Source organism: Equus caballus, chromosome 24 (assembly GCF_041296265.1).
Source record: "Equus caballus isolate H_3958 breed thoroughbred chromosome 24, TB-T2T, whole genome shotgun sequence".
Classification (NCBI taxonomy): domain Eukaryota; kingdom Metazoa; phylum Chordata; class Mammalia; order Perissodactyla; family Equidae; genus Equus; species Equus caballus.
This window is the reverse complement of record NC_091707.1, coordinates 25,627,681-26,722,630: the sequence shown is the minus strand read 5'-3', so window position 1 is coordinate 26,722,630 and position 1,094,950 is coordinate 25,627,681. Positions and strand designations below refer to the sequence as shown.

Genomic DNA, 1,094,950 nt, shown 5'->3' with positions numbered 1-1,094,950 from the left:
TTCATGTATTCATAAGTACGTATGTATATATATGTATCCATATCCTCCTTTCAACACTAAGGAAGCACACTTTGCTGTTTTCTCTTGACACTGCCATTTGTTGACTCTCTGTGACGTACCAGCACACTTAGAGATGTCTTAATTTCTTTAGTGGTTCCCTAGTATTCCTGATGATGGATATTCAGGATGTTTCCAATCTTTGACTGTTATATACCTTGCTACAATGAATATCTTTGAACATACTTCTTGGTCCACATATATGACTGTCTTTATGGTTTAATACTTAGAAGTGGCATTGCTGGCTCTAAACACAATGTGAATTTTAAATTTCCACAGATGCTGCCCAATTGCCCTCAAAGGAGACTACACCAACCTGCACTTCTGTCAGTGTGTTTGAGTGCCCCTTCATTCCCACCCACCTGCGCCAGTGAAGTGATTTATCACAGAGTACAAAGCTTTTAGAAAGGGAGGATTAAATGAGTTAACATGCATGGAGGATTTTAAACACGGCCAGCCCACAGAAAGGCTCAAGAAAGTGTCAGCCGTGGTCTCCCAACCACAGCCGTCTGTGGGCTCCACCTTGCTTTGGGCTCTGTTTCAGTCCCAGCTCTGTAGACTGGGGCAAGTTCCTCCACCCCTCTGGGACTCAGTTTCCATATCTTTGGTATAAGGATCATAATGTCTCTCTCTGGAATTGGTCTGAGGATTAAGTCAGATAATAGAGTTACATAAATTTGCCGATCCAATCATTGTTCAATATTCTTCTTCTTCCCTCAAACTTCCCCCCCAACTTTGTATTTTGAAAATTTCAAACCTAGAGAAGTGGCAAAAAATAGTACATTAAACACCCATTTACTCTTTATCTAGATTTACCAATTGTTAATACAACGCCACATTTACTTTCTCTCTTTCTCTCTCTCTATAAAATAGTTCTTTTTCTCAACCATTTGAGAGTTAGTTGTACACATCATGACCTTTTACCCCCAAATACTTCAGCACATACCTTCCTAAGAACAAGGGTGTTCTCTTAATATTATCACACTTAGGAAATTTAGCATCGGTACAATACTATCATCTACTATATAGGCCATATTTAAATTTCCCCAATTGTCCTTTAAAGCTGAGTTTTATAGCTCTTCTATTTATTGTTACTGGTCCCTACCTAGTACTTGCCAGAGTGAATGGATGCCCAGAAGAGAATGGGCTCGTCCTCTCCTCTGCTCCAGGGAAAGAGTGGCTCCCACAGCCTAGACTCTGGCATTCTTTAGGGCTGCAGGTAATCAATAACAGGCCGGCAGGGATGCTCACAGGCTGAGCAGAGTTTCCCATCGAATGCGAGCGATTGTCGTACCAGCCTTCTTTGCTGATGTTGCCTCCTCTGCCTGACCCCAGCCACCCCATGCTGATGGCCCAGGAGGGTCCTGACCACCTTCTCCCAACTCTGGCTGGGTTTCTGGTGTCTCCGCCACCTTCCCCATTGGTCCCTACTCGGCAGAGGCAGCTGTTCTGGCTCCAGTGAGGCCTGGTTCCTACGTCACTCTCAATCACAGCCCCTCGCACCACCCCACCACAGAGATGAATCTCTGTGGACCTTCAGGCTGGCCTCTCCCTAACTTAACCCTGGGATTAAGGGTGTCTCAGATGTCTGAGACACTGTCTTTTTCCCACAATCTTTCTGTCTTAAGGCACTTTCTATGTAGCCCTCCATGGAACTGAGACAGATTCAAACTGTGGCCATTGACCAAATCTAAACAATAACATCAGTGTACACTGACATCCCTCTCTTTTTCCCTCCCCTCTTCCTTCCTTTCATTCATTAATTTCTGTAGCTGACTTTTAACTTGTTCCATATCCTCTGTTAGATGCCCAGCTACAAGCTTAGATAAACCCTCTCCTTGCTTCCTGCCTCAGTTTGTCCTTTTGTAAAGTGGAGAAATTATTTCCTTGGTACAGCTACCTTTCAGGTGGGAATATTTGAGAATTAGAGGGAAAGACAGGATTATGAGGGAGTCACCACAGAGAGGGAAACTGTGCAAAACTGAAGTAAAGAAAAGCCATCTGGGGCATCATCCTTGGCCAGTACTGTAGTGGGAGAGGGAGGAGAGTGGGAAGGGCTGGGGTGAGAGCTGGGGGCCTCGGAAGCCTGCTGGAAAGGCTCTGAGCCCCCATACCTCTCTGAGGACCACACCTAAAGCTCGTTTCTGTTTGATGTTAGCTTATTATTACAAGTGGCCTGACAGCAGAGAGAGAGGAAGAAGACCATCATGTGCCCGGAGTCAAGGGTCAGTTGGCCACTGAAGCTGAGGGCCTCCTTTTACTCTTCTGGGATGAGGAGGAGGCCTGGATGGGCATGCACCGTGAATGGGTCTGAACCAATTTGGCCCTCTGGCAATTGTCAGGTTCTTATATTTGCAGCCACTGGAGATGAGAGGTGAGTGGGGGCCATTCGTCCCCTCTTCCATAACCTCCGACAGGTGGGCTGTTAAAAATGGCCAAGGCCAAAATCTGCCAAATATACAAACATTTATTAGCGCGCAGGCACAAGAAGTCCCACACCTGCTTCAAGGGAGTCCGGGAGTTGGCCTGATCTGGTTTTCCCACGTCATTTATGCACGGGCCCAGGTCATCTTTTTGGCTAACTCCATGTTTTGAAAACCATTTATTTCACCAGTGAAAGATCATTTCTAGCATCCCTCCAGCACATTCAGCTCACTGGTGCAGGTTTTGATGGTGTTTGAAGTGCTTCTGTAACCACCTTCTAGGTGTGGATTCCTGATTAGAGTACTTCTGATGCTAACTAACCATTCTAGAGGGGAGAGGAGAGTCAGTTTATATACAGACACCTCACAGTTTAGACTGAGACAGTTAAAAAGTAAGTTCCAACAGGGTCACTATAACAGCATCTTAGTCTGCGCCTGGTCCCCTGGGCAGCACCATGGGAAAGAATGTGGACCACAGAACAGGCCAGACCTCAGTTCAAGTTGCTGCTTTACCACCTTTGTGCGGATGTAGACTTGGGGGAGTTGCTTAAGCTTTCTGAGCTAATTCCTCATTTTTAAAATGATGATAATAATAATTCTCACCTCTCAGGGTTGTTGAAAGGTTAAATGAGAGAGTATGGAGTCGGGCACGTAGCAAGTGCTGTATAAATGGTAGCTTTTGCTATTCATTCTTTGAACAAATATTTGCTGGAGGCCTAATTTACCAGATATGCTCCTAGGTCCCTACGTATCTCCTCTAGTAGGTCAAGAGGTGGTTTCTGCACTCAAGGAGGTTTTTCTGCTGCAAGATTGCAACAGATAAGCAAGATGCCTTGAGAGACGGGAATAACTTTAAGAAGAACTGGTGAAATATTTGACAATTCATCTTCTCCACGTCCTGGGCTTTCTAGAGACCCCACTTGTTTTCTCTTAGCAGGGCTCTGGGCTCCAAAGAGACCCCTCCTGCTTCACTGAAGCCCTCCCAAATCAAGCCCTTCTGCTCTGCCTTCAGGGCCTGGTTTTCAGTTGCTGTTGAAAGGAGGGTAAAGGGGAAGAGGGAGAGGGAAGAGAAGGGGGAGGGGGCCTCAGACTCCCTGGAGTCCTGGGGCCAGTCCTGGTCCAGCCTTCTGCCTCAGGAGCCAGGGGCAGAGCTTGGTAGCTCTTGGGTTACAGAAAATTCAGGAGGCACTCTCTACTGCTGAATCTCGGGGAGCAGCTGGGGCAACCACGGGCTGGGTTAGAGAGGCTCAGAGTCCCCATCCAAGTGGGGCTGAGAGGGGAGTGATTGGACATGCAGGGAGATGGAGAGTAGGAAGGAAATGAGATGGCCCAGAGGCAGCACAATTGAGTGTGTGTGTGTGTGTGTGTGTGTGTGTGTGTGTGTGTTGGGGGGTGTCCTAACTTGGAGTGTGGACTCTTCTTTCATTTATTCATTCAGTTACTCATGAACAAATATTTGTTGAGTACTTACCGTTTTCCAGGCACTGTGCAAGATAACAAAGTATGGCAAGTGTGACCAATGAACTCAGGGCACAGGCTTGAGAACCAGATATGACTGCCGTTGAATCCTGGCTCTTCTCAGTGGGGAACATGGGGAAGAACGGATGTCATCACCACATATATCACTGCAAATGATCTGTCCAGTGCAGCTGCGGGCTCCAGAGGCAGAGAGAGCCAGGATAGGGAGGGGAGGGGTTCTTCATTTATAATACGGGAATTAGAATGCTTTCCTTAGAGTGTGGTTGTAAAGGTGGCGATAAAGGGTCTGCCCCGGGTGTCTGGCATATTAGAGATACCTCATAAGTGTTGTCATATGAAGGTATAAAGGTGTAAAGGAGAGGCCACCCAGTAGTGCAGCGGTTAAGAATGCACGTTCTGCTTCAGCAGCCTGGGCTTTGCCGGTTTGGATCCCGGGTGTGGACATGGCAGTCCTTGGCAAACCATGCTGTGGTAGGCGTCCGACACATAAAGTGGAGGAAGATGGGTACAGATGTTAGGTCAGGGCCAGTCTTCTTCAGCAAACAGAGGAGGATTGGCGGTAGATGTTAGTTCAGGGCTAATCTTCCTCAAAAAAAAAAAAGCATAAAAGACCAGCAAGATGCCTAAAGACTAGGGACTTGGAAGCTAACAAAGAGGAGCGGGTAGAAGGAGGGACCTGGTCAAGAAGGACTCCAGTGAGAAGGCAGCCAGTGACTCCTCATCTAACCTCCTGTCATAAAATCCTGGGGGCGCTGATTAAAAATATGGATTCAGGCCCTGGGCATTGGGATCAACAGCTCCAGGGGACTGTATTTTCATGCTCTTTAGGACTGTAGGGTGCCCGGTATTGACTGGTTTGTCATACATCATATTCCAACGCTCCAATGATCTTCTCAGAGAACAAGAACAGCCCCAGAGGCGAACACAGGGTAGAACTGATGTAATTACAACATACATCAATGCAAAATGATCTGGGCAGTGCAGCTGTGGGCTCCCCAAGCAAGATAAAGCCAGGTGGACGGGAGCTCAGTAGGATGGAGGCAGAGAGGGGGGAGAGGAGATGGCAGGGAAGGAGAAAGGGAAGCTGAGTTGGGAGCTAATAGAGCTCAGGAAATGAGGACCAGGTAAACCCAGCCATCTAACAGGGATTCTAGATCATTTTAGAACTTGCAACATCATGGTGTTAAACCAGCTGACTTGTTTCTCCATCAGCTTTCATCACAGATGAAAACAGTGGCTGCTCACATCAGGGGGCAGAAGGGCCGGGCAGGGGCCAGCTCCAAGTAGGCGGCAGGGTCTACAGCAGCCTGGGGGCCTGTATGGGAAGAGGTTCTGGGGTTCTAAGAAGCCAAGGAAACTTAGGCCAGTCAGGGTGCTGGTTGTGGTACCTTGGCTCCTTTTCTGCGGCACGTGTGTGGCTGCTCCAGACCCTTGAGTTCTCAAGGTGACAGTGTGTGGCCTGTGGGGTCCTCCTCCCAGAGTTCAAATTCCAGCTCTGGCACTTAGGTCAGTACTAGCATTTAGCAAATGCTCATAGATGCTGGCCATTATTCTTATCTCTTCGGCGGAGGACAGACCCAAGCTGATGGAAAGAAAAGTCTTCCTCCCACCCCTACCTCATCCCCAAACTCAATTCTGCGTGAGTGCCCTACTAGTTCTCCTCAGAGTTGAACTAACAGTGTGCGAGGCCGTGAGCCAGGGTCCTGCCTTCATACATCTGAGTAATGTTTGGTTGAGCGTCCGCTGTGGTCCAGGGACTAGGGTAGGGAGAGTGTGGAGGAATAGGTGGCTCAGTTCAGGGACAACTGGACCTCGGAGGGCCTCTTCATCCCCCTGGCCTCCCCTCCTCTAAGCAGTTGCTTCACCTGACTGGAAGAGGCCTGAGGTCTGGGGCGGGGACCTCCTGGTGGGGCTGAGAGTGCGAGTTCCCTCTCCTTCAGGGATACACACACTCCCCCGCAGGGCGCTTTCCAGGCTGAGTGGTTGCTGTAAGAGTGCCCAGAATTCAGAGGAGGAAACACCCGAAGTACCTGAGCAGAGTGAGAAGACAGCCATGCAGCTCTCGCTCCCTCCTTGCCCAAGTGGTTTGGTGTGAAACCAATAGGTCTGTTATCTCCTTTGATCAATCCGGCCCTCACCTCATTGGGCCTCTGATTGTCGTGCTCAGGCTCCAGTTTTTACAAGTGTCAAGGCTCATATCCTGTTGGAAGCTCTCTGCCAGCTCCTTTCTGTGAAGAGGGGTTAGTCCAGGTGATAAAACCTGTCTTTCCTCCCCAAGTCCCGGGCACGACCAGCCACCGACCCTCCGGGACGTCGGAGGCTGTCTCTCAGCGCCATCTAGTGGTCAGGATGGCTTGTTTTCTTAATAAGACCCTGAGCGCCTGCATTGGAACTCCCAGCCACACCTAGGCCAGATCTGTTCCCTTCCGATCTGACCACTGCATGCTTTGGTTACCTTGAAAAGTGATGATTAATGGATCTTTCAGATCTGCCTACAGTGGAGACTTTAAACTCTGCGTAATTTGTTCCTGTTCAATTTTGCATAGTTTCAGGGAAGGGAATTAGAAAACTTAGTGGTATTAAAAGACTAGGGTAAAGTAGGGAAGGAGGGAAAGAACATTCTCCCCCTTCCAAGCTCTGGACGTCCAGCTCCAGCAGTGCGCAGACCATTAGCTTAGCACTTATTCCAGGCGTCTCTCACCCAGCTGTGCCACAAGGACAGGGGACAGGAAGAACTCCTGCTGCACAAAGTGCAGGCTGTGGGTTAAGGATCACCTTTACTCTGCCACGGACAAAGTCATGGGACACGGAGCTGGAACCAGACTGCTTGGCTCAGAGTACCGAGGGAATCCACGTACTGGGAGCCTTGCTCATGGAGAGGTGAGCTTTGGAGTTTTCAGAGAGGTGGTGCAAACAGTGCACCTTTCCAAACGTGAATTTCCACATTTCCAGACCCTGAATTTCCTAGCCCAGGTCCAGAAGAGGGAACGCTAGTCCTTTTACCTTTACAGAGTGGGGGCCACCCAAAGGAATAAGGGAGAGCCGACAGACAGGTCTCGTACTTAAGAAAGGAGGTCAGCAATGGGGCAGAATACCCAGATTCCTAGGACAGGAAACCAACAGGCATCACTCTAGGGGTGACACTTGACTGCTGTTCCTTCTAACACTACTCATAGCCCCACTGGCCACTGGGGAAACTCTCAGATGGCTTCTGGAATGGTCTGATCCTGAAAGCAGGAATTTCCCTGCAGCGCACAGGGGATGGTTCTTACGTGGACCCAAGATCTCTGGAACAAAAGGTACTCTTGAGAACAGCATGGTTCTTTGGGAAGCAAAATTTTAGTGTTCAAATAAATCCATTGGAATATTCGGAATAAGAAATCTCCCTAAATATACTTGCCCCTCAAGCCAGTGGAATAGTAATGTACGTATGTAGCAATGTACATAAGGTTGGAAGCCATTTATAGAGGTGAAGACCACTAAAATTTTTCTAGGAACTTGTCCTGCACCCCAGATCCCTGCTTTCAGTGACAGGGTTTTATGATTCTTGTGTCCTTTCTTGAGCTACGTCATTCAATATTTCTTGCAATTTGTATTAGAAGAAAGGTGCTTGAAAAGACTGTATTGCCCCCCATATTTATAGCAGCAATAATAACAAAATAAAGAAAAAAGACACAATCTAAACGTCTATCAATTAAGACTTAGTAAGTAAATTATTATGATTCATCTAGAAAATAAAATGCTATGTATTGGGGCTGGCCCAGTGGCACACTGGTTAAGTGTGCATGTTCTGCTTTGGTGGCCTGGGGTTCACTGGTTCAGATCCCAGATGCGGAAATGGCATCACTTGACAAGCCATGCTGTGGTAGGCATCCCACATATAAAGTAGAGGAAGATGGGCATGGATGTTAGCTCAGGGCCAGTCTTCCTCAGCAAAAAGAGGAGGATTGGCAGCAGATGTTAGTTCAGGGCTAATGTTCCTCAAAAAAAAAAAAAAAAAGCTATGACTATGCAGTCATTAAAATTTCTGTTGAAGAATTATATTTACCAATGTGGAAAGATACTCATTACTTAATGTCAAGTGAAACAATTTCTAGAAAAGTACGTATGATTTATTTTATATAAAACTGTATACATATAACTATTTGTATATCTATGATATAAATCTGAGTAAAAGACTTTTTCCTAAACCTTAACAGTGATTATCTTTGGGTATAGAAATTTGGTGTAATGTTTTTATTTTCTGCTTTGTTCTTTTCTATATTATGTGAATATTTTACAAGGAGTATGAATCATTTTTCTGATAAAGCTATTAAAACGTTTTAAAGTATTGATCTCATCAGTAAAGTAGAAAGCTGAGATTCAGGGAAGTTGATGACTAACCAAAAAAGCCATAATGTGCTGGTCAAAGAGCCAGAATTTGCCCCCATAACTTCCCATCCCTCAAGTTTAATGCGAACTCCTTTGACTCACTGCCTCCAACAAGTTAAGACCCTGGGGACGGATATGGCAAGTGGGGACCTGGGGAAGTTGGGATCAATGTTGAGATCAAAGGGGACTCACACACTTTTGATATTGCCTGGATCTCTGTTACCTCTTCAGAGCAATTAAGCTATGACCACAACAGCATTACTGGATTCCTATTATACACTATGTTCTTGTGGCCTGGCAATTGTCCACGTCTTGAAAGAGTAGACATAAGTCTGGGGAAAGAGTTAAGTTGGGCCCAGTTCTAATCCAAGCCCATTTTACATCCTGCAAGGGAAATGGCATATTCAGCCATGTTCTCTGCTTGGGGAGAGAAGGACCGTGAAGGTAGTTGGGTGCAGTCCAGAGGCCTGGCTTCGTGAGGTTCTGGGTTGGAGCAGCACAGTGAATGATTTCAAGGAGAAAGTCCAAGGAAGGCCCCTCTTCCTTCCCTCCACCCCTTCTCAATCCTCTACACCCACCCACATTTGTCCACACTCCTTCACTGCAGCACCAGAGACCCTCATGCCCCTTCCGTTGACATTCTTAGAGTTCCAGGACATCATCCAGCTCCATTCAGCCTGGTGGACATTTAGGACAGGGAGTGGGACCCACTGGGCCCAGTGTCTTCCTAGAACACAAATTTGGATTTAAATAGTAAAAGCTCAAGCATGTGCTGTAGTATTAATCTCCCATCATACAAATGCCCAGAGGGCACTTACCGGGTCAAGACAAGGCCCCTGAGCAACCAGTTCCTTTCTTAGCCTATGCACCCAAACACAGACATGCAGTTCCAGAACAAAGCACTCACCCCCCCGTGTCCTTCCTGTGTGTCATTGGAAACCCCGCTATTCTTCCCTCCTGTCCCTAGACCCTTCTGCTGTATTCTCTGGGTGGGGTCACAGCTCTATATCTGACATTACTGCCCACAGATATGGAAAAATACACCAAAGATGGCACTGCCCCTTCCCAAGTATGTATCTTGCTGATAGACGTAAGAGAAAGCAAACCTTGACCTAAGCTATGGGCAAGAAAGAGAGGCAGAGAGTTTTTGGACAGAAAGAAGTGTGTAAATTTGTAAATACTGGTCAGTTTTGAGCGAAAGCCCAAGAGTTGACTTTACAAATAAAGTGCAGTAGAGATAAAGTTGGATCACGGAAATACCACAGAACACAAATAATCACAGATCTTCCACGGCATGGGAGGTACAGAATTTAAAGCAGTCCCTAGGAGCACGAGGTAATGCTTTGTTATAGACCATCGTGTACTGTCTCATCTCTAAGGCGTAGGTCTCAATCTGTTTACCTGTATGACCCTAATCCTTAGCACCATGCATGGTACGTTAATGCTTGTTGAATTGAATAACAACTCCCTTGAAGTCAGGAGTCCAATCCTCCCCACAGCACAGAGCTAGGGAAGAGAAGACACTAAATATATACTTATTAATTAATTAGCATCCGAGACTAATAGGACACCCCAATTGAACCAATTCTCCAGACAAGATAGAGTCCCTGGGATCAGCAACTCCTCAGGCATATGCAGCCTTCCCTGAAGGTGGCAGAGTTCTCCTACAAGGGCCAGGACAAAAAGAGTGAAAAGACTTGAAACAGGTTTTATCCTATCCTCCATGATGCAATCTGCACCCCCCACCTCCCACCCCCTACTGTGAAGCTGGGCTGCCTCTCAGACAGCTCCTATGGGAGAAACCTTTTGACTCAGATCTACAAATAGAAAGATTTCCCCCATTCTAACCCATCCCAGGACCTAGTGGGGCCGAGAATTGGGACTTGGATGAGATGTTGTGATAGAAATTCTTAACCTATTAATGTTGCCAAATCCCAAGATATCCTCCTGCAATCACTGCGTCTGGCTGAAATTTTTCTTTGAACTGATACAGTGAAGTTGGGACAGGCACACAGTGTCCCCTGGGGGAGAACAGCTTAGATAGCAGCATAAAAGCTTTTCGTTGCAAAGCCTCCTCATAATCAGGCTCGCCTTAACAATACCCCTTTGTCCCTCCTCAGACGACTAAACTCCTTGCATCCTGGCAAAGGGAGGCACGGAGGGGAGAGGTGACCAGTTTGAAGTTTGGTTTCTAATCTCCAGGGCAGAAATTCTTTCAAATTTGCCCAGCACCTGGGCTGACTGCTGGGTGGGAAATGAAAGCAGCTGGGGAGTGGGGGTGGCTCTCTCCATGGTTCCGAAGTTGACTCTATTCCGCACCCCCCCCCCCCGCCCCCAATCTATAACTTTCACGGTTGAACCCACACCTTCAAGTATGAAGTAGTGTAGTTTCAATGCGCGTGCATATTTTCACATTGATTTCTTTTAGCATTCGCTCCCCACCCCCTTAATTTACTGTTAGTCTCATGAACCTGCACTAATTTTCAGGGCTGTCTTAGAGCACACACATTAATATCTTAATGCTCTACGGATGAATTCACATTTTCACAGAATGGTGAGTTCTTCATTTTCAGGCTCAAGATGTTCACGAATACTGCATAGTCCTTATCCACTGCATTTTCTTTTTGATGACTGAAAAAGAGAGAGGACATGACTTTTGAATATCCCCAAAGTAGGAACACGCACATTATCTTGTGAGCTCTGTGGAAGTCCATACCCTCTTCCCACATAGACATATAAAGAGCAAACCTTCTGACAAACCTGCAGTCAACTTGACCATATCCCCAGGCCCTAAGTCCCCTCCCCTTCCACTGGTACCCCTTTCCACCCCTCAGAGGCATTTTGTAAACATTCAAGGGCATCCTTAACAACCTTTTGCACTTGCCTCCCTTATTACAGTTCACCCATTCCTGAGCACAGCTCAGAGCTGCACAGGTTCCTTAAAACGTCTGCCTGTCTCCAGCTCTAATCCAACTCCAGCATGAGCTTGATTTTATTCAGCATTCTATGCTTTCCTGTCCTGGTACTTTTCAGAGCTTCCTGCTACTTTCTCGAAGCTTATGTGTTTCTCCCTTTACCTTCTCTCATAGCCAAGAAGCTTACAGGGCAGTGGGTCAGATATAAATTCCCTGTGCTGCCTGCGCTCTCCCCACGTCATGGACGTTTGCTTTTGGGCTGCATAGCAACCTTTCTCTTCCTTTGGGCAACAACTCTCAGATTCCTCTTGCATTGCTTACCTCACAATTGTTGATGTGGGGTGCCGGTAGAGCTTACATCAGGGTATCCTTCTGGCTCTTCCCTGGCCAAGAGGTGAATGCCTTACTCAACTTAGGTAAATTTGACTCTTTTGCACTTGAACAGAAGTGATAAAAAGCTTGAAGTCCAGTTGTTCTGGCAGCAGAGCCCTGAGGAGACTCTCAATTACTTCCCATTACCTGCGCCCCCAAAGCTGTCCTGGTCCTAGGCTTTTCAAGGCTGTTTTGCCAGCATTCCCTCTAAATCTGTGAGCCACCTGATCATATCCTTCCAATAAATTCCTTTTAGACTTAAGATAGCTAAAGTCTGTTTCTGTCGCTTGCAACCAAAGAATCCTAATGATACAGGTTCTTAGCCATATTTTCTGAAAGACAAGAACTTTTCTCTCCTTCTAAGCAAACCATCCATAAAGTGTTGCTCTTGTCTACTGTAAGTAATTTTCTTGATGACTTTTAAGGAAAACAGAAAGATTTCTGTGTGCTTGTTAGAGAGGATAGGTTCCCTGGGGCTTACCCCAGTTATCTCCCTCCCACCTTGTTTTTCTGTAAAGCTGGTCCAAAATAATCTCAAACTCAAGATTGCCTTTGACTTCAATACTTTCTCTGTTCCTACCTCACTTCTTTCTTCCTTATCACAGCATCTGGGACAGACTATACATAACTCTCTCTTGGCCTCCAATTTCTATCTTCCATCTCCCTACCCAGGTCCTTCCTGATCTGGCTGTGGGCCCAGTCCCTCCACTGAAATCACCCTCTTGAGCCACATCTCTCCTGACTTGTGGTCAGAGGGCAACCCCCAGGGAACCAATCCTCTCTAACAAGTATACGGAAGTGTTTCTGGTTCCCCTTGAAAGTCATCAAGAAAATTAGTTACAGTAGACAAGAGCAACCTCTTTATGAATGGTTTACTTTGGAGAAGGGCAGAAAAGTTCTTGTCTTTCAGAAAATATGGCTAAGAACCTAACATATTCAAGCCACTTCGGAGACTACAAAGACACTTGAAAGACTCTCTTTTTCCCCGCCTGGTGGTAGAAGAGAGATGTGAAGAGAACCACCATTAACTGCCTACCACAGCGGGGTCATGTACCTGGCACTATGCCAAGTACCTGGCCTGCATCATCTTATTTATGCAGCTGTGGGGTTGGGTATTGTTGTCATTTCTATTTTGCAGATGAGGAAATAGACACAGAAAGGTTAAATAAACTGCCTTAAAACATCTGGCTAGGATGTTGAGTCTGAACTCAAATCCAGGTTGCTTTGACAAGACAAGAAGGCAAAGGAGGTGCTGGCATCCTCTGGTGTGTGCTAGCTCAACAGGGCTTAGTTTGTTCCATGGGCCTCCACTTTGAATCTGTACTTGAATCCCCAGAACCACCATTACTGAGTCTACTTCCGCAAGTCTACCCTCCCCACCCATTCCCACAACCCTGTATGCAGGTCTCAGTATTCTTTGGGTGAAAAGTCAGGGGACCCACTCATCACGACACATGCTACTTTTAGGTCTGCTTCTGCAGCAGACCACTCTGCCCTGTACACGCCTAATCTTATTTGAAATCTTCTAGCTGCAGGTGGAAAGGACCTTGGATGAGGTGGCAGAAGACCTGAGTTTGAACTGCATTCTGCCTTAACTAGCAGTATAACCCTGACCAAACCATACAATCTCACTGAGTCTTGATTTCCTCATTAATAAAATGGGGATAAAAATAGCTGCCTTACCCAAAGATAGAAGATATGTCAACTGTAAGGTATGATATAAATTTTTGTTAGGAAGAAATGATTCCTAATTTAGGAATGAGGAAGACCCAGATCATAGAATTAAGTCCTTGGGAGAGCTGGATAAAGCAGAGAATGGCTGATGCTAAGGCTTGTGCCTAGTTCCTAATTCTTCCTTCTTTCTGATTCTGTAACTTGTCCCTTGGCTTCTATATACTATGGCTTTTATACTAAGGATGAAAATATTAATATTATATATGAAAACATTCCCCTTGACCTCAAAGTTTATTTTTGTCTCTGATTTTAAAAGAAATTCAAACATTTTTGTGGGACCTGAAAATATTGAGGGCACTAGGCACTGTACCTACTGTGCCACATGGTTATGTTGCCCGGAATTCAGATCTTTAGCCTCAGCCCATTACGTGTTCCTCTGCACAGTGCTGCCTCCCAGAGCCAGAGGGAGCCGAGTCAGCTGCCAGCCACAGATTGAGAACTGGGCCTCCAAGGAAAGGAGGCACAGGACAGGTCCCTCTTCAGCAAGGGAGCTATGCTGCCAGACTAACTGAAGCCACTTCCTGCCAGGGTGTTCCTGAGAGGAGGCTGTCTCCTGCCTATCTGACAGTGTTCGAGGGACAGACGGCATGCCTCACTGGAGCCCTGACCCCTTCTCACCCCTCCCTGCCTTACCCCTAGTAGAAAACCCTTTCCTGTTGTTGAAGGCCTACTGTGCACTGAGGACTTTACATGCATTATGCCGTTGGGTCATCACAATATTCTTATGAAGTAGGTGATACTATCTCCATCTTTTTTTTTTTTAAAGATTTTATTTTTTTCCTTTTTCTCCCCAAAGCCCCCCATTACATAGTTGTATATCCTTCGTTGTGGGTCCTTCTAGTTGTGGCATGTGGGACGCTGCCTCAGTGTGGTTTGATGAGCGGTGCCATGTCTGCGCCCAGGATTCGAACCAACGAAACACTGGGCCACCTGCAGCGGAGCGCACGAACTTAACCACTCGGCCACGGGGCCAGCCCCTACTATCTCCATCTTACAGAGGAGGAAACTAACTCAGGGAAGCCAAGAGCTCTTGCCATTGATGGCATCACATGGCTGTGTACTTCTTAGCCTAGTTTGAGAAACTCAGCAAAACTCCTTCTGCCCCTGTTGAACTTTCCTTTTGGAAAGAATGACTCAGCCAGCCCAAGAACAGGGAGTGTATGGTGTAAGCTTAGAACTCCTCGTCCACATTGCCCATCCCTAGTTCGTGACGTATCTTTGCTAATCTCTGAATATTCTGGCCAGGAACAGGAGGTTGACAGTAGACCTGTGGCCCCATCAGTCAATTAGGGGAAGATATAGGATGGGATCAGGGTCAGACAGTAGGAAAGCAGCCTAGCTTGTCACCCAGAGTGGGGCAAGACCAGCTGGATAAACCTCAGTTCCCTTTTCTTTGAAGACTCTGTGCTGCCTTGGATCTCTGTACCTCTTTGTCACTGTGGCATGCGAGGAAAAGGGAGAGAAGGCTAGGAGAGACACAGCCATCAGACCTCTCAGATCAGGCCTAGGCACACATAGGGTCTGTGTGAGAATAAGAAAAAGGCGCCCCCTCTGGACAGATTATATACAAAAGGACACCCCTGAGGGACATTATGAATTTTTTTAAACATCCTTTCCTCTTGGCTGTGGCCCCCAGTGCCAGGACCCAGGCTTGGCCTGGAGGTAGGGGCTGGATTACATTCCCACTCCCTGCTCGGCCTTTCTGCAGAACCCAGGACCTGTCTGAGGGGCCTAACTCAAGTCAGGGGCCCTCTGTCACCAATTTCCCATATTCCATGTTCTAGAATCTCCAGGCTTTTCCATCTTCCAATAGAAGAATCTAGATTGACTTCAGAAAGGAAATTTCTGTTTAATCTTTGCAGTAGAAACCAAATTGTGGGCCTTGGAGGTTCAGACCTTGCCTTAGGCAAATTCCTTAACTTCCGTAGGCCTCAGTTTCTCCATTTTGAAAATGGGGATAATAAAAATGACCTTGCAGGACTGTTTCAATGAATGGACTGCACGGAACATAATGCTGGCACACAGTGGGTCTGCAACACCATGTGGAGCGTGGCCCTCAGGTAGCCAGGACCTGCAGGATACCCACAGCAGATGTTGTAAGCGCAGTCCCCACAACTCCTGCAAGCTGCGAGGTGAGTGGCCCCGGCTAGTCCTCTCCTCCGTGCTCTTGTAGACACCTCAAATGCAGGCGGGGTGGCGGGGGCCGGGAGGGCCCAGGAGCTCTGCACTGCAGCCACCTGCGCCGCGGCCCGGGCCGAGGGCGCGCTCCCAGGCGCCCAGGACTCGGCCGACTGCCGGCTGCGGGAGGCGGCAGGAGGCGGCGGGGTCGGCGGGGCAGCGGACCCGGCGGGTGAGCCCGCGAGAGGTGAGCAAGGAGTTAAGCCGGGCCGGAGGCAGAGCGCCTGTCAGACGCGAGCATGTGCAGTTTGCACCGCATCCGTACTATGGGTGAGTGCCGCCGCCGCCGCCGCCACCGGGGGCTCGGATCGGCCGGGCAGCGGCGGCTGCAGCCCCTGGCCCCCTCGCCGCCGTAGCGGGCGAATGCGGGCCCAGGCGCGGCGCCGGAGGGCGGGCGGCGTGGGGGAGGCACGGCCGGCAACTCGGCGCGGGGGGAGCCCGGACGCCGGGCGTGGGGGCGGGGAGCAGGCGGCGCAGGAGAGCACCCTGAGTCCCCGCGCCGGAGGAGAAGCGGGAGCAAGCCGGGGAGACGGCGCTCCTGGCCGCACCTGCACCCGGCGGGCGGCCGGCCCTGCCCCGCCCCGCTCCTGCTCGCGGCTCCGGCCCGCACCGGTAGGTGCCCCCGATGCCCGCAGAGAGGCCTTTCCGCCACCCGGAGAGGTGGCCGCGCGGGGCGGGCAGCGCCGAGCGCGGGGTCGCGGGCGATGGTGCGGTGATGGGGAAGACCGGGCGACCGGGCCGGGGGTGCTGCCGGATCCCGCTTCCTCTTTGCTTTCGGTTTCAAAGCGGCTGCCCCGGCTCGAGAGCGAGCCGAAGATTAGATGGTGCGCCCCGGCTTGGATTCCCTGCGGGGGATGGGCACACAGGGGGGCGTGTTGGGGAAGGGGTGCACGTTGGCAACTTTCCCCGCCTGAAACAAAGGGGCTTCGGAGAGATGCGAGGGGAAGGGGCCAGCCGGGGATCTCCGGCAGCGGAAGGTTGACACCCCCTCGGGAGGGCAGAGCGGGGCGCCAGTCTGAGTGGAAGCTAGGGAGCCCGGGCTTGGGAGTGAGAACCGCGGACCCTCCTGAGTTTGAGGCTGAGGACTTTCCTAAGGAGAGGAAACCGTGAAGATGACCCTCCGCCTTCTCCCCAGGGTGCATGGAAAACCTGGGGGATGGTGGACTGCACACCTAAAGGTCCTCCCCTCCCCGGGTCCGGGATCTGGGCCCGAGCCCAGCCCCCTGGCTGCCAGCTCGCCATCTGCCCTCCCTGATGTCCAGTCCTTGGTGGGAGAGGCAGGGCTGGGATGGGGACCGTTACAGCTCTGTTCACGGCAAGGGCAGAGAGACATTGGCCTCTCTCCCAGGTATCTTCCTTTCTCTCTTTCTATGCCTGGTCAGAAACTGATCCCTTCCCTTCCTTCCAGGGACTGTCTTTCTCCAGGATCCTTGGGGGTATGTTTGGTTGCCTCAGGTACAGAGCTTAGGGTGGCAGGAGGTTGTTCTGATGCCACTTCAAGCCCTCCCAGGAGGAGAAGAGGAGGACCCCGGGGAGCTGTCTGCCAGTGTAACCTTGGGGGCTCTGCTCAGCAATTCTCTCGTGTTCTCAGCACCTAGTAACAAATGAGCTGTTACTCTGGCCTTCAGACTTGGGTCATCAGGAGGTCTGGGTTTCTCTCTTTGCTGTAACCAGGAAGAAGAGTCAAGGGGAGGGCTGAATGGCCTGCTCTGAGGGTGGTACGGTGTCTTTCTCTCTAGAAAACAAATGGGCCAGGTTCCAGGTCCCAGGTCCCCGACTTTGTGTCTCCAGGAATGAGGTGCCTCCAGCTCCAAGCCAGCTTGCATGTGACTACTGGCTTCTGTCCTGTAGGAGGACTGCCCCTTGCCTCTCTTCCTCTTAGAAAGGACAGCCATTTGAGAGTTGGGTTTTTCCCCTGGTTGCAAGGCAGAGCTACGTCTGCTTGCCTGTGGAGACAGAAGGCACTTGTGGGGGGGTAAGCGCTGGTCTGCTAGGTGACTCTCCTGCCTGCTCCTGTGCATGAGCTAATGATACAAGTGGTTGGGCCAGAGGTGGGCCTGCCAGGTTACCTCCTCGCTCTAGAGCCATGGAGGGTGAAATGAGCTAAGAGTTGGCCCCCTCCCCAGGGCTTTGTATTTGGGCACAGCAATGGGTAACTGGGGAGACAACAGGGGCTGGACCAACTTATTTATCTGGTACTTAGAGGGAAATGACAACCTGATTTAATGTTGACTTTGGTCACTTAAAGTTACAGGAGTGAGGGAGGTTTGAGGACCGGGGAGGGGCAGCAGGAGAAATTGAAGTCCCCTGAGCTGTAGGTCTGTGGCCCTGGAACTTGTGGCTGAAGTCAGATGCAGGTGCCAGATGAGAGAGCACCAACAGCCCCACTTCCAGGAACCTTTCCCCTCTGAATGGCAGGGTTGATTATCCCTGAGTCCCCCACTGGCTTTATCCCAAGCCATTTATTCAGAGTGGAGAATAATGATATGGAGACCTGATCTCCCCACCCCCAATGGTGAGAGAAGGGGCTTTTCCGTGGATTGTTCCTCAAATGTACTGACTCTAAGCAGGGAGAATGATACTCTCTCAACTCCCTCTTTTAAAGTGCTGAGGCATGAATTTTACATTTGTAAAGTGATTTAAGCACGTTGGTCCGTGAGTGAAAGATATTAAATGAGTTAGGGAGCTTTATACTGTGTTTATTTCACCTGTATCAGATTTACATATTGTTTTTAAAGGGAATGGTGTCATTTGGCAGGAAAGGACTAAATTACAGCTTTTGTGATAGGGAATGCTCGGTGTCGGTTTTAACAGTGCAGTTTTTAACCAGAAAGGCACTTGCTGCAGCACATAGGCCGCAAGTGTTCCTCTGTCTGCCTCTGCTCTCGGGATGTCTTAGAGTTCCTTCCTACAAGGATTCTACCTGGTAGACGGTGTCCAGCCTGGGCCTCAGTGACGGTCACCCTCCGAGCTCTGAAGAGGGTCTCTGATGATGCTAGGGACTCTGATGTTAGAAGTTGAGACTGGGCTGAAGGCAGTAAAGTGAAGCCGCTTGGTCTTAGCAGCGGCCGTATCAGATCTGGCTCTCCTTGAGGGAAGGGAAATCTAACCCTCGCACAGCCTGGCTGTTTTCAAATTTGTGTCCCTTTCCTTTCCTCCTCCTGCGCCTCCCCCCGCCCGCCTCCAATTTACAGACAAAGTGGTTTGGGTTTTATTTTATTTCTTTTATTTCAGGAACATTCCTTTTAAGGTGTGGATAATTTCTGACTTGGCAAACTCTCAGCTCCCTTTGTGGCAACACCTGGCTAAGGAGGGAACGTCGGAAGGATTTCTGATGTTCTGAACAGGAAGAAATTCAGCCTTTCTGGTCAGGTCGTCTGCTTACTCCACCACCACGTCCCAGAAATCAGAGGCTTTGATTTGGAAAGTACGGTGTAAGCTGATTTCTGGAGAAGGGCAAAGAGGCAGCACTTTGGATTATGGTTTCCCTTGAGGGAGACTCTCCTTTTGAGAGTTAGCACACTGGCTGTGGGGAATGTGGATGTCTGAGTTGGGGAAGTTTTCCTTTCCTAGGATTTAAGAATGTTTAGACTTAGTGTGGGAGGAGACCCATAGGTTATACTATTTTGTTACAAGACAAAGATGCGCTAATAGAATTTAGGTACCCATGTGTTGGGTTACAGAGGTACATTTGCCTCAGACTTTGAGCTGTGAGATGCTCTCTCCTGCTGTGATCCAAGGAAAAGGAAATGGGTTTTCCCCTGCAACCCACATCCGTAGATAGAACTGAGGCTGAATATGTAATCTGTCACATCCCCCGGTAAAAACGAATTTTTTTCTCCCTTACCTTTGCTCACATCCATCCTGCAGGTGTGGACTCCCGTTCTCCTCTGCCCTTAGGCCGTCCTCCACATTCATTTTAACATTAGTTCCCCTATGTGTAAATTTAGTGGAGTTGAGGTCACAGAGTGATATTGGCCCCCTACTCCTTCAAAGGATGGTTCTGAAAGGTAACTTTCCACCCTCCCCTGATGTTGGTGCTTCTACCTTTGGGGTTGGTCACAATCCAGTCTGGCAGTTTGAGGAGTAACCAAAGTCATTGCCAATTCCTGTTGCTGAACATCAGGCTCCCCATCATCTTTTACTCTGCTGGCTCCCCAACAGGGAGTTTGCTGTGGTCTTGGCTCCCGTTGTGGCTGGTGTCATAGGAGGGACAGCATTCTTGAAATTAGAGCAGTCTACATCGGCAGGAGTTGGGTCCTCACATTGTTCCTTCCTGCTGCTCTATCCTCTAGAAGCATGGCAGTTAAAAAAATAAGACTTGCATTATCAAATCCTAACTTAATGTGGGGAGATTGAATCGATAAGGGGGCCTAATCAGAGAGTGCACTTTCCACCAATCCTTTCTACTTCAGAAGCTCTGCGTTCAGAATGCACTGGGTTAGCCATTTATGACTGCTTCTGCAGCTGGATTTGAATGACGAATGCCTTCGAGCTGGTTCATTCATTCATTGTTTCCTTTCAGTTTTTAAGAGGCACCCCATCACATGAGTTTCTGGAATGGTCCATTTCCATCAGAAAGATCACTTACCCTGAGTTTCTGTAAGGCCTTGATACCAGCCCAGAGGAGCTAGGGATGCCCGCCAAGAAGGAGAGTGAAGGGCTACAAAGAGCGGATTCTTTTCTGGACTTCTGAGGGGTGATTCATGCTTCCAGATAAAGTGTGCTTCCTGGCGCTCCATGGTTTCGTTGCTTGCACAGTCAGTGAAGGGACAGCCCTTGGAGCAAGAAGCCCACCTTGTAGACAATAACTGTGTTCTTTGGAGGAATGGTGGGGACCTGTTTTTAGCCCCCTGCCAACCCCAATCTTCTTTTTCATAGCTGTCCTTGGCCAGACCCTATTTTAGTCCCTAGTCCCTAGGATCCCCCTCCCTCTCATTCCCAATCAAAAAAGCTTTTCCAAAGCCAAGAATAAGACAGCCAGGGCATTGGTCTTACTTTCATCTACCTTCTTAAAATAAATATGGGCAAGAAATATTGTCACCACTGGGCAAAACAAGCCGCGGCTCCAGATTTTTGTTTGGTAATTGTGTTTTTGCCTGCTGTAAATAAGGAGATGACCTTCCTACACTGATCTGTAGATTCCTTAAAGCTTTCATATAGCCTGCACAGTTTCTAGCACATGGTGAGTGCTTATTAAATCATCAGCTGTGATACTTGGATGTGATCAGATACCCAGATTTCTAGGTCATTGGGCAATGCTGTCGTTTGTGTAGGAGCTGATGGTTGGCAAAGACCTCTAGAATCAGGAAATCTGGGATCCCTCCCTGACTCACTTGTGTGACTTTGGACAGCCCATTTCAGCCCTCTGAGACTTACTTCCACAAATGGAGCTTCAGCTGGGTTCAGTGATCATAGCAATAATAACAATGACAACTACTATTTATTGAATACTTACTATATCCCAGCCGTTGGGCTAAGCACTTGCTATATGTTATCCTTCTCTCACAGCAATGAGATAACTACTATTTTTTTTAAAGATATGCTCTTTTTTTGGTGAGGAAGATTGGCCTTGAGCTAATATCTGTTGCCAATCTTCCTCTTTTTTTTTTTTCTCCCCAAAGCCCCAGTACATAATTGTATATCCTAGTTGTAAGTCATTCTACTTCTGCTATGTGGGATGCTGCCACAGCATGCCTTGATTAGCGATATGAACGTCCATACCCAGGATCCAAACCAGTGGACACCAGGCTGCCAAAGTAGGAAATGCCAACTTAACCACTCGGCCATAGGGCTGGCCCAGAGATAGCTACTATTAATTATCCCCATTTTACAGCTGGAAACACTGAGGCTCTGAAAGATAAAGTGATCGTACATGTCACACAGCTAGCAAGTATTCGAATTAGGATTTGAACTGAGATCTGTATGTTTCCTTTGTGTCCTATAGCCTTGGATCACATGATGGAATAAATGTTGGGGAGAAGGTAAAGTGGAGGTAGTGTGAGTTAAGCTATAAGAAGGAGAGCTGATGTTAATTAAACACAGCTAGTTAAAAGGAGAAGGAAGCCCAGATGCTTATTTGAAAAACAACATCCTGACGAATGTTCAGGAAGAAGAGAGAGGTCGGTATCCTGCATTGGGGAAGTAGGCCAGATGGCCTGAGAGTTACTATAAGGGAAACAGACTTATGCTTGGCGTAGGAATGTATCTTATAAACCCCATTTCATTTTGATGCCAAAATTTTTCTCTCACTTAACAGGCTATCTGGGCAGCCTATTTCTTTTTGTCACCCTGCTGCCGTTAGTCATAGTAGCTTATCTTTGCAGATTCTTGACTCCAGTCCTCATCCTCCAACCTAGTTTCTGGGCCTTCCCCTACCCATCATTATCGTCCAGCTGTGGAGACCTGATTATGACTCTGGGGCCCAGGTACACTCTGCAAAGTACAGCAAGCATTGGACTATCCTGTTCTTCTGAGAAAGTATTTGTGGCCACTGATTACTGCATTCAAATGTGACCAGCTATTTCATTGAGATGATTCTCCTCTCTTTCATCCTTGTTTGTTCCAGGCAAGTTAACTCTGAGGTTTTCTACCATTTTGAGGTGTTTGTGGAAGAAGAATGAATGTTGAAGTGGTGGCCTGGGGGAGGTGAGTGGACCCCCTTGGAAAGTTAGCGTGATGGTGTAAAATGGAGCATTGTGCTAGAGGTGAGGGTACTTGGGTTCTCATGTCAGCTCAGTGACTCTGGGAACGTGACATGAGTCCTTTGTCCTTTAGTTTCCTTATCTCTAAAATAAGAATGTTGGAAGAGAGCTTCTCTAACATCTCTTCCAGTAATAATGTGGGATGATCCAGTAGGATCTGGATAACTTGGTCCTTTCCCAGGGAATAACTCAGCTGGTCTGGAATTGTAAGAAGTCACAGCTGGGAGAGCAGAGGTGGGGTTGAAGGAGAAAAAAGCTAAGGGACAAAGTCGGAGCTGGAGTAAGTTCCTCCTTGTGAAGGGGGACTGGGTCAGGTCGTTCCTCCTTTGACTGTTTAAACGGAGCTACAGAGAGGTGGTGTCTGTTCAGCCTTGTACTCACCATCTCCTAAATCATTGGGAACATCCTTGTATCTTGACTTAGAACTTCAACCTCACACTCACCTCATCCTCTGACTGTCCCCAAGTGAAGGCAGCAGCGAAACTGTGCATTGGTGTATGTTTTACATTCTGCACTTAGATTTGGCAGTCTCCAGGACCTGGTTCAGCCCAGAATCCCCCCAGGGCTCCAGGACCTGGGAACTTGGCTGATGCTTTCCAAGTGACTCCGTGTTACAGAGAGGAGAACATGCCTCCTCTCTGCTGCCTAGTTGCACCTGAAAGAGCAGGATCATATCTAAGCTCAGCCTGGGAACTCAGGGAGCCCAGCTTTTCTGCTTGTGGAATTGGGCCATCTGGATTTCCCTTTGTTGTTTTTTTTTTTGTTTTTTGGGGGGTTATTTTTGCTGAGGAAGATTTGCCTAAGCTAACATCCTTTGCCAATCTTCCTCTTTTTGTATGTGAGCAGCTGCCACAGCATGGCCACTGACAGATGAGAGGTGTAGGTCCACGCCCAGGAATTGAACCCAGGCTGCCAAAGTGGAGCACGCTGAATTTAACCACTAGGCCACCGGGCTAGTCCTGGATTTCCCTTTGAGTAGAACCATTTGTCCAAGGACCTTTGGATTCTGCCATCCATTGGTAAATCTTCTCTTTTCATTTCATCATCTTCAAGGATGAGGAGCAAATGAGTTCCCACTAAACCCACCAAACCAGTCTTTCTGTGCTTGCTTTTTCCTTGGTTCCTTATTGTCCTATATCAGTTATTTCTAATGGTGGTTACCATACCATGGGGAATAGAGAGATGGTTTTAGTTGGTACAGGGACAAACATTTCATTTTAATAGCTATGTTTCTAATGAGTGTAAAGAAACATGACTCATTGGAATGTTCTCCTAAAGAGAGTTAATTTTGTCTCCCACTGTCCCTTCAGTTTCTTCAGTGGGATTGGTTCTTCCCCTGCCCTGTGACAAAGGGAAGTCAGGCCCCATAACTTTTCTGGTTATTCTTAGGCAGTAGAAGGTCCAGTGGTCACTTTAAGTCACAAGCGTAGTCTGTTCAGTACTTAATTCCTTCAGTCTTTTGCCACTGGGCTGGGAGGGACAGGAAGGGCTCACTTGTCCACTGCTGTTGTCTGCCGGCTTCCAGCTTCCTGGGCCTGGCAGGTATTTAATACCATTCTCTCTCTTGTGGCCATGTTCATGGTTTCTCAGATATTCCTCTCCCACCTATTGCTGGGATCATTCACTTCCAATTGTCTTGAAAAGAGCAAATTATCCTCTAAAATCCAGCTATTCACTTCCAGCCTCTTTCAGCCAAGCTCCTTCAGTCTGTCCAAGTGGCTTTCTTGGACAAGATCTGCTCTGATCTCATGCCAGCCTTTCTCACATGTGGCCCACGTTAGCACAAGGAGACAATCACACATCCTTTGGAGGATGAATTTAGGAATGCAAGCTGAGCCCCCAGCTCTGCCATCTCTCTTGGCTCCCCTGATAGCAGATGGCCAGACTGTGTCTCATGCTTTGGGCATCTCAGGTGGTCAGATGCTGGTCCACCCAGTCCTCCCAGGGTCAGACATCAAGTTTCCTGAGTGGTCCTGTGGAAGGCCCTCTCACCAGCTTGGGAGCGTCAGACCTGCTGTACTCAGTGCCTTAGTTAAGACTTTTGATTTAACCTCTTATTATATGTGTGTCACCAAAACCATAACTGTCACAAGAGACTTAACAATTTCATGAATATTATTGCTTAGGAGAAGGCTATACTATGTATTTGACTAAAAGTTTAACTTAAATAAAAAGGTTAGCAACAACTAACATTTATCGAGTACTTATAATGCCAGGTACTCTCTTTTGTTTAATCCTCATGAGAGAGGTCCTTGCATTATCTCTATTTTACAAATGAATAAACTGAAGCCAAGAGAGCTTGAGCAGCTTGTCCAAGGTCACACAGTTGGCATCAGAGCATGGATTCAAAAGGAAAGAATCTGACCCCAGAGTGTGCTCTTTTCAACCACTACGCTCTGTCTCTTCCTACAAGGGTGGTGGGCAGCCGTGACAAGTCATGTGGGCAGAATGCAAATGCTTGGGGAATGTTGCCTTAGGCCCTAACGGTAAAGTCTTCACTCTGGCATTCAAGCCCTCCATGCAATGCCTTTACCTGCTTTTCCAACAACTCCTGTGCCCTTTACTGGAGCCTAATCCACCTGCCCCGCTAATCTGCCGAGCCCAACCCCTCCGGTGCCTCATTATTTCCCTGGCCAGAGGGCCCTCATCTGCTGTGCTGCCTCCGCAAATTGCAGTCCTTTTAAACGTCAGAGCCCTTCTTTGCCACAAAGGTGTATTTGACCAAAACCACTTCATGCTGGTTCAGGATCTTTCGCTCCTCTTGTAATTTCATCACCGAATGGGCAGTTATTATGTGCTTCTATGCAAAGAGCAGTGAAGGGCGGCTAGCAGACCTGCGTCCTGATCTCTCCATGCCACTAACCAACTTTTGCTAAGTTATACAAGGCCTTCAACCTCTCTGAACTTTGGTTTCATAATTTTAAAAGTGTGGGTGTGGGTTAGCGTCCTTCATTTTTCAGTGTTCTATGGTTGATGTTTACCTTCTTGTCCCCGCTAACTTTTAAGCTCTTGAGGACTGGAACTCTGTCTTGTATGTCTTAGTCCATCCCAGGACACTGCACAAGATTTTACACACAGAAGGTGTTTAAAAATATTAGTCTGTTGGCTGGTGGGAAATGCTGCTGTAAATCTGCTCTGGGCTTCACTGACTTGTGGAAATCGCCTTCTTCTGGGTGATCACCATCAAGTGAGGACTTTATGATTCTCTTTTCAGCATAAATTTATAACAAAAGCTTTGGGTCTAATCTGCTGCCTTTTTTCTGTAGGAAACCTAATGTAATGCTATTAAGACCCATACTCCTTTATCTAGTTTCAAAATCCACAACATTCTAAAATGGAAAGCTTTTGGTAAAACCTGACCTGGACTAATATGAGGCCATTGGTCAGCTATCTACTCTGAGTGTGATTATTCATAAATCTGGCCACAAAAGTGTTAATGTGTCTGAATGGGGGTATGCTCCAGACCCTGCTGTGGGGATTATGTAATCTACAGGATGTGCTCTACATTACCTTTTTAAAGATCTGAAAAATTCTGATTTCCCGGGGTTTTGGGTAAGAAACCATGGTGCCGTGTGGTATTTCTCCACAGAGATGCTATTGGCGTTGGGGTGGGATAGATCTTTGTTATGTGGGACTCTCCCAGCATCACAGAACCTCCCATGACCCTGCCTTGTTGGCACCATAGTGTACCAATTTGATTTTTTTAAATATTGCATTATGATACCATTTATCTTGATTACTAAATTTTTTTGGCACCTCCGTAAACTTTTTGCCTGAGGCACATGCCTCTCTTGCCTCACCCAGTCCCGGCCCATGACTCCGAAACCAAGAAGGCTTCTCCTCTTCCCACTGGTATGTCCCTCAGTGGGAGGTACCTGCTGGGTGAGTTTCGGGTTAACACGAGTGGGGCCCTCTTGGCCGCTAGACTGAGTCAGCTCCCCAAAGAGATTTGTCAACCGGTTCTTGCATGCACTTCCTACATCTGATGTTTCCTCAGGGCCCATGTAAATCTGGTTCCCTACTTCCATCTAGGACGTGACACAGCTACTCATTTGAGAGTCAGTGTGCTTATTAATCCCTACAGCTACTCTGACTGGATGTTTAAAAAGTTTTTAAAATATACAAATGCTCTTGGAAAAACATGAAAACAATAGAAAAATGTACAGTGATGGAACCTAAAGTGTTCTATTGTGTTTTATTCATGTTTTGTTGAGGAAACTGAGAGGAGAGGTGATAAGAGTTGCAAATGTTAGTGGAGGAGTCAGGCTCAGAACCTGTTTCTGATCCTCCCTTTAGCATTCCAAGCTGGCAGGCTGCTCCCTTCCTTTCTCCCCAGGTCCCAGTGTCCTCAAGCTGGAAAGGACACAGGAGTCAGTTAGCTATCCCCCTTCTTGATTGAAGGACACATCTTTTTTTGCTTTTTTGCCCTTTGTCATTGTTTGGCAGTGATGGGCGTGCCTAGGGGAATTTAGGCCGCCTCCCTCACCCACCATCACCATTAAATAACCATCTCAGAATCTGAGCCCTAAGTATCCTGGCCTGCCTTTTAAACCTATTGGAGGTCCTCTGAGATCATTTCTCTATCCCTAGTCCTGTCCATGATCCTCACGATATAGCATTTTCCATAAATATCCTTAAGCATCCTCTTACATACTGTTTTCTCATCTTCTCATCCATTAAGGAAGATATTCCCCAGACAAGCCTGGCACCTATTTCTTTGACTTCATCTAAACACATCTTTGCCTCCAGACATTGAACCATTTATTATTTCCCTGGTCCCTAAAGATGACTTGTGGTCTTCTACCTATTGTCATTATGCTGGAAAGTGCTGAGATATAGTATAAGTTAAACTAATCATGGAAATGAAATTTCCCAAAGGTACCAAATTGAATAGTTTTCTTAAGCTCCATAGATTGACCACATTGTCCGTGCACTCATCATTCGGGAGCTTCATGTCCGTATTTGTAATGACCATTGAATTTACTCTGTGGGGTTGATGGTTTGAAGTCACCTGATTCTGCTCACTCCTTCATTCCTGTCCACACTGCAGTTTCCCTTGCTTCTAGGGACACATGATCTGGAATGGTGCCCTCTTTTTATTTAGCATATATTTGTAATGCCTCCTAATTACCCTGAATAAAATTCATGGATAATATGACTTACCTCTCTCCGAAAGTTTTTTAAAAATCAATATAATGCCTAAACTGTAATATAAAAGAGAAATAAATGAACAGTTAGTTATAATACAATATCATGCATTCGAATATGTAATTGCTTGGGCACACCTACATGGAAGACAGAAGGAGGAGTCAGATGCTTGAACCTGTACATAGAATCACCGAGAATGTAACAGCTACAAATACCCACAAGATACAGGTGTGTGTATGGGTGACTCGAATACCACGAGACGTGTTGCTGAGGTCGATGTGATTTTCCCAGTTGGTGAGTCACTCTTGGTAAAGTTAAAGAATATCAAGTATAGTATCCCCGTGATGTGCACTCTAATGGTGTTCCTGGACAATTTAGTATATGTTAAAACCATACGAAATTCTTCTGTGTTTGTTTCAGAAAAGGAGGTTGGTTCTAGACGCAGATAAATATAAACAGGCTTTTCACCTCTGTGAATGTCCAGTGGGACATTGCAAAGTCACGTGGGAGAGTTCTTTCGCGGGCCATGGTGGAAATTGCAGGGCACCCAGGATTCCTAGGTCTCCACCTCCATGTACCTGTAGCACTCCCCACCCACCGTGGTGCTGACAGAAGGTTCCCTCCTCCCAGAGGTGGCCCCGTTGAGACCGCTGGTCTAGAAAGACCAATGCCAGGAACTGGGAGACCTGTGTTCTAGGTCTGGGCTATCGTACCTCCATATTTGTGTGACCTTAACTCCAGATGCCTGCGTCTCCTGTCTGTAAGGGGGTTGTAATGACACACTCGTCCTGCTGGTCTATGGGATTGTGGCTCACTGTGCTCTCCTCCATGACTTCAGGACAGACCAGAGCATCCGAGCGTGCCCCACATCATATATCCCATCCATCAGCTCTCCCTCACTGTGGTTTTTTCTTAGCCTTTAAACATCCTTAGGTCTCTCTTATGTGGGAAAGAAAGAAGAGAGATAGGGAGGGAGGAAGGACACCCCCCTCATCTCTACTTCTCCAGCAGCTTTTCTCTCTCTTCCTTCACAAACAAATTTCTCACAAGAGTCATCCGTACACACTGTCTCAGTCACCTCCCTTTGCAGTCACTCCTCCTTCACAAATGGCCCCCAGTGACCTCTGTGCTGCTAAGTCTCTTCAGTCCCTGTCTGACTTGTCTCTGCAGTTGACCACAGCCCCCAAAGCCTTCTGCCCCCAATTCCCTGAACCCTGGTCCTTCCTCAGGCCCCGTTCACAGCGCCTCGCCCCTCCCACCTTCTCCCCAGCATGCTCCTCCTCTGCGCTGCTCCCTCCAGCTGGGGTCTCAGACCTGCCTCCAGCCTAGAGTCCCACGGGCATCTCATACTTAGAGCATCTGACATGTAGCTCGTCATGGGTCACTGAGCATGCCTGTTCCTGTATCTTCTCTCAGGGAATGACACGGCCATTACCCAAGTCAGAAGACTGAGTGTCGTCCTCGACTCCTCCCTCTCTCCCCCTCATTCCCAATAAATCCCTCACCCAGTGCTGTCAGTCCTGCTTTCTTAATAGGTTTCGAGTCTTCGCTAATTTGAGTTGCCTACTTGACCCTTATCGGCATCTAGGATTGCAACCCAACTTACTGTTTGGGCTGGATTAAACCTTTAGAGACCCTCAGCAGGGACCTGTTTAAGGTCCCATAAGTAAGTAAAAATAAATTAATGTAATGCTAAGTTATAAGAGAAAACCGTGGTTTCAGAAAGAACAAAATTTGTGTGCTGAAGCCACAATATCTTCTTTTTGATTCTTTCTCATTTTCTCTTCCTTAAAATAATTTCTTTTGGCGCTCCATTGTGGGCAGTACCGTAAGCAAGTGTCTCGCAGACCAACTGGGCAGTCCAGGACCACTGAGAATGTCAGCCTCCTGTGAGCCGGGCTTGGGTCTTTGCCTCTGTGGTCTTTGTGTGTCCTCGCGTCACAACATAGACCCTGAGGAATTGTTTAATGAACATGTGAGTGAATGCATGTATAATGAGATGAACTTGAAAGGGCTCACTGAAGTAAAAAGCGTTGTCAGAATGTAAATTATTATTAGTAGTAACTGTCTGGTATTTGATGTTACAGTAGAATCTCCAAGATTTTCTATTTCCAATGTTTTAAAAACAACCGGCCCCACTGTTTTGCTCCAGCATTCATACTCCAGCCTACCTAGCGATGCATAGTCTGCACGTAAAAGATGCATATAAGGATTTCTGAATTAATAAATAAATTGGTTTGTATAATATGATGGTTTGCTCAATTCTCTTTACCCCACAGTGAGGCTGCTTAAAGAGACTATCACCTGTCCGGCTGTGAGGTATTTAAAGTGACCACATCCAGCCGTGACAGACAGTGAACCCGGGGAGGGAGGCTGTGCCTGGGGGTGTGTGTGCATGTAGCAGAGGGATTACTTTGGAATTAGGTGGTGGCGACGGTGGTGGGGTGTGGGAAAGGGGGCACCTACCCTAGAAAGCCTGCCTGAGATCTCAGAAGGCCTAAAGTCAGGCAGTATGAGTAAGACTAGCTACAAATCTTTCTGGGGAAATGAAATACCATGTTACACCCAGAAGGCAGTGGCTTAACAAATACAATCTGACGCATTATTATGGGCTTGAGGACAAAACAGGTGTCAAAACATCTCCAGAAAATATTAATTACCTTTAAGAATAGACCCAAAAGGTTAATAATCCTGTCTCTCTGGTATTAATATGGAGGCCTCCTAGAAGATTGCTGATCTGGGGGAGGGGAAGGAGTAAATCGATGGAGGAGTAAGAAAAGAGAAGGGCCAAATTGGGAGAGGAACTGTGTCCATGAGGGACATTTGTCAGAGCTGGAATTTTTGTGCCCAGTGCAGACATGTCACGACCGATGTCCCACCCGGATTGACCTCCATATCTGCTCCACCCCTACCTCACTCCCCGACTAATGAAAGGGGCCCCTTTGTTGTTTTCTTTCCTCCCAACTTTTTATTTGGAAGTAATTTCAAACTTACAGAAAAGTTACTAGAATCACAAAACACCCCTATACTCTTTATCCAGATTCTCTATTTTTAACATTTTGCTTCATTTGCTTTATCATTTATGTTCTCTCTCTCTCAGTTTTTTCCTGAACTGTTTATGAGTAAGTTCCCTACATCATGGCCTTTATCTCTAAATATTTCGGTGGGGATTTCCTAAGAACAAGGATATTGTTTTATATAACCTTCAGTAAATTGAACATTGATACGATACTTTATCTAATCTGCTGGTTGTATTCCAGTTTTGTCAATTGACCCAGTAATGTCCTTTATAGCATTTTTTCCTGTCCAGGACAGGATTCAGTCTAGTTGTCATGTCTCTTTAGCCTCCTTTCGTCAGAATAGTTCCTCAGCCTTTCTGTTGTTTATGACATTGACATTTTTCAAGATTATAGCCTCCTTTTCCCCCTTTTAGAAAAATAGAATGTTCTTCCCATTGGACTTATCTGATGTTCCCTCATGTTTTGACTCTGGTTACACATTCCTAGCTGGAATATACATGAGTGATGTTGCAACCTTTTCGATGTATTACATCCAGAGGCACTGATACCCATCTGCCCCCTATGTGTGATGTTAAGTTTGAGGCATTCAAGCCCTCAAACTTAACTCAGGTCAGGTGTTGTCCAACTTCCTCACTGTGAGTTTACTAGTTTCCCCTCGCTACTAATAAGCAATCTGTGGGGAGACACTTTAAAACCGTATAAACATCCTGTTCTTCATCAACATTTTGCCTGTAGCTTCACCACCCCTCCCTTCTGGGTGTGCAGGTATTTCTGGACTCCAGACAAGGGATAGGAGTTCAAAGCTGTCTGGAACAAGGTGGCCCAATTCTGAGGGCCTCACCCAGGTAGAAGGGGCCCTGCGGTGCTGGGCCCAGCCCTGTTGAATACCGGCATTTCCACAATAACTTTCCTCTTCTGCCAGCAACAGAAGCTCATTCGTCAGTCTCTCAACTGACGTATAAGAATGTTCTTGCAAAATCTTCTCAGCTTTATTTGGGCACAGTGGGGTATAAAAAGAAGGCTAGTGCCCTCTTGGTGTCTTTAAGGATCCTGCCACAGAGCTGGGGAGACAAGACTCGGACTCACTGGAAGGTAAAGGACAGATAAGTTGTCAGTACTCTGACCCCACAGGACAGCTTAACCAAAGCTATCCCATGACTCTGGAAAATCAGGTGACCTTAGGAGTTTAGGGGAGAAGAGATGGAGTAGCTTAGGTAGGAGGCAGGGACCTTTCGTTATCCAGGGTAATCTTTGGAAGTTGAAGCACAGGCAAATATGGGTAAACAGAGATGAGAGGTAAAGGCGTTCCAGGAGGGGAAGCGTGTGCACAGAGACCGGGCGATGGGAGCATGGATGGTGCCACTGGGGACCAGCCTGGATGGGGTCAAGCAGTTCAGGCCGCAGGATCTACCCTCTTTTGTTTTACAAAGTAACTACTTTGCAACCAAATCTTACTGAGCACCTACCTAAGTGCCAGGCATTTGAAAAAATAGCTTTTCCAATCTAAAAGTAATACGTGTTCAGTATAGGAGGCTTGGAAAAAGAGAAATATGTAAAGAAAGATTTTAATGAAGTCACTCTGTTCTTTCATCCAGAGATAACTGGTTAACCGTGGTGTGTTTCCTTCGTTTCTGAGATCTTTAACATTCTTCTGGGAACAGCTTTGTTTTGGTTCATGGATTCTGTAGCCCCTCTTATCCCTCAGAGGATATTCATCATGCTTTTTAAAACATTTCATTTTGTTGACTTTGTTAATTCTGTTTTCTAGCTGGAACTTCTGTTCTCAAATTTGGTGGTTTTGGTTTTGGTGAAATGTTTGGTGAGTCTTTGTTACGTGTCACCTCCCTATGAACCTGAACTCCGTGCTCCGACTGCCAGTGGCTGTGGACGGGAGGGTAAGAGGTGCCTGCTGGGGACTGCAGGAGCTGTCCAGGTGTCCCCTTGCCCTTCTATCTCAATGTCCAGGGCACAAGCATGGGTGGAGAGGTGGGGCAGGGGCCCACTTGCCTGGCTGCTCCAAATCCAATCACCAACCACTCAGGGACTCTCCTGGGCCCCCAACTGCTGGCTCCAAACTTGGAGACCCCAGAGCTGTTGCTGTGACTGAGCATAGAATCCTCAGCCACACTGTCTGGGTTCAAATCCTAGCCCCGGCATTTACTAGCACTCTGACCTTGAAAAAGCTCTGTAACTCTGGGTCTTATTTATAAAATGAGGATGAGGGTAGTCTCTATCTCAAAGGATTTTTATGAGAGTTAAATGAGATGATATATGGCAAAGTTCTTAGAGCAGTGTCTGGCATATATACGTGCTGTATGAGTGTCAGCTGTTATTTTTTTTTTTAATTATTTTGTGATTTTATTTTTTGGGGTTCTGGTTTCTCCATCAGTTTATTCCCATTTGCCTTCCATCTTCAGGCAGCCCAGATAATTCCTTCTTGTTTTCTGGTGCTGTAATGGATTTATTCTTCCTAGAAAATGTCTTTTCTGTCATTTTTTAGAGCCTTGGTGGAGGCAGGTGTATCGCCTTGGCCCGCCATCTTGATACGTCGTGCACATTCTTCAGGTTCTTTTTCCCTGAGTATGTACAGGTGTTATTATGATCTGTATCTGTAATACAAACATCAGGGCATCCATTGTCATGTATGTCATCTCACCTGAGAGCCTGGCCCAGGGCAGGACTAGCCACCTGGTCTGGGTTCCCAGATGCTGATCCTGTCCTGGGTAGGACCGGGGGTGGGGGGGGTGAGCAGTTCTCCTCCCGGCCTTCCTCAGCCTGGGCTGAGGCTGTCGTAATAAGCGTAATGGATCCTCTATTCCCTTTGTCAAAAGGAATGTTAATTATTTTCAGCAGTCTAATTACGTAGCTAATGAGAGAGTGACTGAGATAACATCCCCTTTAATTACTCTTGCCTAAGTGCCGTTTGGAGCCATATTTTGAGCATGTTGCAAGGCTCAGTGCTTTCGCAGTAGATGGAGCTGTCCAGTGAGAGGCTGAGTGAGGGGCCGGGGCTGCCAGGCTTAAGGCTCTTGGTGGAAGTGCCTGGCTGCAACCAGTGCCCGGCCTGGTGAATGCCAGCCTTTCTTCTGAGCCGTTATTTAAAGGAAAGAGACAGTTTGGATTGGGTCGGGTGTCAAGCAAACAGCAACCGTCAGAGCTGCCCCAGAACAACTCTCTTTCCTCATTCTTCTCCCGTGCACCTGCCCTTCAGGCTCCTCTTGGCCAATCAGAAATTACAGTAGGCATTAGCTTGCTTACTAATTTTCTGTCTCCCTCCCAGCCTGTGAGCTCCAAGGGGCCAGGAACATTGCCTTGTTCACACCTATTACAATGCCTGGCCTTCAGTGGGTTCTCAAGAAATATTTGTTGACTGCTGGAATACGATACCCCGAGTAAACAAACTGGCCTCCACAGGACTTCTTGGAGTAGGGCTTCTGGTTGTTTAGAATTCTCTAGGGTGGCTTGGCTGTAGAAAGCTGTGAAGAGTTGGGCCCTGGGTGTCCAGGCTTGTCCTCGGGAAGACTGACTGGTGGGGCAACCAAGGGGCAGGGTCCCCATTGCTCTGAAGGCGTGGCGTGTGTGGGGATAACCTGTGGGACACCCTGAGTACCTGGCAGTAATAGGGAGAAGCTAGATAAAGAAATGCCTGGTCAGTTTGTCGGTGAGGCTGTGAGGTCACTGTCTGTCCCTTTCCGGCTGACAGGAGTCGTCTTGCTGGTCTCACGTGACAAGGATTCAAGGGCCCCTCAGCTGCTGCCTGATGGGATCTGCATAGGGGATTATTGATGGAGGGGAGGGGAGGCAGCCCTTTACTGTAACGCATGCCTGGCTCTGGGACAGCCGCCAGGCAGCTAATTAGAGAGCCCAGCAGCTGTCCAGCCTTTCAGGCAGCGAGCAGCAGCTACCGAGTGCCAGGAGGTGGGATGGGAGGGTAAGGAGAGGGGCATGGGGCCAGAGACCACCATCCAAGGTAGGGGATGGGCGGTCAGGGTTTGTTTCAGAGGGGGGCACTGGGAGGGACAGGTAAGGTAGAGTGGGCTGGATGGGGAGGAGGCAGGGAAGAGAAGAGGGTGACAGGACAGGGAAGCCTCCAGGTGAGACAGAAGACAGGGTGGCAAGATGTCCGGCAGGCAGGGAAACTCAGATTCCAAGCCCTGAGTGACGGGGTGCAGAATGGAAGGACAAGGCCAAGTGGAGTAGGGGGTCTGTCCCCTATCTCCGCCTACTTCCCCTATGCCCCAGGGCTGGGTCTCCTTGCTCCCCAGGGAGAGCTGACCAGACACAGCCTTTCCCCTAGGGGGATTTGGAATTCCAATTTCATTTGTAGCTGAGTTGGTCACTCTTTGGTTTGGGAAGTTGCCAAATCCACTTGTGTTCAGGGCTGGTCTTACTATAGGACAAGTAAAAGCAGTTGTTCTGGGTCACATGGGAAGAACAGGGGGGGAGGGGGCGCTTTGAGTAGCCAGAGGGTTCCCCAGTGGGTCTTTGGGGCATCTTCTCTTTCCTTTGTGGGCATCTGGGGTGGGGGAGATTTGAGGAGTGCTAAGGAGGAGGACAGAGGGAGAGAAAAAGGGATAGTGTTTCGCCTGCCGCTTCCTGGCTCCAGTCTTAGGTTCCGGGCCATGGAGACTGCTGGGGGTGGGGGGCGGGAGTTGAGGGGAGATTTGGTTTTTATGTTCCAGTCAGAGAGGCAGAGATTCAATCGTGCAAGCCCAGCTTACCCTAAATAGTTGTAGGGGAGGAGAGAGAATGATGCAGAGGGAATTTCCTGCCAGCAGCTGCTGGTTAAACCTCTTTGAGAAATGAATTCTATGTGCATGAAAACTGGATGTGCCTTTTGAGTGCCAGCACATTGTAGAAATAACAGAATAGGCATTGTTATTCTCTGACCTGAACCCGAGCCTGGCCCCTTGCCCACGTAGGAGCCTGTAGTGTCTCCTGGGATGCCTGGGACACTCTGTTCCTGCCCCAGCCCTCCTCATGTGATATGTCTTCTGTATTATCAGACCCAAGGCACCCACCCCATCCACCAGTCTAGATGATGGCTCTTAGAGGTGGGAGAAAGGAGAGCGAGCACCCTCCTTTCTTTCCTGGTCTGCAGAGAAAGCCCTGGTCATTGTAAACCAATGTTTGTGATGCTTTGTGGGAGAGAGCCCTTCCATGAGGGTGCCCTAAAAATTAGGGAAGACCCCCAGACATCTTTACGTTTCGTTAATAACACTGGCTGGTACAATCACCCAAGAATTTAGCTGGACCCTTCTCCACCTTGTTTGTCCATCTTCCAAGAGAAACTCTATGGTCTCAAGGAATTCATCTTGTGGAGGGGGAAGCAGAAACATGGTAATTTTAAGATGAGACAACATGTTTCAATAGAAGGATCCTCAAAGTCCTGTGGGATCATCAATGATGGAATAACTGGGAGGCTGTGGGACAATGGCGTCACAAAGGAATAAGGAGGGAGCAGGGTCTCGAAAGAGGAGGGGGTGTGCTGGGCTGCAGAGGAGGGCAGGCAGGGAGGACAGGCTTGAAACTGTGTGGTGGTCTCTGCTCCTTTAAACTCCCAGGAGCACCCGGCATGTTGATAAGGAGGCTGGATGGACAGACTCGGCTCTATGTTTACAAATAAGCTGCTTACAGGACGGACTAAGTAGATTAGGCTGAATGAAGGTTGCGTGCCTACAGACATGTGCCTTGAGAATGAGGTTTGGATGGGAAGCAGTTTGAAGGCATGCTATATGGTGCGGCTGGTGACTCTGGAGCCCAAGGGCCAGGGTTCAAATCAAATGTATGGATTTGACCAAATCTTTTAATGTCCTGAAACTTGGTGATTCATCTCTAAAAGGTTGGGTGGGGAGGGGGCGGCTGATAATTCCTGCCCTCCCCTGCAGGAGTCTTGGGAGAATCTTGAGAGATGATATACCAGAAAAAGTATATTTCACCCCATAGTAGTTGTTATAAGGGCTCGTCACACCTTCATATGCTCCTAAAAGTTCTCGTTCAGGTCACATAGTCCACAAAGAAGCCTCACGCCCTCTGCTCCCTGAGACCTGCTCTAGGGGGCCAGGGAGTGTCAGAGGAGGCTGAGAAGAGCTCGTGCACTTGAAGGCAGAGGCAGGACCCCTGCTATACCATCCCCTCCTCATCCAGCCTCCACCAGCTCCCTGGGGGAAGAGCCTACAGACCAGGAAGCAGGAGGTGTCCAGTGCAAGGCTGGCCCCAGGAGGGAGCCTGTTCTGACTGTTTCAGCTTCACCTACTAGGGCAGCACCTCAGCCAGCAACGGGCTCCCAGGGCTGACTACAGTGACCGACGGGCTGTGCTGCCAGGATGTGGGCTCTGGTTTCTGTTTCTTTTTGGTTTTTACTTGTGCTGTCAATGCTGCCTGCTTAGGGCTCAGGGAAGGGGAAGTGCCCTTATGTCCACGGAAGTGCTGCGGGGGGACTGAAGCCCCAGGCGCAGGGTCAGAGTGGTGCTGGGAATGAAGTGGGTGTCGGATATGTCTCGTTGAAGCCCTTTCCTCGAGATGATAGGTACGTGCCAGGGTGACCCCTGCTCACCATCAGGAAGGCTGGGAGAAGGGAGGCAGATGGCCAGGTGGGGCAGGGTTGGAGGCTCCTGTCTCTGGAGGAGCTGGGGAGGGATAGAGGCAAGGCAGAGCACAGCAGCCCACTCACTTCATACCCTCTGCCTTTCACTTTTCTTGGTGCAGAGGCCCCAGGGAGACACCCAGGGGGCGTACACCCTCCCCACCCACAGCACATGTGCACACAGTGAGTTTCAGGTCTCCGCCCCAGCCCTTTCACTTCTCGGCTCCTCTGCTCTCTCAAAAGTTGTCTGCTTGGGGAGCAAAGGCCTGAGTCACCCCTGCTCAGAAAGCCTGGGCATGGGAGGAGGGAGGAAGGTGGCAGTGGGCGTCAGCATGGGGTGGCTGGCACCCCTGTGATCCACCCTGCTTGGCCATCCGTGGGGGCATCCCGCCCCCAGTCACATACTGTTCTCTGTTTCCAAGCGGCCAGTCTGTCCTTCCGTAGGGCCCTGCTGGACCTGCACTCTGTCCTCGGGCTTAGGCAGATGGTGCTGCATCCAAGGGGTTTTCAGGGAAGCTCCAGCACCTTCATATTAAAACAAAAAATGTCGGACTCTAGATCAAATGGTCAAGTCTTGGGGATATGATTAAAAATATGTTCATGGCAAAGGGCATTATAAAGTCAGATTTATATCAGCTTGTAGTCAATTATTGATGTTAATAGGAAGGGTCTCAACAATAACAGTGATAAAATAATAAAATGAAATAAATATTAGGGTGGCGGGATTGTGGGTGGAGGGGGTTTAGCGTACATTTTGTTGGATTCCTTGTTTGCCTGTGTGTGGTTGTGCTTGACTCCCAAAATGCTAAAACGAATGTCCTTCACTATCTGCTTTCCACGAGGCCCTTGACCGCCCTTGAGAACAGATGTACCCACCACAGGGTGAAGGTGGGAGTGTAATTTGAAGCTAGATGAGAATGGAGCTGGATTCTAAAATTATATTCCCTCTCAGATTTACAAGTGCGCACCCTTTCACTCGTGGTGCAGGAAGCCCTAACCCCACGTGTGAATTGCCTGGGATCCGTCCCAGGCTCTCATCGCTGGATTAACCAGACCGAAGCAAACAGGATGGCAGAGAGGAGGTGGCAGGTTCCAGGAGAGGGGCCTCGGGTGGGATGAGTGTCTGGTGCTGGGCCTGGAGCCTGGGCCCTTGTGGTATTTGCCTTAAGTCTGCCTCTCTGGTTGACCTGGTGGCTCAGAGCTGGGGGCACTTTAAGCTAATGAACGCCTCCTCTTTTATTCCCAGGGACACATGGAAGCCACACGCCCACTAGCCTTGGATCAGCTGAGCCCTGGGGCTGATGCTTGCCCACACTGCTGAGAATGGCGCTGAGAGCCAGCCAGGCACCAGGACTAAGGTTAACCCGGGACGCTCCTGGACCGTGATCCTGATGTCTGTTCTGAACCACACGCTCAAGGGTGTGTTAAGTGAGTATATTACAGGCTTCCGGGGATCACAGGCCCCTCCTGCCTCAGCAGCAAGGGCACAGGTCTGGAGGTTCCAGTTCTGAGCCTGCTTCCGCTCCGAGGGCCTGTCACAGGCTACAGTTGTAGAACAGGAGGGCAGTCTCCAGCAGTTCCAGGCCATATCATGTGCTGGAGCCATCTTGTATCTACACGGCCTCCAAAAACTGGGCCAGACCCAGATGGTCCGACATGAGTGATGTGAGACACTCAGCACATAGGAGACAGCATCTTCCCAGATTCTCTTTCTCATCTGGAGGCTCATGGATACTTTGGGCCTCGGGCTTTACTTCTGTGCAATGGGAACTATACCTCCCCTGGGATTCCAGACTCTGCCCAGAAGCCACGAGCAGTTCACATGGCCTTGGGTAGAGCTTCCAGGGCACTGGGAGGTGAGGAATGTTTGGCACCTTAGGTGACATAAAAGTGACACCAGGGGTCAAGAGGAACAAGTCCTCTGATGATTTTGCCATGTTTCAGTGGCACCTCCTCCTCAGTCCAGAGGGGCTGCATGTGGGGCCCCTCTGTGGAGTGTCGCCTGTCCTCACATGGCCTGTCTTTCCAGCCTCAGTCTCTGGCTTTTCCTTGATGACGCTTTAAAAAATGACAATTGGTTGCTTTCCTAAGCCCCGGAGGCCTGTCCGGCCTAAATGCTGTTCTGTTTGTGCAGGGCAGACAGTCCCACTGTGGAATCGGGGACCAGCAGGCAGAGAGCTCCCTGGAAGGCCAGACAGGAAGAGCTGGTGCTTTTGACTAGACAAACTTTTAGGAGCTGCTGGGCTGGTCCACAGGAGCCCAGAGCCTTACATTCCAGGTGGGAGTTGGCAGGGAGAAAAAAGGGTAACCAGGTATTTCTCAGCTTTAGGGACATCTTGACTCTACTGCCAGATGAGAGTGTAAAACTCAGGGCTAGAATCTACTTTTCACTCAGTTTGGACTTGCAAAATCAGTCTGCAACTGGATGGTCTTTCAGGAAGTGTGTCCTTGGGTTGATATGTAGCTGGGGCAGTGTGATCGAGCCTGGACCGTGGGAGGGGGGTGGGGGTGGAGAGATGGCCATGGAAGCCACTGTGGGAACGCAGTGACTCAGACGGGAGAGCTGTTCCCCACATAACACAGAATTCTCCAGAGCAATCTACGTCATTAGCCTTAAAACTGTTGTACCCTTGCTTCCAGTCATCCGACTTCTGGAATTATTCATTAAGAAACGGTTCATTAGAAAATAGTCCCAGAAAACAAAAGGGCCAAATTCTTTTGTTACAGGCATAAAAATATGTTTCTTGTGGTGTCATTGTAGTAGTGGAAACGGGAAACAATTTTTCTCCCTTTGGTGAGCATCTAGGTTAAGTAAATTATAGTTTTCCACTTTGAGGAATATTACACAGCCATTATAATAATGAGAAATAGGCAATACAACAACTTGGAAAAAGGATTATGACACAATAAGTGAAAGTGTCAGGTTATAGAATAAGTACATTATGGTAACTTGTAAAATAAACACATAAGAAAAGATTGCAAGGGGGAAATGGTAAGGGCTGCTCGTTTGGTGGAATCATGAACGCCTTTCTTTCTATAATGCATGAATTTGCTTCTTTTAAAACTAAATTCAATCTGGATGAATACACAGCACACCATTAGTAGTGACTTTCTCTGAGGTGTGGGATAATGGTGACTTTTGCTTTCTAAGGCATTCCTTTCTGTAATGTTTAAATTTCAGCTGCGTACACATGTTACTTTTGTAATCAGAAAAGATAATAAAGATATTTTTAAATGCTAGAATTAAAATTTTTAAAAGGCTATGTTTTCCAAGAAAGAGGAAAAATGAAAGGCTGAGGCAGCTAGCCGTTTATACCTGCCCTCATCAGTGTTGAAGGGCCTGCACCTGTTTGGGCCCATTCATTCATTCGTTCCACAGGTAATAGTGGGTCTTAGTGCCAGACATGGTTCTGGGCACTGGTTGTCCAGCAGTGAACAAGACAGAGCCCCTGCTCGCATGGAGCTTTCATTCTAATTGAGGGAGATCGACAACAAACAAGTAGCAAAACGTCAGAAAGTAAAAGTGCTATGAAGAAAATAGGATGATGTGAGCAGCAGGCAGGCTAATTTGGACTGGAGATCAGAGAAGGTCTCTGAGGGCTAACAGTTGAGCCAAGACCTGAATGACCACAAGGAGGCAGCCACGTGAGGTCTGGAAACAGCCTTGCAGGCAAAGCACAGGATGCCAGCCTGTGGGCCCCACCCACAGGTGCCCTTTGCTGCCTGAGCCCTGGTGAACCTCTGTGCCAGGCTGACTCCATTCCCTAAGCCCACTTGCCCTCCTGCACCTGTCCACTGGGATTTGCTTAGCATCTGAGGCCCTCTAAAATCCGCCCCCACCTGCCTCCCCGTGTGGACCGGCTGCTCCTGACACTCTGGCTGCTGCTGCTCCAGGCACAGGGCTTCTCTGGGCAGTCTGCTCGCTGGTCACTGCCCTTGGCTGGCATTTCTGTGGTGGGGCTGGGCCATCTGAGATTCCGAGCAGCACTGAGGCAAGCCGGCAGTCAGGGAGGCTCTGGGTAATGTGTGTCCTGGTGAGAGGTCTTTGAATGGCACATGCCTGGAAGCCCTGAGGTGTGGCTGCCGCCATAGTCCTGTGAAGGTCAGCTGTGACCCCGGAGGACGTTTGTATGGATCCTGCCAGAACTTGGCCTCTCAGAATAGGCTGAGCCTTCAGTAGCTCTGACACCCAGTTCTGAGCTTCACAGATGATCCACATAGAAGCTCACGTCCTTCTTGCTTCCTTTTGTCTCTCCATATACCATCCCAGCCTTCCAAAAGCAGACACTCAGAAAATGATAGTGACCTCAGAGGAGCCTGTAGTCAGCCTCAAGGGCAGTGCAGTGTGCAAGGCTCAGGAACCAGACTTGCTGGGTTTGAATCCCAGCTCTGCCTTTTGTAGCTGTAAGAACGTAGGCTAATTATTTAGCCTTTCTCTGCCTCAATTTCCCCATCAGTAAATGCGCTTGAGGATTATCTGAGTTAATACATGGAAAGTGCTCAGAAGAGTGCCTGATTATTGCTATTGTGATGTGGGAAGTGGAGGGAGGACCATCCCGGGGCCTTTCCTGGGCTTCCCACAGGAAGAAACAGTGGAACTCTATGGCACCTGGGCCAGCCAATGACCACAGGTCTTTCCCCCCACACCTGCTTCCCTTTTGGCCCTGAAACAAGCCCATGTTTTCCTCCCTCACTAATTTGATGACCAAGTTTGACGGTTTCAGTCCTTGCGTCTTGTACCCAGTTGTAAGGGCGCCTGTCCACCCCTCATCCATTCCACTCACCTCCAGCACAGAGCCCACAGGGGACTGGACTTAGGGTCACTGAAGCTGCCCCCCCGCTGCCTTGCCCTCAGCGGCCCCCTGGAAGGGCTGTGCATCTCAGAACTATGGTGATTTGGGTGCCTGGAGAGGGGAAGTCAATGGGGCAAAGAGGAAGGGCTGCGAGGCCTGGCTGCATGGAAGGAGAATCCCAATTTTCTAACAATGTGCTCCTCTGGACAAAAATTCCTAGAATCATTGTGTTGTGGCACCTTAGCTTCCTGGAACAACATGGGAGTTTTTGACAAAACCAAGGGCAATCATCCCCTGATTTTGTCTCCAGCCTTTTGGACTTTCATGGGTTCTCTTTGCCCCTTTCCACTGCTCACTCTGCTCTCTGCCACCCCAAGGAACAGCTCAGCAGGCTCTGAGAGCAGCAGGTGAGGTGCAACCTTGGAGGGGCACTGCCCGCCCTGACAAGTCACCTTGAGTTCTGCCCTTTGCCGGAACTCTGTGTTCCAGGCTCTTTCATCAACACTTCCGAGGGCTCTTGTACTTGAGTGTTGTTCCCCAAAATCCCCTTGTGAAACTGTCCACAGCTCTCCAAACTGTTTTCTCTTGTTTTCAGTAGTGCCCACCTTCTCTTCCTCTTTACTCCACTCTGCATTTTCCTTCCTGGGCTGTCCCCTCTTTGTGTCACGGTCCTCAGGATGGTTGTGTTTGTCACCAGGAGAAAGAGGCCAACGTCCAGTGAGCTGCTGGTTCTTCCTGATGCAGGCTTTCCCAGGGCTCTGATCGCAGGGCCAAGCAAGGAGGTACTGGAAGGGTCCGGGGCAAAGGGCTCAGGTTGGGGGAGGCCAGGGCAGGGATAGGGGTCTGTTGGGCCCAGCAGAGGGTGGGTGAGTCTGCCCTTGCTCAAAGTTTAAGCATGGCTCCTGTGATTATTAGAAATGGATTTGGGGAGTGGAGTTCTGGATATCCACCCAAGCCAATGCCTGCCTTTAATCTTAGCATCTGTCCCACCACAGTGTGAGCTGACTTCCCAGCTGACAACACTGTCTTGTATCCCTGTTCCCTGTCTTCATTCCCATCTCCTGGCCCCAGCCAGCACTTCCAGTTTCTCCCATTCATCTTGTGTGGACCAGGCGTGTTCTCCAGGCACAACCCCTTGGACACGGCCTGACCTTGCCTAGGTATGCTTCCCCTCCACCCACCCCTGCTCTTCCAGGTAGGGGAGATTCCAGAAAGGGAATCCAGGCCTTGGGCTCACCCTATTCTCTCCCCATCCTCTCTTCTGTTCAGCAGCTAGCCCACTCTCTCACTCTGACAGCTACTCCTTTAATCTTGGTTCTGCTGATAGGGTTTGGGAGGGGTCTGGCCAGCTCTTCCAAGTCATCTGCTCGGGCTGGGGGGAGGGGGGGCAGGGGGCAAGTGGTAACTGGGGTCTCTGATTTGTTATGGACTGTGAAACCATTCTTGACTGTCCCAAGATGAGACCAAGAGGCAAGGAGAGCAGGATTTTAAAATCAGCATCAAGGTTGGGGTCTGAACTGAGAGATGAATCCACTAGTTATGTCAGGCTGCTGCAGAAGAACACGTCTGAATGGGAAGCCCACTCCCCCAGATCCTGTGGGATGGAGGTGCCAGGGGCATGAGTGCAGGTCAGGTGGACAGACCTAAGTTCAGAGGGGCCTGAGTCGGGCAGAGGCAGTAGTGGTCTCCAGGCCACCGTCTCACCCTCCTTGACCCCTCCTTGCTCCACAGTGAGTTTCCCTGGAGTCTGGGTCTGTTCTCTCCCCAGCCCCTGAACCCCAGCCTGTTGAGGGTTCAGGATAAAATGAGGGTAGGAGAAGCTGTGCCAGGAAAGCTGGCCGTTCGTTACATTGCACCCTTCTTTTCAAGCCTGGCCTCAGAGGGCTGCTTCTGAGACAACTCCCCTTTCCTTAAACCCTCCTGGGCCACACGCAGCTGGAAGCTCGCGTTGACTCTCCTCCGCTGAGGTTTGTTCTCCCGCCATCTGTATGTGCGCTTGTTGTTTTCACGGGGTTGCTTGGCTGCCGGCTTAGGGCTCTGGGTGGAGGTGAAGTCCTGACCTGCTTGGCAAGGAAGGCTGCCTGGCCACTAGTGAGGGCAGGGGCAGCACGACCCTGCCTCAGCTAGGAGGCGGTGCTCAAAGCAGGAGCCACTGACCAGGAAGCCCAGCTCCATGCCAGAAATGACTGCCACCCTTTCTTGAGCATTTGCTGTGGTCTTAGTGTGTGTCTATCAGCTCATTCATCCTCACAGTAACCCTGGGAGCTGGTCTCTCTTATTATCCTCACTCCACCTATAAGGAAACTGAAGCACAGAGAGCTCAGGTTAAGGTGCCCTGGGTCCCGCAGGTGAGGGGTATCAGCCGGGACGCAAACCCAGGCAGTCAGGATCTACACCCCCTTCACACTTGTGATCATGGTCTGTTGTCGGGGGTGGCTCAGGAGGGGAGAACCTGGGTTAATTTTATGCAATTTCAGGTTTCCTTAGGTTCATGTGTCTGACAAATTTATCGAGCATCTTCTATAGACAAGGCACAAAGATGACTAACATTCACTCAACAAATGTTTTTAAGATGAAATTTTATTTTTATAAAAGTTATGCCTACTTATTAGAAAGAGATTTTAGACTATACAGAAAAATATAAAGAAGGAAATAAAAATCACTTATGAGGTCACCATGCAAGGATGATGGTGGCTAAATGTTTTGTATATTTACATGTATACATGCCTTTACAAAATCAAAATCATGTTAAATATTGAGTTTTGAATCCTGCTTTTTTGTCTTAACATTGTATTCAACAAACAGTCATCAAGGCTGTTAGTGCCGGCCTTCAGATGAATCATGGCAAAGCTGAGTGCTGTCGTCCGAGGTGAACTGGGTGCAGAGGTGAGCACGGCAGTGGACGGCTCTGGAGTTGGAGATGTTTAGGAAAGTCTTCACAGAGGAGATGGAACTTGAAGGAGGATGATGGCCTCACGGGCCATAGGCTGGGGGTGGAAGGGCACCCCAGGTAGCAAAAACAGCGATGTAAAGATCCAGAGGACAGGATCCGAGGCAGAGGTGGGTCATGGAGGGCTTTGCCAGCCATCCCTTGGGGGCTGAGCCTTCCTCTCAATGTTAGATGTTAAAGATCCACTCGTGGGCTGTAAGTGGGGAGAAACGTCGGATTTTCATTTTAGGAAGACTGCTGTTTCCACACACTCCTTCAGAGTGTGATGAGTGAATTGGACAGGAGCACGGCAGGGCAGGGAAGCCAGCTGGGAGACTGCTGGAGTCATCCAGGTGAGAGATGATGAGGGCTTGAGCCAGAGCATCAGGAATGAGAGAGAGGAAGGAAGAGATGGATTTGAAAGATATTTAAGGGGTAGAAAGGGCAGGAGTTAACGGCTGACTTGGTGGTTTGCTTTGGCCAATAAGATATTAGCAGGCATGACTTAACCAGAGCCTTAAAAAGTGCTGGCACAGTTGGACTCGCTCCTTCTTGTGCCTCTGCCCCTGCCCTGAGAAGAACATGTTGGGCTAGTCCACTGGGCCCAGGTGGAGGAAGAGAGGCAAGTGGAGCAGAGCCACCCCAGCCAAGCACAGGACAGAGACCCCAGATGACTCACAGTCTCATCACTGATTCCAGCCAAGATCTGCCAACCCCCACACACATAAGCTGCAATAATAAATGAGAGTTGATTTAAGCCACTGAGTTTTGGGATGGTTTGTTATGTAGCAATTGCTAACTGATAAAGAATGCCTTTGTTCTTGAATTGAATGCCTACTGTGTGCCAGGTACTACTCTAGGCACTGGGAATGCAGTGCTGAACCTGACAGACAAGGTCCTTTACTCTCAGGGAGCTCATGTTAGAGTGATAATGTGGCAGAGGAAGCTAGAATGATGCCAGGGACTCTGGCTGCTAACTGGGTGTGTGGTGGTACCATTGATCAGGACGGGGGTCATAGAATGGAAACAGGTTTTGGAGTAAAGATAATGAGTTTGATTTAGGAAAGGAGTATGCGGTGCGTGTGGGACATTTAGATGGAGGTGTTCAGGAAGGAGTGAGATACACAGGTGTAGAACACAGGAAAAAGGTCTGGCTGTGGAGAAAGTTGTCAACATATAAAACACAAGATCACGTACCAAAGAGAGACAGTAAGTGCTGTGGATATTCAGAGGAGGAAGAAGGATTTGTGGCTGGGAGGATGAAAAAGGTTTTGTTCTGAAGGTAACCTGTAAGCTGGGTTTGTACTTGTGGAGGTGAGAGGAGAAAAGCACACGAAATACAATGGATAGGATCTGCAAAGGCCTGGAGGTAAGACAGGGAGAGCTGGACTGTACGAATAAGGCTGCCAAAGTAGACCGGAGTGAGATCATGGAGAATCTTGAATGCCAGGCTGAGGATGCTGTAGTGTTTCATGAGGAAATGGGCAGCCATTGAATGTTTTTGAGCAGGGGAGTGACATTAGGTACGCATGTCTAGGAGATGGGCAGTAGTATGCAGTGGGATGAGTTTTGAAGCAGAAATCAAGAGATATGGATTCTAGTCTCAGCTCTTCCATTCACTGGCCCTGGGGTATGGGGCAAATGTCTTCTCTCTGAGTCTCAACTGCCTTTCTTAAAAAAACAGGGGTAAAACTATCTGCCCTTCACATGAATCTTAATTCTGTAAGAACCAATGACAAAACGTGAATGAAAGCACTTGGAAGACCACAAAGCAATGCACAAGGGTGTGTATTATTGTGACTAGGCCTCCTTTAGCTGAAAGATGAGACTGGGATTCCCAGACAGATGGGCAGACTGCATATGTCACCTTGTTAACCTCTGTCCCCTCTCCCACCTCAGAGAGGGGATTGACAGAGATGTCAAACCTGGTGTCCACTGGCAGCTGGCAGAGCTGGGATTCATATTCTCATGCCCTGCCTTGCCGTTCTTGATGCAACCCTGAACTCTCCCACCCCACCCTTTGCGTAAAAGACATGTGTCATTTAGAGAATGCCTGCTCAGGAGAGGCCTGTGCCAAAGCTGCAGAACAGAGGACTGGAAAAGAGTCTCTGCCCTCAAGGAGCAGACAGGCTAGTTGGATCAAGAGGGCATGTGCATCAAAGTAGTAAATAGAGTGGCACTGGATAAAGGGCCAAATGAGTGGTCCACATAGTCGCTAGTGGAGGGCGAGGAGAAAACAGAGAGGCTGTGGGCCAGGCCAGTCTTGAGGGAAGCAGACTGGGGCCTTGAAGAAGGGTGGGGTTTAAAAGAGAGGAGGGGAAGGGAATAAGAAGTAGAAAGGAGGACTCTCTCCTGTCAGCCCACTGGTTTCCTCTCACCTCGAAACTAAACACCAAAACCCCGCTTAATGGAGCAGTTGAAGACAAATGTGACCACAACGAGCTAGCACTTCACACCCATTAGGATGCCCATCATCAAAAAACCAGAAAATAACAAGTACTGACAAGGATGTGGAGAAACTGGAACCCTTGTGCATTGCTGTTGGGAATGTAAAATGGTACATCCGTTGTGCGAAACAGCAAGGCCCTTCCTCAGAAAATAAAAATAGAATTACCATATGATCCAGCAGTTCCATTTCTGGGTGTACACACAAAAGAATTAAAAGCAGGGACTTGAACAGATATTTGTACACCCATGTGCACAGCAGCGTTATTCACAATAGCCAAAAGGTGGAAGCAACCCATTAATGGATGAATGGATAAACAAAATGTGATAATATCTAGATAGATAGATCACAATGGAATGTTATTCAGCTTTTAAAAAGTGAAGGAGATTCTGGCACATGCTACAACACGGATGAACCTTGAAGACGTTATGCTCAGTGAAATGAGCCAGTCACAAAAGGACAAATACTGTATGATTCTACTTAATGAGGTGCCCAGAGTAGTAAAATTCACAGAGACAGAAAGTAGAATGGTGGTTGGGCTGGGGACGGGGTATGGAGTTTCCGTTTGGGATACTGAAAAAGTTCTGGAGATGGATAGTGGTAATGGTTGCACAAAAACGTGAATTACTTAATCGTATACAGTCATGCCTCACTTAATGACGGGGATATGTTCTGAGAAATGCATTGTTAGGTGATTTTGTTGTGTGAACATCATAGAGTGTACTTACACAAACCTAGGTGGCTTAGCCTGCTACACACCTAGGCTGTATGGTACTCATTTTATGGGACCATCATTGTATATGCAGTCCATCGTTGACCGAAATGTCCTTATGCAGTGCAAGACTGTACTTACGAATGGTTAAAGTAGTAACTTTTACATTATGTGTATGTTAGCACCACACACATAAAAGACAAATGTGATAAGTTACTTAGGAAGATCTCCTAAGAGAGAGAAAGATGAGTGAGGAGGAACTGTTTAAGAAGAAGTTGGGGAAGAGATGCGGCTCCCAGAGGATGGGCCTGGGGAGACATGAGCCCGTAGCCTAGAAATTGGGGTGATTGGTGGGCCAGGACAGCCAACTCTTCCACTGACCACAGATGGTCCCAGTGAGTTATTACAGGGAATGTAGTAGACGCCTCCTTCCGAGTAGCATTTGAGTGGAGTTGCTCAGAGGAAGCCAGTGGAGCTGTTTGTTTTCTTCCTTTCATTTCTCCTGCCCACCTGGCTAAGGTAAGGAATATGGAATAAAGTAATGAACATGGAATAGGGTCAAGAATATGACTGGTAACCAAAGGGAAGGGTAGAGGCAGGTTAGAAATCCCCTCAGCCGGGTCACATTAGAGACGGGCTGGGCGGTGGGAAGCCACAGGAGGCGAATCCCTCCCTCCCTCACCTATCTCCTTTGTGTCCCACTCCCCACTCCCCGCAGCCGGCCCCAGTCGGTGCCATGGCTTCAGCCGAGCCCCTGACGGCGCTGTCCCGCTGGTATCTGTACGCCATCCATGGCTACTTCTGCGAGGTGATGTTCACGGCAGCCTGGGAGTTCGTGGTGAACTTGAACTGGAAGTTCCCGGGGGTCACGAGCGTGTGGGCGCTCTTCATCTACGGCACCTCCATCCTCATCGTGGAGCGCATGTACCTGCGCCTGCGGGGCCGCTGCCCGCTGCTGGTGCGCTGCCTCATCTACACGCTCTGGACCTACCTGTGGGAGTTCACCACCGGCTACATCCTGCGTCAGTTCAACGCCTGCCCCTGGGACTACTCCCAGTTCGACTTTGACTTCATGGGCCTCATCACCCTGGAGTACGCCGTGCCCTGGTTCTGCGGGGCCCTCATCGTGGAGCAGTTCGTCATCCGCAACACCCTGCGCCTCCGCTTTGACAAGGATGCAGAGCCCGGGGAGCCAGGCGGCCCCTTGGCCCTGGCCAACGGCCACGTTAAGACTGACTGAGTGGGGGGCTAGTGGGTGGGGCCCGGGGGTCTCTCATGGACCGTGTGGACAAAGATACCAAGCTGGTGGGGTTGCCCTTTCTGTACAGCACAAGCCCAGCCCCAGCCCGGCCTCGGCCCGGTAGGGCGCTCTCATCCCCGCGCACCCTCCACTGTGGGCGGGCATTGGGGCGTGGCCAGGTGTGGGGGCGTGGTCGGGTGTTGGCTGTGAGGTGTCGAGGCAGCCGAGGGACTTTGGGAAAGGTCTGAGGATCTCAGCACAGCTCAGACGCTGGCGGCGGGAGGCCTGTGGCTAAGCAGCGACTGGACTACATGGGTGACTTTGGAAGCAGCAGGCCCTGTCCTGGCTAAGGGACTCAGAGAATGGGCAGAAGACGGGAGGCAAGGCTTGAGGGGGCTTTGGGCTGCTGCAGCGGCCACCTCGCTCCCTCCCACCTTGTTTAGTTGGGCTTTGGCTGGTTCCATTAGGCAATATTCAGGTGCTTGCTTGCAACCAATACCTCCCCAGGGGCCTGCTGAGCTGCAGCTGAGACTGGGCAGCCAGGAGGCTGCTTGGCAGTAGTGTTGGTCTACAAGGGCTGGGAGGCCTTCCCTTGGCTCCACTCCCTTCCCCCAGGGCCCCATGCTGCTCCCTTGGCCTTTTGGGGGCCCCCCTGGTGCTGGATTCCCACCAACCTTGGGCTTTTGGAGGTTTTAATCCCTGTGTGTTGGGTGGCGTTTCCCCCTTTTCTCTTTTATTTTCAAGGCTTTACCACTAGCGGCCCCTTTGTCCATGTCAATCACCCCACCCACCCCCAACCCCAGCTCCCTAGCCAACACAGCAGCTGCCGGATATAGAACCCTGAGACAGACCCCACCTTCCTGCAGCCCTCCCTCCCTATTTCTGCTGGCCTGGTGACTGGGAACACCTCCTCACCCCTGGTCTGCTGGGTGGTGGCAGTGCCCTGGTGCTCTTCTCCATGCTCCCTCCCGGCAGTGGCTCAGCTGATAATGAATGACACCCCCAACACGCAGTCAGGCGAGATGGACCACACGGATCCGCAATGGGGACTTAGAGACAAATCAATTCCGGGTGGTAGTGGTGGTGGGAGGGGTCAAGACACCCGGCTGGTTTACTTTCAAGCCAGTCAGGGACAATCTAGCTTTCTAGGGGATGGAGGAGCAGGTATCCAGTGTTGGAGACCCATGGAGAATGAGGGAGGAGGAAAAAGAGGAGGCCTTTCAGCTTTGGGAGAGCCTTTGGAGCATCCTTAGTGCGAAGAACTCAGTTCTGGTTCTGCCATAGCCCCAGCCCTGCAGCCAAACCTCCTCAGGGCTTCCCCTTCCCCCACCCCTCCCAGCAAGGCTGACCCTTTGAGCTTGCTCCTTAAACAGTATTAACCCTGCCATGCTCATGGTCATTGTCATCTCGGTTGCTCTGCCTTCCCCCATGACAGGTCCATTGCTGGCAGTGGACAGGTGAAATTCTCACTCCAGCCCACTTCCAGCTCCAGCCCCCACTCCCGGAGAGGAGAGGTCCATCAGGATGGCAGCCTATCCCATGGTAGATGGGCTTTTCTTGACCACACTAGGACTCTTAGGTAGAAATTAGCCTCTCTTTCTATAGGTCATTAAAAAGTGATAATCCCACACCTGTAGAGAGAATCTCCTCTTCTTGCTGTGCTGCAGCTCCACCTGGGTGGTGCAGACAGCGCCAGCCAAGGGTGTGTGTTTGGGGGGGGGGGGGGGATTGGGGGTGGGCAGAAGTGATGTCCTGGATTGGGAGAAATGCTGGGAGACTGCCTTTGTGCAGTTGACCCTATCCAGGACAGGAAGAAGGGTGTTTTCCAGCCTCTGCATCCTGGCCAAGGTCCTCAAATCCAAGGATGAACTACCTTCTGCAGGGGCCCGCCCTACCTTTGATTTTACTGTGGCCCCAATTCCAAGGCTTTGGGGCTTCCAGGGCTTCAGGCTTCCAGTGGAGGGGTAGACTGCTTTCCAACTACAGGTGGAGGGGATTCCAGAGGGAGAATATTGTCTGGCTTCTCTGTTCCATCCAGGTCATTGTTTCCTTGGTCCTCTCCCCTAATTTCATTTTATCTCAGTCTCCCAGACCCTAACACTCCTTCAGGGTCCCCATGTGGGCCCCTAGACCACACTGCCCATCTTTGCTCTCCCCTTCCACGATAGAATCTGGTGGTCCCCTTGTTGATGTCTCGTAGCATAAGGCCTGCATAATTCTCATCCAGAGCAAGCCCTTGGATGGCCCACCAGGTCTGGCCACTCCAGTTGTTGCCCCAAGGGCTTTTCCTGGCATCATCTTCTCTCTGGGTCCTATAAACTCCCAAGTGCAGGAGGTCTCAGAGTAAATCTACCTGCCTGACAATGGGCGGACATTGTGTTTCTGCTTCATCCAAGTGCCCTGTGGCTCCTATTATCCCTAGTAGGGCACAGTGCCCCCAAGAAAGGGAGGTGATGACCTGGGGCTTGACCACAGGATCTGCAGGCTCAGAGCTCACGAGGGGTAGCCCAGACTTCAACTCTTGCTGTTTTGGGTATCTTCAGGGCCCCAATCCCTTAGTGCCCAGGGACCCAAAGTTTGGAGTAATCCCAGCCCTGCCAAGCAGTGGGGGTGCTGGCGGGGAGGGTCTGCTTGCTGTTTCTAAACCGCTGGTGTCCTGGGCCTCTCTCCACTGGACATGGCAGCATCTCTGAATTACAGATCGCCATGTGCTGCCCTGCGTGGTCGAACCGCTTCTGACGTCTGCTAGGTGTCCTGTCACGTGTGCCCTGTCCCCTCTGATGCCAGTGAGTCAGGATGGCCTACGCTTATTCACAGCAATAATACCTGGGGAGTGCCCATGGAGTCCTTTTGTCTGGTCCCTCCCTCTCTGCATGGGTCTCCTGGGGAGGCAGTGCTGAGTGGGTCAGTTCCTGAGAACCTGTGTTTCTGGAGCTCTGGGCTGTGCAGACGTCATGGCAGGGGATGCAGAAAGGAGAGGCCGGCCGCCTAAGGCAGGCAGAGTATCTTCCATCCTGAGGCCACCCCAGATCTGGAGGAGCTGCAGGTCCTGGCTTTGTAAAAGGGCCTTTGAAGTGGGTGGGCCTGTCTCCCACCTCTGGCAGCTCTTCAGAAGAACACACAGCTGGTTTGTGCACCCACTGCCTGCTTTGTCTCCATCGGTCTCTTTGTCTCTTCCTTTTCACATTCGTGCACATGAAATATACTGGTGTTTGTGTGTCAGGACTGGCTCTGACCCATCTCTGTTTCTTCTATTTTGGAGCCCCTGTCCTAGGGGCTGCTGGAGGCCAGGCCCTTCACAGCCTGGCATAGCGCTGTCCTGAACCAAGAGGGCTGCTGGGTGGGGCCACCCCGTTGGGAGGGCAGGTGGCACTCCCAGCCACTCCTTTTCTGTTTTGTCTGACCTGGTAACCTGAATTCTCCACCCAGCCATCCACGCTCCACTGGTAGCAGAATGGATCCAGCCCTTACTTTGGTCCCATGCTGCCAGGCAGATGGGGAGGCCTGGGCAGTATCCAGGTTGGCTACAGGTTAGCCGCATTTGCTCATGAGATGAGCTCCTCTTGAACACGCCATGACCTGGGATGTCTCATGGGACATGAGGGGCCAAGTGAGGAGGCTGAGGGTACCCCAAAGGGCTGTACAGCCAGAGCCCCTTATGCTTCATTACATTACAAGTCACGCTATGAAGAAGAGAGCTCTGCCCTCATCCCTGGCAGTTCTGCTTTCCCTGAGAAGTGCTTTTGGAGGCAGTAATCCCTCCCTACTTTGTGCTCCTCTGCTCTGTCTAGTGTCCCTTGTCCTTCTCTCCCCCCACCATGCCATGCCACTTTCCTACTTCTAGGGAGAGGATGGAGGGTTCAGAAGTTGCTCAGTCAGTTGAACTAAACACAAATGGCCTGGCCCCCCTGCCACAGCCACTGGTTTTCTGGAAGGAGTGGACAGTGTGCTTTATGAATCATCGGGAAGGCCCATTCCCTCTCTCACTCACTTGAAGGTGTTCATTTATTTGACTGAAGCTTTTCCCCTTATAAAAATGAGCAAACGTAAAGCCCCAGCAGTTGTTTACATGTTAGTATAAACAAATCTAAAAGGCTGTTCCCTTAGAGCAGGTTTTTGTAGAAAGAAAGAGGCAAGCATAATGAAACAGGGTCTACATTATGGAGCTTCAGAGAAAAGGCAAGAGGTAGGGCTCAGAACAAGGAATCTGAGGGGACCTAAGACTCTTCTTAACTGGCTGGCTCCTTCTATACTCTACTCAATGGCTGCTTTCCTTTCTTGATACTTTCCTTCCTCACCTCCTCTGTTCCACACTCGCCCAATCCAAAGGGACCTTCGAATGATGCTACATTGAGAGAAATGCCCCAAGAGAATTAATGCCAAGGACCTTGGCTGCATTGTCTGAAATCTGCCCAGTCTTTCCAAAAGCCTAACCCTTAATTAGTAACAGTGAACTAATGACCATCCCCTTGTCTTGCCTTCCCAGGGTGCCTATCTCAGAAGGGTGTGTTGTCCACACTGCCCCCTGGCATAACCAAGGGACAGCTGGTCTGCCTGTGTTTGGTGGGCAGGGAACCAGGTACAGGAAAAGGGGGCAACTCACTCATCACACCGCAGGTTACAGCAACCGGGCTGAATAATTTTAACCACAGCCGTGGCTCCTACCACACTGCCAGTGCCACAACTGCTCGTAAAAGAGAAATTAATGTTTAGGAGGAGGAGAGCTGGGAGAGAGATGGGGTTCTAAGGAAGGAGCTGTGGGATGCTGTCTTAGCCAAGACTTAGAACAGTTGGCACAAGGATCCTTCCTCGTGGAGAGAGGGTTGTCAAATTTTGCTTCTGACAACAAGGGTTTAAGGTTGGCACCTTCTCTGCGTCCCACATGTGACTTTATCTTTGAGCTGGGCCTCTTCCCTTTGATTCTATTTCCTTCTTTGAGATTAAGCCTGAGTGTCTAGCTGTAGGTGCTCTCAGAGGATTTGAAGCTACCAGATGAGACTTTTCTCCTTCTGAACATTCAGATGGGCCTGAGAATTGACCTACTTAGTCCTTTGGTTTGTTATTGGACACCAACAGTAAGCCAGGGACCAGGCTAGTTCCTGGGTTGCTTACAGAGTGTTGGGGAGAAAGACGTTGCATGGACATTCACGCAGATGGTTATTCACTCCAAAGTTGATCAGCACTTCAGTAGAGGTAGCTGCCTCGTCTACAGGGGTAGGCGAGGGTTCCCCAGGGAAGAGACACAGTGCAGACCTGGAGGTCGAATACCAATGCGTTCTGAGGTGGGCTGGCTTCTCACTGTCTGGAAATGCAGACATTGATTGTGCCCTGGGAGGTACCTAGATGTATACAGTGCAGAACAAAGCTAGCACACAGTGGGTGCTTTAAGGAACTCTTGATGAAAGAAGTCTTATAGCACATCAGCCCCGGGAAGCCCACCCTAAAGACCAGGCTGAATTTCCAGAGCACCACAGGCTTCTTCGGGAACCTGAAGCTAGGAATCCTGTCTGAACAACAATCATCCCTGACATTTCTGTGCCCACCACTATAGAGCAACTCTCTGTCCTTCCCCCTCTTTCCAAACCATTAGTCCCCACAGAGCCCTGCCAGCATCCCAGCTTCACTCTCAGAGTCTTTGGAGCTTGGCCAAGACCCCACTGTGTTGGTTTGTCCATTGCTTCATTCTGGTGGTACACTTTCTTGGTGTGGGCAAAGTTGTCCTTTCAGTGCCGAACAGTACAGAGAAGAAGGATCCACTGATAGTCCGGTCTGGCTCCTTGCCTCTGTTGCAATCACACCTTCCACAGAAGGGAAGTTTTCTGGTTTATAAGGGTCCACTGATGGTGAAGGGTCTGGAGGCTGAATCTTCTTAGTTCGAGTATAGAATTGTGTTTGTTTCCTGGGGCTGCTGTAAAAAATTACTGCAAACTGAGTCGCTTAAAACAACAGGAATTTATTCTCACACAGTTCTGGAAGCTGCAAGACCAAGATCAAGGTGTCTGCAGGGCTTTTCCTCTGGAAGCCCCAGGGGAGAATTGTTCTATTGGCATGTCTTGGTTTCCCAGGCCTGTGGCAGCATCCCTCCGGAGGCTCCCTCGAGGCTCACGTGGCCTCCTCCTCTTCCGTCTGCGTCTTCTCCTCTTCTGATGACACTTATCATTGGATTTAGGGCCCGTCTAGGTAATCCAGGATGAGCTCATCTCAAGATCCTTAACTTCTTACATCTGCAAAGACCCTTTTTTCAAATAAGCTCACATTACATGTTCCAGGCATTTGGAGGTGTCGATATCTTTTGGGGGGCCACCATTCAACCCACTACGGGGGTTAAGGAGGGAGATTTCTGCTGAATCCCTTGCACTTCGTATCCATTTAGGACTTCTATTAAGAGCGAGAGCTGGAAGTACAGCATCGGGTGACTCGGGAGAGAACTCAAGGATTCAAGTCGAGGATGGAGCTCCCCATCCCAAGATGCATCCTGTGGCTGCTGTGCTTTTCCCGTTTAGATGCAGATTTGACCCTGTTACACCCAAGTCCAGACTCTTCAGCCATTTCCCATCCCCTTTAGGACTAAGTTCACCACCTCAGCAAGGTTTATACAAAGGATGTTACACAAACCTTTGTGGTTTGGCCTCACTTCTTGCCTCCCCCCAAGTCCTGCACAATTCAGGAAGAATGACTTGTAGTTCCCCCTGCAGATCCCCACTCACTGCCTCTGGGCCTTCAGCCCGTGTGTTCCCTCTCCCTGTAACACTCTTACTCCTTCTTCTAGCCCAACTAGAGACTGAGGAGCTCACTTACAGACAGCAACATTCATGCTCTCCCTGGCCCCAGCTCTCAGTTTAGTTCAGACAAACTCAGGATGGGAACTGTCTCCCAGGAAACTCCCCGTGTGACAGCCTGCCAGCAGCAGTAGCTAAGTTCTCCTAGTGCTGTCAGTGCAGCAGACTTTGATTTGCCCAGTCACCCTAGTATGCGCCAGGTCCTGTGCTAGGCCTGCAGCACAACAGTGAGCAAGGCAGACTCATGTCCACCCTCCCCGGCCTGAGGCCTTCACCTGAATTACAAGGTGCCGAGAACTCTGGTGGGCTGACTCAGGGGAAGATGAATGAACAAGATTGAGGAGGTCAGGAAATATTTCTGCGTCTGATATAGCCAGGAGAGGGGGTAAAGAGGGAGGTGAGGGGAAGAACAGGCCTCTGGGTAGAAAGGGCAACACATGCAGAGGCTGGGAACTCAGAGAGAGCAGGGGCACCTGCGGTAGCTCCCAGGGTGAACGATGGAGTCCCCAGGAAGCCAGGCCTGCACCACGAAATGTCTGTAAACCAAGGCAGGGAGAGACGGACAAGAAACACACAAGAAAATAACAGGGTGTGTTATTTTCCAGGGTAATATGTTAAAACAGGGTGGTGTGCAAATGAGTAAGGAGCTCCTTGAGACTGGGTGGCCCCCAAAGGTCTTTGGGAAGAGATGCTATTTAGGCTGAAACCTGGATCGTGAGGAGGACAGCCACGTGGAGGCGGGAAAAGAGTATTTCATGCAGAGGAAACAGCCGGGACAAAGGCCCAAAGGTGGAAATGAGTTTGGATAGCTCGAGGAATCAACAAAAGGCCCATGTGGCTGGAGCCTGGTGAGGAGGAACAGAGGATGGGATGAGAGAGGTGGGCAGGGTTCAGAGGTGTAGGCCCTGGAGGCCTGGGTCAGGGGCAAAGGGGAGGAGAGATGGATGTGAGAGCTCTTTTTTTTTTTTTTAAAGATTTTATTTTTTCCTTTTTCTCCCCAAAGCCCCCTGGTACATAGTTGTATATTCTTCGTTGTGGGTCCTTCTAGTTGTGGCATGTGGGACGCTGCCTCAGCGTGGTTTGACGAGTAGTGCCATGTCTGCGCCCAGGATTCTAACCAACGAAACACTGGGCCGCCTGCAGCGGAGCGCACGAACTTAACCACTCGGACCCGGGGCCAGCCCCGAGAGCTCTTAAGGAAGCAGAATTGTGGGGCCTAGCCGGGCCCATCTCAGGGAACCCGTGTTGAGGGGCAGGACCAGGCAAGGAAAGATGCAGGCAGAGCCTGGGGTCCCTTCTACCCTTAGCATCTGTCCTGTCCTCCCAGAGGCCGGGTCATGGATTGAGGTCAGTATAACTGACGGGGGCGTCTATTTGGTTTCTGCGCACCCTCCTCTCTACCTGCTATGTAAACACTCTGTGCCAGGGTAGATTGCACAGGCTGGGTCCTGAAGGGCTTTACAAACCACGCTTCCCTCTCTCTCTCTCTCTCACATACACACACACCTTGTCCCACCTCACCCCACCTCGCCTCACCCGGTACATGCTACCCTTTGTGAGCTGGGCCTGCAGAGGCCCTTCTGAAGCTACCTGGGAGCTCACGCCCCCATCCCACCCGCAGACCCTTGGAGTCTCCAAGGGGACAAGGGTAGGGGACCAGCACAAGTACTGAATCAGACAGATTTTAATTCTAACCCTGCCTCTGCCACTTACTAGCTGTATGACTTTTGACAAGACACTGAGCCCCTAAGATTTAGTTCAAATTTAGTCCGTTTAGTTTGATTCACTGGGAGCACACTCCCTCCCCCAAGGCTGAATGTAAAGGTAACTACGTTGAAGGTTTAGAGCAACAGAGTGGACTTTAGATTCCAGTTCAACATAGCAAACAGCTTTAAATGGACTATTAGACATCTCTATTATAATCTTTACTAATATTGCCTTTAGGGGTTTTTTTCACTGGCCAGCTCTGAGCCACCACCCTACTGGTTGTAGGGTGACCAGTTGTCCCAGGACTAAGGGGTTTCCCAGGATGTGGGACTTTCTGTGCCAAAACAAGGAAAGTCTAGGGCAAATGAGGACAAATTGGTGACCTTAATCAGTGGGAATTTAAAACATCCTTACTAAGTACGATACAGTGTATCTCCTCCTCTGCAGAATGACCTCTCTCCCTTTGGACACGGTCTTGGCAAGTCCTTCTCTCCAGGCCAAAGAAGGACAAGGATGTCCAAACAGGTCAATCAGCCTTTTTCTCTTCAATTTGAATCTCAACACAAAGCCTACAGGGACTGTCCAATAAACCATCCCTGCCACCTGGATCCCAGGAGGCCTTTGGGTTCCTGTTTTCTCAGCATGTTCTTTGCCTTTTCCTTCAACTCCTTGAGGTGCCCCTCACAGTTTGCAACACATTCCTTTTTGGTTTGATAGTCAGTTGATTCATTGCTTGTGGCCAGTCCTCTCCCACTCTCTACACAGCGCTGAGAACCTTCTGCATGTTGACATCCTGATCCCTGCTGCACATCACAGGACTGTCACCTGCGATGGTGTCTGTAGCCCTCACACTCCCCTTTGCTAACCTTCATGAGATGCTGCTTAGGCCTTGAACTAATACCTCCTATCTAATCCCCACCCCACCTCCAGGAGACCTTGCCTGTTACATCCTATTGTTGGCTCCCCTGCACCTGTTCCTGAGTCCTAGACTGCTAAAAACTGGAGGAAGCTCCAACATGGGAGTGCCCCAAAGTAAACCCTTCTTTTATAAACTATAAAGCACCCAGAAGTGCAAATAATGACCTTTCCAATTTTGTGTATCCCCCAGGATTCAGACCTGCTCCAATTGGGATTAATCTGATTTTAGAGCTGTCCGTTTCTAGAGTAGGGTTCCTAGGAGTCCTTTAGAGGCAGGCAGTCTGCCAACCACCTCTGGGTGGACAGTCAAGGACAGCTGGCACCTACTACCTCCCTGGCTTGCCCATGGGCAGCTCCCCAGGACAAAGCCAAGGGTCAAGGCAGGTGGTAGAACCTTGTCTGGACCTCTTCAACACTAAAGAGCAAGCCTCTTCCTTGGATCACTTTAGAAATGACAACAAAATGACGTTAGGTGTTATTTTGCTGACTTTCACTCCATCTGTCCTGCCAGGGTCTCAGGCCTTCTAACCAGCAGGACCAGATGGCACCTTTTGCAGGAATATCTCATCATTTCTGCCTTTCTGAACATCCTAAGAAACAACTTGTCTTCTACTTATTGACTTATCTGTACATTCTTTCCAATTATTCATGTATTTTTCCGTCCTATGACTCTGTTGAAGGCACTTCTGAAGGCACCCAATCCTGGCTTATATTTCATGTCCTTGAGATGACAACGGACCCTGTTGTCCAGAAGGAGGGAGAGCGAGGGTAAGGGAGGGGGAAGTGAAGGGGAAGGAGAAGGAAATGGAAGGAGCCAGATTGTTGCATGTTCATAACTATTTGCAGCCATCCCCTTTCTCAGTCTTTCTGGAATGTTCCCCTGGGAACTTCCTGAGTACCCAACAAAAGATGCAACAAACAAGGCTTTGGAGTTATGGACTTGAGTGTGAATCCCGGGCCCCTGACTCACGTGGCCATGTTATGTAACCTGTCTAACCCTCAGTTACTCATCTGAAAATGGGGCCAATAATAGTCCTTACCTCCCAGAATTGTAGAGATCAGATGGGACAATGCTCTTCGAGTGCTTGGCATGAAATCAATGTCTGATATTAGGAGAAATATTCTCCTTTGTTAGTCTCACAAGTCAAATGCAACCAGATATCACCCCTGCAAGCATTTCTGGACTCCTGCTGGTGGGGTCATGGGAGCTAAATCACAGATTTTGAAAGATCCTGATCTGACCTGGGCCACTTATTATTAATAGGAAGGCAAACTACTTAACCTCTATACACACAAGTTTTCTCATCTGTAAAATAGAATGAGAAAACTTACTCTATAGGATTATTGTAAATGTTAAGTTAAATAAAATAATATGTCTAATATGCTTAGTACAGGTCCATGATTCCTTACCCAAGCCCATGGGATTTTGCAAGACTTTTTGGATTTCAGAAAGATAACGCTTATTTGCTGTATGTTTTGTAACTCTTTAGCCAGGTGTGAGTCAGTCCCCCATAGTCAAACCCATTATTATTTCTACATGGAAACCTATAAATATCCTACTAAGTGGGATAAATAAAAATTCTAAATGGCCTTACATCCTTACCTTGTGAGAAAGGCAATATTAAAGTACTAAAATTCCTGCTTGACAGAAAACAAACTAAAGATCAGTATAGTGGGCTGTTCAAGATCACACGGTCCATAACCGGCAGCACCAAGATCCCTGGGTCATCTGGTCACCTGGTCATCAGCCCAGGGACTCTTCCCATCATGCCACACAGCGTGATGGACACGACCCTGTTACAACCATTTCCTGTGCTTAATGAACTTTACCAAAAAAACCCCAACAAAAGAAGCTACTGAATAGTCGTTTTACCCTCGTTTTTCTAAGCATGTTTGTATATTTCTATATTCTTTTCATATTCTGCTTTTCCCACTTTAGTACGTGGTACACATTTCTCTGTATTGTATTGTGTTGTCATTTTTAATAACTATACATCTTCCAGAATCTTAATATAACACAGTTAGCAAAGCTATTCCCCTATTGCTGGGTATTTGCTTGCTACCAATTTTGCGCTGTTTTAAAACAGTGCTCAGTCCTTCACTTTTAACTTTGCCTTGGGGATGAGCGAGCATATTGATCTGGAAACACCTGTCCTTTGAGCCCCCAACTGGCTGGCAGCCTTTGGGAGATTGCCTTTCCAGACACTTCGACTGTATACTTGGTGTTCCCAATCAACTAATCAATTAGAGTTTACTGTGTGCCTACATGGGGAACACGGTGCTCTTTGGTGCTTAGAGGAGGCACAGAAGTGTAAGCTGTGTCTCTGATCCTCAAGAAGCTTATGTGTAACCCAGGAGGCCTTTCAACTTCAAACCAAACTGGGTTTGTGTCCAACCAGTAAAGCCTTCTAAGCAGGGCTGGTCAAGATGGGCACCAGGGTGTGACGTGAGTGGTGAAACCAAGAACTTTAAATAGGTCTCTGGTCTATCCCCTTGCTGTCAAGGGCATTGGTTCTGTTCAGGAGGAAGGTGCTAAAAGTGAAATAGTGAATAGGGAAAATAAAGTCAGGGGTTCCACGAAGCCTTCCCTAATTCATTGTTTTACTTTCAGACTGTAGCAGTCAGGGTAAACCATTAAAAATCCATATAAAATACTACTTCCCTGACTCTCCTGGTTAGGGGGTCAGTGAAAGGACTGAACAAGACCTGGCTGCTAGTTCTATCTCGCTTCTCTTTAAGCAAATTACTGAAGCTATCTCTGCCTCTGCTTGCCCATCCAGCAAATGGGAATGGCGTTAATGCTCTCATGGGACTCACAGGATTGTAACAAGGTTCAACCGAGATCCTGACAAGTGCTTTAGAAAGAACAAAATGTTGCCCAAATGATCTGAGCGAAGCTGGGGACCACGTGTCATTATCCACTGTGGCATCCCTAGCTCCCAGCATGATGTGGGTCTGGCACATAGGAGGAGCTCAATAAACATTTGTAGAATGAATGTGGGAATTGGCAGGTGTTATAAATTATGGGTCCGTAAAGGGCAGAGAACGGCACGTCATTCCTTCCATCGACTCTGAGCCTAAGGAGGAGGCACTCTCCGCTCCAGCTCCACCCCCCCGCCACACACCCACCCTCCCTAGAGCAGCCCCCATCCTGATTCTGTCACCCCTATATCCACTGTGAGGAGACCCCCGTTCAGAGCGGCCAAGAATCGAAGCCTAAAATTCACCCCTGGTAGGGAGCAGAGGCAAGCGCTGACCTCAGCCCATCTCCTCAGGTTTCAAGGGCTGCAGGACTCACTGTCACAACGGACTGGCCAATTCTGCCCTCATTTCCCGCTCCTGGCTGCTAAGGCAGAAGAATGTTAAGCCATAGGGGTCAGCAGCCAACAGCAGCTCTCTGGCCAGCTGAGAAGGACACCTGGCACCAGAGAGAAGCCATGCCCTTATCCACCGCCAGCCTGGGCCTGGGTGTTCCATCGTCTCGTAGCCCAGCCAGGCTGCTGCTCTTGGGGCGTTTGGTACCAACAATAGAGACTTCCAAGCCTGCCCTAGGGAGCCAGTTCAAAGTGGCCCAAGGCCTGCCCACTGGCTAGGCTCTCCCAAGGAGATTTCCTGTATTTCTTGAGTCAATGTCATCCTTCTCGTTGTGATATCCTAGAGGGCAGGACAAGCTCTGAATGAAGGTCCCTCCTGTAGCTGTGGGGCCGTGACAGCCAGTCACTTTGCAAAGTCTGCAATTTCTTTTCTTATGCATCTATTTGTCTCTTTATTCTGTCTTCACCCAAATGTAAGGTCCAGAGGCCAGGGTGCACATTTAACTCTTTCACTGCTTTCATGTCCCAGAGCTGAGACTGCCTGACCCAAAGCAGTTTCTTCATTAACGTTTGTGAATGAACAAATGAATGAATAAATGAACACTTTTGCAATGTTTACTATATATGATAAATGATAGTGATATAAATAAATGATTACTATGAAAGACTTTAAAAGGAAGCAGTAATTTCCATAGTCTCTCAGGATTAACATACACATTGTCCTGCCTTATTCATCGATTATTTATTTATTTATTCATTCAGTTGTTCATTTAACTTTGTTTCTGACCTGTAAGAAAGGTGAGAATTCAATGGTAGCATCACGTGTTTGTCAGGGCCACACAATAGGGATACAAAGTTCTAGAGCATCCCTGATGGGGATTTGACCTAGTCAGGGGGTCAGCGGAAGCTACTTGGAGGAAATCCTATTTTAGCCAAGATCTAAAAGAAGAAAGTCATTAACCAGGAGCCAAGGTGGGGAGGGAAGAATATTGCAGAAAGAGGGGACAGTGCGTGAAAGGCACGGGAGAATGAGGAAGTATGTGAGGAAGAGAAACTGAGGCACAGCAGGGAGTGAAGAGGGCAGGATGAAACCGGGTCAGCCCCCTTGGCGAAGCCAGAGCCCAGCAGACAGGCCAGCAGCATCCCAATGTGTTCAGTAGAGGTGCCCTGGGCAGGGCAGGGTGCCTTTAGGAGACGTCTCCTCCCCTGGGAGACTCTTCCCAACCCCCCAACCTAGATTAGGGCCCCTCCTCTGTGTTCCCAGGGAACTCAGGGCTTCCCCTGATCATTTAACTTATAAAAGTCTACTTTAATGATGTGTGTTCTTACTTTTTGGTCTCCCCATCTCTCAGTTTGTGAGCTCCTTGAGGGCAGAGGCTTTGGCTGTTCATCCTATCCCACCAGTGCCTAACAGTGCCTGGACGTGATAGGTGCCCCATTACTGTTTGATGAATGAAGGAAGGAAGGAATGGAGTGCCCACAGGTCACAGAGCACCTTGCACAGGTGTTTGGATTTCTACACAGTCAGGAAGCCCCGGCTTAGCCCTGGGCTGCAAACAGGAAAGCGTGGACAGGGGTCTCTGCTGACTTTTGGAGGAGAAGGGAGCCAGAAGCCTGGAAAAAAGAGGTCAAAGGATGCTCTGTAGTGGGTGTCCCATGAAGAACAAGACGATTTACAGTGTCATCCTTAAAAGGAAGGAGGGATGACAGCTTCAAGGAGGATTTGTTTACCAGGTGCTAAAAAGGAATTTCTGCAGGTAAAGCTGCCTAGGTTTATAAGGATAAACCAGAACGTCAGCTGGGTATTTAGCAGACTCTCATGCTTTATGTGCCAAGCACTCTTCTAAGTGCTCTGCAAGTATTAAGCCATCCGAATCCTTGTAATAATTGCCTGAAGCATTTAATGGTGATGCTGTCTATTTTACAGGTGAGGAAACTGAGGAGCGGAGACGTTAACTACACCCCCCCAGGGCCGAGCAGCCAGGAAGTGACAGAGCCAGGCTCTTCCCCCCACCCCATACCACCCTCAAGCCAGCCCTTGCTCTGCTGCTGGTTCGACTGAGCAACTGGTATCTTTTAAAGATCCTCCTGTGAGGATGATCCTTCCCCATTTTGCAGATGAGAAAACTGAGGCTCAAAGAGGTTAACTTGCTGAAGATCAGTCAGCTGGTAAGTGGCAGAGCCAGGAGGTACAATTACTGCCACCCTCCCTGCCTCCTGTGTCTCCCTGATGCTCCAGGCTGAGCTCCGAACCCAGGTGTCTTCCATGCCACTCCCTCCACAGCTGGGCCCAGCAGATGGCTGCGCCGCGTGCACATTTCTGACTCAGCAGCCCCTTCTCTGCTCCCAGCTTCCCGTCCCACCTCTGAGCCTCTAACCATCATGACTGAGACAGGAACACCATCCCTGGCACAGGATTAGGGATAGCGCAGTCCATCAGCAACTTTTTGGGGAAAAAGTAAGTGCAGCTAAAATCTATTTATACATCCTTGATGGGCAGGAAGGCAACAGCCTGATCTAGGGGAAGGTGGCTAAGGCTGCAGCACGTCAGCATCCTTGGAACCTGTGTGGTGGATGTGAGGCATCCCAGGCGGGGCTTGGAGCCTCAAACAGAGCGTTTGTCTCATCACCTGGATGCCAGGATGCTTTTCCTGGTTCTGTCTCATCCCTGCTCTCTTGCTCCATCCCTCAGAGCATCCCTTTGCACAAGGGCTGACAGCTCATGATGTACCTGAAACCAGGGAAAGGGGCAATTGGACCCAACCCAGCCTCTTTGACACAGAGCCCTAGGGCCAAACAGCTAGTCTGGGCCTGTCAGGGTCATCTGAGCAGCTTGTGAGCAAACTGGTTACTTTCACCTCCAGAACTTGACTCAAAAAAAATCTGATGCAGGTGTCACTACTCAGCTCCCCTTCCTGGAAGTGACATGTCACTGTGATGGCCCGTGCCTCAGTTTCCCTATGTGTGAGAACAGAACCTTCTCAAGCTCCCAGCACACACAAACTTGACCAAGGGAGCCCTCCCTGAGACAATAACAGAAAAGATTTCCATCTGTGGGCTGAGAAAAGCAGCATGGTGAGGGTAGAGGGCAGGAGAAGCTTGGGTTTCAGGATCAGACAGATCTGGGTTCAAATCCTGGATCTGCCTCTTCCCATCTATGTGATCTCTGAGACTTGGAAATAATAACCAATTCAATCCTCGAAACAGCTCTCGTAGGTAGGTGCTATCTCTAGTCGCATCTTATAATCCAGAAACTGGGGCACAGCGAGGTAAATAAACTTGCCCAAGGTCACACAGCTGGTAAGTAGCAGAGTCAGATGGCTTAGCTCTGGTCTGGGCTCCTAACCACCAGTCTACACTGCTCTGCTTCCTATAAGACCTTAAAGAGCAGAATTCCAGTCCCGGCTTTGCCAGTAACTTAAGTCACACTGTCACCTGGGCCTTACTTGTAAAACGAGGGGAGAAGATCTCTGATTCTACACCACATAGCACTATCAGCCTCTAAGTTGTTTCTGAGCGTGTGTCGTCTCTGCCCGTCAGCCCACAAGGTGCTGGGACAGTTGTTGGGAGGTCTCTCCTCCTTGCCCCCACATCACCATGCCTGGCCTCCTAGCCCGGCCGTCAAGGGTCAGCAACAGGATTGCAGTGAAAGAAGGTCTTTCCCAGCATCTCCTGAGCGCCCACAGTAGAGCTTTTCCAGAGCTCCAGAGCACTGCAAGGGCAGAGGCTGGCTTCTGGACAATGTAGACCATGCTGATAGTTCATATCCACCCCCATGTCAGTTTCCTTGGCCTATCGGTCACACTGGGTGACCAACTGAAGGTAATTCTGAGAATCTTAGTATTGGAGAGGAATGCGCAGGTGGGACAAGCAGCCCAGGAACTCAAGAATCCTGTCTTCAGTGTTTTGAACCCAGCTGGCTGGTGCGCCCTCGTGACAGCAGCTCAACCCCTCCTGAGAGGGTCTGAGCCCTTGCTGGTTCGCCAAACCAGAAGTTCTTCCTGAACTTGGGCTGCTGTCTGACTTTTCTGTCATGTCCCCCTTGTGGGCCTGATGCAGTCCTTTGGAGAATTGTAGGTCCTTCTAGTGGGACAGTCCTTTACCAGCTTAAAGAACGTCCTGTGTGTCCCTGCCATGGCTCCGAACTTTCTAGGTCAAACACCCCTGCTTCCTTCAGTTCTTCCTCTTAGGCCAGGGTTCTTTGAGGCTTCTTCCTCAGTGCCCTACTCCCTCTCTTCCCAGTACTATCTAATGGATTTGTCAGGAATCCTGACTCAGGATCCCTTTCAAAATGCTGTGATCAGAGACTCCGGCGCTCAGTAGGCCAGCACTATTGTCCATTGTCTCCCTTTGCCATCCCTCCCCTCCCTTCCGCCCTCCTTCCCAATTCTCCAGGCCTTCTGGAAACTGCATCCCCCAAAACTCCACCCTTGTGGTCCTTGTAGGGGCTGCCGTGTTTACCTAGGATTCTGTCCCCAAGGCCAGTGGATTGGCTAAGAGGTTGGCACTACATTGAAGCTGCTCCAATCAATTCATTTCCTGGGATTTTTGGATTTGAGTGCCTCTCTGGTGACTGAAACTGTGAGATTTAAAACTCAGCAGCTATCAGAGCTGTATTGATCAGGATAGAGTAGGCTGTGCTGCGGAAACAAATCCATTCTGATATATTAGTGGCTTAATCCAATAAAGATTGATTTCCTTCTTGTGCAAAGTTTGATGGGATTGGGTACTTCTCCTGGAAAGCTCTCCGCCAAGTGGTGATTCAGGGATCCAAGAGCCTTTCATCCTGAGGCTCCATCATCTTGAGAGTCTTTCACTTCTAGCTGCGAAGAAAGAGGTGAGGGGAACAGAGATGCGGGAGAGGACATAGAGAAGGCCAGCCTGCTCTGAAAAGCTTCTGCCTGAAAGTGACCCATGTCACATCCACCCACACTCACCAGTCACATTTCAGCCTATCACCTCACTTAACTAAGTGCAGGGGAGGCTGGGACGTGTCGTCTTTCTACGTGCTGAGGAAGAAGAGGAAAAACAAAGACTGGTGAAAATGAGCAAAGCAGTGATAGGAAACTTACTGTAGCTGTGTTTTTGCCATGCACAGACAGGTGATCTGCACTGAGGGAAGAAGGCAGAAGAGGTGAGAGACAGGGAGAAAGTTCCTGATCAGACTGTTCCTGAAGCCTTCTCTGGGCCTTGGTTGTCTGTGACATACCACAATGTCCCTCCACTGCATACCTCCTGTGCTGAGCTAATTTCGTATTACTTTTGGTCACTTACATCTAAAGGAGACCTCTCTATCTAATACATTCTTTGTCTTAACGTTATAACGCTATTAATGCAGACTAAATAATCACACTCTTTCTCTTTTTCTTTTGCTTTTTTTTCCTTTTCACTTGAGCTGCTATGAAATCACATCTCCCCATCTGGACTTCCTTGTCTAGTTCAGGGGTCAGATAGCAAATATTTTAGACTTTGTGGAGAACACGATCTCTGTGCATCTGCTCGACTCTGCTGCTGCAGCGTGAAAGCAGCCGCAGAGAGTACTTAAACAAATGAACGTGGCTGTGTCCCAGCAAAACCTAATTTGACAGAAACAGGCGGTAAGCTGGATTTGGCACACAGGCCATAGTTTTCCAACCCTGATCCAGTTGGTCTTTTTGGATCTGAGCTTGGGATTCTCATTTCTCCTTATCAGACATAATCTTTTTAGCTTCAGCCCATCTTTCAAGTCAGAGGGCATATTTTTGAATCCAGCATGGCAGCTCTCCCTCCCTGCTCTGTGTCATGTGTGTATCAAATGTCCTTTCAGTGTCCTAATGGTTCATCGGATGAGCAGGCCCTTGAAAACGTGGTAGGTGGTGACCTCGTGATGCCCTTCCTGGGAAAGGATGCTCTAGGGAGAAGCCTGGACTTCAAAGGGTGGGACACCCTTCCAAAGGCTTGGAGCACGGCCTCTGCTGACCTAGGAGCCAGCACCCTGTCTCTCTCTACGGTTCTCTGGTTTCAGTTTCATGGAGAACATCTGGCTCAGGGGCAGGGCAGGAGTAATTTGGAAGCTGTTTGCTTCCCCAAAGAATTCCTTTACTCAACTCTCAGTTATTCTATGTGATAAGCTCCCATGTCCACTCTTTTTCTTTTCTTTTGAGGAAGATTAGCCCTGAGCTAACATCTGCTGCCAATCCTCTTCTATTTTGCTGAGAAAGATTGGCCCTGAGCTAACATCCATGCCCATCTTCCTCTACTTTATACATGGGACTCCTGCCACAGCATGGCTTGACAAGCGGCGTATAGGTCCACACCCAGGATCCGAACCAGCAAACCCCAGGCCACTGCAGTGGAATGTGGAAACTTAACCGCTATGCTGCTGGGCTGGCCCCCATGTCCACTCTTTTACTGTGTCCTCTAGCTATCTCTTGGGCAGTGCCCCCCTCCAAGTCAGAGCCATGGATTCTCACTCTTAGGGCTGGTGGACCATAGCAATCACAAAGTTCAGTACTCCTCATTTTACAGATGAGAAAATTGAAGCCCTAGATGAGAGCAACTTACCTAAAGGCATAAAGGGCATCTGTGGAAGAGCCAGGCTAGAGCCCATGGTCCTGCTGCTTCTTTCCACATCCTTCCAGAAGGACCTGCCTCCAGTGGGCTCCCAGGCCATGAAACCCCAGGAGTGCTCATCCTATCCCAGTCCAGTAGCAGAGAGGACAGGTACTGGGGGAACTTGTGTGTCCCAATGCCTCTATCTGGGCCTTTTAGCTTGCCTTTAAAATGAACAGAAGATCTAGGTTTTCCTGGGAAACCTGTTTTTGTGGACTGTCTCTCATAGGCTTGGCTCCAAAGCCAAAAATACTTTACATTAGCCATAAGTAAACTGTGAAGTGCATGAGCTGCCTTGCAAATTTCCTTCCTTAAACCAGGTTGATGATGTTTCCTTGTGAATTACCATTTCTATATATGTGTTTTTTTCCAACACCAAATACATGTTGTTTTTCTACACCAATTCTCCAACTCTCTGTCACCAACTGTGTGTCCAACAATTCAACTCAATTCAATTCTGACACTGTCTTCATGGAGTTAGCATCAGATCCCACAAGTTAAAGGACTCAGTCCCACAAACCTGCCCCCACTTTAGATGTCAGCTGCAAATGGAGTCTCCAAGTGACCATTACTTCTGCCTGACCAATTACAAATTCAGGGTTTCCGCGACTCCCCCTTCAAGTTCGATAATTCACTGGAATGACACAGAATTCAGGAAAGTGCTCTTCTTGTGATTACCACTTTATTATAAAGATACAACTCAGGAATAGCAAAATGCCTCCCAGGGCACATCGCACACCACCTTGATGTGCTCACCAGCCCAGAAGCTCTCTGAGTCTCGCTGTTCAAGGGTTTTCGTAACTCAATCTCCAGTCCCCCTCCCTCCCCAGAGGCTGGAGATGAGGCTAAAAAGTCCCACCCTCCAAGCCTGTGTTTGGTCTTCCTGGTGATCAGCCCGCATTCTAAGGGGCCCACCCCGAGTCACTTCATCAGCACAAACTCAGTTGTGTTCAAAAGGGCTTGTTATGAATAACCAAAGACACTCTTATCATTCAGGAAATTCCACGGGTTTTAGGAGCTCTGAGCCAGGAACCAGGGACAGAGACCAAATATTTATTTTTTGTTATACCCCACTACACTATAAAGTTCCTAAATCAGCTAGGATGTTTATAGATTAGAGCCCTAAAAACACACTCTGGACACCTTCTTTAACACACTCATCATTAAGAGGCCTCCCTCCTCCCACAAAAGGCAAGGATACTCATTTGGGGTAGGGGCTCGTCTGGAGCCCGCCACCCCTGCACTCCCCTTTCGCCCCAGACAGGACTGCCTGCTGCGCCCAGAACCTGGCCCTCCTCCTCTCCGCCTGTGTCGCACCATCCGCTTGGAGTGCCATTCTTTCCCTTCGCTCCCTGTCACATTGCAGGTGAGTAAAAAGGTTTCAGGGTTCAGAATACTTTGTGGTGGTAGTAGGTCTTCTAAGACAGGACTTCGAAGACAGGTCTTCTTAATTTACATTTGTTTCCAATTTCTTTTTGACTGGAAGAAACCATTTTACACACTCACAAGACAGTTGTAATTTTTGGCTCACAACGTACAGAATTCACTTAATATAACTTATATTGGTTCTATTGCATTTCTGACCATTGCCAACCGTTTCTCACCTATGGGAGGTTGGAAGGACACGAGCCTGCCCTCTCCTTTTCCCTGAGGCTACATTTGTGGTCAAAATCATATCCATCCTTCCAAACCCTGTTCAATATTCCCTCCTCCATGAAGCCTTCGTGGTTCATCCAGGTAGACTTAAAATGAGTCTTCCCATGGCACGTCCTACTCTCTGCTCTAACAGCTTGTTTACAAGGCTGTTTGCTCTATAGAAGAGAGGAGTCCACCTAACTAGACGAGAGCCAGGACAGGACACAGAGGAAAACTGGTAATAAAAGCAGGGAGGGCTGCTCATTGATAGCCATCCTCTTTCAAAGGAGAAGCTATTACTGTCACATGCCTGGTTCTGGTCTACTCTCCCTTCTGTACTGCTAGACCCATCCCAACTAGACACACACATAGTTCTGTTAAGAGATACAACTCAAGACGACAGCTCCAAATATAACCTCTTCTTCAAGGTCAGTGCAAGGCCATAGAAACACCATCCTGGTCAACCCACTGAACCAATGGGTGGATATTGGCGCCCAGGTAAAAAGACTTCCCACCCTGAAAGATGGCGCACTGTGGAGTGTTAGCAGGGTCATATTATGACTTTCATGGGTCTTAGGCACTTGTGCCTTGGTGGGCCCATTCCTCCATAAAAATATATTAAATTATATTTTAGGACTATGTTGGTATAAAGACAAATATAATCCAGCCTTGATTTACTTTTATGTATTCTTTATTATTATATTCACCATCTTCTTCTGATTTTAAAAGAAATTAGAACATTTTCATGGGCCCCTAAAAGTATTCTGGGCCTGTATTAGTCTGGGATCTCCAGAGAAACAGAACCAATAGGAGATTAGATATAGATATATAAATATATAATGAGATTTATTATAAGGAATTGGCTCACGCAGTATTGGAGAATAAGTCCCACAGTCTGCAGTTGGCAAGGTGAAGACCAGGAGAGCTGATGGTATAGAAGTTCCAGTCTGAATCCGAGATTGACGGCAAGAGATCAATGTCCCAGCTTGAAGACAGTCCGGCAAAGAGAGCTTGAATTCTCCCTTACTCCACCTTTTTTGTTCTATTTAGGCCTCCAAAAGATTGGACGAGGCCCACCCATATAAGGAGGGCAATCTGCTCTATCAATTCATATGTCCATCTCATCTAGAAACGCCGTCACAGACACACCCAGAATAATGTTTAACCAAATATCTGGTTACTTCATGGCCCAGACAAGCTGACACATAAAGTTAACCGTGGCAGGACTTAGGCACTTTGTCTGCTGAGCCTACTGGAGAAGTTGGCCCTGAGTGTTAGGGAATAGATTACATATGGTCCTTTCCTTAGTTACCACTTTGTAAATGGGACCCACAGGAGAGACGGCTCTGCACGCAGTGGTTACCTGGACTCATTGCCTGGGGTCTCAAGTTTGGGGGCTGGTGCCCATGCTTTTTAATTCCTAGTTGGAGGAACGGGAAAAGAAGAGAGCCAGGACCTTGGAGGACTGACTTTTTACCTATTCTCTGTCTCAACCCGTCTCTATCCCTTGCCAAATATCTCTGACCTATGCTGAGCCCCCGGGAGATGAAGTTTGTTGAGCTGGATTCGGAGGAGCAGAGGTTCCTCTAGACAAGATGACCATGAATTTGGCCCCCAGGTTTGTCTGCTGGACCTGCGGCAGCCACCACAACTAGGATATTGCTTTTCAGTTTTATTTAAAAAATGTCATCTAGGGGCTGGCCCAGTGGTGTCGTGGTTAAATTTGTGCACTCCACTTTGGCAGCCCAGGGTGCACCAGTTCAGATCCTGGGCGCGAACCTACATATCGCTCATCAAGCCATGCTCTGGCAGCATCCCACATACAAAATAGAGAAAGATTGGCACAGGTGTTAGTTCAGCGACAATCTTCCTCAAGCAAAAAGAGGAAGGATGTTAGCTCAGGGCCAATCTTCCTAAAAAAAAAAAAATGTCATCTAAATTTTGCATTCTGCTCCATGTTATATTCATATTTGTTTTCCCAAAAAATACTTGAATAAGAGTTGATGCTCCATTTTTATCCCGTGGCTTTATTATTCCTATAATACTGGCTCTCTTCTTGGAGACATGTGGGTTAGAGAGAAGGCCCAGTTCTGGGGCTCTTTGTCAGGGACTAGTGACACTACAACAGTTAAGATCAATATTCTGCCATCTTGCTCTGCCTCCTCTTCCATCTGCCCATTTGCCAGATGGAGACAGCAAGGCCTAGAGAAGGTGCACATGCGCTCAGTGAGTCAAGGCAGGGAGTGAAATAGAATCAGACAGCAACAGGGCAGGCTGGAGATCTGCCAGGTGTGTCTTCCATGCCCTAGGCATGATCTGGGAGGGGGCGAAGTGAGAGATTTTATAGCTCAGATTTTCAGCGCAAATCCTACCTACCTGTGTATTCTCACCACAGACCGCAGTCCAGGCACCTCAGGCCATTTCATGTCATTTTACGTTCATATCAAGGAGGTTCGATCTTTGAGAAAATACACATTGACCCAGCTTCAAACAAGTCACACCTCCTGCTGTTTATTTATGGTTCTTGGGATGTGTGCGGATCACCACCAATGCAATAAAGAAAATGCAGACGCTTTCCATAATTACCTGACTAATAACTCATGGCTGAAAGGCTGCTGGGGACAGTGTGTCCTGATGACCTTTGCTGAGTAAGTAGCTCTGTCCCTGAGGAACAAGTGACATGGGTTGGATGTGGGATGGATTAGGCACTCCTGGCTGGTGCATCCTGAGAGAAGGCTTGAGTCAGAGTGGAATGAGTCAAAGAATGGCTCCTCAGGGGCCTACTCAGAATAAGTGTGTGTGTGTGTGCTCGTGTGTGTGTGTGTGGGGGGGTGTCTGTGTGTGAGTGTGTGTGGTATGTATGTGTGTTATGTATGTCTGTGTGGTATGTGTGTCTACATGGTGTGGTATGTTTGTGGTTATGTGTGTGGTATGTTTTGTGTGTGTGGTATGGTATGTGTGTGGTGTGTGTCTGGGGGAGGGTTGTTTTGGGGGGGTTGGGGAATGAGGAAGACTGGGGAAGCCTATTCATGGGTTTTGAAGCAGAGAGGGGAGATTCTGGTCATGATGAGGTCTATTTCCAGTGGGCTTTTTTTCCTGCCAAGAATCTATTTCTCCTTTTTCTGGTTGAAGTTCTCCTTGAATTTCCCTTTTGCTTAAGCCAGTCTGAGTTTGGTTTCAATCACCGGCAAGAGAAAGAGCCCTAAACAAGCAATGGGAGAGTCCAGTGAAAAGAGAATTAGACTGAAGTCAGGAGACCGAGGTTCCACACTGGCTCTGTCACGGCCCAGGATTGTGACCTTGGACAAGTCACTCCTCCCCTCTGTACCTGGTTTCCCCATTTGCAAAAAGATAAGTAGGCTTCAGAATTTGGATTTCATGGACCAGTTTAAATGATCATAAATAACAACATCACTAACAACTATCACCAACATTTATACAAGAAAGAATATTTTAACATCAAGAGTGTCAAGGACAAAATTGAAAAATGGAGTAAATTTAGATTTAAGAAAAATCCACTAGATTGTTTGTATTTTTCCCCCATATTGCCCTGGACTGGTACTGCTCTGAGGCCTGGAGTTTGATGGCTATGGAATTCCACATACTCCAGGACTGTCTTCAAGCTCTGTCGTAGGATTAACCTTTCAGCTCTACACCTTTCTCCAAAATTGTCAGTCTGTGGATTGTCAGCTGCCAGGCCCTTAGCCATCCTTTCCTCCTGCAGCTGAGAGAATGGAAGTGTCTCCTATGGTAAAGAAACATTCCCCCTCAAAGACACACACCCACGAAGACCTCCTGCTGTTACTGCTGCTACTGCCACTGCTACTAAAAGATGAACAAGAGCCCGTTCCTGACACTTTTCTAAACACTTTACATGTTTAGTGTTTAGAAGCTAGCTCACAGGTCAGTGACCACAGCAGGATAGAGTGACTAAAGTCCCCGGGTGTTTGTTATGTTGTATTTTGTTCCATAGATTGTTAAAAAATTCATCATGGTCATACACTGAGGCACAGAGACAAAAGAATGAAGTCACAAAACAATTTTCAGTTGACCTTGGACTTTCCTAACTCTGCAGAGGTCAGACTAAAATGAATGTGTTTGTCTAAGGCTTGTAGCATGTAGACCAAGGTTCGTGTCCCTGATCCTATAGTTTCCCACCTGCTTTAGGACCTGGTGCCTGTCCCTTGTCCTCTTATGGATAATCTCCTTAAGTATCGAATGACACAATGGCACTAGTTACCATTTATCTTGACATTCTGGGTGTGAGGCCTCCATAATCTCACTTTATCCTCACAAGAGTCCCATAGGAAAGGTGTTTATTATTTCTCTTTCATAGGTGACATAACTGCAGCTTAGAGAGGTGACTTGTCCAAGGTCACACAGCTGGCTGGGATTTGAGCTAAGGTCTTTCCGACTCTAAAGCCCCTACTTTTAACCTCGTAAAGAAAGGGGGGATTGTGTTCCATTTTGTGGTCAGAAATATAAGCTTCTCAGAGAAGGGAAGTAATGAGCCCAGACCAGGAAGCAGCTGAAACCAGCACCAGGCCCAAATCTCCGTGCTTCCCAATTTCCTGTCCCAGCCCATGAGCACCTACCTTCTAGATGCTGACCCAGGAGAGGGCACTGGACAAGGCATTTTGTGAAAAGGAGAAAGGCTCAAGGGGAGATGAGGGCTGGGACAAGATATCTTGGGGCCGGCCAGCTTATCCTCTCCTGGGAGCTGTTGCCAAGATGGCTCAAAGCGGTCTTGGAGAGATGTTGGCCTTGGAGAGAGAGTATTAAACCGGGAGGCCTCGGTCCCTGGGAGCAGAAGGCCCCACATGGCAAACTGGCTCCTTGGTATTATCTCTCAGCCCTGACCCATGACTCACTGGGCTCAATCCAGTTTTATCAGCCTATAAAATGGAGTTAACAGGCCTCATTCGAGAGGCTGGGGAGGAACATGGGACAATGACTTCCTTGACTCCGGAGTCAGGACAAGCCTGAAGACCTTGTCCCGTTCCTGTCCCCACTCCTTGTTGCCTTCACTCCCACAAGCCTTCCCCATCTTGGTAAATGGCACCACCCATCATCATGCTGCTCAAGCTGGAAGTCTGAGATTCAGCCTCAATTCCTCCCCCCCTCCCTCATTCCAGCCCTCCAGCAAATCTTCTAGGTCCAACCCCCCAAACATGTCTCAAATGCCCCACCTCTCTCTGCACTCCACCAGTGAGTCCAACCAGCATCCTCTCTCACCTTTAGGGGCTCACATTTAGGGGCTCCTCAATGCTCTCCTTCCTCCCAGTCCTGCTCCTAAAGCATGTTCCCACACCGACAGCCACAGTGATGCTCGAACATTGAAATCAGAACGTGTCCCTTGCTTAAAACCCTTCAGTGAGTTTTCATTATATTCACAGGAAAATCAAAATGCCTAAACTTAGTCTGACTAGCCTGGCCCTTGCCCAGCCCTCCAACCGTCTCAGGCCACCCCAACCAGCTCAGGCCATAGGTCTTACCCTCACTTGCTGAACCCCAACCCTAATGAACTTGCAGTTCCTAGAACACACCAAGCTCTTTTCCTCCACAGGGTCTTTGCACATTCTGGCCCTCAGCCTAATACTGTTCCCTGTCAACAGCTTCCTGCCACCCAGGCTCAACCCTGAGAGGCCTTCCCTGACCATCTGATCTGAAGCAGAATTCCACTTATTTTCGATCACAGCATTTCTTAATTTCCTTCTGAGCACTCATTACAATATAAATATGTCATTTCGTGACTTTGCTTACTTGCTTATTTTTAGCCTCCTCCACTGGACTGTAACTTCCATGAGGACACGGTCATGTCTGTCTGTTCAGGTTGTGGCTTCCAAGCACAGCATTTGACACATAGTAGGAACTCAAGAAATACTTTTGGATGCAAGATGAAAGGTCCATTCCTCAAGTCATAATAGGATCCCAGGCGTCTGCCCAGTGTCTCTCCTTGCCCCTCCTGCTTCTGCTCCTCTGCTCTCTTCCTCCCGGGGCTGGGGGGTGGTCACTGCACAGGAGGCTGGAAAAGGGCTGAATCTGTTCTCTGGGATGGTTACTGACCCTGTGGGAAGGACTTGCAAAAGGGCTAAAGGTGGCAGTGAGATTATGGGGTGCCGGATGTAGGTCAGGAGCAGAGTGACAATTCCTAAATGGCCACTCTGGTGTCCCGAGGGAACTCTTTCCCCAGCCTGGTCTCCCTTATGGAAAAGGGGCCCCCTCCACTGGACCATGCAAGGCTGCCAAAGACTGGGTACCACCTAAAGAGACAAGCTGTGAGATAGCCAGGAAGGGGTACAGTCTCGTATTTCAGGGCCACGGAATGGATGTGCTAGTTTGAAAGGAGGAGTTTATACCCTCCCTCAGGGCTGCAGAGCAACATGGATGAAATGTTGGGGATGTTTGTGGGCAAGGCCTGGCTCCCCAACTATCCCCCAGCTACTCCATGGTCGAGAGTGGACTCTCCCCTTCCACGCAGGCACCTATTGGTCTGGAATTCTGGGCATTTGCCCAGCCTTCTTGGGGGACATTGGCCAACCTTGACTGGACAGTAGTATCTTGTGACATCCACAGATCCTGGCAAGGAGCCCCAAGGCTCCGGGCAAGACTGGATCTGTAGGTTCCGGGAAAGAGGCTTCTGGGGGAAGCAGAGCCACAGCGGCACTTCTGCACCTCAGGGATCAGCCTGCGGGGAAGTGAGCCCTCTGGGAGCCAGAGAAGCTCAGAATTACATTAGCAACACACCCCATCAGACCCATCTCCCCCGCTTCATCCTGAAAAGGAAACAGTCAACCGTCTCCAGCATGCTGCCTGCTAAGCTTTCCCCTGATCCTCAATTTCATGCAAAAATGTGTGTTCAGTAAAATGTCCAGATGAGAGCACAACATCTCACACAGCAGCATGCTGGACATGGCCAAGGATGCAGTGGGGTGACGCTCAGTGGGACGCCAAGCCTTGGATCGAATCCAAGGCAGAAAGGACCTGTTATCACTGGGGACAAGGGTCCGAGGGAGAAAAAGGGCAGGGAGTGACATCCAGGCAGCTATGATCTGGGACAGGAATCCTGGAGTTTCTTTGTAGGTGTTCTGTTAACTCTCAAGTGACCTTCCTGGGAGTTCAACCAAAAAAATGAAAACTCATGTGACCATGATGAATTGTTTAAACAATCTGTAGAACCAAATACAATGTAATGAACACCCAAGGACTTTAGTTACCATATCCTGTTGTGGCCACTGGCCTGTGGGCGTCCCACATGGGGGCATTTGCTGCCCGTGGAGTTCGGTGTTCTCTGCACTCATCATGATTCCCTCTTCGTTTCTGTGTATGTAGAAGCTCTCACCTGAGATGCAGTTTAGCTCTCCAAATGCTCCCATGGTCTGCAGTTTGCTTAGAGGTTAGTGGCTTTCAAATTTCAGTGCAATTATTAGTCATCTGGCCTGCTTGATAAAATGAGCATTCCCAGGTCACCTTCAGAGATTCTGATATGCTAGGTCTGAAATGTGGCCCAAGAATCTGCATTTCTACAAGCATTACAAGTGATTCTGCTGTAGAGGGTCCAAAGACCCCACTTTGAGCAATAGTCTCTTAGAAATTCTTGTACAAGTGGTTGGTTTCTAATTTTTTTCTGTTTAATATTGCAATGAAGACTTTATAGAAATTATGTTTTTTTTCTTCTACATTATTTTCTTTAGACTCTTCCTTAAAAGTAGGATTATGGAATCAAAGGATAGGAATTGTTTTGTAGTTTTTGCCAAATTAGTCTCTAGCGAATTTGAATAATTGAACATTGTTTTAGCATTTAAATGGATTTTTATAACTATAAAGTTTGCTCCAATTGCAAGTTCAAGATTTGTAGTGGGGTTGCTTGTTTTTCTATGTAAAGCTTTGTGTGTGTACCACCCGCTCATTTCCTTTGACAACCTATCGCGAAACGAGCAGGATATTGGCCTTTTAGAGTTATATCAATTCCTTAGCTATTTTGGATAGAAAGCTTCATTTGCCACATATATTTCTCCCCCTTCTGTGGCTTTCATTTTTGTGTTTGCTTTATTATATTCTGTGGCACAAAAGGCTTTTAAAAACACATTTAGATCCATCCATCCTGTCCCTGATATCTATTTTGTCAATAATCAAAATGTGTTTCTCCTCATCACAATCGAAACACTTTTGCTTTTCCATTTCCTTCTCTGGCTTTTTATGACTCATTTGAAATGTACTGTAGTTCATGGTGTAAAAAATATGGATATAAGCTAATTCTAATCCCCGCTGATGCCCCATCCTTTAGACGATATCGATTAAATAGTGACTCTTTCTCATAGCATGGTGTTGCGGCTTATCCATCTTACATCAAGTCCTTAAATAACTTCGATTTGTTTCTGAAGAGTCTATTCTATTCTGCTGGCCAGTTTTTTTGGTCTTAACTCTGATAAAATATAGTGATGGCTGTCTGGTATTTTAAGTTCCCCCAAAACACTTGTTGGCCTTCTGTCCATTCACGCTCCCGATGAGTTTTACTATTCATTCGTCAAACCCTGTGGCCCATCTTATTGTGTCTTTAATTTACATTCCGTTGTAATCTTAACTCTCTTTAGACTTCACAACCGGAATCAGGGTGTAGCTCTTCGTTCATTCATGTTTTCCTTTACTCTTTTTTCTTTGAAAAATATCATTTATGCCAAGTTAAATTAATTCCCAACTATTTACTTTTTTGGGGGGAATCATTCTTGTGAATAAACCTGTTCTCCCCCTCCCTTCCTTCTCTCCTCTGTCTCACTCTTACTCTCATGCTCATGCTCACTAAAATACCAGCATTTTGACTGCAAAGACATGCAGATAAAATGATATGCACACCCACCCCCCCACCCAGGCCCTGCAAATGTTGTTTCTTGGCTCCGGCCAGCAGAGACTGCGAGCTGCTCAGAGGACGCCACCATTTGTCTTGCGCCCTTTCCGTCTCCCTCCCTGCAAGAGGGCAGAGTTGTCTGGGCACCACCTTCCCCGGCTAAGGAAGACTCAAAGTATTCTAGAAGTACCATCCTTATTTATGGAACAAAACAGAAAGACATAATCTACTAAGTGGAATAGGACCTCTCAAAACTCATGTCCACACGGAACCTCAGAATGTGAGCTTTTTTGGAAACAGGGTCTTTGCAGATGTAATTAGTTAAAATGAGGTCATGCCTGGATTAGAGTGGGCCCTAAGTCCAATGACTGGTGTCTATATAAAAGAGGAAACAGACACATACACACACACACACACACATACACTCAGAAGAAGAACAGAACACCATGTGACGACAGAGGCAGAGACTAGAGTGAAGCATCTACAGACCAAGGACCACAGAGGATTGCCGGCAGCCACCAGGAGCTGGGAGAGAAGCCTGGAATGGATTCTCCCTCAAAGACTCCAGAAGGGACCAGCCCGCCGACACCTTGATGTCAGACTGCTGGCCTCTAGGCTGGGAGAGAACAGATTTCTGTGGATTTGAGTGCCCTAGTTTGCAGTACTGTGTTATGGCAGCTCCGGGGAAGTAGTCCACACAGAATCCTCGGTCTCATGTGAAAGAGTCTCCAGTGCCCACTTTCAATGGTAGGATTATCTAAAACATAGAGGAGAAGTGTCCTTGTAAGCCCGTCCCAAAGCAGAGAATGAACAGTCCACTCTGGAATGTAAATACTCAAGAAATGAGGAAATTTTTCCTATTTCCTGACCAACCACGAGTCTCTCTTTGTAGAAGGCAAACTCTTCATGGCCTATTCCGAGTTCTAAGAACCCAGGACTTTTTCTCCCAGGGAGGCAGCACAGCACCCTTCAAAGGGCTCAGAAGTCAGGCTCAGACCACCAGGGTCTAATCTTGGCTCTGCCATTTACCAGACGCGTAACTCTGAGCAGGTCACTTAATCTCTTTGAGCTGGACTCCCAATCTGTAAAAGGTGACAATAAAAATTTACGCCCAACATATTTTAGGGAGCTGCTGCTGGGACAACTCCCTATGAGACAATTCCTGGGAAATCACCGTTTAAACTGTAAAGCACTGGGCTGATGTTACCAGCCAACAGCGGTGGCCTGTGGGGCAACACAACCCAGCTCACACCCCCTGAACCACTTTTTCCTTGAACCCGGAGCCTGGAACTAGAATTCGGTGTCCAGCCCTGCCGTGGATTTCACATTGTCTGATTTATCTTTCTGAAATCTAAAGAGAATAGGGACCTTCTTGCTAAGTGGTTGAGGCAACTTATAGGATTGTGTACAAAGACAAAGGCATATTTTCACAGAGCATTTTGGGATCTTATGCTCAGCCCAAAGGCACAGCAAGAAGGGACTGCTTTGATCGGAGTCCCCAAGGGATCAGAATGGGAAGCTGAGCCTTGCAGTCCACTTCATGAAGCTCTCTGCCCCACCCTCTGCCAAGTGAAGAGCAGACCCTCCAAGGTCCTGAGGTCTCACCTGGGTCCTTCGAGTTGATTCTATGTCCTGGGGCCACGACTGACATTTGTACCAGCCAGTGACTGCCAGGACTCCACTCCTCCAATTGTCACCATTGGCCTCCTCCAGAGCTCTATCCCCTTGACACCATCAACACCAGCTTGTCAACTCAGGTTGCCTCTCCACCAAGAGAGAAAGGCCCCCCTTCTTCCTTCTTTGGAGTGGAGGGCTTATAGCAAAGTCACTTGAGCCCTCAATAGGAAGGCTCTCTCAGCTTTGCCACACAACTCTCTGCTTCAGAGCACTCAGATGTTCCGGGCACCAGGCATGGGGCCAGCACAGGCTTTCACCAGAACCGGAGCCATTTTGTTCTTGAGTCGGAGCCACCAGGCCAGGATCCTCCCTCACTTAAAGCAGTTTTTCTCCCTCCCTGTCCCCTGATGTCATTCCCCATAACCTCCCTTCTCAGCGCCGACTGCATAGAGATGAACCCAAATTGTACACAGGACTCAGGTTCTGTCCCAGGCGGCCCGGGTCCATGTCATCCAAGGGGTGTGGTTTTGTCGAGCATAGGAGGGGAGTGGAATGTATGGTTGTGGCCTGTCCCCACGTGCCGTGGTATCTGAGCCTCAGCTCCAACCGAGACATAACAGGCTCTCTCTCATCTTGTAAGAGTTTAATAAGGATGCTTGTGACTCCCTTACACACTGTAATAGTTCGGAGCAGCAACTTTGGGGTCAAAGACAAACCTCAGTTCAATCGCAGCTCTGTCAGTTTACAAGCCACATGACCTTGAACAGGTTACCTAATCTCTTGGAATCCCAGTTTCTTCTTTTGTAAAGTGACGATGGGACAGAGTCAGGTTAGGGGGATGTTGAAAGAATTAAATGAGATAACGCGTATAAAGGGCTTAGTGTTGGTACCTGGTGTGTAGCTAGCACTTAATAAACGTAAGATGTTGTTGTTGTTATTAACAGAATGATCTAGTTTCTAAGTCATGGCTTCAGCCCAACTGAGCTTTGTGAACTTGAGCAAGTTATTTCACCTCTTATTTTATATAAAATGAGGATGCGCCTTGAGCCTTAATATTCCTTCTGGCTCTATGACCCTACGATCCCTTTGACCCTAAAGGGGTGATTCCACTTGCCACGGGGACCCACATTAGGACGAGCAGATGAGGTGGCTGCCGACACGGCGAGATAAGAGAGCTGCCAAAGGTCCACCCGGCTTCTCCAAACCAAAGCCTGTCTCTGTCCCCAGCCAAGTCCGAGGCTGAGATCCTAGGGCAGCAGTGGGCAGGAGCTGCCTGGTAGGTAACTAACACTGAAGAAGGGAATGCCAGGCCCCCTCGGGAATCCCCGAGGGCTGAAGGAGGGGGTGGCACTGCGCAGGGCAAGAGTTTGTCCCAGACTGAGTCCTAGTAAGAAAGGAGGTTGTGAGGAGAGGCTGAAAATGCAGTTTCCTGAGCTCTCTGAAGAGGTGTTGTGTGTCCTGGTTAAAAACCTGGCTGCAGGGGCTGGCCCTGTGGCCACGTGGTTAAGTTAGTGCGCTCTGCTTCGGTGGCCCAGGGTTTTACTGGTTCAAATCCTGGACGTGGACATGGCACCACTCATCAAGCCATGCTGGGGAGGCGTCCCACATGCCACAACTAGAAGGATCCACAACTAAAAATATACCACTATGTACCAGGGGGCTTTGGGGAGAAAAAGGAAAAATAAAATCTTAAAAAAAACCAACAAAAAACCTGGCTGCAGAACCATACTGCCTGGGTTTGAATCTTGGCTCTTCCACTTACCAGCTGTGTGACCTTGTACTTAACTTGACCAAAGTACTTAACGTCTTTGGGCCTCAAATTCCTCATTTGTATAACAGGAGTAATAAGAATAGTTCCCCCTACTGGGTTGTTACGGACATTGAATATATATGGAGTAGTGAGGAAACTGCCAGGCATATGACAGGTGTTACATAAGCGCTGGCTCTGAATATTTTCGTGGTATTGGGGAGCAAGATATCACTTTAGGCTTGGTACACTGAAGGTACCCTTGTCGGGGGGTGGGAGGTGGTCCTCCAATTTTGCGGTAGAAATAGTCAGGAACATCCCCATGCTGACTGTGGAGGGCTGGGGCATGGGAGGAGCTCCTGTAAGATATGCTAGGGGGAGTCTCACACATAAGCATAAGAGACTTTTTGGGTGGTCCCATAACAGTGGCAGAATATGCCAGAAAAATATAGTGTCTTCAGTTACTACAACCCCTCCATGTGGGGGCCTGAGGAAACTAAGTTTATCCCATCATTATTAGGGATCATACCCCCTCACGTAGGAGCATTCCTGGAAGGGCTACAGTAAATTGTCATCTGCCATTCAGTGTGAACGAGTTTCTCAGATTAGCCAGCATCTTAGTAGAACTTGAGGGAATAAGAATTAAAATTGGATGGGGCAGGTGGTCCAGCAGGAGCTCCGTGTGGGAGAGCAGGTGGGGGGCCTGGGGCCGGCAGGACGCTCTGTCTGAATGTGTTTGGGGTGTAGGGCAGGAATTGCAGAGAGCAAGGAGGGCAGCAGGAGACACAGGTGGCCTGCTTCAGCTTCCCCTCGGAGCCCCTGGGTCCGCGGTGGGCCGCAGTGCCCCGGGTGGGGCCCCTTTTGCCCTCCTCCAAGGTGGACCTTACCGGCAGGACCATTTCAACCGCTTGGGATTGGCTGCCCCCTAGTGGCCACAGGGCAGAAGTTCTCTTAAACTCGGAGGCGACAACATGCTTTTATAGCAGCCTTTGAACAGTGCTTTGCAGTTAGAAGGCACTGTCACAAACATCAGAGTGGCTTTCTGCTTCAGTGTGCCCCCACCTCCCACAGTCGTCAGCCACCTTGAGCATATCTCCCCCGACCCTTCCCCAGCCACCTCCAACACGCCACGCTTCTGATTCCCTTGACTCCTCCAGTTTCTCCTGCTGGGTGGAGGAAAGGGCCCTGGAGCTTGGAGGAGGTTGAGGAGGACGTGGTGAGTTATGACTCCCCCGGGGCCTTGGGGCCTTGCTTTGGCCAGAAGACTAGAGTGCAGCTGGAAAACGCCAGCCCCCTGCCCTCAGTTTCCCACACTCTCCACTCTTTGGTCCTGATGGCCTGGACGTGCCACAGGCCTAGAATCGCTCTGAGCTGCTTTTCCTTCCGAGCTACAAGCCTCAGGAATCTTCAGATTTTCAGTTCCTCTTAAAACCGGACACACTATTGCCCCAAATCAGCACACAGTCTGCCCTGTCTCTGCAGCTGCTGAAGGTAATCACGCTCGGCTGTTTGAGAGGCTGACCGACTCTCCCTGCAGCAAAGAGGGCAGCAGATAAGGAGAGCTCCAAGAGGGCGAGTTACAGGGCTTCCCATACTTTCAAAGGTCTCACAGCCATGGGCTCCAGTCTTTGGTTTCTAACTCTGCTGAGATCATTGAAAACCCTGGGGGTGAGGCTCAGATCCTCTTCCTTCCTCGTCACTCCGAAGAGATGCGATCAGACCCAACAGTGTTCTCCCTGGTGTGGACAACGTCCTAGACACTGTTGCTCTGATTACCTTTCTGCAGGAAAAGGTAATCTGAGAGTCATACTGAATATTTTAAATGTTTGATGTTGAGTGTGTTTTGGTTTTTGGTGTGATATTTTGAGAAACCACTTAGAGATGTTTTGTTTGGGGCAAGCCAGACATTAAAATGGTTTCATTCCAAGTATTTGTTCAACTTTGTTTCCTTGGCAAGACAAAGCAGCTGAGCCAGTTGAGATGATGACCTTCCTTTCAAAGTGGGCTTGGGAAGAATTAAGGCAATGAGAGGCGGGGATGCGACAGAGGGGAGCTGGGCCTGCTCTGATGGACAAGAGCTGAGCCAGGACCACAGGGAACCCGACTTCCAAGCACAAGGTGGGATCACAGCAGTGGGCACATCCTTCCTGATCCGATGGCGCCCTGAGAGCCAGCCTGACCTTGTCAGCTTCACTCCCCATGGAAGGCTCAGCCGGGACCCTGCTCAGGCAGGTGGTGACCCAAGACTAGGGAGAGTGCCAGATGCTAAGAATGGACATGGGAGGGCAGACAGGGGTGGGGCAGGGGAGTGGTTTCACGTCCTTCTCCCTTAACTACCCTCAGTATTTTAGCTTCACTTCTCTGCCTGGTGTTGAGCATTCAATTCCATTGGACCATAATAGGTGAGAAGACAGAAGTGGATTTAAAATCCTTTAATTCTTCCAACTATTGCAGGAGCCACCAGAAATCCCACCAAGGGCTCACTTGCACTTGGACGCTTCTGGGGAGGGTGACAGCCACACACTTGCCCTCTCTGGGAGGAATCAACACCTGCTGAGATGGAAGAAACACTTGGGACCTAAGGGAAGCTGTGTTGGTACAAACCTTGGGGTCTACACCCTTCCCTTTTTTGCAGCTCTTTTCCCGACTGACTGTGCCAATATTTGCCACAACTCTCTCTCATCTTTCCTTAGACTTACCACTTCCTCTTTCCTGTGCTACAAGCACCCTGATACCCACTTTCCCTCTGAGTTTCCCAGTTCCGGCAACGGACACACCCTCCCCCTCTCTGTGGCTCTCCCCACCTCCCACCCTTTGCCCCTCCCCCTGCGGCATCGGGGCCTGGACTGTGTTAGGGGCTGGTGAAAGGGATTCCTAAAATACAGTCTCTGTTAGGGGGAAGCTGGTGGGGGAGGGGTCTGGGGAGGGAGGTCATAGGTAAAGGAATAACTACGAAACCAGCTTGTAAGTACTATTCCAGAGTTGGTACAGAGGGCTGCTTTATTTTTTTAATTCACTTTTGCAAACAGATACCCTCCCCAGTCCCTTTTTGTCCCTTTCCTTCCTGCTTGGGACACTGTTTTGAGAGAATGTGATGTTTGTTGCTGTGGCAGCAAACACACTGATGATGACAGGGCAGAAAAATGGGAAAGCCTGGTTTTTGATGGCAGCATCGAGCCACTGAATCAACTCTGGAATCACCTAGCTCCAGACTTCTTGGTAAGTAAATAAAAACATCACCCTAGGGTTCAAGCCACGGTTGGGTGACTTTTGGATTACTTGCAGCCCAAAGCATTGTAACTGATTTATAACAGCACATTTTCTTCCATGTATGAAGAAAGGAAGTTTGGGGGCACTTGGGGATGGATAAATCACAGTTCTGGTGACCAGACTGGGCAAACCAACTTCCTTGTGGAAAGGGGCAGAAAGTCCTGTGGTGGAGGGACCCACTTCACCTTTATTTATTTAACTCCTTCGGCCAATATTTATGGAGCGGGCATCACAGTGAGTTGCCGTGGCTAAAATCAAGAGCAAAACCACACATGGCCCCAGTTCACATGAAGCTTAGCACTCAATGAGGGAGTAAGACATTAATCAAAAAGTAATTCACAAAAGTAAGTAAGTCAAAGCTGAGCTGAGCACATGGAGAAAAGGAGCAGATGCTGTGAGAACATACAGCATAACACATACAATACACAGCCTGGGAGCCAGAAAGACCTCCCTGAGAAAGTGATCTTTAAGCCGAAAGCGAAGGAGGAAGAGGAGGGGTGAACCAGGCAGAAGCTAGTGAGGGCTAGGGCTATGGGGGAGCAGTGCATGCAAAGGCCCTGGGGCAGGAGGGAATCAGGCTGGTTTGAGAGCCCTGAGAGGAGCAGACTGGAATTTAAACGGTTGAAAAGTTTGCCTTCAGCACCTGCCCCAAATCTAGCCTGCCAGGGTTCCCCACCCTCTCCCTTGCTTCTTCACTCATCCTGCACTGCCCCCACAAACCCTGGGTCCTCAAGGTTCTTTGACTAACATTCACCCATTCTGGGGTTCTACCCAGACTTGCCCTTCCCTACCCTCCAAATGCCTCTCCTCCCATCAAAACCCCCTTTTCCTCCTCAAAAACCAAGCTATTAAAGAATTTCTCCTATATTTTCTTCTTAAAAGACAGAGAGAGACTGAGAGAGAAAATCAGCCTGTTGGTGGAATTCAGAGAAAGCAAAGAATTTTAGGCAGGAGGAAGCCCTGGACATCGCACCTCCCAGATGGCAGCCTCTGGCCTCCTCCATAAGACACCTGTGGGCTCTGCAGGGAGGCCTCTGGGGAGCAGGGCGGGCTCTGTTGGGGGGGGGGGGCTGGCCACTCCCTTCCTTTCCTGGAAACACCAATAACCTCTCCTCAGCTGCTGAACTCAGAGGACCCTACTCTAGTTCCTCACAGCAGCAGCGCCCCAGGCTTTGTGGGAGGGCTGGGCCACCCTCTGGTGAACTGACTTCAAAAGGCTGAAGGAGAGGCGGTGTGGCCCAGTGAGAGATCCCGTCTTTGGAACCAGGCAGCTCTGGGGGCGAGACCAAACCATAGCTGCATGACCTGGGCTGTCACTTAGCTTTCTGAGCCTCAATTGCCTCTTCTGCAAAAAGGGAGTAAGATTATCTTCTTTACAGAGTTGCTGTGAGGATTAGAAATAAAAATGTATGGGGACTGGCCCAGTGGCTGAGTGGTTAAGTTCATGTGCTCTGCTTCGGCAGCCTGGGGTTCACAGGTTTGGATCCCAGGCACAGACCAAGCGACGCTTGTCAAGCCACGCTGTGGTGGCATCCCACATAAAATAGAGGAAGATGGGCACAGATGTTAGCTCAGCAACAATCTTCCTCAAGCAAAAAGAAGATTGGCAACAAATGTTAGCTGAGGGCCAATCATCCTCACAAATAAAGAACGAAAGAAAAATGTATGAAAGAGGGACAAAGGTGAAGTTTTCAAACCTAAGCTAGGGCTCAAGCACAGATCTAGCATCCAGGAATTAGCAGTCTGGCCCCAGTTTAAAACAGTTTGCCCTACATGTCCATTCCTGTGTAGCAGGCCCTGGGTCCTGAGTTTTTATTCAGAAAGTGTGATGATTCTTATAGGTCTAAATCTGCACTGTCCAATTCGCTAGCCACTGGTCACATGTGGCTATATAAATTCTAATTAAAACGAAATAAAATTTAAACTTCAGTTCCTTACACTAGCCACACTTTAAGTGCTCAAGAGCCATTAGTGGTATTGGACGGAGCAGATATAGAACATTTCCATCAGCAAAGGAAGTTCTATCGGACAACAGTGGCTTAGAGAAAAGGCCATGTGTAAACAGGAGGTCTGTTTCTTTTACTTGTCGTCTCACTCCTGGACCAAGACACAGACTGGGATGAACTGGCAGTTAGAGAAGCACTGGGAGGTTGGCATGTGTGCGTGTGCGCACGCGCGCGTGCACATGCATATGTGTACAGGTGGCAGACAGGCCCAGGGTCCAGCCTTCAGGCCTTCTAGATGGGCTCAGTGACACTTGCCACTTGCAGGGCTGCACTTGTGGGTAAAGTCGCAGAAAGAGAGCCCACCACAGTGGTCCCAAACCTGCCCTATCTGTGGGGCAGCAAGGCTGGGGCAAGGAGGAGGCCCACAACCCTGGAACCCAGTCCTGACTCAGGACTCCAGGAGGAAAGGACCCCTGGTGTTGCTTCCGACGCAGAAGGGAAGGAGCTGTGAAGCTACAAGAGGCAGGTGTGCAGCCCCTGGGGCTGAGGGACATGCAACGCCAACTGCTACCTCGATTCAGGGGCTGAGACAAGGGACCAGTGGGTAAAACAAACGGGGTTCCCTGGGAGTCTGCTCTACAAAGACACATAAGGAGGGGACTGGGGTGTTCTGGGCCTGGGCCTGAGCCTGAGCTGACCCACACCAGGTCTGCGCTCCCTGAGTGCCTCTGGGTTTCTCACCCATGAGTAGTATATTCTCTCAAGTTGTTTCAGGTCTTGAGGGAAATACAGACTATTCTTCTCGACCAGGCCTCCTTCCCGGAGACCTCGGCATCATAGGTGACAGGCTTCCCATCCAAGTCCACTTCCAGGAGCCAGCAATGTCCTGAGCGGGCCACAAACACAAGGAGAAGCACCCAGGGTACCGCAGAGCATTTCAGCCCTGCAGGCCCAGGCAGCACCCTGGAACTGTGCTGCAGAGCGGTCTGCCCTCCAAAACACCTCCATCCCCTGCATTCATTCATTCATTCATTCCATTCAGAAGTCATGGATCACCAGGCCTCTGTGCCGCTTTGCTCCTTGGGAGACGATCTCCACAGAACACGATACGTTACATCAGTGCACCTCTCAGGTGAAGAGCCCAGAATTGACTCAGACCTGTACAACCTTGGCAAGTTACTTCTGTTTCTTCACCTGCAAATGCATAGAATAACAGCACCTACCTTGTAGGGCTGTTGGGATTAATGGACGGTTTAGCACAGTGCCCCAAATGTGGCAGCTAAGACTATTATTATTACTATTAAGCTGTGGGGACTCACAACACTGAGTCACAACTCTGTCTGGGTGGGGGTGGCTGGAGGGGGCTTCAGAAGAGGGGCTGGCGAGGTGGGTCTGAGGGACAAGCAGGATCATGCTGGAGAGGAAGTGGGAGGACCATTCTGGGAGGAGGACAGTCACCTTGTTCAATGTTTGGGGCTATCTGACTGGGCTGACATCTGAGCCTCACCAATTTCTCCTTCCCTAAGCCAACCACAAGACACTGTGAGGGGTCAGAGGGAGGGAGGGAAGAGGGGGCCATGATGTGTGCTCTAGTCTGGGGTGGACACAACTCTGAGTGCTGGATAGCTCACCACCCCATCTATGGCCACATCTCTGGCCATAGTGTGCCCCCCGTCCCTGGGAAAATGCAATTATGGGTCAAGGGCCAAGTGCTGTCCTCAATATAAGCTGCCTGATGGTGGCCTCTAGAAAGAGAAGGGACAATTGCCACTATAACCTGGATTACCCTGACTTATAAGAGGAAGTGAAGAGCTGGTCCAGTTCTCAGAATGACCTCAGAAACTCACTGTCAATCTTCTTATCCTAATAATGACAACTAAAATAATGGCAATAATGTTTAAAGCCTGCAATTTTTCTGTTATCAATTTCTTTATTGCTACAGTGGTAACTCATTCATCCAGAATTCAATATCTGGTGACCTCACTCATGTGCAAAGCACAGCACAGAATAAGAATCAGGTGGGAAAAAAAAAGCCTGGAGAGGCTGAAATAGATGTCACATGATGAAAGCACTAATGATTTCAGACGTTATTTATCCTTATTTTAAGTACCATTCTAATAACTGGGTTATTTGTCTGAGTCTAATCAGATTGTAAGCCATTTATAGAGTAGCTGCTAGAGATGGGCACCCTGACAGCAATGAGAAGTGGCAACTGGCAATACCGGAGGAGATGGAGAAGCTATGATGAGCAGACCAGGAACCCAGAAAGCACAGCAGCCTGGATCTGTTTCAGAGACAAAGGGTTTGAGGGCATCTCTGCAGTTCATGCATAATTCCACGCTTCTACCGATGGGCTAGAACACACATCTCTGGAAGTCCAACAGGTGAGGGACCCAACGGTTAGGACTGTGTTGGTACAGGACCATCGCTCACCCTTCCATCCAGTCTCAAGCTCTCCGCAGCATTTCTGAGAGATGCGGTGTTTCCTCCCTGTTGGCATCACCGTGTTCTGCCAGTTGAAGAGACAGCGCAGCAGGAGCAGCCCTGGCCTGGATGTCTGGAGGCCTGAGTGTGACCTCAACAAGTCGCCCCATCCACTCAACATTTATCCTTCCAGCTCCCGCTGTGGGGCTCGATTTTGGACTCTGTGAAACGAAGGTTGGTCTACCTAAGCTACAGTCTGACAGGCCGTGTTCAGGGAGTGGCTGTCCGGGCCTGGGCAATAGTGACCACAAACAGTATCAAGGATCTACGGGCACGATGCTTTCTTGTGCTTTACCTGGCTGGCCTTCTTTAATCCTCTCAGCAACCCTATGAGGCTCAGGCAGTGGCGAAGGGCCCAGCAATTGTTTGAATACTTTGCTGTCAATGTTTTAAAACTCTTAATTTTTGAACCAGGAGCCCACCTTTTCATTTTGTACTGGGCCCTGCAAATTATGTAGCCAGTCCTGGGTTCAAGGACTCCCCCTTTAGAGGAGCTGAGTAACTGACTCTTGATGTCCCTGACCAACGGCATTAGTCAGCACCATCTGAGAGCTAGTTAAAAATGCAGACTCCCAGGCCCGGCACAGCGGCCCCAGCGTCAGATCTGCACTTGAACAGGATCAGACGCAGAGCCTGCAATCCCGTCACTGTGTGCTATTTTCTTCCACGTCTGCATTTACTGGGAACGTATCCTTAATTGCACAGGAAAGACCTCATTCTGATCTTCCAGGAGAGGAGGTTTACCTCGCTTGCAAGAAGTGGGCTTCTAAGGGCCCCCAAACCTACGATGACGTGGGCGGGCGTCCCACAGGTTGTCAGAAGGGCCAGCTAAATCAGAAGTTACACATGCCCGGAGCCAGGATGGGGTCGAGACTGGGATCCTGATTCTGGCGGGACTAGGGCGCGGCGAGCGGGAGCCTAGGGCGCAAAATTTAAGGAGACACGCACTCTCAGGTGCCGACTCTGCACCTGCACGATTCTGAGGATGCGTGCCTCCTTAAATTTTGCGCCCAGGACTCCTGCTCGCCCCGCCCTGGACCGGCTGTTGGGTGTGGGACGTGCAATTAATCGGCGCTTGGACATTTTGTGCTGCGCCCGCTCACACTGTTCTGCTTTGGGGCGCTTAGAAGCGCCGGGCTCCAGTCTTGGGAATTTCTGGTTAGAGCAGCTCCTGTACATTCCAAAAAGGGGCATGATTGCTCAGAATCTGAATTCAATCCTTTCACCATCTCTTAGGATTTTTAGCCCCAGGAAGCCCGCGGGAACCCCCTATCCCTCACTGCCTGTAAATTCACAGCTCTGCGTTGGAGATTGTCGGGGCTGGCTTCACCCTCTTTTTCTCTGCCAGCAAATGGCTCCACTTAGCAACAGACAGCCCATCCCATGGGCGGAGCTGGGGGCCTGGGGCCTGGGGCCACTTTCAGGCCAGCCTCTGAGAGCAGGTGGGAGGCCAGGCTGCTCACCTGAACTCAGCTTGAGCCATTCACATCACCAGGGAGAGGCAGAGACTCCCGCCCGGGGAAGCACCTCGTCAGCGCCCTGCATCAGCACAGGGCATCTTCAGCTGGCACCCTATGGTTGTTGGAGTTGAGAGGGCCCTTGCCTTAGGAGGGCTGAGAAGCTGGGGGATTTTCCAGGGCCAAGGTTCCCAGAGCCGCCTCACTTTCAGAGATTCTTTCTTTACCTGGAGAGATTTCTTAAAATAAGGATTCCCTGACCCATGAATCAGAATCTCCTGGGGATGGACGTGGTCCCTGCTACTTTTGTATGAAATAGAAAAAGGCACCGACTCTGGGCAGATGCAGTGCTGCTAGGATGTAGCTTGGCAAGTGGACAGAGCCTTGAGGTGAAGAAAAATGCCCTCCCTTTGGGGAATGTCGCTAGGGGCTGCACTTCGGCCCCACTGGCCCTCTCCATGCGGTACACCACCTGCATTGTTGTGACGGTGGCCCTGGGTGGGACTGGCAAAAGCCCTGCAGGCCATTCTTATGGTGGGGTGTGTGGGGAGCCTCTGGGGCCTAGAGAGCAGATGTGATATATGGAGGCCAGCACATGGCACCGTGACCGCCCCCTTCCTGCTGGGTTCCTCAGACATTCCTAGGCCAAGGTTCTGCCCCTTTCTTTTCACCCACACAAAATAAGCAAAAAAAAAAAAAGTCTAACCTCCAGGAATAAAATGTAGGGAAGGGAGTGGGGCAGGAAGGGGAGGAAGGAGGAAGAGAAGGAGGAGAGGGCCCTTATCTGTGTTAAATAGGTCTTGCTCACAGGCTGAGTCATTCTACGCATCCTGCTCCACCCCACTCCCCTCCCCTCCCCATGAGACAGCTGCCAATGGGCATCTCTCCTTCTGGGCTGGGTTCTGGGGTTAGGCAGGGTTGATGGCACTGGTGGGGAAGCAGGGAGTTGGGGCTCTCCTCCACAACAGGCTGGCTGAGCACCCTGGAGAGAGTGACAACCCTCTGAAGGTGTTCCAGCTTTTCCACTGTGACAGGGAGCTGGGCTTCAGGGTGTTAATGAGAGGGCATTCCACTCCTCGGTGTCGGAGAGATGTTCCAAGCCACATAGTTCTGGGATTGCCCTGTAGCCTCCATCATGGTGTGAGGGGGCAGCTGGGATGGGCAGGGGAGTGTATCAGTCAGCTTTCACTAAGTTACACTGAGGAAACAAACATCCCCCCCCGGCCCCCCCAAATCTCAGTGTTTACAACAGCAAAGGCTTACTTCTCACTCGCGTTGGCTGTAGCTCTCTTCCCGAGTCATCTTCATTTCTGGACCTCAGCTGTAGGAGCAGCCCCTATCTGAGCCTTGCTGGGCTTGTGGCACAGGGAAAGAGCAATGGTGGAACCAAGTGATGGTGCTTAAAGCTTCCGCTGAGATACACAGCTGACATTCCATTGGTCAAAGCAAGTCACATGACCTATCCTGCATCAAAGGGGCAGGAAGTATAATTCTATTACAGGGATAGGGCACTGAAAAATCGAGGACAATAATGTGATCTACTGCAGTGGGCCCCTGACTTAGGCCGAGGGGATTCCTTCTCAGGAAGAGAGAGCATCCTTTGGCCAAAGGAGACAGTGCGAGGTAGTGGAAAGAATAAGACTTAGAATCAGAAGATCTGGATTTTACCTCGACTGAGCCATATATATGTTGGCCAAGTTATTTAACTTCCCTGAATCTTCATTTCCATCTACAGAATGGGTATAATACATAATTCACAGGGAAATTTTGAGGATTAGATGAGATAGCGTATGTTAAGTCTTTGGCACATAGTAGGAATACAGTAAATATAAACTCCCTACTCTACCCCCGCTCAGCTTTAGTATTTTTATCCATAACTCTGGAGGTATTGATTACTTCTACTAACCTCTCAAGGTTGGGATCAAATGGAATTGAGAGAATTTGTTGTGACTCCTTACTGTGTGCCGGGCACTGCACTACACAGTGTACTTTCATGATCTCATTTATTTTGCCCAATAACCCCATTTTACAGATGAGAAAAATAAGGATCGAGATAAGAACAGAGATTGAGAGGGAGTGTCTGGAAGCTTTGACGGCAGCTGGGCATCGCCATGACGTTCAAGTGCACTATTGAGGGCCTTGTTTCATTGACCAGAATGTAGACCAATTTGGTGATGTAGAAGTCATTGGTAAGCTGCATGTGGTTGAAGCTGTGTTCTAGTCATGCACAGTAGGACCACGCAATGGTCCACGACTCGAGGGAAATGAACAGTGCTGGTCTTCACAGATGGTGTGGAAGCACTGCCCTGGAGCACAGCACGGTGTGTTGGTGGGCCTGCCCTGTCCGCTGGGGCAGACCGGGGAGATAGCCATGTTAACCCACATGATACCTTGTTCACACTGATGTGTGAGGCCTGGGGGCCAGGTCTGTGTACTGTCCTTGGCACCTAGTTTGTGCTTTGTACACAGAACATACTCAGTACGAGTCTCCCGTTCAGTGAATGAAGGAATGAATGAATTGATGGATGAATGAATGAATACATTTCCAGCTATGACAAGGCAACTTGATGGATGGCCTTGGACAAAGCCACGAATTGGGCAAAATTTCTCTTCCAGCTTCTCCTGCTACCTGTACTTCTAGCTCCCCTCCCCTCCCCCTTTTTTCTCTGCCCAAGCTTTTAAGTGACCTTCAGGGTGATCTCCTAGTGCCCAGGACCCCACGTGCCCTCCTTTTCCTGGGAGTGGTGCCCTATTCTGGGCCTCTCACTGCCCCCTTCCCCAGCGACTTGCCAGTTCTGAATCTCTTCCAGGGGGACCTCCTCCAGTTGGCTGTGCCCTGGGGAGTAGGGGTTCACCCTAACAGAGACGCAACTGGGGATGACCTCTGCTGGTTCTGATAAAATCAGCAAAGGTTTCTAAAAATACTACCCTTAAAGCTGGTGCAGACACCTGAGACTGGCATCCTCATACATGCTGGTGAGGGCATCGCCCGGCACATTTCTAGAAAGCAGTTCCGTGATATGTATCAAGAATTTTAAAAATGTAAACCCTTTAACCTAAAAGCCTGCTCTAGATATTTATCTGAAACAATGAGGAATGTGGCAGAATCTTTATGCACAGAGATGTTTATCATAGCATCATTTACACAGTGAAACAGGAAATTCATTCTAAATGGAAACAAATACCTTATAATAAAGGCAGAATGAAATATTATGCAGCCATTAAAATTATGTTATTGAATTATTTTTAATGATCTGATAAGATGCTTATTAGCTATTATAAAAGGGCTCACAATTTTTAAGATTAAAAATATGTGTGCATGTAAAAGTAATTACCATCTGTTTAGATGATGGGATTTGGGTGATTTTATCCTTTTTGATACTTTCTAAATTTTGTATAATGAGTACAAATTATTTTTATGGTCATAAAAAACACAGATAACATTGTTTTAAATCTGGTCTGGTTTTGCAGACAGAGCCCTTCCCTGCTTGTACAGTCACTCCTTTACTTTGGTTCTGCTCTGGTGCTGGAGGAAGGGTCCCGGCGTTTGCTAGGAGCAAGCCTTAAAGTACGTACACCGTTACCCTGTATTCTGGTCCTGGCTTTGCCACTGCCTGCAGGAACTTAGACAAGTCATTTTATTTCTCTGGGCTTTGGAAGGTCCTCATTTATAACATAAGGTGTCTGGATTGGATGATTTAAGAGTTAGACTCTGATAAACTCACTGAGTCAAAGTGTTCATTGTGAATAAGGCTCCATGATTTACCCTTCTCCACTGTAAGTACCTTAAACAAGAGATTCTTATCTGTAGCTAAAGGAATGACTTTCTTTTTATTATTATTATTTTTTTTATTGAGTTAATGATAGGTTACGATCTTGTGAAATTTCAGTTGTACATTATTGTCTGTCAGTCGTGTTGTAGGTGCACCCCTTCACCCTTTGTGCCCACTCCCCACCCCCCCTTTCCCCTGGTAGCCACTAATCTGTTCTCTTTGTCCACATGTTCAAATTCCTCATATGAGTGCAGTCATACAGAGATTGTCCTTCTCTATCTGGCTTATTTCACTTAATCTAATACCCTCAAGGTCCATCCATGTTGTTGCAAATGGGACAATTTTGTTCTTTTTTATGGCTGAGTAGTATTCCATTGTGTATATATACCACATCTTCTTTACCCAGTCATCTGTTGATGGGCACTTAGGTTGCTTCCAAGTCTTGGCTATTGTAAATAACACTGCAATGAACAGAGAGGTGCATGGGACTTTTGGAATTGCAGATTTCAGGTTCTTTGGATAGATACCCAGTAGTGGGATAGCTGGATCGTATGGTAGTTCTATTTTTAATTTTTTGAGGAATCTCCATACTGTTTTCCATAGTGGCTGCACCAGTTTGCATTCCCACCAGCAGTGTATGAGGGTTCCTTTTTCTCCACAACCTCTCCAATATTTGTTACTATTTGTTTTTGTTATTGTTGTCACTCTAATGGGTGTAAGGTGACATCTTAGTGTAGTTTTGATTTGTATTTCCCTGATGCACAGCGATGATGAACATCCTTTCATGTGCCTATTGGCCATCTGTATATCTTCTTTGGAGAAATGTCTGTTCATGTCTCCTGCCCATTTTTTGATCGGGTTGTTTGATTTTTTGTTGTTGTTGTGTGAGTTCTTTATATATTATGGATATTAAGCCTTTGTCGGATGTATTACTTGCAAATATTTTTTCCCAGTTAGTGGGTTGCTTTTTGTTTCCATCCTGTTTTCCTTTGCCTTGAAGAAGCTCTTTAGTCTGATGAAGTCCCATTTGTTTATTCTTTCTATTGTTTCCCTTCTCTGAGAAAACATGGTGTCCGAAAAGATCCTTTAAGTACTGATGTCAAAGAGTGTACTGCCTACATTTTCTTCTAGAAGCCTTATGGTTTCAGGTCTCAGCTTTAGATCTTTGATCCATTTTGAGTTTATTTTGGTGTGTGGTGAAAAAGAATGGTCAATTTTCATTCTTTTACATGTGGCTTTCCAGTTTTCCCAGCACCATTTGTTGAAAAGACTTTCTTTTCTCCATCGTATGCCCTCAGCTCCTTTGTCAAACATTAGCTGTCCATAGATGTGTCATTTTATTTCTGGGCTTTCAATTCTGTTCCATTGATCTGTGCACCTGTTTTTGTACCAGTACATGGTGCTTTGATTACTGTAGCTTTGTAGTATGTTTCGAAGTCAGGGATTGTGATGCCTCCAGCTGTGTTCTTTTTTCTCGGGATTGCTTTAGCAATTCGGGGTCTTTTGTTGCCCCATATGAATTTTAGGATTCTTTGTTCTATTTCTGTAAAGAATGTCATTGGGATTCTGATTGGGATGATGTTGAATCGTAGATTGCTTTAGGTAGAATGGACATTTTAACTATGTTTATTCTTCCAATCCATGTGCATGGAATGTCTTTCCATCTCATTATGTCGCCACCCATTTCTTTCAGAAAAGCCTTGTAATTTTCATTGTATAAGTCTTTCACTTCCTTAGTTAAATTCACCCCGAGGTATTTTATTCTTTTTGTTGCAATTGTGAATGGTATTGTGTTCTTGAGTTCTTTTTCTGTTAGTTCGTTATTAGAGTATAGAAATGCTACTGATTTATGTAAGTTGATTTTATACCCTGCAACTTTGCTGTAGTTGTTGATTACTCCTAAAAGTTTTCCAACGGATTCTTTGGGATTTTCTATATATAAGATCATGTCGTCTGCAAACAGCGAGAGTTTCACTTCTTCCCTCCCTATTTGGATTCCTTTTATTCCTTTTTCTTGCCTAATTGCTCTGGCCAAACCCCCCAGTACTATGTTAAATAAGAGTGGTGATAGAGGGCATCCTTGTCTCGTTCCTGTTTTCAGGGGGATGGCGCTCAGCTTTTGACCTTTGAGAATGATGTTGGCTGTGGGTTTGTCATATATGGCCTTTATTATGTTGAGGTAGTCCCCTTCTATCATAAATGGCTGTTGGGTCTTGTCAAATGCTTTCTCTGCATCTATTAAGAAGGGAATGCTTTCTAATGGTGGAATTTCACATCAGGCTGTGAATCACCTACACCCAAACACCAGTTTTATAGCTGTCTACAGCTCACACATTCTAGACATTATCTGGCCCTTCTGAGAGAGTCAGGGACCCTTCCATGTCAGCCTTGGCCCTGAGAGGGAGAGGAGAGGAGTCAGCCTGGAAGAGCTAGAGAAATTCCTTGGTCCTGAGCTTTCTTCCCTTTTCTGCTCCCTTCCCCCAGTTTCAGCTATTTACCATGTCTGTATGCTTCCTCTGTCTCCATCCACTTCCCTGTGGTGGAGTTGGACTTATGTCAGCGTGGTTCCCTAGTGGGCTGGTGGCTCAGCCACCACAGCTGCAAGAGTGACTCATGCCCCAGGGCCAGTGCGTCAGGCTTGCGGTGGACTGGACCAGGGGCTTCCCCAGGGTCGGACGGAGGTTCTGAGTATGCCGGGAGAGAGGACCAATCTTTCCCTTTTCCAATTCCACAACCTCATTCAGGAACCCTGCTTTCTAAAGTCAATGCCACCTCTTTTAGGCTTCAGAAGGTTGTGTCTGAGTGAGACCAAAACAGCCCTGTGTCAACTGCCTGCTCCCCTGGCATCTGGATGGAAGAAGGAGATGACAGACCATAACTGAGCCAAAGAGGCTAAGAATGTCCCATTCTATCCTCTCCTGTCCTGGTTTCAGAGCACAGATGATTCACTCCTCCCCTTCCCAGCTCAGAAACAGAAGTGCAATCGCACTGCCCTGGAGGTAAAGCCGGGCTTGTGTGACCTTGGGCAGGTTATTTAGCTGCTTTGTTTCGGTTTCCCTGGCTGGAAAAAAATGGGATAATAAACTTACCTCATGGGGTTGCTGTGCATTAAATAAAACTCGGCACCCACTACAGGCCTGGCCTCAGGAGGTGCTGAGTCTGTGTTCACTCCGAGACAGAGCTGAAGCCCCATCGCCGTTGGCTTGACTGGGAGATCCAAATGGCAGGGAAGGCAGAAGGCTGAAGTGGGCCACTTCCCGGGCAGGGGCTCCGTGGGTTTGGGAGTTGGTTCTGAAAGGCAGCCTGGGGCACCTTCTTCTGATCTTGAGCCTTCTCTTTCCCGTTAGGCATCTGGGTGGGGCTTTCCCCTTCCTGGGGAACAGTCCTGATGGGGCCCTTCACACTGCAATGCAAACAATGAATAACTCACTGTGTCCTGAGCATTACTGTGTTGCCTTTTGTTTCCGGCTCCATCAGGCCTGGTAGGACATTATTCATCCTGTTATCATTTAAAATTTTGATATTTTGTTCATCATGGATTTTTTTGGCATTAATTTTGATTTTAAACAAAGACTGCATTATAATGTTATTTATCTAGATTACTGAGTTCCTTGGCATCCCCTTAAATTGTGCCCCTGATGATGGAATCTTCAGCTCTAGCTCTTTGGGGATGGAACGGTGTATACTTGAGAGAGAGGGCTTCCTGCTTCCTTAAACTTGAGACCTTCTTGCTAAAGGGAATTTTCTCTGCCCCTACCAGAGGCCAGGACAAAGTTCCTAGCCTGGTTCCACCTATCCACTCTCCCACCCTTATTTCAATGGAGTCCAGGGATCACTCCAAATCCTTGAAATCCTTTCAGCTCAGTTCAATTCCACAATTACTCAAGGGCAATATACCAAGCGCCGGGCAGGCACCTGGCTAAGCCTGCGGGTGGAGGCTGGAGACCGAGACCGCAATAATGAGCGGCGCAGAGCGCGCTGGAGGCACTTGGCGGGGGACCCTGCGGCGTGGGAGAGAGCGGGGGGGGGCGGGGGTACTCTAAGAGTCGGCCGACTCTGTACCCTGAGGACTAATCACGCACCCTAAGGCACCTTCGGGGGAAGCAGGTTAGAAACCCCGCCCCGACCCGACCTCCCGCCGGCGCCGGCGGCCGCGGCTCTGGGCGCGGGCCAGGGGGCGGCGCCGGCGGGTGGAGGCTCTTCCTGGGCGCAGCGGGCGAGGAGCGCGCGGGACGGCGGCGCGGGGACGGCGCACCTGGCGGGCCCGCAGGCTGGGCGTGGGCGGCGACATGGAGGACGGCGTGCTCAAGGAGGGCTTCCTGGTGAAGAGGGTGAGCGGCCGGATCTTCTCCGGACCCTGGCCCGGCGGCCCGGCGGGGCGGGGCGCGCGGGCGCGGCCGAACCGGGGGGCGGTGGTTGGAGGTCAGCCTCGGAAGGGAAAGAGGGGCCGGGGCACAGGCAAGGAGGAGAATCCCGCTTGGCTAGGGCGTGTGGCTGCGGGTGGCGGCCCCGCGGTGGAGATCTTAATTAAAACAGCATTTTACAATATGAAGAGTATAGCATTTAAATATGATGTATTCAAACGACGTAAGTGTGCTCTGTAGTTCGCAGCGCCGGTCGGTGTAACGCATCATCTCCTCAATAACCCCTGAGCGGAGAGGGAGCCTGTGCTTCTTAAGCGCTTGCTGTGCCGGGGTCTCCTTTAACTCTCCTACAGCCCCGCGGGTCGGTGGGACCACGTCACCCCCTTTCTCCAAGGGGAAAACAAAGCTCAAAGAGATTCGATAGCTTGCTCAGGATCTGGGGACTAGTGGGTGATGCAGCAGGATCAAACCCGCTCAGGTTGACTCCAGACCTTTCCCTGCCCACCTGGGTGGGAACTGTTACCACGCTATTACGGATGAGGAAACTGAGGGTCAGAAAGATGAAGTAGCTTGCCCAGAGCCCCAGGGCTAGTCACGGCGGGGACTGGAACCTCCATCCTTCCTCCTTCCTATCACCCCACGTGGCCTTTCCCACTGCAAGCAAGAGTCCGGAGGAAAACGGGACACAGGGGATCAAAGGAGAAAATGAACCAAAGAGCGGTTGCAGGAGGAAGTTCGATATCTTCAAGTTCTTTGAAATTTCAACAGTGATGTTCACAGTAAAGGTTTATGCTAACTTAACAGCAGAGGGTTCAGATGCGTAAACCTGGGCATGAGCCTTTGGCTCTTCTGCTGAGCTTACAGCTTGGGAGGGGGATAGATGAAGAGGGATGAAGGGGCTCTCCCTCCCGTTGCCTCCCCTGGCCGCCAGGTCAGCCCTGAGGTCTCAGATAGCTTTCAGGTCCGCAGGTAATGTAGACATGTTGTTACACATGATTTGATATAGGAGGGCCAATGTGTTGTTTGCTCAAAACTGTAAACAGGAGGCTGATGCCGGATCAAGGGTCAGACTGGAAACAAGCAGGTACGGAGTTCCACGCCCGCTTCATGCCACTGTGCTTAAAGTGATAGGCTGGTCCCTCACAGTTTGTGGCGGTGGCTGCACCTAAGAGAGACAAGCTGTGGGGGATTCCTGTGTTCTCCCTTCCTGCAGCTTGGGAGGTGAGAGCGGGAATGTGAGTTGGGAAGGGGGTTTTGGTGGGCCTTGTTGATTGTCGGGATAGCTGGGCACTGGTAGGGGCCTGTGGAGGACAGACCCCCTCAGATGGGCTCTGGTGGGCCTCCCCGTGTTCCCAGGGGTTACCTTACATGATTTCCTCCACCACATGGTGTCAGAGGAGGGCTAGAGGGAAGGAAGGACGTGAGTTCTCTTCTGGAGAACTGGGTGCCCAGGGTGCAGAGAAGTGAGGAGAGTCAACGGTCTGGCCCCAAAAGCCCACAGAAGGGGCTTGGCTGAAATACCTAAAGCTCATGCCAGCCAAACCCAAAGACCGGAGTTTGGAGCCTGACCCTGGGGAAAGCGGAAGCCACACCCTTTCCTGCAAGGAGAGGGATGTGGCCCATGCCCCTGCTAACAGTTCGCCCCTACTCATCAATCTTAACATTTTCTCTCCCCAGTGTCCCCTTTCCTCCTGGGTGGCAACAGCAGCCTCTGTGTCCACTGGAGAAATCACAGGGCTGCGGCCATGGGATTCCATAGATTAGGAGAGTTTACAGCCCAGAGGTGGAGCAGGGCCTGAGCTGAAAGCCAGAGTACAGAACAGTCATTGCTGGTGTGAGTGAAGCCGAGGCAGGCAGGGGCATGATGGATTTGGCTCTTAATCCCGCCCAGACTCGAAGGAAGCAAAGCTCCAGGCACCACACAGGGCGCTCACTTGGCCTGGCTTTAAAGGGGGAAGGGCAGGGAGGGGCCAGGATCAGCATGAGGAGGACTGCTTTTCCTTTGTTTTTTTTAAATTATTTTATTGAGGTCATATTGGTTTATAACATTATGCAATTTCAGGTGTACGTTATTATTTACCAGTTTCTGTATAGACTGCATCGTGCTCACCATCAATAGTCTGGTTTTTATCTGTCACCATGTATATGTGCCCCTTTACCCCTTATGCCCACCCCCCACCCCCTTCTCCTCTGGTAACCACTGAATTATTTTCTTTGTCCATGTGTTTGTTTATCTTCCACATATGAGTGAAATCATATGGTGTTTGTCTTTTTCTGTCTGGCTTATTTCTCTTAACATAGTACCCTCAAGGTCTGTCCATGGTGTTGCAACTGGCACAATTTTGTCCTTTTTTATGGCTGAGTAGTATTCCATTGTATATATACATCACATCTTCTTTATCTATTCATCCCTTGATGGGCACTTGGGTTGCTTCCACGTCTTGGCTATTGTGAATAATACTGCAGTGAACATAAGGGTGCATAAGTCTCTCTGGATTGTTAATTTCAAGTTCTTTGGATAGATACCCAGTAATGGGATGGCTGGGTCATATGGTATTTCTATTTTTAATTTTTTGAGAAATCTCCATGCTGTTTTCCATAGTGGCTGTACCAATTTGCATTCCCACCTGCAGTGTATGAGGGTTCCTTTTCTCCACAACCTCTCCAACATTTGATATTTTTTGTCCTGATGATTATAGCCATTCTAACAGGGGTAAGGTGATAGTTCACTGTAGCTTTGATTTGCATTTCCCTAACAATCAGTCATGTTGAACATCTTTTCATTTGTCTATTGGCCATCTGTATATCTTCTTTGGAAAAATGCCTGTTCGTATCCTCTGCCCATCTTTTGATTGGGTTGTTCGTTTTTTTGTTGTTGAGTTGTATGAGTTCTTTATAGATTTTGGAAATTAACCCCTTGTTGAATATATGATTTGCAAATATTTTCTCCCAGTTGGTGGGTTGTCTTTTCATTTTGATCCTGGTTTCCTTGGCCTTGCAGAAGCTCTTTAGTCTGATGTCCCACTTATTTATTTTTTCTTTTGTTTCCCTTGCCTAGACAAGGTATTCGAAAAAATCCTTCTAAGACCGATGTCAGAGAGTGTACTGCCTATATTACCTTCTAGAAGTTTTATGGTTTCAGGTCTTACCTTCAGGTCTTGATCTATTTTGAGTGAATTTTTGTGTGTGGTGTGTTGTTGCTTTTCCTTCAAGGAGAGGCTGAGGCACTTCAGGTGTTGCTTGTACCGCTCGTACCTCAAACAACACTCTTAGAAAATGACATTGCAATGTGGACACACTTTGGCCTAGAAATTTCATTTTAGGACTCTTTCCCAAGGAAATACCCTAAAAGCTTAATGAACAGAATGTCCAGTGAAAAACACTGGACACTACCTATATGTGCCTCCAAATAAACAAATGATTATGTAAATTATGGTTATGCAGATGTTACAATGTTTGTAATATTATAACCCAAGGAGTGAAAATAGAAAAGCTATGAGTAAACAAAAAAATACACAGACTGGAAGGAGTCCTGGGGACCGGAAGCCTGAAATCAAGGTGTGGGCAGGGCCAGGCTCCCTCAGCCTGTAGGGGGAGTCTGTTCTTGCCTCTTCTAGCCTCTGGTACTTGTAGGCAGTCGGCGGAGTTCCTGGTTTTGTAGATGCAGCACTCCAGTCTCTGCCTCCATTGTCACCTGACCGTCTTCTCCCTGTGTGTCTCTGAGGGTCCAGGTTTTCCTCTTTGTATAAGGACACCAGTCATAATGGATTAGGGTGGCCCTGACCCAGTATTACTTCATCTTAACTGGTTACGTCTGCAAAGACTTATTTCCAGATAAGATCACATTCATGGATACCAGGGGTTAGGACTTCAACATACCTTTTATGGGGAGGGGGCACAATTCAACCCATAACAGATACCATCTCTGCTTCTTCAGGGTTGTAGGGTCTTGGGCAAGACCTTTCTGGGCCTCAGTGTTCTCATTTTAAAGTTAGGAAATAGACCCTTTTCAAAGGATCCCTCCAGCTGTCACTTCCTGTGCCTCTGAAGCCCAGCCCTGGGGTTGCCATCCCAGCTTATGGACCCTCCCCCTCCTCCCTAAAGGGGCTCTACGAACTCTAAGCTTCTCATGGTCCAGTGGGCCTCTGGCCCCAGCCAGCCGCTTACAGGCAAGGAGCCTGGAGAGGGAGGAAAGTGCCTGCTGGAGGAGGCCTGGGTTCCTTTTCAGCTTGTGTCGCTGTGTTTGTGGCCTCTGACCCCCTTTGCCTGGTGCCTTTGGGCCAGTCCCTGTGCTGTCTGAGCGTGGTGTGGCTTGTCTGTAGAGTGGGGATCCTGGTGCTTTCTCCCCATGTTGTGGGTTACTGCAGCAGCCTCCCGCTGCAATCACCCCTCCATTCTGACCTGCTCCATTCAGCTGTTCTGTTCGGTGTGGTCAAGGCTGTCTTTTTAACATGAGAACCTAAGCTTGTCATTCTTCTGCTTAAAAGTCTTCAAGGATTCCCCTCTGGCCACAATAAAAAGATCAAACTCTACAACACGAATTCTGAAGCCGATTGGGCCCACGTCGCTTCCTCCTGTCCTGGAACTTATCACACTGGGTGGGCTCGTTCTCTGTCTCCTCCACTGTCTTGGGTCAGAATCTGGTTCTTCTTTGTATCCCTGCTGCCGGCACAGGGCTTGGTGCGGTAGTATTTAGTCATTGATTGTTGAATGAATAGAAAAATGAGTGAATTATTTCCGTAATCATCTCATCAGGATTTTTGTTTGTTTAAATTTAAATTTATTTTCCATTATAAAAATAATACCTGCAGGTCAGCCCTGGTGGCCTAGTGGTTAAGGTCGGCATGCTCCACTTCAGCTGCCTGGGTGTGGATCCCAGGCGTGGACCTACGCCACTCGTCTGTTAGTGGCCATTCTGTGGCGTCAGCCCACATAAAAAATTTAAAAAAAAGAGGAAGATTGGCAACAGATGTTAACTCAGGGCAAATCTTCCTCGGGGAAAAAAAATACATCATATTATTAAAAAAAAAACTAGAAAAATAGTCAAGGGTGTAAAATGAAAAATAAGCTTCTATTTGTATCACCTTGTATCCAGTCTTAGTCCCTAGAGGTGATGACTATTAACATTTCTGGGGTGTCCTTCCAGAAATTTTCTAAAATAACTACTAGAATTATTTTTAGGTATTGTGTGAAGTAATGTAAGTAAAAGTGCTTTGCCCATGTCAAAGACCATTGCTGCTCTGAGGCCTGGTGGTTCAGACTGCTGGGTCTGACCTGAGGACTCCAGCGGTAGCCTCTTCTGCCATCAGTTAGGACTGGAATTCCTCCACTGCAGCCACACTGGGCGCCATATTGCTACATAGTTAGAATAGTTTGCATTTTTTTACTATCATAAGCAACAATCCTCTAAGTGTCTCAATATGTAAAAACTTTTCCACATTCTAGATTATTTACTTAGCACAGATCCCCAGAAGTAGAATTATTGGGTCAAAGAATTTGAACATTTTTATGAGGGTCATCAGCTGCTTCGAGTTTTCCACCTGCGTAGTGAATCCTTTCTCCTCACACCTCTCCCCTCTGCTATCAGTCAGGATTCTTAGTTGTTCGTGACACATTCCACTTACGTGAGTTTGGACAAAAGGGATTTCATGGAGGATAATAAATATTAAGTAACTCAGGAATATTTGGCAGGGCCGAAGAACCTGGCTGGGATGCTATACGGTCAGGGATGATGCAGCCGGACAAAAATAACCAACAGCACCACCAGATGTTTCCAGTGCAAACATCACTGTTGACACTGTTTGCCCCTTGTCCCTGATAACCCTGGGGATTGGGTGTCAGAAGAACCTGTTCTTCCATCACTGTCCTTGCCAAAAATTCCTGTTTCCCCCTGTTTGGTTGCTGCCACACCAGCATCAATGCCCCGTGCATGGGACTGGCAGCACTTGGTCACCTACTTGTTCCCTTCAGGCCAGGGATTCTGAAGAACGCAGCGTTTGGTCCAGGGAAGTGCCATTTCTCCATATGGGGTTTGTTCTGTTCAACATCGGTTGGGTACACTTTCTCCCTAACGTCTCCAGCCCTCCCTCTCCTTTCCTTGTTGTTTTGGCCTGCAAGGGCTGCCGTAACAAAATACCACAGACAGGATGGCTTAAACAACCTCTGTTATCTTCTCTCAGCTCTGGAGGCTGGGAGTCCAAGATGGAGACGTCGGCAAGTTTGGTTTCTTCTTCTGAAGCCTCTCTCCTTGGCTTGCACTGGCTGCTTTCTTCGTGTGCTCACACGGTCTTTCCTCTGTGCACAGGCCTCCCTGATGTCTCTCTCTGTGTCCAAATTCCCTCTTCTTGTAAGGACCCCGGTCACAGTGGATTAGGGCCCACCTACTGACCTCATTTTAGCCTGGTCACCTCGTTCAAGGCCCTGTCTCCAAATACAGTCACATTCTGAGGTAGTAGGGGGGTAGGGCTCAGAGAAAATTCATATGGGTTAGAAATTCAATAGGATTAGAAAAAATTCATGTGAATTTTTTTGGGAGGAGGACATAATTCAGCCCATAACTCCTGTGTTTGAAAGTTTAAGATTATGTTGTCCTCTCTCCTTCTCCACCTCACACCAGCGCCCAAACTGTCAGCTTAGATTGCACTCTCCCTGGACCAGCCACCTCGTGTGACAGCGATTTACTGTTCCTGCTGCTCCAGGAGCCCTCAGTAGGGGGTCATCAGGAAAGGGGACCTGAGTCTGGGCCGCGTGGAGAGCAGTAGAGAACCCCAGTTGCTGAGGAGGCAGAGCTAAATCTTTCACGTTTCTTTAAACGTGTCTGCCCACGTCAAGGAAAGCTGTCAGCCGTCAGGGTACATGTGGATTCTAAGAACGGCACAGAATGAAGAGAGCAAAAATGTAAAATTCAACCTGTCTACGTGTGTCCTCTCATGTGAACAGCTTGATCACCCTGAGGTGTAACGGCACGGAGACATATTAATAAACTCTTGTCGGGTTAACTTTGTTGCCAGTTTTCTTTGTTGCCCCAGTAAATGCCGTTTGGGCACAGGCGACTCTTTCTACAGCTTCTGGTTCCCGGACAGCACTCAGTCCATGCTGGGCGTGGACTAGAATCACAGCCCCACTGGTGTGAGAACTGAAGTGTCTTTGAAATGAGTAAGTGCAAGGTGAGGAATGAGGGACTCCAGGAAATGGTCTCTGATTCAGATAAAGCGCGTCCCTCTTGGTTAGAGTCTAACCCTAATTGGGCTCTGCTCTGGAAATATTCCAAGAAAGTTGCTTTCATGAATGTGTACTCAACCCATTCCTTTCTGATTCCTCAGCAGACGTTCCCCGATCTGTTGGTCCGTTCTAGAAGCAGACTCTCTGCCTTTATCTGACTATCCTGTCCATTGGCTGTATGACCCACCAGAGAGCCCCCCAAACTGCCCTGTCTTTTAAGCCTGCCACACCTAGCCTGGGCTTTGGTGTCCTTACCCTGGTAGACGGTTTGAAGCTTCAACTTTACAAATAGCCCACATCCTTCGACTAGAATTATTCTTTCTAGCAATATATCCCAAGGAAAAAAAAATCAGAGATGCAAATTAAAGTTTATGTGCACAGATATTCATTGCAGAATTGTTTATCATAGTGAAAAAGATCAAACCTCAGTTACAAACACGGGAGAGTGACAGGCAAATGATGCATCCACTTAGGGGTCTTAAAAAATATGTTTTAGGGGCCAGCCGGGTGGTGCAGTGGTTAGATTTGTACTCTCCGCTTTGGGGGCCTGGGGTTTACCAGTTTGGATCCTAGGCGTGGACCTAGCCCAGGTCCACTGCTGGCTAGCACCGCTCATCAAGCCATGCTCTGGCGGCATCCCACATACAAAGTAGAGGAAGATTGGCATGGATGTTAGCTCAGGGTCAGTCTTCCTCACACACACACAAAATTTACTCGTAAACGGTTCTGTAAAAAAAGTTCTTTATTCTTCAACTTTTCTCTGAAATTATTTCAAAATTTAAAAACAAGTGTTAGGCTAAAAGAAAAAGAAAAAACTCTCCGCCTTGTTGGAGAGTCGATTCCACAGCACAGTCTGGCTCCCTGTGCCAGGGGACACCTTTCCCTGAACATAATGTTGTCCTCTCGGCCAGCTCATAGCAAGGCTCTCCTGTCTGTCCTCAGGGTCACATTGTCCACAACTGGAAGGTGCGATGGTTCATCCTCCGGCAGAACACGCTGCTGTACTACAAGCTGGAGGGGGGTCGGAAAGTGACCCCTCCCAAGGGCCGGATCGTTCTGGATGGCTGTACCATCACCTGCCCCTGCCTGGAGTATGAAAACCGTCCGGTAGGTGAAGGCCCTGCCTCTCAGACCCTCCCACCTCCGGCCTCTGGTGAAGATGGTGTGGGTAATGGGCAGAGCTGAGTTATCAGTGAGAAACCTACATTCAAATCCTGGCTGCACCACGTACCAGGCACGGGACCTCGGGCAAGGAATTGAGGCTCTCTGCACCTGAGTTCCTTGTCTGTAAAATGAGACAAAATAATGACCTCTGATTATCTCTCGTGGTTGTGATGAGGATCATGAAGGTAATGGTCTGTCAAAACCTTTTGTAGGCGAGGAGGCACTTCACAAATGTGAATAATTGCTGCTATTTTGGGGTTCAGTATGATGGTTTTCATCCCTTAAGGGGTGCACGTTCCAAACAGGCTCAACCAAACCATCAAAAAAGTATCTGAATCAATCATTTATTGAGGGCCCATTATGTGCCAAGAAATTTCCTAGACTTGGAGGAGTCAAGGAAGAAAATGGTAAGATCACTGCTTTTTTTTTTTTTGAGGAAAATTGGCCCTGTGTCAATCTTCCTTTATTTTGTACGTGGACGCCACCACAGCATGGCTTGATGAGCAGTGCCTCGGTTTGCACCCAGGATTTGAACCTGCAAAGCCTGGACTGCCAAAGTGGAGCGCACGAACTTAACCACTTGGCCACCAGGCCAGCCCCAGGATCGCTTCTTTTTAAGTTAATAATTTTATCATGAAAGCAAGTGGTTAATTGAAAAACATTCAGAGTCCCAAATGATGGTAGAAACGTCATTGGCTGTAGAGAACATTGCACGCCTGAGGAGGAGGACGTCTGTATAGATTGTCTGAGTCAGGTACAGGCGTTGAGAGGAATAGTGATTTGGGCAAAGATCTGAAAGAGGAGAGAGGCAGATGTTCTGGACAGGGGGAAGGGCTTGGGTAAAAGTCAGGCTGGAGATAGGGATAGATCTGGAGATGAGGACGGCCAGTGCGGCCCAAGGGGAGCGTTCGCTGAGAGAGCAGTGGGAGAGTGCCCAGGGCCAGATGGAGGGAATGGGGAGCCATTGAAGGTTTTGAGTGAATGGACTGATAGAAACTCTCTTAGGAAGACTAAAATGAGGAACTAAGCTCAGTTCCTGATACGATTGCTAGGTCCATTATGAGGGGATCTTACCATTTTCTTCTTTCTTATCATGTTTTTCTTTTTTGATTCTTCCAGACCAGTTGACGAAACTTCTAAGAAAATGTTCATGATGGTCAATTCTGGGTGGTGGGTTTACTGGTGTTTGTTATGCTAACCTCTGTACCCTTCTGTACTTTAAAATTTTTCTTAAATAAAAAACCAAAATGAGCTATTAAAATAATCAGGCATGAAATAAGGCAAAAAGAAGGGATAAATAGGAGAAAACATTATTGAAGGAAATATCAATAGGACGTGGTTGACTGGATGTTGAGGGCAAGGGAGAGGGAAGCATCGAATGTCATTCCAGGCCAGGAGGCTGAGAAAATGAAACATCTGAATTTCATTCAGACATTTGAAATGAAATTTGAAACGAAAATGAAATGAAATTCTAGAATTTGCACTGCAAACCTGGAGCTGCCGCTGGTTAAAAGAGAGGAGTCAGGTGGGGGTGGCTCTCTGTCGGAGTGGGGTGGGGCCGCTGAACCCGGGAGAAGCCTGGGTCTGCGTCTTCTTCCTTCTGGCATCGTAAGACCCAACACAACGTCTAGGCCCATCGTAGATGCTTAGTGAAAGTTTGTTGAATAAATGCTGAACAAAGAGGAAATATTTGCAGATGAGTGAGAGCATTTTAAGAGGAAAACCTAGTCTTTAAGTTAATTTAAGACTTTAGGTCTCAATGAATTAAATCCTGGGATTTGTAAGTTAACTTGTTCACCAGATGCCCCTTAGTTATGTTTAAGGCTCAGTGGAGCGCAGAAGGGCTGGTTGAATGGTCTGGTGATAGGAAAACTTTGTTCAAAGTTTCAAAAAAAGGAAAAAAGTTAAATTTGCTGACTGGAGTTGTGAACTTCGTGTTAATTCTACATAAAATTCTCAAACACGTTGTTGTCTGCCTGGTTCACGAGTGCTTGAGCTGGAAGAGGCCGAGAGGAGCCAGCACTTCACTAAGAACAAGTTATAAAGTATATTATATATGTGTCTGTACATATATACTTTTTATTAGGGAGGCTATAAAAGAGTGTGTCTGGATTTCACGTGGAATTTTATAGCCTCTCCTGAAGTTCTTCCGTTCAAATGGTGCACTGCAGACGGCCGGTGCAGCCACGGGGAACTGGTCGCACTCGCTCTCCCACGGCACTGCTGAGTGAGTCAGTGTTAACCTGGAGGGACAGCTTCACGGTGTTCTTTGGGACTGTGAGCCAGCCTTGTCTTAGCCACCATTTTCGCTGTTAGTTTAGGTGAGGGATGTTGATTAAGTTTGCAAGCAAAGCATGTTGGGAGCTAATACATCAGAAAACAGAATCAGAATGAAATAGAAGGCTTCTGTTTTCCAGCAGAAGTGCTAGACCCAGTCTACTCAGATGACATTCAATAGGGTCAGCATGCAAAATCCCACAATGGTCCAGAAAAACCCTAAATGCACATTTAAAGGATGGAGGAGATGGGACTGGCCTGGTGGCGTAGTGGTTAAGTTTGCATACTCTGCTTCAGTTCTCGGGTTTGGATTCTGGGCGTGGACCTACATGCCACTCATCAAGCCATGCTGTGGCAGTGTCCTGCGTATAAAATAGAGGAAGATTGGCACAGATGTTAGCTCAGCAACAATCTTCCTCAAGCAAAAAGAGGAAGATTGGCAACAGATATTAGCTTAGGGCCAATCTTCCTCACCAAAAAAAAAAAAAGTTGATGGAGGAGATGTGGCCTACAAGAAAGACTCCTAGTTGACTGGGTGGAGTATGAGTCCACAGTGCCCTGTCACTGCCCACAGCTAATATGTCCTCAGGGCTGTGTTGGCCCATGCTGCCCTGCACCCCTCAAACCTTTCCTGGAGCAGTGTGTTCCATTCCATTCTCATATTTTATGAGAATGTTGACCAACTGCAGAACATTTAGCAGAGCGTGAACTGGTTGAGGAATGTGTGAAAGACTCGGGGATGCTTAGACCTGAGAAAAGAGGGTCAAAGGGGGAATGCACAACAGTTCCTTCTCATACCTCAGATGGAGAAAGTGGGCTTCCTTAATGTCCCCAAGCATCTGTAGCTAAGTGGCAGAGTTGGGATTTGCATCCAGATCGGTCTGACTTGAAAGCCTGTGCATTTCCCACTTCAGTGCAGGGGCTGTCATGGGAGGTGAGATTAACCTATGTGCTTCTAGAAGGCGGAATCAGAAGCAGGGAGGCAGAGTACCCAGGAAGCAGTCCCTATGCTATGCACTCTGTCCAAAAGAGGAAGGCTGCCTTCTGAGGCTGTGAGCTCCCTGTCACTAGAGGGGTACAAGCGAATCTTTAAAGACCTCCTGCTGGGGTGCAGGGGAGGGGTCTGGCATTTGCCAGTCACTGGACCGTACGGTTTCCTAGATTCACTCGGCCTCATTGTTTTTGCTGCCCGACCTGCTCGGCCTCTAAGTGCTGGTCTGACTGGCCGTCTCTTCCCACAGCTCCTCATTAAGCTGAAGACTCGAACATCCACGGAGTACTTCCTGGAGGCCTGTTCTCGAGAGGAGAGGGACGCCTGGGCCTTTGAGATAACAGGGGCTATTCACGCTGGGCAGCCAGGGAAGGTCCAGCAACTGCACATATTGAAAAACTCCTTCAAGCTGCCCCCTCACATCAGCCTGCAGTAAGTGCCTGGCCCCGCCCCTCACCCTGCTCGGCTTTGCTGCCGCCTCTTCTGTCTGTGCGCAGTGAGAGGGGGCTCTGTTGTTGCTACACAGGCCTGGTTTGTACCACCGTTGTGCTTCAGGGCCTTTCCCTGTCCTCTGTCATCTTTATATCATTTTCTCTGCCTGGGAATGGCCCTACCTACCCACCCTGCTCCTCTGTAAGCTCTTGGGGCCTCAACTACTCCTGCCCCCCTCAATGTCTTGATACCCTCCCTCCAGTTTCAGCCAGGATGTTCAGGGCTCTGTTGCAGCTTCCCAGGAATCTCCAAATCATTGGTCTTGCTCGCAGCCTGATGGCCAGAATGATGTGTTCTGGTAGCAGTTGTGTTCTTGTTCTGTGGGGTTCCTCATTCATTCATTCATTCAAAAAACAGTTATGAGCCAGGCTTCCTCAGCAAAAAGAGGAGGATTGGCAGCAGATGTTAGCTCAGGGCTAATCTTCCTCAAAAAAAAAAAATAAATAAATAAGTAAATAAAAATTAAAAAAAAAAAAGAAACAGTTATGAGTGCTTACTGCATGCCTTACACTGCACTAGATGCTCAGGAGATGCAAATGGGAATAAACAAAGTCTCATCTCAGGCTGTCCAGCCCAAGTGTATAAATAGAAAATGAGAAAAGATCTTCCATTGGTGGCAGGAATCGTCCCACAAAACAGGAGGAAAACAGGTCAGTGGTGGAGGCGGTACTGTGAAGCAGGGATGTGTGATCGGAGTTCCCGTGGAAACTTACAACAGCCCACGCAGGAAACACCCCTGACCTCTCAGGCAGCAGAACTGGGATACCTGTCAAAGATGCTGTATGAGTCCCTCCCTGGGCTCACAAAAACCTGCACACCAGGCCCTAAGATCTTGATTGTGTGTCTATGTGTGTATGGAGCTGCTAAACCATGGCTAGGACTGAGGAGCAGCGGCCGATGAGAATGGATTCAAGTGATGGGTGACTTTGAGAAGTGGCTGGAGGAGTTGGGACTCAATGCTGTAGCTCACAGAGAATCGTTACTGTACATTCTTTTGTTTGTAAATTAAAAGTCACAGCTCTTTAGTTTTTCTACAAAAGTAATACCTGTCTAGTATAGAAATATTAGAACATTTATGAGCAACAAGAAAAGACACATCCTAAAACCCTACCTCTCAAATACTGGTGCATAATGGAATACCCCTGTTTCTTTGTGACCTGTAGCCTACGGTTTGCCACTTGCTTTGTACCCTTAGCAGCGATTCTTGGACCCTCCTTCATATCTGTCAGTGTGATGAGGGTCCCCCTCCTTTGCCTTCCTCCCGTGTAGTTGCATTGTGGACAAGATGCACAACAGTAGCAGCGGAATCCGGTCAAGCCCAAACATGGAGCAGGGAAGCACCTACAAAAAGACCTTCATAGGTGAGCTTCCTCTGGGGCCGGGCCGTGGAAGCCTGGGGCATGGTGATCCAGGACTCAGCTGTGCTAGACCAGCCTGTGTTGAGGCCAGAGCTGCCTGCCGGCCAGCAGGCTGGCCTGAGATGGCCAAACTCTGTGCAGCAGGTGTGCCCTTCGGTCTACTCTTGGGTAGAGCCTCAAGGCTGCCCAGGAGGTCAAAGTGAATGAGGTCACAGCTGAGCACCCCCAAGGAGGCTGACCTGTAGTTTATTGTCTGACTGGTGCTGCCCTTGCCCGGATGCAGGCTCCTCCATGGTGGACTGGCTCATCTCCAACAGTTTTGCAGCTAACCGTCTGGAGGCTGTGACCCTGGCCTCTGTGCTCATGGAAGAGAACTTCCTAAGGCCGGTAGGCGCCCGAAGCATGGGAGCCATCCGCTCAGGGGATCTGGCCGAGCAGTTCCTGGATGACTCCACAGCCCTGTATACTTTTGTAAGTTGGGGAGTGTGTTCCTCTTGTACCAGGGCAGAGGGAAGAAAGAGGCAACAGATTGGGAGCCAGGTGGCCACAGTCGTGGGTGAGATGCCTAGGGTTTGGGGGAGTGGGGTTTCTCTATTGAGGAATTCTCTGTGCCCTATGGTAGCCCCCACAGCCTGGAACGGGGACTTTTCTGTAACAGAGTCCTTCCCACTAGGCTGAGAGCTACAAGAAGAAGATAAGCCCCAAGGAAGAAATCAGTCTCAGCACCATGGAGCTAAGTGGCACAGTGGTCAAACAAGGCTATCTGGCCAAGCAGGTATGGCTGCCTTGGAGCAGGGAGGAGATGGATGGTTCCCAGACTGCGGGGAGGCAGGAACGCCCCTAAAGTGGGGGAGAGCTGGGACTGCTAGAGGGCACTGCTTATTAGCAGAATCTGCTGAAGCAGGAGCCCAGCAACAGCTGCAGGGTGCAAGTCAGGGGGCGTGCACATGTCCACTGTGCACGCACAAGTCCCAGACATGTGTTCAGGGAAAAGGTACACACAAGTAATTATCACAACATTAAAAACAACATCACTGCCTAGTTCACATATTTGTCTGGAGGGGTATTGCCAGCTGGGTGGGTGTTCTGCCTTTGCTGGCCTTCTGCTCCCTGAGGCTTCCTGAGGTCTCTGCCTTCTTTTGTGTGACTCTGTACACCCTCTTGATACACTTTCCGAACAAAAAATAGGTATTTTCTCCACCTACTTCAGTAGGTTGAAGATGAAATTCTGCAGTGTAGTTTCAGTACTTAAAAACTGTGGCCATGGAACCGGCCCAGTGGTTAAGCGTGCATGTTCTGCTTCGGTGGCCTGGGGTTCACTGGTTCGGATGCCAGGTGCAGACATGGCACCCCTCATCAAGCCATGCTGTGGTAGGCGTCCCACATATAAAGTAGAGGAAGATGGGCACGGGTGTTAGCTCAGGGCCAGTCTTCCTCAGCAAAAAGAGGAGGATTGGCTGCAGATGTTAGCTCAGGCCTAATCTTCCTCCAAAAAAAAAAAAATAACTGTGGCCACTGCTCCTACCCGCGTTTGGGAGAGCAGCCAGGTCACAGTCACACCTGCGGCATTTCCACCTGTGCCTAACAGAAAGGCTGTTCTGTGAACAAGATCACCGAGTCCCAGCACATGGAGAGTAAGCAGACCTTCTGCACACTCCTCGTGTTTGTGTGCATCTCACACATTGTGTGAATGCGTCTGTGCAACAGACACTGCTTGGCGCCATTCCCCACTGCTTGTTGCCATTCCCATTGTCACTGGGAGCACATGCTGTCCTTGTCATCTGCTTCTTGCATATCAGGATCTCCATCTGCTCTTAGATTATACACCATCCACGCAACTGCCTGCCTATCCCAAGGGCCTGGCTTCTGCTGGGCCCCCTGGGAGTCTAGTGAGGGGAGGTGGTGAGGCCCCCGGAAGGGCGCAAGGGCGTGTGGGGGGGACTCTGGGCTTCCAGACTAGAGAGCTGAGGAAGCTTTGTGATCTAGGGGGTGGAGCCAAAGAGAGTCACACACACATTGATATCTTACACATTTAGGTTTTAATTGATCATGTAATTGATCATTTCTTACTCTTTTTCTGATGCAGAACTTTTTAAAGTGGTTTTTACTGTATATGTGTGCACATATATACATGCAGCTGTAGGTTTGGTTTGGGATTAAGTTGACACTTAAAAGTTGGTGCCCTTGGGTTCAAGTTTGCCTGTGAGCCCTCAGTCTAGTTGACACCTGCTGCCTCCCTGTCCTCCTTGTGCCCTGAGTGGTATCTGGGTAATGCTCCCCCTTTCCTTCAGCACTGACCCTCTGAGGCTCTGTCAACTCAACTAAATGTGACGCTGTTTTTGCTAAAGTGTCACTGAGCACTGGGAAGTCCATGCAATCCTTGGTCTTCCGCAAACTCTTTTTAGCAGTAGTCCCATTGGCGCAGCCTGGCTTGGAGGTTTGGCACTAGATTCGTGGAAGTGGGAGGAATTACTCAGAGCCTCACCAGTGAACCTTGAACCCTTCCTTTGCCTCAGGGGCACAAGAGGAAAAACTGGAAGGTGCGGCGCTTTGTTCTGAGAAAGGAGCCGGCTTTCCTGCATTACTACGACCCTTCCAAGGTGAGTGAGGGCTCACTCGGGACCCCGTGTGATGCTTGCAGACATTGCTCTCCGAGCATAGCAGGCAGCTGGCTCCTCTTCCTTCCTTCCTCTAAGCATCCCTACCATGACTTCCGCTGCACTGGGCCTTCCTTTCCACAGTCCAAGCTACTCCTAACAGTCTGATCACTCTTCTCTTCTCAGTAGTTTCTTTGATGCCTCGCCCGCCACTTCCCATGGGAGGGGATCTTCATTATTTTGAGAGGGAAGGCATCTTTTAGGTTCTCCAAAGCTTACTGGGTGGCTAGGGAGGATGAGGTGGGCTGATAAAGGGACTCCTAACTGGTGATTCCCAGCCATTTCATCTTTTTCTGTCCAAAGAGCCCATGAATTCTGCCCCCTCAACCTCGTCACCACTGATGTTTTCAAAGTTTCTTTTACCATATAATATTTAAGCCATAATTTCTCACTTTTTTCCCCTAATTGATCAAAGAATTGCTGTTCTGAGTTTCAGATAAGTATTACTGCATGCTGAGTTGATCTAATTCCAGTCAAAAGAAAAGAAAAATGGCCTTTTAGTTAGCCTCTTCAGCCTTGTCTTGGCAGATATATGATTTTCATTCATTGTTTTGAAATAGTGGAGAGTGGGCAGTTCCTCCCTCACTGAGCTTCAGTCGAGAACTCCCTCCAGGGGCTGCCCCATGGCCAGGCGGTGCCCCATGGCCAGGCGGCTACCTTTGCGCGCTGCGCTTTGGTAGCCGGGGTTTGCTAGATTGGATCCTGGGTGCGGACCTAGCACGACTCATCAAGCCATGCTGAGGTGGTATCCCACATAGCAGAGCTAGAAGGGCCTACAACTAGAATATATGTACTGGGGGACTTTGGGGAGAAGAAGAGAGGAAAAAGATTGGCAACCGATGTTAGCTCAGGGCCAAGCTTTAAAAAAAAACTCCCTTCCTAAACCAGGAGCCGGTGAAGGAGTGTGAGGAGCACCCTGGGATCAAGACAGAGCACAGGGAGGGCCAAAGCCAGGGAGGGGTGTGGCGCTGCTGCTGCTGGCTGTGAAATGAAGAAGCCCAACCCACCTTACTGGTACATATAACTTGGCCATGTGATGTCCAAGTTCAACCTCATCTTCTATTACAAAAGACTCTCTCGCTGACTTCTTTAGCTGGCCTGAGGCTGGTTATAGGCGAGAGTGCAACTCCTCCCTTTGTGCATCTGTGCAGTTCCTAATCAGGTCCCCTCTCCTCTGCAGGAAGAGAACCGGCCAGTGGGTGGGTTTTCTCTCCGTGGTTCACTGGTGTCTGCTCTGGAGGATAATGGCGTTCCCACTGGTAAGGTGCAACTTTGGCCCTGGCCCGAAGATCTCAGAGGCCTCCCTCCCACCCTCTCAGTAATGGTCTGCCGATGAAGGACTGAGCTGTGGGAGCTGTGTAGGTCTTTCTCAGTGAGACCATGAATGGTGTGAGTTTTGAAGCCAGTTTCAGAATTAGAGAAAAGGGCATATGGGGTGTTCTTAGTGTTTTAACAATACAACTAAATAATCCTTGTCTTTAACATTTTCCCCTCAGTTTCTGTGCTCACTGGCCCATAAGCTTCCATTTGAGAATAATAGCTTACACAGTGCTTAAGGGTTAACAACACATTTGATATCCATTATCACACTAATTTCACATTAGCTAATATAGGAAGATAGTATTATTCCCATTTTTATGGATGTGGAAATTGAGGTTCAGAGAAGTTAAACAATTTAGTCAAATCCCAAATCTGTGCCTGCTTGTTAACATAAACATATTGGATTCTTTCATGTGAAATTGTAATCTATGGTTAGCATAGGGGGCTGGCCAAGAGGGCTTCCAAGTGTGTCCACATGTACCACTGGCATGCCTTAAGGCACAGGCAAGGGGGAGGGAATGGAAGAGAGGAAGAGGAAAGCATGCATCTGGTGGGATTCCCTAACCATATACATTTGTATTTAAGAAATGCTTCATTATGTGTGTCTTTTCTGTGTCTTGGTCGACTTTCAGCTGCTTGCAGCTGAAAGCAGACATGGATACTCACTATTTTTTTCTGCCTAGGAGTCAAAGGGAATGTCCAGGGAAATCTCTTCAAAGTGATTACTAAGGATGACATACACTATTACATCCAGGCCAGCAGCAAGGCTGAGCGAGCTGAGTGGATTGAAGCTATCAAAAAGCTAACGTGATAAGGACCTGAGGAAACGGGACCAGGATTCCTCCCTCCTACAGGATACAGGCAGGATGTCCTGGAGAATGGGAATGTGTTAAGACCTTTAACTTCTTTGTGTGTTTTGTACTGCTATGGAGTGAGATGGGCGAAGAGGTCCTTAGATGGCAGTGGTGCTATTTCCTTCCCCACCTTCATGTTAACAACCTGGAAATGCTAGAACAGGCATTAGGCATCAGCATCTTGACTTTGGCCCATCAGCACAGCCAGCCATTCCTAGGGCACCAAAGTTTCCCTTGTTGTAACACTAACTGGACATGTTGTAAACTAAATAAAACGCTAGTCTCACGGCAGCTCTGAAATGCTGTTAACAATTCTTACCTCCTCCTTTGGAATTAATAAAAATTGACATTTGTTTCTATTAGAATTCCTGTGCAAAGTTGTATAGTTTTCAAAGGTTTCCCATGCTTGAGGCTATATGAATTATTATGCAAGCTGAGTATGAAAACATCTCAAGTGATCTGTGTCACTAAGACATGCTTCATCTTAAAGTGAGGATGGTGGCAAAACTTTGGCTCAACATTCAGAGAATACTGTTTTGCTTTGAAAAGTAAGTCTGCATAAGTATTATATTGCAGAAAAGAAATCATGGACTCAGTTGGAAAGATCAGTCACACATGGAAAAAGAAGGTAAAATGACAGCTTTTCTATGAAAAATGGCATTTGGAAAGAGATGCAGAGCAGGAGCTGCTAGAGGACAGGAGCAGGAACTCTCTAGACAGAGAAAGATGTAAATGGGAAAAGAATTAAATCAAGGCATGAAATTTTGGTTTTAAAGTGAACAGTAACTGAGACAAATAAGTACCAAGAGGCTTCACCAGTTAGGAGGTTAATCTGAAGTAGTGAAAAGTCTGTATCATACAAATCTTTAAAAATATTTTTATTACTTTCAAGTTTATACAGTAATCTGGCACAAGCTACTCCCAGCATTCTTGCCAAGTACTTAGACTGCCTTTAATGAATAGATATGTAACTTACACTTAAGGGGAGTAGATACTTCCAAAGTACGTAAGTAAAAATTTGTCCTCTTAAATAGTTTGAACTGTCTCCTCTTAATCTTGTTTAGAATACCTGCCCTGAATGATCAGGAATTCCAAGTTAATGAGGTTTTACTTTATTCCTTACACTGTAAGAGACTGCCTTTTAAAGCACCATTTTCCATTTGGCATTTCACCAAGGTCTAATGTCCCTGGAATTAGTTTCTTTATTGCTTTTTAAATTATCAACAGGTGTTTTTTGGAATTAAACTGTATTTGGTTTGATGGCTTCTTGACTCCAAATTGGCACAACTGCATCTACTCTGTATAGGAGACATCAGAATCTTCACGCATTGAAAAGTAAATGACCATCAGCTTGAGGCAAATCAGGGAACAACTCTCACCAAGATACTAGCACCTGAATTTTTAAAAATCCTGAACCATTTTCATTTAATTGTCCTTGATGTAAAGGTAGGGAGCTAGGTCAAGAATGTCTGGAAGCACGGCAACTGTCACAACTGTACTGCTCAGCATGATGTAGTGCTGAGCCCATCTCTGTAGGTTCCCACTCAATGGCTGAACATTATCCACCTAAGTACTGGTTTGTCCTGTTTTCCTATAAAACATGAAAAAGTTTGAATGTTTGTATTTTTTCTTGGCAATTTTTTATTTCAATTAATTTATGCATAAATGAGAACCAAACTATTGCTAATCTTCAGTTATATGAGTTGATAACCACTTGACCTCAAAAGCAGAATGGGGAATAGACGAAATTAATTTTTAATGAAGAAGCTTTTTAGGGAGAGAGTCAAGATTTGGATAAGCTGGTCAGTTGTCTTAGTCAATCTGTCCTTCGAGTTATTTGGAACTGGGTGTGTATCCTGTCCCCATAGTGGAAAGGGATACTTTTAGGTCAGCAGGATATATTTATACTTTGAGTTAGTTTTCTCTTTTATGGTGTCAGTGAGGTATTGATCTCTTCTCTGGCAAGGGTCATAAATTTGTAAAATTGTTATGGAATTGAGCAAAAGGCCTGCATGGGATAAAACCACTCACCACAGAGGCCACCTTATTTCTCAACAGTTATGGCTTCTGAAGTATTAAAAAATTCAGTAAAAATTCAATTCCCCTGCCTACAGCAAACATTTAAGGAACACCTTTCTATTTCAATGACATTCTTGATGCTGCAAGCTTTACAGACTTCTTTTTTGACTCCTCAAAAAGACAGTGGTGGAAATTATGTGCCAGTTTTGAGCACATCTGGATTATCCTCTAAATATTCCCAGTGCAGCATGCTAGCTAGCAATCACAACTCCCTTGTGGAAATGGCCATATGAAATTAGACTTCTGGATTTAAAAAGCTTGTAGTCTGCTAAATTAGACAAAGGGACAAACTTTCACAAATGGCCAAACTGTCTCACCAACACACTCTGCTGTTTTTCAGTCCCTTTAATATTGAGTCTAGTCCTGGATTGACCAGCATGGGTTAGGTTTATCTTCTAAGTATTTAAATAGCTATTCTTAGGAATAATTAATAAAATTAATATATTTAAAACCTCAAGTATCTTGAGATTAAATCTATGAGGCAGACCAAAGTAACTCAAGACTTTCTACACCCTGGCTACTGTAGCTATAACTTCAAACCATATGTTATCTATGAAATTTATTCACCTTTATATTTATGATTTATCTTTAAATTTATATACCTTTAAAATAATTAGTTCTTAAAGATAAAAATGATGGAAACATGTAGAAATATTGTTGTAATTGTGTTCAAACATCCCTATTCTGTTATAAAGAGAACTGAAGTTCTCGGTGGCACCTAGTGAATATTTTAATGGGAAAAAAATCAAAAGCTGTGCGATGATACTCAAAATAACTAAATTAGAGAAGCAGCATTTAAGGAAAAAACCATACTTTACCACCCTGAATTACAAACTCAAGGCAAGCAGCTTAGTGCACCAACAATGCAGTGTGATAAACTCTCCCTCATACCACATGTTGTCATCAGTCTCAAATAGGTAAAAGGCATACAACCAATGTAATCTTTAATTGCATTTTAAGGCTTTTTTTCCCTAAGAGTCAGCTTTCATTGTGATTAAAGGTAAAATTTTTTCTAAATCCTCCTTTTGAAAGGATCTGCTCTGTAGATCCTTTGGTCACCTGCCCTTTTATTTCTACATCTAGGCTAAAATGAAGATAATAGAATTAGGGTCTTAAGTATTCATAATGCTTTTAACTGGTGATAAGAAGGAAGAAACCTATGGTTAAATATCCCAGAAATTTATTTAATGTTTGCTTGATACATTTTATATAGAAAGGTTGGGACTATTTGCTTTGGGTGCCCCTGGCAAATCTCACGGGAGCACTGAACTACGAGGGGGTGCCAATCTGGAGACATCAGAAATGGAAACCACAAGCCCAATTTTATGACTGTTCTTAGCTTAAAGATTTGTGTCTAGTGAAATCAGGCCACTCCCTTAAAAATGTATTAGAGCTACTATGTGAAAACAGCTGACATTCAGGAGGGCATTTCACGTTTTGGTCTGCTGGAACATTTAAATACTTGGAAATAAAAAATATTCAGCTTTGAAGTTTTCAATACTGGAAAACTTTCAAGTCTAGGGTTTACAGCCAGGAAGGGCTGCTCTGTGTTCCTTAAACTGGACTCTGTTTCCCACAAAGTTAATCTTCAGTTTTGGCTTCCATTTCTTCTGCATCATCATCTCCATCCACTTCTGCATTTTCTCTCTCAAGCCTCTCCAGTTGCCTTGCAAGCTCGGTCTCATCTGTATCTGTAACCACTTTGGGCTGTGGAAGCAGAGGCATAGTTTCAAAGTGAAGTGGTTAAATAGTACACAAATTCAATTTCAATACTATTACTGCATGGTATTTTAACTCTTTAAGAAACACTTCTTTCTAACAACTCTGCCATATCTATTGAGTGCTGACATATCACTAATAAATTCCATTAGATAAATAATAGAACAAATTTATGAGAACAAGACAATATAGGAAAAAGAAATATGTGTATTAAAATAGAATACTATTTGTCATTTTTTTTTTTTTTTTAAGATTTTATTTTTTCCTTTTTCTCCCCAAAGCCCCCCAGTACATAGTTGTATATTTCTCGTTGTGCGTTCTTCTAGTTGTGGTATGTGGGACGCTGCCTCAGCGTGGTCTGACGAGCAGTGCCATGTCCGCGCCCAGGATTCGAACCAGCGAAACACTGGGCCGCCTGCAGCGGAGCGCGTGAACTTAACCACTCGGCCACGGGGCCAGCCCCTACTATTTGTCATTTTTATAAACAAAAACTGAAAATATAATAAAAATAATCTCAGTGGCTGTATCTTTCAAACCCACAAAAAGATGTCCTATAAAAATGCATCTTCTGGGTTCAAAATAAGTTACTTACTATTCCTTTCCACAGAAGGAATCATACACACACATACACATATGAAATTTAGGTTTCATTCTTGTTGAGATGATGAAAACTACAGGAGACTACTCTTGTTTCTAATCCTGAGATCAAATTTTAAGCATTCCACATTAAATTCTGACAATAACTAATCACTCATTTTCATTGTATTTTTTTTTTTCCCCTGGAGAGGTAAAAAACCTAACACCATCAGTGACCACAGTCTGAAATAACCATCCCAAGACAGTTCTTATTGACTTATAAAAAGCCCTTTTTGGAACCGTCTAAGTCAATGATTCTTTTATGCTTAGCAGAGTTGTAATCCTAAATGTATCTCATGTTTTAAAAGGCAGTGATTAGGTATTTTAGAATACGAATCATTTAGATGATTTAAATTTCTTAAAAACAAGGCAAAAACAGTATTGATCTCACCTCCATTTGCACATTGAAGACACCCCTCTTTTCCTCAATCTTTTCTTTGATAACAGCCATAGCTTGATTGAGGACAGAGAGACCTTCTGTTCTCTCCAGGGTTGTTGTAGTCATCACATACCGAGGAGGAGCTATTAGATTAATCTAAGATGACAAAAATTCAACATGAATGTACCTACAGAACACACATTAGGATGTTTGAGAACTGTTCTGTTAATCTGCTGCCTTAACAAATCACCCCCAAAACTTAATTTCCAATTCCGTAGGTCAGCAAATTTGGGGTGGTTTGTTAATGTAGCAAAAGCTAACTGATACAGTGATCCAATCCAGTAGAATATACAGTCCACTGCAGTCCTGAACATGAAGAATTATGACTTCTGGGTGTCTTTGGTGGCAAAACTAACTACAGTAATTATCAGCATAATGGATTATTTGTCTTTAAAACAAACAAAAATTCCTATGTGGTTCTAAACTAAGCTGATAGAAGAAATTCTTAAGAGATTGTGAATAACAATCATCCAGTTAATTTTACCACTAATGAAAGATTCAGACCAAACCTTCTAAAAGTTGTGTGTGAATATGAGAGAATATGCTGCCCTTTTCAAGATTCTATGAGCATTATGGGCACAGTAACTCTTTACTGTAAAGGAGGTTTAGCATAGCTAGTCCTCTGGCACTAAATACCAATAGGAATCCCCATCTACTGTGACAGTAGCAGTGACTGCAACTAAAAGCCTAACCATAATCGTAAATATCCCCTAGAAATAACAATGAAAACCACTTTTCATAACACTTGTTATGAAACATGATCATAAAAAAATCTGATTTGGTTTAGGTAGATAATTCAGCAAGGAGGGAAAAAATGACTACTCACCTTGATGGGCATAGTTTCTGTAGAACAATTCAAACCTGCTCTCAGGGCTTCTTTTACGGCATCAATGCCTTCATAACCATAACAAGCCACTTCAATATCTAAAATTATAAAAATTCAAATGCTTATACCAAAAAATGCAAAAAAATGTTTAAAAGCTTAAAAGAAATCAGAGATATGGCAGGTACGCTGGTATTCAAATACTTATGAAAGCTTTCATCATCCTTTCAATTAGAAACTAATCCCAGCTATTAACTTTCATAATTAAAAATATCTGAATATGCAATGAAATCATATCTTCTCATCCACATCAAGCCCCTGAATGATGAAACTATAAAAGACAGAAACAATTAACAAACACCGTGAATTCTGGCTATGCCTGGGTTAGAATTCTGATTCCAACCTCTCTCTGTGCCTCAATTCTTTATTTGTGAAATGGAGATAAGGTGTGTTATGAAGACTGAATGAAACAATAACTGCAAATTATTTACAGTTTAGAAATTGCATGCCCTTCGACTCAGTAGTTCTACTTTTAGGAATGTGACTTACAAAACACTTGTATAAATGAGTAACTATGTATATATAAGGGTGTTAATTTGCAGTTTTTCATAAAAATGAAAAATTTGGCACAACCTAAATGTTCTTCACGAGGGCACTGGTTTATGTTAAGGTTTATCGTTCTATGGAATATTACCTAGAATTAAAAAGAACGAAAGATTCCTATGTTCTACATGGAAGGGCAGCCTTGATACACCATGTAGAAAAATCCAGTTAGAGAAAATTTTGCATAGTATTATCGCATCTAAGAACAGAAAAATTTATATCAGAATATAAACAGCATACTTTCCTATACATATATGTGTATAGGAAAAATGTCTGAAATATTCCAAACTATTAACACCATTAATCCAGACACAGGGGAGGATATTACTGTATTGTAAGAATATTTTAAAGCATCTACTAAAACAAAATAAACACCCTCCTTTATAAAAAAAAAAAAAGGCTAACAAGTTAGCTGAACTCACGACAGTTTTCACTCATGTCAATATACACATTTTATGATGATTCAGTAGAAGTAAAAATAATGAAAAACAAACATTTAGAAAAATTTATAGATGTTGATGTAGCAACATATTCTTTGGTAAGGCTCATTATTTAACAGCTTTTTTGGGACATGCAAAATATTTTCAACATCATTTAAAAAATCATTTACCTGCTCGAATTTTGACTGCCTGTGGGGTCAAACGCCTATTAATATTGTTAATGAGTACTTCCCGTTCATCTTCATTCAAATCTAAACTGTCCAAAATAGAGGGGTCCCTGATAAAAAAATCAACACCAAAAGGTCAGCGTTACTTTACTGATAACTGTAATACCAAACACAATACGCAATAATGTTTAAGAGCACAGGCTTCAGCATCAGAATTAGAGTTCAAATCTTAGCTTTACACTTAAGTAACTATGTGTCTTTGAGTCTTTCCAAACACCTGTTTCTAAATGTGTAAAATGAGGATGAAAACAGTGTATCTCACAGGATTTGTGGTATTAAACGAGATAATGCAAGTAAAGCACTTAGCAGGCTATGACAAATAGAAAACTTCCAAGTGATTATTATTAAAAGAAAAATTTTAGAGATCTGGCCAAAGCAAGCAATTTAAAATGTCTCCTAACACATAGGACATCCCACTATAATCAAGCATTTCCATGTAATTAGCAGTCCCTGCTTTAAGGAGCTTATAATCTAGCATGGAAAGAAAAATATGGAAAAAAATTTAAAAATAAAAGTGCACCCCCAGGCGTCAGGAGGGGAAGGTATTACTTTCAGTTACTGGGCTCAGGAAGGGCTTTATGGATAAAGTGGCATTTCAACTGACTCTCCTAAGTGCCACAAGACAGGGACCAGGGTCTTAGTCACTGGCCTGTTTGCTGAATGAATAAATTAAAAAATGAAATCATCACTAAGAGAATAGTAGGAGTTTAACAAACAAAGGTAGAACTGTTGTAAGAAAGTAGGATGTATTAAAAAAGGAATGGCATAAGCAAGCATAAGGCTTAAAAATCACAGGTTGAGGAATGAGAGGCAAAAGAATTCGGGTGAGGGATCTTCATTCAACTAATACTGCCTACAAAGCAACAAGAAGACAAACCAACAAAAAAATGGGCAAATGAGATGAACTGATGTTTCATAGAAGAAATACAATCAATAAACATAAGAAAAGCACAACTTCACCAACAACCAACAGAACGCAAATCAAAATAAGATACTATTGTACATCCATCAGTTTGGCAAGAGGCAACAACATCTGAGATGTACACCAAATATAGTGCATATCACCTTACCAAATTTAGTGAGGATGAAGAGAAATAGGAACACTCATACAATTGCTGGAGGGAATATAAATTGTAGAACCAATTTGGAGAGTATTCTGGCAAAAGTGAGTAAATTTAAAGATACATACAATCAATCCTATGATTCAACAAGCCTATTCTTAGGTATATACCTTAGAAACTCCCAAATGCGTACACAGAGACTGTACATCGATATTCATCATAACATTGTTTGAAAAAGGGGGACAACAAAGCAAGGCAGGAATTACCTAAATTTCTCTTAATAGAGGAACAAATACAGCATATTCTCACAATGAAATACTACATAGACATTAATATGAAGTAGGCACACATCTATCAATTTGGAGAAATCCTGTTCACTAACAGCCTTATGAGTAAAAATGCAAGGTACAGAAAGATAAAGAATACATTTTAAATACATGAAATGCTTTTATATCTATTTTATGGATACATACATGTATTAAAACCATAAAAACATAAATGATAATGATACATACTAATTTCAGAATAGTGGTTACTACTGATGAGTGAGGGGAATGGGTTGGGAGGGGTAAAATATTGCTTCCAACTATCTCAGAAATTTTATTTCTTAATTAAAAGAAAAAATATGAAGCACATGTGGCAAAGAATTAGCATTATTTAAATCTGGACAGTTGCTGCATGGCTGATGAAGCAAGTTAAAGGGAAAGGAATAACATATGCCAAGGCCGAGTGGTAATGGAGGGGGTGCTGGAGATTGAAGCTAGAGAGGTAAGCCAGGGCCAGATGACAGCAAGCTAAGAAATGTACTGAGGAGTGCAGGATTGAAGTCAGGGAAGACAGCTGTATAAACCAGTGCTTAATGGTTGACAGCATAAACTCTGGATGGAGCCAGCATGCCTACGTTTGAATTCTGGCAAATTCTACCATTTGCTATGTGAACTCGGACAAATTATTTAATCTCTGCCTCAGTTTCTTCATCTATAAGGTAGGGGATTAACAGCACTTATACTATAGGTTGCTGAGAGAATTACATAAATGTCAGCTATTATAATCATCATTATTCTTCTCACCTTTCCCACAACATGATATAAAAAAAAGTCACATGGCGGGTAAACTGGAAGGTATCTGGAGAACCAAATGAGTCGGCTTGCTAGAGGCTCTAAGTCCCAGGTGCCACTCAGCCGTTCTGAGGGCTGAGGGGACCAATATCCCATGGCAGCACAAGGGTTGGGAAAGACACCTCAGTGCAGGAGTGAGGCTGCTTACGGAGCATTAACACTCAGGAAGGAGTGGAAGTTGCAAAAGTAGGGACCGTTAATACAGAGAACTGAAGAAGTCTGGCTGTTAAAAGGAGAGGACATAGTGTTTGCTATAGGAGAAAGTAGAGGAAGGCTGAGAAGTTTGTTTTTTAGTATAAATGGGAGAAATGAGAGTATTATTTTTATGCTGATAGAGCAAAATCAATAAAGGGAAAGGCTGAAGACTCAAGAGAAGGAATAATGGATGGAAAGATCCCTGAACAACAGCTGGGCCCAAGTGTAAGATTAGTTTGAGAGCAGAAAGTATATGAATCCCAGTGTGACAGGAGCATGGGGGTAATGACAGGTGGGATGGAGATAAATTTGCTGAGATAGTGGAAGGAAGTAGAGGAGACACTGTGCACTGGCTTCTATTTTCTTTATAAAGAGCACACCAGCTGGAAGAGAGCAAAGAGAGGTGGAGTGGGCATCTGAGGAAGAGTGTGGGGAAGCTCTAAAATAGCCACTCTAAGAGTGGGAGGAAGAACTGACCAGAAGCAGAGAGAATGTGGGGCAGCAGTGAAGGCCCAGCTGAGGTTGGAAACCATGGATATGCAGTGGCACCAACCTGCAAGCCTGTGGTTTGTCCTAGCAGCACCCAGCAGTCTACAAGTGCAGAGAAGGCAGGAACATCGATCCAAGGCTGGATGCAACAGAAGGAAAAACAGGGCAAAAGCTTATGATACTGGCAAGAAAGTTGTTGAAATGATGGACCATGGTGTATCTATGCTGAATAAGAAAGAGAAGGCAAGAAACGGTGAAAAGACAGGGAGAAAAAAAGGTTTGGAATTGGAGCCTGACTTTCACGTAAGAATTAAGAAGACATAGAGTAGGACTAACTATGGGGGAGCTGGAAGGACAGGAGGCTGTGGTAAAAGAAAAGAATGTTGTGAATCAAAGGTTCTGGAGGCAGAGTGCATCCTGGTGATAGTAAGACCCAGCTTGAGGCCACGTGGAAGACTGGCTAAAGTGCATGGGCTGAAGCTCTAAGGGACTGAAGTAAAGAAAACAAGAAGTTTCAGTTTTAAATGAGACATCTGAGTGGTCCTGAAGTCACCTAGGACAATAACAAAACCAGGAGAGGAAAATATGTAAGGGAGTAGTGTGAGATGAATCCATATGGTTTATATAACTGTGTAACTAGGTTATATAAAATTACACAGGCCTGGCTATATAGAATTGGCCCACATCATGGGCCTTTTATACTGAAATATTTTAATCTAAATTTGGCAAGGACTTAATACACAGATGTTGTACTGTTAAATGTCAGGCTCTCAACCTGTGTGCTAGACCCAGCAGCTGTGATATCAAGGTAGAAGCAGAGCCAAGAAGGTGTCCTTACGAGACTGCATGCTTAAACGCATCATAGGCACCGTATCCGGGTCTCTTGTACTTGTCATCAAAGACCCAGGCAGTCCTCTGGAACAGGCTTTCCAGCTGCTCATCCTTGGTGTACTCTAACACCTCAGCAACATGACGAAGAATGCTGTAAACCTAGAAACAAAAGGAAGAGCTCAACAACTCAAAAGGAAGAGATCTATTAAAAAACCAGATATTTTTACATTTTAGTAGATAGCATATAAAAACAAATCTTTGGTTAATTTGACTATAATAACTCCTTAACAATAAAAGATTGCCATAAAACAAACTCTTTCTCCATAGAGAAATATTTGCTGTCCCATAACAGTTAACTCAAATGGGTATAACAAGTAGAAACAGTACAGAACTTAGTGTTCTAAGACCCAGATCAAGGCAACTCTGGGGCAAATTAATCTCTGAATTTATTTCCTCATCTGGAAAAGGGAGATGCAGGTATCTCTCCATTTTACTGAAGAGAGCTCTTACATAGATCAAATATATACAAATGCACACTATAAATGGGAAATATGATACAAATGTATTATACAAATCCTGTTATACAAATGTAAGCTATTATTACTACGACTCCACATGAGAGCATGGAACCAGCAATGAGATTTCAGTATTTCTTTTGCTCTGTTATCATTTAACAGTTATCCTTCAATCCTACTCACCTCCTACCCACTGCTGCCAAACTTTTTCTAAACTCCTAAAAATAAAAGGGCTTAAAGAAGAGAAAGAGCATAAGAAAGGAGGTTTTCATGTTAATTACACATGAAAATTAAATGATGAAAGGTACTAAGACCGGCCATTTCATTGCACTATCTTATCAGGATGATAAGATCTACTAACATACCCATTTTACAATATCCTAGGGGGAGACAAGACAAAACTGAAGTTTCCTAGAGCAGTGCTCCTCAAATTTGGATTTGCAAACTTCGTGGGGCTTGAGATCCTGCATTTCTAATAAGCAGTCACGTGACATCAACGCTGGTGATCCAGAGACTACACTATGAGTGGCAAGGTCCTCGAGTTTATTAAAACGGGATTTTACCAACAGTGTTTTCAAACGTGCAAACCATACTGCAGTAACAGCAAACACATCAGTAAAACAAGGGGAAAGATTTGGGTAATGGTCTGATGGCTTTTAGATTTTTATTCTCTTTTACTGAGATTAAGCAAAATTTTTAAAATCTACTCTTCATTTAAACATTGTTTTCTCGGCATTCTATCTTGAAGACAGAAACACATGGCAGAAGAAAACAAAAGAGAAGAAGGGCAAAGAAAACAGAAACAATGCAAACAGTGCCATTAAGAACCAAAGACCTAGGGAATGAAGGATAACTTGAAAAGGACCAGAGAACAGAAAAATATGGACAGACGATGAAGACATGAGTGTTATGGTTTTACTAGTGCTTACTGTGGATAAGTAGGAAATTACAGCAAAAACAGTAAGAAAAGGAAGAAGAAATAACCCTAACAAAGGAGGGGGAAAAACCCCAAACCAGTAAAAGGCCCCTGCCTTGCTTTCCTGGATTCACAGACATTTTACAAACCCTTGCTCATTGGTGGTTTTTTTTTTGTTTTGTTTTTGGTGAGGAAGATTGTCACTGAGCTAACATCTGTGCCAATCCTCCTCTATTTTATGTGGGGTGCCACCAGAGCATGGCTTGATAAGTAGTGCTAGGTCCACGCCTGGAATCCAAACCTGCGAACCCCGCACCTCCAAGGCAGAGTGCATAAACTTAACCACTACACCACCAGGCCAGCCCCACTTGTTCATTCTTAACATACAACAGCTGGTTGTCTCTGTGACCCTTACCCCAGAACAGAATTGAAAGTCAAGACCTACATCTTTTTTTTTTTAAAGATTGGCACCTGAGCTAACAACTGTTGCCAATCTTCTTACTTTGTTTTTTTCCAGTTGTGGGTCCTTCTAGTTATGGTATGTGGGACGCCACCTCAACATGGCCTAATGAGCAGTGCCATGTCGGTGCCCAGGATCCGAACCGGTGAAACCCTGGGCCACCGAAGTGGAGCATGTGAACTTAACCACTTGGCCACACAGCCGGCCCCAAGACCTACATCTTAACTACATGTTATGACAAGCCAAATCAGCTGAAATCACCCATAGTTAATTTAACCAAAAATAGCTTAAAAACACTAATTACCAATACTGATTTGAGAATATTAGATCATAAGCAACGCTTTAAGGTAGTAACACCATGAGATAAAAACACTGTGGTCATACTCTTTTGAAATTAAGCCTTCAAATTAATTTTCTAGGTAACACATAATTGGAAATGGAAATAGAGTTACAGTTAGTTAAACCTAAGTTTAGTTTTTAATTTTTCTGCCAGGAACATCACATGCTGATTATTCATTAAGCTCCTAAATAGTGGACTAATTTGACTGAAAAATCAACTTACAGTTTTGGATTTGGTGAATTTATCTTCACATTTGATTGCTTCCTCTGGAGAAACTCTTCTTTTTGACAAATCAATGTATCCTGTAAGAAAAAATTTTGAAAAAAATTATCACTGTCCAGGTGCCACTGTACCACTGTAACAAATTTTCACAGCCAGATTGTTTAACTGGCATACCTACACTTATTTCCCACTAAAACTGTATCAACAAAATACTGCATACGAAGTAGATGACATTTTGTTTTCAGAAATGGATATTTATTATCATGTAAGTGTACATTCTCTCTTACCTTGGTGGAGGGAACCAATAATTTTCAATTATCCAAATGAAAGTTTATCAAAAGATTCTGTGTCTATCTGGCATCCATGCATCACAGGGTCAATTGTATTAACTATATTTTCTGTATTCTTGATGCTCTGACATTTGTGGCCTGGCTGACTGGGGAGAGACTCCCCTTCCCCGGGCTAGCCAATTTTAGAGAAAGCAAAGGGCTCACGTGGAGCAGCCTTTCATACACAAACTAAGCAATCCAGAGCCCACGCCCCCAACCATCTCCTCATCAACATCTCACACACCAAGCCAATATTGCGTCTGCCCTTGATCAACCCAGCATCAGGTACCAGACAACTTGGGACAGCTCTAATGCCCCAAGGCTTGCCAAAACTATTCAAACTAGCCAACCCTAACCTGTTTACCCCGACCTGCCTTGCCTTTCCCACGTAAAACTTAATAAAGGCTCTGGCCTAGGCTCCTCGCCCCCGACTCCTTCTGCCTCCTGACCAAAACTGGTGATTCCTCATGTGATTCAGCAAGGCATGGCATGGATGTCCCCATCTCCTAGAAGACTTCAATAAAAATCTTTCAATGGCACTGGCCCCTTCATGTTGTCAGTCACCTCTATAAATTAAAATCCCATGGGTACAAAACGAGACAAGCAAATAAGAATTTTAGAGGAAAAAAAACGGTCTTTTATATTTACCTATATATTTTCCATTTCAGGCATCACATCTCTTTGGCCTGAACAACTTTACCATTTCTTATAAAGCAGATCTATTTGGTAATAAATCCTCTTAGTTTCTATTTACCTCAAAATGTCATTTTGGTCTTCATTGTTGAATATTTTCTTTAGATACAGAATTCTGGTTTGACAGTTTTTTCTTTCAGTGCTATAAGATGTCATTCAATGCTCTGCCCTCCAGTATTTCCAGTAAGAACGCCATAGTAATTTCTATTACTGTTCCCCTGTAAATAATGTGTCATTTTCCTCTGGCTATTTTCAAGATTTTCTCTTTATCTCTGTTTTTCAATAGTCTGCTGTGCCTAGATGCTGCCTTATCAATATTTATCCTGCTTGAGGTTGGCTGAGCTTCTCCAATTTGTACATTTACGTTTTTTCAGCAAATATGGGAAAGTTTTGGCCATTATTTCTTCAAATATATTTTCTGCCCTTTTCTTTGTCCTCTTCTTTTGGAATAGAGTTTTTGATAACTTGCTAAGTTGCTTTTTTTCCCTCTGTTCCTCAAATAGGTTCCTTTTTTTGTGAGGAAGATTGGCCCTGAGCTAACATCTGTGCCAAACTTCCTCTGTTTTATGTGGGATGCTGCCACAGTGTGGCTTCACAAGCGGTGCTAGGTCCTCGCCTGGGATCCAAACCTTTGAACCTGGGCTGCCGAAGTGGAGCACACAAACTTAACCACTATACCACCAGGATGGCCCCCAAATTAGTTCTTTTTAAATGAACTATCTTCAAATTTCACTCAGGCTTCCGTTGTCTTTAATTTGCTATTAGGCCATCCACTGAATTTTTTTTTTTCCTGAGGAACACCAGCCCTGAGCTAACATCTGCCACCAATCCTCCTCTTTTTTTGCTGAGGAAGACTGGCCCTGAGCTAAGCTCTGTGCCCATCTTCCTCCAGTTTGTATGTGGGACACCTGCCACGGCATGGTTTGACATGCAGTGTGTAGATCCACAACTGGGATCCGAACTGGCAAGCCCCTTGCCACCGAAACAGAACATGCTAACTTAAGGGCTGTGCCACCAGGCCGGCCCCCCAGTGAATTTTTTAGATATTACACTTTTCATTTCTAGAATTTATATTTAGTTCTTTGTCAGAGTCTGTAATTTCTTTACTGAGATTTCATTTTGTTCATTCATTACAAGCATATTTTTCCAATATCTTGAACATTTATAATATCTGCTTTAAAATCCTTATCTGCTAATTCCAACATCAGGGTTGTCTCTAGTTAGTCTCCATTGCTTGCCTTTTCTCTTCTACATGGTTCATATTTTCCTGTTTCTTCAAATGGTTAGCAATTTTGGACTGGATCCTGCACATTGTGAATGATATGTGGCAGAGACTCTGAATTTCATTATGTTCCTCTTAAGGATACTGATTTTTTGTTTTAGCAGGCAGTTAACTTCTCTGGATTTAAGCTCTGTCTCCCCAAGTGGAAGGCAACCAAAATCTGTTTAGATTTTTACCCTGTTGGGCTGCTTGCAGTTCACTCTGTATATTAGTAGTTCACAGGTCAGTTAGAGATTTTGGCAGAATTTATACATAAAATTTGGGGCTCTCCCTCTGTGTGTCTCCTTTCTCTTATCCCTATCAATACTTTCCAAGTGCTGTGGTTGTCCAGAACCCTCATCTCTGGTTCTCAAGCCATTAAGACTACAGGTTTCCCACTAGAATTTTAGCTGCCCTGCTTGAAGCTGTCTGTAGTATGTGCTCAGACAAAAAGCTGTAAACTTATTTAGTGCAGTTCCTTTCTTCCAAGTGTCAACTTGCCTTCAGTTTCAGCTGCATTTGGTTGCTCCTACTGTCTTTAGGTGGGTTTTTTTTTAACGTTTGTTCAGGGCGTATAGCTATTGTGTTGAAAAGTCTGTCCAATAAGACCTAATCTTCTAGTATCAGAAACGGAGAAAAGGATCCCCTCTATAGGATCTTCTGTACCTTGCTTTTTTTCTTACCTACTCTGGAGATTTTTCCCTATCAGAATATTCAGACATCGTTCCATATAAAATTGCATGGATCTGTCACGATTTATTTAACTATGATTTTGACTTTTGTTTCCTGTTTTTAATTAATACTGTACAAACAATGCTGTTATGGAAATATTTTTACATGTATCTATTATACTTATGCATGTATACCCTTTCATTTTTTTCTAATTGCAGTTGAAAATATATTTGATTTCTTCTTGTGTATATATTTTATATAATAGAAAATACAAGATAAGACACCATTCTAGGTCCTACTGAGGCAGTAATGTGAAGCCTTACACAAGTTTAAGGAATAGTTTCAATCTTCAAGTAGTTTAATAATGGAGGGGACTACAAGTAAGTCATATCAAAACATTTAGAATAATCAATGTGGTAAATGGTAGTCACTACTAAGGGCTAACAAGTCTCCAAAGTTTATCATCTAAGCTTCTAATCAGAACAAAATAAAATGTCAGTTATGCATAAAATTAATCACTTACAGAAGTACAATTAACTAGATGGCTGACAAGATTCAGAAAGACAAGTTCAATCAAGATGACTGATTGGTCTTTTACGCATGATCATATCTACTTACTTAACACCTAATAACTTATAATGAGATGACCAAAATCAATTATCTTAACTCTATTAAGCCAGCTGAATCCAAAACCTACTTAATGGTACTGTATACTGTGTTTGGAAAAAAGTTTGTTCATGAACATGAAGATTTACATGGAATCCAGAAGTAAGGCACACAACAAGTAAAAAATACTCATCCAGCACTGTTTGAAAGATCCCACAGGATCTGGTGGTCACAGATATTCTCATTTGAGGGACATATAATACTGGGTTTTGTTTGAACAATTAAATTGGGTGGATTTTATGTTATATAAATTATACTTTAACAAGCTATTTAAAAAAATATTGGGTTTTGGGTGTATGTTTACAGTATATTGCTTTTCAAAGCTCATATAAAATATTCCTAAAATTTATCTCTGCCCCATTTCCATACTCATCCAATAATCTAATTACTAATTTAACTTTAAATCAAGAAAAAGGCATCTGACAGATATGAATAAACTAGTACTCTGGTTTACTTATCTGTCTCTTCCAAGTTTGGAAACAAGAAGTTAATTATCAAGATCCTGATAATCTCTGGGAATAAAATTTAATTTATTTGACTCATAAAAACTAGCCCTGGGATGTACTAATTAAACCACTACTAACCTTAAGAGGTCTTGCTTAGATGGGTAATGGCATCCTTTTCTAACAACTTTGTATATGAAAGAGTTTAAGTGTAAAAGGAGATGTCTTGTTGTTTTTACTGCAGTAGGCAATTTACGAAAAATATATTTTAAAATAAACCATTTTAAATCTGAAATTTATATTTTAGATATTTATCTCACCTTTTTCTTTGTCCACTCTAATGACAACCACACATTCATTTCTGCCAATTCGGATGAGTTTGTTTATAGAACGGATACGCCTTCTGGACAACTCACTAAGAAGAATCATGCCTTCAATATTGTTGTACTCTAGCAAGCTGACGTAAGCCCCCATTTCAGCAATGGACCTTACATTCACCATCACTACGTCTTCCACCTCAGGAAATTTGTGTTGATAAAATCTACAACTTAGACCCGGCATTCTGCAATTTAAACAAAACAAACAAGTAAGTGTTCAGTTAAGGTCAAAATAAAGAAACAGCAGTCAATTTTCCACACCTTGTCACTAGAAGAAGTTATTAGTCTTCTTACCTTTTTAAACTTTTTAAATGATACCAGATAAAAGACAGATGTTCAGGAACCAAGCTTTAATTTTTATTTTGCTCCAAATTTTTGTAAGGCTTGGGTGATTCTCTGCCATCACTTTCAGAGGAACCATAAAAAATAATGACCATCTATAAAGTATTCTGAGACCTAAGGATTAAAGGTATACCTCAAGAGTAAAATACTATTTTAATACTACCACTTTAAGAAATAACAAGTGATGGGGAGCATCACTACTATTATAAACCTATCAGCAAAACTAAAGCTACTCTTTCTCCAAGTCAGCTACAACTGTACATGCTTACCATCCACTGTATAAAGGGGAAAAAACCTTCCGACTACTAAATCCCTAACCCTAACCATATATGAAATGATACACCCTATCACTTATCATAGCCAGAATTACAGTATCACATGTCAAGACAAAAACTAAAAATTTATTAATCATGAAAGATATTAAAAATGTATCCTCCTCTCCAAATTTTTTCCTTTTAAAACTAACTCGAACTTAATTCATAATTACCATAATTTCTAGCTTCTACTTTTTCCATCACTCCCAAATATTCTTCTCTTTTGTTGAATAGGTATACTCAATCTTGAGAACAGCTTTGTAGATATCCATTACTATAAACTTCAAGTTTCTCTTAACTTCCAAGCTTTAAATATATTTAGAACTATGCCTTTTGATCCACCCAACCTATTTTCAGCACTACGCCTTTTATGACCCACAAGCCTGAAATCATACCGTGAGTAGAAGGATATCTTTAATAGGAAGCTCTCAAATTAATCATAGTTGATGATTTGCATGTTTTTCTGCTAACCTTAACCAATTTACTGTTGTCAAAGCTCAGAAGATATGCACTAGCAGGGCCTAAAGACCTATGAAAAATTTGTGAAAACTCATTTACTAACTTATTTTTTTCTTACTAATTGGGAAATAAGGCTGCCATAACTTGATCTTGAAGACAGAACATCCACATCCAGCTCAGAGAACACCCGAGTTCTGCTGCAGTGCAGTTTGAGAACTGCTAACTGCACCCACATGTATCTTCCCACTGATTTATACATCTTTCTACCACCCACAGGGTCCTATGTGATCTGGCCACTGCCCATGTCCCTGAGGCACCACTTTCCACCCTAGTTCTCCCCATTTTATAGATGAAGCAATTGAAGCACAGGTTAAGCAACCTGTTCTGTCATATACTGCTAATAAGTCATGGAGTCAGAATTTGTGAACCTATGAAGTTTGGATCCATAGTCTGTGCTCTTATTCATCAGGCTATATTTTCTCTTAATATTATTGATAAATATATTACAATTAGAAACATATTAAATAAAAAGCAACATTAATATACATATTCAGTGCTGGAGCATACACCACAGATTATTGCAAACTTTTAATATTAATCTATCTTGTTTAACAAAAAAAATAAAGCAGCATATTAATAATAGTGGCAGAGATGCAATTCTGTTGTTGCTTGACAAAACAGGGATTCAGCAAATAAAGGGAAGTAGATATTCAATGGCCAGAATTACCCACCAAGAAACAGCTGAGCTAGTTGTTTCATTCAAAACAAAACAAAAGAAAGCTTTTCCTTTTTGGACAACTGTTGTCAAATACCTGTATGTAAAGCAAGAAAATTTGAGAGCTAAAAAGTTTAAAACTCGCTAGCAAAATAAATGATGTCACAGAAATGTGTGAAACAGTTTTAAGAGATTTAACAGGTGCTAACCACATTTACTTACCAAGTTTCTTCAAACAGAAAAGCTGATAATTTGGGGGAAGAAATGATTAATTTGACAGTCAAAGACCATAAGCAACAGTGTAAAAGATTCCTGAAGGGAGATATGAATGCTACTGCTTTAGGAGGAACAAATCTCTTTGCAATCCACAGGGTAAATAAAGGAATACTGCTGATGGTGTGTTATTCTTCGTAAAGAGAGAAAATAACTGACAAGACAAAAAGAATCCATTTCACAAACAACCTGCATATTGGCTGACAGATTTTGAACATCTCTTTATTTATGCTAATAATAACACTAATTTTTAAAAAAAATTAGTCAAGAAAATAGAAGCCACACACTAGGTGTCTATTGGCCCTTTACATAATTTTCAAAACACACTGACTTATTGTATTGGCTCTCAATAAGCCCTTAAGTCAGGTAAGTAGTATAGTCAACTTTGGGAATAGCTCTGGACGTGGCTTCCAGACCTTGCTTTCCTGCTGACTAGCTGTGGCTGCTTGGGAAATGTATTCCTACGAAACGTAGTTTCTTGTTTGTGCCATGTACTTCACAGGTTTGTGGAGGGTATCAAATGAGATAAAAGATATATGTAAAGGCATTTTGAAAAGTGTAATGTCCTATACAATTATAAGATATTAAAAGGCAAAGGAGATATTATTTCCATTTTGTAACTTAATTCGTTAATTATTTTTGCAGCATCTACTATATACTAAGCACTACTGATACAACAATTAAGACTCTTACCTAGAGAACTTAAGTACAGAATGGGAAGCAACCTAGTCAGCAAATAATTGCAAAATAAGGTACTATGAAAGGAGCAGAGCAAAGCAATCAATTAACAAGGAACCAAGAAACAGACACATTACATGACTTCCTCAAGGTCAAACGCTTAATAAGTACTAGAACAGGAGCTAAAAACAAGTCTTCTGACACTAGATCCAGCTTCAATACATCAGAGTACTACAATATGGTTTGTGTTCCTCGGTAAACAATATCCACCTTTCAAAATATATTAACTAAACTCCAAGCTAATTTCAAATACCCTGCACTGTCAGTAATTTTGCCTGGTCAAATGGTGAGCAGGACTCCTTTCTTAAACCAGTGCACGGTTAAGTCACCATAATGGACAGAAGTCCACATTCCTTTCCAAAGCGAAGTGCATTATATGATAAAGACAACTCTTGTGATAATTCGAATTCAGTGCTAACACTTACCAGTTATGCTCTCCGAATGCTACTTTTTAGTATAGGAGTGCTACACAAATAAAATTCTAAAACTATTTCACTGTAGTTGAAACAGAAAGCACCAATCTCTACAAACATTTTTGTGCTTCTTTTTGAGATCTTTTGAGAATCAGTAACTGACATTTGGCATCAGATGAACTGAGAACAGGCAGTGAAGCTCTATATAAACAATTCCCAAACTGCTGAAAGACAGAGTTACAAGTTTTTCCCCCTGAATAACAACTTCAATCAGGAGAAAAACCAAGACTTCTCTGGTACACCTTTTTTCCAAGAAACTGTTTCTTATTTTATGAAAATTAAAGCAGCCTAAGTTTGGAGGATAATAAAAGGGACCTCAGGCTGAATACATACTTAACTCTAAAATTCCCTTATGTTTTTAGTTATGCTTAATTATAAGACCACAGCGTGTAACTCTACAATTCTACTCTCATCGGTGTTAAACCACGGTAAACCGTGTTTAAAGAGCAATAAACCCTTTAGTAGTATGTTTCAGTTTCAATTTAAGGAGTGACTCATTCTACAGAAACGCACAACTCGAGCGATAAAGTAATACAAGCTTCAATTATTAAAAATCAATTGTCAGATAAACTATTCTTGGACCCTTTTTAACCCAGCGCTTGTCATCCCCGTGACCCATCCCAACCCTGTAGTCCCTTGACGTGTCCGGTCTGGTTTCCACTGAGAGGCAGTATTTGCTGGGGCGGAAAAAAACCCAACAGCATGGGATTCCCAGGCCCGGGAAGAGCGAAGTGCTCGGAGTCCCGGGGCGAGGTGTCACAGCGTCCTCCTGAGGCCGCCCCACCTCAAGGCATCCCCGCCTCAAGCATACTGAAGAGGCTGTCCAGTCTCGTCCCACTTTCCTTCACGAGATCCCTCTGCTCGTACAACGACACCTCTCTAACACGTGAAGACCGACACAGGGCTGGCGAGGAGGGCCACGCACAGCCGGCGGGTGGCGGCCGAGGTGTCCAGACACTTCCCGCGCAGGAACGGGAAAGGGAGGGAGTGTTAGCCCGGGGCCTACCCTCTCTCGACCACCCCTGTCAGCGGACACAACCAAAGTGAGTTCCTGGAAACGCCGATCCCGGGCACTACTCACCTGAGGTATGTGTGTGAATCCCGCACTGGGGACCCGCGCCACGCTCTTTAACCGAAAACTCAGACCGGATCCACTCTCACCGACCGCCGAAGCTCCTCAGCGTGCGCTTCGCTTAACCCCACTGCGCATGCGGAACCACCTCGCATCACGCATGCGCCGACAGAAGACGCCCCTCTTCGTCACTGACCATAGAGTCCAGGTCCTCCGAGAACAGGGAAGAATGTAGCTCATAAGAGGACCTGAAAAGTACGTTTTCTCGCTATTTTTAGTTTTCGCTAACTAACCTTAAAGGCGCAGGGAAGATGTAGGATTCTGATTTCTTGTCCCGGAAGAATTAATCTTCTGTCAAAGCTTCAGTCAACCATGAGGTGGCGCTGTAACCAGAGACGAAAAGTGGAGGAAGAGAGGAGTGTAGCCTGTTCTTTCGCCCCTCGCGTGCAGCGCCTTGCGCAGCCGCCTGGGAGCTGAAGGGGGAGGGGCTAGGAAGCGAACCGGAATTGAGGGGCACTCCCGCGGTGCGCGCACCTCGACATCCGGGCATTGCCTTCTTCCTGCCCTGCCCTTCCTCTCCGCTCCCCTCCGGGGCAACAGGAAGCGGAAGTGAAGAATGAGTATTCCGGCTGCCTCTTAGCAACGCCGAGTCAAGTGACACAACCAGCTGATTCCAGCCCAGGAAGACGCTGTGGCTGGGGCTATCGCAGCCACGCTTGCCGGGCCGGGGACCCGAGTCGCATAGTCATCGTCAGAATGTCGGGCAAAGACCGAATCGAAATCTTTCCCTCACGAATGTAAGTAAGAGGATAGGACAAGCAGCTCTCATAGGTTCGCGGACTCCCGCCTGGAGCCGCGGTCCCTCCATATCCTGGACCAGCAGCAAGGTTTCTTGTTTCCTCGGCCGAGCCTGAGCTCTCCCCAGTCTCTTTCCGTGAGTTCCGGGTCGGGCTCCCTGACGGCCCCCTCACACATTCCTCTGAGTGAACCAGACTGTAAAGAGCGACTCCAGCCCATGGGAGAGGCTGCCGGTCCGCTGACTTTACTCATTAATCGTGCCGTTCCTTCCACACCCCCTTGTTGAGCCGGGCACTGGATTTATGTAATTGTGAATCGCCAGTCCTGCCCACAGAGCTCACAGGTTAGCGGAGACGTGGACAAGCCAACGAGATTTGATAAGTGCTTTGAGAAGGGAAGTTCACTGCGGTGGGAAGCGTATGGGAGAAGCTTCTAAGGCAAATTGGGAATTGAATCGAATCACCCCAGCGTGGACGTCAGATTCGATCTTGGATCTCCTTACACATTTTCCAAGATCCTGTGAAACTCACCTGCGGTGGAAAAATGTCCCTGAGTTTCTGAGGCACTCCCTTTGCTCTCTCACCATTGCACCTGGTTCCGACCTCTGTTGATATCACCCATCACATATCTTTCCCACTGGACTGTGAGCTCTCTCCAGGATGAGTGTCTTGATTATTAGTCCAAGAACGTCCACAAAAAAAGTTCTTTGGATGAACCCAGGCCTTGGAATCTGCTCAGTTGTGGGCTGCCTTTCTCTTTTGGCCTGAATTCTTTGGCAGGAGAAATAGCATAGCTATTTCTAGGTGTTTGGCCAGTTTGTAAAAAAAATTTTCAAGTTTTCTCAAATGTGCCTAACAACTTGTGGAAAGTAAAGTAAAAAAATTGTTCTTATTTGCCCTCTCCTCCTCGTCCTCTTCTTTTTTTCAGCGAGGAGCAGAAAATCAGCTTTGGCTCTGACATTTAGATCTTCTAATTGTGGTCCTGTCTCTTTCGGAGTGTTCTGTTTGTTTTCATCCTGACCTTAGAGAATCTGAGGACACTTAAAAGAGTTATATTCAAACCCCAAACCCAGACTTTTGCGTAGGTGGCTGCAGCTCTTGATGAAATGAAGGGGTTTTTGTTGATTTTATTTTTATTTTATTATTTCTATTATTTATTATAGTTCTTTTGTTTTTCACTTATTTTATTGAGGTCGTAATGGTTTATAACATTGTGTAATTTCACATGTACATTATTGTTTATCAGTTTCTGTATAGACTGCATTGTGCTCACCACCAATAGTCTAATTTTTATTTGTCACCACATATATGCACCGCTTTACCCCTTATGCCCACTCCCCAGGCCCCTTCCCCTCTGGTGACCATTAATTGATTCTCTTTGTCCATGTGTTTATCTTCCACATATGAGTGAAATCAGACAGTGTTTGTCTTTCTCCGTCTGGCTTATTTCGCTTAACCTAATACCCTCAAGGTCCATCCATGTGGTTGGGAATGGGACAATTTCATCTTTTTTTATGGCTGAGTGATATTCCATTGTGTATATATACCACATCTTCTTTATTCATTCATCTGTTGATGGGCACTTGTGTTGCTTCCACGTCTTGGCTATTGTGAATAACGCTGCAGTGAACCTATGTTTATTTTTTAACTTTACCTACTGATTTTCTAATAGTTGCTTGTACTTGGCAGGAAGCAGGTCAGTGGTGGAGAAAGGCAGTGCCTGTGAGATAGATAAGGATCAGGACCACCCTGGGGTAGTAAGAACTGCAGACTCCCAGCACTGAATGACTGACTCTGTCCAAACCTCTGCGCTGAGAGTCCACCAAACTCTAGCATGGCTTCTAACACCCTAAGGCTGTGCTCCTAGGACGATCCCAGGCCCCATTAAAATGCCTGCCAGAGAAAGCTCATGGCTGCCAGGAGAATTTTCTGTTTGTTTATCCAACACCTGACAATAGGTCCCTGACCGCCCTTTCTTAGGGCATTTACTAAAAAGGGCTTACCATTATGAGTCCTTCCTTTTCCCTTTGAGGTGTATATGTCTCTCCAACTTAGACATGTCTTTCTCAGGGATCTGAACCATTTCTTTGAAATGTAATCATCGGGAGGGATAGGGCCTCTGTCTCTCAGTCTCTGTGGGAAGATAGAATCCTAACTTCCCTAATTGCCGTTAGCAGACACAGCTGGCCTAATCACATCTCCACTGACCAACCGTTTGTGATTTTCACTTCCCTGACTCTACTTGAGTCCCCTTTCACCCCCCTCCCTCATTCTTCCTTTAAAACACCCAGTCACCTCTGCGCAAAGCAGAATGGAGCTCAGCTCTTTCCCCTGTGGTCAGTGGTTACTGAATAAAATCTGTTTTCATTGCTTCAGCTAATATCTGGCTGTGTTTATCTTTGATAGTAGTCAAAGTATTAACATTTTTTTGTTGTTACTTTGAGACTAAAAGTTGAAAATAGACTCCTTTGCACTTAGACAAGAAAATGATAGGTTTGTGAAGGTGAAAATTGCTGTTTGAGAGCGCTCAGCTTGCTGATTGAGAGGAAAATCAGGTGCAGGAAGTAGCCGCTTCTCTAAATATTTTCCTAAGGCTTAGCAGCGGGTACTTTGTCATGTAGTCAGATGTCTTTGATTCAGCTGGAATCAAAGTCATTATCCTAGCCGAAGGTCAGACATTTTTCATAGGGCTGAGCAGCTGTGAAACTTGTAAAAGAACAGGTTTTTTAGGAGCTAGGCTAGAAAATGCACCGTGACTTCTGTTTCAGACAGTTCCACCTTGCAGTGTTATCCTGTGAAATGAGCTTTCACCCGCTTAGGCACCAGAGAGAGCGAAACAAGCTTAGGGTGGAAGCAAAAGAGGCGTCAAGGGTTTGGAGTCAACAGAAGTCAGTCAAACCCAGATTCTACTACATACTGGCTGTTAGCTCTTGAGCAAGCCACTCCTGGAGCCTCAAGAATTAAAATTTGTCTATTTCACAGAGGTTCCATTACCTGAGAGGAAATTAAAATTGGCATGGTAAATTCAGTTTTATCAACCAGTTTGTCTTTTTACTATAAACTTGCTGGAATCTGCAGTCCTAGCATTTGACTGAAATTTTGATCTGACTCTCTGAGTTCAAATGCTGGTGGTTAGTGTCAACAATACTGTATGTTAAATGTACACATTAGGGTGGATATTTCCTGCTCAGGCTGGAAGCTGAACCAGCCTCTCTTGGTTAGACCTCCAGTGAGGCCAGTCAATGCAAAGTGGCCAGTCAGCCACTGATAGCTAAATTGTTCATCTGATGCTACAGGCAGTGTGGCATGTGGTTGGGGTCCAGTGGTCCTAAGTTTGAGCCTTGGGCAAGTCACTGGGGTCAGAAATCTGGTTCAAGTTCCTGCTCTGCCTTCTCTTCACTGAGTGACTGTAGGAAAGTTGTTTCACTTTTCTGAGCCTCGTTTCCCTAACTTTCAAGATAATGTCTAAAATCCCAGCTATCGAATTGTGTCAGTAATCTTTGTGCTATGGTAAAAGACTTCAGTATAACCTAAGAATTTAGTCAAAAGCTTCATTAATATATGCTATTTTGCCGTTGGTTATAACACTAGTCATATGAAATTATATCCTCTTAAACAAATCACTTTAAGTATCTACGTTACACAGACTATTGTTGGATCTTATTACCCACTTGTTTTCCATTGTTAAATTTTATCTGGCATATGGTAGCAAGAACAGAAATGTCAATTTCTGCTATTGCTTTCCTGACTTTGGTATTTGGGTTTCTGATGGGACAACATTAGGATGAGGAGGTAAAGAGACTTCGGTAGCTGTCACTTCTCAAGAGTCTTTACTTATATGTGTCACTTGTTACCTATTTTTGTTTACAACTTAATAAAATGATTGGTATTAGGGTGTGGATTGGTGATATCCAAACACTTTAATGCCACACGTTTAATAGAAAAAGGTAATGTGATTGTGGCGTAAAATGCAAAAGGTACAAAAGAATATAGTAGTAAAAAGTAAATCCATTCTTTTCACTCAGCCCCATTTCCCAAAGGAAGCTGTTACCATTTTTTGTGAATCCTTCCTAGAACTGTTCTCTACATCTGTGAAAGCACATTTATCCCTTACTGTGCGTAACTAAGACAATATCATATAGGGAGCACATGTAGATCTCCCTTCCTCTCTTTTTTTTATGGCTGCATATCATTCCATTGTATGATGAACCATGACTTATGGAACATTTAACTTGTTTCCACCCTTTTGCTATTACAAATAAGGGTGGAGTATTCATCCTTAATCTTGTGCATGTTTTTGTATACAATCGGAAGTAAACTTGTAGGATTTATTCCCCAAAGTGGAATTGTTTATCCTGAAGGTAAGTGCATTTCAAACTTTGATATGTATTAGTGGACAGATTTTTTTTTATCCTTAATACACCTCTGATGGAAACTGAAACACATATTTTGTTTTAACTTACAAATCAAATAAGTATTTAAACTATGCTGGCATAATATAAAAAGGCTCTTGATAAATTTTATTATGATTTAATAAATACTTATTCCAGAAATTGATTAAAGAGTGTTTTGTTTTAAATAAATAAACTTCTCGTTTATGGAACATTGAGTGTGGAAATCTACAGTATTGAGATACCAATTAAACCTGTCAGCTACAAATGCTATGTATTCTCACTCTGGTGACATCAAAGAAAAAAGTATAATTTTAACACACTTGGGGAGATATTTTTATTTTTTCAAGCAATGGGATTAAATGTCTTTAATTCTCTTTATATAGGGCACAGACCATCATGAAGGCTCGGTTAAAAGGAGCACAGACAGGTCGAAACCTCCTGAAGAAAAAATCTGATGCCTTAACTCTTCGATTTCGACAGATCCTAAAGAAGATAATAGAGGTAGAAGGAACTTTGCTTAGAACAGTATTTAGTTTAGAAATATCTAAGGAAAGTCCAGCATGGCCCTTGGCATTTTAATTTTTCTTTAAGTTATTTCAATTAAACTTTTTTTCTTTCAAAAGTAAAAGTACTGTTATAAGTGTCGCAAGTTTCAGCTAGTTCATTTAATAAAAGCCAAACTCCTTGCTCTTGCCTGCAAAGCCCCACTTGATCTGATCTGGCCCCTGCCTGCCTCGCTGACCTCATTTGGAACATTCTTCCTAACAACTTCTTCCAGGGCCTTTGCATTAGCTGTTTCTTCTGCCTGGAATGCTCTTTCCTCAGAACTTCTCATGACTGGCTTCTCAGGCCATTCTGGTCTATTCAGCGAGGCCGTTACTGATCACCAAATCTGAAGTGACCACCATGTTCTTTCACATCTTCTTAGTTTATTTTTATCACAGTATGTACTACTCGATGATATTTTCTCGTTTGACTGTTTACCTCCACTAGAGAATGTAAGTTCCAAGAGAGCAGGGACTTGGTCCTTTCAACACTCTATTCCCTGTGCCTAGAACAGTCCTGGCACATAACACGTTTTAATTGAATGCTTTTTGGATAAATGATGAGTGAATACAGAAGTATGTAAAAAAAAGTGAAGGTTCTTTCCCATGTCTCCCTCCTCCCTGCCCCAACTATCCTCTCATTTCCAAGGAGTTCATTGTGACACTTTGATTTATAGCCTTTCACTCTTTTCCTTCTTTCTTTTTGGTAGCATATACCAAAAGTAGTGCTTTTGTAAAGCATAAATGAAGAGTATCGTGTGTGGCTATGTGTGACCACACACATGGATGCTTTTAGTAACAAACATGAAAGTATTATTTTTATATATGTATATAAAACATATAAAAAAATTTTACATATGTATATATAAATTTATATATATATATTTATTTTATATACATATATTATATATATATAAAATCCTGTAACATTTCTGCCGCACTCTGCCATTCCCCCACCCCATGGCAGAACATGGACAGCTTTCCATGTGAATGCATGTAGATCTGTCTCATTCTTTGTAATAGCTGCATGGTACTCCATCACATGGATAATGGAATTTAACCATTTCTCTATTGATGAATTTGTAATTTTACCATTTTGGCGGGGGAGGGTACTCTTAAATACTTGTGTATGTATGCTAGCATTTCTCTGTAAAAGAATCTTAGAATCTTGAGGACATACTCAATTTTTTTTTTGAGGAAGATTAGCCCTGAGCTAATATCTGTTGCCAATCCTCCTCTTTTTGCTGAGGAAGACTGGCCCTGAGCTAACATCCATGCCCATCTTCCTCTACTTTATATGTGGGACGCCTACCATAGCATGGCTTGCCAAGTGGTGCCATGTTTACACCCGGGATCTGAACCGGTGAACCCCGGGCTGCTGAAGCAGAATGTGCAAACTTAACCGCTGTACCACTGGGCCAACCCCTCATTTTAATTTTTAATAGCTAACTGCCAAATTGGCCTCCAAATTGTTATACTAATTTATGTTCCTACCAAATGATTAGTGAGGGGACCTGTTTTCTTAAATTCTTCCTAACTGGATATTAATCTTTTTTTTATTCATTGCCAATCTGTTGGGCTAAAATTGGTATGTTATTTTAATTTGTATTACTTTTGGTTAGTTATGAGGTTGAGCATCTTCTCATGTTTACTGATAATTTGATTTTCTTGGGCAAGTTTTTCTCTTATTTTTTGGTAGAAGTTCTATATATACATTCTAGTGAGAGTGTAAAATGCTAAAAATATTTTCTCTAGTATTTTGCTTATCTTTTAACTTATAGAAAATGATATCTTAATATTGGGTCAAATCTGTTAGTCTTTTCCTTTATATCGCCTTTGGGTTATATACAATGCTTAGAAAAGCCTAAAAGAATTAGGAAAATATTCTACTATATATTCTATTGTTATTTTATGCTTTTTTTTTTGAAAAAAATACCTTTATCTTTAATATTTCTGGACTTTTTTTTTCGTGTGCTGTGAGGAGGTAGGATTTTTAGCCTTACTTTGTAAATGGATGGCCACTACAATGGTCTCTTTACTAAATTCCCGTATAACCCTGGGGCTATTTCTGAACACTCTATTCTACTTCATTGGCTTATCTGTTCCAGTACCAGATACATTTCATGATCATAGCTGTACACTTTTAATACTTGGGAAAGTATCTCCCTACCCACAGGTCCCACTTTTTCCTCTCTTTCAAAAAAATTGTTGGGTATTCTCAAACATTAAATGTTCCAGATGTATTTTAAAATCACTATGCCAATATTTGCAAGCCGATATCTTTTAAAAGGGGTTAATATCCAAAATATTTAAAGAACTCACACATCTCAACAACGAAAAGAATAACAACCCAAATAAAAAATGGGCCAAAGATCTGAACAGACATTTCTTCAAAGAAGATATACAGATGGCCAACAGGCACTTGAAAAAGATGCTCAACATTATTAACTATCAGGGAAATGCAAATCAAAACTACAATGAGATATCACCTCACTCCTGTGAGAATAGCTATAATTAACAACACAGGAAACAACAAGTGTTGGAGAGGATGTGGAGAGAAGCGAGCTCTCATACACTGCTAGTGGGAGTGTACACTGGTACAGCCACTATGGAAAAGAGTATAGAGATTCCTCAAAAAATTAAGACTAGAACTACCATATGATCCAGCTATTCCACTTCTTGGTATTTATCCAAAGAACATGAAAACATGAATGCATAAAGATACATGCACTGCTATGTTCATTGCAGCATTATTCACAATAGCCAAGACTTGGAAGCAACCTAGGTGCCCATCAACGGATCAATGGATAAAGAAGATGTGGCATATATATACAGTGGAATACTACTCAGCCAGAAGAAATTATGAAATCTGGCCATTTGTGACAACATGGATGGACCTTGAGGGTATTGTGCTAAGTGAAATAAGTCAGAGGGAGAAAGTCAAATAATGTATTATCTCACTCATAAGTAGAAGATAAAAACAAAAACAGTCACATAGAGACAGATTGGATTGGTGGTTACCAGAGAGGAAGTGGGGCGGGAGGGAGAAGGGCAAAAGGGGTCATTAGGTACAGGTGTGTGGTGATGGATTGTAGTTTAAGTCTTTGGGTGGTGAACATGATGTAATCTACACAGGAATCGAAATATCATGATGTACACCTGAAACTTATATAATGTGATAAACCAATGTTATCGCAATAATTAAAAAAAAATTACATGGGAAAAAAATCACTATGCCATTAGGATTTTGACTGCATTGCAGTGAATTTAAGAGATTCGATCAAATCGGCACGGACCTGTTCAGGAAGAAGGAAAGTCCTTCAGTAAAGATTCACTTTTATATTTCTTTTTTTGAGGAAGATTAGCTCTGAGCTAACATCTGCTGCCAATCCTTCTCTTTTTGCTGAGGAAGACTGGCCCTGAGCTAACATTTGTGCCCATCTTCCTCTACTCTATATGTGGGACACCTACCACAGCATGGCATGCCAAGTGGTGCCATGTCCGCACCTGGGATCCGAACCGGCAAACCCTGGGCCACCGAAGCAGGATGTGTGCACTTAACTGCTGCGCCACTGGGCCGGCCCCATCACTTTTATATTTCTTAATGTGTTTGTTCTATGTGTTAATTCCAAAACTCCTAGTTTTACAACATTGTTAGTGACCATAACCAAAACTGTTCAAACAAAATTGGAAATTTCTATTATCAAATCAATATTTACATCACAGCTGGCATAAAATACTGATGGTTATTAAAGGAACATAATTATGATGATTTTTGCCTATAAAAAACTTGGTTGAATCTGCTGTTTATGCTTTTCCAGACTAAAATGTTGATGGGTGAAGTGATGAGAGAAGCTGCCTTTTCACTTGCTGAGGCCAAGTTCACAGCCGGGGACTTTAGGTAAGAAGACTAGAGGAGTGTTTCGAAAAAGCAGGTGCTTTCATGTTCATAATTTCATTTAAAAACTATTTTTAATTAAAAAATACATAAGCATTAAGGACAAATGGTATCTTAATAATAGGGAAGAACAATTTAACCCCCTCACCTTAATACCACTGTCGGTGTTACCACCCACATGTATCTGTTACATAGTTGCAGGTACTGGTTACTTAATATTTTATAGTCTGTTTTCATTTACCATTGTATCATAAACATTTTTCTTTGTTTTCACATGGCTGCATAATCTTTCTTTAGATGTACCATAATTTATTAATCTTTTCTCCTAATGGTGGACTTTTGGATTGATTTTCAGGTTTTTGGAATATTAGAAAAAGTGCCAGGAACATCTTCATGCATATATATATATTTTTTCTATAAATTATTTCCTTTGGATAGATTTTTGAGAATGGAATTGGTTGTTTAAAGGGCATGAATTTTATTGCTTTTACATTAATATATTCTTTACAAAGCATACAAAATGGTTTTAGTTATTGCTTTGCAAAGGGGTTTTGCCAATTTGCATGTTATGTGATTCTTCAGATAAGCCTGGGAGGTAGACTAGGCAAGTATTGTTATTCTCAGTTTAAGTTCAGTGTCTTTCTGAAGTCAAATGCTTATTTGGGGCCAGAGGTGGAAGTTGTTTTCAGAGTTTTTAATTCTAGTCTTTTTACCCATGACACTATGCCTCCATCCTTAGTTTGTATGATCTGGTGGGCAGGTCTTATAGCCTGAGGGCCATAAGGCCTTTTGCAGCAGTAGACTTGACATTTTGCCAATGCTGGTAGGCTAACAACTTACATTGACTTTTCCCGCAGAGGCAGGGAATCAGTAGTGTATAAGTAGTATTTCTGTGTTTTAGGGTGGTTTTGGGGAAGACACTTTATTTTATGATAACAAGTGGGGAGTCAGACAAAGCCAGGTGGAAGTTAGGTTCCAGGGTAAAGGAATTGAACTCCTGATCAGCCAAACAGCAAACCTAGAAGGAAGGAAAGTTTTCTCCAAATTACATTAAAATAAAAATCCCTAAAGTCACATCCACGCACTACATGTCTGACTGAAAACTCAAGTAATCCACTTACTTTAAAAGCATTCTTTGTTGTTTTCTTATGGCTAACGTTTCTAATATTGTTCATTCTTTGCTTTCTCAGACCCTTCTCTGGCAGCAGTGATTGAAAAATTGAAAAAAAACAATTTTGATAATTGAAAAAACAATTACCAAAACGTGCTTAATTGTGATGTCTCACTCTTGCTGAAGTTACCCAGTGGGTCCTTGTAGGTTTCTTCTCACTCTAAAGACTCAGCTAAGTCAAGGCCTTTTCTTTGTCTGCAGCACCACAGTTATCCAAAATGTAAATAAAGCCCAGGTGAAGATTCGAGCAAAGAAAGATAACGTAGCAGGTAAGTTTTCAACCCTTTAGAACCCTTTGGAGAAAAAAGGTGACACTTTAAAATTAACCTGTTGATCCAGCAAGATCTTGATGTCCCAATTTCTCTTTCTACTTAGAACAAGTTGATTGGCTTTACATGTTAAAACCATTGTAACTGGTGGTTGTCAGGGCATGGGGGTGGGGGAAGTGGGGAGTTGTTGTTCAGTGGATATAAACAGTTATGCAAGATGAATACATTCTAGAGATCTCCTGTACAGTATTGTGCCTGGAGTTAACAATACAGCACTGTGCACTTAAAAACTTGTAGATCTCATGTTGGGTGTTCTTAACTACACAGACACACAGGAAAGAAAACAAATCTTGGAGGTAATGGATATGTTTATTACCTTGATTGTGATGATGGTATCGTGGGTGTATCCATGTCTAAACTCATCAAAATGTATACGTTAAATATGTGCATTTTTTGGGTATATTAAGTATACCTCAAAGCTGAAAGAAAAAAACCATCTTAACAACTAGATCTCTTATTACTCAGGATAATTTAACCTTTGAGTACGAATGAACACACTTTAGGCAGGTTCTTAAATTCATTCAGTAAAACCAGTTACAATTCCACTCTCTTGACTTTTGAGTATTTGCTGAAAAAGAAACACAGGAAGCAGTGATTACAAAATAGTACTTCAAGGACATGTTTGTGAATCCATCTGTGTTTGTGTTTCACAGGTGTTACTTTGCCAGTATTTGAACATTACCAAGAGGGAACTGACAGTAAGTGTCAAACTTTTTGTGTTAGTGTGTGTTTCTCCTGATTCCTCTTTAAATGAACCTTCTTCTGGAAAATGGTGCTAGATAGACCTTCTTAGAGTTCAGTGGTTCCAGTGTTAGAAGCCTTCTTATCTGTACAGTCAGGACAGTACTTAATCAGTTAATCAAAAAAGTGTTAGGGAGTCATGAAACACTGTACATGTCTTAAAATATTTTGTTTAAAACTAGAAATACATAAATGTATAATCATTTGCCATTTTAACAATATAAGGCCATGGCCTTTCTTTGAGTATGAATCTACTGATTAGACTTCCATGTTACCTTTCTGCATAAACCATAATGTGCTGTTTATAATTTCCGGTTTGGATCTCTTTAAAGAGAATAAGATCTTAGACTCTGTGATACAATCTGAATGCTGACTCTTCCTAGATTTTTAAAGCTCACTCTCAATTCTTTTATAGTTGTCTCAGCTTTTCCTAATTTGACAGCATTGTTTGGGTAGTAACACATCTTTACTGAGTCTTCCCAAAGTGATCGACTTTTGTTAATAGAAACAACAGTGTTCTTCCTTTGACCTTCGTTTTTCATTGGTTCATGTAGAATATTTAGTACAGCTCAAATAAAGAGGTAGAGCATTCTAGAGAGTCAGCTTTTAACAAAAGTGTCACTGGACCGGGGCATCAGGCAGTATGATCCACAAAGGGATTGGGGCACATTGATTAACCCAGTAAGCTGGTGAAGTGAAGGTTGGTTAAAAACTTCTCCTGTAGTTATATTTAGAATAGTATCCTTGTGGGAAACTATTCAGCAGCATGTCTGCAGTGTTTGGGAGTGAGGTGGGCACTTCATGTTTGCATGTAACAAGCGTTAGTGGATTTGTTTTTCCATGTTTGGTATTATTCTGACTTATCTTTTGGGGACTTTTAGGGAAGATTATTTACTCTCTAATTACAAATGTTGTCTGACTGGTTTTTTTCAGGTTATGAACTAACTGGTTTAGCCAGAGGTGGGGAACAACTAGCTAAACTAAAGAGGAATTATGCCAAAGCAGTGGAACTACTGGTGGAACTAGCTTCGCTGCAGGTCAGTAGCAGAAGAGCTGGAGAACTCTGCAGGCTGATTTCTCATAGTTGATTCAGATCTTGAATCAGAGCCTGCTGCACTTAGTACTGTAAACTGTTTCCATGAACCTATGTGAAACAAGCCAAAGATGTTTTGATTTCTGAAATGGTGGCTTCTGCACCATTGTCCTTACTTTTTACTACTAACGAAATGTTGGTGCAATGGTATAGTTTCACTCTTTGCTGGGTGAGAACAGCATCAGTCAATATTAGATTTAAATGCAAATATAACATGGTTTATGCATGTAAGTCATTTTTTTTCCTTTGTGGCCAGTTCATATATATCTAGGTCATCAGTGCATAATTCTCTCCTCTTACCATTTTTATAACTTTAGGTGAGTCTGAAGTAAACAAATTATAGTAGCATGGAAAGCGTGTTAGCTCTATGGACATCTCACTAGAATTTTCTGTTTTTTAAGCTTGTTGAAAGAAGTGATCTTGGTTTCCAGAAGTTCTTTACAAATGCAGTCTGAATTAAGCCAGTGAACAGGGTATGATTATGAAGACTGTGCTTACATTATTAATTTGTCCTCTTATTTTAGACTTCCTTTGTTACTTTGGATGAAGCTATTAAGATAACCAACAGGCGTGTAAATGCCATTGAACATGGTGAGTATAAGCTGCCATGAGGTGCTTTGTTCTTCACTTGTCCGTATGCCACATTTGTTACACAGCTGCTAGGAATCAGGCACTGACTGCAGGTGACTGAGACATTGTCCCTGCCCATGGTGGGAAGGCAGTGAGTCAGGGGTACAGGAAAGTATTAGTAGTGCTTTGGTAGAAGTATGTGTGTGATTTGGGAGGAGTTACAGAGGAGAGTGGTGAGTTAAAAATTATGAAATGTTTTAATTCATTTCTGGTTAATTCATGAATAAAGGGTGAAATTCTATTTCTCAAGGGCCCTAGTGTTTTCTTTAGTTCTTTATAGTGATTGAATGATATATCTTTTTGAACACATTAAATATTTAATGTTAAATTCTTCTCCCTTTGGCCTTATGTCCTGTTCTTGAGCTCTTCTTTTGATTTCTAAAAATAAGTTTTTTCATTTGATGCATTTATTTTTCCATCTTTTATTTCATTATTTTAAAACTATGCATAGTTTTGAAACAATACTTTTTGCTCAAGAAACTCAGTTTTCATTAAAGAAACATTTATTCAATTTTAAGGTAAGAAAGGAGCAAAATTTGAAACAGCAAAGAAATTAATTTTTCTTGGGCTCTATGTGTTAAAGAGGAAGTTATTTCGCTTTTTAAAAACTGAAAACACATTTCCTGATTGCTAGTGGCAGGCCTTGTACATGGAATTGCAAGCAAAACAAAATGGATGGTAGTTCCAACTCAAGGCGTTCACATTCTAGAAACAGAATAGGCAAATTCTATGTAAACAGAACCTTACGACCGACACAGGTCTCAACTTACTGCATTCTCTCTGCATGATGCTCCCTTTTTTAATAGTGGATTGCTATTATATTTAAAATAACATCTTTGGTTCAATATTGCATGTTCACATAAATTCAGTCTCTTCATTGTTGTGTATATCGTGGTCCCGTATTATCTGTCCATAGAAAAGACACTAGAAGGGCATATACCAAAATCTTTACAGTAGTTACTTTAGGGTGGTTGGATTATACTTCCATTTTATTTCTTTTTCTTTGTCTTTTTGTTTTCTAAGTTTTCTGCATTAAATGTATGTGAATTTTACAGTTTGAAAAAACAAATAACTATTATAGAAATGAGCACTGGCAATTTTAAAAAAGGAGGTTTGAAGTTCTCACATATATATTTTTTTCAACCCTAGTCATCATCCCCCGGATTGAACGTACCCTTGCCTATATCATCACAGAACTGGATGAGAGAGAGCGAGAAGAGTTCTATAGGTTTGTTGGAATTGGCAGTTATTGATCATTTTTTGTTTTCCATATTCCAAAGGCTCAATTTGCTGAGAGACTTGTTGGCTTATGTTCTTTAGAGTTAGCACAGCTTGTATTTTATTCTGATAAATAAAGGAAGAAAAAATACTGCCAAAGGCAGTGGAGACAAATCAATGCCAAGTTTTACACATACCTACAACATGGCATCTCCAAATTGGAACTTAGGTCTTCAGAGAAACTATTAATAGACTTAAGTATTCTTTAAAATGAAACAGTGATTTAAATTGGGTGTTTCTCACATAAAAAGAAGCTGAAATTAGTCAACAAATATGTATTCCATGTTGAGTATGTTCCAGGAGAAGGTATAAACTACTTGAGGGCATTATGTAATCGCCATGCATCACTTAACGATGGGAATATCTTCTGATAAAAATGCATCGTTAGGCGATTTCATTGTTCTGCAAGCATCATGGAGTGTACTTACACAAACCTAGATGGTTTAGCCTACTACACACCTAGGCTGCATGGTACTCATGGGACCACTGTCATATATGCAGTCCATCGTTGACCAAAACGTCATTGTGCAGCACGTGACTAGTGTAAATCATACTGTTAGAGAATTAGCACAGAACTTGAGAGAAATGATGCATGTACGTGAATTGGTTATGAACATTCACAGCTAGTAAGGACAATAAGTACTAAAAAGGTGGTGTACAGGGGTCAGTGTGCCAGGTTCAGACAAGTGGGAGACAGGTGAAAGCAGATGTATTCAGGGAAAACCTGGTTGTCTTGGACGTTGAGTAGCATCTGAATATGATTTATAATCTTAATTATCAAAGGTTATTTAGTTTATGTCCTTCAGTGACCTTCAGGGTTGTGGTCATCTAAATTGAATGATCCAAAATTTTAATAAATGTCTGAATGCTCAAATCAGGGAATGGATTTCAAAGTTTATTCACCCCGGGATAGAAGCTTTTGAAATCAGTTATTAGCATAAAAATATTTGTATATTCTACTTCAAATCTGTTTTTAAAAAATGGGTTATAAATAAATAGCTATTGAAATTATTAAAAGTAAAATTTTGTTCTAGTTTGTAGGTGTTTATTATTCTTGTGACAAAACTAGAAGGAGTCAAATTTACTTAGTACTGAAACAGTGTTGAGAAAATCCCCTCCTTTATTTTACAGGTTAAAGAAAATACAAGAGAAGAAAAAGATTCTCAAGGAAAAATGTGAGAAGGACTTGGAGCAACGGAGGGCAGCTGGAGAGGTGATGGAGCCTGCTAATCTTCTGGCTGAAGAGAAGGATGAGGATCTTCTGTTTGAATAATCTTTCCTGCTCTGGTTCTTTCAGAAGCCCTAACATGGCACCGTTTTAAGTCACGATGTGTAGGTTTTGTATGTGTGGCTGTTTATTTTTTTGGCCTAAGAATTTCACTGGTTGTAAAAGTTTGCTGGATGTCCATTTATGGGATTCCCTTTGCAGAATCATAATTCAGCAACCATTTATCACAGAAAAGATTTGTAGAATCTGTCCAGGAACTTAAAGAATTTATTCTGCAGAAGTGTCACCCTACTCTATTTACATCTGTTACAAGGGATCTGCCTACCAAGCATATTAGGAAACAGCAGTGGTCTCAGGTCAACACACGGAGGGCAACTACTGCTGGAGCCCCTTTGTTCCTACCCACTTGCACACCTTAGCACTGTTGTCTGAGATTCTGCAGCCATCCTTGTGTTACTGTGGTACTTCTCTCCTCAAGCTTTATGAAAACCTTCACTTAACTTTTCCTTGCATGACAGGTGTCTGTCCTGTCTGTCTTGGGAGCAGTTCTGCCAATTTAAATGTGACTCTGGTATAAACAGTAAAATCATTTAAAAATGAGTTGTTTATTAATTTACTGCTAAGACTAACAGTCATGTTCTTATGCTCACATTGGCACATGGGATTGTCATCCAAAAAGAGCTTTCTCTGCAGACATGTAGAAGTGGGGCAGCCTCCCTTTTCCTCCCTTCATATTATCAGCGATTTACTAATAAGCTTACTGAGATGACTGCTGAGTTTTGGGGTACTAATGAATGTATGACTGCCAATGAGTTGAAGGCTTATTAATACTTCTTTCTTTCCTAATTTAAGAAAAAATCCTAACTCCTATTTGGGATTAAGTAATAAGGTAACTTTCTACTGTTTTATAAGCAGTAACAACTTGCCATCTTCCATATAGGAATATGAGGCATTTGTGTGGCCATATCATGAGGTGACTGAGATTTTTTGTAGTTTGATTTGATGTGAGCTCTCCGTGATCACTCAGGCTTTCTTGTACCCAGCTCCAGGCATTTTTGACATGATTGGCCATGGAACAAATTTTAGTAAAATTGTGATACTAGCCTTATTAGTGTTGTATGTAAATCAATTGATATCATAGCCTAGGCTCTTTAAAGTACCAATTTTGCTAACATTTAAGTACCTGCTATAAAATAATAGACCTTAGTTATGTGCCAGGTACTGTTTTAAGTGTTTTATATATATTATCTCATCACAACCACCATAAGAGGTACATATTATTTTAATCCCACGTTTCACAGAAGATTTGAAGCATAAGGAGCTTGAGTAGTTTGTCCTCAGTCAAAAAGCTAGAAAGTGGTGAATTCAGACTAAATCCAGGCAGTCTACCTTCAGAGTTTCTACACCTTTCACTTCTATCCTTTCTGCCTCCCCTATGTTTAAAACTTTGGGTAAAGGTAAGACGTAGGGCCTGTGTGTGTGTGACACTTTTTGTTGGTATGTGATTTGCCTCCTTTGGGAGATACAGAGTAGTATAGTAGAAAAAGGGGAGAAATGAAATACATCATCTATTTATCAACAACTTATATCCTATCCTCAGCGTCCTCAAATCCTTGGCTGCATATAAGCAGAATTTGCCCACATATTACATACTTTCTTCCCCAGAAAACTTCCAAGTTCATAGCATTGTAGGGAAACAAGATCCACATCTGTGCCAACAGGGGGCACTCCTCCACCATGAAGAATACATTAAAAAGTATTGTGCGTTTCATCCCGAGGTTCCAACGGACTTGCTTCAGGCACAAACTTGAAGGCAGCCTGTTTGTCAGATGTGTTGAACCATGAATGGAGAGGATATAAATACAGCAAGAGAAAGTACTCAGTGGCTTTTTTTATTTGAAATATAATTTTACTTTTTATTTTTACAATAACAGTGTGCAGTATGACATCTCAAAATAACAAGAGTGCAGATACAGGGTAAGAGAGTACAAAGGACTAACAACAGATGTCAGGTTACTTTTATTAAGGCTAAATCCCTGGTTTATATTTTCCACACACATTCACAAAATTACATTCAAATTATTCCTTATCAATACATATTCCTTAGGCCAGGAGAAAAGGAATAAAATTCCAGACATTAGATTTTCATAGAAAGCAAATCTGGATTAGTCTAACTACTATTCTTCTTTCTGTTTGTTCTGACTTAAGAAAATTTAGTAAAGGAAGATATTTCCTTATTTGAATTAACATGTGCATTCCATTAACTATTGGTATCATTCCTATAAGTGGTTAAGACCTCCCCCACACTGGGGTCTCCAATCAGAACCACAGAGAGACAGGAAATGGAATTGGCCAGAGCAGCTCAACAGTTAGGTGTATAGCAAGGCTTTTTTCCATTTTCTTTCAAGGAAGTCAGCAACAACTCAGTTTTCTCTTTGTTTAGGGACTGTGTTGAGTATCAGCACATCCAGATCACTAGGACTGAGACAAGTTTGGGGCATAAACATTTCTCTCTCTCTCCCATTGCTGATGAGGAGGGAGAACTATAGGACTTTACTGACCCCCCAGATCTCTCTTGTCACCTTAGACTTCCTAAAAGTATACTCGGGCATGGCATGTGCCTTAGTAGGGGGTTTGCTTGTTAAAGCCATGTCTGAGTCTTGACAACACATGGCCCTAGTGTGGCCCTGCAGTCTGCAGGCTAACTCAGAGACTGGCACAACAGCCACTTACTGACACTCCCTGAAATATCATCTAACTTAACTTACACTACCAACATTTTAGATTTTAGGGTTGAAAACAGCTGTCAGTTATGATAAGCAGTTCACAAATCTCTATTGTCTACCATAGACTACCTTTCATTCCTGAGGAGAAAGTACACTGGAAAACTGAAAAGATTAAGTGCTTTATATTCCTTGGTTTTCAATGCTGAAAATCAGTGTGACCTTTGCGTTTTCTTGCCATAAGCTGGAGTGTTTCAGACCTGAAGACAGTATGTATGGCATTCCTTCCCTAACCCAGTAATGTTACTTTCTTCCTAAGGAACATTATCTTGAAAGTATTTCCACATAAGACACACTCTGCAGCCAACTTTGAGGCCATGCAAATTTGAACAGAAAAAGGCAACATATAAACTGTCTACATTTGTTCAAATAAAATTCCGTAGAAGAGAAAAAAATCAAATATATACATGACACTGAGACAAAATACTCATTAAAAACAATTGCTTATGTTAAATTAAGTGACAACTCAGTATTATTCCAGTGTTTAGCTTTGGGAACGGGAAATGCTGTAGCTAAAGTCATCATAAAAATAAAGACATTCACATTTGAGGTTGTTTGTCACACATCACACCATCCCTAAAGGCTTGAAGAAACTAACAAATTGACTTTCCATGTCAATTACAGAAGTTGAATTGTAAAGCTACAGCTATAGAGACAGTACAAAAGTCCCAATTAGCTTAAACATTTATGATATAGCAAGCTGTTGCATTCTGGTCATAAGAGGCAGACCTTGTTAGGATAAAAACCTGTTTCTATATGCTTAACTTTCTCCCCTCTAATGTTCTTTTCCTAAGATGTTCAAATGACTTTCAGGTCATCCTTTCCTTCTGATCTCAAAGTCAGCTGTCATCATATTTCCCTCAGATATATATAATTTTATTTCAATGTTGACCAAGTGTTCTCAATGACTATTTGTCAACCTATTAAATATTAGTATACAGTACAGCAGCTACATTCATCACAGAATTCCAGTTTATTACCTATATAACACAGCACAGTCATGAAATTATACTGTGCTCATATATAAAAATGCAAAAATCTATCAAACGTGCTATGTCCTCTCATGTACATAAAAAACTATCTGCATCATGAGGAAGAAACTTAGTCAACACAGTTTATATGAACATCTGCCATTCATAAAAATCTAACACACATTCTATTGTACTATCCAGATCAGAGAAAGGAAGCAAGGTCATCAAATCACTTGCAACAATTTAAGAAAAAAATTAAGAAAATTTAAGAAAATCATATTTTTAAAAAGATCAGCATACGTTGTGTACGTTTAACTAGATCAGAGTCTGCTGAGCGTGCAGAAAAGTCTGATCCACAAAGTTTGAGCTAAAAAATTGGTGCTCTAATGGAATGTTTTTTAAGAATTAAAAGACATACAAATGAATTCAAGCCTAACAGAGTAGCTCCAAACCACAGTGGCACCTTTTATTTAGGAAAGTATTTCTGATGACTAAACCAGTCTTCTGGCCAAATACTGTCTTGCACAGTGCACTGAAGCACATGTCCCCCCCCCCCCCCCCCAAATTTCCATGAAGTCATTTAAGTTAACTGTTAAATAACAATATTTATAACTGTGTGAGACATGGACCATTGTGTATATACACACAAGTTTTTCATGGAAATATGACTAGGCAGAAAAGATTTAGTTAGGTGAAAATAGAATTAAAGGTTTTTACATGGATAAAATGGAACTGCTCTGTTGAAAGCTTCCATTTAGAATCCCCAAACGAGGCAAGAACCTCTAAAGCCATGAATAGAGAATAAAGACTGCTGTGCACAAATTGCCTAAGGGGATTTTCTCACTAGCTTGAGATCTAAGAACAAGTCTACAGCTTATACTGCCTGCCACCTTATCCTCACCTTTCAGCATCTTGCTGAAGTATCAGGGCTGTTTTCCTACTGGCACTTTGCCAGCTCAAGTCCAATCATGCCATGGAACAGACGTTTCCTTCACCTCAGCCAAGTGGACGGCACCCACTGAGGTTCAGTATCAAGTTTATTAATTAATCTAAGCAATTCCTGATAGGCTTTATCAAGATCTGAATTCACAATTGCCGTGTCAAAGTAGTGGCCATTGTTCTGCTCCATCTCTCTAGTCTTCTCAATGATTTCTCTCAATTCCTCAGGCTGCAAAGAGAAGATAAAAACTGTGAGGTCATTCCATTCCTTACCAAATATACAATGAGACAGAGATGGCTGAAGAACAAGAAATGATCTTACATTGATTTCCTTCTCTCTCTCAAAATCCTCAACCTCAGGAGCTCCTCCCTAACCCTGTCATGGCCACAATGACTTCCTTTGGTCTGGTATCTTCGGGACTCACATTGTGAATCATCTGGGACTCAATATAGCCCGTTTATACTGCTATTTAGGTTTTCATATATTTCTCTCTTATCTCACCCACAAGACTAGAGGCTTCAAAAGCACAGAAAGGAACTTTGAATTCCATACAGACACGCGTTTTCAAACATTTTAAGGCATCATATCCTCTCCCTAAAAATAACATGTGTAACACAGAGTGAACCCTTCTGGTTGGAGCAAGGGCAGCAGGACCCAAAGTGCCATCTCCTCTCGGCTCTTACAGAGAACCCCTGCCCTTTATATCTGTTCCAGAATTAGACAGACTAAATCTTATTGGAAAAGAAAAGGATTAACAGAATGGGTATCTTTTTCTATGAAAACATTGGTGGTCAACCCAAGACTTAATAATCTGTTTTTTGGGGAAATAGCCTAATATTTTAAATTTCTTCTCTGTTTTAAATACACAAAGAAGGTCTTTAAGATGCAAAAAAGTATCATAAGAAGAGTTTGGGAACCGATACAGAACAGGCTACTTTAAAATACTGAGTAAAGCAAACAGCAGTTTCACACAGACAAGCAGGTCGCAAGGCTATGCGCAAAACTTATCCAGAACCCTCTGATTATCAGGCACACGTGTTCAAGAAAGTGAAACTACCCCCAAATCACTCCTGCCAATAAAGAGAACTCAAATGCAAATGTCTCAGATATAAAGGTCACACATCAATACTATATTGGATCCACAATACAAAACAATTTCTATCAGTCAACTGGTTGAACTTCTGTGACGGTAGTAAAACATATTAAAAGTATGACAGCTCTGGCTCATCCTGAGGCAGTTTCCTGTGTGGCTCTCTGATTTTCATTCTGGAATGTTGTACATCTGGCTATGGTACACAGAATCCTTTGTGCTCCAGCAGGGACTTCACTACACCATTGTAACTGAACACACTGTGACATTCTTGCTAAAACTTCTGTCTACTCAAAGCTCAAGATTATTGAAAGAACATTCAAGAACTCAACATAGAGGGGCTGGCCCCGTGGCCGAGTGGTTAAGTTCGCATGCTCCGCTGCAGGTGGCCCAGTGTTTCGTTGGTTCGAATCCTGGGTGCGGACATGGCACTGCTCATCAAACCAGGCGGAGGCAGCGTCCCACATGTCACAACTAGAAGGACCCATGACAAAAGAATATGCAACTATGTACCAGGGGGCTTTGGGGAGAAAAAGGAAAAAAATAAAATCTTTAAAAAAAAAAAGAACTCAACATAGGATCTAAACTTTGTGGTGCTAGAGTTGAAATGTAAATGTTAAGCCCCACATCTTACACAGATTCACATGAACATCCAATCCACCTAGTTTATGAAATGTAAGACATTATTTATTTCATCTTTTGTCAAAATGGCTTATATCATTTATTTGGTACTCTATGTTTTAATTTCCTGTTATTTTTCAAATTACAATTCACGGCTAAGATGAAACAAAATGTTTTTGCTCAAAAATTTTTGGACTGAAAAAAATAGTCTATAGGCACAACTGTCTGTATCAGTTCATAGTTTCAGTTTACCACTCTCAAGCCCCCATTCTAACAGGACAGAGTCAGAGATTCAGAGTATAATCAGATAACTGATTGTTTACGTTCTGTATGTAGGCAGGAAGATTTAAAAATCTGCTTTGCAATTTCTAGAGAAAAGTCTGCTGGGATTTTTTTTTTCCCCACTAACAGCTTTCCTGAGATAAAATTCACTTAAAATTCACTCATTTAATGGTGAATTGGAACTAATACAATGGTGAATTCATACAAATTCACCCACTTAAAATGCGCACTTCAATAGTTTCTAGTATAGTCACACAGTTGTACAATCAACACTACAATCAATTTTAGAACACTTTCATCACTGGCCCCCCACAAAAAAACCCATACCCGGTTAGCAGATATTCCTGATTTTCTCCCAACCCCCAGCCCAAGGCAACCACTGATCTACTTTAGGTCTCTAGATTTGCCTATTCTGACATTGGACAATGGAATCTTCCAAGTCTTTTGTGACTTCTTTTACTTATGTTTTCAAGGTTCATCCATGTTGTACCATGTATCAGTACTTCATTCCTTTTTATGACTGTTTTTCGAGACTTACAATAAAGCTACAGTAATCAAGACAGAGTGATATTAGCATAAATACACAATAGAGTCCAGAAACAATCCCCACCCACCTCTGTTACATATTTGGTCAGATCATTTTTGACAAAGGTGCCAATGTAATTCACTGGTAGAAAGGATGGTCTTTTTCAAGACACGATGCTCGAGTAACTGGATATCTACCTGTGATTAAAAAAACAAACAATCTCTACCCTTACCTCACACTAAAACAAAGATTAATTTGAGATAGTTCACAGACCAAAAAGTAAAAGCTAATACAAGAAAGCTTTTAGAAGAAAACATAGGATAAAATCTTTATAAGCTTGGAGTAGGCAAATTTTTTAAACAGTACACAAAAATCATTAACCATAAGAAAAATTAAAGAGTGTACTTCATTAAAATTAAACATTTCTGATCTTCAAAAAATATCCAAAAAAGGTACAAATGCTTTGAGAAAATACCTATATCCAGAAATATACTCTTTACAACTCAATAAGAAAACCTAATTTAAAAAAATAAGCAGACATTTCACAAAAGAATATGCCTAAATGATTACATGAAAAGATGCTTACTATCGTTAGTCATAAGGAAAATGCAAATGAAAACCATAATGATAACACTTTACACCTATTAGAATAGCTAAAAAATTGTTACAAACCAACAGCAGCAAAAGTTGATAAGAATGTGAAAACAATGGAATCAGAGTGGGAGCATAAAATGGCAAACTGCCTTTAAAACAGTTTGGCAGTTTTAATGCAGTTAAAACATACACTTTCCATTTGATCCAGCAATTCAAGAGAAATGAAAATACATATCAACCAAAAGACTACGAATGTTCAGAGTAGCTTTAGTCACACTAGCTCAAAATTGGAAACAACCCAGGTTTTTAACTGGTGAACGGATGAAATGTGGTATATTTAGATCATGGTACACAACTCAGCAATAAGAAAGTTAGACGCAACATAAACGAATCTCAAAAACATTATGCTGATTAAAAGCCAGGTGCAAACTTAAAACATACTGTATGGTTCCATTTGTATGAACTTCTATACAGACAAAACAAATCTATAGTAACAGAAAGCAGATTAGTGGCTGCCTGGGGAAGAGTGGAGGGGTATTAACTTCAAAAGGGCATGAGAAAATCAGAGTGATGAAAACGTTCTAAATCTTGACTGGCATGGTAGTTACACAGGTATACATTTTGCCAAAACTCACTGAATTACACAATTAAAATGCATGCATTTCGGGGGCTGGCCCCGTGGCCGGGTGGTTAAGTTGGCGCGCTCTGCTGCAGGCGGCCCAGTGTTTCGTTAGTTCGAATCCTGGGCGCGGACATGGCACTGCTCATCAGACCATGCTGAGGCAGCGTCCCACATGCCACAACTAGAAGGATCCACAACGAAGAATATACAACTATGTACTGGGGGGCTTTGGGGAGAAAAAGGAAAAAAATAAAATCTTTAAAATGCATGCATTTTATTGTATGTAAAGTAACCTCAGTAAAGTTAATTTTTAAAAATTAGAAAATTCTAATTAGAAAATCAAGCACATTGTATACTGTTAAAACATTTTGGTGCTGATTAAGTTCCTACTTTTAAAATATGTATAATCAGTATCTTTCTAGACCTCACTCAACTTGGGAGAGCTAATCGAAAATAAAGTAGGCAAAAAATTCCATGAAGGAACTACCAGAGACCACCAGCCAAAAGACAGTTGCTTAACCTGTTTTGGAATGGCATCTGGAACCCTGGCATGACACTGAAATCCTTGCTGGAGAAGAATAACCTAACAAAAAGTAAGTGCGCATGTTAGAAAATGGAAAATTAGGCTGAACAAGCTGAATGGAGTCCACTCTGGTCCTTAATGTGCATCCCTTTCCTTAACAACCATGGTATTTCTGGTCTACCAAAGTAGTCACTGGGCACTAAGTTGCACAGTGTTACTCTTGCTTTCCTTATTATAGTGTGATCCTCCTCAAGAACAGCCAACAACTACGTCTCATGTTTCTTTTCTATCACCCCAAGTGCTAAGGACAGCAGATACTCTGACCCCACTTATTTATGAACTTACAATTGTGTGGCAAAAAAGAAACACTACTTTAACCAGCTAGCCTACTTAGCCTAAACAAAGCAACCACAATTATGCTCAATGTGTAGGATTGGAAAATCCCTGGAGTCTACAAGCCTAAGACATTGAAAAATACTACCTTCACATACAGATTGAATAAGAAATGTAAGCAAACCAAGAGTGAAAAAAGCTCCCTTGGGGAGGAAGAAGGAGGGTTGGCGGCTGTGGAGAACTGTCAAGAATCGAAGGGAAGACGTGTTATTATGCTTTAAATGACTTTTAAGCGCTTCTAAGGTAGAGTGTTGTTATGTGTTTTTATGGCTTTTAAGGAGATTTAAAGGGATAGCAAATGAAATGAGGAGATGAGTGATTCCTCTGCAAAATAGAAATATTTAAGAAATCAGTAAAAAACAAGGATGTATTTATTACTTTGATATAGGTCACTTGACAGTTCTCATTTCACACATTTAAAGTCAATGCTTTCTGATTAACATATTAGCATATTATCATTTAATTATTAATAATATTTAATATAATATGGACTGCCTCAACCATGTCCAGCATCTAATATTTTAATAATTTAAAATTTTTTTCCATTTCAGATCATGTGACAAGAACAAAGGGAGAAGATAAACAGAACATAAAATTTCAATGAGATAAAAGAAAAGCAAGAGCACTCAACTTTGGCTCCTCCATATGCGGAATATCTGGAGAAAAAAGTGATTATGTAATCCCTAAAAATCGGCTGAGAACTTTTTTTGGGGGGAGGAGTGTCACATAATCCCTGTTGGAAATGTGAAGATGATTAAGGAGGTTCTAAGGAATGCCAAAGGTTACCATATATTTGGGGTAACAATAGGGAATGTGTGGGGAACAAGAAGAGGAGTGGGAGAGCTGACATAGTCCAAACAGAGGCAACCATGGCAAATCTGGGGAAAGTGGTATGACAGAAAGAATAATCAGTTTGAAAGTTCAAGCTGATGTAGCTTTTAAGCACCATGACATACTAGGCCATGACTGTTTCACGTTTATTTTCAATGGAATAGTACAACAGTATAATAACTTTACCTTTGGATTCTTGCCCTCTTTGGCCAATAATGCCCGAAGTCTTTCTTGTGAAGGGGGTGCAATGAAGATAATATATGGTTTCAAGTCTGAATTCCGGAGAGTCTTCAATGACTGTAAAGAAAAGATATTTTGGATCTTTAAAAGAATTTTCATCATTTAACTACTTCCCAATAATATACTTGGAATATAATAAAGTAATTTGTTGTTGTTCAGGAAGATTAGCCCTGAGCTAACATCTGTGCCCATCTTCCTCCACTTTATATGTGGGTCACCACCACAGCATGGCTGATGAGTGGTGTAGGTCCACGCCCGGGACCTGAACCTGGAAACCTGAGCCGCTGAAGTGGAGTGCACTGAATCTAACCTCTATGCCACAGGGCTGGCTCCAGTAAAGCCCTTTCTTAAACATTACCTATAAGTGTTTCCAAACATCTTTGTAAGAAACAATTCACAATATTTTGAGATCCTACCATTCATTATAAGAATATATTGCTTACCTATAAAATAACACACACACGCACACACAATATTGGCTTGCTCTGTTTATATAATAAAATAAAAATAAATGACATTGAAGGATTAAAACTCTGTGATGCTAAAATGTCCTGCTAATAAGATCACATACAAGTTATAATAATCATACTAAAAATCCATTTTGGAGGAATTAGAAATGGGCAGTCACCTTCCCACGTGCCAGGGTCTAAATGCAAGCAGAACCAGTAAAACCTCACACACACATACACAATTCTGGAAAAGCACATCCATGAAAAAGCACACTCGGTTTGCATTAGGAGGTTGTGCTTTCTACCTTGCCTTTTATATTGCATGACTGTGTGCCGCTAAATTGAAGCATTCTACTAAAATGGGAATTACAGGGACATGCCCTTTTCTACCTAAAAACATTATTAATTTAAACAATATGTTTGACTCCTCTTGGTTCTTTGGTAAAACTGTTAGCCTAAATAAAATAAAGAATTCTGAAGGAATTTAGCAAAAACATTTATACTTCTCTTGAATCAAATGTTTATAATTGAAATAGTAGAGACTAAGCTCTTTTGTCCACTAAAAAACAAAGAAAACCTAATTACTATTTCAGAATAGCCATTTTGGAGGCAATTCTCTTGCACATACATCCTTTTAATGACCACTGCCTATGTTTCCTGAGATGACATACGCAGGAGATTCCCCCACATTAAGGAAAGTCTTATGCTGAAGCTATGAAGTCTAGAAAAAGAAAAAAATTTCCACAACAAACACAATTGTAAACATCCCAAATTTCTAAAATTATTTTTTAATGGAAATCTAAGAAGCAATTGTTAGCAATTTTTAAAGTTTTTACTTAGTCTGCCAAATAATAGAAATGAATGGCGGTTTCATCATATTTAGATACAATCAAGCATTCATCATGATACTTGCTAATACTTGAACTATGGCATTTAAAACCATAAAAATGACCTCTAAATATTCTAATTTTTCTCAGAGCAGAATCAGAAAAGGGAAATTCTTTTATAACCTCTAAAAGACTTAGTGTACTACCAGTACTAGAGTTACTGTATTTTAAGTTTCAGAAAATATATACATGTGAATATATGTAGGTATGTATTTATTTTTCTCTCTGAGGGAACTGAAAGAGATTTATAGCAATCTGCCTGATTTCACACAGGGAATCAGTAGGGAAAAACCTCATGAGAACTTAATTAGGTCCTGCGGTTCTTGGACCAAAATGCAGTTTCCACTAAATGACTGTAAAAAATGCCCTCAAGTTCAACACCCTAAACCAAAATAAATTTACCTGCGTACGAACACTTAAAAGACATATTTTGCCAGAGTTGATCACTTGCCGTACAGAATCTATGCTGGTTCCATACAAATTTTTCTCAAATTCACCATGCTCAATGAACTTTCCAGCTGCTATGTCTGCCTCGAATGCTTGCCGTGAAACAAAGTGGTAATCTCTACCTGCTACTTCATGGTCTCGCCTGCTCCGAGTTGTATCTAGGCAAACAAAACCAGGTAAAAATAATGAGTGTGGATCAGAGTAAGGATGGGGGATAATTCTGTAGGCAAAAAAAAGTTTTATTTTGTAAGATAGATTATGAAATAATGAATTAAGGAAATGTTAAGAGTCTGTGTGTTTAATTTAACATTGACTGATTTTACTTCTAGATTGAGAAGTGAGCAAAAATGTGTTTTTAATATGTTAATAATATTTACATTTAATTATCTTAATACATTTTAAGCTTACACTTTAACATACTTGATCTTGCATTTAAAACCATACCACTCATCTTTTCCTAAAGTTTACTTCCATTAGATTAGGTACTAAAAAATCTATAAATAGAACTTCTGTGTGCAGAGATTAGGTCTTAAAAAACCAGGAGCTGACTCCATATTGAAAAGAGAATTATAAGAAGCCCAAGTGAAATTCATTTGGAAAATAATTAGTACCACACCTCTAGGAAAAATCGAAATTTCTCAAGAATGACTATCTTTAGTAACAAATTCTCAAAAGATTTGGTTAAAACAAAATTCCTCTTTCCTGGACAATACTGTTTTGATGAAATGGATGAAAAATTTTCCTACACAGTTAGGTTCTCAGGTGGTAAACTGAAAAGCACAGGAAAATGGGAACGCATCCAAACTTACGAGGAACTGCAGATGCAAAGCGGTCTTTTTCTTTGTTCATGAGCCTCTGACGCAATTCATTCTGGCCACAGTTCTGTGGACCAATCAAAATGATAGGTCTTTTCCTATTTGCTGGCTGATGGTAAAGTGACATTTCCTCATAAGTTAAGATCTCTTCATTGTCATAATCTTTGAAAAAGAAAAAGTTAAGCCCTTCAGACAGAATTATTCCCATGTGATAAAAGATATACATGTAGATCTTCCCCAAAAAGCAGAAAGAAGCACAATTTATCATTAGAAATGCTTAACTTTTTGGGTCAAAATAGTAATAACTGGGTAGTATTACATCATGAGTATTTTCCCATGCCCTTATATCTTTGCCAGGATACTATGAAAATAAATCAGACAATCTATTAATCCTTCTAGAAATGTTTATTGCTTCTCTTGTTTCACACTGCTTTTGAATGTTTAATACAATATAACTATACTGATTCTTATGTAAAATAGCTATTTGCAGCCAACAGTTTGACAGAAGGTGGGGCACCAGGGGATAAACTAATGAGAATAGTGTCTGTCATTTCTGTAAAATGGGGATACTAATACTTTACTTAGAGAGTTGGTTTAAGGATCAGACATAACATACATGCTGAGCACAATACCTGGCATAGACAAACATTTACAATTAGTGGCTACAACTAGTGTTATCAGGACAGCTGGAATACTTTTGTGACTATGTAACTTGAAAACGTCATCAGTGTGCTACCCACACTTTCTGCATTTATGTTTACATTATTCTGGAATACTAATACTAGCCTGAGGTCTTGATTCGAGAAGAAGTATAAACTATGATGGGAGGGGTAACACTCCTAAAGCCCACAATCCAGAGGAAAGCAGAGCTGTCAAGTGGCAAGAAGAAAGGCAGACAATGAGCAGCCTGCCATCTTCCCACTTACACCACTTTCCCTGACTGGAAAGAGCATCAGACTCTCTCAGCTGTAAGTTCCACGGGGACAGGGACCATCTTAGTCTTGCCGGTGCTTAGCACAAAGCAGAGTAGGAACTCAAACCACATTTGTTTAAATTCCAGCTCAACCATATATTAGGTCTAAAGCATACAGTTATTGCCCCTGAAATAGAACAGTTACTAAAAATGATAGTTATTAATAAAAATATTAATTATGATGACATCATTATGAACGGAAATGTAACTCCTTCCCTTCCCAAAATGCTTTTCCCTTTGAAAAATCTGAGTTCCTTCTTCTAACATGTATGTGGCAGCATTTTGATTTACAGACTTCATTTATCTATCTGTAGACTTCAGATTTGCAAGTTTTCTATAGCATAATAACTATTTGAGCTGAACCAGTTAATTTTAGTGTGTTTCAAAGGATGAAAAACAGGTATTAATCACTTATCCAAGCATAAAGGAAAGGATTAAAAATTCAATAATCTTCTTAGTTACACAATCTATCAATTAGCATTAAGGATGTTTATTTTGGAAAAATTTATTAAAGTAGATCAAATCTCAGATTTATTTTATATGGAATTTTAAAATAATCTGTAACATTTTATTTTCATTAGTTTAGTTTATGCTGCCTAAAAAAAATTTCAAGATATTAAGAGAATAAGCCTTATAAATGTTATAACTTATAAGAAGTTAAGGAGTGCCTTTGCTTTATTATTTGGCTTGTTTCTAACATGAACCAAAGCAGGGGTAGCAAATTTTAATGCCCATAAGGGCCAACCAAGAAGGTAATGAAAGCAGTAAATCAGGGTGGATCTGCGAACTGGATGGGGTGGAGACTGCTGAACTGAGACAGGAGATGCCCCGTATAAAGACAAGAGCCATCACTCAGGTCCAGCAGACTGTTGTCACTTGGGAATGAGCCCAGTGTTATTGAGGTTTTGATTTTAAGAGAAGGTACAACTTAAGAAAATTTTAATCTGAGCAATAAATTAAAATTAAATTAAAAACTCTCCTCTGTGCCTGACTCATCCAGCAGGTAGCAGGCTCTATGGAATGAGTTGCCGCAGTGACATGAGTTATTATAGACAAAAATATTCATTTTATACTTAAAATACAGCTATATTGTTAGAATTTGTTAGACTCAAGTATTAATTTTGCAAATAAAGAGTCCAAGTAGGAAAGAATTAGAGGAAATTATCAATATAACACTATATATACTAAATCGTACTTCAATTTTTATACCTGTTCTTCTCAGAATTCAAAACACTGCATACTCATAGGATTCCAAAAGAAAGTAATTCCTGCCAAATTACTTTCTTAAGAAAATATGTTACATTAAGAGGCAAAACAGGACTAGAAATAAAACCCCCTGAAAATATCAGCTTAATTTCCTTTAAACGTTAGATATGGACCTTTTTCAGATATAATCCAGCTATATCTGACAGCGGAACTTACCATCATTTTTATTGGCATTATATAAAACCTTTTTCCTCTTCTTTTTATTCTTCTTTGCACACCATAGTTTTCCTGTTGAACAATCATAAACATAACTATAAATGTGGTATTTGTTTCCTTGAACAAAGCTATGTATTTCAAGCTAAAGAACTCAAACAGTTTTTAATTTAAATTTATCAACATTTATTACACTGTTCATAGAAGAACTATTTTTCAGGGAAGTATTTACAATTTTCATTAATCTCACATTATAGACAATCTTTAATACTTAAATCCTGTCCTTTCTTTACAGTCCTAAGAAAATCAGTTTTGCCTCTCACATCACTCTTGCCATTGAATACACGTTTCTTGACAGTTCTAACTGATAAGTTAATTTAAACATGGTTCCAGGTGGAGACCCAAGAAGCCTCTCATTAATGTCAAATACAAGTGTCCAACCTGATTTTTCTGGCTCCTTGTCTTCTTCTATGGTTTGCTTCATGGCTTCCCTTTGCTGCTGAAAGCTTTTCCCTAAATAGCAGAAAGGAAAAAGTAAAATACTTAAAAGCATAGAAGCATTTCTTTTAATCAAGGGAAAACACTAGAGGTAACTCTTCATTGATATTCCCTTCTAAATCCTTCTGTCACCACATGAGATTATGTCAGCTGTGACTGTAAGTTCAAATGTTTAAGGTATTAAGTTTCAACCTCACTCTCAACCAACCTAGGACATGTATTACCAGAACATATACCAACTATTAGAAAAGACAAATAACAAGCCACTGGTAGACAATTTAATAGTTAAATTTCTACTAAGCTTTCATTGAGCATTGACTATGTGGAAAGTACTATGCTGGATCTTACAATGGTTCTGATCATTTAGAATTGTCTCAAATCAAGGAAATTAATTCTACGAGTTAATTTTCCAAAATAACGTGAAGATTCATCACTTGAATTCCAAGACATCACTCAACATGTTCCCTTGCATTTACTACTCTCAATCCCTCTTGTTCTTTGTACGTGTGTATATATTTGTATGAATCTGTATTAATGATTTATTTCCACCTTTAAGCTAACAATGACACAAGTAAATGAAAAACATAATATTTTAAGGATTAAGATTTTAATATAGGAAGCTTTCAAGGTTTCTCACCATCATCTTTCTTTTTAGACGTCTATCTTAAAATCAAATGTATTTTTTCTTAAGGGTAAAAGTTACAGATTAGAGTTCTACTTTCATATTTAATCTTTATATCTAATTCTTTCCGTTTCAAGCCAGGGATTCTTAAAAATCAATAAGGAAATTCCACTATGTTGGGATAATCTGTAAACTTAGTGCATTTCATAATAGCACAAGCAAAAACATTAATATTGAGTTTGATACACTTAAGAAGAATTAAGGGAAACCAGGCTATCTCCAGGCGCTGTACACATTGCATTCCTAGTAAAACGAGTGACTATGACTACAGGGAACATTTTAAGAGCATTAAAATTTAAAAATAAGTATCTGACTTTAATAGATTTAGAAAAAAATAAGAAACAAAAAATAATTTTAATCATTTACATAATAAAATGTTTAAAAACATAATAGTGATGTACTTCTATGGCACATTTTTATACTATGCACATATGTAGACTATTTTTGAAAGAAAAGCAGAATTAATGGGAGATGGACCTAATAACCTCTTAAAAATCCTCCTAACATGGGGCCAGCCCAGCGGCACAGCAGGTAAGTTTGCACGTTCCACTTCAGCGGCCTGGGATTCGCTGGTTCAGATCCCAGGTGCAGATCTACGCCCCACTTGTCAAGCCATGCTGTGGCAGGCATCCCACATATAAAGTAGAGGAAGACAGGCAATGACGTTACCTCAGGGCCAGTCTTCCTCAGCAAAAAGAGGAGGATTGGCAGCAGATGTTAGCTCAGGGCTAATCTTCCTCAAAAAAAAAAAAAAAAATCGTAACAGAAAACCATCATCAAACTCAAACTAAGGTGGGTTCATTTATTTGTCCTATAAAAAGACTTAGAAATAATATCACTGAAATCTCCTTTATTCATCTATATACTTCCAAAAACTCAATGCAGTCAGTCAATAAACACTAGTTTTAAATATTTATGGGTTAAAGCTGGCATGGTGAGAAGATATCAAACTGCTATTTGGCACAAGCACTAAGTAGAACCACGATGGCTGCCCAGCACTCCAGGATTCTAGAGGAATGTCCTGTAGCTGTTACTTTGAAGAATCAAGAGTGTAGCATCATCCTCTAAACTGATTATGAGAAGCCCATTCCTCCTTGCTTGAAATATGACTGAGTATAGACAAAATTTATTTCCAGCTTTTGGGTTTTAAAGCACATGATTTGTGGCTTTCTGTGACCTTATTATACACATAAACAACAAATGTAAATATTATGTTGAAATTTCTTGTCACTCAGAAAATCTCCTTAGTTTAGTTCCAGTGTTAGAAGGGAGCCCTTATAACCTTTTCCACAGTCTTTGGATAACTTCTGTTCTACATATCTATATACTACGTATCTAATAGTTAATATTTTTTAGTATTATCTTCATGCTTTCCTTTCCCTCCTTTCTTCTAAACCTATTACTTGCAGTCAAGTCAACGGAAGTCAAATTCTACAGCCAAATCTATTATGCTTAAGATCTTAAGGTTTGAGGAGGAGGGATGATCCCTAAAAACTGTTAGAGGCAAAAGAAAAAGCCAGAAAATGTTACAGAAAAGCCTTAGAAGGTCTCATTCAGAAGCACCAGCTCCGAGAGAACTATTGTTTTAAAGCTTTTTTTTTTTGAGGAGGATTATCCCTGAGCTAACATCTGCTGCCAATCTTCCTCTTTTTGTTGAGGAAGACTGGCCCTGAGCTAACATCCGTGCCCAACTTCCTCCACTTTATATGTGGGATGCCTACCACAGCATGGCTTTTGCCAAGCAGTGCCATGTCCGCACCCGGGATCTGAACCAGCAAGCCCTGGGCCGTCAAAACGGAATGTGTGAACTTAACCACTGCACCACTGGGCTGGCCCCTAAAGCATCTTTTATTTATTAATTTAACAGATATTGCCTAAATTTAAAAGAATAAATAAGATGCAGTCACTGGCCTCAAGAAGTTTACAAACTGAGAATACAAGGTAGAAAGTACTATAACAGAGGAAAACAGACACAATACCATGGAAGTATGATAAAGTAATGGACAGAAAAAATACCTGTTATTTTATATTAATGTATAATTAAGATACTAATGGATATGCTTTAATGGATATGCTTTAAAGTATTGAAGAGCTTATCTCAGTACTAAGCAAAGTGCCTTATACAACGCAGATTTAACAATATTTGTTGAATGAATAAACTGATGAATTATCATCACTTCCCATTTCGTTATACTCTAAGTATTTCTTTGCCTTCTCTAATATCCTACTATACTTCTCTTGGTTCCATTTCCCTCACTCCATCTGACCCCCATCCTGGGAACTGTAGCAACAATTTGTAGGAAAAATTACGTCTGTACATTTCATTTTATTAAGTATCATCCTCACTCTTTCTAAGAAACAAGTTCCCTTAATAACCTTAATGTCCAATGTGAGCTAAAATTTTAGTTTGGTCTAAATTAGAGACAGTTTGCTTCAATAAAAAAAAAATGGGGGCACCCTATTTTTTCTAATGCTACCCTAAGATATCTTAGGAGTGATAAATTCAGTAGTATTACTCTCTTGACTCCTTGTAAAGTGATGCATCTTAACAAATTTCTACATAGAAATCAAGTTTGATGCCCTAATTGATGACAATCACCTGTTACACTATAAGTTTTGTTGCCTTGTTTTGATGTTCAATCAAGTTTTGTTGCCTTGATAACAAGGTAGTCTTAACACGGGACTGGTTATGAGGTTATACCATAATTCCATTCAAAAACCCAACAAACTGATCACATTTATATTCAAGATACTTACGTTACAGATACAACATAAAAACCAAACTACATGAAAAAGTAATTACCTCATTTTTTAAAGACATGAAAAAGTGAGTTTTTCTCTGCAAAGGCTTGCATTTTAAATGTTCTTTTAACTACGTACTTTCTACTATATTGTCTCTTACCTGGAACGAGCCCAGCTAGAGGCTGATTATCTTCATCCCCTTCCCTGTAGGCTTGCCACCAATTTGGATCTTCTTGACTGATCACATGCAGTATATCCCCTTTTTGAAAGGACAGACCTAACTCTCGACATGGAACATAAGGGTCATCTGAGGGATCATAGTCAAAATGAGCTTTTACATGGATCTAAAAGATAGAAGGTTTATAAAAATAAAAAAAAATAATGATGATGAAAAGGCAACACAAATATTTAGCATAAATATAATTAAAATGTTACCATTTTTCATTAGTGTAAAGAAATTATGAGTTGAAAGAAGGGAGGTTTAGTTAAGTAACAGTATTTTGGGGACTGTATTTTCATAGGCTCATCTGTTTTCTCCAATGTAGTTAATCTCTCTGTTGACTGCAAACACGTACAAGAGTATGCAAAACACTGTACTGTTAACCGCTAACAAGCTGGGGTACTAAGGGGCCTCAAAGGCTTGAGAGAAGCAGAAGGAATGTAATTGAGACACACCCCACTCCATTCCTGACCTGTGAAAATAATGACTCTGCAACAAGGTATGTAATTTCTAAACCACTACTACCAGGAAAGGTAGACTTTAAACCTCACCACATCTGTCATCTAAGCAGGTAAGTGTCAGTTTCCCTGTGTCATCGTCCCTTCTTGACCACACTGTCAGTGTGATCACGTCTTAATCTCTCTCAGTGTTTCTTCTAAAGGAATATGTTCAGGTTCATAAATCACACCCTAAGCTGCTGAGATTATGTAAATCAAGTTTATAATCAATTCCTATTGTGTTCTATATGTAGGCTTTGAAATATTACTAGTGGTAAAAGTTAAAACTTTTGCTAACAATGTGTTTTTGCTGTTAACAGTTTTACCATTAAAGGTAGGTAAGAATTCACATGAACCTCATTGAAAGCTCTACGCCATTTCTTCCAATATGCCTCTATAAGATAGAACAAAGTATTCGTACTTCTAAGAAGGTCTAAAGGAATTAATCTTCTCTTTAACTTCTCCATCTCTAATTTTTACCCAACCTGGGCAAGTGGCATGTGGCATTTCCAACATCTGTAAGAAGCCCACTTTCATCTAGCGAAACCCAACATCTATATGCGATGAGTGTTTCTGTCCCAAGTAGGTTAGATTTCAGGTTTGGACTCAATGAACCAAGCAACTGACTGACCGCAAGAATTTTATAATTCTGAGTCCTTTTCTATCCAATTGTTATTTGGCTTTCCTTAAGCCTTTTACCCTCACCATAATATGAAATTTGATAAAACACTTTCTAAGTAATATATATTCCCCCCATTATAAAGCATAATAACCAAGAATCCTCAAGAAGGCAACAGCCTCTTTCAGAAATTTTGTTGAGGGTGTCATTAGATAAAGAATACTTTTTTAACTTCAGAAAAATATTTTACCAACTACTGTAAATGGGAAATCTAAGTCTCAATACACAAATAGCAACACTGAGGTAAAGCAAGTGATGCAGTTAAAAATGTAGACCTAAATGCTAGTCTGCTTTTTGGCGGGTAGATTTAGAGTACACAAAATCTAAGTGTATAGCCCAACGAATTTTCACAAACGAAACATACCTGGGTAACCGGCACCCAGACAAAGAACCGAATATCAGCAGCACCCGAAAGCCCCGCTTCACGTCCCTTTCAGTCACTAAGCACTCTACGCCCTCCAAGGGTAAACGTCACCCTGATTCCCAGAACCACAGATTAGTTTCCCCTGCATTTTACTTCATGTAAATGGAATCACACAGTACACACTCTTAGATTAAATAGGTTAAGATACTTCACTCAATTTGAATAGCGTTCTGCTGAATTCCAACTAGACAGTGTCCTAAAGAGCCTTGTTCTTGACATGAAAATAGAGTTTTGATTAAAATCTTGAAAACTTTCCAGTTAAAACCAAAAAGGAATTTTAGGAAGTTATGCAAGGTAGCAGCAAATCAAAACATAGTTGAGACTGAGTAAAAGGATTATACCTACAATTTTATAATCTTGGCAGGACACATCTCTAATACGTAGGATGATCAAAAAAAACCTGTGCTTGAGTCCACCCCTGTCAATCAATAATGCTTCTAAAATCTGTTTAAATTGTTGCTTTTTAGCCAAAAAATCCTGGAAATCTAACTATGGAATTATAGGTATCATTTAAGGTGGTGGAGAGATCACTTTGTTACTAGGCTTTTCAGAGATCTATGAAATCAGACTACTTGTCAGCCTGACTGATGATTTTATCAAATCACTTTCTGAAAGCAATACCCAGTATGTTGTTTTCAAAGTGTTTTGCTCAGATCACCTGCCAGGGATGTTTATTAAAATACTGAATTCTTGGGCCTTGCCCTGTGGCCGAGTGGTTAAAGTTCCACAAACTCCACTTGGCAGCCTGGTTTGAATCCCGGGCACCAACCTGCTCCACTCACCAGCCATGCTGTAGCGGTGTCCAACATACAAAAAAATACAGGAGGACTGGCACGGATGTTAGCTTAGGGCTAATTTTCCTCAAGGAAGAAAAGAGAATTGGCAATGGATGTTAGCTCAAGGCAAATCTTCCTCAGCAAAAAATGACCCAAAAAAGAAAACTGAATTTTTATGCCACATCTCAGGCTTTCAGACTCTACATTTTAATTATGTTCCTTGGATAACTGTTATATCTGTGCCGTTTAAAATGTGCCCTAAAATTCTAGGGAACTACTACCCTGAGGGAAACTAAATAGGCCAGTGAGGAGGCTGTATCTAGGTCTATGGGCTTTACCAGAGGCCAAGACAATCACCCAGAGATGCTTTTCTCTCTACTGTGGCCGAGGTCTCATCCCTTGACTCTTCAGATTTAGCTGGTGTGGAATGGGACCCCTCTTTGTGCAGGCTGGGAAGAGGAGTTCAGAGGATATGCTTTGCTTACGTGACAAGTTTATCTAGTGCTGTTTAAACTGTACCCTAAAATTAAGAGTAAAGTTTATTTCACATCAGAGAAATTGACCATTTGACTCAGTTAAAGTCCGAGCATTGCCTTGACATATACTATGTGACTTCTATCCAGATATATTTCACTGATCAATTCTTATCAGTTCTAGAAGTTATCTCCACTAATCTTTTGAAACTCTCCAGCTCTTAGTGGCTAAATTGTTTCCCAGGGAAAGGAAAACAGAGCCCTTTTTAAATGAAGGGGAGATGCTGACCCCTATAGGAATGCTCACAGGTTTAACAATGCTGTAATATCAGTACAGTGTATCTGATCAAAACAGTGCTTGGTTTTAAACCAAACAAAATCTTCTGTTTAAATTTCAAATTATAGGACGATTTAGACACAATTATATTCCAGCCCAACATTTTTCTCCTTAGCTTTTTTTTCAGTACCTGTAAGCTGTTCACATTTGAAGTCCTAATGATGGGAATATGGTAATGGGATAATGATTCATCAGTTTATTTACATCTTTCCTAAGGGAATCAATGCTCCAAAATAATTTTTCTTTGTAATTTTCATTTCCATATTTCTTATAGCAGATTTATCTTTAACTTTTAAAATTACTTGTGGGAGAGAAAATAGTGGAAGTGTATCTTCCTTTATCTTTGGCCTAAACTCTAAGGCAGATTATAAAATTAAGGGCAGCATCAAGAAATCCCTTTGCAGTGTCAAGCAATAGTTTATAAATTCCTCCCCCTAACCCTGAGATTCCTTCTCCCTGATGCCCACCCAAGAAGGAATATCTTTATTATTTGTTCTCTTCCATTTTTTTATGAGAAGTTTAGGATATCTGTTGGACATCCAATTGATGTTTATTAATAGGCAGAGAGAAATATGGACCTCAGGATAAAAGCAAACTTAACAGAGCGACTGCCCTGGCTTGAAAAGGATGTCCACTTTAATGTACACTGAAATTTTCTATACTTTTTGCATCTTCTGATAAAATAAATATTCATAAAAATCCTATTGCATTATAAAATTCCAGATGTTCTTCCAAATGAGAAAAAACTAAGATGAAAATTACATGATACATTTTATACCTCTAACAGGAAAGTAAATACATTTGACAGCAGTGGTTCTTAACTTTTCCTTCCAACCTAGTCATCTTTATAGGCTGTGAACATCCTTAAACAATCATTTTATAAAATCTGTAAAATTTTTTGCAAATACGTGATGTACATATGAACAGACTGCTCTCCTGACCTGCTCTGCCCACAATAAACACAACTATAGCCAAGATCTCTCCTTAGAATTCCAGGCTGATATATTCAATTCTATGTACTCAGGATTTCCACCAAATGCCTCTTAGGTATCTCAAACCTGTAAAATGGACCTCTTGATTATCCTCCCCAAATAATTTTTTCTCCATATTTCCCTTTAGAAAGCAGCACCACTATCCACCCAGTTGTTTAGGCATCCTTACTTCCTCCCTTTCCTGTACCCTCCACATTTATTACGAGGTCCTGTCATTTCTACTTCCAGAACATAGCCTGATTCATTTTCTCCATTGCCACTGCTATCATCCAAATTTAAGCCATCATCATACTTTATAACGACTTCAGCAACGGTCTCCTAAATCTCTTTGCTTCCATTATTGGCTCTACTAATTCCGATTCCCACACAGCAGCCAGAAGTGTTTTTTAAAATATGAATCAGATCATGTTACTGTATTTACAATCCAAACTCCCTGCCACAGCCAAGGAGATGTACTTGATCTGGCCTACCTAGCTCTCTAGTCTCATCTCTTAGAATCCCCTCCCCACCATTTTACTCCTCTCCCTACTTTGCTCCACCCCCACAGGCTTTACAGATACAAAGTTCTCTAGAAATTACACCTGAAAGCTCTGCTGGCGTTCAATAGGGCTGGCTTCATCTCGTCCTACAGGTCTCAGTTTCTTGTTGCCTCCTCCAAGAGGCCTTTCCTGACAACCTTACATAATTAATCCCACCTCTTTTTATTCTTAATATTCTCAATGTTCACATTCTGCTTATTCCTATCTTATCACTTACCACAAGCTACAATTATTTTCTGTCATGTTCATTATTATAAACTAGTGCTTAGTGTCTAGTCCACAAAAGGGAGCCAACAGATATTCATTATAAGAAAAAAAATTATTTGGGACCTCTAAGAATATATTTCAACCATTAATACCGCTGGGCTAGTGGCTAATTCTATGGTTTGTATTCCTGAACTGTGATTTTAGCATCCTCCTATCTTCAGCCTTTAAGTTCCCCTTAAACCACATCTCTCTCCTATCCTTCCAGCCCAGACCCCACAAATCAAGAGACTTCAGCCATGCTCCTAGTTTTCTTATAGCTATTAAGTCTCCTATAGGTGAAAGAGACCCTACAGCAATTTCAAATACTAAAGTCTCATAATATGCTTTTACGGTACTCAGAATCCAGATTTACTATCACATACATAGCTACTAAGTGGTTAATTCATCTATAGTTAAAATTTTCTATCACGGTATTCTAATTATTTTCTTTGGACTGATAATAAACAGTAACGCAGAAACCTAACATTTAGTAGCTGAGTGGGACATTACCTGTTATACTACACAGCAGTTAAGAGCTTAGATTCTGGAATAAACATGGGTTCTAGTCCTCACTCAGACACTTAACCAATAGTGGAGCTTGGGCAATTAACCATTCTAAGTTCTAGTTTCAGTGCCTGTTAAATGAGAATAATAAAGATACCTATACTTCATAGGAACGCTGTGAGGATTAAATGAGATAAAATGATAAGTGCCGTGCCTGGCAGAGTAAGTAATCATAAAAATAGCTAACATTTATTGGACAATCATTCTCTGAATTTTCTAGTGCATATTCTATCACTAATAAGCAGCGTGATCCCCTACATTTCAAATTTACTCTCTGTTAGATCAGGGCCTTGGACTAAATGAAAAATGTGCCTTCAGCTCAAATATTCTATTTCTTCCCTCCATGTTATTTTAATTGTATTGTAGAATAATCTGAAGTTTTATACCCCTGTGTGGGAGCTCCAACTTTTTTCTTTTTTTTAAGGTAATGCAGAAAGAAGGAAACACACAGCTTAAATAATGTATGTTTCCTGGGACAAATGTACCAGTTAGCCAGGAAGTGAACTACAAAGGTGCCAAGACTCTTGCCTTCTGCAACTGATGGAGCAGCCACTGGCTGTCATGTGTGATGCAAAAGAAACGTAACGAACACGGGAGGACCACTTCTCCTGACACAGCTCACTCTTGTTCGTGATGTTATCATTCAGCAAGTGATTATGGTGGGGTTTCAGATAACATCTATTTTGTTTATCTATGTTAAATACATGTTTCTTTCTAACATCACAAAACATACACCAGAAAGATACCTTTTATTGCTCTTACTAGATCCTGACCTGTACCATAATGATGCTCAATAAATTGGTTTTAAGTTCTTAAAATCATTAATCCCATAGATAATTACTCTGCATATGCCAACTAAAATTATGATTTCCTATCAGCTGTCTTTGTGGAAACCTTCAGTGCAAGCTTTAATAATAGTAGTTCATTTTAAGCTACTTAGGTTTGAGAAAAACTTCAAAAGATACTACAATTGAGAGTTCTTCACAATGAAAGGAGGAAATGAAGGAAAAGAAAAACATTACACATTGTTATTGCTATTTTGAAAAGATCTCTCCCTATCAAATGCTATATTTTACAAGTGATAAACCTGGCATCTTTTCTTTTCCTCTCTCTTTGTCTTTAAAGCCATATAAGTAAGTGCATATTCCAACCCTCTTCTCTTGTGTCTCCTCAGATTGCAGAGCTACTTTTGAAGTTCAGAGCTTATTCACAGGAGAGAGATGTGGAAAGGCATAGTGCACAGAGAATCAGGCTGTTAGAATTCAGAGACAAACTATTTCGCCATTTCTCTTCCTACAAAGAACTTTCAACAGAAGGAAGGTTGCAGTTGCAACATCAACTTCAGTATGTTCCATAAGGAACAAAGGGAAAACAGGGAATGACAGCCAAAATACAAAGCATAACTGTGATGAAATATTGAGAAAAAAGTGAATCTGTGTTCTCTTCCAAACTGCTATGCTTTTATAAAAGCTAAGAATAAGAACAGATGCAATACATCAGGTTTCCATATTAATCCACCACTTTGAAGTCTGTCTTTTTTTTTTCTTTTTGGTGAGTAAGACTGGCCTTGAAATAACATCTGTTGCCAATCTTCCTCTTTTTGCTTGAGGAAGATTGGCCCTGAGCTAATATCAGTGCCAATTTTCCTATTTTGTATGTGGGGCACCGCCACAGCGTGGCTTGATGAGTGACACAGGTCCACACCTGGGATCCAAACCTGAGGACCCAGGCCACCGAAGCAGAGCGTGCTGAACTTAACCACTACACCACCAGGCCAGCTCCTTAGGTCTATCATTCTTTAACAGCCTCACTGAGATATAATTCACATACAAGTCACCCATGTACAGAATTGGATGATTTTTAGTGAATTCAGAGTTGTGCAACCACAAACAATTTTAGAACATTTTTATCCCCTCAAAAAGAAGCCCCAAGCTGATTAGAGATCAGCCCTACTCCCCCTAACTCTGCCCCTCTTAACTACTAATCTACTGTCTGCCTCTATGGATTCCCCTCATCTGGACATCTCATATAAATGCACCAATACACGGCTTTTGTGACTGGCTTCTTTCACTTAGCATAATGTTTTCAAGGTTTATCCATGTTGTGGCATATATCAGTACTTTATTCCTTTTTATTACCAAATAATATCCCATTCTATGGATATACCATATTTTGTTTTCCATTCATCAGCTGGCGAGCATCTGGGTTGTTTCTACTTTCTGGCTAGTATGAATAAGGCTGGTACGAACTTTCCCATACAGTCTATGAGCATGTATGCTCTCTGTTCCCTTGGAGTGGAGTATGTTCTCTATCTAGGAGTGGAACTGCTGGGTCATTTGGTAATGAAGTCTGTCTTTTAATATAGCTAGTTGGTAAACGTTTACCATAAAGAGCAATACGCGTTCTAGAATAAGAGTTGTGTATAGTTTGTAAAAGCACTCTTTTCCCCTACACTAAGTATGTTTAAGTTTAATAAACCCACCTATAACAACAGAAAAAGACAAAGCTCAATGTTACAAGCCACAAAAATTCTGAGACAAGTATTTTCTACTTCTTTTCAGAGTTTACTAAGTTTGAAATATTGATATTTCATATTTATTTAAATAAAAACTACTGAATTTACCTGTTTCTACTTGAATGCAAGAAATATTTAGAGTGACATTTCTGATACTCAAACAATAAACACCGTATGCAACTTTTCTCATGGACATAAATTTTCAATTCCTTGGTATTTCCCAAATGAGTTGAAAATTCATGTCCACATGAAAACCTGCACAGGGATGTTTATAGCAGCTTTATTCATAACTCTGAAACTTGGAGGAAACCAAGATGTCCTTCAGTGAGTGAGAGGATAAGCTGTTTTATATATAGATAATGCAATATTATTCAGCACTAAATAGAAATGAGCTACGAAAAGATATGGAGAAAACTTAAATGCTTATCACTAGTGAAAAAAAGCCAGTGTGAAAAGGCTACATACTCTATGATTCCAAATATAGGACATGCTGGAAAAAGCAAAACTATGGAGATCAGTGGTTGCCAAGGGTTAGGAGGCAGGAAAAGATGAACAGGCAGAACACAAAAGATTTTTAGGGCAGTGAAACTATTCTGTACGATACAATGGTGGATGCGTGAATTATACATTTGTCAAAACCTACAGGCTGTACAACACCGAAAGTGAATCCTAATGTAAACTATGAACTTTGGGTAATAATGAAACCATCAATTCATTGATATAAAAAATGTACCTCTGTGGTGCAGGATGTTGATAGTGGGGGAGATTGTGCATTGTGGGGGCAGGAAGTATGTGGGAACCCTTTACTTTCTGCTCAATTTTGCTGTGAACCTAAAACTACTCTAAAAAACAAAAATTCCTACTTAAAAAAAAAAGGAAACAGTAGCCATCAGACAATAAATAAACATCAAGAATCACTTACTACTGTTTCCTTGGCGGGGGGAGGCTTGATCTGTTGACTGGGAATCAGAACAAATGTCAAAGTACCATGCATATCAGACTGTAACAGAAAGATAAGGTTATTTTAAAAATACGTATTTATGAAAATCATTACATGACCTTATGATCAACATTCCCTAAACTGGACTATTCTGGAACCCTAGGGGACTTAAAAAAAATTGGTAAAGATGAATCCCATTTCATCAGGAAGCACAAATTATCCCTTTCATGGACTTCATTATATTAGAGCTACCCAGGAGTATGGCATTCCGCAATTCCGGTCCATGGGAAAAGCCACTCAGCCCATAAGTCTTGGGTTTTTGTCTTCCATTCAGTTTAAGTTTAGGAAGATTCTACAGTGAAGGGTTGGAAGATACCACACTGCTATTACAATTCTGGTTATCGACTCTGACATACATTGATTTTAATACAGCAGAACTTGAAATAATAATTGTGACTAGGATTAGAAAAGGATGCAAATACACAAATATTCTCACTTCCCAGATGCCTCGTCTCTGCCATCCATTCTTTGTTTTAATTGCATAGTCTTACTAGGTTCATTATTATTTCCTAGTACACCACCGACTGACTGCCTTGTTCAGCCACCTCCCGCCCAGACACTAACCACAACTTCTGGTCCTGAGACAGCAGGGAACGGTGCTCAACCTAGAGATAGCAGCCAATAAAACAAGGGCTAAAAATGATCACCACTGGCACTTTGTTCTACGAAAGTAATGAATGGGATTGGGTGAAAATAAGGATGTGAGGTTGTTTTCCAGATTCTTCAACAGACATTAACATACTGAAGAAATTCTATTGTAACAATTGATGCTAAATAAATAAGAACATAAACCTAGTTTCTGGGTATATACAAACTGATCATAAACTGCCCTCAAAAGTTCACTGTAAATGGCTTCCTGATTATACCAGCCCTGTCCAACATAACTTTCTAGGATGATGGAAATTATCTATACCTACACCATAATATGGTAGCCATTAGCAACATACTGCTCTTGAGACCCTGAAAAGCAGCTAGCATGAATGAGGAACTGAATTTTAAATTTTCCTTAATTTAAATTGAAATAAGTAGGGCATATAGCTAGTAGCTATTATACTGGACACGGCAGAACTACACCGTTGCTATTATCTAATACTGTTAAGGAAACAACAATCAATTACAGATAATAAAAAAATAAAATCAACATAAAAATCATGAGGGCACAGACTGTTACTGTTTCCCTAGTGGCTAGCACATAGTAGGCATTCAATAAATATAAACTGAATGAATTAATGTGTTATATTAGTGATTTCAGAGGCAAATAAAACAAGTAATAAAGCTCAAAATAAAAATAATTAGTGGTACCCACCCCAAAATAAAACTCTAATAAATACTGGAAACAATTATAACGTGAAAATTAGGCTAGAAATTGTCTAGTGCTCTTAACAATTATTTTTAAAATATTTTATTCTGAAGTCTAATAACAAAGAAAACAGCTTTTAAGAACATATCCATTATTCTTCTGTGTCAACTTACCAATAAGTCAAAAACCTCATTGACATCTTTACCCCGAATTTCAATGCCATTAATCTCCAGAACTTCATCTCCTTCATGTAAGAGACCACTTTTCTCTGCAGCACCTCCTTTTACTATCCGACTAATGATGACAGAATCCATTTCATTACGAACTGTAGCACCCTAAAAATAATTCAATATCTAATTTTAAAATAAAAATGCAATTTTTTTGTTAAACATTTCTCCATTTTTAAATTCTTATTTTTTTCTATTCAACAATTCTAGCCTTCAGTTATCTTGAGAAAAAATTTACTTACGCAGCTAGAGTAATCATGGTAATTAGGTTTGAAAGCCGATCATTTTCCCCACAACATTTTCTGATTCAGAAACATTCCATTCATTAGAATTCTAAAATCAAGCAGACTTTTGAAGCATACTAAAGCAGAAAAATGCACTTGCTTAAAAACAATGTGAAGACCTCTAATCAAATTTGTTCTCTACAGGCTGGATGCTATTCAAATAGTTATACTATATTTAGGCATAATTAATGAACATGACTTATAACTATGAAAGTCCTTTTTTAAAATTCAAAATATGATGAAGGGATGAATACTAATCTAGCTGCTTATTCAAATGTTTAATACTATAGCTACATACAATTCACACTAAAATATATTAAACGTTAATATTTATTACACAAATTGGAAGCACAACTGAAATATATATGCTCAAAAAATGGAAATACGAAATGAAGAAAAAACTTGAAAGTAGACCAAGTTGTAACGTTTTTCTCCTAAACTTTTATGTTAAAATTTTGTCATAACTCTCCCAATTCATTTTTTTTTGGTGGGGAAAAAACCCAGTTACATTAGCTGCCCATAAAATATGATCCCTATTTCAAGTACTACACTATTCAAGACGCAATTTGAGACATCAGGATTCAAGAATATTTCTCTGAAAATAAAGGAAAGAAAATTAAGGCCATGATAGCAGACCAAGAAATGAGACTGAAAAAGTTTTACATATAAAACTATAAAACAAATATTAACATTAAGGAATGCATACTTCTAATTATATGTGGAGTATGTAACTGTGTTTGTTTCAATAGATTTAACTGAATGAAAATATCAGAATTTCTAATTATTGTTTAAAAAAGAAAGCTGGAAGAATAATAAAGCAGATTACTTGTCCCTTCGTTATTCCTCAACAATTATTTCATAAGCTATTATTTTCATCAAATTACAGGTGAGAAAAGATTATGAAAAAGTTTTTTCTCAACTGAATAAGGCCTATGAGCAAAAACATAAAAGAATTCCAACAAACTAACCACAAAAGAGAAAAACTACCAGAAATGCAAAGAGATCTTCAACTGTCTGCCATACACAAGATCCCCGTGTAGAAAGGATCTCAGAACAGAGATGCGGAGCACTTACCAAGGGAATATCCCGAGCCTTTTCTATACGAACTATCTTTACAGTTTCTCCTCCATACTGGCCAATGCTCTCATAAACTCTCTCATCTGCAATGGGCTCTAGCTGCATTTCCTGCTCTGCAACCTTATCATGGGCTAGTAAAAGTGCCTGTTTCAAAAGAAATACAAAGTACTTACAATAAAAGCAGGATTTATTTCTGTAGAGAGATTTTAACCTAATCATGAACATAGTATTCTATCATTAAACCTTTAAAAGAAGTGCTATAATTAATTATATTTAGATCCATTTCCAAACTTTCCAACTGAAGTACAGAAGAAACCCTGTATCTTTTATAACTAATAATAACTAAAGACATGTTGGGTATGGCAGGGCATACTCTGGGATGGGTTATGAAAGTTTAAAACGCTTATTAAACTTCATAAAAACTCATAGACACAGGAAACAAACTGGTGGTTACCAGAGGGGGTGGGGTTGGGGTGTAGGCAAAATAGATGAAGGAGATTAAGAGGTCAAGATTCTAGTTATAAAATAAGTCATAAGGATACAGTGGACAGCACAGGGAATACAATTAATAATACCGTAATAACTTTGTATGGTGACAATGGTAATTAGACTTATTGTGGCAATCATTTCATAATGTATATAAATATCACATCACTATGATGTACAACTGAAACTAAGAGGATACTGTATGTCACCTGTACTTCAATAAAAAAAAACTTCATAGAAACAAAATCAATTTAAAGGCCTAACACCATAGATAATTAAAATTTATGGAAAACATAACCAAAAAAGGGAGGAATTTCTACAAAGAATAAGAAGTTGTTTCAAAAATAATGTGGTTAATTTTAAATATGAAAATATATGATCCAACAATAGTAACTATTTTGCACTGGAAGCTGTAAATAATCAAAACAGGTTAGATAATGTTTGAGGTCTCGTCTAGCCCAAAGAGACTTCGAATGCTGAAAAGAAACCACATATATAATGTTCTGTCCATTTTCTACCTGAATATGTGGAGCATTCAGCAAAGTAGTTAATTCTTGTCCTTCCTTCTGGTGGACTGGCTTCAAAACAGTTTGTACCTAAGAAACAAAAAGAAAGATTTTTCTTCCTAGGTTATAGGAAGTATCACCAGTATCTATAAAGGTATTAAAAAAAAAAAAAAAGAGGTACAATTTAAAATCATAAAAACTACCTGTAAGGAAGAAAAAGCACTAAAAAGAATTATAAGAAAAAAAAGAATATTTGTCCTCAGTTTTCAATCTTACCATGGTTAACAACAGTATTCTTTATTTAAAAAAAAACACTAGATAAGATTTTGGTATTTATGCCTATAAATGAACTATTTCCTATTAAAGGTTTCTCCCAACATACTATAAAATAGACTAATAATGATTACAAAAGGGGAGACAAACAGTTCTTGCTATCCTATAGTTTTTTAATCATGCATTTGTCTAACTATATTTTAAATCAGAGGTAACACTTTAAAGTTACAGACTAACAATAAATGTATATGAGAATAATGGAATAACCACCACACTATAGTGAATTACATTAAAGAATTTCCTGAAGTTGAGCCATTCTTACATTCCTAGGGTAAATTCCATTTGATTATGATGAATTTTTTTAGCCTTTGTTTCCTTATCTGTAGAATGGCACCTACCATATGTTCTTAAAAGATGAGATAATCCATATAAACTGCTTAGCACAGTACCTAACACAATAAATTACTTTAGTATATTTCTAGACGTGAATTATTCATATTTTAAGATTTCTACATTAATGTTCATAAATTGGATTGGCGTATACTTGGTGAGTGTGGTCGAGTACAGTGTTTTACAAAACTACTCTCTGGTTTTAATATCTAGGTTATACTATCCTAATACAATGAGTTGGGAAATAGTCCATATTCACATGCTCAAACAGTGTTAAACGTAAGAATTACATGTTCTTTAATGTTTTGATAGAGCTTGTACATAAAATCATCTGGGCCTGGTAGGTTTTTTAGGGGCAGACTTCTGACTAACCTTCAACTTTATCTATAGTTACTGGTCTACTTTTTTGACTATCTTTTCTTACGTCACTTTTGGCAATTTACATTTTCTCAAAAAAAACACCTACTTTCACATTTAGTGACATAAAGCTGTAACTGTATCATAATTTTTAATCTCCCGTGTCTACATTCCTGTTTTCTTTTCTAATGTTATTGGTATTTTTTCCTTCATCTAACTTGTCAAAGGTTTCTTTATATTCTTGTACTTTTCAAAGGACCAGCTTATAATGTTAAATCTATTGTTCTTTCCATTTAAATAATCTAATTCCTTTCTTCTGCTTTAGTTTCTTTTCAATTTCTAATCACTTGAGCTGTATGTTCAGTTCATTTATTTTCAGTCTTTTTTCTTCTACCATAAATACTTAAAGGTACAAATTTTGCTCTGTAGACTACTTTCCCCCAAAGATTATAACATGTATGTTCTCAATGTTAATACCTCTGATTTTCTTTCCTTTTCTACTACCAATCTCAACCACCAAAAAGAGTACTTTGCAATAATGCTGACAACAAAACCAAAATTACCATTAATGAAAACATACAGAAGTAAATTCATTTATAATAGAATTTTTTATAAAAGTAATTCATGATTAAAACAGGAATCCAGTAAGTCGCTGGTACCTTTTGTGGCTATTTTAAATCATTACTAATTCCTCTATCAAACCTAAGAGATACTAACTTTGGGATTAACCAATTTGACTACAAGTGAATCAAAGCGATGGCAGTACCAAAACCAGCCTGACCTCTGGTTTTGGTACCTCGAAAAACATGTTTCTAATTGTACAGTTCTGTGTGTATAAACTGGTGGTCTAGTAGTTAAGATTCGGTGCTGTCTCACTACCAAGGCCTGGGTTCATTTCCCAGTCAGCGAACCACACCACCCGTCTGTCAGCTGTCACACTGTGGTGGCTGCAGTTTGTGACGCTGAAAGCTATGCCACTGGTATTTCAAATACCAGCAGGGTCACCCATGGTGGACAGGTTTCAGCAGAGCTTCCAGACTAAGACAGACTAGGAAGAGGACCTGGCCACTCATCTGAAAAAACCGGCCATGAAAATTCTATGAATAGCAGCAAAGCACTGTCTGATATAGTGAGAGAAGGTGAGAGGATGGTGTAAAAAGACCCAGCAGGGTTCCACTCTGCTGTACACAGAGTTGCTTGGAGTGGGAAATGACTCCATGGCAGTAACAACAAAAAGAATATGTATGAGCAAGATGACATAGCAATTATTATCTTCTTCAAGAATTCCTTTAAAGCCTTACTAATGGGCAAGTTCAATAATCCAAAACTACAGGTAATTAAATGTTGATTTTTAAAATAGGGTGCTTTTCTTTTTAAAATATACCTAATCTGGGTTAATTTAAATGAAATTTATAATCCCTGATCATACACCTTTTGATAGCTGGAGAAAGAAATTCTGAGGGAGAAGAAAATTTTGGATTAAAAATGAACCAAGGGTGTACAAAATGTACCAAGTCAACTCACTAATAATTTTGTGTACCTTTTCTTCCTACTTTTTAATTTTTTTTTAATGATTGGCACCTAACATCTGTTGCCAATCTTCTTTTTTTTTTATTTCTTCTTCTCCCTATAGTTGTATATTCTAGTTGGGACTGCCTCTGGTTGTGCTATGTGGGACGCCGCCTCAGCATAGCTTGATGAGCGGTGCCATGTCTGAGCCCAGGATCCAAAGCGGCGAAAGCCCGGGCCACCGAAGCAAAGTGCACAAACTTAATCACTCAGCGACGGGGCCGGTCCCTCCTACTTTTACTTTTAAATCAGTTCCTAAACATTTCTGACGTTTCCCCTTCTAAAGAAAATTAGAACTCCTGTTAAGTGTTTATTTCCCTACCCAATTAATCCAGATGTTACCTATTTTAGTGTCAAGAGACATCATCAGCAACTTCTACAAAGGCCTGAAGAATGAAAAGGATATTCTTACATGATACTGGCTTCTTTCCATTGGCCTATAAAAACGCCCTAATGTCCTATCTTTAAAAAGAAAATACTCTCTCCTGATCTTGTACTCTTCTCTACCTATACTGCTTTTCTCTATTTTCCTTCAGAGTGAAACTCCTTTTTCATTTTTTTTTTTTTAAAGATTTTATCTTTCTCCTCAAAGCCCTCCGGTACATAGTTCTATATTTTGTTGTGGGTCCTTCTAGTTGTGGCATGTGGGACGCTGCCTCAGCGTGGTCTGATGAGCAGTGCCATGTCCGCGCCCAGGATTCGAACCAACAAAACACTGGGCCGCCTGCAGCGGAGCGCGTGAACTTAACCACTCAGCCACGGGGCCAGCCCCTCCTTTTTCATTTTTAAACAAACGTTTTAAATTGTAGAAATGGTATATGTGAAATGTGAAAAATCAGAGAACAGATAATCAAAAAGAAAAAAATAAAAGTCATTGTAATCCCCAAACCTAGGGATAATCATTCGGTATATATCCTCCTGTATTCTTATATTTGTTTTTACCAAAATATTCACCATGAGATATATCTAACAGAAGGACTTGTAACTAAATATATTAACAACTCTTACAACTCAGTATGACAATCTGATTTTCAAATTGGTAGAAAGATCTGACAAGATATTTTACCAAAGGAGATAGGGAAACAGTCTATAAAAAAATACTCATACGGAAATGCAAAGTAAAATGAGAGATCATTACATATCTGCTAGAATGATAAACAGGAAAGAACCCAAATATTCATCAATGGATGAATGATTGAACAAACCAGGCTATTCATACAATGGAATACTACTGGCAGGAAGTTACAAACTGCTGATACATGTAACACATGGACAAATCTGAAAAATATTTTGCTGAGCAAAAGGAGTCAGACACAAAAGACTACACTATTACCTTATTCCATTTATATGAAATGTCCAGAAAAGGCAAATTTGTCAAAACAGAAAACAGATCAGTGGATACCTAGGGCCTGGGGAGTGGGAGGGAGACAGTTATTGTCTGCAAAGGGCCATGAGGGAGCTTTGTGGGGTCACAGATGCTTCCATAACTTGATTGTGGTGGTAGATTACACAGGGGTATACATGTGTCAAAACATATTGAATTATACAATAAAACACACCCATTTTAAGTGTACATAAATTATATTCAATACCGTGGTTACCAAAAAACACACCCATAACCTCAAAACTATGAGAAAGTCTCTAGGTATCCATCCTTTACACTTACTTTTACCAAAATGAGAAAATGCTATTCATACTGTTTTATAACAATATTTTTTAACTATTTCAATTTAATACTAATTATTAAAATATTTTTTTCTGTATCACTAAATATTCTTCTCAATTCTAAAACAGATATATACCCATTCTAGTTCTCATTGGCTCTCTCACTTACAGGACAAAGTCCCAGCTCTTTAGCATCATCTGATTCTTGCCTCTTTTCCAACCCTACCTCTGGCATTCTTCATGCCTTAACCTTTTTGGTCCAGCTGGACACTTCTTATTGTTCCCTGCATATACTATGCTGTCTCCCTACAATTACTGTGATTATGCTCGCTGTCCCAGCTACCTGAATTGCCTTATTCTATTTGCCTAGATAACATATACTCCTAAGTCTGAACACATTTGATTTAAAATTGTTGATGGAACTGTTTCCCCACTAGACTGAACTCATTGAAAAATGGAACTGTATCTTATTCAGCTTTGTATCCAGCTACTGGCAAAATGCCTGGCAAACACTATTGAATGTCTGATGAATTCAATAAAAAGAAAAGAGGGCAGGAAGTCATCCTTGACGTCTCCTTTACTTTTATTCTCCACATAGGGACATATGTCCTATTAATTTTCTATTTAAATATTTCTTCACTTCATGTTCAACAGTTACTCAAATCTTACATCCAGACAATAGCCTCCATACTCTATGCCTCCATTCTTGACCTCACACATCTTCAACAATGTTATCAGAATAATCCTTTAAATTAGAAGCCTGTTTATATCAAACTCTTCTTTAAAACTCGTCAGTAGCTCCAGAATCACTTACAGATTAAATTTCTTGCTTAAAACTTTTCTTTAGAACGATTTTTTTGTATTAAATTTGAGAAGCATGTAAACAGCTAAATAAAAAAATTACCTATCTATCCACCACCCAGAGATAGCCTTGTTAATAATTCTTTCTTCCAATATCTCTTACGTGCATGTTTAAATAGGGTATCTGTTTGTATGTGTAAAAATTATATCTATATTTTAATGGGAATCATGTTGAGTATCAAATGAATCAAGGTTTTTGTTCTTCAAAGTAACTATTCAACGTATTCAAATTAGAAACAAATTCATATATTTTCCCTGTTCCCCTACAACTTTATATTTCATTACTTTTTCCTGTTTTATTTCACTAGCTAGCCACCTCCACAAAAATGCTGAATACTAGTGGTGAGAGTCTGTAGATGTTTTGTCTTAATCCAGGCTTAAAAAGCAATGTGTTGGTGTTTCACCATTAGGTAAGATGCTCCCTTTTGGTTTCTGATATTATTCTTTACCAAGTTAACAAACTGCCAGGCTTTCTAAAAATTTTCATCATCAAGGGAAACATACTGAATTTCTTTCAGATGTCTTTTCTGCAACAAGTTGATCATATGGCTTTCTCCCTTCATCTATTCATGTAAATTAATTACTTAAAAATATTTACCAACATGGATCCATCATACGATAAATTTAAACTTAATTATATGGCTTATCTGGCCTTCAGGATCTGGATTCTATCTTTTAAGATCATATCCTATCTCATTGTTCATATCCTTACTCATTGTTCAAGAAATACAACAGGCTTTCTCAGTCACTACCGTCTTTGTACCCTTTGCCAACGGAATGGCTTTTCCTCTTTCTTGAGCTTCCTGGTAAATTCCCAATCATCTGTTAAGGTTTGGCAAATTAAATCTTCTTCTGTTTCTTCTTTCCTCCCATCACTCTGACCACCAACCCCCACCCCACACACACAAGTAGGCACATCTCATCATGCTCTTGGCATCTGTCTCATACTCCCATCATAGTATTTCTCATTAGACTGCAATTGTTTACTCATTGTTCTTCCAGTGATAGCCTGACTCAACTTTCACTGGTTGATGGACACCCAGTTGTTTCTAGTTTCTAACTACTATCTAGCTGCTATGAACCTTTGTGCTTAAGCCTTTTTGTGGATATGGTTTTTATTTCTCTCAGGTGCATACCAGAAGTGGAATTGCTGGGTCAGGGAATATAGGTACATTAGCTTTAGTAGATACTGCCAAACATTTTCCAAAGTGGGAGTACCAATTTATACTCCACCAGCAACATATGAGAATTTCAGCTGCTCCGTAAGTTCACCAACATCTGATATTGCCAGTCTTTTTTTTTTTTTAATTTTACTCATTCTGGTGTCTACGCAGTGGCATCTCATTTGTTTTAATTTGCATTTCTCTGTTAGCTAATGATGCTGAACACCTTTTCATGCATATTGGCCATTTGGATTTTCTCTTTTTGTGAAGTGTCTGTTCAAGTCCTTTGCCCATTTTTTTTTTTTTTTTTTACATTGGCACCTGAGCTAACAACTGTTGCCAATCTTCTTTTTTATTTTTTTCTGCTTTTTCTCGCCAAATCCCCCCAGTTCATAGTTGTATATTTCAGTTGTGAGTCCTTCTAGTTGTGGCATGTGGGACACCACCTCAGCCTGGGCTGATGAGCGGTGTCATGTCTGCGCCCAGGATCTGAACCAGCAAAACCCTGGTCTGCCAAAGTGGAGCACCCGAACTTAACCACTCGGCCATGGGGCTGGCCCCCATTTTTTAAAAACTGTGCAGACCTTTTCTTACTAATTTGCAAGAGTTCTTTTGGATACAAGTTTTTGTCATACATATATATTTATACACATATACACATATATACCTCAATATCTCAAAATAAAAAAATCAAATACCATTTCCTAGTTTGTTGGCTTGCATTTTTACTGAATAAACAAAAGTTACTAAATGAAATCCAAGTTCTCAACCTTTCCTTGATAAAAGTACTTTAATGACCAAAAACTTGTTTTGCATTTATTAATAAATATCCTAGACTGTCAAAGATTTAATCTGGATCTCAATATTTAAAGTTTTCAGAAGCTTTATTATCTACTATATAATATTTAATGTTTAACTGATATTTTAAACCATAAAAAAAACACTTCCTAATATTCTTTCACTAAATTCCTTGAGTTGTTTTTTTACTTACTTAAATTTCCATTGAAAAATGATACACCTGAAGCATGAGGTAATTTCTTCTTTTAAATACCGCATATTAAAATAGCTGGAATTATAAATGCTAGAAAGCAAAACATTAGGCAATGGGCACATGAGCAACCTAGTTTTATGCCAGGCACAAAACCTCACCTGACCGAAATATTCAGAAATACAAAACAGAAGGGTTGAATTAGGTGATTGCTAAGGTTTTTCCAGCTATAAAATAAAGACAGTGAGTCCATTTAACCTCTAGAATTTTATTATCAGATTTAACACCCTTCTTTGATGAGCTCTGAATACGTACTTTTCTTAAGTGTTAGGTACTGTAAGTCAGGGCTGCCACACAGTTGGGCATGCACAACTCCCGGAGAAATCATTCACAACGCAACACAACTATACATTGTGGCCCTGACTAGGTTCACTATTTTGAGCTCATTTTAAGACCAGTCTCAGTCCAAGGTCACTATCAACCACGTATTCCTCCACCGCCAAAGCAATACAATTCTCAAAGTATTACTGAAGATACTGTAAGGATGTGAAAGTAAACTTTCAGAAAATCTGCTTGATATGGTACTTTTCAAATTGTGAACCACGTGGATGTGTTAACTATCCTAAAACTAATACTCAAAATTGATTCTCTAAAGTCCTTTTCAACCATTTCTTTCTCTCCCCAAACATTTACTCTTTAGCTACTTCTAGTTCTTTCCCTCTCTCAACTCCTAAAATCCTTTAAGCTATGTTGCCTCTTTTATCCTTTCTTTCTAGCCTTTCTGTTGTCTATGTCACTTTCTTCAATTGGAGCAATTTTGATCTCCCTTGCTTATGTCATTATCTTTTCTACCCGTTGTTCTATTCAACAAAACAAAGGCCCAGAAGCTAACTGGACAAACCTTCCTCCTAAAGACAGGGAAGAGAATGGTAACAATTATTTATTACAGATTCCTCCCTGCCCTACACAATAAAAGTTACTCTATATTTGTGAATAAATAAGATCAAAGTAAGGTCAGTTATTTCAATCTCTCTGAGTAATTTTATGAAAAATCATTTGAACTATGATAAGTAAAACTATAGGGATTTTTTTAATAAAAAATTTTGCATATTTAATTTTCATAATAACCAATGAGGGGCCAGCCCACTGGTTAAGTATGCGCATTCTGCTTCAGTGGCCTGGGGCTAGCTGGTTCGGATCCTGAGCTTGGACCTACACATGGATCATCGAGACGTGCTGTGGCAACATCCCACATACAAAAAAAAAAAAATAAAGGCAGACTGGCACAGATGTTAGCTCAGTGACAATCTTCCTCAAGCAAAAAGAGAAAGATTAACAACAGATGTTAGCTCAGGGGCAAGCTTCCTCACACACACACAAAAATAAATAAATAAAATAATAATAATAATAAACAATGAGCATAAAGAATAACTTTCAACTAGCTCTTTTAAGCTCTAGCGGATGGAAAACTTCCTCTCTAGAACAGGTCCTAAGGCAATACTCTCCTATCCTGGACAACACTAGACGTCTCTCAGCCACTCTTGCACATATGATCTCTGTCTATCTTAGGGATCTAAATAAAGACAATACATTCTGTGCTAATCTGAAAAGTGCCTCCTAACCTATTTTAGAGGTCTCTAGCTCTGGAAGTCCCGCCATTCCCCCTAGCCCATTTTCTGTGTTGTGTCTGGGTTCAACGAAACAGATTTACTTGATGGACTTCCAGAATTATTAGTTTTTATAACATCAAAAGAACTTAAAATCCTCTAATAATGACAATATGTCCACTCCCCAAAATAGGAAATGGCTTATTTATATGCTTTTAAAACTTCAATTTAAAAGATGTTTGCAGAACACATTAAACACTGAGTATCAAACAAGCAGCAGAAACTAGAACTTAAAAGTCAGCAGGTTAACAAAAAAAACCTCTCACTGTACATAAAAATTTAATTATTTCGGACCTTCTATATATTTTTTATAGAGGAAAAATTTGAAAATACCTACAGGTAGCAAATTTTAGAAGTTATATATTCATGATACCTGATTATCGAATATAATTTTATCTCATCAGTATTATCTCAGTTTATAATGTATGCTTAAAATAACACTACACTAAAAGCATTTAAAAACTTTCCCTTTTAGTAATTTAGATAAATATTTCTTTTACTATGCAAACCTATAATTTTATATACAAAACTCTTTTCAGGAAATAGAGCTCTGACTCTAAACTAAGTATATATATTTTTTAGAATAAAATTCATGCAGCAAATTTTCCTAACACAATAAATTATTAACATGTGATCAGCAGTAATTAATTCAAACAAGCCTTATATTCACATTAGTATCTTCCAATAATACTGCCTTACCATCCCTAACAATTCCTCTGTATATGTCAACAAGATGTTCAGAATACATACCTCTTGTGCAAGATCTTGTGCATTGGAGATAAGAGGAAATGGAGGACTGGCCTTGTTCATGTGCACTGTGACCGCATTGTATATCTTAAATGCATTCTGGAAGTCTTTATTCTGTACAAGTTGTAAAAGCAGTGAAATATCCTCCTGGCTCTGAGAATCTACCAAAGTATGCTGGATATGTTTAAGTGAAGAAAACAAGTCTTCCACTTCTGTAGGAGAAGGAAAAGATATCCAAAAATTAATTGTTGTTGTCTTAATTCAACGTGTATTTTAAGATAAAATTTCTTGAACCAATAACAATTTAAGTTTTCAAAAAAACCAAAAGTTGCACATATTTTTCAGTGTCAAATCACTGTCATTTCACTGATTTTTAAGTAAAACTCTCTTTAAAAATTATACAACAGAATAAAATAACATTTTTTCAAAAGTGTTTTTAATTATAAAACTAATACATACTCACTATAAAAATAAAGGAGAGGAGGAATACCAAAGGAATTTAAAACTACCAATAGTCCCATCGCTTAGAAACAACTTTTTTTAAACATTTTACGGCATTTCCTTTGTTCATTTAATAGTACATTATAATTGTTTTCTCATATCACCCAAAGAGTCTTTAAAAAACATTATATATAATGGCTCCATGATACTCTATTACATGACTAAATTATAATTTACAATAGCCATTACACTAAAGTTGAACATTCAGGTTGCTTCCAATATTTTGCTACTATAGGTAATAATAAGCATTTCAGTACATAATGATCACTGATGCATAAAAATCTGTCTGAGATTCTGATGTTTCCTTAAAATAATTCCTAGAAATAGAATTTTTAAAGAAGATAAGATTTTGACATTTTAAAAGCCAAACAGCTTTCCAGGGAGCTTTTACTAATTTACATGCCATTAGCAATATTTTCATCAATATTCAACATGCCTGTTTTTTAAAATCTTCAAATTCTTCAATAGGGACATTGAAGCTTATTCATATTTACCAGACTTCTTTTGTAGTCCATAAGACTCTTAGGAACGTGTAAGTCTCCTAAAATTATACCGCGAGTTGTGGGCGTGTGTGGTGCCTGTTAGTGTGGATATGCAGCACACGCATTTTTCTGGGAGAGGGTTATCCCAAAATGGTTAAGAACCACAGGCTGTCTCTTCCCTGCCCCTCAGTAGGTAGATGTGTGCGTGTGTGTGTACATTTTGTCACATTTTTTGGAAATAGTTTTCCACTTTTTCCATTTGTCTGTTAATTGCATTTGTGGTAGCTTTTATTGTAGAGGTTTTCAACTCTTATGTGTTAAGAATGATCCACCTTTTTCTGTGCAATTTCTTTCACTTGTTTCTATGCTTATAAACTCTTTCCCCTGGTCATTAAGTACTTACCTACATTTCTCCTAGCTTCTTATGGCTTTTATTTCATAATGAACTTTAATCCATCTGGAATTTATTTTGGTACAGATTTGAGAGGAAATTTTAATTTCATTTCTTCCAAGTGGTTAACCAATTATTCTAACACCATTACTGAACAATCCTTCCTTTTCCACTGATTTACGATACCACCAAATTCTTACACACATCGGTCTGTTTCTAGTCTATTGGTCTATCAGAACCACAATGTCTTACTATAGTAGCATTACAGTCTTCACTCATATTGATATGACAAGTACGTGCTCATTACTTTTTCAAAAATGTCTTGACTACTCAAAATGAGCTACAGAATCATTTTTTCAAGATCCCTCCCACTCTCTCTTTCCTATTCTTCCAAAAAGAAAAATATTATTGAGATTCTGACTGATATTAAACCTGTAAATGAGTCTGGGAAAAGCTTACAGTGGATACTGTTTTATGCACAGTCACATGGGAAAAAAACTCTCGGTTTCAGTCTTTTTGTTAGTCTTCTTCAGATAAGGTCTGCAGAAAAGCTATTGATACTTACACATTTGTCTCATATCCTACTACTTAACAGTAAAGTTTTTTTTATAGATTTGAATAGTTCTTGATTCTTGAGTTTCCCTACCTTTTCTCCACAAAATTAAAACAGCTTTAGTCCTTCTAATAAAACATATACATGCTCTTTAGTAACTTAAAATGCAACAAAAAATTGCAAAAAAAAAAAAAAAAAAGAAAGTCAAGACTACCCTTAGAATGACCTAAGAAGTTATGACCCAGAGCTAAATAAAACTTGAGAAATAACCAGAATTTAACCATAAGCCACTATGATATCTACAAGAGTAGACAGAATATAGATATGGAAAATTGGGAGATATTAGTCAAAAAGTACAAACTGTCAGTTTTAAGCTGCATAAGTTCTGAGGACCTAATGTACAGCATGGTGACTACAGTCAATAACATTGTACCGTATACTTGAAATTTGCTAAAAGAGTTGATCTGAAGCATTCTCACCACACACATACAAAAGGTGAACTATGTGAGGTGATGGATGTGTTAATTAACTTAATTTGTAAATATTTCACAATGTATACGTCAAATCATCATACTATATATTTGAGATATATACAATTTTATTTGTTAATTATACTTCAATAAGGCTGGGAGAAGAAAAAGAAAGAATATGGAATGTCAGATTCCATCAAATTCAGAGTTTACCACAGAATTACCTAAGTGTGTAAAGAATTCCCTACGAGTATAAAGAATTCAACAGCCTTAAAGTATCTTTAGAGCAAAATGGAAAAACATTTAAATATCTTAAAAGAAAAAAGAATTACAAAACCAACCAAGTAGTTAAAGTAATTGGCTACAACCTTATGGGAACTACAGTTTCCCCTGAGTGGATAATGAGATTGCTGTTTAAAATTTTAGTAACTGTTTAAAGGGGCTCAGCCTGGTTGTCAGGGCAATGAGAAAAATCGGGGGCTTCAGTTCTCACTGCTGACTGAAATCAGTAATCAACTTTAGTCAGGCCAGAAGGTAACCATCTCCCTATTGTGCATCTTCAACCCCAGGGAGATTTAAATTTTTAAAGGCAAAGGAATTTCTGCATAATCTCTCCTGTGTACCAAAGCCACCCCCAAGGACACCAAAATACTGACATTATAAAAACAAATTATCTGTAGTCATACTTTTCAGCTATAACTACTGGTGTAATTTCGTTATACTATATATAGCCTTTCAGCCTTTTATTTTTTTAATGTCTATCTAACCATACAGGTCAGATTGTAAATGTTGTTCCACAATCTGCATTTTCCAATTCCTTGAGAATAAATTCCTAGGATAAAATTACTCATTGGACAATAAAAACATTTAAAACTTTGATCCAAATTGCCAAACTGCCCTCCAGATTCGTACTGACTCATACTCCTAACAACAATGAACTTGAGTACCTGCCTCTAAAAACACAGACCAAATTAAAGATTATCAATCTTTTCTTTTTTGGTGATCTGGTTAGGAAAAGCGTATTTTTTTGCCTAGTAGTGAGGTTGAATATATTTCCACAAGGTTAATAATACTCATTTGTATTTCTTCTTACATCTATTTTCTGCTTATCTTTTGCCCACTTTTCTACCAGTTTTTTTCCTTTTCCTTAATGACTGTAATTACATTGATTATATAAATACTCCTGTAGTCTTAAGCAGAACGTACTGAATATAATTTCATCTTTTCTTGCTATATCAGAACAATCGTTTTTAGTCAAGAATATTTATGAGAATTACTAACAAAATTCACAAAGATATGTATGTCCCGAGTTCTCTCAAACACAATCATTCTCCTGTGTCTTCTTTAATGATACAGATATGTTTTTTAAAGTTGATTATGATGTATCTTTCTGGTTAAGAACCACTGACTTAAAGGCTTTATTTACATAAGTTACTGTAATATTTTAAGACAGGATGCATTTGGGACTGTCTAAGGTACTCAAACATACTTCCTCCTATAGAAATTTCTAAACAACCCTGACTGCTATATTGAGTTTTTGTGTCTGCTTTTTACAGCCATTCTATTTCCTCCTTGGTAACTATTTCCTTTCGTTGTCCTCTTCTTGCTTCTGTGATAAACACAGCGTATAATTTTCATATTTAGAATATTTTAAGTATAAATAAGATATTGTGGTCATAAGCCTGTGAGAAAAACCAGGGAAAGAAAGGTAGGGAAACCTAAACTAGGAATGGCTACTGAGAGAGACAACTTGAGATCAATGACTTTATTTCAGGAGATGAGTTAACAGCTGAGACACTGCTCAGACAGGAAAAAGGAAATTTTGTGGTTAGTCCAAAAAGGATGATAGCTTTAAAGTTCTAAGAAATAGGCAGGCTTCGCATGTTGATAGGAACTGAGGTAAGGAATACAGGCTCCAAAGAAAGATGAAATCTGGTCATTCTGTTCATAATAAGGACTTCTAAGCCGTAAAGACCATCTAGGTCAGCTTAAAATTCACAGAAAAAAAAAAAATCTCTGGGTCTAAGTGGAAATGTCTTTTACCTAGGAGGTCAGGGACCAAGATAAAATCTATAGGAATAGGAAGGCTGTAAAGCAGAAGAAAAATACAACTGAGTCCCAAAGAGGTTGATGACCCAGTACCTATCTACACAAGTAATGGGTTCTAGGAGAATCTAAGGACCATACCGATGCTAGAAATATCAAAAATTTACCTGGGCTTAAGGTTCAAGTTTTTTAGGTTAGCATAAAGACCAATTTCAACTTGTTAATTATCATCTTTTACAACTTCACTTGCTTTTCTGAAGTCCATTCACATTTTGCTTGTTTAATTAGTAAAAGCTGTTTTCACTGAAATTATCTTTTCTTAGGAGTTGTCTCCACTCCAGACTTAAAACGTTAATCAATGCTGCCAGACTAAGCTGAGATCACTTGCACTTAAGCTCAGCTTTTACAGTTAAATATCACTAACCATTATTAAAAAAACTAGAAATATTTGGCCCAAATTACATTAGTCATTGCCATTACTGACTAGTAAGATATAGAACAATATTATCTTATAGGCACCTACATTATTTTATTTAGTCCTCATAAAAACCCTAAGAAACTTTTCCCAATTAAAAAGAAAAACAAAAAACACCACCAAAATGTGAGACATACATAACTCAGATCAAATCTCTACAGATGTAAAAAATGAAGTCATACATAAAAATGGCACCTGGATGAAGAATCCATTTCCTTGACTTCTAAGGCAGTGTTTTTTCTGCCACACCAAAGGAATAAAATAAGATAAACATTTTTTTGCAGATTCTAGGGCTTGACTGTGATATATCGTTTATCTGTTTTGGAAAAGCTGTCCTGAGATGTCTTTTTGCCCAATCTAGCAGCACGTAACATAGACCGACTAGTAGTTAGAGAAGCTTACACATTCCAGCTATATTACTGTGTATCTACAGGAGGAACGTCCTCTAGTGAACTGTGTTGTGCCATGTTCACACATACGATGCACACAGTATGTGTGTTTTAACTCACCCTCCAAATGCCACTTCTACAATATTGTTGCATTCTACCTCTGCTATTTTACCCAAGTGTCTTAGGCTTTAAATATTTTCTCAGAGTATTTTATTTCAACTCTCACATTACAATAGCATGTTAGGTAGTACACTGGGGGAAGTTTGGCAAAAGAAACCAAAACTGCAATTTCTGTGAATGTAGAGGCTATGAATCTTTTGAGAAATGTTGTAAAGCATCTTTGATAGTGTTGCACTAGCCTGGGTAACCAAGTAGTGGAGCAAAAGTGATAACTATGATTTAGATGGACAGTTTCAGATAAATTCCATTCCATTCCACCTGCTTTCACGACTTATTTAGCTGGGAAAGTTCCCAAAGAGCATTCTTAGGCAGGAAAGCTGCCCAAAGTACTCTCATCCTTCAGGTTCAAATGTTTCCATTAAGAATGTTTAATGAACAAGTAAAACAGATTAAGTTACCAGACACTCAGAAGAGTTTTAAAAACTTCATTAAAGAAGAGATGAACTAAACCATATGTAGCTGAAACAAATGAATATTTAAGAAAAAATACGAAACACTAAATGATACAAACCCTCTGATGAAGTTAGTATGTATTTACAAGTAAGTTTATCAATGTAAAGGACATTAAAAATGATGCTGCCTCTGCCCAGTAACAGTTTTAAGGTCACAAAGAAAGGAACAAATACCTATGGCATTAGTTTTAAAATACTAATTATGATAAATGAAATGAGTGCACTGTCTTTACTCAGTTTTTTTGTTTGTTTGTTTTGCTGAGGAAGATTCGCCCTGAGCTAACATCTGTTGCCAATCTTCCTTTTTGTATATGAGCCGCTGGGACAGGATGGCCACAGATGAGTGGTACAGGTCCAGACCTGGAGACTGAACCTGGGCCACCAAAGCAAAGTGTGCTGAACTTAACTGCTAGGCTACCGGGGCTGGCCCTTTTCTCAATTCTTTATTAGAAAATTCTGAATGGAATTCTGACAAAGGGTCTTTTCTTTGATATTAAGTATGATGTCATAATGAAAATAATTGTTGGCAACATTAACTCAGCGATTCTCATTAATATGTTCTCATTCATATTTTAGTTTTGAATAAAAATTCTTAATTTCAAAGGTCAGAATATTTAGTTTTAGGTTTATTTTTATTTATTTTTCAGCTGAGGAAGATTAGCCCTGAGCTAACATCTGTTGCCCATCTTCCTCTGTTTTTTGCTTGAGGAAGATTAGCCCTGAGCTAATCTGTGCCAGTCTTCCTCCATTTTATATGTAGGTTGCCACCACAGCATGGTTGACAAGTGGTGTAGGTCTGTGCCTGGGATCTGAACCCATGAACCAGGGCTGCCAAAGCGGAGCAGGCCAAACTTAACCACTATACCACACGGCCAGCTCCTAGGTGTAGGTTTAAAAAAAGAAGCCTTTCCCTCTGTGGTACATCTTTAGAACCACTTTACAAATACATATTATTTAAGAATAGTTAATTTTCTACACACCTAAAGAAATGTTGCACTGTCTGATGCAGCAATTGAGGTTACATCTTTTACTTAAACAAAAAGTCACCTAAGTTCTTCAACATTCTGTGCAATTCCAGAGGGAATTTTTAAAATTCAATCAGATGCAACTAAATCAGTTCTGTCAAATATGAACCCTTTTCTGTAATAGTGATGAAGATAAACAAGGACGGACGGACAGAATACAGAGAGAACAGAGACTTTCCATACACAGAGATCAGTGGCCCCCTTCCATACTCCCATACCAGAGATATAGCACACACAAGGAGAAAGAACCACGTGGACAGAGAAATAGATAAATGGGTAATCACAGGGCTAGTGAGAAAGAATGACACAGTGCAGAGTGAGGAGTGGACAAAGAAGAGAGTACTGAGGCAGGAAGAGAGTCCCAGAGCAAGGCAGGATGGAGGGAGGGCAGAAATGGGGACACTCTGCAGAGGGGAAGGCAGAGGTACGCATAGCAAATCCAGCTTTGGTGATAAATTCTAGTCTGTAACAACTTCTCTACAAGGAAGTTCTTTATATCTAGTTTAAATTCCTTGTCTTGTAGTTTGATCTATTTCCTTTTATTTGATGTTCAGTAGAAACTGTTTAAGTTCCCATCATCTTCTCTAACATTTCATACAACACTTAAATCTTGATTATTTATGTTAAAAGAAAGGATATATTATCTAAAAGTAAGAAAAAATCACTTACATTTGGCTTTGGGATACAATTAATCAGATAAATACAAACACAGATGTAAGTCCAGAAATCCACCCCTGAACTCTCTCCTTTCTCTTTGGCCCTCACCTGGCAGGCTAAAACATAAAAGAATGAAGACTCTAAAATAGGCAAAAGAAAGCAATCACCGAGTTGCTCTATCTGAAAATTCTATCTTCAAACACCCAAGACTCTGGGTAGCCATAAGGGAGAATTTTTTGGCTATAAGGGTAAATAAAATTACCCAAAGAAGCTGAGGAATCTCCATCTCTGCAGATCTTTCAGAACAATGGATAACCACCTGCCCTGGATTAGCTTTGCTTATTTTTACTTATTGCTATCATTTACCCCACATGAAAACAGAGAGTTTCTAGAGATCTATTCTAGCACTAAGATTCTTCCATTTCATTGTTTAAACAATGCCAATTCTTTTGACCTATCGTCCACAATTTCTAGATTTCAACTAACTTTATGACTTTTTTTCTGAAACTTTTTAATTTCCTCTTTTCCCCTAAACTGTACAATCAAATTGAATATTCAGATGAGGAACTAACATTATTGAGTATGAGGAAATTATGTCAGCTTCCACTACATCTACCTGTTCAATCAAAATCAGAATGTTCTTTCAGAAAATCTTCAATTAAATAGGAGTGGTCTTTTCTTTTTAAATTTAAGAACATAAAATTCAGATCTCTAAACTTTCGTTTTCAGCTAACTAGGTCAAAATGAATTTATTAAAAATAGTCAGAAGCTGATGAAAGATCCTGAACAGTAAATTACTCATTAACAAACTGGGTTACAAATTAAACACAAATACTAGATAAGTATATAAGCAAAGAAAGTTGAAACAGACAGCAGAACAAAAATCTTACCCCTACATATGATGAGACGATGGAAAACTGTCATTGAAGTGACTATTAGTCAATCAAGTACAAAAGCTTCATGATTTTTCTCTGGACGAAACTGAAAGGAGTTTGGTGAGAGAGGAAAAAAGCCCCAAATGTGAAGTCAGAATACCTGAGTTCTACTTATGGCTTGAGCACTTACTAATTGTATTATATGTCACTGGCCAATTCACCTCAAGTCTCTGGGCCTTTCTACAAAATTAGTAGATTTTTTAGGATAATATTTCTCTAACTTTTGTTGGCAGTCCATTAAAAAAATATATTTTATTTCTCAACTCAGTACACACATACCTATGTGAAATAAAAGATTTACAGGGGCTGGCCCCATGGCCGAGTGGTTAAGTTCGTGTGCTCTGCTTCAGTGGCCCAGGGTTTCGCCAGTTCGGATCCTGGGCATGGACATGGCACTGCTCATCAGGCAATGCTGAGGTGGCGTCCCACATGCCACAACCAGAGGCACTCATAACTACAGTATACAACCATGTACTGGGGGAAGGCGGGCTTTGGGAAGAAGAAGAACGAAAAAAGAAGACTGGCAACAGATGTTAGCCCAGGTGCCAATCTTTAAAAAAAAACAACAAAAAGAAGGTTTATGAATACTTACGTGCAATACAATATAATTTAGTATTTTCTATTTTATTCTAGTCCTTAACAAAATTACTGGTTGATAGGATGGCTGAAATTAAAAAGACATATAATAACAAGTAGAAGTTAAGATGCAGAGAAACTGGAACACTCACACAATGCTGGGTGAGAATATAAAAGAGTGCAGATGCTACAGAAGATATGGCAGTTCCTTAATAAGTTAAACACAGAATTACCATGTGACTCAGCAATTCCACTCCTAGGTACACATCTAAAAGAACTGAAAACAGGTGTTCAAACAAAAACATACAAATGAATATTCATAACAGCACTATCCACAATAGCCAAAAGGCGAAAACAACCCAAGTGTTCCATGAACAGATGAATAGATAAACAAAATGTGGTATGTTCATTCAGTGGAATATTATTCAGCCATAAAAAGGAAAGAAGTACTGGTTAATGCTACAACACCTATGAACCTTGAAACCATGACGCTATATGAAAAAAAAAGCCAGTCACAAAAGGCCATATACTACATGATTCAGTTATGTGAAATGTCCCAAATAAACAAATGTACAGACAGAAAGCAGATTAGGGTTGTCAGGGGTTAGGCAGAAAGGAGAATAGGGAGTGATTGCTAATGGGCAGAGCTTCTTTTTAGGGTAATGAAAACACTATGGAAGTACACAGTGGTGATGGTTACACAATCTTGTGACTGGTAAAATCTCATGAATATGTACACTTAAAAAGAGTAAATTCAGGAGCCGGCTGGGTGGTGCAGCGGTTAAGTGCACACATTCTGCTTCAGTGCCCTGGGGTTAGCCAGTTTGGATCCCGGGTGCGGACACAGCACAGCTTGGCAAGCCATGCTGTGGTAGGCATCCCACATATAAAGTAGAGGAAGATGGGCATGGATGTTAGCTCAGGGCCAGTCTTCCTCAGCAAAAAGAGGAAGATTGGCAGCAGATGTTAGCTCAGGGCTAATCTTCCTCAAAAAAAAAAACAAAACAGTAAATTTATTTTAAAAAATGAACTAATTAATTCTAATTAATTTCATGAACTAGAAGGTTAGATGATCTCTCTGGTGGCTTCTGGTTCTTACAAAAGTTAAATTTTAGTCAAACATACAGTGTGCCACATGCCTATACACATTTTTTTCACTTAGTCCTCAAGAAAATTCTGAAACTGAGGCTCAGAAAAGTTAAGTAACTTGTCCAAGGTCAATAGCAATTAAGTGAAGATAAAAAGTATTTAAATCCTACATCTGACTCCAGACATCCTTATGCTTTCCAATATGTAACGATGTCATACATTTAACATGATGCAAGTCTTTGCAAGAGGGAAAAACTTAAAACCTATTATTACTTAATATGTGGAGTGAAGTTTTGACACATGGTGTCAAACTGAATGTTGTAGCAGTTATTTTTCAGCAGAATATGTATATTTAACAACCAAACATTACATGACTATACTCTATTCTAATGAATTTCTTAATCTTTATTTTAGTTAGCTCCAAATACAGCAAGCTGAACAAATCAGAAAATTTTCAAATAGGTTCAAACATTTTAAACATTAAACCTAGTACCAAGCAGTTTAATCATTTCACTTTCAGAAAACAAGTCTCTCAAAGAATGACTAAGAAAGTTTAGAAATATCTACAGCATTTGAGTAAAAATTTAAGAGAAAGAATAATTAACTTCTCAGAAGTAGGCCGAACTCGAGGTTTATTGGCACTGGAATTTTGTTTGCTGGCTTTAAATAAACTTTATTTTAAAAGCCAATCTTAAAAAAGTTTATCACGATCCAGCAAAATTCCAGCATAGCCCATGGTCAATCAAAAGTCAAATAATGTGAGAAAGAAATGTGGAAGAGGAGACACTTTACAATGTCAAGCACAGGAATACTCTTGACTTAATAGTTTGAATATTCAGGGACATCTGGCAAAAAAGAAAAACACAACATGCTATTATTAATATTATGAAAATATCTTATTCATCCTAGTTTTCTTCCCTCTGGCATCTTTTTAATTTTTCTTCAAATTAACAGCATCTGGTGTTAATTAGAAAGCACCTAGTGACAAATTTCAAGAGTCTCCTTATTAGCCAGAAAACAAATAGCTCACCACGGGTGCGTGGGTCTGTGTGCCTTTCCTAAGGCCTCTTCTCAGGTGTAACAGTCACATAGTCACATATATGATAGACGGCAGTGTTTCCTAGTTTATTCCCTTTAAACATTCTATCTACTAGATTTACTTGTCCACAACCCTGGCCCCAAATTACTTATCTGTGAATACAAAACAAAGAGAAACAGTGACGCCTATAACGTAGCACCATCTGAAAACGACCCTCCTCTACCCCATCCCACTCTACCCTGCACTCTGCTCTTTGCTCAGGATTTCTCCCACAACGTAGTTTGCTTTGCTCATGAAAGGAAAAAAGACAATGATATTTTATTTATAACAAAGCAAGGTTTAATAACTCATGCCAATTTTAAGGAAAGCCTCCCTAATACATCAAAATTCTTCTAATTTATAATATTAATTATTCATTTGAAATTAAGTTGCCACATCACTATCTTTTAATTTTCAATAAGATTTTGACTGCTTTTAAACATAACAATTCAGTTCATTCTTTCTGAATATTTTCTATCAATTCCATCCCTGCACTTTTATTACTATACAGTGCAAATTTATAAATACTTTCATTAAAAACCACCACCTAGACAATTAACCTTTCCAATTACATTTTCAGCTCTTAAAAGAGTTATTTTCTCTACTCACAGATAAACTTATGATGTATCATTCGGAAACTGAAGGCTTTCTCTCAAAGAAAAGAAATCAGTTGCCCCATCCTTTCCTCATTTAAAACAAGGCTGCTGTTTCTGGCTGTGAAAAAGGCTGAGAAGCCGTCTCCTGGCATGTGTGTATTAATCAAAATACTGGCAGGAGACTCACACAATTTGAAGGGAGTAGGTCTGTTGTAGTTTGATGTGTTAGCAAATTACGAACAGGAAAAAAATGTTTAGTACAAAGCTATTACACTTCCTTTTAAAATGAAAACTTAAAAACAGTATATCCAAAAACTGAGGCTTTGACTGACAATAACAACTTTATAATTTACGCTAATTTTTCATGTTTCCTACAATTAGCATATTTGTGTTGAGTGTATTCACATTAAATCTATCACTTATTTCTCAAAATACTAAATATTCTCCTATCCAAGAAATGAATTACAGATACCTGGTACTACATTTCAAATTACTTTAAAAATAAGATATGTATGGGGCTGGGCCGGCCTGGTGGCAGAACAGTTAAGTTCGCACGTTCCGCTTCTTGGCGGCCCGGGTTCGCCAGTTCAGATCCCGGGTACAGACATGGCACTGCTTGGCATGCCGTGCTGTGGTAGGCATCCCACGTATAAAGTAGAGGAAGATGGGCATGGATGTGAGCTCAGGGCCAGGCTTCCTCAGCAAAGAGTAGGACTGGTAGCAGTTAGCTCAGGGCTAATCTTCCTCAAAAAAAAAAATAATAATAAGATACGTAAAACAGTCTGAAGGTCAAGGATTGCACAAAGGTATTTTTGAAAACCACAGTGGACTGCTTACAAGTTGGAAGAAAATATAGCTGTTCTTTAATGTACACTTGTAGAAAGTTAGCCAAGAAGCATACAAACAAACATGAAAAAAAAATTGTAAGAGAAATGGTCTCCAATTTTCTGTGCGTAGGCCAAAAAAACAAGTTTCGCTAAGTGAATCTGGCTTAAGCTGTATTTGTTTCTTTACTGAGATTTCATGAATATTATCTATTAGATGGACATTTTATGCCTGATCTAAGTAAAGCAAATGGACAAATACATTAATCTTAAAGAAATTTAAACAGAAAAACAAAAGAATCAGTCCAGGCTTGGGCTGGATATATTACAATGTAAACTTTCTCTAAGTCATAGAGAATATTTACAGAATACTTAAAAAACAAAATAACAGAGTGGTGGAAGATGAGGGTCAGTAAGAGGCAATCAGGAATGAAATACCTTTAACAAAGCTCTTAGGAAAAAAGAGCATAAAATTCAGTCAGATAAATATACTAAAAAATATGTAATCTTTCCATTTTCACTAGACTAATTATAATATCTGAAGGCTTTCAGCAGACTTCACTATCACTGAACACGTTTATGATTTCTTAAAACAGAGAGAAGCATATACATTGCTTTCTGTCAAGATATGTGGATCCTTAACAAACTTATAACAAAGAAAAGCAGCAGATGACGTGATACAGTAGAAACTGCTCCAAACTTAGAACACAGCGACTCAGTGAGGAACAAATCCAGTACATATGGTACCTCTGGGCAAATGAGAAAAAGGTGTTCCACTCTTGGTAGCCAGAGCTCAGGTACAGTGAGTGAAGAGCAGGCTGGATGCCAGTCTCCACCCAAACCTTTTGCTCCGTGCAGTACACCAACTGCATCTCCAGATCAGGCAAATTCAAACTTGGCTCTACCACTGATTAGCTGGGACTCTTAAACAGGTGATTTAACTGCGGTTCAATTTCTGTATCTCCAAAATGGAGATTACAGAGCCCTGTTAAGAGGATTATTGTGGACAGAATGGTGCATGCTATAGCATCTAGTACAGGGTTCAACAGACACTTGAATGAATGGCAAAATAATGAAAACTCTCTCCAAGAGCTGGCCTGGTGACATAGTGGTTAAGTTCACATGCTCCACTTTGGCAGCCCCAGTTTCGCTGGTTCGGATCCCCGGTGTGGACCTACCCACTGCTTATCAAGCCATGCTGTGGCAGGCATCCCACATATAAAATAGAGGAAGATGGGAACAGATAATTAGCTCAGGGCCAATCTTCCTCAGCAAAGAGAAGAGGATTGGTGGCTGATGTTAGCTCAGGGTTAATTTTCCTCAAAAAACCAAACAAACAATAAATAAATAAAATAAAATTGACAACTCTCTCCATCCATAGAAAAGTGGAAGTCTCTTTTCACATCTATAAATAATAAACTGTCAAGAAATAAAATACTTCATTTGAGTTAGCCTGCTTGTAAGGTAACACAAATTAATGTATACTCCTAATACTAATACAGTGATCATTTGTGTGTGTGTGCAGGAAGAAAGGGCAGTAAGTTCAATAATCAAATATTCTAAGTTTGGAAACACACATTTGACGTCAATCTCTCTTGTGGATTCATAATGACTACAGCATTCTAAAGGCTCTAAGAAGTCTTACTTAACTCACTGTTTTCAAAATTTATTTAATCACAGAACTCTTTTTCTGTTTATATCTATTAATATCTCATGGCATTAGTTTTTTTGCTTGTTTTTTTCACAGAATGGAACTTGGGAATAGGCAATATAGGGAATTTTGAGCCATGTTTTATGTGCATGCTGCCATATAAACAGCACCAGTTCTTCTTACCGACAGTCAATAACTAAAGAAAATCAAATAGATTTTAAGCTACAGATATTAATTTTATTACTATTTTACAAACTTTAAGGAAATGAGAAATTCAAAATCTGAAAAGTGCTTTTCAGTAATTTTGGTATAAAAGTTTGAGTTTGAAATAAAAGGTGAATTCTAAGGCTTTAAAGGTTAGGCCACATGTAGAAATTTTTAATTCAAGGATTAGATCTAAAAAACCATGCTGTAGTGACTGAACATTTAAGCCATGTAATTAGCTCCATGTGGCTAACAGCAAACAATGATGGTTACATGACTTTTCCAAGAAAAGAACTGATCTTGGCCTGAATTCCAGTTGCTGTTACTTATATTCTCTTATACCCATCTTCCTTTCTATACACATTTATGTTAAGGAAAGAGAAACAAAAGCAAAACATTGTCTATTACTCTGCTGTTTTTACTTACCTAATATTTTCACAGCATAATGAGGACTTTCTAAGACAATTCCTTCCTCTGTATCAAATATAGGGTTATCTATTCCAGTCTTTGGAGGAATTTGGGCTAGTTTCTTAAGTCTCATGGAGGAATTAAGGTCAAGTTCTTGTTTTTTCCCTTCTTCCTCTCGCCTACGCCTCATGTCCTCCTGCTGTTGCCGAATACGCTCCAACTGCGCACTTCGACGTACTGGCATCATCCTGGTGCCCAAATCTCCGGGGCAGTCAACAGCCATCTCTCGGTGCTTCTGATGTTCCTCTGGTGATGCAAGATCAACATTTTTTACTTCGAAGTCTGATTCCTCAGTAACATGCCCATTCATATGGGATGTTGTCATGGTTATCTATAAAAAACCTGTACCACTTTTTTATAAATCAATTTTTCCTATAAAGCCAATCTCTTGATTCTGTAGTATAAAATCCATGTTACTTCAAAAAAAAAAAAAAACTTCTCACATCACATAATAATGCTATGAAAATGTATCCATGAAGGAAATCTAAGGGGAAAGATGGGGAAAAAAAGTATAAGAATTACAATATAAAAGATTTTACATAGCCCACTTCCAATCTCTACACAGTATAGAAAATATCTCACAAGTATATAATACTATTTTGCTATATAGATGAAATACTTTCATTTTACATATAATGCTGGGAAAATCAAGGTATTTCCAAAAAAAAGGTCCCCTCCCAAGAATGTGAAGTTTACTGTTTAATTTTGCAGCTGATAAAAATAATGTACTGGAAAGTTTAGCAATGCAGGAAAGTAAGAAAGTTTTGGGTACTAGTTTAGTAGAGAACAGGCTGCTTAAGGTATAAAGAAGTTTTAATCACCTTTCTATAGCTATCTCAACACAGTACTTTCTACTCAATCAATACACCTGAGATAGAAATAACTTCTTAGTTAACTGCTAAAGAAACTGGCACATAGCAAGTCATGTCGCTGGCTCACTTGAGATTCTGGAGGACAATTCACTTTCAGGAGTTTATGAAATGAAGAAGATACCCAATGAAAAAGAAACTTTAATTAGCAGCTAAGGCATCTATAGGATAAAACCACAGTAAGTGAGAAAAACACTACACGGGTTATCAGTCTTTATAACTGGTCACATTAAAAAAATTAGGGTTAATTCTTTACAAGGATTTTTTCAGAAAAAATGGTAGTACCTGTAAACACTCAAAAAGATTTAAGTCATACTGTACAGCGAATAAGAACATATTAGACTTGGAGACCAGCAAACTGAATTTAATTCTGGCTCTGCCACGTCCTCTAGCTTTATGATTTAAGACTAGTCAGTTTCTCTCTCTGAACCTCAGACTGTTTCGGAAAATTTATTCATAGGATTGTTCTGAATTTTAAGTGAGATAATGTATACATGTTTTAAAACTGAAAATATATATACTTACACTAATTCTTGGTATTAATTTGATTCTCCTATTTAAAAAATCCTTCAACATATTTTAGACGAGAAAAATATTTTACTAGATGACACTGGCCTTTCATCAAGCCATTTCTCAGGCATAACTAAGCAGATTGTTTATATAGGTGTAAACCCACACATTAAATCTAATTAGTCTTCTTTTGCTCAAGACTTTAAAAATATTTACGATAATAAACCTACTACCTCCTTGAACTGGGCATCGCTTCAGTAAACAAGTTGGTTAGAGCACATGCCAACTAAGCAAAAGCTGAGTTTTCAGACAATATTCCTAATGCTAGCCAATCTTCTTTCAAACATCTTGTCACAGACTTTTTAACACAAACTCAGGTAGACTACCAAGAAAATCACTAGACCAACAATCAAGAAAATAGATGTAAGCTACATAAGCAACTAGAATTACATTTGCACAAGAATTTTGGTGGATTTTTCTGTCTTCTATCCAAATTTTAGCTTCTCTCTTTATTTATAACTATGTGATCTACAAATAAATATCTTATTTATCATTAGTTTGCCTTCTTTTTCATTAAAACGAGAGCTATTAGAATTATGTTAGGCAATTCTTAAGTTTTATACATTGATTATATGCAAATGCAAATTCAGCTTATTTAATGTTTTCATTACAAGCAAGCAAAAACTTCTGTAGGAGTTACTATGGTGCTATGCTTAATTTTCATTTTAAAAAACAAGGAGTGTATGTATTTCCAGAAAATTAAAACTCTCAGCTTTCTCTATTTACAAGGTTTATTAGATACCAAAAATTAAATTTAATAATGAATAATGTATTTTTACTTTATATGCTGGTCTACAAAAATTATGATCTGAATTTAAAACTCTCAACTTAAAAACTATAAGGCTGGGGCTGGCCCCATGGCTGAGTGGTTAAGTTCGCGCGCTCCGCTGCAGGCGGCCCAGTGTTTCGTTAGCTCGAATCCTGGGCGCAGACATGGCACTGCTCATCAAACCACACTGAGACAGCGTCCCACATGCCACAACTAGAAGGACCCACAACGAAGAATACACAACTATGTACCCGGGGGCTTTGGGGAGAAAAAGGAAAAAATAAAAAAAAAAAAATCTTTAAAAAAAAAATCTATAAGGCTGGGTCCATATTCACTATTCTAGATCATGGGGGAAAATTACAGATCATTCAAGAGAGACTGGGCCAGGTGATCTGAATCTGAGTTCTCATGCTTAGACTATTCTCAGGCTTGTCTATCTCAATCTACTGTTTTACTCTCAGAAAAATGTCTGCAACCCGATATTAATCTGCTTAAAATTCAATTTTGGTCATCTCCTTTGGAGTGTTCATAGTCTACTGGGAGAGACAGCAAAGAAAATGAACAATATTCTTCCTAATTGGTTTCTCCTCATTAGATTCTAAATTTGTTAAAGACAGGGGTCATGTCTTATATTTTTATACCCCCCAGGGCTTAACACAATAATGTCATAGAGGAAATGCCCAATAAATATTTGTTCAACTAAACTTAGAAATGTCATAAATTCAGAGGAGGCACAGATGATGGATTCTAAAACTTAGTCGTGATAAGGAGTTATGGAAAACACTCAAAACATAAGAATACATTTCTTTGAGGGGCATTGCAAAGAACAACTAAGACTTAGCTAGATAGAAGAGTCTGTTCCAGGAAGAGGGAATCACATGACCAATAAGAAGAAAGAGTATGAGAATATGGCACATTCAGAAAACAGAATAGGATGCAATAAGGCCAGATGGGACAAGGCGAGCAGGTCATACAGGAATAATGATAAAACTGGAAAGGCAAGCAGAGGGCCAGACCAAGAAGAGTTTAAGAGCTGAAGACTTTGACCTTTATCCTGGAAGTAGTAAGAATCATTACAGGATTTAAAGCATGGGAAATGATCACAATAACTTTGTTTAAAGGAAGATTAGCCCTGAGCTAACATCTGCCACCAATCCTCCTCTTTTTGCTGAGGAAGGATGGCCCTGAGTTAACATACGTGCCCATCTTCCTCTACTTTATATGTGGGATGCCTGCTACAGCATGGCTTGATGACCAGTGTATAGGTCTGTGCCTGGGATCTGATCCAGCAAACCCCAGGTCGCCGAGGTAGAGCATGCAAACTTAACTACTACACCACCGGGCTGGCCCCTCACATTAACTTTCAGAGAAATATCACTTTGGTAGAAGTGTAGAGGATTGACTGAAGGATGGTAATGAGACCAGTTTGAGGGCAACTGTAAAAAATGGGGTCCTGAACTAAGACAGTGAGAATGAAGAAAAGTCATATTAAAGAAATATGTGGTTTATAAAATTACTATAATTTGGTGTCTATATTTCATATAGCAGGGCAAAAAGAGGAGACAGGAAGAAGAGAAGTAGGAAATAGTCGTAGTAGTAACAACCACAACTATGACATTTTTTGAGCACTTACGTGCCAGACAATATTGCAAGCACTTTACACAGTATTCACTCATTTAATCCTCATTACTACTCTAAAAGTAGGTCTAAATATGCCTGTTTTGTAAATGAGGAATGGGGATGGAAGCAGGCCTTGAAGATAAGATGGAGGAATAAGAAAGAGGCCACATGAACCAAAGGCAGAAAGATACAAAGTGTGGGAAAAGTACAAATAAGGCTAGTTGAACTAAAGCAGTCAGCTTATAAAAGAGAACAAAGTCAGCTTGTACAACAGAATCGTGGCTACAAAATTCGACTGGGTCCAACTTATGAAAGGCCTTGATTCTCAAGGCAGTAAGAAAGCCATCAGAGATTTAGAAAAGAGAGGTGATTTGTACATACACTTAATTGAGCATTTACCCCCGCTAGGTACTAGGTGTACAGAGATAGGATCTCTGCCCATTAGTCTATCAATCAAAATGTCCTACAGAGATCCAGAAATTAATGTGTCCAGAATTAAACTCATATTTCCCTTTAATCCACTCATATTTTCCTTGATCTTCTTCCTCCATTCTCGATTCTAATTAATGCCACTATATCCACACAGTTACCCAACACAGCACAATGTTTAAGAGAACAGTCTCCAGAATCAGAGTGTCTAGGACCTAATCCTTGCCTACTCTCCTTTTAAGTCTCAACTCAAAAACATCCTCCTCTGGATTTCCATGACTCCCCAAACTGGATATGTGTCTCCTCTGGAATCCCACAATGCCTGTCACATCTCTAATCAAACTAGACTACAGTTATTTGTACCTCTGTCAGTCTGTCCCATTAGACTAGGAGCCCTTGGAGTCAGAAACCAGCCTGACTCATCTCTGCATCTGTGACATTGCCCAGCACAGGGCCAAGCAAACAGGGGTCTTCAGAATACGAACCTAGGCAATGTGACTCCAGGGTCAGTAACTTTTGGTCACTAGGTAGATGGCAAAGTCGTTAACTAGGATGGAGAATACAGGAGAAGGAGAATTAGATAGAAGGGGAGAGAATTAAAGGGTAATACGGGTTTAGTTTTGGACACATTAATTTCAAGGTGACTATAGGTCATATAGGTAAATGATCTAACCAGCAGGGAATTGATCTTACTCATCTCTATAGCCCTGCTCTCTTGTAAGGGATCAATGCTTTATTAAGTATATGGGCAAATCATTCCTCCTCTGATGGCTTTCATATTGCCTAGAGAAGAGAGTCCACACTCACAAGGTAAATTCAAATTTTCTCACTGTATCTTTTACTACTTTCCTGCACAAGCCTTCTAAGTTAGCTTCCTCATTTGTGCGAATCCCATATCTTTCTTCCTTCCTGCCCAAATGCCTTATAAAATAAGAAGTACAAACTACTTCCTTCTCCTTTCATCTTCTCCTACCACAAGACCTTACTCCTTCAAGAAATGTTTCCAGATCACCTTGGTTAAGTAATGACCTCACCATGCAACACTCCAAAAGACTTTATAATGCTCACAAGTTAATTCACGAGGGCCATGAAAGATTCGCAAGTTCTTCCAGGATCAAAAAAACATTAGGCCATGCCCTATAGTTTTACCATTAAGATCATTATAATTTTTAAACAGGCAAACCATGAATAGTCTAGCTCATATATGTAGTTAATATATATCAATAAACAATGAAAGAGTCCCAGCCCAAAGGCATTATACTCTCCCTCTCCAAAATACAAAAAAAAATTCTTTGATAATTCAGAATCTGATAAATGACTGAACTAGAGAATCACCTCCTTATATGTAAATAAAAGATTGTCTCATGCAGATAATGTAGTTACAAGTTGCTGGCCCTCTCTTCTCAATCCTCTAATTAGAAATAAATTGTTTTTAAAATGCCTCAAAGACCCACATTTCAAATCCTCATCAGAGTCCCAGCTCATACCCCAGCACCGTGAAAAAAAAAACATAAAAGAAAAATTAAAAAATAAATCAAAACTGTTTACAGAGTCCACAAAGCAAAAAAAGGAATTTTTCAGGTTAGCAGGCCAAAGCTGTTTGAACGCTAACTTCAAACTAGTTGGGGACAAAGGGCTTTGCTTATGTAAATTGGCTATAGGAGATGGGGTTAAAGGAAGCTAAACAAGCTTCAAATGAGTACAAATGATTGAGACTGGAGGGCCTGAAACAACCTGAAGTATAGAGGCCCACTGAAAACTCCACACCTGGAAACAGAACCGTTCGTGCAAGAGCTGGGGAACATGACAGGTTAGCAGGAAGACAATTTCGTATATAATCAGTATCCTAATTTTTAGGCAGAGGGAAATGTAAAACATACACTTCATATGCATAAACATGGTTGGTCTATACTAGTGTCCAGAATTCTAGATTTTTTTTCAATTCATCCTTCCTCCCCTTCTCCCACAAGTAATGCCCTTTGACCAGCAGCTGGGAAGTCTCATTTTAAGTGATCAGCATTCCTCTGACATTCTAAGAAGTTGGACTATTTGTCTCCATAGAAACAGCTTTGTCAGCTAACACAAGATTCAGGCCAAGAATAGTGAAAAGAACTTACGTTATGCAAACTGGAAAGACTTTATCTATTATCCTCTTAGTTTCTCTTCTCTGGTTTTTCACAGAACTCAGGCTAACTTTCTTACTCTGTAAAATAGAAAAGAGACAATCAAGTGTAAAAGTCTGTAGTGTTTTTTACAGGGAGGGAGTGGGAGAGAAAGGATAATTCAGTATGATAACCAATTCTGCTTGCAGACAGCTAGGATTTCTTAGTATGAAGTAAAAATGAACCCCCCCTACAATCTCTAATGGACATCAAGTAAAATCAGTGTATAGAAATCAGCGATGAGAAAGAGGTAAATATAACTTGTTTTAAAGCTTTTTAAAAAGAGTACGACCCTTTTGCAGAGTATTTTAAATGACACTTTTTGACTTTTGGTTAAGGCTCAAACAAAAACGCAAGTTTTTAGTTTTTTCTTTGTTTTAAGTACAACTTCTGGATCAATTTTAAACATTTTGAATAGTTTATGATGCCAAGAAGATAAGAAGTTTAGGATCCAAAATAAATTTCACAGACAGAAACCACAATTACTTCAGAGGCGGAAATGTTGATGTTACATTGAAGACCAAGACAGAAGAGGATCCTGTCCTAATGGACTTACATTCTGGTAGGGTAACAGATGCTAAAAACCAAACACACAATAAGATGACTTCATATAAAGGACTATAGAGAAAGTAAAACATGGTAATATAGACAATGATGTTTGGAAGGGACAACATTAGATAAAATGGCCAGGAAAGGCCTACTTTAGGAGGTGATATTTGAGCTGAAACTTGAATGACAAAAAAATGAGTCAGCTGTGGGAAGATCCAGAAATAAAGGGTTCCAGGTTGAGGGAACGGAAAGTACATTTCTGTATGGATGTCACTAGGAATCTTAATTTCAATATATCCCGAACTGACCTCAACTTCTTCCCTATTACTGTTAATTATACCACTATCTCAAACATCTCTGTCTTCAAGCCCTATTATCCAATCAGTTGCCAAGATGTGTTGATTCCACAGGGGTTTTAGAATTCATTGAAGGGTAGCAGAATATGCCACTGAAAGATGCTGTTTAAGAGAATAAAAAGGCAAGCTAAAAAAAAGGGAGAAATGTTTGCAAAATATTTATGTCCATGATAAATATTCTTACAACTCAGTAAGTCAAATAACCCAAATTTTAAAAATAGGGCAAGAGATTTAACCACTTCACCCAAGATAGACAAATGGCAAAAATAAGCATTTGGAAAGATACTCAACATCAGTAATTGTTAAAGAAAATGCAAATTGAAACCACAATGAGATACCGGCATAATGATAGAGAAAAATCAACGGAATAGGACTGAGAGTCCAGAAATAAATCCTCACATTTACAGAAAGCTGATTTTCAACAAGGGTGCCTAGACAATTTAATGGGGGAAAAAAAAAGTTTCTTCAGCAAATGGTGCTAGGACAATTGGATATCCACATGCAAAAAATGAGGCTGGACTCTTACCTAACACTATATACAAAAATTAACTCAAAATGGATCAAGGACGCAAATGTAAGAACTAAAGTGATAAAATTCTTAGAAGAAAACATAGGCATAAATCTTCATGACCCTGGATTAGGCAATGGTTTCTTAAGGTAGTAACATCAAAAGCACAAGAAACAAAAGGAAAATACATAAATTAGACATTATCAAAATTAAAAACTTTATGCTTCAAAGGACACCATCAAGAAAGTGAAGAGGGGGGCTGGCCCCATGGCCGAGTGGTTAAGTTCGCGCGCTCCGCTGCAGGCGGCCCAGTGTTTCGTTGGTTCGAATCCTGGGCGCGGACATGGCACTGCTCATCAAACCACACTGAGACAGCGTCCCACATGCCACAACTAGAAGGACCCACAACGAAGAATACACAACTATGTAGCGGGGGGCTTTGGGGAGAAAAAGGAAAAAAATAAAATCTTTGAAAAAAAAAAAAGAAAGAAAGTGAAGAAGCAACAAAAGACCTCACATAGCTAAAGGAATCCTGAGAAAAGAGAACAAAGCTGGAGGCATCATACTCCCTGACTTCAAAATGTACTACAAAGCTATAGTATTCAAAACAGCATGGTACAGGCACAACAACAGACACACAGATCAATGGAACAGACTTGAAAGCCCAGAAACAAAACCGCACATCTACAGACAGCTAATCTTCAACAAAGGAAGTAAGAACATACAATGGAGACAGTCAAGTCTCTTCAATAAATGGTGTTGGGAAAACTGGACAGCCACATGCAAAAGAATGAAAATAGACCATTATCTTTTGCCATATACAAAACTTAATTCAAAATGGATCAAAGACTTGAAGGTAAGACCTGAAAACATAAAACTCCTAGAAGAAAATATAGGCAGTACACTCTTTGACATCAGTCTTACAAGGATCTTTTCAAATACCATGTCTACCCGGGCAAGGGAAACAAAAGAAAAAATTAAAAAGTGGGACTTCATCAGATTAAAGAGCTTCAACAAGGCAAAGGAAACCAGGAACAAAATGAAAAGACAACCCACCAACTGGGAGAAAAATACTTGCAAATCATATATCTGACAAGGAGTTAATCTCCAAAATATATAAAGAACTCATACAACTCAACAAGAAAAAAACAAACACCACGATCAAAAAATGGGCAGAGGATATGAACAGACATTTTTCCAAAGAAGATATACAGATGGCCAGTAGGCACATGAAAACGTTCAACATCACTAATCATTAGGGAAATGCAAATCAAAACTACAATGAGATATCACCTTACCCCCATTAGAATGCCTGTAATCACCAAGACAGAAAACAAATGTCGGAGAGGATGTGGAGAAAACGGAACTCTCATCCACTGCTGGTGGGAATGCAAACTGGTACAGCCACTATGGAAAACAGTATGCAGATTTCTCAAAAAATTAAAAATAGAAATACTATATGATCCAGCTATCCCACTACTGACTATTTATCCAAAGAACTTGAAATAAACAATTCAAGAATTATGCACCCCCTATGCTCCTTGCAGCATTACTCACAATAGCCAAGATGTAGAAGCAATCCAAGTGCCCAACAACTGATGAATGGATAAAGAAGATGTGGTATATATACAAAAGGGAATACTACTCAGCCATAAACAAAGAAAAATCATCCCATTTGCAACAACATGGATGGACCTTGAGGGTATTAGGTTAAGAGAAGTAAGCCAGACAGAGAAAGACAACCTGTAAGATTTCACTGATGTGGAAGATAAACTAAGACATGGACAAAGAGAATAAATTAGTGGTTACCAGAGGGGAAGGGGGTTAGGGATGGGCATAAGGTGTAAAGGGGCACATTTATATGGTGACTGACAAATGATAATGTACAACTGCAATTTCACAATTCTATAAACTATTATGACCTCAATAAGAAAACAAGATAGAAAGTGAAAAGACAATCCACAGAATGTGAGAAAACTTTTGCAAATCATATATCTGATAGGGGACTTGTATTTAGAATATATAAGGAACTCTTACAACTCTGTAGTAAAAAGATGAATAGTCTTATTGAAAAATGAGAGGAAGATCTGAATAGACAGTTCTCCAAAGAAGATATACAAATGGGCTTAAATAAGCACATGAAAAGATATTCAACATTACTGGCCATCAGAGAAAAGCAAATCGAAACCTCAGTGAGATACCACTTAACACCCAGTAGGATGGCGAGGATCAAAAAGACAGATAAGTGCAGGGGCTAGCCCAGTGGCACAGCAGTTAAATTTGGGCACTCCGCTTCAGTGGCTCGGTGTTCACCAGTTTGGATCCCAGGAATGGACCTACACACCACTTATCAAGCCATGCTGTGGCAGGCATCCCACATATAAAATAGAGGAAGATGGGCACAGTTGTTAGCTCAGGGCCAATCTTCCTCAGCAAAAAAAAAAGAGGATTGCCAATGGATGTTAGCTCAGGGCCAATCTTCCTCAGCAAAAAAAGAGGACTGGCAGTAGATGTTAGCTCAGGGCTAATTTCCTCAAAAAAAAAAAAAAAAAAGACAGATAAATGCTGATGAGGATGTGGAAAAACTGGAACCTTCCTACACTGCTGTTGGGAATGTCAAATGGTGCAGCCACAGTGAAAACAGTCTGGAAATTCCTCAAAAGGCTAAACACAAAGTTACGACACACCCCAGCAATTCCAATGCTAGGTACACACCCAAGAGAAATAAAAACATATGTCCATACAAAAAATTTGTACAAGGACCAGCCCCGTGGCCGAGTGGTTAAGTTCGCACGCTCTGCTTCAGTGTTCCAGGGTTTCGCCAGTTTGTATCCTGGTGTGGACATAGCACCGCTCATCAAGCCATGCTGAGGCGGCACCCCACGTGCCACAGCTAGAAGGACCCATAAGTAAAAATACACAACTATGTACTGGGGAGAAAAGGAAAAATAAAATCTTAAAAAAAAATTGTACAAAAATGTTCATAGTAGCATTATTCATAATAGTCAAAAAGTGGGGAAAAAATCCAAATGTCCATCAACTAATAAATGGATAAATAAAATGTAGATCCATAATAAAATATTATTGGGCAATAAAAAGAAATAAAGCATTGATACATGCTACATCATCAGTGAACCTTGAAAATAGAAGTGAGAGAAGCCAGTCACAAAGGACCACATACTGTATGATTCCATTTATGAAATGTCCAGAATTGGCAAGTCTAGAGACAGAAAGAAGATCAGTGGTTGCCCAGAGCTGGTGGGGGCAGGGATGGGCGTGAGGAGGATTATTGCTAAGGGTGCAGGTTTCTTTTGGGGGGGTGATGAAAATGTTCTAAAACTGACTGTGGTGATGACCGCACAACTCTGAATATACTAAAAGCCACTGACTTGTACACTTGAAATAGATGAATTGTATGGTATGTGAATTGTATCTCAATAAAACTGTTAAAAAAAGGCAATGAAATACCATTTCAAACATATCAAAAATACTATTATAAAATACAATGGCTAAAACTAAAAAGACTGACAATACTAAGCACTGGAGAAGATGTGGAGAAACTGAAAACTTCATACAATACTGGCAAGAATGTAAAATGGTAGTTGGTTTGGCAGTTTCTTTTTTTTAAGATTTCATTTTTCCTTTTTCCCCCCAAAGCGCCCCTGGTACATAGTTGTCTATTTTAGTTGTGGGTCCTTCTAGTTGTGGCATGTGGGACGCCGCCACAGCATGAGTTGATGAGCAGTGCCACTGTCCGCACCCAGGATCCAAACTGGTGAAACCCTGGGCCACCGAAGCAGAGCACGAACTTAAACACTCAGCCACGGGGCTGGCCCTCGCAGTTTCTTAAAAAGTTAAACATAGCCTTATGATATAACCCAGAGAATCCACTTACAAGAAATAAAAACATATTTTTATTTGTAAAAATCACAAAGATTTGTATGGAACATTCACAGATTCATTATTAACTTAAAATTGGATACAATCCAAATATCCTTCAGCTGGTGAATGGACAAATAAAATATAGAATACTATTCAGTAATAAAAGAGAATGAACTATTGATACATGCAACAACATGGAGGCCTCAAAAACACAATGTCAGACATAAGAGTACATATTGTATGATTCCATTTATATGACATTTCTAGGAAAAACAAAACTAGCACTGTTAGAGAAAGCAGTTTGCTGGTTTCCTGCAGCTAGGGGTGGGAGCAGAAATTGGCTACAAAAGGACATGAGGGAGTTTTTTTAGGTGATGGAACTGTAATAAAACCAGATTTCAGTCACACCTGCATGAGGATATAATTTTACTAAAACTCAAACTGTACCAGTAACTTGAATTTTACGGAATGTAAATTATACCTCACTAAGGTTTTTTTTTTTTTTTTTTTTTTTATATTTTTTTTTATTAATGTTATGATAGATTACAAGCTTGTGAGATTTCAGTTGTACATTATTGTTAGTCATGTTGTGGGTACACCACTTCCCCCTTCGTACCCTCCCCCCACCCCCCCTTTTCCCTGGTAACCACCGATCAGATCTCCTTCTCAATATACTAATTTCCACCTATGAGTGGAGTCATATAGAGATCGTCTTTCTCTCACTGACTTATTTCGCTTAACATAATGCCCTCGAGGTCCATCCACGTTGTTGTGAATGGGCCAATTTCGTCTTTTTTTATGGCTGAGTAGTATTCCATTGTGTATATATACCACATCTTCTTTATCCAGTCATCAGTTTCTGGGCATGTAGGCTGGTTCCACGTCTTGGCTATTGTAAATAATGCTGCGATGAACATAGGGGTGCAACGGACTCTTGAGATATCTGTTATCAGGTTCTTAGGATAGATACCCAGTAATGGTATGGCTGGGTCATAGGGTATTTCTATTTTTAACTTTTTGAGAAATCTCCATGCTGTTTTCCATAGTGGCTGTACCAGTTTGCATTCCCACCAACAGTGTATGAGGGTTCCTCTTTCTCCACAACCTCTCCAACATTTGTCGTTCTTGGTTTTGGATGTTTTTGCCAATCTAACGGGGGTAAGGTGATATCTTACTGTAGTTTTGATTTGCATTTCCCTGATGATTAGCGATGATGAACATCTTTTCATGTGTCTATTGGCCATATTCATATCTTCTTTTGAGAAATGTCTGTTCATGTCCTCTGCCCATTTTTTGATCGGGTTGTTTGTTTTTTTGTTGTTAAGCAGTGTGAGTTCTTTGTATATTATGGAGATTAACCCTTTGTCGGATAAGTGGCTTGTAAATATTTTTTCCCAATTAGTGAGCTGTTTTTTTGTTTCAATTCTGTTTTCCCTTGCCTTGAAGAAGCTCTTTAGTCTGATGAAGTCCCATTTGTTTATTCTTTCTATTGTTTCCCTCAACTGAGGAGTTACAGTGTCCGAAAAGATTCTTTTGAAACTGATGTTAAAGAGTGTACTGCCTATATTCTCTTCCAAAAGACTTATTGTCTCAGGCCTAATCTTTAGGTCTTTGATCCATTTTGAGTTTATTTTGGTGTGTGGTGAAAAAGAATGGTCAATTTTCAATCTTTTGCATGTGGCTGTCCAGTTTTCCCAGCACCATTTGTTGAAGAGACTTTCTTTTTTCCATTGTAGGCCCTCTGCTCCTTTGTCGAAGATTAGCTGTCCATAGATGTGTGGTTTTATCTCTGGGCTTTCAATTCTGTTCCATTGATCTGTGCCCCTGTTTTTGTACCAGTACCATGCTGTTTTGATCACTGTAGCTTTGTAGTATGTTTTGAAATCGGGGATTGTGATTCCGCCGGCTTTGTTTTTCTTGCTCAGGATTGCTTTAGCAATTCGCGGTCTTTTGTTCCCCCATATGAATTTTAGGATTGTTTGTTCAATTTCTGTGAAGAATGTTCTTGGGATTCTGATTGGGATAGCATTGAATCTGTATATTGCTTTAGGTAGTATGGACATTTTAACTATGTTTATTCTTCCAATCCATGTACAAGGAATGTTTTTCCATCTCTTTATGTCATCGCCTATTTCTTTCAAGAAAGTCTTGTAGTTTTCATTGCATAGATCCTTCACTTCCTTGGTTAAGTTTATCCCCAGGTATTTTATTCTTTTCGTTGCGATTGTGAATGGGATAGAGTTCTTGAGTTCTTTTTCTGTTAGTTTATTGTTAGTGTATAGAAATGCTACTGATTTATGCACGTTAATTTTATACCCTGCTACTTTGCTGTAGTTGTTGATTATTTCTAATAGTTTTTCTGTGGATTCTTTGGGGTTTTCTATGTATAAGATCATGTCGTCTGCAAACAACGAGAGTTTTACTTCTTCGTTACCTATTTGGATTCCTTTTATTTCTTTTTCCTGCCGAATTGCTCTGGCCAGCACCTCCAGTACTACGTTGAATAGGAGTGGTGAAAGTGGGCACCCTTGTCTTGTTCCTGTCCTCAGAGGGATGGTTTTCAGCTTTTGTCCATTGAGTATGATGTTGGCTGTGGGTCTATCATATATGGCCTTTATTATGTTGAGGTACTTTCCTTCTATACCCATTTTACTGAGGGTTTTTATCATAAATGGGTGTTGGATCTTGTCGAATGCTTTCTCTGCATCTATTGAGATGATCATGTGGTTTTTGTTTTTCATTTTGTTGATGTAGTGTATCACGTTGATTGACTTGCGGATGTTGAACCATCCCTGTGTCCCTGGTATAAATCCCACTTGATCATGGTGTATAATCTTTTTGATGTATTGCTGTAATCGGTTTGCCAAAATTTTGTTGAGGATTTTTGCATCTATGTTCATCAGTGATATCGGCCTGTAGTTCTCCTTCTTTGTGTTGTCCTTGTCAGGTTTGGGGATCAGAGCGATGTTGGCTTCATAGAATGTGTTAGGGAGTTCTCCATCTTTCTCAATTTTCTGGAACAGTTTGAGGAGAGTAGGTATTAAGTCTTCTTTGAATGTTTGGTAGAATTCTCCAGAGAAGCCATCTGGTCCTGGACTCTTGTTTTTGGGGAGGTTTTTGATTACCGTTTCTATTTCCTTACTTGTGATTGGTCTATTCAGATTCTCCATTTCTTCCTGATTCAGTTTGGGGAGATTGTAGGAGTCTAGGAATTTGTCCATTTCTTCCAGGTTGTTCAATTTGTTGGCATATAGTTTTTCATAGTATTCTCTTATGATCTCTTGTATTTCATTGGTATCTGTTGTGATTTCTCCTCTGTCATTCCTGATTTTATTAATTTGCGATTTCTCTCTTCTTTTCTTGGTGAGTCTGGCTAGGGGTTTGTCAATTTTGTTAATTCTTTCGAAGAACCAACTCTTTGTTTCATTGATCCTTTCTATTGTCTTTTTTGTTTCAATATCGTTTATTTCTGCTCTTATTTTTATTATTTCCCTCCTTCTACTGACTCTGGGCTTTGTTTGTTCTTCTTTTTCTAGTTCTGCTAGGTGTCGTTTGAGGTTGCTTACGTGAGCTTTTTCTTGTTTAGTGAGGTGAGCCTGTATTGCGATGAATTTCCCTCTTAGGACTGCTTTTGCTGCATCCCAAATGATTTGGTATGTCGTGTTCTCATTTTCATTTGTCTCCAGATAATATTTGATTTCTTCTTTAATTTCTTCAATGATCCATTGTTTGTTGAGAAGCGTGTTGTTTAGTCTCCACATTTTTGCACCTTTCTCTGCTTTTTTCTTGTAGTTGATTTCTAGTTTAATAGCATTATGATCAGAAAAGATGCTTGATATTATTTCAACTCTCTTGTATTTATTGATGTTTGCTTTGGTTCCCAAAATATGGTCAATCCTTGAGAATGTTCCATGTGCACTTGAGAAGAATGTGTAACCTGCTGTTTTTGGATCAAGTGTTCTATATATATCTATTAAGTCCATCTGGTCTAATTTTTCATTTAATTCTATTATTTCCTTGTTGATTTTCTGTCTGGATGTTCTGTCCATTGGTGTTAATGGTGTGTTGAGGTCCCCTACTATTATTGTATTGTTGTTGATGTCTTCTTTTAGTTCTATTAAGAGTTGCTTTACAAATTTTGGTGCTCCTGTGTTGGGTGCGTATATATTTATAAGTGTTATGTCTTCTTGGTGGAGAGTCCCTTTTATCATTATATACTGTCCCTCTTTATCTTTCTTTATCTGTTTTGTTTTGAAATCTACCTTGTCTGATATTACTATAGCGACACCTGCTTTCTTTTGTTCATTATTAGCTTGGAGTATTGTTCTCCATCCCTTCACTCTGAGTCTGTGTTTGTCTTTGGGGCTGAGGTGTGTTTCCTGGAGGCAGCATATTGTTGGATCTTGTTCTTTGATCCATCCTGCCACTCTGTGTCTTTTGATTGGGGAGTTCAATCCATTTACATTTAGAGTGATTATTGAGACGTGGGGGCCTACCACTACCATTTTGTGTCTTGTTTTCTGGTTTTCTTCAGTTTCCTTTGTTTCTCGTCCCATGGTTTAATCTGTTCTTATGTAGAGCTGCTACTCTCTGTTGTTGTCCTTCTACTTATCTCCTCTGCTCTTGGTTTTGTAGCCCCTTTCCTTTTTTGGATTTTTCAGGAATGAGGGTTTTCCTGAGGATTTCCTGAAGAGGAGGTTTTGTGGCAATGAACTCCCTTAATTTTTGTTTATCTGGGAAAGTTTTTATTTCTCCATCGTATTTGAAGGATATTTTCGCTGGGTAGAGAATTCTCTGCTGTAGATTTTTGTCCTTCAGATTTTTGAATATATCATTCCACTCTCTTCTAGCCTGTAAAGTTTCTGCTGAGAAATCTGCTGATAGCCTGATGGGGGTTCCTTTGTAGGTTAGTTTCTTTTGCCTGGCTGTCCTTAATATTTTCTCCTTGTCGTTGACTTTTGCTAGCTTCACTACTATATGGCGTGGAGTTGGTCTTCTTGCATTGATAAAGTTTGGAGATCTATTGGCTTCTGTCACCTGAAGATCCATCTCCCTCACCAGATTTGGGAAGTTCTCAGCCATTATTTCTTTGAATAGGCTTTCTGCCCCTTTCTCCTTCTCTTCTCCCTCTGGTATACCTATAATCCTTACGTTGCATCTCCTAATTGTGTCTGATAATTCTCGGAGAGTTTCTTCATTTCTTTTAAGTCTTGCTTCTCTCTCCTCCTCTGCCTGCAACAATTCTATATTGCCATCTTCCAAATTGCTAATTCTTTCCTCCATATTATCGGCCCTACTGTTCAGAGCATCTAGATTTTTCTTAATCTCCTCTATTGTGTTCTTCATTTCCAATATTTCTGTTTGGTTCTTCTTTATCGTATCAAACTCTTTTGTGACATAGCTCCTGAACTCGTTGAGTTGTCGGTCAGAATTCTCTCTTAACTCATTGAGAATCCTAATGATGGCTGTTTTGAAGTCATCATCATTTAGGTTATATATCTCATTTTCTTTGGGATTGTTTTCTGTGTATTTGTTACTTTCTTTCTGTTCTGGAGATTTAATGTATTTTTTCATATTGCTTGATGTTGTTGATTTGTGCCTCCGCATGGGGATAGAGTTTAGTTGCTCCTTTCACTTGTTTCAGCTGCTGCGGTGGGGGGAGCAGCTGTTTATACTTCACCAACCAGGAACCCTGTCCGTAGTTGCTAACTGGGCCTGGGCCCCTCTTCGTAGCCACAGTGGCCCTTTGGATTCCCTCCTCTGCCGTGGGGGCCGTCACAGGGGGGCTTCAGGCTGCAGGTGCCTACTGTTGTTGCCCACCTAGATGCGCTCTCTCCTTGGGGTCTGCAACGGTGTTATGGGCTTTTCCAGCGGCCAGGGGTGGGATCACTTATATTTGTCGCTCCGTTGCTGTCGGCACCCACCAAATCTCACTTGTCCTCTATGGGTCGTAGGAGAGCTATTGGCATCTTCTACAGTCTGTGGTTAGTACACCTAGCTATGCTGCTTTTGCCCTGGGGTCTTCCAGCCTTGTGGCTGGCGGCTGGGTGCCTTCTACTGGTGCTGTGCAGAGGCTTTCCCTAAGGCTGCTGTGAGCCTGTAGGGTTTCCCCCTAGGCTACTAAGCTGGGTCTCTGGAACTCTCTCCAGCCCCAGTCCTCTCCGAGATCTCCGGCAATCCCTAGCCTCACGGGGTGGGCAACGGCAGCTGGGGGTCGCCCCGCCCTCTGGGATTCTCTCCGGGCCTCTCCCGGAGCCGTGAATGCTCAGCGTGGCCCCTCTGCTAATGGCACACAGAGAGTTTTGTCTGCTGCCCGGGCGGAGCTCCAGCGCTTCCCCTCCGGGTCGCCGAACCGGCCTTTGAAAGTTCCCCCAGCCCCGGTCCTCTCCGAGATCTCCGGCAATCCCTAGTCCCTCGGGGCGGGCAACGGCAGCTGGGGGTCGCCCCGCCCTCTGGGCTTCTCTCCAGGCTTCTGCCGGGAGCCCTGAATGCTGGGCGTGGCCCCTCTGCTAATGGCAGACAGAGAGTTTTGTCTGCTGCCTGGCGGAGCTCCGGTGCTTCCCCTCCGGGTCGCCGAACTGGCCTTTGAAAGTTCCCCCGCCCCGTCCTCTCCAATCCTCTCCGAGATCTCTGGCAATCCCTAGCCCCACGGGGCGGGCAACGGCAGCTGGGGGTCACCCCGCCCTACTAAGGTTGTTTTTAAAGCGTATCAAATTGAACACTTAAAATTAGTGAATTTTCATGTAAGTTATACCTATTGAGCTGATTTTAAATTATACACTTAAAACGGCATCTTATTACATGTAAATTATATCTCAACAAAACCAATTTGTTAAGAAAAGACCATTGTATATTTCAAAAACAAGTCATATACTCACATCACATTGAAAATCCTATTTACTCAATAAATGTTTAACTCTACATAAATTTCAGTTTCCAACAATGAATGACCCACACATCATCTTCAGAGAAGGACCCCAGCTATAACCAAAATTAAGTAAATGTAAGTCAAATTTTAAATATATTTGGGCTAGTCATGCAAGGTGTTAGCTCAGAAATTATTAATGAAAACAATTTAAACAAAAATATTTAGACTCTAAAGATTTAATTGAAAAACTAGATTTTCAATTATTCTTTAAATTACAGAAAACTAAAATTTTTAAAAATATCATTAAAATAAAAAAATCATATATTTGAAGTAAAATTAACTTGTTTAACTCAATTGGTGCAACGTAAAAGAAAAAATTTTTAAGCTATTAAACAGATTTATGCAACTGACAAATCAAGCCCCTTAAATTAAGAAAAAAGACCAAGTGTAAATGTCCCGGGTTTATTTTTTAATGGAACGTCCTGAGAAGTCATATACTAAGGGCAATTCTAAAATTCTACCTAGTTCATGGTTTAGGTTTCAGACAGAAGTACCTTTATTTATCATCCAGATAATCGCATTCCAAAGAAGTCACTGCTATCCTCACAGCTTTAAAGCTAACTGTATTTCGGATGCAGTACGCCAGATAAATTTGTAAAGACTAGAAGCAAAATTCTCTTAATTGAAAAAAGTCTTCAAAGTAAAAGTCAAATAAGTAAACATTTCAAAGGGAAGTAGGGGTAACATAATTTAAAGCCACACAAATCATCTGCCCTGACAGAAAAAGAATGTTATGATTCCTGAGGCTCGATTCAATTGATATCAACAAGGCACTGTCATTAGCTTAGAAGACACATCTTTCTCAGATGTAAACTTTCAGAAACTTAGCAGCTTTGAACATTCCTGGCAAAATTGTATATAAAACACACGTACAATGGAAAGATTTAATTGACAAGTTCCTATTTTACACCATGATTCTAGGTCATACATTTGCCTTGACACAAAAATAAAAATAGGACAACATGGGAAAATACTTCTGTGTTTAAAATTTGTTGAGGGGCCGGCCCGGTGGTGCAGCAGTTAAGAACCCACGTTTCGTTTCTCAGGTTTGCCAGTTTGGATCCCGGGTGTGGACATGGCACTGCTTGGCACACCATGCTGTGGTAGGCGTCCCACATATAAAATAGAGGAAGATGGGCACAGATGTTAGCTCAGGGCCAGGCTTCCTCAGCAAAAAGAGGAGGACTGGCAGTAGTTGGCTCAGGGCTAATCTTCCCCAATAAATAAATAAATAATAAAAAAGTTTGTTGAACATCTATATCCTAAAATATTCATTTACCAAAGTTTATCAAAGATTTATTTACAAATTGTCACCCTGACTCTTCTGAAACATTTTTGGATTCAGTGGTTCTCAACCAAGGGTGATTTTTGCCTTTTCCTCGTCCCCATCAGGAGAATTGTGACAACCGCTAGACAAATTTTTTATTGTGAGGACTGGGTTGAAGGTTGCTACTGGCATCTACTTAGCAGAGACGAGGGATGCTGCTAAACATGCACAGGACAGCCCCCATAACAAAGAATTATCCAGCCCAAAATGTCAATAACGCCAAAGTTGAGAAACCCTGAGTTATACTGGAATATTAACTAACCCAAAATTGAGGCATTCACTCATTCAATAATATTCAGGGGCCGGCCGGGTGGCACAGTGGTTAAGTTCGCACATTCCGCTTCTCAGCGGGCCGGGGTTCGCTGGTTCGGATCCCAGGTGCGGACATGGCACCGCTTGGCACGCCATGCTGTGGTAGGCATCCCACATATAAAGTAGAGGAAGATGGGCACGATGTTAGCTCAGGGCCAGTCTTCCTCAGCAAAAAGAGGAGGACTGGCAGTAGTTAGCTGAGGGCTAATCTTCCTCAAAAAAAAAAAAAACAAAACACAATAATATTCAATAAATTTCTCATACATTCAAGACAAAACTTTAAATAGCCAGGCCTCCTTGCTAACCACCTGATAGGATATTTTTGCTTACTCTGTTTCAACTCTTTTTCAAGTATTCTTGGTTTCCAAATAATAAATATCAAGGCTGAAAGACCCTTAAATATCATCTAATTCAGTGTTTTCCAAAATGTTCAGGAAAGGGAATTTAAGGGTCATCTTGGCAGTGGATGGGAAGATAAGAGCAGCTCACTTTTATCTTTCTTTTTAAGGTTCAAGGGAAAAAAATGCTAACTTAAATGTTTAAATAACAAAATAAACTTGGATCTGATGGAATTCCTCTTATTTTACAAATGACAAAGGAAGGTCCACAATATTTAAGTTACTTGCCAAGGTTATACAAATACTTAGCGGCAGAGATCAATAAACCCAGAAATTCAACAAGGTAATGATTGCCAACAGAATAGCAACAGAGTAAATGGAATAAAAACTACTGCCAAATAAATTGCCTTATCCTATATACTGGAACCTCATTGGGAAAGCAAACACTATTTTAGTAATATATTCTAGCATATGATACTTTCCCCACCATCAAACGCTTACAATCTAGCCAGAGAGACAAAACATGCACATAAAGTGGCAAATTAGTTACACTGAGTGGCCCAAAGACAGACTAAAAAAATGTATAAATATAGTTAATAGTTATAGCTAGTATTATTTACTAACTCTCTCTGTGTGAACATTGTACTACCATACTTTATATAATTAATCCTCAATCCTACAAGTTTAATCACTATTGTTATCCCCAATGACGAATGAGAAGACAGGTTTAAAGCAGCAAAGTATTCTGCCCAAAGAGCACCTCAAAATAAACACTCAGCAGTTATAATAGGTACTCTTGTGGATATGGTTTCATGTTCAGTACACCATAAAATCCTTACACCATCTTTGAATGGTATTTTACAGAGGACAGAAGTAGAACGATTATTTAAATGGTTTGAGCAAGCAGTGGCGTGATAGTAGCAGTAGTGTAAGTAAAAGCAGTAGCACTGCTTGCCAAGCAGAGTGCCAAGAATTTCACATATATCATCTCATTCAACCCTTCCAGCTCCTCCAAGTTATCCTCAGTTTACAGATGTGCAAATCAAGTTTGCTGAGGTTAAGTTGCTTCCCAAGTCATGAACCTAAATGGCAGAGCCAAGCCTCATACCAAGTCTGTATGACTCCAGAATAGAAGCTCTTCACTTTTGTCGTTATTTTTATTTAGTCTTACCCAATAATAAGAGAAGATAAACGTTTATTGATTATTAAGATTCTTAGTTTAGTGTTTTAAAGGGTACCTTCCCAACATTTTCCTTCACTTGTCCACAGAGATTCTCTCTTTTAAACAATGAAATTGTATGAAAAACACATTTACAGATCCAAATACCTAAGAGCCTCTTCTTGCTTTTTTATACCTAAAATTTAACTTTGGCCAAAAGTATTCCCAGGGACCAATGGGACTGCATAATGAATCATCATTCAACTCTTTCCTTTACAAATCTGGATATAACTCCGCTATGGTAGTACCTTGCAATATAAAGAAATGGTGGGGAAACAAGAAATCATCATTTTTTTTAACCAGATAATTAAGCTCCCTATATATAATATATATTATTCTCTGAAAATATATAATATTCTCTGAAGTGAAAAGTACTGTTTTGGGTCTTTTTTTTAATTCAGTGGGAAAATTCTCCATTTGCTTATATCAAGCACAGAGCTGAAGGTCGTTGGAGATATTCAAAACCAGACACTGCAGGAATTGGTTAAAAGCCAAACAGTATCAAAGATATCAAATGGTTGGTTACTTGAACTACCCCATTATCACCTTCAACAACTTGGTAATAAAAGATTAAGTGCATCCAAGAGGTCAGTAACATTTTTTTAAAAGGCACTAGGACAAAAGGTAACTTCTAACATTTTCAAACTGACTAGAAATGGATCTTTAAACATGTGGGATAAAATTACTTGCAATATTGCTTTCCAGTACACTGCTACCAATCAAGAACATATATGGCCTAGTTGGAGAACAAGAACAGTATTGATAAGGAACAGAGCCAGTGTAAGAGATAGAAGATAAAGGCAGAGTTGACTGTGTCCTAAACTAAATTGTTTGAATTTTCTCCTGCAACCAACAGGAGACTATGGGTTTCTGAGTAAAAAAAAAAGAACAAAAAACCAGCTTTTTAGAAAGTTAAATCTACTCTACACTGTAAGCAGAGCTGACTAGGGGAAATGTAAGTAGAGCAGCCAATAGAGACAATGTTTTAATACTATACGCATGAGAGGATAAAGGAAGTAGCAGAAGGAATGAAAAGGGATAATTTCAAACAATGGTTATTACAAAGGATGAGCTGACAGGATTTGGAAACTAGGAGCCAAATATAGTTCTGGAATATTGAGCATGACAACTGAAGTTATGTTACCTTAAAATAGGAAAATTCAGAGAATCAAGTTTTTCTCCCTTGGAGGGAAAGGAGAGGGATGGAGAGAACTGGAACGATGATAAATTCCATTTTAGAAGTACTCCATACATTTAAAGTAGAAATTTTGGGCTGTTAATTGCTAGGCAAGGAAACTAAAGAGGACAGGCCAGAAATGAAAATTTGTAAGTAATTTATACATTCATACCTTACATTGTAAAGCTTTTCAATTTCTATAGTAAATTCAAGCACATTATCTCATTTCATCTCCACAGTTGCCCTGAAACATAAGCAGGTCAGATATCCCCATTTTTCAGAAGATACGTAGCCAACGCACAGAGCTAGAAGTAACAGAACAGGAACTAAAATCGGTGAAGCCTTCTGTGGTTCCACAGCACTATGTTAGTTACATCTTTGTAAGATGATACCATGCTGATTAAACGCTTCCTTTCAAAAACCACATAATTACATCATTCTTTCACCTTTAAAATATGATTAGAGAAAATTCATCTTTTCTCCTCAATTGACTGCTTCATAAAATGAATTGTAATGTGATAACTGATTCCCCTGTTATGTATGTTATGTTAACAGACTACAAGTTTACTACAGCACCAGAGTGCGGCAGCATGACATCTCCTGCTCAAACTTTCTAAACACTCAGCCAAGCAGCAGACGTGGTCAAGTGCAGAAATTGTAGAAACGCCTGTGAATTTTCCTACTCATTTTGAAAAGCAAAACTAAACTACCAACATTCCTGTTTTCTAGCGGCATTTTAAAAATGTTATTCTGTACTCTATATTGTTCCAATTTCAGTATTGGAAGTACTGAATTTGCCAAAGTGAGCCATATGTCATACCCCGACAAACTGTTTTCAATAATAAAATGCTAATTTATGGCTTAAAAAATGAATACCATAAAAATACAATAGACTAGCTCCTGTCAGATAAATTAGTTATCCCCCTGAGGTCAAATTTAACTACTGAAAATCCTAACTGCAATATCCCTAAATATGTTTATAACTAATTATACCAACTCCCTTCAATTCTCCCTCCATAATATCTCACATATACTCCCCAGCTTCTCCCTTCTCACACCACTACCTTAAATTACACGCACATTATCTCTTTCATGGGTTTTTGCACGAACTTCTTGACAGTTACCACAACCACGGTCTTTCTAGTCTCCCATCATTTTACACACTACTGTCAGATTAACTTTCCTGAAGCACAGCTATTATCATGACAGTGTCTCTTTTCAAGTTTTTGTTGTGTTTCCCCTCTTAAGCTACTGTTTACTAAGTAGCATTATGTACCATTCATTCACTGTGCTAAGCACCTAGTCTGCATTATCTCATTTAACCCTCACAACCATCTCCCGGTTAAATTCTGTAATTTACCTTAGCAAAGATAAATAACTTGTCCAATGTACAAGCTAAACGGCACAGCTGGACCTCAAACTGAAGTCTGACTCCAAGGCACTTTAACAGTTATTCTGGAGAACACATTTCAAATTCCTTAGCCTGACATTCAAATAGCTCCCCTCGACTTAGTCCTAGAATATAATTCTCCCTTTATTTCTCCCTCCCCTCTCTTCCAGGTCAAACTAGTTGCTATTTCTAGTACAAGCCCTGCAATTTCCCACCTCCACAGCTTTGACGTATTGTTTCTTATACCTGGAAAAAAAATCCTTTCTGTTCAATTCTTTATCTGTTAAAGTTTTCCCCTTCTAATAAGTGCCTTATGAAATCTTCCTTAATCCTGCGTGCTCCCATCCACAACCTACCCTTCTGCAGTACTTAGTCGATGCCTCTGCTGTAGCATTTATTTATACATTTCCTTCTCCCCATAAGTTATATTTCATTTTTTAGTTAAATCACTAATACATCCCCACACTCTCGAGTAGAAGAATCAATATACTTTCTAATGTACATATTCAAACAAATCAAGTAATCTATCAGTTTCATCTTTTTTTTTTTTTTAATTTTTAGTGACATTCCTTCTGAAGCCCTCCACTCTCCAGCTCTAAGCTGGATATTTTGTTTTTGCCCAGATCCATTCATCCTTCTCTACCTGCTCCAGGTCCAAGAAGGCTGACGTCTAGAGACTGCATTAACCCATATTCTCTTGTCCTCTGGTTTCCAGTGGGTTCAGCCAGAAGTACCCACTGGGAGGCAGGAGAGAGTGGCTGGGTTCTTTATTCCCCCAGCTTCCTCCTGCGATTTGGCAGTTCCTCTAAGGCCACAGTTCTCACCAGGTGGCTCCTCGCCTACAGCAACAGCTCTTGTAAATTCCAGTGACTACTCCCTCCCTGTCCCTTCAGGCCTAGGCTTAGCAGGATTCCTGTTGTTACCAACTCTGGGATGCTTCAGTATCCCTTGTGAGTTCCCTTAACCCAACCCACACCTTTGTGAACAGTCTCTTCATTTAACGCTCTCCATTACTCGGGTTGATTTCTCCTTCCGTCTTCTGCATGTATCTGACAAAAATATGCTCGAATCTGAATTTATTCTCTAAGTCATCTTCAAGTGTTCGTCCTTATCCTAGCAAAGTCTTATCACCTCTTTCTTCCTTCTTCATTTACTCCCTTCTCCTTGAGAGACCTCCAACAGCTTCCTAAGAAGAATATATGGAGGTAAATTTTTTAAGACCTTGATTTATGTGGTACTAGAGGAGATCACATCCTCTCTGAGTTATTCTTTGGCATACTCGCCCCCAATCTTAATTCTTCAAAGCTTCTCATGACTTCTGGCTCTGCCTTTTTTTGTCATTCTCCCCAAGGAAATATTAATAGTGAGAGTGACCCTTTTCTTCCAATTAGAGTAGAAAGAAAAAAAGGTAGTATAATTATGTAAAAATATTTACTTTGGGGCCCAGCCCCGTGGCCAAGCAGTTAAAGTTCTACGTGCTCCACTTTGGAGGCCCAGGTTCACAGGTTTGGATCCCAGGCGTGGACCTAATCTACTCATCAGGCATGCTGTGGCAGTGTCCCACATACAAAAAAAATAGAGGAAGATTGGCATAGATGTTAGCCCAGGGCTAATCTCCCTCAAGCAAAAAAAAGAGGGGGATTGTCAATGGATGTTAGCTCAGGGTGACTCTTCCTCATCAAAATAAATAAATAAATAAATACTTTGGGATTTACTTTGGGATAAGGTTTTTGTGTGTCTGTGTAGAGTGACCAATCACATCCAGTGTTGGAAAGATATAGGAAAACAGACATTATGTACTATTGACTCTATATCAGAACAATGTTATAGAGGACAATTTTGCAGTACCTACCAAAAATTTAAAATAAACTTTTGATCTATCAATTCCTTTTCTGGAAATTTATCTTATAAAGTTTATTTTAAACAATTTGGGTACGTTAATTTAATTTTTCAACCATAAACTTAACAAAATCTAAATACGGATCAAGTATTTCCAATGAAAATTTATCATTCTAATTGAGATATGCCATCATGTAAAATACACACCAGATTTCAAAGATTCAGCTATGGAAAAAATGAATGTAAAACATGTCATCAATATTTTTAGTTTTTAACTCGTGCAGATGGTAATTTTGTAATACATTTTTACACATTGTGTTAAATAAAATATAGTATTAAAATGAATTTCACCTGTTTAAGATTTTTTAGTGTGGCTATTAGAGCATGGAGCTCTATATAAACTGACAATGGAACAAAGGCAAATGAATAAAGCAAGCTTCAGGATAGTTTTTATATACAATCTTTTAAAAATGCACATAAAAGATACATTTATAAAGTTATTAAGAAAAAACCTGGAATAATATACACAATATTGTTTTCACTTAGTATCTCTGAAAAGTAAGGATAACGGACCTCTCAGGTATTACTTTCTGCTTATATTTCTGTACCATTTGGATATATTACAAAATATGGACCAAAAAAAGTCTTACTTTCATAATTTGGGGGAAAAACACACAGATATTACTTTTTTGAAAGAAATAAATAGAAACTTTAAATTATAACTACCTTCTTAAAGTCTATAAAAATTAGCAGCAGCAACAAAGCTCTTTCAAGAGTTCTGGAATCTTTAGACAAAAAGAGGTAATCAAAGTATTATCCCAGGTGCCAGCCCCGTGGCCGAGTGGTTGAGTTCGAGCGCTCTGCTTTGGCGGCCCAGGGTTTTGCTGGTTTGGATCCTGGGCGCAGACATGGCACCACTCATCAAGCCACGCTGAGGCAGCATCCCACACAGCACAACCAGAAGGACCTACAACTCAAATATACAACTATGTACTGGGGGGCTCTGGGGAGAAAAAGAAGAAGGGAAAAAAAAAAGAAGATTGGCAACAGATGTTAGCTTGGGTGCCAATCTTTAAAAAAAAAAAAAAAATTATCCCTAAGGCCCTAAACAATTTCAGAAACAATGCAACAATATATAAGAATTTCTAAATAAAGCACTTAAGCAATCATTAGGATCATGACTCTGGTAGTCAGGACTTCCTCTACCACACAAAAATAAATATACTACATCTTTCATTTGAAAATGAGATGAGGGGCTGGCCCTGCAGCCAAGTGGTTAAGTTCTAACACTCTGCTTCAGCGGTCCAGGGGGTTCGTTGGTTCGGATCCTGGACACAGACCTAGGCACCACCCATGAAGCCATGCTGTGGCAGTATCCCCCATAGAAGAACCAGAATGACCTACAACTAGGAGATACAACTATGTACTGAGGCTTTGGAGAGGAAAAATATTTAAAAATGAAACAAAACCAGTTTACCAAAGGAATAAGAGCAAAAGGGACCACCAACACTTTAAAATATAGTAAGTCAGGTCCATTATGATTGAACCAATTCTCTCATCATGTTAATAACTCACAACGACAAACTCTCAAAGAATCTTAATTCCAAACTCACAAGTCTATTGCTTTGCTGCCTAGATGCCTATTTCTATGCCTATTCCACATAGATTTTCTCCATCCCCTTTAATCTTAGGTGTCAATTACTTTTACTGAAACACATGTCACAAGTTTCAGGTCTCTAAAAATGCATTATAAGTGATTCCAACTTTTGACCTCAAGTGATTTATAGCTTACTAGAGGAAAAAAACATGCTCCAAAGGTCAGCAAATTAGTAGATGATTACCTCTACTTAGATGGCTTACTGGTATGCAATTCAACAACTGGTCATAAAAACAAAAAAACAGAATAGTTTGCCTTGTCATTGAAGAAATACCAAAAAACCGTTTCAGAGTTATTAGAACAAGAACATTAAGCAAAATGAATAAATAAAGATTCATATCTACTACAGTCTATAAATTAGACTAAAGAAGTGACAACAGAGAGTATTTTCAGGACCAGAAGTAGGACTGTGTCATCAGAACAGGAAAGGAGAAGAATCTGAGAAGGAAGAAGACTGATGAGGATGAAGCCGTGCACCTGAGGATTACTGCAGCTATTCAATAAGAACATATTTGCCTTTTGACCTTGCTCCCAACACAGACACAGATGAATCTTGTCAATTTGCTGTTTTCTTGTTTAACTCAAGGGGTGACTCAGGTCTCAAGGATCTGTGAGCTTGTTTTGCAGAAGAAAGAGAATGCCTTCGGGGAAGTAGGGATCACCAGATGGCCGGACCCCAGCAGCTGTTGAAGGGCAGAAGTCAAGATTGTCCGGGGCTTATCTGAAGTGACCTCTTTGTTTCTCCAAAGCTCCTCCTGCCAAGCCCCTGAGCTCTATAAAATCCCCCTGCTTTCTGTTCTTGGGGAGGCGGATTTGAGTGAACCCATGGTTCCACCTACTCATCTTGGCCAACTTGAATGGGCCCTTTCTCCATCTCCAAGCACCAACGTCTCAGTGTTTGGTTTGCTGTGCATCAGGGACAGGAATTTGAGATTAAGAGATTCAGTATCAAGGATATTCAGTATCAAGGATACAAATGTCACCAAGTTTAGAATCCAGTGAACTTTTAGTACTGTAGTATTACGGACTGAGGGTATGAGTAATGTTCTGATTTTGACCAGATAGTCTTAGAAGGCAGGAAAACATAAGGTATATTATGCAACAAGAAACACAAACAAAATGTCAGTCTTAAAGATTACTGTACCCTATAGTTTAAAAACGTTACTAAACTACACTTTCATTCAACAACATAAGCACTGCTTGGTACAAAAACTTGCACAGTCATTGGCAACAAAAAGATTGCTAACAAAGAGTCCTCAGCCTTAAGAAACTTAAAATCTAGCATAGAAATCAGATAAGTAAACAAGCAAGCAAACAAACAAAACCGCTATACAAGTGTAATGCTATTTGATAAGTGTTATACTACAACTGCAGAAATGCTGCAGGAGTTACCTGTAGTGGAAGAGCATCCTAAGAAAATCTGTATAAATGGGAAAGAATATAAGATCACAGACAGATGTGAAAGATATCCATTACATGAAAGGAAAAAAAGTAAACAAAATATTAACACAAGCACGCTGACATCAGTAAAATGAAACAAATGCTTTATCTAAATGTAAGATTTTAAATCACCACAATGAAACTCAACACTGCAAATAACGTCATTTTTTAAGCCTATTTAAAAATGTGTAGTAAAAATGATCTAGTGAAAAATACTCTAGAGTAATGCTTGAGCATCAATAAAAAAACTGATAAAGCTGAGTGGAACTTGATCTCACTGTACATGTAAGCTGTTTATAAGTAGGGCAACAAATTTTTTTCACCCACTGACTTTCACTATTATTTCAGAGATGAAAAAAACTTTACCTTAACACACAACTACAATTATTCATCACTGACTCAGTCTATGACAACCAATTCACACAATTCCTATAAAGTTGTTTAATCAAATTATTCATAATCACATAATCTATTCAAAATATATTTACTAAAACATAAAGCAGTTCAATTGCTATTCCACGTGAATGTCACAAACCAGGTTTGTAGTCTATCTACCTCTTATCTAACATTTATGGAGGGCTTAAAATATACCAGGCACTATGCTAACCATTCTTTTTTTTTTTGTAAAGATTTTATTTTTCCTTTTTCTCCCCAAGGACCCCCGGGACAAAGTTGCATATTTTTAGTTGTGAGTCCTTCTAATTGTGACATGTGGGATGCCACCTCAGAGTGGCTTGATGAGCGGTGCCATGAGTGGTGCCATGTCCATGCCCAGGATCCAAACCGGCGAAACCCTGGGCCGCCAAAGCGGAGCGCTCGAACTTAACCACTCCGCCACGGGGCCGGCCCCTATGCTAACCATTCTTGATACATCACCTCAATTAATCCTCAAAATAAAGCTCTGAAGGAGATCAGAATATGCAACCCCAAAATATGACACTTTGGCATAAGGATTATTTTGAGCTAAAGGCAATTAAGAAACAGCAGACATAGGGAAAAAAACAACTCTCTGCCCTCCCCCTCTATCTGGCTAAAAAGCCCCGGCATAAATTTCCCTTTATAAAGGTAACATAAATTTCCATTTGTAAAGGTACCAGGCAGATGACTCTTACTCCTGGGAGTTGACGCATCAATGGAGAAAGTCACCAATTTAAATCTGCATAACAAATCTACTAAAATAACCTTTATCTTCCATTAGTTTCCCCCACATATTTACCTTCTGACAATTTACCAGCCCTAAAAGCCTAAACCTCTTTTCCTTTGTCTTGTCACTTTTTCACAATTTATGGCTCAGTTTCACTGATTCTTTGGGTCTTCAATTCCTTTCTATATGAAGACCTCCATACGCATTAGTGAAAAACCATTTCTCCTGCTAATCTATCTTTTGTCAGTTTAATGTGCAGCCCCCCATGCCCCACAGTGAACCTAGGTTTTCCCTCCCCTAAAGCCCTCTGTATCAGGCACTAATACAATCCGTATTCTGCAGATAAGGAGTTAGACTTTGCTAAATTAACTTGCCCAGAGTCACATACATGTCAAGGCATTTCAGCACAAGTCTGACTGTCTAGTCTGAGTTCTTAATTGGGGCAGGGACTGTAACTGCACCACAGGACCTGTTAGTAAGGGCTCATGGAAGACCAAGAAACGGTCATTAGCAAATTCATCTGTTTGTGCTTATCTTTGTAGACCATGTTAATCAAGAAGATGTGAAAGTTAGACACCCTCCCCCACTCTACCATTAAACACATTTATGGCCACATAGAATAAATGAATTACGTTTTGTATCTCATCTTCTCTCAGGTAATAGGAAGTGACTAGGTTAAAACAGTCTCTGGTATTAAGCTTACAAGCAAGACCAAAGTTTAAACAAGTAAATGATAAAAGTGCAAAGTGATAATATGCATCTACTATGTGCCATATTAAGCAGTGAGAGACTAAGTAAAAAGACATAGCCCCTACCCTTAAGGGGCTTACAGTTTACAGGTTCAAGGTTCTCCACTTTAATTCAAGTATATCTTAAACACTAAATTAAAGGTGGCTTTCCTCAAAAAGATTTTAATCTTACCAAAACTACAGTGTTAAGCATAACAAGTCTTAAGGCAGGCTAAAATACAAAGTAGAAAAATCCAAGATTTTGGAGTCAAATAAACTGAATCCAAATCCTTGCTACCACTTATACTACGATGTTGGATAAAACATTTAATCTCTCTGAGCCTCTGTTTCCTCATTTGTAAAAGGGAGAATAGTGATTAAAAAAACTTGCAGTGTAGTTGTTAATATTTAGAAACATATACAAAGGACATAGCATACTGCATAATACATTAAGAGATGGGGCAAGGGATACAGTCTGAGTAGGAGTTAGGGAAAAACAAAAAGTACTGTGATTTAGCCAGACCACTACTCTTAGAACAAAATTTAAGTATAAACAGATAAAGTGTCAAGTATAAAAGGAACAGTGTCCCTTTAAGATGCCTACAAAGAATTATCAAATTTCCTTTCACAAACTCTTAAGTATCTACTGAGCCCTCTTGAGTCATTCTGAAAAACATCTGCAGGTAGTCACTTGTATATTCTTAGATGAATCACCTGGGTCCGAGGATTAAATCTGGGGTTCATGACCCAATTTTCATGAATACTCTGATACTATTGCACAACAATGTGTGTGTTTCAGGGGAAGGGCCCAAAAAACCATCAGATTCACAAAAGATTAATAGTAGACAGTTATATTTACATGCCCAGTATTTATAAAGTGGAATTTATACAGTTTTCAATGTGATGCAATTTGAAGAAACTCAATAATTTGCTGCCGGAAGTGTATATCAGTAAAATGAATCACACTGAAAAAGAGTTTGGCATTATCTAGTAAATTGACCATGCCATACCCTATCACCCAATAATTTCATTCCCAGGTATGTACTTTAGAGCAGGGATGTCCAACAGAACTTTCTGCAATAATGGGTAATATTCTCTATCTGCACTGGGCAATAACATAGCCACTGGCCATATATGGCTATCGAGCACTTGAAATGTGGCTAGTGTAACTGAGGAATTGAATTTTAATTTTAGTTAACTTAAATTTAAATAGTCATATGTGGCTACTGGCTACCATACTGGAGAGAAGCATCTTAGAGAAACACATGTACATATAACCACCATAAAAGTACAGGAACGTACATGGTAACATTATTCATAACAACCAAAAAGAAAAAACAACTCACAGGCCAACCAACAGTAATATTATTAAATAAATTATGGTATATTATTTTTTAAAAATAAACTGTTACAATTCTATAACATTATGAATACAATCTTGAAATTCATTTGCATATTATTTGAGCAATTCTGTGATTCTGCTCTGAGTTTCAAAGAACTAACAAATTCTCTCAAAACATCCTAATCTCTAAGGGACTGTCCATACTTACATTTCAAAGTCAGAACTTTGACGGCAGTGACTTCATCTAATACTTCTCTATATCCTGCCGAAAGTCTTCACGTTGTAAATATTCAATATTCACCTATAATTTTCTGTATGAACTAGTTAGGAAATTTGAGACAGACAAAACTATGTAAAAGTGAATGATGATTACTTGTAGAAAAAAAACCCCAATTCCTTACACACAAATATCATACAGATAATACTACCAATGTAAAGCAGAATTTTTTAAATCTTGAAATAGAAAAAATTTTCTCTCACATTAAGTATAACACATTTATATTGTAACTATATTTGAACAATAATATAAAGTTTTCTTAGTAAAACTTGGTAAGACTTTGCAACAGCTTCTGTTTAAGCTTTAGGGGAAAAATGGAGAATGTAGGACAAGAAAACAAGATTTCTGGGAGTCCAGAGGCAGGTAATAACACAGCTAACAAACCAGGCAATGGTGCACTGAAGAGAGTACCAAACAGATTATGAGTCTGGTACTTGAGATCCAACCCTAGGGCTGCCACTAAGATTATTCCAAAAGCCACCTTTCTGGCATCTCTGCCTCTGATTTGTGAAGGAGAACAGATTCTGTTCCGGAGGGGAGAGGGAAGTTAAAAATCTCAAATCCAGCTGTATCTTTTTTCTTTTTTTGAGGAAGATTAGCCCTGAGCTAACATCTGTCGCCAATCCTTTTTGCTGAGGAGGACTGACCCTGAGCTAACATCCGTACCCATCTTCCTCTATTTTCTATGTGGGACACCTGCCACAGTATGGCTTGACAAGCAGTGTGAAGGTTCACACCTGGGATCAGAACCAGGAACACTGGGCCCCCAAAGCAGAACGTGTGAACTTAACCACTATGCCACTGGGCCGGGCCCCTCCAGCTGTTTCTTGACAGAAATTTAGAAAGGAAGAAAAACAACTTTCTGAAGCTTCATTTATATCCCAAACATTACACAAAAATGAATACCTAAATATAGGTACTCTTTAAGCACAACCAAATTCTAGCAGAGCACTTAGTTCAGTGCACTCATAGGAGGCAGTCAATTATTTGAAATGAACGCATCTCAAAGGGACTTCTGAAGCATACAAGCAAAATACAGAAAGCCTACTTCTTAGGTCAAATCAAAGTAATGCATTTTAAGCGATACTATCAAATATTTTCGGTGACAACGTTCAACCCTCAAAATACAAAATTACATTACAACACAAATTCTCAATTTTTTATGTGATATTTATGATACTATTGTGAAACCAAGAACTTATACTTTATACCAAAAAAGACCTAATTCAAAAGACAATTTAGCTATAAAGATAAACACAATTATAATTTCTAATATTTGGAATAACCAATTAGATATACCACAAACTGTAAAAAATCTGAATCTCCTTAATTACTCCACATCTGTCAATTTGTCACAAAGCATAGTGCAGCCATAAAACAGAGAGAGAGAAGCAAATACTTATTAAGTATCTACTATGTGTCACAATGTTTTGCTTAGTGCCTTCCATACCTTATTTTAACCTTTTCAATCATCTTCCAAGGTGGGACATGTTATAGATGAGGAAAGTGGGGGCTTGGCTGGGAATTAGAGCATGGAATAACTTCCCAACCCAGCTGACCCTAAGGCTCTTTCCACTACATTTACTATAATATTTTCATTTCTCCCGCTAACATTTTGCCTAAAACAAAAGTAAGCAAACAGTTCACAGGCCAAATCAGGAAGGCTCTGTTTTTATAAGTAAAGTTTTATTGGAACACAGTTACATTTATTTGCTTGGTTACCTTTACACTAACAGCAGAGTTGAGTACTTCAATTGAAATGATATAGCCTGCAAAGCTTAAAATATTTACTATCTAGCCCTCACAGAAAGTTGCCAACCCCTGCCTTAAAGCAGCAAAAATGCCAAGAACCTCAGAAGCCTGAAAACTTCAACGTTTGGGCTCTTTGAGACAACTGTTAACTTAAGAAGAACTTTAAAATGATACAAGACAAAAGTCCAAATTGCTTGAATTTTTATAATGGTTAAACCATATGACAAGCCCAAATTTATAAAAATGATAAAATTAAACAGCTAGATTATGAGGTTACTGAAACCTATTCTTCATAATTAAACTGTCTCCTGTAGTCTCAATTGATGGAGCAAAAACTCACAATTCAAAATATTAAAATATATTTAATAAGCATGTATCTTTTTACCATATACTCACATTTTTCATTAAGGAACATCTTAAATATAGCAAAACAGAGCCTGGATTTTTCTTACAAGTAGTTTATTTTATACTTCACTTCACACTTTGTGATTTAATACATTCACTGAATTCATTCTACTCGGACCCGCCAAACATTTATATGATTACTCATGGGAGTATAGCTGATTTCCTGGTGTGAGGAAGGAGCCTGTTTTTTTTGTTGTTGTAGTATTTTTTAAATTTTCATTGTTTTTATTCCAAGTAAAAATCTCCTAATTAAATCATTTTATCTTCATTCAAAATACACTTCACTATCCAAACACATTTCAACAACTTCCCTAAATTAACCCAGCATGAGGAATGTTTGATTACAGTGATACAAATAACATTTCCTTTCTTCACTTAGTAATTTAACAAGAGTCCTCTAGTGGTAAAGTACAGTCTACAAACTCCAGTACAGATTAAGGAAACTTAAGTCCTACCAACATGTAAAATTTATATAACTGTTAATGAATATCTTGACTCCTCTGACTTTATAAGCACTCTAGTTCACAAAATCTTATCCAGTTTCCTTCTTCATTTTTAAGAATGTTAACATCTATTAGTCAAAGAAAAACAATCCAAAATGATTTTTTGTTTGAAACAACCCCAGAGTTATTCCCAGAAATAGGGAAGGCTGATTCAACCTTTGAAAATTAATCAGTGTAATTCACAATATTAACAGATTAAAGAAAGAAAGTCCACATTATCACCTCAATAGATGCAGAAATGGGATTCAACATCCATTCATGATAAAAACCCTCAGCAGCCTTGAACAGAAGGAAACTTCCTTAACCTGATTTGGAGAATCTACAAAATGACCTACAGCTAACATCACATTTTAAAGGTGAAAAACTGAAGCTTTCCCTTTATGATTATGAACAAGACAAGGATGTTCTTTTTCACCACTTTTTCAACATCTCACTGGAAGTCCTAGCCAGCACAATAAGTCAAGAAAAGGAAAAGGCATACAGACTAGAAAGAAAGAAACATTTCTCTTTTCATAGATGACATGACTGTCTACTCAGAAAAGCCCAAGAAATCTACAAAAAAAATCTCCTAGAATAAATGAGTTTAGTAAAAACTCAGGCTATAATGTCAATATACAAAAATCAATTGTATTCTATATACTAGCAGTGATCAACTGGAAACTCAAGTTTTTTTAAATGACCATTTACTATAGAACCAAAAAACTGAAACACCAAATATTTGCAGGATATGTATGTTGAAAACTACAAAACACTCATGAAAGAAATCAAAGATTTCTAAATAAATGGAGAGAAATACCACATTCATAGATTGGAAAGCTCAATTTTGTTAAGATGTCCATTATCCTCAAGTTGATTTATATAGATTAAACACAGGATTAAAAATCGTGGCAGAATCTTTTTATGGATATCAGCAAGCTGATTCTAAAATTTATATGGAAAGGCAAAAGAACTAAACTAGCTAAAATAATTTTGAAAAAGAATAAAGTTGGAGAACTCATATTATCTGACTTCAAGACTTATTTTAAAGCTAAGGTAATCAAGACATTGTGATATTGGCAAAGGACAGACAAAGAGAGCAATGGAACACAAGAGTCTAGAAACAGACCCACACAAATGTAGTCAAATGGTTTTTGACCAAGAGACAAAGGCAATTCAATAGAGAGAGGATAGTCTTTTCAACAAATGGTCATGGAACAATCGGACAAATAAATGAAACTCAACTTAAACCTCTCTCTTTATACAAAAATTAACTCAAAATGGAACATAGATCTAAATGTAAAATATAAAACTTGCAGAAGAAAACGTAAGAGAAAATCTTTGTGACCTTGAGTTAGGCAAAGAATTCTTAGATATAATACCAAAAGTAAGACCCATAAAAGAATATCCTGCTACTTCGGACTTCATCAAAATTTAAAACTTCTGTACTTCAAAAGACATTGTTAAGAGGATGGAAAAGGCAAGCCATAGACTGGAGGAAAATCTTTGCAAATCACATATCTCACAAAGGACTATAAAGAACTCTCAAAACTAAACAAGAAAATCCAATTTTAAAATGGGCAAAAGATTTGGAAACTTCACCAAGAAAGATATACAAATGGCAAATAAGCACATGAAAAGATGATTAACATCATTAGTCATGAGAAAAATGCAAATAAAAACCACAATGAGATATTGCTACATAACTATAAGAATGACTAAAATTAAAAAGACTGACCATACCAAGTGTTGATGAGGATGTAAAGTAACTGGAACACCCATACACTGCTGGTGGGAATACAAACTGGTTTAGCCTCTTTGGAAAACAATTTATAGCATATAGTTTCCTATGCTGCTGTAACAAATTACCACAAATTTAATGGCTTAAAAGAACACAAATGTAGTATTTCCCAGTTCTGTACTTAAAAGTCTGACACAGGTCTCCCTGACCTAAAATCAAGGTGCTGGCAGAGCTGCCTCCTTTTCTGAGGGCTCTAAATATTAAACCATTTCCCAGCCTCTTCCAGCTTCCAGAGACCACATTCCTTAGTTTATGGCTTTGCTCCTCCATCCCCAAAACCAAGAACTCTGCATTTTGCTGGCTCTGCTTCCACCATTACATCTTTTTTTCTGATTCTACTGCTTCTCGCTTTCCCTTTGAAGGGAAACCCTATAATACATTGGGCCCACTGGGATAATCCAGGATACTCTCCCTATTTTAAAGTCAGTTGATTAGCAAACTTAATTCCATCTGCAACTTTAACCCTTGCCATGTAACCTAATTTATTCACAAATTTCAGGGATTAGGACATCTTTGTGGGCCATTATTCTGCCTACCGCAGACACTTTTTAAAACGAAGTTAAAGATACATGTCATATGACCCAGCAATGCCACTTTAAGGTGCTGACCCAAGAGAAATGAAGACTTATGTTCACACAAAAACCTTTTTGTAAAGATTTATAGCAGCTTTATTCACAGTCAAAAAAAAAAAAACAAAAACAAAACTGAAAATAACTCAAATGTCCTTCAACTGGCAGATGGATAAACAACTGTGGTACATCCATACAATGGATACCACATTCAGCAATAAAACAGAAGGAAGTGCTGATACAGTCAACAACATGGTTCAACACTCAAATGCATGATGCTAAATGAAAGAAACCAGACTCAAAAGGCTAAATACTATAGCATTCCATTTATACAATACCTAGAAAAGACAAACTATAGGAAATGACAACAGATCACTAGTTGCCAGGAGTTAAGGGTGGGGGAAGGGTTGACTACAAAAGAGCAGCTCAAGCGAATTCTAGGTGCTGGAACTGTTCTGTATCTTGATTTTGGTAGTTGCACAGCTCTATTCATTTGTCAAAACAATTACACAATGAAAAGAGTTAATTTTATATCAAGTAAACTAAAAATAAAGTTAAAATCTTTTTGAAAGAAAGAAAACACATCATTTCTCACCCATCAAATTGGCAAAAATTTAAAAATCTGACAATACCAATCTGACAATTCCAAATGTGGCCAACGATGACTCATATATTGTTGGCAGGAACGTAAATTGTTACAATTTGAGAGGATAATTTGGCTGCAGCAGTAAATTTGAAAATGCACATCAACCTATGACCCAGCAATTCCACTTACAGGTAGGTATACAGTGTAGGGAAACCTTCACACCTGTGCTGGAGGGGACACGTACAAGGATACTTATTAAACACTGTCTGAAATATTGAAAAACTGAAAACAACCCTTTAGTAGGGGAATTTAATTAACTGTGGTTAGTGGTTATTAAAAAAAGGAAAAAAACGCATAAGGGAAAGAAACAACCCTGCTGGCTACATATATGATTTTGAGAAGGGTAACTTACTGATTTATTTAACAATAGTATATTGTGAAAAGAGCACTGTACTTGGACTCTGGAAACAAGCATTTTAGCATTTAGGTCCAACTTTGCCACTAACCAGCAGTCAGACTATGGACCACCGAACTCTATAAACCTCACTTTCCTTTTCCTGGAAAACGAAGCGGTTAGGCTATGCAACCACTAGGATTATTTCCAACTCAAGAATTCTATGATTCATAATCAAAAATTGTATTCTAAAGCACCTATGTCAGGAAACTATTTTTCCCAGACACCTTGAATCAGAAACTATAAAAGAAACTGGACAGTATATTGATAGATAAAATGGATAAATTTCTTGGTATGTCTGCGATGAACTTTTTAAACAAGATCCTAATTCAGAAAGGGCATATAAACAGCTCAACCGTACTGACTTGGGTCACTCTCAGGTAAAACTTACATATCGTCTCCCATTGTAACATTCTAAAACAAGTTAAAATCATTAATGAGTCCATCTTTACTTGTCAAGTTCAGGTCTGTCTAGCCAAAAGTCACTGAAGTACATGGTAAGATTTACTTGATTTTTTTTTAACAAAGATAAAATAATGAATTGCTTTTGGTATTTTTGCCTGTTTCATCTATAAAGATCTTACGTTATAGCTGAATAGGTTCAGCCTGCTACAATAATTTAGAGTCTTTTAAAACTTGTAATATGCCATGTCCACAGGGATCCAGAAAAAAAAATCAGTAGTTCATAATCCAAAAAAGCTTAACAATTTCATTACCATCAATACTTATACTTCAACGACACCAATAACCAACATGTCATTTATTCTTATTGCAGAATTTAATAGGTTATTAACTTATGGTATAATCCAAAAGCATAATTACGATACTGTCATTAAAACATGGTATGTCTTTTTTAAAATCAGAAATATTAACTCCTTTCACCTACCTTGTCAGCAAAACCAAACTTTCAAAAATCTTGTTCTACAGGCTTTCCAAATCTAAATTTTTACAATTCTAAACGAATACGGAAACAAAACACACACTATATACTACTTCTAAAAACCTCCTAGCGATCAGATTTTAATTTTAGCGCCAACTGCCAAGAAAAACCTTTGGACGCAAATCTAAATTCCATACACATTACCGTATGTCAATCAACTAAACAGAAGGTGGGTTATTATTATTAGGAAGTTACATAATTTGCCCCAGAGACTGTTCAAAGCGCCTTTCATTAAACGTAACTTACAATAATTTACAGGCTTCAAAATTCATTTTGCAAACTTACGAGGAAATTATCAGAAACCATTAGGAGATTAGGCTTTTCTTGAAAAGTGGTCACAAGGAAGTGGGAACTGATTTTTTGTCTAAAGAACGCAACGAGCAGCTGAATACCAGGAGCTGAGTCAGGCAGAGGAACGCCGACTACATTCCCTCTTCTAAAGGAAAGTGTTCGCCCAGCTATTCCCCCGACCCGGCCTGGAGGGAGTCCTGGGAGTCGCGAACTCCGGGCGGGGGCGCAGAGGGCAGGCGACTCCCTACCGCCCCGCTGTAACTTGGGCCAGGCGGGCAGGAATCCCCGCCAGCCCAAGCGGGTCCCTCGCCAAGGCAGAGAGAGCCGGCACGGCCAAGCTGCGTTCCTCCGAGGGACAAAGGTTGAGCTCACGTCCTCCGCAGCCGGCCGGAGAGCCTGCTGGCGGGGCAGCGGCGGAGCAGCCCCGGTTTCCCGGCCGAGCTCCCCGTATGGGGGAGGGGGTGAGCCCGGACGCCCCTCCCCCCAACTCCCGGGACCTGTTGATTAAGATCTCCACCCCACGCCACCGCCAGTCCATCTCTTACCTTCGCGCCACAGCGGCCGATCCTCCCGCCCCGGCGGCTCCTAAACACTGCAGGAAGGACAGCTCCCCAGCTGTACTTAAAATACCAGCTAAAGAATCCAGAAACTCCCGGATTCCCCACCTCACAACCCTTGGTCCCCGCCCCCCACCCCACCCCACTGCCAGTCGCCGCCGTCGCCACCGCCGCCAGCGACTCCACCTCCAGACCGCGCGAGACCAGCCCCCGCGGCCGCCGCGAGACCGCGCACGCGCCCCCGGGACTCTGGCGCAGTGGGCGCGCCTATCCCAGGCCCTCCTCGGCGCGCCCCGCCCGCTACTAGGCGGAGAGGCTGGCGCGGTTCGCCCAATCCCGAGCCGGCGCGGAGAGAGGGCCTTCTCATTGGTCCGCTCTGCAGCTCCCAAGGGGCAGTCGCGCGCACTCGCGCGCCTCTAAGTGTATATATATAACCGGCGAACTGCTTCGTTCTCAGGTACTTTTGGGGTTCGGGTTGGCGCGCTCCGTTGCGTAGGGGCCGAAGTCTCCCTGAGGCGTAGTGGGGAGCCCGCGCTGCAGCCCCCGACTCTTCTCCAGCTCGAGGACCGTCAGCTCCTGAAGAAAATCTGATTATTCCCCTTGAGGCGACTCCTCCTGTCCTATGAAGCACGTCACACAATCTAATATTTGTTTAAAAGAGAACCTTGACATACTTAAACACCTGGATGTGTGTAGTGTCCCACAGAAGAATTCTCTGCTATTGCAGAAGACTCCAAAAACCTAGCGGCTGGGACTGAGTTCTGAGAACCAGATAGGAAGGATGCCAAGGGCCACAGCTGTTTCACAAAAATCCAGTGAATGGATTTCGAGTTACTTGGGCCAACCCACATCCCGTGCAAGGAAATCCACGTAAACAGTCTCCAGGATTCCCTATAAACTGTTAGGCATATTCAAAAAGAAAAAATATATAGTGTGCGTGTCACCTGTTTTCTAAGTTCTTAAATGCATGAAGTAAATAATAACTCAAGAAGCTTCCTCTGGCTTCTCAATGAATCTTTTTTCCTGTAGCTCAAGGTGTCTCAGCCTCAGCGCTATTGAGATTTGGGCCAGATATTTCTTTACTGTGGGGGCTGTCCTGTGCGTCGTAGGATTTTTAGCGGCATCTCGGGTGTCTGCCCACTAGATGCCAGTAGTACCACTACCCCCATTTGTGACGTTGCGAAAGGCCCTCTGGCAGGCAAAATCACCTCCAGTTAAGAACCACTGAGAGAAGGATTGTCCCTCTTTACCCTACCTTCCTTGCTCAGCCCCAAGCAGTTTTGCAAAACACCTCCACCCAAATGAGCCTTCCAGCTACCCAGCTTTGTTTCCCCAAGCTGCTGGACTCCTCTGTCACAGGACCCCACCCTAGTAAAATGACGATCACTATCTGTGTGAGATAGCAGCTATTGATCTCAAAATACGTGGAAATTCCTTTGTAAAATGCTATGCAAATGTTTATTATTTTTACTTCCTAAAAGTATTTTCGTTTTAAAAGAGGGTATACCCTATGGCAAATAAAACGTTTCTTCTCTGGGGAGTAGAGCCATTCCCAGAATCCCCAAATGACTCAAATAACTAGTGTTGTATGCAAAAAATGAAGGGTAGCTGGAAGAGTGGAAGGTATAGAAAATGGAGGCCAAGCGCTTGGATTCAAGTTTTAGCTTTGATGCTAACTAGTTCTGTGATTTGGATGAGTGACAAGTTTCCTGGGCTTAAATTTTCTCATCAGTAATATAACAAGTTAGTTACTTTTTTTCCTAGTTTTAAGATTCTAGAAGTCTCTGCATATGGAATCTAACATGAACAGCACAGGGAGTTAAGAAAATATAATATTCATCCCAAAATAGAATGAAATGAGTAATCTGTGGTTTAAAACCACCTGTCAGAAGAGTTGTTCATTCTTGTCATAAGGCAATTCACCCACTGAGTCACCTGGCAAATTTGTAACTAAGTAGTATTTTGGGTGAGTAGTGAAATCTGTACTGTAAAATCAAATGTACAGTGGAGAATAACCATAGTAAATACCCTTCCTCCTTCCCCATCTTGGCGTCTGCTTAACCCGTCATCTGCCAACAGCCTCTATCACATCTTTATGTAATAAAATGTTGTGCTATTTTGTTTCATTAAAGGCTTGGGGGAAATATATTAATATTGCATTTCAGCCATTTGCAACAGGTCTGAAATCTCAGTTTTCAAGATTCTGCCGTTCACCATTGTAAGTGAAATCCATAACTAAGGCTATTGTATCCCTTTGGTTTTATCACCTCTATATACTAGTGAAAGCTGAGTTTTCATAGCTGAATTAGTAGCCTGATCACTTAATAATTGTATGAACCAGATGATCAGAAATAATGTAAATTAAAAGAAGAGTAATTACTATTTCAGATATAAGAGAAGTTATGAAATAATGAATTAGTAGGTACATTAATTATTAAGTAAATAACTAAAAAAAATTTTAAATGCCAAAAAAGACAAAAAGCAAACCAGCACACTATGAACTTTTCTAATTTAATTATGTTTAGTTATTATTTTGATGTTTTATAGTACTTGTTAACCTTTCATAAATCTAACTAAAAATATTATGCCCCTAAGCTAAGAACAGCAGGCAGTTGTTGCCACCATGTGGAATGAGAGGTCCCACTGTCTCATGTTAGCATCAGTGTCATTCAGTACACATCAGTATCATTCCACTCAGTTAACTTTAATAAATATTCACTCGTTAATTCAAAAATTATATACTGAGTACTTGCTTTGTGCTAAGCACTATGCTGTAGGGAATTGAAACAGGTGAGAGTCCCTGTCCTGGAGAAATTCACAGTAAGGTGGGCAAAGGGACAAGGTAAGTAAGGTCCACATAGGTAAAATACAAGGGAAAGTGTGGTAAATGAAAACAAGGTGCTTTGTGGACTCAAAGAAAGGTAACATCTTATACTAGGAGAAGCTTTACTATCTAAATGCAGGGGAGACGGAGGGGGACAGAGGATAAATTACTTGGAAAACACCCACAATAATAGGAGAACCAAGATCTTGTACATGGCTTTCAAAAGGTAGACATAAAACTTTTTATTGATTTGAATGACTGAGTGGAGTACACAGAGAAAAGCATGGGCTTACTATGGGAACTCAAGTCGTCAACAATGACTTCAGAGTAGAGTATTCAATGTTTAGGATGTTAGTCATTAATCACACTTTTATTAGTACTCTTCTTTGCTGGTCCTGTGCTAGGCTGGGGATGTGTACACAAATAAAACATGATCCAGGAGAAATTGTATTTTGGAGACAGGAGGTAGGCAAATTTGGAGCTTAGAAAATTTTCTAATGAGAGAAAGACCAAGACTGAATGCGAAGAGAAAGGAACTCAGGTTTGTTCCCCCTGAAAAGGGCAATGAAGTTACCCATATTTTTCCTCCTCGAGCTCCCAATCAAATCTCTATTTTGTTTGTGTCACAAATCTCAGCTGCGGCTTTAATTCAGATCCGTAAGTGAATCCCTGTGACTGGGTCTGGGGTGGTGTCTGTGCTGCACTCCAAAGAGATGAACTCGGATGCCTCTTCTCTCCTCTCTTGGACTCCCTCTGAGATTTAACTCCACCACTGCTTCACAACAGCCTCTGTCATGGTCACGGATTAGAGCCACTTTGTTAAATGCAAAGGTCAGTGTTCAGTCCTCATCTTCCTTGACCCGCCAGCAGCCTTTGATGCTCTTGAGCATTTTCTCCATTTGTCTTCTGGGCTCCTGAAGCACCACTATAACCTCTCCTCCTACCCTCTGGAGCCTCCTTCTCAGTCTCTTTTGCTGATTCTTTATCTTCCTGAAGTTGGAATGTCCCAGGGCTCTAATATTCAATATTTTACTTCTCTCTGCCTGAGTTTGAATCCAGCTCTACCACTTGCTATCCTATGAAGCACAAAGTCAATTTCTCCGAGATTCAGTTTCCTCATTTATAAAATTGAGGATAATAAAAGTAGCTACCTCCTACAGTGGTTGTGAAGACTAGATGAGTCTATATATGAAAAGTGCTTAGAACAGTGCCTGGTGCTGTATGCACTATTTGTCTTTATTCTTATCAGCATGTTCATTGTCACTCACTCCCTCCATGATTTCCTCTGGTCTCAGTGGCTTTAAATTCCATCTATACACTGTCAGCTCTAAATTTATCTCTACCCTGAACTTCTGCCCTGAACTCCAGAATCATATATTCAACTGTTGGCTCAACATCTTTATTTGAATTTCTAATGAGCATTACAAATTTAACATGTGAGAACTTTTTGTTTTTGTCTAGTTTTCTTCATTTCAGTATATGGTGATGCCACTATTCCAGTTGTTCAGCCTCTCTTTCACACTGCACATCCAATCCATCAGGAAATTCTTTTATTTCTACCTTCAAAGCACATCCAGAATCTAACCACTTCTCACTAACCCCACTGCTACCACGCCACTGCAAGACACTATCCTCTTTTGCCTGGGTTACTGCAATAAGCTCTTTCCCACTCATATTTTCTCTTATCCATACTGCAGCCAGAGCGATCCTGCTAGAATAAACACAAGACCAGGTCACTGCTCTGCTCAGTAGCCTCTGGCCCAACGTGATCTCCCTGACCTCCACTCTCACTCCTCTTTCCCTTTCTCATTTCCCACCAGGCACACTGGTATCTTTGCTGCTCCTCACATATTCCGACAGCTTCTGCCTCAAAGCCTTTTGCATTTGTTATTTCTTTGCCTGAAATAGCCACTCTCCACATGGCTCCTCTCTCTCACTTCCTTTACGTCTCATTTCAAAAGTTATCAGTGAGGCCATCCCATTCTAGATCAAATAGCCACATTTCTCGACACCCTCTCCCAGCACTCCTTGTCCGCCTTCCCCAACTGTATTTCTCATTGTATTTGTTCACCATTCGACATATTGTGTATTTCTTATCTGTCTCCCCAGACTAGAATGTTAGCTCCATAAAGACCAGAACTTTGTCTATTTTATTCACTGCTACTTATTCTTAGATTCCCCAGCGTCTAACACAGTACCTGAGCTATGGATGGTACTCAATAAATATTTGTCGAGTGAATGAAATAGACATGAGTAGATGGAATAGAGATGATGAAAGGGTCAAAGAAAAAGCTTCAGCTTTGTCAAATGGCCTATGACTAGCCTATTTTATGAATAATTTCTGCCTGAAGATGATTGTTTTTGCTCCTATGTGGTGCTCTATGTGCTGAGGGAGGGAGACAGTATGGCAAATGCAAAGAGAAAAAGGAAGAGAAAACTATCTGATCTTTACCACCTCATTCCTGTGCTTCATGGGCCATTCCAGCTACTATAATAAGTCCTCATCTAAGTGATACAGCTGAGAGTAAGAAAACAAGAAGCGCCTGCAAAAGCCAAAATAGATATAACTAATTAGTTGCACTTAACTTTTACTCCAGAACTTACACAAGTCTTTGACAAGCTTCAATACCTTGTTTCTAACATCTAACAGATTTTAAGGGCTTATTATGGGTGTGACCCTTTAATGAATGTATTAGTTTAGAGCATCCTTACCCCTGCCGTGAGGCAGGGTGGGAGAAGCCAGCCTGGCGAGGGGAGTTTCTGATGGAAATTACAGATGAGTATAGGAGATAGTTCTCACTAGGAATTTGTAAAAGCTCAGTGGAAACAGATATCTGGGACTTTACAAACTTCTTCTCATGGAAAAGTGCCAACCCTGACATGTGATAGAGCCAGAAGAATTAGAATAGGTATTGGCCCTCAACTAAGTTTTAAAAGATGTGTTGGGTGAAATGAGAGATCTGGAGTACCATAGTGGACCCTTTAGGCACATTGAGAAAAAAGAAACCATTTTCTTTTCCTTTTTCCGCAATATTTTTAGAAGAATTTTTCAAACCATATTCAGGAATATAAACTGTTTTAAATCAAATAAAAGTAAATAATGTGAAGCTGGTGCCAGGGCCTGACTAAGCAAGTACTTGGATAGAAAGCTTTCAAGCCTCATGGCCCCTGGATAACACTTCAGGCAAATGCAGGCAGGTGAAGCAGCAAATGAGTCTCCCAAGCCTGTAACCTCGGTTCAGGGCACAGAATAGCTGAGAACAATATGGCAACAAGAATAAAAGTGCACTGATTTTTTTTCTTTTAAGTCTAGAATGAATAAATGAGATGAATACACCTAGGATCTTAGTAAAATGTGCAAATTAGCTTGTTTTTTTAACTTTTAGAAAATATGGTTTTTAAACATCTATGTACGTAAACCAAATGTATTTTTTTAATTGCAGTAGCACTGGTTTATGACATTATATAAATTTCAAATGTATATCATGATATTTCGATTCCTGTGTAGATTACATCATGTTCAACACCCAAAGACTAATTGTAATCCATCACCACACACATGTTCCTAGTCACCCCTTTCGCCCTCCTCCCTCCCCGCTTCCCCTCTGGTAACCACCAATACAATCTCTGTCTCTATGTGATTCTTTGTTGTTGTTTTTATCTTCTACTTATGAGTGAGATCATACAGTATTTGACTTTCTCCCACTGAATTATTTCACTTAGCATAATATCCTCATGGTCCATCCATGTTGTCACAAATGGCCAGATTTCATCGTTTCTTATGGCTGAGTAGTATTCCACTGTGTATGTATCCTGGGCTCTTCTTTATCCATTCGTCCCTTGATGGGTACCTAGGTTGCTTCCAAGTCTTGGCTATTGTGAATAATGCTGCAATGAACATAAGCGTGCATGTATCTTTATGCATTCATGTTTTCATGTTCTTTGGATAAATACCCAGAAGTGGACTAGCTGGATTGTATGATAGTTCTATTCTTAATTTTTTGAGGAATCTCCAAACTGTTTTCCATAGTGGCTGCATCAGTTTGCACTCGCACCAGTAGTGAATGTGAGTTCCCTTCTCTCCACATCCTCTCCAACACTTGCTGTTTCCTGTCCTGTTAATTATAGACATTCTGACTTGAGTGAGGTGACACCTCATTGTAGTTTTGATTTGCATTTGCCTGATAGTTAATGATGTTGAACATCCTTTCATGTGTCTGTTGGCCATCTGTATATCTTCCTTGGAGAAATGCCCGTTCATATATTCTTCCCATTATTTGATTGGGTTATTCATTTTTTTGTTGTTGAGTTATATGAGTTCTTTACATATTTTGGATATTAACCCCTTATCAGATACATGGTTTGCCATTATCTTCTCCCAATTGTTAGATTGTCTTTTCGTTTTGTTGATGGTTTCTTTTGCTGTGCAGAAGCTTTTTAGTTTGATGTAGTCCCATTTGTTTATTTTTTCTTTTGTTTCCCTTGCCCGGTCAGATATGGTACTTGAAAATATGCTGCTAAGACTGATGTCAAAGAGTGTACTGCCTATGTTTTCTTCTAGAAGTTTCATGGTTTCAGGTCTTACATTCAAGTCTTTAATCCATTTTGAGTTAATTTTTGTGTGTGGTATAAGATAATGGTCTACTTTCATTCTTTTGCATATGACTGTCCAGTTTTCCCAACAACATTTATTGAAGAGACTTTCCTTTCTCCATTGTATGTTCTTGGCTCCCTTGTTGAAAATTAGCTGTCCATAGATGTGAGGGTTTATTTCTGGGCTCTCAATTCTGTTCCATTGATCTGTATGTCTCTTTTTGTGCCAGTACCATGCTGTTTTGTTTACTATAGCTTTGTAGTATGTTATAGATATACTATTATATGGTAAATCAGGGAGTATGATACTTCTAGCTTTGTTCTTTTTTCTCAGGATTCCTTTGGTTATTTGGGGTCTTTTGTTGTTACATATAAATTTTAGGATTCTTTGTTCTATTTCTGTGGAAAATGTCATTGGAAGTTTGATAGGGATTGTATTGAATCTATAGATTGCTTTAGGAAGTATGGACATTTTAACTATGTTAATTCTTCCAATCCAAGAGCACGGAATATCTTTCCATTTCTTTGTGTCTTCTTCGATTACTTTCAACAATGTTTTATAATTTTCAGTGTACGGATCTTTCACATCTTTGGTAAAGTTTATGCCTAGGTATTTTATTCTTTTTGTTGCAATTGTAAAAGCAATTGTATTTTTAATTTCTCTTTCTGCTACTTCATTGTTAGTATATAGAAACATAACTGATTTTTGTATGTTGATTTTGTATCCTGCAACTTTACTGTATTCATTTATTGTTTCTGTAAGTTTTTTGGTGGATTCTTTACAGTTTTATATATATAAAATCATGCCATCTTCAAATAGTGAGTTTCACTTCTTTCCAATTTGTATCCCTTTTATTTCTTCTTCATGCCTGATTGCCCTGGCTAGGACTTCCAAAACTATGTTAAACAAGAGTGGTGAAAGTGGGCATCCTTGTCGGGTTCCTGATCTTAAAGGGATAGCTTTCAGTTTTTCTCCATTAAGAATGATATTTGCTGTGGGTTTGTCATATATGGCCTTTATTATGTTGAGGTGCTTTCCTTCTATATCCATCTTATTCAGAGTTTTTATCATAAATGGATCCTGTATCTTGTCAAATGCTTTCTCTGCATCTATTGAGATGATCATGTAATTTTGATTCTTCATTTTGTTAATGTGGTGTATCATATTGATTGATTTGCTGCTGTCGAACCATCTCTGCATCCCTGGAATAAATCCCACTTGATCATGGTGTATGATCTTTTTAATGTATTTTTGTATTCAATTTGCTGGTGTTTTGTTGAGGATTTTTGCATGGATGTTTATTAGTGATATTGGCCTGTGAGTTTCTTTTTTTGCGTTGTCCTTGTTTGGTTTTGGTATCAGGGTAATGTTGGCCTTGTAGAATGAATTAGGAAGCTTCCCCTCCTCTTCAATTTTTTGGAAGAGTTTGAGAAGGATAAGTATTAAGTCTTCTTTGAATGTTTGGTAGAATTCACCAAGGAAGCTGTCTGGTCGGGACTCTTATCTTTGGGGAGATTTTTGATTACTGTTTTGATCTCCTTACTGATGATTGGTCTATTCAAATTCTCTGTTTCCTTTTTATTCCATTTTGGAAGGTTGTGTGATGCTAAGAACTTATCCATTTCTTCTAGATTATCCAATTTGTTGGTGTATAACTTTTCATAGTGTTCTCCTATAATGTTTTGTATTTTTGAGGTGTCCATTGTAATTTGTCCTCTTCCATTTCTGATTTTATTTATTTGAGCCTTCTCTCTTTTTCTCTTGGTGAGCCCAGCTAAAGGTTTGTCAATTTTGTTTATCTTTTCAAAGAACTAGCTCTTGGTTTTGTTGATTTTTTCTATTGTTTTTTAAGTCTCTTTCATTTTTTCTGCTCTGGTTTTTATTATTTCTTTCCTTCTACTGATTTTGGGCTTTGTTTGTTCTTCTTTTTCAAATTTCTTTGGATGCACTGTTAGATTGTTTATTTGAGACTTTTCTTTTTGAAGTAGCCCTATATTGCTATAAACTTCCCTCCTAGACCCTTTGCTGTATCCCTTAAGTTTTGGCATGTCGTACTTTCATTTTCATTTGTCTCCTGATATTTTTTTTATTTCTCCTTTGATTTCTTTATTGATCCAATCGTTGTTCAGTAGCATTTTGTTTAATCTCCACATATTTGTAGCTTTTCTGATTTTATTCCTGTAGTTCATTTCTAGTTTCATACCTTTGTGATCAGAAAAGCTGCTTGGTATTATTTCAATCTTCTTAAATTTATTGAGCCTTGTTTTGTGGCCAAATATGTGATCAATCCTGGAGGATGTTCCATGTGCATTTGAAAAGGATGTGTATTCTGCAGCTTTTAGATGGAATGTTCTGTATATATCTACCAAGTCTATCTGATCTAATGTGTCATTTAAGGCCAATGTTTCCTTATTGATCTTCTGTTTGGATAATCTATACATTGGTGTAAGTGGAGTGTTAAAGTCCCCTGCTATTACTGTGTTACTGTGTATTTCTCCTTTTATGTCTGTTAATATTTGCCTTACATGTTTAGGTGCTCCTATGTTGAATGCATAGATATTTACAAGTGTCATATTCTCTTGTTGGATTGTTCCCTTTATCATTATGTAGTGTCCTTCTTTGCCTCGTTACAGTTTTTGTTTTAAAGTCTATTTTGTTTGATTTGAATTTTGCTACCCTAGCTTTCTTTTCATTGCCATTTGCATGGAGTATCTTTTTCCATCCCTTCATTTTCAGTTTGTGAGTGTCTTTAGGTGTGAAGTGTGTCTCTTGTATGCAGCATATATATGGGTCTTTTTTTTTTTATTAATTGGCCACCCTATGCCTTTTGATTGGAGCATTCAGTCCATTGACATTTAAAGTAGCTACTGATAAGTGTCTGCCTATTACCATTTTGTTACTTTTTTCTGGGTATTTCGGTAGTTCTCTGTCCCTGTCTTCTCTTCCTCTCTTCCCTTGTGGTTTGATGGCTTTCTTTAGTATTATGTTTGGGTTCCTTTCTCTTAATTTTTTGTGTATTTATTATACATTTCTGGTTTGTGATTACCATGAGGTTCATATAGAATAACCTACATATATAGCAATCTATGTTAACTTTATGGTCTCTTTAGTTTGACCTCCTTCTAAAAGCTCTACTCTTTTTACTCTCCTCCTCCCACATTTTATGTTTTTGATATATCTACCCTGTTTGTGTGTGTGTGTATTAGTTACTCTCTTATCATTGAAATAGGTAATTTTAGTACTTTTGCTTTTTGACCTTCATATTATCTTCATAGGTGGTTGATGTGCTGCCTTTCTGTATTTTTACCTTTACCAGTAATTTTATTGCCTTTTTTTTGAATACATAATTTTCTTATTCCTATTCGAGGTCTTCTCTTTCCCACTTAAGTAAGTCCCTTTAGCCTTTCTTGTAGAACTGGTTTCTTGGTGATAAACTCTTTTAACTTTTGCTTGTCAGGGAAACACTTTATCTCTCCTTCCATTCTGAATGATAACTTTGCCAGGTAAGGTATTCTTGGCTGAAGATCTTTTCCTTTTAGCACTTTAAATATATCCTGCCTCTCCCTTCTAGCCTGTAACCTTTCTGCTGAGAAGTCAGCTGATAGCCTTATGGGGTTTCCTTTGTATGTTACTTGTTGCCTTTCTCTTACTGCCTTTAGGATTGTTTCTTTGTCTTTAATTTTTGACATTTTAATTATAATGTGTCTTGGTGTGGGCCTCTCTGGGTTTATCTTGTTTTGTGCTCTCTGTGTTTCCTATACCTGGATGTCTGTTTCCTTCCTTAGGTTAAGAAAGTTTTCAGCTATTATTTCTTCAAATAGATTCTCTGCTCCTCCATCTCTCTCTTATCCTTCTGGGACACCTATAATCTGAATGTTAGTGCACTTGATATTGTCTCAGAGGCCTCTTAGACTGTTCTCATTCTTTTTAATTCTTTTATCTGTTCAGCTTGGGTGATTTCCTCTAGTCTTTTGTCCAGCTCACCGATCCATTCTTCTTTATCATCTACTCTGTTATTGAGCATCTAGTAAATCTTTCATTTCCAGTATTGTCTTCTTCATTTCCGTTCTTTTTTATATATTTCACTGAGTTCATCCATTCTTCTCCCAACATCAGTGGGCATCCATATGACTTTTTGTTTGAACTCTTTGTCAAGTAAATTGTTTATTTCTGTTTCATTGAATTCTTTTTCTGGGATTTTGTCCTGTTTCCTTATTTGGAATATATTCCTTTGCCTCCTCATTTTGCTTCTTTCTCTGTGCTTATATCTATATAGTAGGTGGGTCAGCTATGTCTTCTGATCTTGGACAGGTGGCCTTATGTAAGAGATGCCTTATAAGGCCCAGCAGTGTGCTTCCCCCTCGTCACCAATTCCAAATGTTCCAGGAGTGACCCCTGTGTGAGCTATGTGTGTCCTTGCATTGTGGCAGGTTGCTCTTGCTGCTGGTGCCCAGGGAGGCTTGGCTGTCTGCCTGCCTGGCTGGTTGTAATGCTCAGCTGCATGTGGCTGCTATGGACACTTCAGTCACTTTATCGGGCACGGGGAGCCCCAGCACAGTTGGCTGCAAGGTCTAATAGCACTTTTCTGTTGCAGTTTTTCTGTTGGGTAGGCCCTCAACATGGTTGGTTGCTAGGCTCAGGGGCTTAGAATTGCCTCCAGCCTGCAAGGCTCTTATCAGCTCTCTCAGGATTGCAGCTGAGTGGGGCTGGTCCCAGCATGGGAGCACCCAATTGTTTCAGGCTTTGGAAGGTGGGGCCCACCCCCTATATGGCTGTTTGAAAATCACAAGTCTTCTGCAGCTGACAAGTCTCACTTCCCAAAGGGCCACACATACTGTCAACACAGTCCTGCCCCATGTGTGCATCCTGACCCACTGAAGCAGACCCAGTGACCCCACTGCAGAGGCCCCACACACTCCACCAGCTCCTCGCACACATCCTGCTTTCAGAGGTGGGCCCACTCTCCCAGCTGCAGAGGATCTAGGCACCCAGTCTATGCAGGCCCACAAATTGCTTGCGGGCTTTCTGTTGGGTGGGGCCAGTCCCTAAGGCAGTTGCCAGTCCTGGTTGAACTGGATTAGATCTGCACTCTAGTGGGTGTGGCAGATATTGGGCTAACAGGCCAGGGGAAGAACTCCAATGGCGTCTGCCAGCGTTTATATCAGCATGCCTGTAGTAGATCACAATAATGGCTGCTGCCAATGTCTCAGTCCCTGGAGAGGTCTCACCTCTCACCAAGATGCACCCAGAGCCTATCAGGCGAGTCTCTTTTCACCAGGACTGTGTACCTTTCTTTCTGGTGATTTTAGGTTGCTTTCTGAAATGGGTAAATTTGAGTGGGGGCCCGTTTAAGAGCCAGATTTTTCCCCTTATGTCGAATAGCTTTTCTGGAGGAATTCCCCATTGTTGTTAGTAGCCAACAAAGCCAGATATTAGGAGACTCATCTCAGTTGTGCTGAGTCTGCAGAAAGCTTGTAGTGGGAACACTCACCCACTCCTCCAGAGAAGGCTGAATACCTTAGGATTGCTCCTGGCTGGCCGTGAAGTGCCACAGCTTGCAAAAGTGGCTTTTTTTTCTCCCCAGAAAGGAATTTCTTCCTCTTCCACCTCAGTCAGGACTGTTCCTTGTTGCAGGGGTTCCTTTTATTCAGTTTTAAGTTTTCTCTCAGGGGTAATTGTGCCCAGAGTAGCTGTAAATTGGTTGTGTCTGTGGGAGGAGATGAGTTCAGAGTCTGCCTACACTGCCCTCTTGACACTTCTCTCCAAAATAGTTAAAGACTCTTGAAAATATGCAAAAACTCTGAGGACCTCCTGTTTCTTCTTGTCTGCTGATGACCAAGAAGTCAAAGCTATTATTCAAAACCACGTTTTAATAATTATTCCTTGAAAACCATCTTTGTACATGATTGCATTTAGCAGTGTAAAGAGCTGGCCCCTTGTAAAGCATTAGAAGATTGGTAGTTACCTTTTCTTTATGCTATGTTAGGGCAATCTTTTTTCTATTGCATTTGAATTAGCTTTAATGAAGAAAACTGAGCTGTTTCAAAGGTTATCCAAAACTTGTAATTATTTTATAAAATGTTTAGAAGTTCTCATATAAAATATACCCTTAAGGACAGCCTCTTCTAGTAGTAGAATTAGAGACAAATGAGATTTTGTGATGCAGAATTGCATGAAATGTAATCTCAGTTTCAGTGGGTTAGGAAACCAGGAGCTTAGTTTAGCTGGGTGGCTCTGGCTCAGGGTCTCTCCTGAGGTTACAGTTAAGATGTAATTACAGTTAAGCTGGGCCTGCAATCCTCTGAAGTTATGACTGGGACTCTAGGAACTGCTTCCAAGAAGGATCCCTCATATGGCTGTTAGCTAGAGGCCTCAGTTCCTTGCCCTGTGGAACTCTTCTTAGGATGTGACAGCTGACTTCTCCCAGACAAATGATCCAAGAGAGAAGCAACCAAGACAAAAACTGCAGGGCCTTTTTATGACCTAGCCTCTAAAGCTACACCACATCACTGCTGCTTTACTTGCTTGAAGCAAGCCTCTCAGTCCAGTCTGCACCAAAGCAAGGAGAACAGTTTCCATCTCTTGAAGGGAGGAGTGTCAAGTATTTGTGGACATATTTTAAAACCACTAGATAATCTAATGTTTGATAAGTACTTTAGACATCAATGAATTATCATGTTAGCATGTTTAGGGTGAGGAATATTTTATCTGTGAGTTTGGAGCTTGTTACTCCCCTCTAAGTAATGACCACTAGGATCAGGTAGGTAAAATCAAATAATGTTCAAAGCATCATCACAATCTATTGTCTGTGTCCACATTCACTCTAATAATAGCTATATCGCCTGCCTCACTCCCAAACCCACCTGCAACCTACTCCAGTTCTTGCAGAAAATCCTTATCCATTCCTTTCTTATGAGCATAAGAAATGCCATATCCTACAGTAGGGCTGCTTTCCACCCATAGTGAAATATTTCTGATATGGCGCACTGTCAAAACGTGTGGAAAGTTCAAATAAGTTCATACTCTAAAATTCTATAGAGTTGCCCTTGTCTTCACACAAATTTAGTCCTCAGTGAACCTTAATAGATGCCTGTGGCATGAGCTTCCCTTTCAGAAGTCATGTTTCTTTTCCCCAGTAAGATGTTTAATTATGTGTTCATTGAGCCACAGAGACTTTCTCCCCTGCAAACTCTAGATCTGTTTAACGTATTTAAAGGTACGAAGATCTCTCAAATAACATACAAGTTATGAGGATGAGGTTTTTATACCAATTTCAAAAACAAAAAGGCCTTATTTGATCTATAATATTGCTCCCATGGAACTTCACCAATGTATTGGAAAATGCACTCCAAGTTAAAACTTATGACTCTGGGATTTGATTCCTTCCTACAGCACTCATGTTCTCTCTCCAGCCAAAAAATCCACACCTGGGTTTGTCCAGGTTCCACGAAGTGGTGGCAGTAGTGTTTCCAGTGGCAGGGAAGGCGAGAGCTGTCCCTGTGGCTCGGGGTCCTGTGGCAGCAGCAGTGACAGAGGATGCGTGTGCACTTCTGATGTCTGAGCCTGTTCATGTGTAAAGGCTCTTCTAACAAGTATTAAACATTCAAGGACTGACTTTAGATCTATATCGTGGAGGTAATCTACTTCCTAGAAAGGTAATGCTGCATCCATTTGCAAGTCATGTAATTAGCTTTTTGGTGTCTTGTTGAATTTTCCTTAAATACTCACATTAACAGGCCATTCCATCTAATTTGACAGCCAGTTATGCTCAAGATTAATATTTGGTATTTATATGTACCACTTATTTATCCATTCGCATGGAATATCATCCTCATTTTATTGAAAGATTTCCAAAGTATAAAGTGTTTTTTGTTTTGAAGTGGAAGAAGTCATGAATATATTTTCCTTATAAGTGGTGTTGTCTTAAGAATTGTGTTCTAAGGCTATGCTGACCATACTGGACAGCACAGATATTGAGCACTTTCATAATCACAGAAATTCTGTTGGACACTGCTGTACTAAGGATTCAATATGCTATCTCATGAGCTATTTTACAGTAGGAGGATGTGGGAGACAAGTAACATAAAGGAGTACTGGTACAAGAGTCAACAAGCTTAGGGAAACTTAAATGGAAAATGTAAGAAGCCTGTCCTGTGTTTTAAGTTACAAAGAATGATGAATGTTGCAGAAGGTTTAAACAACCCAGTTATGGAATATTTATGAGGATTCTTTGACTACAAACCTTTTCAAAAAAAAATCAGTACATTATTAAAGGCAAGCAAGTTTGTGTGTGTGTATGTTTAAACCTAATAAAAATTTGCAACTTGATGCTGAACTTCCTCGCATTTCTGTTTTTCTAAAAAAATATGGTATTGCCTTAAAAAATAATTTTATTGGAGTATAATTTGCATGCAATAAAATACACCTATTTTAAAGTATTGTTAGATAAATGTATACACCAACATCACCACCACCACAGTCAAGATATAGAACTTTCCTTCAACTCAAAGAGTTTTCTTATACCACTTTGTAGTCGGTACCCTCCAGCCCACCCCTACCCCATACAATCACTGATCTGTATAAATTAGTTTTACCTTCTAAATGTTCTTTTAAATAAAATCATATAGTATGTATTCTTTTCATATCTGACTTCTTTCACTCAACAGGTTGCTTCTAAGATTCACCTACATTGTCAGTGTTGCATCTATTAGTTTGTTTTTTTGTTGTTAATTAGTATCACTGTATGAATGTGCCAGGATTTGTTGAACCTGTCACCTGTCGAGCATTTGGGTTGTTTCCAAGTTTTGGCTATTATGAGTAAAACTCCTGTGACCATTTGTGTATGAGTCTTGTTTTGAACATATGTCTTGTTGTGAACATGTTTTTATTTTTCTTGAGTAAATACCTAGAGTAGAATTGTTTGGTCATATGACAGTGTTTTACCTTTATAAGACACTTCTTGTTTTCCAAAGTGGTTGTAGAGGCACCTTGATGTATGAAAGATCTAGTTGTTCTACATAGTCACCTACACTTGGTGTGGTCTGCCACTGCCTTTTGAAGGACTCTGCTACTGGGTGCATAATAATAATCAGTCTTAGTGGTGACTTTCTTCCCTACTGAATCAATTTGTTCCAGATTATCTCTACCAAGGAAATATGTTCTGTAATGAGATGGCCATTTCCAAATTAGAAACTGTTGATTTATATATATTCATAACTTAAAAATGGCCTCGATGGTAACCTCATCTTGGTTGCATGGAAATCTCCTATTTTCTCTCCTGATTGTGGAGCTGGGAGAGAAATCCCTTCCATCTTTGGAACAGCAAAGAAAGGAAGAGGAGGAACCCCTTGAGCTGTGGGCCAAGGGGAATGAGTAGAGATTTTCCTCTAGAGCAGCACTGTCCAATAGAAATAGAATGTGAGCTACGTATATAATTTTGTGACAAATTTAGTAGCCAGTTAAAAAAGTAGAAATAGGTTAAATTAATTTATAAATGTTTAACCTGATACATCCAAAATATTATAATTTAAACACTTTATCACTATAGTAATTATCCATGAACTATTTTATTCTTTTTTTCATGCCAAGACATAAATCTGATGTGTATTTTGAACTTATACTATATCTCAATTTGGATGCTAAGTTTTTAACAATTAAAGTGAAAAAAATGTAGCCTTACCAAAACAATAAATTTATGTTTAATGGAAAAAAATATTCTACATTGCTTCAGTTTTAAATTTTAATTAAAATTAAAAGAAATTAAAATTCAGTTTCTCGGTTGCACTAGCCACATTTCAAGTGCTTAATAGCCACATTTGTCCAGTTCCTACCATATTGGAGCACCCACTTCTAGAGGGTTATCTGTGGGACAGGAAGAGGAAGATGGAGGTGAGACATAGTCCTTGTTGCAACTCAGATCAGAGTAGAAAAACCAGTACTATCTGTGTGAAATTTGATATATATATATATATTTTTCTAATTGTATGATTTTGAACAAGTAACTTAATTTCTCTAAGCTTCACTTTCACCATCTGTCTGTAGAATAGGAAAGTAATAATACCCCTCAGAGTATTGTGAAGATTGAGAATGCATGCAAAGCACTGTAGAATGACTGGCAGCTTTTGAAAATGAATAAGTGGTGGCTTTTAAAAATCCAAACTATTCTTTGCATGGAGACTGTATGTAGTTTCTTTTTTATTTTTAAAAGTATTGAGATTTAAAAAAATCTGTTTGAAAATGGCATTCATCGATTCTGTCTCTCAGTCCAGGTGCTCAGCTGGAACACAAAGACGGAAAGAACATGGTCCCCGCCTTCAAGGACCCCACAGTGCCCGGTGTTAGAAACAACACAGCCTTGGGCTAATTTCCAAACGAGAAAAGTGAAACCAAAGAGAATAGCAAATTTATCCAACAATCCCAAAGAAAAGAAGCCCTACAGAGAAAAATTGAGTTTATGAATTGAAAACCTTATTATTTTGTATAGTTCTCTACCTTCCTTTAAAATAGACATCCACAATTACAATAATTAAGATTTAAGAAACTAGATTGACATGGATTTAAATGTTTAATGATTAGTAGTAGCCTTTATTTCTGCCACACAGAAGACACTGCTTTATTTTTCCCTTGCGTTGGTGGTTGTTTCTTGAGCTGTGCTTGTTTTTCAGTTGAGTAGTTTGTATTTATCTGACCAAAAAAAGAAAGATGGAAAAATCAATTCAATTAATTTAAAAGTCTAAAGTACAGAATATTTTTAAAGTTATTACTCAAGTATAAAACTTTTAAAAACTATATATAAGTAAAATAAGGGATGGAAATAAGTAAAATTACATTTATAATACAGCTTTTCTTCTTAATATAACAATAAAAATACTTTAGACAGAGAAGATCTCACTTTTTAAATCTAGGGGTTGAAGAAATGTTAAAGGAACCTCTTAATTTATTAAAATTTTGTTTTTAAAAGCTATTTCTACCCATGTAAGAATCTAATAAATCAAGATATCAAGATTAAGATTGTGAGGTTTTATTCTTTAAGACTTACGGATATGTCATTGAGTTATTTGCAAGGTCTTGATCTATGCTAAACTGAGTCCTAAAATAGGTCACACGTATGTGAGATTTACATACATGTAACATATGCTCATTGTAAATGGGGGCCAACTAACTTTCACTTTATTTCAGTTGTAATAATATGAAGTCTTTATTAGTAACAAAACTTTTTTCATCATTTAAAAAAACTATCTACCTTTTCCCATATATAAGCAATTCACAATTTAAATATTTGGGAGCCCTTTTTTAAATTTCAGAAGTCAAGATTTAAATATGGTATGTATATCATCATTTTTGCCCTTCCTTGGATTTGCAGATCTCTTTTTTTTCTTAAAGATTGGCACTTGAGCTAACTTTTGTTGCCAATCTTCCTTTTTTTTTCTTCCTCTTCTCCCCACAGACCCCCAGTACATGGTTGTATATTCTAGTTGTGGGTCCTTTTAGTTGTGGCATGTGGTTCGCTGCCTCAGCATGGCTTGATGAATGGTGCCATGTTCTCGCCCAGGATCCGAACCTGTGAAACCCTGAGCTGCCTAAGTGGAGCGTGTGAACCCAACCACTCGGCCACGGGGCTGGCCCCAGATCTCTCTTAATGAGACCCCAATATTTGAAATTTCACTATTATAGAATATATCAATCAAAGAATAAAGTTATTGTAAAATATTAGTTTATCTTTAAAGGGATTTCTCTCTCTGAATTCTCTTATATATTGAGAGATGTCCAAGCTTGGGACTTTACCTGCATGGATGTAAGAACCAGCACAAGTCACCCTGAGTGCCACCTCTTTACTGTCCACCAGCATAAAACAATATTAAGAGCATACTTAAGACGGAAAAGAAGTGACAAAAGAAGAGGCATAGACTAAGGAGTATCTGTGGAGGCCAGGGGATTATTGTGTGTAGACATTTGTTATTTTGTGGCCACGTTGTTTTCCTCTGGTGCATTACCTCTGGCCCATGGTGTGCCTCTGGAAGGAGAGTTCTTAATAAACTAAGTGCTCAAGTGCTAAGCTGACTTTGGTGGCAGAGTGACAGAAGGTTGAAAAGAAGTATGGGCACCTCAATTCCAACATCAGAACTCTCATGAGATGGACATGTGGTTCCTGCTGAGTCCAACCCCTGGTTCACCAACCTTCCCTTCATGTCTGCGAACTCAGCCCCTAAACGCACATGCACACACACATATACACAGTGACAGCTATGTTGGGAGAAGTAGGTGAGAGAAGTTTCACTCGTAAGTAATTTGTGCAAAACTAGTGTCTCAACGAAGTTTAGAATATATGTGGCCACCACATATAGCTGTGCAGGTTGTGCACTGCATATAGACTACAATGGGAATAAGGCCCCCAGCTCTGTGCAGTGTACCATCTGCACAATTGCACATGGCAGCCCTATGGGCACTCTATAAATATTTGTATAATTTTGGTATGAAAGAAAGAGGCCTTGGCTGTGTTGGCTAATCTAACAAAGCAGGTTGTGAAAGAGCGTGATGAGGGAGCAAAGAGGAAGAGCAGGAACGAGAATGAAAGGAATCACTTGTAAAAGGAGCAGCAGTAATTCCCTTCCAGTGCCTCATCTGAAGCACTGGCTGCTCCCTGTGCTGATGTTGCATTTTATCCCTTGATGGATTCTAGAGCAGAAACCACAACAAAACCCTCAATGTTCCATTCATTCCACCTCTACTGTTACTACTATAGAAGTAATAAGATGCAAGGTTAAAATATTCAGTTTATTGACATTTTGTGAAAGTGTCATGTCTGTTTTTCATATCTATAGAGACATAATTATAAAAATTACCTTATAATTTCATGTTTTTTCCATTGACCTTTTCTGTTTCTGCTTTTCCTTCCTTTCCTCACATTCATTCCCCTGAGAAAGGGGGAGACAGATGATGTGCAAGATTGAAGAAATTAAAGGAGGATTTGACATGAAGGGAGAGAGCCAGAGGGCAAAAAGAAAAATAGTGGGGAAAAGTGGAAGAGAGATCATTAGGCAGAGGGAAAGTGAAGAAGAAAGACAACAGCCAAAAGCAGGAGAGAAAAAAAGGCACAGAAGGAGAGAGAACTTAATTTGTGTCTTAAATGCAAATGATGTTCTATCCACTTCATCACAAATGTCTTTATTTTTTCCAATGGATCCGATTGTAAAATTTCACAAACAGTTTGCCTTTTAAGGTCCTTCCACCCTCTCTCTTTTTAGCCTGGGTTTCATAAACAAAGAATGAACCTGACTGCTTAGGATTCCAAGGAATTTCATTAGCAATAGTTAAGAGGAAAGTAGACAAGAAAGCTGGGTAGGGTGGGGAGGACATGCCCAGATTTCATAAGTGATTTTCCCTTTTCTTCTTTTCTCAAATCTCTATCCATCGTCTCATTTCTGTCCATTTTGGAAAAACACCATAGGATTATACATCGGCCTATGGTTTGGGCTCACTGTAGAGAAATCAGAAAAGTGAAGGAGAATAAAGCGTAGAAAGATAAGAAATTGAAAGTCAAGAAAGGAGAGAGATGGACTCAGATCCAGAGAGACAAGCTACCCTGCCTCGTAGCCTTTTCCTAAAAACAGGACATTTGAAGAGCCACTTTACCCAAAACCTTACTCAGAAAGGAGAACAAGCATAATTCTTCCAAACTGCTGAGAGGTTCGAGAGATGAATTAGAGACCACGGTCCCCCTCTAGACTGCCCAGGAGTTGGGTGAATGTGACTCTGATGAGGTTCGTGGTACCAGGGATTTGTTTTACTACGGTGGGGAGCAATTGATATTCTGGCTTCTGCCTAGAATAGAAATTGGAATGACAGACTCGTTTTTAGTCTAGATTCAGTCTAAATTCAATGGGACAAGGGATTAAGATTCTACTAATCTTTGCTTTTCTTGGGGTAAAGAGTGTTAAGTGTGAGTAAGAGATTATGAAAGGAGAAAAAGATGTGATTCAGAGGAGTGTGAAAAGGGGGAAAGAAATGCTAATCAGAGGGAAAATGGAAAAACTATACAACCCTAAGTAAGGGAAAATGGGAAGATAGAAGATAGAAAAGTAGAAAGAATAAGAAAGTACATGAAAGAAAACAGAGAAAATAATTAATACTTTGTGAGAATCGCGTGCTAAATTTATACATTGTACCATCCTCGTGATTTAACAAGCTCAGAGTGGATTTTTTCTCCATATTTTCTGTATCTTTTCTTAGCTCCTCATTTCCAGAGCCCCATCTTAAACTGCCTGCCAAATTTTAAAAGATGGGCCACAAGGACCACAAACATATCAGCTTATAAATTCATGACAGCAGGAAGGGCCTTGGGACAGCTCATCGTGCCCTCCTCATTCCCCACCCATACGCACGCCCATTTGATAGTTGAGGAAACTGAGGCCCAGAGAGATTAAAAGACACGTTCATGGAACAGAGGAAGTGCAGTTAGAACTCAAATCTAGGACTTTTGATTCTGAGTTCAGTGTTGAATAGCTGAATTCTTCATCTTTTCCTTCCAAATTTCCTCCGATTCCGTTTCCTAGCTTGTTTCATGGACCCACTACCTCCTAGTCATGTTGTCTCCCAAACTCTGTCATCCTCAGTTTTTATTCTCTTGTCCCTACAGGTAGTTAGTCAATAAATCTTGTTGACTGTATATTCGTGTCCTTGCTTCCGTCTGGCGGTGTCTTGCCTGGTTAGACTGTAGACTCGTTAGACTGGAAGACGGCTCTTACCCTGGACTATTACAATGGCTTCCTACCTCTAGCCTCCTCCAGCTCCTCTTAGAGATTGCAGTCAGACCCATCGTCCGAAAACGTAACACTATGTCATCATTTAGCCATGTTTCAGCGGCTCCTCCTTACCTACCAAGAAGTACTATCCCGTCTCCTTAGCACGGCCTGAGACCTCCGTAATCTGGCTGCTGCCTTGCTCTCCAGGTGCTTCTCTCACTACTCCTAAATTGAACATACCCAGAATGGTTCTATCCCTTTGACTTTGTTCGCACCGTTCCCTATATCCGGGCTATTCTTGTTTCTCTTTTCCTGACTCAAAGGCTGCCTCCTTCATAGAATCTTTCACGATTTTCTCTCTTGAGCTAAAACTAGGTTCTCCACTTTTAAAGCACCTGTAACATTCCGATTTATGTTAATTGTGCATACATTTTCAGGCCAGGTAATGTTCTGTTATTTATTTGTTTTTAATCTCTCCCAGAGCCTGCCATAATGCCTCATATAATAGATAGGAATTGAATGCTTGTTCAGTTGAACAAAATTGAGTTTGTGCCAGAAGACAGGTGAAAGAATCAGTCATGTATAGGATGAAAATAAAAGCATTGATGTCCTACACTAATTTTAAATTTCCATGGCTTGAATAACAAGTGCTTCAGAATATATGTAGAATGTACTGATTATATGCTAAGGCACTAATTATGTGTTAGTGATAAGGCTGCTGCTAGATATATCCTTGCCTTTAGAAAATAAGAGGGAAATATTTGCAAGTTGGACATCCCTGGAATTTCTGGAAATTTACTTTGATTTCTTTTTGAAATAAAATTTGGGGTAGATTAATGGATGATAGATGAAAATTGATAGATGGAAATTCTATCTACTGCAAAGGAGATTTTGCATTTTTCTTATAAACTATGATAGCATTTCCCTACACGTTTCCATGTTCAATACTTTAGATTGGAATATAGGTAAAGCTACAGTACAGTGAAGTTCATCTGGTCTTTTGGACACTAAAGCCCAGAAGTAAGCCTCAAAGATAGATACCATTTGTATAAACACCTCTCCTCTAATAATTTGCTTTTTTTTGTCGGACTCTTGCAAATGTGACTAAAAATGCCTTCAAGTGTTCTTGGTTTTTAAAATGGGTGTATTTTTTTTTCTCTCCACTTAAGTCCAGTGAAATATCCTCTATGTTCCTTCCATGATGTTCTTTTCTGTGCATGACTGGAGCTGAGTTTATTCCACCCCCTAGGTTAGATGGTGACTTAGAAATGGGTCAGGAGTCAGCAAGGGGAGAGCTCTCCACCGGTGCCTCTACGACAGCCTCCACGACAGCCTCCACATCAAAAGGGCGTTACAAGTTAAAGATCCTGAGACATGGTACTACGTAAAGAAAAAACTGTTGAAAGAAGCATTAAATGGCATTACCTGACAGCAAAGCAGAGGCCAATGATGTAAGTAATAAGAAAAGAGGGGCTAGGTGGATTTAGATTTACCAAGAAATTTAGCTGTGGACCACTTCCCTTCCAAATCTTCAAGGATAAGCGGCCCCATTGTTGTTTGGGTTCTCCTTAGCCTGGGAGTGGCTGATCCCCAAGGAGTCCGATTCAGAGAACTAGGAAGCGAACTCTACCAGCACAGAAAAAAGTGATGTCTACCTCTTGAAAGACAGCATGAGGAAGGCTGTGAGGAAGAGTTTCTCCAGTGAAGGATTTAGAATGGAGAAAGGCAGGAAAGGGAATGCATGAAAACATCTAGCTGGATTCCTTAGCTCTTAACTACTCTATTCCAGGACCCAGAGGTGACTGCTGGATAGCAGGGATCACAAAGAAATGCAGGGCATTTGTTCCATACCTGAATGAGTTCTCGTGCTCCTGTAAAAATAAACAGCACATTTCAAAAGTTTGCCAGGGTAACCACAAACATTAGGAAAGAATTACTAAGTATGAGATAATTGGCCATTCTCTAAATGCTTTGTAGGCAGTAATGAAACGTGTTTAGCAAGCCCAGGGTGTTATTGATTATAGTACATATTAGTGTAAAATTACCTAAATTTCTGTAACACACAAGCTACCCAACCTGTAAAAGCCATAAAAGTGAATTGTATGTAATAACATGTAATCTATTTTTGTTGTACCTGTCACCTCTCACTCACTGAGGCTGCAGGCATCCCTGTCCCGCAGTCTCTCCAGCCCTGGAAACGCTTCTGGGGTTGGGACTGAGAGAAGCTGACTGCTGCTACTCAGGGCTTTCACGTAAATAGAGGCAATTGTGTTGGGAAATAGGCTCTCAGAGAGACCTGAGGTACATTCTGGAATGGATGGGTGCCTGGGCTGATGAGTTGCCCACATCTGCTAGCTTCTTCACCCCAATCTCTATGGCCCTGATGGGGAGACAGTACATGGGAATCTTGCAGGTGAATAACACACCCCGGTATTTGCCCAAGTTATTACATTTCTTATGGCTTAGTGGATAAAATAGGAGACTGACTGTCAGTTTTTCAGACTATTTCACTTTCAGAAATGTCTTTGGCTAAAGAAGTTTGTTTTTTGCAATCCTGATTTTTAAAATTAATAGCAAAAATTAAAATACTTATTTTCTTAACCTCATTGACAAGCTAAAACATAAACTTAAGTCACTTAATTTTCACCAAATCTGTTTCTTGGCCACATTTTCAATAACAATTTTGGTATTGAAAGTATTGCTGTGTTTGAGGTAAAGAAAGCATTTGGGAAGAATAATTACCCTTACATAATATCTTCCCAGACAAATACACAAAAACATAATTATGACCCATTTTAAGGAGTCTGGCAAATACATACAATTCGAGTTCTACAATGGATCTTTCCAAAGTAAAGGTTAAATTAGTAATTTTCTGAGATGTTTTCAGATAAATGCTCATGGAGCTTCACCAAATAAGTCTGGTGATTTAAATGAAGATTGAGCTTAATGATAAAGTTATCAAGAGACTGAGAAATACCAAGTAAAAGTACTCTAAAAAACAGATATAAATTAAAGTAAAGCCTGCCATTATCCTCTTTAAAACAAAGGGAAGAATCACAGTAGCGCTATTGTCAAGGTGTGAGGAATATAAATGCTTTTTTTTTTTTTTTTGAGGAAGCTTAGCCCTGAGCTAACTACTGCCAATCCTCCTCTTTATGCTGAGGAAGACTGGCCCTGAGCTAACATCTGTGCCCATCTTCCTCTACTTTATACGTGGGACGCCTACCACAGGATGGCTTTTGCCAAGTGGTGCCATGTCTGCATCCGGATTCCAAACGAGCGAACCCCGGGCCGCCTAGAAGCGGGACATGTGAACTTAACCGCTGAGCCACTGGACCAGCCCCAGGAATATAAATGCTTTATAAGGTAAATCCTTCATTTCCAAAGGACTTAAAGTGACATATGGAAGTCTCCATAGTCTCACTCGTCCAGATTTAAATTGTTCAATTTACATTTTAAAGACTAATGAATCTGAGGACAAAATATTCAACAAGGTCATTGTTTCATTTTTTTTTTTTTCATTGTTCCAAAGTACAGGGTTATCAAGTGTCACTGAAATCCGCGGTCTTGGAGAAAAAAAAATGTAGAATTTATTTATCACTCTCACAGTATCTTGACAATCCTACAAATGTCCCAAGAATAAAGCATCAGTGAATTCCATTCTGTTCTTAGATAGGACATCTTTCATTCATAATGAACATTCTTAAATTGGGCTCTGGCTGATAATTATGTTCCCCATGCAAACAGGCAATAAAAAAGAATGTATACTTAATTGAATTGGGCTTCAGAGGATTACTTAGAACCAAAATTTGTTTTTTGCTTTGTTTTTCTTTGTTTATCTATTTATTTCTTCCTCCTCAGTAGAATCAGCATATAAATGATATAAGCTGAAAGACTTGAGGGCAGGGCCTTGACAAATTTGGGATTCACTAACCTTCAAGATTCTTTTTATCTATAAAATTCTATCGTTTTTGCTATTTATATAGGGATTCATTTTCTCATCATTTCTAATAGTGATCATATTAGAGAAACTAACAAAACATTGCACCTGCAGAGCATTTTTCATCCTAAAAATTTAAGTTATCCTTATAATTTTCATATTTTGAAAAGCCAATAAGAGCTAATCTGACTCAGATGATTTTTAGGGAAGTGAGACTATTCTGTATTTGATGGTGGATACATGTCACCATGCATGGGTCAAAACCCACAGAATTGTCCAACACAAAGAGTGAACTTTAAACTAGGGACTATCCTTAATAATGTATCAATATTGTCCATTAATTGTTACAAATGTACCACACTAATGCAAGATGTTAATAATAGGGGACACTGGGGTGGTGGGAGAGTGGGGAGGTGGCAGTGGGGTAGGTGTGTGGAGCTCTATGTACCATTTGATCAATAATTCTGTAAGTCTAAAACAATACTTTTTAAAAAGTAAAGTCTATTATTTTGTTTTTTCAAAGGCAAAAAAAGCTAATCTAATGCTTCAGGATACCTATTATGTGCAAAAGGGCAAAGAAAGAAGAAGTTGAAATGATTTAAACAGATAACCTTGCGAGAGTTTGAATTGTGGTGTGTTTCTGAAGCCTTAGACAAGGGCAGGACATAGAATGTGAGACATGTGAATGAAATAAAGCAGAAGGGAGACGTCAGAGTGATCAGACCTGATCAATTATTGTTTAGGATAGATTGCTAAATCGGATGGACTTATTTTTATCTTGTTTATTTTTTAGAAAACTTACACTGTTCTATGAAAGCCAGGCTCGTGCATAGTAGCAAAAGGTACGTTTTCCACTGAGTGGCACCTGCTTCTGCTCCTCTGGGTCTTGTCTTCCTTTCTCCCATCTCTCACTACATCTGACTGATGGTTGCTCTATTTCCCCTCCTTACTCTCCCTCTCTCCTGGTTTTTTTCTTTATCTTTGTCCTTCTTTCTCCTCTAACACATCAGGTTTACCAGTAGCCCTCCTGGTCATGTAGTTCCACTGAAAGAACTCAGTGGTTACCATCAAGAAATAATAGGTCAGTGTTCTGGGGGTAATTTCTCTATTTCAACTACTTCACCCTCAACTTGAAGCAGGAAATTTCTTGAACATGAACCAAACTTTTATATATTTTTTCTTTTTTGAATCCAAATTTCAGAGCTCTTGTCATATAGGAATAAATCCTGAAGAAGTTTCCCTTGATTTTGAGCCGACAGTTTTTCCTGTGGCTATAGAGGGGAATCCTTATTTTGGCTATAGAGCCTCAGGAGAAACCCTCACAAGAGAGGAATACTTGTTAAACCCTACTTTGTACCTAGGGTTGGCTTCTCCTAAGAGAACAGCTCTCAAACTTGAGCGAGCGTTAGAACCGCCGGGAGGTCTACTCAATATGGAATGCAGAGCTTATGATGCAGTAGGATGGGGTGGGCCTGAGAATTGACGTCTCTAACCAGTTCCCAGGTGATACTGCTGACCAGCCACACGGTGAGAACGACTAGTATAGAAACTAAGCTATCTAACGATGCTTTGCTTGAGCAGATAACCAAAAGTATTGTAATCGTAATCGTAATCAAGATCCACCAGCACCTTGAATGTGCTGGCAGTTGGCTCTAGAATTTCAAGGAATGCAGCAGCCCAGGGGCTGAAGCAAACATTATTCTGATTTCAAGGCTTGTGGATTTCCTAAGGATCGTCCATATTCCTTTGGTTACCTTAATCCCTACTTAATGAGGAAATGTTAAAAAGAAAGCCAATTTTGAGTACTTAATCCTCAGATTACTAAGCTATTTTTGAGTAAGGTTGTTTTTGTTTTGGACAGAAAGCCAACTTTCCGTCTTTCCCTTTTTTTCTCTTTTGTGAGGAAGATTGGTCCTGAGCTAACGTCTGTGCCAATCTTCCTCCATTTTGCATGTGGGATGCACCACAGCATGGCTTGGTGAGCAGTGTGTAGGTCTGCACCCAGGATTCGAATCAGCAAACCCTGGGCTGCCAAAGCAGAGCACATGAACTTAACCACTATGCCACCGGGCCAGCCTGAGCCAACTTTCTTCTTACCTACACTATTGGAAATGAATGATTAGTGACAATAATCGTCATTTACTGAGCATGTAATACGTCCCAAGCCCTTTGCATATTTTATTGCTCTATTTCTCAGAACCTTATAGCATACCAGGTGTGTTTACATTTTCTCCACCACACTCCTTTAAGGAAGCCCCCAGAGCACACTCATTTTTGACTTCACCATGCCTTCTGTCATTACATTAGCAGTAGATTAAAAGATAAGAAACATGCACGGGTCTTGACCTCTGGCAGGAGAATGTCTAAGGTCTCCAAGACAAATGGCTTAATGTTTGTTTTTGAGAGGCTCCCAGGGACAAAGACTCCACTACCTTCAGAAACTAGTCCTACTGTTTATTAATATCTAATCAATGATATGCATTTATTTTATTGGGCTTTTTATTTATTGGTTGATTGCTGTGTTACTTTACTATAAAATAAAGTTCTTCGTGTTTAGCTAAAATAGTTTTTACTTCAAATCTACTTTTTAAATTTAGCCTTCTATGGACTTCCTCATACACTGAAGATGGTAATTGTCAACTATTAGCATTTTCTTCTTCAATTTAAACATCCTCAATTTATTTATTGCATTAAAAATATTTAGTAAGTTTTACTTTTTCCCCAGTTCCTCTCTAGGTTCAGTTTACTGGGTAGTCTACTGAAAAGATGACTTCAGAAGTCCTGTGTGGTATAGAATCATCTTTTTACTGTATTCAACACGAGTCAAATCTACATTAGATTTGTGTTCGGTCTGGTCTAGAATCCAAACCTTTCCTTCCTCCCTCCTTCCCCCTCTCTCCCTATTCTCACCTGTCTATTCTTTTTTTAGAGAGATAACCATGTACCTGGCATTGTGAACTTTTTAATATCGGCTTATTTAATCCCTACAACTCTGCATGGTAGGTATTATTTCCATTTTACAAATGAGGAAACTGAGACCTAAACAAATTGAGTAACTTGTCTAAGATCACACAGCTAGTAAGAGTAGAAGAGCCAGGATTTTGACCCAGGGTTGTCTGGCTGCAAATCTCTTTCTCTAGCTGCTGTGTCTGACAATTAATGCATCCAATTAATGCATCCTAGCATCAGTTTGATTTTTAAATTATATCTGTAATCAACTGTACAATAAAAATGTAATAGAAACATCTATCAATTATAACAAATATCCATTCCTTTAGTCACCAACTATGCCCAAACTCTGTGGTTTCTTCCCATCCTGTAGTAGAAATATAATACCACTGTATACATATTTTTTGAAATTTTACTTTTCTAGTTTATAATTCCTTATTAGCACTTTTCATTAAAATTCTCCGATTGCTTTTCCTAATGGGTATCTGCTGTTTCACTAAATTAGTGTGCGATTCCTAGTTCGCCATTCTCCTACCAGTGGTTGTTTGGATTACTTACAGGTTTTAATTACAAAATACTATGTTCAAATAAGTTATTTTTTTCCCTTTTGAATTATTTCTTTGATGTGCATTCCTGTAAATCAAGGGGTAGTAACCATTTGCGGTGTGAACTGCCGAATCGCTCTGCAGAAAGCTCCCCTCCCCCCCTTTACAGTGACACCCTCAGTGTTAGAAACAGCTAATGAAAAGCCAAGTGGTAATGGCTTAGCTTGTATTTCTTTAATTATTAGTGAGACTGATCTATTTTTAAGTATTTATTTGTTTTCTGGAGTAAATTTTCTATTCATAACCTTGAATTATTTTTTAATTGGATCCTTTATAAATTCCTATCAGCTACCTCTATATACAGGATGTAAAAGCTTTATAGATTACCTATTTATTATTATTTTCCCATTGTGTTGTTATGTATTTATAGACATATGTATTTATTGAGTTACTTAAAATGATTTATTTGGCAGATATTTATAACTGCTATGCAATCAATCAGCTTGGAACGCTCTTCTGTTAGAGCTCCACACTTGCTTCAAATCTTGGTTCAAATGTCCCTTCCTCGGAGAAGCCGTGCCTGACCACTTAAAAAAATATCCATCCTCCCTCCTTAAATCACTCTCTGTTCTGTTACTTTATTGTTTTTTATCACAGCACATGCCAGCTGGCATAAAGATTGTATTTGCTCATTATCTATATCCTCCACTAGAATGAAACACTCCACAAGATAAGGACTTAATTGTTTTCAGGGCTGTGTCCTCAGTGCCTAGCACACAGAAGGTGCTCAGTAAATACGACTGAATGAATGAATGAAACTTTGACATTGAGAATTTCCTCTGTTGCTTCAGCAACAAGAAAAGATCTTTCCTCTGCAACTGAGGCAATGCTCCACTCCATTTGCTTCTGGTTGATTTTGGTTAGCTTTCAAGTATTTTACTCTTTCCTCATCTGAAAATGTTTTGTGTTACAGCATGAATCTTTGACCAACATTTTCCAGACTTTTGCTGAACCCGTATCAATCTATTTTTATAGCTTTATTTCTATATTCTAAACTTTGCATTGGTGTTTGTGATGGCCATTTAATTATAATATGGCTTAAGATTTTATAGGATCAAGTCCCCTTGAGCCATTTTCCATCCTCAATAGTTTCCTTGAGATTCTTACCCCTATCTTTTCCACATAATTTTATGATTTCTGTGAGATACCATATTGAGATAATTGGTATTGTATTACATCTAAAAATCAATTTAGGAAGGCTCGTCATCTTTCCTATCTTAAATCTATCAGCCCAGAGAGAGACCTTGTTTCCTTATTCGTGTTGCCTTTTACTTCTGCCATTAGTTTTGTAATTCCGTGTATGTAGAGCTCTTATCACTCTTACTAAATATTTGATTTTTATTGTTGCTTTTGAAAATATGTTCTCTTTTTTCAATGCATTTTTGGTTTGTTAATAAAATCATGAGACAAAATTATTTTTTTGTGAATTTATCTTGTAATCTGTAACCTTCCTAAAATTGTTTATAAACTAATATTTTTGATGATTTTCAAAATATTAGTTTCCATTTGCAAAGAGTGATTTTAAAAATCTCTTATATTTATTCTTTGTACTTCTTTGTCCTCTTGCAATTGCAGACCCACTTAAATTATATTATATAGAAATGTTCATGGGAACATCCTCAATTTGTTCCAAGTTTTAAGGAGAACTCTTCTAGAATTTCTTCATTAAAAATAATGTTGGCTCTGGGGCTGGCCCCGTGGCCAAGAGGTTAAGTTCGCGTGCTCTGCTTCGGTGGCCCAGGGTTTCACTGGTTTGGATCCTGGGCAAGGACGTGGCACTGCTCCTCAGGCCATGCTGAGGTGGCATCCCACATAGCACAACCAGAGGCACTCACAACTAGCATGTACAGCTATGTACTGGGCGGGGTTTGGAGAGAAGAAGAAAGAAAAAGCCGGCCGGTGGCGCAGCGGTTAAGTGTGCACGTTCCGCTTCTCGGTGGCACAAGGTTCGCCAGTTTAGATCCCAGGTGCGAACATGGCACCACTTGGCCAAAGCCATGCCATGGTAGGCGTGCCATGGATAAAGTAGAGGAAGATGGGCATGGATGTTAGCTCAGCGCCAGGCTTCCTCAGCAAAAAGAGGAGGATTGGCAGTAGTTAGTTCAGGACTAATCTTCCTCAAAAAGAAAGAAAGAAAGAAAGAAAATTGGCAACAGATGTTAGCTCAGGTGCCAATCTTAACCAAAAAAATAACTAATGTTGGCTCTGGTTTGGAAAAATATTCTTTACTGTGTTGAAGAAAAACTCTTCTCTATTTTGTGGGTCTTTATTAAGAATATAAAAATCTATCAAATGTGTGTAAAGTATCATGACTTTTCTGTTCTTCTATATTTAAATAATGACTTACCTTGACAGTTTCTTTAATTTTATATTAAGCTCTCTATATTTTGCCTGCCATGATTCTAGGAATTTAGCAATTATTGTCACAAGTAAGATTAATCTAGAATTTTCTTTCTTGCATTGTTTTTGTCAGGCTTTACAATCCAGACAAATTATTTGCTTCGTAAGATTAGGAAAACAAAACGCTTTTCCGTATTTAAAAGAAAACATTACATGAAACAGAGATAATTCTTAGAGTAGCTGAAAAACTGTCCAGTAAAAGTCGTAACTGTCCTTTTCTTTATGGAACTCTTGGATAAATTGTTCTGTTTTCAGTTTCTGATGGAGCCTGTTTTGCTTCTTTGCATTTTTGTTAAAGTCATTTATTTAATTTAGAGTTTCCCAGTTATTAAAGAAAACTCGTATATCATCTTTCTCAATAATATTTTACTATTCTTCCTATTAGTTGATGTAACACTTTTTAGGTTTCCAATTTTATCCTTCTCAAAAAAATAGTTGTCCAGTGATTTGCCTGTTTTGTCATTCTTTTTGAAGAATCAGCCAAACTCTTTTTAAGCCCTTCAAATTATTTAACATTTTTCTAGTTTATTTCTCTTTTTTGGTTTATTTTTCCTGTCCCTTTTTTATATTTAAAAAGAATTTAGACGTAATTCATTACATTCCTCATTTTCATCCTTGCTAACAGAAGCATTTAGATCTCTAAATTTTTCTCTGGTTTCTTTTTAGAAGTTACTCCAGAATGATTGGATTAACTTCTGTCTTTATAACACTACAATGCTTTCTCACATTCAGCTTGCAAACAAGCTATTAAAATTATGAAAATTTTGGATTTGGATTCTTAGGTTATTAGTTGGAAACATAGAGAAGAATCAGGGCTCTATAGAGAAGAAAACATAGAGAAGTATAAGGATAAAAGGAGTAGTACCCTTGATAATCACTCTAGAGATCAACACTCCTAACTCCAAAATGTAGTCACTGTTTCTATTCTATTTGCTTCTGCACACATAGCTGACACCAGGCAGATTGCCAAGAATGCCAAATGCATGGTGTGAAAATAAAAATTCGCCAAGGTTGATCCAAGTGTGGATAGAGTTGACTCTGTCATCCTTCAGTTACCCTGTATCTGTGTCTGAGAGTCTTCAGCAAACGCCCGGGTTGCAGGGACTGTGAAGCGAACATTTACTTACATTACTGCACGCCTTAGCCTCCCTGGCATTTCCCTGCCTCACGTACCTGGAATCTGCAGCCTTGAGAGCCACGTTGTTAAAATCAGTTGTCCTTATTTCAGAGGTTTTATCGCTCATCTCTTTAGATGTATTTGTCTCATTTTCCTCTGGAGTCACAGTAGTATGAAAACATTTTTCACCTTCAAAATTCAGTGTTATGTTTGAGATGGTGACAGAGTTTGAAGATTCTTTTAACTCATTCTTTGTTTTTGAATCTTGTGGACACTCAGGCTTCAGAATGTTTTCCAGTTTTTCCTTTGAAAATAATAAGTGGCAGCAAATCAGGTAACAGAACAGGAGCATACAGAGACAGATTCTTTGTGGAGCAGGATCTAAAACAGTGGTTGTTTCATTCATGTACACTGAGCGCCCTCCAGCACGCAGGCGCGGGAATGAGGGCGTGAGGCTTCCTGTTGCATGGCCATTGGGAAGAGGCCACGTGGGCGTTGAGCTGCCAGTGAGGGCACCTGACACAGCACATTCAGAAGCTCATGTGATCGTGTACACCAGTGTCACCTCACACAAGAAAATTAGTACTTAATTACAGCATTCCTCTCCCTGAAAGTTTTCTGGAAACGCTTTGCCACCTTCTGCGCAGTCTGAGGTTGCTCTTGATTTAGGAGCGTCTAATAGGTGACAGGAGTTGGAGGTTCATAGGAATACAAAGAGTTTGTTTTTCAAAAGGCTCAGAACCTGTGTCTAAAACTTATTACCCTAAAATCTTTCCCGTTCTCCTAATTTCCTGGTTTCTGTTAAGGCACCACTTCTCCTAGTTGCTCACTGCCTTCCTCAGAATCTCTCTCAGGCTTCAGAGAACTGGCCAGCCGGTCCTAGAGACCCTGTCTCCACAACATCCCTCGCATCTGCTTCTCTTCCTTTCATTGCCACTGCCTAGTCCGTCACCTCTATTGCATTCCCTTGAAAATCATGCAATAATCTTCTTCCTTAAAGATAAAACATTTTTTCTGACAATACAAGTATACATAGTTATTGTAGAATATGTAGAAAATCCTGTAAGATATAAAGTGAAAGGAAGAACATTATTGCTTGCTTGATGCCACTGGCCAGAAATAACTACTCTTATGGCACATTTCATTCTGTTCTTTTTGTCCATTTATTTATTTTGTATGTGTTTACTTTGTGATCATATTGCAGTTCTGTATCCTACATTTTTCACCTAATGACTTATTATAAGCGTTTTCCTCATCTAATTAAAAGTCATGTAAAACTACTTAAATTTTTGCTAATTAAAATTTATTTTTATTGTAGGTAACAGAAAATTCAGAAAAATGTAAAGAAAAAGACATGAATTGTCTGTTATCCCACAATCTAGAAATAAACTGCCGTTATGAATATGACTTTTTCCCTTTCTATTGTCTAGGTTCATGTAAATATATTTTTATATAATAGGGATCATATTCATTTTTTAGTCAACTTTATGTCACGAACATTTCACCAAGTAAAGAAAAATTCTTCAACAATTTTAAAATTTAACATGAACATTTCTCCAAGTAAAGAAAAATTCAACAATTTTAATGTCTACAGAGCAGTCATTCATTTAACAAATATTTACTGAGTGGCTATGATCTTGCCAGTTACTATGGTTGCTCCAGAACAAGATAAGTATAGTACCTGCCCTTCAAGGATTTTAATTCGTTTATCCATCCCCTGTCGTGAATGTTTAGGTTACTTCCATATTTTCATAAACATGGTATAGATGTGATATGATCAACATCTGTATAGCTATACCTTCATTTCTATGTCTGATTAATTCCTTAAGAAAAATTCCTAGAAGTGGAATCACTGAGTCAAAGGGTGTAAACATTTTTAGGTTCTTGATTCATAATGATTTCAGGAAAGTTTGCCCCCATTCTCACCCCTACCGTGAATCTATATGAATTTCAAGTTGACCGCACCTTTACTAATATTGACCGCTTTTATTCTTTTAATTAACAGTTTTATAGGTTAAATGTTTCCCTAGGTTTGCATTTCTTTGATTATTAGTAAGGTTTAACTTTTCCACTATATTCGTTAGTGGTTTCTTCTTCTGTGAAATGTCTATCCTTGTCCTTTGCCATTTTTCTAGTGTGGGACCACGGAGGTTTTCAGCAGTAGTTTTCAAACTTGTCTCTTTACCTACAACCCATCCTGTGATCAGATTCATCTTTTAAAAACATGGCTCCTTCATTCTCTCAGACGGAAGCCTTTGGTGGCTAAGGTTTGCCCAGAGAGTGAAGTCCACACTTCTTAATTTGGCATTCAAGGTTTCCAAGCAACTTTCTATCCTATATATCCTAATATTCTCCATGTATATTATACTCCAGCCAAACTGCACTAACCCTTTTTAGATAGGGCTCTGTGTTTTTCCATTTTCCGGCCTTTTCTAAAGCCACTCACCTTTTTTTCTTGGCATTTTATTCTCCTATTTCCGTCCTTACTTTTATCTATTGAAATTTCACCCATCCTTCAATGTACTGCATACTTTTATTTCATTTAAACCTCAAAATAGCCCTTACTTTACACTGCCTATTTCAGGAGACATCTGACAACTCCTTTACACCAGGGCTTGGGGATCCCTGAACCTTTAACATTATTAAAATTAGGTTACTCAGAGTAAATTCCATAGCATTTTGGTAATCAACGTCAGGTAGCTAACCAAGAAGCATGATCTTGATTACCACTCTTGTTCTTAGTTACCAGAGAGTGAGAGTCTTCCATGTCACATACCTCCTCCTCCTGCTTGGCCCTTAGTATGTCATCACCTTCAACCACCTCTGTGACCTCTGCGTGGTTTGTGACATCACAGAGGTCTCTGACTTCTGTGACAATTTTTACATCCGGAACCTCTGTGACCTCATTTTCTGGAATATCCGTGATGTCGGTGACATCGGAGTTGTCTGTGAATTCTGAGAAATCAATGCTTTCTATGGCATGTACGGTGTCTATATATGTGTACATGTGTTGGGGCTGTACAGCTGTGAAGGCAGCAATATCCATGATGTCCAGGGAGCTTGTGATCTCTGTGCTATTTGTGATTTCCGAGAAGCTTGAGAATTCTGACATTTTGGAAGCTTTGGCTTTCTCCTGATTCAAAAGGGAGATGAGTTCCACCCATTGACAAAATAAGGTGTCCTGTTCGTGCGCAGGGGCACAGAGCTGTAGGTAGTAGGCTCGGCCACTCACCAACTTTACTTTGAGGCGCATGTTCTCAGCATCGTGCACAGAAACAGCCACAAACTGCAGAGGGAGAAACCTGGAAAAAGACACAAATGTCATCTGGAGGCCTGATTGGAGACTGTCAATGGCGTTTCCTTTCATGTGGTGCAGCAGTCTCAAGAGTGAGACTCCAGAAAACAGGCTTGTCTCCCTGACCCGCCTGGTAGGTGCAGGCCAGGGCTGGGGCAGTACCTTCTTGTGGCTACCGTGTTCCCGGTCTGGTCCTTTGCTTGTGAGACCCCAGACTGATTTTTAGTACGTGTAATCAGGCTCCTGAGGGCCATCTCACCCAAATCATACTCCTAAGATTCTCATGAACTAAAAAATCAGAATATCAACTATTTACCATGAGAAGTTGTCCCATTTAGTTAGTCATGCAAAGCTGAGACTTAAAGAAGTTGAGTGATTCACTCTAGGTCATACAGCAAGCGAGTGGCTTGAGGTAAGACCAGAGCTAATGCTGATGGAAGCTGGGATGCTGAGGGGAGAGGGCCATGTTCTAGAGAGGCAGTTTATTATGAGTCTTCAATTCCTTAGGTTTAATTTTTTTTAAATTAACTGCCTGTTTGACTGCCAGGTTGTCATAAACTATTTTCCCAGACTTTAAGGACACGACTCTTTGTCATTTGCAGCAAGCAGTACAAATGAGATGCTTACTTGGAGCCACTGTCATCGGTGCTTCTATTTTCAGCTCCTTGGGGTAAAGCATAGCTTCTTAGAGATCCTTAACCCCTTCCCTTTGTAACTCACCTGGTGAGCACCAGTTTCTCTGGAGAAGGAGATGTCAGGAGACTTTGAAACAGGGGTTCTGTATCTTTCCGGGCTGCGGGTGTCGGATGTGCCAGCAGCATCACGTTGGGGGTCCCATGGCTGGGACTGGAAGAGCAGATGGCTACAGTCACCCAGTTGGCTTGGTTGTGAAGGTAAATGGATTCACCTCTCCTGTTGACCTAGAGCAGAGAACAGGAAGAGGAGTTTTCTGATACAGTGCATGGCCCTGAGAGCCTTGCTTGCCTGAGTAGTGTAGGAAATAAAGGAGAAATGAACCATGACCCATTTATGCAGTTGCTTGTTCTTATGAATTCTTGGAGATATCTCAGCGAACAGGCAGACACAGTCCCTGACCCCTGGGGGTCTCCCAGGGAAGGTGAACATCAAACAAGCATGTCATTGATGATTATTTTAAGAAGTGTTACCAAGTACAAGTTCAGGGTGCTGTGCTGTGAAGAACATAGCAGGAGACTTGACCCAGAGAGGGCTGCAGGCAGCGGTATGCTGGTAAATGCGTAACGACTGTCTCTTGGAAGATACATACACATAAGTGTATTATAAATTTTACTGATATAAAAGATGAGGAGCACATAATTTACAAATAATGATATACAATACTCTCTATTTTAAATTTCACATGCCCAATTGATTCTTACAGAAGTCTTCATTGGCCTTTGCCATACTCTTGAATCCATAACCTTAAGAACATAGATAATAGTAAAATGTAGTAAAATAATAGGAATCATGAGTTTGGAGTATTTGTTGCCTTTGTTTTGAATATAATTTGTTTGTAAGTTTATACTATTTAATTTTTAATAGTAGCTGTGTTTAACAACTGACTTGCAAACTTCCTGAATACTTGCCCATTGGCTGGCTCCAGCACACCCTGGACAAAGGGTCAGAGAACTCTCCCCTGAAGAAGAGACCTCTAGCTGAGACCTGAACAATGTGAGGGAGAAACTGGCTGGGTGGACAAGAGATCTTTACAGACAGAGGCACAGCATATGCAAAACCCCCAAAGTCCAAGAATCTTGGCCAGTAAAATCTCTGCCAGTTGGAAGTTGAGGAGACTGGAAAGTGGGTAGACAGGGATGTGAAGGAAGCCAGAGAGGGGCAACGCCTGGTTTCTCAGCTGTAGATTAACTGGTTTAAAAAAATTAATCACTTAAAAACAAGTATACTTCCGAAGAAATCCTGAGAAAAAAGAACAAAGCTGGAGGTTTCACAATCCCTGATTTCAAAATATACTACAAAGCTATAGTAATCAAAACAGCATGGTACCAGTACAAAAACAGACATACAGACCAATGGAACAGGACTGAAAGCCCAGAAATAAAACCACACATCTATGGACAACCAATTTTTGACAAAGGAGCCAAGAACATATAATAGAGAAAGAAAGGAAAGTCACTTCAGTAAATGGTGTTGGGAAAACTGGACAGCCACATGCAAAAGAATGAAACTAGACCATTATCTTACACCATACACAAAAGTTAACTCAAAATGGTGGCCGGCCTGGTGTCACAGTGGTTAAGTGTGCATGTACCACTTCGGCAGCCCGAGGTTTGCTGGTTGGGATCCCAGGTGTGGACATGGCACCGCTTGGCATGCCATGCTGTGGTAGGCGTCCCCCATATAAAGTAGAAGAAGATGGGAACAGATGTTAGCTCAGGGTCAGTCTTCCTCAGAAAAAAGAGGAGGATTGGCAGTAGTTAGCTCAGGGCTAATCTCCCCCCCCCCAAAAAAAATTAACTCAAAATGGATTAAAGACTTGAATGTAAGACCTGAAACCACAAAACTTCTAGAAGAAAACGTGGGTGGTACGCTCTTTGACATCGGTCTTAGCAGTATCTTTTTGAATATCATGTCTCCTCAAGCAAGGGAAACAGAAGAAAAAATGAACAAATGTGACTCCATTAGACTAAAAAGCTTCTGTACGGCAAAGGAAACCATGAACAAAACGAAAAGACAATTCACCAACTGGGAGAAAATATTTGCAAATCATATATCTGACAAGAGGTCAATTTCCAAAATATATAAAGAACTCATACAACTGAATAACAAAAAAAATGAACAACTCAATCAAAACATGGGCAGAGGATATGAACATTTTTCCAAAGAGATACAGATGGCCAACAGGCACATGAAAAGATGTTCAACATCACTAATTATTAGGGAAATGCAAATCAAAATTACAATGAGATATCACCTCATGCCCATCAGAATGGCTTTTATTAAAAAGATGAGAAATAACAAGTGTTGGAGAAGACGTGGAGAAAAGGGAACTCTCATTCACAGCGGGTGGGAATGCAAACTGGTGCAGCCACTGTGGAAAAACAGTATGGAGATTTCTCAAAAAATTAAGAATAGAACTACCAAGTGATCCAGCTATTCCACTTCTGGATATTTATCCAAAGAACCTGCAAACATGAATTGGAAAAGATATATGCACCCCTGTGTTCATTGCAGCATTATTCATAATAGCCAAGACTTGGAAGCAACCTACGTACCCCTCAACAGATGAATGGATAAAGGAAATGTGGCATATATATATATATATATAATGGAATACTATTTAGCCATAAAAAAGATGAGATCGTCCCATTTGAGACAACATGGATGGACCATGAGTGTATTATGCTAGGTAAAGTAAGGCAGACAGAGAAAGACAAATACCATATGATTTCACTCATATGTGGAAGATAAACAAATAAGCACATAGATACAGAGAGCAGATTGTAGTTACCAGAGGGGAGGGGAGGTGGGTAAGGGGGGCAAAAGGGGAAGGGGCACATGTGTACAGCCACAGATGGAAACTAGAGTTTTGGTGGTGAACATGATGCAGTCTATATAGAAACTAAAGTATAATAATGTACACCTGAAATTTACGTAATGTTATAAACCAATGTGACCTCAATAAAAAACAAAACAAAACAAAAACACAAATATACTAAGAAAGAGGTTAGAGCCCATAGTATTGATTACCTACCCAAAGCCATGCCACTTTTCTTCCTGATTAACGGGATTCTGTATCCATCCCTGAGGAATGGTGCCCCAGCTCAGGGCTTAAATCCTGATTAACCCAAGCCAGTCATGGTGATCCCATCCCCTTGCCAGTGATTGCTTTCAGCAGGGACATGTGACCCAGGCCTGCCGATGAGACACTAGCGGGGGTCTCCCGGTGGCTCTGGCACAGGATTTCTCAGCCTCACAAAGAGCTGCAAGGATGAGACGCATCTCTTCTGTTGCTGGAAGCTCTCATTGTCCTGTTTGCACGTGATGTCCTGAGAGGAGCTAACTTGAGGGTGATAGAGCAAAAAGAGAGAACCTGGGTCCTCGATGACTCCCCACGAGTGAGCTGATGCCCTGTGGCTCTTTCACTCTCTCTGAGATAACTGTTGTTCTTTTTCATTTAAACTTGTTGAGTCAGGAACCTTGGTAACTTGCTGGCAAAGACATCCCAGCCATGAGAGGTTGTGCATGTTGATGAGAATAACTTATCCAATTATCACATCAGGCCATGTCTGGGCTATAGAATGCTAATTACCTCCCCGAGTGCTCATTAGAGCATGCAAAAGGTTATTTGAAAAGGGTGCAAGAAGAGTATGAAAAGTCAAATAAGACTATTAGTAGAAAAGAAGCATATGTCAGGTAAAGTACATCAAAGGATGACTGACTGAATCCATGTGTTCTGAGGCATCACTTAAACATTAGCGTTCTTCCAGGCATCGCCTCCCACCTATGGTGTTCTGGAGGCAATGAGGTGTCCCTCGTACCTGGGTCTCAGGGTAGAGCACATGTTTATGGGAGACGGAAGAAGTGCCTGATGTTTTCCCTGCTGCCCCTCCGTGGAATCAGCCTAGGAGCTTCTTGAATGGGCTTGTTTCCTGTTAGACTTGGTTGTGGCATTTCCATGAAGTTTAGGGGTGTGGCTCACACCATTGAACTCATTTCCCTATTTCTTCGTCTGAATATTTTAATGTTGAATGTTTAGAGGAAAGTTAGAACTGCTGCTCCCAAATGCACTGAAATGTAGTTTCATTCATAATGTGGGCACATTTTTATGAGAAGGAAACTTTTCTCCCTGACACAATTTGACGTTTATGTTTTACCTTCAGGACTAAAAGCCAAAATTCATTTTAATCCCTCATTTTGTCATACATGTCAGTCTTTAAAATGTCTTCTAAGTCTAAGAAAGGAATTATCTGAATGCTTTCCTGTGGCAAGATATTCTAAAAATGGCTATAATCTCTTCATGTAATTTTGGGAAGATTATGATGGAATGACAATTACATTGGAGTTAGGACAGAATTCCTAGGTAAGAATTTGTTGAGAAAGCTTGAGATACTTTTCCTTTAAGTTATAATTATTTTAAGTTGTTTAAAGCTACGAACTATTGTCTTTAATTGTATCATACCTTCCGTTGCCACATTACAACAATTTTCCTCCCAGTCTTTTCAGTTGTCTTTGGGAAAATTAATTACTGAGGTTATTGGAACATAAGTCAGTGCTTAAATGTTATTTACCTGGATAAAATTGCTCTCTAATATGGGAGGAGATACAAAAGGGGCATACTCTCCTTCGTCCAACATGTTCTGAAGCCCTCCTGGATCTTGGGAGCGTGGGACGTAGATGGCATCTTGCTCATTGATCCTCGTGGTAGACTTCCTGTTGCTTTTCTTCATTGTGCTTACACAAAAACATCAGCAAATTGAGGAAATGGAAATACAGTGAACAGATACAGAGGAATTTTAATATAATAATTGTTACCTCACTTATTCACTAATTCAACCCATTTTATCAACATCTATGATATGGCAGGCACTGGAGATAGAGTTGAACAGGACTGATAAGATCCCTGCCCTCATAAAGCTTTCACCCTATGGGAAACAGAGGAAGCAAGTAAAAAAAATGTTGGATGATAACAGCTGCAAAGCCACCAGAGAAGATCCATGTAGGAAAAAGTGCCTAGGGTGTGGGGCTGGCAACACTAATTAATTAGGGTGGTTAGGAAAGGCCTCTCTAGGAGGCCTCAAAATGTAGGACCCAAGTCCCCCAAACCATTCTTTTCTGGCTTCCCAATTAATGGTACCACTATCCTTTCCATTTTGCAGGGTTCTCAAGTCTTTTTTTATAAGCAGGGTATCAAAACTATACTAAACTGATAACATTTCTTCCTGACCATTCACCCATGACCAAGGCTTAGCTCTTGGTTGGGAGGTAAATAGTGGATATCTGTCTAATCAACTGCTTCAACAGACAACAGTGACTCTACGTCATTGGTTTCACCGAAATCACAGGATTCCAAGAAGGGAACAAGGCCCCAGAGTGTAATTTTGTTTAAATGTTCAAAAGATCACCCTTCCTTCTTCACAAACTCCATGCCATTTAAAGGAAGGTCCTTAGCTGGCAAGCAGTAGCTGACTGTACATATTTCCACCTAAGTCCTTTCTCAGATACTTTTTTTCCCCCAGTACAAGCTAAAGGGTAAGCAGTGAACCTCTCTCATTGGTTTCCCAGCCAGGGCCATGGGATGCAGAGACCACCATGGCCTGACGTCCTATGAGCATGACTCTGGGCACGGTGAGTGTCGGAATCCCCCATCAGAGCTTCTGCTGGTGGCAACTCAATACCTCCCTTTAGCACCTCTTTTACGTGAACATAGGGTAAGTAAAATGGGTCAAGAAGAGCGGGAAAGTGAAATAGTCCAGAGAAGCCAAAATGTAAAAAGAATGAGACAAAATAAAGAGCATTCGGGGGTGGGGGGAAGAGGTAAAACAACAATCACCACCACCTAAAACAGAGAGGATGGAAAACAATAATCAACAAAATTTACTTAGTGCCTGTTATGTGGCAGGTGATAAAGCCTTTACATGCACAATCTAATTTAATTCTGGTGATGCTATGAAATAGCACTATCAGGATGCTCTTTCTGTATACCATGCAACTGAGGCTTGGAGAAGGAAAGTAATTTACCCGAGATCACACAGCTTGTAAGTCTCACACCAGGAACCAAACCCTCATAATCTGACTAGTGGAGCTTATGCCATTGCCCGATGTTCGATCCTATCTTGAATGCTTGGAAAGACAGATGTGAGAGTTGGTAAGGATGAGAAAGGTCAGGATGGGTCAGGATGGGAAAGAGAAAAAAGGAGGGAGAACCAAAGAATATAGAGGGTGTCCTTCCTCTTGCTCTTCCTATTCTCTTCCCTTTCTGAATAACTTAGTCCTAAATCCATTAGCTGAGACTCTGCACTTAGGGAGTGGGAGCCATGGCTCAGAACCCAAGGGAGGCAAGAGGGCATCCATTGCCAGGAGAGGAAGGTGCAGCCCAGTGTAAGAAATCAGAGCCGAGCAGGGAGAGGAGGGTGTCCGAGTGAGAGAGAGAGGGTGGTGGAAGAGATGGGCAACCGGTTACGTATGGGGAAATTGATCTAATGAAATAGGAGACATGAGAATCTATACTGATATAAATAAATGAATAAATTAAAAGTTTGATGAGAAAAAGAATATTTACATAGTTCCAAGTACCGTCCACCAACATAATTTCAAAGGGGGAAAAGGTAACTTTATAGTGAAGCCACGCAGACAGCATCTTAATGAAGTGAAGAGTGAACACTGTCAGTAATGGGACCAATCAAAATGGTGTACCACCATGGAGGATGCAATGAGAAGCACGCAGCATCCTTCAGTGATGTTCCTCCCAAAGATGCATGACAGGAATGCAATCGTTAGGAAACATCAGACAGATCCACATTGAGGGACATTCTACAACATAACTGGCCTGTGATCTTAAAAAATGTCAAGCCATGAAATTCAAAGAAAGACTACAACGCTGTCTCAGACTGAAGGAGACTAAAGAGACAGGACAACTAAATGCAATGAGTGATTCTGACCTGGAAACTTGAGCTGTGCAGGCCATTACGTGAACAAGTGGTGAAATCTGTATGGGGTCTCAGGATTAGATGTGGTAATGTGCGGTGTTCAAGTCCTAGTTTTGATGGTTATATTTTGTCTATGTAGGAGAATGTCCTTGATTGTAGGAAACACAAACTAAAGTTTTGGGAGGTAACAGGGCATTAAGGTGGCAAATTAGTCTCAAAAGACTAAGTAAGGAAAGAAAGTTCTTTGTACTGTACTTGTAATATTTCTGTAAGTTTGTGATTGCTTAAAAAAATGAATGGAAATAATAATACAAGGAAAGAGGAAGTAGAAGACGGTATAGAGGAGAGGATGAGCGAGGGGAGATGGACGAATTCTGAGGGTTAGGCTTTGAGTGCAAAAGGCTTTATTTAGCCACCTAAGGTTTCCAAGGAGAGAGCAATGGAAGAATCCTCACAGTGACTGGATGGTAGGAAAAAAGCACATAATAGCCCATTGTCATCTATGTTTTCTCTTCTCCATGACTTATCCAGTAGGACAAGGAATTTATTCCATCGTTGCTTGGTGGCTGAGAGACAATGAAGCTGGCTTAGAGAACCAGAGGACACAGCAAGTTCTCAAATGTCAGTTGAATTCTTTGGGGCCTAAATATATGGGGATCTCCTAGAATATGACAAGAAAATCATTAGAAAAGAGGCATTTTTTTATGAGTAGGGTGTGGAGGAGAAAGGAAAGCAAAGGTCAGCACCCTTAGGGTCAGGGTTACAAGCAATATCACAGCAACCGTTCACCCTTCCTTTTCCAGAATGACTTCCTTTTCCAGCTATGATGCCTTATGCTTTTGTCCCTGTCAGCTCAGACTCTTTCATATCAGTTCTCGTGTCCTCCCTTGAGAGCTGGAAAAGTTGATCAATGTTAGCATCTTTGTATCTTTGGTACATTGAGTTCCCACAGAGGGAAAGAGGAAAAGAAAGGCTGGAAAGTGAAGTATGTGGAAAAGGAAGAGAGAAAGGAAGAAAGAGACACTGGGCAGGAGAGGATGTGGCAATGTAGCTCAGCATGGTCTCATCCATGTGTCTCACCATATCTTACCTTACCTTGGGGCCAAGCGACATTCCTCTCTTGGAGACAAAGTTTTTAACTCACTTCAGTTTGGGCTTCCTCCTTTTCATGGTGAAGTCTTTTGTGAAGGAAACAAAAAAAGAAAATAAAGTGTGTACAAAGGAAGAAAATTTCCATACTAAACCTTACTCTTATTTCATACCTGAGGTCCATGACTTAGAAAGAGTTCTTCTAACTAAACTAGGTGGGTGAAGTGGTCAGAGGGCTGCTGTCTATACTTGAGCTGAGCCGTATGTTGATGATCCTAACCATGGTCTTTTGGTGAGTGGAACCAGACAGTCCTGGGTCCATAGCTCATAGTTGGCCTGAAACTGCCAAGTGGTGAAATCCTGGGCTTCTATGGCCATTGGAGATATTTGATAATATGACAAAGGAAGTAATATAGACTCAAATAACCATTGTGCAATGGAGGGTCATAGAAACCTGAGTTATTTTCTTCCTGTAAAAAGCCGAAGTAGCCTATACAACTCTCTGACTTACCAGTTGGTAGTTGTTGTGTGTATGTATACACTTACATATGTGTACGCTCACTATTTTGTCACTTGTGTATTGTTCTCACACCGTATTGTGGTTGCAGTCACTATAGACAATCCTTTCTCCTCTCCATAAAATTCTGACTTAACTCCTTCAGGAATACCTGGACCAGGTGAATTACAACTATAATCACTGTCAACATTCAGGTGCTATGAGGCCAGTATGGAAACTGGCATGACGGAAATGTAATGGACTCTGGAGTCAGACGCATCCAGGTTCATATTTAGGTTCTGTCACCTGATAATTTTGTGACCTTGGACACATTACTTAACATCTCTGAGCTCAATTTCCTCATCTATAATGTGAGGATAAAACTACCCAATTCAGTGCAGTGTTGGATGACTGACAAGCTGATGTATAGAAGACACTGAACACGGTGCTATCACATAGTGGGCTCCGAAATGATGCCTGTATTGGCCTATCACACATGACCCTGTGTTGATAATCTACCCAGCATTTACTGGGCTGGGTTCCCTCCTGATCACTACTAGTTTCATATTTCCCAAATTTCGTCCATTCTAAGAAACATATTTTTCCTCAGCTTAACAACTCTGAAATAGAAGGTGATGTCATCACTCCCCTCCAGTGGAGTGCAAACTGAATCGTGGTTGTTCATATTAAATTATGTATATTGATTGTACCACACGGGTTGCATTTAATTACCATTCAAAATGTGTTCCTAATGGGTACCTCAAAACCTATCGTTGACACCTTCTGGAAAGGCTAAGAAAGTTCCAGGACAAAACTTGGAGAGTGCATGTCAAAGGCTTGGAAGAAGGTCCCAGAGACTAGAGTGGAGACCTCCTTTAAGAAATGAACAGAGGGTGATGACACAGAAGGTAACAGACAGATATCGTGTGGAAAAATTGTAATAAGAAAGAATTCAGTTATATAATTAGCAGCATTTGTTTTCATGTCATTCAGTTAATTTATTTAGCAAATTTCTGTGTGGTTAAACCAGTAAAAGTGAACAATGTCTCAGTAAGTGAGTACAGGGTGAGAGTATTGTGGAGTGATTACATTTTATACCATCTTAACCAAACAAATATTTTAAAACATTTGACAAGGTCATTGACCTATATCAAACATTTTTGTAAAAATGTTATTTTGTTTATGTCGTAATAGTTTATAATGTGAAATTTCACTTCCTACATTATTATTTGTCAGTCACCACATATATGTGCCCCTTTGCCCCTTCCCCTCTGGTAACCACCAGTCTGCTCTCTTTGTCCATGTGTTTATCTTCCACATCTGAGTGAAATCATACAGTGTCTTCCTCAGTCTGGCTTATTTGGCTTAATGTAATACCCTCAAGGTCCATCCATGTTGTTGCAAAAGGGATGATTTTGTCTTTTTTTATGGCTGGGTAGTATTCCATTGTATATATATACCACATCTTCTTTATCCACTCATCAGTTGATGGGCACTTGGGTTGCTTCCACGTCTTGGCTATTGTGAATAATTCTGCAATGAACATAGGGGTGCATATGTCTCTTTGGATCGTTGATTTCAAATTCTTCGGGTAAATACCCAGTAGTGGGATAGCAGGGTCATATGGTATTTCTATTTTTAGTTTTTTGAGAAATATTTTCCATAGTGGCTTACCAGTTCGCATTTCCACCAGCAGTGTAAGAGGGTTCCCTTTCCTCCACATCCTCTCCAACATTGCTTATTTTTTGTCTTGGTGATTACAGCCATTCTAACAGGTGTAAGGTGATATCTCATTGTAGTTTTGATTTGCATTTCCCTAATGATTAGTGATGTTGAACATCTTTTCATGTGTCTGTTGCCCATCTGTATATCTTCTTTGGAAAAATGTCTGATCATATCCTCTGCCCATTTTTTGATCAGGTTGTTTGGTTTTTTTTGTTGTTGAGTTGTATGAGTTCTTTATATATTTTGGAGATTAATTCCTTGTCAGATATATGATTTGCAAATATTTTCTCCCAGTTGGTGGGTTATTTTTTTGTTTTGTTCTTGGTTTTCTTTGCTTTTTAGGAGCTCTTTAGTCTGATGAAGTCCATTTTTTTTATTTTTTCTTTTGTTTCCCTTGCCTGAGTAGACACAGTATTTGAAAAAATGCTGCTAAGACCAACGTCAAAGAGTGTACTGCCTATCTCTTATTCTAGGAGTGTTATGATTTCACGTCTTACATTCAAGTCTTTAATCCATTTTGAGTTAATTTTTGTGTATGGTGTAAGATGGTGGTCTGTGTTCATTCTTTTGCATTTGGCTGTCCAGTTTTCCAACACCATTTATTGAAGAGACATTACTTTCTCCATTGTAAATTCTTAGTCCCTTTGTCGAAGATGAGCAGTCCATAGATGTGTGGTTTTATTTCTGGGCTTTCAGTTCTGTTCAATTGGTCTGTGTGTCTGTTTTTGTACTGGTACCATGTTGTTTTGATTACTATAGTTTTGTAGTATATTTTGAAGTCAGGGATTGTGATGTCTCCAGCTTTGTTCTTTTTTCTCAGGATTGCTTTAGCTATTTGGGGTCTTTTCTTCCCTCATATGAATTTTAGGATTCTTTGTTGTATTTCCATGAAGAATGTCATTGGGATTCTGATTGGGATATCATTGAATCTGTAGGTTGCTTTAAGTAGTATGGATATTTTAACTATGTTTATTCTTCCAATCCATGAGCATGGAATATCTTGCCATTTCTTTATGCCATCTTTGATTTCTTTCAATATTGTCTTATAGTTTTCAGTGTATAGGTCTTTCACCTCCTTGGTTAAATTTTCCTGGATATTTTATTCTTTTTGTTGTGATTGTAAATTGGGTTGCATTCCTGAGTTCTCTTTCTGTTAGTTCATTATTAGAGTATAGAAATTCAACTGATTTTTTATAAGTTGATTTTATACCCTGCAGCTTTGCTGTAGTTGTTGATTATTTCTAATAGTTTTCCAATGGATTTTTTGGGGTTTTCTATGTATAAAAACATGTTTGCAAACAGCAAGAGTTTCACTTGTTGCTTGCCAATTTGGATGCCTTTTATTTCTTTTTCTTGCCTAATTGCTCTGGCCAAAACCTCCAGTACTATGTTGAATAAGAGTGGTGAGAGTGGGCACCCTTGTCTTGTTCCTGTTCTCAGAGGGATGGCTTTCAGTTTTTCCCCACTGAGTATGATGCTGGCTGTGGGTTTGTCATATATGACCTCTATTATGTTGGGACGTTTTCCTTCTATACCCATTTTATTGAGAGTTTTTATCATAAATGGATGTTGGTTCTTGTCAAATGCTTTCTCTGTGTTTATTGAGATGATCACGTGGTTTTTATTTCTTATTTTAATGTGGTATATCACACTGATTGATTTGTAGATGTTGAACCATCCCTGTATCCCTGGTATAAATCCTACTTGATCATGGTGTATCTTCCTTTTAATATAATGCTGTATTCGGTTTGCCAATATTTTGTTTAGGATTTTTGTGTCTATGTTCATCAGCGATATTGGCCTGTAATTTTCCTTCTTTGTGTTGTCTTTGTCTGCCTTTGGGATCAAGGTGAAGTCGGTCTCATAAAATGTGTTAGGAAATGTTCTGCATTCTTGAATTTTTTGGAGTAGTTGAGAAGGATAGGTGTTAAATCTTCTTTGAGTGTTTGGTAAAATTCTCCAGAGAAGCCATCTGGTCCTGGCCTTTTATTTTTTGAGAGGTTTTTGAATACTGTTTCAATCTCTTTACTTGTGATTGGTCTATAAGATTCTTTTTTTTTTTTTAATTGCAGTAACATTGGATTATAACATTATATAAGTTTCAGGTGTACATTGTAATATATTTCAAATTTTGTGTAGATTGCATCATGTTCACCACCCAAAGCCTAACTACAATCCATCACCACACATTTGTGCCTAATCACCCTTTTTGCCCTCTTCCCTCCCCCTCTTCCCCGCTGGTAACTATCAATCCAATCTCTGTTGCTATGTGTGTGTTTGTTGTTTCTATCTTCTGCTTATGAATGACATCATATGGTATTTGATTTTCTCTCTCTGACTTATCTCACTTAGCATAATACCCTCAAGGTTATTCAGATTCTCTTTCTTCTTGCTTCAGTTGTGGGAGGTTGTAAGAGTCTAAGAATTTACCCACTTCTTTTGGGTTATTCAGTTTGTTGGCATACAGTTTTTCATAGTATTCTCTCATAATCCTTTGTATTTCTGTGGTATCTGTTGTAAGTTCTCCTCTTTTATTTCTTTTCCTTTTTTTTTTTTAGGAAAATTAGCCCCGAGCTGACTGCTGCCAATCCTCCTCTTTTTGCTGAGGAAGACTGGCCCTGAGCTAACATGTGCCCATCTTCCTCTACTTTATGTGTGGGACACCTACCACAGCATGGCGTGCCAAGCAGTGCCATGTTTGCACCTGGGATGCGAACCGGGGAACCCTGGGCCGCTGAATTGGAACATGCGCACTTAACTGCTGTGCCACCGGGCCGGCCTGTCTTTCATTTCTAATTTTATTTATTTGAGGCTTCTCTCTTTTTTTTCTTAGTGAGTCTGGCTAAGAGTTTGTCAATTTTGTTTATCTTCTCAAAGAACCAGCTCTTAGTTTCGTTGATCCTTTCTACTGTTTTTCTTTTTTGTTTCAATTTCATTTATTTCTGCTCTAATTTTTATTATTCCCCTCCTTCTGCTGACTTTGGAAGTTGTTTGTTCTTCTCTTTCTAGTTCTGCTAGGTATAGTTTAAGTTCGCTTATTTGAGATTTTTCTTGTTTGTTAAGGTGGGCCTGTATTGCTATGAATTTCTCTCTTAGGACCCGTTTTACTGCAGCCCACATGAGTCGGTATGGTGTATTTTCATTTTCATTTATCCTCAGGTATTTTTTTTAAAAGATTTTATCTTTCCTTTTTTTCCCCAAAGCCCCCTGGTACATAGTTGTGTATTTTTAGTTGTGGGTTCTTCTAGTTGTGGCATGTGGGATGCCTCCTCAGCATGGCCTCATGAGCGGTGCCATGTCCGCACCCAAGATTTGAACCAGTGAAACCCTGGGCCGCTGAAGCAGAGCACACACACTTAATCACTTGGCCATGGGGCCAGCCCCCCCAGATTTTTTTTATTTCTGCTTTAATTTCTTCAATGATCCATTGGTTGTTCAGGAGCATGTTGTTTAGTCTCCACATATTTGTCACTTTCCCAGCTTTTTTTCTTGTAGTTGATTTCTAGTTTCATAACATTATGGTCAGAAAAGATGCTTGATATGATTTCAATCTTCTTAAATTTATTGAGGCTTTCCTGGTTTCCCAAGATATGGTCTATCACTGAGAATGTTCCATGTGCACTTGAGAAGAATGTGTATCCTGCTATTTTTGGATGGAGTGTTCTTTACATCTTTATTAAGTCCATCTGGTCTCGTTTTTCCACTATTTCTTTGTTGACTTTCTGTCTGGATGATCTATCCATTGATGAAAGTGGGGTGTTAAGGTCCCCTACTATTATTGTGTTGCTTTTAATATCTCCTTTTAGGTCTGTTAATAGTTGCTTTATATACTTTGGTGCTCCTGTGTTAGTTGCATATACATTTATAAGTATTATGTCTTCTTGGTGGAGTGTCCCTTTTATCATTAGATGCTGCCCCCCTTTGTCTCTCATTGCCTTTTTTGTCTTGAAGGCTACTTTGTCTGATATAAGTATGGCAACATCTGCTTTCTTTTGTTTGCCATCAGCTTGGAGTGTCATCTCCTATCCCTTCCCTCTGTGCCTATGTTTGTCTTTAGAGCTGAGATGCGTTCCCTGGAGGCAGCATATTGTTGGGTCTTGTTTTTTAATTCATCCAACCACTCCATGTCTTTTGATTGGATAATTCAATCAGTTTGCATTTAGAATGATTATTAATATATGAGGGATTAATGCTGCCATTTATCACTTGTTTTCTGGTTGTTCTGTATTTCCCTTGTTTCTTGTCCCTTGTATTTCGGGCTGCCAGTTCAGTTTGGTGGTTTTCTATGATGGTTTTCTCAGTTATCTCTGTTTACCATTTGGGTCTCCTCTGATTTTTTGTTTAGCAGTTATGTGAGGTTTATGTAAAAGATCTCATAGATGATATAGTCCATTTTCTGATAGCCTCTTATTTCCTTAGTCTAAGCGGTTTCCATCCCTTCCCTCTTCCCTGTCTAAATCATTGTCATCACAACTTATTCCATTTTGTGTTGTGAGTTTGTGGTTACAATGAAGTGACTATAGTTATTCTTGAAGTTTTCCTTCCTTTTATCTTTAATATTATAATTAAGTGTTTAATAACCTGTTATGATAGAGAGCTGCAATTTTCTGATTTTGTCTGTCTATCTCCTTGCTCAGTGCTTTGTAAACTCTATTTTTTTCAGGTATGAAGGCCTTCTTCATCATTTCTTGTAGGGGGTTTTATGCTGATGAACTCCCTCAGCTTTTGTTTATCTGGGAAAGTTTTTATTTCCCCATCATATCTTAAGGATAATTTGCTGCATAGAATATTCTTAGCTGAAGGTTTTTGTCTTTCAGAATTTTGAATATATCATTCCACCCTCTCCTAGCATGTAAGATTTCTGCTGAGAAATCCACTGAAAGCCTGATAGGGGTTCCTTTGTAGGTTATTTTCTTCTGCCTTGCTGCCCTTGATGTTTTTTCCTTGTCATTGACTTTTGTCAATTATACTAATGTATGCTTTGGAAAAGGTATTTTTACATTGATGTAATTAGGAGTTCTATTAGCTTCTCTTACTTGTGATTCCAGCTCTTTCTCCAGGTTTGGGAAGTTCTCAGCTATTATTTCTTTGAACAAACTTTCAGCTCCATTCTCTTCCTGATCTCCCCCTGGATTACCTATCATCCTTATGTTGCATTTCCTAATTGAGTTTGATGTTTCTCAGAGATTCTCTTCCTTTATTTTTAGTCTTAGTTCTCTCTTCCTCCATCTGAAGCATTTCTATATTTCTGTCCTCTAAATCACTAATTCTGTCCTTCTTAATATCAGCTCTATTATTTAAGGACTCTAGATTTTTCTTTATGTTATTCATTTTGTTTTTCATCTCCAACATTTCTGATATTGGTTTTTCTTCATAGTTTTAATCTCTTTTGTGAAGAATTTCCTTTGTTCATTAATTTTATTCCTGATTTCATTGAACTCTTGATATGATAGCTCTTTTGAACTGTCTGTCATTTAGACTGTAAATTTCTGTGACTTCAGGATTGATTTCCGGGTGTTTGTCTTTTTCCTTTTGGTCTTGAGTATTAATATACCTCTTCATATTATTTGATGGGGTGGATTTATGCCTTTGTATAGTGATCGTATCTTGTCACAGATTCCACCTGCTGCCACTGGGAGCGGGCAGGAGCTGTGTATTCTGAGCCTGCCATCATCCCTGGCTGCTGTGCCTGGCCAAGCATGGGCTACTCCTTGGGACTGCAGTGGCCCTGTGAGGTCTCCCACTGGATGGTGGGATCATGAGGGGGCTCAGGGTTGTTGCCACCTGCTCCCACAGCCCTGTCAAGATGTGCTCCCACTTTTGGGCCTCAGAGGTACTATGGGTGTTCTCAGCAGGTGGGAATGACTTCACCAGGGCGTTCAGATGTACAACTGCCTCCTCCTAGGTTGCACGGGCCATTGTGCTTGGTGCGTGAGGCCTCCCCATGGGTCCAAGCCAGGGCCGCTTCCTGGGACTACTGTGGCACTGTGGGTTCTCCCACCAGATGGGAAAGTGATCACAGGGGCTCAGGGCTGCTGTTGCCTATTCCCACAATTGTGCTCAGGCACGCTCCCACACTTGGGGCTGCAGCGGTACTATGGGTGCTCCAGCTGGGAGAGCAGTTGCATGCATGCACAGGGCTGCCACAGGGCTGGAGAGTGCTCACTCATCTCTACCACCTCCCCAGGGGTAGTCCATCCACCTTCGGATGTATAGTTGCATGGGTCTTTCAGGTCTCCTGTTATGCTGTGTGGGTATCTTCTGTTTATCAATGAATGCCCATTTAGTTGTAGTTCAAAGGGGGAGAGATAAAGGAAACAGCTCACTCTGCCAGGTTGCTGATGCCACTTCCTCAGCAGTATTTTTTCTTTCTGAGGGGTCCATAAAATAATGATATATCTTATAACTGATGGATCTTAGCTTTAATGAAATACAGTAGTCGACTCTTGCTCATCTAGAAATGGGTGATAAAGTCTACATTTTTGAAAAAAATAAATCACTCTGAGAAAGTGACAACATCCACATACTGGATGTATGCTAACCTGTAGATGCTCCATGGCCACTGGGACTAGGGAATACCCCTTCTGACCACAGTCATTTATGTGGCCTCCAGAATCTTTCTGATGTGAGATCAACCCCTCCAGAGAGCAATCAGTGGCTGCTTTCCCAGGGGAGCAGGGCCACAGAGAGGGAGAGAAATGGGGGGGAGGGGAAGGGCTTCAGTGGATTTGCAGCCATGACTGAGCCTTACCCCTCTCTTCCTCCTTGAACTCTGAAATAAAGGGGAAGTCAGCTAAGGAGCAGAAAATGTAACAGAATCTTTTATCTTCTCTGGTGTCATGTTTTTTGGTTTCTAAACATTTGTTCTGGAATTATTTTGACACTTTTGGATTATGCATAAAGGTGGTAAACATGTGTTGAATTTTTTTTTAAAGATTTTATTTTTTTCCTTTTTCTCTCCAAAGCCCCCTGGTACATAGTTGTATATTCTTCATTGTGGGTCCTTCTAGTTGTGGCATGTGGGACATGGCCTCAGCGTGGTTTGATGAGCAGTGCCATGTCCGCGCCCAGGTTTTGAACCAATGAAACACTGGGCCGCCTGCAGCGGAGCGCACGAAATTAACCACTCGGCCACAGGGCCAGCCCCAAATGTGTGCTGAATTTTAACTCGTTTTGTTGTAGCTGTGATTTAAGGTTATCAATCTGTACACTGCAAACCCCCACAACCTCTCCAATTATCCTGGTTAATAAGTTGAGACTGCTCTTAAGACATAGGAATTATTCTGTGAAATGAATTTGGGCCACATGCAACACCACACATTTTGTCAATGATCCAAAAGGTAGGATCAGTTGTTAAATTAACTATTTACTAGGTTTACCCTCAATACCTGGAGACAGTGTTGGTACATATATGTCTTTCCAGTTTTACAAATTGCTATATGTAATATATAGGCAATATGTATTGCATGCAATATATATTAATATCTTCTCATAACATTAAATATTTTTAAAAATAGCAGTTATACCAATCAGGGTGCAGACCTATTTGGAACATTACAGTCTCTTGTAATATGTACCAAAATTAATTGTGCCCAATAGTTACGCTAATGTTTGAGAAATGATTTTCTCTTAAAAAGCAGTAGATAATTCAAGGTTTTCACTCTGATAAGTTCCTGTGTTCTGTTATCAGTTTTTAGTATAGCTTTAGTGAGATATAATCTACACACCATCAACTTCACTTGTTTCAAGTGTACGATTCAATGATTTTTAGTGTAATTTACAGAATTATGCAACCATAACCATAATCTAACTTTAGAACATTTTCATCATGACCACAGATAAATTCTTAATCAGTACAAATGAGAAACAAGAATAGTGCACTTATGTCTCCCTTTGGTGGTGGCGGGATGTCTTTATTTTCGCAGGAATAAATGCGGTCAACGGGAATTTTTTGGAACCTTGACAGCTTGAGTTTTAATGGAATTTGGGAGGGGGAGGGGGCGAGTGTGGAACTGTTTTCATCGGCCTTTCTAACTACTTAATTCAGAGGGGTGTTTAAAAATGCCCTTAAAATGTTCTCTATAAGTGTTTGCTATTTACCATTCCCATGTGGTCCTTTCCCACTGATAGTTTATTACAAAAAATTTTCAAACCTACAGCAAAGTTGAAAGAATTCTGTAGTGAGCACCCATATACCGACCACCTAGATTCTCTTGTTGTCTCTTTCTCTTGTGTGTGTTATTTCTCATCTGTAATTACATGACAGCTCTTAAGTGCTGGTGTTTCCCCATCACTCAAAGCTACTCTCGGTGATACCTGGTGCTGTGAGGTTAGTTCTTCACAGAACGTTGAAGCATAGTCTTTACCTGGATGATTTTTTCTAAGATTCTTAACACACTAAGAAACATATTTTTAGGATTGGTCTATCACAGTTCTAGGTTGCAATTCTGGCTGCACTTTTGAGAAGGCTGACTGTCATGGCCCCTTTCTCTTGACAGTGGGGCCCCCAGCTAACCTTTCAGCTTTGAACAGAAAAGCCCTGTGTTCTGGATCTTATCTCCCATTTAAATAATTAAAAATGACCATCTTCCCATAAATTCAATTCTCAGTCACTTATGGAAGAAATCTGGGCTAACAGTTTGAAAAATCAAAATTTAAAAATAATCTAGAAAACTTGCTTTCATTTCAAACTCTAACACTCAATGAAATTATTTTTAAGAAAAATTCAGTAACCAGGTGTTAATTCTCTGAGCTTTCCTCCTTGTTCTGCTTGTGGTGCAAGAAATGAAACTAGAAGGAAAAGAGAAGATGGAAAGAGAATAGAGAATAGACATTCTCCCCTCGGATTATTAGAATTCATTGAACTGTTCATTTCCTCTCCCTCAGGTTCGCACCAAAATTGCAGTAACTGGACAGTCACTTACATAGAATGAGGCTCAAACAGATCTCTGGAGATCTCCTGGATGTCTGTTAGGAGAACAGTCTCCAAATAGCAAGTGTCCAACTCTTTTCACATGTCTTAGGCAGAAGGTAGTTGTGTCTACTGGGCAGGCAGCTAACCGCTTGGTAAAAGCAGCACAGGAAGCCCGTTGCTCTGGGCATTGTTCTCCTGCTCCTGCATCATAATGAGCGGACACAGTCTCTGAGGTAAGAGAGGAACACTGGGCAGGGGCCCCAAAGGTCAGCCCCTGAGACGGAGGGTTGCCCGCATTCCCGAGAGCTCAGACGGCTTAGCAATGGTAGCTCTGGCTGTGGCGTGTTGTTTTCAGAGGCTTCCCTGGAGAGAAAAGTCAAGTTAGCAGTAGAATCACCATGGAAAAGATGTCTCACTGAGAACGTTGAAAACACTTTGTATCGTTTATCGTTCAACTGATAATTTATCATTCAGTTTCCCTGTATCTCAACTTTCAGAGACTTAAACATACTTAAGTCACCATGAGCTTCTGTGAAGAAAAACTTCGAAAGAATGTAGCCTCTTTATCTTCACACCTCCAGCATCTGGTGTGTTCTGGACACATGCTATCGTGGGCACTCAGTAATTGTTTGTTGCATGAATGAATAAAGATAAACAAATGCATGGCTTCTCTCGGAAGCTCGCCTCTCTCTTGAGGACACGCGGTTAGCACGCGTCCTCGCCTTGCTGTGCGGTGAGGCGCTTCCCCGCCACCCCGATCCTATCATCCTCCTTCACCTTTGTATTTTCATTGAGTGCTGCAGGCACCCACCTGTCCAGCTACCTCCTCACCTTCTCATAAGCATGGAAGGGCACAAGCGGACACTAACTGACCACTCAGGCCTGGAGGGCAAGACCTTGGTGAATTCACTTCATTTGGGTCACCATATTCCTGACTCAAACACTTGCTTCTGACAGGGCCCAGAGAACATTTGGTCTCTCAGAATAAGCATGAACTATCTGAGTTTTTCAGAGGATGATAGTGTTCCTATTTCCTCAAGAACGGTCATTTCCATTTGGGACCAGGTGTTGGTGTCATGGAGACTGAGGAAGCATATCAGGCAGTTTTCCCAGAAGCAGAGTTGAAGGCCGGATGTACAACTTGGGATGTTTCATGGCGACAGGCGCTGGTGATAGTTCTCTGCATACAACTGGCTCAGTCTGCCGGCGAGGGCAGGCTCGCCTCTCCACGTGCGAGCTCAAAAGGTTGCCTGTTATTTTGACTCTCTCGTCTTCTCTCCGGAATGCCCCCTTTCGGATGGACAAATTCTTCCTCTAGTCATATGAGTCCCACTGACTAGATTTCTATCACCCATGTCTTCACTCAGCATGTTTACTGCATGATCACCATTTATCATGTTTCTGTTCTTCCTGCCTCAGGACCGGGAATGTTTTTGCATAAATCTGAGCTCATGTCTTCCGTGTGGAGGCTATTAATTTAATTGTGACCTACTTTGAAGAAACTCTTTGGTATTACCTCACTTCCATTTTTTTGAGGCTACTCGTATGTTAAAAGGTAAAGAAATAACAAAAGAAAGACATAAAAAAAATTATGGTATATTTTAAATATTTACCTTTAAAATAGTAATGTTTTTAAGCATGAGCAGAATATAAAAACATTAGCATAACTCATTTGAAGATGATGCCACAAGTCAAAGTTTGAGGCGCTTTGTTGAAGTGAGGTCCATAAGCACTTAGCCCTGTCCTCATCCCTAATGAGAAGTGCCCGCTTGCTCATGCCTGCATGGGGTGCTCTCTGCTGCATGTTCCGAGCTTGGGCTATGAAGGTATTCTGCCAGGTTCTGTCTCTGGCTCTCTGGTGAGCGCTATACCAGGTGGATTCTCTTGGTCAGTTCAGTAATGAGTACCTACAATTTACTGGGCACCATGCCATGCTGGGGCTACAAAAATGAACAGTCTCTGCCCCCAAGGACTTACCATCAAGTGGAAGAGGTGTCATGTACCCAGATTATTCCAATGAGATGCAGTGATAAGTGGGGATTTAGGGAAGTGTTCCTGGAGGAGTTCATGCCCAAGCTAAATCTTGAACAATTAGCCAGCCTGAGCAAAGGTGCTGAGGCATAAAATGAGATGGTTTGAAGGGGTAACTGCAAATGGTCTGGTGTTACATTAAGTTGGAGGGGGAAAAAAATGAAGTTGGAGGAGGGAGGGGCTTGGGCCCCATCTGCTGCAGTGGTTTGCTAACGGAGACTTTCCGCACGGGGAGATTGAGCACTCTGGTGGCAGCATGAAGGATGGCTTTGGGGAGGGCAATTCTGGAGGCACAAAGACCAAGGTAGTAGCAGTGGGAATAGAAAAGAAAGGGCTGATTTAGGAACTATTAGCAGACTTGACAGAATTTGATGACTAACTGGACGTGGGGATGAGAAGAAAGAACTACTCAGGTTTCTGGTTTGGGAAACTGGGTAAATGGTGATGTCATTAACCCGGAGACAAAATACAGGCAGAGGAGCAGGTATAGGAGGCACAGAGAACGAGGTCCTTGTTTGCAGGAACGCTTGTCTAGCATGGCGCCTTATATTCAATAGGTGTAGTAAACAGATTTTTTTTTCTTAAACCTTCGGTGGCTTCCCAATGCTCTTAGAATATTTGACATAAATCCCAAGGGCCATGTGTGTGTCTTTAGTATTACAACCAAGAGCAAGTGTGCATTTGTGGGCATGACCAGGCTCCAGCCTGGCTTCAGTTCTAACTATACCTCAGACCACTTCCCTCTCCCTCATCATGCTTCTGCCTCCTTTCTAATACTGTATTCTTGAACCCCTTTCCTCTGTCTGAAATTTTCTTCTCTCAATTCTTAACATGCGTTTATCTTCATTCTTCAGATCTGAGTACAAATGTCACCTGTTTAGAGAGCCCTTCCTCCCTCACCTGACAAGTGATTGTCTCTCAGCTCCACATCCACCACGGCATTCCACGTGTGATGCTGGGGCTGGAACCACATTTCTTTCACAGGCGGCTTCCTGTTGAGGTCAACAATAGGTTGCATTAGACTACAGGGAGCTTTGGAAGCAGAGGGACGGAAACAACTTGTGCTCCTTCCTGTTTGCTTCCTGTCTCTGTCAGGGTCACCCTGGCAACAGCAACTGGTTCTGGCCTCCATTTTTTTTTTTTTTTTTTGCGGCACTCTCAGAATCAGCAGCTAAAGATTGAGTTCTAGCTCCAAAGGGTTTGACCTCTGAGCTTCCAGATTCTTATTACTCTAACCTCTTCCTCCTGCCTCCCTGGCCCTAGTTGTGGTAGTTGCTTCCTTTCGTTAATATCTCTGACGTCTCAGTGTTTCCTTTGTGCTTTTCCAGGTCTCCAACACCTATTTACCTTATTCCTACATTAAAGCCTTTTAGTGCAATTTCCACCTTTTTAAATGGCTGGACCTGACACAACAACCGAGTATGATTTAGGCTTTCAACCAGTTACTCTCTAACATATCAGTGGATTTTCTTCATAGACTTTTCATAATTTATATTTCAAAAAAAATTTTTTTTTTTTGCTTTCTCATAATCTATCTTCTCCACTTGGATATCAGACTCATTATCTCATTCATCATTGTATCCTTGGTGCCTAGCATGGAGCGTGGCATACTGTAGGAACTTAATAAATGCTTGTTAAATAAATCATTGAGTTATTACAAAAGACTACAGGAGAAATATTGAAAACCAACCACACAAAGTGGCCAGAATTGAGCAATTCTTTAACCTTCCAGTTCTAGGCCAAGTAATTGATGAACTCTGTAATGATCTAACTACGTTATAGAGAGTTGAGTTTAATCCTTCTTATGAGGATGCAAGAATGCAATGCACTATTTAACTTAGATCCATCATCACTGGAATAACAAGATAGATGGTTCATTTGATTTCTACACTTACATAAATCTCCACTTTCTCTAATTAGGAATGACAAAGACTTACCTTTTAGGGTTTCATGCAGATCAAGAGTTGGTTTAAGGGTTAGATCCACAAAGTTTCCTTGGTTAGCAAATAATTTAAAAAATGAAAGCCATCTGAAGAATCCACTTGCTGTAGCATGTAAATTACTTAACAGAATTTACTTGGTAAACTTGATCTGCTTATGTTGTTTTTTTCATTGTGTGATATGGTTTGAAAAATCAAAATATACAACCAAAAAGTAGGTTAAAAAAGAAATGCTTCACTTCCACACAGGTATAAGCAAGAATCTGAAAACATCTTCCATAGTCTTTTGTCTTAGTAGTTGATACTTAAATAAAGGATTGTATAATATGTCATATCTGTGTAATTCTAAAATAATTTGTCAAATATATTCAAAAGATTAGATGACATTAACTTCCACTGTGTCAAGTAGAACCATTTCATTGAACCTTAAATTTTAAATTGTTTTCCTTGTATCTACTTCAAATTTGTTCATATTTTTCCCTTTTCTAACTCAGAAGGAAAAATGTTCCTTTTCTTCTCCAGGCTAATTGGGCCATCAGGGCCCTTAAATCCAGCCCTTCCTTCCTCTTCTTTCTCCGTCTGGAATCTTACTGTTTCATTTTCAATCTCCCTACTACTATCTTTTCTCCTTTCTTAAAACCCACAAACAAAAATCTTTCCTCCACCTTGTTATTGGTTCAAGCTACTCTCCTTTCTTTTCTCATGCACAGGTTCCAAAGAATTCATATTCATGGTTTCTATTTTGCAATCTGGCTTTTACCCTCAACCCACTCCCGAAATTGCACTCTTGCAGCTCACAAATGATTGCCTAATAAGCCAATCTTTTTGAGCTTTTATCTTTCTTGATATTTCTTTTTGAAATTGGTTATCCTTCCTTCTTGAAACTCTCCTCCTTGGTTTTGGGGATACTGCAGTACCCTGTTTTTTCTCTTCTATAAACTGCTCTTCCTTTCATTCCATTCATGGCCTTTTCCCTCCAACATTTCAAAATAAGGCGCTCCCCAAGGCCCATCCTCTTCTCTTGGCAAGCCCTTCCTTGATAATCTTCCCATCCATGCCACCTTTATGTGAATGATCCCCAAGGATATATCCAGCAAGTATCTCTTCTGTGAACTCCTAACCTATCCTTTCAAATGCCAACAGGACATGTCCACCTTAGTATTCCTGTGGCATCTCAAACACACCTCCAAACTCATCAGCTCCTCCACAAAATCCGTTTTTCTGACTTCCCTTTTTTTGCTAATCGTTTAACGTTTCCTCAGTCAGCTAAAACTAAAGACTGAATCATCTCTTACTCCTCAAACTTCCTTTACAAAACTTGAAATCAGTTGTAAACTTCTTTCTATTCTTTATGTCCAAAGGCACAATCATCTGTCACGACCTTCCCATCGCCATCGCCTCCACCCCTCTGGTTAAGGCTGTCATCACCTCTCACCTAACAACCAAGATCACTTCTTAACTGGTACCTCACTCCAGTTCCTCCCCGATCCAATCTATCCTACTCAATGCTGCCAGAGCATTCTCCCTTGCCCTCGTGGAGCATACATTCTAAAATAGAAGTAATTATTATTAATTGTTCATAATTCTGTTTCTGGAATACCCCTCTTCCTGCATCATCTTTAAAATTCTACCCTTGCTTCAAGACCCACTAAAAGGCCATCTTACCCCTTGAAATCTTACCTTGTAGGAGGTTCTCATTTGAACTCCTCCAACTCTTTAAATTTGAGTTACAGTGTTTATCACATTTTACACACTCTACTGTGCACTACCAAATATCAAACATCAAATGTTTTGGTTACTTGCACGTGTTTTTGTTATCTCCCTTGATGAAGTGTAATGTCAGCTACTACTTCTATTCATCTTTGTAAACAGTAACTCTCAATGTACCCTGTATCCAAGTACATCGTAGATGCTTAATATTTTTTGAATGAATGTAGGTAAAGAACTCTTTGCATGATTTTTTGTTTGATCTCTATTAATTAACTTTATCTCCTGTAATTGCAAATGTAAGAAATTTAAAATATATAACATTTTATTTTCAATCTGGAAATATCAAGTATCAGTATAAAATATTTGTTGTTTAGGACTTGGCTTTATCCACTGCCATCATTTGGCACCTTGTTTACTAGTAGGCCAATTTTTGTTGTTTACTTTACTAAGTATATTTTATAGCAAATTTAATGTCCCCTGTTACCTCCATTTCAAAAGTTCCCCTAAGTTTTTATTAAAGGAACCACTGTAGATAGAGTATATTTCAATTGCTGTATTTTCTATGTTTAGTACAGATTTCTCTAATTTCTCATTTCCTTTCTAACATGATCAAAAAATATCCAGGTAGTCATCTGCAATTTTCTGGTTCACTCCTTTTTCTTCCTTCCATTCCAAAGAACTGTAGAGGTTTGAAATTTGTTTTATGGCATCTAAAATAAAAATTATAGTTTTTCCCCTAAATTATCAACTCTCTTTCCTCTAAATTTGCTTGCTTTTCTTCAGCTACGACTGGAAAAACCAGATCAACTGAAGGTTCTCTCCTACTTTCTAATCTGTTTTCTCACAATGCTATAGATCACAATGCTATAGCAAAGCACAGTTACATCACATTTGAAATCTCCTTTCTATCACTTACCCTTGCTAATCTTAACTGTTCCTTTCATCCAGGTGGAACTCCATCAGAACAGTACGACAATCTTCTCTTTTTTAATAACCAGGCCAACACAACAGATTTTTAAATAATGATCAAGGATTTTTTTTATTCATTAAGTTTCAGTATCATTACAGAAAATGTTATGGTACAGAGTTGTTTAACATTATTTTTTCTTTGCTCTTGATTTCCACATGAATGCTGGTAACACTAATATCTGTACAAGATCAGTCTTTGATTTTTTTTCTGTACAATTTTAAATGAATTGATTAAAAAGGCTGTCAGCACTTAAGGAAGCATTATTTCCCCCAGTTTGTTTGTTCAAATAAAAGGTATCCAGTTACTGCCCAAGAGTACTGTGCCACGAGGCTGCAGGGTGAGACCCCCGGCCGTTCTGCAGGGGACGGTGCTCCTTGAGGCAGAGCAGGGCCCCCGGTCACTCTTCTGTTGGCACTGTGCACATAAACACGAGACACATGAGAAAGAACAAGCAAAAGCTCTCTGTAAAGCGGTTATGAAGCGTACTAAGAAGGGAAATCCAAGTGTTGCTTACGCTAGTATAAATAAGCAGACAGCCTTGATTTAAGAGCATAAGTAGTTGTATTTTAAAGATGAGAAAAACACAAGTTCTGCAGGCACCTACTGCTGTCTACCAAAAGCTATCGCTATCAGACCTAGCATTGAACACACAAAGCAATTGCAAGAAAGGAAAAATTTGCTTTGATATAATCAGAATAGAGTTGTCTGTTAAGACTTTTTTTAGGTGTTTTTTTCTTTAAAAGGTATTTAAATTCTTTTGAAATATAGTTCAAGGTGTTAACTATACAGATCAACTTTTATCCAAATCAGAAAAACTAGCTGTGCCGTTGCATATTACAGGATACAGTCAATGATATGTGGACATGCATCAAAGCTTTCTGCTGCCGGTGACCATCATAGCCGTCCAATGACCATGACGTCCACCACCTCGCCCTTGTGGAGCTCCACATACTGCTCTGTCTTTGGAGGTAGCATCAACAATCCGTTGGCGCTGCGCATGCTCATCAGACGGCTGCTCATCTGATTACCTAGAAAGAAATACTCTCTTTACAGACGCACGAGCATCACAGTGCACATACACATCTGGAGCCCTGATGAACAGAAATACAGGTCTTCACGAGGAAGAGAGATGATCAGACTTCCAGTACCTTTTTCAGGTGGCTTTGCTACTGCATCCTACCACCTTCTCACTGAACTTAAAAAATAAACATTAGAAATTATTGCTTAAAGGAATAAAACCAAGATTTTATAAAATTATGCAAAATGTCACAGAAATTCTCGAGTCAGGCTCCAATGTAATGTGTGTCTGCAAAGACAAGCTTTTAAAACCTATTAAAATAATAATGATAAGAGCAGCAGCAGCTACCATTTCTCTAGTATTTACTAAGTACCAGACAAGGCGGTAGGCCGTTTATTTAACTATCTTATTTAATTCTCTCAAGACTCAAAAGTGGTTAGTAACTTGCCTAGGGTCCTACTAACTAGTTGGTGGCCAATTTTCATGCAAGTCTCTGATGGCAAAGCCCATGGACTTAGTCACTGTGTTAGCTGATGCCTGTACTGGATAGGACCTTTGTTCAAAGTGTGATACAATTTTTCTGGAGTTGCACCAAAACTTAAGTAAAGTATGACTAAAGAAGTTGGGGATAAAAGTTTAAAGTCTAGAGGAGTTACCTAGAGAACTCTGAGTTATCAATATTGATTTCTCAGTCTTTAAAATTTACCAATAGCTAGGGCACAGTAGATGCTACAGAGAATCACATCCTAACTGGGCTTTAATCTCATATTTCAGGGAGGCATAGCCACAGTCCCTTCCTTTTCCTATAACCAAAGTTATGCTCAGAACTTACTGTTTGAACAAATAGATTAAAATCTTCCGTAATTCTAGATTTGTATTTCAAATATTTATCTAGAAAATATGGCTCCATGGAATAACTAAACTCATCTAATCTTTCAAAAAGGAAAATGTACGATAATTATAAAATGAGGTAGACCAAGGAAGGAGGTTATATATAAATTTGTGTTTGAACAGGATGGGTGCATAGAGACAACTGCAGTTGTGAATGACTAACCTGTACTCTGTGCCCAAGGCAGTGGTTCTTGGTGATGCCAAGTCAGTATACACCGATGGTATTCTGGACGAGGATCCAGTTTTACATCACATGATAACTAGAGAATAAAGAGGAAAAGAAAACAAAGTTGATCACCTGATGATCTCTTAAAACTATAGGGTGGTGGAGGTTGTACAAAGAATACAGGGGACATGGGAAATATCCTGGCATTCTGCTGTTTTCATCACTGCCACCTTATGTTCTTAATGCAGAAAGTCCAGAGGCTGGGCTGCTCTGGTGAAAAGAGAAAAGAAGACTAAGAAGTTGGTATTCTTAGAGGGGAAAGGACAGACGAAAAAGACAGGGTCTATTTTTGAAGTCTATTTTATAGTTTATGAGGACAGATACCTCTGACCTATGAAATGAGAAATTCAAGCAGACATTTTAACACTGAAAATGAAGGAGGTAGACCTAAACAAACAAATGAGCTTGACATACATTTATTTGTATGTCTGTCTGTCTGTCCATTCATTAAATGTTTACTGAGGCGCTATTCAGTTACCCATTCACACACCTGCCTTCAGCATAAAAAGGGACAGTGACTTTCTTTTTCTCTTGAATATTCCCCTAGTATCCCAACACTGATATACAATTTCATTAAGGCAAATAAAAGCAGTCTCTTCTATAAGGTATATGATTTTGGTTTAGCCATGTCTGGTCCTAAAAGAATTCCTCTGAATGAGACTTTGTTATGAAATGGCATCTTTCATATCTTTCTAACAAGGATAAAATCCTTTCTAACATAGCAACTTCAGTTCACACATGTGACACAGAATGACCAATCAACAACCTTCAACCTGGAGTCACTGTTTTTTTAATTTATATCATTAAATTCATCCTCAAATCTGATAAATTAAAGTGATAATGTGTTGGTAACAAGTGCTTAAGAGGTATTCCTTGAAAAGTTTATAGCACATGATTATGAATTATAGCCCATCAAAGATTAGTGAAAACAAGACTGGTTCCAGTGTTTGAGAATTAACATTTTCCATTAGCACAATAATCATTTAAGTTACTCTACCTTAAAATGGTCTAGAAACCTTTATTCAACTAAAACAGATATTGCATAGATTGAATGATACAATTAAAATCTGAATATTCTGGAAATTTTAATTCAAGTAAGTATCTCCAATCCATTCTAGTTCCTATGTTTTTAAACATTCTAATTATTCACTCTGACAATCCATGATTTTCCTCTGGAATACAGAAAAAAAATTCTATTCTAGGGTGTTTTTCCTTGATTAAATCACACGCAGCTCTTTCACTTGATATTGCTTTTGTTTACAGTCAGATCTTCTAGGGGGTAACTTGCATTATTTCTGAATTCTTTTGTGCTTACCCAAGGGCAAAAATCTCTGTCTCTTGACCTCTCTCTCTGTGTATGTGTGTTCTCCAGAACTAAATTACAAGAGCTCTTCATATAGCCGTGTTATTTGCTAAGTGCTTAAGCAAGGTTTTTCCCCCTAGCAATGGCACTGGTTGGCAGTACAGTGGAATAAATTCTGGAGTGTGTTGATGTCTGACACGTAGGTTCTACTCCCAGCTTTACTGCTAACTGGTCCTACACCTGTTTGTTCATCTACAAAATGGGACTGTTTGTTTTAAAGGAAGATATTAATGTTAATTTAAGAAACAAGAATGAATTGCATCAAATTGAAGTGAACGAAATTTCTTCCTAGCCTCTATTAAACTGCTGTTCCTTTTGCAGCAAGAGATGAAATTGATTAGATTTTTAGAGTATTTTACTGAAATGCAAAATACTTTATTAATCAATATATTTAGCTGTACTGACACTATAGTTCTAGTATCACTTAGCTTAAGAAAGCACCTCTTTGCTATGAGCATTGATGCTCTTTGCTATGAGCGTCAATGCTTACAAGAATGATACACCATGAATAAATGTAGACACATTTTTTGGTAAAAAAGTATTGCAAATGGTTGATGTTTCACATCTGATTACTACTTTTATTCATTCAAAATTCGGTAGTGGGCTGTGGACTAGGACTATTTCCTCTCTTTTCTTTGAATATTTCTCTGGAATAGTAGTCACTTAAGAGATAAAACTGCATTATTTGGTACAGTATTATATAGTATGTTCTACATGTAAATGTCTAAGGGAGAGAATTAGGGAAAAAAAAGGTCAACAGAATGAGAAGCTAAGCCGCAGACTGGGAGGAAATATTTGCAAAAGATATATCTGATAAAGGCCTGTTATCCAAAATACACAAAGAATTCTTAAAACTCAACAGTAAGAAAACAAACAACCTGATTAAAAAATGGGCAAAAGACCCGAACAGATACCTCACCAAAGAAGATACCAAATGGCAAGTAACATATGAAAAGATGTTCAACATCATACATCATTAGAGAACTGCAAATTAAAACAACAATGAGCTATCACTAAATACCTACTAGAAAGGCCAAAATCCAAAACCTGGCCACAACAGATCCTGGTGAGAATGTGGAAGAACAGGAACTCCTGCTTATTGCTGGTGGGAATGCAAAATGGTACAGCCACTTTGGAAGACAGTTTGGCAGTTTCTTACAAAATTAAACATATTCTTACCATGCAATCCAGCAATTGCATGCCTTGGTATTTACCCAAGTGAACTGAAAATTTATGTCTACACAAAAACCTGCACATGGATGTTTACAGCAGCTTTATTCATAATTTCCAAACCTTGGAAGCAACCATGATGTCTTGCAGTAGGAGAATGGATAAACTGTGGTACATCCAGACAATGGAATATTATACAGCACTAAAAATAAATGAACTATCAAGCCATTAAAAGACAGGAAGGAAGCTTACATGTATATTACAAAGTGAAAGAAGCCAATCTGAAAAGGCTACACACCGTTATAATTCTAACTATAGGACATTCTGGAACAGGCAAAACTATGGAGACAGTAAAAAGATCAAGGGTTAGCAGGGAGGGAGATGAACAGGCAGAGCAGAGAGGGTTTTTAGGGCAGTGAAACTACTCTGTATGAAACTACAATGGTGGGTACATGTAATTATACATTTGTCCACAATCACAGAATATACAACATCAAGAGTGAACCCTAATGTAAACTATGGACTTTGGATGATGATGTGTCAATGCAGGTTCATTGATGGTAACAAATGTTCTGGCTCAGGATGTCAATAATGGAGGAAGTTGTGTGTGTGTGAGGACGGGATGCGTGGGAACTCTCTATACTTTATGCTTAATTTTGCTGTGAACCTATAATGTGCTCTAAAAAATAAAATTTGTTAATTAAAAAAAAAGGAATAACATTTTGTCCTTCTTCTTTGTCCTGCCCATTTTATAGAGAAGGGACCTCAAAGAAGTCTCAAATAAGAGTAAATAATTAATTGCAAATACAGAGTAATAATATTATCAGAGAACTGTTTACATGGTATAAAAGGGCACAAAGAAGTAAGTAATCAACCCTTCTTAGGGACACTGAGAAAGGCTTCACAGGGGACATGAGGCCGGAGTCTTATGACTAAGGAATTTTCCAAGTTGAGAAAGGAGATGGTGGTGGTTAGGGGAGAACCTTCTAGGAAGAGGAGTAAACACAGGTATAGGCAGGGGATCTTATGTTCATTCTGGAAGCAGTAAATAGCTTGGTATGGTCAGAGAGCAGGATGGGAAGCAGATGAACATGGAGAGGAAAACAGACCTTGGGATGGAGGGCATCCTATGCTCACTTGAGCAGTTTGGATTTAACCCTGTGGGCATGGGAAGCAGTGAAGGATTTTAATGGAGATACACGATTAGAGTTAGAAAAGGGATCTAAGAGGAGGCAAGATTAGAAGAAGAGAATCCATTAAATATGCCAAAGGTTATATTCAAGTAAATGCTGGAGCCATCATTCAAACCTAGGCTTATTTGGCTATAAAACTCAGGGGATATAAATGGTGAAGGGGGCTTTAGGAGAAGGGGGAAGATCTGGAAGACTGCAGCAAGGAATGAAGAAGCAGATCCATAGGATATAAAAGGATTGCCAAGGGGAATGTTGGTCCCTGCTGAGATCTGTAAATTGGAAGTGATAACTCAGAAGGTTGTATACTCTTCCCTAGTTGTGCTTAGAGGCCTGGGAATAAAAGTGAAAGACAAAGAAGGGAGGATGGATCCAAGTTTGTGAATTCTCAAGAGTGGGTTACAGTGGAAGGAAGAAGAGGCAAAAATAGTTGAGGGTGTTGGAAAGAAGTTGCAGCGCCACACCACAGGATTTAGGCTGGACGAGGAAAATGGTAAAGCCAAAGGGGTTTATGGACTGAGGGACAGGGGTAGGGGTTAAGGAGTGTCTACACTCTTTTATATCTACTGATAGGTAACTTGCCAGTGTTCCTAAATTGCCTACTAGAGTTGGTGATTTTTGAGGTGGAGCAGTTCAGGGTATTGAGAAGGATGCTCATGTGAATTGCTGAGGGAGATATAACGGTATTTAGAATTATGAAAATAAAGCAATTGATGGTAAGAGGTGAGATAGAGAGGAAGATTATTAGGTAATTGCCACAGACCTGAACGTCTTTGGAAGGTTTGATGGTGGTAATGAGGAGAAGGTGAAAGCTCCAGAAGATTCAGGGGAATAGGCTGCAACCAAGAGCTGCACAGACTGGAGAAGGGAGTTTGTGAGAAAACAGATGACCAAAGGGGATTCTATTTGGGTGGAGGCCCAACACGACAGGCTCAAGGCCCTGGTTGGTGCTGGGGACTTGGACACTTCTCAGGTCTGGTCAAAGCTTCCAAAGAGTGGTTAAAGGAGTTTTATACTAACTTTTAAAAAAAGTGCTATAGAAGTTATTAGGCACTGATTTCATTAACCTACCAGAGAGGTCCTTGAGTTTATACACCCTATAAATCATCTCTCTAAAATTTATCACATAGCTTTAAAATCCTTGCACACGCTGGTATGGATCAATTTCAAATTCATTTTTCAAAAGTTTCTATAACCTAGTTATATTTTTCATTTCCTAGTAAGAAGTTAAAACTGATTTAATTTCTTATAAATCATTAACAGTACTATCATTTTCAATATCTGTTCTTTAATCCATAGACCATAATATTCTCATATAACAGGCATCTAATAATCTCTTTTGATGATCAACGACTGATCTTGTCACAATAAACAATCACATTTCTCTCCACAGTTGCAACCACAGTAGCAATTTTCAAACAATGTACACATTTTGTTGAAATGCTTTGTATTTTACTGTTTATGACATCAGTCAGAAAGCATTCATCAAGTTCTTATAGTATACAGGACAATAACGCTCAAGGGAAGAGGGAAGGTGGACAAATTAGAACAGTCCAGTAGAGTTCCAACATGTTCACACTCTCCCAGGACACGCTGATTTGGTTCCATGGGAGATGAAAGTATTTTCCCTTTGCCTTCTCTTAATCACTGCTTGAGGTGGGCTGTTAATACTAATAGGAGATACCTCAGGCATGTTTCTAGAGAAATAAGTTGAGAAAAACAAACAGTATAGGGTGCTTTGATGGAATATTAAGGAAACACATGACAGGATGACCTTTTGTGGGAATATTAGGTCAATAATTCTATTCAGTGAATTGCTAGGATTATATTTCTGATTGTCTACTGAAAATCAGAAGTATTTCAACTTCAACCATAACTGACTAAGGAAATAGGGCAAGTGTTTATTTTATTATTATTTAAAAAATTATTTTATTGAGGTCATACAGGCTTATAACATTGCGTAAATTTCAGGTGTACATCACTATATTTCAGTTTCTGTATAGACTGCATCATGTTCACCACCAATAGTCTAGTTTCCATCCATCACCACATATACGTGCCCCTTTACCCCTTTGCCCTCCCCCTACCCTCTTGCCCTCTGATAACCACCAATCTGTTCTCCTTATCTGTGTGTTTATCTTCCACATATGAATGAAATCATACAGTGTTTGTCTTTCTCTGTCTGGCTATTTTTGCTTAGCGTAATACCCTCAAGGTGCATCCATGTTGTCATAAATGGGACGATTCCATCTTATTTCTAGCTGAGTAGTATTCCACTGTGTATATATACCATGTCTCCTTTATCTATTCATCCATTGACCGGCACTTAGGTTGTTTCCAAGTCGTGACTATTATGAATAATGCTGCAATAAACACAGGGGTGAATATATCTTTACACATTCATGTCTTCGTGTTCTTTGGATGAATAGCCAGCAGTGGAATAGCTGGATCACATGGTAGTTCTGTTCTTAATTTTTTGAGGAATCTCCATACTGCTTCCCACAGCGGCTTCACCAGTGTTCATTCCCAGCAGCAGTGTATGAGAGTAGCCCTTCTCCACATCCTCTCCAATATTTGTTATTTCTTGTCTTGTTAATTATAGCTATTCTGATGACTGTGAGGTGAAATCTCATTGTAGTTTTGATTTACTTTTCCTTAATAATTAGTGATACTGAACGTCTTTTTTGCTTAAACTTTATTTGAAAAATGTATTTAAAAGTCCAACAAATTTTTAATATAAATTATGACTCTCAAACACATTACCACCACTCTAAATATTGTAAAAGTGATCATAGCATACACAGTAGAGAAAGTAGCTAAAGGCAAGAGAGCACCAAAGAAAAGAAGATTGTGTCCGAAGAATAGACATTAGAATAAGGCTGAAGATCAGAGTGACCAGAGATTCCAGGAGTCCCTCATCTTTCTACCCTATCCTGTTAACCCTTCAGATCTAGTATAACCCTCAGGCTACTGAGCTACTTCAGCGAAAAAAGATGCACCACTTTCAGAGCAACTAGCTGGATGGGAACTGAGAGTAGATTGGGATTGGCTCTGCATGGCCAATCTTAAGATCTTGAAAAACTGCAGGAAACACACTGAAATTTGAAAAAATTACAACTTTAGTCACTGTAGGTGGGGGCAAACTGGATGGATAGTGGAATCAGCAGAGTAGATCCTAGTTCCCAAATTTGATGTTGAACATCTTTTCAGGTACCTGTTGGCCATCTGTATATCTTCTTTGGAGAAATGTCTGTTCAGGTATTTTGCCCATTGTCTAAGTGTGTTGTCTTTTTGTTGTTGAGACGTATGAGTTCTTTTATATATTTTGGATATTAACCCCTTATCAGATATATGGTTTGCACATATCTTCTCCCAACTGTTAGATTGTCTTTTCATTTTGATCATGGTTTCCTTTTTTTTTTTTTTGAGGCAGATTAGCCCCGAGCTAACATCTGCCCCCAATCCTACTCTTTTTGCTGAGGAAGACTGGCCCTGAGCTAACATCCATGCCCATCTTCCTCTACTTTAGATGTGGGACGCCTGCCACAGCATTGTTTGACAAGTGGTGCATAGGTCTGCACCCGGGATCTGAACTGGTGATCCCCAGGCTGCTGAAGTGGAAGGTGCGGACCAAACTGCTGTGCCACCAGGCTGGCCCGTATTCATGGTTTCCTTTGCTGTGCAGAAGAGCTTTTTAGTCTGATAGAGTCCTATTTGTTTATTTTTTCGTTTGTTTCTCTTGCCTGGTGAGACATAATAATCGAAAAGATGGTGCTAAGACCAATGTCGAAGAGTGCACTGCCTATGTTTTCTACTAGAAGTTTTATGGTTTCAGGTCTTACGTTTAAGTCTTTAATCCATTTTGAGTTAATTTTACGTGTATGGTGTAAGGTAACGGTCTACTTTCATTCTTTTGCACGTCACTGTCCAGTTTTCCTAACACCATTTATTGAAGAGATTTTCCTTTCTCCATTGTATGTTCTTGGCTCCCTTGTCAAAAATTAGCTGTCCATAGATGTGTGGCTTTATTTCTGGGCTCTGGATTCTGTTCTGTCGGTCTGTGTGTCTGTCTTTGTGCCAGTACCATGCTGTTTTGATTACTATAGCTTTGTAGAATATTTTTAAATGAGGGATTGTGATACCTCCAGCTTTGTTCTTTTTTCTCAGGATCTTCTGGCTATTCGGGGTCTTTTATTGTTCCATACAAATTTTAGGAGTCTTTGTTCTAGTTCTGTGAAAAATGTTGTTGAGATTTTGATAAGGATTGCATTGAATCTGCAGAATGCTTTAGGAAGTATGAACATTTTAACTATGTTAATGCTTCCAATTATGAGCAAGAATATCTTTCCATTTCTTTGCGTCATCTTCTTTTCGACAATGTTTTATAGTTTTCAGTGTACAAGCCTTTCACCTCTTTGGTCAAATTTATTCCAGGTATTTAATTTTTTGTGTGTGATTATAAATGGGATTGTATTCTTAATTTCTCTTTCTGCTATTTCCTTGTTAGTGGATAGAAATTAAACTGATTTTTTTTTTTTTGGTGAGAAGGATTCTCCCTGAGCAAACTTTTGTAATCTGTACCAATCTTCCTCTATTTTGTACGTGGGATGCTGCCACAGCATGGCTTGATGAGCAGCGTGTAGGTCTGTGCCCAGGATTTGAACCTGCAAACCCCAGGCTGCCAATGCAGAGCACGCAAATTTAACCACTATGCCACCAAGGGGCCCCATAAATGAAACTGATTTTTTTTCTTAAAGAGTTTATTTTTCCTTTTTCTCCCCAAAGCCCCCTTGTGCATAGTTGTATATTTTTAGTTGTGGGTCCTTCTAGTTGTGGCACGTGGGATGCTGCCTCAGCATGCCTCGATGAGCAGTGCCATGTCCACGCCCAGGATCCAAACTGGCAAAACCCCGGGCCACCACAGTGGAGCGCGCGAACTTCACCACTTGGCATGGGGCCCGCTCCCTGAAACTGATTTTTGTATGTTGATTTTGTATCCTGCAACTTTACTGTATTTATTTATTATTTCTAATAGTTTTTTGGTGGATTCTTCAGGGGTTTCTATATATAAAATCATGTCATCTGCAAATAGTGGCAGTTTTACTTCTTCCTTTCCAATTTTGATCCCCTTTATTTCTTTTTCTTGCCTCATTCCTCTGGTTAGGACTTCCTATACTATGTTAAATAAGAGTGGTGAAAGTGGGCATCCTTGTGTGGTTCCTGTTCCTAAAGGATAGCTTTCAGTTTTTCACCATTGAGTGTGATATTAGCTGTGGGTTTGTCACATATGACCTTTATTATGTTGAGATACTTTCTTTCTATATCCATTTTATTGAGAGTTTTTATCATAAATGGATTTTAGATCTTGTCAAATGCTTTCTCTGCATCTATTGAGATGATCATGCAGTTTTTGTTCCTCATTTTGTTAATGTGGTATATCACACTGATTGATTTTCAGATGTTGAAATGTCCCTCGTCCCTGGTATTAATCCAACTTGATCATGGTGTATGAACCTTTTAATGTAATGCTATACTTGGTTTGTGAATATTTTGTTGAGGATTTTTGCATCTATGTTCATCAGCAATACTGGCCTGTAATTTTCTTTCTTTGTGTTATCCTTGTCTGGCTTTGGTATCCGGGTCATGTTGGCTTGTGTTAGGAAGTGTTCTGTCTTCTTCAACTTTTTGGAATAGTTTGAGAAGGACAGGTAATAAATCTTCTTTGAATGTTTGGTAGAATTCTCTAGAGAAGCCATCTGGTCCTGGACTTTTATTTTTTGGGAGGTTTTTGATTACTGTTTCAATCTCTACTTGTGATTGGTCTATTCAGATTGTCCATTTCCTCTTGATTCAGTTTTGGGAGGTTGTAAGAGTCTAAGAATTTATCCATTTCTTCTAGATTGTCCAATTTGTTGGCATATAGTTTTTCATAGTATTATCTTATAATCTTTTGTATTTCTTTGGTATCCATTGTAATTTCTCCTCTTTCATTTCTAAATTTTATTTAGGTGAGCCTTTTCTCTTTTTTTCATAGTGAGTCTGGCTAAAGGCTTGTCAATTTTATCTTCTCAAAGAATCAGCTCTGTGTTTCATTGATCTTTTCTACTGTCTTTTGTGTTTCAATCTCATTTATTTCTGCTGTAATTTTTATTATTTCCCTTCTTCTGCTGACTTTGGGCTTCGTTTGTTCTCCTTTTTCTAATTCTGTTAGGTGTAGTTTGAGATTCTTTATTTGAGATTTTTCTTGTTTGTTAAGGTGAGCCTGTATTGCAATGAATTTCCATCTTAGGACTGCTTTTGCTGCATCCCATGTGAGTTAGCATGGTGTGGTTTCATTTTTATTTGTTTCCAGATAGTTTTTGATTTCTGATTTAATTTCTTCAATGATCCATTGATTGTTCTGTATCATGTTATTTAGTCTCCATATCCTTGTTCTTTTCCCAGTTTTCTTCTTGTAGTTGATTTCTAGTTTCATAGCATTATGGTCAAAAAGGTGCTTGATATTATTTCAATCTTCTTAAATTTATTGAGGCTTGCCTTGTTTCCCAACATATGGTCTATCCTTGAGAATGTTTCATGCACACTTGAGAAGAATGTGTCATCTGCTGTCTTTGGATGGAGTGTTCTATAGATATATGTATTATGGTTATCTGGTCTAGTTTTGTGCTTAATTCCACAATTTCCTTGTTGACTTTCTGTCTGGATGATCTATACATTGGTGTAAGTGGGATGCTGAGGTCTCTTACTATTATTGTGTTGTTAACATCTCTTTTTAGGTTTGTTAATAGTTGCTTTAGGTACTTTCACACTTCTGTGTTGGGTGCATACATATTTATAAGTGTATTTGTCATCTTGGTGGAGTGTCCCTTTTATCATTATGAACTTTTTTGTCTTGAAGTCTACTTTGTCTGATATAAGTTTGGCAATGCCTGCTTTCTTTTGTTTGCCATTAGCTTGGAGTATTGTCTTCCATCCCTTCACTCTGAACCTGTTTGTCTTTGGAGCTGAGATCTATTTCTTGGAAGAAGCATATTGTTGGGTCTTGTTTTTTAATACATCCTACCAATCTGTGTCTTTTGATTGGAGAATTCAATCCATTTACATTTAGAGTGATTATTGATATATGAGGGCCTAATGCTGCCATTTTCTCTCTCAGTTTCCAGTTCTTCTGCATTTCCTTTGTTTCCTGTCCCGTGTATTCTGGACTACCAATTCAGTTAGGTCATTTTCTATGCTGGTTTTCTTAGTTTTCTCCTTATTCATCATCTGTGTCTCTGTTCTAATTATTTGTTGAGTGGTTACCATGAGATGTGTATAAAAAACTCTCATAGATGAGAGAGTCTATTTTCTGATAGCCTCTTATTTCCTTAGACTAAGCCAGTTCCATCCCTCTCCTTTTCCCCTTCTAAGTTGTTACCGTCACATCTTATTCCATCTTGTGTTGTTAGTTTGTGGTTGAAATGACAAGATTATATTTATTTTTGGTGTTTTCCTTCCCTTCATCTTTAGTGTTATAATTATTTGCTAACCTGTTCTGATAGAGAGATGAAATTTTCTGATTTTGTCTATCTATTTATCTCCTTGCTCAGAGTTTTGTAACCCCTTTCTTTCTTTCTTTTTTCTGGTATGAGGGCCTTCTTGAGGATTTCTTATAGGAGGTGTCTTGTGTGATGGACTCCCTTAACTTTGTTTTTTTCATCTGGGAAAGTTTTTATTTCTCCATCATATCTGAAGGATATTTTTACTGGACAGAGTATTCTTGGTTAGGTTTTTGTCTTTCAGAATTTTGAATATATCATTCCACTGTCTCCTAGCCTGTAAGGTTACTGCTGAGAAATCTGCTGAAAGCCTGATAGGGGTTCCTTTGTACATTATTTTCTCCTGCCTTGCTTCCCTCAATATTTTTTCTTTATCAATGACTTTTGCCAGCTTTACTACTACATGCCTTGGAGAAGGTCTTTTTACACTGATATATTTTGGAGATATATTGCTTCTGTCACGTGTACTTCCATCTCCTTACCCAAGTTTGGGAAATTCTCTGCTATTAATTCTTTGAATAAGCTTTCTGCTCCATTCTCCTTCTCTTCACCCTCTGTAATATCTATAATCCTTACGTTGCATTTCCTAAGTGAGTTGGTTGTTTCTCAGAGAATTTCTTCGTTTCTTTTTAATCTTAGTTCTCTCTCCTCTATCTGAAGCATTTCTATATTTCTGTCCTGCAAACTGCTAATTCTGTCCTCCATAATATCAGCTCTACTGTTCAGGGAGTCCAGATTTTTCTTTATCTCATCCATTGTGTTTTTCATCTCCAAATTTCTGATTGGTTCTTCTGTATAGTCTCAATCTCTTTTGCGAAGTAGCTCCCAAACTCCTTGAATTTTCTTTCTGCATTCTCTTTTAACTCCTTGAGTTTTTAAATGATAACTATTTTTAATTCTCTGTCATTCAGGTTATAGATTCCTGTGTCTTCTGGACTGATTTCTGGGTACTTGTCACTTTTCTTCTGTTCTGGAGATTTAATGTATTTTTTCATACTGCTTGACAGCATAGATTTGTGCCTTTGCATAGAGATAGAATTTGGTCGCAGCTTCCACCTGCCACCACTGGGGGGAGCTGGGTAATCTGAGTCAGCCAAAATCCCCATCAGCTGTGCCTGTCCAAGCCTGGGCCACTCCTTGGGATCACAGTGGCCCTTTGAGGTCTCCCACCAACTGGGAGAACAATAATGTGGGGGCTCCAGGCTGCTGCCACCTGCTCCCACAGTCCTGCCCTGATGCCCTACCCTCTTCGGGACCACAGAGATATGATGGGCATTTGCTGCAGCTGGGAGCTAATTTGCCTGGACTCAAAAGCTCTGCTGCCATCTGGTCCTAGGTTGTACCAGCTGTTGTGCTTGGTGGGTGGGGCCTCCCTGCTGGGTCTGAGCCAGAGCTGCTCCCTGGGACAGCAGTGGGATTGTGGACTCTCCCACTGGTTGAGAGAGTCATCACACAGGGGCTCAGGGCTGCTGCTGGCTGCTCCCATGTCCTGTCAAGTTGCACTCCTTCTTCATGACTGCAGCAGGACTTTGGGCGTTCGAAGTAGCCAGGGGCTTGTTTGCCCAGACTTGCAGCTGTGCCGCCGTCTGCTCCTAGGTCACAGAAACCTTTGTCCTTGGTATGTGGGGCCTCCTCACTCGGTGTGAGCCAGAGACACTCCCTGGGGCCATGGTGGGACTGTGGGCTTTCCCACTGGACCAAAGTGCAATCATGCTGGGGCTCAGGGCTGCCATCACCTGTTTCCACAGTCACACCAAGGTGCACGCCCACCTTTGGGACTGCAGTGGTGCTATGAGTGCTTCAGCTGGGGAAGCAGTCGCATGCAGGTACTGGGTTGCCTGGGGCCGGAGAATTCTCAGCTATCTGCACCACCTCCCCAGGGGTAGTCCATCTACCTTCAGACGTATAGCAGCATGGGTCTCTCAGGTGTGTTGAGGTGCTGTGTGTGTATCCTCTGCTGATCAATGAATGTCCATTTAGTTGTAGTTAGAAGTGGGAGAGACAAAGGGAACAGCTGACTCTGACATGTTACTGACGCCGTTCCTCTTGTCTATTCCTCTTTTTACATCTGTTAATAATTACTTTATATATTTAGGTGCTCCTATGTTTGGTGCATAGATATTCATAAATGTGATATCCTCTTGTTTGATTGTTCCCTTTATCAGTACGTGCTGCCCTTCTTTGTCTCTTGTTACAGCTTTTGTTTTAAAGTCTATTTTGTTTGATACAAGTTTGCTACCTCAGCTTTCTTTTCATTGCCATATGCATGGAGTATCCTTTTCCATCCCTTCACTTTCAGTTTGTGAGTGTCTTTAGGTCTGAAGTGTGTCTCTTGCATGCAGCATATATATGGGTCTTATTTTTTTTTATCCATTCAGTCACCCTATGTCTTTTGATTGTAGCATTTAGTCCATTGACATATAAAGTAGCTACTGATAAGTATGGACCTATTGCCATTTTATTACTTTTTTTCTGGGTGTTTTAGTAGTTCTTCTCTGTTCCTTTCTTATTCTCTTGCTCTCTTCCCTTGTGATTTGATGGCTTTCTTTAGTATTATGTCTGGGTTCCTTTTTCTTAATTTTTTGTATATTTATTATGGGTTTCTGGTTTGTGATTATCATGAGGTTCATATATAATAACCTTACGACTGCTCCTGGGTGTGAAGTGCTGTGGGTAGAATGTGTTTTTTTCCTCAGCAGAAAGGTATTTTTGCCTCTTCTGCCTCTGTCAGTGTTGTCCCTTGTTGTGGGAGTCCTTTTTATCCAGTTTCTGGTTCTCTCTCAGAGGGAACTGTTCTATAGGTACTTGTAAATTTGTTGTGCCCGTGGGAGGAGGTGAATTCAGAGTCCTCCTATGCCAACATCTTCCCAGTCTCCTTATTTTAAGGAGGCAAGGGCTTATTTTAAACTGTTGCTCTTCAGAATGTGTTGATATAAAAGGATGGCATGTTTTGTGCAGACCTTTTAAAACAATGCAGCACTGCCCTACTCATAGGACAGCTACATCAGAGTCCAGCAGTATGAGTTACCAACACCAGCATTTAACATCCACTTCACTCCTGAAAGCAGCAAGAATTGGGAGAGGTTGTGACTGTGGCAACCATTTTGGAGAACATTTATAAGCTGCATCTTGGGTGGTCAGAAATAGAGACAATAAGTTTTACTATGTTTCAAGGAAGTGAATAAGGTTATGTTCTAAAGTGGCAGTTATGCCAGTAAAGGTGTGAGGGTGATTTTGGGAGTTAAAAACAAAAGAAGCAAACAGCTAAGCATACTGATGACCCATCCTCACAGTCCCAGTAACACTGCTCTGTGTGAGAGAGAAAGGAGTTTGATTCTTAGACCAGTTCTCAATTCCAGGACCTGACAGGAGTGAGCAGCGTGATGAACAACGTACCAGGCATCAGTGTGATTGCAGAGCACTCTGCCTCATCATTGTTGTCAGAATGGATGGCTGCTATGACATTAGTTTTAAAGAAGAGATGGTGGATGTTAGCATGAGAAATAAATGAAAAGATTCATAAGACCTCTGCAAAGTCAAAGAGAAGTCTTCTTTATTTCTCATGTTAACAATGTGGATTTTACTTATTTCCTAAATTCAGTTAAGTATGAAAATAGCAAATTCAGTATTACTGGTATGAATGTGTAGGCTTTAAGACTTTGATCTTCTGACTTGATCAGAATATTTTTTGTTCATTTATGGCTTTTTTCTTCTTTTTCCATTTAATTTAAAAGAAGACTACCACTGTCAGGGAGTCCAGATTTTTCTTTATCTCATCCATTGTGTTTTTCATCTCCAAATTTCTGATTGGTTCTTCTGTATAGTCTCAATCTCTTTTGCGAAGTAGCTGCCAGTTGGTGGGAGACCTCAAAGGGCCGCTGTGATCCCAAGGAGTGTCCCAGGCTCAGACAGGCACAGCTGACTTGAACAGACATTTCTCCAAAGAAGAGATACACATGGCCACCAGGTATATGAAAGAGTATATGAAATGCAGATCACAACCACAATGAGATATCACCTCACGCCTGTTAGGATGGCTATTATCAAAAAATGAAAATATAACAAGTGTTGGTCAGGATATGGAGAAATTGGAACACTTATACACTGTGGGTGGGAATGTAGAATGGTTTAGCCACTATGGAAAACAGTATGGAGGTTCCTCAAAGAATTAAAAATAAAACTACCATATGATCCAGTAATTCTACTTCTGGGCATATATCCTAAAGAACTGAAATCAGGATCTCAAAGAGACATCTGCACCCCCATGTTCACTGTAGCATTGTTCACAATAGGCAAGATATGGAAACAACCCAAATGTCCATCGACAGATGAATGAACAAGGAAAATGTCGTATACACACATGATGGAATATTATTCAACTTTAAAAAAGAAAGAAATCCCACCATTCGTGGCAACATGGATAAGCTAGAGTACATTATACTAAGTGAAATAAGCCAGTCAAAGAAGGATAAATACTGTATGATTCCACTTATATGAGGTATCTAAAATAGTCAAAGTCATGGAAGCTGAGAATAGAGTGGTGGTTGCCAGGAGATGAGGGGAGGAGGAAATGGGGAATCGTTACTCAATGGGTATAAAGTTTCTGTTATGCAAGGTAAGTTCCAGAGATCTGCTGTACAACATAGTACTTTATAGTTAATGATATTGTTTAGTGCACTTAAAAATACTTTAGGAAGATAATTCTCATGTTAAATGTTCTTACCATGAAACAAACAAACAAAACCACAAAAGAACATGAGAAAATTCTGGGAGGTGATGGATATGTTTAGTACCTTGACTGTGGTGATGATATCATGGCTGTACACGTATGTCCAAACTCATCAAAATGTATACATTAAATATGTGCAACTTTTTGTATATAAATTATGTTTTAATAAAGCTTAAAAAAATAAAAGTAATGGTTTGGTACTCTAGTTTATATCACCAAGAAAATTGTTCATTAGTTATACAGAAAGTGTGTCACATAATTAGTTGAGTAGTAGTAAATCAGATTCAAGTTAGTGTTGCTGGAGAAGGGGACTCTAATTTCCAAGTGACTTTTACCATCGGTCTGATTCCTCAGCCTTACTCGTCCTTTTTCAAACAATATGGTCATCTTCTCCTTTTGATTCACTAGACTCTTTCTAGTCCATTTTCTTTTCCTGAACCATTTAAAATTTATCAGTGAGGTCAGAGAAAAAGTGAGCAGGTAAATTGCTATACTCTGCAGGTTTACATAGGAGACAGCAAATTCTTGTCCCTCTTTCACTACAGGTTTAGTGCTAGGGTGGTGCCAGCCACATTCTGCTGACCATTTTTTTAAGATTTTTTAATTTTTCCTTTTTTTCCTCAAAGCCCCCTGGTACATAGTTGTGTATCCTTAGTTGTGAGTCCTTCTAGTTGTGGCATGTGGGATGTCACCTCAGCATGGCTTGATGAGCGGTGCCATGTTCGCACACAGGATCTGAACCGGTGAAATCCTGGGCCGCTGAAGCGGAGCATGCGAACTTAACCACTCAGCCATGGGGCCGGCCCCTCTGCTAATCGTTTTATCATTACATATCTACTCCCACATGGACTTGTCGCTGGAGAAAATTATCCACTTTAGAAGTCATGGAATAATGAGGGAGGGGAATAAAAGGGACCCTTTTCCCTCCATTTTCTATCACGAAGGGGAGAATATAAGCACATTTTCCCTCAAAACTAATATAAAATTCTAGATGTTTGTTCCAGGGGTTAGGAAATCATACTCTTAATTGTTATTAGACTTCAATTTTGGTTCTTGGTCATTAGAAAACATTACCCTGGCTTTGATGATGGTTGGCCGAGGATCCAAGATGCCCTGCATCTTTCTCAGTGCAGGCACAACAAAGAGATTGCAGGTGACCACAGCTGACACAGGATTCCCTGAAAGTCAACCAGGCAGTTATTTAAAGTACACACATAAAGATTTGCTGAATAATTATGACTGTCTATACCTTGAGGTGTGAGAGAGTGAAGTGACTAAGCAATAGTCTTCCTCTTCTGAGCCACCTCGAATCTAAAAGGATGCCGGGATAGAGCTGAAGCCAACCAAACGCCAGAGGGTGTAGACATGGCTCTACCAGCGAGATGCAGAGACCTTTGATGCCCAGAAACTATTTAACACTATTTATTGCTGCTTTCCTGGGAGCTATGGGTCAAAAGCTATTACTAATCCTGTTAAGTTTTAAAGCAGACTCTACTTATTATTTTTTAAATGTTTTAAAATTACCACAGTAACACATGCTCAGTACAAAAAAAATTAGAAAATAGGATAAACATAAAGAAATTTATTCATAATCCCCTCTACCCAGAAACTTCTTTAAATTTTAAAAATAAAACTAAATGATTTAAGAATAGGAGGGCTTGAAGATGAATACTGTTATGACTGACTTGCGCTCCCTCCAAATTCCTATGTTGAAGTCTTAACCGCCAGCGTGACTATATTTGGAGATAGGGCCTTTAAAGAGGTAATTAAAGTTAAATGAGGTCATAAGTGTGAGGTCCTAATCCAATAGGAACGGTGTCTTCACAAAAAGAGGCAGAAACAGCAGGAGTGCACATACACAGAAGACAGGCCACAGGAGGACATAGTGAGAAGGTGGCCTTCTGCAAGACAGGAAGAGAGGCTCAAGAGAAACCAACCTTGCTGGCACCTTGATGTTATACTTCCAGTCACCAGAACTGTGAGAAAATTAATTTCTGTTGCTCAAGCCATCCCGTCTGTAATATTCTATTACATTATGGTAGCCTGAGCAGACTCATAGACATACCAAGTTCTTTTGAAGTTATAAGAAGAATTTGAGGAATTCAATTGTACTTCTCCAAGAAGAAATCTGGGTATGTCATGCACTTCAAAAGGAGGAAAGGTGGGCTATGAATAAAAAGGCTGGGCTGAGCATAACAGATTGAGTTTCTGTGCAGTATTGTTAACTAACCAAGCTGTGTGACGCTGGTGAGTTCCAAACCTTTCTGAGCTTAACTACTCATCCACAAAATGAAAGGTTTGGATGATATGATTCTCAATATCACTTCTTGCTCTAAAATTCTAATTTTATTAATACTTTTTTATAGTGGTACGTGAGTATGTATGTATATACCGTGGGGGGGTGGGGGGAGGGATGGGCTATTAGATTTTTAGGTTCCCTTGGCCTGGCAGTGTGCTGCTAATTCCATCACCAAAGTAAAAGGCAATGGTCAGTTTAGCCTATTATTAGCTAAAACCATTTCTTTAATTTTTGTCTACCCACAAAAGTAGTTAAGAATAGATTTTTTTCAATGGTAAAAAGTGATGAGTGATACTAATGATTTCAATAGAAAAATGAGTTGTCCAACAGTACAGTAGACTCTTAATGAGAATCAGTTGCTTTTCCCTTGCCTCAAAATACAAACACATGTAAATTTTTCTGGAAAAGCCAAAAAAAAAAAAAAAAGGGAAAAAAGCTATTGTTTAAGAATGATTACAGAGTTCCTGTAATGCCACTGCTTTATAGAATTACTCTATAAAAAGTAAATTGCTCTATATAAGAAAAAGGACTGGAAGGACTCAAATAAAAAAATTTCACCTAGTGGTTATTTCGGTGGGGAGTTTCTTAAGGTGTCTCTGTATTTTCTAATGTTTTTATAGTGAACACGTGTTATTATAGTAATTTAAAAAGTTAAAAAAATAGCAAGTGAATACAGAAAACTTTTAAAGTGCTTTAAAACTTTTCAAGATTAGTAATGGCTTTAAAAGCATGGCATTCAAGAAAGCAGAAACAATACTGAATTGTAAAATCCTTGTGAAAGGAGCCACTTTGCTAGTTTTACAAACTGAACCCGTGAGCTATTGCTGCCCTCTTTTGGTTCATTCAGGCTGAGCAGAGAAAACCTCAAATTAGAGTAGCAATTTGAAAATAGGTTATTTAATTCTAACTTCTCTGGGTGATCAACAATACTTCATAAGTAATGGCAAAATAGGCTCCCACTGTAACATTCTTCGTCTGCAGGTCAAGTCATATGTTCTGTAGACAAAGTAAACAGTTTCTTCTAGGCCAAACGCAGTAGGAAGAGGATCACACTTCCTTATATAAAGGCTTTCAGAGGATCTAAAGGCCCTAAGGAGTTCTATACTAGAAATACATTTTGGGGTCTACTTTACTTACATGTCCTCTCTCTCAAAATTTCCTATATGATAGAACTCTAATCACTTTTATGCTTATAGATAGGAGTTTTAGAAATGTTTTTAAAATTCTAAATTTTTCTGCCTGCTTTCCTTTCTTTGTATCACTATTTTGAGATTTATCTAATATAGAAAGCAGATGAATATCTCAAAGCCACCAGATTTGTGCATCTGAAAGGAATAAGTCAGTTATTTTCTGAAGGAATCATGCCAAAAAACAGAGAATAGGACACTGTTACAGAGCAGAGGATAATTTCAAAAATTGAAAAAAACAACAAGTAGATACACAAACTTCTAAACTGCTTTAGAATTTGTCAAGATTAGTAATGGCTTTTGAAGCATGGCTTTAACTGCACAGCCAGAAATCAACATAAAAAACTGAATTTGAAAGTCTTTGTCAACTGAATCCCTTTGCTTTTTCTATAACACGAACATGTGAGTTTCTGCTCACGTGGGAGTGAGGCTGGGGATGGTGATGTGGTCAGACTGATGATACTGAGGTTTGGCTGAGAAGCACCAGGACTAGGAGGCCCTCCTTCCACGTCGGCCCTCACCCCGCAGTCCACATTTGGCAAGGATCACAGGCAGCTTTATGGGTTTTGTTCTAGTATTTGCCCAGGCGATTCAAGGCCCTTTGGCCCCTTGAGCACAACACTTGTAGTCGTGGGAGGTGATTAGACTGCTAACTTTGACCAATTTTCTTTAAGGAAAAGTGCCCCAGAAAGAGTTAGCAAGAGCTAACACTTGATTATCATCTTGGCATTTTGAATGCGCTTTGAAAGATACTATCTAGTTTGACTTTCACTCCAATCCTATGAAGTAGCTATTAGCCCCAATTTATAGATCAAGACACAGCTTCAGAGAGGTTAAGTAATTTGCCCAAGGTCATACAGCAGTAAAGCTGGGATGTGAGCCCAGGTCTTTCAGATGCCAATCAAGTGCTCTGATAGGAGACTAGTCATCTGGGATTCAAAAAGATTTTGGTCATTTTTCCAGAAAAAGCAAACGAAACTATTTCAATTGTTCTTACCTGGCAGTGCAAAGATTATTTTTCTTACACCATCTATATCCAGAGTTGCAAATGTTGTTGGCAGGCTAGAGAGACATGAGGTTATTTGTTAGCGTCTGCTAAGGAATATGAAGAGTAAGTTAAGTACTCCTGTTTGCTTGTTACATGGCTCTTCACAGAGAACTCATCACATAGAAATACTTTTCTGTTGGCTCTGCTTTAAACCTTTATACTCTGAAGTGTTTCAAGAGCCTTTAAATTAATTTGTTTTTAGTATCTTCTGTTTTCAAACTTCCTGGTTTTCTGTAGCCTACTTTTTTTCCTTCCTGTGAGTGCCATTAGAAGTGTATTCCAAATCCTGGAGTTTCTCTACCCCTCTAGTTAATATTATATCATACTATTTTTGCTGGGGCTTTATAACAATCATTCTTATTATCAGAAGACTACCTGGTAATACATGTCTATCAGATAACTGCCTATTGTTCAAGATGAGTATCTCGCAACCCTTTAAACTATAACCAACAATAAAAATAAGAATCTGCCTTCTATGAAGGGAGATTTTTTTTTTGTTTTTTGCTGAGGAAGATTTGCCCAGAGCTAACATCTGTTGCCAATCTTCTTTTTATATGTGAGCTGCTGCCACAGCATGGTCACTGACAGACGTGTGGTGTGGGTCCATGCCTGGGAACCGAACCTGGGCTGCCAAAGTGGAGCACGCTGAACTTAACCACTAGGCCACCATGGCTGTCTCAGAAGGGAGTTTTTTGAAATGTCAAAATAAGTAAAATACCATGACTAGAACAAAATTAAAGCAATAGTAATTAAAAATATTCTCAAATTATACTTCCTTAAGATTCTGACGTGAAACCTTTCATGGGGGTGTGGAAAGGGATGAGTGTGAGAGGGATGGAGGAAGCAGGCAGTTAAGAATAATGATTTCTTTCTATTGACTACTCTTTACATAGAACTTCAGCTAAAAATTTCATTATATTAATAAAATTTGAATGATGTAGAATCCTTAGGGAATGCTGAAATTTCCATATAGTTGAAAAAGTATCCTTTTAAGCACTGAAAGTGTTTTTATTTTTACTAGTTTTACAGGTTGGTCTTTCAAAAACGGATCACTCACTCGTTAGCTTTCGCAATAATATGACTAACATTTTTTGATGATTCCCAACCATCATTATTAACTTATTCTACTTCGCTATAATACAGTGATGTTGAGTCACTAGGGTATTGCGTATTGTTTTCACCTATAAACCATAACCCCACACCACACACTGCTGTGTTTCTATAATCCTTGATTCTGTCTTTTTTTTCCCCCAGGTCTTTTCTGTGGCTCCCCTTAATGCTAGACTGCCATCATCTCTACCCTTAAAGCTGGTTTTAGGTTCGGGAACCAGAGAGTACTAGTAATAGTATATTGTTAGAATGACAATAATAATAGAAGCTGCTATTTTTAAAGAAACAGTGATACATTACATCCATTATTTCACTTAATTCTCACAACAATCCCATGGGGTAACAACTATCATCCCATTTTATAGTTGAGGAAACTGAGACTCAGAGAGATTAAGCCATTTAGCCAAAATCACTCTGCTACTAAGTGGGGAAACAAAGATTCGAACCAAGGTTTTTCTAACTTTATGGCTCATAATTGGATAAGGCTCTCATAGAGCATGCTGTGAAGTGTTAGTTTGTGGACTTTGTAACATCTATGTTTGGCTACTCTGTGGCCTTTTTTGCTTACTTCCTCATTCTTTGCTGTGTTTTAGAAACATGAGATTGTCATATTGATTTATGAACAGGTTATTTGGCAGTGATCGTTACTGTGTAATGAAAATAATTTCCAAGATACATTCTTGACAACAGCTATGTTCTGGAGAAGATCCATAAAAATTGTGATTGGTAGATCTGGTTGATAACACTGCAAATGGTTTTTGGGTATTTCTGTGTCTAAAATGAAAGAGGTTAATTGCATTCAGAATAGACTGTATGTGGGAAGAGCAAAGCTAAATTGTTCTTGAGCTTGCTACATTTCCTCTTGTTCTACTATTAAGTAGCAATTACCTTTAAATTCTTCTTATCTTCAGACAAGTATAAAATTCTGGCCAAGTAAAATAAGCCGATTTAAACTTCTAACCTACTTTATCATAGCAAACTAACAGACACAGTAAGAGTGAGGAGGGGATGCTTAACACCTTCCTTCTACAGTAGTTAAAGCCAATTTAAATCATCTTTTGCATCTTGCAGACAGGTACTGTGATTTCTCTAAAGGTACCCATTTAAAAAAGATTCCATTACAACAAAACATTTTGTTATCACGCATTGCTATCAATAGTGCCCTATTGCCAGATGTGAAGTTTTTGTTTAAGTTCTGGAAAGCCATTTCGTTGGAACTCAGCATCTATTGTTTAACTCTCCTCTTGAGATCAGAATGTAATAGCATTTGTACAATCACTGAGGTCACAGGGTGTTATGACTTTAAAGGAGGAGAATAAACATTAGGAACTGATGAATGCCTAAAGTTGAAGTAAGCGGTAAATAACAGAGTGAAAATAAAAAGAATACCAAAATTATATATCATAGGTGCTGAGACTAATTTAAATAATAGATATTACAAATAATTCTCCTCTAGAGGTGAGGGCAAGTAATGTTAGCTTCTTTCTCACTACAAAAGGAATAATCATTTCAATTTTTGAGGTTAGTGAGAAGCACACTGACATGCTTTTGGGATGTCCTCTGTATTCTAATCAAATTAGTACTGCCCATAGGGAAAGGAAAAAAAAGCTCCTGTGTGCTCATAGCATAATAATATTTGCTTAATACAAAATATTTTTAATAAGAATGATCTAAATCCAACAGCTTCAATAATAAAAGGGTCTTGTCAGTAGCAGCCATATTGGAGCAACTACAGAAATAAAATGCCAAGAATTCGAAATTCTATCAAGTTGTGAAGATAGCTTTGGGGATAATCTTAACTTCATACTTAAATGGCAAAATCATGGAGGTAAACCCTGATCTCTGTCCTAAACTGACATGAGGTACCCAGTACTTACCAGGGAGATTAGGAAGCCCACCTTGACATTTGAAAAAGTCTTCTGAAATTTGCTGATAGTTCCTATATCTCACTTGTAACAACTGCTAAGTCTCACCTCTACTCTCTTAGGGTTCACATGAGCACCCATCAGAGTGTAATTCTGAACTAAAGCATCATTACTGTTGTCCCTGACAGTATGGAGGTAGACTGGAATGCTCACCTACACACGGCCTTTGAATAGGGAATCAAAGGTTTATAGAGTAGCAGGGGTCTGAACAGGCAGACTACTGCTGAAAGACATGGCCACACATATTTCATCAAAACCAATGTTTGACATTCTTTGAGGATTTATAACTGATTACAGAACCTCTACTATCTCTTCCATTAGGGAGTTACTAGTTTTTAGCAGATATGCAAGATGTTGGTATGTGGTTATTTTTCTTTCTTCCTTGGAGGCTATAAGAAGCAGTATGTGGTGTTGGCTCTGTGGTGTGGTGGTTAAGTTTGGTGCACTCTGCTCTGGCGGCCCAGGTTTGTAAGCTCGGATCCCGGCATGGACCTACACCACTCGTCAGTCATGCTATCATGGTGACCCACATACAAAACACAGGAAGACTGGCACAGATGTTAACTCAGAGCTAATCGAAACACTACTTGTAAACTATTCTTGCCAAGGAAAAAAAATGAATCTGAATCTAATTAAGCCTTTAGATCTAGCTTCTAGTCTACAGAATATACTGGAGGGAGAGGGGAACAAGTTAAACACCATCCCAAGGAAGCAATCAGCCAAATTTATTTGACTCAAATGATTCAGTTTCTTAAACACATCAATGGCATGACAAAAAAAGGAGGGGGGAGTAAATGTTCTTGTTTAATAGAGATTTAACAACTAAGTACAGTGAGGGACGTGCCTTGAATCCTAATTCAAACAAAACACATATAATAAGGCATTCTTTTTTGTAACATTTGCAAGGATGTTGAATATGACCAGGGTATTAGATGATATAAAGGTATTCTTATTTATTTTGTTGGGTGAGAAATACCATTGTGATTATGTAAGAGAATGCTGCTGCTGTTATTATTATTATTTGAGATGTACACTAAAGTGACATGCCTAGAATTTGCTTTAAAACAGTCCAGCCCTCTGTCCTCCCAAAAAGGTGAGGGAGGGGACTGATAGGTGAAGGAGGGGACTGATAAAACAATTATGGAAAAATGTTGATAGCTCTTGATGCTGGGTGATGGGTACATGGAGGTTTCATTGTACTCCCTACTGTTGTGTATGTTTGAGAATTTTCATATTAAAATGTTCTGAAAAAGAGAGAAAGCAGCAGTATGGACAGAAAGAGAAAAAAGAGAAAGAAGGAAGTAGACATGGGAATTAAAGGGAGAAAAGGTTTGGAAAGTTACTTTGCTTTGTTTATACCAAACTCAGTGATTCATAAGGAAGATGAATTTGCATTTCAGATAGGAGCTACAATTGTACAAAGAATCCTAATACTATAATACTTCTTTTACTAGAATAAATGATCCATAATAGAAAATGTAAAAAGACAGCATTTAAAACTTTGTTAAAGCCAGTCAACCAACCCATATATGAGATAAGATTATTTTCATACCCTGGTTTCATAAAAACCCTGCCAAAATGGATCTGAGCATGAAGATCAATGTCCAGCACCTGCTTGAGATAGTCCTGCAAATATGAAAAATAATCACTTTACTTTCAAACATTCTATTATTGGACTTTCAAAAGTTTAAATGAAAATAAAATGCATTTATAATATTGAAAGGAAAAGAAACACCTTATTTTAGTGATGGTGATTTGCTTAAGACAAATATTCCTTCATCCCTTCATTCCTCAGTCATTCACTTAGCCATTCAATAAATATTTATTGAGCACCTGGTATATGTTGAGTACTAACCTTGAACAAAAGAGACAATGTCCCTATCCGCACAAAAAGTAGTAGTAGAAGTAGTTAGACAGTAAACCAAATAACTACACGAACATATAAAACATTACTTGAAGGATTATTCTCTCCTTTCAGACAGAATTTTACGTCTGAGAAAGGATGTGGACAAACATGGCTTAAGGCGCTGTGCCTGGGCAGGGAAGCCACATGCATGTATGCTCTGTCATTCTGCTTAATGGACTTAAAATAATGTCCATTTCTTGAGGAGACACTTGAACAGTTGCCCACAGATTACCAAATTTAAACAAGTCAACTAAAATAAAAAATAGAGAGGGAGCTCCAGAACAGAAAATTAAGAGAGTTTAATTGTTCCAACTTTATATTCTGCTAACAAGAACACAACTAACCTAAGGTTACAACCAAGCCAGAGCGATTTGACAAAAACCTGATCTTTTGAAATGAAAGGCAACACTGCCCTAAAGTTGGTTTTGTAGACAAAAAGAAAAAAAAACTGCAGTCTTTAAAATTTCTCAACTTCTAGGTCTGTTATTGAGTTTCTTTGTTAACTAATCCAAAAGTGAGTCTATTAACCTACTAATATTTTAAATATTTCATAAGCTACGGGATACTTTATTTTAAAAATCTGTTCCCTTCTTTATCTCCGCAGCCTCAGCCAACATCATCTCACCTCGATTAGTGAAACAGGCCTCTCTGCCAGTAGTCCTGCCTTCCTCCAATGCATTCCCCCCACAGTAGTAAGAGAGATCTCCTAAAAACAAATCTCATCAAGTCATGATATAATACTTCAATAACTTCCTGGTTTCCAGGAAAAAGTCTCATCTCTTTAATATCATATCTATGATTTTTGTATTTTCTAGCCTCCTTTTACTTTCATCAGGCAATTTTCTACCTTCCTCTCTCCACTCCACTCTTATCTCAGTCACCTTCTCAGCCTCCCCTGAATTCCTAAGGCCGGAATGACAGATTGATTATTTATTTATGTTTATTTTGAGGTGATATTATTAGATGTAATAAATTTAGAATTGTTTTGTTATAATATTTTCCTGATGAGCTGATCCATTTAAATATATGAAATGTCCCCCCTAATATCTACTAATCTTTTTTACCTTAATTTTCTCCAATATCAATATAGCCACACCAGCTATCTTTCATTGTAACTTTTTTCTAATCTTTTACTTCCAATTAGCTGTGTTCTTACATTTAAGTATCATATAATTTGTTGTGTTTTAAAATCCAGAATGACAATTTTTAATTGGAGGATTTAGTCCACTTACATTTAATATAATCACTCTATATTTGGGTTTAAAACTATCACCCTACTATTTGTTTTCTATTTGTCACTTCTGTTTTTATTTCTTTTTTTTCCCATGCCCTCTCTTGGATTTACCAATTTTTTGGGTTATTTTAATTTCTTTCTCTTCTATTACCTTGTTAGTTATACATTCTTTTATTATTTTACTGGTTATTTTAGAGATTACAACATGCATTCTTGACTTATTACAGTCTACCATAATTTGGTATTTTTATTACTTCCCAGACAATGCAAGAACCTTACAACATGTTAACTCCATTTATTCCTCTCTGCTTTTTCTGCTATCATGTACCATATATTCTGTATACATTTTAAATATGTGTATATATGTACATATATATCCAAACTATCATACAGATATATTTTCTATATACTATACAGACAATATAATACTCTATATCTAATATATAATACTTACATATATTTTAAACCTCACAAGACATTAGTATTTTGTACAATCAACAGTAATTTACATATATCCACATATTAACCCTTTTTTTTTGCTCTTTAGTCCTTTCTGCATTTCCATGCTTCCATAACCTTACTGCTTTTCTTACATTTAAGAAAATAACTAATTTTTATTTCACAGCAAAAACTAGGGGGAGTGTAGATAACTGAGAAATCACATGTAAGAATTTTAGCAGACTAGCAAAGTTCACAAACACACAGAATACAACTTTCTACAGCCACATACATCCCTTTTGTATCTTCTTAATGTAGCAAAGAAGAAAAAACAGATTTATTAACATGACCCAAAGATATTGCCTCTCTATAATATATAAAAATAAGAAGCAAAGTGTATAACTTAAAAACAAAAGTATATTAACTTAAGATCATGCTTAGTAATCAATGATCCAGTAATTCTGTCTTACTTAGAAATCATCTAGGTATCTGATGATTATTCATTAATTAACTAACTTAATATCAGTTCAAGATTTTAAATTACTTAAAGATCCTGAAAATTATTTTCAAGTTGACGTATTACAAACATACTTACTAGTGAAATTAAAGGTTTGTCAGAATAATGATTCAATTTTGTTGAACCCAATTTTACATTTTTTTCATAATCTTAAATATTATATAGGATAGTGTTAGTTATTTTCTTAAGCATTATAATGAATATGGGTTGCAACTATGTTAGGAGAAATAATGACAGAGAAATATAACTATGTGTGTGTTCTTTCATTTTTCAAGGAAAAACAGAATTTTTAAAAAGTCCAGTTCTCAAAATACTTGGTCTCAGGACCCTGTACATGCTCTTAACTTAAAATTTATTAAGGATCTCTAGAGCTTTTGTTTATGAGAGTTATGTCTATCAATATTTACTGTATTATAAATTAAAACTAAAAAATTTAAATAATGTTTATTTGTTGGTTCTTTTGGAAACAGCAGTGATGAAGTTATTTCATGTTAACATAAGTAACTTATTTTTTACACATTGTTTTATAATTTCATCTCTGACATTTGGCTTGATAGAAGTCAGCTGGATTCTCTTATTTGCTTCTGCATTCAGTCTGATATCACACATCATAGAGCCACTGGAAAATCTCACTGTATATTCATGAGAGAAGGAGTATAAAAATATCAAATAGTGTCTTAGTTTTATTATGAAAATAGTTTTGGCCTTGCAGACCCACTTCAAGGTCTCAGGACCTTTGTGGGTCTAGGGACCACTCTGTTCTAAAGTAAAGTGTCAGCTTCTTCCAAAATATAAAAGAAGATAATAAAAGGCAAAACTTTTAAAGGTACTTTTATTTGTCTTGGTTTATAATACCTGTATGTGGAATGAAACTGAGAAATATATTAAAATTTTAGTAAGTTCATTCAGGTTTGATGAGCTTTTTTCTTTGGCTTACTGATTAATGCTTTCCCTAGGATATGAAAGGTTATTCTTTTTGTGTAATCTGCCTTTTTGTGCTTTATGTTTACTTTATTTTGTCGTTGATTATTTAAGGAAAAAAAAAGTAAAAAATAAAGGTTCCTCATTTATGAATGAGCCAGGATTACTTATAATCATGTTACCTTCTATGCTTATTTTCAAATATTTTATTGTTGCTTTGAAAAATTAAGTAACCAAGTACTCTTTCTCAGGTACCCGTGATCCTATCTTAATCAAATACTCAATGCTTTTTTTTGACAACTCTTTTGATTTTGCCTTCTAAAGATCAGACCTAAATTTAGAAAAAGATAAAATAAAAATTTCAGAATATCTTTTACACCTAAAACCATCTTTGAAATTTCCTAGAGGACCCCTAGGAAATAAAAAAGATTTGTTCTTTCATCTTATAAAAAGAGATGTTACAAATAATTAGGTGTGCTTGATATGTTACCATTGTAAGAGTTTCATGGAAGAGAAGTTGCTGTCATATCTGAGAAGAGATGCTCAGTGTGCCCTGCATTAGATTCATATAGGTAAAATGTTTTTAACATAAATATTTCAGAAATTGTATGCTTTATGGGAAGTGTCTGGAGATTTGACAATGCCCTTGCTGTCCATAATATGTTTTCACCCCTGGGGGAAACACTGACCAAAACTTTTATGAAATAGTTACACAGTATATCCAGTAGGGAATTTTACTTATCTTCTATTCTGATATTATTGGTTGCAGTAGTAAATTAAGCATAGCCATTAAGTATCTGTCATTTCTGGGAAGTTTCTGTTTTACTCTGATGCTTGCCCAAAGCCTCTGCTGTAAGCTACAGTAAACAGCTTGTGTCTGCAACAAAGACAGATTTAGAGCACTAGGGAAAAGGACTGTCACAGGTACTTTGAACTATTGACATTTTAAAGACTCGTCTCTTGGGTACTGGCTTATGAGGTGATATAACTCACATAACTTTTATACAGTACCAGCAGACTGAGTCAGGAATCCTAGGACTCTTTAGTATGGAAGCAGATGGCTTCATGAAAGCATACTGCTAACCCAAGATGCAGCAGAACAAGAATGACATAGGACTGAATGAAATGATAAGGGAAATTACACTGCATTTATTTGTTTGGAATATTGTTGATTAGTTTTAATATTCTATTGCTGTATGGCTCTAGATTTTCAAAACAAACTCAAAGAGGCCTATATGGTTAATTAATGCTCTTGCTGCTAAATAATCAGGGCAAGCCTACAAGACAAGTCTTTTTTTGTGACCAGTAGTCTTTGTGATTATTTTGATCATATAGGGTTGGGGAGACACTGTCAGGAAAAATTAAGAGACTTTGAAATAGGCAAAAAATTACTGGATGTCCAGCCCATTGCATCCTTCTTGGTTATCTGCACCTTTCATTGTCTTTGAGCTATTTTACAATTCTGTAGGTTGTGAAAAGTTTATAGTAATGCATATAAGTCTTTAGTTTTCGGGGCAAAAAGCAGATCGTTTACCTGAAACTTTCAGGATTTTATAAAAATGAAAAGTCTTGGAAAAGGCTATGTAGGGCAGGGGGACGTGGAGGTAGGGAGAGATTTTGAGGGAACCAACTGTGGAAGAGTCATTTCTCTTTGGCTGAGAAGAAGACAGAGGTCTGTGGGTCCCATAAGCTGCAGGGGCCCCCTTCCCCTGCCCCAAGGCTCCGGGCCTCCCCACGATACCAATGCTGCTAGCACGGCTCAGAGAAAGAAAGCCCTGAGATCTAATAGCCCTACAAGGACACTCTAGCTGTATCCAGTGTAGAGTGGTGACCAGATGTCTCCCTGATGTTCTGTTGCCTCTGAAGTCCCTCCAAGTTCCTTAGCATAATTCTTGGGGGAGCTGAGTCCCATAACGGCTTAAATAAAATCTCCTGCCAGTTCTGTAGCATAGGTACTCAATAGTAGGATTTAAGTTAAATCAACTAAATAAATTTCTTGCATATCTGAGTTTCTGCACTTAAGATTCATGCCTGCTACATAATGCTTCTGGATCTTTCCTTAACTTCCCTGTCTTTTCAGTGACTGATTTTCAGGCTCAGCCCTGAGGCTGAAGTGGATATTCTATCTCTTATACTTTTCTGTCTTTCTGCTACTGAAGAACATCGGAATTCATTTGGGGACTAGAACTTGCGAGTTGGCAGGAGCTTGCTGCATTTGTGCTTTATCTCTTTCTTCCTGGTTCCTCTTTCATTTCATTTCCACTCGAAGAGGTAGGAAGAACAATTATTAGCTCCTCTGGAATGCCCAGCTCTTAAATCTCCTTCCTAGTAAATTAAAGGTTTAGTGTAAGTATCTTACCACACAGAGAGTAAAATAAATAAAACCAATATGCTTTACTGTATTGGCTCTGTTTACTTGTGAGCAAATCCCTAAGATAAATGACATCTTTGTTAGCACTAATAAAGAAGGTTAAGGTTGAGAAGTGTTCTGTCCTTACCACAGTTGAGCCACAACTGCCAAGCCTAGGTATGCTATAAGCTTGCTGCCTCTTCAGAAGTATTGCAAAAGACAACTTTAAGCCTGCTGAATAGGTATTATCCCACAATTAAGTTCATTAGCAACCAAGATAAATTATACATGAAACACTCCCTGGAAATAACAAATTTAACATTTAAGTACTCCTAACTTCAGGGTTTGCTTTTGTGATACTCAGAGTAACACAGGCAGTTTGATAGTAAAGAAAACAGACATGTTGCAAATTATTTCTTCGAGCTCTACTACAATGCAGACCTCAGCCCGTGGCTTCCAGGATCTCAGGAGAGATCCGCAGCAATTTGCTCCACCTGGGGCTAGACTTCTAGGAGACTTTGAGGGAAGACGAACCCAGCAATCTGTCTGCTATAAGAATACCTACCCACGCTTCAACACCTGCACTCCTGGATGTATTCTGAGATGGCAGTTTTGGACTAAGATTCCCTCTTTTTCTTCCATGGTTTTTGTCAGCTGGAGTGCTATTCTTAAACACTAAAAACTAAAGTTGTGAATGGAAGGCAACATTCTCTGCTCAAACTAATGAATACTGACATTTGTTCTCAGAGCCAATTAGAATCCACTGTCCAAAGAATCAGGTTATAAATTTAGGCAGTTTTATTGCTAGAGAGGTCAGGGACCAAGAACAAGCATATACTGCATGAGATCTAGCCAAAAATAAATCAAACTCTTGGAAAATATGAATTTTAGCAAAAACTGCTATTACAACAATATTTTTATAATATCTCAGTTCAATCATTAACATGAGATGAAAGAAAATATGGAAAGGGATTGCAGGCTGGCAAAACATTTTGTGATCTGAAATATTTTTGAGCCAAAACATAAGGTTGGTTATTGCAGTAAAGAATATTTTGCTTTTATAACATTATTCAATGGACCCAATAATCATCACAAACCAACACATTTCATTAAGATATATAAACTTAACGATACTGAGATAATCAAATTGAGATTTTTATAGGACTAAGCATATACCATATGCAAATATACTTAGTCTTATAAAATCCTATATGTATACTTATATTTATATGTTTGTTTTTTATTTTCATCATTATTATGATTATTTTTCAAGAGAGGCAAAGGAATGCCGAATCCTCTCTTTCTTCCCTGTAGGGAGCTAAAAGTTTTTTACCAGGTTTGGCATATGTGGTGGGGGAGGTCATCTTTAAATTTAAATTTAAGTAGAAGGATCTTGGAGCTTTACCTTAAGTTTTAATGTAGTAAAGGTGAGTGAGCAAAAACCCAGAAATCTCCAGGGGAACATCAAAACTATTCTGCAAGTTGTGGGTTTCTCCATGCTGCTCCTGAGGAAAGATCTCTAACCCACCCAAAATGCATCCCTTTTAGAATGCCCAGAAATTTCTGAAGCCCTATGGATTTTCAGCTTTGTGAGAGTCTGGTTATGGATACCGGATATCTAATAGACCATAGTTAATCAACCGTATGCAAGGACATTACAGTGGATAAATTTTCATGAGCTCCATTTTTTCATACCTTTTCCCCCATGGAGACACCCCCTGATGTGATGATGACATCAGCACGACTGATACCCTCATTCAAGGCATTGAGTAAGTCATCTGGGCTGGAAAAAAAATAAAGACAAATAAATTAACACACAAGGAAAAGATTTTAGATACAGTGCCAACTTAAAACTAAACCACCTTATTCACTGAGTAGGTATTAACATGAGTACAGCTCTGTACTCTGTTTGAAGTGGGAATCAAAAGGGTCTCTGCCCAGCAAGAGCATAACTCTTGTTGTGGCAAAAGAACCTTGTAAGTGCGGAAGTTGTGGCTACAGGTCTTTCAGAGGGTTTTTTGCTCTAACGAGTCAGTATACGGAGGGGAGACAGTGAAGTATTAGTAGGCTGTATAACCATCTCAGTTTGATTAGGAATATCCCAGATTTAGTACCGAAAGTCACATGTCCTAGGAAATCCCAGGCAAACCTGGATGGTTGGTCACCCTAGGTGTTGGAGAGATCACATAGGACTCTTTAGAGGGAATATGACTTAAATTAGTTAGGCCTTGAGAAGTGGGTTGGATTTTCACAGGTGTAAAGAAATGGGAAAGGGCCTTGTAAGCAAGCGGATCAGCTTGTGATGAAGCCTGGTGTTTCTATACCACTGGGGAAAACACACTGTCTAGAATGAAGGACTTGAATTGGAACAACTGGGATAGGACACAGTTTTGGAGGGCCCTCAAGCTCAAGAATTTGGACTTCGTCTAATAGGAAAATGGTGGGAGGGTTCCCTAAAAATATGAAGAGCCAATAAGTGTTCATTGGGGGAAAAAAAGGGTAGAGAAAAGAAGAACAAGGAAGGCAGAGACTGTAAGAAATATTCTGAGAGGGTAAAGGGACAGGATGAACATCAGGGACTGAAACTAGGCAGATTCTTGACAGTCAACTGAAAAGACGAGTGCACCAGGCTCTTTGATTGCATGGGTCAAAGGCCTGGGTAAGAAGAGATGGAGTGAAATCAGGCGTCTTATCCTCTGGATAGTAGAAGGGGTACAAAGGCCTAACTTGAGATTGATCAAGTGAGAAAAAAACTAAATGCCAGGCATCAGGGCTTATGGAGGGGCAGGAAGGTAGGGAGTAGCTGACAGGGACTATATGGTTACTATTTTAAATCCATACAAAGCTACTGGACAATGTGCACTGAACTTGCATTTCCCTTCAAATCATGGAGCACAGAAAAAGTGCTTTTTGAGGAATATTTGTCCAGCCTACACCCTTGTTTCCTGAGAACCTCTCACCCTATGGGGAAGACGGGTGTCTCCCTTTCTCTCCCATGGACATCTAACATGTACATCTAAAAAGGGAACAATCCTAACTTCTGATTTTCTAGTTTTTCCTTTTGGTCCCTTTAGAAGCCTATTCTTGCTCTTGGGTCCCAAGAGATAACCCTATGTCTTCCCGCAAGCTAGCCTCAGCAGGTTTTGTTAACTTGAAATCGAATAATGTCTCCATGAGATAGCATACATTCTCCCAAATCTCTCACGGGAGAAGGGGGAGAAGGAGATTTGTAACGACAAGATCATTTCACTCTTTATCCAGGGGTGACAAAGGTAAGAAGAGGAACTTGAGATTAACCTGAGAGACTACCTTCCCAGGCTCTACAAGAGATAAACTAGTTGAGAGGTGGCATAGCACAGAGGTTAAGAGTGTGAACTCTGGAGTCAGCCTGAGTTTAAATCCTGCTACTTGCTAGATATAGAACCTTGGATAAATTGCTTCACTTCTCTTTGCCTCAGCTTTCCATCTATAAAGTAGGGATAATACAGGGTTGTTATGAGGATTAAGTGACATAATACATATAAAACCCTTTATGGAATAGTACCTTGTACAACCTAAGTTTTCAAGAAAGGTTAGTTGTTGTTATTATTGCTATGGTAATATTACTGCTATGGTCAGAAACATACCTGACAACCTGGCAAAGGTCAACCTTAGCATGCTCGGTAGTTTTTATTCAGGAGAATATTCACGACTAACACAGAAGAAAATCATAGATTTGGCCTCAAATACATTCACAGAACTGTATGTGAAAAGCCCAAATAGCTCAATAGCAAGTTAGGCCTGGTTCCAGTCTGAATAGTTTCATTTACTATTAGATTTTCTTACTGGTTCTGGATAAAATTCTCCTTCTCCTCAAGTACTGGCCTGTTCATGAGAATACTGGGGAATGCTCGGCTCTGGGGAGCGAGCTCCCAAGAAGAGAGAAAAACAAAAGTTTGAAAAAATGGATCACATGAGGTTCAACCTATATAGAGACCCTTTAAAGTCATCCAGTTAATTGCTTATGCAGCCAAAAAGGGACCCAGGTATTCACTGAAGGCAGGATCCATGTGTAAAACAAAAAAATTTAAAAAAAAATCCGTGACATGGATTTCAAAGTTAAATTGGTTGGGCAAATATCTTAGAAGAATTATATTCAGTAATGGATAGGTATTTAAAGTATTTTTGAACTAAGTATTTTGAAGAAATTTTTCATCAATCTTTTTCATTTTTTTGGGGGGAAAAGATAGCAAATTATTCTACTGTGTTGAAATACTATAAGATATACATGTGATGGGTTCCTGATCACTGCATGCCCAGAGCTCCACGCCCCTTGCCTTGCTGGATCATATTATCATTAAGCTGAGCCAAATGGTTGATCTATGGAGTAAATGGGAAGAACATCACAAACACGGGACAATATGAAATGTGGTTCAGGTGACAATGAATATTATCAACAAAATACAATTTTGTGTTAGTATAAGGAGACATTAGCTAATTTCACCAATCTTAAAATATGTAATTGATAACATATTGACTCGAGGATTATGGTAAAGTTCTTGGAAACACAGTACCAGTGACATGCACATCATCATGGTATTAATCTTTGTAGGTGGATAAAGGTCCTGGGATAGGCTAGCTGATGACAGAAACATAAGTCTCAGTGATTTTTTTTTAACCCATTGTTTTCATATTATCTGGGAAAGATTCTTTTCCTATTTTGTAAAACCGCAGAATCATCAACTCTCCATATGAAATTTTCTCATTTTCAGAAATAAACTAAAAGGGATTTTATACCAAATTCTTACTGTAATTTATGTTTCAAAGAACATACTCAATGCTCCTTTCTACTCTGTGGCTGGTGGATTCACAAAATCACTGACTCTCAAAGTTGGAAAGGTCTTTGGGGTCACTGTGTTTGGTATCACAGCTGAACACATTCTTTGGGTCCTGCCCTTCTCTGTCTCCCCTGACCCTTCTCTTTGACTCCACTTTCTGTTGCACACTTCTTTCTGGGATCTCAGGTGAGATCACGGCTTAGTAGAGGGACAGGTACCAACGTATGACAATAGTCAGAGGATCTATAACTTCATTTGTGTCGCATGCTATAACTCCTTACCTCACAATAAATCTGTGAGGTTGACTGAACAAGTATTATTATGCCCATTTGACAGAAAAGGAAAGCAACATTTAGAGAGGTAAGGTGGCATATTAAAGGCTAGGGAGAGAAGTAAGTGGTAGAGCTAGGCCTAGAACTTCCGGCTCCTCGCTAAGTATTTGTTCCATTCCACTGCCTAATCAGAGTGATTGTCTAATTTTTTCAGACATATGACATGTAATACAAGAAAAATTCTCATGAGAATAGACTCTTTTGTAAAAGCATCAACTACAGGATGCTAAGGCAGTAGGTGGGGATCTGTTTGGGATGACTAGAAAAGTGCATGTATAGACATATTAGTATAGTTCTGGGGAATGAAACAAATATGATTCTGAATCCTATATTCAGATGGAAACTAAAGATTTTGATCAAATATAACTTTAGGGCTTGCTTACAAGTCATAAATTTTCTCTTTTTTGTGATTCATATTTTTATATATATATATATATATTTTTTTTTTTTCTTTTTTCTTGTGAGGAAGATTAGCCCTGAGCTAACTGCTGCCAATCCTCCTCTTTTTGCTGAGGAAGACTGGCCCTGAGCTAACATCCATGCCCATCTTCCTCTACTTTATATGTGGGACGCCTACCACAGCGTGGCTTTTGCCAAGTGGTGCCATGTCTGCACCTGGGATCCGAACTGGTGAACCCCGGGCCGCTGAGAGGTGGAATGTCCAAACTTAACCACTGTGCCACTGGGCTGGCCCCTCACACTATATTTTAAATGATGAGATATTTCCAACATAAGATAATAGAATAACAAACACCCATGTATCTATCTCTCAGATTTGACAAATGCTAATATTTTCCCATATTTATTTCATATTTCTTATCCCCCTACTTTTTCACTTTTAAGAAATAAAAACTGAGTTTGCTTTCTAAGACTAAGAGATTACTCTGAATAATGATAAGAGGAATAGATAACAAGGATTATAATCATCGATATTATAGTAGCATACAAACAATTCATGATATTCTCAGTATTGTTAAATGAAATCATAGTATACTAATTTCTTCAAAGATAGGAGAGCAAAACTAAAACATTATAATCTGATCTGATATTATCTAATATGACCTTATATTACATAGTATGACCTTATATGTCTTATATGTGACATTACTTCCTATATATAAGATCAGTTGATATTTAAGAACAAAGTTAATGACAATAATACCAACGTTTTGGAAGAACAATATACTTTCACACCTATGTGTTAATTTTACAACTCTATGAAGTAGGTAGGGCAAGAAAGGACACAGGTTCTCAGAGCTAGTGACAGGTTCAAGGTCACCCTGTGTTCATTCTAGTATTCTTTTAAACTACAGTAATATTCACATTGTGAAAAACACTTTGTTATACATAGTATACCTTCAGATAAAAGCTATTTATCATATTTTATCTAAATACGTAAATCTTATTTGTGAATGCCAAAAGTGATGATTAAAAAAAAACTTGTACTTTCTAAATTTGAAATATCTTATCATATTGCCACTAGAGGAGATGTTCGGTTAAGCAGGTTAAGCTTTTTCAGGCATATACCAGTAGCTTCCCTTTTCTCAAAGAGCAGCAGATCTTAAAGGGATATTGCAATATCAGTTAATTCTGCCTTCATTAACTACTGCAGTTTTAATTAGATTTGGATGCTGATTAACCACTTCTTTAAAGATAAATAGATGAGTATCAATCTTGATTTATTAATACTTTCTATCCATTTTCAGTCGAGTTATTAAGTATCTAGCCCTTGTTCTCTTAAGAGTACCAATATCATATGAAAGCATTCTAAGAATTGATTTAGTACTAAATGCTAAAAATTTAAGTACTAGGTGGTAGAAAATAGAACCGTTAATTGAAGGCCTGAGTGTAACAAGGTCTAGAATCTAATTCTGTCTCTACTGCTAATGGAGATGACTCTGAAAAACTAACATCATTTTTTGGGGTCTCATTATCCTTATTTGTAAAATAAGAACATTCATTCTAGGTCCTTTCCATCTTTAACATTCCCTGATGTAAATCACTTGAAGTCAACTAGGATCCAATTTAAGCACAAAGGTTTCATTTTATTTATTTATTTTTAGATTTTTTTTTGAGGTCATAATGGTTTATAACATTGTGAACTTTCAGGTGTACATTATTATTTATTAGTTTCTGTATAGACTGCATCATGCTCACCACCAATAGTCTAATTTTCACCTGTCACCATATATATGTGCCCTTTACACCTTGCCCCCCCCCCCCCCAACTCTTTTCCCCTCTGGCAACCACTAATGTGTTCTCTTTGTCCACGTGTTTATCTATCTTCCACATATGAGAGAAATCATGTGGTGTTTGTCTTTCTCTGTCTGGCTTATTTTGCTTAATATCACACCCTCAAGGTCCACCCATGTTGTTGCGAATGGGATGATTTTGTCTTTGTTTATGGCTGAGCAGTATTCCATTGTATACATATACCACATCTTCTTTATCCATTCATCAGTGATGGGCACTTGGGTTGCTTCCACGTGTTGGCTATTGTGAATAACGCTGCAGTGAACACAGGGGTGCATAAGTCTCTTTGAATTGTTGATTTCAAGTTCTTTGGATAAATACCCAGTAGTGGGATAGCTGGATCATATGGTATTTCTATTTTTAATTTTTCTATTTTTTGAGAAATCTCCACACTGTTTTCCATAGTGGCTACACCAGTTTGCATTCCTACCAACAGTGTAAGATGGTTCCTTTTCCTCCACATCCTCTCCAACATTGGTTATTGTTTGTCTTGGTGATTATAGCCATTCTAACAGGGGTAAGGTGATAGCTCATTGTAGTTTTGATTTGCATTTCCCTAATGATTAGTGATGCTGAACATGTTTTCATGTGTCTGTTGGCCATCTGTAAATCTTATTTGGAAAAATGTCTGTCCATATCCTCTGCCCATTTTTTCATCAAGTTGTTTTTTTTTGTTGTTATTGAGTTGTATGAGTTCTTTATATATTTTGGAGATTAACTCCTTGTTGGATATATGATTTGCAAATATTTTCTCCCAGTTGGTGGGCTGTGTTTTTGTTTTGTTCATAGTTTCCTTTGCCTTGCAGAAGCTCTTTAGTCTGATGTAGTCCTATTTGTTTATTTTTCCTTTCGTTTCTCATGCCTGAGAAGACATGGTATTTGAAAGATGCTTCTAAGACTGATGTCAAAGAGTGTACTGCCTATATTTTCTTCTAGGAGTTTTATCGTTTCAGGTTTTACCTTCAAGTCTTTAATCCATTTTGAGTTAATTTCTGTGTATGGTGTAAGGTAATGCTCTATTTCCATTCTCTTGCATGTGGCTGTCCAGTTTTCCCAACACCAATTATTGAAGAGACTTTCCTTTCTCCATTGTAATTTCTTGGTCCCTTTGTTGAAGATTAGCTGTCCATAGATGTGTGGTTTTATTTCTGGGATTTTCCATTGGTCTGTGTGCCTGTTTTTGTGCCAGTATCACGCTGTTTTGATTACTACAGCTTTGTAATATATTTTGAAGTCATGGATTGTGATGCCTCTAACTTTGTTCTTTTTTCTAAGGATAGCTTTGATTATTCGGGGTCCTTTGTTATTCCATATAAATTTTAGGATTCTTTGTTCTATTTCTGTGAAGAATGTCATTGGGATTCTGATTGAGACTGCACTGAATCCATAGATTGCTTTAGGTAGTATGGACATTTTAACTATGTTTATTCTTCCAATCCATGAGCATGGAATATCTTTCCGTTTCTTTATGTCATCTTTGATTTCTTTAAATAATGTCTCATAGTTCTCAGTGTAGAAGTCTTTCACATCCTTGGTTAAATTTATTCCTAATATTTTATTCTTTTTGTTGTGATTTTAAACGGGATGGTATTCTTGAGTTCTCTTTCTGCTAGTTCGTTATCAGAATTTAGAAATGCAACTGATTTTTCTAAGTTGATTTTGTACCCTGCAACTCTGCTGTAGTTGTTGATTATTTCTAATAGTTTTCTCATGGATCCTTTAGGGTTTTCTATATATGGAATCATGTCATATGCAAACAGCGAGTTTCACTTCTTCATTGCCAATTTGGATACCTTTTATTTCTTTTTCTTGCCTGATTTCTCTGGCCAAAACCTCCAGTATTAGGCTGAATAAGAGTGGCGAGAGTGGGCACCCTTGTCTTATTCCTATTCTCAAAGGCATGGCTTTCAGTTTTTCATTGTTGCATATGATGTTGCCATATATGGCCTTTATTATGTTGAGGTACTTTCCTTCTATACCCATTTTATTCAGACTTTTTATCATAAATGGATGTTGGGTCTTGTCAAATGCTTTCTCTGTATCTATTGAGATGATCATGTGGTTTTTGTTCCTCATTTTGTTAATGTGGTATATCACACTGATTGATTTTCAGATGTAGTACCATCACTGCATCCCTAGTATAAATCCCACTTGATTGTGGTGTATGATCCTCTTAACAAATTGCTGTATTTGGTTTGCGAATATTTTGTCAAGGATTTTTGCATCTATGTTCATCAGCAATATTGGCCTATAATTTTCCTTCTTTGTGTTATCCTTGTCTGGCTTTGGTATCCGGGTCATGTTGGCTTTGTAGAATGTGTTAGGAAGTGTTCTGTCTTCTTCAACTTTTTGGAATAGTTTGAGAAGGACAGGTAATAAATCTTCTTTGAATGTTTGGTAGAATTCTCTAGAGAAGCCATCTGGTCCTGGACTTTTATTTTTTGGGAGGTTTTTGATTACTGTTTCAATCTCTACTTGTGATTGGTCTATTCAGATTGTCCATTTCCTCTTGATTCAGTTTTGGGAGGTTGTAAGAGTCTAAGAATTTATCCATTTCTTTTAGATTGCTGGCATATAGTTTTTCATAGTATTATCTTATAATCTTTTGTATTTCTTTGGTATCCATTGTAATTTCTCCTCTTTCATTTCTAAATTTTATTTATGTGAGCCTTTTCTCTTTTTTCATAGTGAGTCTGGCTAAGGGTTTGTCAATTTTGTTTATCTTCTCAAATAATCAGTTCTTAGTTTCATCAATCCTTTCTATTGTTTATTTGGTTTCAATTTCATTTATTTCTGCTGTAATTTTTATTATTTCCCTTCTTCTGCTGACTTTGGGCTTCATTTGTTCTTCTTTTTCTAATTCTGTTTGGTGTACCTAAAGATTACTTATTTGAGATTTTTCTTGTTTGTTAAGGTGGGCCTGTATTGCTATGAAATTCCCTCTTGGGATTGGTCTTCCTGCATCCCATATGAGTTGGTATGGTGTATTTTCATTTTCATTTCTCTCCAGATATTTTTTAATTTCTGCTTTAATTTCTTCAATGATCCATTGGTTGCTCAGTAGCATGTTATTTAGATTTCACATATTTTTCACTTTTCCAGCTTTTTCCTTGTAGCTGTTTTCTAGTTTCATAGCATTATGGTCAGAAAAGATGCTTGATACGATTTCAGTCTTCTCAAATTTACTGAGGCTTGCCTTGTTTCCCAACATATGGCCTATCCTTGAGAATGTTCCATGTACACTTGAGAAGAATGTGTATTCTGCTGTTTTGGATGGAATGTTCTATATCTATCTATTAAGTCCATCTTGTCTAGTTTTTTGTTTAATTCCACTATTTCTTTGTTGACTTTCTGTCTGGATGATCTATTCATCAATGTAAGTGGGGTGTTGAGGTCCCTGACTATTATTGTATTGCTGTTAATTTCTCTCTTTAGGACTGTCAATAGTTGTTTTATGTACTTTGGTGCTCCTGTGTTAGGAGCATATATATTCATAAGTATTATACCTTCTTGGAATGTTCCTTTTATCATTACATACTGTCCCTCTCTTTGTCTCTCATTGCCTTTTTCATCTTCAAGTCTGCTGTGTCTAAGTATGGCAACACCTGCTTTCTTTTGTTTGCCATTTTCTTTAAGTATCATCTTCCATTCCTTCACTCTGAGCCTGTGTTTGTCTTTAGAGCTGAGATGCATTTCCTGGAGGCAGTATATTATTGGGTCTTGTTTTATAATCCATCCAGCCACTCTGTGTCTTTTGATGGGAGAATTCAATCCATTTACATTTAGAGTTATTATTGATATATGAGGACTTAATACTGCCATTTTATCTCATTTTCCAATTCTTCTATGCTTCCTTTATATCTCTTCCTGTGTACTTCTGACTGCCATTTCAGTTTGGTGATTTTCTATCACGGTTTTCTCTTTATTCATCATTTGTGTCTCTGCTCTGATTTTTTGGTATTGGTTACTATGAAGTTTGTAGAAAAGATCTCGTAGATGAGACAGTCCATTTTCTGACAGCCTTTTATCTCCATTAGCCTAAGCAGGTTCTATCCCTTTCCAACTCATTGTTGTCACCAATCATTCCATTTTGTGTTGTGAGCTTGTCATTAAAAGGAAGTGTTTACAATTATTTTTGATGCTTTCCTTCCCTATATCTTTAATGTTATAATTGAGTGTTTGCTAACCTGTTCTGATAGAGAGCTGCAATTTTCTGATTTTGTTTATTTATCTCCTTGCTCAAGGCTTTGAAAACCTTTTCCTTTTTTTTTTTTTGAGGAAGATTAGCTCTGAGCTAACATCTGCCATCAATCCTCCTCTTTTTGCTGAGGAAGACCGGCCCTGAGCTTACATCTGTGCCTAGCGTCCTCTACTTTATATGTGGGACACCTACCACAGCATAGCTTGCCAAGCGGTGCCATGTCTGCACCCGGGATCTGAACCAGTGAACCCTGGGCTGCCAAAGCGGAACGTGTGCACTTAACAGCTGTGCCACCGGGCCGGCCCATACTTTTCCTTTTTGTTTCAGGTGTGAGGGCATTTTGATCACTACTTGTGGTGGTGGTGGTAGGGTGGTGTTGTGGTGATGAACTCCCTCAGCTTTTGTTTATCTGGGAAATTTTTTATTTCTCCATGAAATCTGAACGATAGTTTCACTGGATAGAGTATTTTTGGCTGAAAGATTTATCTTTCAGTGTTTTGAATATATATTCCACTCTCTCCTAGCCTATAAAGTTTCTGCTGAGAAGTCCACTAAAAGCCTGATAGAGGTTCCTTTGTGAGTTATTCTCTTCTGCCTTGCTGCCCTTAATATTTTTTCTTTGTCATTGACTTTTGCCCGTTTTATTAATATATATTTACTAATATACATATATTTTATATATATATATATATATATATATATATATATATACATGCCTTGGAGAAGGTCTTTTTGCATTGATGTAATTAGGAGTTCTATTGGATTTGTTTACTTGTAATTCCAGTTCCTTTCCTAGGTTTGGGAAGTTCTCAACTATTATTTCTTTGAACAAGCTCTCCGCTCCTTTCTCCCACTCTTCTCCCTCTGGAATATCTATAATCCTTATGTTGCATTTCCTAATTGAGTTTGATATTTCTTGGAGAATTTCTTCATTTTTTTTAAGTCTTAGTTCTTGCTCCTTCTCCACCTGAAGCATTTGTATATTTGTATTCTAAATTAATAATTGTTTCCTTCATAATGTCACCTCTGCTTTTTAAGGTTTCTAGATCTTTTTAATATCTCATTCATCGTGTTCTTCATCTCCAGCATTTCTGTTTGGCTTTTTTGTTTAGAGTTTCAATCTCTTTTGTGGAGAACTCCTTCTGCTCATTAATTTTACTCCTGAGTTCACTGAACTGTCTTTCAGACCTTTCTTGTAACTCATTGAGTTTCTTTATGATATCTATTTTGAATTCTGTGTCACTTAGACTGTAAATTTCTGTAACTTCAGGATTGGTTTCTGGAGATTTGTCATTTTCCATCTGATCTGGAGCATTAATGTATTTCTTCATGGTATTTGATGTATTGGACCTTTGCCAGTGCATAGTGGTAGTATCTGGTCACAGATTCCACCTGCCACCACTGGCGGTGGGGGGGGCAGTAGCTATGTTTTTTGAACCTGTGGCATTTGTTGGAAGTTGTGCTTCTCTGCTGGAAGCCATACCATGCGACAGGTCTGTCTATGTCTGCCCAGTGGCCACTACTGTGGTGTCCCACATGCAGGTGCAGGCACTCTGATGCAATCTGTTGCCCTGGCTGACTGGCTGAGTTAGTGTGCCAGGTGGGAGCGGATGGGAGGAGTGCCCTCTTTCATGCATGCGCACCCATTCTCTATTCACTGGCAGTCTGCCTGGGTGGCTGGGTTTGGTGGGGGCGCCAATGTAGTGGCTGAACTGCCTTGGTGTGGAGCACCCCCATGGACCAGAATGTAACCCTGAGAGTGAAACCATTTGCAGAGAGGCGCACCTGCTCCCTTGCCTTCTCCCAGAGTCATGCGCTGGCTGCTGTGTGTTGACCTGCAACCTAGATGGCTTCTGCTGGGGAGGGGTAGGAGATTCACTCATCTTCTCTGCTTCTTGGGGATACAGTACACCCCCACCTTCAGACATATGGCTGCATGGGTCTCTCAGACGTCCTATTGTGCTGTGTGGGTACACTCTGTTGATTAATGAATGTCCTTTTGGTTGTGTCTTCAGGGGGAGAGACTAAGAGAACAGCTCACTCTGCCATGATGCTGACATCACTCCAAAGCTATCATTTTTAAGTTGACCCAGAAGTCTACTTAAAATATACTAAGACAGCCCTATCCTCAAAGGCTGGGAAAGCCCAAACCTTTACCATTAAATGTCCAGGAAGCACAGACTTTTCTTTTTGGTACTTCAATAGAAGGCTAGCAGCTTGCCATCGGTGCCTTGCCAATTCAGGAGTTGTGACTTCCGTGTCTTTACCACTTGCAACCCTCTTTCTACTACAAGTCTATTCCCATTAGTTCCATGGTACCCTAGAAGCTTCCTGAGGGGTGACGGTGAATGGAACTCTCAGTAGGCAAAGGAAAATACCAGCAATCTAAGAAGCCAGCAACTGGAGGGTGGAAGAATAAGCATAACATTTAGGACAGCTCCTAGTGAAATAAAACTGCTGGGGGAAACAGACAATTTTAACAACAACAACAAACAATTAAAGCACTAATGGAGAGTCACTGCAAACATTAAAAGGATGTTCTGGAACAAAAAATACGATTTCCAAATTTTAAAATTTAGTAGATGAAAGTGAATATAGTCCCTCTTGAAAACTCAATTAATGGCCTGGAAGACCAGCTGGAATGTACAAAAATACAAAATGATGGAAGACATACAGGAAATAATAAGAAACTTGGAGGCCAGACCAAGAGACTGACTATTACCAATAGGCATTCCATAAGGAGAAAAAGGAACTGATGGAGGGGGAAAATTCCATTTACTTGAAAAATCTCAGGCTTGGAGATTGAAAAGATTTACTGAGTTCCAGGTAAGACTGCCAAAAAAACAGACAAAACAAACCCAAAAAACCCAAAAACCTTAAAAATCTATCTGTAAAATTTTGTAATTTCAAGGGTAAAGAGAAAAATCTTACAAGCTGCTAGACAGAAAGATTAGGTTTACTAACAAAGGAAGAATAATACTGGCATTGGATTTCTTACCTACAATATCAAAAACTATACAACAGTAGATTAACGTCAATATACTCTGAGAAAAAACGCCTGCAACCCCTAAATCCTATACTCAGTCAGACATTATTCACCTGTCAGGATAGAAGAAAGACATTTTTGAAAACACAAAGATTCAAATGATAAGTCAACAAGTAACGTTCTGGAGAAATGACTCTAAATGGAAAAAATGAATCAGATAAGCGATCTAAAGATAGGAGAAGATGAAGAGGAGAGGAAACGCTAGTGAAATACACATACATTTATAAAACTATATAGCTAAATCTTAATAAATAATGATCAAATAAACTGGGGAATTACAATATATGTACTAAATATGGATTCCCCAGAAGTTGTAGAGACATACTGCAAAAGAAATTTAATCACAGTCTAGAATTAAAGCGTGATCTCAGCAATACCTAAAAGCAGAGAGGGTGGGAGGAGATGGGGGAAGTAAAGGTATTCTAAAGGTCTCATTGGTGTAGGGGGTGAACGGAGGAAATGGGATTGCCTATAGGAGGGATATGGTCAGCATCTTTTAAAAATATAATAGTGGAGAAATGTACAGTTGATTATGAGTATCAGAAATTGGAAGAACAGCATGAGGGTGATGGTAAAGTATACCATAACATCCAAAATAATAACAGGGTCAAAGGGAACAAACAGTACCTGGATCAAACCAACAACAGGGAAAAAGACAAGGAAGAAATAACAAAGTTGTATAGATAGTAAACATAAAGTAAGATGGAAGGGAAAAACATCAAGGGAATCATTTATAGTAAACTTTATGGCAAAGCCAAATGAACTTTATGCCAGGATCAGGGTTATAGTAACTTAAGGCAGATGAAAGACTGAGGTTTTTTATGAAAAAATGTTTTATTTAGCTCAAATCCCATTTGAATGTTCTTTACAAAGGATACATTTAAAGAGATCAAAGACTGAAAATAAAGGGTAGGGCAAAAAGACACCAGGCAAATGTAAGTAAGCAAAAAAAGTAGGAGTGGCATATTAATGTCAAAGCGAAATTTAAAAGAGCTAAAAAGGATAAAGAGAGGCAACAAATTGTGATAAAAGGCAAATTTGTAAAGATGATACAACAGTATATAATTGTCTTACAAGACAGAGTCTCCTTTTATCTAGGCTTCTTGATTGCCCCACCAAAGCCCTGCACTTGGAGGCACTCAATAAATGTACTGAATGAACCCTGGCCTCAACTCAATCTCTCCACAGTAGCTTTGCGAACGAAGAGTGTACAATTATTACAACTCTAATGTTGTATATATCTAATGATATTATGGGGAAATAACATTGTCTGCAGATGGAAGAGAAGATACTATTTGACATTTATGTAATCATACATAGTGCTTTCTTGCTTTCTTTTTTTTTTTTTTTGAGGAAGATTAGCCCTGAGCTAACATCTGCCTCCAATCCTCTCTTTTTGCTGAGGAAGACTGGCCCTGAGCTAACATCCGTGCCCATCTTCCTCCACTTTATATGTGGGATGCCTGCCACAGCATGGCTTGCTAAGCAGTATCATGTCTGCACCTGGGATCCGAACCAGCAAACCCTGGGCCACCGAAGTGGAACGTGCGCACTTAACCACTGTGCCACTGGGCCGGTCCCTTCATAGTACTTTCTTTCAAAGGCTGTCATGTAGGAGAGGGAGTCAATTTATTTGGTGTTGCTCTAAAGGGCAGAATTAGGACTAACGGATGGAAGAAACAGGGATAGACTTTGGCTCAGTGTAATGGAAAACGATCCTCACCATAACAGCCATCTAGCCAACAACAGAAAGTGCCGCCTCGTGAGGTAAATAAGATCTTTCTCACTAAAAGTATCAAACAAAAACCTGATGGCTAGCTGTTAGAAATTTTCTCTAACACCTCCATTGGGTAAAGGATTGGACTAGCTAACATCAGAAGTTCCTTTCAATTCTATGGTATTGTGATTCTATGGAAATACTGAAATTTATATAAACACAATGACTATTTTCCCTTTACATATAGACTGAAGCATAGAGGGAGAAATTGACTGGAGCACTGCAATATAATACTCATCTTGTAGATCATACTTTTCTCTCTCTCACTTTTTGAACATCAGGAACATTCGGCTATTTGTCTTGAGTGGAAAAAAAAAGGATTTTTTCTTCTCAAAGCTATGACATCCACCTTCAACTTGGGAGATGGATACCCAAAATAATAACACTCTCCTTAGAGTTATAACTCAATCAGACATCAAAGAAGCCTAAACATAATAGAGAGGCAGATAAAACAGAAAGGAGAAGCATATCTCAAAATAAATCTATCGGAGAATGAATGTAGCTTTCTCAAAACTTTATGTATTAATCAGTTTCTGTGAGGAAGAATGTGTCTAGAGGGTATGATGTCTTTTGACTATTATATCTTTTCAGATTTCAATCTGATTGCTTTGGGGGCCCACTCTCAGTTCAGACTTTCTTGCTTTTTAAAATTTGTATCTGCCTTAAATTACCATAATCCAGATTCTGGCATAAAAATTCTTTTTGCTTTACCATCAATTCTGCTATAAAATTCAAAACTAAGAGACAGCCTTTACCTAAGTTTAGATTTTATGGATTTCAGACAGAGATTCAGAATGCAGATGCAGTTTTATTTAAAAATATTTAATATAAACACACAGATGGACGACAGCTGCTAATTAGTTTCCCTTTTCATCTGTTACACAATTGTGAGCTGTATCATTTTAAGATGAGTGAATATGACAGTGTGAGAGAAAGAAAAAAATTCTAGGATTTGGAGATTAACAAATAGTGGCAGTTGATCATACTAAGATAATAAAAAATAGTTCAGGACATATACTAATCAAATACTAATTTCTTCATAGGTCAAAGAAAATATTTATAGTTGAGGAATTTATCTGTGTGTCTATTTCACGTATGGAATCAAACTACATACTACATTTACCCATCATTTAGTCTTTTTTCAGGCCCAGTGGGTATTCAGGCACTGTGGAGTCACACAAAGAAAGAAGAAAGCACGGTCCCTGCCTTTAAGTTTACAAGCTAGTGCAGAAAGGATATGATAACAATTTAGGAAAATGAGCGACGTAAGCAACAAAATTAATATCATTGATTGAATTCAAATACATTAATTAAAACGAAAATACTTACAAGGAGAAATGACATAAATGTTGAGAATTGGTTAGGAATAACTAGGAAAAGCTTTATGGAAGATATTACTTTTTATGGGGCTGAGGTAAGAAAACAGTTTCTAAAAGTACAATAATACCTAGAGGTTATTCTTAGAAGAATCAGTAATAGCAACTCCTCAGGATTAAGAAAGGCAACTATAATAGCCACTCAGAAAGTCTGTCACCGAGAGTGGGGAGAGTCTTTTGTCATTAACATGTTTCTTAAGGCAGAAAGAAATATTTTTGGTTAACTAATAGAAAACAAGAAACCTCTGCTGATAAATGATCAGAAAATAAATCTGTTAAGTTAGCTCAAAAATTAAAACTTTGCATTTTGAGCAGAAAAGGGTGTTTATTATTACTATAAGGGAAACAGGCAGTTTATAAAGATGACAAGAACCAATTAAATTCAGATCTAAATTCTCCCTGATAATTAGAAATTTCTACTTGTAGAACATCTGGTAAGCACTAGGAAGCTAGGATATGCTTGGTTCACAAATGGGAAGATGTAAGGCACTGGGCTTTGCCCAAATAATCACTGCTGTTAAGTCTATCTTGATAATTCCTGCTAAATGTGTCAGCTTTATAAGAATCCAATTTGCTATCTCAGGGCTTGTTCCCCTTCTGTTTCATACTTTAATGTGAAGAGGCAGCTTTTCAGATTGGCAGCAGCAGGAGCAGGCAATTCAAATCCAAAACACCAATCAATGACACAGCCAAGCAAGCCCACCATGATATGGTGGGACAGACTTCTGTAATGGCAATTTTCCAGAAGGGGGAGCCCTTTTCTTAATCACGGGAATTTCCCAGCCCTTCAGGCCATGAAGGGTTTAACTGTCCAAGTCTGCAGTTTGGAAGCTACATTACCAAGCTCTTTTAAAGTTGATGTAGAAATATAAACAGTTAATAGTTAAAATCAGTTTTAGGAATGGCATAAATTTAACACTGAACTTTATTTTAAAAATTTTCCCCAAGTGGATTCTGTATATTTGGATCATGATTACTGCTTGTTACATTCATGAGATAAGTGTGTAAGATCATCTATTTAAGCCTGAAGAAGCAGCTCCTCAACTTCTTAAATTAGAAGCTTCCTAAATCCATTTGGAATTTTGACACCCCCCCTCCCCCATTTTCTATTTCTTTTTCTTCAGAAATATAAAACGAATCATCCCAGCTGCAGGGTTTTACACTGTGCACTTTGTGGGATGTGTCTCAGCTACTAAGGCAATTATGTAGTTGGTGGCATACTTTCTGGTCTGCTTCTATGGCTAAGGTTTTTGGACTCACTTTGAAGGGGCTCTGTAGGATTCTTCTGGATAACTGCACAGTTGAAAGTTTCTAGGATCCATGGAAGGAGACGGTGATACAGAAAAAGATGGCAGCGCTGTCTAATCTAGGAGCTATACTCCTACTAAGTGCTGTGGACACAGGGTTACCAAGACACAGCTTGTCCTAGCTTTCATGGAGCTTATAGTCTGACAGGAAGGAAAACAACCCTGGCTCAATAAGAACAAATCCTTTTCCCACCCTGTTTAGGCGACACAAGATAGCAATGTCTCTAAGAAATTTTACCAGGAAATTGAGGGAAAGAAAAAAAATGCAAAAACAAAGAAGCACGTAAATGCCCAAATGACCAAGCTCTTATCCAAGTCTGGCCACAACTGTCTTGGCTGGCACATATAGTACTCTGTACTTATTTACCTATCGAAACATCTTCATTTTTCTTAGACTCTTTCTCCACAGTAGGGAAACAGTAGCTCATGCTTCCTAGGAGGACAAAAGGAAGCTAACAGATTATTGAACCAGACGTGGGGAGAAGAAAACTAGGACATCTACTGCCCCATATTCAAGGTAGAAATAGGATGGAACTTAGAAGTAGTTTATCCCTATAAACTCACACTAATTTGTGTCAGTTTGAAGTCTCACCTTCTCCCTGCTATCATCATAGCTTTGCATATGGCAGACACTCAACAAATGGTTATAAAATGAAGAAAATAAAAATTTAAAAATACTCTCAAAGAATTGCAGGTATATGCCAAGACTTAGTTATAAAGATGTTTCTGATTTATTTACAGTTGAGAAAGATTAGAAACAACCTAATGTCTGACAACAAGGAATTATATAAATAAATCATATTATACTTTATGCTAGAGAATAATATGTAGGCCTTGAAATGATATAGCAGAGGACTATGTAATGATGTGGACAGGTGTTTATGATATATTGAGTATAAAATGGAAGGTTAAAATAAGAGTATGATTTCTTTGTTTTCTTACACACACTCACACACATATAAACTGTACATCCATAGAATTAAAGAATAGAAGAAGGGTAACACTGGGTAATGGGATTATGTGTTAATTTCCTTTGTTTTTTTTTAACCGTTTTCTAAATTTTCTTCAATGAACATTTATTTGTTCTAAGATTAAAAAGTTATGTGAAAAATGTACATTTAGAACATCTAGAACAATGGCCCAAGAAGTGCATAATAGAACTGGACCAGGAATAGAAGATGGCTGTGTTATCCCCAATTAAAAATCTTTCAGTGTCTTACTACTAATTATGACTCCTTAAACAGCATTAAAAGATACCATGTAGTCAGTACAAAGCTGACTGCTTCAGGAGAGTCTTCTTTGCACAGGTAGTTCCTAACTCCCAGTTTATGTTCCCAGAATTTATATGTAAAATTGGTTGGTTGAAACCTGGAATACACTTCTATAAAAACAGTATTATAGATGGTGGGCAAGATTCTATGATAGTTAGAAAATCAAACCTTAATTTAGATCATAATATTACTAATACATTGCTGAATTACTCTTTGGTACTAGCCTGAATTGTGGAAGCAAGATAGAAGATCAAAGAAAGCTAGCTGAAATGCAAAACATTTATTTCTGGTATCTTCCCACCTACCTTTCTATGGACCTTTCCTGCCGTCAAATGCACTTCTTGCCAGGCCCCCAGTATCTTGCTATACTGAGGTCGTGACGCGGTCCTGTTCAGGGTTTGCCCTGTGCCTCAAAGAACTCCAAGTTCTAAGTGATTTGCTTCTGTTCATTCAGGACATCAGATTTACCCAGATGTTGGATGTCTGATTTGAACTAATTCATATTATTCTGCAAACAACTCTCTCTCAGGTAGAATACTTTTTAACACAAATGGCTCTCCAAATATTAGATTATCAGAAAGATTGGCAAAGTGAACAGAACCCATTTAGCCAGTGTGCAGGATACTTGCACTTAATAAAACACTTCTAAATAGGCTGGATCTTGAGGGTCAAGGAACAAGGAGATTAACCGGCCCTCTAAACTGTTCTTGCTGTTCATGGCTTTCCCCCTTTTCACTTCTCAAAAAACTTTTTCTCTCTCCCTGCCCTCCTCCCCCACTCCCCATAGAAGATACTATGAACTTGGTCTAACAAATTACCCAAAGGTAATAAATGCTGCAAAAGCAGCCCCTGAAGTTGTGGGAGGAAAGGTAATGAAAGAGATTATAAGAGGAAAGGGGCTTTTCTCTTTATGGAAGGAAGAGCTATCTATTTTATAGTGAATACGAATAATTAGGGTCCAGAATGTACACTTGAACTACTGTAACATATCCTCCTGTCATTTTTCCCCACTTCTATACCACTAAAGATCTAGGATTTGGCAATTCAGGTCCTTACAATTAATTTATACACAGAGACAATATATATATATATTTAAAGTATGCTTTTTGGTGAGGAAGATTGGCCCTGAGCTAAGATCTGTTGCCATTCTTCCTCTTTTTTTTTTTTCCTCCCCAAAGCCCCAGTACATAGTTGTATATCTTAGTTGTAAGTCCTTCTAGTTCTTCTGTGAGGGACACCACAATGGCATGTCTTGATAAGTGGTGTGTAGGTCTGCACCCAGGATCTGAACTGGCAAACCAACCCAGGAATGCTGAAGCAGAGTGTGTGAATTTAACCACTACACCTCCAGGCCAGCCCCAACATGGTCAATATTTAATTCAAAATTTAAACTAAATTTTCCTCTCTGGCTTTTGAAATGTTCACGGCTACTATTTACTTAGGAATTTTATTCATTAAAATGGATATAGCCTATTTAGTTTATTAACGTTAACAGTAATGAGTTGAGGGTGTTAACCAGAGCTAAAAGGTCAGCATGGTAGAGAAAATGGTGAAAGGACCCTGGAGTTAGACAGGCCTGGGTTGGAATCCTTACTCTGCATTTTACTAGTTGCATGACTCTTAACAGATTATTTAATTTTTTTAAGCTTCAATATTATTATCTACAAAATAGGGACAAAAGACACTTATCTGACTGTGTTGCTTTATGAGGCTTAAATAAGTATGTGAAAGAATGGACTATGGTGCTATATAGATATAGTAGATACTCAGTAAAAGTTAGTGTCTCTTCCCACGTAAAGACTGACATGTTTGAAGTGAGGAGGCTTGAGAAAATGGATGTGGATTGGGTAGGGAGGAAAGAGAGGAGGGAATAGAATTGAAAACTTCCTTGTAGCTCTTACTAATAACTGTTCTATTCATCTCTGTAGTACAAAAGATGGCACAATGCCTGACATAGCATAACCCTTCATAAAAGTTTGTTTAATTGAACGCGTTTATATAATGATAATACATGTGTGTGTGTGTGTAAAAGCCCAATTCTGCCACAGGTGTATAATCTGCACCTTAGGAAGACTGCATTGGTAGCAGCATAGAGGGTGAGTCAGAGGGGAACAAGACTTAAGGCAGGGAGACCAATTGAGAGGCTAGTCTCACATATCCAGACAAAAAATAAATGAAGCTCCCCACTAAGCCAGGACAGTAGGGATGAAGAGATGGGAATGTAGAGAAGAAATACTGAGGAGGGAAAATCTATAGGACTTAAATGTAGAGGTGAGTGAAAAAGAGGAGCTATGATGACTTCCGTTCAGGTTTCTTCTGGCTTGGGTGACTGGGTGGATGGCGGTGGCAGTCACTGAGACAGAAGAATTAAAGGAAACGGAACAAGAAGGCAGTGGGGAGGGGCACTGAGAGAGGTTGGGGGATGACGAATTTAGTTTTGGATACGTTGAGTTTGCAGTGACTATTGAACTTAAAGAAGATGCACCTAGTAAGCAGGTGGATTTAGGCATGGGCTCAAACAGAGATAACATTTGGGAGTCATTAGCATAAGAAATTAGAAGGACAGAAAGCCAAGGGTGAGCCATGGGGACACCTACATTTAGGGAATGAGCACATAAAGAGGAGCTAAAAAAAACCAAGAAAGCATAAACTACAAATGGAGCATGAAGAAGCGGAAATGGTGTATTGCTAGAGAGGGATGTATAATTGTGATAAGAGAGACCTAACAGCTGGGTTTTGGAGACATTTTATTTGTGTTTCGAGACACATACCATTTCGATGAGGCTTTGTAATCCAGACGAAGATAAATCAACAGTGACACTCTTCTGTTCTATTTAATGGGCTTCACAATGTCTTTTTGAATTAATCTCTTTCTTTTTAATTCTACTTCCAAGTCTGAGTTTAAGCTCTGGAACTTTCTGAAACATTATTTTTATTACTGGGTTGTATTTCTAGTACATGTAATTTCAAGGGCAAGATCTATGTTTGTTTCAGCTTTGCATCTTCAATAGCCTTTGGCTTAAAATTCATAGTAGATGCATGACTAAATTTACTATATCCTTGTTACTTCCTGTGGCCCATGGACCAGCAGCTTGGTATCCTTGGGAGCTTGTCAGAAATGCAAAATCTTGGCCTACTCCAGATTTGCTGAATCAGAATCAGTCTTTTTAATATGATCTATAGGTGATTTACTTAGGTACACAATCAACACCTCCTGACTGACTGAACAATGAATAAACAAATTGTATTGTTCTTCTTATTGCTAGTCTGTCTCCAAATTTAGCTCATGTGATACACCTTGGTCAAATTACCTTTCTAAAATAATGGTTTATTAAGTGAATTCTCGTTAAAAAAAAAAAAAGCTTCAAATTTAACTGAATTGGGTAGTTCTGCCTGGATTGCAAAGCCTTTCAAAATCTGGCCTCAAATTTCTACCAAATTTACCTGAATTATCCTTCTACCTGAACCTCTTATTCTAATCAGTTTGGCCTGACCTGAGTGTCTGTTCATTTCTACTTCTCTACTCCCCTATTTTTTCATTCCATGTTTCCTACTTGATTAACACACTCTCTTTTTCTAACCATACAAATCCTATTCATCCTTCATGTTCTAGCTAAATGAGTTTTATAAAACTCTCTCTGACCACCCCAGCCCATAGTGATGCTTCTCTTCTGTCTTGGTAAAGCTTATCTTCATAATGATAGCAGAGAACTGTGGACTGCAAATTTCAAGAAACCTATCAAACCTATCTTGATTCAAGAAATCAAGAAATTTCAAGATTCCATTTCCACCTCTGCCACAAACTTGCATAATGCTGGGCAAGGCCAGTTAAGATCTCTGGGTTTCAAAATTTGTCCTTTTAAAGAAAAACACTAGGAAACCCAACAGTACTGTGTTCCACGCAATGTAAGAAAATATGTCTTAGGGGATGTATTTTAATATACACATAACATTTATAAATGAATGGTTTTAAAATATAGTTGTTAACTCTCAGGTATTGAAGAAACCCTCCCATAATCTTCATTGTACCCTCTTTTTAAGTAAAAGTTACAATAAGCAAAGGCAAAAATTCACCACAATTTAATCCAAATAAGTTACAAAGTCTTACTCTTCAATTTTAGTATTGTTAAAATTATGGTAAGTGAGAAGAATGAGAACTGAGAAGTAGAATCATACAGAATTTAAAAACCAGACTTGAACCTTTTTTTTTTTTTTTTAGGAAGATTAGCCCTGAGCTAACTGCTGCCAATCCTCCTCTTTTTTTCTGAGGAAGACTGGCCCTAAGCTAACATCCGTGTCCATCTTCCTCTACTTTATATGTGGGATGTCTACCAAGCATGGCTTGACAAGCAGTGCCACGTCTGCACCTGGGATCAGAACCGGCGAACCGCGGGCTGCTGAAGCGGAATATGTGCACTTAACTGCTGTGCCACCAGACCAGCCCCATTGAACCTTTTTTTAAACGCAAGAATAGAGCTCTTACTCCCTACTGTTATCTCTCATAGCTGAGTAAGGGCTCTGTGCTCCCTGACATTCTTGAGCTATTTCTCTCCTTGCTTTAAACACAGGGTAGTTTCTCCCATGACCCTGCCTGTTTCCCTGGAGAGTCTCACATAGAGGCTTCTGTATGACAACAATTTGCTTTCATTAGCAAAGAGCTACACAGGAAAGAGAAGAATGAAGAGGGAGGCAACACTGACAGAATATCAACAGGCTGCAGATTAAATGTACCTGTTTCCTTTACTAAACTCCCAGCCCAGATTTCCATCAGAACAGTTATAAATCCTTTCCTCCCACATTCTACCTCTGCATTCTAAACCACTTCCTCTGGGCCTCTTCAATAGCACTCTAAGACTGAGAAAGTCTAGATTTGCATCAACCGTATTTTTAAAACATTGTTCTCATTTTATGTGAGGTATTTTTATCCAAGAAAAGGATATACACTAGACATCTGTATATTCTCAGAACTTCCAATATCATGCTTATAATTTTGTTGCTCTTTATATGCTGTCTTCAAGGTATATTTTGAAGTTACATGTAATATCAACATTAATTATTAGGAAATGTCTACCACAAAATCAGTAGTGTGGGCCCTAGAAATCAAATATTAGCATGTCAACACATAAGCCTTTCAATGGTGTTTTGGCCTTTATAGTTAGGTAATGGCAACGTCTATAGTATATCAAGTAACCTTTTTATGTATACAAAAGTACAACAATAGGAGAGAATGCACAGAATTGTAGTCTGGAACAGCTCAGGGTAAAAAAATGACAAAAAAACAAAAAAAAGAAAGCTTTTACCTTAAAATATTTCTTAGAGCTCATTAACAACTTGGAGGCAGGGCCAGAGCCAGTGGTGGGTAGGAAACAAGTTCTAAACAACTTGGTGAGTTTGTTCCCTAGAGTTTCAGGCCTGCTCTATGCTTTTAGAACTCCTGGATTCATCCTATCTCAGAAGTTAATTTTTGTTTCTCTTTTTTTCTGCTTTTTCTCCCCCAAATACCCCCAGCACCTAGTTGTATATTTTTAGTTGTGGGCCCTTCTAGTTGTGGCACGTGGGACGCCGCCTCAGCATGGCCTGATGAGTGGTGCCATGTGTGTGCCCAGGATCTGAACCGGCGAAACCCTGGGCTGCCAAAGCAAAGCGCTTGAACTTAACCACTTGGCCACGGGGCCAGCCTCAATTTTTGTCTGCGTTAAAGGTGCATCTGCATCAGGATAATTTTTAGGTGCTTCTTTATAAGAAAGGATAGGTTACTGGTCAGGTGCAAATTCAAAAAACCACCCCTTGATTTTTTTTCAGTGGGTTCTTTCTACTCCCTTCCCAGGGGTGGAGCCTAGGTCAGGGTGATATTAGGTAACCTGTGACACTGGCTTTACCAGCACAGGTTCTAAGTTGGCTGATTACTTAGCTATGGACTTCTCTAAAACTAAACATCCAGGTAAATACAAATGGTGAAGATTTTACAAAGAATGAGGCTTGAAAATATGTCTAACAGCCTCTACTCCAATGTCCTCAGAGAAAGAAAAAAATCAGGAGGAAAGAAGAAAACTTTAAAACAGATGATGCAAAAGCTACTATCTTTCAGGTTACTGGCAAGATTCTACATCCAAGGTTTGGATCGTGTTGTGTCTAGTTTGAGCCCAAGCTGGGGTTTATAGGTGTTAGAGCATACCTTGTGAAATGGTACTGCAGAATCTCTTCAAAAGCACGTTTGGGTCTTGGGAAAGCACTCATCTTAAGGGAAGAAGGAACCAGGCATAATGAACTTTACTCAGTGACAAGGTGGTGGTAATAGAGAAAGCGGTGATTATGGGTGACAGATATATCACGGTATCTGTCACTCAGATTTGTCTCCACAAGGCTGATGTTTGAGTATTTATAAAAGCAAGCACGCCTCTGGTAAACTGGAAACAGTGCCAGGAGAAAGATGGCCAAGCAGCAGTGTTGCATGGTAGTGGGATGCTCAGAAAAAGCACACTTGCTTTTGATCACATGTGAGACACAGGTGGGGAGCCACAGAAATAGTTGGGGAATTTAGCAGAGGGCTGAGTTAATTTCGTAAATGGTCTAATATACTCTTAGAGAGGGGCAATTATAGTCAATGTGCCTCCACTTGTAAGTGGGTGAAGTCTGGAGAAACTCAGGTTATATAAGGATACAAAAATCAATATAGAAGTCCTAGAAAACAAGTGTACTTACACTTCAAAGAATCAGATAGTGTTAATTTTGACATTCTCTCTTACTCTCCTCACCCATGATTTCCCTGTCATTTTTTTTTTTAAAGATTTTATTTTTCTTTTTTCTCCCAAAAGGTCCCCTCCCCCTGGTACATAGTTGTATATTTTTAGTTGTGGGTCCTTCTGGTTGTGGCATGTGGGATGCTGCCTGAGCATGGCTTGATGAGCAGTGCCATGTCTGCCCCCAGCATTGGAACCGGTGAAACCCTGGGCTGCTGAAGCAGAGTGCGCGAACTTAACCACTCGGCCACAGGGCCAGCCAACCTCCCTGACTTTCTTGAAACAAGTAGTATAATACCATCACCATCAGTTCCACTAGGATAAAGCCAACACTATCAAAAAAGATCCCTGTAAGCTTAACATACTCATAGGAGAGCAAAGTATTTCTCCTATTGTAGTAGGCATTCCAGGAAAATGTCTACCCCTAAAAGACATAGACATCTCCATAATTCTTTGGCTTCTGAAGAATGAGATATGTGAAAATTACGGTGTTAAATTTCTGTCTCTTTAGCAACAATCCTACCTAGTTATTACTCCCAAAATTCATATTTGTATAATAACAACTTCAAAATAAAATCCAGTACTTACTTGTCTCCCACAATTCCCAAGTTGATTGTGGGGTAACCATGTTCCTGAATTGTTGCTAAGAGGGTTGAACGATTGCTGTCTCGAATCTTTCCTGGTAAGAGGTCATCTTCAGGATTTAGCAGCTACAAAGCCAGAAAAACCACCACAAATTATTCTCTTAGTATAATGTTGCCTATTGTTAATGGAAAAAAAAAAAGACCTAGTGAACAGAGTTTAGCATATCTAGCACCTACAACAGTACCTGGCATGTAGAAGATATAGCTCAAAGGATCTTCATATAACTATTGATAGTAGCAAAGGATGAGAAAACATTCCTCCAGAATTAAAAGACTTGTAGAAATTTAAAAGGTGACCAAAAGCAGGCCAAATATCACACCAGCTGTGGCTACAATTTGACAATGGTGCTCTGGAGATACTGGCCTTCCCAGTGGTTGCTTACTGGGGTAAACTAAATGAAACAACTTTCTTTTTTCCTCCCAATATTATTTCCCAATTTGTCTTTCACTGAGAACATCTGAGGTAGAGATTGGGTGACATGATATTCTCAAATCTGAAGAGAACCATCATTTATCTTTTCCTTCAAGATTTTTGATCTCTTTTCTGAAGTGGGATCAAAAGTACCAAAGAAGTTAAACTTCTCTGAAGGAGAGGGAGATAGTTGTTTCTACTAGCGAACTAAAACAAGTAACACTTAACCACACATACCCACAATTCCATGACTCTGAATTGAATTACCCTGTAGAGATTTAGTATCTACTATTATATGTCTATGAAGAAAATATAAGAAGCTTATTTCATGTTAGGATGTTCCAATGAGACAGTGTGGCATAATAGCAAGAGCTTGGGATTCAGACAAGTTTCAAATTCAAGTTGCCCAAACACGTTATACCTTAATTTTCTCGTTCATAACATACAGTAATAATAATTACCTTGAAAAGTAGTTTTAGGGTTGAGATAATGAGAACTTGGTTAATATAGATAAACATACAATAAATGTGATTGTCTTTCTTTTTTTTATAATATATGATACTGAAAGGGTACCTATTTTCCCCCTCGTTGTTCTCATGTTGTTACTCCTAGAGGCTAGTATAGATGGAATTAGTTTATAATGTGAACACAGATTTAGATTTATTAAGTTATAAAATACTTAGGAGTAGGGGGTCCTTAACACACACAGACACATACAACATACAACTTTAATTTACACATCAATTTTAAGATTTTTTTTTTTTGAGGAAGATTAGCCCTGAGCTAACTGCTGGCAATCCTCCTCTTTTTGCTGAGGAAGACTGGCCCTGAGCTAACATCCATGCCCATCTTCCTCCACTTTTTAAAATGTGGGACATCTACCACAGTATGGTGTGCCAAGCGGTGCCATGTCTGCATCAGGGATCTGAAGTGGCGAAGTGGAACGTGTGTACTTAACTGCTGTGCCACCAGGCCGGCCCCTAAGATGAATTTTGATTTCAGAAATATTATGAAATAAAAAAAAAAATACATCTTTGAAGTGAGAAAATCCAGGACATTATTTTAGGAGGCTGAAGGCAAGCCTGCACATTTCAGATGCTTAGACTACCAATATGGCTAATACCTAGGGCTTCATATCTCAGTTCTACCAAACAGTAACCTGTAACCCCGTCAATCTTCCTTCTGACTCATTAGTGAGATCATATGGCTAAACGCTTGGCTTTATGTTGGAAAAGGAGTAGCTTTGCAATCAACTGTTCCCTTACAACAGCTGGAGAAAAACTCTGATTGTCTTATTCAGTGTATTAATAGTGCATTAATTTAACTTAATCAGATGCCATGTGACATTGCAACCCACTTCCATCCTTAGTCACTGGGAGAGCTTGGAAAATTGCTATTGCGGTGCTAATATAGATTAATTTTCTAATCTTAATTAACACACGGTTATTGAAGTTATACATTTTATAAAGGCCAAACCTTGCAGCTCTTTAACTCCATTAATCAGACAATTTGCTTCAGAAAGAAAACTATGTGGTTATATACTTTTGTTTTTACAAAAGAACACTGACCACCAACTAAGTAAGATTCCCCCATTATTAGGATGTTTTCTTTTCCATTCATGTTCCTTCCTGTTATTTTGCTGCAAACAGTTCTAGAAATAACAGAATTAGAGATCATTGGAGAATGAGTTATTTGTCTGTAATTGACATAGTGAAGTAATAGTTAAATGAGGGTGTGGGATTTACAGTGCATTTTAAGTATGCTCAAAGAAAACATACAGAATTGAATAGAAGATTATAAGGCTGAACACAATAGGATAAATTCACAATATTCCCCTTTAAAACTGAATCATTTTTTGGTATATTTCTGGTCATCTCTGGAATGACGCCTGAAACTTATTACAGTTAAAATGCAAATTAAAAAAAAAACAAAGTAAAACAAAACATAACCCATTATTTCCATACCTTGTTACTTTCCTATCACATATTAAATTTCAATTTCCTGTTTCCGTTATTTTCAATGGTGCCACTATCTTCCCAGCTTTCAAAGATTTAACCTCTGATTCTTTTTTTTTCCTTTGTAGTCCACCATCTTTCCGAAGGTCTCAATCGTTAACAACATCTTATTCCATCTCCTCCTTGAGTTTACATTTTCATTTACTCTCTTATCACCCTCTCCCTCAATTTCAGGCATTTAATATGTCTGAATTTCTGCAAAAGCCTTATAATTGTCTCTTGCTTACAAACTCTTTCCTTCTGAGAAATAAAACAGAAACATCAACTTGCAAAACTGTACAGTTATTTACATAACAGATAAACTGTACCAAACCATGACAAGTAACTCAAACTATCTTAAAAATCATATCAAATTGTCTTAACAGAAGCTAATTCAGACCTGTAGGCTCCAAGATAAGAGCAGGAACAAACTGAGTCTATGGTAATTTGTGCTCCAAAGTTAGGACTTACTGTTTCAGCAACTCACCTATTTTACAAAATCTGACCAGCCTCTGCCTAGACCTTACTTACTAACTTCTACCTTAAAACCACCCCATGACCTAACCCAGTCCTCAAAATCCTGTAAGTATCCTTCTGTAATTTCCCTGTTTTGAGATACTAACGAGACTCTGTCCAGGTGAAGCTCTCCCTTGCTCAGAAACTTTAATATATCCAGCTTTGTATGATCTACAGGTTCCCCTGGTGGTCTTTGTATTAGACCTTTGATACTCCTGGAGGTCCTACCAAGTCTTAGGTAAGACCCCTTGCCATCGGTATTCTCACACTGGTTACACCGCACTTTACTCAGGTCTCTTAAGCCTCTTTGCTTGGAGGATTCTTTGTCTATGATCGTAAGTCCAGCACTTTATGTTAAGCTCTGATCCTCTTTTGTTGAGCTCCCAAAGCTAGCTGATATTTACTTTGTTTGCTCTAAGAATAAGGTTCCCAGGATTTTTTGGTTATCTGACCGAATTTATACTAATTTCTGTTTTCCTGGGTGAAGGTGTGCTAAAGCACAGATTTGATACTAACCATCTTGTTTGTCAGCTGGCTACATTGTTGTGTCTCTCTAAGAATGTTTCTTAGTTTACTTACGTTTGAGAAATTGGCTTTGGAACAGATCTGGCCTGCTGATTTTAAGTGTCAGCTGTCACGGGTTCACACTTAGTGTTAAGGACTTTAGGCATAATGTCTAAGTGATATCTTCCCTTTTTGATTCACCTTTAGCTAATTAATTCATGGATTCATCTAATAATAAACTTGTGCTAACTCCTGGCATAACTCCAGCTTCTGTTTTATCTTTCTTGCATTTATCTTTCTAAAAAGCATAATTTCATCAAGGACCCTATGAATTGGAGTAGTCAGTTGGAGTGCTTCTGACACGACCACAATAACTCATTTGAAAACACTTTTAGAGCAAAAGGGGAATACAATTCTGAATATTCAATGATTAGCATTTTATTGTTATGCAAAGCTTCAAAATGAAATTTAAATACAAATGTAAAAAAAATTCAGTTCTTTTGTTGAACCATCATGAGGTGGTTTTCTGTTTTATTTATCTAAAAGAGAAATCACTTAGTTTATTAAGAAGCCTCCCTCTTTGTTTCTGTTCTTCAGAGATTTAATCCTATGGTCTTGATGGAATTGTTAAAGGGCCTAAGATTAGTTGTCATGACTCATTTTCTCTCTCTTTTTATGTGTTGAAATGGGTTTGTCTGCATCTAAGACATTTCCCCTTTTTGCAAAGGGAAGATGATTGGACTTTTATAGTGGTCAGTAACTCTTTCCATACCCACTGCAAACAGCTCCTTTTATATCCTTACATTTCTTTCTCCCTCTTCCGGAAAACTTAATTTATTAGGAGATCAAAAACCAATTCTGGTTATTATGGGCACACATTAGAAATATCCAGATATCCCAGATAAACAAATCTAACACAAAAAGGGGGAAAAAGTAAGATTATAAACTCTAATGGATCATGTTCCTATTCTACATGGCTTTTCATTGAACTTTGGAAAAAAGTTTTAATTTAGAGTTAAGCTAACTGCCTTGGTTACTAGGTTATAAGATGAGAAGGAAAAAATAACACTCAAGAACTTTGAACATAATTTAAAGAGTCTTTAAGAATGTAGTTTATAAATACAGAGGTTTATAGATTGTATTAGAAGAGTTCATAAACTATTTCTATTATAATGACTCTGGACAAATTAGACTGATTTAATAGTTTTGGCTTAAAAACTGTCCTGTGTTTTCTTCCTGACTTCACTACCATGTAAGAAAATTATACTGGAATAATATTCTAATTATGCAAATCTTGGGCTTATTTTCTCATAAACAAAAAGTCCTAATTTTAATCTTCTAACTTTCCTTTCCTGGTTTTGCTAGAAAATAGCAAAATTTGTATTCATCTGAATCTGGGAATGATGATATGAAATGTCTCTGTGAAAGGAGACTGATGAGGTTCAAGACATGCTATCCCAAAATATGGCACTTCCTATATTGAATATTTTAAACCGGAGGAATTTGAGAAATGGCCTGTGTAGGAAGGACTTTCTGACCTTCTCCTGAAGCAGGTCATTAAACCCTCATGTGAGAGGGGCCTTCCATACGCCCTGAGGAAAGGAGCATCCTCATCTCTGAAGATGAAGGGACACAGAAGGGAAACTGAATGAACAGGCCTTGCTAAATTTCTCCCAGTTTACTACCCTTACCTCATACCCTTTGTCCTATTATGTCTTTACACAACTTTCCACTCTTCATCAAACCTAATATAAAAATGCTCAGGTTTAATAGTTTCTTCAGGTCTTCATTTTCCTATGAAGGTGAACAGGAGCAGGTTTTGCCAACCCAAAATATGCCACTTTGGCCTGAGGATTATTTTGAGACAGACAATAAAAACCCTGCATATTTAGGAAAAGCTCTTTACCTCCCCCCCAACTGCCTAATTGGAAAGGGAGTCTGTCCCAGGAAGTCAGTTATTACCAGAAACACCTTTTTATCTAAGAAACTTAACTGCATAACAGGGCAACCTTTGTTTTCTAAACATTTCCTCCGCCTTCCTGTGAATGGCTTTTCTCCCCTTCGTAGCCCAAGAAGCCTACCCCTTTCCTTAGCTCAGGACGTTACATAAGCCTCAACTATCTGGCTGCCTTTTGAGTCTTCATATCTTTATGGGGCTCTTGTACTACGTAATTTTATCTTTTTTTCTCCTGTTAATCTGTCTTATATCAATTTAATTATTAGACCAGCCAAAGAATCTAGAAGGGAAGAAGGGAAAATTTTTCCAGGCCTACAAAGGCTCTCGTCTCACGTAAAACTCATATTAAATAAACGTGTACAATTTTCTCTTGTTAATCTTCTGTTACAGGGTAACAAAATTTATAACCTGAGAAATTAGAAGAATAGAGGAAAAAGATGGTTTTCTTTCCCTACAAGATGATTTCTTATAATGCTTCTGTTAGATCATAAAATTTAATATGAAATTAAATTTTAATTTCCAGACACTTAGTTAATTCTAAGATTTTTTTTCTTTTTGAGGAAATTAGCTCTGAACTAACATCGCTGCCAATCCTCCTCTTTTTGCTGAGGAAGATTGGCCCTGAGTGAACATCTGTGCCCATTTTCTTCTATTTTATATGTGGGATGCCTGCCACAGCATGGCGCAACAAGCTCTGTGTAGGTCTGCACCCAGGATCATGGCCCATCAAAAAAGTGGTACATGGGGCTGGCCCTATGGTGTAGTGGTTAAGTTCAGTGTGCTCTGCTTTGGCGGTCTGAGTTCGCGGGTCTGGATCCTGGGTGTGGACCTACACCACTCATCAGCCATGCTGTGGCTGTGACCCACATATAAAGTGGAGGAGGACTGGCACAGATGTTAGCTCAGGGCAAATCTTCCTCAGCAAAACAACAACAACAACAACAAAATGGTACAAATCTGAATTGACCACATCTCCAGAAGATAATGACCTAATCTAGGCTGAAAGTAGCCAGAAGTGGGGGGACCAAGAAATGACACTGAAATCAGAACTTTCTCAAGTGTACTATGACGTTCAAAACATAAGTTGTGACAAACTATGGCAGAGAACACAAACTATCTTAGCCTAAATTGTTTTAACACCAGCTCATTCAGAACCATATGTTCTAAGATAAGACCACTCACAAATTGATTTAATAGTAACTCTATATAGACTCATATGTTCCAAAGATAAGACCACTGACTGTTCCAGCAACTTGCTTAGATTACACACTCTGATTGAGTCCTACCCGGGTCTCCCTTACCTAAAATTGGCTAGTGACTAACTCTAGCACATTCAATATCCTATATATAGCCTTCCATAACTTGCCCCTTTTCAGACACTACTGAGAGTCTGTCAAGGTGGTGCCCTTCCTTTCCGAAAATTTAATACCCACTCAAAAAAAAAAAAAAAAGAAATAATCAACATGTCTCATGTTTCTCTAGTGGTCTTTGTATCAGGGTTTTGATACTTCTGTTCCTCAGTGACACACATCTACTGAAATTATTTCTCAACACCACTTTCATGACTTTCTCCTCTTTAACTTTACTTAGAACTGTCTCCCAGTCTGCCAGTCCATGGTCATTTACTTTCATTGTTTAAATACTATACCAAAGGCTCAAGACTCACCTCCCTTAAGAAAGCTACCATTAAAACTTTTATCCCATATACCTGTATTCTTCTAGAACTTTGTATACATCTAATATTAATAAACTATCAGTTTGTTATCTAATTTTTATATGTGCATATTTCTTTAAAACTTTTTTAAATTTTAAAATAATTATATATTCACAGAAAGTTGTAAAAATAGTATAGAGAGGTCCCCTGTACTCTTCACCCAGTTTGCTATGTAGTAACATTTTATATAACTATTGTATAATATTAAAACCAGGAAACTGACATTGGTATAATGTATATGTATAATTCTTTGCCATTTTACCATGCCTCAATCAAGACACAGAACTATTTCATCACCACAAAGATACCCCTCATGCCAACCCTTTACAGTCACACTTTCCATTCCCTCCATCCCGAACCCATGGCAATCACTAATATGTTTTCTGTCTTTATAATTTTGTCATTTCAAGAATGTTATAGAAAAATGGAATCATACAATATGTGACCTTTTGAGATTTCTTTTTTCCCACTTAGCATAATCCCATTGAGATCTATCTAGGTTGTTGCACGCAGCAATAGTTTATGGCTTTTTCTTGCTGTTTCGAGTTTTTGGCTATTACAAATAAAGTAGACCATTTATATTTAATGTAATTATTGTATGTTAGGGCTTACACTTGCCATTTTATTTTTTGTTTTTGGTTCATTCTCTCTCTCTCTTTTTTTTTGTGCCTTCCTGTGGATTATCGGAACATCTTTTAGAATTCCATTTTGACTCACCTATAGTGTTTCGGAGTGTATCTCTTGTAGGTTTTTTTTTAGTGGTTACAAATAAACATGAGTTCTCATCACAGGATTGTCTACTTTAATGGTGAAAAATGGTAAACAAATTAAATACCTAATAACAGGGAATTGATTAAATTAATTATGAGACATCCATAAAACAACTGTCACACAGCCATCAAAGACAGATTATAGAACTACATTACTGCCATTGAAAGATATTTGTGATATGCTAGTTAAGCGAAAAGAAAGCAGATAATAAAACAGTATTTATAGAACTGTCTCATTTTTGTAAATAAATATATATTTATATAGGCACAGAAATAAGTCTGGAAGAGTATATATCAAAATGTTAGCAGTGGTTTCCTTCTCTTTTTGCATTCTTCTAGAATGTTAGCTTCGTAAAGATAGGGATTGCTGTCTTTTTGTATTTACTACTGTAGTCCTGACAACTAAAATAGTACTTGGCACATAGCAGGAACTCAATATATACTAGGCAAATGAATGAATGCTTATTTGTATTTTCTAGTTTTCCTGTAAGTAAACTGTTACTACAATCTAATCTCTTTATGTTAAAAATAGTGTATACCCAAAAGAATTTCATGTGGGGTCTTGAAGAGATATTTGTACACCCATATTCATAGTAGCATTATTCATGATAGCCAAAAGGTGGAAGCAACCCAAGTGCCCACTGATGGCTGGATGGATAAACAAACTGTGCTATATACATAGAGTGGAACATTATTCAGCCTTAAAAAGGAAGGAAATTCTGACACATACTACAACATGGATGAAACTTGAGGACATTTTGCTAAGTGAAATAAGCCAGACACAAAAGGACAAATTCTGTATGATTCCACTTAAATGAGGTAGCTAGAGTAATCAAATTCACAGAAACAGAAAGTAGAATGGTGGTTGCCAGGGGCTGGGTGAGGGGGAAATGGGGAGCTGTTATTTAATAAGTAAAGAATTTCAGTTTTGCAAGATGAAAACAGTTCTGGAGATTAGTTGTACAGCAATGTGAATGTACTTGATACTAATGAACTGTACACTTAAAAATGGTTAAGATGGTAAATTTTATGTTATGTGTATTTTACTATAAAAATGAAAAAAAAATTTTTAAATGTCACTGATGACTGGCAAAAACAGTTTCAGGGAATAGTGATGCCTCTATAAAAAGAGGCAAGTCAGGAAGGAAGTACTCCATTCTTCACGGTAGGAAGGGAAAGATGGTGAGTGAGATTAGGTAATGGTGGAACATCAGGTGGAAATATCCCAAGGAAGTTGAAAATGAAGCCCTGAACTTACAAAAGAGGTCAGGATTGGGGCTATAGATATGGGAAATTACCTGCATATATTTGACATGAGAGAAAAACTCTAAGGGAGAATTTAGAGGGAATGGAGGAGGACAGCAGAGAACAGAATCTTGGGGGAATACTCCATTTAGGGAATGGGAGAAAGATAATGAACAATGAAAGGGAATAAAGAAGTAGTAGCCACAGCATCAAGAGAGAACAGAGTCACAGAACACAAGGAAAGAGACAGTTTCAAAGTGTTGGGCGAGGAGTGTCACTGATGTCAAATGGTATAGATAAGTTAAGGAGAATGAGTATCAGAGCAGGACTTGGGGATTAGGAGGTTATTAGTGTACAGGAAAGCAGTTTCTGTAGTAACGGGGCACTAATCAGATTTGGGAATTTTATGAGAAAGTGGACAGTGAGGAAGGAAGGGCAGTGGGTGAAGACCTCTCTTTCAACAAATTTAGTAGTGAATAGGAGGGGAACAGTGCAGTAGCTCAAGGAGCAACAAGGTGTTAAATATTTGGATGTAGAAGGGAGACAAACCACTAGAGAGAAAACAATGAAAGACAGAAGACATAAGAAATAATTTAGAAGCCAAAGTTTTAAAGAAGGTGAGAAAGAATGGGTTTAAAGGTAGAAGTAGAAGAATTGTTCTTATAAAGGAGAATTACTTTTTCCTTTTAGATTGGAAGAAAGGAAGATAGCTACAAGAATGGAGAAAATTTTGAGGTAAAGAGAAAGGAAGATGAGGGAGTCCCCATCCAGTTCAGTTTGACAAATATGTTCTTAGCTTCATTTTTTCTATAAAGGTGGTGAGGTCATCTGCCAAGAGTGACAGAGTAGGGCTGTTACTGAGGTTTAAAGAATGTATAGAATGTATGAATGATCTACCCACTGAAGGAATGTGCTAGGAAATCAACAAGACAGTTATATCAGAATTATTGAGCAACTCTAAGTGCCAGGTTGACATTAAATGGCAGAAATATGTAGTGGGCCAGGTAATCACAGTTCCACGAGTTTTTTCAGTTATGTTTTTCTGGTTGGGAGCAAAAATGGAGAGAGTGGAGGATGGAGTCATTCCATTTGGATATTAGCATAGCAAGCAAAGGAAGAGATTAAACGAGTGAACCTATCTGAAGTGTTAGTGAGGGCAACTTTAAAGTGGTGAGCCATGGTCTTTAATCTGGACAAGAAGTTTAGTATAGCTAGAAGACATGGACTATCTAACCTGACAGATTTCAGAGATTTCCATTGAAAAGCTGGAGAAATGAAATTTAAGGAAGATATTGCCATTGAAAAGCTGGAGAAATGAAACTTAAGGAAGCTTTAGTCAGAAGCGTAGTGGCAGAGTGGAAAAAAGTCATAATGGCCAAAAGACTTAGGTGTAAAACCAGGCTCCACTGCTTATGCAAAATATATGATGTTGGGCAAGTTGCTTTGTTTTTGAGTTTCAATTTTCTCTCACATAAAATGAAGGATAATTATACTAACCTCATGGTGTTGCTTTAATCATAAAACATATAGCAGTACTGGTCATAGGTCATAGTAGGCACTCAACTTCCTACTCCTTCTCATATTAACAGGGACAAAGACTTTAAAGACACTAGTTTTATAACAGCAGCTGCTTGTGGAAGGCCCCAAAGAATATTATATGGAGATTTTAGACAGACTTTATATTTCTAAAGTTCAAACTTGTTTTTACAGGCCTCTGTTACTGACAATGGCCAAGAAAATTTCAAAAGATGGAATAGAATAAGCAAAGGCATAGTGGAGATACATATACTTCATTCTCTGTGTGTGTATGTGTATACGAGAGGGAAAATATGAGTGAATGAATATGAGTTATGGAATATGGCTGAAGGTGACTGAAATAGCACCCTCAAAACTAAAAGACCTAGCATCTACTGAAGAAATAATTACTGCTAATATTTTGGGTAACTAGATAACAAATATACAATCTTGACTTCTGAAGATAATGGCAGCTGGTTGACTGATGTCCAGTCTAAAGACCTGAAGGTCACCATCTAAAGTTTCAAGGGGATCAGAATGTATTTTATGAATAAAGATATGTCACCAAGAGTCAAAACAGAAAATAAAACTGGGAAATATAAAGGTTGGGGAAAGGAGAGCAAGATACAGCTGCCTCCTAAGTGTAAAATTGCATCTCCTAACTTCTATTTATACTCATTTCCAGGTGACTTTCTCTAGTCTCATGATTTTAAATATTATCTATATGCTGATAACATCCAAATGTATGCCTTTGATTCTAATCTTTCTCCTAAGCTCCAGGCTAATACATTCAATTACCTACTCAATATTTCCACTAGAATTTCTAATAAGTATGTCAAACTTAACACGTCCAAAATGGAATCCCTGATTTCTACTGCCTAATGTTTCTCATCTAGGTAAATGATAACTATCCTTAGAATTGCTCAGGCCAAGACCTTGAAATTCATCTTGACCCTTCACTTTCTCTTATATTCTACCATGAATTCACTAGCAAATCCTGCTGGCTTTATCTTCAAAATATATCCTGCGTCTGTTTACTTCTCATCATCTCCACCGCTGCGACTCCGGTCCAAATCTCTCACTAGAGTATTGCATATCCTCCTAACTAGCCTCTCTGCTTTTTCCCTTTTCCCTCCAATATGCCATGGCATATAGAAGCCAGAGTAAACATTTAAAAATTTAACACATGTTCTGTTCCACATTGTATTTCCCTTCCTCAAAACTGGCCACTTAGAATAAAATGATCTTGCTTTTGTTACCTCTCCCACCTCATCTCCTTTTACTTTGCTCCTCTCTCTCTACTTCAGCCAGAATGACCTCCTTGCTAGTCCTCAAACATGACAAGCATGCACCCCATCTCAGGGCTTTTGTTTGTTGTTCCCTTTGCTTGGAACACAATTCCCTTTACATGGCATACAACCTCAATGTCTTCAGATTTCCACTGTAATTTGACCTCATCAGTGAGGCCTGATTACCCTATATGAAAAACAAGACTCTATCAGTCAGCTCTGGACAGGAAAACCAAAATCTTCTAGGTATTTCAACAGGGATTGGGTCGGGTGAGAGAAGGCAGGATTTAATACAGGGAATTGGTTACAAATGTGTGTTGGAAGAGTTGGAGAAACAAAAAGAGAAAAGTGTGTTACCAAAGATCAGTAACTGCAGGAAGTCACTGTTGATGCCAAAGCTATTGGTGGACAGTGATGTTACCGAGTGTTGAGGAAGCTTGTACTTCTGCTACCTTCTTTCCACTTTCTATTATCATGTTAATGCATCCCAAGGGCAAAAACTAAACCAACGGGACCACAGCTGAAAAGAGAGCCTGGGAAATCACGTTTTCAGGCTTCCGGCCTTACTGTACAGGGGAGAGTATAAAAGGGCTGATGTGGGATAAGTTTCCACAGATAATATCTGGCATATACCTCATCTACTGCCACTCTGTATCATCTTACCGTTCTTTTTCTTCTCCATACCACTAACCACTATTTGTTTGTTTACCGACTATCCCCACCATTAGAATATAAATTCTGTAAGAACAGGGAATTTGTCTGTCTTTCTGCTATATCTCCAGTAGCCAGAACAGTGCCTGATATCAGTATGGTAGCACACTAAGAGAGGAGGAATGGAGGGAGGGGCCTGACCCTGTGGAGAGGAGTATTTTAACACTGACATTGTTTAGAATTGCCAGTGCACAGTAATAATAAAAAGAAGAATGTCTTACGGTCAGTTTTATTATTGTTTTCTAATTTTCTACAGATAATGCATCCTCTTATGTGAGGGTAATGGATTAACAAAACCCTTTCTCTATCTCTAAGGACAAATCTGGCCTTGGGTTAACTTTCTAGCTCTGTTCCTCTGGAAATGTGATAAAGACGAAATGTCACCTTGTTGCTAGGCAACATTTCTTATGGTAAAAATGATCTCTGATTGGGAACCTGTATATGGATGGACTAGAAAGCACTATAAATGAATGATAAACACCTAGCGGGAAGCCACACTTTTGGGCTTCCTAAATGTGGTGACACTTGTAACTGGGCATTTTTGTTGTGGGGACCCTGGAAGCTGCCTAAGACTGTTTTGAGAAATATTGATTCCTATGTAGCACATGGACCTTCTAAGTTGGTGGCTCCTATACTCTCCTAATATAATTCTTGTTTCCTTGCACCTGAGTATCACCTGAAGAACAAAGAGAACAGGTAGCTATTGGACGGCTGTGTAGACTGCTTAGAGGACTAGTCCCACAGAAGAAGAAAGCCTGATGTTGCCCTGCTGGATGAATTCTGTTCAATGCCTTTCTAAGCAAACTGTTTCAGGTATAGTGTATTCACATTTTGTAAGTCTGATGTTTAGTTAAGAGAACCCCTGGCGGGCATTCCACTATGTAGTAGATGCTCAATAAATATTTATCGAACAAATGCATGAGGTTGGAAACACATGCCCACAATTATGTAATTACTGGATGGTATTAGCTAAATCATAACATGCATAGTTTGTGGAAATCAATAAATGTCTCCATTGGCTATTCTGTGTTATAGTTCATAATTGTACCTCCCCAATTTTGAAATAATTCCCTCGTCCTGAAGAAGCTCAGGTAGTCACAAAATATTGCACAGGTTTTAAATATCGTCTATATAGACATCTTGTATGGCATTCTTTGGATTGCCCAAGGCCACTGTTCTGTTTACCAATATACCATGATGGATTCAAGAAGGGGATATATGCGAAGCCATATATATCAGGGATAATCAGAACTAATACTTAAGGAGAGCTTGTGCTGTGACTGACTAAATTATAGACTTGACACATTAATAGAGGAATGTAATTTCTTTTGGCCTCTCTGAAAATAAATGATTTTTTTTCCTATTATTTTCTGGCTATCTGGGAATCTCAAGCCCTCAGAAGAAACACTATGCTTTATTTATCTCTTTTATCCTAGGTTCCATTATAGCATCTGGCAAAGAGGTACCCAATAAACATTTGTTTAAACTATATGGTCAGAGAGAGTCATAACAACAGCTAACTTTGGACAAGAGTAGGGGAGGAATGTCAAGCTTACATTGACTAAGAGATTAAAGAATTCAGAAGCATTATTCTCTTGGAAAACCATGGTAAGTATAGCAGACCAGAGAAAGTAGGGGAAGGGAGTCATATAGAATCTACCATAACCTCTCTAAGAATAATCAAGTGTACAGGGGCAGGGAAGTAGGACTACAAATTTTTCCTTAGATTCCATGATGTAAGTACCATTTCTGTTCTTATCCCATCACTTTTCCACCACCACTAGTAAGTAGTGTTAGTAAAGAGTGTAAAAGACAGCTTTAAAAAAAACACTACCAAGGTACTCTGGGGGATAACTGAGACTATTTGTCCAGTTCTACAAAAGCATTAGGAAGAATACAAGAAATATAGCTTAAACAATATTGCCTAATAACTAGTTATTTATGAATTTGCTCATTCTCTTTAGCTTTCCCAAACTTCACGAACTCTCATAGATGCACAAAGCATATAAATAAATCACAAGTAAGAGTAGCTCATGAAGTCAACCAGTTTAACAGAAATTTCTTTCTGATGCTAAACATATTGTCAGTTGGTCCTAGAGATATTAAAATCTTCACTATGTAGATCAATTGAAAAGAACGTTTGTTTTGAGTCAATCAGTAGTTTTAGGGAATGACTAGAGCGCCTACACAGGGAAGTAAGCAAATCTAGAATATTGATTTATCTATCCATTAGCAAAACAAAATATTCCATTCTTTTCTTTTGCCCTTTCTAAAAGAACTATAACGGTAATTAAGAGAGGCCCTTGAAAATGTTCATTTCCAAGACCTTAAGAAATTAAAAATAATGGTAACAAATGGCTTATTTTCAGGACAAAATTAAAGATTAAAAAAGAAAAAAACGAAATCCTGTTCATAATTTTTTAAATATTAAGGGTCTAAAAAAATTATTTAAAAAAATCTCAATAGTTTCTGATTCTGCTCTTAGGCTTTGAATTTCCAGCAGATTCACTTTTCAATATTCCCAGTTTGACTTTTGAGCCTCCAATTGAAGTTTTGTATAACCTAAGCAAAACGAGGAACTGGAGTTTTTCAAGAGTTCTCAGAAAAAGACGGACCAAATTCCCCTTCTTAAATCAAGGCTGAAATGATATTTTGACACATTCTGAATAGCATGCCACTTAGAGATGCTATCTTTAGAAAAACAAACAAACCAACCTGATTTTCAACTCCTTCCTTGTGATTAAAGATCACAAAGAACTTGTAGCAAGAAGAAGTTAGGATTAGCCATGGTGTCCTGATTCATTGAATTACCTCCCACACTTAGGTGGCCCATCATCTTAGCAGCAGAGTGGGTACAATTCATTGTCCTGATACACTAAGTACTGAGTTTGCACAGTTGAATACCTATAGCTAACAGTCAACGTTCTTTGTTTGTATGTACCAAGCGTGTGGAAGGGCCATTAGTTGTAATAGTTCCTTCTAATAAATGGAAGGGAATATTTCTTAATATATAATTTCTAGTTCTTCCTTCTTTTCATCTTCTGCACTTGGACTATGCTGAGGCCAATTTATTATTTCCCTGTTACAGGAATGTGGTAAGACATATAACCCACAATGTTCTGTTTACAACACAGAACAGATGTCAAATGTCAGAAATACTTTTATCTGAAACTCTTTCCTCACCCCCCTTTTTTTTTTACCTCATTCCCTGTTGACATGACTGCAACCACTGGGAACTTATTAACTTCAACCTCTGTGACACCTACAGTGGCCAGAAGACCAATCTCTGATGGGCCCATGTGGGTTCCTTTGGCCAAAACGCATTCTCCTCTTTTAATGTCATGGCCGATAGGTCTGAAAGTCAAAGCAGAACCATAAACAATAAGACTAAGAATAATATTTTCTCAACTCAGAGGGAAAATTTAGTGTCAGAGAAGGAGGACACTCAAGGGGGGAAAAAGTGACAAGATGACGTAGAATCGAAATAATAAAATGAAGAGATTCTAAAAACTCCATGCTTTTTTAATTAAAAAGTTTAAATCACATAACAGAAGACAGAAATAAGATTTGTATGTATTACTGCTAAAAAGGAATATGTTACTTCATATTTGAAAATTATTTTACAAATTGCTTTGTACTACATTACAGTCAAAAACACCAGTTGCAAACTTTGTTTGATTTAAGGCAAGAATTTACATGAAAATATCTAGAGCATTAATGATAAGAGGTCCGTAGCTTGTTAGCTTTGTGGTGAAGAGAATAATGCTGCTGAGGTTCCAGCTGTGGACATAGTTTTCATCGGGACCTCTTAGCTGGTCCAGTTCTGTGGCTACACAGGTTCATTCACTCGGCCTGCTGTCACAGGGAGAGGAGAAGTGTAGCATTGTCACAAGGAAATGTTAACAAATTAGTATTAATGGAGTCAGAGCAAACATATTCCATTGTAAGAAAAATAATTTAAAGTACATGCATTACTTATGGTAGGACAGCAGTCTCATCTTGTATATAAAGAGGAGCAGATTATTCCATCATTATTGGTAGTCAGTAGAGGAGGGGCTGTCAGCTAATTGTGTAAATATCCAGTTTTGGAATTATCTGTGTTAATGCCAAATTCTGGATTATCTAGGAGTAGAATTAGCTATGGATTATGTAGGCTCATGACTTTACCTCCTTCTCATGTTGCTTTTGACTATCTACTTTGCCTTTACCATCTTCGCGAAAAAGTAATCAGGGCAGACATGGGATGTAGAATTCAGAAAAATTCATTTTGCTGCTTGTTAAAAGCCCTGAAAGCTAATGGCTAATTGACTAATGATTGAGCTGTGGATTTATAATAGCCATGCTTTCCTGAGTTTATGATCATGGAGAAGCAAAAGCTGGCTATACATTCTATATGTTATGAACTTACCTGATATCTTGGCCTGGCCGAGCTTGCACCAGAATTCGTACTTCAAGTTCCTCAGTGCCCTGTGATAAGAATAAGTCACGTAATTTCAAAAAGAACAATCTAACAGAATTTCTGATCAACAGAATTTAGCTACTCAAATGCTTTTACATTCAGAATATATACAAATGTAGAGAAAAATAAAACTATCTGCTAAACCCTTTGAACACAATGAATTTCCTGAAAAACTAGGTTAGATGCCAAGGAATAAATAAATAAATAAAACATTTGCAAGCATTTAAAAAATGTACCAATTCAAATATTGAATCCTACTTGGTAAGTAGTATTTTCAAGGAAAAACAAAATATATATACGTATGTGGCTATCCTAATAGACACAGTGAATTTGCATGGAGATAACCCATCTCTTCTGTTCCCACGAATCATGGGTACAACACTACACTAAAGTTCCCAAATATCTGCAGAAATTTGAGGGAAGGACTTATAGTTTGCCTGGCAGTAGGTTTCTGTAAATTAATGGTGATCATCAATTTTACATTTATGGGCTGTGAATAATATTGTGACACTGGAACTATGTCTTGTCATCTGGCAGAGTCTGTGGATGCATGTGTTCTGGATTTCAATACTCTGCTGGCTTCTCTGATGCCAGTAAATCTGCTGGACAGTTTTAACAGCAGGCAATGTGATCTGTATGCCAAGAGTTCAATTTTCTAAGCCTAACATGTTGGGAAAGTGATTAAAAAGAAAATCCCCAGATCAAGAAAAGTGGCTGTCTCTCAGCATGGCTGAATTTTACTCTATACTGAGCCCAGGAGAATATATATTTATTTTTAACTCTAGTTTTTAAAATATAAGATGTCTTAAACTTCTTCACAAAATGAGTAAGGTAGCCAGTTGTTAAAACCTCGGTTGAAACTATTTTTTTATTAGTGGCTCAACCTCTGGTTTCAATACTCATCACTAGTTTCAATGAGATGAAGGCCTCCTTAGACCAAAAAAGATCCCAGGTTCTTTATTTAAGGCAATAGAGGGGGAACTGACATCAATTTAATATCTCCAGGCTGTCATTTGGTGGCACAGATATTCCTGAATTATAGAAAACCAGAACTGGTTTAGTTGCTTAGTGTAATACTCAAGAACTGGCCCAAATGTTCTATGCTAAATTCTTCTCTATTAAATTCTCCTTCATATTTTATCAGAAGCTTGTCCTGATGAGCAAATTTCTCAGCCAGAAGGTATGTCAATAGTTAATATCTCTGCTCTTCTATCTTGAGGTAATTTTTTTACTCGTTTGCATGTGAAATTTCTCGGATCAAATGTGGTTCAAATTCTGCTATAATCACAGCGATGATCATAAAAATTTTCTCCTGTAACAAAAGATTTTCAAGCCTAAGGCAAATCCTTCTTTACTGGAGACCCATATATGCAAGATCTTAACATAACCAAAAAAAACTGAGTTAATCTCATAAACATTGCAGAAAATGGGCATGACTTATAATATTGCCATAGAAATGGAGCAGTAAGACCTGGTAATGACGTACATCATCGGATTCCCTGATAAGTTCGGTATCTTCCACTTGTACTACTGCATCAGCACCGCAGGGGATGGGAGCACCTGTTGTAACTCGCATGACTTGTCCTGGCATTACTGTCTGAGTCGGCTGAAAATGCAAACATGTAAGAAAGAATTGATTTACTTTGCTGCTGCAAAGGAAAAGTCTGCAGGAGATGGAATATTTTTAGAAACAAACCATAAAAGGAAAGTCTTACAGTCTTACTAATTTTGGGCCAATGTGATAAAAGTCACAAACAGGTGCACTTATACCAAAGAAACTTTAACTTGATTTAAGATAATGACTATTAGATGTCTTTCTTGTTACCCTGTTTTCCTTTTGAAGAACTGCCACTTACATTTGCCACTATTGTCTCTCACTCAAATAACGTGAATTTTCTTAATATATGTAAAGTGATTCAAGAATCTTTAAGAAAGAAAATGCCATGCAATATGATTCTATGAATGACAACATTATATCCCAGATTTTCATCATCTGAGCTTTCATATGGATGGTATGGGAGACTGACTACAGGATATGCCCTGCAAACTCCCCCAGCATACGGAAAAGCAGATTTCTGAAAGATCCATCTCATAGGATTGGTCTGGCCTCAGAAGAGTCGGTTGTCATGGGTCATGATTTAGGTTGGAGTTGGGAAAATGAATGCTTCAGATTTCCCCTAAAAGAAAATTCTGAGATAATATTAATTCCCCAATAAAAAAGCTATCTTTCCAAAGATATCTGCTTCATAAGTATTTAAAATCTTGGGTCACAAGAATGTGAGCATACTTAAAACTACTGAACTGTACACTTAAAAATGGTTAAGATGCTACATTTTATGCTGTGTGTTTTTTTACCACGTTTAAAAAAAATTTTAGGGAACAGTTAAGGAAAAATATTCCTCCATTAGATGAACAAAGTAAAACTGGAAATTTATTTATTAGAAAAGGCTTAAAAAGCTTCTTTCCATAATATTATTGCTGCAAACAATACCACCAACAGCTACTATTTATTGAAGCCTCAATCTATGCTAGGTTCAGCGTTAAGTGCATTATTATATTCTAAAATATAAGCTCTACAAAGATAGGAATTTGTTTTGTTTTCTGTTGGCCTCTCCAGATCACATCCCCATTCTCTATCCTGTGTTGTAGCCCAGAAGGCTGACCTCTATGGACTGTCGCAACCAGGTTCCATCACTCTGGCTGCTAATTAGATTCAGTCAATGAGAAGGACTAACAAGAGATCAGAGGGTGAGAGAGTGAGAAAAGTAGGGTTTTATTCCTCTTGCTCTTTCCCAGCTAGGCTGCAGTTTGGTGATGGCTATGTCATCTCTACCACTGAGGACTACAGCTCCTGTTGGGTGGCCCTCTCCCATAGCTATGAATCTCCCCAGGTCCAGGTATGACTCTCTGCCTTTGTCCCTTCAGATCTAGAGGTGGTAATGGAATCTCAGTGTTACTAGCACCTAGGTGCTTCACATTTCTTTGTTAATTTCCTTTAACCCTTTCTATATCTTAGATGTAGTCCCTGCATTAACCTTCTTTAATCATCCCTTTTCCAGACATATTTATTGCTTTATCATCCTAACGCCTAGAAAGTATCTGGCACAACGTTGGCAGTCAATAAATATTCCAGAATGAATGAATGAACATGCATGATCTCATTATCACAACAACTACATCAAGTATGCAGTCCTTCTTGACTTACAACTCCAGTGTTCTCCCTGCTACTCTCCCACAGTCACTGGAGAAAGAGATTCTTGGGATCAGATCTGGCACTGAACTATGTACCTTATATCCCCTTATTCTGTTATTAGAATAAAAGACATTCCAGCCTTATTCAGAATTGTTACACTTTAATGTAATATTCTACCAAGATAATGCATAGGATTTAAAATGAACAATGTAGGGTTTAATACATTAAATTTTTAAAAAACCTTCAACCCCAGATATTACTACTTGTCTGAGACATCTCTTAATCCACTATATATGACCATTTTGCAGTGCAGTGATTTTTGATGAAAAAAATTAAAGTTTTGAGTTGATATGTGTTTTTTTTTTTTTTTTTGAGGAAGATTAGCCCTGAGCTGACATCTGCCACCAGTCCTCCTCTTTTTGCTGAAGAAGATTGGCCCTGAGATAACATCTGTGCCCATTTTTCTCTATTTTATATGTGGGACACCTGCCACAGTATGGCTTGATAAGCAGTGCCAGGTCCACGCCTGGGATCTGAACTGGCGAACCACAGGCCACTGAAGCAGAGTGTGTGAATTTAACTGCTACACTACCAGGGCTGGCCTCAATATATGTGTTTTTTTAGTAGAGGTGCTAATGCCAAAACTATCTTTGGAGCTTGTGGAACAAAGATATTTAATATAGGCCTAAGGAAGTATTTCTTTTGCTGAAAGTGCTTTTTTTTTTTTTTTTTGAGGAAGATTAACCCTGAGCTAACATCTGCTGCCAAGCCTCTTTTTTTTTGCTGAGGAAGACTGGCCCTGAGCTAACATCGGTGCCCATCTTCCTCTACTTTATATGTGGGAGGTGTGCCCATCTTCCTCTACTTTATATGTGGGATGTCTGCCACAGCATGGATTGACAAGTGGTACATAGGTCTGTACCTAGGATCCGAACCGGGAAACCCAGGCCACCGAAGCAGAACGTGGGAACTTAACCGCTGCACTGCCAGGCTGGCCCCTGAAAGTGCCCTTTTGACCAAGGCAGAAAGTGAATCCTAAAGCGAGTTTCAGGGCAGTTGCCTCTTAAGCTGAAGTGTGTTAGCCTGGAGCCCTGCCTCAATTAGTTGGGTTCAATGTATCATATTCTGTAAACTTACTTTAAGTTTTACTGTAGTTTTACCAGTAATTTTCTCCACTCCTTGGCTTGAACCAACTAAGGAGGGTTTTTGTATGGTTATTAAATAAAAAATTTGGCTCCTTTCCAAGACCAGTAATTCTAAGTAGTAGGTGAAGGATTCCTACCAGCTCACTTATATTAAATCTAATGTAAAAGATATTATTGCATATATAAAGACATTTATATATCCGCTTAGAGGAGACATATAAACTGCAATTGAACTGAATCAACTGAAAAACTCTAACAATACATGAAGTACTTCTTTTAGATTGTTAAGACTAGTAACTAATTCTTTTTTATTTTTGTTGATATGCTTTACATATTTATATAAAGTAAAAACAGTTAAAATTTTGATTTTTCCTTAATGGAGGTATTGAGTTGGATGATTTGAGCTTTGTCCAATGATAGTACTTTATAATTACGTAGTATTTTCTTTCAAAGTGTTCAGGGCTAATCAATAGGACCAAACTATAAGTGATTTAAAGTCAAGTATTTTGGTACACCAAGAAACCAAAATCACTGTCTCAGTGTATGCAATGGCACCCTAATGCTTAAGGGTATTTACTTTCAATAAGTGAGCAGTTTGGCTCTTGTAAGATCTCTGAGATTACTATAAAGTCTGTATGATACATCAGTTATATGGTTATATAGATATTATATAGTATATCAATATATAGATATAGATACAGTTATATAGATGACAGACATCACGGATAATTGAAGAAAAATTCCATTTTCTTGTATACTTTCATTTTTTTCCCCATCAAACTTTTATAAGAACTTACAAGAAGTTGACAACTTTTAAGTTTTATAACTTTTCTTATGCTCCTAGTTCTCTAGTACAGTTGGAAGTCTTAACTAGTAAATAAAGTTTAAGAAGTCCACAAGGTCCTTAACAATCTGCTACCTATTCCTATGTATACTAGGCTGTGGCTACCATAAATTATTTGCAGTTCCCTAAGCATTCTATGCAATTTTTTATTTTAAAGATTGGCACCTGAGTTAACATCTGTTGCCAATCTTCTTCTTTTTTTTTCTTCTTCTCCCCAAAGCCCCCCAGAACATAGTTATATATTCTAGTTGAGAGTGGCTCTGGTTGTGCTATGTGGGACACTGCCTCAGCATGGCCGGACGAGTGGTGCCATGTCTGCGCCTGGGATCTGAACCAGCGAAACCCTGGACTGTGGCAACAGAGTGCGTGAACTTAACCACTCAGCCACGGGGCTGGCACCTCCATGCAATTTTTAAAACATCTTTGGGTCTTGACTTAAACTGTTCTCTCTGCCTGGAATGTCCCTTTCTCATTTCTGTCTTTGTAAAACTCTCTTAGCCCAGCTGCAGTGTCATCTCTCCAATCCTCCTAGGATGAAATGCTCAACCTCTCTATTATGCTCCACAGCACATGACTGAAGCACTAGTTCAAAATGTAACACATTGTATTATATCTAGTTGTTTATACTCTGTCTCCTCCACTAGATATAAACTCCTTAAGAGTTGTAGTCACATCTTAAGCTACTTCATATCCCTAAAACTTCCCATAGCGCCTGCTACACGTAGTAAGTATGTTTGATGAATGTTGGCCAGACTCGACTGAAGATCAAAGACATATTCCTTGAATAATTGATATTTTGTGGCTTTGTTATAAAAACAGATTCTTTAGATGTCCATTGTTGATGGAAATATGTACCAAGAAGTCAAATAAATTATGAGATCACAATGTAAGTCATTTATAAAAAAGGGTCCCAGGCCTAGCTGTTCTTTTTGTTAGGAAAGGAGTCATGGGGACTAAAACCAGCCTGTGTACAGTATGAACACGATCTAATCACTACAGTGCCAGGCTTAGCTTCAGAGATCTGTATACAGTATTCCTCATGGACGTAGAGATGGGGAGTGATTCGGGTCACTACCATTGGCACCATCCTTCTCTATATGCTTCCTCAACCCCTCTCTATTTTCAGGACATAAGGGAGTACCTGCTAAGCCAAGGAAGAAAATACGTGGGACACAGCTTTTGCCCAAACTGCCATATATATATTTTTTTCTTTATTTCCTCCTTTATTTTTATATAATGCGAGTACTTGACAGTAGAAAAGCGTCTTGGTCTTCCTCTAGTTCTATTTAATAAGATACGAGCTCTTTTACCCAACCTTCACAACTCATTGGATTAACGCATGTTCTCTATTTCCTCTTAAACATAATGATGCCCACAGCACAATTTAAGTTTGAAGGTGTTACACTCTTCTTTTGTACACCTGTAAACTACTGCTCTAAGATTCAGTTGAACTTGTCCCCAAACTTGTTTGTGCCAGTTTGTGGCAATAGTTGCTACTGAATTATGTAACTTAAAAAATATTACAAAACCCAATGATACATGAATGTGAAAAGAGTTATTTTTTCCTATAAAAATTAAGTTAAACCTTTGGAAAAACTTAATTAAAAATGCTGCTAAAAAACACTGTTGTCAAATTAGGTGTGGGTGAAGCAACTGTAAAAAATTATAAAAATATAATAAAAATTTAGAAGGATTCTATTCTTAGATACTTTGCAAATATCCTTTCTTTCAGATGTGATTTATGTAAGGAAGACTAGACATAAATTCAAATAGCAGGTACTTATTAAAAGAAAAGCCTTGGCTCTCCATCAAATTATTAACAAACAAACATTCATTTAAGTTAAATTTATCTTTATTTTAAAAAGATAAAATAACTTCCCACTTTAACTTATTTCCAATTAAACAGCCAATTACCGGGTATCAAAGGCATTAAATTAAGAGGACTTCTACTGTACCTCCATTATGGCCCATTAGTGCTTAATTTCTTAATAGAAATATATGTATACCTGTTCCCTGACTAGCTTCCTAATGAGAAAAATTAATCTAAATGATTAGCTAGAAAGGTTAAATAATCTGCTTTTTCTAAATTTCCATTTTCAACACAAGTTGGGAAAAAGTCTGAGAAGACCACTCAGAAATTGAAGTTATATTCAGAACATTAATGTTTACACAGGAAGAAAGAGTCATCCAATAACAGGGCTAGAAAATGCTTGTGGGGCATGTCTGTGAGACATACCAACAACACCATGCCATATATTAACAGATGCAGATTCTTTCAGTTAAGAAATAATTCTTTTGGTTCTTTCTCATGGGAACCAAATTTTAATGTCTTTGATAACCTAATCCTTCTCTAAGATTTCCATTAAAATGATGGTAGAAGTTTAGAATTAGATCCTGAAAGTCCATGAAACTGAAATCTTTATGGCCTTTCAGGCCTATAAAGCTCACCTGTTCACCAGCTTGGGACTCCCCAATGATGAAACGATCTCCTGGGCCATCAGCAGCTGTGGGATGAACAGAACCAAGAACAAACATCAGAATGAATCTATAGCAAGGACTAAGAAGCTAGAGCCAGAATTCTCAAAACTGACTCAAATGATCAGATAAGGCTTCAGGAAAGTGGAATACTTTTCTCATCTCCTAGACTAGACAATGGCTTTGTTACTAATGGTTTGATCTTTGGTATCCACAACTCACAAAAAACAACAGAAGTGGCCCTAAGCGTGCTCCTTCTTGGTGTCACTGGAGATAGTCTTTCTATTGCTCCTTAATTTCCACACTTGTACGTTTTAAATAGGAAGTTCTTTTAGCCTATCCTACTAAATAAATACCACCTTATCCTTGGGTATGTGTGTGTGATGTGTGTGTGCACACTTATGGAGATGTATATGTACATATATATATATTTCCATATTTCTCTATTTTTCTATAAATTTTAACTATTTCACACTGTTTTCTTATTTATAATCCAGTATGATCTTCATAATTAACATAATGAAGTAGGAAGAACATATATTCTTTTCTTCATTTGACATTTGAAGGAAATGAGTTATATACAGGTAGAAAAGCTTAAGTACTTTGAACAAGTTCTGGTTAGTATAGAGCAAGGACTAAAATACAGTTTCTTAATTCCCAGTATAGTATTTTTTCTTTTTTAATAATCTGTCAAAATGCTATTTCTGAATTAGAATACACAGGCAGTGCTGCATCACATTTTCCATTGATTATTTCTTTTTAAATTGGAAGAAACACTTTCAGAATTGAGATGGAAAAAACTTCTTATCCAATTTTTTTCCCCTACATACAGAAGAGTAACGGCTGGGTGTAAAAATACTCCTGGAGATAAATGTATTCAAAAGGGTTTTCTTCACATATGATGTGGATTTCAGACCAATACTTCTGGACAGGCAATGCCTATCTAATGAGTTTAATGATCACAACCATTACTTCCATGTCATCTGCATACAGTAAGGGTTTGGGGCACATACACGGAAAAGATAACACTTTATTTCTTTTTTTTTTTAAAGATTTTATTTTTCCTTTTTCTGCCAAAGCCCCCTGGTACATAGTTGTGTATTTTTAATTGTGAGTCCTTCTAGTTGTGGCTTGTGGGAGGCCGCCTCAGCATCGCTTGATGAGCTGTGCCATGTCCGTGCCCAGGATCTGAACCAGCGAAACCTTGGGCCGCTGAAGCGGAGCACGCGAACTTAACCACTCGGCCACGAGCCGGCCCCAGATAACACTTTCTATATGAATATTTTAACTATATTTGCAATCATAGTGAAAAATAATAAATGATATTTTCCTTCTTTTAAAAAGGACCTACAAAATTCATTGTCTCTTTATGTGATTACAAAGTGGCATTTTTTCTAAAGGCCTATATACAATACTGTTTCTAATAAGTCACTTTATTTTTTTGCATAGATGGCTTTGGTTAACCTGATGTGGAGAGGGACAAAAAATAAACATTGGGTCTCTTCTATGTACTAGATGTTGTATCTTCTGCTTTACAGACATTATCTCAGGCAATAAACTCTTGGCTTTCTTGTGTTTTTGGAATCCTATCGTATTTTCAGTGTTCACTTGTAAAAACAAGAATAGTTTTCCTGCCATGCTATTCTTATTATGCTGCTTTCACGGGTTCTTTTTTATTTAATTTTTAAAAAATGAACAACTTAAAATAGACATATAAATCACTGCTTTGACAATTACCAACATTTCACCAATCTTGTTTCATCTATCCCACCACTTTATTTTTGCAGTATCTTAAAGCAAATCACGATTTTCTTACTGTAGAAAATTAAAAGTCAATCATCTGTCAGAGTTCTGCACTAACTGCACCGCAGATGTGAATAAACTTATTTTTAGTCATTTTTCTACTGGAAATATTACCAACTTGCCATCTCCTATAAGCAATCTAGACATTTTCTCTTTTTACTTCTTGCACAAAGGGAAATTAACATGGTTTTAGAGTAAAACAAAGCTGAATCTGAATCCTGGTTCTGCCTATTATTAGCCTCAGGACTTTCTGCAAATTACTAAACCTTTCTCTAACCTTCAGTCTTGCTGTTGATAAAAATGGGGATAATAATACTTTAAAAATAATACACTTTAAAACTTTTTATTTCTTTCATTCATTTACTAAATGTCTACTGAGTGTCTTCTATGACCCAAGTGTCATAATAGGTGCTGGGACAGAGTAAAGAGTAAAACCAGACATTGTTTCTATTCTAATGCAGTGCCAGTCTGTTGCAATGTTTTTCACTCTGGATCATAAATGGAGATGGGCAGTAAAATCATCCTGTAAATAATTTTTTAAATGAAAAAGAATAGAAGGTATATTTCATCATCCATGGTAAGGATGAATATTGTCTCATGAAACTTACTTTTGCTTATATATATGTGAGCATATGTATATTTATATGTATTGTGTATGTTGTATATGTTTGTATATATTATTGGCTTGTGATGTATGATGTATTTAACGTGTGTCTTCCTATGGGTGTGGCTAAAACAAAACTCTTAAAGCCAGTGACGTAGTGGAGGAGAAAGATATTAATCAAATAATCACAATAATGAATAATAAATACAAATTAAGAAAATCACTTTTTTTCTTAAAGATTGGCACCTGAGCTAATATCTGTTGCCAATCTTCATTTTTTTTTTTGTCTTCTTCTCCTCAAAGGCCCCCCATACATAGTTGTATATTCTAGTTGTAGGTCCTTCTGGTTCTGCTATGTGGGACGCTGCCTCAGCATGGCCTGACAAGTGGTGCCATGGCCGCGCCCAGGATCTGAACCAGCGAAACCCTGTGCTGCTGAAGCAGAGCGCACAAACTTAACTACTTGGTCACGGGGCTGGCCCCAACAAAACGATTCTTAAAGGAAAGGTAGGGGGCTGGCCCTGTGGCCGAGTGGTTAAGTTTGTGCGCTCTGCTTCAGTGGCCCAGGGTTTCGCCAGTTTGAATCCTGGGCGTGGACATGGCACCACTCATCAGGCCATGCTGAGGTGGCATCCCACATGCCACAACTAGAAGGACCCACAACTAAAAATACACAACTATGTACTGGGGGAGGGGGGACTTTGGGGAGAAAAAGGAAAAAAAAATCTTAAAAAAAAAAAAGGAAAGGTACATGGTTTTGTAAAGAGAGAGGTAAAAGAAAAGCTGCCATTTTCAATATGAATTCTACAAGCTTAGGTGGGAGCAGGTGGAAGTGGAGGTATGGTGGCATACAAACCTAAAGCTTGGAAAGAAATAAACTAAGCCACAGTATACTGTTAGAAAAGATGGATTGATTCCAAAGATGTCTGTAAAGGCTTAGAATCTTTTCCCCCTCCTAATTCAGATGTTTCTGTTAATAAGTTGTCTGTTTTCTAATTGTAGAATTTAATTTGAAGGAAGTGATAAAAGCAATATAAACCAAATCCTAACAGCAAATGCATTATAGAAGTAATTCATCATGCTTAATGCTAGACCCTAAAGCTGCTCCCACTTCCACCCTCTTTTTTTAATGTCCAGAAAACACTTCTGGTCTTGTTCACCTGTTTATTTGAAGACTTCTGATTACATCATTTTATATAAAATTGATACTATTAGATAACTATTCACTGGGGCAACGTATAGAAAATGATCTTCCCCAAGCCATTTGCCATAAAATTATCTCTCATTTTCATTTTCCAGCTATATGTGAACATTCTTTAAGCCTCCTGAAACACTTTACAGCTATTCATTTATTTTTAATAATAAAGAGTCTCATCATTTCCATGTTAGGGCTGAATAAACTGAGGCTATAGAGATGGCATAACTTTTAGAGGAAATATCTTTGACAGAGAAATAAGGCAGAGGGATTAAGAATTTATTTACTCTGACCACTCAACAACAAAAAAACCAAACAATCTAATTAAAAAAGGGGCAAAGGATCTGAACAGACATTCTTCCAAAGAAGATCTATAGATAGCTAATAAGCACATGAAAAGATGTTCAACATCACTAATTATTAGGGAAATGCAAATCAAAACTATTATCAGATATCACCTCCCACCCCTCAGAATGGCTATTATTAAAAAGTCAAGAAATAATAAGTGTTGGAAAGGATGTGGAGAAAAGGGAACTCTCATACACTCATGGTGGGAATGCAAACTGGTGCAGCCCCTAAGGAAAACAGTATGGAGATTCCTCAAAAAATTAAGAATAGAACTACCATATGATCCAGCCATTCCACTTCTGGGTATTTATGCAAAGAACATCAAAGCATGAATGTGAAAAGATATTTGCACCCTTATGTTCACTGCAGCATTATTCATAATAGCCAAGACTTGGAAACAACCTAAATGCCCATCAATGGATGAATGGATAAAGAAGATGCGGTATACATACACAGTGGAATACTACTCAGCCATAAAAAAGATGAAATCTTGCCATTTGTGACAACATGGATGGACCTTGAGGGTATTATGCTAAGTGAAATAAGTTAGACAAATGCCATATGATTTCACTCATAAGTGGAAGATAAAAACAACCACCACCACCACCAAACATATAGATATATAGATTACATTGGTGGGTACCAGAGGGGAAGGGGGAAAGAAGAGGACAAAAGAGGTAAAAGGGAATATGTGTATGGTAATGGACGGTAATTAGTCTTTGAGCGGTGAACATGATGTAGTCTACACAGAAATTGAAATACAATGATGTACACCTGAAATTTATATAATATTATAAACCAATATTACCTCAATAAAAAAAAAAGAAAAAAAAAGAAAAAAAAAAGAATTTGTTTACTCTGATTATGGAACCAAACTAAGATGGGACGATAGGCAACAAAGTAATAACATTTATGTGTATACTAAAACTAAGATTATAGGAAGAGATGGCGTGGAGGTAAGCAAAGGTGACAAGACTAACACAACAGGACTAATACTTGCTGCTATTATACTGAGGGATTAAATCAGGTGAGTTGTTTGGAAATTTAAATCTGCTGCCTTTTCTTATGGAAAGCAGGGAGGTAACACTAGGACAGATGAATGAAAGACATTTTATATTCTTTACTATCATCTTCCATGAGAAAAACACCCATTTATTGTTAGTACTGGTAAAAGAAATGTTCTTTCCTTAAATACAGTACTTTAAGCTTTTGAGAATTAACTAAAATTAATTATTCCAAACTATCTCCCTGCTCACATGAGTAATACTCCCAAGTCATAATACCATCTTCTTCATCCAAAGTGTCCTCTACAACATGGATGGACCTTGAGGGTATTATGCGAAGTGAAATAAGTCAGAGGGAGAAAGTCAAATACAGTATGATCTCACTCATAAGTGGAAGATAAAAACAATGACAAACAAACACATAGCAACGGAGATTGGATTGGTGGTTATCACAGGGGAAGTGGGAAGGCGGGAGGGCAAAAGGGGTAAACAGGCTCACATGTGAGGTGATGAGCTGTAATTAGTTTTTGGGTGGTGAACATGATGTAATCTATACAGAATCTGCAATATATTACGATGTACATCTGAAAGCTATATAATGTTATAATCCAATGTTACTGCAATAAAATAAAAAGAAAGATAAATAGAACTGATAAAGAGAGCAGCAGATGCCTTATTGTTTATCCGGATTGTTTTACTAAAGAGTATAGTTGCAAACACTCTTTGACAGTGCATTTGCAATGATGTGGATGGGCATCTATTTACGAATTCAACTGCTGATCTTCATTAACCTGAGAAGAAGATACTAAAGCCAATGCTATGACAAAAACAAACAAACAAAGTGTCCTCTAGTGGAAGGCAATAGCCTGTCAAATGAGTTGGAGAACCAGCAGTGGCCAAAAAGTATTTAAACGGACAAAATAGAAACCCTAGAACTTGACTTTCATGAAAGAAGAACTAGCTCTAAATCAAAAAGGTTATACTGAATTTTAGTATGCACTTTAACCAACTAGAAGGAAGTATAACAAAAAGTTAATAGTGGCTAGGCAGTGAGATAATGGGCAATTTTACAACGCTCTTTTTGATAGTCTGTATTTCCTGTAACCATATATTTCAATCAGAATGTAAAAAACTAAAAAGCTTTAAAATTTACTTTATCCAAATGGCACGGATTTCTCTTAGTATATCCTTGCAAAATTGTTTGTTACACATGGTTCTCAAAATAATTACTGTCTTGTTTATAATTTTCCCTTTTCTAAATGATCCAAAAACAGGTTCTGAAGGGATAAGCCTTTCAAACTGAACATTTTTAAGAAAGCCGAACTTGAAATTCTGAGGTATTTTTGCCTTTATTAACATCTAAGAAGAAACTGTGAGACAATAAGCACCCACATCTCTATAGGAGGGTGTGAATGCATCAAGATGATGATTAGCTTAATCAGTGTGAAGGGAAAAACAACTCTTCAAAAATATAAAGAATAACAACATTGTATTGATTCTAATCGGTAATAATGCTACTTTCATTTTCTTTTCCATGTTTTTATCTTTCGAATACACTCCCTCCTGAATGCAGTTTTAGTTTATTAGATTATAGGTCTTCCTATTACTTACATCATCATCACTTGATTCTTGCCTTCTTTACACTCTATTGTTTCTTTTATTTTTTTAAGCTGCTCCTATTTTTTATTTCCTTAGTCATGTTTTTTGATCATGTCTTGATTTTTCAACCCACATACCTTAAAGCCAAGTGATCTTTCAACTGGTTTGGGGTTTTAGCCCACATGTTTCTGAAGGATACTGGTTAACGCTTAGTGATCCAGAGCAAGTTAGCAACCTAGAGGGTTAGCAATCCTCACAGGTACCAATGGTTATTACTGGAAGGCCTAAGGCAGAGGCAGAGGAGAAGAAAAAAAAGGGAGCAGGGAGAAAGGAATGGGAGTAAAGGAAGATGGGGGTGGAGAGAAGAAGGTACACGAAGCACAGTGGTAGAGAGCCACAATAATAGCCTCAAGGACACTCTTTACCAAAACACTGCCTGGGGGGGATATTATAGCATAGAAAAGACTAAGACCAATGCCTCTTTGATCACTGATGACTTTTGCTGCCTTAATTATGACATCAATATATATATATACACATACAAAGACACACCCACTATTCCCACTTTGAGTTTTAACCATATCTGCATTGGTTATCTGTTATATGTTATGTATCTGTTAAATGTTCCTTATCTTAGAGAACTAGCAACACTTCACAGGAAAGAATGAATCAGCTGCATGGTAGATTATTTGTTGAACCTTTATACTGTGAGATGTCATTTTAGATTTTTCTGTGTGTGTGTGTGTGTGAAATCACCACCACTCCAAAACAAAAGAATAAATAAGATATTGAATAATAATTTTACATAAAAATTTCTTTGATAGAGTCTACAGTAGCAGAATGGCTCTTTTATGGCTCATGTAGGCTAATTGCTCTTTTTGGCAAATAGAAAAGCTAAGCGCAATAGTTTCTTTTTATTGAACTGCTGCTACCTCATGCAAAAATCACAGAACAACATTCTGTTTGAGAATAATTCTGCCTCAAATAATGTATTTTCTCACTTTCTTCTACTTCATATCACCAAGGATGTAAAAAATACTTTCTCGTCCCTTTGGTATTTCATCTGCTGTAGTTGTTTGTTTGACTCTAGAGGTAAGAAATTTTTTGTCATTTTATAGTAATCTTATATGGCTATTAATTATAAGTTCAAAACAGAATTTACATTTTAGAGGGGGAATAAGAAATAAGGAGAGCCAATGAGGCTATCAGAAGACTAAAGTAATTTTCTTTCTGGACAATATTCATTATAATAAGTACTATAGAAGGAATAAATTTGGTAGGAAAAAACCATAAGAGCCATCGGGCACTTGTTATTTATTTTTTCAGAAACACTCTAATTTAGTGAGATCGAGCTGAATGAGGTGCATCTAAGATAGTGTTCTTGAGAAAGAATACACTGGTAAGAATTAATCTCCCCACCATTTTGTTAACATAGAATAGGAGAATAACAATTTAGATGAATGTTATCCTTTTTTCAGAGATAGTCTAGGTAAAAGTATTTGTAACAATAATAGTGATAATGATTTGCTCAAAGTTACATAGATAGAACTGGTACTAGAATCCAGATCACTCTTACTATGCTCAAAGCCAATAACCTTAACCATTTGCTATACTGCCTCCAACATAAAGAAATACTGCTAAGAGATGGTGCTGGAACATGGGGAGATTAATGAATGTACTTAATTACAAAAAAGAGGAAATTGTTTTATTTTATTTGTTTTTTTAGGAAGATTAGCCCTGAGCTAACATGTGCTGCCAATGCTCCTCTTTTTGCTGAAGAAGACTGGCCCTGAGGTAACATCCGTGCCCATCTTTCTCTGCTTTATACATGGGATGCCTATCACAGCATGGCTTGCCAAGTGGTGCCATGTCCGCACCCGGGACCCAAACTGGCGAACCCTGGGCCGCCGAAGTGGAACGTGCCCACTTAACTGCTGTGCCACCAGGCCGGCCCCAAGAAATTGTTTTAATTGGCTAGATATAGTAAAAAAAAAAAAAAAAAAAAAAAAAAAAAAATCCAACAAAAAGCCAAGTAAGAGACTCCACAAATGTCCATTAAAAAGGAACTGGCCTTCTTACGAGCTCTAATAAACTGGGAGATGTTTTTAGACATTTCTTCAATGATATTAGCCTTGACTTAATAATCAATAATAGTTCCTACACAATTCAGTTGTATTTTCATTTTGGGTTCTTAGATTGGACTTTAGGCAGGTAAATGCTATTTAGTATTTGCTTTTAAGCTTTATGCAATCTCAGGCAACTCTGAAGGCGTGAGCTGCTAGTACCATCTGGTGATTCAGAGCTTTGAAATACGGCACCTTTCAGGGAATCAGAGGTTGCCCTCACGCTTGATTTTTATGAAGCCCTTATTGACGCTTGAATTTAAAGCAGCAGAAAAAACTGTCCCATTTTATCCTTGTATTGGGAATCTACTCTTATTTCTTGGAACATATAGATGTTTTCAACTAGAAAACATATGAAAAACTTTAAACCAAGATTGTCTGCTATCTGGCATGTGTACAGGCCAAAAGAATAAATTAAGGTACAGTGTTTTTATCAATCTCTACATATTTGTTGTAAGCAAGAATTTTCAAGTAACTACAGTACTCTCACTGAAAAGTTTTAATAAAGATTATGCCAGAAAACATATAGGTGTAGATTAACACTATTATCCATAAGTGAAATTATTTTGACAAACAAGGGGGAAACAGATGTAACAGGTGTTGGGTGCCTAGGCTGAGCCAAAAATCTGAGGAAAAAAGCCAAAACAAAACACTGTATGATGATACTCAAGAAAACCAAAATATTTACCTCGGACAGCATAGCCATCTTTTACTGATGCTGGGAACGGGGGTAGGTTGTCTTTTGCATATACATCTTGAGCAAGGACTCGCCCCATTCCATCTGCAAGCAGAGAAAAGAAGGAAAATATGAACGTCAAGAGCAATAGGTTAAACAGGCAGTATAAACAAGATGGGTATGTGTGCTTGTCTGACAAGGCTTGTATATGGGCTCAGACTTCCTGATTTCTATCCCGAGGAATAGGAGACAGAGGAAGAGATGCATCCTACTGTCTGAAATGAAAGATTAGATTCAATCAATTAATAGTAATACTTGCAGAGATTATTTGAATATGAGTAACTACACAATCATCAAAGATGTGTTAAAATTGATGTGTCATTAATCCTTTAACAACTCAAAGGTGATTTTCTTTTCTTTTTTTTTTTTTGAGGAAGATTAGCCCTGAGCTTACATCTGCTGCTAATCCTCCTCTTTTTGCTGAGGAAGACTGGCCCTGAGCTAACATCTGTGCCCATCTTCCTCTACTTTATATGTGGGACGCCTACCACAGCATGGCTTGCCAAATGGTGCCATGTCCCTATCCGGGATCCAAACTGGCGAACCCTGGGCCGCCAAAGCGGAACGTGGGAACTTAACTGCTGCGCCACCGGGCCGGCCCCAAAGATGATTTTCTTTAAAAAGATAATTCTGGGGGCCGGCCCCGTGGCTGAGTGGTTGGGTTCGCACGCTCTGCTTTGGTGGCCTGGGGTTTTGCCAGTTTGATTCCTGGCCGTGGACATGGCACAGCTCATCGGGCCACGCTGGGGCGGCGTCTCGCATGCCACAGCTGGAAGGACACACAACTAAAAGTACACAACTATGTACTGGGGAGCTTTTGGAGAAAAAGTAAAAATAAAATCTTTAAATAAAAAGATAATTCTTCAACATTTTTATATTCATTGATCCAGTAATTTCATTTCTAGAAATCTATCCTAAGAAAATGGATAAATCTTTATGTACATGTTTATTTCAGAGTTGCTTACATTAGTGAGAAATGGAAAGAAATCAAAAGATCAATAATACAGAAATTTAAAGACAATGATCTATCCTTATGATAAAATATTATGTAGGCTAAAGTAATATTTATGAAGCATATTCATTGACAGAAAAATTATTACGATATATATTTAAAAAACATGCAGAACTGCACATGTAGTGTATAATCTTAACTATGTTAAGATATATTTGTTCTCAAAAAGGTGGGAAGGGCATACATGAAAATATAAAGCATTTGTTATTTCATTACTTTGGAAGTATGTATGACTTTTATCCCCTTTGCTATACTTTTATGAAAATTTCCAAGTTTTCTACAATGATCATCACATCATTTTTATAGGAAAGTTTTTTTTCTTAAGAAGAGAAAAGTAAAAGGGAAAGAGCTTCCTTATCATTCTATTTGAATTTTAGCCTTTGATTTTGGCTTTATTAACCTAAAAAAATTAGTGACTATAAGAAGAGGGCCACTAAGTTAACACGTAAAGTGACTATTCAGACCACTCTGGATGACAATCAGTTTTGGCTGGAGCTCAGGAATTTGAACTAGTGCCAACAAGAATAAAAGTTTCAAAAGTCATGACTAATTCCTAAATCCTCTAGTCAGAATCTGTCTTTATTATTATTATTATTATTATTATTATTTTTTGAGGAAGATCAGCCCTGAGCTAACTGCTGCCAATCCTCCTCTTTTTGCTGAGGAAGACTGGCCCTGAGCTAACATCCATGCCCATCTTCCTCTACTTTATACGTGGGACGCCTACCACAGCATGGCTTTTGCCAAGAGGTGCCATGTCCACACCCGGGATCCGAACTGGTGAACCCTGGGCTGCCGAGAGGTGGAACGTGTGAACTTAACCACTGCGCCACTGGGCCAGCCCCTGACTACTATTCTTGTATATGTTTTGTCAACCATATATTCAATTTGTAATATATTAGCAACGATTTTCAAAACTGATGTGTAAGAGTTTTCAAGTTGGTGTGTGTGAGAAAGTATGTGTTAGGTTTCTTAAGCTTTTGAAGAAAGAGAACTCTATTTGTATTTCCTTCAGGTCTAATCAAAGTAACAAATATAGGTTATACTCTATATGCCTTTTAGTAGCCTGGACTTCCAGAGGAATCCTTACTATTATTTAAATTCAGTTCTTTTTTTTTTAAAAGATTGGCACCTGAGCTAATACCTATTGCCAATCTTGTTTTTTTTCCCTTCTTCTCCCCAAAGTCCCCCAGCACATAGTTGCATATTCTAGTTGCAGGTCCTTCCAGTTGTGCTATGTGGGATGCTGCCTCACATGGCCTGATGAGTGGTGCCATGTTCGTACCCAGGATGTGAATTGCTGAAACTCTGGGCCACTGAAGTGGAGCGCACGAACTTAACCACTCAGTCATGGGGCCAGCCCCTAAACTCAGTTCTTCTTAAAAGGAAGGACAAATCCCAGAGAAATGAAAACATATGTCCACATAAAAACTTGTAAACAAATATTAATTGCAGCACAATAATCAAAAGATGAAAACAATCCAAACCATCATCAACTGATGAATGTATAAACAAAATGTGGTACACAGATACAATGAAATACTGCTTGGCCATAAAAAGGAATGAGGGACTAATGAAAGCTACAAAACATTGCTGAATGAAATTAAAGAGGACACAAATAAATGGGAGACATTCTGTGCTCATGAATTGGAAGACAAATATTCTTAGTGTCTATCCCACCCAAAGCCATCTACAGATTCAATGGCATCTCAATCAAAATGAAATGGAAATTTTTGCAGAAATAGAAAAGTTCATCTAAAATTCATATGGAATCTCAAGAGACCCTGAATAGCCAAAACAATTTTAACAAAGAGAAAAGCTGAAGACTCATACCTCCTGATTTCATAACATATTACAAATCTACAGTAATCAAAACAGTGTGGTACTGGCATAAAGACAACAAACAAACCAATGGTGTGATGGTTAATTTTGTGTCAGCTGGCCTGGACATAGGGTGCCCAGATTAAACATTATTTCTGGGTGTGTCTGTGAGAGTTTTTCCAGATGAGATTAGTATCTGAATAGGCGGACTCAATAAAATAGATAGCCCTCCCCATTGTGGGTGGGATCATCCAATCTGTTGAGGGCCTGAATAGAACAAAAGCTGGACGAAGGAATTTGCCCCTTTTGCTTCCAGCCTGACTGTTTGAGCTGAGACACTGGTCTTCTCCTGCCCTTGGATGGGATTTATACCATTAGCTCCCTTGGTTCGCAGGCCTTCAGACTTGGACTGGGATCATAACACAAGCTTTCCTGGGGCTCTGGCTTGCAGATGGCAAATCATGGGACTTCTTAGCCTCCATAATCAGGTGAGCCAATTCCTTACAAAAATTTCTTCCTATCTCTCCTATTGGTTCTGTTTTTCTGGATCACTGTGACTAATACAAATGGAATAGAATAGAGAGCTCAGAAATAAACACTTGTGTATATAGCCAATGATCTTTGATAAAGGTGCCAAGACCACTCAATGGGGAAAGGATAGTCTTTTCAACAATTAGTGCTGGGAAAACTGGATGTCCATATGTAAATACTGAAGTTGGCCCCTATGTTCCACCATATACAAAAATTAACTCAAAATGGATTAAAGACTAAATGTAAAACCTAAAACTATAAAACTCTTAGAAGAAAACAGAGAGGAAAGGCTTCATGACACTGGACTTGACATCAAAAGCACAGGTAACTAAAGCAAAAATAGATGAATGGGACTATATAAAACTTAAAAAACTTTCGTGCATCAAAGGACACAATCAACAGAGTGAAAAGGAAACCTATGGGGCTGGCCTGGTGGCGCAGCAGTTAAATGCGCACATTCTGCTTCAGTGGCCCAGGATTTGCTGGTTTGGATCCTGGATGTGGACGTGGTGCTGCTTGGCAAGCCATGCAGTAGCAGGTGTCCCACATATAAAATAGAGGAAGATGGACACGGATGTTAGCTCAGGGCCAGTCTTCCTCAGCAAAAAGAGGAGGATTGGCAGCAGATGTTAGCTCAGGGCTAATCTTGCTCAAAAAAAAAAAAAAAAAGAAAAAAATAGGAAACCTATGGAATGGGAGAAAACATTTGCAAATCATATATCTGATAAAGGGTTAATGTCCTGAATATATAAAGAATTCCTACAACTCAACAATATAAAAAAATCAAATAACCCAATTAAAAATGGGCAAAGGACTTGAATAGACATTTCTCCAAAGATGGTATATAAATAGCCAACAAGCATATGAAAACATGCTCAACATCACTAGTCGTCAGAGAAATGCAAATCAAAACCAAGGAGATATCACATCACACTCATTAGGATGGCTGCTATCAAAAACAGCAGAAGACAAGTTTTGATGAGGATATGGACAAACTGGAACCCTTAGGCACTGTTGGTGGGATTACAAAATAGTGCAACCACTATGGAAAACAGTAAGGAGGTTCCTTAAAAATTAAAAATAGAACTACCAGGGGCTGGCCCCGTGGCCGAGTGGTTAAGTTCGCGCGCTCCGCTGCAGGCGGCCCAGTGTTTCGTTGGTTTGAATCCTGGGCGCGGACATGGCACTGCTCATCAGACCACGCTGAGGCAGCGTCCCACATGCCACAACTAGAAGAACCCACAACGAAGAATACACAACTATGTACCGGGGGGGCTTTGGGGAGAAAAAGGAAAAAATAAAATCTTAAAAAAAAAAAAAATAGAACTACCATTTGATCATCAATCCCACTTCTGGGTATATATCCAAAAGAATTGAAAGCAGGGTCTTGAAGAGATTTTTTCTTTTAAAGATTTTATTTTTCCTTTTTCTCCCCGAAGCCCCCTGGTACACAGTGGTATATTTTGAGTTGTGGGTCCTTCTAGTTGTGGCATGTGGGACGCTGCCTCAGCATGGCCTGATGAACAGTGCCCTGTCCATGCCCAGGATCCGAACTGGTGAAACCCTGGGCCGCTGAAGCGGAGCGCGCGAACTTAACCACTCGGCCACGGGGCTGGCCCCCTTGAAGAGACATTTTCACACTCACGTTCATAGTAGCACTATTCATAACAGTCAAGAGGTGGAAGCAACCCAAATGTTCATTGATGGATGAATGGATAAACAAAATACACTATGACATGATACAACATGGACGGACATTGAGGATGTTATGGTAAGTGAAATAAGCCAGCCAGAGAGAGACAAATACTGCATGATTCCACTTATATGAGGCATCTAAAGTAGATAAAATCTTAGACAGTAGAATGGTAGTTACCAGGGGCTGGGATGAGGGGAAAAAGGAGAGACGTTATTTAATGGGTATAGAGTTTCAGATATCCAGTATGAAAAAGCTCTGGAGATATGTTTCACAACAACATGAATGTACTTAATGCCACTGAACTGTATAATTAATAATGGTTAAGATGATAAATTTTAGGTAATGTGTTTTTTACTATAATAATAATTAAAAGAAATAAGGTACTGATACATGCTACAACATGGATGAACTTTGAAAATATTATGCTAAGTAGAAGAAGTCAGTCACAAGAGACCATATATTATATAATCTTATCATATGAAATGTCCATAATAGGTAAATCTACAGAGATAGAAAATAGACTAGTGGTTGCTTAGGGCTGGCTGGGGGGATGAAGGGATAGGAGGAGGATGATAGCTAAGTGAGATGGGGATTCTTTTTGAGGTGATGAAAATGTTCTAAAATTGACTATGGTGATAATTGTACATATCTGTGGATATACTAAAAACCCTTGAACTGTGTATTTTAAGTGAGTGAATTGTATGCTATATGAATTGTATCTCAATAAAGGCATTATTTCTTTTTAAAGGGCAAGGATAAGAGATTTTTTTAAAGAAAGAAAAAGTTGGGGTTGGCCCCATGGCATAGTGGTTAAGTTTGTGTGCCATGCTTCGATGGCCTGGGTTTCGCAGGTTTGTATCCCAAGCGCATACCTACACACTGCTTATCAAGCCATGCTGTTGGTGGCATTCTGCATACAAAACAGAGGAAGATTGCCACAGTGGTTAGTTCAGGGACAATCTTCCTTAAGAAGAAAGAGAAAGATTGGCAACGGATGTTAGCTCGGGGCCAATCTTCCTCACCAAAACAAACAAACAAAAAACCCCCAAAAACAAAACACCTCAAAAAACCACACTCCAAAAAAATCTACTTCAATTTGATGAAGATGATAACAAATATGCATATTTCTAGATTCTGTGGAGGTCAGAAAACTTAAAAGGCAAGAATATGTATCACTGAGGATCCTGGGCCACATACACAATTAAGTGATCTCAAGAGGTTGTTAAGAAGGAAGGAGTGGAAAAGACTTGCTGATGATTTACACAGTTTTGTGTGGTATTCTTACTTGTGCTGCAAGAAGACAGTGGCAGAGTGCTTGGTCAAAGGGTGGTAGCCTTTTTATGTAGCCAGCAGGATACTCATAAGAGTTAGCTTTCCACATGATAAGAGTCATTAATGAACTCCCTAGTCTCTGGGGTGCTAGTTGTTTTACACTGGGATGATTGGGCTAAAAAATATCTTCAGAAAGAGTCTTTACAGATTCAAATGGCTGACAAGGGACATACATACAAGGGAACTCAGGACAGAGAATTATTTATAAAGTTGAGTATGATCTGTGAGCATCGAACCCAAATGTATTCTCTAAATGGTAAAAGTCAAATATTCAGTTTGTTTGGTTGGGCATTTATTCTGGCCCAGATAATACTTGCTTCTTGCAATCTAAATTAAGATGTTAGGAGAACTGAGTGGCTTTGGATATAAGAGAGAAAAGCATTTTAATTTCTCCAAGTCACTTATCAAAATGATTCCACAGCTGTCAAGTTCCCTGTGTCGTTAGTTCTAAGAAGGCTTTGGAGGAAGTCAAGGGAAAACTGCGAGTTCAGTGATCCAGGAAATTGATTCCTTGTCCTCACTTTGGCTAACCAAGATATTATCAGTTATACGAATCAGGAGTGTAGGAAGAGAGTGTAGGAAGAGTGTGGTAGATAACAGAAGGTTGAAAAGAAAAAATGCCATCCAAGACTTCCTAATATAAAACATAGACATAAGTCAGTGTGCTATTGATTATTAATTCCTCAAAAGTTAATTAAGTTCAATGAGACAGCATTGATATGATACTGCAACATTTAAAAATCGCCATCACAACCAATCTTTATGACCTATTAGCTATCCATTGTGCTCACCAAAATAGTTGAGAAGGCAGTCTTGATGCATACACTTACTCTGGCCAAATGACCACTGGTGGCAACAATGTTAGCTAAGGTCAAGAACTAAAAGGAAAGCTGAAGCATGTGCAGATTTGGGTCACTACAGCATTAAAAAAAACAAAACTTTTTAAGTGAAGTATAACATACTTACAGAAAGCATCATGATTATTTAACAGACACTAAACATTTAAACATAGTGGATGCCCTTGAGTCTATCTCAATATAATTTATTCTACACGTCTTCTTCTTTGTAAATTTGAGACTAATTAGACAACATTTTGGTACATTATGGACCTCACTTATGTATTACAAGATTCACATATATGTAAAGTGAGAAAGACTGAATGATTTAGGGGTGAATATTCCTTTGGTGAAAACAAGCACATTAATTAATCTTTAGTTACTCCAGAAGTCATGTTTATGGAATAGTACAATAAAAACCCTATGCTTTTAAAATTCTTGGCTTGTTCAGAGTGGTATTGTGTTGCACATTTGTATTTTTCCATCTAAGGATGCTCATTGCCTGCCAACGTGATAAATAAGGGCAAGCATTACAGTTCTTATGTCATAAAATAAAAATAAGTTTTGTAGAAGGTTATAGAATTTGGAATAAACACAAACGTTATGATTATCAGAAATGATTAAGTCATGATTTAGTAATACAAAAAGATGCAACGAAATTGATTATGAATTAATTCAGTTGTGTTGTGGTTTCATGATGTCTATTTTATTATTGAGTGCCTCTGTGTTACATATATTCATTTCTATATATAAAAATCAAGCTTTAAAAATAATAACTGTAAAACTGTAGAAAACATTTAACTTAATTAAAATGAAAGATATATTTTTTAGGGGAAATATTAGTTTCAAAAAATATCTAAAATGTTAGAAAATGTTTCAATTGAGAGTAAGTGCTCACTCCTTTTATACTTAGTGATGGAAACTCTGCTACACCCAGTTCAAATGTGTCACTGATAAATGTGTAGCAGGTAGGTCTAACGGGTAAATTTGTTCGTCAGGATTTGGTACAAACAAGCAAAATGTTCTATAGTTGGAACAATTTAAACCCTTCTTGATTGGTAATTTCTCAATCACTGTCCTATAAACTGTCATATGCTGCAGAGGAAAAAAATATTTTCTTACTATAATTTCCATAATTTTGAACCACATATCCTAGTATCCTAAAAATAATTCCTAACTTTTCCAACACTGATTGGTCCTACAGTAGGATATTACTACGGCTATTAAAAAAAAGGGAAAATGTATTAAGTAGGAAGTATTTTATAAAAAGAAACAAATACATAATGAAATCAAGCTCCTAGGTGGGATGCAACAAGAAATCAATACCAAATATACCAATTATGATATTGACTTTGAAGAAATACTGGTGGCTTATTTCCATATTGCTAAAACCAAAGTAAGGAAATTAGTAAGGTGTTTTAGTCTCAAGGTTGCAATAGTTTCATTGAACCATTCAGTGTTATTTCCAAATGATAAGACAAGATGTTAATAGTTGATAATTTTTTTTAGCAAGTTAACTAAAGACTGAGATTCTGCAGAAAAGGAGTTTATAGAAACAGAAAATAAGATTTTTAACCATTTAAATGAATTCCGTTTTTGGAAAAATTGAGTTAAAGTTTTAAAAATTATTGCAAATCTATTCCATTCTTATAGACATTCAGACACATTACAAAGAAGAATGTTGATTACAATAGATTCCTTGTGTTTCTGATTTTCTTCATATCCTTTTGTCTCACAATTAAAAGAAAGGAAGTTTTGGGTTTCCCTGCCCATATTGCTTGGGGTGAGCTAACAGCCTGCCAGGAGTTGCAAAGTCCTTAACTGAGAAAATAGTCACAAAGGTAACTCCTGTGCAGGACTCCAACGGGAAAGTTAATCAATTCAAACCTAAAAAAAGAAAAAACCTACTGCCAAGTTTTCATTCCTGGTAATTCTCTTGCTGGTAATGGTAAATCCTTTACTTCCACTTATGTTTGTCTCTCTCTTTTTTTTTTGAGGAAGATTAGCCCTGAGCTAACTACTGCCAATCCTCCTCTTTTTGCTGAGGAAGATGGGCCCTGAGTTAACATCTGTGCCCATCCTCTGCTACTTTATCCGTGGGATGCCTACCACAGCATGGCTTTTGCCAAGTGGTGGGTGCCATGTCCGCACCAGCGATCTGAACTGGCGAACCCCGGGCCGCTGAGAAGTGCAATGTGAGAACTTAACTGATGCACCACTGGGCCAGCCCCTATGTTTGTCTCTTTTCATTTGCACTAATTTTCTTCACTACAGTTTGGGAAATCCTGCATATTTACATGAAGTTTCATAATTCTACCAATATAACATTAAGAATAGACAGGAATGAGTTATTGCTAAAAATCTGAGATCCTTCTTCATAATTTTGATCATTGCAAGAATAAGGTATTTTGATGTTATTCCTTCTTAGAAATTTTCTACTTTCATTCCATTTTAACCAAAATTTTTTCCATTGCTTACATTCTGAACCCTAACTTAATAGTACTAACATAGACTATGGCACTTCAAAATAGATACTGAATAAAAAGATTGCTAAATAAACTATACCAAATAAGACATGTATATTTAAAATATGAGAAGATAATGAAGTACCCAAAAAGAATAGAAAACTAAAAATCTCATTTAAAGAGTGTATCTTGTCTTAACCACCAATATATTCAATAAAAGCTATGTAAATTAACTTAAATAAACCATATTGAAAAATTAATTCCTCCTTACTCTTTTCTTTTTTTTGAGGAACATTAGCCCTGAGCGAACATCTGCCGCCAATCCTCTTCTTTTTGCTGAAGAAGATTGGGCCTGAGCTAACATCTGTGCCCATCTTCCTCTATTTTATAGGTGGTATGTCTGCCACAGCATGGCTTGATAAGCGGTGCTAGGTCCACATCTGAGATCTGAACTGGTGAACCTTGGGCTGCTGAAGCTGAACATGTAAACTTAACCACTACACCACTGGACTGGCCCATCCTTACTTTTTTGATTAAATATGAATTACTTTCTGTTAAAATTACTCAAAGTGAGGTACGTTTACAATATGCTTTATTTAAAAAAAAAGATGCTACATAGATAGAGATACATAATTGTATGCACAGAAGGAAGTATGAAATAGGAAGATTAGTCTACCTAGTTGTGAAATAGGGATAACTAGGCCAAGGTTATAGGTCTGATTTCTATTTGAGTGAATTAATTTTATTCAATAAAATAAGAATAAAAACAAGTCCCCTACACAAGGGACCTTTGTGAGTACTGTGATAACAGCACACATGTGGTATCCACAGTATTGGAGGAAAAAAAGCAACTGAGGGCACATATACAGAAAGCAGTTTGGGAATCAATCGTAATCTTTGGATATGAAGAACAGCATAATTGCCTAGAGGCTGTGATTATACACACACACACACACACACACACATCATGAATATTATCCAGAGAAGGATTTAATGAAATGTTCATATTTGAGAAATGCAGGGAGAAGTATAAAGGTAAGGGTGTAATAAGAACCATAAACATGAAGGATATAATAGGATGCACATACTTTTAGAGGTATAATAAAGCTTATGAACTAAAGAGTCTAAAGGGATGAGACTACCTGAAGGAAACTATGAATGAGTTCAAGTGGCCGCACTCATGGAAAAATCTACAGAAAATGCCAGCAAAGACCAATATCCCAGGAGATAATCTGCAAGTAAACGAGATCATCCTAGGTGAAGACCTTACTAGACTGGAGGTAGAAAGTGGAGGCAGTAATTTGGTTAATAAAAATATATGCTGTCACTTGAAATATTTCAATAACTACCTCAATTCTCTGCTTCAATTTTGTAAAGCTCAACCAGAGATAAGCAGAAAAACAATGAAAACTGCTGTTTAGTTAAATTTTCTAATGAGATAGGAAGCACACGCCTGAATGACCTGGGTGGGTGGAATGTAAATTTGATTACAACAAAATACATAGACAACCAGAGATTGTTAACGTGGATCAATAAATGGAGCTGAGCCAAGGAATTGTAGCTTTGACTCAGTAATTTACAAGTGCTTAGCCTAGGGTTATGATCTCAGAGTCCCCACATGGAGAACGAAGGGATGGGAACAAGTTGCTATATTCCAAACATGGCAGCTTAGTGAATACTAAATGTTTTACATATAAAATTTCCTTTAACAGTAACTCATAATGACCCTATTGGGTAGACATTATTTCTAGTTTTTACATATGAGAGAAATAAGACTCAGAAAGTTCATGCAGCTTGCCCAAGGTCTCTCAGCTAGTTAAAAGTAAAGCAAGTTAAAGAATATGTTTTGATGGCAAAGCCCCTTCCAGTATACCTTTACTTCCTTCTCCCTTATTCTCTGATAGCCCCTGAACCGTCAGGAGGAGTTAATGAATTCCTAGCATGACTTGTGAACCACTTTCGCAAGAACCTCCTACTGCTTGGAATCAGGAGCTTCTGCATTGCTTCCAGAGGGCAGTGAATTTCTGCTTAAGATAACCGTCTATCTTCAAGCAGTTATCTAACGATAATTCAGAAACAGGGAGAAGTGCCTCTGCTATGGTCAGTATTCTAAAAGAGAGATTTCACTGCTTCAAACTGAGTTCCAACAACAAAGCTTTAAATTTCCTTGACTAGAGCTGCTTAAGTCTTTTGTGGAAAAACAAAGAACCCAGGTGAGAGATGCTGAAGTCTTTGGTCATGTAATCTTAAACGAGAAAGCCTAGAGTTTGTAATCTAAAATAATGCTCCTGAGAAAGCAGAATCCTTTCTATTAAAAGCTTATAGCTTTTCCATTGTTAATTGAAAGAGATTGGGAATTATAAGGAATAGTGCCAGAATCTTTTAATCTATTTTACAGTAGCTAGTACTGTATCAAATATAAAGTTGGAATTTATTCATGTCATGCATTTACAAGCAAAGAAAATGAACCATAAATGGTAGTCTTACAACTATTATCATCCATTGTTATGCCATGTATGCCTCTCCCAAGAAACCAAAGGAAGGTATTTATAATCTCTGGAGCACTTGCTCCTTAAAGGCCTTGCTTGCAGATAGGGGCTGAAAATAGTAGATATACTAAAGGACAGACCAGAGACAAGAGAAAATTTATCTGAGCCAAAACAGATTAAACAAACGATACTTTATACATACATGCACATCTAGGCACGTGCTTTAGAAGAATAATTTTCATATTGATTTGAGATGTAGTGTGCCACAGTAGAACGAACAGCAGACCAGGAGTCGAGAATCCTAGGTTCTAGTTGTTTTCAATCACAACTATTTGTCTAACTTTAAGAACATTATTACACCTCCTTGGTCTTAAGTTCCCTTGTCTTTAAAGTAAGAAAGATGACTTGATCTCAAAGTTACCTTCTTATTATAATATTCTACGTAGTTCATGTATTATACTCTAGAATTCCTTCATAGAGTTACCCTATGTCTATGACCTTTACAATAATTACTTCCAGTATTTCTGTATAGGATTCACCCTTAGTTTTCTGGGATTATTGCTGAGCCTTCTCAGACATATAAAAGTAATTTTAGAGATGTTACAGTTCTAAACTGCTTCATAGATTCAGTGGTTCTGGACCTCTTAGGAAACACGGCCTTTCCTCCATGGGGTTCTATACTTGTAGATGTCAGAGTATTTGCAGAGGCAGAATATTTGAGATTTCAGAGAACTGTAAAGGTCTTTCAGTCCCTCCTCCCATCCCCGACACTTTTCCTACTCAGTGATTGACAGAGGAAATTCGATAGTTAGAGGTACATCTAGCTGAAATCAAAACAAACTATGAGAGTTTGTTCATTAAAATGCAAACATCCTTGGTAAAGATAACATTTAAAGTGCAGTGAGAATGAGTTTCTAATCCTTTTTCTGGGGAGAAATCTCTTACTTTCAGTAAGCCCATATTTGACTCATGACAATTCAATTTATAGTGATTCACACTTAGAGTACTCTGCTTTTTATACTCATGTTGTTTATTAGGGCATTTATGATAGAGAGTGATCAAATATGGCAGTCAGTTCTATCATAAAACATATGAACAAAGTGCTGTGGGAACAGGGAGGAGGGGTACTTAGCCGAGCTAGGGAGGGGGGAAGTGAACATCAGAAATGTCTTCATGGAGGAGAAACTTAAGTTTAATCTTAAAGAACACGTAGTAGGGGGAACGGGGAGATGTTGGTCAAAGGGTACAAACTTTCATTTATAAGATGAATAAGTTCTGCGGGTCTAATGTACAGCATGGTGACTATAGTTAATAATGCTGTATTGTATACTTGAAATTTGCTAAGAAAGTAAATTTTAAGTGTTCTCACTACACACACACATACACACACACAAAAGGTAACTGTGAGGTGATGGATGTGTTAATTAGCTTGATTGTGGTAACTGTTTCACAATATACATGAACATCAAATCATCATGCTATATAACTTAAATATATACAATTTTTGTTTTTCAATTATACCTCAATAAAGCTAGGGGAAAAAAAAAGAATACGTAGTAGCCAGGCAAAGAAGTAGGATAAAGTTGTTCCAAGCAAAAGATAGTATATGCAAAGGCCTGGAGGTAAGAGAATAAAAGGTAAGAAACAGCGTGGTAGGTTTAGGGAAAAGCAAATTCTGATGCGAAGGAATTAAGTGAAGAAACTGAAAAAAGTAGGAAGAAATTAGATTATTAAGGGCCTTATATGACATATCAAAGATTTTGGATTTTATCTGGAGGTTTTGAGGAGAACTACTGCAGAGTTGTATGCAGAGAAACGTTAATAATAAATTTGCCATTTGAACAGATTACTTTGGCATCTAATTGGAGAAAAGACTGGGAGGATGCTAATAGGGGAAGGGGAGCCTGTTAAAATGATCCAGGAAATTAATAATAAAGACCTTAACTGATGGCAGTGGAGATAGAGAACAAAGGATGGATTCAGGAGGAAGTAGAAGAAACAAGTATTGTAGAGGTAAGGAAAATAAGTTTAGTGTAAGTCATGTTAAATTTACTAGTAGCAGGTATACATCTGGTATGAGTTTGGAGCTCAGGCAAGGTCTGGGCAGTATTAGAAATCACTTCATAGGTGGTATTTGAAACCACTGGCACGCATGAGGTCATCTGAAGTGAATGTGCAAGATGTGAAAAGGGCCAAAGACAAAAACTCTAAAGAAAGTTTTTATTTAAGGAATTGACAAACGAAGGCAAGCCTACAAAAGAGCCAATGAGGGAGCCAAGTACCACACTGTTTACCTGTCCCTCTTCTGCCCTCCACAGTAGGATCCATGGGGCAGGAGTTTTGTTTCACTCATCTTTGTACATCCAGGACTTAACACAGTACCCGACGTTTGGTAGATGTCTAACAAATATTTGTTGAACAAATTTAATTTTGTTTCTATATATGGTGGTATTTTCTAAACACCTAACTAAAGTGCCTAGGAGGTTTGATTACAATACTCTTGCAGTAAACATGGAGCTTGATCCAATTCAAAAGTTGAATGTAAACCTCACTATTATTTTTCATCTTCAGGGGTGGAAACACTTGACAAGGAAGTCAACCATCCACGAAGTGTTTGCTTACTTATGAGTGACAACTGATTTGATGAACAAATGAAGGGTAAACAAGAACATGAGGGGAAAAGAGAATCCATCTGACAGTATTTTTTTTTCTAGAGGAAAAATAGAAATGGCCATTTCCAATTGTTTTTTCCTTAAAAGGATTATAATTTCTGTCTAAATGTGGCTTGGCAAACACAGTGAAATTTTTCTAAGGACCGATGTTAATGGAAACTCCCCTGAAATTACAAGAGGCCAGGGATGGTTGATTTATTTTTATAACAGGTAAAGTATTATTTAAATTTTGTTCCCCACTTAAGTTTATATTCGTATTTTCTAAAAATGTCTTGGTGTGGACTGATATCAAAAAATATCTGAATATTCTGTGTTTAGTAATAGAAAGAAACTTATTTCATTAAAATTGATTTCTGAAATCTTATAGTTAATTCCTGACTAATTCTCCACTCTAGTCAGTTTTCTAATTTTTATTTCCTTTAATGAAGAGTAAAACCAAAACAAAAGAAAAGGTTTAAGTCTAATGAAATATATATCTAAAAGAATGTAAGTCAAAGATGTAAGATAAGTATAAACTATATAAAAATATTTTTTTTCTAAGTAGGGTCAGGGACCAAAGAGCTAGAAATTTGACATTTAATATTTCACTAGGTTAGGCCTTTTAATTTTAACATAATTTATTATGTTATCTACTATTACTTTTTATATTTGAATACTGGAAGAACAGCACTATCATGTAGTACTACAAAGAAGAACATAAGTCTTTTTTATTTTTTTATTTTATTTTTTTTGAGGAAGATTAGCCCTGAGCTAACTGCTGCCAATCCTCCTCTTTTTGCTGAGGAAGACTGGCCCTGAGCTAACATCCATGCCCATCTTCCTCTACTTTATATGTGGGATGTCTACCACAGCATGGCGTGCCAAGTGGTGCCATGTCCATACCCGGGATCCGAAGAGGCGAACCCTGGGCTGCTGAAGCGGAACGTGCAGACTTAACCACTGTGCCACCAGGCCAGGCCCAGAACATAAGTCTTGAGGCTTAATCCTATTCCTTTTCTGCTGTGTCTAGTTTCCCTGCAGAAAAATTAGGGTGTTTGTATAGATGCTCTCTAACGTTCACTGAAGTTTGAATATTTTATGATCTATGAATAAAGTCCTTTATTGGTAAGATTAATCCTTTTGTGCTATTTTTATCTGCAAAATAAAACAATTAAGACGCCATAGTTTATTCAGATTGCACTAAATACACCTTCTATGCTGAATTTTTAGAAAGGGTAATGGTTGATTAAAAACCAAAAAAACTGGGGAGCAGTACCTTTCCATGGTCTTTCCACAAGCTGGCCTCAACCTGCTACTAAACTACGAGCAAAAAATGAGAAGATAGATGAAGCAGAAAAACTGAGATCAGATTGGTTGCTCAGTGATCCATGGATAAATTAATGAAGCTTTTACATTTTACATTTAAAAACATGTTTTCCAGAAAGGAGACACATTAGTCATCTCCCATGTCTGAAAGGATATCAGGCAGACTCAGTTAACTATTTTTGTCACTCAGTGCTGATAGTCCTGACTTTAGTTTAGAGTATTGGTATTTTGATGGACAGGAGAACCAGTTGATTTTTTCCATTTTTTTTTTCTCCTCAAAGCCCCAGGACACAGTTGTATATCCTAGTAGTAAGTCATTCCAGCTCTTCTATGTGGGATGCTGCCACAGCATGGCTGGATGAGCAGTGTGTAGCTCCACGCCCGGGATTCAAACCAGCAAACCCTGGGATACAGAAGCCGAGCATGTGAAGTTAACAACTTGGCCGCGGGCCCGGCCCCTTCATATGTTTTTTTTTAATGAAAAGGAAATTTTATGGGTGCTTTACTCTGTATACCATTAAGACTAATCTTAGAGTTGAGTAGAAATAAAAAGCAAAAAGAATGATGGTAGTAATTGTTAGAATGGTTAATAAATTTTCTCTTTCAGGAAAACTGTGTATTAATGTTATATAAATCTTACTTAGAAAAAAATGAAAAGAAAAGGCAACGAGTAAATACCTCGGTAGTTGATGATTTCTGTCCCAAGCACCGGAGTCATCTCCAGGACTGTGATGAAGGCTTTGTCCATAGACGTTAGAGGAAAAGGAGACATGCGATGTCTTCTAGCCACCTTGGTGATATCAACAGCACTGTGACCTAAACAGGAAGATAATTAACTAAGACTATGATGCTGAAACACTGATTAAAAAGTGGGAATGACTTTAACATTAAACATTGGAACATTAAATCAAGTTAACGATGCTACATCATGTGTCAAGACTTGGTGAAATTTAATGACGATACTGGCTAATCCTTTTTGAGTGTTAACCATGTGTCACAGAACTGTTCTAAATAATCTTCACAGCAACCTTATGAGGAGGCATCCTTATTAACAGATGAGGAAAGAGAGGTTTACATATCTTGGTCTAAATCACAGAGCTAGTAACAGAAGCGCCAGGATTCAAACGTAGGTAGCTTAGCTTCAGAGTCCATGTCCTTAACCACTATACTAAACTTTGAACACTTAATGAGTTAGTTAGTAAAATGAAACACAGTCATGCACCACATACTGATGTTTCAGTCAATGATGAACCACATATATGATGGTGGTCCCATGAGATAAGTACCACATAGCCTAGGTGTGTAGTAGTCTATGCTACCAGGTTTGTGAAAGTGTACTCTATCATGTTTGCAAAATGACAAAATCACCTAGTGATGCATTTCTCAGAATGTACCCTTGTCATTAAACAGTGCATGACTGCATCCAAACTTGAATTTACTTAAGATTTCATAGGAAATTTTCCTTCCTCTTAAAAAAGTCATAGAAATAGATTATTATTTAGCTACTCATTCCCCACCTAACCTTATCTAGTCCCATGGCATTAATATCACCCACACTCTAAAGCACCTCATTTTATATCTCCAATCCCAACGCCTACCTTGAACTATAGATTTGTTTGTCATTCAAATAACTGGTGGATAACAATATATATATCCAAATTTATAAATCATCCAACATGCACTTGGATGTGTAATAGGCAATTCAAACCTAATATGTCCAAAATCAAACTCTTGATTACCACCTTCCTATCCAACCCATATGATCTCTTATTCTCTTGTAGTTCCCATTTCAGTAAATAGCAACTCCATTCTTCCAGTTACTAATCCAAAACTTCTCTTTTCATCAGAACCATATCTAAACTACCTTTGAAATATATCTAGAATCTGATCATTACTCACTATCTTCACAACTACTACAATAGTTGGAACCATCATTTATTTCCTGGGAAAATGAAGTCTCCTCACTGGTTTCCTTGCTTCTATCTTTGTCCCACTACAATTTACTCTCCATTCAGTAGAGTGATCCTTTTATATTGTAAGTTGGATCATGCTAATCTCTGATCACAAGCCTCCAATGACTTTCCACTTCACTCAGAGAAAAATTTTTGCTATGGCCTACAAAGCCCAACATATTATGGCCCTCACTGTTCTCATCTCCTATCATTTCCCATTTTGTTCACTGTGCTCCAGCCATACTGGTTTCTTGCTGGTCCTTGAACATGCCAAATTTATCTCTCTTCAGGATCTTTGTACTAGCTGTTTCCTCTACTTGGACCATTCTTCCCGATATTATGGCTCCATCCATCTCTCATTTCTTTCAGGTCTTTGCTAAAATATCACGTTATTAGAGAGGCCTGATGTTAAACATCCTATATAGAATATTATCTATCATGACCCTCCATCCTCCTTACCTTACTTTACCTTTCTTCATGGATATACATATACACATATATATGGATATTCATAACCATATTCTATAGTCTATATAATATGTATTTATATTTATTTGTTTATAGCCTTCTTCTTCTAAGTAGACTGCAAGCTCCATGAGAGCAGCTACTTTGTCTTTTTTGTTAATCATTGTTATCCTCAATACCTGGAACAGTACCTGGCACATATTAAGCAATAAAAAAATAAATATTTCTTGAATTAGTAAATGAATCATTTAATGACAAAGAGGGACTTCTTAGAGAATTATATCTTCATGCATAAATAACTTGTCCTGTTCTTTGGAATCTTAAAGGTCTACAGCCCAAAGGGAAAACAGAAAAGGAGTAACTGCAAACATTGTTGCTTGGCTATCTTAACTGTTATCCACAACTCCCTTCTTCCCCAGTCACTTTGCAGCTAGAGTGGCCATATGATATAGTTCTGGCCAGTAAGATGTAGGAAGTCCCTGGGGCAGGTATCCTCTTACAAATAAAAAGATGAAGAGATAAAGCTTTAACAAGAGAAAGCTTTTGCCCTTTTACGTTCTTTCTACTAGGAACATGGTTAGATACTGGGAGGTGTTGTAGCCATTTTTCCACCAAGAGGATGGAAACCCACACAGTAAATATGGAAACATGAGAAGAAAAAAGAGCCCGAGTCTCTGGATGACAGTGTTGAGCTGCCATACAAGCCCTAGACTGCCTGCTTCTAGACTTTTGCTAAGTGAGACAAATAAGCTCCTATTTCATTAATCTACTTTATAATGATTGTATATATCCCTCGATCGTCTGTAAGTTCCTGGTCACTGCAATTTATTGAATTTAGTACTCCTACCCCAACTCGAGCAGCTGCTTCAGACATATTAACTGAATTGGCTAAAAGGTATCGACCCAAAGAGTTCCCATTCTAAGACAAATGACACGTCATAAGTACTCAAAGAAAAAGACACATAAAGATGCTTATACTTATGACATTTCTCCCCCATGGGCAATTGTAAAATTACAAAATTTTCAAAGCCTGAAGGACCTTAGAGATTATTTAGTGCTAAATATGAAAAACATTTTATACTCAAAATTTAAGTAGGTGAACACTTAAAAAAGAATTATGTATGATTTATCATTCACTTACACTTGAAATATAAATTTATTTATAACTCACTTTCACTGAAGTCCCAGTCTTATCATTAAACATCATAAAAACATATTATCACAACCAGTGTAACTGGAGAGAAAGATAGAGACAGGTGCTTCTGCTTTTTATTCAGGTTTATAGGTTTCTTATCTAATCTTTTCTAAGATATGCTTTACCTTCTTTATGGTGCAAATTGTGTATAACCTTATAAAAGCTGTCATTTTGAAATGTTTAGTTTCTGAGGAGAAAACTGTACTTTTTAACTGCACTGAGTTTGTTAAATATGCCTTGTAATAGAATAGAAATTTTCTGATTAGAAAGCAAATCTGATTACTGGTGACACACACATCCATTCAATAAATATTTACTGAATGCATTTTATGAACCAGGCACAGTTAGGGACCTGGGATACACAGAGTAAGATATACCCTGCCATGAAGAACATTACAGCTCAGCAGAAAGGAGAGGTATGTAAGTAAGTTAAAAAACAAGAGCAGGAGGGTAGTAAACCACCTGACAGTTCTCGAACTGTACAGATTGGTAGTTCTTTCTTTGTTTTTGGAAATTGTGGATAAAAATCTGAATATCTACCAGCCTGGAAAAATCCTTCCCATCTTTAAACAATTTTGTACCTTGTTTATGTTTTTCTTATGAAACCTACCACTCTTCATCTTGTTATAGACATTTAAATATTTGTCTTAACTATGTCAGTTGACTGTAAACTCCTTGAAGGCAGAATCTTTATTTTATTAATCTTTGCATCTTTTGCCACTTTTAGAACAACGCTTTCCTTATAGTAGGTACTGAATAAATACTTAAGGTATGAATGAATAGCAAATCCTTCAAAGTCAAAAGCTGGGAGGGAAAAACAAAGTGGCACCTACTCTGCCCTTTTGCTTCTCTAAGCCCTTCAACATTTATAGACTCTCTGTCATGAAGTGACTGCCTCACTGGATAAATAAACCAAACTTTGATGCAAATGGGTTAATATTGGTCACTGGCTAAGCTACTTCCCTGTTATCACAGGGGCCTTCTGGATGTATAATAAATTAACTGAAAGGAATGTCTCAAAAGAGGAGTACTTTAATTCTCTGGAACATTAGCAGGGGTGTGTATGTGTGCATGTGTGTGTGTTCTCAATATTTACTGAGCACCCTGTATGTGTGAAGCAACTTCTTCCCACTCAAGATCCACCCAAAATCACATAGTAGAAACAGTCAGCTACTTCAGAAGGGTTAACTTGGTCCTGTAAATATGAGAAAAACAGTATTTGTCACTAACCTTCCACACACAAGAACAGAATTAATGAAACAGATAATAGCTGCTCTTTTTAAGTCAAAGGAACTACCAAATAACATTAACACACTTAGTTCTGTTGTATCCCTCATCACATGCAGGAGGACTGTGTGTCCATATAAGATTCCTTTTAACAATAGATTATAGTTAAAATGTTTGAAAATCATTGATCTAGGTGATCCAGTGCTCTCGTTTTCAAACCAAAAGTGACAAACAATGGTCCAGGGACAGCACTAGGGACACACACAGAGAGGCACCAGCAGCTGGAGGCACAGGCTGAGGGTGCACAGCATTCAGATGTACAGCTAGGGGCTCTTATGCAGGCCTCCCAAAGACTGGCATGGGGGTGGCCATTTTTAGAAGGCATAAATTTCCAAAATAAATCTGGCAAGCAAACGGTTATGTTTCCTTTTTTCGGTTTGTTTCCATTTTTTAAAGAAACACAATTTCAACTATTTTCTGATGCTGACACCAATGATTTACAAGAAGCTTCAAACCAAAAGCTTCAGAAAATTTAAGAACAGTTATATCTGATTTCTCTTATTTTGCAAGTTACAACCCCGAAGTACTTCTAACTGTCCTGGGCCATTAGAGAACTCAACCAGACAAGAAAAAGGATCAAAAAACATTCTGCCTCACATCCCAACCCTCTTCTTGATTCTCAACCTAGCGCAGAAATCTGGTAGAAGAGAAAAAATTTGAGGAAAAAAGTATGTACTTTTGCCTCTTGAAGGTCAGATGGGTTACAGCCTTGCAGCCAGTTTTCACTGAGTGATCCACAAAATCCATTTATGCAGAAGTAGGAAAGAAAGGAAGAGAATAATTTTTTAAAAAGTAAGAAGGTTATAATGAAAAGAATTCAGGTTTTTGGATAGAGGAAATAGCCAAAACTTTTAAAGAAAATTTGGACAGTTTTTCCCATAAAGCAAAAACTACTTCATGGCCACAAATACATTCTGATAGCTACTTTACAAATGAATGCCAGCGGTCACAAAGAAAATCTGTGAGGGCATTAGCTCCCTTCAACTCGTGTACACTACAAAACAAAACAAAACTAACGTGAAAATATGCGTCTTACGGAGAAGATTATAGTGTTCAAGGGAATATTTATTTCAACTTACAATAGTAAAATTAGCTAGTAATGTATGGCTGTTACTGATAATTTGCAGTTGGCTAGTTACTTTCATGAAAATAAACTACACAGTGCTTTAGGATATGGGAGTTGGGGCAGGGATGGAGAAAGGAAGTCTAGACATCCTCCCCACTGGTAGCTATCTGAACTGAGCAAAGAGTAACAGGTTGAATTATTATAACATCTAAATTGACAGCATTCTTCCACAATGGGTTTAATTTTGTGAAGTAGATTTGTAGGATTAAAGCAATTTTAAATTAACCATAGACTGATGATCTAGAGGTTTCTTGAATAAGCCTACACTTCCATAAGTAAAATTTAACTTGTCTCTTTTATATTTTCTGTTGCATAAGTCCAGACATGAGGTTGATTATATACGAGTTCAGAATCTTTTCAGGTAAAGTACTCAAAATGTTATTGATATTTCCTATCTTCCATGCAGCAGTTATAATCACTATAAAGACTATATAAGGAGACAGTGTAAAAACAGAATGGGTTCACTCAGGATTGCCATCATCAAAGACATGTTTAAATACTAATGGCAACGTCTATGATGTACAAGGCCTTCAAAGGGACATAGAAAGTAGAAACAACAGATTCCTTTCCGCTGAGTAGAGTAACTAAGGATCCTTGTTATGTAGTATTAACCTTTTTCTCACGGCATGGCCATCTTGAAATGGAGCTGTTTATACCAATGAAATTATTTTTCCTACTTCAAATGCATCCTTTTCAATCTGCCAAATCTTAACATACAGTGTTTCATCTTGGCTTGAAAATTCATTTTTCAAATTAGAAGTAAATGAAGAAAAAATGCTTTCAGATGATAGAACAAAATATAATACAAACAAGATGTTCATGTAGGTTCTTCTTGATTAAATTCAAAACCTCAAGAGGAAACTTCATTCTTCAAACAATCAAGAAAACAGTTCCCCACACTACCTAGAGTATAAATCATTATTCATTCTTTGAGTATACAGAATATCTCAAGGAAGAGACTTGTTCTGCCCTGTTAATTTTATTACCTCTATTTCCTATAGTATTTGCAGCTTGAATTCCTTGTATTTCTACTTTCTACATCTTTCTGAACAGCAAACCACCTAAGATAATGAATAGCTTTTCTGGGAAACTTAAAGAGCTAAGATGACAGTAATTTGTTCAGGTTAAATAGCTAGAGCTTTTGGTAATTCAAAGAATGTGTGGTTCAGATACACTAAGCCTTTACTCTTTCACATAAACCTCTCAAATTAAGAGAAATCAGACCAAAGCTCTAGGGAAATACTGGCAATGGTAGAGTTCGTAGGCTCAGGACTATATGGCACTTTGTTTATCTGAAAATAATTTCACATAGTGTTTTCAATTTAATAGTCTTATACGTTTTTCTACCTGTGTGTTCAAGATAAAGAGCTTTATAGTATTCTGACAAAACCTAGAAACCATAACTGAAAGGATTGTGCTATTTTCCAGGGCTGTATAAGAAATATTAAAGGAAAGTACTCTGGGATTTCTGTGCATCATTATAAAAGAGGGTATTGTTGTCACAAAATGTTTGCTCTATAATTTATATCAAGGTTCACTATCACCCACAAAATAAAATTCAAATTCCTTAAAACGGTATATAAAACCCTTCCTTTCTCCCTTTTTAGCCTCATCACTTATTACCCCATCATTTAGAAAATTGATGATATTGTAGATATCAGAATACACCATACTATTTCATATTTTCTTGCTTTAGCAAAAGATGTTTTCTCTGCCTAGAATAAATTTGCTTCCAACTTTTTGTTTTCCTAGGAAATTATGATCTTTCCCTTACAACTTTCTTTGGTAAGGAAGTACTCAAATAATGACGGGAACATGTCAAAAGGATTTTGGAGTCAACGACTCCCTCTGGCCAAAACTGAGACAACTTAAGCATGAGAATAAATCAGGATAGGGGCTGGTCTGGGGGCATAGTGAACTTAAGTTCACGTGCTCTGCTTTGGGGGCCTGGGGTTTGCGGGTTTGGATCCTGGATGCGGACCTAGCACCACTCGTCAAGCCACACTATGGTGGTATCCCACATAAAGGAGAAGAGGATCGGCATAGATGTTAGCTCAGTGGCAATATTCCTCAAGCAAAAAGAGGAAGATTGGCAACAGATGTTAGCTCAAGGCCAATCTTCCTCACACACACACACACACACACACAAATAAATAAATAAATAAATAAATAAATAAATAAATAAATAAGGATAGTAACAGATTATAGAGTCCATTAATAAAATAAAAAGACTATAAACATATACTAATATAAATAAATGATTAATTAAAATTCTTCCTTACAACAGAATGCCAACTGATACATGAAGAAATGTTGGAATTAGAAAACTGCTTCAAGCAAAAATCACCAATGGATACTAAAAATAGAAGGTGAAAACTTCAAGAAAAACAATATATTTATATGGTCTCAACATAGATCCCCAGAAGATTCTTATTAACTACAAAGCAAAATAGTAACTTTACAGTGAAGAAACCTGGCAGACACCACCTTAATCAATTGATCAAAGTTAATATCACCAATAAGGGGACAAAATAACATCATGAGCCTCCTGACATGATGCACCGAGAAGGATGAAACATCATGTATGAAGTATTACTGATAAAAATACATAACCTGAATCAAACCATCAGAAACATCAGAAAAGTCTAAATTTGAGGAAAATTTTACCAAATAACTGACCTACACTTTTTAAAAATGTCAAGGTCATGAAAGACAAAGAAATATTGAGGAATTGTTCCAGATAAAGGAGCCTAAAGACACATGATAGCTAAAAGTAATGCATGATTCTGGATTGGATCCTAAATGAGAAAAAGAGAATTTTTTTTCCTTTTGTTATAAAGAACATTATCAGAAAAATTGGCAAAATGTAATTTGAATAAGATTATATAATAGTATTGTGGCAAGGTTCATTTCCTGACTTTGATAATTGTACTGTGGTTATGTAAGAGAGTATTTTTTCTTTTTCCTTTCTTTTCTTTTTTTTTTTTAAATAAAGAAAATATATATTTGAAGTATTTAGGGGTAAAGAGGCATCACATCTGCAATTTAGTCACAAGCAGTTCAAGAAAATATGTATTTTAGGGGCCGGCCCCGTGGCTGAGTGGTTAAGTTCACACGCTCTGCTTTGGCGGCCCAGGGTTTCGCAGGTTTAGATCCTGGGCTCGGACATGGCACTGCTCATCAGGCCATGCTGAGGCGGCATCCCACATGCCACAACTAGAAGGACCCACAACTAAAAATATGCAACTATGTACCAGGGGACTTTGGGGAGAAAAAGGAAAAATAAAATCTTTAAAAAAGAAAAAGAAAATATGTATTTTAATACATAGAGAAATGATAAAGCAAACATGGCAAAATGCTAACATTTGGAGGAATTTGAGTGAAAGATACACAGGAATTCTTTGTACTATTCTTGCAGCTTTTCTGAAATTTGAAATTATTTCAAAACAAAAAAACTTTTTTCAATAGTCCCTCCTTTATGAAGTAATGCATGACCATCCTATTTTTATCTGCAATGAGACACTATAAAATACTATCAGAATTCTCACTGCATATTGTATTAACTCCATATTTTACAACAATTATACTTACTTATATTCACGTCTGTTTTCTTAACTACAGTACCAGCTCTTTGAGAAAGGAACACGTGTCTTAACGTCAAGGCCCAAGGATGCTGTGCACATAGTGATCACACAGAAAATTTTTGTTGAATGAGTCTCTAAATCTTTGATTTTAATCACTCCAGAATATACAGAGTAACAAAGAAGATGGGTTGTAGAGATAAACACTACATAAAATTTCAAAACTTATTCCGGTCAATAATTTCAATATTTTCTTTAGTAGAATTGTCTTTTTAAGAAACAATTGCAAACATTTGTTGACAACAGACTTAAAACTAGGTCTTTTCTCTTTTTTGTTAAAAAGTGGCAAAAGAGTTAATGCAGTAGGGAAAAGAAAAAGGAGAATTAAAAAATATGATAATGATCACTTTAGCTGCTAGGGTCAAGTAATCAGGGAAATGGAAAATCAGCTTTATTCAATGCATGTACTACTTAGTTTAAGATTAAATGATAACCCTGCAAGCAACACTTAAGTAAATCTTTACAAGTTATTTTTGAGATCAGGAAAACTGATCAATAGAAACAGATTTATTTGGGGGCTGGTCCTGTGGCTGAGTGGTTAAGTTCATGCGCTCCGCTTTGGTGGCCCGGGGTTTCACTGGTTTGGAATACTGGGTGTGGACATGGCACCGCTCATCAGGCCATGCCGAGGCAGCGTCCCACAGGCCACAACTAGAAGGATGCACAACTGAAATATACAACTATGTACTGGGGGGATTGGGGGAGAAAAAGCAGGAAAAAAAAAGAAGAAAGGCAACAGTTGTTAGCTCAGGTGCCAATCTTTAAAAAAAAAAAAAAAGAAACAGGTCTACAGAAAAATCATAAGGCCAAAAGGAGGAAAACTAATCCATTTCCCATCATCAGGTGTGAACTGTCTTTATAGTTGTCTTACTTTGGCTTTTATTTTCAACTTGTCACAAATAAGTAAGCTAAATATACAATGTTAAAAGCAAATAGATAAAATTACCTGAAAGAACAGGGTAAAAAAAGATGAAGTGAAAAATGGTATTAGAAGATATATGATAAAGTAGATTAACTAAAGTAACAATAAAGTGAATAAAATTATTTTAAAAAGCTATAAATGTAGGCGTCAATTGCTAATGCTTCCAACAAAGGCAAGCAAAGTCTTTTGAGGTGAGGTGGCGTCAGATAACAGGAGTCTTTCATGACTCTTTTTGGGGTGGACTTGACAAGGTGTTCTTAAGGACTGATGGCTCTTGAGGAAGGCCTCAAATTGGGATCCCTGGGTTCTTGCCCTTACTATCAGTGCTAGTGCTGTATATACATTAAGATTGCTGGGGGCCGGTCCCCTGGCCAAGTGGCTAAGTTTGTGAGCTGTGCTTTGGTGGCCTGGAGTTTCGCTGGTTCAAATCCTGGGTGAGGACCTAGTGCTGCTCATCAAGCCATGCTAAGGCGGCATCCCACGTAGCAGGGCTAGAAGGACCAGCAACTAGAATATACAACTATGTACTGGGGGGCTTTGTGGAGAAGAAGAAGGGGAAAAAAAAAATTTTGCAATAGATGTTAGCTCAGGGCCAATGTTTGGGAAAAAAAAAAAAGAATTGTGGGTACTGGTTATAGCCACCATGGCAAAAGACTCCCTTTCCTAGATCCCTTTCCTAGAGGGTGTACCCTCTTTCATCAGATTGTTGTCCTCTTTGCTTACACCATAGGTAATCACCCTTGCTTTGCTGTCATTGTAGTTCAGGAATATAAACCTCACAGCTTGTATATTATCTGATCTGAATCCCTTGGTTCATTCCTGTCCTGCTATCTGATTACTGGTTTGGTGCCCTTTTGGGTTTCTGAACCCAAGTTGCTTTGTTAGGCTGTTAGGACCCCTTTTAAAAATCTTAAATAGCCAAAAAGCTGACTGAGAATTCTCTTATTGCCCAAAGAAAGAGGTTGTCAGGATGTAATTTCAGAGACATGAATATAAGTGTCAAAATACATCGTTTTGGTCAGCTTCTATTTGGAATGTCTTCATTTAAGTGCCACTGGTATTAAAATGCAAAATTACTGTTTTATTTTCTTCAGTAGGTCCTTGTTCTAAACATTCTCTAGACAAAGGTAGAAAAAAAGTAACTTTTCTTTAGAAATCGTAAGTTATTTTATCTCTAAAAGTGGAATCTGACAAATACCTTTTAAAGCCCTTTCTAAGCATTAGAAAGCATTAGTCTCTATAATGCCCTGGGAAAAAGGACCAAGAGAAGTTCAAAGTCGTCTTTGCAGTTAGAAGAATTTTATCAGCTCATGAAAGTTGCATTTCCCTTAGTTAATCTTCCCTACGTGGTAGAGTTTCTCATACTATTAGTTATAAGCACATAAGGCTTCAACTTCCAAAAGGTCCACCCTATATATTAATTTCAACGACAGACAAATAAAAAAGTAAATTTTAGTTAATACCTTTTGTAAGATATTAACAGCCAGCCCTGGTGGTCTAGCTCTTAAGATTTGGAGCGCTCACTGCCATGGCCCAGGTTTGCTTCCCGGTCAGGGTGTTATACTATGATGGCTGTGTTGCTGTGAGATATTAAAAGCTATGCCACTGGTATTTCAAATATTTGGGGTCACCCTCGATGGATGGGTTCCAGCAGAGCTTCCAGACTACGACAGACTAGGAAGAAGAACCTGGCCACCCACTTTGGAAAAAAACTGGCTATGAAAACCCTATGAATAGCAGGAGAGCATTGTTTGATACAGCACTGAAAGGTGAGAGGATGGTGTGAAAAGAACAGGCAGGGTTCCACTCTGCTGTATAGGATCCCTAGGAGTTGGAATTGACTCAACAGCAGTAACAACAACAAAAAAGATGTAAACATTGTTTAACATAATCTTTAGGCATGTGGTAGATGTTAATTTGTAGAGATGAGAAAGGAAATCTTAGAACAGGTGATCATAGAGAATGAGGCAAATGTGAACACTGAGTCAGCGTCATTGATAAAAATAGAAATCTAGTTTTTTAAGTACTTTGCACATAGACAGATAGAAACTATGTAGTTTATTCTGTTTATTGGGCACTTGATTTGATCCAGGTCTTTCTATAGGCCTAAAAAGTGGGGTTAATTCACAACTAATTCTGCTGACATGAGTGCTATAGTTTTAAAAAACGTATAAATCACAGTGGCATTATAATTGTAGAAATAAATATAATCCAAAGTAAATACTGGAAAAAATAATTATATGTGTTAGTAGTAGTTATTTTTAAGTAATAGGATGAGAGTGATTTTTTTCTTCCTACTTTTCTGTATTATTCAGATTATTGACTCAAAAATATTAAATAGGGGGCTGGCCCCATGGCTGAGCAGTTAAATTTGCGTGCTCCGCTTTGGTGGCCTGGGGTTTCACTCGTTCGGATCCTGGGTGCAGAAATGGCACCACTCATCAGGCCACTCTGAGGCGGCATCCCACATGGCACAACCAGAGGCACTCACAACTAGAATATACAACTATGTACTGGGGGGCTTTGGGGAGAAGGAGGAGGAAAAAAGAAAAAGACTGGGAACAATTGTTAGCCCAAGTGCCAATCTTCAGAAAAAAAATTTCATAAATGGTTTTTAATTTGAAATAATTATTTTCTTAGGTAACTCTCGCCAATATTTTCCAAAGTCATGGTCCGAATTCTGGGGTTCTAGGAAAATTTCTCAACAGCATCTGATTTTATTGTGTTTTAAACCTTCAAACGCTTCCTACTGCCCTGGGGGTAAAGTTCAGACTACCTAGAGTAATGTGCTAGGCCTTTTACGATCTGTCCTTTCTCTTCTTCTCTTTGCTTTTACACATATCCTTATTCTAGCTATAGCAAACAATAATTTCTAGTATACAGAGCTGTCTCAACTGCCCTTCTCCTTCCAGTCCAACCAGCAAACACCTGCTTAACTTTTATGACTATGAAGACAACATATGGGTCACATCAATATAAGCTACTGTAATTCAGATATTGCCCAAATTAGGCATTGGGGGTCATTCTTGACTTCCTCACCTTCCACATTTAGTTCCCAATCCTATCAATTGTGATTCCTTAATATTTCAAAAATCCTGCATTATTTTCCTATTTCTACTGCTTCAGCTTTAATTCAAGCTCTCATCAGATTCCTGACTCAATCTATTCTTCACACAGTAGTAAATATTCTTTTAAAAGTTCAATTTGGTCTTGTCATTTCCATGTTCAATGGAAATTAAACATTTAAATTCCTTCATTGGCCTTTACAATGAAGTTCAAACCCATTAGCATGGCAATTAGGAGGTGCATCTGGAAAAACTATATGGCCAATTGGAGGTCATGATATGGTAACTTTTCCAGCCTCTTCTTTCCCTTATTTATTCCCTTCCTCCTCCTCCTCCCCAACTGCACCCCCTCCTCTATCTGTGTGTCACAATGCCTAGAGCATGTAAGCTCTCCTTAAATGTTAGGTACTTGCATTAACATTTTTAATAGAGCCATCATCTTAGACAAATAGACTGAAATTCAGGTGGGGAGAACAGTTTGAATAAAGCAGATCTATTTGCTCTTCCACATCACTTTCCCACTCCTCTCTAGCCTGGTCTGTGCCCCCAAGGGGCAAGCATTTATGGATAGGACCAAAAGTCTTGTTCCTGTGGCTTCTGCTTGAGTTCAGCCAGTGGGAAGCACTGGCAGGTGAATGGAGAACAGGAGAGTACAGATGAGGTATTTATCCTTTTGGTCTCCTGTCTGCTGGTTGGCAGTGGTTCCGTTCCTCTAATGAAAATCATCAGTTCTGTGAAGCAGCCCTTTCTAACAGACTTGTTTTAGATAACTGCTCCCCCTTCCTTGGCTCCTTGAGGCTTAGGGGTAGTAACAATTCCAAGCTATTGCTAGCCCCAAAAGTTCTTGAACTTCTCTTGTTATTCCTTACCCCTGGCCACTCTGTTGTAACTAGTTCCTTCATTAAATTCTCCTCCATTATCCTGTTTGAGTGCACCATCTGTCTCCTGCTCGGACTAAGTGATATAGCAGCCAAGGCAAGACTGGACACAATGTGTTTAGGGAAGAATGTAGAGATCAGTACGGTTAGAGCATTGGGTCATTACTGGGGATCAGTGGGAACTGAGGCTAGAAAAGTAACTAAAACCAGACCTCTGAATGTTAGGCTTTGGAGTCTGAACTTTACCATGTAAGCCAATCGGAACCATTTACATAATACTATCATGTAAGCCAACATCCTAAAGTTTTAAACATGGGAGTGAGACCCACAAAGATTTCTTGTAGACAACAATTTCTACCATAGAAAGATTAAAAGATTTAGCTCAAAGTCATATGGCTAAATAGACAGTAGGTCAAGATAAAAAGACCAAGTGTCTAGATTTTTAGTCTGGTGTGCTTCCTGCTGTATCACACTAGGGGAACTTTCTTTCCTTCAACTTCATTTAATAAATACGAATTGAATACTCTCTCTGTAAAAGGCACTTTATTAAACATTAGGGAGAAATGCTGAGATAAATAAGATGAGATTCCTATTTGCTACAGTCTCATGGAACAAATCAGGTCATGCTTTAAGGAAAAAGTCAAAAATCTTATAAATGCCTATGTTTTAATGTAAAAACAAAATACTATGTATGATACCACAGAAAAAGGAATAACTAATTCTGATGTGACAAACTGTAAACCCTCACAGAGGAGGTGACAACTGAGTTGAGTTTTAAACAACACGAACAAGGGAGGAACATTTGAAACAGAAAGAGCAAAATAATAGAGATTTGAAAGTACTTCTTGAGAATGAGGAATCACCTAATGAGGTTAGAGGATGGAGAGAGATGAAACATAAGGTATAAGGCTGGCCAATTCACTTAAAAACTAACTTTGAAGAGGCTTAGTACTGTAGAAAATGGAGAACTATTTACGATTTTTTTTATAGAGAAGTGATACATTAAAATGTAATACTTGACTAATGGTAGATTGGGAGGAAGAGAGACTGTAGACAGGCAGAGCAGTTAGTATTCTACTGCAATTCTAAAGGTGAAAGACGAAGAGGGCCTGAACTAATACAACAGGAATTGAAAAAAGGCTATTTAGAAGAGTCATAACAAGGATTCTATGACTAATTGTGCTTTGGGAAGGAGAACATAGATATTATGGCGAGATCTCAAGTTGGTTATTAGGGTAAGTGGGAGTGTCATTAACTAAGAGCAATATAGGAACAATTTGGAGGGAAGGTTACTGATGATGAGGGAAATCTAAAAGGACAGCAGGACATCATGGGGAGATTCCAGTATGCAACAGTAAGGGGAGTCTGGAGTTTGTGAGAGAAGGTAGGCCTATACTTAAGAAACATTAGTATACAGTGGGTAAATCCAATAATACAGATTTTTTCCTCCTCCTTAACAATTTATAAGTGTACAGTACAGTTTTGTTAACTTTATGCACATTGTACAACAGATCCCTCGAAGTTTTTCATTTTGTATGACTGAAACTCTATACCTATAGAACAACATGCCCCATTTCCTCCTCCCTCCAGTCCCTCCCTGGCAACCACCACTATATTTTCTGTTTCTTTGAGTTTGATTACTTTAGATAGCTCAGATAAGTCCAATCACGTCTTTTTGTGACTGGCTTATTTCATTTAGCATAATGTCTCAAGGTTTATTCATGTTGTAGCATATGATAGAATTTTTTTCTTTTTTTAAGATTGAATAATATTCCATTGCATGTATATATTCATTCATCTGTTGATGGACATTTAGGTTGCTTCCACAGCTTGGCTATTTTAAACAATGCTGCAATGAACATGGGTCTGCAAATGTCTCTTTGAGATCTTGTTTTCAATTATTTTGGATATATACTCAGAAGTGGGACTGCTGGATCATACGGTAGTTTTATTAATTTTTTGAGGAAGCTCCTTACAGTTTTCCATAACAGTTGCACCATTTTACGATCCCACTAACAGTAAAGAAGGGTTCTAATTTCCCCACATTCCCTTTTGATTTGCATTCCTCTCATGATTAATGATGTTGAGCATCTTTTCATATGTTTGTTGGCATTTGTATATCTTCTTTGGAGAAATGTCTCTTCAAGTTCTTTGTCCATTTAAAAAAATTTTTTTTGTTGTTATTGAGTTGTAGGAATTCTTTCTACATCCTGGATATTAACTCCTGATCTGATATACGGTGTACAAATATTTTGTCCCATTCTATAGATTGTCTTTTCATTTTGTTGACTGTGTCCTTTGATGTGCAGAAGTTTTAAGTTTGATGTAGTCCCACTCGTCTATTTTTGCTTTTGTGGCTGGTGCTTTTGTATCATATCCAAGAAATCTTTGCCCATTCCAATGTCATGAAGCTTTCCCCTTATGTCTTCTTTTAGGAATTTTATAGTTTCAGGTCTTATGTTTTTTAGGTCTTTAATACATTTTGAGTTAATTTTTGTACATGGTATAAGATAAAGGTCCATCTTCATTATTTTGCAACACCATTTGTTGAAGATACTGTCCTTTCCCCATTGTGTAGTCCTGGTTCCCGTGTCAAAGATTATTTGACCATAGATGCGAGGCTTTATTTCTGGGATTTTTATTTTGTTTCATTGGTCTATATGTCTGTCTTTTCACCAGAACCACATTGCTTTGATTACCGTAGCTTTGTAATATGTTTTGAAATCAGGAAATGTGAGGCCTCCAACTAAGTTCTTTGTCAAAACTGTTTTGGCTAGCTAGGGTCCTTTGATTTTCCACTGAATTTTAAGATGGTTTTTCTATTTCTGCAAAAAATGTCATTGGGATTTTGACAGGGAGTATATTGAATGCGTAGATTGCTTTGGGTATTACGGATATTTTAACAATCTTGTAACCCATGAAAAAGGGATGTCTTTCCATTTATTTACGTTTTTAAATTTCTTTCAGCAATATTTTGTACCGTTCAGTGCATATGTCTTTTGCCCCCTTGTTTAGTTTATTCCTAAGTATTTTTTTGATGCTATTGTAACCGGGGTTGTTTTCCTAATTCCTTTTGAATTGTTCATTGTTAGCATATAGAAACACAAGTGATGTTTGAGTATCGAGTTTGTATCCTTTGGGTTTTCTACATATAAGATCAAGTTATCTGTGAACAGAGATAATTTTACGTCTTCCTTTCCAGTTTGGTTGCCTTTTGTTTGTTTTTCTTGCCTAACTGCTCTGGCTAGGACTTCCAGTACTATATTGAATAGAAGTGGTGAGAGTGGACATCCTTGCCTTGTTGCTGACCTTAGAAGAAAAGTTTTCAGCTTTTCACTGTTGAGTATGACATAAGCCGTGGGCTTTTCATATATGATCTTTATTATGTTAAGGTAATTTCCTTCTATTCCTATTTTGGTGAGTGTTTTTATCATGAAAGGCTGTTGAATTTTGTCAAATGCTTTTCCTGCATCTATTGGGATGATCACGTAGTTTTTGTCCTTTGTTTTGTTAATGTGGTGCATTACATTTATTGATTTTCCTATGTTGAACCATCCTTGCATCTCGAGGATAAATCTTACTTTGTCATGGTGTATAATCTTTTTAATGTGCTTTTGAATTTGGTTTTCTAGAATTCTGCTGAGGATTTTTGCATCTATGTTCATCAAGGATATTGGTTTGCAGTTTTCTTTTCTTCTATTATCTTTGTCTGGCTCAGGGTAATGATGGCCTCATAAAAAAAGTTAAGAAGTGTTCCCTCCTCTTCGATATTTTGGATTAGTCTGAGAAGAGCTGGCGTTAATTCCTCTCTAGGGTAGAATGTTATAATAAAGCCATCTGGTCCTGGGTTCTTTGTTGGCAGGTTTTTGATTACTGATTCAATCTCCTTACTAGTTATAGGTCTGTTCAGATTTTCTATTTCTTCATGATTCAGTCTTGGGAGGTTGAATGTTTCTAGGAATTTATCCATTTCTTCCAGGTTGTCCAATTTGTTGGCATATAATTGTTCATAGTAGTCTCATAATCCTTTTTATTTCTGTGGTATCAGTTGTAATGTCTCCTTTTTCATTTCTAATTTGAGTGTTCTCTCTTTTATTCTCAGTCTAGCTAAGGGTTTGTCAAATTAGTTGATGTTTTCAAAAAACCAACTCTTAGTTTTGTTGATTTCTTCTACTGTTTTCCTGTTCTCTATTTATTTGCGCTCTACTCTCTATTATTTTCTTACTCTCTTAACCTTGTGTTTAGTTTCTTATTCTTTTCCTAGTTCTTTGAGATGTACAGTTAGGTTGTTGATTTGAGATCTCTCTTCTTTTTTAACGTAGGCATTTACAGCTATAAATTTCTCTGTTATTACTGCTTTTGCTACATTCCAGTTTGGGTGTTTTCTTTTCATTATTCTCAAGATATTTTCTAATTTCCTCGTGATTTCTTCTTTGACTCATAGGTTGTTCAAGAGTGTGTTGTTTAATTTCCATATGTTTGTCAATTTTCCAATTTTCCTATTGCTGTTGATTTCTAGTTTCATTCTATTGCAGTAGGAAGATACTTGGTAGATTTTAATCCTCTTAAATTTGTTAAGACTTTTTTTGTGACCTAACATGTGATCTATCCTGGAGAAGGTTCTGTGTGCCCTTGAGAAGAATGTATATTCTGCTGCTGTTGGGTGGAGAGTTCTACATGTCTGTTAGGTCCAATTATTCTACACTGTTGCTCAAGTCCTCTGCTTCCTTATTGATCTTTTGTCTGGTTGTTCTAGCCATTATTGAAAGTGGAATATTAAGTTCTACTATTATTGTGTCACTATCTATTTCTCTCTTCAATTCTGTCCATGTTTGCTTTATATATTTGGATAGTCTGATGTTAGGTGCATATACAATTGTTATATCTTCCATTGCTATAGAATTGACCCTTTTATCATTATATAATATCCTTCTTTGTCTCTTATAACAGTTTTTGACTTAAAGTCTATTTTGTCTTATATAAGCATGGCCACTCTTGCTCTTGAGGTTACCATTTACAAAGAATAACTTTTTCCATCCTTTCACTTTCAGACTGTGTGTGTCTTTACATCTAAGGTGAGTTTCTTGCAGACAGTATATTTTTTTGCATTTTATATATTTGCATTTTATTTTTATTATCTTTTTTTGAGGAAGATTAGCCCTGAGCTAACTACTGCCAGTCCTCCTCTTTTGCTGAGGAAGCCTGGCCCTGAGTTAACATCCCTGCCCATCTTTGTCTACTTTATATGTGGGACACCTACCACAGCATGGCGTGCCAAGCAGTGCCATCTCCGCACCTGGGATCTGAACCAGTGAACCCCAGGCCACCGAGAAGCAGAACAGGCAAACTTAACGGCTGCACCACTGGGCTGGCCCCTGCATTTTATTTTTTTAATGCATTCAGCCACTCTATCTTTTGATGGGGTAGTTTAATCCATTTACATTTAGAGTTAGTACTGATAGGGAAGGACTTACTATCACCAGTTTGTTAATTGTTTTCTGTCTGTCTTGTAGCTATTTTGACCCTCTTTTCTGCTCTTGCTGCCTTCCTTTGTGTTTTATTGATGTTTTCTATTGATCTTCTTTGATTCCTTTCTCCTTTTCTCTGTGTATCTTCTGTAGGTATTTTTGGTATGTGGTTACCATGGAGCTTACATAAGACATCCTTAGTTATAACAATCTATTTTATGCTGATAATAACTTAAATATATACAAAAATTTTCCTTTTTTTATATCTCCCCACTCCCACTTTATGTTATTGATCTCACCAATTACATCTTCATATATTGTGTATCCAGTAAAATGGTCTTACAGTTATAGTTATTTTTAATGCTTTTATCTTTTAAATTCTAAATCAGAATTAAAGTGCTTTACACACCACCATTAAGATAGTATAGAATTCTGTATTTGTCTATAAATTTACCTTTAACTGATGAGTTTTATATTTTAATATGCTCTTGTGTTGCTGTCTGGTGTCTTTTGTTTCAACTTGCAGGACTACTTTTAGCATTTCTTGTAAGGCAGGTCTAGTGGTGATGAACTCCTCAGCTTTTGTTTATCTGTGAAAGTCTTATTTCTCCTTCGTTTTTGAAGGACAGCTTTGCTGGACATAGTATTCTTGCTTGGCTGTTTTATTCTTTTAGCACTTTGAATATATCATCCCACTCTCTTCTGGCATGTAAAGTCTCTGCTGAGAAAGACACTGATAATCTTATGGGGGCTCCCTTATACATGTTGAGTTGCTTTTCTCTCACTGCTTTCAAGATTTTCTTTTTATCTTTGACTTTTGACAGTTTGAATGCCATGTGTCTTGATGCAGGCATTTCTGGATTTATCCTAGTTGGGATATTTTAAGCTTCTTGAATTTCAACGTCCATTTCTTTCTTCAGATTTCAGAAATTTTCAGCCATTATTTTCTTTAAACAAACTCTCTGTCCCTTTCTTTCTCTCTTTCCTTCTGGAATTCCCATGATGCATATACTGGTCTACTTGATGTTATTCTATAAGTCCCTCTGGCTTTCTTCATTTGTCTTCATTTTTTCTGCTGTTTGTTCCTCTGACTTGATAATTTCAAAAGATCTTTCTTCAAGTTCTTTCTTCTGTTTGACTAAGTTTGCTGTTGAATTCCTCTAGTGAATTTTTCAATTTAGTACTGTATTCTTCAGTTCCAGAATTTCTGTTTGGTTCTTTTTTTATAGTTTCTGTCTCTTTCTTGATAGTCTCATTTGGTTCATGCATTGCCTTCCTGACTTTGCTGTTCGTGTTCTCCTGTAAATCATTTAGTTCCAAGAAAATTACTTTGAATTCTTTGTCAAGAAATTTGTAGATCTCTATTTCTTTGGGGTTGGTTTCTGGAGATTTATTTTGTTCATTTGATTGGACCATGTTTCCTTGTTTCTTCATGTGCCTTGTGATTTTTTTGCTGAGTTTTATGCATTTGGAAAACCAGTCACATCTCCAAGTCCTTATGTACCGGCTTCGTACAGGGGGAAGACTTTCACCAACCAACTTGGCAAGAGATCCTTGGGACCTCTGAAATCTTTTTTGGGTTATATAACTTGTCTTGACTGTGTAATTTCCTAATCAGAGGTTTATCAATTTTTTCCCAGAGCCTATAATGTCCTATTCCCTCTGGTGTCTGTCTACAGTACTGCAGGCTCTTTGGTGCTGCAGCAGCAAGCCACCCTGCTCTTCTTTATTCTCAGTGGCCTCTGGGCACCCAAAGTACGCCAGTACAAGTGCCATGAGTCAGGTGAGACACAAATCAGTCCTTCAGGCAGTCCACTGAAAAACTGGTCTGCTGGACACATGCTCCACTCTCCCTTCTTCGCAAAGGAGAAGCTGTGAGTTGGGTGCCTTCTCCCTATCATTCTGAGCCATGTGGCCTCTGCACCTTTTCAGGCTCTCTGGTGTCACTGCAAGCTGCTCCTGCTCTCCATTGCTTTCTATGGCCCCGAGGCACTCAAACTATGCCAGTTCCATCAGCGCTCCAAGTCAGGTGAGACAGAAACTGGTTTCTTCAGCAGCCTTCTGAAAAGCTGGAACATTGGATGCACATTCCATTCTTCTTTCTTGTGTTCCCTCCATTGAGAGGCTGCAAGGCAGGTTTCTCTGCTGATCATGGTGAGCTGTGCTGGCTTGGGGGAGGAGAGATCACAGGTAAAGTGAAAAGGCTCTTCTTCACAAACAGAAAAAGGAACAATATTTGAGAACTTGGTCAATACACTACATGAAGATATATGAAAGAAACAGTTGATTTATTTAGGAGATTAGATGACAAAGTTGAGAAGGGCAGTGCTTATAAACAGTACCTCAATAAATATTTACAGATGTGAATTCCTAATTGTCTTTAGTTATGCAAAAAATAAAAGAAAAAATGATGATAAGCAGCCTTTGTCTGATTTAGTAAGTGCCAACCAAGAAGGTAAGGGATTAGATTGCAGCAGGAGAGAATTAGGAAAAATCTTCTAAAAATAAGAACTATAAGAAATTAGCATACCTCTTCAAGGCCTGTTTCATGATTCTCTTTTCTGGGGATCATAAAGACAAAAGACATCCATTTTTTTTAAATAGCAAAGTGCAAGAAAATTAACTAGAAGACTAAAAATATCCTTATATTTCTAGGATAGATTGAAGGGCATAAGACTAGAACCAAAAAGTATGATAATATGCTCCAGTCAAGAGGTAGTAAAAGGTCCTAAATCTGGGTGGCAGTAGAGACAACGAAGGGATAAGGGCCAGAAAGAAAATACGAAATAATTTGAATAGAATGAGCAGTTAAGAAAAACAGTATTGGTAACAAAGAGATTAGTGTTTTTGCTAACGATTATTGTTTTCCTTCTCTGCTCCCTTTCTGATTTCTTACTCTGGATGTTCTGCTGTCCCTTGCCTGTTCTCCTTGCCCAGGGTTTTCCTCTCATTATTTACTCACTCATCCATCCAACCCATTTATTGAGAGACAGTCATTGTGCTAGTTCCTGGAAATAGTACAACTGAACAAGATAGATGAGGTACTGCAAGGAGCTTAGGGTGGAGTGGAGGAAACAGTGAAGAAGACAGAAAAGTATTATCCTGTAAACAGGCCTCCAATAAAGTAAGGGAACTACAGGGCACCGGTGAAGAACATATGAGGGGCACTTTGCTCAGATTTGGGAGGTGACAAAAAACCTCTTAGAGGAAATGTAGGCTAACTAGGAGTTATCTAGGGAAAGATATGGGAGAACAACATTTTGGGAAAGAGGGAACTATTTGCAAATTCAAAGTTTATACATGGCTGGAGCACTGAATTCAAGGTGGGAGTGGAAGAGGTCAAACTAGAGGTAAACAGAAGCTAGAAAGCAAACAATTTTAAGGAGTTAGGACTTTAAGAACAATAAGGAACTATTAAAAGGTGAAAGTCATGAAAGTAGCATGACAGGTTTAGATTTGCATTTTAGAAAGATAAAAACGGCTGTAGGAAGAGGGATAAAAAACAAACACTGTAAAGATTTTTGGTTTGGACAACTGATGGATTGTGATATCATACCTTGAGATATGTGAAGAAGAGCAGGTTGATACTATAAGTTTAGTTTTGCTCATGTTGAGTATGAGATACTACTGGAATATCCAAGAAGAGAGCTACAATAGATGATTAGAAATATAAGTTTCAAGTAGGGAAAAAATAGGGGTTTACTGAAGCTTCGTGAGTGAATGACCTTGCTTGTGTAGAACATAGAGTATGAACGCAAGATCTAAGAGAGAACTCTGTATTCAAACACTGCTATTTAATGACTGGGCCAAAAGTAGGGGCCTTCAAAGAGGCTGGAGAAAAAGGAAACAGATAGTTAAAAAAAAGGAGAGTAATTCCAACGAAGATAATTGTTTCGAGAAGGAGGGAGTGATTAAAAGTAGTATCCAACCTTGACCTGCCTTCCTTTAGGCTTTCTCTGTCTCTTATACTATTAATAGAGTGTAATTTTGAATATAATTTTAGTTTTGTATGGACCCATTTTCTTAAAACTCAACCCTCAGAGGTGGCAGCCAGATTATCTGATAAATTTATTTATTTATTTTTGAGGAAGATTAGCCCTGAGCTAACATCTGCTGCCAATCCTCCTCTTTTAGCTGAGGAAGACTGGCCCTGACTTAACATCCATGCCCATCTTCCTCTACTTTATTTGTGGGATGCCTACCACAGCATGGCTTGTCATGCAGTGCCATGGCCGCACCAGGATCTGAACCAGCGAACCCCTGGCCGCCAAAGCGGAAGGTGGGCACTTAACCTCTGCACCACTGGGCCGGCCTCTGATTAATGGATTTTAAAGGCTTAATTTGCCACCCGAATCAGTTAGCAGATTTTCATTGAAGTAGTAGTTTTTTTTGAAGACAATGACTTCACTCTGAAGAACAATTATTATAATAACAACAGTAATTACTAGTAGTACTAGGAGTAATAACAATAATAGCAGCTAACATTTATTGAGTGATTATTGTGTACCAAGCATTTTACTCTTTAATCCTCACAGTAACTCATGAAGTAAATACTCTCATTATCCTTATTTTACAGATGAGGAAACTGAGGCACAGAGAAACTGAGCACTTGCCTAAGTTCACACAGGTAGCAAGCAGAGAAACCAAGATTTGAACAGGTAGTTTAACCTTGGAGTATGTTTCCTTTTATAAGATGACCCAACGAGGGTAGGTGGTTGAGACCAGCAGATTTTTCATTGTACCTCAAAATACATTAAAAAGGCAATGACTTGCTCTGCTTGTGTATAAGCCTGAATTTTAGCAGCACATCAATTTAGAGGGTACAGGCTTGTTACATCACAAATCTTGTGTATTGGAAATTGTTTTAATGCTTTCTTAAATTATAATTAACATTTGGGACCTATAATATTTTAAATACTAAGGGGTTTTAATGGACTGGATCTATCATTACAGGTAATATTTATGAAACCTGATGGTAGAATGATAAACAGGGTTCTTGAAGATATTTAAGATCACTATCATTAAAATGATTGCAAAAATGGAATATCTGATATTTATGTATGAGTATTAAAAGAATGTGAACAAGAAGGAGATATAAGATAAGTGGTCTTATAAATAGAAAGTCATTTGCTATATAACAATTTTAAATTAAATCTAATTTCTGAAACCTTTGCCTGGAGTATTAAGATCAGTGGGAGGGACCCTTAAAGTCATAAGGTTCAGTGGATTAGAATTAGACCAGCAAACTTTTACACATAAAGTAAAAAAAGCAAAGCCTCACGAAAGTTAGCTGCAGATAAACTAACATATCTAAAATTTTCATTTAATAGTTCTGGTAAGAATTTTAATGAATGATATTTATCTCATCTGCATCCCATTGAACCCTGTTTTATTATATAATGAATGTCTCCAATAAAATACTAATGTCTTCAAGTAAAAATGTCTTTAAGATAAAATTATTTTTACATTAAAAGCCCATTAGAAACCCAGGATGAATGTGCTAGTCTCTGAGAACTGGCAAAACAATTTGAAAGAAAAGAGTTGTTGGAAAAGGGGGGCAAGGCTGAGTCCATTCCGAAACAGGGCCATGGGAAATCCCTTACTTCAGTAGTGACTCAGATGAGTCCTTATTCCAGTTTCTTGCTGCTGAAGTGGTAAAATCTTTTAATTCACTCAAAGGAGACAGTCAGTCTGTCTTTAACCCAAAACCCAAAGCCTCTATTTTACTTATTTTAGCATAGAATTTTACATATAGTTAAATGGACAAGGATGCCTTTTCACCAAGTCAGGGTGCAGATAAATTATTTTGTACTCTAGGGATATTTCTGCCTAGATAACTAATGGTGGCGATTACAGTAGAGTGAGAATTGAAACATGACTTTACTATTCTACTATCTTCATCAACACATCTTCATTAATCCAGAAAATTCTTGCCCAGGAAGATAAAACTTGCAAATAACTTCATTTTTCATTCTAGGAACTTCCTGAAAGACCCATTAGCTCTTAAACAGCATCAAAGACAGTTTGCACACCAAGACTCTTTTAAATCCTCACTCCCAAATCCTTACATTGGAGACAGCTTAGCAACTGCTGTGGTGCAGAGCCCCTTCCCAGTGAGTGAGGCATGCTTTGGGCACAGGGCTCTGGCCTTGGTGTCCACAGTTGGCCATGGCGTGACCTACTGCAGTACTGGAGATTGGCCTGGGCTGCCTGACCCTTGGCATGGCTGGAGAAACTGGTGGAGGGGCAGCTAGAGAGGGATGTCTAGGTTCTGGCATAGCAGATCATACTAGTCCCAAGTTTGACATTGATACGCTGGTTTCACTTTTTTTAAAAAAATTTTTTCCTTTTTCCTCTCAAAGCACTCCAGGACATAGTTGTGCATTTTTTTTTAGTTGTGGGTCCTTCTAGTTGTGGCATGTGGGGCGCCGCCTCAGCATGGTTTGGTGAGTGGTGCTGTGTTTGCGCTCAGGATTCAAACTGGTGAAACCCTGGGCTGTAGAAGCACAGTGTGTGAGCTTAACCACTTGACCACGGGGCCAGCCCCTGGTTTCACTTTTGAGGCAAGAAAATGCAAGAAACATTTGTGTGATAAAAGTTCCTCCAGAGATGAAATATTCCAATTACTCTGTGATAATTCCACCAGATGCTGACATGCCATGGCCTACTTCATTGTGAAAACGTACAAATACCTGAGACGTAAAAGTGAGCCTCATGTTAAGATCCAAAGGAAGATAAAGTGGAAGACAATATTAATCTATTAATGTTAATTAATAAGTAAACAATATTAATATTGTTAGATGACAATACTACACAAAGCAACACCTATCAAAATCCCAGTGGCTTTTTTTTTTTCAGAAGTGGAAAAGTCAATCCTCAAATTCATATGGAATGGCAAGCGACCCCAAAGAGTCAAAACAATATTGAAAAAGAAGAACAAGGTTGGAGGACTCTCACTTGCCAATTTCTAAACTTGCTACAAAGCTACAGTAATCAAAACAGTGTAATACTGGCATAAGGATAGACATATAGATCAATGGAATAGAATTGAGAGTCCAGAAATAAACCAATATATCTATGGTAAATTGATTTTTGACCAGGGTGTCAAGACTTTTCAATGGAGAAAAGAATAGTGTCTTGACCAAATGGCACTGGACAACTGGATATTCACATGCAAAAGAATGAAGTTGGATGCCTACCTCACACTAAATACAAAAATTATCTCAAAATGGATCAATGACCTAAATATAGGAGCCAAACCACACAATTTTTAGAAGAAAACATAGGAGCAAAGCTTCATGACCTTAGATTTGGCAATGAATTCTTAGACAGATTACCAAAAGCACAAGCAACAAAAGAAACAAAACAAGCAACAAAAGAAAATTTAGATTAACTGACCATCATCCAAACTAAAAACTTTTGTATATCAAAGGACTTTATCAAGAAAGTGAAAAGACAACCTAGAGAGTGGGAGAAAATATTAGTAAATGATATATCTGATAAGGGTCTAGTACCCATAATATATAAATAACTCCTACAATCAACAACAAAAAGACAAACCACCCAATTAAAAATTGGACAAAGGACTTGAATGAATGGGTATTTCTACAAAGAAATACAAATGGCCAGCAAGCACATAAAAAGACGCTCCATATCATTACTGATTCGGGAAATGCAAGCCAAACCCAAAGTGAGACCCACTTGACTTCTACTAGAATAGCTATAATGAAAAAAGGGGAAAAGTACCAAGTTTTGGCAAGGATGTAGAGAAATTGGAATCCTGTACACTGCTGTTGAGAATGTAGAATGGTTCAGGCACCAGGGGAAATAGTTTTGTGGTTCCTCAGAAAGTTAAACATAGAATTACCATATGACCCAGCAATTTTACCTCTTAGGTATATACCCAAAAGAACTGAAAACAAGTACTCAAACAAATACATGTATAGGGATGGTCAAAGCTGCACTATTCACAATAGCTAACAGGTGGAAACACCCAAATGTCCATCAACTGACCAACGTATAAACAAAATGTGGTATAAATATACAATGGAATATTACACAGTCATAACAAGGAAGGAAATAATGATACATGCTACAACATGGATGAACCTCGAAAACAGTAAGCAAAAGAAGCCAGACAAAAATCATCACATGTTACATTCAAATGGGATTGTATAGTTTCATTTATATAAAACATCCAGAACAGGCAAATCCTTAGAGAGAGAAAGCAGATTGGCGGTTGCCAGGGGCTGGAGGCAGTGGGGAACGGAGAGTAACTGCTGAATGGGTATGGTATTTCCTTTTAGGGTGATGAAAATGTTTTGGAATTAAAGGCGGTGGTTGCACAAAATCATACATTTAGTAAGTACCACTAAATTGTTCACTTTAAAATGATTAATTTTATACTATGTGAATTTCATCTCAATTAAAAAAAATCAAAATAAAGGACACTGATAACTGGCTCTGTGTGGACTTTGGCAGCCATGGTGATTCATTTGATGTTCCAGAAACCAGAGTAACCTAGCAATTAGAGAAATTATGGACCCTGTATTTGAATGACAGTTGCTTTAGATAGCATCTGAAACATTACCTGGAGACTTCATTCTTGGAAGAGAAGATGCAACCTCATCTCAGACTCCAGTGGAATTTGAGTATGAATCTAATGAAATGAACTGTTTTAGTCACTTAAGATTTAGAATGACGTGCTTCTCTGAAAAATATAGCTCCTTATCTCTACCTAGTTGGTTATGTTGTTAGCATAAGCCATGACTACCTCCTGGGAACTCACGCTGACTGACACCTGAAGACTGTAGCTAAATGATCTAATACACCAAAAAAAATCAATCCATTCAAATCACAACTTTAACACGTTGTCTTTATTCCTGGGGATCCCAGCAGGACTTCCTGGAGGTAGCACTGGCTCTTTTGCTCAACTTGAGCTTTGCTCAGGTTATAATTAATTTTGCTTACATGGAAATGTTATTCTGTAGAGTAGAAAGGCCAAAATTTTAAAAAATAAAACAAAACCATACCATCCACACAGATAACTGTTGCCTTGCTATGTCCACCGATCCTAAACTACTATATCATAATCTTTACCCAATTCTAATCAGATTGCTACAATGAAAGACTCAACTTAACCTAGCTTCAAAATATCATAAATATCTCAATGTTGAACTCACACTGACATGCTACTAAGACTCTGTTAAGGTAGTGCTCTCCCTTACTATGGTAACCTCTTATTTGTGGGAGCCAGCATTCAACAATCTTAGAGGCCATAAGGGAGACCCAGTCAAAACTGACCTTCCCACCAAAGCCCAAGACCCTTGATTTGATAACAGCAAGCTCCTCTGAGGCCCCTTGAGCCTCCTGCTTTGGGGAATGGGAGTGTCATTAATCACTACGGTGAGGTAAGTCAGTCTCACATTGATTGATTTCTTTTCTTTGAGTTTCCCAATTGCCAAGTTTATTTTGTCTCTTAGGAGTAAAAAAACTTTTTTAAGACTCCTTTGATAATCAGATCAAATTTGAAAAAACTTTTATCCTTGGTAGAAACGTGTCTTATTACTGACAATATTATTATCTGTCTCTGTCCATCCTTGTCATTTTTTTTGCTATACCTCTATAAGGGGAAAATTTATACAGAAAAAGATGGGCATAGGCCCCAATAAATCTATTTTGAAAACTGGCCATGGGAATTGAGAGGTTCAGGTTTCTTCTCAAAGTGGTGTCCTTGGATAAACTTTGCCCTGCGCTCATCAACCTCTGAGAACTTCCCTTGTTCTTGTTTTGTTAGTGAGAGTCTGGCTATGGGAGAGCTCCTCTTCAAACCTTTCCATGCTCTGGAACTATACATATGTCAGTTTGTAGTTGGTTCAGCCATTAGGCTGGAGAGCCTGATGCATGAAGTGCCCAAGCAACACTTTGGATGGACTATTCATAGGTCCACAAGTCTGTCTTAGTCTAAACCTAAATCCATGCCCCTTCCAAGACAGACTCCTACTTCTTATATGTATTTATGCTATAACCCAAATTTGTGCACTTATCCCTAATTCTGCCAAGGATAATGTAGAATAACAGTGGCCACTTTGGAGAATTTTGATGTGAACAAAATTGTTTGAGAGGTGCTATTGAACAAAAAAGAACAAAATTCCACACATGTAACGGGCTGGATTTTTTTATTGGTATGAGGAAATATCCCAAAGAATTTCAGATTCCAAAACTGCTTCAAGAAATTCTTTGGCCAAAGCAAAATAAAAATGTGAAAAACTTAAAATAATGCCTCTTTTAGATCTTCCAAAACCACATCTTGAATCTAGTACATTTTGTCCTACTATTTCTCTTTCCCCATCTGATATTCCTCCATTTCCCTCTGCCCCATCTCTCCCTCTGCTGTACTCCCCTTTCCTTCTGGCTGGCTAGAAAATTCCAAAGCTTAGTTACCTCTTAAACTTCCTTCAGAACAGAAAAAAGCCCCTCATAGTTGATTTTAAACCTTGTTCTTCCTCTGAGTTGAGACATCAATGACTGTGCAAAGCCTAGAAAGGACAGGGTGAAATTTGCAGAGAAATTTAGAATATTTTAAAAAATATATAATCCAGGGCTTTCGGATCTATAACAATTAGTTCATATGTTAGTGGAAGCTTGAGATGCAAAAAATTCCATGGGAAAGGCAGAACGAGAAGAACTTGAGAGTGACTTAGAAGACCCTGAATTGCATCGGAAACCAGGGGGGTTTAGAAAGGATATAGAAGTTGGGCAACTTGAAGGCTATTTCTAAAGTCTTTCCCCAGAAAGTAGACTGGGTTCTGATTCAATCTTACAGGCAAAGAAAGGATGAGAACATTGGAGACATCAGGGATAGGCTCTTTAACACCTTTAGATGGCACTCAGGAGTAGATCTTAAAGCAGATGTGACTCCTAATTCTCCTTTAGCTTTTTGTAAACAGTCTTAAGCCAAACAGGGGATTTAGTATGCAAGCAAAAACTAATATGGAAAATAATACCAATGCCATTCATCCAGCACCTTGCTGAATATTTTGAATATCCTAAAACAAAAATAAAATAAAATTCAGAAAAAATTGATGGCCTTACAGATAAAACTACTAGATGTTCCTACCAGGGTCAGTAAATTCCAAAAGAGGGGATCTCTTGAAAAAGACATGTATAGATACTATATATAAAAAGGACATGGAGAAAAAGACTATCTTGTTTTAGCTAAGAAGCTAAAGGAAGAAAAATGAAGTGAGTTAATTAAGGTGCTCTGAGGGGGAACCAAGTGCCCAATTTTTTGTTTTACCCTCAAATTCTCAGGGTGAAATTTCTCTGAAAATTAAAGGACAATCTTGCAAAATTTTTTTATTGATGTAGGCATACAATAGCAACCTTAAACACTACCACTGTTACACAATCTCTCCTTTGGAGCAAAAAACTACTCATTGGTGGGTATCCTTAATAATTTTCTGATAGTTCCATGTCATTCATACTGTCACCCTCGGACATTTAACAGAGGAATGTTCATTCCTCCTCTGTGATCTTGCACCTGCTAACTTGATAGGCAAGGTATACTGTATAAATGGAATTGCTAGATTAAATATTCCCTTGATATTTTAGTTACCGGCATGGGAAAGCTTTTTAAAGTCCATACTCTGTCAGGAGTAAGAGATTTACTTCCTTGAGATAAATTCCCAAGTCTCTTCCTTGAAATCCCTAACAACTTTTCTATTTGTAATGAGATTACAGCTAATTTGGATACTGATTTACTGGCACCTTTGTGTTTAAATCAAACCCAAATTGAAGATCAAGGAGATACCAGATCTCTTTCATTTTGTGAGCAAAAATTCAATGAATATAGGGAAGATTACTGAAGCTGAACCCATTAAGATTCAAATCAAGGGGCCGGCCCTGTGGCCGAGCGGTTAAGTTCACATGCTCTGCTTCGGTGGCCCAGGGTTTCACCAGTTTGGATCCTGGGCACGGACATGGCACCACTCATCAGGCGATGTTGAGGTGGCGTCCCACATGCCACAGCTAGAAGGACCCACAACTAAAATATACAACTATGTACTGGGGGGATTGGGGGAGAAAGACAGCAAAAAAAAAAAAAAAAAAAAAAAAAGATTCAAATCAAGCCATCTAAACCTCCATCCCAGAGTGCAAAACACTCTCTTGAACCAGAAGCTAAAACAGCACTAAAACTAATAGGTGAAGGTAAATAGAGAAATGATTCAACATACGTTGTACTAGTTCTTGTAACACTTCTATTCTTCCAATCAAAAGTCCAATGGGTGGGGATACGGATTTGTTCGGCACATCAGGTCCAGAAGAGAATAGTCATTTCCCACTATTAGTACCAATCTCCAAACCTATTTTATCTTCAGTGCTCCTGAGGCTGTATGTTTGACAGTGCAGAGTTATGTTCTGTTTTCTTTAATGAACCTTTAGGTCAAATAGTCACTATTTGCTTGCCTTCTCCTAAGAAAATTAATAATATAACTGGACTGTTATGTTCTAGGGGTTTATTGAAATACTCTCCTATTTTTCACAAGTCCTCAACCAGGACCTGAAGGACTTTATATTTCCCTGTGATTCTACTCTTACTCAATATGTGGATAACTTTTTGTTGTGTTCTAAAGATGGAGTGAGCTCTAAGACTGATTTCATCTATCTCCTTACTATTTTAACTCACAAAGGTTTCCAAAGAGAAGTTACAATTTTATCTAAGTAAAGTTCATTACCTAGAAGATGATTTATCTCAAGGAAGTAAATCTCTTATTCCTGACAGAGTATGGACTTTAAAAAGCTTTCCTATGTCAGTAACTAAAATAATTAAAAGGGTTCCTGAGTCTCATTCACTATTGCAGGCAATGAGTTCCCAACTTTTCTGAAATTGCCATGCCAATATAAGATTTAACCAAGTCCTTAGAAACTGAACCTTTTTCCTGGGCACCAAACATGAACAGGCCTTTCATGAGTTAAAATTAGCTCTTCAATAACTTCCTATCTAATTATCATAAAACTTCATCCCTAGAATATGATCCTTTGCCAGAGGCAAATCTGCCCAGATGGTAGAACTCTCTGAGCATACGGGAGCTTTCAGTAAGCTAGAGATAACAGGGTTAATATATGCACTGATGGTATATATGCTTTTGGGTTATTCTACGATTTTGAAATGCTTTGGAAACAAGGAGGCGGTCTTGACCTCAGCAGGAAGCTCAACTAAGAATTGTTAGTAATTTATATCACTTTTAAGTGCTCTAATCCTTCCTGAGGATGTTGCTTTATAAAAACAGGAGCTCAGACAAAAGGAGATCCTATGGAGGCTAAAGGAAATGCCTTGACTGATCATCATGGCAGACAGACAGCCCTCACTAAGATTATGGCCCATAGAATATCCCAAGGGACCAAGTCTTTGGTTTAAAAGCAAAATAGAGTTCAAAGCCTCTATTATAGAATGCCAGGAAGTAGCTCCAGAGTTGGAAAAGAGGTACCAGGAGAAATATAGATGTAAACTGTACTATTGGCTATTTAGTAGAACTGAAACCTCAGAAAGCAATCTTGTAAAAATTTTACATGAAATTACCTATCAGTGGAAAAACAAATTTGCCACTGTACATAATTGGTGGGAAAGCTTTACCATATTTCATCTGTCACCAACATAATCCTGGTCAAACTATTGAGGTGGGACATGGAGAAGAGCTCAAACCTCAGAGCCCTCTTTAAGACCTCCAAACGGATTTCATAAAACTACTCTCTGCAGTGGGTTTTGAGTACGTGTTGGTCATTGTCTGCTTAAACTTGGGATGGTTTGAAGCCTTTCCTTGACTGAGAGCTACAACTCTAACAATAGCAAAATTTTCTTGGTTTCATGTTCCCAACTCAGGGAATTCTGACATCTCTCTAGTGATGGAGGCATCCATTTTACTGGGCCTATTACTAAAGAGTTTTATAAAGCCTTGCCACTTACTAAGAAACTTCACTGTTAATCTTACCCTCAAACTTTAGGAAAGGTAGACAGAACAAACATAGTTCTGAAAATCAAATTAGCTCAACTCTTAGGGACCTTGAACTTCCATGGCCTAAAGGATTGTTTTTAACGCCAATGAGATAAAATCCTTCTGGGGTTCATCAACTCTATCACACGAATTAGTAACTGGCCAGTCCACACATCTAGGAATATCACCTTTGATTCTAAATTCCACACTACTGCATGCAGACATGGCTAAATATTGCAAGGGATTATTCATGCTATATACTAAATCTTATAAGGTATGAGCAGCATTTCCTCAACACCCTTCCAAATAACCCCTGCATGACCTAAAACCCAAAGACATGGTCTTTTGGAGATGACATCAGAGAAAAACAGCTCTGGAACCCCACTGGAAAGGACCTTATCAAGAACTGTTAACAATGAGCACAGCAGGATAACTCCAAAGGTTTGATCCTCGGATTCATGGCTCTCAAAGAGGCATAATCCATTCCTTAATTTATGGAAGATCTTAAGCTGAGGAGTTTTTAGGAAGCTTCTAGAAGCAGAGAATCCTCTGAAAGAGACATCTTCCTCTTAAGACCTTTGACTATATGAGATGCAGAGAGCTTCTAGCCAAGATCCATAGAACAAGATGGCTGATTGCCCCCCTTAAACTGCACTCTTTTGTTCCTTACTTTTGCTGTTATTTTCCTCTCTTTTCCCTCTGGTTTAAGGCTTCTTTGAACTGTTATCTATATTGCCATATTCTTAATATTGCTCTTTACATCCTTAATCGTTCATTAGTATGCGTCTAATATCTGTCTATTATTTACTTGTGAACTAGCTAAGGCATATAACCAAACGGGTTTTGCACACATTTTTCTTTGGTAGCCACCCAGATTCCTTTGTTTCTATGTCTTTGTAATGAATCCATTGGTTTCCTGGGTAACTGGACTCAACTATTATGTGACTTTTCAGATGACAAACTACATAGTAGGCCATGAAATGTGATGAAAATTCTAAACCCCCTCTTAGGTCATATTTAGAAGAGAAAGTTCCTGTCTCCATCAAAATAATACTCAGGGATTTTTTTTGGTGGGAACTAGCTTTTGTAACCAAACTTTAACAGAAATAGAACTTGTAAGAGAACTAGGACACAGTGATGTATTATTTGGAGGCTGTCCCAGTTTCATACATCCTACAAGTAAGATACATTATTTCTCTTCTGTTTTAGATCTACTAACTGATCTCAATACTTCAAATTTTATTGTTTGGTACCAAATTATTTTTGACGAGTGGCTCCAAATGCTACAACATGTGATAAGCACACAGGGGTATTTTGGCCAAAAATACATCATTGGATGTCCCCCAGTGATTGGCATTGGATTTGTGGTACAAAAGCCCGCTGGCTACTACCTGCAAACTGGACAGGAACTTATTATCTTGATAACATCATCCAGAGTCCATTTTAGCCCATCAGTTTCTTTTCTAAGAAAAAAAAGATAGGGAGTTGGCCTAGTGGCCTAGTGGTTAAGTTCAAGTGCTCTGCTTTGGTGGCCCAAGGATGCTGGGCACGGACCTACGCACCGTTTGTCAAGCCATGCTGTGGAAGGCATCCCTCATATAAAATAGAGGAAGATGGGCATGGATGTTAGCTCAGGGCCAATCTTCCTCAGCAAAAAGAGGAAGATTGGTGGCGTCTGTTAACTCAGGGGTAATCTTTCTCAAAAAGAAAAAAGGATAGATTATTTAATTTTTTAAAAAGTAGGAAAAGTGAGCCTTGATTTAAGAATCAAAATGCTAATTGCTCAAGGAAAACTCTGGATTTCTTACTTCCTTAATTAAACTTCTTTACTTTGAGCTTTACAAGAGGCCCAGAAAGTAGGGAGTTGCTATATGCCATGATTCAGAGAATAGGAGGCAAGTTAGATAATGCCACCAAGGCTAAAGGACTCCTCACTTGAAAGTTTAATGAAATTATAATGGCAGTGACTCAACCACTTTAGATACAATGTTAGCCTGTCAAGGTATAACTTGAGCTGCTTTTGGGTGAGAATACTGCTCTTACATGCCTGTAGACTTCTCTTAGATCACTGTGCACTACTAAAAAGATCCAGGAAGCAAACAAAAAAGTCAGAAAATTAGGTAATTTGGCTAATAACCATATATCTTATTCTGAATGTTCCTCAGATTGAGAATGAGATCTATTCTCCTGGGTTAATTTTGTTTTCATTTTTTCCCCCAGTTTTACTAAGATATAATTGACATAGAGCACTGGTTGAGTTTAAGGTGTACAGCATAACTTCACTTTCATATACTGTGAAATACTTACCACAGTAAGTTTAGTTAACATCCATCACCTCACACAGATGCAAAAAAAAATTTCTTTTTCCTTGTGACAAGTACTCTTAGGATTTATTTTCTTTACTTTCAAATATATACCATACAGCAGTGTTAACTATTGTCATCATGTTGTACATCACATCTCCAGTACTTAGTTATTTTATACCAGAAAGTTTGTACCTTTTGACTACCTTCATCCAGTTGCCCCATGCCACACCCCTTGCCTCTGGTCACTACAAATCTGATCTCTTTTTCTAAGACTTTAGTTGTTTTTGATTCTACATAAAAGTGAGATCACACAAGATTTATCTTCCTCTGTCTGACTAACTTCACTTAACATAATGCCCTCAAGGTCCATCCATGTTGCTGTAAATGGCAGGATTTTCTTCTTTGTAATGGCTGAATAATATTCCACCATGTTGTATATCACAACTTCTTTATTCATTCATCCGTCAACGGACACTTAGGTTCTTTCCATGTCTTGGCTATTCTAAATAATGCTTCTATGAACAAGAAAGTGCAGATATCTCTTCAACGTAGTGTTTTTGTTTCCTTTGGATATATTCCCAGTAGTAGAACTGCTGGATCATACGGCAGTTCTATTTTTAAGGAACCTCCATACTGTTTTCCATAGTGGCTATATCAATTTAGAATCCCACCAACAGTGGATCTTTTCCACATCCTCACTACCATTTGTTATCTCTTGTCTTTTTTTTCCTAAAGATTTTATTTTTCCTTTTTCTCCCCAAAACCCCCCAGTACATAACTGTATATTTTTAGTTGTGGGTCCTTCTAGTTGTGGCATGCGGGATGTCGCCTCAGCATGGCTTGATGAGTGGTACCATGTCCGTGCCCAGGATCCGAACTGGTGAGACCCTGGGCCGCCGAAGCGGAGTGTCAAATGCTTGTTCTGTGTCTATTGAGATGATCATATGATTTTTTCTTTCATTCTATTAATGTGATGCATCACATTTATTTATTTGCATATATTGAAACATCCTTGCATCCCAGGGATAAATTCCATTTGATCATGGTGAATGATCCTTTTAATGTGTTGCTGAATTCAGTTTACTAGTACATTTTTGAGAATTTTTCATCTACACTCATCAAGGATATTGGCCCTTGATAGTGTCCTTTCTTGTAGCATCCTTTTCTGGCTTTTGTATCAGGGTAATGCTGTCCTTGTAAAATGAGTTTGGGAGTGTTCTCTCCTCTTCAATTTTTTGGAAGAATCTGAGAAGGACAGGTTTTAATTCTTCATCAAATATTTGGTAAAATTTACCAGTGAAACGATCTGGTCCTAGCTTTTTTTCATTGGAAGATTTTTGATTACTGATTCAATCTCCTTATTAGTAATTGGTCTGTTCAGATTTTCTATTTCTCCCTGATTCAGTCTTAGTAGGTTGTATGCTTCTAAGAATTTTTCCATTTCTTCTAGGTTGTCCAGTTTGGTGGCATATAGTTGTTCTTGGCTTAATTTTGGACACTCTTGGCTCCTGGCTGAGAAAAGGACTGCAAACTCTGATCATAATCCTTCTCACATTCTTGTTGCAGGGTTCAGATGTGTGATCTCCACAGTCCTAAATGCTACTATACAGCCAAAGTCGTATAAAATTGTTCAATAAATGATCATCCAACAACAACAAACACAGAAAAACTTGACACTTAGGAAGGTTGAAACAACTTCTCTAGATAGTTGTTATACTATTATGATTCCTTAAGTAGGGGTGAAGGTCTGGATCGATCAAGTGATCACATTTTTAGATGCTAATGGTCTATCTTTAAGTTCAGGCTGAAGACTCCACAAAGGGAACCCTGATACCTGAAACCATCTGTAACTACACAGCTTACTGTCTTCATTAGTATAACATTACTATTCTACTGTCATTTTCACCATAACTTTACTATTCCAGAAAACTTTTCCCTGGAAGATAAAAGTTGTAAATAACTTTATTGTTCATTCCAGAAACTTCTTAAATAGAAAGTATCAAAAGAAAGTTTATATACCAAGACTCTCAGAACCCCTTGCCTTGCTGTGTCTATGATTCCTAAATGATTGTATCATGATCCTTATTTAATTCTAATCAAGCCCCCACATTAAAAGATCTGCTTTAAATCAAAGTTCAAAATCTCATAAATATCCTGAGTTTGCTCTTTCCTTTCTTAGACTCTGACTCTGACTCTGACACAAGACTTTGTTGAAGTGGCATTCTTCCTTACCATATGGTGAGAATAAGCTCAGTTTTATTATCAACAGGTTGTTTTGATAATATTTTTGAGGAGCCAAAGGAGAGTTACCTCTTATTTGGACAAAGTTACCAATTCTAGATAAGCTCTATTAAGTTCTAACTCTTCTCCTTTCTCTAGGATCCACTGCTTTTTGTTTTTGTGGGGTATTTTGGTGAGGAAGATTGGTCATGAACTAACATCTGTTGCCAATCTTCTTCTTTTTGCTTGAGGAAAACTGTCCCTGAGCTAAATCCATGTCCATCTTCCTCTATTTTATGTGGGATGCTACTACAATGTGGCTTGACGAGTGGTGCTAGGTCTGCGCCTAGGATCTGAACTTGCAAACGCTGGACTGCCAAAGCAGACTGCACGAACTTAACAATTATGCCACTGGATGGGCCCCCCATTGATGTTTTGTTTTGACACATTTTAATATATGCTGGAAAAGAAGTTGATTACAGCTTTCAAAACATTCTGGAAATGTTTTCCTTGAGGACAGTTAATTCAGTAAATAAATGAAAAATGATTAAAGTAGAAGTAGTAGTAGGGGTATACAAGAATGATTAGTCACCCTGCCTGGGGGGGGGAACTAAGAGGAGGTGTCACAGAGGAGATCACACTTGAACTGAGTCTTGAAGGATAAGTAAGAGTTTTCTAGGAAAACAGGGGAATGGATATTTTATGCAGCAGAGGAAAGGGTCCAAAGGAATAGAGGCAGGACACAGAATTGAGAGAATGGGGAACTGCTAATAGGGTCTATATGACTGCCATAGAGTAGTACATGGCAAAGGAAGCAAAAAAGAGAGATAAAAGCAGACTAAATAAGCAATGAGATATTGAAGTTAAGAAGTTCAGAGGTAGAACAGCTCATGGTGATGAAAGACTCCTGGGTGTGGCTATGGGTACGAGTATGAGTTACTAAATTGGTGTTGAGAGGAAAGACCTTAAACCTACAGAAGTCACAGAACTATGAGGCTATGATGTTGGATGGGCTTTCTACACAGATCTAAGTGGCTATATGGACTACCTACATGACTAATTCATCCTAAGAAAACTTGATCAGAAAACCTGGACCATAATGATGTCCATCCAAAGTGATTACTAGCCAACAAGCCAGTGAGAGCATAACTGAAACAAAAGACAGTCCAAACAACACAAAGATTCATGACAGAGGTGAAAAAGGGTTCAAAGAGATCTCTTCTCAGTAAGAAATTATTTTTGTTCCTAATTACCCTAATTACTGTTAATGATCCATCATCATCTCAGGATCAACAATAAATGGAAATCATACAGTAATCGTCAAAAAATTTCATTTTTAAAGTTCATTTATCTCTATTGTTTTATTTTAGTGAATATTTAATCTTCATTCCCCTGACTCTCAGGTTTCTCAACCATAGGTCTTAGTAAGGGATTATAGGACCTTACATGTCTTATAATTGAAAAGCCTCCCTCAGACTCACGTTTGTCAGATGTTGTAGAAACTCACAAAACTATACAAATTAAACATGCCTGTATGCATTTTGTTTTATATAACTATAATATAAAGGTCCTGGGCAAAGAAGTGCAGTATGCTTGTCTCTCATCTCAAGGGTTTCAAGCGAAGGGAACATAGTCACAATACCAAATGGGAAAATTTTACATTAAAGAACATAAAATAAAACACGAACTTTTACCAATTTGACATTCTCCAGTTACTTTTTTGATTGTTAAATAATACAGACATCCTACTGGAAATATAAATCATCCCATTTACTAACACTGCCAGTGGTGTAAGTATCCAATAGACCCATTTCAGTATGGTCCATGTGTACTACTTCTCTTGATAAAGATCAGGAAGAAGATAGGAAGATATCATTAATATTAAGCGACATAGAACAATATTAAAATAATTAGCACTTACACAGCATTTTTCTCTTAGAATCCCAAAGCTTTTAAGCCACAACCTTCAATGTCACATCGTTTCAAGGATACAGGTAAACTATTTTTAGTTCCTTTTTATAAGATAGGAAAATGAATAATACCGAAAGATAAATGACTACCAAGATAAGGTTATTAGTTATCAAACAAAAAAAATAAAATTAAGTTTTCTTCATCCTTGGTTCAGGGCACTATATTCTAAAACATGCTGCCTGTGAAGATGAGATCTTTCAGGAACTAATATTCACAAAATGATTATGATGTACCCTCTTAGGAGTCACTTATTTATTTTTAGTTAGATTCCTTTAGTGGATTTATATTATTATTATTTTCAGTTAGTCTCTTTTCAAAAACTTTTGGCAGTGGGGCAATTAAAGAGGGTTCTCATCTTAGGGTCATAGAAGAGCTCATTACCACCCTAGCTAGGAGTGCTATCCAAGTTCTGCTCTCAGCTTGCAAAAACAATTGGAATAAGGGAAATGTTCATTACTATATTGATACTAATATTTTAAGAAGGTGAAAGCCCTAATATTCATATTCTTGATATCAACTTTCCCCATTCCTCTTTCTCATTCTTACACCAAAATGTCATTTTTAGTGCTCTTTCCTGTTGAACCACAAGCTCTAATTCAGTAGTCTATCTGAAATGATGACAAACTTACTGGCTCTGAGAATGTTCTCCTTGCTGCTGCACCTGGACTGGACCTGCAGAGAGAGCATAAAGTCAGTAACTTAGGGCTTATAACATGGATAGCCAGATATGTATTCATATTTAATGGGCAAGCTCCTGAGGTCTAGGAGCAAAGGCTTTGTATATCTCTATCATAACATGTTAGTAAAAACATGTTGAATTTGTTCTCTATATTTTTAATTTATTCTTTCCTTACTTTAAAGAAAGAAATGACTTCTGGAAAAAATTAGGGGTACAGTACTATAAATGGGATAGAGGTAAAACCAAAGGCAATTTTTTATTGATGTGTATCTGAAATTAGTATGCGGAAAAAAATTCAAGTTACCACATTTTCAGTTGTGAATACAGACTCTTAATCTTAAGGCATGGTGCATGTCTCTTGACAAGAATAATAATGCAATTCAAGTAATAAAGTTGTAAGGAAATATTGCATTGTAGTAATTTTAGTTATATATGCTAACGAAAGGAAGATAGAGAAATCTTCATATACAATATTTATGTGTGATTCTAATGACCTTTGTTATTTATTCAAATATTTTGGGTCAAAGTAGAACTTCTTTGAAATGTTACAAAACTGGTGAATTCAAGGGCCATGTTGGATGGCATTAACACTCATCAATTTCAGAGGAAACTGTATTTAAACTCCACACCTCTTCTTCCCACTCCCCAGCAGCTTGCCCCAAATGGATCTATAGACAACAAATTAATTTCTATCGCTTAACACAATCTACTATTGTAATGAAACAACTTATGAAAGGAATGTTGCAAACTTAGGGTGGGTTATGGTTGTCCTTCCCTGAAAAAAACAATTGTTAATGTTTAAAGAAACAACAATAAAAAAATCACAAACATACACATAAGAAAAACACACACACACACACACCAAAAAAAGAAAAAAAAAGGGAAAAATAATTTCAGATGCTAAAGTTATTCTCTTTTGGCCCAGATTGTTTAATTAGTTTTAAATACACTAAGAATGAAGAAGCTAATCTGAAAGAGATATTCTTATATTCTTTTACTCGGAGGTTTTATTAAAGAACAATTCCGGACCAAATGAGAAAGAAATTAATGACTATTTAAAGAAAACAAAACAGGGAGGAAGACACGAGAGTGAGGAAAAGAAAAAGAGAGAGAGGTTTGAGGCAGCAAATCTAGACAATAAAAAAGAAAGTATGGGCTTATAGAAGGGACAATATGTAAATGCAAAATGTTCTGCTATTTCTTATTCAAAATTCATACCAAGAGCGTAAGAATGACTAATGCACTTGCTGCAAAATAAACAAGCAAGTTGGCATACCATGGAATGAAAATAAGTGTAACTATACCACTATAACCTTAAAGGAGAAAAGAAACAAACACTAATAGACAAATTAATAGACAAGCTTAATAAAAGAGAGAATACGTTTTAAAAAGTGACTCAAAGAACACAAGAGAAAGCTAAAAGAGTGAGAGAAAAATCTGGGAGAGAGAAGGAAAAGAAAGGGGAAAATGTTGAAAGACAAAAACAGAGTTCAAAGAAGTCAAATGGAAGTCAAGAAAGTCTTCAACAAGATGTAGGAACAGAAGGAGCCCAAACCCATAGCGCAAAGCAACGTTTGCGAATGGAAAGCAGCTCCTTTGATCAGTAATAGTTACTCTTAAGTCGTAGCCTCTATTCCTCCAGAGTTCATCTTTAAGCCCTTCCAATCTAGAGTGGAGCTAGTGTATAGATAGAAACAAGAGATTTACAGTGAACAGAGCAGTTCAGATGAGTAGTTCAACTTGTCTCATCAAATGTTGCAACAGATTTATATGTCTAAATGGAAACAGCGGTGAAGAACTAGCTGGCTTAACCAAAAAAACCAAACCAAACGAAAACAATAAAACACCACCCTCTCCCTTCCTCAGGTGGCTTGAAAAATTAACAAAAACTTCATTCATAGCATGAATTTTAATAAAGAAATCCAAGTCTTGCTTTGTGGCACCTCAGTTTAGAACTATATGTTTCAAACAGTTTCAGAAGAGAAATCTGGATGATGAAAACAATTCAATTCCCTAAATCTGAATACCTAGGTTAATGAATTGCCAACAGCAGTATAACCAATGTTTTCTCATTTACATTACCATTGGTTATTTGATCCAGATTTGAGAGAAATCACTTTTAAAATCAATGATTACATGAACTTCTTTACTTTAGTGATCTCGAGTATATATAAAAAAAATTAAGGAAAATAATTTAAACATTTAAAAAATATTTACGCTTGTAGTAGATGCCCCTTTCTCTTGCATCATTAAACTGGTCATCTTTATAATATTTACTTAATTTTTTAAAATCCCAATATGAAGATTTTACCTAACTCACAATGGGATTTACTTGAAAGAATAAAGTTGAGAAACAAATATTATTCTTGTTTGAACACATATGGACTATAAAGAAAGTAACACAGGTCTATCTCAAAGTTTATGGTTTGTTGCTCTTTTTTCTTTATCTTACCCTGTCTTTTTACTCAATGGGAAAAAAAAGACAGTCTGAAAAACGAAATAAAACCGAGATTTTGGCCTAATACCAAATCTGTCAGAGATTAAAAATGAAAGGTATGGTTATCAGGTTGTCTTTTACTTTATTCTATTGGATTACGTTATTTTACTACAACTAACGTGATTTTATGGTGTTGACAATTCCCCTTTCAAGTGGCATAAAAACTAAAATAATGTGTAGAAACAGTATATTACATTAAAGTCAAAGGAAGAAATGAAAAACACAAGAGACTTAGTGAAAATATAGGTATTCATTTACTAATCAAGACTGCTTTCAGACATCAAATAATTCATTTAATTCATTTCAACATGTGTTTACACATATAATATAATTTTTGCTGAAGATCACATTGTCCATTAAGAAATCTTAAGCCATGAAACAGAAAACAAAAGGAGGGGAGAGCACGTAATAAATGGTAAGAAAAAACGTGAAATGCTTTAAACAAAGCTGAGAAAATTTTAACAAACAACCACAATCTTTAGATACAGTTAGAGAAGTGACTTACCTTATGCTTAGGTCATAACAAGAATAGCACAGTGTTTAAAGTCAGCTCTTCATTATGGGAGGTACAATTGAAAGCCATAGGTTATAATAACACGAATTGCTACACAGAAATGAAGACTTTTTCAGCCCAACATGAAAAGCTAACTCTTATGGGAAAACATTTCAACTTATGTTTAATAACATAAAGAACAATTGAGGGTGTAAACATCAAAACACATGAATCTCACACCAATAAGAGACAGCCCAATTTCTTAGGAACGCAGAAGATTTAATCTGTGACCATAATCTGTGACACATAAGGGAAGGCACATCACTCTAACACTGAAAGATGCATGCATAATGTATAACCATCCACTGATAATCCCCCTCCCCAACCCCTATCCCACGTGTACACACACAAGCCCACTGAGATACAGGGAAAGAATGTCGTGCCAAGCTGTTATGAAGAAAGCAGGACACACGGAAGCGCAGCAGTGGTCATGTGATTTGAGAGGTGTTCGTCCCTTAAACCATCCCATCACCATGCTTATTTTAAAGAAGCCAGGAAAAGACCCCCTCAATGCTGCAGTAGCTACGAGCCCCCAGCTTGAAGCTAGTGTGTGGAATTTTGATCACCGTTCCCTGCGATGTCAGGGGCTCTCCAGTGGAAGCCAGATGTATAACACCAGTTAGTAGGGGTACAAATATGTGAATAACAAACATCCTTTCCCTTCTGCATCTCACAGAAGTGAGGGAGGAGAGAAACAAATAAAATAAAACCCATGTTAACAATAGGTTCATAACAATATAAAGATGTAAAAATATTAAAATGGAAATTACATCTGACTACAGGTTAATACCACTCAAGTTTCATAAAAACTGCCTCTATTTTGCTGCTCACCAGGCTAATTTGTATTCTTTTTCTCTGTAAATACTTGGAATAAATCTATACAATATGGCTCATAGTGAAAAATGAGCAGTTGGTCAGACGGGGTCAAACTCAAGAAAAAAGAAGTAATCCCCTTTGATAGACATTAAGTAAGCTCACTCTTTCCATTTTTAGCATGCTTTTACTGGCCAGCAGTCACATTTTAAATTAGAAATTAAGCTTCTGTATATCTTCTTACTTACATAATCTGAGATATTCTATGGCAATGGTTTGGAAAGACCTAATTTAAATTTAAATATTTTTACATTTTAAAAAGCAAACAACAAAAAAGACTACCTATTTAGAAATTGTTACTAAGTTTCCTATATACTTTTCTCTACTGTCAATAAAACTTAACATGGGCTTTTCCTGTCAATAATATGGTCATATCAGCTCATTAGAAAAATTTCAACTTTGCTTTCTTATTACTGATGATAGTAGTTAACTTCATCTATTTTTTGTATGATATGAATTTTGATTCATGTGTGGCATGCAATTTAGTTAGCAGATTTTTAATTCTTCAAAGATCATTTATTATATTACCATTTTTTCTCCCTTTTTATATGCCAGAATATCTTGACCTTCCCTTTAGCATGTCTTTAATATTTTTGGCTCTGGGCGCTCCTTTAATCTGTTTCCTCATGGGGAAAATAAAGACTATTATGGGGCTTAATGGAAATAACACATGTATCAGCGATTTTAAGGTATCAGGGTGGAAACAAGTAGTTATGATCAGTGGGGCCACTGACAGTTGTGAAATGACTCTGTAATTATACATCCTCCTCACTGTAACTTCCTCATGAGCTCAAAATGGAGGGAAATTCTTGTTTTTGACCCAAAGAAAGAAAAAAAAATCCACATACAGTTCTATGTTTTTCAATGGGAATTGACCAAAAGTTTCTGGAAGCTTCGTAGCCATATGGCCACATGCACTGGTAGAAATGCAAGCCATATAATCAAAGGCATGGAACAAAGTCTGATCTAGCTCTTCTAGCATATTCCTTGTATTTTTAAGCTTTTAGACCTTAGACAAGCTATTTCCTTTCTCTGGAATACCCTGTGGCTCATTTTCTGATCCAAACACTATTCGTCCTTTAAGATCCAGCTTAAATTGTACCAGCTGGAAAAAATATTCCCAAGTCCCTCAATCAGAAATAATTCCTTCTTTCCCTAAACTCTTTTAACAGCCTTGTTGAGATACAATTTACCTACTATAAAATTCACTCATTTTAAGTATACAGTTTGATGACTTTTAATAAGTTTATATGGTTGAAGCACCAATACCACAATCTAGTTTTAGGTTTAGTTAAATTCTTAAAGCCTCTTATCTGAACTTCTCCTGTAAGAGTTACCATAGGTATTCATATTCCAATTATTGGTGTGGGTCGTCAAAGATACTGCAGGCTCTTTGAGGGAAAGGACCATCATTTTAATTCTCTTTATATTTCCTACCATGTCAAATACAGTGCTTTGTACAGAGTAAATATTTGCTAAATCTGTTTGTTTATTTTGTAGTAATTATAGTTTTTTTCAATCTCAGATTAAAATTTATTTTTTATAGTATAAGTATGATCATGGCCATTCCTGTACTATCTTAACAATGATTTTTACTTATTTGGGCTTGCTAATATTAAGAGATATAATATGAAAAGTATGTGGATTATAGCTGAGAAATATCTGGGTATCCTACAGAATGATCTTAAGAATTTGGAAAACATATTACTATTAATACTACTTAAAGTTAATCAAATAGTGACATTTGGAGTCCAATAAAGGTTATTCTATACCAAAGGTTTCAGGTCAGGTTAAGAAGATTCCTTATTTTCTAAGAGAACAGGATGTTCTAAATCTCTATCGTCAGGTCACTAGAATGACAGAGATGATAGAGATTTTTGATGCATCACAGCCCTTTTGATTTTAACTTTTCTACTTTATTAACCCTATTTAAGAATAATCTGTCTCTAAAAGAACAAACTTCATTGAATACCATTTACTCATAAAATAAAACTTAAGAGGATAGAGAAAAAGGACTTCATTGGCATTTACTCAGATTACTTGCCTCTTTAGCCCACCCAGAAACACAAGGAAAGAAAGGTTTGATTTAAACAATATTAAGTCAACTCTACAATCTCAGACTTTTAAACTCTATTTCTTTCTCTTTTCACTTCTTACAGTAAAAATGGAGAACTTGTCTAGAAAAGCTCTCTTTTATAGTTCTGTTCATTCATCACTTTATCTTGACAAATTAGGATATAAGTATTTGGCTCATCTGAGCCTAATGACAACTCATTTGTGTTTATTTAGATTTATGATATCACAACACATACTTAACTAAAGAACTCAGAGTTTTGGTTTATTTATGACATGAAAGGCGTCATGATAAAGGGAACATCCTTTGGAGTCCAGTGGTATGGTTTCTTATATTGGTTTTCCCTTTCCTAGCTGTTTGACCTTACATATGATATTCAACATCTTAGAGTTTTAATTTCCTTATCCATAAAATGGGGAAAATTAAGTAGGATAATGCATGTGAAAGTGAAAACTATTGTAAAGGAAAAAGAGCAATATAAATCTAAGTTGTTATTATTATCCTTATGTTTATTTTAAGTCATTTACATTTTATATAGGTAGAATCTGAGGCACAATAAGAATAAAGAATTTGCTCCAGATTATGCCATGAATCAGTGACAACAGACCATAACTACGAATTTCTAGATGAAAGCTTCAGAGAAAAAGGCTGAGTTAAGGTCTGAGGTTACCCCTGCAAGGATTAACCTAATCCTCTGTTGTATGATTTTATTGAAGTTATTTCACTTCTATGGGACTTAGTTTCCTCATCTGCAAAATGAGGATGTTTCCAAGGGTTTCAATTGAAGTCGATGGGCCTCTTGAGAGAACTTGTGGATAAAAGTCAGGGGTCCACTCACTGGAATGGAGAAAAAAATTACAATTTTTATATTCACCAACCTAATTAAATTTTATTATTTTCTTTCATTATAAGCTTAGGTGACAAATCATAGTAACATAGCAGAATATATTACTTCAAATTACTATGGATATCAAAATATTGTTCATGTCCACCAAGATTCAAATTACAGTAGTGTAATGACTTGTTGCTAGATTTTGTTATTTAACGCATTTAAAAAGAGGTAGTAGCATATCAGAATTTGGTTTTTTTCCATAGGTTTTTTTTGGTGAGGAAGACTAGGCCTGAGTTAACATCCACTGGCAACCCTCCTCTTTTTTTTGCTTGCAGAAGATTAGGCCTGAGCTAACATCTGTGCCAATCTTCCTCTACTTTACATGTGGGATGCCTCCACAGCATGGCTGATGAGTGGAGTAGGTCTACACCTGGGATCTGAACCTGTGAACCCAGACCGCTGAAGTGAAGCGTGCAGAACTTTAACCACTTGGCCATGAGGTTGGCCCCCTTTTTATAGATATTTTGATAATGATTTCAATTTAATTAGTTTTCTTTGTAATCCTATGTATTTTATTTTATATATTTAAAAATATATTTTTGAAAACAAGCCTGTAGGCTCTGTCAGATTCCCAAATGAGTCCGCAGGAGAAAAAAGGTTAAAAAACTCTGAACTAGATAATTTCCAAGCTTCTTTTTATCTCTAGGATTTTGTGGCTCTAAGAAACCTTTCCCACCTCCATCTGCTGCCCTTTACCAAATCATATATAAAACAAGTCTTCCTTTTTTTGAGAAAATTATATAAAATTGGGCAATGAATTAACCAATTGCACATTTAATATACCATCTAAGAATCAAAAAAGGAACATGGTTATTAACAAGTTATTAAAAGCTCAGACTTAAAAAAACTACTGCTTCACTTGCTCTTTTCCCATTTGTTTAGATAATTAACTAACTGCAATAGCCAGAGTCATCACATTTAAAACTCTCTAACCAAGGGTGAACTTCCATACATACATACATACACACACACACACACACACACACACCCCCCACCCAAGTGTGTATGTATCCGTAAGTAATTATTCTTTGAACTCTTAGTTATGTGTTGATCATAGCTAGAAAGCAACAATGTTGTTATCTATATATAACATAAGCCTTTGCAGGTACACAGACAATATTTATAAGCAATACAATTTCACAAATCTTTTCCAGAGGACTATTCTTAAATATTTTTCCACTCTTAAATAATTATTACTGTCTTATATACCACTGAGGTTTCTTAAGTTCTAGGTAAATGTGAAGAGCTCTTCTTTTTCAGTATTTACCTCTTTTAAAAGAAGCTCGAACTATGGCAAGTTACATAGCTGGTGAAGCGAAATATAATTACCATTGAAAATCAAAAGCCTATTGATGCTGCTGTTGTGTAATAGTTTGACATGATTTCAAATCCACTTGTTTATGATTTAAGTGAAATTATTTTAATGCATTTGTTTATGACAAAGATAAAAATTAAGTTGTTGTTTTGATATAGGAATGAAGTAAGCTGTGTCAGGATGTCATCATCTCATTTGTTGTCGTTGATAAGAACTCAACAGCCCAGCTGCTGAGGGGCTCTGCTGGGTGCTTATCAGTAAAAACATGTGAAGAAGCAACTATAGCAAGTGAACATTAAGACTATAAATACCGAGAGCTTGTGAGAACTATTCGAAAGTTTTGGTCTGGGCAAGACACTCTTTGCTGATCTAAATAAACTTCCTTAGACCTTAGGGCATTAGCTTTTACCAAGGCAAGGGTGACTGTTTTATTGGTTGGGACGAAGGCCATGCAGCGCCCCGGGAAGATTATCTTGCTCTCCAACACTGGCACTGTCATTCCCTAGCAGTGTGCTCTTGCAGTGGGGGAATTTTCACTTTCATTTTGCGCTATCAGCCGGATGTCAGCTCTTGGTTGGTCAAGCCATCTCTCCTGAGTGCCTACTTGTTTAAAAAGGTACATCTCAAACTGTATTTGAACTTTATTCCTTTCATCTCCCCTTGTCTGGAACAAAAGTGTGATTAATCTATTATTGGTTTGGAGTATATTATTTCTTTATTTTCTTATTAAGAGATATTATCCTGTATGCTACTGGCTTGTGAAACTATTATAAACCCTACAGTGAACCTGTGTTAAATAAACTATTGGCAGAGACAGTCTCAGTCTCTGAGCATAATTTCGTCCCCTAAAACAAAGCAGCTGTTTTATAGGTAACTTGGTGAGCTCCTTCTTCTCAAAGAGAATACTATAATATGTAGAACATAGCTAAGAATAGAACTGGTTATCAGCATTACTCAGGGAATATGAATTCGAACATCAATGCTGAATATTCTAATTTATTTTCTGTATAAAGCTTTAATTCTAAACTGAGTCATTCTCAATGACCTCTAGAAAATTTGTAAATACTTAACTGATCTCTCTTTGGTATCAACATTATTTTTGAGTTGATGTTTGTTCTAAGAATTTCAATGGTGATAAATATGAGGAAAATATACTATCTAATTATATATACAACAACGCTAAATAAAATATTTTTTGACTGGTAGGGATTTCGGATTACTCATGGCACCATTTCTCAATCTTCAGATGAATAATTAATTATTTTACAGAGTAATTTATCTTTATTCTAGAGATGAGAAAGCAGGGAATGTTACTGGCTTTAGATCACACAGCAAAGTAGAAATTGAACTTGGCCCTCTTGACTTCCAAATTCATTCCTCTGTACATTAGTAGATGACCCTATCTTTCTAACCTACTAACAGGAATCATTGCATTCCTAATCAGACCTTGAATTTTCATTGCCTTTTTTCTCCTGACTCTTTCTCTTAGCAGTGAGAACCGCTCAGAATAGGCATATGGATGTAGGAGTGAAGGAAACCTGGTATAATGAAAGGCAGTTTGGGGAGTAGCACTCTGGAGCCAGACTGCCTGGAGGTGAATGTTACTCTATCATTATTAGCTGTACAACCCTGGATAAGTCATAATCTCTCTCTGCCTTTTTTTCTTACGTATAAAATGAGAGTAGCAATACTTCTCTCATAGGGTTGTTGTGAAGAAAATGAGATACCATGTGTAAAGTATTTGCTTAGAAGAGTACTGGCCCAGAGTGAACAGTGTATGAGTATTAGCTATTATTAGTTTGCTGTTGTTACTATTATCCTTCTTTTGTTTGGATGATATTCTGGACATGTAATAAAGAAGGTTGACTAATTTATTTTGTGATTTTGACAGCTCTCTTAAGCAAGATCAAGTAAGAGTAAATAAGTATTTGAATAGAAAGCTTAAAAAAACACTGATAAACTTATGAAATAGAGCCTAAGAGTCTAAGAGTCAATAACATCAAAACTTGAATTATTGAGCATTTGTAATTATTATCATTTTCTGCCACTTCTGGAAGAAAGTCATACTGGTTTTCACTAAACATGAGTTTTGAAATGCTGAGTTTCTAACTAGATTTAATACTCTCCTTGGTTTTCATTGAAGGGTAGCATAATCTGCCACCCCGAAATGTGCCTCTTCGGCATAAAGATTATTTTGAGAAAGAGCAGAGACAGAAGAAGCTCTGAAAACAGGGTAAGTTACTTTTTTGTAAAGGACATTTATATTTTTAAAAGAAATCTCCATTTATAAGGGTGTCTCCCTCTCTGTACCTCTCTGTAGGAGAAGGATGACTCTAAACCACAAGAGAATCTTACCAATGGAAAAGGCATCAATTTAAGTCTTCATAAGAAACCTCACTCTTGTTTACTGTGCTTTTCCTGGTAATCTCTGCATAACTGGATTCCTAGCCCCACGTTTCGTCTTTAGCTGAAAATAGTATTTAAGTTGGTGGTTCAGGCTATCTTGTGAAATTACTCTTTTTTTTTCCTGGGAATCTCTGAAGTATACATGAAGTACACATGCTAATAAACCTCTGTTTGATTTTCTCGTTAATCTTTTATCACAGGGAGTCTCACTCCAGATCTCAGAAAGGTAGATGGAAAATTATTTTCCTTGCCTACACATTATTAAATGCCATGTCATGTCACTTATTTATTCATTAAAAAAACCCAAAACTACTGCTTCTCCTGAGTATCATACTACACCATGTAATTATTTTCCTTTCTAAATCAAAGGCTGCTATATTGCAGTTAGAAAAGTTGTAACCTTTATTTTTCTAAATGATTAGCATTCGTAAGGCACATTGAAGTTATATAAAGGCAAAGACATTTCTATACTGTATTAGTAAAGTAGCAATGATTTAGGGAATGTTTAGGAAGTTCCTTTGAGGACTGGAGATAAGAGCTAAGGTTTTTGAAGTCTTATTTAGCAACTACGTGTGGTGTATATTATGCAGTTAATCAAGTCTCTCATGATCTAACCAAGTAAACAGTTAACAGATATAGTTTCATATTATTATTAGACTCTTGTTTACATTATATATGCCCTTTCCATTTTCTCTGAATTCTCAAGCTTTGGATGTTTGGGCTAACTCACATGGAAAGGCAGAAAGTCCACTGCCATTAAAACTGAACTTTCAGCTTACAGAAAAGGGATAATTGTGTTAAAAGTTAACTATTTTAAAAAGTAAACTCATGACTCCCATACAAATAAAAAACGAACATGTGTCAAAGATTTTATCTAAAGTGTTAATTAATGAGGGAATCAGAAAGATGTCTGGTTTAAGATAATTGGTTTAAAAGTGATTTAAACATGCATACATACATGGACCATCAGGAATGTTGAAATGAATTTTCAGATCTACTGAGCAAAAATCAAATGCAACTCCAACTGGACACAATGTGCATTTCTATGGATTAGGATAATTTACATTACTATTCATATATTACTATTAAAAAAGAAACAACAGGCCCAAAATGGAGCCACTTGTACTAAGCCCCATGTCAGCAAACTAAGATTTAATACCTAACCTAATTGCAGTTTTAGTCTCTGCCAGGAATGTTACCTTTAACCAGTCAATCTGGAATTACTTGGTCAGTACTAGTGAGGTAATCTGTCTGATAGAGCCCCGCCTTCCAACAAAGGAAGGCGATCTTGCCTGAAACAATCCACTCTTTGCTAGAAACTTCCTTTTCCTGCCCCCTTGGAGCTCCTTTCTGGTTGCTAGATGGGATGCCGCCCAGTCCGTGAATCACTGAATAAAGCCAATTAGATCTCCATATTTACTCAATTGAATTTTTTAAGTTTTTATTTATTATTTTCTTGCAGGGAAAGATTCCCCCTGAACTAACATCTGCTGCCCATCTTCCTCTTTTTTTTCCTCCCCAGAGCCCCAGTGCATGGTTGTATCTCCTAGTTGTAAGTCCTTCCAGTTCTTCTATGTGAGCTGCTGACACAGCATGGCAACTGACAGACAGGTGGTATGGTTCTGCCACTGGGAAACAAACCTGGGCCGCTAAAGTGGTGACAGCACTGAACTTTAACCACTAGGCTATCAGCGCTGGTTTTGAATTTTGTTTTTTAATACTACAATTTAGTGTTGTACAATAGCTCAGATAGTGAAAGGAGATGACCCAGAAGGGTGCCCTAGACAAAACAGCCAATACTCTTTTTTGTCTATTTCAAAGCCTTTCACAATTTCACCTGAGAACTTTATGGCCTGGGTGTATCTATTAATAGAATTTATGTCTGTTAATTGGATTCTAGTTTATTCTTAAGTTTATCCCCTAGTGTATAACTTCGGTTTCTAAGATTGTATGAAATACCTTTGGTAGTCACTTTTAAACAGACTGCGCTTTTTGTCTTGACTGTGACATTAAAAGAGTAGTTTACCATAATGAAAATGGAATAAATGTATATGAAATATACATTCTCTTTTAAAATCTGACTTGAAATATAATTAAGTCTTAATACACAACAAATTTTTGTAGTTTTCTTTTTTACCCAAGTCTAATGAAAACTCAGTTGGAATATAAACCTCACCTTGTCAAGATTCAATCATGAAAAATTCCTAAGGGAAAGAGAACAACCTATTAAAATTAAAGAAATGCAATGTCACGTAACATATTATATAAGATAAGTATATTGACCATGGATTACTATGTAATTAGGCATAATATTTTCTGGATGAAGTTTCATTTTAGACTCTTTTTTTAAAAAGACAAAGCTAAATAATCATGTCTAAGAAAAAGTCTGAAGAAGAAGGGATATTCTTTCTTAGAACATTGTTAAATTTAGGTTTATAGGTAGTTTGAATTATTTCAGCCTACTTGAATTATCTTGCAAAATTTGCATTTGTTCCATCTATATTACTGGTTCTATTCCCCCATGTTACTGAAGGTTCACATTCACATAACTCATTCTCAGGATGTGCAGGATAGGTAAGATTATTTTAGATGTGTGTATTTTTTTTCTACATAAGCCCTATAGCTGTAGGTCCAGGGACATGTGCTAATTTGATCTGCTAAAGTTGGAGACTTGTGCATGCAATGAATCCTTCTTTGAGCAGACAAAAAGCAGAAAGTTATGCTAGCTACATGACCCTGGCTAAATTACTTAACTTTTTAAGCATTAGTTTGCACATGTATAAGAATCAGGATAATGACACCATTCATTTACTGAACAATATTTCTTGAGCACCTCCTATAAACCAGGATCTGATCTAGGTGCAGAGGTTAAAACATGAACAAGATTGACAGGGACCTTGCTATCCTGGAGCTTACATTCTAACAGGAGTAGACAGATAATAAGCAGATAAACTAATAAGTAAATCAGTAAGATAGCTTCAGATAGTAACACGTGCTTATGAATAAAATAAAACAGTAATGTGATAAAAAGTGATAGGGTATAGCTATTTTAGATAGAGTGGACACAGAAGATTTCTCTGAAAAGGTACCATTTGAGTTAAGATCTGAGACAGCCAGATGAAGCACTTAGAGAACATTCTAGACTGAGGGAATAGCTAGTAGTGTACACAGGATCATGCTTTGTTGAGTTACCAGCTCATAGCATTGTTGTGAGAATCAAATAAACTAATGCAGGTGGAACATTTGGTACTACACCTGACATTTAATAAAGGATAAAGGCGTTACCTCTGATGATGATAATAGGGGTGAGAATGATGATGACTATGATGATTATGATACCAACTATCAAAAGCCAGGCACCGAACTACTCTCTTGAAGCTGTCCTAGCCTGGAACTGTTTGCAACCTCTTCTAGACCAAAGAAGAGTATTGTCAGAAGGGCCAAAGATTGTTAATAAAAAGATGTAGTAGGTGTTTAAACTTAGGGTACCAGCAAAGTAGGGCATAAAAAATGTCTTTTGGAAAGAATTTGCTATTCCATAAAAATCAATGTAGGCATCTCTGATAAAAGAGAATACAATCTTCTGTTGTTTATTTGTTGTACTATAAATTTCTGCATAAAAGCTCTTGTGATACCATATTGCTATTAATCCATGATAACTACTACACTGTATGTATTCTCCAGACAGTGGATCTGTACTTAACTAGAAGTGTTGAGGCATTTTCAAAGTTTATAGAAAAATGCATCACATAGGATATGGTAATCGTCAAATTAGTAAAAAGTGAGTTATAAAGAATTTCTACTCTTAGCAATCATCAATACCCATCTCCAAAATATACTAAGTTTCATTTGGAACAGAAAAATGTTATTAATCATGACAGGGGGTGTTTCGGTTCAGTGTTGGTGCCTTTTGTTTCTTTTGCATTCCTGTTTGTTCCTTTAGATTTTCTATATATTCCCAGTTTAGATCTATGACACTGTGGCTTGGTTGGGGTCAGTAAGAGCAGTTTTTGAGATATCTTGCCTACTGCTGGACAGATTATTTTATTGCTGTCTCAGCATAACAAACAGGAAAATGTTCATATATATATGATTTGCGTATATGTATAAAACACACATATATAAGTATATGTACATTTTTAATATATATACAGCATATACACACATACAGTATGTGCACGTGTGTGTATTCTATCTCCACTAGCACATACCGAAAATCATTAAAATCATGCTACTAAACTAGTGTTATTTTAAAAATAAATATAAGCAGAAACAAATCAGGGTGTCATGGGAGCAAAACGGATCCTGAGAAATATTCATTATCCTTCAAATGTAGGGTCAGTATATGCCATACATGGGGAAAGGATATATTTCTAATTTTCTATCATATAAGGTATTCTTATATAATGACACTTCTATGCAAAGGTAACTTGAGCTTTGTCATAATTCTTTAGTTATTAAAAATATGTTAAAAGAGCTAAAGAAATAATAAAACAATATTTGTTAAATCTAGGTGATCAGTGTATGGGTATATTATATTATTTATTCTTTATATATATATTTGAAATATTTCCTTAAAAAGTGAGAACTGTAAAAAAAGAAAAAAGGGAACTGACTCATCAAAGGACATTTTCACAAGGCTGCCAATACCCATACTCTTTAGCTTAGATTTCTCAAATTTAGAATTTGGGATCATCTGGAAACTCTTTTGCTCTCTTTAAGAACAAACACAATGTCAATGTTTTCAACACATATATTTTTCATTTTTTTTTCCTTCACTAAGTATATTTTGAGCTGAGAATGCTGTTAAACTGTTACCACTGTTCTTGACAGTTTCACCATTAACCAATATACTCCCTCTACCCTTCCTAGGGTTGCTTCAGGTAGCTCTGCTCAGCTGCTGAGCTTTGCTCAGTTACATCAGGAATACAATCAAGTCAAACTCTGCAGATACTCATCCATCAGTTTTCAAACTCAAATCTCTTATATACTAGCTATTCTTAAAATTTTTTCACATAGGGGATCCTTCAACGATAATTCTTCATTTTATATATGCTTCTTTATTGACTCTACCTTCTCTGTAGAACTCTGTACTTTCTCTTTTTTCTTCAATTCACCATCCTTATTTGTTCTTTCTGTTACATGTTAATATCAATTAGTAAGGGGGAATTCATGGGTGACTTTTTATCTCTTTGCTTATCTATATTCTTCACTGAACATGTGAAAAACAAAAGTTATTGAAAATGAAATAAAAATAGAAACTGCTACTGAAAATGATAAACATTTGATTTTTTAAAAAAATTCTAAAATTCAAACCTTTTAGTATAATATAGACTGGTCATTATATTATTTGTTCAAATCAGTCTCATTTAACTGTTAATAGATTTATTTTGAACCATCAGCACATCTTTCCTCAGTCCTTCCCCTGCATACTATCTGCAATTAGAAATTTCGGATTAGTTTACAGTCCATAATCATAGAACAGCTGTGAAGCTAAGTGGCTTTACAAATCTGTAACCCTGGACTCATTAGCATTATTTTTTAACTCATCTAAGCTGAAAAAGGCACATAAATTCTTTTCTTAAATAGTCTTTTCACAGGGATGTTGTATGACTTAGAAATTTTATAGGTAGAAATTTATACCTAACTCATTTATGCTAGTTTCATCCAGATTCTCTCTCTCATATTCCAGTCACCTAGTTTAGGCACAATATATGGTTGAATCACCAAATTTAAACACTAAAGCAGCTATGCTCATCCCATTTTGTTCCTTTATAGCAAACTGAGATGCACATATTCATTTTAACAATTATTAAGATTCATATTCTTTCTCAGTGGCTGAGGTGGGTTGGGTTATTATTCACTGAAAAAGGAAAGGAAATCAAGAAACAGCTAGGGATAAGGAAGATAGGCAGTATCTACTAAAAAACACACACATAAGGAAAGAAAAAAGAAACAGAGAAAATAGCAAAGTGTAGGGAATAGCAGGAAAAAAGTAGGTGAACGTTAATGAGGTAATAAATAACGAAACAGAGATTGTTATACATCATTCTCCTCTTTATACTTCTTACTTCAAACTTCAAAACACATGGCAGATCTTAAAAACACAAATATCATCCCTGCTTTGAAATTGTCTTTGAAAGTCAACAGGTCATAGTCAAAAGGGATAGTTTATAACATTTACAAAGGTGTGTGTGTTTGTAAGAGAAAAGACAGATATTTTGAATCACATCACGACTAATCTTAAGAGCAGCAGCAAAATTTCCCTTTGCAGATAAGATGTTTAAAAGGAAGCTAAAGTGATTTCAAACATAACTCAAGGTAATGACAGTATGACTGTATCTACCAGGATAAACGACTCAGTCAAGCAATGCCCAAGTAGATATCTCTAGCTGGGGAATATTTCAGACCAAAGCCTTGAAACAGAGCTCAGTTATATCTGAAAGTTAGATAACTGCAAATGAAAGGATAGTGACATAGATAGACTGAAAGAGCAGTACTTATATGCCCAAGAACAGTTTGAAATGCTGCTATCACTGATGTGTAACAATGAGAATAGCTACAGAGACCCTTGCTATATGGTGGCACTTGAGGTTAAATGAATAATCCAAGATTATGTTGACTTATTCTGTGAACTCTTCAACTGTGCTACATGGCTCTAACACAGATGAATTAGGGAGATTACAGATAAACTTGCAATGTATAAAGGGAAATGAGCTCCTAAAGGAGGCCACTTAGATGATTCCTAGCTTCTGGTCATACAACATTTTTTGTTTGTTTAAACTCCATATCAAAGGTTGGAGTAATTGATAGTTGTGTGGTTCAATTACTGAACTTTATTTTGTAGTAAACAAAAAAAAAAATGCATACATGAAACAAGATGAATGCCTAATGGAATTAATGAAGGATACTGATCACTTGATCATTAAATCAATGCTCCTAATAAACATTTAAAATATTGAAGGCATTATAAGGTTTGTTTAAAAAACAGTTTGGAACTTTCGTGGATATAAAGGAGTTAAGTCACGTTTAATATGTTTACAGCCGGATGATTAGGCTGTGAAATCTGATGGTAAGACAATTAAAATAGTCTTAATTTGACCAAAACTACTTCAGACCCTGAGTCAAATATTTGAGATTGAAGATTGACTCAATATTTCTTCATCCAATCTCTTTCAGAGCTCAATGGCATCCTTTTTCTCTTTCCCACTCTCCCACTCACGTGCATTCTTTGAAGGGATGACTACCTCCACAACTGAGAAGTACCCATAAGTGATTTAGTAGCAACTGACCGCAGAAGACCATTTTTTGCCTCGGTTCCCACTTTTATTCCTGGGGAATTGTCTTCGCTGTCAAGACTGTACAGAAGTGCATCATTAATTACTGCAGCTTCAATAACAAATTCAGAGGGCTAGATTGATACAGGAATTTTTCTTTCAGTGCAGATATACATAGCAGCCTTCTCAAACAGCCATGCATTAGTTCATGCCATGCTTCTCAACGAGAACAGTTAGACATGGCAACCCAAACAGAATTAGATTTAATTGTTGTGTGCTGGGATAGCAGCAAGTTGCCAAAGAGAAGAAAAAAAAAGCAGCAAGCCTGATTTTCATGACTCTAGGCACTATTCAGTGCAGAATGGCATGGACAAAATTTCACAAATAGACTTGTTTTTTCTTATTCTAAGGCAACTTAGAAATAGGACAAGGAAAATTGCTAATATAATTGAAAACTATGGCTATAAAAGTTTATATGAATCTGAATTCCATTCAGGGTTTCATGGAACATGAATCCAAAAATATCTTTCAGGTCTTTCTGAATTCGCCCTTGTTCTCTATGTTGCTGCTTATGCTCTGCAACTATTTAATATGGGAAAGTCAGAATAAATGACCTATTCTCTAAATACTGAAGCGGAATAGGGAATGAAAAACCAGGGCTTGTTTCCTTTCTCCATCCCTCCCTTTCCAACCCCCCCATTTTTTTCCATTCTTTTTTTCCCTTAAAATACAAAATATTTGAGTATCACCACACCTACTTTTTCTGCCCTCTCAATTCCAAGGGATATATGTAATATTACTTTTCTTATGCATAATACATATCCAGCTGTTTTATTATAAAATAACACTATTTTCTACAATAACCTATGTTTCATAATACTTGGCTTTCTGTAGTAACAAAAGTCACATGGAAATTAAGCCAAAAGCACTTGAAAAGGTAGATTCATAAATTACGCAAGCACATACATTTCAAAGTGTGTGTACGTGACTTCAAGATGTATGTGATTTCAATTTATCATCCACTGCATTGATACTTACTCCTGGATATAAAACACCGCACCCAAAGTATTTAAGCTGAAGAGAATTAAGTCAATATAATAAAATGCGCATACCCATGAAATACTCTGACATTGTATACATAATTATACCAGTTGAACTTTTCAAAGCTAATGTAAAGGACATTACTATACATTCTCTATTTTTATTCCTAGCTTAGCCTATTGAAGATGAAAGGTTACCTTGTGGAGAAACCCTCAAGGCTTTTCAGTGATTCTTAATTCTGTAATTCTTGTTAAAAAAGAGAATAAAATGAAAATTCTGTCTTAGATGGTATGAGAAGATAAAGGATACTATTAAAAAGAATTCTTGAATAATAGGCATGGTACACACAGGATTATTAAGGCTGTAAATATTATAGATTAATCTACTTGGTGAAATGATAGCCACAATTGTAGAGTAAGGTAAAAAGCATTTATTAGATAACACGAGTGGCTAAAATACACGGGGAAGACTATCACTGTGATTAAAATGAATTCCATAGGATTCAAAATGTGCCCTTAAATTCAATTAAGTGGATTTAAAAAATATCAAACTCCTTTTCATAAACTCTATCTCCTTTGTATATGCTATGGATTCTGACTTACCATGTTTACTGGAGCCCTCTCTCTTTCAGGGTCTTCTATACCGCCCAAGTGTATTAGATAACTTAGCAGAGCAGAGGAGAGCATTTAAAGGGTGAAATTTGCATTCTCCTCCAATAAGTAATGCTAATAAAGAGTAATATTGTGCTTTGCCTTTATTTCTCCTTTCCAAATAGGTCTATACTTAGCAAACAAATTAGATAAGCCTTACTACCAACTTGGAATAACAGACACCATCTCTGTATAGAGAAAATGTGGCCTAAAGAAATATTATGGCACTTTTAAAGTTATACAATAAGGCCCCAAGAACTCAAATCTATTCTAGGAAAATCTGTCCTAAGCCAAGTTCTTTTTTGGGACTTAACAATAATTTGATGAATTTTTCATCAGGGAAATGCAAATTAAAACCACAATGAGGGGCCGGCCCAGGGGCATAGTGGTTAAGTTCATGCACTCTGCTTCAGCAGCCTGGGGTTCACAGGTTCAGATTCCAGGCACAGACCTAGCACCAGTCTTCAAGCCATGCTGTGGTGGCATCCCACATAAAGTAGAGGAAGGCTGGCACAGATGTTAGCTCAGTGACAATCTTCCTCAAGCAAAAAGAGGAGGATTGGCAACAGACGTTAGCTCAGGGCCAATCTTCCTCACAGAACAAACAAAACCAAAACCAAAACCAAACAAAAACCACAATGAGATATCAACTCATATCTGTTAGAATGGCTATTATCAAAAAAGCAAGAAATAACAAGTGTTGGCGAGGATGTGGAGAAAAGGGAACCCCCAGGCACTGCTGGTGGGAATGTAAATTTGTGCAGTCACTACGAAAAACAGTATGGAGGTTCCTCAATAAATTAAAAATAGAACCACCATATGATCCAGCAATTCAACTTCTGGGTATTTATCCAAAGAAAATGAAAATACTAATTGAAAAAATATATGTACCCCTGTGTTTCTTGCAGCATTATTTACAATAGCCAAGATATAGAAATGACCTAAGTGTCCATCAGTGGATGAATGGGGACACACACACACACACACACACACACACTGGAATACTACTTAGTTATAAAAAAGAACGAAATCTTGCCATTTGTGACAACACTGATGGACCCTGAGAGTATTATACTAAGAGAAATAAGTCAGAGAAAGACTTTCTTATGATCACATATGATTTCACTTATATGTGTTACCTATAAAACAAAACCAATGAACAAACAGAACAAAACAAAACTCAAAGAAAAGAACATAATGGTGGTTGCCATAGGGCAGGAGGGAGGGCAGTGGGCAAAATGGGTGAAGAGGGTCAAGAGGTACAAACCTCCAGCTATAAAATACGTCACTCATGGGGACATAACATACAGCATGGTGATTAAGTCAATAATATTGTAGTGCATGTTTGAAAGTTGCCAAGAGAGTAAATCCTAAAACTTCTCATCATAACAAAAAAAAATCTGTAATTCTGTATAGAGACAGATGCAACTAGATTTACTGTGGTGATCATTTCACAGTGTATACAAATATGAATCATTATGTTGTACACTTGAAACTAATACGTTATATGTTAATTATACCTCAATAATAAAAACAAACAATAATTTGGTGAATTTTTAAATAACTCCTCCATGACTATTTTGTGAAACACGGGACCCAAGAGTGGTGATTTTCCTATGTACTTTTTTGGCACAAACAGTGAGGAGCTTTAATTTTCAAAGCCAAAGGCATTTCCTTGGAGCAATATTTTTGAACACCACAGCCTGCATCCTTAGAATATGATTTAAAAAATATAGACAGTACTCTAATTTATAAAATCCTTAAGTGAGGCCCCATATTTAATTTTTGCTACATTCTCCATATACCTAATATGGCAATATCTACTCCGTAGTGTAGATGCTGAATAGATACTTGATGACCAATGATGACCTACTGGTAGTATTAGCAAAACTGAAAGTATAAACAACCAAGTAAAAATAATACAATCACACCAATTTCAATTTTTACATTCACTCAGGACATCAAAATCCACAATAGACTTTCAAGCTCACAGCATGTTTTTATCCACATTTGGTGCTCTTCCATGTAGAAACAAACAAAATGCACACAGGATAATCAAGATCCATTTCCTTCAAACTTGTACCATTAATATTTTAACAGGATTAAAAATTCTGTTTGCTACATCCATGATGAATTAGCTTTCTCATGAACAGACCAGGCAGTAGAAATCACCTCTTTTAATTCACAGTCATATATTTGTTCTTTTTGCTCAGCTACCTCAGAGGCCTAGATCTTGTTCATAAGATACTAAGGACACAAAAGACATTTAATGTCAGAAAAATCAGCATTAACTAAGAAGAGTTTTTAAAACCAAGAATACCACACTATAGAAAGCTTATTGAAATTTAACTATATAGGCATAAACCCTTGACAAATATCCAATTTATAAATTCATTCAACAAACATTGATTGATGATGCTGTGGAGAAGTCCTTGCCCCAAATTACCAGTTTCCCTCCCCATTTGCCATTCATTACAATAAGTATTCTAAGGAAGATGTCCCATTTGAGCTGGTGGAGGAATAAAACAAGATGCAAGATCCTGTTGCCATCCAGAATTTGTCAGGGTAAAAATGCCTTGGAGTAGGCTGGATTCTGTTAGAGGTTAAAATGCATTTTCCCAAGAAATAATGTTACAAATAGTATACAGATTCCTACATTAGTCCATATATGTCTATCTGACCCTCAATTCAGTGAAACTATAGTGCTATTTCAGCTTATTAAGGGTTATATAAAGTTTTGAGCACTAACCTAGAAATATGGTCACCATTTATAAAGTTGTTTTCATGGGAAACTGCTTTGCCCCACTTATAAGTTGGTGAGTGCCTGTAGAGTACGACATAAAATGGCATTCAAGGACAATATAATGGTGAGGTTCAAGACATGTTACCCCAAAATATGGTACCTTGGCATACTGAATATTTTAAACTGAAGAAGTTTGAGAAAATGGCAGAAGCAAGAAGGTCTCTCTATCCTTCCCCCATCCTTCTCTCCTGAGACAGGTCATAAGATCCTCAAGTGAGAGGAGCCCTCTCTATACCCTAAGGAAAGGAGCATCCTTATGTCCAAGAAGGAGGGACACCAAGAAGAATAAGAATGAAGAGGGCTTGCTAAGTGTCCTCCAGTTTACTATCCTTAGCTCATACTCTTCGCTCTATCATATTTCTCCATGACTTTCCACTCTTCATCAAATCTAGCATAAAAACACTCAGGTTTAACTTTCTTTGAATCTTCATGTCCTTATAAAAGTTCCCATGTCATGTAAATACTATATTAAATAAATTTTTACGCTTCTCTCTTGTTAATCTGTTAGTTTAATTTTCAGATCCAACCAGGGACCCTAAGAGGGTCAAGAAAAACTTTTTCCTTACCCTAAAATAACAATTTTAATTGAAAACACTATTCTTATTAGCCATAATCTTCAGTGAGGTGGGGTGTGTGTGTGCATAAGAAACTCAGACACTAAACAGGAAAGTGATTTTGGAGAAAAACACAAGACAAAAACTAGAAGACAGTCAACTGGCTGAATGAAAAAAGAGATATTTCTCATAAATAGATGTTCATATATATCATATTCAATATACTTGACAATGATTAGGAAAAAGAAGCAAGGCAGGAATGGTACAAATGTCGATGTTGACTTAGGTCAAGTTAATAGTGGAGCTAATAGTAACTGATCTTTCAGTCAGGATATGGCTAATAGCCATATAAAACGTATTTTACCGTGTGACAAATGTAGCAGGTAACATGTTTGATAGAGTTCAAGCTAAAAATAACTTTACCTTTAAATTTTTAGTATAACAATCAGTATTGATAATAAGGATAATTAATATTTATTGAGTATTTATTCGTATCAGAACCTGCACCAAGCAGTAGTAAGCGAGTCAATCCTTAAGGTACCCTAAAAATGTGACATCATTCCAATTTATAGGAATATGAAGTGCAGACAAGTTAACTTGCCTAAGATTACATAGCTAGTAAGAATCAGGGTTGGGTTTCAAATCCAGGACCGGGATTCAAATCTAGGCCAAACTCAAACTTTTAACCACTACACTGAATTGATCTTCAGTAAGTTTACTTCAATACTGTGAGAAAACCAATAAAATATTGATAACCACCAAAGCATGAACATATTTAGAATATGGTGAGAACCTGGGTAAACTTCTTGATTCTTTCAGAAAAATCATTTATTTTTTTAAAAAACTCAAATTAAAACATGCCCCACTTTCAAGTCTTAAATTCACATGGTAACCATGAGGCTATTTAGAGATTTTAGTATCTACAGAAAAAGGCAATAAGGAGAATTTCCAAAGAAGAAATTTTAAGTATGGCTTTAAATAACAAATGGCTTCAAGAAGTACTGAACTACGTAAAAGCAAAGAAAGAACTACTACATCTTTCTCAGGTTCAGGAGAGAATTAAGCCCTGAGGCACTATACATCCATTGTATATAATGAATTAACTTCTCTTTTATGAATCTAGAATGGCACCATCTTCTCAGGAACTTGAGAAAACAGCCACACAAATCACTTCTCATTCTTCGGTTTAGATGAGGAACCCTGGTTGAGAAAGGAGGTGATTTTGAAAGGGGAAAAAAAGATGACCAGAGAAAACTGATAATTCTATTTGTTGAAGTCCAGGCTATACACTTCATTGTACTCAAATGTATGTTTGTGTGAACAAGCAAAAGAAATTTACATTGCTGGTAGTCAAGAAGATACTTATCTGAATCTTTAAAAATTAGACCAGGATTGGTGGTAAACCAAACCTGTCTGTAAATCTATGGGTATGAACCACTGCAGGTTATGACCATGAGCTGTTTGGTATTCGTTAAACTTCTACAATTTACAGGAAGCTGTGCAAACATGCACTGGTACTACCTTCCATATAGAAGAGACAATTGGGTTGGTTAAGAAGAAAAACAGAAATGTAAACAAAATGTTGGCCTGTGGTGCATAAGGGCACATGAAGGAAAAGAATGATGGGCATCAGCCCAGTGAGGAGTAAATATCACTTTGATGTCTATTTCCCTCACTATTAGATAGAAAGCAATAAAAAAGGTCACTGAAAATTTATATGTTGATCCTTCTTTTGACTTAAATTGCCTGCCAATACTCCCTTTGTGTCTTGGTAATAGACGAAGAAGCTTTAATCAGAGGTCTATATCCAACTGATTTATCAATCAATAACACTAGATTCTGACTTCAATTTTGTTGAAAGCTAACTAAGAGGGGCTGGCCCCGTGGCCGAGTGGTTAAGTTCAAGCGCTCCGCTGCAGGCGGCCCAGTGTTTCATTGGTTCAAATCCTGGGCACGGACATGGCACTGCTCATCAAACCACGCTGAGGCAGCGTCCCCCATGCCACAACTAGAAGGACCCACAACGAAGAATATACAACTATTTACCAGGGGGCTTTGGGGAGAAAAAGGAAAAAAATAAAATCTTTAAAAAAAAAATTATAAAAAAAAAGAAAGCTAACTAAGAAATACTTCCTACTGGCTTACTAATAAACCTCAGCTTTCTATATACTTTTGCTTGTCTACCAATTCTGATTCCCATATGAATTGCCATCTGAATTTACAAGCAAAATTTTTCACAGACTTTTAGTTCCCAGTGTTTTCAAACAGGATGTCAAGGAGACTGATTGGGGTCATGGAGAACAAAGATGCACTGCCTAGGTAAACTTCAAGTTTCAACAATAGGGCGAGAAAGTCAATTCTACAGTTTGAGACTCTCCTCCTTCCTATTACAGCCAAAGTCAATAAGGAATAAGTGAGCTGTAGAGATTGGAATAACTGTTTGATACTGTTTGAGCCAACACTCAAGAAAAATTGCGCCAGCTACCCCTGTTATTTATTTATTTAAAAAAATGGAATATGAGTATACTCTAGGAACAGTCAGGCAGTGTAGAATTAAAATGTTATTAAAATGTTTAGAAGTATTAACCTAGATTAGTATATGCTTCAATGAATGAGAAAAATGCGTGAACATGACAGGCCAAGCTCATTACCTGTCTTACTAAAGGCAGGATTTGAAAGTAGATCCAGCCACAAAGTTCACTGTATGTATAAGAAGTAAGAATTAAAAGGAGATAATTCAAAGGAAGAAATAACAAAAATGTCAAAATTTAATGATATACCATCAAAGATGAAAAATAAGCAAGAGTAAAAAGTAACTAGAAGATTTTTATGCTGGGAAACTGCAGGAACATGACCTAAGAAACTCTGAAAACATGATAGAGAGAAGGGATTTAGACAGCAGAGTCAGATATACTGAGCTGGAGAGCATAAAAAGACATTCAAACAGTAGTTAGAAATAGAAGTACGAACGCAAGTGAGCTCTGTCATTTTAGTGCATACTATGATTTATCAACATTTATTTGGGCTTTAACTATCCATATTTCTAACTAATCTATTTCATTTGTAAATTCTCTATAGCATAGGAAAAGTGAGAACAGCATGACGATAAGCTAATCTGTTTTGTATAAAGCTGGATTTCCCTAAGTATTTTATAGACTCTATTTCTATGAAGGAGAAGAGATTATGTAATATACATATTTTATGTAATATGATACAAAATATCTCTTCTCTCTCTCAAAGATATACAGCTTACATCTTAGTTAAAGATGCTTACCTCAAAAACTTCCTAAACTTGTTATCCAGGCATTATTTTCTCATGTTAAACTTTAAAATTCTCATGCCTTATTTTCATTCATGACCTCTTTTGCACTTCAAATGATCAAGAGTATATGAAGCAGTATATGAGGATAAGCAGAAATTTACTAGTGTCAACTACAACAGTGTTTTCAAAAATCTCTTTATTATGGAAATTTAAAAAATGCCTGTTCAAGTACACAGAAGTACCATCTTTCCTTTTTTTTCTTTTTTGAGGAAGATTGGCCCTGAGCTAACATCTGTTGCCAATCTTCCTCTATTTTGTATGTGGGATGCCACCACAGCATGATCCGATGAGCGGTATTGCAGCTCCATGCCCGGGATCTGGATCTGCGAACCCCAGGCCACCGAAGGGGAGTGTGTGAACTTAACCACTATGGCACCGGGTGGCCCCTTCATCATTTTTTTCAAAAATTATCAACCAATTCTTTTTCAAGAACATTTTGATTAGATATATTTATTAAATATCCTTGTCAAAAAGAAAGTTAAGAGCTTTCCCCTAGCTTTACAGCAGGTCATTTATTTGGATGTCAGAGAGAGGTATGCACTTAATTTTCTTATTTTGACACAATTTACATTTTTTTTAAAAAATTGAAAAGTGAGGTAGGAATCAAGAAACTTTGGTAGCAGCAGTTGCAGTGTTTTCAAAAGATACTATTTCTAATAGATTTCCTTATACTATCTCCAAATTCCCAACTAATGTATACAAACAGCATGAAAGTAATACACATAAGACTGAAAGGAAAGAATGGAACATCAAAGAAAACTATATTGAAATAAATAATTAATCAATCATTAAAGATTTCCTAAGTGAGATTTTGTAAAGTACAAAAATTTTAGGTGATTATCTCACAGTGCAGAATAGTCATTTTAGGAATCTTTATTTTATTTTTTTACATTTTTTTCTAGTTTAAATAGTTTGTGGTCCTGCTGGTGTGTAAAAAATGCACCCCCCCCCCACTTTTATTACACAGGAAATGCTACTGTGTTTAAAGTTCAGTTTTTTTCCTTCCCTTTCTTCTTTCTATCCCTCCTTCCTTCCTTGTACATGTAGATCTACCATCTGCAATTCAGCTGAAACTTTCATTTGCAGAAGCTCCAAACTGTCAGCCAGTCAAGGTTTGTTTAGATCAGAAATGGTGTTCCAACAGTGTGTTAAGAGTTCAAAGGGCAACTATTTTGCATGTTACAACTTAAAAATGCCACCTTTTCTTTAGGTAGCTAAAAGTTCTTAAGCAATAAAAATATAATGAAGTTTCAGTCTTTATCCACTCAACAGGAAAAATCAATTTAGCTTCAAAATTTCAAGCTATTTAAATTACCCTTGCTACTGAAAAATCTAAGACATTAAAGATAAGGTTTTAAAAGGTTCAATGTTTATTAATTTTTTTTTTGGTTTAGATACTGTTACAAATCATAAAAAATTTATATCTAGTGTATATTCCAGCTTTTCAAAGAAATCAGAAAGAGCACTATTTCAAACACGAGATGGTACTAATTCTGGATTTGTTTTAAACTGAGGGAATTCTGAAGCAACTTTTTCAAAGGATTTTAAAAAATGAACACTGCTGGAACAAAGCTGAAGATTAGTTAGAAATTTGGAAGGTGAGTTTTCTTTTTTTTACTTGGCTTGAAGGGATAAACAATAACGTAGAACCTAAGACACCAATCTCATTACATTCATGATGTTTTACGCATTCTAAATGTGAAGCTAATTCCCATCATCAAGAAATAGCTAGCAGATTATAATTGCACGTAAATAAAACATAGTAGGTGCTCAATATTTATTGAATCACTAAATATAAGAAAAATAAGAATAATAAATGACACAAAGGGATGTCTTTCTAACACTCCCTCGAATTAAAGTTTTGTACCTTATGGATACATCTACATCCTCTCATAAGATAAAACCCAAAACTATATAATCAACCTGGACCAGGTAAATAGACACTATAAAAATACCAGATATATGCCATTCAATAACTCCTGAACAGCAGAAAGCATGGTAATTAAGAAAAAATTTTCTGCTACATACTTGGCAGTTTTACCACTTTGGGCAATATATCTATCTTTGCGCCTCAGTTTTCTCGTCTGTAAAACGAAGATGACAATAACGTCTTCTCCAAACAGAGCTGTAGTACAGATTAACTGAGATAAAATAAATGAGATGTCAAACACTGCCTGTCACACAGTAAGAGAATTGCATTTTTTACAAAGGGGCCATTAACTACATGGAGTAACATTTGCTGAGCAGTTATCAGCCAGATAAGGTTAGAAATTACAACTCATGGAGAGATTAATCTTTGAACAAGGCTTATTTCTTTTTGGTGTTACGAATGCCACAGAAGATAGTGACATGAAATTGGTAAAGCCAATGTGTTACATTATGGGTTGGAGAATATATTTCTTCAGTAGTGGAGGTAAGTGAAGATGATATAAATGTGAGGGAAAGAAGAGATTGAGCCAAGGAAGTTTTGGCTACCTCCAAAGCAATGCTATAAAATAAATAATGCACTTGACCAACAGTCCCATCAAGAGGCTTCCAAATGAAAAACTGAAACATGAGGACATTCCTTGAAATTCTAATTATTAAGGCTTATAGTCTAAAATTTTGTGAAACAATCTTTTACTAATTTAAGATGAAACAGGAAACAATTACGGAAGGTTATTTCTGTCTGAAGGATTATCACGAATATTAGATTCCCTAAGATATTCTTCATGTATGGGTCTTTATAGCATCATAAATTAAACATAAACACTACCTATGAAGTCCACAAAGATGTGGGCATTGAGTGGAATATAGAAACCCTACCACAAATGACAAAAAGAGAAACACACTTCATGACAAATAAAGCTCATGTGTCACAATGAAAGAAACAAACCCAAATGAAGCCAGAGTTCATTTAAGAGCTGAGTGCTATGGAGCAAATGCCACAGCATACACAATCCCACCCCCCACAAGCCAGTTCCACATTCCAACCTGAGAGCCTTCCAGCACACATGCTGTCAGAAAGAAAGTAATACCCTGATGGATGCTGTAGGCTGTGATTGGAGATGATGCCAATGGTAGACTTCTTATACACTCTCATGGGAAATGGAGAATTGCCTGGATGAAGTGGCAGAAAGAAATGGGTTATATATTTTTTACACTGGGAATCATAATCCTGGGGAATTAAGAAAAGACCTATGGAAAATGTGGTGATGAGATGATATCAATCTTCTCTTTCAAAAGTCTTTGCTGATACCACAAGTAATTCATTTGCCTTTCATTACTTTGCTTCTCCCTAGAAATACATATTTCAAGAAGAAATTAATTCTCCACAAAATCAATTTTAAGAAAAAAATCTGTAACAGCTGTAATTAGCAAATGAAAATATTAAAGAAGACGGCTGTATTTCTATTGACTCAATAAATTCAACTTTGGGAGGCTATGGGTTTAGTCATGCTATATTCCTCTCAAACCTTTTTCTTAAATTTTAAAGTCAAAAGATGATATTCTGCCATTGGTTCTGTATACACTACCTGGTACTTTAGATAGTACCATCTTTCTGTTTTTGCATGCTATTCTGAGATAATATTGCTATGATCAGAATTAAGCTGATAATACTGGCCTGCATATGGAGCTATAGTGGCCTGTACAAAGTAAATAAGTATAGAAATATATATGTAAAGTAAAAAATTAAGATATTAAAATTCACAGGCTATTAAAGTCTTTTTTATTTACTAGTCAAATTTTGAGGTACATATACTCTTTCCTCATAGCTACTCAACAGTGCCCATGCTTTGGAAAGTAGACTTAAAGGACATTCAAAGTGTGTAAATAATATTTCAACGAATCTGGTGTACAAAGACAGAAAACCCATTTGTGCTAAGGTTTAACACAGTAAGAATAAAAAATCACACCCCTAAAAAGGCAAAGAACACAGGTCAAATTTCATGTAAAATATTTTGTTAACAGAACACGAATTTCATGAGAGATAAGCTCTTCTAGATTGTAAGAACCTTATAAGAATACAAGTATCAAGGAAACTATTTTCCTGAGTAACCTAGTCAGTTTTAAAAGGGAGTGAATCTTCCATTTTATATAAAAATAGGGGAATCATATTAACTTTCCATTTAAATAACCAATTTTAGAAGCTTTCCTGTGTCTATGGTTAATGGGACAGGATCTCACTAATTTAATGTAAATCTTCAGCTACCAGAGACAGACCTACACAGGTATGCAAACTGGAATCTTTGCCTTCAGCCAATATAAGTTTAATAACATATCACCTGGTTCAAAGGAACTGTTACGGAATTCAGGTGGTAGTAAAAATCAAGTTGGCTATTTGGGCTTTAACTATTTCAAAGTGATACAGTGCCAAAAAAAAAGTTACTCGAAAACAGTGAGATATAAAAATATAGAAATTTCCCCCCAAATCATTAATTTTTCCCTTGTTGTACCCTCATCCCTTTCAGCCAAGTGCAAAGTGCAAGGCAAAATAAATTAAGGCAAAAGGAAAATAAAGTAAGAAAAAATGGTGAGGGCGAGCATGTTGTTGACCATGTAAGAAAACACGTGCAAAGTATACCTCAGATACACTATAGGTAGATGAGCACGAGGGAAGCCGAGCCTGGTTTTGCAGTGGGGAAAAGAAAACACTGTTAAAGAGGAAATGATAGCACAGTAAGGGTCTCAGAAGTCTAGATGGCTCCATCACCAACACATTTGCCAGATAGTAAAACAGCTTTATCAGCAGACACTTGAGTTTGAAATCTCAAGGTTCAAGCCATTGAGGAAAACCTTGTGATAAAAAAATATCCGGCTTAAAAAAAAAAATCCATGGTGAAGATGACTCTGATCAGAATCTGGTAAGATCTTGCTGAGGAGATGCTCATTTAAGGTTAACAGGAACTATGATACCACACTGATCTTCATTGGTTTAACTCTGGCAAACTACATGTGAGGTTATTTATAAGATGACTCTACTGTACATCGTCATATTATTCTTTAAAGAGGGCATCAAAGCCAGCTCAGTGATCTGATTCTGATTTCCTGTTCCTACTATTCCGTTCTCAGTACTATTACTGAATCTCCATATATATATACGTGCTAATAGCAACACCATAAAAGATATAAAAACTTAAACATAAAACTCTTCTCCAAACCTACCTTTTATCAGAATATTTCACTGATTTTTCAAATAGCTATTTTATGCTTAAAATCATATTTAATCTTCATGACTTCAAATTGATAATTTTCTAGCCTGTTCTTACTTTCCGGATTGTCACACTGCCACGTTCAATTCTGTGGCCTCTTCTTTCATGAGGTTGTCATGATGCCACGTGAGCTAAATTTTTAAGTATGCATTCTCTAGTTACAAATTCTTCACAAAGTTCCCAAATACAAAGTTAGGGTGGGGAAATGAAGGTTTAGGAGAAGATAGTACAGCGGAGGAATCAGAAATGCCCTAAATATCTGATTTGTTCTTCACTCTATTTCCATCACCCCACCCAGCACAACAGAACATAGTAGGAGCTAATAAGTGTTTATTGAATGAATGAATATACAAACTCTTTTTCTTCTATCTAAAAAACTGAACTGTGTGAAATAGCATTCAGAAGGTTTCACACTTACCATTACAAAGATTTGTAAAAAAAATAATCTCTGCCACTTAATGGGTTACTTTGAAGGCAGTTTCAAAACTATGGTCAATTCTATACATATTAAGAAATTAAACCTTTTTTTCAATCACATACACATCTGATTTTCTTTAGCAGGATGCTACTTCTAAGAAAACCTTGCATGTTTGTTCTGCTTTTATAACCATACCCATAAAACTGAAAAACTTTATCTTTCAAAACAAAGTCTTATCTGTTTTTCTCCCCTCAGTTCTCCATTTTCTATTACTAGGGAAATTTACTTGTCAAGGAAACCTTTTATTAGTACCCTATTTTTGTATTAGAATCAATTCTGAGAAGGACAGTTCCACAGTAAGCATTAAAAATCTCACAGATGTGTCATTTCCACTCCAAACGATGCCTTAGGCTACTGTAGGCAATTTCATAAGTATTAGATGAGAATTTTTTGGATTGAAGCACAAGATAGATTTTTGTCATTTTTCAGTAGAGTTGTAACCTCAGAATTGTACTAATTAACTTTATAGGTTAAGCGAATTCTAATAAAGTGAAAGGTAGCAAAATTAGCCTGTTTTCCAAAGAGATAATCCTAAAATTGATTTACTGTCATCTTCATCATAATAGTCTGGTCATATAAGACATCATTACCAAAATACTCAGAATGTTACATAATTATTACAAACTAAATAGTAAATAAATGCATATTATTAATATGAGTAAATGCCAAAATGTCAAACAAGGAAGACTTAGGAGACTCAAACAATGTTTTACATACAATAACCAAAAGACTGAAATTTCCCTAAAGAAAGTAGAATATACAAAGTAACTGATATTTACTCATTTAAAAGCTACTGAATGTTTATTCATCTAAGAACTGATGTTCCAGCTGTTCTTCCTCACCTCAATCAAAGTTGGCTGATTCAGTGCAGATATCTGTTAGATTTTTAAGTTCTGTATATTAAGATATGATGTATTACTTGATTATGTCAGGGTGTCTTTCCCACTTGTACGAAATTTTCTATAAGAAGGTATGACTTTAGGTGCGGTCAAATAGGAAATTTAGCAGAAATCAAAAGGTGATCATGGTCTTAAGAGAAAATATCTTTATTAAGATGTAATGAAGTAATAAACAGAAAAATGCAATGTGTACAGCAAAAAATACTTTAAAAACACATTTTTAAAAAGTTTGAGAGAGCAAGAAGTGACTTTATCTTCATACTATAAATCTCTGTAAGGGGCTGCCGAAAAAGGAAGAATTTATAATCTACACTTTATCCATATGATAGTTCTACATTTGAAGGGTTTAGTGGTAATTCCATGGTGGGTTTACTTTGTGTGCATGTGTGTGTGTATCATGTGAAGAGCAGGTAGAAAACACAATGAAAAAAGGAAGAATAAAAAGGTAAGGGTAGAAGATTTCAGCGGATTAACTTTCCAGTTATAGGAGGTCTCAGCAAACTTCTTCTGTAAACAGTCAAATAGTAAATATTTTAGGCTTTGCATGCTGTATGGTTTTTGCTGCATCTGTTCAACTCTGCTGTTGTAGTGCAAAAGCAACCAGAAATTATGTGAAAATGAGTGAGAGTGGCTATGTTTCAATAAAACTTTATTTCTGGACACTGAAATGTGAATTTCATATAATTTTCACATCATGAAACGATGTTCTTTTGATTTCCCCCCATCATTTAAAAATGCAAAAATCATTCCTAGCTTGTGTGCCCACAAAAGAGAAACAGGGTTTGGCCGAAGGGTTGTAGTTTGCTGAACCCTGAGCTACAACATTAATTTGATGAATACAAAAGTACAAAGAAACCCAAAGAAAATTCATTAAAAGTGTTAGATGAGTTAGCTCAGAACTAAGGCTAGAATGAAAATAATGATCTTAAAAGATCTATAAAATCACAACCATCTAATTCATTATTTATATTAGCCCTATTTCATACTAGTCTTGTTTCAACCTTCAGACAACTAAGTTAAAAGTTTAAAAATCACTCTTCAAGAGACATTACTTTCTGACTTGATTCAGATATTTTTCTTAAACTTATTAAAAACAGTCTTATTTTAAATGATAACTGCTTCCTTAACTTTTTCGACTTCAAATAATACCATCCCTTTATTTGTGTTAGCATAGCAAGTACTTATATTTCTTCAACTTCATCTTTCTTGTTAGTTCAGTTATGTGCCAATAATCAGTCCTCAGAAATCATGATTCCCAAATCATAGTCTGTCAAAGCCTTTAAAAATTAACATATTTGGTTACCCCAAATCTATCTCTATATATGTGTAGCTGAACAGAAATTTACTATGATATTACATAGACTAAGTGAAAATACAAAACTTGTGGCTTTGAGGTATTTTTACTCTTTTCTTTCCACTTGTCTTTATTTCATGAGCATTGATCTACTTTTTCTGAATATTTTAACATTCAAACTTCCCAGGGTCCCACTGCTCTTTAACTAATTAACTCCAATTTTGTAAATTTGCTTTGACTTATATTATCTAAACAAAGTATTAGTTTGCATTATTTTATCTTATGTTTTCCATAGGATAAGAACTGTCTGCACTATTCTTCAATCTTGTGCATTACTTTTAATATTCTTCCCACTAGATTCAAGCATTTGATTAAATAGAAAAATAATTTTTCCCTTTATATGGTTTCACTCTACAGTCATTTTCAACACATTATCAATCTAAAGATTTATAGTAATATTTGTGGTCATTAAATTAGGCAAACTCTGCTTACATACCAGATGACAACTTTATTATTATTAAAATTACTAAAAACCCATTTAGGGTTCAGAACATTTCAGTTTAGTAAAACATACAGAAAAAGATGATACATTCTTGATTTAGAATTCAAGAATCTAATACATCCTACTTTTTGCTAGAGTTAATGTAAGATAAAAAAGTATATTTTCATATGAAAAATAAATAAAATTTAGTATTATTCCAAAAATTACATCTGAATAGAATATTCTACTTTATATCATTGATTATCCATAATAAATAAGGTTGCAGGATTCTTTCTTCTCTAAAAATAATATATTGTATAGATGTTACCAGTTTAAGCACTGATGATTTAATTAAATCCTTATCCCAAAATTCTGAATGATGTCTCACATTCTCTAACTACTAAACAAAATATTGAAGTGGCAACATGGTTCTGAATCTTTCATCTTCCTAAAATATTTAGCAACGTTTCAATGAATTAAAACGCTCTTGTGTGTGTATACCTACAATAAATTTTCACAAAATGGAATGGTCACTGTATGCCAATTTATCTCATTTTAGAAACAGAATTTGTTTATATAGCCTATGGTACTGAGAATAACTATTCTGCTTCTAAGCAACAGCTTTTAATATACAAGGCATATTTTAAGGCATGCTGGGGTAGTAGGAATTAAAGGGGAGGGAGAGAGACAACATTCAGCTAAGCAATTGATTTGTATCTTTTCTTAGCTGAACTCTCTAGAGAAGATATTATTTACTTTTTGATAGTTTTTCTTCCCTATACTTTTCTAGTTAATGGGAATCTTAGAATGATATACCTCACATTCAATCATTTTAGAAAAAAGGTAATCAGAACAAAGTGCAACCCAGTGAAATGAAATAAAAGATTAAGACACTGAGATGAATTATTATGTACTCTACCTTGCAGTATAGGTGTTGGAAAAAAGAAACTGACAAGTGGCATGAGATAACCCAGTTTTCGAAGCACAAAACTTTTAATTTAACCCTGACCTAACATTAACTCCCAACCATATACATCTTAGCAAATCTCAACTTTCTAGTCCCAGTTTGATTGAAAGAAAAATAGTATCACTTCTCAGGATTGGTTAGGGAAGAGTATGACACTAAATGCACATATTAATATTATCAGAATCTTTTTTAGGGGTTTCTAGAATAAAACCCAGGTATGTTTAGACTAGTTCCATAAAATTCATACTAATCTTATTTTTTTAAACAGTGAATTAGATTCCGGGGTTATGGATCAACTTTCAAATTCTATAAAATACGCATAGAAAAGAAGGACTGGCCCAAAAGAAAGAAGTAGAAAAATGAGACATTTGTATTAATTTCCTTCTCTGTTTAGCTATCAGAATTTAATGATTGATATTAATAAAAACAACTTCGGACTTTAATGATCAGAAATTTAATATAGAGACATTCAAAACTACATATGATATACAATTAAAAACAAGCTGAGAAACCAGAGAATTATCATATCACTATTATTTTTTTATTCTACCCTTTATAGTATAACTATTACAGCAATATGAATTAAATGTGTAGCAATAATCTTGGGAGAAGTAAATCAGGGCTAGGATTCATATGAACTTTTAAAAAAGTCTCAGGAATGGGAGGGCAGTGTTAAATGGAGCCAGAAATTATTTACTGCAATAATTTAGCTTTTCTTCTGCCATATTTACACCATATACCATTTTAGATATTTTACTTCCATTTATCTTGAAAGGATATATTCAGAAGGACCAAGCATTCTAAGTCTAAACTATTGGTCACAAAAAATCCTTTTGTTACAATTGCCAATATGATGTATGTACAGTATTCAGTGGCTCTAAGTTATGTTCTCCTTCAAAGTATTGTCTTAGGTATATTAGCTTTTATTTCAAGTATTTGTAAGATGTTACATGATGGTGTTCCTGGTGAAGATGCTTACTGCCTGATTTTCTTATTTTTAAACAAAAGATGATATCTTATAGTTATTCCCAAAGAGTCTGAGTTAAAAGAAGCCTATTAACTCAGAAAAAATATGTCTACTTGCCAGATTGCCTACGATGACATTCTAACATTGACCATTTTCCTTGACAATTTAAATTGAATCACCAAAGCTCTATCACTTGGATCCAGCCCATAATTTATAATCCTGCTGACACATCAAACAAGGGGTAGAAGACAAAGCCAATGGAAAAGATCCAATGAAGTCTCATGAAAAGATCCTCAGAAAATTACACAACTGTATAAGAAACAGAGTTTGAAAAGAAAGTTTTTATTTTGCTTTGGAGCCAGAAAGTTATTAAATTAACTGCAATGTTAGTGTGGTTTCAGAGTCCTCTACCCTGCCAATTTAATGTTTATTTAGTAAATGTGAGCATGAAGCTGCAGCTAGAAAAGAAAGAAGGAGATAGGGAGAAAAGAGACAGAAAGTAAAAAAGATGGAGATGAGAGGACAAACCAATTAGATTTGGATTACCAGTCAGCAGAAGTTTAGGAAAAAAAAAATCACCGAGTGAAATCGTACATTTACTCTGAGAGAGTATCCTTTCACATTGCCTTCTAGGTGATCTCTGAGCTCCTCCAGCTTTCGATGGAGCTACATGTAAACATCAGAAAATGAATTGAAAAAGCAACTTGTTCTCTTTTCAGTTTTCCTTTTTCCTTTTAAAAATAAGATCATAGCGTTATACATTTCTCACTGCCTTTGGCAAACATTTCAAAACATCAAAGATCTTTGTGTAACACAAGAATAAATGATCAATAAACCCGTGACTAGGAAGCCAACATTTTAATTATAGCATCTTTTCTCCCCAAAGTGTTAGAGAAAATAAATACTATAACTACCCTTATAATCCCCTAGAGATTCACTTTAAAATATTCTATTTGGTAGAAATATGGAGTAAAGATATTTAAGAATTATAAAATTTGTCTTTCTTTCCCAAACACACTTTTTGATTTAAGGCTGCATCCATCTTAAAGTAAAGTGATTGAACTCTAAAATATTCTTTTGTTTTTATACATATGTGTATATACATAATCATACTGTATATACTCTTAAAAACAATACACATACAATTATAACTTAAGTTCTGTACATCCAAAGGTCGAACTTAGATCTAATTAGACATGCGCACACTCACTCACACAATCCAGTTTATAGCGGATGGTGCTGCAGTTATGGATGCCACTTTATCTTGATTTCACTATCAGTAATTTTCACAAAGTTATGTCGCACTGCACCTTTTTGAGTCATAATCCAGTCTAAACAAGAATGGATTTATCTTCTCTTAAACATCAGGGTAAAATATGATACCTCACAGGAAGACAGTGAGGAATGCTACTAATATATCATCAGGATACATAAACTCATATTTTTATGACTGAATAATTTTAACTTGCCTTGTTTTTCTAATAGGCATATAATCAACACTTCCCAGCCCCTGATTATCCTTAGTGAAATAACATCAAAAAAAAAAAAAGCTACCCAGTATATAGCAGTGTTAGAGAACAGAGAGGATGGCTTGTCTGGAATAAAGGACACAAACATACAGACACACCTTCATCCATGTGCACTCACGTGCACAGACACAAATAAACAACAACAAAAAAGTAAAATTAAGAAGGCAGAAGAGGCAAGGAGAGGAAGAGTGCAGAAATTAGTGCTTCATAAATTGTTAAATGGAAATAAATTTGTGGTGTGTAATTTGAAATGACTTTATATTAGGCCTCCAGGTTTTTACTGAATTTTGGGACATCCCAGGGCAGTAAATGATCTGTCATTTTGATTACTTTAACAGTTACTATTGCTGTAAGGACAAATGGGATTGAGATATAAGAAGTGGTTAATTTTGGGGGCAATTCCTCTGCATGTTTTTAAAATGCAGCAAATTTCCTAACTTGCATTTATGGTGGCAGCATTAAAAGTGATCACTGGCTATGTGTGTGTTTCTTAAGGATGATAACTTGTTCACTTTTTAATTGTGATTAAATATTAGAGTATTGAGTGCCCAAGATATATTGACCAAATGAATATTTAACAACTAGCAAATGGGACCATCAGATCAGAAATCTTTAAGTTGGATATTAGCAGATCACATACACACATGGGCAAACATTTAGACATATATCGGTTTCAGTTAATTGTTATATCAATTTTTTTAACTTTTAAAAAAGAAAACAAAGGATATTAAGAATGCTTAAATACTATTACCTATATGTGAGCCCATTATACTAGCATCATATAAAATTCTTTTTCTTTTAATTCTTAAGATTATGTACATAAAATACATGTGACTAACTCATAATTATTTTTCTGCAATGAACTATAAATGGTAATGACACTAAAATAACACAATTACTTTTTACAAAAAAAGTATAAAGGGGAGATAATATTCTGAAAATAAACATTAGTTCTCTGTGTTACAGGAACTTAACACACAGTCAGTGACATCAATCAGAGGAACGGTTTACTCTAGAGCCCCAAATTATAGGCACCTGTAATGAGGCAGTTGCCCTTTGTCTTGTTTGTGGTGCCATTCAAAGCTAGTTATTTGGCAGCTTGCCTTCAGCTGGTTGCTCTATGTGTAGCTGAAACAAACAAAAAAAATATGACCCAACAGCCAATAAAAATATTAAAAGAAAAAAAAATGGGATGGTGAAAAATGGAAAAAGCCCCCTTCCTCCCACCACCCTCCAAAAAGGAAGAAGGGTAGGCTATAGACGAAATCTTGCCAAAAAATGTTAGAAACATATTTACTTTGAGGGATCCAACTCTACTAGCAACTCCTTTGCTTTCATCCGGCCGTCTAATTTGCTACAATGAGGGAAGATGGGTAAAAAAGACAGAATAAAGAAAAAGTGAACTTAAAAAATTTTCTACACATTAGTAAGTAATACATGCAAAAACATCAATTGACTCTTTGAGGGACCTCTTAGGAGGCCAAGGAGTTAACTAACTCAGAGGCTATATGACATGCTCTGCAAACAGGCTAGTCACTAAAATTCACTTTGTTATGGTACTATTCCTGAAATGAGGAAATGGGCACTTACTTTTGGTTATCTTGGGGACCTCTGATGAAGCAGTATCTGGAGTAGTGTTACATTTGCATTTGGTTTATAAAAAACAAAGAATTACAAATATACCTATGCAAAGAATTTTGTCTCTTTCAGTGTTTTAGTGTCTATTCCATTGTAATATCAGAAAACATCAATGGTATGACTAGAAACATGAGCGTTCCCTAAGTGGAAACAAAGTCCTGACAAGCATCATTCTTGATAGGTGACAGAGTGAAGCCCCTCTGCTTGCAGACCCCAAGCATTGAGGTTGTTCAGCTGTCACTGAGATTCCCAATTAAACAATTGTGCTGCCCAACCAGAAAATTTTAATGCCAGACCAATGTTAGATACATTCACTCCCTCAAAGCTTTCTGTTATTTCAGTTGAATTTTCCTCGGGTAAGACAGGGAAAAAAAAAAATAAAAGCGTTATTTTAAAAACTTGTTTCATATCACTATATAAATGAGAAAAGGAAGATTCTCAACACAAAGTGTTTTATTAGATAAGGTATAAACTAGAAATTCTTTTGCTTTTTAATAGAGCTGTAACAAGAAATAATATATTGGTTAAAGAGGAAGACAAACAAACAAAATGGGGGAGGAAAGGAACGGAGCTTCAGACCAAGTGCTTTTTCCATTACCAATTCCTTCCTACACATGCAGAATGATGGTCTCCGTTCAGACCAGTACGGTCAAGTTAGCTGTGATGTTCCTGCTTGTAGAGGAAGTATCAACGTGATGCCAAGTTCCCAGTGTTAAACTCCTCGGGAAAAATAATAAACCTGACCATGTTACAAAATTATATTTCCTGGAGGCAAGCTATAGATTGTCTTATCCCTTTTAGGACATCTCTGATAGCATATGGAGATTATTTAGGAGTCATATTGAGAAAATTGAATTTTCATTTTGAAAAAAAGCCTCTTGGTACATAAGAATTGTGTCAACTTTTGGTTTTACTTGATATAAAAAGCTTTTTACTTTTATCTTCAACGTTAACTAAATGTTATGCCCAAAAGACAATCACCAATTCTCACTCGTCTTGGTATAACAGAATTTTCAAATTTAGAAACAATGGATACTAGTTAGAACAGCAACACTCTGTAAGAGAGGGCCTCTGGATGGACAGGGAGTTCATAATACCTAGTCATTCATTTGTGTTATTTTCTTTGAATTCAGAGAACATCTTTATATCAAAAGCTGTTTCCCATTTTAAATGGAGACTCACAATATCTTGATTATAAAGATAAACTAGGTAGTTTCCTAAAAAAATATAAAGTCTAATGCCTCTGCTGTTTTCTGAAAACTTTCAGAAACTGAAGATTTTCAGAACTGTTATATAGTAACAAGTGAATACTACTTTCGACATTGTCTTTTATTAGCAGAAGGCTTAAAATTACATCAAGTCTGGCAACATAAGGTATCTTCTTCAAGGTTACATAGAACATTAATGACAAATCTAGGAACAACATCCATGGTTCCTGATTTCTAATTTAAAGTTGTATTCCCTTAATATACCTGGAATAAATGGGTTAGAAAAAAAGTGATGCTTATAAGAGGATGTACATGTATATATGTCTCTGTCTATCTAACTCTCCATCTATGGAAGAAATTTTATATTATTATATTTATGGAAGAAAATATTCCTATGCCATTTCAGTTCCAAATGCAAGTGCAAGTACAAAAACTTAAAAGAATGAATTATAAGAGAAAAGATAGTCACCATTGAACTCTGAACGTGAAAAACAGATAGACTATAATACCAATTTAAACAACGATTTTTGGAAGCAGACAGCTCATCTGTCAATGCTTGACATCAATTTTCTATATATAAAGTGACTTTGTAAATTTGAAACTATCATAAGAGGAAGACTTTAGAAAAACAATGTGGTTATTAAAGCCAGAAGTGGTTGTAATTCAAGTGTCATGTGATTTTTTTGTGGTCCCTGAAAGAGGTAATAATTCTGAAAAACTTCAGAAAGAATTTGAAAAAGATTTGTCTCATAAACAAAAACTTGAGAAGTAGAGAAAAGCCAAATCAATAGATTTTAAAATGTAATGCTTTCATTTATTCTAGTCAATCCTTAATTATCAATTATGATGGAGAGCAGTATAAAATAAAAGAAGTTCACAGCTAATCCAAATGCTTGATTATTATTTTTCTTTGATAAGAATTTAAAAGAAATCACAAAATATTAGCATCTGGGTAAGATGAATTAATTTACTGTTTATGATAATTATAAGAGCCTCAAATCATTAGCTAATTTTATACATATTTTTCTATGAGCCTAAACATTCTCTATCAGTAACTAAGAGAAGTTAAACTGCAAATGTTTACATTGCATATAAGATCACTGCAATATAAATGAAGTTTGAGAATTGGATGTAAAGAGTTGTGGGGATTGTTAGCCAGTTGAGATTACTAGTTTATTTAAATATATTGAAAATTAAAATTAGTTGCAAACCAAAAAACCTTAACACTAAAAATTTTTCTACCCTGAAGAAATCTTCTTAGAAGTATTTCACTGAGATTGCAAAAGAAAAACCAGAGGATCCAAAACATTTTATCTTCTATTCAGGCTCTCAAGTAAAATATATTGAACAAAATATCCATTAAAAACAGTGTGACAATATTGCACTGTATCACCTCTTTTGCAACATTCCAGGAATCTTTCTTCAGGGGGTAACTGGGGAATTTATCATCAGGGATTATTTACCAGGATGACTCTGCTATTTGTATTCGCCTTTGGATTCTAGCAATATCATGCAATAAAAGAAACTGTCTGGATGTTAACACAATATGGATTGTTGATTTAGCCCATTTCTCCAAAACTGAGCTCACTATAAAATCATTTACACTGTTAACAAGGTAGAAGACTATCCCATCCCACCCTCACCTCCCTTGCCAATAATAAGTAGCTGTAAATGTTATATTTTTATTAAAGCAAACATATAGATTTTAGCGTAGAAAGCCAACTTTATATTAATTTTTAAAATAAAATATGAAACTTCAAAGAAATTTCAGGCTTGTAGAAACCACATTAAGGTAGGCACCCCTAACACTAGGTCTATGCCTTCACACTTTTATTTACTTCCAAGATGTCTGGTGAAAAACTGAGAAAAGGTGGTATATTTAGTGTTTGTTTGTTTTATTGATGAGAGGACTCAGGTCTAGAGAAGGTCAATGGATTTCTGGAGACATAAATTAGAAAACAACACAGCTGGTATTAAATTCTCTGACGCTCAGGACTTTTCATTAAATTTAGGTTCTCATCTATGGAATGACTAATGTAGATCTCCCCTCCTTCTCCCATGATATATTTTATGTTGATTTAGATTAAGATTATATAGATTAAACAAAAATTTCTGTTTGTTTGTTTGCCCTAGGGACTGAACTATTCTGTTTTTAGAATTATCTAATGATGTTCACCCTGAGAGACAAGCATTTTTTATTTTTTTGGGAAGATTAGCCCTGAGCTAACTGCTGCCAATCCTCCTCTTTTTTCTGAGGAAGACTGGCCCTGAGCTAACATCCATGCCCATCTTCCTCTACTGTATATGTGGGACGCCTACATGCATAGCTTGCCAAGTGGTGCCATTTCCGCATCTGGAATCCAAACCTGTGAACCCCGGGCTGCTGAAGCGGAACATGAGCATGTAACCACTGTGCCACCCGGCTGGTCCCGAGATAAGCATTTTTAACTCTATTTTATTGCGCCAATTTTTTTTTAAAGTATAAGTTATTAATGATAGGAAATAAAACTTTTTTCTTAGAAATTGTTTTTATCTTCCATCCAATATCACTCAGTATATACACGTAGAGCTATAGATTGTTTATGGTAGTTATGCTTAGGAGGAGGAGATTTTTTAAAAAGTTTTACTTGTGAGCTCAACATTTGTGATTATTACGGCAAAGTAAAAAAAGAGGAAAGAAATGAAAATGAGAGGTGCGTCAAGAAAAAATAAATAATGCGCTTCTGGAGAAAGATAATACGATTATAAACTAAACCAATATAAAGATAGAGACAATCAAGGAAAGAGTTGTGAAAAATAATGAAGAAATAAGAAGACAAAAATTAGAATCTTCATAGTAAGTCACAGACCACCAACCCCTCCCCCTACAAAAAATTTTTATCCTTAGGACATTTTTTATTTTAAAGGCTCTGATTTCTCATGGGTTATTAACATTTGAAATTATTTATATATTATTATGCATTTGTAATTTTGATTCTTAAGTTTCTATAATAGCTTTGATTCCAAAATAAGACAATCTATACAAAATTAGACTTTTAAGCAAGTTATTTCCTGTCCACTAGCCAGAGAATAATCCAATCTATGTTCTGTTTTCCCAAATTTCTTATCTGTCTAAAAAGAAATTATGAAGCCCATCAAAGGTGTGGTATGAAAGGATTTATTAGGCACTTTGAAATAGATAACTTTTAAATAGTACAGTATATGTTCTTAAGAATTATGTATTATTTGTGTATGAGACAGAAAAAAGTTTATTTTAAAACTTCTATTGAAATATGATATAATTTTCTACTAGGAAGATTAAGAATAGAATGGATTAGTCTGGATATAAAAATGCTATAGTGTAAAATACAGGTAAAAAATGAATAAATCATAGTTGGCTTTATGAAGATTTGCTATAAATCTGAAAATCAGGTAAAAGACACCCTGTCATTAACAGACCATTATCTAAATAACAAAACAAACAAAAACTTTTATCATTCTGGTTTAAAAAATAATATAACCTAGACTTCCAACTCTATGCAGTTTTGTTTACTACTTTTTTAAAGTACGTATTTTATTTTGAGCATTTTCCTATGTCATTAAATATTCTTAAAGACATGATTTTTAGGTTATATAAATAACCCGTATATGTATTTCTACAAGTTATCTAACCATAGACATTAAAGTTGGTTCTACTTTTTCATGAATATAAATAATGTTGTGATAAATAATCTTGTACATAAGTCTCTGATGGACTCTGATAAGTTCCACTGGATAATTTCTGGAAACAACGTGATTAGTTAAAACATAAGAAAAATTTTAAATTTTTAAATTTATGTACATATGTATAAATAATGTTTGCTTGCAAGGTTATACAAATTTATATTCCTACTAGTGTGAAGAGAAATATTCATATCACTGCTCATTATGGCATAGAGGAGTATAATTTTAAAATAGTTATCAATTTGATTGTAAAATCTGTATTGTTTAAAATTTTTAATAGATTTCTAGAGAAAGGGTACGTTTTTTCCCACATATTTGCCGAACTTCCTTCCTTTTATGAAGACTGTTCCTACCCTTTACTCATTCTATTTCTTTTTTCTCCTATGAGATTAGAAGAGCTCTTTTAGGCTCTCAACCCTTTATCTGATAGATTTTTTTCCACGTCAGCTCCACTATAAGACCCTTGAGGGCAGAATTAGTAAGTCTATCCATCGCTGTATTCCCAACATCTAGCACAGTATTTGACACAATATGCACTAAAAAATATTCGTTGAATACATTTCTGAATGAATGTATGATTTGTCTTTAACGAAAGTAGAATGAGAGAGCAGATAATCCTCAAGTTTTGGGTGAGAATGCACAACTTTAGAATATGTATCATTTTAAAATATAAACATCTAGAGAATAGTTTACTTTGGGATATGCTTTCTATTAAAGACATGAATGAGACACAGCCAGGTAATCAATCTGAATCATGGCTATATCTAATCAATTCTGCTGCTGAAATAATGATGGCACAGAGTATTTTTGTTGAGCTGTTTTTGCACAAAACATGCCCCAAACCATTAAAAAGAAGTTTATAGGAATTAAAGCTATTAAACGAAAACTAGTATTTTTAATTTCACTACTCCTTGTATTTCTACCGTTCTTACTTCCCTGTCTTCCTATAACTTGAACAAAATTCCAATGGATACCAAGAGAAATCAATGCTCCATTTAACAGAGACACGTTTCACCTAAATGAGAAAGATCTTAAAAGAAGCTAGAATATTTTCAGTTAATAATCTCTACCTTTACGTAGTAGCATGGAATGCAAAAGGTGAAATAAATAAACGCAAATTATTTTATATGAACTAGATATTAATGTAATATCAAAAAGACAGCTAAACAGAATAATACTTATTCAGTCAGTGTAAAAACTTATTTCAAAGGAATAAAATTGTAAGCCTACAGGGGACTTTAGGAGTTACTTAATTTAATACCATGATGTTACAGATATAGAAACTGAGGTCCACTAGTTCTCACAAAGTTATAAAGTGGCAGACTAGGACTGATACTCAATATTTAGTGCTTCACAGTGCAATACTTTTACCTATCCAACGGTGTTAACTTTTCAAACAACTTTGGATCCATAATTTTTAAATGTCTGCCAATAAATCAGTCAAATGCAAACGTTAAAAACGGTTTCTTCCAGAATATCATTAAATTGAATTCATGAAGATGCAAAAATGATCTCTTCCTGGTATCCATATAAATTACAGGAATCAAGGGCCTAAAAGTTCTGCAGATACTTTCAACAAAGGTAGAATTAACATAAGTTGCTAAGTTTAATTAAAAGAAGACTCTACAACATTTACCTTCCAGATGAGTATCATGGCATTGTTTTTAAAACTGCAAAATATGACACAATTAAAATATCCAAAATAGGGGTAGGTGAAATACCTATGCCTCATCCACAAATTAGAATACCAAACAACAATCAATACTAATATCAGAGAAGGTCATTTAAAAACATAAAGACGTTCATGACATAGAAAGATGCTCATATTACTAAATGAATAAGACAGGTTACAATATTATATAGTTTAATAATAATAGCTAACATTTAGTGAGCACTTCTGACATTTCAAACACTGTGATAAGTGATTTATATGCATTTTAAAATTTAAACCTTAAAAGAACCCTATAAGGCAAACAGTAGTAGTATTTTTCATTTTACAGATGAGATAATTAAGGTTATAGAGGTGAAGTAACTTTCTGAAAGCCACACATATAGAAAGTGATAAAGCTGAGATTCATTGCCAGGCCTGTTAGACTCGAGAACCTGAGCTCTTAATCACTGCCTTCCCATTAGATCCATTTATATAAAGTATTTGCATGCATAGAAAAAAATAACAGAATGATTGATACACAGCAAAATTTTAAGTCGTTATTTATTAAGGGTAGTCTTATGAGAACTCCTCTTTTTGCCTATATGAATTTTCTAAAATGAGTATGTATGTACTTTTTTTAAATAAAAAAAGACCACACCACTTTAGATTGTCTAAGCTATGAAACTGTTACCTCTATAGCTAATGATTTCTCATTAGCTATATTTTCTTGGGCTAACTAATCAAATTTCATTTGTGAGGTCATATTTCAAAGTTGCAATTATACATTTCACAGTTAAGTTATACTTAGCTTCAGTGATGAATATAACTCTGTGAACATTAACTAATTAGAAAAGAATGTGGGATTTCCATTTTCAACTATCATTATATATAAATGCAGAGGGGACACTTAGAGGAATGAAGAAACAGAAACAAATGTAAAATCCTGTACACTTAGCAGAATGTCATAGAACAACCATTGAAAATAATTTGTAAACTCAAAATTAATAGCTAAAATATATTATTATCTAATTTTAGTTTTATCAAAATACAAAATACTTTACCATATTGGATAGTGCCTTTCTCATTAAAAAGTACATAAGAGAACCATCCTTTATTTGAAGTCTCAAGAATATATTTTGCTATCAAACTAGAATAAATAGTAAAATAAACATTGTTATAAAGGAGAAACTGGACAACAATGAACAAGAGTGGAAATTGTTCTCAAAAGTCTATAGGAGCCAGTCATTTAACGCAAATGAGTAAAACAGCCTGGAGGGTATAAAGAATGCCAGCTGATTATTGATGTATGTCAGTGCTGGCCCAGTAATGTCAACTTAATATTTTTAGGAAAAGCTGAAAATTGATATTTTTATTTAAAATCTCACTAATTTTAAATGTTTCAAACTAATTAAAAAAAAAAAAGAGGCATTCCCAATTATATCCCTAATAAAATTATCTTCTAATAACTAGGTTATGAGATAAAGAGGGCTCTCTGTGTACCTATTAGTAGACAGGATATCCTGGGGAAATATTAGTTGCTATCCAAATGCAGAAGTAGTATCACAATGGAAATGAGTAGAGTTAGCTGGGAATTATAATTTCTGGTCTTGTGACTCCTTTGTGATGTCTTCTCTCATTTTTAATCAGGGAGGAGAATCTGTGTTCCTTGCCCTAGAATTAATCTGGATCACAGAGTCAGGGTGAATCATTTATAATGCTTAAGCATGGTACTAGTGGTCATTTACATAAAGGATACGATTTCTGGACTGAGAATATCATTATAACGTTGTCTCAATGGAAAATAATGAAAACTAAGATTCAACATACATAATTTGACCCAGGATATTTTCAAGAAACAAGCCAGTTTGCTCATTTGTCCATAATAGTGGTTCTTCAAGTGTTTTTCATGGACCCATGAGAGTCCCTGAGATCCTTTTAGGGGTCCACAGGCCGAATTATTTTGATAATAGTATTAAGACATTATTTACCTCTTTCACTATGTTGACATTTGCACTAATGGTACAAAAGCAATGGTTGGTTGGCCCCTTAGTGCAAATCAAAGTGGTGGATCCAAATAGTATGAATAGTCATTGTATTATTCGCTACTGTGTACTAAGAGAAAAAAACCTAACAGTTTCAAAAAGGAAAAGCTAGTTTCATTTAACATTGTCCTCAATGAAACAGTAAATACTAATTTAACTAAAATTTGTCCCTTGAGTGTAACAAAATGGGAAGTATGAATAAAATACTTCCACTGCATACCAAAGGATGATGCTTGTCTTAAGGAAGAGCACCTATGAAATTGTTTGGAGTTGTAAGCTGAAGTAGCCAGGTTTCATACAGAACACCACTTTCACGTGAAAGAATGAAAGAATGACTGACAGACTATGATTATTCAGACTTAGAGGTCTGCTAGACATTTTCTCAGAAATGAATGAAATGAGCCTGTCACTTCAAGGAAAAAAGACAGGATTTGTTGCTTTTTCTGCCAAAAATAAAATTCTAGCTTTGAAGCAAAAATTAGAATTGTGGAAAACATATATCACCGTGAGCTTGAGAGCTTCTAATGCTCTCAAGTCTTTTTAATGAGCTTGGTTGTTATATTAACAGAGATGATGTTTTTATATAATATAATAGAATACGTCAACACTTGGAAGAACTTATATTTTCCAAGTGACCAAGAAATGTGTTCCAAAATCATGCCTGGTTATATACAAGATCCATTCAAAGTTCAAGAGAGACCACTGGATTTTAATACATGAGAGAATGAAATGGTCCTTGACAGGGTTTTAGCTTCCACACTTCAATTAACTTTTAATAGACTATCAATTGTAAATTTTTGACGTAGTGTCAAAGAATATCCATAATTATCAGAAAATGCCATTAAAATAGTCCTTCCTTTTTCTAACTACATAACTGTGTGAGGCTGGATTTGTTTCTTCATATTCTTCAACCAAAACAACATATCACAACAGACTGAATACAGAAGATGTGAGAATCCAGGTGTCTTCTATTAAACTAGACATCAAAACATGTTTGAAAAAATGTAAGACAATTCCATCCTTTTCAGCAGATATTTTTTTGTTTTGGAAAGTATTTTTTTCATAACAATGTTACTTATGTTAATATATAAAGGCTTCATTATTCTTATTTTGAAGAAAAAAACATTTAAAAAATTTCTCAGTTTTAATTTATAGTACAGCAAATATCACTAGATATAACCCACATAAACAGAAGCTATTTGGAGTCATTAATTTTTAAGTGTGTGAAGGAGTCCTGAGACCATTAAGTTTGAGAACTGCAGGATTTGACCAATAATGTTGAGAATATTATTGGTCAGTACTCCCAGATGGGGCAGTTAACTTTGCACAAAAGAAAACATATTTTTATGTCTAGAGAATGTACTTTTAATATCACTAATTCAGTGTTCTCCAACGTTTTTGGTGTTTGTTCACTTTACATGTAGAATCTATAATTTCTATAATGTCATTAACAGTTGAACAGATGTTGATATACCAATGTTGATGTAATTTCAAACAAAAGTAAAGAAACTTGATGGTTAGTGTAGTTTTACTGATTTTGTTTAAACTCTTAAAAATAGTGGAAAATAATTTGCAGGCCCTGGTTAGAGCCTTGATCTAGGCTAGAATTTGAGCAACTTCATGAGATTCTCCAATGACTTTGGAACCTCATGTTTAGAACCAATGAACTAGCCATATCACATGATCAGCCTGATGTTCACAAAGGAAAGTGGTGATGATATGGAATAGTTTGTAAAAACTACAATCACTAGGAAAAAATCTCAGAGGGACTATTATCCTGATACTGGATCAATAATGTCATTTTTATATGTAAAGGAAATCATACTGCCTTTCAGACATATACATTAAAAACTGTGAGTTAAGAAAATAGTTTATTCTTTATCCAGAGTAATCTAAATACTTTAGCTCAAAGGACAATAACAGAAAGCTATAGAGAAGTCATAATTCTGCATTTTGTTTGAATATAAGATTACACATTAGTGTATTAAATGAACACATCCTTCATATAAAGATATTTCAATACCTACACTTTTTAATCACTTTATAAACTTTAATTCAATTAGATAGACAGTGCTTATATTTTCTTCCTAAGAGAAAAAAAAATAACTTGCTGGTTACTCTGGGCACAAAATTCTATTCTGACCTGTAAGGTACAAGGGTATATGTGACAACAGACTATATTTATTTATTTATTTTTTAAGTCAAACTTCAGATGCTTAGAGAATAAAAGAAGAATTAAATTAGTCTTTAAAAATTCTCTATTTAAAAAAATTCTCTATTTTAATAACATCTATAGGGAATGGTAAAATGATTGAAAGTTCAGATTTTTCTTTTTTTGGTTTTCCTCTGGTCATTATTCTTTATTTCTAATAGAGATGCTGCTGCCTTTCATAACTGAGAATCAGCACTCATTTAAGCTGTGAGTCACGCTCACTTTAAAACAGAGTTTATCTGCTACAGAATTATTCCTTTAGCAAACTATTTTTGCGGGACTATCACCACTTATGAACTTGAGTCCTCTAGATGTTGCCTACTCTTATTTAAGCAGAATCTAACTACCACTTGACCTTTTTTGGATTAGGCACTATTTTACTTAGGGCAATGAAAGACTAAAATCTCAAGTTTGTTCTTAAAAGACACTTCACTGTGTCATAAAGCAAGAGGAGTGAAAATCATTCTTCATTTCAGTCAGATTTCATTAAAAGGAGATACCTGATATAAAAGAGAAATGACTTTTTTCCCATATGCAATAAAATATTACCTCAATTCAGCAAGTAAATATTTGCTGGGGATAATGCTATTCTACGAAGAATTGTTTAGAAAAGATAATATATGGTTGTCTTCATTAGATTGTGATGAGTGTACTCAAAAGGAAATCTAAACTTGGTATATTTTATAGATCTTATACTCACTATGGCTGGAGAATCTTAATCTTAAAGGATCAAAGTATAATCTAGGATATTATATTGCAGTGAACATATAAAATGTGAATCCAAAATAATGTTTAATATTATAGTTGTTGATCTAAGACAACTGGATGCACATATGCAAATAGACAGGAAGTCTTTCATCTTGAACACTGCTCAGTGATAAAAAGCTACAGAGGGAAAGGTTGGAACTGTTAGCTTTCAATCATAACTTGGATATTTAACCCTTTTGTGTTTTCACGAAGACTAGATTAAGGGCTTCTGAAGGTTATTCTCAGAGTATTCTGTACCCCTGCTGATAAGTCATAGCACTTACACTTTATTATAATTTGTAGTTGCCTGTTTTGTCTGTTTGTAAAGGCAAGACTAATGTCTACTTGCTCACTACAGCTTTGCCAGCAGCAGGCAAAGACTTATTTAATAAATTAATCAACCCTGTTGGGGAGGCAAGGATTAACAGTTTTATCATAGACATGAAGCTCTAAAAAGGTGAGCAACTTGCTTAACGTAGTGTGGTTATTGTGTAGAGAAGCCAGCATTCGAATCCAGGTCTTCTATTATCAAGTCAAATGCTCCTTCCAGTGCTGATCATTCAAGACTGTACTGTATTTCTGATGTAAAGAAAATATACTTGAACATATATTTCTGCACATGACAGACTGCATGGATAATCTGAAATGTAGAAGGGAGATTTCTATGGGGTTTGGCTAACACTAATATGAACTAAATTATAAGTATCACTACCAAGATGCAGTAGCAAAAAAATGTCAGACTCAACTTGTGTTCTAATTTTGTGCTGGACATTATTCCTGGGATGTCTCACACATATCTCAAATTGAATACATTCAAAACCAAAAAGCATTAACACTCCTTTCTTTTACCCTCAAAACTTGCTTCTTCTCTTTTAGTCCTTAATATACTCAATAGCATCATCATTTACCCATATCTCAAATTAGAAACCTGACTTTCTTTTTGATTTCTTCTCTGCTCTAAATTTTTATGTAACAAAATTCAAATAAATAATTTACCTAGGACAGATTTAAGTGCTACAACATATGGTGCTGAAATCTGATTCAGTAGGCAAAGGCAAAAGAAATTCATTATTTAAAATAAAAAAATCCTGATATCTGAAATTGGATTTTGAAGTCACCGAATTAGACTATTCTTGTACTAATGAAGTTTTAGTCTGAGAGTTCTTGATTGGTGACAAATGCCTAGTAACAGCTGCCTTTAAAGTGGTCATTATTGCTGAATACCATTCTCAAAACCTCCACTCAGCCCAAAGGTTTTGTTTTGTTTCTATTCATTATTCACATCCCTGGTGAAATCCTAGAGAGGCCTTCTCTGATCATCTATCTAAGTGAGGTTTCCCTCCTATGATTTTTTATCGTTACAACTTTTTCATTTCTTCTTAACATTAATTTCAACTTATAATTATTATTGTGAAATTACAATCATTAGTATTTATGTTTATCTACCTATTTATTTTAATATACCATTGACTAAACTGTAAGGTTTAGGACAGGGCTTATATCTGTCACTGACATAAAAGCACATATAAGAGCATGTAGTTTAGAATCAATTAAGCTGTTTTATAATTTGAGACTTTTAATAGAAGGATTAATTTGACTTTCTTTACTCCATAAAAAAAAAATCAATATTCAAACTAGTTTTTTATTATACCCATAAAAGTTTAAATTTAAAATTAGATAAAAGCAATAATTTATCTTTGAAGTAGACATTCTAGTGCTGATCAAAATTATCTAAAAGGAATAGAATCTTATTCCTAGATAAAAATAGAGGAAAACAATTCTTCGAAAAAAAGATATTCATATACACTGTTTTATTTGAATTCATTGTCAGTTTGAACATCTAAGCATTAACTAAGGAAAAAATATCAAGACAAGCTACTTGCTGCCCCAAAGTTTTGCAATAAGCAAAATAACTTAAGAAATGTGAACATTTTTATTTTTAGGATTTCACTTTAGCAAATTTAGAAACACTAAGTGATTTTAAAAATTGTATTTTATACTCCCTTTGTAATTAAAAGTGTAATCACAAAGTTTTAAAAAGGCTCAGGAACTATTACGTATAATTAAATTTAGCTTAACATATTTATGTTCACAGTATATTATTAGGGAAAAAAATACCGTGTCTTGGATAGTTATGTATTTCCAATACCTTGGTCCTAATATTTTGTGAATGACTAAACATTTATAGTGGACTTAACTTTTAGCTTTAATTATTTCCCAGACTTTATAAATGAGTAAAGATTGTACAGGCGGAATTTAATGCAAACAATAAATTATTTTGTTTCAAAAATTTAAAAGACATGGATGAGAGTCTTCTATCCAGTTCAAGTCTTGAGAACTCCATGTTTTCATTCAGTTAAAGATGTAGCTGACTGGCTTGAATGGCATTAACATACATTTCATATCAGGAATGTTCTTACAGTTTTTCTTTATTTAAGATTTAGGAACTCAATTTTTTAAAATTATAAAATTAGTATCAGTTATTTTTGACACAAGTCTAAAAACAATGATATACAACAGCAACACTCTGAAGACTGCTGAGAAGGTTGTACCATGGAACATAAAAGCAACTGCACTACACATATCAAGAACTGCTTGATATCATTTCTAGTTAAATCTAATTATAACATTCATAAAACTCATAGAAAAGTTGGAATTGAGGAAGACAGCTACATAAGTCCTTAAATTTGATGACAGAGAAAAAGCCACAGTTTGAAAAATTACCTGCGGATCCCTAGAATAATTTAAGTGTATAGCCTGATAGCTAACACTATAAGAAGGAATGTTACTATTAACTTTTTGATGCCAGTATTGGATCTATCACATAGAAAACTCAAAAGCAGCAACAACTAACATAACCAGGGAAGGGACATTCCAAAAGACAGCAGTCAGAGACATAATTAAGTTTGCTACTTAATTTATCATATACGTGAAGATGTGGGCAGCAAATAAACGTCTAAACCTTTTCCCCCCATATGTGATTTGACACTTGGGAAAAAGTATAAAAAATAAATACTAAGATACTTCCTCCCTCCCCAAAAGGTTGGCATTAAAACTTTCTTTCTAATCATTTTAGATTTGTTTCCGAATATTAGGCAGCAACATTCCAAGTTGAAGATATTTGAAAAAATTTGGAATGATACTAGAGCAGGGAGCTACCCCAGCCTGGACAAGTTAAAAAAATCCCTCTGGTAACATTATTTTATTGTGTTAATTTTGCTGTTTATTGGCCACAAATACATTCATCCTCTGCATAAACAAATAACTTCAGTATGCTAAAAAATAGCAGCTCTACAGCAAAGAAATAGGAGCTACAGAATATGAGAGCTGTAGCAGTGATGCAGGAGTAGACATTTTGCATGAAATTTCTATTGTCCTACTATTGACCTAATAAGACAGTTTGTGAAACAGTAGGTGATAACTATATTATCTTGCATGCAATCCAACCTTGACAAACAGAGGGAAATATTGGTTAGTTTTCCCAGATTTACATAGTAGAGCAGGTGTAAGGTGCCAAGGAACTGCACTTACTTTTGGTGTTGGGCAGGAAGCTGTGGAAAGGCGAGATGTAGCCTGAGCACGAGGTGATTCTGAAGGAGTAGTGCTGAGGGAAGCTGTGTCTCGTGGGAGCACCTGAACGCCACGAGAAATGATGGAGTCTGGAATCTGAGCAAGGGGAACAAGTATGGTTTAATATTCTGAAAATACCAACATGTAAAATCAATACCCACACGTGTTTTTCTTTTGACATTCTTTGCTGCTTAGCTCTCATATTTGGTCTCACTTACTGTTAGGTATAAATGCACCCAACAATTTGGGATAGAACAGAAATCTTCAGATCTAGAATATTTTCCCTGGCCAAATAATATTTCACAAAACTTTTATGAGAGGCATATAGTATTGTGGATAAGGGTAAAGTGTTTGACATTCACGTACTGCCTCTGCCATTTAACAGTTATTTAATTCGTAGGTATCTTCCATTTCGCTTTTAGATTCATTCTCCACCCTCCTTCACTCTCTGCTCCAAGATGACCTGTATGGATAGAACCAACAAGCTATTTTGTGCTTTCTGGTTTCTATTTGGGTTCAGCCAAGGGGAGGCACTGTCAGGAAGCTGAAGGGTTGGAGGAGAGTATGGTCTGCTATTTATTCCCCTGGCTTCTTCTCTACCAGGTCACCATAGGTTGGCTAAGATCACAGACCCTGTCAGATGACCCTATTTACAGCTCTTTTCTGGATTCCAACAGCAGCTCCCCACCTCTGCCCCATTTGGACTAGGGGTACTAATAATTAATTCCCACTATTACTAGTCCCAGGGCACTGCATTATGCCTTGCTGCTTTCTCTAAAATCTGCCCAAACCTTTGTAAATGCCATAGTCCCTTATTAAATTCTTCTCAATTTTCTGTATGTTATGACTTCTGCTGGGACACTGATGAATGTATTTTTAAAATTGCCATTTCCTTTATCTAAAAGATGAGGATAATAGCAGCATCTGCCTCACTGGATTACTTCTGAGGGTTAAATAAGATAATGTATATAATTACACTAGCACTTCCAAGCAATAAATACTTAATAAATGTTGGCTATTATTATTTCATGATACCTATCAACATGATAAAGACTGATGTAATTGAGTAGCACTATTCTAAAAATATACAAATATAAGGACAAATATTGTGGATTACTTTTACAATTAATATTTATGTTAATTATAAAATTTATTTTAAATTTTAAAATAACTATGCATAATTTAGTTTATGATCAGGGCTAGTCTGACCAAGAAAAAAGAGAGAGAAAACTCAAATTATTAAAATCAGGAATGAAAGTGAGGACATTACTATTGATCTCACACAAATAAAAAGGATTATAAGAGAATACTATGGACAATTGTATACCACCAAATTGGATAACCAAGATGAAATGGACTAATTCTTAGAAACACAGAAACTATCAAAATTGATTCAAGAAGAAATATAAAATCTTGAATAGACATATAACAAGTAAAGAGATTGAATCAGTAATCAAAAAACTTCCAAAAAGGAAAAACTCAGGATGAGATGGCTTCACTAAAGAATTCTATCAAATGTTTAAAGAACTAATGCAAATCCTTCACAAACTCTTCCACAAAACAGAAGAGGAGGAAACAGTTTCTAACTAATTTTATGGGGCCAGTATTACCCTGATATCAAACACTAGTGAAGACATGACAGGAAAAGAAAACTAAAGACCGATATCCTTTATGAATATAGATGCAAACATCTTAAACAAAATAACAGGAAACTGAATCCAACAGCATTATTAAAAAGATTATATACCATGGCTAAGTGGGATTTATTCCGTGAATGTAAGGGTGGTTTAACATAAGAAATATAATCAATGTAATACAACATAAAATAGAATGAAGAAAAAAAACCCTACACAATCATCTCAATTGATGTAGAAAAAGTATTTGACAAAATAGAACACCCTTTCATGATAAAAACACTCAGAAAACTAGGAATAGAAGGCAACTTCCCCAACTGGATAAAGGGCATCAATGAAAAACCCAGAGCCAATATCTTACTTAAGGATGAAAGACCAAAGACTTCCCCTTAAGATTAGCATCAAGGATGTCTGTTCCCACCACTTCTTTTCAACATTGTACTAGTTCTAGCCAAGAAAATTAGAAAGAAAAAGAAATAAAAGGCATCCAAACTGGAAAGGAAAAAGTAAAACTACTTCTATTCATAGATGACATGAAAAGGATTCTTTAGGATTATATATATATACTATATATAAGTTATATATAGTATATAATATTCTATAGTCTCTCTCTCTAATATGTATACTAATAAAATAAAATCAGCAAAGTTGCAGGATACATAAAGAACACACAAAAATCAGTTGTATTTTTACACACATTGAAAAATTCAAAAAGAAAATTGAGAAAGCACTCCCATTTACAACAGCATCAAAGAGAATAAAATATTAAGGAATAAATTTAACCAAGGAGGTGCAAGACTTGTACACCGAAAATTACAAAACGTAAATAAATGGAAAGACATATATTATTAAGATGGCAATACTACCCTAAGGAATCTACAGATTCAATGCAATCCCTATCAAATCCCAACAGAATTTTTTGCAGAAATAGAAAAACCCATCCTAAAATTTATATGGAATCTCAAGGGACTCCATATAGCAAAAACAATCTTGAAAAATAATGTTGGAGCACTCACACTTTCCAATTTCAAAACTTATACTTCAAAGATACAGTAATTAAAACAGTGTAATACCAGCATAAGGATAGACATATAGACCAATGGAACAGAAATGAGCATCCAGAAATAAACCCTCTTACCTTTAAGGTTAATTAACTTTTGATAAAAGTGCCAAGACAATTAATGGAAAGGAACAGTCTTTTCAATAAATTGTGCCAGAACAACTGGATATCTACCTTTAAAAAAATGAAGTTGGTCCCTTACCTCACACTACATACAAAAATTATCTCCAAATGGATCACAGACCTAAATGTAAAAGCTAAAATGACAAAATTCTTAGAAGAAAACATAGGGGTAAATATTCATCACTTGGATTTCATAATGGATTATTAGAATATGATAGCAAAAGCACAAGGAACAAAAGAAAATTTAGACAAATTGAACGTCATCAAAATTAAAATCTTTGGTGCATCAAAGGACATTAAGAAAGGTTGAAAGGACAACCTACAGAATGGGAAAAAATATTTGCAAATCATATATCTGTTAATGGTCTAGTATCCAGAATACATAAAAGTCACAACTCCACAACAAAAGACAAAGTAACACATTTAAAAAAACCATCATTTTAAAAAAAGAGGCAAAAGACTTGAATAAACATCTCTCCAAAGAAGATATACAAATGGCCAAGGTGCAACAGGGAAAGATGTCCATCATCATCAGTCATTAGGGAAATGTAAATCAAAATCACAATGAGATATATAGCTACCCACTCAATGGCTATAATTAAAAAAAGGAAAATAAGAAATGTTGGTGAACACGTGGAGAAATTTATACGTTGCTGTTGGCTATGTAAAATGGTGCAGCTCTGCAGAAAAAGTTTGGTGGTTCCTCAAAAAGTTAAACACAGAATTATCCTGTGACCCAACAATTCTACTCCTAGGTACATATCCAAGAGAACTGAAAACTTGTGTTCAAACAAAAACTTGTACACGGATGTTCATAGATACATTATTTTAATAACAAAGAAGTGAAAACAACCCAAACGTCCATCAGTTGATCAACGGCTAAATAATATGTGGTATATCTATACAATGGAATATTGTGCAGTTGTAAAAAGGGGCAACACATACAACAAAACAGATGAACCTTGAAAACGTGACATTAAGCTAAAGAAGCTTGAGATAAAGCTCATATTGTCTGATTCCCTTTATATGTAATGTCCAGAGTAGGCAAATCCATAGAAACAGAAAGCAAATTAGTGGAAAGGGGGGAGGAAGTATAAGGAATGAGTGATTAATGGATATGGTGTTTTTGGGGGGTTGATAAAGCATTCTGGAATTAGACAGAGGTGATGGTTGCACAAAATTGTGACTGTACTAAAGCCACTGAATTGTACATTTCAAAATGGTTAAAATGGTGAATTTTGTGTTATGTGAATTTTAATTCAATTAAATTTAAAAAAGAATCCTTCCCTAATCCAGCATAATGAAAATGTTGTCCTCTATCAATCTATAAAGCTTTATAGTTTTGCCTTGCTTATTTAGATTCCTAATTAACTTAGAATTGATTTTTGTATATTGTATGAGATGGGGGACCAATTTCATTTTTTTCATGTGGACAGCCTGTATCATTTATTGAAAAAAGAACTTCTCCACTAATGTGTAATACAAACTCTGTTATGTATCAAGTGTCCATGTGTGTTGGTGGTTTTGGGGCTTATATTCTGTTCCATTGGACTAACTGTTAATTCTTGTACCAATAATGCACTACTTTAACTATATTAACTCCTGATATTTATAGAGCAGGTCCCACTTTGTTCTTTTGACATTAATTTTTCATATTAAAGAGTGTCTTGGTTATTTGGGGCCCTTTGCATTTCCATTCTATATAAATTTTAGAAGCAGCTTGTCAGTTTCTCTTCCTCCCTGTCTTAATTAAACACACACACACACTCTTAGGAAGTGTTAGAATTTTATTTACCACATTTGTACAGGAAATATAGAAAAGTTTTGAAGGATACCCCTCTAACTAACAAAAAAGTGTCTACTTCTGGGGTAGCAGGAAGGCAAATGAGAATGAGATAAGAGGGTGGTTCAAATGGATACCAATCTTATTTATGCTTCATTTTTAGATTTTAATAAGGAGAATGTATTCACATATTACTTGTACAATTAAAAAAACTTAGTGAAAACCATGAGAGGGAGTGTTTCAAAAATCAAGAAATGGTCAACACACTCAACAACTAGAGAGAAGGAAAAGAATGAGAACAATGTCTTGCACACAGTTGACACAATAATTATTTCCTTAAAAACAAAGAAATAGAAGCAGCCATTAACTGAGAAATACAAGCTCTCTTTGACAGAAGGAATGGAACAAAGTTTAAACTCAGAAAAATAGTTTAAGCAGAAAGGACAGATGTTTAGCCTTGATGGTCTTTATTTTACTATGACAAGAAACAAGAGGAGAGAATAGGGGAAATGAGGATGTGAAAAAAGGTAAAGGACTGAAATTGCAATTCTTCAATGTATATAAAAGAGACGAGAGATGAACCAAAGGCTTGCCAAGGAGTAGTGAGGATCCACCTAGGGTAAGTAGAATTTGTACTGGGTTAACTCAGCATAAATGAGAAGGAGAAATGCCAAAATCACTTCCAAAAGAAATAACATTCCTACTTTTAGAGAACTAATCTGTATTCCTATTTTCTTATGCACTGATAGCATGGAGAAAACAATTTGTCCCAGTTGATCTCAAACCCTATGTAGATATGCAATGTAATTTCAACTGTGAATTTTTAAACAATAGAATTTTCCTCTTTAAGGGAAATTATAACAGGAATACACACTTTCTTAGGAACTGTGCTGATTCTTTCTATGTTGCTGTTTTGCCCTAAAGCTAATTTGACTAATTAGGTGAACACTTCTAAAAGAAGAAAGTTATATTATCAAAATGAGAATACAAAGCCAAAGTACCATTTCCCCTTTTGAACTCAATAGTCTTTTGAAATGCCAGTAAGAATACCAATAAAGTAAACACACAAATTTGTACTCTGATGCTAAGGAAATTCATAAGCGGGCATAAATTTCTCCTTTGAATCATTATTTTCCATCACTTAAATTTTTTTTGTTTTGAAAATATGTTTAAATTTACAGAAAAGTCACAAGATTAATACAACAGAAGATCTCTCTGTTATTTGGATTTAATTTTGGGAAGCTAGTGAGCAAATTTATAATCACTGGAGTGAGTCTTCTAAAGCAGCCATGTATGAAGGAGTATGGCTTCCACAACCACAGTGTGTCAGTCTCCATGGTAAGGCTATTGGAATTCTTGTCCAGCTTGCTGGTTAGCTTCATCATGTATACCCTTTCCTGGTAATTTCTCTGTTTAGAGGCCTTTAAGGTAGGTTGCATTTTCTAAAAATCCTACTAGACATCCAAGTGTGCAATACAGGATCTGAACTAATAATAAAAATAGATCACATATGAATACCAAAATGGGTTCAAAATATACTTCATCTATCTTCCCAGGGCTTGTGATACTGATCCTTTAGAGGCTATGATTAAGCGTTAAGAAAATTTTACTAAAGAACAAAACTACCAAACCAGTGTATCTTGAGTTCAGTAAGGTATTTGACAAGTCATTCATAAAATTCTTGTGGACAAGATAGAGAAAGTAGGTTTTGATGGGCTAGAAGAGAAATATATGTTAGCTGGTTAAGCAATTATAACCAACAGGGTTTCTGGTAGTATGTGAAATGGTCTATCCTAAATAAAAGTTCTACCAGTGACTTGAATGAAAGCATGATAAACATATCTGCAGATGACAGAGATAGAAAGGACAGGTAATATACCGATGGCTGATAGAGATTTTAAAAAGATCTTAAGCTAGACTGATCAGTTGAATGCAGCAAAATAAAATTTAATGAGAATAAATATGAAGACCTGAATTTAGATTAAAATTGATGCTATAAAAAATCTACAAGAATTTATGAATCATATTTACAAAGAAAAGCCACATTTTATGATTTCATCTAGATAGTGAACATATGAAGTATGACTATAACAGAGCTTTTATTTATGAAAATAAAACTTTAAATATTCACATGAGTCTGTTTCTTTACGTGGACTATTTATACGTATTAAAATTATTCTCCCATTGGTTAAAATTATTCAGGATTTTTCTTGTTCTCAGTGGTATTTATCAGAGTCCTTATTATGATTTGTTTTCCCACATAAGTTTGCCTTCCAAAAAAATTAAAAAGTATAATCTTGCTGATACCTGTATTCCAGTATGAATTTCTGATGGTATATATAAAAAACTTAGAATAGTGTCTGCTATATAGCTGGCATTCAAATATTATCTATATCATTATTACTATAGTCACTTAATATATTGGCTTATTATAGGGAGAGAACATGCTGATTATTTGTCTATTTCATGGAAGAATCTTTAGACATCATGGGAATTGATAAATATACCTTGGTTTTTTTGTATCTATTTTGTGAAGTTGGTTAATGGACATCTATTCCTTGGAGATGGATGATGCATCATATTTTTTTGATGGAACATATTTAACAAATATTACTACAGTGTATACTATGTGCCAAACTGTGCTAGATATTGGATAGATCATATAAACTAAGAGAAATGATCTTGTCCTCATGGAGCTTACAGTCTACACATATAGAAATGAAACACATGAATAAGTACTATATCATTGTTAAGTGTGATAAGTAATATAAAGGAAAAGAACAAGGTGCTATGAGAGAGAATAACTACAAGCATAATTTAGACTGGAGGAAGCAGATCAGAGAAGTCTTTCTGTGAGGAAGAGATACTTCAACTGGGACAGAAAGAATAAATAGAAGTTAGCCAGGCAGAGTGGTGTTAAGAACATTTCAGGTAGTGGGGACAACACGTTCCCCGAGGCAAGAAAAAGCTTGATGAAGCTTAGTGAGCAACGAGGAGAGTAGGGAGGAACCAGGACATGTAAAATCTAGCAGAACATGTCAACGAGTTTTGGTTTTATTCTAATGTAATGAGAATCCATTGAGGGTTTCAAGTAGAGAGGTGACATGATTTACTTCATGTTTTAAAAAGCTGACTCTGGCTATAAGGGGAAGAATTAATTGAAGAGAGGAAGGAGAGACTAGCCACGGAAAAAATTAAGGTGAAAGATGACGTTGGGTTAAACCAGTTTGTTCCCTGGGAACTTATTATGCCAAGTAGTTTCAAAAGAACCACCGATAAATCTCATAGGATTTCCTAAAATGGAATTTGGAAGAGTAGACCAGGTTCTCATCTCATGAGAACACTAATAGTTATGATACACTTATAAAACTGGTTCATTTAAGAACATATTTTCTCATATTGCATTGTGAGTTCCTCAAGAGCTAAGCCCAAGTCATACGTAATCATTTAAAAAGTCACAGCATCTAGCAGAGTGATACATACATATTGTCAAAATAACTATTTGGTGAATGAATGTAATACAAAAGAAAAGATAAATATAGACTGGATTTATGAAAGGATTTATGGAGGAGGCTGGACTTTAGCTAGCACAGGAGTTCTTAATCTAAGGTATCTGCCCTGCAATAGTACTCAACATTGGTGTGTGTGAGCCTCTGGAGAGGGGCAGCAACATTAATCACGTTCCCAAAGGTCACCACCTATAAAAATGTAAGAACCACTGAGCTAGGCCTTAAAAGAAGGCTAAAGGTTGAATAAGAAGGAAAAGGAAATAATTGTTCAGTTGGGCAAGGGAGAGAGGAGGTGTGAAGGGAGAACTGAATAAGTAACATCTGAAGGTTGAGTCAGATCAGTGAGGATATCAACCCCCTAATATTAAATGTTTACTTTTATCCAGATACAGTGTTAAGTGCTTTTACAACCATTTTCTTATTTGAATGTTCATAACTCACTTATGAAGTAAGAGGTGGCTTAATATCATTATTATTCCTATCTTAGAGAAGACTGGGGTTTAGAAAGGAGAAGCAATTCACCCAATGTCATAGAGCTAATAACTGACGAAACTGAAACTATCTGATGTCAAAGCTCATGTTGTTAAGTAAAGCACAAAGTATACTGTTTTCCAGATTTGGAAAAGGTCTATGTAGTTTATTTTAATACAGCTTCCTATTTATTGATAATTTTTGTGAAAAACTCATGAGAACATGTATTTGTCAGCTCAAATAATAATTACTAATTCACCACACATACATACATAACCAGTCTACAATATTCCTCAAAGGTCAATGCTAGGAAAAAACAACTAGCATCCTAGCAAGTCAACCCCTTTATTAGCAACTACAGTAGTGATATAAAAATGTCTTGGCTTTTCTAATTCAAATTTTGAGAAAATCAAACAGCCATTTATTATTAAAGGTCATCTAGCCCTCTACAAAATCCTGCTATGTGGCATCCATATGAGTAGAAACAAACAAATAATAGTATAAGCAATAAAAAAGCACACTAGGCTTGTGGACATCTTGAACAAAAATTTTATTTTCTTTTGTAAACATCCAGGCATCACTGTATTCGTCTCACATCTCAGAAAAATTGTAAAAGACTGAAGTGGACAAAAAATATTACTAGGTGTCCTGTGTAGTGGACCATTCTGGATTATCTGCACTGCTCACAGTCTTTTAGCTTTTTTACAACTCAAGTTGTAAAAACTGATAGTAAAGTAAATGGTTTCCGTCTAAAGGACTCTTTCGTACCATGGAAGTGCGATGAACTGCCTTGCAGATAATGACCAAGTGTTGCATCTATTTGTAAATTCATTTCAGCCTCCCAATGCCTAGATATTTATGTTCTTCGAATTTTCCTGTGAACCAGTGGTAACATCTTTCTGATTCCTTCATTAATTAATGAATGAAATATCATCTTTGATATGTAGCCATTTGGCATTTGTAATAAAGTTAGGATTTTACCTTTAAAAAAATTTATTCCTTAACAGTTTTAGAGATCATCCACTGAGATGTCCCATGGATTCAGCTAATAAAACCAGGTAGACTGCATTGCCAGAGGAGTGCACTTGTAAGCACTTGCTTAAGCTCACATGTATTTTTTCTTGGTAACCAGAGGTGAATCCCAAATGCCCATAGAACTTTACTTAGATGACTGTTTCTCTAGTTTTAAAGAAACTTAAAAAAAAAAAGAAAACCATCATATTGATTTATGTTTGTTTTTGTTTCTGGTTTGTGCACTGCCAGGAAATTACTGCCCTCTGGTGGCAGCAGTGCCTGGGACTTTGCTTTTATGGTCTGACCATTTGGTGATCTCTGTAAATGGATTACAGAAGTCTATTCATTGCTGGGTGACAGATGATGAGAATCATGTTTATAGTCCTTTTTATTTGTCTATTTCTCCATTTTGAGCTGAAAAAAATTAAGAATTTGGTGCCCTCTGGGAAGGAGAACAGGTCTTTGGTTTTTTGTTTTTGGTGGGGATGAGTTTTTGTGTTTCCGTGTTTACTCTGGACCTGTAGCTTAAGTTGTAGAATTGAAACTATGAGCTCTCTCTGTATTTGTGTGTCTGTAATTCAGAAAGACCTTTACCTATTGTGTTAGTGTGAAATGTTTCCCAATCTCTGGAAAGTATTAATTAAACTATATGGTCTATTAAATTAAAGGAGCTCAGTTGTAACTGGCTTAGGAGATAAAAAAATGCTTAAAGAAGTCAATTAGTTTTATAATTCTCCCAAACAAGGAAACTGAATTTCTCATACTTCAAATATGCTAGACTTAAGAAAAAACTTCTAATAGAAACTAACTCATAAATATTTTAAGAATCCATGTTCATATAATTAGGGTAAATCCTTGGCAAACAAGACTAGCTTAATAATTTTGGTTTTAAAAATTGTGTCTTTAAAAAAATTTATCAATGTTAAATATAACACAAGTATACATTTTGTTTTCCTTGGGTCATTTTCCCTAAATGTACTCAGGTTTACTGAATGAACAAGTTAACATTACATAATGCTTAGAATTATGAAAAAATATATTTAATGTTTGACTAAATTGAATCATTAGTCTGACAAATTATATTTCAACAGTATTTATGTTTTTAGCATGCCCGCTTGAAGATAATTTCCATGATCTTTAGGTAACAAGTTTTGGACAGACATTAACTTCAGTTAATTACTGGATAATCATTAGATTCCTAGATAATTTTTAAACAAGATAAAATTAGGAAACTGATTGCTAATCATAATTAAAAATCTTCTTATTGTGGTGAAATATACATAAAATTTACTATTTTAACCAGTTTTAAGTGTATAATTCAATGGCATAAGGTAAACTGACAATGTAATACAAACATCACCACTATCCATTTTCAGTACTTCTTCACCATCGGAAAGAGAAATTCTGTATCCTTCAAACAATAACTCCCCATTCCCCGCTTTCCCCAGCCCCTGGTCACCTCTATCCTATTTTCTGTCTCTATGAACTTGACTATTCTAGGTACCTCATGTAAGTGGAATTACACATTTGTCCTTTTATGTCTGGCTTATTTAACTCAGCATAATGTTTTCAAGGTTCATCTATGTTGTAGAATGTATCAAAAAACTTAATTTCTTCTTGTGGCTCAATAATATTCCATTGTATGTATATACCATATTTACGCATTTGAACATCAATGGACATTTGGGTTATTTCCACCTTTTGGCCATTGTGAATAATGCTGCTATGAACATTCGTGTACTAGTCCTTGCTTTCAATTCTGTTAGATATATATCTAGAAGTGAAATTGTTTGATCATATGTTTAACTTTTAGAGAACCACAGAAGTGTTTTTCACAGTGGCTGCACCATTTTACAATCCCTCTAGCAACACACAAGGGTTCTAATTTCTCTACATACTTTGCCAACACTCATTTTTAATATTTTTGGGAGAGGGGGAGATTCTTTGGTGTTTTTTGAAATAGCCATCCTAATGGATATAAAGTGGTATCTCATTGTGGTTTTGATTTGCAGTTCCCTAATGACTAGTGATGTTGACTATTCATGTGCATATTGCTATTTGTATACCTTCTTTGGAGAAATGTCTATTCAAATTTTTTAATTGTGCAGTTTCTTTTTTCACTATTGAGTTGCAGGCATTCTTTATATATTCTAGATATTAATCCTTTATCAGACATATGACTTGCCAATATTTTCTTCCATTCTGTGGGTTGTCTTTTCACTCTTGATAGTGTTCTTTAATGCACAAGTTTTTAATTTTGATGAATTCCAATTTATCTATTTTTTCTTTTGTTACATTGATTACTAATCATAATTTTAAGTTTATGTACTTTTGCTTATTTTTATTTGCTATATAGATGGTAGAGTTTTGTGTCATGTTTATGAACATGCTTCTTTTTGCTATTTTAACAAGTAGTCAAAGGATTGCATATTGTAGAAAATTTCATTATGTATGTTCATGATCTTTGCTGTCTATTAAAATAAACATGTCAGATAATTCTTAATTATCTTTTTTTAAATGATTTTTTTTCTTAAGATTTTTTTTTTTTTTTTGAGGAAGGTTAGCCCGGAGCTAACCACTGCCAGTCCTCCTCTTTTTTGCTGAGGACGCCTGGCCCTGAGCTAGCATCTGTGCCCATCTTCCTCTACTTTATATGTGGGATGCCTACCACAGCATGGCGTGCCATGTCAGCACCCGGGATCTGAACTGGCGAACCCCGGGCTGCCAAGAAGCAGAACGTGCGAACTTAACCGCTGCGCCACCGGGCCAGCCCCTTAATTATCTTAATTCATAGAGAAACCCCTCAGGTTTTCTGTATGAAACAGAAATGACTTACTCTCATTAGAGGTTATAATTCACATGAATCACTGAGACTATGTTGGTAACAACAGTGACACAGAAACACAATTGAGCATGTGCTTTTCTTTTTTTAAGGGAAAAAAAGTTTTGTCCTAAAGCAGCAATTCTCAAACTTTTTGGTCTATGGACCCCTTTACATATTTAAAATTTATTTAAAATTTCTACAGTTTTTGTACACATGAGTTATAACTATTAATGCTTACTGAATTAGAAATCAAAACAAAACAAAATGAAAATTTAAAATACTTAACTCATTTGAGGAAAGCAATGATTAACACATTGCATGTTAAGTAAATTATATCACCATATTATTACGAAGATAGTTTTCATCTTGTGGATCATCTAAGAAATGCAGTCCTAAAGTAAAGTATCAGAGTATTTGAAAGAACATAATGAAGAATAAAACTTGGAAAATGAAGTTTATTTCTTTTGATTTATAATACCTGAGCCTGAAGATAAGTTACAAAATTTGTTAAAATATTCAAGTTCACTTAATTTTGATGAGCCTTTTTTCCTTGGCTTACTGATCAGTCCCTTTACCTACTGTCTGTCTACGTAATTTTCCTAGACAGGAGAGATGCTGTGTCTTACCAGAATAATTTTCTGTGCTACATGTTAACTCCATTATATGCTTGAGCGTTTAAGGGAGAAAAACCAAACAACAAAAGTTCCTTACTTATGCAAAAGCTAATTCTTACCAATTGTGTTACCTTTTATGCTTTAAAAAATGTTTTACTGTCATTTTAATTAAAAATGCAATCAAAAATTATTTCTCAGGCTTCCATGATCATATCTCAAATCAAGTGTCCAAATTTCCTCTGACAACTCATAGATATGGAACTTTAAAAAAATTTCGGGGTATTTTTTTCACCTAAAACTATCTTTGAGACTTCCCAGTAGGTTCCTGGAAATCACAAAAATTTGTTTTTCCAGCACAGAAAAAGAGTGATGAAAGATATAACTAGGTTTGTTACATGCATTACAATTGCAAATTTCATGGGAATTTGTCATATCAAAAGAGAAGCCCAGCCTTCTCCCAGTTAAAATTATGTAAGTAAAATGTTATTAATATAACTATTTCAGAAATTGTATGCTTTATGTAAAGTCCCTGGAGAATTGTCAAATACCCTCTGTCCCTAATGTTTTTACTCTAAGAGGATATACTGCTCAAAACTCTTTTGAAATAGTTATATTCTATTCTCCAATAGAGAATTTACTCTATTCCATTCTGGTATTACTGGTTACAGTTAATAACTACAGCTATTATGTTTCTGTCATCTACAGACGTAATTTTTTTTTTTTTGAGGAAGATTAGCCCCGAACTAACATCTGCCGCCAATCCTCCTCTTTTTGCTGAGGAAGACTGGCCCTGAGCTAATATCCGTGCCCATCTTCCTCTACTTTATATATGGGATGCCTACCACAGCATAGCCTGCCAAGTGGTACCATGTCCGCACCTGGGATCCGAACTAGCGAACCCCGGGCTGCCGAAGCAAAACGTGTGAACTTAACCAGTGCGCCACCGGGCCAGCCCCTACAGATGGATTCTGATGCTTGCTTGAAAGTTATTCTATAAGCTATAGGCCAGAGCTTGTGTATTCAACAAAGAAGGATATTTTCACAAGCCTCATACCAGATACTTCAAGCTACCGACACTTCAAAGAATATACTCTTGGGTACAGACTTCTGAAGTGTCATTGCTTAGACAACTTTTAGACCGTAACAGCCGACTGAGTATTTTCAAAATCCTTTTTAGTGCAGAAGCTGAAAGCGTCATGAAAGTAGACTGCTAAGCTAAGATCCAGTGAAATGAGAATTAATTACATAGGACTGAAGAAGAATTTTTTTCCTGGCTGCTTGTTTGGAATATCATTGATGTTTCAAATGTTCTATTTTCTGGATGTGTGAGGAAGCTCTTTTTCTTTCTTCTTAAGCTATGTATAACCCACAGAATTTAGTAGATCCTGATTTCTTAAAACTAAAATGAAATGTTTAAAAATGGTATTTGATTCTCACTGATACTCTCAGAATTCAGAACCTCTTACTAAGTTTTGTAACTTTTCTTGACATGATAGTGATTTCCACAGATTTAATAAAAATGTCTCCTTTTTTAACAGGATATAATTGGACAAACTGATGCTGAAACCAAGGACTTACATGGACTGTCATATTTGAGAATGGTGCTCATTTAATCAGATATGACTGCCACTTTGGAAGAACAAAGATTGGCTGTACTCAAGAGGCCAGTGCCTACAAAGCCATGCCAAGAAAAATGACCTGGTACTTGGAGTAGAGGGTTTCAGCCTTACATGTGGTAAGGAAGGTCACTAATATATGATAATGGATTTTACTGACCTGGAAAGAGAGGAACTTACTCAAATGACAAGTACTAGCAGGTGAAATCTGGTGAAGAGAGTTCCTTGGGCTTGGTTTCCTAACCTCAGGATGGCAAAAATAGAGATTTTTAAAGTAGGATCTGAGATTTCCAATGAAAAATTCCAGAGAGAAGTTAATTTTGTGGCTTCAGTATTTGCAAAACAAACTCAAGGAGGCTATATGGTTAATTAAGATCTTGCTGTACCTATATAAATAATCAAGCCAAAACTAATGAGACCAGCAATTTTTTTGTTTAAAAATAATCTTTGAAATTATGATCATAATGGGGAGGAGGGAGTTGTCAGGAAAATGGGCAAGAAAGATTATTAAATGTCCAGATTTGTATACCCTTTGGGATTATCTTCACTTGTCTTTGTCCTGAGAAGAAACAATTGAGTATTGCTCCATGTATATTAACCAAGTTTTGCATCTATTTATAAATTCATCTCAGCCTTTGTGGCTGTTGATATATGTGTACGTCCTTTGAATTTTTCTTTAAACTGGTTGCAACAGGTTACTGTTTTCTTATTAATTAATTAGTTAAATAAAATCTTTATATATATTTCCTCATTCATATTCCTCTGTTTCCAGTAGGAAACAGGGAATCTGTGTTCCCAGTGGTTCAAATAAAATCTAAGAGATGAGACCCACTTGCTCTGACTGGCCTGAACTACATGTTCCTTTAACTAAAAACTGTGACTATGTGAAATGGATATGCTGATTACATTAAGCCAACCTACCCTGGAGGTTTAGTCATTCCCACTCAAACTGTATTACTGAGAAATGTGGTATAGTGTTAGGAAGAGGGAATGGAAAATGGCTGCTGGAGAGGCAACTAACAAATATCCAATACAAGAGGCTTTCCTCAAGCCTCTTTATTTCCTGTAAAAACAAGTTGACCAGTTTGGCAATAACGAGTAATCAGATCACCGGTAACTAACTATTGGAAGAGTCAGTACATTGATCAGGTTTTACTTTCTTGATTATAAGAAGTAGATAATTGAGTTAGGAAAGTAAAGAAGTAATAAAAAGAACTCCCTAGTTAGATTGTGAACTCTATATGGGCTAGAACAATCTATTTATAATTGTATTCTGGGAACCAAGCACAGTGTTTGGCACCTACAAAGAATTCTTTAAATATTAAACTCTAAATTTACAAAGTTTATAATTTTAACCCACATATATTATTTGCTACAAATAATAACCTCTTATGACATGCAGGGCAATTATTATAATTTCTATCGTGGATATGAGAAATTGAATCTTAAATCTCGAGTAATTTGCTCCAAATATTAAGTGGTAAAGCCAGGTCTTCTAGTCAGGTCTTCTGATTTTAAGCTGCATATTTTTTTACATTATTCCACATTGCTTCACATGCCTCAGAATGTGACTAGCTGATGGAAATTGTGATTTTTCTCTTCAACAGTTAATCAGATTCTCCTTTTCAAAAGTTAATTTTTAAATTTTACTTCAATAAAGCTTGTAAAAATGAGCCAAATAGTTTGTAGAGACATTTGAAATTACTGTTCTCATATAGAGATCTGAAACACTGACCACAAACCAGGGCACTCAGAGCCAATGAGGTTCATTAATGAATTAGTGCCAGATAAGCATTCACAGAGTTAACACAGCTTCTTTAGGAGCACCAAGAACATTAAAGGCTTTCCATTTCATTATTTTCTGTTACGTATTTCTTCTTTTTCATTCTTTTCTATGGATGCTAGGTCCGAAGAACAAGAACATTATACTCTTTGATGTATAGTTCTGATTATCATTTGTCAAAGGAAGCATAAAAATCTACTTACAAAACTGCATATCTGTCAAAAAGACCATAACTGCTACTTACAAAGGATTAGTAAATATCAGCTAATAAGTAAGAAGTTTCTGGGTAATGCCATATGAGGACATCCAGTTACAACACTTAAATAGCCATTCTCAACTAGTTCCTCCAGAGAATTAAGCCGTAATAATTTAAGGAATCCTTTGTATGTAATAATTAATTTCTGTCCTATGCATCTAGAATGGTATTAGTTATGTGCAATCTTTGGAAGAACTGAACAAAAATAGGAGTCACTCAAATCATTTTCAGTGTAATAATATGAAACTGAGAATATGGTAACTTAAAAGCTTGGTTATGAATACAAAACTTGCAAATACTATAGTTTGAAAACCAAGATGATTATTGTAGTTGCTGTGTTGCTTTATAAGATGAGAATACAAAAGACAGTCCTGCTTCAAGTTTGGTACTTTTTGGAATGTTTCAAATTTATAACAAAGCCATATCTGGAGCATTCACATATGAGATGTCAACTGAAATTCATAAATAATTTTACTAATCAATGTTTAAATTTTCTACTTGGCCTTTCACTAACTCAAGCTTACTGCCAAACAGGCATGGCTTGTTGATATAAGGGTTAAAGTCCTCATTTGGTAGCATATCTTCCAAGTGTATACCTTTGGTAGTGTATCTTCCAAGAGATTATTAATGTTAGTTTTCTCCTCCATCCCCTCTGAAATTCTGGGTGTTTTTCCTAAGTATTTAAAGCCAAATTTCACTTTATTATTTGTTTCTTTTTTTCCTCTCATTTTATATCCATATTAGGGATTGAGATAGATCTTTTTGCAGCCTTGGTCTAAATTATCACTGCTTAGTCACTTATGCTTAGCAGTTTAATCTTTTCTAGCCTGGCACTTTTTACAAACTATCATTCAGCCACTGACTGAAAGAAGTGATACAATCTGAAGATTAGGAATCTCAGAATTTGTACCAAGACTCAATTCTCTAAATGGTTGTATAAGAACATAGTGAAGGAAAAGAAAATAAGATGCAAAATCATGAGGAAAAAAAGCAAGGTTAACACAAAGTACAGTCAAGAGTTGCTTAACGATGGGGATAAGTTCTGAGAAATGCATTAAGTGATTTTCTTGTGCAAACAACATCACAAAGTGTACTTACATAAACCTAGATGGTATAGCCTATTATATACCTAGGCTATATGGTGCTAATCTTATGAGACCACTGTCATTTACGTGGTCCATTGTTGATCGTCCATGTCAAAACGTCATGATGTGGCGCATGACTGTAAATATTAGCTTGGCCAATCTATTTATATTTTAAGACAAAGTGATCCTCTTAAGGGATTATCTTAATTAAGCCAGGTAATGTTTTTAAAGGCATGTATCGAAATTGCTAAAGAAAAAAATTAACTTCTGAGCAATGAATTTCTTGGAAGTCATGTGATGAGAGCTCATTGCCACATATTACAGAATCTTAATAATTTTAGAGTACTTTAGGTAGAGGAGAAACTCTAGTAAATTACATTCCTTGATGAAATATACTCAGTGGCACTTAAACTTTCATACAGCTGAAGATCCTTCAGAATAAAACACATCTTCCATAATATGTTATAGCCTACCTCCAAGGATAGGAGATAGGCTTAATGCTTGCAAAATCATTAATGCAAAAGCCTCTTGTCTTACCCGTTCATCTGCACTGCCTGTTGCATGATGGGGATAATTGATGAGACCAGGGATGGGCTGCTCACCGTGTGCCATGATAACAGCAGGACTGGTGTAGAATGGATGCTTCTAATGCACAACACATAACAACTATGAATATAGTGACAGGAAAACATGAAACTATACAAGCAAAATGACTGGAAAGGAAAAAGGGTAAAAACAAATGGAACAATGAAATGTCAAAATTTTTCAAATGTAGAATGACAAAATCAGTTTAGATTTCAAATTCTAGAAGCTTTTTTCTTAAGACTGAAATTGATGGTAATTTTTATTAAGAGTAAAAGAGAAAGAAGATAAAATGGTTTTAAAATGTACTTATTTCACCAATCAGTTCTATAAAAATGAAACAAAACAAAACAAAACAAACCTCACACACAAGTTAAATAGTTGCTAGGCTTAAGTAAGGACTTATCATTGAATGGATCTTGAGACAGGATCACCTGGTCTTCAGTGAAAGAACCATCTACTGGTTGTCTGAATGGACACTTGAAAGGATCTCTATGATCCTTTCTAATCTGTATGTTGTCAAAAAATCCTCTCATGCTATGCTCATGGCCAAAATATCTGGATGATCCATGAAAGTTTAGGAATTACTTCATATAGTGATTTGATTTTCAGTCTTTATACTCTCAATCAATGAATAATCATTATTCCAAGAAGTGCTATGTTACTTTCTAAAGATTTTAAAGCATACTGTATGGATAATAATGTAAATCATGTTCTGTGCCTTTAAGATGACTAAATTTACTCAAGTACCTCATGGTACTCTATTTATTCTCAGAAGTATCCAAAGAGAATTTGTAATACTTTGGTACTGTCCTAATAATATTTATTACTTTATTAAATTAAAAATGCAAATATATCCGTTTCCTCTCTATACCACTAGGGTAATTTGTGCCAAGTAATATTTAAATAAGTGCTTAGTTAATTGCTGAAAAGCCTTGTCTTTTAAAAAAATCTATTAATCTTTCTCAACTAGCTTTTTGAATCGTCTAAGGTCTCTTACCTTCAGTTTGGTGCTCTTTTAAAAATCTGTGAATTTTTGATGTTTTGAATATATAGATATAGTATATTTAATATGTCCACAAAAATGACATCTCCAAAGAGTTCCTAAATGTCATATTGTTTATCATTGCAGCTATTACTTCAATAGGTAACAGGAGTATCTTTAATGCCTCAGAACTCAGAACAAACATCAATGCCTTCAAGGACACTACATTATGGAGGGAACATAGCTGTGGAGTGTCATGAATATCACAGTTCTTTTTTAAGGATGCCCTGAAGAGGTATTATGGAAGCATGGAATGGAAAGAGGGATGAAGTCAGTACATTTACCTGCGGGTCCTTTAGATCTTTGGGCCTCTCTCAGCTGGCTTACCTTGGCAGCAATGGCTGCTGCAGTTATATGTGATGAAGAACTGTCTTCTGTTGAAGCAACACCACTGTCTTTCTTCTCTTCTTCTTCTTCTTCACATTGAACCCCTTTGTCTTCTGTCTGTTTATGAGGGCTAGTTGTGGGAGGAGGGGAAAGTGGAGGTGGTGGGGAAGGTAAATCTTCAAGTTCATCATGCACTTCCTTTACTTTTACAATGGCATCACGTAAAAGGTCAATGGCGTGAGGTAGAGCTGGCAGTATGAACTGAAAGCATTCCTGTATGCAAGAGGAAGAAAAAACATGAAGATGAAGCACTTTCATAGGTATACAAAATGGGAGAAATCAAATTTATTTGTGACTTTGGATCTGTATTTCTCTCCATCATCTTAAGGAATATTTAAAGCATTGCCTTTGCAATGTGAAATATGAAGTAAGCATGGCATATATTACAGTATTCTCCATAAGCTGAAGAACTACAGTACTCTATAAGCACACAATACATTTTTTAAGTTAAATGTCCTCACAACTTTGGGGTTTAAAAGATACATTATGTGAAAGGCAAGAATAGTTTTCACCTTTCTAGTAGAGCAGAGCACTAACTGAGGACTGAACTATTTTATTCCCAGTGCTAAAGTTCTGACTATCATCATAAAGTATAGCGAGACAACATTGTACAACATGTAAAAATACATACAAATTTGTACAGAGCATTGCATAAAAGTCAATTCAGTTTCCTGCTCAGGTGCCCACTATTACCTATAATGTATCACCAAAAGAAATAGCTGAGAACTTTAAAATCGGAACATAGGGATAGATATGTTTGGGAAATAAGTTTGGGCAGAGGTCTTTCTTTTATAGTTAAGGTAACTTACCTTAAAATCTAAGATGTAAAGAAATATCTTAAAATTTACGGAGGGCTACTGGAATACCTGGAAGGGTACCTCATCTTTTGACCTCTCCTTGTTTGACTCAATCACTTTATTGATAAAGATTATATAGGAAAGAATTTAACCTTGACCAAAGAGAGGTCTGGCCTTTATTCTCAGCTTTTGGGAGGTGATCTCTAGTTCCTTGGAATGTCATGACTGACAGGAACATCTTTGTTGCCTGGGGGGCTTTGGTCACTGGATAGTCTAACAGTGTGGTTTATTATGAGAGCTTTGCGAAACATGGTATCAGTTTTGCCTCTGGAAGGAAATGGAGACTAAAGCCATCAGTCTCCCCTCTGGAAAGGGCTAGACTAAAGGTCAACCATGCAGGCAATATGTGATTGAGTACCAGTAAAACTTCTGGACACCAAAGGCAAAGGTGAGAATGCCTACTTAGCAATACTCTGTGGGTACTGTCTCACATTACGATTAAGAGTAGGTAATGCTGTCCCTGACTCCATGGGAGAGGATGACCAGAAATTCCTCATTTAGTCCATCTCTTAGACTCTGCCCTATGCACATTTTCCCTTGGCTGATTTCAATCTGGAGTTTTTTCTTGTAATTAATATAGCATAACTGTGAATATAACAGCTTTCAGTGAATTCTGTGAGTCCTTCTAGTGAATTATTAAACTGAGGGTGGTTTTAGAAATCCCCTGAATTGAAACTGGTGTGAGAAGTGAGGGCAGTCTTGTGGAGTGCTCCAAGTTTGCAGTTGGTTAACTTTTGCAGCCAAAACTCCTCACAGTTGGTGTTAGAAGTGGGGTTTGCTAGAAACATCCTGACTCATTGAAACATGTGATCTGGGAAAAGAAAGGAACAGAGGGTAGGGGATGAAAAATCTTTAGAGCCTGGATGAACACAGGGTCACCCCAAGTACGGAATTGCAGCTGTGCTGCAATTAGCTATTGGAAATAAAAATTAGCAATGGAATTTCTAAATGAAAGATCCAGTTCCTAAGGAGCTGTGTCAGTGGATGCATAAAGAAATGCAAAATAACAAGAAACTAGGTAAATACACAATCTCTTGGTTATTTTCATCTGTACCAGCTAAAACGAAAGTAAGGGATAATATTGGGGGCGATCCTGAGGCTGGGCCAAACTTGGATTCTGGCTGGCTAGCCTCAGAGCTGCTTCTAAAGGAAAAAGTTAAGTCGAAGCAATAAATAGTCAATAAAGTTAGACTGATTAATAAGAGAATGGGGAAAGAGAAACTAGAGATTCAAGGGACTTGTCTTACCAGGGTGGAAATATTTAAATGGTTATTAAGAAATGAACGAATAAAGTGAATACTGATGGGGGCAAACAAAGGGCTTAATGTAGCACTTTTGTGGGTTGAATGGACAAATGGGAGCCCCTGCTGGTCTCCCAACACTGAAAGGTCCTAAACAAATCTCTATTTACCCTATTTTGGAGGAACTTAAAAAGCTAGAAGGCAAAGATGACTATAAGAAACCTCACCTTGAATCACCTTAAGTGATAGTCCCATAATCTAATCAAGATAAGGCCAGACAAAAGGATCTGGATCCCTTGGCTCAAACCCAGGCCTAGAAATCCAAGGCCATGTTGCACATGAATGGGTAAAATGGTCAGGGGATGGAGAAGAGAATTTTCTGGGACTCTTTAACATGGGAGCCCCATGTGCTGTTATTCTAAAACCACTGAAGTCCTAATGGGGTTACAGTTAGATTGGGAGGATATAGGAATGCAACAGTTGATGGGATTAAGGTGAAAGTTTGGATGAAAATTAGAACGTTTGGACAGTGAACTTTATGTTAAGTAGTGAGTCTCCTTTACCTGAATGTATTATGGGATGGATATTGTATTTGATGACTGGAGAATTCTTCTCCTACCTAGTATTGTAAAACAGAAGGCATGTAAATTCACTCCTCCGTCAATGTAGATTGGACATACTAAATGGGAACCAATAAGATTGCCTGAACCTACACAGGTCACTAATTTGCTGTACAATGGTCCTGTGTGAAGTGCAGACCGGGCTTTTGGCAAAAAGCTGTGAGTGCCACCTAGCAATAACTGCTAGGATTTTGGACCAGAAAGGTTCCATTTGAGAGATAATTACTAGCTTGCTAGTGGACTTTAATTGAGCGTCCTTCTGACTGAAGTAGATAAAATAATCTTGAAACCTGAAATACCCATAATGTCTTGGGTAATGTCTGAGAAACACTCTAGTGAGGAAGGCTATGCCCAGGAGACTTCCATAATAAAATGGAAATGGTGTATATAAGATCATGCTACCAGTAGAATGCAAGGAGGTACTCACGAGCAGGTAGCCTCTTTTCACCTAGGGCCGACTTCGGAACCACCTGAGGAGCTGCTGGATCCTATGGCCACTTGGGCCACCTGGGCGGTGCCCTATAAACAGCTTTCTAGTGATCAACAAAGAGCTGCTTGGTTTATGGATGGCAATTCCAAGATGAAGGGACAACATCCTGTTTGGAAGGCCGCCACTCTGATTGAAGAAGGTAAAAACAAATCAGCTCAATAGGCTGAACTACATGATGTTTGCCCCTATGTTTAGGTTTTTACCAAGTCATGGGAAGTGCCCAATGGCCTGGCCATATAGTCAGGCAGAAGGGCAAGAGAAAACTGGTCTATTAAAGGGAGGCCGGTATAGGGTATGGCCCTTTGGAAATCACTCTGGGAATGTAAGGAGGATATTAAAGTAGGATACGATAATGCCCATCAGAAGAACCCCCTTCCAGAATTGGAAGTTGATTGGAACTGGTGAGCAGATAGCACGGTATGCTTGTTTGACATGGCCACCTGAGCCCATGAGATGAGTGGACACTGGGAGGCTGTGGCAATGCAGAGATGGGCTGAATCTAAATATATTCCCCTTGCACCCTCTGAGGCACAAAATGCCAACAAGAACTGCTCTGTCTGCTAACAAGAGAGACAGAGAATGCAGAGGGCTGTGCAGCAGATTCCACAGGGGAAGGTCCTGCACATGGCTGGCAGTTAGACTGCTGCCAGTAGCCCCTGGAGGCTACAAATAGGTCCTAACAAAAATAGACACTCTGGACTGGGCTTTGCTTACCCAGTGGTAGGTGCAAAAGCTCAGCATACTGTAAAAGGACTAGAACAGAAGAAATTGTATCAATGACCATGGAGTCACATTTCTTTAGATCAAGGAACGCACTTTCATCTTCAGAGCAATATGATAGAAAATTGGAATGGGCAATTGAAACGTGTTGTCTAAAATGCAAGGAGATAAAGGCATGAAGGGCTGGCTGACATGCCTTCATTAGTATGTGATCACACTCAACATGAAGGAGGCCAAGGGAGAGTCCCCACTAGATAGCTTCCTTTACTTTTCTGGGGAAGAGAGGGTTGAGAGAGGATGCTGGAATGACTGTACTTTTTTCTTTAGGACTTTAATTTTTCTTTTTGCCCCATGTCACCTCAACTGTCTTTTCTACTACTGACACAGTGGTCCTAGGACCTGGGCTGCAACTAGGTGCCAGAAGCAGGGATGATTCCTCAGCAGAAAGTGTAACTATACCTTTAAACCTTTATGTCAGAATTCCTAAGGGCCTGATGGGGTAGATTGTGTCTTACTCCATCTGGCCAAATTGGGGTTAATCGTGAATGCAGTTATATTGCCTGGTGTTTGAGACCGTCCATTAGTTCTGTTCTTATGTAACCTTACCATATATTAACGGAGATGGACTGAGCGGGAGGCACTTGCTAAAGCAGTAATACTGCTGGCAATCTGTACCAGCACAATGGCCAAACCAAGTGCCTCGTTCAAAGATTATCAAAGGAAAAGTTCTATATAAATGGAGAGAAGGAGGAATGGTAGCTGAAGGTAAAGGAATGAATAAATGGGTTAGGCAACAAGGGAAATCCAATATTATATTGGTGTCTCAAAAGAGGCTTAGACCAAGAGATGATATTGTTTCTTAGCTCAGTTGTAACAGATGATGGAAAAGGTAAAGCCATATGTTGCTGAGATGACTACCGCTTTTGGAATCTGACAAGCTGTAAACCTAAGTAGCATTGCTCTGGGGGAGATTTTGGTCAAACGATATGATGATGGTCTAGGCTAACTACTAACGTCTGTGCAGGACTCCGGTAATATACCACTATCTTCTGAGTCTCATTTGTCAGGTTATAGCTACCACTGTACTGGGATATATTATAATACTGGCATTGTCAGTAAGATTATAATACAGATATTGATGGTCATATCTATTGGGAAATTGAGTTAAAGCCTCCTCAAAATGTAATACCAATGGAAAATGACTGGTCTGAGCAAGAGAACTAATTTCTATGGTAAATAGTTCTGTGCAAATGTATCATAAGGTACAAATAGAAGTACATCAAGGTGGAAAATTATTAAATTAGCACAAAAATATGAAAATGTGTATAAAGGCTTTAGAGGATGGACTGGTTGTTTCCCTAAATATATCCCTATCCCACACTGGCTCCTTCAAATCTTAGACATATTCACACTGATACTGTTGTATCTGTAACATAAATGTATATAAATGTAATATAAATGTATACATATGCATGCATCTGTATATATATAAACATATCTGTAATATAAATATAGCAAATATAGATGCCTGGTCAAATACGATTGTTTTGCTGTAAGAGACCTTGGTCAAAGGCTAGAGGATACCTTGTGTAATGAAGAATTAACCTTATCCAAAAAGAGTCTTGCCTTTGCCCTCAGTTACTGGGAAGTAATATGAGTGTCTTTGTTTGCCTGGAGGACTTTGGCCACCAGACAGTCTAATAGCGTAATTTATGATGGAGTCTTTGGTCAATGTGGAATCAATTTTGCCTCTGGAAAGTGTTAGTAAAGGTATCAGCCCAACCTCTGGGAAGGGCTAGAGACTAAAAGTCAGCCACATGGGCAGTATGTGATGACCCCCAATAAAAACTCTGGACATCAAAGGCTTGCAGCTTCCCTGTTTGGCAATATTCCTTGTGTTGTTACACATTGATGCCAGGAGAGTAATGTGTCCATGATTCCACAGGGAAAGGATATCGGAAGCTCCACAATTAGTACCTCTCCTCTACTCTGTCTTATGTGCTTCTTACCTTGGTTGATTTTAATCTGTATCCTTTCCCTTTAATAAGCCATAATCATGAGTATAACATCTTTCAGTGAATTTGGTGACTCTTTCTAGTGAATTATTGAAACTGAGGGTAGTTTGGGGAATGTACTAAATTGAAATTGGTGTCAGAAGTGAGGGCAATCTTGTAGAGTGCTCTAAATTTTTGGTTGGCTAACTCTCACAGTTGGCCAAAACTCTTTACACTGAACCATATAAATGTCAAGGTTGCTTACCTGAGATCCTTTCTTGCTACCTGGCAGGTTAATTATGAGAGTTTTCCCTCTGATTCCACATACAGGCCTGAAAGGAAAGAGAAACTGGATGAATACTAAATTGCAAAGAATGGTTGGTTTAAATACATTCAACAGCAAAGATCAACCATTGTACAGTGAACAAATGTTTTAGGAATAAAATTGTTACAGCTAGAGATTCACCAATTGCTATCCAAACTGGGCACTCTGGTGAGGTTTTTACAATAATGGTTAGTGTGATGGACTGGAAAAATGCACTGAATATGGGATCAGAATAAATTAACCATTTGAAAGAAATAATGGCCAAATTATCTTCTTTCTCTAACTTCAGCTTCTTCATATCTCATACAAAGATTTCAATGAGAGAGTGTATTAAAAAATGCCTGGTATAGTAATATTTACGTTCAGAAGTCTAACACATAAGGCACCCAAGAGTTGAGCTGAGACTTACATTTACACTCCTGCATCTCAGGAAGTCTCTAAGTTTTAAAGTAAAATAAGGTCTCTCACAAATGAATGGCAGCGGGGAAGTTTGGAGAGCTCAGTTGCTAACAGATCCACTGATAAACACAGGCAATTTAAAGTAGAAAGGTCTTTCAGAGATCGTTGTAAATTTCCGGGCCACTTTTAAACTAAGTGCTGCAATAAGAAACATAAAGAGTGGAAAAGCACCGAAGACTAAAGTCAAGAGTTGAAGGCCTGGATTTCTTTTTTTTCTTTTTTTTTAAAGTATGTATTATGTACATACGTATGTATGTATGTATGCATGCATTTATTTATTTATTTTTGAGGAAGATTAGCCCTGAGGTAACATCTGCGGCCAATCCTCCTCTTTTTGCTGAGGAAGACTGAGCCTGAGCTAACATCTATGCCCATTTTCCTCCACTTTATATACGGGATGCCTACCACAGCATGGCTTGCCAATCAGTGCCGTGTTTGCACCCGGGATCCGAACCGGCGAACCCTGGGCCGTGGAAGCGGAATGTGCACACTTAACCGCTGCGCCACCAGGCTGGCCCTCTCAAGACCTGGATTTCATATGAGAGTTGTAATCATGTTTTGCCACTAATTGGCTGTGTTACTTTGACCTGGCAACATCTCATTTTCATAATTTGAAAACAAAGGGATTAGAATAGTCTATTTCTAAAGTTTTACAACTAAGATTGTAAAAGTCACGTAGGAAATGTTTTTTCCAAAACTTCTTCCTATGGTTGAGTTTATTCTTTAGCTGCTCTCACTCTCTGAAACAACCTAAAATTGTCTTATACTTTATTGTTTTTTTTTCTTGTTCTATTCACAAGAATTGATAGCTATTTATTTAAAACTTTCCGTATCTTTTCTTTTTAATTGAGATATAATTGACAAATAACATCATATTAGTTTTAGGTGTAGAACATAATGATTTCATATATGTATATACTGCAAAATGGTTACACAAGTTAACATCCATCACTAAAAATAGTTACAAATTTTTTTTCTTTTGATGAGAACTCTTACGATCTACTCTCAGAAACTTTCAAATATACAATACAGTTTTATTAATGGTAGTCACCACACTGTACATTACATCCCTAGAATTTATTTATCTTTTAAGTGGAAGTTTGTACCTTTTGACCACCTTCACCCATTTCGCCCACTTCCCAACTCCTGTCTCTGGCAATGATCACTCTATTCTCTGTATTTACGAATTTGGTTATTTTCAGATTCCACATGTAAGTGAGATCATACAGTATTTGTCTTTCTCTGACTTACTTCACTTAGCAAAATGCAAAGTGCATCCATATTGTTGTGAGTGGCAGGACTTCCTTCTGCTTTATGCTAATACTCCTTTATATATGTATACACACATACACCCCCTCCCCCCACATTTTCTTTATCAGTTCACCCACTGATGGACAATTAGGTTGTTTCCATGTCTTGGCTATTGTAAATAATGCTGTAATGAACATGAGGGTGCAAATATCTTTTTGAGACAGTGATTTCATTTCCTTTGCATAAATACCCAGAAATAAAATTGCTGGATCATGAGGGTAGTTCTATTTTTAATTTTGTGAAGAACCGCCATACTGTTTCCCATAGTGGCTGAACAATTTACATTCCCACCAACAGTGCACAAGGGTTTCCTTTTGTCCACATCTTCTTGTTATCTCGTCTTTTTGATAATAGCCATTCTAACAGGTGTGAGGTGATTTCACTATGGTTTTGATTTGAATGCCCATTTTTAAATCAGATTATTTTCTTTTTTCTTATTGAGTTGTATGAGTTCTTATATTTTGAATATCAACTCCTTATCAGATCTATATTTATGAATATTTTCTCCCATTCTGTGGATTGCCTTTTCATTGTTGACAATTTCCTTTGCTGTACAGAAGCTTTTTAGTTTGATGTAGTCCCACTTGTTGATTTTTGCTTTTGTTGACTCTGCTCTTGGAGTCAATGAATCCAGAAAGATATTGCCAAGAACCATGTCTAGAAGCTTACCCTCTATGTTTTCTTCTAGGATTTTTATGGTTTCAGGTGTTACTTTCAAGTCTTTAATCCATATTGAGTTGACTTTTATGTATGGTTTAATAGTATCCTATTTAATAGTATACTATTTCATTCTTTTGCATGTGGCTGTCCATTTTTCCCAATACCACTTATTGAAGAGACTATCCTTTTCCTGTTGTATATTCTTGGCTTCTTTCTCATAAATTAATTGACCATATATGTGTGGGTTTATTTATGGACTCCCTATTTTGTTCCTCTGATCTGTGTGTCTCTTTTTATGCCAATACCATACTGTTTTGATTATTATAGCTTTGTAATATAGTTTTAAACCAGGAAGTGTGATGCCTCCAGCTTTGTTTTTTTTTCTCAAAGATGTTTTGACTATTTGGGGTCTTCTGTGCTTCCATTAGGAAAGGTTATTCTATTTCTGTGAAAAATGCCATTGGAATTTTGATAGGGATTGCACTGAATATGCAGATTGCTTTGAGCAACAAGGACTTTTTAACAATATTAATTCCTCCAATCTCTGAGCATGGAACATCTTTCCATTTATTTGTGTCTTCTTCAGTTTCTTTCATTAATGTCTTATAGTTTTCAGTGTACAGGCCTTTCACTTCCTCAGTTAAATTTATTCCTCAGTATTTTATTATTTTTGATGCAATTGTAAATGGGATTGTTTTGTTAATCTCTCTTTCTGATGGGTTCACTATTAGTGTATAGAAATGCAACTGATTTTTATATGTTGATTTTGTATCCTGCAACTTTACTGAACTTGTTTACTGGTTCTAACATTTTTTGGTGGAGTCTTTAGGGTTTACTATATATAATATCATGTCGTGCAAATAGAGACAGTTTTACTTCTTCCTTTCTGATTTGGGTGGCTTTTATTTCTTTTCCTTGATTAATTTCTCTGGCTAGAACTTTCAGTGCTATGTTGAATAAAAGTGGGTACAGTGAGCCTTCTTGTCTTATTCCTGATCTTAGAGTAAAAAGACTTTTAGTTTTTCACCACTGAGAATGATGTTAGCTGTGTTGTCATATATGACCTTTATTATGTTAAGGTATGTTTCCTCTATACCCACTTTGTTGAGAATTTTCATCAGGAAAGGATGCTGAACTTTGTCAAATGCTTTTTATGCATCTACTGAAATGATCATATGATTTTTATCCTTCATTTTGTTAGTGCGGTCTATAACACTGATTGATTTGTGGATGTAGAATATCATCCTTGTATCCCTGGAATAAACCCCACTTGATTATAGTGTATGATCCTTTCCATGTATTGTTATATTCAGTTTGCTAAAATTTTGTTGAGAATTCTTGCATCTATGTTCATCAGGCATATTGGTCTGTAATTTTCTTTCCTTGTAGTGTCCTTGTCTGGTTTTAGTATCAGGGTAATGCTGGCCTTGTAAAATGAGTTTGGAAGTGTTCCCTCCAGGAATTTTCTGGAGGAGTTTGAAAAGGATTGGTATTAATTCCCCTTTAAATGTTTGGTAGAATTCACCAGTGAGGCCACCTGGTCCTAGACTTTGTTGGGAGATTTTAGATTACTAATTCAATTTCCTTACTAGTAATTGGTCTGTTCAGATTTTCTATTTCTTCACAATTTAGTCTTGGTAGGTTGTATGTCTCAAGGAACTTAACCGTATCTTCCAGATTGTCCAGTTTGTTGGCATACAATTGCACATAATTTCTTATGATTCTTTGTATTTCTGCGCTATCAGTTGTGATGTCTCCTCTTTCATTTCCAATTTTATCTATTTGAGTGCTATCTCTCTTTTTCTTGGTAAGTCTAGCTAAAAGTTTGTCTATTTCATCTTTTCAAAGAATCAGCTCTTAATTTCATTGATCTTTTCTATTGTCCTTTTAGTCTCTATTCCCTTTATTTCCCCTCTGGTCTGTTATTTCCTTTCTTCTACGAAGTATGGGTTTAGTTTGTTCTTCTTTTTTAGTTCCTTGAGGGGTAAAGTTAGGTTGTTTACTTGAAATCTTTCTTGTTTCTTAAAGTAGGCATTTAAGGCTATGAACTTCCCTCTGAGAACTGCTTTTGCTGCCTCTCATAAGTTTTGGTATGTTGTATTTCCATTTTCATTTGTCTTAAGATATTTTTTAATTTCTTTTTTGATTTCTTCTTTGACCCATTGATTGTTTAGCAGCATGTTGTTGAATCTTCACATATTTGTGAATTTTCCAGTTTTCTTCTTGTAACTGATTTCTAGTTTTATATCACTGTGGTTGGAAAAGATGCTTAATATGATTTCAATAATCTTAAATTTACTAAGATTTGTTTTGGTCTAATATATGATCTATCCTGAAGAATGTTCCACGTGCATTTGAGAAGAATGTGTATTCTGCTGCTTTTGGATGGAATGTTCCTTAAACACCTATTAAGTCCATCTGGTCTAAAGTGTCATTAGTATCCAATTTTTCCTTATTGAGTTTCTGTCTGGATGGTCTATTTAAAGATGAAAGTGGGGTATTGAAGTCTCCTCCTATTATTGTATTATTGTCTACTTCTTCCTTTAGGTCTGTTAATATTTGCTCTATACATTTAGGTGCCCCTATGTTGGATGCATAAATATTTACAAATATATCTTCTTGGTGGACTGACCTCTTTTTCTTTTTGATTGACCTCTTTATTATACAATAACCTTCTTTGTCACTTATTACAGTCTTTTTCTTGAAGTCTGTTGGTCTGATCTAAGTATGGTGACCCCAGCTTTCTTTGGCTTTCTATTTGCATGGAATATCTTTTCTCATCCTTTCGCTTTCAGTCTCTGTGTGTCCTTACACCTGAAGTGAGTCTCCTGTAGGCAGCATATAGTGAGGTCTTGTTTTCTTTTACCCATTCAGCCACTATATGTTTTGATTGGAGAATTTAGTCATTTACATTTAAAGTAATTATTGACAAGGATGGACTTATTGTCATTTTGTTAATTGTTTTGCAGCTATTTTGTAATTCCTTTGTTCCTTTCTTCTTCTCTTGCTCTGTTCCTGTGTGATTTGATGATTTTCTGTACCCTTGGATTTCTTTCTCTTTCGTGTATCTACTATAGGATTTTGCTTTGTGGTTACTATGAGGCTTAGAAAAAAATCTTATGTTTATAACAATCTATTTTAAGTGGATAACAACTTAAGCTCAAAGACATTCTAAAGTTCTACATTTTTACTCCTCCCACCCTGTTTTGTTTTTGATGTCACAATTTACATCCTATGTACTCATTAAAAATTACTGTAGTTATAGTTATTTGTACCACTTTTGTCTTTTAACCTTCACACTAGATTTATAAGTGATCAACACATCACCATTACAACATTAGATTATTCTAAATTTAACTATATATTTCCCTTTACTGGTGAGATTAACACTTTCATATGTTTTCCTGTTACTAATTAGCACTCTTTTGTTTCAACTTAAAGAAGTCACTTTAACATTTCTTTTAAGGCCAGTCTAGTAGTGGCAAAGTTCTTCAGCTTTTACCTGTCTGGAATACTCTTCATCTCTCCTTCAATTCTGACAACTTTGTTGGTTAAGTATTCTTGGTTGGCAGGTTTTTTTCCCCAGCACTTCCAATATATTTTGCCACTTTCTTCTGGCCTGAAAAGTTTCCTGCTGAGAAGTCTGCTGATGGTCTTAGTGGGGTTCCCTTGAATATAAAAAGTTGTTTTTCTCTTGCTGCTTCTAAGATTCTCTCCTTGTCTTTAACTTTTCACAATTCAATTATAATGTGTCTTGGTGTGTGTCTATTTGAATTCATCTCATTTAGAACACTGTGTGCTTCCTGGATCTGGATGTCTGTTTCTTTCCCCACGTTAGGGAAATTTTCAGCCATTATTTCTTCAAATAAGTTTTCTGCCCCTTCCTCCCTCTTTTGTCCTTCTAGGATCCTTATAATGCAAATATTGGTCTGCTTGATGTTGTCCAACAAGTCCATTAAGCTATCGTCACTCTTTTTCTTTTTGCTCCTCTGACTGGATGGATTCCATTGCCCTGTATTCAAGTTTGCTGATCCTTTCCTCTGCTTCATCTAGTGCTGTTGAACCCCTCTACTGAATTTTTCATTTCAGTTATTGTATTCTTTAGCTCGGTGATTTCTTTGGTATTTTCTTATATTGTCTCTTTGTTGAAAGTCTCATTTTGTTCATGCAGTGTTCTCCTGACCTTGGTAAGCATCTTTATGACCATTATTTTGAACTCTTTATCTAGTAAATAACTTATCTCTATTTCATTAAGGTCGTCTTCTGGTTTTATCTTCTGGTTCATTAAGTTTTTTTCATTTGGGTACAGAGAATATGATTGATACAGGCCTCAGAGATCTTTGTAATTTTACACAGCAAGTTCATCCCATTTGCATTTATGCAGTTTCCTTTTCTAAGTATAATGGCCAAGAATTTGTCCTGCCTGACAATGATGTTGTTTCTATGTATACTTTTAATTTATCAAGTATTATGGAACTTGGACTCTACTTTCCAAAAATGTAATAGTACTTTTCAAAAATGTTCCAAGTTTTAACTCCCTCCACTACAAGGTTAGTGGCAAATGAAAAGTCAATTAATTTTTTTATTCCAATTTTTTGGTCATCAAGCCCAGGCCTGTTATGTCTCCAAAAACACTTCATCTGCTCTAGTTTGACACTCTAATAGCAGTGCTGATAAAGCTGTGGGTATAAATTTCAATCAGTATTGTACATACATAATAGGTATAATATTTAGACCATTATTTCTCTGTGTGTGTGTATGATATAATTAAAAGCCTTAGGATATGGCCATGAGAGATTATACCTGTTATTTCCCCTCAATATCTTTGGCCTTCTGTTTTGCCAAAAATTAGATCAGACTTAAAAAAAAAAACTTGTCAGTTCCCTGGTCTCTTTGATTGTTTAAAAATTAATTTTGAGGGGTCAGCCCAGTGGTGTAGTGGTTAAGTTCGTGTGCTCCACTTTGGGGGCCTGGGGTTCACTGCTTTGGGTCCCAGGTGCTGACACAGCACTGCTTGTCAAGCCACAGTGTGGCAGCATCCCACATAAAAGAGAGGAAGATTGGCACAGATGTTAGCTTAGTGACAATCTTCCGCAAGCAAAAAAGAAGAAAACTGGCTAGAAATGTTAGCTCAGAGCCAATCTTCCTTGCCAAAAAAAAAAAAAAAATTTATTTCAGTTTTGAGATGTAGATTTAAGCTATAGAATGTCTACAGTTATTGCAAGAAGAAAGTACTTTACCTTATTTGGTTAATAAAGGATTTTTACAAACACCATCTCATTTAATAATTTTCAAAATATAAGCACCATAGTTCTAGCATATTCCAATACTTATTAAACAACTAAAGATCTGCAGTAAGTATTATGGGATAAATGCAACCCAATTCCTTAAAGAGTTTACAAAGGTAACACAGAACATTAGAACATGCAAACAAGTAACTACGAGACAGTAGGTGATTATATAAATTGACATAAAGTACCATGAGTTCAAAATAAAAGTAATCGACTTCTGGGTCTGAGGCTAAGACTTTATGGAAGAGGTAGCATTTGAGTGATCTTATAAACGAAAATATTTTAACAGGTAGGCAAGTGTGGGGGAAGAACCAGAAAAAGAGGGCAGTTTGGGTGGAGGGGAAAAAGAAGGTAATAGCACAGAGACCAAAAACAAAAATGAAAACCTACCAAGTGCATTTTGGGTGTATTAAGTTTTTCATTTAGTGAGAGCACATTGTACTCAGAGCACTAACGTGAGATAAGAAGTACCAGTGGAAAGATGTTGCAGTCTGATAAGATTAGTAGTTTCCAAAGTGTGATGTCTGCAACAGTAACTTATGCATCATTTGGTAATTTGTTAGAAATGTGAAATATCCCACAATGCCCTCACTCCTCTCCTCTCCTCACGGCTATTGACCTACTGAATCAGAAACTACCAGGACAAGATCCAACACTCAGTATCTTACCAAGCTCTCCAGTTGATTCTGTTCCATAGTAAAGCTTGAGAACTTCTCTAATAGACTGTGCTTGAACTTGTGTACTACTCTTAACTATCAGTGTAATCTTGGCTTAGATATTGATTCCCTCTAATGCTTAGTTTTCACAACCTGAATTGCTGTAGGGATTAATATAATCCTTGAAATATAATGTATAGTATACTGCCTAGTACATAATGGATACTCAAATCCCTGGCCCTTTTACCCCTAAAAAGTACATTGGGATTAGACACTGGAAGTCATGAATTCACTATAAAGAACTAGAATGTGTTCTTAAGACATTGGGGGATCATTGATGGATTCTGTTCAGTATTATCAAGCACTATTTCAGGAATAATAGTTTAAGATAAACTGAAAGGGAATGATATGAGATATAAAGAAAATGATGTCTGATAGAAAAAAATAAACACAAGTTGAATGATTTTTGGTTCATGTTCTGTGATATAGGGGTTTCAGTACCTCATACAGTGGCTTGTTTTTTCTAGAGATGTCTTACTTCCTTTTCTACTATTTTTTTTCTCTTTTCTGTTTTAGGGGAGGGAAGAGGCGGAGAAATGACTTTTTCTTTTGCCATTAATGATATGGCAATGAGACTGAGGTGTCTTGTAAATAACTTAACATCTAACATTTAACTAGTGCTTGTTCTATGGCATATACTTTACTGATATTTTTATGTTACATTCACAACAACCCCATGAGGTAGGTATTGTATATTATTTTCTAGTTTTTTATATGTAACTATAAATTACTGTCACTTTTGACAGATGTTACTTGCCTTTTAGTTCATATTTTCAGATATTTCTAGATCTGATACAGAAAATAAATCATTTTTGTCAGCACTATAGTTAAAATAACAATATATTATTCAATGAAAGGCTGAGATATAATTACCTGAATTTATACTTATAAAATAAACCTCAGAAATTAAAAAGGAAAAAGAAATAGATAAAAATTTTTATTTCCTTTGAAATAATGTTTTAGTTTTCGTCATCTTCAAACATATCAAATTAGAAGAGGCATAACAGCCAGATATAGTCAATATTAAATGGTAATGCCAAAGTAGTCTTTTTTTAAAGAACATATTTAATAATTAAGTCAACTTGGCTAGTGCACAAGCCTGAGTAATATGTTGAATTGTCATTAATTTCAGTATAAACTCATCTAGTGGAGAGCTACCAGGGGTAAAAAACAAGCACAAAAAACCCTGAACCTATTTGCTGATTATTTGTGAGATAATTTAACTTATTTTTGTTATTTAAAAACACCTTCCAAAATACATATAGTCACCACAGTGAATTCATTCATTCATTCAGCAAATTCTTAATTACCATGGGCAAAGCAGTGTTAGCTAATGGGCCTACAACAATGTGTAGAGTCTTGCCTTAGGGGAGTTTACAGATTTAGAGGAAAATATCAATAAATGTTAAGATAATTTAAAAAGTGCTCTAGTACATTAAAAGCTATGGGAACGATAGGCAGGGCATTTTAGTCTTAGGTGAGGGAGTGTACGGGTGGTAAGGGAAGGTTCTAGAAGGTATGAAAATCTGAGCTGTTACCTGAAGAACAGGTGTTACAGAGGTAGAGTGGGAAAAACATTCCAAGCAGAGGAAATGGCACATACAAAGGACTCAGAAGCTAGCAGGAGAACCTGATGTGTGGGGTAACAGCAATGAAGCTGGGTGGGTGAAATGGAGTGAATGTTGTGTCCCCCAAAATTCACATGTTGAAATCCTAACCCTCAATGTGATTTATTAGGAGATGGGGCCTTTGGGAAGTAATTAGGTCATGAGGGTGCAGCCCTCATGAATGGGATTAGTACTCTTATAAAACGGACTCCAGAAAGCTCTCTCACTCCTCACTATGTGAGGATACGAAAAGAGATCAGCAGTCTACAACCTGGAAGAGGTCTCTCATTAGAACCTGACCATGTTGGCACTCTACTCTCGAGCTTCCAGCCTCCAGAACTGTGAGAAATAAATTCTGTTGTTTTTAAGCCACCCTAGTCTACAATACTTTGTTATAGCAGCCCAAATTAAGACAGTAGGAGATACTGCTACAGAAGATACTTAGCAGGGACAACTTATATAGACCCTGGAAAGCAATCTTAAAGAATTCAGTCTTTATCCATAGGAAAATGAGATTCTACTGAAGTACTAAGCAGAGGAATAACATACCAATATTCATGTTTTCAAAACATGTCTCTAGGTTGCAATGTATAAAACTGATTGGAGAGGTGCAAGACAGGAAGTAAAGAAACCAGTTAAGAGAACGCTGGAATAATATGAGAGGTGAATTACGATAGTTGCAATGGTGGATGAGGAAAAATGGACAGGTTATAGTTCTTTATGTGTATTCTGAGTACAGAGAAGATAATGAGACAGTAACATGTTTTTTTTATTAAGATTATGATAGATTACAACCTTGTGAGATTTCAGTTGTACATTATTGTTAGTCATGTTGTGGGTACGCCAATTCACACTTTGTGCCCTCCCCCCACCCCCCCTTTCCCCTGGTAACCACCGATCAGTTCTCCTTGTCTATATGTTAACTTCCACCTATAAGTGGAGTCATATAGAGTTCGTCTTTCTCTGTCTGGCTTATTTCGCTTAACATAATACCCTCAAGGTCCATCCATGTTGATGCGAATGGAACAATTTCGTCCTTTTTTATGGCTGAGTAGTATTCCATTGTGTATATATACCATATCTTCTTTATCCAATCATCAGTTTCTGGGCATTTAGGTTGGTTCCACGTCTTGGCTATTGTAAATAATGCTGTGATGAACACAGGGGTGTGTGGGACTCTTGGGATTGCTGATTTCAGGTTCTTAGGCTAGATACCAAGTAGTGGGATGGCTGGGTCATAGGGTATTTCTATTTTTAACTTTTTGAGAAATCTCCATACTGTTTTCCATAGTGGCTGCACTAGTTTGCATTCCCACCAATAGTGTATGAGGGTTCCTTTTTCTCCACAACCTCTCCAACATTTGTCACTCTTGGTTTTGGATATTTTTGCCAATCTAACGGGTGTAAGGTGATATCTTAGTGTAGTTTTGATTTGCATTTCCCTGATGATTAGTGATGATGAACATCTTTTCATGTGTCTATTGGCCATACTTATATCTTCTTTGAGAAATGTCTGTTCATGTCCTCTGCCCATTTTTGGATCGGGTTGTTTGTTTTTTTTGTTGTTAAGCTGTGTGAGTTCTTTGTATATTATGGAGATTAACCCTTTGTCGGATAAGTAGCTTGTAAATATTTTTTCCCAATTAGTGGGCTGGTTTTTTGTTTCAATCCTGTTTTCCCTTGCTTTGAAGAAACTCTTTAGTCTGATGAAGTCCCATTTGTTTATTCTTTCTATTGTTTCCCTCATCTGAGGAGTTATAGTGTCCGACAAGATTCTTTCGAAACTGATGTCAAAGACTGTACTGCCTATATTCTCTTCTAGAAGCCTTATTGTTTCAGGTCTAATCTTTAGGTCTTTGATCCATTTTGAGTTTATTTTTGTGAATGGTGAAAAAGAATGGTCAATTTTCATTCTTTTACATGTGGCTGTCCAGTTTTCCCAGCACCATTTGTTGAAGAGACTTTCTTTTCTCCATTGCAGGCCAGCAGGTCCTTTGTCAAAGATTAGCTGTCCATAGATGTGTGGTTTTATTTCTGGGCTTTCAATTCTGTTCCATTGATCTGTGCACCTGTTTTTGTACCAGCACCATGCTGTTTTGATCACTGTAGCTTTGTAGTATGTTTTGAAATCGGGGATTGTGATGCCTCTGGCTTTGTTTTTCTTACTCAGGATTGCTTTAGCAATTCGCAGTCTTTTGTTGCCCCATATGAAGTTTAGGATTTGCTGTTCAATTTCTGTAAGAATGTCCTTGGGATTGTGATTGGGATAGCATTGAATCTTAGATTGCTTTAGGTAGTGTGGACATTTTAACTATGTTTATTCTTAGAATCCATGTGCATGGAATGTCTTTCCATCTCTTTATGTCGTCGTCAATTTCTTTCAAGAAAGTCTTGTAGTTTTCATTGTATAAATCTTTCACTTCCTTGGGTAAATTCATCCCAAGGTATTTTACTCTTTGTGTTGCGATTGTGAATGGGATTGAGTTCTCAAGTTCTTTTTCTGTTAGTTCATTGTTAGTGTATAGAAATGCTACTGATTTATGTATGTTGATTTTATACCCTGCAACTTTGCTGTAGCTGTTGATTGTATCTAATAGTTTTCCTATGGATTCTTTGGGGTTTTCTATATATAAGATCATGTCGTCTGCAAACAGCGAGAGTTGTACTTCTTCATTGCCTATTTGGATCCCTTTTATTTCTTTTTCCTGCCGAATTGCTCTGGCCAACACCTCCAGTACTATGTTGAATAGGAGTGGTGAAAGTGGGCACCCTTGTCTTGTTTCTGTCCTCAGAGGGATAGCTTTCAGTGTTTGTCTGTTGAGTATGACGTTGGCTGTGGGTTTGTCATATATGGCCTTTATTATGTTGAGCTACTTTCCTTCTATACCCATTTTATTGAGGGTTTTTATCATAAATGGATGTTGGATCTTGTTGAATGCCTTCTCTGCATCTATTGAGATGATCATGTGGTTTTTGTTTCTCATTTTGTTAATGTAGTGAATCACGCTGATTGCCTTGCGGATGTTGAACCATCCCTGTGTCCCTGGTATAAATCCCACTTGATCATGGTGTATAATCTTTTTGATGGATTGCTGTATTCGGTTTGCCAGAATTTTGTTGAGGATTTTTGCATCTATGTTCATCAGTGATATTGGCCTGTAGTTCTCCTTCTTTGTGTTGTCCTTTTCAGGTTTGGGGATCAGAGTGATGTTGGCTTCATAGAATGTGTTAGGGAGTACTCCATCTTCCTCAATTTTCTGGAATAGTTTGAGAAGGAGAGGTATTAAATCTTCTTTGAATGTTAGGTAGAATTTTCCAGAGAAGTCATCTGGTCCTGGACTCTTATTTTTGGGGAGGTTTTTGATTACTGTTTCTATTTCTTTACTTGTGATTGGCCTATTCAGATTCTCCATTTCTTCCTGGTTCAGTTTGGGGAGGTTGTGTAAGAGTCTAGGAAGTTGTCCATTTCTTCTAGGTTGTTCAATTTGTTGGCATATATTTTTTCATGGTATTCTCTTATGATCCCTTGTATTTCTTTGGTATCTCTTGTGGTTTCTCCTCTCTCATTCCTAATTTTATTTATTTGAGATTTCTCTCTTCTTTTCTTGGTGAGTCTGGCTAAGGGTTTGTCGATTTTGTTAATTTTTTTGAAGAACCAACTCTTTGTTTCATTGATCCTTTCTACTGTGTTTTTTGTTTCAATATTGTTTATTTCTACTCTTATTTTTATTACTTCCCTCCTTCTACTGACTCTGGGCTTTGCTTGTTCTTCTTTTACTAATTCTGTTAGGTGTCATTTGAGGTTGCTTATGTGAGCTTTTTCTTGTTTAGTGAGGTGAGCCTGTACTGCAATGAATTTCCCTCTTAGGACTACTTTTGCTGCATCCCAAATGATTTGGTATGACCTGTTCTCATTTTCATTTGTCTCCAGATAATATTTGATTTCTTTTTTAATTTCTTCAATAATCCATTGTTTGTTCAGTAGCGTGTTGTTTGGTCTCCACATTTTTGCACCTTTCTCTGCTTTATTCTTGTAGTTGATTTCTAGTTTCATAGCATTATGATCAGAAAAGATGCTTGATATTATTTAAACTCTCTTGTATTTATTGATGCTTGCTTTGTTTCCCAAAATATGGTGTATCCTTGAGAATGTTCCATGCGCACTTGAGAAGAATGTGTAACCTGCTGTTTTTGGATGAAGTGTTCTATATATATCTATTATGTCCATCTGGTCTAATTTTTCATTTAATTCTATTATTTCCTTGTTGATTTTCTGTTTGGATGTTCTATCCATTGGTGTTAATAGGGTGTTGAGGTCCCCTACTATTATTGTATTGTTGTTGATGTCTTCTTTTAGTTCTGTTAAGAGTTGCTTTACAAATTTTGGTGCTCCTGTGTTGGGTGCATATATATTTATAAGTGTTATGTCTTCTTGGTGGAGAGTCCCTTTTATCATTACATACTGTCCCTCTTTGTCTTTCTTTATCTGTTTTGCTTTGAAGTCTACTTTGTCTGATATTAGTATAGTGACACCTGCTTTCTTTTGTTCATTACTAGCTTGGGGTATTGTCTTCCATCCCTTCAGTCTGAGTCTGTGTTTGTCTTTGGGGCTGAGGTGTGTTTCCTGGAGGCAGCATATTGTTGGGTCTTGTTCTTTGATCCATCCTGCCACTTGGTGTCTTTTGATTGGAGAGTTCAATCCATTTACATTTAGAGTGATTACTGAAATGAGGGGGCCTACCGCTGCCATTTTATGTCTTGTGTTCCGGTTCTCTTCAATTTCCTTTGTTTCTCGTCCCATGGTTTAATCTGTTCTGAAGGAGAGCTGCTACTCTCTGCTGTTGTCCTTCTACTTATCTCCTCTGCTCTTGGTTTTGTAGCCCCTTTCCTTTTTTTTGATTTTTCAGGAATGAGGGTTTTCCTGAGCATTTCTTGAAGAGGAGGTTTTGTGGCAATGAACTCCCTTAGTTTTTGTTTTTCTGGGAAAGTTTTTATTTCTCCATTGTATTTGAAGGATATTTTCGCTGGGTAGAGAATTCTTGGCTGCAGGTTTTTGTCCCTCAGATTTTTTAATATATCATTCCACTCTCTTCTAGCCTGTAAAGTTTCTGCTGAGAAATCCGCTGATAGCCTGAGGGGGGTCCTTTGTAGGTTAATTTCTTCTGCCTGGCTGCCCTTAGTATTTTCTACTTGTTGTTGACTTTTGCCAGCGTCACTACTATATGCCTTGGGGTTGGACTTCTTGCATTGATAAAGTTTGGAGATCTATTGCCTTGTGTCACATGAAATTCCATCTCTCCCCCCAGGTTTGGGAAGTTCTCAGCCATTATTTCTTTGAATAGGCTTTCTGCCCCCTTCTCCCTCTTTTCTCCCTCTGGTATACCTATAATCCTTATGTTGCATCTCCTAATTGTGTCAGATAATTCTCAGAGAGTTTCTTCATTTCTTTTTAGTCTTAGTTCTCTCTCCTCCTCTGCCTGCAGCATTTCTATATTCCTATCTTCCAAACTGCTAATTCTTTTCTCCATATTATCGGCCCTACTGTTCAGTGCATCTAGATTTTTCTTAATCTCCTCTATTGTGTTCTTCATTTCCAGTATTTCTGTTTGGTTCTTCTTTATAGTATCTAACTCTTTTGTGACACAGCTTCTGAACTCGTTGAGTTCTCTATCTGAATTCCCTTTTAACTCATTGAGTTTTTTAATGATGGCTGTTTTGAAGTCATCATAATTTAGGTTACATGTTTCAGTGTCTTTGGGATTGTTTTCTGTGTATTTGTCATTTTCCTTCTGTTCTGGAGATTTAATATGTTTTTTCATATTGCTTGATGTTGTTGATTTGTGCCTCCACATAGAGATAGAGTTTAGTTACTGCTTCCACTTGTTTCTACTGGTGTGGTGGTGGAACAGCTGTTTATAGTGCCCCAACCAGGAACCCTATCAGCTGTTGCTAACTGGGCCTGGGCCCCTCCTCATAGTCACAGTGGTTCTGTGGGTTCCCTCTTCAGCTGTGGGGGCAGTCACAAGGGGGCTTCAGGCTGCTGGTGCCTACTGTTGCAGACCACCTAGACATGCTCCCTCCTTAGGGTCTGCAGCAGTGTTATGGGCTTTCCCAGCAGCCAGGGGCAGGATCACTTATATTTGCAGCTCTGTCACTGTCAGCGCCCACAAAATCTCACTTGTCCACTATGGGTCACAGCAGAGCTATGGGCATCTTCTGCAGACTGTGGTTACCTCACGTAGCTATGCTACTTTTGTACCAGGGTCTTCCAGCCTTGTGGTTGCCAGGTGGATGCTATCTACTAGCGCTGTGCAGAGGCTTTTGCTGAGGCAGCTGTGAGACTGTAGAGTTTCCCCCTGGGCCACGGAGCCGGGTTGCTGGAACTCCACCCAGCCCCAGTCCTCTCCCCCAGGATCTCGGGGAACCCCTTGGCCTGTCTGGGGTATAGCCGGAGACCTTGAGTTCAGTGGCAGCTGGCCGGCTGCTGCCCTGCATGGGATTCTCCTCTTCGTGACCCTCCCGGCGTTGTGGGTGCTGGGTGGGGCCTCTCCGCTATTTGCGGGTAGAGGCTATGCCTGCTGCCACGATGCAAGCCCAGAGTTTCCCCCTGGGCCATAGCACCGGCCGCCAGAACTCCACCCAGCCCCAGACCTCTCCCAGGAGATCTCTGGTAGTCCCGTGCCCCGACTAGGCGATAGCTGCAGTCAGTGGGGCCAGCGGCGGCCGCTGACAGGCCACTGCCCCATTTGGAATTCTCTCCGGGAGCCTCCCGGTGTTGTGGATGCTGGGAAGGGTCTCTCCACTAATGGCAGGTAGAGACTTTGCCTGCTGCCTGGACGGAACTCTGGAGTTTCCCTCCTGGGCCGCGGAGCCGGCCACTGGAGCTCCACCCAGCCCCAGTCCTCTCCCAGGAGATCTCTGGTAGCCCTCAGCCCTGCCCGGGCGTTAGCTGCAATCAGTGGGGCCGGCGGCGGCAGCTGGTGTGCTGCCGCCCCGTTTGGGATTCTCTCCGGGAGCCTCCCGGCATTGTGGATGCTGGGTGGGGCCTCTCTGCTAATGGCAGGTAGAGACTTTGCCTGCTGCCCGGATGAAACTCTGGAGTTTCCCCCCCTGGGCCGCGGAGCTGGCCGTTGGAGCTCCACCCAGCCCCAGTCCTCTCCCAGGAGGTCTCTGGTAGTCCCGAGCCCGGATCGGGCGACAGCCACAGTCCATGAGACTGGCGGCGGCAGCTGGCAGGCTGCTGCCCCGTTGGGGATTCTCTATGGGAGGCTCCCGGCGTTGTGGATGGTAGGCGGGGCCTCTCCGCTCATGGCGGGTAGGGGTTTTTCCCGGCCGCCTCCGGTGTGTAACTCTGGAGCTTCCCTCTGGGCTTAGGTGTAATTGCAGGGGGCTTAGGTAGGGCTCTGGTCACCTGTTTCCACCGTCGCTCCTCTGGTGTGCACTCCCTCCTGCCCTTGGTGTGTGGCGATGTTCTGGGGTCGTCCGCTGGAAGAAAGCCACTTGCAGGTACTAGGCTGTTCAGGGGTCGGGGTCGGAGAGTTTTCACCTATCTCCACCTCCTCCCAGAGGGAAGTCCGTCCACCTTCCGATGTATAGCAGAGTGGGTCTCTCAAGCGTCCTGAGATGCTATATGGATATCCTTTGTTAAGCGATGAATGTCCAATTAGTTGTAGATTCGAAGGGGGAGAGACAAAGAAGACTACTCAAGCTGCCATCTTGGATCTCCTCGAGACAGTAACATTTTTATTCTAAAATATATTTTTTGGAAATTTAAATACATAAATAATAATTTTTTTAAATGGGACATATTTTGATGAAAACTGGTCCCAGTCCGGGTTTATGCTAGAATTTCGACATTCTGTGTTAAACTTGATCACAATAGACATAGGTATCTAAGAATATGAAAAATGTAATTTTGTTTCTCTTGAAACAAAATTTTGGGGGCTCGCCCCGTGGCCAAGTGGTTAAGTTTGTGTGCTCCGCTATGGCGGCCCAGGGTTTCGCTGGTTTGGATCTTGGGTGGGGACATGGCACCACTCGTTGGGCCATGTTGAGGCGGCGTCCCATTTACCACAACTAGAAGGACCCACAACTAAAATATATACAACTATGTACTGGAGGGATTTGGGGAGAAAAAGCAGAAAGAAAAAAAATTATTGGCAACAGTTGTTAGCTCAGGAGTCAATCTTAAAAAAAAAAATCTACCATTAGCATCATAAAAAAAGAAGTTTTTTATTAAGTATTAAATATATAAAAATTTATAATAAATTTATAAAAGTATAGACAATAACAATAAAAAACCCACCTATGTACCTAAGATCTAGGTTAAGAAAGAGACTATTACTTATATCTTCAAAGACTACTGTGTGCCTTATCCTGATCTCAAGTCCCTTTTTCCCCAAATAACTATTTTCCTGAATTTTAAAATCATTCCCTTACTTATTTTTATAACAACTTCATTGAGATAAAATTCACATACTATACAACTTACCCATTTAAAGTGTGCAATTCAATGTTTTTTCTCTTTTTTAGTATATTCACAGAGTTGTAGAACCATTACCACAATCAATTTTAGAACATTTTTGTCACCCCCTAAAAAGTCCCATACCCACCAGCAGTCCACATTTTCTCCCAACTCCCAGCTCTAGGCAACCACTACTCTACTTTCTGTCTCTACAGATTTGTATATTCTGGACATTTTATATAAATGGAACCAGACAGCATGTGGCCTTTTGTGACTGGCTTCTTTCACTTAACACAATGTTTTCAAGGTTCATCCATGATAGAGTATATATCAGTCATTCATTCACTTAAAAAATATTTTTGTACATATGCTTATCTAAAAACATTGTTCAGTTTGGCATGTCTTTGAAAATTATACAAAGGGAATCATACTGTATATATTCTTACATACTTGGTTTTATCACTCAACCTTGAGTTTGCGAAATTCCTCCATGCTGATGTACACAGCTATGGTTCATTTTCACTACTGTTTAACATTCTATTGCTTAAGTATACCACAATTTATTTAACCATTCTTCTGTTGATGGAGCCTTTGGTTTCCAATTGTTGCTATTACAAAAAATGCAGCTATAAACATTCCCTTACATTTCTCTTGGTACATATGTGTAAGGCTTTCTTTAAGACAATGTTCTTTAACTTGCAGGTCAAAACCAATTAATAGGCAGTAAACTGACTTAAATAGTCATAAGTAACATACACACAAAAATAGAGAATACCAGAATGCCTTCCTTGTAGTTAGGATAAATATTGTTTCCAAAAACTTTTCTATCTTCTATATACATATGTGTGCATATGTTTATATACACATATATGCATACATATATGTACCCACATACATAGAGACACACACATACATACACATGTGTGTGGGTACCAGATTACAATGTGAAGTGTATTTCTTATTGTGGCTCATGGTCAAAAAAGTGAAAACTACTGTTCTAGGGTATATTGCTAGATGTGGAGCTTATGAGCCACAGGAATAGGAAAATGTACAGCATTACTCTATAAAAACAAATAGTTTTCCATAGTGTCTGCACGAATTTACACTCCCAACAGCAGTATTGCTGCCTAGGCTGACAAGGCTTGATATTGACAAGAGTGTTTTTTTTCCCTAACGTCTTTTGGATGAATAGATGATAGAAACGTGATAAAGCAACTGGGGTTAAATGTTAACGGTAGAATTTAGGTAGAATAAGGGTGGTCACTGTAAAATTCTTTCAATTTGGTATACTTTTGAAAATTTTCCTAACAAAAGGTTGGAGTAAAATTGCCTCAACTTCAAAATTTCAATTTTCTAAGAGATTTTCAAAGCCATACCATACTGGAATGTCCTTTCATTGTAGCCACCATTCAATTGATCTCATCCTAATAAACAACTCTGAAAATACGGCTTCCCCTAAGAAATGTTCGTAGAATTACTAGAAAAGAATTTTGTATTTCATCTTGACCAGTTTGGACAAGGATATCCTAAGATTTTCTTCAAATTTCCTTTTCACTATATTTATCCCTGTTTCCCACTCTTATAAACATACTAGGACTCTACAAGCACCTTATTGTTCATTTATGTATTGGTTTATTATTTTTGTTCTTTGATTAATGTGTCTCCATCGGTTTGTGCAGGGTGTCTAAGAATTGTAAATTTCTGGAGGGCAGGTATGAATACTTTTGTATAGCACTTAATACAATGTCATATCATTTACGCAGCTAATAAATCCATTTTTAGGAAACAAAGGAAGTTCAGAAAATTGTCCTAGAGCTCCATTCTCCACATCATGAAATAAACAAGAACTACACATGCAATAAACCTTGCAAATGGTTCTATTTTAAAAAATATATTTTAGGATAGCAACTGATGTTGTTGATCGTTTATGTATCTTGTATGTAACTATGTATCTTGATCGTTTATCTAACAAACCTGATAAACTTTTCCATTGGTTCTAACAGAGTACTGATTTCTTATAAGTTTCTATATAATCATGAAGTTCTGTTTTGTCCTTTTCAATGCTTATTCCATTTATTTCTTTTACTTTGTACAATGTTGAATAGTAGTAGCTATAACAGGACTCTTTGTCTTATTCCTAACTCCACCCTGATATTAGCCTACTACTTTTCCTTTTGTCTACTAACCTTTTCTGGTTTTGGTACCAAGATTATCCTAGTTTGTTAACATGAATCAGGACATTTTCACATTTCTACTATTCTCAGAAACAGTTTATGTGAGATTTGAATTATTTCTTCCTTGAAAGTTGTATAGAATATGCCTCTAAAATGAACTGAACTTAGCGTTTTTTTAAAAATAGAATTCATTTTTTATGAAAAGTTTTAGATTTACAGAAAAATTGAGAGGACAGTATAGGAAGTTCACAAATACCTTGCACCCAGTTTCCTCTGTATTTAACATCTTACATTAGTATGGTACATTTATTACAATTAATGAACCAATATTGATACATTATTACCAACTAAAGTCCCTACTTTATTCATATTTCCTAATGTGTTTTTTCTGTTCCAAGATCCCATCCAGACTGCCATATTATATTTAGTTTTCATGTCTCCTTATGCTCCTCTTGGCTGTGACAATTTCTCAGACTTTCCTTGATTTTCATTACCTGACAATTTTGAGGAGTACTAGTCAGGTATTTTGTAGGGTGCCCCATGAGTGGTGTTTGACTGAGATGTTTCTCTTAGGAGTTACGGGATTTTAGGAAGAAAACTATAGAAGTAAAGTGTTATTTTCATCACGTCATACCAAAGGTACACACAATCAACATTATTTATGAATATTACTGATCTTGATCACCCAGCTGAGGTATTTGTCAGATTTCTCGACAGTAAAGTTGTTCTTTTCTTCCCCTTTTCATACTGTACTCTTTGGAAGGAAGTTGTTGCAGGCAGCCCATGCCAAGGAGTGCAGAGCTATGTGTCCCCTCCTTGAAAGTGGAGTGTCTACATAAATTATTTGGAAATCTACATGGAAGATTTGTCTCTTCTCCCTCAGTATTAATTAATTAATTGTTTCATTTTTATTTATTTATTTACTTATTTATTTATTTTGAGGAAGATTAGCCCTGAGCTAAGTGTTGCAAATCCTCCTCTTTTTGCTGAGAAAGACTGGCCCTGAGCTAACATCCATGCCCATCTTTCTCCACTTTATATGTGGGACGCCTATGACAGTATGGCGTGCCAAGCGGTGCCATGTCTGCACCCGGGATCCGAACTGGTGAACCCCAGGCCACCAAAGCAGAACGTGTGCACTTAACCGCTGTCCCACCAGGCCGGCCCATCCCTCAGTATTAACTTATTCAACCATTTGTTTATATTAGTATGGACTCAGGAATATTTATTTTATACTTTGAGTTATAGTCAAATACTACTTTATTCTGTTACTCAAATTCTTCCATCTTTGACCATTGGGAGTTTTGTCAGTTGGCTCCAATGCTCCTTTGATATACATCCATCAATGTGGTTTTTTGTTTGTTTTTGTGAGCCCTTCTTCACTTTCAAGCACTAAAAGATGTTCTAGGCTCATTTTGTATATTTCTTACCCTAGTCCTAGAGCCAGCCATTTCTATCAGGAGAAAATTCCTTTTATTGGCAAATGGTATTAGAAACCAAGATCTAAGCATTAGGTATGCTTATTGTTACTGTTATTTCTTTCAGATCTTTTCTGCCGACTTTCAACATATTTTTGTCTTTGGATCTAGGGTGAGAGTTTTGTTGACAGCATAGTTGATCATGCTTTTCTATCTATTCTGCCAATCTCTGTCTTTTGATTGAAGAGTTTCATCCATTTGCACGGAAAGCAATCATTGAAAAGGACGGATTTATTTCTGCTATTTTGTTAACTGTTTTCTATATGCCTCATAGTATTTTGTTCCTCATATTTCGTATTAGTGTCTCTTTTTGTGTTCAGTTGATTTTTTAGTGAAACGTGATCTCTTTTCATTTCTTTTGTGTATATTCTGTAGGTATTTTCTTTTACTCACCAGGGAAATTGCATTTAACACCCTAAGGCTATTAACAGTATAGTAAAATTTATACCAGCTTAACTTTAATAGCATATGAAAATCCTGCTCCTATGGTACTCCATCCTCACTTTCGTTAATTTACTGCTATCACAGATTATATCTTTATACACTGTCTACCCCAAAATACAGACTAATAAATTTCCTACACATTGGTCTTTTAAATCATAAAAATTTAAATAAATAAAGGATATAAAGTGGAGTTACAAACCAAAATTTCAATACTAGTTGTTATAATCATCCATGTTTTTAACTTTACTGGAGATCTTTATTTCTAAATTTCAATACTAGTTGTTATAATCATCCATGTTTTTAACTTTACTGGAGATCTTTATTTCTTCATAAGGCTTTGAGTTACTGTCTAGTATCCTTTTATTTCAACCTGAAGGATTACCTTTGGCCTATTTTGTAGGGAAAGTGTAGTAGTAATGAATTTTATCAACTTTTTAAAAATCTGGGAATGTCTTAATTTCTTGCTCTTTTTTGAAGGACAGTTTTGCCAGTTATAGAATTCTCAGTTGAAAGTTTTATTCCTTTCATCACTTTGAATATATCAACTCCCTGTCTTCTGGCCTCCAATGTTTCTGATGAGAAATCTGCCATTAACCTTATTGAAGATTTCTTGTATGCCACATGTATCTTTGCTCTTGCTGCTTTCAAGATTCTTTCTTTGTCTTTGACAATCTGATTATTATGCGACTTGGTGTGGGTTTCTGTCAGCTTATTCTACTAGGAGTTCACTGAGCTTCTTGGACTTGCAGATTTATATCTTGCATCACATTTGGGAAATTTTTGGCCATCATTTCTTCAAATAATCTCTCTGTCCCTTTTGTGCTCTCTTCTTCTGGGATGCTCACAAAGCATGGTTTACTTAATGGTGTTCCACAGGCCCTTAGGCTCTGTTCACTTTCATTCAATATTTTTACTTTCTATTACTCAGACTTGATAATTTCAATTGCCATATCTATAATTCCACTGATTCCTTCGTCTAGCTATTGAAACCTGCTTTTGAATCTCTCTAGTGAAACTTTTATTTCAGCTGCACTTTTCAACTCCAGAATTTACTTTTTGGCTTCTTTTTATGTTTTTTACCTCTTAATACTTACATTTTGGTCATATAGTTTTCTTGATTTTTTTTTTTAAAGATTGACACCTGAACTAACATCTCTTGCCAATCTTCATATTTTGTTTCCTTCTTCTTCCCCAAAGCCCCCCAGTACATAGCTGTATATTCTAGTTGTGAGTGCTTCTGGTTGTGCTATGTGGGACACCGCCTCAGCATGGCCTCACGAGTGGTGCCATGTCCATGCCCAGGATCCGAACTGGCGAAACCCCGGGCCATCGAAGTGGATTGCACAAACTTAACCACTTGGCCATGGGGCTGGCCCCAATTTTCTTGATTTTATTCACATCTTCCTCCAGTAATCTGAGCATCTTGAAGACAGTCGTCTTAAAATCTTTGTCTTGTAAGTTTACCATCTGGTCATCCTGACAGATGTTTTCTGTCAATTCATTTTTTTTCTTTTAATGGACCATACTTTCCTGTTTCTTTGTATAGGTTGCAATTTTTTTGTTGAAAACTAGAGATCTGAATCTTGTCATGTAATTGTGGAAATCAGATTCTCCTCATTCCCCAGGGTTTGCTATTTTTTCGATTGTTGTAGAGTGTCTGTGTTGGGGATCAACCCCAGGTGTTTCTTTTGGGGCATGTGTAGTTACTTTTTAAAGCTGCCTGTCATGAGGTTGAGGGGTAGGAGGATGCATAGCTACTACCATTCTAGATTGAAATTGACTGAAATTAACCACAGTTTACCAGTCAATTCTACCCTTGGAAGCTGCAAGCCTTTGAATAGACTCCAGGGTTCCAAATTGTTACATTAGACATACTTTGTCAGTCCAATTGTTGTCCAGGTGGAGAAATGGATTTCCGGCACTTCTCTCTGTCATCTTCTGCCCAGCTTCCCTCTATAGCTTTTTATAAGCTAAGTATATTTAGTTTTAGGTTAAAAAAGTAGAAACTCTTCAAGGTGGTAATATGATAATGTAAATTACTATTTTAAATGATCCATGCTGTTTTAATATGATTTAAATAATACTAAGGGTAATTTAATTCACTGCTATAAAAATAAATTCAGTGATTTTTTTCCTTAAAAACTTTTTTTTTTTTTTAAAGATTTTATTTTTTTCCTTTTTCTCCCCAAAGCCCCTCTGGTACATAGTTGTATATTATTCGTTGTGGGTCCTTCTAGTTGTGGTATGTGGGACGCTGCCTCAGCATGGTTTGATGAGCAGTGCCATGTCCGCGCCCAGGATTCGAACCAATGAAACACTGGGCCGCCTGCAGCGGAGCGCGCGAACTTAACCACTCGGCCACGGGGCCAGCCCCCTTAAAAACTTTTTTTTAAAACAATATTATATGAAGCCATTTTTGCCACCAAAGGGAGAAAATTAACCCTTCCCCAAAAGCAATGTATATGTCTGTTAGCGTGTTTATATTCAGCTACTGACTAGATGAAGCAATGATCAAATGGCAATAATGGTAGGTAATGAAGCAAACTGGCAAAAACAAATTAGTCCTACTTCATACATTAAAAATGAACTAAGGACTTCAAGTCCTACTTTATCAAATAGAGATATAATGGAAAATTCCATGTAACTAAAACTGAACTGAACAGTTAAAACACAGTTGAAAGATGGGTTAATGAGTATTATAATGGAAAATCTTTTTATAAAATGAAAAACTACCTATCCCTTTTTCTTTTTATGAATTTAGATATTTATCTAATAGTTTTTCTTTTTTTTCTTTTTTCTGTTTTTTTTTTTGCCGAGGAAGATTCGCCCTGAGCCAACATCTGTTGCCAATCTTTTTTTTTCATGTGAGCCACTGCCACAGCATGGCCACTGACAGATGAGTGGCATGGTTCCACACACGGGAACCAAACCTAGGCTGCTGAAGTGGAGCACGCAGATCTTTAATCACTAGGCCATAGGGGCTGGTCTTAAAAGAAGGTTTTCCTAATGAGGAAATCTATATAGGACCTCATAACATTTCTATGAGCTATGTGATGTCACTAAAAAAACTAAGTAGAGATCACAAGTCAAGTTAATAGCAAAACTGAGAATAAACCCCAGGATAAATCATGCCTCAGAGCATAACCACAGTGGTTACTCTATTATTGTCAATGAAGTTTAGAACAAAAAGTATTTATCTCTTTAAAAAGTCAGTGGGGCATAAATTATAGATTGAAGGAGGTTATCATGTTGCTCCTTTGTGGGAAGTTCAATTAGCTACTGGAACAGGAAGTGCTAAACCTAGATGAGTAAATTACCCAAGGTCACATAACTAGTAAATGCTAGTAAGTGCTAGGATATAAACTCAGGGATCTGATTTTAAAAATAGAGCTCTTTCTCTTTCAGTGTTGACCAAGATGGTAGATGCTTAACTACAGCTTCTCTCTCTTACTGATTGTGGACAGAATACAAATAGTGACTACCTGAGAACTCTGAACATAAACAATAGCAGGCAGATTAGAAACTGAAGTCAGAACTTCAATAACAGCCCTTAAAGGGTCTAGTTCCAGTTGTACTACTATGATGATGGTAATGTGAGAACTAAAACCCAGAGAGAAGACCTATCTTTCTGGGTTGTGGAACTAGGAGAAGGGGCCTGTTATGTCTAAAGAGCTGGGATGAGAGAAAGCTCTATTATTTTTTCCCAACTTTTTCTTTTCCTTTGCCTCTTTGCCCTGAAGGTGGTCCTATTGTGTAGAATTGCATAATAGCACAGGGGGTTAATACTCCACAAGAAATATCTTCCGGCTAGAGGAACTAGAAATAAGAGCCCTGGGGAACTGGAGAGCAGGGGGGAAATTCTTGGATAGGAGAGAGCTAGAGAAAGTGGATCCCCTAATTGTGCCAGCGAACTGACAGAAGTACCAGGCTCACTGTTGAAATATGCATGTGTGGAATGGACTCAAGTGTAAGAAAGACTTTTAAAAATATAAGTAAAATATACTCCCCTGTCCAAGTCTAACAAAGGCTGAACAACCACCCACAGAAAGTAAGACAGAATTTACAATCTGAATCCAATCAGTCTGATTGCTAAAACTAACTAACAGTCTCCAGAGGACTTTACAGAGTCCAGAGTCTTACAATATACTATTCAAAATATCCAGAATACAATCCGAAGTTACTCAACATAGAAAGAACCAGGAAAATCTGACCACTTCTCACAGGAAAAGAAAATCAACAGATGTCAATCCCAAGGTGAGCCAGATATTGAAATTGTTGGAAAAATAATTTCCAGCAGCTATTATGACCATTGTCCATGACACAAAGGTCAACATTTTTGAAATACATGCAAAGATAAAAGTTCTTAGAATAAAGCTATAAAAAACAGTCAAATAGAAATTTTAGAACTGAAAAAATACGTTATCCAAAATTTAAAAACACACTGCATAGGCTCAAAGGCACAATGGAGATGAAAGAGGAAAAAGTCTGTGAACTTGAACCTAGATCAACAGAAACAACCTGAGGTGAAGTATAGAGAGAAAAACATGATTAAAAAAAGTGAGCCTTAGGGACCTGTGAGACATTATCAAAACATGTAAAAATCATGTCACACAAGTCTTAGCAGGAGAGGAGAATGAGATTGGTGCAGAAAAAAGAATTTGAAAAGTTAATAGCTGAAAACTTCCTAAATTTGATTAAAGACATAAATGTACAGATTAAAGAAGCTCTCTGAACCCAAAAGGATAAACTCAAAGAAAACTACACCCAGACACATAAGAATCAAAATATCTTCAAAGCATCCAGAGAAAAACCATACATTACACATAAGGGAACAGCAATTCAAATAACTGTGGATTTCTCCAAGGAATCATGAAGCCAGAAGACAATGGAATAACATTTTTTTCTAAAGTGATGAAAGAAAAAAACTGTCAATCCAGAATTCTGTATTTAGTGAAAATATCCTTCAGGAATGAAGGTAAGATAAAGACATTTGCAGACGAAGGAAAGCTATTAGAAGGTTTTGCCAGCAGTACTGCTGTAAGAACTAGAACTTTCAAACAATAACAACACAACAACAGTAATCAACACTCAAATAAGATTTCTTATGAATCAGTTGTTCTAAGCACATTACATGGACTAACTCAATCCAAGAAGTTTGATACTACTAATATCCTCATTATACAGATGAGAAAACAAACAAAAAAACATGCTAAGCAGCTAGTAAGTAGTAGAGCCAGAATAGAACTCAAGCAATCTGGCTTCAGAGATGATGCTCTTAACTGTTACTTGATATTATCTTCCCACTTACTTGTACAAAGAAAACTGGAGGATATTAAGTTAACCAAGTAGATGAAAACCATTTTAAATTAATTTAGTGATATTAAAAATTGTTTTTATTTAATGCTGCTGTCTAGAGATAAAAATAGGAAGGCAAGGCACCAACTTGATGCATTACTTTACTTTGAAAAATATTCTATCAGAACTAGGATGAAACATTGATTTGTCAACAGTAACCATAAAAAAACCATTTTTTGAGCACTTACTATGTATCAGAAGTTGTTTTAGGGGCTACGGATGTAAAAATGAATAAGATACAGCTCCCATTCTTAAGGATTTTACACAAATTAGGCAATACAGACAAGTAAGTAAATAATTACAATATAGTATGTGCTTTAATAGAAGCATGTAGAAAACTCAAAGTACATATGAGGTAAAAATGCTGTAGAAAGGAAGCATCAATCTAATCATGGCTTTGAAAAGCACAAAAAATGAACAGTCAAGGAAATATTCCACAATTCCCTCTTCTACAACTCATGGAGACTACTATCTCTATTTCAAATTTGTAAATAAACTCTCAGTTAAATTAGTAATGAACACAAAGAAAAGCCAGAAGAAACTGTTACCGTGCTGTGATAAAGATGATGGATCTATTCCAAAGTACTTAGAATAAGCTCCTGCTGATTAATTTTTCACTCACTCAACAGTCCAGGGCTCAGTAATTACGTGGATTCAGAATGTAGAGGAGAAATTAATCCAGAAAAATCTTTCAGTAAGACAACAGTGATATTTCCATGCTGGATCAAGACAGTTATATTCAATTTAGAGTTACCTTAACAGTTGCAAAGAATAAGTTCTTCAGGTAAACTGTGGGATCCTTAAGCTGAGGACCATGCCTGATTTTTCTTTCTATCCTTAGTATCCCTAATAGTTAATATGGGCCTGGCAAATAGAGCATTATTTTGTTTGTTGAATTAGACTTTTATTATAAAAGAATTAACAAGAGATGACATTTAATTCTTTCTTGACTATATTCCTTGTATGCCAAGAAACAGTTCTTTTGTGTTCAAAGACCACTACTTCATTCCACAAAGAAAAGAGATCAGTTGTGACCATTTACCTCCTATGTCTAGGTAACATAAATAAGGGTTAATAATAAAGAACACCAACAGCATAAAAGATTCAATGTGAGTTCCTCAAAGACCAGCATGGGCTTTTAATTTAAAATCTCGATCATGCTACTTTAATTTTCTTTTTGCTCTTACTAAAATTAAATATTATAATACAGTACTTGTGACAGCAAAGAAAATATAGTAACTAATGGCCCATTCACATTTCCCTGTAGCTGTGCTTCAAGTGGCTGCCACTAATAGGATATAAACTTAGTCTAAGTAACAGAAAGGGCACTGTGACTCATATTCCATGCATCAAATGGATATATTAACTTTTATGTTCATATCGCACACAAGATCAATAAATGGTTATAAATAATTATTGTTAAATCCTGCAATTAGAAACTTGCTATGTATTTTTAGGGTGCTTTGAGATCAACTGTCTAGTAATCAACGGTCATTAAATCAACAGATTCTCACTAAGTTGATATTTCTGTCTTTAACTTAAATAACATATGCTGTCCTCATTAAAGGGGATTTTAATCTAAGAGTTGCTAAAATAATAATAAATAAATAACTAAACCATCAGCTCGAAGATGGATTTGAAGATGGATGTCAACATTTATGTCAACAAAGGCATAGTTTTAAATATATTAATTTAATAAACTAATACTATATTATTGAGCTCTTTTCATGACCACACATCATTATGCCTATTTACAAATTGGAGTAAATGTTCCTAACTTATGAGAACTTATTTTTAAAAATTCTACTGTTCAGTTTTATTAAATTAGTATTTAATGACAATTAATGCATATTAATTGATGATTACAAATAATCACAAAAAGAATAATTTTACATCTTAATAAACTGAACTCTTCTCTGGGTTGGGATTAACAACTTTTAGCAGTAATATAATATTTTCTAAAAATTTAAACAATATGTAAAAAAAAAAAAAAACGTGAAGAAAATTGTGGCCAAGATTTAACCAGACAAGATATTAAGACTTAACTCTAGGATACAAAGAGGGCAATCTTAAGTGTTATGACGAAAGTTCTTTAGGTTTATCAGTCTACTGTAGTGATTAGAGATATGGAATTAACTTTCTTTGCAACATGTTGGTGACTTTCTTACCTAGAGAGCATGCCCAGAGGTGTAACATTAAGTGATCCCATCAGCATTGCCAGGGCCATCCCTGGTGCTTCCCGTTCTATTACTTCTTTTGTGGCCTGTAATTAAAGATTAAATAGCAGACTGAGTGAAATTAGCCAAAAAGAAGGAATACAGAGTAGTAAAATTAACTTAAAAATAACTATAAATCATGCTTTCTATAAACCATACTTTGTAGTTCTCCAAACATTTTTTTTAAGGCATCAAGACAGTTCTTTGGGACCACTGAATAAAAGCTGAGTGAGGATCAGGACACCCAGGGAACTTTATATTAGCAGACCTTTCTTACCCTTACAACTCAGAAGTATTTGATAGAAGTCTCATCTAGCCTAATAACCTAAATCTTAAAATACAACCTCAGTTGCTATAGAAGCTCGACAGATTTTCATAGGGTGAGAAATCTGGGTATTTTTCTGCGTCTATTATTCTTGAAATAATTAGTCCCTGGAAACCTGAGCTCTCTCTGTATCTCTCCTAGCTCCATGGTTTTATGATATAATTAAAAAGAACTCAAGAACTCACCAAGTCAATTTTCCCCATTTATTGGGCAGAAGAAAAACTCTAGATTTACCATCTTCCATATCTTCAATATAAATTATCTGATTGTTTTTATTTTTTTATTTTTGAGGAAGATTAGCCCTGAGTTCACATCCATGCCCATCTTTCTCTACTTTATATGTGGGATGCCTGCCACAGCATGGCTTGCCAAGCGGTGCCATGTCCACACCCGGGATCCAAACTGGCAAACCCCAGGCTGCCAAAGCAGAATGTGCGTACTTAACTGCTGCGCCACCGGGCAGGCCTCTATAATGAAAGTCTTAAGATAGGACATTCTTTTAGACAAGTGTGGTTAAACTTGGATAAGCTAATGAAGGAAATAGGAAACTTTCATTTCTAAAAGTCAATTAAAATAGGTACATATTTATCATACTGTGATGATAAAGATATGTTTTAGGCTAAATTTTGGGAGTGAAATACCTGACTTAATCCATTTCTAATCCTCTGTTTCTACAAATGCAGCAGGTTATAATAAATGAGAGCAATACAAAAACAAAGATTGCAAAATACTTTTCCAGTAAATAAGAAGACAAACGAAATAAAAAGTAAATTATGGTGGAATATAGAGAAAGGTGGATATTTTAATATTTCATTAGAAGTAAAGTGATAGTTCTGAATAAGATTGTAGCCTTGGTCAAAATTTAGGTTGAGGAATCAGCAAAGCAGTTAAAATGCATCAAGTACATGTTAGACGTCAGTTGATGTTATAAATAAAGTTTTAAGAGGCACATAAATTAGTTATTTAATCCCTTATAATTATATAGAATAAACGATTAGCAGAATTGACATAATCTACTGATCCACTGAATCCCAGCACAATGCAATTATTTAACAATGGCAGAAATTTTAAAGGAAAACTAGCACTATCATAATGCTTTTCAATGAAACCTGCTTTAAAAATAGAGGGCCAGCACGCAGGAGAAAAGGAAATTCTTAAATTCCTAAATTTGGGGGTTACTTTTACTTAAATACATAGCTAAAAATTGTGGAGCTAGCATTATCTAGAATCTATCCCTTATTTTCCAGATTCAATCTATCTGATATGATTTTGAAGTCTCCTGAGAGGAAACACTATTACCATGTTATAAATTGCTGTATTGAGATTTACGACTCCTTCTTAGGGACCTTGAAATATTTGAGCCCTAAAAATCAAGCATGGGATGTAACCAAGAAAGTCTTTAAAAGAGCTCTTTAGATAGGGTTAACATTTATTTCTTTATCTGCTCGAAAATGTCACACAAGCAATGTTTAACACTTAATGAATTTGGGGGCCTGCATAGAGATGTACTCCGAAGTATAACAGCACACTTTACTTAAGGACAAAGGAAGAAAATATCAACAGATAGTTGAGAGGAAGTCTTTCACTTAAAAAGATACTTGAAAGCACAACATTTATCCATCCATATAATAAATACTTATTAAGCATCTACTATGTGCTAGGTAGTATTCTAAGGCACTGATGTTGCAGTATTGAATAAAACAAACTTAGAAGAGTGTGTAAACTCACTGTCACCTACTACATAAAAAACTCAATTGACAAATTATATATGAGAATTACCTAAAAGAGATATAAATTAATCTTTCTACATCCTCTAAAATATACCATTGGATTTGGCCAGACCACAGTGGTCTATCTGGAATGTCTCATTTCACTTGCTTAGAGAACACAACCTAATTTCATCTTATTTTTCTTTGCCCTATTTTTCAACATTTATCTAATTAAAGGTTCTGGTGTATTTATACATTTGGGTAAACCACATTAAATATTTTTTAGGATATTAACAAATATATGGTTGAGGGACAGATAAATGCATATATGTATTCTTTACAAAGAGATCATCTTTTTCTAAACATAATTTAGGAAGGACAGTTAATTCTTTCTGAAGACTTTCTAGAGAATTTGGGCCTATCGATACAAATCTTGTATACTTTCGAACATAAGAGAAAGATATATATTTTCATGATGCCAGTGAAAGGCATTGGTGCTGACAGGAGTGAATGACAGGGGAGGCTGTCAGACTCTCTCTAGGACTACACAAAAACCAATCTTTTCGATAGGGTGTTCCTAAATAATGCACAGTCTTTTTTACATCTGTATCAAATATACCTCTTCCATAAAACATCAGAGCTTTTCTGTTTCCTTTTTAGTTTCTCTTTCTCTCAAGCTGTTTGGTGTAGCAGAAAAACCACCATCTGTGAAGTCAGACAACGTCACTACACAGTTGAGGTCCATCAGAGTAAGACTAGATCGGTTAAGCCACCAACACAGTGCCCAACATATAGTATATAGACTCAATACATATTTGTTGAATAAAAGAATGAATAAATAAGTTAACTAATATAAATTTGAAACCGGCTTTGTCAGTTAGTTATTCTATGAATTAGAACAAAATATTTAACCTCTCTGAGCTTCAATGTACTTAAGAATAAAATGGAGATAATAACAAAACATACCTATATTTTATGAGAACTAAATGATATAAATAAATCACCTAGCATAGAGTAGGTATTCAATACATGTCAATTCTCTCTATGCAGCTACCTTCCAATTCTCCTTACATCCTTGCAGTTTTAATCATAACAGAGAACAGAAATAATTCAAAACTCCAGAAAACAAATCTAGATACAGTGGTCGAGAACCAAAGATGAGGGAAAAGAGAAGAGAGAGAACCTAAATGTAAGACCATTGGAAAGTGGGAGGGCAGGAAGCAGAAAACTGAAATAGTGGGATCTAAAGGGAACAAGCAGCCAAATGAAGCAGGAACTAGAAGATGGATGGGAGGGCAAGAGCTGGGGGAAAACATCTATAAATTGTAAATGGGGAGGTACAAGTGGAAGGCAAAGAACAAGACAATAAAACTTAATTTAGAATAAAACAAGAAAAGTTGTCTGTCTAAATTATTAGAAAATCCAAACAGAAGAATGGTTTTAACAAATGTAGGTTTTTCCTTTTAATCAGATATTCTAGTACAATACAGATAAAGTGTTAATGAGTAGGTAGCAAGCATTCTTTATCAATAGACTATTCATAATAAAATGGCAAAAAGATGCTATTAAAAGTTTGAAGCTATTTTTTCTTCATTAGCTAAAATTCTGTTTCTCACTTTTTCATACATTATTAATTTGATTATCAAATTCTTTTTTTCCTTGAGCAATAGAAATTTATATTCCTACTTCAGACACAACTTTTCTGAACTGGCAGAGTCCAAAATAATGAGGTTTAATTGGATTTACCTATTCTCTTTAAATAAGACATTTGATCTTTAACTTCCAAATACTTTATAAACTATGCAAGTTGTAACCGCCTATGGAAAATCACTTATCGTGATTTTTTCTTTTACCCTTGAAGCTTTGAAGATTAAAGTCAGAAAGATGCTTCAAAGACTGCTCAACTTGCAAAAAAGAGTGTCATAAACAATGATTCTATAGCCCAGGGAACTTGTCAATAAAATCCAGGTCCATTTTTAACTTCACAGGAAAAATGACCTTAAAAAAATGTTATTGCTTTAACAGGCAATGATGTTTAAATATGTACAGGACACACAATAGCTAAATGTAAATGTGCAGAAGTTCCTCATATGCATGGTGATTGTGAAAAATCACTTAGTATAGTGCTCATACTTTTATTAACAGAGCCTAATTTGTGTATTAATATTTACATGCTTGTTACTTGACTAGGTAGATTTAATAAAATTTCCTCCTAACAATTGATGCAGTGCCCTCCGCTGATTAGATAATCTTAAATAAAGACTATCTGTGAAACACCATCTAATGGGTACTAAGCTATCCAGGTGGGATATGGTTAGAGCAGTGGTTCTAACACTTCAGTGTGCATCAGAATCTCCTATAGGGTTTGTTAAACACCGATTGCTGGGCCCTGAGTAGAAATTTTGATTCAGAATATCTGGTTGGGGCCTCAAAATTTGCATTTCTAACAAGTGTCCAGCTTATGCTTGTGATGCTGGTCAAAAGACCACACTTTGAAAAACACATTGCACATGGAAGAAATGAGGTAGATTAATGATAATATGTACCACTTGATCTAATCTTCATGATACCTTGTATTCAACTTTGTAAAGTAGATTGAAATAAATGTGAGGATCCTTCATCAGAGCAAAATATGGACCCAGTTAGGAGATAAATTAGTAAAAATAGGCAGTTTAATGCCAGCCAACTAGATTTCCCTGACTCCGTCCCTTAAAGGGCAACCACATTAATATTGTTTTACATTTTAAAAAAGGGTTATAATAAACTTATAATTCAGAGCATGCCCCTATATGTATTCTGTAGTACAGAGAAGCTATCTTTAACATTTTTTTTCTGAGGACTGCATATGATGCATAAAATTTACATACAAGACTAACTCCTACAGATGTTTAAGGAGCACCAGCTATGAATCTACTCCTTTCTCCTCTCATTTAAGAAACAGCAAAATGAAAGTGAGAGTCACATTGTTATAAGGGCAGCCTTGAATTTATTCTAATTAGTTGAAAACATTCATTTGCTGATTCTGTTAATTTTATGTTAGTCGCAAACATCTTTCAACCAATCAGAACACATCAGTGTATCATAACAGTGTGATTAAGTGGTTAAAGACTACTGCTACAAAGGAGAAGCTGCAACCAAGGAGTGAAAGCAGTTATCCCAGTTTTACTTGGGAGATACGATCTTATTGATAATGCATTTCTTTTTCTTCGGGTTTTAGCCTTCTTAAATATTTACATCTTCTTTCACTCCTGGAAGAAGCAGAACACTTTTCAAAACGGAGATACTCCATTTTGGTTTTCAGTTAGAGTTGTACAATATTTAAATAAGATCTGATTATGATGAAAGATCAAAGGACAGAGTACAATTTTAGAGAGAAAACAAGGAAAAAAAGAGTAAAAATTTAAGTACTGCAGGCAATTTCATCTTCCATTCCACTCAATGAACATGTACTTTGCAGTGAAAATGAGATGCCGTTAAGAGCATGCTATTTCCACAGTTCATCTCAGTTCCCGTAAGAGTCACTGAGTTAGCATATCACCATGCTAGGTAAAGTTCTAGTGATTAAAGCTAAGTATTTCTTGTATAATATGACCCCTAAAGCAAGCCAACCAATTTATTTGGCTCAATAAAAGGATTTATTTCAACGTTAGAGTAAAAACTGGTTGTTGGGCTACTGAGAATATGTCTTCATACAATATAGTACGGGTGACTGAAAGATTTCCAAGCGTTACTTTTACTATGAAAAATCTCACCCTGTTTGCTAACATTTAGATCCCAACCCTTGTTAAATGTCCAACTTGAGTATACAGCAGCGAGTACTTTTCTCTTAACATAGTGTGTTATTTTTCACATTATTTTCCTCCTTTATCTAAATATTAATTTGTCAAATTATCAAATAAAAAATCAGGAACTCAGATGAGCAAATTATTTTTATTAGATATTTTTCACAAGAATACTTATCTTCATATTCTACTTACATAAACAGTACTACTTTATATCTTGTTCTAGGGAAAGGTGAAAGAATAACACTATTTCTATGAATTATCAGCATTTTCATATCTGCAATATATATTGTTTCATTTGGCATTATGTGAAAAACAGTAAAGTTCTCCCTTATGGTAGGGTGTTGGTTACATATGTCTTTCAAGCTATATAGAAAAAAATTTTATTCATTTATGCTCCTCAAAAGTTGATATGTAGATATGGGAAAATATCCTGTTTCTCAAATCTGAAGAAAGATGAACCAATTTGAAATTGTATTGAAAAGCTGCTGTCTGGTCAATGAACTGGTGAATATATAACCCAGTCTCTTTACTCCAGCTACTCTGGAGTTTTACTTTGTTTTTTAATGTGGTTAGTAGTATATAATATAAGCAGAAACATAACAGCTGACTAAAAAAACTATACATTGGATTTTCATTTTATTAATGATCACACATAACTAGTTGGTTTACTTAAAGCAGTGCAAGTTTTTAATGTTCAGATAACAACACAACTTTAGGCTGTGCTTAAACATCCTCATTGAAAAGAAAAGAAAAAAGCTCCTACTTTAGGCATATAAGTACTATTTGCAAATGACTCACTGCCAAATGATTTTAGAAAATCTAAAACTTTGCTCTTTTGCCCTGAGATATGATAATGCCCATTGGTGATCTCTTTAGAAAGTAGCCACATTAGAAACATGTACTTATCATGTTTGAAATTCTCTTTCTCCAAAACTAGATTCTCACCAAAAGAGGCACAGGAGACAAAGAGGAACAAGAGATAGGTCAGGTAAAGGAAGTGGAATGAGAAGAGATAAAAAACCAAAAAGAGCTCCTTTCTATTTTAATTATTATTATAAGGTGTTGCCTTTCATCATCTCATACCATCCTCAGTTTTAAAATTAGGGGCCAACTGGGAAAGAGGAAAATGAGCACAGTACTTCCTAAAAGCAAAGAAATTCAATATTTCTGTTGTCTTGATATAAGCTTAACTAAGTAGAAGTTCCAAGAGTAAAGATGAGAGGAGAATGCATACACATAAGTATTTGGAGGATATGGCATGCTGTAGCTTGAATTAAATAACTTGCTCTCTACAATTTTGACTGTCTAAAGATTGATTTTAAAGCTACTAACCTCTCACTTTATGATCAGGCTTTTTATTCATCATCTATAACCTAATAGATGTTGTTTTTCATTATTCACATACTGAATGAATATCAGTTTTTGTTCTATGCCTCCAGAAATTTATCTATCTCCCAGTTTTCCATTTGTAAAAAGAAGGTAATGATATTTGTTACCTTTCTTATAAAACTAAAGTGCTAATACTCGAAAGCATTTTTAGTTAACTAAAAAGATGTCACAATATTTATACTGCTAGTTTGATAACATTTTACACTACATAAATTTACAATGCTCTGAAAAAGCTCTTATTTCTCTTATTCACTACATTGGTGAGCTAAACATGAATATTATTATTTAGCCACATAATTCAATAGAAGAAATATTCACATCAGAACTTTTTATTTTCAGTGACTTTCTTACAAAATACCTATAGACATTCTCTAATTAAATACTTAACACATTTCTGTATTACATGAGACAGAGGAGACATTTATTACTTCTCTTTCTGTAAGTGAAGAAATGGACACACCAATAAGTTCTAATGACTAATCCAAAACCACAGAGTAAATCAACAGAAAACTCCAGAAGGGAACTCAGGCCTATAGACTCCAATTCTGAACCTAATCCATTAATCTATTATTATGTGCTTCCCAGTTATAAAGCACTACACCCTATTCAAACATAGGAAGGATCTTTGTATTCTGCTTAAATGCAATAAAACATATAAAATGATCAGTATCATTCCTATCACATAGCAAGTGCTTAACAAATGTTAGGTCCTATTATTCGTATTAAAGCACAAATCTAAAGGTACCTAATACTGCAGAAGTTGCTGTTATGGACTATAGTCAAAGCAGCTGTGAAACTGAATAGTTCTATCAGAAGCAGTACAGAACAGAAGCTATTAGCATGTCTGTTTTTGAACGTGTATGAATTACTAGAAGATGTTTGAAGAATTCCAGGTGCTAGCAGCAATCTTGAAAATTTAATGAAGATTTATCAAGAAGCAGCAGCTTTGGAGACAACAATTCCCAGGAATATAGCCTTGGACACTGCCATAAAACCTCTGAACTAGATCAGGAAAAGGATGTGAGAAGACTGAACATGTCTTTCAAAGAAAAAGGAACTAACAACATCTCCTGGATTTAAGCTTCCACCCAAGTCCAACAGAAAACAGCAGTGTAATTATGTATCTAAGCAAAGATGAAAAAAATGTAAGCAAGTGTCCATAACTACTTCTGGTAAATAAAATTGTTCAAATTGGTAAACCAAATAAGTTTACATCAATTTTTTAATTTCCATTAACAGCCATACACTAAAAATTAAAGCTGTAAAACAACAGCAGCCTTGGCCTTTTTTTTGTTAGAACAGGAATAAGACTCAGAATGACACAAAATAGGGGAATGTTTCACTCAATTCAAGTTAAGGCTCTGCTGCTCGTACTAAACAAGGGTCTTATCATAATCATTTAAAATCAACCATTATTATACTTTATAGTGGAAAAATCTACTTTGTAAGTCTCTACAAACATAAGAATGGATAAAAAATAATTCAGTAAGTTACAATCTGAAATATAAAAGGAAGAATACTATTTATTAAATAAAATTGACATGTTAGATAAAAGAAAGTCTTTACATTTGTTACATTGGAAGAGAAATCTCTTAACAATGGACTTAATAATCAGAAGACTAATTTTTAAAAACTGTTATGAAAAGAGGTACAGCTCTCCTTTGCCGCTAAAAAGGATAAAACTGTAAGAATACAAAAAAGATCATAAAAATAAAACATTCTTTAAAAAATTAAATAATAGTTCTTATATACACTAATTTGAAAGCTAAAAAAGCATTTTATTTTATAATTATGAGATTTTTCCAAGGAATCATAGTTTATATATATTTATATATACAACTATAGGCACACACACACACATATATATATATTTTTGGTATGGAAATTTGGGCTGATATCTCAGAACCAGGATTTGTAATTTAAGCTCTGAAGATACTAGACTCTTTCAAAACATCCAGATTATGGTGCTGAGAATAAGGTAGTTATTAAATACAGCCTATGTCACCTTCAAGTCTGAGATTTAGAAGAAGTCAAAACAGAGTCCATCCTTGGATAAAACAGATTACACTTCATAAAACTGAGGATGATATATGTGTGTGTGTGTATGTGTGTGCACATGTCCTAGGATTGGGACTGAGTTCTTCAGGTTACTGCTATAGGCAACTGAATAGTTGACTTTATTAGGGCAGCTGGTGGGAGTAGGGAGGAAAAAGTTGGTTGCTATCTACTGGCAGTAAACAAATCCTGTCACCTAGTCAGAATGTATAGGAATGATCATCCCTAAGACTAACACACACAAACATACACACTCCTGATACTGCTCATTTATAACATTTCCTCTTTCAGTGCCCCTTTGAAGTTCATTTCAGCCCAATGGTATGCTCTAGAAATCATACCCCTAAGCGCGGCTCAGGATATGCAAGAGCCAAACCAAAATCACAAGAATCAACCAAAAAAGGATATAAAAAATTCAGGTTTATAAAACAAACCTGAAAGATTTGGTAACCAGGCAATATTATTTTATATTAAAATAATTATGAACAGAGTTAACTCAGGTTTTCTCTTCACACAATAAAAATTAAGTATCCAAGAGCAGCGGGTGGCCAAAGCAGAAACACTAAGTAGGGCAGATGGAAACTGACATTTTGCTCAACACTATAACAGGAAAAGCAGACTTCTTCAATACCAAACCATGTTTGCCTCTAGGGAAAGGAGAGAAAAGAAAGAAATAGGTGGGGATATGGAGAGTGGCAACACTAGATTCTGTCAGGTCCTGGTTGTCCAGAGAAGTGTTTTTTTCTTCTTTTTTTTTTATTAACGAAAGTTGCCCAGAAGCTATCAGACTTTGTGTAATTTTCTCTGAACAATTTTCAGATACCACAACTTTTGCAAATTCTGTTTTTTAAAAAAAGCTTTTTATATTATGTAATGATGGATCTATGTAAAGAATATTTTCCTTAATCTTCCTGACCTGTCTCTGATAGTCAGCAGCAATGACAAGAAAACATCAAAGAGAAACAGCAGTTGTTTAAACTCGGAAGGAATCAGAAAAAAAGAAGGAAATTATGACATATATTCATTTCCAGCAACACAAAATAAACCTGGCCTAAATCAATCAGGGTAAATATAGGTCTACTCTTAAGGTTATTTACAAAAATGAAAGTAAATCTGAATTGTTCTGTGTCATTGAGATAGGTATGTCAGGAAGTTAAATAAATAGTAATTAATAGATATTCAAAATAGTCTGTTAAAAGCAGTAAAGATTATTTAAAGCAAGGGACAAATGATATGGCTCATTATCATAACTGAAAAGTAACCTCAGAATTACTTAGGTGCTACCTTAGAGCAATACAAGACACTACAATGTTTTGAGTCTAATGTGATATATTCTAGGCATAAATCTTTAAAGATAAAAAGATCCTGCTTTTGGTTAAACTATAGATAACTATGACATAAGGCCCCAAAATGAGTGAGTTTTCAATCCTGGCATATTAAGATCATTCTATGAATTGCTCTCAAGATTGGTCAAAGTTTCTCAATTAAGTGGAACAGTAAAATTCTTATAAGTGAGAGGCAAAATTTTTAATATATTATTTTCACATTAAAATATATTGTTTTTATTAATAAACAAGTGGGGGTTCATCAGACAAAAGAGCTTCTGCAAGGCAAAAGAAACTAGGATCAAAACCAAAGACAACCCACAAACTGGGAGAAAATTTTTGCAGATCATATATCCGATAAGGGGTTAATCTCCATAATATATAAGGAACTCAGACAATTGAACAACAAAAAAACAAACAGCCCGATTAAAAAATGGGCAGAGGATATGAACATTTTTCCAAAGAAGATATACAGATGGCCAATAAACACATGAAAAGATGTTCAACATCACTAATCATCAGGGAAATGCAAATCAAAATTACACTAAGATACCACTTTACACCTGTTAAAATGGCTATAATCACTAAGACTAAAAATAACAAACGTTGGACAGAAGGGAAACCTCATACACTGTTGGTAGGAATGCAAACTGGTGCAGCAACTATGGAAAACAGCACGGAGATTCCTCAAAAAACTAAAAATAGAACTACCTTATGACCCAGCTATCCCACTACTGGGTATCTACCCAAACAACTTGAAATCAACAATCCAAAGTAACATACATACCCCTATGTTCACTGCAGCACTATTCACAATAGCCAAGACATGGAAACTATTCAAGTGCCCATCAACTGACGATTGGATAAAGAAGATGTGGTATATTTACACAATGGAATACTACTCAGCCAGGAAAAAAAAAAGACAAATTCATCCTATTTGCAACAACATGGAAACACCTGGAGGGAATTATGCTTAGTGAAATAAGCCACACTGAGAAAGACAAACATCAGATGATTTCAATCATACGTGGAATATAAACAAGCACATGGACAAACAAAACAGTTCAGTGGTTACTAGGGGAAGGGGGTTGGGGGGTTGGCACAGGGGGTGAAGGGGAGCACCTATGTGGTGACAGACAAGAAATAATGTACAACTGAAATTTCACAATGATGTAAAGTATTATGAACTCAAATTTAAAAAAATAGTTTTTATTATGTGACACAAGATTTAAAAAAATTTCTCCCTAAAACATCCAAGTGAGGAGGCACGTAGAGGTAAAAAACTGAAAGCACTGCATACAGGAAGAGAAAATAATACTTACATATTTAATTCAGTTTTGAAATACAATTATTTTATTTAAATATTAGTAAATAAAGTCAAGCATAATTACTAGGTTTGAAGCATCTAAGATCTTAGGAACTATCAATTCTCTGTATCTTAACTGCTTAAGCACTTAACTGCTGCGCCACCAGGCTGGTCCCTTGGACCTTGCATCATAGGCAGGTTAACCATACATCCTGGCTTGCCAGGGACAGTTTGATATGCTTTGGTGAGTTTTGGTAGTACATTCATTACTTGATCTTAATCTGTTGGAGTATGGCTGACCTAAATGAGGAAAATTTCCTTTGGACAAAATTTATTTCTGCTTCTACCTTTAATGAGAGGGCACCACTGCCTGGTACCACTTCAGCCTCCCATAAAGCTCTCATGGTCTCAGGGAATCCCAGGCTGAACTTTCCACATTGCTGCTTGTCCAAGGGTAAGTAATGCTGCAGTGCTGCTACAGCCATCTGTCCTCAGGGCATCTCCTTCTCCTAAATCCTGGCTTTCTACAGTTCTGGCTCCTGCTCCCTGGCGCTCTAATCTCCAACTCATGGTATTTTTTGGGTGAGAATCATTCCAGGCAATACACTATTTGTAAGCTGCTTTATTCCCCTATAAAATAGATGTCTTTTATATCAGTACTTTGAAGTTTTTGACACATTGCAGACTGCCCTACAGAAAGAGGGTACCATTTTGTGCTCCAAACAACAATGTTCTTTTCACTCAAACCTTGACAATCCTAGGTAATCTCAGTTTTAAATCGTTATTTAACTGATGTGTGCAAAGCAACAGAATATTTTTAAAATTTACATTTCTTAACAGTTATAATGAGTATTTATTTAAAAGCAACTTGCTTCTTTCCCCTTACAAATTGCTGGAATATATCCTTTGCCTGCTATTCTCTATTGGTGGCCATGTTCTTCCTACTGAATTATTAGAAAGCTTTATATACTGAAAATATTAAATCAGTGGCAGTTAAATCTATTGAAAATATGAATTTTTAAAGTTTGACATTTGTAACAATTTTTGCTTAGCTGACACTTCCATTAAGAGATTTTAAATGCTTATATAGGGGGTTCTATCAATATTTCTATTATATTTTCTTGGTTTCGTGTCTCACCTAGAAAGTTTTCTCTTACCTAGAGATCATAAAAATAATCTCAAGTTTTAAAACATAAACTTTCAGTTTTTAATGTTTAAATATTTTAATTCATCTGTAGTTCATGTGTTGATCAATCTTCTCCACCAAAATGGAGAGCCAATTTTCTCAACATCTTTTATTGAATGATCCTTCTTTCCTCCAATGTCTTGAAGCATCACATTTACTATAGGTTACATTTCAGTTTTATACATAGGTATGTTAATGAAATATCATTTGGTCGCATTTATGTCTGAGTTTATTTTTCTGTAATATACCAAGTATTTTAATCACTGTGGCTTATGTTTTTACATCTGATTGAATAAAGCCTTGTCATTGTTTTACTTAAAAGAAAAATCACTAGCTATTTTCATACATTTGTTCTTTTAAAATGATGTTTAGAATCAACTTAGTACATTCTCCTCGAAAATCCACTGGGGATCATATCATACTTATCAATCAATTTTAGGTAAACTGACAATTTCACAAAAATATTTGCATCTAAAAAAATATGATATGACTTCAAGCTATATTTTATGTCTTTTAATAAAGTTTTCTTTATTCAGGTCTGGCAAATTTCTTAAGTTTATTCTTAGGTATTATGAAGTTTCCTTTATTCTGCTATTACACATGAGACCTTTTTCCATTATGTTTTCTAGTGGATTGTTTCTAATTTAAGTAATATTAATAATATATATTTTTATAAAATAAAATACTTTTGGGCTCTTCTTGATTCTAATACTTTTTCAATTGATTCTTTTGGGGTTTCTAGGTGAATAATCATATCTATAAATAAAGAGTTTACAACCTAAAAAAAATTTCAAGTCAGAGTTTCTCATCTTCAAAAACATTGACACATACTACTCTGTTATCAAAAGCTAACTGCACCCATTCTCCAGGTCACAAAGAGACAATTAGCTTACTTACAGTTTCGGACAGCAATCAATACATCTTTGAAGTGATCCCATTGCCTGGTGACTATGGGGAACTTTCTGACTCACTGTCTATATTCTCTTTAGGGATGTATACACAAACAAAATCAAAACACAGTAATCTTCCCACCTAGAGATAACAGCTCGGAACTCTATTAATTCCACTTCAGACAATTTCCTTCTTATTCACAGAGATGCAACATTTTAACCCCTTTCTTACTTTCCTCTCTCAACTCTTGCTTTTAGCGCGCACACACACACACACACCTTCTCTCATTTTTTCTTCCGGACCCAAAAACTGCCTTATTCATGACTAAATGTATAAATTTAGTGAAAAATAAAAATAGTGAAATTCTGAAACAACAAAAGGAAGCCCTATGTTCTAAATTAGAATGTAAATAAAGAGCCAACACCATTAACTTTAATCTAGACTGTTACCAATTTCCCTTACAGATTCTCCATAAAGATTTCCAACAATTTATTCATTTTCAACAAATGAAATCTGTTTTTCTACAAGTCAAAACACTAAGATAAATTTGGATGTTATTTTGAATTCAATTTTAATTACTAACATCAAATTCTATTATTTTCTTCACTGCACACATTCTGTATTTCAGTAACACACATAGGTCTTTGAAGGTTGGCTCAGGAAACTATCCTCTGCAATCTCCACTCCCAGTTAGTCAATAAGTGCTATTAATTCTATCCTGGGGGAATCACTTATCCCTTTGTACCCTCAGCTGCATTTAGGTTCTCAGCATCTTTTGTTTGGATATTCCAATAACCTCCTGAATGGCATGTAGCTAAGTTTACTCCTATTCAACCTATTCTCTATTCTGCTGTCAAAGTGGTCTTTCTAAAACACAAATCTCATTAAATTCACTGCTGTTTAACATCTTTCAAAAAATCTTCATTTCCTGGGGCCGAACCAGTGGCCAAGGTTAAAGTTCTGCGCGCTCTGCTTCAGCAGCCCAGGGTTCGCAGTTTCAGATCCAGTATGCAGACCTACTTCCCTCATCAACCACGCTGTGGAGGCATCCCACATACAAAGTAGAGGAAGACTGGCACAGATGTTAGGTCAGGGTTAATCTTCCTCAAGCGAAAAAAAGAAGATTGGCAACAGATGTTAGCTCAGGGTGAATCCTCCTCACAAAGAAAACCATAAAAAAAACCCCTTCATTTCCAAATACAAAAAATCCAAATGCCTTTTATATGACACACAGAGACTCCATCATGACCCTACCTACCTCTTTAGGGTTTCCCTTGCCACTTCTCCCTCAAAATCTATTCTGCAGCTAGACCCACCTATTGGCAGACTTATGATTTCAGCCATTGTGCCTTTACAGTAGAATTAATAAATTCTTTATAGTAGATTAATAAATATTGGCATATTCATACAATGAACTAGTGTATGGTAATGAGAATGAACAAACAACTACATGCAAAAATATGAATCAATTTTATAAACACAATGTTGAACAAAAGAATCCAGACACAATAGATTACATATGATTTCATTTATATAAAGTTTAATACAAAACAAAAATAATCTATGATGCCAAAAGTCACAACAGTAGTTACTCTTGAGAATTGGGCTGTGATCAAAAGAGGGCACAAGAAGGTCTTCTGGGACACTGATAATATTTGGGTTTCTTGATCTGGATGTTAGTTACATGGTCATGTTCATTTTTTGAAAATCCCTTAAGCTGTAACTATAATAACTGTGCACTTTTTATAAATTTAAGTAAAAAGTAAACAATAAGAACAACAACAACAACAACAACAACAGTTCTAGTATCACTTCTTTGAAAATTTCCTAAGTGCTTCAGGCGAACTTTATCTTGCTCCTAAAATATCACGTATGGACCACTACTATATTGACGATCATGTTATATTTTATTTATCCAGTTCTTCTCATTTCCCAATGATAATGTAACTTCTCTGAGTGCTAAGATCATAACTTTCTATCCATGTGTCCCCAGCCCCCAGGACAGTGCCTGGCAGTTACTGAGGACTCAATAATATTATGTAAATTGAGAATTTCTCAATATCGTAACTTTTAACATTTTGGTCCAGAACATTCTTTTTTTGTAGGGGCTGTCCAGTGCCTTGCAGGATATTTAGCAGCATCCCTGGCCTCTACTCACCCGATGTCAGTAGCATCCCTCCAGTTGTGACAACCAAAAATGTCACCAGGCATTGCCAAATGTCCCCTGGGGACCAAAGCTGCCCCTTGTTGAGAATCACTTACATAAATAAATGTTTCTGCAGAAAAATACAAGCCAAGCATTAAACAATTCACTTACCAAAAGACTTGGGCATGGAATGGTTTGCATGTGAGGGGTAGCTAAGAAAACAGACTCTTTCGAACACTGAAGGGAAAGTTAAGCTCTATCTGTCAGAAAAAGTTTATAAAATGCTTTAAATGGCTGGATATATCAAATGTAATTCACATTAATTACATGCTAGAATACTGCTTCCTCTGGAATTCCTATGTAGGAAAATGAGTTTTCCAAGCAAAATAACCGTGTAAATAGGATTGCATATTTGGGATTTTTAAAAATGATGCTAACAGTAGCTATGTGTAATTCAATATCCTAATTATAAATTATTTTCCAAGGTTTGTATCTATAAATGGACCATTAATAATAAAATATTAAGGTTCAATAATTTTCTATTCATAAAATATTTAATATGAACATTCCATAAGAACAGTTAGAAGATAAATTATTGCACATCAGCCATGAGAAAAAAAACTCATAAAGGGCATAAATAGCTTGCTAGAAAATAATGCGTTTGTATTTTATTAACTGCAAGCATTTGATTCAGGATGTGTTTTGAGTTTGACCTCTGATGTAAGAGGGTGAGTAATGAAATAATTGAGTACTATTATGTTAATGGAGTTTGAGAAAAGAGAAAATAAACTGGTTTGTATTTATGTGTCAAAATGATATAGTTAAAATATAAATCTGACTGCCAAAATTATTTCCTGACAAGCAATTCCTTAAACTTTTCTTTGTAATTAGAATCAGTCTTTAAGAACAAGCTACTGAGCCAAAAGAAAACTGAACAAAGAAAACAGGCAGTTTATAAAAGAAGAAACAAAACTGAATACAAGTGCTTAATTTCATTATTAGTCTACAATAGGCCAATAAAGGCATACAATTTTCATCTATCAAATTGGTAAGATTAAAAATAATAATAGATGTACACTCTCATAAACTGATAGTATGAATACAAAATTTGTACATATATTCTGGAGGGCAATTTGGCAGTATGTATTATGAGACCTAATTTTGACTCAGTTATTCTATTTGAAGGAAATATGTCTAAAGTGATAATCAGAGATGTATATGACAATTTATATAAAGAGAATGTTGATGACAGAAAATAAGAACCTAAATGATTAATGACAGGGAAATTAAATTACTTATAGCTTGTTTATACTCTGCAGTAACTAACAAATCTTTTTTTTTCTGTAGAATGGTTACTAAATGGAAAAAAGCTTAATTTATATGAAAAGGAGAGTGGTTAAGAGCAAGGCTCTGGAGTCAAGACTACCTAGTTCAAATTCTTCTTGTTTATACTCTGCAGTAATTGACAAATCCTTTTTTATTTATGCAGCATGGCTACTAAATGGAAAGAAGTTTAATTTATATCAAAGGAGAGTGGTTAAGAGCAAGACTCTGGAGTCAAGACTACCGAGTTCAAATTCTAGTTCTATTACTTTCTACTAGCTCTGTGACCAACTTCCTTAATGATTTAATCTTTCTCAATCTAATTTTCCTACTGTAAAGTGGTACCTGTTGTGTATGTTTGTGGTGAGGATTAAATAAGATATTATATAAAGTGCTTATCATAATGCCTGGCAGACATAAGTGCACAATAAATTTTAGTAGCTATGGTAACAATTGGGATGATGTTATTAAGAAATCGAAGTGAAGATGACAAGTTCCCAATTGCACAAATTAATCAATTAGTCCTAGCTAATAATTATGTGTCAAGATTAGTGGTGGTTTTTATTTACTTCATTTTGCTTCATCTTTAATACCATGTCACGATAAAAAGGTCACCATTTTCTGTTCTTATTGAGCACAAAATGCTATGATCTTAATATGCTAACACTACCCAGGAAGTATGGAAATTTGAAGACAGATTTTCTTGTTAATAAAATAGGAGCTTTCTGCAGATGGTCTTAAGTTTAATTTTTTAGTAACTAACCATAATGACAAGCAAGATATCTAAAAAGGTTTTGTCTTTTACCCCCCTCAAAAGAGCGATCTTAATTTTGACCAGAAGGCATTGAGTTGAGAATGAGAAAATAATTTAACATATAAGAGATATTTCCTTTCAGACTATTTGCTTAAGATCTCTATAATAGGATTATTACCTCTAAGTGCAAAGTAAATACACATCTACTACTGTAAGATGGCTAAGAACAAACCAAAAAAAATTGATTCCTGAACATCTGAGATGTTTTTATGCTGCTGATACGAATAGAAAATAATCTCTATTTCTTCATAAGTACTAAATACTATTAGAAATCTGAAAAGCATTCAGAGATAAATACAAAATGTCTAGGAGTGGTTTGTATTTTATAAACATCCAAATATCTAACTAGTGAACTTCTCAGGTATTGATTTTGATAGACTGTTAAATATACATAAAGGAACTTTGTACCAAATAGTTTCTATATCTGAGGTAACTGTCCCTCAATGATCTCTCTCACTCCCTGGACCTCTTGTGCCACAGGGGTAATGCGTTAGTTTTTACCAGCAACACTGAAATACTTGATGGTAGGAGGGCAAAGGAGAGAAAGGAGATTAGTGGATATAGAGATTGGCTATTAGCGCCTACTATTGTCACTGTCTATATTCAAAATCAAAGTGAAAATACCTCCACAAAATGTTCATGTAAAGAAACTACATCTTCCTTTGCAAGGTCCTGAATATGTTTCTACCATTCTTCAGGAGAGAAAGGGAAAAGAGAAAAAGAAAAACTAGAAGAAAACTTATTTGTTTGGAGTAGTTGCCTACAAAGAATCTCTGAATGCAAGGAAACTTAGAGAATTTTCTTGTTATTAAATATAAAAAGGACTTGAAGCCTAATAAGGGTGTGATAGAAATACTGCCTTTTCAGGTTAATTTTCACAAAAAAGAACATGTTACACAACTGCATTTTCAATTTAGTTTTCCTCAAAATAAAAATACAATTTCAGAGATCACAAGAAAAAGTATATTTATTATTAATAAAAAAAGTTTAATAAAATGGTGTTACTCTTATATTTCCCTTTATCACAGGTCTTATACTTTAAAATATCTGCATAATCTTTTTGCATTAAAAATGTTTTCAGAATGAATACAGGTGAAGTAAATTTTTTAAAACTATTCATTATTCTTAAGAAGACAAGTTAAATCTGGATGTAATTTCTATTTTAGTGCTTCTTTCCTGACATGAGAACTTTGATCTTCCCATAGCTGTGCTGTTAAATAACTTGAGCAGAACATCAGGAGAAGGGAGGAAAAACAGGTTATTAAAACTTGTCTTAAGTGCTGTACTTTAAAGAGACTCCTTTAAAGGAATAAGTATGAAGTAGTGAGCAATAGGAATGATGCTAACTGCTCTCAAGTTTGAAGGCACACATCAATATAGGGAGGACAAATAAATTCCTAGTTCAAAGGACTAATCAAATCCACAATAAAAACTAATAAATACGACTGAACCTTATGACACCCAGGAATTCAAGTGAGCTTTAGTTGATAGTGAGAATAAATTAAATTCCCAAATATTTCCAATATTAGTATATAGCTGTACTCGGGGGGAAAAGCCTTCATTGTGCTTGCAATTACACTCAAGAACCAACCTCCTGAACATTTGTTATCTATTTACCTCTAGCTATTCTCTATTCTTCCACTATAAAACTAGTAACTTTGGTTTTAGGTAATGCTACAAATGAGATCACTAATCTGTCACTGAATGCTCTAGGTGTTAAAATTAAAGAAATTCTTTTTGACTTTTACACTACTACCAGAATCCTTCAACTGTGATGAGGCATGAATATAGAAGATAGTCTTATTCCTGAATCAATGATGCTTAGAAGAGGTGAAAGCATTTCCTTATACTATACAATCACTCTGACTTTGATTTTGAACATTTTCCCTGAAGAATTAGAAGAAAATAAAATTTTGTGAATCATATTAGAAATGCATTTTTTGTTAAATGTCTTCTTCCCTTCCTTGGGATACAACCTCCTGGAGAACAAGGTCTTATCTTTGTGTCACATACGCCTAACAGACTACACGCACAGAAGCAAGCCTTTTTTAATAGGTTCTGAGAGAATTATTGAATGTAATGAATTAACTTCTCTCCTGCGCATATAGCATAGTAGTAGTTTATGTACCATCCTTGGGAGAATTGATAAGACAGTCACTCAAATCATTTTCTGTATTCGACAGGTTAGATGAGGAACCTTGGCTGAGAAAAGCTAGATACAGTATATAAAATCACCCAAACATTGTGAGTTAACAAGTGAAAACATTATTACCTAATGTTTTGAAAGTCTTCTTTCTTAAATCCATTATTATTGCATAATTATCTATTCCAGTTTTAAATTCCTAGAAGACAAGGATCAATTCTTTCCAACTTTTGTAATTCTTATAAGGTCTAGGACACTGTGATACAGAGTTCAATTTAACTCACACTGTGTTTTACTAGTGGATTAAAACATACACATGCATACACACATTGCCTACCTAAACCAGATCCTAACCTACTGAATCAGAATCTCTGGGGACTGGGGCCAGGAATCTTTTTAGAAAAATCTCTATAGGTATCCAGGATTGAGGATCACTGAATTGAAAGGCATTCCTATTCCTATTGCTGGCTCTTCTAAACACAACCTGGTTGCCTCATCTCAGTCCCATTATCTTCATTTGAACCTTGCCTTTCAAATAACTTTGTATTCCAAGTTCTTTTTAGATGCCAAGTACTTAGCAAATAATGGAAAAATGTCAATTTTAAAAGTTTATCCAAACATAAGAAAAGACAGTCTATAAGGAGGGAGAGAGAAATTTATCAAAAGGATCTCTAAAGAACTGATAATTACATAAATTATGGGGCAGCTGAGAAATGATACTCTCAAAGGAAAAACTAGAGCAGAGTAGAAAGCCACTTTAATCTTAACTATAAAGAATTATAAGATAACTAAATTTATTAGTTTTAGAGATGATGCTTTTAAGTTTCAAAAAATTCTTCTAGTTTTACTAAAAAAGATAAAATCAATAGGAGTAACTCGTCCTCATGAAGCCCTTGAAACATCAGGGAAAATAAATTAAGAAATAAATTTAGTATATGGAAAATTATTGAAATATCCCATACAGAAGGAATAGAAGTACATAATATATGATGTGAAAAAGCAACCGAAGCAGAGATGATAAATGATTTTGAAAAAAATCCATTCCTAAATAAAGGAAGAATGTGGAGTTCTACAAAAAAGCAGAACGGATGCGTAGCAGTGAGTTTAAAAGTCAGTTTAGGAGTAAACTGGACTGGACTGTGAGATAGCAAGGCATTTTCCTATTTAAGAGGTGTTTGGACAATACATAGGTTGATAGTTTTCTTGCAAATAAAATCTGATCAGGGTTACAAGACAACAGAGGAACAAGGCCACCAATTTATCAGATGCAGAGAAGTATAAAGGAGACAATGTGGGCCAATCAGTAAGTTACAAGGCTGAGTACACAGGAGATGAATGCAGTGTCTTAAGTTAATTAATGGGGCAGCCATGTGCAGCAAATAGGTAGAGGAGACATTAGTGAAGCAAACTCATTCAGCAGTCCAACTTGGTGGCACAAGGCAAGTGGAGATAGGTAGCAGAAGTGCTAAACAATCTGAACCTACTTATAATCTTACAGGCAGAGATTGGGCAGAGCCAGATCAGGCAGGCAGATGGCATAGCACTTGAAAGGCCATGGAACAGGAGAATGGTAGGAGAGGAGATAGACAACGCTGGGCAGTCTAAAATGCTAAAATAGCTGAAGGATATGGCAGTACCAGGGCATTTGCTGATGGACAAAGCACCAAAGAATGAAGAATGCAAATCATTCGGCAGATGAGTAAAATAGGGTAAAAAAATAGAGACAAAAATCAAAGGCAGTCAAAGCAGGAAGACAGAACAGCAAAGAAGCAACGACAGATCCTCAGAAGCAGTTGGGTAGCACAGTGAAAAGCTATCAGCAGGGGAACAAAACACCATTCAGGAAAAGATGAGATTGAGAGTGAAGCAGTCCCCTGAATTGGGTGTCTTCCATCTAGGAAACAGTCATTGATAAACTGCATATGAAAATCCACAAGAGAACAGCACACAAATGGAAATAGCAAATGGATCTGAATTCTACTGCCCAGGGATACAGACTGACCCTAGAACAGATACATAACAATCCACAAGGAAATTAAACAGATGGGAAATATGGGTCCAAGCATTTTTTATGATGATAAAAGAAACCAAAACACTAAAAATTATTAATCTGAAAATGATTGGCTGGGATTGAAGTCTTCGCTTACCCCTTTCTGGAGCCCACAAAATGGGAATGTTGGGAATTTCTGCAGCAGAAAAACAGAAGAGAAAAGGGATGTCTGACTCCCAGTTTGAGGAAAGCAGGTCAAATTTAGGGCTGGTTCAGGGAAATAAGAACCAGCCTGAACCTTCTCCCTTCCTCAGAATCAAGCCATTTCTGAAGTTGGGGAAAGGTTTAGGAAGCCCTTACCCCATCATTTCCCACAACCTCCCCTTTCACACTTACCTCCAGTGCAAACAGTTTCCAGCAAGGAGGTACTTGGGAAAATTCACTCCCATGTTTACACCATGGCAAAATTTGAGGATGGCCAACTAATGGTACTTCCCGTGTAGGTCAGGTTTCTGATTCAGTGGGACCCCTTCCACCCTTTGTGAGTGAGCAGAGGGAATAGTTACTAGAAACTACCTACCTCTTTGAAAGCAGGTGAGAAAGGAGGCAGGGGCAGTAATACCAATAAATAAATAGTCATCCTAGTAAATGCTTTGGTGATCTCATCAATTGTCATGGAATTCCATTAAGATGTTGATGACTCTAAAAAATACTATCTCTAGCCCAGACTTCTCTGAACTCCAGATGCATATATGTAACTGCCAATTTAACATTCCACTTGGATATCTAAACGCAGTTCAAGTTTCCAAAGTAAAACTCCTGATATTCCTTCTCCATTTCAGTAAACGGCAACTCCATCCTTCCAACTGCCCAAGTCCAAATCCTAGGTCTTATACTTGACTTCTCTCTTTCTCTGATTCCATCCATTGCCTCTAACTTCAAAATATATCAGTAATGTATTTCCCACTACCTCCACCTCTACCATTGGTCTAAGTCACTATCATTTTTCACCTGGATTATTTCAATAGCCTCCTAAATGGTTTCCCTAAATGGTTAAAATGTAAGTCAGATCATGTCATGTCTCTGGTCAAAACTCCCCATTTTACTAACGGTGACATACAGGTTCTACCAAATCCATGGATTGCTCCCTCTCCTCCTTTAGGTCTTCACTCAAACGCCACCTTAGTGAAGCTTTCCTTGATGCCTTATATAAAATTAAAACCCTCTTTCCTGCCTGCACTACCTGTCTACCTTATAGTATAAGTACTTATCCATAGCACTTAGAACTATCTCTAATACTACACATTTTACTTGTTTGCTTATATTTGTGTCACCCTAGTAAAATGTAAGTTCCATAAAGGCAGGAACTTTTGACTTCTTTGTTCATTACTGTATCCCCAATATCTTGAACAGTGTTTGGCATATATATATATAAGCAGGCACTCAGGACATATTTGAGTCTATGAAGTGTTAATTTCTTGTGGGGCGTCTCCTTTTTCTGTCTTAAATTCTCAGAGCATTCTTCTGAAAGCCCATAAACTATGAGCTTTTGATTAACAGAGCAGATGCTAGTACACCAGAGGACAGGAAGGTTCTAAAATAGTGGTAGGCAAACTCAGCCAGGGGGACAAATCCTACGTGCTGCCTGTTTTTTGGCCTGGCCTGCAATCTAAGAGTGATCTTTCCATTTTTAAAAGATGGGGAAAAAAATCAAAAGAAGAATAATATCTCATAACGTGAAAATTATATGAAATCAAATTTCTGTGTCCATAAATGAAGTTTAATTAGGGCATAGGAAGGCCCATTCATTTATATTGTCTTATGGTGGCTTTTGTGGTACAGAATTGGCAGAGTTGAGTAGCTACGACAGAGACCATATAGCCCACAAAGCCTAAAATATTTACTATCTGGACCTCTAAAGAATAAGTTTACTGACCTCTGTCCTAAGGTATTTTATATTTAGAAGGCAAAGAGTAATAACTAAAGTATGAGCAATGTTAAACTGCAGCTTTTTTGTTAACGCTGTTGCTACTGTTGCCCAAAATACACCTATGAGAAAAGGTGCATTTACACTAGGATCTGTTTTCAATATTATATAGAAGCAGTCCTCTCATTCCTCTAAATATTACTTATACTAATGGTGATAGTCATTTGTCTATCCACCTCATAGAGCAGCTCCATCTTAAGGGTAAGGGTACAGCTCAAGTAAGTTTTGAAAATGGCAAAAAGGAGGGAATGAGAAAGGAAAGTAAATGGAGCCCACAAATAGAACTCATATCAAAGTATCACATAACTAACCAAACCTCTAAATACCCTGTTTAACAATAGTGGGAAAATGGAATGATGTGAGTCTCTTTTGAACCTCATCAATAGGGCTATAGTAAAGTGACCTCGTCATAATGGGGGTCTCTTACCAATGTAGTCTTGAAGCATAGCAAACAAGAGGCACATTGTAGTTAAGATTCCATTATATTTAATAAAAACTAACAGTTATTTTCTCATTGGTTCAAATGCCTACATTTGAAAGTTATTTAAAAAATTTTCAAAACCCTATTCAAAATCACCTCCTAATAGAAACAGACTTATTTTCTCTTTACATAATGTTTCAACCTGAGGATTATTACATGCAAGGATATTACACTATATATGGAAAGTGGTGAAAAAGCTGAGGGGAAAACACTTAAATTATCCCAATGACATCCATCACTATAATGCTATCCTCAATCCTCACAGAGGAGTGTAATTTATTTCCTCTTCTATCAGTTGGTCCTTCCAGTACAATCAACTGCTTCTTCCGCATTGTTGCTTTTGACTTTTGGTCTCTCTGTCAGTGAAACTGACAACAGTTTATTTTCAAACTCCATGCTTGCAACAGTTTGACTGCTTCTTTCTTCTCAGCATCTTTTGAAGAAACTTGGATTTTTCTTGTACATTCTCATCCGTGTGTCTGTGATTAATGATTATCTGAAATGGTTACTCCCTCCATTAGACATTTGTCCTCTATTCTTTAATAGCAGCCATGTTCTTTACAAGTTCTAATATGAAGAAATAATACTGGTAAAATTATTAGAATCATTCCAAATAGTTTATTTTGTTATCTGAATCCACTTTCTGACTCCCTATCAGTTTCCTTTTATGGCAGTTAGCATGAAGTCACAAATATTCTGCCTTTCTAATAGAGTGATATCATTCTAAGAAACTCGGAGGATTTGATAGATATAAATCCATTTGTTGTCATCTTATTACATTTTCCGTGAAAAGCAACATTAAGTTCATTTTATAGATGGAGATCTAATATAGATAGATGGATTTACATTCTTTATTTCAGACAATGAAGAAAGGGATATCCTGAAATCTTCATTCATGCAACTATATCTCTAGATAAATATACTTTTAGCATTTTATCTTTGCAAAATATTTAATGACATTTTGTTGTTAATGTTTTAGCATATATTTTGCAAAACTAAAGTATTCTAGTATGCCAGCCTCGGTTCATTTAATGAGCAGGCTTGTAAGGGTGAGCTGGAAAGGCGATTTCAAGATTTTTTTCACTCCAATAAATTTAAGGTAAAAATCAACATTTAGAATGTCATCTCTGTTTCTTTTTCTTTTTCTACAACTATACTATTGTATACTTTAGGTCCTATCCTGCTTGATTTTTTCCCCAGAGAAAAGTTCTTTCAATATTTATTCAACCACTATCTACTTATTTTTTAAGTTAAAGCTCTTTCTATTTATATTGTAGGTAATAATAGACCATATTTATGTAGCAAATAAATACTGTTTTTAGTGTTATCTACATTAACTCACATAATATAACCACCCAAGAGGTAAGTACTCTTACTCTCTCCATTTTACACATAAGAAAACTGCGGTATACCAAGTTAAGTAAGTTGTATGAGATCACACACTAGTAAGAGGTGGATCTAGAATTCAAATCCAAGTAGTCAGTGCTCTTAACCAATATGTTATGTTGCCTCATAAGTTGTCATATGGGCAACACTATTTTTCTATTCAGAACTCTAATTAGACAGAGAACTTACCATAATAAGGATATTTGTACTTATTTGTATATTTATTGATGTGATCTCTCTTCCCCATAAGGGCCCCAAAAAGCTGAGTACATATTTTGGTACAGAGTAGGCATGCACTTAAGAAATATACTTAAGGGAAAATGAAGACAGCATTTTATTTATGGGTTCACCATGTATGAAATTTTTGTTTTTGCCTTATGCTCAAAATTCCAGCCTCAAGGAGCAATGTACTTTTCCCTCTTTAGTGTTGCTATCTGGAATAGGAGGCTTTAACATAACAGTTTTAAATGCAATGTCACTTATTGCTCTAATTACTTCATCTAAATGGTTTAAGTTTGTACCTGTAACTTTTGCACTGGTACCACTACATTAAGGAGCTTATCTTTTTAATGTATAACTAAAACTGAAGGTGAAAGTCTTGGGAAAGTCTGTGGCTGGTGGAAAAAATTGAATGCAAAAATAATACAAAAGTAAGTGGACTTCAGTGGAAAATGTAATACTTATCTTCAAATATTATCTTCAAACTGTCATATAAAAGAGGAACTTACCTTCTTTTGTGCATCGCAAAGGGCAGAATTAGGACATTTGGGTAGAAATTATAAGGAGGTTAGTTTCAGTTTGATAAGTTTAGATATTCAAACAAATAGAGCTGCACAGGCAAAGAACTCAGATGGAGGAAGAAGGAACTGAGATGTGCAGGCAAAGGGTGGGAATGGTGAAAAGCGCAACCTAGGACAGTGAGCATAATGGCCTTGAAATTCTCCTCAAACTGAGATACTGTGATTTCTCTACAATTATATAGTTTGTAATTTTATATAAAATGCTAACCTAACTTGAGATACAGCACTGACAAAATCTATGATAAAAAGAATTCCTTGATGGTAAGATAAGTATTGATTGAAAAGGTTTCCAAACAACAAATGAACAAAATTGGAACTTGGTGCTTCACAGTACTTTAAATTTTATACACAAATATTGGTGTGGATAGTCACCAGGTTTGAAAATTAAATCAGGACTTAAAGAACAAAAACAAAGCAAAAAAACATGGCATAAAAATAACCTTCAAAAAGAATGACAGTCTTTCTGGGGAATGTGTTGATGTGCATTTGAATAAATGCCAATTCTCGAAATGGTCTATTTTTAGAGAGCCTTGAAATGATTTTACTGTGTGTACTAGTCGATAGCAGACTTGTGAATTCTGGCTTCTAAGGAATCTCTGAATAACAACAGTTACTGTTTTTCATCTCTACAGATGGTACTACGCTGGTTGTTCTACGAAAGAGATTAAAATAACAAAGGTCTAGTGTAGTGTATCCATCCTTCTACGTAAAGTGAATCCTCTGCTCTAGTAAGGAAGATTTGCTTAATTTTATCTTTCTCTGTAGCTTGATCATATATACCCCCTGCTTCCTTACTCTCATCAGTAATGTCCTCCTCTCTCCTAACCTGAATCCTATTTCTCTCCTTCAATTTTGGCTTAAATTTTACTTGTATAAAAATTTCACTGATGACTCAGCTCTCTCTTAATCTTTCCCTTCAAAGAAATCTTTCGGCCTCAACTGGCTGAACATTTTGATACCAGGTTATATTCCCTTGATTTGTCAGGTGACTATTTTAGGAGTACATATACTTTAGCATTTGCTCAATAAAGCCCAAGTTACTCGATAAATACTCATTAAACTGAACAAAGACTATAAATGTTGTTTTTGGCAAACAGGTAGGTCATAAGTGTGCCTACGCCCTGAGATAACTGGATAATGCAAAATAATTATAAACCCCAGATACAAAGTGAACCATTATTTAAAAGCTACCCTGCATGTCACATATCTGAGCCGTTTCAAGCAATATTCCAAGAATTTTAAACTACAGAGGAATTAGAGACCTAAAACAAAATAAACAGTTTCAGGCAGGATATCAGGAGGTAATTAATGAAACTGCACTAACAATCCACATTCTTCACATCATGTAGACTATAGAAATTCTTATTCTTGTTCCTTTACCCCACACCTTAAAGCAGTCATGGGAAAATGTTGACTTACATCTTTATTTTTTAGATATATTCACCAGGTATGCGAGTAGCTAATAACAGATACAACAAGTACAATGGTTAGTAGCAGAAATATTTGAGGCTACCATATCTAATTAGGGGTAATAGGTAACATTATTAATTAATGAGGAAGAAAAAGGAAAAGCATCTACAAAGGTGTCAGGCATTATACTAGATCCTTTTACATGCATTATTGTCACTTACTGGCTTGGATAGCCTTGGGCAAGTTAATTAATTGATCTGTCTCAGTTTCTCCATCTTTAAAACGGATATAACAATTGTACCTACCTCATACGGTTGTTTTGAAGGCTAAATGAATTAACGTATACTTAAAACAGCTCCTGACACATAGTAAAGGCTATATATGCGTTAGTTATTATTATTGGCTACTTTTATTATCTCAATTATTAGAAATAACAACCTTGAGAGGTGGGCACTAGCTAATTTAGCAGATGAGAAAACTGAGGTCTGAACAGGTCAATTTGCCTTAATTTCATAGTTAAGAAATTACGGGATTAAAACTCAGGTCTGTCTGACACTACAGAGTTAGTGTTTCCATTATATTATATTGCAACCCAGCATATTTAGATAAAGATAAGACATGGAAACATATGTGCCATGTACAGGAGTATTTCATAAAAATTACAGGAAGAGCTCCTTAAAATGGGATAAAATAGGGGCTGGCCCCAGGGCCTAGTGGTTAAGTTCAGTGCACTCCACTTTGGTGGCCCAGGTTTGGTTCCTGGGTGTGGACCTACAGCACTCAACAGTGGCCATGCTGTGGCAGTGACCCATTTACAAAATAGAGGAAGACTGGCAACAGATGCTAGCTCAGGGCTAACCTTCCTCAGAAAAAAAAAAGGCATAAACTATAACCCTTATCTGACCATAGAGGAGTGGTATGTTTTATTTAATCTAGTTTTAAATATTTCCAGTATAAGGCTTTCTAGTATTCTGCCTTCTTATCAATTTCATATTCTTGTTATCTTATTTATACAGAACAATTTTAAGAAGTTTAAAATTCTAGTTCAATATGGTTATTTTTAGCTTTACCGTGTATAACAGGTATTTTATTTTAGTCCAAACAATTTTAGAACTATGAAATAAATATTCATAGGGTTCTAGAGTATCAGTATATGACATTTTGCCAGGGAAATAATCAATGTTTTCTAAAGAATATTGATACATACTTGAAAACAATTATATAATTTAAGTGACCTATGTTAGTGATTAAATTTTCTTTCAAAAACAGAAATCATTAAACATTGTGTTTTTGCTGTGCTTCTGCTATAACGTAAGAGAATTTTTCTGATTGTTAAAATGGCCAATGCTAACTTTTAGATGAAGCTGTTAAATGTCAGTTCTCACTAATTTTCGCAAGAGTCATGAATTGAGAATCATTAACATATATAGTCAGTAACTCAGGTCAATTACATCTCCTTCCTTTTACTTACACAGTATTCTTGTTTTTGAAGCATAATAATGTAAGGAAGAAATAATTAATGACTGCATAAAATGAAATCCAACTTATAGTACACTGATACCTAAAACTATGAAATACATAAATTTTAACAAATTGATGATAAAATAAATTTTATAAAATGAATATTTTTTCTTTGATTCAATATTTTTGTGAAAAAATTCCTAATAACCTACATGGAAAATATTTGTAGAAAGGCTTAGATAGTAATTTGTTCCAAAGAAATAGAAAGATTATAGGCTACAAACAGAATATGCCTTCTGGAATTCATAATCTTTTCCTAAAAATTCATCCTTTGTGCTAGATTTTGACTATTCTATCCTTTTCAGCATTGGTCATTTTATCAGATGCCTCTTCACTTCCATAAGGAACTACAGAACCCTGTTAAATGAATGTCCCTTATACCAAACTTATAGTTCCCTGAAAATTTTGCTATTCCTTTTGTTTCATTATTTCATAATGAACAATTATATCAGGACACTTTTGTTAGGAGGTGTTGCTAAGAACAACAGTTTGAAAAAAAATTTAAGAGAGATTTTACCTAATGTACAACAAAACCCATCAATTTGATCAATTTTGAAATTTCAAAATTTTATATATCATTTAGAATAAGGGATCTTTCATTTTTATTATGCTATACTGCCTACTGACACAATGGAGCAATATATTTTATTAAGGCAGGAAAGTGTTTTCCTTTGTTCCTTCTAAAATTAAAAATTTAAGAAATGAAACCCAGCATTATTTCATACTATTAAAGAACAAAAGGTAAAAACCAATAAAATAAGTCAATAAAAAACGTGAGCAAAGATGACTTATTGTCATCTGACAGACCAAGAGTCAGCAAACTTTTTCTGCAAAGGGTCAGATGGTAAATATTTTAGGCTTTGCAGGCTATATGGTTTTGGTTGCAACTACTCAACTCTGCTGTTGTAGCCATAGGCAACATAAATGAGTAAGTGTGGTTGTATTCCAATAAAACTTCATTAATGGACACTGAAATTTAAATTTCAAATAATTTTCATGTGAAACCCAATACTACTCATTCTTAGCTTACAAACTATACAAAAAAAGACGATAGACTGGATTTGGCCTACAAGCTGTAGTTTGCTGACTCCTCTGATAGATTATAAGAGTTTCTTGAGGATAGGAACTATGCCTTATTCATTTTCTAACTCCAGCACCCAACATGGCATTGGATACCTATTAAGGGTTAAAAATAAAAAGCTTGATGAATGAATGAGTGGATAAAACCTAAGATGTACGCTAGGCTTTTATTTAACTCTCTAATTCATGATCAAAATAATACATTAGTTTACAACCCTTTATTCTGGTGTAGCCTAGTACTCAAAGTGCTAAAAATTATTTTTACCTTATAATTATTAAATAGCTTAATATTTTATAATTTCCCATAACATATAAGCAAACATTTCTTTGTAATTATTTAGCTGTTCTTTTTTAATGAATCTTAATCTTTTAGTCTCTTCTAGAATTTATGCCTAAAGGGCTTTGCACTTTACCTCACTTACACATTCTTGATTATACTTCTACTTTTTAAAAATAATAAAAGATTCTTTTGTAATAATACCTATTTTGGACACACATTATTTTTAAGTGACAATGGGACATGAAGAGATAAATAAAACTTTGTATAGCAATGAGTTCTTATGTTTCACAGAATTTTATAAATACTAGCATTTCACGAATACCAACAGATTATCCAACCTTTATCAGAGCAAAGAAAATACAATCTAGTCTTTAAAAGAAAGCTTTTTATATCAAAATAAAACACTAAAAAGTTGAAGAGTGTGGATTATTATGCTATTATATGTAAGCTTTGATAGTATCCATGTTTAGAGGCAGGAGAAGGCCAGTAGGCAGGTGACTATCAGATTAAGCATATTCTAATATACAGGGCTTAAAAATAGACACAAATTCATAATTTAGGAAAATAAATTCTGATTGCCTTATTCCTATAAAATATGTAAACAGGATACACTTTGCTAAACTTGCTCTTCCATTTTTCTTTGATAGACCTGGGAAGAAATCTAAGTCTATTAAACTTCTCATTTTCTCTAGAGTTCATACCCATTGATACTAACTTTAGATTCCTGTATTTCATTTATTCTATTTATCAATTTCCCCCTTCATTTTTTTCTAACACACACATTCCACAAACAATTGTCTCTTGTGTTTATAGATCAAAACTAATTATTGACAATTACTGACTGTAAAAATATTAGTACCTTAAAAGAGAAGTTTTACATTATTTTATCTCTACCATTAATTAATATTATATATATATAAGTCAATAACTTCTGACTCTATTTAAAAATATTTGTAACCCTAAGTTGTAGATAGGTAAATGTGGTCTAGAAATAGTTTCCTCTCTTCTTAGGCACAATTATCTAAGACAAACAGGTTAAAGACAAATAACTACATTATTATAGGCCCAAAATTATATTTCTGGATTCTTAGCTGACATCCCAGTGTTGTATTTTAGACATTATAAGAACTGCAACTATTTAGGGTATAGAGGAAATGGGAAATTAGTAGAATTATTTGGGGTGGCCTTATATTGCTTTTATGCATACACAGTTTTCAAAGGCTTAACAGTCCTACAGACTTTTGCTGTAGATAATCATACCATATGTATTTATATAGATATGAAGTGAGGTAAATCTATTAAAGATCAAGAAATTCAGGATCAGGTAAGTTACCTGTTTGACATATTTATGTACATTTTAAACTCATTTAAAAAAAACCCACCTGAACACAATTTACCCAGGTAGTAGCTATAGGTATATATGAATATAAGAATATAAAAGCATGTCTAAGGTTTTCAGGTAACTGAAAAAAACTTCAATTAGGAATACAGGACTTCTCAATTTCTGATATAATGAAACATACAAGGCCGTGGAAAGAGAGAGACTCCTGTCAACTAACAGTATCAAAAAGGGGGGAGGATAAATAGATATTAGAATGGTAGAAATTCAAGACCTCTGATTTATATGGGGATGGAAAAGATAAAATACAAAGTGTACTATATCAAAATTAAAAAATAATTTAACAAGGGGCTGGCCCCGTGGCCGAGTGGTTAAGTTCACGTGCTCCGCAGAAGGCGGCCCAGTGTTTCATTGGTTCCAATCCTGGGCATGGACATGGCACTGCTCATCAAACCACGCTGAGGCAGCGTCCCACATGCCACAACTAGAAGTACCCACAACGAAGAATATACAACTATGTACCAGGGGGCTTTGGGGAGAAAAAGGAAAAAAAATAAAATCTTTAAAAAAGATAATAATAATTTAATAAGACTGTGAAGATTTCATGGATATATTTTAAATCCAGTGTAACACTGTTTTTGTCCATTTGGTAGTTACATACAAAAAATACTACCAAATCTGTCCACTTGGTAGTTACGTAGCAACTAATAATAAAAAAAAAAAGTAAGGGGCCAGTCCAGTGGCATAGTGGTTAAGTTCACACACTCTGCTTTAGTGGCCCAGGATTTGCGGGTTTGGATCCCGGGTGCAGACCTACACACTGCTCATCAAGCCACGTTGTGGTGGCATCCCACATAAAAAACAGAGGAAGATTGGCACAGATCTTAGCTTGACAACAATCTTCCTCAAGCAAAAAGAGGAATATTGGCAACAGATGTTAGCTTAGGTCCAAGTTTCCTCACCAAAAAAAAAAAACCCTTATAAGTTAACCCTTACATAGCACTTACTAAAATGCCAGGGTTCTCACTGAATCCTCTCAGACACCCTGGTAGGTAGGTACTTCTGTTTCCCTCATTTTATGGGAAACTGAGGCACAGAGTGGTTTAACGACTAGTCTATAGTCCTCATGCTAGTAAACAGCTGAGCCAGGATTCAAAGGTTTCAATTTTCAACCTAGCATTTTGGTATTAACTTGAAGCTCCACAGAATACAAAATACTTAACTTTGTGATGCAAATTATTTCCCCACAATTAAAAATAATGTTGTTTATTGGTTATGAATGAATTCTATGGTAACATTTTTTCTACTTTTTTGATATAAAAATAAGCAATATGAAAATATCAAATCATCACACAAAAAACAGGGATATATAAACCTGAGGTCATTTACTCTCAAACATCTACCACAACACCCAAACTCCAAAAATCAATGTCTTCACAAGATAAGCATTTCTCTTATAAACAAAACAAAACACAAACACATCTCTACAGGACATGGCTTCCCTACAATTATACTTTTAAAGTTAGTCTCAAAGTTTAAAAGAAATGTAAAAATTGGCCAAAGGACTCAGAAGCTAAATAAATTATGTAAGGATGACTTCTTTTTTAAATAGTTGGAGTTAATTTCTCAATACAACTCTATTGTGACTGCTTTAAAAGCAAAACCAATTTATTTATAAGCCTAATTATAATAATATCCAAAAACCTTCTGTGCTATAAATTTTACATAGAAGAAAGGAAAATATTTTAAAACTTGTTTAAAAATTTGCATTTTCACACAATAGAACAGTGGTTCTCAAAATGTGGAAGTATGGTCTATGGGCCACAGCAACATCTACATCACCTGGGGCCTTGTTAGAGATACAAATTCCTAGGAGCCAGACTTTTGCAGATTTATTGAATCAGTAACTCTGTGGGTGGATCCTGGGAATCTGTTTTAACAAGCCCTCTGTCTGATTGTGGTGCAGGCTAAACTTTGAAAACTACTACTGTATACTAGAGTAAGAAGCACAATAATTATTTAACAGATGCAGAGCAAAAGTATCTTGCTGTTAATAAGATAGTAGTTACAATAGTATACTGATTTGAAAATAGGACATAGTTAACATGAAGCTGAAATTCAGCCAAGAAACATTTTTTTGAGAAGTAAAGGAAACAATGTTACAAGTGGTAATATAAGTTTGCATATGACTCTGAAGTGACACCTCAAGTTTATGGTTTTCTTAAAAAGAAAGACTTTTTCCCCTGTATAATGAACACTGCCTACTCTTCATTCTTTCCCTAATTTTTCTCCTTGTGCAAAGGCTGAAGATGATTCTTGTGGCATGAAGCCTAGATATTAATTCTGCTCTTTGGCTTATTAAATTCTGTACTTAAATTCTCATTTAAAATTATGGAATATATAACTCTTTCTCATCAAAAGTACTATAAAACTGGTATAAATATTCTATTACAGTCATACAACTGTGCTTTGAAACCAATGAGAAGGGTATCTCAAGAAAAGAGAAATCAGAAATGTTTGAATTACATTAACAAAGTAATCAGACCAGATGCCATGGCTAAGAGTCAGAGTTCTGCCATCACTTCCTTTGGCAATATGTCTGAATTTCAGCTGATACCACAGGCCACTGAGCAAATGCAGTATTACATTCTGGACCAGTTAAACCTTCCTCATATTATACCATTTCTAGTTTAAGACCAAAGAAAAAAAGTCAAGAAACATTTTTTTATATAATAATTCTCCCACAGCAACTTTTTCACATTCTTAGAACCACAAATCACTTGCTCTGCCTAGCAAAATTATAAAAATAATATAAAAAGTAAGAAGGATTAAAAATAATATGAATAGTCTACTCCTTGAATATAAGAAAGGCATATACTATCTCACCTCTGGAGTAACATCTCGTGGTGCAAACCCTGTTCCTCCAGTTGTTAATATCAAATTAAGTTCCTTTTCATCACACCAATCTATCAGGGTTTCCTGAAAGAAAACAATAATATTGTCACAGCAGAAGGACTTGCCTGACTGCTCAAAACATTCAAGTACTCAAATATTTCATATGCAGTAAGGAAACAGAATCTTTTCTACAATTAACAGGAAAATTTTGAAGCACAATTCATGGAACAGCTTCACTGTTGATCAAAACACATTGCAGTTTTGGGTATTTCTTTTATTCATTACAGAAAATGAGGGCGCAAGCACCAAATTCTTGAAAGTAAATGAAACACAGGAAATACCACAAATAAAGAGTTTATCATTAATGTTTATTATGTACTTATATCACATATCTGATGCTCTTTTCAGCCATTCAAAACATATTCAGGTTAAAAACAACCTGAGTACTACCTAGATGTTAATTATATGATCTCACTACTTAATAACTACACCAATCCTGTCAGGTAAATATTCATACTTCAACTTTATATTCAAGGAAACAGACTCATTCATTTTTTCATTAATGGGTTTAAAGAGATCAAGAAACATACCTGCACATGGGCTCACAGACCTGAATGAGGACAGCTAGGATTCAAACCACATCTGTTGGACCTTCAAGATGTTCCCTATATTCTGCCTGTCATTGAGCCAAGATTTTCTGCTAAGTTTCAAGTTGTTTAGGAAAATTTTACATTTTTCAGGATTTATTTTACATAGTTGTCTTATTTCCAGATAAGACAACTGAAGTACAAAAGTGGTTAAATAATTTACTCAAAGTTACCCAGCTAGTTTGTAAAGAAGTGGAACTAGGACTCTGTTTGCTTAATCTATTGTTAATTCTATTCATCCATCCCACATTTTAGCTATTTACTAGAAAGGACTATTAAGCACTCATTTAAATTGTAATCAAAAACTAGCTTTGGTATTATATTGTTTCATTATCTTTTTACAATTCAGATCCAAAATTTAACAATACAAGTATATAATTTAGTTGCTGATAATTAGATGTGATACAGTAGCAGGCTGATAACTAGATGTAAAATACAATGCCCTCAGTTCTTCAAATTTATCAGTGACACAAAATGAAGGATAATTATTTAGAAGGGCAAATTCAGGATCTAAACATGACTTTTTCCCCTATCTTCTCACATTTTTATTTCATCCTAGTATCAGAGGAATGGAGAGCCCAAAGCTCCAAATGAAGGAAATTTTTTTCTGTGCTATAATTAATGAATGACAACAATTTTTTTTTTTTTTTTTTTTTTTGCTGGGAAAGATGCACTCTGAGCTAACATCTGTTGCCAATCTTCCTCTCTCTTTTTTTTTCAACTCTCCAAAGTCCCAGTACCTAGTTGTATATTGTAGTTGTAGGTCCTTCTAGCTCTTCTATGTGAACTGTCACCACAGTATGGCTAATGACAAATGAGTGGTATGGTTCCGTGCCCGGGAACTGAACCTGGGCCGCCAAAGGGGGGCGTGCTAAACTTAACCACTAGGCCATCAGGGCTGGCTCAAACTATTTTTAAAAAGACATAAATTGTATTACAGACAGCTAATCTTCAACAAAGGAGCCAAGAATATACAACGGAGAAAGGAAAGTCTCTTCAATAAATGTGCTGTGAAAACTGGACAGCCACATGCAAAAGAATTAAAGTAGACCATCAGGGCCAGCCCTGTGGCCGAGTGGTTAAGTTCTTTCGCTCCACTTCCGTGGCCCAGGGTTTCGCTGGTTCAGATCCTGGGCGTGGACATGGCACTGCTCATTGGGCCATGACGAGGTGGCGTCCCACATACCACAACTAGAAGGACCCACAACTAAAAATTTACAACTATGTACTGGGGAGAGTTGGGGATAAAAAGCAGAAAAAAAAGAGAAGAAGATTGGCAACAGTTGTTAGCTCAGGTGCCAATCTTTAAAAAACAAAAAAAGAAAGTAGACCATTATCTTTCTCCATACACAAAAATAGACTCAAAATGGATCAAAGAATTTAAGGTAAGACCTGAAACTATAAAACTTCTGGAAGAAAATATAGGCAGTAAACTCTTTGACATCAGACTGAAAAGGATGTTTTCGAATACCATGTCTGCTCAGACAAGGGAAACAAAAGAAAAAAGAAACAAGTGGGACTTCATTAGACCAAAGAGCTTCTGGAAGGCAAAGGAAACCAAGATCAAATGAAAAAACAACCCACCAAATGAGAAAAAATATTTGCAAATCATATATCTGACAAGGGGTTAATCTTCATAATATATAAAGAATTCACACAAATGAACTACAAAAAAACAAACAACCTAATCAAAAAGTGAGCAGGGGATATGAACAGATATTTTTCCAAAGAAGATATCCAGGTGGCCAACAGACACATGAAAAGATGTTCAGCATCTCTAATCATCAGGGAAATGCAAATCGAAACTACAATGAGATATCATCTTACGCCTGTTAGAATGGCTATAATCACCAAGACAAAAAACAACAAATGTTGGAGAGGTTGTGCAGAAAAGGGAACCCTCATCCACTGCTGGTGGGAATGCAAACTGCTGCAGCCACCATGGAAAACAGTATGGAGACTTCCCCAAAAATTGAAAATAGAAATACCCTATGACCCAGCTATCACACTATTGGGTATTTATCTTAAAACCTTGAAATCAACAATAGAAAGAAACTTTTGCACCCTATGGTCATTGCAGCATTATTCACAATAGCCAAGACGAGGAACCAATCCAAGTGTCCATCGATTGATGATTGGATAAAGAAGATGTGGTATATACATACACACACACACACACACACACACACACACACACACACAATGGAATACTACTCAGCCATAAAAAAGACAAAACTGTCCCATTGGCAACCACATGGATGGACCTTGAGGGCATTATGTTAAGCAAAATAAGCCAGACAGAGAAAGACAAACACCATATGATTTCACTTATATGTGGAATATAAACAAACTTATGGACAAAGAGAACAATTTAGTGGTTACCAAGAGGAAGAGGGGTGGAGGGTGGGCACAAGGGGTGAAGAGGCACTTACATGGTGTCTGACAAATATTAATGTATAACTGAAATTTTACAATGTTATAAACTATTATGACCACAATAAAAAAAAAAGATATAAATTGTAGACTACTGAGAGCCAGAAAGCTCAAACACACACAAATTAATGAGTATTATAATAAAAGTAATATTGAGGTGGTTTCACAACCAAACTTAAAATTTCCACTCTCTGTGCTTTTATCCATTTAAAAACTAGGGAAGTGTAAAGAATCATCATTCTAAGTAGTTATTATTATTTCTGATCTATAAAAAAGCATAGTTGATACCACAACTCAGCAATGAGATTAACTGATCTTGTCCTCCCACTAATGGATGCCAGAACACTAGATTTCTTTGTAACATTCCTAAACACACCATCTCAGTACTGGATTGTCTGTGCCACAGCTGTCTCATCTCTGACCACACTCTATTTACATTAGATCTTGACAAAAAGTGATATGAAATCGAAGTTGTATCAAAAAAATACCTCAAGCAATAAAAAAACTATATATCAAATACAATTTTCAGTATTTTCAAGAGCAAGGGGGCATTCAAACTTTTCAAATTTTAAGATGCTAATAACGATAGTCAAAATAGTTCCTTTACATTGAAGAATGCTACTGTTTGGCAATAGGCAATACCTCCTTATAACATAATTCACCTGTTCATTAAGTAAACATTTACTAAGTACCTACACCATGTATTAGGTGTTAAAGAGTTAAAAAAATAAATGAAAGACTGACCCTGATTTCAAAGAGTTCACAGTCAAGTAATGGTTCTCAACTTTGGTTGTACACTGGAATCATCTGTGGGACTTGAAAAAATACTAATGCTTGTGTCCCATCTCTGGGGTGCAGCCTGGGCACTGGGACTTTTAAAAGCTTCATAGGTGATTTTCAAATGCAGCCAAGCAATTGAGAACTATTAATATAAAGAGACAATTTGTTCAATTACCTGAAAGTGAATTTCACAGCTAACTCAACTGGGTGAGCCCACAAAGATGTTATGAGCTTAAAATTAGTTGCACCATAAGAATATTACTTAAATTTTTCTATTCCCAGATTGGATAACTGGTAATACCTACCATATAGACTTTTTCATTTAAACAATATTTGATATCTTGAGCTCAATTAAGGACTCGTTCAAGTATTTGGGAAGTACTATTTTGTTGTCTAAGTAGTTGCATGATGTGCAACGGTTTTTCATTTGAGCAAAAGTTTTAGTCAGGCTTTTGGACTTTTAAGACAAAATAGCAATCCTATCATTTACTCACTTGGTTTCCAAAACATAAGGATTCTCCCTCAATCACCAATAAAATACAAGTATTCCAGGCACCTAGTAGTCATATATTTACTTAACTCAATTCATTTATTTAACAAGAAAATATCTCAGAGTATACTTTTATTCAGGCATTTCATTAGATAACAGGGATAGAAAGATGAATAAAGCATGGTCCCTTGTCTCAAAGATTCAGTCAGGTAGAGGAGCCTGAATCTATAGTTGTCTAGACCCTTGCTACTAAAACTATGATCTGAAGAATAGCAGCATTTGTATCACCTGGGAGCTTGTTAGAAATACAGAATCTCATGTCCTATGCAAGACCTATTGAATCAGAATCTGCATTTTTAGAAAATGCACTCCCGAAAGTGATATACATGCACATTAAACTAGACTAAATATGCTTTCTACTATGTACTACTCTAGATTTTCTGAGTCTTACTTTTCTACCATGTTAGACCACCTGCAAGCAATTTATCTTACCAGATTTGTTCCTGCACAGGTAAGATCCCTTTGATTCTGAGATACAACTTAATATTTGGCTGCCTCTACCAGGCAGGATACAACTGAGCGCTTTTGCATGAAGCACCTTTATTTATTTATTTATTTTTTTGGAGGAAGATTAGCCCTCAGCTAACTACTGCCAGTCCTCCTCTTTTTGCTGAGGAAGCCTGGCTCTGAGCTAACATCCGTGCCCATCTTCCTCTAGTTTATACGTGGGACGCCTACCACAGCATGGCTGCCAAGCAGTGCCATGTCCGCACCTGGGATCCGAACCAGCGAACCCCGGGCCGCCAAGAAGAGGAACGTGCGAACTTAACCGCTGCGCCACCGGGCCGGCCCCGCATGAAGCACCTTTATGAAAAATGTCTTTGCATCTATGGCAAAACTGAGGCTGGAAATGTCTATTTTAATGAGTAATTTCCCCTTATGTTGAAGGTATTTCTTTAAAAATTTACTTCCTTGAACTTCCAGGTTAGCACAGTAGAATGAAGTTGTATTGTAGAATTTCCCCCTCTCAACATCTAACAAAAATAAGCAAAAAAGAGTAAAAACTAGAGGAAAAAATCTCCATGAGCAACAATCAAATAAGAAAAATATATAGCTTCATGTCATAAATCTCCAAAGTTGGGTGGTCAAAGACAGAAATGAAACATCTTTGAGAAGCATAATGCAGCATGGTGAGGCTCCTAATGCTGCTTTTGCTCCCAAAGAAGTCATACTGATGAATTATCAAAATCCTAAAAAATCTCACTAATACCTTCAATTCTAGAGAGATACAAACTGAAAGAGACTTCTCATCTTTTTCATCTTGTAAGCAGCTGCTGTGAGAAAGAGATGAAACAAGTGGCTGACTCTGTGATCAAGATGAAGGTTACAAGAACAAATGCATACTGAATTGGGGAACTAATCTGAAACCTAGTGATACCTCCACATAATAATGAGTGAAATGCTTATCTAGATAGAAAGACTCTAATATTGGATATTTAATAAAATCTTAAGGGACAAAGCCAAGCATTCCAACAAAGATTATATATTGTCTTTGGTTTCTTCCTTCCTCCATTTTTCTCTGTGCAAGTCTGTCCAGATCTGATAGTCTGGGTTTACTTTATCTTTCTTTCTCTATCTCTGCAATGATTTGTGAAATAAGCTCAGTTTGAGGACTGGATATTATTCAATCAGGTGTTTTTTTTTAATAACCATATAATGAACAGAAATCTGAAGGTAAGGAGAGAGTAGATAAAAGGAAATATAGCAGTGCTTATATCCTTATCCTTCATGGCAGGGATTCAACCAATCCTGTCTGAGGTTTAAGATAGTTAAAAATATTACTGTAACCTATTAATGATTTTCCTATTTTTTTAACTTTAGAGAGATCTCTGTTTACCACATAAAATACCTTATAATAAGCTTTTTTGTTCACTTTCTTTTTCTTCTGTTTAAATGAAATAAAATGCTATTCTGTGCTAGCTTTCGAGAATTATCCTAATTTTGTTTAGCTGTCTTTCACTCAAGCATCCATTCATTTTTCTATCTATAATATAGGCAAAGAAAGTTGTTGGAATGCTTTACAACTAATCTTAATAATGGTTATTCCTGGGCAATTAGATTTGTAGTGTATTTTATTTTTTACTTCCTTTTTATTTTTTTTCAATTTTTGGAATTATTTATAATTTGCATGTATTAAAAAATAAAGAGATTTTAAAAACTGAATTTTCTGGTATTTGTTCTTCATTCTGATAAGCCAATACCATGCTGTCTCATTTTCAGCAAGCTCAGAAACAAATTTTGTACTCAACAACTAAGCATATACTGCTGTGGTAGATTAAATATGGCCACATATACTTTATAAATTCTCCTGTCAAAGGGTGGAGTCTATTTCTACAACCTTTGCATCTGGGTTGGACTTGTGACTTTGAATAATCGAATGGGGCAAGAGTCACCGCGTGTGAGCTCTGAAGCCTAGGTAATTAAAAGGCCTCACAGCTTTCCCCCTTCACTCTTGGTAAACTTCTATTATCATGCAAGGAAGCCTAGGCTGAATCATGGAAAGATGAGAGAACATGTGGAGAGACAGGTCTAGCAGAACAGACAGCATGAAGGCCCCAGACATCTGAGTGAGGCTACTGTAGATTCTCCAGCCCTGTCTGAGCTGACAAATTGTTTCAGCCACATAGGTAACCCCACGTAAGACCAGAAGAAGATACACCTCGCTGAGCCCAGAAAACCCACGCATTTGTGAGAAATGATAAATTGTTGTTGTTTTAAGCTGCTGCTTTGTGGTGGTTTTCAATGCAACAATACAGTACAGATATAACTACTTTCATAGTTAGCATCTATGCATTCTCTTCTTTTTCTAGCTTTATTTCCAATTTATATTTTATTAGTTATAAGTTTACACATCCTTTATAATAAACTTCAAAACAGCTTTGAAAGCAAACAATGCGAGTTACATTTCAATAAATTGGCATACAGTTGAAGGAACATGATTATATTATTTAATCATTCAGTTTAAGAAACATTCCAGTGCCTAGTATGTGCTAGGAAAATGTGGGAATGAAAAAAAATCATGGCAAATGTCCTTGATGTCAAAAGCTCAGAGGCATGAACAAAGTAACGTGGTGTATCAGTATATCATGTTTAGTGCTATGAAAGAGATATGCCCAGATAAGAACTGTTTTAGAGATATTATATGTATTTATGAATATATAACATTTTCTTGACCTTGGCCAGAATGAAAACCATCAATAAAGAGATTTTTAACAATATTTTTCTCTTGCCCAGAGTAAAGAATTGGATAAAGAGAGAAATAGGACACTATTAGAGCTAAGAGGAAGTAAGTTCTCCGCATCCATTTGGAGTCTCATACTCATCTATTATAATACATTTTTTCTTTTCTCTACATTTATTGATGGAAACATGAATCACTGAATTAAGAGGACCTCACCAATATAAAACCATTTGAGAAATGTCACATTTTTGTTTAGTCTATTAAAAAATTCTGATATAACCACCTAACAAATTGCTATCTATACTTAATGCGACCAAGTTTTAGGGTCATCTCAGTCAAGTCTCCTCTGATTCCTCCAGGCAATTTGTTCCCTGTGCGTTCCCAGTCATTCTTTCGGAATAGCACTTTGCACATTTTACTGAAATTTACTTGTTTACATGTCTCTTCCTAAGAATGGTCTCCAAAATTTTGATCATGCATCACTATCAGTAAAACAATTTCTGAATGTTATCATCATATACCACTGGACTAAAACATTTAGCATATCACAGAAATAGAAATTCTAAAAGACGAGATAAAGATACAATATTTAAAATAATTTTTCATTTTATTTTACTAATTAACTGTGCAAAAATGTTCTTCTCACTAATTGTTTTATAAGAGCAATGTGCTTGAATATGTATTATTTTAGAAAATCTTGGTTTGATACTTTGTGATATAGTAATTAAAAAGTAAAAGACAGTTTGGAAGGATAAATAGACTAAAGTGGAAGTATAATATTAGCTATACTTAATAAATTACTAAACATTAATTTCCAATTTCATCTACCTATATGCAAATGACTTTTTGAAAGGGGGCAAGTCAATTTCCATCTTTCATGATATTAATTAGTTGCTCTTAAAAAATAACTGTGGGGCCGGCCCAGTGGTGAAGCAGTCAAGTTCGAGCGCTCCACTTCAGCTGGCCATGGTTTGCCGGTTTGGATCCCGGGCCCAGAGCTATGCACTACTTATCAAGCCATGCTGTGGCAGGCAACCCACATACAAAATAGAGGAAGATGGGCATGGATGTTAGCTCAGGGCCAATCTTCCTCAGCAAAAAAGAGGAGGATTGGCAGCAGATGTTAACTCAGAGCAAACCTTCCTCAAAAGAAAGAAATAATTGGGAGGCCAGCCTGGTGGTGCAGTGGTTAAGTTTTCACATTCCACTGCAGCAGCTGGGGGTTTGCTGGTTTGGGTCCCGGGTGCAGACCTACACATCACTTATCAAGCCATGCTGTGGCAGGTGAACCACATATAAAATAGATGAAGATAGGCACAGATGTTAGCTCTTTGCTGAGGAAGATTGGCAGTACATATTAGCTCAGGGCTAATCCTCCTCAGAAAAAAAAAAAAGAAAAATATAATTGGAAGATGTTACTTTTTAAATATTTTTAACAAATGAAAACCCAGTAAAATTCTTTAAATGGAGGATTTTAAAATGGGTTAGAATTTTGTTTCCTAGTTTTAAGTGTGCAGTTATTAGTTTTTATAAATGACACAAATATCATTTCCACTAACAAAATAACATACTCAAAACAATTTTAAGTATCCAAGAATCTAAAGCATGCTTTTATATTTTAGGAAAATTTTCCTAAGATTTTCTTTCATGTCTTTTTTCCAAGTTGTCTCCCGAATTAATTTAATTTTTCACATTTTTCTAGGCAGATTCTCCCATTTCTTGTCCATTAGTCTCATCTTACCTGTATTCATGTATTATTGGGACCAGAAATCTCTCTCTTGTCCTTTTTGGCTTTGTCAATCTATTCTAAATCACTCTAAAATTAGCATCCTAAAAATAAACTTCCTTAAAACTTTTAAAAAATAACTTTTCTCCACTGGAGAAAATACCAACACATTTTCTAAATATTTGTTAATGTAATTAAGGCTTTCACTAAGTTATTCAAAAAGTAGGTACAAACAACAGCAGTCATCTACTAGACTAAAGCACATAGCAAGTGATTACTTAAATGAGAGGTATAAGAGTTCTTGAGATATTTGGGGGGTTGTAGAGACACAGGGTAAGCAGTGTCTTTATCTGAGGAGTACTCATGTACTATTTTTCATACATTCATATTTTCCATTTGTATATAATAAACAGTATATACATTTATAACATATATTTTTTAAAGTATATATGTGCGTTGTATAACTCAGGTGTTCTTCCAGCCAGTAAGCCTGCAGGCTTTAGCTGCCAGGTAGGCCAGACTGGGGCCTACTCTCAGGCTAAAAGTTATAAAAATGGCATACTCATCAAACGCCCTCTTTCAAATGTCTGAATCTGCTTGCTTTTGGTCAGTCTCAGTGCTTTCAGAGAGTTATGTTTTTGTTTGGTCCAGAGTTTGTTATTTGTGATAATGTGTAGGAAAATCTCATAGGAGCTATCGAGCTATACTGGAATAGAGTTTCCCCTCAAAGCAGTTTAAACACCTATTATTTTATTTAACAATAAAACTTAATACCACCTCTGAGTGGTAATGAGTAATGAGTCTGGCATTTTAGGCCATTCTACTCACTGCTGTAGAACAGGCAATACAAAAAGAAAGTGGCTATGTGAAAGAAGTTTGATTAAATTATCATCTGTTATATAATTATAAACTAGCTTCTAGAAATGACAAGTGGTGAAAAAAATAAACGTTCTGTATTTTAACCTGATCTTATTTTTTGTTCCACTTTTAATTTTTTGGCCCCAAATGAGAATAGGTTTAGTGCTTTTAATGATTCTAAAAATACATGCTTATTAAAAGACAAAAATAATTCAATCAACACAAAAAAAGTATAAAAAATTGAAAAACCACCAAATATTTACCAGAGATAACCCATTTTAAGCTTTTGTTAATCATCCTTCCATACAAATTTCCATACGTAAATAAATACACACACATGCACACAAACACATGGGTATTTTTAACTTGCCTTTTCAACTTGATAATATGTCATGAATAAATTGACTACAATAACTTTTAAGTCTACCTAATAGTCTGTATATTTTAATTTAAAAACCGTACTGATAAATATTTCTGATATTATTATTAAACATTTAAACTTTTAGTTTTTCACATCTATAAACAACACTGTTTACCTTTATAAATTTTTAACTTTGAGGCACTGGAGCAGAGGTAATGAGAAAGGGAACAGGCTTGTGGGCAAGACAGACCTGGGTGCCCATTCCAGTTTAAGTTGACTTACTAGCTTTGCGTCCATAGGCAAGTTACTGAAACTCTCTAAACTTGGACCACTGTTAGGAGGAATAAAGTAAAACAAGAATGAAAAACATCCGGGTACATAATAGGAACTTAAAAATTAAGTGCCTGTTTGCACGTGCACACAATACATACACATTACAAAACTATTAAGAAAGCAAAGATACTTGGTCGAATCATACTATTTATTATTTCTCTGTATATATCATAATTTGGTGTGAAAATACATCTTCATATTGAAATTATGTAATTAGTAGGAAATAGAAGAATTTCTGTCATAGTTATAGCACCTTCTCTCAAATGTCAATGATATACCTCTGACAAAGTTTCAAATATGATGCGGCTTTTCCTTTGAACATTTTATTCCAGGCTGAATATAGCTAGACAAATAATTGGACATGGATAACATATATTATGTAATTAATTTAATTCTACTTAAAAATCTCCTTAACAAAAACCATATGGAAACAGTTTTATTCACTGATATTTAGCCCTATGTGGAATATAAAAGGTCTTATTTTCAATAACTTTCATAGTAATAACTGTCCCTATGGTTTAGTTTTCCATTAGAATATCAGTGGTAAAAAATCTTTAAGATGTTACAATATAATTTATATGTCTGTTGGTAAAGAATAGCAGAGGAAATTCATTTTAGTAAGGTTAAAGAAAGTATACTATTCTGATGGAATTTCAGCCAAAACTTCTGTGTGAGATATTATGTAATTATTAGTAAGAGAAACAATAGAACATTTGATCTATCTATAGGCTGCAAAAAATAGCAGAAAGACAGGTAGGCTTAAGCTATCTTTTCAAAGAGAGCCAAGAACTGTTCCCTTTACCAGATCAAACTGTTCTGATGTAGAAAGGAAAATTACCTACTCCACATTATACAACAGTAATGCTAAGTTCTGGTGTAAAAAAAAAAGGACTAAATTCTCAGAAATATAGTAGAGAGAAAACCTACAGGAATTTGAAATTACTTATACTTGAAATATATGTATTTTTCCATCATTCCTCTGGGGTGCTCTTACTCTGAGGAGAAAACATATGAAAAGGGGCTCTCAATTAAGTAAACAAAACCAGAAAAGAAAACAAGAGAGATGAAAATCATCAACAGTGAAAAAAACAGACAACAGCATTAAATTATTTGATTGGGGGAGTGATAAATTTCCAGTTACAGGACTTTATCTGTGTACCTTAAAGACCCCCAACACTCATTAGTCCCCCAAAATATGATCCTTCTTTTGAATTCCTTAACTCAGGAATTCGCACGATCTTCCATGAAGCTGTCTAAGCTAAAAATAACCTGAAATAATCTTTATTACTATTCCTCACTTCTTAAGTCTACTTGGATTATATCATATAGCTGTTATTTACTGTGTGTTTATTATGTACAGGTACTGTGCTAACTACTTTACAAACATTTAATCCTCACAACAACAGTAGGAAGATTTTTTACTATCTGTATTTTTAGGAAAACACAGAATGGTTAAGATATGTACAAGGTCACAATCCAATTAAGGTGCAGAGCCTTGTTTTATTAACCACTGTGATGTACCTATACTGTTGCCACTGATGTGAGCCTTGTCCTTATCATCGTTCATTTAGATTGGTATAAAGCAGCTTAAGTGTTCTGCCCCTCTGCCTCCTTCCAATTCATTTTGATAAGGATATGTAGGCCCTCTGAAATAAACCTCAAAATGTCTTTGCTTCAAAATCTTTAGACACTTCCCTTCCTAACACATACAAATCATTTACAGTGTGACTCCAAGCTAATTTTCCAGTCTCATCTCCTGCAATGATTTTTAATAATCTCTTGACTTTAGCAAAACTTGCACTTCTCGAAAACACTGTTTATTCATATTTAGTGTCTTTGTTCACATTTGCTTCTCTTTAGAAGCCCTTCCCATATTTTCCACGAAAGATTCCTTGGCTTTCTAGCCAGTGTTAGTCACTGTCTCCTCTGTGCTTTAAAAAAATTTTATATATATATTCAATATAGAAATTACATTTAAAAATAACATAAGATTGTCTCTTTCACTAGACATTGAACATCTTCAGGATCATCCATTTAATCAACAAATATTTATTCACAAACTATAACTGAAAAGACTGACAAGCTGACTTACCTCAAAATTAAGAATTTCTATTTAAGACACTCTTAAGAGAACTTTAAAAAGGGAAGAAACAGACTGGGAGAATAAATGTGCAACACATGTATCAAACAAAGAACTCATATCCAGAATATATAAGGAATACCTACTAATAAATAAGAAAAAGATAGTTAACCTAATTTTTAAAAAGTGGAAGACATGAACAGTCAGTTCACAAAAGAGGATAACCAAATGGCCAATAAATATGTGAAAAGATGCTCAATATCATTAGTCATCAGGAAAATATAAATTAAAAACATATTTTGGTATCACTTATTTTCTGAAATCATTAAAATGAAAAAAGACAGATAATACTAAATGTTAGAATGTGAAGCAAAGTGGAGTTCTTGTAAGATGCTGAAGAAAGTATAAATTCGTACATCTACTTGGGAAAACTATTTGCAGAATCTAGTAAAATTATTCATTTGCATACTCTATGACCCAGTATTTCTAGGTCATATCTATCCTAGTAGTCGGATGGCTAATGGGTATACATACATATGTTCACTAAAAGACACGTTCAAGATTATTGCAGCATTATTCTTAATAGCCCCAAACCAGAAACAATCCAAATGTCTTTCAACAAAAGAATGGATAACTAAATTGTACACTTAATAAAACACAGCAATGATCCACTGATAACAGGTTCAAAACAGGCAAAAATAATCCATGGTGCTAGAAATCAGGATAGTAATTACCTTTGCAGGGAAGGGAAGGTGTAGTGATTGGGAGGGGGCACGGGGAGATTTCTGAGATGCTGGGAATACTTTATTTCTTTATCTGAGTGGCAATTACACAAATACGTCCACTTTGTGATAATTTATCAAGCTATACTTAGGGTTTGTGTACTTTTCTGTATGTAGAATGCATGCAGATATTGTACTTCAACAAAAAGGTTATTTTAGGAAAAAGAACCCAAACAAAAGCTGTGAAACTGGATGAGACAACCAAGGAAGTTTAAATATACAGCAAGAACCAATGTTAAATAAATTGTAATTAAAAAAATAAATGGGTGAATGAGAGATTTAAGGAAATTTAGGAACAGCATTTCAGTTAATAGAAGGGGTATCAGAAAGTAACACATTGAAGTAAATGGTTCCTAAGAGGGTTTGCAGTATTCATGCAGAAAGACTGGGTGAATGATGCTTTATTTCTAGAGTACTACCAACTCTCACTATCATAAAAGAACTCAAGACTCTGGGTTTGAATCTGGTTCCACTATTTGCTGTGTAACCTTGGGCAAATCACTTAAACTTTCTTTGTCTCATTTTTCTCATTTATGAACAGGGAAAATATTAAGACTTAACTCATATGTTTGTTACAAAGATTAAAATGAGTACTTTTTTCAATCCATGATGAACCAAAGACCATAGTGTTTTGTTTTGCTTTGTTTTGTTTTTGTGATGAAGACTGGCCCTGAGCTAACATCTGTTGCCAATCTTCCTCATTTTGCTCGTGGAAGACTGTTGCTGAGCTAACATCTGTGCCAATCTTCCTCAATTTTACGTGGGATGCCACCACAGCATGGCTTGACAAATGGTGCTAGGTCCACACCTGGGATCTGAACCTACAAACCCATGCTGCCAAAGCTGAGCGCACAAACTCAACCACTAAACCACGGCCCCTAAATGAGTATTTTTAAAGCAATTACAATGCTTGATAGACTGAACATTACACAAAGAAACAAACCAGAATCCTGGCAAAAGGATTTTACTTTGTGATTTCATTTTACTAAAGCTTACTTAAGACAATCAACTGAAAAACTACTAGATATAATAACTGTTTATTTCATAAAAAGTAGTTAAAAGAAAAAGATTTACACACAAAACAAATAGCTTTTCTATACTCAAGCAGTAATCAGTTAAAAAATATAATACAGAAGCTCCGCTTTTGGGTAGAATGTAATAGATCATAGCAGGTTAATACTTCCACTATAACGAGTAGACAAAATCAGGTAAATTACAAAAATCCATTTTTAAAAATTAAAACATCAGAGAGGTACAGAAGCAATAAATTACACAAAATAAAATTACAGAGATGGGGAAACTTTTCTGAATTAAACTGATGATCTCTAGTCTTTCCTACCCACCTACCTATCCCCACCGCGGTTATTTGCTGATTTTGGTCACAGGGCTGACCATCAGCTTTTCCAGGCCAAGAATCTCTGCTGGGAGGAAAAGAACCCAGAAATGTTAGACATTTAGAAATTAAAAACTTTAATAGAATCAAACACATGGCTGTTTCTCCCTTGGAACAACTGTAGATTGTGGCGCTGTATACAAGGTTGTAAAGTACAACAAAAAGCTTAGACAAGATGGAGTGAAATCTTTTGCATTCTTCATAGTGCTTAAGAACAAAGACCTTCCAAGGAAGTAAGATTGACCAAAGAACAATGCATTTCCTCTTCAAGATATGTGCCAGTTTTTGAGCTTATATTGGTTAGGCTGGAAGCTGAAGAGCTAGGCCAGAACCTATGAATATCGCAGCTAAATCTCATTGTTCAGGAATGAGGGGATGGAGACCTACTAAATTATCAACCCAGCTCAATTCCCGACTGGACTGGAGTGATCAGCCTCTCACACTTTTTGCCTATCAGTAGAAAGGGAGGCGTTCTATAACGGATGATAAATCACCTATAATCAATATGCTTCTTTTACACACAAAATAAATTTATAAAAATTACTTGGCATGCAAGAAAATAAGATCCAATATTAAGATGAAAAAACAGACAAAAACCCTCACAACAGATGTGTGGAGAGATTGTAGCCAAGAACTTTAAAGTAAGCTGATTAATATAGCCAAGAAAATAGAAGATTAATATAATATATTTAAGAAAATATGAGAAAGATGAACAAAATAGACAAAATGATGGAGAATTTCACCACAAACTGTAATCTATAAAAAAGTTCAATGGACATACTAGGACATAAAATTAGTATCTGCATTTCAGATCTAAATGAGTAGGTTTCTCAGGATTAAAGACAGGTCAAAAGGAAAAATGCAGCAGAACACAGGAATATTAAACTCGAAGATAAATCAACAAAAAAGTACAAATTGATGTAGAGAAAGTAGCAAGAATGATCAAACAGAATAAGACAAAACAAATACGAGAGACATTCTCAAACGGTTTAATATATGTATAAATAGATCCCAGAAAAAGAGATGAAAGAGACAATGGGAAGAAGTCAAAAACAATGTTGAAAAATTTCCCCAAATCAATGAAAGATATCAATAAAATGCAATTATTAGTATTAGAAATGACAAAAATAATTATAGGTATTAAAAAAGGTAACAGATGGGGGCCAGCCCTGTGTCCGAGTGGTTAAGTTCACTTGCTGGGGTTTTGCCGGTTCGGATCCTGGGCAGTGACATGGCACCAGTTAGGCCATGCTGAGGCGGCATCCCACATGCCACAACTAGAAGGACCCACAACTGGAATACACAACTATGTACTGAGGGCTTTGGGGAGAAGAAGGAAAAATAAAATCTTAAAAAAAAAAAGGTAATAGACGCATGTTGTAATACACTCTGGGATAAATTACCAAAAAAACCCTGCAAAAACCCCAAAACAAAACATACTCAAAATATATATCACTAACAAATTAATAAAAGGAAAAAACTGAATAATAAGAGCTACTCAATCTAAAAGAAGACAAAAAAAGGAGAGGAAGCAGAAACTAATGAGCCAAACAGAAATCAAACAATAAAAGCTAAATTAATAATAAATAGGGTACAAATGCGCTAAGCGAAAAGTAAGAGTTTCAGGAAACAAATACAAAGATGTTTATAAGAGACATTTACATTTTAAATATAATAACAAGAAAGGGTGGAATTAAAATGATAGAAAATGATACATCATGCAAACATCAACCAAAATAAAGTGGTCATAGCAATACGGTATCAAACAAAGTAGACTATAAGGCAAGAAATATGAGATTAAAAATATTTCATAATGATAAAAGAGTCAAATAAGCAGATATAAAAATGTTTTGTAAATGGTCAATAACATAGATAGAAAAACATATAAAGCAGAATTTGATAGAAATAAAAGGATAAACAGACAAATCTCAATCACAGCTTGAGATTTATATGCAACGCTAAATGCAACCAATGCAGAATAGACAGACTTCTTCAGGTGCAAATGTAACAGTTAACAAATTGACAATATACTAGGCCATAGAACAAGTCTCAGAAAATTTTAAAGAACTGAAATCATACAAAGGGAAAGAATCAAGCACTTATCCCACTATTTCTCTATGAACTGTATCACTACATAAATAAATAGTTGATAAGGGGAAGCATCTCTTTATAAAAGAATTTCAACTAATAAAGATTTTAATTCTGTCATTTCTTCTGGTTGTTGTTTGCATGATATTTTTTTATCTTTTTAATTTTAACCTATATGGTATGTTTCAATATACAATATGTCTACTGTAGAAAGCTTTTTTTTTGAGGAAGATTAGCCATGAGCTAACATCTGCCACTAATCCTCCTCTTTTCTTGCTGAGGAAGACTGGCCCTGAGCCAACATCCAGGCCCATCTTCCTCTATTTTATATGTGGGATGCCTACCATAGCACGGCTTGACAAGCAGTGCATAGATCTGCACCTAGGATCTGAACCAGTGAACCCCAGGACACCAAAGTGGAACAAGCGAACTTAACCACTGCCCCACCAGGCCAGCCCCTAGAAAGCAAATTTTAGTTCTGTGTTTAAAAAAATTTTTTTATACAGTTTGGCAACGTGTGTGTTTTGATTGGATTATTAAATCCATTCAGATTTAATGTTATTATTGATAGAGCTGGATTTACATCCACCATTTTACTTTATGTGTTCTATTTGTCTCTCCTCTCTCACTCATTCCTCTATTACTCTGTTACTCTTTTCTTTTTACACGAAGTGAATATTTTCTAATATAATATTTTAATTCCTTTAATGATTTTTTCACTATTTTTTTGGAGCTATTTTCTTAGTGGTTGTTCTAGGACTTGTATGTATATCTTAACAGAATCTACTTCAGATTTACATTAATTTAATTTCATGAGATACAGGAAAATATTACTCCTATATAGTTCTATTTTCTCCTCTCTTTTTGTGCTATTATTGTTATACATGTTACATTTTTATTTTTGTACACACAAATATATACACACAAACGTACATATATCAAACCCAACAATCCACTGCTAATTAATATTTTATATAATTTATGTCCATCAAAAAAGGTGAGGAAAGAGAAAAACTATGTATTTACAGAGCTTGTTAAGTATTAACCTTCTTATTTACTCTTTCTGTTTCTCCTGTTTTGTTTTTGTAGACTCGAGATACCATCTAGTGTTAGGTACTTACTGCAATGTATCTTTGCTCTTCCATCTACCTTCTTTGTGCTGTTATTGTCAAATATATTACACTTCTATATGTTATAGGCTCAAAGAAACAGTTATATATGTATTGTCTTATACAACTGCTTTTCAAATAAGTTAAGAGAGGAAAGAACAAGAAATATGCATTTATATTGTCTTTTATAATTATGTGATTACACTTACCAGTGCTCTCTGTTTTTTTGTATGATTTTGAACTACTGTCTATGATCACTTGCTTTCAGCCTGAAGAATTTTCTTTAGTATTTCTTGCAAGGCTGATCTGCCAGCAACAAATTCTCTCAGTTTTTTTTTTTTTTGAGGAAGATCAGCCCTGAGCTAATTGCTGCCAATCCTCCTCTTTTTGCTGAGGAAGACTGGCCCTGAGCTAACATCCGTGCCCACCTTCCTCTATTTTATATGTGGGACACCTACCACAGCATGGCCTGCCAAGTAGTGCCATGTCCACACCCAGGATCTGGAACTGGCGAATCCCGGGCCACCAAGAAGCAGAATGTGTGAACTTAACTGCTGCACCACCGGGCCAGCCCCTCTCAATTTTAAAAAATCTGGTAATGTCTTTATTTCATCTTCAATTTTGAAAAATAGTTTCCCTAGATATAAGATTGTTGATTAGCTGACAAGTTTTTTTCTTTCAGTACTTTGAATATGGCCTCCTACTGCCTTCTGGTCTCCATTTTTATTGATAAGTCAGATATTAATTTTATTAGGGTTCACTTGTATGTGATGAGTCATTTTTCTCTTACTGCTTTAAATCTTTTTCTCTTTGTCTTTGTCTCTTGGCACTTTTATTATGGTGTGTGGTATTGGATAAATGTTCATGTCTCAGAAAAATTCATATGTTGAACCTCTAACCCCAAGGTGATGGTATTTGGAGGTGGTGCCTTTTGGAAGTAATTAGGTCATGAGGGTGGAGTCCTTATGAATGGGATTTGTGGCCTTAAAAGAAGAGACCAGGGGCTAGCTAGCTCTCTTTCTGCCATGTGAGGATACAACAAGAAGTCAGTTGTGTGCAACCCAGAGAGGTTTCTCACCAGAACCTGACCATGCTGGCACCCTGATCTCAGACTTCCAGCCTCCAGAACTGAGAGAAATAAATTCTATTGTTTATGAGCCACCCCAGCTATGGTACTTTGCTACAGCAGTCTGAACTAACACTACATGTGTGGGTGTGGATCTCTATAAGTTTATCCTATCTGGAACTGATAGAGCTTCTTGGATGTGTAGATTAATGTTTATAATTAAATTTGGCAAGTTTTCAGCCAATATTTTTTGTGCTTTTTTCTCTCTTCTTTGTACTCCCATTATCCATATTTTGGTGTGCTTAATGGTGTACCACATTTCTCTGAGGCTCTATTCACCTCTCTTCCTTCTTTTTTCTCTCTGTTCTTCAGCTTGCATAATCTCCATAAACCTATCTTTAAGTCTGCTGATTCTTTTTTCTGTCAACTCAGAACTGTTGTTGAGCCCTTCTAGTGAATCTTCCATTTCAGTTATTATACTTGGAACTTCAGAATTTGCATTTGCTTCTTTTCTTAAAAAAAAAAAAATTCTATTGATAGTGTCTATTTGAGGAGACATTGTCATCACAGCTTTCTTTACTTCTTTCTGTAGGTTTCCTCTAAGTTGTTTTTTAAAAAACATATTTAGATAGACTGCTTTGAAATATATCTGTTAAACTTAACATCTAGAACCTCTCACAGGCAGTGTTTGTTGTCTGCTTCGTATCCTGGGTATGAGTCACACTCTCCTATTCTTTTCATGTCTTGTAATATTTATTAAAAATTCAACATGTGGGGCCGGCCTGGTGGCGCAGTGGTTAAGTTCACACGTTCCGTTTCTCCGCGGCCCAAGGTTCGCCGGTTTGGATCCTGGGTGCAGTCATGGCACTGCTTGTCAAAAGCCATCCTGTGGTAGGCGTCCCATGTATAAAGTAGAGGAAGATGGGCACGGATGTTAGCTCAGGGCTAGTCTTCCTCAGCAAAAAAAGAGGAGGATTGGCAGTAGTTAGCTCAGGGCCAATCTTCCACAAAAAAAAAAACAAAAAAACCCAAAAACTCAACATGTTATATAACATATTGTAGCTACTGTGGATGCTGACTCTCCTCCCTCTCTTCAGGGCTTTTTTGTTGTTCTTTGCTTGTTTACTTGTTTACTGAATTGACTAGGCTACTTTAGCAAAGTCTGTTTCCACTCAGTGTGAAACTTCCAATATCATTCTCCAGAGGGCGCAGTCAAGGCTTACACAAAGCTACCTCGGGATGACAGTGGTTTTAGTAGGGCTCTCTTTGACCGTCCCTTTTGTTTCCTTGAGCTCTCTGTTCAGCTATCTGCCTCTGTGCTGGGCAGAACCAGCTGTTAAATGCTCCATTAATTTCCAGCTAACTGCACTATTGTTATAAACAATGCCCAGGGACACAAATTGCTCCATAGTCTGATTAATTAAATTCAGGCAGCATAGTTTTTCAGTCCAGTCTTTGAGGTTTGTTATGATCCAAGGAGAAGTCTTTTTAGCTGTTTCTTTCCCAAGTTCTTTCTGGTAAACTGATTAAGCTTCTTGCTCTTTTAGAACGATTATCAGCCTTATCAGCCTCCTCTTAATTGTTTAGTACCAAAATCTCCACTGCTTTTGAGAGTGTCCTTAGGCTTGAACTTCCCCACATTCAGTTTCAGATAAGGCCATTTCCTTTGGGAAGAGCTTTAGAGCAATCTGTTCTTATGAACTGCCTTGGATAAAATCATTAAGCCACTGTTTCAAGTGCTGTGTAGCAGTGGAAGCCTTTGGTCTCTTAGCTTTCCTCTCCTATGTGGATGTTCTGCCCTATGAGCAAGCTGGGGTAAGGACGATCAGGCCTCCAGTATTCTCAGCCTGCTGCATCTGGGCTTAGATTCCAGTCTAAGAATGAGGGCTAGGCAGAGGAAGGGAGCCCCTGACCTTTTAGCTGCACTCATCAGGAATTTAACTTCTGCAAATCAGAGTTGGAGTCATGAGAAATGATGAAGGCCTGCCCATCTTGGAGAAATATGTATCTAATTGGGAGCTGAAAAGGGGTGGGAGAGGGATCAGGTTGTGGGTAAGTGCCACAGACTCTCACTATTTTATCTGATATTAGATTTACCTGAATAAATGTTTGATTTGTTGTATGTCCTTAGAATATCCAGATACCTTAAATGGTTCTTTATAATTTTTACCAGATTTGGTTGATTTACTGGGAAATGAGTCCAACAGAGTTCCTCATTCATGATTTGCAAAAGTAGATTTGGTGATAACTTAATCTTTAAAAGTATCTTACACCTCAATTATGTTAAAATATATAGGTAATGTTAAAATAAAAATATAGAGAAAATATTCCATTTATAGAAAGAAAAAGCAGGATATAATTAAAAATAATTTTAAAAGAAATTGCAAAGATCTTTAGGAACAAGACTAAATGACTTTACTTATAGACATATTACATTTCTGAATGTGAATATTCACTAATAAAAAGATATATTTGCTTCCCAAATTAAACTGTAAAGTTAATGACCTTTCATCTAAACTTTTGTATATTTTTTTAAAAACTTTTTTGTCTTGTGTTTTTTGCCCATTGTCTAATAAAAAAATTTTTGTTACTGTTGAATTTGAGAATTTTTAATATATTCTATTCTACATAGAAGCCCTTTGTTGGATATGTGGTTTGCAAACAATTTCTCCCACTGTGCAATTTGTCTTTTCATTTACTCACAGTTTCTTATGCAGAGAAAAATTTAAAAATTTTCATGAGTACTAATCTATAAAATTTTCCTTTTATAGATTGGGCTTTTGTTGTTGAGTCTAAAAACTCTTTGCCTCACTGTAGGTCCTGAAAATTTTTTCTTTTATTCTCTAAAAGTTTTATGTTTTACATTTAAGTCTATTTTGCATTTTCAGTTAATTTTCATATAAAGTGTAAAGTTTAGGCTGAGGTTCATTTTTTTGCTTATAAATGACCAATGGTTCTAGCATCATTTGTTGAAAAGGATATCCATTGAATTCCTTTTGTAGCTTTATTAAAAATCAATCAGGGCCGGCCCCGTGGCCAAGCGGTTAAGTCTAAACACTCTACTTCAGCGGCCCAGGGTTTCGCTGGTTTGGATCCTGGGCACGCACATGGCACTGCTCATCAAGCCATGTTGAGGAGGTGTCCCACTTAGCACAACCAGAGGCACTTACAACTAGAATATACAACTATACAACTATGTTCTGGGGCACTTTTGGGAGGAGAAGAAGAAGAAGAAGAAAAAAAAAAAAAGATTGACAACAGATGTTAGCTCAGGTGCCAATCTTTAAAAAAAAAAAAAAATCAATGGAACATATTCGTGTTTCTACTTATGGGCTGTCTATTCTGTTCCATTGATCTATGAGTCTGTCTTTCTGCCAGTACTACATACCACCTTGATCACGGCAGCTACATAGTAAACTTTATCACTGGGTAGACCCAGTCCTTCCACTGTCTTTTTCAAAATTATTTTAGCTGTTCTAGGACCAATGCCTTGTATCTAATTTAGAATAAATGTACATAATTGTATGTCTGCAAAAAAATTTGGATTTTTTATAGGAATTGCATAAACCTATAGGTCAATTTGGGGAGAAGTGACATATTTCCTATGTCAAATCCTTTCAATCCATGGAGATGCTATGTCTGTACATTTCTTCAAGTGCCTTTTTATCTCTTAAGCATTTTCTAGTTTTCAGCATACAGATAATATATGTGTATTCTTAAGTATATGTCTAAGTATTTAACTTTCTTTGGAGGAATTGTAAATGTTGTTGTTTTAAACCTAAGTTTTCAAGTGTTTTGAGTATGTAAAAATACAATTTTTTTCTTTTTGGTGTTGATTCTTTTTTTTTTTTAAGATTGGCACTTGAGCTAACAACTGTTGCCAATCTTTTTTTTATCTTCTCTCCAAAGCCTCCCAGTACATAGTTGTATATTGTAGTTGTAAGTCTTCTGGTTGTGCTATGTGGGACACTGCCTCAAGGTGGCCTGACAAATGGTGCCATGTCCGCGCCCACGATCCAAACCAGCAAAACCCTGGGCCGCCGAAGCAGAGCATGTGAATTTAACCACTCAGCCATAGAGCCGGCCCCTGGTGTTGATCTTATATCCCCCAAATTAACCAACTAACTTATTAAATCTAGGAATTTTTCTGTAGGTATTTTTTCCTACAAAGATAATCATGTGAGTTTTATTTCTTACTTCCCAATCTTTGTGTCTTTTAATACTTTTACTTGCCTTATTGTGCTATTTAAAACTTCTAGTATTTAGTTGAATAAAAGTAGTGAGAGCAGACAACCTTGCTTTGTTCCAGATCTCAGGGGGAAATCATTTATTCTTTCACCATTAAGTATGATGTTAGCTACAAGTTTTTTGTGGATGTTCTTTTGTAGTTCAAGTTCAGAAAATCCCGTCTATTCCTAGTTTGCTGAGAGTTTTTATCATGAATGGGTCTTAGGTTATTTCAAACACTGTTTCTACGTTTTCCAGGGACAAATTCTTTGAGTTTTCTTTTGTCTGAGTATGCCCCTATTTCACATTCATTCCTGAAGAATTTCAATGGATACAGACGTTGTGGTTGACCTTCCTTTCAGCACTTGAAAAATGCTGCGCCACTTCTTTCTGGAGCTTCCCGCCCGCACCCCCCTCCATGAGTCTTCTTACATTGGTGATTGTACTTTTCAGTTATGTAATTTCCACTTGGTTCCCTTTTGTAATTTCTATTTCCTTCATTTGTCTCAGAGAATTAATAAGTGCTTGTTGAAGCATTTTTATGATAACTGCTTTAAAATCTTTATCAGATAATTCCAACACCTGAGTCATCTTTGTGTTAGTGTTTTTGACTGTTTTTTCTCATTCAAGTTGTCATTTTCCTTGTTCTTGGTATGATGAGTGATTTTTGACTGTACCCAGGACATTTTGGGTATTATGAGACTGCAGATCCTATTTAATCTTCTTTTTTAGCAGATGTCTGCCTTGTTGAAGAATAGTATGAGGGTCATAGGGATATGCACATTGAGCTTCTTGCTTGGTTCCACTGACACCACTTTGGCAAAAGTGAAGCACCAATTTACACTGCCTCATGGAAGACAGTAGGGTATAAGTCTAGCTCCTGTCTTGGCCCTGCTGAAACCTTTCTGGTGAAAGTGGGGTATCACCTTGCTCCACATTGTTGATAGTAGGGGTGAATGTTCAGCTCCCTGCTTGGCCCTGTTGACACCAAGAGGGGATGTGGAAGGCTGACTCATACTGAGAGTAGAGTACCAACTATCTCCTTCTCATTCAGTCTTGTTGATAAAGACAGGGGTAAAAGGCTCTTCTCCCTTATAGGCCTCACTGATACAGGAAAGGGAAAGTGAAGCAGAATGGTGACTAGCCCCACCTTGCACTGCCTCTTTAGTCTTACTGCTGCTGGGAAGGAGTGGAGACTCAGCTTATCACTGGACCCCACTGACTCTACTCTGCTAGAGGAATCAGAGCACAGCCTGTCTCCCCTGGGCTGGTGATGGAAGATCAATTCCTCATTTGGTCCCACCTACAGTATCCTGGTGGGAAAATCAGAGCTCCGCCATGGATGGAAATATAGTTCCCTGCTCAGCTCTGCCAGGATCACCAGGGGAGGGATTCACAGCTCTGTCACCTGCTCCTGTAGGATGGCAGGGAGTGAAGTAGAAGACCAGCTACCTGACTTGGCTCTGCCGAAACTGTGTGGGAGCTAAGTAGTTTTCCCATTGGGTTTGGCTGGAGTAGGGCAAGTATTGCCAAAAAGGTTTTCTGTTACTCTACTCTTGTCCCAGGTCCTTTGGCCAAGGGGAACAGGCTTTTCTAGGTGCTTTTTTGTCCATGCCTGTTCCAGTTTATGATAAATGAGGCAATTTGAACCAGTGGGGGAAAAGATGGGTTTTCCAATAAATTGGACTGGAAAAATAAAGATACATTTGGAAAATATTCTGTCAGTTTAGTCATCCAATACATAATTTTTAAAAAAATTTATATCAATATAAATTACAAATAGATTATAGAGTTAATATTTAAATATCTCTATTTAAAATAAATACATCCAAGGTGGTAGTGTAAATTGGCATAACAACCTTGGAAAACAGTTTAATTTCATCCAGAAAAGTTGAAAATACACATTACTTAAAATCCAGGAATTCCATTCCTCAGTATATACTTTAGAGAAATTCTTACACATGTGTAGCAGAATGCCTTCCCAAGAATTTTATAGCAGCATTTTTCATAATAATTCCAAATGGAAACAAGCTGAATGTCTAAGAACAGATTGTCTCCATAATTTGCACAATGGAGTATTTTACACCAAAAAAAAACAAAAAATAAAAACAAAACCCAAAAACTTTGGCTATAGACAACGACATGGATGAATCTCACAAACAGTGGTGAACAAAAGAAGCAAGGCACAAAAGATTGCATACAATTCATATTAAAATCAAAGAGAAGCACAAATAAAGTATAATATTTAGAGATGTGTACACAGGTGGTAAAACTAAATAAAAGAAAGGAGCTGATAATGATAAAAACTCAGGACATTGGGTGGAAGAGATACCTGTGATTGGGCCAGAATGTATTCGTTCTTTATCCCTTAAGCCTTTGGCCAAGCATCCATTCACTATTAGGTGAGTCATTGTAATCAATAAATGTATGCTTAATTCAAACAAAGTATGAACTAAATAATGATTTCTGGTGCTAGAAACCTTGTGAAAGATTATCACATCTGACAAAAATTGAATTACGTTTCATCAATCAATCAAATCTCTTTAATAGTAAAAATACACATGTATATTTATTTATACATGGTATATTACAGGCAGTATATTTTGAATTTAAACTCAATTGTACTATTTAGATAATTTAAAATCACCTAGACGTTATCCAACTAAAATGAACATTACAACCAGATGTTTCACATTTCCTCCAATCAAAACAAAAAGATTGTATCTGATTTTAGCTGAAAATGCTAATGGTGCCATCAAATGTTGAAATATTTTATAACAGCTTTTCTTCCAACACTTTTGAAAGCAAGAATCAATTCATAGTTTTTATGCCTCAGGCCTCAAACTCTCTGAAGCTGTTTTAGATGTATTACCAGTAACTGATGGAGAAAATCATATATTACATATCATCTATGAATCATGGTTTTTTTCAAGGAATCTCCTGAGGGATAATTCTTATGACTCTAGAATTTCAAAAACAAAATGACAAAACAACTTCTTTAGAGAAAAGTCACTATTAAAAAAAGAGCAACATTTCTGTTAATTAATAAAGAATATATCAGTCCTCTGGTTCTATGATGTGCCCTCGCCAGGGCATCAGTTTTCATCCACTGTTATTACCTCATATAGCTTTTTTAGGTGATTCAATTCACTGGCACAGCCTCAACTAACTCTTGCATAATGACAAATCTCAGTATCAGTTGAAAGAATTATCTGTCTTCTGAGTTCCAGGCCAATTTATCCAATGACTTAGTGGATACTTGGTTAGCTTCAAATTCAGTAAGTCCAAAACTTACCCTCTTTCCTCTCAAACTTATTCCTTCTCTTGTTTCTCCTCCCTAACAGCAACACAATCTACTCAGTTTTCCAAGCCAGAAACCTGAGTCAACTTTTCCATCTTCCCCTAAACTTCCAATAAATCAAGTACTGTTTACTCTACTTTCTTAAGTAATATTTCTTGAATCTGAGTTTTTTCTTTAACCTCACTGCCACTGCTTTAGTTCAGGTTTTAATTATTTTGTGCCTACATTCCTGCAATCTGGTTTCCTTCCTTGTGGATGGAATCTCCTTTTCTCCGCTGAAATAATTGTTCTTGCTCATCATAGAAAAATCTAAAAAAATTACCAAGCTAATTACGTTACTTTTTTCTTAAAACCACATAATGGCACCCCATAGTTTTCTGTATAAAATCCCAATTTCTTAATATGGCAGTAAGGCCCACTGCCAGTCCTATATCTCAACAGTCTTTATTTTACTGAGATCTGATGCCAAATTATCTCATGCTTATGCTTTCACAAGTGCCTCTGCCTCTGCACAGAACTCCAGTTTGCTGAGTTTACCTCTTGGAAAGACTTTGCTGATTATCTCTTTCCAATGGCCAAGTACCCTTCCTATGTATTTCATAGAATGTTTTGTTTACCATTATCACTTAACAAGTATTATAATTGTAACATAAGACAGAGCACCTTTAAGATAGATGGATTTTTAACTCCATATCCTTTATATAAATGCTGCTTAATTATTTATACATACATTTATGGATTACTTAGCTTCTAGAGTTTGGTTTTGTTTTTGAGTCATTATAAAATATTTCCAGAAATAATAAATTCTGGTTACTCTGACCCTTTAACCACACTTGATTATATTTTGGGCAAGTAATTACTACACCTCAAACAATCAATTTTAACAAGCTCACCTTTATTAATTTCCATTTTCTCTTCCGAAAAATAAGGGATCTAGATCAGACCTAAGGTTCTTTCCACCCAAACTATTTTACGAATTTCTATCAAGTTGGAATGAGTCTCTTGACATTCCTGGTTATTTTAGATGCTAGAACATAATCATGGTATTAATTCCTGATGTTGACTAAACAGAACATCCGACATATTAAAACTAATAATATATTACATAATAAAGATCACTGAGCCTCACTGGTTTAAAAATAATGTAAACAAATTAAAGAATTATTTACTAAGATTTGAATTTACTGAACTTAATTTTGAAAGTTTGATCAAATCAAGCTTAATTTCTTGAGATCTTTACTTGCCATTGTTAACAACTTAACTCAGTATTGTTTATTCTTTTTATTTATTTATTTATTTTTCCTTTTTGAGGAAGATTAACCCTGAGCTCACATCTGCGGTCAATCCTCCTCTTTTTGCTGAGGAAGACTAGCCCTGAGCTAACATCCATGCCCATCTTCCTCTACTTTATATGTGGGACACCTACCACAGCATGGCTTGCCAAGCAGTGCCATGTCCGCACCCGGGATCCGAACCAGCGAACCCTGGGCCATCAAAGCAGAACATGCACACTTAACCACTGTGCCACTGGGTGGCCCCAGTATTGTTTATTCTTGACTATTGCTGTCTAATTGTCAAATTTTTTTACAGAATAGATAGTACGCTCAGTTCTCATTAGATTATAAATTACTTTTGAACAAGGGATGCATGTTACACTAGAAGACCAAAAGTCCATAAGATTTATTAAAATGTTAGAGACAGGAGAATGTAGTAATGCTGTAATTTTCAAAAACTAAGGTTAATTTTTAATTTATTGGACTGTAAATATTAAATTGAAATCGGCATACTGTGTTTTCGAAGGAATCAGGAAAGATTTACTAGAAGACTGATCCTGTTTATAATTGTTTCGAAAGCTTATAGGGAAAAGAAATTAAAACAAGACAAAAAAAAATCCAGTATGCACACTAATGCTTATACACAGTACTTTCTTAAGCAGATTTTCAATGAATTTCACAGGAAAGGGTTCTATTTTGATTCCCCTAATATTTTTCGTAGAAATTCATTGATAATGATAGATGAAATCTGATAGTGATTATCTGATGTATATTTTTTTAATTCAAATAGGATAACTGGGAATTAAATGATATCCTAACACACCCAAAGATTCAACAGTCTAAAGAAAAAGCAATTCTTCCCCTCCCTCCAAGATACTAAGTCTTTGTAGAGGTGAAAAATGCCATACTATACCTTGATTTCTTCTATTTCATCTGGTACTATCTTGTATGCTGATATAGTCCCACCCAACCTGAAATTAGGAGAAGAAAATATTCTCAAAACCGGCAACAGTGTATAAAAAAAAAAATGGACTATTTCTGCCATTAGCATCAGAGTGCCACCAAAAAGTGCTCATTTCCCACCCCAATAATCATGGAGGAAAAACAACCATTTTGTGCTTAAGTTTTCCATATATTGGTTAAAAAGAGGTAGATATTGAATGACTACTGGAAGAGAAAACGTTGTTAGATTTTTAACCATAGCTGAACTTCTGTTATTGATGGTTTTAATGATGCTGAAACTGCCACTTTTACTGATGGATTCTGTCACAACTAAGATGTATCAAGAATCAATAGAAGACACCATGTTTGTTTTCAATTAATAGACTTCACTTTTTAGAGTAGTTTTAGGTTTACATAAAAGCAGAAAGTATAGAAATTCATTGCACAGATTGCCCACCACAGTTTTCCCTGTTATTGACATCTTGCATTACTGTGGTACATTTGTTACAACAGATGAACTAATATTGATTTTGCATCTTTTTAAAAATAATTTAAAGAAGGAGTCAGAGAGATATGTGTGCCTAGCACTGTCCAAGGGAAAGAGATGAGTGTTTGAGGGTTGCAAATTTAATCCCTAACACAAGATCTTTGCTTTGAGACCATGATGTGATTACATTCATGTTCACTTGTTTGATATACTTTTTTAGAAAGCTGCTAAGATTTATGTAACACCATTTACCAGAAATGTCATATATTATCTAATTTAATTCTTACAATTGTCTCCATTGTAAAAAGGAGAAAATCGAGACACGAAGAGATTCAGTAATTTTCCCAAGTGAAGGAGCTAGTAAGTGAAGGAGCTAATTGAGATGTACATTCAGTGTAAAATACATACCAGATTTCAAGTACTTAGCATAAAAAAGATTAATTTAAAAACATTGATTACATGTTAAAATAACACTGTGGACATACTGGGTTAAATAAGACACATTATTAAAATTAATTTCACCTGCTTCTTTTTAGTTTTTAAAACGCAGCTACCAAATCTTTTAAATTACATATATGGCTTGCATTTTGGCTACTATCATATCTCTATCAGATAGCTGCTCTATGCTCTTAAACTCCAAGATTACCTTCCTACCTACCTTTGCTATTCAGTGTTTAAAAAGGAATTTTTTGATAACATGTTATAAGTGTCTCAATATCAGAAAAGATAGTATCATAAATAAGGCACTTACGTACTCTAGATACTAGGATATCTTCTGTCTCAAATGTAAATTAATAAATGACATTCTAGTTTCCATTAAAAAATAACTTAATCCAACCAAACGATTTTTAATAAAAACTCTGCATTTAAACTCTCTAATATTACCATTTATCTTTCTTAATGAAACTAGTGCTCAGATCTTCATTTGAGAATTATTTCCTAGACTTAAAGTGCCACGATGGAATGATGAAAACACTAATGAAATTTAACTTGATTCATATTATAAAAGGTATATAAGTGATATACTAAATAAGACCATAGTAATATAACTAGTAAAATATAGTAATATAACAGCACTAGATGTTACTAAAATGAAAAATTATATAACTCTCTGTAATGGGTTTAAAGTAGGCATTTAAAAAGTGTTTTCATTGTCAATTATTAAAGTTATTCAATTAGAAGTTGAGATTGTTGGCTTATCAGTGAAAACATTAGAGCAAAAAGACTACTGAAACCTCGAGGACTTCGATTTATAGCCTTGAAAATAACAAGTTCATCATTTTATTCACTGAGTTCATGTGATGTAATGGATATAAGCCAGGGAATGAGGATGCAAAGAAGTCACAGTCTTGTAGGGGAGGAGACGAATAAACAAATATCTGTAATATAATGCACTAAAATATTACAAGAGAACTAGGTAGAAGTTGAAAGTTTGAAATTATTTCAAAATAAAGATTTTAAAAAGTACCTATCATTGCAAAATAGACTGGTTATAACACAAGCAGTTTACAACACCTGTTACATAAACAGCATAGATAACAAAAATAGTTTCAATTTGTTAGTACAGTAATGATTCAAAGATGCCATAGCTGATTTCTAAAAGAAAAATAAAAATAAAGTTGCTATGATAAACTTCAGTTCAATTCTACTTCAAGAAACAATTCATTTTTCTCTTGATTAATATTGACTAACAGTCCGTCAAATATTGCCTTTGCTGGAATCCCAACACTGGGAAGGTAGGCTTCCAAATTAGTATTCCTACATCAACTTCAAACAAATGACAACAGTTATGACAGGTAAGATATATGATTTGACATATTCCTACTTGGATTAAAATGGACATATGACATATAAATATTATGCATATGAATAGCATGTTGACAAAAACAGTAGGATAATCATATGATCATATAGCTAAAAACAGAGGAAATTTGGAGGGCCTCTGTATTATACTAAATGTAGAAATGAAAAATCAGATTAAAGCTGATAAAACACCAAAAAAAAATCCAGTAAAAAGAAACATTCTAGAAGTAATTAAACAACTGAGTCATAAGCAAGTTAGCTAAAAAAAAAAAACAGGAAGAAAATTTCAAGAATAAACTTATTTCAACTCATCTTTTTTTCCTATTCCCTAACTACAATCAAATTAATGGCACCTTTCCCAACTATTAATTTTGACTTTTGAACTGATTTCTGAAAATAACTTCTCTTTTCATGGCATCATGAAATACAGCTAAATTTAAAATATCTTTAAATTTAACATACTATCAGTATTTTATTAGTTACAGACATTCCAGATTTCATGCTCTTTCTATTACAACACACTGTCTTCATTGTTGAAGAAAAAACAGACTCTGGAGGAAGAGTTCTATTTTACTCTAGTCAACGTATAAAGATGGTATGACCTTGGCAGTGATAATGGCAGTAAAAGTAGCAATACTAATACTAGTAGTTCTTTGAGCATTTACTATGTGCCAAGCATTATGTAAGGCTTTTCAGGTACTTTTCTCATTTAACTCTCATAACCTATAATTATGATTATGAAAAGAAAATGAGATAAGCAATTTTTTGAAGATCCCACAACTAGGAGTGGCAGAGCTGGGCTTAAGAACTAAGTTTCAAAAACTGATATGCAGGACACAGAATGGTCAAACAATCTTGAAAAGAAGAATGTTGGAGGATTCCCACTTTCTAACTCCAAGTAACTACAAAGTGACAGTCCTCAAGACAATGTGGTACTGGCATATGGATGGATATATAAAGCAACAGAGTACAAATTAAAGTCCCGAAATAAAGATCACATTTATCGTCAACTGGTTTTTGTTTTCCTTTTTATTTTATTGTGGTAAATATATTTAACAAATTTGCATTTTAACCATTTTTAAGTGTACAATTCAGTGACGTTGATCACATTCACAATCATAAGTAACCATCATTACTAGCTATTTCCAAAACTTATCCATCACACAAACAGAAACTCTGTAACCATTAAGCAATAATTCCTCATTTTCCCCCTCATCCCAGCCCCTGGTAACTCCTAATCAACTTTGTTTTTATGAATGTCACTACTCTAGGAACCTCATATAAGTGGAATCATACAATATTTGTCATTTTGCGTCTGGCTAATTTCACTCAGCACAGTGTTTTCAAGCTTTATCTATGTTGTAACGTGTATCAGAACTTCATTCCTTTTTATGACTGAATAATATTCCATTGTATGTATATACCACATTTTGTTTATCCATTCATCTGTTAATGGACAATTAGATTGTTCCCATTTTTTGGCTATTATGAATAATCCTGCAATGAACACTGGCATACAAATACCTGAGTCTCTCTTCTCAATTCTTTCCGGGATATAGGCATACCTTGTTTTATTCCATTTTGCTTTAGTGCGCTTCACAGATACTGCATTTTTACAAGACCCACCAACAGCATAAGATTACAACTCATGGAAGGCTCAGATTAAAGTAATTTTTACTTAAGGTATGTACAATGCCTTTTTAGACATAATGCTATTGCACACTTGACTGACTACAGTACAGTGTAAATATAACTTTCACATGCACTGTGAAACCAAAAAAATTCAAGTGACTTGCTTTATTGTGATATTTACTTTATTGTAGTGGTCCGGAACTGAACCCACAGTATCTCTGAGCTATGCCTGTATACCCAGGGGGGTGGAATTACTCATTCATATGGTAATTCTATGTTTAGCATTTGAAGAACTGTCAAACAGTTTTCCACAGTGGCTGTACCGTTTCACATCCCTAGGAGCAATGTATAAGGATAACAATTTATCCACAGCCTTACCAATACTTCTTCTCTTTTTTTTTAATCGCCACTATAATGGGTGTAAAGTGGTAACTCACTGTGGTTTTGATTTGTATTTCCCTAATGACTAGTGATGGAGAGAATCTTTTCATGTGCTTATTGGCCACTTGTGTATCTTCTTTGGAGAAATATCTATTCAAAAGTCCTCGGCCATTTTTAAATTGAATTGTTTTTTGTTGTTGTTGAGTTGTAGGAGTTCTGTATATATTCTGGATACTGAACCTTTATCCAATATTTGATTTCCAAATATTTTCTCCCATTCTGCAGGTTGTCTTTTCACTTGCTTGATAACATCCTCTGATACACAAAAGCTTTTAATTTTGACGAAATCAAATTTATGTTTCTTTCTTTTGTTGCTCATGTTATTGATGTCATATGTAAGAATCCAAGGTCATGAAGATTTATCTCTATACTTTCTTCTAAGAATTTTATGATTTTAGCTCTTCTATTTGGGATGATGATCTATTTTGAGTTAATTTTTATGTATGGTGTGAGCTATGGGTTCAAGTTAATTCTTTTGTATGTGGAAATCCAAGTGTTCAGGCACCATTTGTTGAAGAGACTTTCTCTCCAAAAGCTGTTTGCACAGCTTTGACTTAGCACCCTTGTCTAAAATCAATTTGCCATAGATACCTTGGTTTATTTCTGGATCCCCAATTCTATTGTACTAGTCTATATCTATGCCAGCGCCACACTGTTTTGATAACTGTAAGCTTTGTGCTAAGTTTTGAAATTTGGAAATGTTAGTCCTTCAATTTTGTTCTTCTTTTTACAAGATTGTCTTGGCTATTTGGGGCCCCTTGTAATTTCATATGAATTTTGGGGATGGCTTTTTCATTTCTGCAACAAAAGCCTATTTGAATTCTGATAAGGAATTACACTGACTCTGTAGATCACAACGGGAAGTACTGACATCTTAACAATATTAAATCTTCCAATCCATGAACATAGGATGCCTTTCAATTATTTAGTTATTCGTTAATTTCTTTCAGCAAAGTTTTGTAGTTTTCAGTGTACAAGTCTTACCTCCTGGTTAAATTTATTCCAAGGCATTTTATTTTTCAGATCCTACTTTAAATGGAGTTGGTTTTAATTTGCTTTTCAGATTGTTTATTGCTGATTTATATAAACACAAGTGATTTTTGTGTGTGGTATTACACCCTGCACCTTTGCTGAACTCATTTATTGGTTCTAGTAACTTTCTTGTGCATTCTGTAGGATCTTCTACATAAAGCATCATGTTACGTGTGACTAGAGAAAGATTTACTTCTTCCTTAACAGTTTGAATGTCTTTTACTTCTTTGTATTGTCTAATTGCTCTGGCTAGAACTGCCAATGCAATGTTCAATATAAGTGGTGAAAGCAAGTATCCTTGCTTTATTCCTGATCTAAGGGGAAAGCTTTGAGTTTTTGACCATTGAACATTGTTAGCTGTGGGTTTTTCAAATGCCTTTTATCATGTTAAGCAGTTCTCTTTTTTTGAGGAAGATTAGCCCTGAGCTAACTACTGCCAGTCCTCTTTTTTTTCGAGGAAGCCTGGCCCTGAACTAACATCTGTGCCCATCTTCCTCTACTTTATATGTGGGATCCCTACCAGAGCATGGCATGCCAAGCGGTGCCATGTCCACACCCGGGGTCCGAACCAGCGAACCCTGGGCTGCCAAGAAGTGGAACGTGAGAACTTAACCTCAGCGCCACCAGGCTGGCCCCAGGAGTTCTCTTCTATTCCTGGCTTTCTGACTGCTTTTATCATGAAAGAGAGTTGAATTTTTGTTAACTGTTTTCTGTGTCAAATGAGATGATCATGTAGGTTTCTTTTTGCTCTTTCAATAATGTGGTGCATTACAGTGTTTGATTTTCTTATGTTAAACTACCCTTGAATTTCTGGGATAATATTACTTAGGCATGATGTATAATCCTTTCAGTATCTTGCTGGATTCAGTTTCGTAGTATTTGGATGAGTATTTTTGCATCCAAATTCATAAGGGATATTGTTCTGTAATATTTTTTCTTGTGATGTCTTTCCTGGCTTTGGTAGCAAAGCAATGCTGGACTCACAGAATGAGTTAAGAAGTGTTCTTTTCTGTTTTCTGAAAGAGTCTGAGAAGCATTGGTGTCAATTCTTCTTTAAATCTTTGGTATAATTCAGCAGAGAAGTCACCTGGTCCTAGAATTTTCTTCATTGGGAAGTTTTTGATGACTGATTAATCTCTACCTGTTATAGGTCTGTTGAGATTTTCTATTTCTTCTCATGTTAATTTAGGTAATGCATGCATAACCAGGAATTTGTCTATTTCATCTACATTATCTACTTTGATGTTCATAGTATTCTTTATAATTTTTTTTATTTCTGTAAGGTCAGGAGTCATATTCCCACCTTCTTTTCTTTTTTAATCTTTTTTGCCTTCTCTCTTTTTTTCTTTTTGATGAAGAAGATTGGCCCTGAGGTAACATCTGTTGCTAATCTTCCTCTGTTTTTTTCTCCCCAAAGCCCTAGTACATAGTTGTATGTCCTAGCTGTAAGTCCATCTAGTTCTTCTATGTGGGATGCCACCACAGCATGGCTTGATGAGCAGTGCATAGGTCTCCGCCCAGGATCCAAAACAGTGAACCATGGGCCACCAAAGTGGAATACACAAACTTAATCACTACACCACCAGCCAGCACCCCCACCATTGTTTCTGATTTTAGTTTTTGTCTTCTTCTTTTTTCTTAGCAATCTAGCTAAAGGTTTGTCAATTTTGTTGATCTTCTCCAAGAAGAAACTTTTGGTTTCATTGATTTTTCTACTGTTTTTCTATCCTCTAATATATCTCCACCCTAATCCTTATTACTTTCTTCCTTCTTTTCTTTTTTCCCTGGCTCCCTCCCTTCCTTGCATTATCACCTTCCCTTCTGTTTATATTATTTTTTCTTTTTTTGTAGTAAATCATTTTGATTCCCTTATTTCTTCTTGTATTATCTTTTAGACATTCTTTGTGATTATATTGGGGACTACACTAAACATCCTAATTTTACATCAATATAGTTGAATTGGTAACAATTTAATTTGACTAGTCACAAAAACTCTGCCCCTAAGAGCTCTATCCTCCCACTTTTATGTTGTTATCACAACTACATTTGCTAGTTTTGGTTTAGTTTTCTCTTTGTTTACAGTTCCTCAAGGTATAAAGTTAGCTTATTGATTTGAGATGTTTCTTCCTTTTTAATGTGGATATTTATATTTCCCTCTGAGCACTGTTTTCACTGCATTCCATAAGTTTTGGTATGTTGTGTTTTCATTTTCATTTGTCTCAAAATATTTTCTAATTACCTTTGTGATTTCTTTTGGACCCTTTGGTTAAGAGTGAATAGTTTAAATTGCACATATTGCGAATTTTTTACTTTCCTTCTGTTGTTGATTTCTAGTGTCATTCTATTGTGGTCAGAGAAGATAAAGTGCATAATTTCAATCTTTGAAAATTTACCAAGACTTTTTTTGGTGATCTAACATTTGGTTTATACTGCAAAATTTTCCATGTATTCCTTTTGTGTATTCTCAGCAATTCCATTTTGAAATATGACTGTGCTTGACTCTTCTAACTTGTAAGTATTAAATGTGATAATACATTTATTTTCTTAATATAAGCTACTTTAATAGACTTTTAATTACATGCAATTTTTAATGAATTAATCTATGTAATAAAAACAGAGAAATTTGTAGATAGTGGTTATTGCCATTAGTGAAACTATCCCCCCTAAAAAATATCTGGTCTAATTCAGTAGGAATAATAATGTTTAAAGGTAATTCAGAGTTGCTCAGAAATATCTTCATTCTCTCTCCTAACTCAAATTTGCTTTTCCTCCAGTTTTTCCCAATTTTTTTTGTGGTAAATGTTAACTGATCCAGTAGTTCATGCCTGAAGTGTGGAAATCTTGGATGTCTTCCTCTTTCTCTGTCCCTACAATTAGTGACTGAGTCATATTTCTACTTGCCTTAATTTATCTGGAAATGCCTATTCCTCCATCTCCACTTTCTTACTTTCTGATATTATAATTTCTAACTACAGTTTTAATTGTCTCCTCCTCATAACTGCACAAATCTGATCTAAGACGTAACTTTGTCATATAACATCCTTATTTTAATTAATAGATAATACCTCAAGACATTTAATGAGACAATTCCCTTTATAAACCAATTCCTGACTCCATTTCTTGCTTCATTTCCTGTCACTCTTTTGCAGTTCCTCTTGGTTCTAGCCATGTCCAATTACGAGTAGTTTCATAAATGCATCAGGCAAACCTCTGCCTTTATGTCTTTCTATTACCCCATCCTGAATGCTGTTCTCTATCCCTAAAACTCCTAATAATCACACTTCAGGAGTCAAATATCACTTTCAGAAGACTTATCTAAACTCTGGAAGCAGAGATAAGCACTTTTCCTACTGTGATTGAATAGTGCCTTACTCATATCTGCATTATAGCCTTTGTCCCATTCCTGTAATTATTTACTTAGGGATCTATATCCTCCATAAGATTATGAAGATGTACATTATCTTTTAAGTTACTTTTCTATATCTGGCACATATTGGGCACTTAAAGCTTGGTAAATTGGCACATGTTTGTTGAATTAATGAATGATACTAGAACAGCTAGACATGAGAATTTTCACCAAGATCATCAGTAAATCCTTTGTTAAAGTAGTATCTCTATTTTAATAATTTTATTATACATTTTTGATACACACAACGTGATATACAGTGACTTCTTTCGTAAAATAATTCTTAGATGTTTTAGCGTGGGCAGTGTTCTACTCTCAAAGCTTTCAACTTTACTGAAGAAGCAAGCAGGGTATGTTTAGTGATTTACAAAGGAAGCCAAACTATTGATTCATACATTAACCTTTAACGAATTAGTCTTCCTTAGACAGTATTCTAAACATATCTGTGCACTTGGCTTGATTCCTGCCATTTGTAGAAACTTCAGAAGTCTCTTTGGCATGAAGTAACACTAATTTGTTTTTCCAGGAATATGATGTTGTCTAAATTATTTCAATTCTTTTAGAAAGTTTTTTCTATTAAACATGAAAGTGAGACTACTGGCCTTAATTAACATATACATGTATCCCATAAATTCTCAAAGTTGGGGGCCAGCCTCATGGCCAAGTGGTTAAGCTCCTGCACTCTGCTTCAGCAATCCAGGGTTCACTGGTCTTGGTCCTGGGCGTGGACCTAGCACTGCTCATCAAGACATGCTGAAGCAGTGTCCAACATGGAGGAACTAGAAGAACCTACAACTAGGATATACAACTATGTACTGGGGGGCTTTTGGGAGGAAAAAAAAAAGAGGAAGATTGGCAACAGATGTTAGCTCAAGGACAGTCTTCCTCACAAAAACAAACAAAAACACATTCAGTGAGAAAATGTTAAAAAAAAAATTCTGTAAGTGGTTATTTTTAGTGCTTTTTATGTTTAAGGCCCTGTGGTAGCCAATAAAGTCCTAGCTTCCAGCTCTAACTAAAATTAAAATCCAAGATTTCTACAAGAAATTATATCTCCTGGCAATGTAGTTTATCACTGGTTTATTTTAAAAATATGCAATATTAATAAAACAAGTAGTAAAATTATCAAATCAAGAAAGTGGGAGTCTCTTTATTCAATTATATTTTCCTTATCAATTTGTTTTAATGTTTTATTCAACAATTATTTCTTTCTCACAATACTTTTTAATTCATTAAAGGTTTATTAAATGCTATAAAATCACCACATGCCTCAAACAAATGGCAGTTTTTAGATTTAAAAAAAAAAACTTTCTCAAAAGAGGAAATTTTTAAACAATGTCTAGATCCAACCATAATCAGTCACAAATAATACAAAATGCTAACGTATGTACCAATCTTTCAAAATCATGGTTTCTTGGGAGAGAAGTCTATAAATTAACAGTCCTCTGAATTTTATTCCTTCAGGGGAAGTTAAGAATTTCTAGGTTTTAATATGACAATTACAGCGACATTCAGAGAAAAGGTATGTTTTACGAAAAAGGTAGGGTATCTGTGCAGAGCTGGAAATACAACTTCACAAAAGCAAACCACATTTGAAATTTTCACAGATTCTAAGAAAGTATACTTTTATGTCATTTTGAAATGCAGCTACAATTTCTAAGTGTGCAGCCTAATAGAGGGAAAAAAAAAACAGTCAGAAAAGTAATGCAAGTTAGCAGCACAAAGGAAGGACCTCTGATCTGCTCTATTTGAACAATAATATAACTATGAAAATCACATATTAAACAGATAGGAATGAAAGATTAAAGGAAAATTGTGTTCAATGACTTAGAAAGTTCTCACACGAGTATCACACAACTGACTAAACAGCTCATTAAACAATATATGTGGAATACAAGACTTTTTGAAAGAAAAAAAATTTAGGTACAAAAATACTAAATAACTTCATATTATAACAATGTCCAACCTAAGAAAGAAAAGTTTTGAGAAGCACTTTGAGTTTAGTGAATGAGGTAAAGTATATGAATTATTGTTAACTATATCATACTAATGCTTTGGGGTAAAAAGAAAAGTTACATTTTTTCTTTCTAATTGCAATAAAATTATTTTCCTCTTTGTGGGGCAGTATTTTGAGGACATAATCAACTTAAAAAGATTAAGGAAATTAATTCCAATGATGTCAATATTAAACCTTGTAAGTAGGTATAATGCTCAATATTCTTATACAGGTGATCAAAATCACAAAATATAAAGATCCCGCTGGACCAATGACACTAAAAGGCTCTGTTTGGTGGCATTTAGAACTCTGACTTCAATGATTTTTCATTTCTAAACAGAAAGAGGATCATGAACCAGGAAAGATATTATCAATGGAGCTCCACAGATTGAAATTCCTAAGGTTTGTTAGCAAATCTATTACTGGTAGTGATTTATTTTTTTATGTCTAATATTTCTAGTACTCAATTATGCCCATGTTATTGGTATTCAGCATGTACAATGTACATATAAGAGACTGAGAAGGGAAAAAGATGTCCTTTGATCGCAAAGGGCATGACAATTTTTCTAATGTGTCCAGATACTAAATTATATCTAGAGAAAACTGCATAAAATGTAAGTTCCTTGAGAGTAGAATCCAGATTTTATTCACTTTTGAATTCTATACAATGTATAGGATAATGTCATAGAAGTATTAATTTAAACAAATGTCTGTTGAATTAATAATTACATTCATGTAGTATTCCCCAAATTGTGTTCTTTGTGATGTTAATAGACTACCCCCTCCATATCAAGTTACATATACAAACGAATTTAGGAAATCAACATGCTAAATCTCTTTCTTGGAGATATTCTTCATAATTCTCATTAGCATTTTAAAGGCACTGGGAAACGGTGCAATAAAGTGCTGAAAGAAGAAAACTGCCAACCAAGAATACTATACCTGGCAGAGCTATCCTTCAAAAATTAAAGAGATATAAAGACTCTGAGACAAATAAAACCCGGGGAGCTCATCACTAGTAGACCTGCCTTACAAGAAATGCTAAAGGGAGTTTTTCAAGTTGAAATAAAATGGTGCTAAGTAGCAATACAAAAGTATATCAAAGTATAAAACTCACTGGTAAAGATAAATATATAGACAAACACAGAATACTGTAATAATGCAATAGTGGTGTGCAAATCTCTTATTAAAAAGTATTAACTTTAAATATAAACATTTTCTAATGGATACACAATACAAAGGATGTAAACTGACATCAATAACATAAAGTGTATAGGAAGAGGAAGAAGTAAAAGTATAGAGTTTTTGAATGCTATTGAAGTTATCAGCCGAAAATAAACTACTATAAATATAACGTTTTATGTAAACCTCATAGTAACCACAAAGTGAAAACCTAGAGTAGATACATGAAAGAAATAAAAACATACCACTACAAAATATCATCAGCTCACAAAGGAGGACAGCAAGAGAAGAAGAAAGGAACAAAAGAACTACAAAAAGTGAAATAAAATTAAAATGTCAATAGTAAGCCCTTAGCTATCAATAATTACATTAAATGTAAACGAATTAAATTCACCAAACAACATAGAGTGACTCAATGGATTAAAAAAAGAACAAACTACATACTGCCCTCAAGAGACTCACTTTAGAATTAAGGACACACATAGGCTGAAAATGAAGGCATGGAAAAAGATACTCTATGCAAGTGGTAAGCAAAAGAGAGCAGGAGTTGCTATACTTATATCAGACAACATAGACTTTAAGTGAAAAAACTGTCAAGAGACTAAGAGACAAGGTCATTATATATTGATAAAAGGGTCAATTCATGAGGAAGACATAAGAATTATAAATACATATGCACACATCAGAGTAACTAAATATATAAAGCAAAGTGACAGATTTGAAGGAGAGAAATAGACCACAATACCATAACAGTAGGAAATTTTAATACTCCATGTTAAACAATGGATAGAATGTCCAGACAGAAAACTAATAAGGAAACAGTGGGCTTGAACAACACTATAGACCAAATGGACCTGAAAGACATATACAAAACATTCTACCCAATAGCAGCAGGCTATACCTTCTTCTCAAGTGCACACAAAACATTCTCCAGGATACATCACATATTAGGTCATAAAACAAGTCTGAACAAATTTGAGAATATCCAAATCATAGCAAGTATCTTTTCTGACCACAATGGAATGAAACTAGAAATCAATAACATTAGGAAATTAACAAACACATGGAAATAAAATAACACACTCTTGAACCACCATTGGGCCAAAGAATAAATCATAAGAGAAATTAGAAAATAGCTTAAGACAAATGAAAAGAAACATAGGAGACCGAGATTTATGGGATGCAGTAAACAGTATTAAGAGGGAGTTTTACAGTGACAAATGTTACATTAAAAAAAAGAAAGATCTCAAATAAACAATTTAACTTTATACTTCAAGGAACTAGAAAAAGAAGAACAAACTAAACCTAAAATTAGCCAAAGGAAAGAAACAGCAAATATTAGAGCAGAAATAAACAAAACAGGGAATAGGAAAATGAAAGAAAAAAATCAAGGAAACTAAGTTGGTTTTTTTTCTGAGGAAGATTAGCCCTGAGCTAACATCTGCTGCCAACCTGCCTCTTTTTGCTGAGGAAGACTGGCCCTGAGCTAACATCTGTCCCCAACTTCCCTTATTTTTATGTGGGATGCCTGCCACAGCATGGCTTGACAAGCGGTGCGTAGGTCTGCACCTGGGATCTGAACCAGTGAACCCCAGGCTGCCAAAGTGGAACATGTGAACTTACCTACTGCACAAACCACTAAGTTGGTTTTTTGAAAAAATAAACAAATTGACAAACTCTTAACTAGACTAAGACAAAGAAAGAAGACTAACCTACAATCCGAAATGAAAGAGGAGACACTTACAACTGATGCCACAGAAATAAAAAGACTTATAAGATACTATTATGAACATTTATACACCAATAAATTGGAAAACATAAAAGAAATGGATAAATGACTAGAAATGTACAATCTACCAAGTCTGAATCTTGCTTCCTGAATTTGTGGATTGATGCCTTCAATTTTACAAAATTCTCAATCAGTATTTTTAAAAATATTGCTTCTGTATTATTCTCTATCTAAATGCTGGACATTTTCACCAGGTACAGTATGTGTTTTAGGCTCTTTTTTGGTTTTAGAATTTTTTCCTTTGTGTGTTTCAATGTGGCTATTTTCAAGTGAAATCTTTTTCTGTTTATTTATTCTCTATTTTTTGTGCCTAATCTTCCAATAAACCTATCTAATAATTTCACTTCATTTAAAGCATCTTTCCACTTCTACACTTTCCATCTGACCCCTTTTCAAAAAGCCTATTTTAGATCTCTGGTAAAATTCTCTTTCTCTTTATTTTTATGACCATATATTAATTGCACTTACTCTAAATTCTCTATTTGATAATTCTAATATCTGAATCACCTATGGGTCTGTTTTTTCCTCTTGGTATTCAATCACTTGGTAGTGCTTATTTGCATGCCTTTTAACTTCTAATGAGAAGACTGACATTAAGGTTGAGAAATTTCGTAGGCTCTGGATGATGTTATCTTCTTGCAAAAGGGTTACGGTTTTCTCTGTGAAGCCGAGTAAGTACCAGTTGTTCAGCCTTTGTTGGGGCCGATATATTTTAATATTTTGACTTTGTTCCTTAAGTGTGGTCCTTCTGGGGTCTCAGAGAGTCTATAAAGCTTACCATGTCCCTTCTAGTTTGGCAGGGCTGAAATTCAACATTTCCCTCAGTCCCATGCAGCTGCTGAAATCTCTGCTAACCTCTTCAGCCTTCCAGATTGTTTTTTGATGTATTTGCTGGAATTCAATCTGTACATACAGATCTTAAGAGACAGTTAAAGTTGGATAACGACAGTTAAGGCTCATTTTACATTTGGGCTCTAGTCCTTCTACACCAGAAACTGAAAAACGCCCTCAGGGAAAAAGCCAGGGTGAATGTGGGGTTCAACCTACAGTGCCTCTATTCTCTGAAGTATCATAATCTCTCAAGTCCTGCTTAAACTGATGGTTCTCCAATTCCTTCAAACAACTGTTTTATATATTCTATCCAGCTTTCATAATCGTTTTCAGTGAAAAGCTACCCAATACAAGCTACTCCATCATTGCTGGAACTGGAGTCTCTATCATCATTTCTTTTTTGTGGAGGAAGATTAGCCCTGAGCTAACATTTACTGCCAATCCTCTTAGTTTTGCTGAGGAAGACTGGCCCTGAGCTACCATCTGTGCCCATCTTCCTCTATTTTATATGTGGGACGCCTGCCACAGCATGGCTTGATAAGTGATACGTAGGTCCGCACCCAGGATCTCATCCGGTGAACCCCCAGCTGCCGAAGCGGAGCATGCAAACTTAACCACTGCACCACTGGGCTGGCCCCCGTCATCATTTCTTGAATGAGAAAGATTATGTGAAGAACTATTGTATATCAACTGAAATCAATTATCTAGATATATTTCATTGCAAATAGGTAATTGTATATACATAGATAATAAATTATATTGCTTTTTCATTCCAGTGTAGGTTTAGTCATTCTCAAATTTCCAAGATAAATAATCATCTCTAGGAAATGCTGCAAATAGACACTTGAACTGTGTGGACTATATCTGAATACTAGAGTAAGATATAGAGTACAGTATTACAATTGTTCTTATCTCTCTGAATTTTAATTATCTTCTTAGTTATTGGTCTCTTCTACTTGCTAGGGTTTTAAAACAGGGACTATATATAATTCATTTATCTCCAGTGCCTAGAATAGGATCTGGCAATATTAATAATATCAGCTATCACTTAATGAGCCAGTCACTGTTTTATGTGTTTTATATTAATGAGTCTTAAAAACAAGCTTTTAGGATAGATATTATTTTATAGCTGAGGAAACCATGGCACAGAAAGGTTAAGTAATTTGTCCAGGGTCAAACAGCTAAGAAGTGGACAAGCAGCCTGGCCACTGAGTCTGTGCTCTTAACCAACACACTATACTGCTCACTCAAAGAATTACTGCCTATTCTTATTTTAGCAGCTTATGTGATCATCCAGAAGAATGAAAGTATTGAGAAACATACCTCTCGATAATAATGCATTCAAACTTTGCAAGTTAGTAAAAAGACGCTTACTTAAGCTAAAGAGATCCTATAAGAACATCCACCTCATGATAATATTTGGCCTTACCTATATCATTCAAGTGTGCATTCACATAAAGATTTACAAACATAAATATTTACAACATCATAAACCCATGATAAATATTTACAACGTATCACTTCAAACATGGACATCAAGAATCCATTTAATAATTACTGATAGTTTATTCCTCTGCCCTCCTTCTTTAATTTTTTAGCTGTTAGTGTGAAAAGGTGATGTGTAGAGGCTATGTCACACAAAAGTGTGGCACGATATCAAAAGAAAGATGAAAAGAATACTTCCTTTGAAACACTGTTTAACAAACAGATCCTTATACACAGAGAAAACAGAATCAGAATAGATTGTTGAGTTTTCTACCTGAATATTTGACAGCTTTAATATTACTTTATTTGTTATAATTTATTTGTGTAAATGGGAAGAATCAAAAACTCCAAAACAGTACTGCTGAAGTAGTCCCTCTGTAACACATTAATCTCTTTTTTTCCTATTTTGCAAAAAGAAGCACTGCTCTTGTTTATTATAAGCTCTAAAAGCTTAAATAGCCTGGATAAAACATGTACTAACCACTTAGCATTATTCAGTTTTTCAAAAACGTAATTATCGTATTCCTAACATGTATGAAGTACTGTCTAAGGGAGAAAGAGAATTACAATGGAAAACCAAAAGAGACAGGGTATCATTATTAGATAAAATCGACTTTAAGTCAAAAGCAGTTACAAGAGACACAGAAGGATATTATATACTGATAAAGGGTTCAATACATCAAAAGATATGCCCATTACAAACATTTAGACACCTAACAAGACGGACTCAAAATATACGAAGCAAAAATTGATAGTATTAAAGGGAGAAATAAAAAGTTCTACATTAACAGTTGGAGACTTCAATACCCCAATTTTAATAACAGAACAAACAGATTAATAAGGAAATAGAGGGCTTGAATAACACTACAAACCAATTTGACCTGACAGACATATACAGAACAACCTACTCAACAGCAGAATACATATTCTTCTCTAGTACCCATGGACCATTTTCCAGGACAGACCATATCCTAGGCCACAAAACAAGTCCTAATAAATTTTAAAAGGTTAAAATCATACAAAGTATCTTCTCTGACTACAATAGAATGAAACTAGAAATCAGTAACAGAAGTAAAACTGAAAAATTCAAAATTATGTGGAAAATTAATCAACACACTCTTCTGCATCAAAGAAGAAATCAGAAAGGAAATTAGAAAATACCTTGAGATGAATTAAAACAAAAATACAATGCAACAAAATTTAGGGGATGAAGTAGTGCTAAAATGGAAATTAATAGCTGTAAATTCCTATGTTAAAAGAACGATCTGAAATCAATAATTTAACTGTAGACCTTAAAAAACTAGAAAAAGGAGAGCAAACTAAGCCATGAGCTAGCAGAAAGAAGAAAATAATAAAGTTTAGAGTAGCGATAAATGAAAAATAGAAAAAGAGAGAATCAACGAAACTAAAATTTCATTCTTTTAATAATAAGAGATCAACGAAATTCAAAACCTTTAGCTAGATTGATACCTTCCCGCCCCCTAAAAAAAGAACGCAAGATAAGATCCAATTTACTAAAATCAGAAATGAAATGAGGACATTACTATAGACCTTACAGGGGGAAAAAAAGGATTATAATAGAATGCTATGAACAATTTTATGCCAACAAATTGGATAATCTAGATGAAATGAACAAATTCCTAAAAACACAGCCTCCGAAAAGTGAATCAAGAAGAAATACAAAATATGAACAGACCTATAACAATTAAGGAGACTGAATTGGCAATCAAAAACCTTTCAACAAAGAAATGCCCAGGAGCAGATGACTTTACTGGTGAATTATACCAAACATTTAAAAAAGAATTAACATCAATCCCACCCAAACTTTACCAAAATACTGAAGAGAAGAGAAGAGTGTCCAATTCATTTTATGGGGCCAGCATCACCCACATACCAAAGCCAGACATGGACATTAAGTGAAAACTATAGGCAAATATCCTGTATTAACACAGATGAAAAAATCCTCAACAAAACATAAGCAAATCAAACTCAGCAGAATATTAAAGGATTATACACCATGATAAGTGGTATTTATCTCAGAAATGCAAGGGTAGTTCAATATATGAAAGTCAATCAATGTAATATACCACATTAATATAATTAAGGAAAAAAATCCATGTGATCATCTCTACTGATGCAGAGAAGCATTTGACACAATCCAATACCTTTTCATGATAAAAGCATTCAACAAATTAGGAATAGAATAGAACTTCCTCAACAGGGTAAAGACCACATATGAAAAACCCACAGCTAACATAATCAGTGGTAAAAGACTGAGAACTGTATCTCTAAGATAGAAACAAGTCAAGGATGTCTGCTTTCACTCCTATTCAACATATTACTGGACAATCTCACAAGAGCAATAAGGCAAGACAAAGAAATAACACACATCCAAATAGGAAAGAAAGAAGTAAAATTATCTCTATTTGCAGATTAAGTGATCTTCTATGCAGAAACCTCTAAAGAATCCACAAAAACACTAAAAGAACTAATAAACAAATTCAGCAAAGATGAAGAATACAAAATCAACATGCAAAAATCTGTTGTATTTCTACACGTTAGCAATGAACAATCTGAAAAGGAAATTAAGAAAAAATTCCGTTTATAATAGTATTAAAAAGAATAAAATAATCAGAAATAAATTTAACCAAGGAGGCAAAAAACTTGTAAACTGAAAACTACATAACATGCTTAAATAATTAAAGAAGACCTAAACAAATGTCAGGCATTCCATGTGTATGGATGGAAAGACTTAACATTGTTAAGATAACAATACTACCCAAAGCCATCTACAGATTCAATGGAATCCTTATTAAATTCCTTTAAAAAAGTGTTTTTTTCAGAAATAGAAAAACCCATCCTAAAATTCATATGGAATCTCAAGGGACCCCTAATAGCCAAAACAGTCTTTAAAAGGAAGAACACAATTGGAGGATTCATACTTCTCAATTCAATAATTTACTACAAAGCTACAGTAATGAAACAGTATGGTACTAGCATAAAGATAAATATACAGAAAAATGCAATAGAATGAAGAGACCAGAAATAAACTCTCACTATGTGACCAATTTATTTTTGATAGGGGTCAAATGAGAAGTAACAGTCTCTTCAATGAATTTTTGAGGGAAAAATAGATATCCACATGCAAAGAATGAACTTGGACCCTTATCTTACACCATATACAAAAACTAACCAAAATAGATTGAAAACCTAAATTTAAGAGCTAAAATGATAAAATTCTTAGAAGAAAACATAGGGGAAAATCATGACCTTGGATTTAGCAATGTTGTCTTAAATATGACAGCAAAAGCATGGGAAACAAACAACAAAATAGATAAATTGGGCTTTATCAAAATTAGAACATTTTGTACACTAAAGGAAACTATTGATAGAGTGAAAATATAACCCACAGAAAGGGATAAAATATTTTCAATCTTATATCTGTTAAGAGATTAATATCCAGAATATATAAATAACTATAATTTTTTAAAAAGCCAATTCAAAATAGGCAAAGGACTTGAATTGATATTTTTTCAAAGAAGATATGCACATGGGGGCCGGCCCCATGGTCGAGTGGTTAAGTTCGCATGCTCCACTTCAGCGGCCCAGGGTTTCGCTAGTTTGGATCCTGGATGTGGACATGGCACCACTCATCAGGCCATGCTGAGGCAACGTCCCACATGCCACAACTGGAAGGACCCACAACTAAAATATACAACTAGGTACTGGGGGGATTTGGGGAGAAAAAGCAGAAAAAAAAAAAGAAGATTGGCAACAGTTGTTAGCTCAAGTACTAATCTTTAAAAAAAAAAAAAGATATGCACATGGCCAATAAGCACACGAAAAGATGCTCAACATCACTGGCCATTAGTGAAATGTAATGAAAACCACAATAAGATACCACTTCACATCCATTGCAATGGCTATTGTGGGGGATCAGAATCGGCCACCTCAAAATACGTCTATTTGGCTTGACTACTTTTAAGGAGAAAAGACTCTGAAGGAAACTTTGACCTTCTTCCTAGCTACCTAAAAGAATTTAAGATAGAAGGCCTGTCCCTGGGACAGCCCATCACTATAGATAACGGTGGGTATTAGCAGACTGGGAGGAGCCTTGCTAAGTCCACTGTTACCAAAGTTCTGTCTCTGAGGTCATATTGCCTATAGATGGCCCAGCAAACATTTGTTTACCAAACATTTGCTTTTCCACCTTCATGTAAATTGCCTGCCTCCCCTTTGAAGTCACAAACCACTACCCCCAATATCCTCCCCCTTTGTCTTTAGCTGAAGATGGTATTTAAGGTGGTGGCTCAGCCATTTTGGTGAGTTACTCGGTTTTCCTGGGTTTCTCCTATGTACATATGTTATTAAACTGTTTGATTTTTTCCTGTTATTCTGTCTCATGTCTATGTAATTCTTAGACCAGCCAGAAGGACCTAGAGGGTAGAAGAAAGGTTCTTCCTCCCCTACACTATTACAAAAAGAAAATCTAACAAGTGTTGGAGAGGAATGCAGAAACTGGAACCCTTATGCATTGCTGGTGGGAATATAAAAGGGTGCAGCCACTTTGGAAACAGGTTGGCAGCTTCTCAAAAAGTTAAACATAGAATTATCATATGCCCCAGCAATTCTAGTATTATGTAAATACCTAAAGGAATTTTAAATAGGCGCTTAAACAGGTACATAATGTTCCTAGCAGCATTATTCACAATAGCCACAAGGTAGAAACAACTCAAGCATCCATCAACACGTGAATGAATAAAAAATTATGGGGGACCGGCCCCGTGGCTGAGTGGTTAAGTTCATGTGCTCTGCTTCGGCGGCCCAGGGTTCGGATCCTGGGCGCAGACATGGCACCGCTCATTAGGCCATGTTGAGGCAGCATCCCATGTACCACAACTAGAAGGACCTGCAACTGGAATATACAACTACATACTGGGGGGATTTGGGGAGGGAAAAAAGCAGGAAAAAAAAAAAAAAGACTGGCAACAGTTGTTAGCCTAGGTATCAATCCTTAAAAACAAACAAATTATGGTATGCTGAGTGAAATAAGTCAGACACAAAAGGACAAATATTCTATCATTTCACTTATATAAGGTTGCTAGAGTAGTTAAACATGGAGTGTGGACAGAATTTTGGGACCCCCTCCCCGGGTCTAACAGGACAATCTAGTACGCAAACTGCACAGGCTTTAAGTGAGTACAATAAAACCCATGCTGAAGCAGCTGTACTGTGAAGCAGTGGTGCATTTCTTAGGGATCAAGGGACTAATTAAAGATCCCAGTCCTTTCCTCCCTCCACACATAGATAACGCAGGCACCTCTGAATTTGTTTGATATATAACCAAGAAATTCTTGTTTATGTTACCTTCAATGCATAATTGAGAGAAAAGCCCAGATGTACTCCATCTCTTTTTTTTTTTTTATCTAATTGTAAGGTTTTTTTTCTTTTCCTCTTCCCTGCATGTGCACTGCTTGTGAAAGATATAAGGTACACTTAAACTCACACACCTTGGAGCAGTTCCATCAGAGCATTCTGTTGAACTGTTTTCCTGGGGTTCATACTCTTCACCCTGATTACTGAATAAACTTCATTAACATTACCTAGACTCTATTTCAGTCGACAAGAGACAGTAAGTTGGTTAGGGGTTACCATCAGCTGTACCCCCAGAGGGAGATGTGGAATTATTGCATAATGGGTTCAGAGTTTTGGCTCTGGATGACAAAAAACTTTTGGAAATAGATAGTGGTGATGGTTTCACAACACTGTGATAGTACTTAATGTCACTGAACTGTACACTTTAAAATAATTGAGAGCCAGCCCGGTGGCACAGCAGTTAAGTGTGCACGTTCTGCTTCAGTGGCCTCGGGTTCGCCGGTTCGGATCCCGGGTGTGGACATGGCGCCGCTTGGCAAGCCATGCTGTGGTAGGTGTCTCACATATAAAGTAGAGGAAGATGGACACGGATGTTAGCTCAGGGCTAGTCTTCCTCAGCAAAAAGAGGAGGATTGGCAGCAGTTAGCTCAGGGCTAATCTTCCTCAAAAAAAAAAAAGTTGAAATGGTAAACTTTATGTTTTGTATATACTACCACAATAAAGAAAAAAAATTTAAATGCCTTTGTCCTTCACAATTTGGGTCCTACCTGTCTTTGAAGCCACATCTGACAATTCTTCCAGTACATCATTCAAACCAACTGTATTTTCTTAAAAGCTCTGTAGTTTTTTCCACAATTTCCTATATTCCTCCTCACCTCACTAAACTCTCCTCCTTCAATGTTGTTCTCTCTTTCTTAACACCTTTTCTTTTATTCTCCACCTCTCACACCCCAAAGACAAATCACCTGTACAACCATTATTAGTTTTTGCACAGTTGGCTAAAATATAACTTCTCCAAAAGCTTTTTTATTGACATCTTTCTACCTTACCACAACCATCTCCCTACCACTTCCTCCCACCACCCTTTATTGACTTAGATGACCTTCTTCTTTGTAAGAGACAGTTTAGTGTAGCAGTTTAGTATAGGTTCTGGAACTAGAATGCATAGGTTTAAATTTTGACTCTACTATTTCTTAGGTTTAGGAGCTTGGTTAAATTATTTAGTAGTTTGGTGTTTCTCTGTCCACTATGTATAAAATGATGATAATTATATTACCTATATCTCATGAAGTTGTTTTTGTGAAGATTAAATAAGATATGGACTGAAAAGAAAAATTACTTACACCTAGCAAATGCTTAATGTTAGCTATTATCATGCAAGTATGTATTGAGTACATACTTCTATTATAGCACGGTATTTAACTGTCTGTATGCTTGTCTGCCTTTTCCACTTGATTGTTCATATTTTCACGTCATTATTCTCAGCACCGAACAGTATCAATACCATAGCCTTTGCTTAAATATTTTGAAATTATACTTGTATAAAATGTTCACAAATAATAAATTTTCAGGATTGAACTAAAATTTCCACTTCTTAGGAAAAACCTAGGGTGTTGATATCAAAATTAGTTTTGCTACATATTATTGAGGTCATTATGTAGAGTTTTTTACTTTTCTGGAAGTCTATTTTTCCTGCAGCATCTGGGATAATAAAATTGGTTTTTATTTGAAAGTTGAAATGTGTATAAAACATAAGGTATTATTTTCCATATTTGTAAGAATTTTCTTGGTTTAGTCTCATTTCTTTAAACTGTTTTATCTCTTCCCAGAGCTTTTATTTTTATTTTTGGTTTGCATCACTTTTGTCCTCTATTCACTTTCATTAATATAAAATCTGACATTTAACTCTATTAAACTTTTGGCATCAAAATAAAAGCAAAATACTTTTTTAAAAAACAGAATTAACTTTACAGTCTCAAAGATATGCTGAACCTGAAAATCTGTATTAAATATTCATAACCACATTCCACTCTTTAAGATAGCAAGAATACTGTGTGCACTAATCCATTTTTAATTTAAAAGTTTTCCTCCTTATTCAGATATTTCACTAGCTCACTAGTATCATGGATCTCACTATTATACCCATAGAAAAAAATGAGACCAAGGTATATCTTTTAAATATGTGAAAAGTAAACTGACAGATTTTTTTTATTCTTATGAACCATTTCCTGGTCTCTGAAAATTTTAAATTATAAAAACTTTGAGAAATACAAAAAGTATAAACAATATGACAAACATCCTGTATCCACTACTCAAGTTATGATGTACACACAGCACTACTAATACAGTGGAAGGTCCCTGTGTGACTCTTTTTACTCACATAATCACATGCACTCCCCTAACCTAGAAGTGTCCTCTATCCTATATTTGGTTTAAATCTTTTCTTCATAGTTTTACCTCCTAGGGTCTTAAACAACAATTAGCATTGTTTTACTTATTTAAATAGTATTATAAGTATTCTTTGGCATTTGCTTTTTTTCTCTCCAAATTGTGTTTTTGAAATTCATACACGCTGATATGTGGAGTTTTGCTCATTCATTTTCCCCATTGTATAGTATTCAATTTCTGAATATACTGTTTATCGACTCTCACCTACTGATGTTCTTTTAGGTTATTTTCTATTATCCACTTTTACACAAAATCACCAAATTCTTTACCTAGATATTAACCACCCCTATTTCCTGAAACTTTCTACCCTTGAATTCTATGACATCATGTTGGGTCTCTTTTGCTTAATACACTGCCTATTCTTATCACTTAAATGTTGATGTTTCCTTATCTCTCTTCTTTTTCTACCCTGTATACTGTCTTTAGGTGTCCTCTCATTTACTCCTATGGGTCTAATTACCATTAACATGTGGACCAAGTCAAATCTGTATCTCCAGCCCTTAACTCTTGTGAGTGGCTACTAAGTCTAAAATATAGTTGAACACATAATAAGGGGTTATATATCACATTATAATATGTGATAAAATAATGTTATCTATGTTTCCAGATTTTACAGCCACTCTGAATATCCAACCACCAATACATATCTCCACCTGATAGCCACAATTGAAGACAGACGACATTCTGAATTATGTTATCATATAATCTATGGGTTAAAGAACAAATTAATTTTTTTCCACAATCCTAGATAAAAATTTTAGCTCCTATGGAAACCCCACTTTTTACATATTCTTTCTTTCAAACTTTTCAAAATGTCAAGGTTGGTGGTTTTCTAACTTTTGGTCTCAAAACCTCTTTACTCTTAAAGATTATTAAGGACTCCAACAGTGAAAAAGGCAAATACATATTATTATGAAAATAGTTTTTTTTTTTTAAGATTTTATTTTTTTCCTTTTTCTCCCCAAAGCCCCCCCGTACATAGTTGTATATTCTTTGTTGTGGGTCCTTCTAGTTGTGGCATGTGGGACGCTGCCTCAGCATGGTTTGATGAGCAGTGCCATGTCTGCGCACAGGATTCGAACCAACGAAACACTGGGCCGCCTGCAGCGGAGCGCGCGAACTTAACCACTCGGCCACGGGGCCAGACCCTGAAAATAGTTTTGATTTCAGGGACTTCCAAAGGTGTGCCTCCTGCCTTTCCAGGGTCATTGGTCTAGGAAACTACTTTTGGAAATGTTTATGTTGCTTCAGAGAAGTCCTTGGGATTCTGCCTGAACAAAGAAAATTAAGAAATCAGTCCCAGGGATTCTTTATTAGCTACAGATTGATGCACCCACGGTTGGCTAACTTACAACTTCCAGAGTTTTTCATTCAAACCAGCCCTGGTGCATGGATATGTCTGAATGCGATGGGATTAAGATGAAGCCCGGTGGTGCAGGGGTTAAGTTCGCATGTTCCGCTTCAAAGGCCCGGGGTTCGCCAGTTCGGATCCCAGGTGAGGACATGGCATTGCTTGGCATGCTCTGCTGTGGTAGATGTCCCACGTATAAAGTAGAGGAAAATGGGCATGGATGTTAGCTCAGGGCCAGTCTTCCTCAGGAAAAAGAGGAGGATTGGCAGCAGTTAGCTCAGGGCTAATCTTTCTCAAAAAAAAAACAAAAACGATGAATGAGCCATACTAGACCAAAATAATTTTGAAAAATAAATGGAGCTATCATTTTTAAATACGGCCAAATCTTGAGTCCTAAATGCTTTGCTTAGAAACTCCCCTCTTTAATATTGACGAATATAGCCAACCTTACTGGGGTTAAATGGGTACCTGTTCACCTCACCATTCTTCCTTCTAAGATTTTAGTACATGCAGCAGTCGTACTTCTGAGAAGAGACTCTGTTCTCACCTCATTTGGGAAAGAAAGAGAACTAGAATTTATTGAGTATTTGTAATGAGCGTTACGTTAGGCCTTTTTACAAATACTGCTTCAGTACTGTCTCTAAGATTCAGAAGGGCTAATTTGCTCAAGGATATAGACAGCTAGTAAGCAGAAAAGTTGTCATTTACCCAGATGCATCTCATTCCAAAGCCCAGACGTTTTTACCAAGTCATATTTTTGTGTCGATAATATATTTCTTAGAACTAAGTTTTCAAACGTAAATGCAATTCTAAAGACTGAGAATGTTCTTCAGAATTTATTTATTAGAAATCTTAATTATCATTAGAAATCTTACCTGTAACATATTCTTAACTTCAAACAACTCTGATAGGTTGGCCACTAGAATACAATCAGTTTGTGTTGTTAGGCCTTATATAACGTTAAAAGAGAAAGGAATTTAGAAAGAAGTTAGAAAATCCTTTAAGAGTTTTCACAATTTGACATAATAGTAAGTAGTATATTTGGATAGAAGCCTTTATTTATAAGTATGTCATTTCCCTTATTTCCATGGGTTTTTTTATTCTTGTTTTTCTTTTTTTGGTGAGGAAGATTGGCCATGAGCTAACATCTGTTGCCACTCTTCCTCTAGTTTGTATGTGGATTGCTGCCACAGCATGGCTTGATGAGTGGTGTGTAGGTCCATACCCAGGATCTGAACCCATGAAGCTTGGGCTGCCAAAGCAGAGCATGCAAACTTAACCACACCACTGGACAGGCCCCCCACTTACCTGCAGTTTTAATTTGTTTAGATTTATTTTCAACAAACACTAAATTCCACTGCATGTGTTTCGTACAATATAGTAACAATAATCATTAAGAACTCATAGATTTTATGATAATTTGACTAGGAATCAAATAAATTAACCTCTTAGTTTTGCTGATATGCAAAGAGTACAATCTATAATTAAATGAGATTGGAGAGCAGCATCTAAACTGCATGAAAAATAAACATTTATGGGTCTCTAAAGCTTTATTTACAAAAATCTTTTGATATGCTCCTAAAATTTTGTTAATCTATCTTACTAAAATAACACACAAACACTTTTGTTCATTCACTAAATATTTATTGAGTACTTATGGGCTAAGCATTATTCCATGTGTTAGAGAGAAGGCAATGAACAAAAACAGATATAGTACTTGTTCTCATGGATCTTATATTCTATGTATTTATTCTATTAAGTCAACAGATAAGAAAATTTCAAATGTAATAAACGCTGTGAAGAAAACATGAAAACTAGGATGATGTGTTAGGATGCACAGGAACTGAGATTAGGTCGTGCTATTTAAGCTTTGAGAAAGTAATAACTTAAACTAAGGCCTGTTATTAATTATCCTAGTAACTGTATATATTTAAAGTAATAAAGCTATTCTAAAAATAAGCAAAAACTATAATTCAAAAGTTTCTCTAATTTGGGGGCCAGCCCAGTGGTGTAGCAGTTAAGTTTTGGCGGCCTGGGGTTTGCCAGTTCAGATCCTAGGCATGGACCTATGCACTGCTTATCAAATCATGCTGTGGCAGGCGTCCCACATATAAAATAGAGGAAGATGGGCCAAGATGTTAGATCAGGGCTAATCTTCCTCAAAAACAAAAAAATTTTCTCTAATTTAAATGCCAACTTTATCAACATTTTGATTTAAATAAGTGAGATTGTATAATTAAAATAATCTGAATTTATCTTTATTGCCTCTTTTCCCTGTTCTCTGCCTTTTATCTCTCTTTCCTCCTATATTAGCCCACGTTCAGATAAAGATTAAATTATATGGTCATCCTAGGTATAACCTAAGTGCCTGCAGAAGGAAATATCAATGACAAAATGATTCACCTTAGAACTCCTCAAATACTCAGGAATTATAGGTACAAGGTACTGTAGAAGGTGGAAAATTAAAAGCTAGGAGATTACTTAACATATAAAGACTCCTAAATCCTCAGTACAGGTAAACAACTACCTACTCTGATCTTGAAGTAAACAGAACAGAGGTCTTGAGGAAAAAGTAGAAGTCAGATTATTTAATGTGTTTGACCAAGCAGGAAGGAGCATTGAGAGAGATTTCACAGTGCTTTAGAGGAAGTGAGAAAAAGCAGACAGAGATTGAAAAAACAAATTAACAAAAAAATGGGGCAATTATGAATAATAGGAAAAACAAAAAGTTGTGCAAGAAATGAAGTACACAGCTTGGTTCAACAGTTAATATTGACAAGGCCTAAATAATGAAAACACAATATGAATTTAGTAGAAAACTGTGACATTAACTATAATGGGACAATAGTTGGAAGTGAGGGGAGATTAACAGAGCTAATAATATCCTTATCTATGATAACAGGAATGTACAGTTGGTAGAATAATGCCCTTCCTTCTCAAGATATCTAAATCCTAATGTAGACACCCCTGACGCAGGAAGGATTAATAATCACTGGAAAAGGCTTGCCAACAAACTGTGACCCAGAGGTGAGAAGGCCGGTCAGCCAATGACGGGTAAGACCTCCAGGGTGGGGCAACCTAAGACAGGCGCGGTCGCCTGGGGGCACAGATGGAGCAGCAGGGGCCGTTGCCTAGGAGACCTTGCCTGTTCCGAGATAAAAATATATGAGCACAGCAATAACATGATAATATCAAAACAGAGATGGAGGGAGGGCTCCTTGAGAAATCACTTAAGAATTCTTGGCATTTGCTAATTTAATTACTTCATCCAGAACACCTGTGTATGTTTAACAGATGTAAGCTATGTATATATTGAAACACTGGTTATAATAAACTCAGAGTGGCCATCAGCCCTCTCCGCATCTATCCTGATGTGTACATTGGATTGCGACACCCACACTTAATTCCAGGAACTTGTGAATATGTTAGGTTACATGTTAGAGTGGAATTAAAGTTGCAGATGGAATTAAGATTTTAATCAGGTGACCTTAAAATAGGGAGTTTATTCTGGATTGTCTTGGTTTTCCCAATGCAAATACAAGGGTCCTTAAGAAAGAAAGAATCAGAGAGATTGCAGTGTGAAGACTAGGTCTGCCTGGCGTTGCTCATTTTCAAGATGGAGGAAGGGGGCCACAAGCCTGGGAAAGAAGGTGGCTACTAGAAGCTGGAAAAAGCAAGGAAACAGATTCTCCCCTATAGCCTCCAGAAAGGAATGCAGCCCTGCCCACATCTTGGTCTTAGCCTACATGAGATCCTGTATGGGATTTCTGAACTACAGAATTTTAAGGTAACAGATTTGTGTTGTTTTATGCCACTAAGTTTGTGATAATTTCTTATGGTAGCCATAGAAAACTAATATAGAAGTCAACATATAAAGTCTAAAATTGATACACCTAAAGGACACAGTATAAATTACATACATAAACATCAGAACCACCAACAAAAAGAAAGTGGTTGCTTTCTGGAAGCAGCAGGAAAAAAACGGATAGCTGGGTTTTACTTGTTGTAGGGTATTTTTTGCATCATTTGACTTTTTAAAACATATGAATGCATTACTTCAATGAAGAATAGGAATTAAGTTAAAAAAGAAAAACAACATAAACGAAGCAGGTTGTTTATATGGTGGAAAAATCTGATCACTCTTCTAATGTCTGCCCGAAGAGTGGAGGATTCAGCTAAGCTGAGCCGTAGCTTTCTTTTCACTGTTTTTATTTTTACCATTAACCAGCAATTACCTTTCAAACTTTCTGTTATCCTCATCCTCAAACATACCTATTCTTCTTTCTCAAACTCTAACAATATAGAATAAACAATAGGACGAACAGGAAGAAAAGGTTTGCTAATCATGACTTTCAGCAGTAAAACAGTATATTTTCACTTGCAGGTTAATTGCAGAGAGGTTAGTGGAACTCATAGTATTGCACTGCCCCCATATTATTGACTGGAAACTTGCAGGTGGAGGGATGTACAACCAGGGAATATCCTAACTTCAGGTCCATGAAATGAGCTCTATCTATGGTAAAAATCTAAATGAGGAGTATAACCATACAAAGATAGTCTGATTTTTAGAGAAAGAGTAAAGACAAGATGCTTCTAGTGAAAACTGCTTGTAAAATGATCATTCCAAGACAAAAGGAACTTTTTCTACAGACTTTTAACATGCATTGGTTATCCCAATTCATTTGTTATGTAATCACATATACTGTCTCATTTTTGTTATTGTATCTGGTATGTGCGTGCGCACGCTATTTTCACAATGCATTACAAATTACTTAGAAAGCAGAAACAGTTCTTACTTTTTTTTAAAGATATCCCACTCAGTCTTTAGCCTTCTTGTAGGCACACATAACGCACTTTATATATAACTGTCGAAAAAATAATATGGAGATATTTTGCACTGAGAAAGATGAATAATTAAGAATGTACCTTGTTCATTTCTTCTTTTAATTTCTCTCTATTTCTATGTTTTCCCTGTTCCCTACTAAGTGGTTCCTCCAGGCTTCCTGCCAAAGCTCATTCAACATTCTCACAATTTACCTTAGACATTATAAGTTGCTGAAGTTATAGATTAGAATAGCACTGAAGAAGCATATCCTCATAGCATTCTTTACAGTCCAACAACATGCATTTGTAATAGCACAGAAATTTTTTTAAAAAGCACTAAAAAAGAACCAAAGGCACTTTCAATAAGATAATAATTTTAATTGCCTTATTACATACTTATGCTCTATTGAAAAAAAAATCTACTAAAACCACCAGAGTGACGCTCAACTGTCTTCTCAGGGGACATTTGGCAATGTCTGGATTCAATTTTATTAGTTACAGCTTGGATGGTGCAATTGGTATCTAGTGAGTAGAGGCCAGAGATGCTGCTTAACATCCTATAATGCACAGGAGAGCCTCCCACAACGATTATCTGGCCAAAATGTCAAAACGCTGAGACTGAGGAACTAACTGCATTAGAGGAATGTAGAAGCCAAATAGAAAACCAGAAAACATTTTTTGTAGAAGTATGCACAATATATTTATCAGGGATTCTGATACAGATTAAACATGTGTTAGTTTTGCCTCAATCTGTCTTTCTAACATACTAACTTAACACTAACAATAAATAGTTTCATTTATTTAATTCAAATAAATTTAATGAGCACCTATAATATGCAAAGCACTGTGCTGTGCACTGAAGAGAATACCAAGAAAAAATTTTATAACACAAAGAAGTTTAAGTTATCATCCTTATCTATTAAGAACTGACAATATAGTTAGGGAAACGCGATAATTAAGTAGAGTAACGTATAAACTTAAAGTGAATGATATAGTCAATGAGAACTATCAAATAGCAAAGTATAGAAGACAAAAAAGAAATCAGGGTGGACTAGAATGGCTACTCAAGACCTGACAGAGAAAATAAAATTTATTTAGGGCCTAAAATGGATCGGATTTAGATAGGTAGAGATAAAGAGAAAAAGTACTTCATGTGAGAAGCACAGTATGAGCTAAGGTAGTAACGCACTACACAGATTACCAAGAGTAAAAGCTGGATTTTCAAATGAAGTACTCTACAGGGTTGGGAAGACACAGGGGGGTGGGACCAAGGAGATCTTAAATGTTAGTCTGAGTAACAGCTGTTATGACGAAGTCAGTGAGGAGCAACTGACATTTCTTTGATGAAGGAAATAACATATGAAAGCAAATTTAGGGAACGTATTAGTCAGGGAAACAGAATCAACAGGATATGGGTATGGATATGAATATAGATATGTGAGGAAATTTATTATAAGAATTGGCTCACAATGTTATGGAGGCCAAGAAGTCCAATAATCAGCCATCTGCAAACTGGAAGATGAGGAAAGCAGGTGGTATAATTCAGTCGGAGTCTGAAGGCCGGAGAAACAGAGGACCATTGGTGTAAGTCCTGGAGTCCCAAGGCCTGAGAACAAGGAGCTCCGACGTCTGAAGACAGGAGAAGATGGACATCCCAGCTCAAGGAGAGAGAGAAAATTCACCCTTCCTTGGCTTTTTTGTTCCATTCAGGCATTCAGTAGATTGGATGATGCCTGCCCACACTGGTGAGGGAATATCCTTCACTCAATCCAATGAATCAAATGCTAATCTCTTCCAGAAACACTCTCACAGACACACCCAGAAATAATGGTGTATCAGCTATGTGGGCATCCCAGAGGCCAGTCAAGTTGAAACATAAAATTAACCAGCATAGCAAGATTACTTTGGAAACAGTATTGGAGCATGAGGAAGAAGAAGTGCTGACAAAAATATCAGAAAAGGGGTAACTGTAATAATTCACATATGCAACAATGAGAGCCTGATCTAGAAGAGACTAGACTAGAGAGAAGCAGGGAACATTAAACTAAGGAAGAAGAACAGTCAGGACTTGGTTTAAAAAAAAAAAAAAAGACTAAACATTTGCACTTAATAATTTAAAGAACGTTTGGAACGAATATTTCAGATATGTCTGCAAAACACTAGACAGAGAATCAAAAATTCCTAGGTTGATAACCGCTCTAATATTAACAACGAGTTCCAAGACTTTAGGTAAATTGCTTAATTTCCCTGAGAGCCAGATTTTATTATCAGTAAAATAAACAAAATCATAACCAACCTGCCTACCTCATACTTTTGTTACTAGAAGCAAATTAAATACTATGTATTAGTATACTTTATAAAGTCTAAATGGTACAGAAACTGATTATTATTGTTATTTAAAGTAAGAAAAGCTAAAACAGTATCTGATCATCTTTATAATTATGATCTTAAAATTAGTAAAAATTATCTAATTTTTAATGTAAAATGATTAGAAACTAAAATTTTATTTTGCTTAGCTATACTTTATTTTACCTATTTTGATAGTCCAGCTGTTACATGAATTTCTGAATACAAAAATGAACTCAGTTATATATACTTTCTTATTATAGATTTATACAAAGCAGATGATATGGCAATACTGTACTAGTGGGAAAAGCAATGACTTAGTAGTTAAGTGTGCCAGGTTTATTTCTAACTATTATAGAAATTTAGATTATTTCCTAATCAACTGGAAACAACCAAAATGTCTAAAAAACATGCAATTAGTTATATAAATTATGATATATCTAGGTAATATATTCAAAAATCAAAAAATGTTTGGAGATCATTTAGTAACATGAGAAACATTTAGAACATGAGAAAATAATATTAAAGACAAAATATAAAGCTATTCAATAATGCTATATGCAATATTATGATCACAAATTTGAGGAAATGAAAGATTTCCTGTTAAAACATAAATTACAAAAATTGACACAGGATGAAGTTTAAAAGTTTAAAAAAAAGTCCAGCAACAAAGAAGAGAGATAAAAGGCAGGCAAAATCCACTTCTAAAAAGGCATCACGAGCAGAAGCAAGATGGTTTTTATAGGTGTCTAAAAGAGTGAATCAATAGATAACAACTGTGCTATTTAAATAATTCCAGAACATAAAAAAAGATGGAAAGCTTCCCAACATATTCTATAAAGCTAGCATGAACTCAAAATCAAAATCAGGTCAATGTTCTTTTAAAAATGTAGATGCACAAAGACTATAGTAGTGTATTAAATAAAAAACATATCACATTCAAGTAAGGTTTATCTCCGGAGTAGTGTTCAATGTAAATGAAAAAACATAGGACTATATCAATAGGTATTGGAAAAGTACTTGGTAACACTCTATATCCACTCCTGATTCAAATAATCAAAAACTAAAGCTTCAAGTAAACTAGGAATACAAGAAAATTTCCTTAACCTGATTAAGGAGGTATACAAGAAATCAAAAGTAACATTGTACTAAATGGTGAAAAATTAGAAGCATTCTTACTAAAACAAGAACAAATTAGGAAAGTACAGCATCTTCAGCTTTAATTAAATTCATATTAAAGGGCTTAGTAAAACAAATAAGAGTTCACTATGTTGGGTGGACATGAGACTAACAAGCAAAAATCAAAATACCAACAATAACCAATTAGAAAATGTAAGAGAGAATAAAAGGACAATGTTCACCATAGAAAATACACATGCACACACACTTACACACACTACCTAGAAATAAACCTAATGAGAAATTTGAAAAATCTGCTTTTTCACCAAAGAAGCCTGTACTTGTGCACTTGCACATATCTGTTTGTGAAGGTAGTCCTTCTAAGTTCACAGTCCTTACAGACACCTAAAGGGTGATCCCCAACGTCAGAGGCTGGGTTGCAAACTTTGGCTCATGCTGAATTCAGTCTTTTAAGGTGAGTTTTTCAGACATCTGTATGTATGCTTGTTTGTTTATGTGAATCATAATCCTTTAATCAGGGAATGAACTCTCTAGGTTACCACAGGTCCCAACTCTCCCTATTGTCTTTACCAGGACACTTAGCATGTTTATAATACCTGGCTAGCAACTGAAGACATCTGAGATTGTAGCTCTAGATTTTACTATATGTCAACTTGAGTGTACAATTTGAGGACATAAAACTATATATTATCTCTTTATATCTTCCACAGAATCTAACACAATTCCTAGAAAATAATTGCTCAATAAATAATTTTTGGTTTATTGACTTCTGAATGATCTTAGGGAGATTTCAAAGCAAATTTGTGTTAGAACAATCATGTACATAATGTCCAAAATAACCACAGAGTTTACACATTTAAAGTAATAAAACATCTGCTTCTAGGGGCCGGCCCGGTGGCACTGCAGTTAAGTTCGCACGTTCCACTTCTCGGCAGCTCAGGGTTCGCCAGTTTGGATCCTGGGTGTGGACATGGCACCGCTTGGCATGCCATGCTGTGGAAGGCGTCCTACATATAAAGTGGAGGAAGATGGGCATGGATGTTAGCTCAGGGCCAGTCTTCCTCATCAAAAAGAGGAGGATTGGCAGTAAATAGCTCAGGGCTAATCTTCCTCAAAAAAAAAAAAAATCTGCTTCTAAATTCTATTTTGATTGGGCTTATTCCCATGTTTGCTAGAAGATAAACTTCAGGCATTTGGTTAGAGGCTTACACTCAATCTAAAGGAATAACGTAGTTAGGATTTACTGTGGTAAGCGTTCATAAATGAATATGCTCTTGATTAAAATTAGACAATTTTCAAAGAATGTCAAAACATTATAGCAAATGCACTTACTACACAATGGGAACGAGAAAGCCTTATAGAAAGTCCTATAGTGAGAATACAGAAGTTAAGAAATTTCTTTTGCTTATTTCCTCGTGGCAGCCTACAAAATTCCCCTTTTATTTGTCCACAAATGGTGTTAGGACAACTGGACATCCAAATGCAAACAAATGAACCTCGATCTAAACCTTACACAAAAATTAACTCATATTAATTGTAGATCTAAATGTAAAATTATAAATTTTTGTAATAAAATACAGGAAAATATCTTTGTGACCTAGAGTTAGACAAAAAGTTCATCAAAATTGAGAAGTTTTTGCTCCAAGAAAGACACTGTTAAGAAAATGCAAACACAAACTACAGATTAGGAAAAAGTATTGGCAAATCACATACCCAACAAAAGGCTTGTGTAAATCTGTACAAAGAATACATGAACTCCCAAAACTCAACAGTAAGAAAACAAGCAAACCAATTAAAAATGGGAAAAAGATTTGAATGAACACTTGATCAAACATGATATAAAGATGGCCAATAAGCACATGTAAAATGTTCAACACCATTAGCCAATAAGGAAGTGAAATTAAAAACCTTATGAGATAACACTACATACCTATCAGAATGGCTAAAATTAAAAATACTGACAACACCGAGGGTTGGATGCAGAGCAATCGGAACTGTCATCTATTGTTGGCAGGAATGAAATATGGTACAGCAATTTAGGAAAACAATTTAGCAATTTCTTAAAAGTTAAACATAACAGTTGTTTGAGAAAAACTTGTACATGAATGTTTGTAGCAGTTTTATTCATAATCTTTTAAAATTAGGGATATTTCACATAAAAATGTGAGTTTCAGATTTTCATTACAAAAAACCAAAACCCCAAATCCTAAAACTAAAAGATCTGGCAACACTGGTCCCACCTGAAAACAGAACAACACTGGTTGAAAACGAATAATAATTTCTCTGTGTTTGGGGCATGCCACAGCTCTGCTTGCCTCATACAGTGAATGCATATACACTGACATCTGGCCCATTTTGACTTTCGTATATTACTTGCTTGGTCTCTTGTGGCAGAATTAACCATCAAAATTTTGTATTCCTTCTACCATAGCGTTGAATTTATTGCTGGATAGTGGCTGTCTAGTCAGGGACTACATTTTCCAGTTCCTTGCATTCAGAGGCGGCCATGTGACTAGATCTCACTAACTGAAGGTCAGCAGAGTGATCTTTCTGACTCTCAGCCTGGGGTTTGTAAGAAGTGGACTTTTCTCTCCTTTTGCCGGCTGGAAGCAAAGATTTCCAAGGTCTTAAGGGATGATGAAGCTACAAGATGAAGAAGCAAGACCTGCCCCAGGCATACAGAAATATTCACACTAGACTTGGGCTATTATGTGAAAAAGAAAACTCTTAGGTTAAATCATTGAAATTTTGGTTTAGTTGCATGGAATCTAGCATTACTCTAATTCTGTGCTGTCCAAATAGGGCACCTATTTGCTACATGTGGTTATTTAAATTTATTAAAATAAAATATTTTGGTTTCTCAATTATACTACTCCATTTCAAGTGCTCAATAGCTAAAGATATGTAGTGGCTATGGTGTTGGACAGTACAGATAGAATATTCCCATCTTCACAGAAAGTTCTATCGCACAGAGCAACTCTAATAAACTCCTATAGCCACCTGAGTTTGTGACTCTTGCTTTAGGACCTGAAACAAATAGAAACATAACATAACATACTTGTCAATTTCAAATAAAATTATTCAGGAGGAATTAATAAAACTACTATTAACATTGTATGGCAGTTATAGGTTAAGAAATACTTTCACATACAGTGTCTAACTTGAGTCTCCTAAAGTTGGCAAGTACAAATTTCACCTCTTTAATCTATAGGAGCATTTCCCATCAACAGATCTTTCTTATTGTGGAGGTCCAATTTTTTATTTATTTTCAACAAAATATACGTCTCTCTGTTTTAAAATGTTACTATTACTTTTTATGGAGGTAACCTTCATTTATAACATTATATAAATTTCAGATGTACCTCATGATATTTTGACTCCTGTATAGACTACAGCATGTTCACCACTAAAATCTTGTTGCCATCTGTCACCATACATATGTGCACCTTTACCTCTTTTGCCCTCCCCTCACCCCATTTCCCCACTGGTAACCACCAATTTATTCTCTGTGTCTACGTGGTTTTGTTGTTGTTGTTGTTTTATCTTCTCCATACGAGTGAAATCATACAGTATTTGGCTTTCTCCATTCAACTGACTTAGATTAGCAATAATACCCTCGAGGTCCATCCCTGTTGTCACAAATGGCAAGATTTCATCTTTTTTCATGGCTGAATAGTATTCCACACTACATCTTCTCTGTCCATTCATCTGTTGACGGGCACTTAGGTTATTTCCAAGTACTGGCTACTATGAATAATGCTGCGATGAACATACGGGTGCATAAATCTTTTTGAGTCATTGATTTCAAGTTCTTTGGATAAAAATCCAGTAATGGAACAGCTGGATCATATGGTATTTCTAGTTTTAATTTTTTGAGAAATCTCCTTACTGTTTTCCATAGCGACCGCACTAGTTTGCATTCTCACTGGGAGTGTATAAAGGGTCCCTTTTCTCTACATCCTTTCCAACACTTGTTATTTCCTGTCTTGTTAATTATAATCATTCTGATGGGTATGAGGTGATATCTCATTGTAGTTTTGATTTGCATTTCCCTAATAATTAATGATGCTGAATACTTTTTTGTGTGCCTGTTGGCCATTTGTATATCTTCTTTGGAAAAATGCCCATTTATATCCTCTGCTCATTTTTTAATTGGGTTGTCTGTTTTTTTGTCCTTGAGTTGTATGAGTTCTTTATATATTTTGGATAGTAACCTTTCATTGGATATATGATTAACAAATATCTTCTCCCAATTGGTAGGTTGTCTTTTGCCATGTAGAAGCTTTTCAGTTTGATGTAGTCCCATTTGTTTACTTATTCTTTTGTTTCCCTGGCCTAAAGAGACACATTAAAAAAGATACTGCTAAGACCACTGTCAAGGAGTGTCTGCCTATGTTTTCTTCCATAAGTTTTATGGTTTCAGGTCTTACATTCAAGTCTGTAATCCAATTTTGGTTAATTTTTGTGTATGGTGCAAGACAGTGATCTACCTTCATTCTTTTGCATGTGGCTGCCCAGTTTTCCCAGCCCCATTTATTGGAGAGACTTTCCTTTCTCCATTGTATGTTCTTGGCTCCTTTGTCAAAAATCACCTGTCCATAAATGTGTACATTTCTTTCTAGGCTCTCAATTCTATTACATTGATATGTATGTCTGCTTTTCTGCCAGTACCATGCTGTTTTGGTTACTACAGCTTTCTGGTATACTTTGAAATCAGGGAGTGTGATGCTTTCAGCTTTGTTCTTTTTTCTCAGGATTGCTTTGGCTATTTGGGGGTCTTCTGTTGTTCCATATACATTTTAGGTCCTTGTCCTATTTCCATGAAAAATGTCATTGGGACTTTGATAGGGACTGCACTGAATCTGCAGATCGCTTTATGAAGTATGGACGTTTTAACTATGTTAATTCTTCCAATCCATGAGCACAGAATATCTTTCCATTTCTTTGTGTTTTTGATTGCTTTTAACAATGTTTTATAGTTTTCACTGTATAGGTCTTTCACCTGCTTGGTTCCATTTATTCCTAGGCATTTTCTTATTTTTGTTGCGACTGCATATGGGATTATATTCTTGGTTTCTCTTTCTGATAGTTCATTGTTAGTATATGGAAACACAAACTAATTTTTATATGTTGATTTTGTACCCTGCAGCTTTCCTGTATCCATTTATTGTTTCTAATATTTTTTTGGTGGATTCTTCAGAGTTTTCTAGATACAAAATTATGTCATCTGCAAATAGTGATAGTTTTACTTCTTTTCAGTTTGGATCCCTTTTATTTCTTTTTTCTTGCTTAATGGCTCTGACTAGGGCTTCCAATTCTATGTTGAATAAGAGTGGCTAAAGTGGGCATCCTTTTCTGGCTCCTGTTCTTAGAGAGAGAGGTTTCAGTTTTTCACCATTGAGCATGATGTTAGGTGTGGGTTTGTCATATATGGCCTCCATTATGTTGAGCTACTTTCCTTCTATACCCATTTTATTCAGAGTTGTTATCATAAATGGAGGCTGAATCTTACTGAATGGTTTCTCTGCACCTATTGAGATGATATGATTTTTATTCATTTTGCTAAGATGGTTATCATATTAATTGATTTGCAGATGTTGAACCATCATTACATCCCTGAAACAAATCCCATTTGATCATGGTATATGATCTTTTAAATATACTGTTGTATTTGCTACTATTTTGTTGCGGATTTTTGCATCTATGTTTATCAGCAATATTGACCTGTAATTTTATTTTCTTGTGTTGTCCTTGTCCAGTTTTGGTATCAGGGTAATGCTGGCCTTGTAAAATGAGTTGGGAAGCATCTCACCCTTTTCAATTTTATGAAAGAGTTTGAGAAGGATAGGAATTAAATCTTAGAAAGTTTGATAGAATTCACTGGGGAAGCCACTGGTCCTGGACTTTTGTTTTTTGAGAAGTTTTTAATTACTGTTTTGATCTCCTAACTAGTGATCAGTCTATTCAGATTCTCTATTTCTTCCTGATTTGGTTTTGGAAGGTTTTATAATTCTAAGAATTTTTCTATTTCTTCTAGGTTATCCAATTTGTTGGTGTATGGCTTTTCATAGTATTCTCTTACAATCCTTTGTCTTTCTGTGGTATCTGTTGTAATATCTCCTCTTTTGTTTTTGATTTTTATTTCTTTGAGCCTCCTCTCTTTTTTGTGTTAGTGAATTTAGCAAAAGGTTTGTCAATTTTCCTTATCTTTTCAAAGAACCAGCTCTTAGTTTTATTCATCTTTTTATTGTCTTTTAAGTTTCATTTGTTTCTGCTGTGATTTTTATTATTCCCTCTTTCTACTGATTTTTTTTAAAGATTTTTTATTTTTTTCCTTTTTCTCCTCAAAGCCCTCCAGTACATAGTTGTATATTCTTCGTTGTGGGTCCTTCTAGTTGTGGCATGTGGGACACTGCCTCAGCGTGGTTTGATGAGCAGTGCCATGTCTGCGCACAGGATTCGAACCAACGAAACACTGGGCCGCCTGCAGCGGAGCGCGTGAACTTAACCACTCGGCCACAGGGCCAGGCCCTGTTTCTACTGATTTTGAGCTTTGTTTTTCTTTTCCTAGTCCCTTTAGGTGTGATATCAGATTGTTTGAAATTTTCCTTGTTTCTGAGGTAAGCCTGTATTGCTATAAACTTCCCTCTTAGTAATTTTACTCTATTCTATAGATTTTGGAATGTCATATTTTCATTTTCATTTGTCTCCAGGTATTTCTTTATTTCTCCTTTGATTTCTTTGTTCACCCAATACTTGTTCACTGGCATTCTGTTTAATTCTCCACAAATGTGTGACTTTCCCAATTTCTTCTTGTGGTTGATTTCTAGTTTCATACTGTTGTAATTAGAAAAGATGCTTGATGTTATCTCAATCTTCTTAAATTTACTGAGACTTGTTTTGTGGCCTAAAATGTGATCAATCCCAGAGAATGTTCCATGTGTATTCGAAAAGAACGTACATTTTGAAGTTTTTGGATGGATGTGGAGGTAAAATTTAATAAGAAATACACACTTGACATAATGGTATTTTTCATTTTTACCTTTTCTAATACTTGAATATGTTACCTAAAGTTTTCCTTTTCATGTATATTCAATAATTCCATTCTTCTAAATGTGAACATATTTGGTTTCTTTTCAGTACTTCATGCTTTAAAAAAAAAAAATTGCAGGGGCCAGCCCTGTGGCATAGTGGTTAAGTTCAGCACGCTCTATTTTGGAGGCCCAGGTTCACAGGTTCAGATTCGAGGTGTGGACCTACACCATTCATCAGCCATGCTGTGATGGAGACCCACATATAAAGTGAAAGATTGGCACAGATGTTAGCTCAGGGCTAATCCTCTTCAGAAAAAAATAATTACGCAATATGATTGGGATTCAGTGACATGAGACAACAAGAAGTCGGTGACTTTCAATAGACTCAGTACATACAGGCTCAGTAAGAAGAATGTGAGAAATAGCCACATAGAACATAAAACATTTGAAAAATGCTATCCTATGCCCTTAACAGAATTTACAGAGCTTACTTTCTTCTCTAGAATTTACCATATCCTCCTTCTATATTTTACTACGGTGCCAGAGTTTCTGCTGCTAGTTAGGTATCATTTTCCTTCTAGGTATTTTCTTACAAATTACCCATTTGGAATTGGAGGCAGCTGTTATCACCCCTATACAATTCTTGAAGTTGCTTCAACTTCCTGGCTCTGTAAATGTTAGCAATAAAACTAAGGTCTAGCGTAAGTCTTATCTGACCTTCATCCCTCTAGTCTTTTGACAAGTTTTGTAAGCTGCTAATTCCATACAGTAAATCCCTTCCTGCTTATAAAAGCTAGAGTGATTCTTCTTTTCCTCACTGAGTCCCAACTGACACAACTACCTAATCAAAAGCTAGGAAAACTAACACTAAGCTAAACTTTTCCAAAGTGGTAAAGGGAAAGAAAAAGGCAATAAAAGGGCAAATTACACAAAGCAAAAAAGAGAAAATTTAATGTGGAAAATTAAAATTAAATTTCTATAGTTAAAACCATAAGAAATCTCTGACAGTTATTAAGATTCTTTCAAAAACACTATTTTTAAAAGTATAGCGTTTAAATATCCGGCCCTGAACATATAACTTATGCAAGATACCAGATATACTTTTATAATAGCAAGGGATTTCTTCCAATTAGTTGAAAGTCTCCTATTTTCACTAGTCTTCTCTATAAAACAAAAACCTGCAAGGAAATCACTAAATAAGATTACTTTCTCCATGTCTAGTCTCTTCTTTTACTGTTTTAAGGAAGAATAATAATAATCATCCGTTACAATTGCAAAAATAAACCTGCAGCAGCTCCACCATGTCCGACTGTTTTTATTGGAAAGGAAAAGGCATCTGTTCTCGACTGACAGCATTCCTGTAATACAAAGATTCTTCTCTAAACTATTTTAGTTATTAGAAGTCTCTTTATTTCCTTATAACAGATACAAAAATAAAAATTCAAAATTTATCCTCTCTTAGGTCAGATTCACATAGTTAGGCATTTCCTGCTGTTAAAAACTAAAACTCAAGAGAAGTAAAGAACTATAATAAATTTCTACATCAAGATGCTCATATGTAACTCATTCCAAGGGACTTGGTTTTAAAGCAATTTTCTGTACATGTGGTGTTGTATTCATTTAATTGCTTAGTAAGTGAAACTACAGAATGGTGCTTGTTAGAGAAAAGAAATGAGCAATAAGCTTTTAATCAAGAAATACACAATGAGCAGAATACAAAAATCAAAAGAGTAAGTAATGGAAACTCACTTTAGCAATACTCCGGGTAATCTATGGAATACAAAGTGATGATTTTTGGCTCCAAGAAGTTTATTTAATCTTGATGGAAAAGCAAAATATATATAAATAAATATATACATATAAACATATGTATAAATAAAACATATATATAAAAACCGTGTGTATATATAGGTATAATATATATCATATAATATAGATACATATATATCACATAATATATGTGTACATTTATTAACATATAAAATATACATTAATATACACAATTTTATATGTTTATATGTTTTTTAATTTATTATTCCTCATGTTTTCTCATATGAAAAAATATGGGGAAAAAACAATTTTAAGTATAAAATGTGAATGTGGGAATTACATTGCATCCTTCCTGCAGATAGCCAAATTTTTTAGAAGTTCTTTTTGTCCATCTCTTAGGCAAGAGTCTTATATCTCATTTAACTGCAATTTCTCCTTCTTTCTCTTTAAAACTCACTCAAAACTCAACTATCACCTTAATCTTTCTTTCCCTTTCAGTTCTTCCTTCTCAGACCACCTGTTTACTATGTGAGACAATCTAGTACACTTTCGGCTTCTCTAACTGGCCTCTCGACCTATTATCCAGAAAAGGAGTTGGGAGATAGGAAAGATACAAAATGTTGTAAAGATTTTAATATATTTATGTCTTTATCACATAAAATTAGATGAAGACAAAGCAGAAGATAATCCTAAAGAGAAGGAGAGTATGAACAAAACATGGAGGTAGAAATTAGAATTGTACATGTAGAAGACAGAGGGCAGCAAAATAAGAGGAATAGTGCTGACATTTAGAAGAAAATAAGTACACACAAATAAGCAGGGGATAAATTATGGTATCACTGGGAACACATTACAGACTTTTGACCAGAATGAAAATAATTGTTATAAGAATAGCATGCAAAATGATTTAATTAGTGAGAGAGTAAAAAGAGAGAAGTCAGAAGGATAGTGAAATATTCCCAAAAAATAGGTGATAAGAGACTGTAGAACAGTACTGGAAGCCAACAGACATAGAAGAAAAAAAGATATCCTAAAAACATAGATGCAAAAATCTTCAACAAAATTCTAGCAAACTGAATTCACCAGCATATTAAAAGGATCATATATCATAATTAAATAAGATTTGTCCCTAGGATGCAAGGATAGTTTAACATACCCAAATCAATTAACATAATATACCACATTAACAGAATGAAGGATAAAACTCACATGATCATCTCAACAGATGCAGCAAAAATATGTGACAAAATTCAACACATTTTCATGATAAAAACACTCAACAAATTAGACATAGAAGGAATGTAACTCAACATAAAAAAGGCCATATATGAAAAGTCCCCAGCTAACATCATACTCAACATTGAAAAACTGAAAGCCTTTCCCGTAAGATCAGGTAAAAGACAATGATGTCTACTTTCGCCACTTGTATTCAACATAGTACTGGAAGCCCTAGCCAGAGCAATTAGGCAAGAAAAAGAAATGAAAGGCACTCAAATCAGAAGGGAAGAAGTAACACTGTCTCTGTTTGCAGATGACATGATCTTACACAAAGAAAACTCTAAGGAATCTCAAAAAAAAAATTGTTAGAATTAATTAATGAGCTCACCAAAGTTGCAGGATACAAAATCAACAAACAAAAATCAGTTGCATTTCTATACACTAATAATGAACTATCAGAAAAAGAAATTAAGAAAACAATCTTATTTACAATAGCATCAAAAATAACCAAGTATTTAGAAATAAACTCAACCAAGGAGGCAACTGATTTGTATACTGAAAATTACAACATTGCTGAAAGAAATTTAAAAAGACACAAATAAATACAAAGACATCATGTGTTCAAGGATTGGAAAACTTAATACTGTTAAAATGTCCATACTACCCAAAGTGATCTACAGATTCAAGGCAATCCCTAACAAAATCCCAATGGCATGTTTACTGAAATAAAAAAACAATCCTGAAATTCATATGGAACCACAAAAGACATCAAATAACCAAAGCAAGCTCAGGAAAGAAGATGAAGCTGGAAGTATCACACTTTCTGATTTCAAAATATATTACAAAGCTACAATAATTAAAAGAGTATGATACTGGCATAAAAACAGACATATAGACCAATGGAAAAGAACAGACTTTAGAAATAAATCAACATATATACAGTCAATTGATCTTCAATAAGCATGCCAAGAACACAAAATGGGTAAAAGATAGACTCTTCAACAAATAATGTTGGGAAAACTGGATATTCAAATGCAAAAGTACGAAAACTGGACCCCTGTCTTACACCATATACAAAAAAACAACTCAACATGGACTAAAGGCTTAAATATAAGCCCTGAAATTGTAAAACTCCTAGAAGAAAACATAGGGGAAAACCTTCTTAACATTGGTCTAGGCAATGATTTCTTGGATTTGACATCAAAAGCACAGGCAACAAAACCACAAACAGACTAGTGGGGCTACATCAAACTAAAAGATTCTGCACAGCAAAGGAAACAATCAACAGAGTAAAAAGGCACCCAACAGAATGGCAGAAAATATTTACAAACCATTTATCTGATAAGAGATTAATATTCAAAATATTTAAAAATCTTCTACAACTCAACAAAATAATAATTATAGTGATAATGATAATAATAATCTCATTAAAAAGTAGTCAAAGGACTTGAATAGACATTCTCCAAAGAAGAGATACAAGTGGCCATCAGGTATATGAAACATCACTCATCATCACTAATGATGTTCAAAATCATTAATCATCAGGGAAATGCAGATCAAAACCACCATGACATATTATTTCATACCTGTTAGGAGGGCTATTGTCCAAAAAACAAGAGAGAGCAAGTGTTGGCCAGAATGTGGAGACAAGGGAACCCCTTATACAGTGCTGGTGGGAATGGAAAACAGTGTGGCCACTCTGGAAAACAGTAAGGAGGTTCCTTAAAATATTAAAAATAAAACCACCATATGATCCAGCTATCCCACTTCTGTGTATATATACTAAAGAACTGAATCAAGATCTCAAAGAGATATCTGTACCATGTTCATTGCAGCATCATTCACAATAGCAAAGATATAGAAATAAACCAAATGTCCATCAACAGATGAATGGATAAAGATAATGTAGTACAAACAAACAATGGAATATTATCCAGTTTTAAAAATGAAGGAATTCCTGCCGTTTGTGACAGCATGGACGAACCCAGAGGACATTATGCTCAGTGAAATAAGCTTTGTGATTACAAAAGAACAAGTACTGCATGATTCCACTTATATGAGGTGTCTAAAATAGTCAATGTCATACAAGCAGAGAACAGAATGCTGGTTGCCAAGGGCTGGGGAGAGGGAGAAATGAGAAATAATATTTCAAGGGGTATAAAGTATCTGTTATGCAAGATGAGTATGTTCTAAAGATCTACTGTACAACATAATACCTACAGTTAACAATATGGTATTTGTACTTTAAAGTATGTTAAATGGATAGATTTCACGTTAAAGTGTTCTTACCAAACAATAACAACACCACAAAAGAACACAAGGAAATTTTTGGAGGAGATGGATATATTTTATTACCTTGATTATGGCGATGGTATCATAGATGTATGCAAAAGCCCCAAATCATCAACATGTATATGTTAAATGTGTGCTTTTTTTTTTTTTTGCTGAGGAAGATTCGCCCTGAGCTAACATCTGTGCCAGTCTTCCTCTACTTTATATGTGGGTCACCACCACAGCGTGGCTGACAAGTGGTGTAGGTCCATGCCCAGGATCTGAACCCATGAAGCCGAAGCAGAGCACACCAAACTCAACCACTATGCCACAGGGCTGGCTCCAAATGTGTGCAATTTTTTGTATCTCAATTATACTTCAATAAAGCTAAAAAAAGATATGCTACAACTTACTACATTTCTGGTATAAAATAAAGTACAACTAATAATTATTGATAGGTTTCATGCAGTTAAAAGGATCAAACATATACCTAAAGTGAAGATGAATAAAGAATTCAGTTCACAGGTAGAACTGAATAAAATAGTAGCTAAAAGAGTAAGGAAATGGATATATCTTAAACATTTTATTATTATCAAGTAGACCACAACAGATCTAGAAAAAAACTCATGGATAATGTCAAATTGCTAACAGCCAATTAAAAAAAAACCTTTCACAGTAAATTCAATTGAAAATCATAAAAATCATAAATTCAATCTGATTACAGTTTTCTCCCATCATGTAAATTAACTTGTTTTAAAGAATCATTATTTTTCATTTAAATTACATTTGCAATAAATAATACATTCAATGGTTTAAAAAATTACAAAGTTAGGAAAGTGTAGGGAAAAGTCTTCTTCCCTACCCCGACATACCAATTTTCTATGTGTCCCTCTAAGCATGTGAAAGCAATGGCATATACATATAGATATCCCCTTTTTTACACAAGTAAACACACTTTTGTAAAATACACACTTCTGCATCCCTTATTAGTCATTAAGATAAAGTTTATATATTCTTTCAAAAAAGATGGTCTTATTTAATGAGTACCTCTAGTTAGAGATTCTATCAGTTCAAATAAAATATACTACTAAATTTTATTTTTTCATATTGTCATGGCTCTTCCTGGATTCCCCACCCTCTTCTCACACACACCCACTCAACTACAATATCTTGCTCTACTCAGTGTTTATCTCCTTACACTTCTTTTATTACTGTTGATTGCATTGGTTTTACAGAAATAATAGAAAATTTAACGAGCTGCACTCACGTATTTCTAGAACAAGAAAGAAACTAAATAATTCAAAGACTACTATGTGCTACTTCTTCATTAATTGTCATGGATTTCTACTCCTACCTTGCAGAATTAATTTAGAAATATGGTTGCTCTGTCTTCTTTTATGTGATTCAGATTTAAATGAATACAACCTAGCTTTAGAAAATTTCATGCTCATTATTAAAGATGACTATTATTCCCAATACGTAAAAAGATCAAAAGTACTCATTTATTTGTTTGTATATATCAATGAAAACTATATGTACCTTAATTTTGCAACCACCCCTTAGTTAATGAAGAACTGCATATATGATACAAAGTTAATATAAGAATCGAACAGACAGTAAAAACAAATGGCTCAAGTCCAGGATCTGTCACTTATAAATCTATGTGTCCTTGCAACAAATAATTCACTCTATCTAACTTCCACATTGCTTGGTTATAAAATAGAAATAATACCATCATCTACCTCACAGGATTACTGTGACAACAAATAAAAAAATGGGTAAGACGTTTTATGAACTTTAAATAAGCATTAAATAATTGTTAGCTATTAAATATTGCTATGGTCACATGCAATAAACATTCATATTATACGCATACTAAATCTACAGACTCTCCATAACTACTTTTTAAGTTTAATTTGTAAGTTAAACATTCAAATTCATAAACATATTTCACAAATAGTTTTTTGAGCAACTACTACCATGTCCCAGACGATGGAAATGGAAATGGGGATAAAGGAGACAATAAGATAGACAATCCTTGTGCTCATACAATTTATAACAAAGGGAGGGAGACATTAAGCAGATAATTGCACAAATATTAACTAACTATAATCGTGATAAGTTGGTAGGGAGAAACTCTTAAAGGTCAGGACCTCAGGGTAAGTTCTGGCATGTATTACTCTGTACTTCTTTTGCTCATTCATCAATCCAAGTATTTTTTTGGTACCATACTACAAGGCTCCCTTTTTAACTCTTCTTTTCCTTGAACCCATTTTAGAGACGAACAGCACACTGTATTTAAATTAGGACATTTCCAATCCTGACTCACACTTAAAACATAAGGAAGAAAAGCATGCTAATTTGGGTATATATATATATATATATTTTTTTTTCTTTTCTTTTCTTTTGGTGAGGAAATTGGCCCTGAGCTAACATCTGTGCCAATCTTCCTCTATTTTTCGTATGTGGGGTGCTGCCACAACATGACTTTGATAAGCAGTGTGCAGATCCACACCTGGGATCTGAACCAGCAAACCCTGGGCTACCAAAGTGGAGCATGAAAACTTAAACAATATGCCACTGGGCTAGCCCAGAGAGATATATTTTATATTCCTAAATCACTTCATAATGTTCATGAATCATAAACATTTTTTAGAAATTTTTTATATTCCTTAAAAATATACATGACTACATAATTCTAGCCACACACAAATGTAAGATTTTACAGAACCATAAATCATACAGAAAAAGATCTAAAAAAGATCATCAGAAAATAACAGTAGTCAAATAGTCTACTTAAGTAGTCAAATTAAGTCTACTACTCAAAGGGCAAGGAACACATGGAAATTTTGCCAATAACAGCAGTGCACTTTAAACAGCTTCTTAGAAAAAACGTCTATTATTCATGAGTCACTTGCTCACTTTTATAAGGCTTTAAGCACTGAGACAGCTTGAAAATTTTCCCAGAGCCATATTAGTAAAGTAAATTTAGATTAGCAACAAACTTCATCTAAAAACCCATGTTCTGCAGTTTATACTCTAATAGATTAAATATTAAGCAAAAATAGGCAGTAATGTCAAGCTAATAACTACATTTAATTCCTACTAGGAAATATCACTGAAATTTTTAACTATTTTGCTTGTAAGAAATTCTCCCTATAACTTTATATTCTTAGAAATATGTCACAGACCAAAAGCATTAAGTTTTGCACAAAATCAGAGATAAAGGTTTCTAATTTCTACTAAAGTTAAAAGACTACAAAATTATCAATAATATTCTTGTATTTAAGCTCTACTGACAAACATGTTATTTGGGTGCAGGCTTTCTTCAAATAGCATTGTAGGTCAATATACTGTCTAAATACGGCCAAATGTTTCCTTATAGTCACACTCTTAATGTATTGTAAACATCTCCACAAAAAGTAAGAGAAAAACAAACATAAAAACATCCACTTACATACTTTATAAGGTGCACATTCCCACAGCTACACCTGAGATATAATGACAACTTGTCTAGATAAGAGAGCCCTCAAAGGTCAAAAGTCTATTTTAATTTTTTAAATGGAGAAAATAAATTAGTGTAATTTAATTTCTCTATGGGTGGTAGTGAGTTTAAGTACCACAAAATACTGTAGAAAATAACATTTAGTTCTTTAACAATATTACAGATTAGTAGTAGACAATAAGATCTTATTTATATTATTGTATTATATTATTTATATTAGTTTAGAAAACCCTGATAAGATTTAAGATAGCATTTTAAAAGGCTTATCTCACACATTTCTTCAACTGTTGCATAAGTTATACATATTAGTCAATGGAGAGAAGTACCTTTAGCAAAATTTTAAGTTATCAATTTTAAATTAAAGCCTTGATGACACTGCATTCTGTGCCTTATGGAACAATTAAAGAAATTCTAATGAAAAGTATTAACTGTATACTATACTAAACATAGTTCCCAAGACCATCTTGTTCTATGTTCAATAACAAGTTAATCAGAGAAGTCAGACTAGTTAACTTCCTAAAAACTATAGAAGGAACATTATCTCATCATCAGATAATCTTAAAGGTTTCAATAGGCTCTTATTAATTAAAGTTACTGGCATGAAATAGAAGGTACACTCAAACTCAGTAAGGGAAGAGAGTTTAATAAAGGTGTGGGCAGGGCTTAGGGAAATCACCAAGGGCTAGGACACTACCATATAGCTAGCAATGATGGTGAACCACTACACCTAGGACTAAATAGGTATGGGGAGGAAGCAGTAATTGGAATGCAGGAGGGAGATGTATGGGTATGGAGAAGGGTTGCCTGACAGAAGCCCTCAAAATTGGGCAAGGAGTGAGCTGGGGGAATAAATTTTTAAATTTTAAACCCAAGATCCAATTATTGGTTCTCAGCTACCAACTGTGAACCAAATCTCCAATTTTCCAACAGGAAGAAATAAAGTTCACTTTAATAATGGAGTCTACAGTTATATTTACTCATTCCATAAATATATAATTACATTCCATGAATTTTCTTCAAGTCATTTATTCCTGTACATCTCATGCCAATCACAAAACAGAGATATACATGACTAGACTAAGAAAATGATTCTATATCAAGGGTAAAATAAACAGTACGCCAAACAATCGTGAATACATATGAGTTGCAAGTAGAAGGGAAAACAAACTCTAGTTACAAGGATGCTGGGTTTTTTTCTGCCATATGTTTTAAAATCAAGAACAGTTTGTTTCTGATTATTATCTTTTATATATGGTTATTATCACTCCATGTTATAACATTAAAAATTCTAAGAACACATATTAAATATTTAATATAATTAAATTACTATTAGTTTTCCCTCATTAATTTCTGGTCAGAATGTAAAATGGTGTAGTTACTTTTAAAAACAGTTTGACAGTTTCTCAAAATGTTAAATACAGAGGTACCATATGATCCAGCAACTCTACTCCTAGCTATTTACCTAAGAGAACTGAAAACATATGTCTATACAAACAGCAGCATTATTGATAATAGCCAAAAACTGGAGACAACCCAAAGACCCATTAATTGATGAAATGGATAAATAAAATTTGGTAAAATCATATAATGAAATACTATTCAGAAATAAAAAGGAACTAAGTACTGATACATGCTATATAACCTAGATTACCCTCAGAACACACTAAGTGAAAAACAAATCACACACAAAAAACCCATATGTTGTATAATTCTATTCATATGAAAAGTCCAGAACAGGCAAATCTATAGAGATAAGAAGTAGATTTGTGGTTGCCTACGGTGAGACTTGGGAGGTCGAGAGGTGAGTTTCTGGTAATGGGCACAAAGCTTTCTTTGGGGATGATGGAAATGCTCAAAATTAGATTATGGTGAGGGTTGCATAACTCTGTAAATAAACTAAAAACCACTGAAATATAAACTTAAAATGGGTCAATTTTAAGGTAAAGTATATTTCAATAGCGTTTTAAAAAAATTAGTATCAGTTTTGTTTTTTCCCTTTCCAGCTGTGTGATTGCTTCTTCTAAAACAGTCTAATAAGACAGTAATGAAAATAGTTTGTATTCTTGTTGGATCAATAGATATATATCTTTCGTTTCCATATCAATTAATGATGTAAGAAAAGATACCAGAATAGAACTTCCCCTAAAATATTTTTTCAGCAGAATAGACATATTTGTATCAGTTAGGTATTGCTGTAACCCTAAAACTCAGAGGTTTAAAACAAGCATACTTACTTCTAAATCTGTGGACTGGCTGAAGAATATCTTTAGGCTGGGCTCAAGTGGGTTCACTCATGAATATGTGCCTAAACGTATTATGTAATACAGATGAGGCATGGCTGAGGGGTCTCTCTCCTTGAGGGGTCTCTCATTCTTCTCCTGAGATCAATAAACTGTCACAGTATGTTCTCATTGCATGGTAGATGTGTAAGAGAGAAAGCGATAAAGGGGGACTGATATCATTGGCAAGTTAGGTGATCAAATCCAAAGTCATAAGGCAAGGAATTGTGGGTGAGGCAGACTTCTTTGACTTATGACTTTGGATTTGACCATCGAACTTCCTTTTCGAATTAATGAAAGCTATGATAAAAATTAAGGAGCTTAATGTGCAATTTAAGACATAAAAAAAAACAACAGAATAAATCCAAAGAAAGTAGAAGAGAGAAGATAATAAAATATGTAAGAGCAGAAATTCACACAATTCTTCAAGAGCAGATGGGGGCAGACTGGCCACTCATATGAGGTTAATTCAACTGATTGTGTGAACAATATACTTCAGAAAAAATGGCTGGGATAATATCACGGCCCTCAAAAAGGAGAAACTGGCTCTTCCAGCTATGGCTCTTTGGCAGAAGTATAGGACTGTAGTGCTTAGTTATCTGCAACTTCAAAAACTTATTTTGACCAGATATAAAGCAGACTCTAAGTATTATATTCGAACTGCAGACATTAATATATATAGTGGACATATCTGAGAGATGTACAGAAATATCATTTTCATTAAATCTGAACTTATTCCTCTAGCTCAAAGCTGGCCACTTAAATCTCTCAAAGTATCCTCCTAACTTTCTGGCATATTAAATTCAACTTTCTGGATGTCATTTAAATCATGCATCTCTTTATCCATTATTGTATACGACATGGATGATGGGAGAAGACCAAAAAAAGTACTATTTCTGTAACTGAGATTGGCAACCACTCTTCTTCAACAGTAAGATTTCAAATAGAAAAAAATGGCATACTTACATGATTCATTCTTAAAGGATTTAATTAACTCATTAAACAGATGTTAAATGCCTCTTAGGTACTAGGCACTCATATTGGGTTCCGAAGATATAAAACAAGGCTCCACAAATTTCATACAATCAGAATGATACAACCCAAGTTCTTGAAACACAGTATTACTAAATAGAAGTCAACGATTATATTATTAACAGGAAAGTCACATACATTTGGAAGTTTAAAAACATTCTTCTAAAAACTCACATGAGTCAACAACAAATGAACTATAATGAAAAGGTTGCATATCAAATTTGGTAAGCCAAAATTTCTAGATATAAAAGCCTGTATTAGAAAAGAAAAAGGATGAAAACTAAGAAGCTTAATGTGCAGTTTAAGATATAAAAAGGAATAGAATAAATCCAAAGAAGGTAGAAGAGATGATAAAATATAAAAGCAAAATTTTATAAAATAGGAAAGAAATATATAATAAAATTCAATAAAGTCAAAAAGTTGAATCTTTAAAAGACTAATAAAATAGACAAAACTCTGAAGAGACTGATTCCTCCACAAAATTTTTTTTTTTTTTTTAAAGATTTTATTTTTTTCCTTTTTCTCCCCAAAGCCCCCCGGTACATAGTTGTATATTCTTCGTTGTGGGTCCTTCTAGTTGTGGCATGTGGGACGCTGCCTCAGCGTGGTCTGATGAGCAGTGCCATGTCCGCGCCCAGGATTCGAACCAATGAAACACTGGGCCGCCTGCAGCGGAGCGTGCGAACTTAACCACTCGGCCACGGGGCCAGCCCCCCTCCACAAAAATTTTAAAAACTTAGGAAAGACACACAAAAATAATATTAGTAGTGAAAAAGGGTCAGAACTACCAAAACAGCCAGGTTTTAAAAGATAAGGGATTAATATGAACAATTTTATCATAATAAATTTGAACACTGACAAAATGACACATTTTGATAATAATATAACCTTTAAAACTGACTTAAGATGAAAAAGAGAGCCTGAATAGTGCTAACAATTAAAAATTGAATCAGGGGGCCAGCTCAGTGGTGTAAAGATTAGGTTTCCATGCTCTGCTTCACTGGCCTGGGGTTCACCACTTTGGATCCCGGGCACAGGCCTATGTACTGCTTCACTGCTTATCAAGACATGCTGTGACAGGCGTCCCACATTTAAAATAGAGGATGATGGGCACAGATGTTAGATCAGAGCCGATCTTCCTCAGCAAAAAATGAGAGGATTGGTGGCAGATGTTAGCTCAGGGCTAATCTTCCTCAAAAAAAAAAAAAATTTGAATCAGTAGTTAAAAATCTTCCCAAAGCATTCGGACCAATTTTCACAGAATAAGTCATTCTAATCTTATACAAAATCTACAAGAGAATTAAGAGAGAAAGAGAGGAAGGAAGGAAGGAAGGAAGATAAGAAGGAAGGAAGGAAAATAGTACCAAATTCATTCGATTATACCAGGAGAACCTTGATTCTAAAATCAAAACCAGGCAAGAGAAGTACACAAACGTGAATTATAGGCAAATATCACTCCTAAACAGAGATGGAAACATTCAAAACTAAAAGCAAGCCAGCAATGTTTAGAATGCATAGAAAAGACAACAGATCTATTGACTGGGAGGTCCAAAAAGAGAACAGAAATATACAGTAAGTGAAAACAGTCCAAGAGAAAATTTCTAAAAGCTGAAAGACAAATCCTCAGATTGAAATGGTTTACGCAGTGCCAAGCAGGATGGAAAAAAAGTCATATCTAGACACATTATTAGACATAATCCTATGAAATTTCAGATAAGAAAAGATCTCTCAGCAAGAGAAAAGGAAATGGCTGCCTATAAAGAAATGAAAATCAGAAATCTAGCAATGCTAGACAATGGAGAATTGTTTTAAAGTTTTGGGGAAAACTGATTTCAAATCTGGAATTCTATATCCAGCCAAACTATGAATAAGAGTAGGGAAAATAAAATAAGACCTTTTTCAAGAATACAGGAACTCAGATACTTTGCCTCCTACATACATTTATTTAAGTACTATCTTGACAATATAATCCACCCAAACTAAAATTGAACCCAAGAATCAATAGCAGGCTTGGGAATGCAATGAAAATAAAGCCCACAATGATAGCTGTGTAGTAGGCTAAAGAGCCAATGGTCTCTAGGCAAAAATCACAGTACCCTGGGAAGGATAAATTCAAAGATGAAAATATGCAACAGAGAAATAAGAAGATGGAGAAGCTTACTGATAGGGTAATAGCATATGCTATGAGGGAGGGAAAAGGCAATTAGAAACCTCTAGAAAAACAAAGAGCTATTAAAAAAAAAGGTCATGATTCAAATATTATTTTGAACTCATGGAATGTTGGAAGAGTGATTCATTTGATCTTGACATTTTTCTTTGAGTAACAGAAGGTTAAGTGACATAGGATTGTAATTCCTTCCCTATTAGGCTTGTCGTATCACCTGGTTCTGTGGTGAAAAATATGTACAAATTATAAAAATTTACATACAATTTATTAGATTTCAATTATTAGAATCAATGCTTACACAAAGCACAAAAGACTAGACTATAAGCTCCACAAAGGCAGATACTATGTGGTTACATGTTCACCACTGTGTCCGTAGCACCTAACAAGGTGTCTGGCACTTCAAAAGCAATCAACTAAAATTTATGCAATGAATGATTTAATATAGTATAAAAATTAATGTAAAGTTTAGAAACCTTCACAATATGAAAGCAATGGCACAGCTGACAGAATTTGGGAAGTAAAAGACAAGAAACAAAGACAGGAATTGGGGCATTTATCTCCTCAACTTACAGAGAAGGAAGTGAAGAGAAGATATCTAAATTTAATGCCATTGAGCAGATTCCAACACGTACTGAACCCCGCTGGATCTTTCTGTGCCATCCTCTCACCTTCCCTCCCTGTATCAGACAACACTCTGTTGCTATTCATAGGATTTTAATGGCTAGTTTTTTCGGAAGTGGGTGACCAGGTCCTTCTTCCTAGTCTTAGTCTGGCAGCTCTGCTGAAACCTGTCCACCATGGGTAACCCTGCTGCTACTTGAAATGCCAGTGGCATAGCTTTCAGCATTACAGCAACACACAGCCACAACAGTGTGACAACTGATAGAAGAGTGATGTGGTTCCCTGAGGGAAATGAACCGGGGTCGCAGTGGTGAGTGCGCCAACTCTTAACCTCTATACCACCAGTCTGAACTTTACGTTAAAAGAAATGGATGCATATCACGTGAAGTAAAAAGACCAATACATCGAAGAACTAAATCCACATAATTATCTAAAAGGGGCGCAGAAAGAGATGGGATAGTGAGTCAATTCCTCACCTTTGATAGCAGGAAGTCCATAATAAATATTTTCTAAATTTGACAGATTTAGAAACAATGGAACAGGACTATCATTTCTATTTATGAAAGTAAATATTAGAACAACTAAAACCAGAAACAGTTAAAAGTGACTGTCTCTAGGGAACTGGTATAGGACTGGATGTGGGAAGAGAAGCATCTTCCTTTTAATTTTATGCTGTTCTCTTCTTTATGAATTATATTACTACTTTGATAAGAAAAGGAAAAACAGATTTCTTAGTTACAGAAATGTTATAAATCTGTCACTAGGTGGCAGTCTCAGCAGAAATATAGACTGGTAGGTGACAACCAGTGTGTCAAGGTCAACACTTAACAAACTTTAACATGTGAATTCTGATGGAGCAGATCTGGTGTGGGACCTGAAATACTGCATTACTTAGGTCTTAGGTGATGCCAAGCCTGCTGGACCAAGGACTACATTCTGAATAGACAACAGAAATCAACCCAACTTTCTGTAGCTCATTTCAGGATTACTCTGAGAAGTTTTAGAATTTGAGGTTCAACATGAAGTTAAGACATAATCACTATTTTTCTTTTAAACAGACATCTCCACTGAACATACAAGAAGATATAAAGCTATAGATGGTAAAAACATTAAAATCACTTTTAAAAAATTTAAGTTGTGTCTGTATCCAAGTAAAAAGTAACTATTGTATATGAATTCATCTAAATTTGTGGCAAATCAGTAAATCTTACTGAACAGACACAATAAGGGTGCACGATATTAAATTTAGACAATTTTTTAAACCCCATTGAACTGTTCTAACCATATATTACAAACAAGCAATTATTTATGGATGTTATTACAATCAGCAGAATTACTCAAGTGTTAAGTAATCCTCTAAGACTTTCATTTGACAATATCACAAGTGTTTGGTAAAAATCTAAATTTAAGGTGAAATTGGTTTGTAATGATCTTGTAGTTCACCCACAGAAACATAATAAAAGATAGACATATGTAAGTTTAATGGCACTTAAAAATTTCTTAGCAGGCACCTAAAATCGACACTGATCTTCCCATTAATCTCATTAAAATGTTAACCTCTCTCAATGACATAAAAATCATCAGTTCAGACATGAGCTACATACTAATCATAAATAAAATATGTGTCATCTTCATTATTCAGATGGATAAAGGAATAAAGAATAAGAACTGTGTGGGAAGTCGAGAGATTCTAATTCCCAAGTCAGTGCTTGTAAGCTCTAGATAGATCAGTGCAGTCCAGTGAGAATCTATGCTAGCTACACTGTAATTATAAATTTTCTAGCAGCCACAATAAAATAAAGGTAAAAAGAAAAAAATGGGCAAAATTAATTTTAATAATATATTTTATTTAACTCAACATAATCAAAATATTATCATTTCAACAGGTAATCAATGTAAATTATTGAGATAGCTTACATTCTTTTTGTCACATAAGTCTTCAAAATCTGATGTATATTTTACACTTACATCCCAATCTGCACTAGCCACCTTCCAACTGCTCAACAACAATGTGTGGCTAGCAGTTACCATACTGAACAGTGTAGATCTAGATGAGTGTTTTCCAAATACTTTCGATTGGGCATCCGATCTGTAAAAATTTTTAGCATGCACTACCAGTTTACGTACGTGTATTTATGTACAAATTATATTCATATACTATTATCATTAGGTAATATTTCAAGATACAAATATACTTAAGGTGAAGTAGTTCGTTGTTCAAGGAAGTAGACATAAATCCTTATTTATAATGTTGTTCTTAGTCATTATAATTTTTTGGCTGATCTTTGATTAGCTTTGATTTTGAAGCCTTTAAAAAAAAATAACAAAAACCACAAAAATACTCATAAATGTGGCTGCAAAAAACAGTCCTGTTAAAAGTATAAGACTCAGCTCTGTCATTTTCTTGTATTATTACTATTATCTACAACATGTGGTATATTTGCAGGAATCTTTTCAAGTCACTTACTCATTTTGTGAGAATTAGTATATCAGAACTACATAAAAGAATATATAAATCCACTTAACCTGGGTACCCATAAACTACAAGCAAAGGAACAACTGAGGGTGTCACTGTCAACCCCTTTATATCATGGAGCTTCTTCTTCCCTTGGGATACCTCTCCATACTATACATGCATACCAGTGTTAATCTCTCTATTAAACATTGGAAAAGCTTACACTCCTTCTAAAGTTTTAGATAAAAATAAACATAAATGTAAGTTTTAACATTTTCTTACCAACCCAAAAGTTCCATATTAGATAGGGTAGACAGATTAAAATGCTATAATATCTCCCCAAAATTCAGTGGCTTCAAGAAAATGAACTTTCTTTCTCATATAACAGTTTAGGTTAGGAGCTTCCAGGACAGTGGTGGTTCTGCTCCATGTGGCTAATCAGCCTAATAAGGCTCTACTACTTTCAATATTTGGCTTCCAAGCTTGTCATGGTCATCACAATCTTAGTTAGCTAGGGGAAGAAAGAACAGGCAAGAATATACATAGAAGTTTACATGTGCCAGGCCATGAAGGAGCAAATACATAACTTAAGTCATATTCCACTGGCTCGCAGTCATCATGTGGCCACACCTAAATGCAAGGAAAGATACGAAGGAAGGAGAAAATGGATTTTGGTGGATAGATCACAGCCTCTGCTACAACAGTCTCAAAAAACTGTACTCTAAAGTGCATGTACCCACTTCAGAGACCACTACTCTAGATTAAGTGGACAAGTGAGCTCATGAGAATTTGTTAGAATTTAGATTCCCAAATTCCACCCCTGGAGGTCCTGATTCAATAGGACTTTGACGCGGGCCAGAAATAAGCATTTTAAACAAGTACTCTACGTGATTCTGATGTAGGCAGTCCAAATACAAACTTGGAAAAAGACTACTGTAGACCTCAGATTCTCAATTTGTGATTCATAAACACCCACAAAGTTTACAAAAGAAGAGAGGTGCCCTAATCTCTTCTCTAACCAGAGTTTATTTCTAGTACAAAAAGAAAACAAGGATAGGTGTTATAAGACCAATCTACTATAGAACAATGCTTCTTTCAGGAGCTTCAGAGGATCATGACCAAAATGTGAGTGCCACAAATTTTTCATTACCATTTACTGTTCTTCTGCTATTTATTTTTTAATTTCACAACCTTTAGAAAAAAAGAATACTATAAATACAAATCTGACATTGAAACCAAAGTAACACAATTCTGATCCAAATCCAACAAAATTAAAAACCAGCCAAACGATATTCCAGCAGTACTAAAACTTTATTTTCAGCACACTTGTTCCAGCTTGCCTAGCTTGCTGGAATCTAAGCCAAAAGTATCTAGCACAATTAGGGGCAATAGTAATATGGGGAAATAAGTCAGAAGGATCAAAATGATGAATTCTCAGAACATGCTCAGTCTAGTCTCAGATTCACTTGTTTGTAGATTTAATCATCAAATTTTCTGCAAGGATAAAATACAAGAAGGCCAATGACATTTAGAATTTTACTGAGCCTTGGTAAGCTTTAACTTATTTTGTTCCTGCTACCCAAAAAACCCCTACACTGTACAAACATGAACACTCTATAAATAAATATACACTGTAGAACTATAATCAATCTTACCTCTGTTTAAAAAAATAAAGGCACTGAAACCATCCTCCCCACTCCCACCAAATTAATGTATTTTGCTTCTTTTTGGACCCAAAAGACTGTGGCTACTACTGTTGTGCTAGTACTTTCTATATCTTCAGATTCAGAAAACAGAGCACTACAAGTCTGATTTTCGTATCAGAGTAGTGATATTTGCAGAGCAAATTCAGAACCCTAGCCAAGAAATACCTTCTGAAAGAACTCATAATCTTTAAAAAGATGATTGGATTTGCTTGGGTTATTTTGTCCAGGTTTTATGAAGGAAAAAAGATTTCAGAAGTAATCCAGTTTGACTCTCCATTTTAAGATAAAAAACATAAATAAGTGCCTTGTCCAAGGTCATCCCAGCTGACACTGCATCCAGGCAAGAAGTCATTTCTCTTGGCTCCTATTCCAATATTCTCCTTCAACTTGATGCTTTTTTCATCTCTTTAGATGAAATGTAAACAGACATCAAATTTGAGAGAGAATATTGGGCATATTTTTTAACCTGACATAAACTGTCTATAAAAGAATGAACGAAGCAATTGGGTTGTATGTTAATGATTACCAGTATTATAGAAAGTAATCTGCGAACTTTGCTCCTGAGAGACACTAGTACTTACTGAGTAGAAAGGTATATGGACTCAGAAGACATAAACTAAGAGGAAAAAAGAAAAAAATAGGACTGGTACTGTAAGGAAAAGCCTCATACTTGTTTAATATTCATAATCTTTTCTGATGATGCTTCATACAGCAATGAAGCAGAAGTTATTAGAGAAAGCTGGATTATTTGTTTCACGGACTATGAAAGCTGTCTATTTCAACATGGGTGTGCTGGTTTAATTAATCAATAAAATTTGTTAAGGTGAGGAATCATAAAAACAATAAATTCCCTACACATTTTATTTCAGCTTAAAACATATAAATGAATATCTACTCATCAATCTTTTGATGTGGAGCTAAGGCTTTTCTCTGAGTATGGGTATTCTGACTGGAGCTAGAACTAGGTTTCTTTCATTAGCCACACCAATAATTATCTATAATTTCTTATGGAACTACCATTAGAGTAGGGTTTTATGATTTTACCCCATATATAATCTAGTCATATTTAATTAAAAGCAATTTTTAGTAGCTCAACTTTATAATCTTTCTACAGTTTGGTTTTAATACAAATGACTTTTTTATTCTTATTTCAACACCTTTTAATATTTAATTCAGTAATTATAATAAAAAGCTCTATTGGCATAAACTGGTTTGGGATAAATACAACTGATTCTTGGAAGCATAAATGGCAGTTGCTGGGAAAGGAAGTATGCAGCCTTGCCAGAGAGTAGCCTACCATTCTAAGTGCAAAAGCTTAGTACATTATGAACATCTGTCAGTGTGTTTTACAGCACACTAGCACTAGGTGGTGCACATGCAAGACAGACCCAAATAGCATAGCAAAGTCTCCTAAAACAGAACTGACATTAGAACCACAGCCCACAGAAGGCCAAAACAAAAACATCAACAATATTCACAGGATCTAAATAAGACTCAGGTCTTATAATATAGGATACAAACTCACAGGGAAAAAGACAATCAACTAATTCCAATGATGAGATAATGCAAATGTTGGAAACCAGTTTTGTAGTTTTTAATAAAGTTAAATATACATTTACCATATGACCAAGCAATTTTACCTCTGGTATTAATCCTAGAGAAATGAAATTTATGTTAACACAAAAACCTAACCACAAATGTTCACAGCAGATTTATTTGTGATAGGCGAAAGCTGGAAACAATCAAAATGTCTTTCAACAGGTGAATGGATAAACAGCTGTGGTATACCCATACAATGGAATGCTATTCACCAGGAAATAAGAACAAATTATTGATACACACAACAACTTGGATGAATCTCAAAGACACTGCACTGAGAGAAGCCAGTCACAAAACGGTACATACTATCTGATTCAATTTATCTGACATTCTAGAAAAGATAAACTATAGTGATAGAAAACAGATCAGCGGTTGTCAGAGGTAGGGTGAGAACGTCAGGGTATGACTATGAAGTGATAACACAAAGGATTTTTGGGGTATGATGGAACTATTCTGTATTATGATTAAGGTCATGGTTAGAAACAGTCAGTTTTACTGTATTATTCTTTAAAAAATAAAATTAATTTTTAAAAAGAGATAGAAATTTGATTAGGGCATCATGAACACATACATCCATAAGTGAATTGTTTTCAAGAAATACACATTACTTTCAGTAGTAAAATTAACTACATCAAAAAATTATAGTGAGGGGCTGGCCCAGTGGCTTAGTTAGTGGTTAAGTTCATGCGCTCTGCTTTGGCAGCCTGCTGTTTGCAGGTTTGGATCCTGGGTGCAGAACTAGCACTGCTCACCAAGCCACGCTGTGGAGTCATCCCACATAAAACAGAGGAAGATTGGCACAGGTGTTAGCTCAGGGACAATCTTCCTCACAAAAAAAAAGAAAGAAAGAAAGAAAGTTATAGTGGAATATTTCTAAATTATCTGGATTTATACATATAGTTTTGATTGGTAAGACACTTTCCATAGTCACTAAAACATGGAATTATTCTAGATCAAATTTATGACTATATAACAAAATGAAGAGAAATCATTACCAAGTGCCACTTATGATCCTTGATGTGCTACTGAATCAAAAAAAAAATCTATAAACAATATTTTGTGAAAATTAGAGATATATAAATATAGACTAGACTGTTTAATAGGGGATATTATTATGTCAGTGAACAATGCCCTCATTTTTAGGGACACGTGCTAAAGTATCCAGGAGTAAAGTACCGCGGTGTCTGCAAATATTTTCAAATAGAGAAAAAAACAGTGAGACAATCATGAATCTACGTGTGGAGTGAACAGGTGTTTGTCATACTACTCTCTGACCTTTTCTGAAAGTTTTAAAGTTTTCAAAATAAAAGTTGAAAAAATAAAGATTTCAGGCATAATAACAACAATGAAAAAGTGAAAATAATGAATTCACAACCAAATCAACTTAATGTAGTAATTATAATCTCTATTGAGATGTAGAAATTTTTACACTTGAAAACTTGGTCTCTTCACTCTCCTTTGCCCTAACTGGCCTTCTAAGGAAAATGTAAATACAATCATTTTGACCTAAGGCTTTATGGACAGCTACCATAGGGATAAAGCTCCCCTAACCCACAAAATTTAATCCAAATGTCAAGTATTACTTGGCATCATTATCCCTCATAAGGAAGTTTTTTAAAAAAATATTTACTGCTGGGGCTGGCCCCGTGGCCGAGTGGTTAAGTTCACGCGCTCCGCTGCAGGCGGCCCAGTGTTTCGTTGGCTCGAATCCTGGGCGCGGACATGGCACTGCTCATCAAACCACGCTGAGGCAGCGTCCCACATACCACAACTAGAAGGACCCACAACGAAGAATATACAACTATGTACCGGGGCTTAGGGGAGAAAGAGAAAAAATAAAATCTTTAAAAAAAAAAAAAAAAAAATTTACTGCTGTATTAAATCTCCACCCAGAAATTGCTACTAATCCATTGCTCAAATATGTGGCTGTCTTTCCAGACAGAATCAATCTATACAGAGTCCAGTCTAGAGAGCCAGGCTTTTTGTGAATTTGTCTATAATAGCATCTTAAAATATTGTGTCAACTACAATTCCTAAACTTGTAGCATTCTGAAATTTTAGTCAATTTATCAATATATAAGAACTGAGTACCTACTATGTGTCTGGAATTAGACTATACTTTCTGTATAAGAAAAGTTATGAACACTCTTTCAAGGTGTAAAAAAAATTGCAAAATGTATTAGATAATTCATTGTCTATTCTGAGTACTGGATTTACAAGTAAATAGTTGCATGCATAGTGTGATTTAATGGCTGCTTTGAAGATCTCATACACACACGTACCCCTGCCCACCAAAAACTATGACTTCATTCCTTGTTTGAACTGCAGATAGTACCAGAAGAACATGCTTCAGACAACCAGCTACTTAAATCTTTAGTGAATTGGCTAATCAGATCTTCTTTTCCTGAAAAAAGATTTAATAAGAGGAAGAGGGAGAGATCATGAAGGCAATGAGGATAGGAGGCAAGGAACATGGAAAGGAGAGTATAAGTGATAAAATTAAACTTTGTGTAGTACAGTAACTCAGAGTAGGCCTTCATTAGTCTCTACTCGAAGAAATTTTATGGGGGCCGGCCCCACGGGCAAGCAGTTAAGTTTGTGCACTCTGTTTCAGTGGCCCTTGGTTTTGCTGGTTCAGATCCTGGGTGCAGACCTAGTACCACTCATCAAGCCATGCTGAGGTGGCATCCCACATAGCAGAACCAGAAGGACCTACAACTAGAATATGCAACTATGTACTGTGGGGCTTCGGAGAGAAGAAAAAAAAACTGGCAACAGATGTTAGCTCAAGGCCAATCTAAAAAAATAGAAATTTTATAATCAAGTTATAAATAAAAGGCTACAGAACATATACAGTTGGATCCAATATCATCAACCTATTACATACAGTGATTCTAATTAAAATTCTAAGTTATGTTTTTATTGAGATTGCTGAAAAATGAACATGAAGAAAGTCTGGAACCTTTTATGAAAAAGGATGAGAAGTAGTAGTGAAATAATAGGGAGAACTCTGAGGGTAAGAATAAAGCGTTAGCTGGTTTCATTTAAAACAACATAATATGGCTAACATTTATTCTTTACTAAAGATAATTTATCCCTTTATTGGACTTGGCAAACACTAAATTCTAAAATTTTTCACTTTTGACAAGACAAAGTAATACAAAAAAAAATACAAAGAGAAGAAGGAGGCAAGACTTTGTTAGCTATTTTTAAGTAATTAAAGAACTTTTATGTGGAAAGTTGAGTAAGCTTTTCTGGATGATCTAATGAAGGGAATTAGAACTAGCAACAAGACAAATTTGGGCTCAATGTAAGAGAGGTTGCTGAATATAATGGAGTCATTTTAAAAAAAATGAAAGACAAATGGAGTATGTTACCTTGAAAAGCAAGGAATTTTGCTCCTAGAAGAAAATACAGGCAGTACACTCCTTGACATCAGTCTTAGCAGTATCTTTTTGAATACCATGTCTACTCAAGCAAGGGAAACAAAAGAAAAAATAAACAAAGGAGGCTACATAAGACTAAACAGCTTCTGCAAGGCAAAGGAAACCATTAACAAAACGAAAAGATAACTCACCAGCTAGGAGAAAATGCTGGCAAATTATATATCTGACAAGGGGTCAATTTCCAAAATATATAAAGAACTTATACAACTCAAGAACAAATAACAAACAACCCAGTCAAACAATGGGTAGAAGATATGAACAGACATTTTTCCAAAGAAGATATACTGATGACCAAGAGGGGCATGAAAATATGTTCAATTTCACTAATTATTAGGGAAATGCAAATTAAAACTACAATAATATATCACCTTACATCCATCAGAATTGCTATAATTAACAAGATAAATATCAAATATTGGAGAGTATGTGGAGAAAACAGAACCATCGTACACCGGTGGTGGGAATGCAAACTAGTATGGAAAACAGCATGGAGATTTCTCAAAAAATTAAAAATAGAAATACCATATGACCCAGCTATCCCACTACTGAGTATTTACCCAAAGAATATGAAATCAAAAACTCAAAGAGACTTATGTATCCCTCTGTTCAATGCAGCATTATTCACAATAGCAAGACAGAGAAGTAACCCAAGTGCCCAGCAACAGATGAATGGATGAAGAAGATGTGGTACATATACACAATGGAATACTACTCAGCCACAAAAAAAGACAAAATCATGCCATTTGCAACAACATGGATGGACCTTGAGGGTATTATGCTAAACAAAATAAGCCAGAGAAAAAAAATACCATATGATTTCATTAATATGTGGAAGATAAACCAAGATATGGATAAGGAGAACAGATTAGTGGTTACCAAATGGGAAGAGGATGGGGGAGGGAGAAAGGGATAAAGGGGCACATACGTATGGTGATGGATAAAAACTAGACTATTGGTGGTGAACACAATGTAATCTATACAGAAACTGATATATAATAATGTACACCTGAAATTTACACAATGTTCTAAGTCAATATGACTTCAATAAAAGAATTTCTTTTAAAAAGCAAGGAATTTTGTCTTTCTAAGTGTCTGGATAGAGAATGGAGCACTGTCAGTGTTCAAATTGATAGTGTGGCTCACTGGGACTTTGGAGGGAAAATATAGATTAAAAATCAACCAAAAGTATAAACTGGAGCAATTAAAAAAAAACAACCTCTCTACATAGAGGGCATTTGTCCAGGGTCCACAGATCAAGAGAGGCAAATTCTCCTAGTATGTGTTCACAAGCAGCAAATAATTGAAGCAATGTGTAGGGTCCTTCCAAGGTGAAGGTAGTGGTGTATCAGAGTAATGGCTGTAAAGAAAGAAACAAACAAAAAAACTAACTTCAGCTTTATTAAGCAAAAAAGGGAATAAACTAAAGAAAAGTCAAATGAGGCCAAAAACCAGGCTTAGAAGATAAGTGGAAACAAAATCAACTCCAAAGAGAACAGGGAAAACAATCATATTTTAGTAGAACAACATGACTTGGACTCGATTACACATTTCTCCAACCTCAGGCCACTATCATGGCTGCTAAATACCATCACCATTGCTTTCACAAACGAATCCTAATAGAAGATAGGATACTAGGCAGTAAAAAAACAAAACAAAACAATAAATTTCTAAAGTAAGAGTATACAGACTCAGGCATATTCAATCCTCAAATGGGAAGGAAATCATAATGCAATGGCCACCAAATCAAACTGTCACACTCGTCTAGTGTTTCTGCTAATTCTCATTCATGGCACCTCATTTCCTACGGCTTTTCATATTCACTGAGAAAGAATGTGTGGTATCTCTTTGAATTTTAGGATAAAGCACATTCACCAGAGAATTTGCATTTGTTTCTGTCAGGTGTTTAGAGGCAGTGTCAGTCAAGACCTACTTTAAACTAAATTCACACATTTAAGGGTTTTTGTACAGTCCAGGTGATATGAGTTTGAACTGCAAACTGATTGATCAGTTTATGGCTATAATTTCTCACAGACTTTTCTTTTTTCTTTTTTTAAGATTTTATTTTTCCTTTTTCTCCCCAAAGCCCCCCAGTACATAGTTGTATAGTTTTAGTTGTGGGTCCCTCCAGTTGTGGCATGTGGGACGCTGCCTTAGCATGGCTTGACAAGCAGTGCCATGTTCGCGCCCAGGATCCAAACGGGCGAAACCCGGACCGCCGAAGCAGAGCACATGAACTTAACCACTCGGCCACAGGGCCGGCCCCCACAGACTTTTCTTAAGCCCCTATTTTGTCCAGCTCTAAGGCATCTTTCTGGTTTTCAGTTCTTTGGAAATGGGAGTGTGTGCGTGTGAGATAGAGAGAGAGAGTGATGGGAGGCGGGAGAAGAGGAAGGGTGGCTAACCTCTCTCCTCATGTTTAGTGGTTAGCCAAAAAGGAAATATGAAATGAGCACTCAATAAAATATGTATTTATAAAAATGGCGAATGGAAGACATTAATTACCTGGCATAATAACAATATTAAAATGATTTCATCAGGAGAGAGTGGGGAGCAAACTTTCCTCTTAACATTCCTAATAGAAACTTTCTTCACTAAGGTAATGATTTTAAACATAAATTCACCTAACTGAACTCTAAACTTAAGCAGTCAAACATATTTATTGTACGAATAAATATGTTGAGTGAAGAGTTTTTATTTACACTTATTTAGTTAGATTAGGAATTAGATGTTTTAATAAAATAATTCTGTCCAGATACAGAGCGTCCTTTCTATAAGAGTTTAAAATTCTATTGTTTTTTTAATGGGAGTAATGTAATGTCTTGCAAGTAAGCTTTCTGCATCAATTTCTACTCAAAGCAAGACATACTATAAAAAAATCAAGAGTCAATAACACAAAGGTTTTCAAGTATTTCCATTTTTCAGATTTTAGTCTAAAATACGTATGGGTGTTTTTAGCAGAGCAGATGGCTCAAAAGGATAAATATTTGTAGCTTAACATTTTAAATAGAGACTATATCCTTTATAATAGAATAACTTTATAACAGAATGTCTACTGTGACAACAGACTGTTCTTATGTAACTATCTTGGGGTAGGAAAAAAATTTATTTTAGTTTAACACTTTAAAATAATAAAGAAAGACAGTTTTGAATTAGTGCTTCAATTGAATTTTATGTCACTGTTTGGGGTAATATTAAAAAAAGAATACAGACTAACTAACAACTGGTTTCCTAACACCACTACCACCCTAGCATAGCTTTTTGAAATCTGCTATAGTCTTACAGGAGTCAGCTAAATTTTTCAGGCAAATTTCATAATTTTAAATGTTTCCTTGGAGGATTAGAAGTGACTTGGCTATGGCCAGGGCAGTCAAAAGAGTTCTAATTCTACTCCTGGTAAAGTAACAGCAAATCCACAGAGAAGAGTTCTAAGGTTTGTAACTTGCTTCTGATTCCTCTGAGCATAGATTTCTGTTAGAGTCTTCCAGAAAAGCAAATGTGTTGTCTTTTTGTACTATGGCAGACCAAGATTTTTGGTTATGTCCCCTCTTGGTTTACACATCTAAGAACAATGAATATAACATATATTTTTAAAAATTTATTTAAACATATGGCTGGGCTGGTTAGAAACTAAATAACTTATAAAAGACCATAAGAAAAAAGGAGGCAAAAATCCAGATAGGTAAAGAATTGTGGGGCCAGTATTTATTTCCTGGATCCTGGTTGCATCTGCTGATGTATGGCTTAGAGTCTGGGATTAAAGAGCTACAATCTTAAGGGCCAGAAATTTAGAATTCAATCTGGATGTGAAGTCATATCATACAAAATCCACTTACAATCAGGAATCTCCAAATCATTTAACTATGAAAAACAAACAAATAAATACCTAAACAGGGAGTTGACGGAAATATATGCCTGTCTGTCTTGGATCTGGGTAGGATAGCAAAAGATAAAAAGAAAAAAAAAAGACAACAGCTCCCCTGAGAATTAATAACCACAAACTCACACTTATGCAGGTTTATGGCCTGAATTCACACCATCCAAAAATTTAAAGTGGTTCCAGATTGGTACTATCCCCATGTGCACAGGAAAATCACATTTCTCTGTAAAAGAATGAATACTACACATTCAAAGGTCACCAAACAAAAACAAACAAACAAAAACCACCACAAGAAGTATACATAGAAATAACAAAATACAGAATCTGATCTGAAAATACTGTAAGTATTATAATTATTAGACAAAGAACATTAATATACTCAAAATGCCTAGAGGAAGTACTAAATGTAAGAAAACTGACTAGGCAGATTTGAAAATAACAACCAGGACATCTACGAATGAAACATATAATAACATTCTAGGATTGGGGAAAAAATTAAGGACACCGCAGAAGATGAGACATAGTTGAAAAGAGAATTCATCAACTGGAAGATAGGTCTCAAGAAATGACACAGAATGCAGCAAAAAGAGTAAAAAGTATAGAAAATAAAAAACAAAGGTTAAGAGATACGGAAAATGGTTGAGATAATTCAAAACACTGTAGAAGTTCCAGAAGTAGATAACAGAGAACAAATGATAAAGGGCCTTTTACAGACTCCAGAAATGTCTTTATGTTCTGGAAGCATAAAGGCAAGAAAACATTCAAAATCAAAAATTCACAATGAGAAGCTAATTCTGTAGTACCTGACTTCTACGGATTATTAAATTATAGATGACCAAACTTAACTCTGTGTACACTAAAACATTCTTCACTGATTGTCTTTTATGGAAATAAGGCTACCAAATACACTAACAAATCTAATAATCCAGCAAGTGACACAAAAAGCCAGCATATACAATAGGGACTAAGAATTAACATAAAAATTTAACTTTTAGTATTTACGTCCAATTCTAAGAATTACAACATAGTAGATCTTTGTTCCCTGGATCCTCTATCCAATTAACTTTCCTAAGTTGAAAACAATACTTTAAAAATCACCTCAAGAGGCCTTCGTTAAGAGGGTTCCCATAAACAGGAAAATCCTCTATCATGAAAATAGTGCAAACTCTGGAACTACATTTAAACACTAGTTTCACCCATTTAGCTGTGTATCTTTGAACAAAATATTTAATTTTTTTGATCTTTATTTCCTTGCCCATAAAACGGGAAAAATATTACTCATATCTCAGGAGAGCTGTTAAGTATTACACAAAATTTAAAAATAATGCCTATAACATAGTAAGCATCCAGGAAATATTACTTCTCATTCTCTGTTCTTCCTTAGTACTTTATACATGTTATTACAAGCAGAAATGTCTTCTAGAGTGGAGGCCAAAGACAACACCTCCAGAAAAATGCCAACAAAAATGACTGAAATCACAAATGAAGTAATAAAAAAAGAAAACCCACATTTGGCTACATGAGAGGTTCTCAAACTCTCTCAGTTCAAGGTGTCCTTAGTGTCTCAATAATTTTTTCATGGCATTCCCAAGTCAAAAGAACTACAGTTATGTTTATTAAACAGTTATGACCAAACAATACATTTTTATGTCCTAATGACTTAGTAGTTATTTAAAAAAAAACTGAAAGGAAAAAATAACATTTAAATTTTATTATTAAATAACCACAACTGCTTACTAATGGGATGGGCACACCTGTTGAGTCCTGCACATATTCCAAAAGCTTGTAATCATATTGGACACTGCTGCCCTCATTTCCTGTTCCACATTGACTTTCCCTGGAGTATCTGCTTTTTATCACAGTAACTGCCAGAAACTCAGTGTCACAAAGACATGACCTCATCAAAGGCGCAATCTAACACTGAACCTGTGAACTACGTTAAGCCAGTATTTTTTGTGGAGTCTGACAAATGTTATAGGGTTTCCCTCAAAATTTTTAACTACCCCGTACAGTGTCCCTAAGAATTTGCCATGGCAGCAACATGAGGCATCCTGGTAGAGTTTGTAAAATATGGGTCTATATTATGACTTCTTATGGAAAATAACCACTAAAACTAGTTAATACTTGTGGATTTTGATAATAATGAGTTTCATCCAAATTCTACACCAATTACCTGCCACATTTAGAGTGAATGTTGAGAACATTTACTGTTCTTTAACTGGGCTAGACAGCTTCCCTCATACAATGCTAAACATAGTAAAATACTGAATTCAATATTTGTTGAATTGAAGTAGCAACAACCTTAGACTTGTGACTGTATATCAATTCTTACCTTTTTACTTTATTCCTCTGAAAATTAAAGCTCTTTTCAGCTATAATTCAAAATGCTCATTAACTTAAACTGTCAACATGGATTATAATTTTCAAAATCATTATCAATATTATTAATTTACATGGATGTTACGTTACTGTTTTTTGTGGTTATGATCCTCCATTACAGTTCAGACTTTACTCAGAAGATTGGGGAAACACCCGTGTAAAAAATATATTTATTGAGCACCTAAGTGTCAAATGTTCTTCTAGCTAAAACAAACAGAATGAAATCGCAGTTCTCACGGAACTTAGGTAGATAAAAGTTAAACAAGAAAGCAAATAAATTTGCAGGATAACTTCAGGTCAACGATGGAAAGTCACAGAGAAAGACCACTTTAGGCAAGTTTATTTGACAAAGCCTATGGGAGGAAGTGACATGAGTTAATGCCCATGAGTCAGCCATGTAAAGAGGTAGAGGACAGCAATAGGTGGAAGGCACCACGGTAGAAAACAGCTTAGAATAAAAAGCAAGTTCTTGCAACAAAAAGAAAGCCAACATAGCTTGTGCGAAGAGAGTGAGAGATATGAGGTAAGATTGGAGAGAAGGTTAGAAACCAGGTCACAGAGGGTATAGTAATCTTTAATAGGTTGGATTTAATTCTGAACATTACAGAAATCCATTAAAAGGTTTTAAGAAGAGAAAAGTCATGATCTAATTTAGAAAAGACTTCTCTGGCTGCTGTGTGGAGAATGGATTAGAGGATGACAGGAGTGGATAGAGATATTTAGAAGTAATGCAGTAGTTAAAGTTAGAGATGATGTTGGCTTGAACCAGGATGGTGGTAGAAGAGATGAAATGGACAGATATGATATTATTTTGGAGGTAGATGTGATAGGATTTGATAATGGACTAGATTGGGGGATGGTGGTGGTGGTGGTAAAGGAAAGGGACCAAAAATGTTTCCTAGGTTTGAAGATTAAGTAACTAGGTAGACGGCTGTTCCATTTACTGAAATCAAGTGGAAAATTGGAGAACAGGACTTGTACAATAACCAGGGAGAATTGAATAAGTAACTGGCATTCAATAATCTACTATCAAAACAACTCAAAATTGTTAACTATCTACTTGAAAATTATTTAATATATGCTTTTATGTTTTTTTAAAACATATTCTTTGTCATATAAGGATGACGCTAAATTACCTTTGATAATGTCATCCAAAATACCTTCTCTTCTGTGTATGAGAATTAATAGATTCTTCCAGTCTTAACAAAAGTTTACCTTTAATTCTTACATAGCTATCTCAGCCTACAGTTATATGGAAATTAGAGTGATTATTTGATTAATATGTGCCTTCCTCATTAGTCTATAAATTCCAAGGGATCGAGAATCATGTTAATCTTTGATCACTAAAGTGCTCAAAATTTTTAATGAATGAGTAAATGAATGAATAAGTAGAGAGACAAAGTTGATAATCAGTAGATTTACAATAACACAAGGAAGAAGGAATATAATAAGGAACAAACTTTAAAAATTGAGCAAAAATTAAAATTTATAATGCAAAATCATATATCTTATTGGATTTATATACAGAAGCATTAGTTCTCATCTTACCTGAAAATGGATCTTAATAAGCTCAGGGAAGAGATAAATATTATAAATTCTACCAAGAAATGCTAGGTCTCTGATCCTGGAAACAGTTATTCAACACTTATTTACTGAGCATTCAACATATACAAGGAAATATGCAAGATGTTCAAAATTAAATCAGTAAATATTCCTTCCCAGGAGCTTACAATTAATTAATTGATATGTACTTATTATTTACTACATGTTAATCAGTATTATTTAGTACAACTTAGCTAAAATATATCTCTTTCCACAGACCAAAACTATTCCTGAAACAGGTTTTAAAAAAATATTTATTGGCTATTTTAATATTACTTTTCTTTCGTCATTTAAGCTTTGTGGCCTTTCATATCTTCCGAACAAGCACTAGCATACTAAATTTTTTATCTACCCACACATCATCCTCCCACAATATTTTCTTTCAAAAACAATACCAAAACTTCTACTTCTGACCAAGAGGAAATAACGGAGACTGGATTTTCCCTATTGCCTAAAACAACAAAAAAAATTCAGGCAAAATATATAAAACTATGGCATTCAAACAATGAAACTCAGGCAGTGAAGGACGGTGATTCCAGAGAGATGGGAAACAAATAGATAAGTCTTACAGATTATCCTCATTCTAAAGCCTTGAGAGAATTTCCAGGTGGCTGGCACAAGGAAAAACAATCCAGGCAGAGGCCAGCAGACGTGAGGAGACTGAGCATAAGGCAATCGCTTTTAGGCACAAGACTAAATCCTACAATAAATCCCTAGTAAGCCCATCTCACCACAGCACCCCAGTTCCTCCTGTATACATCCCCTTTGCTGCAGCAATCAATATTATATTGTTAACATGCTTACCAATATTATATAAAGTTGGCTTTTTAAATTAACTTAGTCAACAGTGGATATAGCACCTGAGAGTTCTGGTGACTACTAGCTGGTGGGCTTTGATAAACGAAAGTCCTGGCAGAAAACTGAAGGAGTTTTCACCGCTTTCTACAATCTTGGTGGAAGATCAGACCAGAATTACAGTGTATATGAGAAAATTTTCTACCAGAATCTCTTGTGCGATTCAAAAAAATTAGTATTTGTCACTTTTCTTTCTGACAACTCATTGACTGTTAGTGTCCACAAAAGTCATAGTCTTTATTTTCCATGTATTTCATCTTCTTCACCATTGCTAAATTGATCTTAACACAAATTTAACTATATTATACCCCTACTCAAATTCTCATATAAAGTTAACATACAAGAAAAGGTAAAGATCTTAGGTGTTGTGCTCAATGAGTTTTGACAATCTTAAACACTCATGAAACTGCCACCCAAACAAGATACAGTCTATTTCCATCATTCCAGAACGTTTCCACATGACCCTTCCCAGTAAGCTTCCTCTCACCCAGGCAATTAGTTTCAGATTTCTATCATCATAAATTTGATTATATAATCTTTCGATTATATAATTAGTTCAACTTGTTTCAGTTTTTAAGGTGAGACTGCAACTTTCTACACACAAACCAGATACTCGTTCATAATTTTTTAACAGATGGATCAGTAAATTATTTCTAGCAGTTTGTGAGCAAGTAGAAATTTTCTCTTAGCTATATGTATGTTCCTTGTGTTCACAGGGATTTTCTGATAATAACTACTAATTTTTATGAAACATCTGATCTCATAATAGAAATTATGCTATATAAATGCAAACTAGTAATAACATAAAATCTTCATATTGTCAACTAGCACTCTAACTATCCGTTCTCCAGCTAATAATAATTACAGGATTCCGTAATATCTCTGGAAGAAGATGGCCCAGCAAGTGCAATTAAATATAGAAAAATATAAAAAGGGATTCATTACTGGCTTGATTTGTTCGTCACTGAATGTAAAAAATATAGTACTCATCAGAACTCATCTTATAACATTACCATCTTCTAATTAGAATTTGTTGTGAGTTTAATTAAGGTCTGTCCTTTATGAATTTCAAAATGCTTCTAATTCTGCTGTTATGCTTCTGGTGACAGATACCAGCCTTAGAGCTTTGAGAGTTAATTATTCCAGATTTTTCCGAAATAAAGCTAAAAGTACTATAGTACATGTTTAAAAATAGTGTATTTTTGCTAATTTAACAGAGAGCAGATAAGGCATATTTGATTTGTCTTCCAAAGAAGTGTTTACTTTGTGGCACTATTTGATAATTTATGCTTTCTAATTTTAAAAAGCTTTAGCAGTAACTGTTACTTGTAATGTCTCTCAGTTGAAACAGTATCAGTCTCTATTTCATTTCTTTTGATCCAAGAACCCAGAAGAAAGTGATTTAGAGCTGATGACAATAACAGCAATCACTAATCTAAGGACCAGATTTATCGTCATGGTACATTATAAACGTCAAGGGATAGTAGCAATTTCAATTGTAAGTTGTCGGAAGGACTTTACTGACCTATTCAGTACCATGCACGAACTGCATGACCATCTTCTGATTCTATGCCAACATTAAAAACTATGAAATATTTTCTTTAAAAAAAAAACTTGAAGCAAAATTTTAGTCTAAGATACAAGAATTGGATTCAATATTCTGTATTTACATAAGAATGTAGAAACAACAGAGTTAAAACTATCTGTCCCTTCTACACTTGAAAACATCATTTACAAGGATCAACTTCCACACAAACTGTTTTCCAGTGAAGGCAAGGCCTATGAGGGAAAAAGAAGATTAGAACTACATAAAGACCCAACTAAATTAAGACCCAGGAAAGTAACTACATCCACCTTAAGTTTGACAGTTGTATAACATTTAAGCTTGCCAGGTGTCTTAGCTCAGGTTGCCATAACAAAATACCATAGATGGGCTTAAACAACAGAAATTGATATTCTCACAGTTCTGGAGGCTGAAGTCTGAGATCAGGGAACCAGCATAGTTGAGTTCTGGCGAGAGCTCTCTTCTTGCCCTGTCTGGCCACCTTTTTGCTGTGTCCTAACAAGGTGGCACCTACATCTCAAGACTTCCAGCTTCAACGCTGCAGCACAAACTAGGTTAAACCAATCAGCACATTCCAATCCCCTACAAAGTAACCATTTCAGGTAGATTACCTAAACTAGCCAATATAATCAGTGTATGTATGATCTTTCATTGGGAATGCGGAGATATAGAAGCTTTCTCTTGACATCAATACCCTGGAATTGCTGTCCACTTTCTCAGCCTGAAAGGGGGCAGACTTGAGAGAAGAGCAAAATAAATCAAATAATCAATCAAAACAAAAAACACAGCTGGAGCTCTGATTAAACCACACCTGAAGCCTATCTATCTATAAACTTGTTAAATTTTGCAAACCAATATATTCCTTTTATTGTTAAAGCCAATTTGAGTTACATTTTCTGCTGTTTCCAAACTGATAAAAATGTAATTTAGTAGATTAATGTTCTCTTAGAACGATAATCCAGAAAAGTCTTAAAACTCAAACTATCACACAAAAGAATAAACAAAAGCAACCTTGCTGATAGAAAACAGAACCTTTCTTTTATCATGCCACACCCTATTTTCTGCTTTACCGTTTGCCATCAAAATTGTCATTTAATTAATTGATTACTCATCTATTAAAAGATACCAGGCAAGGGGTGGGAGTACTAACTTTACACTTACTGGCTGGGCTTTGGTTTATGGTGTATACATATAAAGTGTCATATCCCTAATTAATGCCTGTTAGTTCTCTTTTCATACGCCAGCACATGAGTAGAAAGTAATCATTAACCCTTACTGTAACATTCCAAAATTGTGTTGATAATTAATGCATTTCCTCTGTCTTTGAGAGTCAGGGCTCTAATGAACAAATAGATTAGAGATGACTCAATTCCTCTAAACTTGCAGGAAAGTGGTTTAATATAAAATTTGTAAAGTTGTGTTTTGTTTTGTTTTATCTTGGGAGATGCTATACAATACAAAGAAAGCTAAGGCTAAAAGGATAACTCATTGACTTCAATCAATACATTGTAGAAACAGTTTACAATGGGTTCATATGTCCATTTTCTCCCTTTTTAATGAATCCTAGGCCAAGTATTTTAAATTTGAACATATTCCTTTCATTTGTTTGTTCACTTTCCTAATTATATTTTTACACAAGTGTACATACAAATATAAATCATGCTTTTTAAATTTTCTATATATTTTCCTATGATACTGTAGTATTCATAATCATAAATTTTAATGGCTTTGTAATGATCCACTGAACAGATAAACAATTGCTTAGATAGTTATCTACATTTAGATATTGTCATCTTTGGTATCAAAATTTTGGAAATAAATGATAAATTAATATAACTTTTTAGGTTATTTTCTTAGGAAAAATGATCGAAAATGGGATTATTGAATCAAATCATAAAACATTTCTATAACCCTCAATAGAAATGCCGAATTTCTTTCCAAAGTTGTACGATTTACGTGGCAACTAGTAATATCCAATGCACCAATTTTTACAATACTGCAACTGTTACATTTTCTGAAACTCAGGGAAAATTTCTGAAAATAGGACTAATAACACGTTTACCTATGCTTCTTCTTAAACGTAAATTCTGGGGTCTTATCCCTATTCTAATAGATCAGAATCTCTCAGCTATGACCTAGGAATATAAAATTTAATAAATTCTTAATATTTGTATGATAAAGTTTGCCCAACAAAGTTTGAGAACTATTCTAGTAAAGTTTGTTTAGTGCTTTCTCAGATTATCTAAATAAGTCAAATTATAAAAATAATGATTGATAGTTAGCACCTATTGAGTGCTTTCCACTTAGCAGAACCTGTTCTAAGAGCTTTATATGTACATTACCTCATTTAAGCCTCACAATAATCCTGTGTGGTAGGTAAGATTATTACCCTAATTTTACAGATGTGGCAACTGAGGTACATTAGTTAAGAAGTACTGTTAAGTGGGAAACATACTATTTCAATCCAGGTTGTCAAGCTAGGATCTGAGCCCCTAACTTTTGTACTAAACTGCCTCTCTTATGTCAAACGTTTTCCCAAATACTACTCCACCATAAATCATTCATTCCCTTAACAGATGTTCTACCTGAGGGCAAGAGAGTAGATCTGACTAAGCTGGCTACAGAAAAACTAAAGCAGTATAAAATAAAGGGAGAAAATAAAATATAGGGAGTATAAAACATAGGGAGAAATAATATTTGTCAAGCACCTTAAAAAGAAATTTTATACATATCATGCTATTTTTATACTCATATATGTGAAAAAGACATATCACGACCTGGCTAACTAGCAGCTTCTGAAATGTGATGATGCACAGACTAAGATTAGATTCACTTTAACATAGCTCATATAATATGTAAAGGGTTTTGGAAAAGACACTTCTCAGATTCCAAACTCTGAACACATTCTGGGATTTATAAACAAAGAGGAGTAACTATTAAGTGACTGATGACTGGAATCTATTTAGCATACACTTGTATTGGTAGAAGCAATTCTAGTATTTCAGCAACTTAATATAAAGTCATCAATTAACTTTTGAAACATGAATAACTTAGAACCCTCAGTGATTTATGAGAGTATTACATAAAGTATATATAACTGCATTAATAATCTCCATGCTTTTCTTGATCCAATCCATTTCATGCACACTGCAGTCAATCACCCTTATAATGACAACACCAAACATGTCTTTCTTGCTCAAAAGTTTTCCTCCCTTTGTCATTCAAGTCCTTCCTCCAACAAAGTTTCCCATTACTTTCCTTTACATACGTAAAGCTCTGGACAATCATTATTCCCCCAAATAATTTCTATTCTTTTTTTTTATATAGCCACATCTGTACCCCTGCAACCTAGCTTATCTCTGGATATTGATAACTCAAATACTCTCTCCTTAATGAAGCCTCTGACCAAAAGGAGAGAGACTCTCCTTTGGAATAGTCTATACTTCTTTTTTGATACACATCTTGTGAATGGGAAGGCTAAGACTTGAAATTAGGTATTCTCACATCATTAAGGAAATTGCTTACTAAGTATGAGGGACTGTTACACAATGAAGAAACAGGTTGAATGATAAATGAGGTCCCTCCCCTCAGAGTGCTTTCAACCTGGTAGTGAGTTCTAGTCCTGCTTCATAGTGTTATTTTCTTTTACCTTTTAAAGAACGGTTGTTTAGAAGAATTAATCTTTCATTAATCTAAATCTTTAGAATAGTTAATCTTTCATTAATCTAAATCTGTAGGAACACTATTCAGACCTTAAGGCCATAGCAAAAAATTTACTGGTATAAAGAGGCATAATATATTACCCTCCTAGACAAATTAGCTAAGAAATAAGCATATTAAAGTGATGATCTCATGACACATTACAATTCTGTTCTTTTTAATATGTTAGGATCCATTTTATAAATTACTTTCTGTTTTGATCCCTCTGTACAAAGAATTATTAAGAGTTCTTAACATGCTCAACTTTCACTAATTTAAAAGCTTAATATCTTATTAAAATGATTAGGGAGCGTTTTTCAATATAAAGGCGTTGGTGAAAGGCACTTTGCTACTAAATTCAATGGGAAGAAAAACAGGTGACCATGTAGTTTACCAGTAAGAATAGGTACATACTATTATACGAAAAATACCTGTTTAGAATTACTTATATAATTCAAAAATATAAAATGTTAACATTCTGGCTTTATTCTGAATAATAAAGAACAGGCAAATCCAAGAAAATCTGGCAATCTCTCAGATTCAATTGAAGGGGTCCACAATATGGCACTGTGGCATAAAAATTATTTTGAGCCGAAGACATTTGAGTTCCTGAAATCACTTCTCTGCATAAACGCAGAGCCTCCCAAAAGAACTCAAAAGGACTAAACTGTCATAAATCCCTTCCCAGGGAGCAGTTCTAATCTTAGAGGAGAAGAAGGTAGCATACCCAAACAGACATTGCAACAAAACTATCATATCTCCCTTCTAGTCTTCTGAGGGCCACATTTATCTTTCCAGAAAGTCATTTGTTTTCCCATAAGTGACCTTACTCGTTCCCTTCTAAAAAGCCATTTGTTTCCCATAAGAGCCCTTCTCCCCAACCTCCAAATTTTAAAGAGATTAATCTTCTAAAAATATCTGTCAAAGGAAGGAATTCTGAATGGAGCAAAAAAAAGACATCACCTGTGAAAGTACTTGGGCTAAAATATTCAAACATTTCAATTATTTTAGAAGAAGATTACAGGCAATTTATTTCAAAATTTAAAGAAATAAGACCATTTTAAAATTATACTTTTTAATAAAATATCAGCTACACAGTATTACAGATTGATATGGCTAAACAAACTGCTTAAAGCATGTGAACATGTACAAAAAATAAAGAATTCTATTTTTGTCACTCTTTATTAAGACAGTGAAAAATTTTATTTATATTGATTATCACTTTAAAGTGCATGCATATTTGCTATTTAAGACACACTTTTACTTTTGAAAAGAACTTCTCAGTTGACTGGTTTTATGGGTCCACAAATATAAATCCAATTTCTTGGTCAATAAATATTTCAAAAGATATATAATTTTGTTTTAATGTTCCTTTTCTCTCTCAAACATGAAGTTGTTAGGAAGGATAAATTATATACTTAGCCTACTGATAAACCGCCTGATACTTACTTGACCCCAGTTCACTACCCAACTGGACAGATAAGAGTCCAAAATTACACTACTAAAGATTGTGGTAAGCAGAGCAAAACTGGCTTAAGATTGAATGAAATGTTATATACCAAGAATCAACAATATGACCCTTCTAAGATGAACTGCAGGAAAAATGGGAATTCTGGGAACGAATTCAATTATAATCTTATCATTAACACTTCAAAAGATATTCTGAGTACATATTCTCTAAATCACAAACAACTTTCAAGAATACCTCCTATAGTCCCATACTTGCAAGTGTGAAAAATATGGCATGAGAACAAACATTCTTAATACATCAATATTTGACTAGCAAAAGATTGAATATACTCAAATGGCCATCAACAGAGGACTGCTTAATTAAATTATGGCACATCCATAGAATGAAATGCAATGCAGCAATTAAAAAGAGATAGGTCTGTTTATGCTGATACTAAAAATCTCTAAAACACAATGTTAAATAAAAAGAACATGCAGAAAAGTATATATTTTTAAGAATTATGTGTATATTTTTACTCAAGGTATATTGTCTACATATATATACACGTACATGATTGTTAGTGCTGTTGAGTTGATTTCTACTCCTAGCAAACCTGTGTACAGCAGATCAGAGCACTGCCCGGTCTTTCTGTGTCATTCTCTCATCTTCCAGTGCTATATCAGGTAATACCCTGCTGCTATGCATAGGGTTTTCAAGGCCAATTTTTCAGAAGTGGGTGGCCAGGTTCTTCTTCCTAGTCTGTCTTAGTCTGAAAAATCCACTGAAACCTGTCCACCACAGGTGACCCGGCTGGTATTTGAAATACTGGTGGCATAGCTTTCAGCATCACAGCAACAGACAGCTGCCACAGTATGACCACGATCAGATAGTTGATGCGCTTCCCTGACCAGAAATTGAACCCAGGCCATGGCGGTAAGAGCGTTGACTTTTAACTACTAGACCACCAGGGCTGGCTATATACTAAGTATAAATATATGTACACATGAGTGCTTGTATCCATACATTCACATTTGTGTTTATGTGAGCATGTGTCTGTGTGTCCGTGTGGGCTGGCTGAGCAGGACAGGGTACAAGTCTTATAAATCAGATTATAATTGAGAAATGGAATCAAAACAAGATCCAACATGCCTACGTGTATTACTGTTACATTTTACCCCCTAAATCCAAGTTACAAATATATTTCTTTGACTGAGTTTTAATTGTAAAAGTATTTTACTTCTCACTCTTTCTGGAAAGTCTAATATTTGCGTTAAAAAAAATCAAAATATTAGCTGACTTTACAGTAAAGTGTCTCTCTGTTTGAAAGCTTACAGTTAGATTCAACTAAACCACATCATTCTGTCACATCCTACCCTAAAGAATAAGGTTTTGTGCAGTTTTTCCTTTACACTGATATCAAGAATTTTTCAGGATTTCGTTCAGCGGGAATTGCTCCATGTGTAGCTTTAGATTAAGTGCGTCTGTGGGAGAAGGTGAGTTCAAGAGACTATGTGATCATCTTCAACCAAACTCCAGAAACTCTTAAGGGACATTTATTTTATCAAGATCCAGACCTTAAAGTGCTGAATCACAATACAGTTTTCCAAAATGGCAACACAGAAGCCTCCTGATCTCACCACTTCTCATGGGCACACCAAACCTCAGCTACACATAAACCAACTCCCTCCAAAAACACAGAAACAAGCTGAGCAAATCCTACACATTGGGTAAACAAGAAAATAACCACATCACCCACATTAAAACAGGTCTAGGCACACCCTCCACTACTGGAAGCCAGGAAAAACAAAGACTGCAGCTGGAAAATCACAAACGTCTGAGACGAAAAAAAGGGCTTGAGCTGGCCTGATTGATAAGGTTCATCTCCCACAGAAGGCCACTCCATGAAACTGGGAGAGGTAACTATTTTATCTGATACATTGAAAGGAACATAGACAGTCAAGAAAAATGAAGACACGAAAGAACATGTTCCAAACAAAAACAAGATGAAACTCCGGAAACAGACTGATGAAATGGAGATAAGTGACTTACCGGATACGGAGTTCAAAAGAATGATCATAAAGATGCTCACAGAGGTCAGGAGAACAACACATAAAGTGAGAATTTCAACAAAGAGACAGAAAATATAACAAGATAGCAAAGAGATCACAGAGCTGAAGAATTCAAACACCGAACTGAAAAATTCAATAAAGTGGTTCAACAGCAGACCAGATCAAGTGAAAGAAAGAATAAGCAAACTTGAAGAAAGGTGCTGAGGGAGGTCATCAAGATGGTGTGACTGCCAGGTGGCCCGTGAGCTACATCTGGGTAATTCGAGGCTCCTCACCCCTCCCCTGTCTTTGGAATGTATGTTCCATTTCCCTTCCCTACTCCCAGAAGCTGCTTCAAGGATACAGCCTTGAGACAAAAGTATGGTGTTGAGACTATCTGGACTGGGTACATGACTGAACCCAGCAAAGGCCTTCTGTGTACATGACTAAACCTAATTAAGGCCTCTATATAAACTTTTAAGATTTGGTGGGTGGGTGCAAAAATCTACTTGTCTTGTGGCCACCTAACGTAGGCCTCATAAGTAAGTTCCTTTGTTTATTAAACCTACCATCTACCAATCTGGAGTGGTCTGCCTCCTTCTTCAGTCTCTCAGGTTACACCTGGGACACTCCTGAGGTTGCAACCAGAGAACATGGCAGTGGAATGTGTCCAATCAGAGAAGCAAAAAGAAAAGTAAAATGAAAAAGTGTAAAGAAAGCTTAAGGGACTTATGAGGCACCATCAAGTGGACTAATATACGCATGACAGAGGTCCAAGAAGGAGAAGAAAGAGTGGGGCAGAAAGTTTATTCAAAGATATAATGCCTGAAAACTTCTCCAACCTGGGAAAGAAAAAAACACCCAGATCCAAGAAGTCCAAAAAGTGAGTTGCAAATAAGATGATTCCAAAGAGACCCACAACAAGGTACATTATAATTAAATTTTTAAAAGTTAAAGACAACAAGAGAATCCAAATAAGGCTGCTCCAAAGAGACTCACACCAAGGCATATTATAATTAAGTTGACAAAAGTTAAAGAAGAGAATCTTAAAAGCAGCAAAAGGAAAACAACTTTTTATATACAAGGGAACCCCATAAGACTATCAGCAAACTTTTAAGCAGGAATTTTGCAGGCCAGAAGACCAGCATGATACACTCAAAGTGCTAGAAGAAAAAACTGCCAACCAAGAATACTCTATTGAACAGCACTGATGTTAAGAATTGAAGGAGAGAGAAAGCATCTTCCAGAAAAGCAAAAACTGAAGGAGTTCATCACCACTAGGTCACCACTTCTGGACTTACAAGAAATGTTAAAGCAACTTCTTCAAATTGAAACAAAAAAATGCTTACACATAAGAGGAAAACTATGAAAGTATAAATTTCATTGGTAAAAGTAAATTTAAGAAGCAAATTGTTTTTACATTGGTCTTAGCAGCATCTTTTCAAATACCATGTCTATTCAGGCATGGGAAAGAAAAGAAAAAATAGACAAATGGGACATTAGATTGAAGAGCTTCTGCAAGGCAAAGAAAACGAGGAAGAAAATGAAAAGACAACCCATCGACTGGGAGAAAATATTTGCAAAAAATATATCCAACAAGGAGTTAATCTCCAAAATATATGAAGAACTCATACAACTCAACAACAAAAAAACAAATAACCTGATCAAAAAATGGGCAGAGAGTGTTGGCCCAGTGGTGAAGTAGTTAAGTTTGCACACTCTGCTTCACTGGCCTGAGGTTTGCAGGTTCAGATCCCAGGCACGGATCTACACAGTGCTCAACAAGACATGCTGTGGTGGCATCCCACATACAAAACAGAGGAAGATCGGCACAGATGTTAGCTCAGGGGCCAATCTTCTTCACCAAAAAAACGGGCAGAGGATCTGAACAGACATTTTTCCAAAGAAGATATACAGATGACCAACAGGCACATGAAAAGATGTTCAACATCACTAATCATTAGGGAAATGCAAATCAACACTATAATGAGGGCTGGTCCAATGGTGTGGCAGTTAAGTTTGCATGCTCTGCTTTGGCAGCCTGGGGTTTGCCGGTTCAGATCCTGGGCATGGACCTATGCACCACTTATCAAGCCATGCTGTGGCAGGCATCTCACATACAGAGTAAAGGAAGATGGGCACAGATGTTAGCTCAGGGCCAATCTTCCTCAGCAAAAAGAGGAGGATTGGCAGCAGATGTTAGCTAAGGGTTAATCTTCCTTAAAGAAAGCTACAATGAGAAATCACCGTACACCTGTTAGAATGGCTATACTTACCAAGACAAAAAATAACAAGTGTTGGAGAGGATGTTGAGCAAAGGGATTCTCATGCATTGCCTACAGGAATGCAAACTGGTGCAGCCACTATGGAAAACAGTACAGAGGTTTATTAAAAAACTAAAAATAGAAACACCATACAATCCAGCTGTTCCACTACTGGGTATGTATCCAAAGATTTTGAAATCAGCAATTAAAAGAGATTTATGCACCCATATGTTCACTGCAGCATTAATCATAAAAGCCAAAACATTCAAGAAAGGCAAGTGCCCATCAACTGAAGAATGGATAAAGAAAATGTGGTATATTTATATAATGGAATACCAATCGGCCATAAAAAAGACAAAATCCTCCCATTTGCAACAACATGGATGGACCTTGAGGATATTATGTTAAGTGAAATAAGCCAAAGACAAATACCATATAATTTCATTCAGATGTTGGAAGATAAACAAACACATGGACAATGACAACAGATTAGTGGTTACCAGAGGGGAAGGGGGTTGGGGGTTGGGGAAAAAGTGTAAAGGGGCACATATATATGGTGACAGATAAAAATTAGTGAGCACGATGCAGTCTATACAGAATACTGAAAATAATAACGTACAACTAAAATTTTACAACCATTATGACCTTATAAACCATTATGACCTCAATACAATTTAACAAAAATAAACGTTTGAAAAGTTGATTTAGAATACTCTAACGTAATGTTTATGAATAAACCACTTATAAGTCTAGTGAGAAGATTAAGACAAAAGTAAAAAGAACTATAACCACAATAATTTCTTAATGGGTGCCCAAGATAAAAAGATGTAAATTGTGACAGTAAAATATCAAATGTGGTGGAGGGGAGTAAAAATGTAGAGCTTCACTGTGCATTTGAAGTTAACTTGTTATCAGCTTAAAACAGATTGTTACAAATATATAAGATGTTTTATGTAAGCCTCATGGTAACCACAAACAAAAACCTATAATAGATACACACACAAAACAAAGAGAAAAGTATCTAACATACCACTACAGAAAATCATCAAATCACAAATGAAGAGAGCAAGAGAAGAAAAAAGGCACAAAGGAATTACAAAACAGTCAGAAAATAATTAACAAAAGGGCAGTAAGTACATACTTATCAATAATGTACACGGACTAAAGTCTCCAATCAAAAGACCTAGAGTGGCTAAATGGATTTAAAAAGTAAGACCCATCTATATGTTGCCTATAAGAGATTCACTTCAGATGTAAAGAAACAAAGAGACTGAAAGTGAAGAGATGGAAAAAGACATTCCATTCCACTTGAACCCAAAAGAAAGATGGGGTAGCTATACTGATTTCAGGAAAAAAAGAATTTAAGACAAAGACTGTAATAAGAGAAAAAGATCATCATTCTATAATGATAAACAGGTCAATCCAACAAGAGGATATAACATTTGTAAATATTTAAGCACTCAACATAGAAGCACCTAAATATATAAAGCAAATATTAACAGAGTTGAAGCAAGATAGACAGCAATAAAATAATAAATGTGAAGATAGTCCATGATCATATGATGGGAGAATTAATATTGTTAAAATACTCATGCTACCCAAAGCAAAATACAGAAATAGAATGCAGCCATTAAAAACAAATAGGTCTGTTTATGCTGATATTGAAACATCTTTGAAATACAGATATATAGAGAAATATAATACATATAGCTATACATAGAAATATAATAACAATATAGTTAAATAGAGCAAAATGCCAAACAGTGCACATTTATATACACTGTATGTGTGTACTTTTACTCAAATGTATGTTGTGTATATATGTACATTAAATACATACATAAGTATAAATATATGTACACACATGCATACAATATACAATAATAGCAGGGACAGCAATACTCTACTTTCAACAACAGATATATCATCTAAGTAGAAAATCAATAGGGAAACACTGGACTCCATGTTAGACCAGATGGATTTAATAGACATTTAAAGAACATTCCATCAAACAGCAGCTAATACACATTCTTCTCAAGTGTACATGGAATATTCTCCATGATAAATCATATTTTAGGTCACAATACATGTATTAACAAATTTAAGAGGACTGAAATCATATCACACATCTTTTCCAACCACAATATTATGAAATTATAAATCCATATCAGGAAGAAAACTGGAAAATTCACAAATATGTGGAGATTCAACATCTTGCCACTGAACAACCAATGGGTCAAAGAAGAAATCAAAAGAAAAATCAAAGAATGTCTTGAGACAAATGAAAATGGAAATACAACATAAAAAAACTTATAGGATGCTGCAAAAGCAGTTCTAAAAGGGAAACTAATAGTGATAAATGCCTACCTTAAGAAGAAAAGAAAGCTCTCAAATAAATAACTTTACACATCAAGGAACTAAAGAAGAACAAACTAAGCCCAAAGTTAGCAGAAGGAACAAAATAACAAAGATCACAGTGGAAATAAATTAAATAGGGATGAAAAAGACAACAGAAAAGATCAACAAAACCAAGAGGTGGTTTTCCTCTAAGATCAAAAACAAGATAAAAATGCCAACTCTTGCCATGTTTATTCAACATAGTTCTGGAATTCCTAGACAGAACAATTAAGCAAAGAAAAGAAAGAGAAGGCATCCAAATAAAAAAAAAAAAGAAGTAAAACTGTCTCTAATTGCAGGGGACATATTATACATAGAAAACCCTAAAGACTCCCCCAAAAGACTATTACAACTAATCAGTGAATTCAGTAAAGTTACAGGATACAAAATCAACATACAGAAGACAGTGGCATTTCCATACACTAATAATGAATTAGCAGAAAGAGAAAGTAATAAAACAATCCCACATATAATTGCATTAAGAGGAATAAAATACCGTGGGATAAATTTAACCAAGGTGAAAGACCTGTACACCAAAAACTATAAGACACTGATGAAAAAACTGAAGACGACACAAATATATGGAAAGATATTCCATGCTCATGGATTGCAAGAATTAGTATTTTGAAAATGCCCATATTGCCCAAAGCAATCTACATGTTCAATGCAACCCATATCAAGATCCCCAGGGCATTTTTTACAAAAGTAGAAAAAGCAATCCTTAAATTTGCATGGAACCTCAAAAGACTCCCAAATAACCAAAGCAATCTTGAGAAAAAAGAATAAAGCTGGGCATAATATTTCCTTACTTCATATTACAAAGCTATAGTAATCAAAATAGTATGATGTTGGCAGATCAACACATAGATCAACGGAACAAAACAGAGAATGCAAAAACAAGCAGACGCATATATAGTCAATTAATTTATAACACAGGAGCCAAGAACATACAATGGAGAAAGGCTAGTCTGTTCATTAATGATGTTGGGAAAACTGGAGAGTCACGTGCAAAACAATGAAAATGGACCCCTATCTTACAACATACACAAAAATAAATTCCTAGAGAAACACAGAGGGATGAAGCTCCTTGACTGGTCTTGGCAATGACTTTTTGGATTTGACACCAAAAGCATAGGCAACAAAAGCAAAAATCAACAAGTGGGACTACTTCAAACTGAAATGTTTCTGGAAAGCAAACAAAACCATTAACAAAATGAAAAGGCAACCTACATAATGGGAGAAAATATTTGCAACCACATATGTGATAAGTGGTTAATATCCAAGATATATAAAGAACTCATACAACTCAAGAGCAAAAAACAATCCAATTAATACAGGGGCAGGGGAACTGAACAGACATTTTTCCAAAGACGACAGACAAATGGACAACAGCACATGAAGGTGCTCAACATGACTGATCATCAGGGAATTAAAAATCACAACCACAATGAGATGTCATTTCACACCTGCTAGAACGCTGTTGTCAAAAAGACAAGAGATAACAAGTGTTGGGAAAGATCCAGAGTAACGGAAAATTTGTGCACTGTTGATGGGAATGTAAATTGGTGCAGTCACTAAGGAAAACAGTTTGCAATTTCCTCAAAAAATTAAAAATAGAACTACCATATGATCTAGCAATTCCACTTCTGGATATTTATGTGAAGGTAAAAAAATCACTAGCTCAAAGAGATATCTGCACCCCATATTGACTGTAGCATTATTTACAATAGCCAAGACATGGAAACAACCTACATACCTATCAGTTGATAAACAAATCAAGAAAATTTTCTATATACACACAATGGAATAATATTCAGCCATAAAAAAAAGGAAATCCAGACATTTGTGACAACATGGATGGATGTTGAGGACACTGTGCTAAGGGAAATAAGTCAGACAGAGAAAGACAAATACTGTATAATCTCATTTATATGTGGAATAAAAAAAATTAAACTCACAGAAACAGAGAACAGATTGGTGGTTGCAAGAGGCAGGGTGTGGGGAGGGGGAAATGGGTGAAAGGTCCAAAGGTACAAACTTACATTGATAAGATAAATAAGTTCTTGAAATGTAAGGTACAGGAATGGTGTCTACAGTTAACAATACTGTATTGTATATTTGAAAGTTGCTAAGACTGTGAATCTAAGAATTCTCTTTGCAAGAAAAGAAATTTGCAACTATGTGAAGTGATGTATGCTAATCAAACTTATTGTGTTAATCATCTGGCTATATACATATCCTCCAACACTTGTAATTTCTTGTCTTGTTAACTATAGCCATTCTGACAAGTGTGAGGCGATATCTCAGGGTAGTTTTGATTTTATATATATATATATAAAAGTAATTATATATATTATATAAATTTAAATAAATATATGTCAATTTTATCTCAATAAAACTAGGGAAAACACAAAATGTTAAGGAAGGTGTGATGATAATTTCTCATCAAATAAAAGATAATGAAGAGACAGAAATAATAATACAGGAACAAAATTGAAATTCTGGAGATTAATGTTATAAAACTGACAGGAAAATGCAGTAAGTGAATGCAAAAGTTAATATGAATTGACAGAAGAAAGAATAGGTGAATCTAGAGATAGACTGAAGGAGATTACATAAACCAAAGAGTAGAGAGAGAGAAAAGAATGAAGAAAAGTGAACAGACGTTCAGAGAAACGTGGGACAGCATTAAGAACACCAACACATGGGTAATGGGAGTATCAGAAGGAGAAAAGAAAGTGAAAGGAAAGGAGCAGAAAAATATTACAATAATGGTTGAAAACTTCTAAAATTCGATGAAAAACATTCGTCCACACATCTGAGAACCTCAACCAATGCCAACCAAGATAAACATAAAGAGATCCACAAAATGACACATCATAGTAAAAACATGAAAGATGAAAACAAAATCTTGAAAGCAAGAAGAGAAAATTGAGTAATCACATACAATCGAACTCCAATAAAATAAACACTTGACTTCCCATCACAAACAACAGAGATTAGAATTGTGGTAGGATGGATGACATATTTAGATTACTGAAAGAAAGAAACAACCTGTCAAATAAGAATCTGAAGTCCAGTAAAGCAATATTTCAAAAATGAAAGCAAAATGAAGACATTCATGGATAAATAAAAATTGACAGAATCTATCACTAGCTGACCACTTTACAAGAAATACTAAAGCTTTCAAGGTTCAAAGCAAATGACACGAGATAGTAATTCAAAGACACACATACACACACATAATGATGAGCAAAGGTAATTATGGACATAATTATAAAAAGCAGTATAATTGCATATTTCTTTTTCTTCTTAATGGACATAAAAAGCAATTGCAAAAAGCAGTATATATATATATACGTGTATGTATATACATATATGTATAAAATATAATTAACAAACAGCACCAATGACTTGGGAGGGAGGAAGCTGTATTGGGTTAGGAAACGATACTAGATGATAACTGGAATCCACAATAAATGAAGAGAATCAGTAAGAATATTAATATAAGGAACACCATTACGCACACACAACAAACTCTTTCTTCCCTCAGTTTCTTGAAAAGACATAAAATTCAGAGTGACGTCAGCATCATGGTGGAGTGAGCTCTTCCCTTAGACTCTCCTCCCTAAGATACAACAAAAAGGACATTCATATACCAATAGAGGACATTCACACAACAAAAGATGTCTGAGAGACCCATGCTGCCATACATCTGAAGGTGGAGGTGCTGAACACTCCCCTCTCCCCCAGAGGAAGTGGAACGAGGTAAGGGGATCTCTTCTCCCTTCCCCTATAGCAGTGACTCAAGGTACGGGACTGCACATGGCTCTGAGAGGAGAGAGGGAAGGGGCAGCCCTTCACGGGAACAGCTTTACTCTCCAAGTTCCCTCATATCCTGTGGGAAAGCCCCAAACAGAGGTGGCTAAGCTATTACTGGGGTATCCTCATCAAACCAGCACCTCAGGAGAGCAGATAGCCAGGCCAGAGCAAGAAAGCCCCCAGAGAATTATGTTAAGTGAAATAAACCAGCTAGAGAAGGATAATCTGTGTATGACTCCACTCATATGAGGAATTTAAAATTATGGACTAAGAACCGTTTAGTGGATACCAGGGGAAAGGTGGGGTGGGGGGTGGGCACAAAGGGTGAAGTGGTGCACCTACAACGCGAATGACAAACATTAATGTACAACTGAAATTTCACAAGATTGTAACCTATCATTAGCTCAATAAAAAAAAAAAAAAAAGAACGCCCCCAGACTACACAGGCTAAAGAAACTGTCCCACCCCCCGCCAGTGCTTTAGCTCAGCAGGTTGGCCAGAGCACCCATGCATACAATAGAAAAGCAGCAGCTGTGAGGGGTTGTGTAAGGTTCAGAATACACAGCTCTTGACCCCTACCCCAGTGGCAGAAGGTGGAAGCTGTGAGCAAATACTATCACTACGTGGAGGCACAAATCCACGCCATCAAACATGAAAAAATACTTTAATACTCCAGACCAGAAGGAAACTGACAAGCACCCAGAAATCAATCCTGAATGCATAGAAATTTATAATCTAAATGAGAGAATTCAAAATAGCTATCATAAAAAAACCTCAATGAGTTACAAGAAAATACAGAAGGACAGTTCTATGAAATCATGAACTTCACGAAAAAAGAGATTGAAACTATAAAGAAAAGCCAATCAGAAATGTTGGAGATGAAAAACACAATGGATGAGATAAAGAAAAATCTGGACTCCCTGTACAACAGAGCTGATATTATGGAGGAGAGAATCAGCAGTCTAAAGGACAGAAATACAGAAACGCTTCAGATGGAGGAGGAGAGTGAACTAAGACTAAAAAGAAATGAAGAAATTCTCCAAGAAATACCCACCTCAATTAGGAAATGAAACATAATGAATATAGGTATTCCAGAAGGAGAAGAGAAGAGAATGCAGCAGAAAGCTTGTTCAAAGCAATAGTAGCTGAGAACTCCCCTAACCTGGGGAAGAAGCTGGAAATACAAGTGAAAGAACATAAGAGATCTCCTAATTATATCAATGTAAAAAGACTTTCTCCAAGGCATATAGTAATAAAGCTGGCAAAACTCAATGACAAAGAAAAAATATTAAGGGCAGCAAGGCAGAGGAAAATAACTTACAAAGAAATTCCTATCAGGCTTTCAGCAGACTTCTCTGCAAAACCTTTACAGGTTAGTGAGAATTGAATGATATATTCCAAATTCTGAAAGACAAAAATATTAAGCCAAGAATACTCTATCCAGCAAAAATATCCTTCAGATATGATGGAGAAATAAAAACTTTCCCATATAAACAATAACTAAGGGAGTGCATTGCCATAGGATCCCCTCTACAAGAAATGCTCAAGAAGGCCCTCATACCTAAAAAAAAGGGAAAGGTTTACAAAGCCTTGAGCAAGGAGATAAACAGGTAGACAAAATCAGAAAATTGCAGCTCTCTATCAGAACAGGTTAGCAAACAATTATAACATTAAAAATAAAAAGAAGGAAAACATTAAAAAAAAAACCCATAATCTCATCATTTTAACCACAAACTCACAATATAAGATGGAATAAGTTGTGACAATAATAACTTAGAAGGGGAAGAGGAAAAGGATGGATCAGCTTAGTCTAAGAAAAGACATAAATTTATATAACCTAATAATTATAACAATGTACATATTGCTGGGTTTCTAACACATATAGAGAAATATGTATAATAATAATTGTACAACAAGGGAGGAGAGGGGATAGAGCTATATAGGAGTAATATTTCTATATCTCACTGGAATTAAGTTATTACAAATATGAAGTACAGGGGCCGGCCCATGACCAAGTGGTTAAGCTTGCACGCTCTGCTTCAGCGGCCCAGGGTTTCACTGGTTCAGATGCTTGGTGTGGACATGGCACCACTCATCAGGCCATGTTGAGGTGGTGTCCCACATGCCACAACTACAACGGCCCACAACTAAAAACTATATATATACAACTATATACTGGGGGGATTTAGGGAGAAAAAGCAGAAAAAGAAAAAAAAGAAGATTGGCAACAGTTGTTAGCTCAGATGCCAATCTCAAAAAATATATATATATATAAAATATATATAAATGAAGTAGAATTTGACAACTTAAGATATCTGTTGTAAGCCCTGGAATAACTATTAAGAAAATATTTTTAAAATATACTGAAAAATTATTAAAGGAATTAAAATGTTACACTATTGGAAAACTAGATATCCACATGCAAGGGAATGAGTTGGACCCTTACCTTACACCTTATACAAAAAAATTTTTAAAATAGATCAAAGACCTAAACATAAGACCCAAAACTATAAAACTCTTAGAAGGAAACACAAGGCAAAAATTTCATGTCATTGGATTTGTCAATTTCTTGGATACAACAACAGAAGCACAAGCAACAAAAGAAAAAAAAGGACAAACTGGGCCTCATTAAAATTAAAAAATTTTATGCATCAAAAGACAATTTCAACAGTTTAAAGGCAAGCCTCAGAATGGGAGAAAATATTTTCAAATCATTTATCTAATAAGAGATTTACATTCAAAATATATGGAAAACTCCTAAAACTCAATAATAAAAAGACAAACAATCCAATTCAAAAATGGGCAAAGGACTTGAACAGACATTTCTCCAAAGAAGATATACAAGTGGCCAGTAAGCATGTGAAAAGATGTGCATTATCACTAATCATTAGGGAAATGCAAATCAAATCTCAATGAGAGACCACCTAATATCCATTAGGAAAGCTACTATTTAAAAAAAAAAGAAAGCTACTATAAAAAAAAAAAAGAGAAGAAAATAACAAGTGTTGGTGAGGATGTGGAGAAATTGGAACCTTTGTGCATTATTTGTGCAAATTTAAAATGGTACAGCCACTGTGGAAAACAGTATGGTGGCTCCTCAAAAAATTAAAAATAGAATTAACATAGGATCCAGCATTTTCACTTCTGGATATATATCCCAAAGAACTGAAAGCAAGGTCTCAAAGAGATGTTTGTACACCAATGTTCATAGAAGCATTATTCACAGAGCTAAAATGTGGAAGTAACCCAAGTGCCTGTTGACAAATGAAGTGATAAAATGTGGTATATGCATACAATGGAATATTATTCAGCACTAAAAAGGAAATTTTGACATATGCTACAACATGGATGAACTCTGAAGACATTATGCTAAGTGAAATAAGCCAGTCACAAAAGAACAAATATTTTACATTCTACTTATAAGAGGTCAGTCAAATTCATACTTATAAGAGTATGTACAAATTCTACTTATAAGAGTATTCAAATTCATAGAGACAGAAAGCAGAATGCTGGTTGCCAGGAATAATTCCTGGGAATTGGAAGGAAGCACAGAATGAGGGCTATTGTTTAATGAGTACAGAGTTTCATTTGAGGAATATGAAAACGTTCTGGAGGTGGATGGTGGTGATAATTGCACAATAATATGAATGTACTTAATACCACTGAAATATACACTTAAAAATTAAGATGGTAAATTTTGTTCTGTGTATTTTACTACAATTTTAAAAAATGGGGTAAAAAGGAGTATCAATCACTTTATAAAACATTTTGGCACTTCCTTGAAATAGTAAAAATGAAGTTACTAAATGACCTAGCAATTTCACTCCTTGCTATATATCAAAAAGAAAAGAAAACACACTTCCTTCCATACAAAAGCTTCACAAGAAAGATCATGGCAGCATTATTCATAATAGCAAAAAGGAAGGAAATCCCAATGTCTGTTAACTAACGAATAGATAAACAAAATATAATATATCCATATAATGGAATACAATTTGGAAGTAAAAAATAATAAAGTACTGATATATGCTACAACATGGATGAGCTTTTGAAAATACTATGCTTAGTGAAAGAAGCCAATCACAAGAGAACATATTTTGTATGATTTTATTTATGTAAAATATCCAAAATAGGCAAATACATAGAGACAATGAGTACATTAATGGCTGCCTAGGAGAGGGAAGTTGGGGAAAAATGGGGAGTAGCTGCTAATAGTTCAGGGTTTCCTTCTGGGGAGAGGAAAATATTCCAAAATTGATAGTGGTGATAATTGCACAACTCTGCAAATATACTAAAAACCACTGAAGTGTACACCTTAAATGGATGAATCATATGGTATGTGATTTACATCTCAATAAAGAACAAAGACGTTTAAAAATAAAAAATATCGCTAATTTTTTATTAAAAATAAAAGTTTTTATTAAAAATAAATTTTTATTAAAAATAAAAAATAGAGTAAGTCAGCCTCCTTACCTACCCCCTCAAAAAAAAAAAGAGTAAATTCACAAAGAATTAGAAGAAGTATAGCAAACATAATTTCACCAAGTCTCAATTTCCTCAGTGACATGTAGGTCAAATCTAAAACACTGTGTTCAGTACTTGCCATTACACTTTAAGGGAAGCACTGACAAACCACAGCTTATTTTGGGGTAGCTTTCTCAAATCTAATTATCTTGACTGACTCATTGATCTCAATAAATCAATGAAATAACTAAATTTAAAAATTATAAATAATGCATATAATAAATGATCTAATTTCACTCTTTTGGAATGTACTACACTTTACCAGGATGCACAACTGAGCTTTGAATTACGTCTTTTTTTTTTTTAGCAGTACATGACAGTTTCCAAGGCCACTGTCCTTTTATAGAAGTATCCTGGAAGCAAAAAAAGTAAGTTGAATTCTATAACTGTCCCAAAATTATGGCAAGGACCACATCTGCTTTATTCACATTATTTTCCAGGTCCAACCATATTAAATGACACTACTAGGTACTCAATAAATATTCACTAGCTGTTTTTTCCTAAATTCACGGCTCAACGATAGAGGAGAAACGAATGTTCTAAACTAAGTATGTTAAAGCACCCTAACTGCATTTCATACATTTGTGCTAAAAAATGTCAAGACTTCTATAAGAACTTGAATTGAATGCCAAGCAGCTAAGTGAAATTCTGACCAGAATACAAATGTCACTTTATCTTACAGCCTTCAACTGATGTTTTTCTAGTCTGACCATGCTGTTAGTTATTTATAGAAGAGGGAGAGATGACACGGAACTTTACAGAGTAAAAAGAAAAATACCATCTTCTTAGCATACTTTTTAAATTACTGCCTTTTAAGAAACAAGTTAATTTAGGACTGAATTACTTGAAATATTTTTTCCTCTACCAAAATTATGCTATGAAAGTTTTTCTTAAAGTTAACTGTTAAGAAAATACATTCAACTGTGAAAATGCTTTCGGGGATCTTCCTTGATTTCATTAGGAAAGAATGGAATGCTTTCTTGGCCATATTTGTTTTCAGTATTCTGAGCTGCAAGTGCCTATAATTCTGAGTTGCAAGTGCCTATAAATCAAAACCATGGGGATTTGTGAGGTCATTATTTCCTTTTGCACCTGGAGTTAGGTCTCCTATTATCTCATACACACTTATAAAGACACCGAGGCTGCAGAGTGAACCAGTGTTGATCAAAGTTTAAGCATAGCCGTCAGGTCACCAGAGAGTAAATTTTTGTACTGAACACCAACAAAGGGCTGAATGTGAGAATCAGAACCTTGTGAAGAGTAGGGAAAAGGCAGGTTTTGTCAACATACATTCACTATACATTGAGTCTGTTATTCTTTTACTCTCTCATTATGCATTCTTTCATTTAGTCACTAAATCACTCACATATTCACTCCTCCACTCATCTATTTAAGGAATATTTCTGGCAGGCCTACTGTGTATTAAAGCACTATGGTAAGTGGTAGTGACATAACATTAAACATGAACACAGTCTCTGCACTTAAGGAGGTTATCATCCATTGAGAAATACACACAGTACACAAACAATGATAATATGCTGTAAAAAGCTATGATAGGTGCCTAAATAACACATAGGAGATCACACAGGGCTTCAGGAGGAAAAAATCCAAGCTCTACTTGCCTTCCTTCCTAAATGGATTATCCTAAATGTAAAAATTAGGCTTCCTTCTAAACTTAACCTTACATTTAATTTCTCTCAGAGGGCAAAAAAATATTATAGTAGTTATCATTTACTATACTGTCTAGTTAGGAGTGAAAAAAAGGAATAGCAAGGGCTGGTTGCTCAATAGTCCAGTATTAAGGAAATTTTCCCAGCTGGGTAGAGGGAATAATCTCTCAAAGAATAGTATTTTAGAATTTTTAAGCTCTCAAAACATCTAGAAAAGAAACAAATGGTGTCCCCTAGCTTTTCTTTTGTTATTTTCTTCCTTATTTGGGCTGAGTCACAAGCAGCTGTTTCTTAGGAAGTCACTAGGAAAGTAACTTAGCAAATTTCTTTACCTGCCTGATTGTCTTCCCAACCCACAGTCAGCAATCTTCCACTGAAAAACCCACAGAGGAGTTTATGTACAGGACTTAACTGTCATTATTCCAGGGGCTTTTCCTTTGCAGTGTTAAATCTCACTTCCAGCCTCACTTTTAGTCTCTGTAGTCTCACTCCTCAGATACCATAACCGAAGATAACAAAAACCAAAATGAAAGGCAACAAGAATTCTATTCCTCCTCCTCCTAACAAAAATTAAGAATGTACATATAAGCTTATGGTGAGAGGACAATTAAAGATCAAACACCATACAGCTACAGGTCATACAGAAAAAAACCATTTTCAAACACTTTAACATCAGTTCCTACGTGGCCAGTGCTAAAGTGTAGTCATCATGAGTTTAATAAACTTAGCAACACAAATTAAATCCAAATGTGAAGTCAAGGCATTAGGCTATACATCTTAAGTTTATACAGTGCTGTATATAAACTACGTCTCAATGAAACTGGAAAAAATTTAAAATAAAAAACAAAAAACAAATGTGATTACAAAACCAAGAAAGTCAAAACTGGAGGCTAGGAGCGAAAAGAGCACAATGCCTGGTTGTCAGGTGGCCTAACACTATGTAGTTTTATGACCTTAGATAAATCACAACTTAGTTCAACTTTGGTTTCTTCATCTCTGAATTAACAGAATTAAACTAATTCAATGAGTTCTGCATACAAAAGAAAATTTCAAAAGTAGCATGGCCAACAGACCCTAAGGTGATCCCCAATGATTCCCACCTCTTGGTGTTCACACTTTTATGCAATTGCCTCCCCTTGAGTGTAGGTGGAACCTGTGAGTTGCTTCTACCCAACAGAATGTAACAAAGGTGATAGTACGTCACTTCTGTAATTAGGCGACATTATATAGCAAAGATGATGGAAGCTTCAGATGGAAACTAGCCAACACTCAGCAAAAAGCAGGGTATTCAGTCATACAACCATAAGCATATGAACTCTGCCACTAATTTGAATTAGTTTGAAGCAATTCTTCCCCAGTGGAGCCTCCAGATGAAAATGCAACCCAGTCAACATCTAGATTGCAATCTTGGGAGACTCAGAGTATAGGATCCAGGTAAATTGTGCCCCAAATCCTGACTCATGGAAACTGAGATAACAAATGTGTATTGTTTTAAGCCAGTAAGTTTGCAGTAATTTGCTACACAGCAACACAAAACTAATATAAGCAGATGATGCAGTCATTCACTCTGACCAACAATGTCCAATGTGTCGATGTATTCTGAATGAATAAAATACACAGACATCAAAACTTTGTTTTAATCATTAGTTTTAACCTCCTAGACTCTCATTCATTTAAATGAGATGTTTCTGAACAGTGTAACGTACTCATGGAGTTTCCATTCTTCTTGTAATCAATCAATTTCAATCTCTCTTTCTCTCTTCTGCCTCCCTCCCTTCTTTGCTTCCTCTTTTTTTAACAGAAGCTTCATTTCAAGGATCACTTCTTCTTGAAATACTTCGTCAGTGCTCACATTTAACTTTTAGATGCCTCTGTAATAATATTCCTCAGTTAAGGTATTATAACGGAATGATGAATGAGAATCTTTGACTCATTCTCCTTTTTGATTTATAGTGGCGGAGTTTCTCTTTTTAAGAAAGAAGAAAGTACACACAGTACTCAAATTACGATGGTTCAACTTACAATTTTTCGACTTTATGATAGTGCAAAAGCGATACACGTTTGGTAGAAACCATACTTCAAATTTTGATCCTCTCCTGGGCTAGTGATATGTGGTACAACACTCGCTCCCTCCCGATGCTGGGCAGCCACAGCAAGTCGCAGCTCCCAGTTAGCCACACAATTACGACAGTAAACAACCAATACACTTACAACCATTCTGCACCCAAACAACCATTCTGATTTTCATTTTCAGTATAATATTCAACAAATTACATGAGATATTCAACACTTTATTATAAAACAGGCTTTTGTTAGGTGATTTTGCCCAATTGTAGGCTAATGTAAGTGTTCTGAGCATGTTTAAGTTAGGTGAGGCTATGCTATGTTGTTTGGCAGGTTAGGTGTACTAACTGCATTTTCAACTTAGGCTATTTTCAACTTGCAATGGGTTTATCAGGACGTAACCCCATCATAAGTTGAGGAAGAACTGTCTAGAAAAACAGAAATAACCTGTTTTTATGCTGCTGGGTAGCCAGTGCTAATGAAAGTAATAAATTCATCTGAGTCATTTCACATTTACACGTGTGTATATTATATAAACAGTCAATAATATCACAAATAGGGAACAACTGTTATAAATTAATTGAACTATGCAGTCCTTTAAAATTATTACGGAGATTACAACTAATACTATCTAATTGAGACGCTATGTGCAGGTAAGCAAAATGTTCTATTTTAAAGCAATAATTCTTTATGTTATTATATATACATACAACATATAAGTTCTTCCTCAAATTAACAGCAGAGAATCAATACAGTAGACATCTCTCAGTTTCATCACTCTTTTTTCTGGGACTACCTTATCTCTCATTTAATTAGGGTATGTCACTATTTTGGCCACAGGTATCTGTCCACGACTGGTCAATCAAGACAGTCTACACCCCTGGCCACAGTGATTGGTTGGGGTGTGGGCAAATGACCAGATTAACAAAATCAGAACTCTTTCATGAGATTTTACATTTTAGAGCTGGAAGTGAAGAGAGACCATGGGGCCAGAAGGAAGGTAAATGGAGTAAGTTAGCAGTCATCTTCCTGGTTTCATAGAGAAAGCCTGATTGTCGTTAAGTGAGACTAAAGCCAAGAAAGATCAGAAGAGATGATAGCAAAAGGTAAGAGAAACCCAGTTGCACAAACTCCCTAATTCTATTCTGTGAGGTTCTCACAGTTGAGCTGATTTCTAAAGCTCTTTCCTGATTCCATGAGAAGTATTTCTTAGTTACATAAGAGAGTCAAGTCCCATTTTGCTTGACTTACATCTCTGTACCCTGAAAGTGAAAGAATCTACTAATTAAAATGATACAATGTTTATTTCATTAAAAAATTCTAATACTGGATTGATCATCTATCTGCCTCTGGCAGACACTCAGATATTGTCCATCTTCAATCACATGTTCCTTGATTACAAGAACAATATTTGTTAAACCTAATTACTGAAAAAATTAAAATCTACTAGTGCTTTTTCATTAAATAAATTCTAAAACGAATAAACCCACAAAAAAATTAAACACATTCTCAGGAATGTACAAAATGACAGACAGTCTTCTAAAGCAAAGCAAAACCCAAAGTCTTTGGGTTTGCAGTTCTGACATAGAACATAGTACCCTAGTACCATAATACCATAGCACCAGGCTAAATTAAACTGTACTGTCCCAATATATACACTAGAGACCAACAAACACATAGTCTAAAAAGGAACCCAATTAAAAAGATCTTACATTTAGAGATATTATTATAAACAAGAACTTTAGTAGCTCTCTGAGATTTAGCAGAACTATTGGCAGCGGAGCAAAATGAATGATCAATAATTTTTAAAATGCTGCCACTGGAAAAATGCATTTCCACAACAAATGAAATTTATTTACAGAGAAACAAAGGATAACAATACAAAAACTCTTCTTTTAAATAAATACGAAAGGTCTCAAAGATACTATAAAATGGAAATTTAATAAAAAGACCATCAAAAACATTAACTAAATTCATCTACCTGAAAATGTAGTATGAGAATATACAGCTCTACAAAAAATAACCACTTTAAAAAGCACTGTTTATCCTCTGCTGACTGGCATTTTTAAGAAATTCAATTTACCATAGCAACCTGTCTTAACACCAGCAGATAAGCAGAGGCTATATTTAGATATGATTGCTTTCCAGACGACAATCCTGCCTTTCCTTTAATGCCATGATCCAAGGGACCAAAATATCTTTCAATCAGATTATAACGTGAAGCCAAGTATACTGAAGGAAATAAGGCTGTGTTTTAGAACCATGAAAAGAACAGTTTCTACTCAAGGTGGTAAAATTTGTAAAGAATTCCATAAAGGTAAATAAAATTTTCACGTGTAAGAAATTTACAATTAGATACAACTATTTCATCCGATTTTATCTTTGTTCTTAAACATGAAATGCCATTATGAAGCACTAATAATCTATAATATCAAACTACATTTCAACTAGCAGGTTGCTGTTGATTTTTTTAATTAGTATGTTGCATTTCCAATCTACAATCTTCTAATTAAAAAAGAATTTTTTTTTTAACTCAAAAGTAATCTTTACAGACAAGGTATAACAAGAGCAGTAGTAATACAAGGCAAGTAATACAATACAAAATAAGGAAGATGAATTGATTAAAATGCTTTTGTTGCAAAATTCCTATGGATGTATTTGTACTTTATAATCTTCATAACAATAGTGAAAAGGAATTTCTATTTTACTAATCAAATGTAGACAATATCCTTTATTTTCTTTATTCTGTAGATGAGTTGCATCAAAATCATTATTAAAGACAAGATGTAAAGTAAGTGAAGCTCTAGTAAAATTACCAAGAACATATCACCTCACAACCATTAGGATGGCTACGACAAACAAATAGAAAATAACGTGTGTTGGTGAGGATGTAGAGAAATTGGAACTCTTCTGCATTGTTTGTTGGAATATAAAATGGTGCAGCCACTAGTGAAAACAGTATGGCAGTTCTTTAAAAAAATTAAAAATAGAATTACTATATGATACAGCAATACCAACTCTGGATATATAGCCAAAAGAATCGAAAGCAGGGTCTCAAAGAGATATTTGCACACCCATGTTCACAGCAGCATTACCTACAATAGGTAAAAGAAGTAACCCAGTGTCCATGGATGGATGAATGGATAAACAAAATGTGGGATATATATATAATGGAATATTATAGAGCCTTTAAAAAAAAGGAAATTCATGCTACAACATGGATGAACTCCCTTGAGGCTATTATGCTAAATGAAATAAGCTAGTCACAAAAAAACAAATACTGTGTGATTCCACTTACATGAGATTTCTAGAGGAGTCAAAATCATAAAAACAGAAAGTGGAATGGTGGTCGCCAGAGGCTGAGGGGAGGGGAAGATGGGGAGTTATTGCTTAATGGGTACAGAGTTGCAGTTCTGCAAGAGGAAAAAAATTCTAGGAATTGGCTGCATAACATGTATATATTTAACACTACTGAATTGTGTATTTTAAAATTAGTTAAGATGGTAAATTTTACGTTATGTTTATTTTACGACAATTTTTAAAAATACCAAGAACATTGATAAGAAGTATTTCCTCATCCATAATATAATTTATCCAGAATTGAGAATTAAGATTGCTTCTATTTTACTGAACCATCCTTTTTTATAAATCACAAGAGGTCAGAACTTGGTAATATCTTTTTAAAAATCTTGACATCACTGAAACAACTGAAAATATATTCTGAGTACCATAAAGAAAAACAATAAAGACTGACATATTTGTTATGTTGTCCATAATTGTAAAAGAATATAAACTTTTCCTATTTGACTATATGGAAAATTACTAATATCTTGCATTATGAGTTATATCTAGTATTCAGAGATGGCCAATTCTTCTATGAATTAAACTATTTTTCCTCTAACTGACCTACATAAGACACATCTAGGATGGTCCTAACTTTTTAAGAGTTTTTACAAACTAAAGAAAATGAGACATCCACCTACATTCACATGCAATCAGCATCAACACAAAGAATAGTACAAACAGATGTTCAGTGTCTGTTAGTCCTTTTCATTATGTTATTTTTCCTCTTTCGATTCTTAAACAGCTTCTAATAATTTCTATAAATGAATCTGTGTTCAAATAATTATCTATGCTAAGTAGTTTATAAATAATCAGAAATCTAAAACACAAATATGGTAATAGGTCTTATCTTTCATCTTCAGTACATAGCCAATGGGGATTTGGAAGTATTTTTGAGAATTATCTCTATAAGAACACAATTGAATAGAACTTAAAATAAAATACATTATATATAGCACCTCATTTGCACATAAAAGTCATCTCTCCAGAAGAAACAGCATAAATGATTTTTTATAACTTAGCATGTAGCTCTACACTTAAAGTGAACAAAAATTAATTACATCATGCTAACAATAACTTCTTGTATACACAAAAATTCTGTATCACGTTAGATATGTTTCTAATATGGTAATAACGTTAAATTTGATAACAGTTTTCAACATGCCATTGAAAGAAACAACTAAAACAAGTGGTGTTAGAACACAACCCAAATTGACAAATTATAAATACAGCAGAGGAAATCAATCTTAAAATATTTATAATCATAAATAGAAGGTAAGTTTTTAAAAGTTAAATTATTTATTTCAAAATTTAACATGAATGCAAATTACTAATTCAAACAAACTCTTAGGCATACTCATCACCAAAAAGTGAATGTCAAGTTTCTCTACAGTTAACACCTACAGGATTTTGAGAGACACAAGTATTCTCAGAGGACCCAAAGAAGAGAGCTTCTCAGGTATCCCCTTCACCTCAACCTTGCCACAAGTCACATTCTGTTCTCATTATTATAACAGATCAAAAGTTAGTAGCAAGACCAGAAAGTCTTAGGGATCCATAACTTCTCATTTTTCTTTAGCATCCTCTTCATCATAGTCACACAATATAGCTCACTCGGTTCACTCAAGCCCAATAATTAGCTTTACTACAATGGAAGCAAATATTGGGGTGTGTACTGAACATAATTCAGATAAACTACAGAGGGCCTATCATATTATTCCAGTAGCTTGACACAGATTTAGAGTAGGAGTTAGTCACTTTTGCTTCTTCCTTTTCAATCTCCTGAGGCAATAAACCCCTTGAACTTCATTCATTCATTCACTGATACACACATACACACACATGTATGATCCAGTTTTATTTCTGTACTTTGTCCAAAGAAACTCCACGATGCTCATTTATCTGATTAAGACACACTACATACTGTTTTCAGTGTCAATATTGACCAGATAGCCTGGCTTCCCCAGCCTACTTTCTCCTTCTCTCTTTATTCTGTCTTCCTTTCTAATAGCATTAGTGATTGAAATACTTAATTTTTCTTTACACATCAACTTCTTTCAGCAACACCAGCTTGAGTAGGTGAATCATAATACAAATGTGCCAGGCATATTAACAATAAAGCATTCATTCAATACATCTTACTCTAATAATTTTTTTATTTGGAATATTATTTAACATAACATATGTATGCAATTTTAGCAACCCTTTCACTAGTCTGGAGTACTCATAAAATGCAAGTGATTTTTTAAGTAGGAGAGTTTTGTAAAAAAGTTATTTCCAACACATTCCCTACTCAATGTTGCAATATAAACAATTCAACTCCATACAGAACCATATGGTGTACATGAATTGAGGAACATAAAGTAAAGATTTAGGTCAGTGAAACAGAAAAAGGATAAACTGCTTTTATAAGAAAATCTTTACCCATGACATATATAGTAAGTAAATGTTGCTATAGAATTGTAACTCAGAATAAAATATTTCCCATAATAACAACTGAAAAAAGTACACTATTTTTTCCACACTGGTCATTTCCTTCCCTAAAGAATTTTTATCAAGTAAGAAATATATCTCTAAATATGAATTAGGGTCATTAACAGAACAAGTTAATAATTATTAACAAAGAAAAAGTTCTTTCCAAATCCAAGTGTCAAGGGAAAAAACAAATTCTTTATCACTGAATTCTTACATTCTAGACTAATGCCACGTTAAGAGAATGAAGCTAAATTAAGATATCTAGCTAGTTTAAAACAGAGACTCAGAATTATTTTGTCCATCTAATGCAATAGTGATCTGAGATAAATTTTTCTTAGAATATTAATATTAAATTTAGAATTTAGTTAAAGGTTGCATGATGAATATTATTCTACATTCTGGAAAGAAGTATCAAATCCTCTCAAAAGGCTACAACTCATTGTTATAGTCCATAATTTAAGTACAATTCTCTACAGCTTTTATATGATTAAAGTATATACAAGCACATTTTTTCCACAAAGATTGCATTAAACATACATAATCCTACTGTACCAAAAATATACCTTACAAATAATAATGAAATTATTTATTTTATTCATTCAAATGGGTGAAAACTTTCCAAGAAATTATAAAGTTTCCTCCAATATCCAAAAGGAAAATAGAACTCTTCATGCAAATAAATGTTATTTGATATTCATTTACTAGGAATATTTACATCCACATGGAATAATTATCCTTGATTAAATATTTATAGACTGAAAGGACAACTGTCAATCTTCACTGGAATAAAGATCACAGAAAAAGAACACTGACAATCCTTTTAAGAGAAGAAAAGAGAGACATTAAAAAAAGAAAAAAAGTTGAGAGAGTTGGGTTTGGAAATTTATGTCTAAAGTCATTACATTATAAACTTCAATATTCAGTCATTTTCAGTATTCTGTGTCTCATGACTATATTTTTTTAAATGACTGGAAAATCATTAAGAAATTAATAACCTTCTGGTTCAACACATTTATTATGTTTTATTCCTCACAAAACTTGCAATGAATTACTAGTAAAAGTTGTGGGAGTATAGATTACATGTGATGTGGAAGACTGATTTCCTATAAGAATAAACTTTACTGAATGCATTATGTATTATTAAAGAAAGCACCTGCCACCACTCAATTTTCCTTTCTCTATTGTCCACGGCTTAACTAATATGCTTTTTTTTTTTTTAATAAAAGGTAATCTTACTGGGAGGGTATATTCATATAGAAGATAACACACACAATTTTCAGTAAATATAAAAATGCAAAAGTTTTCATGAAATAGAAAGTGACACTATAGTAAAGTATATGCTGATAAAGGATTGACTCATGAGCAAGAACATTAAATTGAAACCTATAAAACTCTTCAAAAATCTTGTGCTGTATACAGCTTTCTAAAACACTAAAAACATATTCAATATATTCAAATATATTATTACAAATAATTATTTTATATTTGTAATTATACTTACAAATAATGATTATAAATTATTCAAAACAGCTTAAAATTGATGTGAACAAATTCAATCTCACCTTCCCAAGCAAATAAACTGCTAATCATCTTCCCTGCCTGGTATCTACCACCACATTGGCGAGATATCATCGGCCATTAGCCCTACTCCTTGAAAGTCAATCATTTAATCATAACTCTATCCCTTCTTCTAAAATGTCTTCTATTTCTAAAAAGAAACTGTTCCATAACTTTACTTCTGCTGAAACTGGTCCATGTGCTTCACTATATGTAACACAAATTGTTAGAAAAGAAGAAATTGCTTAAGCTTAAATCAGTTCCCAGTTACAACTCTTTTGAAGAAAGTCACACCGACCATAAAGTTTTAAATTATACTTAGTACTGAAAACCAAATACTCACAAAGAAGGATCTTGTACGAGATCTTTGAGATTTATCCCACTGCGATCTTCTGCAAGATTCCTGAAGCAACTATCACTCACTAAACAGAAAAGGGGGAAAGAAAAAGAAAATTAAATTTTGCTTACATTTCAGTTAAATTACTGCTGACCAAAAGGAATTGTTAAATTAAAACTGGCTCTCTGGATATAGTTTTTCCAAACATCAATATTGATCAATTTCTTGGTCTGGTAGATTTACCAACAAATATTAATGTTCAATAACAAGCCAATAATCTAAGCACACAGACTTTATATAAATACCACATATAAAGGAGTAAACATGTGGGTCTAAATTTTGTTCTTACTTTTACAGGACTAACTTACCAGCACATAGTGGCAAGTCACTGCTTCCATAACAACTAGAAAAGATAAATTATGCCCAAAAATCATATTTTTAAAGATGTTGGAGAAAACAGAAGCAAATGGATAAACTAGGAGAAAAGTGATATCTCTTCTTAGGTAAGCTGAGCCTCCTGATTGTTTTCATTTCTGTAGGATTTACCATTTAGACACAAGTTAAGAATCAGAAAGAGGAACACTACTAAGGACAAGAGAAGCAGCATAGCTCTTGACAGTTCATGGGTTGGCATGACAGATTGGAATCTTATGGAATCCTCAAAACACAGACAGTTTTCTCCTCAGAGATTTGCTGAGGATTTGTGCGGAGGAGAAGAGAATGCTGCAGAGGGCAAATAATGTTTTCTGTAGTGTTATGGTGATTAGGAGTCAAAGTCACACTACAACAGATAGAGCCTACCACTTTCAATGTAGAATTTCAACAGGTCTCCCCTCAAGACATTTGCTCTCAACCAAAAGCATCTCACATTGAGAGGGGGAGATGAGTAAAAGGGAGAAGAACCCAAAATGTACAGTAAAATCTCTCACAATTTCACAGGACATAAGTACAACATCACACTAGAAAGAAATACCTACAACACAACAGGTCTTGTTCTTAAAATATTTAAAATCAGAGGTAGTCTAAGTATATCTAAAGCTGTCACTTAAACCACTCAGCTCAATTTGTGGTTGAGTTGAGGTAATTAGCACTCACCATTTCTTTCTAATATGGGATTGAGAGAAAATATTTACATCAATTTCTATGACCCTATAATAACCAGTATTTGGTATTCAATAAAAGTTACAAAGCATGGGAAGGAACACAAAAGGTGACCAATAACCAAGAGAAAAAATAATGTATATAAGGTTGACCCACAGATGATACAGAATTAGAAAACAAGAACTTTAAGAAAACAATTTAATGTAAGTTAAAGTAGAGAAAAATGTTCACAGTAGATGAAAAGAGGAAAATTTCAACAGAGAACTAAAATCTAAGAAAAAACACCAAATATATATCTGAAATTAAGAAATCAGTCAGTGAGTTTTACAGCTGATTTAACACAGCAAACACAGGATTAGAGAACTTGAAGAGATCAGCAAAAAACATCCAAACTGAAGCAGAGAGAGAAAAAACACAATTTAAAAGAACAGAGCATAAGAGACACAAACAGCCCAATGTAACTGCAGTTGAGAAGAGGAGACAGACAATGGGGAAGAAACAATACTTCAGAAAAACACAGCTGAGAATATTCTAAAACTGTTACACTACATTAACTCACTGACTCAGGAAGTATAGCCAACCCCACACCAGAAAAAGTGGAAGAAAATCATACTCAGTAGTCAAATGGCTGAAAATCAAAGATAAAAAAAAACCTTTAAAACAGCCAGGGCAAGAAAAAGGACACATTACCTACAAAGGAAAGACAATAAAACTGACAGTTGAGTATTCACCATAAACTATGGAATCCAAAGACAATGGAACAATATGTTTAAAATGTTGAGGGGAAAACTGAGAACTTAAAAGTCTATACCTTGATAAAATATCATCCTAAAATTAAAAGCAAAATAAAATTTTACTTTATAATGTTTTTATATTTGTTAGCATTAAGTATTGTCTATCTGATTTTAAAAGTTTTATTACATATATCTCAGCCATTTCTGATCTGCATAAGAAGAACATAACACTTGCCTTGTTCCTTTCAAAGATCCATTACCTAATATTTTATTTGAATTTTAGATTACCTTTTCTTACAGAAAGTCCCTCAAAATTTATAAGCTTTAGGCCCCCCAAATTTGGATCTGCCTCTGATATAAATGATACATACAAGCAAAAGATATCCCCCACTCTTTTTGCAAAGAGTATAGTAATTTTGATTAATATATAATTTTCATTTCCTATTTAATAAGACACTGATTTCAAGCTGTTGATTTGAGACAAATTTTCTACTTTTCATAATTTCAACACAAATGCTCTTTATTATACCATTTCCTGAGTAGAGCCAAAAGTTAAAAAATAAACTGTTGGCACACTGTAAGAAAAGTTGATTTCCAGCTAAGCTGAACTAAAATTGAAGATATAATATATCACAAAATTTGTTCTCATAAAGTTTCTTGCCCAATTTGGCAAACATGAGAGCTTAGTTATAAACTTCAAGAGACTGAAAGTTTTGGAAACTTAATTAAAATGGAATAAACCTTTGTTCCTTTAAAGGCTTGCCAGTCAGCTATCTGTGAAATGAATTTTGCCAAAGAAGGCACTTTTCTAAAATCCACATCCCATTCAAATTTTAAGTTAAAAACAGAGCAGGAAATCCAAAGAGAGAGTTTCTGAACAAAAATTCTGAAACTTTGGATACCTAATAAAATATACTTACTGTTTTTACTGAAGATTTTTTTCACCAACGCAACAAGTTTTGTTTTTAAATTATAAACAAGAATATGGTACACTTTAAGAAGCTAGTGAACATACTTTTTCATGTATAAATCACACCAAAATCAGTTTTAGTCATCATATTTTTCTGTTGTTTTTCTCCCCCAGTATATGCCAACTAAAGGAATTACTGCGCTCTTTGTTCCACTGATTAATACAAATTCTTCAAAAAGTCATTACAAAAGTCAGATAAAACAGGAGAAATTCCAACAGAAACATGTAGTCAAACTTTATGCTACTAACATGAAAATTATACACTTGTACCTCAATCTGGTTTATATTGATTTAATAATGTGGAGGGGATCAAAGAAAAATTAATTCAAAATATTTCTAAAATGGATTCTTCAGCAGAATTCTTATCCAATCATAGACATTTTTTCCCTATAAACCTTCATATTTTCTGAACTATAATCAAGATAATTGACATTCATTATGTGCTAAGCATTTCACACTCATTATCTCACTTAATCTTCACAATCATCCAATGATAGACCTACTATTTGTATCCCCATTTTACAGACAAGAAACGAAACATGGGGAGATAAAGTATTCTTCTAGAGATCATATAGCTAATAAATAGCAGTACTGGGAAAATCCAGACCCCATAACTTCAGAGCCTACAATCTTAACCACTGCACCATACTGACCATGGTTCTCACTGATTTCTCATATATTCTGAATTCTCACGCATTTCCATAACTTTAAAATAAATGTTATAGTATTAAAATTCATTATGAGATAATCAATGCCACGCAAAACATTATTAAAGAATTACAGCTTTTAAAAGTTGAATAAAACAGTAGGCATCCTCCAGTTGGGTGGTTAATTAACTGTGCTTCATATCTCATGGGTTCTATGGAGGTATCTCAAGATCAAATGGCATCCCTTTTCCCCTTTCAGCTACAGAGTTCTATTTTTATTTGTTTACATATTAGACTGGTTCAAAAACTATACTTGAAGAAATTTTACTAAAGAAATTTTTATAGCTGAAACACACACACATACACACCTCAAAACAGTATTAGTTCTACTCTCTATTATTTTATAGATGAGAATTATGGTTTGCCTATGGTCAGCAAGAGTGAGCATTTAAAGTTAGGACATACTTAGAAATATTTGTAAAACGAACCCTTAGCAGGGTTTTTAGCTAATCATAAGTACCTTTTTCTGTATATATTCATCGTTTTGGTCTATAATCATGGTAATAGTTGACATTCATAATGTGATAAAAAGCATTTCATGTTCATTTTCTCACTTATAGCAAGCATAATATAGTATTATGTATACTCGATTTGATCTTTGATAAAATCTTTATAATGTATTTTCTAAGTTGTATTATTAAAGATTATTTCATCTGATTATTAGGAATTATATTATGAAAGACCTAGCCTTCCCTTTCCTACTTCTAAGGTGAGATTTATGGTCTATGTTGCTCTGGTCAGGAAGGATTTTCCTGTAACAAGAAAATTTCTATCCTCAAAAATTCATGTTTAAAATAGAGCACAGGAGGAACTTAGTATTTACAAAATTAATTGTATTGTCCCATGTTTAAGAACATGGAAATAAAGCACCATTTGAAAATTGCTAAGAAAACAGTAAAATAGATTTGATTCAAAACATTCATTATGTATTTCTAAATATCCAGTGAAATAAAATTCCAAAGTAAGGAATGGCCCTGTGAAAACAACTGATGATTAAAATGAAATAGAAGTTTATACTATAGAGAGATTTCAATTAATTTATTCAAAGCTAGACTGGACAAATGAGACAGTTTAAATCAGAGAAAAGGATAAAAGATATTGACGTAAGTGTTTCAAAAGAAATATTTGAATATCAAAAAGTTAGGGGCTGGTTCTTAGGAACATTACATATTTTTCCAAAAATATCTCTACGATCACAGTGTGAAAGCTAAATGTTTAGTGGAAAATGTCAGCATGCTGTCATTTTAAAATATCAGCAAAAAACTTCGGCATTTGATTTGTTTTATTCTATTCTGAAAATACATCAGATAGCTTAATAGCTGATATAAGAAAACTTAGACTGACTCCATAATTCTCGGGTTTCTTTTTTCAAGATAAATATCTAATCTATATTTTCTTTGTTTGTTATTTAGGTTAAACTCACATAATGCAAAATTAATCATTTTAAAGTGCACAATTCAGTGACATTTAGCACATTCACAATGTACTGCACATCCATTCATCCTTTGATGGCCATTTGGGTTGTTTCCACTTTTTGGCAACTATGAATAGTGCTGAGTGAGCAGGTGCGTACAAGTATTTGTTTGAGTTCCTGTTTTCAGTTCTTTGGGGTAAATAACTGGAAATGGAATCGCTGGATCATATGGTAATTCCATGTTTAACTTTTTAAGGAATCATCAAATTGTTTTCCAAAGCAGTTGCAGTATTTTATGTTCCAACAGCAATGTATGAGGATTCTATTTACCCGTACCTACAGTTGTTTTGCCTGTCTTTTTAATTTAATCATAATAGTGGGGTGTGAAGTGTTATCTCATTCTGGTTTTGATTACATTTCCCTAATGACAAATGATGTTGATCATCTTTTCATGTGCTTATAGTCCATTTGTATATCTTCTTTGGAGAAACGTCTATTCAAGTCTTTTGCATACTTCTTAATTGGGTCATTTATCTTTTTGTTGTTGTAAGACATCTTTATACATCCGGATACTAGACCCTTGTCAGACATATGATTTGTAAATATTTTCTCCCATCCTATAGTATGTCTTTATGTTCTCTTAATAGTGTCCTTTAATGTACAAAAGTTTTTTATTTTGATGAAGTTCAATGTGTCTATTTTTTCTTTAGTAGCTTGTGCTTTTGGGGTCACATTTAAGAAACCATTGCCAAATCCAAGGTCATGGGTAATTCCCCTATATTTTCTTCTAAGAATTTTATAGTTTTAACTCTTATATTTAGGCCACTTATCCATTTTGTGTTAATGTTTGTACACGGTGTGAGGGTAAGAGTCTAACTTCATTCTTTTACATGTGGATATCTAGCTGTTCCAGCACCATCTGTTGAAGAGGCTCTTCTTTCTCCCATCGAATGGTCTTGTCACTCTTTTGAAAAATTAATTAACCATAGACATATGGGCTATTTCCAGATTTAATTCTATTCTATTGATCTATATGTCTACCCTTAGGCAAATATCATACTATTTTGATTACTGTAGCTTTGCAGTAAGTTTTTAAATTGGGAACTGTGAGTCCCCCAACTTTGGTTTTCTTTTTCATATTGTGGACTACTCAGCATCCCTTGCAATTCCATATGAATATTAGGATTCTAATCCATTTTTTACATCAAATTTTGGTGCCCATTTTAAGCAGATTCACCTTAGGACACATTTTCCTGTTACCAATTATCTGCCCTCAGATACCAATTTCTATTTTTTTCCATGCCTAGGCCCTACCATTTTCTATCTGCTACGAGACTAGCTCCCTGAATTCTTCTAAAAAGGATGTAAAATAAATACAAGAACTATTACTTATCAATTGAATGAGGAACATGAACAATTAAAGAAGGTAAATTGTTGTGACGGAAACTTGGTAATTTTCTTAATGTATTCAACCTAAAATTACAAGCCAAAACAATGCTTATATGCAAAACTTATACTATGATAGTCATTTCACAAATACAAATGTAATTTTAAGTACTTTCAAACTGTTTTATGCACTTTGTGTGTTGTCAAAAGGTAACACATTCCTATTCTGACAAAAGTTAAAACAAGAAGCAAAATGTTCTTTCCCAATACATTTGCAACAGCTATTTTTTTGAGTTCAAACTATAGTTCCAGCAGCATTTCATTGGATCTGATGCAAGTGCAAAGAAAATTTTCATGTTTCAAAATCCATTTAACTTTGCAACTGAGGAGCTTCCACCTTCTCTTCAATTGGAAGTGATTATTCTGCAATGTAATTGCATGCTAAAAGGCAAGAAAACTTAACAGAACTCTAAAAACACATTTCAATAATTAATGTGCTCAATTAAAATCATATGTTCAGGGACTGATATGAATATCTGTCAGTAACTATCAGTGTGAAGACATCTGCAGAAAAAATATTCCATACAAATCAGCATTAACAGATAAACACTTGCAACTGAGTTTGATGACAGGTAATAGTAATTCTAAACTCTAATTATTACCCCCAATTCCAGTCTTTAAATTGCTAAACATGTATTGCAAATATTGCACTCAATTATTATTATTATATTTGAATTTCACAAATTTAAAAAATTGTGAAAATTTATTTTCTTTCTTGTTATACTAATATATCCATAATATTCTCAATTTTGCCTCTAGGCTCACAAAACCCAGAATATTTACTATCTGGCCTTTTATGGAAAAAGTTTACTGACCCCTGGTTTATAAGAACACACTAGGGTTACCATGCACTAGAGAGAGCTGGTTGATGTTGTAATTCCTGGCACATGCCATTAGTAAAGCATATGCCCATGACTTTGCACAGAAGGTGCTAATAGAAGATGATATATGCTCTTCTCTATTCCTCTGTATCTCTGCCCAAAGCCCATATCAAACTCTAGTTAGTGGGAAAACTTCCAAATATATTTATCCCTCCTCACAGAGGTTCTCCTACCAATCCTCGACAATGTCGGATCAGTGAAGACTCAGTGGGGAGCCAGAAGTACCATGCTCACTGAGCAGTACCAGGTAGGCCCCATCTCAAGTATCAAAGGAGGCCAAATAGAGACCTTGACTTCTACCCCAATGTGGCAGTAAAGAGACAGTGTCCACCTCCCTTTACCTGTCTGAGTATTGTCTGAATAAGCCAGGTAAAACAGAAGGTTTAAATAAGATTCACAGTTCATACCATAATACCTCAAATACCCAGATTTCAATCAAAAATCAATCATCATAACAAGAGCCAGGAAGATCCCAATCTGAAAGAAAAAAGACAACTGACAGGTGCCAACTCCAAAATGGTAGAGATGTTAGAATTATCTGACAAAAATTTTAAAAATCAGAGAAAAATACACTGAAAAAGAAAAGCCTTAAGGACCTATGGCACAATAACAAAAGATCTAACTTTCTTATCATCTGAGTCTCAAAGGATGGGAAATGGAGGGCAGAGCTGAAAAAGAATTTGAAAAAATAAAGGCTTGAAGACTTCCTAAATTTGGCAAAAGACATAAACATAAATTCAGGAAGATGAACCAACTTCAAACAATATAAACTTAATGAAATTTATACCAAGACCTATCATAGCCAAACTTCTGAAAACTAAAGAAAAAAAAATCTTGAAAACAGTGAGAGAGAAACTACACCTTACCTCTAGGGGGAAAACAATTCAAATGAAGCAGGTTTCCTATCAGAAACCAAGGAGGCCAGAAGGAAGCACTTTTTCAAGTGCTCAAATAAAAGAACTACGAATCCACATGCTATATCCAGGGAAAATATCCTTCAGAGATGAAGAAGAAACTAAGACATTCCCAGATGAAGGAAAACTAAGAAAATTTGGCATCAGCACACCCATCCTAAAAGAGCTGGATCTGAGAAAAGATAAATTAAATTGACAAACCTCTAACAAGACTGACAAAGAAAAAAGAGAAGACATAAATTACCAATACCAGGAGTGAAACAAGAGATATATCACTACAGGCTCTGCAGAAACCAAAACAACAATAAAGGAATATTACAAACAACTCTAAAGGAGTTGATTTGGGCAACGTAAAGGAAATGGACCAATTCCTCAAAATACAGACTACCACAACTCACCCAACATGAGATAGATAATTAGAATAGTCCTACAACTCTTAAGGAAATTGAATTTGTAATTTTAAAAGGAAATGGATGAATTCCTCAAAAAACAGACTACCAGAACTCAACCAATATGAACTAGATAATTAGAATAGTCCTACAACTTTTAAGGAAATTGAATTGGTAATTTTAAAACGCCTCAAAAAAGAAATCTCAAGGTTCAGATGGTTTCTCTAGAAAATCCTACCAAACATCTAAAGAAGAATTACCACTAATTCTACAACATCTCTTTCAGAAAATAAGGAGGGAATACTCCAAATTGATTTTATAAAACTACTATTACCCTGACAAAGAAACTAAACCAAGAGAGTACCAAAAACCAAAACCAAAATCCCACAAATATTTCTCATGTGAATACAGACTCAAAACATCCTTAAAAAAATGTTAGCACATAGAATTCAACAATATACACAAAGAACCGTACACTATGACCAAGTGTGGTTTATTCCAGGAATGCAAGGCTGGTTCAATATTTTAATAACAATCAACGTAATCCAATTATTAACAGGCTAAAGAAGTAAAATCACACGATCATACAACTGAAACAGAAAAAGCTTTACACAACACTCAACACCCCTCCATGATAAAAACTCTCGGAAAAAAAAGGGAATAAAAAGGGAAATTCCTCAACTGCACAAACAATATTTAAAAACTTCAGCTAACACAATTCTTAATGGAAAAAGACAGAACACCTTCCCCTTAAGGTCAGGAACAAAACAAAGATGTCAACTCTCATCACTTTTATTCAGTGAAGTAATGGAAGATTTAGCCAGTACAAGAAAGCAATAAAAGAAAACAAAAGGCATGTAGATTGGACAGAAGAAAGCAACTTCAAACTGTCCCTTATTGCAGATGACATGATTGTCAACACAGAAAATCTACAAAAGACTCCTAGAACTGATAAGTGAGTTAATCAAGTTCTTAGATTATAAAACCAACATAAAAAAATCAATTATATTTCTATATACTAGCCATGAAAGCAAGAATCTTGAAGTTAAAACTATAATATCATTTACAATCATTCCCCCAAAATTAAAATACTCATATGTACATCTAACAAATCATGTGTTGGACTGGTAGACTAAAAATTACAAAATGCTGGTAAAAGAAATCAGAAAACTAATAAATAGAGAAACATATGGTATTCGTGGATTGGAAGACTCAACATGGTAAAGATGCGAATTCCCCCCAAATTGATACATAGGTTTAGCATGCTTCCTATCAAAATCTGTGAGTTTTTTGTATGTATCTTATCAGATAACATACACAATATTATTCTAAAATTCATATGGAAAGTCAAACAAACTAGAATAGCTAAAGCCATTTTGAAAAAGAACTAAGTATGAGGAATCACTCTTCTAAATTGCAAAGACAACTTATATAGATACAGTAATCAAAACCACGTGGTATTAGCAGAAGGATAAACTCACAGACGAATGAATTAGAATAGAGAACCTTGAAACAGACCCACACAAATACACCTAACTCATTTTTGACAAAAGTGCAAAAGGAAATCAATGAAGGAAAGATAGTCTTGTGAACAGGTGGTGCTGGAGCAAGCGGATACCCATAGGCAAAAAAATTTAACCCCTACTTTTCTTATACCTTATAGAAAAATTAATTCAAATGGATTACAAACTTAAATGTGAAATATAAAACTATAAAAATTTTAGGAAAACACGAGAAAATCTTATAGGCTAGGGCTAGGCAAGTAATTCTTAGATTTGACACAAAAAGTGCCATCCTTAAAGGAAATACAGATTAACTGTATTTCATCAAAATTAAAAGCTTCTATGTGAAAAATCCTGTTAGAAACGTGACAATCAAAGCTACAAAATGGGAGAAAATATTTCCAAACAACAGACCCAACAAAAAGCTAGTATCTAGAATATATAAAGTAACCAAAAACTCAGTAGAAAAAAAAATTAAATGTTCTAACTAGAAAATGGGCAAAAGACATGAAAGGATATTTTGCCCAAGGGGATATACTAATGGAAAAGATGTTCAACATCTTTAGCCATTAGGAAGTGTAAATTAAGATCATAAAAACATACCGTTACACACTTAACAGAACAGCTAAAATAAAAAATAATGACAAAAACAAATGGTGACAAGGATGTGGACAAACTGAGTAGCTCATACTTAGCTGGGGGGAATGCACAATGGTATAGAACTCAGCAATATAGTTTGGCAGTTACTTTAAAAAAATAAGAATGCAGGAGTCAGCCCCATGGCCTAGTGGTTAAGTTCAGTGTGCTCCACTTCAGCGTCCTGGGTTCGGTTCCCCAGTGTGGACCTACACCAATCATCGGCAGCTATGCTGTGGCAGCAATCCACATACAACACAGAGGAAGACTGGCACAGATTTTAGCTCAGGGTGAATCTTCCTCAGCAAAAAATATAAATAAATAAAATAAGTATGGAACTAGCATGTAACTCAGCAAATGCACCCCTTGGCATTTATTTAACCCAGAGAAATAATAACTATGTTCACACTGAAAGCTGTACTCAGATGTTTACAGCAACTTTGTTTGTATTTGCCCAAAAGAAACAACTCAGATGTTTTTCAATGGGTGAATGTTAAACAAACTGTGGGACAATCATACCATGGAATATTACTTGGTCATATAAAAGAAGAGACTACAGGGGCTGGCCCCGTGGCCGAGTGGTTGAGTTCGTGTGCTCAGCTGCAGGCAGCCCAGTGTTTCATTGGTTCGAATCCTGGGTGGGGACATGGCACTGCTCATCAGACCACGCTGAGGCAGCATCCCACATGCCACAACTAGAAGGACCCACAACAAAGAATATACAACTATGTACTGGGGGGCTTTGGGGAAAAAAAGGAAAAAATAAAATCTTTTTAAAAAAAGAAGAGACTACACATACACACTATAACCTGGATGACTCTCTGGAGAATGATGTTGACAGGAAAAATAGTGCCCCAAAATAAGACACGCAGCATGATTCCACTTATATAACTTTCTCGCAATAAGAAAATTATAGAAATGGAGAATAAATTCAAGGTTACCAGAGTTCAGGTGGAAATAAGCATAGGAGAGAAGTGGGTTTACAAATAAGCAATATGGGAAATCCCTGTGTTGATGGAAATGTTCTATATCTTTACTGGGTCAATGTCAACCTCTTGGGTGTGACATTGTACTAATTTTGTAAAAACAATACCTTTTGGGGAAGCTGGATAGAAGGCACGAAGGATCCTTCTGTATTAAATCTTATGACTAAATGTGAATCTACAATTATCTCAAAATAAAAAGTTTAACTTAAAAAGTCCATTACATTTTTATATACAAGGAATAAACAATCTGAAAGTAAAATTAAGAAAACAATCCCATTTAAAATAGCACCAAAAAGAATAAATACTTAGGAATAAATTTAACAAAAGAAGTGTAAGACATACATTAAAAACTTAAAAATATTAATTAAAGACTAGCTAAACAAACACCACATTTACACGGATCAGAAAACTTAAGATGGCATTACTTCCCAAATTGATCTACAGATTCAACAAAATCCTACCAAAATCCCAGCAGGCTATTTTGCAGAAATTATCAAACCGATCTTGAAATTCATATGGAAATTCAAGGGATCCTCAATAGCCAAAATACTTTTTTTAATTGATATTTAAAATTTTACTTGAGGCATTAATTTTGTATACTTCAAAATTCAAAACATATAAAAGAATAATAGTAAAGGTTTACTTCCCACCCCTGTTCCCTAGCCAGCAAGTTTTCCTCTAGAGACAATTAATATTTTCCACTTCTTTGGTATGCTTCTAGAGATATATTCTAAATATGTAGATGTGTTCCTTTTAAACTTCTTCATTTTATTTTTATTGAGGTCACAATGGTTTATAATATTATATGAATTTCTGGTGCACATCATTACATTTCCATTTCTGTATAGACTGCATCATGTTCACCACCAAAAGTCTACTTACCATCTGTAAATGTCCATATGTATCCATTTATTCATTTCATCCTACCCCCATCCCTCTTCCCCTCTGGTAATCACTGATCTGTTCTCCCTAACTATGTATTTATCTCCCACATATGAGTGAAGTCATATGGTGATTGTCTTTCTCTGTCTGAGACATGGATTGTTGTTGTAAATGGCAAGATTTCATCTTTTTATGACTGAGTAGTATTCCATTATAATATATCACATCTTCTTGAAACATTCATCTCTTGATGGGCACTTAGGTTGCTTCCATGTCTTGGCTACTGTTAACAACGCTGCACTGAACACAGGGGTGCATATATCTTTTCAAATTAGTGTTTTTTGGATAAATACCCAGAAGTAGAACAGCTGGATCATATGGTACTTCTGTTTTTAATTTTCCAAGAAATCTCCTCAGTGCTTTGCATAGAGCCTGCACCAATTTGCATTCCCACCAGCAGCATTTGCTGTTTCTTGTCTTTTTAATAATAGCCATTCTGATGGGTGAGAGATGATAACTCATTGAAGTTTTGATTTGCATTTCCCTAATAATTAGTAATGTTGAAGATCTTTTCAAGTGCCTGTTGGCTATCTATACATCTTCTTTAGAAAAATGTTCATATCCACTGCCCATGTTTTGATCAGGCTGTTTGTTTTTTGTTGTTGAGTTGTATGAGTTCTTCATATATTTTGGATATTAACCCCTTATCAGATATATGATTTACAAATATCTTCTCTCTTTTCATTTTGTTGATGGTTTCCTTTGCTGTGCAGAAGCTTTTTAGTTTGATGTGATGCCATTTTTTAATTTTTTCATTTGTTCCCCTTGCAGAGGAGACATGATATTAAAAAAGATTCTGCTAAGACTGACGTCAAAAAGCATACCATCTATGTTTTCTTCTAGGAGTTTTACTGTATCAGGTCTTAAACTCAAGTCGGTAATTCATTTTGAATTACTTTTTGTGTATGGTGTAATAGATGATCTACTTTCATATTTTTGCATATGGCTGTCCAGTTTTCCCAAACCATTTATTGAAGAGACTATTCTTTCTCCACTATATTTTGTCAGCTCTTTTGTCGAAAATTACCTGCCACAGATGTGTGGTTTTATTTCTGGGTTCTCAATTCTGTTCCATTGATCTCTGTATCTGTTTCTCTGTCAGTACCATGCTGTTTTGATTAATATAGTTTTGTAGCATATTTTGAATTTAGGGAGTATGATACCTCATCCTTTGTTTACTCAGGATTGCTTTGGTTATTCGGGGTCTTCTATTGTTCCATAGAAATTTTAGGATTCCTTGTTCTGTTTATGGGAAAAAAGTCATTGGGATTCTGATTGTGATTGCATTCAATCTGTACATTGCTTTAGGTATTACAGACATTTTATGTTAATTCTTCCAATCCATAAGCATGGAATATCTTTACATTTCCTTATATCTTCTTCATTTTCTTTTAACGTCTTATAGTTTTCGGTGTACAAGTCTTTTACCTCCTTGGTTAAATTTATTGCTAGGCATTTTATTCTTTTTGTTGCAACTGTAAACGGGATTGTATTCTTGACTTCTCTTTCTGATATCTCACTTTTAGTGTCTAGAAATGCAACTGATTATGTTGAATTTGTACTCTGCAACTTGGTTAATTATTTCTAATAGTTTTTTGGTGGATCTTTAGGGTTTTCTATATATAGAATCATGTCATCAGCAAATAGTGACAGTTTTACTTCTTCCTTTCCAATTTGGATCCCTTTTATTTCTCTTGCTTAATTGCTCTCACTAACACTTCCAATACTATGTCAAATATGAGGTTTCCGAGTGGGCATCCTTGGCTTTTTCCTGTTCTTAGAAGAACAGCTTTCAGTTTTTCACCATTGAGTATGATGTTGACTGTGGGTTTGCCATATATGGCCTTAACTATATTCAGGTACTTTCTTTCTATACCCATTTTATTGAGAGTTTTTATGGTTGTTGGATCTTTTTAAATGTTTGTCTACATCTATTGAGATGATCGTGTGATTTTTATTTTTCATTCTGTTAATGTAGTATATCATGTTGATTGATCTGTAGAAGTTGAACTATCCCTGTGTCCTGAGAATAAATCCCACCTGAATGTGGTGTATGAACCTGTTTAACGTATTGCTGTATTCAATTTACTAGTATAATGTTCAGGATTTTTGCATCTATGTTCATCAGCACTTTTGGTCTGTAATTGTCCTTTTTTGTGTTGTCTTTGTCTGGTTTTGGTATCAGAGTAATGTTGTCCTTATCAAATGAATTAGGAAGTGTCCCTTCCTCTTCAATTTTTGTAAGAGTTTGAGAAGGACAGGTATTAAATCTTCTTTGAGTGTTTGGTAGAATTCACCAGAGAAGCCGTCTGGTTCTGGACTTGTTCTTTGGGAGGTTTTTGATTACTGTTTCAGTCTCAATCCCTGTACTTGTAATTATTCTATTCAGATTCTCTATTTATTATTGACTCAGTTTTGGGAGGTTGTATGATTCTAAGAATTTACCCATTTCTTGTAGGTTATCCAACTTGTTGGCATAAAGATTTCCAAAGTATTCTCTTTTAGTCCTTTGTATTTCTTTTCTATCTGTTGTAATTTCTCCTCTTTCATTTCTTATTTACTTCAGCCTCGTCTCCTTTTTTCTTACTGAGTCTAGCTAAGGGTTTGTCAATTTTGCTTATCTTTTCAAAGAATCAGCTCTTAGTTTCATTCATCTTTTCTACTGTCCTTTCAGTCTCTATTTCTGTGCTGATTTTTATTATTTCCTTCCTTCTTCTGACTTTGGCCTTCATTTATTCTTCTTTTCTACTTCTTTTAGGTGTAGTGTTGGACTGTTTATTTGAGATGTTTCCTGTTTCTTAAGGTAGGCCTTTATTATTATAAACTTCCCTCCCAGAACCACTTTTGCTGCATCCCATAGGTTTTAGTATGTTGTGTTTTCATTTTCATTTGTCTCCAGGTACTTTTTTTATTTCTCCTTTGTTTTCTTGATTGATCCAATAGCTGTTCAGTAGCATGTTGTTTAGTCTCCACATATTCCTGACTTTCTCAGCTTTCTTGTCATAGCTGATTTCTGGTTTCATACCATTGTGGTGAGAAAAGATACTTGTTATGATTTCAATCTTCTTAAATTTATTGACACTTGTTTTCTTTCCCAACATATGGTCTACCTTTGACAATGTTCCATGAACCCTTAAGAAGAATGCATATTCTGGTTCTTTTATATAATTATATCATGTCCATCTTTCTCTCTCATAACCTTTTGGGGCTTGAAGTCTATTTTAACTTATATAAGTAGGGCTACACCTGCTTTCTTTTAGTTGTCATTTGCTTGGAATATAATCTTCCATCTCTTCATTCTGAGCCTATGTTTGTCTTTAGAGCTGAGATGGGTCTCCTGCAGGCAGCATATTGTTGGGTCTTGTTTTTTAATCCAACTAGCCACTCTGTGTCTTTTGATTGGTATCAATCCATTTACACTTAAGTTGATTATTGATAAGTGAAGGCTTAATATTGCCATTTTATTTTTTTGTTTTGTTTGTTCTATATTTCCATTGTTTCTTTTTCCCTGTGTTTCTCTTTGCCATTTCAGTTAGGTGGTCTTCTGTGATGTTCTTCTCAGTTGCCTCATAACCAAATCAAAGTGGTTATAATTATTTTTAACACTTTGTTTCTCTTTAGCATTTGTGTTATAATTAGGTGTTCACTAACCTATTCTGATATAGCGTTGCAATTTTCTGATTCTGTCTGTCTACTTATCACCTTGATCAAAGCTTTGTATACCTTTGTCTTTTTGTTTCAGGTAGGAGGGATTCTTTCAACATTTCTTGTAAGGCAGGTCTAGTGGTGATAAACTCCCTAAGCTTTTGTTTGTCTGGGAAACCCTTTATTTCTTCTTCATATGTGAGAGATAACTTTGCTGGATAGTGTTCTCAGCTGACAGTTTTTATCTTTCAATATTTTAAATATATCATTCCACTGTCTCCTGGCCTGTAGTTTCTGCTGAGAAATCCACTGGCAGCCTGATGGGGGTTCCTTTGTAAGTTATTATTTTCTTCTCTCTGGTGCCCTTAATGTTCTTTCTTTGTCATTGACTTTTGACATTTTTAATATGATGTGCTTTGGAGAAGGTCCTTTTGCACTGAGATAATTAGGAGTTCTATTAGTTTCATGTACTTGTATATCCAGTTCCTTCTCAGGTTTGGGAAGTTCTCAGCTACTGTTTCTTTAAATAAGCTCTCTGGTCCTTTCTCCTTCTCTTCTTCTGGGATACCCATTGTCCTTATGTTGCTGTTCCTGATTGAGTCAAATATTTCTCTTAGAATTTCTCCATTTTTTAAAAATCTTAATTCACTTTCCTTTTCTACCTGAATCATTTCTAGCTTTCTATCTTCAAACTCACTAATTCTTTCTTCCATGTGGTCTAGTCTATTTCCAGTGCCTTCTACTTCATTCTTCATCTCATTTATTGTGTTTTTCAGCTCCAGAATTTCGTTTGGTTCTTTTTTAGAGTTTCAATCTCTTTGTTGAAGTACTACTTCTGTTCATTAATTTTATTCCCAAGCTCACTGAACTCTTTCTAAGTTTTCTTGTAACTTCTTGAGTTTCTTCATGACAGCCATTCTGAATTCTGTCAGTTAGATCACAATCTTCCATGTCTTCAAGTTTGGTTTCTGCAGAGTTATCATTTCTTCTTTGAGTGATACTGTGTTACTGTAGTTCTTCATGGTGCTTGATGAGTTGTTCCTCTACTGGTGCATCTGTGGTAGCAAACAACTTCCTATTTGGGTAAGGCTTTGTTTACTTTGATCCTGAGCTGATTCTGGTTGTATCTGAGAGTCTGCACTTTCCACCCTCCACTGCCTCTACTAGAGGCATCATCAGTGTCCTTGTGCTGCTTGTGCCTTCAAGACTACTGGTGGCTTCCTGCTTACAATGTTGCTGCAGTCGTGGGTGTCAACACTGGAGTCACCAGCCTGGCAAGAACCTCTGCAGCTTACAGGGTGGCAGGTTCACCCACTGTGGCAGGAGTTTGAGTCATGGGCAACTCTGCCATGTCTAGTTTCATTGGGTCTGTAGGTGCCACTGCTATGGGGGTGGGGGGTGGGGTGGCTGAGGTTGTGGTGGTCTCTGCAACTGGGAGCGACTTTGGTTGGAGGCTCTGCTGTTGCTGTTACCTAGCTCTCTGTGGGTTCTCCATGGGCTCAAGCACTGCTGCCATTTGTGCCTCGTGTGCTACTGCTCTTGGGTTACCTGGGGTTGCTGGCAATGCCACTGCCAGGGGTGCTTGTTTTGTAGGTGTCACTGCCACTGTTAAGTGGGTGAGAGTCATGAGTCACTTGAGTCACTCCACCACCTTAGCCACCGGGGCTAGGGGTACCTGGGCCATGAGCACCACCAGGGCTCTTGAAGCCTCTGGTGTCTGGCACCTGTGGGGTTCCTGGAACCTCAGATCACAGCCACCACCACCACTTCCGGGGGCCCAGGATCTTGTATGCAGCCTCCACTGCTGGCAGGGCGAGTGTCAGGGTACCACCACCAGGGGCTGAGTCATGGGTACCACTGCAGTTCCTGAAGCCTCAGGTGGCAGGCGCCACCCACCACTGCTCGGGGAGATGGAGGGGCTGAGTCACGAGTGCTGCCAGAGTTCCTGTAGCCTCTAGTCTCTGGCATTGGCATGATTCCTAGAACCTCAGGTCATAGGCACCATCCCTGCTTCTGAGGGTATCAGAGTCTTGGACGCAGCCCCCACTGCTGGGAAGGCTAGGGTTAAAGGCACTGCCACCAGAGGAGGTGGAAGGTGCTGGGTCACAGGTATGTATCATTGCGGTTCCCAGAGTCTCCAGTTGTAGGCCCTGCAGTGATTCCTGACACCTCTGGGAGCATGGGCTGCTTGGATTCCTGGAGCCTCCATTCATGGCCCAGTTATGGTAGTTCTTGGGGCCTCCAGTTGCAAGTGCAGCTGAAGTTCCTGGAACCTTGGGAGCCGCAGCCACTGTTCCTCTGATTCCTCCAGGAGATCCAGTCCACCCACCTTCAGATGTATAGATGTATGGATCTCTCAGATGTTCTGGTGTGCTCTGCAAAGAGTCCTTTGTTGGTCTATGAATATCCTACTGGTTGTAGCTTAGAGGGGAAAGACAAAGGGAACAACTCACTCTGCCATGATGCTAACGTCACCTCCCAAATAACCTTGAAAAATAAAAAAAGTTTGGGGGCTCACACTTCTCAATTTCAAATCTTATTACAATCCTATGGTAATCAAGACAATATGGTACTGGCATAAGGACAAACATAAAGACCAATGGAACTAAATTGAAAATACAAAAATAAACCCTGACAATTAGGGTCAATTGATTTTCAACAAAGGTGCCAAGACAACTCAATGAAGGAAAGAAAAGTCTTTTCAACAAGTGTGACTGTGACAAGTGGATATCCACAGGCAAAAAGGTAGACTCCTACCTTATACCATACACAAAAATTAACTCAAAATGGATCAAAAACCTAAATGCAGCAGGCTACAACCTCAAAACTCTTAAAAGACAACACAAGAGTAAATCTGTGTGACCTTGGATTAAGCAAGAGCCTCTTAGATATGATAGCACAAGCAACATGAATGCAAAAACAGATAAATTGGATATTATAGAAATTAAACACACTTTTGTTTCAAAGAACACCACTAAGAAAATACAAAGACAAACCCACAGAATGGGAGATAATATTTGTAACTCATATATCTGATAAAGCAGTATCCAAGATATACCAAGAATTCTCACAATTCAACAATAAAAAGACAACCCAATTAAACAATGGCTAAAGGATGATGAGCCAATAATACACGAAAAGATGCCCAACATCATTAGCCATGAAGGAAATGAAAATCAAAACCACAATGAGATAAAAACTTTATACTCACTAGAATGGCTATAATCAAAAAGACAGATGATAGCAAGTGTCAGTGAGGTTGTGGACAATTTGGAACACTTACATTACATTGCTGGTCGGAATGGCAAATGGTGCAGCCACTTTGGAAAACAGTTTAGCAGTTTCTCAAAGTTAAATAGAGTGTCACCATAAGACCCGATAATTCCACACTCAGGTATATATCCACGAGAAATGAAAATATATGTGCATGCAAAAACTTTTATGCAAATATTCAAAGCAGCATTATTCACAACAGCCAAAAAAGTAAAAATAATACTAATGTGCATCAACTGATGAATGGATAAACAAAGAGTGGTATATCAATAAATGAAATATTATTTAGCATCTTAAAAAACGAAGTACTGGGGCCAGCTTGGTGGTGTAGCGGTTAAGAGTGCGCACTCCACTTCAGTGGCCCAGGGTTCGATGGTTCAGATCCGGGCGTGGACCTATGCACCGCTTATCAACCCACCTGTGGCAGGCATCCCACATAGAAAATAGAGGAAGATAGGCACAGATGTTAGCTCAGGGCCAATCTTCCTCAGCAAAAAGAAGAGGATTGGCAGCAGATGTTACTTCACGGCTAATCTTCCTCAAAAAATAAATAAATAAAATAAAATAAAATAAATGAAGTACTGATACATGGTACAACATGGATGAACTTAGAAAACAGTATGCTAAGTGAAAGAAGCCAGGCAAAAAAGGCCACATATTATATGCAATGTCCAGAACAGGCAAATAAAAAGTCATGTGTCACTTAATGACTGGGATATGTTCTAAGAAATGTGTCATTAGGCAATTCTGTTGTTGTGTGACCATCACAGAGTGTACTGAAGGGGAACAAAACTGGCCACCCTAAAATGTGTCTCTTTAACATGAGGATTATTTTAGACTGATTATTTTTACGAAACAAAAGACTCAGAAAGTTTCTTCTGTTACCTCCCCCTTAACTGCCTAAAAGAACTCAGATAAAAAACCCTGTCTCAGAAAGTGAGCTATCACCTCAGCATAAAATGAACTAGGTGGTAGACAGGGAGGAACCTAGAAAAGCCTGTTTGTTGGGCTCCGCTCTGTGTTCCTCTGTTCTGTGGCTTACAAACACTTATCTTCCAAATGTTTGCTCCTTTTCAACTATCTGTGAGTTGCCTTCTTTCCCACTGAAGCTCCTGACTCTCCCCACCCCCAGCATATTCTTTTGTCTTTAGCTGAGGATGGTATTTAAGGTGAGGGCTTTGGCCATTTTGGCAAGTTACTTGGTTTTCCTGGGTTTCTCCCATGTATGCACGTTATTAAACTTTTTTGTTTTTCTCCTGTTAATCTGTCTCATGTCAGTTTAATTCTTAGAGAAGCCAGAAGAATCTAGAAGGGTAGAGGAAAACTTCTTCCTCCCCTACAGTACTTACACAAACCTAGATGGGATGGCCTACTATAAACCTAGGCTATATGGTACTAATCTTATGGGACAACCATCATATACGTGCTGTGTTGTTGACCAAAACATTATTATGAAGCACATGACTATACAGAAACAGAATGTAGATTCATAGTTGTCTATGGCTTATGGGGAAGAGGGAGAATGAAAAGTGCCTGTTAATGAGTACAGGGTTTCTCTTTGGAGTGATGAAAATATTCTAAAATTGATTGCAGTGATGGTATCACAACTTTGTTACATACTAAACTCTGAATATACTAAAAACCACTGTATGTACTAAAATACACTATAAATGGGTGAATTTTACAATATGTAAATATCTCAATGAAGTTGTTAAAAAAAATACATGGATGAATTCCTTTATAACCTGGGTATCAGGAAAAGCTCTGTAAAGATGATTGAAAATCCAGAGGCAATAAAAGACAACTATATTCAACTAGTTTAAAAAAATAAGAAAAAGAAACTTGTGCAAGCCAAAGTACCCCAGGAACTATGACACATAAAAAAAATTCACAAGACAATAATGAATCAGAAGAAAATATTTTAAACACATAGATTAAAGGGCTAATATCTATAATGCACAAATTATCCTTAAAAATCAAAGAGAAACACAACCAACATAACCAGAATTTTCAGAATAAAAGATATTCTAATAGCATCTTAATATATGAAACAATGTCCAACTTCACTTATAAAAGATAAATGCAAATTAAAACTAAATTGAGATACAATTATTCACCTACCAAACTGGCAAAAATTCTAACACTCCACAACAATACTTTGCTTCCTAGGCTGTGGGCAAATAACTACACTCCTACATTGTTGGTGGGAATACAAAATGTTACAACTCTTATGATGGAGGATTTAATCACATATAACAAAAGTATATAAGTATTTGCTGTTTGACCCAATAATCCCACTTCTGGGGATTTACCCAGAAGATACACTTCCAACAATGCAGAAAAAAACATACATATAAGATTATTCACTTATTTGTAAAAGCAAAATACTGGGAGTAGAAAATACTAAATGCTCATATGTACTCATACATAAAATATTGATTAGTTATCATGCTTCCACACAATGGACTATTATACATCTGTAAAATATATGGAAGATCTTTATAAAGTGATTTGAAGTGATTTCTAGCATATATTAGTAAGTAAAATGAGCAAAAGTACAAAAAGATTATAGATGCCATTTTCAAATAAAAAGGAAGAAGAATTTAGAAACTACATAAGAATGTGTTCACTTCTGCAAAGAGAAACATGTGAAAGATAAACCAGAAAATGAAACTGGTTCTTTACAGAGGATGTACAAGAACAGGGTGGAATAGATAGGGAAATAATCGAGATGTCTCTGAGTGTATTTTTTAATATAGTTTTGACATGTGAATCATGTTAATATTGTATATTCAGAAAGTTAAATTAAATAAAGATGAAAAAATAGAATACAGGCATACCTTGGAGATATTGCAGGTTCATGTTCCAGATCACCGCAATAAAGCAAATCACTAATTTTTTGATCTCCCAGTGCATATAAAAGCTGTGTTTATACTTCACTGTAGTCTATTAACTATATTAATAGCCTTATGTCTAAATAAACAATGTAAGTACCTTAATTAAAAAATACTTCATTGCTAAAAAATGCTAACCATCATCTGAGCCTTCAGTGAGTCACAATCTGTTTTGCTGGTGAAGGGTCCTGTAAAAAACACAATGTCTGCAAACAGCAATAAAGCAAAGCACAATAAAAGGAGACATGCCTACAAATAGACACAAATTAACCCAGCCACATATCAACTTAATAACCTAACAGCACAAAAGGAAAAAAATTAAATGAATACAAGTAATTCATGAACATATTATTCCAACTTTGCATCCCTAGTGGCATATATTCTAAGAACAAAAATAACTGTAAAAACTCTTGAACTTTCCTTAGTAATTTTATTATAGACACAGTAACAACAAAATTATTTAGTGTTTTGTAGGACTGAACAAATGAGTAACTATATTGATGTTGCTGAGAGCCAAGGTTCTCTCGTGAGAGAAAGGTGATGCAAATATGGAAGAGGGTAATGAGAGAAAAACTGTGATTCTGGATTGTATTTTACGTTTCAGTATGAATTCATGATTTTTACATTCCTTTTAACTTTTAACTTTTTTGCTAGCTGTATGTACTGAAAAAACCCAGAGTTCATAATACCCAGTAACAATGAGGACATCTAGTACCCTAGAGAAATGTCTAACTCCAGGGGTAGGGCAGAACAAAAGCCCACCAGTAAAACTGGAATATCATCTTGTAACAAAAAGATTAAAAGTGATCAAACACTATGAAGAACATATTAAAATGACACGAGCCAAATTGAAGGATTTCCCACTGAACAATCTGGAATAATCACAACAAACATCGAGAATGAACAATGACATAAGAGATTATGAAAGATCTAATTTAAAACAAGAAAAATTCATGAATACTGATATCAAAAACTTTTTTAAAGGGAAGGAAGGACGAAACAAAAATTTCTCCTTTATAGAAGAATGCTAACAATAACTGTAGAAACAATAACAGAATTAGAAAATTACCACTTTGCAACCTCCACGGTAATAACTGATACAGGAAAGAACTGTCAATGGATGCTAAAACACTGGGTGAAAGACTGTAAGGAAAACAACATTCTTAAAACATCATCCCAGAAATTATTTAGGAATAATTTATAACAGAAAACAATATAACTTACATTGGAGAAACCAAGTGGACACCATCTTAAAGAAGTGATCAAATTTAATACCATTAATCAATGATATTTAATATCACAAACTAATCATTCTATCAAAATTGCTAAATCTGACTCTAATGCAAGAGGAGAAGGAAAAAAACCTAATCCAAACTGAGAGTCTCCAGAACAAATGACCTAGACTCCTCAAAAATGTCAGTATCTTAAAAGATTCTTTTTAAAGATGAGAAACTGTTCTATTTAAAGGGGACTACAGAGTCTAGACAACTAAAAGCAATATACTATCCTTAATTGGATCTTGAATTAAAAATAATGATGATGATGACGATGGGTCATAGATCTAAACACAAAGCTTCTGGAAGAAAGCATGTCAAAATTTCTTTGCAACATTGGGATAGGCAAAGATTTCAGATTGGACATAGAAAACTACTGTCATAAAAGAAAACAGCTTACAGATTATACTTCATCAAAATTTAAAACTGCTCATCAAAAAGATACCATTAAGATCTATGGACAGCTAGTCTTTCACAAAGGAGCTGAGGACATACAGTGGAGAAAAGAAAGTGTTTTCAACAAATAGTGCTGGGAAAACTGGACAGCCACATGTAAAAGAATGAAAATCAACCATTCTTTTACACCATTCACAAAAATAAACTCAAAATGGATCAAAGACTTAAAGGTAAGACCTGAAACCATAAGACTTCTAGAAGAAGACATAGGCAGTACACTCTTTGACATCAGTCTTAAAAGGATCTTTTTGGACACCATGTCTTCTCAGACAAGGAAACAATAGAAAGAAAAAACAAATAGGACTTCATCAGACTAAAGAGCTTCTACAAGGCGAGGGAAATCAGGATTGAATCAAAAACCACCACCAACTGGGAAAAAAAATTTACAAATCATATATCCAACAAAGGGTTAATTCTCCATAATATATAAAGAACTCACACAACTCAACAACAAAAAATCAAACATCTCGATCAAAAAATGGGCAGGGAATATGAACAGACATTTCTCCAAAGAAGATATACATATGACCAATAGGCACATGAAAAGATGTTCATCATCACTGATCATCAGGGAAATGGAAATGAAAACTACACTAAGATACCACCATTCACCCGTTAGAATGGCTAAAATAACCAAAACAAAAAATAACAAATGTTGGAGAGGTTGTGGAGAAAAAGGAACCCTCATACACTGCTGGTGGGAATGCAAACTGGTACAGCCACTATGGAAAACAGTATGGAGATTTCACAAAAAATTAAAAATAGAAATGCCATATGACCCAGCCATCCCACTACTGGATATCTATCCAAAGAACTTGAAATCAGCAATTCAAAGAGACTCATGCACCCCTATGTTCACTCCAGCACTATTCACAATAGCCAAGACGTGGAAGCAAGCTAAGTGCCCATCAACTGATGACTGGATAGAGAAGAGATGGTGTATACACACACACACACACACACACACACACACAATGGAATACTACTCAGCCTTAAAAAGGGATAAAATTGTCCCATTAACAACATGGTTGGACCTTGAGGGTATTATGTTAACTGAAATAAGCCAGATAGAGAAAGACAATCTCTGTATGACTCCACTCATAGGTGGAAGTTAAACATGTGGACAAAGAGAACAGATCAGTGGTTGCCAGGGGGAAAGGGGAGGTGGTAGGTGGGGATGAAGGGTGAAGCGGTGCACCTACAATTTGACTGACAAATAATAATGTACAACTGAAATTTCACAAGGTTGTAAACTATCATAACCTCAATAAAAAATAAAATAAATTCTAAATCCCAAATTTTAATGATCACAAATATATCTTTTAAGATTAAAAAAAAAAGATACCATTAAGAATATGAATAGGCAAAGGACAAACTGACAGAAAATATTCACAAAACATATATCCGACAAGGGACTGGTATCCAGAATACAGAAAGAACTCTCACAAATAAAAGATAAATAGTTCAATAAAAATGAGCCAAGATACAAGCAGGTACTTCACAAATGAAGCAAAACAAATGACCAATAAGCCCATGGGGAAGGTGGGAAGAGACACATGATGAGTCAACACCATTAGTCATCAGGCAACCACAAAGTAAAACTACAATTCAGTAGGAGTACAAACCCAAGAGAACGGCTAACATCAAGAAGAGTGGTAAGAACAAATGTTGACCAGGTTATAGAGCAACTGGAACACTCATATATTGTTGGTAGAAGTATAAAATGGTAAAGTCACTTTGGAAAAGGATTATTATAAAACTAAACATGTACCTACCTTACATATCCAGGAATTCTAGTCATAGGTATTTACCCAAGATAAATCAAAGCATATATTCACAAAAGACTTGTATAAGAATGTTCACAGGAATTTTATTCATAATAGCCCAAACTGGAAGCCCAGGGGTCCATCAACAAGAGAATGGATTAAAAACTGTAGTATAGTCATATCATAGAAATACTATTCAACAATAGAAAGTAATGATACATACAACAAAATGGATGAATTTAAAAACATTAAACTTAATGAGAAAAGTCTTGCCTAAAAGATCACACACTGCCTCAATCCATTTATATGAAGTTTTACCTTTGATTAGATAAATGTAATCAAAGCTGAAAAAAAAATCACAATAATGGTTGCCTCTGGGGGTGGAGGCAGGGACTGACTGTGAAAAGGAATAAAGGAACCTTTTTGGGGTGACGATAATGTTCCTTAAACTGGGCAAGAGACTACACAGATGAATGTATTTGTCAAAACTCATCAAATGGTACGCTTAAATTTCTGTATTTCACTATTTGTAAAATTTACCTCCAGAAAAAAGAACCTGAGGCAAATATCGAACTCTAATTAAAAATATGCATGCTTAAGTTTTTACGGCTAAAGTGTACTGATATCTGCAACTTACTTTAAAATATATTAAAAAATAAAATGAATTGATAGATGAATACAGGGAAGACATATGGACACATTACATGATAAAGCAAATAACGGCATATTAACTGTGGGTATATAGATATGGTATAATTCAACCTTGAAATTTTCTTCAAAATTTTTCAAAATAAAATGATAGAAGATAATTATTAGGAGCAATAATAAAATCAGCCATGAAAGACATTACTGGGCAAAGTGGGGAAATTTGAATTTGGACTGTGTACTAGAAAATAGCATTGTATCATTGTTAAATTTTCTAAATGTGATCATTGCATTGTGTCCTTGTTCTTAGGAGAGTCATGTTTAAATATTTACAGGTGATACATCATGATATCTACAAATTAGTTTTACAAATGGTTCCACAAAAAAATTCTAAAAACATCATACACACACACATACACAAGGGAAGACAGACAGAGACAGGGAGAGAGAGAGAGAACGAATGTACGCATGTGCTAAAATATAGCAGAATGTTAACAACTGGTGAATACACATTAAAGGATTATAATATTCTTGATATAATTCTATAGATTTTAAACTTTTGAATTATTTTTCAAATTAAAAAGTATTAAAAAATAGAGACTTTTGGCAGTAATAGTAAATACAGGACAGCCAACTTAACATAAAATAAACAAATTGTGTCATATTCATACAATGGAGTACTACACCACAAAGAACATGAATAAACCTGGCAAAAAAAAAGTTGACTGAAAGGAGCCAAACACAGTAATACATACTATATGAATCTATTTAGATAAAGTTCAAAAAATAGTACCTCTATATTTAGATAAAGTTCAAAAAATATTACCTCTAAATAGCAATACCTCTCAGGGTGGGGGAGTGACTGGGAGGGGAGAGCATTTGAAGTTAATTATTTTATTTCTTGATCTAAGTGTTGGTTACATTGATGTGTTTCTTCTTTGTGAAAACTCAATGGGCAGTACATTCATAATTTGTAAAAGAATTTATTTTTTATTTACTTATTTATTTTTTGGTGAGGAAGATTGGCCTTGAGTCAACATCTGTTGCCAATCTTCCTCTTTTTGCTTCAGGAAGATTGGCGCTGAGCTAATATCTGTGGCAATCTTCCTCTATTTCGTATGTGGGATGCCACCACAGCATGGCTTAATGAGTGGTACATAGGTCCGTGCCCAAGATCCAAACCTGCAAACCCCAGGCCGTGGAAGTAGAGCGTGCAAACTTACATTCATGCCACCAGGCCGGTCCCTTTAATTTGTATAAATTTTTGTACCTTGTTATAATTCAATAACAAGTTTATTTTTTCCTAGGTAAAACTGTCTCATTTCAGATCAACCAAATATGTCTGCATGTATTTTAAAATATCCAAATCCTTTTTTTAAGAAAAACCTCTGCTTTTAACCTCCTTACAGAACTATAATACTAAAAGTGATAGAAAAATACTTATCTTTTATAAATCTATAATTGAATACATTATCCATTATGCTTTACAAAATGTTTCATATTTAGTATCAGTCAAACTTTTTTTGAAGAGAGACGTTTGACTCTCCTGAAAAATTGACACGATTCTTTTTATCAGATCTTTTTTTATCAGATATACAGGACATATTTTTTGGCCCTGTTTTGTCTTGCTTTCCAGGATACTTACAAGTCAAATCTAGTAGTCAATTGTAGTAAGTCTACTGGATGCTTGTAACAATAACTATTCTGGGAGTGTGCGTGTGCGTGTGTGTGTGCCTGCTAATCTGTTTCTACCTTGTGGAAGTTACTAGATCATAATTACTAATAAATAAATAAAAAATCCTGTCTACTGTCAGTTTACACGAAATCAGGAACTAGTCCTGGAACTTCTTCTGAAGACTACAAAAAAGAACTGACTTGTAAGACCTTTTAAGCACTCAGGAGCTTTCTCTATAAGGCACTGGAGGCTCAGCAGGAATTCCACCTTCCTCTCTTCTAGAAGACAAATGTCATAGATAACTAGCCATGGAATAAAACATTCAATCACCAGATCTCTGGGGAAGATGCCCAACAAGGTGTACACTGTAATCTAAAAATTGTAAGTCACATTCGCTGCAATCAATTAAATTAACTATAGTAAAGTATAATGTTTCCCAAACCATAACATGCATCAGAAACACCTAGGGAGTTTGTTTCGAATACCAGAACCTCCATAGATTCTGATTCAGCAATTGTGAGCTAAGATTTTCAGGTACAGTTAGGTTTTAAAATCAATGGTACAATGGAAAGAGCAGTAAGATTAAAGTCTGAATACCCACCTCAATTCTGGTTCTATCAATTACTAGCTACATGAGCATGAGTGGGTACCTTATTATCTCTGAGCTTCAGATTCTTCATCTATACGTACAACAAGAATAAGAATATCTGTACTACCTAATGCTCAGGTTTGCTGAAAAGAGTAAATAAAGTAATATTTTAAAGCACTTTGAGACTTGTGAAATACTATGTAAATAAAATGTATGATTACATTATTACTAATGCAAAAAGATCAATAAGGATTGATAAACATACAACGGGGTTTATAGTTATATTCAGGGTTCCTTTGACTGACATTATTGCATATTTTAAATAGTAAATATTATAATTATTATTTAAAAATTTTCTGAATATGTGTCTTTTCTTGAAAATATCTCTCCCAATGTGGACAGCAACCATTAGTAAGAATTCCCTTAAGGTATAGGACTTTGAATCATGCAAATTCCTGATCATCTTTATAGGAGCTCTGTTCCCTCCATTCATTTCATAGTCAGTAGTGCAGAGTTAAACCCACTGCAGAAAAGTCTCTGAGAGTCCATAGTTAAAAATCCTTGTCTCCACATTATTCACAGTCATTTCCAACTATTTGCAATTATAAAACTTATCTCCAAGACACCAATAACATTTGGGTTACTTGATTCTAAGATCAACTGATTTACATATATACCATCAAACTATGATTCTTCACTTTCTGGTATCACATTATGAACAGCTCCACTGTGGTAGAACTGAGAAAATACAGGTAATAGCAAGCTCATTTGGATTTACAAGTTGATTGCTGTTGCAAGTTAATCTTTAAACCAAGGCAGTAAGCTGTTTAAGATGATACTCAAATACTCTTTTTAAAAACTCTTCATTTTCCATGCATAGATATTTCATAAAACATTTTCAGTTTCTATATATCCAAAAATAAAAGACTCACTGATATTTGGTTTCTTGTAAAAAATAAAAGATCCTTAATCGGGGCCAGCCCAGTGGCATAGTGGTTGAGTTTATGCACTCCACTTCAGCAGCCCAGCGTTTGCAGGTTCAGATTCTGGGCACAGACCTACACACTGCTCATCAAGCCATGCTGTAGCGGCCTCCCTCATACAAAATAGAGGAAGATTGCCACAGATGTTACCTCAAGGACAATCTTTGTCAAGCAAAAAGAGGAAGATTGGCACAAGATGTAAGCTCAGGGCCTATCTTCCTCACACACAAAAAGAGATACTTAATACAATGGAAGCAGCATACCTAACTAAGAACCATATGCATATTTATTGTACAGTTTTTACCGTATCATTTTTTAAAGGATTTAAATTTAGCTTAAAGTACAGTGGGAAGTTTTGAAGGGTTGGCATGATCTGATTTACCTTTTTTTTGTTTTTTGTTTGTTTTTGCTGAGGAAGATGAGCCCTGAGCTAACTAACATCCGTGGCAATCTTTCTCCTTTTTTAGTATATGGGACACCAGCACTGCATGGCCGCTAACAGAGTGGAGTAGGTCCATGCCAGGAACCGAACCCAGGCCGCCAAAGTGGAGCACACCCAACTTAACCACTAGGCCACCAGGGCTGGCCCTGATTTACATTTTTTAAATCATTATCTATATAATTAATTTTCAAAAATTTTTAATTGTAATAAAAAATACATAACATAAAATTCACATCTTAACCATTTTTAAATACATTTTCACATTGCTGTGCAACCAATCCCAGGAACTTTTTCATTTTGCAAAATTGAATCTCTATACCCATTAAGCAACAATTTCCCATTTTCCTCTACCCCTAGCCTCTGGCAACCACCTACCATTCCACTTTCCATTTCTATGACTTTGACTACTCTAGAAATCTCATATAAGTGGAATCATCCAGTCTTGATCTTCTTGTGAATGGTTAGTTTTACTCAGCACAATATCCTCAAGGTTCATCTATGTTGTAGCATGTATCAGAATTCCTTCCTTTTTGAGGCTGAATAATATTCCATTGTATGTATATACCATATTTTATCCATTCATCTGTAAACGGATGTTTGGGTTGCTTGCACCTTTTGGCAAATGCTCATAATGCTGCTTTGAACACAGGTGTACAAATATCAAGAATCAAGACCCTACTTTCAATTCTTCTGGACATATTCTCACAAGTAGAATTACTGTAGCATATGATAATTCTCTTTTTAACTTTTTAAGAAACTGCCATACTATTTCCCACAGAGGCTGCACCATTTTACATTCCCACCAGCAGTGCAAAAGGGTCTCAATTATTTCACATCCTTATTAACATTTATTTTCTGGATGTTTGGACAGCAACCATCCTAATGGGTGTGAGGTGCTATCTCAATGTGGTTTTGATTTCCATTTTCTAATTATTAGTGATGTTGAGCATCTTTTCATATGCTTGTCGGTTATTTGCATATTTTCTTTGAAGAAATGTCTATTCGAAGTCTTTGCCCGTTTTTTAATCCAATTATTTAACTTTCATTGTTTTTTAATCTTTTATACCTAAGTTATAACTTTTAAATAATGTGATTTCACTCACATGTAAGATATTTTTAAAATCATATGAAATGTAACCTAGAGCAAAGGAAAAGAACACTGTGTCAGAAGGCAGAAGATCTTGTTTCAAATCGCAGTTATATGGCATATTTTCAAGGTGACTTTGTACATACGTTTTAAGCTCTTTAAGCATCAGGCCCTCATCTGTACAATGAGGACAATTACATCTCCCCAATCAGATCTCATAGGGTTAGCCTGAATATCAAACTAGATAATGTATATTAATTATAAAATTATAAAATAAAGTTGTATATAAATGTTGCATCCAAATCCAAGCTTTGGAATTTTTAAGTAAAGATGTACCAACCTGGAAAGAGGCTGAGATGTTATTGGGATGTATTATAGGCAAATCAGAAAAACCTGGATAAATGGAATTAGATAAATATCTTTTAGATCTGTGTCATTCTTATTCACACAAAATTTCTTTCTCATTTGCTTCACAGGTTTTTAAGTACCATATTCTCTATTTAATGCTTGCTTCCAGAATACTGTTATGAAGTTCCTAAATATTCAGGATTTACCAAGGAGTAATTTAAGAATTCCATATCAACTTCTTATAAAGATATACTACTACATACAGCTATAGAAAAATATGCCACTCTTCCTTAAGACAGATCATGAATCACTGTTTTCCTCTTTCAACAAAGAAAAGATAAATACAGAAAGACTTCCAAACATGAAATAAGTATACTAGGGGCCAGCCTGGTGGCATAGTGGCTAAGTTTGTGCACTCCACTTCCTGGGCCCTGGGTTCACAGCTTCGGATCCTGGGCACGGACCTATACACTGCTCATCAAACCATGCTGTGGCAACGTCCCATATACAAGATAGAGAAAGACTGGCACAGATGTTAGCTCAGGGCCATTCTTCCTCACAAAAAAAGAGGGGGGCCCACCCGGTGGTGCAGCAGTTAAGTTTGCATACTCCACACTTCAGTGGCCTGGGGTTCACTGGTTCAGATCCTCGGCACAGACCTATACACCACTTACCAAGCCATGCTTGATATGTATGGTAGGTGTCCCACATATAAAATAGAGGAATATGGTCACAGATGTTAGCTCAGCCACAGTTTTCCTCAGCAAAAAGAGGAGGATTGGCAGCGGATGTTAGCTCAGGGCTAGTCTTCCCTGGGGGAAAAACTTTTAAAAAGTATAGCAAATATTTGCATGCCTTACCACAAAATTTAAATACCATTATAAAAATTTGTGCTTAAAAATTAATGACTATTTAAATACAATCATTAGCCCCTTCAAACCTTCAAAACTTGTAAAAACCTCAGATTTGTTTACTTGGTGACTATTCATCTTTAAAATCTCCTTATCTTTTTATTGAGTTAATAATATTTTACATCAATGTGAGATTTCAGTTGTACATTATTTCTTGACTGTCACCACATAAGTGCTCCCCTTCATCCCCTGTACCCACTCCCCACACCCCCTCACCTGGTAACCACTGAACTGTTTTCTTTGTCCATGTATTTGTTTATATTCCACATATGACTGAAATCATCTGGTGTTTGTCTTTATCAGACTGGCTTATTTTGCTTAGCATAATTCCCTCTAGATCCTTCCAGGTTATTGCAAATGGGATGAATTTGTCTTTCTTTCCGGCTGAGCACTATTCCATTGTATGTATATATATATATATATATATATATATATATATATATATATACCACATCTTCTTTATCCAATCACCAGTCGACAAGCACTTGGATTGTTTCCATGTCTTGGCTATTGTAAATAGTGTTGCAATGAGCATAGGGGTGCATATGTTATTTTGGATTGTTGATTTCAAATTGTTTGGGTCAATACCCAGTAGTGGGATAGCTGGGTCATATGGTATTTCTACTTTTAGTTTTTTGAGGAATCTCTATACTGTTTTCCATAGTGGCTGCACCAGTTTGCATTCCCACCAGCAGTGTATGAGGGTTCCCTTCTCTCCATACCCTCTCCAACATTTGCTATTTTTAGTCTTAGTGATTATAGCCATTTTAACAGACGTTAAGGTGGTATCTTAGTGTAGTTTTGATTTGCATTTCCCTGATGACTAGTGATGTTGAACATCTTTTCTTGTGCTTATTGGCCATCTGTATATCTTCTTTGGAAAAATGTCTGTTCATCTCCTTATCTGTCTTTTACTAACAGTGGTTAAGAACACAGAATCTGAGGCTAGACAATTTGGATTTGATCATAGTGCATCCATTCAACAGAAGTGTGATGCTCAGCAAGTTAGATAACCTCTCTGTTCCTTGACTTTTTTCATGCTTAAAATGAGGCATCTTTCTCATAGTTGTTGCAAGCATTAAGTCAGTCAATACAGATAAAGTGGTTAGAACACTGTCTGAGACAATATAAATTTTTGCTGCTATTTCCATCACTATAATTATTACTATTATTTCTGGTTTCACTGGTGACAAATTCCCTTAAAAGGATGAAAGCAAAAGTTGAACATTTTTGATGGTAGGTGGTACAAAGATTTATCTAATTATTCAGGTGATCAGAAAAGATACAAATGTGGGCAGAGAACAAAATTAGTCTTAGAAAGCATCATGAATATCTAAAAAAGTATACTGAACCACTAGATTACACTGTAATTTAGACAGATTCAGACAAATTTAAGAAGGATGCTATCTGCAATACACAGATTTTTTTAAAACCTTAATATACACTTGTAATTACTTCTTCCCAAGCTCACAAATTTAACCAAAGGCTTACTGTGAATTTTATAGAACTAATCACAAATCTAAGTAATTAAATAGAGAAATCCAAATTTCAACAAAGTACAGGCAGCTTTAGAGGTAAATTCCAATGAATACACAAAAGGTAAAAACTGATTAATTAAAATAAGCAGTTCAAAATCCCAACAGAATTAAGCCATATTTACAAATGAATCTTGGTTGGTTACCCCTGACTATGCATGTACCTTCCTATCCAATTGCCTGGCACATGCACAAGGCTCAAATAAAAGTGTAAATAATCAGTATCATTAAACTGATAAAAGTGAAACAGAAAATTAACTGTACTTATTATATACATGAGGAGAAAAAAGAGTAAAAAGGGCCAATTCTCTAATGTAAACATAGATAGGGCTTGGAAGCACTGCATAAATCTTTACTTTTTTAAAAAACAACTTCTTTCATGCTTTCTTCCAGTCACAACTCCATCAACAACAACAGGAATTACTATCTGACTTCTAAAACTATGCATTAATTTTGCCTTTTCTGATCTTCATATAAATGAAATCACACTTAGGGATTCTTTCTGTATCTAGTGCCTTTTGCTGAACATTATGTTTTTGAGATTCATCTATGTTTCTAAATTTAATTTTGTGTTGTTCATTCTCATTCTTGTATAATATTCCATGGTATGAAAAAAACAGTTTATTTATCCATTCTACTATAGGCAGACATTTGGATTGTTTCCAATTTAGGCTATTACAAATAGTACTGCTATAAACATTTCTGCAGCATCTTCTGGTGAAGGAAACATTTCTGTTATACAGATACCTATGAATGAAATTCCTGGGTCAGAGGAAATACGTTCAAGTTAGTAAACATTGTTCAGCTTCCCAAAGCGGTAGTACCAATTTGTATATGAGATATCTGATTGTACAACTTTCTCCTTGACACTTAGAAATGTCATCCTTTTATCCAATCACTATGGGGGAAGTGTAGAGTATTTTGCACTGGTTTTGTAGAGTACTTTTTTCTAGTGATTGATGTTGAACACCTTTTAATGTTCCTATTGACCCTAAGCTGTTTGTGAAGTGCCTTTTCAAGTCTTTTGAACATTTTTTAAATTGAGTTGTTATACAGATGAGTTCTTCATTGGATATATGTATTGTGAATATCTTCTTTCGTTCTACAGCTTGCCTTTTAGTTTTTTATAGTATCTTTCCTAAAGTTCTATTCTTTTTTACTGAGCTCATAATAGTTTATAACATTGTGAAATTTCAGTTGTGTATTATTTGTCAGTCACCATATATATGTGCCCCTTTACCCCTTATGTCCACTCCCCAACCCTCTTCCCCATTGGTAACCACTGAATTGTTCTCTTTGTCCATGTGTTTATCTTCCACATATGAGTGAAATCATACAGTATTTGTCTTTCTCTGTCTGGCTTATTTCGTTTACATAATATCCTCAAGGTCCATTCATGCTGTTGTGAATGGCACAATGCTGTCTTTCTTATGGATGAGTAGCATTCCATTGTGTATATATACCACATCTTCTTTGTCCATTCATCAGTTGATGGGTGCTTGGGTTGCTTCCATGTCTTGGCTATTGTGATTAATGCTGCAATGAACATAGGGGTGCATAAATCTCTCAGAATTGCTGATATCAAGTTATTTGAATAAATACCCAGTAGTGGGATAGCTGGGTCGTATGGTATTTCTATTTTTAATTTTCTGAGAAATCTCCATACCATTTTCCATAGTGGCTGCACCAGTTTGCATTCCCACCAGCAATGGATAAGGGTTCCCTTTTCTCCAGATCCTCTCCAACATTGGTTATTTTTGGTCTTGGTAATTACATACATTCTAACAGGTATGAGATGATATCTAACTGTAGTTTTGATTTGCATTTCTCTAATGATTAGTGATGATGAACTCTTTTCATGCGCCTATTGGCCATCTGTTTATCTTCTTTGGAAAAATGTGTATTCATATCCTCTGCCCGTGTTTTGATCAGTTTGTTTTTTTGTTGTTGAGTTGTGTAAGTTCTTTATATACTTAGGAGATTAACCCCTTGTCAGATACATGATTTGAAAATATTTTCACTCAGTCGGTGGGTTGTCTTTTCGTTTTGTTCCTGGTTTCCTTTGCCTTGCAGAAGCTCTTCAGTCTGATGAAGTCCTATTTGTTTATTTTTTCGTTTGTTCACTGTGCCTGAGTAGACATGATATTCAAAAAGATGCTTCTAAAACCAATCTCAAAGAGTACACTGCCTATATTTTCTTCTAGGAGTTTTATGGTTTTATGTCTTACAATCAAGTCTTTAATCCATTTTGAGTTAATTTCTGTGTATGGCAAAAGATAAATGGTCTACTTTCATACTTTTGCATGTGGCTGTCCAGTTTTCCCAACATCATTTATTGAAGAGACTTTCCTTTCTCCATTGTACGTTCTTGGATCCTTTGTCGAAGATTAGCTGTCCAAAGATGTCTGGTTTTATTTCTGGGCTTTCAATTCTGTTTCATTGATCTGTGTGTCTGTTTTTGTGCCAGTACCACAGTATTTTGATTACTATAGCTTTGTAGTATATGTGGAAGTCAGGAATTGTGATGCCTCCAGCTTTGTTCTTTTTTTCTCAAGATTGCTTTAGCTATTCAGGGTCTTTTGTTGCCCCATATGAGTTTTAGGATTCTCTGTTCTATTTCTGTGAAAAATGTCATTGGGATTCTGATTGGGATTGCATTGGATCTGCAGATTGCTTGAGGTAATATGGACATTTTAAGTATGTTTATTCTTCCAAATCAGGTGCGTGGAATATCATTCCATTATGCTAGGTCATCATTGAATTCTTTCAGTAATGTCTTATAGGTTCCATTGTATATGTCTTTCACCTCCTTGGTTAAATTTATTCCTAGATATTTTATTCTTTGTCTTGTGATTGTAAATGGGGTTGTATTCTTGAGTTCTCTGTTAGTTCATTATTAGAGTATAAAAATACAACTGATTTTTGCAGGTTGATTTTGTACCCTGCAACTTCGCTGTAGTTGTTGATTATTTCTAACAGCTTTTCTTTAGGGTTTTCTATACATAGAATCATGTCATCTGCAAACAGCAAGAGTTTCACTTCTTGATCGCCAATTTGGATACCTTTTATTTCTTTTTCTTGCCTAACAGCTCCAGCCAAAACCTCCAGTACTATGGTGAATAGGAGTGGCAAGAGTGGGCACCCTTGTCTTGTTCCCATTCTCAGAGGGATGGCTTTCAGTTTTTCCCTGTTGAGCATGTTGTTGGCTGTGGGTTTGTCATATATGGCCTTTATTATGTTGAGGTACTTTCCTTCTATACCCATTTTATTCAGAGTTTTTATCATAAATGGATATTGGATATTGTCAAATGCTTTCTTTGCATCTATTGAGACGATCATGTGGTTTTTATTCCTCCTTTTGTTAATGTTGATCTGTCAATTTCAAATCACACTGATTGAGTTGAGGATGTTGAACCATCCCTGGTATATCCCACTTCATCATGGTGTATGATCCTTTTAAGGTATCGCTGTATTTAGTTTGCCAGTATTTTGTTGAGAATTTTTGCATCTATGTTCATCAGTGATACTGGCCTGTAATTTTCCTTCTTTGTGTTGCCCTGGTCTGGCTTCGGGATCAGGGTGATGTTGGCCTCGTAGAACAAGTTAGGAAGTCCTCCGTCTTCTTCAATTTTTTGGAACAGTTTGAGAACGACAGGTATTAAATCTTCTTTGAATGTATGGCAGAATTCTCCAGAGAAGCCATCTGGTCCTGGATTTTTATTTTTGGGGAGGTTTTTGATTACTGTTTCAATCTCTTTATGTGTGATTGGCCTATTCAGATTCTCCGTTTGTTCTTGATTCGGTTTTGGGAGGTTATATGAGTCTAAGAATTTATCCATTTCTTCTAGATTGTCCAATTTGTTGGCAAATAGTTTTTCATAGTATTCTCTTATAATCCTTTGTATTTCTGTGATATCCATTGAAATTTCTTCTCTTTCATGTCTAATTTTATTTGAGCCTTCTTTTTTTCTTAGTGAGTGAGTCTGGCTAAGGGTTTGTCAATTTCATCTTCTCAAAGAACCAGTTCTTAGTTTCACTGATCCTTTCTACTGTTTTTTTTAACCTCTATTTCATTTATTTCTCCTCTGACTTTTATTATTTCCCTCCTTCTGCTATCTTTGGGCATTGTTTGTTCTTCTTTGTCTCTCGCTGCCTTTTTTATCTTTAAGTCTACTTTGTCTGATATAACTATGGCAACACCTGCCTTCTATTGTTTGCCATTAGCTTGGAGTAGCACCTTCATCCCTTCACTCTGAGCCTGTGCTTGCCTTTCGAATTGAGATGTGTTTCCTGGGGGCAGCATACTATTGGGTCTTCTTTTTTAATCTATCCAGCCACTCTATGGTCTTAGGCGCCTTGGCGTGGAGCGTTCCTGCAAGCTGGGAGGCAACTTCAAGAACAAAAGCGTTTCAGTGGAGGGTTGCCTTTTCCCTCTTCTCCTCTCAGAGTCATGCACCGGCCACTGCATGATGTCCTGTGCCCTACACTGCTGCCGCTGGGGAGGGAGAGAAGATCTGCTTACCCCCTTTCACTGCCTCCCGGGGTCTCCAACACCCCACCTTCAAACATATGGCTGCATGGATCTCTCAGATGTGTATTTTGTTGTGTGGATGTCCTCTGTTGGTTTATGAAATGTCCTTTTTCCTGTACGTTAGTGGGGAGAGCTTAGGCGAACAGCTCACTCTGCCATGAAGCTGACATCACCTCCTTAAAATGTACTTTTGTGTATGATGTGAAGTAGAGGTCGATGATCATCTTTTCCATAAGGATATCCAATAGGAAAAAAATTCTTTTCCCCACTGTACTGCAATGTTATCTTTGTTATAAATCAGATGATAGCATATTGGTAAATCTTAGCCTCTATGTAATAGTTTTCTGTTGCTGTTGTAACAAATTAGCACAACTAATTTAAACTTAGTAGCTTAAAACTACACAAATTTACTATCTTACAGTTCTGTAAATCAGAATTCCTGGATGGCTTGGCTGGTTTTTCCACTCCAGGATTCAAAAAACAAAAATCAAGGTGACTGTGGGCTTGGCTCTTATTAGGAAGCTCTGGGAAGAATCTACTTCCAAGCCATTCAAGTTCACAGAATCCAGGTTCTTTGGTTTCAGGACTCACATGCCCATTTCCTTGTTGGCTGTCAGCAGGGAACGGCACTTAGCAACAAGAGGCCTCTCTCTAGTCTGATCATATTATTTATCAGAGACATCGATAACAGTGCATAAAATCCTTCTGACACTTGAAATCTCTCTGACTCCCCCTTCTGCTGCATGTCTCTTCTGCTTCCAGCCAGAGAAAGCTCCCTGCTTTTACGGGCTCATGTGATTAGACTGGGAACACCCAGATAACTCAAGATCATCCCTATATCTTAATATCCCTAAGCTTAATTACATTTGGAAAGTTCCTTTTGCCATGTAATGTGACATATTACAGGTTCCAGGAATCAGGGTTGGACATCTTTGGAGGTCATTCTTCTCTCTATCATTATGGATACTCTATTTTGTTGCATTAGTTTATCCTCACACTAATACCACTGTCTTAATAATTCTAGTATTGTACAAAGTATTAATACCTGGTACTCTAAGTCTGGAAATTATTTTGTTACTCCTTAAGATCCCCTTGACTATCCTTCATCCTTTGAATTTCCAAACAAATTTTGACTAGATCATCAATTTTTTAAACACAAACAAAACTGACATTTTAATTGGAATTGCACTGATCTTTATCACTATAATCTATATTCCTATATGGTCAATTATGATTAATGTTTCATATGAACTTCAAAAAAACATGTATTCTATATTTTCCAGTGACACGTTTTACAGTTGTTAACTAGGTCACTGACTGCTCTTCTTTCTTCTATTTTTTTGGTTGTCTACTTCTATCACCTATTGATAGAAGTATCATAAATTCTCCCAGTACAATTGGAGATTTGTCCAGTTCTCCTTTTGTTTCCACCAATTTTTGCTTTATATATTTTAAAACTCACTATGTACATGTAGATTTAGAATTGTGATAACTTCCTAATACATTGACCCTTTTATCATTATAAACATCCATCCTTCATATCTAGTCTTCACATTAAAGTCTACTTTGTCTGACATTAGTACAGCTACATCAGATTTCCTTTAAGTGCTTGCATGGCATATTTTTTTCTATCCTTTTACTTCAACCTCTCTTGGTCTTTATATTTAAGATGTGGTTCTTGAAAGCAGTATACAGTTGGGTTTGGTTTTGTTTTATACAGTCTGACAGTTTAGTGTTTCAACTGGAATTTTAGTCCATTTATACTTAATATAATTGTCAACATGATTAGGACAAAAGAGAGGTAAACTGAGGTTAACACAGATGCAACTGAGACTTGAAATATGCCCCCAACGTAAACCCAGCTGCAGAACGGTGATATCTATGTTTCATCCTGTTTTTGTAGTTATTCTAGGTAAGAATGCTAATTTGCTGCTAGCTACTCCATTCCACTCAGAAGCAAAGTCTCAACACTTAGCTTTTTACATCATCAAATACTCACTTGAAAGCCTATATTAAATCCAAAATGATATTCAAAATCAAACTTAGTCTCTGAATAATCTTTGCCCCATAAACAGGTTTTAGCAGCATCTTTGACATTTTACAGTATAAATAAGGTAGTGGTACACTTTAAAAATTCCAAGGGAATTTCCAAAGGAGGGAGGAGGGTGAAAGAAATAAAAGGGCATATGTATACAGTGATAGATGGTAATTAGACTTTGGGTGGTGAACACAATGTAGTCTACACAGAAATTGAAATATAATAATGTATATCTGAAATTTTTATATAACATTATAAAATTACCTCAATAAAAAAATTAAAATTCCAAAGGATAACAAAATATTTAAAGTAATTCATACCATTTTACACTGATTTTTTAATGTGACCTAGGAAAACTACTATTGTAAATGCCTTCCAAAACCTTTTCTTGTGCCAACAAAGATTATCACACATACATAGTAAGTGAGGAATAAATAAAACAACATGATCCATTCCACCCAGGCATTTCATCTTATTATCAATGCCTTATTCCAATCCATGTCATCCCTAATCCCTCATGAAATCCCTACCATTTAATCTTCTCTTCTAAATGGCCACAACCTAACCTCCAAAAGACTCAGTTAGACTTCTAAACACAAATATGATAAGCATTACTTACTGTTATATGTAAAATCTCCCCAATGGCAAACATGGTTTTAGATAAAATACAATCCCTTGAGGATGTCACATGAAGCCTTCTAAAACGCGTTCTCATCCTACTTTTTCAACATCATCTTGAGGAAAAAAAAATATATATATATATATATACATACACACACACACACACATATCTATCTATCTATCTATAGTATTCTTTTGCCTTTGCTTCCATTTGCCAAACTTCAATATGCTTTTCAAAGTCCAGCTTAACCTCTGGCATGCTAGAAAAAATTCATCATCACAATTTATCAGCTGGGCAAGATGGACAACGTGATTTTTAAATATTTTCAAGTCATTTTATGAATAATTTGCAGAAGTTAACATAAAAGGATAGTGATATTTTATTAGAAATGTTTGTTTTTGAATAATATATATATGATCTCCAATGTTCTCTAAATGCAACCAACTGTTCATCAACTGTCATGTATGAACTTGAAATACATCCATTTTGGAAACATTGATTCCAGATGTCAGATACACCTCAAATTGGATCTAACTTATCATTACTTCTGGTTCTTCCTGCATTCGCATCATCAAAATGCAACACCTGAAGAATTTTTTAAAACCTTGGACAGCTCATAGTTTTGTTGAAGAGGAAATGGTCATCTTCTTTGCTCTATAATTTTAAAACGCTTTCATTCTTAGATTTATAACACCACTTATGATGACCAATCAATGAATTTTTTCATTTCTACACCATCTATTTCCTTCCAATCACATTTGTATACTTCCCTTCAGTATTTGCCCACTTACAAACCACATCAAATAAACTTTTAGCACAAAATCATAAAGGATGAAAGAATACTTCACATATCCTTTTAACAAAAAGAGATGGTTCAGGTTCTTGTTGCAAAACATTGTGTGATGAAGTTGTTCCTAAGGAATGACTAACTGGATGAGAATTTGGTTATCTGCTTTTTGTTCTCAGAAACATATTGTTCACTCATTGATTCCTGTTTGAGAAAATTCATCTAGGATAGTGTCATCTGAAGATTCAGTCAGAATTTGCTCATAAAACCAATTTTACCATCAACGTTTGTCTACAACACTGTTGTTTCTATGCATTCATCTTCTGATATGGCTTAGTAATTGTGAAGGTCTTCTTTTGTCAATTTTCATATCTTTGCCATTATGAGCAAAACTAAGTTCTCAATTCTCAACTGTATTCAATGAAAGCCAAAAGGAGACCACAAAGATGAGATCTCTGTCTCTCTTTTATATCTTCTTGAAAGATGATGTAATACTTTGGGCAACCAGATAAGAACACTAAAGGATGATGCAATAGTGACTGTTTAACTACTGCAACACCCTTCTAGGTGATTCCATTAGTCTTCCATTTTATTATTATTTTAATCTTTTAAGGATAGTTGGAGATAACTAATGAACAGTGATGAAATAATTCTAAGAAAAATAAAAGATACAGAAAAAATAAGAAACGATACCAAAATATATCTTAAGGGTCCAAGAGATCTACATGGTAATCACAAAATTAAAATGATTCCAATCTTAAAAAAAAGAGAGAGCAAACTTTCTCTTTGCTCTTTGGAAGACCTCTAAGAAAGCAAAAAAGTCATAAAATACCAATCTTTACAAATTGTTAGACTTGCCCGAAAGAGAAACTCAAAACTCAAACAAAGTCCAATGGATCCTGGTGGTATACTGATGGTTAAAGGCCACTGTCTATGATTTTTCTCAGAGAGCCATAAGCAAAATTAACCCTGTACTCATCAATGATCCCATAGTGTTTTACACATGCCTCCATTATTCCACCCATTACACAGTATTATACATATTCCTGTTTAATTCACCAGCTATACTTCTAGAACTTACATTTCTATATCCTATTGGTTGTTATTACCCTACAATTATATTTCCTGATGAGATAAAATTGTAATCTTATCATCTTAAGAAAAAGATTTAATTTCCCAAATCTAATAAGGTTCATGTTTGTTATATTAAGGTAGAAAGATAATAACTTGGAATTTTAAAATTTGAGTTATATAAAGGCAAGGATTTTTTACTTTATCTTAAATGCAATGAAATATCATTAGAGAGTTTTAGTATGGTCATGTATAATCTATTAAAAAAAAGTAAAAGTCAAATGACACCCTATCCTCTAAGGGCCAAAATCTTAATGTAAATATCCAATGAACTGAAAGACCAAACAAGATAAAGTAACAAACAAACAGGACCTTGGAGGAAACAAAAGCAATGCAATAAACAGAAGAATATTTTAAAAATTATTATTTTATTAGAGAAGAGATGCTGTATGCTTGAAACAACAGGAAATTATTAAAAAATTATGTACACACAAAAATCTGCACATGAATGTTTACAGAAGCTTTATTCATAAACGCCAAAAAACAGAAGCAACCAAGATGTCCCTCAATGGATAAATAAACTGTGAAACATCAATACATGGAATACTGTTCAATGATAAGAAATGAGCTATCAAACCATGAAAAGACATGGAGGAACCTTAAGTGTATACTGCTAAGTGAAAGAAGCCAGTCTGAAAAGGCTACCAACTCTATGATTCCAACTACATGACATTCTGGAAAAGGTAAACCTATAGAGACATTGAAAGTATACAGACATTCTGTCTGATACTATACTAGTGAATATATAACATTACGCATTTGTTAAAACCCACAGAAACCAATAGTACAATACAAAGAGTGAACTCTAATGAAGAGTATGGACTTAGTTAATAATAAAGTATCAATATTAGTTCATCAGTTATAACAAATGTACCACACTGATGCAAGATGTTAAAAACAGGAGAAACTGTGGGTTGAGAAAGGGTATATATGGGAATTAACAGCTTGATTTTTCTGTAAATCTAAAACTACTCTAAAATATAAAGTCTATTAAATGAAAAAAATATGCTTACACAAAAACCTGTATACAGATGTTTATAATGGCTTTATTCATCATCTTGTTTCTGTGTTCCTGAGAAGAGACTCAGCGACCAACTTTTCTGACTCACCAGCAGCCAGAACAGGCAAAGGATCTCAAAGAAAAAATACCTACAGAAGTCAGTTCACTTCTCTAAAGTTTTCTTCTCTCTAGAATCACAGCCTCTCCGGTCTTTGCTTTAGTAGTCTGACTGCCTTCTAGCAGATGATTCTTGAATTTTATCTTGCTTTTCTAGTGGTTGTCAGAAGGACCACCGATACTACTGTCAATTACTCCATCTCATCCAGAAGTAGAAATCAAAGGGTAATCATTTAAATACATTTTAAATGGCAGTTAAACTCAAAACGCATGGTACTAATAATGCACATAACTCAACTGAAGTGAAGACAACATTAAAAGCTGTTATCAAGTTTGTGCATACCTAAGCAATGTCAACTATGTCATAACAGTTGCTTCAACAATGTTTGTAAAATGCAACTCAGTTTCAGAGGATGTTAAAATCTCTGTGTTAAAATTGATGATATTTGATAGTAAGTTTATAGTATCAAACAGTATGTGCCTTAATTACCCTTAGAATCTATATTTTCATATGCAACCAAAGCAGGGTAAAAGTTTCTTTATGAGAACTTGCTAATAATCCTAGAATGTATGTTTTGGAATAATCATTGAGATTGACAGTAGAATGTTATTCCAAATGGAAAACCATCACACGCCCAGGTTTATCAGACAGATGTTTTCTTAGGTACCTTACTTTACATAGTATTGAGACAAGTCAATAGATACTGCTTTTCTTTATTTCAAGCAGGTCAAAGAAGAAACTCCTTCATTAATCAAAAATATGAAAACTTTCAAAAAGATAAACAACATAACTAAGCTCCACTTTAAATCAACTTGAAGCAGACAAAAAAGTCTGTCATTAGTTATTCATAGAAGATTAATGAATTTGGGATCCAAAACGTTTTATGTATAATGTTTGATATTCATGTGGATATTGATATTCAAATAGGTTAGTATGCATTAAGAAAATACTTAAGGGAGGAATCCACAAGAATATCACATAATTATCAAAGTTCTGATTAGATGCATTGCCCAGGGAATTAACTCTAATATGCTTGGAATTTTAAAATCTTATTTTTCTGCCTCTGAATGTCCTCCTGGAGCATCAAACAACTTGGTAATTTGCTCTCCAATTTCCATCCTCTCATGTTACCTGGCCTATATTAAAAAGTTGTCGCATCTTACCAGCAATGGCTACAATGCACTTTTAAGCAACAAAATATGTGTTTTCACTTTTGAATCTTTGTGATAAAACTTTCCATTTAATACTTAATAGCAATGCAGCTCCTTGCTTCCAAAGATAAAATACATGAAAGAATATTCTTTTTTTAAATCAATATTCATTTTCTCGGATTTTAAATATTTATTGTTTCATATTTATTTCCTTGACTCTGCCTACCTGCAATGCTTGGATCTCAGAGGGGATTATAATAAAAGAAATTTGACTGCATAATCTATTCCTTTGAAGTAAGGATAACATCAGTAATAACAATAGCAATGCCACAAATAAAAACTAACATTTGAGTGTTTCCCATGTTTCACAACAAAGTGCCCTCTATGCTTTATATCATTTTAAAGACATTCCCTACAGACTTCTTTTTTATAAGCTATAGTCACAAGAGAATGTCACTCTTATCCTCAAAACAAGAACATGCTGAATAAACAAAAAAATCACTATGTGTTAAAAACCATCATAGAGCTAGGAGGCAAACCTACATGAACAAAAATCCAGAAAACGGAAGAAGAGAAGAGCTGTTTTCGTCCTTAATGGAACAGCTATAGCAAGAGAAAGTCACCATAAATGGGGAAAAGAACAAAAAGGGAAAAATTTTAGTAAATATTTAAAGACCCAAATGTGAACTAGCATGGTGATTAGAATCTCTAGAACCCCAGCCACAAGGAAGTCTGCACTTGCTAGCCAACTCTCCTCCTTTTGGCTAAGCTGACACCCAGAGGGTCTACCAATCAAGCCAGCCTGGTAATTCTCTTAGAGGAAAAAAAGAAGCAACACGCCCAGGAATGGTCAGGGCAAAATCCTGCATTTTCAAACTAGGTCTACAAAATCTTCTATCCCTTTGGCCCTGATCATTATTAGCAAGGAAGGAGTCAAGAGATGATCCTTTCTGAGGATGGCCACATTTAGAGTTACTGCCTTACCAAGGTATGTGCACCAGGAGGAGTTGAGAGAGTCTGAGTCAGAAATCTTTTTGAGCCAGTGTTGGAGGAGGCTAATCAACATGTTATTCAACAATAGCAGATGCCTGTGGATGGTATGAAACATAGAACCTGCATCAAAGAGTTTCACTACCAGCCCACTGAGTTTGGCCTTTGTGACAAAAAGCCCACCACTGTCAGAATGTAAATAGTTCAGAAAGCCAAAAACATGACACAATAGTTTCAAGGGCCATAATAGTATGGAGAGTCAGTTGATCCAACTGGACAACACTATCATAACCTGAAAAAGTTTTGTGAAGCACCAACAATAGATCCAAGACGGAGTGAAGCACCAACAGTAGAGTCAGGATGAAGTCAAAGGTCCTTCACCATGAGAAAACAGGCCAACTTCTATCAGGAGTAAAAAGTTTGGCAGGCAATGATGGCTTCTGTATCATAAGCATATAGGCCTATATTTTTGGCCCAGTCTATGATGATAGATATGTTGCCACACCTAGTATAATGATGTAGCCAGGTGGCCATGGTGGTCATCTGGGCAGTGCAAGCTTGATCAGGGTTTGATTCCAGTCAATCTCATCAAAAAACAGGACCTTACTCTAGGCATCAACATGAGTGAACAAGACCTTCCAAGTGGCAGCTCTGATCTGTTTCCACAGCTTATGGCCCCATTGAGTGGTATGCCTTTAATCTGCTATTCTGTGTCTTACCCAAGTGAGGCCATTGGCAATAGCCCAACACTCGGAAAAACCATAATATACTTGATCCTTTGGAGTATTGTCTAAGGCAGGGGTTGGCAAACTTTTTTCTTTGAAAAAGGCACATAGTAAATATTTTAGGTTTTGAAAACCACATACAGTCTCTTGTATGTATTCTTTTACTCCCAACACTTTAAAAAGTGTAAAAATCATTCCTAGTTCAAGAGCAGTACAAACACAGGCTGCAGCCAAATTGTGCACACAGGCTGAAGTCTGCCAACCTCTGGTCTAAGGCAAAGAACTCAGTATTTAATTCCACCTATTGTGCTAATCAGCTCTTACCACAGTTGGTCTTCCAGAGTTGTCCTTGCAGCTGGAGGGTGGCTGCCATCCAGTGGATATCATCAGCTTTTCACTTAGCTGAACCATCAGCGAGCCAGGCCCAAACAGTTAAGGTAAACTCTGTACATGTAATCAGTCTAAGGGCTTTGACCCACAAAGGTCAATTTAACATCATTTCCTCACTGTAAATCTTGTTCATATCTACCAGCTGAATTCAGGTACTTCTTTCCCTACCAGAACACGATCAGGGTCTCTAATAGGCACACATCAGGAGCTACAGCAACAGCCACAAATAAAGCATCTGAGGTTAAGGTATATTGGGGGAGGGTGGGACGAGAGACTGCAAACTGAGAAAGTGGAAAGCACTAATAAACATGGCTTTGCATTTAATTTGAGTGGCCCGTCCCATTGTTCAAACAAACAAATCCTAATGTTGTTGGTTCACCCAAAGGTCTATCTCCTCACTGCTGACAGAGTTTATTTCAGCTTGGGGGACCCTCTGACACAGAAGCCAAGCAATACCGCCTTTTGACTTGGGCCACAGGTCTTGCTACCACATTGTCACGATTACCTTCTCTTTTTCTCCCAAACAGAGGAAAGTGAACAACCAAAGTAACATCTGCACAGCTTGTTTGAATCGTCACACTCACTGTTTAACCTCTAAATATTCATCAGTCGGTAGAACATTGGGGGAATTCCCTCCCCATCAACCCTTCAAGCTCAACATGTGGGTGAAATCATTGGCTATCAGGTCCCAGGGAACCTTCTCACATTTCTTAACCTGGCCCAAGGGAGTCATTGTCCTTCTTCCATAAAGCCAGGTCTCTATCAGCATCACATTATCTCATCAAAACTACATATGGGTATTTTACTACAATAAAAAAAAAACTGGTATGGCTATAATAGCATCAAACAAAGAATGCTTAAAGACAAAGACAGATTAAAACGGATTTTCTTAATGGTTAAAAAGATCAATTTGCCTAGAATACATAACAAATATTGCAACAAATCTCCAAAATACATGGATAAAAAACTGACAGAAGTAAAAAAAGAAATATATTAACCCATAATCATCAGAAATTAGATACTTTAATATCCTCTTCTCAGTAATAGAACAAGTAAAAAGTTAATTAGTAAGAATACAGAAGATTTGAACGTTATCAACTAGCATGACATAAAAAAAATTTACAGAACATGACACACAAGAAAAACAGATACAAGCATACCTTGTTTCATTGCGCTTTGCAGACATTGTGATTTTTACAGACTGAAGATTTGTGGCAACCCTGCATTGATCAAGTCTATTGGTGTCATTTTTCCAAAAGCATTTGCTCACTTTGTGTCTCTGTGTCACATTTTGGTAATTCTCACAATATTTCAAACTTTTTCATTATTATTATATTTTTTATGGTGATCTGTGATCAGCAATCTTTGATGTTACTATTGTAATTGTTTTGGGGTGCCATGAACCATGCCCATATAAGGTGGCTAACTTAATCGATAAATGTGTGTGTTCTGACTGCTCCACCGACGGGATGTTCCCCTGTCTCTCTCCCTTCTCCTTGGGCCTTCCTATTCCCTGAGACACAAGAATACTGAAATTAGGCCAATTAATAACCCTACAATGGCCTCTAAGTGTTCAAGTGAAAGGAAGAGTCACACATCTCTCACTTTAAATCAAAAGCTAGAAATGATTAAGTTTAGTGAGGAGAGCATGTCAAAAGGTGAGACAGGCTGAAAGCTAGGCCTCTTGTGCCAAACAATTAGTCAAGCCGTGAATGCAAAGGAAAAGTTCTTACAGGAAACTACAAGTGCTATTCCAATGAGTACAAGAATGAAAAGAAAGTGAAACTTCCTTATTACTAATATGGAGGAAGTCTTAGTGGTCTGGATAGAATATCAAACCAGCCACAATATTACGCCAAAGCCTAATCCAAATCTAGGCCCAAATTCTCTTCAACTCTGTGAAGGCTGAGAGAGGTAAGGAAGATTCAGAAGAAAAGTCTGAATCATGAGATTTAAGGAAAGAAGCTGTCTCCAAAACATAAAAGTACAAGGTGAAGCAGCAAGTGCTGATACAGAAACTGCAGCAAGCTATCCAGAAGATCTAGCCAATATTATTAATGAAGGTAGCTACACTAAACAACAGATTTTCAGTGTAGACAAAACAGCCTCCCACTGGAAGAAGATGCCACCTAAGGACTTTCATAGCTGGAGAGGAGAAGTCAACGCCTGCCTTCAAAGGACAGGCTGTCTCTCTTGTTAGGGGCTAATGCAGCTGGTGACTTTAAGTTGAAGCCAGTGCTTATTTACCATTCTGAAAATCCTAGAGCACTTAATTATGCTAAATCTATTTGCCTGTACTCTATAAACTAAACAATAAAGCTTGGATGACAGCACATCTGTTTACAACATGGTTTACTGAATATTTTAAACCCACTGTTGAGACCTACTGCTCAGAAAGAAAGATTTATTTCAAAATATTACAGCTCACTGACAATGCACTTAGTCACTCAAGAGCTTTGATGGAGATGTACAACAAAATAATGTTGTTTTCATGCCTACTAACACAATATCCACTCTGCAGCCCATGGATCAAGGAGTAATGTCAACTTTCAATTTAAGAAATACACTTCATAAGGCTATACCTGCCATGGATAGTGATTCCTCTGATGGATCTGGGCAAAGCAAACTGAAAATCCTTTGGAAAGGATTCACCACTCTAGATGCCATGAGAAATATTCATGATTCATGGGAAGAGGTCAAAATATCAACATTAACAGGAGTTTGGAAGAAGTTGATCCCATCCTCACAGACGACTTTCAAGGGTTCAAGACTTCAGTAGAGGAAGCAACCACAGATGTGGTAGAAACAGCAAGAGAACTAGAATTAGAAATGGAGCCTGAAGTGGAGCCTGAATTGCTGCAATCTCATGATAAAACTCTAACGGATGAGGAGTTGCTTCTTATGGATGAGCAAAGAAAGCAGTTTCTTGAGATGTAATCTCTCCTTGCAAATATGCTGTGAGGATTGTTGAAATGACAACAAAGGATTTAGAATACTACATAAACTTAGTTGATAAAGAAGTGGCAGGGTTTGAGAGGATTGACTCCAATACAGAAAGACGTTCTACTCTGGGTAAAATGCTATGAAACAGCATCACATGCTACAGAGAAATCATGTGTGAAAGGAAGAGTCATTTGATGCAGCAAATGTCACTGTTGTCTTATTTTGAGAAACTGCCACAGCCACACCAACCATCAGCAACCACCACCGTGATCAGTCAGCAGCCATCGACATTGAGGCAAGACCCTCCACCAACAAAAAGATTATGATTTACTGAAGGCTCAGATATGCTTAGCATTTTTTTTAGCAATAAAGCATTTTCAAATTAAGGTATATACAATTTTTTTTGACATAATGCTATTGCACACTTAACAGACTATATATAGTGTAAACAGAACTTTTATATGTACTGAGAAACCAAGAAATTTGTGTGACTTGCTTTATTCCAATATTTGCTTTATTGTGGTGGTCTGGAACTAAACCCACAATATCTCTGAAGTATGTCTGTACTTAAGGGTATATGAAACATTTGCCAGATAGATCTTGTGCTGGGCTATAAAACAAGTCTCAATAAATTAAAAAGGGCTGCAATTATACAAAGTATGTTCTCTGACCTCAAGAGCATTACTTTTTAAAAATCAGTAAAATAAGATAATTAGAAAAATTTTCTAAATAACGGGAAATTTAAGACTGTATTTCTTTTTTTTTCTTTTAAGATTTTATTTTTCCTTTTTCTCCCCAAAGCCCCCTGGTACATAGTTGTATATTTTTTTTAGTTATGGGTCCCTCCAGCTGCAGCATGGAGGATGCCGCCCCAGCGTGGCTCAATGAGTGGTGCCACGTCTGCGTCCAGGATCTGAATGGGTGAAATCGGGCCGCCAAAGCAGACCACGCAAAGTCAACCACTAGGCCAATGAGCTGGCCCCTAAGACTGTATTTCTAAATATCCTTATGCCATAGAAGAAATCACAAGAGAAAATAAAAAATATTTCAAACAAATGATAAAACACAACATAAAAAGTTCAAGAGGCAGCTAAAGCATTTTGAGGGAAATTTATAGTTTTTTATTTTTTTGAGGAAGATTAGCCCTGAGCCAACATCTACTGCCAATCCTCTTTTTTTTTTTGGCTGAGGAAGACTGGCCCTGAGCCTACATCCACGCCCATCCTCCTCCACCTCATATGTGGGACGCCCACCACAGCATGGCTTGACAAGCGGTGCATAGGTCTGCATCCAGGATCCGAACCAGCAAACCCCAGGCTGCCGAAGCAGAAAGTGCGAAATCAACTGCTGTGCCACCAGGCCGGCCCCAAGAAATTTATAGTTTTAAAAGACTATATTATAAAAGAAGAATGTTTAAAATTAAAGATCTAAGTTTCTACCTTAAGAAGCTAGGGGAAAATAAAGAGCAAACTAATCCCAAAGTAAATAGAAGAAATGAAATAATAAAAGTAAAAACAGAAATCACTGAAATAGAAAACAGAGAAATGATGGAGAAAAATCATATCAATAATTTGGTCTTTGAAAACACTAGTAAAATTAATATATCTGTGGCCAGACTGAGAAAAAAACAACAGATACAACCAATATCAAGATTAAAAGATCTGACATACATCACAAAAGATTATACAGACATTAAAAGTATAATAAGTGAATATTATGAACTACTGCTTGCTAATATATTTGAAAACGTAGATGAAATGGATCAATTCCTTGGAAAACTACAATATATCAAAATTGACAAAAGAAGCAGCAGAAAATTGGAATGCTACTCTCCCTAATTGAGAAGCCTCCATCCTCCAGCCCATCTGAAGAAACCATGTAGAAAACTTCTAACCCGAGATTCCAGGCACTGATGACTTTATTGGTAAATTCTATCAAATACTGAACTTTCCAATTTATTTTATGAGGCCAGTATAATCCTGACACCAAAATGATCAAGGACATTACAAGAAAAAATACGGACCCAGACAGTACCCAGGCTGAGTACAGATGCAAAAATCCTTTTAAAAAATAGAAAATGGAAAACAGCAATATGTAAAAAGAGTAATACATCATGATCAAATGAGGTTTTCCCCACAAATGCAAAATTGTATTAACATTTTAAAAATCTTTACACAGACCAATGAATAAAAACTATGTAACCTTCTCAAGAGATACCAAAAAAGCATTTGAAAAAACTCAACAGAAAATCATGATTAAAAAAATAAACTCTCATTAAACTAAAGATAAAAGTAAACGTCCTCAATCTAGTTTAGGGCATCTAGTAAAATCCAATAAATAAAATCAAATGCTTAAAATGCCTATAATATGGAAACAAAGCCAACAATAGGCAACAAAGCATATTCACTCTGATCACTTGTATTCAATATTGTACTGGAGATTCTAGCCACTGCAATAACACAAGAAAAACAAATAAAAGTAATAAGAATAAGAAAGAAAGAAACAACACCAGTCTTATACAAGCCTATAAGAAAAAAAGAGTGACCCCTTCCAATATAACCTTGATCAACATCAGACCAAAAAGGAAAATTATAAGACAAACTCTCTCATAATCATATATACAAAAATCCTCAACACAACATTAGCACATGAAATCCAGTGGTTACAAAATACATCTCAGACAAGTTTATTGGAATGTAAAGTTGGCTTAATATTTTAAAAGCCAATCAATTAATTCAGTACATTAATATATCTCTTTTAAAGGAGAAAAACATATGATCATCTCATACTTTATAAAAAAAATTTTAAATAAAATTCAACATCCCTTCATGTTAACAACTCTGAGCCAAGTGGGAATAGAAAGGAATTTCTTTATCTGATATCTACAAAAGATATCTTTACAAAAACCCTAAAACAAACATTACACTTAACGGTGAAATGTTAAAAACTTTCCCTTTCAAATTGGGAATGAGACAAAAATATCCACTATTATCATTTCTATTCAAAAGTGAACTGGTGGTGTTAGGCAATATAATAAGGCAAAAAAATGCAAAGAATGTACAGATAAACTATTAGAATTAATAAGTCCATTTAGTGAGGCTGAAGGATATAAGGTCAATACAAAAAATTAACTGAAACAAGCAATCACAAATGAAGATTTTTAAAATGATACCACTTACAAAGGCAGCAAAAGATATCAGATAACCAGAAATATGTCTAATGGAAGATATGCAAAATCTCCATACTGAAAAGTATGCACTTTTATTCAGAAAAATTCAAATACCTAAGTAAATGGAGAGAGACATCAAATTCCTGGTTTGGAATGCTCAAAAAAGACACATCTTCATTCATTTACATCTTAATAGAGAATGTAAACAGAAATTCAATAATATACAGCAGGTTTCAAAGTGAGATTCAGGCAGCAGTACTATATTGTACAGTGGTTAAGAGCAGAGGCATTGGAGTCAGTTAAGCCTAGGCTGGAAATCTTGTTATACTACTTTCTATTCATTTCATCTAAGGACAAGTTACTTAACCTCAAAGAAGCTTGATTTCCAAACTTAACTGTTTGTTGGGAGACCCAATTAATTAATTATGAAAAGCTCATTTACTGTGTTGCTTTTATTGTCCAAAGTCTCAAAACTTGTAAGTGGAAGAGCTGAGCTTTGAATCTAGGCAACCTGGAGCCAAAGTTTGTACACTAACAACGCTATAGAACATCTCAAAAATATTAGTTTGGCAAATACAAAGTTGAAATATATACTGTCATCAAAGTGGCCAGTTGGGAGAGGGATGAAAGATAAGAGATGAATAACTATAGGAAGTAAAAATCAAATTAGCACTACAATGATTAAAATTAAGGACTGATAATACCAAATATTAGTGAGTATATAAAACAACTGGAACTCTTATGCATTGCTGACGGGAATTAAAAATGGTAAAACTTCTTTGGAAAAGGGTTTGGCAGTATCTTATAAAGCTAAAGATACTATTTGACGTAGTAATTCTACTTATAAATATTTGTCCAAGACCAATGAAAATATATACTGTGATCTTCATTATTCAAAGAATCCATCTTTGTGAATTCACCTACTTGTTAAAATTCATTTGTAACCCAATAATCAATATTCACAGCACTTTCATAATAGTAATTTGTGGACATGCACAAGGTGGAAAAAAATTTGCACATTCTCAGCTGAAGCTGAAAAAGGTTAACACTCTGTCTTGTTTTAACTCTCATACTATAAATGAAGTGTCCTTTTTGTGGTCTCTTCAGTGCCATGTTTTTCATTTTACTGTGCTTTTTGTCGGTGACATGGCTGTTTAGAATGGCCGCGAGAAAAGCGCTAAAGTATTCCTAAGTGCAGGAAGGCTATGATGTGCCTTAAGGAGAAAATGCGAGTGCTAGATAAGCTTCATTCAGGCACGAGTTATAGTGCTGCTGGATGTGAATTTAATGTTAAGGAATCAACAACATATATTAAAGAAGGTGTCTTTAAACAGAAATACACATAAAAGAAGGTTATGTATTGATCAGCTGACAAAAATATTGTACCAGAGGTTTGCATGAACCTGTTTATTTCCCCTAGAAGAAATGTATTAGCTACTCCAATGTTCACAGTGACTTTATAGAACATAACTACCACAAACAATGAGAATCAACTGCATCCACAGAAAGACATACGCAAATATCCATAGCAGCTGTATTCACAACAGCCAAAAACTGAAAATAACCCAAATGTCCATTAACTGAACATATAAATAAATTGTAGAATAGTCACACAAAGGAATAGCACTCAGCAATAAAATGGAATAACAAGACATAAATATCAAAAACATTATGCAGAGCAAAAAAAGCCTTACACAAAGAGTATAATTCCATGTACATGGAAAGAACAAGAAAGGTATAACAAATATAAGGTGAAAAAAATTAAACAGTGCTTGCCTCAGGGTGAGAGGACTGACTAGAAAGGAGCATGAGAAACTTTCTGGGGAGATGGCAACATTCTGTATTATGAAAAGGGAGGAAGTTTCATGTGTGTACATAATTGTCAACATTTTACAACTAACATTTGTGAATCTTAACGTATGTAAATTTTACCCCAAAGAATTAAAAATAATAACTGAGTGGAATGTGGGAAGTGGAGGGAGATATGAATGAAACAAGAATGTCATAATGATAATTGCTGTATCTGGAAGATGGGTACATGGGTACATCATACTGTTTACTTAGTATATTCTTTAAATTTTCCTAATAAAAAGTTAAAAAAGATAATAAGAGGAGTAGCAAGTATGTGGAGGAACTACAGGAGAGAAAAAGAGCTTTCTAAAAGAGAAACAGTTAAAGTGATAACTTGGTTTGAAGGCCTTCATGGAAAAGTCATTAGAACTGGGCACATTTGGGAGATTAGGACATGCAAATACCAGGAACAGCCACTTCAGAAAAAGAAAACAGTGTAAACAAAATCATGAAAGTACTACTGGTGTTGGGCTATTTAAGGAACACGGGCTTAAGTACAAGGTCAAGAAAAAAGAATAATGAGAAATAAACCTGAAAAAGCAGACAGAAGATGAAATCACAAAAAAAGCCTGAAATGTTAGGCCGAAGAAAACACATTGAGCAATAGGTAATCATTCTGCACATTCAAGTTTTGGGAATGAAAGGATCAGAGGTAAACTTTAGAAACTTTAATCTAGCAGTAATGTGAAGAATAGTATGGAAGAATTACAATGTCCCCTGTAAGAGATAATAATGCTCTAACAGGGCAATGACACAGAGATTAGGGAGCCAAAGACATGGGCATTTCAGCTGGTAATTGATGGGTAAGATTTTCAAAACAGCAAATATCAAGTTATATAGCTTTGAAGAGGTTTTAGCACTGAGATTCCTCCCCTTAGCACAATATAACACCAAGAACAGTAACTTACTAAAAACAAAATATGTGGAATTCTAATGCCAATTTCCTCCAGATTTACAACTGGAAGTGTTAATTTATAACTAGAAGTGTTAATCCAATTAATGCTGAAATTTCAGTTTTGTATGTTGTTTTAAAAATAACCTTGTTATGGAACTACTATAAAAGCATAAGCAAAGATTCCAGATTTGCCACAACGTACTCCAAATAGCAATGAATATATTTCCTAAGTTTTGTTGGCTTTACAGAAATGCTGTTAAAACAAAAAGGATTTAAACTGGTGGTAAGGGCATCTTATCTAATAAATTTCTTTATTACACCTCCCCCCACACACCCCAATGGCTTTGGCTATGACAATAATGCTTTCTATTCAAGAGAATAAACCTTAGTCAACAGAAGTCACTACTGCCCTCATGTAATTCTAAGGAAGAAAAAAAAAGAAACACGTAACTAAATTGCTAGTGAAAACTAACCTGCATATCCCTGAACTATATTAGTTTTTTATCTGGAAAATTTCTGTTCAAGGCTAAATTCACAATTATCAATGCTGATAATTACATGAATGGCTTTTAAGGACAAAACTATTGTCCATCTTAATGACAACAAAAATACTGGCTTAAAACTAAAGAATAATTTGGGGGTGGGCCCCATGACCTGGTGGTTAAGTTGGGTGCGCTCTGCTTCAGTGGCCTGGGTTCACGGTTTTGGGTCCCAGGTGAGGACCTACATCTCTCATCAGCCATGCTGTGGTGGCAACCCACATATAAAATAGAGGAAGACTGGCACAGGTGTAAGCTCAAGGCTAATCTTCCTCAAGCCAAAAAAGAGGAAGATTGGCGACAGACGTTAGCTCAGGGCTAATCTTCCACAGCAAAAAAAAAAAAAAAAAACCAAACAATAATTTTAAATTAGACACAAGCACATCTGAGTACAAATACAGTCACATATTAGAATCATTTTCTGAAGAAAATAGCAAAATCTATTTTTCTAAAATACTTTTTAAAAAGACAGACATCTAAATTTATATTTTAATTATACTCCAACTACACCCAGAATTAAGATTTCATTTAATGGATATTATTATATAAACTAGTGTCTACAAAGTAACTTTTTAATCTTTATAACATTAAAATTTTAAATTGTGCTGGTGGGTGTATATTCACACCTGAATCACACACATATACACACAAATATATGTGTACATATTATATACAGTAAATTTTTCAACTTTTGCACTAATGGAGATAATCTACAAGAGGACATAAACTTCAGCAAATAAACTTAAATGAAAGTAGAAGGAAGAAAACAGTAGTAAGTGACATATATTCCTGTTGCATATGTTTACAAATGCAGATACCGGAGCCAGAGTTCCTACATACGTGGTACTTCTACCACTTATACTTTGTATGAACTCTGAGAAAATCTCTAAGAATCAGAATTCCTCATCTATAAAATAGGATAAAATACTACCTACAGCTCATGCAATATTGAGAGAATTAAACGAGATAATCCAATTACAGTATTTAGTCTAACATACTGGCTAATATTAAAACTAAGTGTTCATACCCTAAGGCCATGACAACTAATACATTCAGAGGACAGCACAGAAGCATTTTTTTTTTCTTTTAAAGAGTGGCCCTGAGCTAACACCTGTTGCCAATCTTCCTATTTTTTGTTCTCCTCCCCAACACCCCCCAGTACATAGTTGTATATTCTACTTGTAGGTCCTTCTGGTTCTGCTATATGGGACACTTCCTCAGCGGGGCTTGATGAGCAGTGCTAGGTCCGCACCCAGGATCCAAACCAGTGAAACCCTGGGCCACGGAAGTGGAGCGCAAGAACTTAACCACTCGAAAGATGCATATTTTATCACAGTGGATAATGTACAGTTGACTGTACATAAAAGACAGTGAAGTATTCTTCTCAGGGAATATTAACATTAATGATAAGATGTGTAATCAAATTGTTAGATGAAATTTCTGTAGCCCTTTTACCCAGAAATAATCATAACAGTTCACATTATGCACACAAATATATTTTACAAACTGTAAGAACTCATTGTTCCTTGCTTTTTTCAACTTTATGAACTTCTTTGTGTTTTGCATTTCTTAAATTTTATTATTTTTATAATTAAAAAGTTAGAAATTTTAAAACCTTATTCTATTCGTTTTTACCTACATATAAATTTCCTACCACTAGGATTTCATAGACTATGAGATTCACAATGTGATCCCATGCTTATTAAGAAGAGAAGTTTTTCAGTTTTCTTTGATGAAATACATGCTTAGTGATCCCCAGTTCACCCTCATAAGCCCACTGTGTGTAACAGACAGAACCAAAATTGAAGACCGCGTCAAGTTCTTGGGGGACAAAAAACTTGACCAAGAACAAATACTAAGTAATCTATAACTCTCACTTAAAAATGTTCAATTTTAGAGAGACGTCACAAAGATGGCGGAGTGAGTATTCTTCTTTGTCTCTCCCCCTTTGAATCTACAACTAATCGGACATTCATCGGTTAACAAAGGATATCCATATAGCATCTCAGGATGCCTGAGAGACCCGTGCTGCTATACATCGGAAGGCGGACAGAACTCCCCCCAGGAGGAGGTGGAGATAGGTGAAAACTCTTTGACCCCCGACCCCCGGACAGCCTGGTACCTGCAAGCAGCTTTCTTCCAGCAGACTCCCCCATAGCATCTCCATACACCAGGGGTGGGAGTGTGTGCACACCGGCGGAGCAACGGTGGAAACAGGTGACTACAGCCCTACCTAAGCCCCCCGCAATTACATCTAAGCCCAGGGGGAAACTCCAGGGTCCTGCACTGGCGGCAGGGAAAGCTTCTACTCGCCATTAGCAGAGAGGCCCCACCCAGCATTCAGCATGCTGGGAAGCTCCCGAAGAGGAGAATCTCGGGCAGGGCAGCAGCCCGCCAGCTGCCACCAGACTCATGGAGTCCAGCTGTCTCCCAGACGGGGCAAGGGGCTCCCGGAGGTCCCGTGGGAGTGGCTGGAGGCTGGGTGGAGCTCCAGTGGTGCGGTTCTGTGGCCCAGAGGGAAACTCTACGGTCCCACAGCAGCCTCAGCGAAAGCCTCTGCAGAGCACTAGTGGAGAGGCCCTCACCAGCAATCACAAGGCTGGAAGGCCCTGGGGCAAAAGGAGCACAGCTAGGTGAGCTAACCACAGAGTGCAGAAGATACCCATAGCTCTGCTGTGACCTATAGTGGACAAGCGACATTTTGTGGGCTCTGACAGTGACAAAGCTGCGAATATAGGTGATCCTGCTCCCAGCCACTGGGAAAGCCCATAACACCGCTGCAGACCCCAAGGAGGAAGCACATCTAGGTGGGCTGCAACAGTAGGCACCAGCAGGCTGAAGCCCCCTTGCGATTGCCCCCACAGCTGACGAGGGACCCCCACAGGACCACTGTGACTACAAGGAGGGGCCTAGGTCCAGTCAGCAACAGCTGACACGGTTCCTAGTCAGTGCAGTCTAAACAGCTGCTCCCCCGCCACACCAGTAGAAACAAGTGGAAGCAGTAACTACACACTATCTCCATGTGGAGGCACAAATCCACGCCATCAAGCACTATGAAAAAATATATTAAATCTCCAGAACAGAAGGAAAATGACAAGTACCCAGAAAACAATCCCAAAGATAATCAAATCTATAACCTGAATGACGATGAATTCAAAACAGTCATTATTAAAAAACTCAATGAGTTAAAAGAGAATACAGATAGACAACTCAACGAGTTCAGGAGCTATGTCACAAAAGAGCTTGATACTATAAAGAGGAACCAATCAGAAATACTGGAGATGAAGAACACAATGGAGGAGATTAAGAAAAGTCTGGACTCTCTGAACAGTAGGGTCGATAATATGGAGGACAGAATTAGCAATTTGGAGGATAGGAATACAGAAATGCTGCAGACAGAGGAGGAGAGAGAACTAAGACTAAAAAGAAATGAAGAAACTCTCCGAGAATTATCCGACTCAATTAGGAGATGCAACATAAGGATTATAGGTATACCAGAGGGAAAAGACAAGAAGGGGGCAGAAAGCCTGTTCAAAGAAATAATGGCTGAGAAGTTTCCAAACCTGGGGAGAGAGATGGAACTTCATGTGACAGAAGCCAACAGATCTCCCAACTTTATCAATGTAAGAAGACCAACACCAAGGCATATAGTAGTGAAGCTAGCAAAAGTCAACAACAAAGAGAAAATAATAAGGGCAGCCAGGCAGAAGAAAATAACCTACAAAGGAACCCCCATAAGGCTATCAGCAGATTTCTCAGCAGATACCTTACAGGCTAGAAGAGAGTGGGATGATATATTCAAAACTCTGAAGGACAAAAACCTGCAGCCAAGAATACTCTACCCAGTGAAACTATCCTTCAAATACAATGGAGAAATAAAAACTTTCCCAGATAAACAAAAGTTAAGGGAGTTCATTGCCACAAGACCTCCTCTTCAAGAAATGCTCAGGAAGACCCTCATACCTGAAAAATCAAAAAAAAGGAAAGGGGTTACAAAACCCAGAGCAAAGGAGATAAGTAGAAGGACAATAACAGAAAGTAGCAGCTCTCCATCAGAACAGGTTAACAAAAGTTAAATAAAACATTAAAGATAAAAGAAAGGGAAACACCAAGAATAAATATAACACTGTCATTTTAACCACAAACTCACAACACAAGAAGGAAGAGGAAAAAAAAAATCTGACAATAACAACCTAGAAGGGGAAGAGAAAAGGGATGGAACGTTTTAATTCAAGGAAATAAGAGACTATCAGAAAAAGGACTATCTCATCTATGACATGTTTTACACAAACCACCTGGTAACCACTACCAAATAACAAGAATAAAGACACAAATTACAAATAAGAAGAAAGCCAATACAGAAATTTACCTATCTGAATTAGTAATCCAAAAATCATGCGACGAGAAACAAAGGAAATTGAAGAGAACCGGAAAACAAGACATAAAATGGCAGCGGTAGGCCCCCACATTTCAATAATCACTCTAAATGTAAATGGATTGAACTCTCCAATCAAAACACAGAGTGGCAGGATGGATCAAAGAACAAGACCCAACAATATGCTGCCTCCAGGAAACACACCTCAGCCCCAAAGACAAACACAGACTCAGACTGAACAGATGGAAGACAACACCCCAAGCTAATAATGAACAAAAGAAGGCAGGTGTCGCCATACTTATATCAGACAAAGTAGACTTCAAAGCAAAACAGATAAAGACAGACAAAGAGGGGCAGTATATAATGACAAAAGGGACACTCCGCAAGATGACATAACACTTATAAATATATACACACCCAACACAGGAGCACCAAAATTTGTAAACCAACTCTTAACAAAACTAAAAGGAGACATCAACAATACAATAATAGTAGGGGGCCTCAACACCCCATTAACACCAATGGATAGATCATCCAGACAGAAAATCAACAAGGAAATTATAGAATTAAATGAAAAATTAGACCAGATGGACTTAATAGATACATACAGAGAACACTTTATACAAAAACAGCAGGTTACACATTCTTCTCAAGTGCCCATGGAACATTGTCAAGGATAGACCCTATCGTGGGAAACAAAGCAAGCATCAATAAATTCAAGAGGGTTGAAATAATTTGAGCATCTTTTCTGATCATAATGCTATGAAACTAGAAATCAACTACAAGAATAAAGCTGGGAAAGGGGCAAAAATGTGGAGACTGAACAACATGCTACTAAACAAACAATGGATTATTGAAGAAATTAAAGAAGAAATCAAATATTATCTAGAGACAAATGAAAATGAAAATAAGTCAAACCAACTCATTTGGGACGCAGCAAAAGCAGTCCTAACAGGGAAATTGAGTGCAATACAGGCTCACCTCAACAAACAAGAAAAATCTCATATAAGCAAATTCAAACGACACCTAACAGAATTAGAAAAAGAAGAACAAACAAAGCCCAAAGTCAGTAGAAGGAGGGAAATAATAAAAATTAGAGCAGAAAAATGTTCAATTTTATTGGCCTCTGATTGAAGTCTTTGTGATCCTTACATTTTGTCTTCCACTTCTCCTCACTGAAATATGAGTCTAAGAAGTTTGCAAGTCTTATTAAAATGTTTTATTTTCTTAATTTTGGTATTAATTTGTCCTTCTGACCTTGAATTTTACCTCTTACCTAAATCAAATAGTTTTATCAGAAATAAATGTTTATCACCATAGGTATTAAAATAGAATTGGAGTAAACAACTTCTAAAATTCCTTCACTAACTTAAGATTTTATGGAGATCTAAGTAACAGGGAAAACTGAATCCTTTAATATGAACAAATAAGACTAACATTCACATTTTTTACTATATGTGTCACTTCTAATTATACCAGGCACAAAAACTTTTGGAGTATTCACTTAGTTAGTCAATAACATTTCCTGTGGGTTTTCTACATGACAGAATTTTGCTGGGCATTAGGAATGTAGAAGATGATGAGCCACAATTCTCACCTCAACTAGCTTATGTCCAATAGATTTATATTATCCATATACCACACATTATAAATCAACTCAGTATAACAGCCCAGCTCTAAGAAGGTAATCACAATTTGGCCTATTAAAATTAAAATATTGGTTTAAAATAGAGCCTAAAAGATCCTCCTCTTAATTGTCTGGTTTTTATGATGCAGTTAAAAGGTATGGTTTAATGAGATATAGCTAAAGAAGATGAGTGTATTACAAAACTACTTACTGTATGAGGGGAGAAATTATCTCCTATATTAGCAATTTTTAATAATTGCTTGAATTTTTTTAACCCTGCCACAAAACAAAAAACACCTATTCTTTGCAGTCCTACTATAGAAACGCCAATTGATTTCAGCTAGTGTTTCTCCTTCTTCCATAATAAAAAATTCATCTAATTACATTAAAACTCTGACATGTCCTTTTTCCATTTAAGGGTGCTACTGCCTTATTTCTTGATATTACAAGAGCAGAAGAAAATAAAAAGAGATAGTATTTGAAAAATGGGCAGAGAGTGATGATAAGAATCCTGAAAACTGAAAACTAAAGAGGATGACTCCCCACTACCACTTCCCTATTCCAACAAGACTAGAAGCAGCAATTACGTAAAAAAATGAACACGTTCTAAATTAGCTGATCTCTTTTATCCTCACAAGCCCACTTAGCGAAATTTTATTGATCTTTCAAGGCTTAGATACCATCATCTTCATAAAGCCCTTCTCTGGTCTCTGAAATAATCTTTCCTCTGAATGTTTATTATATTTTTGTGGCACTGCTCTTACACTACTTAACAAAAATTACCTTGAATTCAGTTATTTTAGCAAACACCTGATTAACCCTTTGAGACAAAAAGGGCCCCTAAGGGTAGATACCATGTCTTGATATCAGTCATATCGCTTTAGTAGCGTCATAAGTCTATCACTCACTGATTGCGTAACACCAAGCAATCTACTTAACCTCTTTATTGTAGAGTACATCATTTACAATAACTACCTACCTCACAGGATTGCTGTGATGGATAAATGAATGAATACATATTAAATATTTTGAAGTCCAGTCATTGCTCATTATTCACAGATTCAATATTTATGAATTCACCTACTCACTAAAATTTACTTGTAACTCCAACATCAATACTTGCAGCACTTCTGCAACCATTTGCAGACATGTGCAGACTGGAGAAAAACTTGAATCACCAGATTCACACAATCCCAGCTGAGGCTGAACAAGGTGATGCTCTACCTTGTTTCAGCTCTCATCCCGTATACAAGTATCCTTTGCATGGTCTATTTAATGCCATGTTTTCGCAATTTTGTGCTTTTTTTTTTGGTGATTTCCTGTTTAAAATGGCTCCCTAGCATAGTGCTTAAGTGCTATTTAGTATTCCAAAGCACAAGAAAGTTGTGATATGCTTTAAGGAAAAAATATATGTGTTAGATAAGCTTCATTTAGGCATGAGTCACGTTGCTGTTGAACATGAATTCAATGTTAATGAGTCAACTATATATTAAATAAGGTGTCTTTAAACAGAAACACATATAAAAGAAGGTTATGTGTTGATCAGTTGACCAAAATGTTGTAATCAGAAGCTCTCAGGAATCTATCTCTGCAATTCCTCTAGGAGCAATGGTTCAGTCTCTACTAATTCAGTATAGCCATGCACCACGTACTGACGTTTCAGTCAACAACCACGTATATATGACAGTGGTCCCATAAGATTAATACCATTTAGTACCATATAGCCTAGGTGTGTAGCGGCCATCTCATCTAGGTTTGTGTAAGTACTGCAGGAGAGGAAGAAAGTTTCCTCTACCTTTTAGTTTCTTCTAGCTGATCTAGGAATTAAACTGACATAAGACAGATTACCAAGGACTTCAAAGGGAAGGAAGGCAATTCACAAGTAGGTGAAAAGGAAGAAACATCCGGAAAACAAGTGTGTGTTTGGTCACTACAGAAACAGAACACAGAGAGGGCCCAACAAACAGGCTTTTCTAGGTTCCTCCCTGTCTACCACCTCGTTCACGTTATGGTTAGGTGATAGCTCACTTTCTGAGACAGGTTTTTTATCTGAATTCTTTTAGGCAGTTAAGGGGGAGGTAACAAGAGAAACTTTCTGAGTCTTTTATTTCTTAAAAATAATCACTCTAAAATAATCCTCATGTTAAAGAGAGACATTTTGGGGTGGCAAATTCTGTTCCCCTTCAGTACACTTTATAATGTTCGCACAAGGACAAAATTGCCTAACAATGCATTTCTCAGAATTTATCCCTGTTGTCAAGCAACACATGATTATATATGAGGCATCCTTATAGTACAATACTACTACAGGTAATGAGAATCAACTGTACTTACAATATTGCCAAATACATAGTAAGAGCTCAGTGACTATTAATTACAATTGCTCCTTTATTGTTATTTAGCACATAGTAGGTACTCAAGCCTCTGCTGAATTACTGCCTGAATAAAATAAAAATAAGGACCAGATAGAAAAAAGAAGAAAATTTCCAAATTATTTTCAAAAATAGGTATAATATTGACCCCAACACTTGACAAAATTGCACAAAAAAGAAAACTACAGATAATCACACTTATGAACGACAATGCAAAAATCTTAGGGTACTATACAAAAATATCCAAAACACTAAAAAGAAAAATTATGAAAAAGTGGGGTATACTCCAGAAACTCGAGCATGTCAATATTCAAAAATTCATTAATAAAATCCATATTAACAGAGCTAAGAGGAAAAATTACGCATTCATCTTCATAACTGCTGAAAACTTGTGACAAAATTCAACAACATTCCAGTTATTTTTTAAAGTTTAAAATGGAAATTAAGAGGTATTTTCTTAACCTAAACATAGGTATCTGTGTGTGTGTGTGTCTAAATACTCAGCATCTTACTTAATGGGAAACACTAGATGCTTTCTCACCAAAATAAGGAACAAGACAAGGATATCCATAATCACCTCTCTTATTTAACATTTATTGGTAGTATCAAACAACACAATTAGAGAAGAGAAAACATTAGAGGCAAAAATGAAAAAAAGATAAAGCAATCTTTACTTAAAGCAATCTATATTTATGATAATTTCTTAGATCATAAAAATAGAAAAATCATCAATAAAAATCTATAACAAATCATAAAAGAATCAGTAAATAAGCAAAAGGTGAAATTAACATATAGGAAGTAGATGGTAATATAATTGTAATATTCTACAGATTCAATGCAATCCCTACCAAAATCCCAATGGGCTTTTTTGCAAAAACATGAAAGCTGATCCTAAAATTCACATGGAATTGCAAGCAACTCTAAATAGTCAAAATAATCTTGAAAAAGATGAACAAAGTTGAAGGATTCACACTTTCTGATTTCAAACTTACGAGAAAGCTACAGTAATCAAAACAGTGTGTTACCAGCATAAAGATAAACAAAAAAATCTATGAAGTAAAACTGAAAATTCAGAAATAAACCTATATACATTTATGATCAAATGATTTTTGACAACAGTGCCAAACCACTCAATGGGGGAACAAACACTCTCATCAACAAATGGTGCTATGACAACTGGACATCCACATGTGAAAGAATGAAGTTGGACCCCTACCTCACATTATACACAAAATTTAACTCTAAATGGACCATAGACCAAGCTGTAGGAGATGAAGCTATAAAACTGTTACAAGAAAACAGAGAGGTAAATATTCCTGACCCTGTGTCAGGCAATGGTTACTTAAATAGGACACCACAAGAACAAGCTATTAAAAAAAAAAAAAGATACATTGGACATCATCAAAACTAAAAGTTTTTGTACTTCAAATGACAACATCAAGAAAATGAAAAGACAATCTAGGAAATGAAAGAAAATTTTTGCAAATTATGTATGTGATGAGGGACATGAACTCTTACAATACAACAACAATAAAATATGCAACCCAATTTAAAAGTTGGCAGAAGAGTAACTCAAAATAGATCACAGATCTAAATGTAAGACACAAAACTATAAAACTCCCAGAAGATAACATAGGAGAAAATCTAGGTGACCTTGGTTATAGCAACGACTTTTCACATACAACACCAAAGGCATGATCCATGAAAGAAAGAATTAATAAGCTGGACTTTATTAAAATTAAAAACTTCTGCTCTGCAAAAGATATTGTCAAGAGTATGAGAAGACAAGCCACAGATTGTCTGCAAAAGACAGATCCTAAAAAGGACTGTTACTCAAAATATATACAGAACACTTAAAATTCAAAAATAAGAAAACAAACAATCCAATTAAAATATGGGCAAAAACCTTACCAGACAGAGAGGGCAAAAGGGGTGATTAAGCTCACATGTGAGGGGATGGACTATAATTAGTTTTTGGGTGGTGAACATGATGTGATCTACACAGAATTCAAAATGTATTATGATGTACATCCGAAAATAAACAAAATGAAGAAAAAAAATCAATTAGTGGAGGAAAAAAACAAAAAACAATACTGTATTGTATTTTTGAAAGTCAGTAAGAAAGCACATCTCAAAAGTTTTCATCACAAGGAAGAATACTGTAATGATGTGAGATGATGGAGGTTAACTAATCTTATTAGAGTAACCATTTGACAATATGTACATATATAAAATCATTATGTTGTACACCTTAAACTTATACAATGTTATATGTCTATTATATCTCAATAAAGCTGAAAAAGAGAAAAATAAATAAATAAAAGTTTTGTCTGGCAATTCTAACGTCTGATTCATACTGGTATTTGTTGATTTTCTTTTCTCATTAAAGTTTTAATTTTCCTTGATCTTGGTATGAGGAGTGTTTTGTTTTTATCCTACAAATGTTGGAAATTGTTATTGATTCTATTTAAATCTTCTATTTTAGCAAGCAGTCACATTGTGTCAGTTTAGTGTATAGGTCTTGGCCTACTTTTGGGGGCTGTGGTTCCAATGACAATTTAGCGCTCAGAGCTTTTATAGTACTACTCTGGTCTCCTTTTCTCACCTAGTGCTGCTAGGAATCCTGTTTAGTCCTTAGCAGTGCCATCCTCAAGTGTGGAATAAATGTCCCTGCTCTGGTCCTACTCAGTCAGAGGTAAGAGATTTCAGGCCTGTGGGGGCAGAAAGCTCTTCCCCTGGCTACCTGCTGCTGACAGGATTCCCACTAATTCCCAGTTGGTGCAGTTAGTGGGGCAAGTGTTTCTCAACCTACCTGGGTTGATTTTTGCCCTGAGTGTGGGATCCAGTGACATCAAGCCTGGGGTGCCGTTTTTAGGTGCATAGTGAATTGGGCCATGCTAGGCTGTAGTGTTATTCTTCAAGTTCTGGGGTCCATAGCCAGCTGCCTTCCTTTTTCCATCTTTCAGAGTTCTCCTATGACTGTCTGGTGTATTATTTACAGGGTTTTTAGTTGTTCTTAGCACGGAGGAGCACGGAGAGATGTGTCCAGAACATTGTGCCCCAAACTGGAAATCTTAATGCTTTTGTTTTTAATTTCTTTTTTAAAAAGTACTATAATTGAGAATTTGAGAGGTTTATTGTAATCAATGTGTGTTTAGCAATATTGGCCATTAGACTTACTTATTCTTTCTGAAATCTGCTTAGATTTTTTTTCAGAAATAGAAAGTGCTAAAGAAGTTTTTAAAAAAATAGCAAAGAGCAATACTCAAAAGCAAACAATTTTCATGTAGCACCATTTTAAACCAATGTTTCTTGGACAGGTGATAAAAAGAAATAAGCATTAAAAAACTGCCTAATTATACTTCACCAAATTTAAAAACTTCAGCTTATCAAAAGACACCACTAAGAAAATGAATTAGCAAGCCAGAGACCACGAGAAAATATTTGCAAAACATATCTGATAAAGGATTGGTATTCCAGGATATACACAGAACTCCTACAATGTAAATATAAACAAACAACTCAATTTTTTCTAAATTGGAAAATATTTAAGCACTTTATTGTTTAAAATTTAATTTTCATTGATACAAAATTTATATATAACATTGTGTAAGTTTAAGGTGTACAATTTGTTTATTTGATACATCTATATATTACAACATAATTACCACCATAGCATTAGCTCACACCTCACACATATCATGTCACACAATTATCATTTCTTTTTTGTGGTCAGAACAATTAAGATCTAGTCTCTTAGCAACTTCGCAGTTTATAACACACTACTGTCGACTATAATCACTATGCCATGCATTAGATCTCTAGGACTTACTTATCTACCAGTTTCAAGTTTTTATCCTTAGACAACATGTCCCCAATTCCCCTACTCCCCATCCCCTGGTAACTACCATTCTATTGTCTTTTTTTATGAGTTCAGCTTTTTTAGCTTCTATATATAGTGATACCGTGCAGTATTTGTCTTTCTCTGTCTGGCTTATTTCACTCAGCATAATGCCCTCAAGGTCCAACCTTGTTGTCACAAACAAAAGAATTTCCTTCTTTCTCGTGGTTGAATAATATTCCATTGTGTATATACAACATATCTTTTGTATCCATTCATCCTTTGACAGACAGGTTGTTTCCATATCTGGGCTACTGTGAATAATGCTGCAATAAACATAAGAGTGCAGACATCTCTTCAATATCCTATTTTCATTTTCTTTGGATATATAGGCAAGGTGGAATTGCTGGATCATATGGTAGTTCTCTTTTTAATTTTTTCAGCAACATCCATACTGTTTTCCACAGTGGCTGAACCAATTTACATTCTCGGCAATAGTTCCCTTTTCTCCAAATCTTTACCAATACTTATCTCTTATCTTCTTGATGACAGCCATCCTAACAGGCATGAGCTGTTATCTCACTGTGGTTTTGATTTACATTTCCCTGATGATTAGTGATGTTGAATATCTTTTCATGTATCTGTTGGTCATCTGGATGTCTTCTTTGGAAGAATGTCCAGTCAGTTTCTCTACTCATTTTTCAATCTGATTGTTTTTTTTTTAGTTGCATGGGTTCTTAATATGTTTTGGATATTAACTCCTTATCTGATACATGGTTCGCAGATATTTTCTCCCATTCTGTGGTTTGACTCTTCATTTTGTTGATTCTTTCTTTTGCCACGTAGAAGCTTTTTCATTCTATGTAGTCCCACTTGCTTTGGTTGCTTGTGCTTTTGGCATCATATTCAAAAAAATGATTGCCAAAACCAATGCCAAGGAGCTTTTTCTCTATGTTTTCTTCTAGGAGTTCCACAGTATCAGAACTTACGTTTAAGTCCTTAATCCATTTCCAGTTAATTTTTGTGAGTGGTATAAAACAGGGGTCCAATTTCATTTTTCTGCATGTCGTTATCCAGTTGTCCCAAGACCAGGTGTTGAAGACACTATTCTTTACCCATTGAGTGTTCTTGGCTTCTTTGTCAAATATTAGCTGACCATAGATGCAAGGATTTATTTCTGGGCTCTCTACTCTGTTCCATTGATCTGTTGCTCCTTTATGCCAGTATCATACTGTTTTAATTACTATATCTTTGTAGTGTAGTTTCAAATCAGAAAGTGTGATGTCTCCAGCTGTGTTGTTCTTTCTCAGGATTGCTTTGGCTATTCAGGATCTTTTGTGGTTCCATACAAATTTTAGGATTGTTTTTTCTATTTCTGTGAAAAATGCCATTAGAATTTTGATAGGTATTGCATTGAATCTATAGATGGCTTTGGGTAGTATGGTCATTTTAACAATATTAATTCTGACCCATGAACATGGGGTATCTTTCCATTTGTTTGTGTCTTCAATTCCCTTCATCAAAGTCTTGTAGTTTTCACCATACAGATCTTTCACATCCTTCGTTAAATTTATTCCTAAGTATCTTATTGTTCTTGATGCTATCATGAATGGGATAATTTTATTTCTTTTTCAGATGTTTTGTTGTTAGTGTATAGAAATGCCACTGATTTCTTTATGTTGACTTTATATCCTGCAACTTTACTGAATTCATCGATTAGTTTCAATAGTCTTTTGGTTGAATCTTTAGGATTTTATATATATATATACATATATATATACATATATATATATATATATATATATCATCTGCAAATAATTTTACTTCTTTTCCAATTTAGATGCCTTTTATTTCATTGTCTTGCCTAACTGCTCTAACTAGGATTTCCAGTACTATGTTGAATAAGAGTAGTGAGACGGGCACCCTTGTCTTGTTCTTGATCTTACAGGAAAAGCTTTCTATCTTTCATGGTTGAGCATGATGTTAGCTGTGGGTCTGTCATATACAGCCTTTATTATGTTGAGGTATGTTCTTTCTACACCCAATTTGTTGAGCGTTTTTAATCATCAAAGGATACTGCACCTTGTCAAATGTTTTTTCTGCATCTAGCAAGATGATCACATGATTTTTATCTTTCATTCTATTAAAGTGGTCTATCACATTTATTGATTTGCGTATGTTGAACCATCCTTGCATCCCAGGGATAAATCACACTTGATCGCAGTGTATAATCCTTTTAATGTGTTGTTGAATTCAGTTTGCTAATGTTTTTGAGAATTAATAAGTAGACACTTTATAAAATAAGTTATATGAATAACTAGTAAACACATGAAAAAGTATTCAATTTCATCAGTCATAAGAGAAATGCAAGTTAAAACTATAATGAGATACTACTACACACCCACTAGAATGGGGAAGATAATGAAAATTTATACCACTAAATGTTGGCAAGTTTGTGGAGCAACAGGAACTTTTATACATCTTTGGTGGCAACAGTACAATCATTTTGTCCCGGTAATTCCACTCCTAAGTATTTACCCAAGAGAAATGAAAATATATCTTCACAAAAGGACTTGTACAAAAGTATTCATACAGCCACAATCTGGAACCATACCAGGTGCCCAGTAATAGGAGAACAGAAAAACTGCACTATCTCATGCAATGGAATCCTAATGAGCAATAAAAAGTACCAAAATTACTGACATATACAACAACAGAGATGAATCTCAAAAACACTGAGCTGAGTGAAAGAAGCTTCACATGAGAGTATTCTGTATGATTTCATTTTAATGAAATTCTAATACAGGTAAAGCTAATCTACAGTAGAAAGAAAAGAGATTGTCTTTTGAGGATGGGAGTTAGTATAGATTGGGAAGGGGCATGAATGAACTTTTTGGCATGGTAATAATTCTCTATTATTTTAATCTGTCTTAGGTTGGGCTGCTATAATAAAAATACCACAGACTGGATGGCTTATAAACAACAGAAATTGACTTTTCACAGTTCTGGAGGCTGGGAAAGATCAAGCCACCTGCAGATTTGGTATCTGACAAAAACTTGCTTCCTAGTTTATAGACTGCCATTTTCCTGCTGTGTCCTCACATGGCAGAAGGGACAAGGGAGCTCTCTGGAATCGCTTTTACAAGGGCACTAATTAAATTCATGAGGGCTCCATCCTTATGACCTCACCGCCTGCAAAAGGCCCCACTTCCAAACACCATCACATAAGATACTAGGTTTCAACACACGAATTTTAGGGGGATACCTACATTCAGGCTATAGCAATACGGATTTTGATTACAAGGGTATATGCATTTGTCAAAACTCAGGGAAAATAGACTGGAGATTTGTTCATTTCACTGTATGTAAATTTTACATTAAAAAATCCCTGTAAATCAATACCTGAACTCTAGTTGATAATACGCATGCTGAAGTATTTAGGGAGAAGTGTACTGATGTTTGCAATTTACTCCGAATGCACCAAAAATGAAATGGATTAATAGATGGAATGTGGGATAGACAGATGGCAAAATATGTATGATGAAGCAAGAATAATAAAATATCAACAGCAGACTCTAGGTGGTGGCTACATGGATATTCAATGCAAAATTCTTTTACCTCTGCTGCATGTTAGAACATTTTCATAATAAAGTGTTGGGGGGGGAAGTATAAGGATTTCCATTTATTTATATACCTACTATTTATCAAATGAAGCTGGCTCTTTTTATAGAAAAGAACACAACTACAATTAAGCAACTTGGTCATATAGCCAAGATACGATTAGAATCCAAAGTCACTAAAGTACTGCTGTTTCACCCAAAATTTCACACTGAATTATTCATGAAAGGAGTTTGTCAATATATTCTTTGCTAATAGTATACAAGTACATCAACCAATTGCTTAGCACCTTTTTTTAGTCTTAGGTCATAAGAGACATTGTGGTGGTTTTATAATGTCCACTTGGATAAGCCAAAACTGTGTTTCCTAGAATCCCCTTCCCTCATTAGCTATGGGTTAATCCAGAGACATGTGCATGAGACTTGGAAGGTGGAAGTGAAGCAGCAGCCATTAATTCTGAAGATCATCATGGTTACATGTGGTGAGAGACACACACAGAGGCAACAGGCTTCCACAGATTTATCCACTAGCTCTATTCTTCGTGATCCCACTCAAACAGTTTGAAATGCCTGGTTTCTCATATTCCCTTGGAAGCTCCAATTAGTCCACCCACATTAGTACCTCAGAAAGGGTGATTAGTGACTTTTCTCTGCTCTTCCAACTTCCCCTTTAGGATTCTTACTTTCCAGTTTCTCCCACAATTATGTAAGGTTTTACATCTGTAATAAATCCTTGATTCCACAACACTCATATTGGTTCTGCTTCCTTTACTGAACTCTTACTGACAACACAGGCACACTTCACTTAAACCATTACCTGTGTCTCTAAAAATTACAAACAAATTAAAATTTTGCAAATCACTTTTGTTTTACAAAGGATTGTGAAACCTTTGTGAGAGGTTTTAAAGGAAGGATAATTCTTTTGTAAAGTGAATGTTCAGCTTTTAGCTATTTTGCAATAAATTTAAATTTTTCTTTTTGGAAGAAACAGTACGCTATAATGGAAGGAGAACTGAACTAAGTCAGTCTAAGATATGAATCACGGCTCAGCCACTTATTAGTTGAGAGACCTTAGTCAATTTACTAAACCTCTCTGCAACCTGTTTTCTTATCCTGAAAATGTGCATAATGACGCCAGTGATGTCTATACAAGACAGGTGTCAGCACAGCCATCTGCCTGGAAGAGTAGAAGGCTAAAAGACTTGTCTTAAATTTTCACAGGAAGCACACTTTCTACATACAATCTACATTTATTTGGGGGACTCGGTGGGGATGGGAATTTGGGGTGAAAATAACAGGAAGAGCTAAAATACCCTCATGTCAATCCTTTAGTGCTGCCAACAGAACAATACATTCATGTAATTAAGACTAGTATATTCTTCTGTATGTTAACTTAAAAAGATGAACTGTTCTAAAATCCCCCATTTCTCTGTAAAATGAATTCTAACCATTTAAATAATTCATAATTTGAAAAAGCATTATTAAGTTTAACTGTTCTTCAGTTATGCTAATCTTAAGGAACATGAATTGCCACACTTCCCTTTTCTTAAATCAATGTCTATGCCTTCTAATACACTTTCACCTTTATTGTGATGTGCAGTTGGACATTCAAGTAACAAGTGAAATAAAGTAGCAGTCTACAGCAGTGCTTCTCAAAGTTTCATTTCCATGTAATCACCCAGGAATCTTGTTAAAATGCAGATTCTGTGATTCAGTAGGTCTAAGGTCGAGATCTGAGACTATGCATTTCTAACTAACTCCCAGATGCTGCTGCTACTAGTTCATACACCACACTTAAAATAGGAAGGGACTTAAAATAGGATATATTATAAAATTTTAGAACTGGAATAGATTTTACAAAATTTATAATCCATCTTTAAAGATGAGGACAACAAAACAGAAAATTTAAGGGTCCTGGACAGGGTCACTATAGGTAGTAGTAGAGCCATAGAAAATCCAACTTATCTAACCACAGATTCCGTGCACTTTCTACTACACCAGTACTTCTCAAACTTTGGTTATTTATATGTATAATTACGGGGCACATTCAGGTAAATCCATACAGAGACCCTGAAATCTCTAAAATATGTCATATTACAATTGTTCCTTCTTCAAGTAACCCAGAGTATTATTAAATTACAGCAAGATTTGCCAATCAAGGTCTAAATGATATCTGTACATCTACATGAAGGGAAAGTGAATAACACATGCAAATCCTCCTTCTGAAATTAAGAAATTCTGCTCCCTGCTGTTTCAACCAGTCTCATTCTAACATATTTTAGAGACTTGTCCATTTGATTACCAAATAAAGCAAAAGAAAAAGCTAAGGGGATTTTGCCTGGGAAAGAGGTCTGATGAGATTTCACTATGGACAGAGTTATGATTAAATTTCATCATTGGTCCCACAATGTCTGCCCCAGCTAAGGTTTATACACAACCCTTCTGTATTCCTCTGCGCCTAATCACTGAAGGAACAATATCATATCTGGAACCAACACCCTTTGCACAAGTGAAAAGTCCCACTTTCAGACAGAGGACTGAAAGCAGAGCATGTAAATATTGCTAAGACACTGTATTTGATATGGAATAAAGAAAGAATGAGTCTCTTTGACTCAACTCTCCTAAGATTTATATTTTCTTGTGATTAAAAAGAAATTAAAACAGCCCAGGCAAGAGAAAGAAGACATCATTAATTTTGGCACTTCTTAAAACAGTATACCAGCTTTTCAATGTTAGCCACTTTTAATCAACTCACTGTTTAAACGAAAACTTCCAATAAAACTTTTATATCATTACAACTGAGAAAAAGTGCCACTTAAAATAAATAAAAGATGGTATAACAGTAAATATATATTTCATTAACTTCTACTAGAGAATGTTGCCCACAGAATAGTCTAAGCCTGACCCCCTCTTTGTTAACAAGGCAGAAGGGTAAGTGTTAAAGAGGTGTTAAAGGCTTATCTTTATAGGTATAATTAAAAGGACTGAAAAAGAATTAAAAATGGAAATGCTTTCTAGGCGATTTGATATTGTTTAATGTTCTGTCCCTAACATCACCCCAAGTATCTGAATATGACACACTTTGAGAAACATTACACCACACCAAGTTGTTTCTTAATTGATATTTCTCTCTGGATAAACCCCCACAGTAGCTTAAAATCCTATCAACAGGAAATGAATCTTTTATTTAAATCCCTAGAGCACCTACTCCAATAACTGGTACACAGTAGCCACTTGATATGTTTAAGTGAACTGAAAAGATAAGTTATTAAACCAGGCAATTTATTTAGAGTTGTTGAATTCTTAGAGCTGAAAAGACTCATGAGATCACCTCATTTAAAGATGTGAATATTAAGGACCAAAGAGAGTAAGTGACTAGCCTAATATTCAGACTTCTTTTTAATGACACCGAGATTTCTTAGTTCTCAGACAGCTCCACAAAGGCAGATGTCAAATGAATGGCTTTAGGCAAATGCATCCTGCTCACATTTTATTTAGGGTCAGAAGGACGACAGATTGATAGGGAGGGAGAATGGAAGGCCCATATACATTTACAGAGATAATTTGCCCAAAAATGCTCCACAAAAAGAAGCAGAAATCTGAGGCTGGCAAAGATAGCTAGGCAGAATGCCACCCACATTTCTAAGACTCTCCCAGGTTCAAGGGTAGAGAGGAAGAGGATTCTCTCAAGAAGGTGACTGTGTCCAAAATCTGCCTTAGTGAGAATTTTCTAAATTTCTTTTATCACTACAAGAAGTGTCCCACGCCTGGAATCTCAAACATTTGTTCACTCCACTGGTTTCCTCCCAACACCCCACCCTCATTCCTAAACTGACTTGAAGTATAAATTCAAAACTGCAAGAAGAGTGGCTATAAAAACACAACAGAAAGTAACGCTTGAACTGAAAATTCTGTCTCTAAATCCCTGACTTACTGAAAAAATTTAAGTTCTTTTCCAGCCAAGAGAAAAAGATTTAAATTTGAGGACTAGAGTAAAGTCAGCTTCCTCAGCAGATGAGCTTAAAAAGTGAACTGGCAACATTACTATGTATGAAAAATAAAGAGTTATTTTGTGTGGAAATGATATCACAACTTTTTTAAAGGGGCGGTGGGGTAGGGTTATTGTAAGATACCCGGGTACCTCAGAGTTTATCAAAAACTGGCCAGATTCAGGGGCCACTTCAGGGACATGGGGAACTAGAATCTGGGAATCCACAACGCCATCAGGGTTCTCTCTGCCTCTTCAGTTCTTTGGTCTCTGTTGCTCTGTGAGTGGATCTCATTCTCTCCAACTAAACATAGGTTATGCTTCCACACGGTGTGGGAGATGGAAGGCTGGGCATGCTTTTGGCAGGTGGAACTTCTGTCTCTCCCTGGATACGTTACTATAGTCAGTGGGACAGGGCATTATGATTCGCTACATCTGGGTTAAGTTCCCACCCCAATAACCAAGGGTAGAATATCATGTTCAGTAGTCCCATCAAAAGCACAATGGTGTGTGTGTTGGGGAGGAAGAGGATCTGCTAACAGAAATGATAAAAGTATGCTGGACAAAGAAAATTAATATCTATCATATTTTAATTCCATTTCACAATGATAGTGACAGTTTTCCTTTTCAGTTGTATATAACCAATTCCGTAGGATACTAACAGATTTATTGGTGCAGGGGGAAACAGGTTTGCTTAGTTCTTGAGAGAGAACACCTTTTTCATCAGCCAAGGTTTATAACTATCAACAGAGGTGTTTAAACACGGGCCATCACTTGGTATTAATAAATTAAGAATGAGAAATACAAAAAATCCATATTATATACTATTTCATGTGCTTAAAATGATTTTAATTTAGCTACAATATACAGCACAACACATTTTCTTCAACAAGCTTTTTCATTCCTTGAAATGGATATTTCCTATAATATCTTCTTAAGGCCAAACGTAACCATATGTTTATAAACATGCTATGAATTTATGTTATAATGGGATATATCAAGATAATTTTCACAGTTCACTGAATTACCCCAGTAAGTTGAAAAGACAAGAATTCAATCCATTATTAAAATACTTTCACTTCCGAAGCAGAAAAGATATACTTGTGGAAGGGGGAATATAAAAGTAGGAAAGCATGGGATGATGATGAATAAAGTGATATATTCTATAAGTAGTTCAAGCAGGCTTTTGATGGTATTCAAGCTGTTTAATGTACTAGAAAGAGAATGTATTTAAAGTTCAAATTCAATTGCTATTTCCAAGCAAGGAATTTTTTAGAATCAAAGCACCTGTTTATTCATATTCTTTTGAGACTGAATAAAGAAACAATTAGAATTAAAAATAAAATAAGAAATTAAAAAAACTGGGGCCAGCCCCGTGGCTGAGTGGTTAAGTTCAGGTGCTCTGCTTTGGTGGCCCAGGCTTTCACCGGTTCAGATCCTGGGCATGGACACGGCATTGCTCATCAAGCCATGCTAAGGCGGCGTCCCACATAGCACAACCAGAGGCACTCACAACTAGAATATACAGCTGTGTACTAGGGGGCTTTGGGGAGGAGAAGAAGAAGAAAAGAAAGAAAACAACAGAAGATTGGCAAAAGATGTTAGCTCAGGTGCCAATCTTTAAAAATAAATAAAAATAACTGAATAAACATATATTTTCCCCTCTTTTTTCTCTTAGAAAAAATAATATAGGTTATATCATGTTGGTGACTCAGGAGATGGCACTGTTCCCATTAAATCAATATGGATCTAATAATCCAGCTTGAAATTTCATCATAAAGAAACAGGACATGCAAGCTTAACCCGGAACACTAATGTGCTTTTACCAAAAATATAAAACAATATCCTGAACATTTGTATTAATTAATGTATCAAACCAATCAAATCTTAAATATGGTGAATGACTGTTTACAGAAGATTTCTTTCTTTGCTACTGTAGCTTAACTAGAATTCTATAAATTTTCTTTTGGAAATATTAATGGTCTAATAACACCTCTAATGAAAAATAAATTGATTCTCTTTCTCCTAATTAAAATGTGAAATAACAGTAGCTTCTATTTCTTTTAACAGTGTCTTGTTAAAAGTAAGAGGCTATCGGGCCAACCCTGTGGTCTAGTGGTTAAGTTCAGTGTACTCCGCTTCGGCAGCCCAAGTTCAGTTCCCAGGTGCAGACCTACACCACTCATCAGCAGCCATGCTCTGGTGGCAATTCACATGCAAAACAGAGGAAGACTGGCACAGATGTTAGCTCAGGGCAAACCTTCCTCAAGCAAAAAGAGAAAGACTGGCAACAGATGTTAGCTCAGGGCAAATATTCCTCAGGCAAAAAAAAAAAAAGAGAGAGAGAGAGAAAGAGAATATTAGAGAATAATGTTTTCAAAATACTAACTAAGCTGCCATTACAGAGTTTTGAATGTTATGTGTAAAAATACAAAACACAAGTAACTCTTGAACTGAAAATTTTTCTCTAAACCCCTACCTTGATGTGTGACCTCATAGATATTAACTTACGTTTTTGCATTTTTAATTTTATCTTTGTCATTTTACCACACTGCTACATAAATAATCTGAGATTTAAAGTAGGTAAGGAAATACTGAAAACATAAAACTAAAAGATAGTATCAGATTCAAAAAATTCTCTCAAGACTTTCAGGAAAAAAAAGAAGCAATGTAAGAACAAAACCAAAATAAAAGCAGAAAGAAAATCCATATAATTTCTATTTATTTATTTTAGAATCTTCTATTTTTTCCTTATACCATCAGCTTATTGATCCCAAAGATTCTTCTTCTTGCCTTCATTAGGAGTGGTAGTAATTTTAATACCTATTGAATTCATATCATCTCCTGTATAAAAGTACCCTCCAGTCCCCCACTTTTAACTTTTATACTACTGAGAATTTAGCTAATTCATCTTCTTGCCTTAAAGAACCTTAGAGCATTTTTGTCATCTGAGTGTCTATAGCCTACTTCAAAAAATGTCTGGAGAAAGTGTTTCCACCATTTCACTGTAATCCATTCGAGTATTTAACAGCTCTCATTGAAGAGATATTTCCATTAATCAAATAGGTAGGCATACAAGAGACATAAATCCTTGTCTCTTGGGTATTTTCTTAATTCTGCAGCTGCCTTTATTCATTCATTTGGAAAAAAAATAACATGGATGGACCTGGAGGGTATTACGTTCAGCGAAATAAGCCAGACTGAGAAAGACAAACACTATATGACTTCACTTGTATGTGGAATATAAACAAACACACGGACAAAGAGAACAGTTCAGTGGTTACCAGGGGAAGGAGAGTGGGGGTTGGGCACAGGGGGTGAAGGGGAGCACTTATATGGTGACAGACAAGAAATAATGTACAAGTGAAATTTCTCAATGATGTAAACTATTATTAACTCCATAAAAAATAAAATAAAGGCTTGTTGAAAAAAATAATAATTCAGTAGTCCAAACACAACTTAGAATGAAATTGCTAATTAACAGCACTGAGAACAGCTGCTTTATTTAGTTCTAGAGGTTTTACAAGTTGAAATTCTGATGGATTATGATTAAAGAAGATTAAAATTTTCATTTTAAATTGAATAAATAAACTGGAGTAAAGAAAAAACAAAGTGGGAGCTTCTGGCCTTACTTCCTAATTCATTATTTTTTCTAGTTCTTTTACTGACACATCAAAATATTTATCCATTCTCCAAAGTCACCTATGGAACTGAGCTCATCTTCATCTCTCTTTTCACCTCTGTCAACATTCTAGAACAACTATTCTGTCTTCACCTTTTTAAACAATCAATTTCAGCCACTTTTGTATAGACCAGTTATGAACGACTTCACAGGTTTCTTAGGATTGAGTTTCTAGTGATCTCAAAAAACACTGTTAGAATTTATATTCCAAGTATACTTTTTTTTAAAGATTGGCACCTGAGCTAGTATCTGTTGCCAATCTTCTTTTTTTTTCATCTTCTTCTTCTTCTTCTTCTCCTCCCGAAAGACCCCCCAGTACATACCTGTACATTCCACTTGTAGGTCCTTCTGGATGTGCTATGTGGGGCACCGCCCCAACGTGGCCTGATGCATGGTGCCATGTCCACACCCAGGATGTGAACCGGCAAAACCCGGGGTGGACAAAGCGGAGTGCGTGAACTTAACCACTCGGCCATGGGGCCAGCCCGCTCCAAATATTCTTTTTATACCATTTGTTTGTGTTTTATTTTTGTTTTGTTCTTGTTCCACACAATAACTACTCCCTCTTTCCCAATAAACTCTGACCCCCACTACAGTCCCTCTCTTATTTTCCTCTATCAAATCTGACCATTTGTTTTACTTTTATTTTCTTGGCTTGCTTTCTTTTCTTAAGTTCGCTTATTTGGACATATTATAAATTGCCATTCTACGCAATAGCTTTTCTCTCTATAAATGCCTCATGACAGTTTTATTGGCATGTATTAACTTAACTTCCTAAATACATGAGAAAGTATTACATACTACAATCCTATCTTTATAATGTAAAGAAACAATCAAAATTTTAAAATGAAGAAAACAACAATTTGGAGACTTTGTAATTAATTTATAAATGTACTGCTTAATTAAAATGCTATCTAAAATGCTAAGTTATCCTGATTATACTTTTTTCCTGACTGACATTCTATATAATAAAATATAAGAATGTATCTTTCTGATTTTTCACAATAATTTATTCAAAACTGTTTACCGTATATCCACTATCTGCCAGGTATCATACTAGCCACTAAGGATATAGCAATTGAGAAAGTAGTCTGCTGCTTTTAATTTAGCTGCTACCAATAAGCAGAGCTACTTTTTTTTTTTTCTTTTTTTTGCTAAGGAAGATTTGCCCTGAGCTAACACCTGTTGCCAATCTTCCTCTTTTTGTATATGAGCTGCCACCACAGCATGGCCACTGACAGATGAGTGGTGTAGGTCCGCTCCTGGGAACTGAACCTAGGCTGCCGAAGCAGAGCACGCCAAACGTAACTACCAGGCCAGCAGGGCTGTCCCTGAACACATCTACTTAAAGTTAGAAGTTCAACTGTCAGAAAAAATATACATTCTACTTCAGAGACGAAATATATAGGAATTAGGACTTTGCTATAGGGATGAGGCAAATTATCACTTTCTTGCTTTTTATTACAAAATAAGTTTGGAGATGATCTCTATTATATCACTATGAAATGCCAAGTTTTCTGAACAATAATGTTAAAAAAAAAACAGAAAATGTATGCAAATACTAAAGATCAAAAAACCACAGGAACCCTCAATTTAACTCAGCAGTCAGCAAACTATGGCCACATGAATTAGTCACCTTTTTATAAAGTTTTATTGGAACATAGCCACATCAATTTCTTCATGTATTGTCTACGGCTACTTTTGAGCTATGATGGCACAACTGAACAATAGCGACACAGTCCATAGGGTCCGCAAGCCTAAAATATTTACTATGTGGTCCTGTAAGAAAAAATTCACCAACCTCTGATGTAACTGATTGGGTTCTATTCTCTATATCAAAATCAAATTATAAATAAAAAAATAAGTTTTTTAAATGTTAAAAAAATCCAACAATCTTTGATAAAAGGTTAAAAAATCACAAAGACATACTTGTACTATTTAATTAGTGTGTGCCTATATTACTTAATTACAAGGATTTATTCCAGTAGGAAGTTGCTGACCCTCTCTATACTAGGTTTTTCATCTATAAAATGGTGATAATAATTATTAGCTATTATAAATTGTTGTAAGAAAATGTAAGAAAACAGAGTTCACTCAATAAAAAAAGAATAAATTAACAGAACTTCCACTTCTAGCTATGGCAGAATAACTGGACCTGATTCAGCCGTTTCACCATACACAATTGTAAAACTGAAACAACATATAAAACAGTATCTGTTTCCAGACATTAAGGAAGAGGCAGCCCAGTACTGAGATCCCTAAGAGAAGGAAAACACACATAGTAAACCCCATAACAGCCAAAGCTTTCTGCCTGGAGGCATATTCCAAACTGCCCTGCAGGGAGGTAGAGCCTAAGCAGAGCACAGTGGCCTCAATGAGCTGAGGATGCAGACATAAGAGTTTAGGGATGCCAAGGGGAATGGAATTTGCAGGGCAGTTTACCAAAAAGCAGGCAGCTTTACAGCAAAGGAGCTCCAGAAATCTGCAAAAAGGCCTAAGGCTTCGGTACATTCTAAATTGTGCATGCACAGAGTGAGATTCTGTGAGATCTGGCAGACTACAGTACCCGGAAGCTTGAGCTAAACAGCTATTTCAGAAATCATATTGCTTGCTGCACAACACATCGTAGGAGTCCTGACCAGCCAGAGTAGAGCAAACTCCCCTCACACTCCAGGCATTCAAATGAGATCCGAGAAAGGCTAGTATTAGTACAGTTACTCTATGCCTGCCTAACAAAGCTTCAAAATGATCAAACTGACAAAACAGCATCCGTATGAATCGAGCATACAATAAAAAATAACTAGAAATTCAAAGAAGCAAAAAAATGTGACTCATAACAATGAAAAAACACTGACAATACATACAGAAGGGAGCATACAAGAACTTTAAACCAGCTATTATAAATATGTTTTAAGACCTAGAGGAAGGAAAGTAAATAGCAGCATACAAATGAAAGTATTTTTTAAAAAGCAAAAGGATTTCCAGTTTAGATCAAAGATGTAAAGAGCTAAAATGAGTATCACTCCCAACAAGAAAAAAACCTAGAAAACTTCAAATGTGATGCATAACAACGTTTCAGTCAACAGCAGATCACACATACAACAGCGGTCCCGTAAGATTAGTACCGTACAGCCTAGCTGTATAGTAGGCCATACCATCCAGGTTGCTAAGTATACTCTATGATGTTTGCACAACAAAATGGCCCTACGACACATTTCTCAGAACATATCCCCATCGTTAAGCAACACATGACTGTAATGACTTCTCCTGAGCTATCAGGGACCTCAGGCCACAGCTCAAACAATTCACCTGAAATATGAAGAAAGACACCCAGGAGGTGAACAAGGACCTGAGCTTTTCCTGACTTGGGACAGATACCACTGAACACTATATAGAGCTGCCAAGAAGATTAAACTAAAAATTTTAAATGAAATAATAAAGGCTGAATGTGAAACCCTAGGGCTGCACACAAAGGGGAGTTGCATAGTGTGATACTGTGATGTATAAAAAGAAGTATATATTTGTTCTTCCTCCCCATTCCTGGCAAAGTTCCTAAAACCCTTGCAATTTCCTAAGTGGTGAGATGGATAAAGGTGTCTTTTGTTATTCATAACAAGCCCCTTTCAACCACATCTGAGTTTATGAGGTGACATTTGGAAAGCCTCTGGACAACCTAAGGATGGGGGCTGGTTGCCAGGGGAACTAACCAAGTGATTAGAAGATTAGAACTTTCTGTCCCGTGCCCTCCACCCTCACCCCGGGGAGGGGTGAGGGGCTGAAGATTGAGTTCAATCACCAATGGCCAAGGATTTAATCAATGTAATGCCTATGTAATAAAGCTCCCATAAAACCCCAAAAAGACAGAGTTCGGAGAGTTTCCAGATTGTTGAACACGCTGGAGATGCTGGGAGGATGGTGGACCTGCAGAGAGCATGGAAGCCCTGTGGCTCTTCCCATATAACTTGCCCTATGCATCTCTTCCATCTGGCTCTTCCTGAGTTATAGCCAGTTACAATAAACTGGAAATCTAGTAAGTAAACTGTTTTCTTGAGTTCTGTGAGCCACTCTAGCAAATTAATCAAACCAGAGGAGGTAGCAATGGGAAGCTCCAATTTATCACACATTGGTCAGAAGCACAGGTAACAACCTGGACTTGCCATTGGCATGTGAATTTGGGAGGGAGCAGTCTTGTAAAACTGAACCCTTAACTGATAGGATCTGACACTAATTCCAGGTAGATGGTGTCAGAATTGAGTTAAACTGCAGGACATCCAGTTGGCGTCACAAAACTGCTAGTGTGTGGAAAATCCACACATAGGGTATCACAAGTGTTGTGAAATGGGGTGTTCCAAACATGAGTAAAGTATTGAGAACAATGGAGAGACACATGAGTATGTTTTTCCTTTACACACATCTTCTTGCACATTTTTCCTCCTGGAACCCCAATAGGAACACAGGAAGGTGACAGGAAATCCCGAGTAAGCTCTCCATTGCTGGCTAAGGGAAGAGAACAGTAAACAATGTTGACATGCCACTCAGAACCATCTAGCTTACGTCCCCTACAAAACAAAAACCTTAATCTGCAAATCTGTAATTGAGGGCACTGATACAATTCCATTCAACCTAGGTGGTAAACTTTGACCAGACCCATTTGGTTTATCTCCCCTAAGGAGCAAAATCCTTAATATGAAGGGAGAAGTACATCAAAAACCATAGTCTGATGGAAACTCACTGCTGCTGAGAAAGAGAAACATGGGGGGAAGAGGTGACTCTAATCTTGGGGGAGGAGCAGAAATACATGGTAGTCCCAGCACTACAACTGGAAGAAGGACAGGAACACCTGTAAAGATCATAATTCCCAGGTAACTTAATGCCAGGTTCTTAATGCCAGCCTAAAAGTGAGGCTTAATGATAACATTATTTGATAGTAGAAAAGTATGTATACACACTTACATGCATATATATATATATATATATGCGCATTTAAATACATATATACATAACACCAAACACATACACACAAAATCTCATTATCCCCACCTCACACTAGCCTAGAACCCGATTCTCTAATTCCTTCATTAGGTCATACATTGTGGTCAGTAAAGGGATTATTAACAAGATTCTGCCTGATTTACAACTTGCACCCTCTCAATTTCTGAGTCCTAAACTATATATATAGAAAAAGGTAAATTTAAATATCACTCAAAACTATTTGGCCTGAGGAGGGAAAAACACAGAAAGAATCGTAAAATGTTTGTCAACAAATTTCAGAAGTGGATTGGATTTCAGATATAAACTAGAAATTTAAGTCCGCTATTTAAAAAGTTAGGAAACTAAAGCCAATAGGGATTTTCCCAAGGTTATACAACTAAATAACTGCAGAGTCAGGACTGAAAGCCAAGTGTACTCAGTGATTAGCTGATGAATACAACAAACTTACATTAAAAATTTTTTTCAAAAAGTTTAGGATCAAAAACAAAAAACTAGTATTATTTAAATTCTATTCCCTGACAATAAATTAATATTAGCTCCCCATACCCTACAAAGCAGAAATTCCCTGCCTAACTTTAAACATTGTAAACTGAAACTATGTGTCACTTTAAACATATTAATGGTCACTGTCATCACAATCACAACATTAATTTTGGTATGGAGACAAACTAGAGTTTCAAAAAACAAAAAAAACCTGACAATCAGTATTGAAGCTAGATAGCCTTAACAAATATATTTATATTTGTATATTTATGTTTATAAATGAAGTACATCAGGCAAGGCCTAAGAATGAGAAATAGTTTTCTAAATTTGTGAACCACACCATGCAACTAACTCATTCAGTATTATTTGGGTTATATAATCAAACAGGATTATCTGGATTGTGTAATCATTAGGTTTATCCAGTTTGTGTAATCATTCAGGATTATCCAGTTTATTAAGAGGGGGAGTTTTTTTCACCTAACTAAAGTTACTTAATTTTGAAAGGTCAAACACTCAGCATTAAATATTAAATATTAGTTGCTTCAGTGTGAGAAGTGACTTTTATTATAAATGGCATATCTAAGTTAAACTAACACATTAAGAAACAATATGGCAAAAACACCTGTATCCTACACCAGTTTAGCAGATTTCTTTTGTCAAGACACCAAATTCACTGTCTAAGAAACGTGTTAAGTCCAAGTAAAATGGAACTATGAAGCTCAAAGTACCACTCTATTCTGAAAGATGTCCATTGTCATCAAAGAGAAGGATTCTCAGCCCACAGTTCAGAAATTTGCCCAAACTAGTTACCTATCTCAGTATGAAATAGAAATATAATCAAAGGAGTGCACAACATTTAGCCACAGAACATCAGCAAAAGGAATGGACAATACATTTACAATGAAAAGAACCAAATGCTTTACACTGTGGCTGCTGCAATAAACCGAATTTTTATGAATGGGAATGGTTGGTGGCATACAGTACAACCTCTTCTTGTGATAATTTATTTTAATTCCTTTCTAAATTAAACAAAATCTGACACACACACCTACCCTTCTCTCCTTCCTCCCCATTTTATAAATGACTCCTCCAACACAAAAACTAAATAGAAACAGTAAATTTTACTTCTTAGACAAAACTTTGCTAAAAACTTTGAGGAAAAGATTTAATGACATATATGCCAAGGAATAATACTTTCTAATAATTTTAATTGGTAAAAAATTCTTGGCTTACAATCACATTAGCACTCATAAACAAGTAATTAATAATTACCAATCTAGATTTAATTGTATCATACTAAAAATATAACAAAGTACTATTTATTTGTTTGTATCCTTACTTGTACCCGGAAGAATTTCAAATATAAACATATAAAAAAACATGATGAGAGAGCATAACATAACACGAACTCTTAGAAACAGAAAAAACAAGGGTGAGAGCAAAGTAGAGCCAGGAATAAGGCTAAAAATGTACCATTAGTGTAAACTGATTTGTGTATGATAGATGTTTTAATAGATGTATATACAGAAGACAGATTTAAATATAGCCAGCTACTGGTATATGCACAAAATGTATTTTGAAAAATTATACTAGAAATTTACAGTGATTAAAGAGAAAGACAAGGAGTTGAAGTCGAGAAATAATTTTTCATTTTAAACATTTCTGTGCTATACTGAATATATTATGTGTAAATATTTTAATTCTTTAAATACAAATAAGCCATAAATAAAGTACTAAGCAGACCACGAGAAAAGAAGGACTAGATCACCACAACTACAAAATTAAGGCTCAAGGGTATGGGAAGCACAGAGGATTAGATAGTACTAAATACCCTGTAAGGTGGGAGAATGTGCTATTTTTACAGAAAACGGAGTTTAGGAGAGGCAGAAAGGACAAACTGCTATTTACTATAGCAAAATGTTGGATTTGTGATGAAAGGAAGTCACCCTAAGAAAAAGACTTACTACTTCTAAATTCCTCCTAGTCCTTGCTTTCAACCATTGGCTAGCTTTAGGATTTAAGAAAGCCATATACACTGAGTTTCAGGCCCCAATTTAAATTCAATAAAAGGAGATGACTATATTAGTGGTACCCAAGACAAATTTTTTTTTTAAGTTTTAGTCATTCTCAGTAATCTTAGAAAAGTAAATGACAATGTATTGAGTTTTTCAAAAAGCTAAATTTATTGAATTTAGAGGACTTTTTTATTCAGTTACTTTGTCCTTCCTACTTTTTTTCATTTCAATTTCCTTTATGGTATGACAGTGATAGCTGATAACAGCTGGGGTTTACTATGCTCTGAGAAAAATAAAAAGTAAACACTTCTTTGTCCATCCTCCAAACTTTTTAATACACTTTTATTAACCAATGAAATCCAAAAATTTAGGAACCACTAAGGTAAATGTTAAGGGCAGTTAGTTTCTGAGTCCAATGGAAGGTTTAAATCTCCCTGTAATTTAATTAGGAACTGCATTTACATAGAGATAGCTATCTATTTCCCCAGAGGTATAACAATGAATAGGAACTTCAGAAATCATTAGGAAATCATTAAGAATATGTGTTCACGGGCCTCTGAATACTTCAAATGGAACATGCAATTAATTTATTCATCAAGTAATTACTGTGTACCTACCACAACAGTAAGGTAAAACATTAAGATGATAAAAACTTGCTATGATCTCATTTAAACTCTGAAAGTAGAACCAAAGGTTTGTCAGTGGGCAAGAAAAGCCAGGGTAGAAATTACCAATGCTTGAGATCAGAAAGAGACATACAAGCATCCAGTGAATGGAATGCAAGCAGTCAAGCAAATTACAAAGATGAGCTGGCCAAAAAATCAAAAACTAGCCATGGGATCTAGGTTTTAGGAGCAAAAGTCCTTTCCCTAAAAAGAAATCGTGATGAATCAGACAGGATACCTTTTCCTATTGAAACCAAAGTACTGAAAAAGAATTTGGTCATAAGAAATAACGAAAGATATTGGAACTAGAATGTAAAATAAGAATATAACAACTAGTTTAGTTACTAGCTTAGAATTACATTTCCTTCAACTGGAAAGAGATCCGTCCTATAGGAAGGACCTGGCTGACCTTTCAAATGAGCATTAAACAGCCTCAGATGAAAAATTCAGAGAGCTAAAAGAAAAAGTGAAGTCATTTAAATGAAATCTAGTATTCAGAAATAATACAGAAAGCACTTGTCATTCCTGCCTTCAGAACAGAAGTTAAACTACTGACAAAGAATTAGGCACACATATGTTAAACTCACTGTGTAGCAAAGCCTATACATGTAGTATGAGGTTTAAATTACATCTTAATTTATAGTATACAAAATTAGCCACATTAGGTGCTACATCCTGTATTATTCCTTTTTTAAAAAATTATTTTATTGAGGTCATATTGGTTTATAACACTGTGTAAATTTCAGGTGTAAATAATTATATTTTAGCTTCTGTATAGACTGCACTGTGTTCACCATCAACAGTCTAGTTTTCAACCATCACCATACGTATGTGCCCCTTTATCCTATTACTCTTCCCCCAACTCCTTCCCCGTAACCATCAATCTGTTCTCCTTATCTATGTGTATGTTCGTTTATCTTCCATGTATGAGTGAAATCATACAGTATTTGTCTTTCTCTGTCTGACTTATTTCACTTGGCATAATACCCTCAGGGTCCATCCATGTCATCATAAACAGCATGATTCTGTCTTTTTTTATGGCTGAATAGTATTCTTTAAAATTATATTTCTAGCATTCAAGAAACTAAGTTCATGAATCTAATAATTAAAATATTCCTATTCTTAGAGAGGTACAGAGCTTTACATTTTGTTTAATATGAAGTTCTTCACAGATTATATACTTAAATCAATAAAATCCCTTGGGGGAAAAAAATGGATTTTATATGTGCCTTCCCAGTAAAAGCTGTCAACATCCTAATCTCCAGAACTTGTGAATATTTTCTTCTTATGTATTCACACATATGGCATTACACACACATGGCAAAAGGGACTTTGCCAATGCTATTAAGATTATGGACCAGGAGATGGGGAGACTATCTGGGTTGGCCCAATCTAATCACTTGAGTCCTTAAAAGAGAGAACCTTTCTCAGTTGTTTTCAAAAAAAGAGAATAGGACAAATGAGAGTGGGAGAAGAATTCAGTGCATCATTGTTGGCTTTGAAGATAGAAAGGAGGCCATGAGCCAAGGAATGCAAGCAGCCTCTAGAAGCTGAACAAGGCAAGGAATCAGATTTTCCCCTATAGCCTTCAGAAAGGAATACAGCCCTGTTGACACCTTGATTTTAGCCCAGTGAGATCAGTGTTGGACTTTGGACCTACAAAACCATAAAATAACAAATTTGTATTGCTTAAGCCATCTAGTTGGTGGTAATTTGTTACAGCAGCAGTAGAAAGCTATATAGTACATATTCTATAAGTAACTTTAGTTTTATAAATTAAGATATTAATTTCAATTTACTCAGCCTAATTTTAGAAATCATACATACACAAACATATAGACAAAAACTCTAGACTAAAAACAAGATAACCTGTATTCTAGGTACAATCTGACAGCTAAATATTGGCGTGAACTTGGGCTAATTATTACTTTACCATTTGGACACCAATTTCCTCATGTGTAAAATGAAATCTATAAAGCAACTGCTATGAAATAAATCAAAATGGAAATTATAGTCAATACTATCTTAGACTCAAGAAATCTCAGGATTAAAGAGAATATATAAATAGCTAGTAATTCAAGATTATGTTAATGAGAATAGCATTATATAATTCCATGTATAACAATGAATTCTATACTAAATGATATGAGCAATTAAAATTAAAATAAGAATGACTTAAATGTGTAACATAGCCCTTAACAGAAGGGCTGTTAACATCTCAAGGCTGCAAAAACATTAGAGATTTCTTGAAGGGAAGTCTATGATATAAAAAAATATATGGGTCTGATGACTACCATTATCTAAGGCACAGACAGTAAAATTGCATTATCTTTCATTCCTTCTGACACCTTCTCTCTCACTGTTTAGAGAATTTCATAGAAAAAACTGTTTTCGATCTTCGGAGACTGAATGTTGTCTTCTTTGTGTATTTTCCTCACTGTACTTCAGTACTTTTTGTACAAAAGATCAACTGCAACAAAGTATTTATGTCATTTCTTAAAATAAATCCTTAGTGGGAGTACATACTACCATGATGTTGTAGTTCCTCCAGAAGCTACAAACCATCAGGCTTATATAGTGACACTTGCAAGCACACTGTGGTAAAGATTACCAAAACTCTTCAACTAGAAACCTATTCCACTTTGGTTTAGGAGACTTCATTTTACTGGGTGGGGAGGAGGGGTCATTTGTTTCAGGTTTTTAAAGAGAAAATATTTTTATTGTGCAGGCTTTTAGTAATTTTTCAAACGAATTACTAAACTACTCCTAAAATAATGATTATCTACTTAAGACTGTCAAATGTCTCTGGTAGATAGTAATTAGTGCCATATTATAAATTCCAGCCAGGCCAAAGAAACATTCTCAAACCACAACAAGAATCGAGGGCAAGAGGATTATCACAATTTAGAGTTCCACAACTAGTAGATATATCAGTAACTCACATAACCGGAAAATAACTCAGTTTTAAGGGATTTAGTCCATATAAAATTCTGAAGTAGCACACACTTTTAAAAGTCAAGATGATTTTTGATGACAGTCTTGTTTAAACATACTTAAATCACAGAATCCAGCGGATTCAGAAGGAAACAGAGATAAGCCGACAGTGAGACTTCAACTACCTTTCCTGTAATTTAATACTTTGGTCTTATTGATGAGAAAACCCGGAAGCTTGGAGAATTTAATCATATACTGCCTTCAACAACTATGTCGGTATGTTCCACCTTATGATTTAATGTAAAGAATGTAGCTTCCTTCACTCAGAATATTTCCCTTAGAAATTATAATTCTGCCAACGACTAAACAGAATTCCTAAAGATATGATTTACATAAGTAGTCATACTATTTATAAGTGCCAAGTATCTCAGTCATTGTTCACTTAAATCAGTGATGACTTGTCTTTTATTTTAAAGTAATTAATTTAAAGTAATTAATTAAAGTAGTAATTACAAGGTGCTTTGCATTAAACTATCATTTTATCATTATATTCTCAACAAAGCTTGGGAAAACATTTTAATACCTTAGTACTCATTAAACATTATCAGATTGTCTTTTTAATTAGGACATATAACAAATGCAGTAGAAGCCTTTGTATATTCTAACACCCAAAGATACTATGACAATTGCCACGAAGAAACAGCAATTTAGAATGGTAATGAAATAAAACATATGACAATATAAAGTACTTCTGTAAATCTTCGATGAATTCAATGTTAAATGTTCAATATATTTAATATAAAATTATATAAACAGACTTTTTAAACTGGTTTTTAAGTGCAGGTATTTATAATTTGGGGATCAAAAGTTACGCTTACACTAATCTCTCAAAATCAGTTGATCTGAATATAATCTAGATTCATTTGATTTTCTAGATCAGAATACAAACCTAAAAAGGAATATCTAGTAGGATTATTTAGATATTTCCAATTACATCCTTCCATTTCCATTCCCGTAGTTCTTTGCAATCTCTTCATATAAAAAATTCTGACTTCAAGAATATTCTGCCTGAACTTCCTATCAAGATGGCATAGTGAGTTTATACTTAGACTTATCCCATCAGCTCTGAACACATGGTAATGACAGATAAAAGAGAAAAGAAGAAAATTAGGGGGGAAAAAAGATATTTAACTAGGCTTTAAAAAAACAAAACAATACAACAACTCAATTGAAATATGGGGAAAAGACTTGAACAGACATTTCACCAAGTAGAATATATGGATGGCAAATAAGAACATGTAAAGATGTACATTAGCCAATAAAGAAATGCAAATCACAAGAAGATACCAGTACACAACCATCAGAATGACAAAAGTAAAAAATATGACAATAACAAGTGCTAGTGAGGATGCAGAGCAACTAGAACTCTCGTACATTGTTGGAGGAATACAAAATGGCACAGCCACTCAGGAAAAGAGCCTGGTAGTCTCTTAAAATGTTAAACATAAACTTACCAGAGGACCCAGTAAGCCCACTCCTAGGTATTTACCCTGGAGAAATGAAAACGTATGTTCACACAAAAACCTGTACATGAATGTTTATAGCAGCTCTGTTCAAAATTTCCAAAAAAAAAAGCACCCAAATGTCCTTCAACTGGTGAATGAATAAACAATCTATGGTACATCTGTGCAATGGAATACTACTCAGCAATAAAAAGGAATGAACTATTGAAACCTGCAACAATTCAGATGAATCTCAAAGACATTACGCAGAATGAAATAAACCAGTCTCACAAAAGGTTAAATACTGTATGATTCCATTGATATGACATTCTTGAAAAAATAAAACTACAGTGCCAAAAAACTGTCCAGAAGTCCAGTGTCCAGAAGTTATAGGTGGGGGAGGGGTGTGAGTAAAATGAGATAGCCCACATGGGAGGTTTTTGGTGTAATGAAATTTTTCTGTATCCTGACTGTGGCATTGGTTATGTGAATCTATGTACGTGTTAAAATTCATAGAACTGTACAAAAAAGTTAACATTAATTTAAAAAATAAAATAAATATATACGCACATATACGTATATATGAATATGTATGTGTATATGTATGTTCCTCCTACTCCTAGCCCCTGGTCCAAAAATAAAATAAAAATGCAATACGCAGCAGAGCTAAAGCTACAGACCTATTGAGTTCCTTTGTACAGAAGAAGGCCAGATAATCAGTCAGTTTCCGTAGGGTAATAGGAACGAAAGTTCTCTAGCTCTAGCAAAGACCACAGCTAGACTCACTGCTTGAATTTACACCTCAAACTACCACATCACAATGCTAGCCTCTGGAAATAAGGCTGGTGCAAAAAATAAAACTATTGTCAAATTACTACTAGTACTAAGGCTTTACACCTTAAAGAATGAGAAGTAGCCATAAAGATAGGTGACAAACAAGGAAAGAATAGTATCACTGAAAGAGTTAAGGAAAAATTGGTTGATCAGCAGATCAAATCCCTGCAGACAATTTAAATTAAGTAGATGAATATGAAAAAATGAAAAGGAAATCTCTAGTGCCAGAAGCAAAAATGAAACTCAAACCCATAGCAGTAAGTAGTAATCATACTCAGCAGCCCCTCTAGGCACAAAGTCCACACATATATCTTAAGGGCTATAGTTCTATGCCTAATCCCAAAGGAACGGCAGCTGGAGAACAGCTGGCACTGGCCTTCTTGCACAAAGGCAAAAGTCAGAAACAAGTTACCCCTTTAAAGAAGAAGAATTAGAAAAACATTGGTCATTCTGTTCCTTTAACAGACAGTTTAAACATTTTAAAGAATATTTTGTTTATGATTTCTATACCTATATTTTTATTTATGATTTCTAAAAGATTAATTTACAGCTTAATGTCTTCGGATAAACTTTTTTAGGTTTTTATCTTTTGTTATCAGGATAGTTCTTGCTTCATAAAATGAACTCCATAGCTCCCTTCATTTGTTCTGTGTGTCTGAGTACAGAGTGAATTATGCAATACTGGAGAATTTAAAGAAACCTACCTACAAAGCCTTATAAGACTAGAATAGTGGTTTTCAAACCCAACTGCATATTCGAATTACCTGGAGAGTTTCTAAAAATCCTCAATCTCAGGCTACATCCTTGATAAATGAAATCAGAATCTCTGCATTGGGACCCACAGATCAGCATTTTTAAATGCAAAATAAAATGAAAGACTCATGGTTTAAAAAAAAAAAAGAAAAAGAAAAACATTGGTCATTGGCCCTCAGACAGGTCATGGAAGCCAGTGACTCACCTGTGGGTAGAAAAAGAGACAAGCTTAAAATTAGTCAGAGATGGAACACAGACTCAAGGGAGAGTTTTGACAAGAGAGGAAAGACAAGTATGTGTATCTATTATCTTTTGCTATATAACAAACCACTCTAAAACTTAGTGGCTTAAAAAATAATCATTTATTTAGCTCATAATACTGTGAGTCAACTGGACAGATAAGTAAAAATTACAGGAAAAGCTACCCAGATCAGCTAATCTCTGCTGGGCTTGCTTATACATCAAACGGTATGTCAGCTGGTGCCAGTGTGATGGCCTCACTGACACATCTGTCAGTGGAGAGGCTGTCAGCTTGGGCAACGGTGGTGACTGGACCAAATGTGTACACCTCATCATGCTAGAAGCTAATAACCCAGGCTTCTATACACAGCAGGAGTGGAGAGGCTCCAATAAGCAGCAACAGAGGAAATGACGAGACCTCAAGATCTAGGTTCAGGACTTCCAAAACAGCCCTCACCCATACTCCATTAGTCAAAGCAAGTAACAAGACAAGCGCAGATTCAAGGGGTGAGATAACAGGCCCTATATTACAATGGGAGGAGACGCAAAAAACTGCTGCCATTTCTGCAATTTACCACAGCATGTTTAATAAAGAAAAGATACAGAAGAGAAAAGAGGCAGCTTACTTAAAGTGAAGCCAAAGAGGTGATGGTCATTGGAACATAAAGTGAAGCTGACAGAAGGCAGAGAACAACTGTAAACTAGGTACCAAACAACAACCAAAGAAACTTGGAAGCTGAGATATGATGAAGATTTCTTTAAAAGAGAAGGGCCATGGAAATGGCATATCATCTATTCTTACTTCTGAAACAATCACCATAAAAAAGCCTAAATGGGGCTGCCTAAACTTCCATTTTAAAAATAAAACCTGGCTTTTTGTAGCTAAATTAACATAACTCAATCAAAGACTTCACAAAATGCTACCAAAGTTGACTGGACGACTTATTAATGTTAGCATGATTGGAAATATCTTAGCATAATTCTGCATGAATAAATTTTTTCAATAATATTTCTTTTACATCAATTTAAATTGAAATCGACTTGTTTTAGAAAAGACAGGTGAGTAACTTCAGCAGATTCACCAGAAAGAAGATATTTCAATGCCATTTTCCTTTCAATTTCAGTTATACCAAAACATTTAAAATTGCTATCACTTGGTCGTAAATAAGCCAAAAATCACAAAGTAACAGCCTTATATTATCTGAATATAGTAACTTAAAAACTAGATACCTGAATAATACAAACAAGGGTTCACTTTGATAATTCTATTAAGTAGATATCACTGAAAATGAGATTTTGAAATATCTTTTTTAAATTCCCTCACTCAAAAACAGTAATTTCATTCAAAGCACTAACTATATTATCTTTAAGCCCTTTATCTCAATGAAATAAAGTTGTAGTGTAATACAATAAAGTTGTGGCATAATACAATATAGTGGGTTAAGAATATGGACAATCCAGACTACTCAGGTTGAGATTCTAGCTCCATCAGTAAGCTATGTAACTTAGATAAATCACTTCACTTCTCTGTGCCTCAATATCCTCACATGTAAAATTAGGATAATAGGCCATATTATCTCATCAGGTTATGATTAATTTTAACTGAGTTAATACATGTAGAGTGCTCAGTACAGAGCTTGATATATACTAAACATGATAATAAGGGTTAACTACGATTGTTATTAGATTTTTTCTCCTCTTATATAGAAAAGGTCCTGGATTGAGGGTTAAACTCTAATTCTGCCACTAGTTACATCTTTGAGCAATTTACTGGACTTCTCTGAGCTCCTCCATTTCCTCACCTGTAAAAAAGGATGGACTCCAACATCACATTCAGTTTGAGAAACTCTGATTACATTATTGTTTATAAGGAGAAAATTCACAGCTATTTCTCTCTTCTCATTAAATTAGGAGCTCATATCATCTCTTTCCCGTGCTCATTCTGAAATTATTTCTCTCAATTTCTCATTCTGTTCATTCATTTTAATATTTACTAATTTTCTTCATATTCATCAGCCCCATTTTTTCTTATTTGTCTCTGGTGACATTTTCCTAGGGGCTTGATACAACTGTATTCTTACTTGCCTCTACTCAGTCATACCATTTCCAATAATCTCAGTCCAGTTAAGGTCTGCCACCCTACCATGGAATAATAACACCAACAACACGATGTTTTTTATAGCATTTTTACATTCATTCTCCCATTTAAGTCTCATAATCACCACCCTGAAACAAATTATTAGGCTCAGAGAAAGAATGTGATTTGACCTATAACATGCAGAGCCAGAACATAAACCTAGGATAAATGCCTCCAGATATTTTTTTTGTCATTCCTCATTGTTTCCTTGTCCTACTAGTATAAGCATGAAATTAGTTATCAAGAGGACCTAATTTTGAGCCCCAACTCTGGTACTTACTGTTTGATCTTGTACAGGATATATTACCACTCCGAACCTCAGTTTCCCCATTTATAATACTGGAATAATAAGAAATTTTGTAAGAATAAAACCAAAAAAATGCTTTATAAAATCTAAGGAGCTATACTGTTTACAACATCTTGTTCTTGTGACAACCTCTCTCTTTCTGATTCACTACATAACTACATTTTCTCCCCTTGATCCATGTAACATAGGATTATAATAGCTTTTACTCACTGTTCTGAATTAAACCCCTATTTCTCAGACTCTTGTTTCTTTTAATCCATAGAAAAGATCTTCCATGTTTGGAAAGATCTATTCCACTGCACAGAGGAAATAAGGGCATTCAAAAATTTGCTGAGCATCAACTACATGGCAGGAACTATGAACCGGAAAATAATATATCAAGAGAAAGAAAAGAAGAGTCTTACTAAAATGGGAGAAAGATCATTAAAAGTAGAAGTCTGGAGGCAGGCCCCATGGCCAAGTGGTTAATTTTGCAGGCTCCGCTTCAGCAGCCCGGGATTTCACCAGTTCGGATCCTGGGCGCAGACATGGCAAGGCTCATCAGGCCATGCTGAGGCAGCGTCCCACAAAGCACAACCAGAGGCACTCACAACTAGAATATACAACTATGTACTGGGGGGCTTTGGGGAGAAGAAGAAAGGGAAAAAAAAGATTGGCAATAGTTGTTAGCTCAGGTGCCAATCTTTAAAAAAAAAAAAAAGTAGAAGTCTGGTCAATTTTTCATCCAACTATAAGAAGCTGAGAGATCTCTTTTTCCTCCTGTTTCTTTCTACTCCTTTAATTCTAACTCCTTCCACCTCCTCTGTTAGAGGAAGAAAGCTAAAAGAAGGCTGAGGAAAAGCTGGGTTCAGTTGCAAAGGCTACACCAGGGAGAATGGGATAAAATATGGTATCTAGACGTCTATAGCACTCCTAACACTTCCAGATACCCGACATGAAGCATCAGTAATTAACAAACAGGGGAAGAAAGAGACTAAAATTACTAAGGATGTATAACTTGCTGGTTATCGTTTGAGGTTAATACAAGTACATTATCACATTTAACATCTAGATAATCTTGGGAAGCAGGCATTCTTCTTTCACTCAACCATTATTTACTAGGCACCTATCATGTGCTAGGCACTGTTTCAGGTACTTGGAATACATAAGTAAACTAAACAAACAGATGAAGATCCTTGCCCTAGAGAAGCGTATTCTAACAAGAAGAGAAGGATAATAAAGAATTAACTCAATAGGTAAATTATGAAATATGTTAATGGCAATAAATGCTATAGAAGAATATAGAGCAGGTAAGGGGGATTGGGGTATACAGGGGAGGAGTGTGTGTGAAAAAGATGGGAGGTCACAATTTTAATTACAGTGGTTTGAGAAGGTGACATCTAAGAAAGTTGGTTGTGTGGTTCCTAGGAGCCACTGGAGAGTTCTGAGTAAAGAAGTGAAATATTCTACTTACTTTTTGAAGTGAAGAACAGACATAAGAGGGCAGCTGAGAGACAAGGTTACTGCAATAATTCAGATGAGAGACACTAGAGGTTTAGACCTGGGTGGGAGCAGTGGAGGTAGTGAGAAATGGACATATTTTGAATATATTTTCACATTTTGAAAGTAGGGCTTGGCAAAAGTTTGATTACAAATTGGTTGTGGGAGTAAGAAAGAAGAATCAAAAGTGTTTCCAACCAGAAAAACGTAGTAGACATTTCCTGAGCTGACAAATACTGTGGAAATAGCAAGTTTTCAGCAGGGAATCAGTAACTTGGTTTGAGATATATTAATTATAAGATGTTAATTAGACATCCAAATGACAATGTCAAGTAAGAGATTTATGTGTGTGTGTGTGGTGTGTGTGTGTGTGTGTATATATATATATATACATATATATTTGACACATATATGTCCCTACTTTACAGATACATATATATGAGTCTGGAATTCAAAAGAGGGCTCTTAAATTGGATACAAACATAAATTTGGCAGTTGTCAGTATATAGTTGATGCTGAGAGCCAGAGTCATCCAGGGAGTGAGTGTAGATAGGGAAGAGAACTAAAGACAGATACTCCAACTTTTAAGAGACTGAGGAGAGAAGGAGGACAAGTGATACAGGAAGAAAGATTTTTTAAAAGTATAATTTCCTGGAAGCCAAGTGAAGAAGGTATATGTAAGAGGAAATGATCAACTGTATCAAATGCTGCTACTAAGTCAAGAGAGATGAGTATTGAGAAGTTACCTTGAGATTTAGCAATATAAAGGTCAATGGCAACCTTATCAAGAGCAATTTCGATCCAGTGATAATGGCAATAGCCGAACTGTACTGTATTTAAGAGCAAATAGGGAATGGAATTGGACACAGTGAGCATAGACAACTCTTTCAAGGAGTTTACTTTAAATGGGGAGCAAGCAAAGTCTTATAAGTAAGAGAAGCAGGGCCAAGTAAAAGATGTTTTAAAGACAGAAACAGCAATAGGTTTTATCTTCTTATGGAAGTGATGCAGCACTGAGAAAACTTTATGACATAGTGAGAGTGCAGAATTGCTGGAGCAAAGTCTTTAAGAAGGCATAAAGAAAGAAAATCTAATGTGCCATGGAGGAACTAGCTCTAGAAAGGTAGGATGTAATAGGTGAGAATACACAATATAGGGATAGGAGAGGTTGGTAGGTAGGTAGATGTGGTTAAGGAAGTCTATGCAAGTTCTCTTCTGATTGCTTTAATTTTTTTCAGTGAGGTAGGATGCAAAATCATCAGATGAGAACAAGATTGGGGATGAGATATTGCTGGGAAGTCTGATGAGAGAAAACATGAAATAAACCATCTAACAAAATAGAAAAACAAATGATCTAGGAACATATGGTATGAATGCCAGGTATTCTGGCAATGTTGAGGAGTCACCTGATGTCTGTGACCATGAATTTGAAGTAAAACTAGTCAGCACGATTTTGCATTTTCCTCTAGACACATACAGCTCCAAAGGTACAGTCTTGGATTTGAAGGAAGATTGGATTTAACCTAGATTATAGCTTTTCCTGGTGATCAGTGGTTAAGATTTGGCACTCTCGCCACCAAGGCCCAGGCTCATCTCCCCATCAGGGAACCACACTACCCATCTATCAGTTGTCATACTGTGGTGGCTGCATGTTGCTGTGATGCTGAAAGCTTTACCACTGGTTTTTCAAATACCAGGCAGGTCACCCCTGGTGGACAAGTTTCAGCAGAGCCTCCAGACTAAGACTAGGACGAAGGACCTGGCCACCCACTTTGGAAAAAATTGGTCAGGAAAATCCTACAAATAGTAGCGGAGCATTGTCTGATATAGTGCCAGAAGATGAGAGGATGGCACAAAAAGACTAGGCAGGGTTCCACTCTGCTCTACACAGGGTCACTAGGAGTTGGAATCGACTCAACAGCACTAACAACATAGTTCTTCCAAGTGAGTCTGACGAAATCAGAGTGAGACAAGAAAGTTAAGGGTGTATGCAATCCTTAGTTGAGGATGCATGCTACAGATAATGAAGGACCATGAAATTTAAGTTAGATAAAAGAGGAATTGATGACTCAAGAGACAAAGGGACAATTAGAAGATAGGATTAGTAAGTCAATTATTATCTCTATTTTACAAATAAGACTTAAGTTGCCCAAATCACACAGCTTTTTAGTGACATAACTAGAATAGAATCTGAATCTAGATGTGTCTCATTCAAGCCACTCTTTCCATGGTACCAACAGCACCAAGCTGTCTTGAAAATTTGATTTTCATCGGCATGCCAACCTCCACCAGGTTGGACCTAAGGCAAAATTACAAGAGAGACAATTTTTCCCAGGCATCTTTTGCCTCCCTCTTCTTCCATGTCCAAATGCTAAGAGCCCTTCAGTGTCCAAAGTACCAATGAGTCTTGCCCTCCTCCTCCAATTAGCACAAAATTACTTTCTCTTTTCCCTAAAGATGGACCCTCTTCGTGAAAATCTGAACCACTAAGAACTGGTCTGAATAGAAAAATATCTATAAATATAAATGAATAAATAAACTTAACCCTCTTCATAGGTATTCTCATTCTAACAAGGAGTCTGCTTACCCCACTTTTTTCTTTTTTTTTTAAAGACTAGCACCTGAGCTAACATCTGTTACCAATCTTGTTTTTCTTCTTTTTCTTCTTCTTCTTTTTCTTCTGCTGCTTCTTCTTCTTCCCAAAGCCCCCCAGTACATAGTTGCATATTCGAGTTGTAGGTCCTTCTGGTTCTGCTATGTGGGATGCCGCCTCAGCGTGGCTTGATGAGAGGTGCCATGTTCACATCCAGGATCCAAACTGGCAAAACCCTGCGCCGTGCAGAATTAACCACTCAGCCACAGGGCCAGCCCCTGGTTACTCCACTTTTAAACCCCACTGTGAAATATATTAGGTAAAAATAAATGAGCTGGATCAAGAACTTTTTGTTCTTGACTTTTATTTTTTTCTAGTACTCTCTCCTTAAAAAACATATCCTTGGGGTCGACTCAGTGGCCGAGTGGTTAAGGTCGCGCGCTCCGGTGCGGCGGCCCAGGATTCGGATCCTGGGTGCGGACATGGCACTGCTCATCAGGCCACGTTGAGGCGGCGTCCCACATCCCACAACTAGAAGGACGTGCAACTAAGATATACAACTGTGTACAGGGAGGGTCTGGGGAGATTAAAAAGCAGAAAAAAAAAAAACATATCCTTTACAAAATCCCACAATTCTGATTTTTATCTTCTCTCAGAGAATGAGAAAGTGATGATACTACATGCCATGGATCAAACCCAAACTTGTGTTAAAGAGATTTTATATTTAGAAATGTAAATTGGACATTATAGTAAGTCCAGAACCACCTGGCAAAATAACTAAATGTAGCCAGTTTGAGGGCTCTTCTGTTATTAAATAGTTGAAAAAACAATGGTCTCATTTACAATTTATGTCAAGACTACTATTTTTAAAGAAAGCATCAAGTTAGCACAATAAGGTTCAATCTCAAATATATACCAAAGTATTATCACTGGTGATCTTGGTGTGCAGAAGGTAGAATTCTACTATAAATAATATACATCTCTGTATTTAATTTATTTTCAGTTAGCATGTGTGGCAAACTTTAGTACGATTTTCAATTATTCACTCCACCTTCCCTCAAAAGGATAATCACGTCCACCTGTTCCTATGTAACTTCTAGCACTCTGGTAGGAGTAAACACCTCTGCCCCAGTGACTTTGGTTTTGGCCACTGATTTGCTTTGGTCAATGACATATAAACAAACATCCAAGCAGTGTGTATTTCTGCCAAATCTCTTTCTTTTTTCCCTGTTATAAGAACAATGTGGCCCAAATAGGAGTTGTTCTCCAGCCTAGATCTGAGACTATGAAGATACCTGAAGCAAGACCAGAGCCACTGCCAACCTTCAGCTAACAGGTATCAAGAGCAAAAAACAAACCTTCGTTGGGGCTGGCCGGGTGGCACAGCAGTTAAGTTTGCATGTTCCGCTTCGGCGGCCCAGGGTTCACTGGTTCAGATCCCAGGTACGGACATGGCACTGCCTGTCAAGCCATGCCATGGCAGGCATCCCACATATAAAGTAGAGGAAGATGGGCACAGACGTTAGCTCAGGGCCAGTCTTCCTCAGCAAAAAGAGGAGGACTGGCAGCAGATGTTAGCTCAGGGCTAATCTTCCTCAAAAAAAAAATTAAATTAAGTTAAAAAACACAAACCTTTGTTGTTGTAAACCAATGAAATATTGGGGTCATTTGTTATGCAGCATAACTCAGCAAAAGTTAATACAGCATGTATTACTTTTACAATCAGAAAACAAGCAGATTTCACTGCTTCAACCTTTAAGGACAGCAGTTATTATAATACCTCAACAACAACTAGGGAGAAAAATGAATGAATTGCAATCATTCTTTTTTTAAGTATAGCTAACATCTGTTGCCAATCTTCCTCTTTTTATTTTTTTCTCCCCAAAGCCCCAGTACATAGTTGTATGTCCTAGTTGTAGGTCATTCTAGTTCTTCTATGTGGGATGCCACCACAGCATGACTTGACGAGTGGTGCATAGGTCCATGCCCAGGATCCAAACCAGTGAACCCAGGCCGCCAAAGTGGAACGCACAAACTTAACCACTCGGCCATGGGGCCGGCCCCTGCAATCACATTTTTAAGACATCAGAGAGCTTATGAAGTAACAAGAAGTAGGTAAACTGAAATTCCAGAAAGAGAACAGCCCCTCCTAGGTAAGCTGACAAGCACCTGCTATTTGATTCCTAGGAGCATTCAAAGAATCTGGGCATAGACTGAGAATTGAGATTGGCCCTAGCAGAAAGGTTAATAAAAACTGAAAGCAACAGAGCTCTTTAGTGTGATGGACTGAAAACAAGAAAGCCCAAAATGTAAGGCTAAAAGGAACATCTGCTGAATTTTACAGTGATGTAGGAGGCTGGGAGAACGAGCTAGAATGGCAGACTGAAATCTCCCTCAGTCTTACGTCTTAAGAAAAAACTTGCTGGAAAAGGAGGAATAACCACAAACAATACATGACAGGTGTCCAATATGTGCCTGAACTTGAAACAATGTGAAGCAAGAGATCACGGGCCAACCTCAAAACCTCCAAAGAACAGAACTGAATCTCCTGTAGTCTTTCAGGACTGTGGAGAAGAAATCTGACAGCCTCCCAATCAAAAACCTAGAAGGTCAAGGTTGACAAATGAAAGACGACTAAATCTTACTAAAACTGCAATCCAGACTGACCCTAATTAAATCCAGTTCAATTCCTAATTAAATTGAGGTGTCAGTATCTCACCCAATTGGCCTAACAGTTGAAAATGGAAACCATCTCTGGAGGAAGATATCCTCTTCAGCCATGTTCCATATATAATTAAAAATTTGAACTTCTATTAATATAATCACTCTTCCTTTTCATCAATATTTTCATGGTATATTTTTTCCTTCCTTCACAGAATATGTGAAGAGACAAGAAAATATGACCTGTAATCAAAACAAAAAGCAGAAAACAGAAACAAAGCCAAAGATGATGCAAATAGTGAAGTAAGCAAAGACTTTAAAATAGCAACTATGTTCATGAAAAGAGGGAAAAGAGTAAATAAAATTTATGAAAGGATGGAGAGAGTCAACAAAATGACAACCTATTAAAAAACAATCAACCAGACTTCCTAGAACTGGAAGAACAAGATATTTGAAATTAAATTCACTAGGTGGATTTAATATTAGGCTGAACAGAGCAAAAGAGAGAAAGAGTAAGCTTAAAAAATAAGTCAATAGAAAATACCCAACTGACCCACAGAGAGAAAAGAGTAGAGAGAACAAACACACGAGACATATGGGATACAGCCAAAACATCTAACAAGGCTGAGGAGAGAGGAGACAGATTAGGGTAGAAGCAATATTTAAAAATATAAAAGTCAAATTTTTTCCAAAATTTGAATTTTAATATCAACCCAGCAAACCCCAAACAGGATAAATGCAAAGAAAATCATGCTTGGAAACCACACAGTCAAACTGTTATTAACTAAAAACAAAGAGAAAATCTTGGAAGCAGTCAAGAAATATACATTTCCTTTAAAAGAACAACAATAAGACCAAAGGCTGACTTTTCAACAAAAATTACAAGCCAGAAAAGAAGGGAATGATATATTTGTAGCATTGAAAGAATAAAAGATGCCAACCTAGCACACTGTACCAGGAAAATTTCCTTCAAAAAAAGAACAAAGTCAAAATAAAAACATTTACAGACAAACAAAAGCTAAGAAAATCTGCCTCTAACAGATCAGCTCTACAAGAAATATTACAGGAATTTTCTTAGGTCAAAGGAAAATTATCTCAGAAGTTAGTAAAGAACTGCAGAAATTAATGAAGAGTGCTAGAAAGGGTATATACATAAATAAATAATAATATTGATTGTTTACCAAAAAAACCAATAATGTCTATGTGGTTTATAACACATGTTGAAGTAAAACATATGAAAAGTAGCACAAAGGGCAGGAGGGAGTAAGTGAAGTTACACTGTCTTAGGTTTTCCATGTTTGGGAAGTGGTAAAAGTACCAATTTTAGATACACTAATAAATCACAGATGCTTACTAAAATCTCTAGGTTTACTAAAAAAATTTATAGAAGAATGTATGACTGAAAAGCTAATTAGTATAAATTAGAAGACTTGACAAATCAAAACTGAGGCAGGTAAGGAGGAATAAAAAAAATAAAGAATAGATGGCATAGACAGAAAAGACGTAACGAGGGGCCTGCCCGGTGGTGCAGTGGTTAAGTGCACACATTCCGCTTCTCAGCAGCCCAGGGTTCACCAGTTCGGATCCTGGGTGAAAACATGGCACCGCTTGGCAGGCCATGCTGTGGTAGGCATCCCACATATAAAGTAGAGGAAGATGGGCATGGATGCTAGCTCAGGGCCAGGCTTCCTCAGCAAAAAGAGGAGGACTGGCAGTAGTTAGCTCAGGGCTAATCTTCCTCAAAAAGAAACGAAAAGAAAAGAAAAGAAAAGAAGTAATGAGATGACAGATTTCTATCCAACTATATTAGTAGTTACATTAAACGTAAACAGAATAAACATTCCAACTAAAACACAAAGACTGTCAAACTGGATCAAACAAACATGACCCAATAATATGCTATTTCCAAAAGACAGACCTTAAATATAAGAATATAGATGGGTTAAAATAAAAGGAAGAAAAAAAAACTACAGAAATACTGATGAAAAGAAAGAGTGACTGTATTAATAGAAGTTCAAAGTAGACTTGGAGGCAAAAAATACTACTAAAGATAAAGAAGGACGTTTCATAACGACATAATGGTTCAACCATAAATTATAACAATCCTAAATTTTTATACACCTAATAAAAGGTCCAGAATACATAACAGAAACATTGAAAGAACTGAAAGAAAAAAGAGACAAATGTACAGTCAGAGTTGGTGATTTTAAGATTCCTCTGTCATAACTGATAAAAACAGAAAAAAAGGGGGCTGGCTTAGTGGCATAGTGGTTAAGTTCACACGCTTCACTTTGGCAGCCCGGGGTTCAGATCCTGGGCGCAGACCTATACACCACTCATCAAGCCATGCTGTGGCAGCATCCCATATACAAAATAGAGGAAGATGTGCACAGATGTTAGCTCAGGGCTAATCCTCCTCAGCAAAAAAGAGGAAGATTGGCAATGGATGTTAGCTCAGGACCAATCTTCCTCACAAAAAAAAAAAAATCATTAAAAGATTTGAACGTGATTAACCGATCAGACCTTGACACACAACATCAACAAGGTGCAGAATAAACACTCTTTTCTAATACAAATGAAATGTACCAATCCAACACAAACTCCTTCAGAGAATAAAAAGGAGAGACAGAGAAGACTTCCCAATAGTGTTTATGACACCAGCAAACCTTGATACCAAAAACCGACAAAAATTTTACAAAAAAGGAAAATTACAGGCTAATTTGTCTCATGAATAGATGCAAGATCCTAAACAAAATATTAACAAATTGAATCCAGTGATACAATACATCATGACAATGTGAGATTTATCCTAGGAGTGCAAGATTAGTTTAACATTGAAATCAATCAGTATAATTCACCATATTACAAAATTAAGGACACAAACCATACAATTTAACTCAATAAAAACAGAAAAACCATTTGATAAAATTTAACAGGCATTAATGATTTACAAAATTCTCAGAAAACTAGGAATAGATGGGAAATTCTTTAATCTGTAAAGAGTACTTATAAAAACCTACAGCTAACATAATAATTAATGGTGAAATATTGAACATTTTTCCCCTAAGTTCATAAATAAGACTATCACTATTTCTATTAAACACTGTTCTGGAAGTCTATGCTATTCCAATAAGGAAATACAAAGAAAAAAGTATAAAGACTGAAAAGGAATAAGCAATATCATTATGCTCAGATGATATGGTTGTATACGTAGGAAATAGAAAAGAATCTACAAACTATTAAATATTAAAAATAAGCTAATTTAACAAGGTTGCTGTTAATAAAACGAAAATACAAACTCAATTGTATTTCTGTGTATTAATATGAAACTGGAAAATGAAATTTAAATAAACAATACCATTTACAAGAGCATTTTTAAAATATCAAATACCTAACCATAAAACTAACAAAAGATGTGCAACACCTCCACACTGAACACCATAAACCACTGCTGAAAGAATCTATGTTCATAAAATGGAAGACTATATTCTTAAGGTGCCAAATCTCTTCAAAGTGCTCTACGGCTTCAATGCAATCTCAATCATAATACCAACAAATTGTTTTTATTGTAATCTGATTCTAAAAGTATATCACAATACAAACGATGCAGCATAGCTGCCCTCCAAAAACAAAGTTGAAAATGAAAAAAAATCTGGAAAACTTAGACTACCAGATACCAAGACTTAGTATGTAAAGCTAAAGTCATTAAGACAGGGTAATATTAGTGCAAGCATAGACAAACAGACCAGTGGAACAGAATATAAACTCTAGAAACAGATTCATCTGATTTATATCAAAGGGAAAAAGATGTTTTTTTCAAAATATGGTGCTGGATCAACTGGATATCCATATGTTTAAAAAAATTCTTGATCTCTACCTTACATCACTCACACAAATTAACCTGGAATGCACCATACAACTTTAAGTAAAAGAGAAAGCAATAAAGCTTCTAGAAGAAAATTTTGGAGAATATTTTCATGATCCTGCAAGTAGGCAAAGATTTACTAAACAAGACACATACACACACAAAAAAAATTTAATAAACTTTCATTAATAATAAGAATTTTTATTTATTAAAAGACACCAAGACAGTTTAAAGATGGCACAGACTGGGAGATGATATTTGCCATACACATAATACAAAGTTCTCATATTCAGAATTATAAAGAATTCCTACAAATCCATAAGACAAAGACAGCCCCATTAAAAAATAAATAAAAAATTAATATATTAAAAGGTGCTCAACTCATTACTCATCTGGGAAACGTAAATTAGAAGCCACTACACACTGACAAGACTGGCTAAAATTAAAAAGGCTAATATTACCAAATTTTAACAAGAATGCAGAGCAACTAAAACTCTCTTCCATTGCTGGTAGGGATAGAAAATGGTACAACCTTTTTGGAAAACAACCACCCAGCAATTCTACACCTAGAAATGACACAATACAGTCATCAAGACATATATGAGTATATTCATAACAGCTTTATTCAAATAGTCAACAACTAGAAGGAATTCAAATGTCCATTAACAGAAGAATAACAATCCACTCACTCAATAGAATACCACATAGTAATAAAAAGAATGAACAACTGCTACACAAAACAACACGGATGAATATCACAGACATACCAATGAATGACAGAAGTCATTCCATTCATATAAAGTTTAAGAACAGGCAAAATTAACCTTTGAAGATAAAAATGAAAATAGTGATTCCTTGAGGGTGCCAGGGGAAGTAGATATTGACTAGTAAAAGGAATCAAGGAAGATTCTGGGGTGCTGGAAATGTTCTACATCTTGATCTGGGTTGTAATTACAAGGGTCTATACATATGAAAAATTCATCATGCTGTACAATTAACATTTGTGCATTTTACTGCATGCGTGTTACAACTCAAATTTTAAAACTGTTATAGCAGGTAATTCAAGGGACAAATCTTACTACAGAGGATACACTGTATAATTTTTTTAAAAACCCAAGACTAGGAATAAGCTGGCCTGAGTTTCAACTCTTATCATTTAGATGTGCAACCTTAAATAAGTCATTTAACTGGGTCTTAGTTTCTTTACCTGCTAAAGTGGCTTAGTACAGATAATCCTTAAAATTCTTTCTATATCCAAAAATCTGAGTCTTTAAGATAAACTGCTTAATTTAAAAAATCGAATTCTCAAATTTCAAACTATCATATAAGTCACCTAAGGCCTGAATGCAGCAAAACTAAGTTAGCTCTTCTAAGTGTAATTGAAGGAAGTTAAAATCAGGTAAGTGCATGCTGCTGTTTATCCTGAAGTCCCTATACCTATGTTTAAGCTCATCTACTTTAGCCTAGACATTGTGGCGCCTTTAGCTGCCAAGAAACCTGACAGCCAGATTACCTTTCCTTGCTTTTTTAAGGATGGGTTATTCATTCTTCCAAGCACCATCCTTCCTACAACCATTGAGCCAAAATGAATTGTTCCTTCCTCTGTGCACCCACAGTAGGTTGCTTGTCCTTCTATTATAGCTCTTATTTCATTCTGTATTATAGTTATTTCCTTTCGTGTATGCAAGTGGGCCCTTTCCAGAGGGATATACCCACTCAGCCAGCCAAATCAGCCAATCAATCCTGGAAATCAATGAGTAACAGCACAGTAAGATCACCTTCTATGTTAATGGTGGCAAAGTGAAATAGTAGATATGAAACGCTGCTGCCCTCTGCTCAAAGCAAGAGATTACAATGAATATTCAAGATACTGAACTAATTCCAGTCCTTACTTTAGCCTACTCTCTAGTAGAACAATGAAATAGACAAAGGTAGGTAAGTGAAGAAAGAAGTAAATCGGGCCTGTAATGGGGAAAAAATTATTTAATAAAATAATTTACAAATTATTTTATGTCAATATATAGACAGAGAGGAGGCAAGTGAACTTGGGGTTTATACATTCAGCATCGCTTTTCTGTTAACTGACCCTGCTCCTGTCCACATGGTTAGTACAACATAACCACTATGCGCTGATCACAGATGATTAGTCTAGGACAAAGTTCTTCCTCAAAAATTTCAGAAACACAACTGCAAATATAAAGTCAGTCCTGGGGCCGGCCCCATGGCCGAGTGGTTAAGTTCACGCACTCCGCTTCGGTGGCCCAGGGTTTCGCCAGTTCGGATCCTGGACGCAGACATGGCACTGCTCATCAGGCCACGCTGAGGTGGCATCCCACATGCCACAACTAGAATGACCTACAACTAAAATATGCAACTATGTACTGAGGGGCTTTCGGGAGAAAAAGAAGAAAAATTTTAAAAATAATAAATAAAAAGATGGGCAACAGTTATTAGCTCAGGTGTCAATCTTTAAAAGATCCACAACTAAAAAATATACAACTATGTACTGGGGGCTTTGGGGAGAAAAAGGAAAAAGAAAATCTTTAAAAATAAAATAGTCCTTCTCTGAATGAAAGGGGGAGGTATAAACAATACAGGAGCTATCAATGGCACTCTTCTTCCCATTGTGGAAAAGGCAGATTTGTGGTAAGAGAAAATGAAGCTTACTTTCAGAATAAAGCAAAGCTGAGAAACAGTCCTTCAAACCCCAGGTCCAACATTCCTAAGGCCTCATTTTATATTTAGGTTTTGTGATATAGACACCCCATTATCCTTATAACAAATTTCCCCTTTAGTAAAGCTAGTTCAATTTGAATTATCACTTGCAACCAAAACAATCCTGTGACAGACTGTTACTTTGATGACTCCCAATTAACCATACTTCCTAGTACTCCCAGTCTCTTCTCACAATGACTCTGGGCTGGGCCTGTGATTATTCTGACCAATAGAATGGTAGAAACAAAGCTGTGCCAGTTTCAGGCCTAACCCTTAATTGGCCTGGCAGCTTTTGCTTCCTCCCTATCACAATGCTTGCTCTTGGAATACTTCTTGGAACCCAGCCATCACACTATGAGGCTAATGAATCAGCCATGAGGAGAAAGCCACTTGTAGGAGAATTAAAGCCCTGGACAAGAGTCAGAGCCAAGCCTCCAGATGACTGTAGCTATACCAGAACCCCAAGCAATGCTACCTAAAGCAGAACCACTGAGTTAAATCATAGAAATGTGAGAGACATTAAATAGTAGTTTTAAACCACTAAATTAAGTGGTGGTTTATAATGCAAATTTTAGCTAATATAAAATTCAATTCATACACAGGTAACTTGGAATTATACTTTCCTAACATAGACCATGTCTTGGAACATGGATTGGCAAACCATGATCCTTGGGTCAACTCTGGCCCACCATCTGTTTTTGTAAATAAAGTTTTATCGGAACACAGTCATGCTTGTTCATTCACACATTGTCTATGGCTGCTTTCATGCTACAAGGGCAGAGCTGAGTAGATGTGACAAAAATCATATAGCCCACAAAGCCTAAAACATTTACTATTTGACCCTTTACAGAAAAAGTTTGGTAAACCCTGTCATACAGTACTTGGCAAGTGTTTTAATACATAAGTGACTTAAAACATAAACCTACTTTACAACCAACTCCTTATATTTAAAGGACAACACTATAAATATTTAGTAGCTTTAGCCTACCACAATGCAAAGTACATCACATGGTACATACTCGCTACAGACTGCATCTTTGTGTGCTCCCAAAATTCATATGTTGAAACCTATTCCCCTAGCATGATGGTGTTTGGAGGCAGAGCCTTCAGGAGCTGACAAAGTTGTGAGGGATCCGCCCTAATGAATGGAATTAGTATCCTTGTAAAAGAGACCCAGAGAGTTCTGTCCCCACTTCAGCCATGTGAGGAGACAAAGAGATGGCAGCTGTCTATGAACCAGGAAGTGGGCCCTCACTGGACATCAAATCTGCTGGTACCTTGATCTTGGACTTCCCAGCCTCCAGCACTGCAAGAAATAAATTTTCGTGGTTTATAAGCCACTCAGTCTATGGTACTTGATTACAGCAACCCAAACAGACTACGACAATACTGAACTGGGTTGTGTTGTTTGTTAACAAGTCAAGCTATGGTCAGACTTATATATTAGTCACAGGCAGTAAAACAACAAAGTAATAAAATCAGATCCATAACTATTTAACTGCTTAAAAGTTCCCACTATGGGGGTAGGGGAGTCTCAATTTCAAGTTTCTCATTTATTAGATATACCCACTTCTGAATTCCAATAAGAATCAGAAAGGAATGAATGTTTCATTATGATGCATAATTGACAATTTAAAATTAATACCACTTCACAAGACCCATGTGCAGAAGAAAGTCGGAAAATCCAAGTCTAGTATTAACCTAAGTCAATGATTCTGAAAGTTTCCTACCAAAAATTATCTTTGGCAATGCTCTAAATTCTACAGATTTTCTTTTGGCATCTGATTATTTCATAAAGTATCTCTCCCCTTTTAAACGTAATATTCCTTTGCTTTATGCCCCAAGTCATTGTTTCTTCAACCCAAACACAATAAAGTCCAAGCCGTGGCTCCTTGTCCCCGGAGTTTACTATTTTCCTTATCTACCAAGGAAAAATCTCTCTTCTACAAATCAACAATTATCTATGTAAACAGTTTTATTTTGCTATCACTTTACCACCCTGCATTACTGCACAATTTGTATAACATTTAAAACTTATCCACTTTCATAACTATAGTACTCCATAACTATAATACTCACATACATGCATGTAGAGGCAGTTTTCTTCACGGATCTTAAACCTCTACCTCAAAAACCTAAATTCTTGTCCTTAGTTTCTACACTATAAATAGCATCTTCTGACTCTAACAGCCCAAAATTTAAGCTACAAAATAAGAATTTAGGTCAAGCAGAACCCCACTACAGTGATGATCACTAATGATGCTTCTAAACTAAGATAAAACAGTGGAAAAACAGCATGGGAATAAACCATGACTGAGTCAGATATCTAAAAGTTGTATTAGTTGCTTTCTGTTACCATGTTTATAAAGATAATTATCAAATTTATTATACTACACAAAAAAATCTAACGAGTACTTATTATGTGGGCACACATTAAACATTTACATTTATTTTCTCATTTATCACAACATTCTAAGGCAGGCATTAGTATTAGTCTCCATTTTACGGATGAGAAAACTGCAGTCTAGACAAGTAAAGTAACTTTAAAAACTTAACTTCAGGGGCCGGCCCCATGGTGGAGTGGTTAAGTTCGCGCACTCCGCTTAGATGGCCCAGGGTTTCGTTGCTTCAAATCCTGGGCACGGACACAGCACCAAGCCACGCTGAGGCGGCGTCCCACATGCCACAACTAGAAGGACCCACAACTAAAAATATACAACTGGGTACCACGGGACTTTGGAGAGAAAAAGGAAAAATAAAATCTTAAAAAAAAAAATGTAACTTCACTTAAGTATAAACCCAGGCAGTCTAATCCAGAGCCCACCTACTCTTCTGAGTATCTGTATGAGCCTAGAACATAATATTGTTCATTAAAAGTATATGTCTTATTTTTACAATATTTTAAATACATTATTTTAAATATATAATGGCAAAATAATCAGAACTTTTTAGGGGGAACACTAAGTTTTGCTCTCCAGATCCCTGATATCACTACAATTTAAATTAAAAAAGAAAAAGATAAAACCACAAATACTTCTAAATCACTATTATTCTTCTAAGCTTTAAGGTATAAATGAGTTGTTACACTTACATGCATGTAATCTTTATTCTAAATCTTAAGCATTTTGCAATTTGAACACTCTACAGCATGTGATATTGAATGAAATAAAATTGTACATATTATGCAGTGGAAGTAACAGACATTTATTTCCATTTGCACTTGGTATGAATGTCAGTGTCTTTTCCTAGCAATTTTTCCTGTTAGAAGTAAGGAAGGTATTTCAGATCAGTAATTTTGCTGTCAGTAATAGAGCATAGATAACATGAATACAAGCAATAAGAGAATGGTAAACATGAGGTATGTTCCCGATATGGGGATTAATAAGATTTTAGAGCTGAAGATTTTCGAAAGCATCTACTCAACTTTACCTTTTACAGATAACAATATTAAACTACTAGAAAAATCCAAATATCCAATATTCTTTCCCCAAATAGAAGTAACAGAATCAAGATCAGTCTTTCTAGTCTTTGCTACCATAGATTATCTGAATAGGATAATAATATATTCAGCCAATATTTTTTTTTTTTTTAAAGATTTTATTTTTTCGTTTTTCTCCCCAAAGGCCCCCGGTACATAGTTGTATATTCTTTGTTGTGGGTCCTTCTAGCCGTGGCATGCGGGACACCGCCTCAGCGTGGTTCGATGAGCAGTGTCATGTCCGCGCCCAGGATCCGAACCAACGAAACACTGGGCCGCCTGCAGCGGAGCGCGCGAACCCAACCGCTCGGCCACGGGGCCAGCCCCTATTCAGCCAATATTTTAATATGAAAAAAAGAAAAAAGAGAGAAGTGGTAAGTGATTGGGGGAAAAAAATATATAGTATTTTAATCGTGAATTCAGAACAAAAGGATTTTCACAGTAGAGATCATTACATGAAACCATTATTTCTACAGCAAAAAAGCTAAAAGAATAAATATAAATGTCTTACACAGACTTCCAAAAGACCATTTGCAGGGGGAAAAACTATTTCCCAAAGAGGTGTTGAATAGAACTCTGGGTGTCTTGAAAAAGTGTTTCTTTCTCAAAATGTTGTAGAAATACTACACTAAATAAAGTTCAACAGGACTCACAACTGTAATATTACTCACATCTTTAATATGCTAATATGCTTTAATATACTGTGAACCTCCAAAAAGAGGGATATATTATATGGCACTTTCCAAATTTATTTCACCACATAAAAACCTGTTCATATCATACCTATTATAACATCTTGCAGAGAACTGTTGGTAGAACAAAATTCAGAAAACACTGGGAGAGATCGTTTGTAGCAAAAAAGACTAAAGACGCATAGCTGACCATAAAGTTAAAATAAAGCAACATAAAAAGGCTGTCGTAAAAGCTAGCAAAACCTTACTCTCTATTACATGTATACTACTTCTAAAAAGTCCTTAGATAACCATTCTTATGTAGAGTATGAAAAAGTGGAAGGCAATCATTGTGAGTGCTCCTGATATATAAATTAACCACTGTTGATATTAGATGGCCCTGAGCTTAACCCATTAATTCTTACATCTTAACTTGCTCCAGTTCTAATTTAGAACTAACTGCCACAGGACTATTTTCACAGAAGAAGAAGGAGAAAGAGAATATGGGACTGATGTAATAAACTATATTCTTAGGGGAAAAAAGACATTAAGACTTCAGGAAACCTCTAACAAATGAGTTGTCTGCCCAGCATACTTCTTCCCTTCTAACAGCAGAAACTTCTCTTTTGAAGGCTTCCCTTTCCACTCTCCATGTGATTCTGGTGAGGCTGCCTATTTAGTGTCCCACTTTGAAGACAGACATGTGGATACAGACCTGGCCAAAGTCCTCACACTCCTAGTCAAAATGATTGGCCCAAAGATGGACACGCAAGCCAAGTTAGGTGAAGGAGCATCATGGAATTTTATATACAAATGCCATGAGAAAGAAAATCTTTCCTCTGGACTCACTAGTTGGCAAGGGGAAAGACTGAAATTATCTATTTTTATAATCTCATAATCTACCCCTCCCCCCCAATTCTGGCTACTTTAAGGAAGTCAGCCTGCAACATACTCAGAGAAACAAACAAACCACTGAAATGGAGACTAGACTCTGTGATTACATTAATTCCCTGATTGTACTGATTGAGTCCCTAAAGTCAGTTCCTCCTCTATACTCTGTGGCTACATAAGTTAATAACTTCCCCTTTTCACTTAAACTAATTTTCAGCTGGGTATCTGTCATTTGCAATAAAAAGGTCCTAATTCACATATATAACTCAAGAAAGAGATATAGCTCAAAAGAACTTATAAAGATTAAAAAGATAATACCAGGGGCCAGCCTGGTGGCATAGTGGTTAAGTTGACGTGCTCCACTTCCATGGCCCAGGGTTCACAGATTCAGATCCCAGGCATGGATCTAGCACCATTTGTCAAGTCATGCTATGGTGGCATCCCACATAAAATAGAGGAAGATTGGCACAGATGTTAGCTCAAGACAATCTTCCTCAAGCAAAAAGAGGAAGATTGGCAACAGATGTTAGCTCAGGACCAATCTTCCTCACCAAAGAAAAAAAAGAGAGAGAGAGGAAAAAAAGATAACCAAATGAAGGTGAAAAATATTAATTACAATCATTATATCCTTTTTAGAAGGCAAGTTTTTAATTTCCACCAAAATTTTAAAATTCATATACCATTGACCCAAAAATTCAACTTATAGTAATAAATCTTATATTTAAAAAAAACTCATAGATATGCAATGATAAATGTACAATGTTATTATCTACAACATTTGTCACAGTGACAATTAGAAACTTCAATGTCTATCAAATGAAGACTGATTATATACAGCATAACCTATGACGGACTATAATAGAGCTATTAAAAAGAAAGATGTGGGGCTGGCCCCATGGCCGAGTGGTTGAGTTTGCAAGCTCCACTTCGGCAGCCCAGGGTTTCACCGGTTCGGATCCTGTGTATGGACCTAGCACCACTCATGAAGCCTTGCTGAGGCAGAACTAGAACAGCCTACAACTAGAATAACTAACTATGTACTGGGGGACTGTGGGGAGAAGAAGAGAAAAAAAAAAAAAAGATTGGCAACAGACGTTAGCTCAGGGCCAACCTTTAAAAAAAGAAAAAGAAAGATGTATATCTATATAAACTAACTGTTACATGCCAAGGAGTATAATGTACTGGTTAAGAGTTCACACTCGAGGAAAAGACTACATGGGTTCAATCGCAGCCTGGCCCCTTTATCAGCTTGGCCTCTTATTGCAGTAATTTGAGCAAATTACTTTATCTCTCTTACAATTTCCTCGTGTGTAAAATGGTGATACTATTATGAAGATTAAATGAAGTATAGCAGGCTCTATAACAGGCTCTAGGTAAGAATTTTACATGTGTTAAGCTCTCAGTAAGGTTAACTGACATTATTTTCACTAGTATGAAAAGATGTCCAAGATATGCTGGAGAGAGAGGGAGGTGCAGAATACTGTGTATGATTAAAGATCATAAACTCAAATGCCTGCAGGGGCAGACAGATACCATAAACAAGTTAAGTGGGAAGTGTGGGAAACTAGAGAATACACGCCCTATCTCAAGGGGACAGCCATTCTAACTATCCTCATGTGAGAAACAGGCTGCAGTGTTGCTGAATCTTAAAAAGCTAAAACTATTGGCTTATATGAAATATATCTTTTTTTAATGTTAGAAACATATTTTCTTTTCTTTTTTTTTTTTAAAGATTGGCATCTGAGCTAACAACTGTTGCCAATCTTTTTTTTTTTCCTGCTTTATCTCCTCAAATCCCCCCAGTACATAGTTGTATATCTAGTCGCAGGTCATTCTAGTTATGGCATGTGGGATACTGCCTCAACGTGGCCTGACGAGCAGTGCTGTGTCTGTGCCCAGGATCCTAACCGGCGAAACCCTGGGCCGCCTCATCAGAGCATGCAAACTTAACCACTGAGCCCTGGCTGGCCGAGAAACATACTTTCTTGTAACAACACAGTTTGCGTCTAATGAAACGTGTACTGGTCAGTTATGACCAGCGGTCTGTCAATTTCCAAACTCTGATGTAATGTATGATTCCATATGTGCATATTTAAATATATGCTTGCATATAGAAGAATAAACAAAAACAAAAATCTTAGAGACTGGGGAAATAAGGTGGCGGGGCTTATTTTCACACTTTACCTTTCTGTATTGTTACCTTTTTTTTTTAAAAATGTACAAATATACTCTAATAAGTTTTTTAAACTAAAAACATAAGAATTTAGGAGGTTTTCCACTTGAAACTAAACTCAAATGTAACTTCTATTGTGTGAATATTAATTTTATCAAAGCATAATTTTTTAAATTTGCATTAGAATCAAAATGTTCAGTATTGACTCTTAACGGAAAGGGGAAAAGTGACCACATTTTTATAATGGTTTATCTTTTTTATCTCTGACAACAGTATTTACTGTATTCAATTTCTTGTTTCCAAGACAGCCAAAGTTTTTAACCTGAATTAGACTTTAAAGAATATTCATTTCAAGGGCACTGTTTTCTTAACGTTTTTTAAAAAAGAACTTCACAGTACATAGAGAATTAAAGGAAACATTTCATTTCTACTTAGCACTCAGATTGTATTTGCTCTCTTCCTTTCACAAGCTTCTGTATTTTTTTTCTTCTCTTTTTTTTAAGGAAGACTAGCCCTGAGCTAACATCCATGCCCATCTTCCTCTACTTTATACGTGGGACGCCTACCACAGCATGGCTTTTGGCCAAGTGGTGCCATATCCACACCCAGGATCCGAACTGGCAAACCCCGGGCCGCCGAGAAGTAGAACCTGTAAACTTAACCGCTGGGCCATGGGCCAGCCCATGTCTGTATTTTTATTAACATTTTCAGCACCAGGAGGACACAATTAGCCATGATCTTGAAATCTCAAGATCAAGAAACAAGTAAACCCCTTTGGGTCTTGTAGTAATACCCATTCAACCTCTGATGCCCTAAACCCAAGGATGAAAATACTTATTCTTTAGACCTCACTTCAAGTCTGTGATATCATATATAATTCTTAGCAAGGTTGTTTATGTGCTTCCCAAGGATACAGTAGATTAGAAATTGGAAGGGAAAGAGCAAGTGTGTAAAGTCACAATAGAAAAGCAAATACAGGGGCCAGTCCAGTGGTACAGTGGTTAAGCTCACATGTTCTGCTTTCTTGGCCCAGGGTTCACCGGATCAGATCCCGGGTGAGGACCTACGCACTGATTGGCAAGCCATGCTGTGGCAGGCGTCCCACATATAAAGTAGAGGAAGATGGGCACAGATGTTAGCTCAGGGCCAGTCTTCCTCAGCAAAAAGAGCAGGATTGGCAGCAGATGTTAGCTCAGGTCTGATCTTCCTCAAAAAAAAAAAAAACTGCAATAAAAAAAAGAAAAGCAAATATAGTAGAGAACTATACTAAAACAACAGACATTCAGAATAGAATACAGAAATATAATTGCTAAGAGTACAGTCAGACCTGTGCTTGAATTCTGGCACTGCCACCAGTGTAATCCTGAGCAAGTTATCTAACCTCTCTACTTCTCAGGCAGTATAAGAGGAATAATATGTAAGGACTAAATACCATGTGCAAAGTGCTTAACACAAATAGGACATATTTATGCCTATATATAGGCCCAAAAAATGTTAGCTATAATTACTTAAATCTGACTGAAGAAAAAATAATTAAATTACATTCAATATCTTCTATCTTAGAAAAAAAGAAATGTGAAATGGTTTAAAAATTTGTGCCAAAAATGGCTTGATGTGAAAACAGTTTTGGTGCTTATACTTAAGTTATCTACATCAAAAATAAAACATAGAAGCATTTTATTCCTTGAAATGCAACAGAAATGAAGAATAAATTTGTCAATATACAACTTAACTAAATATTGTGTACACGTTAGTACTAAACTATAAGCTCCAAGAGGTTAAGTACTTATGTCTGTCTCATTCACTAGTGTATCCCTCACGTTAGCATAGTAAGTGTTGAATATTGAATATATTATTTCTTTTCTTCCTCACATTAATTCTGGAAGAGAAGCGAATTACCCCCATTCAAAGCTAAAGAAACTGAGGTAAAATGTGGTTAAGTGTCTTGAAAGTGGTAGAAAAAGTAGAACTTTTGATTCCTATTTTACACTATTTTGCTATTTTGCCCATCAGAATTAACCTTCAACATAACAGCATTTTCAGAATTTCTTTTACCCGTAATTTCAAATTTCCATTTTTTAAGATGACATTTTTAAAGATTACTCTAAAATACTCCTCATACAGACTATGCCCATCAAATAAGAAGCAATACAGTAAATTTGATAGTATATCTCAAATACACATTATTAATATTATCCTATTACCAATAATAAATATACAGAGAAATACTAAACGCCACTCTATCTACCCTGAACTATCTTTTTAATAATAATAGTGAAATTCTGGTTTACCTAAATGTTTCTGGGTAGCTGCTTCCTAAGCTACTATATAAATGTGCCACCCAATTCTTTTTAATAAACATCTTCTATGCAATTACTTCATTAACAGGTGTGATAACAAAGGGCACAAAAGAAGAACAGGATCACCTGTTTCAAGAACTTTAAAATCTACTTTGGATAGGATGTTTATACGTGGAGCTGTTAGCAAACTGTTCCAAAACAACATATGGAAAGGAAAGGAGGTAAAGATTGACTAACATACTCCAAGTTAGACATACATAGTAGGCATTTTCACATACATTATCTCACTTCTTTCAACTCTGTGAAGGAAGTATTGCCACCTTCATTTTTGAGAAAGAAACTGAAATTCAGAGAGGTGAAATGACTTCCCAAAATAAAGAGCAAATAAGGCTCTGAAATTCAAGTCTGCTTGACTCCGAAGTCCTCTTCTTTTTAAAACTACACCTTGCAGCCTCTCAAATGGACATGATTACAGGGTATAGACAATATCTATAAACACTGTAGGAAAACAAAGAAAGATATCATGGTAGAGAATAATTCCTAGGAAAGAATTTGTTGAGGAAGTGAGGCTTGAGCTGAGTCTGAAACTAAGTGTAAGACTGAAACTACTGGTAACAGAATGAGGCTTAACGCCAAAAATTTCTTTAAAAAAAAGTGACTATTTTTCCTTTAGTTTATACTGACAGGACCTAATCTCTAAAATGTTTATCTTTTCTTCCATTTCTTATTCTCTTGCATTTTTTATGCATAATCTACCCCTCCCCCATAATCATTCCCATTATAAAGACAAAAAAATTAACTAAGCCTGATATGTTTCTCTTTCTATCTAGTCAAGATGCTGAAGGACAGAAACATACATTGCCATGAGAACTTAAGTGATATTAGAGAATGATTCCTTCATGTTAGTGGTGAGAAACGGTGAGAGAGAAAAAGAGTTAAACAATATTGCTCAAGGTTACAAAACTTTATGGCTAGACTAGCATTAGAAAATGGGTCTTCTAGTGTTCTTTCTTTCTTTTTTTTTTTTTTGAGAAATACTGGCCCTGAGCTAACATCTGCCACCAATCCTCCTCTTTTTGCTGAGGAAGACTGCCCTGGGCTAACATCCATGCCCATCTTCCTCTACTTTATATGTGGGACTCCTGCCACAGAATGGCTTGCCAAGCAGTGCGTAGGTCCTCACCTGGTATCTGATCCAGCAAACCCCAGGCTGCCGAAGCAGAATATGCAAACTCAACCACTGTGCCACCAGGCCAGCCCACAGTGTTCTTTCTATGACCCAGTGTTCCTTAAATTTTTTTCACCAAAGTACCAATAACAGAAAAGAATGATGAAAGCTAGTTATATAATGGGTTCACTTGAAATTTCTTTGAAGTTTGTGATTTTATCTTAAAAGTTTATGCAAATTCTACACTCTGAGCCTAATTTACTTACACTTATCTTAATATTAAAGTGGTTTAAATTACATACTCTCAAGTAAAATTGATACTTCAATTTTGTTCCCACAGCTTAGATTCTAAGGCTTAGAATCCTTAGGGCATCCCTTGACACAATGTCATCTGCCCCAATTTGAGAAGCAGGGCACAAATTGCATAACGCTCCTTTCACCAGGCGTCATTTCCTTGCTTTTTTATTTTTCAAATTAGTAAATTTTTTTAAAGCATGGTAAATTTAATTCCCGTCTTTCAAAATGAACACTTAGTGGCAAAACTACTGTAAAAGTTGTTAAAATTGTTTATTCTAGTTACAAAATTTAAGAAGTGCTACTTAGTTAAAATTAACTAAATTTGCTTATGAACTCATTAAACAACCTGGACAGAACTGTTACATGACAATACTTTATTAGACATTGGCTTTTGGGGAGGTTGCTCAAAAATTAAGTAAGATTGCATGCTATTCATATTAATTACAGTCTCAATTACTTTTAAGCAGGTTAAATAATCTTTTCTCCTTCCTTGGTATTTATCTTCTCTGCCCAGGTGTGAAGGAAGAAATCCCTGTGGTTTTATTACTTTCTTTTTTATGATCTCTTTTCTTAACATCTCAAACTCCAAATATGCTTCATTGTTCTTCAATCCTATTTATAGGAGCAAAGTATAGATTTTATCTATTTTACTCACTGTTTCAAAAAAGCACCTTATTCAATTTAACCAGGAATCACCTATAACAGTAAAAACAGACTCTTATTCATCATTACTTCCCCAATAACATACTGCTGATTCTCTACCATATACCTCAGTTAGTCAAATAGTCATGTGTGTTTTTAATATAGTTAAAACTCAATTTATAACAACCTATGTATGAATAGTCTATGAAGTCTTTGGCCAGTGATGATAGTATTAAGTGTATTCATTAGAAATTTATTGATTTCCTACTTTAACTAAACATTTAATTCTCTAATATATTGCTTCCGACCAAAAATTCATGAAAGAATGACCTAGTTTGAGGAATAGGTTTCTTTCTAACATCATGTAGATCAATACCGGTATGTTTGCCAGAACAGACAATTCCACGTGGTAGGATTTAGTTTTGTTTGCAATAGTGATTTGCCTGCTTAATGACAACATCTATTCTCAAAATAAAGATATATTTATATATCCTTATCAATAAGGGGGCTTTTCAGAAAATAATGTTGACAGTTATAATGTATGAGAATAAGCTTGAGGAACGAAAAAATAAATGCTTGAACAATTCCAGAGTTATATGATTATCATCTCCTTGCCTTAGAACTTCGTTATTTAATATTCTGAATGACTTTATTTATGAATGACAAATATTCCCTACATTAGTAACTAATAGTTTGATGTTCTAGTTTACAATTAGTCTTTTATCTCTACTATCTAGTCTTATATTTGTTCTACTATCTCTTGCTGGTTACAAATTTACAACTTAGTGCAATAAAAATGTATATTACTAGAGCAGAAATATGATTTGAAAATGCCCTTTCCTAAAAATTTGCATCTTTTTCTCATCCATCCCACTGTTAGTGAAAAAACATTTTTTTTTGAAGAAGAAGAAGAAGATCAGCCCTGAGCTAACATCTGCCAATCCTCCTCTTTTTGCTGAGGAAGACTGGCCCTGAGCTAACATCCGTGCCCATCTTCCTCTACCTTTTTTATATGTGGGATGCCTACCACAGCATGGCTTGATGAGTGGTGCCATGTCCGCACCCGGGATCCGAACCGGCAGACCCCAAGGCCACCAAAGCGGAAGGTGCCAACTTAACCGCTGCACCACCTGGCCGGCCCCTGTTAGTGAAAATTTAGGTAACAGATAAGATAACAGATAACAGGTAGCTAAGTGCTTTGGTACCAAACATTAGCAGTGGAAAATTAATATGATATTAAATAGCCAATGAAACAAAATCTATCTTATTCTATATTACATACATACATGTATTCATTATTTTCCCGATATTTCTGTGGAGCTTTTATAGTGGTAGAACTAGTGTGCTCGCTAAATAAACAGCTTCTTTAGAAATGGAAAAAAGTAGGTGAAAACTGACACCTCTGAAATATAGTGAGACTGCTATGTAATTGTGAAGAGTGACTACAAGTGTAACTACTACTAAGGCTATCAAAGAAAAAAAATCCTACATCTGCCCCACATCTTGTTTCTAGTTTCAAAGCAGCAGATACTTGTTTGCCTTGTGTTATTAATCATCACATTATTTTTAGTTTCTGTTATAAATAGCAATAGAAGTAGAGAACATTAGAAAAAGATATATTTAAAACTAGATCTTAGGTCACCAAAAACCATATAACCTTCATTTCTGGCAAATCAACGTAAGATAGTTACTAATAAAGATATTGTTCTTAGAGATGGACAATAATGTTCAACATAACATGTTTCCATGATAAACTATTTTTATATACATAACTGTTTCCAATTTTCCTGATAAAAAATTAGTATAACTAAAATATCCATGTTACATTAATTATCATAATCTGATTTCCAAGTCTTAAATGATTCAAGATAGTCAAGCAAAAAAAGAAATGCCATTACTAAATATTTTCCTTTCTACCATTATTTGTTCAAAATTCTAATAGTTAATTCACTTGATAAGAAGTCTCCATAGACTGAATACCATATTTGCCAAATTCATAGCTGAGATGAGGATTACAAAAACATACAGAAGATGAAAAGTTTCAAAGTATAAATATTATCTTTCAACAAATAATCAAAAATGTCAAAAAGAAGTCAAAGACTGTAAAATGTGTTCATGGGTAGACAACACTTTCCACCACCTCTATAAAAGAGATTTAGATAAAATACTTAAAATCACTATTATGAAGCACACAAGGATATTTTATAAAACAAGCCCAACACCTTTAAGAGAGGCACAAATTATAACTCATAAAATCAGTTTTAAGTGTGGCCTCAACTCAATTTTCTTAAGTATGAAATCATAGCACTTAAATTCAGTAAAGAATAATTTTACATAATAAAACTGCAGCACTTGAAGTTCTACAAGACAAAACTGCACACACAGTTTCATTTTTGTAGGGGTTTTTTTTTGCGCAAAATTACATGGACTGTCAAGACCACAAATATTAGCTATCTGTAATAAAATCCACTATTTGCAGACTGCAGGCTGGTGCCCCTTCCTCTGATTCTTCCCCCTTTCCAGCCTCCACCATAGTAGACAATATTTGTATCAATAACTTTTCAAGAAAAAAACCTTACTTATTTCCAAGTTTACATATCCATTTTATCATCAAATCCTATTGTCCTCTGTTACCACTTCTCCCAAACTTGCAACTTCCTTTTCATCCCTTCAGCTACATTCTTATTCCTTACCCTAGACTTACTCCTAAACTACTGTGCCTCATTCTCATGAGACAGCTTCTCCAGATTATCTTTAATTTCACTGCCAAAGTTATCCTCTCACCTTGACATTTTGCCTCTGCCACTTATCGATCCCACCTCAGCTTTTCAAGGCCTTTGCTTTACGTTTTTATTCTGCTCAAGAGTCTCATCCTCAACAACATATTCATTTATAAGGTTGCCAGTGACTTTGAACTTGCCTTAAAAATGCCAGTTTCTTTAATTTCTGGTAAATGTACTAAATTCTCTCTTCAGATAACCACATTTACTCCTAATCCAGCTGAATATGGAATTCCTTTTACATTTAGCCCCCAAACACGAGTATTTACTTAGTTTTAACACAATAATTACATACATTGTTTCTGTAGCTGTTTGCATAATCCTTGTTATCACTATCCGACTGTACGGATACAGATAAGGGCTGCATCTTTCAAAGCATTCTGTAGAACACCTATCTATTTGACCCAGATAAGATAATTCACTAAATAAAACTATTAGGGAAAGCTTAAATAAACAAAAAAAAACCTCTTATGATTTAACTTTAAAACATCTATGACCTTTCATTTCCATGCACAGCTGACATACTTTGGCTTTCATTAAGCTTCACTCTTACTACTCTACTAATTTTCAAACCACGGCTACAATTTCAAGTGCAAGTTGATGGCTGATATGGGGTATACACTTTTACATCCCCCGATTAGATTCTTTGAAAATCAGCAATGCCAACTCTAAGAATTCTGAGATATAACTGAATCTTCAAGACAACAGTTTCAGCACCAAAAGAAGAGAACAGAGCATCTTCTGATTTGGGGGTTCCCTTCCCTGCAACTGGTTTAGACTAGTTTCTGTACCCCAGGGTCTGTGGATTAGCAAAATTCAATAAATCACCATTAACATCTGGAAAGACTACCAGGGAAAGGCAACCCGTTTACTTAAAAGAGGAAGCGGTATCTCCCCGGATAACTCCTTTTCATACAATTCGGCAGCCAAATTAAGCTTTGCACTCAGTAACTACCTACAGAGATTTTTTTCTACCTAAGAAAAGCAAGTCTCATTCAATTTAGTCCCTTCTCGAGCGCCGTCTCAACCCATCAATTTGAAAAGGGGAAAAAAATTAAACAGAAGTGGTGGGGGGAGACACGAGGATTCCCGTCTACCTCGCTTCTTTTTCCGAAATCACATCAGTAACTTGGATTTCCTTCACTCCGAACTAAGCCCTCAGATGCCAAATATAGTTCTTTAACCCTTTCCTCGCTACTCAATTACACATAAACGTTGCCAAGTACAGAACCACAGCAGAGACCCCTACAAATCGGCTTAATATTCATCTCGGAAGTCATGCCCTGCAGCAACTGCCTATCGGCAAACTGAGGAATATTACACAAATGCAACGCAACGGAATCAGACATGCAGAGCACACACGGCTTCCGCGAGGGAGGGAAACGAGACCCGGGAAAGTGCGCTCCTCGCAAGCCTCGGGACCATCCGGAGGGGGGTTCCCAGAAGGGAGGGGGACAGAGGAGCCCGAGTGGGGGAATCCTTCCCTCTCAAGTCCAAAAGGCTGGATCCCTGGCAGCAGGCTGCAGTCTGTCACTCTAAGGAAAGGAAGATGCAGGCAGAGGGCCCTTTGCTGGGGAAGGTGGAATGCACTTTCCGAGGTCCGGGTGCAAGCCGATCCCCCACCTCCCGGGGGAGACGAGGGGTGTCCCATGGGCGGCTAAGGGGATGCCTGGCTAGCGAGGAGCAGCCGGGAGCGGAGCAGAGTTTCGCCGGATGGACACCTGCGTTGAGTCCGGCCAATGCCCGGGGCAAGCACAGCTAGGGCGGCGCGGGGGGGAGTGGGATTCCACCTCTCGGACGGGCACCAGCCGAGGAAGCGCGCGGGCCGCCGAGGGCTTCAGACTGCGGAGCCGGGATCCCGCCGCCTGCGCCGGCAGCAGGAGCCCCGCAGCGCCAGCCGCACCGGCCCCTCGGTCCCCGGGGTCCAGAGACTTCGGCTACGAAGGCACCGGGGCCTGACATCCCATGGAGCCGGCCCCAGCTCCCGGGGTCTCCGCGGGAACACCCCAACCTCCAGCAGCTTTCGGCGGTTGTAAAACGCCCTCCCCCGTCCCCTCCTCAGCCTTCCCTCCTCCCGGGGCCGCAGAGAAGGGTCACCACAGGCGAGAAGCCTGAGGTAAGTCGGCGACAGCGGCCGCGGCGGTCCCGGATCTCCTTCCCCAGTTACCTGTGAGGACTCCGACGCGGATTTGATGGTCGTGGTTAGTGAGGATCATTCCCTCGGTCGCCATGTTTCCCAGCGCAGTCACCGCACTGACAAGAGCCGGGAGAAGCCGGAGCCCGGAGTGCGCGGGCCGGGAGCGCGCTCGCCTCGGAGAGCGCGAGAGCGCCCGGGGAGCGCGAGGCGAGCGGGACAGGGGGGCGGGCGGCCGGGCGCTCGGAGGCCTGAGCCGGGAGAGGCCGGGCCGGGAGTGCGCGAGTCCGCGGGAGGGGGTGGAGTCAGGGCGCGCGACCCCGAGTCCCGGTCGGAGGCAGAGAGCTGCTAGGAGTGGACGCGGAGGCCGCACCAGGAGAGCGCGCGGGGGCGGCTGAGGGAGGCTGGAGAGACGCGGCTGCTCTGCGGAGCAGGGGACCCAGGACGGCTAGACGGCAGGAGCCTGCGGGGAAAGGAGAGCACACGTTCCGGCGGCTGCGGGGGCGGGCTCAGGAAGGGGCGGAGCCACTCCGCGAGGCGTGGAACTCGTGGAGAGTGAGAGGAGTGCGAGCTCGGTTGCGGAGTACGGGCAGCGCCGAGGAGCCCGCCCAGTCCGAGGAGGGCCGAAGAACGCTGCTGGGCGCGCGAGTAGCGTCCGATTGGCCGAGAGAACGGGGAACGGGCGCGCGCGAGACCCGAACGCAGCCTCCGCCAGGCCCAGACAGAAGCAATCCCCTGCCGAGCCGGGCTTCTCGTCGGTCGTCGGCGCCTTGGGCCGGCTCTCGAGGCCGGCGAGCCGCTCTCCGAGGGGACGAGAGGAGGGCTCAGTGTACGTAGCCTCTCCTCGCAGCTTTCAGGAGCGGCCGGCCGACCCCCTGCAGGTGCCATGGGACCTGGAGGTAGCTTAGAAAGCTGTGTGGGTGGCAGCAGCGCGGGTGCTGTGACAGCGAGGCCGCCGTGGGCGAAGAAGGAGGCATCCTGTCCGGCTTCGTCTTCCCGATTGTTTCCTCGGTCGGCTCGCCCTGCCGGAGGGTTTCCGCCCCTCCGGTGCTTCGGGATCCCTTCTCCAAGTCTGTACCTACCTGACCGTCTTCACAAGAGAAGCTGGGAGGCTGCGGCACAGCGTCTTGAGTGGAGAAATATGATTTCTCTTTTTCCCGCTGTCCCGTGATTTTGTGGCCTTACGCTTCATCGCCACGGTCTCTGCTTTTAGATGAAAAATACTGATCTTAAGGAATGAGAAGAACGTGTTTCTCCCACCTGAACCACGGTCACGGCAATTGAGTTTCATTTCAGTAGATGTGGGATAGGAGATTACCGTAAAGATAGCTTTGTTGCCACTTATTTTGTTTTTCATAAAATGTTATTAATCACCTGTGGCTGTTCCACATCGATTTCTTAGTTCCCTTCTTTCTAGCCCTTTCAACTTCTGAATAAAAACTGTATACACATAGATGTAAATGTATATATTTTTTCCTTCTGTTTTCACCCATGTTAAAACCTGGGAAGTATAAAAATGAAAAGAAAAGTGTCAAAAAAATGTATAATCGACATTGGTACACAACTAAAATCTCAGTCGATTTGATGGTTATAAGTTTTTTGTTGTTCCAATTGGAACATGGACTTATCCTCTGAAGATTCACGTTGCTATGTATTTTAAATAATGGGAGTATAAAGGAGATGATTAGTGGATTGAGGTGGGGTAAAATAAATTAGTAAAATTTCTTTTGAGTATGTGTATTGCTAGTATTTTTGGCAGTGGATTAAAAATTGAAGCCAGATCATGGACCCACCTCCTATAATAATCTATCACCCTAGAGCCTGGTGGCCAAAGCCTAGTTGGTTACACTGTTAACTTTCTAACCTATCTTTATTTATAGCGCCCTCTGATTTGAAATGATTAGAAAACATCTTGAAGTTTTAGAGAAATTCTAAAACTACTCACTAATAGGTCCAGTAATCTTAAACAAGTTTGGGCCTTTTTCTTTGTCCTTTAAATACAGTAGTAGACTAAATAAGCACTCCTTAAGTAGTAGAGTAAATAAGCACACTTTCGACTTAAAATCCTATTCTGTAAGTATTCATGGAAAGAAACTGGCAGTTTTGTTTCACAAATAAATAGAAGATGAGGGACTATCTGCATCTATAAAAGTAGTAATGGTGAAATTCATTAAAATTTAATTGGGAAGGGTGAGTATGAATTAAGGTTGGAGGTTTGCTGAACTACTAAAATTACTAAAAAAAAAAAAAAAAAGTAATACAAATGGAACTAAGCAGGACAATTAAAATAGATACTTATCTTCCAACAATTTTTCTCATGTGAATTCCTCTCTGCCAAATTTAGCAAGGTGTAACAAAATTTACAGAGGAAGAACCCAGGGACCTTACTATCTAGTGTGATCTTCTTTTCTTTTACTGCTGGTTATTGAATGACTATTGGAGTGTGCATGTGCTCTTTTACTCTTGTTACAGTGTAACATTTCTTCAAAATTCATCCTGAAATCAAATGTTAAAGAAAATTTTCTGAAAGGTAGAGAGTAGCGTTTCCAAATATTGACAAATGTCTCAGGAAACATGTGGGGGAGGGGAAGAACCAGAAGTAAAGAAGTTGAAAGTTTGTATGTAAAGAATTGTAAGTGTCCAGGGATTTATTCTCTCCATTTTTAAAAGTTTTAATAATGAAAACTAAAGGAGTTTATATTAACTGAAAATTAACATAAAATAATGATTTTTGTTATGAAGATGAAACTTTATCAGTAGAAGTGAATTACTGAATGAATGAAAGTTGAGTTTTTTCCAGTAGTGGTGTATATACACAGCCCTCTTGGTACTTTAGTTTTCCCGTGGTTAACCACAACTTCAATGTAAATAAGGTAAACGTTTAGTAGACTCTTCTGGGGTCAGACTCCTCCATTAGCACTAGATGAGCAAGAATGAGTTTGGTAATGGATTATTCCTCCTCTAAGACTTATTCCACTCTTGACTCTCCTGATTGGCTAATGGCCAAAACTAAAACTGAGTCGATTAAAAATGGGTGCAGCAACATTTTGAATACAATTAATGTCACTGAATTGTACACTTTAAAATGGTTAAAGTGGTAAATTTTGTTATGCATATAAGCACACACACAAAAAGTGGGTGCAAGGTGTAACTCTGGTTGATTTTAACCAAGTTTCTTTCCCTAAAAGGAAGCTTCTAGTCAAGATGAATTTTAGACTGGCTGAATTAGGGAGTGTATTAGTTTCTAGGGCTGCTGTAACTAAATACCACAAACTGGATGGCTTCAAACAACAGAAATTTGTTTTCTCATGATTATGGAAGTTAGAAGTCTGAAATCAAGGTGTCGGTAAAGCCGTGCTCCCTCTGAAGGCTCTAGGGAAGAATTCTTCATTTCCTCTTTCTAGCTTCTGGTGGCTGCCAGCAATCCCTGGCCTTTCTTGGTTTGTAGCTGCATCACTCTAATCTTTGTCTCTGTCTTCACATGTCTTTTTTCCCTGTGTGTATCTTCACTTGGCCTTCTTATAAGGATACCAGTCATTCGATTTAGGGCTCACCATAATCTAATACGACCCAATCTTAACTAATTACGTATATACAAAGACTCTATTGACAAATAAGGTCATATCCTGAAGTTCTGGATGGATGTGAAATTTGAGGGGACACTATTCAATCCAGTACAGCAGTGATAGATTACATTACTGTGTATTTCCATGAAAACATATAAATTAGAAATTCAGCGTATCAGAAAAGAAGGTTCAAAGGTTAAAGCTAGGATTTAGAAGTTAGACATACTCTTAGAGAAATACAGATCTATAGAATAGAGAATACTGGGTAAATTTTTAATATTTGACCTAAGTAGCCTAAACTCTTTTCCCTCAGAAATAGTTTTCTAAATTAGAGTTTTCCAGTCTGATGAGATAAATTTCTTCATACCTAATGAAATTGACGTTTTGCTTTCAGTTCTGATGCCCTTGTTATCTTTTAGTGAAGTGAAGTTGAACTACCTCAATTGCTCATGGAGTTTGATGGAACTCATTTGGGAACAACTACGACAATGTTTTTCAATGTCTGCCAGGTTTATTAAAATAAAGTCGAACTTTTCCTTGCACTTTTGATATTACATTTCTGCTGCCCAGATTGCTGCTTGAATAATTATTTTGTGCGCTGGTCCCTTGTATTTTTCCCACCTTTAGTCTCTTCCTCTGAGTTCCCAGCTGGAAATTCAGATGTATGAGAACGTTTTTGGTCGCAAATGACTGATCCTAGTATGAGCCAAAAGGAATTCATTCGCTCATGCAGCTAGGAAGTCTAGATATGTGTATAGCTTCAAGATATGGCTAGATTCAAGATCTGAAACTGTCATCAAGATGCCATCTTTCAGCTATGCTTTCTTCTTTGTTGACTTTTCACATTGGCTCTTCCTACATTGCAGCAAAGATGGTATTGGCTTCTCTAGGCTATAATTTAGGTGAGTAGTTTTCGAGTCAGTTTTGGAAAACCTGGAGACCCCAAGACCCTTTCAGAGGTTCTTCAAAGTCAAAAATATTTCCATACTAATACTAAGGCATTATTTGTCTTTCCACTCTCATTTTCTCATTAGATAAAATGAAATTTTCCAGAGGCTACATGATGTGTAATGATATCATCATGCTGATAGCTAATAGAATATGTATATTTTTATATTAAACAAATTTTTAATGTAGTAAATATAGATAGATTTAATCTATATAAACAAAAGCTCTTTGGAGTCCTCAATAATTTTCAAGGGTGCAAAGAGGTCCTGAGACCACTATCTTGAGAACCATAGATTTAGGTCATGTACCTATCCCCAAAGGAAAGGGGAGTGGCATTTTCTTTTTCTTTCTTTCTTTTTTTTTTTTGTGAGGAAGATTTGCCCTGAGCTGACGTTCATTGCCAATCCTCTCCTTTTTTCACTTGAGGAAGATTAGCCCTGAGCTAACATCTCTGCCAATCTTCCTTTATTTTTTGTATGTGGGATGCCTCCACAATGTGGCTGATGAGCAGAGTAGGTTCACAGCTGGGATCCTAACCTGTGAACCCAGGCTGCAGAAACTGAGCATGTGGAACTTCAACTACTTGACCATGGGGCAGGCCCCGGGAGTGGCATTTTCTGATTGGTTAGATCTCAGTCATGTACTTGTCCAGAGGATGGTGATCAGCCACACCCCTACCAAATGGACTAAGATCTAGGAAGGATGGATCTGGGTATCATATGTAAGGCTAGTGCCTTGATAGGTTAGCAGTTAGTTCAACTCTTCTTACAGACTCCTGTCTCTCTCCCCATTACTATAGATTTTATTCTTTTCTAAGGGCTCTGATTTATACCTTTAATACTACCCACATGTTAATAAAGAAACCAGGAACAGAAAAGTTTTATTTCTAAAGAAAGTGTTGGTTTTTCTCCCTCCTTAATTCAAATAAAGTGTAGACTATAAAGGAGGAGGACAATGTTTGCTGGAAGAGGAAAGAATTATTAGATAAGAGAAAGGAGAGCGAGATCTGTTAAATGGAAAAGTAACATTAAATGCCCAGAAGCTATTCGATTTCTTAAAAGGGCTCTGTCTACAAGGCCTTCAATTTTAGGATTCAGAATACACAAGTCAAGAAAGGATAGTCTGAAGTTTAACAACTGACATGGATTGAGTTTAAGTGAACTTTTTAAAAGATCAAAAGCATCATGCTTTTATTAAATTATTATTATTATTAATTGGTTTCCATGTATATTTTTGTCTCAATAAAAATAATATACAGAAACAAAATTGTTAGCCTAAAAAATCTCATTTTCTCTCAGGTTGACTCAGAATTGGAGGAAATATGTTTTATAGGAATGTTTGTACAGTGTTTCAGCTTGAAATGAACCTTAAGTAAAAGTGTGAAATGTTAGGAATCATAAATGAATTTGTGAAGGAAGCAGAAATGATGGGTTTTTCAGTTGTCCTGAAAAATCTCATTTTACCATGTAATAATTACATTTCATATTTATCTGCCTGTGTATCTCCTGCTGTGGGATTGATTAGTTGCAGAGCAAGCATCCCTTTCCAATAGAATACCTTGTTCTCTTCCCATTTCCTAATATTTGAGGACTAAATACAGAACATATGAAGCAATAGGGACTTTGAATTGCTAGCAATGCAGGCGTCTCCAAAGGTGCCAGAGGGGTTATTAGATATTTACCTTGGCATGTTACAGACTGCAGAAGCCTCTCTTGTAAAAGGAGACACCACCTAAGGTGGCCATGGTTCACATAAAGAATACTAAAGCTGGATTTTCTGCCTGGATCTAAAAGCGTAAGGCAAAATGTTGCATACTGTCACTTGCCCTCTGTGATGATTGCAATTCTAGACTAAAGATGAAAGTATTAGGCTGTTGTTGACCTTATTTTATTTAGGAAAGTGTGACAAACATTATTAATCACTTTGGGGTCAATGCAAAAGGCAACTTCTGGGGGAGAAATGTTAGCAAATATTCCCTGAATAGCTAGAAAGTCAAGGTAAAATAAATGAGACAAGCCACAAAAGTAGTACTACCCAACATTAAAATTTGTAGATGTACTGCTGATGGGACAGTTTTTCCTCACTTGAAAAGTATCTCCCAAGTACAGTCAAAGATTTCAGGGGTTTTATTCTCAGAGAAACATAACTGGAATACTATGCAAATAAATAAAACTATAATAAGGATGTTGCAATTCCACCAATACTTTCTGATTACTAGTTCAGTTTCCTTAATAATTTGATTCTGAGATGGGAATGCCCTAAATATAGACATATTCCAACCACATTGGAAGGTATAGCCCTCTCTGTAATTTAAATTAGTATTTGATTTATCAGTGATATTCTTGGGAGTTAGAATAGCTTGAATGAGTCCCTGATCTGTTGGGTAAGTTGACCAAATAAATTTGTACACACAAAGTTGAGATCCATATCCTGGATTTATTGAAATGTAGACACCTATGAACAGCCAGCCAACCTGATAACTTTGCACTGCCATATAGGTGAAAGTCAGAGTCCAATGTGAAGTCTTAAAGACAAAGTAGAATAAAACGCTATGATATTTCAATTTTGTATTTCGAAGAAATTGAAAGTTTGGAACATTTGAGGGAAAGGTGATAAGCCTGACGGATAACAAACATTCAATTTCAATACTTTGCAGATGGCAAATGACTCATTTCTTAAGAAATTATAAATCTCTTAGCAAGTAAACTAATGTATTTCATGTTTTAGTTAATGAAAAAAATAAGGGAAGAAGGTCAGATACTCATCTAAACTCATTAAAGCAGTAAGAAAAAAACCCAAAAACCATGATTTTGAAACATTCAAATGGTGCTCTTTTAATCCAATTTTAAAATTGGGAATCTAGGCCCTTAGATTAAATGATTTGAGACTAAATGACTTGTTCAAGGTAATCAGTGGTACAGTCAGATCTTATATTCCCGACTTTTGCTCTCATTGCTCTGTCTAATCCAGTTGACTTGGAAAATCTCTCAGGACTGCTAAAGCATAGAGGGACTAAATAAGTACAGAGGTGACTTTCTTAAACAGAATGTGGATTACACACTCCACTAACTCAGTTGGTAGAACATGAAACTAATTATCTCAGGGGTGCAGAACCTGTTATTTTTTGTGGTCAAAGAGGAAAGATATGAGTTGGATTGGACGATGAACTGGCAGTAATAATACCTGGGCTCTGTTAACCAGTTTAACTGTCAACAGCCCTAATTATCCATTGGACTTTGGATACCCCTTCAAAATATCTGAACTCTAGTTTCCTCTTTTGTAAAGTGAAGGAACTTTGTACTTACTTAAAGTCCCTTCTAATGCCCAAATTCTATGATTTCATGTAAACTTTTTCCAGTCCAAAAGTACATTTAAAAAATCCACCTTTTGGGGCCGGCCCTGTGGCCGAGTGGTTGGATTCACACACTCCACTTCGGCGGCCCCGGGTTTTGCTAGTTTGGATCTTGGGTGCAGACATGGCACTGCTGGTCTGGCCATGCTGGGGCAGCGTCCCACATAGCACAACCAGAGGCACTCACAACTGGAGTATACAACTGTGTGCTGGGGTGCTTTGGGGAGAAGAAAAAAAGGAAGATTGGCAACAGTTGTTAGCTCAGGTGCCAATCTTTAAAAAAAAAATCCACCTTTAAATGCACCTTTAAAGATTTAGATTGACTTTTCAAGAAAGAATACTTTTAATTGGTTGGTTTACTTTGCTCATTACCAGACTGTACAAAGGATTCCTAGAGATTTCAAAGCATTTCGTAACAAATCAGCTTTCTTCATATTGTCATGAGATAGGATATTAATGAGAGCTTAATCAGAGTAAAGAAAATATCTGAAGATCTCGGGGACTACAAAATAATCCAGTGGTATCATATTGACACAAGACAGGGTTCAAGAGACCTTGCAAGGGACTTTGCAATGAACTTTCTGTGACCTTATGCAATATCTGAGCTTCTGTCAAATCCCAGGGACTGTGTTAGTGGTCAAAATGAAAAATGAGGGGCCAGCCTGGTGGCACAGCGGTTAAGTTTGCACAATCTGCTTCGGCAGCCTGGGGGTTCACTGGTTTAGATCCTGGATGCAGACCTATGCACCACATATAAAGCCATGCTGAGGAGGCCTCCCACATATAAAGTAGAGGAAGATGGGCATGGATGTTAGCTCAGGGTCAATCTTCCTCAGCAAAAAAAGAGGAGGATCGGTGGCAGATGTTAGCTCAGGGCTAATCTTCCTCAAAAAAAAAAAAAAGAAAAAATGAACAAGACATAGTCCTGGGCCTCAAAAGCTCACCATTTGTGGACAGAGATAGCTAGGTAAACAAATAATTGCAATATAGTTCATTAAGCACTATTACAGAGGTAAAAGAGCCTAGAATAGTGATTTTCAAACCTGGCTACAACAAAGAATTTCCCTGAGAGTTTTTAAAAAACACAGATGCTCTTGCCCTATCCTTCAGAGATAATGATTTAAATGCTCTGGAGAGGGGCCCAGTGACTTGGTATTTTTAAAAGCTCCCAAGGAGATCCTAATACACAACCAGGATTGAGAAATCCTGGGAGAGAAGGGCACCAGACTCAGCCTTTAGGACAAAAGGGCAGTGGTCAAGCAGATAAGGAGAGAAAATCTTTGAGGCAGAGGAGCAGCTTTGTGCAAAGGCCTGGAGATAATAGAACTCACAGTGCATCAAGGGAACTGCAAAGAGTTCTGTAGAGCTTGTGGGAGATTAGAATTGGCCACCCCAAGATATATCTCTTTGGCATGAGGATTATTTTGGCCTGGTTACTTTTAAAAACTGCAGACATGAGAGAAACTCTGAAAAGCAGAAGTTACCCTTTGTAAGAGACATTTACATTTGTAGAAGAAATCTCCATCTGTAAAGGTGTCACCCTCTCTGTACCAGGAAGAAGGCGGGGATGACCTTATATTTAGAAACTGTTGTCAATGCAGAAGGCAAGGACTTAAATCTGCATAATAACCTCAATCTTGTTTACTGTGATTTTCTGGTAATCTCTCATAACTGACTCCCCCTATACCCAACATCCTCCTTTGCCTTTAGCTGAGGAGAGCTTCCACCATTTTGGTGAGTTACTCAGTTTTTCTGGGCCTCTCCCATGTATACACGTTATAAAGCTTTGTTTAATTTTCTCCTGTTATTCTGTCTCATGTCAGTTTAATTTGTAATCCGACCAGAAGGACCTAGAGTGGGTAGAGGGAATGTCTTCCTCCCCTACAAGCTCAATGTAGGATGTATGAGGGAAGGGGGACAGAGTGAGAGATGAGACTGGGAACATAGGTAGGAGGCAGATCATTACTTGATCTGTGAAGGAATTTGGACTTTATACTAAAGTCGGGAAACCTGTAGGGAAGTGACATGACCTCACTTCTGTTTTAGAAGAGAGAGTTTCAGCGGTGCCGGTGCCGTGGAAGATGGATTAGAGGGACTGGAAGCTGGGAAACCAATTAAGAGGCTGTGGTAATCCAGGCAGCAAGGAGCGCCTGAACTAACACAGTGGTACAAGGAAGGTAGAAGATATTCGAGGAATAGGTGACTAGGAGGCAGAATCAACAGGGCAGTAGGATGTGGTTGGTGAGAGAGTAAGGAGAATCTATGGAGTATAATTTTCCTTATTTTGTACCTATTTTTGCTCTTTTGCCTGTGGCGGATCTGCCCAGAATTAGACATTTCAGAGGTGGAGAGGAGCAACTTTTTATGGACTTATTAAGAACATACAATGTGGTTTGAATCTAGTCATTTCAAAATGCTCTAAAAAGCTATCATATCATACCACTGTATATCATATAATATCATATCATTTCAAATGCATATGAAAAGCTACCAAAATAATCAGAAGCTGTTTACAATCCCTAAATAACGAAATTCCTGACATGCTTAAGGCCAAGCATCTAACTAGCATTTCCACCCAGTTTGGTGGAGAGAGAGAGAGAGAGGGGAAACAACACTGAAACAAAGGTTTGAGAGATTTTAATTAACACCATTGGCTGTACCTCGTCTTTAAATCTGTCCAAAGCAAATGGAGTGAAAGCTTTCTATTCCTTCGGAGCTTCATCCTGCAGTGACCTCAGAAAAAGGAGCCTCCCTCTTGGACCATCAAACTGACTTTCTTTAGCTCCTTGTTGTTCTGTGTAGGTCTTTGATCCCAGAATTCGCTAAGACGGGAGAAAAACAGAAGAAAAAGACAGCTAAAACATCAAAGTGTCTTCGCAAATCCCCTAAAAATATTAAATCAGAATGTATGTTAACAATTGCATTCCAAAAATCTACACCCGCTGTGTAGTCAAGTCTTTAAAATGATTTTGAAAAGAAAATAGTTCTTACCCCATTAGATTCATTTTTGCCTTAGTTGTTCTGCCCATGGTTGTGGCGCCCATAGTACCTGGTGGCAAACATTAGGAAAATGAGAGCTTCCTTTGAGAGAAAAACTAGTTTTATTGTGAGTTGCAAGGCTATTAACATTCATCACAGTATCGTGTCATTGTGTCACTATAGGACTGACTCTGGTGTTAGCATGGATGTAGATTTTCTAATTATTGTTTTAAAAAATAACTTGACCCAACAATATATATATGTATATATTTTTTTTGAGGGAGATTAGCCCTGAGCTAACATCCATGCCCATCTTCCTCTACTTTATATGTGGGATGCCTGCCGCAGCATGGCTTGCCAAGCGGTGCCATGTCCACACCCAGGGTTTGAACCGGTGAACCCCGGGCCGCCAAAGCGGAACGTGAGAACTTAACGACTACACCACTGGGCCGGCCCCTAACCCAACAATATTTTTGAAGTTGGAGTAGTAAACCTTTTTTCTGTTGAGAGCTCATGTCCCACAGGAAAAAAATCATTTGAGGATTACATGCAAGTAAAAACAATTTTATTTGAGAGACTACAGAATGTACTTCTAATACAACTTTTAAGTGAAGAAATGGGATGATAAATCATGAAGATGTATACACACCCTCACATAACCCAGACACATATGCCACAAAAATGGCCTACTGTGGATAGTGGAGAACAAACAAACGATAAAGGCGGGGACAGGGATGAGAAAGAGGAAGCAGAGAGAATGACAGGCTGAGATAGAGGGGGGTAGGGAGGCAATGAAAAGGGGAAAAGGGAGAATTGTAGGGTGCCAAATAGGCTCTGTAGTGAGTCTGTCCTAGGTTAGGGTTGCCAGACAAGAATATAGGACATCCAGTTAAATCTGGATTTTAATAAACACCAAATAAATTTTAGTATAAGTATGTCCCATGCAATATTTATACTAAAAAGTTATCATTTATCTACAATTCAAATTTAACTGGGCATCCTCTATTTTCTAAGTATGAGAACCCTATCCTAGACATCCTGCTGCTCTCCTGAGTGTGTGATGCAAAACAGTTTGGAATCTATTATCACTCACTGAAATAATCATACTATTAATAAAGGTATAGTTTTTTTTTTAACCTTCAAAATTTATATTTAAGGGGGCAGGCCTGGTGGCGCAGTGGTAGTGTTCGCACGTTCTGTTTCAGTGGCCTGGGGTTCGCCACTTCAGATCCCAGGTGCAGACCTATGCACTGCTTGTCAAGCCATGCTGTGGTAGGCGTCCCACATATAAAGTAGAGGAAGATAGGCACAGATATTAGCTCAGGGCCAGTCTTCCTCAACAAAAAGAGGAGGATTGGCAGCAGATGTTAGCTCAGGGCTAATCTTCCTCAAAAAAAAGTTGTATTTAAGAAAGAGAATTTTTATGCTTCTACTGGACTTATGTGGCATTTTATAGGAAGTGAAAGAATGACCTAGTTTAGAAATTAACTTCATAACCTACTAATACCATAAACCTAACCTTGACTTTCAAAAGGTTCGAGTTGCCTCAAAGCTGGAAAAAAGCCTGTATTTGAGAGTAATACTATTTATCCAAGACCTAGATTTGAGCTAGCTGTGGGTTTCCACCCCTGCCTTTCAGCAGTTTAGCTTAACACTACTATTTTCCTTTTGGCAGCACCTGCTGGTGTGTATTTCAGCCATCAGGAAGAGTAATACTGAAATGAAGTAAAGGTTACAAGCGGGAAGAATGACTTGCTTTCAGAACAGAGTGAGCTATAGAATAAATAAGGTCTCAAGAGTATTCATTTCCCACCTCACTGGCCTTTCATCTGAATTTATAAGTGTAGCAAAATATTCACATCTAACCTTCAGCTTCTTCTCAAAAGAGCTGAAAAAAAAAAAAAAAATGCAAAGGTTGGGGCTGGCCCCGTGGCCGAGTGGTTAAGTTCGCGCGCTCCGCTGCAGGCGGCCCAGTGTTTCGTCGGTTCGAATCCTGGGCGCGGACATGGCACTGCTCGTCAGACCATGCTGAGGCAGCGTCCCACATGCCACAACTAGAGGAACCCACAACGAAGAATACACAACTATGTACCGGGGGGCTTTGGGGAGAAAAAGGAAAAAATAAAATCTTTAAAAAAAAAAAAAAAAAGTTGTTGTTGTTTAAAAAAAAAAAAAAGGCAAGGTTTTGGGAGGTGGGATGAGGAGGAGAGAAAAGAAGGCCATCAGAATCAAATATCTTATTATCACTGAAGGTAAACCTCCTCTTTAAACACCAGCAGGTGTGATGGGAAAGTCAGCTGAATCTGAAGATTGCTTGGTGCCGGTGCTCTCTAAGATAGATGACTGCCAAAGGCCACCAACTGCTCTCTTGACTCTACAGAAGCCAGGGAGGGGCTGCCACCCCTGTGGGTCAAATTGTAATTTTACACCGGTGGGAAAGTAAATCCCTTCAGATGTGACCTGTCTCTGGAAACACCAAAAGGAAAGACTTCACTGTAGTTATAAAATGTTTTCCTCTTCTATAAGACTAGGTGATGCAGTATGCTAAACAGCTAAGACTGATAACAACGGTAATCCTACAATCTGGACCTCAAGGGAATTTGCAAGCAGGGATTGCTTGAAGCGTAACAAAGTCAGAAATATTAACACTGGGTTGTATTTTGCCAACTGTGTAGATCACACCACTGCAACGCAGCCAACCAGCACACGGGGCAGTTGATGTGGAAGGAGGGGTTCTTGGCCAAAAGCCATAGGAGAAACCCTCCCTCTACTTGGAAATGCCTAGAACAAAAGGGCCTGTACCCTAAGGTGTGTCCAAAATGACATTCCACCCTTTTTTTCAGACAGGTTTGTGAAATTCAAGTTTTTTGAAACTAGAAGAAAAGGAACACTAGCCAGGAACACTATTAAGTGCCTAAACTTTAAAAAATCCCAGCTTGTGCAATTGGCCAACCAATTGTTTAATTCAGTGTTCCAATCACTTCATTTATCTGTGGTAGAAAGAAATAGTATTAGATAGGGATTGTGGAGGAAGCAGGCAGTGGCTGTTTTTGGAATCGAGGGAACAGTAGTTCACAGAGTGGAATAATGGGTGAGGAGTGTGCTGCAGAATACGGAATTTCATATGGTCTAACAAAGGCTGCCAGTAACACACCTCGGTGCCGAGGAGCATGACAGAAAACATCAATAGTTTCTTTCTGTCTTCATTTGATATCTAAATGCAGCACATTTTTATCCTAAGGGTAATAGAAGGCTAATCTCTTCCCACAGCATTTCACATTTCCTGAATTACCACTATTTGTGGTCTAGAAGCCTAGATGTGATTGGTGCCACCCAGTGGGCTAAATGCAGAATTACCAACCTGTCAACCGTTTTGAACTCTTTTATTACTGAATAGATTGACCTTAGGGAGTATGATTCTTCATTGGAAGGATTATACATTAAACAGTGATGTTTGGATTCAAATCATAGCCTTTAGAGGTGGAAGAGATGAGAAATCACTACTTTAACACTGTCATTTTATAGCATATCCTAGGAGATGATATGGGTATCATCTTTGGATATGGAGTCAGAAGCCTGGCTTCTCTGAACTTGTTTCTTGTTCTATAATACCTACCCCATAGAGTCATTGTGAGGTTACACAAAACCAAATGTTTTCAATATGCTCTATGATGTGTTGTGGCTGTTTTAGATAAAGAAAAAAGCTGAAATTAAATGACTTTCCCAGATCATGAGTAAGTCCTGCAACTCATGTACCTCACTCTAAATCCAGTGCCTTTTCAATTAAAATACTATTTCCCAAAATGTGATGGTGAGATTATTTTAGGTGGCAGCTGAGATAAATTTAGGAGGTGCTGGAACACAGCATTAAATACTATAAATCACAATGAGAAAATTATTTCCTTTTCAATTCTTTCAAACTTGATGGCATCAAGGAGAAAGTTTCATTTTGATGCTGGTTTTCTTTAAAACTCTATCTTGCTAATCTCATTTCCTAATAAAGATAAAACAGGTCTCAGGCTTCAGCATCTTGTCAAAACATTGAGATTTTGTTTTCTGTATATTATTATTGGGGAAAACTATATTGATTTTTCATTTAAAACAGTAATATAAATTTTATTTTCAAGGAATGCATTTAAGAAATTAAAGAAGTCAGTCTAAACAGAAAATATCAAATAAACAATAGTCCCTGTGACACAGAAGTTGGGAAACACTGAGAACCACAAAACCACCTCCCTATCATAACACTGTTGGTAACAATATTTTAACATAATTACTTTAAAAACCTCTCCATGAAGAGAACCAATATTTCTTTTGTTTTCTTTTCAATAATCAAACACTAGGTTATAAACAGGTCAACGTAATCAAAATCTAGGACTCAGATTTCAGATCCACTTGGGCACAAACAAACCCAAAGATTTTTGTATATGTGTTGTTAGAAAATGAAACTGGCCTATAATCAGTGCTCAATGAATGTGCAATCAGTAAAACACAGGAACACTGGGTCACTTGTGCCTGTGGCTACATTCATTTCCTCTAGCGATGCCATAAATTCTTTGGAGGGAAATGCTGAAACTCCCAGAAGAATATCTGGATTGATGAAACTTGTGACCATTGTCAGATGTCTATCTCCTTGGCCTGCTGTTCTGAAGTAGCAGAATTCTATTCCAAGAAAATTCATGGGACCAAACTACTCTAATTCCTAGGAAAGGGGAAGAGGTGAGGAAGAAACTAATATTTTATCAAGTGCCAACTATTTATTAATTACATATGCTAAGTACATAATGTATTACTTAGCCTTTACAAAGGAAAATTTCATTTCCTCCAGAGGAATCCTAACCTTGGTATAAGAGCTTCTGAATAATAATAATAATGATGATGATGATAAAATTTATTATAACACTACTAACATTCAGCTTGCTGTGTGCCAGGCATTGTGTTGATCACTTTATAAATAATGGGATCTCCCATGTGAAATAAAACAAAAGGAACCTCAAACTGTTTACCTATGATACTCTACCTACCTTGGGATCCAGGAGGATTAAAAAATGCTTGCTTTGTCTCAGAATTCTGCTGTAAGTACAGTGATAATTTCAGGTCATCTGCCTTCTGGTAGTTCTTCAAAGCTTCCATTCTCAGCTCAAACATTTTGCTATAAAAGTCATTCTACAAGAGAACATTTTTCAAAACTACTCACATAGTGTTGGCTTGTCTAGATCCACTGTTACCCAGATCCTTTTAACTCAGAAGTTAAAAAATGATCCCATCATGCTTAGCCTTTAAAAGTTGGGCAGACAGTATATGTGATTTTTTTTTCCATTTCAAATAGAACAAAATCATGACTGTAGGAAAATATGCTATTTATCCCAAGTTACTCAAGGTGAAGCTGAACTTTCTCCAGCCATCTTCCCATGAAACATTTCTTTTAGCAGGACAGTTGGTAATCCAGATGAGGGAATCAGGCTTAACATTGTGAAACTACAAGGCTTTATATTGTATGAGTGAAATGGTACCCCATGTCCAGCCTTGGAAGATGTTAGTACCTGAAGGATGTTGGCTTGTTCCTGATACCTGCCCCATGGCATTTTCCTCTGTTGCTTCTCCTGGTGGAATAAAGAGCCACTAGGTGACAAAGTAAATTGAGATCAGAAATCAGTTTTCTCCATATGCTGCAAAGACTTTATTACAAAAATCTGGTGTCATAGATTCACTTATAAATTGGTTTCAACTGCACAATCCTCTAAATTGGCCTCACCTGTACAAACCACTTTCCAAAAGCTAAAAGTTAAATGAATAAGATCATTTTCTGTGAATGAGTTAGTTATGGGAAGATTAGATACAAGCTTAATACCGCTAAATAAAGGTTCAAAAACAAATTAACAAGTGTTTTGACATCACATAGCTATTGCAGAGCTGTCATGGTTGGTACAGCTTTTCCCACTTTGTCCTAGCTAATATGATTTCCCAGAAACTTGCAGTGTCACTCTGACTCAAATATAATATTCCAAGGGAACCAGATCTCCTATAAAATTTTGCATCAGTTCGGGAGCACACCATAGTTTAGGCAGATTGCTGCTACCTTAAAGATTTCTAATCTATCAGCTCTAAACCCACTCCCATTCAGAGAGATTGTACCACCTTCCTTGTCTCTTTCACTTTCCCTGCATGATGTCTCCAGTTCATTCTTGGTCTTCCTAGGTGATGAGAGGGTTTTGGGAGCCTGGGATGAAAGAAGAGAGCCAAAGAAATAGGAGGTCCCAGGAAAGAAGTGCAATGTCTCAGCAGACAGTAAATCTGATGTACCCTACAGGCCCAGGTAGATCCTACCTATCTGCCTACCCATGTTAGCCCTGATTATCAACAGGCTGTTTCCAGCTGTGTGGCACCAACAACCCTGAAATTCTAAGTGCCATGCAGTCCACTTGCCTTTCCATCCTGCAAGTCTGCCTTGTTTTTTATCTGTGGTGCTTTTTGTTGATCACCAAGTTCTCCTGTGTCGAATGTCTGTAGAAAGACATTTTGGCAAAGCTTTAAATTGGTGGGAATTAGTGAGGGAGGGGGAAAACCAATATGGGTTAAGGCTTTTGGTTCCCGCCAGTCAGCAAGTTCTCAGGGTCTTACGTGAACAGCATCCTACCAAAGGGGTTCAGAATAAAACGAGCCATTCCGTTTGATCCCTTGAGTGTACTTATCATAATAAAACTATTAACTGAATCCTTACAATATGCCAGTTACTACTGTGAGCTACTTACTACATTACTCTATTTATACTACTCTACTACGTTACAAACATTTTCACTTAATCCTCACATGACTATTTTTATTTCCATTTTATAGATGAGAAAACTGGGACTTGAAGAGGCTAAGTCGTTTGTTTAGGGTCACACAGCTAGGAAAGCAGAGCTGGAATTTGGACCAGATCTCTTGGGCTTTGAAGCCTGTTCTTAACCACTCAGCATTCTGCTCTTCTCTCTCCATTTCTTCCTGTCTAAAAATACAGGTGGGAAAAGTCAATCGCAAGCTAAGGTGTATGGACATCCCTTATAAAAAGTCTTATGGGAGCTCTGGAGAAACTGGATTTTGATAGAGGAATTTTGCTGGCACATTTCCTATCATGAGGACTCAAGAACTCAGGAACTATAACTTCTGGCAATTCATAGAACTGATTTGTAGCTGCCACTGAGAACTAGAAGCAGATCTCAGTACAAGATGCAGGGCTCGATGGTATCTTGCTTATGTGCGGAAAGGTGAGATGAAAAAAACAGTCAGATATCACACCATACACCTGTTTATATCACAAGACACAACCTGCTCTTCCAGTCTCGCAGTTTGTGAAAAAGCACTTGGATCCCAAGGCCTTAGACCACAAGGGAATTTCCATCCCTGCCTGGTTTTCCAGCAAAAGTCCCTACTATTGTTATCTTAAACAATGCCATGATTATTGCAAAATCAGAATTATAATTAGGTGTTCCTTCACCTTACATTTATTGATTGTCTACTATGTTCCAAGCATTGTGCTAGTGCTAGGGATTCAGAGATGCAGAAAGCAAACAAGATACTGGAGGAGCTTACATTCCAGAGAGGGGCAGGGAGACAAGGAATGAGTTAAATAATGCTTATAACAGAATAAAAATAATAATAAACTTATAAAAAGTACTATGGAGGACATGAACAGAGTTGTATAACAGAAAGGGGGAGGGCGGTGTCCTATTTTGGATGGAGTGAACAAGGAGGGTTGCCTGAGGAGGTGACATTTAAGCAGAGACCTGAAGGATGAGATAAGAAAATAGCATTATAGGCCTGGGGGGAAAGCAAGAGCAAAAGCCTTGAAATAGGAAAGGTTTTGGTATGTTTGAGAAACCAGCTCAAGGAAGCCAGTGTGGGAGAGGAGGACTTCTATGAGAGGACTAGGAGGTAGGCAAGAGCCAGATTATGCCACAATAAAGAGTAAAGGGTTTTCATAAGAAGCGTGACATGATTTGATTGTTTAAGAAAGGTCGCTCTGGCTGCCATGCAAAGAATGGATTGGCATGAGGCATAGGTGGGAGCAGAGACATGAGAAAATGAGGTTGGGGACCAGAGGAAAGGGAAGTTCTTTGCATTATGGTCTGTGAGACAATACTTTCAAGAGATCCTTAGAGGCACACCTTGTTCCATAGCATCTCCATTTCCTTCCGAAGCATCTTGTTTTTCCTTTCCTGTTGGAGGAGGAGAAAACCAAACAAACAGAAACATGTGTTTGTCCAGTCATTAAAGTGAAGTTGGAAGAAATTAGTGAGTAAAGGGAGGAGAGGAGTTCAGGGACATAGTAAACCAGAGAGCAAGGCAATGAATGGGCCTAACCCCAAATCCAGGAACATGAGTCATGAGTTTGATGATGACGATAATACAAAAAAAATAATTTTGAATAACTTTAATTATGGTAGTTGTGGTATACATATCAATAGAAATGAGTTCCTTACACTTACAACACTTGATAGTCTAATCTTATGGCAATTTATCTGTGGCTTAGATCACTAATTTCTAGTTTTTAAGGTCTTATACACTGTTAAGTTTTAAAAATCTTACATGAATCTCTCAGAGAAAACTACTTCTTTTCTTTTACTTTGGTAGGTATTTTCTATTCCTTCTGAAATGTGAAGAGTTAATATGCTTGTGTTCATTAACCCCCAGATGAAAATTTTTTTAAAAAGTCAAAGAAAAAGAACCTTTGCTAGCTGGTCCTTGTTCTCCCCAGTGTTTCATCTGACTCCCTTCGGATCACTCTGGACTTTCTAGATCACGGAGATGTGAGAGTTGAAGCATCAGATGCCAGAGATGAGCACTCTGTCTTTCCTTGTCAGATTAAACATCCAGCGACAGGAATGGAATTGAGCCCTGTTCAGGACGCCATGCCCTGGAGTGCCCACCAATGTCTTACCAGATTCTGCTTCATCTCTTCTGCTTCTTTAATGAGCTCCATGACTGAGGATTCCTCAGCGCTCTTCCCTGACATGATCTGCCTCATGATGTGCAGACTAGGAGGAAGAGAGAGACATCATAAAACATAACACTTCATAAAGAGGAATATTAATATTCTGCAACCAGTCAGAAAGTACTCTACCACAGGAGTGAAATGGGGGCTGAAATCACAAGAGTTATGGGAGTCCTTCTGGCTATAGATGGTCTCTATAGGACAATTCCATTCCTAATTGACATTTGCCTTATCTGTGCGCTCTGTAATGAATACTGTGTTCTGTAATGAATTCTGTGCTTTTTAATGCTCAAAACTTTGATATCCAACAGCCAATGAGATTCCTCTCCATTCCTTCAGAAGAATGTTTTGGTGTATGACTTCTGGGGTAAAAGGGGCACTTTTGCCCCTGTGAAGAAGGAGGTCGAAGAACCTATTGTCTTCAAGATAAATCCCAGAATGATTCCCTACCCCATCCCTGTCCATCTCCCTCGCTTTGCTTCTCCTTATAAAGACATTTGAGGCAGTTGGGGAAACCACTTACAGTCTTACAGTAGCCCCCAGAGAATCCAAGCCATCAAGAAGTTTCTAAAAAAATCTGAATCAATAGCAAGTCTTTGACTGTTAGAGAGGATATCCTTTAAAGGCATTAGTTAATTTATGTTTATGTTAATTGTAGTTTTCCCTCCTCCATTATAAGGAGAGAAGCAAGCTTTTGTGTTCTCTTGCCCTGAGAAAAGTCTGAGTTTCTGGTTTGTAAGCAGTTGATGCTTGACCACAACTTTCTGTTTGACTTTTGTTCTCCAAAAGTCTGAGCTCCCTGAGATGCTTATGGTAAGGGTAGAAAATGAAGGTAGACCACTTAAGGTGAGATTTTCCTAGACTAGAAAGAAAACAGAGAGTTGGTGGGTCCCAAGAACAGTGAGTTCCCTACTGAAGAGTTAAGACCTCAATGGGGTAGTATATTTAGAGAGGTCAGACCCCAGTCCAGAGGATTCCTAGGCTCAGAAAAGATTGCCATTCCACTGCTTGGCATGGGAAGAGCAGTCATCTATCCTAAAGTGATTCCACAAACATGATTAAAGAGCTGTCAGTGAGACCAAGATAGACTGAAAAATACTAAAGGCTTTTATCTGTTTCTTGGGTGGACACCCTAGGGAAGAAGAAGAAGAACTGTAGCCCTGTGAGATGAGGGTTGAGTCATATTTAATTTTACTAAAAGAAAATAAAGGGCTCCTTGCCACTCTGATTTTGTGGTTACAAATTCTTTACCTACGATGGGTGAATGTCTAAACTTTTTTTAAAAAATGTAAATTTTCATTGCTAATCCTATGGATTAAAGTCCTCCAACCTTTCTTCCTCTAGGAAATCCTGAGCAGGGAGCCCCTACCTTCTTTGTTTTTCCTCCAAGTTAGACATTAACTTCTGGAATAAGAGGTTGTTCTTATCTTCTTGAGGTTTAAGCATCTCTAGTAGTTCTTGCTTCCTCAGCTTTAAGTCCTCGTTCAGTTCCTTCAAGTAGTTGTCATCTATTTTAGAACTTCTGTGGGAAGACACGCCACAATATCTGCCTTTAGCCTGGGTTAATGGCAGAGACCCTCTCTTCCCTCCTGGGTAGTTACCACTTGGCATCTTCTGTCAAAGACTCACCTTGTTTTTGAGGACAAGTAAGATCCTGGAGAGTTTGAACTGCTTGTCATCTTGAAGGGAAATTTCTACTCTAAGAATAAAGAGGTCTTCTGGAAAATGTGTACCTTCTTGTTCCTTTCAGTTAAGTCATCTTTTTTTGTGCTGCTGCTCTTGAAATTCCTGTTGGACTGGACTGATTTTAGCTACAGCTTGAGGTCACAATGACCCTAAGACCACAGAATCAGCAGGTCTTTAAAGTAACTCCAAGATCAATGAGAGCTTGTTGACTGAAAGTACAATGAACTACATCTGATCAGTTCTTGCCTTAGCTCTAGCCATTGCCAAAAATTTTATTCTGAAGTCTTTGATTGAATATGATAGAATCACAACACATCTGTATTATGGAATTTCTGTTGTGTTAGAAAATGGTGGCCGGTCAAAAATAACACATCAACACCATCTTCCATGGCAATTAACCTCTAAGGAATGCCTACTATCTGTAGAGCACAGTGCTGGATTCTGTGAGTGAGGAAAAGATAAAGATAAAACATCTACTTTCTAGGGATCTTAGGATAAGGAGGGGATACCTCTACGGGACATTTTAAAAAATAGAGGCTAAACTGGTAAATACAAGATATAGATATAATATTGAATAATATATGAGCCAACTGTCATTATTTTCCTATCTTTAAAACTTGATATATCACAAGGGCAAGGTAGAATCACATAGGACATGTAGTGAGAGGATATACTTTGTGAAACATTCATGCTGTCAATGTCTTTCCACAGCCATGCCCTTTCCTGAGAGTCTGTAATTCTTGACTTACCTCCAGATTCTGATTCTGCCTCAATTTTCCTCTCCTAATTAGAACCACATTTCTCCTAGACTCTAAGAGCTCCTGTCTTCATCTGTGTCATTTAGTGAGCAGAAGATAACCCAAGAGTTACGCATTTGTTTCTTCATGCCTTTTATTTTTTATTTTTATTTTTTCTTAAAGATTGGCACCTGAGCTAACAACTGTTGCCAATCTTCTTTTTCTTTTTTTTCTTTCTGCTTTTTCTCCCCAACCCCTCCCAGTACATAGTTGTATATTATTAGTTGTGAGTCCTTCTAGTTGTGGCATGTGGGATGCAGCCTCATCATGGCCTGACAAGTGATGCCGTGTCCGCGCCCAGGATCCAAACCAGTGAAACCCTTGGCCGCTGAAGCATAGTGTGCAAACTTAACCACTCGGCAACCGGGCTGGCCCCTCTTCATGCCTTTTAAACACAGTTTTAGGGCAGTATTTTTAGTGAGATTCTCAAATGTGAATTGTCACATCAGTTTCAAGTATTCACAGAGCATTTCCAGGTATTTTCTAGGGGCATTCTCCAAAGCAACTTAAACCCTTTGTCTTTTGGGAAATCTTAAAGGCAGAGTATTGTAGTGGAAATAACATAAGATTTAGTTTGTCTTGGTTTGAATCTCAGCTTCAATGAGAGCCGTGAGCTGACTATGAGCAAGTTACTAAATTCTCTGAGTCTCAGTTTCCACTTTTATAAAAATTAGAATGGTAAATAAACAGGTGAAATGTCATATTATGTGAAGTTCCTGGCTCATGTCAGTCGTTTACATTTTAGCATGTTTTTGGTCGGTTTCGGCTTGGGGCTTGTTTAATGCTCTAAGTGGTCAAACAAAAAAAATGATTATATGAAGCTAATGAAGCTTAAGCTTCAGAGTCCTTCATTTTCACAGACCTCTTCCGAAGGCCCTGTCCCTCATTTTGTATCCATAATTTTTTATTCCTTTTTGGAAAGAGAGTACTCCCCCAATTATACACATTTCAGGGTCCCACAAAGCCTGGAGCTACCCTTGGTTAGATAGGATATATAACCCTTCTAAGTATCTTCTACATCAAAACTTCTCTTTAGGCAGTTTCTACAAATACTTTTCTAAAACATATATGTGTCACTTATAAGTTTTATATGATAGCTGGTATAATATGACATCATTAGAACAGCCATATCAGGTGAAGCATAATGTAATTCACATTGGTTTTTTTTAGGAATTCTCATGAAAAGTTTGGGTTAAATGATGGTGAGCAAACTTCACCCAGTTAAAAGAAGGAACCAAGTGGGCTAATTATTATTAGTGGCTTTTTAGACTGCAGGTGTGGCAGGTGGTACCAAATAGGAGAGGACAAAAATGGCACTGATCACTAAAGCATGGACTCTTTAAATTTCATGTCGTGACATTTGGTTGAGAGAATTATGTTAGAATTTTAAAATATTTAATGGGTGGGTAGCATCCCAACTCACCATCCTTTCTGTCCTTGGTTGCGAACGACTGAACGTGGAAGAACACTTGCTATTCTGATGCATTCTTTCCTGCGGCCAATCAGCACCTTTATTTCCTAACGTTCCGATGCTCATTTCTTCAACTTGGAATAAGACTTCCAAGAAGGATATTTCCCTGTAATAATGTACACAGACTTTATAGTAAAGAACTTAAAAACGAAAAACAGCATTGAAACGGGATAAGTGATACACTACATTATCTCTGGGACAGAGGAAGTGAGGGTAAAGCTACAGATGACTGGAAGTGGAAAGGAGGGAAACTGAACATTAATTTTTCCTGAAGCAAGAACTTGGGTTATCTGTTGATTGAGGAAGCTTGGTAGGAAACTTTGGAAGAGTAATGACTTGAGGATGGGAATAGCACCTGAGCAGTGGAAAAGGAAGCCAACCAGGCAAGAATGAAAGAATTGCCAAGTAGTGTTAAGAGTCAAGGTGAGTTTGGGAGATGCAGATTTTCATGGCATGGAGCAGCAGTTACACAATTTCTCCAGCAGTACTTGGAAAACTAGCAGCAATAGTAGAGAGAACAGGTGATTATTTGACTCTGAGCTGCAACTTGGCAGAATAGATAAGCAGAAGTTCAACGGAGTAATGGGACTAATAGTGCTGGTGACAGTATCCATCAAAAAGCTGATCATTGTGTTCAGGCTATGCAGGGAAGAAAATGAAGAAGGGGATGGCTAAGAGGGGAAATTAGAAAGGGGTAGAGTTTAAAGAGTCTGGGGTGGAAGATCAGGAGGTTCTAGTCAGTGAATATACTTCTATGAAATAACTTGTGGAACCTCATCACTGTTTAGATAAATTATAGTGGCAATTCATGATTTTTTCTGCAGTCAACTTTCTGCTGTTTCCTTGTCGCTGCATAATATTCACTGAAATTCATGTGGTACCTCAAAATAGACCTTATAACAAGCTATTCACAATGACCTCATCCAACATTATAGCATTTGGTTTTAGTATCTGTTAAGAAAAAGTGTGATTGCGCTATAATTAGAGAACTCAGAGCAATAACATTTTAGTGTTAGTTTTACCAGTAGAAAATCAGATTAGTCTAATTAAGCAAGGTCTCCAAGAGTAGAGGCAATTATTTTCTTATTAAAGCAAAAAAAAAAAAAAAAAAAGAGAGAGAGAGAGAGAGAGAAAGAGAGAGGCTTTCTTATTCTTGCCTCCCTCAGCTTTGGTCTTGGCAATGAAATTACGGCAACCTCAGGGAGGAAACATGAGGACCTTCTGGTCCTTTCTGACCCAGAGCCAGGTCAATCCTTGAGGAGATTATAAGGATTTCATTAACTACAATAAAGAGAGAAGTACTGGCAAAATCACAATGGCAAAACTTGTAGGCTGTGCAAGATCTTCCACATCTCCCTACGCTGTTTGTTTTAACCATTTTGTCATCTGCTTCACCTTAACCCTTGCTATAGCTGCCCCAAGCTAGGCTGCATCTATATTTGGAGTGAATCCAGGTAGTTAAGAAGATTGAGATAAATTTAAGGACTCGTGAATTCTCTCTGTTATTGTTGAGGTCTTTTTAAAAGCAATGCATTCTCTAAATGTGTCCAAGCAGTTGGTACAATGGTCTTCAAACTGAGGTATGTGAACTTTCACAAACACTTTTCAAGAAATGTGGAAACAAGGGCAGTTTTCAGGGAATCTTTTGCTGGATCCTCAATTTCCACAAGTACTCTTTTTCTAAAATGATCTGCCTGAAAATTCCCCTTGGCCTCTTTTCTCATCTCCCCTACCCTCATCACACTTTCCCACTTGTTAAAATGGAATACCTTTCAACAATTTGAAATCTTACTTCATTGACTTACTTCAGTGATTTGCTTTGGGGGCGTTTACAAACTTCTAGGGCAAGACACAGTTCAAAAATGTTGGTGTTGGGGTTAAAGAGAGTGAATGATAGTGACTGGATTACAAATTCTTTTGTAGGTCAGATGGTTTCCAATTCTTTGCTTTCAACAAAATTGATGGATGACCTAATAAAATTGTCAGCTTAGATTTATTAAAAATTAATGTTGATGATAAATTACTATATGGGTTTTAGTTTATAATTCAGAAGGAGTTCAAAGATTTGAGTGACACTGCTATAATCAAATACCTTCCATTCCCATCTACTTGTGTAAACAAGTTTTCTCAGGGATCATTGTACGTAAAACAAAAAATATGAATAAAATTGATGCTGAAGACTGTCTTATTCCAGCCATATGTAATATTCACCTATGAATACATCAACTAAATAGGGGGAAAACAGTCTACCCATCAAACTAATAGAAGCATCTCCAAAATAATTCATTATACCTAAAAAGTATTTATGCTAATGCAATTGTGAAGGAATTTTAACACTTAGAACCTTAAGGTCACAGGAAATAAAAAAATAAAATTTCAACCTACATACATATTTTCCAGGGAAGTATGATAGGGTGATTAAAACAAAGACTTCCAAGCATAAAATACGTTGCATTTGAATAAAATTCTGTGGAGGAAGTGGGATGGAAACATGAGTTCAAGGAGAAAATGTAAAAATTTTAACTGCTAAAGAAGAGCTTGTTCATATATTTAGATTTTTATTGGATATGGGTTTTTAAGCTGAATTGTGTACATTTTAAAGTGATATAAAAGATATGTTTGGAAACGTCAGTATTACAATACACTTTTCAAATGTCTTTTTGTGACTGGTTAAACTTACAACAAAAAACTCGAGATATCAACCTAAAAACATGTGAAACGATACCTAATTTTTCAAAATTCTTTTAGAACATACAACCAAAATAAAAAAAAAAGGTCTAAAGACCGCTGTTCTAGGGCAGTGGTTCTCGGCTCTGATGTATTTAGGAATCCCCTGGGAATCTTGTAGAAGCTGCAGATTTCCTGGCTCATCCCCTAGAGATCCCTTCTCTGTGGATCTGGAGAAGGTGGGTTTTAACAAGCGCTCCCTGGTAACTCTGATGTGTGATCTGTGGACCGGCGTTTGAGAAAAACTGCTTCAAGGTTTCTTCTAAGACCACAATGCATCAGCAGAAAGCTGCTTACTTGAATCATCTTTTTTCTGGGCCATCTGTAGAAGTGCTTCTTCTGAGTCATATTTTGTGTCACCTCTTCACCTGTTCCTTGGGATACCCTGAGGAAATTTTATGAAGGCTTCCTGTATTTGTAAAGAAAATTATCCAAGACATCATTCCATCACCAACTCTCTTCAGCCACCACCACTGCCCACAGGTGACCACACATCATAAATTTCTTTCAGAATTTGGTACTAAAGAAAGTATTGCTTCTTCAGTGAAATATTCGCATGTATTTTTCCCTAGGGATAAATCAGTAAACTAGTTTTGTTTTTCTTTTCTTTTCTGGAATCTCAGAGATAATTTTGTGACTTTGGACGTTTGGGTCCTAACACCTGCTTATGGTCTTCTAACCTAATACTTTTCTTGGTCCTGATTTTTTTAATGTTTTTTTCTTTTTTATTATTTTAATAAATTACTTCTCATCCTTTCTAAAAAAGTATAAATAAGGAAAAATTATTCTCTTTGTATACATTTTTAAAATATATGGATATAATAGATTGGAATGAAATGCATTTTCTAGTTTGTTCATCTACGTGTGTGTTTGTGTATGTGCACACATCTGTAAAGAAAGCTTATTTTACTTGCAGGAGTAGAGAATGATTGACGGAATTTACTGTTATATTTTGAGTGTACTCAGCTGTGAGGCATAATGAGATTTCAGGTGAACAACTGAGTAAATGGGGGGTAGGACAGACTAGAAGGACTTGAGTGCCTAGATGGATGCTCAGGCTTCAGTTCCATCAGGCAATTGTAGTACATAGCAAATAGGAAAAGTAGAATCTCTTAATATGGAGCAGTCTAATTAGTCCATAAGGAGATACAAGGTCCATACAATTTACCTTAAAGGAGGTCCAGATCCCACAGGCTAGTGAGAATGAGGGTGCCAGTATTCCTCCAAATATATCTTAAATTTTTTGACAGTTCTTGAAAATAATGTTTAGTAGAGGGTAGAAGCTAGTAATATGTATTCAAAAGTCATTTATTTGTCCTATATTTTAAAAATCCTATTATATGTCCTAGACCTGCCCAGCCTCAAGATTACAAAGTCAAATGAGACAAATAGGATAGAATCTTTGCTCTTAGGACTTTCCAAGCAAGGACTGGAAATCCTGCAAGGGCTACTAGCCATAGGTCTCCATTTGTAAATTAGAAAAAGATATCCCTTCTTGGCAATAAGGCCGCTTAGGTGCAAGGCCTAGCAAGGGGAAGGGATGAGGGCAGCCCCTACTTGCCTCCTTGGTGAGAGAATCTTTGTCAGAGCACACCTGTGCAATCATATGCAGAGAAGGTGCCTTAAATGAGAGAACCTGGCAGGGTATGAGTGCTAAGAGTAAATGCAGAGCTCTTTGCTTGGTGAGACCATGTGGGGATAGAGGACAGCAGAGGCCTAGTCTACAGTGGGGTGTGGGGATGGGAGCCACCACTCAGCTCCAGCTGAAAATGCAGAACCAATCTTGCCAATTCTTAATGACTTTCAAGAGAAAATGGAAACCTAATTTTTTTTCGATCTCTTGACTATTAAATGTCACGTGGACCAAACAACATATTTGTGGGCTTCATTTTGCCTGCAGACTGCCATTTTGGAAACTCAATTCAAGAAAAATCAATTCTTTTTATGCGTGTGTGTTCTAAGTTTTTCTCTTTGTTTTTCTTTTTTCTTGCATTGAGATGATCATTTTTAAAGAAGGCCTTTAAATCCAAATAACTCAAGCAGTGTTTTGCTTAAATCCTGTGAAACGTCAATTTGATCTCGTTTCCTAATTTGGTGGATTTAGGTTCAGTACGTCAGAAAGTGAAGGACAGAGGTAACACTTTTCAAAATAAAATGAAAACCAAAACCCCAAAACAACAGACATTTTTTGACATATATTGTTAGGCATTATGGAGGACATAAAAAAGTATTACATAGATCAAATGTAAAATTTGTAAAGGGTTAGGGGGTATATAATGCATTCAAATTAGATAATCCAGTCATATTGCATAGCCAGAATCAGAAGTAGGCTCAATAGCCTAAACTGAACAGAGAATTCTCTAGTTCTGGTTTAGCCGTAAATAAAGGTTTATTCACTACTTCAACTGAAAAAACTGAACAACCTCAAGTATTCCTCTACTGTAATTTCCTTAATTTAGTAATAACCATGTATAATTTTAGGCACTACAAAATAAAAATAAATACCAAATTATATACCCTTGTCACCCATACTGCTTCAATGATCAAATACTAAAAATAGCAGGTGATGTTTGTCATATTATTAAGCCTGTCTTCTGCATAGCAGCATATTTTCTGTCTTTTTTTTACTTGTACTCGCAAATAAATAATTAGAGGAGTATAAATGATAATTAGGAAAATATAAAGAAGCAAAGTCTGAGCAGGGATTGTATTTTTTAAGGGCTGTGTAGCCCTGGGTGACAAAGTCAAGAATCTGGCTTTATAAGCTGCTGTTTTCCATGCACAAAAAAATTTTATTCAGAGACTTGTTTCATATACCAAATCAGACTCCCTTCCACTTTCAGTTTAGATGCACTGTAGCAAACTTTCTGAATGTTACAAAATGAGGCATCAAGTAAAACATTATTTCTGAACTACAGAATTATTTTAAATGTGAAGTGTTATTAGTTGGGTACATGTATTATAAACTAATCTATAAACCAAGCAGCATTTACTAATAAATAAAATGAAGCACATTACATAGTAAAATATCATGACAATAAAAGTCCTGAGTTATGAATTAGACAATAACTCTAAATTTTTTAATTCATTAAGAACTATTTACTCCTATGACCAAATGGTCAGAAAGCTTGATTTAAGGAGTTCATATTAATTAAGTAAAATTTCTTTGGAAGTTAAGTTATGATATGGAGTGACATTTAAAAATAATACTGCTCTAGGAACATAAAGAAATTAAAGGTTATGTATTGATGGCTCTTCTGGGAAGGCCTCTATAACGCCATTCTTGGGCATGTGATCATGATGAAAGAGAGACAGATACATTCTTTCATCTGGCCAATTGAGCAGATTCAATAATTATCAAAGTGCATTGGACTTGATAGTTGAAAGCATCGGCAGTTTTCAGCTTGAAACCTTTTTGTGTGGCGCAGACACTGTCATTTGCCTATATCATTGCTACTTCCTCTTTTTTCCTTGTGTTCAGTCCCAGGGTTGGAATACAGTTGGTCTGAACCAATTGTGACGATTCAGATGCTCTTTGCCAGTGACAGATCTAAGTATGGATGTGTGATTTGGTCCTGGCTAATGAAACATAAGGGGAAGACCGCTGGGGTTTCTGGGAAAAATTTTTGCTCTCTAACAAAAGGAGAAAAAAAAAACCAAAGGGAACATACATTTACTCTCTACCTTTTCTTTTCTACTTTGGACGCTGTCCTAAAAGGACAGAAAGCTTGGAGGTACTACAGCCATTTTGCAACAATGAAGTAGAAGGCCAAGAGAATTATGAAGAAACTAACCCGGCACCCAGACATGGTAGAACTGCTGAAACAGCCTTTGAATCACCCACCTCCAGACTTATTGCTATATGAGAAAATTAAATGTCATTGTTTAAGCCACTGCTAGCTGGATTTTCTCTTACTTGCAGCTTAATGCATTCTCCCTGGAATATTGTATGAAGGCAGGGCCAATGGTGTGCCAGGGCTAACTCACACTGGCCTGTGAGACAACTGGACGTATCTCTTCCTGGTTCCGCTCTCAGTGACTTCCAGCTGGCAGCTTTAAATCACCTCTGGTGGGAGTATTTACGCTATGGAACTAGGCCAATGACACGTATCAGGGCTTTTTTACCCAGAGAGCTACTTGTTAAACATCAGTCACTGAGTGACTTACCTTACTCCTGCAGAGAATGTAGTAACAACTTTTATATTATCTATCATATTTTAAAGTGCTTTTTTTTTTTTTAGTGAGGAAGATTGACCCCGAGCTAACATCTGTTGTTGATCTTCCTCTTTTTGCTTGAGGAAGATTGTCCCTGAGCTAAAATCTGTAGCAATCTTCCCCTACTTTGCATGTGGGATGCTGCCACAGCATGGCTTGATGAACAGCGTGTAGGTCTGGGCCCAGGATCCAGACCCCAGAATCCCAGGCTGCCGAAGCAGAGCATGTGAGTTCAACCGCTATGCCACCAGGCTGGCCCCTAACGTGCATTTTTAACAGCAAATGAGTAATGAATTATATCAAGACATTTTTAAGTTGTGGAGCTTAAGAGCTGGAAGCAATTTTAGTAAATTTAAGATGAGCAAAATTAAATCTTAAGTGATTTAAAAACTAACCTAACCTTACATAACTAGTTAACAGAAGAAGTCAAGTCTATACTTTGACTCTTTATTCCCATCTTAGTTATCTTTCCAATACACCATAGCACCATTATACTATTTATATAATAATAATAATCATCATCTTTGCTTATAAACATCTAGTATTAAATAAAAATATTAAGCTGGTAAGACATTCAATTTTTCTATAAATAGACCAACCTAGTTTTGATTATGCAAATAATAAGCCATGTTTAATTATATATTCAAAATTTTAGTCTATTCAGCAAGGATGTAGACGTTGAAGAAAGCTGACATATGGAAACTGTTAGCGTGAGATTAAAAGATGCCAACAACCTTCAATCATCATTACTCACAGTAAGCCCTGCTGAGTAACATGATGATCAGCTGGGCCTGGGCTGCCTGAGTACACCAAAGATACTCGCATAGAGAGGGAGCTGCTGCCCACATCCATCCTCCAGGGGCTGAAGGATGGTCAGTTGAAGTCTGAGCTCTCCTGCTCAATTGAAGATAGTCAGACAATCTAAAAAAATAGGAACTGTATTGTGGGATGAAACGAATTCTCGAAGGATCTGGACTGGACTTGTGGGACAATATAATGCCAGATTCTGACAACTTAAGTCAGAAATAGTTGACCAAATTACCCATCAAAGATTGGATATTGAAAATACTCAATACTGGTTAGAGTACTTGTGGGAGCTTCATGGTGCTGGTGAAAGTGAACACTGATGCATTTCTGGAAAGCAATTAGATAACATACTGCATATAAATAACTTCAAAGATAAAGATATTGCAAAATTTTGAAAAATGCTGATTGTGGGGTGATGTGTGTGGGGGAGTTCATTATACTGGTCTCTCTATTTTTGGGTACAGTTGAAATTTTTCATAAAATTTCAAGAAATGTTTATAGTATTTGGCTCAGGAATTCTAATTTTTAGTGATCCATTTTAAGAACATATCATAGATGCAAAGATTAATGAACACTCATTATTAAGTTATGAAAAATTGGAAACAATCTAAATTTCTAACAACAGGGGAATGGCTGAATAAATTTGATATATCCATACAATGGAATGCAATGGAGCCATTAAAATCTTATCTCAAAAGATTTCAATAAAAAGAGAAAATTCTCAAGATATATCAAATAAAAAAGAATAGAGAACAATGTAATCTGTGTGTATGTATATATATGTATGTGTTTAGAAGACTGAAGAAGGTGCACTAAGATCAAGATTTTCTCAGTGATTGTATTTTCCCTCTATTTTTCTGGATTTTCCAAAATTTCTCTAATGAGTAGGTAGAAACTAGTAAAATTAAAAACTTTTTTTCTTATTATAAAATTAATAAATGCTAATTTAAAAAATAGAAAGTACGGAGAAAAAGAAAACATTGAAACATCTAAATTTAGAAAAAATAATATAGAACTAAAAGACAGAAGAAACAAAAGTCCTTCAAGTCACTTGGAAATAATACAATAAAGGGTATCTGTCTCAATCAGCATTGAAGTCTAGAAGGGAAAGCTGCTCCCAAAACCTCTGAGTAAGGGACAAAGCTGATTGACTGATAATGCCATCTGGGAGGTGAGGAAGAAAGGAGAGAGGCCATGGGCTGCTGTCGGGTAGAGTTTTGCAGGAGTAGGAAATTGAGAGTGAATGTTTTCGGGAGCAGCTGCCATCTGTGTGAGGCTGCTGAGAGGGACAGTGATGGGAAAAGGACTTACAAGATTTTTACTCTGGATTTAGAATGTACTCTCCACTTTGGAGCACGTGTTTCTCCACTCAAGAAGTAAAAAGTGAAGAGAGAATTGTACTCATAATTGCTTTGTGACTTCCCAGTTGTGTGTCTCTGAATATGAGAACAAGTTGAGAGTGAACCAAGGGAGGCCCAACACAACTTATTTGAGTTATACTGTCATCCCCAAACTTAAGACCTTGGTTGTCCCAGATATGTAATTACACGGCTCTAGAAATCTGACCAATTTTCTCACGTGACCTGAAAAGTCTAGACCAGTAGTTGTCTACTTTTTTCTTTTGGCAACACGAAGGACAGATGACGTTCCCATTTGGAACGTATTATTCCCATTGTGCACCCACGGTTAAGAGACCTTTCTCAAACTCCCATTCTTTCTCTCCAAATTAAGAAAGCAATGCTAGTGAGCACAACGTTATTATAAAGAAATCCTTAACTGTACTTTGATCTATATTTGAAAGTAGTGATTAATTCACCAACACTGGCTGTCTTTAACAGGCTCATCCCTTGGGTAGGGCACCTGGGGTAGCCACCCAGGCCTCATACTTGGAGGCAAGGCCATGTAGGTGTTGCACCTATTCCTCTTTGCTGAATGTAATTAAAATCGCTTTCAAAAATTCTGTCTATAATGATATCCCAAGAGGCTTATGAAAGTTGCTAACAGTGCAGCCTCGTTTGAAAGGAGATTAGCTCGGGCAGGCAGGACGAGTTGAGTTGTCAGGGCCCCTCACCCCTCTGGGAGTGGCCTTGCTCTTTTAACCTTTCCCAGAATCAAATTACAAATAATCTCACTTGAAAGAAGGCTGCACTGTCATCTTAAATAGGCTCTTTTACATTGAAATTAAAACTATGGGTCAGAGGAAAGTCAGAATGATGGCTGATGATATTTATTAATTCATTAACCAATGATTTATTTAAATGTTTACTGTATGCAGACACTGTTCTAGACTCTAGGGATTCAGCAGCGAATGAAGACAGACAAGATTGATCCCTACTTTCACGAAGCTCTCATTCTAGTGGGTGGAGACTGACAGCAGACAGGAAAAAAACCTGAAAGCATTGGTGGTTCATTTGCTCGCTCATTCAGTTCATTTGTTTAGCTAACATGTACCAAAAAAACCTAATATGTGCTCGGCATGCTAGACTCTTTCACATAAATTATCTCACTTAATTTTTAGATTAACTCTGCACAAAAGTATATTATCTCCTTTTTATAGATGCATAAATAACAGTTTGTTGTAACAGTAAAAGAGAGAGAGCAATCAATGTGTGCAATTTGGGAGAATTGTTAAGTAAATTATAGTAATCTGTACGATAAAATTCTATATGATGCAGCTATTTTTTAAAATGTATCTATTATAAAGATCTCCATGTGCTGATATGAAAAGCTTCTCAAGATACAGTGTTAAAAAAAAGGCAAAATGCTGAACAGTGTTTAAAATCAGCTCTTGTTTATGTTTTCTTTTAGAAAAAGACATTCATACAACTATGCTTGGATATGAAAAGTTTGTGAAGTCTATAAGTTATTCAATAGTGATCACTTCTGGGGCAGTGGGTTGGTGATTTTGGATGAGAGGAATACATACTTTTAATCGTCTATCCATCCTTTGGACAGTCTGAAAAGTTAACCATATACATTAATTACTTTTTCAGTTAAAACTAAGTTTTTTAGAAGAATGTTGATTGACCTTCTGGGAGCTTAGAAGAATATTAACTGAACTTCTGGGAGCTTCAGGGCATGTTCAAGATCACGGAAATTTCGTTCCTAGGTCCTCAATTTAGGAATGAAGATAGGTAAATGTCATATAAAGGAAGAATATGTTAACTTGTATGCTTTCAGGTAAATGTTGTGTGTGTGTGTGTGCCTGTGCACGTGCATGTTGAAAGGCAGGTGGGGTCCTGAACCAAAACTAAGGGGGACCCAATGTAAGCAGGATGATTTAGAAAAGATGCTAATTAATGTTTCAGCCTTCGTATTGGCAGTACCTAGTACAGTGCTTGGCACTAATAGATAATTAGTGTTTGTTAAAAGCACGTGAGATTATCTGAGGCTATTGGTGAGAATGCAATCAGGTGATTTGCATGAAGTTAAAGCAGTTTCTGGGGTTTATAATACGATTTCATCATCCTTGCTGGCTGAAGATGCAACAGAAACTGCGGTTCAGAATATAAATTACTCAGTTCCTTTTTATCCCCAGTAGAAGGCATAGCCCCTAAGTTTGCTGATTTGGAAAATCCTTATTTTTTGCAAGGACTGAATTCCCTTACTTGCTATTTATCAGCATTCTGCTGACAAGTCTTGTTCCTTCTCTGTCTTTAGCCCTGTTCTTGTTTTCCTTGTTAAGAGATCTATTGAAAAAAAAAAGCGGTTCAGCAGCCTAACTATTTCAAAATCTCATTTCATCTCATTCGTCATTTATTAATGGGCCTATTTTCTCTCCAGTGTTTCTTATTCCCCAGATATATTTGAGGAAACTCTTTTTAAATCTCTGAGGCTATTATTACATCACGAATTCTTTTTACTGCTTTTTTTAAAAATCAGACTCAGACTTTAATCCCTCTGTATATTACGTCTCTCTCCTACTTTTCTATTTCAAGTACTTTTTTTTCTTCTTCTAAATCTACTACTCTGAAAAATCTCTAGTGAGTCCAAGCTGGATGTGTTTTTGTTTTGAGAAATCTATCAGATGAATTATAATTTATTACTGCTTACCTCTAGGTTATTCGAGGATAGCTTTTTTTAGCCAACAATTCCCTATGTCTTCTCTCATTAGGGTATGCAAAGATACAGCTCGTTTGGCAGATATTTAATATTTACCCTAATTTTGATTTGCTATTGGTTTCTTAATTTTTAAAAATAGGCTTATTTGGGACCCATTTTTAATAAATCTTCCCTTCTAAACATGTCTCTTGTCTGTGTCCAATTCTAAGGGCCCTTTTAATGATTTTTCTTTTGCATTTCAATATTCACTTGGTGTTATTGAATAGGAGACTCAAGAAAAGAAAAAACCCTTTGCTATCAGAAGGCTGCTGGCAAGAATGAACATTAAGTTCAGAATTAGGAACTTAGCTTTCTGTCTTGCACTTTCTTTTTTTTTTTCTTTTAATTCAGGCTTTGCTTATCCTTCTTTCCCTATCTAAAATCAATCATCTCCCCTCTCTTCTTATCTAATATATTGGAAAAAATGCATAAGAAATTTTGCAAAGAACTACGAATGCCTGTGAAAAAGGGCATTATGTAAATGTCCAGTATTGTTATGCTGGAATTTAGCCATTATGCTGTCTGCAAAAGAATAAGATCTAGAATAATATTATCTCCTTTCAACCCCCAAGCCAAGGAGGTTCCTACCAAAATACCAGGAGAATGGTTTTTATATGGTAGACACATCGCAAAGCTCCAAGTCACTAGATTTATGCTTTTTTTTTTTTTTTTGCAGTGATTACTGTCATTATTACTATGTTAACCCTCTTGAGAGAGTCATGGTAATAGGGGGAATTGAGGGCAGGATGTGCTGCCTTTGCTTATTTTGCTTAGATGAAGGAAAAGGTGATACAGGAGTGGGTCCTGCCTACAGTCCAAATGGTCCAAATAGCCCAGTTTACACATGAAAGGGGGAAAAACGATGTTGCAAAATGCAAATGAAATTTGTATAAATATTGACGCTGCATATATAGGATATGAGGGTTTATCCTACCTCCAGAGCCACTAGAAGGTACATGGCTACATGGCTTGGATGGAAAGGAGTTAGCATCCTATGTTGGGCAATTTGAGGATGTAGAAATGCCTGGTCAGCCTCAAAATACTTCTGGCTTCCTGGATTCCACCGTCTGAAATCTCCACCATAAGACCTACTCCATTGGGTTTCATTTGTCATCAACCATTCTATTCAGAGCCCCTGTATAGGACTAGGTGCTTATGTTTAATACAGCTAGCAAATAACTTGCTGTAAAGTTTGCAAAGGATTGATTCTCAAACCTTCATAGAAAAGATGGCTTTTGGATGGGATGTCTTGAAGGATGAGTAGGGGTTCACTAACTCGAGTGCCTTGTGCGGTTAACATAAATAGGTGCAGTAGAGTAGATACAACACAATAACTGCTAAGCTGCTTGTGCTGCTGGGTAAGAATAACATGTGCTTCATTGCCTATTATAGGCTCAATGAAGTACCAGACAAAACATAACCAGGCCCCATAAAAATCCTAGGCCACCAGTTTGAGACCCCTGATTTTTATAGATAAAGGAAGGATAGTGAAGCATTATAGATTGAAGGTATAATATGAAAGAAAATTCCTGGAGACTTGCATGTTATCTAAGACTTTACTGGCATTGGTTAATTTATCACAGGGATTGGTAATATTTCAGGAGCAAGGTTGTAGGAAATGACCTCTATTCTTTTGAAGAGATACAACTGGTAGAGCAAAATCTGATAGCCCAGAGTGAGCAAAGTCATCTTAATAGTTCAAGGGTTCAGAAATATTTCCCATAAATATTTCACCATTTATGCTAACACATTCTTCTTCAAAATGTAGATGTCAATCAGAAAATTTGAAATCAAATTGCCTTGTTGTATAACGTAGCTGAGATTAACCCCAAAGAGAGAATAGAAAATTATACAGGGGGAGAGAGGGGAAAGTTTAGAGCTTGAGGCTTGATTAGAAGTCAAAGTTGTAGGTGGATGTGAGTGCTCTAACAGGCTGAAGGCAGCTGAGGAACCCTGCAGGTATGGGGGTGGGTACTGCAGGGGAGGGAGGAGGCAAGCTTTGCCTACTGTGCAATTTTGCCTAGGGCAGCTAATTACTTGGGCCCAGAAAATTGCCTCTAGAAGCCCTGGGCAATATGCAGGTTTTCCCTGATGCCTAGTTTATCAGGTTAAGTTGAAGTTTGGTAGGGAGGAGAGGGCAGAATGATGAGCTGAAAGAATTCCTGAGCTGAAAGAAGCCTCAAAGGGCACCAACTTTTTCAACAAAGTATCTCCAATGGCAAAAGAGAGACCTTGAACCTCCAGGAATTGTACTTTAGCCCAAAGTAACCGACCACAAGTAGAAATATCTTTGAGTACTAAAAGGGAAAGTGAAAGTGGGATTCATTTTATAATTGTTTTCCAGGATTGACTCTGGTGTGAATATATAAAGTAAGGGAAGGGATCTGACAGTCATTAAGTCTCTTGCTATATACCCATGCTTTGTACTGGATACATTATATTTATTATTGCATTGAATTTTCATAGTGATTGCGGAATAAGTTATCACCATCGTATACTACAGTATTAACAAATCCGAAGATTAACAAATTTGCCAATGGCTACTCAGCTTGTAAGAGATAAGAGAATTTGAATTCAGGGGTGTTTGATGAGGCCACGCTACCTTTTTCTGTTGTTGAATGTCTACTACGTGCAAGGTACTATGCTAGGTGTTTTAAGGATATAAACAAGGAGCTGATGCTTTCCTTGTTCTTAGAGTTTATAGTCTAGGGAAGATACCCCTTAATTAATTAGCTGGTCATCTTAGCTTTCTATTTAATCTCCCAGTCTGGTAAAGAAGTCGGGGAGATCACTCATGGCCACATAAATTGGAAGATATTCTCAGTGTTCATAAAACCTTTTTAAAAAATTAGGTGAGGTGCCACACATGGCCAAAACCCTTTTTATTAATCCTTTATAGCTTTGCTTGGCATGTAAAACAATGTTCCAAACTGTCCTAAGATATTAATAGGTTCAGCAAAAACGAAACAAAATCCCAGAATCTGATGTTAGCAATGTTTTCTTCAAAAGTACATTTCAAAAATATGTGTAAGAAAAATACTAAACACATTTCTGTTGCTCTTATTATGTAAAAGTCTGTCTTTAAGATCTGGGGGGCAATTCTAAGAGCAAAGGAAGCTGCATATGTCACTTGAAGGATAATTGACTGATGCTCAATTTGTTGGTTAATGCAGAGTCACATTTGACCATTTTACCAATGTGATCTAAACATTAATGCATGTCGACTATTCCAACATCTTCAACCTATATTATGCATATTTTTGACATGGAAAAGATTTTGATTATGTCTAACAGCAGTAATGTTTTCTTAGAGACCATTTTTTACTGTCTACTTTAATCCAGATGCCTATTATATTTTATGAGCTCATGTTGATTTTTCTTCATCACTTTATTATGAGGTCAAACACGTTTAGGAAATACTGATCTAGAACTAGCTGCCAAGTTGGTACCATGCTCTGATTGCCAATTTCCCAAAGGGTACACTTGTCTTCTTAACTTGGTTTCCTACTTTTTGAACTTTTGGTACTTCATTAGACAGTTCGACAGTGTCCAATGCACGTAGATCTGCAGTATAAATGCACATAGACTTAACACTTTCCATACATACTTGATGACAAAAAGCATATTACCAGAATGGTTAAAATAGCAAATTTTATGTTAAATGTATTTTACTGCAATTAAAAAAATGCAACAGGGATGACAATGGTACATAGGTAAGAATATAAACTCACATATTGCAAAAAATAATATTTTTGATGTCATATTATATGTAAAATAATAAATAATAATATTTTATTAGTGTGAAAAATGTAAACAAGAGCTAAATGTCATCTAAAATCTATACAAAAAATATACTCATGAGAATATTTACAGAAATTAAGTAAAAATCTGGACCACAATTTCCATGAGGAAATGGCTCATTGGTGTGTTCTCAGCACTGGGCATAGTGCCTGGCACATAGTATGTGTGCCACAAATATTTGTTGAATGGATAAAAGGATTGTTTCAGCTCTGGGGTTCTTTCCTTAGTTGCCCATTTAACCTGTTTAACCCTGTCTATTTCCTAGAGCAGTTACATGATTTACACTTAATGTTCCCACGTTCCTAGTTCCCGCAGAACACAGTAAGGCTGAACTAGCGCAATAAGATTTACTCTTGGTAAATCTCAGATTAGAAACAAACTAATACAAACAAAATCTGTTGTATGTAACAAATATATCTGGCTAAAAATAATTGTTTAAAAATACTTTTAGGAGGCTTTATTTTAAAAATCATTTCTATAGCTTTATTACCATATTAGGATGAATCATATGAAATTGCCATTTTTTGTAGATCAAAAATTGGCAAATTCATCTGGTTTGATCTTAGTTTAAGAATTACTGGCTAGTTTATGCCTACAATTTCAAGCGATGGAAACATTGAAGCTTGGAGAAAATGTACTTTAATGTTCATTAAAAGGGCTTTTCTTTGCTGCCAAACGCCAGGAACTGAAAAGTGATCTCAAAAATCAGAACAAATATTATAGCACCTTCATTAAAATATGTGAAGCTGACACCTTTACTACTAACTTTTATGGTTAATCACAAATCTCCTACTGGAGACTGTGAAATGACCATTTGAATGTCTTGTAAAAAGATTTAATGACCTTAAATATTGATTACCTTAACACATAGCAGTCCCTTCCATTTCTGAAGTTAAAATGAGCATTCTCAATTATTGTGGTTAAAAAGGATGGAAAAGTCATATATTTTATAATTAAGAATATAATAAAGTGGATCTATAATCTGTTTTTAAAAATACTTCCAATAATGATAAAAGAAAGGGAAATTAATTTTGATTATTCACTATTTGAACAATTGCAAATCTCTAAATAATAATAATCATTTGAATGGCCTAGGTCAGAGCTAGAACAAAAATGGCCCCACAGCCACACCAGTGACCATGGGCAAAGTCCCACACAGGAAATATAATAATGCTTTGCTTCTGCTGTCTTCCATGACTCCTTTAGCTGCTTGTGGACACTGCTACATGAGAGACCCCAGGGGAAAAACCTTCAAAATTGAGAGGCGTAAGGGGGAGAATTAGAAGGGTGCAGACTACTCCTCCTACCTTCTAATTGTAACCAACATGTCCCCTTTCTTCTCCCAGTCTCTGCTTAGCAAGAGAAGAGTTAGGCTGAGTTTACACAAGAATGGCTGGTTATCGACCTACTAGCAGACTACTCCAATGTTAGTGGGAGGAGCGAGTGCCTAATGTGCTACATTTGGGAATGGGAAAAGCTTCCAAACGTTTTCTATGCTTATATTTACTTATATATTAAAAAAAAAAAAAGGACCATATAGCACATGCTGCATTGTAGCCTGGTTTTGAAAATTTAAAAATATACATATTATGCACTTCGTTCCCTGTCAGTTTTTTAATGCAACATTCTTTTTATAGTTGCTTAAAACTCTATTGTGTATGTGGTGCTCCATAATTCATTCAACCAATCCCCTATTGCTGTTTACTGAATCTTTCTGAATTCATTTCTTCACTATTAATAACAGCATTGCAGCTAAATCTGAGCATAAATTCTTAGTTTTTTTCTAGTATAAATGTAGTAAATTCTGGAAGTGGAATTTCCTAGTTGACAATGGGGATTTTGAATGATTTCCTGGAGAAGACTTTTAGCTCCCAAGAGCAGAGGTAAGGAAGAGATAAGAGGCCTTAGGTGAACCCTTTCATATCAGGAGAGCTTCCAAAGAGAGTCTAGCCTAGCGTTTGGGAATATGGAACGTATATTTGCCACCTATACTTACACAATTATTTCAGACAAACGTCAGAAAGACAGGCGTGGTGAGGAAATCGAAAATGGTTAACATTTTTTGAGTGTTTATTATGTGCCAGGCAGTGCTCTAAGCATTTTCTGCGTCTTATTTCACTTTATTCCTACCATCTAAGAGGAAGGTAAGGAATGAAGGCAAGAGAAGTCAAATAACTTTCCCAGGGTCCTACACCTAGTTCACGGCAGAGCACAGAGCCATCTGTGCTTTTAACAACTGCGCAGTGTCACCTCCTGTCCAATACACTGGGCTGCTTAAGCAGACAAGCTAGGAAAGCCCCCAAATAAAAGAGTCTACAGTGCACACTGTACCTTTCTAAAATCCCCTACTTTTCTCTTTCTCAGAAGTTTGAATTTTCTACAAATGCCACATTCTTTCTTGGTAGTAAATACAGTGACTATACCCTTAAGTATTTGTAACTAATCATGCATAAGTCATTTAAAAAATTGATCTATGTTAATTAGAAGGTACAACATCAACTGTTAGTACAGTTTAATTACTAAGTTCTAATTGTTGGTGTAAACAAATAATTATTTTCGTATGATAGTACTTGCTCAGGACATTGCTGAATTCTTGTTAGATGTACTCTTTATGTTCCAAATAGCTTGAAAGTCAATCAAGGATACAAGACACAACAGGGAAGACTGTAGTAACTGTCTTTTCCAGGAAGTAATGCTGCACGGGCTTGACTTTCACATAGTACATAAAAAGTTTTATTCTAAATAAATACCTGACAGTGTCTGAGTCAACTTGTTCTGCAGGAAACATGGATTCCCATAACATTGTCTCTTCCTCTAAAATGGCTGAACATATGCACACATTGATACTGAAGAGTAACTCAAAGCACACTTGAGTAAATCAATGAGGATTATGTTTGCATTCAGGTACAAAGACCAACTGGAACAGATGTTTTCCTTGCCCCCATTGCTGCTTCCTCTCTCCTTCTCCAAAATTCTCAGTTCCTTTTACGTGCTGATGAGTAGTACAGCAAAGCAGTTAAATGCATGGATTCTGGAGCCAGGTTACTCAGGTTCCAATCCCAGCTCTGCCATTTACTAGCTGTGTGACCTGGGGAAAGTTCCTTGGCTTCTCTGTGCCTTAATTTCTTCATCTGAATCTCCAAACCTATATCTCCAGATTTGACTACTCCTCAGAACTGTAGATTTGTATGTGGGATTGCGGAGCTGCTATCTCAACTTGGCTGTCTAAAAGGCACCTCAAACTTAACATCACTAACAGAAGCTGCCTCACTCCTACTCTGCCCTGGCATGTAAATGGCAACATCACCCACACTTTGCTTAAACCCCAGATCTAGGAGTTTTCCTTGATTCTTCTTTTTCCCTCATTGCTATACCTAATCCATCAGTTAATCCCATCCCCTTTACCTTCAAAACATATCTCAAACCTGCCCACTTCTTCCATTTGCCCCAGCACCGCCTTATCCAAGCCACTGTCATCTCATGTCTGGGCTCCTGCAATGGTTTCTTTACTGGTCTCCATTCTTCCAATCTTACTTCTCTAAAATCCAATCTCCCTGTAACCAGAATGATTTTTTAAAAGCATAAATCATATTAATAACTCCCTTACCCCAAGTCCCCCAATGGCTTTTCATTATATTTAGAATAAAAGGCAAACTCCTTAATCTAGCTTTCAAAGTCTTACAAAATTGGTCCTGTGGTGTTAGGTAGTATCCCCCCAAAACTCATGTCTACTTGGAACCTCCGAATGTGACCTCATTTGGAAATAGGGTTTTGCAGATGTAATTAAGATGAGGCCATACTGGGTTACAGTGTAGCCTAAATCCAATGATTGATGTCTTTTTAAGAAGAAGGGAGGACACAGAAACAGAGGAGATGCAGAGAAGATGGCCATGTGAAGACGAAGGCAGAGATTGGAGTAACATAGTGACAAGACAAGGAACACTAATAATTGCTGAGAGCCAGCAGAAACTAGGAAGAGGCAAGGAAAGGTTCTCCCCTAGAGCCTACAGACTTTGGAGGAAGCAGATCCTGTTGACACCTTGAATTCAGACTTCTAGCCTCCAGAGTTGAGAGAGAATATAATTTATGTTTTTTTAAGCCACCAGGCTTGTGGCATTTTGTTATGGCTGCCTTAGGAACCTAATACAGATGAACTTAAAACTCTCTGGCTTCAATTCTATTGTTCTCCCCTTGCTCTCTCTACCTCTAGCCACACTGCTCTCCCTTCTGTCGTTGGTGGTGGAACACCAAGCTGGTTCCCACCTCAGGCCTTTTCATTAGCTGCTCCCTCTACTTGGGATGCTCAGATCTTCTTGTCGTTCAGATCTCAGCTTAAACGTCACTCTGTCAGATTCATTCTTCAATCACCCATTCTATAATAGCCTCCCAAACACTCTCTGTCACATCATCCTGTTTTAATTGTCTGCTTTGCACTTAGTACAGTCTGACATTTCTTATTCATTTATGTATTTATGGAGTCTGTCACTATACCCTCTATACACATACACACATACCCCACACTCATGCATTCACTAAACTGCACTATCCAATATATTAGCCACTAGCCACATGTGGCTACTTAAATATAAATTTAGACTAGTTAAAATTAAATAAAATTAAAAATACAGTTTCCAAATTGTGTGAGCCACATTTCAAGTTCTCAATAGCCATGTGTAGCTAGTGGCTACCATATTGGACAGCATAGATGTAGAAGATTTCCATCATTGCGGAAGGTTCTATTACAGAGTCCTGCCTGATCTAATATAAGCTCCAAGCAAAGAGGAATCTTGTGTCCCTAGTACTTCAAATTTCTATGGTACATAATTGATTCCAAATAAATAATTTTTGAATGAAGACTGAATGCGTGTTCAAGAAAAACATTGCCGAGCTTTGATGTGAATGAGCTTTGTAGGGGTAAATGGCAGCATCACTGCTAATGGAAAGGAACATGGTTTTCAGCAGAAAGATGACTTCTGTTCTCCTTGCCTTTCCACCTGGGCAGTTTCTATAACCACATCTGCCATTGATTATTCCTTTTGTTTGTTTGTTTACTCAATAAACACTCAAAAATAGATCTGGTTGTGAAGAAGTTTTCAACAATGTCTCTCATCTTGAGTGGTGGCTTCTTTGGCTTCTAAATAAAAACTTTTAGTAGGGATCCATTGAGAAGTGGAAGGTGGGCAGATGAGAGTGCGGCTTGAATATTATCTTCAGTGCAGTATGGTATTTGCTCTAGATGTCTAAAAAGACAGTGCTATCAATCCCACATCTTTAGTAATAATTCCTCTGTGCTTTGATTAACGTGGGTGTAAAATGTGTCTGATGCAGCAGCATGTGTCTGAAATATCCTGAGACAAGAAGAGTCAAAAAGTATTTTAATTTTAAAAACGAATTTTAAGTAGACTAAAATGGAATGAGATTATTTAATGTAAAAGGTAAGATACTATATTACTGCTTCAAAAGAAAAAGCGTAGAAATGTATCTTTGTCAGACTTGTAGGACAAATAGAGCCAGTATGTTTTTAAACCATTAAATTTTTGGCTATCAGGGTTCTATTCTGTTTTCAAATCATTATAATAAGATTAAGATTAAAGTTTGTGAGTGTCTGCTACTGTGCCTAGGATATAAAAAAAAAAAAAAATTATTGTTGGTTTCTCTATTCCATCCATTCCTCTATTTTAGTTCTCTAATACGCGTCAAAGTTCTTAAAAGAAACTCATTGATTAGCTAATAGAAAATTAGTATTGATTAGCAGTGGAGAATTATTACTTCAGGAGTAACTGTGATTCAAAAGCTAGGGACTGACAAGTAATCCGAAGACGAATTCAGAATGGGAGAACTTGAATAATATTTATTAAAACTTACCTATTTCCTGTTACAAAATTGATCACAGAGTGGGGTTAGGCCACTGTGAAAATGTGATAATCATAACTTGGTTTGAAATGGTATAGTTGCTCCAGGCACTATTACCTAATTAGAATAGAATATTTCCAAACCATAAACTATATGGCTTTAGGATCATTGCTGATGTTTTTACATGCAATTGAAACAGAGGAAAACACAGGGAACTAGATAACACTTCTTTGGTGTAAAATAGAATAAAGAGAGATGTGTGTGTCTGTGCGTGTGTGTGTGTGTGTGTGTGTGTGTGTGTGTGTGTGAGAGAGAGAGAGAGAGAGGGAGGCAAGGGAGAGGGAGGGAGTAGAACAAAAAATTAGAAATTATGGGAATATGTCTGATTTCGTAAGTCAACAAAACAGAATCTCGAAAGGGTTCGGTAAGTTCTGTCCAAACTCTAGACTAGATGATCTTCTCCTCTAGCTCTCCAACACATGGGGACATCTCAGAATTTCTGAGTTGTGTTCAGTGGCCAGGTGCCCATGCCTGAGTGATAAAGCTCCTCTGCTAGAGGTGAGGTCACCTCACCCTTACTAGGGCTCTGACGAGAGGCAAGAAAGGAGCATGAGGGCTACAGCACAATGGTTCTTCAAACCCTGATGAACAGGGCCTTGGTTAAAGTGAACCAATTTCAGATCCATGAGTGTAAGAAAGATGGAAGTCCTTTGGCCATGGACAAATGAAACAAGAGTATGCCAATTGGAGGTCCCCCTGTGCAGTCCACCTTTCCCAGAAAGTGGGTCTCCTCCTAGAGTCAATATTTCTTCAGAGAAGTCCCCATGTTTTCCATTGCTTTGTGTGTTTTCCTGCCACAAATGGGAGAAGAGGAAAAGACAGTGAGGAGAGTAGAGGCAGGGAGGAAGGGATGGGAAAAAGAAGAAAGGGACAATTTTTTTTAAATCGACATAGAATTGACAAATAACATTGTATTAGTTTCAGACGTACAACATAAGAAACATTTGTGGGAATTACAATAGGCCTGGAAATCAAGATCCCTCACAGCCCTGCTTATAGAAGAGTATCTGGTTAATATATATTTAGATAGATGATCTAGATAGATAGATAGGTAGACAAACAGGCATGGAGCATAAGATAAAAATGTACTCCCCATAAAAATCAAATGTCAGCCCTTCCTGTGTTCAACCAAAGGAACTCCCTTCCTTTCTCCTTTGAACAGCTTCAGTTAAAGTGGGTCTGGATAAGAAAGGACTGGTTTCTGGCAGCGGAGAGTGTTGTGGGATGGAGATATATAGAGGGGGGGGAAACAGAAGAGGAAGGACAGAAGGTGAATGCTTCTGCTGGGGTGCTGCCTAGGAGTTTCCTTAGATGCTCCAGGCAATTGCAGAACTGAGCTTGCATCTTGTACTGGCCCTACGCCTCTTCTCCTAGACTTGAAAATACATTGAGTTCTGAGTAGAGATCCCAGCCTCATTGTGCCCACTTTATCTCTGCTTTTCTTCTTCTTGTTTACTGCTCCTCCCTTCTTCCTGAGCTCTCTTCAGTCAGTGTGCAGAGAGGGCAGTTGCTGTGGCAGCTCTCGTTTTGATTCTTTCTGTCTTTGACCTCCCACTTTTCATCCCAGGAAAAGCTTTGAGGATCCCACAGGACTCACAGCCCTATTTCACCTCTGCAAGGCACTCACTGTGCCCAGAAATTGAAGGAAAGAAAAGGATTAATGGCATTATTATGCTGACTTTGTTTTAACTCAACCCTGAACCAAAAGGTAGATAGGAAGACAGCAAAGAAATAAAAGTTGGGCAAATAAACAACTGTTCTCTTTTTGAGAAAATCATTGCATGACAAATCTCAAATTGGACAAAGTAGGATTAGCACGTCACATTGCATAAGCCATCTGTCACTACAGGTTCAGTAAATCAAATAGCAGATCTAAAATCTCTAAGTGACATGCTATTCTACACATGATGAGAGCAAAATCTGTGATTTGGGTGTTGCAGAAATCAGAAATATGGAGTCAGAAAGAGCCAATCTCCTTATGGTCTAGTTGATGAACCCTAAAATCTGGTTGCTATGCTATTACCAGATCAATCTCCCTTAAATCTCTTCTATCACATGAGTTCCCTACTCTAGAAATTTCATCCTCTCTCTATTTCAAATATTTTCTTTCTTCCTACACATTTTCTTCTAAATTGACATTCCTGCCAATTTTAAGTTGGGCTTTCAAAGTCCACCCCTAGTCTCCCAACATCCATCTATAAGACCTCTGTTTCAGTAAAAGCATTTGCCCATAAACACACCATGATCGGCTTGCTCTGCTCCTTGCCTCCTTTGAGTGCGATGCTTTTCCTCTGGAATATGCTGCTTTCTATCCAGCTTCACCTGCCCTCAAACAGTTCAACATCTTGTCTCCATTCAGATCCTGTAACTTCGATGCGGCCATTCCTGCATGGAGCCTAACTGATAGCTCTCTCCTCCAACTTTCTATACCTCTTAATGGACTGCACAGTCTAGTGTTGATTATACACACTTGCTCACACTTACATAACATTGCGTGTGAAAGAGCTTTACAGTCTAAAAAGCATAACAGTGTCTGGCATATAGTAGTCACCCAATAAATATTCATTCGTTTATTCATTTCCTTCTTCATTATTGTTGCATATTAATTGTTTTCTCCCCAACAAAACTGACAGCTGATGAAGAAAGTGATCAATTTATTTCCGCTTCTATGTGCCCCCCACAGGGCCTGGCACCCAAGACAGCACTCAGTAGATAATCAATAGATACTTACTGACTGAATGAGTGATTGATTAATGCACTTTGCACTTGGATTCCAAGTACAGAAGCCCTTGACGATGTCCTAGTTTTCCTCCAAATGATCTGAAATTGACCTCTACCGCATGGTGGACAATTCACTGCTCTTTTGCAGACAAGAAAGTTGAAATATGAAGAGAATTTAAATACTCCGAAAGTCAAACAGGGCATTAGTGATAACTATAAGCTAGAATTAGAGGCCAGGCATCCTGACCTCCAGTCCATTCAATTCGGAGTCATTGAACTGTGCTTTTTTTCTGACGTGGTAGCTTTTGTCCGCCTGTTAACCTCTGATGTATAAGCTGTAGCATGTTGCTATATGACTCTGCTTCTCTTTCTTTTTTGTTTTGTTTATTTTTGAATGATCCTTACAGGTAAAATTAAGTATCTAATTATCTATCTGGTGGTTGCTTCTTAAAAAACTTTTTTCAAATTGAGGTATAAATAACATAGAGCATTATATTAGTTTCGGTGTACAACATGGTGATTCAATAGTTGTATACATGGGGAAATGATCACCACAATAAGTCTAGTTAACATCCGTCACCATACATACTTACAAATTTTTTTTTCTTGTAATGAGAACTTTTAAGATCTACCATGATGGTTGCTTTTTGTTTCTTTGTTGGCCTTGCAAGGTCAGGCACTGTGCCTTATGTGCTCTTACATACATATTTGGTGTCTAGCACAGTACCTGACACTTAATAGATGCTTAATACATGTTAATTTAATGGGTGAATAGTATCGGAAAAAGACCTTTGGAGAGTACTGAAAGATTAACATACCTAAATCCTCCTTATAGTATTGAGGGGAGTTAAACCTACAGATAGTCTTATTTCATTCATAGTAATCTATTCTCACCACTGAATTATAATTCCTTTGTCCAGTTGTTGTCCTTTAGGTATTACATAAGAAACTAAACCTACCATAGCATTGTCCTTGGTTTGATTCCTAAACTATAGGCTAACCAAGACTTTAATTTTTCATCCACAAATAAGCACATAACCCTTACACATTGAAGAAAAGAACTTGTCTCAACCAAAATAAGAGGTAATTTAAGGAGACAGAATTATCGGCCCCAAGTTAGCAAAAAACAAGCATTTTATCTCAACTCATCTGAGCTGTATGGATTTCATAACTGATGATCAGCTTCTCTTAATCAGTTGAACATCCATTTAAGGGACAAATTGATTAGCTCCTTGCATAATTAACACTAAGTACCATCGCTTTGAGTTGAAAAAATTGTTGTGATTAACAGCAAATATGCACAATTTAACATTAAGACTTTAAATGGTGTTATCTCAAATTATTATTAATGTTTTCTTCAAAATTTTAAGGAGGTGTTTGTAGCTAGCTCAGCGACCAATGTTTGCAATTCCCAAAGCATCTTCATTTTTCTGGCTGGCATTGAATGTAATATACCTTTCCCACAGAGAATGAGTATAATATAATGTATAAATAATAACCAACACTAGTATGTGATCAAACTCTCAATTTGTACTAACTCTCTAAAACAGAAAACACAGTTCCAAGGCATAGAACAAGGCAAATAATTAAATATTAAACTTTTACAAATCATTTCAAAAGAATTTCTGAGGAATTGGAGAAGGGTTGGCCAGAATGTTAAAATGGAGAGAATGGTTACTAAAGGTGTCAGGATCCATACAGGACATGAGTCAGGAGCCAGTAGAAAACACAGAGTTGAACAGTGTGGACGTAGGAAAGAGTAGAAGTGAACAAGACATTAGGAAACTGAAGATGGGAAGGCTCCTCCTGCTGAAGCCAGGTCCAAGGAGATATTCAAATGGGGAAGAACAACTGGGAAATGATCTTACAATCCACAAGAGGGGCAGCAAAATTGTTTAAAGTTGTGCTGGGTCAATAGTCCACAGAAAATTGCATTAAACTACAGAAACACATAATTAAAGCTAAACATTCGGAATGTTAAGACTGCACCATCCCGAGACAGATGGTGGGTGATTCTGACTACACCTTGGGCACCGAGGACCTAATTAGTCTTTTCCAGAAGGTGTGCAGGGCTCAGTCAATTCTGGAGTTAGTGCTGAGCAGAGCAGGATGGTTTAATGGAGACGCTGGAATATTTGAAATTGACGAGGCCTGAGGCAAGTTTCAAACACTATATGCAGAAGTTTAGGAACTTCGTGAACATGCAGGAAATTCGGTTTAGGCCTATTTCTGAAAGTCTACATGTGTTAAATGTTTGTCTTTTCAATTCATTCAAATCACCACTCCCAGTAAGGATTAGTTTAAAAGAGGACCATTTTGTAGGCTCCAATCAATAGAATACTAAACAACTTATCTAAAACGGTCATGTTATTTTAATATTATTACATTCTGTGGTTGATTAAGGAATGTTTGGCTGTGACAATGCAGTGTTACCTGAATGGCAGCAGAGCCCACATAATTGCTGAGAAACAGTCAAATAACATGAGTTCCACCAGACCAGCTTCTCAGACTGTGTTCATAAGGGCCTGGCTAGCAAGTTGAAAATACACACTGCCAGGATCGTCCTCAATGATTCTGATTCGGTGAGTTTGGGGTGGGATCTGAGAATCTTCACTTTTAACAAATACTGTTAGGAGATCCATGAAACTGTCCTTTGAGAATCACACACAAGCCAAGAGTTCCTTGAAGGTAAGAACAGTTATTTATTTTTTATAATTGCTTTGGGACCTAATGTGATGATACTTGACAATAGTTAATAATGATTTGTTGAATGAATAAATAAATAGGTGGGTGATTATTTCTCACTCTCACTTATTCTCACTTAATAGCAAAGTATTTTTGCTTTCCCCAAAGTTTGCCTAGAAGTTCTAGTCTTAAATTCTTCATCCTAAACAATAGAATCATGTTTTGTAGTTGGGGTTCTTATGCATTCATTGATTCAACATTCAAAAAATATTCATTGAGCTCACCCTATATACCAGAGACTGTTTTAAACACTTGAGATACATCAGTGAAATAGACAAAGATCTCTCCCTCATGGAGCTTACGTTCTAGAAGTTTACATGTATCCTATTTCTTCTTCTAGTTTTTTTTTTTTTTTGGTGAGGAAGACTGGCCCTGAGCTAACATCTGTTGCCAATCTTCCTCTTTTTTGCTTGAGGAAGATTACCACTGAGCTATCTGTGGCAGTCTTCCTCTATCTTTTCTATGTGGGACGCTACCACAGCATGACTTGATGATTGGGGTGTAGGTCCACACCCAGGATCTGAAACTGCAAACCCCAGGCTGCTGAAGCAGAGCACACGAGCTTAACTACTACGCCTCCGGGCTGGCCCCTGCATGTATCCTATTTCTAACTCTGAGATTTTAAAATTATTTTCTGGGAATATAATTAGTGTTATAAGTTCTTCACACCAAAGAGTTTCTTATAGTCTTGAATTAAGTAAAAAATTCATTTTGCCGACTTTCAAATCTAGCTGAGGAGAAGAGAGACTGGCTTAAAGCACTAGGGAGTTTTATTTTTGCACATAAATATTTATGTGTGTAAAGGGGTGTGTGGTTAATTATAAGTGACAGGAGGAGAATGACAGATGCTTAGATCCTCTGTCCCTACGGAGAGACAGACCTTGCTTGTTGGAGTGTAGTGGCACATCGTGTGGTCTGTGTACTGAATCACTGATTTAAATATTGCAGCAGCTGGAGTGCAAAGTATATCAGCAAATACTACAGGAGGAGGAGCGCGTGTGTCTTGAATACAGAGTAAGAATGGAATAGGTTTGCACAGTCACATTGAGGAGGCTGTGGCTGGCCCTTTTCTTATTATAGTTCAGTTTCACAGGAGAGCTTGAGAAGGGCAACTGGACAGTCCAGGGACACAGGCAGATAAATGAGTACAGTACCTGATGTTAACTTCCTAAATCCTAGATTTCTATTCCCTGCAGAGAGAGAGAGAGAAATTCTCACCCTGCCAGGGAAAATCTATTCAGAGAATTCATCTCCATAATGAAAGCACTAAACCAAACAAGTATAGTCCCTCCTTCAGTGCTCATGGGGAAAATGAGAAGGAGAAACTAGTTTTCTTTAGCAACTTTCATTTTATTGCCTCTACTTTGGGTCTAATGTGAAGTGCAAAACCTTTTTTCAACTTTCCTTTACTAAATAATGTCCATAAGGGCTTGCTAGTTTACACAGACCACAGCTTACTTCGCTTATTACTTTTTCCATAGTTTACAGATTAGGAATCTGAGGTTCAGAGAGTTCAAATGATGCTACGCGAAGATCACTCACTTAGTGGGAAGCAGAATGAAGACTAAATCAGGTTCTCTGATCACAAATCGGCTTCCACCGTCAGGCTGTCTCTTCTTATTCTTACTCCTTTTGTGTGATTGTTGTTGTTTCTCTTTTCCCTTTATAATTTCCCAAGTTAGAAATGACAGGAAAGCTGGGGGAGTGAGGTATTGTGGGTGGGAGGTGAAGAAAATGGCTAATGCTGATGGGTAGAACTTTTCCACTTACAGACAAGGTGTTGAAAAGCAGTAGGAAAAATTGAAGAGCAGCTTTAGAAGTATGAATTCAAACAGCAAATGAACAGATGCATCTCATACTTGAAACAATGAAATAGCTAAAAATGAGAACTCCTCTTCTCAACATTCTAGATCTCTCCACTATCACCTGTACTGAAGATTTCGCATATCTGGTGAACTTCTTGGGGAGACCACGTGACTAAAAGTATCCCCTAAAAGTTCCATGACATCAAAAGAAAATGTCATCTCAATCTCAACCTGACAATGTCAGTGATGGTCATTGGAAATTATGGCCCAGGGTCACTTAATATGTTAATTCCTTGTGAGTCTGAGTCAGAGCTCGCCATCCATGTTGACGCCAGTGAGTTTTGTAGTGTTCATGTGGAAACAGCAGGGAACAGTGAGCTGGATTCCATCCTGCCTTGTGCCTCATCAACCAGATGGTTGGCTGTATCAAAGCCAGTAATGATGATGTCAGAGGCGAGAGAACACAGCTGGATTTTCAGGTTCAAGAGGAAAGAGGGAATCTATAATGCTAAAAGTTTGGGAGGAAATTGCCTTTGGACCAGTGGATAGAGCCAACTAGAACTGATGGAGAGTTTCTAATGTTAAGTCCTGCAGCAACATTTCTGTGTAATTGCTTTTTGGGCCATGGTAGGATTTGAATCCTCTTTATCTCACACCTGCTAACAGGCCTACTGGTGCCAGTCAGCGAGTTATTGTGTACCAGATCCAGAGGAGATTTTAGAACTGACATATTAGACTCCCACCAACTCCAGCATCATATTATCCCTGGGATTTCCGGTGACTAGCTTGAAACCAAAAAATGCAAGGATGGAAAATAGCTTAGAAGACCAGCTCCTAGGAACTCGTCTATGAAGATTTTATTTTTATGTGCATATCAGTGTAATTTTGCACTTTAACTTGGATATGAGAAAGGTAATACATGCTTTGTTTTCTGGCTTGGGCATGCTAGGGCTAGCAAGAAATCTAATTGCAGGCACATGGCATGGGGGAGTCGCAACAAGGCTATTCCTCTGCCAGAACTTCTACAATGTAGGAAACTTGGAGAAAAACCTCAGTTTTTATTCTACCATAGCTGCTGCTAAGGTGTTCATTGTCCAAACCCATCTGGTCCATTTGAATACGAACATTTGAATATCCGGCCCAAACTTGGTCACGGCTTCAAAGGCCATGATACCTGGTATCCATATGTTGCCACATCAGAGGTCTGACTGCTCCTGGGCCACTGCATGGGAGTGAGGTCCAAGTCTGCTATCTATACCTGAAACATCCAACACCCTCCAACCCTGCAGAAATCCTTCTCTTTCTCCAGAGTTCAGAGCACTAATCCATTTTCAAAGCACCAGTTTCTTCCCAAACAAAGGTCTGGGCACGAGGTTAGGGGAGTTGGAGGGATGTTGCTTTCAGGATCTCTTCTGAAGCATAAAGAAGCTACTAAAATAATTCCCACAAAGCAAGGGAGGTGGATCAGAAGAAGGGAGGTAGGATGAGGAAAATTTCCCTTCCTTCTTTGCATTCTCCTACTGCAGCAAGAACAAGGTAAAATTAATATCTCAATGAATCATCCTGCCACAGAGAAGTAGGTGACTTGTAGGTTATTGAGGTTCAGGGAAGACTTGTGGGCTATGCACACACTATCTGTGATTGAATCAAGTTTGGAAATGCAGGCCCAGAGAATGATTGAGCGATGATTTGCAGATTAGTGCTTGATCCAGGAAGATTCAGGCAACACTTCACTGGGACAATAATTGTGGCATTTAGTGTCAGGAGAGTAACATATCCAGGGAAGGAGAGCTGTTCAATCCTAAATGTGCGGAAACAGTAAATAGCATTTCTGTTGCCAGGAGTGCCCAGGTATGTGTGCATAAAATGCTTAAGCAGTAACTTGTCTGTGATGCTGCAAAAAAGATAGTTTCTCCCACAGTTGTTATAGCAAAAGGGGTGCTGTGGAGTTTAACCCCTAGGAATTAACCTATGTAAATGACTTCTGGGTAGCAGAGACTATTTTTTTCAAAAAGCACTCAGCCCAGAAGTTGTTCTTTTCTTGCCAACATTCTGGTTGATTTATTCAACTGTTCCCACTGAAGAGTGCAGAGAGAAGGAATTTTGCAGCAGAACGTGATTGTGGAACTGGAGGCAAGAGATGTCCCCTGAAGTTGTAATGATCGCACAGAAGCAGAGTGAAAAGATCAGTTAAGCCAAGAAAAACAAATTTACTTTAGCTATGACAGTGTATAGATGAGATGAGGTTAAGAGTTAAACCTCAGCTACCTGGTTCTTATTACTGTTCATTATTTATAAATAATAACTACTACATGCTTATTGTATTTATAATATGTTGCAATAAAATAAGGAAAAAGTAACTAACATGCATTAAACAGTTATAATTTTGCTAAAAGTCTATGACAGATTTCAAAAATGGCAATAAATTTGTCCCTTCTCTGTATTCACACCTCTGATGGTGCCTTCCTTCACTGACTCTGGGCTATGCCATATGGCTTGTATAGGTAAATGGGAAAATAGAAAATGCGACTGAGGTAGAGATTTGAGAAATGCTTGAGCAGTGGAGCTTGCACTGTTGCTGCTCTTAGAACCCTGAACAGTCATGTGAACAAGCCCAGGCTACCACGTGAGAGGAAGAAGGACATGTGGTCCATTTACTCCATCATCAGAGCCAACAGTGTGCTGAACCCCAGAAGCAGGGTCATCTAGCTGATTGGCAACTGACTGGATGCATGAGTAAGCTGCACTGAGACAAACAGAACCACCTGGAGAAGTCCAGTCAAATTTGCGACCTACCAAACTGTCAGCTAAATAAACGCTTCTTGTTTTAAGCTACTAAGTTTTAGAGCATTTTGTTATACAAGTTTGTTATAACACCTTACACACATGTGGCTCATTTAATGTTCACAACAACCCCATAAAATAAGTAGTATTATAAAATAAGTAGCAGTTACTCTCATTTTGTAGATGGGGAAGCAGAGGCAAAGAGAGAACAAGATCATGGAACAGTCTCATACAGCTTGTAAATGGCAGCACTGAGATTGAGGCAACCTGATTCCAGAGTCCATGCACTGAACTGCTATGCATGATCAAATATTAACTTCTGTCTTAGCTAATTGCTTATTAAACCAACAAAACAAGAAAAACCACTGGTCTTCAAACAGCTGTTCAATTGTTTTCAGTTAATCCGTTCATTTATCTCTAAAATGTCTGGCATTAAACAGAATCCCTCAGGGAACTTCCGGATATGATAGAGTAACAAGGATCATATTCACTCACTTTCTTTAAAAAAACTGGACAAAAATAAATGAATCAATGGGTTTTAGAAATTGAACAACAGGCGGCACAGGACAGTGATTACTGAGACAAGGGAAACAAATGAGGTGAGTCCCACAATTATAATAGTTTATGACCTGAAGAGAGTTTCCAGACTGTGGGGCAGGGAAGGGAACCCAAACAGGGACTAGCAGTCTTGCTGAGTTGAGACAGAGTTTGAAGTTCAGGCAAACAAAGGTGGCTAGAATTTTCAGTATGGGAGAGGGGAGAACTTCACAGACAGAGATCTTTCCATATCTGCAGAAGAAATTTCTTGAATCTTTGGCCAAGTAATTATCTGCATGTAAAAAATTACCTGAAGTCATGGAAAGAAGCCTGAAAAGGAGTAGGTAAATTTCAGAGGGCAGGGAATAGTGGGTGTTCTCACCAGCTGGAATGGTAAGACTTCCTGATACAAAAAGCCTACATCCAACTCAAATTATCAGACATCCAAAGAAGCAGGAAAGCATTATCCATAAGTAGAAAAATCAATAGAAGCATATCCAGGAATGACAGAGATGATGGAATTGCCTGACAAAGACATTAAAACACCCATCTCCATATGCATGAAAAGGGAGAGGAAAGCATGAAAATGATAAAGAGAGAAGGAAAAGATATAAAAAACATCCCAATTGAGCTTCTGTAAATGAGAAATGCAATACCAGGAATGAAAAATACATTGAATGGGATTAATAGATGATTAGAACTCTACAGAAAAAAAGATCAGTGAATTTGAAGATACCACAGTACAGACTATCCAAAATGAAGCATATAGAGAAAAAATTCAGTAACAAGAAAATCAGCGATTTCTGGGATTATATCAAGTGGTCTAATGTACATGTAATTGGAGTCCCAGAGGATAAAACAAGAAGGAGAGACAAAAATATTTGAAGAAATGATAGTAAAAAAATTTCCAAATTTAATGAACACTATAATCCCATAGACCCAAGAAGTTCAATGTACTTCAAGTAGAAGCAATAGAAGAAAACCACACAAGTCATATCATAATCAAAGTGCTGAAATCCAGTGACAAATATGAGACCTTTTTTTTTAAAATTGGCCCTGAGCTAGCATCTGTTGCCAATCTTTTTTTTCTTCTTCTCCTCAAAACCCCCCACTACATAGTTGTATATTCTAGTTGTAGGTCCTTCTAGTTCTGCTATGCTGCCTCAGCATGCCTTGATGAGTGGTGCTAGGTCCGTGCCCAGTACTTGAACCGGTGAAACCCTGCGCACCAAAACAGAGTGTGAAAACTTAACCACTCGGCCACAGGGCTGGTCCCTAAAGATGAAATCTTAAAGCAGCTAGAGATAAAAGACAAATTACATAAAGAGGGACAAAGATGGAAATGACAACAAACTTCTTGTTAAAAACCATGCAAGTCAGGGACCAGCCCAGTGGCTGAGTGTTTGAGTTTGCACTCTCTGCTTCAACAGCGCAGGGTTTCCCCAGTTTGGATCCTGGGCATGGACATGGCACCACTCATCAGGCCATGCTGAGGCTGCGTTCTACATAGCACAACCAGGAGCACCGACAACTAGAATACACAACTACGTACTGGGGGATTTAGGGAGAAGAAGAAGAAAAAAGAGAGATTGGAAAAAAAAAAAAAGAGAGAGCTAACAAATGTTCGCTCAGGTGCCAATCTTAAAAAAAACAAACAAACCATGCAAGTGAGTAGATCATGGAATAATATCTTCAAAGTGTGAAAGAAAAAAATCTACCCTAGAATTTTTATACCCAGCAAAAGTATTTTTCAAAAAATAAAGGCAAAAAAGGACATTTTCATAAAAACAAAAGCAGAACAAATTCATCACCAGAAGACTACACTGCAAGAAATGTAAAAGGAAGTTCTTCAAACACAAGGAAAATAATACTAGAGGGAAATCTGGAATGGAAAGGACTGGAAATGGCAAATATATGAGTAAATATGGAAGGACCTTTTTCTCATTAAAACGTTCTAAAAAATGATTATTTAAAAATAATAGGACTGTATTTTGGGATTAATAATATATGCATAAATAAAATATATAACCACAATAGCATAATGGATGGAAGGGGAGAAATGGAAATACATTGTGGTAAGATTCTTACAATATACATGAAGTGATATAGTCTTATTTGACAGTAGACTGATAAGTTACAAATATATGTTTTAAATCTGAGAATAAAAAGTTCTGACAAACTTAGAAAAAAGACTTGGCTATGGTGAAAAGTAGCCACCAGAACTAGCTTTAAACCTGTTTAATCAATCAACAACTCACCTCAGTGAACATGCTTTTGCAAGCCAACCGATCAATGTTAGCTCCTCACTACTGAAGTGAGTCAATTTGGGATGGATTCACTTTCATAAACATGCCACTGAGTGCCAATCAATCAACCAATATTTCACCTGGGTAATCACACTTCCACGTACACCTCTCGAAGTCCACCAATCCCTGAACTCTATGCTTCCCAAACCCAAATATAAAATTACAAATCTGCTCTGCTCTGAGATACTGTGCCTGATCAGTACAGCTCTTCCTTTCTATTATCTTTTTTAACTGAAGTATAATTGATATACAATATCTCATTAGTTTCAGATGTACATCATAGTGATTTGATATTTATGTACATTACAAAATGATCACTACAATAAGTCTAGTTACCACCTGTCACCACACAAAGTTGTTACAATATTACTGACTATATTCCCTATGCTGTACATTACATCTCCATGACTTATTTATTTCATAACTGGAAATCTTTGCCCCTTAATCCCCTTCACCTACTTTTCCCACCACCCCAACCCCTTTCACCTCTAATATCCACTAGTTTGTTTCCTGTATCTATGACTTTGTTTCTGTTTAGTGTTATTTGTTCATTTGTTTTGTTTTTTAGATTCCATGTATAAGTAAAATCATATGGTATTTTTCTTTCTCTGTCTTACTTATTTCACTTAGCATAATACCCTCTAGGTTGTTGTAAATGACAAGATTTCATTCTTTTTTATGACTGAGTAATTTTCCATTGTAAATATATATATCACATCTTCTTTATCCATTCATCTATCAATGGACATTTATGTTGCTTCCATATCTTGGCTATTGTAAATAATGCTGCAATGAACATAGAGGTGCATATATGTCTTTGAATTAGTGTTTTTATTTTCTTCAGATAAATACCCAAAGGTGGAATTGTTAGATTAAAAGGATCATACATTATGATCAAGTGGGATTTATTCCAGGGATGCAAGGATGGTTCAACATCTGCAAATAAACTAATGTGACATACCACATTAAAAAATGAATGATAAAAATGATGTGATCATCTCAACAGATGCAGAAAAAGCATTTGACAAAATTCAACATCCATTTATGATTAAAAAACTCTCAACAAAGTGAGTATAGAAGGAACATACCTCAATGTAGTAAAGGTGATATATGACAAACCCATAGCTACCATCATACTTAATGGTGAAAAGTTTAAAGCTTTTCCTCTAAGATCAGGGACAAGACAGGGATGCCCGCTGTCACCACTTTTATTCAACATAGTATTGGAAGTCTTAGCCACAGCAGTTAGACAAGAGAAAGAAATAAAAGGCATCCAAATTGGAAAAGAAGAAGTAAAATTTTTATTTGCAGATGATATGATCTTATATATAGAAAATCCTAAAGACTCAACCAAAAAACTGTTGTAACTAAGCAATGAATTCAGTAAAGTTGCAGGATATAAAATCAACATGAAGAAATCAGTGTCCTTTCTATACACTAACAACAAAACATCTGAAAAAGTAATAAAATTATCCTATTCTTGAGAGCATCAAAAACAATAAAATACTTAGGTATAAATTTAACCAGAGAAGTGAAAGATCTCTACAATGAAAACTACAAGATTTTGATTAAAGAAACTGAAGACAACACAAATAAATGGAAAGATATACCATGCTCATGGACTAGAAGAATTACTATTGTTAAAGTGTCCGTACTACCCAAAGCCATCTACAGATTCAAGGCAATCCCTGCCAAAATACCAAAGGCATTTTTCACAGAACTAGAACAAAACATCCTAAAATTTGTATAGAACCACAAAAGATCCCAAATAGCCAAAGCAATCTTGAGAGAGAAGAGAAAAGCTGGAGATATCACACTCCCTGACTTCAAACCACTCTACAAATCTATAGCATCAAAACAGTATGGTATTGGCATGAAAACAGACACACAGATCAATGGAATAGAATAGAGAACCCAGAAATAAATCTATGCCTAATTGTCAATTAATCTGTGACAAAGGAAGCAAGACCATATAACGGGAAAAGACAGTCTCTTCAATGAATGGTGTTGGGAAAACTGGACAGCTACATGCAAAAGAATGAGACTGGACCACTATCTTACACTATATACAAAAATAAATTCAAAATGGATTAAAGATTTGAATGTAAGACCTGAAACCATAAAACTCCTAAGGGAATACATAGGCAGTACACTCTTTGACACTGGTCTTAGCAATATGTTTTTGGACAAGTCTTCTCAGACAAGGTTGTGACCAGAATTTGAAACAAAAGGTGGTGGGGACAGGAACAGGTAACATTCAGAGTACACCGTGTGTGGTAAGAATAAATGCTGTTTCATGATGGTTTGTTTCTGTTACACACTGTTTATTGGGTCATGATGTATTTCTTACCATAAGTCGTGGTTAAAAATTTATTTTTAAAGATGCCAGTCTAGCAGGTGGCTAATGCAACTATGTCACGGCATGACTCCATTCATGAATAACCAAGCTTTATTATTATGTGTTATGTAGCACGAACACTTGAGTTGTGCTTCTGAGTATGCCAAGTGTGGTCAAGGAAGTCCTAGTTGGCTTGAGTAGAGTTGGCCAGAGGTGGCCTGCGAAAATATCCTACCTGCCAGATGTCCCTGGTATGGATACCTGGGGCAGACTCATGTCTGTTGGTATGAGGTGAACACCCAGAGAGTGGGTGATCAATTGCCTTTCTTTTGTGGACCCAACTCAAAGAGATGCTACTTTCAGATCCAAGAGGATGATGTGATTAGGTGTGTGCTAAAAACAAGAGACTCAGAAGCTAAGCTAAGAGGAGAACAACAAAGTGACAGCTTGTTTACTTGTAAGTAATTCTTAATGAAAAGGAATAGTAATGGTAATCTAACATTTGTTGAGCACTTACTATATGCTATCCGTGTTAAGTATTTTCCATGAATTATGGAACAATCCTAGGAGACAGGCACTATTATCACTGTTCTAGAGATGAGGAAATATATGCTCAGACATGTAGGGAAATTTGCCCAAGTTACATAAGTACTAGTGGTGGAACCAGAACTCAAATTTAGTTTTGCCACCAAAGCCTGTGTCCTTCCTAATTCTCTACTGTCTCGATTGCCTAGGTTTACTGCATCCTTTGCCTAGGCTTAAAGGCGTTTTCTTTCACCAGAATAGACAGCAAGGACTTAGCTCTATTAATTATCCTTGCTTGAGTCCTTTTTTTCTGCTACCCTCCACATTTGGTCTGTTAGCTCTCTACTCAAAATATGGGATATGCCGTATCCATCCACTTCTCTCCATTTCCACTGCTTTGACCTTAATCCAAGCCACATCATCTCTCATTCTAGGTTATAGAATACTCTCCTAACTGGTCTCCCATCTGTCATTCATGCTGCTCTACAATCCATCCTCCATACAGCAGCTATAGGAATCTTTTAAAAACATAAATCAAATAATGTCACTATGGTGTCACTCTTTCCCCTGAAACCCTCCACTGGTTTTCTTTTTTTTTTTCAATTATTTTATTGAGGTCACATTGGTTTATAACATTGTGTAATTTCAATTGTACATTATTATATATCAGTTTCTGTGTAGACTGCATCATGCTTACCAACAATAGTCTAATTATCTGTTACCATACATATGTTCCCCTTTACCCCTTTAGCCCACCCCCTTCCCCTCTGGTAACCACTAATCTGTTCTCTTTGTCTATGTGTTTGTTTATTTTCCATATATGAGTGAAATCATATGGTGTCGATCTTTCTCTGACTGGCTTATTTTGCTTAATGTCATAGCCTTAAGGTCCATCATGTTGTTGCAAACGGGATGATTTTGTATTTTTTTTATGGCTGAGTAGCATTCCATTGTATATATATACCACATCTTTTTTATCCACTTATCAGTTGATGGGCACTTGGGTTGCTCCCATGTCTTGGCATTGTGAATAGTGCTGCAATGAACATAGGGGTGCATAAATCTCTTTGAACTGTTGATTTCAAGTTCTTTGGATAAATACCCAGTAGTGGGATAGCTGGATCTTATGGTATTTCTATTTTTAATTTTTAAAGAAATCTCTGTACTCTTTTCCATAGTGTCTGCAACAGTTTGCATTCCCACCAGCAATGTATGAGGGTTCCCTTTTCTCCACATCCTCTTCAACTTTCGTTGTTTTTTCTCTTGGTAATTATAGCCACTCTGACTGGTGTAAAGTGATACCTCATTGTAGTTTTGATTTGCGCTTCCCTAATAATTAGTGGTGTTGAACATCATTTCATGCGTCTGTTGGCCATCTGTATATCTCCCTTGGAAAAATGTCTGTTCATGTTCTCTGCCCATTTTTTGATTGGGTTTTGTTGTTGTTGTTGTTGTATGAGTTCTTTATATATGTGGGAGATCAACTCCTTGTCTGATAAATGATTTGCAAATATTTTCTCCCAGTTGATGGGTTGTCTTTTCATTTTGTCATAGTTTCCTTTGCCTTGCAGAAGCTTTTTAGTCTGATGTAGTCCCATTTGCTTATTTTTTCTTCTGTTTCCCTTGCCTAAGTAGACATGGCACTTGAAAAGATGCTGCCAAGACCAATGTCAAAGAGTGTACTGCCTATATTTTCTTCTAGGAGTTTTATGGTTTTATGTCTTACATTCAAGTCTTTAATCAATTTTGAGTTAATTTCTGTGTATGGCAAAAGATAAATGGTCTACTTTCATACTTTTGCATGTGGCTGTCCAGTTTTCCCATCATCATTTATTGAAGAGACTTTCCTTTCTCCATTGTACGTTCTTGGATCCTTTGTCGAAGATTAGCTGTCCAAAGATGTGTGGTTTTATTTTTGGGCTTTCAATTCTGTTCCATTGATCTGTGTGTCTGTTTTTGTGCCAGTACCACGGTATTTTGCTTACTATAGCTTTGTAGTATATGCGGAAGTCAGGAATTGTGATGCCTCCAGCTTTGTTCTTTTTTTCTCAAGATTGCTTTAGCTATTCAGGGTCTTTTGTTGCCCCATATGAGTTTTAGGATTCTTTGTTCTATTTCTGTGAAGAATGTCATTGAGATTCTGAGTAGGATTGCATTGAATCTGTAGTTTGCTTTAGGTAATACGGACATTTTAACTATATTTATCCTTCCAATCCATGAGCATGGACTATCTTTCCATTTTTTAATGTCTTCGATTTCTTTCTATAATGTCTTATAGTTTTCAGTGTATGGATCTTTCACCTCCTTGGTTAAACTTATTCCTAGATATTTTATTCTTTTTGTTGAAATTGTAAATGGGATTGTATTCTTGACTTATCTTTCTGCTAGTTCATTATTAGTGTATAGAAATGCAGCTGATTTTTGTAAGTTCCTTTCGTACCCTGCAAATTTGCTGTAGTTGTTGATTATTTCTGAAAGTTTTCTGGTGGATTCTTTATGGTTTTCTACTTATGGCATCATGTTGTCCACAAACGGTGAGATTTTCACTTCTTCCTTTCCACTTTGGATACCTTTAATTTCTTTTTCTTGCCTAATTGCTCTGGCCAAAACCTCTAGTACTATGTTGAATAGGAGTGGTCAGAGTGGGCACTCTTATCTTGTTCCTGTTCTCGGAGGGACGGCTTTCTGTTTTTCCCTGTTGAGCATGTTGTTGGCTGTGGGTTTGTCATATATGGCCTTTATTATGTTGAGGTACTTTCCTTCTGTACCCATTTTATTGAGATTTTTGTTGTTGTTGTTGGGTGTTGGATCTTGTCAAATACTTTCTCTGCATCTATTGAGATGTGTGGTTTTTTTCCCCTCATTATGTTAATGTGGTGTATCGCATTGATTGATTTGAGGATGTTGAGCCATGCCTGCATCCCTGCTATAAATCCCACTTGATCACAGTGTATGATTCTTTTAATGCATTGCTGTATTTAGTTTGCCAATATTTTATTGAGGATTTTTGAATCTATGTCCTCGGTGATATTGGCCTGTAATTTTCCTTGTTTTTTTTTGTCCTTGTCTGATTTTGGTATCAGTGTAATGTTGGCCTCATGAAATGAGTTAGGAAATATTCTGTTTTCTTCAATTTTTTGGAATAGTTTCAGAGGGATAGGTATTAAATCTTCTTTGAATGTTTGGTAGAATTCTCCAGAGAAGCCATCTGGTCCTGGGCTTTTGTTTTTTGGGAGGTTTTTGGTTACTGTTTCAATCTCTTTACTTGTGATTGGTCTATTCAGATTCTCTATTTCTTCTTGATTCAATTTTGGGAGGTTGTATGAGTCTAAGAATTTATTCATTTTTTCTAGGTTATCCAATTTGTTGGCATATAGTTTTTCATAGTATTCTCTCATAATCCTTTATATTTCTATGGTATCCATTGTAATTTCTCCGTTTTCATTTTTGATTTTATTTATTTGAGCTTTCTCTCTTTTACTTAGTGAGTCTGGCTAAGGGTTTGTCAATTTTATCTTCTCAATGAACCAGCTCTTACTTTCATTGATCGTTTCTACTATTTTTTGAGCCTCTATTTCAAGTATTTCTGGTCTAATTTTTATTATTTACTTTCTTCTACTGGCTTTGGCTTTGGTTTTTCTGCTTTGGTTTTTTTCTTTTTCTGTTAGGTATAGTTTAAGATTACATATTTGAGATTTTTCTTGCTTTTTGAAGTGGGCCTGTATTGCTATAAATTTCCCCCTTAGAACTGCTTTTGCTGCATCCCCTAAGAGTTGGTATGTTGTATTTTTATTTGTCTCCAGGTAGTTTTTGATTCCTCCTTTGATTTATTCATTGATCCAATGGTTATTCAGTAGCATATTGTTTAGTCTCCACATATTTGTGACTTTCCCAGCCTTTTTCTTGTAGTTGATGTCTAGTTTCATAGAATTGTGGTCAGAAAAGATGTTTGATGTCATTTCAATCTTCTTAGATTTATTGAGGCTTGCCTTGTTTCCCAAAATATGGTCTATCTTTGAGAATGCTCTGTGTGCACTTGAGAAGAATGTGTATTCTGCTGTTTTTGGATGGAATGTTCTATATATATCTATTAAGTCCATCTGGTCTAGTGTTTCATTTCAGTCCACTATTTCCTTGTTGACTTTCTGCCTGGATGATCTATCCGTTGATGTTAGTGGGGTATTAAGATGGCCTACTATTATGGTATTGCTGTTAATTTCTCCCCTTAGGTCTGTCACTAGTTGCTTTAAATACTTTGTGCTCCTGTGTTAAGTGCATATATATTCCTAAGTGTTATGTCCCCTTGGTGGAATGTCCCTTTTATCATTATATACTGCCTCTCCTTGTCTCTCATTGTCTTTTTTATCTTGAAGTCTGCTTTGTCTCATATAAGTATGGCAACACCTGCTTTCTTTTGCTTGCCATTTTCTTGGAGTATAGTCTTTCATGCCTTCACTCTAAGCCTATATTTGTCTTTAGAGCTGAGTTGTGTTTCCTGGTGGCAGCTTGTTCTTGGGTCTTGTTTTTAAATCTGTCCAGCCACTCTATGCCTTTTGATTGGAGAATTTAATCCATTTACATTTAGCATGATTATTGATATATGAAGGCTTAATATTTCCATTTTACCTCTTGTTTTCTGGTTGTTCTATATTTCTATTTTTTCTTTTCCCTTGCATTTCTGACTGCCATTTCAGTTTGGTGGTTTTCTGTGATGGTTTTCTCAGTTTTCTTTTTATTTATGATTTGTGGTTCTGCTCTGATTTTTCCTTTAGTGGTTACCATGAGGTTTGTATAAAAGGTCTCATAGATGAGATAGTCCATTTTCTGATAGCCTCTCATCTCCATTAGCCTAAAAAGGTTTCATCTGCTTACTCCTTCTCTTCTGAGTTATTGTTGTCACAAATTCTTTTTTGTGTTGTGAGTTTGTGACTAAATTGAAGTGTTTATAGTTATGTTTGATGCTTTCCTTTTCTTTATCTTTTATGTTATAATTGCTTGCTAATCTGTTCTGATAGAGAGCTGTAATTTTCTGATTTTGTCTGACTATTTAACACCTTATTCAAAGCTTTGTAAACTTTTGCTTTTTTTTTTTTTTGGTGAGGAAGATTGTCCCTGAGCTAACATCCATCACCAATCTTCCTCTTTTTGCTTGAGGAAGATTGTCCCTGAGCTAACATCTGTAACAATCATCCTCTATTTTGTATGTGGGATGCTGTCACGTCATGGCTTGCTGAGCAGTGCATAGCTTTGCACCCAGGATCTGAACCTGTGAACCATGGGTCACTGAAGCGGAATGTGCAAACTTAACCACTATGCCACCAGGCCAGCCTGTTAACCTTTGTTTTTTTTGTTTCAGTTGTGAGGGCTTCCTTCACCATTTCTTGTGAGGGAGGTCTAGTGGCAATGAACTCCCTCAGCTTTTGTTTATCTGGGAAAGCTTTTATTTCTCCATCCTATCTGAAGGATAGGTTTTCCTGGATAGAGTATTCTTGGCTAAAAGTTTTTGTCTTTCAGTATTTTGAATATATCATTCCACTGTCTCCTAGCCTGTAAGTTTTCTGCTGAGAAATATGCTGAAAGCCTGATAGAGGTTTCTTTGTAGGTTATTTTCTTCTGTCTTGCTGCCTTGTTGCTGGCAACAAGACAGAAGTGCCCTCCTTGTTGTTCACTTTTGCCAGTTTTATTATTCTATGCCTTGGAGAAGGATTTTTACATTGATGTAATGAGGAATTCTATTGACTTCATGTACTTGTAAGTCCAGTGCCTTCCCCAGATTTGGGAAGTTCTCACCTATTATTTCTTTGAAGAAGCTCCCTGCTCCTATCACCCCCTCTTCTCCCTCTTGAACCCCTATATTCCTTATGCTGCTTTTCCTAATTGAGTCAGATATTTCTTTCTTTCTTTCTTTCTTTCTTTTTTTTTCTTCTTTTTTTTTTTTGAGGAAGATCAGCCCTGAGCTAACAGCTGCTGCCAATCCTCCTCTTTTTGCTGAGGAAGACTGGCCCTGAGCTAACATCAGTGCCCATCTTCCTCTACTTTATATGTGGGATGCCTACCACAGCATGGCTTGCCAAGCGGTGCCATGTCTTCACCTGTGATCTGAACCAGCAAACCCTGGGCCGCCGAAGTGGAACGTGCACACTTAACCACTGTGCCACCAGGCTGGCCCTGAGTCAGATATTTCTTGAAGAATTTCATTTTTCAAAAATCCTAGTTCTCTCTCCTCCTCCATCTGAAGCATTTCTAGATTCCTGTCCTCTAATTCACTAATTTTGCCCTCCATAACGTCGGCTCTATTTTTTATGGGTTCTATATTATTTTTTATCTCATTAACTGTGTTCTTCATATCTAGAATTTCTGTATAGTTTTTTGTAAGGGCTTCAATCTCTCTGGTGAAGTATTCCTTCTGCTTGTTAATTTTATTCCTGAACTCATTGAACTGTCTCTCTGAGTTTCTTGTATCTTGTTGAGTTTCTTCGTGACCACTATTTTAAATTCTCTCTCATTTAAATTGTAAATTTCTGTGACTTCAGAATTGGTTTCTGGAGACTTGTCATTTTCCTTCTGCTCTGAAGTGTTACTGTAGTTCTTCATGTTGTTTGATGAACTGATCTTTTGCCAGTGCATTTGTGATAGTATCAGTTTGTAGATTCCACCTGCCACTGCTGGAGGAAGCAGGAGCTGTGTTTCTGATCCCATCTTGTCTCCTGGAGATAGTTCAGTTACGGCTGCTCTGTGTTTGCATGGGCTGGCCACAGCTGCTCAGTGGGTCACTCTCACGGGGGTGGGGCCTCTGTGCTCAGCAGGTGGGTTGCACAGGTGCAGGCCAACTCTGTGCTTGCTGGTGATTTGGCTGAACTGCTGTCCTTGGTAGTCAGGGCACCTTCATGGGGGCTGATCTGCGGCTACTTGGTGGGGAGTGTTCTCACTGGTGGGACCACCAGGGCACAGTGGGTGCTCCTGTAGGCTGGGCTACCCCTCCAATAGTGTTTGCATGCAGGCTGGGCTGTCCCTGCCTCCTCTTAGAATTTCTCTGGCTGCTGTGTGAGGCTCCATGACCTGGCTCGCTACTGCCGGGGAGAGGGAGGGGTGCGCTCACCTAGTTTCACTGCTTCCCGGGGATCCAGTCCACCCACCTTCGGATGTATAGCTGTGTGGGTCTCTCAGGCATCCTATTGTGCTGTATGGTTATCCTCTGTTGGTTAATGAATGTCCATTTAGCTGTAATTTAGAAGGGGAGAGACAAAAGGAACAGCTCACTCTGCCATGTTGCTGATGTCTTGTTTTCTTCTGAACTTGGAACAAAATCTAAACTTCTGAGTGTGCCAAGACCTACATAGACTGGCCCTTGTCTACCCATCCAGCCTCATCTCCTACTGTCCTACCTTAGCTCTGACTTGGCTCAGCCTTGGGCCTGGGTTCCACTCTTCTGTTTGCCTAGAAAGCACTTTGCCCAGATCTCAGCAAAGTGAATCCTTTTCTGCACAAGACTTTCTGGTGCCATGTAGATGGAGGTGTGTTCTCTGATCCACCCAGCTCATGATGCTGAATACCATCTCAGAGCCCCTGTACCAGTTGTCTCAGATTTACCTCCTTTGTAGCACTGTCTGAAGATATCTTATTTGTTTAGTGTTTATTATCTATCTCTCCATCTAGGTGCCAAAGCACTGGGACCTTGTCTGTCTTGTCCTTGGCTGTATCTCCAGCATTTAGAACAGGACCAGCCTGGCAATAGCAAGCACTCAAAAATATCTCTAAATGTATAAATGAATGAATGAAGGAAGGAATGAGTGAATGAATTTGCTCCAGTTTTTTCCAAAGGCCCACATTTTGAGGGCCTTTGACAAACCTAGACAAACTACGAACAGAGCAAAGCTAGAACATTCTCTTGGTCTTGCCAGCTGGATGTGGCATTTCAAAGCCAAGGGTTCTGAGTGTGGCGTCCTCAGTTGCTGCCATATTTGGTTCTCCTTCCCCACAAAACTCATTCCTATCATCCTGATAGACTTGAAAGTTTTACAATGTGGTATCAGAAAACCAGAGTTCTGTGACCTCTTTTTTTTTTTTTTTCAAAGATTGGCACCTAGGCTAACAACTGTTGCCAATCTTCCTTTTTTTTTTTAAGGATTGGCATCTGGGCTAACAACTGTTGCCAATCTTCTTTTTTTTTTTCTTCCTGCTTTATTTCCCCAACCTCCCCCCCCCCCCCCCGGTACATAGTTGTATATCTTAGTTGCAGGTCCTTCTAGTTGTGGGATGTGGGATGCCACCTCAACGCGGCCTGACGAGCAGTGCCATGTCCACGCCCAAGATCCGAACCCTGGGCCGCTGCAGTGGAGCGCGCAAACTTAACCACTCGGCCACGGAGCCGGCCCCTGTGACCTCTTTGAATCTTGATTCCTTTATCTCTAAAACAAAGATAAGAATAAATCTACCCAGGAGGGACTGTTTGAGGATTAAGTAAGAAAGTAGGTATGAAAAGAAAATATTTGCTAGTGTGATTGCCAGTCTTTCAGGGTACTTTGGAGAAATGAGAAGTGGATGTGGAAGGGCCTCGTTAATTCCAAACTCAGGAAAGTGCCCTACATTTGGGCATCATCCTCAAGGCCTCAATTCCCTTTATCCCCACATCCAATCATGTACCAGTTTCTATCAAAGCTTCCTCCACTCTGTGAAGTGGGGACACCCTTACTTAACTCCTGTGTCATTTGAGATCTAATGCCAGACCCAAGAATTTGATTAGATGAATTGACATGCCTGAAGTTCAGAGATATTTTTAAAGTATTAGATTCCTTCCTTTCCCTGAGGAAAATTCATCCTGCTCTGCAGAGCCACAGAAGGCTTTCCTATGCTGTGAAGATTAGGGCGCTTTCTGGGCTTGTCAACCCTCAGTTGTTTAGATACGAGTAAAGGAGTAAATCCTTCTACAGTATTCCCCCTTGCAGTCCTCTTATGATTTGAATAGTCGCTGAGACCTGGTAGATTCCACCTGGAGAGCTCAGCGCTTCCACTCTACTCCCAACTTCTAACTGGCTGAAGGGACTACATGCTTTTGCCAAACCAGTCTGACATGCCTGGTGTCCTCCTTCATGGTCTTATCCAGGAAGACACTATATTTTCACTTGCTGGCCTTGTACTTTTGTTGGTAATAAGCCACCTTAGTTTATTATGATTTTTTAATAAACTTCATTTCCCTGTTCTTCTTCCCCTTCCATCTAATTATTTACCAGCTGGACTACTGTAATGGCCATTAAGAGGTTTCCGTGCCTTCAGTCTCACATCCCTCCAATATAACTTGTTGCTATTGTTAGTTTCGCATCCCCTTAGGCCCAATTCCCAAAATTCACAGTGACAATAAAGTGATCTGGGAAACAAATTAACGCCAGAGGGACAGAGCCGGTGAGGTCGGGCTCCCACCTTTCTTCTCCATCTCAGAGGAGCTACTTTCAGTGAGCTAACTGTGGACCAAATAAGAGGGTATTGCCCCAACAGACCAATTCCAGGTCTGACTATGTACTAGATTGCTAGTTAACCTGGCCAGCTCACATCGTGTCTCTGAGTCTTAGTGTGCTCATCTGAAACAATAAAAATAGTAATGGTTAAAATGTCTTTTGTATTGACTATGTGCCAGGCATTGCTTTAAGTGCTTTACATGGATCTACTTACCCTTCCACTATCCCTTTCAGGTAAATGCTATTAATATTATCTGCATTTTACAGATGAGAAAAATGAGGCACAGAAAGGTTAAGGAACTGGTCCAAAGGCACGCAGCTAGGAATTGTTGGGACTCTGATTCATACCCAGGTAGTGGCTCCAAAGCCTGCACTTGGATGCTGCAAAAAGGAAGAATTGAATTATATGAGCTTCTGGGGTCTCTCTAGCTCTAAAAAACCTTAAGTTCATATGTCAGAGAAGGCTTCTGCTTCCCCCAAATAACACAAAGGGCAGGAACAGAAGTACGTAAAGGTGTGACACTGCAGCCAGTACAGTTCATCCTCAGGCAGGGAACATTATCTAAATATAGAACCTCCCTTAACATCGGAAGGTCTGAGTAAACTAGGTTAGCTGTCGGGCGAGGCGCTGGAGGCAGAGCAAGCTGAAGGCGCGCCAGCTGCGCAGTAGCACTGCGCAACGATGTAGGGCGAGAATTCTCCCTGAGCTCTGCCCTGCTCGCATCACTGCTTTCATTGCACGTCCTTTTGCGGGATTACATAATGCTGATTAAGGTAGATTACTTTATGAATCAATCTGCCTTTCAGAGAAACCAGGGCATTTTGCCAAACCCTTTTCCACCAAGATGACAATTTCATGCAGATTTTAGGTTTAGGTTAATTCTCTTTGTGTTTGTCAGTTGCAAGAGAAACTCCGGCATGTGTCTAATCCAAGCACAGCTGGACTGTCTTTGGGCATTCACACCTTCCAACAATGTTAACTTCCTCCCTGGCATACTCTTTGAAAGATGTTTCTAGGCCCTTTAAGTACTATCGTGGGTTGAATTGTGTTTCTTCAAAGTTCAAGTCTTAAGCCCTGGTATCTGTGTAAGTGGCCTTATTTGGAAATAGGGTCTTTGTACACGTAATCAAGTTATGATGAGGTCATATCTGTTTAGGGTGGGCCCTAATCCAATGACTGTGTCTTTATGAGAAGGAGGAATTTGGACACACACAAACACACAGGGAGAAAGCCATGCGACAATGGAGGTAGAGATTGGAGTGATACTTCTATAAGCCAAGGAATGCCAAGGGTTTCGGGAAAACCCCAGAAGCTAGCAAGAGGCAAGGAAACATTCTCCCCTAGAGCCTTCACGGGGAGCATGGCCCTGCTGACACCTTGATTTCAGACTGTGAGAGAATACATTTCTGTTGGTTTAAGCCACCAAGTTTGTGATAGTTATGGCAGTCATAGGAACCTGGTGCAGATACTTCTCTAGATCTTTTGCCGAAGACATTTGAAGGGCTTCCTAAATGTAATTCCATTACTCCATGCCACGTAAATTGAACTGTGTGGAAGGAAGAGTCCATGGAAATAGAGCTAGAACACAGGTCTGAAGACCTGAGATGTAGCTCTGTCTCTGTTACTTACTAGATCTAATTTACGGGCAAATCACTTAGCCTTTGTGAATTTTTTTTTAATTGAAAAAATGGGACAATTGTAAAAATACTGCCCTGTTTGTTTCATAAAGTTGTTGTGAAGATCAGTAGTAATTAACATTTACATGGCACTAGAATGTTTACCAGCACATCCAGGTAAAGACATTACCTTATTTGTTCTTCCCAATGACCCGACAAAGTGGATCGTTTTCTTGATCTAATATTGCTGATCAATGCAAAATTCAAGAATGCTGTTTTCTTGTCAAAGGCAACACAGCTGGTAACTACTAGGCACAGTACTTTCTTGTTCTCCACTCTACATACTCCACTCTATAGTGCCTAGGAAAACACGTCATCGGTAGTAAATGCTCAACACACATTTATTTAATAAATAAAGGAATGAACGAAGCTTTGTTTTCTGACATTTAAACATGTGAATCTTCTAGAACAACTGAGAGAAGATTAATGTGTTAAGTATACAGCGTACAGTTGCTTTCATTCATTCGTGTACTCAAAAATACGTGTTGAATGTTTACCAAGTGCTGGGCATGGGTCTGGGTACTAGACAGACAGCAGTGATGAAATAGACCAAGTCCGTGTTCAGGTAGAGCTTACCTTCTGGGGGGAGATAGACAGTAAACAAATAAACTTCTATCTTCACATGAAATTTTTATAGAGAAAATTTAACAGAGTAGTGGGGGGCGGGTAGGGATTATGAGTGGAGGAGAGGGGAGCAAGGATTTTACTTCACGTAGGATAGTCAGGAAAGGCCTTTGAGCAGAGCAGTGAAGGAAGCGCTGGGTATCTGAGGAAAGACTATTTCAGGCCAAGGAAACAAGAAATAGCAAACCAATCCCATGGAGTTTGCTTGGAATCTTCAAAAAATGGCGAGAAAGCCAGTGTGGAAGAAGAGGGGATTAGAGGTCAGAAAAGTTATGAGAGGCCTGATCATGTGGCCTTTGTAGATCAATGACAGAGTTTGTGGCTTTTACTCTGAGATGGGGAGCCACTGGAAGGCTTTACGCAGAAGATCTGCTTATCCTTCCTGATAACGCCTCATATAACTATGTCTTAAAAAGATAGGTTTAAAAGGATACTTTAAAAAGATCATATAGTTCCTTCATGGAGAATAGATGCTGGAAGACATGGGTGGAAGTAGTTTTAAACCAAGGCTACTACAATAGTGTAGGCAAGAGGTGGAGGTAGTGAGAACGGTCAGATTCTGAACACACTTGGAGTGCGGCAATGACAGGATTTTATGATTGATTGGAAGTGGGGTGTGGGAGGAAATGATGTATCAAAGATGACTCTAAGGTTTTTGAAATGAGTAACTACAAGGATAAATTTAAGAGTGATCAAGATGGTGAATTTTGTGAGAAAAGCAGGTTTGGAGTAAGAGCGGGGAGACCAGTTTAATTTTGGACATTTTAATTTGAGATTCATTGTAGGCTTACAAGTAGACGTGTTGTGTACACAAATGGACATACAAGTCTGGAGCTCAGGGAAAAGGTCCAGGCTAGAGATAAAATCTTGAGGATTGTTGGCATATAGAGAGTATTTAAGTCCATGAGATTGGATGAGATTGCCTAAAGAGTGAGTATAGACAAGGATTAGATTTAGAGTTTGAGTCCTGAGACATCCCTCCTAACGTGGGTCAGGAAAGTGAGAAATAATAGGCAGAACAGATTGAGAAGGAACAGCCAGTGAAGTAGGAGAAAAGCCAAAAGGGGAGTGGTGATGTAGAAGCTGATGGAACATGCTGTTTCAAGAACCTCTCAAAACTTATTACACAGAAGAGAAAGGGACAATTGCTAAAAACAATAAACTCAATTCACATACTACTGACTGATTGTTAGGTGAGACTAAGTTGTTTCCATTTAGTTATGACAATTTGGAAGTAATTACTAGGTAACCTTGACAAAAGCCATTTAGATGCAGGTGGGAACAGATCCTGATTGAAGTGGATTCAGGAGAAAATGGTAGAAGAGGAAGTAGAGACAGAAAAATAGATCCCCTGGAAGAGTTTTGCTGTAAAGGAGGCAGAAAAATAGTGTAGTAGCTAGAGAGTAATTTGAAGTCAATGGAGAGGGAAGTGTGTTGTTTGTCTGCTTATTAAGAGGGGAAATCCTAGTGCATGCTAATGGTAATGGTCCTATAGAAAGGAGAACTTTGATTATGTGGGCAAAAAAGGGAGAACTGCTGTGGTGATGTCCTCGAGTCGGTGGGGGAGATGAGATCCATCGAACAAGAGAAAAGTTAGCTTGGAAAGGAGCACAGAGCAGATTCATTGTCACAGGAGAGAAAGCAGAATACATGGGTACAGACACCATTAGGTTGTTTGTTACACAAGTGAGAGCGTGTGGAAGTTTTCTCTGAATGCTTCCGTTATCTCAGCAGTGTAGGAAGCAGGGCCATCAGCTAAGAACGCGGAGGGGGAAGAGCTGGAACTATGAAGAGGTGTGACATCCAGAAGAGTGCGAGAGTGAATAGACTAAGGAAATGTAGTGATAGGATTTCCAGGCAACATTGTATAAAAATGGAAGGAGTTATTTTGGTGAGTTTAAACCAAGAGCTGGAAATTTTATACATTTGTTGACAGCCCGCCCATGGAAGCCATGCTGCAGGCCTTGGTATACAAAGAAGAATTCTGACCTCTAGGAACTTAAAATCATGTGTAAGCAATAAAAAAGAAACACATGAAAGATTCAAATGATAATTTAAGACTATAGAAGAGATCTATGGGACAAGGAGGCATATTAAATTGCTGAATATGTTGAAGGAGTTCAGAGGGAGGAGAGAGGTGATCCAGAAGTGGTATGATGGTCAAGCCTAGTCGAATAGATAAGTTCAGAGAGGGGAAAGTGAAAATAAAGCAAACTATCAGAACAAAGGCTAAAGCCTGGATGGAAAGAGGCAGAGAAATATAATCACCAAGCAGAGTTGCCACGTAAAATACAGGATGAACATTTAAATTTGAATTTCAGATAAATAACAAACACATTTTAGTGTAAGTATGACCCATGCAAATTTACCTGAAATCCAAGTTAACTGGGTGCTCTGTAGTTTTATTTGCTAAATCTGACAACCCTATCACCAAGGTTAATGGAAATCAAGAGAATGTTAGTTGAACGAAAGGAAGAGAAAATTACAAGAATGCAAAAGGTGTTCAGTGGTGGCAGATGCTTTAATAAAGCCGTGGAAATGAGGTTTTGTCATTAGGACACCAGTGGTGGCATTTGATGCAGCAGTTAAGGCAGAGGCTCAGCGCAACCGATATGCACCACTCAGTAGAGTGGTTTGAGAAGAAGAAAGGAGAGAAACATACAATCTAAGGCCAAATGTGGAGATGGACCCCAGGCCCTGGGCTCACAGCCACTGGGATGCAATATGCATTTAGATAATGTGTAAACAACCAAGGTCTTGACTTTAAAACACTGTAAAGGCCAGAGATTGGCTCAACGGCAAGGTCACAGCTTAGCTGGCTTGGTACTTTAGGGCTTAGGCCTCCTTTGATGGGGAACAAGGCAAGGGAAGGAGACACATTATCACCAAAGAAATATGAGAGAAAAAAAGGAATAGGAAGGCTTCTGTTGGCAAAACGTTCATTTTAATTCAACAGTAGACTAAATTCAGATACTCTCAGATGGAAATCAAATTGTGAATTTCAGATTTAAATCACTTAATAGAACACACTCTTTGCCCAGGAGGCTTGCCCTGTACTGGATTTTATTTCATTACAACTGGGTAGAAGAAAGTGTCCAAGAAATTCCATAAGAGCCAAGCACTGATTTGAAAAAGGCGATGGCAGAATTGTTCCTGCCTGGCCACCAGAGATAGAGGCTTGGTCACTGAGAACAGCAAGTCCAAGGGCTGTGAACTATCCGTGGGTAGAAGTGTTAGAATGACAGTGACATATGCTTCTACAGCCACATTTTATCCTTAGGTGCCTCAAGCTTCCATTGTATCATTATAGGATATTTATTGCTGAAATGCCTGCCCCCGGGAAGAAAAGGTGGCAGCTTTTGGAATGAGCTTTTGAAAATGAGGGTAAACAGAGTGACCTTCGACAATAACTGCTAATGGATTAGGGTCAGGGACAGCTCAGTGCTCACAGACCTTAAAAATATTGTCATCTATCTTTCTCCTTGAATAGATTGTTCATCTTGCCAGTTCCTACAGTTAATTAGATTGTTAACTCTGTCTATTTATAGCAGCAAACACTTCACTGGCATGTAGCAAATGCTGATTATTAATCAGGGGCTTCTACTGACTTGGGGTGGAACGAAATGTAATTATTCAAATTAGATTTAGGCCAAGGTCCAATGAGCTCACAGGTAACATCCTGATTTCGCAAGCCTAGTTTCCATAAGCTGCATCTCTGCAAGATGTAGAGATTCCAATCTTCGGGAGCCTTGGCGTGAAGAGTGATGCTGAGTTTAGGCATCTCCCAGCATCCTTGAAAGGATTGCATTCTCTGCTATAAATGTACCTATGCACCTGCCAGCTCATGACTCAAAATCAGCCTTACTAAGTAAATCATTATTCAAAGTAGTTATGGATGTAGAATTTTAATAGCAAATCAATGAAAGTTACTTTTCATGGATGCTATTAGGGAGGGTGTTCACCAAGCCTGTCTCTGATCATATATCACATTACTTTACACGTTGGGAGAAAAGCTAAGATATTACGTAGATGACTAAAAAAAAAGTCAGCTATTAGAATGGCCCAACCCTCTCTACTATATTTGACAGAGTGTCCTCCCCAACATTTACTATTTAGAGCTTTAGTGGGAAATAAGGATACTCTAGGGCAGGTGAGGTGGAGGAAGAAAACTTGAGAGGAGTTCTCTGGGCAGTTTGCAGCTGCTCTGAAGGGTGGCTTCCTTCACTGATGGAAGAGCCAGGTGAGGCCAGCATTTGCTGTGCCCTCCATGCCCCTTGCCACTTAAGTTAGACATATGTTCCTCTAAGCTCCTGCTGTGTTTGGGCCTCAGCATGGGGTGGGCAGTGCGCGGTGCGAGAGTACAATGGTCACGTGGGTCAGTGGTGCGGAAGCCCACCATGGAACAGCTCTCAGAAAAGGAGTGGTGTGGGTATTTTAGGAATTTCTCCCTTCCTGTCTAACCCCCACCTCAGCCCCAGCATATCACCTTTAGGATAGTCCTGAGTCATGGAAGTGGTCAGTTGATGACAATTCATTATTTTTAAATTGAACTGAGCCTTGCAGTTTTCTTTAAGACACGGGACAAAACTCTCTAGTGGTTACTAAAAAGTAACATGTCCACTTTGAATAGATATTCCTTATAATAAAACTGTGAGGCAAGTGAAAACTCCAGCACAATGTGGAGCTGTTCACTGACATGTGCAAGGTCATAAAGTGAGTTAGTGACCATCCTGGAATTAGCATGTGGAAGCTCAGTGGTACTGATGGGATTCTCAAGCCACTTGTGGATTGGAACTGTAATTATTGTCTTCTTTGTTATTTTGAGACCCAAATTCCCTTTCTTTATTGATACCTTTGGGGAATTTGTAGACAAAGTTTGCACTTTGCAAAATGAGTTACTTTATAAGAATCCCAGAATGCAGTCAAGCCCATCTGTTTAGTCTCCTACATTAGCTTGCTTGTTTCAGTAAGGGCCCAGACAGTCCTTGGAGAGATGCAGTTATAGGAAAGAAAACTGATTATGAGGGAAAGATTTTAGGGTCACTGAGATTTATTCCCCCTATATGCAAAGTCTGCGTAATACGTGCAATAGCCTGAGATCACCTTGGCATAAAGCATGGCTCACATTTGAGCAGCTAATCGTGCAGCTTGCACATGAGGGGAATAGTAAGCAAAGGATTCCGACCACAGAAGGTTTAACAATCAGGAGCTTAAGATATTGCGATGGAAATGAGGCTGGTTGTGCAGCATTTTAACCAAGCATTACTCTGGAGCTTGTCTCCTAGTATTAAGGCTCTCAAAAATTATTGATTTGGATCCAAGTCCAAATTAACATCTACCTTGTTTTCTGTGAAAGTCAAGATAAATGTGCACCAGCAAACCTGAACCTGAGTTAGACTCTGTGTATGTGTGTGTGTCAGAGAGAGAGAGAGAAAAAGAGAGAGAGAGAGAGTAAGTGGTAGATGTAGAAATCTGAGGGTCGAAGGTAAATAATGATAGATAGTAAGTCTTAGAGATAATTTTGATTTACTCCACATTATTTATAATAATGTATAATCATTCCTTATCTTATTTGTGGGGTTATAAGGACAGGGGTCTTCATTTGTTTCCTAGATAAGGCTCTATCTGAGAGGTGGAGTTAGGTGGCTCAGTCCCCACTGAGTGGCAATTCAAATGTTACTTCAGCCTGCTTTCCAGCTCACAGATTGTGGACAGTGTTGCTTCCCCCCAGCTCCTGTCTCTAGGAAGGCCTCCAGACACAGCAGTTGACACTGATGGATGGTCCCCATCTGGCTCTTTATTGAAGCCCCACGTTGTACATAGAACGGGTGAGATAGCCGATGCCTCAGTCAGGGTGGACAGCTAACAGGTCAATAGAAATTCAACCTGAAATTGCTGTCGCAGCAGCTTGTTATGGCTCTCAGCTGTGATGAACAGCTACAGCACTTGTAATTCAGCAAAGGTGGGGCTGTGGGCCCACTCCGCTAGGTGTAGCTAGAACCAGAAGTCAGGGGATCTGGAGCCCAGTTCCAGCTGGAGCTCTGTGACCTTGGGGAGATTTCTCAGTGCTTCTGAGACTGTGTCTTCATCTGCCAGAGCAGTGGAGTGGGCGTTAGACTTTCCCAGCCAGGATCAACTAGGACTACGCACGCATGTGAAAGTACTTGGAGAACCAAAAGAAAAAGTATTAGTAAAACCACAAACCCAGGCAGGTCAGAATTCCCTTGGGGGCATTTCCCCTTCCAGGTTGGGAAAAGTGGAAGAGAACTAATGTTCTTCTGAAACAGGCATCACCTATTTTGTTTCATTTGACTCTATCAAGGTAGGTGTTATTCCCATTTTGCAGATGAGTTGACTGAGGCTCAGAGAAGATAAGTGACTTGCTCAAAGTTGCTCATTTGGGTGTTAACTCAGCAGAGGCAAGACTGGAAGAAGTGTGCCCAATCTCAAAGCTCTGTCTAAGGTATGTGATCCCTGCTTCATTGTTCAGCCGAACACTTACTTCTCCATTAGCAACCCGTCCCTTCTCCCCTGCTTCTGCCACTTAACTGTCATACAACCTTGGCCAAGTTTACCCTGTTGAGCCTGATTCTTCGTCTATAAAAACAGGATTAATACTAGTGGCCTTGCACGTGTGTGTGAGGATTAAATGAATTAGTCTAGGAACAGTGCCTGGTCAGGTGTGGGCACAGAGAATTGCCTCATGTCTCCTCCTCCCCAGCCATCCCCTTCATCCATGCTGCCCACTCCACGGTGCTCCCAAAGTTCGACCTGTGCCTTGAGGCCTCCCTTCTCCCTTTAGCAAGAAGAATGAGAAAATGTCACGGTGCATTATCTTTCCATTTTTACTGACATTAGAAAAATTTTGAGAAACACCCTTAGGTATTTTCTTGGCTAGGCACCTGAGCAAGTTCTCTGGAGGAAAATCTACTCTTCAGCAAAGGGAGGGAGTGCGCCTTGAACTGTTGCTCACGTAAAATCTTGGGGCAGAGAATTTTGACACAACTGACCATTTTATCTGTATTTCCTTAACAGCCAAAAGCTATGGCACCTTATTCTCTCCTAGTGCCCATTATTAATCCTATTTAATATTTATCAATATTGATAAGTGTTGATAAAGTTTGTAAAATAACATTATTTAACTTTAAGATAGTGATTCAAATCACACCTCTAACTCTTTTTTCCACTCAAATTCCATTTGAAATGACCGAAGAAATATTAGAAAACATCTGCCCAAAGCTAAAAAACAGAAAATGATGCAACCTGAGACCAGAAACTTTAAGAAATTTCTACAAGATACCGTTTATGTAAAGCTAGATTTAGGGTTTTACTATAATGAGAAACTCTTATTTTATGAATTTTTTGTTTGTTTGTTTTTGGGTTTTTTTGAGGAAGATTAGCCCTGAGCTAACATCTGTTGCCAATCCTCCTCTTTTTGCTGAGGAAGACTGGCCCTGAGCTAACATCCGTGCCCATCTTCCTCCACTTTATATGTGGGATGCCCACCACAGCATGGCTTGCCAAGTGGTGCCATGTCCGTACCCGGGATCCGAACTGCGGAACATGCGAACTCAACTTCTGCGCCACCGGGCTGGCCCCTATGAATTATTTTTAAAAGCGTTGTTGTGGGTTGAGTTGTGTCCTCCAAATGATATGTTCAAGTGTTAACCCCCAGCACCCATGAATGTAATCTTATTTGAAAATAGGGTCTTTGTAGATGTAATCAAATAAAGATGAGGTCATACTGGATTAGGGTGGGCCCTAATCCAATGATCGGTGCACTTATAAGGAGGGGATTTGGAATAGATACACAGGAAAGAAGGTCATGTAAGACAGAAGAAGAGATTGGAGTAGTGCAATTGTAAGCCAAGCAACACCCAGGATTGCTGGCAACCACCAGAAGCTAGAGAGAGGCAAGGAAGGCTTCTTCCCGAGAGCCTTTAGAGGGAGCATGGCTCTGCCAAAACCTTAATTTTGGACTTCCAGCCTCTAGAACTATCAGAGAATAAATTTCTTTTGTTTTAAGTAGCCCAGTTTATGGCAATTTGTTATGATAGCTCTAGGAAACTAATACAAACTTGATTGAAAACTTTAAAAATGGATTTAGGAGAGGGCTGATACAGATGCAATTCGAACATGTGAAGGAAACACTCACCTGGAAAATAAGTGGGTAGATTCCCTTAGCAGAGCGCCAGATAATCCCCAAGCTCAGACCAACAGGGCTCAAGTAAACGTGGGATACATCCGAACCCTACAAATGACCTTGGGAAGTTGGATTTTGACCCTACTCTTGCCATGACCAGCCATGTCAAGTAAAATGGAGGTATCATCACAACAGGTTTTTTTTTTTCCTAAAGATTTAATGAAGTTATGTCTCTCTTTTTTTTGAAGAAGAAGATTGGCGCTGAGCTAACATCTGTTGCCAATCTTCCTCTTCTTTTTTTTCTTCCCAAAGCCTTAGTACATAGTTGTGTATCCTAGTTATAGGTCATTCTAGTTCTTCTACGTGGGATGCCGCCACAGCATGGCTTGATGAACAGTGCATAGGTCCATGCCCAGGATCTGAACCAGTGAACCCCTGGCTGCTGAAGTGGAGTACGCGAACTTAACCACTACACCACTGAGCCGGCCCCATCACAACAAATTTGATTGAGGAAAGCTGTGCCAGTCAGAGAAGGGGCAGGCTCAGGGGACCAAGACAAACACAGAAAAGCATCCACTTGGCACAGTGGGCTAAGCAAGTACTCTTTCTTGCATATGCTCTTTCCTAACTCCTGGGTACAAACAAGGCTGCCAATCTCGTGAAACTAAAACTACAAAAATATGAGATTTTCCCTTTCTCTTTTGTCTGAAACTAAACAGTTTGAATAGAGATCCGTATAGTTTCTGAGAAGCCACTTTTCAAATCCCCAAACAGGAAACATGTAGACATTCATTCGTTAAACTAAAATTTTTGTTGAGTACTTATTTTGTGCCAGGCATTAGTTAGGATGAGGGTTTTGTTCAGAGATTTTGCATCATATGCAAAGATCTGAAGACAAGACAAAAGAGAACATGGGACAATCAAGGAGCTGCAAGGATGGGTAAACAGAGAAAAACCATTGGGCCTGAGAAATTATTGAATAGTTATTCAAATTATTCACACAAGGGAGGTGAGTCAGAGCAATCAGAGGAAATGACCCCTCTGAAATGGAATTATTCTAAGAAATCAGAAGAAAAGACTTCAGTGAATCATCAGTTCCTTTTAGTATTTTAACACAAGATCAGAGAGGACACTGTATTTATGAAAACACAACAATCTGAGGCTAGGAAATGTTGCCGTAAGATTAGAAATATAATCCTTAAATTGAAATATTAAATAAAGGCTGTATAGAGAAAATTGTAACCTGCAGTAAACTGAATTGATGAATTAGATGATTAGGTTGATAAATTCTCCTAGAATGCAGAAGAAACTATATAAACTTAACCATAATGCATGTAAAGGAAAGATGTATAGAGGATAAATCCAACAGATCCAGTATTAATACATTAAAAAAAAAAAATACCAAAAAAAGAGAGCAGCTACAGAAACGGTAACAATAGACATAAAAGAAAAAGAATCCTAAACTTAAAGAAACATTGGAGTCTTCAGACTGAAGGGTCCTACTAGGAATCAGGAGAATTAGTGCATAGAACCCCACACTGAGAGAGAGCCCAAAGCAGGCTCCCTCCTACCCTCGGGCACATACCACAGATAAACGAAACAAAATAGATTATCTAGAAAGGGGAAAATAGGACATCAGCATACTGCTTTTCCACCACACTAATTGCTGGAAGACAGGGAATAACATACATAGAATTTTGAGGCAAAAGATTGTTGCCCAAGAGTTTGTTATATGGTTTACGTGTGCGGGCAATAGCAAAATCTATTCTCAGACATTCAAGAACTCGTAAAATATCGCTCTTCCTCAGGAAAATTTCTTAAAGAAGTGCTATGACAATTCAAGAAAAAATTCAAAGTAAAGAATTCAAATTGGAGGAAACCAAGCATCACAGAACTTTTTGCAAGAAATGAAACCATAGAATTTAGTATTAGTGTATAAATAATGACTAACATTATGAAATTTAGCAACAAATATTAAAAATGATAATAATCTGGATTTTAAAAAGTTAGCTTATTCAGATATAAACGGTAGTGGGGAGAAAGAAGGAGGGAGTAAATAGAGGCTCTGTGAGTATGTGAATTCTTTCTGATTTGTTTACTATTTTATCCCCAGGCTTAGAATAGTGCCTGGCATATTGTAAGTGTTTAAGGAATGAATGAAAAGTCTGCTAAATCTCTATAATCGATTAGAATTTAAAACTCCCATCAATCAATAATAAAACGACTATCTGATAGAAATACAAAACAAAAACACAATTTATGGCAATTTGGAGAAAGTAAAAGCCAAACAGCCTCCCCAAAAAGCCGCTCAGTCTAACTAGTAATCAGGAAAATGCAAATCAAAGTAACAAAGACATACCAATTCTCATCCATCAGTCTGATTGCCAAAGATCAACATGTCTGACAATACCAAGTGTTGGTGACCATATGGGGAAACAGGAACTCTCTTAGTCTGTTAGTGGACTTCAAATCAATACTAATACTTTGGAGAATTTGGCAATATCAAGGAAAGTTGAAGATGTGCATATGATTCAGCAATTCTACTTCAAGATACACACCCTAAAGAAACCCTTGTAAATGTGCCCCCCCATGAGCTCCTTTAAGGATGTTCATTAAGCATTGTTTGTAATAGTGACAAACTGGAAACAATCTAAATGTCCACAAAAAGGGGGATAGATAAATGAGCTGTGATTAATTAATATAACTGAATAATATATATCAGTTAAAATGAGTGAACTACATTTGTGCTTTAACTAAATATCAAAAACATAAAGCTGGTAAAGGCAGAGCAAATTCCAGAACGGTATGTCTAGGACATTTAACAAGCCCTCATTACCCACATTACTGCGAACTGGGTATGCCTACGTAGACGGCGAAGAATAGTAAGAAACAAGAACTAGGTGGAAACGTGCCAAATTCGCGAGAATGGTGACCTCTGGGGAAGAAGGGCAGGAGAGTTTTGAGACTGTGGACTGAAATAAAGGACTTGAACTTTACAATGTTTTACCTCTTTTATTCAAAAAAATCTGAAGCAAAGTGACAGAATGTTAACATTTGTTAATTCTGAATAGTGGATACATGGGTGCTATATTATCCTTGTATTTTATTTTTAAAACTTTTCACACTTCCCTTAAAGTGTAATAAATATCTACCCTTATGTACTTACAATGATTCCGTTAGAAGATTGATGAGTTTGTAGCAGGGAGAGAATGGGTCCATGTAACTTCTGAAATGATATTAAAAAAACAAAACTTCATGTGTGTGCATTGTTTTCTTGGGGAGGATACAACTCTATCTCTTCCAAAGGCATTTGGAAATGTATAAGAGGGAGACCTTTTTTTTTTTTTAAGGAATATTAGCCCTGAGCTAACATCCGCTGCCAATCCTCCTCTTTTTTGCTGAGGAAGACTGGCCCTGAACTAACATCTGTGCCCATCTTCCTCTACTTTACATGTGGGATGCGTACCACAGCATGGCTTGGCAAACAGTGCATAGGTCCGCACCCAGGCTGTGAACCAGCAAATCCTGGGCCTTGGAAGGGGAATGTAGGAACTTACCCTCTGCAACACCAGGCGGGCCCCTGGAAACGTATGGGGGGAGATTTAGATTTGCATAATACTTTAATGATGCTACTGGCATTTAGCACCTGGGGCCAGGGATGCTAAATATCCTGCAATTTGTAGGTCTACTCCTACACAAAAATAATTGACATCCCCAAATGCCCATAGTGTCCTTTTGGGAAATACTGAGTTAGAAATTGCATTCTGCAGAGGATAACAGAAAATATGGCTATTAGTAGTTAAACAAATAACCATTTTCTTTTCCTTGTGTAGCAGGAAGTCTGGAGTTTGCTGGCATAGGCTCAGTGGCTCAAGAGTGTCAGGGCTTACTTCACTGTGTTTCTATTTGTCTTTTCCTTGTAGTTTCACAATGACTACTGAAGCTCTAGCCGTCAAATCTGGTGTCCAGACAGAAAGAAAGAAGAGCTAGAGAGGGACAGGGCAATACTTGTATGTGGAGAGCAAGATTTTCCCCCAAATCCTCAATAGACTTCTATTTATGTTTCATTGTACCACATGGCCTTGCCTGCTGCAAGAAAGTTTGGTTTTTGGCTTTGCAGTCTTTATCCTAGAGGAAAGCAAGGAAAAAAGGGGTTTGGAACGGGCATTAAGTAAGTCAACCTACAGTACATGCTGCAAAAATTAATAAGTTGTGAATGAATATGAATGAAAACAGTGAGTATATCAAGATTCACTCAAGAAAGCAGAAACCATTCTGAATATTTACCATAAGGGGAATTTAATGCAGGAAATCGGTTACACAGGGGACTGAAGAGTAGAGAAGCTAAATGGGAACGTGAGGCAGCTCAGAGATCAGCAACCTCAGGGAGCTGCTATCCACTCAATGTCAGAAAGACAAAGGGAGCAGGCAGAATTACTGGGGTGGTGTGGCAGAAGCCAGAACCAGGACAGGCCCCCTCAGCAGGAGCTGAAGCCGGAGAGGAGCTGCAGCGATTGCAGAAAACGACACACCAGAGATGGGGCAGAGGAAGACCCTGACCTGTCCCCTCCTCCCACTGGTTTCTTCTAGTGGCCAAACCCAGCGGGGAGCCAGCTTACAGTCTGTAGGGGCCCCACTGTGATGCAGAGCTAAGTAAGAGAAAGACAAGGAATAAAGGGAAAGGAAAACAGGTCCAGACCAAGAATGCTGGGTAGAAATACACGACACACGTCTATGTTAAAGAAAAGGGATGTATAGACAATAAAAGTAAACCAGAGGTGACAAAATTAATATCAGATGATGTAGAATTCAAGTCTCAGGCCATTAAATGAGATGGAGCAGGGTTTTTCCGTCTTTTTTCTTTTATTGCTAATGGGCACAATCCATAACAAAGATGAAGGAATCATTGAAACTTTAAGTGCTAAATAGCGTGGCATCAAATATATATATTAACACCTCTTAGAAATACAATGAGAAATGCACAAGAACCATAATCACAGAGGGAGTCTGGAATCCCTGTGATAGATCAAGCAGACAAAAGTGAATCAGGGCATTCAACAGGAGTTCTCATTAAGACACACGGCAGAGCCAAACCTGAAAGCAGAGATAGTCACAGCTTTAAGTGCTTTTATTAAGACACAAGGAAAATGAAAATAAATGGATTCAATTATGGCTTCAACTCAAGAGGATGTAGAAAACAAATATAACTTTAGGAATGCAAGAGAAAGGAATCAATAAAGACAAAACCAGAAATCAATATATTTAAAAGTGGAATTGATAAATTTACCAAGAGCCTATTTCAAAAAGATCACTAAAAGAGACAAAGTCTTGGACAACCTTATCACAAAAAAAGTGAGCAAAGACTCAAATACACAGCGTTAAGAATAAGAAATGTAACATAACCATAGACATAGAGGTCAAACACATTGGAAGAGCCATACTATATAGGACTCAATCCTAAGATATTTCAAAATCTCAAAGATAAAGATCATTTTAAAGGGAAATAAAAATATTATAAAATTAAAAGAGGCCTTATTATGGCTCATGAGGCCCTGCAGTTATACTGTGTCATGGAACTACCAGTTTTCCTGTATGACATCTATCATGATGAATGCAAGTGGAATTTAGAGAACCGTCTTGCTATTAGACCATAAGCTTCCTGAGGTCAAGGACATCTTAAGTGATTTTGCATCTCTGGTGTGTAGCTACAGGATACACTGCAGATGCTCAGGGGATGTTTGTTGCAAAAATTTTTTCTTTCCTCCCTCCCTTCTTTTCTTTTCCCCTCTGGCGTTGTTTCCCTCCCTCTTTCCTTGCCTTCTTCAACACCCCATAGAATAACCAAGAAGCAAGAGCCATTTAGTTTAGAATAAACAGTGCCCTAGTTATGTCATTCTTTTGGTCCTATTGATGGTCTATTCTCTATAGATGCCGTCACCCTGTGCAGGAGGTGTGTGCAGGCAGGCTCCAGCGTGGGGTCCACAGAGGGTTCCTCTGCAAGCAGCACTGCTTATCAGGAGCTGCCCGGAGCTGGTGACTCAGAGAATGGCCCAGCAGGCCCTGGCTGTTGCTAGGAAACCACAGTTCCCCGGTGGAACCCAGCACAACACTTGCAGGTTGTCACTGATAACTTAGAGAAAACGAAGAGCCATCAGAAAAGGTAGAGGGAAAAACAAAAAGCCAAAATGAAGAAAGTAATTTTCCTTGCCCAGCACTAAATGACATGTATCTAGGGGGATTAGAGACAAAAATAGTCAAAGAGAGGTTGGCATCATTAACAAAACTCACTTTTGCTCTTGATTCTTTTGAATGTGCTGCGAGAACATGGCCAAAAAGATGTCTGTTCCGTAGACAGTCTCAGGGTTTTCTGGAACTTTGGCCATGGAAGTGTTTGGGGACGTGATAGAGGACTCTGCCCCAGGATCCCTGTCCACTCTCTGATTTGTCCACTGTCCCCAGCTGCCTGGTCAGCCAACTTTGCAAGTGAGTGCCCCCCGTGGCCTTCAGCATACATTTCACCAACTGCAAATTAGTGTTGCCCAGGCACATCCATAGAGGAAACAGCAGAAGGAGAATAAAAGAACCCTAGAGCAGTGTTTCTCAAATTTTTGTTTGTCAGAATTACGTGGAAGGTTTCTTAAACAGGGATTGCTAGATCCTATTCCCAGAGTCTCTGATTCAGGAGACCTAGGTGGGGGCTGAGAAGGTACATTTCTAGTAAGTTCCTGGGTGGTACTGATGGCTGCTGGTCCAGAGACCACACTTTGGGAAACTCTGTCTTAAACTATTAAATCTTGCAAGAAGTTGACAAATCACTTAACTGAAGAAGAAACAGAGGTTCAAGGAAGTGCAGTGGATTGCCCACGGTCACGTAGCTGCTGGTGGTGGGTTCAAACCCAGGCTTCCTGAACTGAGTACCAGTGCATTTTCTCCAGTACAAAATGCTTTCCAAGCAGCGCCTCTTTAAAAATTCTCCAAAAGACTCCAGATGGCCGCCAACAGGGGTGGTCCCACCAAGCAAATGCCGAGTTGCTAAATCCAACCCTGATAGCGACAGCTTTCCATATGAAGCCAGACACGGTTTGCAAAAGCCTTTGTGTTCTTTGCAGCGTTGTCTCTCATCTTTCTAAATACTGCAGATAGAAAAGTAAGCATGTTGAGGAGGAGCAGACACAGACACACGGGGCTCCGATACGCTTCCAAAGAGGCATGCCTCCAGGGCTGAGCTGCCAAGCTAGGGCTGCCGGTGGGAAGCTCCACTGGCTCTGGACTCAAACCATGAGGCAGCTCTCTCTCTTGCCTGCTCCCCCCGCCCCACTGGCCTCTATGTGTGCCAAGATGGCTTCGGAGATATATTTAAAACTTTAAAAATACACATTATTTCCACTTTTGCTTGAATATAGGCTTCATCAGCCATCAAGGCTAATTGTAAGCTGCAGGACACAAAAAGAAAAAGTCAGGCAGACAACATGTGTTAACAAGCCCTGGAGGGCCAAAACAAAACTAGAGCAAGGATGGAGTTTGTCCTTGGTCCCCCTGGTCTCCTCTTTGACTCTCTGCCTCCCTGCTCCTCTTGATTTCTATTCCCACATGACCTTGCTCTTTATCTTCGGCCAAACTCTGCTAAGGTGTGAGATGAAACGGATATAAGGGGTTATTTGCTCACAAGTCTTTTAACTTTAATAAAGGACATTGGAAGACTAAAAACCCTCCAGTGCTTGAAAAAATGAAGCTCTAATGATGAAATTTGGGTGGTATTGCAGGGTGGGGGAGAATCACTAAGAACCAGGACCTTACCCAGCATTCTCTATATTGTACCTCACTAGTTTGTCTCCTGCTGAGGCTAAGACTTACCTTGTGTATTGGTGATACTGACAGAGTCTCCTGCCTCAGGAACCATCACTTGTATTCTCAGTACCTACGTTTTCACCAGAACTTTGTGTCTACTAGATGGCATTCAGATAGAGCCGGTGGCCAAATTCTTATTTCTGTAGCTTAATGATGCTAAGAAAAAATGAACTGGAGACTTCTTCCTTCCTGCCAGGGCTTTAGCTTTGTTCATATTCTCTCTGCCTCATGGGTGGACTGTGTGTCTGTGACCACTACTGAGTGAGTACAGAAATACATGACATTTACTTGTGTATGGTGCTTTATAGTTTTCAATGTGCTTCACATACATTCTTTCCTTTGAGCTCACTTCTTGAGTTTATAGAAATTATCATTTCCATTTTACCTCTGAGGAAACAGAGGTTCAAATACATCAGCTAGAAAATAGCAGCTAGAACTTGAATCTAAGCCTTTTGATTTCTAATTCTAAATAGATCATGTTTCATCCCAAACCAGTAAATCAGGGATGTGTCATAGAGGAGACAGAAGTTGGCTGACTGAGTGGGCAGAGAGGCCCTTGGAGGGCTAACTGGAGTTGGGAGGTGACTCTGGCCAGCGTATGCAAATATCGAAAAGGGGAACATTATGGTGCCAGCCCTCCCTCTGGCGACCCCAATGGATGTCACGATTTGTGTGCCTTGGGTCAAGACTAGCAGAGCAGACAGCAACATAGTGTGGCTTGTAACTTTCAGGAAGGCAGGAGAGCAAGCAAATGTGGGTTGCGTTGGCAGCCAGGAAAGATGGTGCTTAAAATGGAGCAGAGGATCCTCCTGGTTACCTCCGTGATTCCATTCATGCAGTCGAGAAAAGTCCTGAGAAGACGGGGAGCCTCCTTCAAAATCACATTTCAGCTGGGAATGCAAAAATGACTGTGGGCAAGTAGAAGGCCTTGTGCTGATTGAGGTCCCCTGGGAATTGTCTATGTGTTTTCTGCTCACTTAATGCTTTATATAAGTGTTATACAGTGTTGTATTTCATTAATACTGTATCGTCGTAGAGTGCTTCTCCTATATTTCAGATGCTCCCAGGAATGCTGGGAGAAGGAATTATGTTAACTGGCAATATTCCGTGCATTTAATTACTCCTGGGAAATTAATATAGCAATAGTGTTGACCAAGGAGTTAAGAGAAGGAGGGCATTTCAGGTGTGTGGATTAGCAGGCACAAAGGTACTAAGATGGGAAAACTTCATCTGCGGGGAACAATAAAATCCCCTGCCTTGCCAAAGTGGAGAGTCTGGGAATAATAGAAAGTAAGGTTGGGCAGGTAACTTGAGACTGGATTATAGACCTTGGGGTGTCACACTGAAGAGGGCTGGCTTGATGGTGGTGTCACCAAAGGTTTTTAAGTAAGTGTCATTTTAGGAAGATCATTCCAGCAATGCTCAAGATGGTTTGGAGTGGGAAAAGCCTAGGGTCAGGGAGAAAAGACGTAAGGTACTAGAGTAAATTTTACAGGAGGTAATAAAGGGCTGACTTTGTATGGAAGTAGAAAGGAAGGATAGGACAGACATTAAGATGAGTCCCTTTTACTTGCCAAGGAGAAAGTCAATTATTTGTTGCACATATTGTCCCCACTGGGCTCTTGTGGGCAAGAAGCAGGTTTTCCTGCTATTCTCTTAACCTCACGTTCTTGCTGCTTGTTTTTCCAATGTGGTCTCCCGTTGTCTTAATGGAGCAGCAGAGCTCTACTCATTAAAACTGCGCAGCACATTACAAGTATCAGTCATTTTAAGTAACTGATTTTACAGCATTTCAAACCTGCCAAGTTGATAAATTAGGCACTGTACTATTTTACACATTCTGCAGTCTCAGATTTAGGGAATTTTGAAAATTAGCAAATCCTGTGGCAAATGGCAGCATCTGCTGGCAAATGTGATATTACAGGCTAACTTGAATAGACAGAGTAATGGCCTGGAAAAGATGAACAAAGAGAACAAAGCTTCAGGAGCTGGAAGGGTTGAGGAGGGGAATCCATAGGTCTGTGAGAAATTAATATATTCCAGGGAAAGACAGGAAAAGCAATCAATGATGGCAAGAAAATCCCAAAGTTGGAGAAATCAATCCAGAGAATTTTTCAAAACCTGGTATGTGTCTATCACTGTGCTAGGTGCCTGGACAGTATAAATGTGATATCAGACAAGGTTCCTGACCTCACAGATGATTATAATTTAGCATGATAAATTCTAAAGATCTAAATGCTGCAAAAACTTCTTTTAGGATAAGATTGCAACCAGCATTTCAAGAGTCTGACTACCCTCCCCAAGCCTTCTTCAACAATAATTTTATATGTAATGCATTGGAGAATTATTTTCTTGGGAATCGTTTCCCTGTGAAAACACTTTTTAATATCATATTGGGAACTGGTGTGTGTATGGGGAGGTTAGGCATAGTTTCACTTTACAGTCCTTGGTACTAGAACTCATACATTCTGTAAAGCTAGATTTTCCAGACTATAATATTCTCATGCACGATTCTAAGAAGATGACAGAAGTCTTCGTAAGGTCTAGTCACAGATCTTCAGGGAAACTGGTGTGTAAGAAGACTTCATAGCTTCTCATTTGTTTATATCCCACCTTTTTTCCCAGAAAGAATTTAAGACTACTTTAAGGCAGATAAGGTCAGCAAATTGTAAAGAACTAACTATGTCCCAAACTCTATACTCATTACTGGAAGAGATAAGATGAGGCATGACATATAGTGACTACTCTTAAACAATCTGGTTGGGAAGATAGGAGTACGTATAAAAAGTTAATGAATAATAAAAGATTATTTATTAAAATGTAGTAAAGAGCATAATTTCTGAAACTTGACTGCCTGGGTCAAAATCCAGTCTCTACAGTTTCTAGCTGGATAACCTTGGGCAAGTCGTGGGAGCTCTCAGTGTCTGATCTGTAAAAGGGAGATAATAATAGTCCCTGCCTCGTAGGGCTGTTGTGAGTTTTAAACAGGTTAATGCATGTAGAGCACTCTACAGAGCCTGGCATTAGTAAGCATTATATGCGTTAGCTACTATTATTCTGGAAAGTGGTGAATGAGTGGCATATTCAGCAATCTCTGCAGGAGTTAGCTGTAAATCCTTTTGGGAAATAGTGACACAAATAGAGAAATAGTGTCGAGAAGAAAAGAACACAGAAGGATGAACTGGGGAGGCTTATTGGGAGGGTGGTGGTGGTTCATGTAAGCTAAGTCTTTGAAAAGAAGTAGGATTTATGTGAGAGGAGAGGCAAGCAGAATGGCCTGAATAATAGTGCAGAGATGGAAATGCATATAGCCTGTTACAGAGACAGGAAGAGAGGCTGGTCTGATGAGCAGTGTGAACATAGGGAAAGTAGTTGAAGCCCTACATTGGGATGGTCATGGAGGGCCTTGAATACCAGGCTGGGCAGTCAGAACTCTACTCTGAAGACTTGGGAGACACAGATAGAGTTTGAATGGGGGAGTGTGGCACATTAGGAAAATTAATCTGTGTGGAAGGGTGAAGGATGCTGCAAGGACAGGAGACTGGTGAGGACTTGTAGGGGAGGAAAATAGTTTTCCCTCTACCCTTCTGAGCTTTTAGCTGAGAACTCTGTATTGAAAGACAGATTAACAAGAGAGAAACAAAGGTTATTAACATGTTTACCTCATATATGCATGGGAGACACCCAGGGAAAAATGAGCAACTCCCTGAGGTGGCTTAGAATTCAGGCTTAAACACCATCTTAATAGGGGAAGGGGTGGGGGATATGGGCCTCTTAGGGGAGAGTAAATGGTTTTTAGGAAAGATGAATGAATCCTTAGAATAATGGGTGGGAAGTATGATAGTTTGTGACAAAGTGTGTCTGGGTGTGGTGTTGACTTCTAATCTTCTCTGCTGTGATCAGAGTCAATCTTCCCGGGTTGATGAAACTCCGAGGGAGGGGATTTATGACAAGTGAGTTCCTTTTGGGGGATCTTACTTTTGAAAAGGGGAGTTAGAAAGCCTCTCTCTGCATTAGCTGTTTTTCAAGTGGCTACAGTTCAAAATAATCAATATACCAAAGTGGCATATTTTTGGGTGGCATGTTCTGCTACCTTTCAGCGTCAAGTCTGTGTAAGACTGGAAATTCAATGATATGAATCTGCACAAGGGGAAAGGCAGATGGAAGGACACTGAAATGGATCTCACCAAGGAAGACCTGATAACATTGACAGTAAAGGCCAAGGGAGGGAGTAGGAAGATCCTACTGTTTGAAGCTGGAGACATTGGGATAGTTGTGGTATCCAGTGAGCTTAGGAGGAGGCTGGGGATGCCACAGAAGATATTCTAGACATGTTGAGGTGGAGGCGATAGGAAAAAATGAACACGTATAATGACTAGGGCAGTTTCCATGAAGGGGCTCAGATAAATGTCCCTAGCACTTCTAAGGTAGAGGGTCTCCTTGAGTATGGAGAGCATTCTTAGACAGACATCCAAATGATTTTCTCAATTTTTCATTTTTAGTTCACATAATGTCATTATAGGACTAGTGATTTTACTGTTTTTAGGCTGAATCTGGGTACCATTTGTCTGAGCTCCTCAAAAAGCACTTAAGCAATGTAAAGTTTTTATCCTTATTAGCACTAGGTGTGGTCCATCCATCCTAGCTAATTCACATTCAGCCTTTTGTACTTTCTGCCTGAGGACCACAATGTCTCTCCTTTCAATTTAGCATTAATATTAATGATGACTGCTAGAGCAGAAAATCAGATCAGCAGATAGGGCCGCTCCTTAAAGAGTTCCCAGTTTACCCAAATGCAAAGGTCCAGGGCATGTTTTTGTCCTTCAGGTTAAGTCTGGTAAGTGGTGAGAACTCCTTTCCTCGAGTGAAAGGCTAATGCCATTAGAGGTGTTTCACTCTTTTCAACCTCATTCAGCACACCCTACACAGTGGTTCATTAAGCTGTGAGCAGCTGTGTAGTGGCACCAGAGGCTTCTGAGGGCACTGGGCTGAGATGGTGGCTTCACAGTTTAAGTTCTGAGTCTGGGGCCATTTAGAACTCTGTAGGAAGAACAGACGGAGTAGTGAGTGCGGTGAAATTGAACATGGCCTGATTTGGCCTCGTGTTGAGTTAAGGCTACTGGCTCTGAGACCCAGAAATAGTAACAACATGACACATAAAACAAGATGGGGTAAATTTTGCAAAGGATCATTTATTTTCCCATTTCAAGGCCTGAGTGGTTAGATGTAATAGGAATAAGAAGCAAAATAGAAATAAAAATTGTAATCTACAATTTGGCCCAGCTTCCAAACTGTGGTTAGGTGAATTTCAGTATGTCTTAGGTTTTTAGTTAATTTGTTTTTTCTATGTGGCCTTGTAGGATGGGTTAAAAACTATCTGAAGGTATGAGAATTCTCTGGTGTGTAATCTGGTCACTTTTCTCCTTCCACTTGTAAGTCAGCAATGCCCCCAGTGGCAGTGAGCACAAACAGCTCAATATGCTTTGAGTCATACTTTCCATTTTTGTAACTTTTGCTTGTTTCATATATAAATCTAATTTTAGGCGTGACTTATTTTTTCCTCTCTTGCTGCTATATTAGTAAAATTCACAATGCTTTGAATGTAGCAAAGACTCAAATGCTCATTGAATGACTGTTTCATAAGCGTAGTAGGCAGGAAAGAGCTCAGAATGTTCCTGGCTTTGGTGATGCTGTGGTGCAGGCAGTGTAGGCATAAGAGTAAGGCACACTCAGGTTCTAATCCAATGTCACCAGAGGCAAGTCACTTAAACTATCTGTATCCCACTTTCCCCATCTGCTAAATGGGAGTGTATGATTGTTATAAAATCTTTGTGAAGAATGAAGAGAGAACGTGTAAAAAGTGCCCAGCAGAATACCTAGCATATTAATAGACCCTCAGAAAGTATTTGCCAAAGAAATGAATAACTCCAAGGCAAAATTTCAGAAAACATGGGTAGTTTTCCAAATATAGCAAAGTTTCTGAAGCGTCATGCTGGTGACATGACATTCATTATGGCACTAGCTATATATTATACTGTAATCCTTTCTTTCAATATATGTTTTTAACTGCCAGATATGTGGTGAAAGGGAACTTGGACATCTTCTAAAATGTTGTGAACTATTTCTAAAGGTGAATTGAAAGGGGTTTACTCTGTGCTTTTAATAATGTGAACCAAGAGCTAAAATGGACTCTATAAGGTACATTCCAACTTGCCATGAGGATTTAAGATTGCTTAAAATGAAGAATAAACCAAAAAGAAACAGTGTGAGGTAAGCTATATGAAACAGTGCCTCAAAAGAGCGTTTGCAGACAATATTGTGGTATGATGGCCTGAAGACTGGGCCACTGCCCCCTGAGAGCCACCAGGAATGCTCATGTTCTCATGGACTTCCCAGACCACTTGCGGACACCTCGAACCACGATGTAGAAAAACAGCGTAATGGACCTATTTTCGTTTTAGGGCTTAATTAGTTTTTCTTTACAAGGTAGTGAAGTAGAACCATTTCTGGGGGAAAAAAATGGAGCTTCATGCTGAAGCTACTGTTAGATAATTTGGACTTTCCTATCAATTATCCATAACTCAAGAAATCAGAAAAGAGAGACAGGCTCAGAATTAATGAACAAACCACTCAATAAATCAGATAAAAATGGAAGCGCACAGGTTCCTTCTAGAACTTAATGCTGGCTCGAGAAATTGAACATGTGGTCCTCGGGAGACTGACTAATGGGCCACCAGGGGCGTCCAAGATGCTATAACTGCCCCCCCGACCCCTGTTTTTAAAGCCTTGGCTTACTTCTCAGTCACACCCTTTTTTGGACCCTAAATCTTAACTCAATTCATATTGCCTGTCAAAGGGAGAAAATTATCATTTTGTAACATTAAACATACACACTAAAATCTGCCTTACTAGGTAACCGTCTTAAGTTTTTATGAGAAACTGCCTTCCTTTTAGCAGTCACCTGGGGTGTCTGTTTTCTAGCGGCAGTTCAGAATTCCTGGAGAGGGTTATGAGGCTGCTTCCAAATTCCTTGTAACTTTACTCAGATATGACAATGGGGAACTCCTGAAGATGGCAGCAGCACTTTAAATTTCACCAGCCCAGGGAGGGCCTGAAGTTAACACAACCAGAAATCAAACAACGCTGGCAGCCTCCTTGTTGCTGTTCCCGTGCCCCCACCATCCTTTCCAGCCACTATTTCAGATTTCAGCTATACCTCTTTGAGCCCTGCACAGCATAGAATATAGAGACAAGGACATAAAGCCCAAGAAATATCTGTCTAATCCTCTTTGTTAAAGAAGAAATGAATTTGTAAACCTTTCAACACCACCAGCCCCTCCATTTCTCCCAAATGTAGATTTGTCTCTCCACTGGAGTGTGAAACTGAAAGAATAGAAATGGAGATTGTAGATCATGTACTGATTTCTAAAATGATAATATGCTCCACTAGCTAGTTATGCTGTTAGACGAAAAATAAGCAAACTATTCCTTCTGCTTTCTATTGCCAGAAATGCCCATTAAAGAAAATAATGTTTATTCTGTAATTGCTGAGAACTATAAATTACAATGCTTGTACGTAGGAGGTGTCCATAAATATAAATCTATCTTTCACATCTGATTTGAAAAGCTGTATTATTTATATAATTTTCTATGTGGAGCTGAATATCTAAAACACATTTTCTAGGCTGATTATTACATTTACATTTATAATTATTTTTAACTTAATTATATTTTTAAATTGCAGAGGCAATACAAGCTTGCATAAAAAGTCAAACAATTCAGAAATATATATAGAAAAGGTTAATAAATCTTCTCTGCCCTATCCTACTTCCTGAGGTAACTGTTAAATATGCTCATAAAAATATTTACCAAAAAAAAAGTGAGATCATACTGTACGCATTTTTGCAACTTTCTCTGGATCAACAGATATAGATTGAAGTCTTATAAAAGCTGCATAATATTCCAAAGTATGGATGTAACACAGTTTACTCAACCATGGCTCCTGTGATGAACATTTGTGCTATTTCCAGTTTTCTTATCACCACAAACAATGCTGCAATTTCGTGTACAGCCTTTTATGCTGGTGCTTTAATTTCTGCAGGCCAGAGTCCTCGAAGTGGAATATTGCACAGAGGGTTCTGTGTGCTGTAACTTTTAGTAAATACTGTCAGATTGCCTTCTAAAAAGAGTGTAGCAGTATCTGAGTACTCATTTGCCTACATCCTTACCAGCACTTGATGTTACCAATATTTAAATTTTTTTGCCAATCTGTTGGATAGAAAATGGTATCTTGTTTGAATTTGCATTTCCCTGCCAACACTGCATGGCATAGTGTCTAAAAGTGTCTAAGAGCATGGACCCAGAGCCCAGCTCCCTGGCTGTGCTGCTCACTAGCCATGTGACTGTAGCAAGTTACGTAACTTCTCTGTGACTCAGTTTCACCGTTCCCATTGAAAATGAGAAAAATAAGAGTACTTGCCAAGTAAGATTATTATCAGGATTAATTGAGTTAATATTTGTAAAGATTTAGAATGGTGCTTGGTGCTTTGAGCAGTGCCTGATAGAATAAGTCTATATGAGTGAGATAAATGCATTCTAGTGATATTGAACATCTTTTTATATATTTATTAACCATTTGCCTTCCTTCTGCTAAATATGAACGTCGAAATGCTTAATTTTTAGGATAAAAATTGGATCTTTTTCCCCTTTGAAATCAGATCACTCCCAGGGAAAAGCACAGTAACCCTCACCCCACTCCTTCTCTGAGAAATACTCCACTGCTTGGGAATGCCAGATGCAGAGAAGAATTTTGCTGAAATGTTTGAAGGAGAAGGAAAATAGAAAGGTTTGAAAAACAAACAATTTTCTAAATAAAAGAACAAATTAGGATTAACCCCTACTAATGGAAAAAATTACTTGAAATTTTCTTCCAGGTGGAACCTCAGTTTACCTGGATAGAGATGTCAATCCATTAGGGCTTTTCAGAGATAGAGAGAGAGAGAGAAAGAGAGATGGAGAGAGAGAGGTGAGGCAGCTGGAAAGGAATTTAATTGCCAAGGGTGCAATTTTACGAAGAAAAAATTCTCATTTGATATCTTGGATTTCGGAATAGCTCAGCTTTTCTGGTTGAGGTTGCTAACCACATACCTCTCTTCTCAGTTGGTTGTTTTTCACTTGGATTTGTCCTCTACAGGGAATCTTGTATTATTTATCAGTCACATAAATCTAAAAACACCCAGCATCAAGCTCGCGTAAATGTCAGAGACAACTGTTTCTTGTGTTCTTCCTCTCAGCTTCTATCAGCAACATGCTCTTTTCATGTTTTCTCTACATCTTCAGTGCAAGGGAAAGACGCTCTTTCATTAGACTTCAGTTTTAGTCTGTTTCGGTTGAATTCAAATTCGAGCAGTTATACTCCATTTCAGAATTTTAGCAGGAGGGAGGAGGGAGAGGTGGGGGTAAAGGGAGGAAGAAGTGGGGAGGGAGGGGGAGACTTTCTGAACCGCGTCCCCTGGCACTTGTGCAGTATTCTTAGGCAATATCAAACTGACTTTTATTGAACCTTAGAAACAACGGCAGGCAATGACAGTGTTTAGGAAATGTACCCCTTTCATAATCTCAACCTCAAACATTCTGATATCCTACCACCTCTTCTATTTTTCCAGCTCATTCCCTCCAGTATTTGGACTCTAAGAGCTCTTCTAGCTCATCTCTGATCCTTTGATCCCATTACCTTTGTGCTATCATGACCTCCCCTCATGTCTTTACTCCCCTCCTTAACTCCCTTGCAGACATCTTCAATTCCCCTGCCCCTTTCTTTCTCCATCATCCTACAAACCTCAAGTGATCCTACACCCAGACAATCTTGCAGCATTTCCCTAGTCAGTTCCCTCCCTCCGTTCCTCCCTCCTATACCAACATCTCATGCCTTCTCCTCTTCACTCCAACCTCTAATGCCCCTCCCTGCTCCTCACTCTCAGCTCATGACCCAAGTTCTTAATTCACTGAGAGGATACAAGTAATCAGAAGAGAAGTTCCACCTGCACCCGCCACTAAAACTCACAACCTAACTGCACCTGTTCCTGTAAACCAGCCCTTGCTGTTGTTGCAGTGGGTGAAACCGTCCCCGGCCGCCCAGAGGGCAGTCTTTCTGCTTGGGTGCTAGATTCTGCACGTCCCCAACCTCCCTTACTCAAGGACAGCGCTTCTGCAATTCCACATTCTCTCTCCTGCATGATCCCTTTCCTCCTCCTCACTTAATCATTACCCTGAACTTACAACATGCTGAAATATCCCATCTTTTAAAATTTTCAATATAGGTGTTAATCATAAGCTATACAAACAAATGTCTATGCAGTTATATTAATAAGGGAAAATATTATGTGAAAAGGTACAAAACATGAAGCTGGCTCCCTTCCCTTAGTGAAGCATAAAACATTTTTTCAAAGCCCCAGATTAGTGCCACAGTAAATAGACATTTTATAAAACACGCTAAAGCAAACCTTGTTATTGTTATATTTAAAACTGGATAGACTCCAACGTAAAGCAGAAACAGGAGTGACTACGCGCTTTCTGCGGAACAACTAAGAAAATGAACGTTGTTGGGCCACAAACTTCCAGTAAACTTTGGAAATCAAATAACTTTGATAGAGATAGAGTTAAATTAGTTTAGAAGTGGTATAGCTTAGATTCTCTCACTCTCAAGAAAGTACCAGAAAGACGGTATATAAATGCGAAGCTGCTTAGAGCATTAATAAACTGTGCACCTATTTCCTAAGAAATGTGAACACTTCTGTTCCTCCTCATTCTTGAATTGTGTTTCTCACCACTGACAGGTTTCATCACTTGTGAGGATACAGGGGCCAGGTGTATGGTGCCAGACTGGCTCTGTCTGTCCAGGTCACTGGACTCATTGGCGTCTCTCATCTCACGCTGCTGGACTTTTTAGTCCTGTGGTTCACGGAAGCACCTGGCTGCCCTGTAAATGGCTGCCAGCCCCACAGCTGACTGTCTCCTGTTGGATTTCGAGTCTCCCCCAGCCGCACCCTTCATCTGGGTCACATCCTCTGTCCTTGCCACTGAATACTGCAAGGACGTGTCCGGGGCCCTGTGTTGCTTCTTTGAAGCCATAAACATCTGAGCAGTAGAAACATATGCAATTTCAGTTCCATAATGCCTGTTTCTATCCAGAAACAAAATCTCTGATTGCTGAAAAGACAACAAACTGTTGTTTCAGATCTCTCTGATTTCCAGAAGCCACAGGTAGGAGCACCCTCCGTGCTCAGCCATACAGGGTCCACCCAAACCCCCCAGGGCAAGGGATTTGTATGCAGAAGCACTTCCCACCCTGGAGACAGTGGTACTTTCCGGGTTAGAAACTTGGTGTTTCATTGTCCACATCCTGGACACTTCAGATCTGGGACTCACTGTGATTCTGTCACACCAACCTGGCTGCCAAAGCTCTGTGCTTGTGTACCAGGACAGTACCAGCTTCTTGGTGTCAAGTGCATGGCCACTCTGGGGACAGGAGGCCACTTCAGTCACCTGCCCTGGCTGCTGACCACTATTTCATCTCAGAAAAACACCTCCTTTGAGGCCAATCCTGGTGGCCTAGTGGTTAACTTTGGCGTGCTCCATTTCAGCAGCCTGGGTTCGGGCTCCTGGGCATAAACATATGCCACTATCATGCTGTGGTAGAAACCCACATACAAAAACAGAGGAAGATTGGAAATGGATGTTAGCTCAGGGTGAATCTTCCTCAGCAAAAAAACCCCAAAAAACAAAACAAAAAAACACTTCCTTTGACCCCAAATCACTTCCAGCTACTGCCCACTTAGTCTCCATTATGGTAAAACGAAAAGTATTGCGTATGTTCTTGTTCTCACTAGTTTCTCTTCTCCTGTTTTTTTCTTGAAACCACTCCATTTGGACTTTCCTTCCCCCATGTCACTTCCATTTTGTCAAATCTAGTATTGCTAGTTACAACCGACACATTTGATCACTCCTTCCTTCTTATAACACTTTCTTCTCTTGGTTTGTAAAACACCATGCTTCCTGGTTTTCCTTCTAGTCCCTTCCCTGGCTCCTCCTCCTCTTTCTTATCTCTTAACATTGCAATGCCTCGGGACTCAGACCTTGGGCCACTTCTCTCTCCTCTGTCCACTCTAACTAACGCCCTATGTGATCTCAGCCAGCCCCATCCACAGGGCTGACAGTTAAATACAGGATTCCCAGTTAAATTTGAATTTCAGATAGACAACCAATAATCTTTTAGTCCAGCAATTTTATTTTCAAAATCTGGCAACTTTACCCATCCAGTCTTTTCCCTAATGACTCCTAAATTTTCATCTCCAGACTAAATCTCTCTCCCAAACATTTTACAGACGGGAAAATTGAATCTTGCATATTTAATAGCCTCAACATCTCCACTTAGATTTTTAACAGGCAGCTCAAACTTACCATGTCCAAAACAAATCTTGATTCTCTTTGCTCCCGCCAAATTTATTCCTCCCGTAGGCTTCTCCCTCTCAGGCAACGTATCCTCGTTCTCCCAGTTGATGTAGTTATCTTTGACCCCTCTTTCTCACTTGCCGCACATCCAGTCCATTAGCAACCCCCAGAGAGAGTATCTTCACAGTGTAATCAGAATTCTCACTTCTGTCACCTCCCCTGCCACCGCGTGAGCCCTGGCCGTCATCACCTCACATTTGGACTGTTGCAGCTTCTTCCTAATTGCCTTCCCTGCTTCTGCCCATGCTCCTCTCCCCCAATATAGACCCGCAGAGGGATCTTTTAGAAATATCAATCAGATCGTGTCCCTTCTCTGCACTAAAACCTATAAATGTCTTCTCACTTTGAGTAGAATGACAGATCCTTGCCATAGCCTTTAAGACTCCACACCATCTGCCCTTCTGCCATCTCTGTGACCTCATGGGCCATCACCATCCCCCTTGCTTCCACTGCTCCAGGCACCCTGACCTCTTGGCTCTGCCTAGAACTTGCCAAGCACCCTCCAGCTTCCAGGATTTCATTACTTTGTTTGGGATATGCTGCCCGCATATATCTGAATGACTTGCTGCCTTGCTCTGTTCAAGCGATGTTACCTAAAGAGAAAGGCATAATAACCACCGTGTCTAACCCCCCCCCCCATCATGCTGGCTCCCTAAGCCTGCTCTATTTTTCTTCATGCTATTTAGCACCACCCGGCATGTTTATTTATTGTCTGTTTCCACCCCCTCCCACAATTAGAATGTAAACTCAATGAGAACAGAGCCTTGGTTTTGTCACTGTGGGATATCTGGGACCAAGAATAGTGCCTGTGATCATAATTGCCATCAATATTTGTTGAACAAATGGCTGAGCCAATTAATGAATGGAAGAGAAGAGCTTTATTATGGAGGTTGTGATTAAAGAAATTATTATCTTTCCTTTTGTTCTATATCTTAATTCAGTTTATAACCAAGAAACTCTCTTTTTGTTGGTCTCACTTTTCATCTCTGCAAAATGTCTGTGTGGGAATAGCTGTTCCCCTCTCCTGACAAATCAGTAAAATCTTCCATTATTGTAAGGATTCAAGTAGAAGGCAGGGCCGCATCTTTTACTACAATAACTTAGGCAATCAAGGACTGGGAAACCTCAAACCAAAACTAAGTACAAAAAGTTAAGTTATTTGCCCTGGTAGCCTTTTCAGAAAGTGTACGTGCCCCTTGGAACAATACCTTATCTTAGAATACAAGCATGATTTTAGGGTTTGCAAAGAGCTTTTATTTTGAATCATCACCTCAATTTCACAGTGGGAAACTGAATCTCAGAGAGATTGCAAGGTGAGTTAGAGGTGGAGGGACAACTGGAGCCTGGTTATCAGCCTCAGTTCAGCCCAATGAGACAAAGGGATCAGGTCTCGGAAACTGTCCTTATTAGAATCACCTAAGTTGGCTGTGAGTAGGAAAAAGTGTCTTTCTCAGAAAAATCATGGATAGGGCTTGGGAAAGTGACACTGTCTAAAATAAAATTCAGAATTTTCACAGAAAGATTGAGAGAACCAATTCAAAGATACTTTTATTTTGGCTTCCATTTTGCTTATCTGTATCTGTTAGCCTAGAGTTTATTTTGTACATTTTTCCATATTTTTTGTTTGTGTGAACTGTTTTTATGGATTTCTCCATCTTTAGTGGATTTTGAGACTTTAGAAGTCTGTGATCCAGAATATGCTTGTTTTAGTCTGTTTGGGCTGCTATAACAAAACACCATAGACTAGGTGGCTTAGAAACAACAAACATCTATTCCTCACAGTTCTGGAGGCTGGGAAGTCCAGGATCAAGGAGCCAGTAGATGAGTGTCTGGTGAGGGCTGGCTTCTTAGTGTTGAATCCTCACATGGCAGAAGGGGAAAGGGAGCTCTCTGAGGCCTCTCTTATAAGGGCGTCCATCCCATTCACGAGGGCTCCACTCTCATGACTTAATCACCTCCCAAAAGCCCTGCCTCCAAACATCATCCCATTGGTGACTGGATTTCAACGTATGAATTTTAGGGGGACACAGACATTCAGTCTATAGCAATGCTTACAATATTTTTTTAAAGATATAATTACCATAATGTCACAACATTAAAGAAAAATTGTAATGAGGTATTTTGTGGATCCTGCAGGGTCCCAAGATCTCATTTTCAAAAATAATTATTTACGACTTCCTCCTTATAGTAGAACATAATATATCCTATATTATGAATGGTAGTTGATTTAATAACAGGTTTTATAGGCTGTTATTCAACTTTTTATAAGTGGAAAACAGCTAGCACTTTGCATGCTGGTACCTGCTCTCTAGTCTTTGTTATTAAAAAATGTATCATCCTGCAGTGAGTTTTCAAACTGGACCTGCCATATTTACCATTCCTGGCCGCTATCTTCCTTCCAGCTCCTTTTTTTTTTTTTTTTTTAAAGATTTTATTTTTCCTTTTTCTCCCCAAAGCCTCCCAGTACATAGTTGCATATTTTTAGTTGTGGGTCCTTCTATTTGTGGCATGCAGGATGCCACCTCAGCATGGCCTGATGCACGGTGCCCACGCCCAGGATCCGAACCAGCGAAACTCTGAGCTGCTGAAGCAGAGCGCGGGAACTTAACCACTCGGCCACGGGGCTGGCCCCACCTTCTGGCTCCTTTTCAAGAAAGAGCACAAGCACCAAATGTGATGTGAGCATCCTCAGAAACAGGCTGGTCAGAAATGCGAGGTGAAGTGAGAATCCAGCTTGCCCAAGGTAATTTCTCCACTGGCCTCTGCTTCCTCTCTCTCCTACCTGGATTTAAATTTCTACCTGCAGGAAGTGTTGGGGAGCAGTGGGCCTGTTTAGGGCTTTTCAGAGAGAGAAAAAGTCTTAATGGGGATAGTTGAGATCCATCCTCTAAGAAAGCAGCAGAGTTTGGCTAAAGAAGAACTGAATGGATGTTTCTGCCAAGGAGGAGGAGAGGGGCAGAAGGTCTATGCAGAATCATATAGTGGATGATGCTGAAGGGAGAGTGCTTCTGGGCAAAGACCGGTTGGAGCTCTTCAAGTATTTACTCTCTGGAGTATTCAGACAGGAGATAGACCAGAGGGCTTGCTTTAGTTCTCTTACTAATAGTAGCAATCTTATTCCTTCACTGTTTGACAAAATTTAACTTGAATCTCTGTCCATTCTAGGGACACTTGAAAGCGGGGTGGCCAGATGGATTGATTAGGAGGTTTGTGAGTGACAGCTAGATGGATAGAGTCGGGAAAGTGCTTGCGCTAGAGGGCTTGGTGGCTGCGGTCCCGTTTGTGGTGTATAAGGAGGGCCAGAGAATTGTCAGGGGACACAGGGTATCCAGAGAGCTGCCTGCTTGTCCAGAGAGAGGCAGAGTATTTTTTAGAAATAGGACATCAGCAAGATTGTTCATTTGCCCTTAATAATGAAAAATATCTTAGACTTGTGCAATGCTTACTATATTCTAGGTGCTACTCAACACAACTGACATATATTCACTCATTCAATCCTTGCAACAGCTTATGGGGGAGGCAATTTTATCATGCCTGTTTTATAGAGGAGGAAGCTGAGACACAGAGAGTTTCAGTAACTTGGTCAAGGTCAAGTAGTTAGAAACTGGCAAAGCTGAGATTTGAACCCAAGCAGTCTGACTCCAGAGTCTGCGGCCCTTTTACCACACTTCACAGCCTTACTACCCACGTCTCAGCAGTGGTTGGTTGATCAGACAGTTATCCAGTTATTTCGAGTTGAGCTAGACAACAAAGATTAGGGGTGGGGTGGGGTGGGGGTGGTGTGTAGGGAGGAGGCAGCAGCATGAGTTAAGGAAATAAATACTTGGAGATAATGGTGGGATTATCATTATGCACCAGAAGAGGAGGCATCTGAGTGGGAGGAGGGTGCTCTTTGCATGTCATTCATGGACTATCTGTACAAATACTCATGGGAGTAGCACAAAGAAAGAAACCAGAGTTAGCTATTTGCAGCTTATTTTCTGTTTTCTTTAGGCCCAAAGTACATGAATTGAGGATGAGTGCTTGTTTTCATAGTTGCTGTAGAATTTCAGATAGGAAATCTGTAATGCGTTGTAATCTGAGTTCAAAATGTTCACAATAACCTTGCTAAAATCACAGCAGGTTATTGAATGTTCTGATTCTGAAAAGGAATCAGCTGTTTCCAATGGCCTTTGCTTGAGAAAAGAACAAGTTAGTCCCAGGTTATTTCTGGTTAGATTTTAAGACATTCCGAGTCTTTCTGCCCTTTGATAATTTCTAAGATCAAAGACTAGACAAATGATTGAGATCCTGTCACTCCAACAAAATACATATGTTACTTGGTCAGCTTATCTCCAATTAGACGCTTAGACTGCCAGACAGGCCGCCAGCCATGTTGTAGCTGCAACATTTCCCAAACTAGTTTGTGGTTAGTCAAGGCTGATTGTCTATGTGATTGAAACTCAGGACCAGAAAAGAAGCTTGGTGCTTCTCTGTGGAGATGACAGCTGTCTCCTACTTCTCCTCCTCCTCCTCCTCATCAGTCCCTTCATTGTCCTCAACACCAACAAACATTTATATGGTGTTTTACAGTTGACAAATCATGGCACATGATATTGAATTTGCTTTGCTTTTTCTTTACCGTTTCTACTTTCCATTAAAGGATAATGCTAAATTATTGAAAGTTGAAATTGTTCCTTTGTCTTTTACAACTGTGACAGGGACATATACAATTTCCAACTCTTACTTATCTAAAATAATTAAACAATGGTTAATAATATGATGGCAATAATGAGGTCAGTTGACTTGGATAATTAAGATACAGATATGGCCTTTGAATATTAAAAGAAATAAAGAACAAAAACCAGGCTTTGTAAGGCTGGTAGAAGGGATAATTCCAAGTATGTAGTCGTTTTATATTAATGGTATTTCATATGAGAAAATTCATCTCAGAAGCACCTAGAGCTGATTGTAATAGTGAATAAAGAGAAAGATATCATGAATTGAGTAATAAAATCGCTATAGGTTTGGCCTGAAAATTTTTCTGATAGAAATGACCTAACTGATTTAACAACTGGGACTTGGAATTTGATGGTTATATACCTTATTTTCAGTTCTTGTTTAAAAGATATGTTCTCAAACAGTTTCTTGATTTGAAATGCTGGGCAAATAACTTGGTCTCTGTGTGTCTCATTTGCAAACTTACATTCTCTGATCTGACCTATAAGAGAAGGTTACTGCTGAGGGCCAGCTGATAGGAATGTTTATAAAGAACAGCCAGAAGTGCAGTGCTGTGTAAATGCTAACCACCAGTGATAATGACACAGAGTGGGAGGAAAGGTATATTGCCTTCTTTGCCTAAGCTGGGTACAGTTTGACTTCCAGGAAAGTAATTTTCTTTGTGAGTGTGAGCAAGCTTTCATATATTTGAACTATCATAGAATATAGATTTAATAAATTTTAAGTTGCATTTCTATTTTTATCTCAACGTCCTTAGGAGTTTTTAGATGTAAATCAGTAACATATTCAAATTTGTAAAATCAAGGCATTTTTCTGCACAAACTTTTTTCTTCTGTATCTGAGCTTGGATGTATAGATGAATGGAAACACTGAGTTTTTCTCGTCATTAACCAACTTTAAAGGCAAGTTCAGTTTAATAGGCTGTAGCTGAGTGCTCCAAACCCAGTCAGCCTCTCTCTGCTTGAGCGCCGGCAAGAGTAATTCACTCTCAGTGGGAAGCAGAAAGGGCATGTACTATTTTCCTAAGAAACCCAAGTAAAAGCTGTGTGTCTGACAGGCAGTGACATTGCCCCCCTGCCCCCCTAGTGGTGGCTGTGTAGCAAGTCTGCTGAGAACATTTCCCAGTGTCGTCACTGAAGTGTGTGGATTTGTTTTCCACAGGGCCTTCTCCCTGGAACGGTCTTCCTGGTGTGACCACCCTCCCAGCAAGAGCTCATCTTGATTTTACACTCAGCTGTTACTTCCTGGAAGAGAGTCAGAAACCATAAGGAAGAGCAAGGCTAATTGTAGCCAAGCCCCAAATATTGGAGGGAATGGGGATCCAGTTTCCTCATGAGAAGACCTCATTAGAGAGGACTCAGTTCTTCCTTGAAAACTTAATTGGACTGTATGATTTTTTGGTTCTTTCAAAATCTGTAACATTTATTTTTATTCTATGAAAAATACTGGGAAGCCGCACTGTAGAGAAGCATCCCATTTCTCAGATGCTTTCGAAGTTAAGAGATGATTTGTCTGGCAAAGCCATCACAGTGTCTGGCGATGTCCGAAACTCACTCCTCTTTTTCTGTCCTTACTGGAAAATACATCTGGGCTCATAACCTTGAATCTAAAAAGTCGTCACCTATTGTCTCACCAAGATCTGTTAGGGAGAAACATTTCACCCACTGCTCCTTTCCCATTGGCACTTGGCCTTGGAGACCATGTGGAGAAAGTCATGAACCTTAATTGCCGTATCGAGTCTGCTGTGAGTCTGTATCCAACCTGATCCTTCGTAGCACACATTCTGCTCCACAAGAAAATGCAATGGGAAGTTTCCCTGCCAGCCATGGTTTTGTCCTTCATCATAGACAGATGTAGCCTATGGCATTTCCTTTCTGCCTATGTGTTCATCGTCTGTGACCAGGGCAAACTCCCTCAGTTTTCATGTAGCCATCAAAAGTAGCTAAAACAAAGTGCAACTTCTCTTCTTCCAATTCTTGGAGTACCTACTGTAGGCAAGGCACTCTTATGGGTGCAGAGCTCACCACTATTCTGTAGTTTGATGGAGAAAGTGCGAAAACATATGTAAATATGTATGCACATGCTGGCTTCTGAGGGCCTTCGTGTCTTTTCTCTCATTTATATCTCGGTGGTTTATCTCACCTGAATGTGACTCCACAGAATAGAGGTTGGATCTAATTGTCCATTGTGTGATATCATTGCTGGCATTCAATGCGTTACCTTTTACACATAGTAAGAACTATCAACATATTTTTGGTGCTAGCTAGAGCCTTCCCAGGAAAAGAAGGAAGAAGGAAGTAGAGATTTTCTTAATAGTTTCAAAAGGCCATAAAACTCTCAGAGACTTTGACTTTGCTGGCATTTATCTTTTTCTCTCCTCCCCATTTTGGGTATTATTTGGTTTGCACCAACAAGCAGGAGAAGACTATCTCCACCTTTGCAGATTCTCGTGGTGTGGATAGGGGACATAGTTTCTGACACAGACCGCATGGAGTTCCAGCTTTGATGAATGTTCTTTGATGACTCCTTTGATCTTGCTCAATTTTTAGGGATCTGTTTCCAGACACCTGACAATAAGCACACTCAGCAAAACCAGGCTTCAGACTTCATTTCCCTCCCACGAGGGAAGCTGTCAACCAAGCCCTTTCATCTCTTCCACTAAAGCCGGATTGTGTCTCTCTCTGACTTGAACTTGCTGAATTGACATTAGGGCTCTAAACTTCCACACTCTTTGCATTTTTACTCAAATGAAGCAGCTGTTGCTGGACTTTTGATGGAATTGAATGAAATGAGACTCAAATTCAATAACTCCTTAGAGGGCTATGGCACCTGGGGAGGTGTGAAAGGGGCGGAGTGGAGGGTTTCTGAAAAGTTTGGCTCTTATTTCCACCCACTTCTGCATTTTTCCTAGGTTAACAAATCCCAATGCTGAGCACAACTGAAACCTGGTGGGTGACGTGCACGGCAACACAGGAGTGCCAGGCTGTGGATGGTGCAGGAAGGATTTTAGCAGGAAAGAGGTGGCTAACTCTGAGCAGTAAGGAAATAAGTGCTTATTCCAAGGTTCAGAAATTAAGAGCATATCTGCATGAAGAACCTTCCTGGGTTAAATTGAAAAGGAAAAAGAGCAAACTTTCAGATATTTAGCATACAGTTATAAACTTTTTACTCAAAACGGTCTTTTCTGAATATCTTACTCATGCTGCTGAGTCATAGGACTTAGTGCAGATGGAAGTGTTTAGGTAGCAGGACATTTCCTGGAAAAGGAGCACACCAGATCATACGCTGTCAAATAAGATTTTTAATAGTACATTGGGGAAATTTTTTGATATTGGTGTTAGAAGAGAGGTAACGTTTTAGCAGCCCAGAGAGCTTGATGACGATCAAAATGATGCAGAAAATTCACCCAAAGGTATGGAGAGAAAGGAGAGGTCAGAGAAAGCGTTGGTCAGGGAAGGCTTTGTGGACGAGGTAATAATAACAGCCATCAGGTGCCTACTGTAGGCCTTTCTTTAACAGAAACAAGTTCATGGACTGCTTGAAAGAGAGGTATAATTATCTCCATTTTACAGATCGTGAAACAGAGCATCAGAGAGGTGAAGTCATTTGTCTAAGTTTCCACTTCATCAGTGGTAGAGATGGGGTTTGAACTGGGGTAATCGGATCCTTTCATCTATCATGCACTGCCTTTGCTTGGACTGGACCTGAAAAATGGATGCGATTTAGTTGTAAGGTAGAGCAGCGTAGGACAAGCACTAGACCTAGAGGAGGGAAGTGGCCAATGGGAGGGAAGGATGAGTGAACTCTGTTCCCACCGTGCACTTCACCCTGTGGGAATGGAGGGTGAAAAGGAGCCCAGACTACCAGAGTGTCAGGCCTAGATCCATCAACTCAAATCCCCTGACACCAAATAAAAGGCTCTTTTCACTATGCTTTAGCAATAAAATATTTTATTCCACAGTTGAAATAAAAGACAACGGGTCTTAAAATGCAAAAGCATAACACATTATGAATGAATTTGCTAATGTATAAAAGAAGCATGGTGGCGGAGAGTTTGAAAGCCAAGGACACTAAACTAAATCCTTGAAGAGAGGCAGGGAGAAACTGGCAGCATCTAATCCCCAGTTTTACCCCAGGGTGTGTGTGTGTGTGTGTGTGTGTGTGTGTGTGTATCTGTTAGTGTGCATTGGGGAACAACCAGGGGGCTCCCAGAGATACCTCCTGCCCTGTTTGGCTCAGGCCCACCTACTCTCCAGGGGCAGAACTAATTGTTCCATCTTTCTCTATCTTGTTATTGGCAAGACATTACTATCTCCCATTACCCAGCTCCTAAACGGTTCACATCCCACTGTCTCTCTCTGGAGGCACCAGGCTGGCTAACCCAGGTTCTGTATGGGCCCCACCATAGCAAGAAATATTTAAGATGGTTCTGGCTGAGGTGAAATTTTGCCACACTCTCCAGGATTGATGTGCACCATTTCTGCTCTGAATATCTGATTCCTGAGTCTTTCCCATTCCTGAGCACTTACTTGCTAGCGCGAGTTTTCTTTCAACTCTGAATAGCCTCTATCTCCCAGAAACTTTCCAGGTGCAGCTCCTGGAAAGGCACAAGATCTGCCCTCTTAGTCTTGCTGTAGAACGGCTGGTCTGGGACGTTGCAGGGGCCATTCACTGTTTCTGCCTACCTTGGAGCCTTCCCTCTTGCTGGTAACAACTGCCCCTCCCACACTGCAAGCAACTCTTGTGAGACTTCCAATGGAACCATGTCCTCTCTGAGTTTGTGCACTCGTGCTTGTGGGAATCTGATACTTCTACCAGATGTATGGATGAAAATGACCATGACAGGGAAGGGTGTTCCACTTACTTCTTGAAGTACAAAACGGCCAGAACTTCTGGAATTCTATGACAGTCCAGAGAAGACAGAATGGAGTGAAACCATCTATGCCTACAGCAGCAGAAAGAGATGAAATCTTGGGAGCAATGGGAAAGATGCCCTGTTGACTGTTGGCATCAAAATTGTTTATATAACTTAGAAGCAGATGAATAATTTTAATCAATGATTACTGTAATCTTTTAAGACCTAACACACACACACACACACAGCACATGAAAAGCCAGCCTAATCAGATATTCTCTTCAGGAATTTAAATCTTAAACAGATTGATCCCGGGAAGGAAAGTAGTTGGAGGAGTGACCTGAAGTGACTGAGTGCCCTGCTATTGAGATTACCCAGGCTGCCCTTACTTCAGACTGCTCTACGGTCTAAGGGGTAGCTTTTCTTTAATATTTGTCAACTGCCCCATGTCCTTCCCAAAGGTTCTTTTTTATTGTTGTTCAGATTAGCTAGTCAGTTTCTGTTGTTTGCAACCAATAATCTTAATCAATACAGATCCTTACTTATTTGAAATACAACTGCCAAGGACAGGGTGGGGTCAGTGAGATGACTAAGCCCTTTCCATTTGAGTCCTAAGACTGCTCATGGCGCTTTGGGGATGGCCCTGTTCTCTTTGTGCTCCCTTGAACCTGGACTGGCACCTTTCCCATGCGCTGCCGTTCTGGTTACTTTGACCTCGGGTTGGCCTTCTGTGGACCTTCCATTCCCAGGACAGCTACCTTAAGCTGCCTCTGTTCTACCACCTGCTTTGGCACTCAAAAGTTTATGTTTTCTGTTTCTGATAGTTTCTCTAAAAGTCTCCTAGTTTCTCTTTAAATTCCGTGGCATGCCCAAGCAGGGTTTCCCTTCTCCTTTTCTGGGATTCACTATTTCAGGAACTCCTCCCTTCCAGGTCTACAGCCCCCAGGCAGTAGAATAGAGGTGAAGGGGTGGGTCTGGGGTTGGGACAGACCTGAGTTGGCATCTCACTCCCACTTTTATGGGTGACTTCCCCTAATCTCTCTGAGCCTGTTTTTACAGAAATAAATGCTATTTATAGCTGAAAAACTTCAGACTGCCGTCCGTGTATTGGTATTGGTGTGTATTAAAGACAGGTTTCTGGGCAAAAGAGTGTGGATAACTTAGTGCAAAAACCATTAGACTCTTGGGGGAAATGACTCTGCATGGGCTCCAGAGATGATAAATTTAGTGGTGTCATCTTTATATATGAAATGTCACAAATAAGGAAACACAGGCCCAGAGAATTTCATTCACTTGACCAAGGACATCCGGCTGATTAGTTACAAAACCATAGCTGAAATTCAGCCCTCTTCATTCTCTTTGAAAAGCATTATCCTTGCTCAAAGTTGCCCTGGATGCTCTGTCTGCATAGTTTTTTGATGTGTTAACTCCAGCACCGAGTTCTGTCCCTGGAGACATTCTTCCACCTGTGATGGGAGTGATAGTAGAGGCCTGCACTCAGAGAGGGAGTGGGCTTTTCCCAACATAGGAAATAGGATGAGTGCCCTTTGGTTTAGTGTATTGAATTAGGAAAGCACAAGCTCTGTGTAGCTCAGAGTCTGAGCATTCTCTAGTGATATTTCAGGGCAACCCTGGTATTGAGCTTCCATATGCAGCCAGCAGGGATAGTTCACAGGGCTGGCCTGTATCTAAGCAGGGAATGGACATCAGCAAGGGTTATCTGGTTACCTGACCCTGCATGCTTGATTCAGCAGAGAGGTATATACAGCCCCAGTGAGCCGGTCGAGTTGTTCTGCCAGACTCTTATCACTTACTAGTCCAGACAGGCTTCTCCGGGCAGGAGGAGGGCTGCTGAGTTACATCAGACATAAACGAATCAATACAAACCAATTCCTTCACAAAAGAAAATCTAATTAGTCACATTGCTGCCCGAATCAACTGTGTCTTTCTCTCTGAGCCGCTGACACTTTCCAATTCCTGCATGCAACTGCATGCTAACTCCCATTAATGAAAAATACATATCTATTTTGTTGTTGCCAAGTTTAAGCCTTGCCAAGTTTGTTTTCTAAAACACAACCAAAAGTGGAAACTTAACTTTGGTCTTAGAAGGGTTTTCACAGTTTGGAGAAAAGTCAAGTTTTATGTTAGGAAGTAGAATAAGTTCCTGGAGGGTGAAGATCTGATCAGAGGTGGGTTCTTACTTAGCTACCTCTGCAAGAGGGAGATGCAGAACTGGAGGATGAAAGCGAGCATCCCCTGCAAGATGCTGCAACCCAACTTTATCCTCTGGGAAGAACAAGCACTCCCCTCAGGGCTTTCCTACTTATAGATGCTTTGTATCACTGCAGGACCCCCAAGAAGTCAAAGGCCACCTGTTAAGGAAAACTCCACTTTCCCTTCATTTGGTAGTCATTGCTTTTCCCAGTGACCCTGGCAACCAAAGAGACTGCTGCCTTCTAGGGCCAAAGTAGAGTAGGGCACTCAGATGCTGTGAGTGTGAATTACCTATTGAAACTGATACTGTCGATAGTGGAGCGTGTGGGCTTGGAGTCAAATGCCTGGGTTCAGATCCTGGCTCTGCTACTCACTAGCTGTTTGACTTCGAGGAAGTTACTTTACTTCTTCAAGCTTAAGTTTCCTCACCTGCAAAAATGGCGCTGATACTGTATTTTCTCAGATCTAGGATGCCACTATTACCTTATGTACAACTAACAAGGAAAAATTGCTGCCAATCAAACCATGACACAACATTGATTGTAAAATTCACTCATTTTAGAGATGTTAACATGTAAAAAAAAAAAAAAGAATATTACAATTGAGGAAATAGGATAGCACCTACTTCCTGATATTGATGTGAGGACTAAGATAGTACATATAAACGCTCAGCGTTTCGCCTGTCACACAGTAAGCCTGAATAAATAGTTGCGACTATTTTACTACCAGGAGGTGGTAGTTTGGGTAATTTCAGCAAATCATTTAACCTTCTGTGCTTTATTCTCTTAATCTTTAAAATGAATGGATAGCCATATGGTCCTGCCACCTAGGATTGGGAAGAAAAACTAATTAGAAAAAGGTTTTTATATCCTTAGCAGCTCTAAATGTGAAACGCTATCAACTCCTTCTGCTATTCATCTTCTGTGTCTGAACACTGATAAGGAAATATACTCTGTATATTTTTTATGTATGTATTAATTTAGTTGCAATTCCAAGGCCAATTTAAACTTTCAACAAGGAGTATTTATATTTCTACCATAATTGTTGAAGAAGAACTTTTAAATTTTTTCTTTATCCTCCTCAATATGACTCTGATTTTTCATTAGTTGTTTTGTCTTATACAGAGACGGGAAACATTATCTTAACGTACTATCTCCATCTCTGGCAAGTCTAAAGAAATAATACCTGATTGCAAAATTCTGCATATCTGTGAACTCCCACAAACTTTAGAAGACTGGTAGAATTAATCTCAGATATATTGGTTAGGTGAGAAAGGAAAATACGTTCCAGATTATTGCAAACAATCACTAAACACAAGGGAGATTCAAATACTAGTTACGCAGAGCCTTCCTCTTGGATCCCACTTTGAGCAGCAAAGAGCTAGACCAATAGGGGCAGCTGTTGTGAGAGAATTTAATTCAACTTTCAGCTATTGAACCTTTAGTACGAAGCAGATATGGTTTTAGGTGATAGAGATGCAAAGAAATTTAAGACAAAATTCTTGCCATCCTAGAATTTATGATCTGATAAGAAATGACAACACACTGTAGTAAATACTGTTAAGTGACATGAGAGTGCCAGGGAAGCGGTGACTAACTCTGCCTGGGTAAGCAAGGGAAGGCTTTAAAGGCTGTATGGGAGTTTACAAAATGGAGAGGTTGGAAAATAGTATTACCTGCAAAAAGAACAGTGCGTGCAAAAGCTACGAGTGTGAAGAAATACAGCCTTCATGTAGCTTAGCATGACTACAGTGCAATGTACGTTGTGTGTGTGTGTGTGTGTGTGTGTGTGTGTGTGTATGTGTATGGGGTGAGGTCAGTTGTGGTGGTGATGACAGACTGGCAAAGAAGATTGAGATAAGATTGTGGAGGGCCTCATGTGGCTACATTAAGGAGTTTGGAGTTCATCCCATAGGAAAAAGGTATAGATTCAAGAAGTGTTTGGTAGTAGATTCCATGGGTCATAATGATGAATCGGCTGTAGGGTGGTGAGCATTACAGAGCAAAGAATGATTTCAGGTGTCGACTTTGCACTCCTGGGTGACTGGAGGGGGTGACACTCATTGGTAAGGAACGTAGGAGGGGCAGCTATGTGACTGGGACTCAGAACACCTGGAATTTTGTCTGAGCTTTTAAAAAACTCTCTTTGAAAATAACTGCATCAGGTTATTGTATTGCATAACATACTACACCCCCCTGTGCCTCATTTTCCTCATGTTTAGGGAAGTAAGATGGAGAAGTATACCAAGATGACAGGAGTTAGGGCACGTGAGTTCAATTCCTGTCTCTGACAATTACTAGCAGTGTGATTTTGGGCAAGTTTCTTAGCCTGTTGCTATTATTCCAAATGAGGAGTAATAGTAAAACCTACTGATACGGTTGTTGTAAATTATGTATCAGGCACATAGTAAGCCTTCAATAAATGTTTGTTCTTATCATTTTTATTATTATCTCTATCATAAAATTCTGAATTTCAAAATGGATTCCATGACACTTTTGGTGAGAGGAATATTATTAATGGACACATTTGTCCTTTCATTTGAGGCAGCAGAGCATAGTGATAAAGAGCATAAATTTGGAACCAGCACATATGACATTTATTCTGCATCTGCTACTTGCTCGCTGTGTGATCTGGGGCAAGTTACTAACCTTTCTGAATCTCACTTTACTCATCTGTAAAATAAAGATAACGAGAGCATCTACCTCATAGAGTTGTTGTGAGGACTAAGTGAGATGAAACAACATAAAGAGCTTTGGTGAGTGCCTGGCACGTGTTAATGTTTATATAAATGTTTGTTAATATTACAATCTGACCATTTTAATTTTTGATTTTAATTTTTAAATTGTAAACTTTTTGGGGAATGAGGTACTCCATGGAAAGTAGGTGCTTTTCCATGTCAGTGACTTTGTTCAGACGACAGAGCAGTCTCTCAAGAGCTGGTCCTGTGTTTAGTCGGGTTACATCCAGAGTGGCCTGCAGGGCAGATAATCCGGGACCATGGCCGGCCCCTGAAATGGCTCCTCGGAATTAGATGGGACGTCTTTCTCCTCCAGATTCTGTGTGGGAGTCTCATACATTTGGTTTGGTAATGAGTTTGCTTTTTGAGCCAAAGAAGAGAAGAGAACAAAAGAAGAGAGAGGGCGTGAGAGGCAATCATAGAAACCTGGAGGCTTAGATCCTCCAAAATGGAAAAGGAGCCTGCATTTCTGCGGGAACGAGAGAGAAACGACTAGCAATCTCAAAGCTCATTATGATTTAACTTTGAGCTAGCACAAAATGACACTAATGTGACTCCTGAAGCCTGTTTTAACCAGAAGCAGGACAAAGGAGTGGAAATGGAGTGTATTAGGAGGAGTGTAAAGATAACCTCCTCTCTCACAGGCTGTGCATAGATTAGCACACGAATGAGCTGTTAACAGCTACTAAATCTCTCTAAAGTGGCCATTTCCCTTCCTATGGCAAATGATTGAAAAATCTTTGTTGTGTATTTACTTGAACAAAATTCTTATGAACCCTTCAAGACACTCGCTCTCTGTTGTTAGAACGCAAACTCGTGATTGATGGGGTGAACAGATAAGCAGTGAAAGTAGCGATGAATTCAGAGGGCACATTGCCTTGCGTAGCTCAAAAGAGTAAAGTATGAATTCATCTAATTTATTTTTCTGAAAAGGAGCATTTCTTGTTGTGTTAGAGTCTTGTAGAAGATTGAAAAAAATAGAAGAATCCGAGTGTCCTGTTTTCTCACCGAATGACAGTGTCGGTTCCTTCGCTTCTCTGCATGTCTGTTATGACTGTGATTATGACTACTACCGTCTTTCGCCGACTTTTCCCATCTGAGAAGTGCAAATTATCCTCAGCATCATGTTGTGAGACAAAAGTCTGAATGGAAGAACTGGACTTTGGTGCTTGTTTAGCTTAATTGCGTAGGTTGGAAACTTTGTAATTTGATCTTGAGTATTAGAGAAAGTCAGTGTCCACAATTATTTAACTTAAATCTTTCACTATACATCATCCTAAGAGAAGTATTAAAGAATTTCAATGGATCTGAAGAATTTTTAAAATTTCAAGACAACTGAATTGACTCACTAAAATGTGCTTCAACTTGATGAAGGGGCAATGGCACAATTGCAAAGCAGGGATGCAGGCCTGTAAATGTCACTCAGTCAGCCACATTTGTTGAATTCAAATGGGGTTATATAGCCCCTGTATAGAAAAATGCAGAAGAAAGAGAAGATGCTCTTTTTCTTTTTTGCTCTTGAGGTGCTTACTCTGTCTTTTGACATCACAACTTTATATGTACAGTAAAACAGAAGATGGTATGAATCAGGTGATCAGGGTCAGTGCTGCCCGCTGCCTCTTTATGACCCTGGGCAAGTCACTGAAATCCTTGCAGGTTGAAGTTTCTTCACGCAGAAATGAGTGGGTTAGAAAAGATACTTTCTAATATCCCTTTCAGCTCTAAAAGTATTGTTCTGAGTGAATGCAAATTAGCATGGTATGAACAAAATGCTTTGTTCCCTCATTCTCAGCAACACTGAGAACATCCTGGGAGCTAAGTACCCTAACTGGGCTGAGGATGTAAAAGACAGGAACATTTGGTCCTGCTTCTGAGAGGCTCAGAAAGCAAGAAACAAGGCTGACCAACTAGCAATTACAGTGCACTCTGCTCACTGAGCCCCACCCCCGCCCTCCATCCTCTCAACCTCTGGACTAGATTGATGGGGGTCCAGAGGTTAGCAGGGCTAGCTTGGGGTTGGGCAAGGCAGCCTTCCAGGCTGGGGTAGTGATATCTGTGATAGGCCTCAAAACGTAAGCAAAAGTTCACCAAGTAAAGAAGAGGGCAGGATGCCTCTGGCAAAAGGAGTGGCATTGACAAGGCAGACACCTGTTCTTGAAGGGTTAACTCAAACATGGACATATCAATAGTGGAAAGTAACGGAGACAAGGGGAGTTGTTTGAGACTTGATTGTGAAGTGCCTTTGGAAGTCATGCTAAGAACTTTTGACTTTATCCCAAAGGCACTGGGGAACCATGAAGAACAGGAGATATGATCAGATTTCCTTCAGAAAGTTCACTCAGGTGGCACTGTGGAGTCTGAATAGATGGAGGATGGAAAGGAGAGGAAGCTCCTAGGAGACTATTTTGATGGTCCATGGGAGCAATGATGAGAGCTTTACTTGGGGCTTGACAGCGGGAATAGGGAGGGACATATTTGAGAGTTGGCTCAGAGACTGGATCAATAGAATCTATTTATTTATCCACTTAACAAATTTTTATTCAGTGCCCACTGCGTGTCTACCATTGTGAACCATGAAGAGAATGTAGACACTGCTGAAATGCTGACAGAATGCCAGAGTGGAATGGAATGAAGTGATACTAGTTAGGGTGGGCTTCCTGGTGGATGTGAGGTCTGATCCAGGTTTCTAAGGAAGGAAAAAAGACGTGAATTTGTAGAAAGAGAAAGGGGAACATTTTAATGGCTTGGCTAAGAGCTTGTGAGAAGACAAGAATGAGGAGGTGACCAGCAGATGTGCTTGATTAGCAAGAGAGTCTTTTGTTAATGTGGACAAAGATGGAGAGATAGGAGGCATTTGGGCGAGGAGACTGAGCAGAAACACCTAAATTTGCTGTGCTAAGGCACAGGGAAACACTGTAGGTTTTTAGAAACCACAGGGAACCACTGTGGATTTTTAGAAGTAGTTGTGAATATAATAGAAAAAGAGACGGAAGTAACAGTCATAGACCTGAGTTATGCTGCGAACTAGCTGGGTCAACATTCAATTCACTTAAGGTCTCCAACGCTCATATTTGTGTAGTTAGGATGGGAGCAAAGAAGGTGTTTAGATGGAAACCTAGCTAAGAGACAACTACAGTAGTCAATTAGAAAATGCCTACAACTAGAATATACAACCATGCACTGGGGATCTTTGGGGAGAACAAGAAGAAGGAAAACAAAATAAAGAAAATGCTTGTGAAGTGCGAATCATGGACTAGACATTATATAGACACTGGGGAACAAGTGGAAAAAGAAATGGTGAGGAAATGGACTTCCCAGCCTGCTGAGTGCTGGAGGTAAGGATATTGTCCAGGAAAAGCTAGATACTTCCCTTTACTTCCTGCCCTCCCATCTCACCCCACTTCTACCTCTGAATGTGGTCTTGCCCATGTGGTGTTTGACTCAAGGACCAAAAGGATAATGGGTACCTGGAAATATTCCCTATCAAAGGCATGAATTGTTTGCATACCTTCTTGAACAGTGATGCAGCTCCCAGGCATGGAAGAATTACAGTTGGGCAGCATCACAATGCCCAGCTCCACAGGTGCTCTGGGCACCAGGGGAAACTGTTAAGAACAGCTTCCTCTGCTTCTGCTCTGGGTGGCTGCCCTGCTGCTTCCATGCTTACAGCATTCTTTTATTTTTATTTTTTTCTGACTTTTTACATATACTATCATTAATTGTATAGTTTTTTTTTTATAAAATACTTTCTCTTTTTTAAAGTTTATGTGAACTCATGAATTACATTTTAAGGCATAAATATTACCTAAATCTTTGCTAGCAAGTGGTTTAATATTCCTGTTCATCACCTTTCACATATCATTTATTGTGAATTAAATAACGTTTTTATGACCAATGAATGATTTGTTTGTTAATTTGTTTATTTAAGATACAGTTATAGTTTATATATTTAAAGGGAATTCACATGACAGTAATACCATTTAAGAATGACTAGTTGCTATAATGCAATAATATGACCCTGACCTCTTTCTAAAATCTCCATTCTTCTATTAATCTTATGATGGTAAAAAAAAATTGTCAGGTAGCAATTGATCTTAACAACAGTTGGTCTTGGCGGATAGAGTCTCTTGAGAATTTTTCACCATAATTTTGTTGTTGTTGTTGTTGTTGAGGAAGATTTGCCTTGAGCTAACATCTGTGCCAGTCTTCCTCTATTTTGTATGTGGGTCACCGCCACAACATGGCCACCCACAAGTGGTGTAGCTCTGCACCTTGGAACTGAATTAGGGCCATCGAAGTGGAACATGCTGAACTTAACCACTAGGCCACAGGGCTGGCCCCCTTTTCCCCATAATTTTGGTTTCCACAACTAAGTGAATGAATGTGTCTCTAATTCTGGTAGGTATGCAATATAAAATCACTACCTCTGGACTCCCACCTCGATTCTTTTAAACTTCCAGCATTCTTGGCCAAATAAATCAGGCACGGATTAAGTGGATGTGGTTTCTCCCTGCTAATTTAAACCTACTTGAATACTTCATCAGTCTTTGCCTTCACTGGATTTACAGTCTAATAGGAAGATAGACATATAAATAAATAAATTACAATGTGTCAAGTGGTCTGCATTTCTGCAGACTGGCAGGGTGGTGTTAGGGACCCGAAACAAAACAATTCACTCTGCTGAATTTGGCTGTACCCTAAGTTTAGAGTCCTAACACTTGAGTTTCTTTCTGTTTCCTCCTCAAACATTGTGCCTAGTCCTGACGAGGTGACGTACCCCGGTCACCCCGAAGAGAATGTTCTCCCAGGGGCTGGCCAGGGACTTGAGACAAGGGAAATGTGTTTCTTGTCCCCTACAAAAGTAACTCTGGATTTTCCTGCTTAGAGTTACACTGCCTAACCTGCCTGTGCGGCTTCTCTTCTTTGTCCTGGCCCTTCTTGGGCTGATCTGAGAGAAGCTGATTGACGAAAATAAATTTTCTTTGTCTTCTACAGATGCTCACCCAGAAGTCAAGCACCAAGCTGGAGAGGCTGCAAACCTGAACTGTGCCATTATTTAGATATGAAAATGAAGGCAAGTCATTTATCCTTTGGGGTGTAATTTGCTCATCAGTTAAAAGGGGGTTATCTGTCCTTCTAACTCAAAAAGGCTAATATGAAGATGAAATACTGTGTCGAAAGACATTTTTGTAAAGTAGAGAATCAGTAAATACAATGCACCATTTAATTATCAATCCTGTCTATGGCTTTTTCTAGCCTCTAGTATCCACTAGCCCCTTTTAGTTTCATCAGCTGCCTTAGAGTGTTCTCCTTAAATTCTTTCCATTTCAGTCAAATTACTGATAGCAACCGTAATTCACATTCTTGTTGAGGGACACCTGAAGTCAGCCTTCACTCCTAACCTGGGATCCAAAGCCAGATTTATATTTCTTTTAAAAAAAGGGAAATGAAAGCCTCAATAGAAAGGTTGTCTGGCAACCGGATAAAAGAAGGAATTTCTTTCAGGCTTTCCAAGAAGAGAGAATAGGAGTCTTGAAACATAAATTACTTTTTAATGGTGTCTTGAAAAGGTGTTATTCTCCACCGTCTGCCTCTCTTACCCTTTTCCTGAAGATGGCCTACGTAAGCAATTAAACCATTGTGTATCTTTAAATGGAATAAAAGTGGAGATATTTTAGGAGATGGAGGAAACCTTAGAGATTTCCTGGTTTATCCATCTATCTTCTGAAGCAGGGAAATGGGGTTAGAACAGGTGAAAGATTTCCTCTTCAGCTCCAGCTTTTCAGTGCTGAGCCAAGTGCAGACCCAGGGTTGCTAACTCCAGCCCAGGTCCTTGTCACTAGGCCAGAGTGAGAGATGAGCACAAATAACCACACCTGCCATGGAGAATGGTATGCTAAGGACGTTACCAGACCTCAGTGTCTAACCTGGTGGTAAGGGTGGCAGAAGCAAAGACGCCAGGCCAGGGGGACATCGCTCTTCCCCTACGCTGTCAAAGGCATTTGGCCTGAGGGCATAAATGTCGCTTCAGATGTTTACCTTGGAGGTGAAACATCTGCTGTGTTGAATTTGAATTGTGCCTATTTCACAGAAGGGGGACAATTGGTTGGTGTCCTATGTCCTAGCTCAGAATTGCTTCAGTTATTCTGATTTTCTGCTCTGGGTTAGGCCCTCTCTCATGGTCTGCCCCAGAGGAAAGCCTGGTGGCTTTCCTGGAGTGTTAGGTTATGGAGAATAAGAGTTCCTAGGAGGAGAGAGAACATCCTTCTGGTCAAATCCCATTACAGTGAACTCCCCATGACTGTCTAAACTCCCCTGGGGTTGACACAAATCAACTCCACATGGGTCATGCAGGCCAATGCCTGGGGCTTAGAAATACTTGTCTCACACGATCTCACTTGGATAGCACATGCCCCTCTCCCTCCAGCTTTCTGGTAGGAGTGAATTTCTGGTAAGCTCAGAGGGAGTGGAGTCTGCCTGAGAAGCAGGGGCCGAGACCATCACCCTTCTACCTCTGCCTGTCTGTCCCCTGCTTGGGCGACACACTACACGGCTCCTAGTTCTTTGCAGTGCAGGACCCACTACTTGGTAGCTTATCCTGCTGCCTCCTAGGGCCTCTTCTCAATGGACTTGGTGGCCAGTGGGGTCTTCCCTGGAGCCTTGAGGGTCTCACCTCTGCAGCAGATTTTCAGGGAATTATTTACAGTTAGTTACACAACTTCTGAGTAGGGAAGTGCAGAGACTCCGAGGCTGGAGGAATTGAAGCGTTAAGAAATTCTGTCTATGGGGGATTCTGGGCACACAGAACCACAGAGTCCTAGAGCAGGAAGAGGTGTTAGGATTATCTCTGTCACTGCAGATGGGCTTGGGTTTGAGACACTTTGGGGTCTGGCTGCAGCACAGGATCAGTTGGCAGAGGAAAACATACCTGTTCATGGAGACCCAGCAATGCAGAACCGAGGAAAAAGGCAGAGGAAAAGAGCGGTTCTCTGTAGCCCTGAGAGGAGAAGTGGCTTGCCTAAGGATGCATGGGTAGTTCTCTTTTCTGTGTTGCAAATCAGGCAGATACGTTTTCCAGAGCAACTGGTTTGAGGAGGTAAGAGGAACTCCTCATTAAATGAGTCAGAGTAAAGCCAGATGTTTGCAGCTGGAGTTGGGCTACATGACTCCTGCCACCTGCTGCTGCTGCCAATTTGTTCCTGGGTTCCTTTGCCTACAAAATGAAGCAGCAAAACACTCCTTCCGCCGCCAAAGTAAGAAAAAAGGTCCTCTTCCCACTGTTCTATCACGAAAGTAGGATATCTGGTGACTGTTGGTGCCAATTATTCATGTCATCTGCCCTCTGGATCCTGGACCAGTTGAGAACTAGGTGTAGGAATCCAAAAGGGCTCAGTGCACCTGCCTTATTCCAATCCCAGGAGAACGTGGCTTGGATGCCAGAGAGACATGGACTTTGTGGTCTTCCCCATCTGAATTGAAATTCCGACCCCATCACAGCCAGGGCAGCTAGAATCCACAGAGGTACAGATAGACTTTGAGGGCATGGAAAAGCCTGTAGTGTGGAGACTCCTGAGGCCTGTGGACAGGCTGGATTCAAAGACACCCAATAAGAGCTAGTCACGTACTTAGCTAGACACTTCCCTGTATTGCCAGATGGGACATAAAGGAAATGGAGACGACGAGGGGAGAGGACACAAGTTCTCATTTTCAAGTCTGAGGCAGGAATAGGAGGAGAAAATAGCTACTCTATACTCGTCATTCTCTTTCTCAGTGAAACCTACTTCTCTTCGCACCTTCCACCACCCTTCTCACTTTTGCCATCCCAGGGGCTGTCTTCTGCTTGTGTTGTGTTTTCCCTCAGCCCACATAGTGCTGAACAGAGTAGGTTTCTCAGAAAATCCACGTTCAGACCTTGGTTACATCTTTGTGAACTAGGGACAATCCAATTCAGCAAGTGGGTCTTTCCTGAGACAAGGATTTGGGTGGCAGGACCTTATTTGGGAAGAGATGCCAGGAAACACCGGTCGAGGAGGGGGAAGCGAGACAGGGAAGGGATGCAGCCAGTAAAGTGGTGTTATCACGCACCTACTGGGGTGACTGGAGTTTACGCCCCTGGGGAACTCTACAGCCAGTATACGAAAGATGCCCGGAGTTCCCCCGTCAGAGTGAGGGAGCCGGGTGCTTATTTACCACATCCCATCAGTCATCATTTGAAGCTGCTTTTCTGGCCCTGCTAGCCCATGGTGCACTTGATTGCAGTTCGTGCTTTTTGGAGTAAACCCAATCTAGCAGTCAGGTGTGAGCCACTCACCCACTCCCTGTGGTTTGTCTCCGTGTTTTTTGTTGCTTTTGTCACAAGAGGTTTTCGAAGCTCCCTTCTCAGCTAGAAGCTACTGCTGCAGTCTCCAACATTTCAAATACTTGTACTGAGGAGCATCCTCCCCACCCAAAAGAGCAGTCAACCTCTGACATACATACAAGAAAACAACAGCCTTGAACAAAGCTCCATGACCAACCCCCTAACTGGACAAGGTCTTATAGAAACTGTCAACAGAGCATGGCAGGCGCTACAGTCCTCCAGAAGCCTCACAAAGTGCCCACTGCTGCTGAGATGCTGACCTTATTTCAGATATTAACTAGCTGAGAGTGAATTGGCTTCTCATAAGTTTCTTCCTCTCTGAGTTTGGGATGGATCATGCCTACTTTCTACTTGACCATTCAAAATGTTGACATGGGCACCTGGACCACCTCTGGGGGCTGGCGCTTGGAGCCCGTCTCCTGAGGCCACTCTGCCTCTTCCTGGGATGAACAGGAAAGTGAACCGTGAGAAGGGTTCTGCAAAGGCTGTGTGTCGAATGGAGCCATCACCTGTGAAGATAAAGGCAGAGATCGAGGTGATACTTCCACAAGCCAAGGAATGCCAAAGATTGTCAGCAAACCACCAGAAGCTGGGGGAAGTGTAGAACAGTTTCTTCTCTCTTGGCCCTCAGAAGGAAGTAACCATGTCGATACCTTGTTCTTGGACTTCCAGCCTCCAGAATTGAGAGAGAGAGAATTGTGAAAGAGTGAATTTCTGCTGTTTAAGCTACCCAGTTTGTGGTGCGTTGTTACGGCAGCCCCAGCAAACTAACACAACACTCAAAGCTTCTTTGTCAGTGACAGTGATAAACTCCATCTTGCCAATTCAAAGCAAATTTGGGAGTATTCTGTTGAATTTAGTCTCCTTTGAATAAATACTCAGGCAATTCAGATTTTTCTTTCCCCGCCTGCCCTTCTCTCAAGGCTATAGCCCCAGGCAACAATGTCTTTCTTCTCTGGATCCTGTTGTCTCTGTTTTTCTTTGTTGTATTGGCTCTAAACGCTCTGCGTCCACTCCCTGCTCCTCCCCTGTTATCAGGTCACTGGATCCAGTCAGTTTAGTCAGCTTCAACAGCCTCATCTTAACTGTGAGGCTTAGCCAGGTCTGCCAGCTCCTTCTCAGCCTCATCGGTACCTGACTTAAGCCATGTGGGGGTCAGGGTAGGGTCAGGCAGGGGCAGGGCAACCTTTCAGATGTTGTCCTGAGCCTATCTCTGGGGCCATGGGCTACCAGAGCAGGGAGATGGTGGTCCCAGGGAATGCTTCTGCCATCCCAGACCTATCCCACCACCACTTTGCCTCTCCTCTGGCTGCCCGTTTGTCAAGGGACCTTCTATGAGGCCAAGGAGTGTGAGTTGGAAACTGAAAACATTCTGAAAGCTCATCAGTGGGAGAATGATTAAATAAGTGAAGTGTATCCGTATTATGAAATACTATGCAGCTGTTAACAAGTGCAAGGGAGCTCTCTTCATCTTGATGTGGAATGATCTCCAAGACTTATGTTCTAGAACAATATGTTATGGTAAGACTCCATTTTTGTGAAAACAGAACTATATGTGTGTATATGGATGCAAATGCAAGGAAAGTCCTGGATGGACACATAACTGTTAACAGTGTTACCAAGAGGAGACATGAGAATTGGGAGAATAGGGCAAGTATGTAAAAGAGGATGTTTGCTTTTTTCCTCAAAATCTCTTTGTATTTTATAAAATGTTAACAGGACTGTATTAATGAATTATGAAATTTTGACAAGTAAGAAAATAAACGAAACCCCCTAAAACAGCAATGAATCATACCAAGCACAGCCTGCCTAGCCCTTTTCTCAGTGCCTCTAAAGTAAACTGTTCACTCTCTTTGCTAAATCCGGAAAGGACCAGACATACTTGTTGGCTTTAACTGAATCCTCTGTCACTCAGATGTTGTTAGCACAAAACTTTGGTGAATAAACAAAGGACCAAAAAATATAGCTCCCCACTGCCCTCCAGACCACAGCCTGCGTTGTCACAGAGGCCTTTGGCAATCCAAAAGGAATAAAGTTGAATCAAGTAACAAGGGGAAATCAATATCTTATTCATGTTAAACCTGCCCTAATGCCCTCTATTATGTGACTCACCACACAGAGAATCGATCCCTTTCTCTTCTGGTGGAACATGGGGGCTCTAAAATGTTCATTTATATATATTAATTTTTAAGAAGAGAACTTCACTTCATGGAGCGATTTCCTCTCTCTGTAAAACTGGTGGCTTAAGAGCTGAGTTTCAGAGCCCCTCATATTGGACGCAGCTCCAGTCCTGCATTCTAAGTAAATATTCTTGGAGGAATAGTTCTCGGGTCAGGACAAGGATAATAATGGTCATTAATAACCATCACTCATCACTTCTTCCCTGAAGCTCTTCTAACTACTGTTTATAAATGCTCTTTCATGTGCCAAGTGTACTGGCCACCCCCCCAGGAGGCAGACACGCGCTCGGAGGGAGGGTAATTGCTGCTGTCATTGTGAGGCCTGGCCTGTGTAGACAGCACTCTCAGATCACTTCTCCCACCTCTGGGGCAGAGGGTTAATGGTCACCGTGCCAGACTGCTTGGGGCAGGGCGTGGTGGAATCTAATTCCTGGCTCTTGTGGGTGGACCCATGTGTGTGTCTTTATGAACTGGGTGAGCTGAAGTAATCTCCAAGTCTGCATGCTAACTGCCTTCTGGAAGCTATTGTTATTTTGAAGGCCCTAAGGAAATTATATCTTTACTGTGAGTCTAAAATATCCCCTGTTGAGGCTCTCTGTTGCCATTACCTGATTCTCTTTGCCCTGAAATCTTCTTGATCCAGCTGCATCTAAATTACCTCCTCATTTTGTCCGACAGAACCTAGCCTATTTCTGTTTGCATAACCATCGTCCCCAGGCTGGATCCCTGGCCTCAACTGTTTCCTGCTTCCCCTCCTCAGCGGCCCCCTCCCCAACTGGAAGATTCCCCATGGGGACAAGTGCATAATTCTCTCTTTCCAAACAAGTTGGAACAGATTTTCTGTTTTCTGCTTTTCGAAAATGTGACTGACACCTTAAAACGTAGATTCTTGCGTCTTTATTTTCCCGTCTTTGAGTAGGTGACTGAGCCATTCGAAGTCAGAAAGAACAAGCAGAATTGATGGTGAACATTATAATTATGGTTGGAGCTTGAAACAGTATTTGTGAGCTATTGTTAATATATTTTTTTCCTGATTTGTGTATGTGTATTCCCATAATGGATATCTACATTTATTTTGCCTGTAGGTGAATTCTTTATTTCCTGGAACCCCTGGAAAACAACATTACTCTGTCAAGGCTCAGGTGAATATTCTGCACATAGACACATCCCCCTGTGAATCTTTCTGGTAGACATTTTTTCTATAAAGGCAGGAGCTAAAATGTAAGCTAAGCACATCACCTGACAAATGATTAGGGAATTATTCTTCTTAAATCAAATGAATGCCCAAACAAATCAGCTCCCTAAAGTGAAGTGAGAGCTCCTCAAGCTGTGCCTGGGAATATTAATAAATGGAAGAGACGTCTCGCCCACAGCTTGTCGTTTCAGTGTCCCCCAACCCTGCAGGCAGCAAAGACCAGAAGGTTGGCAATCCTTTAGGAGGTTGAAGCCTGCCACCTCGTGGCTACTCTGTGGAATTACCCAACATTTCGTAAAGGTTAAGAATGGCAACTGTTGGAATTTCTCAGAGTTTATGGGCATGTACTTAGAAGTGCCATATGAATTGTGGCGTGGTTATTCTCTAATAGGTACCAAGGATCTAAAGCTTGAAAATGACCACCAGGGCATCTTTGACATCTTGCCCTTAGGAAGCAGGTGAGAAGGTGAATGCTGGAGAGGGAGCTCTACCGTGCTGTCAGGTTCCCTCCTAGAATCTTGTAATGCTGAAAAGCGGGACCATCTGGAATGCCAGTGACTGCAGCCGCCTCCAGTTCTAGACAAATGGGTAATTTCTTAAAGCACCTTTCTGATGAGCAGAAAAACTTTAGGCTTGTTAGCTAAAGTGTCATTTGCGGGTGCACCTGGAAAGATCATAGCAGGTGTTGCAGTAGAGCACCCAATTCAAGAGACGGATCCATCCGCTGGGTGCTCAGCAAATGAAAAGTAATGATGCCTGCTGGCGGTTGGGGGATTTGCCTTCGACCTGGACAAATTGGGATGAAAGAAAATAAGAGCATCTTCAAGCTGCTCCCTGTGGCTTGTGCTTTTTTCAAGGTTAGAGAACATCTGGAGGAGTTGGCTTTTTAAAAACTATTGGTTGGATTCCAGTGATTTTTCCACATCCTGCTTTCTACACATTCTAGGAGTGGAAAACAGGGGAAGATTGCTGCTGTGGTGAATGTAATCTAGCTGGAGGTCAGAGCATAGGAAAAAGAGGGGGAAATTGGGCTTATTGAGATCCCAAGGTCACATAAGAAGAGCAGGGTTGAGGGGGCTAAGTAACTGACACATGTTCAGACACAGCTGCATAATTTTTTTCAGTTTTCCCAGCTGTGAGCTGGACATGATCAAAGCTGCCAACTGATTGGCTTCCAAAACCGTTCATGTGGTGGACAAGCTCTAAGGACGTTAATGTAGCAGAGTATATGTACTCTAAAAAGATACACCGACAGATTAAATTTGAGGGCTTTTTCCATTTTTCTTTTTTTAGTGTCGTCTGATTCAGTCAACTTGGGAACAGAAAATCACCTTGAAGTAAGTGTTCCTTGTTCTACAAAGAATCCTTGAGTAGACTCCCTCGTTTTCGTAAATGTCAGCTGCGAGGAGGCCCCGAAAAGGGAATAAGAAGACATCCTGTGCTCTGAGTGGTTTAGAAAAGGTCGCCTCGCATCACATCTCGTGGGAGGAACCGGTGGTGCAGACAGTAGCAGGGAGAGCTGGGGGCTGAATGGCTTGTGTGGTCAAGTAAGAGGAAAATTAATTAATGCCCCTTGAATGTAGTTGTTCACTACCCTGTTTTCAAAACACTTGTCTTACCTTGACTCTTGTGCCCAAACACTCCTGTTACTTTCCCTGCTTCACTGGCTGTTTTTCCTTTCCTCTGGTGCAAGATCATGATTCTTTACCATCTGTTGGCCCTCCTCAAGGGCTTGGTCCTGCTAAAGTATCATTTTAAAAAAGGCAAAATCGAGAGCTCACACATGTCAAAGATTTTAGGTAGTTCATTAATTAATGGAGAAACCAGTAAAGTGCTAAAATCAGGTCCAAGGAGAAATTGAAGGACAGAAAAATACCCTCAGGAATGCTGAAATGAATTTGCCCATACAGTCATGTGTCACTTAATGATGGGGATACATTCTGAGAAGTGTGTCGTGAAGTGATTTTGCCATTGTGTGAACATCATAGAGTGCTCTTATACAAGCCTACATGGTATAGCCTGCTACACACCTAGGCTATATGGTATTGATCTTCTGGGACGACCGTCATATACGTGGTGTGTTTTTGACCACAACGTCATTATGCAGTGCATGACTGTAGGTGCAAAGTGGTTAATACCCTATAGAACAATGAAATGTAATTCTTGGGGGCATATTTTCTACAGGATAAAAATCAATTATGTCTCTATTAGGGCAAAATTCATTCACAGTGCTATGGGCAATAATCATTTGCAGTATTAACAGTTTTCTACAAATTAACTTCTACCTCTAGAGAGCTGTAAAGTAGCCTGGCCAATACGAAGACTGTCAAAGATGCACAGCTCTACAGCAGCAGAGAAACCCTGAAGGGTCCACTGGACAATGCCCAGAACTCAGTAATCTCTATTGCCCATTTCCAAGGTTTTCATAATTTTCCCTGACAGTCCTGAGCTCTCTAACCATTCTGTGCTCGCTCTGGGCAACCTCATCTAAGCTGTAGCTTTAATAACTTTCAATAACAGCTGACTTTCAAGTTTGTACCTTTGCCCTAGTTCTCTCAGCTCCAAACCTGTACATCCGATATGCTTACCTGACAACTCCTCTTAGGTGTTTTTGAGATGATAATTTCCCAAGATCATTTAGCTTGTTGGAAAAAGAGCTGAGATTTGAACTTGGGACTGCCCGATTTCAGAACTGGAGCTAAAAGCCTGCAACATTAATAGGAGGTGGTTTTGGAGGTGCCCCAGCTTAGGGGGCTGGAGCCTACAGGGTAGCCCCCTTCTCTGTCATGTGGTAGGGGCGCCCTCTCTGGGGAGGAGGAGGCTGGAGACACAGACCTCACTGTTTCTCTGGCTGAGCTACAGACAAGAGCGTGTGCTGCCGGCTGTCCTGTCTATGGTGAGTGTTGCTGCTCCCTGTTGATGAGGCAGAAGTAGGTGATACTTTTTCTACCGTTGGGGTTCCAGAGACTGAGGGGTTCTGGTGTTGATCTTGGCTGCCTCTTACTTTTTTCTGTATGAGGAAAGAGGCCTCCAGCCCGGGCCTTGGGTAGAAGCAGCGTGGGGGTTGGCTTTTTCCGGTGGGATGCTTCCCAGATCTTCTGAGGGGGTTCCACATCTTCTCCCTCTGCCCTGCTGACCACGGTTTCTGCTGCCCTCTCCCTCTAACTCCTCCCTCCTTCCTTCAGGGTCCACGCTTCTCTGCAGGAAGAATGAAGTCTCAAGCCCCATCGGGCCCTGACTGGTCTCACAAGGTTAGCAGCAAATTTTGACCTGTGCAGGTGCTTATTTCTTCCTCTCTGGTCTCTCTTTCTTCTCTTTCTGCCTTCCCAGTCCCAAGCCAGGGACTGTTCAATCAGTTGGTGATCAGATGAAAACAAATAACTCAGAGGTGAAGATAGCCAATAGCCATAACCTCATTCAATACCTGTGGAAAAAGTGAGTTTCTGCTTGGTGGGAAGTAAGTGAGAAATATTCTTAAGCATAGGGAGCTCTGATTCCAGCCAAATCTAACTACTTGCCTGGTTCTTCCTTCTTTTCTCTGGCAGGGAGCCATCATTTCTGCAATCCCTGTGTTAGCAAAGACCATCTCAGTGGGGGCTTTATTGACTTTATTGGGAGGGCTGGTGAAGGAGGGGTCAGGTTGCTTGGCCTTAATGTTGACGTAGAAACCAGGGAAAATGCATTTTGCTAAACTGGTATTTCCTAACTTGTAAACATTCTTAACATAGTGTTCTGAAAAATGAGTTCTATCAAAACAAGCAACCCAGGGGGTTGAGGGAGGAACACTTATCTTTCCCTGTTTGCTCGAGTTACCAACCACGTCACAGAAAGGGCCTCTGCCACAGTCTCATGAAGGTACCTGTGCTGCCTGCAGCATCCTTGAACCAAGAGCCCCTGGATGGGGTGGGGGTAGGGAGGGGGCGAGCAAGCTTGCTCAGAGAATTCCTCTTCCCAGAACTCATGGCCTGCCCAAGGCTGTGCCCCTACCGGGTTTACTGGAGCGACTCCTAGCTGGACTGGCTCTCAGGCCCTAAGTCAGCCTACTCTTTTTGACAACATTCCTAGTCTTATGAGATGGAAGGCTTTTCTGCAGCCAGAGAATCCTGCGCACACCTCATTTGAATGCCTGCCACTCTGAAAAGCAAAAAACGTCTGCCCACAACACGTCGTTGTGGAAGTCTCTTTTCCCTTTCTCTTCAATCAGAACTGTCTGAAATCACTTTCTAACTTAGAAGGAATTGTTATTTGGTGCAATACTTCAAATACGAGTGCCTTAGAAACCACTTTTAATTCTCTTGAATGAGAAAAAGGGAATACTCTTTTTTTAGGGTCTTTCTCTAGGATTGAGATCATTTCCTTCCCTGCCAACTGTTTCCCTCCCTTTTCAGAGTCATCTTCTTTTGATTGTATTTGGTGAAAAGGAGACTTTTAAAAAATATTAAGTTGAGGCATAATTCACATGTCATATAATTCATGCTTTTAAAATTGTATGATTCAGCGATTTTTAATATATTCACAAAGGTGTGCGACCATCACTATAATCTAATTCCAGAACATTTTCATTGTTCCACAAAGAAACTTTATACCCATTGGCAGTTACTCCCCTTCCCTCAGCTCCTGACAACCACCGTTCTACCTTCTGTTTCTATGGGTTTGCCTATTCTGGACATTTCGTGTAAATGTAATCACACAATATGTGGTCTGTTGTGTCTGACTTCTTTAGGTCAGTATAATGTTTTTAAGGTTCATCTGTACTGTGGCATGAATCAGTACTTCACGCCTTCTCATTGGTCAATAATATTCCAGTGTTTGGATATACCACATTTTGTTTATCCATTCATTAGTTGACGGACATTTGAGTTGTTTCTAATTTTTGGCTAAAATCAACAATGCTGCTATGAATATTCATTTACAAGTTTTTGTATGGACATATGTTTTTAGTCCTCTTGGATCTATATCTAGGAGTGAAATTGGATATATATCTAGGAGTGAAATTGCAAGATCAAATTGTACCTTTGTGTTTAACTTTTTAAGGAACTACTGTCAAACTGTTTTCTAAAGTGGCTGCACCATTTTACTCTCCCACCAGCAATACATGAGGGTTCCTGTTTCTCCACATCCTCCCCAGCACTTGTTATGGTCCATCTTTTTGATAGCTATCCTAACAGGTGTGAATTATATCATCGTGGTTTTGATTTTCATTTCCCTAATGACTAATGGTGTTGGGAACCTTTTCATGTGCTTGTTGGTCATTTGTGAATCTTCTTTGGAGAAATGTCAAAATTCTTTGACCATTTTTCAATTGAGTTGGCTTTTTATTGCTGAGTTATAAAAGTTCTTGATATATTCCTTATATAAGTCTCTTGTCAGATACATGATTTGCAAAAATTTTCTCCCATTCTGTGAGTTTTTTTTTCACTTTCTCAATGCTATCCTTTGAAGAACAAAAGTTTTTAATTTTCATGATATCCAATTTATCTATTTTTCCTTTTTTGCTTGTTCTTTTGGCGTCATGTCTAAGAAACCACTGTCTGACTCCAAATCATAAATATTTATACTTATGTTTTCTTCAAAGAGTTTTGTAATTTTGGCTATTACATTTGAGTGTTTGGTCTGTTTTGAGTTAATTTATGTGTGTGGTGTGAGGTAGGATACAAGTTCATTCTTTTGCCTGTCCTACTACCATCTGTTGAAAAGATTATTCTTCCCCATTGGATTCTCTCTCCTTATTGAAAATCAATTGATCATTGGTATATGAGTTTATTTCTGGTCTCTCAGTTCTATTCTGTTGCTCTATATGTCTATCCTAATGTCAGTAGCACAGTCTTGACTACTGTAGCTTTGCAGTAAGTTTTGAAGTCAGAAAGTACCAGTCCCCTCTAATTTTGTTCCTTTCAAAATTGTTTATTCAAAATTGGTTATCGTGAGTCCCTGGCATTTCTTTATGGATTTTAGAATCAGCTTGTCAATTTCTGTGAAAAAGGCAGTATGAATTTTTATAGGGATTGCATTGAATCTGTAGATCAATTTGGAACAAATTGTCATCTTACCAATATTGTCTTTCCATCCATACGCATAGGATGTCTTTCTATTTAAGTCTTCTTTAACTTTTTTCAATGATGATGTGTTGTTTTTAGTATGTGGGTCTTGTACTTTAAAAAAAAATTTATTCTTAAGTATTTTATTTATTCTAACTTTGTTGTAAATGGAATTGTGTTCTTAATTTCATTTTTGGATTGTTCTTTGCTAGTGTATAGAAATACAACTGATTTTTATATATTGATCCTATATTTTGCAACCTTGTAGAACTTTTTAATTAGCTCTGATAGTTTTGTTGTGGATTCCTTAGGATTTTCTGCATACAAGATCACGTCATCTGTGCGTAGAGATAGATTTACTTCTTCCTTTCTAATCTTGATCATGCCTTTTATTAGGAGGCTGTTTTTATAACCAGTCTTGCTCCCACAAGCCCCTGGCTCCCCTATTGTTGCTCCTGTCTCCTCTGAAGCTGTTGCCTCTCCCAGCATCACACAGCACCGCAAACAACTTTAAACTTGGGATCAGGCATCACAGTCCTGAAGGCCATTGACTGTCTCCCTGCAGGGGATTTCCCCCTCGCCAATTTCCTCTTCTTATGGCCCCAACACATGGACATCTTCTTGGGCCTCCTTCTCTCTATAGGTTGCCCTCATACCTCTTCCATTTTCAATCATCTCAAACCCCTTATTTTCTTTCTTTGGGATGCCCTCAAAATTTTCTTCATGGGGCCAGCCCTGTGACCAAGTGGTTAAGTTTGCACACTCTGCTTCGGCGGCCCAAGGTTTTGCCAGTTCGAATCCTGGGTGTGGACATGGCACCGCTCATCAAGCCATGCTGAGGCTGCATCCCACATGCCACAAGTAGAAGGACCCACAACTAAAAATACACAACTGTGTACCAGGGGTCTTTGGGGAGAAAAAGGAAAAAATAAAATCTTAAAAAAAATATTTCCTTCACTTTCTTATGCAGAGCAATTCAACCCTCCTTATCTCATACACTCCTATGCATCTATGCTCAGGGGCTTTCCATAACAACAGCAAAAAGAATTAAAAAGTAAACCAAAACCAAGCCACAAATAAAACATGCCATTAGGATACATCAAAGTATTTTCCTAAACTAGAGAATTGTCTCCTGCGGAGAGGAATTTTCCCTCTCCCCTAGGAGTCAGAAGTAGCTGCCATCAGTTTTACTAAAAGATAACAGTCCCCCCGCCAACCACCACCATGGGGGAGTTAAAACCACCTTTTTCTTTTTGAGAGGCTCTAGTCTGATAAGAGAATTATCATGTGGGAAACTGCAATATCCCCAGATTGCCAGGCCTTACATTGAGAGTCTGAAGGTGCCAGCGCCCACCCATCTTCTCACAAAGTGAAGCAGGCAGATGCTGGGGAGTGAGTGTGAGTCTCCACAGCTTAACTCGGATCCTCTGTGTGCTACGTGATGCGGAATTCAGGGGTGTCCCATGTGGGAGCCGTGTCTCCTCTCAGGTCATGAGCAGAGAAAATAAAAAGCGAGTACCGACAAAATAGTTAAGAGTTTGGATGTTGGAGCCAGACTGCGTGGGTCTAAATCCCAGCTTTGCTACTTAATATCTGTGTGATCTTGGGCAAGTGACCAAATCTTTGCTATAATCCTACCTTATGTTCATATTCTCTTATTCATATCTAACATTTTTATCTGTAAAATGAGGATAATGATAACATCTTCCTCATAGGATTGTTATGAGGATTAAATGAGTTAAGACACGTAAAGCTCTTAACTCAGTTCTTGGCATGTCACTAAGGAAGTGTTAAACAACAACGACAATGACACCCTGAGTTGTAGGAGGTCTTCCCTGCCAGACCGTGAGCATCTAGGCGGGGAGGGACTGTACCTCATCTACGGAATTGTGCGGTTCAGCTCCAGTACCTGGCACACAGCAAAGACTTCGGCAAACGTCTATCACTTGAAGGGATGAACGAACTTTTTAGATCCACTCAGAGGATGATTCCTTATCAGGCTACAGATCAAAAGGAGATGTTATCAACCACCTTTGAAAATGTCCTTCAGGGAACTGTTCTCGAAGTCACTGGGTGGGGGAAGATGAAATGTTAGAGAGAGTTAAATTTCAGAAGTTAAAGAAGGTGCTGTTATTTAGAAAGAGCAATCCAGAGAGAAGAAAAGAAAAACATTAAGCAATGTAAGAATAAATGTCTTTATTTTGGGAGAAGTCAGATGAAAACAACCTCACTAGAACAGGGATTGGCAAACTTTTTCTGTAAAGGGCCACATAGCAAATATTTTAGGCTTTGTGGACCACGCAGTTGCTGTTGCAACTACTCCACTCCGCTGTTGTAGAGTGAAGTAGACAGACACTACGTAAACAAGTGGCTGTGTTCCAATAAATCTTTATTTACAGAAACAGGAGGTGGGCTGGATTGCCCTTGGGGCTGTAGTTTGTTGACTTCTGCACAAGAACGATGTTAGGAATGAATAAAGGAACATCAGTGGGACTGTGACAGCTGGAGAAGCAACTTACACAGAATCCTTTATGAGAGAAGAGAGTGACTGCCGCAATAGCCTGGGGAATCCTTCTGTTGTATGTGTAGCTCCAGGGAGCACTTCGTATGACTACTTCAGTCTGAAATGTGGCAGATATGGAGAAGAGTGGACAAAAAAACATGCAATGCCGTAACTTTTTTGATAAGAAATGACACTTCAATTGAGTTGAAATTTATTTATTTATTTTAAAAGTAGAGAGGATAGATAATCCAAAATAGAGACTCCTTAGATTGTTTCTATTTGTCTGCAGAATGGATTTTTATATCTATGGTAAAGAAGAGATTTATGATCTGGGAATTCACAAAATTTCAAGCACGGTAATGAAACCAAACCCTGAAAACATCATCTCCAGACTATCACTTCAGCCCCCAGGCTTCCTTCTTCATGCTCTAGAGATGCTTCATCTCTCCTTAGGCAGGGATGGGACTTCCTCAAGACAAAAGTGGTTTGTTGGCAGCCTAGAAATGCAGCCCCTCCTGGACCACATCCCACTCAAGAACACCTGACCTGTAAACCAACCTGGGAACCACTTTGTTGTCCCTGAACAAAGTTTTGTTTCCATTTGACTCCTACCTAGCAAAGAATGGAGAAAGAGGGAATAGACCATCTTAGAGAGGCAAGCTCTTACTTCCTCACAACTTCGTTCCATGGAATGGGCCCATGGCACCTGAATGAAGTAGCCGAGAATATTTGGTTTTAGTTCTAATAGTCAGTTCTGGTATGTTAATTTCCTAACCATTGGAGCCTTCAAGGTGGTTGCTAAGTTTGCTGCATCACAGAAGAAATATACCTTCAGCCTGTTGTATAATTATCTCAGGAATTATAAAGGCAATAAATGCATGACTGCTTTTTTTATTAACACATTAAAGGAGAGATGCATAATTGGCATTTTAATGATCTAGTGACAGCACATTAGATAATAATGTAATTACAAAGTGGCAATTACTTTTGGCAATTAATTGGCATCACCTTTCAGTAGCCCTTTTCAATACGTTGCTGGAGACTCTCACTGCCAATGAAAAACAGGATCATTCTAAAGCTGAATGGGAGCTATGGGGAAGAGTTAATTACTTAACAAAACAAGTGGTTGATCTTTATATTCTTGATCAATGGGTCTTTGGGGCTTAATAACAGCAGTAACATACTATGCCTTTTTCCCTGAATGATGCCCAAATGATGTATAAACTTTTCGTAGTGTAATTACTAACTATAAATCACTTCATTTCTGAAATATGATGCCTTCTGATGGGATGAGGTTGCTTTTTCACAATTTTGTTAGTTTAAGAAGGAAAGAAAAGAAAACTCTTGCCTCTAATAGAATGGTAGGTAAGGATGGAAGGTGATTTTATTACATGTTACATGCAAACTGGCTGAGAAAGAAATTTTCTCATCATACATAGACTTAAATGTTTGCAAAACACTTTTATATACACAATTAAATTTAATCCTAGTAGTTCCGTGTTTTGGTAACAGTGGATTTACATGAATTTTTGTAGAAAAAGTCCTAAAACATAAAACTCGTGGTTTATATCAACCAGGTGAAATTTCTGTAGCCTTTGTATATTTGGTGGCGCATTTGACTTGTTTTTAACAGATCAAAAAGTGTTAACATGCAATATACCGAAAAATATTCTTACAGTGTTTTGATTAATAGTTACAATTATTGACAGATAAACTTATGTTGAAATTGGTAATTGCGATATTACCCAATCTGTTGCTAACTTGAAGCTATATGTTTTATGTGTATTGAATTTCACTACATGCCTCTTGTTCTCTCCTGAAACTGAATAATGAAATTAAGCATCTCTCAATAATGAGAGCAGACACCATATTGACTAATTTCTAACTGCTCAGTTCTATCTTTGAATTTTCTTTCTTTTGGATACAACTCAGTCTCTAAACAGTTCTTTCTGCATTTTAATTTCTAGCACCAGAAACTGTATTATAAGGCCACTGAGTACACTGGCAGAGTGAGAGCTGAAATTGAGGCCACCTCACAGGACCCTCCAATCTTTATTTGAAAAGGCCATTTTGCAGGACCAGATTGATGGTTAAGTGACAGCCACTAAGAGCAAATCGGGGACACTCATATCTGCAATTCTCATTCCAAGAACCCAGAGTCAATGCATAAAATCAGTCCTTTGTGTTTTTGAGTTCTTGGTTGCAGGGCGAATATTTATGACTCCAGAAATATATGCAGCACTCATTCATTTACTCATTTGCACATTCACTATTATTTATTTAATGCCTATGATGTTCCAGGCACTATGCTAGCTACAGGGCATACAGAAGTGAACAAAACAGCTGTGGTCTTCGCCTTCATAGCGAATACAGCAGAAAGGAGAAGACAGTCCCACGTTATTCTGCTTATAAGCAAACTTTCATCTAGATGGAGTGAGTTGGTTTCTTTCCCTCTTTATTCTCTTTCTTTCTATGTTTTCCTTCCTCTTTCTTTTCCTCTCATCTCCTCCTCCCTTCCTTTCTATCGCTTTCCCTTGGGGTTCTGAAAATTATTCTCACTTTAATCAGATTCGATGTCACTCAGTTTATTAGATAATGTTAATTTGGGAATGTGAGATAACAAGGTCCCGGGGACCAGCCATGTTACTTCCTGGGTCACAGTCCTTTTGTGATGAGTTTTAGTTTTCCCGGCAGTATTAAACATCCCCAGGAGGAATGTTAACTTAGGAATAACTTTTGTTAGTTCCCATTCTCCTTTCTTTACTTATTTTTAACAAAGGAGGAATAGAAAGAGAGGCCAGTATCTATTCCACTGAATAACTACCATTTATTGAACTCCTACTGTGTGCCAGGTATTTCCTGTAGATAATCTCTAATTTCTCACAGGAAACTTTTGAGACAGCACTGTTATCCTCTTCCTATACATGAAAAAATTGAAGGTGAGTGAGGTTTGATAACTTGTCTAGAGTCACACAGCTTGTATGCGAAAGACCTGGGGTTTGAGCTCACGACCATGAGAGTACCAAGCCCTTGTTGCCCTCACCAGTTCCTACTGCTTCTAGAGCCTTCAGTTGCCGTTGGGTCCACAGCCTGATATTTATTTGGACTCTTCCCGTTTTCTTTAAGTAAGGATATAGACAGAGGATGCCTCTCCTTCTACCCTGTCGACAAGACTGAGTTAACTTTGTTTTTTGTATTAGGTCACCAGATTACCAGCTGGTGATTTTGATTTTGGTTTAATCCTACAAAGAGCTGCAGCTTTCAACTGGTTCTAATCATGGTACAATGTCTTTCAACCTATGAAAATAAATGAAAATTTTATTTCCTCTCTTTCTGGGATAATGAGAAAGTTGACCCCATTATTAAAGCGCATTAGGAACATGGGGTCTCTATAGATTCTATTTCACATAGCATTAGCAGCCACTTTTTGCAGGTGGAAAAAAAACTAAGTACAAAGGCATAACCAAATTAATTTTACATCACTGGAATTAGAGATTAGCTGCGAGTCTAATAAAGATTGCTTTGCTGGGGTTATCGCATGAAGATGATATTATTTTTAACAAAAGGAGTGTGTTGGTTGTGCTGATTGATGCTTTTTTAAGTTTTACCACCATTTAGCATTTCTTAGAAGGTGGTCAGACGGCATTTGTAAATAAATATCACTGGCTGCTCATTTTACTTTATTTTAGGAACATTCTTTGCTTACCACAAAAATGAAGCTTTTAACTTGACTTTGAAGTCTGCTCAGCTAGAAAACTGTATTTGTAGCTGAATAAAAGCTTTTAACTCTTGATATGTTGCCTTTGGTTGCTTTTATGCCTGTTTGCAGTGACTTCCCATAAGATCCATGCATAGCAAACCCTAGTGTCAGTAGAAAAGGTTTTTAGGAGTTAGAATTAATGGTGGGGGTTGAAGTGAGACACAGTGCTCATTTGCCTCAAGGTGTGCCTGGAAGCTCGAGGTGATATGCCTGAAACTGCTTACGGTCACAATTACTAACAACAGTGCCTCCGAAGGGGCACACTGGAAGGAATCTACTGAAGAGCGGCACACACTTTTAATATACTTGGAATATATGAAATATTCATTTATTCAGTCATTCATTATTTCAACAATGGTTTATTGAATGCTTATTATGTACTGGGCACTAGCATATATAGAGACGAAACAGAAGGGAACAAAACAGTCATGATTCTTGCCTTTGTGGAGCTTACAGTGTAGTGAAGAAGACAGAAATTTAAAAAGGAAAAAGGACAAAATAATATAGACTTGCACATTATAATAAGAATTCTGAAGGAAAAGTATAGAGTTCTGAGAAAGGAAACCGTAGGGTGGCCAGGAAGGATTCTGCGCAGAGGTGTCATTTAGGGGGAATCCTGTAGGTTGAGTAAGTGTTGGTAGGATGAGAAGTGGGGAGAACATTGGAAGTGGAGGCAGCAAATGCAAAGAACTGAAAGAGGCCAATATGGCGCAGTGGGTGAGGGTGAAAGGGATGCTAAGATGAGGCATGGAGGCATGTAGATTTTGATAAGGATTTTGGATTTTTTCCCCAAGCACATTGAGAAGTTGTTAAATAGGCAGTGACATAATCTGATTGATGCTTTAAGATTATCACTGTCTGCCAAGTGGGTTTGGATAATGATTTGGAGGGGGCAAGAAAAGAAGCAGGGAGACTGGTTATAAATCTATGGTAGCAATCCAGGTGAGAGATGGCAGTAGCCCAGAGCGGCAATGAAAGAGAGAGAAAACAGTGGATGATCTCTGGAAATGTTGGGGAGTAGAATCAATGGACTGGCAATGAATTGGGAATGAGGCTGGTAGGAGACAAACTGAACTCTCTCACTTTCAGATATCTGGAAGAAGAGTGGATTGGGAGCAGATAATTAAGAACTTCAGTTTTATTTTAGTTTTTTCGTAGATACTCTTTTCAGATAAAGGATGTTACTTTCTATTTCCAGTTTGCTACAAGTTTTTTTTTAATCCTCTATATTGAATTCTATGAACTACTTTTTCTGCATCTATTGAGATGATCATAGGATTTATCTCCTTTGTTTTATTAATGGAGCAGATTGTATTGAATGACTTTTGAATGTTAAACCAACCTTGTAATTTTTGCATTTCCAGCTTGGTTGGGATGTATAATCTTTTTCATACATTGCTGGATTTGATTTGCTAGAATTTGCTTAGAATTTTTTAAAAAAAATAAAGGTCGTGAGAGAGATGGGCCTTGAATGTTCCTTTCTTGTAATGTCCTTGTCCAGTTTTTGTATCAAGATTATGCTGGCCTTAAAAAGTGAATTGGAGAGTGATCTTTCCTTTCCTCTTCTCTGGAAGAGAATGTGGAAAAATTGGCATTGTTTCTTCTTGAAATATTTTGTAGAATTCACAGTGAGGTCAATTAGGCCTATAGTTGTCTTTGTGGGAAGGTTTTTAAACAGTGAATTAATTTTTAAATTAATTTTAGTTTTGCTGGGTTGTGTGTGTGTTTTATGGAATATATTTAATTCTTCTAAATTTTCAAATGTAGTATATGTTGTTATTTTAAATAATATCTTCTTATTATCCTTTCAATGTTTGTAGGATGTATAGTGATATCCTCTTTTCCATTCCTGACATTATTTGTGCCTTTTTTTGAAGAAGTTTATTACTACATTAGTCTTTTCAACAAACCTACTGTTTTCTTTGATGTTCTCCTCTATTATATGTCTATTTTCTTTTTCATTAGTGTATGTTTTTATCTTTATTATTTCCTTCTTTCTTGTTTCTTTGGGCTGAATTTTCTGTTCTTTTTCTAACTTCTTGAAGTGGATACTTTGTGTATTTCAGTGATTTTTAGCCTTCCTTCTTTTCTGTTAGAGGCCTTTAGGGTGATAAATTTCCATATAAACGTGGTTTGAATATGTATTTTTAAAAAAATCATTGGCTTAATATTGGTTATATAATTTCCTTTGTGATTTCTTCTTTGGCCCATAGATATTTAGAAGTTTACTTTTTAATTTTCAAATATAGGGATTTTCTACTTATTCAGCTTAATTCCACTGAAGCCAAAGAACATACTCTGATATGATTTTGATTTTTTGAAATCAAAAAATTTGCTTTATGGCTCTGAATATGGCAATTTTTGTAAATGTTCTGTGTGTTCTTGAAAGGAACATACATTCCGTAGTCATTAGGCACAGTGTTCTATGCATATATGTGTCCATCAGGAAAAGTTTGTTGATTACGTTGTTTAGGTTTTCTGTGTCCTTACTGGATTTGTGACTGCTTGTTCTAGTAATGAGATAGGTTTGTTAAAATCTTCCACTGTAATTATGGATTTGTACATTTCTCTTTCTGTATTTTCTGCTTTATATGTTTTGAAGCTATGTTATAAGGTATGAGCAAATGTAGGATTATTATATCTTCCTGGTGTAGTGGCCTTTTTGTTATTATGGAATGTTCTTCTTTAACTCTCATAATGTTTCTTCTAAAGTCTTAGTTATCTGATAGTCATACAGCCACCATTTCTTCCTCTTGGTTAGTGATTTCACAGTATATCTGTTTCTATCCTCTTGCCTTTGAGCTTTCTGTATTTTATTTAACTGCATCTCTTAAAGCAATGTATAGTTTTTTTTAATTCATCCTGAGAATCTTTATCTTTCAATTGAAATATTTAGTTCATTTACATTGAAGGTAATTACTAATATATTCGGGCCTAAATCAACCATCCTACTATTTGCTTTTTATTTGTCCCACCTTTTCTATATTCTTTTTTATCTCTCTTTTGTCTTTGGATTATTTTCTATCATCCTGAGTTAGACATTATTTTACTCCTCTTCTATTGGTTATCCTAGAGCTTATGTTATACATCCTTGACTTATCAAAGTCTAATATAAACGAGCACTTTTTCCTCATACCAAATAACGCAAAAATCTTAGACTAGTGCTTCTCAAAGTGTGGTTCTTGGAGCAGGAGTGGTCTGTGATCTATGATGGTTGATTTCATGTGTCAGCCTGTCTGGACCACGGTTCCTAGCTATTTGGTCAAACACCAATCTAGATGTTGCTGTAAGGCTATTTTTAATATGAGATTAACTTTTAAATCAGTAGACTTTGAGTAGAGCAGATTATCTTCCACAATGTGGGTGGTCCTTATCTAATCGGTTGAAAGTCTTAAGGGAAGAAGACTGGAGTCCTCTGGGGAAGAGAGAATTCTGCCTCCAGACAGCCTTTGAATTTGAGTGGCAACATTAACTCATCCCTGGGTCCAAAGCCAACCAGCCTGCTATGCATATTTCTGACTTGCTAGCCTCCACAATCATGTGAGTCAATTCCTTAAAATAAATCTCTCCCTCTCTCTCCACATCCTATTGATTCTGTTTCTCTGGAAAATCCCAACTAATACAGGGTCCCTAACTAAAGCCTGGGGAGTTGATGAGGGTTCCCTTCCTTGGCAGGCCCTTGTTTTTTTGTCCCCCTGCTTTATAAGTTTGTAGAAAGCTCTGCTCACTTTCTCTGCCTCTCAGCCATCTCTACATGAATTTGAAGATCTCCCTAGGGAAAAAATTGTCCCAAACGCTGGGCTCATTTCTCTGGGTTTCCTTCTTTACTTGGGTCTTGGCCTCATAATTATTCATTGCTGTGTTAGTTCTCTGATGCCCTCCAACAGATTTAGAACTATTTTCCCAGCTTTTCTAGTTGTTCTCAGTGGGAGAGTTGGTCTGATTTATCTTTGTCCACCATCACCAGAAGTGATTCTCCTACAAGAGGTGGCTGTTTGTCCTTCTTGATCAAAATCTGTGCAGGAAATCTCCGATGTTTTTTGGATCAAGACTTCAATTTTGCTTTTGTTAAATTTGAAGAGCTTTTGAGACATCCAAGGTGAGATAACACTAAAGTTGTTGGATAAACAACTCTAGAACTTGGAAGAGAGATCCCTGTGGAGAAAATTTTGGTATCAGCAGTATACAGATAGCATGTCACATGCTGAAAGAATGAGATCACCTAGGAGAAAGTCTAGACAGAGGAAAGCATGGGGACCGGGAATACACTTTCAGGAACTCCAAAATGTGGCGGTTAATTAGAAGGGGAAGTAGGAGTGAAGCCCTGGCAAGAGGTTGCCTGAGGAGTAGGAGAAAACCCATAGTGTCATAGAAGCAGAGAAAAAAGAGGGTTTAAAGAAGTGGAGAATGATCAAATATGATTTATCTGATGAAAAGTCTGACAAAATAAGGCCCAAAAGTGTATCTGAGTATTTGAGCCTCACAGATATCCTACAGACACTTGATAAATGACCATCCTTGTGAAGTAGTGTGGGTAGACAGCCTCAGGAAGAGTGATTCAGGGCTGGGGGAGGCCTGCCCAGCACGGTCACCCTCGTGGCTTTCAATCTCTAATCTCATAATGTGCTCTGTGCTATCTCAACCTGGAAGACTTATTGGAAACCTGTGCTCTGTCCTTTTGGCAAATAACTTGGGTAATACCTGTCAAGAGCAAAGAAGGATAGTGATGTTCCTACTTCTTCTTAATACTTACCAGCTCTTCAGGGAGCAAACCTGTCGTTCTTGTTCTAAACCTGGACACAGCTGCACCTCCCGAGGTGAGCTTTCATTGCTCGCCCCCACAGAACTTTCTCTAATGCTGGATGTCTCACCAGAACCAAGAGGCAGAGGAAACGCTGACTTCTCATCCTAGAGATGTGTGCTTTTTCACAGCAAGATTTTTCTAGCTTGAGCTCTCAGGGTAGCTTTCTTTAGTCTTTGGTCCAGAGGAAAATTTAGGAGAAAGGAGAACTTCTTACTTCTATTTGCCAATATTGCAGAAAAATCCAGTGACTGATTTTGAAATCGTCGGATTTCAATCGAGAGATTGAAAAAAGTGACAGTTATATACAATATAAACCTCTTTATGGTCTCCTTATTTTGCCATAAAATGTTAAAGATTGGTTGTTCCCTGTGGAAGTGCTTGGCAATATGTTTGTATATTTATGGTGAGTTTGACTATTGATGCAGTGATGGTATCTAGATCATAGTGAAAGGGCATCTGCATAACAAGGAAAACAGTGACCCCAAAGCCCATTACCCCTGTGGGATATGTGTGGAGCAAGACATAGGCCCTCGCTCTAAGCCTATTGACTTGGAACCATGTGCAAAACGAATTTGGTTGTTTCTTTAATTTATCTGATTCACACCTGATGAAGCAAGCAGAGCTTGTGAGTCAGGCACGAAATTATAGCAAACTGGTTCACTCAGAGAGAGAATGCTTCAGAGAGAAGCCATTCTGCTGCTTTGGGCAAAAGCTGTTTAGATACAGTTTAAGTCTCCATTAAATGCAGTCTTTAATCAATGCAATCCTGGCCAACCTGTCGAACCCTACTCATTTGGAGGATCTTGATGGCTATTAAAGAGCATGATGTATGATAATATCTCTGAGTTGGATTAAATAATTTGCTGAGTGATTGGTGAGATGACACAACCTGAAATGTTTTAATTCTGTGTAATTGAGTCTCTTAATCTTTCTAATTTTAATCCCTAAATGTAATATGGGAATAACTTATCCAGCCTACATCACAAGGTTGTGAAGTTCAAACGGGATAATGTGTGGAAAGCTCTAGATAAAGATAGGACTTTGTGTACTGTAATGTAATGTAATCACCACGTGACTGTGGCTTTACCTCCTATCAGTCATTGAGTGTTGGGAAGGCTCTTTGTGGTACCACAACACTGCCCCAGTTTATCAGCATTCACCACTCATAACCACCCAGGACTACCACAAATCCTTGGGAGATTTTAAAAAAGACTAGCATGAGCACTGAGGAAATTAGCCAACAGCTTAAACTGGAAAGGTCATAGACAATGTCCTGTGGTTGGTCATTTTATCAGCCCAGAAGGAAAAGTGCATTTGTCTTGGTTGGTGATGGCCATAATAGACAACTTTGCCAGCATGAAAGCCATGAAGCATAGGAGAGAGAGAGCTGGAAAAGGTTGGAGTATTAGTTGGGGTTGTCCAGAGAAACAAAATCAATAGGATATATACATATATCCTCATATAGATAGACAGATAGATAGATAGATTTACTTATTATAGGAATTGGCTTACATGATTATGGGGGTCCAGAGCTCCCATGATCTGCCATCTGCGAGCTGGAGAACTAAGATAGCTGGGATGTAATTCAGTCTGAGTCCGAAGGCCTGAGAACCAGGGCAGCCAATGGTTTAAGTCCTGGTTGGAGTCTGAAGGCTCAAGAACCATAAGCACCACTGTCCAACATCAGGAGAAGATGGATGTCCCAGCTCAACCAGAGAGCAAATTTACTCTTCCTCTCTCTTTTGGTTCTATCCAGACCCTCAATAGTTTGGATGATGCCCATCTGCGTTGGTGAGAGCAATCCACTTTACTCAGCCTATCTATTCAAACGCTAATCTCATCCTCACAGAGACACCCAGGAATAATGTTTTACTAGCTATCTGGGCATCTCCTAGCCCAGTTAAGTTGAACACAAAATTAACCATCATAATTGGAGAAGAGATAAAGAAAAAGAAAAATAAAGAGCAGATTGTTCAGGGGAGGATAGCATAATGCAGTAGCAATGATTGAAAGTGATAATGAGGGCAATAATAAGAAGCCCTGGATGAATGGAGAAAGAAATTGTCAAGTTTTTAGATTTGGAAGGGCTCAGAGATCATTCAGTCCAGGAATGGCAAATACACAGGTCATTTGGGGCAAATTTCCCATCTTGTGGCCACGGCAGAGATTGCTCATCAATCATTGTATTCTTTCTACTCAGCTGAAACATCTGAGTGGCAAGGCAAAGAGTGATCTCAAAGCTGAAGTACTTGCTCTGTGGGAATGTGAAGAGTCTCACCTAGAGCTGGTTGGAACAGTGTGCAAAAGGGATGGATATAGCTCATGAAGTCATCTGATTCTCCCCTGATGAGACGAGCAGAATCAGCAAGTCAGGCTAAGAGTCGCACGGATGTGGTCCACGTAGAGTGGTCAAGGCAGTACTCTAGGTTGCTGCCACAAATCAGTTAGAACCGGGACAGGAGATGATATCTATTTGCCAACTACGATTTTATTCAACCTCTTCCTAGGACAATCAGGAAACTGTGGCATAGGGATATGAAATAACTTGTTCAAGTTCACAGAAATAGTCAACCAGGATTAAAACCCACTTTTCTTTCTCCGTTTGGAAACTCAAGACCCACTTAGTTTGGAGCTATTTTACTGAAGATTGATTCCTGGAATGGTTGGGCAAAGCAGAGAAAGGAACATTTTTAGATATTAGAGTTTAAGCCAATGGATTTTGAGCCAGGGCTTTGAAGTTTAGCGTATTCATTTGCTGGGTCTGCTGTGACAAAGAACCACAGACCGGGTGGCTTAAACAACAAATTTATTGTCTCACAGTTCTGGAGGCTAGAAACCTGAGATCAAGATGTCAGCAGGGTTGGTTTCTTCTGAGGGCTGTGAGAGAGAATCTCTTCCACGCCTCTCCCCTAGCTTCTGGTGGTTTGGTGGCAATATTTGGCGTTCCTAGGCTTATAGACACATCACCCTGATCTCTGCCTTCATGTGGCATTCTTCCTGTGTGCATGTGTGTGTCCAAATTTCCCAATTACAATACTATTATATTGGATTAGAGTCTACCCCAGTGACTTCATTTTAACTTGATCATCCACGAAGACTCTCTTTCAAAATATGGTCACATTCTGAAGTGCTAGAGGTTAGGAATTCAACATATGAATTTTGGGGCACAATTTAACCCATATTGGTGAGGTTCAGTTTTTTCTAAGTGTTGGGTTTCTTGCTATGGGAGCCAGCTGGAATCTAGTCTAACAGGTTTCTTAATGAAGTCATGTTTAACATTAGGGTTGAGTCTTCAAGAAGTTGCCAACCAGAGACCATGCAGATGAGTTCATAAACCATTACGAATTCTATGTTACTGTATAATGAGGATGTTCAAGGTGCATATTACTGTGGTTAAGAAGGAGAGGGAGTGGCCTGGTGGAGGTGATACCCTGCGGCAGACAATGATTCCTGTGAAACTTCAGAGTGAGGTTGTGCTATTCTGCTGCTCGTTAGAGGAAGGGACCCAGAACAACCACAGCTCAGGCAGCTGGCAGGTACTTTTGGACGAGGGTCCTCTGAAGATAAAGATATGAATCAGGAAAGGCCGGGAAACCACTATATTCTCTGCCACTGGACAGAGCACAGAGGCGTGTGAAGTGGGCAAAGTTTCACTGCCGCCTGTGAGCCCTGTTCCCCAAGAAACGTAGTGGAATTTGTCTTTGGTGAGAGTTCTGTATTTCCCTTGTTTCCTTCCCTGTTGCCTGGTTCTATGGTGACGCCTCCTTTCCAATTCCCTCAACACTCAGGCCCATAGTCTATCCCTCTTTGGCCTGTTGAAAGCGATTCCTAAGATGGGATCTAAAATATATTAATTCATATTTAGGTGTGAATGACTGATAAGAATTTAAAGTGGGCTCTGTCTTGAATGATTTGTAAGTAATTGTCAAGGCCTTAAATTAGAGAAATGTCACTCTAAAACTGGGAGTATGGAATCATCCAGTTTTAAACTCACTCTTTCATTAGCTAATCAGCCCCTAAATTAAAATGCCACCATGTTCATTTATCCTCTACAATTGTCAGTGATCTAGAGATTTACTGATTACATTAGCAATTTTTCTTTAATCCCTGGAAGATGCAAAATAGAAAGTTATGAAGATATGAACCTAAGCTTATTTTCTGTGTTTAACTCACCTACCTTTGTGCTGGCAATCTCCATCTGACTTACCCAGAATTTGATGGCACAGGGCTTGCTCTTCAGTCCTTATCACAGCCCCTTTTCTTTCCAGCTGGCTTGGAAGTGTAAAACCCAGTCTTGTTTGTTCCTTGGCAGTCAGAAAGGAACTGCTCTTTCCATCATGGAAATAGTGCCAAATGGTGCAGGATGAGTTTAAGAGAAGGACTTCCCCTACTTCTTTCAAGAATGAAATTCACCAGCCTTTCCTTTCTCTTGTCTATGTTCAGTCTCCATCAGTCTTTTGTCTAACTCAGTCAAAGAGAAGGGATGTAGATATTTCGGCACAGGTACAGGCGTAGGGGTATGGATAGGTGTAGGTGTAGGTGTAGGTGTAGATGAGGGGCCTAGCAGAATCTATGGGAGGAGAGGACGGCCTGGACTGAAGGCTTCTTGGATCCTCACTTAACTTCCTGCAGCCCCTCAGTGGCGCTGGAGCGTGTCTCGGTCAGCTGCCATGGGTTCTCCAGCAAAGAGCCAACCCTCTCACCCCCAGGAGAGTTCAGTACCCTTCAGAGGAGCCAGCAGGATTCCTCCCATGGGGTTAACACAAAACCAGGAAATCCCTGCTTTTGCCCTCTCTCTAACTCCAACAATTGACCTAACGACTTTATAGGACATGATAGCAGGTGGTGGAGATAGGCGGGAGAAACAGCAGATAATAAATAATTCAGTGAGAAATACATTCCAGAGAACCAAGTTGATGTGACTGGAAAAGTCCTTTAATAAATATAACCTGTATGCAAACATTCATTCCCTTGTATTGTTATCACAAATGTTAATTTATTCTGATTTAAAAAATTATTTTCCATGAAAAGAATGACTGGGGGAACCGAAAGTTCTGAGGAGACCAACCCCATAGTTACATCTGAATGGCTTCTCAGAAGCATTTTAAGTTGATCATCAGCTCACTGAGTTTCTTTGGCCTTGGGATCCAGTGGGAACTATGACATGCTTTGAGGCTTCATTCTTGCAGAGAATGGAGGGATGAAGATTCAAGCATATGTTCTCAGCAGACACCTCTAGGGCGTGGAATTCCTGTTTGGTTGGGTGAATTCTTCCCGGGCATGTTAAAATTGACTTATGGCTTACTCGACTATCTGCCCGCCTGCCTATCCACACTCTTTCTTTCTTTTAGTTTATCACCGCATATTTAATACATATAAAAAAATCCAAACACACCAAAAAAGCCCCACATAAACTCCCCCAACATTCCCCCAAAATTAAAACTTCAAACAGTACCCAAAAAACCCTGAAAAGTAGTCTCCTTTCACCCTTGACATGGTTTCCTGGTTCTGTTCCCTATAGGCAGCCACCACTAGAAGTTTCTTGTGTGTCTTTCCAAAGGTCTACTAAGTAAATATTAATGTGTATGTATTCCTCTCTCTTTCATATATATAATCATACTGTACATGTGGTATTATTCCCTATTATTTTCATTAGACTCTATGTCTTGGCCATTGGTCTATTTATCTATTTACCTATCGTCTATCAATCAGCAATGGGCCTAATTCTTTGTAATGGCTGCATAGTATTCCATTTTATGAATGTACCGTAATTTATTTAGTCAGTTTCCTATTGATGTTCGGGTCATTTTGCCTTTGGCTGAAGTGATTTCTAAGGTAGAGGCAGAGAGCAGGTACAGAAACTCTGGGCTTTGTTTGGGGTGTAGGGCTTGTACCTTCTAGATTGTTGGACACTTGAGGAGCATTTGTGGAGGCTGGGAGGGAAAGGGGAGGCATTACCTCAGAAGACAGATGTTCGTTGGGGATCTGGGTGAAGTTTTGCTACACGGGATATGATTTCATTTTCTCCTTCACCTCCTGAGGAAATCTTCAGTAAAATTGAAATTACTGGAAAATGCTTTTGGTGTTCATTCATCCATTCAGCAAATATTATTGCATCCCTTCTATGTGCTAGGCACTGCTCTATGTGCTGGGGAGACAGCAGTGAACAAAACTATGTCCCTGCTATTATGGCATTTACACTCAGCGGAGGAAAATAAAATTAAAAACAAATAAGTCTATAACTTTTCTCAAGACAAAGCAAGGCAGGAGCTTGAGAGCGACAGAGGGTGTTAGAATTGTTTTCCTCGGGAGGCCATGCCGTGTGATGCCTCATAGAGAGGTGGGCTCAGGGCGGGCGCTGAGGCTGCTGGGAAGTACCACAGCCTCTGGGTTGCCTGGAGTGCCCGGTGACCTCCCACACCCTTCCATCCACATTCCCATGCGGGCCTGCCTCCGGCTGGGCGTTGCCGGCAGATGCTGCCTCTGTAGCTGGGAATGGAGTGCCATCTTTTCTCAAGGTATATGGTGGAATTTGTGGGGTAGTAAGATGGGAAAAGGGGCAGAGATCTAGAATAAAGGGATGGTGGCCTAGGGGAAAGTGTGGCTATTCTACCAACAGATTAATTCAACATCACTGAATTACCAAAGGGTTTCTCATCATTCACTGTTTAGCAGGGGGCAGGGAAAATTATGCATTATTCAACGTGAGCTGAAATGAAAACGCCACTCTTTGTAAAACGTGCAAGGTTACCTACTATGGTAACTGCTCACAGAGTTTTAATGTGTCTGCAGCACGGCTAATTAATTTGCTCTGAGCCTCGTTGGAATTCCTATTTGAGAAGATTGCCTAGGTAGCTGAATGCACCACAGAGAGCAAGAACATCAGAAATGCCTTTTGGGGCTGCTGTAGCAATCTGAGCCTTTCTCAGGGCTTTCTCAGCCACTGCCAGCAAGGACTGTCCCATGTCCCTATCTAATCCCTCTCAGACTCATAGGTCGGGCAGGATTTTCCAAAAGTTGCATAGCCCATAGTGTCATATGTGTCCTGGATTAGAATCCAGGCTCTGAAGTCAGACCAGCCAGGGATTTCATATTTACTGGCAGCCACTTACTGTGTGGCCTCAGGCATTTTACGTCACTATGTCCTCATCTGTGAAGTGAGAATAATTTTAGTACCCAGCTCAGAGAGATGCTGTAAAGATTACAATGGATGTGTTTGTAAAGCACCTGGCCTATCATAAACTCTCACCAAATAGAGCTGTTTTCTCCTTATTATTCTCCTCCTTTATCATCTCCATTGTCATCATCATCACCATGATCACCATCATCATTTTTTTCCTTTCTGCCTGTGTGTCTAATTTGTGTGTTGGGATTTGAAGTATTATGTCCATACTGGGAAAACTATAAAGGGCAGTGTTGGCACAACTGAAACCATCTTCTAAGGCCTCCAAGAAATTGGATGACTTGTGCCCTGGTCCAGGCTTTGCTGCTGCCACATGATTTGGGCCAATCCCTTCATCTCTCTGGGCTCTAGTCTCCTTTTTGGGAGGACGGAGAGATCAAAATTAATGATCTCTTAGGTCCTGTCCAGCTCTGAGGGGAGCAGTGTCTAACGGACCACATCTAGGTAAGTTAGGGTCTGTTTGGCAGCAAGTAGCAAATGAACCAATTAACAGTGGCTTAAACAAATAGCATAGACTTAAAAAAAATCCGAACAAATTTTAGCAAGCCAAATCCAGCAATGTGTAAAAAAGATTATATATTACAACCAAGCTGGAGTAGTTTCCTCTTTGCAATCTCTGAATACAGCTCATTCAATAATCCACTTAACATGTGTATAGTTTCCCCCTCAACAACATTGGATGTTTCTTGAGAGCATTAGTGGTATCTTATATATCTTTGTACCTCCCAGAGGTACAGTGGCTTAGTATTTTGCTAAATAAGTATCTGTTGATTTAAATGAAAAAATCAGAATGAATAAGAATGGAAAATCCTGGGTACCATAATACCATGAACTTTACTGCCAGGGATGTCTTGGGTCTGTCAACACCTTGTAAATTAGTAAATTGTTGAGACTTCTGTTCTTAGTATAACGGTTTGCATATATAATTCCTCAGGAGCTCTTAACACATCACAAGAATATTGTTAAACAACAACCAACCTTATGAACAAAAGAGATGTCACAAACATTATTTATTGCTTTGCCAGTCTTAATAAAGACCTAATGTGCTAATAGCTTCTCACGGAGACAGCTGCCATCAGTTAAGTAAAAACATCATTAATTTGCAATCACAAGTATCAATAGAAGCAGAAGCTACTAGTTTTCTGATTGCTGACAGGCATTAACTGGTTTATGGGCATCCGTTCCAATAGCTTCCTGTTGTATTGTGTTATTTTATGACTGACTATTAAATACATCCACATCTACACACATTTCTTGAATGTTATAGCTGAGAGGCACTTTAAGAATGTCTCATGCAATATTTTTCAAACCGTGGCCCTCTCAGATCCCTTAGAGGCTTCTGGAAATCTCTTAAGGGACTTTCTGGGTGTTGGAAGGTCACGGACAGTGTACAGTTCTATGATCGAAGCAGGGTGCTTTGACATGGCTGTCTTGATGCAAGGTTCATCTTGGCTCAATCATTTTGATGCAGATATTGTGTCATGGCCCAGCTGCACAAAATGATCCTGGAAAATCATAAAATCATTGGTCCTTATTTAATGACGTGTGCAGTAGCTGCCCTTGATCCTCACTCTGCCCCGACCCTACTCCTGTGATGGTGATTTTCATTTTCCATTTTACTCACTTATCTTGTGTTTGAATTTTTATGCGTATTTATTACTTTTACTCTGAAAAAACATTAGAGATATTTCTTAGAAGTCTGATTAACCTGGGATAGGTTCTTAGGAGTATCAGGCTCATCTCCCCAAACCAGCATTACATAGGAATATTATGAAATGAAAACGCATGTTACCAAAAGTTCTGAGAGATCTGCTAGAAATACGATTGGCAATTTCCTGTGCAGTCTGGAGCTGAGAATAAGGGGCTAAATATTCATACACAGAGTGTCTTTCACTCTGGCGGATGAACGAGAGGATTTGAGACCTGGACCAGCCAAGGTGTGAGTGAATTCTCAGAGAATTCCTGGGCTTTGCCTTGTTTCTGAACCTCATCCATCCTCACCACATCCTTTAACTTGACCTCGCCCCTACTTCTTCACGCTGGAATGGTGTTGGCAGCCTAGTAAAGCTCAGGTACGGGGTGGGCTTATTGGTTTTTCACATTACTTGGTGTGTTGGTTTCCTGTGGCTGCTGTAACAGATTACTACACACTGGCAGCTTACAACAACAGAAATTCCTTCTGGAGCCCGTAAATACAGAGTCAGGGTGTCAGCAGGGCTGTGCCTCCTCTAAGGGCTCTAGGGGTGAGTCTTTTCTCGTCTCTTCCAGCTTCTGGTGGCTCCAGGGGTTCTTTGGCGTGTGGCTACAGAACTCCAACCTCTGCCTCCGTTTCCAATGGTTTCTCCTCTGTGTCTGTGTCTCCTCTTCTGTCTCTTATAAGGATACTTGTCATTGGATTTAGGGCCCATCCAGATAATCCAGAATCATCTCCTCATCTCAAAGGCCTTAACTTAATTATATCTGCAAAAACCCTTTTCAAAATAAGGTAATATTTAATCTTTTACCAGGTAATTATGAACTCTAAGCTGAAAGGGACTTAGTCCTCCATTATAACCTGCAGCTACTTAAGGAGCTATTGGGAACACATATAAAAATTATAATTTAAAGTTTCGGAAAGGGAAGTAAAGAGGCAGCTAGGAATAATCGAATCAGTTTAAAGCCAAGTTGGCAGATTCACAAGCTTAAAGAGGCCAGGGATGTAATATAAACAAATAAAGCGGGGTAAGAGTGAGAAAAATAGGAGCCGACATGTAATGGAAAGTGGTAATTGATGTAATGGTTGGGGAGCAATGATAGGGAGTTGGGGGGGGGGGAGTGGACTGGGGACTGAGGAGCAGTATTGGGTTCAGTCTAAGGAAAACTGCCTCTCTTCACTTGCCTGCTGATGGTTGCCATTGAGATGCAAGCCCAGCAGGCTAGATCTTCCAAGAAAGGAATATGGAGTTTTTGTGAAATATTCTTGTATCATTACGTGGTTAGGCTAGTCTATGCTTTGATAACCAAGAGCCCCCAAATCCCAGTGGCTTAACAAAAGTTTTTCCCCCCTCATGTGAAGTTCTCTGCGAGTCTGGGCAACTCTCCAAGGCAGCTTCCCTCTATGTGTCAACCCTGTGAGCCAGGGTCTGCCATCTCAACCATAGGTCTCCATCTTCCCAATGACCGAGTATTATGGGTTGAATTGTATCCCCAAAAAAGATATGTTGAAGGCTTAATCCCCAGTACCTGAGAATGTGACCTTATTTAGAGATAGGGTCCTTACAGAGGTAATCAAGTTAAAATGAGGTCATCATGTGGACCCTGATCCAGTATGACTGACGTCCTTCTAAAAACGGTAAATTTTGGACACAGAGAAAGGCTTGCACACAGGGAAAACACCATGTGAAGATTTGGAGTTCTGCTGTCACAGGTCAAGGAGCTACCAGAAGCAAGGAGAAAGGCCTAGACCAGATCCTTCCGTAGCACCTTTAGATGGAACACAGCCCTGCCAACATCTTGGTCTCAAGCTTCTAGCTTCTGGAGCTGTGAGACAACAATTTCTGTTGTTTAAGCCACTCGGTTTGTGGGACTTCGTTACAGCAGCCCCAGGAACCAAGACATTAAGAAACAGAAAGACCGCGGAGCATACGCAGGAACTTCTCCCTGCGTTAGCCTCAAAGACATGTGTCATTTCTGCTCACAGTCCATTGGCCAGGAGCAGTCATGTGGCCCTGCCTACTGCTATGGGACTGGGAAGTATGCCCACAAGAGGATAAGTGGATGTCAGCGAGCACAAGTGACATTTACTCTCTATTCCTGATTTTAGGGGTGTTAGCAACTACACAGTTTGAAAAGAAGAAAATAAGGCTGAGCAAGCCTTCACCCTGAATGAGCCAAACAAGCCCTCCCTTGGTCTGGGTCTCACAGGAGGTTCCAGACTGGGACCTTTCCTGAGGACAAGCCCCGGGCAGTGCTGCTCTGTTCCTGGGGTAAGATTGTGCTTCTGAAGGAGTGTGGAATTTGGCAGGGATGAGCACAGTTGGTCATGGAGCCTTTGGTATCAAGTGGGAGTCTGCGCTTGGGGAAAGGACTGCAGAACATGAGACTTAGGGCGGCATGGGGGTCTTGCAAAGGGGACGATGCACAGACCACTGCCCACTAGCAGTTTGTAGCTAGTGCCGATTTTTTTTTTCTATCCTATGTTCCTGTATCCTCTGTTTCTTCCTCTCTGAACGCTATCCCCAGGAACCAGACCAGTCCCACCTGGTTTACCCGAGTTATAGGTGAAGATGATTTTTGGAAATAACTCTGAGAAGCTGCCTACCATTCATGGCATTATTGCTGGAAACATACAACCTAAATTTCAAACAACCAGCTTAGAAAATAATTTTTACAAAACAGCTCGTTGGTGAATTTGGGATTGTGTATATGTGTTCATGTACATATTTACAACCTTGATTTATATTCAGCTTAGCAACAGCATTTTAAAATTATTTGTGTGCAATATACTTTACTCATGTGCATATAATTTAAAAATAATATATCTAGATGCTTTCAACTGAAATTCTCTTAGGATATATATCATATTAACTCAGCTTATGGATCGTGCTCAAAATTATTCTTAAAGAACATGCTTGGTTGGTTTCACTGAGCCAAATTTTTTGAATATTCGAAAAGGCAAAAGAAAGAAATGAGACAAATTGTATTGCTCATGTACTGTGGTACAATCTAGAGAAATATAATTGGGCCTCAGGCCAAATTCTGAAGGCAATTGGAGCTGCTTATGTCAATTGGGCATAATTATTCCTCAGCTCTTGTTGACAGAAAGAAAAATTGGTGGTGATCTGCTTCCCAATGCTGGGGCTTCAGAGAGAGTGTGGGCTCCAGATCACGGCAGATGGGTGTGTGCAGAAGCCATCGGTTTGTCATTTGTGGGGAGTAGGGAATCCTCCAGTTTGGCAGCGTCCTTGTGAATCAGTCGCCTTGGGCCATCTGTTCTACAGCTGAAGGCAGCACTATGCACTCGGTAAACGTTTGTGGAATGAATAATGAATCTTTCCCAGAGAACTTCCCTTCAAGTGTGTCTGCCTTTTCATTTCAGCTGACCACAGTATGCCCACATTTTGGTGACCATGGGACCATACAAGTTCTACACTGAAAAGGCTAAAGCCTTGCCTCTAGATTTATTTATTCAGCAAATATTTATTGAACCCACTAGACGCTAGGGACGGTGCTAAGTCTCAGATGTCTAACTAATGATAGCCCAACCTGGAAAAATGGATTTGTCCTGAAAAAGAGGGAGACGTGGAGCAGACAGGGGAATGGGAGCTAGGGGCCTCCGCACGCAGGGCCATGTGCCCTCGCCCGGCTCTGGAGGATGAGGGATGGGGCTAAAAATTCCAAGCTTCTCATCATGGCTTGGTCTTTCTGGTGACCAGCCCCAGCCAGAAGCCACCCAAGTTCTCACCCAGAGTTGCCTCATTAGAACAAAAGTGCTCCTAGGGCTCCTCTCACTTAGGAAATTACAAGGGTTTCAGGAGCTCTGTGCCAGGAACCAGGGATAGAGACCAATATATGTATTTTCTGTTATCTCACACTTATATATAAAACATCTTGTTTAATCCTCACAACCACTCTATGAAATAACTATTAGTTATTATTGCCATTTTACAGATGAAGAAACTGAGTCTTAGAGAAATTAAATAACTTAGCCTAGACCGTAAGTGGTGAAGCTGGAATTCAAACTCAGCTATTATTCTGTTTGCTGCCCCATGTTTCCTAGTCCTCTTGCTGTCCTTTCTAGTCTGGATAGGGGTATATGACTACTTCCGGCCTATGAGCCATGAGCAGAAGTGACTTGTATGAATTCTAGGCTGAAGCATGATTCTTCAAAATCTCTTCCTCCCCTGAGATGAGCCCTGAAGCCCCATCTTGAGATGACAGAGTGTCTGTCAGCCTGGGGCCCTGAATGACCAGGAGGAGCAGAACCCTCAGCTGGCCTGTAATAAATATGTAGCGAGAGTGAGCACTAAAATCTTGCAGTTTTAAAGCCACTGAGATTGAGATTGTTGTCACTACAACATATTCATTTCCATCTTGATTGTTAAAGACCCTTGTGTCCCCCTTCACAGGGCAGCCCTGGGGACCCTCACAGCAGCCCCTTCCACCGTATGAAGACAATGTGTAAAGCAAAAGAGAGACCCAGTACTTCCCAACAATCTAATCATCTCTGTCAACACAAAATAAGACTTCTGGACGCCGACTTACTGGGTTGGCGGCCTTCCTGGGTTACTAAGGGTATATGAAGTATCATCTCCTTGAAAGACTTTAAATATCTAAGCTGGAGAAACAAGAAGGATGAAACTGTAATAACAAAACTACATACAGGCAGTAAGTAGGTGAGTGCTTTGTGGAGATTAGAAACAAAATAATATTTATTATGGTAAATTAGTGATATTAATCAGGGATGAGGGGTATAGATCTTGAACTGTCATGTCAAAATTGGAGGGTTTATTGAAGAGTTTTTCAATCCAGCATTATTAGCATTTGGGGTCAGATAATCCCCTGCTATGAGGGCTGCCCTGTGTGTTGTAGGATGTTTAGGATATTAGCAGCATTCCTGGCCTCGACTTACTAGCTGCCAGTAGTCTCACCACCCAACTCCAGCGTGACAACTGACAATGTCTCCAGACATTGCCATAAGTCCCCTGGGGGACAGAATGGCCCCCCGTTGGGAACCCCTGGTTTACTGAATGCAGCTGGGGAGGATCTTTTCTCTTATGTTTCGACTGGGCGCTAGACAAGAATACTTGGGGGAAAATGATGGTTGCTTACGTGGCAGGTTTAAGGAGCACCAGGAGTGTGGTGCCCACAAACATCTCCCGTCCGTGAAAGATACGTTCCCTGGAGACCTCGACTGGGGACTCCTTGTTTTGGGTTAAAGCAGAGAGGCCTTGCTTTCCCTTTTAATGTTCGATATCCATAGGAAGGATTACATAGTAGGCTCTAGCTAGGTATTTATACATCAACAGAGGGAGGATCTGAGAATAAATTTGAGCTAAGAGGGAGAAAAAAGTAGCAAGATGCTTTACACCGAAAAAGCAGGTGGGCCAAGGAGACAGAGCTGATAGCAGGAAGGGACACAAGCTCTAGAATGGTGCTGTTGCAGGCTTGCCCAGGATGAAGCCTGGGTGTTTGCATGGAGCAGAAGGAGAGTGAAAGAGGATTTTTAAATGCCTGAGGAGAGTGTGCAGAACTGAGTCAGATGCAAGCTTGGAGAACTCTGAGGACAAGGGCTATCCCTTCTTGGGTGAAGGGATAAAGAAAAGCCAAAGGAGCGGAAATCCTCAGGATCCTGGTAGGTGTAAAAGGACCTGCTGGTCTGGTTGTGGCCTCCTTCTGTGGTCTTATCTTGCTGCACCCCTCTCATGCTTGGGGCTCAGCCATCATGGCTTTCTTCCAGTTCTTGAAATACTCTGTGTTTCTTCCTGTTTTTCCACATGCTGATCCACCTGCCTGGAATCGTTTCCTCACATCCTGCCCCTTTTCTTATCTGCCCACATCTTCCTACATAACTGTTACTCAAGCTTCACAACTTCAATCTGTTACTTCCTCTGAGAGGCTTCATAACATCCTGTTCTTCATAGCACATTTCTTAGTTTACCATTGGATATCGATTTATGAGATTATGTTATTACTGGCCATCTCCCTCCCAAACTTAAAGCCTTAATGATGGCAGATCGTGTGTCAGTTTTGCTCATTGTATTCTCCACAGAACCTAACGTCAGGCCTGGAACACAGTATGTGCTCAATAAATAATTTTTGAATGAATTCATGAGGGTCAGGATCTTCCTACTGCACAGCTGTGCCTGGTTGTGTAGGAGTAGCCTCTAGAGTGGTAGAAAAAATGGCAGGAGGGGTAAAGAAAAAAATCACAATGAAAAACACACACTCATCACACCTATAGTCTTATCTTTGCTATTCAAAAAGATTTGTTCTCTGTTACCAAATTCTAGGCCACTAAAAAGTGATATTCCTGGCCTGTATAATCAAAGTTACTCTTGAAACATGCTAATAATTAGGCTATGGGACTGTTTTGGGCAGACTCCAAGTTCTTGTTTTATTTACAGTTGAGCTCTATTGGCCAAGGGAGCCCTGGGTATACAGGCTCAATGGATTGGAGTCTCAGTGGGACAGGAAGCAGTTTCTGCTTCCAGGTTTATCTTCCAGAGCCAAAATAATGGTGCAGAAGCTATTCCAGAGCCTCTTTGACTGCTCAGAGAGTGCTGGGTATCACTGGTCATTTCACATCATAATGCTCTTCAATGGTGGTTGAACTGGGCTTTGAATCACTGTATTTGGTAGACTGTATTTATAGCTAACTAGTAACACTGAAGTTCCCACGTGGGACCCCACGTGAGATTGCATGTGGCAATCCTTTTCCCTACATCACAAGGTCTGGACTATGAAAGTCAGCTCCAAACTCAGTTCCTTCTAGATGTGTCCTTATTTAAGGGGTTAGCAAATTTAGAAAAGAAATGCAAAGGGAATCTTCTGTGAGTTATTTTGTTATAAAGTCACCCTTCTTGAGAATCAAGGTTGGAACATAATCACAAATTTTTTTAACGTGCTGACTAAAATATGCCACCATTTTGCTAGGGGCTGAGGTTACAGTGTTGAACTAGACCGACATGGAATTTATAGACTAAATTTCTAAAATCGTGAGATCTCTCTCTCTATGTATCCATCTATCTGTTCTAACAAGGAGTATATTCAGAAATGAAGTTATCAAGGGAAACTCTGATTCAATGACAATTTAAGCAAAAGTGCTAAATTCTTAACAGTAAGCACTCATCAAAAGGAAAGAAAATTTTGCCTGAATACAGGCACGAGAAGAAAGCCTTAAAACATTTCAATTATTTTATCTATTCAAGAATGGGGATTATTTTTCTTGACAAAGACTAACAATACAAAATGTACTTCTTTTAATAGTTACTGCTCCTATGTAAACACACGCACACACTGAGATGTGTATATATGGATACAGGGTATTTAGGGAATGAGGTGAATTTTTTTCTTCTTCATCTGATGTGAGCATGTTTTACAAACCCACAAAGGTACATGAGGTCTGGTGATGAGCCAGAATATTTGAATTGGAACAATCTTGGAAACGCAAGGTCATAGAGTAGTCATTTTTATTTCTTAGCCTTTCGTGGTTCTTCTCTGACTTCCTCCTCTCTCATGACTGAAAGCTGTTCTCTTGTTAGCTATATATATGTGAAAACATGGTTCCATTGCCTGTACAAGAGTCTTACTCTGGATGGTCTCATAATAGTCCTCTTATTCTCACCTCCTTCTCATCTCCCTCCCCATCCCATTGGCATGCTTGGGACTGAAATGTTAAAGATCAGCCATAAGGCTATCCCCAGCATGACTCACGTGATGGTCCAAGTCCTCCAGAAAGCAGACGCCAAGACAGGGTTTTATTAAGGAAATGCCTGGGAAAATGTTGGAGAATAAGGAAAGAAGCTGAGAGAGGCTGGGAGAGCACTTAGATCAGGATGCAAGACTGACCTTGAGTGAAGGAGAGAGGAAAGACAGGTTGAACGGAAGCACTCTAGACTGCTGAGCAGGCTACAGAAAGTTCTAAGGAAAATTTGGCAAGGCTCTAGGGACGTCCTTGAGCCGAAGCTACCCATCAAACGAGTCCCGTATTTCCCAGGAAACAGCCTGCCTTTAGACTCTTTGCTGGGCTTACTCATTGCTTGGGAGCAGCTTGTGGGAAGAGTAGCCTTGGCCGCATATAGCAGTGATGGATTTCAACGGTGTCAGAGCCAGCAGCAGTGTGGGGCCCTTGGTCAGTTACACTCCCTGCAGTTGGAAGACTATGAGGTCCATTCTCATGGCTGCCACAGCTTGTGATGCACTCAGAAGCTGGTTTGGAAAACACGCCTCCTCCATGCAACAGATGGGAATGTTTTCAAGACTCCGAGGAAACATTTGGCAGGACAGATCCCAGGCTCAATTACTGTAATTTCTTTCCAGAATGCTGGCAGTCTTCCATACGGATGAAGTTATAGAAGAAATCATATTTGGGGAATGGGGTGAATTTTTTTCTTTTGTATCTGATGTGAGCAAGTTTTACAAACCCAAAAATGTACGTAAGGTCTGGTGATGGAACCAAATATTTGAACTGGAACAATACTAGAAAATCAAGGCGATGGAGGAGTCATGTTTATCTCTGCCCTTCCTGTTTCTTCTCTTGCTTTGTCCCCTCTCTCTACTGAAACCTGTTCTGTCTTTACATTGAAAGGACTTCCCAACACGAATTGGCTCTTCAGCCTTCATGCCACCCTCTTTCTAGTTTGATATGTTAGAAAGCTAGAAAAGCTACGTCTCAGACTCATGGATGTGAATTTTATTCTGCCAGTTAGGTGTATGCAGGCTGAGATTTGGAAGAAAGGAGGCAGATGCTATTTTCCTACAGCTGTTGTTGCTGGTGAGCTGGGTCATGACATGTGAGTGTTGGAAGAGTTGGGGTGATGGGACCAGGATCCCTGTCTAGTCCCCAGGTTTGTTGGTATAAAGGGCAGTTGTGGCCATGGCCAAAACAGCAGTTTCCTGATCTGTGATGCTGTGACCTTGAAATCCACGGTTGAGTGGCAGTTCTCTGACTGATGTTCCTCCAGTCCTGCCAATATCTTCGTAAGCCCCTGACACCCCAAATTAAGCTCTCTGCTCGAACTGTCTGGAATGGTTTCTGTGTTTTTGCACTCAACCCCAATTATATAGCAGCTAAACTCCTCCAAAAAGAAGACTGTTGTTCATTAACTGATTTGTTCGTTCATTTATTCATTCATTCAACAAATGTTTGTCCATCTGGTTATTCAGTATTGACCTTGTGCCAAGCACTGTGCAAGGCACTGAAGATTCTCTGGTGAACCAGACACAGGTTCTGCCCTTAAAGTACTTACAGTCCAAAGCCAGAGTCTGCAGTGGGGTGGGGAGGAAGTACAGAGAATTATTAATGATTAAAAAGGCCAGCGTAGAATGCCTAATATGGGAAAAGAGGAGAAACTAACACTCATTGAGCATCCATTATGTGTCAGATATTGGGATGGGATTTTATACACTTTATCGTATTTAATCTTCACGGCAATCCTGTGAAACATGTCATTACCCCATTTTGCAGATGCGCAAACTAAAACTCAAAAGGTTAAGTGTCTTCTCCAAAGATCTGAACCGGGATCTCCCTGACCCCAGAGTCGATGTTCTTGGGGAGCAAACGTTAATAACCTCAGACTGTGCTTTGCAATCGCCAGGTCCCCTGAGAAATGCTTAAAGGGCACAGCCTTGGTATCTCATCAGGTTCTCAGTGTCTCTGCAGCCCACCCAACATTTGTTACTCCACTCTCCTTACCCCTTTCATTTTGCTTCCTATTATTTTCCTTTCCTTTCGGTTTCCTTTGGCCTGCCCATCAAATGCCTTTTCTCTAACTTTCATTCTGCTGTTGATTACCTTTTGCTACTTTTCTCTTTCCCTCACTTTGGGCCTCTTGCATTTCTGGCTCCCCATCTCTTTCTGTCCTTCATCTGCCTTGAACAGTATCTTCTCTGTCTCTTTCCCCTCCCTGGGCTCCCTCAGGCTCTCTGTCTATCTGTCTGTGTCATTCATTCTCTGCCATTACATCTCCCAAAGAGAGTCCCTGGCTTAGAGCACCTCGGCCTCTGTGTTTCTGGTTCCTTGTTCAGGTCGAGGAGACGGATGATTTTACCTTCACTCTTGGTTCTGCCTTTTGATGGGACAGTTAAGGAACTCTTATTTAACTTAACTTAGTTAAATTATTTAATTTACCTTAATTTAATTTAATTAATTTAATTTTAATATTTAAATAATTTAATTATTTTAATTTTATTTAAGTTAACTTAGTTAAGCTAAATAAGTTAACTCTTATTAACTTAGTTGTCAGTGAAAATGCTCCTTTGCTAGTATGCAAGAGTTTTGACTTCCCCTCCTCGTCACCATGCGGTTCTGTTTTCGCCACAGGTTGTTCTGGCTCTCACAAAACAACCTGGTGCAGGCACTCTTCCTTCTTTCTCTGCATGGCTTTCTAGGGAAGTAACGGCTTTGCATATGTGCCAGATGCACTGGGGTGACATGGAACATGGAAACCCCTGCCAAATTTTTAAAAAAATTATTATTGACCTGGACACAAATTGAATGAGGAATAAATAATTCTAAATGGATTTTGCTCCCAGTTAATCTTTTCTTGTGCATGATCACAAGGTAATTGCGGGTCTCTTTGTTGGAATGTCTCTTCTCTGCTGATGGGCGAGGTGCCCTGTTGGGCATCTTTAGGGAGGAGGAGTGGTGGTTTCAAGGGTAGAAGGGCGGTGTTTAAAAAGATCATCTTTAGAAAAAGAAAGAAATTCCATCATACTTGTATTTTTAAAGGCAATTTTAGCTTTTGAAAAGACTTACATTTTCTTTTGAACTGGAAGGGAGAAACCAGTGAAATGATGGATCAATTTTACTCTTTAGCTCCATTTTCATTGATTGTCACACTCCATCCCAATACTCTGTTTGTTTCCCCCAAGACTCTAATGGAATAGTTGCCTTCCAAAATTTCCAAATCTCATTCCTGAAATTTTTAAGCAGAAAAAGTGCAGATTACTGTTTTGTATTTTGTGGTAAGTATCTTAACCTTTTCAAAGACTGTAATAATCACAAACAAATTATATAACTTAAGATCTCATTTCCTCCCCATTTAATAAAAACTTAAATGGATGGAGTTAGGTGATTTCTTCCAAATAAATGACCTTTTCTTGGCCCTTGGGCTAGAAGGGCCCTTTTCCATCCCCATGCAGAACGGCTGCTGAAAAGTTAATGGGATCCAAGGCTGAATTAGTGAGCAAGTTATGCAGTTCAAGGGAAATAAAAGTCCCATTGTACTTTGTGATAGCGAGCTTGGGGTTCAGATTTGGAAGCTACACTTTTTGAAAATTACCTACAAACTGGAATTAACAGAGGAAGACACTTGGGGTGTAATGTGGCTGAGACCTACATTAGGTAGGGACTGGTGAAGTAAGTAGGTTGGAAAAGAGAAAGGTCTGGTGTGGGAAACAGAGGAGAGGCAAATAAAAGCCAATGCTGTACTTATCACAATGTAGAGTTCATCTTTTAACTTAAAAACACAGGACATTGAGATGCAACAGCACTAAAAAGAATTCTTTACTGATTACTTAGTACTTAGGCTTTGTGCTTAATATTCATTTTTTTTGTTTGTTTTAATCATTATAACAAGCTCAGAGGTAGGCATAATTATCCTCATTTAACAGGTAAGAAAACCGAGGCTCAGAGAAGTTAAGAATGTAGCCCAAGATCAGGCAGTTAATAAAAGCCAGAGCAGAATTCAAACTCAGCTCCCTTTGACTCTAAAGGCAATGCCCCTAAAGACCACATGTATGTCTCAAAAAGAAGAGATGGCAAGCAACAACTGCTTGGATGGGGAGAAGAACAAATGTCCTTTGTTTTATGAGTGGCTGTGTCTTTGCACCTGCTCACTTGATATGCTGAGACACTGCATTACCTCTTGTTTCCATGCATTAGCAAGGTGAATGCATCCCGCTTGTCTCAATTTACAGAGCAAAGGCCATGGCATAGCGTCAATGGAAATTTTTTCCCTTGTGTTCTAATCTATTGCTGATGTGATAAGGACAGAATTGTCAGAGCAGCTCCTAATTAAATAGTTCAGAGCTTCATTAGGAAGATGTGGCTGGATGTGGGACTTACCGGGCAACCGTTGACATCACAGTTGACACTAATTGGTCCTTTGATTGGCAGCCTTGGCACAACAGAGGGACTGGACACTGAGGGGAGGGCAGGGCTACCAGGCTTGCTGAAACCACTTTCGAGGCAGACTCAGACCATCACTATTGGTCAGGAAAGGAATTCCCATAGGCACCAGGATGGGACTTGTCACTTTGGCTTTCTCTCCTTCAGAGAGTCAGTGACCTGCTAGACTCAAGGCACTCCTCTTGTGGTTGACTTTCAGGCATACACACACTCATGTGCTCATGTGTGCATTCACTCAGAGACCACAGAGAAGCATGATACAGTACAGAGTTGAGGGTGTCTCTGTTACAGAAGTAGCACTAACCTATTTAATTAATCTTCCTACTTTTGAGATGTGAAAAGTATTCAGGAGACCAGACCACAAGGCTTTCTGTATGAAAATGAAAATGAATTCTTGTCCTTATACCTTAATAGCCAGAGCAGGGGAAAAGACATAAGTACTCATATATTCAGTCCCAGCTTCTATGGCGAAGTTCTGCCTTAGATTCTTACTGCGTTGTGAGAACTTCCTGACTCAGGGACTCAGGGACTCAGGGGCTGACTGTTTCATGCCCAGGACCATGCAGGCCACTCTGAGACTACCAAATACTAATACAAACAACAGATCCTCAAAACAGCATCAGACCTGTTAAATATCAGGATTCTGGGTCTATCACTGATTAGTCTTCATACTTTGCTCCTTGAGATCCTGCATGAAAAAACCAACATTTTGATTTCACAAGGGGCATCCACTATTTTCTCAATTTTATAGATGATGAGGCTGGGGCTTAGAGCATATGAAGGACTTATGCAAGGTCTTATCATTGGTAAGAGGCAGACAAATGACATGTTTCCGTTCATTTGGTGCTAATTTAATACTTTTCTGCTATGTGACTTCCTTTTAACATTTTAACATTTCCCTGTTAACACTTTCTTCTCTTTCCCACTCGTTCTCCTGTAGACTTCACCATGGTAAACTGTACATACTTGCAGCAATCCCTTCCTTGTCATCAAATAATTTTGGTCATGTTCCCATATGTGCTTTATATGTTTGATATCATACACATACCCAATAAAACACAAGGTAATTAAAAGAATAATTGAACAGGCAGCCAGTCCGGTGGTGTAGTGGTTAAGTTCACACACTCTGCTTCGATGGCCGGGGATTCACCGGTTCACATCCCAGGTGCAGACCTATGCACTGCTCATCAAACTATGCTGAGGTGGCATCCCACATACAAATTAGAGGAAGATAGCCACAGACGTTAGCTCAGGGACAATCATCCTCAAGGAAAAAGAGGAGGATTGGCAACAGATGTTAGCTTAGAGCCAACCTTCCTCACAAAAATCCAAAACCAAAACAACAACAAAAAACCAATTGAACAATGATTAGCCTTATCCCCAGATATCATACCCTCCAACTTCTGGCAGAGAGACTTCCAGAAGCTTGTGTTTATTCCACCTTCCTCCCGACCCTCAGTAAATGAAGGAAGGTACTGGGACTGCCATTTTGACCATCAGCCTACAAAGGGTCTGGAATGGAATAGACTTCAGGACTGATGTGTGTCCTGTGAAATAAGGGGTGCATACTGAGCATTTGTAAGATTATAGAAACACTGTGACAGTTCCTGTACAAACTGGTTTTGACTACTTGTTCATCTGTAACCTAGTTATTGAGTAATGCCTTTTTGAAAGGGTTCATTTCTTTTTAAATCACCCTGTACATCTTACACCCATACCTGCCTCCCGGCCCCAGTAGGATTCTGTTAAAGGAGAGGAAGCATGGTGGTTATTTATTTATTTTTTGGTGGCACTTGAAGCAATACTTAAAGAGTTTGGAATCACAAACTGTAGTAAAAATTTTTTTTATCGTACGAAGTTCTTTCTTCTTTGGACTGAATAAGTTGTTATAGTTCTGAGGCGGATGTTGTCACTCTCCCTGAATGTAGTTTGGGTTATTTGACTTCTGGAATGCCGTGTCTTCTGGCTTCCCAATCTGCTTCAGACAACCTAACTCCATTTCTCTGAGTACTATTTTATGGCATGACTGTCTTGCCTTTTAGGCACTGGGGCAGCTGGCCTTGTCATGGTTCCCCCTGAAACTCTCCAACGGTGAGCAGGGCTCTTCCTCCCAGCTGGTCTGCTCAGAGTGCGATCTCTTCCCTGGGGCCTGCCTCAGGGCGTGCTTCCTCTGCTTTGGACTTGGCTGTCTGAGTAAATGAGCACCACGTGGGTGAGAGTTCTCTCTCTTCTGACTCTGAGAGAAGCATCTTCAAGCGGATCTGCCTTGAGAAGGAAAGGGATTCACTCGGTGAACTCCCTGACATTTAATACCTTGTCAGCCAGGGACCAGGGGCCTCTGAACTGCAGTCTTCTCCTGTTTTATTCTCAAGGGACACCACCTTCGTGTCCCAGGTTACAGCGACTGTAGCTTCTCTAAATGGGACGTTTGGTCTTCCTGCCTCCTTCCTGTTCAGGAGGGGCAGCCACTTTGACTTTCAGGAGTGCCATCTTGGATGGGCAAAGACATTTTTTCCTGGCCTCCCAGGGAACCACTGTCTAGCACAGTGGGCTGCAGAAATAGCTCTGAGCTTCTGCTTTCAACATGGATACTGAAGGGCAGTCATAAATGGAAATTTCCAGCTCAGGGAAGGGAAAGGAAAATACTTTCTGTTTTAAAATGAAAGATAACATGCTTTATTATTTGAATAGCAATTAAAAAACGTTTCTCAAGGGGCTGGCCCCGTGGCCGAGTGGTTAAGTTCGTGCGCTCTGCTGCAGGCAGCCCAGTGTTTCGTTGGTTCGAATCCTGGGCACGGACATGGCACTGCTCATCAAACCACGCTGAGGCAGCGTCCCACATGCTACAACTAGAGGGACCCACAACGAAGAATATACAACTATGTACTGGGGGGCTTTGGGGAGAAAAAGGAAAAAATAAAAAAATCTTAAAAAAAAAAACGTTTCTTGAGATTTCCTTTTTTTCTGGTTCAAACAATAGTTGTTTCTAAAAGGGTTTTAAAATTCATTTATTCAACAGAATTTATTATACTCCTTCTATTTCCTTAATAATAATAGCAAAAATTTATAAAGCCCTTACTTTGTGCCAAGACTGTGCTAAGTATCTTACAAGCAGTATCTTATTTGAGCCTCTCAGAAATTCTATGGAAAAGGTATTATTAACAATCTCATTTAATAAACAAGGAAAAAGAATCTTAAAGTTCAAAGAAAGTTAAGGACAAAGAGCAAATAAATGTTTTGGGGGATATTAAGAAGAGACAATTTTTACCTTAGAAGTCTAGAATAGTAGAATGAGAAGGAACCTTATAGATCTCCCATAAACCATTTCATTTTATAGAATAAAGTCCTGAGAGGTTCAATCACTTGCCCAAGGACTCATAGTAATTAGAGGCAGGGGCTGGACAGAACCAACAACTCCAAACTCTTGTCCCACTGTACTTTCCACTCTACGCTGCCCTTCCTCCGGGAGTTTAGAATATTGTAGAGATACCACCCCCCACCCCAACCCCAGCATTGTGTAGTGAAAGTGGCACGTGCTTCATGTACAAATGAGGGGTGCACATGAAAAGTTCTGTAGCTGCTGAGAGATGGAGATCTCTGGGGCCTGCTCGTGTTCCAAGAAGACTTGGTAGTTCTTTAGCACTTGCTTTAGTTCACCCCAAAGCAAGTAGAAGATCTGAATATTCGGGGAGAGAAGAGAACAGGTGTTCTAAGGACCAGTCTAAACAAAAGCTTTGAGTTTCAGGGAGGGATAAAGAGGAGACCTGCCTGGTTGGCAGGGGTTCACTTAAGGAGTAATGGGAGACAAAGCAGGCAGGTTATTCTGAGCTTTGCATGCCAGGATGCAGGCAGAGGAAGTGGGTCCTGGAAATAATCTAGATGTGAAATGATGAGATCCTGGGCAAGAGTGGTGTCCACGGGAAGATGGAGAAAGGACATTTTCATGTGGGACAAGATTTAGGGCATTTCAGGGAGAAATACAGATTCGGATATATAAGCAGATGCTTCAGGGAGGTTGAGGTGGGAGTGAGCAACTGTCTTTGGGAAGCAGGAATGATGCGGTTCAACCTTGAGGTCAGAGCCAGGTGCACGACCACAGTGCTGAGTGCAGCAGATTCGCACCCTATCGATTTCCCTGAGCAGACCATTTTCACCTCATTGATTTTCTCGGTTGATTGGCCTGTGTTTTCTTGTTGGTTAGAGGTCACTTTGCTCGCTTTAGATTCATTTTTGGCCTCTTGCTACTTCCTCTTGTTAGTGTGTGCTGCTCCAGTCATGACTGCCAGCCATTGACCAAATGTGACATTTTCACCTCTGATAGTTTGACTGGAGACAAGCTGAGGGTACAATCAAGAAGTTGAGCTTACAGAGGAGTTTGAGCTTAGCTCCACCATCCTAAGAGAGGTGTCACCATGAGTAGCATAGAGAGAGTGGGATCACAGGAAGGTGACACTGTTCCTCTGTGTTCAATGCTCGGGTGGACCACTAGGAGAGTGGGAGAGTGACTGGAGGTGCCTGCTCACACTGCTTTCTCACCCCCACACGTACAGCTGAGCCAAGTTTGTGGAAGACAGCTGAAATGAAATGGCTCTGGACAAAGTTACTTCATTATCCTGGGCTCAGGTTCATCCTCTGTAACGTGAAAAGTTGGTATTGTGGCATGATTCCCACATCTGGCTCCTCCCACATATTAAAATCTGATGGTCTCACCCAGACCAGCTCAGATTCTGTAGGTCCAGGGAGGGGCCTAGGAGGCAGGATGTTTAACAAACTCGTTAGGTTTGTTAACAAGCTGGTCTGAGGCCTGGGGTTTGGAGACCTCTGCTCTGCATGCCCTTCAGGATCCTTCTAGTTTTATTCATTTGCTTTTTTGGGGGGTTCAAGAGGGTCTTTAGGAAGTACTGTCTCTCCTTTCAGTGAGGATCTCTAATTTCCCACTCTTCTTGTAAATAAGGCCATCTCTTCCCTTATGTAAAACCCGCTTTTCTATCTTAATGGGAATTGAATATGCTATATCAGCCCTCCCAGCACCGTATGTCATATTTTAAGTCATACTTCTGTTGTGGAATGGCAGTGTTTGGTTCCAGTTGAAGAAATTCCAAGCACCAACAATCAGGTAACAATACTTGGGGTTTGGGATGGGACCGGGTCTTCCTGCGAGAGAGTCTGCATAAGGGCAGCCCTATATTTTGGCTCCATTTTATTCTCCCCAGCTTTCCCAGAGAGGACATGGAAACTACAGCAGATTTAATTTCTTCTTACCTATAGATTTTATGCTTCTTTCCAGGTTCCAAATTTAAATAGATAGTCTTTAAACAGTACAAGTGTTTCAGCCTTATGGAAAGCTTCCCTGGAGAATTCCTTCCCTGTTCATAATAATAATGGATGATAATGGAGATAACTATTTCTATTGAGTGCTTACTATGGTCTATACACCCTGTACTAAGTACTTTAGTACACTTTCATACATCATCTCCATTTAATTCTCACAAAAACCACTTGAGATGGATACAATTGCTATCCTCACTTGAAAGATGAGCAAATGAAGTTTGGAGACACTAAGTAATATACCCATAACCACATAGCTAGTGAGCAGTGGAGGAAGGATTGAGCCCAGCTCTCTAGGTCCTTAGGGCCTGAGCGCTGAATGATCACACTGTTTTGCTTGCACTGTGGGATCTGACAGGGGGAAGGAAGGAGAAGGGCGTGATTAGCAGGAGGCCCTGGATTCGGATCCCCAGCCATCAGTCTAGATTTCACTGCCTTTCTCTCTCTATACATCACAAGTCAAGGCAAAGCATAGGTATTTCCTGCTATATGGGAAGAAACATGACAACCAAACATAGTTTTCCTACTATGTGTGTTAACCTCACAGTGAATTGTAAAGCTTTTGCCTGTCTTTATCTGCATGTGCAACCCATGCTTTGAAACCAGCATAGTCCTAGAAGCCCACTGAGCTCTCTTCTCAACCTGGTGTCCTCAGGTTTCTAAGTTAAGCTCTGTTTGGGATCCTTCTTTTACACATTTTAGTTTCATCTGCTATGGTTAGAGAACATACTGTGCATGACTTCTATTCCTTTAAATTTGTCAAGGTTTGTTCTGTGGTCCAGAACGTAGTCTGGCTTAATGAATGGTCTATGTTCATTTGAAAAGAATGTGTTTTCTGCTTTTGTTGGGTGAGGCATCCTGTAAATTAGCTTAATTTTGTTGATAGTGCTGTTTCTTAATGATTTTCTGTCTTCTTGTTCGATTAGTCCCTAATAGAGGAGTACTGAAGTCTTGAGTTATAACTGTGGATTTGTCTGTTTCTCCTTTGTTTGACTATTTTTCGCTTATAGTTAGTCTTGTTTTTTATAAAATTGGACACTGCATTTTAATTGGTGAATTTAGACCATTTATAACTAACACGGCTATCGATAAGTTTGCTTTAAAATCTATCCAGGAAGTGTTTTCTATTTTTTCATCTGTTTTAAAACTTTTTCCTCTATTTTTGCCCTGTTGGATTATGTATATTTTACGATTCCATTTTATCACCAGCATTGGCTTATTATTTATACCTTTTCTTTTTAATTTTTTAGTGATTGCCAGTAGGTTTGCAATATACAACTTTATACATCTGTAATTAATGAGAGTTTATCTTCAAATAATATGATACCTCCGTGTGTAATGTCAGGACTTTACAACAATTCCCAATTCTTCCCTTTCATCCTCTGTGCTATTGTTGTTGTATATTTTACTTTTACACACGATCTAAACACACAATGCATTGCTATTATTTTTACTTTAGACAATCAGTTGTTTTTTATAGCCATTACAAATGAGAAAAAAAATGAATTTTATTTTACCTTCATTATTCTGTTTCAAGTGCTCGTTATTCCTTTGTGCAGATCCTGATATCTGTCCGGTAACATATTGCTTTTGCTTGAAAATTTTCCTTTAATATTTCTTGTAGTGCAGGTCAGCTGACAATGAATTCTCTCAGTTTTATTATTTTTTTAAACTTGTTTGAGAAAGTATTTCTCCTTCATTTTTGAAAGATATTTTTGCTGGTTATAGAACTCTGGTTAACACTTTTCTTCTTTTAGCACTGTAAATGTGTCCCTCCATTGTCTCCTAGCTTGCTTGGTTTCTGACAAGAAGTCTCCTATAATTCTTATTTTTCTTCCCTTATACATAATGTTATCTTTTTCCCCTGGCTCTCTTAAATGTTTCTTAAAATTTGTCTTGTGTTTTCAGCAGTTTTAATATGACATGTCTAGTTTTTATTGACTTATCTCTTGACAGTATTTTCTCCTTTCTTTTTCATATGCCTTGTAATTTTTAAAAATTTAAAAATTAATTTTTAAAAAAGCTGGATATTTGAATAGCATAGTAGAGACTGTGAATAGTTTTTGTGGCTGGAAATGAGCACACTTTTCCTTCTTCTAGGCTGTTAGGGAACTGGGGTGGGGTTTCTTGGTGCCAGGGTTAGCCTCAGTGCATGGCATACTTAGAATTCCGCTGGCCTTGCCTTGTGTTTACAGTGGGGGCAGGTTCATCAAAGGTTTTTCTTAATGTCTTCTCCACCCTTGGGTTTCAATCTTCTCTTCGAGTTTTGCCTCAGAGAGAGTTTCTCCACACTCTTGTAAGTCTCTTAGCAATATTCAGTTATTTGTTGCTTGCTGCTTGTTAGTCTGGTTGTGGGAAGGGGTGGGGAGTGCAGAGGCATTCCCTGCCATTCTAATTAGACAGTCTCAGCCAGGGGCTCTGTCAGTGGGTCACAGGGCTGTGGTGTTTGTTCTCAGTGCTTCTGTCCCTTCCCAGAGGTAGTTCTGGGCCCACCGTGTATTCCTGCCCTGCCCCAGGAGTAGAGGGCTTGTTTCTGTTTTCTTTCCTCAGCTGCAGTAGGTTTTCTTCTGTCCCCTAAGGGTGACAATGTGTGTGGCTCTTCCCTCAACAGTGGAAAACTTTTCTTGTGTTGGGGCTCTGGGTTAGGTTTCTCGTGTTTCCCATGGTGGCTGCTGTTTCCTTCCCACAAGCCTGTAGCATGAGGAATGCTTGCTCAGGACTCTTGCAAGACTTTTCTGTGAGTGCCCAGTGAGGTCCATGAAGAAGAAACTGCAAGTGGATGTGGATTTCCTGTCTATCTACTCCCCGCAGGGGTTCTAAATACTCTCGCCAGCACACACTTGGCCTTTACCAATTCGCTGACAACTTTTGCTGAATTCTGCTGTGTCCAACAGCATCCGTCCCAGATAAGCAAGAGCTCATGACCCATCTCCCTTTGCAGGCACCTGTCTTTCCTTAGGTTTTGGGTTAGGTGGTTGTCCTGTCACCTCAACTCTTTGATGGTTTCAGGAAAAGTTTTAGAAGTGCTGTTTGTCCTTGTAAAATATTTTTTTGTAAGCATAGAGTGATGCTCTTTCCAGATTTCTCCATCTCAAGTAGAAACAGGAAGTCTCACCATGTGCTTCTGAGCCTCCTTGCTTTCAAACGTGTTGTTCCTCCTGCCTGAGTGGCCCCTCTCCTTTCCACTACTTGACAACTGCCTCCTACTCCATCTCAGTGACTTCATGTTCTCACCTGCTCAGAACACTGGGCCACTTTTATGCAGAGATGAAGCCATTAAATTTACTTTGTAAATTCATAGACAAAAGTCAGGATTTATGGTCAGAAGAGCTAGAATTTGAGTCTCACCTTTATCCTTGGCAAATCTCTTGTTGAATTTGAGCCTCAATCTTCTTATTTGTAAAGTAAGAATGCCAACATCTGCCCAACCTCCTTTGCCAGGTGAGATAATATGTGTGGCAATGCCTGACACACTTTTCAAGCTCAGCTGTAGCCCATCAACCCAGCAGCAGGCCTGTCCTGAAGATCCCACTCTTTCCAACAACTTGTACATTAGTGGCCCAGGGGGCGCTGGCTTGGTCTTGTGTCAGAGTGGAATCTCCTGGGGGACGAATCTTACCCTCAGCCTGCAGCCACGAAGTAGAAAAGGTTGAAGAGAAAGGCTGGCCTGGCCCTGGAAGCCCCATATTTTCTTGTTTTATTTACAAAGCTTGTCGCCAAATACTAAGGAAAAGAAATTGATTTCCATCTTTACTGATGTGTTAAAATTGCTGCAACACCTCATATAACCAAATAGATTTACTGTATAAATTGGAACATAATTGGTACTTCAGGCAGGTCACAAATCTACTTTGGCAGGAGAGCGTATCACTCACAGTACATTGATTACAAAAATTAGTTAATTCTAGACAAACATTACGTTCTCTGATTCCTGGCACAAATCCGTCCAAATCCTCCATGCATTCCTGCTATTGAACTAAAAGATAGATATCCATCAGGTCTCCTGATTCTCCGCAGACCTGATTTAGATGGTGCTTATGCTAGTGCATCCACCAAGATGAGATGGATCTCATTTATTAAATCTGGCAGGCGGGAACCTAAATGATGGGATTTAGTAATATTCCACTAATCCGTTGCTTTTATTTACTGCTTGCTGTCTTTCTGGTGTAAATCTTCTCATGGAGAACGTTTCCTAATTCATTCAGTTTGCCTCTCCTCATGAGGAGCAGGGGTTCTCATGGTCAGGTACATCCTCACAAGAACTAGTATTTTTGAGTGCTTCTGTGCAGTGGACGACGTCGATGCTCCACCCAGGTCCCCTCAAGTAACTTTGCAAAGTGGTGAGGGGCATGTGTGTGTATATATTTTGGGGATGGGGAAGCGCAGCACGCTGAACCAGACACTGTTAAAGTGTTTTCATATAGATTTCATTTATTCTTCACTACTGTGTTTATAGATGAAGAAGCTGAGGAAACTTGCCCAAGGAACTTGCCAAAGGTCATGGTGCCAAAGATCAGGGTATGCCTCCAGAGCCCCTGCTCCCGACCCCTCTGCCACATTGCCTCCTGTACTCTCAGTGGCTGGAAGATAATGACCATGTGAGCCCGCAGATGGCCAGTGGGTGGCCAGCCCCGCTGTAGGTGGTCTTCCCACTCTCCTTAGCCGTTGTTTCTGAGTCCTGGTGACCTGTACAGGTATCTTCTACCCTTTCTCTGTATATCTGTACAGATAAACCCTGCCCTTGTTTAAAAAACTGTGACAGTCTTTGGTTGCTACTTACCTGAGGATCGTGTTCAAGTAACAGTTCACTTTCTCCAGGATGTGACTGCTACTATTTTATACACTAACACAGGTTTCCTTTTATTTCACAAGGGTTATAGGCTAAAGCTTTTGCTCTTGGTCAGGACATACCAATATCTCCCAGTCAAGAGAAAAGTTGAGAGACAACTGAGAGCTACCAGTCCAAGCTTTTCCTCTAGATTCTACGTTCAGGGAAAATACTGTAAAGTATTTCTTTAGTGAGCTGAAGTGTGACTTCCTGAACAGGCAAAAAAGATTGTGCTACGGGGCTGGCCCCGTGGCCGAGTGGTTAAGTTCGCGCGCTCTGCTGCAGGCGGCCCAGTGTTTCGTTGGTTCGAATCCCGGGCGCGGACATGGCACTGCTCGTCAGACCACGCTGAGGCAGCGTCCCACATGCCACAACTAGAAGAACCCACAACGAAGAATATACAACTATGTACCGGGGGGCTTTGGGGAGAAAAAGGAAAAAATAAAATCTTAAAAAAAAAAAAAAAAGATTGTGCTAGGTACAAAGAAGGGAAAATAAACTTAATTATGGCAGGAAAAGAGGATGACCAGGCACCAACATGAAAGCCAGATACTCAATTTCCCAGCACTGCTTACAGCTGGAGGTGATCATGTGAACCACTTCTAGCCAGTAAGATGTAAGGGGAAGTTGGCTTGGGATGTCTGAAAATGTCTCTGCTTTCCTGATAAAAGGTACAGGCAAGAGAGAAGAGCTTAGCTATTGCCTTCTCTCCTTGAACTTGTCCATTAACAAAAATTACTTGAGGGTAATCAGAAGCTAAAAACCCTGATTAAAAAGGCCATGGTGAGCTAGAGGGAGAATCTGAAGAACCCAATCAGTTGAACAGCTAGATTGCATATTGAACCTGCTTTTGTTTCTGCAACTACAAGTTGGAAGTCTCAAACAAGTCATTCCTTACTCTTCCAGGAACCAGTAAAAAACTCAGCAAGACAAGCTCTGCCAGCATTATTTCTGGATTTTCTGCAGCACACAGTGGAACTCTCCACCGCTTTGCTGAGAGGCAGATCACAGCTTCATTTTCAGAAACTGGCTTTGGAAAGCACTGCACACACCTCCCCCACTGCACTCTCCAGCCTGCATGAGAACTTGCTGTTGTGTGCCTGTTGCCTACTACACGGCGAGCTCCTGGAGGAGCTGTGTCTAACCTGTATTTGTAGCCCAGAGATGAACAGAGTGCCTGGCACTTGTGTCAGTCAGAGGCCTGGCAGAAAGCAGTTGTTGCGCTCAAATAGAGATAATTTACAAGGGTGTGGGTAGGATGCAGGGAACCAGAAGGTATAATGCAGCACCCTGTGTTAGCAACAGTGGGGAGCCCTTACCACTCCAAGTCTGAAGGGGCGAGAGGGGGAGGGGTTGCTGGAACCCAGAGACCCAGAGAGCAGTGTGAACAGGGCCACTTTATTCAAGGACTGCAGCCTGCCCGTGGCAACCCCTTGGAGAGGGAGCAGGAATCAACTCTCTGATCTTACTCTCCTCCCCCCTTTATGTCCTGCTGCTGCTCCCCACTGACTGAATCCAGCTGGGTGCCAGGGGCAAGGGCACCCTGTGAATGCAGTCAGTATATTTTGGTCTCCTGGGGCTCAGAGCAAGTGGGTATGGAGAGGTGAAAGGAAGATTTCCAGCACAGCGTGTTCCCTGAGGGGGTGAGCCTTAGGCTGCACATGTTTCTCCTTTCCTCCCTCCCTCACTCCCTTCCCTCCTCTCTCTATTTGCCTCTTTTTCACTCGCTCACTCAATAATGTTTGCTACTTGCTGTGTTCTATATGCCAAACCAATGTGCCACACACCAGGATACCGAGCAATAGGCCATCGTTGTCACAAATAACACATTGAGGTAAGATTGTGATAGTATTATGATGACATTTGGTCATGGAACACAGAAAGATCTCTGTGCTGTGCCAGCCACACTTCCCTGCAAGGTCCCCAAGGGAAATATATGTATGAAGAATGGAGTGGTGAAAAGCAGAGTGTCTCTGTCGGCCAAGATCAGGAAGTTGTGTTAGACCATGTGGAGGGCCCCTTCTTGCCTCACTAGGAAGGTGCAAGTAACTCAAGCCGGAGCAGGCCAAAGGCCTTACCTTCCACTGGTAACTCCAACCCCAAATCTTGGACATAATCATGATTAGAGCAATAGCTGTTTTTGCCTTAATTCTCCCTACCCTCATATTCAGCATGTTCCCTGCTTAGGGATTTTTCTTTCTTTATCCTTGAGAAGTTTTAGTGCTGCTTCTAGGTCATCTTGCTTCTTCCCAAGCCGAGATCATCTGTATTTACAGTGTGAATTCAGGGGGGATGGCAAGACATGATCCCAGCTCTCAAAACCTCCCTCACCTCCTGGCCGATACCTGAAATTCCACCTTCATTGCTCATTGCCTTGGCTTGACTTTGGTATGAAGGCAATGCCAGCCACAAAGAAGAGAAGGAAGTATTGAGAGATAAAAAGATGAGACTAAGAGCCCTGAGGAGACGCTTATGCTAGGACATTTTTGCCCAGGGTTGACCCTCCTTCTGGTCTGGCTGAGTTTCCATTTATTGACCCTGCTTACTGGAGAGATTACCACTCTCTTTCTTCCTTCCTTTTTTCTTTTCTTTTTACAGTTCTATGCCTTTAAACACAATATAAATTTGTGTATCCACCCTACAATCAGGATATAGACCAGTTCCATCACCCCCAAGTCTTCTTTGTACTATCCCTTTATCGTATTCTCTTCCTACCCCTGACCCTGTGAGCCATTGATCTGTTCTCTATCACTATCATTTTGTCCTTTCAAAAATGATGTATAAATGGAGTCACGTTGTGTGTAACCTTTTGAGACTGGCTTTTTTCACTGAGCAATAATGCCTTTGAGATTCATCCAAGTTGTTGTGTTATGCCATCTGCTTTTGATCTTTCGTGTATTGGGACTGCCCTCACTCAACAACACGATGCCTGCAATCTAGAGACTAGAACATTGTACTGTCTGTTGTTCAACTCTTATTAAAAGCTTGTGTTTTAGTCGGGCTCTTTGTTTGCGAGGAATGAAGACCCACTCTACTTCACCCAAGAAAATGGGAGTTTATTTTAAGAATCTAGGGCTCTCACGGAATCAAAAAATAAGACTCTCATCATAGCCAGATCTGGAAATGTGAAGTAGTTTTGGATCCAAGGCAGCTTTTGGGGAGAATATATGATCACAGTCTCTCTCCCAGGAGCTGCATGGTCTCTTACTCATGCTTTTTCTCTCTCTGTGTATAGATGTGTTCTGTTCTTACTCTTTACCAGCTGGCTTTTCCTGATTACATATGGCATCTACTTTGTTCTTCCTGAATGTCAGCAATTGGCCACCACAGCCTTTCCCACCCCTGCCCTTAGAACCATTCCTGATTCCAGCTAGGGCTTTGGATTCAGATTCCTGGGAAACAATCTGATGGACTCTGCTCATCTTTCAAGCCAAGACTCACAGGTTTCTGGCTGTCTGATGAAATGCCCACCCTGTTCTAATCACCTGTGTTCAGAGCAGGTGGGGTGTTGGTGGCTTAGTGGAGTAGATGCCTTAGAAAAGGGAGAGTTCGAGGATGGGGCAGACCATGATTGACACCTCTAGTGTTTTCCTTTAAGAAAGTATTCATTATAGAGGGCTGTTGAAAGATCTTTTCATTTCTTCAGATATTCTGTTCTTCATTCTTTCATCAAACCAGACAATGGAAAAGATGTAGTTAGGACATCTTGCTTGGCCTTCAGCAGACTGCTTTCACTGAGCTGTGCTGTGTTATCCTGCTGGCTTTCACTGGGAGAGATTATAAGAGCCCTATTGAAGCTGTGACTGCATTTTCTGTTATTGAGGACTTTATCCATGCAGTGCTTCTAATAGGAAGCTTCGTGTGAGAAATTTATTTTAGGGAAAAATTTAAGGACACACTTGACTTCCTCTAAGGAATTGGCACACTTCCTTCTTCTTGAGCAAAGTAAATTGGGTAACTCATCAAGCCTTCCTTTGTGTTGGTGCCCAGGAAACTCAGTTCTCAATAAACTGAGGTTCAGTTACAGCAGCTGCCCAGCTCCTGTTGGTATCAATCTCTGTGTTCTTGACCTGATCTTCACCTATTCTTTTTCTTCATCCTGAATTTTAAATATGCACTTGTTTCCTGTGAGCCATCTCATAATATTTCAAAGAATGAGGACTGGTATAAACAAATAAACAGACAAACAAATAAAAAAACCATGCTAGAGAGAACAATGGGCAATGGAGTTTAGCTCTTGAACCCAGGCTGCCATCTTGACCGTCCCATTAGGTCTCTTCCAATGACAAATGTCCATTGAGCCAATGATAACAGTCACACTTTTTCAGGTGGGGATAACCTAAGCAATCACCAAATAGCATATATTGGACATTTTACCAAGAGTTCTAAGAACTTACCTGCAACATTTCATTTAATCCTCACAACACCAATAGGAGATCAATATTAGGGCAAGTTACCTAAAACAACCACACACCATTAACCATTAACAACCACACATACAAAAGAAAATGTGAGGTAATAGATATGTTAACTAGCCTGATTGTGGAGAATATTTCACGATATATATGTAAATCAAATCACCAAGTTGTACTCATTAATATATATACAATTTTTAATTGTCAATTGTACCTCAAAAAATATGGAAAAACAAAAAAACCAAACCAAACCAAAAAAAAAAAAAAAACTCACTAAGCATCAGCTTCCTCATGTGTTGAAGGGCAATATCTTCCCTCTACAGGTATGATAAAGGCTAAATGAGATAAAAGATCTATAAACCTAACACAGTGTGTGACACATAGTAGGCACCCAAAAATATTAGCAGCCTTTCCTACCTTGTCCAAATGTCCACCGCCAGTAGCCTCTCCTGCCGTCTTTGGTGAAATTATGTTGATTTTATGTAATCTAAGTATCTCTTCAGTGATTTGACTCTCTTATCTACAAGTGTTTAACTTAATTAGACTACAGCCAGGGCCAGAATGATGGTTAACATCCCTTGCCCAGTCACAATCATAGAAGGCTAAAATTCCTGCTAATCATTTTTGATGATAAAGATGAGATTTTACCTATGGAAATTTGTTGCAGCCACCTTTGGATCTAGGAATATATTAAGGAAAGGTTTGTTTTGCGGAAAAATGTGGGGCTGACCCTGATGGACCCCTTGGCTTTCCTTGGAGGGATAGGAGTCAGGAGGGGGTTGCCACGCAGCAGCTCTGGAGTCATTGCTGCTGTCCCGACCCCCGTGAAGCGGCTTACCCATGCTCCTCTAACAGGAACTGCTCCTTGTACTGTGGGGCAGTTGGGAGCCATTAGGCTTGGCTGTGCCTTCATGAACTTTATTATAATCTCTCATGGGACCCATAAGTATTTAGCCAGAGAGACTACTCCTGAGCTCCAGTGACACAGAACAGGTCAATAGCAGGTCAACTGTTTTATAAAGCCATGGGGGCTGCTTATCAGAGTAGCACCTGACAAGGCATCACTACCAGGCTGATTCAAAATGGACACCGTGATCCTCCATGCACGGAGTTCAGTGCAGGGAGCCAATTAAAAGCTGGACCACCCTCGACTCACCTCACTTGTGACCCCTTGAAGGAAACCCTGGCACTGTCATTAAGAGACCAACAGGATATTTGTGCAGAACCAGGAGATCACACTTACCTTTTACATCCCTGTAACAGATTGCGGCTGCTAGGAACCATGTTTTCTCATTATTAATAATTTCCTGGACATTATTTCAAACCCAGCTGTCCTGAGACTAGGCTGGTAGGAAGAATTAAGATGCCACATCTTGAGCTTCCACTCAGAGGATGTAGAAAAAAAGGTCTCCGTCAGATGTTTTTACTGACCTTCATCTCAGACCTTGAATGACCGAGAATCTGATAGCACAGGGGGCTTCATTTTCTAGCCACTGACCTTGACTTCAAACTTTGAATTACTCAGGAAGTCGGAGTTTTTATACCCAAGAGCCTTCAGGAAAGGGTAATGATTGGAAATCCCCCATGGGAGGCTCCAGGGTCATGAAACTCCTACCCAGCCCCGTAGAGCTCCTGTCCCACCTGCTTAAACTTGAGCTAGAGGGGGCGATCCTTTAGGGGGAGTGTGGTTTTGAGCAACAGACTGGAAGCCCTAGTCCTCAACTACCTCCCCAAATTTCCGCTTCCTGGATGAAGTCAGACCATTTCTCCGGGGCAGCTAGCCTTGGGAAAGCAGATACAACCCCCGCTTCTCTTCACGTAGTCCCCTTCTGAGAGACTCTTATTTGAAGACTTGGGACACATTTACTTTAATCACTCCTCTGCAAGGAGAGGGTAGAAGAGCGAGAGATGGAGTTAATCGTAGCCCTGTCCCTCCCAGACAATGACACTATTGTCCAGAATCTCCAGAGCCTTCAACATCATCCCAACTAGACTTTCTTCATCCTTTGCATTCCCCCTTTCAGGAAACCAGATGTCCGGAGTTGAGCAGAACCTGCAATTCCATCCAACCCCTTGAATACCTTCCCTTTTTTCAGAACTCCCTCTCTGGTAGCAGCCAGAAGCCTCCCCAAGGAGGGCAGATGCTGAGCAAGTGAGGAAGGGAGGGAGGGGATGAGAACTCCTGGTCCAGGAAAAGACGCCAAAGGGGAAAGAGAAAGTCAAACCAGAGCCAAAATGAACCACAAAAAACAGCAAATATACATACATTTTGGGAATATAGTATAACTCTACTGTAATGTGTCATGAAAGTCTATAATTTAAATCTGAGTTTCAATCATTTTTGACTGTGTCCCATAGTAAGAAATAAATTTTATATTATGGGTCAATGCACATATGCAGTTTTTTTTTAAAAGATTGGCACCTGAGCTAACATCTGTTGCCAATCTTCTTTTTTTATTTCTTCTTCTTCTCCTCCACAAAGCCCCCCAGTACACAGTTGTATATTCTAGTTGTGAGTGCCTCTGGTTATGCTATGTGGGATGTCGCCTCAGCATGGCTTGATGAGGAGTGCCATGTCTGTGCCCAGGATCTGAACCGGCGAAACAATGGGCCACTGAAGTGGAGAGCATGAACTTAACCACTTGGCCATGGGGCCGGCCCCCCATATGCAGTTTTACAAAACAACCTTCACCCTTACTTCATGGGATGCGTGCTGACATTTTTTCCTATCCTTTCCCATTTCATTTTTTCCTACCTTATTCTATTCAAACCTTTTTTGTTCTATTTCACTTAAAAAAGAGAGAGAGAGAATGGTGGCTACCCGCTAAATTAATTTCATGATCTACTAATAAATCATAACTGGCAATTTAAAAAATAGTGGTGTGTTAAACTTCATGGATGTACAGACTTTGGGATTCATAGACTTTCAGAACTGTAGAGCATCCATTTCTAGTGTAAGCTCACTTTCCAAGTGAAGACACCGAGCCCTAAAGAAGTTGTAATTCATCCTTGGTCACACAGCTGGTTGATGGCAGGAACTGTGTCTTTTCATGAATTCACATGGTGATGCAGAAGGGAAAGAGGTGTGGAGCAAAGAGCCCAGGGTTGGAATTTGTAGACTTGTTCTATTTAGAACTCTGTGACCTTGAGCAAATCACTTAAATGATTTGACCTCAGTTTCCTATAAAATGAGCGGTTGTGAGGACCAATTAGGTAAGACAAAGCAGTGGCTTTGCAAGTGGTAAAGTCCAAAGGCAAAGAACAGCTCTTTTCCTTGCCTTTCTGTAATAGCCTGTGATGCAGGAGCAGGTGTATTTCTAGACGCCTGGCTGTGAGACAGGATGGAAACGAGTCTGTGCAGTAATCGATCTCTTTCTCTTCGTCGTTGACTCCAAATCCCCCTACTTTACCCTCTCCTCTTTTTTTCATGATTTGTTTTTTTCTTCTTGGTTTTATCTTATCATGTCTTCACATTTCATAACAAAGAGCTTTGTCAATGTGTTTTGGTCTTTGAGTCTTCTTAAATTATTCAAGGTCAATGCGTGGTCGGAAATAAACCGTCCATGTATGGATGATAAACATATTCAGAAGTGTCTGTGCAGGTCTGTAGCAACCACTAGATCTGCAGTTCTCTCAGTGTGGGAAGTGGAAAGGGGCAGATTAGACATCTGGAAATTCATCTGACTTCTTCCACCTGTGTCCTAGGAGAACGATGATGTTCCACAAAGAGAATCAGTATGAATGAGTAAGACATGTGGATCCTGTCATCAGTTGGTTCCATGGGAGAACCAAGTTGTCCCTGGGGCTTTCAGATACATGAGATTTTCTCTGATCTGAAGGTAAGCAAGTGTGAATGGTCTCATACCATGAGAAGCCACTCTTTCATGTGATGGCTTCAGATGGTATCTGGAGGGCGGAGTCTTATTCACAGGTGGCTTTGTCCAGAGGGAAGTTCAGCTGGCACTAACCCTCTGTCAGGGGCTCCGCTTGGATGTTCAGATTCCTCAGGGATGAGTATCTCAGGACACCCAGGAGGAGGGGGAATGTGGTGGGCTCTCCTGGTAGCTTCTCATGCAGTAACCCTGGCTAAATGCTTTCAGGAGGACACTTGAGCTCCATCTGGCCTCGAGGTCACCCTGGGGCCATTTCTCTGCTCCAGATTGGAACGGGTTCTAGGGACTAGAATTCAACTCTCAAGGACCTTAACATGTCCTACAACCACAGGAAAGTTTGCCTGGAAAACGTTTAAATAAATCCATCTGCTTATCCCTCTTATTTCATATTTGAAAGATATGGCAAGGGTAAGGCTCATTTTGTTTTTTCTCCTATCAACATAAATTCTGCTCAAATATCTGGTTCAGTTTCTTTAGTAATTTATGCATTCTCAGCTCAGTGATTTTCTGCAGAACCAGCCTTTTATGAGAAACCAGAATTTTCCCGGGAAGAAAATTGCCTTCTCTGTCACTGTAGTCTATATTTAGTGAATAACCACCTGTGTGACATGACCTGAGTTTCCATATCTAAAATGAAGAAGCTGTACCTCGAGGACATCTTTCTGTGGTGGTGAAGAGCACAGATTTGGGAGCCAGACTACCTGGGTTTGATCCCTACTTTTCTACTTACTATTCGTGTGACCTTGGGAAAATTGCTTAACTCATCTGTGTTTCAATTTTTTCATCCATAAATTGGTGATGGTAATAATAGTATTTATGTCATGAAAATGATATGAGTTAATGCAGTGTCCAGTTATAGTAACTGCTATATGAGACTTACTGTTTTTCTCACTCGTATGATCTGTAAGGTCCCCGATAGTTATATAAGGAGGTGATAAAATTATAATAATGCCATTTCACACTGGAATAGCCATTTATTGTTTATAAAACTTGTCTCTATATATTATCCTCCGGATGAGGAAAGTGAAGCTGAAAAGTTAAGGGACTCGGTTAGGGACATACTTTTTAAGAAGAGCAACTGAGTTAGAGCTGAGCCTTCTGACTCCCAATTTCTGGCACTTTCGTCACATGATGATGTCGTTCAGCTGAGTATTGATATTTTCCTCTCAAATGGTCCTCCTCTTGCTACCTCTCATTATATTAAGACAGTGCTACCATTCTCCAAAGTAGTGGATGCCACTAGGGACTCAAAAGGATCCATGACTTTTCCTGACCCTTTCCATTTTAATTAGGATAATACTAGCTGTTATAACAGATAAACTAAAAATCTCAGTGGCTTAACACAGTAGCAATTTCTGTCTCAGTCATGTAAAGTACTGTGTCAGTGTTCTCAGTTGGTAGGTGGGCTTCCACGGGGCCATTCAAGGACACAGGCTTCTTCCAAAGTGTCTGTATCCTCCTCCAGGACTTTGGATTTCTCTCTTTCTGGGTGGTAGACCAGACAAAAGATCATGATTTTTCATCCACTTTTTAACCACTTTAAACTCGAAGCAGCATACGTAACTTCCTTTCACACTTCAGTGGCAAATGCTATTTGTGTGGCCCCAACTAGGTGCAAGGGGGCAGGGAAGTGCGGTCCCTGGCTGGGCAGTTGCTTCTTGACAATACTCTCTGGAAGCACGAATTCCTGATCATCAGCTAGTCATCTCGGCCGTACTTACGCATTCCACATTCAGTCCCTTGCCAACCGTGCCTATTCTCTCTCCAAATTTTCTCTCAGAGTGGTGCTCTCCTTCCCTTCCCGCTGCCACCACCCTAGTTCAGGGCCTCCTAATCACACACTAAGATACCGTCATGGCTCCTTAAGTGATTCCCTTGCCTCTGTTCTCCACACTTTCCTGTGTCTCCCACACACCACAGCCACGTCAATCATTCCGAACTACCCTTTCAAAAGGTCGTTTCCATTGGCCCCATTCAGCAACAACTCAACAGTGACGGGGTGCCTATTGGCACAGTGACAGGCACTAAGGGGACACATAAATGGGTAATACCTGGTCCCCGCATTTAAGAGGCTTACTATGAGCTATGGACCAGGACAGGAAGAAAGTGCCAGGACAGAAGTACCAATAAATTGCTACCTGTATATAGAGGAGGGAGATATTAATTTCACAGAAAGGAAAAATAATTCTAATTAAGAATTATTAAGGAAACTGAAGCACGAGACTTGGGAGGAGGTAATGAGAGTGTACTTAGTTTCTGAAACTGAGCTCAAATCTCTGGGCCTAGGTGAATTTCATTTCAGGGAGCTGAGAGAGGTCCAGCTGAAACTGCTGGGTCGCTGAGAAACCCTAGGCCCGGTGGTGATTTGGAAAGGTGCTGAGAGATTAAACATAGGTAGATGTCTGAATTTAAAAAAAGGGGACAGAAGATTCTATATTCTACACTCTAGTGAGTTTGATATAGATATTTAGAAAAATTATAGAACTTGTTAATAAGTAGATGGGACCGACCTGGGCTCACTATGAACAGATCTTTCCAGATTGGTCTTGTTTTCTGTCTTTTAATGAGATCATTAGAGTTAAAGATCAATGGAAGATAGAGATTCAGTTTATCTGAATTTCAGCTAGAATTGTCATCAGTTTGAATGAAATTCTTATGGAGAAATTGGAACAATGTGGCTTGGAAGATTGTATGCTTTGGTGGATTTAAGCTGTTAAATAAATTAATATGAACTTGGAGAGAGGTTTACAGAGGTGTGTTCCAGGAACCCGTTATTGCTCCCACCTTGCTCCTTTTTAAAAAATTAATGATTTTAGTGGAAGACTCGATGCTCAAGTGTATGGTTGATGTAAATTTAGGAGCTAAGCTAAATCTTTGAAGTAGTGAATTCTTCTTGAAATTCTCTGGATACTTTTCTAAACTTGAGGTTGGAATGAAAAAGATAAGTGTGATATTGTCTGATACATGATAAATTTCCTCTGTTTATCTACTTTGGAAAAGATACAAGTCAAAGGATTTCTAATTATATTTTGGCTCAGAAATAATCATGTATTAAAAGTTAACATTTTATCAGTCAGCACAGCTCAGCCAAAAGGATGATCTTGCTTTTTAAATTTAAAAAACAAGTAATGAAATAGAAGTTAGACCCTGAATCCTCTGCCTGAGTTTCAGGATGAAATAAGTCAATGAGGTATACCTTCTTCCATGCTTCCCCAACCTCCACCCTGCTCCCTACTTGTGAAGTAATAACCTTGGGGAAAAGGATCCGTGAGAAGCAGGCTGTGCTCTGATGAACAGAGGTTTGGAAATTCAGCATAAACGTCTGAGCCTTGACCATTAACTAGAAGTGCTGTAGTGGGCAGCATCAGGGGATGTCCACTCCCTTGGGTACCCCAGAATGGAAAACAAAGAGCCTGCTAAGCTGAACTGTGGTTTAGATGCAGTGATTAAAATCATGCCACCATAAGCCAACTCCAGGCAAAGGAGAAGATCCCTGGAGCATCTTCTACCCTTGGGCCAGGGGTGAAGAAATATGGATGGGGTGGGTCCACGGCTCCTGATAAATGAGCTTTTCTTTTCTAAGTGCCTAGTGCTAAAGAGGGCTTAATTCAGTCGAGTTACGCAAGAGGCTATCTTCTGTCAGCAAGGACTCATGTCTAGAAATGTGGAAACAGAAGCTACATGGCCCCTTGCTAGTGATGATGTAGAGGGAATTCCTAAGCAGGAAGGCTTCATGGGGAGGGCCTTTGAACACCCCTTTGAGTACCAAAAATATCCAGACTCCCAACTTGCCATTTACAGCCTCCACTGTCTGGTTAAGAGCTTGGACTTCAGTATCAGATATATCTGAGTTTTAGTCCCCGCTCTGCCACTTAATTTTGAAGTATTGAACAAGTTAGTTCATCTTTCTATGCCACAGTTTCCTCATCTGTAAAATGGGGAGATAATATTAGGATGTCAACAGTTGACTCCTCAAAAGATAACTAAGAAAACCTGTTGATCAGCACAGCTAAGTTTATTAAACTTACTGACATAAAAGAGAGATGAGCGCTTGGCAAAGACTGTAGTGTCTCAGAGGGAGAAGTCAAGAGAGGGTATTTAAAGGGTTTTAAGGACTGGGCTGCGTGACCTCAGACAGGTCTTGAAAGACAGGAGCGATTGAGATTGAGCACTTTATGACAATAGCTTTGGATTGGTGGGCACTGTGAGGCAAGGGTCTTGAAGTGAGCTATTTTAAGTGCTTCACAGTCGTATCTTCCAGGAGTATTTCAGGAACAAGTAGCAAAACTATCTTTTTTTGTTTTTTTTGAGGAAGATTAGCCCTGAGCTAACTACTGCCAATCCTCCTCTTTTTGCTGAGGAAGACTGGCCCTGAGCTAACATCCATGCCCATCTTCCTTTACTTTATATGTGGGACGCCTGCCACAGCATGTTTTTTGCCAAGCGGTGCCATGTCCACACCTGGGATCCAAACTGGCGAACCCCGGGCCACAGAGAAGCGGAACGTGCCCACTTAACCACCGTGCCACCAGGCTGGCTCCATCAGTAAAACTATTTTTCCCTGATCCTAGTATTGCTTCCAGGGATAGAAAAGTATGTTGGTTTCAGTTAATCCTTATCTCATAAGGTTGTTATGAAGATTAAATAAAAGACTGGACTAAAATACATAAAGCACACGGTAGATGTTCAGCAAATATTAGTTAATATTAACGATTATTGTTCACTCCTTTATACTACCTATGTTGCCTGTAGCCAAAGGAAACCCCACCTTTATATGTCAATATCTTTGTACGTATCATCTCTGCATTCTGAAATTTCCTCTCTCAAATTATGCTTTTCTAGAGAGATAGGAAACTTCAAATCTGCTCAATGTCGTTTCCTTCAGCCTGCCTTCCTAGACCTCTCCTGGTAGGGAAAGAGTTTGTCTTCTGAACTGCACATCTTAGTTTGGGCGTCTCCTTTGTGAAACTCATTGCATTCTACTTTCTACCTATGCTAGTCATGTGCATCTAGGTATTATTTCTCCTGGTAGACTCTAAGGTCATGCTTCTCCCCTGGCATGCCCCCAAGAGAGCTCAGCGCAGAGCCTTGTCCATGGAGTGAGTGGTTCTCTAGATGCTGGCTAATTTAATAAACATAATTAATTGTTGCCCAAACATAAAATTGAAGACATTAGATAAGAACTTCAGCTTAAGGCAAATGGGCAAATGTCTCTTAACTACCAAATTGTGGAGCCAAAATTCAAACTTTTCACCGGCTTTGCCACAGTAGGTGAATCCAATGCACTTGGGCTATCTGTACACTTGACCGGATGAAGCCAGGCACGGAAGAGAGGCGTGTGCAGAAATAGCAAACAGACAGGGGAACGCTATGCAGGAAGTGGACGTGAGAAGAACCTAAAGCACTAGTAGCTAAGGTCAGAGACATGGGCAAAAAAGAGCATTTCAAAAATGAATCATCGTCCGTGACTCATGGCTAATGATCTAACGGAAAGATCGACTGGCAAATCTGTAAAATGACCCTGATTCCCTCAGGTCACGGTCATTGCTTGTTAGGTTACCACACTTACCAACTTTTGCCCTCTTGGGATCCATCTGACACATTCCACAGTATTTTTGAAGTTAACCTTGGAAATAGAGAGCTCATTTTGAAAGTTAGAAACTGATTATGTTAATTTAATAGTTATTAAAGCTCCTATACATAATTTATTAAACATTTTATGAAAAAATGTCATACGATTTTATAATAATAGCTACCATTTTATAAATGTGGTGCTTTATTATGCATTAACTCACGTAATCCTCACAACAACCTTAAGAGGTATTTTTTACCCTCATTTTCCCTGGGGGTAAACTGAGGTTCAGGGGGGTTAAGCTACTTGCCCGTCGGCTCTTAGCTACCAAATGGTGGAGCCCAAATTCCAAATTAGGGCAACTTCACTCCAAAGTCATATTTTTAACCACAGAAGTAACTGAATATACATATATACATATATATTAAATAAGGCTCTCATCTAAAAGCAAGAATTTTTACTACGTGAAACCGGCTGTGAGGGGTCAGGGGCGACATCCTGGAAGGGACTATATATGAATATTATACGCAAAGTTATATAAATTTTTCTAAGAGACATATAGGTTTAATTATACATCCATATGTGCACATATACACAAACTCAACTAATTCTAAATATGGATAAAGATACATATTTCTATCAAATTTGCTCAACAGTCCTTAGCCCTATCAGTTTTACACCCCTCACATACACGTTATGTGACATATAAATGTATTAATATATAAACATAAATTAAAATATTAATATATAAGTAACATAAATATTTATTAATATATAAACAATAATATATAATATATAAACAAGAGATATGTATTTATTAGCAAATGCAGGGGTAACAGATGGAAGAGTCAAGGAACATCAAAGACTTAAAGTTTATTATTTTATTTACTTATGTAAACTAACAAGCATAAAGTGAACATGGGGCTCTCAGACCCTTGAGTGAGCTCTGGAGTTTGTATGCAAATTTCTATAGTTGTTTTATTTTTCCCACCAAAAAGCCAAGCACAGCCAATATCTTCATATAGGAGCATATGCAAGTGGTCAACGGTGACAAAAACTAACAATTGACTTTGCATTTAAAGTTAAAACAGGATGACGTATATTTTTTCAAACGCTTCTCCTGTCCCTGGAATCATAAGATAGAGTGTCTTTCCTCAGGCTCTTCTGGCTGCCCCTTTGTCGCAAATTGGCTGGGACTCTTACCAAATGAACATCATTTTGACTGATGACATTCCTGATGTTTACAGCACTTTTCTCTTTTTCCTTTTCTAACAGGTGGGGAGGAAGCGCTTGTTTTGGGCGGCACTGTGGCCCCCGGAACGTGCGCAGCGTTCTCCCGCTGGGGGGTCTTCAGAAGTCAGCAGAACCGCTGGGACACGGACGGGTTCCTCCCTCCCGCAGCGGGTTTGCAGGATTGCTTCCTGGAAGTTCAGGCCGCGCGCAGGCTGTTCCTGCTGTCGCGGAGTCGTTCTCTTGCTACTGTCCCTGCTTCTCCAGGTTGTTCATCTCAGAATTTTAGAACAGGAGGAGAGCTTAGGGATCACCTAGTTTGCCATTTCATTTTACTGATTTGGAAACGGAGGCCCAGGGAGGCCTGGTGGGTTCCAAAGTGTGGTCCTTGGACCACAGCATCAGTCTTCCCTGGAAAGTTTTTGGAAATGCAAGTTCTCAGGCCCCAGCCCACACCTACAGAATCTGAAACTGTAGGGGTGGGGCCCAGCAATCTGCATTTTAACCAGCACTCTAGAGGATTCTGATTCATGCGATAGTTTAAGAAACACTGGCTTCAGCCGTTTCTCCAAGGTCACCCAGCTGCCGGCAGGACATGGACCCAGGTTTCCTGACACCCAATTTAGAGCTCTTTCTGCTCCATCAATCTGCTTCTGCCCCTCCCTGAGCTCACACCCCTGTGTTTTTTCTTCTTGGTCTTCTTTTGGAAGCTGGCCTTTATTCATTTAGTTTTAATGAGGTCCACTCTGGCTGCCTTCCCCCCTCTCAGCTAACTGAGAGAGCTAAGTTCAGGAGCTATTACCCTAATTATATTCATTTCATGTCTGGGGATTTTAACAACAATTTCTTCAAATTGAAATTTTAATTTGACCACGAATCCTTGCCCTGAGCAGAGGTATTGTTAGTTCTCCTGGTTCATAGATTTTTCTTTACTTTTCAAAGTTCAGCAGCTGAGTAGATGCATTTTCTTTCATCTTTCTGAGCAGACGGAAAGGCTCCTGCCCGTTCATGAGCAATTTTCTCTTTCTAGTGACGGTTTTTATCCTATTCTGACAAAACCACACATCAGGATTGCCCCTTTCAACTTCATTCTCAAAGCGCCAGTGGGTGCCACTCATCAACCCCCCATGTTGAAAGAACGAGGCCCTCCTAGACTTCTGAGGCTCTCCCTTTGCTTCAGCGAACCCTCGGCGGGACAGACGCCCTTGTCTGACCCTCCTCCGCTGTTCTTCTGGGAGATCCTCCATGTGGCTGAGCTTACAAGGGGCAGGGACTTCGTTTAATCTCCCCTCTCTCCGCAGTTTCCTCTGCTTCCATCCTCTGCCTGGAAGCCTGTTGTGGTCACAAGGCTCTAGCAGGAGGTTGTGTGTTTTATGGCTTTTTTCTTCCATGAAAGAAATTCGCACAAGGGTTGAAAGGCACTTTTGAGCTCGACTAGCCTGCTGCTTGGTGCCAGGCTTATGCTGTGCCCAGGAAACTCTTCGGGCCTTGGATGATGTTTTCTTCTCCTCCTCCTCCTTCCCAGAGGAGCTCGTCAATCTGGACCACCCCCAGGTGGTTAACCAGGCCCCACCCAATCTGGAGAGCTCTTGGGAGGCTGGGGGCTCGGAGGGCTGGACTCTGGAATGAGGAACGCTCTGAGGAGACCTGAACCAACACTCAAACCCACGCCGAGTGGACCCAGGGGGCCTGGACTTGACTGCCCAGGGGCCCCTTAGGGTGAGGCTGGCCCTGGGAACTGACCATAACCTGATGAGCCACAGAGAGAGAGAGAGAGAGGCCTGAAGATTTGAGGAAACGTCGCCGAGGTGTTTGGATCCGTGACATTTGTCTGCTCGAGGTTAGGTTTTTAGTACTGAAAACCGTAAATATTAATATTTATTTGTGCCTCTGGATGGGTTTAAATGAGTACATTTTTGCATGGTGATTCCGTTAACATACGAAGCTGTTGTGGAGTCACTCGATATACAAAGAATGACAAGAGAATAATGATAACTACTGTTGTGGAGAACTCGCTGGAGTTCCGGTAGTAGGCGCTGTAGGGACTGGCCACTGATCCTTCTATCCAACCTGCAAGGGAGACTCCCCCAGCCTCCTTGTCCTGGTGAGGAGGCAGAGCCTGAGATGAAGCAATCTGCTCAAACTAAAACTCTTACTAAGTGAGGAAATTTAGTGAGTTTTGTTTATTCTGTGAGGGTCTGGTACAGTGGTTAAGCACATCGACTCTGAAATACAACTGCCGAGTTCAAATCCCAGCTTTGCCGCTTAGCATTATAAGACCTGGCTATGCTCAACCTCCCGGTACCTCAGTTTCCCCGTCTGTAAAGTGGGCATAATAATGGCATCTAGTTTGTAATCTGATACAAGGATTTAAAGAATTAGTATACATTAAATACTTAAAAAGTGCCTGGCATAAAATGAACACTACTGCGTATGTATGTTGGCTGTTAAGAAAATGTAAGGCTGAAGAGAAGCAGTTTCACATTATTTGCCAAATGAATAATCCTTTAAAGTAGGTTTTCCACATGTTTAGTACTCATTTTCTGGCTCTTTTCAGAGCTGGGCAATAAAACAATTCAGTGCTTAGTAAGAAAGTCCAAGAGGGAGTGTGTAATTTTTACTTAGAACAAATAAACCGTTTATCACCCGTCTCGGCCCTCTCCTCCTCGTCCGCCCCTTCAGAGTGCTCTCTGGGCACCCCGCACCTTTCTAACTCCCGAGGCTGCAAATCACACAGCAGCCAGCGCTGAATCCATCTGCAATACAAAGAGTCTGCCAGGAAGAAATGGGCTTAATTAGTGAGAGATGTTTAAGGTAAAGCCTTTACAAAGGAGTAACTGCGCTGTGTTAAAGGGAAGAAAGACGATGAAAGCCACCATTACCGGAGCCGGGATGATGCATATCTTCCTTTAGCTTTTGCCTGCCATATCACATCTCCTTAGATGTCCCAGCTGCAATTTCAGGGGTAGCTCAAAGCTGAGGTTTCTGATTAAGAAACCACAGAATAGTGCAAGAGCCTTAGAGCTTATGCCATCAGATCTGTAACAACTCTGCCAATTAACATGCCAGCTTGGGGGAAATGCAAGTGAAGAAAACAGGGACCCATGTCCCAGAGGTATCCCTGAGAAACGGACATGGAGGTAGCCAGTCCCAAACACAATGAGAGATTTCTAAGCCTAATCTTGGAGATAAAGCAGTAGGGGGCATAACATTAACTGAGAGATGAATTTGGATGGAGAGGTAGAAACAGCTCAGCAGAGCTGGGACTCTGCCGGGTTACCTGGTGAAAGGAAAGGATATCATGACAACAGAATCTGAAATCTCAGTTCAGATGTTGGCATTGTCAACTGCCAATTTTGTGATCTTGGGTGAGTCTCTACAGCTGTGGGCTGGAGGTTTTCGTGGTCTCATCTATTATTCTTGGTAACCTCCACATGTGCGTTAAGTTCTATCCGAGGGCTCATCCAAGGAAGAGACTGAGAATCTTCTCTAATGAATTATTAAAGGCTCCAGAGAGACTGGTTGGAGATAGGGCCAATATTTTATGACTTAAGTGGAATCTTTGCTTCCCCTTAATTCATATATCCTACCCAGAAATGGGTGGGCATCTTAGAATTTGTGGTTATTCCAGACACAGTCTTCAAACCACAATTAGGTGGTTATTAACTATTTCCTGGCTTCATTTTTGGTCATTAGTAAGACTTGCATCTTGTTTCTAGAGGTGATTGTCTATCTGGAAGTTTAGGGAAAATTCTTTGACCAAACTCAATGTGTAGGCTCTAATCTGAGCATTCTAATGTTGTTACGGTTCCTGAGGGTGAGTAAAATTGTTAGCATTCTTGAGGGTGTGTGATATTTGAAATGATATGTAAACTGAGGAAACTTGGTCATTCATTCATTCAACAAATATTTAATGAGCCCTGACTATATTCCAGGCACTACACTAGGTGCTAGAGAAATGGCAGTGACCAAGGCAAACCCTGCCATGACACAATTGAAAATCTACAAGTGTGACAACTGGTTTCATGTGCATTTACAATAGGATAGGATAAGTTTCATGACAGAAGTGTCAGAAGCACTGAGTGCATCTATCTGCTTTTTACATTTCTCAGCCCCTGCCCTTGGTGGGGTTGAGTGATTAACTTTCCCCAAAGGCATAGGAGTGAAAGTGATGTGTCTCTTTCCTCTTGGCATGGCTTCTCCATGCTCAATCTTACCTCGCCTCGATGACTTTGGAGGCCAGACATTCCAGAGAGCGTGGCTACGAGACAGACGAGGGCAGCCCAGTGTGCTTCAGACTGCGATGTGAGTAAGAAATAAACTTTTAATGTCAATGTCATAAAAGACAAGGACAGACCATGGCAACATTCCAGATTAAAGCAGGCAACCAAATGCAATATCCACCCCCAGAATGGAGTATGTATTGGAAGGACTGCAAAGGACGTAATTAGATCAACTGATAGGATTAGAAGACAAATGTTAGATTAGATTTTTAAACGTATTATATTGATATAAACCTGTGAAGATGACAATTGTATTTTGGACGTGTAAGAGATCCTTCTAGTCTTAGGAAATACACACTGAAGTCTTTAAGAGCAAAGGCCACAATTTATGTAACTTACCCTCAAATACTGAAGCAGATGGGGGTAAAACGTTAACAATAGGCAAATCTGGGTAAAGGGCATATGGATGTTCCTTGTACTGTTTTTAGTTTTGCAACGTTTTGTAAGTTTGAAATTATTTCCAAATTAAATGTTAAAAAACAAAATGCTATTAAGTCGCTAAGCTGTTGGGGTTTAATGTTGCTACAGCGTAGCCCATACTTTCTTGACTAGTATAGATGGAATTGGGAATACATTGCAGGGCTAACAAGTTGATTTAGTGGATGAGGGAAGAGTTCCTAGAGGAAGATGCTTTGAAAAATAAGTAGGAATTAGCCAAGTGAAGAGGGAGGAGTATTTCAAGCAGAGGAACTATGTATGTGAGAGCCAGTAGTGAGAAACAGTACAGTACATTAATGGAACAGAAGGAATCCAACATGGCTGGGACATGGAGTCCCACTTGAAGAGGGAAGAAGTGAGAAATAATGCCGGAGATGTAGACAGGGCCAGGTCCTGAAGCCATGTTAAGGCATTGGGACTTTATACTAAAGGCAATGGGAAACCATGAAGGGTTTTAGGTGTGGGGACATGGAAATGGCCACCCCAAGATATATCTCTTTGGCATGAGGATTATTTGAGGCTAGTTACTTTGCAGTCAGGAAAGCAACTGAAAAGCAGAATTTACTTACCCTTTGTAAGAGACATTTACATTGTAAAGGAACTCTCTATCTGTAAAGATATCTCCCTCTCTGTACCAAGAAGGGGAGATGACCTTCTCTCTAGAAACTCTTAATCAATGCCAAAGGCAAGGACTTAAATCTGCATTTTGTTTACTGTACTTGTGTGGTAATCTCCCGTGATCCACTCCCCCTCCACCCCCAAAATCTTCCTTTGTCTTTAGATATTTAAGAGGTGGTTTCGGCCATTTTGGCGAGTTGCTCAGCTTGCCTGAGCCTCCCATGTATACATGTTATAAAGCTTTGTTTAATTTTCTCTTGCTATTCTGTCTCATGTGAATTTAATTCGTTCTCTGGCCAGACGAACCCACTTTGGGTAGAGGAAATGTCTTCCTCCCCTACATAGGCAAGGGAGTGTCATGATAAGGTTTACATTTTAAAATAGATTGGAAGGGAAGAAGACTATTTCAGAAAGGTAGTGGTCTAGTGGCCATAGGGATGGAGAGACGTGGGAAATTTGAGATTTGAGAGCTAGTTAGGAGATGAAGTCTATTGTCCCTGGTGATTGATGAGTGAGAAACAGGAGGAGTGAATAACTCCCTAATTCTGGCTAGGGGAATCTGGTAGATGGTACTACCATTCCCCGAACTAAGAAACCCAGGAAGAGGGTCAGGTTAGTCAAGGGAAAATAATGATTTCAGTTTGGACATTTCAGTTGGGAGTTCCAGTGGAGAAATGGTCGGGAGGCAGTTGGATGAAGAGGCAGGGAGCTCATAAAAGAGGTCAAAGCTGTAGGGAGAGATATGGGAGCTCTGCAGCATCTTTGTGGGAGTGGCGGAGTCACCAGGAGGAGCGTGGAGTGGAGAAGAGAGCCCAAGGCAGAACCCGCAGGGAAAGTAGGAATATGGATGGAAGAGGATTTGACAGTAAGCCTAGGCTTCCACAGTGCCAGTGTAGATAGGCTATTGCCGCTCTTGTGACTCAGTTTCTTCCCTTGAAAATTGGTCCTATCTCATTGGGATGGTAGAGCTCTGTTAATCGATACTTGGACAAGGGCTTAGATTTGATGAAGAAGCTTCAAAATGGCATGTTTTTCATTTACAAGGGTTGTCTGCATGCTTAGTGATTAAAGTATTTTCTACAGTTAGTGAATGATCTGTTGCTATCCCACTTTCTAGATGGGGTCATAGGGTGTAAGAAGTTCTAATGCTTTATTTCCTGTTTCTCAGGGATTTGGCTGACAAGCTAGGAGAGGGATGCCAAGATTTTGGCTTTTAGGCTTAGTGTAATTCCAAATTAATTATTCAGAGGTCAAGACATGTTACATATGCCTTTAAAAATTCTTTTCTGGGTTTTAATCCTCAATTTATTCTCTGGTTCAATTAGCCAGTGCTCTCCTTTTTGCTGATGTGTTTTTTGCAAGGCTACATGGAAACACGATCAGTCAATCAAATCATCCTTCAACTCCTGACTCCTGCTCTTGCTTCCTGACCAGGCTCAGATGTGCTCCCAGAAGCACTACTCACTTTTCCTCCTTAGGCTGGGCTCGGTGCCCATGGGCAAATTTCTAGTATTCTCCTGACAAGGTCTGTTTCCCGTGGTTCTCTCCCACTAGCCTGTGAGCACCCTGAGGGCCAGGACTGGTTCTGACTTCTTTATCTTTGAATCTCCAGCACTAAGAGTGGGGCTCCTAGAAGATGCTCAGCCTTACGATTTGCTCAACTTTGCAGACATTATTGAACACACTCTTTATTGAAGGGGCTGAGGGCTCAGCCGGTTAAAACAACCATCACCAAAGTGGGGTGTCCACATCTCAGAAGTTGCACAGGATGATCCATGGGGGATAAAAGAAATATTAGAATTTCTATTTAAGAACATAACTATTATTTAGCCCTTCACTTAAATTTCTATTTGGAGTATGTTTTATAATAGACACAATTATTGGTACAGTTACATGTATATAAATGTATTTATGTGTGTGTATGTAATTGTATTTGCATTTATATATTTTGGGGCTTCATGTTCAAGAGTCTTATTTTGAACACAGGTGGAGGTTGTGAGTGTGATTCCTTTGTGGGTCTGCCACTGACTATTTCAAGACTGTGTGATGATCCAGTAATCCAACTTCTGGGTATATATTCGAAGGAAATGAAATCACTATCTTGAAAAGATATATTCACCCCTATGTTCACTGCAGCATTATTTACAATAGCCAAGACATGGAAACAACCTAAGTGTTTGTCAATGGATGAATGGATAAAGAAAATGAGATACACACACACAGGAATATCATTCAACCATAAAAAGGAAGGAAATCCTGCCATTTGCAACAACGTGGATGAACCTTGAGGGCATTATGCTAAGTGAGATAAGTCAGACAGAGAAGACAAACACTGTATGATCTCACTTATGTGCAGAATCTAAAAAAAAATTTGAACTCATAGAAACAGAGAGTGGATTGGTTGTCAGGGGCAGGAAAGTGGGCAAAATGGGTGAAGGTGGTCACAGAGTACAAACTTCCAGTTATAAGATAAATATGTTCTGGAGATGTAATGTACAGCATGGTGACTATAGTTAACAATACCGTATTGTATATTGGAAAGATGCTAAGAAAGTAAATCTGAAAAGTTCTCACCACACCAAAAAAACCAATAAATAAAGGTGACTATGTGAGGTGATGGATGTGTTCACTAACCTTACTGTACCCTTTTCACAATATATACACATATCAAATCATCATGTTGTATACCTTAAACTTACACAATGTTGTACGTCAATTATATCTCAATAAAGCTGGGAAGAAAAGCCTGCAGGCTTATCCCCTTATCCCTGGTTAGCCTCCTTTCCTGCACTTGTCAGCTCTCAGAGTTGGTTGTTGAACCCCAGCTCCTCTTCCCTGTCGGTTTCTCCTTTCTACACCTGCACCACCCTGCTCAGTATTTGGCTTTTGGCACAGAGTAATCTGGCCTTGCCAGCAATTTGTTGGTCTTATAGGATGCAGGTGGCTAGTCATGTTTTATAAAGCCAGCACACAGCAGACACCTAATTAGTGATGATGGTGGTAATAATATCATGACGATTGAACTGGACACCTTCTGTTAGCACTGTGCACTGGAGGGACTGCTGTCTTCCTTTGTTTGGATCCATGTCCTTGTACTAGTACTTGGAAGATGATTGTGTGTGTCACAGAGATGAATATCCAGGTAACCCAGCAGACCTCATGGGCTGATACTAGTAGGATGGCTGGAAATGAATGCTGCGTGAGAAGGTGGCAGGGAGGGAGGGAAAGAGAGAGGAAGGGAAGGAGGTAGGAAATGAGAGATCTGGAAGGAATGGGTCTCTAGGAATAACGGCTAGTGTTTTTCACTTTACAGGTCATTTAAACGTCAAAATACCCCCTCTCCCCCAAGGGAAATATTGTCCCCATTTTACAGATGAGCCCAGAGGGGTTAAGTAACTTGCCTAAAATCACATGCTTAGCAAGTGACAGAGGTAGGATTCAGTCCCAGGTGTCTGGTGGAAACCACGCTCTAAACTCAATTCTCCCTCCCCTCCACCCCAGGACACAGCAATTCTGAATAGTGGGCTTGAACACTTAGTCTGGAAGCCCTGGAAAGATACCCATAGCAATTTGGGCTCGGTGAGTTGAGGAGTCAAAAGAAAGATTTCTTGGACTCTCAAGGTCTGGCAGTAGTGCTCTTTTATTGAGAGAATAGGATGGGGACAGGACCTATGGGCAGTAAGAGCTGCAAATACGGGTTGAGGGTAGGGCTAAATTTAAGGCATAGGTATGTGAGTTATCTCGTTACAAGACAAAGGAAAGAATATGTTAAAAAGTCGTTAAAATGGTATTAGTGCAGGTGGGGTCTGGTTATTGGGTGGTCCTATAACTTTAGATAAGAATCAGACTGGATTAAGTCAGGACGTCCTATGCTTCCCAGAGGATGTTGGTGGTGGGGGGAGTCAGCTACATGAGGTTACCAGACAACCACAATAAACAAGACTTAAGTCCTTGCCATCCCCATTAAGAGTTTCTAGAGATAAGGTCATCCTCCCTTCCTCCTGGTGCAGAGAGGGAGACACCCCTACAGATGGAGCTCTCCCTTACAAATGTAAATATCTCCCAACAAAGGGCAAGCAAATTCCACTCCTCAGAGCCTCCTTCCCGTCTGTAGTTTTTACAAGTAACCAGCCCAAAATATTCCTCATCAATAGGACTTTCTCCCCACCTAAAATGAGAAATACTAGAACAGGGCACTCGTGTGACCACCTTGTGCCCGCTGAGGAGTTCGCAGCGAGTTTGACCTTTCAGGATGTGCCCGGAGCAGGCAGAGCCTCCAGTCATCACTTCCCAGCTGCTCTCTGGGTGGCGGCAGCTGGGCCCTCCTCTCTGCTGTCTCCTTTCAGAATGTTCTTTCTTGCTTGGAAATATTTAGTGTGGCTCTATTTGGATTGCTGAAGTTACAGCATCTGGTATTTTGTGCTCATTTTCTCTAAAATTAAAAAAAAGGTTTTATTGTTCTCCCTGCAGCAAAATCCCTGTCTCTCTCTGCACCCACCCTCCCTGCTTTTTAATATTAAAGCATTTCTTTGGCACATTCTCCTCTCTTCAGACCTTGTGGCCTTGCTGAGGTTCAGGTTTTAAGAGTGTCTGCTCTGATTCCACCAGGAGTTTGAGGACTTTTAAATTTGTCAGCCAGTCCCTTTAAGCAATGGGCTACCCTTTCAATAATTCAAGGAAAAACCCTAAAGCTACTGACAACCTGCCCTTCCTTTCCTTTTTTCACACTAGTTCTAGCATTTTTGGTTAACACTACTGCTGGGTAAATTAGAAAACAAAATCTCTGTGGGTGACCAGGCAAAACGTATTAATCATATAACCCTAGCAGACGGCATAGCCCTAATACAAATATTTGTGCTTCTGTCACTGGCACTCGTCTGATGGCTGCCAAATAGTGACAGATTTTAAAGACAATCACATTAAGTATTAATCTAGCTTGAAAGATGCAGCCACGCGGAGGCATACTAATGAGTAGGCACTTCCTGCCTGCTCTCGGCACTTCCAACAGCCTACACGGGCTTGGTATTGAGAATGTTCTTTTCCTTCATCAGCGTCACGTCAGCATGCCTAAATCTAAAATGGCCATTGGCTGGCGGGTGACCTTAAGTGCTACAGCTCTGACCAGATTACACCCTGGGCTCCAGGCTTCCCTGACCGGGCTCCTGGTCCTGCTCCCAGCTTCTCTTTTGCTGCCGGGTGTGAGCGAGGGTGAGATGTTTGGTTTGGCAGTGAGCAAGAACTCTGGGAGGTTAGAAAAGGGAACCAGTCCGTGAAGAAGGCCCCATGGAGGCGGGGCGCTCAGTCTGAGTCTGGAAGGAAGGAAGAGAATACTGCAGTGGAGGGACCTGAGTGACGATGGGAGCATGGCATGGGCCATATGGGCCTGGCGGGGGCTGGAGAACAGGGATAACATTTGCTAAATCAAGTGGGGTTGGCAAAGATAAGAAATTACGAAAAAATTCACATCGTTTTAATGAAAACTTCTATTTGCCTGAGGAGGCTCCTCAAAGACAGAAAGCATCTGAGAGGGCGAGAGCTGCTGGTCTGCACAGCCTGGGAAGTCGGTCCCAGAGAGAGAGAGCATTGGGTGGGGACTTAGAGCATCAGATGGGCAATCCAGGATGATGGGTCCAGCAGTGCTGGGAGGATGCAGAGAGGAGGAATGAGAGCTCCAGTCCCAGCACAGATCCTCCTTGAGTTGCTCAGTCCTTACCTACAACAGAGGGACCCCAGAGGCTCGAGAGCTGTTCAGAGTTTCTGGGTATTAATATTGAAGAAAGAATAGACAGAGTTACCAAAGAGAGAAATGGGTTGGCAGCTCAGTCAGGGTCTCATGGGATCTTCCCAGCTGGGAGTCAGCTTTTTAGCTTTGTGGTTTCAGAAATGTGAGTTTGTCTGTCTGTTCTGAGAAGGCCAGGTGCAGGGAATTGACTCACACTCACCAGATTCATGTAAGCTTGATGTATAAGTGGAAAATCCCAGTTACTTATTCTAATGAGTGGGGTAGGGGTGAGTGTGTATTTTTGTGTGTATAAGTATTGAATTGGCTGGTTTGTGCTTTCTCTCTTTGTAGGAAAATCCACAACTTATAATTTAAAAATTTATTTGTTAAGTGTAAGCTCATAAGAGGACACATTATCCTCTGGGCAGTGCTGAAAACATACCAGCAAGTTGTTGTCTGGCCTCTATGTGTCTAGACTCCTTGAAGGTCACTTCCTCTCGTTCTATTTTCACACAACCTTCTGCACAATTAATTAGGTTCCAAGTCATTTCTTGGAAATTAAACCGCCTCCAGTTAGGGTTTTCTTGGGGATGGGGCAGGAGTTCAGGACCTGTAGGTGAGACACTAGGTAGAGAAAATCAGAACATAATTATCTCTTGGTAACTCTTTGCCAAGCAACCAACTCATTTAAGCTCTCAACATTCCCCTCTTCCCTTATTATTGGGAAAAACCACAGAATCATAGAATTTTAGGAGATAGAAGATGCCTTAGAAATAATCTAACCCAGCTCCTAGGGTTGGTAGAATAATCTGCATTGTTGGCCACTTGCATTGACTTCTCATTTGTGGATCTCCGTCTCTCCTCATTCTTTCATCTGAGGAGTGGACGTTCTCCTCTCGAGACTGGCTACTCTCCCTCCTGTGTGTTCGATCCCATTTCTCTTATTGTGGCCATATAATTTATTGTCCAGTGGGGCACTATTGAGAGTAAAGTCGGTGTTATTATAATGAAGCCGGGACAACAGGCAAAACCAGGCCTGTCCTGGGAAAACCTGCAGACATAGTCCTCACCATTTCTACTGCCCCGTCCCCACCTTTAAACCTTGATTCTTCAGACAGCTCTTGTTTCAGTTGCTTTTTTAATCTCCTTTTTCATCTGTTTATAAACCAGATACCTCATCCACATTTGCTGTGAGCTGTCTTGGTGATAATCTTTAGGGACGTGGCGTGGGGTTTCCCCCTTAGGTAAGACACCTCCTGCCTTGGGGAGGAGGGAGGGAGGGGAGGGAAGGAAGGGGAGAAGCTCTTTCATGCAGTGCTCACAAGAGGCAGCTGTTTCTCTGGTGGGAATGCTGAGAGAGATCCTTTTGCTGCAGGCAGTCTTGGCTGTTGCTTCTGCCTCTTCACCATCCGCTCACTCTTCCCTGCTGGCTTCTGCCCCTACTCAAAATCCCTCTGACTCTCTCCATCCACCCTCTCCTCCTCGGCTCTGGGACTTGTCCCTCCCAGCTGCCCTCCTTCCTGGGATGCTTCTCTTTGCCCCCAGTGTCAGGACGCCCTCCCGGGAGGTACCTGTTCCGTGCACCATCCCCAGTGCGGGAATGTGGGGGCCACCTCACTCGTCTCTGTTTGCCCCCTGGCATGTAGCAGAGAGTCCAGCCTACGGTGACAGCTCAATCAGTATCTGTTAATTGGAATGAAAATGGGCTGTAAGTGGAGCTTTGGGATTCTGTTTCAGCTCTCTTTCTTCTGTGTTCTTCCCTGGGAAGACGGAGTATTTTTGGCATTGTCATCTCTCCACCTGGAGGAAGAAACAAGTAATGTGCCTGGAGAGTCATTCATTCAAACAGTAGGAGTTAAATTTTCATCAACCCACTAAATCCCCATATTTAGTGCCTCATGGGAGATAAAGTGCAAGGTTCCAGGAGTACGGGAGCATCTTGATCTCAGAGACTGATGAAACGAAAATTATATCTAAGCTTCTCTCAGTTTTGGAGTTGTAGCCTCTCCTGTCCCTTAAAGGTTAAACGCCCCACACAAAACTGCTGACAATGTAGTAATGAGCCGTCCACTGGGGGCTGCCTGATGACCCGTTTGTAGGTGTTGGTCGCAGTTATTTCATCCTCAAGAGTGTGGTTAGAGACACATTCACTGAGGATTTGTGAAATTTGTCCCAGGAGTCAACTCTGGGGATCAGCCTATTAACAAGGCTGGAATCATTTCCTGACCCCTTTCTATCTTCGCCAGAAATCTCCAAAGCTTCAAGAAGAACTGAGTTCATTTCTCCTGATTGCTTCCTGTTCGTTATTTTAACGTCAACCTCATCTTGATTTCTTACTCATAGCCTGACTAGCAATGAGGAAGAAAATATTGATCGTTTCCCAAGAAGCAGCTTCAAGAATCTCTCCTGGGCATCGAACACACAGCTTTTGGGCAGGGCCAATAGTTCAGGAAATCCTTCAGGCTTCTAGATATTCAGTTGCATAGAATCTTCCATCTTGTGACCTGAAATAGATGACGCACCTTTTGCCCACGGGCAGATTCAGCTCCAGGCCCTACTGTGTGCCAGGCGTGGGTCCACTCTGGACTCCTTTTTACTGTAACTGTACATTTCCCTCCCGGGTTTGGCTTGCTTTTGCTTCCATCAGCCTGCCCCGGCTTCCCTTCTCTGCCCCCAGCTGCGAGAGTCCCTCTGTCCCCACACAGAGTTGCCTGGAGTTTTCTGTTCCTAGGGCACCCCTTAGCCAATGATTGACATGTGTGGAGCACGAAAGACCAGCTCCCTTGCCTTGACTGGGTGACAAACTCAGGCATAATTTATGCTCCCAGGTTTCAGGTGGAAGTAACTCTCCATGGGGCTTTGCCTGAAATTGCACCCTGGCTTGCTTTCTTTCTCTTCCTGTCCTGCTTTCCCCCCTGCCTTATGTATTTCTCCCAGGGGTGCTTTGTACTGAATCCCTTGACTCTGAAGCCTTGTCTCAGGCTCTGCTTCTGCTTCTAGGAAACCCGACCCAAAACAATATTATCTCATTGAATTCTCATGACCATTCTGTGAGAATTAAATTATTGAAAATTTATTTCACTATTTTCATTTATAGATGAAGAAACTGAGATCTCTAGAATTTAAGTGATTTCCTCAGAACCACAGAACTAATAAGTAAGGTGCAGAGCTGGGATTTAAATCCGGAACTTCTGACTTCAAATCTTGGATCTGGTTAATTTATTTAGAAGAATTCTTGTTTGGGGGAAGACAAGTTTGCATAAAAAAACAAATTCTTTTCTGCCTGAAATGCAATGACATGCGGCTGAATGAAATTAAGTTGAATTTTGTATTTTCTATCCAGGTATGTTTAATTTGGCAAGCTTCACGTGGCTGGGAGCTGTGTTTGCGTAGCTTGCTCTCACTGGCTGTCAACAACATGTAAAAAATCTACCTGCACACAGCTCACTGCTCCCTTCCACACGTCCCAAAACCTTGACAAGCCTTCTTGGTGCCAATCAGCAGCATCGAGTAATGTAAAAATCGGCGGCAGCTATGGCTTCCCATTGCAGAGTCCTTCATTAAAATCTGTGCTTGGCAGAGCTGCTGGTCCCAGATCACAGATTCCAGCTCTTGGTAGGAAGCTCCAAGGATGGAGACGATGAATGTACACAGCTTGTTAATGACACTGTCAGAAGGTGGGGTTCCCTTTCAGGCATTTCTAGAGAAATCTAGGCCATTTATTACACACCCAGACATCTATTCACTCTTTCCTGCGCTCTCGTATTCTTTCTCTTGTGGGAGTGTTATGAATAAGCAAAACTTTTCAAAGTTTTTTCTGGTTGGTCACTAAAAGGAGAGAAGTGCTAGAGTCTGAGATATCTTTCAATCAACTCACTTTAGGTGGTAGAGGGGATTCCAAGAAGTATAAGACCACCCCCTGCCCTTAAGAGAATCCCTGTGGTTTAATTACTATCAGTGGTAACAACAATGATAATGATGATTGTAACACTCATCCTTGAGCTGCTGTTTTACAGTTGACAAAATATTTTCACCTTTACGAACTCGTTCTTCCTGTGGTCCTTTCCCTGGGGTGGAAACTCAGCAGTTTTGCTCTGTGCTGATTTAACATCAATATACAGAGAAGCTGGCTCTGTTACTACTGATCCAATCAAAGGTTCCAGGCCTGTCGCCTATGAATACCCAACCTCAAATTACATGAAAAATATCTATCTATGTATCTATCATCCATCTATGGATTGATCAATCAATCTACCTATCTATGTCTTCGGACATGTGATGTTGGAATCAGTAAAGCCCAAAACAGCTTCTTTGGATACCCATTCTCTCAAGGTCTACTTGAATGAATTGGTGGAATCATATTTCTAACTTCAGAAACATACAACCATACTCAGAACCTCAAAAATCGGGGGTAGAAGGTTTTTGCTTAATAGATTCTTGATAGTGTAAGTAATGATTTTTAAAAACAATTTGTTGTGGCCTAACTAAATTGTAATGATTAAGACTTCTTGAGTTCCTACTATGTGCTGGGAACTTTGTTAAGCACTGTGGATCCAAGAGGTATAGGGTGAGTCCATGCCTTCAGGCAGTCAAGTTGGAAAGAACCACTTAGGTTGAGTGGTAGATGCTTGGTATGGGGAAAAACCCTAGTGCATAGAGAAATTGCTCTGGTCTGGTACAGTCAGAGATGACGTAGAATGGAGGTAGGATGATTTACAGACCTTAAATAAGGGATAACATTTAGATAAGTGGAGGGGCATGGGAAGATTGCTCCAGGCAGTGGTAGCAGAGGAAACTAGTATTTAGAGCTGGGGATGCACAAGTTATATTTGGGAGACAATGCACAAAAGAGTATAACTGGAGAGAAGTGTTGACATAAGAGAGGGCAGAAACGTAAGCCTAGGAATCCAGGTAAAGCTTAAATGCCAAACCAAGAAGTTGGATCACTAGTGACAACAACCATACACTGTATGATAATTAAATATGGTAAATACAAAAGTAATGATGGTGCCTATGTGTGTGTGTGTATATATATATTTGTGAGGAATATTGGCCCTGAGCTAACATCTGTGCCAATCCTTCTCTATTTTATGTTGGATGCTGCCACAACATGGCCTGACAAGCAGTGCTAGGTCCGTGACTGGTCTGCACCTGGGATCCAAACCTGCAAACCCTAGGCCACCAAAGTGGAGTGCATGAACTTAACCACTCAGCCATGGGGTCAGCCCCCACATGATTTCTTAACCAAACTAGAATATGTGCATCTAAAAAACAAGGTCCTTCAAAGTGGTTACCTCAGGAGGCTTTGGTCTTGTTCTGACAACACTGCCTTTGCTAAAAAGCATTGGGAAGTCTTCCTTCAGGACTGCCTTCAGCCACATGGGAAAGGTCTCTAACTTTAGCCAATGATGTCATTCCTCAGCCTGACCACCCACTTGATTTTCCTAACTTGGCTCCAAACCACTCACTTGTTTAAAAATAATAACTGTAGGGGGCTGGCCCCATGGCCTAGTGGCTAAGTTTGGCGCGCTCTGCTTGGCAGCCTGGGTTCGGATCCTGGGCATGGACCTACACCACTTATCGGCGGCGATGCTGTGGCGGTGACCCACATACAAACTAGAGGAAGATTGGCATGGATGTTAACTCAGGGTGAATCTTCCTTAATCAAAAAGAGGAAGGTTGGGGGCCGGCCCGGTGGTGTAGCAGTTAAGTTCGCAGGTTCCACTTCTTGGCAGCCCGGGGTTCACCAGTTCAGATCCCGGGTGCAGACATGGCACGGCTTGGCAAAAGCCATGCTGTGGTAGGCGTCCCACATATAAAGTAGAGGAAGATGGGCATGGATGTTAGCTCAGGGCCCGTCTTCCTCAGCAAAAAGAGGAAGATTGGCAGTAGTTAGCTCAGGGCTGATCTTCCTCAAAAAATAAATAAATTAATTAATTAATTAATTAAAAAAAGAGGAAGATTGGCAACAGATGTTAGCTCAGGGACAGTCTTTCTCAGTAGCAATAACAACAACAGCAAAATAATAATAATAATAATAATAATAATAACCGTCAGGGATTATATTAGTCAAGGTTCTCCAGAGAAACAGAACCAATAGGATATATATATTCTAGGAATATATCCCAGGAAAGCAAGTAGTGTAATTCAGCCTGAGTCTGAAGGCCTAAGAACACGTGGAGCTGATGGTGTAAATCCTAGTCTGAGAGCAGAAGACCAATGTTGCCGCTCAAGCAGACAGGCAGAAAGGGGTGAATTCTCCCTTCCCCAGCCTTTTGTTCTATTCAGTTCCTCAACAGACTGGCTGATGACCACTGACCCTGGGGAGGGCAGTCTCCTTTACTGAGTGCACTGACTCGAATGCTAACGTCCTTTGGAACACCCTCACACACACAGCCAGAAACAAAGTGTAGCCAAATATCTGGGCACCTCATGACACAGTCAAGCTGACACATGAAATTAACCACAACAGGGAGGAAGGTCTACCACTCTTGAGGATATTCTCACCCCCAGGGAGACAGCCTGGACGACGCACATGCCAGGGCATCCTGGGTTCGAACCCTGACTCAACCAGTTCCTCAAGCAAGTTGTTTAAGCCCACTCTGCTTCAAATCCTTCAACCGTAAAATCGATGTTACAACTCTTTCCCCAGAGCGTTGTGGTTTTAATTGGGATGCTTTCAGCAGCAGATAACGGAAAAGCCAACTCAAATGGACTTCAACAATGTGGAAATTTATTTGCTCATGTGAGAAGTCCAGAGGTAAAGAGGGCTTTGGGCAGAATGCAGTTGTGGTTCAAGTTTAAGTTCTTGCCATTTCTCTTTTCCCTGTCTTCTTCTGATTTTCCCCTTTGTTGTCAGGTTGGCTCCCTTTTCATTTACAAGAGGGTTGTCAACAGCAATTGGGGCAACATACTTTCTCTGTCATGTCTAGTGCAGGAGAGGGAAAAACTTCTTCCCCAACAGTTGAATACATGCACTTTCATTCCACCTGTGTGGACCTTCTTGGGACACGTGCCCACCCATTGACCAATAGTCAGCACCAATCAGCTTAATATGGGGTGGACTGGGTGTTGGGAAGGATAAAATAGTATAACCCATTGGGCATTTCTGGACCATAGCTAGAACTCAGTAAATGTTAGTTATTTTTCCTAATAAAGAAGAGAGTATTGTTGGGTCAATTACACATACACATCTGACTATATACGAAATGCCTTTTCTCCTTAATGTTTATCTTCACTTCCTCCTTTAGTCCAAGGGCATGGTCTCACTTCCCATCAGAATGGAGTATAGGGTGGTGCACAAACTGGGATGGTAACCCTGGGCTGGTTTAGTGCATTAAAGCAGCTCCACTTTTAAGTACAAAGGCAGAAATTAGGACATATGACCAGGAAAGGAATGCTGAGTGGGACCCGGGAAGGAGGAGGAATTGGGAATCAGAAGCAGGGACAGCAAAGTGTTATTGACTTTACTTCTGCTCTGTTCCCCTCCTGGTGCTGTCTCTTCTTTCACAAGGACTCACTGGGGAGATGGTGGGGGAGGGGGACTCTTAACAGCAATTAGAGGGAAGTTTTAAACAACTCATCCTTTGAGGCATACTTAGGACCCCATTTCATCTTTATGTATTTGGTAACTAGCTGCGAAAGACCAGAACTGAGGCTTTCACACCTATTTAGCACCTGGTTAAGCATCACTTGGCACCTTCCAAATGGGTCTCTACCATTTAGGGGGAATATGCACTGATTACTGTACTAATTAAGCAGAAGTCATTGCTACTCACAATCATTAAGCTAAATTGGTTTCTGGGGGAAAGTCTTGATAGGCAGCTGCCCAATTGAAATGGATTCGAAGGCACCCCACACACGCAGACTCGTGCACTGGCAGTTGCTCACGCGCCATCAGCCAGCACAAGCTGCATTCTTATGACTGAGTTCTTGATGGTGACTGAACCCAGGGACAGCTGGCAGTCCTAAAGCTAAGTGGCATGGGTTGTGAAGTCTTAAAGGGTGAGATGCTCAAACTTAATTGAAGTAATTGTACTAAGTACCAAGTTTAAGAGGAAGTCCTGCATTGAGTAGACATTTCACACATGGTCTGGCCTGTAATTCTCTTTCCTTTCATTTCCTTTGCATAACTGTTTCTGAAATAGGCAATTCTCTGCCCCAGTGATTCTCTACATTGCCCTGTAGGTTACTTTGAGCATTTTATGGACTCATTTTGTGACTGGAGTGTAGCAGGTTGTCTAAACTATGATTCTTAGGATTTATGTGAACCTAGCATTTGCTGGACAATTTTTTTTGAGAGGAAGTGGGTGTGTGCCTGTGGTGGGGAGGGCACATGGGGATAGCCTTGAGATCCAGCACGTTGGGGATGCTTGTGAGAGTCTGAGGACCTTTATTGTGGGCAACAGAGTCCCATAGGAGACCAAGAACTCCTCAAAGAACAGCGTCAGAAACTTGGCCTGAAGACAAGCACTTTTGAATCAAGGCGTAAATTGGATCTGAAGCCTTACCCTTCTTCTTCTTCTTTTTTTTAATAACACAGCTACTGCTTTTTATAGAATGTTATTTTGGAAGTCAGGGGAGTGTTGAACTGAGTGGGTGTTGTGAAAAACATAATATGGAGAAGAACCTGACCTATATATACTTGGGGACAAAATTTACTACTTTGAGGCAGGCTTGAGACATTGTATTGGCTACTTCTGAGAGGCTAATGTGCATCGTGAGGTCAGTAAATTTTCCTAACACTGTGCATGCCCATATATTTCTGTCTTCATAAGATTTTCCTAGAACCACAAAGGAGGTTGTTTCTTTTATGGGAGGTGGTAGATAGCTCCATATCATTAAAAATTGTGATGATGTTTTGGGGCAATTGCATCTCACGTTTGGGAAGGTCAGAGAAAAGAATTTAATTAGAAACCAATGGAAAATTTCAAACATGGATGCAACCCCATATAGCAAATGCCACTGCGGTAAAAATCTCTACATCCCAGTGATTCCCAATGGCCTACTTGTGTCAGGCAGTATTCAACGAGGGGAAATTTGTCCTAAATACAAAAGCGGACCATACCTTGGAGTTTGTTCTAATGGGAAACTATTGCCAAAAATCGTGGGAGAGTAGGGCTGGGAGCAGTGCAGGAAGGCTGACTTGGAGAGGAGCTTCTGGAGGGAGCTCCCAAAGGAGATTATTTGAGAGCTTAGTGGGGAGGGAAAACCAGATCAAGAGATGACCATGAGGACATGAGCCCTTTCACAGGCACATAGAAATCTTGGAGTTTAATGGAGTGAGGGAGGGGTGCTCAGTCCAGTTTATTTTTCAAATTGGAAGGAAGAGTGGCCTGGGAAGGCTGGATAATTTAGAACACACAGGAAGCAGACATCTGGGCGACATTTAAACACTATTATGTGCTAGGGTCTCCCATCCATTTAGTGCAGTGCTTGGTGCCTGCTGGGTGTATATTAAATAACGATTGTGCGTGTAATATGATGACGGACACAAAGGTGTTTGCGAGTAGTAAAGCGCTACACAAAAGTTAGACGTCATAGGTAATTATAAGATTTTAATGACTTACCAAGTTCATTTCCAGGGAGGAGGTGGGATACGATGCAAATGGGAGATGTTGGTGAAGATGGCGAAAGAGCACAGAGGTGGGAGTGAGGGAACCCGGAGACTTCGCTCCCCCATTGGAGCTGAGAGGGACTCTGCCACCCCTGATTTTGGAAGAGAAGAATGTTTTCCTCTTTTGAGTAACCCCTTGTTTGGGGACTGGTATTGCCTGAATCCCTGTGTCTAGTTCAAGGAACTGTGCATCCCTGCTGTCTTGTTTTCTCCCTGGTTTGAGAAGCAAATCTGGACGGCCAGCGGCTCATTTCCTCTGCCTTCCCGGCAGCTTTCAAGAGTGCTGGCTCGGCAGTCACAGTAAGATCAACGGTGAACAGGCCACTAGGCTTCAAAGGCCCCATCCCTAACAAGGCTGCTTGAGCCACCAGGGAGCGTCCCTTGGTCTGCAGGCACAAAGCTGTTCCCTGGCCCTCTAAATGTGTAGGGCATTCCAGAGACACGCCCTTTGGTGGGAACCTTGGGGAGCGTGTATGTGGACCTTCTACACTTGGCCTGAGCTGTGGGATGGTGAGCGTCCAGGGCTTACATGTGCTCAGCTGCTTCTCCACTTCCAAGTTTGCCCCCATACCTTCTATTTTATATCTCTACCGCATGATCCCTTTGCTTCTTGGGAATTGAGGTCCTTTTTGAAATGAGGTTCAGGCTTTCCAGGCACCTGGAATGGCAGAGGGACAATCCCCCCACCATGAGGGATTAACACTAAAGAGAAGTTTTCCCTCAGAGTAGACGGACATGGCCTGTCGGCAGGAGAAAGAACGAGAAGGAGGGAGGCAAGAAAGATAATTAATCTTTCTTGATGCTGAAGAGAAGCTGATTTCCAGCCTTTTCCTTTGAAAGGGATGCTGTTGATTGATACTTTTCTCCTCACTTCCAGAAGCTTCCTAGAGCTGCTGGGTTGCTTGGGGCTGTCTGGTTTTCTCTTTGTTGTCAAGGAAAATAAAGACAGGGTTGCAGAGGGAAGGAAGGTTCTCTCTGGCTCCTAAGTGAGGAAGGAATGAGAGATGTCCCTGGAGGGGAAGCGTGGATCAGGGGAGTGGTTTGTTGATCAGCACAGGAAGACACGCGACAGAGCTGTGGGCACAGAGGCAGGAGTGGGCACAGCTCCTGCCTGGAGGGGTCGTCCATCCTTCAACGGCCTCCAGTTTAGTTGTCTATTTCTTCTGGAAAGTGCCCCGGAGAGCCCAGCCGAGGCCCCAGGGCAGATGCCCTCTGTGTCTCCTGCTGGATGTGGCACCGAGTCTTGGCGGGCGCTGCTGCCTCACCGTGCTGGAGGGCTGGCTAAAGTAACTACAGAAGGAATTGATTTCTTTTACTGCTGAAAAGCAGCCTTCCCGCAGATGGAAGGTGGCAGCTCTTGATCCAAGAGGATCGATTTGCTGCAGTCAGTCTGCTCAGCTTACAGAAAAACTCCGCACAACTGGCTGGCTGCAGAAGCAGAGAGGAGGCTCCGCCAAGCCGGCTCAGGTAAGGATGGGGTCAGGTGTGGTGGAGCCTGCAGGTCTTGAGTAGCTCAAGTAAGGGGCTCCTTCTCCCCAGGCCTGGCTCCTATTCACACGGCACTGTGGTTCAGACCCCAGCATGGCCTCCAGTTCCCTTCCCTCAGACAGTAGCTGTGTGGACGTGGTTGGGTACTTAACCTCTTCTTGTTCATTTCCATTTCACAAAATCTGTACTGAGCTCCTACTACATGTGCCAGACACCGTGCCGGGGCCCGGGAAAAGGGGTGAGCACAGTAGTTCACCCCAGCTATAAAATCCAGCCAACACTAGTACCACTGTCTGGAGCTGCTGCCCAGTGAATGCCAGCCTCAGCTCCCGGGAAATCGCTGCATCTTTATATACCTGTGAGGCAGGTTTGGCTCCACTCCTGTTCTGGATGTGTGAAAAGTGCCAAAGAAACAGATGGGAGGGAAGCTGCCCAGCTCTCCTTGCTAGCAGTTTAATTGGGAAAGAAACTTGGACTCAAGGTGGCCCCTCGTGTTCTATGAAAAACGCTATTTTGTCTTTCCTCAAAAGGAGTCTGAAGCAGCTAGAAGCTCTGCCCAGGAGAACAGAGGAGCAGCTGTCACCTGAGAGAGGCCCCAGCATAAATCACAGGCACCAGGAAAGGAGAGCAGGCTCAACTGAGCACCAGGACACTCTTGGCTTTTGTCCATTGACGACCTGCCGGGGAACTGGGCTGTGTTTCCTTTTGCCTCCAAATCAGACACGTTCATGCTGAAAACCTTAGCCCCTGCTGCTACCCTCTTCAAATAGAAATAAAGAACAGTCTGGACCCCGGAAGGCAGCTCTTTAAATCGCCCTCTGCCCAAGCTGCCTTCCCCGGGCAGCCATTGCTGAACTTGTCAGCACCCTTGTCGAGTTCCCTCCCGGGGGGCCCGATGCCGTGATTACATGGTGCTAGGTGCTGAGCGTATTCCAAAATCATAGTTCCTTCCAGTTAAACAAGGCAGTTTAACCCATGCAGTCAGCTCTTCTTCCTCCTGAAACCTCACTAAAATGACTGCTGAAGAGTAAAATGTGATGAAGCCACAGGATAGAAGAAATGTGGGAAATGCAAAAGATGTCAACGCATTCTTGGAGGATGGAAACAGATGACAGAATGGCGACTGACTCACCAGAGAGGGAGAAGCTATGGCTTCAGTGCCCACAGAGAAGGGTGTTGAGGAGAAGGAGGCGGATGCCCCAGAAGGTGCAGCACGCAGGGCTGACACGTGGGCTGAGCCAGGGGATTGGTTGAAAATGTGTCTGGGTTCAGTTAGAGCCCCAGGTCCCTCCCCCACGCTTGCAGAGAGGTGTAACCAGACTCCTCCCCTCCAACACTCCCAACTTCTCTCTGTAGGAAATGAACCTGGAGAGGCTCAGGCCACGAGGACCTCAGGCAACACAGAGGGTTGAGGTAACACACAGGTTGAATATGGGGATCATTATCTGTCTCCATTCTGAACAAGCGGGCCCTCCAGCTGCCCTCCCCTGCCCTGACCCCCATCCTACACCCATGAGAGAGGGCGCTTGTTCTCTGGGGAAACTGAACAGGAAATGCTTACAGATCCTGATGTTTGAGGACCCCCTTAAACCTTAGAACTTGATAAGCCTGGCCTAGGCATGCGGAACTTCTAGTCACTTCTATCTTTCCTTCTTTTTAATTAATTAGTTATTTTTAAAAAATCCCCAGGGAGTTCACTTGTCTGAACTCAAAATTGCAAATCTGTCTCCCTCCCCTGTGGTGGGCAGCAGCTGAAATCTTGGTTCCATATTTCAGCCTTAGCTGAGCTACTTGGAGTCTGCCTGGCCCTTTGTGGCTCTGGAGGCAGCTAGAGACGGGGTGGGAGTTTGTACACAGAATTTGGGGCTTCCCCTTTCCGACTACCTCTTTTCTGGATTGCCCCTTACTTTGTGGTTTCCCAGGACTCAGATTATTCAAGCCAGTAAGACTATGGGTTTCTATTAGCATTTTTATCCTCTGCTTGTTCTCAGCCTAGGAGCTGTAACAGAATGAGAAATGACTCAGTGCTTTCAAATGTCAACTCCTCTCCAGTGTCTGGCTACTTTTGGTCCCTTTTCGGTGCCTTCAGGTGGTTGTTCTTTATATTTTGTTCAGAGTTTACAGTGGTCTTCTGGGGGGGCTTGGTCTGGTAAGAGCTGAGAGGAACCACTTTTTGGTAGTCAGTATTATCTGGTAACTTCTATTCTCCCATCACTTTTCCTACCTTACTTTTAATTATGAGTGGACAGTTAAGAATCAGCTGAAGTTTGAGGAGGGCATCCAACATAAAATACAAAGAAACAAAACAAAACAAAATGGGAGAAAGGTTGGGGTGGAGACTGCTCAGAGGAAACAGAGATACTGCCCAGAGCAGAAGAACACGTACAAACAAACCCTCCACAATGATATTCTTAGAAAGACAAAAATATTTCACCTGTAAAAGAAAAGCAGGCTAGTCCTTAAAAAAAGAATCCAAGAACAAGAAAGATGTTAGAAATTAAGAAATAGAATTACAGCCACAACTAGAAGGACCCACAACTAAAATATACAACTATGTGCTGGCCCCCCAGCACATAGTTTTTGGTTTTGGGGAGAAAAAGCAGAAATAAAAGAAAAGATTGGCAAAAATTGTTAGCTCAGGTGCCAATCCTTAAAAAAAAATAAAATTACAGAAATATTCAGTAGTGTTAGAAGTCTCCCATAAAGTAAAACAAAAAGACAGGCATGGACAATAAGAAATAAAAGAATATTAGAGAATCAGTCCAAGAGGGCCAACATCTGACTAAAAGAAGATCTAGAAAGGCAGAATAGAGAAGATGAAGAAGAGAATATTATCAAAGAAATAACACAAGATAACGTCCTTGAACTGAGGGCCATGAATACCTAGAATATAGGTCAGGGGTTGGCAAACAATGGCCCATGAGCCAAATTTGGCGTGCTGCTGTGGTTCGTAAATAAAGTTTTATTGGAACACAGCCATGCTTACTTGTTTACATATTGCCCATGGCTGCTTTGCTACAATGATAGAGTTGAGAAGCTGTGACAGAGACCATATGCTCCACAGAGCCTAAAATATTCACTATCTTGTCCTTTACAGAAAAAGTTGGCTGTTCCTGGTCTGGATGAAAAGATCTTTGCTTTGGCCAACACAATA

General features: G+C 38.4%; 8 protein-coding genes and 4 long non-coding RNA genes across 134 annotated transcripts; 4 read left to right on the top strand and 8 right to left on the bottom strand.

Annotated features, from left to right (window-relative positions):
- Nucleotides 1–9,625: 9,625 nt before the first annotated feature.
- On the bottom strand, nt 9,626–11,551 carry LOC111770466 (uncharacterized). Its single transcript, XR_002803751.2, has 3 exons — nt 11,408–11,551; nt 10,838–10,961; nt 9,626–9,994 (listed from the first exon to the last, which is right to left on the bottom strand). It is a non-coding gene; the product is annotated as an uncharacterized lncRNA (long non-coding RNA).
- Nucleotides 11,552–15,566: 4,015 nt separating this feature from the next.
- TMEM229B (transmembrane protein 229B) lies at nt 15,567–52,329 on the top strand. 50 transcript variants are annotated; one of them, XM_070249918.1, is made up of 7 exons: nt 15,747–15,799; nt 38,234–38,406; nt 42,478–42,562; nt 42,852–42,940; nt 43,650–43,747; nt 44,586–44,666; nt 48,586–52,329. In XM_070249918.1, the coding sequence occupies exons 6-7, from the start codon at nt 44,622–44,624 to the stop codon at nt 49,105–49,107; spliced, it is 567 nt and encodes a 188-aa protein (XP_070106019.1). In that variant the 5' UTR covers nt 15,747–15,799; nt 38,234–38,406; nt 42,478–42,562; nt 42,852–42,940; nt 43,650–43,747; nt 44,586–44,621; the 3' UTR covers nt 49,108–52,329. The 50 variants fall into 50 exon arrangements, with proteins under 50 accessions (XP_070106024.1, XP_070106042.1, XP_070106022.1 ...); XM_070249909.1 differs by having other exon boundaries at nt 15,773–15,799; nt 38,234–38,415; nt 42,776–42,940; XM_070249911.1 differs by lacking the exon at nt 15,747–15,799 and adding an exon at nt 16,009–16,141 and having other exon boundaries at nt 38,234–38,415.
- Nucleotides 52,330–89,551: 37,222 nt separating this feature from the next.
- LOC138920605 (uncharacterized) lies at nt 89,552–92,786 on the bottom strand. The gene is made up of 2 exons (XR_011432051.1): nt 92,681–92,786; nt 89,552–90,121 (listed from the first exon to the last, which is right to left on the bottom strand). It is a non-coding gene; the product is annotated as an uncharacterized lncRNA (long non-coding RNA).
- Nucleotides 92,787–99,356: 6,570 nt separating this feature from the next.
- On the top strand, nt 99,357–118,253 carry PLEK2 (pleckstrin 2). Of its 3 annotated transcripts, XR_011432050.1 has the most exons (10): nt 99,364–99,521; nt 107,718–107,882; nt 111,458–111,639; nt 112,969–113,060; nt 113,341–113,528; nt 113,731–113,832; nt 115,574–115,657; nt 116,603–116,728; nt 116,895–116,973; nt 117,718–118,253. XR_011432050.1 is itself a non-coding variant. In XM_001499816.5 (9 exons), the coding sequence occupies exons 1-9, from the start codon at nt 99,480–99,482 to the stop codon at nt 117,843–117,845; spliced, it is 1,062 nt and encodes a 353-aa protein (XP_001499866.2). In that variant the 5' UTR covers nt 99,357–99,479; the 3' UTR covers nt 117,846–118,253. The 3 variants fall into 3 exon arrangements, 2 of the variants coding, with proteins under 2 accessions (XP_001499866.2, XP_023483720.1); XM_001499816.5 differs by lacking the exon at nt 116,603–116,728 and having other exon boundaries at nt 99,357–99,521; XM_023627952.2 differs by lacking the exons at nt 107,718–107,882; nt 116,603–116,728 and having other exon boundaries at nt 99,369–99,521.
- Nucleotides 118,254–121,130: 2,877 nt separating this feature from the next.
- Nucleotides 121,131–140,426, bottom strand: EIF2S1 (eukaryotic translation initiation factor 2 subunit alpha). 2 transcript variants are annotated; one of them, XM_001499768.5, is made up of 8 exons: nt 139,838–140,426; nt 135,386–135,627; nt 131,002–131,081; nt 128,556–128,707; nt 124,798–124,904; nt 123,588–123,685; nt 122,714–122,857; nt 121,131–121,674 (listed from the first exon to the last, which is right to left on the bottom strand). In XM_001499768.5, the coding sequence occupies exons 2-8, from the start codon at nt 135,624–135,626 to the stop codon at nt 121,549–121,551; spliced, it is 948 nt and encodes a 315-aa protein (XP_001499818.1). In that variant the 5' UTR covers nt 135,627; nt 139,838–140,426; the 3' UTR covers nt 121,131–121,548. The 2 variants fall into 2 exon arrangements, with proteins under 2 accessions (XP_001499818.1, XP_023483721.1); XM_023627953.2 differs by having other exon boundaries at nt 140,122–140,415.
- ATP6V1D (ATPase H+ transporting V1 subunit D) lies at nt 140,417–156,532 on the top strand. The gene is made up of 9 exons (XM_001499730.7): nt 140,417–140,625; nt 145,403–145,520; nt 149,386–149,465; nt 150,835–150,902; nt 151,616–151,660; nt 152,637–152,740; nt 153,321–153,387; nt 154,576–154,654; nt 155,836–156,532. The coding sequence occupies exons 1-9, from the start codon at nt 140,585–140,587 to the stop codon at nt 155,975–155,977; spliced, it is 744 nt and encodes a 247-aa protein (XP_001499780.1). The 5' UTR covers nt 140,417–140,584; the 3' UTR covers nt 155,978–156,532.
- Nucleotides 156,533–157,808: 1,276 nt separating this feature from the next.
- On the bottom strand, nt 157,809–254,095 carry PALS1 (protein associated with LIN7 1, MAGUK p55 family member). Of its 4 annotated transcripts, none has more exons than XM_023627951.2 (15): nt 253,779–254,095; nt 219,499–219,584; nt 213,083–213,370; nt 198,086–198,294; nt 188,415–188,492; nt 187,408–187,554; nt 185,996–186,157; nt 184,445–184,522; nt 175,421–175,604; nt 171,780–171,851; nt 171,342–171,413; nt 168,941–169,108; nt 168,087–168,289; nt 166,295–166,405; nt 157,809–160,854 (listed from the first exon to the last, which is right to left on the bottom strand). In XM_023627951.2, exons 3-15 carry the CDS (start codon nt 213,345–213,347, stop codon nt 160,678–160,680), a joined length of 1,926 nt encoding a protein of 641 aa, XP_023483719.1. In that variant the 5' UTR covers nt 213,348–213,370; nt 219,499–219,584; nt 253,779–254,095; the 3' UTR covers nt 157,809–160,677. The 4 variants fall into 4 exon arrangements, with proteins under 4 accessions (XP_023483719.1, XP_023483718.1, XP_070105747.1 ...); XM_023627950.2 differs by having other exon boundaries at nt 213,083–213,608; nt 253,779–254,033; XM_070249646.1 differs by lacking the exon at nt 253,779–254,095 and adding an exon at nt 253,228–253,748 and having other exon boundaries at nt 213,083–213,608.
- A 17,668-nt stretch (nt 254,096–271,763) lies between these two features.
- GARIN2 (golgi associated RAB2 interactor family member 2) lies at nt 271,764–310,307 on the bottom strand. Of its 19 annotated transcripts, none has more exons than XR_011432045.1 (9): nt 310,115–310,300; nt 298,976–299,058; nt 295,523–295,685; nt 290,976–291,175; nt 289,737–290,262; nt 287,017–287,264; nt 277,801–277,820; nt 274,051–275,249; nt 271,764–271,891 (listed from the first exon to the last, which is right to left on the bottom strand). XR_011432045.1 is itself a non-coding variant. In XM_023627938.2 (9 exons), the coding sequence occupies exons 3-9, from the start codon at nt 295,679–295,681 to the stop codon at nt 271,888–271,890; spliced, it is 1,260 nt and encodes a 419-aa protein (XP_023483706.2). In that variant the 5' UTR covers nt 295,682–295,685; nt 298,976–299,058; nt 310,115–310,278; the 3' UTR covers nt 271,764–271,887. The 19 variants fall into 19 exon arrangements, 13 of the variants coding, with proteins under 13 accessions (XP_023483706.2, XP_023483709.2, XP_023483716.2 ...); XR_002803497.2 differs by having other exon boundaries at nt 289,707–290,262; nt 310,115–310,278; XM_023627938.2 differs by having other exon boundaries at nt 274,051–274,123; nt 289,707–290,262; nt 310,115–310,278.
- A 6,490-nt stretch (nt 310,308–316,797) lies between these two features.
- Nucleotides 316,798–879,659, bottom strand: GPHN (gephyrin). 50 transcript variants are annotated; one of them, XM_023627925.2, is made up of 26 exons: nt 878,669–879,345; nt 751,406–751,484; nt 644,773–644,830; nt 615,662–615,754; nt 602,649–602,687; nt 580,057–580,151; nt 549,870–549,936; nt 543,623–543,895; nt 542,206–542,313; nt 523,858–523,992; nt 508,424–508,480; nt 506,192–506,263; nt 469,013–469,055; nt 428,572–428,709; nt 411,687–411,779; nt 402,296–402,351; nt 396,137–396,271; nt 394,615–394,673; nt 393,407–393,560; nt 377,524–377,645; nt 351,511–351,598; nt 344,002–344,075; nt 339,364–339,428; nt 335,955–336,058; nt 318,828–318,924; nt 316,798–317,783 (listed from the first exon to the last, which is right to left on the bottom strand). In XM_023627925.2, exons 1-26 carry the CDS (start codon nt 878,730–878,732, stop codon nt 317,650–317,652), a joined length of 2,502 nt encoding a protein of 833 aa, XP_023483693.1. In that variant the 5' UTR covers nt 878,733–879,345; the 3' UTR covers nt 316,798–317,649. The 50 variants fall into 50 exon arrangements, with proteins under 50 accessions (XP_023483693.1, XP_023483694.1, XP_070105705.1 ...); XM_023627926.2 differs by having other exon boundaries at nt 396,152–396,271; XM_070249604.1 differs by lacking the exon at nt 506,192–506,263 and adding an exon at nt 499,884–499,925.
- On the top strand, nt 477,762–481,319 carry LOC138920604 (uncharacterized). The gene is made up of 3 exons (XR_011432044.1): nt 477,762–477,882; nt 479,410–479,499; nt 481,195–481,319. It is a non-coding gene; the product is annotated as an uncharacterized lncRNA (long non-coding RNA).
- LOC138920603 (uncharacterized) lies at nt 865,678–870,449 on the bottom strand. Its single transcript, XR_011432043.1, has 2 exons — nt 870,326–870,449; nt 865,678–865,905 (listed from the first exon to the last, which is right to left on the bottom strand). It is a non-coding gene; the product is annotated as an uncharacterized lncRNA (long non-coding RNA).
- Nucleotides 879,660–889,123: 9,464 nt separating the features above from the next.
- On the bottom strand, nt 889,124–900,527 carry CCDC196 (coiled-coil domain containing 196). The gene is given in 12 exon segments (XM_023627924.2): nt 889,124–889,323; nt 889,493–889,515; nt 889,518–889,550; nt 894,505–894,646; nt 895,024–895,083; nt 895,619–895,646; nt 895,648–895,700; nt 895,907–895,984; nt 897,628–897,678; nt 898,401–898,497; nt 899,824–899,976; nt 900,084–900,527. Coding segments are annotated over 12 exon segments (888 nt in total). The 5' UTR covers nt 900,134–900,527; the 3' UTR covers nt 889,124–889,203.
- Between the last annotated feature and the right edge of the window lie 194,423 nt (nt 900,528–1,094,950).

Coding starts and splice junctions, on each gene's coding strand:
- TMEM229B (XM_005605258.4), top strand. CDS start 44,745: ATGATGGCCTCACGGGCCATAGGCTGGGGGTGGAAGGGCACCCCAGGT. Junction 44,841..48,585: donor GGACAGGATCCGAGGCAGAG/GTGGGTCATGGA, acceptor CACTCCCCGCAG/CCGGCCCCAGTCGGTGCCAT.
- GPHN (XM_023627925.2), bottom strand. CDS start 878,732: ATGGCGACCGAGGGAATGATCCTCACTAACCACGACCATCAAATCCGC. Junction 351,599..377,523: donor TTGGGAATTGTGGGAGACAA/GTAAGTACTGGA, acceptor TTTTTTTTCCAG/CCCAGATGACTTACTCAATG. Junction 317,784..318,827: donor GCCTTGGGCACAGAGTACAG/GTTAGTCATTCA, acceptor ATTTCTTTCTAG/GTAATCAGATGAGCAGCCGT.
- EIF2S1 (XM_001499768.5), bottom strand. CDS start 135,626: ATGCCGGGTCTAAGTTGTAGATTTTATCAACACAAATTTCCTGAGGTG. Junction 128,708..131,001: donor AATTCACCAAATCCAAAACT/GTAAGTTGATTT, acceptor TTTTGTTTCTAG/GTTTACAGCATTCTTCGTCA. Junction 122,858..123,587: donor CAGAAACTATGCCCATCAAG/GTGAGTAGTCAT, acceptor TTGTCATCTTAG/ATTAATCTAATAGCTCCTCC.
- GARIN2 (XM_023627938.2), bottom strand. CDS start 295,681: ATGAAGAAAAGCAACAGGAAGTCTACCACGAGGATCAATGAGCAAGAT. Junction 287,265..289,706: donor TGGAAGACTCTCACTCTCTG/GTAACTAAGAAC, acceptor TTATTTTCAAAG/GAAAAACTGGAAAACATTCT. Junction 274,124..277,800: donor GAGCACGAGAACTCATTCAG/GTATGGAACAAA, acceptor CCCCCTTTCTCA/GGGGAATGAATGTGAGGAAA.
- PALS1 (XM_023627950.2), bottom strand. CDS start 213,449: ATGACAACATCCCATATGAATGGGCATGTTACTGAGGAATCAGACTTC. Junction 175,605..184,444: donor CCCCCGCCAAGGAAACAGTA/GTAAGTGATTCT, acceptor TCTATCTTTTAG/ATCCATGTAAAAGCTCATTT. Junction 171,414..171,779: donor CAAGGAGCCAGAAAAATCAG/GTTGGACACTTG, acceptor ATTGTTCAACAG/GAAAACTATGGTGTGCAAAG.
- ATP6V1D (XM_001499730.7), top strand. CDS start 140,585: ATGTCGGGCAAAGACCGAATCGAAATCTTTCCCTCACGAAT. Junction 149,466..150,834: donor TTCACAGCCGGGGACTTTAG/GTAAGAAGACTA, acceptor CTTTGTCTGCAG/CACCACAGTTATCCAAAATG. Junction 150,903..151,615: donor AAAGAAAGATAACGTAGCAG/GTAAGTTTTCAA, acceptor TGTGTTTCACAG/GTGTTACTTTGCCAGTATTT.
- PLEK2 (XM_001499816.5), top strand. CDS start 99,480: ATGGAGGACGGCGTGCTCAAGGAGGGCTTCCTGGTGAAGAGG. Junction 99,522..107,717: donor AGGGCTTCCTGGTGAAGAGG/GTGAGCGGCCGG, acceptor GTCTGTCCTCAG/GGTCACATTGTCCACAACTG. Junction 113,529..113,730: donor CCACAGCCCTGTATACTTTT/GTAAGTTGGGGA, acceptor CCTTCCCACTAG/GCTGAGAGCTACAAGAAGAA.